The 1,130,523-nt window shown below is 52.3% G+C and overlaps 27 protein-coding genes across 50 annotated transcripts; 14 read left to right on the top strand and 13 right to left on the bottom strand.

Moving 5' to 3' along the window:
• The first annotated feature begins 811 nt into the window (after positions 1-811).
• HSD11B2 (hydroxysteroid 11-beta dehydrogenase 2) lies at positions 812-55,839 on the top strand. The gene is made up of 5 exons (XM_044987468.1): positions 812-1,097; positions 49,051-49,263; positions 49,741-49,926; positions 52,253-52,390; positions 54,832-55,839. Exons 1-5 carry the CDS (start codon positions 845-847, stop codon positions 55,191-55,193), a joined length of 1,152 nt encoding a protein of 383 aa, XP_044843403.1. The 5' UTR covers positions 812-844; the 3' UTR covers positions 55,194-55,839.
• A 4,047-nt stretch (positions 55,840-59,886) lies between these two features.
• ATP6V0D1 (ATPase H+ transporting V0 subunit d1) lies at positions 59,887-135,113 on the bottom strand. The gene is made up of 8 exons (XM_044987469.1): positions 134,899-135,113; positions 100,196-100,367; positions 73,894-74,072; positions 71,515-71,594; positions 66,133-66,210; positions 63,878-64,054; positions 62,510-62,587; positions 59,887-61,949 (listed from the first exon to the last, which is right to left on the bottom strand). The coding sequence occupies exons 1-8, from the start codon at positions 135,026-135,028 to the stop codon at positions 61,788-61,790; spliced, it is 1,056 nt and encodes a 351-aa protein (XP_044843404.1). The 5' UTR covers positions 135,029-135,113; the 3' UTR covers positions 59,887-61,787.
• Positions 135,114-139,029: 3,916 nt separating this feature from the next.
• LOC123349643 (agouti related neuropeptide) lies at positions 139,030-141,742 on the bottom strand. The gene is made up of 3 exons (XM_044987855.1): positions 141,568-141,742; positions 140,414-140,508; positions 139,030-139,281 (listed from the first exon to the last, which is right to left on the bottom strand). The coding sequence occupies exons 1-3, from the start codon at positions 141,740-141,742 to the stop codon at positions 139,090-139,092; spliced, it is 462 nt and encodes a 153-aa protein (XP_044843790.1). The 3' UTR covers positions 139,030-139,089.
• Positions 141,743-182,033: 40,291 nt separating this feature from the next.
• Positions 182,034-198,964, top strand: LOC123349475 (SNF-related serine/threonine-protein kinase-like). Of its 2 annotated transcripts, none has more exons than XM_044987592.1 (6): positions 182,034-182,155; positions 188,128-188,757; positions 194,976-195,117; positions 195,559-195,771; positions 196,650-196,787; positions 197,500-198,964. In XM_044987592.1, exons 2-6 carry the CDS (start codon positions 188,169-188,171, stop codon positions 198,635-198,637), a joined length of 2,220 nt encoding a protein of 739 aa, XP_044843527.1. In that variant the 5' UTR covers positions 182,034-182,155; positions 188,128-188,168; the 3' UTR covers positions 198,638-198,964. The 2 variants fall into 2 exon arrangements, with proteins under 2 accessions (XP_044843527.1, XP_044843526.1); XM_044987591.1 differs by lacking the exon at positions 182,034-182,155 and adding an exon at positions 185,008-185,137.
• Positions 198,965-210,217: 11,253 nt separating this feature from the next.
• Positions 210,218-237,767, top strand: LCAT (lecithin-cholesterol acyltransferase). 3 transcript variants are annotated; one of them, XM_044987549.1, is made up of 6 exons: positions 210,218-210,419; positions 225,258-225,414; positions 230,334-230,449; positions 233,990-234,085; positions 234,522-234,746; positions 236,973-237,767. In XM_044987549.1, exons 1-6 carry the CDS (start codon positions 210,266-210,268, stop codon positions 237,608-237,610), a joined length of 1,386 nt encoding a protein of 461 aa, XP_044843484.1. In that variant the 5' UTR covers positions 210,218-210,265; the 3' UTR covers positions 237,611-237,767. The 3 variants fall into 3 exon arrangements, with proteins under 3 accessions (XP_044843484.1, XP_044843485.1, XP_044843486.1); XM_044987550.1 differs by lacking the exon at positions 210,218-210,419 and adding an exon at positions 223,873-223,888; XM_044987551.1 differs by lacking the exon at positions 210,218-210,419 and adding an exon at positions 224,830-224,845.
• Positions 237,768-242,260: 4,493 nt separating this feature from the next.
• Positions 242,261-289,504, top strand: KIAA0895L (KIAA0895 like). Of its 2 annotated transcripts, none has more exons than XM_044987888.1 (7): positions 242,261-242,293; positions 243,717-244,355; positions 255,426-255,569; positions 275,536-275,668; positions 277,842-278,147; positions 281,234-281,331; positions 289,020-289,504. In XM_044987888.1, exons 2-7 carry the CDS (start codon positions 243,786-243,788, stop codon positions 289,182-289,184), a joined length of 1,416 nt encoding a protein of 471 aa, XP_044843823.1. In that variant the 5' UTR covers positions 242,261-242,293; positions 243,717-243,785; the 3' UTR covers positions 289,185-289,504. The 2 variants fall into 2 exon arrangements, with proteins under 2 accessions (XP_044843823.1, XP_044843822.1); XM_044987887.1 differs by lacking the exon at positions 242,261-242,293 and adding an exon at positions 243,553-243,571.
• Positions 289,505-289,508: 4 nt separating this feature from the next.
• TMEM208 (transmembrane protein 208) lies at positions 289,509-300,171 on the bottom strand. Its single transcript, XM_044987889.1, has 6 exons — positions 300,025-300,171; positions 297,594-297,689; positions 296,594-296,653; positions 296,034-296,170; positions 292,248-292,332; positions 289,509-290,968 (listed from the first exon to the last, which is right to left on the bottom strand). The coding sequence occupies exons 1-6, from the start codon at positions 300,028-300,030 to the stop codon at positions 290,831-290,833; spliced, it is 522 nt and encodes a 173-aa protein (XP_044843824.1). The 5' UTR covers positions 300,031-300,171; the 3' UTR covers positions 289,509-290,830.
• Positions 300,138-310,377, top strand: LRRC29 (leucine rich repeat containing 29). 3 transcript variants are annotated; one of them, XM_044987884.1, is made up of 8 exons: positions 300,138-300,237; positions 301,121-301,262; positions 305,632-305,733; positions 306,605-307,588; positions 307,774-307,989; positions 308,259-308,471; positions 309,008-309,225; positions 309,336-310,377. In XM_044987884.1, the coding sequence occupies exons 2-8, from the start codon at positions 301,236-301,238 to the stop codon at positions 309,502-309,504; spliced, it is 1,929 nt and encodes a 642-aa protein (XP_044843819.1). In that variant the 5' UTR covers positions 300,138-300,237; positions 301,121-301,235; the 3' UTR covers positions 309,505-310,377. The 3 variants fall into 3 exon arrangements, with proteins under 3 accessions (XP_044843819.1, XP_044843820.1, XP_044843821.1); XM_044987885.1 differs by having other exon boundaries at positions 300,235-300,284; XM_044987886.1 differs by lacking the exon at positions 300,138-300,237 and having other exon boundaries at positions 301,054-301,262; positions 308,325-308,471.
• Positions 310,378-311,116: 739 nt separating this feature from the next.
• On the bottom strand, positions 311,117-332,653 carry ELMO3 (engulfment and cell motility 3). 3 transcript variants are annotated; one of them, XM_044987831.1, is made up of 21 exons: positions 332,618-332,653; positions 329,333-329,462; positions 329,142-329,182; positions 328,526-328,598; positions 328,371-328,421; positions 327,774-327,943; positions 326,717-326,816; positions 326,474-326,625; positions 324,692-324,770; positions 323,630-323,680; positions 323,219-323,341; positions 320,448-320,579; positions 319,213-319,317; positions 317,900-318,008; positions 317,481-317,617; positions 316,856-317,019; positions 316,277-316,389; positions 315,147-315,251; positions 314,493-314,575; positions 313,734-313,814; positions 311,117-312,635 (listed from the first exon to the last, which is right to left on the bottom strand). In XM_044987831.1, exons 2-21 carry the CDS (start codon positions 329,408-329,410, stop codon positions 312,423-312,425), a joined length of 2,160 nt encoding a protein of 719 aa, XP_044843766.1. In that variant the 5' UTR covers positions 329,411-329,462; positions 332,618-332,653; the 3' UTR covers positions 311,117-312,422. The 3 variants fall into 3 exon arrangements, with proteins under 3 accessions (XP_044843766.1, XP_044843765.1, XP_044843764.1); XM_044987830.1 differs by lacking the exon at positions 332,618-332,653 and adding an exon at positions 332,073-332,150; XM_044987829.1 differs by lacking the exon at positions 332,618-332,653 and adding an exon at positions 330,570-331,363.
• Positions 332,654-334,526: 1,873 nt separating this feature from the next.
• On the bottom strand, positions 334,527-352,728 carry E2F4 (E2F transcription factor 4). Of its 2 annotated transcripts, none has more exons than XM_044987832.1 (10): positions 352,535-352,728; positions 348,543-348,652; positions 347,618-347,806; positions 346,834-346,910; positions 343,620-343,681; positions 343,039-343,324; positions 342,240-342,431; positions 339,576-339,623; positions 336,906-336,950; positions 334,527-336,613 (listed from the first exon to the last, which is right to left on the bottom strand). In XM_044987832.1, the coding sequence occupies exons 1-10, from the start codon at positions 352,658-352,660 to the stop codon at positions 336,498-336,500; spliced, it is 1,251 nt and encodes a 416-aa protein (XP_044843767.1). In that variant the 5' UTR covers positions 352,661-352,728; the 3' UTR covers positions 334,527-336,497. The 2 variants fall into 2 exon arrangements, with proteins under 2 accessions (XP_044843767.1, XP_044843768.1); XM_044987833.1 differs by having other exon boundaries at positions 334,532-336,613; positions 346,834-346,877; positions 347,645-347,806.
• A 7,239-nt stretch (positions 352,729-359,967) lies between these two features.
• Positions 359,968-382,173, top strand: EXOC3L1 (exocyst complex component 3 like 1). 2 transcript variants are annotated; one of them, XM_044987827.1, is made up of 13 exons: positions 359,968-360,095; positions 361,919-362,079; positions 363,959-364,178; positions 366,192-366,870; positions 367,070-367,187; positions 369,485-369,610; positions 370,836-370,936; positions 371,925-372,035; positions 372,384-372,525; positions 374,810-374,932; positions 376,193-376,348; positions 378,423-378,547; positions 380,373-382,173. In XM_044987827.1, exons 1-13 carry the CDS (start codon positions 360,050-360,052, stop codon positions 380,557-380,559), a joined length of 2,295 nt encoding a protein of 764 aa, XP_044843762.1. In that variant the 5' UTR covers positions 359,968-360,049; the 3' UTR covers positions 380,560-382,173. The 2 variants fall into 2 exon arrangements, 1 of the variants encoding a protein (XP_044843762.1); XR_006573603.1 differs by having other exon boundaries at positions 376,193-376,392; positions 380,373-380,508.
• Positions 382,174-386,690: 4,517 nt separating this feature from the next.
• LOC123349508 (chymotrypsin-like protease CTRL-1) lies at positions 386,691-395,573 on the top strand. The gene is made up of 7 exons (XM_044987664.1): positions 386,691-386,742; positions 387,308-387,411; positions 388,952-389,031; positions 390,496-390,577; positions 391,203-391,383; positions 391,568-391,701; positions 394,490-395,573. Exons 1-7 carry the CDS (start codon positions 386,691-386,693, stop codon positions 394,649-394,651), a joined length of 795 nt encoding a protein of 264 aa, XP_044843599.1. The 3' UTR covers positions 394,652-395,573.
• An 11,584-nt stretch (positions 395,574-407,157) lies between these two features.
• LOC123349507 (chymotrypsin-like protease CTRL-1) lies at positions 407,158-413,697 on the top strand. Its single transcript, XM_044987662.1, has 8 exons — positions 407,158-407,209; positions 407,374-407,430; positions 408,507-408,610; positions 410,162-410,241; positions 411,094-411,175; positions 411,776-411,956; positions 412,141-412,274; positions 413,402-413,697. Exons 1-8 carry the CDS (start codon positions 407,158-407,160, stop codon positions 413,561-413,563), a joined length of 852 nt encoding a protein of 283 aa, XP_044843597.1. The 3' UTR covers positions 413,564-413,697.
• A 13,474-nt stretch (positions 413,698-427,171) lies between these two features.
• Positions 427,172-434,618, top strand: LOC123349035 (chymotrypsin-like protease CTRL-1). Its single transcript, XM_044986767.1, has 7 exons — positions 427,172-427,298; positions 428,811-428,914; positions 430,461-430,540; positions 431,393-431,474; positions 432,076-432,256; positions 432,441-432,574; positions 434,316-434,618. Exons 1-7 carry the CDS (start codon positions 427,247-427,249, stop codon positions 434,475-434,477), a joined length of 795 nt encoding a protein of 264 aa, XP_044842702.1. The 5' UTR covers positions 427,172-427,246; the 3' UTR covers positions 434,478-434,618.
• Positions 434,619-448,462: 13,844 nt separating this feature from the next.
• Positions 448,463-456,134, top strand: LOC123349506 (chymotrypsin-like protease CTRL-1). Its single transcript, XM_044987661.1, has 8 exons — positions 448,463-448,518; positions 448,877-448,926; positions 450,039-450,142; positions 451,692-451,771; positions 453,231-453,312; positions 453,936-454,116; positions 454,301-454,434; positions 455,918-456,134. The coding sequence occupies exons 1-8, from the start codon at positions 448,463-448,465 to the stop codon at positions 456,077-456,079; spliced, it is 849 nt and encodes a 282-aa protein (XP_044843596.1). The 3' UTR covers positions 456,080-456,134.
• An 8,780-nt stretch (positions 456,135-464,914) lies between these two features.
• PSKH1 (protein serine kinase H1) lies at positions 464,915-524,353 on the bottom strand. Of its 2 annotated transcripts, none has more exons than XM_044986716.1 (3): positions 524,286-524,353; positions 513,498-514,532; positions 464,915-468,575 (listed from the first exon to the last, which is right to left on the bottom strand). In XM_044986716.1, exons 2-3 carry the CDS (start codon positions 514,443-514,445, stop codon positions 468,258-468,260), a joined length of 1,266 nt encoding a protein of 421 aa, XP_044842651.1. In that variant the 5' UTR covers positions 514,446-514,532; positions 524,286-524,353; the 3' UTR covers positions 464,915-468,257. The 2 variants fall into 2 exon arrangements, with proteins under 2 accessions (XP_044842651.1, XP_044842652.1); XM_044986717.1 differs by lacking the exon at positions 524,286-524,353 and adding an exon at positions 523,682-523,933.
• A 30,779-nt stretch (positions 524,354-555,132) lies between these two features.
• On the bottom strand, positions 555,133-580,965 carry NRN1L (neuritin 1 like). Its single transcript, XM_044986824.1, has 3 exons — positions 580,855-580,965; positions 558,274-558,436; positions 555,133-556,642 (listed from the first exon to the last, which is right to left on the bottom strand). The coding sequence occupies exons 1-3, from the start codon at positions 580,916-580,918 to the stop codon at positions 556,354-556,356; spliced, it is 516 nt and encodes a 171-aa protein (XP_044842759.1). The 5' UTR covers positions 580,919-580,965; the 3' UTR covers positions 555,133-556,353.
• A 4,102-nt stretch (positions 580,966-585,067) lies between these two features.
• Positions 585,068-645,743, bottom strand: EDC4 (enhancer of mRNA decapping 4). 2 transcript variants are annotated; one of them, XM_044987269.1, is made up of 29 exons: positions 645,489-645,743; positions 639,372-639,528; positions 638,028-638,139; positions 636,793-636,892; positions 635,470-635,659; positions 633,985-634,132; positions 627,786-627,890; positions 619,640-619,749; positions 618,910-618,993; positions 618,238-618,333; positions 615,863-615,965; positions 608,864-609,044; positions 608,287-608,359; positions 607,618-607,709; positions 606,773-606,969; positions 603,956-604,044; positions 602,759-602,912; positions 601,207-601,670; positions 599,646-599,747; positions 598,695-598,847; positions 597,269-597,305; positions 595,777-595,957; positions 594,106-594,261; positions 592,854-592,969; positions 590,668-590,833; positions 589,525-589,711; positions 588,335-588,554; positions 587,419-587,582; positions 585,069-586,003 (listed from the first exon to the last, which is right to left on the bottom strand). In XM_044987269.1, exons 1-29 carry the CDS (start codon positions 645,562-645,564, stop codon positions 585,811-585,813), a joined length of 4,206 nt encoding a protein of 1,401 aa, XP_044843204.1. In that variant the 5' UTR covers positions 645,565-645,743; the 3' UTR covers positions 585,069-585,810. The 2 variants fall into 2 exon arrangements, with proteins under 2 accessions (XP_044843205.1, XP_044843204.1); XM_044987270.1 differs by lacking the exons at positions 598,695-598,847; positions 599,646-599,747 and having other exon boundaries at positions 585,068-586,003.
• A 9,240-nt stretch (positions 645,744-654,983) lies between these two features.
• Positions 654,984-710,398, bottom strand: NUTF2 (nuclear transport factor 2). Its single transcript, XM_044987425.1, has 5 exons — positions 710,284-710,398; positions 678,521-678,645; positions 671,364-671,435; positions 666,336-666,434; positions 654,984-655,520 (listed from the first exon to the last, which is right to left on the bottom strand). The coding sequence occupies exons 2-5, from the start codon at positions 678,617-678,619 to the stop codon at positions 655,407-655,409; spliced, it is 384 nt and encodes a 127-aa protein (XP_044843360.1). The 5' UTR covers positions 678,620-678,645; positions 710,284-710,398; the 3' UTR covers positions 654,984-655,406.
• Positions 710,399-717,049: 6,651 nt separating this feature from the next.
• THAP11 (THAP domain containing 11) lies at positions 717,050-720,168 on the bottom strand. The gene has a single exon (XM_044986741.1). It carries the CDS (start codon positions 720,085-720,087, stop codon positions 719,374-719,376), a length of 714 nt encoding a protein of 237 aa, XP_044842676.1. The 5' UTR covers positions 720,088-720,168; the 3' UTR covers positions 717,050-719,373.
• A 3,942-nt stretch (positions 720,169-724,110) lies between these two features.
• Positions 724,111-762,550, top strand: CENPT (centromere protein T). Its single transcript, XM_044987883.1, has 14 exons — positions 724,111-724,280; positions 724,866-724,998; positions 726,802-726,928; positions 729,215-729,308; positions 733,334-733,467; positions 735,158-735,191; positions 738,345-738,490; positions 741,516-741,980; positions 744,297-744,524; positions 749,579-749,785; positions 752,175-752,271; positions 759,417-759,581; positions 760,223-760,327; positions 762,062-762,550. The coding sequence occupies exons 2-14, from the start codon at positions 724,867-724,869 to the stop codon at positions 762,183-762,185; spliced, it is 2,058 nt and encodes a 685-aa protein (XP_044843818.1). The 5' UTR covers positions 724,111-724,280; position 724,866; the 3' UTR covers positions 762,186-762,550.
• A 3,268-nt stretch (positions 762,551-765,818) lies between these two features.
• On the bottom strand, positions 765,819-822,829 carry TSNAXIP1 (translin associated factor X interacting protein 1). Of its 4 annotated transcripts, none has more exons than XM_044987374.1 (17): positions 822,243-822,326; positions 820,936-820,979; positions 809,938-810,028; positions 807,338-807,444; positions 802,786-802,909; positions 800,664-800,757; positions 794,561-794,757; positions 789,580-789,715; positions 787,746-787,915; positions 779,964-780,123; positions 779,530-779,660; positions 778,131-778,259; positions 777,036-777,197; positions 775,934-776,043; positions 774,632-774,755; positions 772,101-772,207; positions 765,819-767,702 (listed from the first exon to the last, which is right to left on the bottom strand). In XM_044987374.1, the coding sequence occupies exons 1-17, from the start codon at positions 822,309-822,311 to the stop codon at positions 767,453-767,455; spliced, it is 2,205 nt and encodes a 734-aa protein (XP_044843309.1). In that variant the 5' UTR covers positions 822,312-822,326; the 3' UTR covers positions 765,819-767,452. The 4 variants fall into 4 exon arrangements, with proteins under 4 accessions (XP_044843309.1, XP_044843311.1, XP_044843310.1 ...); XM_044987376.1 differs by lacking the exon at positions 822,243-822,326 and adding an exon at positions 822,775-822,789 and having other exon boundaries at positions 765,820-767,702; XM_044987375.1 differs by lacking the exon at positions 820,936-820,979 and having other exon boundaries at positions 765,820-767,702; positions 822,243-822,331.
• An 88-nt stretch (positions 822,830-822,917) lies between these two features.
• RANBP10 (RAN binding protein 10) lies at positions 822,918-981,566 on the top strand. 3 transcript variants are annotated; one of them, XM_044987379.1, is made up of 15 exons: positions 822,918-823,408; positions 824,442-824,553; positions 851,549-851,601; positions 927,020-927,187; positions 943,812-943,834; positions 949,200-949,384; positions 954,634-954,746; positions 957,611-957,719; positions 959,263-959,411; positions 962,291-962,486; positions 964,030-964,154; positions 965,496-965,641; positions 966,002-966,113; positions 968,567-970,631; positions 977,039-981,566. In XM_044987379.1, exons 1-14 carry the CDS (start codon positions 823,204-823,206, stop codon positions 968,695-968,697), a joined length of 1,827 nt encoding a protein of 608 aa, XP_044843314.1. In that variant the 5' UTR covers positions 822,918-823,203; the 3' UTR covers positions 968,698-970,631; positions 977,039-981,566. The 3 variants fall into 3 exon arrangements, with proteins under 3 accessions (XP_044843314.1, XP_044843315.1, XP_044843316.1); XM_044987380.1 differs by lacking the exon at positions 977,039-981,566 and having other exon boundaries at positions 965,499-965,641; positions 968,567-969,245; XM_044987381.1 differs by lacking the exons at positions 822,918-823,408; positions 824,442-824,553; positions 977,039-981,566 and adding an exon at positions 840,064-840,269 and having other exon boundaries at positions 968,567-969,245.
• A 5,779-nt stretch (positions 981,567-987,345) lies between these two features.
• GFOD2 (glucose-fructose oxidoreductase domain containing 2) lies at positions 987,346-1,041,987 on the top strand. The gene is made up of 3 exons (XM_044987713.1): positions 987,346-987,570; positions 1,012,830-1,013,173; positions 1,039,606-1,041,987. The coding sequence occupies exons 2-3, from the start codon at positions 1,012,915-1,012,917 to the stop codon at positions 1,040,502-1,040,504; spliced, it is 1,158 nt and encodes a 385-aa protein (XP_044843648.1). The 5' UTR covers positions 987,346-987,570; positions 1,012,830-1,012,914; the 3' UTR covers positions 1,040,505-1,041,987.
• Positions 1,041,988-1,052,786: 10,799 nt separating this feature from the next.
• C14H16orf86 (chromosome 14 C16orf86 homolog) lies at positions 1,052,787-1,062,316 on the bottom strand. The gene is made up of 6 exons (XM_044987754.1): positions 1,062,303-1,062,316; positions 1,059,805-1,059,924; positions 1,058,730-1,058,887; positions 1,056,628-1,056,809; positions 1,053,984-1,054,154; positions 1,052,787-1,053,159 (listed from the first exon to the last, which is right to left on the bottom strand). The coding sequence occupies exons 2-6, from the start codon at positions 1,059,919-1,059,921 to the stop codon at positions 1,053,014-1,053,016; spliced, it is 774 nt and encodes a 257-aa protein (XP_044843689.1). The 5' UTR covers positions 1,059,922-1,059,924; positions 1,062,303-1,062,316; the 3' UTR covers positions 1,052,787-1,053,013.
• A 6,624-nt stretch (positions 1,062,317-1,068,940) lies between these two features.
• ENKD1 (enkurin domain containing 1) lies at positions 1,068,941-1,085,098 on the top strand. 6 transcript variants are annotated; one of them, XM_044987701.1, is made up of 9 exons: positions 1,068,941-1,069,035; positions 1,072,814-1,072,919; positions 1,076,212-1,076,315; positions 1,076,821-1,077,045; positions 1,080,001-1,080,182; positions 1,081,893-1,082,054; positions 1,082,213-1,082,382; positions 1,083,278-1,083,414; positions 1,083,946-1,085,097. In XM_044987701.1, the coding sequence occupies exons 3-9, from the start codon at positions 1,076,231-1,076,233 to the stop codon at positions 1,084,104-1,084,106; spliced, it is 1,122 nt and encodes a 373-aa protein (XP_044843636.1). In that variant the 5' UTR covers positions 1,068,941-1,069,035; positions 1,072,814-1,072,919; positions 1,076,212-1,076,230; the 3' UTR covers positions 1,084,107-1,085,097. The 6 variants fall into 6 exon arrangements, with proteins under 6 accessions (XP_044843636.1, XP_044843641.1, XP_044843640.1 ...); XM_044987706.1 differs by having other exon boundaries at positions 1,068,949-1,069,035; positions 1,080,010-1,080,182; positions 1,083,946-1,085,095; XM_044987703.1 differs by lacking the exon at positions 1,068,941-1,069,035 and adding an exon at positions 1,070,555-1,070,763.
• Positions 1,085,099-1,092,188: 7,090 nt separating this feature from the next.
• Positions 1,092,189-1,110,249, bottom strand: PARD6A (par-6 family cell polarity regulator alpha). 2 transcript variants are annotated; one of them, XM_044987427.1, is made up of 3 exons: positions 1,110,065-1,110,249; positions 1,108,019-1,108,241; positions 1,092,189-1,093,215 (listed from the first exon to the last, which is right to left on the bottom strand). In XM_044987427.1, exons 1-3 carry the CDS (start codon positions 1,110,125-1,110,127, stop codon positions 1,092,467-1,092,469), a joined length of 1,035 nt encoding a protein of 344 aa, XP_044843362.1. In that variant the 5' UTR covers positions 1,110,128-1,110,249; the 3' UTR covers positions 1,092,189-1,092,466. The 2 variants fall into 2 exon arrangements, with proteins under 2 accessions (XP_044843362.1, XP_044843361.1); XM_044987426.1 differs by having other exon boundaries at positions 1,092,189-1,093,218; positions 1,110,065-1,110,247.
• Between the last annotated feature and the right edge of the window lie 20,274 nt (positions 1,110,250-1,130,523).

Below are 1,130,523 nucleotides of genomic sequence, written 5' to 3'. Positions count from 1 at the left end.
TGCTCTCTCGGCGGCTTCTGGTTCATAAGCTCATAGGGGGACGGACACTTGGGTCACTGTTCCAAGCAGTTAGCTGAGGCCAGGGGCTCTACCCGCTTTACTTTGTATTGAATGGACGCAGAGAGTCTCTTTGGATCACCTGACTCCAGGAGCTGGGGCTTTCGGAAGCACACCCGGTGATGGGAGACTCTCGGTACACTCAGGAGAGCTGCCCCCCTGGATAACGAGAGCTGAGCTGCCCCCCCAGTGGCAGCGGAGTCCAAGGACTGAACGCCTGGCAGAGATGGGCCCGGACGGGGGGGCTTGCCCTGGCTCGGGGGCGCCCCTCCAGGGCTGGCAATGGGGCACTTTCCACTCCCCCGAAAGAGGAAATAAAGAGCGACGCGCCGCTTGGCCGGGGAGCTCCGGGGGGGGGGCTGTCCCCGCTGCGCCCCCAGCCCCCGGCCCCGCGCCTCGGGCTCGCCAGCGCAGAGAGCGGCCCCTGCCCGGCCGGCCCCCGGGGCGCACGTGGGGCGGAGGCGGCGGAGAGGGCACCGCGCCGCGCCGCGCACTTTCATTTTGATTCTTCGAAAGCCGCGGCCGGGCCAGGGCTCCCGCAGCCGGCGGGGGCAGAGGCTCCGCGGCCGGGCGGGCGGGCGCCGGCCCCGGGGGCTCCTCCGCGCCCCGGCCGCGGCCAACTTGGGGCAAGAGTGTGCCGGGGCGCGGAGCGCCAGCCCAGCCCGCGGGCCGGCTCCCATTGGCAGGGCAGGGCCGGCTCCGCCCTCTCCCGGCCGGCCCCGCTATAAGTAGGTGCCGTGCCTGGCCGCTGCCTGTGCCGCACGCCGGGCACCGCTGGCCCCGAGCCATGGAGCGCTGGGTGTACGGCTCGCTCGGGCTCCTCTTCGCGGGCAGCCTCCTCCTGCGCCTCTCCCGCTCCCAGCTGCTCCTGACTCGGGCCCTGCTGCAGCTGGGGCTGCTGGGGCTGCTGCAGTACCTGTGCCAGGTGTGCCTGCCCCTGCCGCTCGGCGCCACCCTCACCGCCGCCGGCTGCGTGGCCCTGGGGCGCGTGGCCCAGCGGCGAAGGCTCCCCGTGGCGGGGAAAGCCGTCTTCATCACAGGTGAGTGAGCCTGGCATCCCGTGCCCAGGGCAGCCTCCCTCCTCCCCGGCGGTTAATGTTTAATCGGCCTCTTGTCGCTGGGACGCCCGTGTTCCTGGGCAGCCTGCTTGTGCCAGGAGCTGGGTGAACTTGTCTCCGGTTGGCGCGTGCACCCGGCTGCGGTGCAGGGCGGGTGACTGCGTGGGCACGTCAGTGTGATGTCAATGGCATGTGTTCACACCCAGGTTCCTGCACAAGGACTCCTGTGTCCTGCAAGGGCCCACCCGGCCTGTGCAGCAGAGCCTGGGTTCTGAGGGCTCAAAGTGAGACGGGCTGGTTCCCACGCCTGCGGTGTGGTGTCCTGGATCTGCACGTGGCTTGATTGTGAGGGCTGTGGTGATCCAGCCCACTGTGTGGGCTGCTGCTGTGCCTGGGACTGAGGGAGGCAGGATGCCCCTTGGAGCAGGGTATGGTGGTGTGTTCGGGGTCAGCTCGGGGGCTTGTCGGCCGTCAGAAGGCTCCCGTGCAGGTGGTGGTGTAGCCTCGACACCAGCTGTTCATCCCGGCACCCAGAGGAAGTTACACTTGTATCACATAGCCCCTGACTGGTCCTGAGGGCGGGAGGTTAGGACAGTGACTGTCCCCACTCTGTGGGCGAGGCCTACCACTGGCTGCCCCATAATAACCCCTTCCTCCCACCTCCTCCTGCGCGTGGCGATCTCTGCCTGGCCCAGCCGAGCAGACAGTCGCCCCCGTCCCAGGCTCCTGCTCTCTGAGCTGGGCCAGCCGAGCTTGGACTTGCACTCGGAAGTGCTTCCCTGGCTGACGGACTGTACGTCTACGACACAAAGGAAAACCCGCGGCTGCCCCGGGCCAGCTGACTCGGGCTCCAGGGGCTCGGGCTGCGGGGCTGGTTCTTTGCTGTGCAGACTTCAGGCTTGGGCCTGCGCTCAGAGACCCTCCCACCCTGCAGGGCCTAGAGCCCGGGTGCAGCCCGAGCCCCTGGAGCCCAGGAGTCTCCGCAGCCATGAAACTGCCCCGCAGCCCGAGCCCCACGAGAACTGTTCCTCGAAGATGGTGTCTCCAGCGTGATGCCGGCACGCTGCCCCACGGCTGTGTGACTGGCTAGCCTGGGACTGTGCTGCTGCCGGGGATGAGTCTCTGGCACTTCCCTCTTGCTTGCTGAAGCCTGGTGCGCTGCTGGTACTACAGGGCCGTGCTTTCCTGTCTGATGGTGAGGCTGAGCCAGAGCCAGTGAGCCCCGTGAGATGCCCCTTTATGGGAGCAAGTGTGCACCTGTGAGGAGGGCAAGGTCATGGGAGCCTGGGCACCTCGGTCCTAGCTCCAGCTCTGCCCTTAACTAGCTTTGTTAGTGAATCTCCCAGGGCCTCTGTTTTCCCCTTTTGTAAAATGGGGCCATTCATGTGCACACCCACCCATGCCCCTTGGAGAGTGCCAAGCCAGCTGTTGTAATGGCCAGGGGCTGGCAGGGCAGGCCGAGGTAGCCCTCCATGAGCACTTCCTGCCTTCTTGGATCCTGATCCCTCCTGGAAGGAGCCCACTGACTGATGCCAATCCCAATACGCTCCGACAGGGCGAGAGCCGTGGTCCGGGAGCTGGTGTGATGCTGGCATGTGGGGAACGTTTGGGCAGGTGCTTCCCAAGGGAGCAAGGCCTGGCTCCTTGCAGGAAGAGCGGGGTTTGCTCTTTGGCTGTTTCCAACAACAGCAGTCTGATGGGGTAGAGGTCCCGCAGTGTCTGGAGCGGCGCTGGCCTTGCCAAGAGAGGAAGGTGGGAGTGGAGGAGAGAGGGGGGCCTATGGGAGGAGATGAGGCCAGAGGGACTCATCTGGGACTGACTTGGAGGATCAGAGAATGACCCTGGCAGTTGGGGAGCCATGGGCAGGTGGGAGGTATTTCCATGCACATACAGATGGGAAGGTGGCTGCAGAGCAGAGTGGCCTCTCGGGGACACCTGTACTCAAGAGGGAGCTACAGAGCTCAAGGTGAGAGTTGACAAATGCAACAGATGTGAACGATTCAGCTGAGTGAAGGTCGAGGTGGCAGCAGATACAGGCCGTGCGAGGGAGGGAAGAGCAAGCGTGTTCTTTGCTGAAAGCCGCCGGGCGTGAAGTGCATGTGCACACGTGTCGTGTTCCTGGGCACATGGATGTTCCCCTGCATGTGAACATGCGCCTGTCTCTGGCGGGTCCCTTGGCATTCCCAGAGCACCAGTGACTCCAGCTCTCTGATGCAGCGTGCTGACCTGGGCTGCGGCAGAGCATGTCGCGCGAGGCCTGTGCGTGGCACTGCTTGTATAACTGGTGAGTCAGTGAGTGGAACGAGGTGTTCTCGCCCCAGGGCCTGGCAGGGACACGCTGCCGGCCTGTGGCGTTTGCTGGTAGCTGGCATTTCCTTGTGGCTCCAGCTGCAGCTGGTGACCCAGGTCAGTTTGTGGCTGTGGCCTAGCGCAGACCTCTTTGCGGGGCGGATGCCAAGTGCTTCATTCAGGCAGGATGGGCATCAAATCAATTTAGCATTTGCATAATAAGTCGCCCCATTCCCTGGTGAGTTAATTCAGGGCACACGCCTGGCAAACAGGTTCCGGCTCTGCCTGTGTCACTCCCTCAGACAGAGGCACGCAGTCCCCAGGAAGAGGTGGGGGCCTCTGTGTCTGACCCGAGCCGTGTCTCTCCCCCGCCCCATGCCTTCGGGACGGGGCGGCCTGAGGCAGGGTAGTGAGGCTCTCTCTCCTTACACAATGCCAGCCGCAGGAGCGTGTGGCGTGCACAGCCAGCCTCTGGCTAGCAGCTCTTTCCTTCGGCCCTCGCTCGCTCAGGAGGTTCTCGTCGGGCAGCGAGTGCCACACGTTACCGGTGCAGTGTGTAAAGGCAGGACTTTCTGTACCGTGGGTGCAGCAGCGCTGGCCCGTGGTTCAAGTGGCATTCGCAGTTTATTTCCAGGAGTGTCCCACTTTTGGACCCCCGTTGCAGGCTGTGTGAAAGCTACGAGAAGCTGCGTTTTGCTGCTCGGTGGTGCTGCGTCGGGCGCTGGTTCAGACAGGAGCGGATAGACCGAGGGGCTGCTTGTTTACAGAGCAGTTTTAGAATACAATAGCTGTGTAACCCAATGGGAACAGGTGGTGAAAGCCTCTTCTGCTGGCTGGTCCACAGAGCGGAAAGCAGTTCCTCCTGCAGCTCCAGTGGTACGGCTCTGAGCTGGGAATCTGCCAGACTCCAGGCCGTGCCCCTGATCTCTGGGGGATGAGTCGGGGGAGAGGGGCTGTCACTCACAGACAGAGCTCTTTAAAACAGATTGTTTAAACCAGGATTGGGCCATTGTGGTAGCAGACGCCAGGGGGCCCTGTGGCCACCCCTCCTGCATGTTTGTTTGGGTGATGGGGGCACCTGCTCGAGGGTGGAGAGGCAGGAGCCACACAGGTGGGAGGGCAGAGCTGGCAGATGTGCTGCAGGCAGGTAGTTGCTCCTGGTCCTAGTCGGGTTCCAGGCGTCCATGGGCGGCTGCAGTGTGTTTTGGGAAGCGAGTGAAGACAGCGGCACCCTTATGGGGCTGCTGCACCGCCTTGTGTTTAGCAGTTCTTAGTCAGTAACTTGTAAGTGGGGTGCACAGACCTCAGCCCTGGATGCATGGGGAGCCTGGCTCCTGGTTTCTCTGCTCAGAACGAGAAGGGTGTGATAGGATGGGAGCAGCATGACCCATGGTGGCAAAGGAAGCGTTCACGCTCTTGTCCTGGGAAAGAGCACAGCTCTTTGCCCGTATTGCAAAGACACTGAGGGGGCAGGGAGAGTGGAGACCCATCCTCGCACTCTGGACAGGGGAATGGAAGCCCTGGGCACAACCGCTCCTGCAAGACTCCACATGGTTTAAGCTCAGGAAAGCTGCAGGATGCCGGGAGCCCAGGGAAGGGCTCTGGGAACGGCTGAGCTGCTGCCCTTAGGGGCTTGCACTAAGTGGGCTCAAGCTACCCTGCCAAAAATAGCAGCGTGGACATGACAGCTCCAGCGGAGACTCGGACTCGACACCTGAGCTCAGCCCCAGATGGTCAGCTGGGCCTGAGATGTTGCTTGATTGTCACGGCGGCTGCGTCAGGACCCCCCCCAAAATGATGATGGCAGGTGAAATTCAATGTTGATCGATTGCGAAGCCATGCACGTTGGAGGGCAAATGGGAATGGCTCAAGCACCTGGCAGGGTTTGAAACTAACGGCCAGAGGTGCTGGCCAGAGGTCCCCTTCAGTCTCCTTTAGCCACAGGTGGTTCGCTACAGCTGGCCCAGTCTGGATTGCGGCCAGGACCCAGGACACCAGCAGCTGCAGTAGCACTGCTGGATGAGCTGCTGCTGTCAGTGGCTGGAAGGTGGTCAGACAGCCATTCGCATCCTCCTGGACCTCTCTGCAGCATTCCACACGGTCAATACAGAACATCAGTACCCTCGGTGATTTCCAATGGCTAACTACTCTACTCTCCGTGGTGGTTTTTTTTTTTAATTACTCCTTATTTCTGGTTTTAATGTGTCTAGCTTCAACTTCCAGTCACTGGATCAGGTTAGACCAATCTCTGTAAATGGAAGAGTTGTTGTTCAATATCCGTTCCCCATGCAGGTACTTACAGACTGCAATCAAGTCACCCCTTAGCCGTCTCTCTAAGCTAAACGGACTCAAGGAGCTCGATCTATCACCTACACGGCAGGTTTTCTAAGCCTTGTGGCTCTTCTCTGAACCCTGTTCAATTCATCAACATCCTTCCTGAACTGTGGGCACCAGAACTGGACAGTGTGCCAGCAGCATGTTCCCCAAACTGGTGGTATGCCCTAGCATAAGATTTCACCAAGCCAGGAACAAATGTCCTTCCAAAATACTCTACTAGTTATTATGAAGCCACAGACAGTCTCCCTCAGGCCTCGCCCCTCATGCACCACCCAGACAAACCAGACTTTTTGATGAAAGGCTGTTAAAACCAAAGTTCATCGCATCTTAGGCTCTTCCAGAGAGGCACCAAAAAACCCCGGTGATGCCAATCCTCTAGTAAACGAACCTTTTAATAACTTTTTATTAATAAAACCTTTTTGTTTTTAAAGTGAATTGTATATATTACAGTTGATTTCAGAGTCTGCAGATCAGTACAATAGCAGTAGTGATAAATCTGCTAGCTTGCAATACGTCTTTCTGGCTTACCCAAAAGATTGGGGTCCTCAGTCCATTGTTCAAAGCTCTCCTGGTTGGAAATCACAGTCCAGAGATGTGGGGCAGGAATGAGGCTGGGAGGTGATGTCACCACCACCCCCAGTCCATGGCTCAAACGCAGAGCTTTGCATCACATGCTTTGTGTGCCTTGCTGAATCATGGGGTTTCCATTGTCTGTGCTCTGAGGCATCTTCGGGAGAGGTCCACTCAGGGGATGGGGAAAGCAGGGGCCTGGCCCCCCCAATCAGTGGGAGCACAGAGCTCCTCTGGGGCTGGGGTGGGGAGAGCGAGCTCCTCTGGCCCTGGGGTGGGAGATGACGGTTCCTCCGGTCCTGGGGCATGGGGAGATCCAGCTCTCCTGGCCCTGGGGCTGTGGTGGGGAAAGCGAGCTCCTCTGGCTGCCGGGGGCACAGAAAGTGCTTGTCCATATGCAGCCAAATTTTTATTCTTGTGCACGCCCCTGGGTCCGCTGAAAGAGTGGATTCTCCATAATGCCTATCAACACCTGACTGGCTAGTCTTGATGTCAATCTGTCTTGTGGGTGTTACCCAGGAACACAACATCTTTAGTAACAAGCATGTTCAGAAACCATAAAATTTCTTATCTTCATACCCAATGACGGTTCGCACATTTCCCTGAGATGTAATCTGTGGAACAATGCTAACTTTTCCCCTGATACCTGGCAAGGCAGACTTTGTAGAAGATTTATGGCAATTGTATAACAGCTGTGACAATATTAGTGAAGACGGACCCCTTCCTTTTTATACAGCCTGACAGCGTATACCTACCCAGGTCACCCTGCCTTCCCTTTTTAAATATTGGCATAACGTAGTTTCTTCCTGTCTTCTGGCAGTTCCCTTGTGTTCCAAGATTTATTGAAAATAAACAAATGAATCTATGAGCAAATTCATCCGGTTACATGGAACTTTAACTGACCTCAGCGACATCGACAATGGGTGAGCGGAGCCAGTGACACAAGTGACCAAGGGAAAGAGTAGGTCTCCCATCGCTTGGAGTCTTCGACGCTGGATGTTTCTAGACCAGGCTTTTGCCAATCACCAATTATGGGATTCAGTTCAGGGGGACCTGAGTGAAATGTAATGGCCTGTGATAGACAGGAGGTTAGAGGATCTAATGATCTGTTGTGTTTAGATGGAATATGTGGGCCCAAAGACTAACAGGTGCTAACAAGACCCTGCCACTGTCCGACATTACAGTGTTAAACAAAGCTCGGGGGCTGGTACACGGAGATCTCTGCCTGCTTAGTCCCATGGCAAACACAGCATTAAATGGCATTTAACCTTTTAGCAAAGATACAGAAGAAGGCAACCCAGTGAAAATCCTTCAGATGTAAGGTGTTAAGTCAGGCCTCCGCCCTTGTTCCTTTTCCCTTTAGCTGGAGAGAGTCTTTAGAAGGAAAAAAACTTCGGCTGACAGTCCCTTCGCTGGTGTAAAGATGGGAATAACTGTCCTGTTGGGGCAAAGATCAGACGTTAGTAGAGACGAGCTGGAGCTGTTGGTTTTGTTGCTGCTGTTAAAGTCCAATCATATTTCCTGCGAGACAAACACATGCAAAAGGGGAGAGGAAGGAACAGCCAAGAGAGAAAATGCAGCTTCTGGCTCCGGTGTCGGCCCTCACTTATACCCTCATGGCTGGAGAAACACAGGCCCAGCTGTGGGCTAGTCTGAGGTGGGGCTGCCTCATTCTCTCCTGTGGCAGCTCTTCCACTCTGGATTAGTAAGGAAAGGGTGTTTGGAGCAGGGGGACTGGACCCTCGGTCTGCTGCCTCCCTGAGGGGCCTAAACGCCAGGCTACGGAGTCCTTCTCTCTGGCCCAATCACTTTCCGGAACAATCCGAGAGTGACGGGGTGAGACCGGTTCTGTAGCCCAGTGGTTTAGGAACCCACCAGGCAGAGAAATACAAAAAGTTGGGAAATCCCAACCTCCCCCACAGAATTTCAATCTTGTCTAAACTACATTTTTCCATCAAAAAAAAAAACAGTCAGAAAATTCCTGAGCAGCTCTACTTTCATGTCCCTTTGGGCCCCGCCGGTCTCATTTTGAATGTGCTCATTTAGCCTGACCTGGCCGGAGGATTTCACACCGACTCTGTTGCATCCGTCCCAATAACTGGTGCCTGAGCCGGAGCACAGCTCTTGGACAGGCAGCCAGCCTTGCCCACCTGTTCCAATGGTGAATGACCCTCACTATTTGGAAAAGGTCTTATTTCCAGTCTGAACTCTGCTGACTTCAGCTTCCACCCACTGGAACCAACCTGTTTCACGTTGCCTCCTGGATTGCAGCCCTCTAGCATCAGAGCTGTTCTCCCTCTGTAGGTAATTATAGAGTGTGATCAAATTACTGCTTTACCTTCTCCTTGATAAACTGCATAGATTGGGCTCCTTGAGTCGCACGTTTAAGTGCTCCGCTAAACTGTGTACTGATCATTGAAGGATTTCATTAGCCCTCTGAGCCAGCATTGCACTTTCCCCCACTGCTTTCCAGGATACAGTCCCCGATCCTCTAAGTGTGGCGTGTATTCTTTGTTCCTAGATCTGTGACCTTGCATTTGGCCATATCAAAATGCATGTCTGAATGTACTCTATTTACCAAACAGTCCAGATTGTTTTGTGTCAACGACCTGTCCTTGTGTAGTTTAGCACCCTATCAATCGTTGTGTCAGTTGTAAAGCTCATCAGCAGTGATTTCATATCATCTTCCTGATCACTGATAAAGGAATGAAATCTCATTGGTCTAAGAACAGGTTCCTGCAGGGTTCCACTACAAATGTCCCGTTAACACATTGTCAGATCTATCAGATAGCATTTTTTTTTAAAGTGACATTAACTGGATTAGAAACTGGCTAATACTTTAATCAAAATGTTACATGATGCAAAATCAAATGGCTCCCAGAAATCAAAGTAGTGTAATTGCTGTCACCGTTATTAACCAAACTTGTAATCTCATTTTAAAAAAAAAAGTCTCATCAAGTGACCTTTATATCTATCTCCCATGAAACAATGTTGACTTCTGTTAATTAGATTTCTGTCTCTAGTTACAGTCCCATGTCAGCCTGCCATCCATCCCAAGAAACAAACTAGTGGAACAGCTATCTGGCCTGGAATTTTAAAGATAGGCACAAAATCAACTAACTTTCTGGAACTTCCCAAGTTTGCCTACAATTATTAAAAACTAACAGTCCAGGCAGCTCCTCCCCATTTTTTAAAAAAAAAAACCTCATGGTGCAAGTTATCTGGTCCTGCAAACTTAAGAACGTTTCACATTAGTAGATGCTGTTTAACATCCTCTTTAACTGTTGGAAAAGCGTGTCCAGCTTTGTCCCCAGCAGAGAACAGAAATGTGGCTTACCACTCAGGCCCAGCTGCCCAAAGGGACACAGGCAGTGTCAGGTGCCTTGAAAATCCCTGTGCTGCACAGAACCTGAGCTCCTGGCCCAGGCTCGCTAGACGATGAACGGGGAGAGCACGGCACCTTAGACTGGGATCCCCGAAAGCCCTGCCGAAGCTAGCCCAGGGCAGAGGCTGAGGAGAGGGGGGTCCTTCTCAGAGGTGCCCCTCTCTGCTAGCAATCCCCTGCCAGGAGTCAGGCTGCCCTGGTACCTAAGCTGTTCTTGCACGAAATAACTTGGGCACCTACCTAACTGTGCACAAAACGGCTGAGGAGGGTGGGTGGGTCAGGGAGGGGCCTCCCCTATAACCTTTAGCCTAGTGATTAGACCACTCCCCCAGGATGCAGGAGTCCCCAGTTCCTCCCTCTGCCTGGTGAGGAGAAGGGACCTGACCAGGGGTCTTCCACCTCACAAGTGAACGCCCCCCCCCCCCATCACTGGGCAAGAGCGTCTCTCCCACTTTCTCTGGCCCAGGTAATATTGAATTCAAGTGGAACGTCTTCAGCAAGAGAGACTGACGTCAGGGTATCCCGTCGCTCAGCGGTTAGACTCCCGAGATGGGAGAGACCCCTTCAGACAGAGGAGGGCCGCTGGTGGGGTCTCCCCTGCCCTGGGGGAGTGCTCTAACCCCTGGGCTGAAGGTTCTGCTGGAGGCAGCTGGCTTCCCCACCCCCCCCGCTGTTCTGTGCAGAGTTAGGCGTTCTCACCGCACGAGGCCGGCCCTTGGAGAAGATGCCCGTATTCACCTGGCTCATGGCTCGGGTGGGGGACAGGCGTCCCAATGCCTACAGTGAGGCAGCAGGCACATGTGTCCCGACGTAGGTGCCTAGGGAACCCTGACAGCAGATCCCAAACATCTTTTTCTTTGCTAGTGATGAATGTGTGTGTGTGGGAGGGGGGCAGGATCAGTATATTTCATGGAAAGAGACACAGAGTAATCCCCATACTATGAATCAGTTCTGTGGTGAGTTAGATAGATTTTAATCGGGGAGAGTTTTTCAGATTCACCATTAAAAAGTGGGGCAACACTGGCTGAACCATCAATGGCCTTTACATATTACAAAAATGATACCACAAAGCATTTTTACTAAATGCATATTGAATAACACAGTGAGCAACGACATCCACCCACATTCATGTTTATCACCTTCATCACCACAGTGGCACTGAGCAGGGGGTTCAGGGATCACCTAAAATTGGGACATAAACGAGGGCAGAAAACATTAAAAAATAAACAATGCAGCAGCCCCTTGAAGATGGTGCCCAGGGAAACTGCTCTTCCCTAGACCTGGCCCTGCTTGGGCACCTAGATCCATGTGTGGATCCTTCTGACCCTTCCATCTTTTCTGCATTGTTCTGACAATTCTACCTTCTCCATCTAGCACCAGGCCTCTGCGGTGTTCGAATTCCTCTAGTTCCTGAGTATGGGCAGCAGGGCAGGCCGCCCTCGGGCAGCCCTCTTTGGAGACAGCGCCCATTAAAACCTGCTGTGGGGGTGATCAGCTGGGAGGGGGTCCAGAGCCGCTTCCTAGAAAGGCTGAACGCCCGGGCTGAGGGGAGCTGCTGGAACCAGCCTGGGGGCTGTGGTGGGCGGTGGGATTCCTAGGCAGATGTGGGGAGAGGTGCCTGGCAAGGAAGCTGTGGGGTTTATGCTGAACTCTTTGTGGGGGTTGCTACAGGTTGTTGGTGCCCTGAAGAAAGGCCTGAGCGGGCTCTGGAAGTGGTGGTTAATGCTTCCTGGCACGGGAGGCAGGCTGCTGGCCTGCAATATCTCTTTTGAAAACTCCCTCCCTTCGCTCTGCCATGGGTGTTTAATTGATACCACTGGCGATTGACACAATTACCTGTAGTGCTTAACATCTCACTTGTAGCCATGGCCCTTGGCCCCGTCCCTCCATTTATCTATATAAAAACTCCCCCCCCCACACACACACACTTTTTTTTCTTTCAGTCACCAGAGTAGTTTTCACTTTACATGCCTGAGACTCTGCGCCTATCCTGGCATCGAGGAAAGTGTCCGAACTCCCCATTCTCCGCCACGCTGACCTCTTTCCTCCCGCTCGGCTTGGCTCACAACGTTCCGCTTCGTTTGCTGATTTCGGTGCCTGGGCTGTTGGAGCCAGCTCATAATTGTTCATAACTAAGGCAATCGCTAATTTTTAGTCCAGAGCTCAGTTAGTCTAACCATCAGGAAGAGACCTAATATTGAATTACTCTGTGCTCCCCCTCCTGGGAGGGGATGAATTGTAGGCCATTGAAGGGGGCTTGTCCATCTCTAGCGCCCCCTCCTCCTCCCACCCTCCCGCTGTTTCTCTAGGTGGGTGTAAAAACCTATTAGAAAAGTATCTGATCTGCAGAAACTCAAGGTCATCTTGCGACGGGCAGCGTGAGACCCCAGCACGATGAAGTGATTTAGGGTCCGTTATAGTCTCCCAGCTGCCACTCTGCTGGAATACTGATCCACATGCAGTTGGAAACACAGGATCTCCGGTCCCCAATAACTCTGAGCCGTGAAATGCGCCTTCTGGTGAAGGGTGCTTCGCTCTTCCCACTCACCCAGCCCAGTCTGCATGGGTTGTAGCCAGGGACTCTAGCATTCCAGTCCTGCAGAGCCTCACACCAGCTTTCGGAAACACCGACTGTCAGAATTGTCCTTGTACACGAGCGTTTCTAATTCCTCCTGTTTGTTATCCAGGCTCCTAACACTAGGATGTGGGCAAAGAACCTATTCCCTTCATGCGCCTTGATACCTTGAGCCTGAGTGGTGTGTTTGATCGTTTGTGCTGGTTGTCTCCTTACCGCCTTCCTCTCGCATAGCTCGTTTAATGACTGGTTCCTGTGCTCATGCGCTGGGCCATATGCAGCCACCTCTCCCCATAATGACTCTCTACTTACCTACCAATAACTTACCTCCAGTATCTTCTGCTGTCTGCTTTTCCTTGATCATGGGACAGGAAAGGTCTTGAGAAGATTACTTGGACTTTCCTTTCCTTCAGCTCCCTTCTGAGATTTCTGAAGTGTACCAGCCACATGGCATCAGGTGACAAGATTCCACTGGTGATTCATGACAATATGCATATTGGCCCGCTGCTTTCAGAATCCCTTCCAGCCTGATCCCCTTGGCTTCGCTCCAGAAAACAGCACACGGTCTTGCTGTCCAGTTGTCATAACATGGAGTCCTCAGTGAGGATTGCCTGTTGTCGATTTGGGCTGAGCAGCCATCCTGAGGTATGGCCCCTGTAGTTCTGTGCTGCTTCTCCATGTAATGCCTCAGATGTTTCCCTGGCCACCATGCTGCATAGTAATTCTAGCTCTGTTGAGTCCCTCCTGGTCTCTTCCGTAGTCACAAGACAGCTCAGCTTCTCTCACCTGCTGCTTTCCTCTGGAGGACACAACTACCAATCTCGAATGCTCTCTGGCTTCCTCATTGCAGATTTCTCCCCTGGTTGTACCTGGTGGTGCTGCCTGTCTGGCTGTCCAATAAATATTCAGCCTTTTGGACGCTACATAAGGTCAATAGTTGCTTTTCAAGACCACAAACCTCTTCTTTCAACACAGCTGCCAACTTGCACTTCATAGGTCTCTTCCTCCTGGGACAACCCAGGACATCTCCTGCAGATCACAGTAACTGTTCCCTCTCAAGCGATTGCTTTACGCCCAGAGCCTGGGTCTGACGTTACAGTGGAGTGGGGGAGAGATGTTGGCGGGAGGGGGTTGGGAGCAGTGACGTACCTGGCAGAGGTGAGCGGGGAGTTCATATTGAGCAGCTAATACAGGAGAGGTTCAGGAAGGTGGAAAGGTCTGAAATTGAGCCTGGCAGCTATGTTGTTCCTGGGAAGGAAAACAGTTAATGCTGCTTTTTGGCCCAAATGTGATGTAAACCGGGGTTACTGTAGAAGATGAATCTCAAAGTGCAAAGAGAGCAGAGGAGAGGTCACTTCCAGCGGGTGGTGCTGGCTGGGTGGGAGGGTCCTGCACTTGTAGGCTGGGGTATTGACCTGCCTTGTAGTGCTGTCCAGTAGCAACCAGTCAGCTAGCGGTGGTGCTGTGAGATCCCTCCAGCGTTCACTATGGGTGTTCCCTGCCTCGGGAACGATCTCCGTAGGAGCTGGGAGCTCTAGGGAGCTGGTGCACTAGACCGTGAGACTCCTCAGCCAAGGCTCTGGGGCTGTTTGCTTGGGAAAGAGGAAACAGTCTAGCTGTCTTCACCCCTTCGGCCTGTTTAACAAAACTCCTGCACCATGGCCACCCCACCCTGAGATTTATGGTGACTTTAGAATCCCCCGACTTGCATCAGCCTTGGGGATACACAATCCGTGCTGCCCCTTCCCTAAGTGCCTGGTCTGGAGTTTGCTACCCCATGATATCGCTGAGCCCACCTGCTCTGCGGGAATAAAGTCCTGGCCCCTCCTCGACAGAATGGGAACATCTACCACCAGGCCGTTAGACGGGAGTTAAAAGAAAACAAACAGACGTGGGGATTGCAAAACACTCCTGCTCGTTCCATTATTTCCCACACTGGGGATCTTGCACCTTCTGTAACGTTTGGTCCCAGCCACTGTAGGAGACGGGAGGCTGGATGGACCCTCGGTCTGATCCCCAACAGCAGTTCTGATGGATGGTAGCGTTCAGTGCTGCCTCAGTTTCTCTAACACTGCTGTTTTCCTTGTATGGCCCTTCAGACTTAGCCATAGCGGCCCTGAATCATTTCCCCTTCTCGGTCCCCATTTTAAACCCCTTTTCTGACACTGCTCTAATTCTGGAGGGGTTGCCCCAGGCCTCCCCAGTCCCTCCCGGGGGGGGGGGGGGAGACCACAGGGCAGCACTAGAGAGGGACTCCAGGCACCCTGCCCCCAAGCATCCAGGTGACCCTCCTGCTGTCCCACCCCTAGAACCAGCCCTGTTGCAGCACGCTCCCCACCTCAGCTCACGGAGAGGGAGCGAACGCTGGCTGTGCCCCCTGGTCCGATCCTGTGGCCTGGTGCTGCTGGCAGGTGGCTGTTATGTTTCAGCTGCTCGGGACAGAGGCGCTGCTCTGCGCCTTCTCCCTCCCCGTGGGCCATGCCAAGAATTTGTTCTCTCCAGCTCGAGTTCACCTCGCCCATTTATCACTCCGCGTTCCAGGCTTGCGCTGCGGCCAGGAGGCGCTGGCTCGGCGGCTCCCCCACAGACACACGCTCTTTTGTTCACCTGTTTCCCCTTCCCAGAATCAAACCTGACACGGGAGATCCTCTTCCTCCAGGGGTTCAGTGCCTGGCATCTGCCTGGCTGTCCTCCAGACTCGCTGTCACTGAGCCATTCCCAGGCTGCGGGGCTGCCAGCGCGGGGAGTCCGAGAGTGCACGTCCGGGCCCCGCTGTTGGTCTGAAAGGCTCAGCCTCAGCCCAGTTTGCCTGCTGCTTTGCCTCCCAGCTGCACTGGGGACGGGAGGTGATGCTGAGCGTCCTAAGGGATTGTTACTGGGCACTGGCTGTTTTGAGATGGGAGGCCCTGGATTAGTCAAAGGTGTAACCTGCAACAGGCTCGCTGCTGGAGCCTGGAGGGGCCTTCCCTGGATGGCTCCATCTGGGGGGAGGCAGGACAGTCTGGGAGGAGTTATCTCCATGCATCAGTTTTAGGATCGTTCAGTTACAGGCCATGTTGCCAAGGGCTAATGTGCATCCAAATCGTCTCTGCATTGGCAGAGGCTCTCGAGAGCTCCAAACTTTGGTTTGAGAATATTCCTCCTCCCCCAGCCTGGATTGCAGGGGCTCAGTGAGATGGAAGCTGCCGGCTTTTCCCTTTGCCATCCTGCAGCGCAGCCGGGTTCAGTCCCGGGCTGCAGGAAGGTGTGTGGAGGGGTGCACGCCGGAGGAAGCATGGGGGACCAGGAGTAAGGAGATCTGCGCTCTGTAGTTTTCACCAAGGCTGCAGGAGCTGCCTTGCAATAACTGGATGTCTAGGAAGAGGGGTGAGTCAAACGGCTGGCGTGTGAGGCAGGGCAGGCTGACACGGAGAGCAGGTGCTTAATGAGTGAAGTGCAGGAGTGCAGTCTGGGTCCGCGTCTGCCAGGAGAAGAGTTGAAGGGTTGGGCATATGCACGGAGTCTTGATCCACAAGGATCGGACCTCCTTACTCAGGCCAGCGGTCTCATTAGCACCAGCTTGTCTCTGGACACTCTTCACTGTGTCAATCACAATATTGCCTCTTTCCCGGGTGGCTAGGGCGGGACTCCGTTTCACTTACCCCGGCAAACTGTAATCCCGAGGAATAAACAGCCCACTGGGCGTGTCTGCCGTCCTGGGCAATCACAGGCGAGGGCGGACAGGTGTGTGCCAAGGGAGGGGTTTATTCCAGCCAACAGCAGGCGCCGGTGGAACGGAACAGGATCGGGAGCTGCCCAGTGGGTTAAAGAGCAAATGCAGAACACAGCACATGGAGGCTGGTACAGCTGATGCTGCATGACTCATGTCTGAAGGCCTTTGAGCTGTTACCTCCTCGGCCCTGGGCACAGCAGCAGCGTGCGTGGGCTCCGTCGGGTACCTCTCCTCCTCCTTTGGTGGGTCCTTCCAGCTGGAAAGGCCTGAGCCTGGATTTTGCCTGTGTCAGTGTGACTTGTGTGGCCAATTCTTAGCCTAAAGTGCTTCCTCCTGCCTTGCCACCTGGAATCTGTCCACTAATCCAACTCCTCGGGCCCTCTGCATGAGCCCGTCAGGCTTTCTGCGTCACTGATCTTTGTTTCCCAATGAAAAATATCTGTTCCAAAAAAGACCCTTCAGCTAGAACCAGGTTATTCAAAGACAGCCCAGCGTCTGCACAACCTGCGGCAGCTCCACCCCGGCGCACTGTGAGCCAGCGAGACCATGAGGTTTGTGTCCATTGCTGGCTGTAACAGCTGCCAGGCTGTGCCTGGGCCGGATCCTGCTGTCGGTCACCCCGTGCATTCCCTCGTGGCCTGCCGCCACTAGAACGTTCTCCCAGGCTGGGGGCTACCTGCCTGGGAACCTGGCATGTTTCTGTAGCAGCAGCAGCAGCAGGTCTGAGTGAACTGTTCTGGGATGAGCTGGGCAGTGCGAGGAGCCCGCAAAAGGCAGCACGCAGGGCCGGTAGAGATGACCTGCTTTGCCTGGGATGTCCTCTCCAGGGGATGCAGCCGGGTGCAGTATAGAGCAGTGTGTGCTATGGGCAGGCTGCCCCCAAGCCAAAAGCAAATCTGGCAGGCAGAGCGGCAGTAGGCAGCATGCTGGTCACAGGCCCTTCCCCGAACCACCCCCTGCAGGCCTGGGGCACGCCGGGCGCTGCCTGGCAGCACTAGCAGAGCTGCCAGGGTTTCACTGCCCAAGAGCCGTCAGATCACAGCCTTGCGCAGCTGTGGAGGAAGCTGTCACTGTGGCCAGGCTGCGGATCGGTCAGCTCCCTGCTCCTGGGCCGTGTCCCAGGCTGTCAGCGAGCACTCACTGCGTATGGTGCAGTTAAACACCTGCGCTGGCCCGTGTCCGCGGACTTGGGCTCCGGGGCTCTTTAATTGCAGTACAGACGTCCGAGCTCAGGCTGCAACCTCCTGTCTACACCTGCAGTTTGACAGCCCCCCGAGCCCCATGAGTAAACCATTGCTGGGAGTGGCAGCCACCGAATGAGCGGCCTGTGCGACGGGAGAGTCTCCTGGGCTGATGTCAGAGCTGCGCTGAAGCTGCATGGTGGTCCGAGGCCAAGCGTGAGCACATGCTGGGAACTGTGGTTCAAAGGGGGCTTCTCTGAGCAGGTGTGAAGCCTGGCGTTGGGCCCAAGCTGCAGACTGCGTGTCCGGGTTCTGATCTAGTTCCATACCAGGGGTGTTCAGACTAGGGGATCCGGTTCGGGCCGATCCCTAGCGACACTGCCTGTACTCCTTCACTTCTCTGACTAGCTTACCCCTCCTCTGCTGTTTGCACTTATTAGTGCTGTGCAGTTTTGACACCAGGTTCTGGTGCTGGTGAACCAGGTTCCAGTTCTGTGCTGGGGGGGGAGGTCGGATGTGGGGGCTTTTGGAGTAAGAGCAGAGCTCGTGTTGAGGGGGAGCTCTGGTTCCTTGAGCTCCCCTCTGAGGCCAGCCTCCAGTCTCCACCTCGCTCCCCTCTTGGGCAGAGCAGGGGGCTCTGTGTTCCGCATTGGTGATGCTCCCAAAACCTCTGGGCTGGGCCCCCGGTGATGCAGCTATTCACTCTGTCCCCAGGATGGTTCCTCTCTCCCCTGTGAGCACCTGGTTATTCACTCCGGGTTAAGGTTTGGGAGGCTGGGGGGACACTCCATCTGACAGCAGTACAGAGGAGCCTGGCTCCCTTCCCGGCCCCTTGCTGGTCAAATCCACAGCTGCCCAGTCCATCCGCACCAAGGGGCATCCACTGACTGGCACTCCAGGCTTTCCTCCCTCCGCGGAGACTTTCCTTGCCTGGGTTTTGGTGGTTTGGTTTTGGTTTCACCCAGTGACTTGCACAGAAGGTTCACTGTGGCCCACAACCAGCACCTCCAGCAAGTATGCCAGGGTTTGCAATGCTACGACTGCAACCTGGGCATTTTAGCCCGGTTCTGAGACTCCTCCGCCCCTTAGTGAACCTTGAACACCTGCTATGCCGAATTGGAGTCCGAAGGCCAATGTCTTTCGAAGTGCCCGCTGACTTGGGTTGTCTGTCTCCTCGCTGTTGGCTTTAGACACCCTGGTTCCTCAAGCTGGGCACCCAAAATCAGTGGGTTTGGGGACCAATCTTATTTAATCTTTTTTTATTACTGACCTTGGCACAGAAAGTGGGGGTGTGCTAATAAAGTTTTGCGGATGAGACGAAGCTGGGAGGTATTACCAATACAGAGAAGGACTGGGATATCCTACAGGAAGATCTGGATGACTTTGTAAACAGGAGTAATAGTAATAGGATGAAATTTAATAGTGAAAAGTGCAAGGTCATGCATTTAGGGATTAACAACAAGAATTTTTGTTATAAACTGGGAATGCATCACTTGGGAGTAACAGAGGAGGAGAAGGACCTGGGAGTACTGGTTGATCACAGGATGACTATGAGCCGCCAATGTGATATGGATGTTAAAAAAGCTAATGTAGTTTTAGGATACATCAGGCGAGGTATTTCCAGCAAAGATAAGGAGATGTTAGTACCGTTATATAAGGCACTGGTGAGACCTCATCTGGAATACTGTGTGCAGTTCTGCTCTCCCATGTTTAAGAAGGATGAATTCAAACTGGAACAGGTGCAGAGAAGGGCTACTAGGATGATCTGAGGAATGGAAAACCTGTCTTATGAACGGAGACTGAAAGAGCTTGGCTTATTTAGCCTAACCAAAAGAAGGCTGAGGGGAGCTATGATGGCTCTTTATAAATATATCAGAAGGATAAATACTAGCGAGGGAGAGGAATTATTTAAGCTCAGTACCAATGTGGGCACAAGAACAAATGGATATAAACTGGACACTAGGAAGTTTAGACTTGAAATTAGACAAAGGTTTCTAACCATCAGAGGAGTGAAGTTCTGGAACAGCCTTCCAAGGGGAGCAGTGGGGGCAAAAGACATATCTGGCTTCAAGACTAAGCTTGAGAAGTTTATGGAGGGGATGGTATGATGGGGTAGCCTAATTTTGGCAATTAATTCATCTTTGACTACTAGTGGTAAATATGCCCAATGACCTGTGATGGGATGTTAGATGGGGTGCGATCTGAGTTACTACAGCGAATTCTTTCCTGGGTGTCTGGCTGGTGAGTCTTGCCCACATGCTCAGGGTTTAACTCATCACCATGTTTGGGGTCGGGAAGGAATTTTCCTCCAGGGCAGGTTGGCAGAGGCCCTGGAGGTTTTTCGCCTTCCTCTGCAGCATGGGGCATGGGTCACTTGCTGGAGGATTCTCTGCACCTTGGAGTCTTTTTAAACCATGAGTTGAGGACTTCAGTGGCTCAGACATAGGTTAGGGGTTTGTTACAGGAGTGGGTGGGTGAGATTCTGTGGCCTGCATTGTGCAGGAGGTCAGACTAGATGATGATGATAATAATGGTCCCTTCTGACCTTAAAGTCTAGGAGTCTGAGTGTTGGCCTGGCTCCACTGCACCTGAATGCGGAGGACCATCATTGTTTTCAAAGGAGCTCAGCAGCCAACAGGAGCGCTTCTGCAAATCTGTGCAGGGACGTCCCAATGGGAGCTGCTGGTCCCCAGCTGGGGGTGCTGAGCCCTTGAAACCCGGTGTGTGTGCATGTGGAAATCCAGCTCTGCTCAGGCCTCCATGCGCCTGCGTTCTGTGATTCCCTCGCTGCGTAATGAGTGCCATTAGCCGGGGGCAGCCGAGTCCAAGCTTCCCTGTGCTCGCATGTGCCGGTGAGGTACCTGGAGCAGGGATGGCGATTTTAGGCCCCAGTTCAGCAGAGCTTTTTACTCGCATGATGCAAGCATCAAATTCCAGCGGAGTCTGACCCTTCCTGGCAAGGTCCCCTTCGGCACCCGCTCCTGGCAAGCTCCAGCCCAGGCAAATACCGGCTGTCTTTGTTTGCTGAGCCATCAGCAAAGAGATGAGCAACAGCAAAGCCCGAGACGCAAACCCCCAGAGAACATGTTGGGTTTCCAGGAAAGAATGCAGCGGGCAGAGCTTTTGTTTATTTCCTTTTACAAACTAGATTGCCCAGCCTCCGAGGACAGCACCAAGAGGCCCTGGGTGTTTATTGTAAGCCAGGTATGACTGGATTCCTGGTCCCTCCGCACCTTCCAGAGACAGTGGCCTCTGGGCAGAGCCCTCACTCGGACGTGTTTCGAGGGGGATCTAACGCGTCTCGGTGTGGGGGCGAATACTGCTGGTATAGGACAGGCCTGCCCCATGGCCCCCTGCGATTTCCGGTGCTGGGCTTCTCCCTGCCTCAAACCAGGCAAGCCTTGGGGTGACTCTTGGCAGCAGAAAGGAGCTCCTGGGACCAGAGTGTTCGCCTCATTTCATTTGGGATCTGATGCGGGGTTGGAATTTGGGGCTGGAAACAAAAGGGCAGAGCATCACCCACCTGCCCCTCTTCCCCTCCCTCCCAGCTGTACCTCTCAGTGGTTCCTTAGGGGGCCTCGTTGTCCTATTCCAAACCCTGTCTGCCCCGTGTGTATAGTTCACCCCCTACATCTGCAGGGGTGGTCCTGCCCCCCACCCAGCCTCCACTCCGCACTGGGCAGAGTCTCAGGGCAGGAGCCCAGTCTGGGAGGGGCCCCCGTGGGACTCAGAAGAGCACTGGATCTGTAGGACTCTGGAGGTTTGGGGAGGCTTGCTGTGTCCAAAGGACGCCTGTCCCTCCCTCCCAGCCGGGCCATTGGGAGCGCCTGGAGGACAAAGCCCGCACCGGGCCTAGTAGTCAGGGCACTAGTGTGGGAACTTGGTAGACCAGGCGTCAAGTCACTGCTCCGCCACAGGCTTCCCCTATGACCTTGGGCCAGTCACTTAGTCTCTCTGTGCCTCGGTTCCCCTCTGCACCGTGGGGAGGCGGGCGCTACCCTGCCTCCTGGGGGTGTGGAGGGTAAATGCGCTGATCCCGTGTTCAGACAGGAGCCCCAGGGGTTGCTCTTTCACAACCGCCTGCAGAGGGCTGGCTGGGGTGACCCCTGGAATCCCAGTACCACTGAGCGCCACGGCGGCGTCTCCTGCCCTGACACACCCTGCCTGTTGGAGTAGTGTAGGGCTGGTTGGAGTAGTGTAGTGCTCCTGGGTGGGGAAATTTCCCCAGTCCCTGTGTAGCTGGTGAGTCAAGGGGAGCACAGACCCTGTAGGGAAAGAACCCCTAGATGTGTGGGGGGGGACCCTGGTGCCTCACAGGAGGGAAATGGCTGCATGAGCAGCAGAGCAGAGCTCCCTGGTGAGAACCACTGAGCTGCATGGGGGCTGTGGGTTTAGACCCAGTCGCGACTCTGTTTCCTGGGGGGCTGATGACTCCCCTGTGGCACCCCCGGGATCTTGGATGGCTCAGCAGCAGGGCCGGTGCTTCCATTAGGTGACACTAGGCGGTCGCCTAGGGCGCCAGGATTCGGGGGGCGGCATTTTGTGTGCTCCTCACGGGGCACGCCGGAGCTTCGGGTTCCGCTCCCGTTGCGCCGCCGAAGAAGGACCCTCCACCGATGTGCTGCGGAAAACAGCGGCAGGCAATTGAGCAGCTCAATGACTGCCGCTGTCGCCTGCGGCATTTTGGCGGAGGGCCCTTCTTCGGCGGCGCAACGGGAGCGGAACCGGAAGCTCCGGCGCGCCCCGTGGGGAGCGCACAAAATGCCGCCCCCCGAATTCTGCCTGGGGCGCCAGAAACCCTGGCGTCGCTCCTGCTCAGCAGCAGCGTACCTGGCTGCACCGTGCGGCTTGGCACACCCCATCAGGGAGAGCAGGGCCCGTTCCTGCAGAAGGGCAGAACTCACCCTAGCGTCCTGTCCCGTTAGAGTGTGCCGTGCTGGCAGTAGCCTCAGGAGCTATCTCTGCTGCAAAGAGCTGCAGCAGGAGGCAGAGGACCCCAGAAACCTCCATCCCCCCCGCCCCCTTCCGTCCCCTCCCCTCCACTTCCCCGTCGGGCCTTGCCAAGCAGCGAAAGCCATTGCTGTGGTGTGGAATGGGACAGAAGTCGCTTCTGTAGCTGTCTAGGTGCTCGCCCGCTGGGCACCGCTGCCGCCTGGCTGCAGGGTGACGAGGCCCCTTGGGCACAGGGAGATGCAGCTGGTCATTGGCAGAGCTGGAGCTCCTGGCTTCCCTCCTGCACTCTGGTCACAGCCAGCCAGTCGGAGAATCTCCATAAAGGTCAAGGAGGCCCGTGGGGCAATGGGGAAGAATCCAAACCAGACGATCCAGTCTGAAGGTGACTTAAAGAGCCAAGAACACAAACACCAGCTTCTCGGCCTCCCCGGGGGGCGGGCTAGGAAAGGACCTTGTAAAGTCGCGGCGCTCTTGCTTCAGCTCACTCGCAGAACTCCGATACTACGTCTCTTCGAGCACTAGCCACCGAGCTCAGAGCACTAGCCAAGAGCGGCTTGAAACCCAAGGCAAAGCTGTGGGGGGGGCCTTCAAACTGCAGCACACAGGTGGTCTCTGCAGATGGCTCTCGGTGGGAAGGATCCCTGCTTGGGACCAGGGTAAAGCCGTGCGGGACCTGCCCTGCACAGACTTGGGGGGGGCTACGGGCCAGGGGTTCCCAACCAGTCCTGGGATCCCATGTCAGGTAGCCCCTGCTCCTTCAGCACCCTTCTCCCACTGACCAACCCCCCCCACCCCCAGCATTGGGAGACCAGCCCCCAGCTGAGTCAGCCTGGGATGTGCTCTGAGGAGCCCCGTGGGACTCAGCATGGGGAGAGGCCTGCGGAAGCTGTGTGGACTCGCTGCCCTTGCCTGAGAGCTAGCAGCAGCCTCCTGCAAGCCTCCACGGAGAAGGACTGTCATGCCGCAGGACAGGCTGGATGAGCCCAGGGAGAGAATCCCACTCAGCCATTCCTGCATCCGGCCCCGTACCCCCTGGCTGAGCTGGAGCACCAGTGAGTGATGCCCAGGTGAAACCAGGGCACCTTCTTTCCAGCTTGGCTGATGTTGGCATTTCGCAGCTCTTGGTTCTTCTGCCTCTGCCCATTAGAGTGAAGTATCTGTTCTCCGATCCCGTCTCCCCTGTGGGTACTTAGCGGCTCTGACCCTTCTCTTGCTTAAATTTGAGATTGGCCTTCTCAGGCCTCTCACGGTCAGGCAGGCTTTCCAGACCCAGAGTCATTCACGTGGTTGGTTTCTGAACCCCTACCAGGGTTTGAACGTCCTTTTTGCAGTAGGGGCCCAAGAACTCGACCTTGTGTCCAGTCATGGGCTCCCCAGTGCGGGACTGATCTCGCCAGTGCATATAGAGAAGTGACTTCACCTCCCTACCCCGGCTCAGCTTTCCTTCGCTTCTTCCTGGCCATGTCGTCATATGGGCAAGTCCTGGTCAGCTGGCGTCCACCAGGAGCCCAACCTCCTTTTTCCGAGTCGCTGCTTTCCGGGCGTAGCCCGCCACCCGGTCGGTCTGACCGACATCCTTTGTTCCTAGTTGTATGACTTTGCATTTGGCCAGATCAGATGCGTGTCTAATTGTGCCCGGCGTGCCAAGTGCTCCAGACGGCTCTGTAGAAATGCCCTGTCCTTATCTACCATCCCACTAATCTGTCCCCTCCATACTCGGTCAGCAACTCTCCTCTTCCAGATCATTGATCTAGATATTGAATAGCTTTGGGCCAAGAACAGGCCGCAGCCGGACAGCACTGGAGGATGATTCCCAATGAACTGAGATCGGCCAGTTACCAAGGTACTAACCCATGTTAGTGCTACCCCTCCCTGGCAAAGCTAATCCCTGCAGACCCAGGGCCTTGCTCCGGAGTGGTTCTCTGCCCCTGGATACTCCTGGCCTTGGAATCTGGGGCTGGAGTGACGCTTCTCCACAGCCCCGGTGGGCCCACAGACGGACGCTTGTGTGTCCGGCTGAGCAGTCTGCAGTGGGGGCAAAGGCTTAACTCACTGTTGTCCTGTCATGTGCTCAGGGCCGGCGCTTCCACTAGGTGACCCTAGGCGGTCGCCTAGGGTGGCAGGATTTGCAGGGGGGCATTTTCCCGCCCTCGGCGGAAATTCGGCGGCGGGGGGTCCTTCCACTCCCGGTCTTTGGCGGAAATTCAGTGGTGGGTTCTGGAGCAAGTGAAGGACCCGCCACCGAAGTGCCCCGAAGACGCGGAGCGGAAGGACCCCCCTGCCGCCGAATGCTCAGAGGAGGAACGCTGCCGCCTAGGGTGGCAAAAACCCTGGCGCTACTTCTGCATGTGCTGTCACTTGCACCACCACAAAGTGAGCGTACAGAGCTGCCATGCGGATCGGGGATTATTTTACCCCCATGTAAATAACCACACAAACAGCAGGGCCGTGGGGAGTAGGCCCTGGTTCCCATGCAAATGTCTTTGACGCTTCGAATCCCTGCAAGGAGCTCCAGGGCCTTACCAGCACCAGAACGTTTCTGGTAGTTCCCCGCTGCCAGCACCACCAATGGGATTGCTAGTGTAGACAAGACCCCGCAGCAGCTCGCAGCACTTTACCCACCGTGTCTCCTAGAGCCAGGCCAAGTGACAGGCTGGTTAAACTGCCGAGGTGACACAAGGGTGCTTACTGCAAAACTGCTGCCTCGGTTTCCCCTGTTCTGCGCACTCGTGTTTGGCGTGAAGAACGTGGGAATAAAGTGGGCCACGTGGATGCTGAACCGGAGGAGCTGGCCCTGCTTCTCTTCCAGCATTAAGCAGTTAATGGTGCTAGGTTTGTCTGGGAGCCGTGGTTTTGGTGTTATGTCCTTCAGCATGTGGCCGGCCTAATGCTGGGGAGCGTCGGGCACTGGCTGCGCTTTCCCCGCTGCACCAAAGGAGGCACGAAATGGGCACGTGTCCGGGGCGCTCGGTTAACCTCACCAGCTTCTCTGAGTAAGGAAAAAGTGGCCCAGGGAATAGCAAGGGGGGGAGTGGGGCCAGGCTAGTGGGGCAGGGCTCACAGGAGGGGACTCAAGGACTCCACTTGCACCACTGAGACATTTGCATTAAATGGGCCTGTGGCCTCTAGTTCACAAGCTCTGTCGTTTCCTTCATAGAATCTCAGGGTTGGAAGGGACCTCAGGAGGTATCTAGTCCAACCCCCTGCTCAAAGCGGGACCAAACCCAACTAAATCATCCCAGCCAGGGCTTTGTCAAGCCTGACCTTAAAAACCTCTAAGGAAGGAGATTCCACCACCTCCCTAGGTAACCCATTCCAGTTCTTCACCACCCTACTAGTGAAAAAGTTTTTCCTAATGTCCAACCTAAACCTCCCCCTCTGCAACTTGAGACCATTACTCCTTGTTCTGTCATCTTCTACCACTGAGAACAGTCTAGATCCATCCTCTTTGGAACCCCCTTTCAGGTAGTTGAAAGCAGCTATCAAATCCCCCCTCATTCTTCTCTTCTGCATGCTAAACAATCCCAGTTCCCTCAGCCTCTCCTCATAAGTCATGTGCTCCAGCCCCCTAATCATTTTTGTTGCCCTCCGCTGGACTCTCTCCAATTTATCCACATCCTTCTTATAGTGTGGGGCCCAAAACTGGACACAGTACTCCAAATGAGGCCTCACCAGTGCTGAATAGAGGGGAATGATCACATCCCTCGATCTGCTGGAAATGCCCTTACTTGTACAACCCAAAATGCCATTAGCCTTCTTGGCAACAAGGGCACACTGCTGACTCATATTCAGCTTTTCGTCCACCGTAACCCCTAGGTCCTTTTCTGCAGAACTGCTGCCCAGCCATTCGGTCCCTAGTCTGTAGCAGTGAATGGGATTCTTCCGTCCTAAGTGCAGGACTCTGCACTTGTCCTTGTTGAACCTCATCATATTTCTTTTGGCCCAATCCTCTAATTTGTCTAGGTCCCTCTGTATCCTATCCCTACCCTCCAGCGTATCAACCACTCCTCCCAGTTTAGTGTCATCTGCAAACTTGCTAAGGGTGCAGTCCACACCATCCTCCAGATCGTTAATGAAGATATTGAACAAAACCAGCCCCAGCACCGACCCTTGGGGCACTCCACTTGATACCGGCTGCCAACTAGACATGGAACCATTGATCACTACCCATTGAGCCCGACCATCTAGCCAGTTTTCTATCCACCTTACTGTCCATTCATCCAGCCCATACTTCTTTAACTTGCTGGCAAGAATACTGTGGGAGACTGTATCAAAAGCTTTGCTAAAGTCCAGAAATAGCACATCCACTGCTTTCCCCTCATCCACAGAGCCGGTTATCTCATCATAGAAGGCAATTAGGTTAGTCAGGCATGACTTGCCCTTGGTGAATCCATGCTGACTGTTCCTGATCACTTTCCCCTCCTTTAAGTGGTTCAGGATTGATTCCTTGAGGACCTGTTCCATGATTTTTCCAGGGACTGAGGTGAGACTGGCCTGTAGTTCCCTGGATCTTTCTTCTTCCCTTTTTTAAAGATGGGCACTATATTAGCCTTTTTCCAGTCATCCAGGACCTCCCCCGATCGCCATGATTTTTCAAAGATAATGGCCAATGGCTCTGCAATCTCATCGGCCAACTCCTTTAGCACCCTCGGATGCAGTGCATCCGGCCCCATGGACTTGTGCTCGTCCAGCTTTTCTAAATAGTCTCGAACTACTTCTTTCTCCACAGAGAGCTGGTCACCTCCTCCCCATACCGTGCTGCACAGTGCAGCTGTCTGGGAGCTGACCTTGTCTGTGAAGACAGAGGCAAAAAAAGCATTGAGTACACTAGCTTTCTCCACATCCTCTGTCACTAGGTTCCCTCCCTCATTCAGCAAGGGGCCCACACTTTCCTTGACTTTCTTCTTGTTGCTAATGTACCTGAAGAAACCCTTCTTGTTACTCCTAACATCTCCGGCTAGCTGCAACCCCAAGTGTGATTTGGCCTTCCTGATTTCACTCCTGCATGCCTGACTTTTGACTTTTCAGTGACTTTTGAAAGGCACTCGCAGGGCTGAGCCATGTGAGTCACATCTGGTGTCAATACCTGTATTCCTTACCCAGCCAAACGGATTCCAGCCAACACTTGAACTCTTCCTGGCCTCGGACGGCGAAGGCGGATGTTGGGAGGGGACTGGAGACGCGGCGACTCGGTCAGTGCATCGTACTGATCGCTTGTAACAGGGAAAGCGCAGGGGCCTCTGATCTCTAGGCTCCTCAGAGCCAGGCTACCTAAAACACCAGGGACTCTGTCTGCACCATGCCCCTCTGCTGGCCTGGTCGCAGCCAGCCTGGTGTAGGCTTTGTCCTCCAGGTGCTCCCAATGGCCCGGCTGGGAGGGAGGGACAGGTGTCCTTTGGACACAGCAAGCCTCCCCAAACCTCCAGAGTCCTGCAGATCCAATGCTCTTCTGAGTCCCACGGGGGCCCCTCCCAGACTCTGAACCCCATCTTGCTGGAATTGACTTGGCCCACTGGATGGGGGTGCCTCAGTTTCTCCATCTGTACAGCAGCGGGGTGTTGAAGACCAATATCTGTACAATGCTTTGAAAAGGAGGAAAACCAGCTTTCGTCTAGCTGGTGCAGCCAACCGTCACAGTGTAGACCTGATGGCGTGGGTGGGCTAGCTGCCCCAGCCCAGCGTGCCCACTGGGGACATGCTCTGGTAGCCCATGCTGAAAGCCCGTGCCACTAGGTCTGCACTGCTACTGTTGCCCAAAGCTGGCATGGGCCTGGTTACTGCAGCTCCAGTCATGCAGCACAGACGGCCCTTTAGCAAGCTGGAAATCCCCGGCGGTATCGGAACGCTCCTTCCTGAAGCTGGGAGCAGTTACCCAAGCAGTCTCCAGAGGAAGGGGGTGCCCAATGGATTTGTAGTGTGCAGTTGGACGGGAGCAGAGCTCCCTGCTCTGGGTGCTTGGCATAGGTGCTGACTTTTTAAATGTTTCCCCAGGGGTGCCCTACCCTCGCTCCGCCTCTTCCTCCCCTCTCTCCACTTCCTCCCAGAGGCCACCTGCCACTCACTGCTTTCCACCCTCCCCCCACAAGCCGCCCAAGGGCTGTTTGGCAGCGCCATCAATCACCTGTGGCTATTCCCCCACCCGCCCATGGGTAGTCCAGCCCTGGAGCACCCACAGAGTCGGTGCCTATGGGGGACAGCCTCCTCTCGGCTTGCAGTCTGGCAGCGTTTCTCTATAGTGGAGCTCTTGTCTGAGAGGCTCCAGAACCATCTTTCTGCTACATCACAGGAACTGGCTAGGAATTTAGAAGCAGATTGTCCTGTGAAAAGCCAGACCAGCTGCTCTCCTTTGGCTGTGCCAGGACCGTGCACTTTGGAATGCGTCATGATCAGGCTTGGGAAGGGATAGGGGTGTTACACCCTGATATCCTAATTACATGACAGTGGTGAATATGTCTTATACAGGGTATGCCTTGTGAGGTGTCGTTCTAAAAGTCTTGATCTGCTAGACATTAATATCTCATTGGATTGTACGTGCTATCGTCATACATGAAGTTATGAAGTTTGGCTATGTATGTGTTACTGAAACATGTCCTGAGGTTGAAAACACCCACAAGCAGCCTTTTAGGTACCATAGTAAAAAGGCCAAACAATGTTAATGGCTTATTGAGGAAATGTACACGAGGATTATCCCAGGAACTATGTACAAGAGAAACCTCTCGGATAGCACTACACAGGGCGAACTGTTTTGCTGGGACTTGGGTTAAAGAGCTTTCAAGCAAGTAGGGAGAAGCTATAAAAGGGGGGAAAATGGCATTGTGGGTAGTCCTCACTCTTCCTACAACACACCTGGAAACACCTGAGGAACAAAGACTGAACTGTGGGAAGTGATGGTCCCAGGCTAGAAGGATTTTTAGCCTGTGTATGAAAACCTGGGAAAGCCAAGGTAACTTGTGCCTTAAGAATCTGCCAGCCTGTTTATCACTCAGGGTGAGAATTTGCTAATTTATATCTTGCTATCTAGTGTGTTAAGATGTTTGCGGTTTTTGTTTATTTACTAAGGTGTAATCTGCTTTGATCTGTTTGCTATCCCTTGTCATCCCTGAAGTTTAACTACAAAAGTTAAATTATTTCTTGTTTATAACATATCTGGGGGCGGGGCAGGCAAGAAGCTGTGTATCTCTCTCCCCACATGGTGAATTTTTACAAGCTTGCACTGTGCAAATCTTTCTGTACAGTGCAAGACACTGTTACTTTGGGTTTGCTTCCTAAAGGGAGTGTGCACGTGCTCACTCACAGCTGACTTCATTCTGTGTGTGTGTGTGTGTGCGCGCTAGCGAAGGCTTGAGGGCCTGGCACAGTGTGAGGAAGCCCCAGCTGCTGGAACAGGTGGGCTCAGTGAGACCCCAGCACATCGGGGGGGGGGGCGGAGTCCAAACTGTCAGTGGGATATTGGGGTGTCAGGGTGTAACAGTGGGGTCTTTGGGTCGGAGAATGCCTGCTGCTTCCTTCCCCTCTAGCCACATGATACTGCTCCAAGCCAAGCAGGCACTGCCCTGTTCCATAGACAATCACCGTCATTCCGTCTTACACAGTCGCTCACTCCTAGTGGCCAAATCCATTGGGCATCTTTCCATAGCTGGCAGGTGCTTTCCCTTCCCTTCCGTCTGGGGAGTGCCTGGCATGTCACCGGCACTGCCAGAAGTCGGGGCTGGGGGGTAATCCTCCCTAGATCCACCTGACATGAGAAATGCCACAACCAGTATGTGCCAGCAGGTATGGGCATAGACAGACAGTAAATAAAATATCTTTAAAACAAGCCCTGGGCCTGCTGGCAACCACTAAACTCACCTTCCCGCCAACTCCACCAATTAAAACCGCCATCCCGCAGGCTGCCTTCGTGCCATCCGGCAAATGCCGTGTAGCCAGACACGGCACCGCAATTGCAGAACAGCACCATGGCTGCATCCCCCTCAGAGGGCCAAGATGAGCTCTGCCAGCAATGAGAAACCTTAAACCCGGGCAGAGACGAAGCCAAGAGAGGAGTGAATCCAGGCAGGGGGACGAAGTCTTCCCAGAATGCACCGCCCCAGAGTACAGGGGAAGTGGCCGTGAGGCCTAAACCATTGTAACCACCTGTCTGCAACTGCATAACTCCAGCAAACTCAAACTGCTTGAGCTGCAGGTCGCAGGGTGGCGGAGGGGCTCTGCCTCGTCACAGACCCCATCAAACAGCGGGCTCTGCTCCTGGGGATATGCCTGGTCCTCAGGAGTTCCCTGGTCACTTACTGCTTGGCACAGCTGGACCTAGGCAGTGCTTGAAATCCTCCCGGTAAATGACTCCCTCCAGGCCCACTAATCCCTTTATCTTCTCTGAGCTCCCTTCCGTTTGCCTGAAGCTGGTAACGAGCCTCTGAACAGAAGAGCAGGTGCAGCCCTGGACCGGCGAGGGGAACGCTGCCCCACGCATGCATCAATCCAGCTGATGCCTCTGCATGGCCACCGTAATGTAGCTGCTCCGCACACGCCTGTCACTTGCTCTCTGCTGTCATCCCTGGAGACATCGCCGCTTCCCCCGCGCGTGTTCCACGGACTGGCCAGTCCCCAGACGTTTTACCTGCATTGCCCCAAGATGAGGCTTGTTTTTCTGTTCCCAGCCCTTGACTCACTATTTCTCTGCTCTCGCTGGTGTTTGCGACTCTGCCAATTGCCTGTCATCTGGGGCTTTGTTCTGTTTACTCCTGCTTTCAGGACATTGCGGAAGATCTTAAATAAGATCAGAGCCTACTACCCACCTCCTTACACCCCCCTCCGGTGCCCTGTGTCTGCAGCCCTTCACCGCTCTTAGGTCCACCTGTCAGCATTCCCAGGCAAGCCAGCAGGAGTTACTGGTGCCAGTAGGATTTCTTGAGGCACTGTCAGACACCGGAGGACATCGGCCGCTTTCCTTTGATCCATGCTGATTTTATTTTAAATCCGGGGGGTGGATGGGTGGGTGGGTGTGTGTGTGTGTGTGTCTCTCTCTCTCTCCCCCTGCCTGCCTGCCCTGGCTTGTTCTCTCCGGCCCACCTTCCCCTGACACTGCGGGCAGGCCTGTATTCGCCTGTTTGAAACAGGTGTTGAGGTTGGGTGCAGACAGGGCCGGTGCAAGGATGTTTTGCGCCCTAGGTGAAACTTCCACCTTGCGCCCTCCCTCCGCCCTGAGGCGCCTGCAAACTGAGGCACCCCCCCGCCCCAGCTCACCCCTGCCCCGCCTCCTCCCCGAGCACGCCGTGGCTGCTTCACTTTTTCTCCCGCCTCCCAGGCTTGCGGCGCCAATCAGCTTAGGCACTGCAAGCCTGGGAGGCGGGAGAAGTGAAGCAGCCACGGTGTGCTCGGGGAGGAGGCAGGGCAGGGGTGAGCTGGGGTGGGGAGTTCCCCTGCGTGCCACCCCCCCCTCCCCTTACTTGCTGCAGGCAGCCCTCCCCGCGCTCTCCTGCCTCAGCTCCCTCCGCCTAAATGCCGGCGGCAACCAGGGTGGCCGAAGATCCGGCCGCTGCGGTCACTGCCGAAGAAAATGGCGCCCCCCCCAAATCCTAGTGCACTAGGTGACCACCTAGGTCGCCTAAATGGTTGCACCAGCCCTGGGTGCAGAGTAGCAGCTACCCGAGCTGTGCTGCTTTCCTTCTTGGGAGCTGGGCCCAGCTCTGGTTGTCTCTGATCTCTGGGGGAGAAGCACCAAATGGGGTATGTCCCCTAGACTCGCCACCCTGTATGCGCCAGTGAAGCAACAGGGCCTGAGCCAACCCAGGGCCGCGAGGAGCAGGTGCAATCTGTACCCCCACTGTTTCTGTGGAGGCCACACGGGTAGGGGAGCTGCCACGGCACATTCCTTGGGGATTCGGGGCAGTGCCAGTTGCCTGGCCTGACCAAGCAGCCCCATCTACTCTGGTGGGCACTCAGCTCCTTGGCAGAGCAGGGTTTGCAGGCTGCCTCGTCACCTGCAAATCCTGCCTCCCCCAAGACACTGCCAGCCTGTGCCAGGTGACGCGCCACTGCACATGCCCAGTGTGATGAAGTGGGAGTGTTCTTGATGTGTTCTTTGAATACTGAGTGGGGAGTATTAACCTGGGACGGTTGCAGGGGAGTTGTGCTGGGACGGCCTGCACTGGGGAAGGGAGGATACCTGAGCACGTAACATGAGAGCCCAGGACGGGGGTTGGAGGCCAGGTAACACCTCTGCCCGGGACACTGGACAAAGGACACACAGGCGGGGGGAGGAGCCGGGGGGAGGCCAGAAAGGAGGGGGCTGAAGGGAGTTTCAGTTTGGAGCTGGCTGGGAAATAGAGGGGTGCCCCGACCAACAGGGCTGTGGCCTCCCTGGGGCCCCCAGATGGACCTAACTAAAGGGGGTCTTGTTGTCTGTACTGGCAAGACCTGTCTTGGACTGTGTTCCTGTCATCTAAATAAACCTTCTGTTTTACTGGCTGGCTGAGAGTCCTGGTGAATCGCAGGAAGCTGGGGGTGCAGGGCCTTGTCTCCCCCACGCTCCGTGACAGCCAGGTAGCCCGCTGGGGAGCGTTGTAGTGCCCGTCTGTGCTGATCCCCAGAGGATGAGTTGTTACAGCCCCCAGCAGCAGTCTTGCCTCTCTAGCTCACGCTGTTACTGCTGCTTTTAGCACTGGAGGGCCCCAGGTCAATTCCCGGTGTCGGCCAAGGCACATCCTGTAGACTCCACCCCGTGCCTGGGTGTGCACAGCCAGACCTGCGGAGCACTTGCGGCTTTGGGCTTTGTCTGGTTTCTCCATGTGGATGGCGTATCCCAGGGAATGCATGAGCACTGCGGGTTCATATGCCCCTCACTCTGTAGGACCGCGATTCTGGAAGTCTCTCTTAATCTTCCGTGTTGCTGTCTCTGTTTTTCTCGGAGTTACCGACTGTCACGAAAACCCTATTGGTCACTGTCAAAGAACCCTCGCTCTGTTCTCCTGAAGGAACCTTCGTCCTGGTCTTTGAATGAAGGTGTTAAATGCAAATCTGCCTCCTGGAGAGCCCTCCTTACGCTGAGCCCACTCTCCAGGGAGAATCCAGCAGTCACAACCACACACTCTTAAGAGCTGCGTCGTCGTGGTGTTTCAAGTACTTGAGCAAAGGTCTCTGATCTTCTTCCGCATGCCAAAGCTCACTCGGAGCTGCGTGTCCTCCTGCCCCTCTTGAAGGGTAGTCCCGAAGGGGCGAGGGGAGGCCAGGAAGAGCTCTGTGTTCCGCGTAGTCGGGCAGGTCCGGCCAGCCAAGCCTGCTGGCGGCACGGCTGAATCTCTTGTGCGTATTGGACGAGGCTTGGGAACTCTCTCTCACACTCACACTCACACATATCCCTCTGTCTGTGCCGTGACCCCTCGAAGGAAGGTGGCCTGCGCTGAATGAGGCAAGTAGCTGTGATTGGGTAATTAAAGACTCGTATTTCCAAAGGGAAAGATTTTGGTAAATGAAGCCGAGAGGCAATTCTAGTGCTTAGGTTGCTAGCTCTGAAGGGGCGTTGGGAATCTATCCTGTTCTATGTCCTTCTGGGGCCTACGCTGCCCCCACGCGCTCGGATGCTGCTGCTGGGCTTGGCTGGGACTCGATTTGCTCTTCTAACTACCCCCGGTAGTCAGTGGCGGAGAATCAAGAGTGAGCATCTGTGCAACCTTTCCCTGTGCAAGTGATGTGTGACCAGGGACTGCAGAGGCCAGGCTGCCCGTGCCCTGAGCACAAGTCTGTGTCCCCTCGTGGCTGGGATGGGCTGGGGTGCGGGAGAGTGGAGGAGTTTCACCTTGTGGGATCTTTGCAGACTGATTGGAGGGAACCACTGCAACAGGCAGCCAGAAAGAGCTTGGATCTGGTGTTCCCCCAGCCTGGGACTGGGGAGGCCCCTGTCCCCAGATCACGGGGCTCCCTCCGGCCTTGGGCAGGCACCGCAGCCAGGAGCCATAAGCACCAATTGACAGCCCGGCCTGAGAGGAGACACTGTCTCAAGCCACCGTTCAGGCAGCTGTAAGGTTTGGCCCTGGACTGCAGGGAGGCCGAATGCCGTCACCAGACCCCTAGGAAACCGCCTGGGAGACATTTGGACTCCCCCTGGAGCGCTCCTCACCCCATCCCTAGCGAGCCCTGGGCCAGGCGGCCCCCCGGGGAGTTAGGCAGTGAGCAGCTCAGTAGCTTTCTCAGGGCGGTTGGCGGCTGGGCGAGGCAGACGCTTGAGCGGTGCTGTCTCTTGGCGCGCAGGTGGGCTGGCAATCTCGAACCGGAAGGAAAAGCACGTGGTGTCCTGGTGGCTTGAATGCCAGTGGAAACGCCTCTTAAGCAGGGCCCGGCAGCAGGGGCGCCGTGGAAGGTGAAGTGGCCGTGATGCTGTCAGCAGCCTATTGACCAGGCCTGGCTGCTGCTCCGCCGCCCCCGATCTCCTTCGTTTGTCCCCGCGTCGCTGTCGTGCCCCTGGATTGTCTTGCTGTACCGCTGTGTGTGAAATACACGTATTCCGACCCGGCTCTGGTGTCGCTGAGGGCGCGGGCAGGGAGGGGAGGCAGCCGGGGCGACCAGGCGGGACGCACGGAGGGGTGCATCGTGCTCTGCAGGCTCCGGGACCATGGGCTCCTGATGGTTTTCAAGGCCATGAGCTGGAGGATGAGGAGACCTGGTTCAGCCAAACTAGCCCCCTTTCTCCGCTGCTTGGACCACGTCCCAGCCTGCCCTGGGACGACGACTCCCTGACCGGCTGCCTCTGCACAGCCCAAGGAGAGGTGTTCCCGCAGCATCCCCATCCTGGGCAGCGGCTCGTGTGAGCTGCCAGCCCAGACGTTCGAGGCAGGCGGGTCCTCTTCCCCCAGTGGGACTGAGCTTCTGGTCTAATTCCCCTGCTATGGGCCCTCCCCGGCTCTTTTCCTTCGTCTCTGTGCGAAACCCAGGTAACTCGGACCACTCTGGCCCTGGTCGGGTGGTTTGTTCTGCAGGCGCCCCAGCCAGAGGGCAGGGATAGATTCTTACTGGTGACTAGACTGGCAGCAGGTCACGTTGCTCTCGTAACCTTTGACCCGGTGGCGTGAGCAGGAGGAGGCGAAGGCTGTGTCCAGAAGTGCTTAATAGTGATTAAATATGTGAACTAAGAAAGCTCTTTGTCTGGGGGACGGACAGGAGTTCGGCTCAAACTCACTGTTAAACAACCCAGGGCTGTAACTAAGGCCTTTGCCTTCTACAGTCTCGGGGCATGGGCGAATAACCCCTAGGACAATGGGACAGATTTAAAATCTGCTCCTGTACCCAAGAACTCAAGGGCAGCAAATGCCGTAGCTATTCTTTTGAGCAAGGCACTGGCGATCCAGGGCATTACAGACCTGGCGCCTTGCGTCAGTACCTGGCAAACTGGATGAAATAGTAATTCAAACCCAAGAACACTTAGGTGAGCATGAGCCAATGGGGAAGAATCGGCACAAGTTCTGCAACGGAGAATCATGCCTCGCTAATCTCCTAGAATGGACTGAGCCTGTCAACGGAAGAGTGGACGAAGGAGATTTATGGATGTTTATTTGGACTGGTTTTTGGCAAAGTCAAGATACTGGTAAGGAAAGTAATCGAGGGGTGGGAGCCAAAATATTGTCGTGGGTAAGAAATGGAGTAAGCAGCTAAGAGTAGGAATGGAGTCAGCTTTCCTTGTGGCAAAGGCTAATGGTGGGTTCCCTGCTAGGACTGGCGGTGCCAGTTCCATGCAAGGAATATACGACAAGCCCAAAGCTCCTGCGTTCAGGCCGCTTGCTACTACAAGTCTTTCTTCTGCAGCAGAGACAAATGGCCAATGCCACTTACTGGTGAAATCAAAAACTGCAAGGGAGCCAAAATGGAAATTGCTGTTGGCACCACCCCCCACCCTCCACCCCCATGTCCCCTTCCCCGCCTGGTTTGCCTGATGCTGCTGCAAAGGATGGTGCTGATCAGCTCCGGCCCAAAGAAGGGCACGAAGGGAGCACCCTAGGCGCTGCTGCCCCGTTGGCGTTAATGGCCTGTCTCCAGGGTGTGTTGGGGAGGGTGACTGTGCACACGTCCTGTGCAGGACCGAGCTGGAGCGTTGCGTGGGAAGGTAGGGCAGGGAGAGCCCTAATGGGCTTCGGCCTCTCAAGGGCTGCCGCTGCCGACGGCGGCTGTAGAGTCGTGCTGGAGCTCAGGTCTGGCATTGTCTGACAGCGTCTCCTGTGACTGTGTTTAATGTAAGTGCTTGGAGAAGCGTCTGCCTGGGATGAGTGCTGGTAAATCCCGGGAAAGGAGCACTTTGTGCCTAGGGGGGAGATTCAGGGAGACCCCTGTGCCTGACGCGGGGCAGGCTGGCTGTCCCAATGCCCTAGGTCGGGAAATGCCTGTAGGGCTCCTTTCTGTCTCTCCCCAGGAAGGCTGGATGTGTGTCGGGTGACTACGAAACAAGCCATGAAGGAATGGGTGGAGGAATGGGTTGCTTGGAGGATTTAATCCTTGGGAGGCTGTTTGGGTGCGAGCGGCTTTGTTTTCATGGGGATGCCTAGCAGCAGCTCCTCTGTGTTCTCTGGCTTGTGCTAGATGGGAGGTCAGGCCCCTTCTGACCTGGGAATCTAAGAATCTCTTGGAGGATTTGACCAGGACTTTGACGGTCTCTCTAGCCCTGCTCTTCTACCTGGGCACAAGGCAGCAGTTTCTGTCTCTTCCCTGGGTGTCTTTCTGGTAAAAACATCAGTGCCCTCAGATAACTGCTGACCATGTGTCCACCCACGTCCATGGGCATCTTCTGTCCTCCTTACCCTATCTGGGTTTTCCTGTGTGACGCTGGTGTCACCTGAACTCCTAAGCATGAGATTCAGGGACTGCCACTAGCTACTGCTGTTGGAGACAGGCGCAGCAGACCCCAGGACCCAGAGAAGAGCAGGCTCTGCCTTCACGGGGATGACTGTTACAAAGGAAACCAGGGGTGTGGAGGCCCCCATCCCATGGGGTTTCAGACTCTGGTGTTTCTTGCAGACTTTACATGGAGCGTTGGCCACCTAGATATGATTTGCCAGGGGGATGCGTGGACCGGGTGTCGCTCTAGGCTGCCCCTCAGTGTGAGTGCGTAACTCTTGCCGCTACAAGTTACTGGCCCTCCTGGGAGCCGAGGGGCTGACTCTTGGTCGGCAAATGCTCCTCTCCTGTGAGTAGTGACCAGCAGCAGGGGGGCCGTCCTGCGCAGGCTGCAGATCGATGCGCAGGCTGGAGCCCATCGTGCCATGCGTTGGCCTGGGGAGACAAATGACTTTTTCTTGGCTTATGAAATTAAGTTACTCTCCCGCAAGCAGCTCGGCTGGCAGGTCCAGATGGGCCGGGGGCGAGGTGCTGGCGTCTAACTGCATTAGGAACGCTGGGAGCGAGCAGGCAGGATGTCAGGCACCGAGAGGGCTAATGGCCAATAAAAGCCAGGCAGGAGCCCTGGGGACACGGCCGAGTGCGCTTTCATTTTTAAATCTTATCTTTATTGCCCTTTTCTCCTGCCTGTGGGAACCACATAATGCACCTTATCTCTGCCGGCTTCTGGCAGCCAGGCCTGTTCCTCACGCAGGCTCCCTAGTAACCGCAGCTCACGCAGGGCAAAGGGGATGGAGAGACTAGAGAGCCCCTGGAGGGCAGGTGGCCAGGGCCCTGCACTCGGCCACTCCCTTCCCAGGTGCTGGAGCTCAGTGTTTCTCTATGACCGGTCAGTGGACCAGCGCTGGTCCCTGAGATCTCCCTGACACAGTGGAGAAAGGCAGCAAGACAGCCCCTGGTATCCAAAAGGTTGAGAAACACTTCTCTAGGTTCCTGAGGTCAGGCCCTCTTGTCCTCCCATCTTCCCAGCCTGGGAGCGGCTAAATTCTGGCATTTTGGGGGAGAGACCTAGGGTGACCAGACACCAAGTGTGAAAAATTGGGATGGGGTGGGGGGGTAATAGGCGCCTATATAAGAGAGACTCAAAAATTGGGACTGTCCCTATAAAATCGGGACATCTGGTCACCCTAGGGAGCCCTGACCTCTTGTGTCACCAGCGTTTCAGCGTTCTGGAACTGCTCTGTTCCCTTGATGAGTTCCCCCTCGTCTAGACGGCGCATCTCACTCCCTCAAGCGTGTCTCGTTCTCTCATCCTTGTCCCTGCTCCCCTGTCTGGGGGGGCCTGGGTCACTGCAGACCCATTGCATCCCTGCTCCTGTCTCCGCAGAGTGCCCCTGAGATCAACGCTGGCTGCTCCCGCCTTCTCTGGCTTTGCTTCCCAGGCCGTGCTGCGGGTGTCCTCACCCCGGGTGGAAGACTTGACGCTTTTTAGCCCTGGATCTCTGCCTACAACCCCTGTCTATGTCTCCCTGGGATGCTGCCAAGTGCCATGGGGCGACTCCCCGCTTGGTACTAGTGTGCGTGGCGGGGTTGATCCTAGATCCACCCCCCCGTGCAGATGGAGAAGCAGCTCTTGGGAGGGTCCCATACCAGTGCCTGTGAGGGCCCAGGAGATGCAGCTGGCACTGGGGGTGGCGCAGGGTTACCATCAGTAGTTGGTTCCTGCTCAGTATGTAACTTCTCATCCATATTCATGGCCCTGTATCTGGCAGGTGTTTGTCCAATTTCTTCCTAGGTTTATGAGGTGGCACTAAAGTCAATGGAGCACGGGACTGAAATCCAGTTTACTCTAGCCACAGATGGCGCTTATCTCGGAGATCGACAGAGAAGGGAGGGCTCCATTGGCTTGGCTTGGCTTGGCGTCATTTATTTGCATTTGCTGCTGCCTGATTGAGGTTAACGCTTCCTAGTTCTCTGCTCCAAGGCTAGGCCAGGAAGACCCATCAGGCTGATGGCAGCTGGTTCTCCAGATGTCCCTCAGACTGGTCCCACCCAACGTTTACACAATTCTGCCCAGAGCCTGATGCCCTTAACCCTTTGGCTCCCTCTCGCCCCGAATGGGATTTGTAGGGAGCCCTCCAGGGCTGATGCATCTGGTGCTTCGGTGGGGGGAACTTGGATGAGTGGGAGGGGGGGATGCAAATGACCTACTTCCAAGCCATCCTTTTGCAGCGATACCCTGGGAGAGAGTCCCGTTGTCGACTCATCACCTGCTCCTGAAAACTCCAGACAATGACCCCAACCTCTATAAAAGGTGGATTAAACCATTCCTGAGAGTGCTTGTTCTGAGCTGAAGCTGTGATAAACTTTGAGCCCACAAGGAAAACCCTTGGGTGGAGTCTTGGCCTGCTCCAGCCAGAATCCAGGTCAGGGATCTCTGGGAAGCTTTCATGCATGTAGGTGCTTTTAGTGTTTTCTCAGTAGTACTTTTACCTGAAGAATGAAATAAGCTTGCACAGGAAAAACTGTGGTGACTTATAACCGTGAGTGATCGCACTCTTCTCAGTCGTGAAAGAGACAGCAAGCAGGACTGGTTAAGCAGACTCTGCTGGGAGTAACCTAGTGAAGGCAAGGAGCTGTTCAGCCAGGCCAGAGGGGAGGGAGACAGGTCTTCACCCAAGGGGGGTGAGGGTCAGGGAAGCCAGAAACCTGAGAGTCGGTGCCCTGTCTGGACCGCTGAAGGGGAGACAGAGGGGCAGGTGCCCTGACCTGTGACACAACCCGGATCATATCTAACCTCTGCAGTAAATGCATGATTCACCCGGAATGTGGAGCTCCCTGAGACCTGCCCTAGTCAAGGTCGTGGCAGCGGATAACGCATGTGGATTCTGACCTCTCCTCTTGCTCTTCTAGAACCTGTTTCAGGTGCAAATTCCCCGGGCTGGTCTCAGGGCTGAGCGTATTTGGGGAATTTTTAAATACCCAAAGGTGCCTCAAGGGATTTAAGAGAATTTAGGAAGATCAGTGTGTGGCTTCCCCGTCCGGTGTGGCTTAATCTCCTCCATTTTGGTTCATTGGTATCTCCATAATGGAGAGGCTTGGAAAAGGCAGATGGTTGGGGAGAATGGGGCCAGCAGGGCCTGGGTTGGGGCCATACTGGTAGCTAGGAAAAGCCCTTCCCAGAGGGGAGATGGGAGGTGCTTGGCAAAACTGAAGTTGTTAAAGAGCACTTGGCTACTCTAAGAGCAGGGTGCCATTCGAAACCCCCGTAACCTCTTGGCAAACACCGTAAGGGTGGCCGGCTGTGCTGGCACGGTGGGTTGCCAGGAGTCACAAGCTGGCTTTCTGGGAAACAGTCCATTTGCAAACATTAGACGTTCCATCCCCACCTTTGTGGAGTTTCTGGGTTGCGATGGAAGAGTCAGGGCCAGCTCACTGCCACTTTGAAACACTGGCTGTATGGAGGAGTTTGTATTCCCCACGGTGTGAAACCCCTGGTTCTCACGGGGGTCATGCCCACGCGTCTCAGCGTTCAGAAACTAACCTTAAAACTTATCCGAGGCCTTGACTGAAAGTTGAATAGATGCAGAGTACACAGGGCAGGTGCATCCAGGAGGGGTCAGGGAACAGCGCTTGGGCCACTGGCCATGACTTATGAAAATCCTGGGAACATGCAAGGAGACTGGAGAAAGCAAACACTGAGTACAAACAGCTCCGAATAAAGGACAGTAAGGCCACGTCCCGAGGCCAGAGCCGATGTGGGCCCAGCATGGCCCCCTAGGGAGGAGGCAGAGAACGCTGACAGCAGCGGCGTGCCATCGGTGCAGGACTCGGGGCCGCTGCAAGGATATTTTGCGCCCCTAGGCGAAACTTCCACCTTGTGCTCCCCCGTGAGCATCGCTTATTATAAACTTTCAGAAACGAATCCTGCACCATGTGGCATTGGGCATTAGAATTAACACAAGGGGGTCAGAGGAGATGATCCCAACGGCCCCCATGAGCAAGGAGGAGGCTGAGAATGCCCCCAGCTCGCAGGGTCTCTAACCGTTCCCAGGCTCTGAGTACTTCACCCTCCAGGGGCGACCCACGGGCAGGAGGGCAGAGCCGGGCTCTCCCTGGGGATCAGGGCCGGCTCCCTGCATTGGCACAGTGCCACCGGGGGGGCGAGGGGGGTTGGTGTTTGGAAGCGGCACCTGCCCCAGCCCTTTCCCCTCTGTCGCACTATTGGGTTTAGTTTCACTTTCCCTCGCCCAAGGAGGTGGCTATGACCGGCCCCAGGCGCGGTGCGTTGGAGGACGAAGCTCACCTGAGCTCAGGACCGCGTCCTGCCTCCCCCAACGGCTCCATCCCTCGGCCGCGCTGGTTGCCGTGTCTGGCCGGCTGTCTCCTCCTTGCTCCTCCGCAGGCTCCCGCTGACCGTCCTGCGCGGCGCCCCTCGCTGCGGGGGCGGGTTTGTCATGGAGACCTCGCTCCCCGCTCAGCTGACTCCTGTGACGCCGGACATTGCTTTTTGGTGCCCCCAAATCTTGGTGCCCTAGGTGGACACCTAGTTCACGTAGTGGTTACACCGGCCCTGTTCCTGCAGCCCCTGGACACGCATGGAGGACGCCATTTTGTAGAACAAAATGGCATCCTCTGTACACCATAACCACCCGTGCACCGTACCTGCCACAGCACACCACAGGGCCGATGCCATTTTGCATGCAAGAGAAAAATTGCAGGCCTGACTGAAAACGTCACCGAGGCCCGGTGGGTGAGGTAATATCTTTTTATTGGACCAACTTTCGAGCCTACGCAGAGCTCTTCTTTAGGTCTGGGCAAGATCCTACCTCACCCAGCTTGTCTTTCTAGTATCCTGGGCCAACATGGCTACAGCCCCACTGCATTATAAAACCGCCACGACGCACCCCGGGCGCCAGGCAGAGTAACACACCTCCCTGAACGGAGGAAGCTGTGCTGACAGAAGCACTGTTCTGTTGCCTTCTCCCCGGGGGGGTTTCTGGTATAACTCGGGGAGGGGGGGCGGGGGCACACCCCTGCCCAGTGTAGTTATGCTAAAGATTGCCAGATTTGTCTTGTGCTCTTCACACAACACATCTAGGAAGAAGGAGCGACCCAGGCACAGTGGAGTCCGAATCACCGTGGTTCTGAATGACCTACACCATGCAAGGCCCAGTTCCACTGCTCGGGTCGGGCAGTGAACATCAAACACAGGGAGTGCCCGGAGGGGGCTCTTGCTGGTTAAAGGGGCACAATGCAATTACCAGGGAGTGCCCCCACCCGTGCATCCTTCCTTCAGCTCCCCTGGGCACTTGCATTTGGACACAACCTGTGTCCCTGCTCACGGGCTGGCGTTTTTACAGTCTGGGAGCAAGGTCGCTGGTGCTCACTGAATGAGGCCCCTGTTCGGTATTCCTCCCTCCCGGGGTCAGTTGGAGCATGGCCCTGTGCCTTATTTCATGCCCCGCACCCCAACCCTGCACTAATGATGGAGTATCTTATTTCCGGGAGGGGTGGTTCTCAAATGCACTCGTTGCTGTAGTAGCTGAATCCCTCATACCTTCCCAACATTCGGCCTCCGTTCCCCGTCTGTCAAATGGAATAATCCCTCTCTGCTTTACAGAGACAGGCACACGCTTCAAGTGTGCCACCAGTTTTGGGTGCCTATAGGGCTGGGAGCTCACATGCAGCACTTGGCACTTCTGAAAATCAGGCCCCAGACGTCTCTGGTTGGCAACCCAGTGGCGACATCACACAGGGAACCTCTGGCAGAACCCAGCACTCGTGGGGCCTGAGCCAGAAGGGATCTGTTTCCTTGAGGTACTTGCTGCCCTGTTCACTGCATGCTTTCAGCTGCTGCAGCGACTGAGGCAGGGCACCTGTGGACAACAGGCTCCCTTCTTAACCCTGCCTCCTGCCCTGGCCATCCTGGGCAGGGAGCGAGCGGTGCTGGTTAACGGGCAGGGAGCTGAGTGGGGGCTCACTGGACATGTGTTCTGTGTCCTCTGGAATGCATGGGAGCGGGGTGGGGAGGGCCGGGTGGGTTGAGTACTGAGCAGGGGGCGTGTTCCCCACGGGCTGACTGAGTGGATGGGCTGCGTGGGGGTACGTACCCAGCAGGGGGTGAGAGCAGGTGGTACCCGTGGGTTGGTGCATACTCCTCCATGTGTGGATAGGGAGCAGAGGAGAGAGTACCCCAGGGCCAGTGTGACAGTAGGGTGTGGGGGCTGTCTGGGTGAGGGGCTGATATTTGCACAAGTCCGTGAGTGGGTGTGTGCGCCGTGTACACCTTTGGCGTGCAGGGCCGGGATGAGGCGGGGGCAGGGGTGTGTGTGTGCGTGGGAGCGTGCAGCCTGCATAACAAGAGCTGTGTTCCTTTGCCAGGCCCTGCTCCTGTTAATGGTTAATGTTGCCAGCCAGCGGCGCACAGCCTCCCGCCAGGAGCTATCAGCCCTGCCATCAGCACTGAGAACAAACTGTACCTCGGTGGGATTGTTTGTTTTCATTCCTTTCTCTCCTCCCCGGGACATGATACCTGCAGGTGCATAGAGCTCTAATCGGCCCCACGGGATCGCGGCTCTGCACTGCTGTAATCTTCCCCAGTGCTGCCACGTGCTAGGCTCCGCTAGCCCCTTGCTGCTGCCTGCCACGCACCGGCCCCCGCCGGGGCCTCGGCTCAGCCCTGCTCCAGCCAGGCCCCTCCCAGCGCCCTGCGGGGTCGCCCCTCTGCCGGGCCAGGCTGGTTTGAGCTGCGTGAGTGTGAGCAGGTCTCTGGGCCTGCCGCCTGTGCCAGGCTGGGCGTCCAGCGAGCAGAGCCACGCTGCAGCTCAAAGCTGCCCCAGGAGGCTGTGCTGGTCGGTAACACCGGGTCATACCCACGTGGGGAAGAGAGTTAGAAACACACACACTCACTCACACTCTCTCTCTCTCTCTCTCTCTCTCCCCACACACACACACACACACCCTGATCCCTGGCAGCTCCCTCAGATGCTGGCCCCTGCGTGACAGCCTGAGATGGACGCTGGCTGGGACACAAGACTATCCCTGGCTCCGCAGAATCAGCCGTGTGGCTGGCCAGCGGGGCCTGGGCCCGGCTCCAGCGTCATACCCCTAACTGACCCCCACTGCTACCCCACAGCTCCCTCTGCACAGGGCCCCGGAGCACAGAGCCGTTGCCCTGCCTGGCACTGGGCAGCCTTAGACGGTGCTCAGGTGGGGCTGGGGGCTTTGCTTTCCCCCGTGCTGTGAGGAGGGGGCGTGTGGCTGAAGCAGGCAGGGCTGGGCTGTGGTGCTAGGCTTTCCTGCTGTTCTTGGGCATCTCGCCCGGCGTCCCCTCCTTCCCACAGGACAGCTTGGAGGCACAGCGGGGCTCCCCCCTGTGGGTTTTCACACCAGGGCAAGTCAGGGCTCTGCTCCTGTTATAAATCCCAAGGGAAGGTTCCCCCCATGGCCTGCTCTGCCTGGCAGAGGAGTGCGTTGAGGGCCCAGAACGGCCCAGGCCAGCCAGGTGTTCGCCATTGCAGACTGAGCCGTTCTGTCCCCGGGGGCTTCCCATAATGTCTGTCAATTCCCAGCAGTGCTGCGGTTTGCATTGTCCTACAGGCAGGGTGCCCTGTCCGGGAGGGCGCTGTCAGAGCCTTTGCTAAGGGGCAGTGGGGATGGAGGGGGCCGAGGGGCCTAGCGGAGCCCCACGTTAGTCGTCCGCCATCCTTGATATGAAAAGCCAGAAAATAAAGGTTCCTGACTCATGCTTAGCAAAGGGTGGGTCCTTGTTCAAAGGACAAGCCCCTCAGCCCGGGCCGCCATCTGTCCCTGTGCACCCCCGGGGGCCGCAGCACCCACCTGTCTGCCCTGCCAACCCGCTGCCGGCTGCCAGCGGGAGGTGCTGCATCTTGGCCCCAGAAGAGCGAATCCTGGTGCATGCAGCAGGGAGTGGGGGCGCCTGAGGCAACCTCTCCTCCCTCCACTGCTGCCTGGCTGGCAAAGCACTGAAGGCCCTACATAAATAGTGACTTTATTGACGGTCTCTGCAGCAGCCTGGTGGGTTTAAAATCAAAGTGAAGATGACGGAGATTCCAGCAGTTCTCGCTCGTGTTTGCATCCCGCTTCGGAGACGCAGCCTGCTGAAAGGGCGCTAAAGGCTTACTCTAGCTGGAGCACTAGCCGGGGCTAGAGTTAATGGTGCTTGAGTGCTTCCATGCGAACTGTCACCGGCCAGCTAGACATTGGCCAGGCCTGGGCTCTGCCCGAGGAGGAGTTTTTCCAGGAAGTCTGATTTCCGAGAGGGATCCAAGACACTCTTGGGCCGATCGAAGGGAAGGGAGCGTTTCCTGACCAGCTTCAGCCCCAGCTGGGACGCTGGAGTGTGGCAGGGGAATAGCCCTCCCCGGGGCTGCTGCCAGCTGGTTTGATTGGGTAGGAGGACTGAAAATTGCCTTTGGTGACTGTAGTGTGGCTGTGCTGTGCACGGCTTCTACACTCTTAGTAACAGCCCCTCAGGCCCTGGAGGCAGGAGGCTGCTGCGTGAATGCCACCGTCTGGACTGCGCTGCCACTTCCCAGGGAGGGGGCAAGCGGGAAGGGCTGCCCGGTTTGCTTTTGCATTGCTAGATGGGAGAGTTTAAACCTCACAGATGCCACGTGGCCAGAGAATTGCTGGCCTGAGATTGCACCCGCCCTGTCAGAACACAGAGAGCCCTGAGAAAGGTGTGGCTTGAATTTGTCCTCACAAGGCGCCTTTGCTGCTACCGCCCAGCGAGAAGGCCGGGCCGGGCGGGGCAGTGGCTGAACCGGGGCAGGTGACTCCTGTGTGTTTGCGTTGTTCTGATACAGTCTTTAACGCTGTTACTGCAGCTTGTGAGTTGTGTGTGAATTCTGGCCCTGAGCCACTGCAGCACTTGCTGAAGCACCTGAGGCATCCCACTGACTTCATTAGGCCCCGAACGCCTATAGGGAAGCACGTGTTTAAGTGGGTGGTGGTGGATGGGAGCTTGGGGCTAGTCGCCACATTAAAGCGCTGCCAGTGTATTGTGTAGTCGCAGCAGTGCTGGGAGACAGCTCTAAAAAACCCACTTCCACGAGGGGCGCAGCTCCCAGTGCCGGGGCACTGTCTACACTGGCGCTTTGCAGCGCTGTAACTTGCTGCGCTCAGGGGGGTGTTTTTTCACACCCCCGAGCAAGAAAGTTGCAGGGCTGTAAAGTGCCAGTGTTGACAAGTCCTTAAAGTTTGAACAGGACACCAAGCATTAGTCTTCCCCTTTTTAGCCCAAGATGTTAGCCAATATTCAGGTCCTTGCTGGTGGTTTGTGTTAAGAGGAGACATTGATGATCAAGTCAGGTGTTTCTGTGATGCAATCCTGTTTATTGACAAAGAACGTGGAAAGTCCTGTTTGACTTCTGCTGTGTTCAGTGCTAAGAGCACGACCCTGCGAGAAAGCCGAGACAGAGAGCTCTTGGGGCAGTGTGCTTGCTGGAAAGAGGCTTGGATTTGTGAAAAAGGAAGTTCTTGCAGCCTCCTTGGGTTTCTCTGGGCCCTCTCCTCTTTTCTGCTGTTTCTGTTTAGCACACACATACAGCTCCACCAAACCCCTTGTGTTTGCATTAAGACCCCTGGGAAAACCCCCCAGATTGCATGGCTCAACTCCTACTCCAGTTTCCCCACACTGGCCTGTGATTTGGGCAGTAGCTTCTACTGTTTCATCTATCACTAAACAAAGGGACATTTAACTGCTCTCCCATTTAGTCCACCAGTTTCAAACTACTTTGCTGCTGCCCACAGATCAGATACATTTCCTGGGAACCACCCAACCTCCAGCATAACAGTTTCTTATGGAGAATGCCGAGCATGGACTGGACACGTGGAACTGTCTAAAATGTACTTATCGTACCCGCTACGTGATAATACCTGTGCACCAAGGCCCAGCCCACAGCACATGGCACAAACCCAGCAGTGCAGAGGCCTTCTTCCCAGTGCGAGCATTCACGGCCGCCCAAATCCAGCACGCACAGGTGCCAGTCTGTCCGTCCCGTCCCCCTCACCTCCCCATAAGCGGTTGGGCCTGCTTTAGGCTCAAGAACGAGGTTCAGGAAGAAACGAGCCCTGGACCCTGGCCTCTCTCCTCCTGCAGTGCAGGCTGAGGCACACTGGCGAGGCAGCACATGGCGGATGCTGCTGTCCAGGCCGTACCTGGTCTGGGGGTAAGCCGAGGACGTCCGCCTCCAGGGCTGTCAGCAGGGCACCTGCCACCACATGAACGTCATCTGCTCCAAACGCACACAGCTTTCCCAGGGCCTGCAGTAGCACCCCAGCCGCCTCCTGCACCTTCCCACGCTGCCCTCCAGCCAAGCCCTGCTCAGGCTCCACCACCTCCCTAATCTTCCCCTCCAATCTCCTCAGCAGACAAGCAGCAGGGGAGGAGGCCCCGTCCCATGAGGACGTGACCTTGGCACAGGGATTTATTAGGTCACTCAGCTGCTGTTTTTACCTCACAGAGGAAGAACAAAACACTCATTTATCTCCAAACCCATCACAGAGCACAGATCTAAAAATAGCCCCAGATAAACACACCCTAGATCATTCAGACGGCCGACCGAGAGTGGGACGGCTCAGGGGCCAGCCGGATGATACCGCTTGTCAGATCTAGCACCCTGTCCTGGGCTGGCTCCTGCTGGCACCGCATTCCCCACTCAGCACTCCCAGCCCCATGCACTCAACACTCAGGGGTTGGCTACAAAGTCAGGAGGGTTTAAAAATGTGGACATTTGGGATTCTTTTAATTCATCATCTGGCTTTTCAAGTCACATTTTCACACAACCATGAGGGCTAGAAACTCATTTAAAAAAGGAAAAAAGAGAGAGTCTCACATAATCACCTGACTCCAGAAGCTGGGGCTTTGTGACGTGCCAAATCTCACAAGACTAGCAATAAAAGTCAGCAACACTTCCTTTAGCTCTAGTGTTGCCAGTGTAGACTAGCCCTAAGTCCTTAATTAAGGCCAAATCTACACTGCAGGCTTCTGCCAGAAGAGCTGTGTTGGTTGGGGTGCGAAGAGGTCTGAGTCCTGATCAGCAAAAGCCCAGAGTGTAAATGGAGCTAGATGGGAAAGCTGCCCTTTTCTGGGGATAGCTTGTTTTGCTGGGAGTTGTACTATACCAATATGTAGCGCAGCTTTGTCACTGTAGTTGCATTCGCAGCAGGCATGCTTTGCCAGCCCCACGTACCAGCACTCGCACGCCGCGGGCGCGCTCCTAGCCACACATCTGGAAAGTCTCGAGTAGCATTTCCAGTTGTGCTACTTCTCTCAAGTTAACCCGGGACCAGAAACTCTATCTAGACACCCCGTCTGAGACCCGTGAAAGCAGTTGGGTCTCTGGGGTGCGGCGTACGTGGGTTTAAAAACATACCTCCCCCGCACTGGCTGCCCAGTCTCACCGCCGGGCTCCCAGTCACTGCTGGCGCTAGCTGGGAGCTGCTGCTGCGCTCGAGGCAGTGCTGCCCAGTGGCTGGAGGAACAGACTGGGAGTCGGGCGCCTGGCTCTGGACCGTGTGGTGCCATTCTTTGCTGTAATTAATGGGGGATTCTGCTTAACAGCTAGGGACACCCTCTGCCCCTCAATCACCAGCTCCCTATGACAACCTGGCAAGTCACCGGGCCTGCCTCTGCCCCTCTACAAACTAGACTTACCCGCCTTTCAAAGGCCCTTTGAGTGGTTCTCATGAGAGATTTTATTGTTACTACAAAATCCCCATGAAGTAGATCCTGGCCCCCTGCCCGCAAGGCGCACAGGTGCTGCTCCAGCAGAGGGTCTCTGCATGCGTCCCCCTCTGGGCCAGATCCTCGGCTGTGTCCGGTGGGGAGTGGCTTAGTTACCGTTCCCCTACGTGGAGGAGGAGGATGTGGTGTCGATCTAGCTGCCATGGCTTCGCACCACCCCCAAACTCCCCGACACAGATAATCCTGGCTGCCCTTTCCGTGCGCCGTCCCAGCTGGGGAGGGGGTGTGTGTGCCTGGCCCTGTTTCCTGGAGCTCAGGATGCGGGGGCTGCAGCCGGGCCGGGTTGTAGGCAGCGGGCAGCGCTTGGCACCCTGGCTCTCTCTGAGTCTTCTGTGGGCTCTTGCAGGGTGCGATTCCGGGTTTGGAAAGCAGGCCGCGCACCACTTGGATTCCCTGGGCTTTAAGGTGTTTGCGAGCGTGCTGGACCTGGCGAGCGCTGGCGCCCAGGAGCTCCGGCAGCGCTGCTCGCCAGGCCTCACGCTGCTGCAGATGGACCTGACCAAGCCGGAAGATATCCAGAAAGCCCAGCAGCTCGTCCAGCCCCAGACGGCGAGCACAGGTAGGAGCCTTGGCTTCCGGGCGCGCCCATCCGCAGCAGAACGCCGGGGGCAGCCCGTCGCGAGCAACCCCACTCGGTGACCTCAGCCTGTGGAGCAGGGCCCCAGACCGGCCCCTTCTGGTCACGCTGCTCAGTCTGGTGGTGGTTTCTCCCCCTCCTTCCTGGCAGTGGCTGTGCCCCCAACTCAGCTCTCCCCTCACCCGTGGGCTCCAGCTGCAGCCGGGCAGGTGCGTGGAAACGATCTAGGGCTGGCTCTGAACCTCTGTCCCCTCCTGACCTGGGGAGCACTCTCTGGTGGGAGGGGATCACGCATGGATCATGGTGGGTCCCCTCCCTGCCTCAGGGTAGAACTGAGCTCCCTAAGCATCCCCGATCGGCGCGGGCTTTCCAGGCATTCGAACGGTGGGTCGCGTCAGGCCGTGCCGGTCCCGTGCTACATCCTGCCGGTGCTCACTTTCCCCGGGCCCCTCCCCGCAGGGCTCTGGGGTTTGGTGAACAACGCGGGCTTCGACGACACCATCGCGGACGCCGAGCTCTCCCCGCTCTGCAAATTCCGCACCTGCATGGACGTGAACTTCTTCGGCACGCTTGAGCTCACCAAGGCGCTGCTGCCCCTGCTCCGCTCCGCCCGGGGCAGGATTGTGACCGTCAGCAGCCCGGCAGGTAAAGACCCGGTCCCCACCCGGTGGGGAAGAAATGGGGCTGGGTGGGGACCGGGCCATAGTGCCTCATAAGAGCAGCCAGACTGGGTCAGCCCAATGGGCCAGCTAGCCCTGTATCCTGTCTTCCCACCGTGGCCAAAGCCAGGTGCTTCCGAGGGAATGAGCAGAGCAGGCAATTGGCGAATGATCCATCCCGTCATCCACGCCCAGCTTCTGGCAGACAGAGGCTTCATAGGAGCTGTAGTTTGGTTGCCTGATGTCCAGGGCTTAAATTCTCATAGAGTATTTCCCAAAGCTGCCCCCTCCTCCCCCCACACACACCCGGCCAACATGCTATGAAAACTCCATTGGGCTTGGAAATATTGACCAGAGCTCTGCTCAGGACAGCTCCGGCTGAATTTCAACTCTGCCCATGTCCCTGTTCTCTATGGGCCAGGCACCCCAGCCAGACTTCGTCTGCCATGAGACTAACGATCCACCATCCCACCCACAAGAGAGGATGGTGTGTTATGGGAGATGTAGTCCGACCCAGGGAGCCTGGCTTATAAAGAACAGGAGCCCGCACTACAACTCCCATGAGGCACCGAGGCAGCACGTTGGAATTGAAATATTTTGGATTTTTTTCTCCCAAAAGTTGAAACGTGCCATGTATTTCCCCCCGTTCACACCCGGGGATTTGGCTATCAGCCTACGGGCCAAAAGCAGGAGTTATCCCATATAATAGCCCTGAACCAAACCAAACATGCACCGTTCTCCTAGCTGCCTGGGAGGCAGATTTGATGGTCCCAGTATCTTTCATACTGGCCTCAGCTAGTAGCTACCAAGCCGAGTTTGCCCCGATCCCCAGTAATGTATGTTTTATCTGGCACCTGTGGCCTAGGTTTGTCAACTTTCTAATCGCACAAAACCGAACACCCTAGCCCCGCCCCTGCCCTGAGGCCACGCCCCCTGCTCACTACATTCCCCCTCCCTCAGTGGCTCGCTCTCCTCCTCCCTCACTCACTTTCACTGGGCTGGGGCAGGGGGTTGGGGTGCAGAGGGGGTGAGGGCTCTAACCGAGGGTGCTGGCTCTGGGGTGGGGCTGGCGTTGAGGGGTTTGGGGTGCAGGAGGGGGTCCAGGCTGGGGGGGGGCAGAGGGGTTCAGGGTGGTGGAGGGGGCTCTGGGCTAGGGCAGGGGTGCGGGAGGGGGTGAGGGCTCCAGCTGGGGGTGCTGGCTCTGGGGTGGGGTCGGGGATGAGGGGTTTGGGGTGTAGGAGGGGGCTCCGGGTTGGCGGAGGCGGAGGCTGAGGCAGGGCTTACCTCGGACGGCTCCTGGTCAGCGGTGCAGTGGGGGGCCTAAGACAGGCTTCCTGCCTGTCCTGACTCCGCGCTGCACCCTGGAAGCAGCCAGCAGGTCTGGCTAGGCGGAGGCACGGCAGGCGGCTCTGCACGCTGCTCTTATCCGCAGGCACCACCCCTGCAGCTCCCATTGGCCCTGTTCTGCCCCCGCCTAGGAGCCAGATGTGCTGGCTGCTTCTGGGCGCAGCGCGGAGTCAGGACAGGGTGGGACTAGCCTGCCTAACCCTGCAGCACTGCCGACCGGACTGTTAACGGCCCAGTCGGTGGTGCTGAACAGAGCCGCCGGGGTCCCTTTTCGACCGGGTGGTCCAGTCGAAAACTGGACACCTGGTCACCCTACTGTGGCTGCAGCATCTGAGCATGCCAAGCAGCCAACCCAGCGAAGAGTCCAGCTGCCTCCTTCACGCCCAGAAAGCTGCTGAATGTTTTAATTTTTGCTGGGCTGATGCTCCCTCTTCCCCAGCTGCCATTGTGAGGTTTGCATCTTGTTCTGAAGGCAGAGCTCCAAGCGTTGGGGTCAGTCCCTCCCCCAGGAGGCAGGTCCGTAGTAGCCTGGTGCTACTTGCCAAGAACTCCCCCCCCCTCCCGCTCCCACGCGTCTCCCCCTGGAGGCTGGCGGGTCCGTCCTCTCTGGGGAGTGGAACTGGTCCGGGAGCTCGCCGCCCTGGGCGAGTGGCGCGGCTTTCGGTAACTTGCTGCAAAGCCCCGGAGGTCTCTAGGGAGGAGACGTGATATCGTGACACTCGCCCGTTGTTCTAGACGGAAGCCAGTGGGGGCTGCGGTGCTCTCGGCTGGAGGCGGAGTGAGGACTCGGCTGTGACAGTCCCGAGTTTCAGCCCGTCTCTCTCTTGGAGAGGACGTGCCTAGCTGGGCTGGGTGGAAGTGCTGGACCCCACAGGACCGGGCCCCAGGGGTTCTGATACTGTTGTGCTGTCTCGCAAATAGTTGTGGCCCCGCAGCAACGGCCCGTGTGTTTTCTTCTCCCCGAGGCGACATGCCGTACCCTTGTTTAGCAGCGTACGGGGCCTCGAAAGCTGCCCTCACCCTCCTCATGGACACGTTCCGAAGCGAGCTGGAGCCCTGGGGGGTCAAAGTGAGCGTGATCCTACCCGGCTACTTCAAAACTGGTAAGTAAGCGCCCCTCGCCTGCCAGCCGGGCTGTGCTGGGGGGGACACGTGCTGCACTGGGCAGGTTTGTCACAAGGGCCTGTGTCTCAGGGAGCACCACACACTCGGTGGGAGTGACGCCCGGCTCCGAAAACCTGCTGTGTGGGAAGATGCCCCTTCCCCGCTGTCCCCCTGAATGTTTCCTGAGCATTTCACAGCCTTTGTTAATGAAAGCCTCTGTCTGTACAGGAGAGGAGGAAAGGACCAGCCGCGTCCACCTCTTGGTAAAGGTCAGAGCACAGAGAGATTGCTCAGGATCACTTCAGGCACGGCCAGGACTGAACCCTGAACTCTCTAATGGCCCAGACCAGCTGTCATTTGCTTCCCTTTTGGGAGCTCTGTGTGCTGAGCGGTGCTGTCTGGTTGCCCAGAGTGCACTGTCCAATACAGATCCACCCTAAGGGGCAAGACTGCCGGAATTTCCCGCTCATGGGAGCTGCTGGGTGCTGAGCTGGGTAGAAAATCTGGCTGTGGGTGCGATGCTGAGCCTCTCTAAAAGTCTGGCCTTAGCTGTCCCTTGGCCGCACTGCATTCAACCCTCGCTCTTTTCTGCTCCTGTGCTAACCATCCCTCCGGCCCCTGTCACGGCAGTTGCTCTGCTCTGAACTATCTGCAATACCCTCCTCTCGTTGAAGTGCCCAGAACCGGACCCACGTTCCAGGCCTGTTCGCACCCCAGGGTTAGAGGGGAGCGTTTCTCTGATGTGAGGGGAGACCTGCCAGCTGGTCGCTCCCCAGAGCTGTACAGAGGGGGGCTTCATTGACACGTGTTCCGACCAAAACTGCACGGGGCGTTTTCTGCTCCACTTCCGGGGAATGGGACAGGGACAGATTTTGCTATTCAAACCCCAGCCAGTCCCAGCGTGGGGGGCAGGTCACTTGTGGTGAGCAGGGGAGACGGGACTTTACTCTCATGGAACTAACTGAGCCGGCGGATCCTTCCCTGGCCGTGTGGTGTCTCTCTGGGCCAGTCCTCGCTCTGTTTTGAAGGGGCACTACGCAGCCTGCTGGCTCCTGGATGAGGTGGTGCTTTTGAGCTGCCACATCCTGTCTAATTTACTCCTCCCAAGACTCAGCAGCTCTGCTTCCCAGGGCGTATCTAGGCTTGGGATTATCCCCCCAGCTATTTAACAATCTCACTTTACCTGCTGCCCGTGTGTCTCGTCCCTCTGGGGCCCGCGGTGGGGTTTCACTGAGGTTAGCAACTCCTGCCAATGTGGTGTCATCATCGGCACATGTCGTCCGTGTGCTGGTTGCCTCGCCCTGTCATTATGATGCTGTTACTTAACAGTTATTGTACAAGAGCAGCGGTGGGCAGGGAGTGTCACGGAAAAAACGGAAAGCCCGGGATCCGCACCTCGCAGCTAGATCAGAGACAGCAAGTGCAGCGAGACACGGCCCTGGGGGAATGGCAGCAGGCGGTAGGGCTGCACCCGGGATGCCACTAGTTACTTTTAAAAAGCCTTGCACTGCAGTGCCCAAAGGAGGAGGGTGGGCTGTCCGCACATGGAGCTGGTCTGGAGTGGCGGTTCTACGGTAAATTCACACCCCAGCTTAGTCCGGAATAAGGGTCCGGTGTAGCCGAACCCTTACGTGACAACAGAGGGTCCGGCGCCATGAGGTGCGGGCCGAGGCAGCGTGCGGGGGGCACTGAGGTAGTGGAGACTCCAGGACTGAGGATGAGGGCTGACGGCAGCTCAGAAGTGAGCCCCACAACAGCTTAATTGTGACCCCCTTTTGGGTCAGGACCCCCATGGTTACAACACTGTGAAATCTCAGGTGTAGACACTGACACCGTGACACTAATTTTAAATTCCTATGACCATGAAGTTGACCAAACTGGAGCGTGACTTTGGTAGGGCCCTACCCAGCGGGGACGGGTCACCAGCTTGTGTCCAGAGGGTTCATCTACACAGCCAGTCTCAGCCAGGGCCAACTGCCTTGGGCTTGCGGGACTCATACTCCAGGGCTGACCCACTCCCTGCGTTTCAGCCCGAGCAGCTACACTGCTGGTTTTAGCCCTGCGCCCTGCAAGCCAGAGGCAATCGACCCAGGCTCTGAGCCACGTGGCCACAGGGTATTTTTGCTGTGCAGATGGCCCCTGAGAACTGGAGGCCGTTCCCGAGCAGGGGGCGAGTTCGCGTTGCTGACAGACTGTGGCTCCCTGGGCAGCCTGGCCCTTAGAAGGGATTATGTGATGAGACCCGCTGCCTGACCCCCATCCTGCCGTGAGCACAGGCCAGCGGGGCCGGTTCTCGCCCCCACGGCTGGGAGGAGGGCCGGCTCCCTAGGTTTGCCAGCCAGGGATGCCCTGGCTGGAGGAGGGAGGTTCTGCGTTCCCCCAGGCCAGGGCAGCCAGGCAGCAGGGAGACTACGGCTTAAGGCTGTTTGGTTCGTTCTAGGTACGAGCTGCGACCCTGCCTACTGGCACGAGAAGAAGGAGCAGCTCCTGGCCAGCCTGCCTGCCGACCTGCTGCAGGCCTACGGGGAGGACTACATCCATGAGATCAACAAGCAGTTTGTGAAATTCATGAAGACTGCAAACGAGGATTTGAGTTCAGTGGTGAACAGCATCACCGACGCCCTCATCTCCGCCCGTCCGGCGGCGCGCTATTACCCGGGGGCGGGCATGCGGCTCGTTTACTTCATCCACCACTATCTGCCCTCCATCATCAGAGACCTCTTCCTTAAAACTTTCTTCATCAACCAAAAACTGCCCCGGGCCCTGCAGCCCAAGCACCAGAACGGCCTCAGGCACGACTGACCCTCGCCCGCAGGCTGCGGGGAGACAGGAAGGCGCTTGGAGCTATCGTAAAGCAGGGGCGGTGGAGGGAGTCTTCTCTCTTTAGAGTCCTAGGCCCAAACCTAGGTAAAACCGAGAGCGCGTGTGCGTGGCACGACCCCGCCGCCGCCGTGTTCTTGGGGGGCCGGGCAGGGATAATCAGCACACTCAGAAACCAAATTGCTTTCTCTGAATCAAACAGCTGCAGATCTATTTCCTACTATGTAAGAATCAAAGTGCGCTAGAGACCTTGGTTTGTATTATTTTTCTAACTGCGTGCGTGTCTCATGACAAGGCCGCTGGCGCGACGCGGCACAACGGCTGGGTCATCGGCCCCTCACCATGGCCTGTACCTCAGTGATTTTTCTCAGCTAAGTGAATTTTTCTTTGCTGCTGCTGGGATGTGAGTGTTAATCTCTCCGCTGGCTCTCGACTGGCTCAAGAGCGGTGGCTTTTTCTTGTCAATGGATCAAACCCGTGTCTGCCTCTCGGTGCAGCTCTTCACACTCCAGCCCAGGAGCCGGCGCTCCTGGACGTCAGCCGGGACTGCGGTGGCCGAGTCTCGAGCGAACGCTCCATGGAAATTTTCACAGGATGAATTATGTGATTGTCACTTTTTAAATAAACCGTATTTAAATAAATACAAACTTTTATTTGTATTTCAGCTAAACCCTTGAGGCCTCGTTCTCTCCGGGTGGGAGGTGGTGGGGCCTCCCAGGGGAAGTCCACGCCCAGAGGTGTTGGAAACAGTCATTAAATCCATCCCCCACCCAGTGCAGGATTGGGCCCTACCAGACTTGGCAGGGGGAGGAAGGTCGTTGGGCGATAGCAGCCCTGCAGGGGTGCAGCTGTTTTCTGGACTGTTGTGTGTGTCGGGTTCTTTGTGGCTTGGTGTGGGGGAGGGTGTGAGTGTGTGGCTGGCGCTGTGATTGTTGTGTTGATGTTCGGGGTTTGGCACATCCACCCGTTTGTCGGTCTGCCGGCCAGGGCAGTGCTTGTGGGTCTCCGTGGTGGTGCGGGGGGCAGTATGCAGGGGTGAGGGTTTGTGGCCAGGTTTGTGGGTGCTGTGGGATGCGTTGCAGCGGGGGCAGGCAGGCCAGTGCCCATTTAGCCAGGGAGACGGGACAGTTGGCTCTGCCAAGCCATCTCCAGGACACTTGCCCATGGCATTGGCATGTGATGGCACATGTGGCCAGGTGCTACTGGGGGCGTGAGATGGGCTTCGTGGGATGCACAGGCCCTGGGGAGGGGCACCCCCCTGAGGGGATAGGGAGCGTGGGAGGTGGGGGGGGGGCAGGCTGCAGCCTGAGCCCCGCTGGGGCAGCCCAGCCCCTCTCCCTGAGACACGGGGTGATGGGTTCAGCCCCGCTGCGGGTACGCACTGCAGTGGCACGGAGGAGACCCTGCTGCTTCAGCACCTGTTCCCGTCCCAGGCCCACCCTCCAGCACCCCACGCTGCACAGCTCACCTCCTGCTAGGGGGGGAGGCCGAGCGAACTCAGTACCAGGCACCATCAGCCCCCCCTGGTCCTGGGACCTTGGCTGCCCCCAGTCCCACAGCAGCAGTTCCCATCCGCCCCATGCGGGGACTGGCGCTGGCTGGGCTAGGAGCTCTGGGACAGCTCCAGGTCCCCAGCCCGCCCCAGCTCCCTTCCATGCTCTAAGGGGGGCAGGGCGCAGCCCCAGAGCTGCCTGGGGGAAGCAGAATGGCTCTGGGCCAGGCTGATCGCTCTGGAGAGCAGAACTGGTTCCCATGCCCAGCTCTGCCCTCCTGTGTGCCTGCAGCCGAGGCCATGGGGCAGAGCCTCGTTTGTCCCTCGCCCCAGGCCCAGCCCCTGTTATACGCCCCACACAGTCTGCGAGGAAGGGCCTGGTTTGGCTAAGCCGCGATGCTAACTCTGGAAACTGAGCGCCAGAGTAATAGAGCCTCCGTGCCAGGCTGGTACCCCCACATACCCTCTGCCTCGCCCCATCACTCGCTGCAGCTGGGCTCTTTGGGACAGGGCTTACGGGGCCTGCAACAGGGGCGGCTGCCTGTGCTCCAAACCTGCCTGCAGCGTGTGTGACTATAGAGCGAGGGGGCTGGCTGGGCACGGGACCACACCGGTGCCTGGGGGTGGGCCTGCAGCCCCAACGAAGGGTCCAGCTCTCACACTGAACTGTGAGCCCGGTCGCCTGAGCTTAGGAGCAGGGGCTCTTCTAGGACGTTCAGTGCATGTTACTTGCATGAGTGACGTCCCGGGGGGCAGAAGGACCTGCTTTGCCCAGACCAGCCGCAGGGCCACCCCCACGGCTGTGGGGCTTTGCGCTCAGCTTGGCCACCTGTCTCCTCTCCCTGCTATGCAGGGGGCCCCATGCCCTTGTTCCTGCAGCTGGGCCAAGCGCACTCAGGCTCTGCCTCCTGCTACCCAGTGCCAGGGCAAATGCTTCCAAGCCTGAAGCAAACGTGTCCCCGTCCTGAGCCGTGCGCACCCAGCACAGCCTGCTCTTCGGGGCTGGGGGCAGAGCGGCACAGGTGGGGGTACCGCCGGGAGGGACGTGCTGCTCGCGTGACAGCGGCCCAGCCGTGACCACAAGGCAAATGCCAGGGAGCTGCTGCCCCATGCGTGCGGGTGCCCCCACACTGGTCTCTGGCAGCCCATCCTTCCCTGACAGGCCCTGCTCCCTCCCGGGCCACATCCCCTGATTCTCCCTCTCAGGCCAGGCCCCCAGCCTATGGCATCCTGTGTGCCAGCCGCCATTACACAGCAGGAGCGGTGACCTGGGCTCATACAGCGCCTCACCCCAAAGCCCTGTGGGAAATGAGGCGAAGCGTGAGAGAAAAGGCTGCTCCCAGGCTAAGCAGGCTGTAGGCTCGCCTGGCCAAATGCCAGCGGCACCCATAAACTTAGGAATGGCCTGGGGTCTTCGCCTCCCCCCCCCCACACCGCAAAGCGGGCACCTCTGTGTCACTCTGGGCTTCATGAGCAGCCCCTGCTGCGTTGGCTCTGCTCATTCCCCGCCCTGGCCCAACAGCTAGGCCGATGGAGCATCTTCCCAGCTAAGGCCTCAGGCCTGGTGGCTCAGCTCCTGAGCGGCTCGCCAGCCGGTGTTTCACCCAGCTCCACTGTTACCTTCCTACTCGCTGCCCGCAGTGCTGATGTTAAACCACAGCCAGACCGGCACTCTGCCCATTCCGCTAACCCAGTTTGGCCACGCGGTACCAAGTCCACTAACCAGGTCCTAGGGGCCCATCGCTCCACGGCCTTCACCCAGCGCTCCAGTACCCCGCGTGTGGGCGGGTGCCAGCCCAGGCACAAGCCAAACGTGAGGCGGCTGCCCTAGTGCCAGGCTGTGCCATTCTGCCTCTGCCGCCCAGCTAGCAGCCTCCTGCTGCAGTGCATAGAACAGTCCCTGCCCGCCACACCCCGTCAGGAGCTCTGGAAGGCAGAGCTATGTGACCCTGTGTGCACAGAGCGCTCAGCCCTGTCATGGCCACCAGCGATCACTCACCCAGCCAGAGCAGCAGCGTGCAGCCGTAGCCAGGCCTGGCCTGTTCGGGTCTAGTTCTGGGTGGTTCTTTCATAGCGCCCATGTCATATAAAGAGCGAGAGCCCTAGTGAGGGCAGGAGCCCAGCTGGGAATCTCTGGCTACGCTCAACCCTTTGAGGACCGTTTCACTGGGTGCAGGACTGAGGACCGGAAGGGCACTGGGCAGGCACTGTGACAGGGGAGGAAGGCTGGGGGCCCAGGAAGGGGGAGGGCACTGGCCCACAGGATCTGCCGCTTGGCTCTCCTGGAGTGAGCTGAATGCTCCTCGCCAGGGGACAGCAGTAGCAGCAGCCAGCCCATGCAGTGTGGGCAGCCCTGGCCCCAAGGACCCCCCAGGATCAGCAGGACACGGTGCTCTACCAGAGTAGAGCCAGTGAGGGGGTGATGGGCTGGCCCAGGCTGCAGGAGCTCCACCCCCAAGGGCCAGTCTCCTGCGTGGTCCCAGGGAGGCAGCCCAGCCCGTGACAAGGGACTAGGCCCTTACTGAGGTGGGAAACCGCACCAGGGCTGCTGCGGGATTCCTGCGGTGGGACAGGCTGGTGGGAACGGCGGAGGCCCAGGAGGAACGTGGTTGAGAGTTAGGCCTCAGGGCAAGTCACTGAGCTATGAAATGGGGATAATCCTGCCTGCAGCCCCAGGTGTGAGATCTGTCCAGGCAGCACCAGCCCCTGCAGGTGCCATGGGGTAACAGCAGCAGCTGTTCTGCAGCCTGGCTACCTACCCTGGGATGGCTCCAAAGACCAGTTCAGACCCCGGGGAAGCTGGAGGCTTCGACCAAGCTCACCCCAGCCTGGGCCCACAACCAGGACTGTTCGTCAGAGAAAGCAGCTGCCTGGACTGGGTCCTGGGGAGGCACTCGCCCAGCCAGCCAGCACGAGCGCGTGAGGAGGCTGCTGTCCCATACGCGCAGGCCTGCACGGCAGGGGGAGAGCTGGCCCAGGCAAGGGGCACGCTGGTAGCAGCACTGACCATGCCCAAGGATTGCCAGGGGCTGGGAGCGGACACGTGGCTCCAAGCCCCGTTCAAGTGCAGGCTCTGAGCCCTGGCCTTGCCCCGGCCATCCCAGCACAGGGCCGCCCGTCTCACCGCCACAGATGGGAAGGGCTCCTGGAGCTGCAGGCGAGAAACCAGTCCAGGCAGCACGGTGCTTTAGGCAGATATTTATTGTCACGGGGGAGGGGAGCCAGGACAGCAAACCATTCTGCAGTGACGGAGCAGCAAGGCCAGGGCGTCCAGGCTGCTCTTACACGTCTCCTACACATGCACGTGGGAGCAGCACAAAGCTGTGGAGATAGAGCCGTCTAGTGCCAGCTTGGAGCAAGCCAGCAAAGCCGCTGGGCCAGGCCCTGGCCAGGAACCACAACCACCCCCAGCCTGCTGAGCACCCTGCTTTGGGGACAGGGCAATTCCAGCAACCTTCAGCTGTATGCCAAGGAACTTGACTCCAGGGAGCAGCAGAGCAGAGACTGAAAAGAAGGGTGCTCTGGGGACAGGAGGGTGGAGCTCTGCATGGGCCAAGGGGGCTCTGAGCGGAGAGCGTGTGTGTGGGGGTTGGTGGTAACTAAGGGCACCAGAAGGCACCCTTTCCCTCCCTCCGTGCGCAGAGCAGCAGCGACCCAAAGCCAGCAGCAGGGAAGGCAGGAGACGCTCCAAGCCCATGCTCCTCAGGTCTCCCACTCCCCCAATCTCAACTTCCATTAACGGGCTGCAAAACCCACGTCGCTGAAGGCAGGCGCGCGCTACCTGCACTGCCCGCCAACACCCCAGTGTTGGTGACAGACGCCCAGCATGGGTGGGATGGGGTTTGGCAGCTTCCCAGAAAGCCCTGGCCTAGAAAGAGCAACAGGTCACTTCAATAGCCGTCTGGATCCCTTTGAATGACCATCTTACCACCTGGGCAAAGAGCCGCCAGCCAAGCCCCTGCCCCCAGAGCCTGGGAATGAGCCTGCAGTGGTTATGGGGACACGTGCTCCTAACCGTGGATCGGGGGGGTGTGGTGCCTGCTCACTGCACACAGGGACATGTCACTGCTGTTTGTATAGGAAGCAGGGGGCCGCTCCCAGGTTACAGGCAGCCGGCCTGGCAGGCCAGCCAGCTCAGAGCCCCCAGGAATGGGCAGAGGCCAGGGGCTCCCAGAAGAAGAGTGGCAGCTGGTGGGGGCCCGGGGGGAGCCCTGGGGCTTGGACAGGCTGGCTAGCACCTGCACTCAGCAGTAGGTACGTATTGCCCCCCAGCCACTGCAGGGCCAGCCTCGCTCGCTACCCAGTCCCAGGTTGAGGGCAGATTAGCAAGAATCTTTCTGGGGCAAAGGCATTTGCTGGCCAGGTCCCCTCCTCAGTGCCTGGTCTGCCTCAGCACCAGCAGGGCCACGGGGGGCACGTGCCGCCTGGTGACAGGGGGAAGGACGCAGCCACCGTGTGCTGCTCAGAGCCCTGCAATAGCCAGCAAGAACCTCTGCTTCCGCCTCAGCTCTTGGGACAAGGGCGGCTCGGCTTTCTGCCCTCGCAGGAGTCAGACACAAGATGATGCAGGAATTACACAGCAGCAGCCGCTACACTAAGGGTGGCAAGAGACACACTCACATGAAGCTTCTGGGGACAATACTTCCTGGAGCTAGACTGTTCGGATCTCAGCCTTGGTACAGCGACATTTCAACTCAGGCAACACATATCTAATGAGTCACTCAAGAGCAAGGAGTTACTGGCTGAGAGATGCCAGTTCCCTCAGAGATCAGCACTGGCTCGCTCAGTGACGCGCACACAGCTGATCAGTACAGTGACACAGGTACAATTATAATACGTGGACTGGAGCCCTCCTGCTCCATAGCTGCACCGGCCCTGCGCCTGTCCCAGGCCCCGCTGGCCCCTCACAGCACACAGAACTCACACAAACAACGGCAGCTCCGGAACAGACTGGCCAGTTTCCATCCGAGCCCGTTCCAGAGAGGAGCCGTCCCCGGAGCGAGGACTAGTGATGATTCGGAATGTACTGGGGGGGAAGGGCAGTTCCACAGGGCTCCACCCGGCAGCAGGAGGATCGAGGACGGTTAGAAGATGGGGATGTAGTTGTCGATCTTGGCGCGGTGCCGCTGGGCGATGCACTCGGCAATCCACACGATGTTGCGACACTCCTGCTCCTTCAGCTTGACGAAGGCGTAGAAAACCCCGAAGTGGAACTGGTTGAGGAAAGCCAGCTTGTTCAGCTTCACCTTCGAGAGCAAAGAGCAGGGGTCACTGCCTGCAGCACTGCCCCTCCCAGCAGCAGGCCACCCCCCCAGAGACCCCATTCCCAGCCCCACAGCAAAGCAGCCCAGCGCTCCAGAGAACGGGGCTCCTGGGATGAATGGCCCCAGCTGGAGTGGAGCTCCTGTTGCACCCAGCAGTGCAGGCTCAGTGCCTGTGCAGAGTCTGTAGGAGAAGCCTATCCTTGAGCACCAGCTGCCATTGCTGCCAGGGCAGGAGAGTGGCGTGGAGGAGGAGAACAGGGACATAGCCACCAGGTTTGGGTTGCCACTGTCTTTCTGGGGAAGCCCCAAGAGCCCTTTGCAAGCTCATTGTTGCTCCCTAGGTTCCACGGTGAATCACCTGGCAGGGAGCTAGGGGCTGGAAAGAAAAGCAGGGGCAGGGCACAGAACGTCTGAGCCAGTCGCCCCCCCCACACCGTGTGACTGCGACTCTGCTGCCAGACATCCCTTTGCAGCTGCTCTGGAGACTTCCGCTGAGCGCTGCAGCAGCTCCTACGGCTCAGCACAGAGGGTCCTTCCCTCACCTCATGCTCGAAAAAACGGTCCTCCAGGGTTTTGTCTCCAGGGTTGCTGCCGGCTCCTTCAAACAGCAGTTTGTATTCCTACGGCAAGAGGAAGGGGTCAAGGAACGCATCAAAGCAAGAACCCGGCCCAGCATCAGCATCGTCCCTCCCAGTCCTGCTCTAGCAGCACGCTCCCTGCAGAGTGCTTATACATCACCCAGCCCCCATTGCTGGGGGGTGGGGGGGCGCAGCCCTCTTTCCCACCCTGCAGAGAGCTAAGTGCCAGCTCCAGACAGAAACCCTTTCATCCCGGGCAAGTTCTCACAGCAGTCTGCACCACAGACAGCAAGAAATGACCGTCAGAAGTGAAGCAGACTCTTGTCTCTCCGCCAGGCTGGCAGCAGCAGGGCATTGGGCTGGCTCCCGGAGGAAGGCCAGGATTCACCGCAGCAAGCACTGATGATTTACCACCCACTTACATTATTTGGAAATAGGGCACTTAATCTGGAGTAAGCATCCACACAGGCTTGCACTGAAACTACAGGTGTCAATGACAGCAGATTTGGGGCCTGGTTTGTGTGTAGACAAGTGCAAATATGAAACTGATTTCATTGCTCCGGTGCCAACAGGAATTAACTCAGGACCATTCTCTGGCCTGTGTTATGCAGGAGGTCACATTAGCTGAACCCAGTGGTCCCTTCTGGCCTTGGAGTCTATGAATAAACCAGGGCTACTCTGTGTGGACACTCGCTGGTTTAAACCTGACTCCTGGAGCGTTACAGGTGCAAGCTAACCCATGCAGATCAGGGCACCGTTCGTTAAACCAGTGCAGTGTGTGTTGAGACAAGGCTTTGGTTACAGATTCCTGCCGGGGGGTGCATCATTCTAGATGAGACGGGGTCTCCATCCTCAGGCTCCCAACAGGTTCAAATGGCACGAAACAGGTCCCCGGCAGGTTTCCAGGCACTCGCCACACAGCATGCTAACGCTAGGGTCCAGTCATAAGGCGGGGGGTCCCTTCAGCCACCACCTCCACGAGTGCCCCCCTGTTGCTCCGTGACCCCAGCCTGGATGGAGACATGGGGACTCAGAACTGGGTCTCAATGCCCCTGTGCAGCAGATGACTCAGGTTCTTCAGCAGAGGAAAAAAAAGGAGCAAACAGCACCTTGTATCCCACCTGCAACCAGCACGGCACCGAGTGACGCCGGAGGGAGCCCAGTCCAGCCCTCTCTCAGCCAAAGGAAGCGTTGCTGAGCCCCTGCCAGACAAATCCTGAAATGCACCAGGGTATCCACCACCCCACCCCCCTTCTCCGTGCATGTTGTGCCACAAACTCGCTGATCAATGCGTGGAGAGCAGTCGCTCCTGGGACCCCCGAGGGTACTTACAGGGTAGTAGTCAGCTACTGTTTTGACTTGCTCGTAATCATCTGCTCTGGCTAGCTGGGCCAGGCCCTCAGGATAGAGCTTCCCGCAGTGCGGGAACAGCTTAGCTCGGTCCTCTTTGGAGAGCTCCGTGCCAAACGAGTTAATGGTGATGATGAAGGCTCTCCTGTCCGCTTCAAACTAAGAGAAAGACAAGCGGCATTAGGCAGTGCTGTGCCCGTCCCCCTTGGGTAAAGCACAAACCCTCAGCTGGGAGTTGGCAAATGCAGGGCTCAAGCTGCAGGCCGATGAATGGAGCAAGGCCAGGCCAGTGATAAAGAGCAAATCCAGCTTCGTTAGGGCACGTGAGAGCCCTGGAGAGGCGCAAACCAGTCACAGTTCTGCCACTCCCAGCAGGGCCAGGCTACACAGCCTGTGGCACAAGCCTGGCACATGTGGCCAGAGCCCCCCAGCCAGCTGCTGTTTGTGGGGCACAATGCCAGGTGGCAGAGGGAGTCACCATTCCTACTGAGCAGCCTGGCTTCAGAGCGCTCAGGAACTGGGAGCGATGGCCTGAAAACCTGGGGACCACGTCTCGACTAATCAGTTTGGTCTCTGTGCTAGCAAATCAACTGCTTGTCCCACCTACTGCACTCGGGTGCTCGCGTGCCGCACGCAGTCACTGCCCCAGGGTCGATTTTCTAAGGCCAGGCACAGATTTGTGTAGCCTGTCTGCAGAATCGCTGTTCAGATGCTGGCTCCTCGGCATGCAATAATCACAGGGAACAAGGCTGAACTGGTGGAGACAGCCTTGCAAGAGGCGCAGCGTTGCATTCCATTGCCAGGAGTTCACAACAGAGACAAGGTGTGTGAAAGCTCTGGCCACAGGTGGTGTGATAAATGAAGGGGGTGGGGGGAGCCAGCCAGTTAGCTATAAAGTCCCTCTTGGTGGCTGTTCTCTGCTTGCTTTACCTGTAAAGGGTTAAAAAGTCCCCCAGGTAAAGGAAAGGGAGTGGGCACCTGACCAGAAGAACCAATGCCAAGGCTAGAACTTTTTAAAATGGGGAAAAACCTTCCCCTTTGTATCTGTTGCTGTTCTCCGGGAAAGACGGGAAAAGGGAACGGTTATGCTATGAGAAGCGTTAAGTCAGGTATGATCATAGAGCATCAGCTCATACCTAGAATGACGTATTTGCAACCCCCAGAGGTGTAAGTAGATCAGAAATGTTTAGAAAGACACAATTAGGTTTATTTCTGTTTATTTCTATTGGCTGGTGGACTCCTCCGTGCTAACCCCAGACGCTTTTGTTTGCTTGTAACCTTTAAGCTGAACCCAAAGGAAGCTATTTTGGGGGCTTAATTTTTGGAATTGCTCTTTTAAAATCTAGCAAAAGCCTAAGTTCCAGATGTATTTTCTTAAATTTTATTAAAAACCAAAAAACCTTTTTTTTTTTTTTTTAAGAACAGGATTGAATTTTTGGTGTCCTAACAGGTTTGTGCATATTGTTTAAATAGCTGGGGGCAAAAGCTAATTGTGTGTGTGCGCGCGCGCGCACGTACACGTGTACGTATGCACCCACAGGAAGGAATTCCCAAGTGCGCCTTCCTGGGTTCCAAGGGGTTTGCATTTGGGTGGTGGCAGCATCTACCCAGCCAAGGTCAGAGAAAAGCTGCAACCTTGGGAGTTTAATACAAGCCTGGAGTGGCCAGTATTAATTTTTAGAATCCCTGCGGGCCCCCACCTTCTGCACTTGAAGTGCCAGAGTGGGGAATCAGCCCTGACAAGAGGTTTCCACCAGTCCCTTTGACTGAGGGGCAGAGTGCGCCCAAGGACAGGTATGCGCCTGGCCACTTGAGCAGAGACCCGTGGAAGGGATACTCATGGGCTTGGCTGCCAGGAACGGGGAGAGCCACATCCCACCCTCTGCCCTTCCAGCTGCTTCATAACTTGCTTTGTCCCCGGGCTCCGCTCCAAGTCAAAATGCCCCACCTCCCAGGCCTTTCGCATTTCTGGCAGAGGGCAAAGTGGGAAGGTGTTTGTGGAGCCTGCTGCGATGACATCACCCGCTTCCCAGCACTAGCAACAGCTTCTCCTGGCTCCCCAGCCAAGCAAGCTAGCCACATGCACCGAAGTGCAAAGGAATGTTAGAAACCAACGTCTCTGTGTTCGATCGGCAGCTCTGAGCTGCTCTGGCTGGAGAGCGCTGAGCAGCGCACAGTGCGATTACTGTTACATTATACCATGCAGAATGTGCAGGGGTGTCCCGTCTGCAGCCTACCTCCAGGATTGGACACATGGCGTCTGCAGTTGTGCCGCCCAGGATGCTGCAGAACTTGTAGAAGGATTCCAGGTATGCCTGAGGAGAAAGCCAAGCAGATGAGAGGACGAGTGACACTTATCTACAGCCCACATGATCCCCAAGCATTTCCGAACGTGTCAAAAGGCCTCAAGACATGAGCCCAGTAGGACCCCTGCATCACGGCACGCGTCTCCTGTCACTACTGCTCATCTGGTACATCCCCATGAAGCTCCACCCACTCCAATCACCATGCTTCCATGGAAGTGGACGGAGGCCAAAGAGGAGAAAGGCTGCAGGTGGATTTCAGAAGTGGGTAGGCAGCCTGGCCCTCACTGTGAATACATCTACGGCTCCTCTAATTGGTCCCTTCTTGTCTTCCAGTCTATAAACCAAACAAACAGGCAGTGAGGCAGGGTATGCTGGAGTTCCTTGTGTGGGTGACTCACTCTGGTCTAGCCAGTAACAGCACTTCCAGCTCAGAAGGCACTTCCTGCTGAAGGTCCTGTGCCTACCACCTTACCTCCCATGGGACAGGCTGCCTGATAAGGTACAAGAGATGCAAAGCTACGGTGACGTTGCACTCTATGATTTTATGAAAATATGCTAATGTAACTGGAATATGCTTCATGCAAAAGGTCTCTGGTAAGGTATCATTACAAAGCTTATAATCTACTGAGTGTGATCATCCTATTTGTATAAATGTGTCATCCTTGTATCTGAAACTAGAAATATGAAATATAACTGAGGGCCTATTGTAATTATCCCGTCAGCCAGGACAATTGACTGCAGATGGCTCCGTTTTACTTGTGAGTCTTCCTGTAGACACGTGTGCTGGCAAGTGGGCAATGAAGTCTTGCAGGGACATGTGATCATGTCACCTGAACTGGAATCCATCTTTAACCTGGTGCTTTTCCATTGAGAAGGGGGTGGGTGGGAACCCAGCGAGGGACAAAGGATTCCCGCCTTATGCGAAAGATCTATAAAGGGGTGGAACAGAACGAAGAGGGGCAGCCATCATGGGGAATCCCCTAGCTACCACCTGAGCTGGAACAAGGGCTGTACCGGGCAAAGGACCGTGTCCAGACTAGGAAGGCGTCCAGTCTGTGAAAGAAACTTGTATTACTGTATTAGGCTTAAATTTGCCCGTTCTATTTTGCTTCATTTCACTTGGTAATTCACTTTATTCTGTCTGTTACTACTTAAAACCACTTAAATCCTACTGTCTATATTTAATAAAATCACTTTTTCCTTATTAACCCAGAGTCTGTATTAATACCTGGGGGGGGGGGGGGAGGAGACAGCTGTGCATCTCTCTCTATCAGTGTTATAGAGGGCGAACAATTCATGAGTTTACCCTGCATAAGCTTTATACAGGGCAAAATGGATTTATTTGGGTTTAGACCCCATTGGGTGTTGGGCATTTAAGTGTTAAAAGCCAAGAACACTTCTGTAAGCTGCTTTCTGTCAAGCCTACAGCTGTTAGGGGACGTGATTCAGACCCTGGGTCTGTGTTGGAGCAGACGGGCGTGCCTGGCTCAGCAAGACAGGGTGCTGGGGTCCTCAGCTGGCAGGGAAAGCAGGAGCAGAGGTAGTCTTGGCACACCAGGTGGCAGCTCCTGGGGGGGGGTTCTGTAATCTAACCCGCCACAGCCACACCTACCCTAGGACTGCAACCTACCAACCACCTGCAGGACTAGTGATGTAAACTGCTGGACTGTCTCATTCAGCTCCACTGTGCTACACAGACAGGGTCACTACTAAGAAGTCCCCATTGAGGGCCTGATGATCACAGGAAAACCAAAGGAACCACAGTCTCATTGTTGTAGCTGAGAATCACCCCGGCCTGGTCTATGCGCAGACTGTAGACTCATTTGTTCTGTGAAGTGCCATCTATGTTTGGGTAGCTAACAGAAAATGCAAGACACCCTCAACCCACCCTTTCTATCAAAACAAGCTCCCTGCACCCCTCTCCCCCAGGGAGCGGGGGGGGGGGGTCATTGTGGAATGCCAGCTGGAGAGATTAAAGTGCCTCTGGGGTCAGACACATGCTGAGATACCAGGCTGTCGCTTCAGACTCCAGTGAGAGACCAGAGAAGTGCAGTTAAGTGAAACTCTTCCTAGGAAGATGCTGCCTCACAGCGAGTCACCTCACTGCACATTCACAACTGGAACATGCCAGGAAACCTCAGTGGGGAGGGAGCGAGACAGGTACACCAGTGGCAGGCAGTGGGGAGTGCCGCTCTGGGCAAAGGTGTTCCTCATTTCCAAACGGACTTTCAACCGGGAAATCAAGAATGTGACGTGCCCCAGGACGGGGTGCTCTCCCTTGGGCTCCGGGGTGACGGCATCTGCCCAACACTCATTGCCTTCAGCTCTGCCTTTCACCACTCTGGGGCCAGGACTGCCACTGCAGCCCCAGATCTCTCCCAGAGCTTTCTGACCAGCTCCCTGAGAGCTCTTGCTCCCCGCGCCACGTTTGACCTCAGCCTGGAAGCAAATCTGGGGAGAAAAGCTGAGGAAAATCCTTCCTGCTATTGAGTTACACGAGCCAGACAAACTTGCAGCATTTTAGAGTTTTCTGCTAGCCAGTGCGCAGAGCTACTGGGGAACCCCCACCCTCCGCATGCTAAGGGGCCCAGAGCAAGCAGCCAGCCCCTCGGGAGGGTTATTGACAAATACCATAGGGTCTAAAGGGGCTCCGGCCTGTCGTGCACAGCACATGCCGCTAGAGACGGTCCCTGCGCTGAGGAGTATTGCTGGAGTATTGTACCTCCAGCGACCAGAGGTAAGAACACAGGCAATGTCTGCAAAATCAGCAGTGTCCTATAAAGGAATTAAATACAAACACCATCTTAAAAAAAAGCACCGTACAGGAGCTGGGAATTATTTGTCAAAAACAAATCGAGAACAGTTTCTATACAAATGCAAGGAGTTTAAAAGCAAAACTAGGAGCTGTAGAATGTTTGGCAGTTGACCGAGGTCCTTTTGATCACAGGCATCAGCCACTGTTTCAGAGAACTGAAGGGAGGCAAACATGCCCATATTTAAGCAGTTCATGGGGTGACCTGCGGAATTATACCCTTACGTGTCTTGTGTACCCAACAGACTGAACTGATATCATCACGGGGCGAGACACAAAGTATTGTCACGGATCAAAACCTGCCTAGGAGACAGAAAGCAATGAGCAGGGTTGAACGGCAAACAGCAGGGCCTCAAGACACTGTCCTAGGTCCCATGTTGTTTAATGTATTTATTAAACATCTGGAAAGGGAGTGTGCAGCAAGGAACCTCAGAGACAACTAAAACCCAAGAGACTGGGCAACACATAACAATGTTGCTATGGGCAGCTCAACAGAGACCTCTGCTCCATGTGCAGCTGTGGTCAGAAAAGCGAAAGCTGTTCTGATACATAAGGCCCAGGATGGAGAACACCACAGAACATTCTAGCGCCTTTATATCAACCACTGGAGCAGCCTCATCTGGATACTGTGCACAGTACTGGCCACTGCGCCACACACAGAATCACAGAATATCAGGGTTGGAAGGGCCCTCAGGAGGTATCTAGTCCCACCCTCTGCTTAAAGCAGGACCAATCCCCAACTAAATCATCCCAGCCAGGGCTTTGTCAAGCCTGACCTTAAAAACCTCTAAGGAAGGAGATTCCACCACCTCCCTAGGGAACCCATTCCAGTGCTTCACCACCCGACTAGTGAAATAGTGTTTCCTAATATCCAACCTAAACCTCCCCCACTGCAACTTGGGACCATTGCTCCTTGTTCTGTCATCTGCCACCACTGAGAACAGCCGAGCTCCATCCTCTTTGGAACCCCCCTTCAGGTAGTTGAAGGCTGCTATCAAATCCCCCCTCATTCTTCTCTTCTGCAGACTAAATAAGCCCAGTTCCCTCAGCCTCTCCTCATAAGTCATGTGCCCCAGCCCCCTGATCATTTTCATTCCCGTCCGCAGGACTCTCTCCAATTTGTCCACATCACTTCTGTAGTGGGGGGCCCAAAACTGGACGCAATACTCCAGATGTGGCCGCGCCAACGCCGAATAGAGGGGAATGATCACTTCCCTCGATCTGCTGGCAATGCCCCTACTTATACAGCCCAAAATGCCATTAGCCTTCTTGGCAACAAGGGCACATTGTTGACTCATATCCAGCTTCTTGTCCACTGTAACCCCTAGGTCCTTTTCTGCAGAACCAGAGGGGTTTAGAAAAGAGCACTGAGAAGGACCAGAGTACATGCAGGGATATGTGTTTTGTTTTGTTTTTTTACACAAATACATTGCCCCAAGCTGTTTGCACATGCCAGGCATATACACACATGTGCACATGTGCTGCATGCAAGAGACCACACTCAGCTTAGCAGGTTTTCCCCTAACTAGCCTCCATGCTGAAACTGACCTTCACTACCACCCATCAGAAGCAGAGGTCACACCCCAGCTGTTGGCTAGTTCCGATTATGAAAACAAGGAAGACAGATATAATCTGTATCCCGCCCTTTACCAGACACTCAAGATGGAGTGATAGCCTCATGGCAGCACTGGCTGTGACAAGCACAGGAGCTGGTTTTCATATTAATGGGAAGTTCCTGAGAGTGCTGGCTAGAACTAGACCGTACTGGTAGGAGCTGCAGTTAGCTCTGTACACATGCCGTCTCCTTATTCCTCTATGCCGCTGCATTGCTGGGGTATCCATTGTTCCAGCAGCTCGGCTGAGGCGCTAAAGCCTTTTCCCAAGCAAACCTTCACTTTTTAAAAAAGCACGTTACTGGTCCATGATCTCGGAGCCAGGCCCGAGGGAGCAGTCTTCACGTTACATGGATTCTGTGGCCACCTCTGTCAGCCAAGGAGCAGCCCTCCGCCAGAGCCTGCACAACTCATGCAAGGTTATTCAGAGAGGTGAGGTCAAAAGGTACTTTAAGGACACCCTCGCTGCCAGCCGGCTGACACCGCAGCAGAGATTGGAAGCAGCTGGCACTAGCAAGCTGGATATAATAGCACTGTGTGAACCAACCTCCAGACCCCCGAGCCCGGCACATGGCTTCATTCCATCCTGGACACAGACCCTGTTCTCGGTCACGTTATAGCTGCATTATTGCTCCCAGGGGCAGCTGCTTCTAGCTGGCTTTACGACATACAGCGAACATACTAACCACTCTCTTTACCCAGCCTGGAAAAGCTGTCTTTGGAAACAGCCAGCTAGGACAGCGCTCCATGAGCGCTCCCCCTGCTCAGCTCCCTCCACAGCAGAACGACCAGCAATGCCCCACCCCCTCACAGCACGAGTCACTGATGTTTGTTACTCCAGGAAGCTGTTTCATTAGCTACTTCCCTCACCGCGAGGGCCACACTTACCTTATACAGCGTGTTTCGGATGATTTCGATGTTCATTTCATCGAGGTCCTGCTCGGATATGCAATCCTGGAAGAAGGCAGCTGAAACACACACAAAGCCATGAGCAAAATTGCAGCATGCTCCTGCTGCTCCGAGTTGCAGACTGTGCTCCCCAGAGAGGGACTGTAAGACCTTTTGCAAGCAGGAGGCCAGGTTTCCAAAGGCACAGCCCCCAGCATGACCCTTACGGCTGGATGTTCAAAAGTGCTCGGATTGGGAGCTGAGCTCGGAATAATCAGGCCTGTATTCTGGTGCCTAGATGGGAGCCGAACTCTTCTGAAAAAGACTGGCTGTGCCTTTTCTAGTCCCCGGGAGTTATGGTGCCGCAAAGCCGGGGAACCACCAGGCCTCCCACAGAGCTCTGCAGAAAGGGGCAGTGTCTTACCAGTAGTTTTATGGTGGTGACACTAGTGCCATTTAGAAATTGAATTTCCTAGGGTGTCTTGAGCTGCAAGGCTATAAGGTCCCAGACTCGGGCGCATGTCAGACTGCAGCAGTAGCAGTTAGCATGCTTGTTTGTTAGGCAGCACTTCGCTATTCCCCAGGACCGGGCCAGCACCAGCCACGGTGGTGAACAAACGCTGAAGTAGACAAAAAGAAGGCAAATGCAATCAAATGGGGGAAGAGGGAAGTCCATGTGCCTGTAACGGTGATGGGACGTTCACGGGGGCAGAGGATGTTAAGCTTTTAGGAAGGTAAAGAGCTGGATTAAAGACTCTGACCGACAGGAATGTTCTGCACCGCCTTGTTTCTCAGTAAGAGATCATCATTTTCATTCAATATAAACCCTGGACACTTAGAGCCTAGAGACGGACACACTGCACAGCTGGTCAGACTTTTTTAAACAATGCATTCAGCTTTGGGAATTTGCCATCCTGTGAGACAGGCCACCAGTAACTGGAGAACACACTTCCCACGTACTAGAGTTTGCAGTACCTTCCGTTACGCTTGTAGTTGCTATTGCGTTAAGGGCCCTGGTGTTCATTCCGCTCCCATCTTGCTGCCCCTTTTATGCTAGGGTTCACTTTCTGTTTCCCCACTCTCATGTTCAGGGAACGTATGTCAACGCTTTGGCTTTGCTGCAGGGGATCCTTCCCTAGCGGAACACACAATACATGGGAGCAAGAGCTCTCGCTATTGGTTCAGTTTTTGACCAATTTCTTGGCTCCTTGTCTAATGACTCATTTTCTCATCAACTATTTCTCTGCCTCATCTTCCCAGGTTGTGTTTATGGGAAGCACTTTCTTTCCCAGCTATGAAAATCTAGGCTGCTACCAACTGTACCACCAGGACTCAGTCTGTTGGGGAATTGCATCCTTTCTGGAGCAGCTAGAAGAAGAACTGCTCATGAATCATCCCATCGATTATGTTCCTTTAACTCAGTTTGCCAACACTAGCCCAGGAGGCCTGTGTGTCCAGACAGCCACTGTGCACAATGGAAGCATTCGCTCATCTGCTCCCAGACTGCTCCACTGCTGGCTTTAAGTCTGTCTCTTGCTGGGATAAAGTACCACTGGGATGAGTTTAAAGTACTTGTTTCATAGTGGGACATAGACAAGTCTGGCTCTGCAGACCACAGCAATTACCAACATTTAACAAAATTAGAGGCATCTCCCACTTGGAGAGTTACTTTTCTCCTCTACTGTTATGTCTCACTGCCGGTGAGAGAAGGCTTTGCTGACCATTCTTTCAACATAACAGTAACACTTCTGTAAGATTCTACAGATCGGTATACGGTAAGTCAGTTTTCCAACTGGAACTCCTGGTTTACAGCACTCATGGTTTATGGAGTGACTGCCTGTATTTACTGCCTGCATCAGTACAAGTAAAGGCAGAGAGGAATGCAAGTGGGAGCTATCGGGAACGATGCCCATAGAAAACTGGCCAGTGTTCCAACCAAACTGCTCAGTGTTCCAATGGGAATAGTAAATCTGTGCTACCAACTTGCTAAATTAAGTAAAATTACCTCACTCCCTCAGAGAGCCTCCAGATTATTTGCTAAACTGCCCTGCATTACCTGTGTGTCAGCCAAGACAATAGTGTTAAAAGAAAATTACATTTAACAGCTTTAACTTTCTACCTTCAGGTTTCTGCATAAGACCATTTGTAGAGCAGCTGATGGGGAACTAAGGGGGTCGCTACACGGATCACTGAGTTGTAGATGCACAAGATAGTTCAAGACAGACATACAAGGCAGTAAAACCCACCATGCCTGTCTCGGTGGTTAGACAGTTTTGTAGTCCCGGATTCAGAAACACGGGTTTGTGCCCATCCTAGTGCATGAATGGGCAGCCCGGTTCTAAGCCCAGCTGAAAGGCACTTTGAATAAACACTGCTCACCCAGGGGCGTATCCACCAGGATTGCGTTGTAGAGCTCCGCAGGGGTCTGAGCAATATTCACAGCTTCCATTTGCTCAAAGCTTCCTAGCGGATGGCACTTGGGCACCAGCTCCGCGATGGAGCGCTGGTGCAACGTCCCGGTGATCAGCAGGATGACGTTATCGATCATGTAGCTGTAACTAGGAGGAACAGGAGAGGGGAGGCGTGTTACTGATACGGACATCAGGGCAGTAAGGTGGGTGCACATGTTGGCTCACAGAAGATACCACACCCTCTGGAACCAGTCAATGCTGCCTCTTCAGTCAACCTGCAGGCTCTGTAGGAAGTTACCAGGTGTACCCAGGAACCAGAGGAACCTCCTTTCCATCACTAACAGGTCTACCAGCCTGGAGGGGGAGGAACCAAGCTTACTCCCAACTTTAGATCATTCCAGCTAGACCCCAGCCATCCACACATCTCTTCCCGCCACTCCCCTCCCTCTCCCAAGCCACTGGGACCCCCTCATGTCACTCCTCCTTTTGTGGCCGTACAAAGCGTTGCCTCAGCAAGGCCACCACGATCCAGGGAAACTGATGGGGATGAGGATGACAGGTCTTCATCCCTCTGGCTGTGTTCAACTGCTGCATCTGGGGAAGCACCGTGCAGCAGCAGCACAGGTGCCGTTGTACAGATGCAGTGGGGAGAATGCAGCTCTCTTGCAGCCCTGTGCCAAGCCTGGCCCCTGTATCTTGTGGCTACTCACTTGGGAGCACATATTGGGGTTTTAATAAGGCTGCCCAGCATAAGAGGAAAACTGCAGCCTTTAACTCCATGCTGGAGGTTTCCAGAAGCCCTGAATCGATGGGTTTGGTGGAGAAATCACTGGGTGAGGGTCTATGGCTGCGTTATTACAGGGGCTCAGATTAAGGGCTCTTCTGTCTTCAACCCATGAATCGTTTATACTGCAGCAGAGGCTACAGGCCACACCCCGACAGGGGCTGCCTTGTGCTACGCACTGGACACACAAGCCCTGACCACAGAGATTCTAGCTTGAAAGACAGGCCAGGCCGGAGGGGCAGAAGCTGCAGCAATCAGGAAGCAAGGTCAGGGCTTCGACAGAAGCTTTGACATCCTAGACCAGTGGTTCTCACACTTGTGTCCTGGTGACCCCTTCCACACAGCAAGCCTCTGAGGGCGACCCCCCCCCCCTTATACATTAAACACACTTGTTTGTATATTTAACACCAGTATAAATGCTGGAGGCAAGGAGGGTTTAGGGTGGAGGCTGACAGCTCGCAACCCCCCATGTAGTAACCTCGCGACCCCCTGAGGGGTCCCACCCCTAGTTTGAGACCCCCTGGCCTAGCCAGAAGGAGACGTGTGAGATTTAGACACTGCCTGGATGCTGGGCTAGCGGGCAAGCAAAGGCGCGAATGTGGGTTGGTGCTGCCCAGCACGACAGAGGCAGGGAGGGGGAAGGGCTTTGGGGAAGATCAGCAGCTCAGCTGTGGCCATGTTGCATTTCAGCTGAGAGCTGGAAATACACAAGGGGGTCAGGGAGACAGGCTGAAATTTCAGTTTGAGGGAGACAAGTGCAAAGCAGAGGCCGACTGAGAGACGGCAGGAGTCTCGGAGACGCCCAGGGAGTGTAAGGGAGATGAGGAGGGTGCCCAGCACGGTGCCCTGAGGGACCTCAGCCAGCGGGGAGGACGACGAGGTCCCGAAGGAGCAATCTGCGGGGTAGGAGAACAGGGAGAGGATGGAGCCAAAGGCCAAGGGATCACAAGCCTGGGATGGGCATGGTGGACGTCTCCAAGAAAGCTGGTAGGCCCAGGAGACGGCGTACAAGGACTTGAGCAGAAAGAGGCCATCAGAGAGGGCAGAAGGCGGACGGGAGTGGGGCTAGAATGGAACTGCTGAGCGCGGCACGCTGAGCGACGTGAAGGGCACTGGAGGCCCAGCCTGGCAGGGAGCAGGGCTCCAGGCTGTTCTCTGGATGGCTGGAGGGTAAGTTATTGAGGGGAAGGGACTGGAGGAGGGCGAGAAGGGGAGGGCAGAAATGGGGTTTGAGGAACCAAGCAGGAAGGAAGTGGCCTGGCTCTGCTCAAGCCCTTAGTTCAGCCTGGCTAGTAGGAGCTGGGTGAGTTTTTCAAGCCCCGCTGAAGCTGGGGCCAAGCACTATACCACGTGGGGTGGGTACCTGCCCCTCCAATTGCCCTCCACGTCCCCACATGCCTCTGCCTTTGCCTTCCCCTTATGACAAAGGGCTTTGCGGGGCTCTCAGTCTCTGTTCAGATTTGGCTCACTTCACCAAGACTACACATTGGCACAACAGCATGACGTCGTTAGCAGTCTCCCAGCTTAAAGGCAACCCCTGGCCTGCCTCCATAGCCCCCTCCCCACTGTGGAGATTAGAACATGGTCAAGGCCACCTGAAGGGAAGCCCCCTGCCCCCCCTTGTCTGTGACAGAAGAGACGCAGAGACAGCTGTAACAGGAGTGTGATTAGCACTGGATGAGCGGCCACAAGCCATCAAGATGCACCTCAGTGAAACACTCAGACCAAGCCCTGGCGGAAGCATGCACTGCTAGGACCAGCCCATGCTCGAAGGTACCAGTTTCCAGGCTATACTGTCTGCTTACAAACAAAAGCAACTTAAGACAAGATTTCACGCCATGATTCTCAGGAAAATCCCGAAAGGTCGTCATGTGCCCATCTGCAACGCCCCTACTCTGCAAAGGCTGCCTGGGCTGCATTAGGGCATCGCCTACACACAGCAAGGCAAAGTACGCTGGACCTCGCAGAGGGCACACAAGGCAAAAGATCCATTCAGTCAGACGTCTCCTGAGCGTAACCTGCACCTAGGAACAGGCAGGGGAGAGGAGGAGAGAGCGCTCGGCTATTGCCAGCGCAAGCACCTACCAATTACATGCAGAACAGCTCTTTACCTGCCTTAGCTCACCTCAGGCCCTGCTGTCAGCATGACACGGGCAGCCTGCAAGGAGTTAGACCCACAGGCATGGGAACGGTAACACTTCTGCAGCTACTTGTGAACACAGAAACGACTCCAGAACTGCGCTCGCTGATCCAGCTGTGCTAGAAACCAACTGACGTCGTGCAATGCAGAGCTGGGCCGCTGGGCCATCCTTCACACACTGCTCGAGGAGCACACACCCGCACTACTTTCCCACTCTCCATTTTGAAAGTATCCCTTCACCCGCTCCACTTTCCTGCACCAGTTTCTGATGAGGACAGAAATTCATCACAGTCTGCCTATTACTACTGGTCCCAGGTGAAATCAGCCTGGGGACCAGCTTCATATGGGCACAGTGTGTATCCACAGGTCCCTGGATGTGTGCACAAAAACAATGAGGAGTCTGGTGGCACCTTAAAAGCCAACAGATTTATTTGGGCATAAGCTTTCATGGATAAAAACCCACTTCTTCAGATGCATGGAGTGAAAATTACAGATACAGGCATAAATATATATTGGCACGTGAAGAGAAGGGAGTTACCTAACGAGTGAAGAACCAATGTTGACAAGGCCAATTTAGTCAGGGTGGATGTGGTCCACTCCCCACAAACAAGGCAACGCTCTCAGTATCTGACAGCTCCCGTCCACCACTATAATACTAGCGCAGGTATCACCCATTGGGGTGAAAGCGGTGCAACAGGAAACGGAACTCGTCTTTTATTTGTCTGCAGCTCTCCCGGAGGAGCACATAAACCCAGATAAGGCAAGACACGTCTGTATGGGACCTGATGTAACGGTCCAGAAGAGGCCAGCCGTCCCGAGGCAGCTCCGAGTACATGCCTTAGCGATAGAGTTGGCTAAATATGAGCTGCAGGGCCACTTTCTAGCAAGCCCAGGTTGTGTTTATTCCAGCTCTCTCCCGCTCATTCCAGATCAAACAAACAGGAGGCTCAGCTCTTAGCGTTCCCCTTTCCAGGTGACAATCAAAGCTCTGACTAAACAAGAGAATTAAGCCAGAACGCACTGACCCAGTGTTTGGGATGTGGTCAGAAAAGCCTCTCCCCAGCCATGCCCAGATGCACCTGCTTTCCTGTGCAGGGGTCTGGTAAGAATGCAGCTGCCTGCTTGTCTGCCAGTTACAGCACAGGGAGTGAAGCAGCAGTACCGCCTTCGCCTCTGCTACAGTCTCTTCTACCAGCCCTATGGGGTTTGGTTGGTTTGATTTATTACAAAGGAACAGGGTAGCAGTGAAGGTTTCCCTGTGATCCCCAAATGCCCATCTAATGGGGTGTACACATTTATCTGCCTGATCTCCCTCCCCACAACTTCCTCGGGGCCTTGAGTGCTTCAGCACCTGCGTACTTGTCATTTTTAGGTCATGCTCAATCTCTTGGGAACAAGAGGATTTCCAGCTGGCAATGCCACTAGTCTGGGGAGAGCCAGACACATGTACAACCAGACTGTCCGATGTTACAGAATTCCGCAGCAGCTTCACAGAGCGAATCAGGGCTCTCACCTCCACGCCTCGAGAAAGGTGCCACCAGAGGATAATCACTTTGCCTGTTTTATTACGTGAAGAACAATGGGAGCAGCACGCTAGAGTCATATGGGACTGCTCCCTCCAGCACTCCCTTTAACAAGTCAGGTTATGCTGCACCTCGTAAGAGGAACCGTTCAGGAACATCAAGATTCTCAGCCAGCAAGGATAAGACAGGGGCTTGGAGGGAAGACGCCCATCTTCCCATGTGTGCTGGGAAGTGGGCCACTGGGTTGAGGGATCCCCCAGGAACTGTGAGGTGAACCAGGGAAGCCACTGCGGAAGAGGGGGAAGGTGGTGACAGCTGTTAAGACAGAAACTCATCCCCACTGAAATGGTAACAGGCACCAGAAGTTAATTAGGGAGTGTAAAGACTAGTGTAAACACCAAGAAAGCTGAACCAAGAGCTAGCAAAGGAGGTTTAGGGAGACCTAAATAAGAACGGGGAGCAGGCAAGCAGCAAGAAATGGGAGATACACATTAGACAATAGCTAAACTCTGATGTCATCCTGCAGCGTATCTGGCAATGGGAAATCTGTACAGGGGATAGGGTTGTGGTGGGGACTGAAAAACAGGAATCAGGACCTGACTGACACACTTCACTTAAATCGCTTCCCTTTCTGAAGTCAGGATTAAACCTTCGGCGAGGGCATAATGAGATTTCCAATGGCACAGAACAGGAGTCTGCCTGTCTGCGGCTGTGAAAGCAGTTGTCAGTAGACTAGGAGCTTGGCGAGAGGGGCTGGATAGTCAGTCACTGGCACAGTCAGAGGAATACACCCCGTACCTTGTAGCGCACAAGATGCCAGCTGTAGATCACCTGCATCCACAGACCTGTAATTAGTCTCAACACAGAAATATTTTCTTGGAGTTCCTTGAGAACAGACGGAAATTCTCAGACACCAACGTTAGCAGAACAAGAAAAGGGCCCAAACTGCAGAAACCGTGGAGACTCACAGCAACAACTGGAAGGGCTCGTTCCAGATCCTGCCCTTGGCATGAGGGAGACCTTTGTTCTCGAAAGACACGGTCTCTTGTTCAGCCCAGCAAACGCTCCCCCCTCCGGCCCCCCGAGTTGTGTGTGTGGAGGAGAGGAAGGTAGGATGCAAAAGGCCACCATATCCGATGGCAAACCACCCCAGAGCCTGCTAACATTCTTGTACAGTAATGTAGGACAAGTACCCGAGCTTGAATTATACAAAAATACCAATTCAATTCAGCCCGCAAATGAAAGGTCAATGATGAGATGTTACACACTGAATAATTCAAACAATTCAGGCTCATGGGGCCACGGCACTGTTTCTCTTGCAAGTCAGCAGGACCTTTATCACCAGGGCTGGTGTTAACACAGGTGCTAGGTGGAAGCCAAGGGTTTTAATTGACATTTGTACTTACAGGTTTCAATGCTGCTGCAACAACATGCGGTTTAAAAGGTGCAGCACCCTAAGCATGCTGATAGTTACATACAATAAACCTGGAGTCCTGGCATGAACTGAAGCATGCAAGTCGCTGCATGTCAGTTCTCAGAATGGTAAACACTTACACAGCAGCCTTTGCCCAAAAGCTGTAAGAAGAGTAGAACCTTGCTCCTACAGCTGCAAAAAACCACAGACCTCTGCCTCTTGCACTCCAGGTTTCCCATTGCTGGTAGCAGGAGGGACTTTTATCCTTTGTTGCCTCGGTCATTGGAGTGCTGCACAATCACATAGTGGGTACATTTCAGTAATGAATTCAGATGGATTTTCACCCGTCCCATCCTGGGAAACATTTGAACTAGATGAGGCTTTTTAACCTTTTCTAAATGGTTTGGCATGCACTGGGAGGAAACTGAACAGGAAACCCTGAGGAATTTAGGAGCTTCACATGGTCTTTGACACCCCCAGCCAGACTCTGAAAGCCAGCTACTCATCCTCCAGCCTTCTTTGCTCCATAACTTTAGAAACAAGGCAAAGTTGGGAAGGAGAGCAAGAACAAAAGACCAGAGGACCTGGTGTCTAGAAATGTTATCTCTGCATCCTGTCCTGAGGGGACACGTCAATACGGAGATAGCTGACATCCCTAATATTAGAGTTTTCTATTTTTACAGCTGCTCTAATCTCCCTGAGCATTTCACAGCCACTATCACCATCCTGGTCAGGTGATCAGTAGTGTATTCCTACTGCTATCTTCTTAATCAAACATGGGATTTCTATCCAGAGATTCTATGGTCCAGTTTGAGCCATTTTTTCCCTATATTTGACTCTGCTTTCTTTCACATGTAGTGCCACTCCCCTACGAGTGTCACCTACTCGGTCATTCCTATATATTTGTACCCTAGATTACCATGTCCCAATGATTGTCATCATTTCCCACGTTTCTGTGATGCTATTATATAAATATCCTCATTTAATACCAGGCACTCAAGTTCATCCATCTTAGTATTTAGACTTGTAGCATTTATAGACAAGCACTTATAAAATGTGTCAATATTTAGTTGTCTGGTAGAGGAGACCACAGCATAAGGGACAGATGGTTTGGGAAAGCCAGCTGGATGCAGTGAAGACAAGTCACAGTGTCTCCTAGTCTACGTGAAAAGTAGTAGGTTTTGTAGTGGTGCTCACAAAAGCCACAGATCACAAGGCTACAGCTAGTTTTTCAGACTCACAGACCACAAACAGCTTTGATCATAAGGGGACATTTTTAAATGTTCTTGGCTGGCAAAGCTCTCCTATTGCAATGAATGCTAACAGCAGAACGCTAACTGGTGAGCCTCATCTCCACTTCACTTTGACCTTCTGGGCAGGAAGCCAAGAATCTACAGAAACAAAACAAAAATGTATCAACGTTCCAGCCAAGGGAGCAACTTCTCACCTTGGAGAGACCTGGTATGTGGAGTTTCAGGAACCTCAGCTCCTCCACCAAGGCTAGGTCCACCTGAGAAAAGACCTAGCTAAAAGCAAGTAATGCACAGAAGGAAGGTGGTCCAGCCACATGCAATACTGACGGCAACTCCTTCCTATCGCCCCAGTCCAGCACACACACCCTCTCTGGAGATGGCAGACAGACAGCTGGCTAGCCAGCTAAGTCAGCTAACAAACTGCCGTTCTGCCTGCTGGAACTGGCCCAGCCAAACACCAATTCTGCGTGTACTGTCACAGCAGTGGCTCGGCCGTCTGTGTCCCATTCAGCACCGCACAGCGTGCCCCCACACTGTACCCATCCACGTACACAATATCATCGCAGAGGGAGCATGAAGACCAAACGGCCTTGGAAAGCAGCTTCACTTCTGGTTTCGGAGCAATCCCTTAATGAACCCAGGAGTTCTGTTTTGCAGGTTCAACCTGTTCTCTGTACACAACATACAGAGAGGAAGCAGAGGAAACTGCTACCAGGGTGAACTTCAATGCCCCATTACTACCCCCTCCCTTTTCACCCCCTTCTCCACCCCTCCCTGCACCAGCAGGGTACAGTCTTGCCCCGCTCTGGCCCAGAAGGAACGTTCTTTTCCCTCCTTGTATCATGGCTCGGGTCGCAACAGCCGCAGCCTTCAGCTGACAGCAGGAACCCGGCCTGCTACAGAGCTCTGTTCACTACCTAGAGGTCACACAAGCCGTGACCTCCCTGGTACTGACGCAGCACCTCCCCTTGGAGGAGGCTGTCTGCTTGGTAATGCTCCAAGTCTCCGCTCTCCAGGCTCTGACCCCCCCACCCCCAACACATGGATAGGGCACCGCACAGGGAAGCCAGCAAGTAAGCTCGCACTTTTCCACCAGCCATCAGAACCAGTGCGTTCCGCAGTGGTCAACTCCCAGCCGAGACCCATTCATGGCTCCTTTTCTCATATCCCATCAATCCATACCTCACCCGCTCGCTGAGGAACGCTGGCCTCTGCCCCAGGGCAGGCACTGGTTTGTGACAGAGTGCTGCTATTTTCACTACATTGTGTCTCACGCTAGCTAATCCGCCAGGAGTACAACACTCATGTTTCAGTCAATCCACAGGCACCAGTGCAAATACTCAGACGTACCCCCAGGAGACATCTGAGGTAGTGCCTTTTGGACTGGTACTGCGTCCCAGCTTCCGTAACCTTGTAACTTTGTATCTTCCAAAGAGCACAATAAAATCAGCAAGGTAAATTATGCTGTGCCCAGAGAGGACAGAGACCCAAAGGGTCCCAGCTGTGTAAGTGTGGACAGGAAAACAAATGGCGGGAGAATGCAAGGTAACAGAACTTGGAGAGACCATTGGGGCACCAGGCTATTTCGAAACCTGGAAAGCAGTGATGCTGAATCAGACATAGGGAGGGGCAGCAGATTAGACAGGCTTGTAATGACAGACAGCAGCCGAAGGAAAAGACCTAGCATGGTTCACAGCAGAAGCAACACATGAAAAGGGAGAGAATCATCCTGGTCTCTTGGACTCTGAGACTGCACCTAATAAACAAAGATGTCAGTAAGTCAGAGATCACCAAGCAAGGAGCAAAGGTATGTGGGTATTGGGCTGAAGAAACTAGCTGAGAGAGTAAAGAGAATGCAACTGCACCTCCGCCGAACAGCAGTTAGGCTGAGGAAAAGCAGCAATAACTGTGTACAAATATTGAAAGATGCAAGTGTCCAAAAGAGAAGGATTATTTGAGATGAGCAGAGTGATGAAAAGAGCTAAAACCAAGCAGGAAGAAAACATGGTGACAATCAGAAAAAGGAGCGTGTTTGACTGTACAGTCTCCCAAGGGAACCAGACAGAGCCCCATGGCTTGGGACATTTACAAATAGACTGAAAAAGGCACTGGGGAACGTAATATTGCATTGGCCCCATGGAGGAGACTACGTGTGACCAAAGAGATCCCAGCACTTATTGCTAGGCTTGGCAGAGTTTGATTTATTTTACTTTGCCAAAGTATTGATGATTATTATGTTTTTAGATTTTTATCTATTTCAATTTTCACAGTAGCAGGAAATGATGGGTGGGTCAGACAATTTCATGACAGCAGACAGTCAAAAAGATTCAAAGATTCAAAAAGTTAAAGTTTTGTAAACATTAAAACACTGTCAACATCACATCAAAGCATGCAAAGGAAATATCCTTAAGTCATAGAATCATTGATTAAGGTCAGAAGGGACCATTATGATCATCTAGTCTGACCTCCTGCACAACGCAGGCCGCAGAATCTCACCCACCCACTCCTGTATCAAACCTGTGTCTGAGCTATTGAAGTCCTCAAATCATGGTCAGCAAATCATACCTATTTTTACTATTCATTCACTAGCCCATTTGTCCAAGTCTAAATCACCGGATTTTGACTGAGTTTGCAAGCAGCATTTTTCTTATTTGGCCCATCGATGGAAATCCCTTTTTGATGTGTACGGTGAAATCAACTCAAAACCTAACCCTTCCAAGCCCACTTAGGCCTCAGTCTCAAACTCATCAGGTAATATAGTTTCATCCCCAGTCAAAAAACTGCTCTGTCCCAGGATACCAGGGAACGTATAAAAAACATTGCACGTGGCTACAGAGCATGACTAAGGACGGAACATTGGATGACCTGCGTGTCTCACGAATCTTCTGAGAACTTGGCACCACTATACTGGAACAGCTGCCATGCGCCACAGTCCCAAGCACTGTCCTCCAGGAAGGCGTGACGAGGACAAACGACTAACGCAGATCCAACAAAAGCTGGAGGCTGTGCTCAACTGGGGCATAGGAAGGTTAGGGCTGCTGTTAAGGCACATGATGCAGTCAGGAGCAGAGTCTACAGTCTCTTAACTACCAACTTCTCCTTGTTGAAGGACACCATGAACAAGTCACTAACCAGCTCAGCACCTGGCAGGAGACAACCTGCCTCACGGGAGTGAGTTTGTTGTCCGGGAGACTCCCAAATGTGAATCCATGACCACCCTAGCAAGCAATGGAAACCCCAAACCTCGGCGACCGTACACCCGCAGCCTTGTAAGGGAGCCGATCCCCCTACTGCACACTGCACAGTCTGCATGCTGAAGGATGGAACACTTATCTATAATTACATGTTCACACCGGATCATAAAGCATCTGCACAAGGGTCAGAGTGAGACTGACCAAGCAACTCAACTTTCAGACCAGGAAATGCCAGTGTTTTACCCTGCAACCTGAACTTTCTTTTATGACTACACATACACGCTTCTGGGCATAAAAACATGACCTCGGAGCCCAAGCTCACGCCTGCAGGTCTGCAAATGATCAGAGATTCCCCACTTTCCAGGGAGGACACCACACCCCAGATGCTGTAGCCTTGGAAAGGGCTAAAGAAGGCTCAAGGCATGACGTTTTAGTGTCTAGAAAGGCTATTTTAGTGCTTTTATGCAGCTCCTGCATAACCGGCACAGCCGACTCATGGGAACTAAGGACCTTGGCTCAACAGATAGAGGGATACAAGAAAGGATCAGTACAATTACAATTGTACAATAGCTTTCCTGTGGCTTGTACAAGATAGCACTGTTCTTCCTGCATAAGAACATCTGTAAGATTCAGCCTCTCTTATCCATCCACACTCTCATCCAAGCTCTCAACATCTCACGTCTAATTACTGCAGCATCTCTAGCCTTGACAAATGCCATCGTGCCCTGCTCAGATCCATTCAAAATGCTGCTGCAGAGATCACTTTCTTAGCCCATCACTTTGACCATGTCACCCCTCTCTTTGCATCCCCCTCCACTGGCTCCCTCTTCTCTACCACATCAAACATAAGCTGCTGGTCTTTGTTCTCAAGGCCCTTCACAATCTGTCCCCACTCGATCATTTCTCATCCACTGTCAAACTGTCAATGCTCATCTCTGATAGCCCATATCACACGTCTCCATCACCCACTTGTTACATCTGTAAACAAGCACCATCGTGCTTTCTCCCAAGCTGCCCCTACACCTGGATGTTTACGGGAGTGCCTGCCTTCCTTCTCAACCCTCCGTAAGTCTCCTTTGCTGTGGCATCTACAAAAACATGACAACAGTTAGGCTACTGGTGAGAGAGACCATGGCACATCCGACTCCTTGTTCTCCATCCGTTGTCTCATCTTACACTCGTCAGCTCCTTGGGGCAGGGACAGTTTTTGTTGTGCTTGTACGGGGCCTAGCACAACAGGGTCCCGGTCCATGACAGGGCCTGCCAGGCATGACACTAATACACATGTGAAGATGTGCAGTCCGCTGCTCGTTTGGGTGACGGATGAATGGCAGTGGAAGACATCACCACTTACATACACCTAAGTTCAACCACAAGTGATGGGGCTCAACGCAGCCATTGCTGGATGAGGTTCTCCAGCTAGCGTCAGGCAGGTCAGAAGAGATGGTCAGAATGGGCTCTTCTACCTGGCGCTGTGAGGACACACTGCACTGGCAAAGGCAGCCAAACGTGAACACTCTGCTCAAAGAGCTGTTGGCAGAACTTCTGCTGGTAAGACTTTCAGTCTATACTAGCACTGAACCGGGATATCCTAAAGTGGTCCAGGCAGAGCAAGGTACTTGCCCTGCTCCAAGCTGGCACCCTCATGCAGGCCCTCTGCATGTTTGGACATTTTACAAGCATGCATGGACAGCGTTTTACAAGTGTAAAAGATGCTTGAATTGGTGCTGTAAACCCACAGAGCAGCTAGTGTGATGTAGCTTTAAAGGAGCAGAAAAGACGAAAGGAAGGTGTCGAAGAGCCTGATCTCCTGGCATTAGAAATTGATCTTGTAGAGTTGGACACAGCATTGCCTTATACCAGGGCCAGACGCTGAGGTGAGCAGGCAGTCCGGGGAGAGCAGCGCTTCTTTGGGCTCTCGGAGGGCTTGCAGTTAACATGCCAAGCCCCGCTCTCGGTACTGTAATAGCTCATTACCATGGCACAGTGTTGTTTGCTAAAGAAATAACTTGAACTATCCTTTGCTCTGTATTTACCAACTACCGCAGGTAATGCTCTCTAAGCTTACTTTGAACTGAATTATGTTATTTTATTGACCACTGTACCTTGGTGAAAAAAACAATCACCACCAACCCTGTGTGTTTCTAAGAAATAAGCCGCACAGGTGTATTGACTGAAGGATCAGGCCAATTCTCCATTTGTGCACTGAAAGTTGAGAAGTGTAAACTCTCCTCTCACCCTGCACTTGTCACACGGCCCTCCCCCTTGGAAGGGAAGTGAACCCTCAGCAGATTCCATGGCCCTTTTCTAAAGAACTAACAGCCACTGTACTAGCAAACTGGAATGCCTGCTCTCTTACCCATCGGGACAAATAGCTCCTTTAGTCATCGTTCAGTTCTAGAGGCAGCTGGGTTCAACAGCGGTTTCCAGCACATACCATGGAAGCTCATTCCTAATGTCCATGAAAACATAGTTTCCTTTGGACGGATGTGGAAGGATTGGAGTCTCTGTCATTCAGGATGGCATTGTCAGAGACCTGCTGCTAGAAGCCTTTTCAAACCATTGGTTGTATGCAAATGGTTCTGAGACAGTGTTGTTACTTCTTCCTTCAAAGACCTTGGATTATCTTCCACAGTTCTCCTGAACAACTCCTCTTCATCCAGCTAAACCAGTCTCTTCAGTTCTGCCCAAGTGGCTTGTAAAGATTTTATTCCGAGATCCGCAGAGCTCCTGGAATGTTCGTTTCATCCCTAAACAAAGATTCAAATCCCTCTTCTAACAAGTTCTGCTTTTCAGTTAATATCTTTGTTCGTATATTATGGGAAAGAGCAATGAGGAGTTCCCATCCTCCTCTCTCGGCATCACTTAATAGCTTAGACACCATCCTGTCCCCTCACACAGAAGCCTTCCAGGCATCTCATTTACCTATTGCTACTCTCTCCCTTGCTGGGGTTCGGTGACTGGAGCCGAACAGCCTTCCAGGTGAGGTTATAGAATGGCACAGCAATGCTCTTTGTATTCTCCACCCCATTTCTCACACACACAGCGAGACTGCTGGCTCGTTGTGAGCACTGCAGCACACTGTGCGGCAACGCCAGGTCCCTTCCCTGGGTGTTCCTTAGAACCCAGGGAGAGGAGCCCCCCCTTTAACCGAGCCTCGGTCCTCTCCAGAATCAACTAACCTAAATGATTGTACGATTTGACAATTTAACCACCTTACTACTGCCCACCCCTTTTCAGGTCTTTAATATATTAAGTGTGGCTCCTAGGTGAACGATAATGCCCCATCCCAAAGAAAGGGGGCTGTGGGTTCAGCCAGAGCAAGGAGATTCCACACCACCTCCAACTCCTGGGTCTACCAAGGAAGCAGGGATAGACATATATCTCTGGACAGCAGGAAGGCACTGACAGAAGAGATACAATGGGAGTGCCGAGCAAAGATGGCAGTTCCACTGACGGAGGACCCAAAGTAAGGAACCTGTCTGTTACAGGGAGTTTGATCGCACCAGGTGACACTGCTTTGATGAAGACATTAAGCTATGCAATTGCAGAAGGCAGTTCCTGAGAGTTAACCTTAGGGTCTGTAGCATCAGTGGTATCTGAGGGAATCCACCAATGACAGCCCTATGTTACAGTGACACGCTAAGTGCAATCCACTTCAGAAAAGCTTTTAGCCCAACAGACAACCTGGTCAGATTAAAACCGACTATTTGGGAGCTATCCCAAACAAACAACAAAGAAAAAGTCTATCCAAAATGTATACTAGATAGATTCATGGAGGCTAGGTCCATCAATGGCTATTAGCCAGGATGGGCAGGAATGGTGTCCCTGGCCTCTGTTTGCCAGAAGCTGGGATTGGGTGACAGGGCATGGATCACTTGATAACCTGTCTGTTCATTCCCTTTGGGGCACCTGCCATTGGCCACTGTCAGAGGACAGGATACTGGGCTTGATGGACCTTTGGTCTGACCCAGTCTGGGCGTTCTTATGTATAAAGGAACATTAAAACAAACAAGACAGTTTGTTCTGTCAGGCTAATAAAAAGAACAAAGCCTTTATGTAAAGTCAGTGCGGTAGAACATTGAGAACCACCTAAAAATCACTTCCATCCCACAAGTCCATATATTTGTTGAATTCAGGAAGTGGTTTTGCTGCTTCAAGTACACTTAATACCTGTGGTAGCTGCCCTAAAACATGACTCTATAAATACTCTGAGCCAAACAGTCAGCTATTTGTGTGGGAGCTCGGATTTTGACAGCCAGCTTGTGCCTATGAGTCTGAAAGTTGTTACAAAAGGCATAAAAGAATCAGGAAGAGACACTCCTTGCAATAAGAGATTGATTATTGGTCACAGATAAAAGTGGCTGGTGTGAAGCATGCAGCACCCTTTCCCTTACACTGGGTTAACAGGTCACTAGCACTGATGAAGTAGCTTAATATCATCTGATAAGAAAAATCCTCTGCAAGATCACGTTGCCGTTCCATTCCTGAGAAGCTTCTCTCCACTCCCAGTGCTTCTGCACAGCGCAGAGTCCACACAGGAGACCCATGGCAATTTCCCTGGCTGGCTTTGCAGCATACAAATGACGCACAGCTCTGCTGGCTATGCTTATATGTGAATACGCAACCCAACTTTGCTGGTTGTCTCCTATAGAAATCAAAGCTCTGAAATGAGGAACTTGGTTGACATCTTGGCTCCTAAGGCACCATGGGACCTATTGACCATCAGGGCAAAACACGTCTAGGCAAGAGACAGAGCTTTCTTGGGGTGGGGGGAGCAGTCTGGGGAACGAACCACCCCAGGAACTAAAGGACCATCCCAAACCTCCCCACCTTCTACTGTAAGTGCCAGGCTCGCAGAGCAGTATGGACATTTAAAAAAATCCCCCAAGCAAAACCCTACCAAACCAAAACCTTCCAGTGCACACACAATTCTCCCTCTAGGGAAGGAGCCACATGTGTGACAGGTGAGAGTCACCTCACTTAATGCACAACTGGAAGACCATCCAATATCCTGACAAGGGCAGGCTAAAACCCCATATAAAACACGAGGCCAGCTCAGGGGAGCAGCATTCACATCCCAACTCATTCCCAAGCTCCCCAGCTGGCAGGGGCTGGGAATATTACTAAGGCAGCACTTTCTACCAACGCCAAAGGCCAGCATGAGGGCACCAACAGTAAACTAACATGAAAGAAAGACAGGCCAAGAAAGATGGTTTTATGCTCTTCAGTTCAATTTGCAATCAACTGTAAAATGTTTTCACTGTAGAGATGTTTGTTTTAGTGTTGCCATTCCCTGGCAAAGCAACTAGTAAAAAAACCAACAACAGGGCAAAGGAACACACTGTACTGTCTTTGGCAAATAAAATCTGGAATGATCAGGACTGCACCAGGCTAAGTTCAGAAAGGACAAGGCACAAAATAAGTTACACTTCGCAAGGGACATAAAAGGCAATAAGAAAAGGTTATATAAACACTTCAGGAACAAGAGACCGATGACGGAAGTATAGGTAAACTACTTAGCAGGGAAGGAGAGCTAATAACTCAGGATATCACAAAGGCGGAGGTGTTTAGTGCCTGTTTTGCTTGTCTTCACTATAAACATTCATGGTGACCACATACTTAAAACAATATTAACGGGAGCAGGGAGGGAGGAATGAAAGCCAGAAGAGGGAAAGAACAGGTCTCAGAACAGTTATCTATTAGCTTCGAGAACTCGTGCAAGATAGGTGAGGTCCCAGAGGACTGAAGGGAAAACCTGTGTTTAAAAAAAGGAACACAAGATCCAGAGAATTACAGATCAGCCAGCCTAACTTCATTACCTAGAAAGATACTGTACTAAATTAAACAATTAATTTGTAAGAACCTAGAAGATAATTGGGTTATAAAGAATAGTCAACATGGATCCGTCAAGAACAAATCACACCAAACCAACCTAATTTCCTTCTGCGACAGGGTTACTGACTTAGTGGATGGGGGAAGCAGTAGATGTGATATAGCTTGATTTTAGTACGGCTTTTGACACAATCTCAACATGACAGCCTCATAAGCAAGCTAGGGAAACGTGGTCTAGACAAAATCACTATAAGATGGGTGCACAACTGGTTGAAAAAGTAGTTAATGGTTCACTGTCAAACTGGGAGGGCGTATCTAGTGGCATCCCACAGAAGGCAGTCCTGGTTCCGATCCTATTCAATATTTTCATTAAGGACTTGGATAACTGAGTGGAGAGAGTATGCTTATAAAATTTGTGGGTGACATCAAAGGGAGAGGTGCTGCAAGCACTTTGGAGGACAGGATTAGAATTCAAACAGCCTTGGGAAAACTGGAGAACTGCGCTGAAATCAACAAGATTAAATTCAGTATTGACAAGTGCACCTTACTACACTTCGGAAGGAAACTACAAAATGAGGAGTTAGTGACCAATCGATAGTACTGCTGGAAAGGATCTGGGGGTTAGAGTAGGTAGCAAATTGAATACAAGTCAACAAAGTGATGCAGCTCTGAAAAACCACAAATATTTTGGGGTGTATTAACAGGAGTGTCTTAAGTGGGACACAGGAGGTAATAATTATCCCACTCCCCCTGGCACGGCTGAGGCGTTAGCTGGAGTACTGGCTCACACTCTAGGCACCACACCTTAGGAAAGATGTGGACAGACTGGAGAGTCTCCGCGGATGGTCTAGGTGTCAGCAGTCCTGGCTCAGTGGAGGGGCTGGACTAGATGACCTCTAAAGGGCCCTTCCAGCCCCACATCTCTATGATTCTCTGGTTGCCCCAGGCCATGGAGAAAACCATCCCCATGCTCAGCGCTAGTCACAGTACAGAAGCTGGCTGTCGCCGCCAGAGGTGCACACACATGGGGTCAGCGTACCGCCACCTGCACCTGACTGGGAGCTACATGTCACAGGCCTGTCCCAGTGCGGCCTGAGTCCCCCCGAGGGGGGATACTGCAGTCCTCCCCCTGTGGCAGTGGGATGCATGCACAGCTGCAGGTCACAACAGGCCCAAGGGAGGAATGTTTTCAAGGTCACTCACACTGCCAGATTTGACAAGTCCGTCTGATGCTGAGATTTCTCTGTTGACCTAAGTGGGACTTAGGGACAGAAAAATACCAGTGCAAGTTACCCCACTGCCACCTTCGGAGGGGTGGGGGAGAGGAAGGAGCTCACCATCGCGTGTGTTTAAAGGTGAAAGGCAAATCACAGTGCCCTTCAGCCAGGGTCACACGCTGGAGACCTCATGCTGCCAGCAGTACAACCTCCTTCCAGTGTCTGCAAATTCCAGGTGAGTTTTCTAACTGGAGTAATACTATTCCCACCTTGGGGCGATTCAGCATGAGACCTCATTCTCATATACAGATGACCAATGATTTTTAGCAGAGTGATCAATGGTCACCTAGGTATGATTAAGGCTAAAATTTTATCACGGTTATATTAGTAAAAGTCATGAACAGGTCACGGGCAGCAAATAAAATTCACAGAGCCCATGACCTGTCCATTACTTTACTAAAAATAACCGGAGGGTGTGTGTGTGGCAGGGCTAAGTAGGTGCGAGGAATGGAGTCCTGGGGGGAAAGGGGGCAGCATGGCAGGGCCAGCTCCAGTGGCTGCAGCAGGGGGCACAGCCATGGGGGGGCACACAGCCCCGGCTCCAGAGCTGGCCGCACCCGCGGGACAGGGATGTGCAGCCCCGACTGCAGGCCCCCCAAGCCCTGGCCACAGGGGGGCGGGGAAGAGAGAAGAGAGGAGACACAAGGTCCTAGGAACCTGCAAGGGGGGCGCCCGGCACGTGGCCCCAGCTGCAGCCCCCGGAGAAAACCATGGGGCTGGGGCGCATGGCCCCAGCTGGAGCCTCCACTAAGCCCGGGATGCAGGGTTAGGGCGCACAGCCCCGACTGCAGCCTCTGGGGGAAGCCGTGGGGCTGGGGCTGCAGGGTCCTGGTTCCAGCCAGCCCTAGTTGCAGGGCAGGGGAACACAGTCCTGCCTCCTCCTCCTGAAGCCCTAGAAGTCTCCAAGGTCTGGTAAAGTCACGGAATCCGTGACCTCTGACTAAATCGTAGGTATGAGTGACTAAGACACGGTTATATTTGTTGTGTGTCAACAGAATCCCAGCCAGTAACACATATATACACACACACACCACTCCACTGTGAAGCAGTTCCGGTTGCTATACCTGAGACACTCACAGAAGCAGGTAAGTGTACATTTAATCCATCTCACAGGACGTCCCCCTACTCCTCCACCTCGTTCCATTGTCATGGCCCTAGCTGTGCACGGCAACCTCAAGCCAGATACATTCAAATGAGAATAAGGCAGTGGGGGTGTCAATCACTGGAACAAACTACCAAGGGAAGTGGTGGATTCTGCATCTCAGGAGATCTTCAAATCCAGATGGGATGCCTTTACATAAGAACATAAGAAAGGCCGTACCGGGTCAGACCAAAGGTCCATCTAGCCCAGTATCTGTCTACCGACAGTGGCCAATGCCAGGTGCCCCTGAGGGAGTGAACCTAACAGGCAATGATCAAGTGATCTCTCTCCTGCCATCCATCTCCATCCTCTGACGAACAGAGGCTAGGGACACCATTCTTACCCATCCTGGCTAATAGCCATTTATGGACTTAGCCACCATGAATTTATCCAGTCCCCTTTTAAACATTGTTATAGTCCTAGCCTTCACAACCTCCTCAGGTAAGGAGTTCCACAAGTTGACTGTGCGCTGCGTGAAGAAGAACTTCCTTTTATTTGTTTTAAACCTGCTGCCTATTAATTTCATTTGGTGACCCCTAGTTCTTGTATTATGGGAATAAGTAAATAACTTTTCCTTATCCACTTTCTCAACATCACTCATGATTTTATATACCTCTATCATGTCCCCCCTTAGTCTTCTCTTTTCCAAACTGAAGAGTCCTAGCCTCTTTAATCTTTCCTCATATGGGACCCTCTCTAAACCCCTAATCATTTTAGTTGCTCTTTTCTGAACCTTTTCTAGTGCTAGAATATCTTTTTTGAGGTGAGGAGACCACATCTGTACACAGTATTCGAGATGTGGGCGTACCATGGATTTATATAAGGGCAATAATATATTCTCAGTCTTATTCTCTATCCCCTTTTTAATGATTCCTAACATCCTGTTTGCTTTTTTGACCGCCTCTGCACACTGCGTGGACATCTTCAGAGAACTATCCACGATAACTCCAAGATCTTTTTCCTGACTCGTTGTAGCTAAATTAGCCCCCATCATGTTGTATGTATAGTTGGGGTTATTTTTTTCCAATGTGCATTACTTTACATTTATCCACATTAAATTTCATTTGCCATTTTGTTGCCCAATCACTTAGTTTTGTGAGATCTTTTCTGGAAGATAACTTTGCCTTTGACTAAAGTACTGGGCTCAATACAGGGATAGGTGGGCGAAATTCTCTAGCCTGTGATAGACAGGAGGTCAGATGATCCCCTCTGGCCTTAAACTATGAATCTATTAACTCTGCCCACATCAACCACCCTTCATTGCGTGACTTTCCCCGAGCACCAGTAGTGGTGGATGTTTGGTGCTGTAGTTGGTTGTGTTAGGAGAGGGTAACTTGGTAGCAGTTACAGCAGTGCTGGAAAGCTGGGGCCTCTAGCGGGCCAGGGAGAAGGTTATGGCATTTGGTCTATGGTGTACAGTAGGGTCTGAATGGACACTGAAGGATGTACTGTTTGTTAGGTGGCTGCTTCTGTGGATTTGTAACAGGTACATTGTACAGCCCTAACTACGTCACAACCAAGTCTGGCCTTTAGTTTCCTGGGGATTTTTTTATTGCTTAAGTTAACTGAATCTCTTATCCCCATCCTGGTGGAGGACAGTCCTTCAGCAACTGTGCACAGACTCTCCTCTGCTGTAGGAAAAAATCTGACCGATACAGTGGCTGATGAAGATGGTTTCACAGGGCTGGCCCTCAGTCCGCTTTAGGGGCACAGCTCATAAGCTTCTGGTCATGACCAACAACAGCTAAAATATTATCCCAAATACCGTTTTTGAGACCGCTACCCATTGCGCCAGATCTTCTCAAGAGCCACCTCTGCCGTGTTGTGCGTAGACCATGTTTTTTTAAAAAGACAGTCAACAATGAAAGATTGGACCGTCAAGAACAAATTTCAGCCAGAGCCCACTTTAAATGGCTTCCTTTTAGAAGGATGTGAAAAGAAAAACCTGTACCGACAATTGAAAGAGTGTGAACGAACAGTGGGGTTTTTCAGACTGAAAGGCCACATGCTAAAAGAAGAGCTAGAATCAATGCACCATTTTAAGCTTAGCTTGGAACCCTACACCTCTGCAGTTGCTACTATGTGCCTTTGATTTTTTAAAACAGTGAATTTCCCAAACCAAAAATGGAAAAAAAAGTTTAATCAGAAGTGTGGAAAAAAAAATCAGGAGTTGTGTAAGAACACTTTGTGAGATGCCTAAAAATCCACAATTCCTCATTCACAAAAAATGTTCCCCCCTGTCCCCCCAAAAAAGCACAAGCTGTAAGGAGTACAGAGAACTTGAATGATTAATAACTATTAATTCCCTCTGGCCCTTCAAAATTAGAAAAGCTCTCCACCTCTGTTTATCCCAAAATAGGACCTACCTAGTAAGTAAAAACAATCAGAAAATAATTCGCATCATGAGACACTTTGTCTAAGGGCGGCAGATCAGCTAAGATTAGGATTTTCACTTCCCAAGAACAGAAAAATGGCTGAGTAACTGCTTTGGCAAGAGTCTCTCAGAATTTGTATATGGATAAAATCTTTCACCCTCCCAACCTAATTAAGAAGAACTCCAAACAAGTTGCCAAACACTATGCTTTGTAATGCAAAGTGGCCCACTATGAATGGATCAAGAGATGGGTGGGGAAGCTGCGAGAAATAACTTGAGATTGGAGGTCATATAGGCACTGCTTGTTAACCCAAGAAATGCAAATCACATGTTTTCACCCCAAGTGACAAAACAATACATTTGTTTGCCTTATAAATAGCATACACCATGTTATCTCCAGTCATGTCCTCCACCTCAAATCAGAAGCTGCACATTTGTCTGCCCTGTGACTCAGACAAACTCTAAGTGAATGTTTATTGTTCTATTGTAAGCCCTAAATAATGTGAGATGCTCCTATACAGTCGAAGAATGTATGAAATACAAATGATTGTTGCAGACCTGGAGACACTGGCATTGTATAGCACAAAAAGGAAAGTTAAAGAATCACAAACCAGGGTATAAGTTTGATTAAAAGAAATTGCTTGATTCCAATTAATAACACGAGCTAATACCGAAATACAATCCTTAAAATGAATCAAATATAAAAAGCCTCCAAGATGACAAGGATTGAAGAAATTTGTTATACACCAACGCTGTCTTCTGGATGCCAACAGAAGCAGCGAGATGAAATCTGAGCACCCGGTTGGAAAATAGCCAACAGAAATCAGCTGGTGGTCCCCTCCCAAGAGCTGTGGAGTGTGGGACCCCAGAGCTCGCTGGACCGCCATGGACAGCCTCGCCCCTTGTCCAGCGCCCCATGACCAAGCATGGACTGAACCCACTAAGCTGCAGAATCCCAGTGTGCCAGGTGCCTGGACCAGACATATTGAAAAAAGGGCTCTACCCTCATCCCAGGGTTAACTGGATCAGAAGGAGCTGGGAGGGGTTGCAAGTGCTTTGGAGGATAGGATTAAAATTCAAAATGATCTGGACAAACTGGAGGAATGGTCCGAAGTCAATAGGATGAATTTCAATAAGGACAAATGTAAAGTGCTCCACTTAGGAAGGAACAAATCAGTGGCACACGTACAGAATGGGCAATGACTGCCTAGGAAGGAGCACCGCGGAAAGGGATCTGGGGGTCATAGTGGATCACAGCTAAATATGAGTCAGTGTAACACTGTTGCGCAAAGAAACAAAACAAAAAAACCACATCATTCTGGGCTGTATTAGCAGGAGTGTTGTAAGCAAGACACGAGAAATAATTCTTCAGCTCTACTCCACGCTGATTAGGCCTCAACTGGAGCAGTGTGTCCAGTTCTGGGCACCACATTTCAGGAAAGAAAAATTGGAGACAGTCCAGAGAAGAGCAACAAAAACAATTAAGGCTCTAGAAAACATGACCCATGAGGGAAGATTGAAAAATTGGGTTTGTTTAGTTTGAAGACAGACAGACAGAGGGGACATAACAGTTTAAGTATGTAAAATGTTGTTGGCGGGAGAAAAATTGTTCTCAGCCTCTGGGGATAGGACAAGCAGCAATGGGCTTAAATTGCAGCAATGGCAGTTTAAGCTGGACATTAGGAAAAACTTCCTAACTATCAGAGGGGTTAAACCCTGGAATAAGTTGCGTAGAGAGGTTGTGAAATCTCCATCATTAGAGATTTTAAGAGCATGTTAAATACCTGCCAGAGATGATCTAGATAATACTTAGTCCTGCCTTGAGTGCAGGGGGCTGGACTCTCGAGGTCCCTTCCAGTCCTACGATTCTATGATTTCAAAGACTGTATTTCCTCTTTTGTTCTTTAACATCTATAACTGAGGGCTACCTTGCTGAGTCCACATTCTTTAATGAGACCTCACATAACCACATTTTAGATGTTAACTAGTGCTAGATGCATTCCCTCCTTTATAAATCCAAGCAAATTGGCCTAGAGAGATTTGAGCCATAACTTTAAGCAATTGCTTTTGATATTCTAAATGTGTCCCTTTTGGACCAATGCATTCAAATAGCAGGGCCCATATATTCCCACAAGTGCCTTAAAGACAAGTACATCTTTACTCCTTGGAGAAATACTGGAAGTGTGATAAGTGTGTTAGGTACTAAAGAACTGATGGTTCATTATTATAACTACAATAAGAAATCTTGGTGATTTGCAGTGTTCCTTGGCATAACTGCTGAGCCGCAGTCACAGTCTGGGACAACTGATTGCAAGCCAGTATTGGTGTGATCAGTACACAGCTAGAACATTGGTTGTGTCTACACTTTACTGGTGAAGTATTGATGTGGTTCTGGGTGCATTAATAAATTGATTGGTTAAGAATAATGAAGTGTTTCGATTTCAGAAATACTGTTCAAGTTAAAAGTTGATCTGAAAAGAACCTAGTGTTAAAGGTCGTAAGCAAATGCTCCCTGAACTCAATAAGAAGGGGTTATCCTATTAGATTCATTCTAATATTGGCTATAACACTATCAAATTGGCAAACCTAGTTTGTTAGATTTCCGCTTTAAAATTTAACTGGCATCTTGGCATATGTACAAAATTGACACACACACACACACACACACACACACACACACCTTTCATACTTACAAAGCACCACAGAAAATGGAAACTAGGATCAGCTGATGACAAAGAATATAAATTATAAAGTTAAGAAGCGCAGACAGTTAATAAAGGAAGCTACAAAGGTTTCTGCAGGCAATATTTGGCCTGTAGGGTAAAAAACAAAACACAAAACAAAACAAAAAAGAATAAAAAGAATCTTAACACTGGTATGGGTCCATCCCTAGTTACAGATAGTAAGTTGTCAGTAATAAAGCAGAGAAGACAGAAGTGCTCAATAAATATTTATTACCGGTATTTGGAAAGCTGGATGATGTATCATAATGAGAAGGTACTTTCTATTTCAGCAGTAAAGAGGATTATAAACAGCATCTATTCAATTTAGATTATTGAAAATTAGCAAGCACAGAAAACTTGCACACATGGGTTTTAACCATTTACCGAGGAGCTCTATGGATCTTGATCATTTTTAATAAATCTTCAAAAACTTGGGGGCAGGGAAAAATCCACTATTCTCCCAATATTTTAAAGGAACAAACGGGATAAGACAAGCAGTTATTGATCAGACATCAAACCCAAGTGAAAACAATGAAGGGGGTGATACAGGACTATCAAAGAATGGAAATATAATCTATACCAATCAATAGGATTGTATGGAAAATGGATCTTGTCAAATGAACTTGGTATCTGAAGAGATTGCAAGTTTGGTTTATTAAGGTAATGAAATATACTTTGATTTAGCACAGAAAGACTGATTAAAAACTAGCACTACATAAAATCAGTAGCACAGTGGGTCTCAAACTTTTTTACCGGTGACCCCTTTCACATCACAAGCCTCTGAGTGCGACCCCCACAATAAATTAAACACACTTTTTTATACATTTAAACACCATTATAAATGCTGGTGGCAAGTGGGGTTTGGGGTGGAGATTGACAGCTCGCAACCCCCCATGTAATGACCTCGTGACCCCGAGGGGTCCGAACCTCCAGTTTGAGAACCCCTGGTGTAGCACATATTCAAGGGATTATAAACTGGCTGACATGTCTCAAAGTCATTGTCAATGGGGGGGTGTTTCAAGGGGAATCTTCCAGGGATCTGTCTTGGCCAATCAAATATGCTGTATCAATAATTTTTTTTCCTGCTTGTAGACAGACTGGTTGGGTGATAAATAATGACTCATCACATACACAGCACAATCTGGACTGCATGGTAAGAGGAGTACAGAAACGGGTATTTTATTACAGCTAAATGCAGACTTGTAAATCTAGGAACAAAGAATCTAGGACACACTTACTGGCTGAGGGGGCTGCATGCTGGAAAGCAGGGACTCTGAAAAGGACTTGGATCACGGTATTAGCCAACCGAACATCAGCTTCTAGCATGATGCTGTGCTAGGCAGCTGCCGTGACCCATGATGCATACACAGAGAAGGAGCAGGGAGAAGGTATTACCTGTGCATATAGCACTGCTGAGACTGCTACTGGACACTGTGGCCGGTGCTGGTGCCCAAAGCTGGACAGGGCTCAGAGAAGAGCCCTGGGCAGATTCAAACACAGGGGCCTTGGGGGCAAAGCGACGGGTTAGGAAAATGACATCTGCAGCACCATTCTGAATGGATATGAGCGAGGCAAGGGTGCATGTGTCAAAGCCAGAGGAGGAGGACGCTGGCAAGATGAGAACCTGGACAAGAGTTTTAGCTGTGTGGACAGATAGGAAAGGCCAGATCTCAGAGACATTATGCAGAAAGAATCGGCAAGATTTAGAGACACTGACTCGGAGCTCTCCTTTAGCATCCAGGCAGAGATGGCACTCAGGTTACAGGCCTGGGTGCACAGGTGTTGTCCCCAGAGATGGAGAAAGGCAGTAGAGAGGGGAGGGGGAAGATTAGGAACTCTCGCTTTGCCAGGTGGAGTTTGAGGTAACAGCTAGACATCCACAAGGAGATATCAAAGACTGTAGAATAGATCGTAATGGCCTCTTCTGGTCTTAAAACCTACAAATCACTTGCAAAACACACCACTTCAGCCCACTCACTTTCCAGCAAAGATTTTCTCCAGGTTTGCTGTGGAATTGCTGTACCTTTCACCTCATCTACATGTGAGGAGGGGACCAGTACAACTGGGAGTGGATAGAGAATACAAGGGGGGGGGGGAGGGACGGGTCACCACTCCCAGATATCTGCAACGAGTCTTGAACTATTTAAGGCTTTGCAACTGGCCTCTGATTAACCTTAGTGCAAGTGAACAGTCAGACTTGTACGCTGCCTTATCGTCTGTTAAGTGTCAGAGCCACCTATGCACACAAGGCTGCTTTTTCGGTGTGACCACACTAGCATGGCAGCTCCTGGGTTTATTTTAAACTGGAAGATCTCAATGCCCATGGAAAGCTTTGAAAAGAAAGATGAAGTCAGTCTGTACTGAAGCAGATCTTGGCAGTTGTGTTAGCAGGGGAGACACCTGGAGAACCTTTGGAGTGGAAGCCTTTGGAATACACATCTGCCCACGGCACTGTGCAGCCAGAGGACGCTGCCAACAGGATCCCAGGGCAATTTCATCACAAACTTGCAAGCCTACAGCTGTTCTGCCCATCAGGTGAGAAAGGCCCTTTCAAGTCAGGAAACTCAGCAAAGTCTGCTTCCACGTGCTGCTGTGGAGCAGCTCGTACTCACGTGATGAAGTCCAGGAAACTCGCCAATGGCTCATACGCGTGGTTCCTCATGTGACGAAACTCCACCACCATCTTCTCCTTCAGCTTGTCATCTATGACAGACACAGTAAGGGGGGAGGCTTCGTTGGCCAGGAAGTTCCCATAATCTGTGCTCTGGAGGTGCAGCTTCAAATCTGAAAAGCAGAAACCACTATTCAGGATATTTTTGTTTTGAACTATTACAGAAAGAAAAAGCTCCAGCAAACACTGTGCTTTGATCTGAGTATTCCCCACTTACGCTGGCACACAGTGACACCTGCTGCTCAGAGAGGTACCTCTGCTTTTCTATTGCATAATTCAGCTCATTGTAATTCCTACCAAGTGCAAATCCAAGCCCACGAAGAAGTCAGCCATTTATCTTAGTCCCAACTTTGTTTTCCCTCAAGCAATGCCCTCCCCCTCCACCCTAGAAAAAAATTGAGAGGTCTCAAAACACATCTGCCCTCTCTCTCCTTAACCATTTAAATTTGCACCCCCCATGTTTATAGTCCTGTGTGCTGATAATCTGCCTGCGTTTGAGGGCTACTATCATTCTTAGAGATGTATCTACAAGCACATTTGAAAACCAAGTGCTTTATTGTGCCCACCAGTGCTTTGGCCTCAGGCTTCATTGCAGGGACCCTTCTCTGTGAGTTTTTAATAGGGAGAAGTCAGGATCTCATGTGGCTCAGATACAGTTATGATGAAAAGGATACATCTGTAAAGAGGCGCGTTTGCTCTGTGCATGGTGCCTTGTACAGATCAAGACACCAATTTCGGAAACCAGGGGAACCCAGACTACCACCTTGGGAATTTCAGAATCTGCTGAAGTGGCAGCAAAGTCAGTTTAGTTTTGCAAGCAGGTGCTGGTCATCAGCTGGATCTGAGTAACACTGCACTATGTTAAAGTCAAGTCTTATGTCAAGGGGCAGAGATGGAGCTGGTGAAGAGGAACAGAATGTGTTTCCTTGGGGAGGGAACGCCTAGTACGAGAGAGTCAAGAAAATCTGAATGATAAAGCAAGTGCACAAGTCGACTCCCCGACTCCAGACACCAGTTCTGTTCCTCAGCTCCCCCTGCAATGCCAGCTGACCCATTGCAAGCTGCATTGCCAGCAATCAGATAACCCCAATGTGACAATCTCTCCTTTGTCAAGATAAACACTTTTGGCTCAGGTAAGATTTTTGATGCATCTCCATGGGACTCAAATTTTAAGTAATTTAGAATAATTTGTTTCTCAAAGGGTTACTAGCTGCTCTAGTACAGTGTGTTCTTCTGCCTTTAGCTTCATCTTGTCAGAGCAGTAGCGAGGCAATGCCATTCTCCTAGGGATTAAGGGGTTGGAGGTGGAAAGGGATAGGCAGGGAAGTTTAGTTGAACCAGATGTGAACATGCTATCCAAAAACCTCTCCCTGGTTTCTTGGAATCCAAAGAGTTTGAGATACACAATTCAGTGGTAGGGCAAGAGTAACAACTCAGCTTTACACCAAGAATAAGAGTAGCTACCAAGGTTGGGTGCATATCCATCACCACTGGAAAGACTCAGAAATGAGCTAGGTATGTCTAAGGGCCTGATTTTTCTGAACTGTGCCCTTAACCTGTATGCATAGTTACAGCCAGCTGCACATGCAGTTACTCAACTACACAACATTCAGAGTAAAGTTATCACTAGACAGCGTTCAATGGAGCATACATCAAGCAGATTAAAAAAACAGCTGATGGAGCTCAAAGTAATTTTAAAAGGACAATACTAATCCACTGAGGGCATTTCCAGTGGGGGTCTGGCAGGGATTTGTGCTTGTCCCAATGCTATTCCACATCATTGATAAAGATACTGAAGAAAATATGAAGTCACTGCTAGTAAATTTTACGGATTGCACATTAGTGGAGCACTAAATATGGACGGGTCATTTCTACAGACCAATCTGGATGGCTTGGTCTGTAGAAATGGGTTCATCTGAATACTTTAACAAACCAGGATGCAAAATTTAAAAATAGAGACTGTAGATCTTGCATACAGGAAGGGGGACTATATCCTGGAAAGCAAAGACTCAAAGGGACTTGGGTGTTATGGTGGAAACCATAACATACAGAATGGGAAGAGACTGTCTAGGAAGGAGTATGGCAGAAAGGGATCTAGGGGTTATAGTGGACCACAAGCTAAATATGAGTCAACAGCATGATGCTGTTGCAAAAAAAAGCAAACGTGATTCTGGGATGCATTAACAGGTGTGTTGTGAGCAAGACACGAGAAGTCATTCTTCTGCTCTACTCTGCGCTGGTCAGGCCTCAACTGGAGTATTGTGTCCAGTTCTGGGCACCGTGTTTCAAGAAAGATGTAGAGAAACTGGAGAGGGTCCAGAGAAGAGCAACAAGAATGATTAAAGGTCTAGAGAACATGACCTACGAAGGAAGGCTGAGAGAATTGGGTTTGTTTAGTTTGGAAAAGAGAAGACTGAGAGGGGACATGATAGCAGTTTTCAGGTATCTAAAAGGGTGTCATCAGGAGGAGGGAGAAAACTTGTTCACCTTCGCCTCTAAGGATAGAACAGGAACCAATGGGCTTAAACTGCAGCAAGGGAGGTTTAGGTTGGACATTAGGAAAAAGTTCCTGTCAGGGTGGTTAAACACTGGAATAAATTGCCTAGGGAGGTTGTGGAATCTCCATCTCTGGAGATATTTAAGAGTAGGTTAGATAAATGTCTATCAGGGATGGTCTAGACAGTATTTGGTCCACCATGAGGGCAGGGGACTGGACTCGATGACCTCTCGAGATCCCTTCCAGTCCTAGAGTCTATGAAAACCAACCAAACTTGAGCCATAGCATCATGGAGTGCTAAAAAGATTAACAGTCTTTGGACATATTAGCAGGGGAATCTCGAGCAAGGTAAGGAGGAGGTGACATTACCTTTACATACAGCACTGATAATGCCATTGCTGGATACTGTGTCCAGTTCTGGTGTTCAAACAAAGAATATTAAATTAGAAAAGGGTTCAGAGAAGAGCCACAAGAATAATTCGAGGTCTGGAAAAACCTACCTTACGGTGTGAGCTCCTTGAATCTATTTAGTTTATCCAAGAAAAGGATAAGAGGTGCTTGACCAGTGAAGGGTTCTCAGCTAGCAGACAGAACAAGAGCTGATGACTGGAAGCTGAAGATGGACAAAAATTCAGCTACAATAAGGTACAATTTAACTAGGGAAGTGGTGGATTCTCCAGGATTTAATCTTTTAGAAAGGTATCTAGTGTTAAATTCAAGATACAATTTCTGCATCAAACCCATAAGAATGGCCAAACTGAGTCACACCAATGATCTAGCTAGCTCAGTATCTTGCCTTCTGGCAATGGCCAATACCAGATGCTTCAGAAGAAGTGAACAGAACAGGGCATTGAACAACATGATCCATCCCGTTGTCCAGTCCCAGCTTCTGCACTGTACAGGTCAGATTAGATAAATCGTCCCTTCTATTAATTTAACTATCCATTAGCATGTGCCTTTGAAAACTCGTGGCAATCAGGGGAGGTCCTGGACAATTGGAAAAAAGGCAAATCTAGTGCTCATCTTTAAAAAAGGGAAGGAGGAGAACCCGGGGAACTACAGCCTCACCTCAGTCCCTGAAAAAAAAAAAAAATCATGGAGCAGGTCCTCAAGGAATCCATTTTGAAGCACTTGGAGGAGAGGAAGGTGATCAGGAACAGTAAATGTGGATTCACCAAGGGCAAGTCATGCCTGACCAATCTGATTGCCTTCTATGATGAGATAACTGGCTCTGTGGATATGGGGGAAGCAGTGGATGGGATATACTTTGACTTTAGCAAAGCTTTTGATACAGTCTCCCACAGTATTCTTGTCAGCAAGTTAAAAAAAAGTATGGATTGTATGAATGGACTATAAGGTGGACAGAAAGCTGGCTAGGTCATCGTGCTCAACAGTATCAAGCAGAGTAGCCCAAGGGGTCTGTCCTGGGGCCAGTTTTATTCAACATCTTGATTAATGATCTGGATGATGGGATGGGATTGCATCCTCAGCAAGTTCGCAGATGACACTAAGCTCTGGGGAGAGGCAGATACGCTGGAGGGTAGGGATAGGGTCCAGAGTGACCTACACAAATTGGAGCACTGGGCTAAAAGAAATCTGATGAGGTTCAACAAGGACAAGTGCAGAGTCCTGCACTTCGCATGGACAAATCCCATGCACTGCTACAGACTAGGGACCGGGTGCCAAGGCAGCAGTTCTGCAGAAAAGGACCTGGGTATTACAGTGGATGAGAAGCTGGATATCAGTCAGCAGTGTGCCCTTGTTGCCAAGAAAGCTAACGACATATTGGGCTGCATTAGTAGGAGAATTGCCAGCAGATCGAGGGAAATAATTTCCCTCTATTCGGCACTGGTAAGGCCACATCTGGAGTACTGCATCCAGTTTTGGGCCCCCCACTACAGAAAGGATGTGGACAAATTGGAGAGAGTCCGGCAGAGGGCAACGAAAATGATCGGGGGGGTGGGGCACATGACTTACAAGGAGAGGCTGAGGGAACTGGGCTTATTTAGTCTGCAGAAGAAAAGAGGGGGGGGGCGGATTTGATAGCAGCCTTTGACTACCTGAAGAGAGGTTCCAAAGAGGATGGATCTAGACTGTTCTCAGTGGTAGCAGATGACAGAACAAGGAGTAATGGTCTGAAGTTGCAGTGGGGGAGGTCTAGGTTGGATATTAGCAAACACTATTTCACTAGGAGGGTGGTGAAGCACTGGAGTGGGTTACCTAGGGAGGTGGTGGAATCTCCATCCTTAGAGGTTTTTAAGGCCCGGCTTGACAAAGCTCTGGCTGAGATGATTTAGTTGGGGTTGGTCCTGCTTTGAGCAGGGGATGGGACTAGATACCTCCTGAGTTCTCTTCCAACCCTAATATTCTGTGCTTCTATGTGCATTTACCCAGTTTGTATTGTAATTACAGTAACTGCACATGCACAGTTTAGAATATTCAGCAAGGACCCTTCTGTGGCCTTCAGGGGTGGGGAGAGAAGAGAAGCAGGCCTACTCGGTCTTTCTTATCTTCGATACCTGTGGATTCTAGATTTCACGTGGAGATCAGCTCAGAAACCAGTGCCCACAGGTGTCATTCCTGCAGGCTCTGGGGCTGAGAGCTGCTCTGTAAGGAATATGCTCCAAGTGTAGCATGTGGTGTAGTAGCCTCACTGTTCCTGTGCAGCCCCAGGTCTTATTTACATCACACTTGTCAGTCCCTGTTTGGAAGAGAATCATTAATTTCCTCCTGGGTTGTCTATGGCACTTGTCACTATAGTGTCTGAGGGCTTCGCAAACATTAATCTATCTTCACCACACCCCTATGAGATGAAGGGGCAGAATTATCCCCACTTTACATATGGGGAACGGAGGCAGATTAAGGTCAAAAGTTTCCACTGATTTTGGCGCCCAATTTGAGATGCTTAAAATAAATGATTTTTTGGTGTACGGAGTGTGTGTCATACACCACTTCTTATGGTCAAAGCACCACTCTAGTTGACTTCAGCTGCGAGCGCTAAGCACTTCACAAGAAGCCAGGGTGTAGTGACTTGCTTAGCCCCACACAGGAAATCTGCGTCAGAGCCAGGGATAGAATCTAATTCTCCAGGGCATCATTCAATTGAGTTAACAATGAGACTCTTTCTTCCTGCATCCCCTGCCTCACTGACCACACACCTCCCAGTTTCTGCCCCAAATGAGGCAGGGGTCTTATCAATGACCCCACCTTTTACTACACAGCCCTGATTCATCCCGACAACAGCTCCACCCTGTGCACTGAATGAGGCCGGGGTCCTGTGAAACAGTATGTGATCATGTAGTTAGATTGTGTCATAATGAACATGCACGAGGGGACTGTTACGGTAGCACAGGCGACTTGCAATCTGGCATTTCCCAAACTGAGTGCTTGTGTTTGCAACTTTAATGTTCTTGTAATGCAGGGTGTGTGTGTGTGTGCGCAGTTTTCTAGGTTTTTAAGAAAGCAAACTGAAAAAAAAATTCCATCCCATCAACCCCCCATGGTTCAACAGAACAGCAGGGTTAATCTTTAGACCCACCAAACAGACCTCTGCCACCTGAGCTAATGGACTGATAGCAACAGCAGATGGTTACCCTCTAGATGGACCAGCCCTAGAATGGGATGTGACAGATACTTTGCCATCAGCAGGTACCTGGGAAACCCCTGTGGTGAGACTCAGGGATGCTGCGTTCCATCCCAAGCGCTAGAAGGGAGTGTGCTCCAGTGGGCACAGACTTCTGCCCACTTCCGAGCTTGACCTCTTCTGCAGCAGCCCCTCCACCTTGTTCCTGTCCTCTCTTTCCCCACCCCGACCCTTATCTCACTCATTCTCTTTGCCTACCTAGTCCCCGTCTCCACTCAGGAGTATCCCAGTTCCCTTGTCCAGGCTCTTCACCCAGCCTCCCTCACTTTTTGTCCCAGTTTCTTTGCCCAGGCAGACACAGTTCTGACAAGGAGCTGGGATGCAGGGGGTAGATCTGTCTCCTTCCCTCCTACCCCACCCTGGTTCCTAGTCCCAGTCCCCATCCCCTCCCCCAGCTTCTCATCCAATCTCAGTATTCCCTCCATCCCAGCAAACTGCCTCCAGTCCCCACCCTCGTTTCCCGCACTGGCTCCCAGTCCCAGTGCCAGGCTGGTGCTGGCCCACCAGGAACAACACTTGCTCGGTTTGAAGCCCAAGTGAGTGTTGTCCTGGGCCCGGGCATCCTATGGCAAACCTGGAAGCCTAACTTGGCACCTCGTCTATGTTTCACTTGGCAGAGCACAGAGCAAACATACCACAAGAGAGGGAAGGAAGAGGGGGATTCCAGGAGGTCACTCTTTTAAGCTGAATTGGTTTCAAGTACTTGGTAACCTTCCCACACGAAGAACGCACCAAGCGTGCTCCAAGCTCACACAGAGAGCTCCTTCTCACAACTCAGCGAACCCTCGTCTCAGTCACAAGCTAATGAGTCTTGGGGTACGTCCAGACTACCTGCCATATCGGTGGGTAGCGATCGATTTTTCGGGGATCGGTATATCGCGTCTCATCTAGACGAGATATATCAATCCCCAAACGCACTCCCGTCAACTCCGGAACTCCACCGGAGCGAGCGGCGGTAGCAGAGTCAACACGGGGAGCCGTGGACGTCGATCCCGCGCCGTGAGGACCCGAGGTAAATCGATCTAAGATACTTCGACTTCAGCTATGCTATTCACGTAGCTGAAGTTGCATTTCTTAGATCGATCCCCCCCAGTGTAGATCAGCCCTTGGACAACATCCCTGCTTTTTCACTTCCCACAGGAAGGACTTGTTGCCTCTGCTCAGCCTCCCAGCAGCTTCACACAGCTGTCTCAGTGGTAGAAATAAACAAGAACGCCATCCCCTACCCACCACTGGGAATATCAGGGCCTGCCCAGAGCACCGTACCATCCTCCAGCTCCATCCTTGATGCTATTGGGACCAGACCCTTATCGCTGTTTAGCTATGCTGCTGACTGATTCAAAGGCTCCCTAAACAGACACTTATTTCTTCCCTCGGGGACCTGTCCGAAACCTGTCCCCTATCCCCACATCCCTCAGTCCAGTGACAGATCACACAGCTAGGCCCGGCTCATGGGAGGGGGCGTTGCTGAACTGCAAGCCCCGGTCAGGTGTGGAATTTACAGCCATCCCCCCACGCACGACCCCATTGACCTGACTGGCGCTGCCCCCCCCCCCCAATACAGACATCAAACTATGCCTATGGCCCTGCTCTGGTGGCCAGTGTAAAGGCCACACCCACAGCAGCGCCTGTGGCTGCACATCTGCTCCAACGTGCTCTCCCTCTCTGCCCCAGGGAGCTAGGGTCAGGCCCCTGAATACCATGTCAAAAGTACATCCTAGGCGTGCGCACGGGGTGTGCCGGGTGTGCCCAGGCACACCCTAATGCCCGCGGGCGGGATCCGGTCCCTCAGGGCTTTGGATCCAGCTCGCAGGATTTGCCCCCCGTGGTGGCGCAGGCCCCGCACCGCTCTCACAAGTGGCCGCACCATCCTTGGGGCCGGGGGGGGCCCACAGAGGGCTCCATGCATTGCTCCAGGCACCGCCCCCCACATATCCCATTTGCCAGGAACGGGGAACCGCGGCCAATGGGAGCTTTGGGGGAGGTACCTGGAGGCGAGGCAAGGGCAGCACGCGGAGCCCGGTGCCCGCCCACCAGGGGCCGCACTGGGACATGGTGAGCGGCGGGATGTGGGGCCAGGGCAGGCAGGGAGTGCGCCGCTGCAGGTAAGTGGCGCCGGGCCGGAGCCCGAACCCCTCCCGCACCCCAACTCCCTACCCTGAGCCCCTTGCCACACTCCGCACCCCTCCCGCACCCCAACCCCCTGCCCTGAGCCCACACCCCAACCCCCTTCCTTGAGCCCCCTCACACTCCACACCCCTCCTCTGCCCCAATCCCTTGCCCTGAGCCCCTTCGTGCACACCACACCCCAACCTTTATGATGTTCACCTTTTAAAAAAAATTCCCTGGGTGCACACCCTAATGAAATGTGCTGCGCACGCCTATGAAGTGCATAAATAAATACGTGGCCCATTCTCAGAGGTGCTCAGCATGCACTGCTCCCCCTGAAATCTCTAGGGGAATCACCCAAAACAGGCAAGTCTGTTTGTCAGTGAATTTCTTGGGAAGGCATTAGCTGTGGTTTCCGGGCCTCCTACAGGCATGCAGGGACCGCCGCACTATTAACTCCCAACAGGTGTGCTTTATTTGTATCAGCGTCGCACGAATCCTGTTCAAGATAACAGGCAAAGGAGCAGTCCAAGCAGCAAGCTCTGCATAGCAACCTCTCAACGGGAAGGCTCCGAGGAAGCTTCCATTAGCCATTTGTTTGGACCCGCTGCACTGCGTGCGGAGCTGCTCAGAGAGGAACTCATTTCAGTGGCACGAAAGCCAGCTGGAATTGTGAGCACATTAGGTAACACTGGAATGGATTTCTGCGAGAGGAGAGCCAGTCCAACAACTCTGCAAACTAGGAATCAGTTTCAACTGGGCTCCTCGGCTGCCTGTGAATTAGCATCCAAGCACACTGAGCACTCTCCCGAAGGCTGGAATAAGCTCTGCTTTCTAACTCCCAACTCTGTGGCCCAGATGCCTCAGACGGGCATACGTGGGCCGCAAATCGACTTGCGTTCCTGCACCCACAGGGGCCAGTCACCTGCTCTCAGCCAAGGAGACCAGTCGTTTTATAATAGTGATGGCCAATCACTTCGGTCTAATGGCTTGCACCACCCACCCAGGAAGGAAACAGTGGGAATACCTGCCCCAAGAGCCACCCGCTGAACAAGTCTCAAGTGTGCCAAACGCTGGCTCTGGGACACTCAGTGGGAATGAATTTTTGGCAGAATACGAGCAGAGGAGCAACAGCAAGAGCATCCTAGCTGATGTTCGCCGCCACACTAAGGCAGCAGAGAAATGGGGGATGCCTAGGGAGACAACTGGCAACACCCCTTGTTCTTTGGGTTCCTCACACTTCCATTATAATCCCTCCTCCTCAGCGGCTTGTGACTTTGCCAAACAGCGACAACTCAGGTGGGAGTTTCCCACGCTTGGCCTCTGCCTCAAGAAATAAAGTTTCAGGAGGGAAAAAAACCACAGTTCAGTCATTTCTGAAAACAAGATTAAGGGAAGGAGGAACTTTCACCAGGTCAGACTGCTCTGACATTCTGGGTTTGGGGAGGAGGAACCTGAATTTTGGCCGGGGCATCCACTTGGGTCAGACAAGTGCCTTTGCTCTTCCCCTGAGCATGGCCAGCTATGGCAGCGCCGCAAGTGCCAGAAAATTGTCATTTGTAAGAGTTCAACAACTTGTCAGAGACCTGCCCTTTTGTCTGCTGATCATCCCACGCAGAGAGTATAAAGACTGCCATAACGTGCACACATGGTTGCGTTCAACCAAGCATTTCTTAACCTTTACACGTTTGACTGTACAACCTTGTAGTTATTTATATGTAATTTATAACAAATTGTGACAACAGCATGCTGAGTGCTGTAAGGAAACAGAGGACCCAGTCCTTGCCATGTGGAGCTTGCAATCTACAGCAAGTATTTTGTCCTGACCTGTAGGATTGTTTTGTCACAGTCAGTCACCTACCAGTCTGAGGGAGACTACTGGGTCACCACATTCACAGGTACTCCTGGAGTCAAGCTCACTGGGTCAAAGCTTGGCACCCAGCTGCTATCCAGACACATGCTCTCAACTTGCACTATCCACCGCATATATAACGGCCACTGTTTGGATTTTCACTCAACAGTTGTCAAGGTTTGAGGGCTTCCAACTGTCCCCATTTAAGGAACTTTCAGGTAAGGACAAAATTGTCTTCTCATGCCCAGGTAAATCCACCCATCGGAAACCGTCCACTGGGAATCAGCAAGGCCCTCGCAACTCAGAGCGAAGAGAATTAGTTTTTTCTAGACATTTCATAAACTTTAAGGGAGGATTGTAGGCTGCAGTTTCCTCAGCAGGTCTACACCATCATTTAAGTGTTTAGCCCTTCCGGTTGTGCAGCTACACTTCCAAACGTGACCCGACTCCACACTGATGTGTTGCCTTCCCACATCTTTGGATACTCGGAAGCAACGATTCCAGGAGGTGAACTCCCTGTCCCACATTTGGGCATGTTGGAGCTTGGCTTAGCTCTCCACTGCCTCCATTTCCCCTTGGAAGCTTCCCAGCTGGCCAAGCAGGTATCTGACATGAGCCTGTCAGGATCTGGCACAGAGCTAGCCCTTGCCCAGGTTCCCAGATTAGTTCTGCCATCTCAGGGTGATCTGACTGGGTGGGTCACAGTCTGGTAGTCGTGGCATAGTCGGAAGAGTGCCTGCAAGGCAGTGCTCTGAACTACATCCAGGCAGCAAACCATCCATCTTAGGAGATGCTGGGTCTGCCAGGCCTCTGTACCAGGTATCAATGTAAAGCCTATGCCATCGTTTTCTTAGCCCACCATTTTGACCGTGTCACCCCATCTCTACACGTTCCCTCCACTGACTCCCTCTCCTCTAACACGTCAGAGGCAAGCTACCAGTCTTCACTTTCAAGGCCATTCACAGTTGGTCTCCACCCTACCTAGCATCTCTCATTCACCCCCTGACTCCCATCAGCCTCCACTGCCCACTTCTGTTTTCAAACAAGCACCTTGGTGCCTTCTCCCATGCTTCCCCTCATGCATGACGCTCCTCCCCAGCAAATATCTACACAGTCCTGTCTCTATCTTCCTTCACAGCCCTCAACACTCCTTTGCAGGGAGGCCTACACAAATATTAACAAGCTGCTGGTGCACTGAGACCCACTGCCTGCCACGCTGACTAACACTTTCATGTTCCTCATATTCCCCTCCCGCACACGCCTGCGTGTAGCCATCTGTGGCAGAGACTGTCAACCCTTTGGGGCAGGAACCGTCTTTGTGTTTGTACAGCAGTGAGCATGGCATGGTTCTGGCCCAGGAGCAGGGCTCCTAGGCACTGCCATAACACAAATGAACAAGAACCTCTTGACTCATTACTGGGCCATAGGTAAAGTGGGCCCTGCCAAGATGTGTGGAAGTTCACGTTTTACGATGGGCTTGCTCCAAGTTAATCACAAATTCAAAGAGCAATTCAAGTTCTGCAACAGATTGGAAGTGCCAACCGTCGCCCTGTTTGCACCATGACCCAGCAAGGGAGCACTGCGGGTAGTGGCAGCCACTGCTACTTTCTTGGAGACGCTCTGTGGGGGCAGTGAATGGCAGCGGAGAGAGCGGCCCAGCGAAAGTGCTGCTCTCCTCAGCTAAGGACTGCAGGGCTCTGTTCTTTGAGCTCCCCAGATGATATGAATTGCCTCCCTCTGTGAGCAGATGGCTCTTGCTGCCAGGTTTACAGGAGACAGGCCCAGAACCAGGCTTAATCCCCCACTCTTTTTAGAGCCAGGAACTTATGCCCGAGCCCTTCTCCTGACCTGAGAGGTGCAACTGCCATCAGAGTTTTCCAAAAGGTGCTGAATGCCATCCAAAGCGCTGCCCACTTGGGTCGGCTGACTGGCAGCGAGGAAATGGCACAAGATATTAGCGAAGGGGATACAAACTGAGCACCACGTTGCATTATGTCCAGCACACATTGGTCCTAGCTGGTTCTGACCCAGACTCAGCAGTAAGGTTTCAGCCTGTCCCCAGCAGAAGAGGGGATCCAGGCCAGTCTGCTCCGATTAGTTCCTGGAGGAGGGAGTTTTTCTAACCCAGTGATACTCAAGACTGAGGCTCCTAAGCTGCAAGCGGCTCTTTAATGTGTCTCCTGTGGCTCTTTGCAGCACATGCTATTAAAACACTGTGGTTTAATTATTAACCAATCAGGAGGCTTTTACTATGTTATTAGCCAACTGTAGCTAATAAAATAATAATACTTGGTCAGTCATTTTGCTGTGATCATATATAAATAATAAATGACACAATGAAATCACACGCCTGTAGCTCGTTTGGGGAATGCTAATTGTTAATTTGGCTCCTGAACCCAAGGTCTAAGTATCACTGCTCTAGCCCTCTGGAATCTTTCCCTCTGTCACACTCGACTGTGCACCAGGGAAGTGGCTTCTCAAGCCTGTTTTATTGGCAGGGACACGTGGAGTGGGAAAGGGACCAGAGCGCCCCCATTTTTGGTGCCTCTGGCCGGACACCGATCTGGAAGATGCAGAAGACTATGAGTTATGAAAGGGGCAGCTGGAACAACTCAGATATTAGCTTGCCCCCGCACAGAGCAGAACCACGTTACACCTCTGATCAACCCAACATGCTAGCTACGGATAGAAGGTGAAGGGCTTTGGGGAGCGCCGCACTGAGCGGGTTACAAGAACAGAACAAGCCTCAGTCAAGGTTCATGAACTCCGGAACAGAGAAGCGGCACATAAGTACATGACTAAAGGGGAAGCAGAACTCTTCCGCTCCCCCTCAGACGTAGGGAGCCCTCAGTGTGCAATGCCATGGGGCGCTACAGACCCCAGTGACAGGAAAATTAGTCACCCCGGGCTCTGTAGACAACAGGAGGATTCAGCACTCCAGTAAAAAGGAAGCACTGAGAGGACCATGAAGCAGTAGGACATTCTCCAGACAGATGCCCTCCAGGGCACCTACTTCTGGGAAGTGACTGACTTCATTCTTTTGTTAGAACTTGAATGCATCATGTTCATTCACTGCACAGTCAGGCCTTTGTATTTGTATCATCACTTGCTAGAGAGACAAGGTGGGTGAGGTAATATCTATTATTGGAACAACTTTTGTTGGTGAAAGAGACGCTTTTGAGCTTATGCAGAGCTCTTCTTCAGGTCATTTGCTAGTTCATTAGCCCCACTGTCAGACGGGAGCACATAACGATTGGTTGCCTTTCAGAACCAACCCACAGCCAGCAGCACGTTGTTCACTAGCCAGTTATGGGTTCTCTGCACTTGGGGGTAAGTGACGGGGTAGGCCAGCTACCAGGGTCGGAGGGTGAAGATACCCTTACAGTGTGATGGACTGAATAGGTCTACACTGCAATAAGAAACCCCCTGGCGACGTCTCAGAGTCCAGGCTCCAGCCCAACTCCAAAATGGCAACACTGCAATTTTTAGCCCCAGAGCCCACAAGCCCAAGGCAACTGACCAGGCTCCGAGACTCAGTACTGCAGGAGTTTATTGCTGTTTACACATACCCTAAACATGTGGACACACTCCGCTTTTATAAAAAGGCACACTTCTGGCTAACGTTCCAAGTAACCCCTAAGGTCACTGGAACTGAGAGACGCCAGAGCAGTGTAGTCACCTATTTTTTTCAGTTCACATTTGACAATGCTGTGTGAAGCGTAGAGTCCATTTCAACAGCTGCCCTGTCTACATGGGTCTTTCACACAGCAAGAGGGGAGAGGGACTCAGGGGAAGCTGTAATACTAGGGTGACCAGATGTCCCCTTACAGCCAGAACAGGGCCTTTTTTTAAGCCCTGACTGTCCTGATTTTTTTGGCAAAGGCAGGCACTTGTCCCATTTGCTCTTGCCAACTGATCGGGGCAAGAGCAAACAGCCAAATGCCCACTTTTGTCCAAAAAAAATCAGGTGCCAGCCCCGCATAGAGGGGGCAGGCAAGGCCCGGAGGGGAGGGGGCAGGGCTTGAGCGAGCAGCAACCCCAGCCTCACGTGCAGTGGGGAGGGCTCAGATGAGCGGCTCAGGCCAGCCCCATACGGGGAAGGCAGGGGCCAGCCCCCGGTGGTGTCCATTTTTCCTTTGGGAAATATGGTCACCCTGTATAATACCCAAAAGCTAGTTTAAATCTAGTCAATTAAAAAACGTTCAAGTGGCCTGTTCCATGAACAGCCACGGCTACCAAACTTTGGAACGCCCACACTAGCCGCTACAGCAGGGAAGGGCAAACTACTGCCCGCAGGCTGGATCCGGCCTGTCAGGGCTTTCAATCCGGCACGTGGGACTGCCAGCCCTGTGGCACAGCAGGGCTAAGGTGGGCTCCCTGCCTACCCTGGCCCAGTGCCGCTCCCAGAAGCGGCCGGCACCACATCGCTGCGGCCCCTGGGGGAGGGGAGGCAGAGGGCTCCATGCGCTGCCCTCGCCTGCAAGCACCACCCCCCGTGGCTCCCATTGGTCGGGAACGGGGAACTGCGGCCAATGGGAGCATCAGGGGTGGTACCCGCAGGCGAGAGCAGCATGCAGCTGAGTCGCCTGCCCCACTCCACCCCCAGGAGCCACTGCTGGACATGCTGGCCACTTCCAGGAGCGGCGCGAAGCCAGGGCAGGCAGTGCCTTAGCCCCACTGCGCGCCACTGCCACCCCAGAGCCGCTCAAGGTAAGTGGTGCCTGGCTGGAACGTGCAGCCTGCAATCCAACCCCCTGCCCTGAGCCCCCTGCCACACCCCTCCTGCACCCCAACCCCCTGCCCTGAGCCCCCTGCCACACCCCTCCTGCACCCCAGCCCCCTGCCCTGAGAACCCTTCACCACTCTGCACCCCCTGCCGCACCCCAACCCCCTGCCGCACCCCAACCCCCTGCCTTGAGCCCCCTGCTGCACCCTGCACCCCCCCACACACACGCCGCACTCCCTCCCGCACCCTAACCCCCTTACCCAGCCCTACATTCATGGCCCTGCATATGATTTCCCCACCTAGAAGTGGCCCTCAGACCAAAAAGTTTGCCCACCCCTGCGCAAGAGCAACACTAGAATTACACTCCAAGGGAATTTAGAATGAGCCAACCCTCCACAAAATGCAACTTAAAATGCAGCTTCATGGTTTAGTTTGTTTTTTAAATTACTGTTTGGTGCACACACACACATTGTCATATCCAATTCCTCGCTCTGGCACTTCGAGTGCAGAAGGTGGGGGCCCGCAAGGATTCAAAAAATTAATACTGGCCACTCCAGGCTTGTATTAAACTCCCAAGGTTACAGCTTTTCTCTGACCTTGGATGGGTAGATGCTGCCACCACCTAAGTGAAAAAAAAACCCTTTGAGAGCCCAGGAAGGCACATCTGAGAATTCCTTCCTGTGGGTACCCTCAAGCCCTTTCACCCCCACCCCCTTCCAGGGAAGAGCTGAGAAAGGGGAGGGGGGGAAAAGGAAAAAAAAAAAGGAAATCAGCAGTTGCCACCAGCTAATTAAACAACGTGCACAAACTTCTTAAGACCCAAAAATCCAATCCTGTTCTTAAAAAAGGTAAATTTTATTAATGAATATTCTCTTTCTTTGTTTTATCTGGGAATTTAGGCTTCTGCTACATTTTAAACAAAACAACTACAAGGATTAAGCATCAAGAATAGCTTCTTGAGGTCCAGCTTCAAGGTTACAAGCAAAACAAAAGCACCTGGGGTTAGCACAGAGGAATCCACAAGCAGGGCCGGCTTTAGGCCGATTCCCCCGATTCTCTGGAGTCGGGCCCCACGCCCAAGAGGGTCCCGCTTCGGGGGTCTTCGGCAGCATTTTGGCTGCAGGGGGTTCTTCAGTGCCGCAGAAGACCCGGAACGGACCCCTAGCCGCCAAAGTGCCGCCAAAGCCCCGGACTGCTGCTGGCTATTCGAATCGGGCCCCGCGGGTCATAAAGCCGGCCCTGTCCACAAGCCATAAAGGGATAAACCTAATCGCGGCTTCCTAGACATTTCCTGATCTACTTACATAGCTGGGGTTTTAGATGAGTAGTTTCTAGGTATGATTTAATGATTTTTCATACCTGGCGCAAGCTCTTACAGCGTAGTCCAGCCCTGCTCTCTGGAAGAACCACCAGACAGACAAAAGGGGAGTCTTGTTTCAATTTTAAAAATTCACGCCTTCCCATAGGCTCTTTTGGCCAGGTGCCCTCTCACTTCCTTTTGCCTATGCATCGCAGTGAGACTTTTTAACCCTTTACAGGTAAAGCAAGTAGAGAACAGCTACTAAGAGGGATTTTATAGCTGCTGGCTGTCCATAAAAGGGAGCTACCCCTTTCTCCCCCACCCATTCATTCATCACACACATTAACTGGGCTCACGTTGTAAATGCAGCGACTGATTCATTCTACAGATATGGTTCTTGTACGTCTTGGAACCATTTTGGATAAAATGCACTAAATTATAGCCAAGTAGCAGCTCAGGTTTAGTTGAGGTTGAGAAGTTTACTGGTTAAAAGGCAACCGTTTTAAAAGCTTTAAAAGCCACATGCGGACACAGACTGTCTGGAAATTTGCTGTGCTTCATGGGGGCATGGGGTAAGGTTAATGGTCTAAATTTGGAACCAGGTGAGCAGGGGGTTCCAAAATACAGCCTTCCCCCCGCCCCCCCCCCAAAAAAAGGGAAAAGAAAAAAGAAAACCAGGCACTTACAAAGTCACCTGGTTCTTATAAGAGTTTTGCCCACACTTGGGGCTCAAACTGCTCTGATCCTCCTCAGACTGACCTCCCCCACTCGGGATTATCTCAGCTAGAGCACTGCACCCACTGTCCCTTGGGGAACCAATACTGAAAATGTTACTCAAGGTAAACGTATCCGATTCTTATCTTCGGGGGCAGAGCGCGGGAAAGGAGGGCTGGAGCAGTGCGGTGACACCTTTCACTAATACGGGTCGTCACCTAGGCCAGGTCTATGCTCAGCAGCAGAGGTACACCAAGCTAACCCACCATGCAGACAGCGCTCCGTCGGCAGGAGAGCGTCTCCCCTCGACAGAGCTACCGCCTCTGCCACTGGCAGAGTAGCATCTTCACGAAAGCGCTACAGCTGCGCCACTGTACGCGAAGACAAGCCCCCAGGGCTGTACTGGCCGCTCAGTGGTTGTGCCTGAGCAAAGCCTACGTGCCAGCCAGCCACGGTTTCTGAAAACTCAGTCTGATGGCTGGTCGCTGATGAAGAACTGGGTTTCCAGTTGTATTTTAATATGATCCCTCAACCAATAAGGAATCAAAGGGACCTTTGTTCTCTGGGAGCTCAGAAGTGCTGACAGAGCAAAACCAGCTGGTCATTTTCCCTTCAAAGTGACATCTGTGGGAAGGGGAAGTGGGTGGTAGTGGCTAAGGATACAGATGGCTCCATCTCCCCTATGAATTTTATTAAAGTTAATGTTTAAAATTAAATAGACACAAGTTAAGAGGGAAGGTACTGTACATCTGGGGTCAGGCTTGAGTTATGAGGGATTGCAAGTAACGGTTACAAGGATGAAGAGATATCACATAACCAGCACAGACCCAGATTGGGGTGCGGGAGTTTTTAGAGCGTCAGTGGATAAGTGGGCTCGGGTACGCCACCCATGGCATGTATAAAGAGTCCAAGTCAGTATCGGTGTAGCGAATAAGTTCATGGGTGGGGTGCGTCAGGGAAGGAAGTGGGTTATCGATTACTCAATGTGGTATTGACGGTGTCCTGTGATGTGTTCCGTATAAAGGTCTCTGGACCACCTGATGGTGTTGAACACCATCAGCTATCTCATGAGCCGGGCATAGCATCGACCAACTCCACACACTCTCAGAACTGGCTCATTGTGGGGGTCCCACGAGCCCACTGCCCAAGGCAAGGGAAGGAACCTAGACCTCTCCTTCCCCATCTGCCTCCAGTAGTGGGGAAAGGACACCATGCTCACCCTACCCCAGCACTGCTGCTTCCAGGGGAAGGAGGTGGTCAGAGCAGTGCAGGGGAGCATGGGGAGGAAAGGGGGTGGGGTCAGCTGTGCAGTGGCGGGGGGGGGGAATGTAGGGAGGGCCTCTACCCCCTCAACTTCCCCATATCCATACTCCCATTTCTGTCTCCCCTTAAAACATGCCCCTGCTGACTCCACGTCACTCCCTGCACCCTCTGCCAAGCACCTTGACCTGCAAGTCTCTCTCCAATGCCTGTGCCCTCCTGTGGGGGCAGGACGAAGGACTGGGGTGTCCTGGATTGGCAGAGAGACATGGACGATGCAGGGGCACTGGTGGGCTGACATGCCGCTGGTTTGTGCTGTGGCTGGTTCTCTCCTTGCCAAGGAGCTACAGGCAGTGGAGAGGGGGAGACTGACTACTGAATATGGAGGTGCTGAGATTTATTTTTAAAAAACAAGGAAATTAACTGCTCAAAAAGCTTCATTAATGCAGGGGTGAGGTTGCCTGGTGGTGCCTTGCATCCTTCCAGAAAGCTGACTTCCGCTACCCGCAAATCTCTGAAAACCAGCAACGCCATCCCCACAACCCAGTAACTCTGCCCTCTGAGTGATGGCCCGACGTACCAACACCTCACATGCTAGCGCTCTGCCCTCTCCGCTGCCACAGAACACGCTGGGGACAGAGCGACACCTCTTTGTTAAGGCAAAACTCAGGCTTAGGTCAAGTGTGGCAAGCAGGAGCTACTGCACCTGGCCTCCATTCAAACACTGAGCCAACTCCACAAAAGTCTCCCCAGACTTGCAGCGTTACCACCCCTTTTCTTGAGGGTTTCTGTTTTCCTTCTGAGACACTGCTTCAATATGCCCTGAGCCCGCCGCCAGACTGCTTACAATCCCCAAGGCAAGAAAAACCTCTGACAGCCTGGAGAACTCAGCATGGAAACAACGCATACTTGGTCCTTCATCATATCACAGCAAGAAGCCGGGCCAACCTGCTCCAGCTAACCCCTCCACTACTCAATACAGCTACACCTGACACCACTGGAGTGCGTGCAGATAAATGCTGCAATTCAAATGTGTGGAGCAAAAACCGAACCAAACAATGGCACATTCTTAGTCATTCTTCACAGCTGCTTACTGCACCCGCCCTCACTAAACCTTTCCCAGTGACTACTGCCAGCTCCAGAGAGCAGAGTTAATGTTGCATTGAAGGATGGGGTGTATCTTAACTACTTCCTGGTTCAGAGGTTTGAGTGTTGCTGAACTCCGGACAGGTAAGAAGGCACTTATGGATGTCTGACAAAGTTTGGGGCAGTTAATAAACATAAGAGCTTTATTCATCTGAAATGCAACTACCTCTGTGACAAGGATTTAATAGCACACTGCGCCACATTTGAGGACAGGAAGTGGATACCACATAACAAGAATCCCATGGAACATCCCTGAGGAAGATACAGCGACATTTTAACTTCAAGGAATACAACCCAGGATTGTAAATCCAAAAATCAAAACTTTCAGCAATTCCAGTGTAGAAATAGGCATATTTGCCACAAGTGGTTGAAAAGCAGGGCCTGATGCAAGGTGGCACCCACTGCATTAATCCCACAGCGAGTCCAGTAGCTCCAGGATCCTCTCTTTGTTGGAAGCCATCAGGGGACGCCATTACGACAATAGCACTAGTCGAGGACCATGAGAGACCCTTACAGACAAACACATCCCCTCACCCTGCAGGAACAGGAGAGTGCACATTAGCCCTTCTGTCCCACAGATCCTCCCACAATGGCTGCATTGGAAAAATCACTCGTAAGTGCCACTAATGTGCATCAGAGCCAACCACAGTGACACTGTGCCTTTAAAAGGTGGAGCCTGCTTGGGTCAAGGCAGAGCACTGCACACCAGGCTCCTGCGTTAGTGGAGGTGGGTCATGCCACACCTTGTTACTCCTGCCCTGTTCATGGAAACAGCTCCTCCTAAAAAGCGGCCACCCCTGCAAGGGCTCACGCCCTTGTGACAGATTCCACTGGAAAGCACCAAAAGCACCTGTACCCAGTAGTGCCCTGGGGATGCACCACTGAGGGGATTACAATGACAGGCTATTTCCCCCCTTTTGACTAGAGTTTGTGGTGCTGGCGCCCAACACCGCCCAGGCTCCCCGTGCCCTCGCAGAGGCCAGAGCATTTGATTCAACACCCATATCAAAGCCAGGAAACACTGAGTTGGGGTGACATTTCCCACACAACCCAGCCTTAACTCTGCCCGCCCTGGGGCTGGCTACAGGAACTGGGACTATCACAATTCACCTCTCCCCAATGCAGCCTGCCACTGTCTGTGTCCATCATAACTCCCAGTCAGCCTTCCTATTCACACAGCCCACGGACACGTGCCGTGCTCTGGGCAACACCTGCTGCTGGCTGGCAGAGGCGGGGGTGGGGGGAAGGTACTGTGATGTCCCTGAGCGACTCCCCAGGACAGGGAGCCCAGAGGCAGCATTAAGGCTGTGAGGGAGGGGTCACTTTAGCTCGGAAGGCCCTGGCTCGCCAGCATTTGAGCTCTGGATAGGCTCAAGGAGCACGGGGCAGTGCTGAGCCCCAGCAACCCTAACAACATTTTTGCATGCAACTTTACCCCTTGTTCACACACAAGGGAATGAAGAGGCATGAGTGAGAAGCAACTGTGGGAGGAAATCTTTGCATATGGAATAAGCAGAGAAATGGGGCTTAAAATAAGATTTCCCCAATAGTCTTGGTTTTATAAAATGTTCTTCACTCGGCTTTAGAATCTGAGATCACTCAAGCTGCAACAGATGATGCTGCGTACCTTCTCTCTCCAAATGAGCAGCTCTAAGAAACCCAATTTTTCTGCTGACAACTGATTTCTAGGAGGGTTGGAGAATTTCTGGGGTTCTTCCTGAAGCTCCGTGCAGCACAGCCGAAGGCAGTCCAGCAGTTCAGTGACAGTGCTATGCAATCATGCCAAACATTTATAGTTCTAGAGCAGCAGAAACTGGGCACGCCGAGGGAGCACCGTACATCGTTGCTCCAGGCAAACTCTGTAAGCAGCAGCTTTTAGTAGCCCTGAAGGGAATCCTGACAGCAGATTCAGGAGCCTTTATCTCGGACAACGTCCCCAAAGGGACACAACATCTCTCCAATACGCTTAGTTCAAGCACGCAGGAGAACTGGGCAGAGCCAGATAAGAAGTACATGAGCGCCACCTTGTGTTGGACATGAGGACTTACACTTTACTGGTGAGAAGGGCAGAGAGCAGTGATATTCATCCCGTGCACCTGCACGCGACACACAAGCCTACATAGGAAGGGCAGTTACTAGCAGGCTCTCGCTGGTCTGTATTTAAACTTGAATTCTTTTCTAAGCATGGAGAGTTCCAATAAAACCCTTCTCAGAGCGATGGCCAAGCCCCTGTCCACACAATGAAACGGGATAGTAACAAGCTTTCCTAGTCCGTGCCCCAGGAGTTTGATGCTAAAAATAAGATTAATTTAAAGATGTAAAAATAACCTTCATTTGCTTTTGCATCAAAGGTAGGGAAGGCTTCCTGGGCAGGGAATATTCAGGAGGAGAAAACAATGATCAGTTGCCTCCTTTAGAAGGCTGGGGAAACACGCTGGGATCATTAGACCACACATCCCGTCTGAACATGGTAGAGGGCACGGCATTCGAAACGGACAGCATGCAATCCCAGCAGCAGGAACTGCAAGTCCCCTCTCTCCTTTCACCATCTTACTAAGAGCAGTGAACTAAAGCTAAAGCAAATTTCCAATGCCATCACCAGGAGCCTGCAGACCGGGCTGCCTGTTTGCCATTGCGATGACACGTTCTGTTGTGAAATTTTGACAAAGTGATTGAGTAGAACAACCAGAGGGCTCCAGGTACGACAAATGTGGCACTGCCTAGCTAGTTATTCCTCAGTTCGTATCTGTGCAATTGATTTTTCTTTCCAAAGCGCAGAACTTTGCACCTGTCTCTATGAATTTCACCTTGCTGATTTCAGACCAATTCTCCAGTTTGTCAAGGTCCTTTTGAATTCTATTTTGATCCTCCAAAGTGTTTGGAGGATCTCCCAACTTGGTGTTATCTGCAAGTTTTATAAGTATACTCTCCAAGTCATTAATAAAACTTTTGACTAGCACCAGACCCAAGACAGCCCATTGCAGAATCCCATCAGGTCTGTCCACCCAGTTTGACAGCAAACCATTGATAACTATACTTTGTTTTTGACAAATCAGTGCTGGCTATTATTTATTTATTACCCCATTATCCTCTGTGCTTACAAACAGATTGTTTCATATTTGTTCTAGTATCTTTGAGTATTAAAGTTTAGCCAACAGTCTAATTCCCCAGGTCCTCTCTGTTCCTCTTTTTAAAGCTAGTACTATGTTTGCCCTTCTCCAGTACCCTGCCTGTCCATCCTCCAGGAGTTCTTGAAGATCATCGCTAATGGTTCCAAGATTGAGTCAGCTAGTTCCTTAAGTACTCTACTCTAGGGTGAATTTCACCAGGCCGAGTTAATCTGTCTAACTTATCTAAATATTCTTTAACTTGTTCTTTCCCTGTTTTAGCTTGTGTTCCCCTTGCCCCTCATGGGTAATATTAATTGTGTTAAGTATCTGGTCACCATTAAGCTTTATTAAAGACTGAAGCAAAACAGGCACCAACCACCTTGATGTAATCTGTTATTAGCTCTTTCCCTGATAAAGAGAAATGTGGGTCCATTGCATCTCTCGTTTCTAATCAGAGTGGATAAAAATCAATGATTTAAAAATTTTTAAAAAAAAGTTTAATTTAAATTGTTTTTTTTTTGATAAAATGCTTTTTGAGGGAAAAAATCTAAAGCGTTTTAATTAAGATATCTTTGAGCTATAATGTATCTCATCATGGAATAGGGATTATAAATTCTAATTCTATAGTATGGGAATATATTCATGTAATGTTTAAGAAAAGTTTTGTAAATGAGTTCCAATAATTCATGGATTAGGGACCCATTTTTATGGGCATCCGGTGGCTTCTGTATAGATTATTTAAGTTAATCTTTCTATCTACCCAATGGGACTCAGTGTTCAGTCTAGAAGATACCCTCAGAGATGCTTAGTTTTGCAGTTCTCAAACTGTGGATTTGTGTCTCCGGAGATAACATGCGTGTTAACGGCAAAAATGTTTTTCAATGAAGAAAGAATATATAGAGATGAGACATAACAGACCTCAACACCGTATTGTCCCTCTGCAAATTTGTGTAAGAGACCCAGTCAATCTCTTACCTCTCTCTAAAAGTGCAAAGTTTCAAAAAGTTCAATGAACAGAAGATTGTTGGGGGCGGAATGGATCTGGACAAGGAGAAGTCTGGAGCTAAATGTGAGAAGGGAGGGACTGGCAGTAGAAACAAAAGTGAAAGTGTTTGAGCAGAATATTCCAGAAGTCGTGAGGTCTTTCTGAATGTAGCCTTCGTTGATTTGAGATCTACCAGACGATTCTCTCACTAGAAGGGAAAGCCTATAATGGCAGCAGTCCATAAGAGACCCAGTTCATGAATAAGAACCATTCAAGAAATATGTTTGGTGATGATGTTTTAAAGAAAGTCACACCAGTGAACAAGTGGAAGTCACTTAAGCATTTGGATTCAGAGAGACTGTTGAAGTGATAATCTCACTTTTAACAGCAGTGGCTTCTTCTGCCAATGTAGAAAGAATATTTTCTTCCTTTGGACTAATTCATTCCAAATTAAAAAATTGTTTGGGACCTGAAAAAGCAGGAAAGCTTGTTTTTCTTTTCCAGATTATGAACAAACAGGAAAATGAAGTTGAAGACGACTGAGTTAGCTGCAGAAGCCAATATTTTAAGTTTCTCATGTGGACCTGGCTGACATAAATGAAGTTTAAAAAAAAATATATTAAAATCAACTATTTTAGTTAAACAATTTTAAGAAAAACAAACCTGATTTTAAAAAACTTGAATGTTTAAATTCAAATGCTTGTTTTGTTAAAATGTTTGCTGTTGAAGAAAAAAATTGGATTACAGAATGTTGTTTTAGTTAAATAAAACAATGTAAATGTCTGACTGGTGATGTTCTCCTCCTAATACAGGATGGCAAGAAAATCCTCCAAATATTAATGATTAACCTGTTGAATTGGAGATAGTTTGCCTCCCAGTGACTTCATAAATAGCTGCTCCAATTACCTTTGGTAAATGAAATAACCAATCATTCATTTTCTGATATAGCTGTAAAACTAATCTGAAAAGTTTTCAAAATAAATCACTTTAAAAATGTATAGCATGTATCTTCTAAAAATGAAACTGACATCTACCTCTGAGTTGTGAAGAATATGTATTAAGGTTATAACAACCAGCAAGAATGCACTTTTATGTAGAAATCCATGATTAAATCACTAGTCAGGAAGACTCAATTTAAATCATGTTTTAAATCAAATCCACCCTGTTCCTATTGTATTTATACAACCTCTTAATACCTCTGATGTCCCTTGCTGGGTATAACATTTTTGCCTTAGTCTGATTTTGTCCCCACATGCTTACATTATTCGTTTGTACTCCTCCTTCGGAATTTATCCCTGTTTCCACCTTTTGTAGGATTCCTTGTAAAAGCCAAAGGCTAATAATGGATTAAAGTCAGAGGAGGAGAGAGAGGCAGCCAGGGATGGAGGGATCAGTAGAAAGAAGATCATATCCAGGTAGTGCTTGGAAAACCAGAGAGCTGGAATTTGACAGGGTCACTAGCCAAGTGGGTGTGGAGGAAAAGCGCAGATGAGACATTTTGATTTTATTAATGCTTTTGATAGTCCCACATCACATTCTCATAAGCAAACTAAGGCAATGTGGTCTAGAAGAAATTACTACAGGGCAGGTGTACAACTGGTTGAAAGATTGTACTAAAGGAGTAGTTATCAGTGCCTTGCTGTTATTCTGGGAGGGTGTACCCCGTGGGATCCTGCAGGGGTCAGACCTGGGTCTGGTCCATTCAGCATTTTCATTAAGACCTTGGATAAGGGAGTGGAGAGTGTGCTTATAAAATTTGCAGACTAAACCAAGCTAGGAAGGACTGCAAGCAATTTGGAGGATAGGATTAGAATTCAAAAGGATCTTGACAAATCTGAGAATTGGTCTGAAATCAACAAGATAAATTCAATAAAGAGAACAAAGTACAATGGTAATTCGGCTAGCCCTCTCTAACCACTGTGCCTTTACCTATGTCCTGTTAGGAGCAAGCAAATTAGCTTGTAGGTGACAAGTCCCTTTCATGCCTTAATTGCCTTTACATTATGTATGCAACTGTGTTCAGGCAACCTTAAGGTCAAAGATGTGAGACACTGCCTGAAACTAACAACATTAACTACACTGTCTTCAGCTTCTCTCTCCCTGTTATAATGAATGACCGGCAGTTGTCTTATGTAATGTGTGCACAGGAAATAGAAGTTAACTTCAAAGTGATGGGTCAGTGTGTGCTCAGTCACATGCTGTGCTCATAACACTTGACAGCCTGTTTCAGCTGTGCAACCTTGGCTGCCGGTTATAGGGTCCCTGAGCTGGAACCCTAAATAGGAGGAGGGCCTGGGTTCCCCTACCAGCCACTGGCAAAGTGGCATGAGCCCAGAGTCAGAGGCCAGAGATCTGACGCAAAGTCTTGGCATAGGCACTGACTCCGTGGGTGCTCCAGGGCTGGAGCACCCACAGGGAAAAATGTGTGGGTGCTCCACCAAGGTCCCCTCCCCACCTCACCTCCTCCTCCCGAGCGTGCCACGTCCCTGCTCCTCTGCCTACCTCCCAGCGCTTGCTGCCGTCAAACAGCTGTTTGGCAGTGTAGCAAGCTCTGGGCAGAGGGGCAGGGATTTGGGGAAGGAGTCAGAATAAGGGCAGGGACTTTGGGGAAGGGGTTAGAATGGGGGCCGGGGTGGGGCCAGGGCAGATGGGGGTAGAGCACCCACTGGCGTGAGCAGAAGTCAGCACCTATGAGTCTTGGAATTATTTGCTGAATTTCAATACCCCAAAAGGCGCGGACATTAAGATTGTGAACTGTCTGGAGGCCAGGTTACAAAAGAGACCAGCGCAGCAAGGAGCAACTGTCAGCAGGGGCACCAAAGTGAAAGATGCCCCACCTGGAGATTAGTAGGCACTCCTGCGGTGAGTGAACCCCTTTACAAGCCTGGAAAACCTCCCCCATGAAGAGGCAATGAAAAGACTGGGACTGTTTAATTGAGATATGGGGGAGGGAATGGACATGATGGAAACACAATAATGCACAGGTGTAAAACCCAGAAGGGACCATTATGATCACATCATGTGTTGAAATATGGCTAAACGTGCACGTTTCCATCTAGGAACAAAGAACATGGGCTAAACTTACAGGAGGGCAGCTACCCTGGGAAGCAGAGACTCTGACAAAGATTTGGGAGGGGTGGTGGTGGATAAACAGCTGAATGTGAGCTCCCAGCATGACGCTGTGACCAAAAGAGTGAATGCGATCCTGGGATGCATCAACAGGGGGAAGCCGAGTAGGAGTGGAGAGGTTATTTTACCTCTACGTTTGGCACTGGTGCAAATGCTGCTGGAATGCTGTGTCCAGTTCTGGTGCCCGCAGTTCAAGAAAGAGGTTGATAAATTATAGAGGGGTCAAAGAAGAGCCATGAGAATTACAGGATTAGAAAACCTGCTTTGTAGTGACTGAGTTCCTTGAATCTATTTAGCTTAACAAAGAACATTAAAGGTGGCTTGACTGCAGTTTATAAGCATCTACATGTGGAACAAGTATTTAATAATGGAATCTTCAATCTAGCAGAGAAAGGCATAACAATCCATTGGCTAGAAGTTGAAGGTAGACAAATTCAGGAATTAAGGAATATATATATATTTATTTATTTATTTATTTTTTTAACAGTGAGTAATTAAGCATCGGAACAATTTACCAAGGATGCGGTGGATTCTCCGTCCCTGACAATTTTAAAATCAAATTGGATGTTTTTCTAAAAGATCTGCTCTGGGAATTATTTTGGGGAGTTCTCTGGCCTGTGCTGTACAGGTGGCCAGACTAAATGATCACAGTGGTCCCTTCTGGGCTTGTAATCTAGTCTGATTTCATGCATGGCTGCCAGTGGAGGCAGAGCACCCACTAATTTCTCCCCAGGAGTGCTCCAGCCCCGGAGCACCCACGGTGTCGGCACCTATGCTAGTCAGCACAGTTTCACAGAAGGTGGGCCTGCTTTTGGTGGGAGGGAGGAGCAGGATTACAAGTCCAGTTGATAAAGTCAACTACAATAGCCTTGGAGAAATCTAAGTAATTTGACTTAGTACCACATAACATTTTGATTAAAAAAAAAAAACTTTCATCGAATTAACAGGGCACATTAGGAGGACTAAAGACTAGCTCGCTGAATGATCTCAAAGCAGTTATTAATAGGAAGATGTGACTGAGCAGGGCTGTTTCTAGCGAGGTCTGCCAGGGATTGATTCTTTGTTCAATGCTGATAAAAATGTTAAATTTTAAATAATCATTTATACAATATCAAATCTTTACTAATAAGGTTTGCACACAACAAGGATCGGTGGAGTAGTAACTCATGAGGACAGGCTACTGTTAGTGATCTGAATTGCCTAGTTAAATGCATCAAAAAGTGTTCTAATGCCACCAAATGGAAGGTAATACCTCTGGGAACCAAGAGCACCGGTTATACCTACAGGGTAGGGACTGACTTGGAAAGCAGTGATTCAAGGACTTGGGGACCATCACTGATTATCACCTCAACATGAGCTGTCAGTGCAATGCTGTAGCAAAACTGGCTAATGAACTTATTTGCTGTATCAAAGGGGAATATCAAGCAGAATTAGGGAAGCGAGCTTGCCTCTACACACAGCACAGATAAGACAATAGGATACTGTGTCCAGTTCTAGTGTCTGCACTTCAAAAAGTGTGCAGAGAGTTCAAAGAAGGGCCACACAAATGCCCCAGGGGCTGGAAAACAAGCCTTAAGCTGTCTGTTCGTAAACCCCTTCGTTTTCAGTTTAAACCGATTTTTACCGAAAAATGCCCTGGTTTTACTAATAGTATTCTTCCCCCTTCTCCTCCCCCCCCCCAACTGTCACCCTACTTTTATATCATTTGAATATATAAACAACTTATTTTAATTAGGAAAATACAGTACACTGCATAATTTGACACATTAAAATGGGAAGGAAACAAAATCTGTGTCAGAATACATTGCAGAGCACAAGGAAGCATTTGGAAGATTTAAAAAAACAAAAACAGGAGAAAAGGATGAAGTTGAGTGTATGCGCTGCAAATGGTGTGGCCCAATTAGCCTATAAATATTTACATCCAACAACAGTTCTAAGTCTACACCAGTAAACAGTTTATTCAAACGAGAAGTTTTATTTAGGGATTAGAGATATTGTTTTCTTAAACTCAGAAGCAGCAGCGTTGTGCTCTGAGTTCTGTTTTAGTTCTTCAGCAAACCACACTGATGAACAGAATTCAAAGCATTAATCTACTGAATACTTTTTTCCCCATGTTTCTGTCCACACACAAAAAAAAAATTTTTTACCCAGAAAAATTAATAGTTTTTTGCACTAATTTTCACCTGTTTTTGTGGTAACCACCAGTGATAAAATACCAAGAAAAATTAAATAAAATCAAAACCAAAAACAAAGGGCCCGATCTATTCAGTTTATCAAAGGAAAGGCTGAGAGGTGATTTGATCACTCAGACACATGGAAAAAGAGTGGGGGATGTTTCAGCTTTGAAATAAGATGCAATTTCCTAGTAGTGAGGGTAATTAAACATGGAACAGTTTACCAGGGAGGTGGTGGACTCTCCATCAGCTGGAGTCTGAGATTAGATAGCTTGCTAAAAGACAAGCTTTAATACAGTTTCTGGAAGAAATCCTACCATCTGCGTGTGCAAGGCCTTGAACTGGATGACCTTGGTTTCTTATGACCTTGGAGTCTGAATCTGTATTAATCCCACTGTTCATCCTCTCCCTTCATAGGCCACAGAGAGAACAGAATTTCTGCAACGCCCTGAACACTTGCAGCTCTGCCTTAGGACACTGACTGTAATCCAGTATCAGGTTTCAGAGCTTCAGCTAGTTCCCTGCAGGGGTTAAGGAGGAATTTCCCTCCCCTGAAGCACAATTGGTCAGATGTGTTCTGGGTTTTTTCCTGCCTTCCTCTGAAGCATCAGGGCTGGCCACAGCTGGAGATGGGATGCTGGACAGGGTGGGCTGGTGCTCTGAGGTGGAAAGGGAAGATGTCTATCTGGTGAGTCTTGCTCAGATGCTCAGGGTCAGCCTGAACACCTGAGTTGGAGGTGGGAAGAAATTCTCTTCCAAATCAGATTGGTGAGGCCCATGCATCCCCCACACCCATCTTCTGCAACATGGAGCATGAACTGCATGGGCATCTCTCACCTTATCAGTTCCCTGACACTGTAGAGGCCTTGGGCTTTAATGGTATCTTGGTCTCTCCTGCCCTCTGCCTATGACAAGAACTTAGCCTCCTGACGACTCAGATCCCTTCATCTACCCAAGTTATTGGGCTCAACACAGGGGCACTGGGTGAGGTTGATGCTGTGGGGTGTGCAGGTCAAAATGGATAATCTGATGGTTTGTTCTGCCTTCAACTCTATGAAACTAAACTGGCTTCTCATTATTTACCACACCACCAATTTTATGTCGCCTGGGAAGAAAACAAGATCATTGGTAGTAAAGTTTGCAAATCATTGGCTATAGAATTGAATTGGGCCAGATACAGATCCCCATGGGACCTCTCTAGAAATACTCCCATTGGATGGCAATTCCCTATTTACAATTACTTGTTAAGAGCTATCAATTAGCTAGTTTTTAATCCATTTAGCAAGCTACATTTTGGGGGGGGGCTAATTTTTAATCAGATGTCACGTGGGACTAAGTCAAATGTGTAATAGAAGTCCCAGTATATTATATCAACAGTTACTATTATCCACCATACTTGAACATTTTGGGGGGCAAAAAAACCACACAGCTGGTTAATCTGACAAGACATTTTTCATAAATCCATGTTACTTATGCTATCAGCATTTCTTTCTTTACTGATTGTATCCCACAAGTCTGTCCATGATTTTGTCCTGGACTGATGTCAGGTTAATCAGCCTATAGTTATCCAGGTCATCCATTTACCCTTTTTAAATATTAGTACATTGGCTTTCCCCCCCCCCACCCCCAGCTCTAGAACTTCCTATATGACAATCTGTTCCTTTGTTGAAGGTTTAAAAAAAAGCATGCTCACCTGCAGTGAACAGGAAGTTTCTCATGGCAAATGTTATCAGCTACCACAGAATTAAAGCTTTCGGTTTTTTAGAAAAAAGGGATTTTTTAGCTCTTAGAATCATGAAGATCCTTCAGTGCAATCCAAGTGTAACTGATGCATAGAACTGGCCATAGTCCTGGCAGCTGTGGGCTGTTGCTTTTCAAAATCCTGTAGGAAGCAGTGAAACCAACAACACTCGTCCATTTCACTCTATACTGCTGCTCAGCAAAGCAATGAACAGAGGCAGAGAATGGAGAATATTTAAAAACAGAAGCCAGGGGAAGGAGATTAATCGCAAATCAGCCAGAGAAGTAGAATAGTAGCCATGCACCCACCATCCTGCATCAGAGGGCTCTGCAGTGGGAAGGGGCAGAGAGAGAATGAATATTCCTTTCTCCCTTGCAGCACCCAGAAGGACCTAAGGGAGGGAGGACTCAAGTTTACTGGACACAAACTAGATGGAAGTAGATATAAAAGATCAAAATCCTGAGTTGGGTTCAGCCAATCCCAGCATCCGCCCTTTTCCCCAGAAGCTTTAATGGGGAAGGGAGGGAAGGATGGAAGAAAAATGGGTTCTGAACTTCCCTTGAGAAGTGGAGCCCCTATCTTTTACACTGGTTTTTGGCAAGCAAGGTCATTCCTCTGGCTCTTGGGTTTGGCAACGTATGCCAACCCTGGTTGCATACAGAGATACAAGAGTAACTCTAGGGAAGAGAGCACATAACTTTATGGTTCTGGCGTGGCACAGTGAGAGATAAAATGGGGAAAGAGCACACAGCACAGGGAGGCAGTACAGTGATGGATGCCACAGAGAACCCCCCAGAGGAAGAAAGAAAACATGCCAAGGAGATGCACCATGCTGTTATGAACAGGTCTTGAAAAGAAACTGACCTGACCCGTATTAGCCTGAGGACTTAGTCTATTAGCCAGAGTAAAAATACCTGTGCTGCCACACCCTGCCCAAGGACATGTCCTCTGCAATGTACAATAATGTATCTGGGTACAGTTTAGTATCTCAGTAATGGGCTGGCCAGACAAACATTCATTTGATAAGTTTCTCCCACATTCATTGCATAATAAATCCATCAGAAAACATGATCTCCCAGAGGTAGCTGTTGAATGCCACAAGCAGCATTTATCATGTGAATTACTGAACACACACTGGGGAAGTCTAACAGATAATGTATTTGACAAATACTTCTCAAAAAGTCCCACTTATTGCACCATCCTAGCTTTTCTCTTCTGCTTTTCCTTCCCAGCTTCAGTTACCAAGGCCAGAAGAAATCACTAGGATCATCTAATCTGACTTCCTGGATACCCAGGCTGTAGACTTTTCCCCAGAAGCTGCAATAAGGCAGGTCTTTTAGAAAGATACCTAATCTCATTTTAAAGCCCCCATGATGCAAGAGTTCAACTAGGTCTGCTAGCCAAGAGCAATACAAGAGATACCAACCTGCCACCCCCACCCACAGACCCCAGAGAGGGTATCAACCAGGCAAGATGCCAACCCTCCCAAGCTGCTGGGATTCCTTTCAAAGTGCTGCTCCTAGACCCTGTTCAGAGGATCTGTATATTGTATCAGCTTCCAGCTGCTTGGAGTCTGAATTTTGCAGCACACTTCCCCCCCACTCACTGCCCAAACAACCTGATTGATACAGGGAGATGCATTCTCTCTCCACCTTCTCCCACACACTCCAAACACTCCTGGCTACTGCAAAAGGTGTCTCTCTCCCACTCTTCTCCCCACACGTTCTCCATTTCTGAGTCAGCCTCCCCAGCTTCACCCTAAGCAGAGTGAAGCTGACCAGATGCTTTTCAGCTTCACAAAGGAAAGAGACTGTGTAGAAAGGGGGTGTAGCAGAGCCAGACTCCCTATCGCGACACTTCCTGCTGGCCGTTCTGGAATTAGTTCAAGTCCTTGCACTAGCCGCCCTCCTCCGGCGGTGTCTTGCTCGCCTACTCAGCGTCTACTCCCACTTTGCTGTCTCCACCACTCTGGGACCCGCGTCACTCCCCAGACCACAGCCCTCTGACTATGCCCCAGTCTCCCCACCTTTCAGAGGACCCAGCAGTCTACAGTTAGCCACTTGCCTCAGTGGCCTGCTGCAGTCACCCGTCTAGTCCCTTGCTCCAGGGACAAACTGCAGTCTGTGTTGCCACTACCCGCATGGCAAGTGGGGGCAGCCCTAGCACCTTATCTCCCCTTCCTCCAGGGCCTCAGTCTGGCAGCGGTCAGCCAGATGTTCCCCCTGCTCTGCTACACTGCAGAGCAAGGCTCTAGCCATGGTGCTCCTAGGTAGCCAGTCCTTCTCCCTAGGAGGCCAGGGAGAGACTCCCCCTGCTCTGTTGAGCAGCCCTTTATATATATGGCCCCTGATGGCCCTGATTGGCCACAGCAACAAGGCACCTCCCAAAGGGCTCACTTAGTGAACCCTGCTCTAATGGGAGGGTTCTGCACAGGCTCCCTCTGGCCTGCTTTAACCCTTCCTCTTCCTGGCATGGGGCAACCACCGCACTCCAGCGGGATTAAAAATTAAAATGCACACTGTATCTCAGGTGATTCCAGTACCTTTTAGTATGTAAAATCCTCACACCCTTCACTTCCAAAAACCCTTTCACCAATTCACCTGAAAAACCTTCACACATTTCTCTGCAGGAAAAGGTACCAGAAACTCTTCAGGACAGACTCCTCTGCCACAGAAAGCTTGTATACAGCAAACAGCTTTTGTGTTAAATGCTAGATGCTTAGTATTGTATAAAACTCCACACGCTCAGAGCATTTTCAACATACACTTGCCTGATTTTAAACTTTCAGGATTCCTTTTTAAAAGCTAGTAAATTCACACACAAGAGCCCTCATTACTGGTAGTTCAGGTTGCTAAATGCAATTCAGAAGAAGATATATCATTACGCACAATTAAAAACACATTAAAACCTAAGCAAATCACAACTAAGGTTACATTAAATAGTTCTAATATTAACCTTATTCAAATCAGGCACACATACAGAAGAACGCCCACTGATTAGGAGTGAGAAACAGGATGGAGGCATGTGAAGTGTTGGAAGACCAGGCCTAAAGAGCACCCCAGACAGTAAGAAAGAGGTCAATATGAGAAGGAATGTCTTGCATCCGAAGAAGTGGGTATTCACCCACGAAAGCTCATGCTGCAAAACGTCTGTTAGTCTATAAGGATTCTTTGCTGCTTCTACAGAACCAGACTAACACGGCTACCCCTCTGATACATGAGAAAGAACAGTACACGCTAGCAACTCAGGGAATTCCTTTCCAGCTTTTAGGTCTTCACAGGAACATTAGAATTGCCAGACTGGATCCAACCAGTGGTCCATCTACTCCATTAGTCTGCCTCCAAGAGCGACCTGACTAACTGCTTGAGAGGAAGGTGCAAACATCCAGCCAAAGGCAGCAGTGGGATAACCCACAGGAAGGTTCTTCTTCATTTCTATCAGTTAGGGCTTGTCTACTTAAGAAACTGGCTGCAATAAACTACTGTGCACTAGTTCCAGAATAGCTATAGTGCTCTGAATTCACACTACCCAATTCCAGAATAACCTCCCCATGCAGACAAGCCCCTAGGGGCTGGCTCATGCCCTGAGCTATGCAGATTCACATCAACCCCAAAACGTCAGAGGTGTATTAGCCATCTAGACAGCCTATGCTTTAAAGCTCTAGTTAAGCTTTCGGTCTCCGATATCCAATAGCAGCGAATTCCAGTGAATTGCACAAACAAGTATTTCCCTGGGCGAGGTATAAACTTGCTCCTTTCCGTTTCTGCGATGCCCCCTTGCTCTGGGGTTAGGAGAAGGGTGAAGAGCGAGGCCTCAGCCCCCTTCCCTGCCCCAGTCGCTGCCGGCGGGTGAAGGCCAGGAGCCCTGGTGCTTCCAGGCTGGATTCTGCCCTCCCGAGGGGACGGGCCGTGCCCCTCCCCCACCGCGGAGCCCGGGTCTCCGCTGGAGCTGGGGCGGCCCGAGCCCGCAGAGCCGGGGGGGGGGCTGGTTTATGTAACAGCCCGGGGCGCCCCCGCACCCACCCGCCGGGCCCCGGCTGCCTTCCCGGGAGCCCCGCCGCGGCGCCGCGCAGCCCCAGCGACTCGGGGCCGAGCCGGGGCCGGGAAGGGGCCGGACCGCGCTGCGGGGGGAGGCCGGGGCCGGGAACGGGCCGGACCGCGCTGCGGGGGGAGGCCGGGGCCGGGAACGGGCCGGACCGCGCTGCGGGGGGAGGCCGGGGCCGGGAACGGGCCGGACCGCGCTGCGGGCCGGGACTCACCCTCCAGGCTCTCGCACTGCACCAGGTTCACGTAGTCGCCCTGGCTCAGCACGCCGGCCTTGAAGCCCCGCACCAGCCCCTCCAGGTAGCCGCTGTCCACGTTGAAGTAGAGCTCGGGGAAGCTCGACATGGCGGCGGCCGCGGACCCGGCTCGCTCCGGGCGACTAGGGAACCCGGCGGCGGCGGCGAGTCACGTGACACGCACTGCGCTCACGTGACGGGGACGGGCGGGGGGGGGGGAGATCCCGGCATGCGCCGCGCGCGGCCGCCCCCGCGAGCCCGGCGCTGCAGTCGGGAGAGTCATTGGCCGAGGAGGCCGCGGGGGCTCGGCCGGGGGGTGGAGCCATCGTTGGCGGGGGGCGGGGGTAGTGGCAGCGTGGGGGCGGGGCTGTTGTTAGGGAGTGGGCGTGGTTGGCAGGGTGGGGTAGTCACAAGGCGGGGCTGTTGGCAAGGGGAGGGGTTGGCAGAGAGGGGGTAGTGGCAGGAGAGGGGCTGTTGGCAGGATGGGGATAGTGGCAGGCCAAGGGGCGGGGTTGTTGGCAAGGAGTGGGGTAGTCACAGGGTGGGGGACGGGGCTGTTGGCAAGGGAAGGGTTAATGGCAGGGGGAGGGTAGTGGCAGGCTGGGGGCAGGGCTGTTGGCAGGGGGTGGGGTAGTGGCAGGAGAGGGGTTGTTGGCAGGGAGGGGGGTAGTGGCAGGCCAAGGGGCGGGGTTGTTGGCAGGGAGGGGGTAGTGGCAGGCTAAGGGGTGGGGTTGTTGGCAGGGGTGGTGTAGTGGCAGGGTGGGGGCTGTTGGCAGGATGGGGGTAGTCACAGGGTGGGGGACGGGGCTGTTGGCAAGGGAAGGGTTAATGGCAGGGGGAGGGTAGTGGCAGGCTGGGGGCAGGGCTGTTGGCAGGGGGTGGGGGTTGTTGGCAGGATGGGGGTAGTCCTAGGGTGGGGCTGTTGGCAGGGGGTGGGGCAGTAGCAGGAGAGGAGTTGGGGGCAGGGGTTGGGGGCCATTGGCAGGATGGGGGTAGTCACAGGGTGGGGGCGGGGCTGTTGGCAAGGGGAGAGGTTGATGGTAGTGGTTGGGGTAGAGGCATGGGAGGAGGCAGTGGGGTGTTGTTGATGGGGGTGGGTGTCACTCCCATTGGTATAAATAGAGGGCTGTGCTGTGCTATGTAGGCTCACGCCTGTACAGTATGTGAATGTCCAGCTGTGTATCCCTATGTGGGTATTAAAGAAGCACAAGGGAAACCAGCCTGCCCTGTGAAACTAACATGACATTCTCCCCATTGCCCTGATCACTTTGCGCGTGTTGCATCGGTTGATCCATCATCCATCATGCGTGTAAGTGCTTTGAGGCAGGGACCATGTATTAGCGTGTACAGCAGCTACTACAATAGCCCTCCCATCCTGGAGGGAGCCTCAAAGTCCTACTGGGACACTGATAATTAACAAGAGCTGTGCAGAAGGTGGAGATTCCATTTAACAAACCATCTCAAGATTTCAAAACATGGCGTCATTGATTCAAACAAAAAATGAAAATATTTGGTTCCAAAAATGTCCAAAAAGGATGTTTCAGCATTGTTAGAATTCCCCCCCATCCCATTTTTTCTCCAAAATTTTGATGAGATTGACACAATTTCACAAAGCGTTTCAGTTTCAACAGAGCTGCATTCTCCAGTGGAAAATGGTTCTCCCCAAGTGTCACCAACCAGCTATAATAATAAATAGACTTCCCTCCCACTCTGTAGCCCTGTCTGTGCCCCTACAAGTATGCTCTGCACCTTCTGTGCCCGGTCTGGGCCTCTCTTAAGTCAATTGTGACTTTTTTGTGATGTACACAAATAGGAAGTAGGGTGAGAGAAACACTAAGTTCATTTTCACTTGCCATTTTAGATTAATCTTTGCATGAATACATTAGGCACATTAGTATTTGTCCTTGGCAGCGTTGGCTTAAATTATACACGTGCTAACCAGTTCTTTCTTCCTGGCAGAATTAGCCTTGGGCGCAACAGCCATTGAGGGAGAGGGGATCTCTCACACTGTGTGTGTACCACTTTAACATTTTAGAAACCGATGTAGTTAAATTGGTACCATCCCCTACTGTGGACACAGTCACACCAATCTAAAGGTGCTTACATCAGTATCCTCACTTTGTATAATGAGCCCTGTTGGGAGATTCGTAATATGGCTCCTGGGTTAAGTCTCAAGGAGCTAATATTCTTCCTGTTTTTAAGAAAGGGGGAAAAAGCGATCTGGGAAAATACAGGCCTGTTAGGTTGACTCCAATTGTGTGCAAGGTCTTGGAACAAATTTGGAAAGAGAAAGTAGGTAAGGACATCCAGGTGAACGGTAAATTGGGATAAAATTTAACATGGATTTACCAAAGGTAGATCGTGCCAGACCAACCTGATCTGATCTCCTTCTCTGAGAAGATAGCTGATTTTTTTAGACAAAGGAAATGCGGTAGATCTAATCTATCTGGATTTCAGTAAGGCATTTGATGAAGCAAAAAATTTTGCTATAAGCTTAGGACATAACAGCTGGAAGTGACAGAGGAGAGGAAAGACCTGAATGTATTGGCTGATCACAGGATGACTATGAGCCGCCAATGTGATAGCTATGAGCCACCATGTGATCATGAAAAAGGCTAATGCAGTCCTAGGATGCTTCAGGGGAGGTATTTCCACTAGAGACAGGGAAGTGTTAGTACCATTATACAAGGCACTGGTGAGATCTAGTCTGGAATACTGCTTGTAATTCTGGTCTCTCGTGTTTAACAAAGGTAAATTCAAACTGGAACAGGTGCAGAGAAGGGCTACTAGGATGATCTGAGGAATGGAAAACGTAAGTTATGAGAGGAGACTCAAAGAGCTTGGCTTGTTTAGCCTAACCAAACGAAGGCTGAGGGCAGATATGATTGCTCTATATAAAAACATCAGAGGGATAAATACCAGAGAGAGAGAGAGGAGTTATTTGAGTTAAGCACCAGTGTTGACACAAGAACAAATGGATATAAACTGACCATCAACAAGTTTAGGCTTTAAATTAGTCTAAGGTTTCTAACCATCAGAGGACTGAAGTTCTGAAACAACCTCCCAAGGGGAGCAATGAGGACAAAAAAAACTAACTCGTTTCAAGACTGAGTTTGATAAGTTTACAGAGGGGATGGTATGACGAGATTGCCTGCAAGGGCATGTAGCCGATCTGCAACTGCTAGCAGCAAATATCTCTGATGGCTGATGCTAGGACACTAGATGGGGAGGGCTCTGAGTTACTACAGAGAATGCTTTCCCAGGGTCTGGCTGGTGAGTCTTGCCCACATGCTCAGGGTTTAGCTGATCGCCAGATTTGGGGTCAGGAAGGAATTTTCCCCCAAGTCAGATTGGCAGGGATCCTGGGGGGGGGTTTCTCCTTCCTCTGCAACATGGGGCACAGGTCATTTGCAGATTTAAACTAATGTAAATGTGGATTCTCTGTAACTTGAAGTCTTTAAACCATGATGTGAGGACGTCAGTAACTCAGGCAATGGTTAGGGGTCTGTTTCAGGAGTGGGTGGGTGAGGTTCTGTGGCCTGCAATGTGCAGGAGGTCAGACTAGATTATCATGATGATCCCTTCTGGCCTTAAACACCATGGTCTATGAGCCTGACTGGTCTGCTCTACATCACCATGGTGGACTTGTGAGGATTTTCTTGAGGTCACCTGATTTCAAACGTTGTATGAGACCATCTGTGTGCCATGGAGGATGGCTGCTCCCCCGAAACGGGAACCACTTCTGCTTTCCAGCCGCTCCACCTCCAATGTGGAGAGAGCTCTTTGTGAAAGTCCATAGACTCCCATGCCACAGGCAATCTGGTGGAAACAGGACACGGATGACATGGCTGTCAGCACTCTCACAAGACTAGATAGATAGCCCCTGCCTTCCCCAGCAGTCACCTCTCTGAGATAGCACTCCCTAAATCAGACACAGAAGGTCTCTCTAACATGTTTCTTGCTAATGGTCATGAAGATATTTGCTGTTTCCTGCTAAAGGAGAATATCCCTGTAAGAGGCAAAGAAAAAGCCAGGGGCGGAACAACTGAACGTGGTGACACTATTTACTAGTAGATCGTTTATTGGAACTGCAAAGGGCACATGGGCATAAGGAAAAACAGTTACTAATCCAAGGAGCGAAAAAAGAGGGTGGCGGGGAACAAGCCAAAGCTAGTTCTTGCCACATGGGAATGTGGCATTGATTTTCCTGCAATAGCAAAAGGCATTGAAGAAGCGGCAGTAGCAGGTGGCACAAGGATCACAGCAGGGGAGCTGGTGCCCAAGGCAGGATTCCAGCAGGCGGACGCATCTGCGTGGAGAGCGCTCCTCTCGGCCCTGAGCCTCCAGTGCAGCAGACAACACCTGCAGGAGGAGCAAACGAAAAGGGGTTTCATACAGGACAACCATGCACATGAATGGTGAACCACTCAGTGTGTTCTTGGCACCCCCACTGGCAGAGGATTAAACGTGTGCTGTGCTTGCACTGAAGTTGGATTGATTTAGGGGTGCCGTGCTGCACGTGGGTTTCATCAGATCTCCAGAAAAGGACATGGAGCAGGTGCACAGGCATATGCCAGAACTGGCTCCAGGGGGTGGGGGAAGAGTGTGCCCTGAAGATGACATCCATTTCCAGAGGGTCTGAACTACACCTGCACCAGGGCGCACTCTGTCAGGGTATGTCCCCCTGTCTCCAGGGGAGGGTACACAAACCTGGTGAGTCTGGCCTGAAAGTCCAGGCCCCATGTTCTCTGCAGCAAGGTCCCTAGACTCTGGTGACATTCGGTGGTAGCTTCAGATAATAGTGAGGTTTGTAATGAATTAACCATGTAAACAGATAGTGACCCAATCCATGCAGCAGCCTCCGGGCTGGTTATCTTGCTATTGATTTCAATTTGTTTTATACTCGCCTCACATTTTAGTTTTCAGTGTGCTGTGGATTTTTGTATTGATAACCCATAACACACCTCAGCAGTTGCCAGGCATAGGAAAGCTGGAGGTTTTAGCATCAGGGGATGATAGGGACAGTTAGGGCTTGGGGCACCAGGAGAATGTGGGAAGTCATTTGCTGGATGTTTCTGCTAAAATGATCAGCGGTGAAGCAATGAACAATATTGACATTTAAACTGTCATCTTTAGGTTCGGGAATGAACACGTCATAGGGATGAATGGTGTCATTCGCACCTCACACAGCACTTGTCTCAGGCTCTCTACAAACTCAGGCAGACAATACTGCATTTGTTACACTAGAATCATGTATAAGATTTTCTTCACAACCGTGAAAAGTAGCAATGAAACTCAGCTTCTGGAGCACAAAAGTGTGGCAAGAAGTGAATTGCTCAGCGGCAGAACACTGGCCTGTGCTCTGCAGGAAGTCAGACTAGATGATCACAGTGGTCCCTCCTGGCATAAGAATCTATGAATCTGTGACATGTCTCAGAATACACCTAGTCGGTGAGACGATGTTAGTAACCCCCCAGGGGTGATAGGAATTTACCTCTGGCTCCAGTACACTGGCTTCCTGCATGAGGTCCTCATCAGCTACGCGGAGCTCCATAGCCATCCTGTCAAACCCAGGCCTTGGCAAAGTCCCTGTGAAATACAGACAGGGTGACGGATGCTGCTGATGGGCTCCTGGAGACTGGCTGAGCCAGAGCTCCATTCCGACCCCACCCCACCCACACACCCACACCCACACCCCAGAGTGAAGGGGGACAGGGAGAGATTGAATGGTCACAAATGTCACTAAACAATTATGTGCCTCAGAGGTGCAAAGGACTCACCCATCTGAGATGTGCCTAAACACACACAGAACAGCTCCCATCTGCCCACCACCTTCACTGGGTGCGGCCTACAGATCTCAATGCCCCAGGCTGAGTCCCATGGGAAAGAAGCCACCAAGATCTCTATCATACCCTTCCTGTGTTAGCTGGGAGCCGGTGGCACTTCTCCTGCCCAGCAGGCTTGGGAGTGACAGATCCGAACAAGGGAAAATGAGTCCAATATTGTTACACTCTTAGTTCTTGTCAGTCACAGCTGTAATGAGGAGATCCTGCAGGGCAGGAGGGGATCTCCATCGCTGCCCAGTGCTCCCTGCAGATCCCCGTGCACAGGGGATAGGGGAGACCCTGTAGGGCAGGAGGGTCCGTATTTACCCCATAGGATAACATGCAGTAAGTTGTCAGAGTCAGCCAGGTATCAAGTTACAAGTCTGGGCGTGGCTATGCTAATTAGGGGATGCAATGTTGCCATGGGAATGACTAAGCTTGTGAGGGATGCTGTGCCAACCAGGGACCGACTGTGTTCCTGCCCTGTGGGAGTGAGACATTCCCCTAGCTGGGGCAGGAACGCAGGGGTGAACCTGTTCTCCTGACACAGCAGACCCTGGGTGTGGTTCTGAACATCACGCCCCTCGAGGGACGCTGGGCTCTCCCAGGACGAGGGGCTGCATTTCTCTAAATGGTTTCTCTTCTCCTAGGCTCATAGACTTTACAGCCAGACGGGCCCATCACGATCATCTAGTCTGACCTCCTGCTTGCAAACTGGAACAGAGTGGCAGAGCTGCTTGTGGCCACTGCCATGTGCCAATTAGCTCACGGGTCGTTGCTCTCGTCAGGGAGACAGGGCAGCCTGTGGGAGGGAAACACTCACCTGCGGGCCCCACGGGTGCCTCCTTGACTTTCCGCAGAAGGCTGGGGTAGCTGGACCTGTCTGCCCCATCCAGACTGGGGTGCATCTCTGACAGGTGACTGCTGCTGAGGTCAGAGGTGAGGATGGCCTGGATTCCCTGCAGCACCCCCCAACTCAGCAACAGCATATTCAGCATGATCCCCCAGAACCTGCACAAGAGGAGAAGGATCAGGGATTGGGCACCAAGGCCGAAGTTCAAAACGTCTGCTCTGCAGGCTGAGTGATAGGGCATGGATTAAACACAAGCTCCATTCCCTGGTAAATTAATCACTGAACCGATCATCTCAGGTGGACACCGTACCGAGGGGAGATGTGGCTGGCTGGCTGCAAACAGGCAAGTTCTATTCATTTGAACGAAAGGAGAAGACCCTGAGCTGGATTGCTCAGTGCACCGGGAATGGACTCTGGATACAGAACCTGCACTCAGTGGTGGCAACTCTCCTGATTTTTGTTGTATTTCTTAAAGCCCCAGCTGCTGGAGTCAGCTGATTGCACGAGAATCTTAGCTTTCATTACAAAAAGAAAAGAAACGTAAACTCCAGGCTTCCTGGTTGCAAAGAAAAGCTTGGAAACATGAAGTGACTGCCCTAAAGGCTCAGGAACTAGAAGACAGATCAAAGGAACCTGGCTGGTGTTTTCAGTCCGAGCAGATCCCATTTCTCTGCTTTGCCTGACTACCCAGGCAGGCCTGCCATGGCTTAGAGAGGAGTCCACTTTGGCAGAGGGCACCTGGCCTAGCTGCTACTTCCAGCTCGTGTGACTTTGCCAGCTGCCTGCCAGTCCTGCTTTGTGATTCACACGCTGCCGATGGCCTGGGTGAGCGGCACAGCTTCAGACACAGCTCAGGCCGCATTGTTCTCTGAGAGGGTGAACAGTTCCAATGAAGGGCTCCCCGAAATCTAAGAAACAGACGGCCTGGGCACCCCAGCCCTGACTCGCTAGAGAAACAAGCATTGGTCTAGGGGACCCTGAAGCCCTCTATTTCTTAGATTTCGGGGAGCCCTTCATTGGAAACTGTTCACCCTCTCAGAGAACAATGCAGCCTGAGCTGTGTCTGGGAAGATGTGCAGCTCACCCAGCACATGTAACATACCAGGGTACAATGGGCAGCTGTGGCACGCCTGCCCTGCAGCCTTGGGTGCCTCGCAATGCCTTGCTGTAATAGCTCTCACCTGGGCCACTCACAAACAGCCTTCTAGCATGCAAGCCACACCCTGAGTGTCTGTGTGTGACTGCAGCCTGCCAGCCAGCCTTGGTTATACTGTCAGGTTACACCAATACACCCCCAGTCTTAGATCTTTCTCCAGAAACGTATGTCCTGTACTGCCCAGCCCTCTGCTGGACAATACAAGCTTTGTTCAGTCTGTTATTTCTTTAAAAGGAATACTATGCACACAATTTGCCACCCCAAACGGAGTTTCCCAGACCTTTCAATTTAAACACACTGGATTAGATAAAACAATAAAACAAGTGAATTAACTAGAGAGAGAGAGATTTTAAGTGAGTACAAGTAATGAGGCATAAAAGTCAGAAATGGTTATAAAGAAAATAAAGATAAAACTCTACTGGTGCTTAACTCAACAAACTATGTTAAATTCAAAGCAAAGGTTTCTCACCAAATGCTTTCAGCAGTCTTACTGACCAAACTTCTTAGGGCAGGATCCCGCTCCTAGTCCAATGGCTGCTTCCTTTATATCCCTTCATGTGCACTGACTCAATGGGCGGGGGGAGAGAGGGGTGTCCGTAGGGGTGTTTGCCCCTCATTTTTATAGTTTCAGTCCCCCTTTTGAAAAACATTTTCATCTGAGAACCAGGAGACAAAAAGTCTGTGTGGAAGGATGGTCCCTGCTGCTTTGTTCTCACCTGTTTGCACTTCCTTTGTCTCCCCTTCCTGCTTGATGACTCAGTTTACTGCTTAAATGCATACCAAGCAGAGCACACTTTCCTTTGTTTGCAACGGACCTGTTTGCCAACTTCATGTGTTAATAACACCGTACAGTGGAATCTTACAACTTCACATACAATCTTGCCACACATATTTTCCCGGGACGATACTGACCAGCAAATTACGAGTTTTCAAATGATACCTTACGATGCGTACTTTGTGCAAAGGTTAGTACAATAGTGTGTCTGGTGTGACTGCAGGGGTGCATTCGGTCACACCATGTTGTCATAGGACACATCTGAGATGTTTGCTGGTGTCCACTGCCTGCCTATTGTCCTGGTGGGCCAGAAAGCTGTAAGGGACAAGCAAACAGACCTCCTGGTGAAGAGGGATTATGAGGCGATCCAGCTCTCAGAGCCGCTCCATTGGTGTGGCCACTGCTAAGGCCACTCTCCCTGGAGCCACCTCGGAGCAGGCGCCCTTTCGTCCCCATTTTCCTGACGAACTGGGGTCACCAGGCATTGACTCGAGTTAATAGGACAAATGCAGACACCTCGACTCACTCACAATAGAGACAGCTCTGGTGCTTGGGTGCCTCTTTTTAGGACATCTGGTGTGATGTCCCCTGTGTCTCATGCTGCTCTCCCCTGATGCTGGGAAGAGGAGCCCTTGGCTCCATGCCTGGGATACCGACTGCAAGTCCAGTACCCAGGACCTCACAGCTCCATTTGGTGGGAGACCCCCCAGCACCAGCCTCCCGTGAGGGCACTGATCTTGGCAGCCTCCAGTTGCTGAGTGTGGAAACGCAAGGGGGTTGTTTCCTGCCAAGGTACAGCTGCGGGGCAGGCTACAAGCACCCCTTCCTCCAGAAGCCACAGCGAGTGGGTGGGCAGCCTGCGACAGGCCTCCTCCCTGCCTGTTTGCACCACGTCACAGTGAAAAGTTGCATCTCCTCAGGGGATTTGGCCGAGTGGTGTCCTCCCTTCGGGTCTGTTCTAGTGCCGGTAAATGGGGAGGGGGAGTGTTGTTCATCTGGGGCAGTCCCTAGAGTTCTTGCCCACTTCAGCTGTTTCACAAGCGGCTTCTCGCCCTTCCCAGACGCATGCCCGGCTTTGCTCCAGGGGGCACAGCTGGTTCAGTGTTGGGGCATTCCTCCCACCCCCAGGAGGAGTAGAGCCAGGGAGAGTGCTTGCGGCTTCACGGCCTTTGTCCCTCTCACTGCCTGTCTTGCACCCCCTCCTGAGAGGGGAGACCCCATGGTGCAATTGCTCAGCTCCCGAGCTCAGTGCTGACCCCTCAGAGACCCCCAGACTCCCATAAATTAAACATATCATCTTCCAGGGGCAGGCTGTGGGGCAGGGCAGAGAAGGGTGTATGGGGAAGGCTGTGGGACCAGACAAGGTGGGGTATAGGATAGGCTGTGGGACTGGGCAGGGACAGGGAGGGGGCAGGCTGGGGGGCAGGACAGGGAGAGGGAGGGGGCAGGCTGTGGGGTATGGAAGAGAGCAGGTATGGGGCAGGCTGTGGGACCAGACAAGGAGGGGTATAGGATAGGCTGTGGGACTGGGGAGGGAGTGGGAGGGGGCAGGCTGTGGGTCAGGGCAGAGAGGGGGTATGGGGCAGGCTGTGGGACCAGACAAGGAGGGGTATAGGATAGGCCGTGGGACTGGGCAGGGAGGGATATGGGGCAGGCTGTGGGACCAGACAGGGAGAGGTATAGGATAGGCCGTGGGACTGGGGAGGGAGGGATATAGGGCAGGCTGTGGAGCAGGGCAGAGAGGGGGCGTGGGGCAGACTATGTGGTGATTCCCCACAGCCTGTCCCACCCTTCACATCATCCTTGATTCCACACAGCCCACCACTCAGATTCCCCCGCGGCCTTCCCTGCACATTGTCCCTGATCCCTGTGGCCTGCCCTTCGCGTCGTCCATGATTCCCCATGGCCCCCCGCCCCTCACGTTCGTTGTCCCTGGTTCCCCGCAGCCCGTCTCTCACGTCTCACGTACTCTGGTAAAAGGCTCCCATCTGCTTCACTCCGTGCAGGTGCAGACGAGGCTCCGCTTGCCTCTGCGCCCGAGTGTCATAAAGAGCGAGGGGGAAGCTCCGAGGGGCGCGAAGCAGCGAGGAGGGGCCAGAATGGATTGATTTAAAGAGGAAACCAAGTAAAGCTCGGCAGCGTCGGTAGCAGAGCACTAGGGACGGGCGTGTTTCCTGAGCGGGTAAATCAGCCCAGAGGTGCAGGAAGAATTTCTAAGACGGGAAGTGAGGGAAGAACCCAGGAGAAGGGCAGGAAGTGAGGCGAAGAAATGGGAACAAAATAGGCACCGAATACGGGGGAACCTTCCCGCCAGGGCATCGTACTGAGCCGGTGAGTCGTCTCCTCAGGGAAGTGGTGGAAGTCGAGTTGCTTGGCATATTTAAAACAAGCCTAGGCAAAGCCCTCCGGCTCCCATCCCCATCCCCCGCCGGTGGGCGCATCTCAGTCACCTGTTGCCTCTTGTCGTGATCTGGACCAGGAGCTCTTTGGGGCAGGAACTGGCTTTTCCCTGGGTGTCTATGCAGCTCCCAGCACAATGGGCTCCAGCCCCTGGTCCAGTCCCTTTGGGCACTACTGCATGGCAAAGAGAACACTACGAAATCCCTCCGGTGGCAGAACCCTGGGCTGGCCCCTGGGTGGATGAAAGGGCACCAAACAGGGCTGACCCGACCTCTCCTTCACTTCTTTGACCCCTGCATCCAAGTATCATGGAACTAGTTCTCTGTTGCCGTGGCAGATCGGGGTGGTTTGAAAAGCTGTGTAAGCAGCACTGGAGTGGGAATCACACGGCGCCCCCGGCTCTCTGCAGTCCAGCTGTCGGAGAGCAAATTCACCTGTTCTCTTGGAACGTTTCCACTCCCAGCAGAATTTCCCCATCTCATTCACTGGAGAACTCCCAGAGCCCTGCCCTGCTTCCAGGGAACCTCCACACGACAGAGCGTCTGAGACTAGCACGCAAACCCCTATGAAATGCACATGCACACCCGCACGCCATCTCCCCAGGAGTGTAACACCACCGCGCCCACAGCACGGTCACCACGCGTTTGCAAACCCCTATGAAATGCACATGCACACCCGCACGCCATCTCCCCAGGAGTGTAACACCACCGCACCCACAGCACGGTCACCACGCGTTCGGATACACCTTCACACACAATCCGCACATGCCACAAATCCGAGAAATCGCACAACACAGGCTTTTGAACATGGTCACCGGGCTTACCAGGCTCCGCTCTGCTGATCTCTCTGGGAAAGATGCTGTGCCTTTGTGTCTAGATTTCCCCTCTGCTAGTTGAGTGGGGTTTATATTGGCTTTCTGTAATTAAGTACTCCAGCCACATGACTGTGCTAACCTACCAGGTAGGTGGGCTTCTCTGCAAATAGATCTATGTCCATATCCTTCTGCAGCTGGCGGAAGGGCCGGGGGGGGGGGGGGTGGAGGTGGGGGTGGGGGGATGGGGAGACAGAGAATTGTATACTTCTCCACACCCTGCCAGGCTCTGGCTCCAAGGAGGGTGACTGGCTCCCTCACTGCCATACGCACCAAATTCAATCACAGACTCTCACTGATTTAAACAAGTCCTGTCTCGGCACCAGCTGCTGCATGTATGGATATACTGCAATCTCAGAAGCATGGTCCACACAATGCCAAAGGCAGGCATTATTCCCGCCATGACTCTACTGGAAATCCTGCATTTCTTTCTGGGCACCACCTAACCAGAAATACAGGGTCATCCAGAGGGAGTTAAGAAGAGCAATAGAAATTGACAGTGTGAAGGAACATCTAAAGAACTAAGGGCCAGACCCCAGTTGGTATAATCAGTGGTGCTCCACTAACTCCAGTGATGACTGGTCCCATTGACTCCAAAGGAAAGACCTCAGTTTACACCAACTAGGGATCTGGCACTAAGACTCCTAGGGCTGGTCCACACTAGCTCTTTAAATCGAATTTATCAGCGTTAAATCGAATTAAGCGTGCACCCGTCCACACCAGGAAGCCATTTAATTCGACATAGAGGGCTCCTTAGTTCGACTTCGGTACTCCACCTCGACAAGGGGAGTAGCGCTAAATTCGACATGGCTATGTCGAATTAGGCTAGGTGTGGATGCTAATCGATCTTAGTAGCTCCGGGAGCTATCCCACAGTGCAACACTCTGTTGATGCTCTGGACGCCAGTCGGAGCTTGGATGCTCTGACCAGCCACACAGGAAATGCCCCGGGAAAATTTGAATTCCTTTTCCTGTATGGACAGTTTGAATCACATTTCCTGGTTGCTCATCGGGGCGAGCTCAGCAGCACCGGCAACGATGCAGAGCTCTCCAGCAGAGGAGTCCTGGCAATCTCAGACTAGAAAGAGGTCCCCAGCATGGACTGACCGGGAAGTCTCGGATCTGATTGCTGTGTGGGACGATGTGTCTGTGCTTTCGGAGCTGCGCTCCAGCAAACAGAATGCAAAGACCTTCGAGAAGGTCTCCAAAGCCATGACAGACAGAGAATACAGCCGGGATGCAATGCAGTGCCGCGTGAAAGTCAAGGAGCTGAGACAAGGCTACCAGAAACTCAGAGCGGCAAACGGACGCTCCGGAGCCCAGCCCCAGACATGCCGCTTCTACGAGGCACTGCATGCCATTCTCGGTGGGTCTGCCACCACTGCCCCACCAGTGTGCGTGGACTCTGAGGATGGGATAGTGTCGACGGACTGTTCCTCGGAGATGTTCGCGGACGGGGAAGATGAGGAGGACGAGGCAGTCGACGGCGCTTTCCCCGACAGCCAGGATCTCTTCCTCACCCTCACTGAGATCCCCTACCAACCCTCCCCAGCCGTTACCACGGACCCTGAATCGGGAGAAGGATCAGTCCGTAAGTGCTTTAAACAAGTTAACATTTATTTATTAAAAGCAGCTAAGAACAACGAGTTAACATTTTTTTAGTAATTAAACAGGGAGAGACATTAGGAGAACAGAAGGTCTACATACAGGGGGATGGAACTTTTATCTTCATAAGATATCTCCAGGAAACTCTCCTGGAGGTAATCTGAAAGTCTATGCAGGAGGTTCCTTGGCAGAGCTAGCTTATCGTGTGCCCCGAGGTAGCACACTTTGCCTTTCCATGCTATAAGCTGGAACTCCGGGACCATTGCCCTCACGAGCATGGCAGAGTAGGCCCCTGGGTTGTGGTGGCTTTCTTCCAGCATGCGCGCTCTCTCTGCCCGTGAGACTCTCCTCAGGGTGATCTCTCTCGCACACTCCTGCATGAAATTAGAGTAATTGGGGTACTATTAGTAATGGGAGCGCTTAACTGTTCCTTTGCATAACAAGAAGCCTCACTTAACAGCCACGTGCTGCAGTCTACAGAGTGGCAGCATACAGGGATCTTTCCCAGTGAACAGCCGCGAGGGGGTGCAACAGGGGCCGAGTTTATGCTTTCAGGATTGCCTGCATCAAGAGGACAGAACTGTACATTCACTTCTATGAATCCAAAAGTGTTTGGCTTACCATGCCTTGCTGCTACACAAATTCTTCTTTCCTGCAAAGGTTCTCTGATCTGCAGCCCAATACCCCAGGCAATGAAAGCGCATTCAGAGAAATCGAACTTTCCATTAGTGAGTGCGCATGAGACAGGTGCTGTGCATACTCTTGTTCACAGACAACGAGTAGACTATGTTTCTTTGTTTAAAAAATGTATCATTGTAAGAAATTCACTATCTTTTTGACATCACACAGGTGCAACTGTATCACGACCTGATGCACCATGCCCCTCACAGATGATGGCGCAAACTAGAAGGCGTAAGAAAAAGACAAGGGACGAGATGTTTGCTGAACTTATGGGCTGCTCCAGAGCCGAGGCGGACCAGCAGAGCCAGTGGAGGGAGAACCTCAGTCAGCAGCACCGCTCACTCTGCGAACGGGAGGACAGGTGGCGTCACGAGGACCAGCAGGCGACTCAAACGCTGCTTGGACTAATGAGGGAGCAAACGGACACGCTCAGGCGCCTTGTCGATGTTCTGCAGGACCGCAGGCAGGAAGACAGAGCCCCCCTGCACTGTATCTGCAACCGCCCACCCCCGCCTCAAATTCCAATCCCCCCCTCATCAAAAATAACAAGAAGGAGGGTCACCAGGGGCCGTGAAAACTGTCACTGCACCACAGGACAGTGTTAAATTACCCAAAAGCTATCAGTCACTACATTTTGAAAAGTCCTTCCCTTACTGTGTTGTTGATTATTAAAAGTAGTTTTCTGTTACTTACTTTTTCAGTCATGGTTTTTTACACAAAGCTGTGTTAGATGTCTTGGGTGGGTCGTTGGGTGGTTGAGGGGGTAGTGTAATGCATAGGACAGTCACCTTTAGCAGGGTACAGAGACGGGGGCTGGATCAGCAGCATGTCACACACACAGTGCAGTCAGTAGGCGGTTAGCTGGTATGGGAGGTGGTTTGCAGGTTTTCTGTCATTGGGGGTGGTACGTGCATTTGTAGCGGGGGAGGGGCGTTACAGATGTCATGCAACGGTCCCTGTAATGGACCGCAGAGCCACGCAGCAGAGGAATCTGTATCCGTCCTCCCCCGCAACAAGGCCACATAGCCCCCGCACACAGAGTCCAAAAAAGGAGGGATGGCAGGATCTGTTGAAACAACCAGTCCGGCACTGCTGACCGGTCTGGGAGCGGGAGCATGTCAAACCTCGACTTTAGAGGCGGTCTTTACATGACCACACACCCTATCCAGCACAGTGTGCGTCCCAGTTTCAACCCTTTAACGCAAAGTCATCAATAAAGACACCGTTGTAAAGCTACAGTGGAGCACGTACTTTAATTTTTAAATGTGTGTTAGAAGTTGGGGAAGCAGGGTGGACGGGGTATGTAACTGCAGAGGCTAGTCAACAGTAACTTGGTAAAGAAACAGGGGCAGGTTCAGCTTCTCTGTGAAGAAACTGAACAGTCACAGTTCACGCTGCTCGCTGCTCGCTGGTACTTGAAGAGTTCCTTGTCGCTGTGCAAGGTGCCTGCATAGGGCGTGACGAGCCAGGGCATTAGCGGGTAGGCTGGGTCCCCTAAGATCAGTATGGGCATCTGCACATCCCAAGCGTTATTTTGTGGTCCGGGAAGAAACTACCTTCCTGCAGGCGTCTAAGCAGACCAGAGTTCCTGAAAACACGCGCGTCATGAACTTTGCCTGGCCACCCGACGTTGATGTTGGTAAAACATCCCCCATGATCCACCACTGCTCGCAGCAGCATTGAAAATTAGCCAAATTTCTCAGCAGCTGACTGCGGAAGAGGTGGACGATAAGTTGCGAGGAGCTGACAGCGGCCACAACTGCAGCGGGATCCGTGCTCGCAGTGCTGTGGCGCCCGCGCTGTCACTGAGAAGAAAAGTGCACGAACAGATTGCCAGCTGGCGCTTTCAGGGAGGGATGCTGGGCGTGATTGACGGTTCAATGATGACAGTTACCCAAAACCACCCTCCACACAATTTCCCCCCCCCCAGCATGCATTGGTGGGAAATCCCAGCATTCCAATGGAGTGCGGGAACTGTGGGATAGCTTCCCACAGTGCACCGCTTCCAAAGTCGACGCTTCGCCCGTTACTGTGGACACACACAGTCGAATTAGTGTATTTATTGTGGATACACAACTTCGACTTCATTAGGTCGATTCCAGAAATTCGAATTAAGATGAATCGAAATAGTCTTGTAGTGTAGACGTACCCTTAGACTTTAAGGTTAGAAGGGACCATCATGATGGTGCAGAGGTTCTTAAACTGTGGTCCATGGACCACCAGTGGTCCATCAGCTCCATTCAGGTGGTCTGCGGATAGTTCCCTCTAAGGTGCGTGCCTGGGCAGCCGCACACAAAAGAATGAAGGGCCACCCACCTAATTAGTGGAGCCACCCCTGCGCTAATTAGGTGCCTGGACCCTGGAGAAGATGCACATGTAAGGTGAAGTGATGGCCTTGGGGAGAATAGGGGGTAGGTGGGAGAGGACAGTGGGGTGAGAAGAAGGGGTGGGGGGAATTTGGGATGTGCAAGGTTGTGGTGGCCAGAGAAAGAGGTGACTTCCTCCAGCTCCAGGGCTGCGTCTGCCAGGGAGAGACGGCCCTCCTTCCCAGCCCCAGCTCAGGGGCTACTGTGACGGGGGAGAGACCCCCTCCATCCCAGCCCCAGCTCGGGGGCTGCTGCGGCGGGGGAGAGACCCCCTCCTTCCCAGCCCCAGCTCAGGGGCTACTGTGACGGGGGAGAGACCCCCTCCATCCCAGCCCCAGCTCGGGGGCTGCTGCGGTGGGGGAGAGACCCCCTCCTTCCCAGCCTCAGCTCAGGGGCTGCTGTGATGGGGGAGAGACCCCCTCCTTCCCATCCCCAGCTCAGGAGCTGCTGCGGCGGGGGAGAGACCCCCTCCTTCCCATCCCCAGCTCAGGGGCTGCCGCGGCGGGGGAGAGGGCACATCCATCGCATTAGAAAGGTAAGACTACTGATATTAAAAGATGAGTTGTGTGCTTTTATCTGTAGAACAAAAAAACGTTAATTATTATTACGTTTTTTTTATATAGCGCTTTTACCCAAAGCATTTTACAATACTTAGCTAATGGTACAAACAACATTTGGAAAGAGCACTAAGTGGTCTGCCGAGACCCTCAGCAATTTTCAAGAGGTCAGCGAAAAAAAAAGTTTGAGAATCACTGATCTAGCGTGATCTCCTCCACATTGCAAGCCACAGAACCTCACCTGCTCATTCCTATAACAGACCCCTAACCTCTGGCTGAGATACTGAAGTCCTCAAATCTTGATTTAAAGACTTCAAGTTACAGGGAATCCATTTACTTTAGTTTCAACAACAACTGACCCTTGCCCCACACTGCAGAGGAAGGCAAAAAATGGCCAGGGTCTCTGCCAATCTGAACAGGAGGGAAATTCATTCCCAATCCCAAATATGGTGATCAGTTAGGCCCTGAGCATGTGGGCAAGATCCAGACACCTGGGAAAAAATTCTCTGCAGTAACTCAGAGCCTTCCCCATCTAATGTCTCATTTCTGGCCATTGGAGATATTTGCTAAAAGCACTCACACTATGGGCCATATGCCATTGTAGGCAACCTCATCATAGCATCCCCTCCATAAACGTATCAAGCCCAGTCTTGAAACAAGATAGGGTTTTTGTCCTCACTACTCCCCTTGGGAGGCTGTTCCAGAACTTCACTCCTCTGATGGTTAGAAACTTTCATCTAATTTCAAGCCTAAACTTGTTGATGGCCAGTTTATAGCCATTTGCTCTTGTGTCAACACTTATATAGCTTATCTCTCTGCCTGGTGTTTATCCCTGTGATGTATTTATAGAGCACAATCATATCTCCCCCTCCCATTTTGTTGGGTTAAACAAACCAAGATCTGTAAGTCTCCTCTCATAAGATAGGTTCTCCATTCCTCTGATCATCCTAGTAGCCCTTCTCTGCACTTGTTCCAGTTTGTCTTTATTGAATTTTATCTTGTTGGCGTCTGACCACTTCTTCCATTTGTCAGGGTCATTTTGAATTCTAATCCTGTCTTCCAAAGTACTTTCAGTTCTTCCCAGCTTGATGTCATCCACAATTTTTTCAAGCACACTCTCCACTCCATTATCCAAGTCATTCGTGAAAATATTGAATAGTACCAGACCCAGGACAGACCCCTGCGGGACCCCACTAGATACACCCTCCCAGTCTGACACCGAACCATTGATAACTACTCTTCGTGTTCAGTCTTTCAACCAAGTGTGCACCCACCTTATAGTAATTGCATCTAGACCACTCTTCCCTAGTTGTTTATGAGACTGTCATGTGGGACTGTGTCACAAGCCTCACTAAAATCAAGATATAGCACATGTAACCCATCCCTGAATCATGGCTGCAGCCTTACCCCTTTTCTCCTCAGAGGTAGGGGCCTGAGTTCATCTATAAAGGCACCTGGTGCCTCCACCCAAGGAAACCCCCCCTTGTGCACAGAACACAAAGGGCTTGTCCCTGGAGAAAATATTTCACATACAATCTCATACAGAGGAGTGTCAGTCGGAGCACACCTGAATAAAACAGCTCTCACCATTTCCAGAGTAATAAAACAGTATCCAGAGCTTTATTGGGTATGGGGAATTCAGGATACAGGACAATGGGGAAAAAAGAACCAGGATAAGAAAAGGTAGAAAGAACAATACATAAACTCTACCCCTCCCAACATTTACAGCCAGTACCAACCAGGCTGTGCTCCCTCCTAGTACCTGCCCAGGCAAATAGTGAACTTCGGCTCGGGTTTTGGTGGGTGGTGCAGCACTGGAGTTGGTGGCTGTGACGAACTAGAAATGTTCTTAATGTTTTCTCTGAATACTGTGTTGGTGCCTCAGTGTCCCCTAGGCAGTTCTTAAGTATCTAGCAGAGCAAAGGGTCAGTACACCTAAATGCCTGACTCTCTGTCTCCTGGCAACTGATGGCCTGGGCCCCTTCTCTGCAAAGGTGCCAACTGAAGGTGTTGGAGACAAAGGGGTCAGGTGACCTCCTGGCCCGGGAAAGGAACTGAGCAGAGAAAGAGGGGCTGGAGGGGGTGTCAGTCTGGGGCTGGCTGGGGACGAGGAGTGAAGTGCAGACGTGGGAGTCTGGCTCACTGACCCCCAGAATGGACCCAGCCAAGGGGTCCCGCTCGCTGTATCTACAAGCTCTGTTTTAGCCCGTGTTCCTGTCATCGAATAAACCTCTGTGTTACTGGCTGGCTGAGAGTCACGTCTGACTGCGAAGTGGGGGGGCAGGACCCTGTGGCTTCCCCAGGACCCCGCCTGGGCGGACTCGCTGTGGGAAGCACACGGAGGGGCAGAGGATGCTAAATGCTCCAAGGAAAGACCCAGGAGGTGAAGCCGTGTGAGCTTCTTGCCCTGGAGACTGTCTGCTCCAAGGGAGAGGAGGCTCCCCAAAGTCCTGACTGGCTTTGTGGGGAGCAGTTCCAGAGCATCGCCCGGGGACTCTGTGACAGTGGTGGACTTAGAACAAAATATCAAAATAAACAAGGGTGTTCTTACAAAGTATTCCCACCAAGGCTTGTAAGGTCATCCCAGGGGCTCTCTGGTCTGGACTCCAATGTGTAGTTCGCCTGGCTCATGGTAGCCTGACTATTACTCTCCTCAGCCTTCTGGGGTTCTGGTCTCTGCTAAGATGACACTGTTCAATGTCCCAGAAATCCCAAAAGGACCCAGAGTCGCCCCTGGGGTAGGAATGTGATGGGGAGAAGGATCCTCTCTGACTGTGATGCTTCTTTCCTTGCTATGCTCCAAACACAGGACAAACCGAAAGTAAAATCAAACCCATTTGCCTCTGAGTTCCGGTTCATGATTGGTCCAGTTCTGTCTCTGCCCTGGACCCTAGGCAATCTGAGAAATGGAGTCCTGAACCTCTGCTACCATTGCTGTTGTAGTCCAGGGATGATTCCCCTAGATCAGGGGTCCCCAACGCGGTGCCCGCGGGTGCCATGGCACCCACGTGGGCATCTAAATGCGCCCGCGTCCTGGCCACCAGTCGAGCATCTGCCAAAATGCCGCCGAATTTCAGCAGCATTTCGGCAGCGACGCCTCTCAATGACGCCGCTTGCTGCCGACAAGTGACGTCATCGAGAGGCGTCGCCACCGAAATGCCGCCGAATTTTTGCAGCATTTTGGCAGATGCTCGACCGCCGCCACGGTCCTTCATCTGGCGGGCGCCAGACAAAAAGGTTGGGGACCACTGCCCTAGATGATCCATGTGGTATTTCAGGAGCACCCCTCCCAAAAGGGCTATACATGTCTACTGCTTCCCTCTATCCACTAGGCTAGAAACCATGTCAAAGAAGGAAATTAGGTTGGTTTGGCCTGATTCGTTCCTGACAAACCCATGCTGACTATTCCTTCTAACCCCATCATCCTTTAGGTGCTCCCCAATTGATTGTTTAATAATTTATGCCAGTATAGATCCAGTAACCGAAGTAAGGCTGACTGACCTATAATTCCCCAGTCCTCTTTGTTCCCCCTTTTAAAGACAGGTGCTATGTTTGCCCTTCTCCAGTCCTCTGGGGAAATTCTGGGGGCTCCTGAACTAATGCAGATTGCTCTTCCCACTCCACTCCACTCCAGTACTCCACAGTCTAAACCAAGGTGGAGCCAATTGTCAGCCTTCTCACCAACAAATCACTCGATTGGGCTTCCCCCGACTGGGACGCCTTCCTGCAAGCCTTCTCGACCATCTTTATGACCCACATCACATATGGTCTGCAGAGCCTGCTCTCCGGAAGTGTGAGGACATGACCTCACCTCTCGCCCACCTCAAAAAAGCTTGGGAAATGGACCAGCCCTGTCCCGGTTGGGGGTACAGCCTGGACATCACCAGAGCTCCATGCTTTGGAACCACCACCCCCAAGTAGAATCCAACCCAGGAACCAGGGGGTCTTTCCGCATTTCCATTTGCTGCTATGGTTGTGGGTCTTGGGGCAGGTGCAGCAGATCCCCCTGTAAATGGTGATGATAGCATCTATAAAGTTGGCGGTAGCCCCAGATTCTAAGGCAGTCCAAACCTTCCCGATCCCAATCTGGCCAAAAACCATCCCAGACCTGGTGGAGATGATTGATGGATCACCCCTATCATCAGGACTAGTGACCCAAGAAACCATCCCCTTAGAGGCCGTAGTGGAAAGCACTAGGAAATTGTATACTTTGATGTGATCCACTCTCCGTTCTTCCCAATAATTCTTGGCATTGCTTGGTTGGAGCAGCATGATCCATTTTCTCTGGGTGGTGGAGGAGCATCACTTTCCCCTCCAAATATTGCCAGAAAGCAACAAACCAGCCTGGTGATCTGCACCACAGGCCCCAGGATTGGATAAGATGCTCAGAAATGAGACCCCAGACAACGGGGTCTAACCAGAAGGAAGTAGCTCCAGACCAGAACCTCAGCTTCCCAACAGGTACTGAGACTACTTGAATGTATTAGAAAAGAAAAACATAGATTCACTACCTCCACACAGGGACTATGACTGTCAGATAGACCTACAGTCCAGGCAAAAGCACCCAGTGGTCAGCTATACACTATGTCTGAACCAGAGCTGGAGGCACTGTGTGTGTATACCCAGGAAAATCTGCCAAAGAGCTTCATTTGAAGATCCACCTCCCCAGCGGGGGCACCATTCCTCTTTGTGTGAAACAAGGTCGGGCCACTGTGTCTCGGTGTAGACTATCGTGCATTGAACCAAGTGACTCTACCCTCTACCCCTCATCCTAGAATTGTTCGACACCTGAGGACTGCCAGGATCTTCACTAGACTAGCTCTCTAGGGGACATACAATCTAGTGCACGTAAGGCCAAGGAGCAAATGAAAGACCACATTTCGTACCTGATATTGGCACATTGAATACATAGTAATGCCATTTGGCATAACCAATCCCCCCCCAACATTCAACATTTCGTAAACGATGTGTTCAAGGACATTCTGAAGCAGTACGCGATCATCTACCTTGATGATATACTGATGTTTTCTGAGAACTCTGACCAGCACTGTCTTCAGGCCTAGGCAGACTATGGAAGCACGGTTTGTTCACCAAACTAGAGAAGTACACTATCCACCAGGCCACCATTGAATTTTTAGGTTACATCATCTCCCCGTAGGGCATTCAGATAGACCCGCAGAAGATGGGCACCATCTGCTACTGAACAGCACCCTGGACCTTCCGAGAACTTCAGAGCTTCCTGGACTTTGTAAATGTTTATAGGTGATTCATCACCACTTCTCTGAACTAGCCGCCTGCTGACTTCCCTTCTTTGTAAAGCCATTTGGTTGCCTGAAGCCCAGCTCACTTTCCACCAGCTCAAGGCCACCTCCATCACAGCCCTGATTCTGGCACACCCACCTGACCCAACTCACCCATTTGTAATGGAAGCAGATGCATCCAGCCCGGGCTGCAGGTCAGTACTGTCGCAGTGACCTCAGTCCATTCTGCACCCTCATGCATTCTACCTTTGGAATCTCACCACTGCAGAGATGCACTATGGAATACTGGACAAGGAGATGCTCACCATCAAAACTGAATTAGAAGAATAGCATCACCACCTTGAGGGAGCTTGGCTTCCAGTGCCGGTTTTCACTGACATAAAACCTTGAGTACCTCCACAAGGCCCAAGCTCTGAGCCAGCGGCAGATAAGGTGGGCCCTGTTTTTTTTCTCAATTCAAGTTTACGATTACCTACCACCAGGGGTGGCTCTAGACATTTCGCCGCTCCAAGCACAGCAGCATGCCGCGGGGGGCGCTCTGCCAGTCGCCGGTCCCACGGCTCCGGTGGACCTCCCGCAGGCGTGCCTGCAGAAGGTCCGCTGGTCCCGCGGCTTCGGTGGAGCTGCGGGTCCAGTGGACCCTCCGCAGGCACGCCTGCGGGAGGTCCACCGGAGCCGCGGGACCAACGGACCCTCCGCAGGCATGCCACTGAAGGCACCCTGCCTGCCGCCCTCCCGGCGACCGGCAGAGCGCCCCCCACAGCATGCCGCCCCAAGCACGCGCTTGGCGTGCTGGGGCCTGGAGCCGCCCCTGCCTACCACACAGGAAACCAAAATGGGAAAGCCAATGTGCTATTGCTAAAGGGGGATTATTTCAGGGAAAACGAGGAACCTTCTTCCGAGCTCTCCTACCTCCTCAAGCCTAGTAATTGTGTCAATGCTGCAATCCAGCAAGACCTGCTCTCCCTCACCCTGTCTGTCTTGAAAGAAGACCCACTTGCCCAAGGAACACAGTCTGTGCCCTTAGGGGCTGAGCTGCACCTTTCTGTGTGGGATGGTATAACATACTTGCAGCACATAAATGTCCCACCTTGACACCCCAGACTGGCGGACCTATGGCTGTGTCACGATGCCTGGGTCACTTTGGCTGCCAGAAGACCTCCCACATGGTCGCCCGTGTTTTCTGGTGGTCCTGCATGTAGGCTGAGGTCCACGCTTATGTGGACTCCTGCAAGGGCTGTGCATGTACCAAGTCACCCCAGACCAGACCGCTCGGCACCTTAGTGATCCTAGGCCTGGTCTGCCATCAGCCTAGACTTGGCCACACCACAGTCATAACCGTCATGGATCATCTGACGAAAATGGCCCATTTCATCCCTGCAACCACCTGCCCTCTGCTGAGACTACTGCCCAACTCTTGGTGCAAAACCTGGTCCCGCTCCACAGACTCGCAGACCATAGAGTTTCGGACCCACGCCTGCAGTCCACCTCTTGGTTTTGGTGTGAAGCATTCAGATTACTGGACAGCCACATATCCACCACCACCACATACCTCACCCACAAACAGATGGAGAAACCGAAAGGGTGAACCTAATATGGAAGCAGACCTTGACGTGTTTTGTAAATTAGCACCAAGATAACTTGTCCATGCTCCTGCCATATGCAGAGTTTTCATATAATAATACTGACTGTGCCTCTACAGGTTGGAGCCATTCGCTAATTACGGGTTCCAGCCCAGTTTTCACCTGGCATTACCAGCAGCCTCCCCAAACCCAGCCACCACAACTGGGTCCAACAGATCCTAGAAGAGGCAAAGAAGGCTTTTAAGAAGCATGCAGACCATCAGAGACAAGAAGCTTCTGTGTTCACAGTAGGCATGGTTTGCTGACAAGCATCTCCACAGCAGTCAGCCCTCCCGGAAATTGGACAATTAGTCCAGTAGATCAACCCGGTTACCTTTAAGCCACAGCTTCCCTCGTCTCCAAACGGACCCAGTTTTTTCAGGCTTCTCTTCTGAAGTCTTGAGCTGAGAACCCCTTCCCTGACTGAACCACCCCACCCCCTCAAATCCAGGATAACGAGGAGTGCAAAGTGCATCCTGTCCTCGATTCCCAATGGATACCTGTCTGGTGGATAGGGAAGTCTACAGCCCCAAGAAGCACACTTGGCAACCGGCTTCCCATGCCCCTGCTGTGCTGGGGAAATTCCACCAGACTCACCCAGACGTGTCTGGACCAGCACCACCCTGATGGGCAGAACAATGTAAGAACCTGCAGGACTGGAACCTGGGACTATGGGGCTTGTGCACCACAGACACGTCCACATCACCACTGGGAGCTTAGGCTGGGTTTTTGCTGGAGGGTCCTCTGAAGCTAGGCACTGCAGGAAGTACCACCCAGCAGTGCTTGAGTGGGAGCCCCCTGCCACCCGTTGATTGGCTCGTATTGCTATATGAACCAGGAAGGCAGCCTGGGGAGCTGTCTGAACAATGATGCACATGGCTGCTTGCTTCTGCTCCAGACCGTGTCTTGCTACAGACCTTGTTCCTGACTCTGGTATGTCCCGGACTCTGCGACTTGCCCGCTGTCTGTAACCTGGTGCCGGACCCTGACTGCCTGGCATTCTGACCTGGCTCAGCCCCACCCTGCTACTCGTCTTCTCACAGCCAAGAGACTGGTTAACCGAGTTCGGGGGTTGTCGCTGCGGGGGACAGGACAATAAAGCCTTCAGCCCCAAGGGACAGCATTTGAGTAGAATACAGAACATAAGAACATAAGAACATAAGAAAGGCTGTACCGGGTCAGACCAAAGGTCCATCTAGCCCAGTATCTGTCTACCGACAGTGGCCAATGCCAGGTGCCCCAGAGGGAGTGAACCTAACAGGCAATGATCAAGTGATCTCTCTCCTGCCATCCATCTCCATCCTCTGATGAACAGAGGCTAGGGACACCATTCTTACCCATTCTGGCTAATAGCCATTTATGGACTTAGCCACCATGAATTTATCCAGTCCCCTTTTAAACATTGTTATAGTCCTAGCCTTCACAACCTCCTCAGTGAATGAGCTAGGCTGACCGGATGCTGGCCAGGAATAAACAGAACCACTCGGAGAGTAGTGACCGTCCGTGTCCTCAGGGGCGGCTCTAGCCATTTCGCCGCCCCAAGCACGGCGGCACGCCACGGGGGGCGCTCTGCCAGTCGCCGGTCCCACGGCTCCGGTGGACCTCCCGCAGGCGTGCCTGCGGATGCTCCACCGAAGCTGCGGGACCAGCGGACCCTCCACAGGCACGCCTGCGGGAGGTCCACCGGAGCCGCCTGCTGCCCTCCCAGCGACCAGCAGAGCACCCCCCGCGTGTCCTGCCGGCCCACTGGAGCACCCCCTGGGATAGCGGCACTGTCAGGGCCTGGTCTCCCACAGCGCCCCCTTGTGATACGACAGTGTCCTGTACTCACCCTGCCTTCTGTTCTCAGTGTCCGGGCAGACAGAGAGCAGGTCCGGGCGCGGGAGACTCAGCCATTCAGCTGAGTCCCAGCAGGAGCCACCTGAAAACACACAAACTGATGTGAGTCCAGTGGGGACTCCCTCCCTTCCTTCAAGGGCCCTCAGTCAGGCTGGGTCCCTCCCAGCACCCACTGGTGGGGCTGGCAAGGGTTCCAGAGCAATCCTTCAGACTCAGACCTACCTTCCCCTCGGGGGCTCAGACGGGCTGTCCCTGTTCTCAGCCACGCTCTCCTCTGGGCGCTGAGGAACGGAGGTTCTCCTCCTTCTCCTCCCAGGGCTTTGCCTCTTTTAGTGTCTCCCTCCAGGCCTGATACGCCTTGTGGGTATGGCAGGGCCAGGCTGTCTGAGCCTACAGCTCTTCCTTAGCTCTCCCCTGGCTGGTGCAGGGCTTGTGCGCCCCACCACAAGCACCCTTACCTGCCCGGCTCCGGAAGAGGGCAGGCGCTGGTCTGTGTCACTTAGTCACCCATAGCCCATGGCCATTGCCTGTTACTCGACCTACCTGGGGACTGCGCATTTGCCAGCACGTCACCGGGAAGGGGGGTCTGGGTGGAGCTCGTCACAGACGCTGCTCCGCACCTCACGCAGGATTGTGAGGCTTTCCTGATAAGATACAGTCACATCGCAGCTCCCGCACTGCCCTCAAGTGCGGGGAGATGCTGAAAGAGCCGGGTGGGCAAGAAAGGGAATCCTGCGTCGGGAAGACCGTGTCTTAGCTTTATTAAGCAGCAGAGCTATTGTGGCTAATGCAGCCCCATCTCAGTGGCGATGGGCAGATGGATGAGGGCTCCAGTCCCTGCACTGGAGGGGTGTTGGCATCTGGAAGAGGCAGTAAAAGCTGAACTGGATGGAGAGAAAGGATGGGTGAATTCAGCTGCAGTGAGAGAGAAGAGATCCCATGGGACACAGAGTGACCAGAGCACTGGAAAGCGGGATTGGAGATATGCAAGGCTTCTCTTGCATGGGGATACTGAAAATATCATAGAATATCAGGGTTGGAAGGGACCTCAGAAGGTCATCTAGTCCCACCCCCTGCTCAAAGCAGGACCAATCCCCAGACAGATTTTTACCCCAGTTCCCTAAATGGCCCCCTCAAGGATTGAGCTCACAAGCCTGGGTTTAGCAGGCGAATGCCCAAACCACTGAGCTATCCCTCCCTGCTAAACAGTGAGTAAAAACTGGCCTGGCCCTGGTGATAGTCTGCTAGCCCGGTGCCTACACTCGGCAGCAGTCTGCTCTCCAGGTGCCTACACCCAGCGGGGCCGGATCCCAGCAGCCAGAGAGCATTTGTGGCTGTGCAACCTCTGACCCTACTGTAGAAATTGCACATGGAAGGATTGAAAGGGAAACTTGAATGGCACAGAAGCAACTGGGTCACATAGGATAATAAACCTTGAAAAGGGTAGGGTGCTCCCACGGCTGTTACTAAGGCACGTGGTTTGCAGTGTGGTTGTAGCCGTGTTGCTCCCAGGATATGAGAGAGACAAGGTGGGTGAGGTAATATCTTACACTGGACCAACTTCAGTGGATGAGACATACAAGTTTTTGAGTTACACAGAGCTCTTCTTTAGTCTGGGGAACAGAGGCGGATTAGGTGTTTATGGAGCCCTGGGCCAGAGCAGGTGGGGGCCCCTCCCCCCTTCAGCCTGCAGTCCCCCCATGCCCCTGTCGGGGAGCGGGGTCAGGGTGTGGGGGATTGCCCTGTCCCGCCTGCCCAGTGCTCCTGCTGGGGAGTGGGGTGGTGGCACAGGGGCTTCCCCTGCTCCCTGGCAGGAGTGCCGGGCGGGCAGAGCAGGTCATGGTGCGGGGGTGCCCATTTTTCCAGGGATGCCCCCAACTGGCCCAGGACCCTGAGCATGGGCCCCATTGGCCCAGTGGTTAATCCGCCACTGCTGGGGAAGGAAGCAGAGTGTCTGAGCTAAATACAAGTTGGGACCAATTGTTTAGCAGAAGGGGTAACACGGGGCAGATGGTCACCTGAAATGAAGTGGGCAATTGAGAGTTAGATTGTTATGCATTGTGATAGACCCAGGCCAGCTGGGTACAGCAGAATAGCAGAAAGCAGATATACTGGCCACTGGATTAACAGTTTTCTGTTCCCTGACTGACCAGAGCAGGGGCTGCTCCAGGCTAATGAGAACACCTGACTCTAATTAACCTGTAAAGAGTCAGGTGAGGCCATTCAGTTAATGTGACCACCTGACTCTAATTAAGGCCCTGCTGATACTATAAAAAGGGCTCACTCCAGTCAGGCAGAGGAGTCAGGGAGCCAGAGGAGAGGAAGTGCGGCTGAAGGGCTGGTTACTGAAGACACCCTCAAACCATCGTTAAAGGAGCCCTAAGGTAAGGGTGAAGAAGGGAGAAACAGGAGAGCTGTGGGGAAGTGGCCCAGGGCAATGTAGCAACTCTGGCAGTGAAAGGTTGGCTACCAACAACTGCTACCATTAGGGTCCCTGGGCTGGAACCCGGAGTAGAGGGCGGGCCCGGGTTCCCCCCCCCAACCCACCACTACAGGAACAGCTCCTGGAAGAGGAAGTCAGGTCCCTGTCAGGACAGGAGGCTGAACAGAGACTGTGGGAGTTCTCTCCCCAACCTCCTTGCAGCCTATGATGAAAAGGGCTCAGTAGACTGTAACCCTGGCCCTAGAGAGAGAAGGGCTACGTGGAGGGTCACAGTGAGCCACTGAGGCTGGCATAAGCCGCCTAGAAGCGCAGGACCCACGGGAGCAAGGTCAGAGCTCTGCCACAACATAAAGGGTTTGAAGTGGGCAGTTAAGGGTAGCAGGTTGTGGGGCGTATTACAAGTTGTCATGAGCCATAAAATCAGTGTCCCTCTTAAGTCCAATAGATTCAAAACCTGCAGACATATCTCCACTGCTACAATGATCCCCCACCACACACCTGTCAAGATCCAGGGCCCTACAGATGCTTATCACAACATGTGGGGTACCTCATCCAGTACATCAATTGCCCCAACAATAACTAGGTGGGTGAAACCAGGCAGTCACTACGCTATTGAATGAACTCGCACAGAAAAACGATACAAGACAAAAAAACCCTCCCACCCATCCACAGACACTTTTCACAGAGTGATCCCTCCATAGCTGACCTTTCAGTACTTGTCTTCAAGGGAAACCTGCACAGCACCTTCAGAAGATGAGCCTGGGAACATCAGTTCATAACTGTTAGACACCAAAAGCCATGGACTTAACAAAGACGCTCGTTTTATGGCTCATGACAACAATTGGTAACACGCCCCACAGCCTGCTACCCTTAACTGCCCATTTCAAGCCCTTTAAGTATAACAATCTAACCCCCAACTGCCCACTTCAGTGCAAGTGACTCCCTCCATGCGTTACTCCTTCTGCTTAACAATTGGTCCCCACTTGTATGTAGTTCAGACACATCACTTCCCTCCCCAGAGCAGAAGACGAGCTCTGTGTTCCTTGACAGCTACACAGCAGATGTTAGTCCAATAACAGATATTCCTCACCTACCTTGTCTCTCTCATTAAGGTCCATCCATCTCTCTAGCATCTGTAATGAGTTCAAATCCCAAAGGAGGAACTTGATCTTGGTATTTTACTGGGCCAGTAAGGTGGATCTTTTCAAAGCTACGTAGGGGAGTAAAATGCAGAAATGCCATTAAAATCCTGTTTTTAAAATTAGCCGTATACAAAATCAATGTAGCCCATATGAAAAGGATTAAAGATTTGGTAACTGATAGCTAGAAAGCAACTGTTTAATAGGAATGACCATCCAGGGAGGGGAGGGCTTGAGTAGGGTCCCTACAAAGCTATTCAACACCTTAATCAATGATTTGGAAGCAAATATAAAATCACTGCTAGTAACGTTTGCAGATGACATGAAAACCGACGGAGTGGTAAATAATGATAACGAATAGGTCTGTTCTACTTGATAAACTGGGCTTATTCACAATCCATGGATTTTAATACAGCCAAATGCAGTCACACAACTAAGCGCAAAGAATGTAGTCCAGTCACATATACAGGAGGGGGCGCTATATCCTGCAACACAGTGACTCTGACAAGGACAAGGGGCAGAAGCACCTAAACATGAGCTCCCAAGGCCACACTGTAGCTAAGAGGGCAATTGCAATCTTTGCACGAATTCACAGGGGAGTATCAAGTAGGAGGAGGGAGGGAGTGTTACCTCTGTACACAGCGCTGGTGAGACAGTTACTGACGTGTATCCACTTCGGGTGTCCACACTTCAGAAAAGATGTTAAAAGTCAGAAAGGGCTCAGAGAAGCCCTACGAGAATGATCTGAGCTCTGGGAAACCTGCCTTTCGGTGAAGGGTGTGAGAAGTTTTATCCGTTCAGCTTACGTAAGAGAAGTGTAAGAAATGACTCGACCACAGTCTGTTAGTACCTACATGGAGAGAAGGTTTCTGAGAGCGATTGGCTCTCAAATCTAGCTAAGGCAGAAGGAGAGCCAGTGGCTGGAAGCTTATGCTGAACAAATTCAAATTTGAAAGAAGGTGCAAATTTTTAACAATAAGAGCAATTAACCTTTAAACCAAGTGACCTGGGATGCAGAGGATTCGGCATCATGGGAAGTCTTTTAAAATTGAGATGAAATATTTCTTTCTAAAGGTTCTGCTCTTACTATATTAAAAGCTATGGGCTCACTGCAGGAATCCCTGGATGAAACTCTCTGCCCTGCGTTATGCAGGAGGTCAGTCTAGATGGTCTAAAGGGGTTATTTGGGCCTTAAAAAAAATCTATGAATCTATTGATAAAAATGAGGCAGCTGAATTCCTTCTGCAGGGTGGGAAGTCGCGGCTTGCACGTCTTGCTTTGCTGCATTGAGTTGCTAAGCGGGCCAGGGGTCTGTTTTTGGGGCCTAAGCAACCCTGAACGGCACCCGACCCAAAAGCCCAGTTACCCTGGAGCAGGGGGAGGTGCTGGGTCATCAACATGCACCAGCTCCTGCTCAGCCAGGGCCGCCTCCTCCATCCAGGCAGGCGCCTTGAGATGATCCAGCGAGCGACAGGGAGGGGAGAGAGAAGCGAGCAACAGGGGCGGGGCCTTGGGGGAAGAGGCGGGGCAGGGGGTGGGGCCTTAGGGGTCCACTTACCAGCAATTAGAAAAGTGGACACCCTAACCCTCCTAATTCCCAAGCGGGGCAAAAGCCTGTTTGTGGCCATGGCTGGTTTCCTTACTAAATGCCTTGTGATTCAGGATAGAGATTCCCCAAATCATGGCAGGGGCCACTCTACTCTGACATAACAACCTGGTGATGTGCCGGGGCAGTTGTTTCTGTGAGGAAATAGGATTCAGGAGGTAGGTAGGAGGACTAAGGTCTCTGCCCCCAGGAGGGATAAGGGACTTCTAGGAACCCCACATGCCCACAGAAAAGCCCTTGCCATCCAAGTGCAGATAGTCCCTAGTGCAAGCCCCATCTACTGGGCCTGCTATGTCCCCGGGGAGCAGGGTGGGGAGTTCCCCAAGGAGGGAATTGCTGGGTGGACTCTGTCCTGTGTGATGTGGCCTTAACACCAGTGGGTCGATGCGCAAGAGCCAGGGGTCATCATCCAGGCATGCAGGATGCCTGCCACTTCCACAATTTGCCTGCAGCCCTGGGCACGGCTAATTCCTGCTCCGCCCTGCGTGGCCCCTGCATCCCAGGCTCATTAGGGATGTTTTCGGCCCGTGCTGCGGATGTGCTGCGGGGAGGAGTGGGTTCGGGGAACACATTAATGCAGTAACGAGGGAGGCGGCCCGGCCCTGCACTGAAAGCTTTTTAATCTGCGGGAGAAACGTCCACTCGATGCACTTCCCCAGCATCGGTAACGAGCTAAATGAGCCTCCGCCCGCTCTCCAGTCGCTTCCAGGAAAAGCAGCCCCAGAGAGCGGGGACAGCACCGGCTTTGTCAGCACAGCCTGTTTTTCTGAAAGCCAGTGGGAAGGGGAGGGGAGGCCCGTGGTGACCCCACGCAGCAACGCTTCCCCATGGTCTCTGCTCCCAGCTGCATCCCCAGGGCTCCTCGCAGGGCCCTGCTGTGCCAGCACTGCCCTCTGACCTGCTGCTGCTCGCTCACAGCTCCAGCCGCTGCCCCCTGCCTGCAGCAGCTCCAGGGAGCAGAGCGCTGGGCGGGAGCTACGCCCGCTCCAGGCACAGCTGGGAGGTCCCATTACTCATGCCAGCACTGCAACATGGCAGCTGAGTGCCAGGGCTGGTTGGCACCATCACGTACTCCCCCTGCCCCCGGTAGCTTCACAGCCCCGGCACCACCAGCCTCCCCTTGGGAGTTCTTCTCTCGCACGCTGGCTCCAGGCTGCGCTGACTCTCTCATACCCTCACTCCTGGGGCTGGGGACCTTAACAATGTTCGGCATCCCCCTCTTAGCTTGCTCTTCCCCCTTCATCGCCTCTCCCTTCTCAGCATTCCCCGGCCCATCTCCTGCAGTGCCCCTTTACTGCAGGAATCAGCAGCGTGTCGTCACTGTACGCCGACCCGCCACCCCAGCACCACATCACGCCCTTCCTCCATTCAGAGAATTTAAGACCAGCTCAGACCATTAGATCATCTACTCTGACCTGCTGTCAGCAGAGGCCGGAGAATTTCACCCAGTTACCCCAGTATTGAGCCTAATAACTTGTGTTCAATTAAAGTGTCTTCCGGAAGGTGTCCCTTCTTGATCTGAAGACATCAAGAGATGGAGACTCCACTGCTTCCCTTGGTACTTTGGTTTCTTTCAAGGGTTAATCACCCTCACTGTTCAAAATCTTTGTCTTGTTTTTAACTTGAATTTGTCAGGCCTTCTCTTCCAGCCATAGGTGCCTTTCTCTGCTAGATTAAAGAACCCTTTAGTACCCACTGTTTTCTCCCTGGGAAGGTGTTTATACACTTCAACCAGTCACCTCTCCATCGTCTATGTAATAAACTAAACAGACTGAGCACTTTAATAGAGATGGTTGGAAAATGCCAATTTATTAAGCCTGAAATATTTCGCCTGAAACATCTTGGTTTGGTGAATTTTCAGAAAATCCAAGGCACATGCTGGTGCTGTTGAGCAAATTTCATTTTCTAAACACCATGTGTTGATGTTTCCAAAATTAAATTAGGGGGAGAGGGTCTGGTTTTGGTGAGAAACCAGACAAATTCCAGTTTTGGTTCCATCAAAGCCATTCCCCCTCTCCCCGATTTTTCAGTTTAGCCCCTGAAAAAAATCAATTCTTTGCTGTGCATTTTAAGCCTCTTACTCTAAGGGGGCATTTTCTCCAGCCCGCGAATGATTTTTGTGTTTGTTTTCTGCACTCTCCCATTTTCAACATCCTTTGTAAAACCAACCCCAAACTGTACACAGGGTTCCAATATGGGTCTTACCAATGCCGTATACAGAGGTACAATTATCTCCCTCTAGTCCTACCGACTGATCCAAGGAGCCATCAGTAGGTGGATCCAACCATCATACGTCCATCAGTGGCTGTTAGCCAGGATGGGCAGGGCAGGGTCCCTAGCCTCTGTTTGCCAGAAGCTGGGAATGGGCGACAGGAGCTGGATCACTTGATAATTCACTGTTCTGTTCATTCCCTCTGGGCACCTGGCATTGGCCGCTATCAGAAGACAGGATACTGGGCTAGATGGACCTTTGGTCTGATCCAGTATGGCCGGTCTTATGTCCACATGAGACCTTTTTGCCACAGAATCATACAAGGAGCTCATGCTGAGTTTCTTGACCGCTAGGACCCCTAAAACTTTTTCGGAGTCACTGCTTTCCCGGATACAGTCCCCCATTCTTTAACAAACTCAGAGCCCTGGTAGGTAAGGTCCCATGGGAAGAAAATCTAAGGGAAAAGGGAGTTCAGGAGAGCAGGCAGTTCCCATGGGAGAGCCCCACACAAAGGGTAAGATTGGAGATGCTATGGACAGGCGTGAGAAGGCCACAGCAGGAAGAAGCCCAGGGAAGCAGCAGCAAGGAGTTGGGCTGAGCAGGCCTTGGAAGCTGGTTGTGTGGTCACTGGGCTGGAACCCAGTGTAGTGGGAGGGCCTGGGTTCCCCCACCCACCACTGGCAAGGTGGAATGAGTCCAGAGAAGGGGGCAAGGACGACAGACCCCTGAGAGAAGGTTGTGAAGACAGCAGGTCCTGGAGCAGGGGAGCTGAAAGCTTATGATAAGGGTATTGGACTATTTATTTGTGATTATTGGACTTTGTTACCATGGAAGCAGTGGACTTAAATTGTGACCTAGCCAGAGGGCCAAGTCACAGGAAGAGGCAAACCGCTGGAAGACCAGAGTGACCCTCGGGTGCAGCAGGTGGAGAGAGCCGCTCTGGTATGCCCAGCTACAAGGAGGCACTCGAATGGTGACACACGCTTCGCAAACCAGCGTGGCCTTCTTTTTTGATGGTGAGGTTGTGGCTTTTGGGGCATCTAGCCAAACCATTCGCCGTTATCATTCAGAGTTTTCTGGTTAGATTCTTCCTCCCAGCTGATTTGGCTCATAATTGTTTTCAGCTTTGGGAAACTGAGCCTTGTAAAAGCGCCAAGTGTCTTTTTATTGCTGGTTGGAACTTTAATTCAGTTTGCACATCATAGATGTGATGAAGAATTTAACCAGAAATCTGTGAATGATAACTGGGAGTGGTTTAAGAACATTTGACTAGATGCCCCAAAAAACCACAATCCCACAAATGAGGAAGACGGCTGGCCTGGTTAAAAAAACAATCTAGTTGAGAGGGGAACTGAAGGCAGCTCTAAAAAATAAAACATAAGAAATGGAAGAAAGGGAAAGTTGACAGCAATGAATATAAACCAGAAGTTAGGAATTGTAGAAAATTGATAAGGGATGCAAAGGGACACAAGGAGAAATCTATGGCCAGCAGAGTTAAGGACAATAAGGAGGGTTTTTTAAAGTAGATTAGGAACAAAAAGAATCCTGACAATGGTATTGGTCCATTACTGTATGGAAGTGATAGAATTATCAATAATAATGCAGAAAAAGGCATAAGTGTTCAATAAATATTTCTGTTCTATATTGGGGGGAAAACAGATGATGTGGTTCACCAAACAGGATGATAACACTTGTCCATTTCACTAGTATCTCTGGAAGATGTTAAACAGAAGCTACTGACATTAGACATTTTTAAGTCAGCAGATCCGGATAATTTGTATCCAAGAGTTTTAAAAGAGCTGGTTTATGAGCTTGATGGACATTACTGTTGCTTGTCAGTAAGTCTTGGAGCACTGGGGAAGCTCTAGAAGACTGGAAGAAAGTTAATATTGTGCCTATTTTAAAAAAGGGTAAATGGAATAACCACGGTAATTGTCAGGCTGACTGGCCTATATCAATCCCAAGGAAGATAATGGAGTGGCTGATATGGGACTTGATTAATAAAGAACTAAAGGAGGGTAATGTAGGTAGAGCAAGTTGACATGGATTTATGGAAAATAGGTCCTGTCAGACTAACTTGGTATCTTTTTTATGGGATTAGAAGTTACTTTGTAAAGATAACAGTGTTGATGTAATATACTTAAACTTCTGTAAGGCATTTGACTTGGTAGTGCATGCCATTTTGATTAAAAAACTAGAATAATATAAAATGTACATGGCACAGAGTAGCCAGATTAAAAACTGGCTAACTGATAGGTCTCAAACTGTAACTGTAAATGGAGAATTGTGGTTGAGCAGATCTCTTTCTAGGGGGGTCCTGCAGCAATCTGTTCATGACCCTACACAATTTAACATCCTTACCAATGACCTGGCAGAAAACAACATCACTGATAAAGTTTGCAAATGACACAAAAATTGGGGAAATGGTAAATAATGAAGAGGACAGGCCACTGACTCAGCACGATCTAGATCACTTGTTAAAGTGGGTGCCAGCAGACAGTATAAATGCCTTTTAATGCAGTTAAATGTAAACGTGTACATCTGGGAACAATGAATGTCATCCATAGTTACAGGATGGGAGACTCTACCCTGAGAAGCTGTGACTCTGACAAGGATTTGGGGGTCGTGGTGGATGATCAGCTGAACATGAGCCCCCAGTGTGACACTGTAGCCAAAAGAGCTAATGAGACCCTGGGTTTGTTATGGACTGGGATGTAGGCAGTCTGGCCTAGGAGTGAGAGCAGGAGTCAGGCATCCAGGCTGAGGAACAAAGCCAAGGGTCAGCGCCAGAGTCAGCTGCCAGTTACCAGAGCCAGAGTCAGAAGCTGGAGGGCAGGGTTGGAGACAGGAGGAGAGGCGTAAGGGCAGGAGGAGAGGCACGGATCAAGCATGGAGCAGGAGCGCAGTGGGGACAGGAGTGAAGGCAGGAGCAGAGCAGGAATCAGGAACAGGGCTGGGTGCAGGGGGGGGCACCCAATGCAGCCACAACAGGAAACCACTTTGTTGCTCAAATGAACTTCCTCGCCCTCCTGACTTACACAGTGGTGGTTAGACCAATAGGTGGAGCCAGGCGACCCTCCAGTCAGAGCTCCCGTGGGAAATGCCTTGGCTGGGACTACAGTCCTTGTAGCTTCTCAGCCCATGTGGTTTCAGCAGAGATTGGGTGGCAGCCAGGAGGTGGCAGCTCTCGGGAGATGCCCAGGGCTGGGTTCAAGACTCGGGATATTACAGGGTTGCAATAACACAGGAATTCCGAGTAGAAGCAGAGAGGTTATTTTACTTCTGTATTTGGCACGGGTGCAACCACTGCTAGAATCCTCAGTCCAGTTCTGGGGCCTACAATTCAAGAAGGATGTTGATAAATTGGAGAGGGTTCAGAGAAGAGCCATGAGAACGATTAAAGGTTTAGAAAACCTGCCTCACAGTGGTAGACTGAACTCTTTGAGTCTAGTCTATTTATCTTAACAAAGGGAAGGTTAAGGGGTGATTTGATCACAATCTGTAAGTTCCTCCATGGGAAACAAATACTGGAAATCCATTGGGGTTCCCCGCACAGGTTCGGATCCTGCTGACTAAGCCACTGTGATGGGTTGGACCCCCCCTTTTGGGATGCCACCTAATGTACTGGGGTTTCACTGAGCCCCTCCTGCTCCATATTAATATTATCACCATATTTCTATGAAAAGTATGGGGTGTAACGTCACAATGGGCTCTTCAGTCTAGCGGAGAAAGATCTAACACGATCTCATGGCTGGAAATTGAAGTTAAACAAATTCAGATTGGAAATAAGGTGTAAATTGTTAATGGTGAGAGTAATTAACCACTGGAACAATGTAGCAAGGGGCATCACCGACAATTTTGAAATCAAGACGGATGTTCTAACAGCTGCTCTGGGGATTCTGCTGGGGAAGTTCTGTGGCCTGTGGTATTTGGGAAATCAGACTAGTTGATCACAGTGGTGCCTTCTGGCCTTGGAGTCTCTGAATCTCTTATCAGAGGGGTAGCCGTGTTAGTCTGGTTCTGTAGAAGCAGCAAAGAGTCCTGTGGCACCTTATAGACTAACAGACGTATTGCAGCATGAGCGTCACCCACGAAAGCTCATGCTGCAATACGTCTGTTAGTCTATAAGGTGCCACAGGACTCTTTGCTGCTTCTGAATCTCTTGTATCTAAGGCCCCATCTACACTGGCAAGTTTCTGCGCAGTAAAGCAGCTTTGAGCGCTGTAACTCCCGAGGTGCACACGCTGCCAAGCCACTGAGTGTGCAGAAACTGCACAGCTGCAGCGCTGTAAAAAACCACCCAACGAGAGGCGTAGAGCTTTCTGCGCCGGGTCTACAGCACTGCGGTGCCAGTGTAGACACCCTGGTCGATTACAGCGCTGCGATTGACCTCCGGAAGGTGTCCCACAATGCCTGTTCTCGCCTCTCTGGTCATCGGTTTGAACTCTACTGCCCTGCCCTTAGGTCACCAACCGTCAGCCCCACCCCATACATTCCTTTGCAAATTTGAAAGTCCCCTTCCTGTTTGCTCGGTGATGTGTGCAGTGGTCTCAGTGCATCTTTCCAGGTGACCATGCCTGATCCACGCAGCAGGCGAGCCCCCGCTTGGAGCAATGCTGAGCTGCTGGACCTCATCGGCATTTGGGGGGGAGGAGGCTGTCCAGTCCCAGCTGTGCTCCAGCCGAAGGAATGATGAGACCTACGGACAGATTTCATGATGCATGAGAGAAAGGGGCCATGACCGGGACACACTGCAGGCAGGGTCAGCACTAAGTTGTTATATGCAAAAACCTTAGTTTTCATGTGCCTAAGTAGTCCCTGGAATCATGGTTCAAGTTTCCTCTCTCCCTTCCTCCCCCCAACCCCAAAATCTGAAGTGGCGCCCTGGGTGAGCCAGGAGGGTGTGGGCTCTGGCAAGATGCAGCCCCCATGTGACAACGCGAAGCCCTGAGCCACAGGCCAAGCATCAGGCATCACAAGCCACAGCAGCAGCGCAGAAAGGTGGCAATACACCATATACCAGGCCACCCTGACTTCTGCGCTGCTGCTGGCGGAAGCGCTGCCTTCAGAGCTGGGTGCCCGGCCAGCACCTGCCAATATCAGGCCGCACGGTCACTGCTTAATTTGTGCCAGGGCTCAGCTCTAGCCTCTGGCATCTCTTTCAATACAAATTAAAGACTGGGAGGTCCAGGAGTGTTTCAGGGGGGCACCAAAATCCCAGTTCACCCAGGGTGCCATTTTCCCTAAGGCCGACCCTGCGTGGAGGAACATTCAGGGTGGGGGGAGGCGCCCCCAGCCACCTGGGGCTGATAGTGGGAGCTCAGAAAATTGCAGCTGAAAAAATTGTGGTGGAACCCACAATCATTTCCAGAGCAACAACTACCTTTCCAGCCTTTTTATAGCAACAACTATTTTCCCGCCTTCCGGTTCTGTATCTCCTGTCCTGTCCTTCCACAAACAGTTGTGCAGTGCTTATTCCGCTGGTGGTTTGCTATGTCTTCAAATCATGTGGTGAAAAATGGATCGGAACTTGTTGCCAAAAGCTGGTCGTGTTCCGAAACGAACGGCAGAGGCTGAAACGACTAAAGTCAATACAGAGAAAAACTTCTGCAAAACCAAGAAAAGATGATGAAGCCTATTTGGATTTTGGTTTCACTTCCATTGCAGTTAACAGAGAAATTAGGCTTTAACGTGTGGCCTGTGGAGTAACGTTAGCAAGTGATCACCTGAAGCCAACCAAATGAAGAAGCCGTTTAGAAACAAAACTTGGCGATCTGGTAGGAAAGAGAAGATTTTTTTTCAAACAAAATGGGAATTTTCTGTAATATTTTGTATTAAAACTGTGTGTTATGTGCTGTGAGGTTAACGAGGTGGTGGGGAAAGGTTGTTTACTTCTGTCAGGGATCCACAGGCCCAGTGCTCTGGAACAGCCCTTGGAGGTGTGCCAGACCATCCTTAGGGTCTCACTCTTTCCACTTGGCTTCACCATCTCCTTGCACCAACCCTTGCCACCTTCAGCATCCCTGCTTCACACCATGAGCTCCCTTCGGCAAGTCCACCTGAGTTGGAGACCTGAAAGAGACTTGTACACCCCAAGAGAGCCAGGCACCCCCACCTTCTGCCTCTGCAGTGACTCTCAGCTGGCATTGTAGGGTTATTAGATGTCTGGAACACAGGGTAGAAAGTCCTTGGTTAGCAAAGAGAACAGAAAGTTACAGCATGGGCCATCTTGTTCAGCCAAGAGCCTTCTTTAGTCCCAATTCAGGAGAGTCTCCAGCTTCCATCAGCCCACACTTAACACCCCCCTACCTAGCTCCTCCTCGGTCCTTTGTTCTTGTTCCTGGGCAAACATGGCTGGCTTCCTGCAGAACGATGGGCCATCCATGGTGGTTAGTTGCATTGTCTTCTCAGACTGTCCATGGACATGGGGCCCAGGCCTCAGATGCTGGGTGTCGGTCACACACCTGTATCTCTAGGTCTCCGAAAAGAGTAAACAACCGTTCCCCACCACCGTGCAACACACCGGGGAAACTGAGGCACCGAAAGCAAACTCTTTGCCTCTCTTTGGCCATGGGACTCCCATTGTCCTTGCCTTGCTCAGCCCCTTCCCCTGGGCTAGCCTTGTTTCTGCAAGTGCCCCGGTTGCCCACAGGCCCAACATGCCCATCCCCTCCCTGTTCTCCTCACAGGTGGGCCACCCTTGGGCTCTTGCTCCTTCCCGCTCTCTGGGTGGGGCTTCTGTCCCCCATCCCAGTAGGGGCACTCCCTCTTCAGGGGCCTGTGTTGCTCCTAGGCATAACGTGGCCCTACCCTGGGGCTTTGCTCCTCCTCTCGCTCTCTGCGGCTTCTAGGGACCCCTTCCTGCAAGCGTTGGAGTAGCTACAGCTGCTGCTCAGATAGCTGTGCCATACAGGCCCGCAAGTACGCCTGTGCCTCCCATTGTCTCCGGTGGGTTTCGAGTATCTGAAGCAGCAAGGCCTGGACCCACCTTTGCTGCTTGTCAGCCCCTTTCCGCAGGGGCACCAGCTCTGCAGTCCAGCCTGGCAATGCACAAGAACCCTCAATAAAGAAGGCCTCTGCAAACCCAGGCTCCACTGTCTCAACCTTCAGCGTCCCTCAGTCTCTCAAATTCCTGTAACGGGCAATCGTACAGCAGGGGTTACCATGTACCCGTACTCTCCACCACGTCTAGCTCCACTCGTCACACTGGCGCCTCCTGCTGGTCTTGGGGATTAGCTCTGCAGGTCGGTACACCCACTCCCAGGGGTGCCTCACCCACTGTCACTTCTGCTTCTGGACCCACGTCACTCCACAGACTGTGGAGTTCTCTTCATGACACAACCCTGTGGTCGTGTTGGGATCTGTGCTCCCACCTTCCAGAGGAGAGTGTTGCAGTCCGACTATCCTACCCCTTCCCCCGTAGCCCCAGCACCCTCTTCGCCCTTGCCTCAGGGCCTCAGCCTGCAAATCCCAGCAGCCAGCCAGGAGCTCTTCTCTAGCTCCCCCGGTCCCTGCTAGCAGCACTGCTCTGTCCAGGGTGCTAGCTTCTTTCTGCCTGCCAGGCACCCAGGTCTCCCTCCTTGAGCTCCAGGGAGTAACTGCCTCTGCTCTGCCCTGCGGCTCTTCTTATATGGGCCTGCTGAGCCCTGATTGGCTGCTTCCTGCACAGCCTCTCTAGGCCCTATTAACCCCTTGCATGCCAATGTGGGACGGATGCCCCATCATACAGGGTCAAAGCTGGGCAGGCACATGAACACATTAGTCCTGTGCAGTGTTGTGTCGGGTTCATGTGCTAAAGGTCTCGCTCTCCCGTGGGGAGAGAAGGGTGGAGGACAGGACAGGGCAGAGAAGCAAGGATGCTGCCGGGAGAGGGAGCAGAGTTGGGGGAGGGGCATTGCAGGAGATGGGGCAGGGGATGCCGAGAAGGGAGAGGCGATGAACAAGGGGAGAGCAGGCTAAGAAGGTGATGGTGAGGAAGGTTAAGGTCCACAGCAACAGTAGGGTTGCCACTTTCCTCATTGCTGGTAACTGGACCCCTGAGGCCCCACCTCCTGCCTCACCCCTTGCCCCCAAGGCCCTGCCCCATCGTTAGCTCCTCTCCCCCATCATGCACTGGATCATCACTCGCTGGATCGTCTCAAGGAGCCTGCCTGCAGGTAGGAGACAGCCCCAGCTGAGCAGGGGCTGACACCGGCTAATGACCTGGCCCCTTCCCCCACCCTGCGGTAACTGGATTTTTGGTTTAGGTGCTATTTACGGCTGCCAGGTGCCCGGGTTTTGACTGGAAAGTCCGCTCGAAACCCGGGCACTTGGCAACCCTTAATGGCACCAGACACAGAAGCCAAAACCAGACTGCCCAGGTAAAATCCAGACAGGTGGCAACTCTAAGCCCCAGGAGTGAGGGCATGAGAGAGTCAGCGCAGCCTGGAGCCAGCGTGCGAGAGAAGAACTCCCAAGGGGAGGCCGGTGGTGCCGGGGCTGTGAAGCTACCGGGGGCAGGGGGAGTACGTGATGGTGCCAACCAGCCCTGGCACTCAGCTGCCATGTTGCGGTGCTGCGATGAGTCAGGGGACCTCCCAGCTGTGCCTGGAGCGGGCGTAGCTCCCGCCCAGCGCTCTGCTCCCTGGAGCTGCTGCAGGCAGGGGGCAGCGGCTGGAGCTGCTGAGCGAGCAGCAGCAGGTCAGAGGGCAGGGCTGGCACAGCACGGCCCTGCGAGGAGCCCTGGGGACGCAGCTGGGAGCAGAGACCATGGGGAAGTGTTGCTGCATGGGGTCACCACGGGCCTCCCCTCCCCTTCCCACTGGCTTTCAGAAAAACAGGCTGTGCTGACAAAGCCGGCGCTGTCCCCGCGCTCTGGAGCTGCTTTTCCTGGAAGCGACGGGAGAGCGGGCGGAGGCTCATTTAGCTCGTTACCGATGCTGGGGAAGTGCATTGAGTGGACGTTTCTCCCGCAGATTAAAAAGCTTTCAGTGCAGGGCCGGGCCGCCTCCCTCGTTACTGCATTAATGTGTTCCCCGAACCCACTCCTCCCCGCAGCACATCCGCAGCACGGGCCGAAAACATCCCTAATGAGCCTGGGATGCAGGGGCCACGCAGGGCGGAGCAGGAATTAGCCGTGCCCAGGGCTGCAGGCAAACTGTGGACGTGGCAGGCATCCTGCATGCCTGGATGATGACCCCTGGCTCTTGCGCATCGACCCACTGGTGTTAAGGCCACATCACACAGGGCAGAGTCCACCCAGCAATTCCCGCCTTGGGGAACTCCCCACCCTGCTCCCCGGGGACATAGCAGGCCCAGTAGGTGGGGCTTGCACTAGGGACTATTTGCACTTGGATGGCAAGGGCTTTTCTGTGAGCTTCCTAGGAGTCCCGTCTCTCTCCCTCATGGTGGGGGCAGCACAGGCAGGCTCTTCTCCCACACTCCAAGGAGTCTCCTCCAGGCTTGGGGGGGCAGCAGTTCCCAGCCAGCTGCAGCTCTGAGTGGCGTCTCTTGCCCATCCACTGGGAAAGCAGGAGTTCGGCCGGACAGGCGGTCACTTAGCACATGGAGCACCTCTGATTGGCTGCTCTTACTCAGGAGGTGGGGAAATGGGGAAGCGCAGCCAATCAGAAAGGATTTCCCTGGAGACCCCCGGGGGATCCCGCCGCAGAAGGGTCTGAAGACCTTTGATGGTGGCAGGTGTTCCTGCTCCCTGCTCCCCAGTAGCTCCTCACCCACTGATGGCCCTCAGCTCCGGTCCCAGCCCAGCCCCGCAGCTCCCGTCCGTGCGAAGCAGCCACGTGTTAGGAATGAGGAGCTCTGTGTTAAGCGACTCCTTGCTGTGCCCTCCTGCCTAGGGTCTTGCCCTCCTTTCCTCAGCAAAGACCCCAAGAAGCTACCAAAGGCCACTTCTCTGCTGCCAGACTCCCAGCCCAGCCATGCCTTGGGCCAGGGCATGGCACTTGGCATGTGGGTGGGTGGCCATGACAATGGGAGGTCATCCACGTCCCCCTCATCCTGCTGGGCCATTCTGCAGCGTTTGACTCTGCCGATTGGCAAACATCCCTGCTTGTGCAGGCCAGCCTTCCTCCTGCCCACCCACTCACCAGCTATGTGCCCAGACAGACTATCTTAGCAGGGAGGTATGGCTGAGAGCCCATGCCTGTGACTTAGGTACATTACGGCGGGGGGGGGGGTTTGTAATTATCCCAAACAAGCATTACAACCCGAGGGAATTCAGTTCTGAGTAACCTTAAAGAAACCATGTGAAGGATGTAAATGCACTCCAGTACCCTTAACTCTGCCCCGCCGTTCACTAGTTGTAGAATGACAGGATATCACGGCCTGTGGGCCCAGATTAGAACAAACTGAGTGTTACACACAGTTTGCTTCATTTCTCTTCCTTCATGGTGTTGCTAGGGGAGAGGACTAAGGCCACACATTGCCTTTCCAAAAGATGGCCACTGTCCCCTAATCTTCCCAGTAGCAGTGAAACCAAGCTGCCCTCAGGGAAGAAAGTGGTCCCAGGGGCAGGGACCACTTTTTGTTCTGTGTTTGTACTGCACCTAGCACAATGGAGCCCTGGTCCGTGACAAGGGCACCTAGATGCTATGGTACTACAAATAAATAACAATGCTGGTATTCGTATGCCGTCAGGAAGCACTATACGGAGCAAGGGAACGGAGGCTGCGGCTGTCTTTGCTAAGGGAGCAGTATTGCAAACTCTAAGCACTCTGAAAGCACAAGTTAGATCCCAAAAACCATAAGTCTGGCTTAAAAATCAAGAGAATTTTAAAAACAACAAAAACTGGGCTCTTTTCACTGGCCTTCTGGTCTCAGTTCCTGGAGATGGTGTTTCCAAGCTAATTTCTGCCACCTGAAGGCTAGAAACTCACTTTAAGCAAAATGCAAGTAGAGATTCTCACCTGCAATCATCTGACTCCTGGAGCTGGGGCTTGGGAAAAAACAAATATTGTGAGACTTGCATCGTGAGAGTCAGCAACACTGGGTCTCAGACACCCTGAAAACAATGGGCGATGGTGGAAAACCGGTGGGGTTCTCTGAAAGAGAACACCGCTCACCAGTCCCTGCTGACGACGGAACTTTCAGTTATGAAGAATAACAGCAAAAAATGACCATTAATCATATTTTTGCCCCAGACTACCCGAATCTACTCGAGTCACCACTCAGCCAGCGGAGATCATCTGTGCCAAACAGGCTGATACAGGATGCTAAATTTCTTAGAGACAGTTTTAAAACTGACTTTAACTCATAGCTGACTGTAAGTCACTTGTTCAGTACCCAGAGGAAGTGCGGTCAGTCTGGGGCAGGTATGCTATTCTTCAGACATAACCAGCTCAAGCCAGGACCGGCACCTCCACGCTGAAGCGGCCAGGCGAGGTAATGAGCTAAAAGGAGCTGATGTGCCAGCAGCATGCAGACGACACCCAGCTGTCTATCCCCCTTACAACAGCACTGGGTCCCAGCTTCCCAAATGGGAAGACCGACGGCTGAGACCGACGCTGGGTGAAGCTGAACCCAGACAGGACGGAGCCATGCTGCTCCAAGAGCTCACCTTGTCCATTACAGCTCCCACCCCGATGGCATCTGGGGATCCTCCCCAAGACTGGACTGCACCTGGACAGCCAATCAGCACCCATCGCACGGAGCACCCAAAGCCATCTGTGGCTGGCCACAAGGCATAGCCTGTCCATCACACCCAGATCTGGCTGTGGTGATCCAGCTTCTAGGCTCAACCAGATCCAGGAATGGAGCCCTGTCACGGAGTCCCCGGGCGATGCTCTGGAACTGCTCCCCACAAAGCCAGGCAGGACTTTGGGGAGCCTCCTCTCCCTCGGAGCAGACTGTCTTCAGGGCAAGAAGCTCACACGGCTTCACCTCCTGGGTCTGACCTTGGAGCATTCAGCATATGCTCCTCTGTGCGCTTCCCACAGCAAGTCCATCCAGGCGGGGTCCTGGGGAAGCCAGAGGGTCCTGCACCCCCACTTCGCAGTCAGATGTGACTCTTAGCCAGCCAGTAAAACAGAGGTTTATTAGATGACAGGAACATGGTCTAAAACAGAGCTTGTAGGTACAGAGAACGGGACCCCTCAGCCGGGTCCATTCTGGGGCCCAGTGAGCCAGACACCCACGTCTGCCCTCACTTCCCGTCCCCAGCCAGCCCCAAACTGAAACCCCCTCCAGCCCCTCCTTTCTGGCCTTTGTCTCTTTCCCAGGCCAGGAGGTCACCTGATCCATTTGTTCACCTTTAGCTATTCCCTTGCAGGGGGGAAGGGCCCCAGCCATTTGTTGCTAGGAGACAGAGTTTCGGCCATTTATGCACACTGGAGACTTAAGAAATGCATAGGGGAAACTGAGGCATTCACACAGTATTCAGAGGAAACATTAAGAACAGTCCCACTTCATCACAAGCCCCATGCCCTGCGGAAGCTACAGCTGGTCCAGAACACTGCGGCTCGTCTGTTCACTAACAGGTTGCTAGGAACACTCACCCCAATTCACTGCTCCCTACACAGGCTCCCCAGTGACCAGAGTCCCCTTCGTGTTCGCTGCAGTGATTTTCAAAGCCCCCAAGTACTAGCCCTACTGCCTGACAGACACCTCGCTTTCCACCGCCAGAACCTTCCCCCGTGGCTGAGCTCCAGCGGAGAAACGGCCCTGGCCACAAACCAGAAGACTTGTACCTCCAGGAGGCTGAACGTTCCTGAGAGGCCACCCGCCCCCGACCCTATCTGTGCCCTGGGGGGCAGATCCCCCCTTCCTGGCCCCACCCCAGAATGTGGAGTTGGCTAAACTTAAACTCTGAATGCCAGAAAGCACGGAAATCAGGCACACACCATCCTTCATCCGTGTGGGGAATCCCCTGAGGGCAACTCTTCCTTAGCTGTTCTTGGGAGCGAACGGTGGCAGTGGCACTGGCGTGTTTGTGTTTCTACCGTGTACAACCGTGTCCCTGCCCTCTATCTTGTCTGTGTCACTAGATGCTGGCTGTAGCTGAGTGGCTGCCATCAGCTGTCCCAGGGGTTCTCTGGTGCCTCTCTCACAGCAGGATGTGGTTTGCTGTCACCGTGGTTTGATTTGTTAGGCTGCTGTTCCTGCAGCTGCTATGCAGTGAGTGCAGGCAGTGCAGTGCATGTGCCATGTGACATGAGGCGCTGCACAGAGCGGGCCCAGGCCTGCTGTGCGGGTATTTCTGCAGTCCAGTAACGCTGTCCAGGGGTCTCTATCATGCCTTTTTATGAGAGCCACTCCTGCTTTGCCATTAGACTGGCTGGGACGCAGGGAGCGCGTGATCTATTCCGTTCTGCTGAGGCTACACACTGTGCACATTCCCAACAGGCAAACAGCCTCGGGAGTGCCACATTAGGCAAGCGCAGCTGTGCAGCAGGACGCTGCTGTGTATAGCGGAAGGGATCTGTTTCCCAATAACCCAAATAGCAATCAGCCGTCACTAGGGAGACGTGATCTCCCCCTGTACAGCAGCCCACGCCTAGCTTGACCGGGTATTTCGTGCACCACGAGTAATTCCGTTGGCTGATTTGCAAGGAATTCATTGCCGAGATTGCACTGGCTTATGAAGTCTTTCACCTCATGGCTCATGTTGGGCCAATACAGGGCTTTCCCTGGCTTTGCTTCGTACACCTATGGCTGGGGTGAGCATTTCGGGATGCACGGCTTTAGGCACCGGCGCCGACTCTGTGGGTGCTCCGGGGCTCAAGCACCCACCAAAAAAAATAAATAATTAAAGAAACCGGCACTGTTCAGCAAAACTGAGCCACCAGTAGGTGGCAGGAGCACATACACGGCGCACAGTGAAACTGAAAGGTGGAAAACACCCACCGGCAAAACCAAAAGTCAGCGCCTGCGTCTTTAGGCATTTTGACCCTACTGCCTTTCTAGGGGGTGCCATTTGCTGCTCCGAGTTCTCTGGCTGACCAATATTCAGGAATACAGGACTAAGTGGCTTCTCTTCGTTCTTGTAGTGCCATCCTGGCCCAGTGGCTTGCTGGAAGTGCACTGGCTGCAGGTAGGTCTCGGTGTCTGCAGAAGCCCTTGAAGGAAATTCTACTTGGCCGAGGTGTTCAGATTCCTGAGGAAACTCCTCCTCTTGGTGTATTGGGAGGATTTTTCATATTCAAGGGAGTCAGGACCAGGGCCGGCTCCAGGGTTTTTGCCGCCCCAAGCAGCAGGGGGGAAAAAAAAATAGCCGCGATCGTGATCGGCGGCAGCTCCTCCGCGCCGCTTTCTTCTTCAGCGGCAATTTGGCGGCAGGTCCTTCCCTCCGAGAGGGACCGAGGGACCCGCTGCCGAATTGCCGCCGAAGAGCACGAGGTGCTGCCCCTTCCCCTTGGCCGCCCCAAGCACCTGCTTGCTGAGCTGGTGCCTGCAGCCAGCCCTGGTCAGCACCATTGTCTGTTGTGTTCCTGCTGCTCCAGATGGACAGTCTGCACCGACCCTCACGGACCCCGTTTGTATGGTGCACGCATGCGATGGTTTGGAGTGAGCAGGGGGTGGAACTAGATACCTCCTGAGGTCCCTTCCAACCCTGATATTCTGTGATTCTATGACGTGCTTTGGCAGATGTTCCGGAGCTGATAACATCTTCCAAAAGCTGTTCTCCACAGGTCTGCGGCCTGTGCCCACATGGCTTAGATCACATACAAAACCAAGGGCTAGGCTTTCCTTGTCTGTCTGGTACAAACAGTGTCCTAGTCGCAAAGGCTACAGACTGGCCATCTTGTAATAACGCTGCTCCCAATCCATGTTCACTGCATCCCACGTGATAGTTACAGGTTCCTTTGCATCATACTCTTGCAGAACCAGTTGGGTAATCGCTACCTTTTGGAGCTGTTCGAAATTCCCAACACCATCTAGCATTTTCATTGATCAGTCTCCTTGTGGATTCCCTGAGTAGGGAGGTGTGTCAGGAACTCGGACAGATCATTAGCAAATCCCCCAGAGCTGTGTGTGTCTTCCACGTTGTGTGCACAGGGCACGCCCAGAACTGCTCAACCCTTCCCTCTCCTGGCATGAGTCTGATACACAGCACAGCTGCCAGGCAGGTGTTTCTTATTCGGTGTGGGATTCACGTAGGGCACTCTGTCGTATCAGGTTAGGCTCATGATCAGGAGCGTCTGCACAACCAAATGCTCAAGTGCAAAGACACCAACCCCTCTAGTCCCATTAGCGCTGCATGGTGACATCTCGGGCACATTTCTGGGAAAGAGAAATGCCAAATGGCATCTGCAGTCATCTCTGCCTGCCAGAACCAGCCCCGAGTCACCCGAGCTTTCTTCAGCAAGTTTTACCTGCCTGAAGCCACCTTTGGCACCTAAACCAGAACACAGGATCTCTTCATCTGTTGGTAAGGGGTAATGGAACACTGGAGAGCTTTGCAGAGGTGGAAGGAGTCAATACCAACACAGAAGAGACCTGGTTTTTAATAGCTACCATATTGCCGTCCCTGTCTGTTGGTGTGTAACCTTCTTTAAAACTCCCATCTCCAAGAGCTTGTCAATATGTTTTACGTTTCTTCTTCAAAGGAATCACTACTCTGCCAGGTGGTTTTTGTAGCAGTTTCACCCCAGGGTTGATTTCCAAGTGATGTTCTCCAGGAAGGTTTCTACACCCTTCAAAACCATCCCCAGATGGACGGTGCTATTTGTCTCCTTGGGAGAGGCCTGTGGCTGGAACAGTCTATTGCGTCGTGTGTCAGTCCATCATCCGCCACATGCAAAAGCCCCAGTCGATTCTGCTGAGCACAGAGGTGCTTGTGGCATTTCAGCGATTTCTGTCTAGTTCGAGGGTAGGCAACCTATGGCTGATTTTCAGTGGCAATGACACTGCTCGGGGCCTGGCCACCGGTCTGGGGGGCTCTGCATTTTAATTTAATTTTAAATGAAGCTTCTTAAACATTTTAAAAACCGCATTTACTTTACATACAACAATAGTTTAGTTATATATTATAGACTTCTAGAAAGAGACCTTCTAAAAACGTTAAAGTGTATGACTGGCACGCGAAACCTTAAATGAGAGTGACTAAATGAAGACTCGGCACAGCACTTCTGAAAGGCTGCCGACCCCTGGTCTAGTTTGTGGTGCTTGCCCTTGTCTGGACCAGGCAGCTCGAGCTGCTTGGAGATTTTCGGATTGAACAGATTCTGGCTGGAGAACGCTGGCTTGTCCAGCCCAACATTTCTCACGAAAAGAAGTTGGGTTCAATGAACTTTTTCTGACTCCCAGGCAGGATCCCAACGGAACCTGGCTGGCTGCAGGGGAGCCCCGCGGCATCATCTGCCCCAGAGCCAGGGACCGCAAGGCTCTAGGGGTCTTGGCTCCAGGGCAGCTCCACTCTTTCCCAGCTCCTGGCTGTGAAGCTGTGAGCCTAGAAGCCCTACCTGGAGCCTGGACTCTCAAGACTTCCAGGTGCCCAGCTCTGCAGCAGGGAGACTGGAAGCCCAGGGACCCCCAACTCTAGCTGGGGTTCAGCTCCTGGCTCTGCAGCAGGGAGTCTAGAAATCTTGGGGACTCTCAGGGCTTCCTGGCCTGGAGCTGGGAGGCTGAAAGTCCTGGGCTGGGCTCCCAGTGCCTGAGCCTCTGGGGCAGCCAGACCCCAGGCCCCTTGCTCTCTGGGCTGCCTGCCTGCCTGGCATCCAGGAGCCTGGGAGCCCTGGGGGCTGCTGCTCAGTGAAATGTGAAGGTTAATGTCCCTCAGGAACTGCCTGTCCGGGGGGGGGGGGGGCGATCCGAGCCCTTGGCAGCGAGCCCCGGGCCTGGGGGCGCTGCGCGGGTCCGTGCGGCGCCAGGCGCAGCGGGACAAATCACCCGCCTCCGGCTCTGCGCGGCTCCGCGGCAGGGGCGGGCTCAGCCCTGCCCAGCCCGGGACTCCGCCGCCGCCGCCGCCTCCCGCAGAGCGCCCGGCTCCAGCCCGGCCTGTGCGCGCAGCCCCGCCCGCCCGGCGCCCGACGTCAGCGCGGGGACCCTGCCCAGACCCGCCGCTGGGAGCCGGGTGAGTCGGGGGCTGCGGGCGGCGCGGCCTGGGCCCCGGGGGGTCTGTCGCGGGGGGCTGGGCCGGCCGGGGCCTGCGCGGCTGCTCTGCCCGGTGCGCTGGGACCTGCCCACTGCTGCGCGCCGATCTGCCCTGCGCGGCCCTGGGCTCTGCGCGGCTGCTATTTATAGCCCTGCGGGCCGTGCGCAGCCGGGGCTCTCTGCAGCCGGGGAGCATAGCACGGCCGGGGGGCATGGCGGGGCCGGGCCGGGGCTGCCTGCGGGGAGTCGGGGGGGCATGGCGGGGCCGGGGCTCCGTGGGGCCGAGGGGGGGCGGCCCGGCCCGGCCCGGCCCGGCCGGAGCTCCCTGCGGGCTCCCGGGGCGGTGGGGGTAATGCATGGCACGGCACGGCCGGGGGAGCATGGCACGGCCGGGGCTCCCTGCCAGGCGGCCCGGCCCGCAGAGCAGGAAGCGCAGGAATGGAGCCGGCTCCACGGGAAAGGCGAGGCTGGGAGCCGGGCTCTTGGGGCCGTGGTGTCCGGGAGCCCTGCCATGCTGCGGGGCTGGCTGGGCGCTCGCTCAGAGAGAGGCGCACCCCCCCCTCCCCGGAATCGCTGCCCCCCGCCCAGGACCCTGGCAAGGCCCTTGCCCGAGTCCTGACCCAGCCTGGCTACGCTTGGGCGATGCACTGGGCTGCTGACCCATGGCTGGGGGGGCCCAGGGCCCAGCCTGTCGCCCAGCCCACCCCAGAGGGTGCTGTGCCCTTGCTCTCCCCCGGAGGAGAACCCGGCCTCATTCCTGTGATGGGGGAGCAGCGCTGCAGCCGGGGCTGGAGACGGAAATCAGCTGGCGGATGCCAGGAAGTCCCCCTCCCAGCAGCGTGTGCCGTGTGTACCAACACAATGCGCACAAGGAGCCCGCCAGCCAAACATGGGCACGCTGCCAGCCCAAGGAGCTGGGCTGGTTCTGCATTAGTGTCTCGGGGTGGCAGGCCCTACCCCACGCAGTGTTCCCGGGGCACGGCCCCCAGACAGTGCCCCTCCCTCCTGGGGAACCCCAGTTCCCCGACACGCAGCTGTGATGCCAGGGGTGGGTCAGAGCCCCAGGGCAGCGAGGGATTTCCACAGCCCCCTCCCCTCTGTCTGTGGGGTTCCCCTGTGCTGGGCTCACTCCCCTTCATCTCCCAGTGACCCCAGAGCCCCAAGTGACCCAGGCTGTGCCCAGGTGATGGTCATTGACAACAGCTGTGGTGTGGATGGCTCTGGGTACCATGCAACTGGCCACATTCCCCCACCTGCTAACCCCTGGCTTCCAGGCGTAGGCCCTGGCCCTGTGAACACCCCGCACTTAGTATGATGCTATGAAAGCCCTGGCTGGGATGATTTAGTTGGGATTGGTCCTGCCTTGAGCAGGGGGTGGGACTAGATACCTCCTGAGGTCCCCTCCAACCCTGAGATTCTGTGATACCAGCCCTTGCTGTTGGCAGCCTGGCGTGACCTGTCTGGCACCGAGGTGGTCACTGCCTTTAGCCCTCAGTCTGCAAACACCTCGCTGCCCTGCACACCGAGGGGCCTGGCAGGGCTGGGGGGTGTCAGCAGAGCTGTGAGCGTACGTGAGGAGGGCAATGGCTGGAGTACTGGGGGGGCTGCAGGTCAGGATTGAGGGGCATTGACGGGGGGGTGCTAGGACTAAGAATAGTTGGGGTGGAATTAGGGGGATCCAAAGAGCTAGGACTGTGGGTAGAGCTGGAGTGGGGGAGCAGTGCCAGGGTAGTAGGGGAGCTGCAGGTCGGCAGTGAGGGGCAGCTGCCATCCCCTGCCCCTCTGCTGCCAAAGGTCGCTCGTGCCAGCGGTTTGTTTTGGGAAAATATTGAAAGCCCCCAACCCTCACCGGTGTGACCAGGATTCGGAACCACACGGACTGGGCCCCTGCCCCCCGGGACAGCCTGCTGGCCTCATGGAACACCCCACTCCATTGGCACCTGCAAGGGGGGGGGGACTTCTTGTGCACACCCACCCCTCCCCCAGTGGCACCTGGCCAGCATTGTGGCTCACATAAATCAGTAACGCCCCATGGGGGGCTGCGGCTGCCCCCCGGCTTGGCTGGGGGAGCCTCTGGGCCGACGTGCCGTGCGGCTGCTGGAAACCCCATCCCAGCGTGGCTACGTGTACAGACTACTGGCTGGGTAGCTCGGGGCAGTTATAGGCTCAGCCCAGAGGGGAGAGGAGGCCCCAGGCTCTGGGGGTCAAAGTGTGACCCCCATGGGAACCCAGAGCAAGAGCTCAGGTCTGGTCTGAGCTGGGCAGCAGCCCAATGCCAGCAGCATGGGGGCACCTGGCCACCTGCCATCCTGCACAGGCCATGGGCATGAGCACACATCGTACAGTCAACCTGTGGAACTCATTGCCGGGGGATGTTGTGAAAGCCAGAAGTATGACTGGGTTCAAAAAAGAATTAGATAAGGTCATGGAGGACAGGTCCAGTAATGGCTATTAGCCAAGATGGTCTGGGACACAACCCCATGCTCTGGGAGTCCCTAAACCTCTGACTGCCAGATGCTGAGACTGGGCGCCAGGGGATGGATCACTTGATGATTCCCTGTTCAGTTCATTCCCTCTGGGGCACCTGGAATTGGCCACTGTCGGTAGACAGGATACTGGGCTAGATGGACCTTTGGTCTGACCCAGTATGGGTGTTCCTATGGCCCCGGGCAGCTCCTTGCACTGTGAGAGTCAGCAACACGTGGCGTGTGTGAGAGCCAGGATCTCTGTGAAGGAGAGTTGGGCTCCATCTGTGAAAATGTAGGCCAAGGGGGTGGGGTCCCTTTGCTCGGGGCACTCTGGGGGCAAAGGGCTGCGCACATGGATGGGTGTGGGGCTGGAAAGGTCAGGGTTCCCCAGGTGCTCAGTGGGGTGTCTGGGGAGTGGGATGGCCGCCGTGCTCAGTGGGGTGTTTGGGCAGGGAGTGTGCCTGGTGCCCCCTGTGCTCAGTGGCTTCTCTGTTGTGCCCAGCCTCCCTGATGCCCGGCCCCCTGTGACGCTCCGGTGCAGCCATGGCGGGGGCCAAGGGCTGCTACGAAGGGAAGATCGCCGGCCTCTACGACCTGGAGCGCACGCTGGGCAAGGGCCACTTCGCCGTGGTCAAGCTGGCGCGGCACGTCTTCACGGGGGAGAAGGTGGCCGTGAAGGTGATCGACAAGAGCAAGCTGGACGTGAGCGCCGCGGGGCAGCTGCTGCAGGAGGTGCGCTGCATGAAGCTGGTGCAGCACCCCAACGTGGTGCGGCTCTACGAGGTCATCGACACCCACTCCAAGCTCTACCTCATCCTGGAGCTGGGGGACGGCGGCGACATGTTCGACCACATCATGCGGCACGAAGGCGGGCTGGCCGAGGGGCGCGCCAAGCACTACTTCGCCCAGATCGTCCACGCCATCTCCTACTGCCACAAGCTGCACGTGGTGCACCGCGACCTCAAGCCCGAGAACGTGGTCTTCTTCCGGGAGCAGGGCGTGGTCAAGCTCACCGACTTCGGCTTCAGCAACCGCTTCCAGCCCGGCAAGATGCTCACCACGAGCTGCGGCTCACTGGCCTACTCGGCACCCGAGATCCTGCTGGGGGATGAGTACGACGCCCCAGCCGTAGGTACGTCACCAGGGTTCTGGCTCCCCGCCGGGTTGCTTGGGTGAGGCCAGCACAGCCCGGAAGGTTGAGCAGTCTGTGAGGGTTGGTGATGGGAGACTAGGGACAGGTCCCACATTCTCATTACCAATGTGTGCATAAGGCTCCGGTCAGCCTGGGACCTGAGCTTCTCGCCCACGTTTATGGACATCCCCTCCCAATGTCCCTGCGAGGCGGGGGCAGCTATCCCACTGGGGATGCCTGAGACATGCAGAGGCTAATATAGCATGGGCAACAAGGGAGGAATTAGAGATTGGCTGTGATTGGTGTCACTCAGCTCTGTGGGAGGAGTCACATGACAGGGATGTTAGTGTCACTGGATGCACTCTGGTCAGGAAGGACAGAGTGAGCAGAAGGGGCGTGGCCTGGACATCACAGATCCTGCCCCCTACACTAGTGACTGGCAGCTCAGTTCAGAGGGGCAGGAGTATTAACTGGGTCAGCGTATTAATGACGTGTCACAAGGCAGGATACTGGGTGGCGTCTTTTATAGAGACCAGTCGGACAAGGGAGCAGGATGAGCAGCTGCTTAAACACCCATCCCTAATGTGTAGAAAGAAAGACAGTGTTATCGGGGAGGGGAGGAGGATTTTTTTTATTATAGTAGTAACTAAGGAGGATGTTTCGCAGCAGCTGCTAAAGTAAAACCTTTTAAACCTGCAAGACCAGATAACTTGCACCTAAAAATATAAAAAACATTAGCTGAGAAGCTGTCTGGGACACTCATGTTCACTTTCACCAAACTTGGAATGCTGGGGAAGTTCCAGAGGGCTGGAGATAAGCTATTGTTGTGCAGATGTTTAAAAAGGGTAAATATGGTGATCCGGGAAACTACAGTTCAGTTAGCCTGACACTGATCCCAGGCTAAACCATGAGGAGGCTGATGTGGGATCCAATTTGTAAAGAATGGCAGCATAACTAATGCCAGTCAATGTGGTTTTATGGAGGCTAGGTCTTGCCAAACCAAGTTGACATTTTTGCTTCTTGATGAGATCACAAGTTTGGTTGATACAATAACTGTGTGGATATAACTGAATTGGGCTTCTGTAAAGCATTTGACTTAGTTCCACATGATTAAAAAATTAGCACTCTTCAAAATAAGTGTAGCCCATGGTAAATGGACTGAAAACTGGCTAACTGATAGATCTGAAAACCTAACTGTGACTGGGTCTCCCAGGGATCTGTTCTTGGGCTGGTGCTGCTCTATACCTTTATCAGCTGTCTGGAAGAAAACATAAAATCGCTGCTGGCAGAGTATGGAGATGACTGCAGATATGTGCATGGAGGGGGAGCGCCCATGTGTTTTGCCCATGCTGCCCTGGCACAAAGCCATGCAGGGAACCCAAGTGCCATGGGCTGCAGCCTGGCCAGGTGCTGTTAACTATGGGGGTGGCTGGGAGAGGGCAGAGGGGCATATGGCTTTGAGGCCCACTCTGCTCAGTTCTACAAAGGCTCTTATCCTGTGGTGTCTGAACGCCCTGCAGTCCTGCATTGAGTGACTTGGGGCTCGTTCTCTGTACGTGTGCCAGGGTAGAGCTGTGCGGGCTCTGGGAGGTTCGTTTGTAAGTGTCTGGGCTGATAGCAGAGCAGCACTGGGAGCGGGAGGTCTGGGATGGCCCTGCGGGAGCTCGTTCCACAGCTTGGGGCTGGCCCCTGAGGAAGCTCTGTTTCCTCCTGGCGGTGGAGCACATGAAGACCAGGGGCGAGCCCTTGGACTCTTCGATGGTTAGTGGCGGAGGGGCTGGAGAGGTGGCGAGTGCCTAGGTTGGCCGCGGCCTTGTGCCCGGAACACCGGACATGTGGGTTTTTCTGGGAACTGCATGGCCCCCACCTCCCACTGTGACCCCGCCCCCAGTGTGACCTCATATACACAGGGGATGCCGTTTCCAAGAGGGTGCCGCCCGCCCCCGCCGGCCTGACCTTGCACGTGGATCACGCTGGTGGGGACGGAGCAGGGCACTCTTGGAAATGGTGTTTGCACCCTTGCCCCCCGTCTGCCACCGCGTCCGGCTTTGGCCCCTTACCAAAGCAGCCCAAAAGAGGGCGGTGCAGTGTGACACCGGCCAGGTGCCTCCCCAGCGGGGCCCGTCGTGCCACGGCAGAGTAGCTGGAGTGCCCGTAGGGGTGGGGAGGGTTCGGTGGAGCCGGGCTGAGGCTGAGGTGCCCCTCCACTGGATGGAAAGGTTAGGGGGGGCTGGGCCTGGGCTGCAAGGGAGAGGATCAGGGCTGGAGCTCCCCAGGCACGTGCCCCACCCCGTGGCGGGGAGCAGAGCACGGCCGTGCAGGGAGGGGACAGGACGGGAGGTGGCGTATGGGGAATGCGCAGGGAGTGGGGGGTGAGGCAGGGCGGGGCAGTTTGTAGCCAAGGCCAACCAAGCAGCGAGTATGTAGAGCCCGGTGAGGGGCTGGCTTGGGGCGGAGGAGGCTGTGCTGGCACTCGGAGGGTTAAGCCCCTCGCTGGTGGCCCAGGGAGGCGTGTGGCACCAGAAGGAGCAGAGGGAGATGCTCCCCCTCCCACACATGCTGTGACACAAGCCAGGCCCCGGTGTCCCTCCTGCTCCAGGCTGCGGTGCCCCATGGTGGCATTGGCCCCTCCAGGCTGTCGCTTCCCTGACGCAGGGGCTGGCTCAAGGTGGCCAGTTGGGGCGAGAGCTCGCTGCCCCCGAGCCCTGATTCCTGCCTTTCCTGGGGCCGGGTTCCTCCCCTGCGGCCCAGATCCCTGCACTGCTGGAGGCTGCAGGTAGCAGCTGCGAGAGGAGCAAGCTGCCCTGGCACCTCTCCAGCTAGGAACGCCCAGTCTCGCTGCTGGTGCGGGGGGGGGGGGGGACGACACCGCCAGCCCCACCCCAGCAGGAGGAGTCACACAACAGGCCCCACCCCCCATGTCAATACACCCCAGCTGCTAGGGTGCCCGGCCAGAGGGACCCTGCTGCTGCCCCTGCCTCTGGGGGGGGAAGGCAGCCCTCTCACCACCCCCGAGGTGGGGCCCTGTGGCCAGGGCCCCCATTTGCTGGCAGTAACACAGAGCCTGGCCCAGCCTTCTGGCCTCCTGGAGCTGAAGCCCTGGCAGTCGCCGGGGCATCCCCAGTGTTGCAGAAAGACCTGGCCTTGCCTGCCCCCTCCCCTCCAGTCCTGTCCCCTGTGGCAGTGACCCCGTCTCTGTGTGGCCCGGGGGTGTGGGCAGGGGCTGGGCAGAGCCGTGGGGCCGCTCGGGGTGGGGTCACTGGGCCCGGGGAAGCGCTCGGGAACAGACTGTGCTGAGCGGAGCCTGGAGGGTTATGGCAGGAAGGGCCTTTCCTGTTCCAAGGAGCCTGGCTGGGCAGCTGGCCCAGCCCAGTGAGGCCCCAACAGCTCGGTGGACCCGGCCAGGCCCTGCCCTTCCCCAGCTCTGCTGATGTACAGGGATCCCCCGGCCGTGGCCGGTGTGGGGAGGGGGGCAGGAGTTGGTGCTGCCGGGGGGGATGGCTGGGGGACGAGCCCTGGCACAGAACTGCAGCTCCAGCTTCTGGTGGTCTCCATGTCTCTGTGACCGGCGCAGATACGGGGCCAGGCTGGTGTCCATAGGGGGAACAAACAGAGCCCCTCTTCACCCACGCCAGCCCCAGGCCACTGCCCCCCACCCCAGCTCTGCATCACCCAGGAACGACCCCCTGCCCCTCCCGAGCACCCTGAATGGTAATGGAAGCACCAGTCCCCAACAGCCCTGCCAGCTCCCCAACGGCTGGATTTGGGCCCCTCGTGCTCCTGCACAGCCACCCCCACAGCCTCTGGGGTCCAGCGCTGCACCCCACACCCCCAACTGGCATGGAGCCTCCAGCCCCAATGTCCCCCTCACAGTCCCCCCAGCACCCCCGACAGGCATGGAGCCTCCAGCCCCACTGTCCCCCTCACAGCCCCCCCACCCGACTGGCACGGAGCCTCCAGCCCCAATGTCCCCCTCACAGCTCCCCTGTACCCCCGACGGGCATGGAGCCTCCAGTCCCAGTGTCCCCCTCACAGTCCCCCCAGCACCTCCGATGGGCACGGAGCGTCCAGCCCCACTGTCCCCCCCACAGCCCCCCCCTGCACCCCCGACTGGCACGGAGCTTCCAGCCCCACTGTCCCCCTCTCACAGCCCCCCCCTGCACCCCCGACTGGCACGGAGCCTCCAGCCCCACTGTCCCCCCCACAGCCCACTCCCCGACTGGCACAGAACCAAACAGCGCCTGGGTGGCACAGATGCCCCCGAGCAGTGCTCCAATAGTGGGTGCCAGGATCCAGCCCGTGCTCCCCTGGGGGCCTGGCCCTGTTTGTGTGTGATGCTGCTGCCCTTTCCCCCCGCCCCGCACCTCCTCGGTCTCCTGGACGCAATCCGCTTTCCCAGGGAGCCTGAGCAGCTTAAGGCCCTGAGAGGCGCTGACATGTCACACCACGGCTTTGTGGCCCCCGTAATCCCTGCCCCTTTATCCCTTTTCCCAGCTGTGTGGGGCACGCACACGCAGCTCTGCCCCATGGCTCCCTGGAGGCTTCCCCCAGCAGTGCCCGCTGCCCGCGCCCCTGCTTAGCAAAGCCTTCCACATGCCGAGTGTGAGCAGACGCACAAGCCCCGGTGCCTGGACAGCTGAGCTGCCCCCGCCCCACAGGAGAGACAGCCCCGTGCTATAAATAACCGGGAATCGCTTCAGCTGGAGGTGGACTCTGACTCCCCCCGCAGCCCTCCCCGCTTGTGCCTCAAGGCAGCCCTTGGGGATGGATTCAGTGATAGTCTGTGTCCATGGGGATGACATGGGACTGAAACACGCTGGCTGCAGACAGGCACAATGCAGTTAGGTGAAATGCAGCAGGCCTGCCTCTCACTTCTCTGTGAGGTGCTCCTCGATCCCCACCCACTGCCCCCTGCTATCCCTGGCCAGGTCCTCCCCTCCCAGTCCTTCCATCCCACTTTATCCCAGCTGGGTTCTAGAGCAGGGACCGGGTCAAGAACCAGCAAACCAAGGGCAGGAAGATATAGTTTCCTCCTGGTGAAAGGCATCAGGAAGTGCCCCCTGGCGTCACACTGGCACTGGGGTTGTTCAGTGTTTGTGTGTGATCTGAGCGGAATGGGAATGAAAAGACAGAGCAATGGGCTCAGGCTCTCTGCAGACCCAGGCAGCGTCACTGAGTCAGTTACACTCGGGGCAGCTCCCCTCTCTCAGAGCAATGGGCTCAGGCTCTCTGCAGACCCAGGCAGCGTCACTGCGTCGGTTACACTCGGGGCAGCTCCCCCCTCTCAGAGCAATGGGCTCAGCCTCTCTGCAGACTCAGGAAGTGTCGGTTGCACTTGGGGTAGCTCCTTCTTTTACCCCATCAAAGTGACAGCACAAGCTCTACCCTGTGAGCAGCACCACCATGCCGCTGCAAAGCCCACTCATTCTGGACTTCCTGTCTCTTCCCCTTGGGGTCTCTGGAGCAGTGCACCAGGCTGCTGCAGGTATTTCCTGGGGCACCCACCTAGCCTCGCATGAGCTGGTGAGGATGGAGGCTGCAGCAGCAACTCTGCTGAAGGGCTAATTTTCCAAATGCTTTCCTGTTCCTAGGACTCAGATCAGTTTGGAAATGGCTGGCCCAGCTGGGGGCCTGCAAATTGGAGATGCAGGTCTCGAGTCTTGGCTCAAGATGCAGCTGAGTGAAGGGACCGGCTGTGACTTTGCAAAGTGCTCTGAAATGGCCGTGCAGAGCCGGAGGGACTGGGGAGCCAGCGGGGCCAGGCCAGAGACGGAGACACATGGTCACGCAGTCGTGGCCCAGGGCTCCCAAATTACATCTTACAATGCAGCAGGCGCTGTGTGGGGTGCAAGCAGCGTGCTGGTTGGAGGGAGACAGAGCTGAGAATGGGCAGGCTCAAACCAGGCCACGGGACGGGGCAGGGAGCCCCTCACTGGCCCCATCACATGCTCCTCATACAACTCACCTGTGCAGGTCAGGCCTGAGACCTCTCCAGGCCTCCGGGAAGCTTCCCGCCTCTTGCCTGGTTCACACCTGTTTGTACTGCGGAGATGGTGCCGTGGCTGCAGGAGAGTAGACCTGGATACGTGTGTGCCAGGGCCGTCTCGGCCCCAGTGGCTGGCTCCGTCCCCCCTGCTGGATCCCGTGCCCCATCCCAGCTGCACACTCCTGGCCCGATGCCGCAGTGGGCTGAGCTCTCTGTCCCCTTCTCTCTGCAGACGTCTGGAGCCTGGGCGTCATCCTGTATATGCTGGTGTGCGGCCAGCCGCCCTTCCAGGAGGCCAACGACAGCGAGACGCTGACCATGATCATGGACTGCCGCTACAGCATCCCGCCCCACGTGTCCTCGCAGTGTTCTGAGTATGCACCCCCAGCCTCCTCCGCCCCCTCTCCTCCGGGCTTGCCCGGCGCCACCGTCCGCAAGGGCATGTGGGGGGCATGGGGTAGGCTGCACACACCCCTGCACAGCCCAGCTCAGTGCCAGGGAGATCTGAGGGCTCAGGTTCAGCAGGGAAGGAGGGTGCAGATTTTTACCAGGACGGGGAACCAGTGGAACAATTGTCCCAGAGGCGTGGTGCGTTCTCCAGCTCTTGGAGAAAGACCCCCAGCCTCCAGAGAGGCCTGGAGCTGTGGGCTGGCCCGGGGATCGCTGGGTGGGTTCTCCAGCTCAGACTTGATGGTCCCATCTGGCCTCGGAGCCTGTGGCTCTGTGCATCTCTGCTGCTGGGGCCTGGGGCAGCGTCTCCCGGCTGTTCACTCCTGGGCCAGCTTGTGACCCTGCCCCACTCTGCTCTCTGGCAGTCTGATCGGCAGGATGCTGCAGCGGGACCCCAAGCAGCGGGCCTCCCTAGAGCAGATTGAGATGCACCCCTGGCTGCAGGGCGTGGACCCCTCCCCGGCCAGCCGCTGCCTGCTGCCCCTGACGTCGCACAAGCGGGTGTCCGAGGAGGAACATGACATCATCATCCAGGCCATGACGTGTGGGAACATAGCGGACCGGGACGTCATCCAGGAGTGAGTCCCGGCTGGCCGGGCGGGGTGAGGGGAGGCGGGCAGCAGGGTCGCTGCACCAATCTTCCGCTGGGCTATTTCTGGGCAGGCTCCCGTCTGTGTGGTGCCCTGGGCCTGGCATCTCCCCATCCCTCCTGGACAGAGGGCAGGGAGCTCTGCACAGGGCTTGGCTGAGCGACTTATCTCCAGCCCGGCCCTTGCATGGAGTGATGGAGACCCTGTGCAAGAGAGAGGCAGGTCCTCTGGCACCAGCAATACCCCCACCCCCCGGAAAGCAGGGCAGCTGCTCTTTTGGGTGTGAGAGGCATTTCCTTCCGGGCAGGGCAGGGGGTTCCCTGCAGGCTGAGGCGGGCAGGGCAGGAGAGCAGGGGGGTGGAAGGCAGGCTGTTTTCTGCAGACTAGGGGAGCAGGGCAGGGGATGGGGCAGAGCAGGGGGTTCCCTGCAGGCCGGGGGACAGGCCAGGAGAGCAGGGGGGTGGAAGGCAGGCTGTTTTCTGCAGACTAGGGGAGCAGGGCAGGGGATGGGGCAGAGCAGGGGGTTCCCTGCAGGCCGGGGGACAGGCCAGGAGAGCAGGGGAGTGGAAGGCAGGCTGTTTTCTGCAGACTAAAGGAGCAGGGCAGGGGATGGGGCAGAGCAGGGGGTTCCCAGCAGACCGGGGGGGGCGCAGGGGGAGGGCAGGACAGGCCGTTCTCTGCAGACCAAGGGGCAGTGGGGCCATGCCCAGGGCGTGGAGCTCAGTGCTCTGGTGTGCCCCATGCCATGAGCAACCAGCATGCCGCTCTTGGGTAGCGCTGCACTGGAGTGCGCCCAGAGCCCTGTGCTGGCGCCTGCTGGGTTCCTCCGGCGTGCGGCTCTCACCTGTGCCTTGCATCCCCCCCAGGGCCCTGGAGGCCGATCGCTACAACCACATCACGGCCACGTACTTCCTGCTGGCGGAGCGGATCCTCCGGGAGAAGCAGGAGAAGCAAAGCCACAAGCTCAGCTTGGTCTACAACTTGGCCCAGCAGGTGCAGAACAGGTGAGCCCGTGGCCTCCGGCTGGGACAGGCCACAGCTCAGCCCCGGGACACCGCCCAGGGGCCACTAGCACAGCCGGCCCCACCCGCCGGCGAGGGGCCCCACCCGCCGGCGAGGGGCCCCGCAGGCGTGCTGTGCAGGGGGAGCCCGCGCCCTCCGGCTGGGACAGGCCACAGCTCAGCCCCAGGACACCGCCCCGGGGGCCACTAGCACAGCCGGCCCCACCCGCCGGCGAGGGTCCCCGCAGGCGTGCTGTGCTGGGGGAGCCCACGGCGCCACAGCCCTTCACTGGAGCTGCCCAGAGACATGGGATGAAATCCTGGCCCCACTGACTATAGTGTCACTTCACTGGGGCCCAGACTCTCCCAGACTCCTGTCTGCGGGGGATGGCATCCGGCCCGGCACAGAGCCGGGTGTGGGGTACCCGACCCCCAGGTTTTCCTGTCCAGGGCCCTGGGGATTGTGCCAGGGCCTGGGAGGCCTGGCTGGGCAGCTGTAGCACCGAGCCAACGCTGGCTCCGGCCTGCTGCACCCCCTCAGCCTGAGCGCCCCAGCTGCCACAGTGATGGGCTCTTCAGGCCAAGCCTCCTCCAGCCCCAGCCCTGGATCCATGCTGCGGGTAGCCCAGAGTCACTTAGTGCCCCTGCCGCCGCTACTCCCGGCTGGCAGCTCCCACCCTGGGCCTGATCCTGGGCTCGCTCCCCTCTCTTTCAGCGCCAACCTGTCGGACCCATTCAGCGCCATGGGCGACACCCGGGACCTCTCACCCTTCGCAGAGATGCCAGCTAGACTGGCAGCTTTCTCCAGCCCCCAGCCCCGGGCTGCCTCCGAGGATTCTGGGAAAAGAGATGGCAGACCCATTTCCTTTTCTGCCCTGGGGGAAGACAACGCGCCCCCCGGCCTCCATGGAAATGAGCAGCTGGTCCGAGCCCTGCTCAGTCCCGCCCTGGCGGACGCCCCCATGGCCAAGAGCACCCCGGCCCTGCAGCAGATCTGCGAGGAGGAGGAGGAGGAAGAGGAGGAGGAGGGGAAGGCCAGCGCAATGGGACGGAGAAGCTCCTCGCTCAACCAAGAGCAAATGCGAGATTTCCAGAGCTCCAGGGTCTCCCTGTTGTTCTGCCGCAGCGCTGTGGCTCACAGTAAGGGGGAGAAGAGCCTTGGGGCCACCAAGCCAGGCCTCTTGGAGCAGGGCCTGGGGAGCAGCTGGCAGCTGCCACCTCTCAGGGGGGCGCCGAGTCCCAGGAGCGAGCCGGGTCAGCCCCGAGAGGCGACACGCCACGGTGCCGCGCGGGAGGCCACGGACAACCTCAGCGTGAGCGTTGGGGAGCGCGCCCCCAGCCCCCTCCCTGCGGGGACGCCGGCGGCAGAGGGGGAGGGCGGGGGAGCGGGTCTGGAGGGGTGCCAGGCTGAAGGCAGCTCGGGGCCGGAGGAGGACGCCACCACCACAGAAATGGAGGATGGGGGCAGCCTGGGGCACGTGGGCAAGGCCCTGTATCCAGGGAGCTGCGAGGGCCCCGTCGCCGGCTCTGCCGGGTGCTCTGGGAGCCTCCAGGCCACTTCCAGGGGGATGCCAGTTCCAGAAGACAAGTCCAGGCAATGTGAGGGGCCCCCTGAGACAGGCTCCTCCCACAGGCACCCAGCTGAGAGCACTCACTGCGGCAGCACCGCCGGCGGCGAAACCACGGCCGACAACGTGATCAAGTTAGACCCTGCTAAAAACAAGAGCACCCACCTGAAGGACAGGCTCCTGCAGTTCCCGCTGTGCGAGAAGGCTCTGGCCTTCAAGATCCGGCCCAGCTCCAAGGAGAGCCTGCTGTCCCTGGGGCAGTTCAACTGCTGCCACGTCATCTAGGCGGGGCCCGGGCAGCACTGGGAAAGTGACGGCGCACGGCCCCAGACCAGGGGCTGCTGGCAGGTGCAGGGCTAAGGAACAACATGCTGCTTCCGTTCTCGGTCTCTTGCTCCCACAAAGCAGCCGTTCTCCTGGCTCCCTCGGGCCGGACTCAGACCCAGGCCTGCCCGCTCTCCCTTCCCTCGGCCCAGGGCCCTCCCTTGGGAGCACGCTGAGCACCCGGCTCCTCCCGTGGCCATGCGCGTGGGCCCTGGGACGGCGACAGAGCACACTGGCCGGGCGGGAGCCGCCTGGCTGGCCGGTCTCACGGAGAGCGCCCCGCTTGCCCACCTGTCAGCTCCCCCCTGCAGCGGCACATTGGGCTCCTGCAAAATTCCTGCCTTCGTGCTGACCCCCGAGCCCCCACAAAGGTAGGTCCGACATCAGCAGCTGGCAGAGGGCAGCCGCAGGCTGGGATCCGCACAGGGGCTAAGCTGCTTGGCTGCATGGTCTCCGAGAAGTCCTGGCCTGTCATAAAGACCAGCGTGGTTGCAGCTGCACGGGCCAGCAGCCGTGCTCCTCTGTTCCCAAGCCAGAGCCTGGGAGTCTGAATAGAACGTGGGACCCCAGGAAGCGCAGCCACCCAGATCCCCAAGGGAACGCACCGAGGGCCAGCTGCACTGCTCCTCCCAGGGGCCGGCCTCTGCTGGGGCAGAATCTGGGCCAGTTACCAAAGGGTTAACAGCGGAAGCCAATGCTCCTGTTCTGGGGAGGAACCCAGCCTCCCCTCCACTGCAGCCACCCCAGGGCCAGACCTCAGCTGCCCCCAAGACTCCTTCGCACCTGCTGGCTGAAAGGAAGCAGAGGGGCTGCAAAGCACCCTGGGAAATGCCTCTCCAGCTGGCCCAGAGCCATCTCCAGATGCTGGCGAGGCTCCGGGCTCGTGCAGGGCAGTCCAACGCCCTGGAGAGGGCCACGGGGGTTGGGGCACAAGTTAGGGTGACCCTCAGAGCTGCTCTAACCTGCTCCACTGGCCCCGGCAGCCCCAGGACACAGCCATATTCCCCCGGTCTCTGCACCAGGGACTCCTCGGGGGCAGCAAGGTCTGCGGGAGAGCCACAGAGATCAGCAGGAGCCGTGCCCCTGCCCCGCACAGCCTCCTCCCCGGCGCACCGCCGGCTCCAGGGCTCACAGCCGGGTCAGCCCGTGGCTGCCTCTGCGAGCAAAGGAAGGAAGGTGCTGATGGAACCCAAATGGCGGCACCCCAAGATGCCTGCCAGTGTGTAGCAGTGATGCCAGCGTGCTGTGCGCTGGGCACATGGGGTCGTACAAGGCTGGAGAAGCCCCACCTCGCTGGGGGAGGCCTGCCAGCCCTCGATGGACCCTCTTCCTTCTCTGGCAGCCAGGCTGTGCCCCTAGAGCCTGACGTCCCGTTGGTCCTGGGGGCGCGTCGGGCAGCTCTCAGTGCCCAGGCAGCCAGCTGCTGCCTCAGCCCGCCTGGCTCTGCCTGGGGTGTTTTTATAACTATTAGAAATAATTTTTTAAAATAGTCTATTTTAATGGAATTTAAATAGAGATGGCTATATCCCCCTCCCCCGCCCGCCGGGGCACCACGCCGCGCTTCCAGCCCCAGCCATGCATGGCCTCAGGAGCATTTCCCATCCCCGTACTCACCCACCCTGGAGCCAGAGGGGCCATGCCACGGCCGACAGCGTCTCTGCTGCAAAGTGGCCCCTGCTCCGGGGACTCACCGAGGGGGACGTGGGGGAGGGTGTATGTCATGCACGCGCACACACGTATACAATCTAATCTGTTCCCTCCAGACCCATGTAACGATAAGCTTTCTATTTATTATCTCTTTGTTTTCTTGCTGGCAAGAAATGAATTGTGAATAGAGTCTGAAGACAGAGCTCGCTGCTGAGTTCTGCATAATGTGCACTGAATGGATCCCCAATTGGGAAGCAAAGCAAGTCGGTCCAGTAAAATAAGCTCTTGATTTCAAAAGGGCGTCTCTGTTTCCTTTGCTGGGCTGCCAGAGAGAGAGGAGCAGAAACAATCAGGATTAATGTCCTATTTTATACTGCTGCCTTCTGCCAAGCGGTAACAGCTGCCAGGGCTCTGCGGGTTGGCTTCTTGTTGGAGCAGATATGGGTGATGCTGAGTCTGGGTATAGTTTTAATGCAGTTTGATTATTTTCACTTTACACAGCAGGCCTGGAGCAGAGGTGGTCACAAACAGCATGCAGGCTTGGCGCAATCCCCAGTTCCCAGAGAACGACTCTGCCTCAAGAACTGACCCTAGTTATATTAAGCAGAGCCCAAACGTCACTGCTGCTTGCCAGAGCTCCCTGTAAAAGAAACACCAAAAAAATTCCCAGTGCAGCATTTCGTGCCCAACCTCTGAGGAAACTGCCGTGCCAGGCCATGTGTGCCAGCGACCCCCGCTGTTCACCAAAGGTTATTTTCAGGTTCCCAAAAGTGAGCTGGGCAGGGGAGAGAAACTCCCTGTTCTGAGGGCTTTAGAGCCCGAATTCAGGCAGGACCAACAAGCAGGGAAGCCAGGCGCTGAGGAAGGAGGTTCCCCTTAGAAGGGCAAAGGCGTGTGCACAGTGTCATTGGTTGGGTAAGGGGGGGGGGGTCTGTTGCCTTTAAGGAGTAGTGGGGATGGGGCCCGTCAACCCCTGTTCTGGGACATCATGGGTCCTTCAAGGGTTTAGGGGCAGAGGTGGGCTAGGCAGGGAGAGGCATGTGCTGGGGGCGGGGGGGGGGATTGTTTGTGCCTGGGGCCTAGGAACTGTGACACTTAGCTCCCCTCTCTCCTCAGAGCCAGGGAGACCCTCACAGCAGGGGGCTGCTGGCCTTACCCAGCCCAGTCCAGGGGTGGTTTGCCCTGGCCTCTGAGGAGTGGAGAAGCACTGGGCCCCTGCAATCCAGCAGAATGACGAGCGTGAGGGGAAGTCTCCCTGCGATGGGTACTGGAGATGGCACGGCAGGGAGCTGCCTGCACCACAGCCCAGGCCGAGGGATGTGCCATGGAGCAGGGCCACACTGGGCCAGGCGTGAGAGGGGGTGAGGACAGCACCTTGCCGCAGCCAGAGCACATTTCCTTTCCTTTTGTTTTTTTCTTACATTAATTTAAAATCAAAGCGCTGCCCTCTCATGCCACAGTGGCTTGAGCACTGGGCCCTCCCCAGCCCAGGAACCGCCCCCCCCCCCACATGCCATACTGCATCAGGCTGCTGCACCCCCAGCCCAGGCCCCCCTCCCTCCACTTGCCACAGTGGATCGGGGCACTGCCCCCTCCAGCCATGGTCCTGCCTATCAGCAGCGGTGCCATCTTGTGAACAAAAAATTAGATGCTTTGTTGTCGCTGCACAAACACTTGAAATCTTCATTTCAGGAGCCTGGACATTGGCTGGGGCAGGGAGAGATTATGGCAATGGCTGATGCCCCTCTCTCCACAGCTGGTGGTGCCCGTTGCCCTGCCAGGCCAGGTGCCAGGGCTCCTCTGCAGGGAGAAGCTGTCCCCTTTGGAGAGCTCCCTACCCGCGCCCAGCATGACACGTGAGTGTCACACCCGGCTGTGCCGTGCATGGCACTGTCCCTGCTGGCTGCTCCTTTATAAGGGGGAGGGGACAGCCCTCCCGCCACGATCAGCTCCCCCAGCCGGCAGGTAATCATGCTCGAGGTTGCGTGTCTAGGCCAGGCCTGGGGGTCTAAGGGACAGCCCTGTGGGAAGAGCCCTGAGGAAGGAGGCTCAGGAGGGGGCACCCCCTCAGCTCGGGGGGCTGGGAGGCCAGGCAGTCCCGGGGCCTGGGGAGCAGCAGCTGCAGGGAGTCTCAGAACCGTCTGAGCCAAGCCAGACGCAAGGCTGGGGCCTGGCTCAGATAGCTGGAGCGAGAGCCAGAGGCTGGGACGGGAGGTGGCAGGGGCAGCTGCTCAGAGTCCCTTGGGGAGGGTGGGCTGAGCCCTGCTGAGCCTGGGCAAAGCTCAGTCCTGCCGGGCAGGGTGGGACACAGCCACTCCCCGTCCTGGGTGTCCTGAGCACGAATCACCTCTTCTCCCCCAGCCCTGTGCCAGCCCCTCCCTGGGGCAGTTTCAAGGAGGCAAACGTTTGGATGGAGTTGGGCAGGGTCTTGCTGGCAGGAAGACCCTGGGGAGAGAGTCTCTCTTGCCAGCCATGGCAGCCGGGAAGGGGCGAGCTTCCCCTCTGAGCCAACACCCCTGGGCAGGGCATGGGAGGGTCATGCAGCCAGGTGCCGCGTTGCCAGGTGCAGGGGCCCATGGGTCCCAGGGGCAGCTGTCAGGCAGAGGGACCCCAGCCGGGATGTTTCATTCACAGCTCAGGAGTCTCAGCCCAGCGACGCAGAGGGGCTCACGCTCCAGATGCCAGAGGCTGGCACATCCCAGCCATCGGCAGCAACGTCTGGGGCGAGGAGAGGATTTGGGGAACTGTTGGAAATCCCAGACAGCTGCACAACAGCAGCCGAGGAACGCCCCTAACCCTCGGCCCTGGCCGAGCAGCTGCTTCCTGCCGACTTTTCCTGGCTGCGGTGCCACGCCCAGGCCTGCGGCAGGAGGGTGGGCGGCTGCGGATTGCTAAGCCCTCTCTCTGGCTGCTGAGGGAGAGGCAGTGTCAGAGAAACAGGCACAAAATGCCCATTGGACGGACCTCCCAGCAGCCCTTTGCACCCCCCTCAAGCAGCCCCACGGCTTGTCTGCCCTGGAAGCCTCAGCCTCGGGCACTGTCGGCCCAAGAGAGGCAGGGTTCTGGGCTTCGGCCTGCCCTGCCCACCCACACGGGTGCGGTGAGCTTGCCTGCCCGGGGGGGAGGGGAGGGAGGTGGTCCTTGCTGGTAGATGCTGTTCCACTTCGTGTTAGCAAACTCCATCTAAAAAGCACCTTCAGGCTGTTCCTGGTGCAGACTAGGGTGACCAGACAGCAAGTGAGAAAAATCGGGACAGGGTGGGGGGTAATAGGAGCCTATATAAGAAAAAGACCCAAAAATCGGGACTGTCCCTATAAAATTGGGACATCTGGTCACCCTAGTGCAGCCAGGCCAAGCCACACATGGGATGGCCCGTGCCAGCTCAGTGTGCCCAGAGAACCGCCCCTATTGTAGCAGGACCTGCCCGTGTCCCCCTCATGCCCCCTCTGCTCACTGCCCCACCACGCTTACATCAGCCCCATCGCCTGCTTTGCAACCAGCGTCACGCCAGGGGGAGCTACACGGGTTTGGTTGCTCATGAGACAGAAACATGCTGGGTCCAACCGTCCTCCCGCCACTATCCCCCGTGGCAGCAGCTCCTGCCTGAACCGCCCTGCCCGGTGACCTTCCTGCACACCGCTGCTCTGCAGTCACCTGGCCCACGGGCCTCCCCTGTGGAGCACATGCAGCCACCCGGGGACCAGGCCCCATGGCAACGCTGCACATTGGCCCCCGGCTCAAATGCAACCTGCCGGCGGCCCAAGGTTCCCATTGGAGCTCACTTCCATTGCACGCCCACGGCTCAGAAGCCACCGCCACCCCCCTGCCTCCATGCGGTCCCTGCTGTAGCCCTCTGGGGAAGGGCCATGGCCAGGCCCACTGCGCTGGGACGCTAAGATGCACCAGCGGCTCTCAGAACAAGCGAGAGACACGGGGCACTCCCAGGCTGAGGCCTGGTGCCCGCGCAAAGAAGGCAGGGCCTGCGTCTTCCCCAGCTGCTCAGAAAGCAGGAAGAGCCAGTCCCTTGGAGGGGGCGGGGGTGCAGCTGAGCCTGGGCAAAGCTCAGTCCCGACGAGCCGGGCAGGCAGGACACAGACACCACAGGCGGCAGCAGCTCCTCCATCCCTGCTGTGGTGGGAGACCAAACGCCCACCTGGCTCCCACTGCGCTGGCAGCCTGAGCCAGGGCTGGGACCCGGCGGGGGACCAGGCCAGAGCCCGCACTAGCAGGTCCTCTTCGCCACACCTGGGTCCCGCTATCAGAGACCCTTCAAAGCCCCCCACGTGCCTGCTGGCGAGGCTGCCGCGGGGTCCGCCGGGCCTTGCCAAGCTGGGAAGAAATAGCCCTTCCCGTGGACAAACTCCACAGCTCAGGGCAGGGCAGACACCAGACACGTGGGTCCCATCCACTGACCCAACCCTGCCTCTGCAGCAGCTGGTCATAGAGCGGCCGCTGAGCTGGGCAGAGCTGGGGCTGAGCAGGCTGTGAGTGGGGCCTTCCTGCAGGGAATCGACCAGGCAGGTGCCAGTGCCGGCCACACGGATCCCAGAGCCCCGGGGAACCGGCTGTTACAGTGACGCGGGGACCCAGGGAGGGCAGACGTCGGCTCACGTGGCTCAGGCACCCTCCCTCCCATGGGCCAGGGAACCGAGTGACACGGAGGGCACTGGCTCCACCCCCAGAGACTGGCAGGAGCAGCTGAAGCCATCTGATCGCTTGATGTTTGAAAAATAAACGAGACCCCAAGAGCAGCCTCCCGCCCAGGCCTGGGGTCCACCCCGAGCGTTTGTTGAACTCAGCACCTGGCCAGGACACAGCAGCAGCAGGTAACTGGCCTGGCCAGCCCACCCTTCGCCCAGTGCCTGCAGCCAGGGACTTGGGGCGAAGCTCCTGCAGAGAGGAGAGGCGAGGGACCGACCCCACTGAGAGAGCCAGTTCCCTGCAGCCGGGGTCTGCCGCTGGCGCTCCTGCCCCATGTCTGCTAGAGGTAACTCAGAGCAGAGCGCGGGGCTGCCGCTGACGGCCCTGGGTTAACGAGTGGGGCGGGGCAGTTACAGACACCTCCAGCGACTGCCATTCTCCTAACCGGTGACCCCCACCACGCTCAGCAGGGGCTGGAATCTGTGAGCACCCCCCTCAGCCATTGCTTTACTCTTCTCAGCACCCCGAGAGATTCGGGGCTGCACCTCGGAGAGGAGGCCCTCGTGACCCCCCAATCCTGGGCCGCCCCAGACAGCCCCGAGGGCCTGGCTAGATGCCAGCAGCCTCCTGGGGCAGCCCTGCAGGTCACAATGCTGCATGCGGCCACACTACGCCAGCATGCCCCTGTAACGGGGGGCAGGGGGGCCTTGGAAGGCAGCTGCACGTCTGCCACGCAGCCTGCCCCAAGGACTCCTCCCCTGGTCAGATCCAGCTTTCCAGGGCCCTTTCCACCACTCCAGCCCCTTTACCAGCATAACAGGGCTGGGGCAAGGTTGGGACCTTGCCGTTGGCCTCTCCTAGAACTTGGACGCCAAGCTCTCTAACTGCCCCCGGACTTCGCCTGCGCGGAGAGCTGCACTCCATGGGTGACCGAGCTGCCTGGTGCCGGAGGCCTGCAGCTTGCAGGAGAGATGCCGTCGTCGTTTACTGCACTGTCATTCTGTACACGCAAGAAGCCTTCTCTGTTTGAACTGTTCCTGGGCTGGCATAGAGCCTCGTGTGCACGCACTGACTCGCTGGCTCTCCCTGATTATCCACAGGATTGTCTGCGGGGAAAGAGCCGGATTGAATTATTCATCAAAAAGCGTTTTGCTTTGGCATTGTTGTCTCGGGAGTACAAAACTGCTCAATGACGCCAACTCTGCATTAAAAATAAACTATTGCATCCTCTGTTCATGAGAAAGGGCACGTTAGTATCACCTCTGCCATTCAAACTGGTGAACCAACATTCTTAGACCTGGCAAATGTTCTTAAACATCTTGACACTCGAGTGTAAATCCTGCCTGCTTCCATGCCCACCTCCCGCCAGACAGAGGGACCCTACCCCCGCCATGTGGACCAGATTCGGTTCTGTTTGGCCCAGTAGACTGCAGGAGCCCGGGTTAGGTCTGCAGTGAAGATGCCCTCAGGGTGAAAAGTAGCTGAAGCCAGGGACTGATGGGAGAAGTAACTTTTGGGGTCACCATCTGTCCCCCGCCCCAGCAATAAAACCATGGCTCAGGGAGGGGCTGGGAGACCGCAGCAAATTCCCACTCTCTCCCCCAAATGCCCCAGAAGGGGTGTTTGCTGTTCCCAGGAACTCCCCCCACCCCCATCCTCTCTGCTAGAGGATGCCAAACCCAGCCCTTCCCCACTGGCAGGAGGCTGGAGCCCAGCCCACCACTGCCCCCATGGCAGGAGTCCTAGGCTGCAGTAGCTCACTCAGATGGTCCCCACCAGAGCCAGCTGTCCCCACTCTTCCTGGTCCAGCCCCACACACCAGAGACAGGGCAGAGATTGATTTCCTCCCAGCCACCCCGGCCCTTGGGCTGCAGACCTGCCCAGATAGCCACAGCTCACATGACCCCCCACCACCAGCGTCACCCCCACTCTGACTGGGCCCTGGCCTGGCCGGGGCATCCCAGCTGCCTGCCCCCAGGCCACTGGGCACCACTCGTTAGCTGTAGGTAGCCTCATGGCACTCTGTGGAACTCATCTCCTTGGCAGTGCAGGACCCACGAACACCCCACCCCAGGGTGCTGCTCTGCACAGGGGCTCCCCGCTGAAGCCAGAGCCTGGGCCAAGGGCTGTCCTGGTTCTGGGGGACCGGGCTGGGAAGTGGAGAGATCACCCTCCCCTCCCTGTGACCCACGGCCGAGGCCCCGAGTTGAGGTCAGGGCTGGCTAACACAGACCTGACCCCAGTAAACCACGGCTGTGTTGCTAGTCTAGACAAACGCCCCAGGAATGGCACAACGGACGACCACCGGGGGCCACTCGTGAGTGCGGGAGACAGAACTGCCACGGGGCAGGCCCCGGACCACAGGCTCCCTCCTGCCAGAGCTAAATTGCAATCACTGTGTCCAGAGCTAAATGCAATCGCCCCCGTGACAGCTTTCCCCGCCTGCCCTCCTCAGCCCCCCGCCTCCCCACAGAGACACTCACAAATGAGCAAGCAGCAAACCCAGCCAGTGCAGCAAGCTCTCGCTCAGGTGGGCTGGGTAGAGCTTGTTACTGCTCCGGTTTGAAAGAAGCGAGTCCTGTGGTGTCGGGGCCCCTGGCAGCACCTAGCCTACGCAGGGCTGACTAACGGTCAAGGTTGCAGCAGTATTTTGTTCCTGTTTAAAGCCACCTCTCCACAGTCACATCTGCCACATCGGGTGCCATGAAATGGATATGCTGCTGTGGGGCCCAGCTTAGCGTTGAAGGGGAACCCGGGGCCTGGAATGGCATGGAGAGCACCCTGGCACACCCCCTAGGGTGAGGAGCAGCCCTGCAGGGGAGTCCCAGCCTCAGTTTCCCCTCACCAAGGTGGCCTCTCTAGTATGAAAGAGTTCATTCGTCAGAGGGCCCCCTTCATTCAACAGACAAGGGCAACCCAAAAACCTCAGAGAAAGCTTCAGTCAGCTGCCCCACTGGCAGCTCTCTGCCCCATCTTAATCAGTCTTCTATTTCGCCGGCCCAGCCCGGGGGCACTTTCAGGTTAGATCCCTGCGTGGAGCCTGGGTCTCTGGCCAGACGCTAGTCGTCCCCCAACAGCGCTTTACTCTTTACTGCCCCAGGAGATCCCATACCCAGTTCCTTCTGCTGGGCTGCTCCAGTGCCTTGCCTGGGCGCATCATCTGCCTAGGCCTGTTCCTCTCTCCAGGAGCCTCTGCTTTCCAGGGAGACGCCTCAGGGACTAGCTTCCTACCCGGGTTTCCTGAGGCACGTCCACCATCAGCAGCTGGGGGGCTTGTGGCCTCAGCCCTCATAAGCCTTTATTAGCCAAGCTGCTCCTGGCCTAATTGCTGCTCAGCTACATCGGCAATTAACAATGCACAGGTGGGTCTGGGCTGGCTCATTCTCCTGCGCAGAATCTGCAGGTTGGCTGGGTGCCTGGCCCCAGGGCCACTGATCTGATGCAGCCTGTCTCAAACCCTGTTTTTTGCACCAAGGGAGGGGAGAATCTGTGGCCAGATCCATCTCTGGCTCCAGGGGGCTGCCCCAGCAGAGATCTCAGGTCTGGCACCAAGAACCAGTTCCCAATCCCGGCACTCACGAGCGCTTGGTCCGCCAGCGTGGTGTGCCGGGGGATAGTGGGGCCGCCAGCCACTCAGGCGGCTTTACTGACCCATTATGTAAGTCCAACGGGAACGAAGCCACAGCCTGATGGTGACCAGAGCGTGCAGCTCCCGCCTTTGGGCCCTCAGTACTGAGACGTCCCTGAGGGACTCACCAGGGCAGGGCAGAGTTAAGGTTATGTGGGAGGGGTCACCTTTGCTCTGCAGGCAGTGATTTGCCTGCTGGGGTCCTGGAAATTGCACTTTCCTGGTCTGGAAGGGAACGAGAAGCAAGGGCTGGGCTCTGGAAATGCCAGCTCCATGGGAGGGATGGGTTGTCGTTTTTTTGCATGTGACTGCACAGAGCCACTCCAAGCGAAAGCTATTGTGATATATACGCACAGCCGAGACACTGTACATCTGCCATGCAGGCGTAACCCACGGGTGGCTCCAGCAACTCCCAGCCTGCTGCTTACTGCTCAGGACTGGTGCTCATCAAGCAGTTCCTGAGGGCCGGAGTTCAGCAGCAAACCCCTTTCCGACCAAAATGCAAATGTTTGTGGCAATTCTTCGTGTCGGAGCCATATTCTGGTTTTGGACTATTTTGTTTTGGGGGGCAGGTTCAGCCCCCCTTCTCTGTTCTTTACTCTCCTCGCTGCTGTGGGGCAGGGGGAAACATTAACAAGGGAGCAAAAAGTGGGTTTGCCCCACTAACGTTACATGAATTGTTTCAAAATCTTGTGTGTCCAAATTTTTCATCCAAAAAATTTACAGAAAATTTAGAACAAAATGAAAAACATCCATTTTGTGTGTGTGTGTGTGTGTGTGTGCGCGTGTGCGATTGTAGAGGGGGTGTATGTGTGTAGAAGGCTGGGTGGGTTTGGGTGTAGAAGGGGGGGTGTAGAAGGCTGTGTGTATAAGTGTGGAATGGGGTCTGTGTAGAAGACGTGTGTGTGTGTGTGTGTGTGTGTGTGTGTGTGTGTGTGTGTGTGTGTGTGTGTGTGTGTGTGTGTGTGTGTGTGTGACACACACAGACAGGAGTCTTCTCCACCTCCCTGACTTACCCATTGTGGAGCAGCGCTGCTGGCTGTGGGCAGACTCTCCCCAGCCATGGGGGCCGTGGGGCCTGCCCCCCGTGGGCAGCAGCAGCGTGGTCTGGCTGCCGTGTTGCAGAACAGCCCCTGCTGAGCTCCCGAGAGCCTGGGCTGTGCGGGACAAGTTCGTGCAAAGGCCACAGGCGCAGGGGCCCCTGGGGAGCGACCCGTGGCCCAGAGACACCAGCGCTGTGCCGGGCCGGATCCCTGCTGCCCCAGCGCCCTGCCCCGTGGGGTAACACAGGGCTCCACTCGGTAGCGCCAGCCTGCAGTCGCTGCGTTCCCATGGCCGTGACCTGCGGTGGGGCTGGCCAGGGCTGTCAGGGGAGGGGAGCTGTCCCCAGCCCTCGGTGGGGGTCAGCTCAGGGAGAGGTGGGCACCCGCTCTGGGTGTCTCTGCTTTGGGGAGGCCGAGGGCTGGTTTCCAGGTGAGCCGAGAGCCCCTGGCTGCAGCGGGAGACTGGGGACGGTGTCTGCAGCGCAGTCACTGCCCTCCGCTCTCCCTCCCCCTCCCGGCCGTCCCCCTGCGGCTCTCCCCTCCCCCCGCGCCTCCTGGCCTGACCCGGTGCTCTGATAAAAGCAAAGGCTGTTTGCTCGAGGTGCGGAAGGGATCCCAGCCGGACCTGCCATGGGGAGCGCAGGCTTCAGGGCTCCGCTGCTCGCGCTGGCGCTGCTGCTGCTCCCGCAGCCCACGGCCCACTTCTGGCTCTTCAATGTGCTCTTCCCTCCCAGCGCCACGCCAGAAGCAACCCCCTCCAACAGCAGCCCGCCCGTGGTACTCGGTAAGGTCACCCCCGGCACGGCAGCCTGGAGACACTCCCCATCCCCTGGGGGCTCTGCTTGAGCGCTGGGGGCAGCCTGCACCTGGTGCTCGGAGAGCTTTGGGGGAGAAGGAGCAGGCCAAGGAGCCCGGCCTGGCCAGCACAGGAGAGTCCTTTGGAAGGATTGCTTCATTCGCGCGCCAGGTGCTGCAGCCACCGAGCAGGCCGGTCTCTGCCCTGGGACCCAGCGTGGGGACAGGACAGAGAACTGGTGCGGGGCCTTCCTTGTGCTTTTCTTTCTCTCCTGCTGTTCAGTTATTCATCGGTCCCTCTTCCTCCGCTGCGCCCCCGGCCTGTCCCTCTTCCTGAGCCACTGCCTGCACTGCGCCCCCGGCCTGTCCCTCTCCCTGAGCCACTGCCTGCACTGCGCCCCCGGCCTGTCCCTCTCCCTGAGCCACTGCCTGCACTGCGCCCCCGGCCTGTCCCTCTTCCTGAGCCACTGCCTGCACTGCGCCCCCGGCCTGTCCCTCTCCCTGAGCCACTGCCTGCACTGCGCCCCCGGCCTGTCCCTCTCCCTGAGCCACTGCCTGCACTGCGCCCCCGGCCTGTCCCTCTCCCTGAGCCACTGCCTGCACTGCGCCCCCGGCCTGTCCCTCTCCCTGAGCCACTGCCTGCACTGCGCCCCTGGCCTGTCCCTCTTCCTGAGCCACTGCCTGCACTGCTCCCCCGTCCTGTCCCTCTTCCTGAGCCACTCCCTGCACCGCACCCCTGGCCTGTCCCTCTTCCTGAGCCACTGCCTGCACTGCGCCCCTGGCCTGTCCCTCTTCCTGAGCCACTGCCTGCACTGCGCCCCCAGCCTGTCCCTCTTCCTGAGCCACTGCCTGCACTGCACCCCCTGGCCTGTCCCTCTCCCTGAGCCACTGCCTGCACTGCGCCCCCGGCCTGTCCCTCTCCCTGAGCCACTGCCTGCACTGCGCCCCCGGCCTGTCCCTCTCCCTGAGCCACTGCCTGCACTGCACCCCTGGCCTGTCCCTCTCCCTGAGCCACTGCCTGCACTGCGCCCCCGGCCTGTCCCTGAGCTGCTTCCTGCACTGCATCCGCTGCTTGTCCCACTTCCTGAGCCACTGCCTGCACTGCGCCCTCTGCCTGTCCCTCTTCCTGAGCCACTGCCTGCACTGCGCCCCTGGCCTGTCCCTGAGCTGCTTCCTGCACTGCATCCGCTGCTTGTCCCACTTCCTGAGCCACTGCCTGCACTGCGCCCTCTGCCTGTCCCTCTTCCTGAGCCGCTGCCTGCACTGCACCCCTGGCCTGTCCCTCTCCCTGAGCCACTGCCTGCACTGCGCCCCCGGCCTGTCCCTGAGCCGCTTCCTGCACTGCGCCCGCTGCTTGTCCCACTTCCTGAGCCACTCCCTGCATTGTGCCCCCTGCCTGTCCCACTTCCTGAGCCACTCCCCACACTGCACCCCTGGCCTGTCCCTCTTCCTGAGCCACTGCCTGCACTGCACCCCTGGCCTGTCCCTCTCCCTGAGCCACTGCCTGCACTGAACCCCTGGCCTGTCCCTGAGCTGCTTCCTTCACTGCGCCCGCTGCCTGTCCCACTCCCTGCCTGTCCCTCTTCCTGAGCCACTCCCTGCACTGCGCCCCTGGCCTGTCCCTGAGCCACTGCCTGCACTGCACCCCTGGCCTGTCCCTGAGCTGCTTCCTGCACTGCATCCGCTGCTTGTTCCACTTCCTGAGCCACTCCCCGCACTGCGCCCGCTGCCTGTCCCACTCCCTGCCTGTCCCTCTTCCTGAGCCACTCCCTGCACTGCGCCCTCGGCCTGTCCCTGAGCCGCTTCCTGCACTGCGCCCCCAGCCTGTCCCTCTTCCTGAACTGCTCCCCATGCCACACCCCATTCCTGTCTCTGTCCCTGAGCCACTTATAGAATCATAGAATATCAGGGTTGGAAGGGACCTCAGGAGGTATCTAGTCCCACCCCCTGCTCAAAGCAGGACCAATCCCCAACTAAATCATCCCAGCCAGGGCTTTGTCAAGCTGGGCCTTAAAAACCTCTAAGGATGGAGATTCCACCACCTCCCTAGGTAACCCATTCCAGTGCTTCACCACCCTCCTAGTGAAATAGTGTTTCATAATATCCAACCTAGACCTCCAACACTGCAGCTTGAGACCATTGCTCCTTGTTCTGTCATCTGCCACCACTGAGACCAGCCGAGCTCCATCCTCTTTGGAACCCTCCTTCAGGTAGTTGAAGGCTGCTATCAAATCCCCCCTCACTCTTCTCTTTTGCAGCCTAAACAAGCCCAGTTCCCTCAGCCTCTCCTCATAAGTCATGTGCTCCAGCCCCCCGCTCATTTTTGTTGCCCTCCACTGGACTCTTTCCAATTTGTCCACATCCTTTCTGTAGTGGGGGAACCAAAACTGGACACAGTACTCCAGATGTGGCCTCACCAGTGCCAAATAGAGGGGAATGATCACGTCCCTCGATCTGCTGGCAATGCCCCTACTTATACAGCCCAATATACCATTAGCCTTCTTGGCAACAAGGGCACATTGTTGATTCATATCCAGCTTCTCGTCCACTGTAACCCCCAGTCCTTTTCTGCAGAACTGCTGCCCAGCCACTCGGTCCCTAGTCTGTAGCAGTGAATGGGATTCTTCCGTCCTAAGTGCAGGACTCTGCACTTGTCCTTGTTGAACCTCATCAGATTTCTTTAGTCCAATCCTCCAATTTGTGTAGGTCACTCTGGACCCTATCCCTACCCTCCAGTATATCTACCTCTCCCAATCTCCATGCTATGCCGTGCAGTAGAGAGAAAACAGCTCTGTTACTGACCTCCCTAGCGCACACGCCTGCCTGGTCAGTCACAACTGTGTTTATGCCAGCGTGAGCCCCACACTGACAGCGAGGCCACCGTTTCTTGGTAGGAAAGGTGTCTGGCACCTGGCCCAGATCCTCATCAGTATTTAGGCACCTTTGTGGCTCTGAGCCTTTCTTCCCCTCCACTCACTCATCTGCACTAGTGGCACGTCCATTACAGGCCCGGGGGAGTGCCTCTGCCTGGTTACGATGACGTTCCAGCTGTCACTCACAGCAGGGATTGTATGTCTCTGGTTTGTGTGAAGAAGAGCGTGTCTCCCCCCCAGATTTACTGCCCGGGTTCTCTGCGTAAAGTTGGAACTTTCTGTGGATTGTCAGCTACATTGATTCCTTAATGAGTTACCATTAATTAATAATGGGAGTGTTAAGAAATCCTGGTGGCCGTCTTTCCCCTTTTCCGACTTTCTTTCACCAGCAAGTGGCTGGTTTCCTATTCACGTTGTCCAAACTCTTGGTGCGCTCGTGATGAAAGTGCGCTTGCAGAAATGATGGCACAATTAAGCAAACTGATTAGTGGTTGTTTCCTGTCACTGGAAACCATTAAATTCAATTTTCCCTTACACAAAAGTGGCTGCAATTTCGCATAATTTACATGAGGCCCAACATTTCCCATTGGTTTTGTAGCTACTCTGGCTCTCAGTAGAAAGACAAGGTGGGTGAGGTAAATTATCTTCTATTGGACCAACTTCTGTTGGTGAGAGAGACAAGCTTTCCAGCTTACTCAGCAGAGATGGCTACTGGGGGCGAATGCCCCCTAGTGGTTACTTTTTTCAGAGTAGCAGCCGTGTTAGTCTGTATCCGCAAAAAGAACAGGAGTACTTGTGGCACCTTCTCCCATAGTTTCCAATGGAGCTGATGCCATGGGCAACCTTGGGGAAGATGGCTGCCACGTCTCTAAACTACTTATAAGGCCTCTACTTCCACAGCATCTGTGCACATCATAATTGGGGGATGGATGCCATTAGCCCCATTGTACAGATGGAGAACTGAGGCACACAGCAAGTGCCCTAGATCACCCAGAAAGTCTGTGGCAGAGAAGTGACTGAAACCCTAGGGGTCACTGTTCTTTGCTGTATTTTGCACCAGCGCTGACAGTTTTAACTGCAAAAGCTTTTAAAGGCTGTTTTCTCCATTTGTGAATTATACAGACGTTGGCGCTTTCGTTTGTTTGTTTTTAAGAAAACGGGCAACCAGAAATTCCGTCACGTGCAGCCAGCAGGGTTTGAACCCTCAATCGTCACATCCCCCACACAGAGCTCTTGCATGTGAACTAAAGGGGTACACGTCAGGTGGAGCCCAGAGGGCCTGGTCCCACAGTTTGCCAGTGGGTTACACAGGTATTTGATAGACAGCAGTAGAGTGCTGGGGCTCAGGACCCCCGGGTTCCAGTCCTGGCTCTGTGTTCTAGTGGTTCGAAGTTACAGTGATTAAAGACAGCACAGCCAAGCACATAGATTTGGCACATTCGGTCTGAAAGGCAGTGTGGTGGCAATTTGGATCTGCCCTACTAGAAAACTGGAGCTGGATTCTCCAGCTAACCAAGTTCACTTGTGCCAGGCTCTGCTATTGCTTTCTCCACTGGTGTAATGTGCCGGAGCCGGGCGCTAGGTGAGAGGAGTTGTGTAGGACAGCACTCGGTAACAGAAGAGTTGGCCTGGACCTGGGAAAGAGGCGTCAGCTGTACAAATGGAAAGAGGTCTTGCAGCCACTGACAGCATGTTATCCCATCTGATGACAGGTAGCCCTATCTGTCCCATGGGGGCTCTGCTCCAATCAGGGCCAGGGGCCTGTGGTTAATTACACCTTATTTCCAGTCTGAATGTGTCTAGTTTCAGTTTCCAGGCAGTGGAATTTGTTCTGCCTTTGGCTGCTAGATCAAAGAGCCCTCTGTGATCAGAAATCTCCTTCCCACATGGGTACTTACAGACCATGATCAAATCACCTCTTCACCTTCTCTTATAGATTGAAATACTTGAGTCTCTCACCGTCAGGCAGGTTTTTCCAGACCTCAGATCATTCTAATGGCTACGCTCTGAACCCTTGCCAGTTTTTCAACATGCTTTTTGAAGTGTGGACAACCACTGGACACAGAATCCAGTAATGGTCCCAGCGGTGGCATATACAGAGGTAACATCACCTCCCTACTCCGCCCTGCATGTGTGTCACTTACCCTCTTAGCCAAAGCTTCGCCCACCCCTAGCTTGGAAGGAGCATTCCCACGCTCCACAAGGGAAGCCAGCCAGAGAGGCCTGCCCCGTCATGTCGCCCAGTGGGACTGGGCTGGCGTTTTTCGTGGAAGCTGCTGCATTGTTTGATCTCACGCTGCTGCTGGACTCTGTCCTGTTTGTCTGACCCCATGCACCGCCGGGAGGGGTTGTGTTTGAAGAGTCAGACTGTCCCAGGGCAGAGACCGGCTTGAGCTGGAGAGGTGAGAACATCCGACTGGAAGAGACCTGCTGGGTCACTGAATCCAGTCCCTGCTATCACAGGCAGCCTCATCATATCATCCCACTCATAAAGCTCAGCTTCAAACCAGCCCCCCTTTGGCTAGGCGAGCCGAACTCTTCCAGTCTCCTCTCATACGACAGGCCCTGCATTCCCCGATCATCCTAGCAGCTCTTCTCTGCACCTGTTCCAGTTTGAATTCATCTTTCCTGAACACAGATGACCAGACCAGCATACACTATTCCAGATGAGGCCTTACCAGTGCCTTGTACAATGGCATTAATACTTCCCTATCTCTCCTGGAAATGCCTTGCCCGATACATCCTAGAACCGCCTGTCTCTGCAGTCAGGGTGTGGGAAGAAAGCCCTCAGTCTGTGGTCATGTGTGTCCGAAAGGCCACCCCTGGGACGCTGTCATCTCCCCTGAGGGGATGGCATGTGGGTGGCATGTTCCGTGTATTTGACATGTACTGACATGTGAGAAAACACCATTCTGAGCTCCCTGTGTGAGCAGTATGTGGGAGGCATGTTGGAAGCATATGATCAGCATATGGGAGGTGAGTGGGCAGCGTTTGGGAGGTGCCTGGGTGGCATGTGAAGGCTGTATAGGACATGTTTGGGCAACATGCCAGTGGTGTGTGGATGGTGTGTGGGAGGCGTGTGGATGGCATGTGGACAGTATGTGGGAGGCGTGTGGATGGCATGCTGCCTCTGAGCAAGGGGTGTGTGTGTGTGTGTGTGTAGAAGGGTTGTGTGCCCTGTCTCCGGTGTGGGGGGCAGAGAGATGCAGTGACTGGGAGCCCAGTCTGCCCTAGTGAGTCACTGGTACAGCCTGGTCAGAAGGGTTGTGTGCCCATCATGTACAGGTCAGACCGCTGAGCCTGCTGGCAGACTTGCTCAGAGGGGATGGGGGCAGCTGTTCGAGGCCAGCAGTGTGCTCCAAGAGCTACACCAGGGGTCCCGCTCCAGAAGGGGACTATTTTTAAATGCTATGGCCTGGTTGGAGCATTTGAGGAGACCGATGGGAGGGGAAACTGAGGCAGCATGTGGCGGAGCTACAAGGAGAGCCTTGGAAGGCGAGCACCCAGCCACACTGTCCAAGAGGGGGATAAGGATGCCCCGCCTGGGTCGTACGCCCCTACATGCATTGACATTATCATCTCCAGGTAGAGCTGCAAAGACCACCTGAGGCACGTATCAGCCATACTACTAGCCCTTCAGGAGGCAGGGCTCACAGCCAACCCGACCCAATGCCGGCTGGCCCGGCGAGAGGTGACCCAAGTAGGAGTGAGGCGGCTGAGACCACTCATTGACAACAAGCAGGCCCCGGCGCAATGTGCCACCCCCATGACAAAATACCAGGTACAGCGCTTCCTCGGCCTCGCGGGCTACTACAAGCACTTCATACCCGACTTCACTACCATCCCAGTGCCCTTGAGAGACCCCCCTGCGCGTACTCCGGGGGGTGGGTGCTGCCTTGTCGCCCCTTTCTCTCAGCTTCCTGCGGCGGGCCCTGCGACAGGGCGCTCCCCGCCCACCCCTCACCCCGGGCCCTCCGGACCTTTTTATCGGGCCCCTGTTCTGCAAGCCCCCCCAGCCTCCCCACTCCTATATGCCGAGCTGGCTGCGCACCCTGCGGCCGGTTTGCTTCCGAACCGCGCCCAGGGACCAATTGTACACGCTCGTGCTCCACACGTTGGGTTTCCTCACCCTCTCGTCCCGCCCCGACACAAAGTGGCTGGACTATTTACCACCTGTGGCGGGTGAGGAGCCCCGGTGGGCTAGCCTCTATTCCACCTTGGTCCCAAGGCCTGCCGGGGACGTTGGTGGGCGGCTCTTTCATGGAGCCATGAGCGCGGGCGTGTATCTAGCGCGGTTCACCCCTACATCCGAGGCCCGCCCCTTCTGCGGTGTGAGGGAGAACCTGGCGCACGGCTATCATGAATGCGCCAGGTTGCAGCCCCTATGCTGGCACTTCTCCCCGCACCTATACTTTTTCGCACACCCTATCCGCGGCCCCACAAAGTCGCGAGACCTCCTCGTCAACCTCCTCCTGCCCTTGGCCAAAGTCACCATCTATAACACCAGGAGGAGGATGCTGGACGAGGGGTGCTCTGCGACTGTGGGGCCTATTTCCATTCCTCCCTGGTTTCACGCAGCTGGGCAGAGTTCCACTGGGCAGCGTCCACTGGCTTCCTTGACAGCTTTGAGGAGCAGTGGGCACTGTCCGGGCTTCTCTGCTTGGTGTCCCCATCCGGTACCCTTGTTTTGAACCTTTGACCACCACTCCCTACCCTGTTTTCTCATTAGTTGCCCCACGCAATCAGTTGGTTCCTGGGTCCAGTGGTCCCTCTCGCTAGGCTGGGGGAGTGGTCTTTAGAAGTGGGTGGGCTTGTGCCCGCCCACCTCCCAGGTTTTCCAAGAAGGCCCTTGACAGACCTGGCAGGGAACACCAACCCAAGGAAGGTCCCGTGGTCGGTGACCTGCGAGAGGAGCTCCCAGGAGCTAAAGGAGCAGCTGAGCTGAGAACCCATGCTCACCCACCCTGGCTTCACCAAGAAGTTTACATTCCAAACAGAGACCTCCGAAGTGGGCCTAGGCTACCCCAAAACATGGATGAGGAAAAACACCCAGAAGGTACCTCAGCAGGGAGTTGTTCCTGCGAGAAACCACCTGTTCAGTCATCGAGAAGGAGGCCCTAGCAGTGAAATGGACGCTCTGAGGTGCTACTTGTGGGGGAATGAATGCCTTTCGGCTAGTGACCGACCATGTGCCGCTACAATGGCTGAACACCATGAAAGACACCAACCCCTGGATTATGCGGTGGTACCTCTCCCGGCAGCTGTACAGCTCTGAAAGTCTTCACCAGGTCGGGTAAGGATCATGAAAACACAGATTTTTTTCTTGAGAGATTGTGGGCACAAGAACCACAGGACCATGCCCCAGCACCGATTGTGAGGGAGGGAGCTGTGACAAGGTGTATTAACCCCTCACTGGACAGGACGGGGGTACGGAGCAACTCCAGGCTCAGGAGGCCCCACTTCTCCTCCCATGCTGAGCATGCTCTGGTTGGAGGCAAGGTTTAAAAGGCAGCTGGGCAGCTCGGTCAGGGCTAGGTAGGAAGTGACTCAGGGAAGCTGATGCAAGGCCACCAGAGATGAGCCATCGGGTGTACCTGCCACCTTAGGCCCTAACTGCTAGGCAGGAGATTCTGCCTCCTGTCCACACACCATAGTACAGGCCTGCACAACTCGTAAAGCGGCGAGGGCCACATTCCGCTAAAGAAAACAGCCGAGGGCCGAAACCTCCCGGCCCCGCGGAAACACCCCGCCCCAGAGCCGCCCAGCCCTGCGGAAACCAACCCTCCTTCCCCAGCGCCGCCCCACCAAAACAGCTGTGGGCCAAAAATCATAGAATCATAGAAAGGAAGGTTGGGGGTGGGGAGGTGATACTTTATTTTAAATCAACCGGGGTCTCCCATCTGAAGAGGTGGCTGGGAGCCCTCAGGGTCAAATTAAAGGGCCCGGGGCTCCGGCGGCTGGGGGAACCCGGCAGGGTCGGCTCTAGGTTTTTTGCTGCCCCAAGCAAAAAACAATTTGGCTGCCCCCCGTCCCAGCCCTGGGCTCCCCCCTGCACTCCCCTGCTGCCCCAATCCTGGGCTCTCCCCCCACTGACCCACACCCCCTGCCGCCCCAGCGCTGGGCTTCCCCCTTTCCTCCCCACCAGTGCCCTCCCCCAACCCTGCTGCTGCCCCAGCCCTGGGCTCCCCCCCACCAGTGCCTCCCCGCTACACACACCTCCTGCCGCCCCAGCCCTGGGTCACTGGTAACGCTCCCAGGGTGGGTCATTCAGCAGGAATTTTGGATGTGCACAAAACACAGACAGGATTGGTTCCCATATGGTTACAGAGCTGCAGTAAAGTGGAACGATTTTCAGCTTGTGTGATTGGAGGATATCTGGATGCATATTATAAGCCTGTCCTCCATAAATGAGGAAAAGTTGAGGTGCCTTTATTATTCTTTTGTTCCTCTCTTTCTTTCTATGGGGAATTTGCCAATGCAATATCATTGTCTTCCTTTTAAACAAACAAAAAGGCAATGGCTGTTGAAAATAGCAATTCCAGTGCTAATAAGCATTTCTTGCTCAATTTTATCCTGCTTTTTCTACAGCAAGTTACAGTGGATCAGTATATTTGATTTGGGAGAAATGAAGTAACAGCTGCCCAAACTGAGCTTGAGCACTCCTGAATTTTGAGGTGTTCAAATCTGGAAGGCAGGTGCTGGGGGGGAAGAGTGGGAGCTGTGGGCTCCACGGGGGAGCATGGCAGCAATGTGTCTGGAGCTGCACGGAGCCAGACACACTGGTCTGAGTGGCACAGTAAGGGGGCTGGGCGCTGGAGAAGGGGTAGGGAGTTCCAGGGGGCAGTCAAGGGACAGGGAGCAGGAGTGGTTGGATGGGGCAGAGGTTCAGGGGGGCAGTCAGGGGACAGGCAGCAATTGGATAGGCATGGGAGTCCCAGAGGTTTATCAGGGGACAGGTAGGGGGTGGGGTCCTGGGGGAAAGTTGGGGGGGTCTCAGGAGGGGGCAGTTGGGGACAAGGAGAAGGGAGGCTTAGATAGGGGCTGGGGTCCCAAGGGGCAGTTGGAGCAGGGGTCTTAGGAGGGAGCAATCGGGGGACAAGGAGCAGCAGCATTTAGATAGGGGTGGGTCCTGGGGGGCAGTTAGGGGCAGGAGTCCCAGGAGAGGGGTATCAGGGGATAAGGACCAGCGGTGTTAGATAGGGGGTGGGGGTCCTGGGGGGCAGTTGGGGCAGAGGTCTAGGGAGGGGGCAAACAACGGCCGCATGCCGGGATTCAAACGGCTCTGGGCTGCCCGCAGCCATGGGGAGCCCTGAGCCCTTTAAATCCCAGCTGCGGCCAGGAATCTCTGCGGGCAGCCCAGAGCCCTCTGACTCCCGGCCCCGGCTGAGATTTAACGGGTGCTGCGCTCCCCGCGGCTGTGGGCAACCCAGAGCCCTCTGACTCCCGGCCCCGGCTGAGATTTAAAGGGCTCTACGCTCCCCGCCGCTGCGGGCAGCCCAGAGCCCTCTGACTCCCGGCCCCGGCTGAGATTTAAAGGGTGCTGCGCTCCCCGCGGCTGTGGGCAACCCAGAGCCCTCTGACTCCCGGCCCCGGCTGAGATTTAAAGGGCTCTACACTCCCCGCGGCTGCGGGCAACCCAGAGCCCTCTGACTCCCGGCCGCGGCTGGGATTTAAAGGGCTCTACACTCCCCGCCGCTGCGGGCAACCCAGAGCCCTCTGACTCCCGGCCGCGGCTGGGATTTAAAGGGCTCTGCGCTCCCCGCCGCTGCGGGCAGCCCAGAGCCCTCTGACTCCCGGCTGCGGCTGAGATTCAAAGGGCTCTGGGCTCCCCGCGGTTGCCGGCAGCCCAGAGCTCTTTGCTTCCTGGCCGCGGCCGGGATTCAAAGGGCTCTGGGCTGCCCGCAGAGCGCCGTGTGCGGGGGATTTAGAATCCTCTCGCGGGCCGCACAGTAAGGCTCCGCGGGCCGCATGTTGTGCAGGCCTGCCATAGTATGTGTCCATCTGCGGTGACAACCTCACATGACCACAGGGAAACCTCTTGGGACCCCACAGCTGTTTGCAACCTTTGTTTCCCTTCACAGAGAAGCACTGCATCATTTTTAATGAAGTGGTGGTAGCTCCTATGATCCAAAATCATGCTGAGTTTTTTATTTTGCCTTATCTGTCTCTTTATACGTCAGAGTCACTGGGGACTACAAGTCCCAGTGACTCTGATGTCAGTTTCTAACAGTGCAGGCACTCTTGCTTTCAGTTTTCTGGTGGATGAAATGTCAGCATGTGACAGCCCGTGCTTCCTGGCATCAGAAAAGGTTCAGAGAAGGGCAACAAAAATGACCAGGGTTTTGGAACGGGTCCCATATGAGGAGAGATTAAAGAGGCTAGGACTTTTCAGCTTGGAAAAGAGGAGACTAAGGGGGGATATGATAGAGATATAAAATCATGAGTGATGTGGAGAAAGTGAATAAGAAAAAGTTATTTACTTGTTCCCATAATATAAGAACTAGGGGTCACCAAATGAAATTAATAGGCAGCAGGTTTAAAACAAATACAAGGAAGTTCTTCTTCACACAGTGCACAGTCATGTCGTGGAACTCCTTGCGTGAGGAGGTTGTAAAGGCTAGGACTATAACAGGGTTTAAAAGAGAACTGGATAAATTCATGGAGGTTAAGTCCATTAATGGCTATTAGACAGGATGGGTAAGAATGGTGTCCCTAGCCTCTGTTTGTCAGAGGGTGGAGATGGATGGCAGGAGAGAGATCACTTGATCATTACCTGTTAAGTTCACTCCCTCTGGGGCACCTGGCATTGGCCACTGTCGGCAGACAGGATATTGGGCTGGATGGACCTTTGGTCTCACCCAGTATGGCTGTTCTTATGTTCCCTGGTGCCTTTCCATAATTTAACATATGGATCAGAGTCTGACTCTGCAGCCTTTTTCAGTAGGCACTTTATAATTCTGACACCATCTTCGACCTAAAACCCTGGATTAGGGACTGTGGGGACTAGCAGTTACACATCTAAACCTGTACTTCGCTGCAAACTGCTAAATTCATGCTCACTAAACCGCAGCCTGTTGTCCGATATTAGCATGTCAAGTATACTATGTCTAGCAAAAATAAATCTGATATGCACCTGCTATGAACCTGCTTACTTGTAGTATCTTCTAGTAAGGCTGCCGTAGGGAAGTGAGAATCATTGTCTAGGACAAGTACAAAGGTTTTTCCAGCCAATGTAAACAAATCGATGCCTGCCGTGCACCAGGGGGCCAGTTTTTCCTATGCCACAACATAGGCTCTTTTGCTTAACTTAGCTTGTATTTTTGGCACATGCAACAAGTCTTGACAGGTTCTTCAATGTCACTGTCCATTTGAGGCTAGTGTAATACATCTCTGGCCCTTCTCCTAGGGTTGTCAATCCCTAAATAATCTTCATGTATCCTTCTTAGCATATTTTTCTGCAATACTTTAGGAATCACCATCCTGGTGCCGCTAAACAGGACCTAGTAGTGACAAACCCACTTCAATTGGAAATAGCCTTCATTACTTTCTGCAGGGTCTCATCCTGAGCCGTAGGTGCAGCAAGCCCAGTCCACACTGCATCTGGGACTGGACAGTCTTTTGTCCCAGGTCCCGATCATGACCTGGTCTCTTATCACATGAGTGATGTGGAGAGTTAAAATGGCAAGACTGGCTCTTCAGTCTTAGATCAGTCACGAACTTCTCTTGCATTCACCCTTCTTTTGTTCTCTCTGCTTAAAAACATCTCTCCTAGGGTTCATTTTGACTTGGAGTGCACCACTCCTCACCTGTCTGTGCCACAGTTCCATAGTGAGCCTCCCCTGCCTGAGCTAACAGCGCTTCAGAACCAGCTGCTGTCGGAAATAAGGCTACCTTCTTCTTTGCTGGTGCCCATCGCCCGCAGATAGAGTCAAGCCTGGTTTAAACCTTCTCCAGTTGTTTCAGCTCTGGTGGGGCTTTGGCCTGCTCCATTCTTCTACTCAGGGTCTCTTCTCCGTTTGTACCACGTGGGGTTCAGTGATCATGCGGTGCCTGTCAGAACTCTGCTATTGTCAGTGTCTGAGCTCTAGCTGCCCAGCACTGCATAACATGAGCCTCTGCACACTCCAACAACTGGCGCTTGCCAGAGCCTTTTAAAGGTACACTTCCCCGCAGGCTGGGCTTCACTCAGGGAACCTTCCTGGCCCCAGGAGCATCAGGGGGGCTGGTTTGGAGCTCAATTGCTGGATGTTAGACACTACAGAGCTAGAACTGAGGCCTGTAGAGGTTCTGGGTTCCTGACACCTCCATATTGCCGTGGGAGGCTGAGGTGAGGTACCCACAGGAGGACCCTGTGAGGCTGAGCTCAACAGGAAGTACCGCCCAGTGGGACTGGAGTGGCAGCCCCTTACAGTCCCCTGATTGGCCGATACCAGTATATAAACCAGGAAGCCATGAAGGGGAGCTGACTGAGTACCAACACAGACTGACTGCCTGTACTCCAGACCCTGTGCTCTGGCTTCTGGCCCCGGTTTGCCCTCGACTTTGCTATTCGATTGCTGTCTGTAACCTGGAGCCCGATCTCTTGGTAACCCTCCTGATGCCTGACTCAGTTCACCCTCTGACCCACCTCATGTTCTGATCTCCTGGTACCTGACCCCTGCTCTGACCAGCCTCTAGCTATGCTGTCTGGCCCTCCTGTGCCCGGGTTGGTCTCCCCATGGCCCTGTTGTCCCAGCACCCTAAACCCCCCTGGAGGAGTTGGTGTCCTAGGACAGTCAGTGCCACCAGTGAGACTCAGTGCTGAGTCTCTGAACAGGCTGGAAGCACAGGGCAGAGCTGGGGGCCCAACTCCGGACCTGAGTCTTCAGTCCTGTCAGCATCCCCAGGCACAGATCCTCGGGTTGCCAGCCCATCCCCCCCGTCGGGCTGCTGGCAGAAGCTCTGCCCGGCCCGCCACCCTTGAGCTCCGTAATAACCTTTGGAGTCTGTTACAAATTCCCTTAATAATTATCTAATGTTCTTGTGTGACATTGTGTCTCGGCGAGCCTGGGGCTCATGGGGGCCAGACAGCATAGCTAGAGGCTGGTGGGCTGGTGGCATCGCATCCAGCTAAATCACCACCCACAGCTCTGCTGGTGCCCTTCAGTCCCAACTGCAGCCACCCAACAGCCCTCGGTCCCCACCCAAGGGCCCCCCTGCATCAGCCCTGGGCTGCTTTCCTCCTGCCAGGCTGAACTGGGGAGGAGTCCATTAGCCATGGCAGGAGCCCCAGCTCCACTGACCAGTCACAGTCTGGCTGTCAGCTTTGCGCCACTGGCTTTTCTGAAGTCCCCTCAACGGTTGACTAATCCGAACCCTCCCCCTGGGTTTTAGGGGAGCCATGGATGCTTGGCCTGCTGAAAATGGCTTTGGGGCTCATCCGGGAGCGGATCAAAGCGACACCCAAGTGCTGCCGGGGAGAGCAGGCCACCACAGTGCAGCCAGAGCCTGTGGTCTGCACCAGTGCCCGGAGAGACACACCCACGCAGGGTTTCAAACCAGGGTGAGATGCACCCATTCTTATACCAGTGCTGCGTGTCTACACTGAGGGGCTGCAGGGGGGCAGCTACATTGGTGCAACCCCTGTGCAGCCATGCCCATGGGGGCGGAGCCCCAGCCTGAGCGCACCCCTGCCAGGCACCCATGTGGTCCCTGTCCCCCTACAGGTGTCCCTGCCTGGCACCGTGCAGGCCCCACCCACCTAGGAGAGCCCTAGCCTGAGGGAGCCCCATGGTGACACTAGGCAGCAGGGATGGGGTCTGGCAGGTGCAGCCCTCCTGGCACTGCCAATGCTTCCTGAGGGCTGCTGTGGAGCCGAGGCAGCCCGGCAGACCCCAAGCAGCAGAGCCCAGAGCCTGTCGTGCTGCGCGCGGGGGTCTGATTGGCTGCTTCCTCTCTGTCTCTGGTGCCTGCAGTGCCCGCGTGCCTGGGGAACCAGCTGGAGGCCAAGCTGGACAAGCCAAATGTAGTGAACTGGATGTGCCACCGCAAAACCGAGGACTACTTCACCCTCTGGATAAACCTGCACATGTTCCTGCCGCTTGGCGTCGCCTGCTGGATCGACAACACCAGGTACCTCCCCCACCCCACCCCGGAGCTCCCCTTGGAGAGTCCCTGCCAGCCCCAGCTCGCTGGCACCGTGCCAGCTGGCCCCATGGGGAGCCCTTTGACTGGCATCGGGGCATTGGATGGACCCACTCACCCAGCGCTATTGAGTGTTGCCCTCCCTCCACACTCGCAGCCACATCAGGCCTGGTCCATCCAGGGCGTCTGAGATGCAGCTTTAGTCAGGGCTGCGGGGAACCCAGTAGCCAGGGCCTCCTGGAACTCCCAGCTACCGCAGCGAAGACAGAATTCTCCTGGGATTGTCCTGTGAGCACAGAGCCGTGACACCAGCTCAGAGCCCCGGGGCGGGAGCTCTGGCCACGGCAGCCTGCTCGGCCCCCAAGCTGCGCAGGCTCCTTGCCCTGGGGACTGAGCCCCAGGAATGCAGGGAGGCTGCATGGAAATACAGAGCTCTGCTGCACTGGGAGTCCCTTGAGCACTCAGCTAGTGCTTGGGGTAAAAGCCCTGCTCCCGGGAGGGACAGGGGAGCTGGGAGAGCCACAGGCCCCCAAAGAGCAGCAGCTCTGCCCCGTCCCTCTGTAGGGCCCTGGTGCAGCCATGCCTGAAATGCTGCATCCCCTTCTGGGCACCTCCGTCCCGAAAAGCCATCCCCAGGTGGGCGCGATGGAGAGGGAAGCAGAGGTTCACAGGCCGGGGGGAATGGGCTCTGGGGAAGGGCAAAGTGTGGCCACTTGGCTGGGACTGGGGGCTCCTCAGAGGGACATGGTGAGGGTCTGCAAATACCTGAAGAGCAGGGAGAAGGTCTGTAGAGTGAGACGGGGTGTGGCGAGGCCTAGAAATGAGCACTAGGAAAATGGAAGTGGAATTAAGGAAAGCTCCTGACCCGTGAGAGCTCCCATAAATCTAGCGCTTATAAATCTAGGCCACGGGCTTGCAAAGGCAGGCCACTGAACTCCGACTAGCCCACGTTATTGAATGGTTTCTTAACCTCCGCAGGTGTTATATTCACAACATACAAACTGAAGTTAGACACGGCTTTATTTCTTAGCCTCCAGAACCCTACCACACCAAAACCAGACAGAGACAAAGCAGGCTGCTCCCTAAGGCAGAGGGGCCCAAATTACTCTAGGTCAGCTCTTTGCAGTCTGGCTGCTGAAGACCCTCATCACATACTTCCCTACCGTGCCCCCTACCCTGCAAGCAGCCTGGGTAAAACCCCTGAAAACATAATGTGATAGCTTATAATTTTAACAGAGTTTCCAATACACCATTTCAGGCCCCAATTCTGTGTCCTCCCATCTGCATCCAGTGTGGGGTCGGGAGGACTGAGGGGCTATAAGCAGGGTCCTGCTGTTCCCATGCAGCAGAGATTCAAGCTCTCAGTTTGCATGGAGAATACACTGCCTCTTCACCAGCTTCCATCACACCACCTGGGAGCCAGGTGCATTTCCTGGAGATCTGCAAGTGAACCCATTGCCTTGTTAAAATGGGCCTTTTAAGGAATGTTCTATATCTGACCCTTTTCCCATAACCCTCTAGTTCCCAAATGGCTGATTTGTTATCAGTCAGTTTCCATGCCACTAAAATTTACCACCAACATTCCTTGACTGTTCATCTAAGGAAGTTAGATTGTAATTAAGCAATGTCAGTCGGTGCTTTTCCTATCTTGGTCACCATTTGCCCTGACTCCCATTCCTTGCAATGGGGCTGTCTCTGCATTCCTTCCCCAAGGCACGCTCTAGGCCAGGCCTTGCACTCTCCCAGCCTCTGCCCTGCGCTGTGCGGCTCTTCCACCATGCTGGTGCAGCTTCTGGGGCTATCAACAAAGACAAAAGACATGGACAGACATGAGCTGCCCCAAGGGGGATTGGGGGGGGCTAAGGCTCTCTCTTCAGCTCCTTCTGGGAAGCTTTGGCCCCAACTGGGCTCACGGGCTAATACGGAAGAATAGTCCCATCAAAAGTGGATCAGCATCGTGACCCTCCTTTTCTTCAGGGAGGCGTTGTAGGGCAGTGGTCAGCCGAGGAACTCCTGCCTTGCTCCAGGGGCTGAGGACCAAAGATCTGCTCACCCACCAGCTGTGCTGGGTTTGCCCTTTTTAAGCTCCTCCCTCCAACTCTGACGCCTCTCACCGTGTGATAGGGTGGGGCCACTCGAGCCCACAAGAACTCATTAACCCTGTGCTACCTAGTGTGGGGTCTGTATACCCCATCACAGGAACCAAAGCTACCAAATAGGATTGAAGATTTTAAAACTAGAACGATGTAAAATTAACATGGGCCACATTACATGGATTAAAAACTGGCTAACTGATAGGTCTCTAAATGTAACTGTAAATGGGGAATTGTCACTGAGGGGGTATGTTTCCAGTGGGGTCCAGCAGGGATCGGCTCTTGGACCTACGCTATTTAAAATTTTATCAGTGGCCTGGCAGAAAATATAAAATCATCACTGATCAAGTTTGCTGGTGACCCAAGAATCGGGGAAGTGGTAAATAATTACTAGGACCGGTCACTGAGTCAGAGCGATCTGAATCTCTCAGTAAACTGGCAAGTAAACTTAGTCGTATTAAAACACAAGCAAACACTATAGGTTTTAATATGGCTAAATATAAATGTATACCTCTAGGAGCAAAGAATGTAGGCCACACTTCCAGGATGGGGGACTCTATCTTGGGAAGCAGGGACTCTGAAAAAGATTTGGGAGTTGTGGGGATGATCAGCTGAACATGAGCTCCCAGTGTGAGGCTGTGGTCAAAACAGCTAATGCAGACCTGGGCTGCATCAACAGGAGAATTCTGAGTATGAGCAGAGGTTATTTTACCTCTGTATTTGGGACTCGACCGAACGCTGCTGGAATTCTCTGTCCAGTTCTGGTAGCCACACTTCAAGAAGGATGTTGATAAATTAGAGAGGGGTCCAAAAAGAGCCACGAGAATGATTAAAAGATAAGAAAACCCGCCTTGTTGTGATAGACTCAAAGAGCTCGGTCTATTTAGCTTAACAAAGAGAAGGTAACAATGATTTAATAATGTGCGGAGAAAGGTTTAACACGAGCCGATGGCTGGAAGTTGAAGCCAGACAAATTCAGACTGGAAATAAGATGTCAGTTTTTGACAGTGAGGGTAATTAACCGTTGGAACAGTTTAGCAAGAGGCGTGGTGGATTCTCCATCACTGGCAATGTTTAAATCAAGATTTGATATTTGTCTAAAAGACTTGCTCTAGGAATGATTTTGTGCTGGTTTCTGGCCTGTGCTCTACAGGGGGTCAGACTAGATGACCCAAGTGATCCCTTCTGGCCTTGGAAAATTACAAGTCTGTGACGACACTCCTGCCCGCAGTGAAGACGGACACTACGTGGCTAGTGGAAGAGGCGTTCCTAGTGGATAGCTGCTGTTTCCCTTTGTTTCCAACGGGACTGGTGCCACAAGCTGCCTTTGGGAAAATGGCTCCCGTTCCTCAGAGGTTTTGCTGCCTTCAGTCTCTTCACTGTTAGCGTTGGACAAGCCGATGTTTAGAGGGTCACTGTAGCAACTCGAGCTCAGGTGATAGAAGTCTGGGCTGGGATCTATTCCTGGCTCTGGGAGGGGGTGTGGGCTAGTGGTTAGTGGCAGTATTCTGAATGGTAACATGTCTGCGACAGGGGTCTGCTGTTAGAGACCTGGCTTCTATTCCCAGAGTGACTGGCGATTGCCTCAGTTACCTCATTTGTACAATAGGGAGGCTGGCTCTTACCTACCCCCGGGTGTTGCTCAGGAATCAGGGCTGTGACACACATGCAAATATAAACAGGTGTGAGTAGACGAGGTGAGAATTGACCTCATGGTCTCCTGGCTCCCACCACAGTGCACCTTCCCCTAGGCTGTTTTAACGAGGACCGCTTCCCCCTCCCCCAAACAGGGAGCCTGCTTCGGTTACGCTGTGGTACACCTGAGGGCTCTGCTAGCCGTGTGAACGTGAGGCTGCCGCTGAGTCGAGATTGCCGGATTGTTTCCAGCGGCTCTGAAGCCGCAGATTGCGCTCAGGGAAGAGGGCTGCCCCCTCTGTTCTAGGGTTAGGAAGCTGTCAGAAGAGGGCCCATGTGACGGTGCTCAGCTCGGCTGGGAAGAGATGGCCAAGGTTCCCGGGGTTGAGACGCTCTGAGTTCCAGGGCCGGGGGGTCTCCAGCTGTGCAGCTTGGACAGAGACTCCTCTGCTCTGAGAGCCAGGCCTGGCCTGGCGGGCACAGGTCAGAGCTCTGCCCGTCCCGGAGCGCAGGCTCCGTTGTGCTGGAGCTGGGAATTAACCCCTCTTCCCTGCAACCTCAGACATGGGTGCTCCCTCCTTGTCCCCGCACGCCAGAGGCAGAGTCTGGAGGGCATCCCTGCCCCCCCCCCCAACCTGAAATCCTCCTACATAAACAAAACCAAACCTTTACCTTGGAGGGGTCAGGCTGGGTCAGTGTGGCAAACTCTAAAAAGCCAGGAAATGCCAAGTTATGGGGCACCTCTTCCCCATCCCCTAACCCCACACAGCAGGTCTCCTGCATTGTCACCAGGGATTTCTGCTCTAGCTGACCAGGACTCATCTCTGCCCATTGCAATGCACCGGAGCCGCTCTAGCTCACCTGGGAGGGCTGGGGCCGATGCAGGGATCCCTGGGTGAGATCCTCTGGCCTGTGATTTACAGACTGGTCACAATGTGCTCCTCGAGCCTGAATACCCATGAATAACACAAAATCTTAACAGCCACCTCATCGGCTACTCAGGGCTGACACGTGCCCACCCTGTGGCGAGCAATGGGCCACAGAACCAAGCCCTCTTCACAACCCCCAGCCTGAATTCCCAAGCAGGGTGTTTCCCATGCGGGGTGGGGGTTGCCTGGATTTCTGTCCCCACCCAGAGGATCTGCCACCCACCTGCCATCTCCTGTCCTGTCCCTGCAGAGTGGTGTATAACCGCAGCACCGGCAAGATGTCCAACGCGCCTGGGGTGCAAATCCGCGTGCCCGGCTTTGGCAAGACCTACTCGGTGGAGTACCTGGACAAGAGCAAGCTGGCAGGTGAGGGGCGCCCTTCTCCCAAGGTGTCCAAGGTGAGGGGTCCCCGGGGTCTGGGGGGAGCTCCCGAGGGTGCTGATCCTGCTGCTGCCGCCTAGCAATAGAAAAGGGTCCCTGGCTGCTGCAGGATTTGCCCAGGCCTGGCTTTGCAGGGCTCTCTGAAGCACAGGACCATTACCCCTTATCCCTGAGTCTGTCCCAGCTCTGGGACCCTTGCACATCCAGACCCCTCAGCCGGGAGGGGGCGGCGGGAAGCTGAGGGCCAGGGGAGGCGAGATCTCTGCAAAGCCCATGGTGCAGTGACCTGTGTCTGAGAGGAGAGGGCTGTCCAATGCCACTAGGGAGTGAGGGGACCCAGAGCCCAGTGCCCAGAACGCATTGTGCCAGCGCCTCTGGCCAGAGGAACCCAGACACAGCCAGGAAGTGGGGAGGAACGCAGTCTGGGTGAAGGGCCAGGGGCCCCGTGATGCTTTGGGGTTCAACCCAGGCCAGCGAGAGGCTACGTCACCACCTGCCCCACAACTCTGGGTGCCTGGAATGCTCTGCCGTGTGGCTCACAGCCTGGACACCCACAGCCAGCAGACAAGCCGGCAGGTCACACCCTGCCTTCCACAGGGTGCCCCCAGCCCCGAATTTCCCCCAACCCATCTGTGGCCCTGCACTGCCCAGCCCACTCCTAGAGCACTCACAGAAGTAATGAAGTTTGCTGCTCCTTTAAAGAGACAGTAAACAGCAGCTCGTTAATTTAACTAGGGATTGTCTGACACTCGTGTGTCAATCACAGCACTGTCAGATCATATTAAAAGAAAAACAAGCACATTAAACAAAAAGCCATAGGGTTAAGTGCAGGGCCGATGGGTTGGGGGAAATTCGGGGCTGCAGCCCACGGCCCCAGGCTAAGGAGGGCTTTGGCACAGCAGGGCTCAAGCAGGCTGCCTGCATGCCGTGGCCCCATGCTGGTCCTGGAAACGGCCAGCTGCTGGCACGACTCTGAGTCCCCTGGCGGGGGGGGCGGAAGGTGGCTCCGCACGCTGCCACCGTCCCACGCAGCTCCCATTGGCCAGGGGTGGCGCTTGTGGGTGTGGGCAGTGCACAGAGACACACTGTCCCCCTCCCCCCAGGGGCCACAGAGACGTGCCAGCAGCAAGTCACTTCCAGGAGCGGCATGGAGCCATGGCATGCAGGCAGCCTGCTGGCCTGTCTGTATCCCTTCTACTTGGTAAAAGCAGCAAAGAGTCCTGTGGCGCCTTATAGAGTAACAGACGTTTTGGAGCATGAGCTTTCGTGGGTGAATACTACTTCATATAGTACATGCATCCAACGAAGTGGGTATTCACCCACGAAAGCTCATGCTCCAAAACGTCTGTTAGTCTATAAGGTGCCACAGGACTCTTTGCCGCTTTTACTAAGTAGAAGGGATACAGACAGGAAGGGTTACAAGCAAACAAAAGCAAAAATACATTTCTGAGACTAAAACTTAATTCCAGCAAGTGACAGGCTTTGCCTGAGCAGGTTTCTCACCTCGCCTCAGCTCCCAGAGATGGTGGAAGGATCCAACATTCTGTGATTTCAGAGCGCTGGCGCTTAGTCCCTCACGTGATAGATGCTAAAATGGCTTTTTCTCTCTCCTCTCATTCCCCGTCGAGTGGTCTTTTCCCAGGTACCCTCTGGATGGCCTTGTTTACCTTTCATGTAAAGGTGCCTTCACTGTCTTTGCCTGACAACCAGACAAGCCAATCCACGTTCCTTTGTCTGGGACAGAGCGGGTTATGCGTTGCTTACCAAACACATGTTAAGAACATTATTCTCGCACACATTTATAACTCTGTGTACACACCCCATACGTACACCACACAGTGAGTGTCGGGACCAGGTTGTTACCAGGTTGTATGCACAGGTTATGACAACAGTGAGTTAGGTAACCGAGTCTCAGGCCTGGCACAGAGCAGTCTGTCACCCCTCCTGTAGGATTAGCCACTGGCTACTCCGCAGACGTTGGTTCAAAGTCCCCCTGAGCCCACAGACTGAGGGGCATCTTTCCTGCGCTTAGCAGCCCTGCTCCCCTAGTGGTTGCTTCTCCCCCATCTGGGTCACCCAGGCCAGTAAAGGGTTCTGCCACCCCTAACGGTGGGAAACCAGGTCTCTTACCATCCTGACTCTTCTGTCTCACAGCAGAGTGCTGGCCCCTGGCTACCCTCAGCTGGGCCAGTGTCTCACTGCACCCTACAATTTTTGGGCCACAGAACCATCCAGCTGTGCCTCAGTTTCCCTGCTTTCAGTGGCATTCTGGCCCACAGCTGTGCCAGAGTCTTGCCACTCCCAGCACACTTCCCTGTTCTCAGTGGGGCATTAGCCCACAGCTATTTACTTAGCTATGGCAGGGTCCCCCACTCCTAGCAGATCCTGCCACAGACACACTCAACCCTGACTCAGTTTCCCCAGTGAGGGTTTGCCCCCTTGACCACTGAGTCTGGCCGTGGCAGGCTTGTACCTGAGCCCTCAGTCTCAACCCTGTCACATTGTTACAGAAAACAACACATCCAAAAAATCACTTCCCACATTCCCCCCGTCAGAATCCCAGAGTAACCTTTAGTGTCCAGAATGCCTCAGGCTACAGGCAGAGTGATAGGGTCCATCATACCCACATCTGGGGGTCTGCTAGCCCCTGATCAGGCATGCCATTATGTCCTTCCTCCTGGGTCCCATGGCCCTCCTCTTCTGTGTGAGCTGCCTGCCTTGGTCCTGTTCAGCAAGCTTCCGCGGCTCCAGCGCTGCCTCCTGGCTCGGACGCCTGGCCTCCAGCTCCATACAAGCATTCAGGACAGGGTATCTGCTGCCTCGTTATGTGTGATATTCTTGCAGTGTCATGCTCCACCGTAGCAGCTTGGAATTGGATCCCTTGGTTTTGTGCAAGCAAAGCAATGGGGAGTGGTCAGTTGGGACCCTGAACTTCTTGTTAAAGAGAAGCTGCCTGAGTGCAGATAGCCTAACCGGGGGTGGGGGAGGGTTGTTAGTTTCCTTTGATTGCATTAATACAGCACCTAAACCAACATCTGGTGCATCTGTACAGAGTTCAAAATCTGGACTAGCCAGAAGAGGGTTTTCTTCACCTTATCAAAACCCTCATGAGACGCTACACCTGTGTCTGGCTTTGTCTTGTTACAGTTTCCAAGAGGTAAGATCAGAAAGCATCTGTAATTTCACCTACAGCTTTGTGACACACATTTCACAGTGGTATTAACGACCGGAGTGTTGTTAGATTCCAAACGATCTGTTACATGTCACCTTTTAAATAAATATCATGACAGCAGGACGTGGCCGGGGACCCCCAGCTCCCACGCTGTGTCTGCACCAGGAAGTGCGATCTGTCTCCCCCCACCCACTCTCTCTCTGGGCTGTCCCCAGCTCCCATGCTATGTCTCCCACACCCCACCCTGTATCTCCCTGGAGCCCCACAAGCCTTGCCCTGTATCCCTGGGGGTCCCCCTACCTCCATGCTGTCTCTCTTGGGGTCCCCCCAATCTCCGCGCTGTCTCTCTGTAGGTTACCTACACACCCTGGTGCAGAACCTGGTGAACAATGGCTACGTGCGGGACCAGACGGTACGGGCTGCCCCCTACGACTGGAGGATTGGACCCAGTAAGTGCAGGGTTGGGACCAGCTTCCACCTCAGCCCAGACAGCCAGGGAGGGAGGCGGAAGGGCACCCACACAGGTATCTTGGCGCCCAGGGAGAGCCCCATGCCCAGGAGGGAGACCAGGCCAGAAAGCTTGACAGGGAGCAGGGTGAGAGAGCCTGAAAGAGACCCCCTTGAGGGGAGGGGGGGCCATGCTGGGAGAGATGTGGGAGGAGGAACCCCGTAGGGAATGATCATATCGTTGGGGCGGGGGGGGCGGCAGGGAGTGATCCTCTCATGGGGGGGGGCCTGTATGAGTGCCCCCCAGTGCGATTCCTCTTCTGCCTCCACTGGAGGGTCCAGGCCTGGGTTCCTGGGTCTCTCATTGTGCTGGGTTCTAGGGACCTGCCCCCGGCTGGGCTCCTGCTGGCCCATGGCACGATGCCCCTCTCTCCCCAGACCAGAAGCCTGAGTATTTCCAGAACCTGAAGGCGCTGATTGAGGAGATGCATGACACCTACCAGAAACGGGTCTTCCTGCTCGGACACAGCCTGGGCAACCTCAACATCCTCTACTTCCTGCTGCAGCAGCCCCAGGCCTGGAAAGATCGGTTCATCGCGGGCTTCATCTCCCTCGGTGCCCCCTGGGGCGGGGCCGTCAAGTCCATGCTCGTCCTGGCCTCCGGTGGGTAATGGCTCCCACTGTCCACTTCCTGCCTTCCCTTCATGGAGCAATGGGGAGGTGTGAATTTGTTGTAGAGCCCCCAGGGTGGGCAAAGGTCTGCAAATGGCTCCATCAGGAGCTCGCCAGCCACCTGGAGTCTGACCGCAGTGCCCCTGAGGGAGCCCGCCCAGTTTGCTGTGGGTAGCATTGCCACACTGGCCAGGGATGAGCACTTCAGAGCAGGCAGGGCAGGAAACGCCTCTCGTAGAAATGGAACAACAGTAAAAAGACTCCCCCTGAAGCTCTACCTGCTATTGCCTGCACGCACCACGCACACCCGCCTCCCAATTCACTCCACTTACAGCCCCTGGGGAAACAGTTCCCCCACTCCAGACTAGCCCTTTGCCTGGTGGTTAGGGCAGGCAGCAGGAGACCCAGCTCTACCTGATTTGGGGGAACTTGAACTAAGCTCTCCCTCCTCCTAGGTGGGAGCCCTAGTCAGCAGGCCAGGGCTCTCCCAGACTGTCCTGTTGAAGTTCTTCCACTTTGTGTAAATAATCCCTGGGCCAGAGAAACTGACTCTCTAACCCTGCGCTGCCCTAGAATGGCAGGGCCGTGAACCTGTGTCTCCTACATCCCAGGTGCGCACCCACCCCAGTGGCCTACAGAGCCTGGTTGTTTTGTTCTCTGGCCTGATGACAACGTGGCTTATTGGCTGGTCTGGGGTAGGTCTCTCTCCTCACCAGAAATCCCATCGTGCACCAGAGTCCCCTCCTGATGACAGCTGCATCACAGCCAATGAGTCCCCACTGAAACAAATTGACATTTCCCAACAAAAAACATTTTGCTGTAAGTTTTTCCGACCAGCTCTATGCCCACCCTCACTCACCAACTGGCTGCATTCCCCCACACCCAACCCTGCCAACACAGCCGGTCCCCTCTCCATTGTGTCTGTGCTCTCTTTACACCACGTTCAGAAGATGAGGAAACCAACAGATGCAGCTAGGGTCCAAAGAACAAACTAAGCAAGGCCCAGCTCTGTGTATACGCTGCTGCTCTGGCAGGGCTCTGGTGGCTTCTGCTGCAGAAGACAGGGAGGTCCTTTAAACTATTTCCTCTACATTACACCTCCCCACTCTAATCCTCCCCTAGCCCTACCCCCATGAGTTCAGAAACACCCCCACACACACACACCTTCTTCCCTGAGATGCAGAACCCCTCTACTTCCTACCCAGTCTCTCCCCCATTCAGAACACAACTGAGCCCTCACCCAGTATTGTCAATCCCAGAAGTTCAAAAATCATGAGTTGGACCTCAAGAAGTCATGAGAGTGGCTTAAAAATCATGACATTTTGGAAAAAAAAGACATTGTGGGTGCTTTTCCTTTGCCTTCTGTTCTCTGAGCTTTTAGGACTGCGTTAGAGTCATGTTTTCATGCCTTTCTCCACAGCAAGGAGGGTCAGAAACTTACTTTTGGTTTAAAGGACACTGACATTCTCCGGAATAATCACAGGACTCCAGGAGCAGGGTCTTTCCAAAATACACCAAATATGGCAAGACTCGCAGTAAAACCAGGAGAGTTGGCTCTTCTGACCAACACCCTTGGAAACACCCTCCCCCTACAACACACACACAGAGACAGCTTAGAAAACCTAACACAGGCTTAGGACCCTTTCCCTTCCTGCCGGACACCCAGCACCACCAGCTGAGAAACTCCCCCAGCACAAAACCTTGTCCTCATCCCCCCCAACACACACACTTCAGGTTGGGCTTAGAGAAGCAGGGACAGATGCCCAGCAGGGAAGGACTGTGGCTGTAAGGAGTGGTGTGGGGGAGTCATAGGGAGCGCTCTCCCCTCAGAGTTAGTGCTGACCCCAATGCCCCAGTGCGGTGCTACAGGGTGCTGTGCTGCAGCAGGGCAGGGTGCTCTGTAGGGGGCGCCCTTCCCATGCAGTCAGAACTGACCCCAGTGCTACAAGGTGCTGAGGGCTGTGCTGCAGGATGTTCCATCATTTGGATTAGCCAAAAATCCAATAGTTTTACCTCAAAACAATATTTCTCTTGGCCTCCTGCCCTGAATTACAGCGTATCTGTTGAGTAGCAGCCTTGCCCGCCCCCCAGTGACGGCTGCATTTCAGTAGTGAATGATCTCTGTATATATAGTCTGTACACGGCTTTGGGACCCTTGGGACATCTGTTAATTTTGCTAGAGCTGCTGTTCCTGACGAGTGCCTGTGTGAATTGCAGGAGATAACCAGGGCATCCCGATGGTCACAAGCATCAAGCTGCGTGAGGAACAGCGCATGGCCACCACAAGCCCCTGGATGTTCCCGACCAACATAGCCTGGCCCGAATCACACGTCTTTATCTCCACGCCGTCCTACAACTACACGTACCGGGACTACCGGCGCTTCTTCCTCGACGTCAACTTTGAGGACGGCTGGTACATGTGGAACGACACCAAGGACCTGCTGAAGGGGCTGCCTCCTCCTGGCGTGGAGACCTACTGCCTCTACGGCACCGGCCTCCCAACAGCGGAGACTTACATCTATGATGAGCACTTCCCCTATGAGGACCCCGTGGACGTGGTCTATGGGGACGGGGATGACACCGTCAGCACCCGCAGCATGAAGCTGTGCAGCCGATGGGCCAAGCAGCAGGAGCAGCGAGTGCATGTGATGGAGCTGCCGGGAGTGGATCACCTCAATATGGTTTTCAACAACCAAACACTGAGCTACATCAACGAGATTCTGCTGGGCAGCTTCCAGGCCAGTGCGGAAGAGCAGGGAGGGCAAAAGACCCTCTTCCCACCCAACCCGGAGCCAACACGGGCCAGGAAGAACCTCTCTGGTCGGAGGGCCACTAAGAACCCCAAGATGAACTGAAGGCAGTGAGGGTCAGCTTTGCTCCCAACCGGCTGCCCTCCAGCAAAGGGTTCAAATCCGAGTGCCTGTGGAGGGCAAAGCAGCACCCACTCCTGCTATGACTGGCTTTCGTTTTGTGAATGATGATTAATTACACATTAGAGGCTTGTTACTTGCATATTATCAGATGGGTAATTAACTGCATTGCCAGCTAATTCCATCACGCTGGCAGATATCACCATGACACTGCCATCACTGGCCAGCGAGTGTAATGCCGACAGACCCCAGTTGTTGGCAGGTGGGATTGAACCTGGGACTTCCGAAGTTTAGTGTATGAGCCTCTACTGCATGAGCTACAAGCCGCGTGGCTCTTAGCCAAGGCTGTAGCAGACTCATTAATCTCTAGGTGATCTAGGTGCCACTAGCCAGAGAGAGCACCACACTCACCAAGCCACTCTGGCCACAGGGCAGTCCCAGGTCTGAGCTGTGCCCCCTTGGTCCCTGTGCTGGGCTCTGCAGCAGGCAGGCTGGGACTTGTACCCAAGAAATCTGTGCCCAAGGGGCGCTGCAAAGCAGGGGCCTCACTGAGGAGCTGAGCGGTTCAGCTCAAAGAGAACGGATCCTGCCCCCATCCTAGAGCCGGAGAGCCACAGGCAGCTGGGTAACTGAGTGCATGTGCCAGGCCCTTTAAGGCCTGTGACTGAGGCTGACTGCAGTGAGGGGCCAGTGCCCCACATCTGGGGTCCCACCAGGCTGTGCACAGGGACCAAAGGGAGCACTCTCCCTCGTGACGTTCAGACAGCATCTGCCATTGCACAAATGGTCACTGGTCTCTGCAGTGACTGTGCAAAGCGCTCTGGTTCCGGGCATGCCCTTATTGCCGCCTGCAGCGGCACACGCCTCTGGGGCTGGGCCTTTGCTAACTGCGGCCATCACAAGCCCACCATCACTAGGCCTAGTGGGAAGCATTGCTGCAGGAGACAGAGAGCTGCCTCTGGCCTGTGGGAGAAGCACCTCCCTGGAAGTATCTGCTGGAGCAGGGGGCTGGCCCCTGCATAAAGCACTATGAGGCCAGGCTAGGATCACTCCAGCCAGCCCAGGCTGGGGCTTGCAGAGCATGCAGTGGCCTTGACGTGCTTGCCCAGGGCACTGAGGAACGCTGTGTAAACACCTCTTTGCCAGCGGCGCCCCTGTTTCTCTCTCCAAAGGTGTCAGAGTCCCAGGAGAGCCTGTTGAGCATACTGCTGAGAGGATCCAAATGCTGAATCCCCATGTGCTTTAAGCTGCTGGAGTCTGAACAGAGCCCAGGCACTGCCCTTACTGGGGGTCTCCAGACCCACTCTTGGGGTGCAGATCCTCTGTCTTAGCACCCCCTCGCCATTGCTCTTTACTAAATCGCACCAGAAATGCACAGGTCTATGCAAAAACACTAAACCGCCACGCTGTTCCCTGCCTCAGTATCCTCACCACTCCCGAGCGTTCTTTGAGCTGGGGTCAGAGTCCTCTAGAGGCATCCGGGGTCCTTCTCCTGCAGTGCAAGGCTGGTCTCGCTCCCCATGCAGGTCAGCGTGCTCTGACCTTAGGGCGTCCCGCACCTAAACTGGGCTCCCGTCCCACTGCTCCTGTCCCGTCTCTCCTGCCCAGAACTCCCTGTGCAGCTCTGTAACTCTTCCCCTGACGCACTCCAAACATTGTGGGTTTTAAGGTCCAGCATCCACACCTTAGGAGCTTTCTTCTGGGCTGGGGGGGTCTTCCACTCTTCACATGCAAGCCCCCTCTAACAGGGTTGAGTAAAATTGATTTTCCAGCTTCAGCCAAGCTCCTTAGCATACCCTGTCATGCGGTCCCTGGGTCTGGTCTATGCCACAGCCTGTAACCAGTCTGCTGGGAGTGCCCCTGTAGTGGGCCGGGCCTCAAGGCCCCACACCGTTCCACCAGGGCAGGCCTGTGCCCTCCAAGACTGAGAGACTGGGCTGTCGGCACCAGTGACCCTGTCTCTCTTCGTGGCTCCCTGCACCGAATCCAGCCCAGCCAGACTCCTGCGGGAGATCTGTGCTGTTCCCCGTCAGGGTGCAGTGCTCTCAGTGAGTATTCACAGCGACACAGGCAGCCTCTCCAAACCACGGTACCATCACCTGGCTACAGAACCTGAACGCACTGGGGTTAGCTCAGATAGGCAGGAGTTACGCCATAGTCCACTCTGGCTAAGCCATGATGGACCAGCCAAGCTGTGATGGACTCATCTCTGGTGCTAGTCTCTGTCCTTGTTCCTGAGTCCCTCCAAAACGGCCACCCCAGTTCCAGTCTTCTGACAACCTTCTCTCCAGCTCAGTTCCCAAGCCCCACCTGCTGGGTTTCTTGTGTTAGGTGTTGATCATTCAGTCCTTGGGACGTCTCTCTGTCTTGTTGGACCCCTGAATTGAGCCAGTTCTTCAATGACTCTCTTCATTCCAGAGACAGTGATGTGACACTCACACCTCCTGTGCTGTTCCAAGAGCAGTGTTGGCCATTTTACACCCACTGGGTAGCAATGCAACATAGAGGGAAACTGAGGCACACATAGTATTTATAAAAATATTACAGAAAATTCCCACTTTGTCATATCTCTTCCCCCTTCAAGACAGAACTTAGCAGGGTCACTTTAACCAGTGAGCTGGGGAAGTTTGAACACACAAACAGTCATAGATGCCACAGCCTATTTCCAGTATTGACAAATGTTAAAAATCATGAGTCAGGCGCACCAAAATTCATGAGATTGGCTTTAAAATCATGAGATTATGTAAAAATAATAGCTTGGGTGTTCTTTTTATTGCCTCTTGCTTTTTGAGCCTTTAGGGTGCACTGGGGTCACATTTGGAAGCTTTCTCTACAGCCACGAGGGCTAGAAATTTACTTTTTCTTTAGGAATGAAGGCTGAAATCATCACGCCTCCACTTGACCTCAGGAGGTGGGGCTTTAAGGAAAACAATAATTATCATGAGACACATGACAAAATCATGAGAGTTGGAAACACTGTATTTCCGATCCCCTGGTAGCTGTCCTACCAGGCACTTTCATGATTCTTACAGCACAGTTTCTAATCAATCAAACTTCCAATACACAATCCAGAGCAGTTTCACATCCTCCCTTAGGTCTGGTCTGTTAGATGGCACCAGCAGGATGCACATGGGGAGTTTTCATCCTTTTGCCACCCCAAAACCATTGGATTTGAAACTGGGATGGAGTCCTGCCACTGCCTCCTTGTCCTCGTCTGCCAGGGAGCGAGGAGGGCAATAAACCCACATTCCTGCATGTGTCAGCCATCTTGGCTGTACGCTGGGGTGTTCTTATCTTATCCCTTGCTTGGGGTAGGAAGTGACCCCTTGAGCATTTTGGGGGGGAGGGGGGATCAGTGTAGATTTGTCCCTCTGCAAGGTAGGTCTTAACCCAGCCATATGTCTGTGGCTCTGGTGATGCAGAGCACCCCCTACATTGGCAGGCCCCCTCTGGAGTTGTGTTCCAACCCCAGGGCTGTGTATATGCAAGGGACCCAGTTCCCAGTCCTCCCCACCCCTGGGTGGGCTGTGATTCAGGGTCTCTTGGTTAAGAGAATCCACCATGGCCCTGACCACACTGTGACCATGTGTCCATTACCAGCAACAGCCTTCCGGCTGCTTTACCCTTCTATGGGGCTTCTCTTACCTGTGGATAGGACAACCATGTTTGGCAATCCCCCTTCCCTGCCTGTGTCTCCCCACACTCAACAGGGGGCTCAGCTACCACAGAGCTCAACGCTGCCTCTGCTTTCCCAGTGAGGGTTGGCCATGAGCTTGCTCCCATAGTCACAGCATCAGGCCTGAGGCAATTATGCCTCAGCCAGGGGAGAGGGTTTCAGGTCATTCTTCTGCCCCACTCAGATTCAGGTGTCTAGCTACAGACAGAAAGTTGTCTTGAGCTTCACAGCCTTTCCTTTGTGTTGCAAGCAAGCGGGGGCGGGAATCAAGTCCTGTATCAGCCACTCCATTATATTGCCCAGGATCAAGGTCAGACCAGCAGGCCTATAATTACCCTGCTCATCCCATTTACTCTTTTGAAATATTGGCACAACATTAGCTTTCTTCCAGTCTTTTGGAATGTCCCTGGTTTTCCAAGACTTATGGGAAAGCAACATGGCTGGTGCAGCGAGCGCCTCAGCCAGCTCTTTTAAAACTCTTGGATAAAAGTTATCCAGACTTGCAATCTAAAAACATCCAACTTTAGCAGCTGTGGTTGACCATCCTGCTGACACACCGGTGGAGTGGACAGCGTGTTATCATGGCACGTAGGCTATAGGGCGAGTGCAGAGTGGCTATAGAGTGCTTATATAGGGGCTAGGCTGGGTTGGGTCTCCGGGGTGCATAGAGCCTATAGGCTCCATATAGGGCTAGGCAGGGTCTCTGGGAGGGGGCTGCCGCCCCTCCCCTCAGGAGGTCCCGGGGACAGGCGCGCGCACACTGAAGCAAGAGGCAGGAGCGCGCGCCGGAGGCCCCCTCCGCAGCACAAGCGTCTCGCGCGGCCCCGGTGGGAGGGGGAGCCCCGCGGCTGCGCCTGGCCAATGGGAAGACGGGGCGGGGCGATCTCCCCCTGAGTCGCTCCCATTGGGTCTCCATTCGAGGTCGGCCCGCCATTGGCTGGAGGCGGTGAGCGGGGCCGGGATGTCGGACGGCTGCGCGAGGCCTGGCCGGGGTGAGACGCGGGGCCGGGCTGTGAGCGGGGCGGGGGGTGGTGGGGCCGGGCTGTGACCCGGGGCCGGACCGAGTCTCGCTCCCACCCGGGCCGCTGCCCCAGCCCGTCCCCCGCGCGGTGGGCGCGGCCGGCTCCGTGCGCGGGAGGAGGCGGGGGGCGGGCGTGGCCGGGGGCCGCGCGCTGTGGCGCCCCCTGGCGGGAGGGGGAGGCTGAGGCGGGGCACAGAGGGCCTGGGGGCGGGGCCTGTGGTCTCGGGGCGGGTCCGCGCGGGCCCCGGCAAGCACGTGACAGGCCTTTGTGCCTCGCGCCGCCCCTCAGCGCTCCCGCCGCCCCCCCGCAGCGCCCCCTGCCGTCCCCGCCCCACGGGCGTTCCCCTCCCCCCAGGCCCGTCTGCCAGGCCTGCCCTGCCCCCCCATTACACCAGCCTGCGCCCAGGGGGCTGCCCCAGCCCCCACCCACAGGCTTAAGAACTACACGCGTGGGACGGTGCCGGGAAAGACTTTATCGTGAGGGGAGGGGGGGGGAGCATTAAGGTTCCTCGGGCAAACTTCATTCTGGCCTTGCCTGACCTTTGATTGCTGACAGCATGGCCTGACCATCCTGTCCTGACTTGATTCACCCTAACATTTTGCACACCTCCATCATCACAAAAACCCCTCCACCCTCCAGTACCGCTTCACAGGCTGTTCTCCTAGCAGCAGCTGCCTGATCCGCTTCCCAGCATACTTTAGGCTACTCTTTTCCTGGGCAAAGTACAAAATGAGTGGCAGCAGGACCATTCTGTGAAAGAAGCAGCAGTTCCTCAGTCCACTTGCTGCCCCAAGTGTCCATGCAGCCTGAGTGAGGGATGTTAGTTACCCATTGTGCAAGAAAACAAGACTGGGAAATGCCCTTTCAGTGCTATAGTTCCAGTGGCACATATGCAAGGCATGCATTGCATGCCCCAGGAAAGCTGTGCCTGTGGGATGACTGTGTCTGGCTCCTGAATGTGCATGGAAGATGCCGTTTTGTAGAAAAGAACAGTGTCCTCCACATAGCGTGGCCCTCGCATGCACCATATGTGCAATGTAACATTGCATGGAGAATGCTTGTTTGCATACACGTGCAGAATTGCATGCCTGGCTAAAAATGTAATTAGAGAGACAAGATGGGTGAGGTAATATCTTGTATTGGATCAGCTTCTGTTGGTGAGGGAAAGACAATCTTCAGAGCTTACCCAGAGCTCTTCTTCAGGGGTTACTGAACTTCTGGATGTGGGGAATTTACCTGCAGATGTAGGTAAGAGTCAACCTACTCGGGAAGAAGAGAGGTATTTTTTCCTCATAACTATGGTGTCATCATAGTTACAACATCCTGGTGTCTAGGAGACTTCTCTTTTGAGGTTATTTGTGTAGTTCCTGCATCTCTTTGTGTGTCTCTGTAGGTACAAGGCTGAGATGAGAGGAGAGCGCCTGGTTTGATGTAATCTCGACAAGGATTTTGGTCAAGGAAGATGGTGCTGGACTCGGGGACGCAGTCGTATGAGCGGCATCGCAATGTCCTGAGTGCCAGCCCCCAGCGTGAGAGGGGTGGGAAAAAGTTCTCTGAACACAATGGGCTGCGACTCTATTCCTACCTCTCCCCTTCGCCATCTCCAGATTCAGACCCTACCCACCTGGGCCAAAGGCTCAAAACACCTACCAGGCTCAAGTGCTCCAAGGTCTCAGAAGCAAGGCCTGAGGTCAGGCGGCTGTCAGAAACCTGCTCTGCCTGCCCAAGCCCCTGCAGCTGGATGCGCCGTAGCGAGAGCACCTGCACTGTGAATAGTAGTGGCCGGGCACGTGCACAAATCCGCAGTGCAGCTTCCCTGCCTCATATTGCCAGGCCAAAGGCTGAGGAGATCAGCGTCAGCAGGAAGAGTCCTTGCCTGCTGGTGGCCCTTAGGCCATTGAATGTTGACAAGGAGAGAGAGAAGTTCTTCCAGTCTTGTTATACCTACAACCCACAGTTTGAGTATGAGGAGCCTGTCCCCACGGCTGTGCTGGAGAAATACAGAGATGCATCAGACCAGTTCATTACACAGGTAAATACCAGTCCCTTGAGCACCCCTCCCACAGGCAGGTTGGCTCATTACCCTAAGGGACGGACACACAAACCCACCCACCCCTTACAGCAAAACGCCAGACTGTCTTCTTGCCCTGAGACTAAAGCCACCACACAGCAAGGGGCCAGATTAGGTCAATACCCAGGGGATAACCCTCTCCCCTGTCTAGCAAGGAGGTGGGCTGGTTTGACACCTGGGAGATAGCTTTCCCCTAGGTAAAGCCAGGGCTGGAACCAGGGAATAATGCTCCTCCAGCATTGGTGGGGGAGGGGATATCCTTCTGTCAGAGCAATTCCCTGAGTCTATCACATACTGCAACAGTTAAATAATCGTTTGACTGGTTTTCTGGAACATGTCTTCATTTGAAGGGCCCATCCTAAGGCTTTGTCTAAATTGGCAAGTGAAAAACAAAACTTTTGTGAGAGGTGTTAAAAAAACCACACACCCCCGAAAGACAAAAGTTTTGCCGGCGACAAGCGGTTTGAATAGCATTTTGTCGGCAGGAGAGCTAATGTGCCGCTTGTCAAGAGTGGAAGTTTTTTGTCCTCCCGACAAACAGCGGGTGCACTGCATGCTTTTTAGCAGCACAGCTGTGTTGCTAAAAGCTGCGTAATGTAGCCATAGCCCAAGAAACCCGCCTTATTGAATAGAATAATTGATGCCCTCGTTTTTATATTTCAGATATTTCTGTTCCGTCTCCAAGCTTGTTGGGCTGTGTCTTGTCCAGAGTGCTCTTGTACACTGATGCATAGTGGTCATTACCCCACATTGTAGATTGCAAAAAGTTGGTATGTTAGAATAAATAAAATGGAAAAAAGAAAGGATACATTGGTGTGAAACTGTATGAGCCCAAAATTTCAAATTCAGAATTAAAGCAGCTAGAACAACATTAACTCTGAGTTTGAGCTTATGTTTTATGGAGCAACTGCTAATCCCTCCATAGTTAAGACTGCACCGTGTTTCTTGTTTAAAGCAGAATTTTGAATCTTCTCTAAAATCTACATGCAGTCGGATTAGGCTGGAAAATTGCAATTATTTTTTATTGGATCAACAACTGTTGGTGAGGGAACAAGCTTTGAAGCTTACAAAGAGCTCTCCTCCAGGTCTTTGAAAGGTACTCCCAGTGTCCCAGCTAAATGTAAAATGGAACAGATTGCTTAGCATAAGTAGTTAGCACATATTCTAAGGGACCATTCAAGGTAGTATTAACACTTCTGCAATCATAGGACAAAAAGAGAGGGTTAGTCGGTTACAAATCGTTGTGATAAGTCATAAATCCAGTGTCTCTTTTCAGTACATGATTGTTAGTGTCTAGCACAGAGGTGGACAAACTAGGGCCCGCAGGCCCGTCCTGCCTGGCCCTTGAGCTCCCGGCCGGGGAGGCTAGCCCCCAGTCCCTCTCCTGCTGCCCCCTCTCCCCCATAGCCTCAACTCACCATGCTGCCAGTGCTCTGGGCGGCGGGGCTGCGAGCTCCTGCCGGGCAGAGTGGCTGTGAGAGCTGCCGGCTTGCCCCGGTGCTTTAGACTGCGCGGCGGCGTGGCTGGCTCCAGCCAGGTGGTGCGGCTGCCAGTCCTGGTGCTCTGAACAGCATGGTAAGGGGTGTCGGAGAAAAACTTAGTTCTCGCTTTTTGTTTGGGTGCAGCAAAATCAAATACTTTATTATTTCTCCAGTAATTACAATGGAGGGAGAGAGTGCCATAGGACACAGGGTCACCCCAGTCCCGGACAGGTCTCTCAACTGGTAAACAATTACATCAAGCCTTTATACCTTTGTTACAGACAATTTCTTGCAATAATACAGACGGTAAAAAGCAACAAATACATTTTGTTTATACATAAGCTTTTCTGCTATCTTATTTGTCTCACTACTAGAAAAAAGCAAGACTGCATATTGCAAGGTCGTAATAACTTTCACACAGTTCACTCTGTCTTACATTATCTTGCTTCTACAAATCTCACGTCATTAGGGTCACAGCTAGCCTAACTCATACTAACTAACATTCATTAAGATCTCTTCAAATCCTTGTTAATTATTAATTGGCTTCCACAGGGGGCAGGGAGCAGTGGGGGTTGGATAAGGGGCCAGAGGGTCCCAGGGGGCAGTCAGGGGACAGGGAGCAGGAGGCGTTGGATGGGAGTGGGGTCCCGGGGGGATGGTATGAGGTGTGGGGTCCCGGGATGGGTCGGAGGTTCTGAGGGGGGCAGCCAGAGGGTGGGAAGTGGGAGGGGTGGATGGGGGCGGGGGCCAGGCTGTTTGGGGGGGCACAGCCTTCCCTACCCGGCCCTCCATACAGTTTTGGAACCCCGATGTGGCCATCAGGCCAAAAAGTTTGCCCACTCCTGGTCTAGCAGAGTTATGAATTTATGCTTCTAGGCTCATCATTTGAAAGTGATTGGCAGGTTTCCTTTGAGGATGAGTACTCATGGGTCAGACTAAGGCCTGGGGGGTGGGAGAGGGATAGCGTAGCTGAAGTTGACGTATCTTGTTTCAACTTACCTCCCGTCCTCATGGCACGGGATCGACGGCCACGGCTCCCCCGTCGACTCCACTTCCACCTCTCGCCCTGGTGGAGTTCCGGAGTCGATGGGGAGCGCGTTCCGGATCGGCAGGTAGTGTGGATGTACCCATAGAGTGATTGCTTTGTGAAAGGTGTTCACCCACAGGTGACAGGGTGTTTTGTCTTTTATCATTTTCCTGTGTGAGTTCATGAAGAGTATAATGAGTGTTTGGTTTCACACATACAGTTGTTTGTGGGGCATTGAGTGCACTGGATGGTGTACCCCACATGTTGTGACAGGCATGTGCAGGGCCCACGGATCTTGAAAGGTGTGTTGTGAGGGTGTTGATCATTGTAGCAGTGATGATTTGTCTGCAGGTTTTGCAACTGTTGTTCTGGGAGCGTCTGGTGCTGCTTTGAGTTGGTGTGTTCTGGTCTGTGAGGAGCTTGGAGGGTTGGTGTTGTTTGAAGGCCAGAAGTATGAATTCAGGATTCTTCCTTTCAGGATGGGGTCCCCATCAAGGATGGGTTATAGTTGTTTGATAATATCCTGTATAGGTTCCAGTGTGGGGTGGTAGGTGACAACTAGGGGTGTGTGGTTGGAAGGGGTTTTATTTCTGTACCGAAGCAGGTTCTCTCAAGGTATTCAGATGGCCCATTCCAGGATGCAATCTACTTCTCTGGTGGAGCATACTTGTTTGATGAAGGTGATTTTAAGTGTGTTAGGGTGTATATTCCAGACTTTCTCCTTGGAGCATATTCTGTGGTATCTTAGCAACTGTCCGTAGGTAAGATTTCTTGGTGTATTTGGGGATCAGTGAAGGTAAGTGTGGTGATCTGTGGGTTTCTTGTATATAATTGTCTGTAGGGTTCGATTGTTGAAGCTGGTGGGGGTGTCCAGGAAGTTGATGCTGGTGTGGAAATGTTCCAGAGAGAGTTTAATGGACTGGCGGTGATTGTCAGAATTGTGATGGAAATAATGAGCGAGTTTAAGCCATCTGTCCAGAGGATGAAAATATCATCAATGTGTCTCAGGTATATCATTGGTTTCATGGTGCATTTGTCCAGAAATTCTTCCTCAAGAAGAACCCAAGAAGAGGTTGATATATTGGGGAGCCATCCTAGTACTCATGGCTGTTCCCCTGGTTTTGACAAAGTGTTTGTTGAATGTAAAATTGTTATGGGTTAGGATGAAATAGATGAGTTTGGCCATGTATCTGGGGTGCTATCTGAGGGATGTCCATTGTCTTGTAAATGTTTGAGGCAGGCAGCGATGCTGTCATTTTGAGGGATGCTGGTATTTAGGGAAGTGGCATTCATGGTGGCGAGGATGGTGTTCTGAGGGAGGCTGTTAATGTTGTGAAGTTTGTGGAGGAAGTCATTTGTGTCTTGGAGGAAGTTGGTCTTTTGTGTGGTGAATGGTCAAGATGATTTTTGTGAGTTCTGATATGCCTCCAGTAAGATATGATGTGCCTGTCTGGGTTCCCTTGTTTGTGTATCTGCTACTGCAATACAAATAATAAATAAGAACTCCTTACTTGATATGGGGAGTGATTGCTGCTGGCTGACAGATCACACTGCACACAAGTTACCTCTCCTACTGTTTCCAGTGGCACAGTCGCTGTTAAAGACTAACCATGCATTAGGGGATTTCTTACAATGATTTCTGTGTAGTTTAAGTAAACATGCTCGGCTCCCAGAAGAATGAATGGTGCATCTAGGAGCTGGAGGGAGATGTGTTTGTCTTGTGTGTGAAACAGCACCTTAACAGTGCTGCTTTTGTACGCAGAGCACTAAGTTTGGGGGTTGTTTTTTCTTATCTCTTTGGGGAAAGATATTAAGAGCAGAAGGCTCCGCTGGGTGGTAACAACCTTAACTCTGCTATTTTTTCTCAGTGAATATTCTAGCAGCTGATGGTTGTGACCTGCTATAGTTAAGGTTGTATAACAGTTTTCAGCCTAGCCTCCTGTTTCGATTGCTTGTAACTTTCTGAAACTTTCACTTTATGGGATGAAATTTTCTAGGCTTGATCTCTACCACAGGTGGTCATTGAGTATATAAGTTTGAGCGAATAACATTCAATCATTTGAATGAGAGGAGACTGAGGTAAAAATGTGCTGTGTACATGTACGCACACACACACTCTTAACTTTCTGTGTGCCTTAGTGCTGAGATGGCTGGGGATCAAGGGCTGATAATTGATATGCAAATAGCCCTCCCTAAAAGAGAGGTTAAGTGTTCCTGTGAGAACTGATTGCAAATTGACCAAGTTATGAGGATTTGAAAATGTATACTTTGTATCTGAAATACAATTAATACCTCTTTCAGAGCAGTGTTCAGAAGATAAGTGTTTGCATTGCGCACATGTAATTACAAACTATAGTCCCTGGAATCACCCAGAACCTGTAAAGACTAATTTCCAAAAGGTTAAGGGCCATCTAGGTTCTAGTGAAAGGAGGGCAACAGTGGCTTCTGAGTTCTTTCCCACACTATCTCATAGTCCAGGAGGCCATGCAGTGGTCTGGGATCCAGGAAGTCCTGAGATCTATTCTTCCTTCTTATGAACTGCAATACTGGATCAGACCATCTAGTCTGGCATCCTGTCTCAAACAATGGCCAGCTCCAGGTACTTCAGAGGAAGAAGGTGGAAGAAACTCTATAACAATAGATAATTATGTAATCTGCACATAAGAGACATTTCTTCCCAACTCAGAGCAGTTAGTGCATGATCTATAGGCTGAAGCAGGGTGGGTTTGATTCCTAAATATTATTAGATCTGTCTGCTCTAACTGTGGATGTTTTTGTTATACATATCTCATCCTCTTTGAATCTCCTGCCAACAAAGAGCGGCTGCACTGCGCACCTTTAAGCGGCACGGCTGTGTTGCTGAAATGTGTGCAGTGTAGATATTGCCTAAACCAGTGGTCCCCAATCTTTTTCGTCTGGCGGGCCCAGACGACGAGCCACGGAGGACTGTGGCGGCGGACGAGCATCCACTGAAATGCCGCCAACAAGTGGTGTCATCCAGAGGCATCGCCGCTGAAATGCCTCCGAAATTTGGCGGCATTTCGGTGGATGTTCGTCTGCCGGCCAGTACGTGGGTGCACTTACACGCCCTGGCAGGTGCCATGACACCCACAGACACTGTGTTGGGGACCCCTGGCCTAAACTAATAAGCCCCAGTCTTTTCTGTCTTCCTTATACAGACAACTTTTCAGCCTCTCGTCATTTCCACCACTCCTATTTCTGCTATAGCTTTGTGACAGGGAGACCAGAGTGAGCACAGTATCCCAAGGGAGGAAGTGTTGATTTATGACATGGTATTGTGAGATCTTCAGTTTTATTTTCTCTCATTCTTCCTGCATCTAAATGTTTTGTTTGCTTCTTTTGACTGATGCTGCAGATTGAGCTGTTTGCAGTGACACACAAGTCTCTTTCCTGGATGATTACCGTTAACTTACAACCCAGTAAAGTGTATGAATAATTCAGATTATTCCATCCAATGCGCATAACTTTTCATTGTAAGACTGAATTTTAAGTGTTCAATTCAATCTGAATTTTCTAGTCTTGACTGACCTATATTCCTTTGTTATCTGAAACATTAGCCACCTCACTGCTCTCCCGTTATTCCAGATAATAAATATTAAACACCTGTTCTAGTACAGAACCTTGAGATATCCTAGTGATCACTTTCAGTATTGAAAATTGACCATCTGTTCCTACTCCTGAGAATCTTTGTCACTCAGCCAAGTTCTTAAGCATGAGTAGTTGCCTCTCACCTCGTGACTATGTAATTTGCTTCTTTGTCAGTTTTTTTTATATCATGTAAACTGGTTCTTTATTCACACAACAAAAGTAAAAATAGTTCAGACACAGACTGTCATTTGCAGCTGAAGCTGTGCCATCTCTACCATGTGTTATTTATGTGGTTTTGTAATTCTCTTTACGTGTAGTGTTAACCAGTTTTCCTTGCACTGAATTAAGGTTCCCAAGCCTATAATTCATAGGATCTCCTCCAGTACTATTTTTCAAGATAGGTATAATGTTTGTTCCCCTGCAGTTTTCTGGTATAAGCTGCTGGTTTTTAGGAGATTGCATATTTTTGGTAGTACCTCAGAAGCTAATTCCGCTTTCCTGGATTAATACCGTCTAGTCCTGGTGATTTGCTGCTCTGTAATTTTTGTTTCAGAACCTTCTCTTTTGATAACTTAATATTTATTACTTAAAAAGAATAGGTAACTCCCCAACATACAAAACTACTCAAGATAGTTAAGTCCCAGGCAGACTGCGAAGAGGTACGAAAGGATCTCTCAAAATTAGGTGATTGGGCAACAAAATGGCAGATAAAATTCAGTGTTGATAAATGCAAAGTAATGCACATTGGAAAACATAATCCCAACTCTACATATAAAATAATGGGGTCTGAATTAGCTGTTACCACTCAAGAAAGAGATTTTTGGATTGTGGATAGTTCTCTGAAAACATCCACTCAATGGATGCAGCAGCAATCAAAAAAGTGAACAGAATGTTGGGCATTGTTAAGAAAGAGATAATTTCTGTTTTATTATCTATCATATTGCCTCCATATAAATCCATGGTACGCCCACATCTTGAATACAGTGTGCAGATGTGGTTGCCCCATCTCAAAAAAGATATATTGGAATTGGAAAAGGTTCAGAAAAGGGCAACAAAAATTATTAGGGGTATAGAACAGCTTCCGTATGAGGAGAGATTAATAAGATTGAGACTTTTCAGCTTGGAAAAGAGACGACTAAGGGGAGATATGACTGAGGTCTATAAAATCATGACTGGTGTAGAGAAAGTAAATAAGGAAGTGTTATTTACTTCTTCTCATAACACAAGAACTAGGGGTCACCAAATGAAATTAATAGCCAGCATGTTTAAAACAAATAAAAGGAAGTATTTCTTCACACAACACACAGTCAACCTGTGGAACTCTTTGCCATAGGATGTTGCGAAGGCCAAGACTATAACAGGGTTCAAAAAAGAACTAGATAAATTCATGGAGCATAGGTCCATCAATGGCTGTTAGCCAGAATGGGCTGGGATAGTGTCCCTAGCCTTTGTTTGCCAGAGGCTGGGAATGAGCAACAGGGAAAGGATCATTTGATGATTACCTGTTCTGTTCATTCCCTCTGAAGCACCCAGCATCGGCGACTGTTGGAAGATAGGATGCTGGGCTAGATGGACCTTTGGTCTGACCCAGTATCGCCGTTCTTATGTTCTTAATGTCATCTATGGTGAAGACTGATGCAAATAAATCCTTTAGCTTGTCTGCAATGTTCCTACCCGCTTAATTGCTTTCTTTACCTCTGGTGGTCAACAGGACTTCTTGCTTCTAATACACTTCAAGAATTTCTTGTTCTTATGTCGCTGGGTGTTTGCTCTTCAAATTCCCTATTATTCCTCTGACTTTCCATTTTAACTGTTATAGTCTATGTTCTCTTTATCCATTGCTTCCCTTGGGCTGGATATCCACTGTTAGAGGGTAACCTCTTTGGCTCAGATAACCTCTCTAACCTTACCAATTAAGCATGTCGTTTATTCTTCTCTTGCCTCCTTTTCAGTGAGAGCTCCGCATGCCTCTTGTGGTTATGGTTGTAGAATTCGTTTACATGCTCAAACCGTGATTTTTTTAATTCCTTCCTTTTGGCTTAAAAAGGAGAACCACAGCTAGTCAATCGGATCATACATTACATCTTCCTAAAGTTTTACGATCCCTTCCCCTAGGATGTTGATTTTACTGATAGTTAAAGAAATATGCAGTCCTGTATGTTGCTTAGGACTAATGGAAGAATAGCCTCTCCTCTTCTGGTGTAAAGCTAGCTGTTCCAAGAACCAATGATTTGTAATGGTGAGCGGTTGCTTCTTTAATTCTTGTTCCATTGTGACAGACGTGACACGTATGCAGAACTGAAGTCACCCATTATCGCTGCATTGTTGGAGATAGTTGCCTCTCTGGTCTCCTACAACATTATGCTTTCCCTTTTCCTCATCAGGAGGCCACTAGTATATGTGTACACCTCTACCCCAATTTAATGCGCCCCAATATAACATGAATTCGGATACAACGCGGTAAAGCAGCGCTCGGGGGGGCTGCGCTCTCCGGTGGATCAAAGCAAGTTAGATATAAAATGGTTTCACCTATAACGCAGTAAGATTTTTTGGCTCCCGAGGACAGTGTTATATTGGGGTAGAGGTGTATTGTTAGGACTTGGGGTTGGTAGGTCCTGTCAGTTCAAAACATTTCTTTTTCATTTCTATGAAATCTGCTAGGTGCTGCTCCCCACCTCTGACCTGACCTGTCCTTCCTGTATAGTTTAGGGTTCCACTGGCTGGCCTTAATCATTGTCTGCAGTTCAAACCTCTTCCCTGGGAGGCTGGCAAAATAAGCTGCTTACGCTTTTCAGATGAAGTAGTAACTGAGGCACAAAGGTTAAGACCAACACTTTTAAAAATGGCCACTAATTGGGGGTCCTTCACTATTTAGGTAGCCAATTGTAACAGCTTGGGCCTGATTTTTTTCAGAGTTACTGAACAATCATAGTTCTCATTGACTTCAGCTGGAGTTGTGGGTGCTTGGCACTTCCAGAAATCAGGTCCCAGGTAGACACCTTGGGTACATCTACACTGATATGGGCTCGCAGGGCTGGTGCTACAAGGCTATTTTAGCAGCGTTTCAGAGCCTGGTCTCTAGCCCACGTGGGAACCCGGGATGGGGAGAGGGTCTCAGAACCCAGGTTCCCACTTGAGCGGGAATGAATAAACATCTATTTTTAGCCTCAGAGTGTGAGCCCCACAAGGCCAAGTGTGCTGCTCAGGCTCTGAGACTTGTTGCTGTGGGGTTTGTTTTGCAGTGCAGACATATCCTTGAGACCGAGTTAGACTCTGAACGTTAGCAGCCTTGTGGCCTGTGGTTTGCACGAGATCACACAAAGTTTATGGCAGATCTGAGAACAGAACCAAGATCACTGCATTAATAGACCCACAGCTGATCCACCGGATAACATTGCTTGAGCAAAAGCACTTCGCATGTGGGTGGTTGGATATGCTGTCTGTAAAGTGGGGCTATTTGTGTCTGTTTGTCAACTGCTTTGAGATCTACAAGTGGGAGAGCTAAGTGTGAAGGGCGTGGGGCTGATCTGTAATAACTTCTCAATACTACAAATGAGCTGAAACAATGAGGAGTACTTGTGGCACCTGACTAACAAATGTATTTGGGCATAAGCTTTTGTGGGCTAAAGCCCACTTCATCACATGCAGGGAGAATCATAGAATATCAGGATTGGAAGGGACCTCAGGAGGTATCTAGTCCAACCCCCTGCTCAAAGTAGGTCCAATCCCCAGACAGATTTTTACGCCAGTTCCCTAAGTGGCCCCCTCAAGGATTGAGCTCATAAGCCTGGGTTTAGTAGGCTAATGCTCAAACCACTGAGATATTCCTTTCCCCCCCCCAATACCTACACTCTCCTGATTGCAGTAGAGTGGAAAATACAGTAGGCAGAAATATACACACAGTACATGAAAAGATGGGAGTTGCCTTACCAAGTGGGGGGTCAGTTCTAACACGGCTACCACTCTGAAACCTGTCCCAGATGAGCTGGTTATTGGGAGAGTTACTGTAGGACTATATTGAGTGATTGGATTGTGCACTGTGTGCTTGAGTGGACTTAATTTAATAGTGGAGCAGGGCTGTTAGGAAACTAGCAGGAAGGCAACCTCCTGGTAAGCATTTCCTAAATAACCTCCTGGTAAGCATTTCAAGGGGGCTAAAAAATGATGCCTGTGCTATTAAGCTGTGAAGACGTTATTTCCAAGCACCAGTAAAGTTACGAGTTGTTTGGCCAAGGCTTGGGACTAGCATGTCAGAAGGACACTAAAGTCATGTTCTAGAGTGAGGGGGATGGCAGGTACCACCCATTGTGATGTTTTTTGTCTATTGGCTGCAACAAAATTCCATTTGTGATTGAATTTGTTTTTTGTCTAATGCAGGATGAACCTGAGCCATTTGGAAATTTTTCATGAAAAGATGTAGGGAGGGAGAGGGAGGCCCGTTATAGTCACTAGTCCACTGGTATTAGGCACTCACCGGGGATGTGGGAAACCCAGGTTTAAGTCCCTGCTCTGAATCAGACTTGAACCTGGGTCTCCCTCATCCCAGGTGAGTGCCCTAACCACAGGAGGCTATTGGCTATTCTAGAAGCATGCTTTCTCTCTGGTTTGACCAGAAATTCTTTCCTGGACCTGAGAAACCTTCCAAAAGAATCGACATTTTCTGACCAAAACCCCAAAATGTTGAAAAATTCCCAACCAACTCTTATCTATCTGTTATTCCTTTATCAGATAACATACAAAAATATATACAATGTCTTTGTGTATCAAAAGCGGTCAGCCATTTGATTCTTTTATCAGGTATTCCTTTAACTGGGCGTAGCCCGAGGAAATCTGTGTATAGCTATGGAGGCTGCACTTGAAACTGTAGGAGGTGGCTTGGGGAAAGACTAACTCTCTTTTATGTGTGTGTGGCAGGCAACTGGGATCATTCACGCTGTCCTGGAGAAGTACGGCTCTTATGAGCGCTTTGAAGTGGCCACTGGTGGAAGAGTGCTGAGCAAGTGCCAAATCTGGTCTATTATCCGGAAGTACATGCAGAAGGAGGGCTGTGTGGGAGAGGTAATAATTGTCTTCATTTTGTTTATGAAGCACCTTCACCACAACCACTGCTAACACAGATCAGTAGGGATAACAGAGAAAAGAAGAGTTGGACTCAGAAGTATGATGTATACCAGGGGTTGGCAGCCTATGACACGCATGCCAAAGGTGGCACGTGAGCCGATTTTTGATGGTACACAGCGCGGGCTGAGCCGCTCAGCCCACCGCCGCTCTGGGGTTCCTGCTGCTGGCTTCTGCCAGCCGGGGTCCCGCCACCGGTTCCACTCAGTGCCTGCCACTGGCCTGGATGAAGGAACCCCAGGCTGGCAGTGGGCTGAGACCCCAGCTGGTAAGAGCTGGCGGCCGAAACCCCAGAGCGGAGCGGCCTGAGCCGCTCAGCCCGCCACCACTCTGGGGTTCCCGCTGCTGGCCCCTTGCCAGCCGGGGTCCTGCCGCCGGTCCCTCTTAGCACCAGCTGCTGGCCTGGGTGAAGGAACCCCAGGCTGGCAGCGGGCTGAGACCCCAGCTGGTAAGAGCTGGTGGCTGAAACCCCAGAGCTGGGTGGGCTGACCCGCTCAGCTTGCCACCACTCTGGGGTTCCAGCTGCTGGCCCCTTGCCAGCCAGGGTCCCCGCCGCAGCCCCACTCACCTTGCTTCCGGTTGGAGTTCCAGCGCAGACCCCCTGCCAGACAGGGTCCAGGCTTCCAGCCCTGCTCAGCCCTACCGGCCGCCAGCTCCACTCACCTCAGCTGCCGATCTGGGGTTCCAGCCACTGACCTCCTGCCAGCTGGTTATCAACTTATAACTCAGAAGCCCGTGTGCAGCTTAAAGTATCCAAATACGTGCCAGACATTGGAAAAGCAAGGAAAAGCAAGGGCAAGGATCACACTAAACTGATAAGATCAGCATTTTAATTTAATTTTAAATAAAGCTTCTGAAACATTTTGAAAACCTTGTTTACTTTACATATAACAGTAGTTTGGTTATATATTATAGACATACAGAGACCTTCTAAAAAACGTTAAAATGTATTACCGGCACGTGAAGCCTTAAATTAGAGTGTGTACATGAAGACTCGGCACACCACTGCTGAAAGGTTGCTGACCCCTGATGTATACTGTAACGGGTTGGATCACAGAAACCCCATTGGAAGCTGCCACCTGGTGTGCCAAGACTACTTCTGCCCCTGCTTTCCCTGCCAAGCTCGGGACCCCAGCACCCTGTCTTGCTGAGCCAGGCAAGCCCGTCTGCTCCAACACAGATCCAGGGTCTGAACCGTGTGCCCCAAAGATGCAGACTTAACTGGAAGCAGCTTACAGAAGTGTTCTTGTCTTTAACACTCAGATGCCCAACACCCAATGGGGTCTAAACCCAAATAAATCCGTTTTACCCTGTATAAAGCTTATACAGGGTAAAGTCATGAATTGTTCGTCCTCTATAACACTGATAGAGAGAGATGCACAGCTGTTTGCCCCACCCCCAGGTATTAATACAGACTCTGGGTTAATTAATAAGTAAAAAGTGATTTTATTAAATACAGAAAGTAGGATTTAAGTGGTTCCAAGTAGTAACAGACAGAACAAATTGAATTACTAAGTAAAATAAAATAAAACATGCAAATCTAAGCCTAATACAGTAATAAAATTGAGTACAGATAATCTCACCCTGAAAGATGTTTCAGTACATTTCTTTCACAGACTGGACGCCTTCCTAGTCTGGGCACAATCCCCTTGTTCCAGCTCAGGTGGTAGCTAGGGGATTCCTCATGATGACTCTCCTTCGTTCTGTTCCACCCCTTTATAGATCTTTTGCATAAGGCGGGAATCCTTTGTCCCTCTGGGTTCCTATTCTCCCCTTCTCAATGGAAAAGCACCAGGTTAAAGATGGTTTCCAGTTCAGGTGACATGATCACATTTCACTGTAAGACTCATTACCCACTTGCCAGCACACATGTCTACAGGAAGACTTACAGGTAAAACAGAGCCATCTGCAGTCAATTGCCTTGGTTAATGGGAGTCATCAAGATTCCAAACCACCATTAATGGCCCACACTTTGCATAATTACAATAGACCCTCAGAGTTATTTCATATTTCTAGTTTCAGATACAGGAGTGGTACATTTATACAAAGAGGATGAGCACACTCAGTAGATTATAAGCTTTGTAATGATACCTTACAAGAGACCTTTTGCATGAAGCATATTCCAGTTATATTAGCATATTTTCATAAAATCATATAGAGTGCAACATCACATATACCAACAAAGCCAAAATTAAACATAGCTATTGATTGAGAGGAAGAAATTTGGAACCCATGATTCTTAGAACCCAGCAGTGAGAGTGGGTAAGTAAGTGTGAGCTTGCCACACGAAGTGGCTGCAAACAAATCTGATGTAATTTTGTGCCGCAGGAGCGTCACCTAGAGTAGCAGGGTTTTAATAGCACTTCTCTATATGGCTCTGGTGTCTGCAGCTGGAAATATTGTTTTCACTTCTGAGCACTTCAGAACCAGGAAGATGTTAGCAAACTGTAGCACAAACAGTTCTAGGAATGTGGCACAGGAAAGCCTCAAGGCATTTTGGCGTAAAAGTGATATCCAGAGTGACTACATAAATCATGTTGATTCCAAAACACAGTGTTACCAAGCTGAGTTTTCACCCTTTGTGGACTAAATCCAGTTCCTGTGGAAGCAAGCACCCTTGTCTTGACTACAGTGGAGTTATACCAGAGCACCAATGAGCCCAGTGGCAACTGTAAAACATGTGCAAAAAAAATACACATTTATCTTAGTTTATACAGCTGCTCCTCATATTAAATATGAGAGCCAAAGATCTAACCAAATATAGCCAATACTGGCCCATCTTGAGCTCTGTTCATGGCTCGCAGGGTGCAGAAAGCTGCCCTAAAAGGACTGCTGAGGATTCAGCTAGCGCAGCTCTGTGCCACTCCCTCCTGGCCCCATACCGTAGGGGGCACAGATTCACAGACTTTTAAGGAAGAAGGGACCACTGTGGTCATCTTGTCTGATCTGTATAACACAGGCCAGAGAGGTCCCCTGAATTAATTCCTGTTTTATTCCAGGAATTAAGAATTTCTAAAATTAATTCCTGGAATCAAACATCCAATATTAATTTAAACATTTCTAGTGACAGAGAATCCACCACAGCCCATAGTAAGTTGTTCCAATGCTTAATTACTCTCACTGTTAAAAAACTGAGCCTTGATTTCTAGTCTGGGTTTGTCTGGCTTCAGCTTCCAGCCATTGTTATAACTTTATCTGCTAGATTGAAGAGCCTTCTGTCAAATTTCAGTTCCCTAGGTAGGCACTTAGACTGTAATCAAGTTACCCCTTGACCTCTGTTTGGTAAGCTAAATAGGCTGAGCTCCTTGCCTATTGCTGTGAGGCATGGTTTCCAATCCTTGAATCGTTCTTTTGGGTCTTCTATGAACCCTCTCTAGTTTTTCAACATTCTTCTTGAATTAGGGATACTAGAACTGAACACAGTATTCCAGCAGCAGTCACTCCAGTGCTAAATACAAACGTAAAATAATATCCTTTTTCCTTCTTGAGAGTCCCCTGTTTACACACCCATGATTCACATTAGCTCTTTTGGCCACAGTGTCACACTGGGAACTCACGAGCAGGCACGCACCAGCGATCACCATCAGGGTAAGAGCCCTTTTGGGGCCATTACAGAGCAGGACATATATATATGAGCAGCCCTTACTGCCATAATTTGTGCCAGGGGTCAGAATCTGTCCTCTGGAAGCCCTGGAATTGGTCATGTACCAAGATGGCATAAAGCTGCTTTTGTCTGTACCCCACTCCAAGTCCTGCACTGAGCACAGTTTGACTGGCCCATTATAGCTGAGAGTGTATATTATATCAGACATGCCATATATAAAATGTATGAGGATCTGCTATCTTTAGTCACCAGGGCCCACTCAGTGGGATATCTTATGGTAATGTGTTTCAGCTTTGACACTGTACAGTAATTAACATCAGTTAGCAGTGGTCAGGCTAGCTAGGGCCTGAGGTCAGTGAGTCACTGTGCTGGAAGCTGGAGAAATGTCAGCGTGTGACAGAGCTGCAGCGCTGCACGAGACTGCTGGGGTGACGGGGAAGTGAGCTGCAGCTCATCGTGAACGGGTTGGAAATTAGAAAAGCAACTTCAGCATCAAGGGGCAGGGGCCTGAAAGCACTGCGGGAGGAAACTTGCTTCAATAAATACAAGTCTCGGCTGGGGTTTGTTCAGTGGGGCTGATTGTTAATTTTAAGACATGAAGTTATGAATGTAATTCATGTTCCGATACGCGGAAGTGACACAGCTCACCTAAAAATATTTTACAGAGCTCTGAATGAAGTAACACCCCCTCACCGCTGCATGTTCCCCCAGAGATCATTGGTGGGCTTTATCTCACTTCTGTGGTGAAATTCAAACAATTTGTAAGATTTTATAAAGAATTTGCAGACCAACAGCAGCGTTTGATTGTGCGGACATTGACTGACATAGGCTGATTGAAGGGTGTAGCCAGCTGACAGGGTCTGTACGTGCTAGAATTCCTCCTGGTATGACAAGAGTGTTTGCTTCGTAGTTGATCAGGCAGTATGTAGCTTGGTGTTGAAGATTTGGGTGTAAGAAGATTTTGGATTAGACATGACTCCCATTCCTCTGTTTGGCACTGGCCAACCATCAAGAATGTAATTGGGCAAGATCAGATTTACTCTCACTCCTAGTGAATGCTGTACTTACCAGCAGCGTAACAGCGTAGGCCTTGGATTGCCAGAGGCCCTGGAACAAGGCCAATCAGTGTGACATTTATACACACCCAAGCCTAGCAGGTCTAAAAGATGACCTGTCCTGCAGATTAATCTGTCCAATGTCTCTGTCACTGCAGTGACCGAGTTTTTCAGACATGTAAGCACATCGCAAACCAACTAGTTCACACTGTCGTGGTTTTAGGAGTTAAATTTCCTGAAGGTAATATACCATGTGTCTTTTGGATCCAATCCTTTCTCCTACTACTTCTCAAGACAATATACGACAATATACTCCAAGCATAGGCGCCAACTCCCTGTGTGTTCCAAGACTGGAGCACCCACTGGCAGCGCGCTGCCCTCCCTGGCCTCAACTCATCTCCGCCTCTGCCTCCTCCCCTGAGCATGCAGCCGGGTCCAGCTTCTCCCCCCTCCCTCCCAGTGCTTGTGCCGCGAAACAGCTGTTTCGTGTGGCAAGCCTAGGGGGGAGGAGGTGGAACGTGGCACGCTTGAGGGAGGAGGTGGGGCTGGGGCAGGGATTTGGAGAGGAGTCCAATGGGGCAGGGAGGAACGGAGTTGGGGTGGGGACTTTGGGGCAGAGGTGGAGTTGGGGCAGGGCCGGGGGGGGTGGGGCACGAGCATCCACTGGTGCTGAAAAAAGTTGGTGCTTGTGACTCCAAGCTCATTTCTCTGTCCTTGTTCATCAGAGCAGTGTGTAAAGCCAGGACTCCTAGCACCACTGCATAGATTTCTGCTGTTTGATCCAAAGAGGTAACGCCTTTACCTAGAAGGTTCCTATCGACTCAACATGAACATCCAACACAAACTGACCCATTGGTTCACTAATCACCCGCACCCCGCAAAAAAAAACCACAACAACTAAAAATCACCTTTTGACCTAGTGGAAGCAAGTATCATTCAGCCCCTTTTTCCAGATGGTGAAAATGAGAACACAGATTTCACAAGCTCGTGTCCCATTTGCCAAGATGGGTTTTTAACTGAAGTAGTATGTTTTCATAGCTGCAGAGTTTAAGAGCTCCTCACATCGCTCAGTTCTCTGGCATCCCACTATCCTTCCCTGTGGAATTGGACAGTTGAGGTTGTGAACAGACCGTGTGGGATTCCAGCCCTATATGCCACTCCGGCAGAGTGTAGGAAACATACACAACTCGCCGGGGCTCAGTGGAGTATCTCCTCCTCCCACCCCCCACCCCGTGCAGGCACTGCATTGCTCTGCCTGAGGTAGCCCTACACTGGCACCCCTCTAACAGCTGGGGTGCAATCAGGGTGGAGCCATGTTGCCCATTGCTAGACCCTGCTGAGGTATTCCTGGGAGGCTGCCATAACTTACAGAAGCCCCCAGGGTTGCCTGAGTTACACCGGGGGTGGGATGGGGAGTGCTCCCAGAACAGATCAGAATCGGGAGGCCACTCTACCTTTGGCCTGGGCCAGGCATGCTGGGTCTCCGCCACTGGCAGCACAGAATCTCAGCCACACCATTTAATTTAAACATGATCAGAACGTTGTAGTGAAAATTCAAGTACTTGAAAGCCAGGAAACAGGGAACTAATATGGTGTGGACACAATTTCAGTGTCCTCTAGCTGCCTGTCCCCAGCCAGATCCCCACCTGCAATTCTGGGGTCTCCTGAGGAGCTGCATTCAGTAGCAATAGTATATACAGTTAGATGTGTCGATGAAGCACCACTGATCGTGTCTTAGAAACAGAGCCCAGCCTCATCCAACAGCCTAGTCTGACACCACAGTGATGGACTGCAAGTGGGCTGCAAAGGGGGCTCCTCCCCACCTAGGCTGTGTCTAAACTGGAACTCAAGGTGATTGGCAGTTAACACCTTTGCAAATGCTAATCTAGACTAAGCCAGAGCACTTTAAATCCTGGACCAAGCACTTGTGCGTGTCTAGCATTTGCAGCAGCCCAGCTCTCTCACCTCCCCCACCCCTGCCCTGACCAGTCAGAAGCTGACTGCAGAGAACCCTAATGGGCTGCTTGGGCCAAGCAGTGGTAGTGGCTTCCAGAGCAGTGAGGGTGTAGCTCCCATCCTCCCTCTATCCCTGGTCTCTGGGCTTCAAGGGATATACTGATCTGGGATCGAGGAGCATTCCACTGGTAAGTCTTTTTGCCTTACAATTGATGCTGAGTATTAAAGACTTCCTTCAGGATGGTTCAGGCCGTAGATCCTGACCCTGTCTGGCTCTGTTCTGGCTCAGGGCGGAGGTGATGTTGCAAGAGCTCATAGAGACCTCCCCACACTGCCCATGACTCTTCTAGCTGCTCCCACTCCCTGCAGCAAAGGAACTCCCTGCCTATACTGGTGAGTACTGCACTGTTATGATATGCAGCTAAAGTGGTCGTTGACGCGGCTTCATTCTGCATTGTGCTGGCCTTGCCCATGGAGACAGTTGGTGTATGAAGGACAGGACTGACTGGGTGTGTCTACCCTGCAGCTGGGAGCGTGCCTCCAAGCCCCCCGTAGACAGACTCGAGCTAGCTCTGCTCAAGGCAGCATGCTAAAAATAGCAGGCTGTACACTGCAGCATGGGCTAACCACCTGAGCTCAGAGCCGGGCAGGCTTGGACTCAAGCCACCACCTGAGCTGCAACCCTCCTCTCAGCTCCTGAAGGGTGGGGTGGTGAAATATCCTTGGCTGCTTCCTGTATCAGCCCCGATTGGCTGCTCCTGCCCAGAAGGTGGGGCAGTCGGGAAGGCAGCCAGTCAGAGGAGGGGTTCTCTCAGGCAGGGCTGAAATTCGTAAGAAAGTGGAGCTTCTTGCAGCATTGCCGACTGGCTCCAGGCTGGCTGAAATCTCGTCACCCGAAGAAATTGTGAGAGCTGGTGACTCTTTGTTAACACTTGTGTGATCCTCCCACTGTTCTGTGGTACCTTGGGAAAAATCTCACGTGGCCCAAACTTTCCAGGATAGGGGCCTGAGACAGGGACAGTTCTGTACAGTCTGCAGAAAGTAGGATTCCCCACTTGGGGACTGATCAGCCAGGACTCCTGACAAAATACACTCGGACATGTTAGTATCTAGAATCGTGTCCTGCATTCCTAGCCCTCCCCAGCGCATCTTTACAGGTAGCAGCCACCCCTTTGCTGCATACCCAGAACATGGAGTATCAAAGAATGCTTCACTCTTGGCTTTAGCCCCTGGTGCATTGGTCAAAGGAGGTATCTTTGTGCTGCTCGGTAGCTGAGGTGGTTTCAGCTGTAAATATTGCACCCTCAAATGCCTCTGATTGTCCAGCTGTTTCTTAAAAACAAAGACTAACAGATTTATTTGGGCATAAGCTTTCGTAACCTCCCTCCCGTCTGATAGTTCACTTTTCAGCACAACCTGTTGTCATCTCCCCTTTAGCCAGCTCCTTAGTCGCCTCACAATTCTGTACTAATCACCATCTTCTCCAATTTAACTAATAGTTCCCACATGGTGCCATGTCAGCGCTTTACTGAAGTCCAGGTAATTAGATTTACCGCATTTCCCTTGTCTAAAAACTCAGTTATCAAAGAAAGGTATCCAACTAGTCTGGCACGAAGCAGGTAATGAGGTATCTTTACAAGTTCCATTTAAGCCCCATAGTTTGCATGAACCACATCTGTGTGGAGAAGAGTCGGCTAAGCTAGAGCGGGGCTGTAAAGGACATGAGTATCCTGCAGTTTGTAGGGAAAAATTCAAAGAAGGGTTGTTCTCCTACTCAGAAATCTTTTCATTTCCTGTGATGCAGCCCACAAAGGTGGGTTCTTTGAAAGTAGAAAATATGTCACACTGTAGACGTGCAGACTCACCCTTGCGGCGCCTCCTGCTGGTGACTCCTGGGAATTAGCTCGTTCCAGCTCCTGAGCGCCCTCTGCAGGCCAGTGATCCACCTGTCCTCTGGCCCCTGTGTCCCTCCCTGGACCCGGTGCCCTTTTACATGGGGTGCTGCGCCCTGGCAGTAACCCCCCAGTCTTAGGGTCTCCCCTCCCCAGGGAACCCCCACCCTCTATCCCCACCTTGCCTCAGTATAGGGCTACTGCCAGTCATTGTCTAGCCCCACGCCCTGGGGCAGACTGCAGTATCAGCCACTCATCACTGGCAAGGAGGGTTTGGACCTGCTGCCTTGGCCTGCCCCTGGGCTGCCCTCTGCAACCCCCAGTACCCGTTAGCCCAATGCTAGGCCGCAGCCTGGGACTTTCCAGGCTGGAGCTCCCCAGCTTCTCTGCCTTTCCCCAGCCCTGCTTCACTCAGGTACCTTATGTCCAGCTCCCTGCAGCCAGGCCCTTCTCCCTCTAGAGCTAGAGAGACTTTTGGGCTTCTGGCTCACAGCCTCTTCTGGGGCCAGCTGGGCCTGATTGGGGCATGGGCACAGCTGAGCCTGCTTTCCCCAATCAGCCCAGGCTTCTTGCCCCAGCCACAGCCCTCTCCTGGGCTGTTTTAAGCCCTTCAGGGCAGGAGCAGGGGACCACCCTGCTACACACACTGAATATTATAAGTCACAATCTCTTGCATTAGAGCTGATCAGAAATGTTCCAGCAGAATGTTTTTGACAGATTGCCCTCCCATCTCCTCAGGAGCCCACGTGCCGGCTGCTGGTGCCACCAGGGCTCCCAGGATCCTGGGTCCCTCTGGCGGGCTGCCGTGAGCCAAGGCCCCAGGCTCCCTGGGCAGGTGGCTCAGGCTCTGACTCCCTGGGAAGCCAGTTGCCCAGCTACATGGGGAACTTGTCAAAAAATTTGGTTCCTTGTTCCCCACACAGCCCAGCCAGAGCCGGATAACGAGGATTTTCAGCGGTGCCCTGGGCTTTGTGGAGGAGTCACGCTTTTTGATACAGGAACAGCGTGAACGGCAGCTGCTCATCCAACAACAGAGAATTCGGCAGGCAAAGACGACTGGCCCAGAGGTGAGCTCTTGTCCCACCATGGACTGCCCGGCCGGGGGAAAGCACTTCTTGTTAGAACAGGAGAACTTTGATCCTGCTGGGCAGTTCGTATTCTCCTGCGCATTCCCAGGATTTAATGCTCTAAATTCAATCCTCCTTGTTTCCTTCATACAGGGCCAACTGCGAGTGACAAGACAGCACATGTGCACCTTGCCCAGCCCTCCCTGCCAGCGGAGGAGTGTGCGTTCCTTGATGGCCTGACAGTGGAGATCTGCAGGCTGATGAGAGAATGTCCTGCTCGTTCCTCCTACAAGACCAGCGGATCATAAGTGTCAGGAATATGGTGCATGTCTGGGTAGGGCATTGGACACCAGATGGGCAGAAGAGCAGGCTAGGACTGAGTCTGGCGTCAGAGTCAACAGCTGCACTGCAGGCACCAAGTTTTCTTAGAAGGACACTGCTGCTGGCATTGAACTGGGACATCCCTGCACGGGCAGCAGGAGAACAACCTTGGTGATGCAGTGTCCTCTGGCTCCATTCCATTTAACTCTGGCCGAACCTTGACCTCAGCCCCAGCTGGAACACATCCTCACCATCACACAGACCTGGCATGGGACACTGGATTATCAGACAAAACTTGGTTAAATGCTGTTAAGATTGCAAATTGAATCCCTTAGAAATCAGGAAATAGCTACAATAAGTTTGCACGTGCACCCTTAACTCGGTCCTCTTGTGCATAAACATTCTAATACAGGTTCTGACCCTGCACTGCCCTCCCAACTTGTCTAACCATTTAGACATGTGCAAAATAAATACAAAGTGGAGTGAAACATTGTCAGATCAGAACTGTCCTCTCGCCCCGTGGGAGTGTTTTACAGGCATTTAGCACAGGTGTCAATGATGACGTGCAGGGAAGACAGTGGGGGATCAGGCAGTCTTTAACTGCACAACAACATGCTGCTGTTTCTGTGGAATCACGGGGTCATTCAAGCCCTGACTCAGGAAAGCATCCCTAGTGAAGGCAGCACTTACGGACACACACAAGTCCTATTGCACATGCTTAAAGTGCTGACCTGAGACACTGCTTCGGTGTGCAGGTTGGACATTGCACAGTGGAAGAAGGAAGTTGCTACATTTATTTTTAAATAACTTAGTAGAGCAGAGGTGCACACAGAATACTTGTGGCCAAACCAAACTGAAATCAACCCTTTTCTCTGCAAGTTCCAGGCACTATTTTTCACTCTGTCATTCCACAACAGATGGTTTTTATTCTATTAAATGCATGCAGCCCAGCCTCGTGACAGCACACTGTCCTGCCTGCACTCCTGAAGTAGATTCTTCTCTCAGTGAGGCTGGGGCAGATTTGAAGCTCATTGACTTTAATGGATTTACTTCAGATTTGTCCTGCTGTAACAGATTTGGATTAGAACAAGTCAGGGATCCATGGGACCCTTGCCTCATTCCCAGAGCCCCATCCATCCTGTGCACTGAATGAGATAGGACTCCTGGGGGAAACAATAGCGTGTGATCATGTAATTAAAGCCTGCACTGTAGTACCATAACGCACACGCATACATGGGTCAGAATTAAGATTACTCGGGCAACCTTAACTTCCTGGCATTTCTAAACTTTTGAGTGTTCCACTTTGTAACCTTAAGGTTTTTTTATTTAGATGGTTTGGCTAGCCCAGGGGTCGGCAACCTCTGGCACGTGGCTCGCCAGGGTAACCCCCCCACCCCCAGCGGGCCAGGCCAGTTTGTTTACCTGCTGCGTCGGCAGGTTCGGCCGATCGTGGCTCCCACTGGCTGCGGTTCGCCATCCCAGGCCAATGGGGGCGGCGGGAACCCGCAGACAGTGCATCCCTCGGCGCGCGCCGCTTCCCACCGCCCCCATTGGCCTGGGACAGCAAACCACGGCTAGTGGGTGCCACGATTGGCCAAATCTGCCAAATCTGGTAAGTAAACAAACTGGCCCGACCCACCAGGATGCTTACCCTGGCGAGCCGTGTGCCAGAGGTTGCTGACTCCTGGGCTAGACCAACACAAGAACTCAAAAAACAATCCAAGATCGGAATTCATCTCAAAATATGCTATTGGTTAAGGCAGAGTGCCATTTCATTCCGTTCACACTTGCCCATTGAATGAAACCTGGCTCACGGTGTTTTTTGTACGACTTGGAATTCCACATGCATGTGCATGAAACACAGAGACTCGTAGAGTAGGTGCAGCGCAGGTGCAAAGTATCATTACAGCCTCATAGCTCAGCTGAATTGAAGTTGTTTTTTTGCTGGAAAACTGAAAGGCTCTTCTCCTCACTAAGGACTATGGCAAGCTTTGACTTTCCAACCTGAAAAGCTTCACCCCAAAATAAAACCAGTGGAAAGAGGGGATTTTTAATGGAAATGGTCAGCAACCTTAACTGTAAGTGCCTTGCAGCTCCAGCCATCACTGCAACCCAAAGTGCTGAGTTCACCTGGCGCGTCACTGAGCACTGACATTTTGGGACACCCTGGTGGGTTTGCTGTCGGTTCTTTTCATCAGAATATGTTTTACTGTTATCATTCCCTTTGTATTGCAGTGTCTGTCAAACCATTGCTTGTTCAGCACGGGATTTCCAATAAATCGCCATTAGTTGAAGTAACACCTTTGCCTCTCTAGTTCCTTTCCCTATCTGACGTGCACAGTGGTTCCGTGAGCAGAAAGATGTGGACTATCGTGCTGAAAGCTCCAACCCTCGTTTACTCAGCTGAGCCAGGCTGTATTGGAGAAACCTGTGGCAAAGAGACCGATGGTCCGTACTGGGCTGTGACCCCACTGCAGCTAGTGGAGCTTACGACAGTGTAAAACAGCTGCCGGTCAAGGAGAGCCAGCCCAAAGAGCGGAAGACAATGCTCTGAAAAATGGCTTTACACAATTGTGCTTGATCCATGTGGCTCCCAGGGCCTCGTTGTGATGTTTTCTTCGAGTTCCCAGGACTGTCAGTCCCCTTGTTACCCCCCTGCCTGCAAGTCAGAGACTTGCAGACGCTTAAAGGGATGTCAGCTCCCTGACGCGACTAGCCTGCAAGCCACCCACACAATCTCGGGGCTGTGTCAGCCCTTCCTTTGCCTTAACAGTAGGTGAACCCCTTTGAAGCATTCCCCTGTGATATCCAGCTCCTGTCACTGACTACTCACAGAAATATCAGGTTTGCTATCCCCAAGGGGACAGCATACACACCAGCTTGTTTGAGTCAACTGAGGATCAGCGCCTATATAATATCACAGCACTGAGATATATTCATAGTTAAAACAAGTTTTTTTATCAAAGATAAAGATTTACGAGATACCGAGTAAGGATAATGGAAACAGAAAGGTTATATATAAAACAGAACCCATACACGCTTTCTAGAGACCAAACCTAACTGTTACAGCCTAACCACTTGTCTAAAAGGAGCCTTACCTCACTTGTATGTCCTTCACAGTGCTCCCAACCAGGGCAGCTTGGCATCCTGTTTTCATGAATGTGATCACACTGTCCAATTCCTTCCTCGGGTGCAGGATAAAGAGGTGTCCTTTTGCCTTCTCCTTATAACCCCCAAAATTCATTGTATTGTCCCCAAGGTAAAGGGACTTACAGTGCTTCATTTACATGGAACCTGAGGCAGAGAGGTGAACATATATCCTTCGTCTGGCTGAAATCTGTTTCTCAATCCTCCCTTGATTCAGACTTCCTTAGGAATATATTTTCAGTATACACACACGCACACAAAACATTGTACATGGTATTTGTACATATATGTCACAACCATGTTAATGACCAATGTGACCCTGGCTTTTATTGAAGACCCCACCTGTATGGATAAATACTATGTAAGCCATGTGCTAGGGGTGGTGAGGTTGTGAGGCCTGTGTGATGTTATGAGTTTAATGTAATATCTCGCTGAAAGGTGACAGGGCCAGAAAGAGTTAGTTATCTCATAGACTGACCTGACCCATGGCCGAACTTTAGAAACTGGTTAGGAAGATACGTAAATGAATAGAGCTTTGAAATGCAAGTCTGCATTGTTAGAGTTAGAAGTTTGCTCAGGTCTTGTGATATAAGCAAACAAGTCTTGTCTATTGCTATAGCTTTGAGTCAAAGATCAAAAAGGGAATATTAACATTTAGGAAGATACTTAAGTGAAACAGTATTATTGTCTATATGTCTCTTTGAAGGTTGTGGTAACCTGTATCTGAACTGTTTAATGGATAAATTATCCTGTGCTAATTGCCATAATGTTTAGGAGAAGTTAAGCCTATTGTTTTCTCAGGCCAAAAGGCTGCAGAAAATGTATAAAAACTCTGGGACACGATCCTTCATCATCTCAGATCTGCTTTGGGTTTCAAGAGGTGGAAACCTTAAGCCATAAGGATTGAGATCCCCAGTCATTGACTGGAGTCACCATGAACAGGGACATTGGACTATACCCTATGGACTATTTCTAAAAGACCTTTTGGCAACTACATACTCATCTCTACTATGTATCTGAACCTCAAGAATTGAATTCAAATCTGTATGTATATTGATCTTTTAACCAACTCTCTCTCTCTTTTCTTTTTAAATAAATTTTGGCTTAGTTCATAAGAATTGGCATTAGGCGTGTATTTTGGGTCAGATCTAAGTTATAATTGGACCTGGGTATGTGGCTGACCCTTTGGGATTGGAAGAACCTTTTATTTTATATGATGAGATAAGATTTTCAGTAATCATCATCATATCTGACGTGTGTCTGGACGGAGGCCTGAGGCTGGGCACTTTAAGGGAACTGCGTAGTTTGAACTTCTGAGTAACCAGTGAGGTACTGTAGAAACTGTTCTGTGCTGGCTTGGTAAATTTAAGTATTGGAATATCCACCAGCATTTGGGGTTTGTCTGCCCCGTTTTGTTTGCAGTTCACCCTAATTGAGTGACCTCAGCTGGCTCCCACAGGCAGCATGGTCACAGCCTGTCAGGAGTTGCTGTTACAGAACAGTGAACCCTTTGCTAGTTGGCAGTGAGGAGCTCTTAGGGTCACACTTGGTAGTCTCGTTTTCCCTGAGAAACTGCTTTGCCCTTTATGAAGGTGTTAAAATACCATGTGCCTGCAGGCTTCAGAGAGCAGCCCCTCCATTGCAGACCCCAGAAAGAAGAGCATAGGAGAGACAAACATTAGCAAGAGCCCAGAGCATCCCCCACAAATCTCCTTCGGTCCCCAAACCAATTGTTATAAATGTACCACGAGGGTATGTTCCTCCCTAAGTCCCCAAGAGTAAGTCCTACCATGCGGGTGCCTCATCACAGGCAAGGCCAAAGGGAACTCAGCCTGCACGTCTCAGCCCTCATTGCTCCTAAACAGGAGACCTCGAGAGATGGAAGACAGGATGGATAAAAGTGGGTCTCAAGGTGGCAGTCCCTACCTGGGACGTGTTACTGCAGGGGAATCTGTAGGTTTGGGACTGTGACACGCACAGTGAATAAGAACTATTAAAGCAGAAGCAAAACCTGAATGAGCAGAGGACTTCCTTCCTCTAGGTGTAGCCACTGGCACAAGTGCCAGAGGGCACTGGAGGAGGAGGAGTTCTTTCCTTGTGTGAGGTTGGGCCATGCACTGGTACATACATGGCTGCTTGGGAAGGACAGACCCAAATCCTCTACTTGGGCCACTTCCCATATTGCCCCCTCACTCTGCATAGTTCATTGGGACAGGGAACAACCCCACGTGTTCATGGGTTAGGCCTCAAAAAGTCATTTCCACATGCCTGGAGACTGTAAAGAAAATGGCAGGTGGAGGTGTGTGGGGAAATGAAGGTGAAGGAGGAATAATAAGGTGAACAGTATTACTATGTTCATTGTAACAGGTCCATCACTGGGGCTTATGCTTTAATCAGGCAAAGGCAAATACACTATCTGATGTCCTTGAAAGTTCGTCTTAGATCTGCCACACTGTTCACCCCGTGCTGGCCTTTCGATGAGGCTGAGACCACTGGGCCAAAGTTAACCTGTGTAGGTTCTGACCCAGGAGCTGGTGAGCCAAAGTGCCCGGTCAGCAGAGCTGGCTCCAGGGTTTTTGCCACCCAAAGCGGCGGGGGAGGGGGGAAGCTGCGATCGGCGGCAACTCCACCGCGCCGCTTTCTTCTTCAGCGGCAATTCGGCGGCAGGTCCTTCCCTCCCAGAGGGACTGAGGGACTTGCCGCTGAAGAGCTCGACATGCCGTCCCTTCCCTTCGGCCGCCTCAAGCACCTGCTTGCTGAGCTGGTGCCTGGAGCCGGCCCTGCTGGTCAGCTATGGAATATTTGGAGCGGGCGGCACCAGAGAGCGTGTTTCAGTATAGGCTAGCCATGTCTCTGGCTGTGGGGACTGTAAGGTAATTGGGCTCCTCTGGCTGGACTTAGAACAAAAGTTCCCCAAGCCAGGTGAGCCGATGCTGCTGTTCCTATCAGAGAGAGCAGGAATGGGCCACCTGGTTGTTTCAAGTTCACCAGCAGATGGCGCACAAACAAGAATCTAACAATCGTGTAATGCATTCTAATCATGGATTGGCCATTATACCAGGCTGACGTATGAGGCAGCCAACATTCTGGCTGTGGTTCTGCACAGAAAGGACCTAGTGTGACAGAGTTCTACTGGCTGCCTGGATGAGATACTTATTACAGATGTAAATGAGACAGCTAATTTGAGAGACCTAGTCCTGTGCCACAGTGGTGTGAAGGGTCTGTGTCTCTGGGAAAGAAGGGTTTTTTTCACTAGTGGGTCATAGAGCTTAGCCCCTAAGGCCTCTGCCAGAGAAAACGGAGTTACTAAGAATGTCACAAGTCACCGCTGAGATCCTAGTGAGCTCTGGTTACTTCATTAATTGGAAAACTTCTTCTATCCTGTCTACAGTAAAAATCCCACAAACCCAAAACCCGCCGCTGTGGTTGTTCAGAACGGATAAGGGTGAAGAATGTAACAAGACATTTGATGCAGACCAATAGCCTCATTTCTTTGAAGGTGCTAGTAGAGTTTGATGTCCAGGTGGAGCCTCACCTGTGGGGAGAAGCGGGTTTGGTCACGAATGGCAGATGGGACCAAAAGGCCAGCCAGTCACTTTCAGAACCTCAAGTCAAGCAGATTAAAAAATGTGCTCAGATGTAGCACAGCATTCTGTTTGGAGTGAAGAAATTCCAGGAGTTTCTGTAGGAGAGAAATTCTACTTTAAGCACAGACACAGAATCACTGGTCACAATTCTTGACTCCAAATGGGATGGTTTTAGCAGCTTCGGAATTACAGAAATGTGTTCTGAAGCTAACATCTTATCACTGTGCCACCGGGTACAAACCGCCTGAAAACTACAAAAGCACTTCTGCCGTTAAAGATTAGAAAGACCCAAATCCCATTCTCAGAATCTCCTTTGTGGAGATTCTGTTTCTGATGCTGCAAAGACTGAATGACACTTTCTGCTTATGGCACATAGCAAACTCCATTACCAACTCCCAGAGTACTTTATAGAGTTGTCATCACCCTCCATTTGCAGAGTGGAAAACTGAGGCACAGCAGAGAGAGGAAGGGAGCTGCCTGAGGTAACGCAGCCAATTCCAGGGTACTTGGACCTAGACTGCAGTCCACCAGGATACAGCTCTCTTCCTCACCACAAAATTAAGACAAAAGACTTGGTCTTAAAAGAGAGAATCCTAGCAGGTGATTTAACTATTGTCAGTGAAGAATGATGTAAGCTAGAAGCAGCTCAAAAAGAGAATTCAGCAGAGGGACTATAATGCGGGGTTTCCATGCAGTGATACCAGAATCCATGCCAGCTTTCAGAATTCCAGTGTGAATTCAAGCCCCACTGGCAAAGCTTGAGTAAGAACTGGTGGCCAGTTCTACTGCTCTTCCCTGCCGCCCCTCCATCCATAAAGCTTGTCAACCTGTCAAAGAAAGCTATTAGTTTGGTTTGACTGTGATTTGTTCCTGACAAATCCATGCTGACTGTTACTTATCACCTTATTGTCTTCTAGGTATTTGCAAATTGATTGCTTGATTATCTGCTCCATTATCATTCCGGACTGAAGTTAAGCTGACTGGTCTGTAATTCCCTGGGTTGTCCTTATTCCTCTTCTTATAGATTGACACTCTATTTGCCCTCTTCCAGTCCCCTGGAATCTTGCCTGCCTTCCATGAGTTTTTGAAGATAATCGGTGGCTGGCTCAGGTATCTCCTCAGTCAGCTCCTTGAGTATTCAAGGATGTATTTCATCAGGCCCTACCGATTTGAAGACATCTAACTTGTCTAAGTAATTTTTTTAACTTGTTCTTTCCCTAATTTAGCCTCAGATCCTACCTTACTTCCACTGGCATTGACTATGTTAGATGTCCAATCGCTACTAACCTTTCTGGCAAAAACTGAAACAAACAAGTCATTTAACTCTTCTGCCATTTCCACGTTTTCTGTTATTGTCTTTCCCCTCCCATTGAGTAATGGGCCTACCCTGTCCTTGATCTTCCTCTTGCTTCTAATGTATTTGTAGAATGTTTTCTTGTTACTCTTTATGTCTCTAGCTAGTTTAATCTGGTCCTGGTGATTTATTACTGTTTAATTTCTCCTCAAACCTCCTCTATTGGTGCTTCAATCTGGAACAGTTCCTCAGATTTGTCACCTAAAAAGATTGGCTCAATTATGGGAATCTTCCTCACAGCCTCTGCTCTGAAGAGTGATATAAAGAATTCATTTAGCTTCTCTGCAAGGGCCTTGTCTTCTCTGAGTGCTCCTTTAGCACCTCAGTCATCCAGTGTCCCCATGGATTGCCCGGCAGGCTTTCTGCTTCTGGTATACTTTAAAAATGTGTTCGTGTTTGTGTCTTCTGCTAGTTGCTCTTCAAATTCTGTTTTTGGCCTGCCTAGTTCTACCTACACTTGACTTTCCACAGTTTATGTTCCTTTCTGTTTTCCTCAGTAAGATTTGACTTGCAATTTTGAAAGGATGTCTTTTTGTCTCCTCTTTTACTCTATTGTTTAGTGGTGAAGATTTTTTGGTCCTGTTACTGTTTTGTTTTTATTTGGGCTATACATATACACCTCTACCCCGATAGAACGCTGTCCTCGGGAGCCAAAAAATCACACCGCGTTATAGGTGAAACCGCGTTATAGCGAACTTGTTTTGATCCGCCGGAACGCACAGCCCTGCCCCCTCGAAGCGCTGCTTTACCGTGTTATAGCCAAATTCGTGTTATATCGGGGTAGAGGTGTAGTTTGAGCTGCTATTGTGTGTGTTTAAAAAGTTTCCATGCAGCTTGCAAGGATTTCACTCTTGTGACTGTTCCTTTTAATTTCCATTTAACTAGATTCTTCGTTCTTGTGTAGTCCCCCTTTTTGAAGCTACTGTGGTGGGTTTCTTTGGTATTTTCCTCCCTACAAGACTGTTACATTTAATTACATTGTGGTTGCTATTACTGAGCAGTTCCAGCTATGTTCACCTCTTGGACCAGATCCTGTGCCACTCAGGACTAAATCAAGAACTCCCCACTTCCCCCTTCTGGGCTCTAGGACTAACTGCTCTAAGAAGAAGTTGTCACGCTGCCTGGAGTGGCTCACGACCTCAGGGCAGACTGTCAAAAACAGGGCAGACACCCCAAACTGGTGGTATGTTCTATAATTAGATTTCACCAACCAAGTACCAAACGTGAACTCCAGGATCACCATACCAGTATTCCCATGGGAGCACAGACAGTCCTGTGAGACTCTCCAGTCTATTTTGCCACCCAGACAAACTGAACTTAGTGATAAATGGTCACTTACACCCAAAATTACACCATATTCAGGCTGCTTCCAGTCCCAAGAGACCAGTCCCTTAGCCCAGATAAATTGCTACCTAGATCTTACACCAAAGACAAGGCCTGTCCCAATCCTGTAATAAACTGTCTAAAGGTTTATTAACTAGGAAAAAGAAATGAGTTACTTACAGGTTAAAGAAAGCAAATAACACACAGAAATGAGTTATCACCTAGATTCTGAGAGTGACAGAATTGTAGTGATCTGTCAATTCCAAGTGTCTTTCAGGGCAGAGCCAGGAGGTAGCCCCTGGGGATCTCTGGCTTCAGTTTGGCTTCTCTTGCCCTGTGAGAGTTCAAACAGCAAAGAGATGAAAAATCTCCCCATCAACTATTTCTGTTTCCTGCTCCCAGCATTCAAAGCCAATGGGCGAGGCCGGCACATCCTGCTCCATGAGTGGACTGGGCAGTTAACAAAGCTTTTCTCTTATAATGGCCCCACCTACATTTTGATAGTCCTCCTGGGAGTGCACAGTATCACCTAGGTGTGCATGGGGCTGCCAGTTGTGATCATGCCATCATCCTGACCCCTTATTCTCCATCTGCCCCCAGGTGGTCGTTCATCTGACCGAGGACCTCCTGTCCCAAGCCGTGATGATGGTGGAGAACAGCCGGCCCACCCTGGTGATCAACCTGGCCGGAGCCCGGCAATACTGGCTGGAGGGCATGCTGCGCCACGAGATAGGTCAGAGCCGGGCTGGAGGCATGGGCCATGCGGGGCGCCGGGGATGTGGAGCCACGCGGGGACTCGCCTGGAATTAACGCTCCTGCTCTTGAAAGGGAATAAAATGGAGCAGCATGTTGCATGGCCTTTGTGGGGTGGGGTGGGCAGAAGGAGGCTGGAGCCTATCACGTCACAGAGCCAGGAGGCAGCCGTCCTTCCCTATAGGCTGCTGGGGTAACCACACTGGAAATAACACCCTGAACTGGGAGCACCTCAGCCTCTCAAAGCTACTGACGATAGGAGGGAGGGAGGAGAAGAGCCAGAGGTGGTGAGGGGCTGCAGAGGCTGACCGGATCCAGTGCCAGGACCCCTTGGAGCTGACTCTGCACAACGGTGGGTTGAGGACTCGGCACTGCATGGAGAATGCCGATGGAGGGAGGCACAGAGGGGGTTGTTTAGGGCAGCAGGCAGGGGTAGGAGGCCAAGAAAAACTGCTCAGAATTTTTCACAGTGGACATTTTTTTCATTGCAAAATGGCTCTTTCTTCTTCAAAGGCCTCTGTGATCCCCATGGGGGAGTTGCCCCTTGGCGGCAAGTACAGAGCCCTCTTCGAAGCCGTGTCTGTTGGGGAGCAGGAGCCCCCCCCCCAGGTGGCACTGAACACGTGGCACTGATGGCTGGAAGAGCCGAAGCACCCTCGGCCGTGCCCATTGCTGTGCGGGAGGGTTAACGCGAGTGCTGGAATGAGTTGAAAAGGTGTTAGTGCAGAGTTAGTGCAGACTTAGGACAGGGCAGGATGGTGCTAGGGCGGTGTTAGTGCAGCGTAGGAGCACTACCACTATAGTCACACACAGTTACACCCAAGGAGAGGGATGGCTCAGTGGTTTGAGCATGGGCCTGCTAAACCCAGGGTTGTGAGTTCAATCCTTGAGGGGGCCATTTAGGGATCTGGGGTAAAAATCTGTCTGGGGATTGGTCCTGCTTTGAGCAGGGGGTTGGACTAGATACCTCCTGAGGTCCCTTCCAACCCTGAGATTCTATGATTCATTAAACCAGGGTTGCAAAATCAAGCCTTCAGAAGCCCTAGAATTAGGGCTCCCCTTCTAACCTCCCTTTGGTCTCCTTGTGCATATGCATTAGGATACAGGATCACATGCTACTTTTTCCATAGGACCCTGCCTCATTCAGTGCCCATGGAAAGACCATTCAGAGCTCTCAGCCAGAAGGGGCCAGACAAAGGTGTCCCCTCCCAGGAGGTGCTTTCTCAGGGCTAGGATGGGAGATGGCAGGGAGAAACCTGACAAGCAAGGAGAAAGACACACATTGGAAGGGGTGCCAGTGCCACCTTGGCATCCCAAGTGCAAGTGGTGGGGGGAGCTCTAGAGCAGGGGTTCTCAACCTTTTTCTGTCTGAGGCCTCCCCCAACATGCTATAAGAACTCCGTGGCCCACCAATGCCATATAAAAGCCAGAGCTAGAGGGGAGTACGCAGGGTAATTGCCCGGTGCCCCAAACCACAGCTGAGCTACGTTGCTCAGGCTTCAGCTTCAGCCCCAGGTAGCAGGGCTCAGGGCCCCAGACTTCAGCCCTGCACAGTGGTTCTTCAGCTTTCTGCCCTGGGCCCCAGCACGTCTAACACTGGCCCTGCTTGGCGGAGCCCCTGAAACCTGCTCACTGCCCCCCCAGGGGCCCCGGATCCCTGGTTGAGAAGCACTGCTCTAGAGAGAGGCCTGAGGGGGGGTTGTTCATGTCTAGTTATTGAACCATGGAGCCTAGATTTTGTAAAAGTTTGTTAATCTCAGCAGTGAGGCCATCTGGCCCTGGGGGACAGTTTAGATATCAAAGGATTAATTGAGTATTGTTCCAGCCTCCTGCCACCAGCTAGTGACTGCTGTGCCCCTTAGCTCTGAGGGAGAAGATCAAATGGCAGAGGTTTTGTCAGAGAGACAAGGTGGGGGAGGTAAAACCTTCTCTTGGACCAACTTCTGTTGGGGAGAGAGGCCAGCTTTTCTTAGACTTTTATCTGCTGAAAGAGCAGCTGTGGGGTAGGGGGAGTTCGCCATGTCCCTTATCAACGTGGGGACCGGTTTCCCCCCAATGCGCCTGATTTCCCAGCCCCATTGCCCGGGAGCTTTGCACGGGGTGCGCGAGACACGGCTTGTAGCTGACTGGTTTCTCTCCCTTGTCTTCTCTAGGCACGCACTACATCCGTGGGGTGAATAACGCCCGCCAGCCTTGGCACAGCCTGGAGGGCCGTAAGCGGTACGGCCTGAAGCCTGCTAACCCCACAGAAGAAGGCCTGGCGAGTCTGCACAGTGTCCTCTTCCGTAAGCAGCCCTTTCTGTGGCGGGCAGCACTGCTCTACTACACCGTCCAGCAGGCCACGCACATGTCCTTCAGCGCCCTCTTCCAGCACTTGGAGCAGTACGTGCAGGACGCCCGCGTCCGCTGGGAGTACTGCGTGCGGGCAAAACGAGGCCAGACGGACACCTCGCAGCCAGGTGGGCAGATGGCGCCTCTGCCGTGGGTGGGAATGGGACTTGGTGACTGGGCTGGGAGGCTGGGGTCCGTTCCCAGAGCTGCTACTGCCCAGGGGTGAGTCTCTGTTCCTCATCAGAGCACGGAGGGTCTCTTGCTGTGGCTGTGCAGGGCTGGGGGGTTGCTGTTTTAGCTGGGGATTGGCAGGAAAGGGAGGGTCAGCATGGAGGGCAGGTGGCAGGAGGGGGATGGTGCAGACACCCATCAGCACAGGCTCCAGCATGAGAACTGTACAAGGCCGTGGTGTCACAGCTGGGCCCTGCTCTGGCTGTGGCATCCGTGGTGGCCCCTGCCAGCAACTCCTTTCTAAGCTGAGCTCACGTGGCTGGGGAAGGGGGCACCCTGGCGGGGGCGGTCTGCCTTGAAGAGTTCTGCCTTTCTTGTGTCGCTCTGACTAGCTTTGAAGGTGACACTATCCCTTTAAGTCCTCTGCAAAAATGAGTTAAAAAAGTAGCCTCAGATCCTAGCCCAGCCGTTCTGCCCCTGTCATTTGGCTGTGAGAGACCCACGTGAGCCAGAAGAGAAACTGGCTGCCTGCAGAGGGGTAACAGTGAAACTGACGAGATGGACTGTGGGATATGGAGTCTCTGTGCACAACTCCTCTGAAACCCCCGCGCCGGCACCTCAGCCTCGCTTTTTGCTGTAGCTCTTGCAGAGTTGGGTCTGTCCTGGGCTTTTTAGGAAGCGTTATGCAGAGTCCAAGGCAGCGCTGCGGTAGCCGGAGCCCTGAACTTGGGTGATAGTAACAGCTCCCATGCATCACAGCTGGGGGAACCAGCCTGTGTGTTTGTCAGACAGATACTTACACTTAACACTCAGAACCCTTGTAGAGGGTCGTCGAGATACCAAGATTACAAAGAGCGCTGCCGCTGCTCATGCTTTTCGGGCCAGGAGGGGTCACTGTGACCATACCTCCTGCATACACAGCTGGAGAATGTCACCAGGGATCCCTGCGGCAGCCCCATCACTCAGAGGGACTTAGACGCTTGACTCCCACTGGTTTCACTGGGAGCTAGGCACTGGAATACTTTTGAGCAGCTGCTCCTGTCTTTGTTTAAAGACTACAGGAGACATTGAATCCACCACACCTCTGTGTCAGTTTTTTCAATGGTTAATCATAGAATATCAGGGTTGGGGGGGCCCTCAGGAGGTATCTAATCCCACCTCTTGCTCAAAGCAGGACCAATCCCCAGACAGATTTTTGCCCCAGATCCCTAAATGGCCCCCTCAAGGATTGAACTCACAACCCTGGGTTTAGCAGGCCAATGCTCAAACCACTGAGCTATCCCTCCCTGCAGTTAATTACCCTCATTTAGTTTCAACTTCCAGCCCTTGGATTTTGTTCTGACTTTATTTGCTACATTAGAGTCCTCTACTAGTGCGTCACTTGTGGGGTATTGAAAACTGTGTTACCATTACCAGCGCTACCACTTTAAATTATAATGGGTTTCCTGCTCCTGCTTGCAGGCTAGGGGGCTCGGTAGGGAAGTGTGTGATCTGGGCATAGCAACAGTCAGTCTGTGGAAAGCCAGCCTAAAGCAAAGTGGGGTGAGTTAGGCCTCTCTCTGTCTTAGGGAGCAGCCTGCTTTGTCTCTCTCTGCGTTTTTTTTGGTTGTTTTGGGTTTGGGATCTGGACTCTATGGGTACATCTACACATGCAGCTAGGGGTGTGATTCCCAGCTTGAGGCAGCTCTCACCCAGCTAGCGCACTAAAAATCAAGTGTAGCCATGAGCTAGACATGCTGAGTATGTGCCAGACTTTCAGACAGGTACATACTTAGGGGTGGCTGGTCCGTCCTGCAGCTTGCACTGCCACAGCTACGCTCTGGTTTTAGCACCCTGTCTCTCCTCAAGCTGCACCCCAGCTCGAAGTGTAGACATAGTCTAAGAAATGACCTAGCACTACATGGCAGCCTGCAGAAAGAGTATTTTGTGTGTGTGCGCGCGCGCGCGCCGTGAACGTAACAGAGAACGCTGGGACAGCTTCTTTAGGAAAGAAAAATAAAAGAGGACGATGAAGAGTAGAGATAACATGGCTACCTACTGCAGTCTGGAGTGTTTCCAATTTAATGGGGGGGAAAAGGGAAGATTTTGCAACATACATTCAGAGACTTGAGCAGTATTTTTACGCGTATGCTGTAGAGGATACAGATAAACAGAGGGCTGTTTTCCTAATGTTGGTGGGAAAAATGACATTTACCATCCTTAAGCTTGTGTTGTCCACAGAAACCTGCTGAGCTGGAGTATAAAGGAGAGTCTAGAACAGTGGTTTTCAAACTTTTTTCATTTGTAGACCCCCTAAACATTTCAAATGGAGGTGCAGACCCCTTTGGAGATCTTAGCCATAGTCTGAGAACCCCTAGGGGTCTCTGGACCACAAGTTGAGAACCACTGGTCTGAAGAAACCAGGTCATACAGCTTCTCTCAGAGCCCCTTAACCTGCAAGCAGGCCCAGGAAACCCCTTCTAGTTTACAGCGAGAGCTTTAATTTTCTCCTAAGCAGATTTCATCTCCTCACTCTTCACCCCCTTTTCCAGGTCAGTAATAAATATATTGGAGACGGCTGGTCCTAGTACTGACCCCAGCCCACTGGACTTGCTTCTGACCTCACTTACACCAGCTCTTTCCTAGTCTAACGCTAAGGGGTGTCTACACTTGGAGCTAGGGCTGCAGTGCTGAGCGTGTGGAGACGTATTCACGGTAGTGCTCATCGAGCCAGCACATTACAAGCAGGAGTGTAGCCGCAGGAGCACTGGCTGCCCCATGTACGTACCCAGGGGGCCTGGGCGGGTTTGTACTTGGGGTGGCCAGCCCGTGCCACTGCTGTGCTCCTGCAGCTACACTATGATCCTTGTAGCTGATGAGAGCCAGCACGGCATGTCTGTGTGAGCTGGGCACTGCATTCCTCACTCCAAGTGCAGACACCCCCCAGCTGACGTCCGTTGAAATGCTGTTGATTTGCACCAGGGTGGGAGGAAAATTAGGTCCACAGCAGCCAGCATGTTGGGAGGTGGCTGGGCTCCCATTTCTCCTCCTTGCTCTCTTCCAGGCTGTTTCAGTAAGGATCAAGTGTATCTGGATGGAATTCTCCGCATCCTGAGGCATCGGCAGACTATTGACTTCCGGTTGCTGGCAGCTCTGGGCAAGGTAACAGCCTGGAGTGATGGACAGAACCCGTTTCCTGGTGTGAAATCAGTACATGGGAACGGTTCTGCTGCAGGATGGGCCACAGTTTATGGATTATTTATGTGGTGTTTTTACACCCCCAGCCAGTGCAATAACCAGGGGTCTTCCCCTTGGTCTCAGGGACGTAATCGTAAACTTTGCTATTTGATTAATGTAAATACTCAGGAGATTAACATGAAAAACCCAGCTTTGGTCATTAACCCTCTTCTTAAATAATGGAATTTAGCAAATACCGAATAGGAAATTACTGGGGAAAGGGATCTGGGGATTATAGTGGATCACAAACTGAATAGGAGTCAAGAGTGTAACACTGTTGGGAAAATGCGAACATCATTCTGGGCTGTATTAGCAGGAGTGCGGGACTGGGATACTGGGAGGGTAAGGAGGAAGGTACAAGATGGGAAGCCTCCTGATTCATTCTGAGAAAGTAGGGCAATCGGCTAGTTATCTCAGGTGAATGTACACGAACGCAAGAAGCCTGGGAAACAAGCAGGAAGAATTGGAAGTCCTGGCACAATCAAGGAACTATGATGTGATTGGAATAACAGAGGCTTGGTGGGGCAGTTCACATGACTGGAGCACTGTCATGGATGGTATAAACTGTTCAGGAAGGACAGGTACGGGAGGAAAGGTGGAGGAATTGCACTGTATGTAAGGGAGCCTGTTCAGAGTCTTTGGGTTAAGTCTAGAGGCAAGAGCAACAAGGGTGATGTCGTGGTGGGCATGTGCTATAGACCACCAGACTAGGGGGATGAGGTAGACGAGGCTTTCTTCGGACAACTAACTGAAGTTTCCAGATCACAGGCCCTGGTTCTAATGGGGGACTTCAATCACCCTGACATCTGCTGGGAGAGAAATACAGCAGTGCACAGACAATCCAGGAAGTTTTTGGAGAGTGTTGGAGACAACTTCCTGGTACAAGTGCTGGAGGAACCAACTAGAGGCCGTGCTCCTCTTGACCTGCTGCTCACAAACAGGGAAGAATTGGTAGGGGAAGTAGAAGTGGGTGACAACCTGGGTAGCAGTGACCATGAGATGGTTGAGTTCAGGCTCCTCACAAAAGGAAGAAAGGAGAGTAGCAAAGTATGGACCCTGGACTTCAGACTTTGACTCCTTCAGAGAACTGATGGGCAGGATCCCCTGGGAGGCTAATATGAGGGGGAAAAAGTTGTCTAGGAAAGCTGGCTGTATTTTAAAGAAGCCTTATTGAGGGCACAGGAACAAACCATCCCGATGTGCAGAAAAAATAGCAAATATGGCAGGCGACCAGCTTGGCTTAACAGTGAAATCTTGGGTGAGCTTAAACTCAAAAAGGAAGCTTACAAGAAGTGGAAATTTGGACAGATGACTAGGGAGAATATAAAAATATTGTATGCAGGCATGTAATCAGGAAGGCCAAGGCACAATTGGAGCTGCAGCTAGCAAGGGATGTGAAGGGTAACAAGAAGGGTTTCTACAGGTATGTTAGCAACAAGAAGGTGGTATGGGAAAGTGTGGGACCCTTACTGAGGGGAGGGAGGCACCGAGTGACACATGATGAGGAAAAAGCTGAAGTACTCAATGCTTTTTTTGCCTCGGTCTTCACAGTCAAGGTCAGCTCCCAGACTGCTGCACCGGGCAACACAGTATGGGGAGGAGGTGAGCAGCCCTCACTGGTGAAAGAACAGGTTAAGGACTATTTAGAAAAGCTGGACGTGCACAAGTCCATGGGTCCAGATCTAACGCATCCAAGGGTGCTGAGGGAGTTGGCTGACGTGATTGCAGAGCCATTGGCCATTATCTTTGAAAACTCATGGCAATGGTGGGAGGTCCCGGACGATTGGAAAAAGGCAAATATAGTGCCCCAGGAAAGAAAGAGAACCCAGGGAACTACAGACCGGTCAGCCTCACTTCAGTCCCTGGCAAAATCATGGAGCAGGTCCTCAAGGAATCCATTTTGAAGCACTTGGAGGAGAGGAAGGTGATCAGGAACAGTCAACATGGATTCACCAAGGGCAAGTCATGCCCATGGGTGGCAAGTTTGTAGAAATTTTGGTGGTGCCCAGAACCCACCGCCCAACGCCGCCCCCACCTGCCTAAGGCTCTGGGAGGGGGCTTGGGGGGGAGGTCTGGGGTGCAGATCCTGGGCTGGGGATTAGGGTGCAGGATGGGTGCTGGGTGCAGGGTTTGGGATGGAGTTTGGATGCTGGGTGCAGGCTCCAGGCTGGGGCAGGGGGTGGGTGTGCAGGACGGGGTGAGGGGTGCAGGCTTTGGGAGGGAGTTTGGGTGCAGGCTCTGGGCTGGGGTGGGGGCATAGGAAGGGGTGAGTGGTGCAGGCTCTGGGAAGGAGTTTGGGGGTGGGAAAGGGTGTGTGGGAAGGGGGAGGGGATGCACCCTCTGGGAGGGAGTTTGGGGATAGGAGGGGGTGCAGGGGTGAGGGCTGTGGGGCTGGGGATGAGGGGTTCATGATGCAGGAGGGGGATCAGGGCAGAGGGTTGGGGTGTGGGGTGAGGGCTGTGGGGCTGAGGATGAGAGGGGTTCATGCTGTGGGGGGGGCTCAGGGCTGGGGCTGAGGATTAGGGTGCGGGGGGATGAGGGCTCTGGCTGGGGATGAGGGGTTAGGGGCATTGGGGAGGCTCAGGGCTAGGGCAGAAGGGCAGGGTAAGGGCAGCCTGCCTTGCCATTAGTGGAGGGCAGGCATAGGACCCTGGGGCAGCAGACAGCCGTTCTGCCGGGAGCCGCAGGGGAGAGGCAGCCGCTGCTTTTTGTCAGGCAGGGACACGGCGTGGCGGGGGGGGCGGACACACAGGGAGAGGGGTGGCAGGCGGGGGCTGGGACCTGCTCCAGGCAAGGACGCGGCGGGGTGTGGGGGAGACCCGCGGGGGCCGGGGCCCGATCCAGGCAGGGCCGGGGGAGAGACCCAGCTCCAAATATTGCTGGAGCAGGGCCCCCAGCCCTGAATATTCCTGGAGCCCAAGCACCACAAATTTATATAACCTGCCGCCTATGGTCATGCCTGACCAACCTGATTGCCTTCTATGACGAGATAACTGACTCTGTGGATATGGGGAAAGCAGTAGATGTGATATATCTTGACTTTAGCAAAGCTTTTGACACGGTCTCCCACAGTATTCTTGCCAGCAAGTTAAAGAAGTATGGGCTGAATTAATGGACTATAAGGTGGATAGAAAGCTGGCTAGATCGTCGGGCTCAACGGGTAGTGATCAACGACTCAATGTCTAGTTGGCAGCCGGTAGCAAGAGGAGTGCCCCAGGGGTCAGTCCTGGGGCTGGTTTTGTTCAACATCTTTATTAATGATCTGGATGATGGGATAGATTGCACCCCCAGCAAGTTCACAGACGACACTAAGCTGGGAGGAGTGGTAGATATACTGGAGGGTAGGGATAGGGTCCAGAGTGACCTAGACAAATTGGAGGATTGGGCCAAAAGACATCAGATGAGGTTCAACAAGGACAAGTGCAGAGTCCTTCACTTAGGACGGAAGAATCCCATGCAATGATGCACCGCTACAGGCTGGGGACTGACTGGCTAAGCAGCAGTTCTGCAGAAAAGGACCTGGGGATTACACTAGACGAGAAGCTGGATATGAGTCAGCAGTGTGCCCTTGTTGCCAAGAAAGACAACGGCATATTGGGCAGTATTAGTAGGAGCACTGGCAGCAGATCAAGGGAAGTGATTATTCCCCTCTATTTGGCACTGGTGAGGCCACATCTGGAGTATTGTGTCCAGTTTTGGTCCCCCCACTATAGAAAGGATGTGGACAAATTGGAGAGAGTCCAGCGGAGGGCAACAAAAATGATTAGGGGTCTGGAGCACATGACTTATGAGGAGAGGCTGAGGGAACTGGGCTTATTAGGTCTGCAGAAGAGAAGAGTGAGGGGGGATTTGATAGCTGCTTTCAACTACCTGAAGGAGGGTTCCAAAGAGGATGGAGCTCGGCTGTTCTCAGTGGTGGCAGATGACAGAACAAGGAGCAATGGTCTCAAGTTGCAATGGGGAAGGTCTAGGTTGGATATTAGGAAAAACTTTTTCACTAGGAGGGTGGTGAAGCACTGGAATGGGTTACCTAGGGAGGTGGTGGAATCTCCTTCCTTAGAGGTTTTTAAGGTCAGGCTTGACAAAGCCCTGGCTGGGATGATTTGGTTGGGTTTGGTCCTGCTTTGAGCAGGGGGTTGGACTAGATGACCTCCTGACGTCCCTTCCAACCCTGAGATTCTATGATTCTATGAGTGTTGTTAAGCAAGACACAAAAAGTAATTCTTCCACTCTACACTGGTAAGGCTTCAAGTGGAGTATTGTGTCCACATCTGGGCACTACACTTTGGGAAAGATGTGGACAAACTGGAGAAAGTCCAGAGAAGAGCCACAAAAATGATGGTCTAGAAAACATGACCTGTGAGGAAAGACTGAAAAAATTGGGTTTGTTTAGTCTGGAGAAGAGAAGCCTGGTGGGGAGGGGAGGGACATAACAGTCTTCAAGTACATAAAAGGTTGTTATAAAGAGGGGGGTGAAAAATTGTTCTCCTTAACCACTGAGGACAGGACAAAAAGTAATGGACTTAAACTGCAGTAAGGGAGATTTAGGTTGGACATTAAGAAATACTTCCTAACTGAAGGGTAGCTGAGCACTGGAGCAGATAACCTAGGGAGACTGTGGAATCTCTGTTGTCGAAGGTTTTTAAGAACAGGTTTGCCAAACACCTGCCAGGGATGCCTAGATAATACTTAGTCCTGCCTCAGTGCAGGGGACTGGACTAGACGCCCTATCCAGGTCCCTTCCTGTCCTGAATTTCTATGAAAAAGAAATTTGAGAGAGAACGGAAACAAGTGTGAGTGATGGAAACAAATGGTGACATAAAACAACCATAGACCACAAACTAGGGCTGACACTTAGTACACGTTACCTTTCCTAGCCAATCAAGTAGATTCTCTCCTGTCCTAGTCCCCAGGAGCTAGGACAGCATCTTCCTTGCAGCATCGCCCCTCACCCAGGTTCTTTCTCGGTGGCTGGATGCTGCAGCATGTCTCTCTCCACCCTGTGAGACACTGAATCAGTCCTTTGCCTTTCTGCGGAGGGCGTCTCCTCGCTGCCATAGCAGCCCATCTCACTTCAGTGGACTTATGGTTTATCGTTGATGGTTTGCCACTGACTGTTTGGGCTGCTGCAGTGGTGGACAAGAGCACTATACGGTATGTAATTGGCTAGCCAGCGAGGGGGGTGGCAATCACTTCCCACTTTAATGGGCTTTCCTCAAGACCCGTAAGGGCCTAATTTTCAATCTAGTTACATTATCCCTTAAATATAACCCGTGCACACATCTTGCAATGATTGAGGATCGGTAAGTTACAAGCTTTCAGCAGAGACCTCACAAGCTGCCCTTCATGGATAAATACCTTGGAGGCAGTGTATTAGGCACAGTGAGTTTGTCAGGTCTGAGCCAGGCATTGCTTGTAAAGGACAGTGACCCCTTTCCTGGCAGGTGCCAGTGGGTCTCAGTAGGTAACTCTCTTCCCCTGTACAGGAAGTTGAATTCACAGGAGTGTCTCTTGAGCAGATCACACCGAGCCACTCTGTACCTCAGGCCAGGTTTCAGGCAGTATCAGTCTCGTACAAAGACTGCAAAGCGTATGCTCGTATGACAGGGAGGGGTTCCCTGAGACTGCTCGGTCATGTGGCAGCTTGCACGGACGTGGCTCAGCGTGCCAGACTCCTCCGCAGAGTCCTGCAGAGGGGGTTGACGTCTGCCTGCTGTCCCACTCGGCATCCACAGGACGTGCTGACTCGTGTACATCCCTGGACTGGTGGATGGACCTTGCCAGTGTACACAACAGGTTCCCTTTTCCCCAACCCTCCCCTCAGTGTCCCTAGTCACAGATGCTTCATCTATTGGCCAGGGAGGACTTTCAGGCTCAGGATCTCTGGTCAGCTCAGGATCACTGTCTCCACATCAGTGTTTGAGAGAGTTCAGCTGGTCACCCGGCCCATCAAGCGTATCTGCCTCACACCGAAGGTCACTCTGTGCAAGTGTCCATGGAGAGCACTGCTGCGATGGTCTGGTTAAACAAGCAGAGAGGTGCCAGTCCAATGAACCTGGGGACTTTCTGCATCAATAATGGACTAGTGCTCAAAGCATCCCCCCCTCCCAGCTCTCAGAAATGTCTAGTGAACCATCTCAGCAGTGATCACAAACGGTCCCTCGGACTCACCATTGCAGAGGCCGTTTTCTGGATGTGGGTAATGGCAACAATAGCCCTGTTCACCACCCGCCAGTCAGGAAGTATCAGCAGTTCTGTTCCAGGGCAGGTTGCAGCCCGGGTGCTTTGTCACACACCTTTCTACTCCCCTGGAAGGGGAAACGTCGCTATACTTTCCCCCTCTCCCTCCCCCATAGGCACCAACTCCATGGGTGCTCCGGGGCTGGAGCACCCACAGGTTAAAATTAGTGGGTACTCTGCACCCACCGGCAGCCAAGCACCCTCCCCCCGATCTCCCCCCCAAGCATGCCTTGTCCCTGCTCCTCCGCCTACCTTCCACCGGCAGCTGCCAAACAGGGAGGGAGGGGGAGGCAGCAGGGCCAGGGCGGGGAATTGGGGAAGGGATTGGAATGGGGAAGAGGCGGGGCCTCATGGAAGGGGCAGAGTGGGGGTGGGGGAGGGGTGGGCACCCACAGAAAAGGGGAAGTTGGCACCTGTGGCTCCCCCCCCCCCCCCCACGTATGGTGCTGATTTGAGCGGACTCGGACAGGCTCGCCCCAGGCTAATTTTGACAAGTCACTTGCTACCCTGGGCCTGCGTTTTTCCTGATCACAAAGCCGAGGAACCAGCGGCGTGAGGTGACAAAACCCAGCACAGTACCCAGCCTATCTGGGGATTCTCCCAAGACAGTCACTACACCCGAGAGACTCTGTTGGGCCTTCTTTGGCCTCGCTTGGCTTGGGCCTCCGGAGGCTGCTGTGTATTTCTGAAGCTCTGGCCTGACCCCCGTTTCTCATTGCATGGCTGATTGAGGCCTAGGGTCGGTGCTCTGGTCCCTGGCACAGTGATAGGGGCGTGCTTACGTCTGTTTGTTCTATGGCTGAGCAAGGCTGTGCCGTCCCACCCTGTACCTTGCCCTCGCTGCAGCCCCAGCAGGTGCAAGCTCAAGGGCTGAAGCAAAGTTCCTGTCAGGCCACAGGAGCTGCTGTGTGTTGGGCCTGCCAGAGGGGGTTGCCTGTGCTGTGTCACGTGCCTCCAGATCAGCAATTTCTGCTCCAAAGGGGAAACTGACCTGCCGGGCTCCAATATCTGCACAGCTCGTTAGGTCTCGTGCACTGCAGTGAGAAACAAGAGTAGCTGTTGGAAGCCTCTCCATGACCCCTCCACGTCACCCCTGACCCTAGAGTCTGGAGCGGGTGGTTCACAGCCACCCAGCCCTCCTGGCCAGAGAGTGACCAGGTAGCTCCGGTGCCTGGAATTCCTGGGAACGTCCCATCCATTCTTGCTACCCTGTGGGGCCTCTCAGTAAGGCCTGGGCTAGTGTAGCTAACAGTAGGCAGCCCTCCCCCAGCTGCTCTAGCAGGAGGTGAGTGAATCAGGACGCATGCAGGGCTGCGTGTGTGCAGCGATCCCCTTGGATGGCTGGCCTGAAACATCTGTTTTCTTTCCACCAGGTCTCCTACGAAGATGTGAATCAGCTGAAGAAATTTGGGGTTCTGGAGAAGGCACGAATCCCCCACTTCATGCAGGACATGGAACGGTACAGGCAGCAGCTTGACCACATCATCGCCACCAACAGACTGAACGAGCAGGAGCTTGAGCAGCTGCTGCCGGACTGACCAGGTCTGCAGGGTCCTGACCTGCCTGCCCCTGTGGCAGAGTCCCACTTCCCAGGCCACACTGCCTTGCGGACAGGAAGCCTTAGGCACAAAAGGGAGTTGTCTTGTGTGCGTGTCTGATTGCAGCCGTCCAAAGCATTTAGGGTGCCCAGGGGGTCTGTGTGTGTATTATTCATTTTGTGACTGTTCGGCAGGTCAGTCCTCACCGGGAGGAGGCTGCCATTTCAGAGCTTCCTCCCAGCCATTCAGCATCGGGTCCTGCCAAGGGAGAGCTGGTCGTGTGTGGATTCCTGCAGCAGGCCATGGCTTAGCAGTACGGAATGCGGCGGTGAGGGTGGGGGGGAGGGGACGATGGCTAACATGCATGCAATGCCACGGGAGGGAACTAGCACCACAGGTGCTTTGGGGGTGGGGTTTTTAAATGCTGTTGCAGGGAGAGGGCGCTACACTGGGGGAAAGAAGGATGATGGAAGATAGTTAAACAAATCCAAGGTGGAGAACAGAAATGTTCTATAGGAATCACTGAGAGGACTGTGAAGTCTGCAGATCATAGATTAAAACCCTAGGAGGGAGCGGTAGATTGGTCAGGGAGGGTGGAAGGGTGTGAGGTGTTGGAGGAGCAGAGCTGGACGAGTGCTGCACTCCAGGACAGGGTGAAGGAGCACCAGGGCTGTTTTCGTCTATATCACTTCTTGTCCTGTGCTCATCGCTGTAGTACCTGGGCAGAGGGGAAACCATACAGCTAGGAGTGACTTCTCTAGCTGGGCAGAGGGGACTGGATATTATTAAAGAAATCAAATTTAGGCTGCATGCCATGAAAAGCTTCTGACAGCGCGGTATTTCCTCATCAGCAGGTGCTCTGGTCAGCACCAGAACTCAGTCAACTGCTTATTTGCTTCCCACCCAGACATTGCCTGTAAAAATGCCTTTGCCCTTCCATTCCTCAACTGTAAGGAGGATTTTAATCCCCCCAATAAAGATTTTTTTTCCACTCGTGTTTACATGGGAAGTGTCAGTGATGCTGGAGGCCTCACTGGGGGACTAGCGAAGAAACGGGGGACGGTGTCACCCAAGAACTTGAAATCTGAGCACCGGCTTTCTGGCAGTGCTGGGGGACTATTGTGAATGGTCCCAGCCCAGTCAGTGATAGCTCAGTGAGAGTGGCCACTTCCATTCTGAACGTCCTTTCTCCATTGCTTAGAACTTAGTCAAACTTTCACTTGGCAGCATGACATTTTCAAGCTCTCATCTCTGCCTGCTGGTGATTTTTTTGTTGTTGCAAAGTTTGACCCTGAAGCAAACATTGGCCACCAGTACCAGCGCTTAGATTTTCCTCTTTAATATATTTCCTCCAACAAGGCAATTCCAATCCCCAAACTCCTTACACCATTGCTTGAAAAAGCTATTTACACATATCCCATCGTAACCTCCCTCCCCCTTGTCAAGTAAGGCCCCAAGTGGTGGAGCAGCCCCTGATGTGACCATCAGAAGCAGTCAAGGGAAGTCTCTGGCAGCCTTTATAGTGGAATGGATCGATGAGAGGGTGACAGACACTGTGACGGTTTCTGATTGGTTTAAATCGCATCCCTGATGAAGTAACAAGGTGGAGATGGTGAATTAGATCTAATCCACCCCCACGTGTGTAGCTAGAAGCGCTTCATCTGGCGGCGCTCCTGGCGGCGTTGCTTCTTCTCATTTGGCTCCTGGGTGGCAGCTGAAGAGTCGGCCGTGAGCCAGGGCCCCAGGATGTTCACCCACAGGAGATAGAGAGCCCGTCCTGGAGCCTACAAAGCACAACAGGCAGCAAACTCAGTTACTGTAGGACCAGGTACCGCAGAGCTCTGGAGAAGCTGATTCTCCATCCAGAACTGGACATGACCCCTGGATCTAGGTCTTTAGTGACGTTAGTGCTGGTGAAAGGTGCCCCTAGATACGTGCCACAGGCAATGGGAGCTGCAGGGGCTCAGCACTTTTGAGAACCACCCACTTCTTATGGGGCCTAAATATAGACTTGAGGCCTCATGATCGGAGCCTAGTTATGAAAACCTTGGCTTCAGTTCCTAAGACCTCCACAGACCAGGCCCCACTTCCCAGCAACGGGCTCGCCCCCCTTCCAGGAGGACTGCTCGGAACAGGAGAATATGGGCTACTCCGTTTCAGTGCTTATTCAGTTCAGTCTGTTCCTCCTGACAAGCCGCCCAGTGCAGGGGTCAGACACGAGGCAGCTCCGCCGACAAAGAGAAATATTCTGAGTTATCTTTTAGCCAGCCAGCCATTTATAATGGGTGGCTTCTGCCACACAGACCCACTGGTGACAAAGCTAGGTACTAATCAGCTTGGGATTTTTAATCAGTCTATGCAGGAAGTTCTGTTTTGATGTACGTCTCCCTGGGCCAGGTGTTAAAGTTGATAAGTTAGAAGGGTCCAAAAAAAAAAAAAAAGCTGATTTTCAGGGGTGCTGAGCGCTCAGCAGCTCCCCAGTTCAGGCAGGGGTTCCCCTGCACAAACACAGTCAAGCAAAGGCAGGTAAGTACTCACAGCTCACCCTGTCACCACACACATGTAAAGTATCACAATGCGCATCCCAAGACAGCCTGGACTCTGCCCCATCTATCATTGCCCTCTGGGCCTCTCACTGTCCAAGGGCTTTCAGAGAGGTGGCACCCAAACCCCGGCAGGCCTCAGCATTCCCGTGCATAACGGCACTCTCTCATCTGGAGAAGATTGGGGGAGGGCTGCATGGGTTACCAAAACCCAGCTCCAGGCTGGGAAGGGAGGGTGAGAAATGAAATGGAAATAAGGGGTAAACAGCGAGAGTAATTAACCACTGGGACAATTTACCAAGGGCCGTGGTGGATTCTCCATCCCTGGCCATTTTTAAATCAAGACTGGCGGTTTTTCTAAAATCTGCTCTGGGAATTCTGCTGGGGCAGGTCTCTGGCCTGTGCTCTACAGGTGGGCAGACTCGGTCCTTCTGGCCTTGGAGTCTATGAAATGGAGCAGAGCTAGAAGGGAGAGCAAGGGTTGAATCTGGGCGTAGGGAGAAGGGCCCAAACGACTTACCAAGAGCCAGAAGTACCAGACATAGAGGGAGAAGCAGCTGAGCACTTGGACAATGGCTGTCAGTAAGATCACATCCTTGAGGTGCCTGAGAGGGACAGGAAAAGCAACAGGTTAATTGCACTGAGCCAGGGCCCGTTTTCTGTCCTGAACATCGGCAGTCGCAAGCCCCGTTAACACTACAGTTCTGCTGCCACTGCAAAGCTCCTGGGCTCCCCTGTAGCCCTTCCCCGTTCTCCTTTGGGCAGGAACAGTCCCTTGGCTTTGGCTTAGCCTTAGCCCACAGGGGAACTGTGTGTTCAATTCCCCGTTCTGCCAGGTGAGTTAGGGCCTCGGAGAAGTAGTGTCTCCTGGATTAACTACAATTGGCTGAAGACTCAAACAGGGCCTTGGGCTCCCCAGCCGAGGGACAGGGCAGGCCTGGCTGAGTGGGAGAAAAAATGCTCAACGCCATTACAGGCGGCTACATATGAATTCTGGCCTGTGTTCTGCACGAAGCCTGCTCGCTCACAGGACCCTGAGAGGTGTTAATCCCACGCCACAGCAGCTAGCCCCTCCGCACGCACTCTCCATTTCCAGACACAGCTGCTGAGCTCTCACAATGCAGCATCCCATGGACAAACATACCCCAACGGCCACAAACTGAGCCACAGGGACAACTGCTCGTTACTCATCTGACCCCAGGCCAGGCCCCCCCCGCCATCCCCCTGATTTCCCACACACAAAACCATTGAGGTAACACAAACGGCGAGAGCCATTGGCAGGGGTGGGCTGAACACCAGCTTTGATTACAGAATCGCAGCTCTCACAACAGCATGATGCGTTTGTCTTCTACACAGCCCAGACACACACAGACTGTTGTAATGTGCACGGAAGAGAAACAGCCCCCCGGCACTCACATGAAACAACACGTACTAGAGTAAGAAACCAACGGGCTGGCATACAGACACTGCACGTCTCACTGTATGCAGTGCCACACGGAGCTGCCCAGCATTTGGAAACAGCTTCTCTGGGTACCTGACCACACAGCACGTGAGCACCTCGCAAACAGGAATGAATTTCTCCTCACCACAGTCCACGGGGACTGAACCTAGATCTCCCAAGTAACAACTGCCCACAGCACATCCTCGAGGAACGTACAAAATCCAATTCAGGGTTAGATGAGATGCTGGAAATACATTTCAATCAGTACTGTACAAAAAGCAGTTTCAAGTCAGCATTTGTTCCTGTGGCAAAGTAAAACGTGACAGGACTGTCAGGTGAAAGGGGAGTGTAACAATGCTTCTTGGAGTGTTTCAAATGGCAAACTGACATGAACTGAAGAGCTGAGAGTACAGCACATTAGTCTTAACACACTGCGCACCTATTCTGACCCTGCTGGGAAAAAGTGCAGAGTAAAATACAGGAAAACCCAGAGATCGCATCATTGGAGACTATTCCAATGCACAAACACAAGGGGGCAGAGTGGAGCAGTAAACCGTAACTGCATTTGGTGACTTCGGTGCCTCTTAGCACATCTATGCTGCATTAATAGTGGTTTTTTGCATGCACTATTATTTATCTTGGACAAAAATTATTCTAGGCAGTGAATTGTAGTACATCAGGCAAGTAAAAACTCTCTCTACTGCCCAGGCAAAAGTAACTTAGGACAGTTGTAACAGGAAAGATAGAACTTATATGAGCTGTGGGTTCGAGGGACATATACAATCATTTACCTTCTCTTTTTAGAACAAGCCCAATAAAAGTCCCTTCCCTGCCAATCCATTCACAATCACACAGCTGTATTGTGAAGCACCAGGCCGTGTGTCACATCTGGTGCAACATCATTATCCAGCCAAACAATTTCCCATAGTACTAGGAGGATTTCACAAAAGATCAGGTGGTGCCGTTTTTTCACTACCACTCTGCCCTGTACAGTGTGCGTCACACAAAGGCCCCAGCAAGCTTTCCAGAGGTAAGTGGTCAATGAGGAGAGTAAGAGAGACATTAAGTAGTAAGGAGACAAGGGAGAAACCAAGTGGGTGAGGTGGCGATACCCAGGCCAGTTTCACGAGAAGCTATAGTGCAAACAGCCCTTGCACCAACACACGAGCAGTTTCTTTTCCTGGTGGTAGCCAACTTCCTCCTCTTCCCCCCCGCTCCTTGCCCGAGTCCTCCCTTGCACAGAAAGTTTGAGAAAGTCTTTGATTTAGCTGCAATGTCAACTTTGCCCACCTGAGCAACAGACACAGAGGGCAACAGGAGGAGTCACAGAGTGGTGATGGCAACAGTGCCGTCAGGTTGGGATGGTTCTGTCATTCCCACCCCTCAGCGGGGCCCTTGACATTCAATGCTGCAGACATGCCCTCGGGGAGGGGATGCCACCCTGGGCCTCCCAGTGGAATTCAGTTTTTCCCCTCAGTGTTTTCCACAGAATTTTAGTTCCAGGTTTAAAAAGGTGCCATTTCTTGCCTGTCTGTCAGAAGGGGGCCTCCTGAACATACAGCAATGTGGTGCCATCTGCCCAAGCCTGCATGTGAACCCCCTCTGATTGTCCTGGCACCAGCGGACACGCCGCGACAGACCCCTATGGCGACATCACCGTACCGTACAGGGCACCGTGTGAAGGAGTTAGGGATGTAAAAGGTTAAACGGTTAACATTAGGCTGACCGTTAACCGACCGTAACCATTAACACTCAGCCCCCAGCCCCGCCAGAGCCACCTCGGTTAACCGGTTCAACGATATAATTTTAATCATTTAAGTGGTTAACTTTTTAAATGATATTTCCATCCCTAGGAGTGAGACTCTGTGTGTATCCCCCCCACTCTGACACTTACCCAGCTCACCCCTGGAGCAGACTGCCTGCCCCCCCAGCCCCTCTCTTCCTCCTGGGAGCGCCCCGGGCCCAAGAACAGGGCTGGGCACTGAACACATACAGAGACACTCAGTCCCTGCCCCAGAGAGCTGACAATCGAAACAGAGCAGGCAGATGCAGGGTGGGGGAAGGGACAGACACAACCAGAATGCCTCACCTGGGATGAGGAGGACCTTTAACAAAGATCTGACAAACAGGTGGAGTGGATCGAGGGAGGGGACTGACTCTCTGCACAGAGTGGGGCTGGATCTCCGAGGAGAGGCCAGAGACCAAGGACTTGCTCTTGACCACACACAATTGCCTGGTCTTTCCTGTAAGCAAGCTGAGGGTGCCTGAATTAGCTTAGCTCAGACGTATAAATCCGGGTCTGTTAAGCAGGCTTCTAATTCCACTGTCTCTCTTTTTAATAGGTCTTGCTTTGTTCTAAGGAAACAACTCTTGTGTAGGTGCTTCAGGCAGCCAATCCAAGGAAAAGAACCCTATAACCCTGGAGAGGGTAAAGATTTTATGCACCCTAAACATCCCCCTCACTCAAAGGGCAGGGGAAGAGCTGTCCTCTGCTAGAGGATGTAACACCCCAGGAGAGAAGCCAAAGGGCCAGGGAGGAGTTGGTGGAGCAGCTGGGTATGGTCGCCCACCCAGCCTAGCGCAAGTCACTGTCTCAGCCTAGCACACTTCCTGGGGTGCCCGTTACTCACTTCCTGGAGGCAGAGCTAGACGTTCAAGCAACGAGGACAGTTCGACGGATTCTTGGCAAATGACAAGAATGATTAGAAAGTTCCCCACTGGGGAGAGCCAGTGAACTCTGTGGGACGGCCTCAGAGCCGAGGCTCTGCTCTGCTTCTTCCCACGCTCTCAGGGGTAAATGGGTCTGTGTACGCGCTCAGGCAGCAGGTCCTGCTCACCTGGACTCGTGTGGGTGTGGACACTCACTCTGCCATCCCCTGCTCCATATTCAGGTCAATTCCCCCGTCAGCAAGGTTGCCATCGTCCGTGAAAGAGGCCTTTGCCATGGAGCTCATGGAGCGATAACTGGCACCGTAGATCACCATGCTAAACACAAACGCAACCTGCAACAAGCAAACAAAGGTCAGACATGAAAGCGACCCAGGGAAAGTGGCAGGACCAGAGCCCCAGAGCAACGATTTGTACTGACATTCCTGATCAGGGAAGATCTTCTCGTCCCAGCTGGGTAAAAGCCCCTCACAGGGTCTGTGTGTCCAGGGAAACATGGCTAATGCACTGCCTAACAGAGCAACCTGGAAACAATGGGGGCCCCAGGCCCCAGACAGTGTGAGTGAACACCAAACTCCACACTAACCCCAACAGGAGAGCTGAGGGTCGCTGTTTGAACAGCCAGTAAAGATTCCTCACAGCCCCAGGGAGAAGCAGATGGAAGGGCGAGAGAATGGAACAAATACCCCTCCAGGTGTTACCCCCTCGCTTCCTCCACCCTGAAGAGGGAAGGGTCAGAGATGAGATCAGGGACTTACCCAGGTCCAGAAGGAGGCTGTTGTGTAGAAGATCACCAGGTTCACAACTGCATAAATGGCCTGAAGACAAGGGAAATAAAGCCAAGCAGCCAGAATGAGCGAGTGTGAGGGGAAGGAACACCTCAGGGATGGGACAGCTTTGCACCTTCTCCCAACATGCTTGCACCTTGCCTGCTTCTCCAAGATCCATTGCCCTACGACGCTGGAAAAGGAAAGCTCCAGAGAGCTCCCTGGCGTCAGAAAGCTGAAGCTGGATCCAGACAGTTTTCAGAGCCAGGCAAGCCCCAAGCCTATGAGCTGGCTCCAGCAGAGCAGAAATGTTAGTCTGACTAGGGGTGAAAGCTTTAAGGCGAAGGAGAGCTCCTTGCTTTCCTAGTGCCAGTTCTTAGCGCCTTCATCCCTCCTAGCCACACCTGCCTTTGCAGAACGCCATAGGCCAATACATATATGGAGTTTTGGAGACTGTTTCTGTCATTTGTGGGGCTGTACATTTCTCCTCCTCCCCAGAAAATAAAAACCCAAAGGAAGTCTTCCCCACCCCCGAGCTTTCAGAGCGCTGGGTGGGAGAAGGTGCACTTCCCAACCTGCAATCCCTCACTACAGGCCAGGTTTGGGTCAGCTCCCTCCCTGCTAATCCATTCCTGGAAGTTAAAACCATTCCACCTCCACTGAGAGACAGAGGTGTCAGCTCTTTCCCCAGGTCTCTGGGGACTCACTGCTCCCCCTACAGCCCTTAAGTGCAGAAGTTACGTGAGCCCATACGGCCCTTTTCACGTTCGCCCTGACTGAAATGGAGGAATCCCTTCTTCATCTCCCCCAACTCTTCGATCCCCAAGGCCACACAGGATTTAGGGCTATCAGGCCCCACAAAAGGATGGGACAGAATAGGCATCTGGGAAGGAAGCAATGTCCTGCCCAACATGCTGGGATTTGCCATTCCAGCCAGTAGCTGCAGACAGGAATTCATAGCCCTAGAAGACTGATGGAGAGAGACACTCACGTTAGCACCAAGGATGATCCGCAGGTAGAATTTCAGCGTCTCCTTGTTCTCTTCAAAAATCTGCTTTTTCCCTTTGGTTCCCACCTTCCCCTTTGGCTGGAAAAAGAGCGCAGCCTTTAACACATACATCCTTGCACCCCTCTGCTCACATCTCAATCCCTTCCCCAAAGCTCCTCCTGCCTACACCCCTCCACAACCCACTGGCACTGATCCCAAAGGCAGTGCTCTTGAGGCCTGGAGGAATCATAGAGCGTAGTCATTTAGCTGCTTTGAGTGTGGAGACACCAGACACTGAGTGCTCTTTTCATATGGTGCTAAAGGGGAAAAAAAAAATCTCCGTTCTGTCCAGCCGTCGTTGGGCGGTTTCTTGTACACGTGTATCATTTGCTTGCAGGACTGTAGGTTTCTTGCCCCAGCTGCTGTAGATGGCCGTTAAGGTTGGGCCCCTGGCTTTGCGTCCATATTCCAGGATGGGTTGGATTATGCTGTCAGCTCATTTTCATAGTAGTTTTCGGATGGTCGATATTTATCCTGTGGCTTTTGTTAATGGCACTTAAGCCCTATAGGTTTCTTCTGCTCCTGTGTTTGTCAGCAGTCTAGAGCACCACGTAGGTTCTACCCCAGCATTTATAAAGCATAGTTTAGTCTCCTGGTCTTTGGGCATTTTGTAGACGAACATTTTTTGTTTATCCTAAGTTCACTTGCAAAGTCCAAGCATTGCCATGTGCTTCTAACTGTTGTCAGTTTCTCTGGAGGCCAGCTTATGTGGGTGAGCATATCATCCCGTTTCTACCTCTGTTGTTCAGTTGGAGCCCTGGTTTGGAGAACTGTTTCGAGAGAGTTGGTCAGTCATTGATGTCTACAGGCTGGACAGGGCACGGCTACATCTCTATCACTCCCCTTTCATTCCTGAAGGCCCCTATCTGCATGTTGTCTATTATAACCCTACCCTTGAGGGATCCATTCACAGCTCTAAAGAGACACTCAATCAAACTCATGTCAATTAAATAAACGAGCATCACGTTCTACATCCACCCCCGAGATCCCCTCACAATTTTCTGTGGTTTTATAATCACCCCCCCACACACCCTGCTGTGCAGCCCTCGTGGGGGAGCAGCGATAGGGTCTCACGCAGCGAAACACTCTCCTGTTTCACTCTCAGGAGTGTCAGGCTGAGAGCCTAGGCCAGGCCCGGGAGGGGGAGGCGCAGACTGGGGGTACAGGGCAGGGGGCGGGTGGGAGGCAAAGACCAAGCCTGGGGCAGGCGGACTCAGACCAGGCCACGGGGGGGAGGGGTGTTGGCCCCTCAAGCCAGGTCCAGGCGGGGCGGACAGGGGGGCTCAGGCCATAGGTGGGGGGAGGGGGACGGGCAGGGGGCTCAGGCCAAGCCCGGGGGGAGGGGGGCTCAGGCCGGGGCCGGGGGGCTCAGGCCAGGCCATAGGTGGGGGGAGGGGCCGGGCGGGGGGCTCAGGCCAGGCCATAGGTGGGGGAGGGGCCGGGCGGGGGGCTCAGGCCAGGCGGGAGGTGGGGGGAGGGGCCGGGGGGGGGGCTCAGGCCATAGGTGGGGGGAGGGGGACGGGCAGGGGGCTCAGGCCGGGGCCGGGGGGAGGGGGGCTCAGGCCAGGCCATAGGTGGGGGAGGGGCCGGGCGGGGGGCTCAGGCCAAGCCCGGGGGGAGGGGGGCTCAGGCCGGGGGGCTCAGGCCAGGCCATAGGTGGGGGGAGGGGCCGGGCGGGGGGCTCAGGCCGGGGCCGGGGGGCTCAGGCCATAGGTGGGGGGAGGGGCCGGGCGGGGGGCTCAGGCCGGGGCCGGGGGGAGGGGGGCTCAGGCCGGGGGAGGGGGGCTCAGGCCAGGCCATAGGTGGGGGAGGGGCCGGGCGGGGGGCTCAGGCCATAGGTGGGGGAGGGGCCGGGGGGAGGGGGGCTCAGGCCAGGCCATAGGTGGGGGAGGGCCCGGGGCCGGGGGGCTCAGGCCGGGGCCGGGGGGCTCAGGCCAGGCCATAGGTGGGGGAGGGGCCGGGGGGAGGGGGGCTCAGGCCGGGGCCGGGGGGCTCAGGCCAGGCCATAGGTGGGGGAGGGGCCGGGCGGGAGGCTCAGGCCGGGGCCGGGGGGCTCAGGCCATAGGTGGGGGAGGGGCTGGGGGGAGGGGGGCTCAGGCCAGGCCATAGGTGGGGGAGGGGCCGGGCGGGAGGCTCAGGCCGGGGCCGGGGGGCTCAGGCCAGGCAATAGGTGGGGGAGGGGCCGGGCGGGGGGGCTCAGGCCGGGGGGCTCAGGCCAGGCCATAGGTGGGGGAGGGGCCGGGCGGGGGGCTCAGGCCGGGGCCGGGGGGCTCAGGCCATAGGTGGGGGAGGGGCTGGGGGGAGGGGGGCTCAGGCCGCCCCCCGCGCGTGCCCGGCGCTTTGCGGGATCCCCAGGCGCCCCGCAGCCCCTCACCGCCATTGCGGCTCCAGCTCCGCCAGCAGCAGCGGCTCCAACTCAGCACTAGCGCAGCTTCCGGCGCCAGGCTCGCGTCACCGGAAGCGGAAGGGACGAGACGGCGCTCTGGGAAAAAGGCGGGGTTCTGACCCTCCCCACCAGACTGCCATTCCCAGCAGGCTTTGCGGCGTTGCCATGGTGAACCCGGAAGTGCGGGCGCAGAGACCGGCAGTGAGTGGGACGGACACCGGGATAGAGTGGGAGGGACGGAGAGCGGCGTGAGTGACGGACAGGCAGGGGGGGGGCGGGCAGTAGGACAGGCGGACACGGGTGGGGACAGTAGGACAGGCAGACGAGGGGTGGGGGCAGTAGGACAGGCAGACACGGGTGGGGGCAGTAGGACAGACGGACAGGCAGTGGGGTGGGGGCAGTAGGACAGACAGACGAGGGGTGGGGGCAGTAGGACAGACGGACAGGGGGGTGGGGGCAGTAGGACAGGCAGGGGGGTGGGGACAGTAGGACAGGCAGGGGGGTGGGGACCGTAGGACAGACAGACGGGGGGGAGGGGGGGCAGTAGGACAGGCAGGGGGGTGGGGGCAGTAGGACAGACAGATGGGGGTGGGGGCAGTAGGACAGGCAGGGGGGTGGGGGCAGTAGGACAGACGGACACGGGTGGGGGCAGTAGGACAGGCAGTGGGGTGGGGGCAGTAGGACAGACAGACGGGGGGCGGGGGCAGTAGGACAGACAGACGGGGGGCGGGGGCAGTAGGACAGACGGACAGGGGGGTGGGGGCAGTAGGACAGGCAGGGGGGTGGGGACAGTAGGACAGACGGACACGGGTGGGGGCAGTAGGACAGACAGACAGGGGGGTGGGGGCAGTAGGACAGACGGACAGGCAGTGGGGTGGGGGCAGTAGGACAGACAGACGAGGGGTGGGGGCAGTAGGACAGACGGACAGGGGGGTGGGGGCAGTAGGACAGACAGACGGGGGGCGGGGCAGTAGGACAGGTAGTGGGGTGGGGGCAGTAGGACAGACAGACGGGGGGCGGGGCAGTAGGACAGGATGGGGGCATTGGGAAGGGCCAGGTGTTGATAGCTCTGCCTGGACTCCAGAGACTGAGGCACTCGCCTGGACGAACCGAGGGGAGCAGCTGGGCCTGAGCAGGAGCAATCCGTGCTGGGGGTCCCAAGAAGGGGCAGATGCAGCTGCTGTCCCCTGGACACCGGCATGGAGACGCGAAGGCTCCCGGTGGAGGTAACACCTTCTGATAGCTCAGGCTGGATGGCAGCGGGCTGGATGGGGGACCCCTGTGGCACTTCCAAGTCCCGTCAGTGTCTGGAGGGTCACAAGAGTTCATATGACTAGAACTGGGATTCAAATTAGGACAACACTCCTGTGTTTCCTTGGGCTCTAGGTTGGTAGCAGGGCCCAGCCTGTGTCATCTAAATGGGCTGCTAGAATGTTATTGCTGCTGTCTGTGTTACCAGTGTCGGTCCTGCTCTCCGGGGACAGGGACTCACTCCACCAGAGATGCTGCTCCCTCATGGCTTCAGAGAGGGCAATGGCTCTTCAGGGCTCATCACACCCTTACCACACGTTATAGGATGAATGTGTATGCCTCTGTGGCCACAGCCTGCAATAAAAACACTCCGAGTGCAGTGCTTGAAGGGATGCTGCTGTTCACAGCCAACTGCTATAATCCCCAGTAAGTTGTTCACTTGGAGAAGACACTGTTATAACCTGGCACAGGGCCCTTCTCTATGATCACTAGGTCTCTTGCAAGCAGGGTCCCACGTGCTTCCCAGCCAGTTGGCTCTGGACAGAATCTAGTCACTGCTTCTAGCTCAGGCAGCTTATCCTCTGGGCTCAGACCTCCTGGCTCAGGCCCTTGTTGGGATGTGGGATGCCCCCCCTCATCCCCGAGCCCCCCAGGATTCCCATTACCAAAACTCCAAATCAGCCAGCACCTCTCTTCTTGGGTTTTTTCTTGTAAAGAGCCTTGTTTATATTAAGAAACATAAAACTCTGTACCCACGCAGGCCCCGAGCCCCACCTTAGCTGTGGGTACTCTGGCTTCTAGTTTAACCCCTTCGGGGACAATGTGAGGGGAAAGCAAGGAACACAGGCTGAGCCAAGGAATTTCTGGCCACGGTACCTCTGCAGGTAAAGGACTCGAGAGGTGCAGATCTTTGAACTAAGGAGAAGTCCTGAGACACCCTCTTCTGTGGTCCAAACTTACCATTGGGTGTTTCTATTGGGTGTTGAGCATCCTTGGTTTCCTTTTGATTTCACTGGGATAACTTTGACTTCCAAGGGAGCTGAGAGTGCTCAGCATTCCACAGGATGTGGCTCTGTGTTAGAAACCTTTGCATCAAGAGGCTGGTGTGAGTTTAAAAAGCACATAAAGTATTCAGCCATCTTCTGTACAGTGAGGATAGTGCTGCTGTGGAAACACCCTTTAGAGGAGTCATTAAGGATGCTGATAAGAGTAGCTAACGTTCAGCTCTGCTATGACCCAGAGTCATATGACCTAACAGTAACAAGCAATAGACTGGCAGAACAGTTTCACTAGAATTCTCCACACTGCTTATCTGCCTTTATTACCTGGCCTCCCTCAGCGCCTTTGAACCCCTGTGGGACTTGGTGATGATACTGTCACTCTTAGACCAGGGCCCGGGCTGCAGGCCCCTGTGGACTGACCGTGCTCACCCTGCCGGTGTGATGGGGTTCGGCACTTGTGGGTCTTCCCTTGGGGAGCTAGTGACCAAACTGCCTTCTCTCGGACCAGAGCAGTGTTCGTGTGGCCTCAGGATCCAAGCAGAGCATAAGAGAAAAAGGGATTTTATAACAACAAAAGTCTACACGTCTAGAGTCCTTACCTGGTGCGGGACGACGACTGTTCCCCATAACATTTCCCCCCCGCACGCCCCCGGTCCTTAGGCCAGCCAAGGGCCTTTCTTGGCAGTTTCCTGGGTTTGGAACAGTTTGGTGAGCTCTGCCAGCGGTCAGGCTGGAACAGCCAAGTGAAGGGCTCTTGCCTTGGCTCTCAGGTGCTTGCAGGGACCCACCCCCTCTTCCTAGGGCATTTCTGACAATGCTGCCATTGAACTAACTCAGCAGATGCCTGGGGAAGCCCCCCAGTGGCCTGGCCCTGATGCAGTGCTCAGGGAGCGTCACAGGTGTGGTGAAGTGGGACTGGTCTGTAATATGTTTATGAAGGATGTGCATGGCAGTAACTTACTGAGCGTGGGATTGCCACCCCGTGGCGCAGAAGGGTTAACTGTACACCTAGGGCAGAGCAGGAGCAGAGAGGTGTGTGTGTCACAGAACTGGCTGGGGTGGGATGAATGGGGCGTTAAAGGACTGGCTGAAGCTGGCCCATATCAGTGGAGGATCCAGAATGACAATGGGAGGCCCAAGGACGTTGGCATCTCTGGCAGGTGGAACATGTGACCTCAGCTCAGCATGGGTTGGCAGAAGGGGGATCAGAGCTGGCTTTTGGAGAGGCTCAGCAGCTCTCACCTGGGACTGGGACTGACAAAGAACTGACCGAGGGAGAAGGCCAGAAATGGATTCCAGGCAGCATGGCTGGGTGAACACTGGCTTGGCCAGGATGGACCATGTCTTAACCTTTGCTTGTCTGTACTAACCTAAGGACTTCCCGATGCTGTCTTCTGGGTGACTAACAAACCCACCTCTGCCTGGTGTCACTGCAAACACTGGCTGAGGTGTGCTGGTCCCAGAAGAGTGTAACGGTCTCTGACCAGGAGTCTGTCTCAGTTGGACTCGCTGGGTGGAGCTCATGGTGTGAGGCAGGAGTGCTGGAGCCTAAAGCTTCAGTCCTGGAAGCGTTGAGGCTGCCTGGCCTACCCTGAAGGAACAGTGAGACCCCTTGCGGATCTGGCACAGTGAAGGGGTCCTTCCAAGGAAATGTTTAAAAGCTGGAGTGGATCCATGAAAACAGGCAGCTCCAAATCCATCACAGCCCCATCCCAGGCCACGTAGGTTTGTTCATCATGTAAGCAGGCCATGCTGTTTTCACTTAGGCTTTTCTGATCACTCTTGGGCCTCTCTGTCCTTTAGTGTGGAGGCACGAGGTTCTGATCAAGGAATGAAAACAACACGGATGTTTCCAACTTAGTTTTGGAGACTGTTTCTGTCATTTGTGGGGCTGTACATTTCTCCTCCTCCCCAGAAAATAAAAACCCAAAGGAAGTCTTCCCCACCCCCGAGCTTTCAGAGCGCTGGGTGGGAGAAGGTGCACTTCCCAACCTGCAATCCCTCACTACAGGCCAGGTTTGGGTCAGCTCCCTCCCTGCTAATCCATTCCTGGAAGTTAAAACCATTCCACCTCCACTGAGAGACAGAGGTGTCAGCTCTTTCCCCAGGTCTCTGGGGACTCACTGCTGCCCCTACAGCCCTTCTCTGCTGGAGCCAAACAAAATCCTGATCCCAGCTGGCCTTGCTCCCACTACAGCTGTGCGGAGTATCATAGAATCATAGAATCTCAGGGTTGGAAGGGACCTCAGGAGGTATCTAGTCCAACCCCCTGCTCAAAGCGGGACCAAACCCAACTAAATCATCCCAGCCAGGGCTTTGTCAAGCCTGACCTTAAAAACCTCTAAGGAAGGAGATTCCACTACCTCCCTAGGGAACCCATTCCAGTTCTTCACCACCCTCCTAGTGAAAAAGTTTTTCCTAATGTCCAACCTATACCTCCCCCTCTGCAATTTGAGACCATTACTCCTTGTTCTGTCATCTTCTACCACTGAGAACAGTCTAGATCCATCCTCTTTGGAACCCCCTTTCAGGTAGTTGAAAGCAGCTATCAAATCCCCCCTCATTCTTCTCTTCTGCAGACTAAACAATCCCAGTTCCCTCAGCCTCTCCTCATAAGTCATGTGCTCCAGCCCCCTAATCATTCCTTCAGTTCTGTCAGTTAGTGCCCACCCTTGAGACAGCACTGGCCAAAGTGCACATGAAATATCACAGGGTGAAAAGGAGGTTGGGAACTGTGCCTGCAAGCATACTAGGATAAAGCATTCCTCACTTCCTGTCCTACATGATTCATTAAACAGGACAATGACTCATGGAACCAGTGCAGCGTCTCTGGGTTGTTGAATTTGATCATTTGATTTTGCGCTGTCTCTAAGTTGACAGCATACTCAGAGTTTTGTGTGGATCATATAGCATGACATGGTGGAAGCTGTCTGGGGGAAGCTGGCTCCTTTGGCACCAGAGTCGGGAACAGCTGGGGCTTTTGTCTCCTGGGAAGGAGAGAGAGGCAGTTTGGGATTGTGGGATACAGACGTGAGCTGGAAGTTTGAGCTGAAATTGTCTGGACTGGAGTGAGACCGTTCAGCATACTGACATTTAGATTAGCATTTCAGAGCTCACACACCATCTGCACAAAGAAGGTAGTTCACAGCTCTCAGAGCTATTGCTTCAGGCTGGCTGCAGACACAGGCAGACATCACGGCATCAATTATGCTGTGACTGTACAGCAGTGTCTCAGTGCTGCTGTTCTCCAATCACGGCTTCCCCAGCAAATGCCCTAATTCTTCTGTGCTGCGTAAGTCCTGCTCTGGGGCCCTTCCCCATGCGTCTCCCATTCTCTTCCCAGGTCATCACCTACATCCTCAGCTTCTTGCCCATTGCCGACAGGAAGGAGGCCTCTCTGGTGAATCACACCTGGTACTTTGCGGCCCAGGACTCCCTGCGGCAGGTAAAGCCCACCCCTCCCTGCAGCCCTCATCCGCGCGGCGTGCCCACTGGCCCAGTCCTGCTGCGTCCCCCGTGTGACCGGCTACAAGCCTGTGTCAATCGGCCCCCACCTTTGGATCCCACACGTGCCCAGGCAGCCGGCTCTGGGCCGAGTCCAGTTCCTGCTTCAAGCAGCAGGACTTCTAGGGCACCCTCCTCAGAGAAGACCTGCCGTGTGGCCCCCTTCCTGGGACGAAGGACTCCACAGCCAACGGCCCCCGGCCCCAAAGCTAGTGCTGAGAGTTCCCAGGCCTCTGCAGCCACTCTGCACAGGCCCCCAGAGCCTCACCTACCTGTGGGCTCTCTGGGTGGCACCAGGTGGCTGGTAGAGCAAGGGCAGTGGCTTGGCAAGGAACTTCCTAACGCCCCCTTTAGACAGCACAGGAGAGCTACAGAGCCAGGCCAAGCACATACCTGAATGCAGTCCCCCCGCCCCCGGCTCACTCTGCAGCTCTCACCCCATCCCCCCCCCTCAGCTCACTGCAGCACTCAGTCCCCCCCCCGCCCCCAGCTCTCAGGCAGTGCACAGGCTTGCACTCCAATGGTCACTCCCTGGGATCTGCAGTCACTGCCTCATTCTGCACATGCTCAGTCTGCCCCCAACAAAGAGGCTGTTCCCTGGCTGTCTCTCCGGCGCCTAGGGTACCTCCGTTGTTGCCCCCAGACCCAGGTTTTGGAGCCTCAAGGCCTGTGCTAGCCTGTGTCCCCAGTGCTTCCCCCAAGGCATCTCTCCCCGGAGTCCTGCCTCCCCTCCTGGGGGCGTTGCTAGAGGCCTGGATGGGGGCGCGCCTTTGCTCTGCCTTCCCCCCTAGCCTCTCTCCTGTCGGTTCCAGGAGAACGTCCTGTACAACATCCCAGCCACCTCTGCCTCCCTGGCTGCCATTGAGAGCCTGGCCCGACGGCGCGTGAGCTGCGTCAGCCTGACCAGCCTCGACAGCTCCACTGTCTCCCGGGACGTGATCCAGGCTGTCTCCTGTCACCTGGGGCCACACCTGCAGAGCTTGTGTCTGCGTGGGAGCAGCCTGACCGAGACGTCCTTCGTGCACCTCCTCCTTGCCTGCCCCTGCCTCTCCTCGCTGGATCTGAGTGGCTGCAACAGCCTCTTCATGTCCGGGACGCTGCTCTCCAAGCCAGAGACCATCAGCCAAGCCCGGCGAGCACTGACCAGCCTCCAGGAGCTGAACCTGGCCGGCCTGCGCTACCTGTCGGATCTCAGTTTCAACCGGCTGACAGGCTGCGCGCCACGCCTGGCCAGGCTCTCGCTGGCTCGCTGCCACCTCACCTTTGAGTTTGACCCCTACCGCGGGTCCAGCAACTACAACTCCTCTGCCCTGCTGTCCTTCCGCAACCTCCTGCGCTTCCTGGAGGAGCGGGCCAGCAGCCTCAGGGCCTTGGACTTGAGCGGCACCAGCATCACCTCGCCGGCGATGAGGTCCCTGGTGCAAGTGGAGGGGCTGCGCCTGCGGGAACTCGTGCTGCAGAACTGCAGGGACCTCTCCAACGAGGCCATCGGCCTCCTCTGCACGCACCAGCCCCACCTGACCGCGCTGGACCTCACTGGGTGCTCTGAGCTGTCCGACCGGGCCGCCCTCGCTGTGTCAGCGGGGCTGCGAGCCCTGCAGAGCCTGTGCCTGGGGAAGCTCCAGCGGCTGACGGACAGGGGTTTCCTGGGCATTGCTGAGCTCCGCAGCCTGCAGAGGCTGGACCTGTCTGAGTGCAGCCTCGTGAGCGGCAGTGAGCTGGTGAAAGTGTGCTCCGCCCCCGAGCTGCGGCCTAACCTGGCCTCCCTCAGCTTTGCCTTCTGCTCTCTGCTCAGAGTAAGTTCCCCAATTCCTGCTATTGGCAGAGGGGGCAGTCCCAGACCCCTTCACCTGCAGCCGGGCCGCCAGGCTCTGCCCCCCCGGGGAGGCCCTGCCGCGTGGGGCTCTCTCCTGCACAGAGCCTTGGCCAATAGGGCAGGCTTGGCATTGCTCAGTGCAGCTCATTCCCTTCTCCTCCCCAGGACAGCTCTGTCCTCTCGCTGGCCAGGTCCCTGAGCCCCAGTCTGCGGGTACTAGACCTCTCCTCCTGCGTCTCCATCACCAACGTGAGCATCCAAGCCATTGCCTCCCACCTCCCCCGGCTGACTGTCCTGAGACTGGCCTGGTGCAAGGAGCTGACGGACTGGGGCCTCCTGGGCGTCGAGGAGCCCGGAGAGGAGCGTAACCATGGCCGAGAGGTGAGAGCCTGCCCCGGAGCCTGGCTGATGCCCGTGGAGCGTAAGCCGAGGCAGCAGGGGCTCTCTGAGGGCTGCCAAGGGCCAGCCTGTGCCTGGAGGTGGTGGCAGCGCAGTCACAGCTCGGGTACCTGCAGGGGGCCAGCATGGAACGGGAACGTCCGTGGGGCTGTTCCTCCTCTCTGGGGGCCCACGCCCAGGCCCTGACACGGCTCAGAGGATGGGAGGCCGAGAGCTCCCCTGGCTCAGCAGCATGTCCCTTTTCTTGGCAGAAGGACGCAGGGCCACAGTTCAGCAGGAATTTCGGTAACATGGGATTCTTCCTGCCGCCCCTGCAGAACCTGGAGCAGGATCCCAAGGTCCTCAGCGACTCTGCCTGGAACGAGTCCCGGAAGCGGCACCGGGCCTCCCTGCAGGCGCTAGGACAGCTGCAAGAGCTCGACCTCATGGCCTGCAGCAAGCTGACTGACCGCAGCATCACCAAGGTATGGGGAGCCCAGCCCAGCGGCTGTCCAGGGAAATCCTCCTGGGCTGCGTGTGCCTGTGCACGTACCAGGGGAAACGCTGCTGGGTGCTAACAGCTCCCTCTCAGCACCAGATTGCGTCACCACTGCCCACCAGGCGCCCACGGGACGCAGGGTGCCAAGGCGGAGGAATCAGGCTCCGATCTGCTTCTCCAGCTGGGGAGCTGCCGTGCGGCTGGGTGGGCAGCGTGCGGACGCCAGGCTGGCTGGGTTAGAAGCTGCCCTGCCAGCAGCGGTACTGACCCAGGGAGAGATTGGGGGTAAGACCTCATTCCTCAGAGCTCCCTGGTGCCACGGCTCGGGGGGGAGCCGGGCTGAGGATGCCTTTTCTCTCCTGCCAAACACTTTCTGCTCTGAAGTTTTCTGTGCAAGCTTTGCCCAGGCCGGGAGCCAGTGGTGAAGATGCGCTGGGACTCAGGTGGGCACAACGGCTGTAATACTATGGAAAGGTTCAGGCCAGCTGTGCCCGATGGGCTCTCATCCGTCTGTCCATCCAGGTTATTTGCCTCCCAGCCCTGAGGCGGCTGTCCCTCAGCTTGCTACCGGAGCTCACTGACGCCAGCCTGGTAGCGGTGGCCAGGGGTTGCCAGAGCCTGGAGCAGCTGTCCATGAGTCACTGTGGAAAGCTGACTGACAAAGGCTTCGTGGAGGCCGCTAGCTCTCTACGGAGACTCCAGCACTTGGTCATCTCTGGCTGCAGCCAGCTCACAGGCCAGTAAGTATCGCGAGGCCTTCCTCTGATGCCGGCCTTCGAGGGGGCAGTCGCCCTGCCTGCCGCAGGCTGGGAGGATGGGGGAAGAGAGCCCTGACTTGTCTCCTTTGCAGGACACTGGTGGCCATCAGCAGGGAGTGCAGACAGCTGAAGAGCCTGGATGTCTCCATGTGCCATGGGATCAGCATGGCCGCTATTGAGCTTTTCCAGGCCCAGCTGCCCCTGCAGCCGTGTGTCCAGTCGCGCTTTGTGGGTGGAGCAGACCTTCCCTTCACCCTGTGAGCGGGGCCAAGCGGCAGGCTCAGATCCCTCCCGTCCGGGGCAGCTCGGAGAACGGCTGATGCTGCAGCTCAGGCCCTTCCCCATGGGTGCGCTGCTGCTTCCCGCGTCCCGCTCCCAGCTGGGGGACACTCCACGGCGTCTTGGCCTGGGCTGGGGGGCGAGTGGTGGTTCAGTGACACCCCTTGGCCAGAGAGTCCTAGCTGGGCCGCTGCCAAGGTCCGGGTGTGCAGAGACCCAGGCCAGGCTCCCTCCCCGGCACGCCCCCAGGGTGCCTTTGGGAGATGCTGGTCTGCAGGGCTGTTTGCAGGCTGCCTCCACTGGGGCCTGGCACCTCCACAGTGAGTTCCAGGGGTCCCCAGCTGGTCACGCAGGGCTGAGACAGTGGGAAAAGCCGAAAGCGCCAGGGGGAGAGGGTGATAAAGCCCCTGGAAGGGGTTGGGTGCTTCCTTCCTCAGCAGTATGGGGCAGCGAGAGCTGCTGTTCCATGCAGTCGGCCGTGCTCGAGGCCGAGGCCAGCGACTCCTCCCCAGCACAGACTGCAGCTCGGGACTAAGCCTAGTGCTGCAAAGAGGGGGGGGGGGAACTTCACTGCCTAAGCCCACCCCCTGCTCTCTGGGAGGCAGAGTGGCAGGGGAGATGTCTCACTGCCCGCTCTCCCCCTCTGGTGGTGGTGGGGCAGGGGCGGGGGGATGGTTCACTGCCCACTGCCCCCTCCAGTAGTGTGGGGGCAGGAATGGCTCACTGCCCGCTCTCCCCCTCCAGCAGGGTGTGCGTGGGGGGGGGTGTCTCACTGCCCGCTCTCCCCCTCCAGCAGGGTGTGTGTGTGTGGGGGGGGGTGTCTCACTGCCCGCTCTCCCCCTCCAGCGGGGGGTGTGTGTGTGTGGGGGGGGTGTCTCACTGCCCGCTCTCCCCCTCCAGCAGGGTGTGGGGGGGGTGTCTCACTGCCCGCTCTCCCCCTCCAGCAGGGTGTGTGTGTGGGGGGGTGTCTCACTGCCCGCTCTCCCCCTCCAGCAGGGTGTCTGTGGGGGGGGGGGTGTCTCACTGCCCGCTCTCCCCCTCCAGCAGGGTGTGTGTGTGGGGGGGGTGTCTCACTGCCCGCTCTCCCCCTCCAGCAGGGTGTGTGTGTGTGGGGGGTGTCTCACTGCCCGCTGTCCCCCTCCAGCAGGGTGTGGGGGGGGGTTTCTCACTGCCCGCTCTCCCCCTCCAGCAGCAGGGGGATGGCTCACCACCCTCTCTCCTGTGCCAGGACAAAGCTCTTGTGCTGCCAGCCTATGCCTGCCCCCAGCAGGCAAGGCCCCATCAGCTGCCCCCAGAGCACCCTGGCCTGTTTCACACCACGACCCTCCTGGGGACCCCGCCCCACGTCAGACTCCACCAAAGCGGCGCGTGGCGCCTTTACCCGGCGATGCGGCCAGTGCGCTAATAAAAGCCTTGAATTCAACCAGCCCCCTGCCCTGTGCTGTTGTGCAATGCCCCAGCCCACCCTCTGCCAGCACTGCCTGGGGGGAGGGGGGGTCACTGCGTCTGCCCTCAACCAGGCTCCAGCCCAGGGAGCCCAGAGGAATCGAGCTGGAAACCCAACCCCCCCTTAAGAAGACAGGCCGTGGGTTTCTCCGTACAAGTGTTTATTGCCCCAATGCTGGGGGGTGGAAGGGATCTGTTCTCACCCTCTCCAGCCCCAGGGCAGGGGACAGTGCAGGTCCAGTGCTGAGACAATCAGGCAGGTTAGTCCCTTAGTATTATTACAGTCCCACGTATGGGGGCGGGAGGGCCTGGTGCCATGGGTCCCTCTCAGTAGAGGCACCAGGCCGGAGCGGGACAGAGCAGGGCGAGGGGCCAGGGACGCAGGCGGGCCGGTTAGTAAGTGCAGCATTCTGGCTGAGGGGTGCAGTGGGTCCTGGGGCGGGGGAGACGGTAGGAGGGGCGAGACAGACCGTGCTGGGCTGGGACCAGGGACGGCTCGGCTCCCCTCATGCAGCTTGAGCCACAGGTCGGGTGGGGGGCTGGCAGCCTGGCCAGGACTCCCAGTGTGCAGCCTTCAGCCCCGAGGTGCCCTCCCCTGCCCAGCATCCGCTCCCCCCAGCCAGGCAGGCTCGCAGGGGGGACCGGCAGCGACGCCCTTTCTTGTGCTGTGAGTCGCTCCGCCATTTGGCCCCAGCAGCTTTAACACCGCAGCCCCCAAACGCCCTCTTGTCCATAAAGAATAACGGGGGCTGCTGGCACCACGGCAACGCTCAGCTGGCCCTGCCCTGCAGCGTGACATCCTCGGGCGGTGCTGAATGTCAGCCAGGCCTCTGGCCGATGAGCCAGCAGCAGCGCGGGCCTCAGCAGGTACCGGGCCAGGGAGAGGCACCAGCCCCCCTGCCCAGGCTGTCACTTATCACTGTGTGTCCCGTGCCCAGAGAGCAGCAGGGGGAGCGCGGGGCAGCACAGGATCGTACCGGCTCAGGCGCCACCTTGGTGCACGTGGCGTGCCCAGGTGTCCCGTATCGTACCAGCGCAGCAGCTGAGGACTCCTGCGGGAGGGGGGCACCAGCCAAAGGCTCTGTCACCCCCCCAGGAGCAGGCTGCTGTGGGGAGCGGGGAGCCCCAGACCATCCCCATGGTGCAGTAACAGCAGCAGCACCAGTGCAGTGAGGGGCAGTGAGGCACTGGGGTGAGCCCCGCTCGGTCAGGGCAGCACGGGGAAGGGGCAGGCTCAGCCGCTCCCAGGACAAGGGGGGAAGGGATCATGGCCCAGGTCGGAGCCAGTCTCCTCACCCACCAGCCCTTCCCCCACTCGCTCTACTCCCAGCAAGAGGGGCCACGGGGGGGAGCCAGGTTTTCCCTTCCTCCCCCTGGCCCAGCCTTGCCGCTCGCAGGGCCGGGAGCTGGGGCTGGCTCAGAGAGCCAGAGCACCGTGGCCGGGGCGAAGGCCCTCACTGTTCGTGGGGGCTGAAGTCGTAGCAGAAGTTTAAATTGCTGGGGGGGCTGGGGACAGGGGGAGGGGCGTCGGGGATGGGAATGTTCTCCAGGTCCAGGAGGCGCAGCTTGAGCTCCATGGAGAGCAGGATGTCGAGCTCGCTCTGGGTTCGCTCGCTCGTCATCTCCCGGCCCAGCAGCACGTTCAGGCCGTCCGTCCACAGGCAGAACTGAGGGGCAACCGAAAGCTGGCCTCAGCCTCGGGGTAGTCGCTCCCGCCGCCTGAGCCGCCCTGCCTGCCTCCCGCCCACCCCAGCTGTGCCCCTCGCCCACGCGCTTCAGCCAGGTCAGGGGGCAGCAGCAGGCCGGGGGGCAGCTGGCTTTGTGCAGCCACAGCTCAGTCCCTGGCCCCCAGCATCTGTGCAGAGGTCTGACCCCCCGGCCCTTGGCTAGTGGCAAAGTCACACTGGTTCAACCTCAGTCCTGCATGGAGGGCTGCCAGCGGCGTGTAGTGTCTTCTCCAGGCAGGGACAGTGCTCACGCCTTGGTCCCCTCCCATGCCTGTCCCCCCATGCGCCCCCCTCGCTGCATTCATCTCTCCACCCAGTCCACCGTGCACCCTCCCCCTGTTCAGAGGCATCTGGCATCTCATACGCCTCCTCCTAACTCCACGTCCGTCCACCACACTCCCCTGCCATCCATCACCACACCTCTTCCTCCATCCCTTCCCGATGCAGGGCCAGGCCCATCTCCTCCCGGCCTGTGCCGTGTTCCCATCCCAATCTGATCCATGCCATGCACATCCCCCCCAATCGATCCTACAACACCCCTCGCCCTTGGATGCCTGTTCAAGCCCATCCCCAAGGGCCCTCACCTGTCCCAGGCTGAGGGAAACTAACTTCCCATTCATCCAGGCTGGTCTGTGAGCCTCTGAGGACGCCTGGGCAGTGAACTGCAGAACCTGCCTTCCCCAAGGCACAGCCACATCGACGTACAAAGGCTCGACTGCCTGCACCCCGGCAGTGGGGTGGGACTGCCCAGAGCGGCGTGGGCACTGCCGGCTCACCCAGAGAGTTACAGCTCAGACCACCGTGTCCGGGGAACAAGCTCTGGGCCATGTGCCCACCTTGCTTCCTGCTGTCTGTCCGCACGGACCCCACCAGCCCTGCCACGCACCCTCCACTCACAGGGTTTGCCAAGGGGAGCCGCCTCCCTCTTTCACAGATGGGGAAACAGACAAAGGGGCAGAGACTGCCCAGGTCACCCACCAAGCCAACGGCAGAGCCTGAGCTAGAACGCGGCCCGACGGGCCCCAGGCAGAGGCTCACCTCGTAGCGAGTGGGGGCGATGAAGTTCAGGTAGTACTCCTCCACGTCGTAGCTAATGGAGAAGGCCAGGTCCAGGACGTCCTGTGGGGAAACGCAGGCACGTCTCAATCTCTCGGCAGCCGGTCCTGGGTGCGGCCGCAGCGAGGGCAGGAAGGGCTGTGCAGCAGAGCACGGGGCCCGGGAAGGCAGCGGACAGGGCTGTACCCTGCGGTGACAGGTCACAGGGCTGGGCTGCCATGCCGGGACGCCGCCGTGCAGCAAGCTGGGGTGCTGTCTATTTGGCTGCCAAGTAATGCCCATGTAGACAAGCCCCTGGAGAGTTGCCAGACCTACACGTGGTGTCAGTGACTCCAAATCTCCAGGCAGGGAAATCCCGGGGCAAGGAGCCGGTGAACTCGCTGGGCCGTGGGGGAGCACCCAGCTGTGTTCGCTCTCAGCGCCTCTTTGCTGGGCTCTCATGCTCTGCCCTGTTCAGGTTCTACGCTGGGTCCTGCGCGGCTGGCCGGCCCGGGGGGTGCAAGACCCTGACGGTGGCCAATGCAGGGCAGCTGCTGGCCCTTCACCGCTGCCATTGCAGCATGTGCCTGCTCAGGTCCCTGCTCTCTCTGCCTTCCCTGGACCAGCGCAGGGGATAACTAGCAGAGGGAGGCATCAGGCAGCCCCACTCCCGGGACCCCACGGACAGACACATGCCTGTACAGAGCCCAGTGTGTGTGGGGGGGGGTGGAGTGAGTGGCCGGGCAGGGAGCAGCTGCTGACCTTGTTGTGTTTCCCGGAGCCCTTCTCCTTCATGTGCGGGCACTCCCTGCCAACCAGCAGCTCCTTGATGTCGGCCACGGGAACTGGGGGGACAGAGGCATGGCAGAGGCGCTCAGCAGAGCCCAGCATGCTCCCCCCACCCCCTGCCCCACAGCCCAAGCCCCTGCAGACTCGCCCCGAGGGAGCCCAGCACAGCTGTCTTGGCAAGACAAGCACAGGAGGAAAGGCAGCCCCCTTGGGGGCTGGGCAGGGCGGGTCCCATCTCTCTCAGTGCCCAAACCCCAGGAGCAGATGGGGACACTCTGCCCCTGCTCTCTAACAGAGACCAGCTGAAGCCCAAAAGCAGGACAGGTAATATCCCGTCTAGGCTGAGTGTTGGGATGAACGATGCCAGTTCTGGCCACTCCATAGTCGCTCTCTGGGAATCTTGCTAAATTCTTGGCCTCGGCAGCTTCCTGTGGCCATGAGTTCCACAGGCTAACCGCCCCGGGGGGAAGAGCATCGCTTGGAATTTCCCACCACTGTCACCAAGCGTCCCTTGCTCTGTGTTAGAGAGAGAACAGAAGCCCCCGATCGCCACTCCCCCATTTGTTACTCAGCACCCCGCGATCACATCCCCTCTGAGGGACGACCCCCCCCTTGGCTGTCACGTACTCTTCTCCGGCAGGCTCTCGATGGGGGGGCTCTGCACCCCCTGCTCCACGTCTCCGTAGTGCAGCACCTTGTGGTTGGGGGACAGGCGGCAGTACCACAGCTTATCTGGGACGGGAAGGGAGTGGCAGTCAGGGCCCCCAGCTCACCCACAGACGGACGTCTCCTCCTCCCCTAAGGGGTGTCTCTGTCCGAACCGTGTGCTCCTCCACACGTGCTGGCTTTCCCCCAGCCCTCAGTTTAAAAACACTTCTACGACCTTTTTAGTTTACAGGCCAGCAATCCGGTTCTGTTTTGGCTGAGCTGGAGCCCATCCTTCTGTATATGCTCCTCCTTCCTCAAAAGGTTCCCTGGTTGGTGGTAAATCTAAATCCCTCCTCCCTACACCGTCGTCTCATCCGCGCATTGAGACCCTGCAGTTCTGCCTGTCTAACCGGCCCTGCACATGGAACTGGAAGCATTTCAGATAATATTGCTATGGAGACCCTGGATTGTAATCTCTGACCTAGCAACCCAAAGTTGACCCCCAGGATCTCTCTCCTACCTTTCCCTGGGTCATCAGTAGCGACACGTACCCTGACCACCGGCTCCTCCCCAGCACTGCACGCAAGTCTGTCTAAATCCAGGAGTCTCAAGCGTTTTTTTGCTGGGACCCCTCTTTGGAAATATTTCAGGCTGCGATGACCTCCCCACACCAAGCCGCCCTTACTTCTGCACTGCTGCGGGGTATCCTCAGGGCGAGAGGACACCCTGGCGTCATCTGGAGGGAGGGTCCCAATTCTGGGATCGTTTCCCACCCTCCTGCTTGAACTTCTCCTACCCTGAGACTTAAATCCTCCTCAACAGCACAGGGGCTGCCAGCCCGGGGGTGGGACCGTCCCAGGGGGTCTCCTCACGGACCTCTCGGTCTCCCTTAGCTCCTCCAGTTCAGCCACGCCGGTCTCCCGAGTTTAGCGAACGTACGTCAGTGCCCTCTCTCTGCCCCCCGCAGGCGTGCCCACCCGGGGCACCTCGGACCCCTCCCCCACCACCTGAGGGACACTCCCCACTCCCCCCACAGTGCCAAGCGCCCCCTCCGTCCCCCGGGTGTCAGGGCCCAGCGCGCCAGGACATGGCACTGCCCCTGACCTCACCCTGTCTGCGGCGGCTGCTGATCTTGCGGAAGAGGGTCCCCTCGCAGAGCCGCAGGAGCCGCTGCTGGCGGATCAGCTCCAGGAGCTCGGGCTTGAGCCTTTCTCGCAGTTCCCTGGGGAGCGGGCGAGATGGGACATGGTCAGGTTCATCCCGAGCGCAGCGCTGAGCCCCAGCGGGCTGGCAGGGCTCCCCCGCCGGCGCTCGGAGCAGGAACCCTCCCCTCCCCCGCAGTGCTCAGCGCGGGGCCCCCGTCCCTCCCCTGCAGTGCTCAGTGCAGGGACCCCGCCCCGCCCCCGCAGCGCTCAGTGCAGGGACCCTGTCCCTCCCCTGCAGCGCTCGGCACAGGAACCCCGCCCCCGCCGGCGCTTGGAGCAGGGACCCCGCCCCCACAGCACTCAGTGCAGGGACCCCGCCCCGCCCCCGCAGTGCTCGGCACAGGGACCGCAGACCCCCCCCAATGCTCAGAGCAGGGCCCCAGACCTCCAAGGCCCCAACTGGCAGAGTAGGGGGCTCCCCCTGCAGCCCCTGATACAGAGCCAGGGTCCCTTTCCCTGTGCCCCGGCTCCGCTCCCACTCACAGCACGGGCACGGCCAGCGTCTCCTCCTGGTGCATCCGCTCCGTCTGCCGCAGTCTCAGGATCTCGCTGTAGTTAAGCGCGTTCACTCTGGTCTTGAACAGCTCCAGGGAGGTGGGTTTGAGGGACAGGGTCCGGGTGATCTGCTCCCGGACCACCTGCAGCACCTGCGGGCGCAAGGCATTGTCACGGGACCCCGCTTCACCGCCCCCCACACCTCCTGCGGGGCACACGGCCCCGTTCCACCGCCCCCCCCGCCCCCTGCGGGGGAAACAGCACCTTCCCGCCAGCATGGGTCCCCACTCCCCACGGCCCCATCCCGCCGGCACACACCCCCTGCGGCACCGTCCCGCCGGCATGGGACCCCGCTTCACCGCCCCCCACACCCACTGCAGGGCACACGGCACCGCCCCGCCAGCACGGAACCCCACTCCACAGCCCCTCCACCGGGGCACACAGCACCGCCCCGCCAGCATGGGACCCCGCTCCCCACCCCCTGCCGTGTGCCCCCGCACCCCACTCCCTGCAGGGCACACGGCACCATCCCGCTCCACAGTGCGGATCTGTCCAGATCCCATCTGCCCAGTGAGACCCTGGACACCCTGCTCCACGGCAGCGTGGGGCTCACCTTGTCGAAGTCCTCCTGGGTGGCACGCATCTCCTTCCAGGTCTTGTTCTGCAGCTGGATGCAGATACAGAAGAGCTCCTGGAAGAAGTGGTCCTGACCGAAGAACATGAGGTAGAAGGCCTGGGCCGTCTCCGAGCCTGAGGCAAGGAGGACACAATGGGACCAGGTTTCCCTGCTCTTTTGGAAAACCTCGACAACCAGGAAGTCCCGGAAATGGAGACCATGATGCCCGCAGGGTATGGCTGCACCCATCCCCCCCGCAGCCAGGACACCCACAAGGTTTCAGCTGTGCCCAACCCCTAACCCAGCCAGGATCTGTGATGCCCACCGGTTTCAGCTGCGCCCACCCTCTAACTCAGCCGGGCGTCGTGGGGCTCTGGACGGGCTACGTTAGCAGACGCCAGGGGCCGTGCACTCACATGGTTCCCCGACATGCAGGATCTCGCAGAGGGCCAGGGTGAGCTGGATGCTGCTCCGGGCAAACGGGCACTCGTGTTTATCGTCACGGCTGCTGTTCTCAAGGACAAACTGAGAGAGACAGGCCCCGTCACAGCTCCCCCAGGCAGGCAGAGCCGCCAAAGAGCTCTCCCAGGCAGGGGCGGCTCTGAGGGCTAGCGAGGGCAGTGACGGGTAGGGTCCGCGTACCCCCTCCAAGCCCAAAGGCTCCCACAGCTGCACCACGGTCAGGAAGCTCAGGGTTCGGGTGCCCCACAAAGGGATCCCGGCCCCCCGGGGCGGGCGGGTTAGAATTCAGTGGCAGCAAGAAATCAGTGAGAAAGCATCATGCCCCGAAGCAGCCCGGCTCGCTTGGGAACTGAAAGGAGACGCTGCCGGAGATGGGACGGGCAGACCAGTGCAAGGAGACCAGTCCCCGTCGGCATTTTTCAGGGACACAATGTTTTTACTGGCATCTCGGCCAGCTCCAGAGTCAGGGCGCTACGGTACCATCCATACTACGTCACCGCCCCCAGCGCCAGGCCTGCTCAGCGCCCGGGGGGACGCCGTGCTGCTATCAGGACCTGAGCTGCATTTATTTGTAGGTTTTTCAGACACACAGAAAGGACCCTTGTTCTCAGCTAGTCTGACCCCTGTGCAGCACAAAGCAGAGAACCCAGTGCTTTGCGTCAGGGAATTTGCCCGCGTTTCCCGCCCTGTGTGCTGATGAGCCCAGGCTCCTGAGCGCTCTTACTCCACGCGTGTGAAGATTTTTACACTATTCTATGTCGGCCAAACCAGAGACAGTTTTTAGCAGCCCTGAAATCCCCTCTGGTTCCCCAAGGGCCACAGGAAAGTTCAGCTGCCCAGCCTGCTTCAGCACGAGAGCGGGACAAAAACGCCGCCAATATCTGTACCCAAAGTGTAGTTGCTGCTTTCCTTGCACTCCAAAACAGCCTGGCTCAACACCCCCCTTCCCCGACCCCGCCAGCCTCAGGCAGGGACAAAGCAGCATGAACGTTGGCCGAACAGCTGAGGATGTTACGAATAACTGACAAAACGGCCTTAGGATAGGAAGGCCCAGGCAGACCTACTGCTAGGGGGCGCTGGCTCTCCAGCTACGAGAAATAAAGGCTCGTCTACACTGGAAAGTTAATTCAGATTAAGGTAAAGAGGGAATTTAAAGTGAACTAACAATTTCTGAATAGCGCCACGCGTAGGCAAACCCGGCGAGCTGGGAGAAACCTCCCAGGGCTGTGCCTGGGGCGCAGCTCGCGAGCCGGGAACACACACTCACTCTGCTATAGGCGCTGGGGCAGTGTCTGGAGAAGTAGACCATGTTGTCCAGGGCCAGCAGTCCCGGGGGCGCGCGGTGCAGGTCCTGGGCAGGGTTACTGTAGTTCTGGGAGGACACAAGTGGACGCAGCTTTCGTGACTGACCACAATGGCAAAGAGCCCCCAGCGCAAAGGAGAGGGCTGCCGTGGCGGATGCCGATACGCACAGTCGGTTCGTATCGGTCACTGTCCCACGGGCTCCCGGTGGCTCCACAGACCTCGCTGTGCCGCGCTGCGCGGTGGGGAACGAGGGGCTGAGATGGAGCCAGGCGGCTCAGTGAGAACCGAATGAGATTTCCACATCTCTTCGTGGGGACGCACAGCCTGGGCAGGACGCAGGCTGCCCAAGCCAGCAGCACGCACAGAAGCGAGGCCATCGGACATGGGGAGGAGCTGCCATTTGTACGTTCTCCTGCCTGCGCCGGGTGCCCAGGCTGGCCCCAGAGCCCCAGTCCCCCAGCACCTCTTGGCTGACGTGAAGGATCCTGCAATCTGACGTGGTGCAAGGCCACGGTCCAGGCAGGGGCTCTCCCCTGCCGGGGGGATGGAGCCAGGGCCAGAGCTGGGAGGGCGCTGCGGACGTGTCCCGTGGAAGGGGCAGGGAAGACGCAGCCCTAGGGAGCAGGGACAGTGGAGTCTGGAGAGGACAGTCCTGTCACTGCCTGGTCCAGGCCCAAGCCCACGCTCGAGGGGTGGGCACTGAGCCGCCCTCTAGAGGGGCTGGGGCCAGACCCTGTACCCAGGGGCAAGGGCTCGGGGAGAAGGACACGCTGCTGCTGGGCTCTCCAGGCGCCTTCTCACCCAGAGCAGGAAGGCGAGTTTTTAAACCCCTCTCCCTTTCCCAGCATGCACTGCTTCCTGCCCCCACCTTCCACCCGCACAGCGCCTCTCCGGAAGGGCCAAACCAGGGTGGGAGGGGGGAGGCCTTCCCTTAAGGGGCCAGCACACCCTGGTGCAATCCCGACGCTGCCAGAAGCCAAGCGCCGGTCGCGGTGCTCCTGCCAAGGCAAGAGAGGCGGGGGCTGCCGGGGGAGAACCAGCGCGTGCCTCACTTCTGCATGGCTCCTGCCTTCGCAAGACAGCCGCGACCCGCTCTTAGCTCCTCCTCGGCTGGCGGCGGGCAGGACATGACCCCTGCAGCTCTCGGGGCAGGGCGGTTCGGAGCCTGCCCCGCGGAAGGGCTGGGCGGCGACTCACCTGGAAGCCCAGCTTGCGGAAGTCGGTGACGCACACAGAGCGCCGGCGCTCCGCGCTGACGGTGCCGGCAGAAGGCTCGCTCTCCGACTCGAAGGCACTGTGACGCAGGAACTGGAGAAGCTCCCGTTGCTCCTGCAGAGAGAGCAGGGCCCGGCCGATGCCTCAGTCCAGCCCTAGCGAGGCCAGGAAAGGGCTGCCGCCCCGAGCCCCACCCCACAGGCAGAGCTCAGACCCTGCTGGGAAAGAAAGGGGCCCCACCAGGCCTCCCCGTCTAGTGCCCCTGGGACCACAGCCCCCGAGCTAGCAAACACCACCACCAGAGCTTTGCGGGGTCCCAACCCAGGAGAGGAGAGGGAGGCCCAGCTGAACAAGCCCATGGACGGCGGAGGGACCAGGCCGCCTGGTTCAGAGGTACAAGTACATAGGAACACAAGACTGGCCACATAGGGTCAGACCAAAGGTCCATCGAGCCCAGTGTCCTGTCTCCCGACAGTGGCCGACACCAGGTGCTTCCGAGGAAATGAACAGAACAGGGAATTATCAAGTGACATCTCATCATCCAGTCCCAGCATCTAGCAGAGGCTTAGGGACACCCCCCTCATCCTTAGCTAGTTCTTTTACGAACCCTGTTATAGACTCATAGACTTTAAGGTCAGAAGGGACCATTATGATCATCTAGTCTGACCTCCTGCACAATGCAGGCCACAGAATCTCACCCACCCACTCCTGTAACAAACCTGTGTCTGAGCCATTGAAGTCCTCAAATCATGGTTTAAAGACTTCAAGGTGCAGAGAATCCTCCAGCAAGTGACCCATGCCCCATGCTGCGGAGGAAGGCGAAAAACCTCCAGGGCCTCTGCCAATCTGCCCTGGAGGAAAATTCCTTCCCAACCCCAAATATGGCGATCAGCTAAACCCTGAGCATGTGGGCAAGACTCACCCGCCAGCACCCAGGAAAGAATTCTCTGTAGTCACTCAGATCCCACCCCAACATCCCATCACAGGTTGACTGTGCGTTGTGTGGAGAAGTCCTTCCTTTTGTTTGTTTTAAACCTGCTGCCTGTTAATTTCATTGGGTGACCCCTGGTTCTTGTCTTGTGTGAAGGGGTAAATAACACTTCCCTAGTCACTTTCTCCACATCAGCCATGATTTTAGAGATCTCCATCATATCCCCCCCCAGTCGTCTCTTTTCTGAGCCGAACAGTCCCAGTCTTGTTCATCTTTCCTCGTACGGAAGCTGCTCCATCCCCCACATGGTTTGCGCTGCCCATCTCTGCACCTTTCCAGCTGTAATTCTCTCTTCTGAGATGGGTTCCACCCCAGGAGCTGAGCCGAGCCCTTGGAAAGGCCGGTTCCAGCTGTGGGTGCTGAGCACCCAAACGCAGCCCTAAGCGACCTGGGCACCCCTGGGACAGCACCGCCCTGCCTCCCTCCACCAGCAGGGGGCGGTAGCGCCATCCCCTCCAGCCAACTCTCAGCAGGACTGGAAGCAGAAGAGCAGTGTAATGGCAGAGCGGCTGGCGCCATGGGGGGCTCAGCTCTCTGGGGCAGGGGCAGGAAAGGTGGGAGGGGGACTGTGACGTTATTGATATAAATTGGGACCATATAGAACATGGGTTGCAACCAAGGTCCTGTAGTGGCACCAAACCTTAGGTAAAAGGGGTCATCTAAGGTGTCTAAGACCAGGTTATGGGTTGCTGGTTATGATTATGCTGTCTGTATGTCTGTGTATCATTTTGTAGTTGAAGTTATAAGTATTCGCTCTGTACTGTCTGTATTTTGTATTATGCTCTGCCTCTGGGAAGTGTCCCAGACAAGCTGATGTTAGCCCTGCATAGCTGGCTTGATGGCCCATTAAGGGCCATCAGCTACACAATTGACCCATGGAGAGAAGGCAGACACGCCTTGTGACTCAGCAAAGTATGCAGAAACTTGTCCATGTGACTGCAAACTCCATTTTTGCTGTAATTTTCCACCGTGAGGACAAAGGGATTCTTACACCTGGAAAAGTCTATATAAGGCTGATGCATCATCTCCATCTTGTCTTCAATCCTGCTTCTGACCTCTGGAGGGACTTTGCTACAAACTGAAGCTCTACACAAGGGACTGAATGACCCATCCCAGTGGGGGGTGTTCCAGAGACTTAATTTGAACCTGCAGTTTACTCCAGCACTGCTGCAAGCCTGAACTAAGAACTTTGCCATTACTGTATGTAATTGATTCCATTTAACCAATTCTACCTCTCATCTCTACCTTTTTCCCTTTGTAAATAAACCTTTAGATTTTAGATTCTAAAGGATTGGCAACAGCGTGATTTGTGGTAAGATCTGATGTGTATATTGACCTGGGTCTGGGGCTTGGTCCTTTGGGATCGAGGGAACCTTTTTCTTTTATTGGGGTGTTGGTTTTCATAACCATTCATCCCCAGGACGAGTGCACTGGTGGTGATGCTGGGAGACTGGAGTGTCTAAGGAAATTGCTTGTGTGACTTGTGGTTAGCCAGTGGGGTGAGACCAAAGTCCTTTTTGTCTGGCTGGTTTGGTTTGCCTTAGAGGTGGAAAAACCCCAGCCTAGGGCTGTGACTGCCCAGTTTGAGCAATTGGTCCTGATTTGGCACTCTCAGTTGGGTCCCGCCAGAATCGCTCCGTCACAGGGACACTTTGCGGAAGAGTCCCGGGGAGGAGAGCGCCCAGGGCAGACCCAGGAGAGGGGGAGAGAGCTCACCCGACAGGCCCGCGCGGGGGATAAGGGGGAGAAGAGCCCGGCAGACCTGCGAGAAGGGGTCCATGGGGGTCCGCATCCTCCGCTCCAGCAGGTTGAGGGTGATGGACTGCAGCACGTAGAGATAATGGGCCATCTCATCCCCCATCGGCTCCGAGGCGTGGATAATGCTCTGCGGGAACCCCCAAAGGCCGTCACTGACCCCAGCCTGAGCCCAGCTTTCCGAGAGCTGCTGGGGCCAGCACTGGCCAGACGCAGCTGCAGGCCCCCAGGTGCCAGGGCGGGGAGCGGGAGGGCACAGCCGCACTGGCAGGAGGAAGCGGGAGAAGGGGACAGAAGTGCTGCAGGCGGCGCCTCTGGGCGCACAGACCCCTGGCTTAGGGGTCGGGCAGCCCAGCCGCAAGGGGGCAGAGCACAGGGGCAGGGAGGGGCGTGAGGCAGGAGCTCTCTGCATCCTCACCTTGTGAATGAACTGCCGGATGCTCCTCTCGCCCAGATAGCCCATCATGTCCTAGGAAGGGAGAGAGCTGGTGAGACGCGCGGCTCCCAGCCCAGCCTCGCCCGCTGCACCGAGCTCCCCGCAGCCGCCGGCCAGCTGCCTCCAGCAGCCTCTCTCCCCACCAACCCAGCGGGCGAGGCCAGCTGCCCAGGCAGGGCGGGGGGAGGGGGGGAACAGCCACACGGGCGTGCAGGGAACGCAAGGATCTAGCGCCCGGGCGCCTCCTGCTCAGGGGGGGAGTCCAGAGAGCGGAGGGTGGGCACGGGGCAGGCAGCCCAGGCCTGACCCTGCGGGTGCTGGCTCTGGCTCTGCGGGGCTCTGCGGGCGATAAAGCAGCTGGCCAGTCAGTCCCTGCCACGTTCTCGGTGCCGCGCAGGGCAACGGAAGTGCCGCTGTTCGAAGGGGAGAGGTGGGGCAGGCAGAGCAAAGGCCCATGCCCAGCTGCCCTGGTCTGCCCCTCGGCCACACACGGCTCCTTCCGCAGCAGCCGGGGGGGAGCAGGGCCGTGGTGCTGGGAGCTCAGTGCGACTCAGCAGGATGCTCCAGGCAAGCAGCCAGCGCCCCGGCTGCAATCGGCCGTGGAGCCAGCCGGAGCCCTAGTGCAGACAGGCACCAGCTGCTGCTGTTAGGCCCTGCGTCTTCCCGACCTGCCCGAGGGGGGTTGGACACCAGGGTAGTTAGAACGCTGGCCCGTCTCTACGCCAGGGCTCCGGCATCGCCCCCTCCCGGGAGCTGAGCTGGCGCTAGCAGCATTGGGACATTCCTAGGCAAAGCGCCTCATGGAGCAGCCCAGCAGGGCGACACCCCTGGCAGGCAGGCAGCAAGCCGGGCCTGGCACAGCTCCCCTGACCTGACCACTGTCTTTTCCAACATGGACAGGCAGCCCCCGTCCTCCCCTGCCCCAGCCCCAAACAGCCCTTCCCAGAGGGCTCGCAGCCCAGTGACTGCCCCCCAGACTGCATTCCTCTTCGCCCCCAGCCCCACAGTGAGCCCCGGGGCATGGCCAGCGCTGGGGGACCTTACCCTCCTCTCCGCGTCGCTGGCATTCAGCAGCAGGGCGATGAGCAGCGCCATGGCTTTGAGCTGCAGCTGCTGGTTGGTCCTAGGGGCAAGGAAACGAACCACTAGCGTGACTAGCCCGGAGGGTGGGCCTGAGCCGCCCTCTCCCAGCTCATCTCCCAGCCCGGCTGTCCCCACCAGCCCCATGCAACCGGGCTGCACACAGCTGGCAGCTCCCAGCGGGGAAGCCGGCCGGAGGCATCTGCGAGCCAGGTACAGATCAGGGGATGTTCCACTGGCGCCCGGTGCCAGGGCACAGCGGGCACCATAAGGGCAGCGGGCTCCCTGCAGAGAGTGGGCACGAAGAGACTGAAGGGCATTCAGGGGCCAGGAGAGAGAACTGGGGTGGGGAAGGCCAGGGCACGACCCAGCCGACAGTGCAGGGAGAAGGGGGCCTGGGGCGGGCAGGGGAGGCGACCGCCTGCATTTGACAGGCTGTGCGTCAGCAGACGGGCCCCGAGCGCCTGCGCCACGCTGGCAGGGCTTATACCCAGGCAGGAGGGGGAGCTCCCCGCACCCTGACGCTAGGGCATGAACTTCCTGCCGCCCAGCCAGGCAGACGGGGGCCGTTCCAGAACCGGCGAGGGACAGCAGGGCAAGGAGCTGTCACGTCTGCCCCCTCGGCCCGTGTCGGGGGAGGCTGGCCGGGCTCACCGGGGGCAGGAGAGGGCGATGCCACGCGCCCAGCGTTCCCAGAGCCGCATGGAGTCGAGCTGGCCGGGGCAGGAGTGGAGAAAAGAGGATAAAGGAGAAACCAGAGAGTGTTCGCTACAGACCCGGCCGGACCAAGGGCAGGAACAAGTCAGGACCAGCTCGGGTTGCTGGGACCCCCAGACTCTGCTCTCCTGGGGGGCTGTAACTGCCTAGAGTCTGCGGCTCATTTCAGAGCTGGCACACGGCTCCCCCAGCTCAGATCCCCCCGAGATCGGCCAGGGGTGCAGTTCCAACAGCACCCCGATGCTGAGTGTGTTCCTGGCGCCAGAGAGTCCGCGGGAGAGCGCAAGCCGGCGAGCGGCAGTGCTGAGGGACCTTGCAATGAGCACACCCAGCAAAGGAGTGAGGGTCTGCGATGTGCCGGAGCAGAGGGGCAAACAGGCCCGCCTGTCTCTAACTGGCTACAGTGCACGCGCAGCCGGCATGCGGGGGGCTACCGGGGAGCTCGTTCCCAGCCGGAGCTAGATGGGAAGCCTGGAGAAGCAGCAAAACTCCGGGGGGGGGCGACACGGAGCGAGCCAGGCGGACGGAGATATAGAACTACACGTAGCTAAGCCGGGACGCGGTGACCAAACACCCGAGGGGCGAGTCCCCGCGAGGGAGGGGGGTTAGAGAGCAGCATTGCCGGCCGTAGCCCAGCGGGCTGTGCTGAGATCATAGTGGAGAAGGAAGGCGGAGGTGCAGGGAACTGGAGTAGGCTGCGGATTGCTCTCCCCAGGGAAGCGGGGCAGGCCGAGGAGATGGAGGCCGGCAGAGGCAGGATGGGATCATGGGGACTCATAGGTGCCAGCTCCATAGTCAGCAACCACCCACCGATCAGCTGTTCGGCAGGCCCCACCCATCAGCTCCTCCCCCTCCACCCAGCACCTCCCGCCCACTGCCAATCAGCTGTTCGGTGGCGGGTAGGAGGCACTGGGGGGAAGGAGCACGGCTGGGAAGAGGCAGGGCAGGGGCGGAGCCTCGGGGGAGGGGCGGGGCCTCAGGGCCAAGCAGGGGTGAACACTGAAAGTCGGCGCCTGGGGCTGTACTTACACCTGCAGGTGGGCGAGGAGGCGATCCAGGGTCACTTCACGTTTGACCAGCTCAAAGAGGGGGCGGCTGCTCGGGACCATGTTCTCCAGGATGGACAGAGAGAGCTGCTGGACGGAGGCGTCCATCCCACCCGTGTTGACGTACCTCACTATCTGTAACAACGGGAGCAACGGGAGGTCAGAGACGCCGAGCTCAGCCGCCACGGCACGGCGGGGGGCGCAAAGGCCCCAGGGAGGCACCTACTTTTTTGATGAAGGCCGGACTCAGCGTCTCCCAGGAGACAAAATCGTGCTCCATCAGCTCCATGAAGGCCTTCAGGGTGTGAGCTAGAATCTCCCCTACACTGGAGCAACAGAACAGCAAACATGGTGAGAGGGGGCCCGGGAACCCCACAGAAACGCCGCTCGATAGGCCGGGGCAGCAGGGACAAAGCCACCCAGACACCACAGCGATGGGCACATTAGAAACACCTAGAGAGACAGAAAACAGGGAGAGGGCGAGAGAAAGAGACAGGAGATGAGCAACGGAGAGAGAACACTTGGTACAAGAAATCAGCCTCTGGCTTAGCCCAAGGAGGAGTTTGGAGACCCGGAAAGCGCCAAGGACACAGGACGTTAAGGTTGCACAGTTAAGCATACAAGCGTCAAGGAAAGCCAGGGTAACCCCTGAATTCTGCTGCCTCGGGCACATGCTCTACAATGGAGTCTAACGACACGCACATGCAGCGCTGCCAGACAAGACGACACCCAGCGTGGAGCCAGGAAAGTGCAGGCTGCCCGGCCGGGCCCCAGGGAACACTGACACCTGCTGAAAGAAAAGCCGAGACGGAGGAAGAAGCCGAAGAGCTACGTCTGTCTGGCCTGGCCAAGCAATGACAGAGAGGGACACGGCGAATATCCGGTGGGGGGGGCGGTCACACTGAAGGAGGGTGAGGGATCAGTTAGGGGGGTACACGTGGGAGGCCGTGACTAGAGCAATGGGGCGCAGAACAATGCAGGATGATCATCAGGAGATTTCCTGGCCGTGAGATCCAGTCTCCCCAGGGGAGGGATGGAACATCTGGGATGGACAAACCTACCAGGGGCAAGTCCCGCCCTGCCAGGGCCCCAGGCGGAGGCTAGACTTCCAGAGCACAAGGGTGCATGCACTGCATGCAGAGCGCGTACTGCAAAGGCATCCTACCTCCCCTGGCTGCACAGCCTCGCAGGGGAGGGGGCTGGGGAGAGGACAAGCCAGGCCCGTGGGTACGTGGGGGCAGACAGGGGAACTCATCGGCTGTTGGGAGGGGCGACTCACTCACTCGTTCCCCTCTTCCACAATGAGGAAGAGCTGTTTCAGGCCGTTCCTATTGATGAACTCCTGGGCAAAGGTGATGTCTCGGGAGAGGTTCGCCAGCTTCTTCAGGGAGTCTGCCTTCACGTCCAGGTTGTGACTCCGGATCCCGCTGTGCAGCCGCTCTGCCTCCTGATCCTGCCAGACCAGCGTCAGACCACCACATGAGACCAGGAACAGCAAGAGGGGACATCAGGGACTGGGAATCCCAACAGGGTGAGGGGGGAAATTGGGCCAGGACAATCCCATAGGGAGAGACTGGGTGAAGAGGTTACACTACAGAGGGGTCAGGCCAGAGCAGTCCCACGGCGGGAGCTGAAACGGGAAGCGGGACCTGAGCAATAGCAACACTGCTTGGCACCAGGGATCTCAAAGCACTTTACAGACACTAGTCAAACCTCAAATCCCCCTGGAATTGTACTGAGACAGGTCCAGTATCCTTATCCCCACGTTACTGCTGGGGAAACCGAGGCACGGGGGATCGACGGCGAGTCAGCGGCAGGAGCCGTGTCTAGCTCTGACTCTCCAGTCACAAAGCGGGCAGGAGGAGACGGGCGGGACGTACCGGAGAAGTGGTCAGCCGCAGAATGCTCCCATTCTTAATCTCCGCACGGTTCTACAAGGAGACAGACAAGGACACGGGATGAAGAATCTGTAGGTCGGAACCGGCCAGCGGGCTCCGGGAGCCAGCGAGGGCCTCGCACGCTGCCAGCCACTCACCGACTCGGTGATGTACGTCTGCTGCCCGTCCACGTACTGCAGGGCGTAGTGCTCGGCGTTGCCCAGGTTCCACCTGCAGCGGGAGAGAGAGTCAGGTCCCCCCCTCCCGCCCAGGCTCGCTGCCTGCCGGCTGCCCGGCGTGCCACACGGCTGGGCCGAGGGCAGGGCACACGCTCTGGGTGGGGAGCAGAGGGGCCAGCCAAAGAGCTGGGGGAGGGGCGAGACGGCCCCCAAAGGGCCTGCTCATTCTCAGAGATGGTCCCCAACAGAGGCGGAGTAAGAGTTATTGGGGCCCTTCACACCACCGCCCCCGCCAGGGCCCTGCCCCCTGCTCCTCCCTTTCCCCCAAGGCTCCACCCCCCTGGCCTGGCCAGAAACTGGGGCTGGGGTCAGAGCTGCCCAGAGAGCCTGGGCCACCGTGGGGAGCCCTGGACTCTCCATCTGCCCTGGCGGTGCACCCTGGGGGGCAGGGACATGGGCCAGGGGCTGCTCTCGAACACCCGGGTCCTCCCCCCAGGGCAAGTGGAGGGCCACGGACTCCCCACAGCTGCCCAGGCGGCTTTTACCACAGCCCCCAAACTGCCACGGCTAGAGAGCAGCCAGGAGAGTTACTCACACGTCACAAACCTCCTTCACAACCGCAGCCAGGGGCTTGGTCTGAAAACAAAGAGAAACAGCGTGTGGGGAGCATGGCCCGGGCGTCGCCCCCCGGCACAGAACCGAGCACACAGCACGAGACACAGCCCTGCCCTGCCCTGCCAGCCCCTCCGCCATGCCAGCTGGGCCTTCCAGGAGGCAGGATGTTACCTGGTTGAGTTCGATGAGCTGCGGGATGGCTCCCATCATCTGAATGGCGATTTTCACCACGTCTTTGGGGGGCGCCATGGTCCCGGTTCTCCGGCTCCTGCGCGGAACCTTCCCCGCCCCACAGCAACTCCTGAAAGAGAAAGGGGGGGGGTCACTCAGTCGCGACGACCGCTCAGAAGTCACCCGCCTGCATCACGCTCGTGGGACTGGCACGCCCTCGAGTGCGCCAGGTGGCACCACGCCCACCACTGGGAATGCACCTGGGCACGGGGACGATGAACAAGGGCTTAATGAATGCACCACAGAATTACAGTCCTCCAGGGGCCCCCCACACTGGGCAGGAGACCAGCAGGATCCCAGGCAGATGGGAGCAGCCACGAGCCATCAGCACACGGGGCACCAGCAGCGCTCCACGCGGAAGCCGACGCTAAGGGCCAGCAGGTGCCGTTACGGCCGGGGGCACAGCCTGAAAACCCCACTCAGCCAAGGGGAGGAGAACGCTCTCTCGGGCGCAATCCAAGCCTGTGTTGGATCACGCAGGAGCACAGCGCTTCTGTCGGCACCGTTACCGTTGGTCAGGGAGGCAAGTCACGACGCCGGCAGAAACACCCTTTCCATGGACGTGTGCTGTGCCTAGGGGGCCTTTTTCGGCATCAGCTCAGTAATGTAAACACGTCTCCGTCTCCCCCGCCTCAGCTGGGGCTGAGAGAGGCCACAAGCTGCAGCCCCGTAGAAACTGACCCTCAAGCAGCCGGTCAGTTTCATTCAGAGGCCACTTGGGAAAGCTGCCGGCAGGCCCCAGAACCTGCTGGCAGTGGCAGGGAACTCAAAGAGAGGCTGGAGAAGGGGTAAAGCAGCAGAAAAGGCAGCAGCCAGAGAAAGGGCAGAGAACTGCCCTGATCAGAGCTCCCCCCAGCTCTGCCATCACCCTGCAGCCAGCAGAGTTAGTCAGCGGCTCAGCAGGGCTCTGGTAACACCTCCAAGGGGTAGGAGAGGCTGGTAGGATTTGATAGGGGGTGAGAGAGAGAGAGAAAATACCTGGAAGGTAGGAGTGGGAAGGGAGGAGACAGAGAAAGAGAAAAGAGGAAGCCGGCTCTGAAGACTGCAAGAAGAGAGATCCCCCGGCTATTTCAGGAAAGAGAAAGAAAAAGCGGAGGGCAGCCAGGAAGGGGAAAAAGGAAGAGCGACAGCAAAAGCGAACCCACGACGACTGTCAAGCGGGGCTTGGCAAACCCACACCGCTGGTCGTTTCCCTGCGAACCGGCGAGCGATGGGTTCCATACGTGGGGTTTGCCCAGCTAGCAGAATCCTCTCCAGCAAAGAGCCCGTTAGCGTAGGTCTACACAGCTAAAAGTCCCACGGCTCGGCCGCACCTGGGCCAGGCTCGCAAGGCTCAGGAGGTGGAGCTAACATTTGCTGTGCAGTGGTTCCAGCTCAGGCCGGCCCATTGCAGGCCCTAAGCAGGAATATCCCCCCCCCCCCCCAAAAGCAAATGGGGGCTCCCTGGAGCTGCTCGGGGCCCTAAGCAATTGCTTAGTCTGCTTATTCCTAGCGGCAGCTTTGCCCTCCACGCTCGCAGGGTCCCAGAGCGCCAGCTGAAGCATCTACACAGCTGAGCCGGGGCCAGCGGCGGGTTCCTTGTCCCTGTGCAGACACACCCAGCGGTGTTTAAATCGACTGAGCACAAGCCGGCGGATGCCGAGCAGCCAGCCTGAGGAGGGGGTTAGAGTTAGGGGTTTTTTTTTTTAATCCTCCCACACGGTCAGAGCGCCCGCCAACATTCGCCATGTGTTTCGGGCTCTTGCTGGCGTGTCCAGGCTTCCGAGCGGATGGGTGATGGATGTGGCTTCTTTTTCTGCAGCGTTCTGCGTAACGGCGCCCGCGTTGTCTCCTCCCCGGTGGTGGCTGTATTATCCTGACAGCATGGCCTAAACGTGCCCATTGTCGGCCTCGCACCACGCCGGCTGCGGTAGGTTGGGTTGTTCTCCTTCGAGCGTCTGGTGGGGCCAGACACGCTCTGCAGAGAGCTCTGCCGCTCACCTTTCGGAGCGAGTTACGGCTCTGGTTGAATAACTGGTATGTTCGCAATGCAGAGCACGACCGCAGCGGGCAGGGACAGGGCACCGCAGGAACGGGTCACGGGGCTGACAGGCCCAGCTAGCTCCAACCCCTGGCTGGGAGCGTACGGCTGGCACAGAGCCAGGCTGAACCTGCCAGAGCATGTGTGCCCTGGGCCGGGCAGAGCCAGGCAGGGTAACCGAGCCTCGGGCTGCCAGCTCAGCTACACCCACCAACCCCGACAGGGAGAGGAGCGGAGGGGACACGGACCCGCCATGGAGCAGGGAGCCGGAGGGAAGGAACAGCTGGTGTGCCCGATGCCAAGGGCCACCCGGCCCAGCCCAGCCCACCCCTGGGACCTAGCAGCCGGCCCACCCCCACCCCTAGGGCCATAACACCCGGCCGACTCCTGGGACCTAGCACCCACCATAGCACCCAGGCCACCCCCAGCCCTGGGGACATAGCACCTGGGCCACCCCCGGCCTCCATGGGGCACCCCTGGGACCTTAGCACCCAGGCCACCCCCACCCCTGGGACCTAGCGCCCGGGCCGCCCCTGGCCTCCATGGGGCACCCCAGGGAGCCACCGCACCCCTGGGACCATCACACCCCTGGGACCTAGCACCCGGCCCACCCCCACGGGCGCCCGGGGCAGGGCTCTGGGGCCGGCCCGCCGCACTCACCGGCCCGGGGACCTCGCGGAGCCGCCGCCGCCGCCTGCAGTTCCGGGTCGGGGCCGCGGGTCTCCGCCCTCGGGGCGGGGCGGGGCGGGGCGGGGCGGGGCGCGCTCGGCGGGAGGGACCCGGGGAGCCGAGCCCGGCCGCGCTCTGCTGTGGGGGCGGGGTCCGGGGCCGGCGTTGGGGGGACCCGGGGGGGGTTACCCCAGTTCCGGACACTGAGCCGCCGGCAGCGGCTACAGAACTAGGGGGCGGGGCAGGACCCCCCCGCAGGAGGTGCCGCTCCGCCCCCCGGGCAGCCCCGCGCCGGGAGCCCCTGGAGCCGCTCGCACACCCCGGCCAGGCCCGGCTCCCCGCCCCGGGCGGCCCCGAGCCTCGGCAGAGGGGCGGCCGGGCGCAGCGCTGAACCACCATCGCCGCGGGCGTTACCTCGCCCGTCGCTTCAGCCCCTGACCGGCCCGGCCGGAACAGCGGGACTCCCGGCTTGTGACAGGCGCCTAAGCCCCTTGGGTGTCCGCGGGCCAGCGCGCTGCCGGGAAGCCCGGCCTCACCCTGTGTGCCGGACAAGCGGGGCCAGTCCCCCGGTATGGAGCTGGGGCGCTCAGCCGTGGGGCGAGCTCCGGGGGGCTCAGCGGGGCGAGGCATGACCGCACCCCCTGCTCTCGCCCTAGCTTCGGCACGCCCAGCTCGCTGGGTTAGTCCAGCCAGGGTGACCAGCTGTCCCGATTTTGGGCTCTTTTTCTTATAGAGGCTCCTATTACCCCCCACCCCCGTCCTGATTTTTCACAGGTGCTGTCTGGTCACCCTAAGTCCAGCACTGCCTACGCACAGGGCAACGTGCATCTTTAATGCTACGTTTTCCTTTGCTTTTTCCAATATCGAAGTTTAGTCTCTGGGATCATGTGACTTTAAGGCTGACTGAGTTCCCCTGTTCCTCTCTAAACTCCGGTTTCCTTTGATCCACCGATGTCACCTTTCCCTCCAGCAGCACCCCCAGCTTTTGCACAGCCTCACGGGTGCACAAACTTTGGGTCTCAAATATTCACTAAAGGCAGGGCCGGCTCCCGGCACCAGCGGAGGAAGCAGGTGCTAAGGGGCGGCATTCTGACCATTCTTGGGGTGACACAGTCCGAGCAGCTTTTTTTGGGGGGGGGCCTTAGGGCAGCAAAAATGATAAAGCCAGCCCTGCCTAAAGGGCCCTATATTATCTTATATGACATGCTTCTCAATGGCAAATTTCTACTGTAATTATTACTATAGATATACAACCCCACACTAGAGTAACCACAAGACCGCAAATCTCAGGAGCTGTGCACCTGAAATGAAAGTAATTAAATGAAATAAATACATTTTGGGTTCCTGTACTTTGCCCTTTTGTTTCTGAGCCTGTAGGCTGCACGAGCTTTCGTCGTTCTGTTACCTCGCCCAAGGAATCCATCTCTCCAATAGGGGTGGAGTCCTCTAATACTGTTCTAGATTCTAGTAATGCGAGTCCTTCTCTTCCCCCCGGGAATTCAAAATGTATTAAAAATCCGTATTTCTGTAAGTAATCCCCATCTTGCCGACACTGACGCATACACAAATGCCTCTGATTGTCCAGCTGTTTCTTAAAAACAATGAGGAGTCCGGTGGCACCTCAAAGACTAACAGATTTACTTGGGCATAAGCTTCCGTGGGTAAAACCCACATCTCTGCTGCAGATCTCCATGCATCCTGGGGCAGCCCTCACACATAGCCCAAGCCCTGGCTGCCTCATGGGCTGGTCTGGGGCTCAGTCCTCCCCCCCTACCCCCCCCCCAGGGAAAGGCCATGGCGGGGGGTGCTTGCCCCAGCCCCCTACGGCAGCAGGACTAGTTCCAAGTCAGGACCCTCTTTTTTCATGGCCACCTGCTCCCGCTGCCCAGCGCTCAGGCCTAGTCAGGAGAAGGGGGCCCAGGTCTGCTCTCAGCTCGGAAGGGAGGGTGGATCCATACCCAGCTGTTACCTGCACACGGCTCTTCAGCATAAAGCAGGCCAGTGAGCTCTGGCTTCAACTGGTTAAGAGCCAGGAGCCGCTAAACCCAGATAAGCTGCTCTAAAACGCATGGTTTCGAGCCCCCTCCCCCTGCCCTCACAGCCAGGCACAGAGCAGACTGCACCTCCGCACGGGGCACAGCACATGTGCAGGAGATGGCCTGCTGGCCTCTGTCCCTAATGGTTAGAGCTCCAGGAGCGAGCTGGGACACCGGCCCCAGCCAAGGATTTCCTCACTTCTTGTCTGACCATAGATATGTCCCCACACACAACTGACAACTCTAAAATGCTCAGACTAACCCCAACTATAGACCGGCCGCCGCTGGTGAACAGCAGCTGGCCCAGGAGCCCCCTGGAAGTGAGGGCATCCCGTCTCGAGGGGTGCGGGCCGGCAAGCCCAGCACCCCACTGCAGCACCCACAGGGCGGCTGGGTGAAGAAATGGCCAACTGGACAATGCTTGGTTGTGCTCAAGGGCTGACAGGAGGCTCTGAAAGGTTCAGTTTATTCACTCCGAGAACACTGTACAAATATTACAGGCAATTTTCTTTCGCTGCAAAAGGTATAAAAATAATCTTTATATACGAATCCAAGTTCATTTGCTACTGTAAATTCTCACTAAATATCTTTACCAAACATCATCTAACTGATGGCAAGAGATCAACAGCTTGAAGGCGAGCAAGGCCAGGCAGTACACAGAGAACTCTAGCTACTCACAAAGGCCCTGGCCTTTGGCTAACGCACACGCTGGCCCCCAGGTTCCAAGCAGCTCCCATGCAAAAGAGGAGAGAGGTTTAGGAACTGGTGCATGTGGATCTGGAGGCCTATTGTCCCTCTGGGACCTTCATCTCTCTCTCCAGTACTAGCTGCTCACTGCTGGCAGCAGAACCGGAAAAGGAGACGCCCGCCCCCCAACTGCTCCTCTAGGGTTTCCAATACCTGTTCTCTAAGGGAGCGTTCCCTGCAGGATCTCCTGACTGCTTCCCTCTCGCTGGGCAGCAGTCAGAGCTGGCTCTGTCCTACAGACAGACCAGGTGGCTGATGGGAGCAGTCAACTGTTGGGGGGCGGGGGGCCGGCTGAGAGCTGCTAGAGGACAGGCAGTGGCCCTTCTAGCTGCAGCCCCAGCACTATCAGCTCTGCGGCCAGCAGAAGCAGGAGAGCTGCTGCAGTCCGGTGTTCAAGAAAGGTGCAAAGCTAAGATTTTTCTCAAATCCCGAATCAGGGGCGGTGGAGCCTGGCAAACACAGTGCAAACCCAGAGGCTGACTGCGCCACCTGCAGAGGGGCTTTCTACTCCAGTGACCAAAATTCAGAGGCATGCAAGGCAGAGGGAGCCTCAAATCGCCAAAAATTACAGGAGACCTTCCGTTAACAAGGGATGAGGAAAAACTGGGCAGGAGGGGGGAGATGCAGAGAGAGCATCACACCAGGTAGCACCCTGCCACCAGATCAGGAATGGAAAGCAAAGGCATCCGGCCACAGGGGAAGAACCCCTAACACACTGGCAAGCCCCACCCTGGAGCAGATGCTTGGTCTGCCTCAGAGGACATTGCTGTCTGTGCTTCAGCAAAACAGACCCAACTTGTCATGGCAAAGTGCTACCGAATGGGTCCACCTCCGCCTCCTGCCACGCCGACCCAGGCTCCAGCGCAAGGCAGGGAGGACAGATTGATTCCCAGATGTCAGAAAAAATGGCCCCTCAGCACAGCTCCAGGAGAGGGAGTGGAAATGGAGCCTCTTCATGCATCAGCACAGAGGTTTAACTAACAAGGCCTGATGCAGGATCGCCAACCCTGCCAGGGAGGGGGCAGGGGGAATGCATGACTCAGCTCAGCTCCTGGGCCCCAGGACCAGCACAGCTAGCAGCTGCCAATTGCTTTTCACTTGTCAAATGAACTAGCTGGAGTCACTGAGGACCAGAGCTCACAGGGCCAATTTTCACAGCCGAGCACGGCCACCCTAATCGGAGAGGGGCCGAGGCTGCCGCCCACTAACTACTTCTGGGCTTGCAAACTGACCATCATACTAAGACGCCGTCTAGCAGCTGATGCCTAGGAGATGCAAAGTGCCTGTGGAAGTGCAGGAAATCCAAGGCATGCCGATGGGAGGAAGCTCTGAGAGGCACATGGGCAAAGCTGTACGGGGAAGGTTCAAACACGGAGCCTTTCGGAAGAGGCCTAGGATCCAGTGGAGAGACAGAGATGCAGCAGGGTGAGGTAACTCGAGGACCTGGCATGTGCAACACGGGAAGAGAGAAGCTACAGGGAGGCTCCCAGTCCACAAGTCCATGTCTTGGTTCTAGTCCGGCCAAGAGCCCCTCTGACTCTCATCCAGCACTAGCACAAAAGGAATCCGAAGAGACTTTCCAAAGCCAGCTACAAAACAGTCCGTTCACCAGCCCGGCCGCCGCGCCGGGGAGTCAGAGGTTGAGGATAGGCACGTCGAAGAGGTCGCAGACGCCTTCGCTCTCATCCAGGTTGTAGATGTAGTCGTGGTCTCCGGGGGGAGGGGAAAGGCGGAGCAAGGGAGCAAATACTGTTGAAGAGAAAGCAGGGCCCTACTGTTACAAGCCTGGGAACTATCCCGCCTACCACCCCCGGATTGGAGCCTCACAGGGAGGCCTCAGCTCTCACATCCCACTCCTCATCCGCAGGAGGAAACTGAGGGCAGAGTCTGTTCGAAGAGTTCTTCTGCCTGAGGCGAGGCGGGACTGAGCGCCAGCCAGTGCGGGGCTGCCCCCCGAATGCCAGACGTCGTACAAACGACAGCCCGCCCCCCCCAAAGAAAAAAAAAGAGAGTTCCGAGGCAACAAACGCCAGCAACTCACCTTCGGACGACATCAGCTCTTCCAGCAGCTCGGAGTTCATACATTCTGGGGGGAGACAGCAGGGTGAGGGGCGCACTCTGCTTTCCAGCGCCTAGTCTTCCTCTTCCTCAATACCCTTCCCCTCCCCCGAGTTCTTTCCTCCCAGTGTCACGGAAGCCAAGTCCCAGACCTGAACTACAGGTAGCTCTGGAGCAAACAGGAGCGCAGGGCTCGAGCCATTAACTCCGTGGCAGAGAGAAACTGGGCCAAAAAATCCTGCAAGATTCTTGTGCCTGCTCCAGCATGACAAACCCCGCGACGGCGCCCCCGGCTGGCCCAGGCCGGGGACCGAGCCTCGCCCCTGCGACGGCACCCCCGGCCGGGGACCGAGCCTCGCCCCCGCGACGGCACCCCCGGCCGGGGACCGAGCCTCGTCCTCGCGACGGCACCCCCGGCCGGGGACCGAGCCTCGCCCCCGCGACGGCACCCCCGGCCGGCCTAGCACCAGTAATGCACATTTTCCCCAGCCTGAACATATTCCCAACACTTCTTTAAAAAGAGACTGCAGCAAAAGTGGCTAAAATTGGCCCACTGAAACTTGGCAAGTTCACAGTCCTCACTGAGGACAAGTGACTGCTTGCATGTGTGGGGGCAGGGGATTTACTGGGGAGGTAGAGATTAAAAATAAAAACTAAGCAATTAAAGACACACGTCTGATCACTGTCTCTCTCTCTACTAACCAAGACAGTTGTCAAAATGCGAACAGGTTTGGACCTAAGCTGCGCCCATGTGCACCTACAAAGATTTGACCAACTAGCCCCTAGGACAATCAGTACTCCGGGCCAGCCACATCCATGCTTCCCCGCTCCCCAGAAGATGGTCTGCAAACAGCCGCAGAAGCACTGCCCCTCCCCCAGCCGATTCAGCATGGCGAAGGGAATTGCGAAACCAAAACCATGCAGGATTTTTTCCTTTTCCTTAAAATAGGGGAAATTAAATACAAAATCTGTGTCGTTAAGTCTCCTACAGCAACGGCATCACGGGCACCGCCGAGGTCCTGCTTGCTTGGTGGGATGTTTGAAAACCAAACGGTGAGCTATGAAGCGACACATATCAAATGAAAAACAGGAGGCCTCCTGGCCTTCCTCTGCATGCCAGTGGGCAGGAACTTTAACCCCCCCCAGCCATCAGCACCAACCCAGCACCCAGGCCACGGTACTGTTAGAACGCAGACGCGAAGGTCGGAGGGATATTTGCTGCAGGCCCCATCTCTCTGGGTCCCGTAGTCACTGCGCGTGTCAAACCCTACGCTTTAACACTAGCAACTGGTCTGTGCAAAGAGACTGTTCTATGGACATCTCACCAACAGCCCCCGAGGTCAACTGCACCTGTCCCCGGCTGCTGCATTTACCTTCCCTGCAGGATCTGGGGCATTCCCTCTCCACATCATGGAAAACATCGCCCAGAACAGGGAGTATTTATCTCCTGAGGGCACTGGCATGGCGCTCACTGTGTATCAGCACAGCACATCTGCATGACTGTCTGCCAGCAGTCGGCTAGGAAGGGCAGGCTGGGGTGCTACAGCTGTTCATACGGTACAGCCTGATTTGCCGCCTGGTTGCATTTCACCCGAGTCACACACGCATGCTCTGGCGGGGGGAGCCCAAAGCACAGAGGGGTGCTGGACATTTAGCACAGAGGGTTTCATAGGCCACCAGCGGAGTCTGTTCTGGGAGCCCACAACACGTGACTGAAGCCCACCCGGCAGGGTGAGGGGAGCGCTTCATGGAGACGGCTCTTGTGCGGTGACCTGCCATGGCAGCCGGACACTCTCTATGTGCTGCACTTGGCTGACGTGCCCCAGTGCTGCAAAGCAGCGGCGTGTGCTCAGCTTGTTCTCTGGAGGCAGCCAGGCCAGCTGGAAGCACCATGCCAGGGGCTCAGGAGAGCAGCTCCAGTGAGAAGAACCAGCAACATGAAGCCCATGCTGCCTACATTAGCCTGACTTCCTTGGCGTTCCTCACCCTTGTTTCAGCTGCATCACTCAGCGTTGCGGGGGACTAGCCAACGGCCCCAGGCTTTTTAACCCAAGGTGCCAACGGGGCAGCCTCTGAGCTGGGCGAGATGAGAGCCACAAACCCCATGGCCAGTCTTCAGCAGCACCAGGACAAGCACCGTGGGGGACTGCAGAGAGCAGGGACTAGTCTAGGCCGGTCCCCCACTCCAGATTATTTGTACACACGAGCCCTGTGCACAACTGAAACAGCAGGGTCTGACTTATCACCTTAGTCCAGACACTACAGACCAGGTGGGGGCAAGCAGGAGGGGAGCCTAGGATACCATTTTATGTTAGTATGGGGGTCGAGGGGGAGATTGGGCCGATGTGTGATGCACTGGCAATAATCATTTGTTGGCAGCACTGGTCACCAGTATAGACAGGGTCTGAACAGATTAATCGCTGTCACCCCAGAAGCCTCCAGCAGAGGTTGCTCAGCATCTAATAAGCACAGAGACTGCAGGTGCCTCACAGAACCAGGTCCCTAGAGGAACCAGAAAGGACTCCTGTGCACGGCCTCCTTCCTGTGCCAAGGACCAGTAGAGGCGAGCTGAGAAAGGGAGGGAGAACAGAGCCCGTCCCCGAGCACAGGGAGGGCAGGCAGAGGGCAGCAGCGGTGAGGAGGATCAGCGTACCTCGTGTTGGATCAAACATCTCCGAGAGTTCTTTGGGAAGTTCCAGCACTGTGAAGACAAGGAACCAGACTGGTTGGCCCTGCGCCATGCAAGGTCTGAAATACGACAGCACACGCCAGCCCCGCCTAGGGCCCCCGTCCTCAGTTACCCACACTGTGGCTGGGCACACTTCCCAGTACGCGTTCTCCCAGCACGCCGTTTGCCATCCATCCCAGTCCCCACACCACCAACCCGCATCCCTGGAGGAGGGGAAACAGGGGCTCTACAGAGGGAGGGTCCCAGACTCAGAGAAACGAGAGGGGAAGTGACCCATAAGAGCTAGCCCCCCTACCTGCCTGGACAGCTCCCTCCCATACAGTGACGGTGCCAGACAACATGGCCAGCTGAACCTAAAGTAGGCACCAGGCACCCGGCATTCCAGCCCACGCTGGTGCTGCCAGCTGAAAATTCTGTAGCAGCTTCATTTACACTAAAAAGCTGGAGGTTTACTACTCTCGGAGCTGTTGTTTCAGGCTGCCTGCAGACTCAGGAACACAAAACTGCAGCAGTGACACCTGGGTCATGTTTTCAAGGGTGGGGGGAGGGATAGCTCAGTGGTTTGAGCATTGGCCTGCTAAACCCAGGGTTGTGAGTTCAATCCTTGAGGAGGCCACTTAGGGATCGGGGGCAAAAATTGGTCCTGCTAGTGAAGGCAGGGGGCTGGACTCAATGACCTTTCAAGGTCCCTTCCAGTTCTAGGAGATTGGTATATCTCCAATTATTACCTTATTACCTCTTCACAACCAGGAGGGGAAGTGTTTTCTCCCCCCTGAACATCAGCTCAGATTCGGGAGCACAAGTCTATGTCAAAGGAAGGAGGAGCACACAGATAGGGTGACCAGGCAGCAAGTGTGAAAAACGGGACAGGGGGCGGGGGGTAATAGGAGCCTATATAAGAAAAAGACCCAAAAATCAGGACTATCCCTATAAAATTGGGACATCTGGTCACTCTACACAGAGTTCTGCTCACCTAGTGCTCTGTCCGGCCTGGCCTTCAGCAAACCAAGCAGATCCCTGGAGACTATTCCACAGCCAGACACCGGAGCCATTCCTTATCTCAGCCTCCTCATTCTTCCTTGTTATCCTGTTCTCCCCTAGCCCTCCTTCCGCCCTATGTCCTAGTCCTCTCACCACAGCCACTGGCACTTCAATTAGTCGCCAGGACACACCGCAAGACCAAGTCAACAAGGCCTAAACCTCGAGGAGCTCCCACAGCTGTGGCCTGTGGAGCCATCAGGTAACATGGTGCGACCCCAACCCCGGGAATCCCTCCCTTGGTCCCTCTTGAGCTCCCGGACCTCACGTGCGGCCCAGAGCTCTTCCTATCTACAGGCCACTCCGTGAGCCCCCCTGAGCCCCTCGCATTCTTTAACGAACGTGTTTTCAACCCCAGCGCGGCAGGGCCGAGCTATCTCACACACATCACACGGCTGAGTGACTGGCTCAGGGTCACACGCGCAGTCTTTAGTGTAGCAGGGAACTGAACCCGGACCCCCAGAGTCCCAGGCAAGCACCCTCGCAACTAGCCCCCCGCCCTCTCTGGCCACAGCACGGAATACCAACACTATGGGGCGGGGTCCATGCAATGGCCTGTCTCTCCTGACCAGGCCCATCAATGGAAGCAGTGGAGACTCTCATCCCTCCTGCTTCTCTGCACTCCCGCCTCACTCCCTCCTCTCCCGGCTCCCCATCGCCTCCTCTCAGCATGCTTCAGGCACAACAGCGTGGGACGCCTCCCCCTGCCACACACCCTCTCCTTTCCTCTTCAAATCCTGCCTGCTCAGCCTGTGGAATTTCCAGGGGCTGGCAATTCAGCACAGGGTCTCTGCCCCCGGGGTGATTCCAGAGCCACCACAGGGCGGCAGGGGAGCTGTGCTCTGGAAAGGAAACAGAACAAGCATCCTGGCCGCTTGCCAGTAAAGAGCCCCCAGCCCTTCCCCACAGAGCCAGGCTGTTTGCGGTGCCTGGCTGTAGTCCAGCTCGGCTTCTCTCACGTCCCTAGAGGGATACGGCTCCACTTCCTGCTTACACTGCCGCACTGCATGAAACAGCTGGCAGGTCCCATCCCGGAGCAGGCTGCTCTCCTGGGGCCCATGGCTCTCTCAGTGTGAATACCTGAGATGAATGTCCTTACAGAGAGACTCAGTCTGACTGTAACCCTGAGGAATGGGATGAAATTGAGAGTGGAGAGGGAGGCTAGTTATCAGGAGAACCCTCCCAAGGGAACAGCTGAAAGGATGAGACACAACTGGACACAGCACTGCAGAAGGGACTGTTAGGGGAGAACCCTGCACCGCTGGCAGGTAACGGGATGGATAGATGGGGGTCCAGAAGGGACCTCTCGGGTCAGAGCGTCTGCTACCAGTGTCAGAACACAGACAGTAAACAGCGTCTCACCAGAGAGCCATCTCCGCCAGCTTTTTCACCCTCGCCGCCGCCATGCACGCAGCTCCCCTGGGGGTGCAGGGATCTGCCTGCCCCTTCCTTTAGATCCCAGCTTACACGGCTTGACTGAAGCCTCTCAGCAGAAAGCAAAGCAGAGCTCAGCCCTGTCTGGGCAGCGCCAACAGCACTTCAGCCCCTTGCCTGCGGCAGAGTCCCCCCAGGAGCCCAGGCTGTACTCACTCTCTGTGGGATCTGGCTTGATTGGCTCAAAGGAGGTAGAGGGATTGGGCAGGACGGAGCTGCTGTCTAGCGAGGCAGATGACTGGAGCGGCTGCGTATCTAACACCGGCGGCTGGCTGGCTGGCGCGGCCACCGAGCTGAGAGGGTCAAAGTCGCTGCTGTTCTTGGACTCTGCTGCCGAAACGCTGCATTCTGTTACACACACACACGAGGGAGGGGGGATTTCAGGGGACTCCAGAATACGTGACCCCCAAAGCAGCAGCCACAGCCCCCAGCAAATCCAGCCGCTGCCCCCTCGTTAACAAACCTGGCCTAAGTGCAACAGACACTGACATGTCCACAGACAGAGGGCTTTCTGCCTGGTTCTCAATCCCCCGGACGAGCCTGTGTCCCTAGCACACACCGACTCGCTATCCTAAACTCTCCTATTGCTCCCAGCACCTGCTGGCATCTTGCTGGCTGAGAGCACTGTCTCCAGCCCAGCCCAGCCCAGCCGAGGGGACGGCCAGCCTGGCCCCAATCAGAACAGGAGGGAAGGGCTGGAATTGACTGACTCAGTGCTGTAGTCAGTGCACTTCAGCTCCCATATATGCCCACAGCCATTGAAGGTGTAGGGCGGAGCAGGGAGGATCCAATGGACTAGAGGACAACTCTGGCAGGGACGGGGGGATCCACGTTTAGCTGTATCTGGACATTCGGAAACATTCCCATATGAACTCCAAAGTACTTCTAAAAAGCCTCCCCCATTGCTAGCTGGTACCTCCCCACTCGCCCGGGCACCATCCCACTCCTTGCTCACCTGGGCTCGTTGTTTTCTGTGCAGCCGGGCTGTGGTCCTGAGTGCTGGTCGGGGTGGGCGTGGACGGGTGCGTACTGCTGGGGACAGATGCCTCCTGGAAGTGGGCAACAGGCGATCTCTGCGGTTTAGCGGGCACGACTGGCTGGCACTGAATGAGGTCTTCAGGGGGAGGGACAGGGAGCACCACAGGGGGGGAGCTCAAAGCATCTTTGTTTACGAGGAGGACATCAATTGGACCGCTAGTGCTTTTCAGATGGATCTGATATTTCTTCTGTCCATTCAGGCCCTGAGGAAATCAGGGAGCAAAGTACCCAGATACAATTAACAGCAGTCCTCAAAACAGGACTTTAGCTTCCCGGCGCAAGAGCTGCGCTCTGGAATGGCTCAGCATGCTACAGGAGCGCCTCCCTCCCTCAGACAGCTGCTCCCTCTCCTCCCACAGCTACCCGTACTCCAGCACACTCGGACGGAACGATCCTCCTTCCCCAACAGCACAGCAAGCAAGCAATGCCCACATCCTCCCAGTAACTCCAACCAACCCAGGCCACCTCCATCCCAGCTGGATCAAACACAGCACCCACCTCGGGAATGGGAACCTCCAACCGAGTGCCTGACGGGGCTCGAATTGCTAGGAGGGTGTCTCCTGTGAAAACAGACTGATCAGCACTTGAAGGGATGCCTCTGGCTGCTGGGCCCAGTGTGGGCTGTCATTCACCCAGCCCCTCCCGGGAGAGCTCCTGTGCACTCTCACCAACCAGGACTGGCCACCCTGCCTTACTGGGGAATCACCATCCATCCTTCACAACGTACCCCTGGCCCAACACATGGCCCCGGGGAAACTAAACACAGGAAACAGAGCGCTACGGGCAGGAGCGCACGCACACGTCATGGAGGTCCCTCCCAGGGCAGGACCAGGATGATCCGAGAACACTTCGTATGGCCATCCTGACCGGCATATCCCTGGAGATTCCCGAGCACTGCAGCTCAGCCCTCTAACACAGCCTGATTCCCAAGGAAGGGCTATTCTCTGCGCCAGGCCCCAGTTCAGTTTCCACAGTCACCAAGTGCTGAGCCAAAGGAACAGGGAGTTATGTGGATTAACGCTGTTTGCGCTGGTTTTTAAACATGCCCCATAGCCACTAATGAAACGGCCAACAGGACGGCAAGCAGGCAGGCAGTGAGCAAAGCTCAGAAATCGGACAGACGCTGAGTCCAGCAATAGCTGTCAGTAGGGCCAACACAGGATCGCAGATGCTTGACTCCTTTGAGAGAGAGAGCGCTCAGATATGATCTCCAGGTAGCTGTCCTAGGACCCTGCCAGCGATTCAGAGCTCTTGTGTGGAGGGCTAGGACTCTGGTAGCAAGAAAAGAGGGGTTGAGCGTCTCCAGAGGAAAAGGGAGCTAGGGGCAGGGAGAAAGACCTGTGCAGGGAGTGACCCCAGAAACAGCCAAGTTCAGGTCAAAGTTTGTGAGAGTTACTGAAGTTAGCAAGAAAGGACACCACAAAGGGAGCAGTCGGGGCCCATGCCCAGCATGTGCCGAGCTGAGCTGGGAATGCCACCGCCTTGCAGAATCTTAGACATTTAACACCTTTCTTTCCAAAGATGTGCACTTAGTTCATATTTAACACGGAAAATAAGACTAAAAGTATCATGCTGGCCCCCCGTGTGACTGACATCTCAGCCTTTACATGGCATGAATTAGTGTTTTGCCTTTAACGTCACGTGGTTTATTAATAAAAATAGGTGAAAGGGAGGAAAATCCCATAAGTTACAAGAAAGGAAGAACAGTGGGAGAGAACGTTCTTTGATCTCAGCCCGGTAACTAACGGCTGTCCTTGTAAATTCCCTGGCCCAAACCAACTTGGCTTACTAAAGTTATTGCCAAACCTTGTGGCGTCTGTAAAGTGGGGAATCTTCAGCAATTTATCCTTACCACATACATCTTTAAAACAGATTAAAATATGGAAAGAAGAGTCCTAAAGTAGATGCTTAAATTCCAAACTTTCAATGTTACAACAACTATTGAAACATGTTTCAAATTTGCCTTGATCTTTAAATCTCAAGAAACAAGCCACGTCTGATGTTTGTGCCTTGATCTTTTTCGAGTTTCTGACTGAAAATTTTAAGATAGCGACAAAAGGTAAATCAGTATTTTTTCCACTCAGTCTAAGAAACAGCGCAACCTATTTTCATTCAGTTTTTCAAAATAAATTCACATTTGAGATAGGGCCAAACAGGGAAATTTCAGCCCACAAGGTATTTACTGAGAAAAGGGGGCACAGTGGAATGGAAGTTGAATTCAGCCTGAAGTACAAGGCTGCGATACAAGAGACCCAGCAAAGCAGCTCTCCAAAGATCACCGAGAGTGGAAAGTCAGGTCTCCTACCCAAGGCATGTTTTCTGGCTACACACAGATCAGTTTCACCCTGGGAGGCCAGCTGGGATCACCCTGTAACACCACGAGGAGACAGGCTGAGATGTCTGTTTTAAAACAGCTGGATAATTCAGATCCGCTCCCAAAAAGACAATCGTGACCTTGAGTCCAGCTGCAAGGCCTTCCCACTGCAGAGTGAGGTTTGGCTTCAGATGTAAATCTGCTCTGAAGAGCAGAAGTGACAAGCAACCTCTGAACTCTTTTAGACTTGGGCTCTTGCACCCCAATTGCCTCCCACACATAATGGCTACCACACATTTGTCTACTTCTGTTCCATCACATCCTCCCATGCGCTGACAAGTTATTTAGTGCCTTACATCTTTCTGGTGGTTTACACAAGGAGTCAGAGACCAGACACGGCACAGCAGGAAAGCTGAGGGTTGCTGTGCACAAGTTACTGGAAGGAAAACAAGAGAAGATTCCTGGAAGAAGGTGGCTCTTGAGGAGAAGAGAGAAAGAGCTTGGTGAGTAGGTAGAGAAACTGCTGCAAGCCCAGGAAGCAACAGGTCAGGCACAAGGGAGGTGAGGACAACGGAAGTGCACGAAGGAAAGGGGACTGGGAGGAGCGCAGAAAGAAATAGGAGCAAACAGTCAGGGGGAGGCGAAATCACGTAGGGCCTTGGATCTACCAGGGCCTTTGAAATAAAGGCATTTATTTGTACAAATGAGGCAAAGAAAAAGGAATGCTGGCTCTTCTCAGTCAGGGGGGAGGGATAGCTCAGTGGTTTGAGCATTGGCCTGCTAAACCCAGGGTTGTAAGTTCAATCCTTGAGGGGGCCGCTTAGGGATCTGGGGCAAAAATCAGTACTTGGTCCTGCTAGTGAAGGCAGGGGGCTGGACTCAATGACCTTTCAAGGTCCCTTCCAGTTCTAGGAGATTGGTATATCTCCAATTATTATTATATGCAAAGCAGCGCATCTCAGCCCTGGGGAGGGCTCTGCTACGGCTCCCCTAGGAAGGGATAACCTGCCAAGGAAAGCTGAAATCCTGCAATTAAAAACCTGCCCTATAGGATAACATGGCCCCAGATACAAAGGGACAGAGCAGACAGCCCCCTATTGCAAGTGTGCTCTAGGGAATTCTGTGGTCTGCACCTTGCACAGAACAGTCCCATTCCCAGATGGGACTCCTCTGACTGCAATGATACAGCTTGAATTTAGTGGCAGCTGATTCCTGGGGTTGTGGGAGAAGATGCAGGACTGTCTCTTCACAGAGGACACAGAGAGCACATCTTGGGGACCAGCTAGGATCTACGGCCATCTCCCTCCTGGGAAATGGGGGAGCACAGCTGGGACAGCCAGGTAGGTCTGCTGCCTCAGGCCACGGGAGACCAGTAGGGGCCCAGCACCATCGCCTCACCTGTGAAGCACTTGCAGATATCTTCGTGCGTCACATAGGCTAACGTTCCTGTGGTTAAGGAGAAAAGGTGCAGCTTCCTGTGGGGGCACAGAATTCAAAGAGCAGCTGGTGGAGTGTCTCCTTCCTGCATGCAGACAATGGAATTCCTAGAAGAAGCTAAATGCCCGCACCAGAGCCTCTGAAGTGGTCTGGAGGGAAGGTCTACCTGCAGCAGGGTTAGCACTCAGAGGAAACCTGCCAGAGCAGCTACATGCTTGAGAACGTAACACTGATGACTCAGAAAGAGGCATTTCTGTCCTGAGTCTGTATTGAAGCGATGCCTCAACATGGTGCTAGAGGACCAGAAGTGGGGTCTTTTGGGTGAAATGCTCTCTAAACATCCCAACACACCTTCCCCAAAGGTGAAGCAATCCCCAGCGATCTTGGGGAAACTCCAAGCCAGCTGATTACACTTGCCTCCCCAAACATTCCCTGCAGTGGCACGTGGATAGTTTGCTTTACTTGCTGTTGTATGCTGCTGGGTCATGTTACAGCGCGCTGTTAATCAGCTGCTGTGTGCCACCCCAGACATGGATGCACTCAGGGCTGGCTATTATTATTAATTATTTGTACGAGCATACTCCCAGGAGCCCATCCTGCTAGGTGCTGTGCAAGTAACATTTGTGCAATGCTTTGCAGGATTTGATGAGAAAGTGCTATAGAAATGTAAGCTCATTAGTACTGGAGGCCCAGCTAGCCTGCAGCCAGCCCTGGGGGAGGAAGAGGAGATCAGCAGGAACCGAACCGGGAGCTGGGGGTGCTGAAAGGATATCTGCTGTTCTGAACGTCTTCTGTGACGTTTTTGATGCTCTGCTGGACCCACATCTTCTGCTGCTCCAGCTCCTGTTCGCGCTGCTCCAGGTCCTCTATCTCTGCCTTCAGCTCAATGAGTTTGTGCGCTATCTCACGAGTGTTACAGCCCGGGCCCACACCTCTGCGCAGACAGAGAGAGGAATTAAGGGAGAAAATACGATTTGCAGAGGGCACCGACTGCACCGCCTTGGAAAGAGGAGCCACTCCCAGCCCTCTCCTGACACACACAGGTTGGAGCCCAGCTCTTCCACACTTCACCAGCTCCCAGCAGTGCCAAAGCCATTCTCCAGCACCACGGCTAGAGCCTCACCGTCTCCCGTCGTACACCAGGGTCAGAGGCCCCAGACCTCCCATCTCCCCACCAAAGCCTCCTTCCAGTACAAGAGGGTCAAAGCCTACCCTCCTACTGGGGGCAGAATCCTTCCTCTCTCAACACCAGGGTAAGGGTTGGAGGCATCTGTTCTGGTCAAAGCCCTGCAAGTAGCTAGCATGCACCCGAAGCAACAGCTACATACCTCAGCCGCTGGGGAAATGGCTCCCGGCCCGCGTCTATACTAGCAGTTCCACCTCAAATTCCCCATAGCCGCTACTGGTGCAGCTCAGCTAGGGGAGCGCTAGCGCAGACCAGCTGGCAGACACTGCACTCAGAATGCCAACCAAAGCTTGAAGCCGCGGCTCTGCTACCTCTGCCACCATTCCTGCAGGTGGAGCTGTGCCAGCGGTAGCAAGGGTGGGAAATTTCAGAGGGGGAAACAGGGGGAGTGGATTGTGGGCAAGGCCTCAAAGTGAGAGGAGCATTGAGAGGAACCCTCCTCCCAGAATCTTCCCACACTGCTCAGAGCATCTCAGTCACTCACTTCCACTGGATACTGTTCTTGGATTTCTTCTCGATCAGCCCAATGCCCTCCAGAACATTTGTGATGTCGTAGATTCGCCGTTTCTGCCGCACCGCCAAGGTATCCGCTGCCTGGGGGTTAGAGGTGGACGGCTGACTCCAGAAATTCCCAGTTATGCTCTGCCCCCCATGGCCACGGACATTACATCACCCCAACTACAGATCAGCCCCCCCTGCTTCCAACCGCATCTCCTTTATGCCCCCACTTCTCAAATTACAGATCAGATACCGTTCCCAGGGACATCAAAACTATCACTGATCTGCCCCACAATCCAATTTCTCATCCCACTAACACTTCATCAATCACAGACCAAACCCAGCCACCTCCCCAGCTCCTTTGGATCCCATGCGGATGGCTCATCTCCATGACAATGCCATGTTGGGAGGGAGGGGAATACATGTTACATCCATGTTCTAGGGAAGCTTTGTGTGGCGACCTGCAAACTGGATGCATGCTCTTGACTGGTCAGACCCAGAGGGTAAGGAGGACGGGAATGGGGAGGTGTGGGGGAGAGAGAAGAAACTGGGTCTACTAAAGGCAATAGTTCTGCACTGTCAGGGAGATGGGCTGGATAGTCCCACAGGCCTTTTCCCCCTGACGTCCATGACGCTGGGTGGAAAGTGTCACCGCCTCCCTCAGGTGAGCTGCCAGCACCTCTCAAATGGGCATTGTTCAGCCCATGCACAAAAAGCCACCCCTTGGCCCTCAAAATTTCAGCCCCAGGCTCTATTCTTTTTTTAAGCAGATTAGAGAGGCTGTGATGAGGCAGCTCTTGTACTACCCAAAGTCCTCCGATTTCCTTGACTCTCTTGGACGTCGGGCCCAGTGTCCACACAAGAAGGTTCCACTGGTGGAACTGTCCTTCGGTCAGCAGGAACTGCTGCACATTAACACACGAGTCCCTTGACTCCAGCTCCCATCCCAAGTAACCCCGCATAAGTGAGCATTACATCGGTGCTGGGCCAATGTAGATGCATCACCCGTCTGTACTAACAAACCCAGTGCCACACTGCACTGGATATTGCAGAACAGACATGTCTGGCCACCCTTCTCACAGCAGCGCTCCCGAAGCCACTCATCTGTTCCAATGATGCTGACAAACATGACTCCCATTTGCCAGCCATTGCTGAAGCAAACACACACCACTTTTCTGACAGAATGTAAACATATTTGGTCACCTCCTGCATATATCTGAAGCCAGACAGAAGTCACCAGTGTGAACACACACAGCTGGTGTGATATATATGGGTGTAACTCCACTGATGCATGTTGCACTGGTAGAACTTTCACGTGTAGACAAGACCTAGGTTTAGGCACTGGGTATGACATGGAGACTGTGTTGCTTACTTTGAACAAAGATCTCCAATGGACAAGGATAAAGTGCCTATGCCAATTCTCCATCCATAAGCTACCTTCAATACCACACAGTACAAGGCACGGATGACTCCTCTGCTGTAAGTATGGCTGTGTTTGCCTAGCTCTGTTATTTTCCCTCCCAGGTCAGAAAGGCAGTAATGAGTAATTGTTGATCTGTCTCAAGGGTTCCCTGATGGAGGTACCACAGAATTCTGGGGAGCGAGCGAGCAGCAGCCTTTGGGCTGTATTTGATAGCAGGATACAGAAGACAGGTCACTCTGCATCTCTGATTCACTGGACCCGGACTGTACAGGCACTTGGACTTCCCACTATCTGCCCATGAGTGGAGCCTCAGTGAGAGCAAGATCCAAATATGACCGAATGGTGAAGCAGCAGAGAGGATCTGTTGGAGCTGTTCCATTTTGGGCGTGGTGGCCTGTGCTATACAGGGCTCAGATGAAATGATCTAGTGGTTCCTTCCGCCCTTAAACTCCATTAAATATTCACTGGGCCAAAGAAAGAGAGAATGACTCTATAGCCCAGTGGTTCAGGCATTCACCTCAGTCCTAACCAGCATGCTATTGGCTACGCTGAGGTCTCTCTCTCGGACTGGTTCTGAAAAACCTGCCTGACAAAAGTTTCCTCAAAACGGACAGGTTCTGTGAAAAGTTTCACTTTTGACAATCAGCATGTTCCAGAAAAAACAAAAGAAAACCCACATTTGATCAAAGAAATTCTGACCAGCTTCGGAGGAGTTCTGCTGCATCCCAGCCACACCTGGATGCAAAAGTGCTTCCTTCTATCGGCACTCAGCCAGCAGGCCACAGCCCTTCCCAGATCTATTAAGCCTCCTGTTTTCAGTAATCCCACCCTGGGCTCCCAAGTGGATGCGTACATCCATGCCTGCTGCCTAGAGCAGCAATTGCAGCACTGCAGATCCCAGGGAGATTCATCCAGCTCCCTAGAGTGCCTCTACTCAGACAGGCAACCCCAGAGAGACACCCAGTTCTGAAGAACGAGCATTCCACTGTCTTAGTTCTCTGGACAGTGACACAGCTGGGAGCTTCTCCCCATGGCCACCACCTGAGGTAAATGACGTCACCTCTACTTACTTGGAGGATGCTGGTAGCCTCTCATAGGTGCCAACAGTTCTGGGAGACAGATGCCCACCCCAAATGTCACTTCTGCACCCTATTCCCACCCCCCCCCACACACACACACCCCAACAATGATAAGCAGCAGCTCCCAGGGGTAGAGGATGCTCAGGAGGCTGAGAAGGCAGGCTGCAGCCCAGCACCATAGAAGGACATTCAGCTTAACCCCCTCCAATCTGTCCCTCGCAGCCCCAATCACCTGCCCCATCCTGAGCTTCAGTTTATCCAAAGCAACTTTTTTCATATTGAATCTTCCTCTCTTCCCCCCAGAATCGTATATGTTGAAAAGGCTGCTCACCAGGGTGCTGTGAGCGGCATGTTAGTGATCTAGGACATGGTGGGGTGAGATAGCTTTGGGGACAGACTGTGCAGTGCGCTTCTGTGATGCATAAACATGCAGCTTGGTGTCAGTGATGTGAGAAAATGCATGTTCATCTCATCACTTACATGCAATCTCCAATGCTTCAGCCAGAAATGGTCTGATTTCCTCTCTGCGCCTCCCCTCCCCAAGCATCCAGGCCTTTATCAGCTTCAGGCCGGAGGAGACAGAGTGCTCTACCAGAGCTAACCCTAAAGATCATTTGGAAACTTCAGCTAGTGAGAAGTGCATGCCCCCTTGCTTAGCAGTGCTTTCCCTGTGCCCTGCAGATGGCACTGGTTTCCTGTCAGGTCCCGGATATAACGCAAGGGGTTGATTTTGATCTGTGTATCCCTTTCAAGTTGGGGTCTGCTTAATTTAGTGCTGTTTCTCTGTGTTGCAACCTGAGATGAGCTGCTGTGCTAGGGCTGGCAGGTCCTGGATTTGGTCCGGGATATTATGTTCTAGGTGATGGGACCCTTGGCTCTGGAAATTGCTTCCCTGGTAGGTGGGACACAAACCGGGTGTGTTGGCCTTCAGGGCACCCTGGAAGAGTTTTCCTGGGGCAGGGTTTTGGCTCTTTTGCAAGGGTGGGGGCAACTCCTTTCACATTGTGTCACTATGCAATTATGATAGGGAAACTTACATATTTAGAAATACTCCCTAGTAATATGGCTGACACTGAGGGCTCCACCCAGGCCCTGCACCCAGCCCCATGGCACTAATCACTACTTCCCGCAGTGCACATCCTTCCAGCCTAGCACCCAAGGGCACCAAACAGGGCACACCTCAGCCTGGCCTCACAACAGCTTGGGCCCTACACAGCCCCCACTTGGCAGCCAAGGTAACCACTTCACACCCTACAGACACCCCCGCCCCTCTGCAACCTCCCACGGACAGATACCCCCTGATGGGCAGAAATCCTCCTGCCCCCTCTGGATGCCCCCCATGGACTGATACCCCTGCCTGGTCACAAATAGCTACCCTACCCCCTACAGCCCCCCCCGACACCCCACGGAGAGTTACCCCCCAGCTAGTCCCTCCTCCCCCCCCCCGCTCTCGCCCCTGCCCCCGCCGGGCCGCACCAGCTTGAGGTCCAACACGCCGTCCTTGGCCTCCTGCAGCAGCGACACGAACTTGGTGGTGAGCAGCCCCAGGCTCTTCTCGTGCCGGCTCGGGGCCCCCAGGGGCTGCGGCCCGGACTCCGCCATCTGCCTCCCCGCGCCGGCTGCTCCGGTCAGCCCGGCCGCTTCCACTTCCGCTTCCGCCCGCGGGGCACGACGGGAGCCCTCCGGAAGAGCCCCGTCCCGGGGCGGGGCCTGGGGTGCCGGGGGGCGGGGCCCGGGTCCAGCCCGTTGCCATGGCGAGGGCCGGGCCGGGCCCGCTCGCGCTGCCGGGCCCGGGCCTGGCTCTGCGCGGGGCTGCGGGAGCGAGGCCGGGGGTTCGTGTCACCCCGCCCGTGCGGACCCCGGGGCGGGGCACTGACCGGACCCAGCCCGCCGGCTCTCGGCCTTTGCAGCCGCTGCCCCCCGCCGGGGGCTGACCGGTCCCCCGCGCCCCCGTCTCTCCGCGCCCGGCGTCCGCCACCCGCGTGCGACAGGGCCCCTTGCACGGGCTTCGCCGGTGCTTCCCGTGCCGCCTGCTGGCAAACCTCTGCGGTCCCCGCCCGCGGGCCCCCGGGCTGCCCCTGCGCTGGGGCATTGGCGCGGTGCCCGCGCTGCCCGAGCGCCTCCTGGGGCCGGGATCGCAGGGGTGTGACGGGCTGGGGGAGCGGGCAGGGGTACGCCCAGAGCCGCCCCCAGCAGCCTAAGGGGGCGCCTGGCCTGAATGTTCAGCAGAACAAAGCAGGGGTCAGGGCTAGACTGTAAATAACGGCCAGGCAGTAGCAGAGCTGGGGCAAGAACCCAGGAGTCCTGGCCCCCAGCCTCCATTCCTGTGCTAACCCCCTAGGCCCCGTTCCCTGCCCAGAACTGGGATTCAACCAAGCAGTCCTGACTCCCAGCCCCCCACCCCAACCACTAGACCCAGCCCCCCACTTAGAGCTGGGATAGAACCCAGGAGTCCTGACTCCCAGCCCCCCCACCTAGAGCTGGGATGGAACCCAGGAGTCCTGACTCCCAGCCCTGCCCCCCCACTCTAACCATTGGAACCCACTCTTAGCTGGTAGCATTGACACTCATCTATATACTCTGGCTCCGTTAACCCCTCACTGCATGTTTACATCAGCCACTCTCCTTTCCCTTTATTGATGCAGCCCACGGTGCCATCTTTGATCTCACAGGTTTCATCGCTGGCACCCGCTGATATTTCTCCTGTCCTTCCCTGTGCCAGCCCGAGGCCTGGCTAGATTTAGTGTAGCAGCGCTCCTGAATCCTGGCCCCACAGACCTCTCGCCATGGCGGGATCTGTTTGGGGACGACGAGAGGCACGTGTGCGTGTTTCTAATACGCCTGTGTCTGTTACAGGGAATTCCTTGCTAAAGTTTTCCACCGTTGCTACCTCTAGCTTAGTTTGGCTGCTGTTAAGGACGGTGAGAGTGCTGGTGTAGATGGCTCCAGGGACTGCTGGCACTTCTGTCTGTGATTAATTCAGGGAAGTCCTGTGGCCTGAGCTATGCAGGAGATCAAACAAGAGGATCACAATGGTCCTTTCAGGCTTTGGAATCTCTGAATTACTTCAATCGCCATGTCATGTAACCTTGCTCAGAGCAGGCCTACATGACTTCACTGTAAGAGCTACTGCTGCAGTGCTGCAGCTTCGCCACTGTAGTGTAGACACTCGCGACAGTGACAAAAGGGGGTTTTCCAGCCCTTCGAGAGGTGGTAGTTTGGTTTATGGAAGAATTCTTCCCTTGGCCTAGCAGTGGCTATACTGGGGGCTTAACTACATCTCTTGCGGGGTGAATGTTTCACATCCCTGAGCAATGTTGCTAGGTCAACCTACGTTTTAGATATAGCCCACACTGTAGTGCTTAACATGTCAGGAGCCACCAATATTTTGTCTACCCTCGTACTAGGGTGACCAGACAGCAACTGTGAAAAAAACGGGATGGGGGTGGGGGGTAATAGGTGGCTATATAAGAAAAAGTCCCAAAAAATGGGACTGTCCCTATAAAATTGGGACATCTGGTCACCCTGCCTAGCACTCCCACCAATTCTTCCACCAGTGGTAAGGACTGTGAGAAATGTTAGCAAAATACCTCAGTGCAGCTAAGGCCTGTGCCTCTGGGAGAGGGAGGGTCCATGTGGGAGGCAGTGGAGCATGAGAGAAGGAGTACGCATCTGTGGGAGTCAGTGAGGGCTCAGTCCAAAGCCCACTGAAGTGAATGGGGGGTCTTCGCACTGATGGTGATGGACACTGGACCAGGCCCTAAGAGGGATACAGTCAGAGTGTGGTATATTGAACACATGGGGTTTTGTCTGGAAGAAAAGATGCAAACCTTGAATTTTGCTCTTATGAAACTACCGTGCTTTATTATTCCTGCAAATACAGAAATACCAAACTTTCTGCTAAGGTTTCTAGCTAGTGTAGTCCATCAGTCCCGTGGTTCTCAGCTTTTGCCACACAAGGACCCCCCGACTCCTGCAAACCTCCCTGGACCCTCTCTCAGTTAGGCCAGGACCCACCACCCATGTAGAAATAGAGGAAGGGCAGCATGATCCCAGCCCCTGTTTCTGACTCCCATGTTGAGCCTTGTCCTGTACTGAGTGGTATTGCCATAAAGTTAGGACTCTCATCAGAGAACGTTCAAACCAGTACGTTTATCTATTACTTCCTTCCTCCTCCCCATCGTGTTATAAACACCTTACCATTTCTACACAGAGTAAACCATAAAATCCTGACTGTTCTAGAGCTCTTCTAGATGATATTCATTGAAGATTAATAGCCTGATTTTGGCAATTTTGTAAAAAAATTTAGGATTGTCGATTAATTGCAGTTAACTCACGTGGTTAACTCAAAAAAGTTAATCTCGATTAAAAATAAATTGTGATTAATCACACGGTTAAACAATAAACAACTACATGCATCCGACGAAGTGGGTATTCACCCACGAAAGCTCATGCTCCCAAACGTCTGTTAGTCTATAAGGTGCCACAGGACTCTTTGCTGCTTTTACAGATCCAGACTAACACGGCTCCCCCTCTGATACTTGACGGTTAAACAACAGTATCCCAATTTAAACGTATTAAATATTTTTTGATGGTTTTCTACATTTTCATATATATCTATTGCAATTACAACACAGAATACAAAATGTACTGTGCTCACTTTCTATTTTTGCTCTGTAAAAATGATGAACAAAAGAAATAGTATTTTTCAATTCACCTCATACAAGTACCATAGTACACTCTCTTTATCATGAAATGTAACTTACAAATGCAGATTTTTTTTGTTACGTAACTGCTCTCAAAAACAAAACAATGTAAAACTTTAGAGCGTACAAGTCCACTCAGTCCTATTTCTTGTTCAGCCAATCACTCAGACAAACAAGTCTGTTTACATTTGCAGTAGATAATGCTGCCCACTTCTTGTTTACAATGTCACCTAAACGTGAGAACAGGCATTCACATGGCATTGGTGTAGCCGGTGTTGCAAGGTATTTACGTGCCAGATGCACTAAAGATTCACATGCCTCTTCATGCTTTAGCCACCATTCCAGAGGACATGCTTCCATGCTGATGATGCTCGTTAAAAAAATAACGTGGTAATTAAATTTGTGACTGAACCGGTATTCCCTCTAATTTTTCCCATGCGTGTGCGGAATGAATTTGGTTATGTGCACCAATATGGAGGTGATGTGTCACACATCACCTCCATATTGGTGCATATAACAAAATCCATGTGGCGGTGGTGGGGCCGAGGGGTTCAGAGTACAGGAGGGGGCAGAGGGCTGGGGTGCGGGGGGGTGAGGGCTCTGGCTGGGGGTGTGGGCTCTGGCCTGGGGCCAAGGATGAGGAGTTTGGGGTGCAGGCTGCCCCAGGGCTACAGCAGGGAGAGAGGACTCTCCCCATCTCTCTCTCCCCGCAGCAGCACCTGGGCTGGGTTGGGTGGGAGCTGCAGGAGAGGTGCCTCTCCCCCGGCTGTGGAAGGTCCGGGGCTGGGGGAGAGGCATTTCTCCCCACCGCAGCCCTGAGTGCCTGCGTGGTGCTTAATAGGCTGCTGCGTAGCCACCCGCCCTTGCAGCTTAGAGGGAATTTAGGAGTGAATTCCTTGTGGGGGAATTGTATGTCTCCTGCTCTGTTTTACCCACATTCTGCCATATATTTCATGTTATAGCAGCCTTGGATGATGACCCAGCACATGTTGTTCATTTTAAGAACACTTTCACTGCAGATTTGACAAAACACTAAGAAGGTACCAATGTGAGATTTCTAAAGATAGCTACAGCACTTGACCCAGGGTTTAAGAATCTGAAGTGCCTTCCAAAATCTGATCGGGATGGGGTGTGGAGCATGCTTTCAGAAGTCTTAAAAGAGCAACACTCTGAGGTGGAAACTACAGAACCCAAACCACCAAAAGAGAAAATCTGCCTTCTGCTGGTGGCATCTGACTAAGATGATGAAAATGAACATGTATCAGTATGCACTGCTTTGGATTGTTATCGAGCAGAACCCATCATCAGCATGGATGCATATCCTCTGGAATGGTGGTTGAAGTATCAAGGGACATATGAATCTTTAGTGCATCAGGCACATAAATATCTTGCGACACCGGCTACAAAAGTGCCATGCAAACACCTTTTCTCACTTTCAGGTGACATTGTAAACAAGAAGCAGGCAGCATTATCTCCTGCAAATGTAAACAAACTTGTTTGTCTTAGCAATTGGCTGAACAAGAAGTAGGACTAAGTGGACTTGTAGGCTCGAAAATTTTACATTCTTTTATTTTTGAATGCAGGTTTTTTTAATACATAATTCTACATTTGTAAGTTCAACTTTCATGATAAAGAGATTGCACTACAGTCTTTGTATTAGGTGAATTGAAAACTATTATTTCTTTTGTTTTTTACAGTGCAAATATTTGTAATAAAAATAAATATAAAGTGAGCACTGTACACTTTGTATCCTGTGTTGTAATGGATATCAATATATTTGAAAACGTGGAAAACATCCAAAATTATTTAAATAAATGGTATTCAATTATTCACTAACAGTGCGATTAATCGCATGGGTAATTATTTTAATCACTTGACAGCCCTAAAAAAATATTTAACACTTTTGTAAATTATGCCTCTGTCTTATACAAGCTGAGGGAGAATTCACAAATAGAAACAGATCTCATGACATTTTTCAAATAAAATAAATACATTGGAATCAATGGAGCTTTTCTGAGGTACACCAGCTGAAGATCTGGCCCAGTATTTGGAAATATAGTTTTCGTTGTTTTCCCAGCCCAGCCCTGGTACATGATTCTTTTCACTAATCATTATATACCTAGAGGCAAAATGCTTTGGTTTTTCTGGCCATCTTCCATCCGCTGTGATCTCACAGCCTCATTAAGCTCTGTGATGCTTCCCATGCTAGGCAGGGTGCTTGTGAGTATTGCAGTTGATCAACACATTATCACCGAATAGCTGTCATCTGTATTTATCATAAACACCCCAGCTCCTTAGCCCATTTCCAGGGCCAGTCTCCCCAGAATAATTGGCAAGACCTAGTTAAAGGGCTTTCCAAAAAATAATTTATTGGACCTAAAAATGATAAAAGTTTAGGGAGTTTTTTCAGGTGCCTGAGCCAGAGTGGAATCCCGTCAGCATTTGGGTGCCGTGCAACACATAAGCCTCTAGGGTGTGTCTCAGATATTCAATAGTTGGTTGTAGCGATGCACCGTTAGCCTGCTTCCCTCCGACCCTATGCTCTGTTCTAGACAACTGAGCACAGCTGCCAGCATGAGCAGGTGTTTTGCCTCGGTGGTGTTGTGATCTAGCTGGTACCAAGCAAAACAACCTTCACGGTTGAGTCCCTGCAAAACTTAGTCTGTCACAGGTTGACCCAGAGCCTGGAGGCAGCAGTGATACCTGCGCAGCTCCTCAGCAGTAGTGTATCATCGCACGGGCAGCAAATTTATAATAGCAGTATTTTTGTAGTCGCGGCATCAGTGACATTGCGATTCTACCAATCATAGCGCGTATTGAAACCACCAATGACGGCGCGACGCCACTTAGTAAACATACTCACGAGAGTCCTAAACATTAATAATATGACTGGAAGGAAGAAATTAAGCCGTTCTCAGTTTTGGATCCATGCGCAGTCCCGGGCTATAAGCAAAATTGCACTATACAGACGGTATTTCGGGGACAGGACCTTCCGCCGCCTCTGTCGGGGGCGCCATTTTGGGGGTGGGACCTTCTGCCGCCTAGGGCGCCAAAAGGCTGCCGGCGCTCCTGGATATTTCTGGTTGGCATTGTTGTACATATTTGCAATAGGCCTTATGCATTTCTTCTTTCCCTTTCTGTGATTATTTTGTGGTAATATCCAGAGATTTTCACCATTACTTTGGTGTAATTCTCCAGCATTGCCTGAAACACCGTGCCCAGTTAGCAGGGGTTCTGGGAAAGGGTTAAATGAGTCCTGCTGACTCGCAGAGGCAGGTGACTCATTGCTCCATCCAGGAGATGGGAGTGGCTCAGTGGGAAGAGAGGATCTAGGGGGCGGGCTGAGCAGTTTTGATTGAGGGAGGAACTCTAGGAGCATCCCAGCCTGGGGAGAAGGTTGTATTGTTCATTTCCGTGGTCATAAAACCAAACCCTGGGAAGGGGGTGGATTTGGACTCAGAGAGCAGGTTGGGAACAGCTCCTGTTCCCAAAGTGACTTCTCAAGCTGCTGAAAGCCCCTTACCTTGGGATTCCCTGTATGTCTGTTATTTTGGGATGGATGTCAGCACCTGAACTCCATGCTAGGCAGGTTTTTGAGGTGGACCACAATATACACACAAGCAGCCAGTGGCCCAGACACATGCCCATAGAGTAGGAACGCAGACACGCTCCAAGACACACAGCACATGTGGTATGACCAGAGGCAGCCACACGCAGACAGATGCACACATGTTGTACAGTCAGGCAGCCACATACACAAGCATATGGCAACAGCAGGTAGCAGGCATAAGGGAACTGGAGAGACATCCACCATGGACTTACACATATAGGAACATGGATCCATGCACAAAAATATACAGGTGCAGTGACATGGTACGGGAAACGCCTCTGCAAAGGCAGCCACAACACCCTGCACACCCAGGCATGTACACACAGCCAAGCACACGTGGTATGCACCCCACAGCCATGCACACATGACAGGCACACATTGCCATGCAAAGACATGTACACCCAGGCATGCACAAACAGCTATGCACACACAGTCCGCCCCCAGCGAGACGCTGTGCATGGAACGATTTACATTCACAAAGAGTGAAAAATGTCAAGAGCATTAGCTGCCTCCCCCTTCCCCGCTCCCCCCACCCCCGACATCCTGAGTGTATCTGCAGTAACACAATGAGCCCCTGAGGAGCTGTGAGTGGAATCACTGAAGGAAACTGCTGGCTGTGCTTCCTCTCTTCAGCCCAGCCCTGTCCTCTGAACCCTGCACACAGCGGCTGGAGCCATGGGCATGTCTGCAGAGCAGGAGGAGAACTCCCGCAGCCCCAGAGGTAAGGAGAACTGCAGCTCGAGGGAGGGCAGCGGGGCGCAGGGCTCACGCAGGGACTCCCTGCACTGGAGTGACCGAGGTGAAGCCTGGCTCCAAGTCCGGGGGGGTTCTCAGTCACCTGTCACAGTCAGGGTGGGGTAGGCTTTCCTGCCCTTTGCAGTGAGGATGGGGGTAATCCCCTGCCCCGGGGGGTGTACATCTCCCCTGCCTGCCATCTGGGTACGTTTAGGATCACTGCCTCTGCCCTGCCCTTGGGAAGAGAGTGATGGGATGGGGCAGGGGGTTTATATGGCAAAGCATCTATTCCTACAGTGCAGTGTCGAGGCGTTAGGCCGGTGTTATTTAAATGTCCCAGGACTGGGGCTCCCCGGGAAGTGACTCCACAGCCTGGCAAACCCCTCACTGGCAAGCAGCTTTCCCCAGTAGCCAGCCTGCGTCCTCCCTTCCCATCATCCCCTTGCCCCTAATCACAGCCCCGCGAGTGACCCTGTGAATAACCCCTCTGCCTGCACGGCGCTCCCACCCGGCAGCAAGCTGCCGCCACCTCTGCCCCGTGTCAGCCGGTTTGTCCCAAAGCTCTTTCGCGTTCCTCACAAATCCATCTCCTCCTGCCCCCAGGCCCTTGGGCTGCCGTTCTGCCACTCTCCTGGGCCTGGCGGTGCCCTGCCCTGGCAGACGCTAGGCGTGGCCACCATGTCAATAACTACTGCCAATCCCACGGGCCGCTGCGTGGGGGGAGCTGCTGGCAATGCGGGGGCATGGAAGTGACGGGAGAAGCAGCACCGAGTTTGGGGAAGAACCTTGTGCCAGCCCCTGGCACGCCCACGGCATCGTCAGTGCCTGGCCAGGAGAGCAGCAGTGCTGGGATAGGGCAGGTCCCCGGCTGGGTCTGCGCTGCTCCGCAGACGAGGGGCGTAGGACCTGGGGAGGGCGGCTCTGGTTCACAGACCCCGTCTGAGTCAGGCACACAGAACCAGGCTTATTAGGAGCATGAAGAGACACCCAGGGCCAGGCGCCCTCCAACATGCCTCTAGGCCGGTTCGGGGACCCGCATTTCTCCCCCACTGTATCTGGAGCTGGGGCAGCATTCAGGGCACTCCTTGTTCCTAGCTCAGCTGAGCTGCCCGTCCCTGGCACGGGTGCTCAGGGGAGAGGCCATAACCGGCTGCTGGGGAGGCAGTGGTGGGCGATGCCGGGGGAGGGGCAGGCTCCATGCTCAGTGGGTAGGACTGGACTGACCCCAGCCTGCTGCGTTCCCTGCTTGCTCGCTAAGCCCTTGCCAGCTGCGGCTGTATCTTTCCTGCTGAGTCACTGCCTTGCTTGCAGGCCCTTATCGGCGTCTCCCAGACGGCAAAGCCACGGCACGGGGCACCTCCGCGCTCTGCGCAGCCATCACACGGGGCGCACGAGCTCTGGGGCAGCCTCGAGGGGCTGTGTGGAGTAGGGCCGTGCACACAGGCAGGCGGAGGGACACTTGGCAACTCCGTCTGGCTGTCCCCATGTGTGTGTGTCTGGGGTGTGCCTGTGCACACGTGTGCCTGGCTGTCCCCGTCCCCTACTGTGCGTCTGGCTGGCCTTAGGCTCACTGTTCTAGGATTTTATAAGGTCTCTCACCGTGGTGGTAGCTGAGCGCCCGTGTGTCCCCACAGCCTCATGTGTGCCTGCCTGTCTGTCCCTGTCCCCATGTCCGTGTGTGCAAGCGTGTGTACGTCCACACCCTGCTTCCTGTGCCTCCGTCCTGGGGAAGCAGCTGGAGTGGAAATGCTCTTCCTGTCCGCGAAGGAGACTCGGGTTTGTTTTCTTAACTGATAACATTGCCCCTAGCTGAGGAATGGCCAGAAGCGGAGAAGGCTGAGAAGTTAGCAAGAGGAGCTGCTCTGAAATGGGCCTCGGGGGTGTTTTACCGCCCGGACAAGTTGGAGGGTCTGGGACACTACCGGAGCCGGGAGGCCCAGCGGAACAGCTCGATCCAATCCCGGCTAAAGGTGGGTGCTCAGTGCAGGGGGTCCTAGGCCCAGAGAGGCCTGGGATTCCTTACCCCAGGGGAGCTTATGCCATTTACTAACACTTAGTCCATTCGAAACCAATTCTCAGCTGGTGCTATGCAAGGTAGGTTGGAATTGTTCACGGCGGGAGCACACAAACATCCCGGAGCCATTACAAAGCACGAAAACACCCCAGGACCCTGCTCAGCGTTCCCAGAACCGAGCCCAGGGCTTTTTCTGGTTCTTTCAGGAAACTTGCCTTTAGTGGGAGAAATTGCAGGCCTGAAGTCAGAGGCGTTTTTGGAAGGAGCCGCGGCTTGTAGGAAAAGGACCGCGCTCTCCGGCTGGAACCTCTCCCGCCACACCAAGCGCAGGCTGCAGGGATAGCGCTGAACTGGGGCCACGACCAAAAGGCGCGTCTGTCCCGAATCACAGTGACACTGCAGAGGCCAAGGCTTTCTGAGCACGTGCCCGTGACTTGACTTACTGGCCTGTGAGCTCAACCTTTCAAAGTAAAAAAAAAGGAGCGGGGGGGCTAACTGACCAATAAGCATCACTCCCACCACCGGCTCGTCACCAGAATGAGCGGAGACCCAGGCTTCATCCCTGGGCCCGTGCCAAGGCAGGGGGTCGCCGCAGTTCCTGTGCTGGGGCAGCGGGCGAGGGGGATGCCGAGCCGGTGGGGGGAGGCCGGGGGATGGAGCTGCTGTTCTTCGCTCTGCTCGGAGACGATCTCCTGGCTGGACTGGCTCTAATGTCTAAACCCAGGAGCCATGCGGAGGAGAGTGGGTACAGAATGGGGGGGGATTTCTGGGTGCTGCCACGGCATGGCAAACTCCCCCAGGGCCACGGCGGCTGTAGCTGCGATGTGCACCTCACGATTAACATCCGAAGGGGGCAGCCCGCTCCCCAACCCCCTAAATCGTCATCCTCCCCCCGCTGACATGTCCCCCCCCATGGACATACCCCTCCCACACAGTACCGCGGCCACCTGCCCCTCCCCTGCTATTACTCCCAACCTCCCTGCACCCACCCACCCCTCCCCCGGTATTACACTGACCCTCCCTGTGCCAACACGCCCCTCCCCCAGTATTATGACCACCCCCCCACACCCGCTGCCCCCCAGTATTACTCCCATGCTCCCCACACCCACATTATACTCCCACTAAGTTACCATAAAGAAGTCCTTGGATCAGAGAGTAATTATGGGTTGGCAGGGGTCCGGAGGGGCTGTGTAGGGTGGGGTGAGGGGAGTGAGGGCTCTGGAGGGGCTGTGTAGGGCGGGGTTAGTCTGGAGGGGCTGTGTAGGGTGGGGTGAGGGGAGTGAGGGCTCTGGAGGGGCTGTGTAGGGTGGGGTGAGGGGAGTGGGGGTCTGGAGGGGCTGTGTAGGGTGGGGTTAGTCTGGAGGGGCTGTGTAGGGTTGGGTGAGGGGAGTGAGGGGGTCTGGAGGGGCTGTGTAGGGAGGGGTGAGGGGAGTGAGGGCTCTGGAGGGGCTGTGTAGGGCAGGGTTAGTCTGGAGGGGCTGTGTAGGGTGGGGTGAGGGGAGTGAGGGAGATCTGGAGGGGCTGTGTAGGGTGGGGTTAGTCTGGAGGGGCTGTGTAGGGTGGGGTGAGGGGAGTGGGGGGTCTGGAGGGGCCATGTAGGGTGGGGTTAGTCTGGAGGGGCTGTGTAGGGTGGGGTGAGGGGAGTGAGGGGGTCTGGAGGGGCTTTGTAGGGTGGGGTGAGGGGAGTGGGGGGGTCTGGAGGGGCTATGTAGGGTGGGGTTAGTCTGGAGGGGCTGCGTGTAGGGGGGCTGGGGGAGCGTGGTGGGGGTGGGTAGGTTCCCCCCATATCTGTGGGACTGGGCATCGCTCACCGTCCCTGCCCTGTGTGTTGCCAGTCGACCGTGCAGTCCCACCTGGAGGGGGTGAGCGCCGGGCTGGAGCAGCTGCGCTCGGCGGCTGGGGACGTGCGGAGCGTGCGCCGGGACCTCTGCGCCGTGCGATGGCACCTGCTGGGCAGTGCCGAGGGCTTCCAGAGGCTGGCGCCACTGCGGGCTGTGGTGACGGAGCACACGCAGCTGGCTGCCGTCGTGCGGGCGCTGCCCCAGCTCTCCTCAGGTAAGGGGCACCAAGCCAGGTCTCAGCATGCCCTGGTGTGCGGCACGGCTCCTGCGCGGGCGCTGGGCCTGGCTGCCCTGCCGGCTTTGAGCCCCGCAGGTGGCTGAAGGAGCCAGGTCCTGGGCCGCTGTCAGGCAGGGGGCTGGAGCGACGGCCCAGCCCTGCTCCTAACTGCAAGAGCACCCAGCCCCACGAGGGCATCCCCAGGCCCGAGGCTTCCCAGGGCTCCGCAGAGTCGCCCCACAACGGCGCAGGCCTGGCTATGCCCCCGTAGCCACGTGGTCCCAGCAGACGGACATGGGTCTCTGAACAAAGTCCGTGTAACCCTTCTGCCGGGCCGAGACGATAGCAGCAAGGGCCGGCTTCAATACCTAGGGGTCCCTTCCCCACAACATAATGCAAAACCAGCTCAAGCCCCCACCCAGTGACCTGGGAAAATCTTACACACACCCCTGGGCGCCTCAAAGAGGCAATACTTCCCCTCTCGCAAGCACAGAGTCTTGGTGTAGCAGAAAAGGTTTAATACATGACAAACAACAAGCATTAAATTGGGAAAATACCTCAGCTAGAGTTCATAGGTCAAACCATGAGCAAAGACCCACTCCAGCAAATTGGGCCATGTCCTTCTCTCGGGGCCCTTGAGTCCAGCAACCACCAAATCACCCACAGTCCCAAAAGTCCCACAATCCCAAAGTCTCAGTCCCAGGTCAGTGCAGCCCCAGAGCTCAAGAGTCTCTCTGCAGAGGTCCCCCTCCCCAGCCTGGGTAGAAAGGGGCACCTTATGTGGTTTCGGGGCCAACTGCCCTGCCTCTTCGTGGGGTTCTGCTTCCACTAGTCATCCCCGCAAACAGCTCAGCTCCGCTTGCTCTGTGGGCTGCTCCGCTCTGCCAGCTGCTCTGGTCCACCAGCTGTCCTGTGAGCCACTCCAGCCGTCCTCACGAGCTGCTTGGCTCCACTCACCCAGGGCTGCACAAACTGCTCCACTCCGCTCTGCCAGCTGCTCTGCTCCGTGGTATTGCTTCAGGCTCCCCCACTCATTAGCACAGTACTCAGTGCTCTCAGCTCAGCAGGTCCAGCTTTTCAGTGATTCCAGCTCTTAGTAGGGGAACCCCAGTGAGTTCAGCTCAGTAACCTGTATCTAGATTTTTAAGGGAATCAAAAATTAACTCTGACATTCCACAGTGGAGAAAAGCACAGGTGGAACTGGTGCTTCTGGCTCACACAAGAAGCCTGCACCACCTAGTACAGGGCCCAGGCCCTTTCAATGGGTTTTGGAACCCATGTGCCCCATCTAGCAAGCGCTATCCAGCTGACAATGAAACCCCCCATCACAAGACAATTTTGTAGTTCCCCATTTACCCAATCAGGGTGACAACATTTCATTCCTCCTGCCCCAATAACAACGAAATTGGGGCTCTCACAGCTGTGAAAATAACCATCCCAGGCTGCTTTGCGGTATGCTAAGTGGGGTGGGAGTGCCCATGCAAATAACTGAAATGCTAATGCGAATACTTGAAAACTTCCACTCTGCACTCCCCATAATCTACTACCAGATGTCAGGGTAGAGCTCATCCTGACTCTGCTTACATCCGCATTGGCAAGGAGAGGGGCGTGGGCACAGCGGCGCCTGCCAGGGGCACGTCTTGCTCCCACAGAGCCCTGGGCAGTCTGGGCCCTTTTGGCCAAGCACATCCTGGGAGCGCAGCTGCCTGTCTGGCGACAGTAGGACCCAGGCTTTCTAGCCAGGAGCTCCCTGCTCAGGGAGTGCCAGTCCTGTCCCGTGTCCACCCCACCACCTGAGCGTGGTGCCGGGCACAGGCAGGCAGCTAACACTGCCTGTGGGGGCCCACAGGAGGTTTCCAGGGGGCCTGCTCAGAGAGTGTCTCTCCTTCTCGCCTGCGCTGAGCATGGGATCCCATGTTCCCGGCGCTGGGCCCTGCTGCTGTCCCTGCAGAGCAGCCGGGCGCCGGCTCCCGTGGGGTCCAGACTGTTGGATCTCTCCTCTCCGCGCAGTACACGAGCTCCTTGCCCAGTCCCTCCGTCTCCTCCACGGCCAGCAGCTCCTGGAGGCCCACGCCGGGCTCATGGCGCTGGAGCGCCTGCGGGAGGACATCACCTCCCAGCTGCACGGCAGCAGCAGCCTCCCGAGCGACCAGGCCCTGGGCGTGGTGGAGTCCTTCTTCGCTGGCCTGCAGGAGCTGAGCGACGCACTGGCCCAGCAGCTGTGGCGCATCGTGGGCGGCGGCGTGAGGCTGGTGCGGGAGGACCCGGCCCTCTTCGTCTCTGCCGTGCGGATCATTGAGAGAGAAGAGAGCGTGGATGATGCCCTGCTGCTGGGTCCCCATGCCCACCACTTCCCCGCCCCTGGGCGCCCCAAAGCCTGGAGGCAGCGGTTCTACCAGGTCATGCAGGAGACCATCGCTGCTGCCCACTTCAAGGCTGCTCATGTGGACGTGAAGGGCCCGGAACTGGGCCGGCACCTGGCCACACTGCAGAGTGACATCCTGGTGGAGCTGCGTGTGGTGAAAGACCTGATGGTGCAGTGCTGCCCACCTCACTACGACATCCTCAGCATCTGCACCCGCATGTACCACCAGGGCCTCTCCGACCACCTGCAGGACATCCTCAGCAGGGACCTGGACAAGCAAGAGATCTTCATGCTCCTCAGCTGGGTTCTGCATGTGTACCAGAGGTCAGTGCTAGGCTGGGCGGGGAGCTCGGGGTGTGTGCGAGGAGCCCTGGGCTGGCGGAGAGGGAGGGGTGTGTGTGTGTGTGTGTGTGTGTGTGTGTGTGTGTGTGTACACCCGTGGGCATGTGGAAGTTCGATCTGGAAGTCATCCATCCACCTGGAGCACATTGTTACTCACTGGCTCCTCTTGTTCTACCCACAGCCCGGAAATGATGGGTCACCCAGACCTTCTCCCTGAGGTGGACGTGTCAACCCTGGGCCCCCTGGTGTCCCCAGAGGTGGTGGAGCAGATGGAGAGGAAATACGTGGGGAAAGTCAAGGTGAGTGAGCTGGAGAGGATGTGATTGCAAGCGTCCCACGCCAGGCTACAGTTACCCATTTCGGGCCTAGCAAAACCTGAGAGTCAAGCCATGACAGTGTGTCTCTCCCGCCCCCCCCCCCCAGCGCTGTGTGCTCTGCTGGGCCCCTCCTCCCCCGTTCATTCACCCTCTGCCCCGTGCCAAGCTCCCTGCAATGGCGGGGCTAGGAAGAGCCCATTCCGCTGCCCCGGGGTTCAGCTGTGTTAATATCCAGTCTTAGACAGCGTTACACGAGGCTCGTGGGCTGGCACACAGAGACCTCAGCCTGCTTAGTCCCACGGCAAATTCAGCAGTGACAACTGTTGTAACCCTTGGTTAAAGAGACAGACAAGAAGGAAGGGTGGAAAGGTGGGAATAACTGTCCTTCCGGGGCAAAGAGCAGAAGTTAGTAGGGATGGGCTGGAGCTGTTGCCACTGCTGGTAAAGTCTGATCCTGTTTGCGAGAAGACAAAGCAAGACGCACAAAACGGGAGAGGACAGAACAGCAAAGAGAGAAAACGCAGCATGTGTCTCGGGTGCCGATTCTCCCTGGTAGCCTGGCTGCTGGAGAAACACGGGCCCAGCCCACGGGCCCATCAGCCGCTCCGAGAGCTGGCAAGCTGGTATCAGCGTCGGGCTGTGCAGGGCATTGCTTTTAACTGCCTCCCTGGTCCCCGGCTAACAGCAGCGTTGCAAACTCTGCCGCGTCGGCCGGCTAAGCCAGACTCTTACGGGCCAGAAGGGAAGAGGAGAGAGGTAGGGAAGAGGAAATTCAAGAGGGAAGGAAAGGACACCTTGAGGAGGGGGGTGACAAACTCTCACCTCCCAGCTGGTGTTCGGGACTGATCTGGGTCCCTCCCTCTGGCCCGGTCAGGCCAGGACCTCTGGCACAATGACATCACGATGGATCCCGGGAGCCCAGGAGACAGCAGGGGTGGCAGCCATGAGGGTGAAGCCCACTCCCTCCATTTCTTTCTGTTGCCAGCTGACCCCCAGCGTCTTTCGGAGGCCCCCAAGGGAGCAGTGGGTGGAACAGCCCAGCCCCTCATTATTCTGTGCACTAATTAGGCTTCGTTTCCAACAAGCCCATTTTGGTTAATGGATTACCCGGATCTCTTGTCTACCAGGCCTGAGCGCGACACAGGCCTTGAGTTCTACGAGGCGGGCGCTTGGGTTGGGCGGACTCAGGCTCTGGCTCGTTTGGCGCCGTTCCCCACCACCACGAGTTCTTGCGACCCTTCAGGAGGGTTCTGCCAGCTCCCAGCTAAGGCAAACGGGGAGTTTCCCCAACCGCTCTCGCTGCTCAGAGTTTTCCTCCTCAGCCTCCACTGTGGCCTCTTCCCCAGCTGCCCCCCATGGGCACAGCCCCTCTGTCACTGCAGCTGTGCCCTACTCTGGAGCTGCTTCTCTGCCCTGCGCGCCCTCCAGCCCACGGCCTCACCCCCCAGGCTGGAGCGACTGCGGGGGAACAGAGACAAACGCTGCTGCCCCCTGAGCCGCGCCAGCTAACGAACATGCCCCGACCTTGCCTGCCCTGTGCCCGCTCCCTCAGCACCACGTCAGCAGGATGCTTCCTTTCCCAGCACACGGTGGTGCTGCCTGGAGAGACAGTCCTACCCGCCAGCCTGAGCCATCCCCTCAGCTCTCCTGCTGTGCCCCCATCCCCTGGCTTCCCCCGTGGGCACAGGCTCCTGTGGTGGGAGACACCCGGGTGTTCCACTAGCGGGCGCTAGGGCACGCAGGGAGGCACACGGGTCAGGTCTGCCGGGTGTGGCCCCTGGAGGTTCGTGCCCTTCTGCTTTGAATCCAGCTGGCGCTCCAGGCCTGGCTCACCGCAGCCCTGGGCACCACTCCCTAGAACCAGGCAGGGAGTCCAATAGCTTTGAGTGAACGGCGCTGGGAGCCGGTTCCTGGCCCCGGGCATGGGGGCTCTGCAGAGGCGGTGCAGGGAGTGTAGCTGGACGTGGATCCTGCCTGGAGCTTTTCCTCTAGCTCTGCAAACCAAGGCTTACGGGAAAGCAGATCAGTTTGGGGGAGAGGGGGATGGGCCGTATCTCAGGAGCCCCTTGAGCAAATAATCCCAAATGTTCACCCTGCCCCTGAGGGGGCAGCCCCATCTCACTGCGCACGTGTGTCTGTAGAGCGGCTCGGCTTTAAACATAAGCCCCGTTGCAGTCTCAGCAGTAGGGCGGCTGTGGCCACCCCAGGGCGTTCAGAGCTCCTGCAGCAGAACAGGGTCCCGGCCTCCCGTCTCACCTCTTCGTCCTCCCGGCGGGCAGGCCAGCGTGACTGAGTGGATACGGCGCACGCTGGAGGTGGAGTTCAAGGAGTGGTTCCGAGAGGAGGAACCAGAAATGGACCATCTGGGCTTCTTCCAGTCTGCCCTGCCTGTCATCGTCATGCAGGTGGGCGGGGCAGGGGGCTGGGAGAGCCCTGTGAGGGGGTCGGGCAGGGCATTGGGGCTGGGAGTGTCCTGTGAGGGGTCGGGCAGGGCATCGGGGTGGGAGTGCCCTGTGAGGGGTCGGGCAGGGCATCGGGGTGGGAGTGCCCTATGAGGGGGTTGGGCAGGGGGCTGGGAGAGCCCTGTGAGGGGGTCGGGCAGGACATTGGGGCTGGGAGTGTCCTGTGAGGGGTCGGGCAGGGCATCGGGGTGGGAATGCCCTGTGAGGGGTCGGGTAGGGCATCGGGGTGGGACAGCCCCGTGAGGGGGTTGGGCAGGGGGCTGGGAGTGCCCTGTGAGGCCAGGCAGGGCAGGGCAGGGCATTGGGGCTGGGAGTGCCCTATGAGGGGGCAAAGGAGGGCAAGGGGCCTGGCAGTGCCCTGTGAGGGGGCCAGGCAGGGGGTGGGAGTGTCCTGTGAGGGGTTGGACAGGGCATCGGGGTGGGAATGTCCTCTGAGGCCAGACAGGGCGGGGCAGGGGGCTGGGAGTGCCCTGTGAGGGGGCCTGGCAGGGGGCTGGGAGGGCCCTGTGAGGGGGTCAGGCAGGACATCGGGGTGGGAATGCCCTGTGAGGCCAGGCAGGGCAGGGCAGGGGGCTGGGAGTGCCCTGTGCGGGAGCAGAGGAGGGCAAGGGGCCTGGCCGTGCCCTGTGAGGAGCTGGGCAGGGCACAGGGTGCTGCCCCCAGCCGTGGTTCATTACCCGAGCGCTCTCGGCACATCGGGCTTTCCGCCTGCAGAGCTGTTCTGTGCCTCGGGCCCGTATCGCTAGGGGTCACCTGGAACCCTGGGGCACCTGCTCCTCCCTCCATGCTCGTGCCCTAGACCTTGCACTGGGCTGGCCCGGTTCTGGGCACCCCGGAGGACCTGCCTTTTCCCCCTCGGGAGGTGACTCTGCTGGAGGGTCAGTCCTGCTGCTCCTGTGCTGATTGGGCTGGGGGTTCTCCCCTGCGGTAGCTGGGCTGTGCTGGGCTAGGGAGGTTGCCCTCATGGCTTCTCAGATCCCTGGAGGATCTGAGCAGCACCAACCTCCTCTGCCCTCTGCCCTGCCTGGCACTGAGGCAGCACAGGGGCGAGCCCAGCCAGCCCAGAGCTGGGGGCCAAGGCATCCAGCCTCCCGAGCAAGCAGCGCCGGAGCCCCAGCCGGGGACGTGGGGGGAGCCAGTGACCCCACTTCCTGCTCTCCCTGCCCAGATGCTGGATGAGAACATCCGGGTGGCGTCCCTGGTCGCGGACTCTCTGCAGCAGAAGGTTTACGCTATGGCCATGGACGAGCTGGAGGCCTTTCTGATCAGGTCAGTGGTGTCCTTGGGGTGCCCCCCCACCCCACTCCCTGAGGCTGCCTTCCAGGCCAGGATGGCAAAGGCTGGCGGAATCCCGTGCCGCCCATCTCGGGGGGTGGGGGGCAGGCCAGGGTACTGCAGTGTCTTGGAGTGCTGGGCTGTTCCAGGGTCGGGCACCTAGGGGCCGGGGCCCCCTTTGGATCCTGCCCTCACTGAGCACTCCTTTCCTGGGTACTCAGCCCACGTCCCCCCAGCCCCGTGCCATGGCTCCTAAGGACCCCCCCCGGGTACCCCTCCACAGCCCCTCGCCCTCCATGGACCTTACGGCCCTGGGGGGTATTAGCCGGCTGTTAGGACCCCACCCCCCAGCTGTGCTCAGGCGCTGCTCTCCTTGGCCTCCTCCTGCAGGCGCTATGTGGGGCACAGCGGGGACAGCCTGGCTGCTGCGTGGGAGGGAGTCGGGAGCCCTAGGTGTGCCCCATGGCGTGCCCTGGCCCCTGCATGGGTGGGTGGGGCAGGGTGAGGCTAGGAATGAGGAAACGTGACCCTCGTCATAGCGGGATACATCCCCTCCTCCCCCAGCTCCCTGAGCTGCGTCCTGCAGGGAGGCAGTTACCTGGCGACTGCTCAGCAGCGCTTGGTCCAGCTGATTCAGGATCGGGGCCCTGTGCTCCAGCCTGCCCAGCACCCGCCCCCCTGCACTGGGACGCTCCGCGCCAGGAGCTTCCAGACATCAGCACCACGGAGGCTGGATCACCCAGGCTGAGCACGTGCCAAGCCGTGCAATGCCCGACGGGCACCAGGCTGATCTGCCCAGCCGCTGGGCTCCGTGCAGGGCTCAGAGCCCGTTTCACTGCCTCACCCACCCAGGGAAGCCCGGGCCCCCCAGCGGCTGCTGCCAGAGGCAGAGGGCTCCCCTAGAGAGAGTCTCTGGTGCCCTCCAGCTCCAGGGCCGGTCCCCTCTCTGCCAGCCCTCACGGTCCCATGTGCTGCGTCCTAGCCTGCGAGAGGCCCTGGGGGAGTGCGGGAAGGAGCACCAGAAGGACCGATCCACGCCCAAGCATTACATCTCCTACCTGCTGGCCCTGCTCAACAACAACATGGCGCTGAGGTAACCTGGCAGGGGACCGGCAGCTCTTTCCCTACGACCCAAATCCCCCCCCCTCACTGCTTCCCCGGAGCACACGGCCCCCACACTGGCCACAGATCCCCCTCACTGCTACCCCAGAGCCCCCGCCCCCAGGGACACGAGACCCACTGTTTCCCCAAAGCCCCTGCACTCCCGTCTTGGCTCTGACCCCTTCCCCAGAGCCCATGTCCCCACCATTAGGCCTGATTCCCTGCCCTCCACTCCCTGTTCCCCAGAGCTCCTCCCCCCCTTCCCCAGAGCACATGCTCCCCTTCTCCCAGGCCCTCTGCCCCAGCTGTCCATCCCTCAGCTCCTTCTTTCTCCTTCCAGCTCTTCCATCTCCACTCTGCACCCCGGCAGTGCATCTCTGGCCAAGCCCGCTGAAATCCCCTCCTCCCTGCAGACGGCGCTGGACAGGGCCCAGAGAAAGGCCTGCCGGCTGCTGCTGGAGGAGCTGCTGCTGGATTTGCAGGTACACCCGTCCAGGAGGGGCTGCAGGCCCAGCGTAGGGCCAAGAAGTGATTCCCTGCAGGACCCCCCTGGAGACACCCCTGCTAGGTGACGATTTCCTGTTTACAGCCCCATTTGGAGTTAGCCAGTTTTCAACCCGGTTAATGGGGGCCCTGTTCATTTTAGATCATTCTAGTTCAGGGGTCGGCGACCTTTCAGCAGTGGTGTGGAGTCTTCATTTAGTCACTCTCATTTCAGGTTTCACGTGCCAGTAATACACGTTAACGTTTTTAGAAGGTCTCTTTCCCTAAGTCTATAATATAGAACTAAACTATTGTTGTATGTAAAGTAAATAAGATTTTTAAAATGTTTAAGAAGCTTCATTTAAAATTAAATTAAAATGCAGAGCCCCCCCAGGACCGGTGGCCAGGACCCGGGCAGTGTGAGTGCCACTGAAAATCAGCTCGCGTGCTGACTTCGGCACCCGTGCCACAGGTTGCCTACCCCTGGGCTAGTTTATTAATCAAACATTGTGCAGTACCACGTCAAACACCTCACAAAAGTCAAAGTATATTACGGCACCGCCATTACCCTCGTCAACCAAACGTGCGACCACATCAACAAAAGAGCTCAAGTTAGTTTTGATAGGATCTATTTTCCAGAAGCCCATGTTGATTGGTATTAATTACATTACCCTCCTTTCATTCCCTACTGAGTCCGGTATCAGCTGCTCCATTATCTTGCCTCGCAATTGATGGCAGGCGATAGCAACCCAGGTCAGCCCCTTTACCCTTTTTAAAATAGGGCAGAGCGATAGCTTTCTTCCAGTCGTCTGGAGCGTTCCCACTGCTCCAAACTTACAGAGAATGGACAGGAATGTGCTGCCCCACAGACCCGGCGAGGCTAGGCTGCGCTGTGAGGAGAGGTAGTCAACCAAGACAAAAGGGAGCCTTTTAAATCCTCAGGACTTTATAAGGGAAAACTCCCATCTTGTACCAGGAGCATAAATAATCTAGACTATTGCAAAACCCTACTACTTACACCACAGCACTGCTTACCCACTCGTGAAGCTCTGTGCGCGCTGTGCCGCTAGTACCAAACGCAGTGCTGTCAACAAGAACAAAAGCCATTTCTTACCAATAGCCTGTGTCACTTCAGAGCAGATCAGCTTTTCCTCTCCGTGGCTGTGAGTCCTGGCCTGTTCTTTGCTTCTCTTCGGCTTGAAGTGCTCCGTAGATTCGCTATTCCTGTGCCTGGACCTCTTTCCACTGAGTTTATCCACAGGCGGGGCCTCTTCACCTCGCCGGCCCTCACGTGTCCATTAGGCACCTTTAGGGTGACCAGATGAGAGGAAGAAAATATTGGGACACATTGCGGGGGGGGGGGGGGGTGTCCGCCGGTGGAGCAAAAACAACGACAAAAAAACCAGTGCTGCCGGCGGAGCGAAATATCAGGACAAACTGCATCCCGACCAAAGATCAGTCGGGACGTGGGACAAACACCTAAATAGCGGGACGGTCCCGATTTTATCAGGCCATCTGGTCCCCCTAGGGAGGTCTGAATTGTATCCATCGATAGAAGTTCAAACGGTCCCTCTGCCTGGCCATGTCCTTTAGGGCCCTTGTGGGTGGGTCTCGTTTGCTGCTTCCAGGATCTGGCGGCAGGCAGCAGAGCTTTCCGCTCAGTCCCCTGCCCCACCGGTCCCACTGCCGTTCCTTTCTGCCTTGAGACGCTCTCCAGCGTGGCCGGAGATTTTATTTCCCTCTCCGGCCTGCTCTAATAGGGCTGCTCACGTACCCAGCTCTAGTTCTTACTGCTTCTTCCGACCTGCAAGCTTCCCTGTTTCCTTCCTTCCTCCTCCTCCTCACTTCCCACTTCCCTGCATTTGTTCTCCTGTTATTTTTATCACTTCCCCTCCTAGCCAGGATCCAGTTCACCCGCTAGCTCAGCACCTCAAGTCGGCTCCTTCTCGAACAGATTTTTCCAACTGACCCTTTGAGTGGGTTCCAAGCCCCCGGCCCCTCCCCAGCTCGAGCTGCCTTCTCCTTGGCTGTCTCTTTCCCCAGGGCACCATTCTGTCCTGCTAGTGCAGGGGGGAGGGGTACGACACTAACAGGCCAGCAAGCACCTCGGCCAGCTCTTTAAAACTCTTGGATGCAAGTTATCTGGACTTGCTGATTTACAAATACCTGTCTTGAGCAGCTGCGGTTTAACACCCCACTGAGGTACCAGTGGAACGGGAGCAAGCCGAGCTGGATGGGCTTGAGCCTCCGCCTGACGCCTTGTGGGTGCTGTGTATGTTTCAGCCCCTGTACGTGCAGCTGCCGTCCCGCAAGTGGCTGTCTGGGGCCCAGCTGGTGAACAGCATGTGCGAGGTGATCGACAAGTACATGAGAGACTTCTCCCACGTCAGGAACCCCGTCTTCACGGTACGGCGCTCCAGAGGCGCCGGGGGCCTCTCCTTGTCGAGCCATTTGCGTGGAGCTGGTGTGGCTGGCTCCCCTTGGCGGGGTGCAGGCTGTGCCCTGGGAGGGGCGGGGTGCTGAGCATGGCCCCTGCACACTGGGGAGCTCCAGGAGGCCTGATGCCTCCCACGGGGACTGCACTAGCCCTGTGCCCGTTGCTGGGCTGGGAGCAGGGCCAGTGGGACCCGGGGAGGAGCTGGCCTTCTGGGGCTCAGAGCAGTTGGTTTTCAGACTGGAGCTGCCCCTCTGCAGGGGCCGGACAAGGTAGCACATTCCTGCGTCCTGGCTACTTTCCGAGGAGCAGGTGACCGTGGAGGCAGCAGCTCTCCGCCAGCAGGAGCAGCAGTGGCACAAGGGGTGGCCCCAGAGGGACGGGCTGGAGAGCAAGCCAGCCCTGCCCCCCACCCCCAGACACTGGCGTGGGTAATGGAGTCAGCTGGCACAGCCCGGCCACGGGGAAGGGAGCAGGGCTGGAGAGTGAGAGCAAGGAGGCTGGGGGGAGCAGGGCGGGGCTGGAGAGAGGAGGGGAGAAAGTGGGGGGCGGGGGTAGCACTGAAATAACCTGCCCCAGCTGCTCCTTCCTGGCCCCAGCAGTGCCCGGCTGCCGGAGGGCTCGCTCTCCCCACGCCCCACAGATGCAGGCACGGATGCTGTCTGTAACCTACAGGAGGCCTGCTGGGCTCCTGGCCTGTCCCGGCCGATGGGGCGTCGCACCTGCCTTGGGGAGATGGGGGGGGGGACTAGCTTCTGGAAGTGAGTGAGACCAGCTCCCCAGCTCCCCGGAGCTCTTCCTCGGGTCTTCAGCTTTGGGAGACAGCTCAGTTCACTGCCAGGAGATGCCCCCGGTGCTCAGCCGCCCGAATCGCACCCCGGTGCTGGCGGCGCCACCCCCGGGGGTGCCCTACGCGCTCCTTCCCCCTCCTGCCGGGATCACCCGGCAGCTTCTTCCCTCCCGTAGGCCACCCAGCCAAGCTGCTGTAGACACGTAGCCCTTCCCCTCCCGTGGAGCCGGGCCCGTCTGCCCTCCTCACGCGGAGATGCCCAGGCTGCTGCAGGTGCTGCTGAGAGGTGCCAGGGGCTGCCGTGGCTCCCTGCCCTGTGCTGCCATGTTGCCTGGCAGGAATCCCACTCAGTCCCCGCTGCTGCTGGCTACGGTTGCCCCAGGTCCCCCCTCTCCCCTTCCTGTCTCACTGTCTCCCGCTCTCCCCTCCTGCCGGAGTCTAGTTCCTGCTGGCCGAGAGCGAGCACCTGGTCATGAATCACTACGTGCGGGCGCTCATGGAGAAGAAGATGGTGTGCCGGAGCGCCGAGGAGCGGACCCAGCTCTCCAGCCGGCTGCTCCAGGACGCCTCCCAGCTGCGGGAGCTTTTCCACAACCTGGTGAGGGAAGCTGCAGCCCCAGAGAGGCGAGGTCAGGCCTGCGGGTCAGTACCGCCGGTGGGTGGTCATGGTGGCCGGCTGAGGTGGAGGCAGACGGAAACGTTTCAGCCACACAGGGAGAGGGAATTGTCTGCTGCCGTCCCCAGTGGAAATTCACAGTCGTTCACACTGGCAGTGGGTGATCATGGGGCCAGGGAAAGTGTGTAAGAACAACTCTCGCCTGGTGGATCTAGGACGGGGTGGGCAAAGTATGGGCCACAGGCCGGATCCGGCCCACCAGCCATTTTAATCTGGCCCTTGAGCTTCTGCTGGGGAGTGGGGTCTGGGGCTTGTCCCGCTCCAGCGCTCCAGCCGGGGAGCAGGATTGGGGTCCACACCGTGCGGCTCCCGGAAGCAACGGCATGGCCTTCCTCTGGCTCCTACAAGCTGCCCCCGTCCCAAGCACCACCCCCGCATCTCCCATTGGCTGGGAATCGCGGCCAATGAGAGCTGCAGGGGTGGTGCCTGCAGACGGGGCAGCGTGCCGAGTCACCTGGCCGCGCCTCCTCGTAGGAGCCGGAGAAGGGACATGCTGCTGCTTCCAGGAGCTGCCTGAGGTAAGTGCCGCCCAGAGCCTGCACCCCTGAGCCTCCCTCCCGCCCCACCCCCCTGACCCAGCCCTGATCCCTTTCCCACCCTCCAAACCCCTCAGTCCCAGCCCGGAGCACCCTCCTGCACCCCAAACCCCTCATCCTCAGCTGCATCCCCAGCCAGAGCCCTCACCCCCCCTATCCCCAGGCCCACCCCAGAGGCCGCACCCCCAGACGGAGCCTGCACACCTTCCTGCACTCCAACCCCCTTCCCAGCTCTGATCCCCCTCCCGCCCTCCAAACCCCTCGGTCTGAGCCCGGAGCACCCACCTGCACCCCAAACTCCTCATCCCCAGCCCTATCCCAGAGCCCTCATCCCTCCCACACCCTATTCCCCCCCCCCCAGCCTGGAGCCCCCTCCCGCACTCTGAACTCCTTATTTCTGGCCCCATCCCAGATCCCACACCCCCAACCAGAGCCCTCACCCCCTCCCACACCCCAGCCCCAATTTCATGAGCATTCATGGCCCCTCCCGTACAATTTCTATTCCCCGATGTGGCCCTCGGGCCAAAAAGTTTGCCCAGCCCTGATCTACGATGTGGGAGACCCAAGTCCCTGCTCCATGGGCTACTGAAATATACAAAGTAACACAGCTTGAGACAGCCCCACTCCAGAATATCCCATAGCCCACTGGATAGGGCACTCCTGCAACCGGGCAGACCCCAGTTCAAACCCCTCCTGGGGGGACTGAAACTGGATCTCCCACGCGCTAGGGGCGCATGCTACCCACCGGGCTTAAGCTGATACAGCCTCCTCCGCCTCCGGCTGTTTTGTGACGCACGTCCTCCTTTCCTTTGCCTCTTATCAAAATGCCCGAAATCGAAACCAGTTTTTCTCGTCGGGTCGAAACGTTGCCTTTCGACATGCCTGGAACCTTTCCATCGGTTCGGTTCGGTCGAAACTCTTCGGTGACCATGACACAGATTCACGAATCTAAACCTGCGTTGTTCGGCAGCTAACCATCTTGCCCAGCTCGGGTTAGGAGGCGCCCTCTCGATGCTAGGCCGAGCCAAGCGCTGGCTACGGGAGTTTGGATCACCTCTCTCTTAGGCCTGTGGAGGGGTCAGGCGTGGGCACATCAGCCCGGGGGTGCTGGAGGATTCTCTGCACCTTGAAGTCTTTAAACCACGAGTTGAGGACTTCAATAGCTCAGACATAGGTCAGAGTTTTGTTACAGGAGTGGGTGGGCGAGGTTCTGTGGCCTGTGTTGTGCAGGAGGTCAGACTAGATGATCATAATGGTCCCTTCTACCTTAGAGTCTATGACAGACACTGAGCTGCACCCATGGGCATCGGGCCTGGGTGCTGAGCGTGTCTGGTGAGTTCTCTCCAGCCGGTGCTGGGGGCCAGCCTGCCGGCACCATGCTGCTCTGTGGCTCCCTGGGGCGGCGCTGTGTCCCTGACCTGCTCCTGACGCTCCCTGTGCTGGCTGGTTCCTTCCTGCAGGGCCTGGCCGAGAGTGAGCAGACCCTCGAGGTGATATTCGCCCTCCAGGAGCTCATCCGCCTCCAGGACCCAGCCTTGCTCAGCCTGGAGGTCCTGGGATTTATGACAAAATACCCCGACATCAGGTACCAAACCCAGCACGGCGGGAAAGGCCCGTTACACGGGGCGGCCATGGGGCGGTCCTGCCCTGCCAGTAGCGGGAGCTGCCTTCACACAGGCTGTCTCCCGTGTAAGCCTGAACCCCCACCCCATGGCATGCGTCTGGAGCACCTCTCCAGAGGAGTTCGCAATCCTGTTCATCCCTGATAGCCACAGGGCAGAGCCTCTAGGCACAGCTACGGACGGGCCGGCTGGCGCTGGCCACTCCACCCAGGCTCACCTGTGAGCAGCACACAGGAGAGAGTCACCGAATCGGAGTGGCACAGACGGGCAGAGAGCAGCCCCTGGCTCCTAGGGAGATTGTTTCCCCTCCGCTGAGCCCAGCCCAGAGCCAGGTGCCTGCTGTGCCATGATTTTCACAAGAGTTTGGTTTTATTTCCAAATGTTGAGCTTTTGGGCTCCCTGCCCCCTTTTGTTCATTTTGGCCCCATGCGAGATAAAGCAATGACTGGAGGCCAGGGGTGGATCCCACCCTCTCTTTCCTTGTGCTACGCTCTGACTCTTCCGGCGGCGAGGGCGGTTTGAAAACTCCCAGCACCAAACAAAAAATGGAGGGAAAAAAAGAAAAGAAAAATCATTTCCCTGAAGAGCCCCCACTCCTCCTTTCATTCACTTGTGCTCAGGGGCCAAAGGGCTGAAAGGAGAGAAGCGAAATGGCCGACATTCGATATTCCAAATCAGCCCAAACGAGAACATTTGGAAGAATGAAAAAAGGGTGATTTTGCTTTTGAAAAAAGTTCATCATTTAGCGACAAATGCTCGAGCTTCGGTTTGCGGCTTTGCTGGCCGGGCGCCTCAGCCTGCCCCCGCGCACCGGACGCAGAAGGAGGGATGCAGCCGCATGACTAGGGCCTTACCAAGTCATGATCCATTTTGGAAAATTTCATGGTCAGAGCCTTTCAAAACGCTTGAATTTCAGGGTTTGAGATGTTGAAATTGTAAATTTCACAGTGTTTGTAACCATGGGGGGCCCGACCCAGAAGAGGGTCACGTAGGGGGTTGCAAGGCTAGTAGGGGGTTGCAGTATTGCCACCTTTATTTCTGTGCTGCCTTCAGAATGGGCAGCTGGAGAGCGGCGGCTGCTGGCCAGGAACCCAGCTCTGAAGGCAGCGCCGTTGCCAGCAGCAGCACAGAAGTCAGGGTGGCAATACCATCCCATGCCATCCTTACTTCTGCACTGCTGCTGGCAGCCACTCTGGCTTCTGGGCTGGCTGCATGGCCAGCAGCCACTGCTCTCCCGCTGCCCAGCTCTGACGGCAGCACAGAAGTAAGGGTGGCAATACCACGGCCCCCCTACAATCAGGGCCAGATTTACACCTTATGCACACCTAGGAACAGCATCTTCAGCGCCCCCCCTCCCCCCGCCTTCACTGACCTTTGTGTTTTCCATAAAAACTGAAACTTTTAACCCACTTTTCACTTTTAGACACCCCTAGAATGCTGGCACCCCTAGGCACATGCCTACTGTGCCTTGCTGGAAATCCGCCCTTGCCTACAGTAGCCAGATTTCACGAGGGAGACAAGATTTCATGGTCCATGACATGTTTTTCACAGCCGTGAATTTTGTACATCCTGGAGGAAACAGACGATGCTGTGGGGTTCTTCCCTCAGTGCAGTACCCGTCACTCCAGGCTCTGCAGCGTGCTGTCAGTCACTTCAGGGGGACTTCAGGGGTGTGTGGGTTTGAGAGGAGGGCCCGCGTGTGAGCACCGGGGTGAGCCCCCAGGGCCCAGGAGGTAGCAGCAGGGAAGGGGTTCGGTGTCTCAGTCTCTGGTTTCCTGTTCCCCACAGCGACGAGCACGTCTCCATCCTGCTGGATCTGCGGGGCGACGTCTCCAAGGAGGTCCGGAACGTGGTGCTGGAAATGATGGCGCAGAATCCGCAGTCCCTGCCCGAAAACTACCAGCCCATCTTCAGCAACATCCTGGTCCCGGCTCCGGAGCTTCCCTTCTGCCTTCGCAAGGGCAAGTGTGCCTGAGACACGCATGCCGCAGCCCGGCTGTCTGCAGCCTGCCCTGGCCAGCGGTGTCTCCGAATGACGGACCTCTGAGAGACCCTGGGTGGGGCTGGGCAGAGACGCTGGGTCTCTGCTGTGTGTGAGGTGCTGTCTGGGCTCCAGAGACGTGGCAGGGAAAGCCTGGGCATCAGCCCTGCTGTGCAGGGAGGAGAGGGGAGGCTTCCCACACCCATCCCCCAGTGGCTGACACCTTGGCACCTGCTTTGCTGGCACCAGGGAGCCCTCAGCCCCGGGCCACGTAACCCTGGATGGGCTGAATCCAGCTGTAGGTCTGGCCCTAACTGCTAAACCGCCAGATTCAGCTCTGTCCATTCAGGTCTCCGGACCTCTGCTCCATGCTGCTTCCCAGCTGCCCCCTCTGCCCAGCCCTCCCAGGGTATGTGCAGCCCAGAGCCTGCGGCGGGGATGGGCCAGCCAAGGCAGGCAAGCGTGGCAGCATCACAGAGCTGGGGGAGCAGAAAGGGAATTTCCCCAGGATTCCTTCCCCAGGTCCAGCCACAACCGTCTCTCCCCTCCCCTCCCCACTCCCATGCACCTGAGCGTGCCCAGGGCTGTCTGTTCCCAAGCTGTGCCGGAGGCCAGCTCAGAGCAGGGCCTGACGGGGTCTAACTGGGCTGGGCCGAATTCAGTTACTGGTTTATAATTCTGATGGATAACATTGACGTTTCAGCATTTTTTTATTTTGATCTATTTAAATGTTCACAGCTGCAGAAAATGAGGGGGGAAGGGGCGAGTCAGACAGTGCAGGGGTCAGACAACAATTATTTAGTGACAGTGGATGTTGAGATTCCCCCAGTTAAAGTTTTAATGCCGTTATGAGACAATCCGTCAACATCCCAGAATATACACAGTAAAGACCCTTCGATCAAACTCAAAGAAGAACTTCAGCAGCGTTGTTCTTCCTTTGCCGATCGGTGCATTTCAGTGCTTATCGAGGGAAATGTTTTTCATTGGGAGGGGGCGGGGGGCGGTGAAATCAACGTGTACTGACATTTACCAGTTCAAATCGATTCCTTCCCGGCCTAGTTATTATAACACAGACAAATCCAAACTGTCTTGCAACTAGGGTTGCCAACTTTGTAATATTTAAATCAGACAGTCCAGCTGGCGTGCCGGAACCTCCCCTGCCCCGCCTCTTCCCTGAGGCCCCGCCCCTGCCCCACCTCTTTTCCCCAAGGCCCCACCCCCGTCACTTCTCTTCCCCCGTCACTCACTGCTGTTCCCCTGCCCGGGATCATGGGAATTGCAGTAATCAGAGCCCAGTGCAGAGGTTGGATGATCCATCCTGAAACAGGCAGTGGCTAGAGCATGTCGTTCTGCTACTCGCCACGGTCAGGGTAGGTGTCTCTCAGCAATGCGGCGGGGCAGGGAAAAGGAAGGAGCCCCACTACATGGAGTAAAAGTAGCAAGTTCTCCCCAATGGACATGTTGGGTTTTCGTAGGGTGCTGAAATACCATTGCCAGGAGCACAGGCGCCGACTCTGGGGTGCTCTGGGGCTGGAGCACCCATGGGGAAAAATTAGTGGGTGCTCTGCACCCACCGGCAGCCAAGGTCCCCTCCCCCCCGCCTCACTTCCTCCTCCGCTCCTCCGCCTACCTCCCAGCTGTTTGGCAGCGTAGCAAGCTCCAAGAGGGAGGGGGGAGGAGTGGGAACATAACCCCCTCAGAGGAGGAGGCGGGGCTGGGGCGGGGATTTGGGGAAGGAGTCAGAATAGGGCAAGGAGGGGGCAGAGTTGAGGTGGGAACTTTGGGGAAGGGGTTGGGATGGGGGCGGGGCAAGGGCAGAGGGGGGTTGAGCACCCACCGGGGTGAGCCAGTCACTTACCCCACGTCAATGGATGCTCAGAATCTCACACCAAAGACAACGCTGACAGCCAAGTTCTTTGGGGAACTAGCTAGAGATTTATTAGCTAAGAAAAAGGAAGGAAAGTTAGTCAAAGGTTAAAGCAGGTAAAACACGTTACGGGTGAATTCAAGTTTGTAAGTCCAAAGTGATAGCAGGGGTGGGAAATCTGCTAGTTTTCTATTCGTCTCCCTGGGTGGCCCAAAGAGTTTGGGGGGGATCTCAGTCCTTTTGTTCAAAATCTCCCCTGTCAGAATTCACCAGTCCCGAGATGGGTTAGGAGAGAGAGGCCTTTGTTCTCCCTTTTTATACCTTGACCCTTTTGGCTGGAAAAATCTTGGTTGTGTCATGGGCTCAGACAGTTCCAGGGTGTCTGTGCTTTGCCCTCAGGGCTTCATATGAATTGCAAATTTTTGCTTGCACCTTCTGCATACATCCCATTTGAGGTGTCTCCAGGAGTGACACACAGAGGCTTTTGTTTACAGTTCCTTTGTTATTCGTGAAGAGAGAACCTATGGGCATGTCTCAGACTCATAATGTATAGCGACATTTAATAACTCCACCCACAATGTCAATACACATGTTATAACAAGATACTAATACTCAGCAGATTATAGCTTTTCCAGTGACGCTTCACAAGGCATACTTCGCACAAGAAGTATCACAATTTTCTCAAAGTGGTGACTATATTAGTGTAGATGGTCAGTGCACCTGAGAAAAGATGGAAGAGGTCGGATAAGGAGCCTGGCTGTGATGGAGGACACTGGGGCAGGGTGAGAACAAGAACTATAGGTATTGAGCTGACAGGGCCTATGGTCTGGGACTTTTGTTAGACTATTTGCATGAGGTTTTTGTAATAAACTGGCCCCAGGAGGGGTATTTGTTGAAGTCAAAGCCTGAGATGGAATCCTTTGGGTTACTCAAGAGGAAACTGAGGCAAGGGGCCACTTGTGGGGCCTGGGAGGAGGCTACTCATTACAGTGCCCATCCATCCATCAGTATCTTGGCACAGGGACACAAGAGGGATCATCTCCAGTGCTCAGGAAGGACGCAGCTGGGACACTCCAGGGAGAGCTGGCTGGTCAGCAGACACGCCAAGCACAATTTGACTGCACAGATTGGGACCTCGGTCTGCTCTGACTATGAGAAGCGTGACCGTATCGTTGGTAAATGTGCCACCACTGCCGTTTGTTGTGGCCACCCCGACTGAACTGCAAGACCAGGATGTGGGCGACCCAGAGCCTAGTGAACCCTGAGCCAGACAGAGCCCCAGTGTCCCCACACCACGTCCTTCCAGAGCTGGAGGATGAGCCTGAACCTCTGGACACGACCCAACCCAGGGTTGATCCGAATGCCGGTAAGTATTGAAATGATGCATTGAACTACACCGGGGTGGGGGTTATACCTGCCCGGATACTGCACAGACACCATCATGTTGGTTCTCTGCCTCGTGACTTTTACCTCCACCTCTGGTGCTCAAAGGCAACGTCAGAGACTATCCAGGCTCTCCAGTCCTCTTCCAGTCACATGGAAACAGAGCCAGCCCGTAACCTTGCTACGTCCTGCCCCACACACCCTGACCCTGCTCCGCCTGGTCGGCTCCCCCACCCGCCAGAAAATGGTGCCATCGCATAGCTTAACATGGAAGAAGAGTGTTTTAGGTACAGACACTTTTCTGGTAAATTACCTTCATCCCGCCCCCTTAGTCTTAATTTTTCACTGAACCGGCATCATAAGGCCGAGGAGAGAAAGCCAGAGCGCGAAGGCCTTTGGGCTAGCAAGAGGTAGCCCGTGTGTCCGGAGCACATGGCCTGCTGCTAAGCTTGCACAGCCGTGTGGTTGGTCAATCTGGTTTTTTCAGCATTAACAAAGTTCATCTTGGTGTCTGACTCTGTACTAGACACAAGAGACACGTGAGTCGCATTCGTGGGTCTGGTCTTGGGCCCTCCCTTCTATGGAGAAGTGTCACTGACCGCAGACACAATAACAAGCGCGGGGACGTCGGTGGGTGGCTGGGGGGTGCTTGTGCGTGTAGGTGGGAGGGAGACGGGGCGGAAGCGCCGTCCCGTCCCCATTGCTCACAGGGGGAGAAGGGGCAGCGCCACCCTTAGCTGCTGGGCTCTTTAGCTCCTCCCCTCCCCCCGTGAGACCAATGGGGGCTCCTGAGGGGTGGGGAGAGAACTCTGCCTGCCTCCTGCAGCAGCCCTGATTGGCTGCTCTACCCCAGGAGGTGGGACATGGGGCGGGCTGAAATCCCACCCCTGCCAGGCATTGAGAGACCCGGGGGTGCGGCTACAGCTCATCCCCCAGGCTGCTCCAGGGTCACTCCCTTCTAAAGCCAAAGGGGTAAATGTCTAGGTACCAAACCTGTGTGAAGCTCAGCCCCAAATCTCGGGGGGGAAACGGAGCACATGGAGGCCCCTGCATCCCGCTGTCTGCTGGGGAAGGGGGCAGGTACAGGGCAGCACAGCTGGCAGCAAATGGGCTTGCAGAGCAATCAGAGGGTGCAAACCCACTGGCTGCACTGGAGATCAACAGGCCATTTGTCAGAGATTGCAAGACCAGCAGGGACCATTGTGATCATCTAGACCTGGCCCATGATAACTCCTGGGACAGAGCTCTGAGAAAACCAGCCAGTCATTCTGGAAATGCGAGAGGTCTTTACAAGGTTAAAGCAGGTAAATACACACACAAATGAGTTACACTCTTAATTGGCAAAGAGTAACAAAGCTTCTATAATAAGCAAGCTGTATATGTCTCTTAGGGCTGACCCAGGCTAAACACTGGGGATCTCTTGCTTATGCCTAGAAACCTTGGTCCCCAGAGTCCAAGCAGCATCGAGATAGTTTCCCCTTGTCAAGGAATAATTCATTAGCACATCTCCGCTGCATGGGGCAAGAGCCATTAACAGAGTCTTTTGGCCGCTGATGTTCCCCGACAGTTGGTCTGGTGTCGCTGGGCCGGCTCGGCTGGGCAGAGGATTACACCTTTTGTTGGCAGCCAGCATTTCACACACACTCATGTCTCTCTCCTGGCTGGTGACTCCCAGCTCCGGGGGCTCCCAGGGCAAACGCTCAGCAGCACCTCACAGTGTGGGCCACAGCGGTTACATGACATTAACGCAGGCAGCAACTCACAAGCGCTCGATGACATCTGAACCCAATGCTCGTTTTCATACTGCCAATGCCATCGGCGTGATGCCGGCTGGATTTGTCACTAGCAAGTGAGGCATGGGCAGATTAGAGATTTGTGGGGCCCTGGGCCAGAGCAAGTGGGGGCCCCCTCTCCCCTCTTCCACCAACAGTCCCTCCGCCCTGCCCTGCCCCCATGCCCCAACCCCACTTCCTGGCAGGAGCACCAGGTGGCTGGGTGGGTCAGGGCATGGGGGTACCCATTTTTCCAGGGCCCCCCAATTGGCCAAGGCCCCATGGCACAGGCCCCATTGGCCCAGCAGCTAATCCGCCACTGAGCATGGGGACTTTGGTATAAGCTGGTGCCTGCTTTGCCAGCGACACACCAGGTCCCTGAGCACGCAAACCCAGCAGAGCTGGCTCGGCCTTGAGAGTTCGCAGCCCCTGGGAAGAAGGTGCCACCACCACCTGCTCCCGCTGGCCAGCGTGAGGCCTCCACAGGTGCACTGGACATGAGCCAGAGGAAACCAGCCCAACGCCAAGGCTGCTCTGAGTTGTCCTGTTCCAGAGAAGCTCTGCGCCACTCTCCACCTGCCAGGGGCCAAATCGGGTGCAGGGGGGTGTCCGAGTGAGCAGAGCTGTAACTGTCCTGGTGGAGGAGATCTGTGCTCGTGCCGGGACGCTGTGCCAGGCCCAGTCAAGGCAGGGACTGGCCAGGCTCCCCCGTGCAGCTCGGCCAGGCATGAGCCCTGCCCCAACACCCACAGATCTGCAGCTGTCCCTCAGTCCCAGCCCCTTGCTAGTCCAGCCCTGGGCACCCTCACGTCTCTGCCAACGCCTCTCGGACCTACCCTGCCTGCCCCCCCTGCTAGTCCAGCCCTGGGCCCAGCTGGTGAGACTCTGCCAGACTTGCCAGTCATACCCCTAGCAGCGCACGTGGGGCAGCGGGGGCAGGGAGACGCTATATTTGGCCTGTCACTGTCAGCTCAAGGCCTGGGTGGAGCAGGTGGGGCAGACGCCCAGCCCTGCTCCGGGTGTGACTGGCGGTCTCAGGGCACCCGGCGGGTATAAAGCGTGTGGTTCTGGCAGCCCGGCACAGCTGTGAGCACTGACCCAGCATGGCTTTCCTGCACGCGGCTCTCTGCCTGGCCCTGCTGGCGGGCGCCTACGGTAAGTGATGCCCACGGGCAGCTCTCCCAGACCCCTCAGTGACCAGCAGCCCCACGGGCAGCTCGCCCAGACCTCTCAGGGACTGCCAGTCCCATGGTGACTCGCCCAGATCCCTCAGTGACTGCCAGCCCCCAGGATGGCTCTCCCAGACCCCTCGGTGACCAGCACCCCCACGGGCAGCTCGCCCAGACCCCTCAGTGACTGCCAGTCCCATGGTGACTCGCCCAGATCCCTCAGTGACTGCCAGCCCCCAGGATGGCTCTCCCAGACCCCTTGGTGACCAGCAGCCCCACGGGCAGCGTGCCCAGACCCCTCAGTGACTGCCAGCCCCAGGGTGGCTCTCCCAGACCCCTCGGTGACCAGCAGCCCCACGGGCAGCTCGCCCAGACCCCTCAGTGACTGCCAGCCCCAGGGTGGCTCTCCCAGAGCCCTCAGTGACCAGCAGCCCCACGGGCAGCTCGCCCCTGCAGATTGGGACTGGCCTGAGCCCTGCAGTGCTGCGGGGGCCGGGGGGCTGCTGAGGGCGCTCGCTGCACACTGAGCAGGGCTGGTTTTCCATTTCCAGGCTGTGGGGTCCCCGCAATCAAACCAGTCGTGAACAGCTTGCAGCGAGTCGTCAATGGGGAGAACGCGGTGCCCGGCTCCTGGCCTTGGCAAGTGTCCCTGCAGGTAACGCTCGCTCCTCACGGCGGCCCTGGGGACGGAGCCCAGCTGCCCCGTCTGACATGCACACATGTCAGCACACACCTCGCGCTGGCTCCAGGGGCTGGGTCAGTGAGCAGGGAGCCCGTCACTCTTCTCAGGCCATGGGCCAGCAGGCAGGGCCCGAGCCCCCCATCCCGCATGGGGCTGGCGTTGCTGCTTGCCTGAGCCCTGCCCTCCCCACCGCGAGCAAATGAACCAATGCCCACTTCTGCCAAACGCGGTTTGGACGGCCAGGACAGGGCTTAAAAAGGGGCTGTCCCAGCCAAACGGGCCGTACGGTCACCCTAGATCAGAGACGCTCACAGGGTGGGACATTCCAGCCGTCAGGGTCTCTGCCGTGGGCTCAGCACAGGCTAGGACCCCCCAGGGATGTTCTGATGTGCGGGTTCAACGGCCTGACTAATCCACGAGCCAGTTCAGCCCCTGGAACGAGAGCCAAGTGCTGCCCAGGGCCCAGGGAGCGGGAGCAGGAGCGGGAGCAGCCTGTGCGTGGGGCGTCCCCCGGCCTAGCTGGGCATTTCGGCTTAGGAAGAAACCCAAAGCGATTTGGCTGGTGCAGACACCCAAGCCTGGGAAGAGCCCCCCTACCCCTCCTGGCCAGGGGCGATCGCTTGGAAAGCCCCAAGCATGCGGGCGCCCATTGCATTGTGCACAGGGCCGGCTCGGGCTTTTTTGCTGCCCCAAGCAAAAAAAAAGGGGGGGGCGCGGAGCGGCAAAGCAGGAAGGGAAAAAAACAAAACAAAACAAAAAACCTGGGGCATGGCCGGAGCGGCAAATCAGGGGGGAAAAAACAAAAAAAAAAACCCTGCTGGGCAGCCGGACCCAGGGTGCGGGGGACTCCCTGTGCTGCTGCCGTGCAGCGGAGTGCGGGGAGCGGGGCAGAGAGAGCAGGGGGGCCGCCAGGGCTCCAGTCGGCGGAGAGGGAAGACCAGGGGCTGCCCGGCCCAGTTTGCTGCAGGGCGCTCCCCTCCTCCGCACTGCCGCACCCTACAGGGCGGCCGGAGCGGCAAACCAAAAAAAGCCAACCTTGCTCAGCTGGTGCCTGGAGCCGGCCCCGATTGTGCACTGCAGCTGGGCACGCCTGGCCAGGCTGGGACTGAAGAGTGCTGAGCCTGCATGTTGCCCTGGGCCTGGTGGGAACTGCAATGGCTGGAGTGGGATCCCCAGGGACCCCCCATGCCCTGTGGACACCAGGCCAGGATCCCAGGGACAGCCAGGAAGGAGGAATAATGGAGGGAGCCGGGCCCCATGCCCAGGGGCCGGACGCTGCTCCCAGCCTGCCGATCAGGATGGGGGGCAGGGCACAGAGCGCAGGAGGATCTGGGTGGTATTTTGGCTTGTGGTGGTGCCAGCTACCCAGAGGCAGAGGCTGCCAATGGCAGGCTAAGTGCCAACCTGCAGGCAGGCAGCTCAGGGTCCCCCGGGCCTGGAGCGCTGGGCACATGCCAGGGTAGGTCCCTCAGCCCGTCGCAGACTCCCTCTCCTCCCGCCATTCTCGTTCCAGGACAGAAACGGCTTCCACTTCTGCGGTGGCTCCCTGATCAACCAGGACTGGGTGGTGACGGCTGCCCACTGCGAAGTCAGGTAAGGAGACGGTGCCGCAGGCCAGGCCAGTTGCAGGAGCCGCTTTGCATTGGCTGGTGCCATGGCTCTGCCTGGGCACAGGGACAGCCCCAGTGAGTGACACCCCCTGCCGCTGCCCCACACCCAGCCCCAGCATGGCAGCGGGGCACCATGGGCTGAGCAGAGCATGCCTGGGGCATGGGGGAGCTGGGCACAGAGGTAAGATCGTGGCTCTGCTCCCCAGGTGAGCAGAGGGTTCCAGATCCTGGGCATTGCCTGGGGGTGGGGAGGGGGGCCGCTACCCAGTGCTGAGGTTGTTCTCCTGGGAAGAATGGAGCCAAAGAGCCGACCTGCCCCCTGCCCTGGGGCTGCCCCTGCCCCAGCCCTTCCTGCCAGTTCCCTGTGTTAGGTCTGAATAAAGATGTAGCACAAAACCAGTTATGCCAACCTGACTGAAGTCAGGCTAACAGAGGTTTCTGGGTAATCCCAGAGTGGAAAAATACTGAGAAGCAGCATTGTCTCACAAAGCCCTGAAAAGAGAGTGAGATAAGCCAGGAGTTGCATTCCTGGCATAGTACCAGCAGTGCAGTGTTAAGAACAGTGTTTGAAGAACTGATAAGAAACTTTAGCATCTCACAGTTCAGATTCTAACTCCCTGGTTGAGTTATAGGTTTGTTTAAAACTCCCCTGTATTCCTAACTTTTGGTGCTTGTTAAGATATTATTAAATAATCTGTAGTTGTAGACATAAAGTCTAGGCATGTGTGTATATTAAAAGTGTCTAGTTTCAAGTTGTTAGACAAAGGGGGTGGGTTGCTCAAGTGAATGATGTATGATGTAATAAAACTGTCTATATAGGCTAATACTAAGCGGTAAAGGGGAGCTGGTTCTGGCTGGAGACGAGCTGCTCTCTATTGATGCGTGCACTTGTCAATAAAGAGCTTCTGATCGGACCTTGCTGGTGTTGCCTGTTTCTCTGTGGTCAGACAACTAACTTCGCTGTCGGGTCCCTGACACCTGCTCCCAATCCAGGGCCCGAGACCCGAACGCTGCTGCTACACCCACCATTAACAAACACCCGTGCTGAGCCTCCCTGGTGTAGTAGGTGCAGGCCCTGATAAAGGCCCAGTTGAGGCCTGAGGCCTGAACTAAAGTATGGTCAAGCCTTAGCTAAAAGCAAAAGGCAAGCTGGGAGCTGGAAGCCGGCCCTGTTCAAAGCAGTTGGCGAGAAAAGACCCCACCTGCACCTACTACACCTGGTGCCGTCTCCTCTGGCTGGAGCCTGGCCGCTCTGGGGCTCAGAGGAGGAGACACTTTGCTTGTGCCCCAGGGCAGCTCCCCTGGGCTGGGGCAGGGCAGGCAGAGGTGGCCCACTGGAGGGCACAGGGGATCCTGGAGCTAGTGAGGGCTCCTAGGGCGAATCCCCAGGGGCGGGCTCGGCCCCCTCTGCCCAGGTGCCCAGCCCCACTGGCTCTCTCCCTTGCAGAGCCGGGACTGACGTTGCCGTCCTTGGGGAATACGACAGGAGCTCCAGAGCTGAGACTATCCAGGTCAAATCCATTGCCAGGGTGAGTCACCCCCCAACGCCATCTGGGGCTCTGCAGAGAGGGGGCAAGATGCTGGGCAGTCCCACAGAGCCCAGGGGCGGAGGGCAGGCAGCCCAGCTCTGTGTCTGGGGCTGTGCCCTGCTGGGGGAAGAGAAGGGGCTGGCAGAGGCAAACCCCCTTCTCAGCACCGCTTGGCGGTGGCACGGCTGGGCATGGGGGCCCATTCTCCACCCAGCAGGGATGGGTGTAGGGACAAGCCGCTGGGCTGGGACTCTGCAGTCATGTTCCCTGCCCAGCTCTGCCCGGGGCTCCCTGGGTCAGGCGCCCTGTGCCTCCTGGAGATGGGCACGTTCCCATGGCGATGGGAGCCATGGAGGCCCGGCCTGGAGCTAGCCCTTGGGGAGTGCGGCCCAGTCCCTTGTGCCCCAGGAGCCCTGGGAGCAGGCAGTTCGTGAGGTGAGGGTGGGAGCTGCCTGGAGGCCCCATGCCCAGCTCAGCCCTGTCCCTCGGGGCAGCACTAGGGCAGGCAGGCTCCAGCGAGCGAGTGGGGCGGGACGGCATCGCACCTAAGGGAGCAGCGAGGGCGACGCTGCGCTCCCCCCGCCCCCGGCGCTAAGGGCTGCTTGTCCCTCCCTCCCCTCTCCAGGCCATCACCCACCCCTACTGGAACGCCAACACCATGAACAACGACATTGCCCTGCTGAAGCTCGCCTCCCCCGCCCAGCTGGGCGCCCGCGTGTCCCCCGTCTGCCTGGCCACAGCCAGCGAGTCGCTGGCCTCCAACCCCACCTGCATCACCACCGGCTGGGGGCGGACCAGCGGCACCGGTACGTACGCACAGCCGATGCCAGCCCCTGGGGGTGGGGGGCGGCCTGGACCTCGCCCACCCGTATGGGCACCAGGCCAGTGCATAGCAATGCAACCAGCAGGCAGCTAGCAAGTACTTCTCTGGGTGGCTGGCTGCATCGGTCGGTCTCCACCCTTGGCCCTGATCCGGGGTTTCTTTCCCAGCGAGCGGTGGGGCCGTCCGGCTGCAGCAGGTGGCCCTGCCCCTGGTCACGGTGAGCCAGTGCCAGCAATACTGGGGCAGCAGGATCACCAGCTCCATGATCTGTGCTGGGGGGGCCGGCGCCTCCTCCTGCCAGGTAAAGATCTGTAATGTCTCCCACACCACGGGTGTCGGGCACAGGGCGGGGCAGGGGAAGGGACACAGCAGGGTGTGCAGGTGAGGGACACAAGGCAGGGGCACAGGGTAGGGTGGGCAGAGATGGGGAGGGGCACAAGGCAGGGTGGCTAGAGGAGGGGGTTGGGCACAGAGCAGGGTGGGTAGAGGAGGCAGGAGAGGTACGGGGAGGGGCACAAGGCAGGGTGGCTAGAGGGGGGAGGGGTACAGAGCATGAGGGGGGATGGGCACAGAGCAGGGTGGGTAGAGGAGGTGGGAGGGACACACAAGGCAGGGTGGACGGCGGGGGGGAGGGGCACAGAGCAGAAGGGTGAGGGACAATAATAGTGGGGGATTTCATCGTCCCCCACTTGACGATGAAAATTCAAAAGGAGCGCTTAAAGACGATAAAGTCATTGCGGAGAAACTAAATGGATTCTTTGCTTCAGTCTTCACGGCTGAGGATGTTAGGGAGATTCCCAAACCTGAGTTGGCTTTTGTAGGTGACAAATCTGAGGAACTGTCACAGATTGAAGTATCAGTAGAGGAGGTTTTGGAATTAATTGATAAACTCAACAGTAACAAGTCACCGGGACCAGATGGCATTCACCCAAGAGTTCTGAAAGAACTCAAATGTGAAGTTGCGGAACTATTAACTAAGGTTTGTAACCTGTCCTTTAAATCGGCTTCGGTACCCAATGACTGGAAGTTAGCTAATGTAATGCCAATATTTAAAAAGGGCTCTAGAGGTGATCCCGGCAATTACAGACCGGTAAGTCTAACGTCGGTACCGGGCAAATTAGTTGAAACAATAGTAAAGAATAAAATTGTCAGACACATAGAAAAACATAAACTCTTGAGCAATAGTCAACATGGTTTCTGTAAAGGGAAATCGTGTCTTACTAATCTATTAGAGTTCTTTGAAGGGGTCAACAAACATGTGGACAAGGGGGATCCGGTGGACATAGTGTACTTAGATTTCCAGAAAGCCTTTGACAAGGTCCCTCACCCAAAGGCTCTTACGTAAATTAAGCTGTCATGGGATAAAAGGGAAGGTCCTTTCATGGATTGAGAACTGGTTAAAGGACAGGGAACAAAGGGTAGGAATTAATGGTAAATTCTCAGAATGGAGAGGGGTAACTAGTGGTGTTCCCCAAGGGTCAGTCCTAGGACCAATCCTATTCAATTTATTCATAAATGATCTGGAGAAAGGGGTAAACAGTGAGATGGCAAAGTTTGCAGATGATACTAAACTACTCAAGATAGTTAAGACCAAAGCAGATTGTGAAGAACTTCAAAAAGATCTCACAAAACTAAGTGATTGGGCAACAAAATGGCAAATAAAATTTAATGTGGATAAATGTAAAGTAATGCACATTGGAAAAAATAACCCCAACTATACATACAACATGATGGGGGCTAATTTAGCTACAACGAGTCAGGAAAAAGATCTTGGCATCATCGTGGATAGTTCTCTAAAGATGTCCACGCAGTGTGCAGAGGCGGTCAAAAAAGCAAACAGGATGTTAGGAATCATTAAAAAGGGGATAGAGAATAAGACTGAGAATATATTATTGCCCTTATATAAATCCATGGTACGCCCACATCTCGAATACTGTGTACAGATGTGGTCTCCTCACCTCAAAAAATATATTCTAGCACTAGAAAAGGTTCAGAAAAGAGCAACTAAAATGATTAGGGGTTTAGAGAGGGTCCCATACGAGGAAAGATTAAAGAGGCTAGGACTCTTCAGTTTGGAAAAGAGAAGACTAAGGGGGGACATGATAGAGGTATATAAAATCATGAGTGATGTTGAGAAAGTGGATAAGGAAAAGTTATTTACTTATTCCCATAATACAAGAACTAGGGGTCACCAAATGAAATTAATAGGCAGCAGGTTTAAAACAAATAAAAGGAAGTTCTTCTTCATGCAGCGCACAGTCAACTTGTGGAACTCCTTACCTGAGGAGGTTGTGAAGGCTAGGACTATAACAATGTTTAAAAGGGGACTGGATAAATTCATGGTGGCTAAGTCCATAAATGGCTATTAGCCAGGATGGGTAAGAATGGTGTCCCTAGCCTCTGTTCATCAGAGGATGGAGATGGATGGCAGGAGAGAGATCACTTGATCATTGCCTGTTAGGTTCACTCCCTCTGGGGCACCTGGCATTGGCCACTGTCGGTAGACAGATACTGGGCTAGATGGACCTTTGGTCTGACCCGGTACGGCCTTTCTTATGTTCTTATGTTCTTATGACACAGGCCAGGGTAGGTAGAGGAGATGGGAGGGGCACAGAGCATGAGGCGGGAGGGGCACAAGATAGGGTGGGTAGGGGAGGCAGGAGGGGCACAGGGCAGGAGGTGGAGGGGAAGGGGGAGGGGCATAGGGCAGCGTGGGTAGAGGAGGCAGGTGGGGCACAGGGCAGGATGGGTAGGGGAGGTGGGAGGGGCACAGGGCAGGATGGGTAGGGGAGGCGGGAGGGGCACAGGGTAGGGTGGATGGGGGGGAAGGGCACAGCATATGGTGGGTAGGGGAGGCGGGAGAGGCACAGGGCAGGATGGATGGGCAGGGGGTGGGGCACAGGGTAGGGTGGACAGGCGGGGGGAGGGGCACAGCCGGCTGGGCCAGAGATGGGGAGGATCCCTCTGGAGCCCCTCACCCCCACTCAGCTAGTGCCCCAGGGAGCCCTCCCCCTGCCAGTGCCCAGGCACTGCCTCCCTCTTGCACTGGGCCCTGGCATGGTGCCACGTCAGCCCCGCTCTCTTGCCAGGGGGACTCGGGCGGCCCCCTCGTGTACCTGAAAGGGGGGGCCTGGACCCTGATCGGGATCGTCTCCTGGGGAACTAGCAACTGCAACGTCCGGACGCCCGCCATGTATGGCCGAGTCAGCGCCTTCCGCACCTGGATCGACAGCGTCCTGGCCTCCAACTAGCGCCTGGCTGGCAGAGACGCTGCTGTGGAGTGCCAGGGAGAGTGGGCAGTGCTGGCCTGGGCAGCTGCTCGGGGCCCAGGGCTGAGAGCCCGGCACTTCCCCCTGCCAGCCCTGTACAAAGGAATAAAGGGCCTGTCTGTGCAGCCGGTGTTTTGTCCAGCTCCTCTGTGCTCAGCCCCTGCAGCGCCGGGCCCTGGATGTAACCCTGGATGGGCTGAACCCAGCTGTAGGTCTGGCCCTAACTGCTAAACCACCAGATTCGGCTCTGTCCATTCAGGTCTCCAGGCCTCTGCTCCATGCTGCTTCCCAGCTGCCCCCTCTGCTCAGCCCTCCCAGGGTGTGTGCAGCCCAGAGCCTGCGGCGGGGATGGGCCAACCAAGGCAGGCAAGCGTGGCAGCATCACAGAGCTGGGGGAGCAGAAAGGGAATTTCCCCAGGATTCCTTCCCCAGGTCCAGCCACAACCGTCTCTCCCCTCCTCTCCCCATTCCCATGCACCTGAGTGTGCCCAGGGCTGTCTGTTCCCAAGCTGTGCCAGAGGCCAGCTCAGAGCAGGGCCTGACGGGGTCTAACTGGGCTGGGCAGATTTCAGTTACTGGTTTATAATTCTGATGGATAACATTGACGTTTCAGCATTTTTTTATTTTGATCTATTTAAATGTTCACAGCTGCAGAAAATGAGGGGGGAAGGGGCGAGTCAGACAGTGCAGGGGTCAGACAACAATTATTTAGTGACAGTGGATGTTGAGATTCCCCCAGTTAAAGTATTAATGCCGTTATGAGACAATCCGTCGACATCCCAGAATATACACAGTAAAGACCCTTCGATCAAACTCAAAGAAGAACTTCAGCAGCGTTGTTCTTCCTTTGCCGATCGGTGCATTTCAGTGCTTATCGAGGGAAATGTTTTTCATTGGGAGGGGGCGGGGGGCGGTGAAATCAACGTGAACTGACATTTACCAGTTCAAATCGATTCCTTCCCGGCCTAGTTATTATAACACAGACAAATCCAAACTGTCTTGCAACTAGGGTTGCCAACTTTGTAATATTTAAATCAGAAAGTCCAGCTGGCGTGCCGGAACCTCCCCTGCCCCGCCTCTTCCCTGAGGCCCCGCCCCTGCCCCACCTCTTTTCCCCAAGGCCCCACCCCCGTCACTTCTCTTCCCCCGTCACTCACTGCTGTTCCCCTGCCCGGGATCATGGGAATTGCAGTAATCAGAGCCCAGTGCAGAGGTTGGATGATCCATCCTGAAACAGGCAGTGGCTAGAGCATGGCTAGAGCATGTCGTTCTGCTACTCGCCACGGTCAGGGTAGGTGTCTCTCAGCAATGCGGCGGGGCAGGGAAAAGGAAGGAGCCCCACTACATGGAGTAAAAGGAGCAAGTTCTCCCCGACGGACATGTTGGGTTTTCGTAGGGCGCTGAGATACCATTGCCAGGAGCACAGGTGCCGACTCTGGGGTGCTCCGGGGCTGGAGCACCCATGGGGAAAAATTAGTGGGTGCTCTGCACCCACCGGCAGCCAAGGTCCCCTCCCCCCGCCTCACTTCCTCCTCCGCCTACCTCCCAGCTGTTTGGCAGCGTAGCAAGCTCCAAGAGGGAGGGGGGAGGAGTGGGAACATAACCCCCTCAGAGGAGGAGGCGGGGCTGGGGCGGGGATTTGGGGAAGGAGTCGGAATAGGGCAAGGAGGGGGCGGAGTTGAGGTGGGAACTTTGGGGAAGGGGTTGGGATGGGGGCGGGGCAGGGGCAGAGGGGGGTTGAGCACCCACCGGGGTGAGCCAGTCACTTACCCCACATCAATGGATGCTCAGAATCTCGCACCAAAGACAACGCTGACAGCCAAGTTCTTTGGGGAACTAGCTAGAGATTTATTAGCTAAGAAAAAGGAAGGAAAGTTAGTCAAAGGTTAAAGCAGGTAAAACATGTTACGGGTGAATTCAAGTTTGTAAGTCCAAAGTGATAGCAGGGGTGGGAAATCTGCTAGTTTTCTATACGTCACCCTGGGTGGCCCAAAGAGTCTGGGGGGGATCTCAGTCCTTTTGTTCAAAATCTCCCCTGTCAGAATTCACCAGTCCCGAGATGGGTTAGGAGAGAGAGGCCTTTGTTCTCCCTTTTTATAGCTTGACCCTTTTGGCTGGAAAAATCTTGGTTGTGTCATGGGCTCAGACAGTTCCAGGGTGTCTGTGCTTTGCCCTCAGGGCTTCATATGAATTGCAAATTTTTGCTTGCACCTTCTGCATACATCCCATTTGAGGTGTCTCCAGGAGTGACACACACAGGCTTTTGTTTACAGTTCCTTTGTTATTCCTGAAGAGAGAACCTATGGGCATGTCTCAGACTCATAATGTATAGCGACATTTAATAACTCCACCCACAATGTCAATACACGTTATAACAAGATACTAATACTCAGCAGATTATAGCTTTTCCAGTGACGCTTCACAAGGCATACGTCGTACAAGAAGTATCACAATTTTCTCAAAGTGGTGACTATATTAGTGTATATGGTCAGTGCACCTGAGAAAAGATGGAAGAGGTCGGATAAGGAGCCTGGCTGTGATGGAGGACACTGGGGCAGGGTGAGAACAAGAACTATAGGTATTGAGCTGACAGGGCCTATGGTCTGGGACTTTTGTTAGACTATTTGCACGAGGTTCTTGTAATAAACTGGCCCCAGGAGGGGTATTTGTTGAAGTCAAAGCCTGAGATGGAATCCTTTGGGTTACTCAAGAGGAAACTGAGGCAAGGGGCCACTTGTGGGGCCTGGAAGGAGGCTACTCATTACAGTGCCCATCCATCCATCAGTATCTTGGCACAGGGACACAAGAGGGATCATCTCCAGTGCTCAGGAAGGACGCAGCTGGGACACTCCAGGGAGATCTGGCTGGCCAGCAGACACGCCAAGCACAATTTGACTGCACAGATTGGGACCTCGGTCTGCTCTGACTATGAGAAGCGTGACCGTATCGTTGGTAAATGTGCCACCACTGCCGTTTGTTGTGGCCACCCCGACTGAACCGCAAGGCCAGGATGTGGGCGACCCAGAGCCTAGTGAACCCTGAGCCAGACAGAGCCCCAGTGTCCCACACCACGTCCTTCCAGAGCTGGAGGATGAGCCTGAACCTCCGGACACGACCCAACCCAGGGCTGATCCGAATGCCGGTAAGTATTGAAATGATGCATTGAACTACACCGGGGTGGGGGTTATACCTGCCCGGATACTGCACAGACACCATCATGTTGGTTCTCTGCCTCTTGGCTTTTACCTCCACCTCTGGTGCTCAAAGGCCACATCAGAGACTATCCAGGCTCTCCAGTCCTCTTCCAGTCACATGGAAACAGAGCCAGCCTGTAACCTTGCTACGTCCTGCCCCACACACCCTGACCCTGCTCCGCCTGGTCGGCTCCCCCACCCGCCAGAAAATGGTGCCATCGCATAGCTTAACATGGAAGAAGAGTGTTTTAGGTACAGGCACTTTTCTGGTAAATTACCTTCACCCCGCCCCCTTAGTCTTAATTTTTCACTGAACCGGCATCATAAGGCCGAGGAGAGAAAGCCAGAGCGCGACGGTCATTGGGCTAGCAAGAGGTAGCCCGTGTTTCCGGAGCACATGACCTGCTGCTAAGCTTGCACAGCCGTGTGGTTGGTCAATCTGGTTTTTTCAGCATTAACAAAGTTCATCTTGGTGTCTGACTCTGTACTAGACACAAGAGACACGTGAGTCGCATTCGTGGGTCTGGTCTTGGGCCCTCCCTTCTATGGAGAAGCGTCACTGACCTACCAGCCACGCAGACACAATAACAAGCGCGGGGACGTCGGTGTGCGGGTGGGGACGGTGCATGGTTGTGCTTGTGCGTGTAGGTGGGTGTGCATCTGTCTGTCTGCCAAGCAGTGTGGCCAGCGCTCCCAGATGGATTGAGTGAGGTGATTTGGGCCCCTGCGGCAGGAGCTGTCATCTCACCTGTGCCCGTCTCCTGCCCAGCAGCTGCTCCTGTCCTCCAGCCTCCAAATCAGTCCTATCCCTCCAGTTCCCACATCAACTCTGCCCCCCAGACCCATCGCTGCTCTTCCTGGGGCTCTTCCCCCCCTTCCCCAGGCTTGGGGGGCTGCAGCAGAGCCCCTGGCCCTATTCCGAGCCAGGTGTTGCGGGAGGGAGAAGGGGCGGAAGCGCCGTCCCGTCCCCATTGCTCACAGGGGGAGAAGGGGCAGCGCCACCCTTAGCTGCTGGGCTCTTTAGCTCCTCCCCTCCCCCCGTGAGAACAATGGGGGCTCCTGAGGGGTGGGGAGAGAACTCTGCCTGCCTCCTGCAGCAGCCCTGATTGGCTGCTCTACCCCAGGAGGCGGGACATGAGCGGGCTGAAATCCCACCCCTGCCAGGCATTGAAAGACCCGGGGGTGCGGCTACAGCTCATCCCCCAGGCTGCTCCAGGGTCACTCCCTTCTAAAGCCAAAGGGGTAAATGTCTAGGTACCAAACCTGTGTGAAGCTCAGAGTCAGCCCCAAATCTCCGGGGGGGGGGGGGGGAACGGAGCACATGGAGGCCCCTGCATCCCGCTGTCTGCTGGGGAAGGGGGCAGGTGCAGGGCTGCACAGCTGGCAGCAAACGGGCTTGCAGAGCAATCGGAGGGTGCAAACCCACTGGCTGCACTGGAGATCAACAGGCCATTTGTCAGAGATTGCAAGGCCAGCAGGGACCATTGTGATCATCTAGACCTGGCCCTGTAGAGCCCAGGCCGGAGACCTGGCCCATGATAACTCCTGGGGCAGAGCTCTGAGAAAAACAGCCAGTCCTGATTTTAAAATGGTCGGACTGGAGAACCCAACACTTGGTAAATCGTTCCAACAGTTAATTACTCTCACGGTTACTAATTGACACCTTCTTTCCAGGCTGAATTTGTCTAGCTTCAGAGTCCAGCCCCGGCTCGCGTTAGACGCTTCTCTGCTGGACTGAGGAGCCCGTTACTAATGTTTTTCCCCATGTCGGTACCTATTAAACACACACCGCAGAAGCAGGAGCGGCAAACGTTCCGGAAAAGTGGGGCGCCACCAATGCCCGAACTATGGCCCCCTGTGCCGCTCCCTTGCCCCCAAGGCCCTGCCCCGTCCTGCCCCTTCTCCCTGAGCCCCTGCCCCTTCCCCTGAGGCCCCCCCACCTCTTCCCCCCAAGGGCCCACCCCCTACTTGCTTCGCTCTGCCCCCCTCCCCTGTCGCTCGCCCTTACGGCTGGTGAAAAGGAAAAGTGATGGGGCCATGGACTCTGGGCACCCCGAGTTCTGGTGCCACCAGAGGCGGCTCTAGGAATTTTGCCGCCCCAAGCATGGCAGGCAGGCTGCCTTCCGCGGCTTCCCTGCGGAGGGTCCGCTGGTCCCGCGGCTTCAGCGGACCCTCCGCAGGCAAGCTGCCGAGGGCAGCCTGCCTGCCGCCCTCGCGGCGCCGGCAGAGCGCCCCCTGTGCTTGGTGTGCTGGGGCCTGGAGCCGCCCCTGGGTGCCACGATCACGTTATTCTCAGCCAATACCTGTGCGTAGGTACCGTCAGCGAAGGGGCTTCTAGAGGTGGCTCTTGCTCTGGTTGTTGAAACACTGGAGATGAACCTAGAAGCGCAGGAGCTCTGGGAAGAATCCCTCTGGGTGATTCCGAACTACCCCACTGAGCATCACTTACCCATGCGGGTCTTTTCCCTTTCGTTTCTTCAGGGCACTGTCCTGGGCATTACAGCAAGAATCCCACATCATGTCTGGGAAAGCGCTGGTGTCGAGTGAGGGCAGGGCGGACAGGAGCAGCCTTCAATTGGGAAAGGTTAGAAAACTTCTCAAAAATAGGATGAACTCCCCAAAGGTGACATAGCTCCACTGGGCAGATACAGGTCTGAGAGCATTAGCTCAAATCCTTTTGGGGGAAAGGGGTGTGGGTGAGGGGGGTGCAGTCCGCAGCCTGGAGGAGGAAGAAGCCTCAGGATGCAGGGACCAGCAATCTACCCCTGTCCTCTCCCCAGGAAAGTCCAGCGAAGTAGCAGCCTGGGGTAGTGCAAGGCCAAGGCATGGCAGGGAGCGCCCACCAGGCGCAGAACGGGGTGTGCGAGCCAGGCAGAGCAGCCCCCGCCATGGGCTGTCGACATCAAAGGAGCTCAGGGGAGGGGCTGTGTGACCCCCCCCGCCTCCCCCCCAGCAGCCATAGGCAGCAGGTTTGTATAATTTTTGGTGGGGCCCAAAATGGTGGTCCCCCCCCCCCCGGTCTCACCCTGTAAGCTGATATAAAATGAAGCTACAATGCGTCAGCACCACAAGATTACAAGGGTCAATTAAAAGTGGAAAGTCAGAAGCAGCACTTGCCTATTAATACCTAATATACGGTATTAAATTTTGTTGCACCTGTTGTGACAAAGTGGGAATGTTCTTAATGTTTTCTCTGAATACTGTGTGGGTGCCTCAGTTTCCCCTGCAAAGTGCCAACTGACGGTGTTGGGGACAAAGAGATCAGGTGGCCTCCTTGTCCGGAAGAGACACAAAGGCCAGATGAGGGAGTGTCAGTTTGGAGCTGGCTGGGGAAATCGGGAGAGGCCCAGAACTTGGGTCTGGGCTCCCCACCCCCCAAGATGGACCTGACTGAGGGGTCCTGTTTTCTGTACCTACAAGCTCTGTTTTAGACTGTATCCCTGTCATCTAATAAACCTTCTGTTTTACTGTCTGGCTGAGAGTCACATCTGACTGCGGAGTTGGGGTGCAGGGACCTCTGGTTGCCCCAGGGCCTGCCTGGGCAGACTCGCTGCGGAAAGTGCACAGTGTGGAAGGGCTGAATGCTCCGAGGTCAGACCCAGGAAGGTGTAAGCTTCTTGCCCTGGAGACAGTATGCTCAGAGAGGAGGCTCCCCCAGAGTCCTGACTGGCTTTGTATGGAGTTGTTCCAAAGCATCCCAGCATCCCCTTCCACACCATGCACTTCCCGGAAGTCTGCACAGGCACTTACACTCCCTCCTCTGGCCTTTGTCTCTTTTCCAAGCATTAGGAGGCCACCTGATCTCCTTGTTCTCCAAAACCTTCAGTTGGCACCTTGCAGGAGAGTGGCCCAGGCCATCAGTTGCCTGGAGACAGGGTGTCAGCCATTCTCTGTGCAGACAGCATCACACTGGCCCTCTAGGGCTTTACAACAATCACACCCCCTTATCCCACCATCTAGAGCCTTAAGAAATGCATTGGGGAAATTGAGGCACACAGACAGTATTCAGAGAAAACACCTGTATACGACCAGTTACATACTTTGAAGGGTGTAAAATAATCAAATATTGTGCTAAATACAATGATACTCCAAACTGACCACCAAATTTAAGTTGCATGTTTTTCCCCTCAGGTGAGGGTTCTGGGGTGGGGCTGGGGATGAGGGGTTCACAGTGCAGGAGCGTGCTCGGTGCTGGGGGTGCAGGCTTTGGGGTGAGGCAGGGCTGAGGATGAGGAACTTGGGATGCAGACAGGCTGCCCCAGGGCTAGGGCCAGAGAGGACTCCCCATCACCACCACTGGCAGCAGCAAGCTCCAGGGGAGGGACCCCTCCTGCCCCCCACAGCACACACACTCTGCACATGCTCCTAGAGCCCCTCTCAGGTCCAGAAAGCTCACTCCCCTCCCCTATGATGGGTACTGGGGGGGGGCACAGGTGGCCTTCCATGTTGCTGCCCCTCACCATAACTTCACTGTGGATGGGGGATGGGGCTGCCCCTTGCCCAGCATGGGGCAGAAGTGGGGTAGGCAGGGTGGTGGCTGGCTATGGGGCGGGGGAGCAGGGTGTCATAAAATTCACCCAAGCCCCAGCTGCTCAGGTCTAGGAAGCCTCCCTCTCCCATCCCTCCTGTGGCGGGTGGGTTGGTGGGTGCTGGGGGAGGGGGCATTGCCTTCACATGTGGCTTTCTGCCTCCCCTGTGCAGCCTGCTGTGCCTCACTGGGGGTAAGAGTAGGGGCTGGGACTGGGGCTGGGGCAGGGGGGGAATCATAGGGTCAAACACTCACAGAAGCCCCAGCAGCTCCTAAGGTGAATGATGTCTGTCTCCTGGCCCGTTTGTGTCTCCTCCAGGTAAGGGCGGGAGGGGAGGGGAGGCCCCCTCCACTCCCCTCCCCCTCCTGAGTGCTTCAGAAGTAGTTAGCAATGCATTCCTCTTATGCTAATGTTGCAGCCCTTAGGCTACAGCAGCAGCAGCAAAGGAGAGAGAGAGACGCGCTGTGCGCTCTCTTTACATTCAGGCAGGGAAACTCCGGGGAGGGGGAAAAATCTAGCTCCAAATATTGGTGGAGCAGAGCCCCTGATTATGAATATTCCTGGGGCTTTAGCTCCAAGAGCCCATATAAGTTGGCGCCCATGCCAGCAGTTGGAGCCCAGCTCAGGGGCTCACTTGATGTCCACCAGGGGGAGCCCTCAGCCCTTTATAGACACACTGTTATCATTTGGCAAACTGCAAAATTATTCGTAAAATTATAACATGGTCCACAACTCGGGCGGGGGGGGCGGGAAGGGGAGGTGCCCCGCCATCCCTAAATGGCTGCCCTCATCAACCTCCTTCTTGCATCGGGACCCCAGAACTGGCCACAGGGCTCCAGCAGCGCCGAATACAGCGGTAAAATAACCGCTCTGCTCCTGCTTGACACGGCCCTGGTCATGCAGCCAAGGCTTCTTCGCCCACAGCATCCCCCTGGGAGCTCCTGCTCAACAGCTTATCCCCCATATCCCCCCCTGCCCCCACCCCAAATCTTTGTCAGAGTCGCTGCGTCCAGGAAACGCGCCCCCGTCTGTAGTCTGGCTACGTCCTTTGTTCCTAGATGGACACGTTCACATTGAGCCGTTTGCTTGCGACCAGCTTCCCGGACGACCCAGACTGCCGTGAATCAGGGCCCCGGCCCCTTCATTATTTGCCACTCCCCCAGTGTTTGTGTCATCTGGACACTTCGCCAGTGATGATTTTGTTTTCCAGGTCCTGGGGCACCCTGGCAGGGGCTGTGCGACAGGGACCTCTCAGAACAGCCCCTGCACGTGCTAGCAGGGCTCTACCCCGCCCGGGGCCTGCCCAAAGCCCACAAATCAGGGGCCAGCTTGGGGCAGAGGAATAGCAAAGGGAGCCGCGTCCAGCGCGTGGTAACAGCCCGGGGTGCCAGCCATGGCAGAGGGCCTGGCGCGCTGGATCGGTTCCGTCATTTGGGCTGGTTGCCCTGGCCCCAGCGGGAACCCTGGAATGCCCCCAGGGTGACAGTCACTGACTGCAGCGGGAGCCGGCCCGGGGATCCCTTCACTTCATGTAACGGGCCTGTCACACCCTGCGCTGAGCCGGCCCAGCTGTCACGCTGCCCTGCAGGGGCTCACGAGCACGAGCACCCCCCTCAGGCAGGCTGTTGTGAGCCAGGGCACAAACCCCGCACTGGCTGGGAGTTCGATGCACAGGCGGTGGGTAGAAAAGGCCAGGGAAGGCGAAGCCTCCCCACGCAGCCTGCCCGCAGCCCTTGGAGCGCGCCATGGCCGAAAGGGTGGGAGCCCCGACGGGGGTCCCGTCACGCTTCCCCCCCCGAGACCCCGGTCCCACTTGGCCTCTTCCCATCCCAGCTCCGCCCGCAGGGGAGCCTCGCGGGGGAGGGTGAAGAGGCGGGCGTGGGCGAGCACATGAGTGGCTGGGCTCGGGGAGGGCCTAGGGGAGGGGGCAGAGGCTTGTGAGCAGCCGGCTGGCTCGGCTGGCAGGCGAGGGGGGCTGGGGCGAGAGGGATGCCCGTACGAGTGGCTGGCTGGCTGGCTCCCGGCCGGTGGGCAGGGAGGTCTGCGGGGAGGAGGTGCAGAGGCATGAGCAGGGGGTGGAGGGGGTCTGGGGAAGGGGGTGAACGAGGCCTGGGCAAGGGGGCCAGTGTGGGCAGGGCTTCTGGGGGAGGAGGCTGAGTGGGGTGTGGGCCTTGGGGGTCTGTGCTTAGATTTCACCAATCAGGTATCACGTGTGAACGTCTCAGGCACCGTAACAGCCTTAACTTGGGCACTCGGTCTGTCTTGCCACCCAGGTGAGCCCACCTTTGTGAGAGACGGTCCCCTACATCAAAGATCACAGCAATAGCCAGGTTACTTCCAGTCCCAAAGGACTCGTCACTTACCCCAGGACAATCGCACCTTAGATCTGACACCAAAGACAACGCTTGTAACAAACCATCGGCAGAGTTCTTAGCGAGGGGAAGGAAATGCGAGAGGTCTTTACAAGGTTAAAGCAGGTAAATACACACACAAATGAGTTACACTCTTAATTGGCAAAGAGTAACAAAGCTTCTATAATAAGCAAGCTGTTATGTCTCTTAGGGCTGACCCAGGCTAAACACTGGGGATCTCTTGCTTATGTCTAGAAACCCTGGTCCCCAGAGTCCAAGCAGCATCGAGATAGTTTCCCCTTGTCAAGGAATAATTCATTAGCACAGCTCCGCTGCACGGGGCAAGAGCCATTAACAGAGTCTTTTGGCCGCTGATGTTCCCCGACGGTTGGTCTGGTGTTGCTGGGCCAGCTCGGCTGGGCAGAGGATCACACCTTTTGTTGGCAGCCAGCGTTTCACACTCACACACGTCTCTCTCCTGGCTGGTGACTCCCAGCTCCGGGGGCTCCCAGGGCAAACGCTCAGCAGTACTCACAGTGTGGGCCACAGCAGTTACGTGAAATTAACGCAGGCAGCAACTCACAAGCGCTCGATGACATCTGAACCCAACGCTCGTTTTCATACTGCCAATGCCACCGGCGTGATGCCGGCTGGATTTGTCACTAGCCAAGTGAGGCATGGGCAGATTAGAGATTTGTGGGGCCCTGGGCCAGAGCAAGTGGGGGCCCCCTCTCACCTCTTCCACCAACAGTCCCTCCGCCCTGCCCTGCCCCCATGCCCCAACCCCACTTCCTGGCAGGAGCACCAGGTGGCTGGGTGGGTCAGGGCATGGGGGTACCCATTTTTCCAGGGCCCCCCAATTGGCCAAGGCCCCATGGCACAGGCCCCATTGGCCCAGCAGCTAATCCGCCACTGAGCATTGGGGACTTTGGTATAAGTTGGTGCCTGCTTTGCCAGCGACACACCAGGTCCCTGAGCACGCAAACCCAGCAGAGCTGGCTCGGCCTTGAGAGTTCGCAGCCCCTGGGAAGAAGGTGCCACCACCACCTGCTCCCGCGGGCTAGCGTGAGGCCTCCACAGGTGCACTGGACATGAGCCAGAGAAAACCAGCCCAACGCCAAGGCTGCTCTGAGCTGTCCTGTGCCAGAGAAGCTCTGCGCCACTCTCCACCTGCCAGGGGCCAAATCGGGTGCAGGGGGGTGTCCGAGTGAGCAGAGCTGTAACTGTCCTGGTGGAGGAGATCTGTGCTCGTGCCGGGACGCTGTGCCAGGCCCAGTCAGAGCAGGGACTGGCCAGGCTCCCCCGTGCAGCTCGGCCAGGCATGAGCCCTGCCCCAACACCCACAGATCTGCAGCTGTCCCTCGGTCCCAGCCCCTTGCTAGTCCAGCCCTGGGCACCCTCATGTCTCTGCCAACGCCTCTCGGACCTACCCTGCCTGCCCCCCCTGCTAGTCCAGCCCTGGGCCCAGCTGGTGAGACTCTGCCAGTCATACCCCATGTGCCAAACTGAGGGCTAGGCCGAGACTCCCCCAACTCATTTCACACGTGTCCCAACCCCCATGTCAGGTGGCAGGGGGGCGGGGCTGGGAAGGGGCAGCCTGCCGCCAGCTGTGGGTAGCTGCATGTGATCATTCCCCTCTATTCAGCACTGGTGAGGCCTCATCTGGAGTACTGTGTCCAGTTTTGGGCCCCACACTACAAGAAGGATGTGGATAAATTGGAGAGAGTCCAGCGGAGGGCAACAAAAATGATTAGGGGGCTGGAGCACATGACTTACGAGGAGAGGCTGAGGGAACTGAGATTGTTTAGCCTGCAGAAGAGAAGAATGAGGGGGGATTTGATAGCTGCTTTCAACTACCTGAAAGGGGGTTCCAAAGAGGATGGATCTAGACTGTTCTCAGTGGTAGAAGATGACAGAACAAGGAGCAATGGTCTCAAGTTGCAGTGGGGGAGGTTTAGGTTGGACATTAGGAAAAACTTTTTCACTAGTAGGGTGGTGAAGCACTGGAATGGGTTACCTAGGGAGGTGGTGGAATCTCCTTCCTTAGAGGTTTTTAAGGTCAGGCTTGACAAAGCCCTGGCTGGGATGATTTAGTTGGGGTTGGTCCTGCTTTGAGCAGGGGGTTGGACTAGATACCTCCTGAGGTCCCTTCCAACCCTGAGATTCTATGATTCTATGATTCTCCCCAGACGCCCGCCCCCAGCCAGCCGACGCCGGCTCCTAGCAGCGCACGTGGGGCAGCGGGGGCAGGGAGACGCTATATTTGGCCTGTCACTGTCAGCTCAAGGCCTGGGTGGAGCAGGTGGGGCAGACGCCCAGCCCTGCTCCGGGCGTGACTGGCGGTCTCAGGGCGCCCGGCGGGTATAAAGCGTGTGGTTCTGGCAGCCCGGCACAGCTGTGAGCACTGACCCAGCATGGCTTTCCTGCACGCGGCTCTCTGCCTGGCCCTGCTGGCGGGCGCCTCTGGTAAGTGATGCCCATCTGCGGGCGCTGCGGCTGGAGCCTGGCTGAGGGCAGGGGCAGCGCCCTGCCGCTGGGCCGCTCCGGCTTGGACCTGGGGGAAGCTACAGGAGCTGGGTGTAGCCACTGAGCCGGGACACCGACCCTGGGCTACGCGGGCAAACGGCCAGTCTGCCCCTTTGGGCTGCGAGGAGACAGCTCGGTGGGACCCCGCGGGGCAGTGCTGGGTACTGCTGCCCTGTCAGCGCCAGGGGCCTGAGCAGCACCTGTTCACACAGACTGGGTGCCAGAGCCCCCCCAGCTGCACTGCTGTCCGAGAGGACACTGCCAGAGGGGCTCCCTCGCTCTGCTCAGCCAGCTGGCAAGGGGACCAGCCTTCCTGCTGGGCCAGCAACAGCTACTGTGCACTGAGCCCCACGCTGGGGAGACTGGCACAGCTGCTCTGACCCAGCCAGGATCCCACCACCGATGGGCGGCTCGCCCAGGCCCCCCAGGGACCGCCAGCCCCACGGGCGGCTCGCCCAGGCCCCCCAGGGACCGCCAGCCCCACGGGCGGCTCGCCCAGGCCCCTCAGGGACCGCCAGCCGCACGGGCAGCTCGCCCAGACCCCCCAGGGACCGCCAGCCCCACAGGCAGCTCGCCCAGACCCCCCAGGGACCGCCAGCCCCACGGGCGGCTCGCCCAGACCCCCCAGTGACCGCCAGCCCCACGGGCGGCTCGCCCAGGCCCCTCAGGGACCGCCAGCCGCACAGGCAGCTCGCCCAGACCCCCCAGGGACCGCCAGCCCCACGGGCAGCTCGCCCAGACCCCCCAGGGACCGCCAGCCCCACGGGCGGCTCGCCCAGACCCCCCAGTGACCGCCAGTCCCACAGGCGGCTCGCCCAGACCCCCCAGGGACCGCCAGCCCCACGGGCAGCTCGCCCAGACCCCTCAGGGACCACCAGCCCCACGGGCGGCTCGCCCAGACCCCCCAGTGACCGCCAGCCCCACGGGCGGCTCGCCCAGGCCCCTCAGGGACCGCCAGCCCCACAGGCAGCTCACCCAGACCCCCCAGTGACCGCCAGCCCCACAGGCAGCTCGCCCAGGCCCCTCAGGGACCGCCAGCCCCATGGTGACTCGCCCAGACCCCTCAGGGACTGCCAGCCCCCAGGGTGGCTCTCCCAGAGCCCTCGGTGACCAGCAGCCCCCCGGGCAGCTCGCCCCTGCAGATTGGGACTGGCCTAAGCCCTGCAGTGCTGCGGGGGCCGGGGGGCTGCTGAGGGAGCTCGCTGCACACTGAGCAGGGCTGGTTTTCCATTTCCAGGCTGTGGGGTCCCCGCAATCAAACCAGTTGTGAACAGCTTGCAGCGAATCGTCAATGGGGAGAACGCGATACCCGGCTCCTGGCCTTGGCAAGTGTCCCTGCAGGTAACGCTCGCTCCTCACGGCGGCCCTGGGGACGGAGCCCAGCTGCCCCGTCTGACATGCTGCGCAGCACACACCTCGCGCTGGCTCCAGGGGCTGGGTCAGTGAGCAGGGAGCCCGTCACTCTTCTCAGGCCATGGGCCAGCAGGGAGGGCCCGAGCCCCCCATCCCGCATGGGGCTGGCGTTGCTGCTTGCCTGAGCCCTGCCCTCCCCACCGCGAGCAAATGGAACCAATGCCCACTTCTGCCAAACGCGGTTTGGACGGCCAGGACAGGGCTTAGAAAAGGGGGCTGTCCCGGCCAAACGGGCCGTACGGTCACCCTAGATCAGAGATGCTCACAGGGTGGGACATTCCAGCCGTCAGGGTCTCTGCCGTGGGCTCAGCCCAGGCTGGGACCCCCCAGGGATGTTCTGATGTGCGGGTTCAAGGGCCTGACTAATCCACGAGCCAGTTCAGCCCCTGGAACGAGAGCCAAGTGCTGCCCAGGGCCCAGGGAGCGGGAGCAGCCTGTGCGTGGGGCGTCCCCCGGCCTAGCTGGGCCTTTCGGCTTATGAAGAAACCCAAAGCGATTTGGCTGGTGCAGACACGAGCATGGCCCGCAGCGTCCAAGCCTGGGAAGAGCCCCCCCCGCCCAGGGGCGATCGCTTGGAAAGCCCCAAGCATGCGGGGCGGGGGCCCGACTGGTGCACCCACTGCATTGTGCACAGGGCCGGCTCGGGCTTTTCTGCTGCCCCAAGCAAAAAAAAAAAAGGGGGGGGGGCGGAGCAGCAAAGCAGGAAGGGAAAAAAACAAAACAAAACAAAAAACCTGGGGCATGGCCGGAGCGGCAAATCAGGGGGGAAAAAACAAAAAAAAACCCTGCCGGGCAGCCGGAGCCAGGGTGCAGGGGACTCCCTGTGCTGCTGCCGTGCAGCGGAGTGCGGGAGTGGGGGAGAGAGAGCAGGGGGGCCGCCAGGGCTCCGCGCCGCCCCAAAGACCAGGGGCTGCCCGGCCCAGTTTGCTGCAGGGCGCTCCCCTCCTCCGCACTGCCGCCCCCTACAGGGTGGCCGGAGCGGCAAACCGAAAAAAGCCAACCTTGCTCAGCTGGTGCCTGGAGCCGGCCCTGACTGTGCACTGCAGCTGGGCACGCCCGGCCAGGCTGGGACGGATGAGTGCTGAGCCGGCATGTTGCCCTGGGCCTGGCGGGGTCTGCAATGGCTGGAGTGGGATCCCCAGGGACCCCCCATGCCCTGTGGGCACCAGGCCAGGATCCCAGGGACAGCCAGGAAGGAGGAATAATGGAGGGAGCCGGGCCCCATGCCCAGGGGCCGGACGCTGCTCCCAGCCTGCGGATCAGGATGGGGGGCAGGGCACAGAGCGCAGGAGGATCTGGGTGGTATTTTGGCTTGTGGTGGTGCCAGCTACCCAGAGGCAGAGGCTGCCAATGGCAGGCTAAGTGCCAACCTGCAGGCAGGCAGCTCAGGGTCCCCCGGGCCTGGAGCGCTGGGCACATGCCAGGGTAGGTCCCTCAGCCTGTCGCAGACTCCCTCTCCTCCCGCCATTCTCGTTCCAGGACAGAAACGGCTTCCACTTCTGCGGTGGCTCCCTGATCAACCAGGACTGGGTGGTGACGGCTGCGCACTGCGAAGTCAGGTAAGGAGACGGTGCCGCAGGCCAGGCCGGTTGCAGGAGCCGCTTTGCATTGGCTGGTGCCATGGCTCTGCCTGGGCACAGGGACAGCCCCAGTGAGTGACACCCCCTGCCGCTGCCCCACACCCAGCCCCAGCATGGCAGCGGGGCACCGTGGGCTGAGCAGAGCATGCCTGGGGCATGGGGGAGCTGGGCACAGAGGTAAGATCGTGGCTCTGCTCCCCAGGTGAGCAGAGGGTTCCAGATCCTGGGCATTGCCTGGGGGGTGGGGAGGTAGGGAGGGGGGCCGCTACCCAGTGCTGAGGTTGTTCTCCTGGGAAGAATGGAGCCAAAGAGCCGACCTGCCCCCTGCCCTGGGGCTGCCCCTGCCCCAGCCCCAGCCCTTCCTGCCAGTTCCCTGCTGCCAACCCAGGGCCCGAGACCCGGACGCTGCTGCTACACCCACCGTTAACAAACACCCCTGCTGAGCCTCCCTGATGTAGTAGGTGCAGGCCCTGATAAAGGCCCAGTTGAGGCCTGGGGCCATGGTCAAGCCTTAGCTAAAAGCAAAAGGCAAGCTGGGAGCTGGAAGCCGGCCCTGCTCACAGCAGCTGGCGAGAAAAGACCCCACCTGCACCTACTACACCTGGTGCCGTCTCCTCTGGCTGGAGCCTGGCCCCTCTGGGGCTCAGAGGAGGAGACATTTTGCTTGTGCCCCAGGGCAGCTCCCCTGGGCTGGGGCAGGGCAGGCAGAGGTGGCCCACTGGAGTGCACAGGGGATCCTGGAGCTAGTGAGGGCTCCTAGGGCGAATCCCCAGGGGCGGGCTCGGCCCCCTCTGCCCAGGTGCCCAGCCCCACTGGCTCTCTCCCTTGCAGAGCCGGGACTGACGTTGCCGTCCTTGGGGAATACGACAGGAGCTCCAGAGCTGAGACTATCCAGGTCAAATCCATTGCCAGGGTGAGTCACCCCCCAACGCCATCTGGGGCTCTGCAGAGAGGGGGCAAGATGCTGGGCAGTCCCACAGAGCCCAGGGGCGGGGGGCAGGCACCCCAGCTCTGTGCCTGGGCTGTGCCCTGCTGGGGGAAGAGAAGGGGCTGGCAGAGGCAACCCCCCTTCTCAGCACCGCTTGGCGGTGGCACGGCTGGGCATGGGGGCCCATTCTCCACCCAGCAGGGATGGGTGTAGGGACAAGCCGCTGGGCTGGGACTCTGCAGTCATGTTCCCTGCCCAGCTCTGCCCGGGGCTCCCTGGAGATGGGCACGTTCCCATGGCGACGGGAGCCATGGAGGCCCGGCCTGGAGCGAGCCCTTGGGGAGTGCGGCCCAGTCCCTTGTGCCCCAGGAGCCCTGGGAGCAGGCAGTTCGTGAGGTGAGGGTGGGAGCTGCCTGGAGGCCCCATGCCCAGCTCAGCTCTGTCCCTCGGGGCAGCACTAGGGCAGGCAGGCTCCAGCGAGCGAGTGGGGCGGGACGGCATCGCACCGAAGGGAGCAGCGAGGGCGACGCCGTGCTCCCCCCGCCCCGGCGCTAAGGGCTGCTTGTCCCTCCCTCCCCGCTCCAGGTCATCCCCCACCCCTATTGGAACGAAAAAACCATTGACAACGACATTGCCCTGCTGAAGCTCGCCTCCCCCGCCCAGCTGGACGCCCGCGTGTCCCCCGTCTGCCTGGCCACAGCCAGCGAGTCGCTGGCCTCCAACCCCACCTGCATCACCACCGGCTGGGGGCGGACCAGCGGCACCGGTACGTACGCACAGCCGATGCCAGCCCCTGGGGGTGGGGGGCGGCCTGGACCTCGCCCACCCGTATGGGCACCAGGCCAGTGCATGGCAATGCAACCAGCAGGCAGCTAGCAAGTACTTCTCTGGGTGGCTGGCTGCATCTGTCGGTCTCCACCCTTGGCCCTGATCCGGGGTTTCTTTCCCAGCGAGCGGTGCAGCCGTCCAGCTGCAGCAGGTGTCCCTGCCCCTGGTCACGGTGAGCCAGTGCCAGCAATATTGGGGCAGCAAGATCACCAGCTCCATGATCTGTGCTGGGGGGGCCGGCGCCTCCTCCTGCCAGGTAAAGATCTGTAATGTCTCCCACACCACGGGTGTCGGGCACAGGGCGGGGGGGGAAGGGACACAGCAGGGTGTGCAGGTGAGGGACACAAGGCAGGGGCACAGAGCAGGGTGGGCAGAGATGGGGAGGGGCACAAGGCAGGGTGGCTAGAGGAGGGGGAGGGGTACAGAGCATGAGGGGGGATGGGCACAGAGCAGGGTGGGTAGAGGAGGTGGGAGGGACACACAAGGCAGGGTGGACAGTGGGGGGAGGGGCACAGAGCAGGAGGGTGAGGGACACAGGGCAGGGTAGGTAGAGGAGGTGGGAGGGGCACAGAGCATGAGGCGGGAGGGGTACAAGATAGGGTGGGTAGGGGAGGCGGGAGGGGCACAGGGCAGGAGGTGGAGGGGAAGGGGGAGGGGCACAGGGCAGGGTGGGTAGAGGAGGCAGGAGGGGCACAGGGTAGGGTGGATGGGCGGGGGAAAGGGCACAGGGCAGGATGGATGGGCAGGGGGAAGGGCACAGAGTAGGGTGGATAGAGGAGGGCGTGGGGCACAGGGCAGGGTGGATGGCGAGGGGAGGGGCACAGAGCAGGAGGGTGAGGGGCACAAGATAGGGTGGGTAGGGGAGGCGGGAGGGGCACAGGGCAGGGTGAACGGGCAGGGGGTGGGGCACAGGGCAGGGTGGGTAGGGGAGGCGGGAGGGGCACAGGGCAGGATGGATGGGCAGAGGGTGGGGCACAGGGCAGGATGGGTAGGGGAGGCGGGAGGGGCACAGGGTAGGGTGGATGGGCAGGGGGAGGGGCACAGGGTAGGGTGGGTAGGGGAGGCGGGTGGGGCACAGGGCAGGGTGGATGGGCAGGGGGAGGGTCACAGGGCAGGGTGGGTAGGGGAGGCGGGAGGGGCACAGGGTAGGGGGGAAGGGCACAGGGTAGGGTGGATAGAGGATGGGGTGGGGCACAGGGTAGGGTGAACGGGCGTGGGGAGGGGCACGCCGGCTGGGCCAGAGAGGGGGAGGATCCCTCTGGAGCCCCTCACCCCCACTCAGCTAGTGCCCCAGGGAGCCCTCCCCCTGCCAGTGCCCAGGCACTGCCTCCCTCTTGCACTGGGCCCTGGCATGGTGCCGCGTCAGCCCCGCTCTCTTGCCAGATGGACTCGGGCGGCCCCCTTGTGTACCTGAAAGAGGGGGCCTGGACCCTGATCGGGATCGTCTCCTGGGGATCTAGCAACTGCAACGTCCGGACGCCCGCCGTGTATGGCCGAGTCAGCGCCTTCCGCACCTGGATCGACAGCGTCCTGGCCTCCAACTAGCGCCCGGCTGGCAGAGACGCTGCTGTGTAGCGCCAGGGAGAGTGGGCAGTGCTGGGCTGGGCCTGCGGGCAGCTGCTCGGGGCCCTGGGCTGAGAGCCCGGGACCTCCCCCTGCAGGCCATGTACAAAGGAATAAAGGGCCTGTCTGTGCAGCCGGTGTTTTGTCCAGCTCCTCTGTGCTCAGCCCCTGCAGCGCCGGGGGGTCCTGGCTACCCACGCCCAGCCCCGCGCTGTGCCAGGAGGGACCAGGTGTGGGAGGAGCCTGGGGCAAGAGAGGCAGCTGGGGGGTTTCAGGTGAGACCTGATCCTCTGCCCTCTCTGACAATCCCACCCCGGGGTCCGTCGGTCCCAGCGCATCACCCGCCTGCCCATCGCTGGGGGTCCATCGGTCCCAGCGCGTTCCCCACCTGCCCATCGCCGGGGTCCATGGGTCCCAGCATGTCGCCTGCACACCCATCCCCGGGGGGGTCCGTCGGTCCCAGCGCATCACCCGCCTGCCCATCTCTGGGGGTCCATCAGTCCCAGTGCGTCGCCTGCCTGCCCGTCACCAGGGAGGTCCATCAGTCCCAGGGCATCACCCGCCGGCCCACCCATCCCCAGGGCTCCATCGGTCCCAGCGCGTTGCCCACCTGCCCATCCCTCGGGGTCCATTGGTCCCAGCGCGTCGCCCGCACACCCATCCCGGGGGGGGTCCATCGGTCCCAGCACGTCGCCCGCACACCCATCGCCGGGGGTCCATTGGTCCCAGCGCATCACCCGCCTGCCCATCCCTGGGGGTCCGTCAGTCCCAGCGCAGGAAGCCAGAGGGTGGGAGGCTTGGAGCTGGGCTGGGGAGGGTTGAGCACCGAGGAGCAACGGTACCCTCCCATCCTGCCCCTGGGGCTGCCCAGCGGTCCTGTTCCCATGCAGGAGAGGGAGGGAAAAGGGTGCCCGCTTCTCACCCCATGACACCCCCTTACAATGACACCCACCTGCAGGGGAGGTGACACTGGCTCCTTGCAGCCCCCGCAGTTCTCTGGGCACCAGGCGTGTGACAGTCACCAGCAGAACTCAACCTGGTGTCACTGGCACCAAATCACGGGCCTCTGCCCCCAAACAAAAGCAGGGACGGGCCCCAGCTCTCAGAGCCTGCTTCTGCAACCAGCTCAGCGGGACCAGAGCCAGCCCCTAGAGGAAACCCTGGACACATCCCAGGGCAGGGTGTTTACACAGCATCCCCTGCCCCCCCAGACACACACCCAGGCCAGGGTATTTCCAGAGAGCGCGCACACACACACAGGCCCTGTATTTACACAGCACTGCCCCCCCCCCAATGCCCCCAGGCCAGGGCATTTATGCCCCCTACATACACACTGCACAACAGACTTTGTTGACTGCTTTCCCCACAGCCCGGAAGAGGGGACGTGCCCCCACCCCATCACAGTGGGGGAAGACAAACATTCCTATGCTGCTTGAACTCTGAGGGGTGAAGGTTTCTAAGCATAAGCACGGGGTCCCCAGCTGCTTTGCCTGGGTTTCCCCTAGAGGATATGCAGAATCTGCTTATTAGAGTCTCCTCCCATTGGCATCAGTGCATTTATTTATACCAGAGCCAGGACCCAGCTCCCAGCAACCTGGAGCAGGGCAGGGTGTCCCAGCTTGGGGCAGGGGTGCCAGGCCTTCCCCAATGGGCAACGAGAGCAGTGCAGAGGAGCATGGGAAGGTCCTTGCCCTGCGGGCTAGTAGCTATGCACTGGGCTCCCTGCTGGGAATGGACGCATCAGGCCAGAGCAAGATGACTGCTCGTGTTTAGCAGAGCTATAGAGTGAGAGGGGTGGGAGCACAGGATCGGGGCTAGCCTGGGAGATGAGCAAACAACTGCAGCTATCTCACAACATCACTGCAAAACCCATCAGCTTCCAGCTTGTCATGGACCAGGCAAGGCCTTTGGGCAGCCATGCATCTCCGGAGCATGGAGAATCAGGCCAGAGAGCTACCCAGCAGGACCTAGGGGCAGGAACCGAGCCAATGAGACATCCTGGGGAAAGGCAGCTAATGGATCTGAGGCAGTCCCAGCAAGCAGCGATGGCTGAGAGACAGGTACTAGTGGAGAGTAATGGAGGCAGGAGTTTGCAAAGGCCTGTGCGGTGGAGGGCTGCGTAGACAGTCACACCAGGCCGCGGGCAGCACCTTCTCCACCTGGAATGAGGGTTCACACCTGGGCCCCCTTTGCCAGGAGCGACAGAAAGGAGGGAACTTGCCGAAGAGCAGCTGCCCTGACCGGGGCCTGGCGGGAGGAGAGATGAGAGACAAAGAGCGCAACCTGCGGCTAAGCCACAGCTCAGGGCTGAGGTGAACCTGCCACCAACTCCGGGTGTCCGCCCTTCGGCCTCCTTGGAGTCAGTCAGGGCGACACAGGAGCAATGGGATCAAAGCAAGAAGGGGAGCTCCGTCTATTAGAGAAAGCCTCTCCTAGGCAGCTCCGGCTGGCTGGGGACAGTGCCGCCGGGAAGGGTAAGCCAGGACTTGGTGCTGCTGGCTAGGGGTGCTTGTGGACAGCAGGTTATCTATAATGGTGAGCACCAAAGATCTGCTGGGCGCTTCCGCAAACACACGATCCTAGGTCCTGCCCAGACAGCATGAAGAGTACGTTGAAGGAGACCCAACTCCCAGTGGCTTTCAGTGAGAGATGGGTGCCTAGCTCCCTTCGAGACCTTTGAAGATCTCACGTCTCCAGGCCTTCCCTCCGCTGCCAAGTGCTTGCAGATCCTTGGCTGAAAACAGCCTACAGAAATGGCGACCACTATTATTTTAATGGGGACAATGCAACATTTCCTTAAGGGAAGGAGCAAGGTCTCCTCGTAAAGGGTTCCTGACTCACTACCGCACCTGGTGTGTTTGGGAGAGGAGTGGAGCGCAGGGAAATGCCCTAGGTGGGCATCGCTCTTAGCCCCAGATACATTCAGCAACTGTAACCCCAGAAAAGCCCCCTCCTTTGGGTGTCCGGATCTGCTTTTGCCTAACAGAAGTCACTGGCTGATGGGGTGGGCTCTCTGTGCTAACAGCTATTAGCAAGTCTTTCTTTTCCCTGCCAGCCAGGTAATTTGCATTAACACAAACACTAGCTTTTAACTTCTTAGCTGCTATGGATTCCAAGGCTGGACTTTGTCTTACCGAGATACCACACAAATGTAAAGAGTCCGAGGATGAGAGCTGGCTTGCTCTTCCCTGCATCCCCAAGCATTCAGCCATAAAACTGTTCTGCTCTGAAACACCAGTAACTGAATCTGTCCTCAGACCCTGAAGCACAGACTGCTCACTTACAGATTCAGCATGGAGACATTCATGACCCCCTTTACCCAAGATTTGTTGCCACTACAGGACCTTGGTTGCAAACCATGTTCTATATGGTCCCAGTTTATATCAATAACGTCACAGCGCCGCCTCCCCGCTCCTCCGCCTACCTCCCAGCTGTTTGGCAGCGTAGCAAGCTCCAAGAGGGAGGGGGAGGAGCGGGAACATAACCCCCTCAGGGGAGGAGGCGGGGCTGGGGCGGGGATTTGGGGAAGGAGTCGGAATAGGGCAAGGAGGGGGCGGAGTTGAGGTGGGAACTTTGGGGAAGGGGTTGGGATGGGTGCGGGGCAGGGGCAGAGGGGGGTTGAGCACCCACCGGGGTGAGCCAGTCACTTACCCCACGTCAATGGATGCTCAGAATCTCGCACCAAAGACAACGCTGACAGCCAAGTTCTTTGGGGAACTAGCTAGAGATTTATTAGCTAAGAAAAAGGAAGGGAAGTTAGTCAAAGGTTAAAGCAGGTAAAACATGTTACGGGTGAATTCAAGTTTGTAAGTCCAAAGTGAGAGCAGGGGTGGGAAATCTGCTAGTTTTCTATACGTCTCCCTGGGTGGCCCAAAGAGTTTGGGGGGATCTCAGTCCTTTTGTTCAAATTCTCCCCTGTCAGAATTCACCAGTCCCGAGATGGGTTAGGAGAGAGAGGCCTTTGTTCTCCCTTTTTATACCTTGACCCTTTTGGCTGGAAAAATCTTGGTTGTGTCATGGGCTCAACTCCACCAGAGAGGTCCTTTGGGGCCATCTGCCTGTCCCAAGTCAGGGTAAAGGAGGAGGGTTGGGCGTGGGGCTAGCAACTCCACCCTGTAAAAATCAGCTTGCTACAGAAACGCCAACAATAGAGTTAACAGAGACTTTTAGCCTAGAAAAAGAAGGGTCTTCAACTCGAAGACGAATGACGCTGGGTGGTGAAAGCCGCGAGGAAGCCACTAAGCCGATCACCCTTCTTACAACCAGGAGGATTACCATCGGCACATGGAATGTGAGGACCATGTACGAGTCAGGAAAGATGGCGCAGGTTCCAGCAGAGATGAGGAGCAACAATCTGACCCTACTAGGCATTAGCGAGACAAGATGGACGCAAGCTGGACAGAGACGACTGTTGACAGGAGAGCTGTTGCTGTATTCAGGACATGAAGAGAGCGACGCACCCCACACACAGGGAGTAGGCTTCATGATGTCCAAACAGGCACAGAGAGCACTGATTGGTTGGGAGGCACATGGTCCCAGGATCATCACAGCATCCTTCAGAACTAAAATGAAGAGGATTAAGATGAATGTTGTTCAGTGCTACGCTCCAACCAATGACAGTGAAGAGGAGGACAAAGACTACTTTTACAACAGACTCCAGAAAATATTAGAGACTCTCCCAGACAAAGACATTACCATCCTTATGGGAGACTTTAATGCCAAAATTGGACCTGATAACACAGGATACGAACAAGTCATGGGGACCCACGCTCTGGGAGAGATGAGTGAGAATGGAGAGAGATTTGTGGATCTGTGTGCACTTAACAACCTGGTCATAGGAGGCAGCATCTTTCCTCACAAGCGGATCCACAAGAGTACCTGGGTATCGCCAGCAGGCATGACAGAAAACCAGATCGACCATGTCTGCATTAGCAAGAAGTTCAGAAGATCCTTGCAGGACATTAGAGTTAGAAGAGGAGCAGACATGGCGTCCGACCATCACTTAGTGGTGGCCAGATTGAAGCTGAAGCTGAAGAAGAACTGGATAGACGTGTCAGACAGAAGAGTGAAGGACAACATCAACCTTCTGAAGGACCATAAGACCAAGGAAGATTTTGGATTGACGCTGAAGAATAAGTTTTCAGTACTACAGGATCGGTCTGAGGAAGAGGAAGACAGTGTACTCAACAGATGGCAGAAAGTGAGAGACACACTTAGGTCAGCATGCCAGGAAGTGCTTGGAATTAAGAAACACCAGCAGAAAGAGTGGATCACAGCAGAGACCTTGACTAAGATAGAAGACAGAAAGAAGAAGAAGGCAGCAGTCAACAACAGCAGGACTAGAGCAGCAAAGGCCAAAGCTCAAAAAGAGTATGCTGAAGCCCACAGAGCAGTGAAGAGGAATATTAGGAAGGATAAGAGAGATTATGTGGATGGACTGGCAGCAGAAGCAGAGCAGGCAGCATACAGCGGTAACATGAAACAGCTGTACGATACTACCAAGCGACTGTCTGGAAAGTTCAGCAAGCCAGAACGTCCCGTTAAAGACAAGCAGGGAAAGTCTATAACAGGAATAGAACTACAGATGAACAGATGGGCGGAGCACTTTGAGGAATTCCTGAACAGACCAGCACCACCAAATCCACTAGACATCAACCCAGCCAACGAGGACCTCCCAATCAATTGCGATAAACCAACCAGAGACGAGATCAGAAAAGCCATCACCATGATGAAGAACAGGAAGGCGGCTGGACCTGACGATATCCCAGCAGAGGCCCTGAAAGCAGACCTGGATGCTTCAGTGGAAATGCTGTACCCCCTCTTTGAGAAGATATGGGAAGAAGAAGTGATTCCAGCTGACTGGAAAGAGGGATATCTCATCAAAATCCCCAAGGAATCACACTCCTGTCGGTGCCAGGGAAGGTCTTCAACCGAGTCCTCTTAGAGAGAATGAAGGATGCCGTCGATCCACAGCTACGAGATGAACAGGCAGGTTTCCGGCAGAACAGATCATGCACGGACCAGATAGCAACGCTCCGCATCATAGTCGAGCAGTCTATGGAGTGGAACTCCTCGTTGTACATCAACTTTGTTGACTATGAGAAAGCATTCGATAGCGTGGATCAAGAGACCCTCTGGAAGCTCCTTCGGCACTATGGCATCCCAGCAAAGGTGGTCAACCTGATCAAGAATTCATACGACGGCATACACTGTAGAGTGATCCACGGAGGGCAGCTCACAAACAGCTTCCAGGTGCGAACCGGAGTCAGACAAGGATGCTTGTTGTCACCACTTCTCTTTCTTCTCGTCATCGATTGGATTATGAAGACATCCACTTACAAGCGTAGGAACGGAATCCAATGGTCATTGTGGACCCAGCTTGATGACCTGGACTTTGCCGACGACCTTGCACTCCTTTCGCACAGTAAACAGCAGATGCAAGAGAAGACCAACGTAGTGGCAGCCACGTCATCACAGGTTGGCCTCAACATCCACAAGGACAAGACCAAGATCCTTAGGATCAATTCCATCAGCAATGACCCAGTCACACTGAATGGACGCCCCCTGGAAGAAGTGCAGTCCTTCACCTACCTAGGTAGCATCATCGACCAGCAGGGTGGCACAGACGCAGACATCAAACTAAGGATTGGTAAGGCAAGAGCAGCCTTCTTACAGCTCAAGAACATCTGGAGCTCCAGAGAGCTGTCTTTGGCAATAAAGATTCGACTGTTCAACTCCAACGTGAAATCAGTCCTACTGTATGGAGCTGAAACCTGGAGGACAACCAAAACAACCACCAGGAAGATCCAGACCTTCATTAATAGCTGCCTCAGAAGGATTCTCCAGATCCGCTGGCCAGACACCATCAGTAACATCCACCTCTTGGAGAGGACCCATCAACTCCCAGCAGAGGAAGAAATCAGAAGGAGAAGGTGGGGCTGGATAGGACATACACTACGCAAGCAGCCAGCCAACATCACCAGACAGGCACTGCAGTGGAACCCCCAAGGCAAGCGGAAAAGAGGCCGCCCAAGAAATACCTGGTGACGCGACCTTCAGGTTGATAGCAAAAAAATGGGCTATACCTGGAACCAGCTAGAGCGAATGGCCCAGGATAGAAGACTATGGAGATCTGTGGTTGGCGGCCCATACCCCGGTTGGGGTGACGGGCATGAATGAATGAATGATGTCATGGGCTCAGACAGTTCCAGGGTGTCTGTGCTTTGCCCTCAGGGCTTCATATGAATTGCAAATTTTTGCTTGCATCTTCTGCATACATCCCATTTGAGGTGTCTCCAGGAGTGACACACAGAGGCTTTTGTTTACAGTTCCTTTGTTATTCCTGAAGAGAGAACCTATGGGCATGTCTCAGACTCATAATATATAGCGACATTTAATAACTCCACCCACAATGTCAATACACATGTGATAACAAGATACTAATACTCAGCAGATTATAGCTTTTCCTGTGACGCTTCACAAGGCATACTTCGTACAAGAAGTATCACAATTTTCTCAAAGTGGTGACTATATTAGTGTAGATGGTCAGTGCACCTGAGAAAAGATGGAAGAGGTCGGATAAGGAGCCTGGCTGTGATGGAGGACGCTGGGGCAGGGTCAGAACAAGAACTATAGGTATTGAGCTGACAGGGCCTATGGTCTGGGACTTTTGTTAGACTATTTTCACAAGGTTTTTGTAATAAACTGGCCCCAGGAGGGGTATTTGTTGAAGTCAAAGCCTGAAATGGAATCCTTTGGGTTACTCAAGAGGAAACTGAGGCAAGGGGCCACTTGTGGGGCCCGGGAGGAGGCTACTCATTACAGTGCCCATCCATCCATCAGTATCTTGGCACAGGGACACAAGAGGGATCATCTCCAGTGCTCAGGAAGGACGCAGCTGGGACACTCCAGGGAGATCTGGCTGGCCAGCAGACACGCCAAGCACAATTTGACTGCACAGATTGGGACCTCGGTCTGCTCTGACTATGAGAAGCGTGACCGTATCGTTGGTAAATGTGCCACCACTGCCGTTTGTTGTGGCCACCCCGACTGAACCGCAAGGCCAGGATGTGGGCGACCCAGAGCCTAGTGAACCCTGAGCCAGACAGAGCCACAGTGTCCCCACACCACGTCCTTCCAGAGCTGGAGGATGAGCCTGAACCTCCGGACACGACCCAACCCAGGGCTGATCCGAATGCCGGTAAGTATTGAAATGAGCAGCCCTGATTGGCTGCTCTACCCCAGGAGGCGGGACATGGGGCGCGCTGAAATCCCACCCCTGCCAGGCATTGAGAGACCCGGGGATTCAGCTACAGCTCATCCCCCGGCTTCGCAGGGATCCCAGGCTGCTCCAGGGTCACTCCCTTCTAAAGCCAAATGGGTAAATGTCTAGGTACCAAACCTGTGTGAAGCTCAGAGTCAGCCCCAAATCTCGGGGGGGAAACGGAGCACATAGAGGCCCCTGCATCCCGCTGTCTGCTGGGGAAGGGGGCAGGTGCAGGGCTGCACAGCTGGCAGCAAACGGGCTTGCAGAGCAATCAGAGGGTGCAAACCCACTGGCTGCACTGGAGATCAACAGGCCATTTGTCAGAGATTGCAAGGCCAGCAGGGACCATTGTGATCATCTAGTCTGACCCTGTAGAGCCCAGGCCGGAGACCTGGCCCATGATAAGTCCTGGGGCAGAGCTCTGAGAAAACCAGCCAGTCCTGATTTTCAAATGGTCGGACTGGAGAACCCAACACGTGGTAAATCGTTCCAACAGTTAATTACTCTCACGGTTACTAATTTACACCTTCTTTCCAGGCTGAATTTGTCTAGCTTCAGCGTCCAGCCCCGGCTCACGTTAGACGTTTCTCTGCTGGACTGAGGAGCCCGTTATTAATGTTTTTCCCCATGTCGGTACCTATTAAACACACACAGCAGAAGCAGGAGTGGCAAAAGTTCCGGAAAAGTGGGGCGCCACCAATGCCCGAACTATGGCCCCCTGTGCCGCTCCCTTGCCCCCAAGGCCCTGCCCCGTCCTGCTCCTTCTCCCTGAGCCCCTGCCCCTTCCCCTGAGGCCCTCCCCACCTCTTCCCCCCAAGGGCCCACCCCCTACTTGCTTTGCTCTGCCCCCCTCCCCTGTTGCTCACCCTTACGGCTAGTAAAAAGGAAAAGTGATGGGGCCATGGACTCCGGGCACCCCCAGTTCTGGTGCCACCAAAGGCGGCTCTAGGAATTTTGCCACCCCAAGCACGGTAGGCAGGCTGCCTTCCGCGGCTTCCCTGCGGAGGGTCCGCTGGTCCCGCGGCTTCGGTGGACCCTCCACAGGCAAGCTGCCGAGGGCAGCCTGCCTGCCGCCCTCGCGGCGCCGGCAGAGCGCCCCCTGTGCTTGGCATGCTGGGGCCTGGAGCCGCCCCTGGGTGCCACGATCACGTTATTCTCAGCCAATACCTGTGCGTAGGTACCGTCAGCGAAGGGGCTTCTAGAGGTGGCTCTTGCTCTGGTTGTTGAAACACTGGAGATGAACCTAGAAGCGGAGGAGCTCTGAGAAGAATCCCTCTGGGTGATTCCAAACTATCCCACTGAGCATCACTTACCCACACGGGTCTTTTCCCTTTCGTTTCTTCAGGGCACTGTGCTGGGCATTACAGCAAGAATCCCACATCATGTCTGGGAAAGCGCTGGTGTCGAGTGAGGGCAGGGCGGACAGCAGCAGCCTTCAATTGGGAAAGGTTAGAAAACTTCTCAAAAATAGGATGAACTCCCCAAAGGTGACATAGCTCCACTGGGCAGATACAGGTCTGAGAGCATTAGCTCAAATCCTTTTGGGGGAAAGGGGTGTGGGTGAGGGGGGTGCAGTCCGCAGCCTGGAGGAGGAAGAAGCCTCAGGATCCAGGGACCAGCAATCTACCCCGTCCTCTCCCCAGGAAAGTCCAGCGAAGTAGCAGCCTGGGGTAGTGCAAGCCCAAGGCATGCAGGGAGCGCCCACCAGGCGCAGAACGGGGTGTGCGAGCCAGGCAGAGCAGCCCCCGCCCATCAAAGGAGCTCAGGGGAAGGGCTGTGTGACCCCCCCCAGCTGGAGCCCAGCTCAGGGGCTCACTTGATGTCCACCGGGGGGAGCCCTCAGCCCTTTATAGAGACACTGATAAATCCATTGGCAAACTTTGCAAAATTATTCGTAAAATTATAACATGGTCCACAACTCGGGGGGGGGGGGGGGAGGTGCCCCACCATCCCTAAATGGCCGCCCTCATCAACCTCCTTCTTGAATCGGGACCCCAGAACTGGCCACAGGGCTCCAGCAGCGCCGAATACAGCGGTAAAATAACTGCTCTGCTCCTGCTTGACATGGCCCTGGTCATGCAGCCAAGGCTCCTTCGCCCACAGCATCCCCCTGGGAGCTCCTGCTCAACAGCTTATTCCCCATATCCCCCCCTGCCCCCCGCCCCAAATCTTTGTCAGAGTCGCTGCGTCCAGGATACGCGCCCCCGTCTGTAGGTCTGGCTACGTCCTTTGTTCCTAGATGGACACGTTACATTGAGCCGTTTGCTTGCGACCAGCTTCCCGGACGACCCAGACTGCCGTGAATCAGTGCCCCGGCCCCTTCATTATTTGCCACTCCCCCAGTGTTTGTGTCATCTGGACACTTCGCCAGTGATGATTTTGTTTTCCAGGTCCTGGGGCACCCTGGCAGGGGCTGTGCGACAGGGACCTCTCAGAACAGCCCCTACACGTGCTAGCAGGGCTCTACCCCACCCGGGGCCTGCCCAAAGCCCACAAATCGGGGGCCAGCTTGGGGCAGAGGAATAGCCAAGGGAGCTGCGTCCGGCGCGTGGTAACAGCAATGGCAGAGGGCCTGGCGCGCTGGATCGGTTCCTTCCTTTGGGCTGGTTGCCCTGGCCCCAGCGGGAACCCTAGAATGCCCCCAGGGTGACAGTCACTGACTGCAGCGGGAGCCGGCCCGGGGATCCCTTCACTTCATGTAACGGGCCTGTCACACCCTGCGCTGAGCCGGCCCAGCTGTCACGCTGCCCTGCAGGGACTCACGAGCACGAGCACCCCCCTCAGGCAGGCTGTTGTGAGCCAGGGCACAAACCCCGCACTGGCTGGGAGTTCGATGCACAGGCGGTGGGTAGAAAAGGCCAGGGAAGGCGAAGCCTCCCCACACAGCCTGCCCGCAGCCCTTGGAGCGCGCCATGGCCGAAAGGGTGGGAGCCCCGACGGGGGTCCCGTCACGCTTCCCCCCCCGAGACCCCGGTCCCACTTGGCCTCTTCCCATCCCAGCTCTGCCCGCATGGGAGCCTCGCGGGGGAGGGTGAAGACGCGGGCGTGGGCGAGCACATGAGTGGCTGGGCTCGGGGAGGGCCTAAGGGAGGGGGCAGAGGCTTGTGAGCAGCCGGCTGGCTCGGCTGGCAGGCGAGGGGGGCTGGGGCGAGAGGGATGCCCGTACGAGTGGCTGGCTGGCTGGCTCCCGGCCGGTGGGCAGGGAGGTCTGCGGGGAGGAGGTGCAGAGGCATGAGCAGGGGGTGGAGGGGGTCTGGGGAAGGGGGTGAACAGGTGCGAGGCCTGGGCAAGGGGGCCAGTGTGGGCAGGGCTTCTGGGGGAGGAGGCTGAGCGGGGTGTGGGCCTTGGGGGTCTGTGCTTAGATTTCACCAATCAGGTATCACGTGTGAACGTCTCAGGCACCGTAACAGCCTTAACTTGGGCACTCGGTCTGTCTTGCCACCCAGGTGAGCCCACCTTTGTGAGAGACGGTCCCCTACACCAAAGATCACAGCAATAGTCAGGTTACTTCCAGTCCCAAAGGACTCGTCACTTACCCCAGGACAATCGCACCTTAGATCTGACACCAAAGACAACACTTGTAGCCAATCCTGTAACAAACCATCGGCAGAGTTCTTAACGAGGGGAAGGAAATGCGAGATGTCTTTACAAGGTTAAAGCAGGTAAATACGGACACAAATGAGTTACACTCTTAATTGGCAAAGAGTAACAAAGCTTCTATAATAAGCAAGCTGTATATGTCTCTTAGGGCTGACCCAGGCTAAACACTGGGGATCTCTTGTTTATGCCTAGAAACCCTGGTCCCCAGAGTCCAAGCAGCATCAAGATAGTTTCCCCTTGTCAAGGAATAATTCATTAGCACAGCTCCGCTGCACGGGGCAAGAGCCATTAACAGAGTCTTTTGGCCGCTGATGTTCCCCGACAGTTGGTCTGGTGTCGCTGGGCCGGCTCGGCTGGGCAGAGGATCACACCTTTTGTTGGCAGCCAGCATTTCACACTCACACACGTCTCTCTCCTGGCTGGTGACTCCCAGCTCCGGGGGCTCCCAGGGCAAACGCTCAGCAGTACTCACAGTGTGGGCCACAGCGGTTACATGACATTAACGCAGGCAGCAACTCACAAGCGCTCGATGACATCTGAACCCAACGCTGGTTTTCATACTGCCAATGCCACCGGCGTGATGCCTGCTGGATTTGTCACTAGCCAAGTGAGGCATGAGCAGATTAGAGATTTGTGGGGCCCTGGGCCAGAGCAAGTGGGGGCCCCCTCTCCCCTCTTCCACCAACAGTCCCTCCGCCCTGCCCTGCCCCCATGCCCCAACCCCACTTCCTGGCAGGAGCACCAGGTGGCTGGGTGGGTCAAGGCATGGGGGTACCCATTTTTCCAGGGCCCCCCAATTGGCCAAGGCCCCATGGCACAGGCCCCATTGGCCCAGCAGCTAATCCGCCACTGAGCATTGGGGACTTTGGTATAAGTTGGTGCCTGCTTTGCCAGCGACACACCAGGTCCCTGAGCACGCAAACCCAGCAGAGCTGGCTCGGCCTTGAGAGTTCGCAGCCCCTGGGAAGAAGGTGCCACCACCACCTGCTCCCGCTGGCCAGCGTGAGGCCTCCACAGGTGCACTGGACATGAGCCAGAGAAAACCAGCCCAACGCCAAGGCTGCTCTGAGCTGTCCTGTGCCAGAGAAGCTCTGCGCCACTCTCCACCTGCCAGGGGCCAAATCGGGTGCAGGGGGGTGTCCGAGTGAGCAGAGCTGTAACTGTCCTGGTGGAGGAGATCTGTGCTCGTGCCAGGACGCTGTGCCAGGCCCAGTCAGGGCAGGGACTGGCCAGGCTCCCCCGTGCAGCTCGGCCAGGCATGAGCCCTGCCCCAACACCCACAGATCTGCAGCTGTCCCTCAGTCCCAGCCCCTTCCTAGTCCAGCCCTGGGCACCCTCACGTCTCTGCCAACGCCTCTCGGACCTACCCTGCCTGCCCCGTGCTAGTCCAGCCCTGGGCCCAGCTGGTGAGACTCTGCCAGTCATACCCCATGTGCCAAACTGAGGGCTAGGCCGAGACTCCCCCAGCTCATTTCACACGTGTCCCAACCCCCATGTCAGGTGGCAGGGGGGCGGGGCTGGGAAGGGGCAGCCTGCCGCCAGCTGTGGGTAGCTGCACGCTCTCCCCTGGCCGCCCGCCCGCCCCCAGCCAGCCGACGCTGGCTCCTAGCAGCGCACGTGGGGCAGCGGGGGCAGGGAGACGCTATATTTGGCCTGTCACTGTCAGCTCAAGGCCTGGGTGGAGCAGGTGGGGCAGACGCCCAGCCCTGCTCCGGGCGTGACTGGCGGTCTCAGGGCGCCCGGCGGGTATAAAGTGTGTGGTTCTGGCAGCCCGGCACAGCTGTGAGCACTGACCCAGCATGGCTTTCCTGCACGCGGCTCTCTGCCTGGCCCTGCTGGCGGGCGCCTCTGGTAAGTGATGCCCATCTGCGGGCGCTGCGGCTGGAGCCTGGCTGAGTGCAGGGGCAGCGCCCTGCCGCTGGGCCGCTCCGGCTTGGACCTGGGGGAAGCTACAGGAGCTGGGTGTAGCCACTGAGCCGCAGGGCCGCCCAGAGGGGGGGGGGCAAAGGGGGCAATTTGCCCCGGGCCCCAGGCTCCTCAGGGGCCCCCAAGAGAAGAGCGGAGGCTCCCGCCTCCGCCCCTCTCTTGGAGCCTCGGCGCATCGAGCGCCGAGTCTCCTGGCGAGCCCCTGAGCCCCGCCCCGATCCGAGCCGCGTGGGGAGGGGGCGGGGCAGCTCCCTCCGCTCGGCGTGGAGCTCACAGCCCCGCCCCCTTACCACGCGGCTCGGAGTGGGACGAAGCTCAGGCCCCTCCGGAGACGCGCTCCGGTAAGAGGGCGGGGGGGGGAAGCGGGAGCTGCCGGGGCCGGGCCGGGCCGGGGGGGGGGGAAGGGAAGCGAGACCCGCCGGGGCCGGGCCGGGCCGGGCCGGGCCGGGGGGGGGAGAAGGGAAGCGAGACCCGCCGGGGCCGGGCCGGGCCGGGCCGGGCCGGGGGGGGGAGAAGGGAAGCGAGACCCGCCGGGGCCGGGCCGGGCCGGGCCGGGCCGGGGGGGGAAGGGAAGCGAGACCCGCCGGGGCGGGGCCGGGCCGGCGGCGGGGGAGGGAAGCGGGACCGGCCGGGGTGGGAAGCGGGACGGGACGGGACGGGGAGGGGAAAAGGGGGACCCGCCACCGCCGAAGCGCAGGCACCGCCGAAGACCCCGGGCCCCCGGAATCCTCTGGGCGGCCCTGCTGAGCCGGGACACCGACCTTGGGCTACGCGGGCAAACGGCCAGTCTGCCCCTTTGGGCTGCGAGGAGACAGCTCCATGGGCCCCCGCGGGGCAGTGCTGGGTACTGCTGCCCTGTCAGCGCCAGGGGCTGGGCCGCACCTGTTCACACAGACTGGGTACCCTCAGCCTGGCGCTGCCTGGGTGCCAGAGCCCCCCGAGCTGCACTGCTGTCCGAGAGGACACTGCCAGAGGGGCTCCCTCGCTCTGCTCAGCCAGCTGGCAAGGGGACCAGCCTTCCTGCTGGGCCAGCAACGCCTACTGTGCACTGAGCCCCACGCTGGGGAGACTGGCACAGCTACTCTGACCCAGCCAGGATCCCACCACCGATGGGCGGTGTGCTCAGACCCCCCAGTGACCGCCAGCCGCACGGGCGGCTTGCCCAGACCCCTTGGTGACTGCCAGCCCCAGGACGGCTCTCCCAGACCCCTCGGTGACCACCAGCCCCACAGGCAGATCGCCCAGACCCCTTGGTGACTGCCAGCCCCCAGGGTGGCTCTCCCAGAGCCCTCAGTGACCACCAGCCCCACGGGCAGCTCGCCCAGGCCCCTCAGTGACCACCAGCCCCACTGGCCTGAGCCCTGCAGTGCTGCGGGGGCCGGGGGGCTGCTGAGGGCGCTCGCTGCACACTGAGCAGGGCTGGTTTTCCATTTCCAGGCTGTGGGGTCCCTGCAATCAAACCAGTCGTGAACAGCTTGCAGCGAATCGTCAATGGGGAGAACGCGGTGCCCGGCTCCTGGCCTTGGCAAGTGTCCCTGCAGGTAACGCTCGCTCCTCACGGCGGCCCTGGGGACGGAGCCCAGCTGCCCCGTCTGACATGCTGCGCAGCACACACCTCGCGCTGGCTCCAGGGGCTGGGTCAGTGAGCAGGGAGCCCGTCACTCTTCTCAGGCCATGGGCCAGCAGGCAGGGCCCGAGCCCCCCATCCCGCATGGGGCTGGGGTTGCTGCTTGCCTGAGCCCTGCCCTCCCCACCGCGAGCAAATGAACCAATGCCCACTTCTGCCAAACGCGGTTTGGACGGCCAGGACAGGGCTTAGAAAGGGGCTGTCCCGGCCAAACGGGCCGTACGGTCACCCTAGATCAGAGACGCTCACAGGGTGGGACATTCCAGCCGTCAGGGTCTCTGCCGTGGGCTCAGCCCAGGCTGGGACCCCCCAGGGATGTTCTGATGTGCGGGTTCAAGGGCCTGACTAATCCACGAGCCAGTTCAGCCCCTGGAACGAGAGCCAAGTGCTGCCCAGGGCCCATGGAGCGGGAGCGGGAGCAGCCTGTGCGTGGGCGTCCCCCGGCCTAGCTGGGCCTTTCGGCTTAGGAAGAAACCCAAAGCGATTTGGCTGGTGCAGACACGAGCATGGCCCGCAGCGTCCAAGCCTGGGAAGAGCCTCCCCCGCCCAGGGGCGATCGCATGCGGGGCGGGGGCCCGACTGGTGCACCCATTGCATTGTGCACAGGGCCGGCTCCGGCTTTTCTGCTGCCCCAAGCAAAAAAAAAAAAGGGGGGGGGGCGGAGCGGCAAAGCAGGAAGGGAAAAAAACAAAACAAAACAAAAAAAACCTGGGGCATGGCCGGAGCGGCAAATCAGGGGGGAAAAAACAAAAAAAAAACCCCTGCCGGGCAGCCGGAGCCAGGGTGCGGGGGACTCCCTGTGCTGCTGCCGTGCAGCGGAGTGCGGGGAGTGGGGCAGAGAGAGCAGGGGGGCAGCCAGGGCTCCAGTCGGCGGAGAGGGAAGACCAGGGGCTGCCCGGCCCAGTTTGCTGCAGGGCGCTCCCCTCCTCCGCACTGCCGCCCCCTACAGGGTGGCCGGAGCGGCAAACCGAAAAAAGCCAACCTTGCTCAGCTGGTGCCTGGAGCCGGCCCTGACTGTGCACTGCAGCTGGGCACGCCCGGCCAGGCTGGGACGGATGAGTGCTGAGCTGGCATGCTGCCCTGGGCCTGGCGGGAACTGCAATGGCTGGAGTGGGATCCCCAGGGACCCCCCATGCCCTGTGGGCACCAGGCCAGGATCCCAGGGACAGCCAGGAAGGAGGAATAATGGAGGGAGCCGGGCCCCATGCCCAGGGGCCGGACGCTGCTCCCAGCCTGCCGATCAGGATGGGGGGCAGGGCACAGAGCGCAGGAGGATCTGGGTGGTATTTTGGCTTGTGGTGGTGCCAGCTACCCAGAGGCAGAGGCTGCCAATGGCAGGCTAAGTGCCAACCTGCAGGCAGGCAGCTCAGGGTCCCCCGGGCCTGGAGCGCTGGGCACATGCCAGGGTAGGTCCCTCAGCCCGCCGCAGACTCCCTCTCCTCCCGCCATTCTCGTTCCAGGACAGAAACGGCTTCCACTTCTGCGGTGGCTCCCTGATCAACCAGGACTGGGTGGTGACGGCTGCCCACTGCGAAGTCAGGTAAGGAGACGGTGCCGCAGGCCAGGCCAGTTGCAGGAGCCGCTTTGCATTGGCTGGTGCCATGGCTCTGCCTGGGCACAGGGACAGCCCCAGTGAGTGACACCCCCCGCCGCTGCCCCACACCCAGCCCCAGCATGGCAGCGGGGCACCGTGGGCTGAGCAGAGCATGCCTGGGGCATGGGGGAGCTGGGCACAGAGGTAAGATCGTGGCTCTGCTCCCCAGGTGAGCAGAGGGTTCCAGATCCTGGGCATTGCCTGGGGGGTGGGGAGGTAGGGAGAGGGGCCGCTACCCAGTGCTGAGGTTGTTCTCCTGGGAAGAATGGAGCCAAAGAGCCGACCTGCCCCCTGCCCTGGGGCTGCCCCTGCCCCAGCCCCAGCCCTTCCTGCCAGTTCCCTGCTGCCAACCCAGGGCCCGAGACCCGGACGCTGCTGCTACACCCGCCGTTAACAAACACCCCTGCTGATCCTCCCTGGTGTAGTAGGTGCAGGCCCTGATAAAGGCCCAGTTGAGGCCTGGGGCCATGGTCAAGCCTTAGCTAAAAGCAAAAGGCAAGCTGGGAGCTGGAAGCCGGCCCTGCTCACAGCAGCTGGCGAGAAAAGACCCCACCTGCACCTACTACACCTGGTGCCGTCTCCTCTGGCTGGAGCCTGGCCGCTCTGGGGCTCAGAGGAGGAGACACTTTGCTTGTGCCCCAGGGCAGCTCCCCTGGGCTGGGGCAGGGCAGGCAGAGGTGGCCCACTGGAGGGCACAGGGGATCCTGGAGCTAGTGAGGGCTCCTAGGGCGAATCCCCAGGGGCGGGCTCAGCACCCTCTGCCCAGGTGCCCAGCCCCACTGGCTCTCTCCCTTGCAGAGCCGGGACTGACGTTGCCGTCCTTGGGGAATACGACAGGAGCTCCAGAGCTGAGACTATCCAGGTCAAATCCATTGCCAGGGTGAGTCACCCCCCAACGCCATCTGGGGCTCTGCAGAGAGGGGGCAAGATGCTGGGCAGTCCCACAGAGCCCAGGGGCGGGGGGCAGGCAGCCCAGCTCTGTGCCTGGGCTGTGCCCTGCTGGGGGAAGAGAAGGGGCTGGCAGAGGCAACCCCCCTTCTCAGCACCGCTTGGCGGTGGCACGGCTGGGCATGGGGGCCCATTCTCCACCCAGCAGGGATGGGTGTAGGGACAAGCCGCTGGGCTGGGACTCTGCAGTCATGTTCCCTGCCCAGCTCTGCCCGGGGCTCCCTGGAGATGGGCACGTTCCCATGGCGACGGGAGCCATGGAGGCCCGGCCTGGAGCGAGCCCTTGGGGAGTGCGGCCCAGTCCCTTGTGCCCCAGGAGCCCTGGGAGCAGGCAGTTCGTGAGGTGAGGGTGGGAGCTGCCTGGAGGCCCCATGCCCAGCTCAGCCCTGTCCCTCGGGGCAGCACTAGGGCAGGCAGGCTCCAGCGAGCGAGTGGGGCGGGACGGCATCGCACCTAAGGGAGCAGCGAGGGCGACGCCGCGCTCCCCCCGCCCCCGGCACTAAGGGCTGCTTGTCCCTCCCTCCCCGCTCCAGGTCATCCCCCACCCCTATTGGAACGAAAAAACCATTGACAACGACATTGCCCTGCTGAAGCTCGCCTCCCCCGCCCAGCTGGACGCCCGCGTGTCCCCCGTCTGCCTGGCCACAGCCAGCGAGTCGCTGGCCTCCAACCCCACCTGCATCACCACCGGCTGGGGGCGGACCAGCGGCACCGGTACGTACGCACAGCCGATGCCAGCCCCTGGGGGTGGGGGGCGGCCTGGACCTCGCCCACCCGTATGGGCACCAGGCCAGTGCATGGCAATGCAACCAGCAGGCAGCTAGCAAGTACTTCTCTGGGTGGCTGGCTGCATCGGTCGGTCTCCACCCTTGGCCCTGATCCGGGGTTTCTTTCCCAGCGAGCAGTGCGGCCGTCCAGCTGCAGCAGGTGTCCCTGCCCCTGGTCACGGTGAGCCAGTGCCAGCAATACTGGGGCAGCAGGATCACCAGCTCCATGATCTGTGCTGGGGGGGCCGGCGCCTCCTCCTGCCAGGTAAAGATCTGTAATGTCACCCACACAACGGGTGTCGGGCACAGGGCGGGGGGGGGAAGGGACACAGCAGGGTGTGCAGGTGAGGGACACAAGGCAGGGGCACAGAGCAGGGTGGGCAGAGATGGGGAGGGGCACAAGGCAGGGTGGCTAGAGGGGGGGAGGGGTACAGAGCATGAGGGGGGGATGGGCACAGAGCAGGGTGGGTAGAGGAGGTGGGAGGGGCACAGAGCATGAGGCGGGAGGGGTACAAGATAGGGTGGGTAGGGGAGGCAGGAGGGGCACAGGGCAGGGTGGACGGGCAGGGGGAGGGGCACAGGGCAGGGTGGGTAGAGGAGGCAGGAGGGGCACAGGGCAGGAGGTGGAGGGGAAGGGGGAGGGGCACAGGGTAGGGTGGATGGGCGGGGGAAAGGGCACAGGGCAGGATGGATGGGCAGGGGGAAGGGCACAGAGTAGGGTGGATAGAGGAGGGCGTGGGGCACAGGGCAGGGTGGATGGCGAGGGGAGGGGCACAGAGCAGGAGGGTGAGGGGCACAGGGCAGGGTGGGTAGGGGAGGCGGGAGGGGCACAGGGCAGGATGGATGGGCAGAGGGTGGGGCACAGGGCAGGATGGGTAGGGGAAGCGGGAGGGGCACAGGGAAGGGTGGATGGGCGGGGGGAGGGGCACAGCGAAGGGTGGGTAGGGGAGGCGGGAGGGGGACAGGGCAGGGTGGACGGGCAGGGGGAGGGGCACAGGGCAGGGTGGGTAGGGGAGGCGGGAGGGGCACAGGGCAGGGTGAACGGGCAGGGGGAGGGGCACAGGGCAGGGTGGGTAGGGGAGGCGGGGGATGGGCACAGGGCAGGATGGATGGGCAGAGGGTGGGGCACAGGGCCGGATGGGTAGGGGAAGCGGGAGGGGCACAGGGTAGGGTGGATGGGCGGGGGGAGGGTCACAGGGGAGGGTGGGTAGGGGAGGCGGGAGGGGCACAGGGCAGGGTGGACGGGCAGGGGGAGGGGCACAGGGCAGGGTGGGTAGGGGAGGCAGGAGGGGCACAGGGCAGGGTGAATGGGCAGGGGGAGGGGCACAGGGCAGGGTGGGTAGGGGAGGCGGGAGGGGCACAGGGTAGGGTGGATGGGCGGGGGGAGGGGCACAGGGTAGGGTGGGTAGGGGAGGCGGGTGGGGCACAGGGCAGGGTGGACGGGCAGGGGGAGGGTCACAGGGCAGGATGGGTAGGGGAGGCGGGAGGGGCACAGGGTAGGGTGGATGGGTGGGGGGAGGGGCACAGGGTAGGGTGGATGGGTGGGGGGAGGGGCACAGGGAAGGGTGGGTAGGGGAGGCAGGTGGGGCACAGGGCAGGGTGGACGGGGAGGGGGAGGGTCACAGGGCAGGGTGGGTAGGGGAGGCGGGAGGGGCACAGGGTAGGTTGGATGGGCGGGGGGAAGGGCACAGGATAGGGTGGATAGAGGATGGGGTAGGGCACAGGGCAGGGTGGGTAGAGGAGGGGGTGGGGCACAGGGCAGGGTAACGGGCAGGGGGTGGGGCACAGGGCAGGGTGGACAGGCGTGGGGAGGGGCACAGGGTAGGGTGAACGGGCGTGGGGAGGGGCACGCCGGCTGGGCCAGAGAGGGGGAGGATCCCTCTGGAGCCCCTCACCCCCACTCAGCTAGTGCCCCAGGGAGCCCTCCCCGTGCCAGTGCCCAGGCACTGCCTCCCTCTTGCACTGGGCCCTGGCATGGTGCCGCGTCAGCCCCGCTCTCTTGCCAGATGGACTCGGGCGGCCCCCTTGTGTACCTGAAAGACGGGGCCTGGACCCTGATCGGGATCGTCTCCTGGGGATCTAGCAACTGCAACGTCCGGACGCCCGCCGTGTATGGCCGAGTCAGCGCCTTCCGCACCTGGATCGACAGCGTCCTGGCCTCCAACTAGCGCCCGGCTGGCAGAGACGCTGCTGTGTAGCGCCAGGGAGAGTGGGCAGTGCTGGGCTGGGCCCGCGGGCAGCTGCTCGGGGCCCTGGGCTGAGAGCCCGGGACCTCCCCCTGCAGGCCCTGTACAAAGGAATAAAGGGCCTGTCTGTGCAGCCGGTGTTTTGTCCAGCTCCTCTGTGCTCAGCCCCTGCAGCGCCGGGGGGTCCTGGCTACCCACGCCCAGCCCCGCGCTGTGCCGGGAGGGACCAGGTGTGGGAGGAGCCTGGGGCAAGAGAGGCAGCTGGGGGGTTTCAGGTGAGACCTGATCCTCTGCCCTCTCTGACAATCCCACCCCGGGGTCCGTCGGTCCCAGCGCATCACCCGCCTGCCCATCGCTGGGGATCCATCGGTCCCAGCGCGTTCCCCACCTGCCCATCCCTCAAGGTCCATGGGTCCCAGCATGTCACCTGCACACCCATCCCCGGGGGGGTCCGTCGGTCCCAGCGCATCACCCGCCTGCCCATCTCTGGGGGTCCATCAGTCCCAGTGCGTCGCCTGCCTGCCCGTCACCAGGGAGGTCCATCAGTCCCAGGGCATCACCCGCCGGCCCACCCATCCCCAGGGCTCCATCGGTCCCAGCGCGTTCCCCACCTGCCCATCCCAGGGGGGGTCCGTCAGTCCCAGCGCAGGAAGCCAGAGGGTGGGAGGCTTGGAGCTGGGCTGGGGAGGGTTGAGCACCGAGGAGCAACGGTACCCTCCCATCCTGCCCCTGGGGCTGCCCAGCGGTCCTGTTCCCATGCAGGAGAGGGAGGGAAAAGGGTGCCCGCTTCTCCCCCCATGACACCCCCTTACAATGACACCCACCTGCAGGGGAGGTGACACTGGCTCCTTGCAGCCCCCGCAGTTCTCTGGGCACCAGGCGTGTGACAGTCACCAGCAGAACTCAACCTGGTGTCACTGGCACCAAATCACGGGCCTCTGCCCCCAAACAAAACCAGGGACGGGCCCCAGCTCTCAGAGCCTGCTTCTGCAACCGGCTCAGCGGGACCAGAGCCAGCCCCTAGAGGAAACCCTGGACACACCCCAGGGCAGGGTGTTTACACAGCATCCCCTGCCCCCCCAGACACACACCCAGGCCAGGGTATTTCCAGAGAGCGCGCACACACACACAGGCCCTGTATTTACACAGCACTGCCCCCCCCCCCAATGCCCCCAGGCCAGGGCATTTATGCCCCCTACACACACACTGCACAACAGACTTTGTTGACTGCTTTCCCCACAGCCTGGAAGAGGGGACGTGCCCCCGCCCCATCACAGTGGGGGAAGACAAACATTCCTATGCTGCTTGAACTCTGAGGGGTGAAGGTTTCTAAGCATAAGCACGGGGTCCCCAGCTGCTTTGCCTGGGTTTCCCCTAGAGGATATGCAGAATCTGCTTATTAGAGTCTCCTCCCACTGGCATCAGTGCATTTATTTATACCAGAGCCAGGACCCAGCGCCCAGCAACCTGGAGCAGGGTAGGGTGTCCCAGCTTGGGGCAGGGGTGCCAGGCCTTCCCCAATGGGCAACGAGAGTAGTGCAGAGGAGCATGGGAAGGTCCTTGCCCTGCGGGCTAGTAGCTATGCACTGGGCTCCCTGCTGGGAATGGACGCATCAGGCCAGAGCAAGATGACTGCTCGTGTTTAGCAGAGCTATAGAGTGAGAGGGGTGGGAGCACAGGATCGGGGCTAGCCTGGGAGATGAGCAAAGAACTGCAGCTATCTCACAACATCACTGCAAAACCCATCAGCTTCCAGCTTGTCATGGACCAGGCAAGGCCTTTGGGCAGCCATGCATCTCCGGAGCATGGAGAATCAGGCCAGAGAGCTACCCAGCAGGACCTAGGGGCAGGAACCGAGCCAATGAGACATCCTGGGGAAAGGCAGCTAATGCATCTGAGGCAGTCCCAGCAAGCAGCAATGGCTGAGACACAGGTACTAGTGGAGAGCAGCTGCCCTGACCGGGGCCTGGCGGGAGGAGAGATGAGAGAGAAAGAGCGCAACCTGCGGCTAAGCCACAGCTCAGGGCTGAGGTGAACCTGCCACCAACTCCGGGTGTCCGCCCTTCGGCCTCCTTGGAGTCAGTCAGGGCGACACAGGAGCAATGGGATCAAAGCAAGAAGGGGAGCTCCGTCTATTAGAGAAAGCCTCTCCTAGGCAGCTCCGGCTGGCTGGGGACAGTGCCGCCGGGAAGGGTAAGCCAGGACTTGGTGCTGCTGGCTAGGGGTGCTTGTGGACAGCAGGTTATCTATAATGGTGAGCACCAAAGATCTGCTGGGCGCTTCCGCAAACACACGATCCTAGGTCCTGCCCAGACAGCATGAAGAGTACGTTGAAGGAGACCCAACTCCCAGTGGCTTTCAGTGAGAGATGGGTGCCTAGCTCCCTTCGAGACCTTTGAAGATCTCACGTCTCCAGGCCTTCCCTCCGCTGCCAAGTGCTTGCAGATCCTTGGCTGAAGACAGCCTACAGAAATGGCAACCACTATTATTTTAATGGGGACAATGCAACATTTCCTTAAGGGAAGGAGCAAGGTCTCCTCGTAAAGGGTCCCTGACTCACTACCGCACCTGGTGTGTTTGGGAGAGGAGTGGAGCGCAGGGAAATGCCCCAGGTGGGCATCGCTCTTAGCCCCAGATACATTCAGCAACTGTAACCCCAGAAAAGCCCCCTCCTTTGGGTGTCCGGATCTGCTTTTGCCTAACAGAAGTCACTGGCTGATGGGGTGGGCTCTCTGTGCTAACAGCTATTAGCAAGTCTTTCTTTTCCCTGCCAGCCAGGTAATTTGCATTAACACAAACACTAGCTTTTAACTTCTTAGCTGCTATGGATTCCAAGGCTGGACTTTGTCTTACCGAGATACCACACAAATGTAAAGAGTCCGAGGATGAGAGCTGGCTTGCTCTTCCCTGCATCCCCAAGCATTCAGCCATAAAACTGTTCTGCTCTGAAACACCAGTAACTGAATCTGTCCTCAGACCCTGAAGCACAGACTGCTCACTTACAGATTCAGCATGGAGACATTCATGACCCCCTTTACCCAAGATTTGTTGCCACTACAGGACCTTGGTTGCAAACCATGTTCTATATGGTCCCAGTTTATATCAATAACGTCACAGCGCCGCCTCCCCGCTCCTCCGCCTACCTCCCAGCTGTTTGGCAGCGTAGCAAGCTCCAAGAGGGAGGGGGAGGAGCGGGAACATAACCCCCTCAGGGGAGGAGGCGGGGCTGGGGCGGGGATTTGGGGAAGGAGTCGGAATAGGGCAAGGAGGGGGCGGAGTTGAGGTGGGAACTTTGGGGAAGGGGTTGGGATGGGTGCGGGGCAGGGGCAGAGGGGGGTTGAGCACCCACCGGGGTGAGCCAGTCACTTACCCCACGTCAATGGATGCTCAGAATCTCGCACCAAAGACAACGCTGACAGCCAAGTTCTTTGGGGAACTAGCTAGAGATTTATTAGCTAAGAAAAAGGAAGGGAAGTTAGTCAAAGGTTAAAGCAGGTAAAACATGTTACGGGTGAATTCAAGTTTGTAAGTCCAAAGTGAGAGCAGGGGTGGGAAATCTGCTAGTTTTCTATACGTCTCCCTGGGTGGCCCAAAGAGTTTGGGGGGATCTCAGTCCTTTTGTTCAAATTCTCCCCTGTCAGAATTCACCAGTCCCGAGATGGGTTAGGAGAGAGAGGCCTTTGTTCTCCCTTTTTATACCTTGACCCTTTTGGCTGGAAAAATCTTGGTTGTGTCATGGGCTCAACTCCACCAGAGAGGTCCTTTGGGGCCATCTGCCTGTCCCAAGTCAGGGTAAAGGAGGAGGGTTGGGCGTGGGGCTAGCAACTCCACCCTGTAAAAATCAGCTTGCTACAGAAACACCAACAATAGAGTTAACAGAGACTTTTAGCCTAGAAAAAGAAGGGTCTTCAACTCGAAGACGCATGACGCTGGGTGGTGAAAGCCGCGAGGAAGCCACTAAGCCGATCACCCTTCTTACAACCAGGAGGATTACCATCGGCACATGGAACGTGAGGACCATGTACGAATCAGGAAAGATGGCGCAGGTTCCAGCAGAGATGAGGAGCAACAATCTGACCCTACTAGGCATTAGCGAGACAAGATGGACGCAAGCTGGACAGAGACGACTGTTGACAGGAGAGCTGTTGCTGTATTCAGGACATGAAGAGAGCGACGCACCCCACACACAGGGAGTAGGCTTCATGATGTCCAAACAGGCACAGAGAGCACTGATTGGTTGGGAGGCACATGGTCCCAGGATCATCACAGCATCCTTCAGAACTAAAATGAAGAGGATTAAGATGAATGTTGTTCAGTGCTACGCTCCAACCAATGACAGTGAAGAGGAGGACAAAGACTACTTTTACAACAGACTCCAGAAAATATTAGAGACTCTCCCAGACAAAGACATTACCATCCTTATGGGAGACTTTAATGCCAAAATTGGACCTGATAACACAGGATACGAACAAGTCATGGGGACCCACGCTCTGGGAGAGATGAGTGAGAATGGAGAGAGATTTGTGGATCTGTGTGCACTTAACAACCTGGTCATAGGAGGCAGCATCTTTCCTCACAAGCGGATCCACAAGAGTACCTGGGTATCGCCAGCAGGCATGACAGAAAACCAGATCGACCATGTCTGCATTAGCAAGAAGTTCAGAAGATCCTTGCAGGACGTTAGAGTTAGAAGAGGAGCAGACATGGCGTCCGACCATCACTTAGTGGTGGCCAGATTGAAGCTGCAGCTGAAGAAGAACTGGATAGACGGGTCAGACAGAAGAGCGAAGTACAACATCAACCTTCTGAAGGACCATAAGACCAAGGAAGATTTTGGATTGACGCTGAAGAATAAGTTTTCAGTACTACAGGATCGGTCTGAGGAAGAGGAAAACAGTGTACTCAACAGATGGCAGAAAGTGAGAGACACACTTAGGTCAGCATGCCAGGAAGTGCTTGGAATTAAGAAACATCAGCAGAAAGAGTGGATCACAGCAGAGTCCTTGACTAAGATAGAAGACAGAAAGAAGAAGAAGGCAGCAGTCAACAACAGCAGGACTAGAGCAGCAAAGGCCAAATCTCAAAAAGAGTATGCTGAAGCCCACAGAGCAGTGAAGAGGAATATTAGGAAGGATAAGAGAGATTATGTGGATGGACTGGCAGCAGAAGCAGAGCAGGCAGCATACAGCGGTAACATGAAACAGCTGTACGATACTACCAAGCGACTGTCTGGAAAGTTCAGCAAGCCAGAACGTCCCGTTAAAGACAAGCAGGGAAAGTCTATAACAGGAATAGAACTACAGATGAACAGATGGGCGGAGCACTTTGAGGAACTCCTGAACAGACCAGTACCACCAAATCCACCAGACATCAACCCAGCCAACGAGGACCTCCCAATCAATTGCGATAAACCAACCAGAGACGAGATCAGAAAAGCCATCACCATGATGAAGAACAGGAAGGCGGCTGGACCTGACGATATCCCAGCAGAGGCCCTGAAAGCAGACCTGGATGCTTCAGTGGAAATGCTGTACCCCCTCTTTGAGAAGATATGGGAAGAAGAAGTGATTCCAGCTGACTGGAAAGAGGGATATCTCATCAAAATCCCCAAGGAATCACACTCCTGTCGGTGCCAGGGAAGGTCTTCAACCGAGTCCTCTTAGAGAGAATGAAGGATGCCGTCGATCCACAGCTACGAGATGAACAGGCAGGTTTCCGGCAGAACAGATCATGCACGGACCAGATAGCAACGCTCCGCATCATAGTCGAGCAGTCTATGGAGTGGAACTCCTCGTTGTACATCAACTTTGTTGACTATGAGAAAGCATTCGATAGCGTGGATCAAGAGACCCTCTGGAAGCTCCTTCGGCACTATGGCATCCCAGCAAAGGTGGTCAACCTGATCAAGAATTCATACGACGGCATACACTGTAGAGTGATCCACGGAGGGCAGCTCACAAACAGCTTCCAGGTGCGAACCGGAGTCAGACAAGGATGCTTGTTGTCACCACTTCTCTTTCTTCTCGTCATCGATTGGATTATGAAGACATCCACTTACAAGCGTAGGAACGGAATCCAATGGTCATTGTGGACCCAGCTTGATGACCTGGACTTTGCCGACGACCTTGCACTCCTTTCGCACAGTAAATAGCAGATGCAAGAGAAGACCAACGTAGTGGCAGCCACGTCATCACAGGTTGGCCTCAACATCCACAAGGACAAGACCAAGATCCTTAGGATCAATTCCATCAGCAATGACCCAGTCACACTGAATGGACGCCCCCTGGAAGAAGTGCAGTCCTTCACCTACCTAGGTAGCATCATCGACCAGCAGGGTGGCACAGACGCAGACATCAAACTAAGGATTGGTAAGGCAAGAGCAGCCTTCTTACAGCTCAAGAACATCTGGAGCTCCAGAGAGCTGTCTTTGGCAATAAAGATTCGACTGTTCAACTCCAACGTGAAATCAGTCCTACTGTATGGAGCTGAAACCTGGAGGACAACCAAAACAACCACCAGGAAGATCCAGACCTTCATTAATAGCTGCCTCAGAAGGATTCTCCAGATCCGCTGGCCAGACACCATCAGTAACATCCACCTCTTGGAGAGGACCCATCAACTCCCAGCAGAGGAAGAAATTAGAAGGAGAAGGTGGGGCTGGATAGGACATACACTACGCAAGCAGCCAGCCAACATCACCAGACAGGCACTGCAGTGGAACCCCCAAGGCAAGCGGAAAAGAGGCCGCCCAAGAAATACCTGGTGACGCGACCTTCAGGTTGATAGCAAAAAAATGGGCTATACCTGGAACCAGCTAGAGCGAATGGCCCAGGATAGAAGACTATGGAGATCTGTGGTTGGCGGCCCATACCCCGGTTGGGGTGACGGGCATGAATGAATGAATGATGTCATGGGCTCAGACAGTTCCAGGGTGTCTGTGCTTTGCCCTCAGGGCTTCATATAAATTGCAAATTTTTGCTTGCATCTTCTGCATACATCCCATTTGAGGTGTCTCCAGGAGTGACACACAGAGGCTTTTGTTTACAGTTCCTTTGTTATTCCTGAAGAGAGAACCTATGGGCATGTCTCAGACTCATAATATATAGCGACATTTAATAACTCCACCCACAATGTCAATACACATGTTATAACAAGATATTAATACTCAGCAGATTATAGCTTTTCCAGTGACGCTTCACAAGGCATACTTCGTACAAGAAGTATCACAATTTTCTCAAAGTGGTGACTATATTAGTGTAGATGGTCAGTGCACCTGAGAAAAGATGGAAGAGGTCGGATAAGGAGCCTGGCTGTGATGGAGGACGCTGGGGCAGGGTCAGAACAAGAACTATAGGTATTGAGCTGACAGGGCCTATGGTCTGGGACTTTTGTTAGACTATTTTCACAAGGTTTTTGTAATAAACTGGCCCCAGGAAGGGTATTTGTTGAAGTCAAAGCCTGAAATGGAATCCTTTGGGTTACTCAAGAGGAAACTGAGGCAAGGGGCCACTTGTGGGGCCCGGGAGGAGGCTACTCATTACAGTGCCCATCCATCCATCAGTAACTTGGCACAGGGACACAAGAGGGATCATCTCCAGTGCTCAGGAAGGACGCAGCTGGGACACTCCAGGGAGATCTGGCTGGCCAGCAGACACGCCAAGCACAATTTGACTGCACAGATTGGGACCTCGGTCTGCTCTGACTATGAGAAGCGTGACCGTATCGTTGGTAAATGTGCCACCACTGCCGTTTGTTGTGGCCACCCCGACTGAACCGCAAGGCCAGGATGTGGGCGACCCAGAGCCTAGTGAACCTTGAGCCAGACAGAGCCACAGTGTCCCCACACCACGTCCTTCCAGAGCTGGAGGATGAGCCTGAACCTCCGGACACGACCCAACCCAGGGCTGATCCGAATGCCGGTAAGTATTGAAATGAGCAGCCCTGATTGGCTGCTCTACCCCAGGAGGCGGGACATGGGGCGGGCTGAAATCCCACCCCTGCCAGGCATTGAGAGACCCGGGGATTCAGCTACAGCTCATCCCCCGGCTTCGCAGGGATCCCAGGCTGCTCCAGGGTCACTCCCTTCTAAAGCCAAATGGGTAAATGTCTAGGTACCAAACCTGTGTGAAGCTCAGCCCCAAATCTCGGGGGGGAAACGGAGCACATAGAGGCCCCTGCATCCCGCTGTCTGCTGGGGAAGGGGGCAGGTGCAGGGCTGCACAGCTGGCAGCAAACGGGCTTGCAGAGCAATCAGAGGGTGCAAACCCACTGGCTGCACTGGAGATCAACAGGCCATTTGTCAGAGATTGCAAGGCCAGCAGGGACCATTGTGATCATCTAGTCTGACCCTGTAGAGCCCAGGCCGGAGACCTGGCCCATGATAAGTCCTGGGGCAGAGCTCTGAGAAAACCAGCCAGTCCTGATTTTCAAATGGTCGGACTGGAGAACCCAACACTTGGTAAATCGTTCCAACAGTTAATTACTCTCACGGTTACTAATTGACACCTTCTTTCCAGGCTGAATTTGTCTAGCTTCAGAGTCCAGCCCCGGCTCGCGTTAGACGTTTCTCTGCTGGACTGAGGAGCCCGTTATTAATGTTTTTCCCCATGTCGGTACCTATTAAACACACACAGCAGAAGCAGGAGTGGCAAAAGTTCCGGAAAAGTGGGGCGCCACCAATGCCCGAACTATGGCCCCCTGTGCCGCTTCCTTGCCCCCAAGGCCCTGCCCCGTCCTGCTCCTTCTCCCTGAGCCCCTGCCCCTTCCCCTGAGGCCCCCCCACCTCTTCCCCCCAAGGGCCCACCCCCTACTTGCTTCGCTCTGCCCCCCTCCCCTGTTGCTCACCCTTACGGCTGGTGAAAAGGAAAAGTGATGGGGCCATGGACTCCGGGCACCCCCAGTTCTGGTGCCACCAAAGGCGGCTCTAGGAATTTTGCCACCCCAAGCATGGCAGGCAGGCTGCCTTCCGCAGCTTCCCTGCGGAGGGTCCGCTGGTCCCGCGGCTTCGGCGGCCCCTCCGCAGGCAAGCTGCCGAGGGCAGCCTGCCTGCCGCCCTCGCGGTGCTGGCAGAGCGCCCCCTGTGCTTGGCGTGCTGGGGCCTGGAGCCGCCCCTGGGTGCCACGATCACGTTATTCTCAGCCAATACCTGTGCGTAGGTACCGTCAGCGAAGGGGCTTCTAGAGGTGGCTCTTGCTCTGGTTGTTGAAACACTGGAGATGAACCTAGAAGCGGAGGAGCTCTGAGAAGAATCCCTCTGGGTGATTCCGAACTACCCCACTGAGCATCACTTACCCATGCGGGTCTTTTCCCTTTCGTTTCTTCAGGGCACTGTCCTGGGCATTACAGCAAGAATCCCACATCATGTCTGGGAAAGCGCTGGTGTCGAGTGAGGGCAGGGCGGACAGCAGCAGCCTTCAATTGGGAAAGGTTAGAAAACTTCTCAAAAATAGGATGAACTCCCCAAAGGTGACATAGCTCCACTGGGCAGATACAGGTCTGAGAGCATTAGTTCAAATCCTTTTGGGGGAAAGGGGTGTGGGTGAGGGGGGTGCAGTCCGCAGCCTGGAGAAGGAAGAAGCCTCAGGATCCAGGGACCAGCAATCTACCCCTGTCCTCTCCCCAGGAAAGTCCAGCGAAGTAGCAGCCTGGGGTAGTGCAAGCCCAAGGCATGGCAGGGAGCGCCCACCAGGCGCAGAACGGGGTGTGCGAGCCAGGCAGAGCAGCCCCCGCCCATCAAAGCAGCTCAGGGGAGGGGCTCTGTGACCCTCCCCCCCCCAGCTGGAGCCCAGCTCAGGGGCTCACTTGATGTCCACCGGGGGGAGCCCTCAGCCCTTTATAGAGACACTGATAAATCCATTGGCAAACTTTGCAAAATTATTCGTAAAATTATAACATGGTCCACAACTCGGGGGGGTGGGGGGGGAGGTGCCCCACCATCCCTAAATGGCCACCCTCATCAACCTCCTTCTTGAATCGGGACCCCAGAACTGGCCACAGGGCTCCAGCAGCGCCGAATACAGCGGTAAAATAACCGCTCTGCTCCTGCTTGACACGGCCCTGGTCATGCAGCCAAGGCTCCTTCGCCCACAGCATCCCCCTGGGAGCTCCTGCTCAACAGCTTATCCCCCATATCCCCCCCTGCCCCCACCCCAAATCTTTGTCAGAGTCGCTGCGTCCAGGATACGCGCCCCCGTCTGTAGGTCTGGCTACGTCCTTTGTTCCTAGATGGACACGTTCACATTGAGCCGTTTGCTTGCGACCAGCTTCCCGGACAACCCAGACTGCCGTGAATCAGGGCCCCGGCCCCTTCATTATTTGCCACTCCCCCAGTGTTTGTGTCATCTGGACACTTCGCCGGTGATGATTTTGTTTTCCAGGTCCTGGGGCACCCTGGCAGGGGCTGTGCGACAGGGACCTCTCAGAACAGCCCCTGCACGTGCTAGCAGGGCTCTACCCCGCCCGGGGCCTGCCCAAAGCCCACAAATCGGGGGCCAGCTTGGGGCAGAGGAATAGCCAAGGGAGCTGCGTCCAGCGCGTGGTAACAGCAATGGCAGAGGGCCTGGTGCGCTGGATCGGTTCCTTCCTTTGGGCTGGTTGCCCTGGCCCCAGCAGGAACCCTGGAATGCCCCCAGGGTGACAGTCACTGACTGCAGCGGGAGCCGGCCCGGGGACCCCTTCACTTCATGTAACGGGCCTGTCACACCCTGCGCTGAGCCAGCCCAGCTGTCACGCTGCCCTGCAGGGGCTCACGAGCACGAGCACCCCCCTCAGGCAGGCTGTTGTGAGCCAGGGCACAAACCCCGCACTGGCTGGGAGTTCGATGCAGAGGCGGTGGGTAGAAAAGGCCAGGGAAGGCGAAGCCTCCCCACGCAGCCTGCCCGCAGCCCTTGGAGCGCGCCATCGCCGAAAGGGTGGGAGCCCCGACTGGGGTCCCGTCACGCTTCCCCCCTGAGACCCCGATCCCACTTGGCCTCTTCCCATCCCAGCTCCGCCCGCAGGGGAGCCTCGCGGGGGAGGGTGAAGAGGCGCACGTGGGCGGCAGGCGGGCGTGGGCGGCAGGCGGGCGTGGGCGAGCACATGAGTGGCTGGGCTCGGGGAGGGCCTAGGGGAGGGGGCAGAGGCTTGTGAGCAGCCAGCTGGCTCGGCTGGCAGGCGAGGGGGGCTGGGGCGAGAGGGATGCCCGTATGAGTGGCTGGCTGGCTGGCTTCCGGCCGGTGGGCAGGGGGTCTGGGGGGAGGAGGTGCAGAGGCATGAGCAGGGGGTGGAGGGGGTCTGGGGAAGGGGGTGAACAGGTGCGAGGCCTGGGCAAGGGGGCCAGTGTGGGCAGGGCTTCTGGGGGAGGAGGCTGAGCGGGGTGTGGGCCTTGGGGGTCTGTGCTTAGATTTCACCAATCAGGTATCACGTGTGAACGTCTCAGGCACCGTAACAGCCTTAACTTGGGCACTCGGTCTGTCTTGCCACCCAGGTGAGCCCACCTTTGTGAGAGACGGTCCCCTACACCAGAGATCACAGCAATAGTCAGGTTACTTCCAGTCCCAAAGGACTCGTCACTTACCCCAGGACAATCGCACCTTAGATCTGACACCAAAGACAACACTTGTAGCCAATCCTGTAACAAACCATCGGCAGAGTTCTTAGCGAGGGGGAGGAAATGCGAGAGGTCTTTACAAGGTTAAAGCAGGTAAATACGGACACAAATGAGTTCCACTCTTAATTGGCAAAGAGTAACAAAGCTTCTATATTAAGCAAGCTGTATATGTCTCTTAGGGCTGACCCAGGCTAAACACTGGGGATCTCTTGTTTATGCCTAGAAACCCTGGTCCCCAGAGTCCAAGCAGCATCGAGATAGTTTCCCCTTGTCAAGGAATAATTCATTAGCACAGCTCCGCTGCACGGGGCAAGAACCATTAACAGAGTCTTTTGGCCGCTGATGTTCCCCGACAGTTGGTCTGGTGTCGCTGGGCCGGCTCGGCTGGGCAGAGGATCACACCTTTTGTTGGCAGCCAGCATTTCACACTCACACACGTCTCTCTCCTGGCTGGTGACTCCCAGCTCCGGGGGCTCCCAGGGCAAACGCTCAGCAGTACTCACAGTGTGGGCCACAGCGGTTACATGACATTAACGCAGGCAGCAACTCACAAGCGCTCGATGACATCTGAACCCAACGCTGGTTTTCATACTGCCAATGCCATTGGCGTGATGCCGGCTGGATTTGTCACTAGCCAAGTGAGGCATGAGCAGATTAGAGATTTGTGGGACCCTGGGCCAGAGCAAGTGGGGGCCCCCTCTCCCCTCTTCCACCAACAGTCCCTCCGCCCTGCCCTGCCCCCATGCCCCAACCCCACTTCCTGGCAGGAGCACCAGGTGGCTGGGTGGGTCAAGGCATGGGGGTACCCATTTTTCCAGGGCCCCCCAATTGGCCAAGGCCCCATGGCACAGGCCCCATTGGCCCAGCAGCTAATCCGCCACTGAGCATTGGGGACTTTGGTATAAGTTGGTGCCTGCTTTGCCAGCGACACACCAGGTCCCTGAGCACGCAAACCCAGCAGAGCTGGCTCGGCCTTGAGAGTTCGCAGCCCCTGGGAAGAAGGTGCCACCGCCACCTGCTCCCGCTGGCCAGCGTGAGGCCTCCACAGGTGCACTGGACATGAGCCAGAGAAAACCAGCCCAACGCCAAGGCTGCTCTGAGCTGTCCTGTGCCAGAGAAGTTCTGCGCCACTCTCCACCTGCCAGGGGCCAAATCGGGTGCAGGGGGGTGTCCGAGTGAGCAGAGCTGTAACTGTCCTGGTGGTGGAGATCTGTGCTCGTGCCAGGACGCTGTGCCAGGCCCAGTCAGGGCAGGGACTGGCCAGGCTCCCCCATGCAGCTCGGCCAGGCATGAGCCCTGCCCCAACACCCACAGATCTGCAGCTGTCCCTCGGTCCCAGCCCCTTGCTAGTCCAGCCCTGGGCACCCTCACGTCTCTGCCAACGCCTCTCGGACTTACCCTGCCTGCCCCCTGCTAGTCCAGCCCTGGGCCCAGCTGGTGAGACTCTGCCAGTCATACCCCATGTGCCAAACTGAGGGCTAGACCGAGACTCCCCCAACTCATTTCACACGTGTCCCAACCCCCATGTCAGGTGGCAGGGGGGCGGGGCTGGGAAGGGGCAGCCTGCCGCCAGCTGTGGGTAGCTGCATGTGATCATTCCCCTCTATTCAGCACTGGTGAGGCCTCATCTGGAGTACTGTGTCCAGTTTTGGGCCCCACACTACAAGAAGGATGTGGATAAATTGGAGAGAGTCCAGCGGAGGGCAACAAAAATGATTAGGGGGCTGGAGCACATGACTTACGAGGAGAGGCTGAGGGAACTGAGATTGTTTAGCCTGCAGAAGAGAAGAATGAGGGGGGATTTGATAGCTGCTTTCAACTACCTGAAAGGGGGTTCCAAAGAGGATGGATCTAGACTGTTCTCAGTGGTAGAAGATGACAGAACAAGGAGCAATGGTCTCAAGTTGCAGTGGGGGAGGTTTAGGTTGGACATTAGGAAAAACTTTTTCACTAGTAGGGTGGTGAAGCACTGGAATGGGTTCCCTAGGGAGGTGGTGGAATCTCCTTCCTTAGAGGTTTTTAAGGTCAGGCTTGACAAAGCCCTGGCTGGGATGATTTAGTTGGGGTTGGTCCTGCTTTGAGCAGGGGGTTGGACTAGATACCTCCTGAGGTCCCTTCCAACCCTGAGATTCTATGATTCTATGATTCTCCCCAGACGCCCGCCCCCAGCCAGCCGACGCCGGCTCCTAGCAGCGCACGTGGGGCAGCGGGGGCAGGGAGACGCTATATTTGGCTTGTCACTGTCAGCTCAAGGCCTGGGTGGAGCAGGTGGGGCAGACGCCCAGCCCTGCTCCGGGCGTGACTGGCGGTCTCAGGGCGCCCGGCGGGTATAAAGCGTGTGGTTCTGGCAGCCCGGCACAGCTGTGAGCACTGACCCAGCATGGCTTTCCTGCACGCGGCTCTCTGCCTGGCCCTGCTGGCGGGCGCCTACGGTAAGTGATGCCCATCTGCGGGCGCTGCGGCTGGAGCCTGGCTGAGTGCAGGGGCAGCGCCCTGCCGCTGGGCCGCTCCGGCTTGGACCTGGGGGAAGCTACAGGAGCTGGGTGTAGCCACTGAGCCGCAGGGCCGCCCAGAGGGGGGGGGGGCAAAGGGGGCAATTTGCCCCGGGCCCCGGGCTCCTCAGGGGCCCCCAAGAGAAGAGCGGAGGCTCCCGCCTCCGCCCCTCTCTTGGAGCCTCGGCGCATTGAGCGCCGAGTCTCCTGGCGAGCCCCTGAGCCCCGCCCCGATCCGCGTGGGGAGGGGGCGGGGCAGCTCCCTCCGCTCGGCGTGGAGCTCACAGCCCCGCCCCCTCACCACGCGGCTCGGAGCGGGACGAAGCTCAGGCCCCTCCGGAGACGCGCTCCGGTAAGAGGGCGGGGGGGGGGAAGCGGGAGCCGCCGGGGCCGGGCCGGGCCGGGGGGGGGGGAAGGGAAGCGAGACCCGCCGGGGCCGGGCCGGGCCGGGGGGGGGGGAAGGGAAGCGAGACCCGCCGGGGCGGGGCCGGGCCGGCGGCGGGGGAGGGAAGCGGGACCGGCCGGGGTGGGAAGCGGGACGGGACGGGGAGGGGAAAAGGGGGACCCGCCACCGCCGAAGCGCAGCCCGGTCTTTGGCGGCGGGGGGCCCCTTCCGTTCTGGGACCCGCCGCCTAAGTGCCCCGAAGACCCGCGGCGGGGACCCCCCCCCAGCCGCGGGTCTTCGGGGCACTTTGGCGGCAGGTCCCGGAACGGAAGGGGCCCCGCGCCGCCGAAGACCCCGGGCCCCCGGAATCCTCTGGGCGGCCCTGCTGAGCCGGGACACCGACCTTGGGCTACGCGGGCAAACGGCCAGTCTGCCCCTTTGGGCTGCGAGGAGACAGCTCCATGGGCCCCCGCGGGGCAGTGCTGGGTACTGCTGCCCTGTCAGCGCCAGGGGCTGGGCCGCACCTGTTCACACAGACTGGGTACCCTCAGCCTGGCGCTGCCTGGGTGCCAGAGCCCCCCCAGCTGCACTGCTGTCCGAGAGGACATTGCCAGAGGGGCTCCCTCGCTCTGCTCAGCCAGCTGGCAAGGGGACCAGCCTTCCTGCTGGGCCAGCAACACCTACTGTGCACTGAGCCCCACGCTGGGGAGACTGGCACAGCTACTCTGACCCAGCCAGGATCCCACCACCGATGGGCGGTGTGCTCAGACCCCCCAGTGACCGCCAGCCGCACGGGCGGCTTGCCCAGACCCCTTGGTGACTGCCAGCCCCAGGACGGCTCTCCCAGACCCCTCGGTGACCACCAGCCCCACAGGCAGATCGCCCAGACCCCTTGGTGACTGCCAGCCCCCAGGGTGGCTCTCCCAGAGCCCTCAGTGACCACCAGCCCCACGGGTAGCTCGCCCAGGCCCCTCAGTGACCACCAGCCCCACTGGCCTGAGCCCTGCAGTGCTGCGGGGGCCGGGGGGCTGCTGAGGGCGCTCGCTGCACACTGAGCAGGGCTGGTTTTCCATTTCCAGGCTGTGGGGTCCCTGCAATCAAACCAGTCGTGAACAGCTTGCAGCGAATCGTCAATGGGGAGAACGCGGTGCCCGGCTCCTGGCCTTGGCAAGTGTCCCTGCAGGTAACACTCGCTCCTCACGGCGGCCCTGGGGACGGAGCCCAGCTGCCCCGTCTGACATGCTGCGCAGCACACACCTCGCGCTGGCTCCAGGGGCTGGGTCAGTGAGCAGGGAGCCCGTCACTCTTCTCAGGCCATGGGCCAGCAGGCAGGGCCCGAGCCCCCCATCCCGCATGGGGCTGGGGTTGCTGCTTGCCTGAGCCCTGCCCTCCCCACCGCGAGCAAATGAACCAATGCCCACTTCTGCCAAACGCGGTTTGGACGGCCAGGACAGGGCTTAGAAAGGGGCTGTCCCGGCCAAACGGGCCGTACGGTCACCCTAGATCAGAGACGCTCACAGGGTGGGACATTCCAGCCGTCAGGGTCTGTGCCACGGGCTCAGCCCAGGCTGGGACCCCCCAGGGATGTTCTGATGTGCGGGTTCAAGGGCCTGACTAATCCACGAGCCAGTTCAGCCCCTGGAACGAGAGCCAAGTGCTGCCCAGGGCCCAGGGAGCGGGAGCAGCCTGTGCGTGGGGCGTCCCCCGGCCTAGCTGGGCCTTTCGGCTTATGAAGAAACCCAAAGCGATTTGGCTGGTGCAGACACGAGCATGGCCCGCAGCGTCCAAGCCTGGGAAGAGCCCCCCCCGCCCAGGGGCGATCGCTTGGAAAGCCCCAAGCATGCGGGGCGGGGGCCCGACTGGTGCACCCACTGCATTGTGCACAGGGCCGGCTCGGGCTTTTCTGCTGCCCCAAGCAAAAAAAAAAAAGGGGGGGGGGCGGAGCAGCAAAGCAGGAAGGGAAAAAAACAAAACAAAACAAAAAACCTGGGGCATGGCCGGAGCGGCAAATCAGGGGGGAAAAAACAAAAAAAAAACCCTGCCGGGCAGCCGGAGCCAGGGTGCGGGGGACTCCCTGTGCTGCTGCCGTGCAGCGGAGTGCGGGAGTGGGGGAGAGAGAGCAGGGGGGCAGCCAGGGCTCCGCGCCGCCCCAAAGACCAGGGGCTGCCCGGCCCAGTTTGCTGCAGGGCGCTCCCCTCCTCCGCACTGCCGCCCCCTACAGGGCGGCCGGAGCGGCAAACCAAAAAAAGCCAACCTTGCTCAGCTGGTGCCTGGAGCCGGCCCCGATTGTGCACTGCAGCTGGGCACGCCCGGCCAGGCTGGGACTGATGAGTGCTGAGCCGGCATGTTGCCCTGGGCCTGGCAGGGTCTGCAATGGCTGGAGTGGGATCCCCAGGGACCCCCCATGCCCTGTGGGCACCAGGCAAGGATCCCAGGGACAGCCAGGAAGGAGGAATAATGGAGGGAGCCGGGCCCCATGCCCAGGGGCCGGACGCTGCTCCCAGCCTGCCGATCAGGATGGGGGGCAGGGCACAGAGCGCAGGAGGATCTGGGTGGTATTTTGGCTTGTGGTGGTGCCAGCTACCCAGAGGCAGAGGCTGCCAATGGCAGGCTAAGTGCCAACCTGCAGGCAGGCAGCTCAGGGTCCCCCGGGCCTGGAGCGCTGGGCACATGCCAGGGTAGGTCCCTCAGCCCATCGCAGACTCCCTCTCCTCCCGCCATTCTCGTTCCAGAACAGAAACGGCTTCCACTTCTGCGGTGGCTCCCTGATCAACCAGGACTGGGTGGTGACGGCTGCGCACTGCGAAGTCAGGTAAGGAGATGGTGCCGCAGGCCAGGCCGGTTGCAGGAGCCGCTTTGCATTGGCTGGTGCCATGGCTCTGCCTGGGCACAGGGACAGCCCCAGTGAGTGACACCCCCTGCCGCTGCCCCACACCCAGCCCCAGCATGGCAGCGGGGCACCATGGGCTGAGCAGAGCATGCCTGGGGCATGGGGGAGCTGGGCACAGAGGTAAGATCGTGGCTCTGCTCCCCAGGTGAGCAGAGGGTTCCAGATCCTGGGCATTGCCTGGGGGTGGGGAGGGGGGCCGCTACCCAGTGCTGAGGTTGTTCTCCTGGGAAGAATGGAGCCAAAGAGCCGACCTGCCCCCTGCCCCGGGGCTGCCCCTGCCCCAGCCCTTCCTGCCAGTTCCCTGTGTTGGGTCTGAATAAAGATGTAGCACAAAACCAGTTATGCCAACCTGACTGAAGTCAGGCTAACAGAGGTTTCTGGGTAATCCCAGAGTGGAAAAATACTGAGAAGCAGCATTGTCTCACAAAGCCCTGAAAAGAGAGTGAGATAAGCCAGGAGTTGCATTCCTGGCATAGTACCAGCAGTGCAGTGTTAAGAACAGTGTTTGAAGAACTGATAAGAAACTTTAGCATCTCACAGTTCAGATTCTAACTCCCTGGTTGAGTTATAGGTTTGTTTAAAACTCCCCTGTATTCCTAACTTTTGGTGCTTGTTAAGATATTATTAAATAATCTGTAGCTGTAGACAAAGTCTAGGCATGTGTGTATATTAAAAGTGTCTAGTTTCAAATTGTTAGACAAAGGGGGGTGGGTTGCTCAAGTGAGTGATGTATGACGTAGTAAAACTGTCTATATAGGCTAATACTAAGCGGTAAAGGGGAGATGGTTCTGGCTGGAGACAAGCTCCTCTCTATTGAAGCGTGCACTTGTCAATAAAGAGCTTCTGATCGGACCTTGCCGGTGTTGCCTGTTTCTCTGTGGTCAGACAACGAACTTCGCTGTCAGGGTTAGAGTCCCTGACACCTGCTGCCAATCCAGAGCCCAAGACCCGGACGCTGCTGCTACACCCGCCGTTAACAAACACCCCTGCTGATCCTCCCTGGTGTAGTAGGCGCAGGCCCTGATAAAGGCCCAGTTGAGGCCTGGGGCCATGGTCAAGCCTTAGCTAAAAGCAAAAGGCAAGCTGGGAGCTGGAAGCCGGCCCTGCTCACAGCAGCTGGCGAGAAAAGACCCCACCTGCACCTACTACACCTGGTGCCGTCTCCTCTGGCTGGAGCCTGGCCGCTCTGGGGCTCAGAGGAGAAGACACTTTGCTTGTGCCCCAGGGCAGCTCCCCTGGGCTGGGGCAGGGCAGGCAGAGGTGGCCCACTGGAGGGCACAGGGGATCCTGGAGCTAGTGAGGGCTCCTAGGGCGAATCCCCAGGGGCGGGCTCGGCACCCTCTGCCCACGTGCCCAGCCCCACTGGCTCTCTCCCTTGCAGAGCCGGGACTGACGTTGCCGTCCTTGGGGAATACGACAGGAGCTCCGGAGCTGAGCCAATCCAGGTCAAATCCATTGCCAGGGTGAGTCACCCCCCAATGCCATCTGGGGCTCTGCAGAGAGGGGGCAAGATGCTGGGCAGTCCCACAGAGCCCAGGGGCGGGGGGCAGGCACCCCAGCTCTGTGCCTGGGCTGTGCCCTGCTGGGGGAAGAGAAGGGCTGGCAGAGGCAAACCCCCTTCTCAGCACCGCTTGGCGGTGGCACGGCTGGGCATAGGGGCCCATTCTCCACCCAGCAGGGATGGGTGTAGGGACAAGCCGCTGGGCTGGGACTCTGCAGTCATGTTCCCTGCCCAGCTCTGCCCGGGGCTCCCTGGGTCAGGCGCCCTGTGCCTCCTGGAGATGGGCACGTTCCCATGGCGATGGGAGCCATGGAGGCCCGGCCTGGAGCGAGCCCTTGGGGAGTGCGGCCCAGTCCCTTGTGCCCCAGGAGCCCTGGGAGCGGGCAGTTCGTGAGGTGAGGGTGGGAGCTGCCTGGAGGCCCCATGCCCAGCTCAGCCCTGTCCCTCGGGGCAGCACTAGGGCAGGCAGGCTCCAGCGAGCGAGTGGGGCGGGACGGCATCGCACCTAAGGGAGCAGCGAGGGCGACGCTGCGCTCCCCCCGCCCCCGGCGCTAAGGGCTGCTTGTCCCTCCCTCCCCGCTCCAGGTCATCCCCCACCCCTACTGGAACGAAAAAACCATTGACAACGACATTGCCCTGCTGAAGCTCGCCTCCCCCGCCCAGCTGGACGCCCGCGTGTCCCCCGTCTGCCTGGCCACAGCCAGCGAGTCGCTGGCCTCCAACCCCACCTGCATCACCACCGGCTGGGGGCGGACCAGCGGCACCGGTACGTACGCACAGCCGATGCCAGCCCCTGGGGGTGGGGGGCGGCCTGGACCTCGCCCACCCGTATGGGCACCAGGCCAGTGCATGGCAATGCAACCAGTAGGCAGCTAGCAAGTACTTCTCTGGGTGGCTGGCTGCATCTGTCGGTCTCCACCCTTGGCCCTGATCCGGGGTTTCTTTCCCAGCAAGCAGTGCAGCCGTCCAGCTGCAGCAGGTGTCCCTGCCCCTGGTCACGGTGAGCCAGTGCCAGCAATATTGGGGCAGCAAGATCACCAGCTCCATGATCTGTGCTGGGGGGGCCGGCGCCTCCTCCTGCCAGGTAAAGATCTGTAATGTCACCCACACCACGGGTGTCGGGCACAGGGCGGGGGGGAGGGACACGGCAGGGTGTGCAGGTGAGGGACACAAGGCAGGGGCACAGAGCAGGGTGGGCAGAGATGGGGAGGGGCACAAGGCAGGGTGGCTAGAGGAGGGGGAGGGGTACAGAGCATGAGGGGGGATGGGCACAGAGCAGGGTGGGTAGAGGAGGTGGGAGGGGCACAGAGCAGGGTGGGCAGAGATGGGGAGGGGCACAAGGCAGGGTGGCTAGAGGAGGGGGAGGGGTACAGAGCATGAGGGGGGATGGGCACAGAGCAGGGTGGGTAGGGGAGGCGGGAGGGGCACAGGGCAGGAGGTGGAGGGGAAGGGGGAGGGGCACAGGGCAGGGTGGGTAGAGGAGGCAGGAGGGGCACAGGGTAGGGTGGATGGGCGGGGGAAAGGGCACAGGGCAGGATGGATGGGCAGGGGGAAGGGCACAGAGTAGGGTGGATAGAGGAGGGCGTGGGGCACAGGGCAGGGTGGATGGCGAGGGGAGGGGCACAGAGCAGGAGAGTGAGGGGCACAAGATAGGGTGGGTAGGGGAGGCAGGAGGGGCACAGGGCAGGGTGAACGGGCAGGGGGAGGGGCACAGGGCAGGATGGGTAGGGGAGGCGGGAGGGGCACAGGGCAGGGTGGATGGGCGGAGGGAGGGGCACAGGGTAGGGTGGGTAGGGGAGGCGGGAGGGGCACAGGGAAGGGTGAACGGGAAGGGGGAGGGGCACAGGGAAGGGTGAACGGGCAGGGGGAGGGGCACAGGGCAGGGTGGGTAGGGGAGGCGGGAGGGGCACAGGGCAGGGTGAACGGGCAGGGGGTGGGGCACAGGGCAGGGTGGGTAGGGGAGGCGGGAGGGGCACAGGGCAGGATGGATGGGCAGAGGGTGGGGCACAGGGCAGGATGGATAGGGGAAGCGGGAGGGGCACAGGGTAGGGTGGATGGCGAGGGGAGGGGCACAGGGTAGGGTGGATGGCGAGGGGAGGGGCACAGAGCAGGAGGGTGAGGGGCACAAGATAGGGTGGGTAGGGGAAGCGGGAGGGGCACAGGGTAGGGTGGATGGGCAGGGGGAGGGGCACAGGGCAGGGTGGGTAGGGGAGGCGGGAGGGGCACAGGGCAGGGTGGGTAGGGGAGGCGGGAGGGGCACAGGGCAGGATGGATGGGCAGAGGGTGGGGCACAGGGCAGGATGGGTAGGGGAGGCGGGAGCGGCACAGGGTAGGGTGGATGGGCACAGGGTAGGGTGGATAGAGGATGGGGTGGGGCACAGGGTAGGGTGAACGGGCGTGGGGAGGGGCACGCCGGCTGGGCCAGAGAGGGGGAGGATCCCTCTGGAGCCCCTCACCCCCACTCAGCTAGTGCCCCAGGGAGCCCTCCCCGTGCCAGTGCCCAGGCACTGCCTCCCTCTTGCACTGGGCCCTGGCATGGTGCCACGTCAGCCCCGCTCTCTTGCCAGATGGACTCGGGCGGCCCCCTTGTGTACCTGAAAGACGGGGCCTGGACCCTGATCGGGATCGTCTCCTGGGGATCTAACAACTGCAACGTCCGGACGCCCGCCGTGTATGGCCGAGTCAGCGCCTTCCGCACCTGGATCGACAGCGTCCTGGCCTCCAACTAGCGCCCGGCTGGCAGAGACGCTGCTGTGTAGCGCCAGGGAGCGTGGGCAGTGCTGGCCTGGGCCCGCGGGCAGCTGCTCGGGGCCCTGGGCTGAGAGCCCGGCACTTCCCCCTGCAGGCCCTGTACAAAGGAATAAAGGGCCTGTCTGTGCAGCCGGTGTTTTGTCCAGCTCCTCTGTGCTCAGCCCCTGCAGCGCCGGGGGGTCCTGGCTACCCACGCCCAGCCCCGCGCTGTGCCGGGAGGGACCAGGTGTGGGAGGAGCCTGGGGCAAGAGAGGCAGCTGGGGGGTTTCAGGTGAGACCTGATCCTCTGCCCTCTCTGACAATCCCACCCCGGGGTCCGTCGGTCCCAGCGCATCACCCGCCTGCCCATCGCTGGGGGTCCATCGGTCCCAGCGCGTTCCCCACCTGCCCATCGCCGGGGTCCATGGGTCCCAGCATGTCACCTGCACACCCATCCCCGGGGGGGTCCGTCGGTCCCAGCGCATTCCCCACCTGCCCATCCCAGGGGGGGTCCGTCAGTCCCAGCGCAGGAAGCCAGAGGGTGGGAGGCTTGGAGCTGGGCTGGGGAGGGTTGAGCACCGAGGAGCAACGGTACCCTCCCATCCTGCCCCTGGGGCTGCCCAGCGGTCCTGTTCCCATGCAGGAGAGGGAGGGAAAAGGGTGCCCGCTTCTCCCCCCATGACACCCCCTTACAATGACACCCAGCTGCAGGGGAGGTGACACTGGCTCCTTGCAGCCCCCGCAGTTCTCTGGGCACCAGGCGTGTGACAGTCACCAGCAGAACTCAACCTGGTGTCACTGGCACCAAATCACGGGCCTCTGCCCCCAAACAAAAGCAGGGACGGGCCCCAGCTCTCAGAGCCTGCTTCTGCAACCGGCTCAGCGGGACCAGAGCCAGCCCCTTGAGGAAACCCTGGACACACCCCAGGGCAGGGTGTTTACACAGCATCCCCTGCCCCCCCAGACACACACCCAGGCCAGGGTATTTCCAGAGAGCGCGCACACACACACAGGCCCTGTATTTACACAGCACTGCCCCCCCCAATGCCCCCAGGCCAGGGCATTTATGCCCCCTACACACACACTGCACAAAAGACTTTGTTGACTGCTTTCCCCACAGCCTGGAAGAGGGGACATGCCCCCACCCCATCACAGTGGGGGAAGACAAACATTCCTATGCTGCTTGAACTCTGAGGGGTGAAGGTTTCTAAGCATAAGCACGGGGTCCCCAGCTGCTTTGCCTGGGTTTCCCCTAGAGGATATGCAGAATCTGCTTATTAGAGTCTCCTCCCATTGGCATCAGTGCATTTATTTATACCAGAGCCAGGACCCAGCTCCCAGCAACCTGGAGCAGGGCAGGGTGTCCCAGCTTGGGGCAGGGGTGCCAGGCCTTCCCCAATGGGCAACGAGAGCAGTGCAGAGGAGCATGGGAAGGTCCTTGCCCTGCGGGCTAGTAGCTATGCACTGGGCTCCCTGCTGGGAATGGACGCATCAGGCCAGAGCAAGATGACTGCTCGTGTTTAGCAGAGCTATAGAGTGAGAGGGGTGGGAGCACAGGATCGGGGCTAGCCTGGGAGATGAGCAAAGAACTGCAGCTATCTCACAACATCACTGCAAAACCCATCAGCTCCCAGCTTGTCATGGACCAGGCAAGGCCTTTGGGCAGCCATGCATCTCCGGAGCATGGAGAATCAGGCCAGAGAGCTACCCAGCAGGACCTAGGGGCAGGAACCGAGCCAATGAGACATCCTGGGGAAAGGCAGCTAATGCATCTGAGGCAGTCCCAGCAAGCAGCAATGGCTGAGACACAGGTACTAGTGGAGAGCAGCTGCCCTGACCGGGGCCTGGCGGGAGGAGAGATGAGACAAAGAGCGCAACCTGCGGCTAAGCCACAGCTCAGGGCTGAGGTGAACCTGCCACCAACTCCGGGTGTCCGCCCTTCGGCCTCCTTGGAGTCAGTCAGGGCGACACAGGAGCAATGGGATCAAAGCAAGAAGGGGAGCTCCGTCTATTAGAGAAAGCCTCTCCTAGGCAGCTCCGGCTGGCTGGGGACAGTGCCGCCGGGAAGGGTAAGCCAGGACTTGGTGCTGCTGGCTAGGGGTGCTTGTGGACAGCAGGTTATCTATAATGGTGAGCACCAAAGATCTGCTGGGCGCTTCCGCAAACACACGATCCTAGGTCCTGCCCAGACAGCATGAAGAGTACGTTGAAGGAGACCCAACTCCCAGTGGCTTTCAGTGAGAGATGGGTGCCTAGCTCCCTTCGAGACCTTTGAAGATCTCACGTCTCCAGGCCTTCCCTCTGCTGCCAAGTGCTTGCAGATCCTTGGCTGAAGACAGCCTACAGAAATGGCGACCACTATTATTTTAATGGGGACAATGCAACATTTCCTTAAGGGAAGGAGCAAGGTCTCCTCGTAAAGGGTTCCTGACTCACTACCGCACCTGGTGTGTTTGGGAGAGGAGTGGAGCGCAGGGAAATGCCCTAGGTGGGCATTGCTCTTAGCCCCAGATACATTCAGCAACTGTAACCCCAGAAAAGCCCCCTCCTTTGGGTGTCCGGCAGAGAGCAGGCCTCAGCCAGGGAACCAGGACAAAAGGTTTATTGGATACACGGGATACATTTACACATGTAACAGACTGAATACACAAAATAAATAATTCTATACACTCATTTTAACATTACAGGTTAATTACCATGGATCCGATCTCACTCTACAAGAGACTCCTTAGTGTACAAAAGAGGTCAAAGGCAAATCACAGAACCGGACACTTCTCAAGACAAACAGCGCAGCCTTTTGAGAGGAGACGAAGTGGGACATGATGCAAGTACCTTCAGCAGCTCCTACACGGCAAGGGAAGACCTGGCAACAAAATTGGAGCCAGTGCATCAAGACCTCCAGTCCTGAGGGCTTCCAAGAGGCATCTGCGTGTCATGAAAGGTAACAGGAAGGATCACAGCATCTTCATGTGTGCTCATGGCAGGTGCTCCGCCTACCAGGTACCTACACTTGGGCCCAGATTTCTTCCACAGTCAAAAGGCAACCACAGTGCAAAGTTCTCAGAACACAGCCGGCAGCTCGTCTGGTACCGAGGAGAGAATCTACAGTATGTTGTGCATAGGAGGACTGAGGGAAAGGCAGATGGAGACGGGAATATCGTCAGGCAGGCAGTGGCCTCTCCTCCCAGGCACTGTTCACCAAGGGAGTGGTCAGAGCAGCAAGGGACAAAGCTGTGCTCTGGGCACGCAGCACCATCACAGAACACCCTTCCTATTGCACGTCTTTGGCAATGTCCCTGCTTAGTAATGCACACGTCTGACATACAGGAACATGCCCTGTAGCGCCTAAGGGCTGCATAGTTATCTAGGCTTTCTGGGGGTGGAGATGAATAGTTTGGATGAAGCACCAGAAGCCTTGTGAGAGGGAGAGCATCAACATAGTCCATACAAAGTCCGGTACAAGGCACCAAATAGCACAGGCACTTAGTGATAGCTTTGTAAGAGATACAGGAGATTTGAAAACTGCAACGGCATGTGTGACACACACACACACACACGCCCACTGGGCACACGCAACAGCCCTTTCAGTGTGCAGTAAGGAGCAGCTTTTTGCAATGCTTTCCAAGTGTTTGATTCTCTAGGAAGCCACCGTTGGCTCCTGCCTCTTCTAGTCACACACTATTAAGGATTTTTAATATTACAGCAAATCAGATGAATGTGAGCTATCAATCAAAAGTCAGAATTTGCAGGAGGACGTCATGTAAGATGTGATATGGCCTCAGCCAGTGTAATGGCAGGGCTGCATTACCCACACCATGCAGGCTGAGTTGGCTGGTTGGTTTGCATAAGGGACAAGAGGGGTTATATATTGTGACATGAAGCTACCGGTATCTTCTTCCTACCACATGGGTCCTGGACAAAGAGAAGGCAGGTTCAGAGGAGAGATGATCTGTGGGTGTGAGCAGACACAGGAATGCTCATGCTCTGGATGGGCACTTTGGTAGCAATACAAGAATCATTACTGATCCTGGCCCTTCCCATCCTACTGTAAACGTTAATGAGGGCAGCATGCCCCTAGGAGAGTCCATGTGCTCCCCTGAATGGGCAATGCATGGAGGTTCCAAGGGTGGCCTGGCTGGTTCTTCAAGATGTTGGGCCAGATCCTCCAGTCTGTTACTGTGCTGCTCAGACATCACATGACAGTACTGGCCAGAGGTTAGCAGCAGGCAATTCCTCTTGTGCAGGGTACCCTCTGCTGGCATGAAACTGGCAGAGGTGACATAGCATCTTCCTATGCCAGCTGCTCCCCCCTTCACGGCAGAGCAGAGCTCTGTCCACCTCTCCTCCCCTGGCATGAGCAGAGTCTGGCTACAGGGAACAACCTGCCCCTCTAGCTATATCTTGGCACCAACGGCAAAACTGCAGTCAACAGGGCAGCTTTAATGGGAATAGCCTCGGAGCTGGCTCCGCCATGCAGTGTGAGCTGTCGCCCCAGAAGGAAGGAAGGAAGGAAGGAAGGAGCCGTGCTTGGGGATTTGAAGCCCTTTTCAATAATCAGTAAGTGATGTGGGGTCTCCTTAGTGAGCCCAGAGCCCCAGAAACAGTAAATTCAAGATCGCTCCATAGTTTCCAAGTGCCTCACTTCATGCACGTTGTTAGCCTAGATTCTGATGAGGACATCAGAGAGAGACAGAGCCCGTTGTCCTGCCCAGATCAGCCACAATCATTTGGGGGGCCACATGAGGACATTAGAAACTCGCATCTTTCCCTGTAAGTGCTGGGTCACTGGAGAAGTGCATGTTTGTGTGCCCAGCCTCAGCCACCCCACAGCCCTAATACAGTAGGTCGGGCACCAGTATTTCAACCAAACGCCCACACGGCAGAGCGCAGAGTCCAAAATGGGAGACAAGGAGCAGGATGGAGGGGGAGGAAGGAAGGAAGAAGCAATGGAAAGTTACCAGAGAAGACATTAGAAGAACTAGAGAAAACATGCCCCGAGGTCTGGAGACCACCCAGCCCAAAGGGATTAGAATGTCTGCAGGCTGATTGTTCCCAAACCTGGCTTTCAAGTCACCACGCAAAGCAGCAGGCCAGCACTTCCTAGCTGATCTTACCTACTTAAACCTGTGAAGCTCGTGGGAGCGGAGGCCATGCCTTCATCTGTGTTTCCATAGCTCCGAATACAACGGGGCCCCGAACCTGACTGGGTTCTACTGCAATCTGAACATTACATAAGCTATCACCACTATTTTGGAATACTTCATGAAGCAGCACTGGCCTCTTTCCATCAGCTTGGCATTTAGCTGTCTGGCGTTGCATTGGGAGGGGTCAGGAGCAGACTAATCATGGCTGACCAAGAACCATCTTGGCTAATAGCCACTTTTTAAACCCAGTTATAATTTTGGCCTTCACAAGTAATTCTTCAAATAATTTTGTATCATCTGCAAATTTTGCCTTCGCCCTATTCACCCTCTTTTCCAGATCATTTATGAATGTGTTGAACAGTGCGGGTCCCAGTACAGATCCTTAGGGGACGCCGCTCTTTACCTCTCTCCAGTGTGAAAACTATTTATTCCAACACTTTGTTTCACATTTTTTAACCATGAGAGGACCTTCCCTCTTATGCCATGACTGCGTAGTTTGCTTAAGAACCTTTGGTGAGGGGCCTTGTCAAAGGCTTTTGGAAAGTCCAACTCCAATACATTCAAAAGTGGGATCCAAAGTTGCATCCTCTGTTTGCAACCCACCTACTGTTCTCCTTGGAAGCCCTTTGTTATTTCCACTAATGCTCCAAAATATGCAGGATCCAATGGACAGCATTCTACGAAGCCAGATCCACCTCCCCCAAAAGAGCAAGCAGGCTGCAACGCCACTTCACACAGTATTGCTAAGTTCCAATGGACAGACACATGTATTTCCATTCACTCCTTAAAGGAACATTTTGCCCAGGGAATAGGGTGAAGAGCAGCAATTTGAGAGCTAGTCCCAGGAGGACAATGTACTAGGTCACCAAGTGATTGCTTCCAGTCTCAGCCCGTTTACTCTCTGCTTTCTCCTCACATCCCGTGAGATTTCTGCCACAGGGCAGAACCAGCTGAATGCTGGTGTTCACTAGTAGGCAATGCAAGACTGAACAGATGTCCTATTCAGCCAGCTTCCTGCCTTTGTCCATGTGAACATTTATTTGCACCCATATGTGGCGAGTGGCTGCTCTTCAGATCTATACCCATAACCACATGAGGAGAAGGCAACTTGTCATTCCCTAGGCACTACTCTCCTGCTTATAGGAGGGGCAACAATGCCATGTGACTTAGGTGACCAATCACACACCAAGGAGGACAGGGTCATAATTCAAAATGATCTGGACAAATTGGAGAAATGGTCTGAGGTAAACCGGATGAAGTTTAATAAAGACAAATGCAAAGTGCTCCACTTAGGAAGGAACAATCAGTTTCACACATACAGAATGGGAAGAGACTGTCTAGGAAGGAGTACGGCGGAAAGGGATCTAGGGGCTATAGTTAACCACAAGCTAAATATGAGTCAGTGTGATGCTGTTGCAAAAAAAAGCAAACGTGATTCTGGGATGCATTAACAGGTGTGTTGTGAGCAAGACACGAGAAGTCATTCTTCCGCTCCACTCTGCGCTGGTCAGGCCTCAACTGGAGTATTGTGTCCAGTTCTGGGCACCGCATTTCAAGAAAGATGTGGAGAAATTGGAGAGGGTCCAGAGAAGAGCCACAAGAATGATTAAAGGTCTTGAGAACATGACCTACGAAGGAAGGCTGAAAGAATTGGGTTTGTTTAGTTTGGAAAAGAGAAGACTGAGAGGGGACATGATAGCAGTTTTCAGGTATCTAAAAGGGTGTCATCAGGAGGAGGGAGAAAACTTGTTCACCTTAGCCTCTCAGGATAGAACAAGAAGCAATGGGCTTAAACTGCAGCAAGGGAGGTTTAGGTTGGACATTAGGAAAAAGTTCCTAACTGTCAGGGTGGTTAAACACTGGAATAAATTGCCTAGGGAGGTTGTGGAATCTCCATCTCTGGAGACATTTAAGAGTAGGTTAGATAAATGTCTATCAGGGATGGTCTAGACAGTATTTGGTCCTGCCATGAGGGCAGGGGACTGGACTCGATGACCTCTTGAGGTCTCTTCCAGTCCTAGAGTCTATGAATCTATAATGAATAGCAAAGCTGCCAAAGTGAAGTTTTCAAACAACCTGTTGGCTAAAATTCATTCCCACAAGCAGTTTGCTGAGCAGTTACAGAGAGCACATTTGTAAAAAATCAACGATTTGGGAATGGAAGGGATAAATTCATCTGATTGTCCATCTGTATGAATAATCCAGCCACTTCTACCCACAGGGAAGAAGGCACAGTTGGGCAGAAAAACCTTTTCAGGTACAAAATGCAAATGCAACATTCACAAGCTAACGTTCTCCTGGTAGAGGTGGAAAGAGGGAGTCCAACGGCTCTCTGCCCTTCTCCCCCTGCATTAGACTCTCAGATAACCAGCTAGCTACCTTCACTATTTGTGTGACTCCACAAGCCTACCACCCTATGACAGCAAACACTGGCCCGTACGTGGATAGAGGGAAAGGCTGGGGCGGCTATCAGAGACATCAAGTTGCATAATTGTAACGATTCTGCTCGGACATCTGGGGAGAGCCCAGTGGCAGACAGAAATACTCCTAACTAAAAGGTGTATCACAACTTCTGTGCCAATGGTTCAAGCACATGTGGCCAAGAACCGTTCCCCTGCCTCACCAGGCTAGCATGCTGCTCTGCTATGGACAATGTCCGGTCAGGGGACAGGGCACCGGGCAATATAATCTGGGCAGTTTCGCCAAAGGAATAAAAAAGGAGATGTGCTCATGCTAAAGACAGGAATTATTCAATGGCTCTGACAGCTCTGTCTGTTTGATGAGGACACCCTCCCACACCACCTCACCAAGTCCCCTGCATACCAAACACGGAGATGCCTCACTCGTAACTACAGTAACTCCTCATTAAACGTTGTCCCACTTAACGTTGTTTCAATGTAACGCCCCTGCTCAATTAGGGAACATGCTCGTTTAAAGTTGTGCAATGCTCCCTTATAACGTCGTTTGGCTGCCTGCTTGTAAGATTCTGTGGAAGAGCAGCAACTTTACAAGGAAGCATTGCACAAGTTCCTCTTCTCCACCTCCTCCCCCTCCCTCCCAGAAAGTCCTAAGCGCGAAGTGCTGGGAGGGAGGGGCAGGAGCAGGGAAGCGCTGTCTCCCCGTTCCTCCCCCTCCCTCCCAGAAAGTCCTAAGCTCCACCAAACAGCAGTGCGTAGGATTTTCTGGGAGGGTGGGGGAGGAGTGGAGACGTGGGGCTTCCCTGCTCCTCCCCCTCCCTCCCAGCACGTCATGCTTATGATTTTCTGAGAGGGAGGGGCAGGAGCGGGGAAGCGCTGCATCTCCACTCCTCCTCCTCCCTCCCAGAAAGTCCTAAGCGCCACCCTACAGCTGTTTAGGAAGTGCGGGGCTCAAGTCAAACAGTTTTGACAGGGCCCCAGCAGGGATGACTATAAAAAAAAAACACATGGGGCTTGTACTCACCGGGCGGTGCTCCGAGTCTTTGGCAGCACTTCGGCAGCAAATCCTTCACTCGCTCTAGGTCTTCGGTGGCACTGAAGGACCTGCTGCCGAAGTGCCGCCAAAGACCCAGAGCAAGCGAAGGACCCACCGCCAAAGTGCCACCGAAGACCTGGAGCGCCGCCAGGTGAGTAAAAAAAGGCGCCTCTAGCCAGGGAAGAGATTCTTACTGGGCACGGGGCCCTCTTAGGCGCGGGGCCCGATTCAGGGGAATTGGTAGGATTGGCCTAAAGCCGGCCTTGGGGAGGGATGTGGCGTGCTCCAGAGAGGAGGTGGAGTGGCGGTGGGAAGAGGTGGGCCTGGAGCATTCCCGGCAAAATCCAAGCTTGTTCTGCGGAGAAGCTGCCACTGCTGTTGCAAAGGTGCTTCCTAGCGTCCTTGCTTGCAGCAGGCTGTGCCTGTGAGGGCACTTCCCAATCACAGTACAGTACTGTACAGCATACAGTGTAATGCTTTTTGTCTGCCCCCCAAAAATTACCTTGGAACCTAACCCCACCCCCATTTACATTAAATCTTATGGGACAGTTGGATTCATTTAACATTGTTTCACTTAAAGTTGCATTTACTACAACGTAAAGTGAGGAGTTCCTGTATAAGGAAACAAAAGGAGAAGAGCGCTCTCTCTGTGCAAGATGATATACTGCGATTTGCCACTAGGTGTCACTCTACTTCAGTCATATTTCACTCAAACAGGGGGAGAGGGACAATTTTCACTTACTAAGCAGGAGATTTCTCTCTGGGTACAGAGTGTCCCACAAAGCTCCCAGACAAGCGAGATGCAGAGCTCACCCAGGACACAGATACACAATCACTGCGTTATTTATGAGATTATTCAATACCGGAGCAAGTGTCCCAACCTCACACTAGGCCAAATCTCAAGAATCCTAGTTAAGAGGGAAAAGAGGGAGACACGTAAAATGCGCACAGGGACTCCTAGGCAGATTGTGGGGGAATGGGGGCAGTGTTTAACCTGTGAAATCCACAAATGAGGCATTTCTGAAGGCAGAAACTCCTGCGTCTCAGGTCAGATCGAGAGAGTTGAGATGTCTGAGTGAAATATACAAAGGCAGAGAGTCCAGAGAGCAGGCAAGGCAGAATTCCAGCAGAGCAGATCAAGGGCATGTGCACAGCTGCTCAAACGCACAGCGGACTAACTGGCCTCATTGGCAGAACGATCTGCGACTGCAGCACATTTCCAGAGACAACCCAGCCCAAGCAACTTTTGTAACCAGCACTCAGCTAGTCCAATTCCTGACACCAGCCTCTCCTGGGGAGTGGGAGAGCAAAGTAAAGAAAAAAAGGGACAGGAGATTGCCTGAGGTTCCAAGGGGAGCTTGGACTCCCTCTCCTTCCGGGAAATCTCCACCATCCCCTTCTTTGCTTACATATGGCTACCGGCTGGGCATAAGCATGTTAGAACTAAGAGGGGGTGACCCGCCCAACTGAAACCAAGAGGTGAAAGGCCAGCACAATGATCTGCACTGCTCTTGTTGCACGTGCCCAAGTATACTCGGAGGTTTCCCACAGAAGAGACAAGATTGCATCGGTGAGAACTGGAGCTCTGCTTACAAGAAGCCCAGAAGAAGTGTGGACATTAATCCAACCAGTGAGAGGTCAGTTGGCCTCAGGATCACAGATGCAAGGCCTGGGTCACACCATCATGCATGTCACTCACACACCCGAAAGTCAGACAGACCTTGTGAGCCTCAAGCTGAGTCACCAAGAACTGACTTTGTGCAGAACTGATACGACCTCTATAAAAGCATTTTGTTTCCCAAAACGCATTAGGCCCTACATCTGCCATGAGTGACGTCACACGGGACCTTTCCGGATGACGCATCCCATGATAACTCAATCGCCAGGGAGATGGGCTCTACGGCTGCAGCATTCTGAAGAGTAATGGCTACCAACCCCGAGGGAAGACTCTCCTAGGTGAGACAGATGTTCCCACAGGTTCTGGCTCAGTCAGGAACTGAGATGGGGAAGGAACACATTGGATTAGACCAGAACTCAGCATGTGGCAATCTGCAGCTTCATTTATCCTACACAAGGGAGGAGAAAACCTTTGGAAGGGCTTGTGGGTAAGGCAGCGGTCTGGGACTCTGGAGATCAGGGTTTTAGCACCTCCTAGCTATAGGGAATGACACACTCCGCACAAGGTCATGGCAGAGATGACTCTGCCTTAAGTCCACAGAGGAAAACAAGGAGCGAGTGACCCCAACGGAGCACCTGGAGCAGTGCTTCCCTAGGCCTGGCATGTGTTACCAGGGCCGATGCTCCGGTAGGAAAGGCTCCCGTCCCAGTGTTAACAAGGAGTTTTTGTGGCGACATGACTGCCCCCATCCCACTCCCTTGTGCACACCGTAACCTGCCATGAAGCTATCCCAAAGGCAGGCTTGGGGTGCCAAGCAGGCCAGGCGCTGGCAGAATCAGACAGCAGTCACAGTTTTGGCCTGGTAATGTGGCACAGTTGGAACCATTCGTCTGTTGGGTCCATGGTGCAACACTAGGGTGAAGAATCCAAAAACCTCAAACCCAGCAGCAAGAAGGAACGCCAGCTCGCCTCTGAGGATGCCCAGATCAGAGGGGCCCCTGCCAGCACCAATCTCTGCTTCCATTTATCCTTGTGCTTTTTGCCTCAAAATATGTCCGAAGTGGCCTCTCCTGAGACCGCCGCACCCGCCCTTTGTGCCTGCCCCAGCCGCTCTGCACTGGCTCACAAGCCTTACACTTCCCGAGACAGAGGAGATCTTCCTGAGTGCTAGCACAGCGGTGGGGGCCAGGGCTAGCCACAGGGTTCGCTTTAGAAAAGATGTTTTTAGGTGTCCTGCGAAGCGTTTTGCTCCTGCAGGTTTCGCATCCTCTCCCCTCCCCACAGTTAGGAACCTTCAGTCAGGACAAAGGGGAACTGTGACTGCAGACGATCTGCGCTCCAGGGCGCCGATACCTCAATCAATCCTTAACCAGCACGAGTAACCTGTGATGCTGTCACAGTCATCGGGGCCCTTGGGGAAAACCTCTGCTTCATGCTCCTCACTGAAGACTCCTGCCTGGCATTTCCTTCATGCAGCTGGCTTGCTGCTGAATCACAGCAATCCCAACCCTAGCTGTGCATGTGACTCCCACCAGCATCAATGGAGTTCAATATAAATACTGTCCAAGCATGTATAGGGACTTAACATTCTGGAATCAATAAATAACTAAAGGCAGCCAAACTCCTGGGCTGGGGAGGGGGCTCTTCTCTTCACGTGGCTCCCTAATTTGCTGAGTACTTGAGGCCCTGAACTTTGACCTTCACTCTGGACCTGAATGAGCATAAGGAAGGCTTTCACTGCTCCACTTCCTGCATCAGGCTCCGAAACGCAGCCCACCCAAGTGAGGAGTGCCCGCTGTCGGGGGGCTGGGGTGCAAAGGTTCCATTTTCCCCGAGCTTCGTGCACATGGAGAGTCACTCCTGCAGCAGGAGCCTGGGTGTTGCCCGCCGCGTGGGAGCGTTGCACACCTGCACCACAGGAAGTGCACCTGGAAAGACAGCTGGCAGTTTCCTGTTGAGTTCTCAGCCATTGTATTGTTGCTGGTAGCGCAGGTTGAGCTCCCGCAGCTCCCGTTCCCGCACCCGCCGCGACTTATTGGATTTGGTGGAGCGGCTGGAGCGGGTGGACTGGGCCGATTTGGTGCTTTGGCAGCGAGAGGACGCCCTCTTGAGGAGGTTCTGAGAGATGGAGCGGTGCAGGTTCTTCATGGATGAGGAGGCTGCCATGCTGACTACCCAGGGGTGCTTCAAGGCTTGAAGAGCTGTCATCCTGTCACTGGGATCCACTGTGAGCAGGCGATCAATGAAGTCCTTGGCCAGATTGGACACGCTGGGCCAGGGCTGAAAAATTAAAAGGAAGCGATGAGAAAACAATATTTGCCATGACTTCGTTAGACAAGCACCATCCCTCTCCGCCCAAAGAGGGCCAGCCACGCCCCGCAGTGCCGGGCACTGATTTATTTCACTTGTAGGCATCCCCAGGGCCCTTCCCTTCTCCCACTTCCCCTCACTCATCCATCCTCAAGTCCCGAAGTTATAACTAGTGCGGTGTCAGGCCACAGAGCATAGGAGGCTTCCATCAGCCCCCACCAAATGACACTGCCAAACGGGCTACCGGGGACCACGGCAGATCACCACTCCTCCTCCTCCTCCTCCTCCGCTGGACTCTGAGCCCCGAAGACTGAAGCACCTGCCAGATCCTGAACTCTGTTCCCCTGCTCCGCAGGCCACTGGCCCTTACCAACACAACACATACTTGGGCCCAGTTCTCAGGTGATGTGAATCAATATGGCCCCAGTGGAGGTAGGACAGAGGATACAACCTTTTAGCTTTACATTCCATGGCAGTGCTCTGGGCCGGGGTCACAATCCTTTCAGTATGTCAGGGGGCGCAATTTCTTTAAAACTGACAAACGTACAATAGCCATCTGCTCTGATGTGTCACTCTTCCAACAGACTCTCAGAAAAGCCTCCCACCATTCTGCATAGTCCCCTGAAATTCATCTTCCTCGCTTGACACAGCCCACTAATTAAATGTTCGCCAGCAGGGTCAGCTGAATTGTTTGTTGTGAACAATGGCTCCTGTGAATTTAGCCTTTTTCCTGCCCACTGGCAGTGTGTGATTTCTAGAAACGTGTTCATTTTTCAGTTCTGGGGATAAATAATTTATTGGACCAAATTTCAGCCTATGAGCTGTTAATGAATAACCCACGGCAAGTGTCTGCTCGAGGATTAGAAATGTGGACTTCACCATTTAAACCATGTGACTAAAGCATGCACAATTGTTCCTATTCCCCGATTCCATGGCCTAGCCTTCATACACCACTGTGCTCCCACCTGAAGTTCTTTCAGTTGCTGCACAAAACAGACTGTGTTTGCTGATTAAACCAATATTGGCCACAGGCCCAAAACATGCCTCCAGGAACATAAAAAGGTAGCACATGTGATTGTCTGTCAATGCACGTTCCCATAACTCACTCTGCTCTTCTCATCAGTTGCGTAACTAAGAAATCTCAGGACAGACTGACACAAATCAAAACTGAGGGGGTATTAATACTGCCTATGTTAATGCGTGCTCTCTCTCTCACACCCCACGATGCAATGTAAGGCTGAGGCAGGTTACCCCCAATTTCTTATGCACCAGTGATGTTATTACTTATTTCCCTAGATGTCACCTTCTAAAATGACAATTACAAAATTAAAAATATTTGTTCATGTTTTTAAGAAGAAACTTTTCTGATCGTACCCAAGACACCCCAATCCCCGTCACACAAATGCCTGTTACTTTGAGTAAGTTACTCTGGTTTGAGTGTGTGTGAATGATGACACCTTTCAGGTCACTCAGAGTGCCTTGTTTATTCAGATGCTGGACAGCTCCAGCAGGGAAATGACTCTGCTCCCCACCCAAAGCTTTATTTCTGTGCCAAATGCCACTACGTGCCAGCAACCAGCCCCAAATGCACACGGGGGGCAAGACTGCACCTTTAGGCACAGCCCTGGGGTGGGGGAAGGAACACGTAGCCTGCCCTGCTCCAGAAGGATTGTGACTTGGACACACCCTCGCCAAGAGTCACAATCCCTTTCCTGCTCCCGCCTCATGAGGAACATAGCTAGTGAGCGGGAGCTGCGCTCCACGTGAAATTCAAACCCAAGACAAGGCAGGTCTTCGGCTGAGGCCTAGTCTTATTCCCCTGCATGCATAAGTAAGACAAGACTCCAGGCTATCTGTGATCTGAATACATTACTGGGGTTGACTATGTCTAGATGACAAGGTATGTCACTGGTTAACTCAAATTAGCTGACAAATCACATACACATTCCAAAGATTGTGTTCTCAAGTCAACAGCTGATGTTGCAAATATGAGGAATCTTTGTAACTAAAATCAGTAAATTAGGGGAAAAAACCACATCCATAAACATTGCAATTTGGAAGGAAAAGTGCGTAACCCAGTAAATAATCCAATACCCCCCTTCCCAGGAACACATGAAAGTGCTGCCATGCAAGTTTACAGCAGCACAAACACATGCAGCTACTCTTGTTTGTAGTGCTTTACGCTATGTATTCAGATTTTTGTGTGTGACAAAATATGGTAACAGCATAAAATGGACAATTTTGAAAATTCATTTTGTGTTGGAAGGTAAGGGGACAGATGGTGAAGGAGGAAGGAAAAAATCTGAGCAGAAGTCATAGCAGAAATAAGGTGGAGGAGGCAGTGTAGCTGACACATGATATGGGATAAAACTGAGATCCGCCGATTCCATCAATGCGATAGCAGATCTATGAAATCGCATGTTGAGTGTGTGTGTCTCTCTCTCCCCACCCCGGGGTTTTTTGTCACTTTCATCACTGTAGTATTGTAAACACTCTATGTGGTGAATAAATACACAGTAGCATTCAAGAAACACCTGGCCAGATCCCTAGCATGTGAGTAATGGAATGCGCTAGATAAGGATCCGGATACAGTCATCACAACTAGGCCAATGCATAGACATGTAACTACTTGGTGTCAATACGTCTATTAAACAATAAAAGTAAATGTAAAGTCTGCTAGATGACCAATGTATCTGTCTTCTGCTTCTCGCTCTTTCCTTGTGCAGGAAAGAAGAACCCAGCTATTTTGAAATGTGGAGTCCACCTACTGCACACAGTCCGACAGAATGCTCTTTCTTGTGCAAAATGGTCAGAAAAAGATTTTAAATGTCCTGAAACTCCGTAGGCCTGTTATTTATCTCTGCCAAAAGCAATCCTCTCTCCCTCGCATGAAAGATGCAAAGCCTTTAGATTATGGCTAACCTAAGTATTAGCTAATCAGAGAAACTAACAGATTTATAGAGAGTTTAAGGCCAGAAGGGATCACCAGAGGGCAAAGGATGATACAGCAGGGGGCTAGGCTGGAACTTGGGATACTTGGATTCAATTCCCTGCGTGACCTGGGGAGAGTGCCTAGAATGTCATACAACCCATCTGCAGCTGCTTTTAGCAAGCATCTCCAACAGTCAGAGACTGGGAGAGCTCTGAGTTACTAGACAGAATTATTTCCCTGGTGTCCGGCTGAAGGGTTTCACTCTCATGCTCAGGATATAACTGATCACCATATTTGGGGTCAGGAAGGAATTTTCACCCAGGTCAGACTGGCAGAGACCTTAGGGGTTTTACACCTTCCTCTGCAGCATGAGGCAGGGGTCACTTGCCATGTAATGTAAATGGTGGATTCGCTGTAATTTGAAGTCTGTAAATCATGATGTGAGGACGTCAGTAACTCAGCCAGCAGTTAGGGGTCTATTACAGGAGTGGGTGGGTGAGATTCTGTGGCCTGCGTTGTGTGAGAGGTCAGACTAGATGATCATAATGGTCCCTTCTGGCCTTAAAGTCTATGAGTTTAATTGATGTAAAGCCAATTGCACCTCAGGCCTCATCCCTGATTTAGTCTTTGTTTGCTCATCTGAAGCCACCAACTCTGGCTCCTGCCACCAGAAAAGACAAAATTTCATCCTACAACAGGCGCTTCCCCGCCAATCCTGCTTTTCAACCTGACCTGACACGGACCAGGGACTGCCTTGACACGCGCCAGGAGCAGCCATAACTCCAGCCGGTAGCAGATAATGAGAAAGACTTCATTTTAGCATTACTGGGGGGGCGGGGAGGAGACGACCACAAAAGAATATCCATGTCATAGTCCATAAACCAGGACATTTTGGGGGTTTGTCCAGGAGAGAAATGGTTAAATAAAGCCATATATTGTTCTTGTTCCATTTGGTCCCCAACTTAAGGACCTCTAGGCACTGTCCAAGCACAAAGAAGAGACTCCAACAGCTTGGAGTCTCGCTAGACAAGACAGACAAGGGTGGGAGAGAGGAAGGGTTCTTAGGCCCATTTTAGCAATGGGAAATTAAGGCCCTGTCCACACACAGACGTTGCACAGGTTTACCTACAATCAGTTTAAAATCCAACCCAGTTAAACCAGTGCAAACCCAGCACAGGCATGATGGAGACAGCACTAAGGCTGCCTTGCAAGGACCCCCTCCCAAGCCTGGCATAAGGGGCTCCAGCATGCAAAGACTCCAGGCAGTTCTGCAGCCCACAGGGCACTATGAGGATGGAGCCATAACGTAGGCTCCTAGGAAACTCTCTAGTTCCCAGAGCAGCGCAGGATCAGGAAGGCTAAAAATACAGCTAGTGTTACTTACAAATGGGGCAAAAATATAAAGGAGAAAAATCTCGGACTACTGCACTGTGGTGAAAGTGTATGTAACATCAGAGTCGTCTAGGACTAGATTAACAGATGGCTGATTATTTAGATGCTGCCGCCACTGATTCCACAGATCCAATTAAAATTTTCTTGACTGATAGCCTGTGAGGATTCCTTCCTTCCAGTCTCCCTTGGAAAAGGGGAGAATTTTTAAGCTTATGTCATTTCTAAATGTAGGTCCCTGGTGAGATTCCAGCAGAGTTAAAATGGTAACCTTGCTAATGCTGGTTTATCACAAAGAATCTCCTGATGAGTATCTGGTACCTAATTCAGAGATGGGGAAAAACCCCAGAGCCTGTGCATATCCAGAAATCCTTTTGAAAACGGTTCTGTGTAGAATCCAAGCTCAAGTTTTGGGAAATTATCAATCCAACTGACAAAACCTCTGAACCAAGAGGCTGAAGCTGTGGTTGCTGATGAGCAATGGCTGGAAAGCACTATATTTAAAAAACCCCAAAAAACGACTGTCATTCAAGAAACCATCTTGACCAGTGGCAGTAGAACAATGTATATAGTGGGGGTGCTAAAAGCCATTGAACAAAACCATAAACCCTGTGTATGATGGAAACCCCTTCAAGCCAGGCGGTGCTGCCGCACGCCCAGCACTCCTAGTTCTAGCATCCCTGGTCTTGACTGACTGCTATAAAGACAGTTTCTATTGTGAACCAAAGAATATTGTCTTCCTGATAAGAGAAATTTCCTTATATCAGCTGGACTCAAAATACCAAGAGACGATCATAGAAATGGTTGATTCATTTTACATTTAAGATTTACCTAGCACTCACAAAACTGAATCCACACTGAAACAGGAAGACACCTTGCATTTGCTTCTTGATATAGAAGCTCACAAGGTGAAAAGTTTGGAGCAACTGAAAAATGCAGGTCCTCAGGCCAATGACTTTGAGTCCTTCATTGGGACAGTTATTTTCCATGGGAATCTCGATTTGTTCTCTCTTGAATTCTTATGGATGACCAAATATATCCAGTAAGTTTATATGCTTTCCTTTCCCATTCCAAGATGGAGCATTTTTTCCTAGAACCTTTTGCCATAACACAGTTATACTTAAAGACAAACATACCATGTGCTCCAACTTAGGTCACGCATTGCAAACAACGTTGTGCTGATGCTAGGGACAGACATGTCTGACTCCACTCACTTTACTCAACTTATTATCAAATGTTAATGGACATGGAGATGAAAATATACCTGTCTTGTGGTTGTACCATTTCCCTGCAATGTTGGGGGAAGAGAGAGTTGGTTAGTTTACCAAAAAAATCCCTTTATCTCTATCATCATTACCTATTTCAGCGTCACTAGCAATTGTGATTTCTTATCTATCTTGGGACAGCTCTTTTCCTTCCGGTGACTGGAGACCAAAAGTCAGGGAATCATATGACCTCAGTTTTGTTTGTTTCTCCTGGGGAATTTGTTCATATTCATGTACAGTAACTCCTCACTTAAAGTCATACCGGTTAACGTTGTTTTGTTGTTACGTTGCTGATCAATTAGGGAACATGCTCGTTTAAAGTTGTGCAATGCTCCCTTCTAACGTCGTTTGGCAGCCACCTGCTTTGTCTACTGCTTGCAGGAAGAGCAGCCCGTTGCAGCTAGCTGGTGGGGGCTTGGAACCAGGGTGAACCGGCAGCGCTCCCCCCCCCCATCAGCTCCCCACTCCCCTAAGTTCCCTGTGCTGCAGCCACCCAGCAGGCTTTCAATCGGCAGTTCAGCTGTTCCTCCCCCAGTGCCACGTGCTGCTCCTGCCCTCTGCCTTGGAGCTGCTCCCAGAGACTCCTGCTCGCTGTGCAGGGAGGGTACGGGGGGCGCTAATGTCAGGGTGTCCCCCTCGCCCCTGCTCCTGCACCCCGCTTATCCCTTCTCCATATAGAGCAGGGAGGGGACAGGAGGGAGGAAGACACAGAGAGCTTGGGGCAGCAGCTGCTGTCTCAACTTCCTGATCCACTTAAAAAGACAATGCCCTTAAGCTTACTTAAAGGGGCTGTGTGCATCTGTGTCTCTCCCCACACACAAGGTGTGTCTCTGTCTCTGTCTGCTATGCTGTCTCCCCTCCCTCGTGTTTGTGCTGCCTTGTGTGAGAGGCTACATTAACAACAATGTGTTAACCCTTGAGGGCTCAGCCAAGTGCTAGTTCATCATTTAGCAGTAAGGCATTCCCTGGGAAAGAGCCCTCCCTCTTCCACCCCCTCAACCAAGCTTCACAGTCATCATAGCTGTGAACAGTATTAAATTGTTTGTTTAAAACATATACTGTGTGTATATCTATATAATATATAGTTTGTCTAGTGAAAAAAATTCCCTGAAACCTAACCCCCCCTATTTACATTAATCCTTATGGGGAAATTGGATTAGCTTAATATTGTTTCGCTTAAAGTCGCATTTTTCAGGAACAGAACGACAACGTTAAGCAAGGAGTTACTGTAAAGCCTTTTGACCTTAGTGAACACTGCCTGTTGCAGATATCAGTGACAACAACAGGATCTTCAGCCTCTCTCTTTTAAATGGAGGCTTACAACCAACAAAGTTTATAGCCTCTGAAAATATTGCTCCCATCTTTTAAGCAAGCCACTATGGTTCATCGCAAATACATCCATTGTGCTAGATCTTCAACAACCGAACCAGACTTAAATCTATAAAGTGAGGGAAATCAATCACTAGTTGTTACACTTCACATAAGACTGGAGGAGCTCCGGCTTCTTGTGCATACAAGTTGTTTGCAGTGATGCTTTCTTGAACAGTTTTGTTTTGAGGCTCCTTCCATCCCCATGGCAAAGGCTAACGATTTTCTAAATCCCAATGTATTTTTGCAAGGTGGCCCCAACAGGGCTTCCTGATTGAAAAACGTTCTTGTCCGAGCCATTGCAATTCACGTGGACAGGCATTAACTCATTCCTCTTACCCCTCAGTGCTCCCCTGGTATCTTCCCCGGCTTTTCTACCATTTTCACAAACTGTGATGGGAAGTAGATGACAGAAGCCCATAAAGAGACTGTACAGCAGAGAAGCAGCAGGCCCCCAAGTCCAGAGTTAAGCACACACGCACCTGGAGCTCACAGGTTGCCTGCCATATTCAAGCTGCCGCCTGCCATCTAAAGGCACATCTCTGGTCACCTGGCAGACAGATTTGCTCTGACCCCCAAGACAAGAGTCCTGGACATTGTAGAAACACAGCCATCCTCCCTCCAGCTGGGAGGCTTTAAATGTCAGCCTCCCGCCCAACATCTGTTTGTCACATAGAACATAAGAACGGCCATACTGGGTCAGACCAAAGGTCCATCAAGCCCAATATCCTGTCCTCTGACAGTGGCCAATGGCAGGTGCCCCAAAGGGAATGAACAGACAGGTTATCATCAAGTGAGCCATCCCCTGTCACCCAATCCCAGCTTCTGGCAAACAGAGGCTAGGGACACCATTCCTGCCCATCCTGGCTAATAGCTATTGATGGACCTATCTTCCATGTATCTATCAAGCTCTCTTTTGAACCCTGTTATAGTATTGACCTTCACAACACTCTCTGGCAAGACTGTTGACAATGCGTTGACAATGCGTTGTGTGAAAAAATACTTTCTTGTGTTTGTTTTAAACTTGCTGCCTATTAATTTCATTTGGTGGCCCCTAGTTCTTGTATTATGAGGAGGAGTAAATAACACTTCCTCATTTACTTTCTCTATACCACTCATGATTTTATAGACCTCTATCATATCCCCGCTTAGTCGCCTCTTTTCCAAGCTGAAAAGTCCCAGTCTTATTAATCTCTCCGCATACGGAAGCCGTTCTATACCCCTAATCATTTTTGTTGCCCTTTTCTGAACTTTTTCCAGTTCCAATACGTCCTTTTTTAGATGATGCGACCACATCAACATGCAGTATTCAAGGTGTGGGCGTACCATGGATTTATATAGCGGCAATATGATATGTTCTGTCTTATTATCTAGCCCTTTCTTGATGATTCCCAACATTCTGTTCACTTTTTTGGCTGCTGCTGCACATTGAGTGGATGATTTCAGAGAACTATCCACAATGACTCCAAGATCTCCAGGATAGGTAAATTCAAACATATATATTCAAGATGCATTTGGGCAATATGGTTGGGGGCTGACATGCAGCAGACGCTTGCATGGATATAAAGCTTCAGGTCATGCACTGAGTGTCATTTCTCATGCAGGACTGTTAACAGTCACATGGACATGTCACCTGGGGTGACCTAAGAGGTGTTCTGTCATTCAGGCAGGTTTAAACCCCAATGAATTATTCAAATTAAGAGGCATTTGCCCAATGCAGAATGGGGGAACTAGGGATGTGTCTCAGAAGAACATATTCTAAAAAACAGGAACAAACATAAATTGGGTCAATTCATGTCATTTTTGAAGCTGACATACCTGAACCTGTACCAACCATTTCATTGAAGAACTCTGTAAACAACCTCACTCTTTGAATAAGGAACTGGGACTAAAAAGTAGCCGAGCTCACCCGCAACAGAAGAGCCTGTTTCACCAAGCCAGTTAAATTAAACTGAACAAAAACAAACTCCAAACAAAAGCAAATTGGATTTCTTATCCTTCCAATTATTCTACTTCCATCACTAACAGGGAGTATGGAACACTCGTAATTAGAAATCTCTTCTGGTCAGCAAACACAAATCAGTTTATTGATCTGTTTATGCTACTGGAGGTTTTACCTGCTGTACTGTACATATCTTTGATTTTATTTAATTAAACTCCTTTCTTTAAAAAGAAATAAGAATATATACTGCTGAGGCCACAAGTGACATGAGTTTAGTATTTTTGCAGGTCCTACTCCCTGGAGAAGTTTGTTCACTTCACAGAAGTACCACACCAGTTGGCATGATATCAGTATCTGGTCAAGGGAGACCCTGGTGTTTTGCAGGTCAGGACTGAAGTGCCATGGCAGAACTGTGGGGAAAACTTGCATAACACAATCTCGTCACCATTCTGCCAGTCTCTGGACCTTGCTATTAATCCTTCATTTCTGTGATCACTAAATTCAGTCACAAAAATCAAAGAAGTCTCTACGCAGGGGTTCTGGGGGCAGTCAGGGGACAGGGAGCGGGGGGGGGTGAGGGGGCAGGGGTCCCGGGGGGGCGGCATCAGGGGACAGGGAGCGGGGGGGTTGGATGGGGCAGGAGTCCCAGGGGGGCCATCAGGGGGCAAGAAACAGGGGGGGTCAGATAGGGGGCTGGGCCAGGCCACGCCTGGCTGTTTGGGGAGGCACAAAAAGGCCAGAAAGTTTACCATCCCCTCAGGCCAGAAAGTTTGCCGGCCCCTGGCCTAGGGGATGGTACACAGTGCTAGGAAGTCAGATTTCACCTATTCCACTCACCGCTATTTATATTTGCAGGCATTTCAGAGACCTTATATGGAAAGCATGAAAGGCATCAAACCAGCCATATGTTAGCAAATGGAATCTGAAAATGGATCAGATCATGAAAAACTCCTTAACATTTTTCATTTTAAAATGCATTTTAACTCAAATTAACAGAGTTAGATGAAGATCCACAGAAAATTCAATATTTACAATATTATTTATTCAATATTTATATGCTGTAAATTTTGGGAAGCTCCACTATATTGTTTATACAAAACAAAGAAGTTAAATCTGTGCTTTAAGTGAGAAACCAGACCCAACCTTAATATAAAGGCAGGACCATGCCTCTATAGTAATAGTGTACGCCAGTTAGGGTGGCTATTTTTCTGCTCCAGCCACAGAAAGAGACGGACAAAACATGGTTGTTATGGCTCATCGTGGCTTCTTTTGTCTATTCTTGTGAGAAGATGGCCAAGTTTCCTTTGTGTAGCAAATCATGTACGTTTTTGCACAGGCGCGCGCGCGCACACACACCCACACACACCAGCTTCCCGTTTTAGATTATAGCAATAAGCCGGGCCAGCATGGGCACTTCTCAGGTGCATTACCTTGTGCTTTCAATCTCCAGAGAGCTCCTCAATAGACACTAATGCACACTCTGGCCTGGCTTACTGCTCTTCCACTGTGGAATGCCAGTCTACATTTCATTCCCTCAAAAAGCCTTTTTAAAACCAGTTCGGGGGCTGAGGAGGGTTTTATTCAATGTGTCCTTCCATTGTGAAAAACAAAAGAGCAGGAAAGAGATTTTAAATCCCTTTTACAATGTTCAGAATCTATTCGTATCTCATTTTCAGATTCAGAGAATCTTCAGAGTCCATCTCCTCCCACAAGCCTAGCTGTAATTATATTGTGTCCTGTAGTTCATGGAACACCCCAAACCTGGCCACATTCGGGGGGGAAATGCCCCTCCACCTCACCATGCACTTGCACCGCCCCAAATTCAAGCCAATGCTTTATTTCCAACAGTTAATGCCGATCATGCCACTCAAAGAGAAAACGCTCAAGTTTATTTTTTCCCTGGCTTCAACAAATAGCAACCCTCTTTCAATCCAAACTGAAGCCAGAGCTAGCACAAACCTGGTCGTACTTTCACGTGTGTAAAATAAAATGTTGATCTGCATTAACACAATCACAGATCACTTTATGTAGGTATTCATTTGCCACTTAGCATCACAATACCAGAGACCTCCCACAAAATTAAACATACCTAAGAGAGCTGCTGTGGAAAGCCCTGGTCATGGAGGGAGAGGAGCTCACAAGTACACCGCTACCCTGATATAACATGAATTTGGATAAAACGCGGTAAAGCAATGCTCCAGGGGGGTGGGGCTGCGCACTCCAGCGGATCAAAGCAAGTTCGATATAACACAGTTTCACCTATAACACGGTAAGATTTTTTGCCTCCCGAGAACAGCGTTATATCAAGGTAGAGGTGTAGCTAGGGTCAATCCCCTGGAGGGCTTTAACTAGCCGGCAGAGACCTTGAACATGACTTTATATTCAGCGCAGAGAGCAGTGCACTGGTGTGACGTGTTCGGGGCGACCATGGTGCGATAAGATTGGCTGCTGCATTTTGTGCCATTGGGTGTTGTATTTTGTACCACTCTGTTCAGCTCAGCAGCAAAACGAAGATGGTCCGTTTCTAATCCATGTTATGCTCACCCACTAGTCTAGCACTAAGTTATTGTGGGTGGGCTCCTAACATTACAGGAGAAGCTTTACATCTAGCAACCAAATGACAAGCAACCAAACAGAAAATTTCCATGACAGTTTTTTAAAACATTTCGATTATATCCAGGTTTGGAAAACATTAACTATCGTCAAGTCTGGAGCCTAGATTACTTGATGGTGCCGTCCCTTTATTTTTTTAACCCAGATTTAGGATGCCACTAAACTCAAGTTTTACATTCAGTTCCAGATACCCCCTACCCTTTCAAATAGCAAAGGGGACAGACATGGCTCTTCACGCAGGAGTGAGGGGAGCTCCATCATACTCCCCCGCCTTACTAGCAAAGCAGGCCAACTGCACCTTACAATCAATGCCTGTTTGGATGCTCATTCTTTGGATCCTAACCTGCCTCAGGATGAGACCTGGCACTTGGGACAAAGAAATAACCACACAGAAAATGTGATTTCATTTAGTTTGGCATCATACAGGCCAAAGATACAATACACAAAAAGCAGCAAAGAGTCCTGTGGCACCGTATAGACTAACAGACGTTTTGCAGCATGAGCTTTCGTGGGTGAATACATCTTGCATCTGACGAAGTGGGTATTCACCCACGAAAGCTCATGCTGCAAAATGTCTGTTAGTCTATAAGGAGCCACAGGATTCTTTGCTGATTTTACAGATCCAGACTAACACGGCTCCCCCTCTGATACAATACACAAAAAGGGGAGTAGGGAAGTTTTAAACTGCAGTTTGTGCTCTGAAAAGTGACTCTAAAATTGGCCACATCAGGATCCAGAAAGTCCAGATCAAATGTGCTCTAATTACAAGTGAATCAAAGACCATCACCCCCCGCCAGCCCTGCAAATTCAGCCTGGGGTGTGAGACTCTCACTGGAGACTCTCTCTCGTGCCCACATGCTGCCCTCAGGTGCATTTCTGCTACGCCTTTATCTTTCAGAGGATTGCAGAGATATACAGTCAATGTGAGCATTTCCATACATTAACAATTCTATCAGCACGTACAATCCAGCTCACCGTATCTGCACTGACTCACTAACATGAAGAGCAGTACAAATATTTAGATCCAGCAGACATACGTCTTGCGAGAGGGGGGCCCCGCAGATCTGCTGGACGTGAATACCCATTTTACAGTTACTTTTCAAAAGAAAACTGCATTTTAACTGTAAAAATTAAAATGTGTTTGGCAGTTGATCTATAGATGACATGGATGGGGCATTTGCAAAATAAACAAATTAAAAATGTTCCCTACTCCACATTCTCTAGTGAGCCTGAACCCTGTAAAATCATTCCAGGGCCGAAGTCACTTTACTAGGCCTCAGATCACAGCACCAAAGAAACAGCAGAAAGAAAATAATTTTTCACATTTAAATTGTTTTCAAAGTTTCATGTTTGCTGCTCCGGTCCTGCTACCCTGCTCTGCCAGTGCATGTCAATCCTGCCCCATAGCACCCCTGCTGCCCCGGTCCTGCTACCCTGCTCTGCCAGTGCATGTCAATCCTGCCCCACAGCACCCCTGCTGCCCCGGTCCTGCTACCCTGCTCTGCCAGTGAATCTCAATCCTGTCCCACAGCACCCCCTGCTGCCCCGGTCCTGCCATCCTGTGACAAAAGGCTTGTGCTTCAGGCCAATTCATTACCTAGCCCACTGCAGCATGAAAGGAGTGATCAGAACAGGGAACAGTTCAAAAAGGTTGGAACAAAATGTTTCCAAATGAAAAGATGCAATGTGCTAAACTGTGCCACACAGATTCCCAGGCATTCAATAGTAATTTGATGATGCCGGGAGGAGGGCGAAAGGGAGGATGAAAGAGGGACACACAACAGCCTTTTAATAATCCACAGCCCTCTAAGTATGTGCAGCCATCTGGTGCGATGAACTCCTATAACCCAGATTTTTCAAATGAAAACAGTCAGCAGACCCTCCTTGCACAAGCACAGAGTATCTCAGCTAGAATCACACACCACTGCTCCAGACTCAACAGACCAGCACCCCACCCCTCCTGCAGCACTCTCCTAGCTGGGCTGCAGCTGGTCGGCACTGGGGAAAGGAAATATGTTCACACACACATTTCAGTGAACCTATTTTTTACACTGCTTAGAACCCAGTGCGGACAAATGGTTAAAAACATGTGAGCAGGTTGTGGTTAGCCCTGGGGGGGCTCTGGGTTTAAGCACCTCCCTACTCAAGTAACTCCATACCCGGACAAGGTTCAAGGGTGGGAATCCTGGAAACAGCTATACACATTTAATTCCCTAGAGACCAGATGCTGAGAAACAGACGGCTAACGAGCTGGGGAGAGTTAGTAAAGGGCAAGCAAGGGGAGCAGCCAGTGACTTAACAGGGATCCCAGTTCCTGACAACATTTACAGCTACGGCCCCTGCTAGAGCTAAGCCCCTCACAACCTTTGGTGTAGTTACCCCCACAAAACCCCAAGCAGGCGCAGCAGGGCTCTTGTCCCCACCTAGCAGCCGGGAACAGCGACAAACTAGCTGCCTTCCTCAAGATCGCACAGGGAGGCTGCAGCAGAGCGAGGACCTGAACTCAGGCCTCGCGAGTCCCCACACTACTGCCCTAACCACCAGCCCATCCAGCCAGCACTGAGCTGGGCTCCTCATCGGCCTCGTACTAATTCAAAGGTGAAACGAGGAAGGGATGGACTGTGCGCGGTCTGAGAAGTGAGTCAGCTCCCCTTGCTATGAATCCTGTGGAAGTTAATGAATTCCACTCAGTCTTATCTAGAAGCTACTCAAACCTCCTCTGGAAGAACTACAGCCTGTCACCCTTCTATCAGGTAGCTACTCATCTGTGGGGCTAGGCAGTACGGTCTTAGGGGGGCACTCACGGTTGTGAGCGATCCTGAGTCTCTGGGAAGAGCTGCACAGAGAGAACTCAGTAGCACCAGTGCCAGAGAGAGAGAGTGACAAAACTAATGCATTCACTTTACCTGAATCTGAATGCATCGCACGGTCCGACCTTGGCGAGTGCACACAGCAAGGATCTTCCCTCCGCCCCTCGCCAGTCATTGGGACTACTGGCCTGAGTAAATGCTACTGAGTGTAAGTTTGCAGGACCAGGTCCAACCAGTCTCTAACGCTGTGCATCTCTCACGCAGCAGCTACCTTAGGGTAAGCAATCCCCCTCTCCAGTGACAGTGTGGCCTAGGCGCCTCGTTACAGCTGTCGGCACTAGGTCAGGACCCTGGGATTCTGTTCCACGCTCTGTCAGGGACTTGGTTTCCCCACTTGTAAAATGAAACAAAACCAGAGGGGTTCTGCTCAGTTACCATCTGAAATTCTGAGTTGAAAGGTTCTGTAGAAGGAAGGGCCTATTATTTCTTCTTAGCGTGCTTCTTCCATGGTCAGCATCTTAATCTTGATTTCCCCCTCCCCACCCATCTCGCGTGTCTAAACTTCCTTGATTCCACCGCAGCAGTCACTGCGTCAGTACTTCGGTGAGGCCACCCACACGAGCACCACAGCTAGGAAACGGGGGTCCGCCTCGCTCTGTTAGCACCCATCCCTGTAGTCTCTGGGCACTTCCTAGGTAATTAGATCAGCATAGTGAGGTCCCAACGAACCTCACATTCTACTCCTCGCCCAGCCCTGCCTGGAGGAACTCTGCTTGGCGTATCTACACCTACATACAATGTACTGCAGCTAAAGGACATTTAAGTTGGAAGACGGGCCCTCAAAAGTTAGGAGATGACAGAATTAGGGTTTTATGTGAAGTCATAATTCAGCCCCCCCTTGGGGTCTGCATTACAATACATCACATGGGAAGTCTGTGGCCGACCAAGAATAGATCCCAGCCGTCCCAGGTCCCACTCTAGTGCCTCAGACACAATCAAGCCTCTTTTCTCTTATTGCAACCGTCTGCCTCATATACTGTCCATCCTGTGCACTGAATGAGGCAGGGGTCCTGTAATTCAAGACGGTCTCAAAGTGCATATGCCAGGGGCGGCCAAACTTACTGACCCTCCGAGCCGCATATGTCAATCTTCAGAAGTTCGAGGGCTGGGGCACGCCTGCCGGGGCTTGGGACTTCAGCCCCATGGGAGGCACCTGCCAGGACTCCAGCCCCAAGCCTGGCAGGTGCACCCCGCGGGGCTGGAGCCTCAAGACCCTCCTCCCCACTGGGCAGAAGCCCCTAGTCTCATCACCCTACTGCAAGGCAGAGGTCCCAAGCTCCCCCACCCCCAGACTGGTAGATAGAGAACGGAGGGGGTGGGGGGGGTCTGAAAGCTGCACTTGAATGGTAAAAGAGCTGTGAGCCACAGTTTCATAGAATCATAGAACTTAAGATCAGAAGGGACCATTATGATCATCTAGTCTGACCTCCCGCAAGATGCAGGCCACAAAAGCTGACCCACCCACTCCTGAAATAATTCTCTCCCTTGACTCAGCTGTTGAAGTCCCCAAATCCTGATTTAAAGACTTCAAGTAGCAGATAATCCTCCAGCAAGCGACCCCTGCCCCATGCTGCGGAGGAAGGCGAAAAACCTCCAGGGCCACTACCAATCTACCCTGGAGGAAAATTCCTTCCCAACCCCACATATCCTTGTGGCCACCCCTGGGATATGCACAAGGGGGCAGAATTAAGGTCACATGGGCAACCTTAATTCTGGCATTTCCAAACTTCTGAGCGCCTGACTTTGCAACCTTAATGTTATTTTTAATGTAGTTTTTATAGGTCATTTCCTAGATTTTTTTAAAAAGCAAACCAAGAAGAACAGATGTTCTACCATGTAGAACAGGGGTGGGCAAACTATGTCCAGGGGGGCCACATCTGGCCCTTCAGACATTTTAATCTGGCCCTCAAGCTCCCGCCAGGGACTAGGACCCAGGGCTTGCCCCGCTCCGCATGTGTCATGGCTCTGCACAGCTCCCGGATGCAGCATGCCCCCCCTCTGGCTCCTACACACAGGGGCAGTCAGGAGGCTCCACAGGTTGCCCCCGCCCCAAGCACCACCCCCGCAGTTTCCACTGATCAGGAACTACAGCCAATGAGAGCTGCAGGGGCGGCGCCTGCAGACGGGACAGCATGCAGCTGCCTGGCTGCGCCTCCGTGTAGGAGCTGGAGAGGGGACATGCCGCTGCTTCCGGGAGCTGTTTGAGGTAAGCGCTGCCCGGAGCCTGCATCCCTGACCCCCTTTGGCACCCCAACCCCTGGCCCCAGCCCTGATCCCCCTCCCGTCCTCCGAACCCCTCAGTCTGAGCCCAGAGCACCCTCCTGCACCCCCAACCCCTCATCCCCAGCCACCACCCCAGAGCCCTCACACCATAACCCCCTGCATCGACCCGGAGCCCCCTCACATACTCCTAACCCCTCAGCTTCACCCCCCAGCCTGAAGCCCCCTCCTGCACCCCAAACCCCTCATCCCTGGCCATACCCCGGAGCCCACACCCCCAGCTGGAGCCCTCACTCCCCCCCACACCCCAACCCCCTTGATCCCCCTCCTGCCCTCCAAACCCCTCGATCCCAGCCCAGAGCACCCTCCTGCACCCCCAACCCCTCATCCCCAGCCCCATCTCAGAGCCCACACTCCCAGCCAAAGCCCTCACCCCGCCCCACACACACATCCCAAACCCCCACCCAGCCCCAGGCTGGAGCCCCCTCCCGCACCCTGAACTCATTTCTGGCCCCGCCCCAGAGTCCGCACCTCCAGCCAGAGCCCTCACCCCCTCCTGCACTGCAACACCCAATTTCATGAGCATTCATGGCCCGCCATACAATTTCCCTACTAACAAGTGGCCCTCGGGCCAAAAGGTTTACCCCGATGTAGAACCATACTGACCCTTGCATGGATCACCAGCTGACTTTCAGATCCATAACACAGACCTGTGCACCTTGAGCTAAAGGAGCAACTGGTATCAGTAGTAGGCTGCTATCTTCTTAGTGGACAAGCCACTAGAAGGAGATGTGCCACAGAATATTTGTCAGACACCAGAAAACGGGGACTCAGGAACCTTTCTGGCTCTGGCAGGGACTGTGGTCTAGTGTTTACAGATAACACAGCCAAGCACATAGCTTTGGCACATTCATTCTGCAAGGCAGCATAGCAAAATTAATTAGACTTGAATCCATTATATTAGAGACCTGGGGCAGATTTTAATTCCCCATTTGACCCCTTTTTGACAATACAGGTGCAGAACAGCCTTGATGGGAACGCCCAGAGATCTGGGCTGCAGAAGCCCCCAATTATGTAAAGCTGCCATAAGTCAGAGCAGCTGCTAACTTACTCTGAGGGGAGCCACACTGGTCCCAAGAGCAGCTCAGGTTCTGGGAAGCACAAAGAAGGCATCTCCCATCCCCACCTCATCAGCTGAGCCTCTCAGATGCTTAGAATCCAGCCCCAGCTTCTATTCCCAGAGCTGCCAGAAGTGACCTTGTGCAACCCCTCAGTTACCCCACCTGTACAATGGACAGAGTGCGACATGCCTGCCTCCCACGGCAGGGGCAGCATGCTCTGCTCACCTATAACAGCTGCGAAGTGCACGCAACCGTTCACACCAGTCAGTGAGGAGCTGAGACTGGAACTCAGTCTGTGCTTGGTGCCCAGAACTCCTTCCCCAGTGGGTCAATAGACAAACAGAAAGGTTAGGTCCCCCAGGATCAGCCAAGGAGGGGGGAGCTGTGGGGGAACACCACCGCCAAGCCAGGGGCGGGAGCTCACCCTACTTTTAGCAGAGCTGCACTCCCCCTAGTCCCACTTAGTTTAGCCCGTGGGGGGAAGCAGGGTATACAGAGCCAGCAGCAGCTGCTGTGGCATTTCCCGCATTTGGTGTACCAGCTCTGGGCCTGGGAACATGCTCAGTGAGGCTGCTGTAACAGGGATTTCTGTGGGGCTGGCACATACTTAGTGCAGATGGAATACTCCCAGATTTCAGACTCTGTGCATATGCAAATGGTTTCAAGAGACTTACAGCTCAGTCAAAGCTGGGTAGATTTTCATGGAGGAAGCAAAAGGCACATCTCTGACCCCAGGACTTGGCCTCAGCCAGACTTCAAATTCCTGCTCCAAACACTGGAGGTTGCAGAGCTCTTCAAAGCAAAGGGGGAGAAATTAACACTGGCCTTTTTTCCCAACCTTGTTCAAGCTGAACCATTTTTTGTGAAACTTTCAAAACCAGCATGAGGCAGGGAGCAAACATGGAAAAGTTCAACTAGAACCACTGAAGTTTGGCAAAGTTACCAATTGGAAACAGGGGCTTCTAGTATAAAGCAATGGGGCAATCATAACTTTAAGCACGGCTACCAGGCTTTCTGATGGCGGAGGGTAGCGCAAGCATGTCCTGAAAGGGGTCAGATTCTGGACTAATCTCATCTCTTCTGAAAGTTCGTTCTACAGACAGGGATGAAGCGACAATCGGTATGAAAAGGGCAAACCGTTTCCCTCTCAGATAATTCTTAGGGGTGGCTTAGTGCTACCCTATACTGATAACTCTGAAGTTAATCATTCGAAATGCATTGAAATAGGGGTGCACTCAGTGTGTGGAGCATATTATGCTGATGGAACTTCACAAGCTCTAGACACACAGTCAGGCACACAACCACAGGAGCAGGCTGGTGTATGCAGCAAGAACAGCAGGACCGCTAATAACCAACAGCAGGACGCCTGCGCCTCACCACAGATGTCTGCACTGCTCCCATTTCCCCAATCAGCGCTGATCTCTTGTCATAGCAGAGTCTCAGGTTTCAGCAGAATTAAGTCAAGATAAAGAGTGAATTGGGAGTGTGTTCTGAATCCCCAGCTGGGCACTCACACAGAGCAGCAGGGAGGGGTGTGTGTAAAAGGGGCAGAGGAGGGAGAGAAAGGGAAGGACCAGCTACAACTAGGTTGAACCACACACTCAGAAACCCCAAGAAACCTCTCCCAGAGCTCAGACACTTTGTTGAGAGGTCCCCTAAAAACACCACAGATGAGAAAGGCTAACAGCTCCCTTGTGTCTCCACTCAGCTCATGCTAGAAAGGATCTTTTCACATAAGTTAAGCAGGGTCTGGCTTGTTCAGTATTTGGATCAGAGACCTCCAAGAAAAACCCAAGGTGACCCAAAAGGTGGTGTAGGTGATTTTTTTTTAGAGCTGTTCCCTCTCATGCACTACTGATAACCCCCCAGGGGCACAGCCATACTAAGGGCTATGCCCAACAGGCAGGCGCCTAGGGCCTCATTGCCCAGTAGGGTTGCCAACCGTCTAATGGCACAAACCCAAACACCTTTGCCCTGCTCCCTTCTCCAAGGCCCCACCCTTTCTGAGGCCCCATCCCCACTCACTCTAGCCCCCCTCCCTCCGTCGCTCACTCACTTTCACCGGCTGGGGCAAGGGGTTGTGCGGGATGGAGTGTGGGTTCTGAGCTAGGGGGTGGGGTCAAGGGGTTTGGCGTGTAGGAGGTGGCTCTGGGCTGAGCCTGGAGCAGGGTGTTGGGGTGTGGGATATGGGAGGGAGTTTGGGTGCGAGCTCTGGGCTGGGGTTTGGGGATGAGGGAGAGGATGGTGCGTACCTTGGCCAGCTCCCGAAAGTGACTGGCACCCTCTGGTAGCGGCTCCTAGGTGTGTGTGTGTGGTGGGGGTTGAGCAGGGGGTCTCCACGCGCTGCCCCTGCCCACAGGCACCACCCCCACAGCTCCCACTGGCCGTAGTTCCCAGCCAATGGGAGCTGCAAAGTCAGGGCTCGGGGCAGGGGCAGCACAAGGAGACGCCCTGCCCCCTCAGGATCCGCAGGGACGGTGCCCGGAAGCGGAGTGAGGGCAGGCAGGAAGCCTGCCTTAGCCCCGCTGCACTGATGGACTGTCAGCACCCAAAATCTCCCAGTTTGGCTGCAATAGCCTCCAGGAGATAGGGCCTGATTCCAGGAGACTCCCGGTGAAACTGGGAGGGTTGGCAACCCTACTGCCCACAGACATGTGATGGAATCGGAATCCCAGCTTTCATTCAGTATGTTTCTAGCCCTCATGGTTGCAAAGAAGAGCTTGACAATGTGACCCAAGCGTAACTGATGCAGTGATACCTGTAGCAGAGAGAGCCTGAAGCATGGGGCCTGGTATAAGGCCTAAGACCTGAACTAAAGTGAGCAAAAATCAGGCCCTGCTACAAAGCAGATGCCTGCTTGCAGGTTCACTGTCTGGTACATGAACTTGGCAAAAACTGGGCTGGCGTTGCAAAAACACGAGCAGTGCTAAAGTACGAGGCACTCGGTATTCACATAAGCACATTCGAGAAAGGTAGTACAGCAGGACCTCAGAGTTACAATCACCAGAGTTACGAATTGACCAGACAACCACACACCTCATTTGGAACCAGAAGTATGCAATGGGGCAGCAGAGACCAAAAATAAAATAAAATAAAATAAAAGGCAAATACAGTACAGTACTGTGTTAAATGTAAACTACTAAAACATAAAGGGAAAGTTTCAAAAAAGATCTGACAAGATAAGGAAACTGTTTCTGCACTTGTTTCATTTAAATGAAGATGGTTAAAAGCAGCAGTTTTCTTCTGCATAGTAAAGTTTAAAAGCTGTATTAAGTCAACGTTCAGCTGTAAACATTTGAAAGAACAACCAAAATGTTTTGTTCAGAGTTAGGAACAACCTCCATTCCTGAGGTGTTAGTAACTCTAAGGTTCTACTGTACCAGAGCACCCTGATACAATGTTATGGTATAAACATACTCCCCAAAGATGGTACAAGGACACACTGACCCCTCCTAAAGATAAGGTTAGGATGACAGGATAACGGATGGAGATATTTTGATGGAACCAACAGGTACAAGGTATAGGGTGGTAACTAACTATGTCAGAGGGGTAAAACATACCTGTTTGTATCAGTATATAAAAGAGGGGCTACAGAGAGGGTGTTTTGTCCGGCCAAAGGAGTGCTAAGTCTGCTGTGAAAAGTGATATTGACAAATATCACTTTTCACATCGCCACCCTTACTTCTGTGCTACTGCTACTCCTGGGGGAATTCTGCACCCTGCATATGCGCAGAATTTATGTCCCCTGCAGATTTCTTTGCTTCCCTGCAGAAAAATGTCTTTCTGACAGGGAAGCCACAAGAGCGGTCATGTGACCCTCCCCAGCAATGTGTTTCGGGTGCCCAGGGCAACCAGCAGGAAGGTAAATCACTGTGGGGCAGGGGGCGGGATTGGGGAAGACCAGGTGCTCGCTCCTAGGCTCAGCTGCTAGTTCCAGGTGGGCTGGGAAGGACGGGACTGCCTCTTCCCCTGCACAGCATCCGGGGCCAGGTCAGACCCACCCACAGATTTCTCCCCCAGCTGCAGGAAGCTCTGCAAACACCTGCGGCCCTCCACTTCCTGAGCCCATTGCTCCTCAGCTTCAGGGGGAGGGATCCCTGTACAGGGAGCTGCTCCCCCATCCACCCAACCCCTGGGCATCCAGACCCCCTCATACCGAGACCTTCCCGCCAAGCCTCACCCAGACCCTCCCCACTGAGCCCCAACCACATTCACCTGGACCCCCCTGCAGAGTCCCATTATCATTGCATCCAGAACCCCGCAACAAGCCCCTATGGATCCATATCCCCCCACTCCCGGATCCCACTCCCGGAGCCACTCGCACCTAGACTGCCCCACACAGAACCCTCAACCCACACCTGGATCCCCCCCCACTCCTCACTAAGCCCCTCCACACTTGGATCCTGCCCTGCTGAGCCTGCCTGCCTGCCCACACCTGGTGCACCTGACTCAGAGAGGCAGGGCCTTGGGGTGTTTCTGGGGCAGGCCTGGTCATTACGCTGTGCCATGATTGGGTGCAGCCTCACTGCTAAGTCTGTGTCCCGGGGAGTGGGGGGAAATGCACAGTCATCTCCCATCTCTGTGCAGCCAGTGACCTATGCTCCCCAATGCCATACTGGAGCCTCCACGTTTATTTGACAAATAAAATTTGCAGAATTTTAAAATATTGTGTGCAGAATTTTTAATTGTTTAGTGCAGAATGCCCTCAGGAGTACGCTGTTGGCACAGCACTGCCTTCAGAGCTGGGCACCCAGCCAGCACGCACTGCTCTCCGCTCTGTCTTCAGAGCTGGGTGGCGGTATATGTACTGGGAGGGGCAAGGGGGGAAGAGGCGTAAATGACTACAGACACAAAGACCTAAATATGAGTCAACAGTGTGATGCTGTTGCAAAAAAAGCAAACGTGATGCTGGGATGCATTAACAGGTGTGTTGTGAGCAAGACACGAGAAGTCATTCTTCCGCTCTACTCTGCGCTGGTCAGGCCTCAACTGGAGTATTGTGTCCAGTTCTGGGCATCGCATTTCAAGAAAGATGTGGAGAAATTGGAGAGGGTCCAGAGAAGAGCCACAAGAATGATGAAAGGTCTAGAGAACATGACCTATGAAGGAAGGCTGAAAGAATTGGGTTTGTTTAGTTTGGAAAAGAGAAGACAGAGGGGACATGATAGCAGTTTTCAGGTATCTAAAAGGGTGTCATAAGGAGGAGGGAGAAAACTTGTTCACTGTAGCCTCTAGGGATAGAACAAGAAGCAATGGGCTTAAACTGCAGCAAGGGAGGTTTAGGTTGGACATTAGGAAAAAATTCCTAACTGTCAGGGTGGTTAAGCACTGGAATAAATTGCCTAGGGAATTTGTGGAATCTCCATCTCTGGAGATATTTAAGAGTAGGTTAGATAAATGTCTATCAGGGATGGTCTAGACAGTATTTGGTCCTGCCATGAGGACAGGGGGCTGGACTCGATGACCTCTCGAGGTCCCTTCCAGTCCTAGAATCTATGAACCTGTACGTGCCTCTGCTCTAGAGCGAAGCTGGAATACACAGGGTGAGGACGGGCCCACAGGAGCGAGTAGCATGATCCTGCATGGGATTTGTTATCTTCCTCAGAAAGCGGGAGGAACATGTCTGTGTGAACACTGTTCACCTCTGCCCTTTCACTCTCGGTGAGGCAGGGACCTGAATGCAGGTTCTTCAGCAGCTTCCTCCTCCTACATGGACTGACTTCCTCTTCAGCCTCCTGTGACTGGGTAGACACTGCTCTTCAGGGACAGCAAGCCCCTCCCTGCCCCAGCTGCAGACAGGTGGAGTGCCTTCTCCAGAGTCCAAGAGAGGCCTATGCGAACAGAATACCACATCTTCACTGCAGAGTTAACCTGGGTGACTGGCACTCAGCTCCAGGTGCTAGCAGCCAAACTAGAGTTACTGTTACTGCACACAAATACATCCTCACCGGTGCTCCAGTCGTTGTGTGTGTTAGGACCTGCAGGGAGGGAAAAGGGAAGTCCCATGGTTCTGAGAGCTATTGTAAGCTGAGCCGCTCTACAATTCTTTCCCAGTGACCTGTAAGGGAACTTGCCTGTCCTCCTCGGCACATGGGGGGAAGCATGGCCAGATACCGGAGAGCTACCAGCAATCAAGTAGTTTACCCTGCATCCTCCCTGCAAAGTGGGCAGGTTACAAGCCTGAGCAAAAGCAGCACTCTGATTTCAGCCTCTGCCCCCAAGCAGGCCAGCTAGCCTGAAACACCACCGTATGTGTGCATGCTGCATGCATCACTAGGAGCTGCGTTAGGACACCCCACGTACGAGCCACTTTAAAGTGGCTGCAATGAAGACAGACCCTAAACATGCTGGCAGGGCACACTGTGAAAATCTAGCTCTGCTGCAGTACTGGAAACTCAAACCCAAACACAACAGAATTGAGCCAGGGCAAGAGAACCAGAAAGTGAGCCAGCCAGAAACAAAAGGGAAACAGCCTAGTAAAATGCAAAGGAGACAAACAAAACAAAGCTGAAAGTTGATCGTTTAAACCCTTTCTGTTAATAATTTAGGATGTAACATGAGGAGGGCAGAGGTTAATGTGTTTGGGGTTTGTTTTTACCTCGACAGCGTCCCTTGATCCCTAATTCACCAGTATTACTCAGCCATTAACAAGATTTTATAGGGCCCTGAGTTGCAGAAATGAAAATGTAATACTGTGCATTATGGCATTATGTCAATGCCCATCTCTTCTCCCTCGGTAATGATTCCTGCCCTCCCCCAACCATCAAACAATTATGTCCTGTACCATAAGCACCCAGCTTCCCTCAAACTCCATCATTCTCTCAAAAAGCAACGAAAACGCCCAGCTGTTGGTCCCCAATTTCCTTCATGGCCACCCTAGTTTGCACCTATGGTTGTTACCTGTATGGAAAGCTGTATTAATATTTGTGGCAAGGGGGTCAGGAAGAAAGATGCTGCACACAAATACATTCTTCTGGTATTTTTACCCTCAATAATTTGCCCACTTCTCCTTTGTTCTAATAATGGCTGCTTGAATCACATTAGCTTCATTCCTGGGCTACTCTTTCTCTGCTGAATACAGTGGAAGAAATATACCAGTACATGCACACAAACTAAGAATGGTCTTCAGAATGGCACGAGATGTTGTTAAGATGCAACACCCATCTCAGAAGACACCTAGAGATGAGCACACTTTTCTGACCCACAGACACTGCAGGCCAAAATGGGCGAAAGCCTCCTGACTTCAGTCCTGACATAAGTGGCTCGACTCCATTGGGTTTGGCCCTTCACATTTCACTGGGAACTGAAACAATCTAAACCGTATTTAAGAGTCTATGTTTGCACCAGGGAGTATGTATATTAAAAGAAGGATCCATTTACAGCAAAACACAGGAAAATCAATTCCTATTTCACTTACCCTGCTGACTACCAACTTCAGGATTCTGAGTTCACCTTGCAGAACTGGACACAGCATAAGCACCTACTGAAGTAAGTGAAGGGGATAGAGAGAACATTCCAAAATAGGTGCTTGTGATGTATCACTTCTTTCAGAGGAAAGCCTCTTGAACTTGAGCAGCAGCGAGTGACGGGGAATTGATTTTTCAAATGCATGCGTTGGTTTTAAGCCTGCGCAGATATCCTTTTACTGACGCAGGAGAGAATTATTTATTTACATACACAATATTTTCTGCAATGTAGGCCCCAGGTCACAATGTGTACCTGGCAAGAGGCGACAGGATTTTCTGAGTTTGTAATGAGCGGATGATGTGCCTTAGAGAGTCTGAGATGTCAGTTCCTCCAGTGGGAGACAACTGGCCACGCATTTCAGCTAGCAAGCGTGCACAGAACAACTTGAATTCATCCGCACTCACTTTCACTGAGGTAGTGCATTAAAAGAAAAGAGAAAGCAGAGGCTAGAAGTTTCAAGAGCAGCAGAGCATAGTGTGGTTGTCAGGCTGACCTCAGCATTCTGCACCAGGCTGCAAGAGGCCTATTTTAATCCAGTTGAATGTTCCAGCTCTCCAAAGAACACTGTGCCTCTTCAGAGGAGAGCCCTTGGTCCGCTCACAGCTTTACTGAGGCTCTCAGGGCTTTATTAAAACCACTACACGTTTTCATGATCATCTGAAACGTAAAAGCACATTCCTCTGTAAATTGATTTCTCCTTTTCCAGGAGGAGAGACTCACGTGTATTTAAAAACAACATTTCTTTCTCTCACAAAAAGTTTGTCTAGGATTTTTAGACCCACGTATGCATTTCTGCACACCTCTAGGCTTTAACCGAGATCTCTATTGTACAGTGGCTGCACTGGCTAATGCAGCTCACGTAGAACAATCTCTTTCCATATGAAGAGCTGAAGGCTGGAACAGTGGGCTAGAGGCCCGTATGCTCATTCAAGGCAGGGGCAACGTGCAGAGGTGGCTTCAAAGGTTTTCGGCTGTGCTTGCTGTCTTCATTGTGTTGAGTTAGAACAGCCTGACTACAGCACTCTGAATTTTCAAGGGGTGAAAGAAAATTTACCCCTGCTTGGAAGAAAAAAAAGTCTCCCTTCTTCTAGCACAAGGTCCTCAGATCCTGTAGAATGGGTGTTGAGCCCTTCCACAACTCAACAGGCAGAAGCAGACATGTCAGTAACTGGCAGGGAAGAGGGGCACTACCCTAACCCCAGATAATTTGAGCTAACTCCAATAGCTGCTCCCAACTAGCTCCTTTCTTTAGCTTGGAAGCTACTAGCAAGGATTGCTTCAGATTCCCTAGTGCAGTAGGCTCCTGCAGTGCATCTAGTCTGTCACCAGATAAGACAGCTACTAAGATACAGGGCAAAAGCTTAATGTGTTCTGAGTGAGAACCAATGTGTGGAAATTCCTCCTATTCAAAAGGAAATTGTCAAGTGAGCTTGCATACATTCTTCTGCACAACGGAGTCCTTTACAATGGGATTTGCAAAGATTGTGGCCAGAAAGGGGCAGCAGCATCCAATGTGACACTTGAAATATGCATTTGGTGCCCTATTGCCAAAGACAACAACTGCACACCTAGCCTGTATAATTATTTATATGATAGGACCTAGGAGCCCTAGTAATGAACCAAGACCCCTTAGACTAGGTGCTGTGCAATCAGAACAAAAAGATGGTTCCTGCCCCCAAATAATTTATAATCTAAATATAAGACAAGGCACAGGAGGATATAATACAGATGGATGAGTACAAAGGACAGTATTGGTCAGCAAGATCAGCTGTATTCTCAGCACACTGGGGGTCTAAACTGTTGTCAAGTTCTTTGAAGGTATCACAGCAAAGGGCAGTTGGAAGGAGGGTAATGAGGTAGCTTTGAAGATGTTAACAGGGAGCTCCTCTCAAGTGTGAGGGGCACCATGGAAATAAGTATGAAGGTGCTTGTTTGAAAATTTACCAAGTGGGCAATGGAGGCTGGCTGTGGCATCATGGATTGACTGGAAGGGGGAATCAACATTTTGATAGTGAATGAGAGAGGATAGTTTGTGAAGGGCCTTGAAAGTAGGGTGACCGTACATCCCGTTTTGGCCAGGACAGTCCCTTTTTTAAGCCCTGTCCTGGCTAGCCTGACTTTTTTGGCGAAAGTGACAAAGAGTCCTGTGGCACCTTATAGACTAACAGACGTATTGGAGAATGAGCTTTCGTGGGCGAATACCCACTTCATCAGACGTATGCTCCCATACGTCTGTTAGTCTATGAGGTGCCATAGTACTCCATCGCTTTTACAGATCCAGACTAACACGGCTCCCCCTCTGATGCTTGGCAAGAGTGGGGATTTGTTCCATTTGCTCTTGCCAACTTGATCAGTTCACAAGAGCAAACAGGACAAACATCCACCTTTGTCAAAAAATGGGGTGTGGAGGAATGGGGGGACAAGTGGCAATGCCAGCCCCATGCAGGAGGGAAGGCAGGGCTCCAGAGAGCAGTGACGCCAGCCCCAGCCTCGCACGGGAGGCAGGCAGGGCTTGGGCAAGCAGTGACGCCAGCCCCACCCGGGGAGAGGGAGGCAGAGCTTGGGGGAGCAGCTCGGGCCAGCCCCGTACCGGGGGGGAGGGGGAGAGCTCAGACCTGCGCAGACTGGGGGGCTCGGATGAACAGCTCAGGCTAGCCTCACGCGGTGTCCCGTTTTCTTTTTGGGAAATACGGTCACCCTACTTGAAAGGGAAGGCAAGTAGCTTATGTTTGGTGGTATAGAGAAGGGGGTACCTCTGGAGTGATTTAACGAGAGGGGTGACAACATCAACATGACAAGCAAGGAAAAGTTAACAGAGGGCCACATGGGTTTTAGGGGGGGCTCTTTCGGGGGAGGGGATTGCTATAGGGTGATAGGAGCAACAAGAGGGAAATCAGTGGCGTAACTTGCTCAACATCTTAGATGTCTACACACAAATGTAAGGAGTATGGGGAATAAACAGGAAGAACTGGGGGGGATCAGTACATGACCTAAATTGCGACTTACTTGGCATCACTGAGACTTGATGGAATACATTTCACTACTGTAATATTAGTATAGCTTGTTCAGGAAAGACAGGCAGGGGAAAATGGGAAGAGTTGTTCTATTACACATCACCACCACATACGATTGTGCCAAGGTCCAACAAGAGGTGAGAGACAGAGCAGACGAAAATGTCTCTGGGTGAAGATAAAAGGAGGGAGGAACACAGGCGATGTCACTGTAGGGACAGATGAGGCATTTCTATGTCCAAATGTCCAAAACACAAGACTGGCAGTAATGGAGGAGTAACTACCTATACACCTGTTGGAAAAGTAATACAGCAAAACACAAAACGTCCATAAATTCTTGGAATGTATTGGGGATAACTTCTTGCTTCTGAAGACGGAGGAAGTAACCCAGGGGACAGCCATTTGAGACTTAATTCTAACAGAAAGGAATCACGCCTGGTCTACACCTAAAACTTAGCTCGACCTATCTACACCACTCAAGGCTGTGAAAAAAAGTCATGCCCAACTCTTCAGACATCTGGGTGAGAATGGCTAATACCTCAGTCCTTGCTGTCAACAGGCTGCTTATGCTCAAGACATGGAAAACAATTGATCACTGTCCTCTTTATAACAGCCCCTAACATATCTGAAGACCTATCAGATCACCCCTCAGTCGTCTTTTCTCAAGACTAAACATGTCCAGTTTTTTAAACTTTCCTCATAAGTCAGGTTTTCTAAACCTATTATTTTTGATGCTGTTCTCTTGACTCCCTGCCAACTCTCCTGAACTCTTTTTCCCTTAGACTTGCTTCCCATGGGACCTCACCTCCCAATTCTCTGAGTTTGCTACAGTCTGTCTGTTTGAAGTCCACTGACTTCTGCTGCTGTTTTCCCTCCTCCCATTCCTCAGAATCACAAACTCTACCATTTCATGATCACTTTCACCCAAGCTGCCTTCCATCTTCAAATTCTCAACTAGCCATCAGAATCAAATCCAGAATAGCTGCTCGTCTAGTCACCTTCTCCACCTCCTGTAATAACAAGCTGTCTCCAATGCACTCTAAGACCTTGTGCTCTACGGGGCTGGGTTAAGCCAGCTCTTCTCCTGATACATTACAACGCCATGCTCCTTCATTAGTTCCAAGAGAGCAGGAAGGCACACAAGAAAGCCTCCATTACCATCCCCAGCTGCTGGCTGCCATGCCCCTCCACTTCCTCACTCTCCCCTCAGAGCTGGCCAGGGAGGAATGAGCATAAGAGCAGCTGAGACATAGGCCTGGTCTACACTAGGGGGCAGGGGTCAATGTAAGATACGCAACTTCAGCTACGTGAATAGCGTAGCTGAAGTCGAAGTATCTTATTTCGACTTACCTCCCGTCCTCACAGCGCGGGATTGACGGCCGCGGCTCCCCCTGTCAACTCCGCTACCGCTGCTCGCTCTGGTGGAGTTCCAGAGTCGATAGGAGCGCGATAGATGAGACGCGATATATCGATCCTCCATAAACTGATCGCTACCCGCCAAGGGTAGTGTAGACATACCCACAGAAGAACAAGCTGACAACGAGGTGACTACTGGCCAAACCCCTACCTTTTATTAAGGCGTTGGCCAGCCCTTCTGTAACTTGCCTTGCTCTCTGTGGGGCTCAGTAAGAAAACATAACTTCCACACATCAGCTTGGCTCTGCTAGGCTCTACTGTAATACAAATGAATAAATAATATGGACATCTGTTAAACTCACTGCAGCCAGCACAAACAAATTTAGTCCATTAACAACTCTATTGCAGAGTGTTATGGGGCTGTAGATGATTCAGGGGACTGACCATGGATATTGGCAGGATGGAGAAACTTGCCTGGCCAGTACCCAAGTGGTCCCTGTTCCATGGAGAAACACAACACTTTCAGTCCTCAGAGTGTCCAGTATCGATGTGTCACACACAGCAAAACTATTTTGTAACCAGTGCTGTGTTCTGGGCTTTCATGTTATTGTGGCTCACTTGAGACTGTGCTCCTGAATGTAACATGCTGCAGGAACGCAAACATCGTAGCTTCTGTCCTTTATCCTCTTTTAGTTATTCCTGACCCTGCTCAAACATGTGCACGCCATGTAAGTCCCACCCCCAGCTGACGCCTGCCAACAGACATGCAAAGCTACCATGCTGCCAAACAAGCGCTGTTCCAGGGACCTTAGGAAGGACACTGTATATCAAAGTGGTTTAACTCCCAGGCCATCTGCTGTTAAGGAGGGGAGGGTGCTCAGCAGAGGATAAAAGCTGGTGTGATTCACAAAGCCATCAACAGTGGTGAAAACAGATGGAGAGGGCAGACATTGGTGGGCCACTTTCCCAAGTGAGAAGAAAGTCTTTTTAAAAAGAAATACCAATGAGAGTAGGTTCCTTCTACCCATTAAGGAGGATAATGCAGCCTCTGCTTTGATGTGATGATGGGAAGAGTTTAGAAAGTACATTTCAGGCTTGATTTGATTTGATTTCTAGTTGCTCTTGTAAAACATTTCAAGATCCGCACGCTAACAGAGCCAGGCTTTCTCTGGACAAATAAGTGCCCTGTGTCTTAGCTAAGAGTTGGTACTGGAACAGAGTTAATGAGAAACTTAATCACAGCAAGCAAAGCCTTTGTTTTATTCAGTTTAGAGAAACTTTAATGTTGATTGCCCTGCAACAGTCTATATCGCAGCCTATACAGAGAGAGAGCACCACGAGAAAAACAAGCCCAAGCCCCTACCCCACAGAGCTCACAAGCAAAGACAGACAAAACAGATGACAGGGCAGCCCTAGGGAGAGAGCAGGACAGGAAGGATTCTCAAAGGAAGCAGGTTCAGTGGAGGGATTCGAAGGAGATGGATAAAAGGTGGCAAAGCTGATGCAAGAGTACAGGCTGTGTGAGTAATGAAGAAAGAGTGAGAGGAGGAGATGAAGGGAACTGAGAGGAAACAGGCCTGGGGGAAGGAGGAAGTGAACAGAAAACTAGGTGGGAGTGAGAATACGTAGGGCTTCGAAGAAGAGGATGAATCTGCTGTGGTATACAAGAAGAATACCAGGGTATAATGTGGGGCTGGGGGTGGTCAGAGGAAGCAGAGGATTTTCCAGAGGAGGCAGGGATAGTTTTAGAAGGAAGGATGATATGCAGAGACAATGGCCTCTATCTGAACTCTGTGAAACCAGCAGCTACATGTATTGTATCACCATCGAAAGCCAAGCCCCTCTCTAGGTCTGAATGTGAAGACAGTCACCTGCTCTATTTCAGACCAACTGACCAAATGCAATTTCTGCACAGAACTGCCGGACACCTGCCTGACAAAAGAAGAGAGTTAAGTAAAGCAGTAACCAGCCTTTCCACGATGGCTGCTCTGAAATTCAGCAGGGAACAAAGAGTAAGCAGGCTATAGGGCACATCCGAAAATATTTTAAAGTCCATTGGCTGCTCAGCTAATCATTTATAACTCTCTTCCAAAAACCATCCACCTCTCCAAAGAGAAAACCGCAGAATGGGAACACCAGAGGGCATGGGTCAGCCACCTTGCTGGCACAATCAAACAAACCAAACGTAGCCCAAGAGGTATTTTCAGAACAAGGCTGGGGTATGTCTACACTGCAGTTAGACACCCACAGCTGGCCAGTGCCAGCTGACTCGGGCTCGTGGGTCTTGGGCTAAGAGGCTGTTTAACTGTGATGTAGACATTCAGGCTTGGGTGCAACCTGAGCTCTGGGACTCTTCCATCTTGCAGAGTCCTAGAGCCCAGGCTCCAGCCTGGGCATCTACACTGCAATTAAACAGCCCCTTAACCCAAGCCCAAGTCAGCTGGCATGAGACAGCCATGGGGTTTTTAACTGCAGTGTAGACATACCCTAAGAGTTCACATGGTCTCAGATTAGACTCTGCTGGGGCCCTCCTTACAGACAGAAGGAGCTGACCTACAAGATTCTAGTAACATACCATAGCAATGCAGCTTTTTGTGGTGCGAGGTTAGTAATTGGCTGACTTTGAACAGCTATTCCATCCCTGAGATTAGTAGAGGAGTCTGATAGGTAGGGTGCACAGCACTGCCATGAGAACAAGATAAGCAAAGATGTGCTGTGTTAACAGGTCCATAGGTAGACCTGCTCTGAGCCGGGTTACACAAGACAGTGCTAAGAACATTAGGGACACCTGGAGCCTTGGCTATGCTGACCCTCTCCAGCCTTGCCCCCAGCCATGAAGCTGCAATGGTAGTAGCAACAGGGAAAAAAAAAATCTTACTGCAGACCCAGCCTAATAGGAAGAGCAGTCAAAGAGTACCAAACAAGCAAGATCCCAAAGCATACCAAAAACAAACAAACAAAAAAAAGAGCAGAGCAGGCCAGCAGGGAGGGTTCTGACAGGAGGTAGCCATCACACTAATGCCTCTGGTGGAATAAATGAGCCAGGAAAGCTAACTGGAGGGTACAATGCTTGTGTTTCAAATTGTATGAATGAGTCACCACAGAGAGAGAAGAGCAAAAATCCCAAACGCAGCGCAATTGACACCACCAGTTTTTCCTTTCTAGATGTACAACGTCAAACAAGACTCATCTTCCCCCTAGACAATCAATTCCACCCACCCAGAACACAACTACAGAAGAGGAAATGAAACTGGAATTTTATAACCTATGAAATACAAACTTTTAAGCTTCAAGCCTATGTATATTGCCTGCATTTGTACTGCCTTTTCTAAGGACTCCACCATTAGACCATGATTAGGAGAGGAATCTCACTGAGCTATGCAAACATCTCCCCAGAGTTGAGAATGCTACAGGTTTGCAGTTTCTCTCCCTCCTCTGCACCGCTGGGGATGCTGGAAGTGTGGGCTGTGTTTTTATTTTATTTTAAAAAAAAATGACTAAAGAAATTAAACCTGTGAGCTAATAGAGCACTGGATTGATTTCTGCCTCTCAGTCTCATTTAAAGCCACACTGCCCCCAATCAACAAGCCAAAGACCACACTAGAGTAGAGTTTTCTGTTCCATCACTGGGGAACTGTCCCTATGCAACCACAGACATGTGAGCGGGCCTGCTAGTGTGGTGTGGCATTCCTGCTCCAGGCACATACTGCAAGTGATGATCTATCACCAGCTTGCCTATACTCAGTCAGGCACAGATCTTTAAAATGGGGGATACTGAACCCTCCCTTCCATGCAGGATAGATAAAAGTAGATTCAAAAAAAGAAAGAAAAAAAAACCATGGATATTTTTATTTAAATTGGATTTTATCAATTTAAATTAAATACTTTTTTTTTTTAAAATAGACCCCTTTAAAATTAAATGTGAAGGTATGAAAACCTATGTTAAGACCTAGACCAGGGGTAGCCAACCTATGGCACAGGTGCTGAAGGCTGCATGCAAGCTGATTTTCAGTGGCACTCACACTGCCCGGGTCCTGGCCACCGCTCCGGGGGGCTCTGCATTTTATTTAATTTTAAATGAAGCTTCTTAAACATTTTAAAAACCTTATTTACTTTACATACAACAGTAGTTTAGTTATATATTACAGACTTATAGAAACAGACCTTCTAAAAACATTAAAATGTATTACCAGCACTCAAAACCTTAAATTAGAGTGAATGAATGAAGACTCAGCACACCACTTCTGAAAGGTTGCCGACCCCTGGCCTAGACTTACTATAATTATTAAAATCATTTGAATTAGATAATATTCAAGCAGCACGTTTGCTGCTGAAGTTTTAAAGAAAGTCATACCACTGAACTGGTGGAAATCACTGGATAAGCTCCTGGAACAAGAGTTTGTTGATGTGCTACCAGCTTTTGACAGCAGTAGTCTCTCCACATACCAATACCTGGCACAACATGTCACAAATAGCATTACCTGTTCTGAGTCAGTGGTAACTCAGAAGAAAATTTACTTGAATGCTTCTGAATCAAAGTTCTAAGAGAGAAAACACAAGACGGTGTACTGGTTGGTGTCTCCTAGAGACCACCAAATTACCCAAGGGAACAGGATGACCAACTCCTTACGCACCCTACCTCTAATGTGTAGGTAAAAAAAATCTCTAAGATCAAGGGGGACTTCAGTTTGAGTGACGTATGCTAGAGGTCTCATGCTGACAGTACTAAAACATTCTTGGAATTTCTAAACATTAGAGATGACAATTCCCTAACTCAACAAGTGTTGCATCCAACATGAGGGAATTCTCTATTAGACCTGGTCTCGACAGATACAAAGGAACTGACCACAGAACTAAAAATGAATGGTTACTTAGGTACAAGTGATCCTGACTTGATCACAGTTATGGTGTGAAAACAGAATAAAGTCCACAACAGTGATCTATATACCAGGGTGCTTTAATAGGGACAATTTCCCAAAGCAGAAAACATTATGAACTTAGTCAGATGAGAGGAAGAATTGATTCAGGAAAATGAGAATGATAATTGGGAATTGGTTAAGAACACTTTACTAGATGCCCAAAAAAACCACAATTGAAGAAGGCCATACTGGTTAATAATAGACCTGGTTTAGAGGGGAAGCAAAGGCAACTATCAAATATATATAACAAATGTACGAAAGGGAAAGCTGCTAGTCATTATTATAAATCAGAAGCAGGGAACTGTAGAAAATTTATAAGGGAAGCAAAGAACACAAGGGGAAAGCTATGGACAGGAGAGTTAATGACAATGGGGGGGAGGGGAGGTGTTAGGTATATTAGGAACAAAAAGAATCCTAACAATGGTATTGGTCCATTACTAGATTAAATGGTAGAATTATCAATAATAATGCAGAAAAGGTAGAAGTATTCAATATATATAATCCTTCTGTATTAGGTGGGGAAAACACAGATGATGTAGTTATATGATAACACTTTCATTCCACTAGTATCTCAGGAGGCTGCAACACAACCGCTACTAAAGGTAGACATCTTCAAATCAGCAGGTCCAGATAACTTGCATCTGAGAGTTTTAAAAGAGCTGGTTGAGGAGTTTGCTGCACTGTTCATGCTAATTTTCAATAAGGCATGAAACGCTGGGGAAGTTCCAGAAGACTGGAAGAAAGTTACTATTTTGCCAATATTTCAAAGGGTAAATGGGATGACCTGAGTAATTATAGGCCTGTCAGTCTGACATTGATCCTGGTCAAGATAATGGAGCGGTTGATACAGGACTTGCTTAATAAAGAATTCAAGAAGGGTAATATAATGAATGCCTATCAACATGGGTTTATGGAAAATATATCCTGGCAAACTACCTTGATACCTTTTTTGATATTACACATTTAGTTGATAAAGTTTATAGTTTTAATATAATATATTTAGACTTCTGTAAGGCGTTTCACTTGGTACCACATGACATTGATTACAAAACTAGACAGGTATCAAATTAACATGGCCCACATTAAATGGATTGAAAGCTGGCTAACGGACAGGTCTCAAAATGTAACTAAGTGGGGAATCATCCTCAAGCGGATGGGTTTCTAGTGGAGTCCCTCGGGAATCAGTTCTTGGCCCTGCACTCGTTAACATTTTTATTCATGACCTGGAAAAAACAAAACCACCACTGGTAAAATTCACCGAGGATACACAAATTGGGGGCGTGGTAAATAATGAAGAGAACAGAGAGATCTGGATCGTTTGGTAAAGTGGGTGCAAGCAAACAATATGGATTTCAATAGGGCTAAATGTAAATGAACAGATCTAGGAACAAAGAATGTAGGCAGTACTTACACAATAGGGGACTCTACCCTGGGAAGCAGTGACTCTGAAAAGACTTGGGGGTCATGGTGAATAATCAGCTGAACATGAGTTCCCAGTGTGATGCTGTAGCATGAAAAGGGGAATCTCAAGTGGGAGCAAAGAGGTTATTTTACCTCCATTTAGCACTGGTGTGACTGCTGCTGGAATACTGTGTCCAGAACCGGTGTCCGCAATTCAAGGAGGATGTTAATATATTGAAGAGGGTTTAGAGAAGAACCACAAGAATGATTAAAGAATTAGAAAACATGCCTTACAATGATAAATAGACTCAAGGAGCTCAAGCTAACTTAACAAAGAGAAGGGAGCAATAGTTAAGAATGGGCTCTTCAATCTAGCAAAGAAAGGTCTAATACAGTGGTTCTCAAACTTCTGTATGGCTGACCCCTTTTCACACAGCAAGCCTCTGCGTGTGACTCCCCCCGCCTTATAAATTAAAAACACTTGTTTATATATTTAACACCATTATAAATGCTGGCGACAAAGCGGGGTTTGGGGTGGAGACTGACAGCTCGCAACCTCCTGAGGGGTCCCAACCCCCAGTGTGAGAACCCCTGGTCTAATACAACCAATGGCTGAAGTTGATGCTAGACAAATTCGGACTGGAAATAAGGTGTCGATTTTTAACAATGAGTAATTAATTAACCATTGGAACAACTTACCAAGAGTTGTGGTGGATTCTCCATCACAGACAATTTTTAAATCAAGCTTGGATGTTTTTCTAAGAGATCTGCTCTAAGAATTATTAGTGGGAAGTTCTCTGGCCTGTGTTATACAGGAGGCCAGACTAGATGATCAGAATGGTCCCCTCTGACCTTGGACTCTATGAAGAACAGAAAACACAGCTTAACACAGAAAGAAACTGAGGACTTTTCCATTCAAGTAACACTTTGCCATTCTCTAGAACCACTCCCACAAGGCTCTCAGAGTACTTTACAAACCACTATTCAGAAATCCTCACTCAGTTTTATGCCCATATTTTTGTATTTTTTTTAACTGCTGTTAAGTTTATGTGTAAATGAACCCAGCACATCAGATAGAAAAGTAAACAGCACAATTGAAATAAGTAAAATAATTGATGGGTGAGAAAACTGAGGCATACAGCAGTTAAGTGTTTGCCCAAGATCTGAGAGTCAGTGTGAGAGCCAGAGTCCTACTCCCAGGTCCTGGTCTACGCCATAGATGACATGTTCCTTCTTTTGCTGCAAGTATCCTGGGCAGTTGAACACTACTGGGGAGGTCAGTACAACATCATAAAAGGCCACATTTGGAACAGCATAGTTCTGATTTCCTCTCAGGGGATGCTAGTGACTTGAGCTTCGCTCTTCTGGTTTAGGTCATCACCACAGAAACCCAGGATGAAATTCTAGCCCTGTAACAAACTGCCTGTTCTTTACTCCACATAGAGATCCTCAAGTATGTCAACCCCTTGGCATATTTCACGTCTTCTGGTTAGCCAGCAAGACCATCCTAATAAGGCAAATGGAGACAGGTTGAGTGTTTAATGGCAGCCTGTACCAAACCAGCTTTAATGGGCTCAATAACTCTTATTCAGAGATTTGGCATTATCAGAGTAGCTTGCCAAGTTCCTTTTCCCAAGGCCTCTCATCTCCGTGCCTTACTCTTCCCATCGCTCCAAACAGTTTAGGAGCTGTCAAAGGAGACTGGAGTGATAATTAGAGTAGTGATGTCAGTAGTACCTGAATGAGCTATTATGAGATAGCTCTACTATTGATCTGCTAATAGCCTCTTCAAACAGATCCCACCGCTTCAGGAATAGAGCTCCACTGGTAAGTAGCTATCTCTCGGACAGCAACTTCATTAGCTGGGTGTCAGATCATTTCTTGTCAAAAAAACGGAAATACTTCATAGGCCAGCATGCATTCTGGCTTTTATTCCTCTCTCAATATGGTGTTGTGTTCTCTGCCTGGAATCTGAGCCCAGCCACATCTCAGAAAGTAGGTCTCAACCTTTTCTCATTCTCACCAAACCCATGCTTTTGACACAGTCAACAAAATTCTACTGCAATCAGGGTGGATTGATTTATATCAAAGTGATCTAAGTCACAGATTTAAATCAGCAAGCATAAACCTTGATTTAAATCACTGATTTTAATCTTGTTTTGCATTTGTACTTTTTAGTTATTTATGTTAAAGCAAAGTTTATTCTCATTGGCTGGTAACCATTAAAACATGATTTGCAACAAAGTATAGCCTATATACTAAATTTGGTGCAACTTTTTGCTAACCTGGAGAATATGCTGTAGTGATACACATTTATTTAAGAAATTATATAGCTTATCTTAATTTTTACATTTTGTATTATGCTAGAAAATGGTAAATGAGGCATTTCTTTCTTACTAGAAGAGGACTTTTTTTTTTACTTGTGATTTTGTCACGCTATATTTGGAGGGAAATTTGAAGTCAGTTAAAAGGCACAAAAACAGCTTTTTAAAAACTAATAAAAGTTTGCTGATACACAAGAAGAAAGTACCAAAAAGTTTATCAAAACATGTTTGCATTTAAAACGAATTGATTTATTAAAGGAAGTATTATCTGTAGTTAGTGATTGTCTCCTTCAAGATTTTCAAACTAGTAGATCTCATTCTTTCACACCGTGTTTTCCAGTCGATGAATAAACATGTTTTTCTGCTTTTTCAACTACAATTGGTTTCATACCTTTGAATGAACTAGTGAATAAACTGAAATTAAGAAAATATTTTCTCAGCACTTGCAGAAAAGATTACCACTGTCAAAAGCTAGTTTAGTACATCAATAAATTTTGATTCCAGGTGCTTAGTCAGTGACTTCCACCAGTTCAGTGATTTGACTTTCTTTAAGATTTGGCAGGAGGCATGTATTGCTTCATATTTTTTAATTTAATTTATTTTAATAGATTATAAACGTAGGCCTTAACACAGTTTGTCATAACTTCAAATATTTTTAAAGTAAACCATGCCTTACTAAAGTCTAGGTATACCACATCCACCACTTCTCCCTTATCCACAAGACTCGTTATCCTATCAAAGAAAGCTATCAGATTGGTTTGACATGATTTGTTCTTTACAAATCCATGCTGGCTATTCCCCATCACCTTACCACCTTCCAAGTGTTTGCAGAGGATGGATCTAGACTGTTCTCAGTGGTATCAGATGACAGAACAAGGAGTAATGGTCTCAAGTTGCAGTGGGGTAGGTTTAGGTTGGATATTAGGAACAACTTTTTCATTAGGAGGGTAGTGAAGCACTGGAATGGGTTACCTAGGGAGATGGTGGAATCCCCTTCCTTAGACGTTTTTAAGGTCAGGCTTGACAAAGCCTTGGCTGGGATGATTTAGTTGAGGACTGGTCCTGCTTTGAGCAGGGGGTTGGACTAAATGACCTCCTGAGGTCCCTTCCAACCCTGATATTCTATTCTATGATTCTAAAAGTGCATTTAAGTTGTATTTAAAAAAAATCAAATTTAAATCAGAAAAATCCAATTTAAAAAAAAAGCATCGATTTTTATCCACCTGACTGGATTGTGGTTAGGATGCAGCTCCCTCCTCTCCCCCAAAACATCCCTCACCACTGACACCTGTCTTTCCTGCACAGCTCCAGCTATAAACTCCTGGCAAACACCCATACAGATCTCTCTTCAGAGTTCCCCTCTTGGGTAAATGCACCCTCATTTCAGAGTCTCGAAGTCGGAATTGAGAAAAAACTGGTTGATCCTGTCTAATCCATCCCTGCATTCTCTGCCTAAGGCAGATTGCTCCCTACAGGACAGTCTCAAAAGTTTTGTCCAATCTAGTTTTAAATATACCAAGCAATGGGGCTCCCGTCCCTCCCCCTGGGAGGCTGTGGCACAGCCTGACAAATCTCACCAGCAGGCTCATTTCTGAGATTTTTCTTCCTTATACTGGGAGAAGAGGAAAAGAAAAGCAATTCTCTAAGAATATCAGGAAAGCGGGAGCATTTACCTCCCCACAGGATGCCTGACACTTGGAAAGAATCAAGGAAGCTTTTGAAACCTGCCAGGCTCCTCTTAACATTTGGCCCACTTTCCCTCCACCTAGAAATCATCCCCTTGCACTGTGCAGCACACTGCTACATCAGTGCCAATATACAGCAGCATTAGAGTCTTTCTGTAATTCCAGGACAGAGGCTTGTTTAATCTTGTAAATCAGAGCTTTCATTTTCATTGGCTCTACAAGAACAGAAGCCAGCTGGGCAACATATACAGGATACTAACTGAGACATGCCACACTCCTTCACACAGTAAAGGGACATAGCTTTCCAGAACAAACTCCCCCACAAAAAGTCACATAGCAATCATGGACTATTCATTCCCCCAACCGTGTCATTCTTGGCAGGGTGGCTCTAGTAATGTGCTTCAAAACTGCCAGGACACTGAGTTGGAGAAAGCAGCATAGGCTCTCTGATGACCACAAAAGGTCAGAATCTTGGCTCTAGGTCTCATCTGAAACATGGTACCCCTGAAAGCCCAGTGCCTTCCTCCATGCTGGCAGACTGTTCTTCTAGTGACTCAGAGTGAAGAGTACCACTTACCAATGACACTTCCATCAGCACGTCCTTGGAGGTTGCCTATGCAAGTTCTGACCCACCTTGGCAAGATCTGACCAGATCACAGCACCAGGTGATATGGCTGCTGCAGGTCAGTTTAGGGAAATCACAGCTTGACAGGATAAAAGGTTATTTTTGGCGCGTGGGCCTGTGTACACATGCTTACACCTTCCAAAGCGTCCTTAGGGAGAATGACTTATGTTTCTACAGCACCTTTTATTCTGAAGGAGCCCAAAACATTTTACAATCTGAGCTATACATTAGGAGACTTGCTCCATCCATCACTGAAATGCCAACACCCCCCTCACATTTCTAAAAATGCCAGAACAATTGAGATGATGTGCTGTTTTTCAGACTGTTATTTTACTGTCACTCCACAACTCCCTGCTTCAGAAACTTACTCATGTGTTAGCACTTGGTTCCTTTCCCACTCGGTCCCTCTTCACAAAGTCACACTATTAGGGAAGTCTAAGCTGGAAGTACTCAGAAAGGAAGTGGTAATTCAAACAGGGATGTAGGCAGTGAGACTGCCTCCAAATCTGGGTGCCCTCATCCCCCTATAACCGTAGCATGAAGAGTGACACATTCAAAGACAAAATGCCAAGCCAAGTTTAGAAACCACCAAATCCTCAGGACCTAAAGTCTAGGAGCTAGATCCATAAAGGTGACTGCGGCTCAGTGCAGCAATATCTGCCAATTATTTTTGTGGACTCCACAGCCCCAAGTTAGGTGCCCATGCTCCTATGCAATGCCTGGGGAGAATGGCATGCCTAAAACCGGAATTCACAGAAGTCAAGACGCTGAGTGGGGAGACAGACACCTAAGCTAATCAGTAGGAAATGCCGAGGAGAAGGGGTGGGGCCTCAAAGAGAGCTAGGCACCGAACTCTGGGCTGGAGGGAGGCACCTCTCTCTGCTTGGGATTCATAGCCACGAACCCACTCCTGTGGCACCAAAGCCAGGTTAGCCCTTTTTAAAAGCAAAAGAACAAGGTGACAGTGGTGTCCTCCTTCTAACCAATAGCTAGGGCACTCACCCAGCATGTGGGAGACCTGGGTTCAAATTGCCCCTCTGCCAGATTCAGAACAGGGACTTGAAGCCAGGTCTCTCCCTTCCCAGGTGAGTGCCCTAACCCTGGGCTATAAGGTATTGTGGGGTGAGTGTCTCACTCTCACTTGATGAAGCTGTTCCACTCTGCTGGGCCAGAAAGAGAGAGAATTACTATCACCTACTGCAAGGGTCAGCAACCTGCAGCATGCGTGCCAAAGGTGGCATGCGAGACGATTTTTACTGGCACGCTGCTGCCAGCCAGGGTTCCAGATGCTGGCCCCGCTCAGCCCGTTCCCTGCCAGGAGGAACGGAACCCTAGGTCGGCAGCGGGCTGAGCGGGACCGGTGGCCGGGACCCTGGCTGGCAGGAACCGGCAGACAGAACCCTAGGTTGGCAGTGGGCTGACCGGTGGCCGGGACCCTGGCTGGCAGGAACCGGCAGACGGAACCCTAGGTCGGCAGCGGGCTGAGCGGGGCCGGTGGCCGGGACCCTGGCTGGCAGGAACCGGCAGACGGAACCCTAGGTCGGCAGCGGGCTGAGCGGGGCCGGTGGCCGGGACCCTGGCTGGCAGGAACCGGCAGACAGAACCCTAGGTCGGCAGTAGGCTGAGCGGGGCCGGTGGCCGGGACCCTGGCTGGCAGGAACCGGCAGACGGAACCCTAGGTTGGCAGTGGGCTGAGCGGGGCCGGTGGCTGGGACCCTGACTGGCAGGAACCGGCAGACGGAACCCTAGGTCGGCAGCGGCCCAGACTGCCGGTCTGGGGTTCTGTCCGCCTGCTCCTGCCAGCCGGGGTCCCAGCTGCTGGCCCTGCTCAGCCCGCTGCTGGCCGGGGGTTCCATTCACCCAGGCCGGCAGCGGGCTGAGCGGGGCCAGTGGTCAGGACCCCGGATGGCAGGAGCCAGCGGATGGAACCCCAGACCAGCAGCGGGCTGAGTGGGGCCAGCGGCCACGACCCCAGCTGGCAGGAGCCGGCGGAACCTCAGACCGGCAGCAGGTGAGCCACTGCCGGTCTGGGGTTCTGCCTGGGTCCTGGCCACCGGTCCGGGGGACTCTGCATTTTAATTTAATTTTAAATGAAGTTTCTTAAAACATTTTAAAAACCTTGTTTACTTTACATACAACAATAGTTTAGTTATATATTATAGACTTATAGAGAGAGACCTTCTAAAAGTGTTAAAATGTATGACTGGCACACGAAACCTTAAATGAGAGTGAATAAATGAAGACTCAGCAGACCACTTCTGAAAGGTTGCCGACCCCTGACCTACTGGCTAGCACACTCTTAGGAGACCAGGTTCCAGTCTCTGCTCCAAGAAATATTTGATAACAAATGGGACAGCTTCAACGAGAGAGATTGAGATGTTCACCCCAGAATGCCCCTGGGATGATCAGGGCCAGATTACCCTTTTGTGGGCCCGGGGCCAAACATATTTATGGGTCCCCACAGAGGCAATGGACCATGGCATGAGGAAGTCAGTCCCCAGAATGAGGGGCCAGCCAGGGGCAATGGGGGTATGCCCAGCACCCCTCCGACCCCCCCCCCACACATGCACAGTAACCCTGCACACCACCACCCCTGCCCACAGCCCCACAACTGCCCAGCACCCCCTCAGACCCCCCACTCCATAGTGCCCCAACACACATCTTCCCCACCCCCTCACAGCCCAGCACCTCCCCAGAACCCCCACTGCCCCACAGCCTGCCTCCCGGCTGCACTCACAAACCCTGCTGGGAGGTGACTGTGTCTGCCAGGCTGAGCCAGCAGCGCAGCCAGGGCTGGTCCCAGGCGCAGGAATCACTCCTATCTCTCAGAAGTGGCACAATCAGCCAAGCCAGGGCCTGCCCCAGCTGGGCTCCCTCAGGACCCACTTGCATGGAGGGGCCCACCCGCCCACATACACTTGTCTGAGACTGGCCAGGCTTCTGCACCAGTCCCAAGCGGCTCAGCTCCAGGGAGACACGCGGGGCCCCACAGGTGGGAGCCTGGCCTTGGGTAACTTCACAGCAGTCTGGTGAGACCAACCAGATCTGTGACAATCCTATAGTCCAGTGGTTAAGGCACTCACCTGGGTGTCGGGAAAGTTGGGTTCAAGTCCCTGCTCTGAATACAGGAGAGTGGGGATTTGAACTGTGGTCTTGCACAGCCTGGGTGAGAGCTCTAACCACTGTGCTACTGCATAAAGACAGCAACATCACCTCTTGCTCCTCAACTGTGTTGTGCGTGCTCTAAAGCAGCTTCTGAGCCCACCTACCAAATCAGGCCCCTCAGAGAAGATAGGGGGCAGAATGCCGCGTTTGAGGGTTCCACAGAGGCTCAGACATAAAGAAGAGGTCCAGCAGCTCAGCAGTGTCAGGACTAAGGGAGCTTTGCCTATACTCACCAGCTGAAACTTATGCGCCCAGGGACTTTCGATGGCTCCAGGGTTAGGTGGCAGCTGCGTGGGGTTCTAAGGATCCAAGTTTTGAACCTAAGCACCTAACGTGGCAATTAGGCACCCAAAGGCCTTTGTGGCTCCAACCAGAGGTGACCAGCTGTACAGTGCAACTAAAGACTGCGTGAGAACTCTAGGAATTTCAGGAGTCAAGTCTTTCAAGACAAACATGTAGTTTGTATCGGAAACAAAAAGCAGACATTAAAAAAGTCTTAACGCGGTTCTAGGATAAAATTGCCAAAGGCTCCTAAATCATTTAGCTGCTTAAGTCCCATTTTCAAAAATGACTAAGGAGACTCTGTTTCAGTGACAGCCAATAGGACTTACGTTCCTAAGTCATTCTTGAAAAGGAACTTCTGAACATTTTACCCTGGTCTTGTTTCCATCACGAAATAAGAATTCTGCTGTCCAAAATTAGCATAACACATTTTGGGTCACACCACCCAAACTCAGATACCAACCAGTGTCCTAATCCGTTAACGTTCTTCCTGTGCTGTCTGGGGGTGTGGGGGAGAAGGCTGTTTTGCTTTGTTTTTAAAAAGAACTCACTGTTCCTTTGTTTTTAAAAAGTGCACCCACTTTACCACTGCTCCTCAGTGTCCCTGCAGGACAGAAGGGATTTTAATGGGTCAGGAATGCAGAATTCTGCCAACTCCTAAAAAGAGCCAGCACTGAACTACCCTGTGTAAGATTCCCAGCCTTGAATTCACCTATGGCTAATCCAGAACAGCTCAGACAGTTGTGGCACAGAAATCTGACCTGAACCTGTTGAAGAAGTCACCTTATGCACCACTTATTGAACATGGCAAAGGCAAAAGGAAACCTCTTTCAAGACAGTCACCTTGCACTGCCTATGATCACAGGGTTCTCATCACAGCATTGATGGTCCAGACTCTGTCTGGAGTCCCCTTTGGTTCGACCTTTGCCTCACTCACCTCCCCTGAGTAACTGTACTTTCCTTTCAGGATCTGCCGGTACAAGCGGGTTCGGTTGTCATCCTCAAAGGGCATAGTTCCACTCAGGAGGATGTACGAGATCACACCCAGTGCCCACATGTCTACAGAATTCGTGTAGGGTTTCCTGACCAGGATTTCTGGAGCAATATACTCTGGTGTCCCACAGGTGGTTTTCATTAGGCAGTCATCTCCCTTCTTCCGAGCACTGGCTAGCCCAAAGTCTGTGATCATGATTTTAGAATCCGTTCCAGGGTGGTAATACAGCAAATTCTCTGGTTTTAAGTCCCGGTGCGTGATGCCCAGTGTATGCAAGTACTTTACCCCATCCAACACCATCTGCAGCACTCGGGTAGCATCTCTCTCAGTAAAGGAGCCTTTGGCAATGATTCTATCAAACAGTTCCCCTCCAGTGGCCAACTCCATCACCATGTAGACTCGCTCCTGGGTCTCAAACACCTCAATGAGCTGGATGATGTTTGTGTGCCGGACCCGTCGCAATACACATAGCTCTGATTCGCACACTTCCCTCCCTTCCCGATACTTGGTCTCTATCATCTTGATTGCATATGGCTGCTTGGAAGCCTTATGTTCCACCCGCACAACACGACTAAAGCTGCCTCGGCCAATCAGGGCTTTGATGTCATACTTGGCGGTCACCCTGGGGTCAAATTTGGCACGGTACTTAGCCACTTTGTTCTTGCGGGGCTCAGGCTGCTCCATGTAGTTAGGTGGGTGGCCACTGGAATAGGGGTTGGTGTGACGAGGGGGCGAGGGGGAGCCGGCTTTGATAGCAGCTCCACCGTCATCCTTGATGAAGTGCTTGTACACGTCATTTTTATGACCAGTGTAAGGCTCAACCTTTTTAACCAGATCTAACTGAACGTCCGTGGGGGGCTCGGGAAGCACTTTGCTTGTCCCACAGCCCATCACTGAATGGTGCTAATCACCCATCAAGGCATTCTCCCAGGGCGACATCAGCAGCAACCACATCTGGGACAACTCCCACATTCGAACCTTTCAAAAAACAGAGAGAAGAGAGCTAAGAAGTAGGAATTAGAGTAACGAAGATTTATAACATCAAACATCATGCAAGCGACCCCTGGCTCAAGACACAGCTGTAGACGAAGGATACAGCCACACTAGTAAATGAGGTGGGTCTTACGATGCATTAGCTAACATGGTAAAATCACTGTGTGCACAAGGCAGTTATACATTAAACACATTAGCAGGCCAAAGTAAGCCCTAGAGGAGACCCCAACTGGGGTCAGAGTTAGTTAGTACATTTCCCAGCATTATGATAGGCCTGAGCAGTCTCCCTAATAGGACGGTATCCTCTCAGAGGAGGCAAGGTGGGTGAGGTAATATCTTTCATTGGACCAAAATGAATTGGTGAAAGAGAGATGCTTTCCAGCTACACACAGCTCTTCTTCGGACCTGAAGAATAAGAGATATCCCCTCATCCACCTGGTCTCTCTAATATCCTGGGACTAACATGGCTACACTGCAAACAACAATGGAAGGTAGCCTCTCTTGTCCAGCTTAGGCTTTTGTAAGGCACCCATCAACCTACTTTCTGGATATTATTTGTAACCTCAAATCTCTGATTACAGGAATGCCACAGCCTCCCTTGGAAGCTCTCTCTCACTGAACTCTTCCTAAACTTTTTCCTCATATTTAACTGGGAAAATGTATCTTAAGTCTGTTACTTTTCATTCCATCCTCACTGACTAGTGATAGCTGATACCTGTCCTCATATAACATCACTCTACCAGTAGATCATTATCTCTATGCAGTCATCTTTTCTCCATGCCAAGATCCCTTGAACATCCCAACAGCTCTTATTTTCCAAAGCTTTGGTCACTTTAGCTGGTCTCCTCTGATATGCTGGGTGGTTGTTTTTTTTTCAAATTGCTGCCCAGATATGAATACAGCCCTCCAGCTAAGGCATGAGCATCATTATATGGCGTGGAAGAAATCCCATGCTTGTTTCAGATGTGATATTCTATGAAAGTAAATGTGGTTCAACAATTACCTATTCTCGGCTACAACTGCCCAACCATTATCCCCTATTCTATAACAGCATATTTGATTATCCCTTCTGTACCTCCACTGTTTTCTTCCCTTGATAGAATCTCCTGGGATTCATTTCAGCCCACTTCACTCATTTACCCAGGCCAATGTAGTCTGTTTCTGTCCTCCCAGGTATTGGTGATCCCTTTCAGCTTTGTATCAGATTAAAGGATGGTCAGTACATTGAGTGCTTCAACCTCCAAGGCTTCAACTAACATACTGAATAGTACCAGACCGAGAACAACCCCTGTGGAAAACCCATGATACCTCCGCCTAATGTATCACTGACCTATTCATCATTACTCCGTGCTCTGATTTGTAAGCACTTGTGTAGCCATTTTAGAAGACAGAGCCAATGAGAAATGTTTTCTGTGGAGCACTTTGTATTATTCACTTTTGTCAGTCTCTCATATGGCGTCTCAATAACAAATGCTGATGGGATGTTGTGTGTAGGATTCCAGCCTCACCTGTACCCAACTGGCACAATGAGTTGCTGTTCAGAAGGTGCATCCTCTATGGTGCAGGACCATTTACAAAATGATTTAGGTCTTTTACACACACACAAAAATCACTTCCCTATGTAGTAAACACACACACAAGAACATGGATCAACTGGGAAAGAGACAAGGGTGTTGCCTTGTATTCGATTTTTGATGTTTCCATGTACATAACCAGAGCTCTAACACAATTACATTGCACATTGCCTGTGTAGAGTAGACAAAAGTGTGCAGTCTTATGCTGGGAACTATGAATCTGTGAATGTGGCTACGTAGACGAGTCCTTAAAAAGCTGATCTGAAAACAAGAACAAAATGAGTTTGTACCGTTTTGTGATATACAGAGAAGGCCTAAAAGATCTCCACCCTCATGTCAAAAATATATATATATATCTCTTCTGCTTCTTTTTTACTTTAGAAATATCAGAAATATCGAGTCTTCTCTTCTCTGTGTTTACTGGAGAATTCCTTGATTGGCCCAGAGGAGTGGACAGGGTGCTTTCTCAGCCTTCCTTCTAATACAGTGGCTCTCAATCTTTCCAGATTACTGACCCCTTTCAGGAGTCTGATTTGTCTTGCATACTCCCAAGTTTCACCTCACTTAAAAATAACTTGCTTACAAAATCAGACATAAAAATACAAAAAAGTGTCACAGCACATTATTACTGAAAAATTGCTGACTTGCTCCTTTTTACCATAGGATTATAAAATATATCAATTGGAATATAAATATTGTACTTACATTTCAGTGTATCGTATATAGAGCAGTATAAACAAGTCGTTGTCTGTATGAAATTTTAGTTTGTACTGACTTCACTAGTGCTTTTTATGCAGCCTGATGTAAAACTTGGCAAACATCTAGATGAGTTGATGTATGCCCAGAAGACCTCTCTGTACCCCCAGGGGTATACGAAATGCCTGGTTGAGAACCACTGTACTAACAGTTAGCAAGTTAGCAATTGGAGTCAAACAGGTGTTTGTATATAAAGTTTTAAAATCTATTCCCTGCTCAATCACATTTCCCTTCTTTGAAGAGTGTGATGTCATAATTCTACTAATAGGCTAGTACTCCCATCCTCTGCAGATTCTGCCAGGTACCAGTGTAGACAAGACCTGAATCTCTAATGTAAAGTGTAAGCACGAAAAAGAAAAAAGAAAAAAAACCACTCTTTCAGGCTTCCCCCCACCCAAACATAAAAAAAACCAAACATATCCATGTTTCCCCCTTTGCAAATTACCTTTAAAGGTGACCTGAAAAGCCTTTGGAAAAAAAGATACAAGATCATAGTTACATAGACGTAAGTATATAATAATTACATGTTAAAACAAAGCCTAAGAGCTAGCTCTCTAACTGCTTCTGCATTTGCCCTAACAACGAGGAGTCCTTGTGGCACCTTAGAGACTAACACATTTATTTGGGCATAAGCTTTCGTGGGCTACAGCCCACTTCATCAGATGCATGAAGTGAAAAATAGAGTAAGTAGTAAATATATTACAGCACATGAAAAGATGGGAGTTGTCTTACCAAGCGGGGGATCAGTACTAAGGAGGCCAATTCAACCAAGGTGGAAGTGGCCTATTCTCAACAGTTGACAAGAACGAGTGAATATCAACAGAGGGAAAATTACTTTTTGTAGTGACCCAGCATTTGCCCTGTTGCTGTTCATATCAGCAGATGCACAGCAGGGAGAGCAGGAAAATTCTCTGGTTTAAGAGCTCACAAAGGCAGCCGCTCTTACAGAGGAAACAGAGAATCCCGAACATAAGTCTTGACAGGTAGGCAAAGGAAGAACCACTTTCAAACGAAATCCATAACTATGTATAAGTTTATGTCTACACATTGATCCTGCTCCAAATAGGGGAACAGATTTACTGTTAAATAAATCTCCTTACAGAGTTCCATTCAAAGCAATCGCTATACATGTGGCTTCCAAGTCTGCTGCAAATTAAAACGAAGCATTCACTTTATCAGACCTGTCTTTCCCTTCTACTCCACCTCCAAGTCTGGTTTAGGATTAATGGTTTGATGCAGCATATTGACATTTTCGGAAGCAGGCAGATATTTCTGCTGCCCTGTCACTAACAGCATGGGAGACATTAGGCTGTGTATGGCTTCTGCTGCTATTCACTTAAAATCCCATTTAAAAAGTCCTTTCTGCATTCAAATGAAGAATCATGTGGCTCAGACCACAACTGGAATCACTTCTGAGAAGAAAAGCAAACTTCCCTCTGCCAACATCCCCCTGCAGCCAGCGGTCCCGGCTCAGTGAAAGGACATTGACAAACAGACATAACAGGGCTCAAGAAATTAACCAGCTTTAACATCTCCAGAGGCGAGGCTTCAAACTGTGGTCACAAGTTAGGCAATCCCCCATCCCAATCCTGATTTGCACAGCACAGAACTACTGCATAATTTGGCAGTTTCTGATCTACAGAAATCCAGGACTGCAAGAGCTACAGTTCAGGGTTAAAGGGGATTGGCCGAGTTGCATATGGGAAGCCCAAAACTGGAACTGTAGGGTGTGATACAGGCCACTTCTGAGGCGCACTGACAGAGCTGTGGGACAAAGAGGAGGGTAGGATTAGAAAAAGTAGTAACCATTGCAGCTCAGGACTGCGGTACATAAGTAACCCCATGGGATGGAAAATCAGAACTGAGACGCAGTAGCAGAGCTTTGAGAGAATCTTGCACAGCCCAAGCCCGACCACTACTGTCAGCCATTCGTTTTCAGGAGCACTAATTTCACCAACTAAATTAAAATAAAGTGAGAAGTAACTTTTGCTCCTCAAAGCATCAGATCCTAGGAAGACTCATCATAAATAGCAGAGCAGGATACACTAGAGTTTGAAGACACAAACTGTGCTTGGAGGGGAGATTAGTGAATAAACTCTCATTCAAACCTCATCTCTGCTACAGTGCCAGTCTGCAAGGGTCACCCAGCCCTACAGAGGAGAGACAGTGCTGTGGAAAATGGGTTTTAAGAAGTATTTTAAGCGCTACTCCAAACACCTATTGGAAGACTATTACACTGAAACAGTCTTTAAGATCAGCAGTTAAGATGGATTGGGGGTGAAGGGGGACATTCAGTCAGTCTCTCTCTCTCTCCCCCCACCCCCCAGGAAATCCCATGGCAGGTTTTAATACTTTCTAATTCCAATAGTCAAGATCTAGTGATCAGAGATGTTTTATTTTGCGTTCTTAAGAACCAAACATCACTTTTGCCTTTTCACAGGAGCATGGGAAAGTTTTAGTTGCAGTGAAGTGGAACTCGTTCTATTCATTGTGTTGGAACAGAAACTGTTCCCATACCCAGGGGAATGTAGCCTCCACTCCCCACACTGTATTCTAATACACCAGTGAAATCTGCTGCACTTCAGCAAGTCTTTATGGCATTTGCAGATTAAAACAAGATGACTGGCTAGGAGTTGGAGATGCTGCCTACACACATTTTGGCAATTAGCCCGATGGTTTAAAATTACTACGCTGTCTCAGAGTCTGGTGATGGGGTGCCTAAACATGCACAGAGGACTATGGGAAATCTGTTCGCCTCTGTGCCTGATCACACCTCCTACCATCACCCATTGGAACCTCTAGCCAATTATGGAGCACAGCTGGCATGAATTGGAGCTCCAATTAGTCCTCACTCAGAAGGAGATTATGGGTAGAAGGAGGAACATTTTTAAAAGAGACACAAGGAAGCAGTTTAGGTCCAACATTCAGTTTGGAAAAAGAAACCAAAGGTTTAGAAAAATCTAATGTTAAGAGACATTAAAATATCAGCGAAAAAAACATCTTCTATCTAACCTTTCCCTGGCAATATTCAAATGTCAGCTACACAGGACATGCCCTAGGCACAAGAACTAGAAAGGGAAACCAGCTACAGAAAAAGTGAAAATGACCTCCTGAGTTTCACTAGTCATTCTGAGTGAAGTGTCCAAAAGTAAACAAATAGCCTAATCCAATGTTCAACCTGAAAGAATATTAAATAATCTCAGATATTAGTAGAAACGTGGGGTGGATTTTTTAAAATATTGTCAGGCCAAAGTGCCTTTAAAGCATGTGAAGAACAGCCAGGGGCATTAAAACGCATTAGATGCACATTTCAATGTGACAGCCCAATCCAGAGAAATTCAGTGAACAGTCCAGAAGAGAGAGGGACTATATCCCTGCTCTAGTCAGAATGATTAGTCTAAGCCCAAGCTCCACTGCTTGTGTGCCATAGTCTGCATGGAAATGGTGCTGTGGAATATTATATTATTGAATACAGAGCCGAGCAAGAAGGAACACATTAGATAACTCAGGCAATTGGAGTGTCTTGAGCGGGAAACACATATTCAGCCTACCCACATAGTTTGGGTGGTAGCTGCATGTTTTAGCCACAGTTGTAATTAGCATGAGCTGGTATTAGTTTAATGCTGTAAAAGCTAGCAACTGCTTTCCTCAGACTAGTAGCCCCATTAAGATCATGTGGGGGTAACTGTCAAACATACTGAGGACTGACCACTTCCATTGATTCACTAAGTGTCCTCAACATCTCCAAAGCCAACTCCTACTGATTAATAATTTATTTGGGGGCGCCCTAGAAGATAAACGCTGAGACAACTGAGTAACCACACTGAGGCTATACTGACAGGCTTTCAGTCATACAAATGAAATCAGAGACATCTTGAAACAGAGTAAAGCAATTTAAATTCACACACACTTTTTCAGTGATACACTAATACCAAAGTTTGAAATATCAGGATCTTTAATGCCTACAAACACTAACACAGCAAAGGATCATCCTTTCATCGTACAAGTTCATCTGCAAGGCCAGGTGCTGCTGATCACATGCGATGAGGAACACATCTGTGGAAATCTCTCACTTGTGGAAAATCCTACTAGAAGTATAATCTCAGTGGTCACTTTGCTGCACAGGGCTGGTATTTATCGATCATCACTTTTGAGGCACCATAAATGTATATGGTGCTTTATGAAGTAAGCCACACTCCAGCCTCAAAATGCATCAACCTAAGGTAGACAAGACCCAAAATACACAAGACTTAGGCATAAATCCACATGCCTGGGACATCTCACTAAATCCCATGCAACCTGAAAACACAGGGGTAAAACGGGTGCTGTTCACATACTTGTTACTGTCTCTTTCTTCCACTGTAAAAGTGCTTCTAAGTTCTGCCCTCCCTTGCCCTCTATCTGTGGCTTCCCAGTGGGCAAAGTTCAGCTTCCATGCTAGTATCTGAAGTTGTGCAGCATGTGCTGGAAGTGGGGATGTCAGAGACAGCTCCTGGTCTTGACAAGTTGCCCTGCTTGTTTGGCATGTGTGTTAATGGCCCTAGAGACCACTGGTTATAGATGTCCATACACTGGAGTGTGTTGTTGCTAGGATAGGAAGCTTGCTTAGACTCCATAAGAGCGATGCTGACCAAATAATGCTATACAGAACTCTGCGTAGGGCTTGGAAAATATATCAGATATTAGCTAAAAGCAGACAAGAAAGATAATGATTCCTGCCAGCAAAGTCCATGGACCACGGCCCTTGTGCTGGTAAGGGAAATCAAAGACCATTCAGGTTAGGTTGGCTTTAAGTTTTTTGCAACTTTGTCAGGGGAGTCAGATACCAAACTAACTAAACAGACTCAACTGTTTAAAGCCAGAGGGGACAACTATGATAATCTATCCTGACTTCTCATCTAACAAGGGCTGTGCAATTTCATCCAGTAATTCCTGCAGTTGAGGAAATCATTCATCCCTTCTATGTAAGTGAACACTACTGAGATGAGTAACCTGTGGTTAACTATAGTATTATCTTTAAAAAAAAATCCCATCTTGATTTAAAGAATTCAAGTAATGATGAATTTAACATTTCCCTTAGGAAGCTGTTCCAGTGATTTGTTATTCTGACTGTTGTTACCGAAATATCGAGTCCGTCTAGCTGAGAGCCAATAACAGCCTGACAGGGATAAGGAAAAGGTTGCTTTATTCTGCAGAAGAAAGGAGAGCCTTGCACCTTGGTACAAAAGACTCTGTCTTATACAAATTTCACAGATCCTTTATACACATTCAGAAAAAGACCCTTGCCATGTTAACACTTGATTGGTGGTTGCCAGACCCCGTACTTCTGCTATCTGGTCAGTGAAAACGGGTTTGGAGCCTCAAGGCAGAGGAAAGAAGACAGTTCAAAAGTTCAGGTTACTGTGTACATGAGGCTTCTGCTTCCCCCTAATGGCTGCCTGCCAGTTAGTGAGGGGGTCGCCAGTAACTTTCACAGCCCCCACTTCGGGCCTGACAAGCCCAAATTGTCAGGCCCATTACGCAATTTGCGATTAAGCTAGAGGGACAGATAACATCAGCTTCTAGCCATCAGATTTTGTTATGCCAGTGTCTGTTAGATTAAAGGGCCCCCAACATCAGAGCTTCTCCTTGTGTCAGTACTTATATTGATCAAGTTGCCTCTGAGCACCCTAGGTTACTGAAGATTCAATCTGTTTAAGGCTCTCATTATAAGGTGGGTTTTCCAGACCTCATAAATTTTTGACTGTTCTCTGAACAGACCATTCCAGCTTTTCAATATCGTTTTCAAGTATGGCCACTAGAACTGAGCACAGTATGCAATATAAAAAGGTAATAGCACCACCCATCCTCATTGCTACTGCCCTGTTTGTACCAAAGGGTAGTGTTTACCCTTTTTACTATAGCATCACACTGGGAGCTCACATTCAGTTACTTATCTCCAGCAATATCCCAAATCCTTTTCAGAGTCACTGCATTCCAGGAAACTGTCCCCTTTCCTGTAAGTACAGCCTCCATACTTTGTTTCTAAGTGTATTACTGTGCATTTAGCTGTATTAAAACATATTTGATTGCATTTAATGTACTTCTTTATGACTGCTGGGTCCTTGTCATTATGTGCCACCCCACCAGTCTTTGCATCATTTGCATAATTCATCAGTATGGTTTTATTTTCTTTTATGTCACAAATAAAATATACTGAACTGTGTTGGGTCAAGAACCATTGAACTAAGAGATTGCTATGTTAGCCAGCACTGCTTCTGTGTTTATTTTAAATTCCCCCATACTAGGATATGTCTAGGCTTGCTTTCTGTATCAGGACTAACTGAACATGAGTGATTATAAAAAAAATGCTTTAAAAACAAAGTCTAGGGGTTTCTTTCATATGTCAAAAGAGAAGGAACTTCTTAAAAATGTTCAGAGAACGTTGATGGAAGGAGGTTGTGCCTAAGCCAAATGAAAGACGACACTTGCTGAAACACACAGTTAAAGCATTTCATTTTGATACAGCAACCCTCAAGCACTGATTGTTGCTATGTCTGGATTTGCAACTCTCCCACTGACATCCTGTTTCCCTTCCCGCCGCCCCCCCCAATCTACCGCATTATGTAAAAACAGACCCATTGCACAAACATCCATTAGAGAAAGACAGTAAGAACTGACTTATACGTCATTTCTACCCCACACAAATCACGAATCTTTGGGACCTAGGGACAACTCTCCCAAATAAATAGGAACAAAATTAGATTCTTCTGCTGTTTTTTCTGTCAACCTGTCAATTACAAGTTTTTTATCCCTGCTACCCACCTGCTATTAGTGCACCGGTTGGGAGATTTGACTACAGTACTGATCAGATGGGCCGAACCAAGGACAATGCTCCAGCTCTGCCCTGCTCCATTGCTGCTACCGCCTATGCTAAGGCCGGCTCGCATCGCTCAGAGCCCAGGGCACGGCGGGGTCCTACCCGGGAAGGCTTTGCACGGTGTCTGTCCACGTGCTCCTGCCGCCAAGGGCCCTCTCAGGGAAACCCTTCCGGGAAGGCAGCCACAGAGGGAGCTTCTGCCCCCCGGCCCTGAGCTCGGGAGCCTGCAGTTCGGAGGGCCCCGGAGGCGCTTTCCTTGCCGTGGGCGAACCCCGGAGCACCGGCGAGGCCTGCGGGGGGGGGGGGGGCGAGCGAGCTCCCAGCACGCGCCAGGGGCCGAGGCTGACAGGCCGGGCCGGGCCGCGGGGGGGGGGGGGAGGAGGCTCGAGGCGCGCGCCGCACGGGCTGAGGGGTGACACGGGCAGGGCCCGGGCCCGGGCCCGGGCCCGGCCCCGAGGAAGGACGCGGGCCCCGGCGCGCTCCCTGAGGCAGGTGGATGCGGGGCCCCGAGGGAGGCGGCCCCTGGGGCCGGGCGGGCCCCGCACTCACCTCAGCCCACGGCGGCTGCGGTTCCGGCCCAGGCTGGGGGTGCGGCCCGCCGCTCGCGTCATCACAACGTCACCACTGCGCGCCGGGGACGCCCACGGGGCGGGCCTGCTGCCCCGCCCTGCGATTGGCGGACGGTCGGGTCCAGGGGTTCATGGGGCAGAGGTCAGAGGTTAGCCTGGCTGCCATGGGAACCGCCGACGGGAAGGAATTGGCACCGCTCGGTGTCCCCGGTCCTTCAGCAGCGCTGCGCCCAGCCCGGCCTGGGCCCCAGGAGCGAGCCGGTCCCTCCCCCCGGCGGGTTCCGGGCCCGCTGTGCTGGGGCCGAGCCTGAGCCCGCCCCCTGAGACCCCCCCCAGTCCGCCCTGACCTCCCCCCCACCAGGCCTGACAGCCCGAGCCCGCCCCCAGCCCAAATCTGACCCGTCCAGCCCCGACCCCGCTCCCCCAGCCCGACCCCGAATCCCCCGGAGCCCGACCGCCGCCGCCGGAGTCCTGACACGCCCCAGCGTGACTCGCCCCTCCCCCCCCCCAACGGCCCAATTCCTCCCTGAGCCGCCACCCCCCCGGCCTGACCTGCCCCCAACACCTGACACACACCTCCTGGCCTGCCTCACCCACCCCTGCCCCCTCTGAGCCCCTACACCAGAGCCCACCAAAGCCTGGAGAGCCCCCTGAGCCCCGCTGAGTCTTGGCCAACCCTGAGCGTCCCCCCTCAGCCATACCTCTCCTCCCCACCAGCCCTCACACACACCACCACCTCCCGGCCTGATTCTTCCCCCTCCCCCCAAAACCTGATACAGCCCTGTCCCCAACCCTTAAATCCTGACACCACACACACTCCCAAGCCTTGATACACACACCCCTCCCCATTCCCTCCACACAACCTTAAATACCCCCCCCAAACCCCACATTTTAAAAAACCGCTATTAAGACAATGCCAATACATAAATTTGTGGTAAACAAATAAAAAAGGAAGCTGTGGTGTTACTGTGATTTTTTTAAAAGAATGAATAGTCTCCAGATCAGGAGCTGACAGTTTGAGGAGGCAGCTGGTTTTAGGTTAGATTGATCTGAATTAAGATGCTCTGTCAATATGTATCTAATAAAGATGGTTGTTGTTAGCTGCCCTGAATTAAGACTGGTGGATAACTTGAATATAAACCAACACAGACCATATTCAGCAACTCAGCTACATCCCAAAGGCCTTGGTTAGGGCTCCGTCCAACTCCCATTGTGGTCTGTTAGCCCCTTCCTGAGTCAGACCCAGGGAGAGTTTGGGCAAGAAAATAAATGAACTCCAAGGAAGGACTCCAAAGCCTGGCTGATAATTGTTGTTTGTTTGTTTATTAGCTTTATAGCTCCCCATCATGGTCATCTCTAGGTGCCAGTATGTAAAAGGGGATAGCCTCAGAGCCTTCTAGGAGAGGAGCCAGATTCTCTCTTCCCCGGGATTTAAACCACACACTTCTCAGAAGATCCGGTGTGGTGGCTCCTTATTGTATTATTTATATTGTGGTTGTGCTCAAAGGCTGAGACCTCATTGTGTTAACCATGATACAGATGCCCTGGAAGACTCTCCGGAAGGAATGTCGTCAGGGTTCTGCAGCTCATTGCCAGAAAGCCTGATGGAAGAGAGGAGTCATGCAAATCGCCCAAGTCTCAGATCCACGGGGCCAGTGATACATCCCAGCTATTGAACAGTATCTTTGAAGAACCCCTTCAGTGTGCCAGACCCCCAAAGGGTCTTGCTGTTCTGTCAGGGTAGGCCACACAGCTTCACCGCTCCCCTAGACTGAGCTGTTGGGGTCCAGCACTGAGCTCTGCCCAGCAAATATAGACACCTGGTAGACACTTGTATGCTCTTCGGGGACTAATGCACCCCAGCCAGTATTTGCAGTGAAACCTTAAATAGCCTTTTCAGAACAGAGCAGGGTTTATTAGGTGGAACACAGCACTGGAAATCGTGAGGTTAGCACAGAGAAATAAAAGTCAAAGCATCGACCAATTTTATTCAAGTGTGAATTCAGCTTCCTCCAGAAGCCACCTCTTTATTCCCTGCTGGATGGGTCTGTGTCCTTTGTTCTCCCAGTCTGAGCCATGCTGAGGTCAACCACCCTCCTCTTTCACTGGAGCTTCCTGATGTTAAGTGTCAGTTCATGAGTAATTGGAGCTTGCATTGTCTCTCTGGACCCATTGTTGATCTGGGTCAGTTTCAGCCAGTTCCTAAAGGACTATGTCACATCCCTGTCTGGGTGGAATGAACAGACACACCTATGTCTCAGTCTGCCCTGAGAGCAAACAATCCTTTTCCCTCCATTGGGTAGCATTGTAACGTAATGGGGGGAAACTGAGGCACACATAGGCTTCATAAAAATATTCCCACTTTGTCGCATCTCTTCCTCCTGCAAGACTGAACTACGCAGGTCACTTTAACCAGTGACCAGGGGAAGTTCAAACCAACACATGCTATCCATAGCTGCCACAGGATATTTCTCATCTTGGTAGCTATCCTACCAGGCACTTCCAAGACTCTTACAGCATAGTTTCTAATTAACCAAATTTATAGTTTCCAGTATCCAGTTCAGAGCAGTTTCACATCCTCCCTTAGGTCTGGTCTGTGAGGTGATACTAGCAGGGGGCACATGGAGAGTTTTCATGCTGCCCCATACCCTGTTGCCACCCCAAAAACCTTTGGGTTTGAAACTGGATGAAGGCCTGGCCATCTTCCAGTGAGTGATGAGGGCAGTGACCCCACATTCCTCCATGTGTCAGACATCTTGGCTGCACCCTGGGGTGTCCTGACCCCTTGTTTGGGGTAGGAAGTGACCTCCTGAGCATTTGGGTGGGAGGTGGTCAGTGTATATTTGTCCCCCTGCCCAAGGTGAGTCAATCCAGCCTTATCTCTGGGACACTGGCGTCCCAGGGTCTGGTGATGCAGGCTGCGCCCCACATTGGCAGGCCCCCTCTGGAGTTGTGTCTCAGTCCCAGAGCTGTGCATGTGCAAGGAACACATTTCCCCTTTTGGGGTTAATGTGTTGCCCTCACCCCCAGGACAGAGTCTCCCCCACTCCCAGTGGGTTCTGATTCTGGGTCTCTTGGTTAAGAGAACCCCACATGACCATGGCCACCCTCTGACCGGATGTCTGTTACCTGTGTAACCCTTCTGCCGGGCCGAAACGATAGCAGCAAGGGCCGGGTTCAATACATAGAGGTCCCTTCTCCACAACATAATGCAAAACCAGCTCGAGCCCCCACCCAGTGACCTGGGAAAATCTTACACACACCCCTGGGCGCCTCGAGGAGGCAATACTTCCCCTCTCGCAAGCACAGAGTCTTGGTGTAGCAGAAAAGGTTTAATTACATGATAAACAACAAGCATTAAATTGGGAAAATACCTCAGCTAGAGTTCATAGGTCAAACCGTGAGCAAAGACCCACCCCAGCAAATTGGGCCGTGTCCTTCTCTCGGGGCCCTTGAGTCCAGCAACCCCCAAATCACCCACAGTCCCAAAAGTCCCACAATCCAAAAGTCTCTGTCCCGGGTCAGTGCAGCCCCAGAGTTCAAGAGTCTCTCTGCAGAGGTCCCCCTCCCCAGCCTGGGTAGAAAGGGGCACCTTACGTGGTTTCGGGGCCAACTGCCCTGCCTCTTCGTGGGGTTCTGCTTCCACTAGTCATCCCTGCAAACAGCTCAGCTCCGCTTGCTCTGTGGGCTGCTCCGCTCTGCCAGCTGCTCTGGTCCACCAGCTGTCCTGTGAGCCACTCCAGCCGTCCTCGCGAGCTGCTTGGCTCCACTCACCCAGTGGCTGCACAAACTGCTCCACTCCGCTCTGCCAGCTGCTCTGCTCCGTGGTATTGCTTCAGGCTCCCCCACTCATTAGCACAGTACTCAGTGCTCTCAGCTCAGTAAGTCCAGCTCTTCAGTGATTCCAGCTCTCAGTGATTCCAGCTCATAGTAGGGGAGCCCCAGTGCCAGTGAGTTCAGCTCAGTAACCTGTATCTAGATTCTTAAGGGAATCAAAAAATTAACTCTGACATTCCACAGTGGAGAGAGGCATAAGTGGAACTGGTGCTTCTGGCTCACACAAGAGGCCTGCACCACCCTGTTGCCGGCCCAAAGGGCCCGAGGTGGCAGCAGGGGTTCGTTGCCCAGTGTGCGTTGCACTAATTAACACACCAGAGTGGAGAAGCAAAACCAAGTTTATTTGAGATCTCAAAGCAGGCACTAGGAGACACAGTATCTCAAATCCAGCGCAACAAAAACAAGCAATTTCCCCTTTTTATATGTCAAGCTGTCTGTAAAAGCCTTTTGTTTCATTCCCCCCTACCCCTCCCTTTTCAACTGCAGCTACATTAGGCATTACCTTATAGCTTGTTAGAAAAGTTCTCATCCGCATGTTTATCTGTTGGCCTTGTTAGCTCAGGCACATGAAGCCTTCTCCCCCTTTCCTCCCCCGCCTCCTCACTACTTTTGCTAGTTTAAGTGGGACTGCAGCTGTCTGCTAAAAAGCTGACTCTCACAGATTCTGCTTTTAGGCTGTTAGCATGCAGGTTGGTTAAAGTTCACAAGATGGAGTTATTGTGGCTCACTTAGACCCAGAGCAGGGGGGCTTCATCGACACTCGTGGCCTTCCACCCCCCCGAGTTACCTGGTAGCTACGCCCAGTGACACCAACAACCCAGTACAGATATCTGTCCCCAGCCTCTCTCCCTTGACTGGGTTTTGGAACCCATGTCCCTTGTCTAGCAAGTGCTATTTAGTTGGCAATGAAACCCTCTATCATAAGACAGTTTTGTAGTTCCTCATTTACTTAATCGGGATGACAACATTTTATTGCTCCTGCCCCAATAACAATGAAATTGGGGCTCCCATAGCTGTGAAAATAACCATCCCAGGCTGCTGTGCGTTATGCTAAGTGGGGTGGGAGTGCCAATGCAAATAACTGAAATGTTAATGCGAATACTTGAAACTTCTTTCTGCACTCCCCATAATCTACTACCAGATGTCAGGGTAGAGCTCATCCTGACTCTGCTTACACCTGTAACAGCCTTCCAGCTGCTTTACCCTTCTATGGGGCTTCTCTCACCACTGGACAGGGGGCAACCATGTCTGGCAGTTCTCCTTCCCTGTGTCTCCCCACGCTCACCGGGGAGGGATGCGGGGCTCAGCTCTCTCTCTGCTTCCCCAGTGAGGGTTGGCTGTGAGCTTGCTGCTGTAGTCACAGCATCAGGGAAGTTACACCTGAGGCAGCGTGACACATTTCCCATGTGGATTGGATACAGTCATTCCCCAAAAGGACATCAAAGCTGATATCCTGGAGAAAAAACAGTTACTCACTTCTCATAACTGTTGTGCTTCAAGATGTGTTGTTCATGTCCATTCCAAGCAGGTGTGTGCGCGCGCATGTGCACGTTGGCCCGAAGATTTTTCCCTTAGCAGCAGCATCTGTCGGGTCAGCCTGGGTGCCCCCTGGAGTGTGCCCTCATGACACTCAATATGGAGCCTTGCCGACAGGCCACCCCCTCAGTTCCTTCTTTCCAGTTATTCCAACAGAGGGGTAGGAGGGTGGGTATTGTAATGGACGTGAACAACACATCTCAAAGAACAACAGTTACAAGAAGTGAGTAACCGTTTTTTCTTCTTCGAGTCCATTCCAATCAGGTGACTCCCAAGCAAAATTTAGGGAGGTGGGGTCAGAGCTGTCCACTGATTGGAGTACTGCTCTTCCGAAGGCCGCATCATCTCTGGCCTGCCGAGTGATTGCACAGTACGCAACGAAAGTGTGTATGGATGACCACGTTGCTGCCCTGCAGATTTCCTGGGTGGGAACTTGAGCCAGGAATGCCGTTGATGAAGCCTGTGCCTTGGTAGAGTGAGCTGTGAGCTGTTAGCGGGGGCGCAGGAACCCCTGTTAGATTGTAGCACTCACTAATACAGGCCACAATCTATGATGAAATGTGTTGGGCTGAAACTGGCTGACCCTTCATCCTGTCCTTTTTGCCACTACTTGCATCCGACGAAGTGGGCATTCACCCACGAAAGCTCATGCTGCAAAAACGTCTGTTAGTCTATAAGGTGCCACAGGATTCTTTGCTGCTTTTACAGAACCAGACTAACACGGCTACCCCTCTGATACTTCATCCTGTCCGCCACTGCCACAAAGAGCTGGACCAACTTTCTGAACTGTTTCGTCCTTTAGATGTAAAAAGCCAGCGCTCTGCAGACGTCCAGAGTGGAGCCTCTACTCCCTGCTGCTCGAATGAGATTTAGTGTAGAAAACCGGGAGGAAAATGTCCTGGTTGATGTGGAACTGCGATACCAGCTTCGGGAGGAAGGCCAGATGGGGTCTGAGCTGAACCTCGTCCTTATAAAATACGGTGTAGGGCAGCTCCGAAGTTAGGGCCCTGAGCTCAGACACCCTCTGGGCTGAGGTTATTACCACCAGGAACATGACCTTGTAAGAGAGGTAGAGCAGGAAGCATGTTGCTAAAGGCTCAAAGGGATGCCCCATGAGTCTAGAAAGGACCAAGTTGAGGTCCCAGGCAGGAACCAGTTGGCAGATGTGTGGGTACAACCTGTCGAGTCCCTTCAGGAAGTGGCTGACCAGGGGGTTAGCAAAAACCAAGCGTCCCTGTACCCCTGGATGGAAAGCCGAGATGGCAGCCAAGTGCACTCTTATAGAAGGCAACAAGAGACCCTTCTGCTTCAGGTGTAGAAGATAGTCCAAAATGTGGGGCACTGAGGCTAGCGTTGGAGGCGAGTCACACTGTGCCAACCAGATTGAAAATCTCTTCCACTTGGCAAGGTACATGGTCCTCGTCGAGGGTTTTCTACTGCTAAGGAGGACCTATCTGACCTGGTCAGAACAGGAAAGCTCAGATGGATTCAACCATGGAGCTTCCATGCTGTGAGATGGAGCGACTGCAGGTTCAGGTGTTGGAGACGTCCGTGGTCCTGTGTTAGAAGGTCCGGGAAGAGTGGTAAGGTAATCAGAGCTCCCACGGACATGTCTAGGAGGGATGTGTACCAGTGCTGACAGGCCAGGCCGGTGCTATCAGTATGAGCCAAGCATGATCTCTGCGGATCTTGAGCAGGACCTTGTGAACGAGCAGTATCGGTGGGAAGGCGTATTGAAGAGACCCCCCACCAGTGAAGGAGAAATGTGTCTGCTGTGGAACCCGGGCTGTGATTCCGGCAGGAGCAAAACTGCGGACACTTCCTGTTGCATTGTGTGGCGAAGAGGTTGATCAGGGGACATCCCCACCTCTGGAAGACCGAACATGCAACGTCTGGGTGAAGGGACCACTTGTGACTGCAGAATGATCTGCTGAAGTGGTCTGCCAACTCGTTCTGGACCCCGGGGAGGTACAATGCCTGTAGGTCAACTGAGTGTTCTACACAAAAGTCCCATAACCTGAGGGCTTCCTGGCACAGGGGAGAGGAGCGTGCATCCCCCTGTTTGTTGATATAGACCATTGCAGTCATATTGTCCATCATGACCAATACACATTGTCTGGATACACATTATCTGGTTAGATAGGGGCGGACTATCTGACACGCTAGGCGCACCGCTCTGAGCTCTCTGACATTGATATGGAGTCGGAGATCTGCTTGCGATCAGAGGCCCTGAGTCCTGCGGTCCCTCAGATGAGCTCCCCATCCCAAATCTGACATGTCCGTCACCAGCACCAGAGATGGCTATGGGGCAGTGAAGGGAACCCTCAAGCAAACCTGCTGAACGTCTGTCCACCACTGGAGTGAGTCGAGGATAGGAGGAGGCAGGATCAGGATCCTGACCAAGCTGTCCCAGGCAGGTCGGTATACTGACGCTAGCCACAACTGAAGCGGCCGTAGCCTGAGCCTGGTGTGTCGTACCACATACGTACAGGCTGCCCTGTGCCCGAGAAGCTTCAGGCAATTTCTCACGGTGGTGATGGGGAACTCCATGAGTCACTGAATCATGCTGTTGAGGGCCTGAAATCTTGCCTGCGGGAGGAATGCCCTGGCTTGGGTTGAGTCCAGTACCACACCTATTAACTCTATCCTCTGGCCGGGGGACAGAGTCGATTTTGCTTCGTTCAAGAGCAGGCCATGGTTTTCGAAGGTGGCTCTGATAAATGCAACCTGAGCTTCCACTTATGCCCTGGAGAAGCCTTTGATCAGCCAGTCATCGAGGTACGGAAACACCTGTACCTGATGTCTCCACAGAAAGGCGGCGACGACTGCCATGCACTTGGTGAATACCCGAGGTGCCACTGACAGGCCGAACGAGAGGACAGCAGATTGGTAATGGGAACCATTGACCACAAACCTGAGGAACTTTCATAGAATATCAGGGTTGGAAGGGACCTCAGGAGGTCATTTAGTCCAACCCCCTGCTCAAAGCAGGACCAATCCCCAGGCAGATTTTTGCCCCAGATCCCTAAATGGCCCCCTCAAGGACTGAGCTCACAACCCTGGGTTTAGCAGGCCAATGCTCAAACTGCTGAGCTATCCCTCCCCCCGAACTAATGTCTAGGAGAGTCCTGAAGTGTTGCTTTCTGTGGCTGTGCATGATTGCAATGTGAAAGTACGCATCCTTCAAGCCGAGGACGGCATACCAGTCTGCTGGATCCAGTGAAGGGATGATGGAGGCCAGGGAGACCATGCAGAACCTGAGTTACCTCACAAACGTGTTGAGGTCACACAGGTCCAGGATAGGCCTGAGGCCGCCTTTGGCTTTCGGTATTAGGAAATAGCGGGAATAGAAGCCCTTGACCCTGTGTTCCAGAGGGACCTCCTCCAACGCTACTAGTGCACCTCCTGAATGAGAAGCTGCTCGTGAGAAGGGTCCCTGAAGAGGGACAGGGAAGGGGGGTGGAAGGGCGGGAGGGCACAGAACTGGATGGAGTATCCCCTCTCTACCGTGTGAAGTACCAATTGGTCTGAAGTGATATGGGACCGTGCACGGTAGAAGGGGGATAGACGGGAGGAAAAGGTATGGCAGGGTAGATCCAGTCTCTGGTCTGGAACACCATCCTTGATCGCACCTCCTGCTGCTCCTGTTCCTCCTCTGAGAACCATCCTGACGGTTCTGCTGCTGGAACCTTTGAGGAGGTTGGGGAAGAAGTGTTTCCGCTGCATGTGCAGGCCCAACGATCTGAGGGTGGCTCGGGAATCTTTTAGGCTGTGGAGCCGTTTCTTTGTCTTCGCTGAAAACAGAGTCTCACCCTCAAACAGGAGGTCCTGAATCATTTGCTGGACCTCGTAGGGTAACCCCAAGAGCCAAGTGGTGGCGTCTGCAGCATCTAATGCTGCCTGCAAGGAGGCCCGAGAGACTAGCTTCCCTTCCTCCACCAAGGCTGTGAACTCTGACCGGAAATCTGAAGGGACGAGCTCTGTGAACTTTGCCATTGCTGCACAGGTGTTGTACGAGTACCTGCTCACAATGGCCTGTTGGTTAACGATACAGAGCTGCAAACCACCAGTCGAGTAAACCTTCCTACCCACAGGGTCTAGGCGTTTAGTGTCCCTATTCTTTGGGGAAGGACCTTGGAAGCCCTGTCTCTCCCACTGGTTAGCCGCATCGACAACCAGCAAGTCCGGAGGCAGGTGGGAGTACAGATGCTCGAACTCTCTGGATGGAACGAAATACCCCTGTTCATTGCATTTGACAGTAGGTGGCAAGGATGCCAGCGTCTGCCACAGGGTCTTAGTGGTGTCCACAACAGTCTTTATAAGTGGCAAGGCTAGGCGTGAAGGTCCCGAGAGTGCGAGGATGTCCACCATGGGATCTGCCTCCTCTACCACCTCCTCAGCCTTGATGCCCAGGCCCTGGGCAGCCCTGCAGAGCAACTGCTGCAAGACTATGTTGTCCTCTAACACAGGGGCTCTGGCCGTCCCCGCCAACCCTTCGTCCAGCAACGAGGAGGAGGAAGCATGTGCCAGTAGTGGAAGCTCTCTACCACCTGCCCCCGAGGGGTCATGTGACTCCCAGGGCAGCGCTAGAGGAGGTGGTGCCACTGACAGTGCCGGGGCCATAGATGTCGGAACAGGCGTCGGCATCAGCATCAGTTGCACCTGAGGGAGCTGTGTCGGCACGCTCACAGGAGCTGCTGGGGCTGGGGGGCCCGGTGCCGACATCAATACCAGAGACATAAGTGCCTGCATCGAGGTCAGAGCCGAGCATGGTGCCGGAGTCGACGATGGAGCCAGAGGCAAAGGTGTCGGGACCATAGGTGCCGAGAGCAGATGTGCAGCGGAAGGTGGCACGAAAGTGGTGGAGACCACAGAAGATGCTGCTGAGCATGGGCCCTGGGTTCCTCCCTGGCCCTGGTGAAAAACCCAGGGGGTCCAGAAGGGCCACTGAGGCGGTATCTGGGCTAAGGCGAATCAGAGCTCCTGGGGCAGGAAAACCTCTTTCACTCACATCCAGCACTTCACAGCTGGCCAGTTATGAAGTGAGAGGCTTCTGCTTGTCTTTGACGCATCAGGCTGGAGGAAGGACACAGAACTAGCTGGACCAAGGATCTGATCCAGTCTGGTAAACCCTGTGGTTCTTGTGTGTGTGACATACCAGGATCCAAGTCAGATCAGTGGTGGAGGAGGCTGTGCCACCCCTGCCCTGCAATCTTGGGTGCCTTACAATGCCTTGCTGAAGTAGCTCCCACCTGGGCAGCTCTCAAACAGGCTTCCAGCATGCAGGTCACACCCTGTGTCTGCCAGTCTGCCAGCTACACCCTGGCTCTCGTCAGCCTTGGTTATTCTGCAAGGTGACCCCAACATACCCCTCATCCCACATCTTCCCCCAGAAATGCATGTCCTACTCTGCCCAGCCCTCTCCTGGACAGTACAAATATATTCAGTCCATTATCCCTTTAGGGGAATAATATGCCAGTTTATTACCTTAAATAGTTACCCAGACACTCCAATTTAAACACACTAGATTAGATAAACCAGTAAAACAAGTTTGTTAACTACAAAGCAGTGAGTACAAACAATGAGGCATAAAAGTCAGAAATGGTTCCAAAAAAACAGACAAAACACTTACTAGTATCTATTTAAGACTCTATTTTAGTTGCAAAGCAAATTTTCTCACCACATGCTTCCAGCAAGGTTACTGACCAAACTCTTCAAGTCAGAACCCCTCCCCCAGAGTCCAACAGCTGTTTCTTTTTGACTTCTCAGGTGCAGGGAATGGGGAGGGGAAGGGGTGCCTTGAGGTGTTTGTCCCTCCTTTTGATAGTTGTTGTCCCTCTCTTGAAAAGCATTTCCAGCTGGGACCCAGGAAACAAAGTCTATGTGGAAGGATGTTCCCTGATGTTTTTTTCAGCTGTTTGAACTTCTTTTGTTTTTCCTTCCTCCTTGATGACTCTGCTTAAATGCCAATTAAGGCAAGCCCACATTCCTTCCTTTGTTTAGGACAGACCTGACTTCTGCCTGCTCAGGGCTGTGGGTTTTGGAACAATACTTTTGTACAAAGATTATTACAGCAGTGTGCACGGTGTGAATACGGGGGTGTATTCCATCACCCCAGTGAAGATCTATTAGTGCTGTCAATGGGCTGCTTGAGGGGGCTGTCAATCACAAGTCTGGAAAGCACTGGTGGTGATCGCTTTGCGCCGTGCTGATCAGATCTGTGCCTCACACTGAGGCTACACATATTAAAGTGTCTCTGGTACAGATAAGCAGCGTGACTCGCTAGCATTCCACATTACGTCAAAGCACTTTACACCTCGCCTCCCTGAAAGGTTTAAGGAATGATCGGCCCCCAGGTCTCCTGCAGCCCCTGTTCTGTTCCTGTGCTCGGAGCGGGAATGAGGAGAAAGTGGCTTTAAGCCCTGTTTGTGCCCCTTGTCCCATAAGACCATCTAGGCCCTGCCCTGCCCCAGTGTAAATTAGAGCAGCCCCGGCTAGTTCATGCTCTGGTTGCAGTGGCCCCCTAGTGGTTGTACACTAGCTGCAATACAGCACACTGCTGCCACTGCTGCGAGGAGGGCTGGCATAGCATAGCCACGGTGCAGTCCCCGTATACTGGAGGGAGTCCCTGGGAGCCCCTTCGCGCTGCTGGCGCAGGATGGGGGCACCAGGGGTGAAAGAGCAAATGGAGCCCACGGTGTGTGGTCAGATGAATCGAGACGTACACCTGTAAGGGAACCTGGGCTGACTCGAAGGGACTGTTTGGGTAGCACTTGAACCAACCCCAGGGGAATTCTGTCCTTCTGGATCCCGCTTCCTGCCACTGAGACGCCCACTGCTGCGCTGCAACACAGTGCCGGCCGGGTGCATTAGCTGGTAGGAAACAGCCCTGTAATGAGCAAGCTCAAGGTCACCGCCTGCACAACGGGGTGGCGGCCAAGAGGGATGGATTCATGTTCAATTAAATCTGCTTAAAAAAAGCAATCCCACTTTACACATGCCCGAGTGGGGAAATAGTCCAGAAGCCGAGCTTAGAACAGTGTCGCTGGGTGCCAGTGTGGGGGCCTGGGATTCACCTCCTGATCCAGAGGTGAGTCTGGGTCAGCTGTTCCCTGCCCATGTTTGGAGCCGTGGGGATTTAGGCACAGCAGAGATCCCTGAGCAGTCACAGAACAGGGCCAGCTCCGACCTGCTGGAGTTTTCCAGGGCTACTTCCGCACCATGACACTTTGTCATCGGCAAGGGTAGCCTGCATCTCTCCATAGGCTGGAGGACCAGCATGATTCCTGCCAGAATGTGCTGGTAGCCACCATGCCATGGGCGTAGCAGCCCCGTTCCCTGCACCCAATGCCATGGGAAAGGAGATCCCATGGGAGCCAGTGCACTGAATTAGCACAGCAGCATCACAGCTATGCAGAAAACACACTGGTGGGAATTCTGCCTTTTTGCAATGGCTCTTCTAGGGGTGGGTTGCCTGGTAGACAAAAGCAAAGCTCCAAGAGGAGCCCTTGGTGGTGCAGGCAATTAGCAAGAGGCTCCGGGGCCATTCGTCTCCTGGTCAGGGACCCCAGTCCTTGCCAGGTTGACGATGACCTCGCTGCTTTGCCTCCCGATGGTCGGACGTGGGGTTACTATCCTGCCCTTTGCAGCTTGCCATGGAGTCATTTGGGGGAGGTTGTGGAGCCTCATTGCCTTCCAGCGTGATGGTCTTCGCACACAATGGCATGCCAGGGTATTGTGGTGAGCCAGCTTAGCGGCCTGCAGAGGAGTCTGTCCCAAGACTCTTGCAGCTTCTCATCACGGTGACATTAGCAGGGCCCCTGACAAGGACCAGTCAGGCCATGAAGCCTGGACTCCCTGCCCCGCCTGGAGGTCCCTCCGGGCAGAGGCAAAGCACATGGCAGGGGCCATTTAAGGGAAACCTGCCCTGCCCCTGACTATGCTGTACCTATCATGAGGATGATGCGCGGGCTTCATCCCCTAGAGCAGGGGTTCCCAAACTGGGGTTTGAGAACCCCTGGGGGTTCGTGAAATGTTACAGGGGTTTATTGGGAAAAAATTCCCTAATGGTGGACAGAGCTGTCCCTAGGGACCCGGACCCCGGGCACCATGGGGCCAGCATCCTGAAGCCCCTGGACTTCCAAGAGCTAAGCAAGGCTGTCTGTCACTCTGAGATTTCAACTTCAAGACTCCTTATAAGAAATGGAAAGGGAGGTGGATATTTTTTGCTGATTTTAAAATTAAATAGGCAGCTAGTCTTGTTTTTTAAATTATGAAGAAGAACAAGTTTAAGCTTTGTTGTAACGTGCGCTGTTTGCCTGGACTGCTCAAGACCTGAATGCTTGTGTAGGAGGAACTCTTTGAGGTGACTTCTTAAATACCTTCCTGCTGTTTCACATCTGATACTCCTTGATGGAACAACAGCAGCCTTGTCTTATAATAGTGTGTAATAAGCATGTCATCAAAATAAATTTTACATTTCCAAGATCGCTGCTTTTATAATTTATATTCGGGTAAGAAGAAAATCCCTGGAAATATTCATTTTTAGGAGTGGGGTCACGAGATTTGACATTTCACAGGTTGTTAAAGTTTGGGAACCACTGCCCTAGAGCAGGGGGTCTCAAACTGGGGGTTGGGAGCCCTCAGGGGGTCATGAGGTTATTACATGGGGCGGGTCGCGAGCTGTCAGCCTCCACCCCAAACCCCGCTTTGCCTCCAGCATTTATAACGGTGTTAAATATATAAACAAGTGGTTTTTAATGTATAAGGGGGGGTGGCACTCAGACTTGCGATGTGAACGGGGTCACCAGGACACACGTTTGAGAGCCACTGCCCGACAGCTCCCAGCCCAGCCGCAGGAAATCCTGGGCACATAGAAGAAGGATTACAAATTTGACAGCCTAAGATGGGGAGGGTGGTGGTGGCTGTGAGGGCTCGGGCCTCACGTCCCCGCTCCACGTGTGGCCGCCTCTGTCACACAGCTGCCTAGAATAGTCTCACCAGCTGCTTCCCAGCCTCCCGACAATGGACTAGCCCCGATTTCCCGCTGCGGTTACAAAAAGTGACTTTATGCATCAGCTCCTTTTAACTCTCCCTTCTTTCCCCTCGGTGTGTGTGTGTGTACGTCTATAAAATTCAGGTTTGGGCCTTAGAAAAGAGAGAGGGAGATAATGTCTGCAAAGCATTTAATCTTCTGCCCGAAGAACAGCAGAGAGCAAATTAGGATCGACTCCAATTAATTTGCCTTGATGGGCAAAATCTGGAGAGCAGCCATTTCTAGGCATTAAGAACAAAAGCTGAGCGCGTAAAGTAGGTCGCAAAAGTTTCATAACCAGTGAGAGGGGCTTTCGCCGCACGCCGAGCGTACCAGAGATGCCCAATGCCCAGGGGGGATGAATCCACAGCTGGTTTCACAAGCAGCACCATGCCCTCCCCCCCACTCCCCCACCAGCCTGGGGCTCTGAGCCAGCAGGGCTCTGCACTGGTGTTCGAGGCAGGGAGGACACGTACCTGCCTTGGTCTGCGGAGGAAGCCAGGCTGCATTTCAAGTCAGGGGCAGATTTAAGGGGAAAGGCTGGTGGGCAGATGCCTTGTGTGAGGCCTGACAGCGTCAGCCAATGTGAGGACAGGGCTGGGGGAGGCAGGGCACTGGAGAGGAGGAGAAACATAGTTCCGTGTTTGCCCTGCACTGGTGCTTGCTTTTCTCCTCCACCCCACTGTCGCCTTGCAACTTGTCCTGGTTCGTCTCTTCCCCCACGTGCCCCCACCTAGCTCCCAGTCACCCCAGCCCCATGCTGAGGCTGTCAGCCTCCCTGCTTCTTGGTCTCTGAGCTCCCCATGCACAGACTCCACCCAGCCTCCCCTGGGTCCCTCAGCCCCTTGCACTAGGGTATTCCTTCCCCCATGGGCACTGCCACTGGGTTCCCAGCCCCACCTGTGGTCCCTCAGCCCCCTCCTTCTCCTGCCCAGGAGGCTGGGGGCGGGGGGCGGGGACAGTTATCAGATGAGCTGGTGGGAAAATGCCAATTATTTTTTTAGATAAATTTGGGGGATTTTTTATTTAATTTCCCACCAGTCTTGTTTTGTTTCAGAGTTTGTTTGGTTTTTGTTTTGTTTTGTTTTTCAAATCACATGTTCAGGAGAAATGTTTCGGTTTTGAAACCCCAGCCCGGCATTGTTCTGGTGTCGTCTTGGTAAAACAGAAAAGTCCATCCAAAATGACCAGTAAATATATATATATATATATAACTAGCCTCCCCTAGAGGTGGGCAAAGGGACTGAGGAGCAGGGAGAGGGAGGGCCAGGAGAAGACCCACTGACCCCCCCCCAGCCAGCTCCTACCGCTCAGTGGGCTTCAGCCCTTTCTGTAGATTAACGGGGATGAGGCCCACAGGGCATTTGCTGATCTGCAGCCCTTGATTTCTGAGCCCATTACAGGGCTGCGAGGGGGTCAATTAGCAAAGCGATTCAGCCTTTAGAAGCTGCTGGCGACTGATCCCCTGCCATGGAATAGGGTATTAACCTGTTTGAACCCACACCCTCATCAGGGAACTAGGGCCAGGATATAGGGATTAGCAGTAGCCCTGCATGTCACCCCTCTCTGACACAGCTCCCACTGCTGCCAGCCAAGCTCATCCCCCACACAGCCGCTCCCCCCGGAGCCCCCAGCCGGGGGAATCTAGAATCATTTGAATGGCCTCTATTGATTGCACACTGCTATCCCACCCCGATAGCCAAGGGCCAGTGCTAGCATATAAACCTGGGAGGGAGCCTGGGAGAGAATTTGGGATGTGATTTTTGATACTTTTATATCCTGACTAATACGTGTGACGAAAGAACAAAGACGCCGTGTGTTGCTTCTGCCCAACCAGGTGGGGTTTACAGCACCAGGAGAAGAGACAAGGAAGAGAGTGAAGGTGTTGCTGGGTATGGCGGGAGTTTAATATATGCACGTGCACTTGAAGACGGCCTCGACTCCTATCTCAAGGCAAGGCCAAGCCACCCGTCGGGAGGGGCAAATGGGGATGGGTGGGAGGCCTAAGAAACACTAAAAAGCCAGAGAAAAGGGGACCCTGGGCGAAACCTAACCTCCCTCCTTACCCCTCCCAGGGGGTACAACAGAGGTGGTACCGAAGCCCCCAGACTCACAGACCTCAGAGGGAACATGACCAGAAATTGTCAGGGGTGGGCCCCAGGGTGCGCACGGCAGGTATAACTCTGCCTGGCTGCTGGGAAAGAGGAAGGGGAACAGGGAAACGTGCAGGGTACAGAGCTGTGGATACGCTTGCTTGAGTAACCCAGCAAACATCGCATTGCCGGCACTTCGGACTAGGGTCTTCTGCTTTCGGCCTGAGCGACAAGAACCAAGGGGAAAGCGCTACCAGCCAACACAAAGCTAGACTGTGCTCCCTGCCCCACAACTGGGTTAGCTCCAAGCTGCACCCCGTTCCCTTCCAGAATGCGAAGGGCACCTAGCTTACAGCAGTGAAAACCAGGCCCTACAGCCCCACCCCACAGCTTTAACTCTGCCCCCTGCAGCTGGCAAGTGCCCCTGTGGATCACTATGCTTCAGCCAGGGCTGCCCTGTGACAAACCGACAGGAGGAAGGAGTGAGCTGTTGGGCAGAGTGCTGCCTGGAAAGAGAATTGGAACGCTGAGCAAAGAAACCACCTCCTGCTGTTTGATTCCTACTGTGTTCAGGGAAACAGGACTTTGCAAATAAACAAGATTGTGTCAAAAGAATACCTGACTCCATCACCAATTTCTTCCCCAATAGGAAAAACCCACAAGACCCCAAATTTTGGATAACTGCTCTGGTCAAAAGATGTAACAATATCCTTTGACAAATATAAACAGGGCCTTGTGACTAAAATTGGTCCAATGCCTGACACCGTTTTTGGACCACTTATTTAAATAAACTACAGCATTTTGAGACATAAAATGGATAGTGTGAATCTTTGGCTTGTGTAGATTGGATGAATTATTGTAGACAGCTTACATTTGTTTTCTGAGTTTATTTTTCATGATAAATAGACGTCACTGTTTTGATTGCGGCCAGAATCATGTTGACCGTACGCCAGTCATTAGAACAGGGCTCTCTAGTATGGGCACATTTCCTTGTGCTCAGTAGCCCCTTTGATCATGCTGACATTGGTGAGAGTCAAAGCTACTTGCTTTTCTTTGATCACACACAGTCCCACCGTTGAGGAGAGGAACACACATCATGAGTCCATAACCCTAATAACGTTGCTTAGGGTAGTCTTTTGCCTTCCCCTTATTTAATGCTATTTTCCTTACCACTTCTAAAGCAAAATCTGAGCCGGCAAGTGAATTTTAGAGCACTTCGACATATCAACGCTTAGTCCAGAACTTCACTCAGAGCAAAACTCCCAGGTGGTGCCGCTGCAGCAGAGAGTAATTAAGTGCACAACTCACTGCCTCCGAAAGCTGCCAAGTACAGGATTTGAATTCACAATATCCAGGTAATTCCTAGGGCTATAACTTGTCACCTTGAGCCCCCAACTTCCTCTAACCGCAGCTTGTCTGCAAACACTCTGGCTTGCAACACAGCCCCTACCTGACTGCACAGTGCAAATGATTTTCTCCGGCATGTTAACTTAGCTCAAGCTACATTGTCAAGCCAGTTTTCAAACAGGGCTGCCTCAAAGGGACAATGGGTGTCAGCTGCTCGCAGAGCTCAAACCTGAGCAGGTGGCCTCAGTATGGCAAGATCAGAGCCACCGTTTGACCCCCACATGTCTCTACAAAAACCCTTGTAAGAACCATCACATTTTTGTCATGTGATTTTAGGGGGAGAGGGGCTATATCTCAGGAAATTCTTGCTCAAATCGCCTCAAATTTGGGCCACTAACTCTACCCCAGATCCCCAGGAGGCTCAGCAAAGTTAAAGAAAATCCAAGTAAACGTGGATTTGAGAGTACTTAGAAAAACTGACTGTTGAACAGTAAGATGGTTTCAACCGTACCTAGTAGTGCTCCATCGTAATCCTCCCCTTTTCCCCTGGCAGCAGGGCTGAGGCAGCCCTGGGACTTATGCAACAGTGTCCCCATATCAAATCCCTTTGAAAGCCACTGGCTTGGAGAAAGAAGGGGCAAACTAATTGCTCAGTGCTTCCTCCAGGCCTCCGGGGCCCTGGCTTTTCCCACACGTGCCAGCTTGGGTATGTTGTTTAAATGCTGCACACAGCACAGGAAGCCAGGACTGCTATAAATAATCACTGATGTTAGAGCGCCCAGTAAAATGTGCCGGTTACTGTCCAGACACAGGAAAACACTCCCATTGCCCTGAAGAATTTACAATTTAAAATCCAGGAGGCTCCATTTCTAGCTGTGGGCAAGTCACTGCTCAGTGCCCGAATCTGCCCACTAGTCTAATGGTCAGGTCACAAACGAGACGAGGGAAGAGACAGCCCCCAGTTTTCACTCCGGCCATCACTGCACATCTGCTACGGAGACAGAGTTTGCACTCACTGCATGCCCTCTTATGTATATTATTTAATCAAGAGCTATCAGTGGGCAGTTCTCATTATGTCTATCCAACTACAGCCGCTCTCAGGAACAGTTCCTGGTAACTCCTACACATGGATCACCGCCCATTCCACTCAAACTAATCAAAACCTGCCGATGCTTAAGTGCGTCCCGATCCGTAACAAGCAAAGCCTGGTGTGCAGAGTGGAGTGTGCGACCGAGTGGGTACACGTTACACGACTGATTCTGAAAGCAGCAGAGCTAGCTAGCCAACCCAAAGTGGAACTGCTTTGTCTGGGCAATTAGTCCCCCCGTGCCGGGGCCCCGTTAGCAAGCATGGCTCTCGTAAGATTCACATCCTGCACAGGAGCCTTTTTTCAACTTTTACAATGGAGTCAGAGGAGTTCAGGTCTCCTGTTACATAGATCCAGCCACAGCCCCTTCAGTGCCAACTCACTCAGATTCCCCAGGGTTGAATCCCAGGGTGCAGTATACCCTGCATCACTGGTCAGGCTTCTTCCATCATTCGCTTTGGGACAGCGAGATGCTGAGGGGTGGTGCCCAGTGTTGTGTATTTGGTTGTCATGGGTTTTGTTACTATGGCAACTGAGTTAGACTATTAAGGGATAGCTCAGCCGGTTTCAACCGGCTGAGTGAGCTCTCTGTGTCTGTAAATAAAATGGAGGTTTTGGTTAGCTGTCTGCTCTCTGGCCTCAAGTGATTGCTTCCTACACCGGCTGCCCAAAAGGAAATCTTCTACTTTGAACAGGTAGAGAATACACCCATCACTGCTACTCAGATAAAGAAGGCAACCCGCGTTGACCCAGTATTATCCCAAGTTATGGACCTGGTGATGCATGGAAAATCTCGACAAACCTCTCCGGTCTCACCCGACCTTGTTCCCTACATGTCCAGGCGGACGGACGGAGTTATCGGTCCAATCTGGTTGTTTGTTGTGGGGGAGGCGTGTCATTATTCCACCACCCCTGAGATCACAGATGTTAGAACAGCTACATTCCGGTCACTGTGGAATAGTGCGCATGAAGGAAATTGCACGAAGCTATTTTTGGTGGCCTAGATTGGACAGTGCTATTGAAGAGAAGGCAAAAGCTTGTATGTCATGTCAGGGTGTAAGAAATGCACCCCAGTTGGCACCCCTACACCCATGGGACTGGCCTGAAAACCCGTGGCAACGTATTCACGTTGACTTTGCTGGCCCCCTTGAAGGAAGCATGTTCTTGGTGGCAGTAGATGCCCATTCTAAATGGCCAGAAGTCTCTATAATGCAGTCCACTACTGCAGAGAGTACTATTCAAAAACTACGAGGACTCTTTAGTCGTTTTGGTCTGCCAGAACAACTTGTGAGCGACAACGGACCGCAGTTCGTCTCTCAGGAGTTTCAAAATTTTATGAAGGCAAATGGGATACACCACATCACGTCAGCACCATATCATCCGTCCACCAACGGATTAGCTGAAAGATTTGTGCAGACAATGAAAAACGCTTTGAAATCAGCAAAGGGACAACACTCCATTCAAAAGCGTCTGGATACCTTCTTACTTTCCTATAGAAACACACCTCATGCTACGACCCAGGCTTCCCCAGCCTTTCTAATGATGGGACGACAACTGCGCACTTGCTTTGATCTGCTGAAACCTTCTGAACCCAGACAAACTGTGCAACATCAGCAGCAATATCAAGTCATCAGACGGGCACCCAGAGCAAAAGACCGAACCTTTAGCCCAGGACAGCCAGTTTTGGCTCGGCATTATACTTCCAGAGCTAAATGGGTCCCGGCCACAGTCATCACTCAAACAGGACCTGTTTCCTATACAGTCCGGACTGCAGAGAATCTTACCTGGCGGCGACATGTAGATCAGCTGTTGCCAGGTCATGCCAGTCTTCAGGACGCATCTGCAGTTGAGGGGTCTGACTTCACCCCTCCTGGTGAGACACCGAATCATGAGTCACCTGTTCCTGACTGTTCTCCTCCATTACCGCCGGCAGCTGAAATACCCCTTTGCCCAGCACGAGCTGATACCACCTCCTCACCTATTCGTGCTGCGGACCCTGAGCCCCTAGTACTTTCGGGTGCAACAATACCAGAAGTTCGCCGTAATCCACCTAGAGACAGAAGGCCTCCTCATCGGCTGGATCTTTAGTTAGGGCGAACCCACGGTTATGGGGCAAAATAATCCCCAGGGTTTAGCCGGGAATGGAGGCAGTCTACCCTCCTTCTCTAGTTTAGTGTGTGCTTTATTTTGGGGATGTTCTTATTAGGGGGGGAGGAATATGTTGTGTATTTGGTTGTCATGGGTTTTGTTACTATGACAACTGAGTTAGACTATTAAGGGATAGCTCAGCCGGTTTCAACCGGCTGAGTGAGCTCTCTGTGTCTGTAAATAAAATGGAGGTTTTGGTTAGCTGTCTGCTCTCTGGCCTCAAGTGATTGCTTCCTACACCGGCTGTCCCAAGGATATAACACCCAGCTGCTAGGAGCGTAAGAGAGAGTGCATGGGCTGCTCACCGACATTACCGGCACTGCCTACCCCAACCGGGCAGAGACCAGGGGTGGGGCCCCAAAAATCATCACCTTGGTTACAAAATCCAGAGGTTTCTAAAAATCCCACCTTTTTGGTTCTGGTTCTTTGTCTTCTGGTTTCGGAGCCTTTAGGTCACAGTCTGGGCCTGTTTTCTGGGATTTTTCCCCCTGCAATCATGAGGGCAAGACGTTTCCTTCTTTTTTCCAATGCAAGCGGAGAGTGTCCACTAATCCGCTGACTCCAGGCCGTTACAGACAAACACAACTACTGTGGTGCTCGTGATAAAATGGTGGCTCTCTGCTGACGGTGTGGGGGTGGGCTCAGCCAGAGAGGAAGGGTGGCCCAATGGTTAGGGGACTGCTGTAGGTGACCTGGGCTCAGTTCCCACCTCTGCTGCCACAGACTTCCGGTGTGACCTTGGGAAAGCCACCTGGGCCCACGTGAGACAAGGTGGGTGAGGTAATATCTTTTGTTGGACCAACTTTGCGGAGGTGATCAGCTAGTAGGGTGGTGGGGCAGACGTGTGTCTTAGCCAGCCCGCTAGGTCTTTCCATTTACAGTCCTGTCCGGTTTTGCAGAGGTGATGCCAGATTTGCTTCTTGGCTTGTATGGAGCATGCGCACGCAGACTGAGCATGCTCAGTACCACTTCTGAAGCCGGCTGCCCTCACTCTGTCCCTATCAGCAGGGGTGGGTCAGCTGTGGACGTCAGGGACAATAACACGCAGCATTGCTATTGCGATGGAGCTATTTCCAGACCGCCAAAGATTTAGTTCACTCTTAGAGCGGAGTGAACCTCAGACCTTCCATCCTACAGGAAATTCTAACTCTTCAACGTTTGTTTTCATCCTGAATGGAGAGAAAAAAATATCCAATTTTTCATGGAACCAAACATTCTAAAAAGTTTCCCCTCAGAAATGTCAGAAAGTTGCACGTCAGGATTTCTGATCGAAGCACAACGTCTCCTGGTGGCCTCCGGGTTCCCAGCCCAGTGCACCTTCACCTAAGCTAAAAGGCAATTTGAGGGGGGAAAAGCATGAAAATGATAATGAGGCTCCATCTCATTTGGTCCCTGTCTGGAGCAGTTATGTGCGGCACGCCGAAGCGAGGAGTCTAGATATTGAGCTCTTCCTAGCACAGTACTGATCAGAGCTGCCCACTGAAGGGTGTTCACTGGCGCTGTCTGTGGCAGGAGCCAAGCTAGTGTCTGACCTGGGCTGGCAGCGCCCAGGAACGCTCTTCTTTTCACAGCCTGTCTTTGGTCTCTCCTGATTTGGCCCTAGTTTCAGACCCTGCAGAGTGGCCAGTTAGAGGAGCTGCCAGGCAGCTGAGCCAGGGATTCTGGAGCCTGAGGGTCCAGGCCCCACTTCAGTGCATCCCCCTGCACCCACCCTGACAGCCTCAGGATAGTGGGACCCGCCTCCTTGGCAGGCGGGTGACAAAGCCCATCGCACCCATCCCAGTTTGGCTCTGTGTGAACCTGCTTCAGAGCCCTGCTGTGCTGCTGGAAGAGGGGAGTCAGCAAAACCCCTCCGGGGGCTCCCCTCCAACGCTCCCCCGAACCCACCACAGCTGGGGAGCTCCGTGCTGTTTGGGGGAGGGGGCTGCACACTCCCACATTGCTCCAGCTCATTAGCATAACTCCACCTGGGCCACCTTGACAGCAGCTCATTAGCATAGACATGCCCAGCCTGATCCCTCTCTGAAGGATCATTTCTCTAGGGCATGGAGTGGAATCTTCCAGTCTCTTCATCTTCCCGCAGAGCCTCGAGCATGGAGCATGTGTGGAGAGCAGAGAATCATTCAAGAGAGGAGGTGGGGTCCTCGGGTTAGAGGAAGGGCCTGGGAGTCAGGACTCCTGGGTTCTAGTCCTGACATTGGATAAGGCAAGTCACTGCTCTGTGCCTCAGTTTCCGCATCTGTAACTGGGGGGCAATGATCCTGACATGCCCCTTCCCCCCACAGTCATCAGTGTTTGTAAAGGGCCTCAAGCAGGCGGTGCCGGAGGAGGACAGAGGGCGTTGCTATCATGGGGGGGTCTGTCCCAGACCCTGTCTGCCTTCCGTTGTGGGGCATGAGACCTGGGCAGTGTGGCTCCTTGGGCTGCCCTGCTGAGCCCCCTGCCACACTCGTTCCAGCCTCGCTGGGGCCCAGATAAACAACCACCCGCGGCCGGGAGCAGCCCGTGCAGCCGGCAGCTGATCCTCTTAGCCCAATCCTGCAGGGATCCAGCACTAATTCACCCTGAAACACAGGATTGTCGGACATGGTAAATGAACGAAGCGGCAGCTTATCCTCCCCGTCGGCTGCCAGAACGACAGTGAGCGCGCAGGGGCCTGCTGGAGCGGGAGGGGGCTCGTCCCAGGCGGGCAGCCCAGCCCTCGGGGCGCCGGGGGAGCGGTGAGCAGAGCAGGTGCGTGGAACACCCTTCCCACCCCACTGGCCGGGTGCCAGCCTGTGGGGCAGGCAGCAGGTGGCTGGGCAGAGCAGGGAGCTTCGCCCCTCCCAGCTCCTTCCCTGCCCCAGGCAGAATCAAAGGAGAGGGAGAGTCGCCGCTGGCCAGGGAATCCTGCCCGTCCACGGCTTAGCGCTACCCAACCCTGCAGGGGATCAGGGCGTTAGGATAAAGGGGGTGGGACTGGCCCCAGCCCTGGCTCTTGCTGGCTTCTGGCTGTGCTGGGAACCAGTGACCCTGCCTCACCCCCGGCTCCCCTGCCCCCACGGGGCCAGCAGCATTTAGTTCAGTGGGTCTGAGCCGCCTGCCCAGACAGGGCGGCCAGGGGAAGGGACTGATGGGCTCTAGAGGGCAGCGGGGGCCAGTCACAGCAGGGGCTACCAGGGGGAAACCATGGGGCAGCAGAGGAGGGAAGGGCAGGACATCGGTGGGTCTGGTACTGAAGGGGCAGGGGGCTGCGAGTCCCTACAGGATAGTTAGAAGGTGCATGTGTTCGGCGAGGATCTGAGTGGGGTGCAGGGGAGACTCACTGTAACATACCAGTGTGAACAGCCCTGTCTTCCTGAGACCCTACTACAACAAACCGGAGCACACAGCCCTGCCTTAGTGAGAGACCCTACAACAACAAACTGGTGCTCATAGCCTGGCCTCCCTGAGACATCCTACAACAACAAACCAGTGTGAACAGCCGTCCTGAGACAGCCTACAATAACAAACTGGAGCACACAGCCCGGCCTCTCTGAGAGACCCTACAACAACAAACTGGAGCACACAGCCCGGCCTCTCTGAGAGACCCTACAATAACAAATGTGTGTGAACAGCCCGGCCTCTCTGAGAGACCCTACAATAACAAACTGGAGCGCACAGCCCGGCCTCTCTGAGAGACCCTACAATAACAAATGTGTGTGAACAGCCCGGCCTCTCTGAGAGACCCTACAATAACAAACTGGAGCGCACAGCCCGGCCTCTCTGAGAGACCCTACAATAACAAATGTGTGTGAACAGCCTGGCCTTCCTGAGAGACCCTACAATAACAAACCGGTGCGCACAGCCCAGCCTTCCTGAGAGAGCACCTACACTAACAAACCACCATGTACAGTCTTACCCTGCCCAGTGACCCTACAATAACAAAGCTGTGTGGGGCAGCTCTGTGTGTGTGTGTCTTCCCTCAGTGAAACCCATGTACACTGACTCCTGTCCTGCTTGTTGCCTGTGTCAGTCGCTGTATGGGCAGCAGCCTGTGTCACTAAGGGAGGCTGGCTAATGCCTGTCCAGCCAGGAGCTCTCTCCCCTGCCGGTGGCTGGGCCCGTGCTGTGCTCACTGGCACGGTGCATTAGCTGGCCCTGGAGCTGTCGCCTTTCCCCAGGGCACAGTCCCGACACAGCTGGCTGCTAAATTGAGCTGTGACCAGCTTGGTGCGTCCCCAGGGCGGGTTACGAGATGGAAACAGAGGCCCCTGGGCTCCGGCTCCAGCGAGACCCAGCTGTTGTTTGTGCTGTTCAGCGGGGGAAATGCTGAGCTCATGGCCCAGGCGCTAAGCTGCACCCCCCGGGCCCAGGCGCAGCCTTGGCACCGCATTCAGGAGCCTGCCCACAGGCACAGTGTGCCCAAGCCCAGGTGACACCAGCCAGCTGGTGCCTGAGCTGGGCTCAAGGCTCAGTGTGCCTTAGGGTGAGGCCCTTAGCCCTCGGAGCCTCAGTTCCCCCGGCTGTACAACGGGGAGCCCAGCCCTGCCTTGCCTCATGGGCCGTGGTGCAGTTACAGCTACGCATGGCTAGGATGTGCTCAGACAGTACTGTAAGGGGGGTGGGGCGACATCCCTGAGCTCCAAGGTCAGGCCAGGCCCAGCCCCGCAGCCGCGAACGAGGCACTGGCATGGGGGGGGCACAGCTGGGCATCGGCCCTTCGCAGCAGCATTGCTTGGGCCACTGCTCTGTGCTCTCACCCAGGGCCAGTGCCCCCCAGCACAGCCCCCAGGCTGCTCCCCAGAACGTGCCCAGGGCGCCAAAGCCCAGGCCCAGCAATGGCAGACGACGCGCTGCCCAGGGCTGGTAGCAGAACCCCCGGTTCATCTCCTCCCTCCTGAGAGCACAATGGGGCGGGGGCGGGGGCGGGGGTGTCTTTGTGGCTCCCAGATGCAGCTTGTGAGTCATCATCACTGGGCTCAGCTTGACCATTTGCTAATTAACCCGCCCCCCAGCGTGCCAGGGGCCAGGTGTCTGACATGAAACTGCCTTAACCATCCAGCATGAGCTGGGCCCAGGTGACTCACCCACCCCCGTCTAGCCCTATAGGAGCCTTCCTGGCCCAACAGCTCAGCTCAGCCTTAGCCTGGAAATGCAAAGGGCCCTCCTCCTATTCTGGGCTGCGGCCAGGCTGCACTGCTTCTGCATTGCTTGTTTGGTTCAAACCTCTGCTCTAGGAATGATTTTGGCCTGTGTCATCCAGGAGGGGTCAGCCCAGAACTAAATAGCTCCTTCTGGCCTCGGAATCGAATCTCCCAGCGCTTCACCCACTGCTAAAATACAGCCACCTCTGGGGTGGAGCGCAGGTGTCACGCTGAGCCAGCCGCACTGCTGTGCCTGGCACTGCTTGCAGGCGGTGAAGCAAGGCAACTGCTCGAGCTAGGGAAGGGGGCAATTGCAGGCAGGCTGTAAGGGCCAAGCTGGCATTTAGCCGGGACCCTGGGCTCACACCCTGCCCCTTGGGAAAGGCTCTGCTACTGGAGAGAGGGTTGTTGCAGTGCCAGGGGCCCCACTCACCAGCCAGCAACGATGGGCAGATACAAACTGCTCCCAGGGACCCACTTAGCCTCCTTGCTGCAGGGGGGGCAGGGCCCTGCGGGGAGGCACAGCAATGGCTGGTGTGTGGCATTGGCAGTGCCAGGAGCACTCGGATGGGCGCAGGGGCACAGGGGCACTGTCTCGTCTCCCTAGGCAGATGGTGGGAGACCCTGGCACAGGAACTGGGAGCCACGGACTCGCACAGCCGGGCCCTGGTTGTGCTGGGGTCTGGGGAACGCCAGCAGCTCTCACTCGGGGGAAGCCGGCAGCATGGGCCTCATGTGCTTTGTTCCCTGGCGATGGGGCGCAGGGCTAGCGAGGCCCTGGAGAGCAGAGCCCCAGGACTGACCTTAGTGCCCAGCTGCCCAGGGGGGTAGGGATGAGGGGAGCAGTGGGGAGCTGCCTGGTCGCTGCCAGGGCTGGGCCTGCCCCATAAGCGATGTTGCTGTGGAATCAGAGCAGGCCACCCCCCTGCTTCACTCCCCACCCCCAGCCCCATGGGGAAGGGCTCCCTGTGACTGGGAAGCAGGAACTCACCTCAGCTGTCAACAGGAGGGGTGGCACCGAGGGGCGGGCGCCCGAGGTTGGGCTCACACCTGCCCAGGAGAGGCCTGCACAGAGCACGCAGGGCACCGAGGCACCCCCAGTGCTAAGCTCTGCAACCTGCAGGGTCAGGCGGGGGGAGGGGAGGCCAGGCTGGGGGAGCATGGCCCTCCCGTCCACAGCCAGTGCTCTCTGGCCACACTGCAGCGGCATAAGAACGGCCATATTGGGTCAAACCAAAGGTCCATCAAGCCCAATATCCTGTCTGCCGACAGTGGCCAATGGTAGGTGGTGCCCCAAAGGGAATGAACAGACAGGTTATCATCAAGTGAGCCATCCCCCGTCACCCAATCCCAGCTTCTGGGAAACAGAGGCCAGGGACACCATCCCTGCCCATCCTGGCTAATAGCCATTGATGGACCTATCTTCCATGTATCTATCTAGAGCCCTTTTGAACCCCGTTATAGTATTGGCCTTCACAACACCCTCTGGCATGGAGTTCCACAGGTTGACAATGCATTGCGTGAAAAAATACTTTCTTGTGTTTGTTTTAAACCTGCTGCCTATTAATTTCATTTGGTGGCCCCTTGTTCTTATATTATGAGAAGGAGTAAATAAAACTTCCTTATTTACTTTCTCTACACCAGTCATGATTATATAGAACGCTCATATCCCCCCCAGCCGCCTCTCTTCCAAGCTGAAAAGTCCCAGTCTTATTAATCTCTCCTCATACGGAAGCCGTTCTATATCCCTAATAATTGTTGTTGCCCTTTTCTGAACCTTTTCCAATTCCAAGATATCTTTTTTGAGATGGGGCGACCACATCTGCACACAGCATTCAAGGTGTGGGCATCCCATGGATTTATATAGAGGCGATATGATATTTTCTGTCTTATTATCTATCCCTTTCTTAATGATGCCCAACATTCTGTTCACTTATTTTTGGCTGCCGCTGCACATTGAGTGGATGTTGTCAGAGAACTATCCACGACGACTCCAGATCTCTTTCCTGAGTGATACCAGCTAATTTAGACCCCGCCGTTGTATATGTTTATGTATAGTTGGGATTAGGTTTTTCCCCTTGCAGAGCTCAGGCCAGGGTTCCCAGGTGGTGGGGAGCCTCGCCCTGGCTCACAAGACCCAAGGAAATCAGCAGTGGAGTTCTGTGCCCACCTGGGACTGGCTGCACCCAGCTCCCCATCAGGGTCAGCTTGTCCCCCAACTCCCCCGTGAAGCAGGTGTCCCGGTGTCTGCCTGGCCCCCGAGGGGCTGGGTGTGTCACTGCAGATGGCACTGCCATGGTGGGTATCGGGCACTGGCCAAGCGGGGGCAGCCCTGGCACCAGGGGCTAATTGGGGGCTGGGCTGAGGGCTCAGGCTCATGTAAGCAAGAAGGCAGATTAATTACATTATGGACAAGCAGCGCTGGCAAAGCTGAGCCTAAATCCAGGCAAAGCCCTTAATACCCTTTAAGGGGAAATCATGCTGCAGTGCAAATCCCTGACTGCCCATGGTATGCCCAGGCCGTGCTCCTGCCTGGGGAGAGGGAAAGGGGCCTGGCTGGCTTTCCCTGCCCCCTGGCCACGCTCCAGCGCCATCACTCCTGCACCGCCCCAGGGTGATGGACTTCACGCCCTAATGGGGCCTAGCTCGAACTGGGAGCCAGGCTGCAGTCCCAGGTCCTGGCAGCCCTGCCTGGGTGGATGGGGCAGGAGAGTCCAGTGGTTAGGGTGCCGGCCTATGCTGGGTTCCTGCCGTTTGCAGCGTCAGGGAATTCAGACGCCACGACCAGCCTTAACTTGGCCCTGGCACCTGCCCAACCCAGAGCCATGTGACCCCCGAGTGGGCAACCAACCCCAATTACCCCTTGTACTGAGCTGTGAGACACTCCCCACTAGCCCCCCAAACTGCTTCTAGCTGGCCCCACCCCAGACTGGCTAAGGGCCAGAGATTCCTCCCCACCCCCCAGCTCACAACATCCTGCCCCAGGCAGCCAGAAACTCCAGCCCCGCTCTACATACGGATGAGGAGCCCACTCTGTCCCCTGCCCCTACAGCACCGCTCCTCTCGGCCCCCATGGACCAGAGCCTGCCAGGCAGGGCCAGGGGCACCAGCATGTCTATGTCCGCTGGAGTGATGGGGCTGGAGCAGACCCTCCGCTGGGGTTAGTGGGGGCTCTCGTTCTGCAGGCCCACGTGGGAGAGACAGGGCAGGGACTGACCCCTCCTCCCCAGATACCCAGTCTCAGATCTCAGCCGAGCTCCAGGGGCAGCCAGGGCCCTGCACCCAGCGCCGGACTGCCAGGGGTGAACACCCATCAAGCAGCTGCAGGCTGGCACCTGTGCAGGGCAGGGCCCACGTGGCAGAGACAGAGCCTGGCCACAGACACCTGGCGCTGCCTCTGGGCTCCAGGCCTGGGCGTTTAGCAGCAGCACGTCCAAGTTTTCCTGTGAGAGGGTCGTTGGCTCCTGTTGGGTGGGGGCTCCTGTGCTGCAGCAGGGGGCTCGCCACCCCCGACAGGGCCTCCGACTTGGCAGCTTTCCTGTCGGCAGGGGAAATAGTCGTAGCAGGGCCCAGCTGTTCCCAGAATGCCTTCATTGCTTCCCACCAGGACCCCAGCCGCTGCCAGCTCAGGGCATCCCCAGCCCATGGTGCACGGGGGGCAGGGAGGGGGCGTTGGACTTCTGGCTTCATGGACCCACCTGCAGCGAGCAGCCCTCTCCCGGTCCAGGCGCTGCCCTGCCACCTCCCACAGCCAGTTGGATGGGCCAGTGCAGGCCCTTTGCACCTGCCATTTACAGCAAGCGCTGCTGAGAGGGAAGTGAGGTGGCAGCAGGGCACACGGAGCTCCAGCATGCCAGCGTTGGGGGCAGGAGACAGATGCCGGGGCAGCCACGCTCTGGAATGTGCTTCCCTGGGGCATGGAAAACTGCTGGGACCTGATTAATTGCACTCCAAGAACTTCTCTCCTGGCTTAGAGATGTCACCACCCCACCGCTGCGTTCTCCGGGAGCCCCAGGGCAGGTGGTGCAGATACCACCCCCTCCCTGCTCCCACCCCTGGGAAGGGGGAAGGCAGGGCCCATTCTTCAGGGACCGTGGCCCTGTCCTCCCTGTGCTACGAACTTCCCCCAGCCCTGCAACACTCCCAAGCCAGCTTCCTCTCCAGGCCCCAGTGCCCCAAACAGGCTGAGTCACCAACAGCGCTAGTCTCAGCTTTAGCCGCCCAAAGCCAGGCCTACTCCCCCTTTTCCCCCACGGCTAAGCCTGGTGCATCGCCCCACTTCCAGCTAATCAGCAGGGGTCTCTGCTCCTTCCACCTTCTAAGCTGGGTCACCTCTCCAGCAGCTCCTGCCACCTGCCCCGGGCACCACTCCCACGCAGACTCTTCCTAGGGTGGGACCGTCTCATGCATTGGCCACCTTCCCTGGACGCAGCCTCCCCAGGACCAGGCTGCCAAAGGTATTTAGGCCCCTAAAGGTTTTCAAAAGCTGCACTAAGTTCAGAGTGGCGACCGCTCCACCCAGGGCCAGGGAATCAGAGGCAAGCGGCAGCCACACACGTCACTGCAGGAGAGACAGGGAGCGAAATGTAAAAGTGTCTTTTAATATAAATATAAATATAGATACATCTGAATGGGTCCAGGACAGAGAATATTAGCCCGGCCTCCAGAGACAGGCAGCCCTGACACTCATATGGGCTTGGTCACTCTTTGCATGTTTAAATCACCTAAAGAACATTTGTGTGGCAGTAAAAACCAACCCCCCCCCCCCCCACACACACACACACACCCCGGGGCACACAGCTTCCCGGAGCCTCCTGGGAAACAGCGAGCAGAACTCCCCCTCCAGCTGTCAACGGGAGGGGCTGGCGTTGAGCAGTGCTGAAAGCCCAGGCTCTAGGCCTCAAAGGCCAGGCGCACGTGATGGGCATGGATGCTGGTACCTTCCTAGATGGCGAGTGCAGGTCCCCTGCCAGGCTATGCCCATGGCCAGGGCGGCCCCAATGCCCATCTGCAAGTGCCAACACCTGAGCCGAGCTGGGCAGGAGTCAGCTCTGTGCGGGGGTGTCCTGCCCCCTCACTGTCCATGGGGGTGGCCTGACCGGGGGCACAGCACTGCAGGTGAGGCTGTTGTGGCTGTTACGGCACCCGGTGCTTGTGGCAGCAGGACAGGCCAGATCCGTTTCCGTGCCGGTGCCCTCAGCGAAGCAGAGCGAGGAGGGGAGCAGCGCACACGGCAGAGCCGCGGCCAAGGGGAAGGAGCTGAGGGACGTCTCCCCTGGAGGCAGCAGCAGCTCCAGGGGGAAGGTTCCCAGGCTCGGCTTCCTCCACAGAGCCACGTTCTGGCTTCTCTCAGGGATGGGGAGGCAGAGGAGCCCACAGAGCTGTAGGGGCGGGATTGGGGCAGCCGGCCTGAGGAGTCATGGGCTGAACCTTTTTCCAAAGATCCAGCTTGGGCACTGAGACAGGCCCAGGTGGAAAGCAACTCCCTGGGGTGGGGGTGGGCGTGGGGGGCACAGGAGAGCTGCCGGTGCAGGCCGGGCCGAGGGAAGTGGGGCCGGGGTCAGGCTGGTCCCTGCAGGGAGAGTTGTGCGCACAGGGCGATGGGGGAGGGGGAGCTCAGTCACTGTGGTCCAGATCTTTCTGGAAACACAGGACCCCGGGGGCTCCAGCCTCATTCGCCCCATGGGACACGATGCCCCTGGCCCCAGGCTGTGCCAGGGGAACCCGGCCTCTGGCTGCCCCATAGCCCCTGGCTGGCTTGAAAGAGGCTGGAAACACCCCGTGGGCAGCAGGCTCTGGTGCCAGCCCTGCGAGAGTCTGCGCCTGGCGCCGGCAGGGGGTGCCTGGCCGCGGCTCCCTGGCTAGACGAAGGGCACCAGGAGTGATGTGAGCACCAGGAGTGGCAGGGTGGCCAGCAGGCTCGGCCGGAGGAGCCGGGCTGAGCCCCGCAGGGTCTCCTTGTTAGTCTCGTCCACGGCCGAGCCCCGCACGCTGCCGGGCGGCCTGGCCCGCGCGCTGCACAGGTCGTGCAGGTTCCCTTGGAACTGGATCTTCCTGGACTCCTGTCGCAGCGACTCCCAGATGGCAGCAGCTTCATCGGGGCAGTGGGACAAGACCCTGTTGGCGCAGGTGTGAAAGTCATCCCAGGACCTGGGCCGAGGAGAGGGAAGAGTCAGAGACAAAGGCCACGAGGTTCCATGGCGATCAGGCCTTGTGACCTGTGTGTTACACTGACTGACAGGCCCCCACATGCCTATAGCCAGCCCAGGCCTGCTCCGCCCTACTCCGGCCCTGCCCCACCCCTAGCCACCCTGGCCCTGCCCTACCCTACCCTACCCTGCCCCTAGCCAGCACCCCCCAGCCCCTAGCCAGCCTGGCCTCTCCCTGCCCATAACCAGCCTGGCCCTGCCCTGCCCTACCCCTAGCCAGCCTGGCCCCCCCCGGCCCCGCCCCACCCCGCCCCTAGCCAGGGCCTCCCTGCCCCTAGCCAGCCTGGCCCCGCCCTGCCCATAACCAGCCTGGCCCTGCCCTGCCCCTAGCCAGCCCCCCTGCCCCTAGCCAGCCTGGCCCTGCCCTACCCTGCCCCACCCCACCCCACCCCGCCTCGCCCCTAGCCAGGGCCTCCCTGCCCCTAGCCAGCCTAGCCCCAACTCAGCCCATAACCAGCCTGGCCCTGCCCTACCCTGCCCCATCCCACCCCGTCCCGCCTCGCCCCTAGCCAGGGCCTCCCTGCCCCTAGCCAGCCTAGCCCCAACCCAGCCCATAACCAGCCTGGCCCTGCCCTACCCTGCCCCTAGCCAGCCTGGCCCCGCCCTGCCTCTAGTCAACCTGGCCCCACCCTGCCCATAACCAGCCTGGCCCTGACCTACCCTGCCCCACCCCTAGCCAGCCTGGCCCCGCCCTGCCCATAACCAGCCTGGCCCCGCCCTGCCCCTAGCCAGCCTGATCCCTGCCTGGCCCCGCCCCTAGCCAGCCTCCCACTCCCCACCCTGCCCCCTAGCCAGCCTGATCCCCACCACCACCACCACCCTGCCCATAGCCAGTCCCTCCCTGCTCTGCCCCTACTCAACCTGGCCCCACCCGGCCCATAAGCAGTCTTATCCGGTCCTGCCCTGCCCCACCCCTAGCCAGCCTGGCCCCCACCCTGCCCTGCCCCTAGCCAGCCTCTCCCTAGCCAGCCTGATCCCTCCCCCCGGCCCCTAGCCTGCCTGGCCCCGCCCTGGCCCTGCCCTCCCCCACCCTGGCCCCTCCCTGCCCCACCCCTAGCCAGCCTGGCCCCGCCCTGCCCCACCCCTAGCCCAGCTGGCCCCGCCCTGGCCCTGCCCTGCCCCACCCCTAGCCAGCCTGATTCCACCCACCCCCCCCGGCCCATAGCCAGCCTGGCCCCGCCCCACCCCTAGCCAGGCTGGCGAGGTTGCTTGGGCTAGTGAGGACCTTCTAGAAAGAGCTGCCCAGCCTCCCTGTGCGAAGAGCCCCGTGCTCATGGCTAGTCCCCCCCGGCCGACGAGCAGGATGAGACCTGGCCCTGTGCAGATCAGCCCTCCCGGACTCCACCTCCTCGCACCGGCCAGCTGGCTCCTCCCGGCACCAGATTCCCGCACAGCGAGACCCACTGCTGACAGGACACGCCCCAGGAGCCAGGCTGGGAACCTGCCCCCTGTCCCCTGGGCCATCGACCTGAGGTCCAAAAGGTTCTGCCGAGAGCGCCAGTGCTGCCCCCTTTGCCCCCCGCCACAGCCTAATCCCCACTGGCTGGGGGGCTGGGGCGCTGCTACTCTCACCTGCAGATGGCGTCCAGCTCCTGCCCGTCCTGCCCACTGTCCTCCTGCTGCTTCTGGACACTCCGGGCCATGCTGTCCCCCAGGCTGATGAGGCATCCGGCAAAGCCTTTGTAGATGGTGTCACAGCTCCTCCCAGCCGTGCTCACCGGATCCTCGGCCACAGCTGCACAGGGGACAAGAGTCACTGATTAGCCCCTGCCCCAGCTCTCAGCCCTCACTGGGCAGGTCTGTAGCCCGGCCCCAGCTCCCCCAGGCCCCACACTGGGGCGTCTCCCTGCCCCCGCCCCAGACGCTCACTGTTCCTGCCTGTCAGAGTCCCATTCCCACGCCTGCGTGTACAGGGACTATCATGCCACGTGGGGGGCAGGGCAGAGCTACTGCCCCCCTGCTCTGCCCTCTGGGAAGGGCTGCCCCCCCGTTGAATCCAGGGCTTGAATCCTGGGCTGCCCTCACTGCAATGCCCTCCTCGTGCCTGAAGTCCGCACACCTCTCCCACGCTGGGGCCCACTCCGGACCCTCCTGTCCCATAAGCCCACGGGACGTTGCAGTTACTTCCATCCCAGAGGAGGCTGCATGGCAGTGGTGGGAGAGCCCTGCACTGATCCCGGGCTGTGAGTTACAAGGGGATCTCACTGAACTGGGCGACAAAACAACAGATGAAATTCAATGCTGCTGAGTGTAAAGTCATGCACATTGGAAAACGTAATCCCAACTGTTCATACAGAATGACGGGGTCTAAATTAGCTGTTACCACTCAGGGAACATCTTGGAGTCATTGTGGATGGTTCTCTGAAACCATCCGCTCAGTGTGCAGCAGCCGTCAGAAAGGCAAACAGAATGTTGGGAACCGCTAGGAAAAGGACAGATCAGATAGAAAATACCACAATGCCACTGTATAATTCCATGATACACCCACACCTTGAATACTGCGTGCAGATGTGGTCGCCCCATCTCAAAATAGAATTGGAAAAGGTTCAGAAAAGGGAAACAAAAATGATTAGGGGTGTGGAACAGCTTCCATACGAGAGAGATTAATAAGACTGGGACTTTTCAGCTTGGAAAAGAGACGGTTAAGGGGAGATATGATTGAGGTCTATAAAATCATGACTGGTGTGGGCAGAATGAATAGGGAAGTGTTATTTACCCCTTCACACAAGACAAGAACCAGGGGTCACCCAATGAAATTAACAGGCAGCAGGTTTAAAACAAACAAAAGGAAGGACTTCTCCACACACCGCACAGTCAACCTGTGGAACTCATTGCCGGGGGATGTTGTGAAAGCCAGAAGTATGACTGGGTTCAAAAAAGAACTAGCAAAGTTCCTGGAGGACTGGTCCAGCAATGGCTGTTAGCCAAGATGGTCTGGGACACAACCCCATGCTCTGGGTGTCCTTAGGCCTCTGACTGCCAGATGCTGGGAGGAGAAAGGGAGGCACCAAGACACCGTGGAGGCTGGTACTACTGGGTAGCCTCCATGCCCCGAGCAGGGGGAGGTTTGCTGGGCAGGGGGCGCTGCCACTGCTGACCAGCTCAGTCCGCGTCACGCTCCAGCCCTGGCAGCCACGGGAGCAGCTGGAGCTGCAGACAAAACCCCACCCACGCGTAGCCGTCTGTGTCTGGGGTTTGCATTCGCTCCCCAAGCCTCCTTCCCGGCCAACGAGCTGAGCCCAAAGCCACCGAGCTCAGGGGTGTCTCCCCATTCAGCTTCCCACAGCAAGGGGGCTTCTGGCATGGGCGAGGCTACGCTGGGGCCGGGGCGCTGGCAGCAGCTGCAGTGGGCAAAGCAGTGCTCCAAAGGGGTTGCAAGAAGCCCGGAGTGGGCTCCCCGGCTCCCCATGGGCCTGGCCCATGTCCCACGTGCTGGAGCCTGGTCCTGCAGGGAAAGTCCCGGCGGCAGCAGCCCTCGGGCTAGAGAAGGGCTGGGACGAACGAGATGGGGAATGCTTTACTGCTGGGCAGGCAGACCCACCCTGTGGCTCTGTCCCAGGCTGCCTGGTGTTGGCTTGAAGTGTTGACTGCTGAGTGTACAGCCCGGAGGCCTGGCCTGGCACTACCGGAGCCTGGTGCCTCATGCAAATCCAATGCATTGCGGGAGTCCTGCTGTGCACCCATCTGGGAGCAGGAATGCCAGCCGCGAGGTGCTGCATCACGCCACGACGTGAGGACTTCCCCACGTACACAGGGAGGAGGCTGGCCCCCGCATCCCTGATGTGAGCAGCTCCTGGGACGCGCCTGGCAGGCTGCTCCGTGAGTCTGTGAAGCTCTGCCCAGGCACCAGCAGAAGCAGCACCCTGACAGGGCTGCCCCTCCCACAGGGAGGGGAGCGGGACAATCTCAGAATTCTTTATTAAAGCAACAAAGTTGGGTTAATGACAGACAAGCCAGGGGCAGGGGGGAACCCCCCCAGGACTCCCAGTGCTCGGCCCCACAGAAGATGCCTTATGGGATAATCCTTGCAGGATAAGGCGGATTTAACCTTCGCCATCAGCCAAAGGGCAGAGCCTGGCACAGCATTGCCCTGCCAATGCTGGAGGAGAGGGGGGCCATCTGACCACCTGGGACCCTCTCCTAGTGGTCTGGGATGTGGCACCTGCCTTAACCCCCTGCATGCCCACTCCCAGCCTGGCTCACTGGCCCAGCAAATGCCACGCAGTGCCATGCCCACAGGCCACTCTCCAGCACAGGTACAGGGGACACATGGGCCCGAGGCTGTGATAACTGCCTTGGCTGGTGAGGGCACTGCCATGGTCTGCAGCAAATCTCCCTGCCTTTGCTACCAGCTGAGCAAGACACTGCACTGTCAGCATGAGGTCACTGCTCCAAGTCTTGGCACATCTGCAATGGGGCTAATCGAGGGGTGTGGGCTGAGCGATCCCAGGCCTCACACACTCACTAGTGCCAAGGGACACTGGCAGTGCCACTCCCTGGGGCGGGGTGGGGCAGTACCCCACCCCCTCCATTCCCAGGACCCCTGAGGCTCAGCAAATGGTTGAGATCAACTCAGGAGCAGAAAGCAACAGAACTAAATCGGCGGCACTTGGTTAACCAGTGATGGAGGGCGGGGTGAGAACAGCCTAGGAACACCTGGGGGGGCACCACAGGGAGGAGAGGGATTCGTTGGGATGCTACGGGAGTGGGGCTGGAACGAGCAAAGGAAAACGTAGGCCGTCAGGGAGCAGTCCCTGGCAGAAGATCTGCTGGGCTGGGAGACGCTCTCCAGGACAGGGCACACCCTGGAGACACCGTGCTGCAAGGAGCTGCCCGAGGGGTGGATCTTTTCCCTGCTCGAGTTTCTAGCATTTTATATATAAAGGCCATTTCTATCCAAAGCTCAGATCACGTGACTCCAGCCGCTGCTACCCTAGGGCAGAGCCCTGCGTGGGACGTTTTTAATCCTGCCGTCATTTCATTAATAGAAAATTATATTGTTATCTCAAATGGAGTTTCGCAAACACTTCAATCCAAACACACACTGGTTTAGCTCAAACACAGATAGATGTTAAGCTGTTACAAGTAAAGAGGCATAAAAATCAGGATTGGTTATAAGAAAACAAAAAGATAAAACACATCTAATACCTAACTTAACAAGCTAAATGAATTCAGAGCAAAGGTTTCTCCCCCCACATGCTCTGGTAGGCTTACTGGTTGGAAACTTTTCAGCCAAGACCCCACCCCCAGTTCAGTGTTAATTTTCTTGTCCTTCAGGTGTTGTTGATGCCATGAGCAGAGAGAAAGGGAGGAGCATTTGGGGGCATCTGTTCCCTTTTATAGCTCTCTTTTTGAGAATCTCTCCAGCTGAGGTTCAGGAGACAGAAGGTCTGAGGGGATGGGAACCTCCAGCTTTTTCTTTGCCAAAATGTACATTTCTTACTCACACCTTTTCCTGCCAAAGAATGGCCACTTAACCAGACAATACTCCATTTTTGATTTTGTGGACCCCTGGCTGAGGTGTCAGTTTGCCTTTGAGGCGCAGGTTGATGCCTGCTTTTCTAAACTTGGAACATGTCTCAGTAATGTCATACAGTAGAATCTTACAACTTTGTGTTGCCACACATTTTACCAGACAATAATGATCAGCAAATTATGAGTTTTCAAATGATACCTCACTTTGGACATTGTACAAAATCCATTATAGTTTTGTAAAAACCTTTCTAGAACTTTGAAATATACCATTCAAGTTATTCATATGTCAAGATTCTTATTGCTTTTTGACAAACATTTAACAGGAAAACTGCTCACTGAACTAGGTTCTTGATAGAAATAAATTTTAAAAAGAGGCTCAAACTAAGTGATAATAAGGTCAATTTAAACAGCAGATGTACCTGCACTTGCATTTTGTTTTCCCGCAAAATATCACAGTCTGTGCGGTTTTTTGTCCATTCAATCCTGCCTGCAAGAAAGTACATTTTACCTGCTCCCACCATTATGGCAGTGGGTCCTGCGGGACCCCAGTCCCGCTGCAGGGCTCTACCCTAGGACAAGGGCCAGACTCCTCTCTGCTTGTGGTCCCTGGGAGAGATGCGCTTCACCTCCATAGGACAGATCATCACTGCCCCATTCCCACGCAAGCCCGGCAGAGCCAGCAAGAGCCCTGAATTCAACGACAGCTTCCGAGCCAGCTGCTGCCACATACCCGCAGGCCCCAAGCCCCAACTGCGGAGCAAGCAGCCCAAATTACAAGGAGGTTGTATTAAATGTCCTAGACACAAGGAGGTTAACCACTAGGGGGGAGGAGGGAGCTGTTTTCCTGATTCGTGGTGATGTCAGTCGGGGGTGAGGCTCCCGCACTGGCACCTAGGCCGTGCCCACTTACAGGTAGCAGCGTGGAGAGGGGGGCAGGGATTCCCAGAGCCTGAGTCTAGCCTCTGCCACATCGGTTCTCTACACCAGTAACCCCAGCCCAGCGGTGTCCCTTTCACAGCAGGCAGAGCCCCCCCATCACGCCAGATGCAGCGCTGGAGAATGAGTGTGGGATGTGGTGGCTGGCAGGCAGCCTCCCCATGGCGAAGGCGGCAGGAGGTGCTCAGCCGGGAGTCGCACTCTGCACAGCCCCCTGCAGCAAGCCAGGCAGGAGAGAGAGCAGGCAGCCCCGGGGTACTTGCTTGCTTTGGAGCTCTGCAGAGCTCTGCGCCGACGAGAAGGAAGCTGATTAATATTTTAAGGACGCTGGCCTGATTCAGCCTGATCAAACACATCAATAGCCACCCCCGCAGCCCAGCTCCTCCACACAGGCAGGGCCGCTGGGCTGGAGTCCCCAGAGCCCGCTGGGAAGCGAGCACAGGGGAACTGGCCAGAGAAGAGGGCAGAAAGCAGATCATTAGCTGGGGATGCGGCCAGCCCCTGCTCTGGGAACAGGCTGCATGTTCCTCTGGTGCAGCCTGCCAGGGAGGCACTGGGGTCAGGCTGGCAGCTTGCCAGCAGGCCACCCGTGTAAAATCAGATCCACGTCCCTGCAACCTGGCGCTAGCTGGCTGGTGGCCGGGCTCGAGGGGGCAGCCCAGCGCAGTGGGGGTGCCTGTCAGTCATTCAGCTCTGCCCATGCACCTGTGACTAAGCCAGAGCAGACTAGGGGAGGCCAGGGTCCATATGTCCCTCCCCATAGGGCTGCAGCCCAGGGTCACCAATGAGCTGAGGCACAGGCAACAGGGTGGTCACCCTGGCTGCCAGCTTGGGCTGGGCTCTTTTGCGTTCGACCACTTGGGGACAGCAAATATTTTCCAGCAAAACACCAGGGGCCGGCCCTGCTGGCCACCCAGCACACACCCCAAGCCTCCCCACGAACTCATCTGACATGGGTGTGACTAAGTGGGAATGTTCTTAAAGTTTCCTCTGAATACTGTGTGGGTGCCTCAGTTTCCCCTATGCATTAAAAGTCTCCAGTGTGCATAAATGGCCGACACTCTGTATCCTGGCAACAAATGGCTGAGGCCCTTCCACCCCTTGCAAGGGGATAGCTAAAGGTAAACAAAGATCAGGTGACCTCCTGGCCAAGGAAAGAGACAAAGGCCAGAAAGGAGGGGCTGGAGGGGCTAGGAAGTGAGGACAGATGTGAGTGTCTGGCTCGCTGGGCCCCAGAATGGACCCAGCTGAGGGATCCTGTTCTCTGTACCTACAAGCTCTATTTTAGCCCGTGTTCCTGTCATCTAATAAACCTCTGTTTTACTGGCTGGCTAAGAGTCACATCTGACTGCGAAGTGGGGGGTGCAGGACCCTCTGGCTTCCCCAGGACCCCACCTGGATGGACTCGCTGTGGGAAGCGCACAGAGGAGCATATGCTGAATGCTCCAAGGAGAGACCCAGGAGGTGAAGCCGTGTGAGCTTCTTGCCCTGGAGACAGTCTGCTCCGAGGGAGAGGAGGCTCCCCAAAGTCCTGCCTGGCTTGGTGGGGAGCAGTTCCAGAGCATCGCCCGGGGACTCCGTGACAACGGGTCACAGACAGACTTCAGGTCTCCCGAGTCCCACTCCTGTGCTGTAACCACTTGCCCACACTCCCTTTCCAGCCTGGCTGCCTGCAGCCCACGTGCCTAGCGTCTGAGCCAGGCAGGACTGCTGGGACCATCCAGCCCAGCCCCCTGTGTAACGCCTGCTGAACTAGAGCAGAGCTTTCCGAAAGAGATCCAGCCCTGATTCCACAACGGCCACTGACGCCAAGGCACCACTGCTCAAAGTCAGCCCGATTTCCAGTCGGAATTTGCCTCATTTCACCTTCCAGCCATTGGTCCATGTTACACCCTGATCTGCTCCCCACACTCAGCTCCAGTTTCCAGCGCCCCCGCAGGTGCCCCCCGCCCGTCCCCAAGAGGGCACACAGGCCGTGTTTAGCCTGGCTCCTTCCAGGAAGCGGCTGGGCTGGCAGCTCTCACAGATGCACTTCCTCAGCTCCTCAGCCAAGCCGGCGCCTTGGGACTCAGGGCAGCATGTAAACAGGGCCTTGCATCAGCGGCCTCTGGGGGGCTGGCAATGACACAGCATGTGCTCTGCTTGGGCATCTAGGGCCATGCTCCCCTCCGCCATTCTTTGCATCGGTCTTCACAGCTGAGAATGTGAGGAAGATTCCCAAACCTGAGCCATTCTTTCTGGGTGACAAATCTAAGGAAATGGCCCAGATTGAGGTGTCAGTAGAGGAGGTTTTGGAACAAACTGATGAACTAAACAGTGATGAGTCACCAGGACCAGATGGGATTCACCCAAGAGTTCTGAAGGAACCCAAATGTGAAAGGCAGAACTATTAACTGTAGTCTGTAACCTATCATTTAAATCAGCTTCTGTACCAGATGACTGGAGAACAGCTAATGTGACACCAATTTTTACAAAAGGCTCCAAGAGGTGATCCCAGCAATTAGAGGCCGGTAAACTTAATTTCAGTACCAGGGAAATTGGTTGAAACTGTAGCAAAGAAAGAATTATCAGAGACACAGATGAACACGATTTGCTGGGGAAGAGTCAACATGGTTTTTGCAAAGGGAAATCATCCCTCACCAATCTACTAGAATTCTTTGAGGGGATCAAACACGTGGACGAGGGCGATCCAATGGATATCGTGTACATAGGTTTTCAAAAAGCCTTTGATAAGGTCCCTCACCCTCTTAAGCAAAGTAAGCTGCCATGGGATAAGAGGAAGATCCTCTCACGGATCATGAACTGGTTAAAAGACAGGAAACAAAGGGTAGGAATAAATGGTCCATTTTCAGAATGGAGAGAGGTAAATAGTGGTGTCCCCCAGGGGTCTGTACTGGGACCAGTGCTGTTCAACATATTCATAAATGATCTGGAAAAAGGGGTGAACAGTGAGGCAAAGTTTGCAGATGATACAAAACTACTCAAGATAACATAAGTCGAAAGCTGACTGTGAAGCGTTACAAAGGGATCTCACAAGACTAGCTGACTGGGCAACAAAATGGCAGATGAAATTCAATGTTGATAAATGCAAAGTAATGCACATTGGAAAACATAATCCCAACTATACATATAAAAGGATGGGATCTAAATTAGCTGGTACCACTCAAGAAAGATCTTGGAGTCACTGTGGATAGTTCTCTGAAAACATCCACTCAATGTGCAGTGGCAGCCAAAAAACGAACTGAATGATAGGAACCATTAGGAAAAGGATAGATAATAAGACAGAAAATATCATAATGCCACTGTATAAATCCAGGGTATGCCCACATCTTAAATATGCGTGCAGATGTGGTCTACCCATCTCAAAAAAGATACATTGGAATTGGAAAAGGTACAGAAAGGGCAACAAAAATTATTAGGGGTATGGAACAGCTTCCACAGGAGGAGAGATTAATAAGACTGGGACTTTTAAGCTTGGAAAAGAGACGACTAAGGGGGGATATGATAGAGGGCTATAAAATCATGACTGGTGTGGAGAAAGTAAATAAGGAAGTTTCGTTTACTCCTTCTCATAACACAACACAGGACTAGGGGGTCACCAAAAGAAATTAATAGGCAGCAGGCTTAAAAGAAACAAAAGGAAGTATTTCTTCCCACAATTCACAGTCAACCTGTGGAACTCTTTGCCAGAGGATGTTGTGAAGGCCAAGACACTAATAGGGTTCAAAAAAGAACCAGATAAATTAATGGAGGATACGTCCATCAGTGGCTGTTAGCCAGGATGGGCAGGGTTGGTGTCCTTAGCCTCTGTTTGCCAGAAGCTGGGAATGGGCAACAGGGGCTGGATCACTTGATGATTCTCTGTTCTGTTCATTCCCTCTGGGGCACCTGGCACCGGCCGCTGTTGGAAGACAGGACACTGGGCTAGACGGACCATTGGTCTGACCCAACATGGCCGTTCTTATGTTCACCCTCACACCACAGCGGCTGGGAGTGCAGGGCCTGGCTTAGGGGAAGCAAGGCAGAGACCCTTGAGCAGCTCAGCCAAACAGCAGTACGGGGGAGTCAGTTCAAGCCAGCACGGCTGTGAAAGGTGCTAGTGTCGCGGAGGGACAGGCCTGGTGCCAGGGCAGAAGAGGAACAATCCTGGGAGCCCCTGGGAGAGGCCTGATGGGACCCAACGAGCCCTTCCACTCCGAGTTCTCGCTTGGCCTGGGCATCAGCCCTGGAGGTGCCCGCTCCACGGGGCTGGGAGCCCTGGCAGGCTACGGGCAGCTGGCAGCCCAGGCTTGGCTCTGGGGAGGTTTCCAGGGGACACGACGGGTGCTGCCCTCTGCCTCGCACACTTTGATATCCCAGCCACTGGACGCGGCTGACCCTGCCCGCGCTGGCAGACCAGCAGATCCCAGCAGCGCTTGGAGGGGGGGGGCAGCTGTGCTGACACCCACCCCCCTCAGGCAAGGGCAGCCCAGGGGGTTTGTGGCAGAAACAGCATCAGCCGGGGAAATGATTCACCCACCAGCCCAGCCAGCAGGGGCAAGTCCTTCAGGGAACCGACAGGCTGACGTGCCCAGGCCCGAAACCCGCCCGGCCCACAGCACCTGTGCAAGGGGAGGGGGCAGGTGAGCCGCAGCTGGCACCTCGCGCGGCAGAGTCAACACAGAGCCCCCCTGCCGGGCACACCCACCCTGGGAGCGTGGCTGGGGGTGGGCACCCGCTAGACGAGACAGCGTGCTGAGAGTCACGCCCCTGCGCCCCGCCCGGCAGCACCCGAGTCAAACGTGCATGGCTTGGCGGCAGGTCAATAAGCCAGAACATCTCTGGGGTGCCAGCGGCAGCCGCGCTCCACGGTGGCTCTCCAGCACAGGGCCCCTGCCAGAGGGGAGTGTCGCACCCCATCACGGAGCCAGCTGGAGCCCCCTGCGGCGTGAGGGAGAGCTCCTTAGCTAGCGGGACACTCACGTGGCTGCTTTTCAGGCCTCAGGTGCTGGGCGCCCTGAGTCCCCTCTCTGCCCCACTCGGAAAACCTGCACCAGAGGCAGATCAGAGGCCCACTCAGCCGTGCTCTGTTGTGCCCACCCACACCATCCCCTGATTCCCTGCTCTGCGGTGCCATGGGATCCCTTCAACACACCACAAACCGGTCGCCACCCCAGCTGTGAACCCTCCTGGGAAGTACGTTAACCCGAAAGTGGTGGGGAGGAGCTGCCGTTCTATTTGTTTTGTAAAACTTAAAGTGACTTTTCCAAACAGCACAGCCTGGCCCCTGCAGGTTTAGCAATAAGCAGAGTCAGCTCCCGATTCGTCCTCCCGACAGGAAAGGACTCGGGGGCTCCCACTGCAGGGCTTCCTCCCACCGCTGTTGGAACGGAAAGCAAAGTCTCGGGCCTTCCTCCACAAAGCACGTGGCAGAGCGGGAAGCGCCCGCCACTGCCAGCCACCTCGGGGCAGAGCAGACAAACCCGGAAAGGAGGGGGGAACACGAGGCCACTGGAGGAGGCAGAATGGAATCAATCTAACCGGACCGTGGCCAGGATACTGGATTAACACCCGGGCTCTTAACCCCCTCCCACTGCAGAACAGCGCCCCCTAGAGCTGCAATGGGGCACAAAGGGCGGTACCGAATCAGGTACACCAGGGCCTGCCGCTGTCCTTCGCTCTCCAAGCTGAGAACTGACCTCTGAGCAACGCAAAGACAAAAGGGGGTGAACAGAGAACCCGGAGGGCCTAGCAGGTGCCTACAGAGAGACGTGGCATGTTTTCTCCAGCGTGGCACTGTCCTGGTCCGGGACACAGAGTTCCCAGACGCAGACACAAACGTTCAACAGCCACCAGGGGCTCCCACCTGCTGCACCACCGGGATCACGTTCCTGGCCTGCCGTTACCCGCAGCGCGTATGGAGGTGCCCAGATCTGGCCGAGCCCACCCCAGTGGCAGTGGGATGCTGGAGCGTCCCCTTTCCCCGGCGGCCAGGGAAGCGATGGGGAGCTGGTTAGAGAAGAGGGGAAAAGCTGCCATGAGGTACTACCAGGGTAAGTAACGAGATGACAGCAGGGGCCTGTCACATGGCACTGCCCCGGGAGGGCTGAGAGCTGCGGACGGTGCTGCCACTTCCATCGCGTGCCCCCGGCCCTCCTGGGGAGAGTGAACAGACACCCAGCAAAAGGGCACTTGTGCAGGAACAGGCGGTCCGGAAATCCACCCCGGGATGTCTCTGCCAGGTGGAGCGCGCCCTACGCACACTCGTGGGGGAGCGAGAGTAGTTGAAGGTAGCTCCTCCAGCCCGCCGGAGAGATCCTGGAGAAGCACCCGGCACTTAGGCTGCAGCACGCCTACGTTCTGCGCTGCGGCTGTGCTGAGTGAACGGCTGGGCTCGGGTACCTGAAGCAGACACTCAAAGCACGGGGAGGGGCTGGGGAAGTAGGGGAGCGTCTGTAACCTACAGGGCAGGTGCGAGGTGGGACGCCCTGGAGAACTTGATCCTTGATCACCACAACCCTCCTCTGCTTTCCCCATCGTTTCTGTCTGGGCCGGGCTGAGAGGGGCAGTGACCTCCCAGCCCCACAGCCCCCTTCCCTGGGGCCATCCTGAGCACCCAGCGGGAATGTTCCCTGCAGCGGGGCCTGGAGCACTGACTGCTGAGCAGGTTCAGCCTAAGCCAGAGGAGCGAGGGCCCTGCAAAGCTGGAGCGAAGCCCCTCCGCTGGCCTTGGCGTTAATTAGTCAAATAGGCGCCAAATATCACTCCAAGGACTCGCCACTCAACCAGCCGGGATAAAGGATCCAAGAATAACCCTTGGGCTGAGCCAGCCCTGCCCAGAGAGCCCCCGAGCCAGGCCTGCGCCCCCTGCTCCCAGCTGGGACCCCAGACACACGCGCCCAGGTCCAAGTGGGACTGCTGCCCACGGACACGTGGGAGGAACCTGCTGTGCGGGGGCAAGGGGGCGCTAGCAGCTGATGGACCCCAGCCTAGACCACGCTCAGCCATGGCTCGGAGAGGTTCATCTCCCAGGTGCGCTCCAGCCGTGCCCCAGCCGAACGGAACGCAACACTCCTCTCGGGGCTGGCGGGGAGACCAGGGGGTGACTGGGCCACAGGAAATTCCCAGACAGATGCACAGATGGTGGCAGGACGGAGAGTCCTCATCGAGGACGCATGGCACAACCCCACTTACCCTCACCCGGGCCCTGGCAAGCCCGCCACGCCGAGCGAAGCTTCTGACCTTCCAAGCAGCCGACCAGGCTAAGGGCTGGAGATGCCCAGGCAGACACGCGAAGTGCCTTACCCCTTTTCCAGGTTCTCGCGGTGTGAGCAGCCCCCAGGGCATTGCCACGACTACACCGGGCACCTGAACGGCTGCACACGAGGAACGGGGGCATATTTCATTTGGTGAATGGAAATGAACTGATCGGAAGAGTTCAAAGGGAAGTGATGAGAAAAGCCAGGGGCTCGCGGTGCCTCCTGGGAAGAAGTGAATGACAAACCTGCTGGGAAGCCTAGAGGGGAAGGGGACGGGTGGAGCCACTGGAGAGAGGGGCAAGTGCAGGGAATCACCTGGCTGTTGAAAAGTGGGGGGCAGAGAGTGGGGCTGTGAACCACAAGCGGGGTTTGGTGGAAGGTGGCCAGGGATCTGATCGTGCAGTTCCACACAAGCCTGGCTGGACAGTCACTCGTTGGCCTTCGGCGCCAGGTTCACAAGGGAGCTATTTCATCCCAACCGCAGTCAGTGTGAATGTTGCGATCAAACAGCCAATCAGCACCCAGTGATTACCAATGAACGCATCAGCCTCAGCCTGGCTGAAGTCACAGGGAGTGGTAGGAAACGGAGGATGAACTAGACCAGGGATAGGCAACCTATGGCACGGGTGCCGAAGGCGGCACACGAGCTGATTTTCAGTGGCACTCATGCTGCCCGGGTCCTGGCCACCAATCTGGAGGGCTCTGCATTTTAATTTAATTTTAAATGAAGCTTCTTAAACATTTTGAAACCTTATTTACTTTACACACAACAATAGTTTAGTTCTATATTACAGATTTATAGAAAGAGACTTTCTAAAAACGTTAAAATGTGTGACTGGCACGTGAAGCCTTGAATGAGAGTGTGTACATGAAGACTCGGCACAGCACTTCTGAAAGGCTGCCGACCCCTGAACTAGACTGAGCCAGGAAGAGCAGCTCATTCCCCATGGAGCAGGCATGAAGGGATCCATACTTACCCCCATCTGCTAAAAATTAGGCTTTTGGGCTCCGCCAAATGTGCCTCGGACTGAATCTTTGCTACTGAAGCGAAAGCAGAATATTGATGAGTTTGATGACCCTGCACGCGAGATTTTCAAGGCAGTCATCAAAACGTGTCCCTGAGACATTGGCCTTTGCGCCAAGCCTTCAAGTAGCCCTCTAGCACCAGTGTGTTTCAGGAGGTCTCTGGGCTTTTCACCCCCAAAATGGCAGAGCTCAATTGGCAGCTGCGCGGTCAAAAGTGAAAACAAAGATTTGAACTTGATGACACAGTTGGGGCCTTCTATTCTAAAAGCCACCTTCAAAACAGCACACAAAGAGCGAGACAGAGAAACCCCTCAAGCACTGTATCCTGGATAGCCTCCTCCAGTCAGCTCTGAACCCACTACTCAGTGCTGTGAGAAACTGGAGGAAAAATTACAAGCAAACTGAAAGAATCAACATTGCCATTAACGCACAAGGGCTGAAGCTGGGAAGTGATGCAGAGAAAAAGACATTCCTACGTAACGCTGTTAATTCTCCAACTGAAAACACGCTGGCGATACCAGTCAGGAATGCAGAGAACAGTCTGGCCGTGAAGCCTTTGCCATTTGCTCAGACAGTGAAAATAAAGCAAGAGATGAGCAAACCCTTCGTGTGCAGGCATCCAGGGGCTCAGCACTTTGCTTAAACCTCATTGAGAAAGCGGCAACTGCCAGCCGTCCTAAAGAGTGTTGAGAGAGGTCAAGGGGTGTCTGAGGTCACCATCAGCCTTATGGTTGGTTGACTGAAAAGGTGACAAGCAAGGGATGCCCCAGCTTCCCAAAGTGCTTGATGGACCTCTCAGGAAGACTCTCTCCACTTGCGCCCAGGCGTCTCCATCAGCAGGTCTCACTCAGCATGCGGGTGATGCTGATCCACACAGCTGAGAGAAAGCTAATGCTGTGCCAATATTAGGTCTGACATCGATCCTGGTCAGCGGAAATGGGACTCGATTAATAAAGAATGAAAGGAGGGTGATATAACTAGCGCCAGTCAACATGGGTTTATGGAAAATAGATCCTGCCAAATTAACTTGATATTTCTCTTATGACATTAGAAGTTTGGTTGACAAAGGCAATAGTGTTGGTGTAATATATTTAGAGAAGGTGTTTGACTTGATACTATATGACATTCTGATTAAAAAACTAGACCGATATAAAATTAACATGGCCCACATTAAATGGATTAAAATCTGGCTGACGGATCGGTCTCAAAATGTAACTGTAAATGGGGAATCGTCATCGAGCGGGTGTGTTTCCAGTGGGGTCGTGCAGAGATGGGTTCCTGGCCCTACGCTATTTAACTTTTTTATTAATGACCTGGAAGAAAACATAAAATCATCACTGATGATGTTTGCAGATGACACAAACATTGGGGGAGTGGGAAATAATGAAGAGGACAGGTCCCCGATGCAGAGCGATATGGATAGCTTGGTTAACTGGGCACAAGCAAACAATGCACATTTTAATATGGCTAAATGTAAACGTACATCTAGGAACAAAGAATGCCAGACAGATCTGACTGAGATTTGGAGGTGGGGGTGGATAATCAGCTGAATGTGAGCCCCAGTGCGACGCTCTGGCCAAAAGAGCGAATGCCACCCTGGGATGCATCAGCAGGATACAGAGGTAGAGCTGTTATTTTTCCTCTGTGTCTGGCATTGGTGTGACTACTGCTGGAATCCTGTGTCCACCTGAAGAAGGATGTTGATAAACTGAAGAGGGTTCAGAGAAGAGCCAGGAGAATGATTAAAGGATTGGAAGACCTGCCCTAGAGTGACAGACTCAAGGAGCTCCAGCTGTTTAGCTTAACAAAGACATGGGGTGACTTGATCACAGTTTTATGTACCCACTTGGGGAATAAAGATTTAATCAAGGGCTCTTCAGTCTAGCAGAGAAAGGTCTAACACAAACCAATGGCTGGAAGTTGAAGCTAGACAAATTCGCACTGGAAAGAAGGTGTCAATTTTTAATGGTGAGAGTAATTAACCACTGGAACAATTTACCAGGGGTCATGGGAGATTCTCCATCACTGACAATTTTAAAATCAGGCTTGGATGTTTCTCTAAAGGATATGCTCTAGGAATGATCGTGGGGCAGGTCTCTGGCCTGTGCTAACAGGAGGTCAGACTAGTGATCACAATGGTCCATTCTGGCCTTGGAATCTCTGAATCTATAAAAACCAAGGACCCAACAGAGAGTCACGAGAGACACAAAAGGAACTGAGGGAGGTTTCAGAGGGACAGGGCAGATCACGAGCTGCTACAGCCACCATGGAAAACTGACTCCATCTAACTACCAGTAAAGACCAGGAGCCACACAAGGGGAGAAACCGAGACGTGACTGAGAAAAGCTGTGGAATCTTCCCCTTGCTTAACCCACACGACTGAGCCCAGACACAAAGGGCACCAGGGGAACCCGGAATAGGAAGGAGAGGCTGAAACTCTGCTCGGTTCCTTCCCTGTCCCCAACATTTACAGTGCAAGATCCAGGTTTGCACCCACACCCGTCCACGCAGGAGAGCACGTCCCAGCCCACTGCGTCAGGGCGGCAGCAAAGCGTGGAAGTAGAGTCATGGGAAGCAGCACTGAAAGTCCAGCCAGAATTGTTTAAGGTTTTAGCCCTGACCCTTCCTCTCCAGCCAGATTAGAGTCAATGGAGCAGCTTTTAGCACATCCAGGCCGGCTCAGTCTCAACTTCCTAACCGGTGGGATGTTGGCACAGGCATTAAGGCAGGAAAACTGGCAGCACCGTAGGGCAAGTACAAGAGAATGGGAGGAGGACTAACCACCAGCAGCTGGGGACTTGCAGTGTCTGGACCTTCCCATGGTGGACGACACGTGTCTTTGAGGAATAAGCCTGCTTAGAACGTGGCTCGCAGCCTGGGTGCCGGGTTTCAGCCCCGAGACACTTCTAGGGGGGCGGTTCTGGGTTCTCCCTCACCCAGTTAAAACAGCGCTGTTCCCTCAGGATGGGGAAAGTCACAGCAAACCCGATGGGAGATTGAGGGGGAGGGGGAGATTGGGAGGGGAAAGGGGGAATGGAGCTGTGCACGGGGATGGGGTGATCAGGAGGGGAAGGGGAGATGGGGCAGTGAACTGGGGGGGGGGAATCAGGAGAGGGAGAGGTGCTGACTTTTCCCCCTACAACGAAATCGCAATGGAAAATCTGCTTAGAGTTCAGGTGACCAAAGCCAGGTTTTGACAGCACCCCAGGGAGCTGGAATCAGACCAAGCTACCAAGCCTGAGCTGGGTCCGCGGGCCACCACAGCGAGGCACAGGCTGGGCTATTGAGATCTTGGCGCTCCATGAGCAAGACATTTAAACAAGCCACGAAAACAGAGTCCCCCTGCGAACCTCACCAGCTGCTTCCCCTCGTCTCTGCTCTTCTGGGGACCGGCCAGCCCCTAACCCCACCTGCCCTACCCGTGTCCCGTTCGCGAGGAGCCCCTAATGCTGCCAAGCAGAGCCACGCCCTGGATGATTCCCAGAGGAAGGAAAGACCCAGCGAAGTCCTGCCTCATTCAGCACAAAGTCAGCAACTCTGGGGCACAGATCTCCCCCCCGCCCCACTGCATGGGGCCTTTCCACAGGCGCAGAGGAGGAAATCACACACTGGCTCCAAACCAGTGTTGTTTTTATTTATCTAAACCACCCCCCTGAAAGAAAAAGATCAGGAGCATGTGGAGATCTTTCCGCAGGGGGTGTGACGTTGTCCTAGCCAGCCCTCGTCTCCACATGGCTGGACAGGACGGTTCAGCCCTCGGCCCAGAAAGGCTGCTCAGGCCAGGACGGGGACAAAGGAAGCCAGGCGTGTGAGATCGGAGCCCCGGGGGGCACACAGCAGCTGAGCAGGGAAGAGGGCTCAGGAGCTGGCTGCGTGTTCGGTCCGGGGAGCTGCCTCAGGGCAGGCAGGACCCGAATGAGGCACAGGCCAGGACACACCTCAGCAGAAGCAGCAGATTTGTCGGAAATCCCAAGCCGCTGCCATGCCCTGGGCGAGGGGCTCACACTGGTTAACCCTCACGCCAAGACAGCCATCTTGTCCTGGCCTCATGATCAGACCTCAGCACATCCTCTGCTCCTGCCTCTCTCCTCTGCCTGCAAACTGATCCCAAACCCAGTCGGCACCGGGTCTGCCCCATAGCCACGTCCCTGCAGGGTGGGACAGCTCCTCCTCAGCAAGCCGTCGGGCTGCCCAGGGGTGCTCTCCTGGACATGCAAAACAAACCAGACTGCACGCTAGCCTCTCCGCCTGCCCTGGGGTAACTCAATCCTAGCTCCACCCTGGCCCACAAAGGAGACTCCGCAGAGCAAAACAGCTGAGGCCTTTCACACTTCCAGATAACACTGGTGGCCAAGCAGCCATCTTCCCTCAATGCTCTCACCCAGGCCAGCCAGCTGGCCCCAAGCCGCTCAGGGAAAGCTCGGGACTTTGCACCCGCCTTGTGTTTCAAGGAGTCTCAGGAAATCACGACTTGCACGGGAAGGGCATGAAGCCAAAGCCACTGGAGAGTGGCCATATGCCCTAGGGAAAGCGACCAGGAGACCACGGGTCGTCAGAACTCTGGTTTGGGCCAAGCTACAGCACTGTGCCTGGACAACACAGCGACAGGAGCGCGGGGGAGCGGACGGCTGGGAGCGGGGTTCAGGGAGATGATTCCAAGGCCAGAAGGGAACATTGTGATCATCTAGTCTGACATCATGTATAGCACAGGCCAGAGACCTGCCCCGAAATCATCCCTAGAGAAACAGCCCATATTGATGGAAAAATTGTCGCTGATGGAGAATCCACCACGGCCCTTGGTAAATTGTTCCAATAGTTAATTACTCTCACCATTAAAAATTACATCTTCATTCCAGGCTGAATTTGTCTAGCTTCAGCTTCCAGCCATTGGGTTGTGTTAGACCTTTCCCTGCTGGTCTGAAGAGCCCGTTATTAACTACTGACTCCCTGTGTAGGAACTTACAAACTGGGATCAAGTCACTTCTCTTTGCTAAGCTAGATAGATGGAGCTCTTTGACTAGCACGACAAGGCAGGTTTCTGACCCTTTAATCATTCTCGTGGCTCTTCTCTGACCCCTCTCCAATTTATCAACATCCTTCTTCAGTTATCTGGCACCAGAACAGGACACACAATTCCAGCAGCGGTTGCACCATTGCCAAACAAAGAGGTAAAATCTCCCCTCCGCTCCCCCTCAGCCATCCCATTTTTCCATCCCAGGGTCACATTAGTCCTTTCGGCCACAGGGTCACACTTGGAGCACATGTTCAGCTGATCATCCACCACAATCCCCAAATGTTTTTCAGAGTCACTACTTCCCAGGATTGACTTCCCCATTCTGAAAATATGGCTACATTCTTTGTTCCTAAATGTATAAACTTACATTTAGCCATATTAAAACACATGTCGTTTGCTTGGATCCAGCTTATCAAGCAATCTACATCTCTCTGTATCAGCAACCTGTCCTCTTTATTATTTACCACATCCCCAATTTGTGTATCATCTGCAATTTTATCAGTGCTGATTTTATGTTTTCTTCCAGATCATTATTAAACATTTTAAATAGCATAGGGCTAAAAATTGGTCTCTTTAGGATCCTCCTAGAAACACGCCCACTTGATGATTCCCCATTTACTATTACATTTTGAGACCTTTCAGTCAGCCAGATTTTAATACATTTAATGTGGGCCATGTTAATTTTATGTTGTTCTAGTTTTTTAATCAAAAATCCCTTTGCTTCCCTTTTCAATTTTCTACAACTCCTAGCTTCTGGCATTCATTATTATCAATTTCATTTTTCTTGCATTTGTTATATATGATTTTTTTTTCCATAGCTGTCTTCACTTCTCCTCTAAACCAAGTCAGTTTAACTAATATGGCCTTATTCCTTAATTGTGGCTTTTGGGGCATCTAGTAAGTATGCTTAAACTGTTCCCAATGATCATTCACATTTTTTTCTGATTAAATTCTTCTTCTCAGCTGATTTGGCTCATAAATTGTTTTCAGCCCTGTAATTTGAGACTTTTAAAGCACCAAGCATATATCACTCATCTGGACTTCCTTCTGTTTGTGCATTATAAATGTGATCAAGTCATGATCACATGTACCTAAGCGTCCATTAATTTTTAGTTCTGTGATCAGTTTCTTTTTATCTGTCAAGAAGTGGTCTACTATAGAATCCCCCCGTGCTGGATGCGACACTTTTTGAGTTAGGAAATTGTCATCCATCATATTTAGAAATTCCAGGGATATTTTAGTACTGGCAGCATGAGACCTCCAGCGTGCGTCACACAGATTGAAGTGGTCCATGATCATGCAGCATCTTTTCCTACACATTGTAGATGGGTGCGTAAGGAGACGGTCATCCTGCTCCCTAGCGTGATATGGGCATCTGCAGCAGACACCAAATACCCCATCTCGCGCTTTATCTGTTCGGACATTGATCCGTAAGCATTCAAGATCATTTTCTTCTGAGTTATCAGTGACTCGGAAACAGGTAATGCCATTTTGGACACAGAGTGCCACTCCCCTTCCCCTTTGCACACTTGATCCTTCCACTGATTTTAATATTCCAATCACGGGACTCGTCCCCCCAGGTTACAGCAGTACCAACTAGATCAAAGCTATGCTAATAAATGAGCAATTCCAATTCCTCATTTGTTATCCTGGCTCCCAGCATCGGTGGGAAGGGAGAAATCGACACACAAAGAAACCTGAATACAACCACACCAATAGGAGGCAGAAGCAGGCAATTGTCAAGTCAGGGATTTATTTGTGTTCATGAGCTGGGCGGCCAGGAGCGCGGGGACCCCCTCGAACACACACCAGTCACGTTCCAGCTCACCTGACCATTGCTGAATGAATTATGACAGGCTGTTTGCCTCAGTCTGCAGCTCTGAGACGTTCCCCGTGTCAGGAACCTCGCTGGTAAATTCCCTGGTCCAGCCAGGAGGGCAAACAGAGTGCCAGAGGAGAAGCTGCCCAAGACTCTCCCTGCCGCTTAATCCCACCCTCCTCCCTAGCTGCGGCCAGGAATGGCCTCCTGATAAACGTGGTATTTTTATTTGTATTTTTAATATGCTTACCAGGAATAAGACCTGAATGTCCAACAAATAATCCGCCCGTAATAAGATCTACTTATCGTCATGCAAAGCAATCTTCCCCCAGAGCAGACCTCGGCCTCGCAGGCCTCCTGCATTACGCAGCCCCTTCGGTAGGGCAAAGCCAAGCCTGGCATCCCTCTCAACGCAGGGCGAGCGCCCGTCAGGAGCTTACAACATTCCCACTGGGGAACCAGAATGTCCACCTCCTTCCTGGGCCAGACTTTACAAAGAGAACCTCCAGGAACTGAACTCTGGCCTTTTAGTGGGCCGCTTGCCACAAGCCTCCTCTGGGAATAGGAGATGGGCCACTGGAGTTAAAGGGCCTGTGAAGGAGGTGTGGGCCCTTCCCCGCTCTGGATAAAGGAGGCCCTGAACGAAACAAGAAATAATGGACAGAGGCCAGGTGCACACAGCGGGGAACCGTGACATCTTTTTCCATTAGAACCCCCCTGTTTTCCCAGGAAAAGTGGAAGGCGGACGTCAGAAATACCAAGGACGGAAACCAGGTTCATTGAGAGAGGAAGGGGTTTTTCATTCAGTCTGTTTTGAGCTTCTTGTTCTGGTTAATGTCCATTTTACCCCAATCCCCAGCCCAACATTTGGGAGAAAAGCCACAACCTCACGCCGCCCCTTCAGTTAAGGGCTGAGAAAGCTCCTTGTCCAGCCCTCCAAGGAAAGCCAGGTTGCCTCTCAGTGTGGTTCCAGGGTATTAGAGACAAGGTGGCCCGGGGGCGGTAATATCTCTTATTGGACCAACCTCTGTTAGTGCAGCTGGAAAGCTGGTCTCTCTCCCCCACTGAAGTTGGTCCCATACCAGACAGTACCTGGCCCACCTTGTCTCCAAGGCAGGAAAAATAACCCGTCCAGTATCAGCCTTTATTTCTCCACCAGAAGGAAGCAGAAAGGGACGAGCCCAGGTTTCCCCCTCCACGGCCGCGGCGGAAAGGTGCAGTGTCAGGCTAGCCTGGAAGCTCCTAGCAGGCAGGGACTGTCCCTTTCCCACACTCGGTACAGCGCCTGGCGCAATGGGCTGCTGACCCTTCGGGCCGCTGGGCTCTGCTGGCTTCGGAAGTGTCAAGTGCTCCGAAGTCCGAGGGGAAAGTGTTGTTACCAGGCACGTTTCAACCCAGGCACTGCAGTGTGGGGCGAGAGCAGAGAGTCTCAGCCAGGGGTACGCAGAGCCCTGGGAGTGCAGCGCCCTGGGGGTACGCAGGGTACCCAGAGCCCTGGGGGTAGGTGGGATACCCAGAGCCCTGGGGGTAGGCAGGGTATGCAGAGCCCTGGGGGTAGGCAGGGTATGCAGAGCCCTGGGGGTAGGTGGGATACCCAGAGCCCTGGGGGTAGGCAGGGTATGCAGAGCCCTGGGGGGTACCCAGAGCCCTGGGGGTAGGCAGAGTATGCAGAGCCCTGGGGGTAGGCAGGGTATGCAGAGCCCTGGGGGGTACCCAGAGCCCTGGGGGTACGCAGCGGGCTTCCAGGGGCACAGCAACTCAGGTCGAGTTTTGCCTCGTTTTCCAAGAGGCTCCATAACAAGCACGAGCGGAGTCAGGACACTCTAACACTTCCCCCAGGGGCTGCCTGTTGACACGGCTCTGGGTGCTGCGCGCCGCAATGTAAGTACAACGGTTCGGTTCCAGCCGGTGTATTTTACAACGCTCTGGTAACAACGAGAGTCAGCGATTTCCCAGCGAGCGCTGTGACACTTCTGCACTTTTAGGTCTGATGCTGTGAGCGAGGAGTTTGCAGTGGGGGGAACTTGGGGGGAGCAGGACAAATCCAGCTCCCGAAGGGGGACAGGCAGCTGGGAAGGGCCGGAGCATGAGACCCGGGCAGAGATCCGCGTGCCACTGCCCCGGCTGGGAGAACCCCGCAGGGACCCCGGGGTGCTGGGACCCCAGCGGGGACAGGCCATGCCGGGGGCGGCATCAGACCAGGGTCACCCCCAGCGCCGGCGGGGCCCCGGGGAGCAGAGTGAGCGGGAAGCCCCCAGACCCTGGATTCTCGGGCGCCAGGAGCAGCGAGCCCCGGAGCCGGCCACGAGCCAGGCGCAAAGCCCCGGCCGCTCGCACCGGGTCGGAGCCGCGAGTTGGTTACGGGGAAGCGAGGAAATTCCCGCGCTCGCAGCCCCCCAGCCCGGCCCGGAGCCCCCGCCAGCCCCCGTGTGCGCCGGGCAGCGGTTCCCCAAGGGGCCCCCGGTACGCGCAGACCAGCCCCGCCGCAGCTGGCGGCTCCGCTCGGGCCGGGGGCTCCCTGCTGCACCCCGACTCCCAGCCTGAGCGGACCGGACCGCGGGCAGCCCGAGCCCCCAGCCCGGGACCCCCCACGCCGCCCCGGGAGCCCCTGCCCGCGGCCCGGCCCGGCCCGGCCGGGGACTCACCCACGTGCAGCAGCAGCAGCAGCGTCCCCAGCCAAGCGGGCAGCTTCCAGCGGCCGCAGCCCATGGTGCCCCGATCCCCGTGCGCCCGGCTCCGAGCAGCCGCCAGCCTCCACTGAGCGCCCCCGGCGGAGCGGGCGGGTCCCCTCCCCGGGCAAGGCGGAGCGCCCCGCCCCCGGCCCCGCCCCACGGCCCCCGCGGGGGGCTGGAGCCCGGGCGCCCGGGCCGGTGGGGAGCCGGGCTCCGGTGCCAGAGGCGGGGAGCAGCGTCTCCCCCCGCTGCCCCCTTCCAAACCCGCACATCGCGGGTGACAGCAGCCCCGGGGAACCCGCTTAGAAGCGATCAAAGCCCCCGCCCCGCACCCCGCGAATCAGCCCCCCCCCGGGGGCCCCCGCCGGTGTCCGTCCTTCCAGCCCCTCCCCTGGGACACTTCACCCCAAAGTCCTGCCCTCGGCTGCCGGCCCCCGGGGCTGGAGAATCCCGCCTGGACCAGCGCGCCCGGGTTTCTGGGGCAGCGAGGGGGTGACACTGCTCCCCGGGCCCGGGTCTCCGCTTCAGCCTGGTCGCTGGCCCCTGAGCCTCTTCGGGTTCCTGTGAAACCCAGGCCAGGCAGGCACAGAACCGGCCGCTCGTTTCCCGGCCACGGCGCCAGCGCTGGGAGCTCTGTCCAGCGAGCGGGGTTCAGGGCTGGGGCGGAGTTCACAGAATTGTTCCAGAGCCATTCACACATAGACCCCAGCACCCAGGGGACTTTGCCTAATTACCCCCCCCACACACACACACACACACTGTTGTTAGCCCTCAGAGGGCTGTGGTCACCCCCCCCCCCTCCCCGGAATTACATACAATCCCCGGCCCACACTGACCCATAACCGTAATGCAGGGAGCACTCCCACAGCCATCTCTGGCACAGGGAAGATAGGGGCTTTTGCTTCTATTCAAACTTGACATTCAAGACAGTTAGTTAAACTTTAGGAGCCTTGACTCTGCTGAGACGTGAATTTGGGGTTTCTCTAGCGTTTTGCATGCTGGCTCCCTGCATGCCACAGAGGCTGGAGTCAGATCCTGGCAGCAGGGGAATGTGGCAAGTGGCGGTGGTAGCCAGGGCAGGGGATTACTCTGTCGCTTTAACTTCAATCTATGGAGAAAGGAAGCACAGCCCCTTCTCCCTCCAGGCTCCGCTGCAGCATTCGGGCATGGGCTGAGCCGGCCAAGCCCATGCCAGGGCTGTGCAATTCCTTGCAGAATCATGCCCCCCCCATCTAAGAAAACACAAAGTGTCTGTGTATGGAAGCCATGCTGGGAAGGAAATCAATGCAGCCTTTGCTGACTGCCTGAAAAGAGGTGGTGTGAAATGTTCTTATTCCTTTTAAATAAAGGTTAACTCTGAAACTTAAGGATGACAGTGTAAATGTCAACATTGTTAACTTTTTCATTGCGGATTTTTTTTTTTTAAAGAAACACACACTCAGCTAGTGAGCTTTCACCAGCTGGTTACTGGCACAGTCACCCACACAATTCGGGGCTCTTTGCTCGCCCTCAAGGTACACTGGCTCTATAAGTTACGGGACCTTCTCTCAGTAAAGGAGCCTTTATCACAAAGTAAATATTCTTAAACATGGATTGATCAGCCATTGAGAATACACAGGCCAAGCATCTAATGCTCACCTCTCCCAGTAAAGCAGACTGATGTCTGCCAATGGGCAGTCAGGATCTGATCTCGTCCCAGACTCCGGCTTCCACACAGTCTAGTCATGCAGGAGTTAAAAATCCTACCAGCTTTGGTCTTGAGCTGTATCCGGGTGTAAAGGTCCAATGAGCTTGTTTCCTGACCCTCATTACATAGTTAACATGAGGATTTTGCTTATCTATTTCATAACCAATTATTTTACTCAAAGCACAGCCATGCTAAACACGAAGCAATTATTGTCACTTCACACAGATTCACATGCCTAAGACCACCTACTCATTAGCTTTTGTTGATTTCAAAATTAGCAAAAACTTTTCAAGGTCTAGTTATCTTTACGCTTCATTAGTGGGATACTCTGCCAACAGCAAAACCTTATGCTTTTTATTATCAAGAAGAAGCTGCAGACACTCAAGGCTCCCATTCTCATGACTTGGTGAATATCCATCTATCCCTGTTAGTAATGCTGCAGCTGCTACATTGCTATCTGTCTGCCTACATCAAGGCCGAATTCGCCTGACTCTGTAGTTTTTGTTTTCCATTTATGGCGGCGAAACGTAGAAGGTGGCTGCAGCTTACGCTAAGGCGGCTGTGGATCATGTCAAGTCCAGGCTTCTCATTACAACTCAGGGAATTTCGCGTTCAAACCCACCCTTCTTTCCCCTTCCTTGTTAGACAAAGGGAATTTGCAAATGAAGCACAAGTTAAGAGGAACTCAGCAAAGAAGTTAGTTCATATCTGTGCTGGGAGGGACCTCCAGTAGCAGGAATGCCCACAGAGCTCTTGGAGATGACCTCAGTCCAATAGCTAACAATGCCCACGCTCTGTGGGGCTGCATGGGACGGGGTTTTAACAGAGCCCGGCCTGCCCTCTCTGCAGCCTGGAAGAGGAGACCCCACAGCAGCGCTCGCCCTCCAGAAAGAAAAAGACTGACACATGTAAGAGACTCCAACAAAGGAGGGCACAGCTGATAAAAGGATTAGAGGGTATCGGCTAGGAAGAGATTAAGGGGACAGACTGTGCAAACCATGCGGGGGAGGGGGGAGAGACCAGACCAGTCGGACTGGGGGTTATTGTAGGGACCTGGGCAGTAGTAGCAGACTAACTCCAAGGCAGGCCACCTGGCTGGAAGGGGACACTGGAGTCCCATCACCACAGCTGTTCAAGGCTGCTCTGGGTTTTGATCCTGCTGGCCCTCTCCAGGTGACCTGGCCAGCCCATTCTGGCTCTGGGGATTGGAGGGACCAGGCCGCAGCTCTTCGTGCGTTCTGTGTACAGCCAGCTGGGAGCCCAAGGGTTTCCTGCGCAGTATTTTAATCCTTAAAGCCTTTTTGATTTATCGAGCTGCAAGAACCCCCCGAGCAGCAGCCCCATCAAGGCTGCCCTGGAGCAGCGGGAACAGCGTTGCCAGGCCTGCCCCAGCTGATTGCCGTTGGGTAAGATCTGACCCCCGCATTCCCGCAGCCGGAGGGAGTCTCCACATGGCAGAGATTTTGCAGCGAGGGCGGATGGGGCAGCTGCCACTGCGCCCGCCTGCAGTGGGGCTGGCTCCATGTCTCCAGGCACAGCTTCAGGGTTCACATTGCGCACCAACTTCTCTTGCGTCCAGTTCCTACAAAGCGTTGCAGGTTTCTGCCACGCAGCAACGCTCCCAGGAGGAGCGGCAGCATCGAGGCTGCGTTTAGCTGCCACACGCTAGCCAAGCCGGGCTGGATTCTCCGCATGGAGCTGCAGCGCACCATTGTCAGATCACTGTGTTCTGGCCAGCCAGAAGACGTCCCACGCCCGCAGCTGGCTATGGGGTGCCTTTGGGCGGAGGTAGGGTGCAGGACACAGATGCTCACCCTCACGTGGCTCATGAAATTATTACTCAGGCCTGGTCTACACTAAAAATTAGGTTGACCTACCTATGTCCCTCAGGGGGGTGAACAATCCACAGCCCGGAGCAGCTTAGTTAAACTGACCTAATCCCTAGTGTAGACGCCACTCTACTGATGGAAGAATTCTCATTGACCTAGCTGCTGCCTCTCGGGGAGGTGGATTAACTCCACTGACAGGAAAGGCCTCCTCTCCCGCCCACTGGGACAGGGAGCGTCTACACTGAAATGCTGCAGCTCTGCTGCTTCAAGGGTAGACGAGCCCCAAGGCTGATGAACTGCTCTTCCGCGGCTGTAGGGGCCTGACGGAGACACAGCCCTGCCCCAGAGGATGTTCCTGGACCCAGCCACTGCTCCTGAGCACAGGGCAGCACCAGAGCAGCCAAGCTCTAAATTACAGTGACACAGCTGCTATCAGGCACTTCACAGACCGCAATCAATGGGCTGCCTCCTCGGAGCAAGGTCTTGTCCCCACCGCACTAGAGGCAGAGCCAGGAAGAGAACCCAGGAGTCCTGGCCCCCTTTCCCGAATTGCAGCCACTAGATACCACTGCCTCCCTCCTTAGAGTCCCTCCACCCAACAGGGGAGCAGCTGTCCCGAGACGCCGTGCAAAGGGATGAGAACAGAGGCAGCGCCAGCAGCTCGGGTTTTCTCCAAAAATTTATTGAATGTTTCTTAATGTTATTCAAAAAAGAAAGATTCAAATTTTAGATAAAAAGAAAAAAAAAACGGGTGTAAAATCCGAACTAAAGGAACGGTCTGATCCATGGAGGTGCGGAACGAACAGCCCGGAGGGGCTCACAGCATGATGCTCCCTGACCAACCTGCCCCAGAGCCCTGCTTGGCTCGCCCTTCAGAACCGATGCAGATGTGCACGCACTGCCCCCTGCTGGTGCCCGACTCGCCCTGCATGGGGACTAGCCAGGCTTCTTGCTGCTAGGCCAGGACCCAGGGGCTAACAGAAACCACCCCCCCGTATCTGGCTGGGAAGGACTCTGTGGGCTCCTGGGCTTCAGCCTGGGGCCCCCTCCCGGGAGTGAGGAATGCGTGCCCAGCTCACAGCCCTGCCCCCGCTCCCCTCTCCTCCACTCCTGGGAGCCAACGCCCGGCTAAAGGGGGAAGAAATGGAACGGCCGCGCTGCTGCGTGACCAGGTGGTGGTGACTCGGGGATGGACGGGGTGGGTGCCGAGAGGCGCAGCGCTCCCAGAAGAGGCTGTTTAAGAAAAGAAGCCAAGTGCGCGTGGAGTGATTATTTAGGGCTATACACAGCTGGCGTTAGCCTTAGCGACACCACACATTTACCTGGCAAGAGCTCTTAACACAAGCCACACGGGGTTAGTAACTGCCGGCTCTGCAGGCCGGCCGGGCGCCCCCGCAGGGCAGCCGGGCGCCGTTAGGTCATGCTGGGGGTGACCAAGCCCTGAAGCATGATCATGAGGCGACGGGCCGGCTTGCTCAGGGTGTTATGGGGCTCCGCCTGCAGGAACTGGAAGAGCTTCTGCCGCACCTGGTTCATGACCGACCCCATGTGGTCTCTGGTGATGGGGTCACTGTGGTCCAGGTGCATCACTGCCTCCTCCAGGTAACTGAGGAGAGAAAGGAAAGCCCAGGTTATGACTCCACGGAGTGCGCAGCCCCAGCCAGGGAACGTGCAGGCCCCTCCTGTCTCGCCTGCCCCGGCTCAGGTGCTAGCTCCTGATCTGCCTCTTCGCAAGGCGTCTGAGGCTGCCTCCCACCTCAGCAGCTGGGGCAGCTGGCAGACAGCTCCCAGCGCGCCATGTGCAGCACGGTCGCTCGGACTCACAGGCTAGACTGCTGCCTGGGCTGCACGTTGTGCTGGGGCTATACAGCACAAGGGGTTTTGTCAGTGGTGGTTTTCACTGCATCAAGCTGAATGAGAGATTTATCTCACTCCACGCCCACCCAGCTCTCAAGCCCCAGACAGGCAGCGAAGGGTGAAAGCAGATTAAACCGGAAACAGGCAGCAGGACTATCATCAAATCTGAGCGTATGGCAGGAAATCACCTTGACCCAGACAGCACTTTAAGGTGTCCTCCCACAGAGCCAGCTTAGGACTGTTGTGGGAATCAAAGGCTAGATCTCCCTTTTCAAAGTCCCTCTATCAAGTCCTAGGGGAATTTGCCTTCCCAGGCTTCCAGACGTTTCTGTTGCCCTTCTCAAGTGCTTTTATTTCAGGCCATGTGCCCTGCTGCTCTGCAATCATGGACTCAGCTCCTCTCTGCTCCAGGATCTCTGCTGTCCTAGAGCCAGTTCCCACCCCTGAGAGTCACTGCTTCAGGCTAAGTGGGATGTTGACTCTGAAACCTAAAGATGTCAGTTTTACACGGAAGTGTTAAGGACTTCACTGCGGAGCACTTTAGTAAAAACACCCACAGTCCCAATCTTCTACCTATCAACCAACCCTCCCTCCAACAACTTCCGCCAGGCACCATCGGCACATGGAAATTAAAGCTCACGGGGCAGCGTAAAGTTATATTAACTATCAAATCAACCCAGACGAACTGCGCTGGGTGTCCTGTTCATTAGTGGATTCAGTTCAACAGACACCTCCGCATTTTTATATGGCTGAACCTCCAGGCTGTGACAGTGAAGTGCCCCAGAATCCAGGAGCCCGGCCCCAGAGACTGCCAAGCTGGGGCTAAGCCCATGGGATGACCAGGACTGAGCACAGGACTCAAGGGGAGGGCACATCACTGGCTTAGAGCCTCCCATCTTCAGACACACACCCCCAGCCAACAGCCAAGCTCAGCACTTAGTACAGTGGGGATGGAAGCGAAAGCAAACCCCCTTATTTTTCACTGTGTCCGTGCTCTGAGCAGAGCCTCTCACTGAGCTCTCCACAACGATGAGCTGAGCGGAGAAGCCAGTGACATGCCTGAGGAGTTCGAGTTGTTCCTCAGAATGAGCATTGCCTGGTACTTGTCTACAACCGACACACGCTGGTAGGGGGTGGGGCAGGGCGAAACGGAACGAGACTCACTTCAGTTTCAGTTCGGTGCGGGTGCCCAGATCCGAGGAGAGCTGCTGAATGAGAGACAGGAGGACGGGCTGGGAGAGCGGACATGGGTGCTGTCCAAACACCTGCTGAGGATCCACCGTCTCACAGACGTATAGGACCAGGTTCAGATCAGCTGCCGTGAGAGCCTACGAGAGACATGTATTTAGAGATGTGTGGGGTGAAGGGGGACTGCAGAGCACCACAATGGAGGGACAAGACCCTGCTGCATGCTGGGGCACAGCTGAACGCCAGCCTTCCTGCCCAGAGGTCTCAGCACACTCAACACACCAGCTGAAAGGAGCTTGGGGGGATGCCCCACACGTGGCACTCAGGAGCCCCAGGACTGGAGCAGCAGATTGAGACTGCAGGGCTCAGCACAGCTGCGTGGGGAGCTTGCTCGGTGCACCATGCATCTGGCCCTTCGCTCCCAGGAACACCACGAGCACGGCCTGCCTTTGTTCAGAGCACGGGGCGGGGGAAACCAGACCCGTGGGCCTGGCACAGGGTAGGATGGTGCTCCGATCCCACGTGGGACCAGGACAGGAATCTGTACACTACAGCTATGCGCCCCCTGCTGGCTCAGTGGCAGAGTAACAGTGCCCTGCATTTACAGGGGTCAAGCACATAATCGCTTTAATACACAGCACTACAAGGCTTTCTATGGTCAAGGACTTCACAGTTAACCCTTCACCTGCCCCACCCCAGTGCCGTCAGACTGGGAAGCACCGGCTCCACAATGCTGCAGCGGCCAGAGCTGCCGACCCCAGGGGAGCCTTAGCAAAGCCTGACTCCTGAGGAGCTACAGCAGAACAAGGGGGCATCTCCTCAGCTGGGCAGAGCCAGGGGACACATCTTTGGTGCCTCTGGGAGGATCAGGCCTACGTGGCAGCCTGCGTACCTGCTGGAAAGCCTGGTTGAGGCAGCCCTGCTGCAGCAGCTGCAGGACGTGAGTCTGCTGAGCCTGGAAGTCCAGGTGAGCAGAGGGGATGGGCGTGCCTGCTGCAGAGCGCATCGCCTGCACGATGCTCGAGGTGACGGCCGCTTGCTGCTCCTTCATGGCCAGGCTCACCTCTCCCTTGATGACCCTCTGCACCTGGGTCAGAATAGAGTCCTGCATGCTAGAAACAGAGGGAGGCGTGAGAACAGGAGGGAGCTGCCAGGGATTTCGCTGCTCTCGCACTGGTCGAGCAGGGCTCCAGCTATTAGCACAGGCGCTTTTCACGGGTTACGTTCGCATGAGCCCCAAGGGTTAACATGAAGTGCTTCGGTGCCCAGGCACAGACACTAAGTACCCGGACCAAATCCGTACCCAGCCCCTGGAATTCGGCAGAGCCCCTGCACAGGCGCCCTGGGCTAGGAATCTGCAGAAGAGGCATTCGTTAGGGATCAGATGTGGAACAGGCGGAGGAGATCCCTGCCCAAGCAGTCCCACCACACACAGCTGGGCTAGATGCAGGGAGGCCAAGTCTCCACTCAAGCCCTTGACGGGGAGAGTTAGTGCCAATGCAGAGGGTGCTCTCTGAGATGTGGACAACTGTCTGCTGGGACACGGGCCCCAGCTCAAAGTGGGCATAAAGGGCCAAACTCTGGCCAGCTGCAGCCGCGTCAGACCAGCAGAGATTCCTGGAACCCAGGAGAATCCGCTCTCAGGCAAGGTACATGCTGTGCTGGCTGGAAACACGCAGGGACGCTGCCCTCCAGGCCTCTCGACAGCGAGAGTCGAGGATCAGCTCGCCCACCTGCAGGTGTGTCTCACTCCTGGGGTCCCCCTAGATGCCAAGGCATGCGCTGCTGCAGAACGGGGGGAGAGAGGAATCCCCCCAGGCTGGCTGAGGACATGGCGCATCAGGGAGACGCTGTGAAGAGCAGTGTCAGATCACAGTCCTTGTGGAAGGCAGTGGCTGTGCCCAGGGCGTGCCCCAGTGGCAGTGTGTGCATGCCAGGGACCAAGCCTCCGTTCAGAACCAAGAGGCAGCTGCATGTTACCGAGTGAGCCACTAGCCGGCTCTTTGGCACACCCCCGCTGCCCCTGCCCGTTCCTCCTGCCCATCCAATCCAGCGGAAGCCCCCGACCAAGGCCCGACTTACTTGCCCACAATGACGTGCAGCTGATGCTGCACCTCGGTGTGAACACTGGTGGTGATGGTGGAGGCCAGCTGATCTGTGCTGCTCTGGAAGGTGCTGATCAGCTGCCGGAGCTGGCCCAGCAAGGAGTCTCGGGCCTCCTGCTCTCGCGCCTTCTTGTTCTTCATGTGAGTCTCGAGCTGCTGGATATCTGCAACAGCCAGACAGTCCCTCAGAGGGCTGCCAATCCCCAGGCCACCCCCAGCAGAGCCCAGCCACTGGGGGGCTACCAAACCCTCTGTGATCTATGAACTCCAGCCTCCTCCCCAGCAGGAGCAAAGGGCCGTGTGCCTGGCAGAACAGCGAACCCGACAGGTTCTGAGCGGCTGGGCTGTTCCAGCGGGGCAGGGCAGGGTGTAAGCTACAGCCCAATAAGGCCACAGGACAGGCACCAGGGACATTTCCTAGGCTGGAGCCGGGAGCGGGGAGGCCTGCAGAGAACAAAGAGGCTATTTTGTGACTGATTTTGTGGTTCAGAGGATGGTCTGATCAAAGGCAATGGAGATGCAAGCTCTGCAAAGGAGCAGCAGCCTCTGAGCGCTCGCAAGGGAAGGGAGGGGCCCTGCCGGCCTGGGGAACGTGTCGCTGGGCGAGTGGCTGGAGTCAAGCAGTGCCCGTGAGCTGGGCTCGGAGGAGCATGCCGCAGAGCAAGCTGCAGGGCTCGGCTCGCTGGGGGTTGCAGACAGGCAGGGACGAGAGCCCCTTGTGCAACACTGCACAGTCCCCCCAGCCATCCTGGGGTGCCCAGGGGAGCTCACTTCCTCCGGCAGCATCCTGGCAGACAGGGTCCAGCGTGGACACGGTCCTGCCCTGCAGCTGAGCAAGAGAAATGGCTGGTACAGTGGGGCTAATCTGCCGGCAGAACTAAAGACAAGGCCCAGCAGTCTGAGAACGGGACTGAGAGCCAGGCACAACCCAGATCTAATCTGAGCTCTTAATGTCCTCTCCAAGCTCCCCTCACCCCTTCCTCAGTTTCCCCATCTGTAGAAGCGGGATTACACTTCCCTTCCTCATGGAGCGGCCGTAAGGAGCAGTAATTCTCCGTAAAGCTCTCTGATGAGGATCCGCACTACGTGAGGGCAGACCTCTGTTTCCAACAGGACTCACATTCCTGCGTCCCCTGCTTGAAGGTGTCGTTGATTTGCTGGAACATGGACTGGCAGCTCTTCTCAAACGCTGGCAACACAACGCTCTGGAACGCCTCCCTGTACGCCGACTGGATGGGCCCCTGCAGGGCATCCGCCGCTGCCCTCGCAATGGCATCTGTCAGGTTCTTGCAAGAACACACAAGACCCTGAGCTTAGCATTTTCCTGCTGCACACCTAGGATGGAGGCACTTCGCCTCCCCCCGCACATCTGCAAGCCCCTGGGCAGGCCAGAAGCAGTTAACCGCCCCCCGTCACAGAATCATAGAATCTCAGGGTTGGAAGGGACCTCAGGAGGTATCTAGTCCAACCCCCTGCTCAAAGCAGGACCAAACCCAACTAAATCATCCCAGCCAGGGCTTTGTCAAGCCTGACCTTAAAAACCTCTAAGGAAGGAGATTCCATCATCTCCCTAGGTAACCCATTCCAGCGCTTCACCACCCTCCCAGTGAAACAGTTTTTCCTAATATCCAACCTAAACCTCCCCCTCTGCAACTTGAGACCATTGCTCCTTGTTCTGTCATCTGCTACCACTGAGAGCAGCCGAGCTCCATCCTCTTTGGAAGCCCAGTTCCCTCAGCCTCTCCTCAGAAGTCATGTGATCCAGCCCCTAATCATTTTTGTTGCCCTCTGCTGGACTCTTTCCAATTTTTCGACATCCTTCTTGTAATGTGGGGCCCAAAACTGGACACAGGACTCCAGGTGAGGCCTCACCAATGTCGAATAGAGGGGAATGATCACATCCCTCGATCTGCTGGCAATGCCCCTACTTATACATTTGCCTACGTCCATTTGCCCTGGGCCACAAGGGCGGGGCTCTTCCCCCTTAACCCGCCAGCTCCCGCTGAGGCAGGAAGCTGTACAGAGCTGGCAAGCAGCAGTGAGAACAGAGCTGAAGGAGCGAAGAGGAGCAAACACAGCAGTGATCTTCCACACCCACGGCAACCCCTCTCTGAGCAACGCTGAGGGAGGAAAATCGCTGCCCATCGGGAGTGCAAGCACGGAGCAGCAGGAACTAGGACTCTGGGAATTCACTCAGGTTAGCTTAGACCAGGGGTTCTCAGCTTCACTGCACCACGACCCCGTTTGACAGCAACATTACTACATGACCCCGGGGGAGGGGGCCGGAGCCAGAGCCCCACTGCCCTGGGTGGGGGATGAGGGGGACGGAGCCCAAGCCCCAGGTCCCAGCAAGTCTAATACTGGCCCTGGCCGGACTCACAGTTTGAGAACCGCTGGCTCAGACCAACACAGTCTGACAGAAAGCGGCTGGATGGCCATAAACCAAGGATCATGGCAGTGTGTGAACTCTGGTGGTGTGGTGGGGGAATGAATGAATAAAATGGCACTGCGCCAAGTCTTGGGGGACCCCAGGAGGTGGGGTTCGTTCCCAATTTAACATCTTCATTAGTGATCAGTCTGACAGGGCGTCGCGAGCTTGTCAGACACTTTGGAGGCGGCTGCAAACGCTCGTGAGCAGAGAAGAATTACGCGGACAGGGCTCTGATTCAACACACGGGCAGGAAACAGGAGATTCCACTTGGAAAAATGCAGCTAAACCGCACTGGGAAAAACATCCCCAAACACTCATGTGACGAGGGACAGAGCAGCTTCCCCTGGCCCCGGATCACCACCACTCGCCACCCGGCTAGATCTGAGCGAAGAGACAACAACGCAAAGTGTCACACACCCTTCTCCCATCCGGCTTCCTGTTGCCCGGCTCACGCTGAGAGGCAGCCTTGGTGCTAGAAGGGCCAGCAAACAGGCCGCCCGTCACCTGCACATGCCAACGGCTCCCACTGGCTGGGGGTGAAGTGCAGGAGCAGCAGACCTGCCGACCCAGGCTGGCTGCACTGGGGCTGTTCCCCACACTGAGGCACAGCTTGTTTTCAGCTCCGGGGGCAGGCGAAGGCACGTTCAGGAACGGTCGCTGGCTGTGCGTTCAAACACACAGAGCCCTCCTGGACAAGGAAACTAAGGAGCGGAGACTGGCGGGAACTGGGGCCTGGCGCCACAACAATCCTGACAAGGGGTCTCATCTGCCCACGCTTGCAGCTAAAGCGTGTTCAGCCCCTGCCGAGGGGCAGGTAACGTGTCAGCTGCGGGTGGCTCACCCCGGAAGGGGAACGCAGGAGGGCCAGGCCTTACCTTTGATTTCACTAGCTTGGTGACGTTTTCCTTCAGTGTCCCCTCGACGGCCGTGAGCTTGGCAGCAATCGTATTGCTCAGCTGGCCAGTGACAGGGTCCAGGCTCTTGGAAATGCCTGGGCATGACACAAAGGAAACGGTGACCCGGGTTCACCCGAGCTGGGCAATGGGAGGGGGCCATGGCACCCAGTATCACCTCAGGCCTGGTCTACACACAAAACCTCATCGTCCTCAGCGGTGTGAAAAATCCACCCTCGAGCACCACAGCTCTGCCGACCTACTGCCTGCTGTCTATGTGGCTAGGTCAGGGGTGGGCAAACCAAGGGCTATATCTGGGTATGGAAATTGTACGGCGGGCCATGAATGCTCATGAAATTGGGGGTTGGGGTGCAGGACTCCGCCTGGGGGTGCAGGCTCTGGGGTGGGGCTGGGGATGAGGGGTTGGGGGTGCAGGAGGACTCCGCCTGGGGGTGCAGGCTCTGGGGTGGGGCTGGGGATGAGGGGTTGGGGGTGCAGGAGGACTCTGCCTGGGGGTGCAGGCTCTGGGGTGGGGCTGGGGATGAGGGGTTGGGGGTGCAGGAGGGCGCTCTGGGCTGGGACTGAGGGGTTCGGAGGGCAGGAGGGGGATCCGGGCTCGGGCAGGAGGTTGGGGCACAGGAGGAGGTCGGGGTGCAGGCTCCGGGCGGTGCTTCTCTCAAGCAGTTCCCAGAAACAGCAGCATGTCCCCCCTGCAGCTCCTATGCAGAGGTGCGGCCAGGCAGTGCTGCCCCTGCAGCTCTCATTGGGGTGGGGGCAGCATGCAGAGCCCTCTGGCTGCCCCTACGTGCCAGAGTGGGGCAAGCCCTGGACCCACTCCCCAGAGGGAGCTCGAGGGCCAGTTGTGGCCCCTGGGCCATAGTTTGCCCACCATTGGGCTAGGCTGATGGACAAATGCTTCCGTCAGCCTAGTTACCGTCGCTTGGGGAGACGAAGCTCCCACGGCGATGGAAAACCCTCCTCGCTCTACTCTGTGTCTATACTATGGTGCCATAGTTGTCTTTGATAGCGCCCGGCATGTAGACGCCTTCCTGAGCAGCACATCTCTCCCCCAGGAGCTCCTGCGAGCCCGTCACAGCTCCCCGTCTCCAGAGACGTGTGATGCCAGGAGGTTGGCAGGGCTAAGCATGCCGCATCCACAGTCCTGCGCCACCCCGCGGCATGCCAGCTCCCTGCTGGGCCCATGCTGTACTAACTACCCAGCACCGGCACTTACACTGGGGCACCGTCTTCTTCATCTCCTCGCGGATGGTCCTCTCCAGGCGATTGCACGCAGCAGTGGAGAGGGACTGCGAGAGCTGCTGGGACAGGTGCTCCTGGAGCTGCCCGTTCCGCTGCTGCCCCTCTGTCAGAGCTCGGTCCAGCCTCCGCTCTGGAGGTCACACGTTAAGGAGCAACAGCCTCCAGGAGATGCCCTCTCCGATCCCGGCACTCCTACCCCCTGGTGATGGGCACTGGCCAGACACTATCTCCTGCACCACTGCGGCTTCCAGAAGAGCTAGTCTGGGCCTTCGGTAACGGGGGACTCCAGGGTACGGCCGCGTTGGATCTTATAACCCCACCTGCCAGCAAACGGGTCACCGGAGGGCTCAGGGAAACAAAGCAACGACGTTTCCCTCGTGCTCTCCAGAAAGGATCAAGAGCAGTAACTTGAACCAGGTTCAGGGCAGGCTGGTCAGCAACCCCGCACAGCATCTCCCCACCCCCGCCTTGGGGCCCCCGCCCCGGGGCCCCGCACAGCATCTCCCCACCCCCGCCTTGGGGCCCCCGCCCCGGGGCCCCGCACAGCATCTCCCCACCCCCGCCTTGGGGCCCCCGCCCCGGGGCCCCGCACAGCATCTCCCCACCCCCGCCTTGGGGCCCCCGCCCCGGGGCCCCGCACAGCATCTCCCCCCCCCCACCTTGGGGCCCCCGCCCCGGGGCCCCGCACAGCATCTCCCCACCCCCGCCTTGGGGCCCCCGCCCCGGGGCCCCCGCCCCACATCCCCCCAACCCCGCCTTGGGACCCCACACAGCTCTTCTAGTGCCCCCCAACCCTGCACCACCCCCGCCCCGGGGCCCCGCACAGCTCTTCTGGTGCCCCCCCACCCCACAGCATCCCCACCCCCGCCTTGGAGCCCCCGCCCCTTGGCCCCACACAGCATCTCCCCACCCACGCCTTGGGGCCCCCGCCCCACATCCCCCCAACCCCGCCTTGGGACCCCACACAGCTCTTCTAGTGCCCCCCAACCCTGCACCACCCCCGCCCCGGGGCCCCGCACAGCATCCCCCCACCCCCGCCCTGGGGCCCCGCACAGCTCTTCTGGTGCCCCCCAACCCCACAGCACCCCCACCCCGGGGCCCCGCACAGCATCCCCCCAACCCCCACCCCGGGGCCCCCACAGCTCTTCTGGTGCCCCCCAACCCTGCACCACCCCCACCCCGGGGCCCCGCACAGCATCGCCCCACCCCAGCCCTAGGACCTCATAGCTCTTCTGGTGCCCCCCAACCCTGCACCACCCCCGCCCCGGGGCCCCGCACAGCATCCCCCCAACCCCCGCCCCGGGGCCCCGCACAGCATCCCCCCAACCCCCGCCCTAGGACCTCATAGCTCTTCTGGTGCCCCCCAACCCTGCACAGCATCCCCCCAACCCCGCCCTGGGACCCCCACAGCTCTTCTGGTGCCCCCCAACCCCACACCACCCCCACCCCGGGGCCCCGCACAGCACCCCCCCACCCCCGCCCTGGGACCGTTGAGCAGTGACTGCTGAACTCTGAGGTGGTTTTATGGTGTAGACACATGGCTGCTGGGACTGATGGGAGACACGTCTCTCCTGCAGCACAGCTCACCCCAGAAGGGCCGGCCCTGTGGCACGCTGGCCCCAGGAGGGGTTTGCCAGAAGGATACGCTCTTGTTCTTGCTGCGAATCAATCACTCGTTCCATGTGACCCATGAGGGAGCTCTGCACAGCATCCAGGTGGTCAGTGAGCCTCTGCATTAGTTCCATCTGGTTCTGTCTCAGCTCCGTGAGCTCCCTCTGTTGGCTCCGCAGCAGAGACATCAGCTCATCCTGGCACTCGGCGCTCACCTGTTCACAGACAAGGCAGACAAATGATACGCTGTGACACCACTGGCCACCGCATCGGTACTGAGATCAGAGGTCAGCAGAAAGCCTGAGCCCCTGCTAGGGAAACCCAGGGCCAGTTCACCCACCACTTAAGCCCAGGAGCAAAGCTCAACACAACCAGGATATGATTCAGGGCCAGTCCCAGGCCTCAAGGAAGCCAAGTGGCAAAATTCCCCCCATCTCCAACAGGATCAGCATTTTGCCTTTACAGGAGCACACTGATGAGACAGCAAAACACACCATGTCCAGGTTCCCTCAGAGATTGAGCTGATTGGGAGCGAACCTCGCCCAGACCTTCCCAGGCTAACTCCAAAGCTTTTGCTCCCCAGAGCCTAGCCCCCTCTCGCTGGATCCCTGCAGCTGCCTACAAGACTTAGAGGATGTAGGTCTCTGCTGGCAGAGAAGAAGAAAGCCCCGGATTTAAACAGCTGACCTCAGGCACTTATGATGGAGCAATGCATGGTTTGGGGGGGTGCACCGCCATTCACTGGCCAGCACCATGGCACTTCCTTTACCTCAGGAGGGGAAGTGGCTCTGGCCAGCTCCATGCCTGGAGGAAGGGGAAGTTATTTTGGAGAAGTTCTCTGGCCCATATTATCCAGAAGGTCAGACTAGATGATCACATTGGTCCTTTCTGACCTTGGAATCTACGGAGGTGCTTCATCCCCATCAGCTGGAGCCAGGCTTTAACCTAGAGGGAAGCCATCTGAAAGGCCAACCCGGCACTACAGAGAGCAGACCCCACTCAAGAGACTGGCTGAGCCCTCACAGTGTTCCAAGGGCATCCCAAGGAGTCCTACAACATGGTCCCAGCACACTCTCCATTGGACACGGAGGTGCTACCAGCAGAGATAAGGTGCTCTAACAGGCCAGAGCTGCTCTGCCCTAATGGGGCTAGGAATGCCTCGTTTTCCCATTGCTGGCGCACTCAACGTGATTTCTATTCCTCTCATGCAGGAGCAAATACCAGAGCTGTGGCTGAGCAGGTTGGGACTGGAAAAAGGAGGACCATGTATATGCGAATCAGATGTGGTAAGCTGCAAAGGAAGCCGCCGATTTCACCAAGTCTGGGCACCCCTCTCAGACCATCTGCAAGCCACAGAGCTAAGCAAGTTCTGCAGGGCCCTAGTGAGCAGCGAAGCACAGCTGGCATGCCCTGCCTGCTCCTGCAGCACAGGCCCCAGGCTCTGCAACAGGCTTTCCTTTAAGTCATCAGCGAGCTGGCTAACAAGCAAGCAGGTGATGGAGCGTCGGATCCCCATTGGGACTAACCTGGCGATCACATGACCTCGGGGACTGGGTCACATCCCTGGAATTGAAAGAAGAGTTACCATAACCATGTGAATTGCACCCAGCCCGGGGTCAGAGTCTTTCACCAGCACAGACTGAGCTGGGTGTGGGCTTTTGATTCCACCTATAACTCTCACCACCCCACCATCTGCCCCCCTTTCCTCTCGTTCCAACACCAACACAAGAGCACCAGGAGGGTACAGAGTTCCTGTTGGCACAGAACTGTATCAAACCCAAGAATTACCACCCCTAGTGAGTAACACTCAAGGGACTCCCTACACTGCTCCTCTAGATGGGCTGGTTTGACACAGGGCACCTACTGGGCCTGGCCCTTTGGCTGCAGGTCACTGGCTCCCCTGATGGTCACACAGCATGAGCACAGCCTAGGCTGTTCAGCCTTGACTGAATTTGGGGGCAGAGAAGTCACTCCCCTGACGTTATCTGCCCAAACATCAAGGGGGCGGTTTTCTCCGTTTCTTATCGGAAAAAAATCGGATGCACATTTTGAAGTTCTCAAAGAGTGCCTGTAGTGACTGTCTGGAGCCATACGCTGCAATATGGACTGAACAAAGAAAACACGGACTTGGTTTGTTAAGCAGGAGAGACCGGTTTGGCTCCTGCAAACCCGTGACTCCGTGTTGAGCCAGACCTGGCAGGAGGGAGGCATGCACTGGCGGCTCACAGCCTGGATGGCCCACAAGCAGTACAACTGTCTGAAGAGGACTGGGGCACGGCAGGAAAATGGCATTTCTCAGCAGAGATTCCTTGTTCGCTGCCTCCTTCTCCTGCAACCAGCAATCCAAAGCCCCAGCCTGTGGTCCGCAGCCACGACATACACAAGGACAGCGCCAAACCAGTCCATGGAGCCGTATGAAAGCACAGGGGTAGAAAGCCACTTGCAGAGGTTGCACTGATTTTCCTGTACACAGGACGTAGCACATTGGACTGCGCTACCCGTATCACCCTTCAGCTGGTCAAGTTTCAGTCAGAGCACATTCATAGGCTCACGTTTCAAACACAGACGCAGCAGGCAGGTGCCAGACGTTACTGCATGTGGCCACTGTGGTTGGGCCTAGAAGCCACCCAGATCAGAGCTCTGTCATGCTGGGTGCTGGAAAACATTTAGAGAATGACTGTCCTGAAGGAGCCTTCCCTGAGGTGGGGCAGCACAGGAGTAGAAACAAGGCTGTGTACCCCCCTCCCATCTCATTGTCATGAGCCTGCCCCCCACAAGTTCTTCTGAAGCCTGTGCTGGGCCTGCAGCCCCACTGGAAGGGCAGGACAGAGCCTGCTCCCATGCCCCACTCTGACTGGGCAATGCAGCACTTACGCCAGGGCTGGCGGGTTTCTCAAATTGTGACCCTGTGCTGCCAATCCCACAGCTGTCTGCCCTGGAAGCCCAGCGTACCCGTCATCTTTCTTGCCCTTCCGTTTGAGCTTGGGCGAAGCCCGAGGAGACACCTTGGCTTTCCAGTCCTTCACAGGCAGCCGCTGTGCAGATGCTTTGGCACCAAACCCACCTGATGTAGACGCCAAACTTGCAACTTCATCATCATGGTCACTGCAAAAGAAGACCAGGGAGAGGAGGTTGCTAGCCGTAGTGGGGAGAGCCAGCCCGACGGGGCTTCAGCCACCCTGCCCTACAGCCGCCCAGGTCGTCAGTCCAGAGGAGTCCGCAGGGCCCAGCATGAAGCGCTCCACCATGAGCCAAGGAACCAGGCTGCTCAGATCAAGATGAAGCATGGCATGATGGGACCTGTAGTCTCTGCATTAGGCCAGGCTGCAGAGGTCTCTGAGTGCTCCCTGGTGTGGAATTCGCTGACTCAGGAGGAGACCAAGCACAGCACACCTCTCAAGCTGAGAGGCTGAAGGTGCCATAACCCAGGGAGTCCAGGCAGCAACTGGACTCCGCACCGATGGGGGGCTGACCCTGCCAGGCCTCTGGCTGCAGCTCTCCCATTGAAGGCAGGGAGAATTCGGCATGTAGGATCAGCCCCTGGGGGTGAAGGGCGGGTCGTGACTGGCAGGATCTTGGCGAGCACAGCACTGCCCTAGGGTACTCTTCATCTTTAAATTCAAGGGCTGGGCTCCACCAAACAGTGCCCATTAGGTGGTTTGCACTGATGACTGGACCAAGCGACACGAGCCAAGCTCTGTCCACATTCCCCTGAGCAACCCAGCGAGCACTCTGACCCTGAAGAGCGTCACCCAGGTGACAGCATTGTGCGAGGCCAGGACTGGTTTCACGGCCTCCCTCGTGCCAGGGCTGGAGGGCAGGAGGCAAAGCAGACGAAGACTTGCCAAGGGCAGAGGCACAGAGTCCATGCTGGGGACGCGAATGGGCTGCGCGTGCTGGTACCTTTGCTCCGCACTGGCATCCTGGCTGTCGTGCTGCAGCAGGTGGTAGCTGTGCCTGTGATAGGAAGAGCTCTTGTGCTTCTCTGCAACGTCATCCCTTGGGCTGGGGGAAAGGGAAACACCATCATGAAAACATCTCCCGGCCTGGTTATCTGCACAGGAGTGGGCCCGCTGACAGCAGGCTGGGCTCTGAGTCCACATCGCTGGGGGGTTCACAGAACCAGTGGGGTCCGACAGCCGGGCCCTGGCATAGTGGGTGCCTAGGGATCAGATGCTTGGGTGCGATCACCCCCACCCCCCTTCAGAGCGTGGGCGGGTCTGTAGATGTCAGGTCAGTCTGAGGCTGCTAAGAAACTGCACAAGCTCCTAGGCTGGAGGACGGGCACCAGTGAACAGGAAGCAGCTGGCAGGAACGCCCCGCTGCTCTCCCCCAGATGCAGGTGGTGCACTACGGTACAGCGCGTCCCCCAGCCATTGTATTTTCACCTCTCCAGGGGAGTATTTCAGATCCCTGTATCAGTGGTAACAGCAAGAGGCCATTGCCTGGACACTGGCGTGTCTGCAGAATGCAGCAAGTTACAAGGCCTGGAGTTGGGGACCAGGAGAACCAGCCACCCTGGCAAGACTTTTCTAAACTCGCACCCTGGATCCAGACAGTCGATATGTGGGACACAAGAGCAGTGTGGAGCTCCAGGGTGGAAGGACGGCTGCATCTCCTGTAACTCGGGGGAGCGGTGCTGGCCTCGTTCAGAAGGATGGAGGCTGCAGGGCTGGCCCTGGGAGGTGCTGCCTCCCAATCTATGAGAGGCCTGGAGACAAATCATGACATTCTGCTCCACTCCTGCCAGAGGAGGTAGGTTCTGGCCAGCCCAGACATTCCAGACCTGCAGGGAACAACCCCAGCTGCTTGGGCTGGAAGAGTTTGTCTTGGCTACACAACCCTTCTCTCGGGCTACACCTCCATGCTTCCCAGCTTGGGCAGACGTACCCTCAGACCTGCATCAATCACAGCTACTCGCTTCAGGGACTGTTTGTTTGGCGCCTCTGTTACTGCTGGTTCTGCAGAGCCAGCCCAGTCACAGGTGAGAGACTCGTCAATCTCATGCACTGGCAGAACTGGCTCCCGAGTGTCAATCAGGTCCCCCAACAGGGCTGCACAGGTGTTGCCAGGAGCAGAATTTGGCCTGCACAACCTTTATTCTGCTGGTCATGCACAAGATGGAAAGCCCCCAGCTTGACTTTGAGAACCCAGGGTAAGTGTGCGGGGCTGGCAGCTAGAAAAAGGGTTAAGGTGCTGAGCTCCTTCGAGCCGGAGTGGGCAAGAAACAGGCGCCCCCCTGCTATCCTGGAGTCCCTGTTGCAGAGTAGGGGTGAATGTTAAAACTGGCCTGGAGGTGGGGGACAGTGATGCTGAGCCTACAAAGTCAGGGTGCAGAGAGAAGCAGCTTATTGGGGCTCTGAAAGGAGGGACGGCCAAGGCCCTGAAACACCAATGTGCCAACTGGACATGGCTAAGAACGTGCCCCCAAGTAAAGCAGAGCAAAGCTCGCCCAGCCGGTTACCTGTCTGCTATGCTGTTCCGGGTTTCCCTGGTGATGTCGGGGGCTGCTGGCCACGGCTGGCTCACGACGCTGTTGGAAGATGCATTTTCCTGAGTTAAAGCCGTCTCCAGTAACGAGGGTGTGGTCAGCCTGTCCACCTCCACGGGGGCCATGTCCAGGGAGTGCTGGCTGTGCTCGGAGCTGTGCCGGTTCCTCGGGGACAGCAAGTGCAAGGCCGAGGCGGCTGAGGCCATGCTGTCCGCATGGTGGCTGGGCTCCAGCACCTCTGCAGGGAGCCCGGCCGGGGCTGCGGCAAAGCTGCGCTGCAGCGTCTCAGAGGCGATCTCTGGGATATCCTGGGACATGGCCGTGGAGGCTGAGGAAATGACGTCCGGGGAGCGCTCACGGGTGGGTGAGGCCTGGGCTACCACAAGGGGCTCCACTTCCTGCAGCTCCAGAGCCAGAGGGGGGTTTGCTGGAGTGACCTGACCAACATAAACAAGCCAATTTTCACTGTAATGCAGAGACCCAAACCACATAAGCCATGTCAAGGACCCTCAGCACCTCATGCCAGCCAGCCTTCAGGGGAGAGAGCAGCGAGACCCCCTCCAGGGCTGCTCAGGAGCCAGGCAGATGGGGGAGGCCCCCAGATATCTGGGCCTGATTGCATTCTGATCCTTTGTCGCTCCAGCACCCCTACTACCCGCCAGCACAGAACCAGCTGTCCAGCAGGACAGCTCTGTCCTTCCTGTGTGCTGTTAACTCCGTCGGGAGCAGCATTCACTAACCGGGGTCGCACTGCACTGAGTCAGGGTTTGCAAACACTTCAGCACATAACACCACCAGCTCCAGGGGACTGCACAGGTGAATCACGTACGTTAGTGGCCGCAAGACCAGGTCTAAGATTTCACGTTTCTCTCACTAGCTAAAGGGGCATCATCTTAAAACACCTGTTTCCAGTTGAAGATTTCATGCTGATTGTTACAAGTAACATCTAAACTCTCCAGAACTGAAAGAGATTTGAGGAAATGTTCCTCTTTCCGTTTGTTTTACTGGCTACAATTTAACGGGGTCTTTCCTACAGAAGCAGGGCAGACACATTTTAAAAGAGGAACTTCTTGTTGTAGGCCCAAAACACAGGCAGCAGCAGACTCAGCTCGGATTTCAGTGTAATCCTGGTCAGGAAATGGACAATGTCAGAGCAATCTGTGTTTCCTCTGAGTGGCTGGTAGCTTTCCCTAGGGGGCCTCCTTGACTCCCTTCCACCCAGCGACAGGGTCTCCTAGCACAGGGAGTGACTGCTCCTAACATCGCTGATGGTGGAATAAGAAGTGACCCTGTGCTAGAGCTGCCCCCGTATTTAAAGCCATGACTTTTACGGACAGGCAACCTGCGACGACACGTGCTGGCACAGCAGCACCTTCCAGCCAAGAACAGGAACCAGACCTGCTAGCCACTCAAACGGGCCAGCAGGGGCACCCTGGTGCATTCCAGCTGGCAGAGGATCATGGAAAGAAAGGGAGAGTTACCATGTGCCAAAAGCGGAAGGTGGCAACAGTGCTGGGAGCCTTACCGGGACAGGGGCCTTCGGGGTCAGCTTGTCAGGGAGTCCAGGGATAAGGACTGAATGGTTCCTAGGACTTGTCTGGAGACTGCTGCCACTGCTGCTCAGCGTGAGGCTGGTGTCCAACTGCATCTTTGGGCTCAAAGTCAGGTCCTCAGATGGCCTATACAGAGAGATGGAACGAGCTGAGCACCAGATTTCGTAGGGTTGGTTCGGGCAGAGCCCCTGAGGTCAGGAACTGAGATTCCTGCTGCACTTGGTCAATGCAGGAGTGCCTGGCCCCGGTTTACCCAGCGTCCCCGAAGGTCTGTGGTTCCTACTACCCAATGGGAGACCTTCCCTTGGAGTGACCACTCTTCCTAGACTAGGGACTGAACAGAAGAGCTTCACAACCTTGCTAGAGGGAATCTGTTAGAATCCAGGGGGTCAGATCCTGAAGGGGGGGTCCCAAAGGGGATGGAGCTCACTGTTCTCAGTGGTGGCAGATGACAGAACAAGGAGCAATGGTCTCAAGTTGCAGAGGGGGAGGTTTAGGTTGGATATTAGGAAACACTATTTCACTAGTAGGGTGGTGAAGCACTGGAATGGGTTACCTAGGGAGGTGGTGGAATCTCCTTCCTTAGAGGTTTTTAAGGCCTGGCCTGACAAAGCCCTGGCTGGGATGATTTAGTTGGGTTTGGTCCTGCTTTGAGTGGGGGGTTGGACTAGATACCTCCTGAGGCCTCTTCCAACCCTAATCATCTATGATTCTTCTATGAACTTCTAGTCTAGCCCATCTCTGGGGGAGGAGAACAGGACGCGACAGGATTGGTCCTTGCCCTCCTCTCCCAAGCGCTGAGGCTTCTACCCTATTATACTCTTCACCACCAGGAAGCTGTGCCTGATATTCAGTCTAAGTGTCCCTCAGGCTCCCAGTAATGCCTCTCTGTCCTTGGGGTCTGCTGCCTTCACTGCTTGCAAACCGCAACATCCCCTTCGGAGGAGCAGGGAAAGCAACCGAGCCGCGGTGCAACGAGAGAACCTCTCCAAGGCAGGAAACAGAGCAGGCTGCCTCTGTGCCACCCCGGTCTCCTGAGGCACAGGGAGGGAGGCAGGTTCGGTCAGCGCTGCCATAGAGTGTCTCTCAGACGCCTGCAACGGGAACCAATTTGTAACCCCAGCCTGCCTGACTCGGCTGGGAAAGACACGCGCTCTGGCTCCACTTACCTGGGCACAGCAGGGTCAGTGACGGAAGCACTGCTCATGGCTGTCACTGCAGTCAGGGAACTGACGCTGCTTCCCGGCGACATGGCAATCTAGCACAAACACAGAGCCATGCTTTGAGAGGAGGCTCTGCTGCTAGGCCTCTTCCTGAGCAACTCCTGGCTCCCTCCACAGTCCTGCTACGGAGTGTGCAGAGGGTGACAGAGACTCTCCCAAGGTTCCAGGTGTGCCTAGGGCACCAGTCAAGGAGCGGGCCCCTTCGTGGCCTTTGACAGAACTGGGAGTGAGGTTTTGGAGACCCAACTGCGGATCGGATGGAAAGGCCCTTCTGGGGTTTGCTCCTTTCCTCTCGAAGACGCTACTTGCTTTCCCTGCTGCAGAGCACTCACAGGTGGAGTTCGGCAGGGCTCAGCCCTGTCACCCATCCCGTTCATACACACGCAGCTGCTAGTGGAGAAGGGGCTAAGCTGTTCCACTCAGATCTACATCCCCTCGTCCATCCTGGATAGCGTAGTCCCTGGGCTCTCCCCGCACCTGCTATAGGAACAGACCTGGATGGAAGCCAAGTGGCTTGGCCTTGACTTAGGTAAGTGCTGCCAACAGGTAGAGAGAAGCATTTAAATGAACTGATGGGGGACTACTGGCCACCTTCTATGGGATGGGTATGTCTGACCATTGCTGTTACAGTTTGCAGTGTGACCCAGGGACCTCTTGAGTCCAAGTGGCAGAGGGCAAAAGGGGTGCATAAGGAATCTCCTGGGTCTGGTATTTTCATTCAAGTTCACCAAAGTGTGTCACGTGAGGTCTCTCATAAAACCCTGTCTCACACTGGGCATCAATATTATTGCAAAACGTGCCTGGATGGTATGTGAGGAGTTACGTATGTATACTGAAAATTAAGTTCTTAAAGTCTGTGCCTAGGGACTGGTCATCAGCAAAGGTGAAAAACAGGTTTTCCTCCAGAGAAGAGCTGTTTCTCCATTTGTTTCCACATAGATTAAGTATTGGATGTAAGTTCACTCACGAGTTTGAACCAAATGCTAAGGACGGACTGTGGAATCTTCCAGACAAGAAATTAAGAGGAAGAGGTAACCTGCAGGAGTTACCCTGTTTAGGGGTAGTACAACGAACTTCCAAAACTCTAACTAGGAGAGTGGCCAGGAGTGGCTTCAGGCCTTGGTTTCAGAACCATTCCAAGGGTCTGCCCAGGTGTAGACAGAAAGCTACAAACCTTCCATATGAGACAGGTTAGAATCCACACTTCTAAAACCAGAACACAGTGGTTGAGCTGCTCAATGCGGCAAGCGGTGCCATGTAGCCATTGTCATGCTGGCATCACACCAGCCAGCCCTCGCTGCAGTCTGAACGCTGGGGACAACACGCAGCACCAGACAGGTCACCCAGTGACATGCACAGCGACCTGGGAAACATCTCCAGAGCTTTTGCAGGCAGACAGGGGAGAATCTTGTAGCTCACTCCTCACAGCCAGCGTTATGCATCAGCATGAGGCAGTACATCTGGCACCAAGACAGAGCAGCACCCCAAAGTGTCAGTGGGGCATGCTCCAGAGACACCTCACAGAGCCATGCTGCAGAGCTATTGGTTCTACACGTGATGGAGCACTGAGGGAAAGCATCAGATCCAGTCTGTTTCCTCCTGCTGCCCCGGCTAAGCTCTGATACACAGATACATGGAGGAAACAAACGGTTTTGGATCGCTGAAGACAAGAGGCTGAGCCCAAGAGCCCCACCTTCGCAAACCGAACCACTACTGGGATGACTCCCCCCGCTAGGGATGAGAGCGCGGAAAGGCCTATCACAGTGGAGCACGGTTCTGGGGAGTGCTCATTCCCTGGTACGAGACACGTCGCAGAAGTGAAAGCAAAACCTGAGTCGTCTCACACAGAAGAAAAGGCACAGAAATGATTCGACTGAACTGTGCACTCTCCAGTGGCTTCCTAGGCTGCACACGTGCCCTCTGTCATACTCCCTAATTAGGTTGGCCTTGTGGGCACTGCCAAGAGTTGGGGGAGTGACGCTGTGCCCAGTGGGGCACTCTCAGCTATTTAGCAACGTGGGGCTTTTCCTTGCTACTTGGCCAGAGAAGAGTCCTAAAAAATGGGCTCGTACCTTCAACATGCCCAAAAGCCTGCTGGGCAATGGTGCAGATTCCCCGGCACCTCTAAAGCAAGCCAGCTCTGCAGACAGAGTCCTCTCTGAGCAGCCAGCAGCAATAAAGACAAGCTCTGGGGAGCACACCCAGGCCACTTCAGAGAGGGGCAGGTTTTGCACAAAGCCCTTGGGAGATCTCCACCCCACAAGCTAAACCCCACAAAGCAAGAACATGCTGCCACACCACCAGCTCGCTGGTTTGGGGACGGGTCTTGCACCAAGGATGCTCAGGTCCCATCTTCCTGCTGCTCATTGCAGGTCTCTCTCAGCATGAGCTTGGGTCAGCCTGGCATTTTAAAGGTGCCACAGCCCACGCTGCTAAGCTCTGGGCTCCCTTCCTCATTACTGTATTTGCATCTCAACCCCGCGAGAAGCAGGAGTACTGCAGTTTCCTCCCCAAAAGAACCCTTGCAGGAAACCTCTGGGATTCAGGTTGTTTGGTCCTAGGAGCCAAGATTTCCTGGTGGACTTTCCATACGCCAGCTGCAAAGGGTAAGAAAAGGCTAAGAGCTCTGAGCGCTTTCTATGCTTTGTACACTAGATTATCTGGACTACCCGAGTCAGCACAGCCCAGGTGGGATTCCTCAGAGCGCAAAATCCCAGACCATCCCCTACATTCCCCACTGGCTCCACCCATCACACCGGCTACCTGCTGAAGAGATGTGCTTGGGGTCATGAACGCATCTGGGGTCATCAGCTTGGGTTTGGCATCGTTGGAGAGGGCAAGAAAATCCGCTGGCACAGGCAGGTCTGCAATGCGCCGTAAGTCTGGTTGGGAGCCATGGACGGACCCCTTCTCCGATCCCAGCCCTTCTGCGCCCAAGTCAGCCAGGTGGTCTGGAAATGCTTCAGACAGAGATGTACCAATTAGAGCTTAGAGAGCTTCCAAAGGAGCCAGGCAGGGAGGGTTTTATTCCTGCAAAGCATGAGTTATACCACTTCCGCCAGCCCAGGCGCCAAAGAACTGAACTGGAAAGCCCACGGCTGTCACGGTCAGGGCACGGAAGCAGCCTGATGGAGGAGGAACAGACTCACGGCTTTTGCCAGAGAAGAGGGCGCATGTGATCCACACGCAAGCTTCCCTGCAAATGGGTTTGAGTGGCACAGCAGCAATACAGGGCAATACACGCACCTGGGGCCAGCATTCAATCCCTCCTCTGCCCTCCTCACCGAGACCTGTCCTGCCTGAGCGCAGCTCCCCCAGGAGGAAGTCCCAGACCAGCCAGAGGGGGCACTACAGAGCACACAAAGCACCTCCATCGCTCAACATGCTCTGTGCTCGGCCTCAGCTCTTTAACCTGCCAGGCTTCCCACGCCCAGCTCAGCAGTCAGGATGCCCTCGGGGTAACAAAGTCAATCCTCCAAAGGATGCCAGGAGCCCACCAAACATCCCTTCCAACCTCGCTGAGGCTGCCAGCAATGATGGAAACATGATGCCGGGAAGCTCAAAGCACCAGATGGTTCTGGCCAGAACCCCCGACTGCAGGGACTTACCGAAATCTTCATGGGAGCTGTGGGGAGGGATCGGTGCAGCCATCTCTGGACTATGAAGAGGTTGGAATCGGATCTGCACATCCTGCAGGGCCCTGTAACATTCCAAAATGCTGGGTTAGTTCACACATCAGCCACAGAGCCGTAAATCGCAGCCATTCCCCTTCCTGGAGCTGGTCCTGGAAAGCGCTTAAGTATTTTCTGCCTATTAAGGACCAAGTGGGATTCCCCAGTCAGTGCTGTCCTGCCTCAGCTCAGCCCTTCCTGGGCTGACCACACCTGAACGCTGTCCAGACTCAAGCCCCAGGCAGCCACATGGCAGGTCAGCACTAACCCAACCAGTCCTGGCCCCCAAGTCAGCAGAAACGTTCAGCTGCTGACACATTGTGCAAAGGCTCGGAGCTCGAGAGTCCACAGGAAGCATTTTAAACGGAGCAAGGAAGAGACCTAGGACCCACTACCCAGTCAGGCCAGAGGCCTCCCATGCCAAGGATACTCTCCGTGTCGACTGCTCCAGGTGGGTTTCATACTGAGAGACAGGCCTGGGGGATGTGCGCGGGAACAGTGGGTGATGGCCCCCCCCGCAAGCAGAGAACAGCTAGTGAAGGAGCGCGCTGGGCAGCACTGGGACGAGCAGGACAGCTGTCCAAACCAAGCCCTACGCACACTCACTTGGTGTGGACGCAGAAGAGCTTGATGAGCACACCCGCCGCCGATTCGACAGCTCCAGCCCCCTGAGCACCTTCTGGAATAGAGACAAGAAATACGAAGTGAGCTGTAGCATGGGGTGCTGCACACGTCCTTAGGCCTCAAACTCTCGGGTAGCACAGGGTCTGAGGTGGAGCGCTCCCTTGTGCTCATTCAGATCTCAGTGAAACGGCTCTTAAAATCCCCTTGCACTCTTCTGGACTCTGCCCCTGCTTAAAACAGCCACCTCCTGCCTGTGCACTCACACCACACAGCTCCGTGGGAATGCCCCCTCCGCTCCCCCGAGCGCCATGCCAGAGGTGAAACAGAGGCATCTGGAGGGATCCCAGTAGCAGTCACCCAGCGATCCTAAGCCCTGTGCCCTAGCCACGAGCCCATCCTCCTCCCCTCAAGTCTGGGCCGCTCTAGGCAGGTCAGTATTGTTCTCTAGCACTGCCAGCTCATTGAGGGAGTTTCTCACCAATATATTCCGGCCGTGTCGCCAGGAAGCAGCCCCCAGAGCCTCCTCGGAAACAAGGGCTGGCTGCCCCTCGCTGCTCACCTGTGCTCAGGCTGTCGCTTTCCTCTTCAGCTGGGAGGACCTCTGTGTGCCGCAGCCGGCAGCGGCTCACCACCTGGATGCCGAAGCTCAGGACCGGGTGGGTGAGGAGGAACTCCGAGATGGAGCTGAAGTAAGCTCTGCCCTCCTCCTGGTTCTGCAAAAGCTCCATCACATACAGGACCTGGAAGCAGAGCACCAGAAACACCCTGCAACAACCCAAGTCGCTGGGGCTTTGGCAGCAGACTGCCAGGTGTGGTCAGAGAGTTCTACAACGAACCCACCACCAGCCTTCCCCTTGTACCCAAGAGTAGCTCCCACACAACCTCCCAGAATGCCCCACACAGCTTACCAGAGCCAGGCAAAGCGCAATGTATGCTGGCAAGTGTAGTCCCCACGAGCTGCCCCTCTCTATTAGAGAGGTACCTGTCTAGGTGTTTGTCACCCATCATCATGGGATCTAGATCTGGCTACAATATGTCCCATTTTTGCCAATTGCCAATGCAGCATCCCAATGACACCTATCGTTAGTGACAAAGTATTAAGTTTTAATTAGCTTAACAAAACCTTAAGTTCCACCGTCTAAATTCTGCCTCCTCCCTCCCATCCCAGCAGCCTTCAACAAAGCGATCAGAGCGCATCCAGGCTTGCTACCCCAGCCCAGGACATCAGGCCTCAAGTCCTGCGTAAGTTACAATTTCACGGACAGCACAGAAATCACAAAATTAGCCCAATACTGTGATTTTTCCAGCAGCGGGAAGGTGGAAGCAGGCAGGTGGGTCAGGAGGGGGCAGCATGGTGCTATCCTGGTGGGGGAGGAGGAGGAAGCATGTCTCACCACATGGCACGGGCCAGCCCAGTTGAAGGCACTCTGCAGTGAGCTCTGACCCAGGCCACACCTAAGACTTCCTGTCCAGCTAGCAGCGGGGGAGGGGGACAGCACTGACAATGTGGCGATTAGGAGCCCCAGCCCGTCTCACCCCACAGCAGCCCCCGAGTAGACACCCTGGGAGCAAGACCAGCTCAACCCCCCCACCGTAGCCACCCCCGCTGCTGCTTGCACACAAGCAGCTGTGGGCGGGAGCCCTGCCCTGGCAGAGGAATCGGGCTGGGGGGAGGGATACTGGTCTCAGCTCCTCACCAGCCTGTGCTGTCTCCTCCGGGTTGTGCTGGGGGGTGGGAGGGGGCTCCTAAATGCCACATTGTCAGTGCCACCCCTTTCTCCCTTCCAGCCGGACAGGAAGCAGCAGTGGCAGCCTGGGCACGGAGCTAGCCTGGCCCTGATCCCTGACCCAGCTTGGACCGGCTGGCACCATGTGATGAGACAACTGACCTGCCACCTCCCCACTGTCCTCCAGAACGGGACCGGCCCACTAACTGCCCACAGGCAGCCATAGCCTTAGGCCTTGTCTACACTACAAGACTATTTCGAATCTACTTAAGTCGAATTTGTGGATTCGACCTTATGAAGTCGAATTTGTGTATCCACAGTAAATACACTAATTCGAATTTCTGAGTCCACAGTAACGGGGCTGGCGTCGACTTTGGAAGCGGTGCACTGTGGGAAGCTATCCCACAGTTCCCGCAGTCCCCGCTGCCCATTGGAATGCTGGGTAGAGCTCCCAATGCCTGCTGGGGGGAAAAATGTGTCGAGGGTGGTTTTGGGTAACTGTCGTCATTGAACCGTCAATCACGCCCTCCCTCCCTGAAAGCTCCGGCGGGAAATCTGTTCGCGCCCTTCTCGTCAGTTACAGCGCGTACGCCACAGCACTGCGAGCATGGAGCCCGCTGCGATCATCGCTGCACTTATGGCCGTTGTCAACTCCTCGCACCTTATCGTCCACCTCTTCCACAGTCAGCTGCTGAGAAATCGGGCGAGGAGGCTCCGTCAGCGCGGTGAGGACAGGAAGTCACAGAGTGGCGCAGACCTCTCACAAAGCAGGGTACGCCACGCCGTGGAGATCATGGTGGCAATGGGTCAAGTTCATGGTGTGGAACGGCGATTCTGGGCCCGGGAAACAAGCACGGACTGGTGGGACCGCATAGTGCTGCAGGTCTGGGATGAATCACAGTGGCTGCGAAACTTCAGGATGCGTAAGGGCACTTTCCTTGAACTCTGTGACTTGCTGTCCCCTGCCCTGAAGCGCCAGGACACCCGGATGCGAGCAGCCCTGAGTGTGCAGAAGCGAGTGGCCATAGCCCTCTGGAAACTTGCAACGCCAGACAGCTACCGGTCAGTAGCGAACCACTTTGGCGTCGGCAAATCTACCGTGGGGGGTGCTGTGATTGAAGTAGCCCACGCAATCGTTGAGCAACTTCTCTCAAAGGTAGTGACTCTGGGAAACGTCCAGGACATCATAGATGGCTTCGCCGCGATGGGATTCCCAAACTGCGGTGGGGCTATAGATGGGACTCACATCCCTATCCTGGCACCAGCCCACCAGGCCAGCGAGTACATTAACCGAAAGGGCTACTTTTCTATGGTGCTGCAAGCACTGGTAGACCATAGGGGACGTTTTACCAACATCTTCGTTGGGTGGGCGGGCAAGGTTCATGACGCGCGTGTGTTCAGGAACTCTGGTCTGTTTAGACGCCTCCAGGCAGGTACTTTCTTCCCAGACCACAAAGTAACGGTTGGGGATGTGCAGATGCCTACAGTGATCCTCGGGGACCCAGCCTACCCGCTAATGCCCTGGCTCATGAAGCCCTATACAGGCGCCTTGGACAGAGAGAAGGAACTCTTCAACTACCGGCTGAGCAAGTGCAGAATGGTGGTGGAGTGTGCTTTCGGACGTCTCAAGGGGAGATGGCGGAGCTTACTGACTCGCTCGGACATCAGCGAAAAGAATATCCCCGTAGTTATTGCTGCTTGCTGTGTGCTCCACAATCTCTGTGAGAGCAAGGGCGAGACCTTTTTGTCCGGATGGGAGGTTGAGGCAAATTGCCTGGCTGCAGTTTACGCTCAGCCAGACACCCGTGCCGAGAGAATATCCCAGCGGGAAGCGCTGTGTATCCGGGAGGCTTTGAAAGCTAGTTTCCTCGGAGAGCAGGGTAACCTATGACTCTCCACTTGCTTTCAAGAGAAACTGACCCTGGGCCTGTGTCTGCATGTGTCGATTTCGATCTGTGGTTACATACCCCGTTCTCCAAGTTTCCCCCACTTCCAAAGCACGTTTTAAAGCAAATTAATTGTTACTCATTATTAATAAATCTTTGTTTTACTTTGCATTTCTGTTCAGGTGTTGAAACATGGACGCATACTGTGCTGGGCACGGTGTGCACTGATGTACAGACCGCTTGTTCCATAGAGGAATGACATCCTCCTGCTCCTACATAGGTCTCTGGGATGGGGGACGGTTGCAAGTGGTTGTGCATCAAGGGGAGGGATTGCAGGAAGGGGTGGGTTTGCAGGAAGGGGCGAGTGGTGCCTTCTTTGGATAGGGGTTTGGATGACGGCAGTGGGCTGCGGGTTTGGGCGTAGGAAGGGGTGAGGGGTGTGGGGGAAGGGTGAGTATCTGTCCGTGGATGAGGGCTCTTGCTGGGGCTCAGGGCAGCGGAGAGGCTCGTTGCTACGGTGGAAGTGCATGGTAAGGGCAGCGTGCCTTAACATTAAGGGGGTGGCAGGCGCTAGGACCCTGGACAAGCATACACATCACAGAATGACACGGGGCAGCATACACCACACAGAGTGACCCTGGTGCCTACTGACTGCAATGTGTGTGTGCCCTGCAGTTGATCATGCCCCCAAGTCTGTACCCTGATAATGTAGGCTATATCGTGCAATTATAAATCCCCTCCCCCCCCATACAAAAAAAAATCCTCTGACACGAAAGACGTGACCGAAACAGTGAATAACAGCAAACAGCTTTTAATAATCTAATACACAGTGGGGGGATGAAACTTGGATTTGGGACTGGGTGAGCCTGTAAGGGAAGCACTTCTACAAATGTATAGCGTGAGAGGTGTGTGGTACATTAGCGCTATGCAGTGGTGCAGTGACAGTTCTCACGGCCCCTACCGCCCCTCCGTCTTGTACTTTTGGGTGAGGGGGGGGGCAGGACTTCTTGGCGGGGGAGGGCGGTTGCAGATACACTGCAGGGGGGCTCTGTCCTCCTGCCTGCGGTCCTGCAGAACATCAACAAGGCGCCGGAGCGTGTCCGTTTGCTCCCTCATTAGCCCAAGCAGCGTTTGAGTCGCCTGCTGGTCTTCCTGCCGCCACCTATCCTCCCGTTTGATGTGTGTGCGATGCTGTTGACATAGGGTCTCCCTCCACTGTGTCTGCTCTGCCGCCTCGGCTCTGGAGCAGGCCATCAGTTCCGCGAACATCTCGTCCCGAGTCTTTTTCTTTCGCCGCCTAATCTGCGCCAGCCTCTGCGAGGGGGATGCCGGGGCAGTCCGGGAAAGAGCCGAAGCTGTGTGATGGGAAAAGTAACTGATTTCCTTGAACAGATACATGTTTGCGAACAGTGAACACAGTCTAGTCAGTTTCTCTGAACAAGACCATACAGGGCAACAAGTCTCACAAGATCTCAGGACAAGTTCGAGATTTCGGAATACGCTCTCATTGGCTGCGGCATTGCACAGGAGAGCGGACAAGTGGGGAGAGACAGCTGAATCCGTCTAGCAGACAGTCCTGGTAAGCCTTACAGTACATTCTGCTTATCAGTTAATGGATAGCTGTGCCCTCCCGCTAAAGGCAATCTGGAAATCATATACTCTGACCCTTTTCCAGCCACTCCCGCCAGTGCACGGGAAAGATCAATGTATGCTTTTCCTATGTGGCCTACAACACGTGGCTGTTAAGCGAGGGTCATTGTTATGCAAAGTAAAAGTCAACCATTCACAACAGTAACAATACACTAATTGCCCTAATTAGATGCAGCATTTCATGAACGAGATCACCCTGATGCGGGTCCCTCGGAGTCACAAAGAGCGGATGCTAAGGGAAGCCCTGCAGAGACCAGGACCATATGCGGCCATGCTTGTGGAGGCGATGATTCCCATCTACATAAGGATGTCCTGGCGCGGAAGAGTGTGCTTCCACGGAGCACCCAACAAGGCACCTCTCCCCAGGAACCTCCTGCGGAGGCTTTTCGAGGACCTAAATGAGACCTTTCTTGAATTGTCCCTGGAGGATTATTGTTCAATCCCTATATGTGTGGACCTACTTTTCATATAGTTTTTCATTGAAAATTTTATATATAGTATTTCTATTTTTTTATACCTGTTTTATAAAAAATAAATGTTTACATGTTTCTAGCACTTACCGCCTGATCCTTCCCCTGATTCAGAGTCCGGGTTAACGGCCGGGGAGGGTTGGTAGGGGATCTCTGTGAGGGTGAGGAAGAGATCCTGGCTGTCAGGGAAAGCGGTTTTGTGTTCGCTGTCGCCTGCGCCGTCCTCCACAGACCCTTCCTCATCTTCCCCATCGGCGAACATCGAGGAGGAACTGTCCAGGTTCACTATGCCATCCACTGAGTCCACGGTCACTGGTGGGGCAGTGGTGGCAGACCCACCTAGAATGGCATGCAGTGCCTCGTAGAAGCGGCATGTCTGGGGCTGGGCTCCGGAGCGTCCGTTTGCCGCTCTGACTTTTTGGTAGCCTTGTCTCAGGTCCTTGATTTTCACGCGGCACTGCATTGCATCCCGGCTGTATCCTTTCTCTATCATTGCTTTGAAGACCTTCTCGAAGGTCTTTGCATTCCGCTTGCTGGAGCACACCTCCGACAGCACAGACTCCTCGCCCCACACACCGATCAGATCCAGGACTTCCCGGTCTGTCCATGCTGGGGACCTCTTTCTATTCTTGGATTGGCCGGACTCCTCTGCTGGAGAGCTCTGCATCGTTGCAGGTGCTGCGGAGCTCGCCCCGATGTCCAGCCAGGACGTCAGATTCAAAGTGCCCAGACAGGAAAATGAATTCAAATTTTCCCGGGTCATTTCCTGTGTGGCTGGTCAGAGAATCCAAGCTCGGACTGCTGTCCAGAGCGTCAACAGAGTGGTGCACTGTGGGATAGCTCCCGGAGCTACTAAGTTCGATTTGCATCCACACCTAGCCTAATTCGAGCTAGCCATGTCGAATTTAGCGTTACTCCACCTGTCGGGGTGGAGTACCAAATTCGAACTAAAGAGCCCTCTAGTTCGAATTAAATGGCTTCCTGGTGTGGACGGTTGAGTGGTTAGTTCGAATTAACGCTGCTAAATTCGAATTAAAGTCCTAGTGTAGACCAGGCCTTAGCAGGGATGTCTGCTTCCACCTGGTGGCTGTTGGAAAAATCGCAGCAGTCTGGGGGGCACTCGGCCACCCCGATATCCGATGAAACTCGAACATTCACCTGCAAAGCTGCTGAAAGCGTTTTTTAAAAAATCCACGATTGTCACAGGGCCCCAAACTGGACGCACAGAAGGGAAGAAGAGAGCCCCTGTACTGGGCTACAGCACCGGCGGGGCTTTCCCACTAGATATCAAGGCCGCCCCAACCACCAGCGAGAACCAACAGACCTCTCAAAGCAAAGCAGAGTCTCTGCTCTGAGATAGCTGTGCTGCTGCCAAGCAGTGGTTACTTGGCATTGCTCTCTGTCCTCCGAAAAGCAAGGAGCTTAAACATGAAGGAAAGCCAGTGTTTTTCCCTCCACCCTGTTACAGCAGAGTACATCTGATCCCCCAGGCTGAGAGTTCTGCCACTAGACAGGCACCCTGGGGCGGAGGGGTTAATGACAGAGCACGAGCATCTCTCTGAGTCACCCGGTTTTGAGGAGCTCAGTCGAAACATTACAGCACTTGGGGGTCAGTTTCCTTTTCAAATGCGCTCAAGGCTCCTTTGGGCCCAATCAGCACCAGCAGAACTATTCTCCACCTTACAATGAAATGGTGCAGGCCAACTTTGCTTCTTCTCAGCAGCGAGTGCAGCCAGCCCCGCCGCAGTTGTGGCGGCGGCACAGGAGTCCCGATCTCCCTCCACCCAGCGTGGCTGAAGCAGCCAGTGAAGTGGGAGCCACCTACTTTTCTCTGCACGTCGCTCAGTATCAGGAATTCGGCAGAGAGGTCCAGGCAGGCTTTCAGACTCGGGGGAACGCTCTTGGAACTGAAGATGTCAGGGGAAAAGCTGGGTTCCGCAACAGGAGAGAATACACAGAAGGCGAGAGCCATTAGCACAACAGAAAGCCTCTATGGCACAGCATTCCAGTTCGACTAAGAGCAGCTTAGCACAGCGCCGGTCAGATGTTCCGCTGCCCCCAGTAACCGAAGCGATGGAACCCCATGCAAACATGGGAGGGGAACTGGCAGAACAAAATCTACCCTAACTATGGGCCTAAAGTGTTTAAACCCGGGATGCCAGGCTAGTAAGAGGAGGGATGCTGGGATTGTGTGCTAAAACACAGCCAAGCAGCTGAGAGACCAGCTGGGCAAAGCACACACCATTGGAGTACAGGGTCACCATTCAGCACTCAGCTGTGTTCTACTCAGTGGGTTGCGGGAGGGAGATTCCAAAGCTGGCTCTCACGTCTGCATCCACTGGAGCTGCTTCCAAGGCCCATGATCCCCCAGAAGACAGAAGCTGTCATAACTATAAAGGGAAGGAAACAGCCCTCCTGTGTACAATACTATAAAATCCCTCTGCCTTTAGGCAAGAGATAAGATATGCATCTACTTCAGCTCTACTTTCCAAGCAGCTAAACAGAAGAAAAAAATAAAATCTTACTGGCTTTTGGTTCCTTTAAAATACCACCGCTGCTCACCATGTTAAGGTTCCTTCCCCACTTTGAACTCTAGGGTACAGATGTAGGGACCTGCATGAGAACCTCTAAGCTTAATTACCAGCTTAGATCTGGTTTTACTGCCACCACCCAAATCCTTTAAGAGTTAATTGGGAAACCCTGTCTACCTTCCCCCCAGACTCTCTCCCTCCCAGTAGCCTTGGATCTGGTGAACACAGATCCAAACCCTTGGATCTTAAAACAAGGAGAAATTAACCATTCCCCCTCCTTTCCCCCCACCAATTCCTGGTGAGTGCAGATCCAACCCCCTTGGATCTTAAAACAAGGAAAAATCAATTAGGTTCTTAAAAAGAAGGCTTTTAATTAAAGAAAGAAAGGTAAAAATTATCTCTGTAAAATCAGGATGCAAAAATAAATAAAAAATAAATAAATGAATGGAGATACTCTATCTCATAGAGCTGGAAGGGACCCTGAAAGTTAATCGAGTCCAGCCCCCTGCCTTCACTAGCAGAACCAAGTACTGAGTTTGCACCAGATCCCTAAGTGGCCCCCTCAAGGATTGAACTCACACCTCTGGGTTTAGCAGGCCAATGCTCAAACCACTGAGCTATCCCTCCCCCACAACTTTACAGGGTAATCAGATTCCTAGAGCCCAGAGGAACCGCCTCTAGCTTTAGGTTCAAAGTTACAGCAAACAGAGGTAAATTCTCTTAGCAAAAGGAACATTTACAAGTTGAGAAAACAAAGATAAAACTAACACCTTGCCTGGCTGGTACTTACAAGTTTGAAATATGAGAGACTTGTGCAGAAAGATTTGGAGAGCCTGGATTGGTGTCTGGTTCCTCTTAGTCCCAAGAGCGAACAACCCCAAAACAAAGAGCACGCAAACAAAAGCCTTCCCCCCCCACAAGATTTGAAAGTATCTTGTCCCCTTATTGGTCCTTTTGGTCAGGTGTCAGCCAGGTTACCTGAGCTTCTTAACTCTTTACAGGTAAAAGGATTTTGGTGTCTCTGGCCAGGAGAGATTTTACAGTATTGTACACAGGAGGGCTGTTCCCTTCCCTTTATAGTTATGACAGAAGCTTTGTGGGGAATGGAGCACACAGGATTGGGCAGCCGTTCTCAGTGCTGGCTGGCACCCCAGAGCAGTCCTGTGCTGCCCCAGTAACACAACACTAAGCAGACAAAGCGACAGGGGAAGAGATGCTGGAACTCTCGCCACACTGGAGAAAATGAGCAGTCATTATTTACACAGACAATGCGCTGGCTCCAGAATGCTTTCCTGGGACCCTGGGTACATTTGTACACTACAGACCTGAGCAAAGATGACCGAGTAAAGCTGTTCAGGGTCAAACCCCATAAGCCCGGCTATCAGCCATGGGGCAGCCAGATCCATTTGGCACAGAGCTTACCACAGTACTGACATTAGCAGAGGCTGTCACGTTCATTTCAGTAACTATGCTAATTTGACACAGGAAGAGGCTCCAGGTGGGACTAGAACAGACTCCACTGTAGATCAGACAGCCTCTTCCTCTGCAGAGTAATTATACTGCCAGGATCCTAATAGGTCCCTGAGTTCTGCTCGGACCTGTGGAATCTGCAGACTAAGCCCCGCCTCTCAGAGACCTAGCTTGCAGGTCTAGGTGCATCACCACTCACCGGACAGTTTGCAGACAGGTCCAAGAAACCGTGCACCACATCTTCAGCTCTCGGTTCTGATCCGCTCCAGTGATGAGAAACCTCCAGAAAGGAACCCTGAAGGCACACCAGAGATGTCTTGGGAAGGAATACCGTAAGAAGGCATAGCCCCTCCCTGCAAGCACCTCCTGCAGGAACACTGCTCAGAGGCTGCCTGTGGCTAAACATGGCCAGTAATGTCCCACACTCCCAGGGCTGTTTCTGCACCATGGGCAGGCTAGACCTTGAACACCTTCTGAGGCCCTGTTCTCTAGGGAATCAGTAAGACCCCACCCAAATGTCAGAAAGGGTCAGAAGCAGGAACTACGACAGAAGCTTGAGACAGAGTAAGCCAGGCTAGGCTGACCAACAGCACTAGCCTAAGTGTATCATTCTACCTAGAAGCACTTTCATTGGTGAGTTCTCCACACCCAAGAACTGACTCTAAGAATAGGACAATTTTGCACTGCCTCACTGAGCCCCAACTACTCCCAGGCCAGAGAGAGCAACTCATTCCATACAGGACATGGTCCGCTTGCTGCTACAATAGCTGAGTACTGTGTGTGTAAATACAATTACAAGGATCCTGTCTTAAGCCCATGGAGCTGAGGGTTTGCTACACCCTGCGGCTCAAAGTCCAGGACCAAGACTTACTCTGGGTCTTGTTTTTTGTGATTATCACAGAAGAGCAGGCAGGAGAGCGGCCTGCCGTCATGGGGCTTCCATTCATGCAGGCACCTAGGAGAGAACCAGAGAGAAGAGGGGACAAGTACACCAAAACTAGCAGAAACAGAAGGGCTCTGAACAATTCACAGCCTTCAATACTCAGTCACCGGTTTGAACTGAGCCCAAGTCAGCAGTGATCAAGAGTTATCGCCCGATGGCAGTTTGCTGGCCTGCGTGAAACAAGTCCAGTTGGCAGTGGACAAGGGACTTTGCCACAAAAAATACCACAATGATGGGCATCTGCATGGAGCATCTAGAACCAGAATGGATAATGGAGATTGAGCTCTGCCTCTCAGATTTCTGTGGCAGCAGTTCAGCAGAAGGACATTTGCTCTGCCACTGCCCGGGCCGTTCCTGTTCTATGGACAGGACTTCTGTCTCCAGGGAGAGCAAGTGAACCTTTCACCAGCAGTAAACGGATTCTCTCCCCTCCCCCATTTTTAGAAGTGCTGAGCACATCCTACACTACTCAGCAATTCTAAAATGCTCTGTAATGCCAGGGTGCTGTATAGACATTAGTCCTACAGGTCCTCCTCATGGTCTGAGAAGGAATCAGACAAGGACTCCACAAGAGCTGAACTTCTCCGTCTCAGCTAGGGGAAGCTCCAGTTGTCCTCTGTTCCACGACCCATCCCTTCTTTTCTGCTTCTTAAGTTACCTTGGCTCATCTTGCCCCTCTATGTAGATCTGCCAGAATTTGACATAGCCGTCGTGGCTTGCTGTGGCCAAGACGGTCCCATCTGGCGAGAGCGCTCCCTCGCTCAGGCACTAAAGAGGGAAGAGGGAAGCAAACCAGTCATTCCACGTCTCCTCAGGAAACCAGAATTTAACCATAGAGAAAGTGTGATGGGGCAGGGTGCTAAAGAGAAGCCCGTGAGTGAAAGTAACCAGGGGTTTATGCCCCCACCAAAGAATCGACAGGTTTCCACCCCAGGTAATAATCCCCTTGTCCAGACAGCGAGTTAAATATGCTTGGTTGTGCTGGTAGGCAACTGAGGCTCTCACCTTTCTTAAGAAATTCATATTAAGAGCACATTTAATTTTATTTCCAAATTTTTGATCTCTACTTCTATGATTATTAACTTATACACAACAGCATCAACTTTGCATTTCCCGCTTCTGCCAAGAGTTAAGTGGAGAGAAATATACAAGTTTTTGGAACTAAACAGCCAAAATATTAAATTATCCCAACCCAAGCCTGTAATTCTGATCCAACCTAAAGCTTTACAGCAAAGAGTGTACTCGCCGCTTAGCCTGATGGAAACTGCCAACAAAAACACGATAAGCAGCTTCCATATAACGAGAACACACCCAGTCAAAGGAAATGTTCAAACACTCATTACAAAAACTTCCCTGTGTTACTGACACTGAAAATGCATCACTTACCTGTAACTGGAGGTTTGTTGAGATGTGTGGTCCCTATCTGTATTCCACACCTGGGTATGCATGTGCACCATATGCCTAAGTCCAGAGATTTCTAGTAAGCAGTGTCCGTTGGTCTGCACATGTGCAGTTCTCCTCATGCTCTGAGCCAAGGATATAAAGGGCAGTGCGGACCAATGGCTCTCCAGTTCTTTCTCCCACCGCAAATCCAGTTATGATCTGCAGCAGAGAGACAGAAGGCAGGTAGTGGAATACAGACAGTGACCACACAGCTTGAAGAACCTCCAGTTACAAGTAACCAATCTCCATTTCTTCTTGGAATGATGGTCCCTACGTGTATGCCACATGTGGGAGATTAGCAAGGGTAGTGATACAGGAGGTAGGTGTGAGGAGGCAGAAGTGATGGCTGACTGTAACACTGCTGTCCCCACAGCTATATCTGTAAAAGAAGACTGGACCAAAGTATAATGGCCTGTGAAGATGTGCAAGCAGCTCCGGGTAGCCACACTACATATCTTCAGTAGAGGTATGACTTGCAGCGCTGCAGCAGAGATTGCTTGTGCTCAGGTGGCATGGACCCTCACCCCCTCTGGGGGACAGGGAACGTGAGCTAGTTGGTAGCAAAGGATAATGTAGCCAGAGATCCATTTAGAAAGTCTGCGCAGATACAGCTTGAACCCTTGATCTCTCTGTTATGGTAACAAAAAGTCTAGGTGTCTAAGTAATTTTGTTCTTTAAAGATAAAGGACCAGTGCTCTTCAGATGTTCAGAGACTGAAGTGTCCTCTCCTCATCAGAAGCATATGGTTTCAGAAAAAAATATCGATAAGCGGATTTGACTCATGTGAAACTCCTTGTTCTGTCATCAGGTACCACTAAGAACAGTCTAGATCCATCCTCTGTGGAACCCCCTTGCAGGTAGTTGAAAGCAGCTATCAAATCCCCCCTCACTCTTCTCTTCTGCAGACTAAACAATCCCAGTTCCCTCAGCCTCTCCTCATAAGTCATGTGCTCCAGACCCCTAATCATTTTTGTTGCCCTCCTTTGGACTCTTTCCAATTTTTCCACATCCTCCTTGTAGTGTGGGGCCCAAAACTGGACACAGTACTCCAGGTGAGGCGTCACCAACGTTGAATAGAGGGGAATGATCACGTCCCTCAATCTGCTGGCAATGCCCCTACTTATACAGCCCAAAATGCCATTAGCCTTCTTGGCAACAAGGGCACACTGTTGACTCATATCCAGCTTCTTGTCCACTGTAACCCCTAGGTCCTTTTCTGCAGAACTGCTTCCTAGCCATTCGGTCCCTAGTCTGTAACAGTGAATGGGATTCTTCCATCCTAAGAATAGTAGTTAGAGCAGGAATTGGTTGATAAACTGGATTTCCTTGTACAATCTGCCGTCAGAAAACAGGTGCTGAGGAATGGGAAGATGGTAAACCAGTTTCTCCTCATCCAAGCTGCTAACACTGGGGATTCCTTGTCTGATTCCTTCTTTTGCAAAGACTCTGGGTGTCGTAGCTAGCCCGAATGGAAGGACTCTGACTTGATAATGGTTTTGACAAAGGAAGAACTTGAGGACCCTTCTGAGGGATGGGTGAATATCTATGTGAAATTATGCATCTTCCATGTCAAGAGCCACGAATCTGGTGCTGTCTTCCACTGATGCCAATGTGACCATGTGGAATTTTAGATTTTTGGACAATTATAGTTAGTTGTCATAGAACTTAGGAGTCTATTTCAGCAGTGGGTGGATGAGGTTCTGTGGCCTGCAATGTGCAGGAGGTCGGACTAGAATATCATGATGGTCCCTTTTGGTCTTGTCTATGAGTCAAGAACTGGTCTCCATCCCCCATTCTTTTTGGGGACTAAGTAGTATGGGGAGTAGCATCTTTTCCCTTCAAGCTGAGATGGAACTCCTTCCATGGTTCCCTGGTGGAGAAGGCAGTCCACTTCTTGACACAGAATTTCCTTGCGAGATTGGTCCCTGAAAATGGACCACGAAGGGGGTTGACAAACTCAATCAGATGCCTGGTAGTGAATGATTTCTAGCACACATTTGTCTGTTGTTAAAGCCCTCCAGTGTGGGCAAATTGGATAAGGAAGCCTCCAAAGAACAGAAGAATAGGATGATGTGGCATCAATAAAGGGACGTGGGTCTCAACAGTCCCATCAAAATTAAACCCTTGGCTGTGGGTTAGAGTGAGCTGTGGCAGTAGATGTTGCAGGAGCAGTGTACCTGGACCTTTGAACCCTCTATTGTTTGGTTGATGATTCCTGGGAGCATTGGTAGTAAAATTGTTGAGGTGTCTTGCCCTCTTCAGAGCATAGATATATAGATATATAGGTATAGATACCCAGAGAACAAAAACATTGTCCTCAAGCCCTTCAGAGAGAGTGGAAGGAATCAGGTTAACTGTATCAATGGGCAGATCTCGAATGGTACTCTATACCTTTATAGGGAAACCTGACCATTGTAACCAGGAATCTTTCCTCGGGATAATGGCTGTAACTATCTCTCTGGATGCTGTGTCCACAGCATCTTCTGCAGCCTGTAGAGTGTTTTGGTCACTAATTTTCCTTCATCAAGCAAGGACTGGAACTGAGCTCTGTCTTCCTGAGGGAGTGTTTCCTTAAAATCCAACAACGTCACATAATTATTGAAGCCGTATTTAGCTAGAAGGGGCTGATCATTTGAAATTCTAAATTGGAGAAAGGCAGAGATGTTCTAGCTGGATCCATGATGGCCTTGTTAACCGGGAGGGCTGCTTGACTGGGACCCGTGGATTGCAAGATGTCCAGCAATCTACGTAGGGGCTCCTCAACTTCTTCGAGCTGCATTTGGAGCTCAGACACCACCCTTCGTAGGAGCTCCTGGTATTGCCTGTAGGCGTCAGATGGAGATGGGGTAACTGCCTCATCTGGGGAAGTTGATGAAGTTGCTCCCAGAACAGTTGGACTAGTTGGATCTGGTTCAACTTTATCTTCCGCATACTCCGATGGGGCCAGTTGGTGCTGGCCAAGAAATGGCAAGTAAGGCTCATGTACTGATCCCAGCTGCCTAGAGTAGAGATCCTATGGGAACCAATAATGCCAGCGTGAAGGATCAGCCAGTTGAGGAGGATCCCATGGCACTGGGTACCACCTGTCTCTTGCAAAGTCATCTGATCAGCAAACAGAATCCTCATCTCCTAGGCTTCTGTCCAGTCCCATTTCTCTATGGCAGGGTAGGGGCCCTTCTGGAACCTCCGACTCATCAGATGAAAAAGCTAAGCTACCGGCGAAACTGACAATGCCAATGGCTGGGTACTCAGGCTCATGGGTGGGAAAGGAGAGCGGCTCTATGTCCTCAGAATAGCTTCTTCCATGGACGTAACTGTGTGTCTGAATAAAGAGGAGCTGAAAGGAAATTAGAGTAAGGACAGGGGAAAGCAAAAACGTCCTCTGGGGAAAAGTAGGTCTCAGACTGCCTCAGGGTACAGGGTGAGTCAACTGGTGGAGCAATCGGACCCTGTGCTTCTCTGGTCACAGTGGAAGTTCGATCCCTCTGGGGCCATGATGATATTGGCACAGTCTGATCTGGATGTTGAAGGGATCAGCGGTGGATGTCGATCTTTAGTTTGCACATTGGACCCAGAACCGACGGATGTGTGCTCCTTCACACAACTTTCTCCTGCTGAGATTTACTCAGGACTAAATCTTTAGGACTCCCCTGACTCTGCGGAGTCGAGGAGGGATCTAATTTCTTCAGGTCAGCTCCAGAAGTAGAGGGCTTGTCTCTATGGTTGTGAGAGTGCCCCTTACTCTCATGAGAAGCTCTCTCCTTCGGCTTGGAAGTCTTGTCCTCAACTCCTGAGCTTGTGCTTTCAAGGGCACTGCCTGCTCATTGAGGCTGATGTGTGTGGGGGGGGGAGGGGAGGGGTCCCCCAGCTGGGATCCGAGTGGGGTCTCATGGCCTTCTCCAGATGTTTACTAAGTCTTCACTCTCGACCCTCATGAGTTCCGGGAGGGAATGAGCAGCACATGCTGCACTTAGCTGAGATGTGAGCCTAGCCTAGTCAGTAAAGGTAGCGTTGGTGTTCCTTGCTCATTGAAAAGGGGCAGGGGCAGGGCACACAATTCTTAAACCCCGGTACTCTGGGCATAATCCTAGTCTCCTGGGGAGCATTTGCCTGAAGTGGGGGAAAAAAACAGCTACGGACCTACACTCATACTTAAGACTAAAAGAATATTAAAACTATTTACAATATTCACAGACTGAAGCAGTCAAAATAAGCAGCTGTGGATGCAGAAGGTTCTGACTCAGGCCGTGCGGTGATCAGAAGGAACTGGAGAGGACCAGTCCGCACCACCCCTTACGCCCTCGGTTCAGAGCACAAGGAGAACAACTGCGCATGTGGAGACATGCTTTCTAAAGATCTCAGGCATGCGGTGCACATGTGTACCTACGTGTGGAATACACACAGGGACCATCCCTCGAAGAAGAAATTGTACAATTCTCATTTACTTTCCCCTAGTGATGCAGTTTTATTTACTTTTCACCTTTCACTCAGTACGGAGAGTGAAACCAAACTCATTCATTGTTACTCCTTGCCAGGATCTAATGCATCCAAGGTTCACACCATCACCTGTTCGACACCTGAAATGTTTTTACTGATATTTAGGCCTAATCTACACACTGGTTTTGTACCAGTACAAATATTGGACAGAGGTGTGATTTTGTACAAATGTAGTTCTACTGCTACAACCTCTAGTGTAGACACAATTATACTAGCATAAAGTTGTCTTTACTTCTCAGGAATAAGCTTTCCCAGTATAACTGCACCCACACCAGCAGTTGTACCAGCAGAACTACTCTGGTATCACTAAAGCTGTACCTAGTGCTTAGACAAGCCTTTAGAAATATCACGAATAGGATCTGTAAATCTTAAATTACACTCATTGTCTACAGATGGGTTTTTCAAAAGCACCTAGGTGACTTCCAATGGGAATGGCTCCCAAGTCATTCTGGTACCTTTGAAAATCTTATATGCACATTTACGAATGATGCACCTTATACACATTGACAGCATCCCCTTACAGCATAATTAGTTCTCTGCATTCCTATAATTTCAGAAATCGACTGTAGTTTAATGGGAACTAAGCCCTATGTGATACAGAAGTCAGAGATGAAAGAGACCCTTCGATCCCATTCAGCTCCTTGTAACGGTAGGACAAGGGTCCCCAAAGACCACACACAATTAAGTCTGCTAAACTGAGTTCATAACTTTTCCTACATGTACATTCTTATCCTTCCTGTTGTCATAGTTCCCCCATTCTGTCTGAGAAGGTGAAGGGTAGGTGAGAGAGCATCAAGAGATGCTGCTGTTGAGAAGGCAAAAGCCAAAGAGCCTGAATGCCTTTTTACCCCCCCAGGGCAGCTGAGCTTTGAGGGTCTACCTGGTAAGTCGCACACTTCTAAGGTAATCACAGAGATCCACACAAAAGGACTGAGTATCACGCTCCACAAGAGCCATTGGGTTGGATACGTAATTTGGCCTTTGATTATCGCCAACAGCCAAAACATTTATGGGCCAACAGCATTTCTCTAGAGGTTTAGAGGCTGGTTTAGCTGTAACAAAAACTAGGGTTGCTTTGAGATGCAGGCTCACCTGCCACTCTCTCTGATGTTTGCAGAACTGCCCACTAAGCCCATAAGCAGAAACTGCAGGACAATCTGATTCTCCTGAAAATGGCTGAGCCACTAAACACTGTTGTGTTTCAAGGAACGATGACGTCCCCACCATATTGCTTAGTGACTCTCAGCCTCGAGGTGCAAATGAGCTTATCCTGCAAGACAGACTGTAGAAGTGACAGCCCGGCCTCTCCATTATGAAGGACACGGCAGGTATCTGTCTCCTGGAAGTGCCTGCTCTTACCAGCCCCGCAGGCAATGTATACGAGGACCCATGGGCATAAGGAGCTAAGGACATGATCACAGCCCTGCTTGCCTTTGATTTCAACAAGTGATATGAAGGTAGGTATTTATGCTGCAATGTTCAGGAATGCCAGACAGATGACTCAGCAGCTTGGCAATGGCAGAGACGTTCATTCAACATTAAGCCACCGACAGCAGCTCAGGGCGGTGTTAGGATATAGATATTTAGGCCTGTTTGCAAAGGCCTATTTTTTAAGAATTTAGGTGTATTTTTATTACTTAGCTAGTTACAGAGGTATAAAAGAAAGAATCAAAATCACTGTCTGTGTAATGGCCTTCTCTTACTGTAACAGTACGAGGCCTGGTTCTTCGGCTAAGCAGCAAAGGCAGCCATAAGCTGGGAAGTGTCTGGTTACATCCTTACATTTTAAACTAGTTACATTGAAATAAGGTGCTATTGGGTTGTTAGGAATACAATCCTGTCCTGATATTTCTATCATCTCCAGAGAAAGGGAAGAGCCTAGACGATGTAAAAGGAAACTTAGTTTGATAGCATCCTGTCTGGCAAGAACTCACTTATCAATAGACCCAGCTGGAAAACCCTTATGTCTGTATAGATGTAGTTGTGAAATCCTCACTTGTGTATTGTTTTGTATGTTTATTTGCATGGTCTCTGTCTGGTTCTGTGATTGTTTGTGTCTGCTGTATAATTAATTTTGTTGGGTGTAAACCAATGAAGGTGGTGGGATATAATTGGTTAAATAAGCATGTTACAATATGTTAGGATTGGTTAGTTAAATTTCAGTAAAATGATTGGTTAAGGTCTAGCTAAGCAAAACTCAGGTTTTATTATATAGTCTGCAGTCAATCAGGAAGGGGGGGTGGAATGGGAACAGGGACTGGGGATGGGGGAACTCGGATCATGTTTTGCTAAAGGGGGAAATGGGAACAGGGGATGGGACGAGGAACAGGGACACAGGCAAGGCTCTGTGGTATCAAAGCTGGGAAGGGGGACACTGAGGAAGGAAACTGGAATTGTGCTTGCTGAAAGTTCACCCCAATAAACATCAAATTGTTTGCGCCTTGGGACTTTGGGTATTGTTGCTCTCTGTTCATGCGAGAAGGAGCAGGGAAGTAGGAGGGTGAAAAAATAAGCCCCCTAACATCTTGGTACCGGTGACTCGAATGCATCGCATCGAATAGGTGAGTGGCAGCCTGTAAGTCCCCCTCACCAACAGTCCACGCAGCTGGCCTTTGCAGACAGGCCTGAATATCTATATCCTAACAGGCGGCACCATCTTTACTTAAGGTGGGTAACAGTCCAACTCTTTAGAACAGAAAGTCGAGGGAGCTAAGGTTTCAAGATACGCCACAGAGACCGAAAATGATGTGCCGAGTGCCCTAGTGATCGGCTTTGGTGTGTCAGTGACTCGCCTGTCCCCACACTGCTTTTCTGAGAAGATCATCCACCAGACGGCTCTAGATAACAGGCAGCAGTGCTCTTACCGTGCTGTGGCCTTTCACCACAATGAAGCCCTCTTTGATGTTAGTCACCTCCACCGGCCAGGAACTGTTGTTGGCTCGGATAATATCCAGATCCCAAACCTCTGCCTGGAGGAGAACAAGGAGAAATGAGTACATGTGCATGCCTGCAGGCCAGTGCCTGAGATCTCCCCGGCTCCTTCTAACAGTCACAGCTGCCATGAACCCTCTCGTCCAGCTGCCACCTCTGGCCAGTGCAGCACTGGGCCACATGCAATATATTCCATCAGAGCTACACAAACACAAAACAGCTTTTGGGCACAGCAATGATGCATCCAGCCTCATGCAGCTGCCTCAGAGGCCTAGGGGCAACAAAAGCCTCGTTATGTAGGGGAATCCAAGTTTGGTCCGATATCCCTGCGCTGTGCTGTGCTTAATGCCTGGGGAGCGTCAGTCAGAAGAACCTATCAGCCTAGTGCAGGGGCTCTGAAGAGAGTGCAGGGTAAGAGGACAATCCTCAGCACAGGTATCCCTTATATAGGTTAGATGGTGCCCTCGGTCCTGACATCCGTGGTGGGTAAGACAACATCAGACTCAGGCAGCCCAGTTTTCTGAGTGCCCTGTGTCCATGGGCAGATTGCTCCTCCTCAGCACCGTGCATGGGGGCAGATCTGGATGCAGTGAAGCCCCAGTAGCCAGGCATTCAGTTCCTTTTCTGATTTCTCATTACTGCAGTGACTGAAGAACCTGGAGAACAGCTAAACTAGGTGCATAACCGACTTGAGTGCTTAAGAAGGGTTCTTTTAGTTAACCACCATGCTAAGTGGGAAAAGCAGAGACCAAAGCACAGGGATCAGAGAAAGACTGGCCTCGTCCATCCCATCCAGCCCACCAAGATTATTCCCTACTCTACATTTTATAGTTAGCACTAGTAGTGTCCCAAGTGGTGGATTCCCACCCCTTTCCTTTGTAGCCTGATCACTTCCTGCTAGTGAAATGTTTCTCCAGATACAAAGCCTTTATTTTCCCCTTAACTTAATCCCACTGTTTTTATTATACTCCACGGGTCACTCATTCTCCTTCCTTGGCATTCCCACCCCTCAACTATTATATTGCCTTCGCTGCCAAGCTCTATGGATTTAACTGTTTTAAAGGGACAGTGTCACGATGCCTCTGCGCATACAGGCCAAAGCCACATTCACTTTTTCGTTGCCCTACCACATTGTAGATCCGTGTTTTGCTTGCTGCCCTCTGCCATCCTGAGGGCCCTTTGGTGTTGCTGCTTTCCAGAGGGATTCCTCCCGAGAGGAGGTTTGTTTATTTTTCCCTTGATGTATTAGCTGCATTCCCCCACCCGCTTGTGTCTCACATTAATTTCTGCCTATGTTTCTAGTCTTGCTAGCCCTAGATTAGTTCTCTGCCATACTTCTTGTTCACAGCTTCTTCCCATTCTGTGCCATCTGCGCATTTCACTGATGTGCGGGTTACTCCCTCTATTAGATCAATGCTGAGCATGGTCCCTACCTAGCAGCAGACTGGAGATGAGACTCCTATCCAAGGAATCCACTCTGGGGCTTCTCTACATGAACATTTAGTTTGCAGTAAGCGGGGGTGCGACTGTAACATGCACTAGTCTGACAGACTAACAGGCCATGTGGACCCTGCTGACGTACACAAACAGTTGGTGAATGCGCTTCGATCTAGTCCTGTTTCAAAGAGACCTAGACCAAAGCACAATGGCAAACTGTTAATATACATCAGCAGGGTACACACGGACAGTTAGTCTGCACCAGACTAGTGCAGGGTAGATTCACCCCTCAGCTTGCTAGGAGCTAAGTGTTCGTACAGACAAGCCTTTAATGTCTGCTTTGGTGAGTATCCCTCAGACCCAGAATCTTATTTTTGACACAGCATTCCATTTGCCTCTCTTGAAAGTGAGGCTACGAAGCTGCAGCTGACAGCAGGCTCACGTGAAGCAGCACATAACCATGTTACACGTGGCATTCAGTAGCATTCTAGAAAAGATGATGCAACACTGATGAACATTATTCTTACAGTCCCACTGGAGTTACTAAGCAAGCATCTCCATTTAGACATTTCCCATTGGCATCTAGGTACCATAGTGATGGGAGCATGAGAAATGCCCAGGACAGATCTGGGACAGTGGCACTTTGCACGGAAAACGTGTATTTCATCCAAACCTCGGTAACAATCGTCTACTGAACAACAACTCCCGTGTGCTCTGTTCACCAGTTTTGATGGCAATACATGCTTAAACTGTTCCCAAACTGTGGGCCATGGAGAGCTTTCTGGTCACATGGTCCGAGCTCTCTGTTTCCATTCACTAAACACTAAAATACACTATGTATTTCCTGATATTTGTTTCCCATGTAAGCAATTGCTGTAGTTGCCTCAGTTGCTGTAGTTCCATCCCCAGCGGGAGGGAGAAGTGGCTGGATGACCCTGTGATGGATTGGAGGGAATCATACAAAACTGACTCTCAAATTGTGATCCACTAGATATAGTGTACTTGGACTTTCAGAAAGCCTTTGACAAGGGCCCTCACCTAAAGGCTCTTAAGCAAAGTAGGCAGCCATGGGATAAGAGGCAAGGTCCCCTCATGGATCAGTAACTGGTTAAAAGGCAGAAAAAAGGGGAGAAATAAATGGTCAGTTTTCGCAATGGAGAGAGGTAAATAGTGGGGTCCCCCAGGGATCTGTATTGGGACCAGTCCTGTTCAACAGATTCTTAACTGATCTGGAAAAAAGGGTAAACAGTGAGGTGGCAAAGTTCATAGATGATACAAAATTACTCAAGACAGTTAAGTCCAAAGCTGATTGCGAAGAGTTACAAAGGGAGCTCACAAAACTGGGCAACAAAATGGCAGATGAAATTCTGTGTTGATAAATGCAAACATAATCCCAACTATACGTACAAAATGATGGGATCTAAATCCTCTGTTACAACTCAAGAAAGATCTTGGCATCATTGTGAATAGTTCTCTGAAAACATCCACTCAATGTGTAGCGGCAGCCAAAAAAGCTAACGGAATGTTAGGAACCATTAGGAAAGGGATAGAGAAGACAGAAAATATTATAATGCCACTATATAAATCCATGGTACATCCCACCCCACTCTGAATGCATGCTGCGTGCAGTTCTGGTTGCCCCATCTCAGAAAAGACAGATTAGAATTGGAAAAGGAACAGAGATGAACAATAAAAATGATTAGGGGTAGGGAACAGCTTCCATATGAGGAGAGATTTAAAAAACTGTGATTGTTCATCTTGGAAAAGAGACGACTAAGAGGGGATATGATCAGTCATGATCCTATAGGCCTGGGTGTGGAGAAAGTGACTAGGGAAGTGTCATTTACTCCTTCACATAACACAAGAACTAGGGGTCACGCAATGAAATTAACTGGCAGCAGGTTTAACACAAACAAAAGGAAGGACTTCTCCACGCAACACAGTCAACCTGTGGAACTCATTGCCAGGGGATGTTGTGAAGGCCAAAAGTATAACTGGGTTAAAAAAAAAACCCAACAACAGATTAAGTTCATGTAGGATAGGTCCATCAATGGCTATTAGCCAAGATGGCCAGGGACACAACCCCATGCTCCAGATGTCCCTAAGCCTCTGGCTGCCAGAAGCTGGGAGTGGACAACAGGGGATGGATCACTCAATAATTGCCCTGTTCTGTTCATTCCCTCTGAAGCATCGGGCATCAGCCACTGTTGGAAGACAGGGCTAGATGGATCTCTAGTCTCACCTAATATGGCCGTTTTTATTTTCCCTGTAGCAGATGAGCATTCATATGGAAGAAGGAAAGTCTCCAAGGAGTCCTGTCTCCTTCCATGTCATTGGCAGAGACTGTGCAGCACACAGCATTCTAGTGCTGTCCAGGAGATGTGCCTGAGCATTTGCTTTTCCTTTTAAAAAACCCCTCAATCAAGTTCCATTTAAAAACCTCCATTACAAAAACACAAAGGCTGCAAAGTGAACAATAAATAGGTAAGAAATGTCCAAATTGAGGTTGCTCATGCAAACTCACTCCTGCCCCCTACTGCACATGCACTACAAGACAGATCCTGTAATGTTCCAACCAGGCCCCCACCTGGTTCAGGGCACAGAAAAGGCAGTGCTCTGCACAAGGAGTCCATGTTTATTTTCACACTTCATACCATTCAAGCACCTCCCTGAATGAGAGTCCGATGAACTTCGTCACTGCAGTGCTTGAGGGCCTCTCAACAAGCACATAGTGAATTTATTCTCAATGCTTCTGTGAGGCAGGAAAGTGTTATCCCTATTTACAGGTGGGAAACTGAGGCCCAGAGGCCAAGATTTTCAGAAGTGACCTGCTGCGATTGTGGGAGCCTCAAGTTTTGGGTGTCTAACTTGACACACTTTAAAAGGATCTGATTTTCAAATGCCTGGTATGCAGGACTTTCTGAAAATCAAGTCCTTTCAGGGTGTCTTAAAGCACTTAAAAATGTAGGCACCCCAAACAACTGGATACTTTTGAAACTCTTGTCCAGAGAGATTAAGCATCTGGCCCACATCTGAGGTGTGAACTGAAGCCACATCTTCTGAGACTCATCCCCAAGATCATCCTTCCTCATTCACCACACGCTGTTCATTTTCTGCTGTGCACAAGGGGCTCCAGCCTCCTTCACTGTCTGATCTGGGGACTTAGCAGGCAGAGAAATGCAAATCATGTAATTTACTGTGCCATGCTAACCCATAGTCACAGGGGAAAGTTAGCCTGGGCATTTCCTGACTTTTGAATGCTTTGCTTTGCAGTTTTAAGGCTCTTTGAATGTGGTCTTTGGCTCACTTATTCAGCTTTCTGAACTAAATGGTTTGGTATTCGGTCCCCCTCATGTGGAAATATTTCATGCATCTAATCTGAGTTCCCCTCTCTGTTTCTGATATTTCCTTTTTGAAAAGAAGTGTTGAGAATTGAATATTTCCTATTTAAGGAGAGGCTTTACCCCTGATCTGCAGAGTGGCATAATATTTTCTGTACTATTCTTTAGCCTTTTCTTGACACAGCTTAAACCCATTTGCTTTTTGACTGTGACTGCATGCCGAGCAAAAGTTTTCACAGAACTGTCCACCGCAATACCCTCAGAGGCCACAGTTAATTTAGAATCAGAGGGGTAGCTGTGTTAGTCTGGATAGGTAAAAAGCAACAGGTTTTTTTAGATAGAACCAGTCAGGTGCCACAGGACTCTCTGTTAGTTAATTTAGAAACCAGCATGATCCTAAACAGGAGCAGTCTGGTTTGTCTACCATGTCATACTCACTTAGGGTACGTCCAGACTGCCCGCCAAATCGGCGGGTAGCGATCGATTTTGCGGGGATCGATATATCGTGTCTCATCTAGACGCGATATATCGATCCCCGAACGCACTCCCGTCGACTCCGGAACTCCACCGGAGCGAGTGGCGGTAGCGGAGTCGACGGGGGGAGCCGCGGACGTCGATCCCGAGCGGTGAGGACGGGAGGTAAGTCGGGATAAGGTACTTCGACTTCAGCTATGGGTATTCCCGTATCTGAAGTTGCATATCTTACCTCGACACTGCCCCCCAGTGTGGACCAGGCCTTAGGTTCAACAACAAACCTGGAACACAAGGACCTCACACGAGTCAGGCATGTCTGACTAACGTGACTTCTGCCCCCTCTGACTCTGCTCCTGGGGGAAGGGGCCATGGGCTTCCATGCCTGCACACCTCAGAGAACACTTTAGGTGCTGAATATAATTGTGGTTTCCAAAAATTTTATTATTATGAACAGTACCATATGCACTATGAAGGCTGTGTTAGCAAGAGCATCTGCTTACTGCAATCAAAGTGACAGGAAAGGCAGAATCCGGCAGAAGGTCCCTTTTATTTTACAAAGGCACCACAGTCTGAGTTCTGTTTTGTGTTCACAACAGTGAATGTTTAACAACACTGGCTAGAAATCGGGAAGAGGCATACAGCATTACCAATATACCTTACCGCACACCTGCAGCACCCTCATTGCTAATCCAGCCTCAGGCCTCTCCTGAACACATGGAGAGGCCTGAGGGTTCTGCTACTCAGCGTAGTCCATAACCATTACATTCCCATCATGTGACCATACCCACATTTCAATCCAGGTACCCAGAGGAGGATCACAATCTCTCTTGGGATTACAATAGGGGATAACGTTTCAAGAAAGATCCACAGGCCTCCTTACCCTGTCCTCGTGCAGCAATGCCAATGTTTGGCTGCCCTCTTCACCGCTCTCCTCATTCTCATCTGGGATGAAGGGGCACCATATGATTCTCCGGAAGCTGTTCAGCGGGGTGCCCTCAGGTCGTTTTATGTTCACCAAGATCTCCTCTCTAATCACCACGTTAAGGAACACACACAGTTCTGGCTGTTACTAGAATTCAGATATAATCCTCTCAGGATGGATCTTTGTGATGTCTAAAACAATTAGTGCTTTTTAGTTCTGAATTACTATCCACAGAAACCAGTTACAAGGACCTTTGTGAGGGAGGCAGGTCCCCTTACCTCCACTGGTAAGAAAGTGACATTTACAAGTGACACTTAGATCCTTGTAAATTTCACTTATTGTCTGCATACAAGAATGAACAGACACAGCAGAGAAACTGATTAGGGTCACATTTGCATGTTATCAGAAAAATTCTAAGCTTTTTGTGTTTTGTAGGGCTGGAAGCTGAGTTGACTCTGGTTTTATTATTTCAGCCAGCACTGCGGTATTACTTGAAAAAACAATGGAAAGAGACACATGAAGGCCATCCCAATCACACAGAGTGATCCAATTAATATACCTACACACAGAACTTTAAATAATCATAATATCCCACGGATCACGCTCACTCCTCATTTTGAAGTAGTTATATACATCAGCGATAAGGCTGGAAAATTGTGATCCTGATGTATAAAGTAACGTGCTTCCCAGGAACACTGGAAAAGTAACTGTCAGGAAAGGAAGAGGTTCACAACACTAAAATCCAGTGACTCACTTCAAACAGACCAAAAAAAGCAGTAAAGATGGGCTTTGGGGTAACTGCATCCCAGCCCTCTTTCCCAGCGCCATGGAAGCAGAAAAATATAGATAAAGCCAGACAGATGTAGGCCAGTACTTGTAACGTGATCCAGATGGCAACATAGAGCAGTAGGCCTGGGCGAGCCAGGAGTCCATGGGGCTCCTGGGTGAAACCCCTACTTGCCAGTTACTCCTGTCTGAACACACAGCTCAAACTCTTGTCTAGTCTCTCATCATCTTGTATCTTGATTACTGCAGCATCCTTTCCTCTGGCCTTGACAAATGCAACCCTGCCCTGCTCAGACCCATTCAGAATGCTGCCACAAACATATCACCCCTCTCTTTGCATCTCGCCACTGGCCCCCTCTTCATCGGCTCAAACATAAGCTGCTCATCTTCACTTTTGAGGCCCTTTGGGGCCTATCTCCGCTCTACCTATCATCTCTCATTCACTGGCTGGCCACTGTCATGTGATCCTTAATGGGAGGAGCAAGACTACCCAGGCTCCTTGCCTGCCAAGCTCTAAGGGAAACAGGAGATAAACACACAGGGAAACCAGATAAAAAGTCCCTTTGTAAAGGCCCTGAAATTGAGCCTGGCTTTGCTGTTCCATCAGTGTGTTGCTGCTACACAAATACTGCCATAGAGTTTATTCCGATAAGATACTGGATTTTCCCATTGTCCATGGCCAGGCACCACACAAAGAGGTTGCCAGCCTCATCCAGGCAGGCCAGCTGGTTGGAGTTGAGATGGGCGAAAGCCAGGTCTGCCACGCCGCCCGTGAATCCTTTCAGCAAGGTCCGCTCGGCAGTGCTGATGCTCAGCACCCGCACCATAGCAGAGCCATTACTGGCCCCTATAAAGGAGAACACAAAGAAGAGGAGTCAACGCTTGTCAGCTCTTTCTTCACAGGATTTCCTCTGGCCTCAGCAGCTACCTTCCAGTTTTCAGCATACCTGCTGGCCCTCAGACAGTATGGAGGCACTGACGAGCCCCGTCCGCACGCCCACCCCAACAAGTGATGGGTGGGGGCAGAGAAAGAGGCCACAGAGCAGACCCAACGAGATGTCACGCTTGCAGATGATCAGAAGCCTGTTCCACATGTCCTGCAGAAGCTGATCTTTCCTTATAAACTGCACCAGTACCACACCCCGCACCGTGCCTGCTTTTTTGTGAGCTTGTTTCTTCTAAAGTTTATCTTAAATGACACGACTGCTCTTAAATTTAAGCAAATCAATTCATCCTATGTGTCTGTGCTGCTCTCTGTCCTCAGGGAGTATCTGTTCTTATCCAGGGAGAAAGGTTTGTTTACAGCAGAAGGGCTACCCTGGAGGAGTGACCAACTTCCAGTGGGATAGAATCAGGTTTCTGTGGACTCCCAGCTCTGGCATGGCTTATTGACTCTGTTCAGTTTTACACAGCCCCACCTCCAGAACAAACAGGACCCAGATCTTAACCCAGGGGGAACAGAGTGACAGGAGCAGCAGCTGCAGCAACTAACTCATATACACATGTCCTAGTTTCCCTTCATGCTAGCCTGGAACTGTGCAACTCCCTGCGCTATTCCCAAGCCTTACTGAATCTTGTGGTTTCAATGCACCCCTCCCGCAGGGCGCATCCCACCTCCTCCCCTTTCCCTGGGAAAGTGTCCGCTCTTAGGGACACAGCTAATCCCAGTACAATCTCCCAGCTTCACCCTCACTGCTCCCTGCCTCCACCTGGGCTTTATCCGGTCTCACATTTCTAACTCCAATGACTCCTCCTGCCCCAGGGGCTGTATCCAACTTTTAGTGTTTCAATCCACCCATTCCTGTTGCTCCAGACCCATCCCTACTCCCAAATCCACCTGACCCACAATAACGCCCTCAGCATGGGAATCAGAAACAGTGAGCTCCACACCTAGTGTTTGGTTATACTGGTAACAACTGAAATATGCAGGAGAAGCCCAACACAAATCACACACACAAAGCTGCAGGAACTGGTCCTCACCTCTAATGGCATATGCCAGGTAGGAGTTTGATACAGCTATCAGGTTGCCATAGTAGTATTTCTGCTCCCAGTCATACCTGGCTACTGGCTGTATTTTTACCTAGATGGAGGAAAGAAATAACGAGCAGCTAAGGCAAAGTGAAAGAAACAGAAATATCTGCAATAAAGCCACCAAACAAAGGAGAAGGGTAATGCTCTGGCCGGCAGTCGGCCATTCCACAGTGGGATTTCAGAGCGAAGCAGGCGCACTACAGCCCTGCGTATAGGAAGAGACTGCTAGCGCAGCTGCTGAAGCGTCCCTGCTCCTGCAGGGAGGAATGCTGTTTGCACTGGAGCAACTGTCACTATGATTCTCTATTGTGGAACGATGCTAGCAAAGGGATTGAGGCCAAGTCTGGGATCCCACTTAAAAGTCAGCAGAAAGGGTGTTTGGGATAAAGGCACCATTCAGTCCCTGGGGTGAGGGCAGCTTCACCCTGGCTTCAGGATTCCCTTCTTGGGGATCCAGGAAGGGCTCACACAGGGGCCTGGCCCAACTTGGTAAGTGCCACCCCTGCAGGAGGTGCAAAGTAAGGAACTAAGAGGGACTAGGAGAGTCACGGCAGCAAACACACCCACTTCCATGTGAGATTGCCTGGCAGATTCCATCCCATCCTGTCACACCAGAGGTGGCCAAGGGGACTCTCATGCTCCATCACTGCAGCTCATAGCTAGGCATGAAGCCACAGGCTCTGGAAAAGCTCTGAGCGATGCAAAGCGTAGCTGAGCTTCTGCTGAGCAACACAGGTGGCCACAAATACATGCTGGTGCTCTGCCTTCAGCACAGAGTTCATTCAAAGGCCTCCTTGGGAGTGGCCCTAGCTATCCAAGAGGAAACCTCTCCCTCCGTGACCTCCCACAGCAGCTACATGTCACTGGACCAAGGAAACCACTGGCCAATAGGTAAAGGCTTGTGAGTGCAGGGAAGGGCACTTCACAGAGCTAGCCCTTGACTATAGAACTCAGTCCTGCAAGAGAAACACAGGATCACAGGCCCCAGCACAGTCAGGGTTACATGCAAACCTCATCTGACTCAGCTTCCCTTAGTAAGTTCTTCAATCACCCCTATAACCAAGCAAGTTGTTACCCTCCTCCAAGCCAGGCAGAAAGAGAGGTATTTCTGTCTGTCGCTCCATGGGGGGTGCACAGATACTGCGGGGATGCGGTACATAGGTTAGATACACTCTCCCCTTTACCTTGTTGCTTCCTCTGGCCTTACTGGTGATGCTAGAGTCACTGCTGGCCACAATCTCCACGTCTTTTGCCGATATCACCACGCAGGTGGAGCTGTCATCTCCAGAAAGGCAGCTTTTAAGAGAAATAAAGAGCTCAGCTCACACACCCGGCCTCTCTGGGACCGTGAGAGGGGAACCCAGCACAGGTATTGCTGGTAGCCATTTTAATCCATAACTCAGAGAGACTTCTGAGCAGCTTCCAGGGTGCATGCTGAAGATCAGTACCAAAGAGGGCCATTCATTCAGGTAAAAGACCGCTCTTTGGCAGAATCAAGCACAGAGGCCTGGCTTGCTCCTCCTCAAGTCCCCCAGAGAGTTCTCTCATAGCCAAGTTATCCATTCTCCTGTTCCAAATGATAGATTTACTCTGAGCTACTTTGAGCCACACTCCAAATACCTCTGAGATGCAGCTGGCCCAATGCCAACCAAGCAACTAACCCTGGCAGTGAAACATGCTGCTAGGCAATTCCCCAGCAACAGCTCAGAAACAAGGAACTTGGCAACAGCTGGTCTTCAGAAAAGCCAAACTATAAGCTCGTCAGGCGAGAAAGCCTAATGCTGAGGAGTCAATGCAGGAGGCAGGGAACTAGAGCGTGTAGACAGACCAATGGGCTGCTCCTAGGAGCACTTCTTGTGTCACTCATGTTTTGGAGAAATAGCCTTGGATCCACTTTGCACGGACACGCCCTTCTGTCTAATTAACACACATCTGTGTATGTTCACAAATACACCTAATTATTCTCCTATTTAGTGGAGGGTCAGGTAGTCACTTGACCTGTTCTGCTGCTGCATGATACCTGAAGACAGAGCCTGAAAAATTCAGAGTTAATAATGCAAGTGACAGAGGGCATAAGGGAGCTGAAGTCTCCATATATGGGCAAGTTTCCATCTATACCTTTGCCAGTGCAGACGGCTGATCCCCGGCACCCCCACTACACAAGTCCTGAACTCATCACAGCGCTCTGCTGATGCTCCTTAATCCTGACATGCGGCACACCCGGCTCCTTCTTCCCCCACACAGCTGCACCAATGCTCCTCATTCTTGCTATGCAGCAAGCCCTACTGCTCCAGGCCTGTCAGCAGAATTACTCAGCCTCAGAACTCCTCCTTTCCCCACTGACCGGTAAAAACATGGACCCAGGTCGTCCAAAGAGACAGGACTGGCTGCTGAATTGCTCACAACCTCAACCTCATTTTCACAGCTAAGAACCAGGTTTGTCCACTCTCCTCAGAACCAAGTTCAGACTGAGCTTCCCCTTACCGACGCCCTGTGCTCAGCCTCCACCCTCCCTGGGGAACACTTACATGACTTGCTTCTCCTGCAGGGTTCCCAGAGGAACAGTTCGGAGCATTGGCTTAGCCAAGGGAGCTCCATCTCCAGCTGCAACGGGGTCTGGCACCAGCAGCCCATTCAAGTCCCCGTTGAACGAGTTGGGTGGCCTCTGGTTTTCATTCACTGAACCTAAATGAAAACAACATGCGCAATATTTAATCCAGGAGTCGCATGCGTCTGACGAAGTGGGTAGTCACCCACAAAAGCTTATGCTCCAATACATCTGTTAGTCTTTAAGGTGCCACAGGACTCATTGCTGCTTTTTACAGATCCAGACTAACATGGCTACCCCGCTGATACAGGAGTCGCACAGTGTGAAATACCCTGCCTCAGGTGCCACTGCCCTACCAGCTGGGGTGTGCTGACTCAGCAGGAGAGAATGCCATGTTCCAAGAGAACATGTGCCACACACCTGTGTAGAGATCCTTTAGCTCTTCTCCCATCAGGATAAATCTTCTCAGTAAACAAAAAGGAGAAGTCAATGGACATAACCAAGAAATCCATCAAACTCAAGTTACCGAATGCCCAACACAGCAGTGGTGTCAAATGCCTGCCTGTGGGCCAAATGCAGCCAGCTCAAGCCATTCAGCCAGCATCACACTGAAAAACAGGTCTCTAGTCGTTATGGCTGCAGAGGAAGCCTTCCAAAAATGACCCAAGTAACTGATGTGGTGGTAAATTCCTGAGTCTGCAGGCAGCCTGAGACAACAGATGTGAGCCACCACATTCATCTCAACTGGCTACGGACTGAAGCCTAATGAAACTGAGAGAGAGATCATCAAATAATGTGGGTTCGCAACCGTGCACCTAGTACGTGCCGATAACTTCTGCAGCTGTTGCATCCACATCAGCTAATCCCATGTGCAACTGCCAACACAAACAGCAGAAATAGCAGTTGGCCTCCAAGTACCTATGATATTTCCCGAGTTTACCAGGCGCAGAAGGATCGTACTGCACCCCAACCCTTTGTGCAACCCTCCCTCTGTTATGAGCAGGAGCTCTGTTTTGAATCAAGGCATGTCTATGGCCTTAACTTTGTACGCCTGGCCTGGAACATGTTGCCTTTCAATCAGAGGAACTCCACCCCACTTTGTAACGGCCAGTCACCAGGTCTGCTGGAGGCCTTCAGAAGGCCAGCAATGTCAGAGACACATTTCCATGTCAAAGTTACTCAAGTAGGTAGGGCTAAGGGTTAACAATCCCAAGCAGAAATGAACGAGCACCAAAACCGCCTTGCCACTTGACAGTCACTTGCCTCAGCAAACTTTCTTTTCTTTATTACAGCTGTGTGAAATTTTCACTGGACCAGAAAACTGAAACCTGGTTTATTGTTGCCCTGGCAACAACTGCTGCAATGGTCTTGTTGTGAAATGGCTGCTCCTGCAACCACAGGTTAATGCTCCTTTGTTATTGGCAAAGGTAATGAACGCAAATATAACTCCATCCACAAACAGCACGTCCTCAGAAAGCGAGACAAACTTTCCAGTTACCAAACAGGATGGTTAATTGCTTTAATATATCAGGGAATGCAGCTAATGCTGCTGCCAGCAGAAGTAATTGTGAATAGAATTCATTCTCCAGGTTTATTTAAAAGAATGCTTTCATGTAACAAGAGGAGCTAAATCAGAGCCTGCATATTCAACATCCCAGAAACAGGCATGCAGGGCTGCATTATCACAGTGTGTGGATGTCTGCGCCCCTCAGGAGAAGCCCAGGGGCCATGCTAATCGGCATTACATGGAGCAGATGGCAGCTACATTCATCCTCTATACAGAGACTCCAGGCCACAGAATGCACTGCACTCCCTACCATAGGGTCAGGACTGCATCTATTGTGGCTTGTCCAGCAGCACCATGAAACTGATGCAATCCTAGCTGGTTTCACTCTGCCCTTCCTTGTTGCCCCTGCACAAAAATGCTCTGTGCAGCACAGCTGTGATCTGCTGTAGCAAGAGATGCTATAAAGGAGGTAAATTCTCTGCTCTCTCTATGCCCAGAGATAGTGGAGGTTCACATGCACCTTTGCTGCTGGTGCCAGAAAAATCTTGGGGGAAAAGAGAAAGAGCATCATATAGCAATGGGGGCACGGCTGGCTGGCACAATGACCTACTGCAGCACATCGGAGTTCAGGATCACATTTAGTCCCTTGCACCTCATTCCTAGCCTGACCCAACTGCATTGCAGGGGCAGTACACTCAGATATATGTGGGGGGAACAGGGTCACTCTAACAACCACATCAACAGGAACAAGAGTCATCCTGAACTACCTCTGTCCTTCCCCATGGCTTCAAGGAGAAAGCACGAGACAGGCACATTCACCACCATCCTGCAGAGAAAAGAAAGCAGCTGATCATAAGCTGGGTGTTAGACTCACCTCCTCACACACAGGGGTGGCTCTAGGAATTTGGCCGCCCCAAGCACGGCGGCATGCTGCAGGGGGCGCGCTGCCGGTCCCCGGTCCCGTGGCTCCGGGGGGACCTCTTGCAGATGTGCCTGCGGAGGGTGCGCTGGTCCCGCGGCTCCGGTGGAGCATCCGCAGGCATGCCTGCGGGAGGTCCACCGGAGCCGCGGGACCAGCGGACCTCCCGCAGGCATGACTGCGGAAGGTCCGCCGGAGCCGCCTGCCGCCCTCCCGGCAAAATGCCGCCCCAACCGCGCGGTTGGGTCTGGAGCCAGCCCTGCTCACACAGGACTGTTCCTGCTGCCCCACACAAGGGAACACTGGTTTGTATGAAATAGAGTGTCACACTAAGTCAGTCATTTGAACAGGGTGATGGGGCTGGTGTGCCATCTCCTGCCAGCAGTGGTTTGGATGAGGATTCGAGGAATGCTGCCCAGCTCTCTAGCAAAAGCTCTACTAATTAACACATTGGCACCGTTAGCAGCAGTGGGCACGCATCGGGCAAGAGACTCCCAGCACTACCAAGTTAGGCTAGGAGATGGTGAGAAGAGACAGCACTCCCAAAGGCAAGGCGGCAGCTACCAGAGTGACCCAACCATCTGTGGCTGAGCTGGGAAGGTACAGAAATGAGTGACATCTGAGTTGCTGATGGAGCAGTGTTGGCCTACTGAAAGTCGCTGATATCTCACAAAAAACAGCCTGTGGAGACAGCTGCAGAGGATTGCATTTGGATCGGAAGGAATAACACTTCCCATTCCAGAACATGGGAGGTTATTCATTCTAAAGGTAGCTCTATTGCAGAGTTTCTTTAGGTTACTAATCCAACTAAATTATCACACTGGTAAGAAAAACTCTCAAACAATTGCAACAGCAAAACCTTTAAGGGTGACAAGGAAAAACAAATAAGCCAGGAAGTTCTCAGGGCCTGTCTACACTTGATGCTGCAGCGATCAATGTATCGGTGGTCGATTTAGCGGGTCTAGTGAAGACCCGCTAAAATCGACTGCTAATCGCTCACCCTTTACTCCTTTCCTCCACCTAATTGAGAAGAGTAAGGGGCATCAAGGGGAGAGTGTCTCCCATTGACGACGGATAGTGTGGACCCCACGGTAAGTAGAGCTAAGCTATGTTGATTTGAATTACGCTATTCACGTAACAAATTGCGTAGCTTAAATTGACTTTTCCCTTTAGTGTACACAAGGCCTCAGTTAAGAAGCTCAAAATCTGAGCTCTATAGTCTCTTGCTCACCCTTCCACATCCAGAGAACCTCCACTTGCCCGCTCACTACAGCAAAGAGATGGAGCTCCAGCACCCGTATCACTAGAGAGGACAGTAGGAGAATGAAGCAGCAGAGGATTCTACAGCCTAGGGGTGGAGGTTAAGAAGCAAACTCTGGATCATACCAGGCTAGCTGAAATAGGAAGCATCTCTGCACAAATCAGGAGGGCAGTACCATTATACCACTAAACGGAAGTGTCGTGCAGAGACCGAGTCCAGCAGGATTGTCTATTCATTCAGACCACGGTTGTGTGTCTACTACAACCTTCATACAACTGTCTGCACTGGAATTAGATGTGGAGGTTAGAATCTATCCCATAGGTCCTCTCTCAGGCAGTTGGGTGTCCCAGCCACAGGAAAGCCCTGTCTGGTAGCTGACTATTCGAAAACAGAAGCTGCTACCAACCATTTACCAAATCATCCCTCTTCACTTACATACCCAACAGAAGAATGAGGAGAGAATGTAGCTGGAGAGGCTGAGGAGCTGGTGGGATTAAGCTGAACCAGCTCCTCAGTTTCACTCACAGATTTTAACTTTCCAACTGTTAAGAAACCCAGCAGGATGCAGAGTCACTACCATGGGTGGCAGCACCTGCACTTCCACAATGCAAAGCCTTTTTCACAGCTGCCAAAGGGCCACATGGAGACCTGCGAGGAGCTCAGCTCCAACAGGGCTCTGCTGCGAGCACATCAGTTGTTGCAAAGGCAGCTCCACTGGCCTCTCATAACACACAGCAAGTGCATCAACACACCCCCATACTTTACCCAGCCAAGACCCACGTTGGCAACTGCCTTAGGCAGGCAGACTGAAGGCAACCTTGTTAGTATGGAGCCAAGGCCCACAGAAACCCTGGCTTCTGCATGGATCAAGATGGCACAATGTATGCTGGGGGCAATGAGCAGTGCAGGTCAGGAATCCAAGGGTGCTCCCATCCTCAATGCCATGACACCAGATACTACCCAAGGCACATCAGAGCCATTTCCCAGAGTACAGGGTGGCTGCTCCGACATAGCAAGAGAACATTTTGGCACAGTTTAACTGTGCTGCTAGAAATCGTTTGCGCTTTGCTGCTCCGGCAGTCACAGAGTTACATTTAGGATCTTATTACTGTAACATCTAGAAGCCTTTATCATCCGCCAGGACCCAACTGTGCAACACACAGAAGAATAAGACAGTCCCTTCCCCAAGGAGCTTACAAATGCACTATAAGATGAGAGACAACAGGTGATACAATACATGAGACAATATTGGTCAGCATGAGAAACAATGTTTTCAGCACATCAGCAGTTTAGCCGCTGCCAAGTTCTCTGTAGCCCTCGTGGCTAAGAAGCGTTAAGGAGGATAACAAGGTAGCTCTACGGATGTTTACAGGAAGCACCACTTAAGGATGAGGGGCTGCATGGGAAAAAGCATGAAGGTGTCTGAAAATGTAACTCATGCACAATGGAGGCTGGCATTACGGGTGTCCGAGGTGAGCATCGACAGCTTGATACTGACTGGGAGATGACTGGTAGGGTGGGGATTGACTGTGAATGGCCTCGAGAGTGAAGACAAGCAGCTTACATTTGATGTAATGGAGAAGGGGAAGCCAGTGGAGCAACTCAGAAAGAGGGGTGACATGGCCAAACTGACACGGGAATAAAAAGATCTAATGTCTTCCCCCACACTAGGAACGAGCACGTGAGATTAGGGGAGCGGAGTCAACAAGAAAACTGCGTTGGGGAGAAACTAAATTTCCACCCAGCTCCTCTTCTGCCAGCACTGCCGTTTCCCCAAGAGGTGAGAGCTCCCCCACCTCGCCTGGCCCCTGCAGCAGCCGGGCTCCCCCCTGCCACCCCTGGGCTGGCCCGGGAGAGCCGCAGAGCGACTCCCACACATCGCAGCACACAACAGCGACACTGCTGGAGGAGCAGAGCCCAGTGCCACGGGCACTGCTCAGGGGGCTGGAGGAAGAAGAGCAGAAAGGAGGGATTCATAGCGGGGTCACCGCAGGGGAGAAGGGGGGCGAGCGGGCAGACGGGCAGGGCGCGCCCTCAGCGGGGACGGGCGGCGGCCCCAGCGAGGGCACGGGCGGGGGGGCGCACGGAGGGGGCGCGCCCCACGGGACACACGCGGGCAGGGAGGGGGCGGCCCCAGCGGGGGCACGGGCGGGGGGGGCACGGGGGGGCGCGGCCCCAGCGGGGACACACGCGGGCAGGGAGGGCGCGGCCCCAGCGGGGACACGGGCGGGGGGGCGCACCCCACGGGACACACGCGGGCAGGGAGGACGCGGCCCCAGCGGGGACACAGGCGGGGGGGGTACGGGGGGGGCGCGCCCCACGGGACACACGCGGGCAGGGAGGGCGCGGCCCCAGCGGGGACACCGGCGGGAGGTGGGAGCAGCCGGGCGGGACGTTCACGGGCCCTCACCTGCCGGCCGGTCCAGCTTGAGGATGTCCCTCAGGTGCTGGGTCGCGTCCTCGATGTCGATGCTGGCAGAGGCCATGGGCCCGCTTCCCGCTCCGCTCCCAAGTCCGGTCCGACCCGCCGACTCCACTTCCGCTTCCGGTCCGTCACCACAGCGGCCCCCGGCATCCAGCCCCGGTCACGTTCCGACCGAACCAGAGGCCGCGGGCGAGATTCCGCCCCCTGCCCGGCCTCGGAGCCTGGTGTGGGTGTGTGTCTGTCAGTAGGTATCGCTGGGGGCGGGGCGGGGATTGTTAGCCGAGGGGGGTCGGGGCTATTGTTATGGGGCGGGGGGGATTGTTAGCCGAGGGGGGTCGGGGCTATTGTTATGGGGCGGGGGGGATTGTTAGCCGAGGGGGTCGGGGCTATTGTTATGGGGCGGGGGGGATTGTTAGCCGAGGGGGTCGGGGCTATTGTTATGGGGCGGGGGGATTGTTAGCCGAGGTGGGGCGGGGCTATTGTTATGGGGCGGGGGGATTGTTAGCCGAGGGGGGTTGGGGCTGTTGTTATGGGGCGGGGGGATTGTTAGCCGGGGCTGTTGTTATGGGGCGGGGGGGATTGTTAGCCGGGGCTGTTGTTTTTTTTTTTTTTTTTACATGTCAATGAAATACATAAGATTACTCACCTTGAGAAGCTTCAACAGTTATACAAACAGTGGCCCTGTATCTATTGGGCTTCCAGGAAATGGGGCGGGCTCGCCCGCCCCATGCTAACGGAACCCCCCCCAGCCTAAGGGGAGGTGCCACAGAGCCTCAGAAATGCCTCTGCCCCATCAAGGTGGAGGACGCTAGGGACCAGCAGAGGCAGCACCTGAGGCCCTTCTGGAGATTCTGCTACTACCTCAAAGAGAAAGTTGGCATTTCCTTGCTTCTGAGGGGTCACCTGTGCATCTATGTCACAGGGGGACCTAGGGCAGCTGACTCAGGTCACGGGGAGGAGACCAAAGCCCTGAGGGAAGTAGGATACCGGGAGGAAGCAGGAAAGCGCAAGAGGGGAGGACTCCTGCCTCACACTGAGAAAGCAGGACATCAGCGAGTTATCTTTAGTGCCTAGACACAAATGCAAGAAGCCTGGGAAACAAGCAGGGGGAACTGGAAGTCCTGGCACAGTCAAGGAATGTGATTGGAATAACAGAGACTTGGTGCAATAACACACATGACTGGAGCACTGTCATGGATGGATATAAACTGTTCAGGAAGGACAGGCAGGGCAGAAAATGTGTGTGTGTGGGGGGGGGTTTGCGTTATATGTAAGAGAATAGTGTGACTGAGCAGAGCTCTAATATGAAACTGCAGAAGTATCTGAGAGTCTCTGGATTAAGTTTAGAAGTGTGAGTAACAAGGGTGATATCCTAGTGGGAATCTGCTATAGACCACCAGACCAGGGGGGTGGGGTGGACGAGGCGTTCTTCAGGCAACTAACAGAAGTTACTAGATCACAGGCCCTGGTTCTCATGGGGGACTTCAGTCACCCCGATATCTGCTGGGAGAGCAATACAGAGGTGCACAGACAATCCAGGAAGTTTTTGGAAAGTGTAGGGGACAATTTCATGGTCCAAGTGCTGGAGGATCCAAATGGGGGCAGAGTTCTTCTTGACCTGCTGCTCACAACCAGGGAAGAATTAGTAGGGGAAGCAAAAGTGGATGGGAACCTGCGAGGCAGTGACCATGAGATGGTCGAGTTCAGGATCCTGACACAAGGAAGAAAGGAGAGCAGCAGAATGCAGACCCTAGACTCCAGAAAAGCAGACTATGACTCCCTCAGGGAACTGATGGGCAGGATCCCCTGGGAGAATAACATGAGGGGGAAAGGAGTCCAGGAGAGCTGGCTGTATTTTAAAGAATCCTTATTGAGGTTGCAGAAACAAACCATCCCGAGGTGTAGAAAGAATAGTAAATATGGCAGGCGACCAGCTTGGCTTAACAGTGAAATCCTTGCTGATCTTAAACACAAAAAATAAGCTTACAAGAAGTGGAAGATTGGACAAATGACTAGGGAGGAGTATAAAAATATTGCTCAGGCATGCAGGAGTGAAATCAGGAAGGCCAAATCACACTTGGAGTTGCAGCTAGTAAGGAATGTTAAGAGTAACAAGAAGGGTTTCTACAGGTATGTTAGCAACAAGAAAGTGGTCAGGGAAAGTGTGGGCCCCTTACTGAATGAGGGAGGTAACCTAGTAACAGAGGATGTGGAAAAAGCTAATGTACTCAATGCTTTTTTCACCTCTGTCTTCCCGAACAAGGTCAGCTCCCAGACTACTGCATTGGGCAGCACAGTATGGGGAGGAGGTGACCAGCCCTCTGAAAAAAGAAGTGGGTCAGGACTATTTAGAAAAGCTGAATGAGCACAAGTCCATGGGGCTGGATGCGCTGCATCCGAGTGTGCTCAAGGAGTTGGCGGATGTGATTGCAGAGCCGTTGGCCATTATCTTTGAAAACTTATGGTGATCGGGGGAGGTCCCAGATGACTGGAAAAAGGCTAATGTAGTGCCCATCTTTAAAAAAGGGAAGGAGGAGGATCCGGAGAACTACAGGCCAGTCAGCCTCACCTAAGTCCCTGGAAAAATCATGGAGCAGGTCCTCAAGGAATCCATTTTGAAGCACTTTGTTCCTGATCACTTTCCTCTCCTCAGTCAGCATGGATTCACCAAGGGCAAGTCATGCCTCACTAACCTAATTGCCTTCTATGACAAGATAACTGGCTCTGTGGATGAGGGCAAAGCAGTGGACATGTTACTCCTTGACTTTAGCAAAGCTTTTGATACGGTCTCCCACAGTTTTGTTGCCAGCAAGTTAAAGAAGTATGGCCTGGATGAATGGACTATAAGGCGAATAGAAAGCTGGCTAGATCATCGAGCTTAATGGGTAGTGATCAATGGCTCCATTTGTAGTTGGCAGCCGGTATCAAGGGTCAGTCCTGGGGCTGATTTTGTTCAACATCTTCATTAACGATCTGGAGGATGGTGTGGACTGCACCCTCAGCAAGTTTGCAGATGACACTAAACTGGGAGGAGTGGTTGATACACTGGAGGGTAGGAATAAGATACAGAGGGACCTAGACAAATTAGAGGATTGGGCCAAAAGAAATATGATGAGGTTCAACAAGGACAAGTGCAGAGTCCTGCACTTAGGAAGAATCCCATGCACTGCTACAGACTAGGGACCGAGTGGCTAGGCAGCAGTTCTGCAGAAAAGGACCTAGGGGTTACGGTGGAGGAGAAGCTGGATATGAGGCAACAGTGTGCCCTTGTTGCCAAGAAGGCTAACGACATTTTGGGCTGTATAAGTAGGAGCATTTCCAGCAGATCGAGAGATGTGATCATTCCCCTCTATTCAGCATTGGTGAGGCCTCATCTGGAGTATTGTGTCCAGTTTTGGGCCCCACACTACAAGAAGGATGTGAAGAAATTGGAAAGAGTCCAGCAGAGGGCAACAAAAATGAATAAGGGGCTGGAGCACATGACTTATGAGGAGAGGCTGAGAGAACTGGGATTGTTTAGTCTGCAGAAGAGAAGAGTGAGGGGGGATTTGATAGCTGCTTTCAACTACCTGCAAGGGGGTTCCAAAGAGGTTGGATCTAGACTGTTCTCAGTGGTAGCAGATGACAGAACAAGGAGTAATGGTCTCAAGTTGCAGTGGGGGAGTTTTAGGTTGGATATTAGGAAAAACTTTTTCACTAGGAGGGTAGTGAAGCACTGGAATGGGTTCCCTAGGGAGGTGGTGGAATCTCCTTCCTTAGAGGTTTTTAAGGTCAGGCTTGACAAAACCGTGGCTGGGATGATTTAGTTGGGGATTAGATCCTGCTTTGAGTAGGGGGTGGGACTAGATGACCTCCTGAGGTCCTTTCCAACCCTGATATTCTATGATTCTAAAACTAGGTGGAACCTGCACTCTGGCACTCTCCCCACTCCCTGCGGACTGAGAGCCCAAGCTTCAGTCCAAGCCCAAATGTCTACACTGCAATGTTATAACCCTGCAGGACGAGCCAAGTGAGCCCAAGTCTGTTGATCTGGGCCAGCCACAGGTCTTTTATTGCAGTGTAGACATACCTATAGGAGCTGGCTGAACTAAAGAGAGAGGTCTCAGGGTTAGCCACCATGTTTTCTACCTTGACCTAACTATGAGAAATTCTCTGCTGCAGACCCATCTTAACACCTTTTGTCTTGATTTCACTGGTCAAGGTTCACCTAGATTAGCTAAATCAAGGTAAAAAGTGTTAATTTGCAGCTTCACTAAGAAAAAGGAAAGGCAACCTAACATGTGTGTTGGACAAGGTTAGGGTGGGGCTCTCTTCCTAATTTAGGCAAACTGAGCCACTGCTCTGAAAGGAAAAGTCTTTTGCCTGTGTTGGGCATCTTCCACTACCTCTTCCAAATAGCATCTCCATAGCCCATAACTCTGCTCTCTTCAGTTGCCAGCAGATGGAAAGCAAGTAGGGTGTGGAAACAGAGTGGTATGTTATTGTGCGAGCCTGGCTGTGTTGCTGGAGAACGAGGGGCAGATAAAGTTCAGAGCTATTTACAGTCACCTCTGCAGCTCCCTCTCCCCTCCGTCATTTGAGACCATTACTGTGATAACTCCAGCAGGGGCCACAGTAGGAAAGCTGTGAATTTGCTGCCGGGAGGAAGTAGGACAGGCAGATTGATGATCCCTGGGGAACAGGAGCAGGTGTGCTGTGGACCAAGAGAGATGCACCAAGGGGGCACAGGGTGAATCCTGTTGGAGAGCTCCGGAAGCAGCTTCAAGGACAAGCACTGTCGCAGCTCCTGTCTTCCGGTGGCAGGTGTTAGCCCTGGGGCTTTCCGCTGCCTGCTCTGTTTGGGGGCCAGGAAGGCACTAGGAGATTCCTTCTGCACTAGAAATAGAAGGAAACAGGGCTATTTTCTCAAAGAAAAGCGAAGGGAGCAGGATGAGTGGCACTTAAACCATCTTTTCCTCTTGCTATAATGGGCTGCCCCCTCCCAGTTAAACAGAAGCAGTGGAGCCTCTGCCATTAACAGCTTCCACCACTTTTAGATCCTTTCCAGGCACAAGCATAAACATTTATCACCCCCTCACACTAAAGCTTGGGTGCCTGGACTTAGCTAATACAAAAGCTACTTTCAGACCCAAACAGGCCCCATCTTCCTTGCACTGGGCTAGCAGGGAATGTGGTGGTCTCAGGTACATGCATTACTCCAATCTCTTTCCAACTGGGAAACTGCTATAAAGAACAGGGAAGGCAACAATGGTGCAAGTCTTCACTTACCTGGATATCCTTGAGCCAACCAGAAGCAGCAAGTGCTCTTCATTTTGACAGATCAGGCTAAGGAAGACACTGGGCCTGAAATTCATGACAACAGCCTGGCTTGCAGGGGTCTGATTTGCTCTTGGAGGAGGGAAAGCATTCTATTTAGATTGAGCTTCTCAGGGCCCGTGTTCAACAACAGTGCAGCAGTCTGCGGGTGAAGGAGGTAAAAGATGGCTATAGAACCACACACACGTACGGTGGCGCCGATCAGTACAAATCAGGAGAAATGCTGAGGTGAAAGGTTAGTGGAGAACAGACTGCTTCACAAGTTGAGAGGTTTGAGCTTTTTTTTTCAAAAAGAAAAAATGCTGCGGCGAATCATGTTACTTCAAACTTTCCCTTGGATATGACCATTGCCAAAGACACTGTGTTTCACCCAAATACAGTATCTTTAGACGAAGGAGTGAAAAGCTTTCCTTGGGTCAAAGTCAAATAAATCCTTCACATGAGGTCAGTTTGGGGCTCCTGTCAGCCAACCAAAGCAGAGCACAGCTTAGTGCTTTCCCAAGTAAGCTCCCTCCCCCTGTCCATGATGGGACCAGACTGCACCCTTCATCCTAAACCCAAAGTTATGGCATTGCACTTGGGCTGCACTGTCACACCGAAGGCAGCCTCAATTCTAGTCACTCTTTTGGGACCAACTGGAGATTGGATAATGTGAGTCCGCGGCTGAACAACTGTCAAATGAGCACAGATTAACAGGACTCCCTCCCCAATCATAAGACCCATCGCTGTTAAAGTGGCATGTGAAAGCTGGTAGATGTGAGAAATAATGGAACAGTGTCCTTCGGAGGACGCTCACACAGACAGTGCAGTCTGAAAGCAGCTGCCTGTCACTGCAAATAGGATTTGGGAGGAGAAGTCACATCTAACGCAGTTAGGGAGATCCAAGATCTTTGGTAACAAGAGCTTCAGCCTGTAAGATGTCATTGTGGTGAGGAGTCTAAACTTCCCTTAAGAGTAGGCTAAGCACCTTAACCCAATAAACTCAGCTTGCCAGCAGTGCACTGGTTTGAGCAGCGAGGAGGTCTGCATCCCCTCTAGCAGCTGAGTTGGTAGGTTGAAATATTTCACACCCAATGGCAGGAATGCTCCAGTAAAGCTGAGCTGTTCTCAACTCTTCCCCGGTCTAGCTTTTCCAGTGTTAGGACCCAGCCATAATCTAGTCTCTGGTTTCTTGGCTTGAGCCTAAGCAAGCAACATTTGTTAAAGAAAACCTTTATTAACACATTGGTCACAGGTACAATCATAACAAGCCATCATCATACAGTAGAGCATATACTGAATGTATGGTCTTACTCCACACAACTCTTCACCTGACTTAAATTGACCCACAAGGCTATTGCTGTACATAGGCTGCACCTTACAATTTTAAAGACGTTTTCCTCTGTAAGCACATAGATTTCCTGCCACGAAGCATTTTGTAAGCTCTGTGCCATTCAATGACTGGAGCAGGGTTTTTTCCATTTTCTTCTGATAAGCCAGATAACTGCTGGTGGCACATTTTCATATTTACATCTAGTGGACAGAAAACTCACGACCCAGAGGTATTCCAAGGTGGATCACATTTGGAGCAATGTTAGAGCATCAAGAAAAAGAGGTCACCCTATTTCTGTAGTGAGCAGCACAATGGTCTTCCAGTCCATTCACAAGAGAGCAGCTCTGGCATAATAGAGAATATAGAGCTAGGTGGTCGAACACTGCTTATTGCACACAACTGAAGATGTTTAAAGTTTATGGTGCAGACTAGCTTAGAAATTCTTCTTCTCCAATTTGAGTTAGGGTTAGAACCCATTTTCTTCAGCCAAGACAACTCTAGATAGCTGACCAAGGCAGCTACAACTGCAGTACATATGTGCCACCAAGGGGAAGGTTCTTAAACTATAAAAGCCAGTTATTCCAGGGTTGGAGGCAGATGTTCAAAACAAGTTATTCAGTGCAAACAGAAGCCAGTCATTCCCTTCTTAGGGACAAGGAAGATGCTTTTCCTTTTCCCACCTTCTAGTCAACATGTGATGTTCCATAAGGACAAGATGGGTTGTCTGTAAGAATCACATCTGGGGAATTTTCTTAAGGCATCTTTTTAATATGGCTATTAACACTGCTAATATTAAGGCCAACATGACATTCCAGCTAAGTATGGTACCATTAGAGGATCCCAAAAGTCTCATCCAGGGCGGGCAGGGCAAGACAGACTTTTTGGAATGAGAATCTTGGGTTTATAGAATGTATCCTTCTCCCCACCTAGAGTAGTTAAGAGGGGCAGCAACATCCCTTCTCCTCCCTCCAGGCAGTCCCCCTACATTTGTACGTGGCTATTTCAGAATTCACTCCAACACTTGCAGTGAGATATGGGCAGCAGTGCAGGAGCTTCCATGCAACAGTTTATGATGGAATAAATGGGTTCTTTAAAGCAGTCCTTGAGCTGAAGTAGTAACTAAGAGACAGTAAGTGTCTTCCCCCTTATCCTGGGCACAATGAATGAGCTGCAGCCTCCCAGAAGCATTTTATGTAGCACTGGCTTCTACAGGAAGTAGAACTGGCACTTGTGTCTTCTCTAGATAGGAAGCCAGGGCTGAACTACCAAGGGGAAGAAACTTATTGCTATGCAAGAAGTTAAATAGGCAAGAAACCTCCTCGGGCAGCCGATTGCTCCCTTCTCTGAATTTCAGGTCTGTTAAGAGTAAGAGCGGAGTTTGTGAAATAATGGTCAGACTAAGATTGATAGGAAGCATCACTCCTTTAGCCTAGTAATTAAGTAGCTAACTTGCAAGAGCAAGTTATAGAGTTGGATGCTGAGGGGTCTCTGGGTTTAGTGGGCAGGATCTTTCTGCAGAACAGATTTGATTAGAGTCAACTCTATTAGAGCCAGCCTCCTTTCTCTTTCTAATTTGAGAATGGACTGGAAGAAGATGGGTCTAATAGCAGAGGGGAGGGATTCCTATCCTGAGATCAAAAAGCAATAGCTTTGCTTGATAGCAGTAGCCCCTGACCACGAAGAATGGCCCTTTTGTATATAAGAGTCTTTCTGCTAAGGACTAATCCTTCTATTACAGGATTAATAGAACATTGTGATGCTATTTCTAGAGCAGAGAAGCAGTAATAGGAAATTAACAGTCTGCTACTTCTATTCCTAGTTGCCAATTTAAAATTGAGATGAACAGCAAGTTAGAGTAGAACAAAGACAGTGTGGTTAGCACATCAATGAGAGCCCCCAAGGACTGTTTTCAGGAGAGCTCAACTCCCGTTTAGGGACCAAAATACGTGACCAGATTTTCAAGAGAGCTGAGCACACTGGGTACTGAGCTCTCTTGGAAACCTGGCCGTAAGTGTCACAATAGGAGCAGCTGAGTTCTGTGCACTTTTGAAAATCTGGACCCATCAGGTTAGTCAGCCGTAAGTGACATGAATGATGCAATCTATTTAATGTGGCATCTTTTACTATGAAAAATCTAGAAATACTTGAATACAGGAATCCCTTCCCCAATGAAATGCAGCCCCCTCTGGGGTGGCATGCGGTAGCTGACTGGTTTAGAACAGACTTTGAATGCATACCCAATTCAAACCACAGGGCAAGTTTAGAGGCTGAATGTAGTTACTAGGAGTGGGGACTTGACTAGGACATTGGAATTAAATGCAATTTTGAGAAGAGGGGGACACGGAAAAAACCAAAGTTCTATAGGCGCAATTCAGAAAGCTGGAGGCTACATTTCCCAGAGCAGTAGAACACAGACGAACTACGGTTGGCATATTTAGCTGGAAGGACTTAGTGATGATTGACACCATAGCAAGTGTTATGACACATGTAACTAATACATATCGCCATGATTGTCAACTTTGTGCATTACCTTCTGTCCTCCATAAAATAAAGATTAAGAAAAAACTTAAACAACTGAAGTCTGACTTTTTACAGAGCACATGAAAATATGAGCCACAAGCCTCCACCTTTGGCTGCTGAAGGGGGAGGGAGAGAGGAAGAGATCGATGGCCAAGGCATATTTGGACCGATGTTCAGCTGCAAGAGACGTGATGGGAGTGTACAGTTAAAACTAAAGCGTTAGGTGGGTTTTCAGGTTTGTACGTGTTTGCTCAGCCAGGTAGACACAGGAAATCCAAAGAACTGACTACGACTTTATGGTTATGCATTCAACATCCGAGTCATTAAAACAATTTAAACTGTTAAGAAAATCTCATGGTTTTATTTTTGTATAATGTAGCATTGAGACATCTGAACAAATCAGTATCTGGGCTGTACAGGCTGCTGTTCTTTCCTTTCGTTTCTTTGGGTTACTAGAGCAAGTGGTCAGTACATAAAGACACAACCTTTTGCATTATGGATTCTTTCCAAGGCATGCTGGTACAACACACATTTCTCTTGTCAAATGCAGCTAAGTCTAACTTCCAAACATCATGCACAAGAAACTCATCTAGTGACACAACGTAAACTTGGCAGAAGGGCAGGTGATGGATCTTGCTTGCTCGCTCACTGCAGTCTTGCAGGTTTGTGTATGATATTTGGAATGTTCCGTGAGTGTGAATATATCAGTAAAGGAGAGGAGAAAGAGAAAGCACAGGTGCCTTGGGGGTACCAGCTCAGCCGTAGTTGTGCAGTGCTAGCCTGAACATGTCATTGGTGCAAACCCAGGCATCATTGATGTTCTTTAATATAAATATCTGGTGGAATCCTATGATAGGATCTTCGTCAGCCTATGGAGAGAGGGGAAAAAATATTTTAAAAAGATCTTCACTATGCCAAATATATTCAAACACATGTGGAAACAAGATTCACCAGCTGATGCCAGTGATGTCATGCTCTACAATGTACCTTACACCTCCCAACAATACCATTCAGCTTTAAGATAGCCAAGGATTTCTACTCTTAGATGTTCACACCATATTTTTACTCGGTGATGTAGGATTTCCTTAGTGCAGCTTACCTAAAGCCAGTTTCTCTAAAGCCACTGGAGATTTAGCACAGATTTATTATGCTTACAGCAGCATTTGCCTCCTAGAGATAAAGATGCAACTACACTCACACAAACTGGTGGTTTCAGCAGTTCTATTTATTCTGGCCCCAAAGAACAGCCCAGCAGCAAACTGAAATAGTCATTTGGTTAAGTGTAAAAAAGCCATATGAAAGTCAGTGAAGTAATGCATTATGTTAAAATAAACCACAATCTGGTAAGAAGTTAGTTTGTGATGTAACTGCCGTGCCGGGAGCTGGCCTCAGAAGGAAGTTTCCATGGAAGTCAGCAGCAGTAACATGGCCTAAAGATGTAGCACCATGGTGGTTTAGGGAGAAGGTCCCAGAGGGTGGACCACGCGGAGCTGACTGGTTACAAGTTACTAACTCTTTTCTTTGTTTCCAGTTGCTAGTCTACATTAAGAAAAAGCTAAATACGTGAAGTACCATCATAATGTTACTTTCCCACAGGGCTGCCCAGAGGATTCAGGAGGCCTGGGGCAGGGCCGGGTCTTCGGCGGCAATTCTGCGGCAGGTCCCTCTCAGAGGGAAGGACCCGCCACCGAATTATGACGCAGCGGTGGTAGAGCTGCCGCCAATCGTGGCTTTTTTTTCTTTTTTTTTTTTTTTTATTTCCACCTCTTGCGGCGGTGCTTGTACTCACCGGGCGGCGCTCCGAGGCTTCGGCAGCACTTCAGTGGCGGGTCCTTCACTCGCTCCAAGTCTTCCGCTGCACTGAAGGACCTGCCGCCGAAGACCCGGAGCGAGTGAAGTGCCCGCCACCGAAGTGCTGCCAAAAACCCGGAGCGGCTCACGGGACCCCTGCGGCCCTGCTTTCCCATGTAAGCAATTGCTGGAGTTGCCATGGGATGTCCTGGGATGACAAATGAGGTGTTAAGTATCCATGAGGATCTCTATAAGATGTGGTTTACACTAAAATGTTTCAAAAACGCAGATTTGGGGTATTTAATGCCAGGTTATAAATAATCAGTAGCTGAAACTGTTAACTTGGAAGGCACTACGCTCAGCCTACACACAATGCTCTGCCCACCACAACTTCAAGAACTTTGGCTAAGTCTTGCAGTCATGTATACCTGTCTTCAGCAGCACTGCTCCTGACCAGGTTGAGGGGTCACTTCAAGGTGACCCAAGACCCAACTCAGGGCCAAGTGAAGAACCAAACTAGACTGTCCGACTCAAAGCCCATACCACATGCTTTAAGAACTATGTGTTTGTTAGTATGAGATATCTTTGGAACACAAACATGCAAGTGTTTTTCAGAAAGTGACTTAATACAGCTTTAACTAGAGAGGCCAAATGGTTCCCTAAGAATCGATTCCCATCTCACAAGAGATGGAACATTCTGTGGCCTCGTACAAGTGATTTTCATCTCTTCTCCACAGGTTTATAGCCGGGGTTCTCAAACTGGGGGTTGGCACCCCTCAGGGGGTCATGAGGTTATTACGTGGGGGGTCGTGAGCTGTCAGCCTCCACCCCAAACCCTGCTTTGCCTCCAGCATTTACAATGGTGTTAAATATATTAAAAAGTGTTTTTAATTTAGGGGGGGGTCACACTCATAGGCTTGCTGTTTGAAAGGGGTCACCAGTAAAAAAAAAAAAAAAGTTTGAGAACCACTGGTTTAGAGAGATATTTTGGAGCTGCCACAAACAAAAGTTGACACCACTGCTCCATTCTTCAAGTTTTAAGAGTCTGCACCTTCCCCAACCAATAGCCATGGATCAAGAGCATCAGATTAAATTGTTTTGGCAGGTCTGCAACTCGATATTAAATCAAGGATTTTCTATTCTCTTCTTTTTGAGCATCAATAAGCAAGTAAATCTAAAGGGAATTCCACTGGGAATAGCACTGTAATAGCTCTGAAGTTCTGAACAGAGACTTCTTGGCATCAGCACAGTGTGAACACAGAAACTGCTAAACCAGATTAGACCAATGGTCCAGCTAGTCCCATTATTCTGCCTCTGACAATGGCCAGCACCAGACGTTGCAGAGAAAATTGCTAAAAGCCTACAATAATGGAATAATCACCCTTATGGGAAGCATCTCACCTCATTTAGAGATTGGTTTATGCCCTGAAACAGGAGGATTTCTCTCACTCCTAGATTTAACCTGTCAAATATAACCCTGGATTTTCTCATAATTCATACAAATATCTAAACCTTTTATGAATCCTAAACTCTTGCTAGTGCTTGATATTTTGTGGCAAAGAGTTCCGCAGATCTGTTGTGTTCAGTACATAGAGGAGTATTTCTTTAACAGTTTAAAATGCATGCCTTCCAATGCCCTTTGACCCAGAGAACCTGACAAAGGGCTATGAATGAAGCTAAGTGATTACACAGTAAGCCGTAAATTCCATCACTGATAAGAGCTTGTTTATTGGCTTAATTTGGGCTGGGTTTCCATTTCCTAATGGATACTGTTTAGCTGGGATCACCTCTTACCACAGCCATTTAAGCACACTCTTTTGCTTGCCTTCCGGCTTCCCTTGTTTAGTCTGTTGTGCCTTTATTATTGGCTGCATGCTACCTCCATGCTAAGCCATGTATTTTAACAGCAGAGTTGGACTAGTTTCTCTGTGATTCCTCTTTCCAAAGGGAAGTGTCACTATGCTGGATTTTGGTACCTTTTCTCTTTGAGGATGTTGAGCATAGTTACACTGCAGTCACTATTTAATGGTTCAGCCATAGCCCTGATCAACTCCTTCAGAAGTAGCTGTTTCAAAAAATGTAAACTGCTTCTTTAAACCTTTGCTGACCAGACTGACTATAGGAACAGCCATATGGGTCAGACCAATGGTCCATCTAGCCCAGTATCCCATCTTCCAACAGTGGTGAATGTCACAAAGGGAACGAAAGAACAGGAAAATCATCAAGTGAGCCATCCTGTTGTCCAGTCCTGCAACTTATCTAATTCTTTTTTGAACCCAGTCATAGTTTTGGCCTTCACAATATCCCCAGGCTGACTGTGTGTTGTGTAAAGAAGTGCTTCATTTTGTTTGTTTTAAATCTGCTGCCTATTAATTTTATTGGGAGCCCCTGGTTCATGTGTTATGTGAAGGGGTAAATAACACTTCTTTCTTCACTTTCTCCACACCTTGCATGATTTTAGTAATCTCTTTTCCAAACTGAACGGTGCCAGTCTTTTTAATCTCTCCTCATATGGAAGCTGTTCCCTTAATCATTTCTGTTGCCCTTCTCTGTACTTTTCCCATTTCTAATATATCTTTTTTGAGATGGGGTGGCCAGAACTACGTGCAATATTCCAGGTGTCAGTGTAGCACTGATTTATATAGTGACATTATGGTATTTTCTGTCTTATTATCTATCCCTTCCTAATGGTTCCTAACATTCCATTAGCTTGTTGCCCAGGTTATAGAATGAAGTCACCCATTATTACTGCTTTATTTGATTTTTGTTGCCTCCACATTGTACACAGTATTTTTTCTGACCCGGAGGCCATTAGTACACAACTCTAGCAGCATATTTGTATAACTTGGCATTTGCATCTCTGCAGACTTGACTGAATGGGCCTCTTCACTCAAATTCTGTCTCATGTTTTAGGGAGTCTCCTTAGCTACAGTTCTACTCCCACCACCTCTGCATATGTTCCAGGGGCTCTCAAGGTACAGTATACTCCCACCAGCACTGCAGACTAATCTGCCCTTCCTTTTTAGCTGGTTACTAGGTATCACAGTAGCCCACTGATTTTTGGAGACCAACCATGTTTCAGTAATACCATTCAGGTCAGGCGCCTCTTCCACTGCCAGGCATTCCACTTCAGCCCGTCTGCTTTATATGCTTCTTGTATACAGACAGACATTTATCTTTGGTTTTGGCCACCATGCCTATTTTACAGCTTAGCTCTGGCACCCAATTACTGTTCTGGAATGTATCTCTGATCTCATGGTGAAGAATTAAGCTACGTTTACACTACTGACCTTACAGTGGCACAGCTGTACTACTGCAGCTGCGCCTTTGTAAGGTCTCCTGTGTAGCTGCTCTATGCAATGGGGAGGGCGCTCTGCCACTGGCATAATTAAACCACCCACAATAAGCGGCAGTAGCTATGTTGGCAGGAGGGGGGAGGGATAGCTCAGAGGTTTGAGCATTGGCCTGCTAAACCCAGGGTTGTGAGTTCAATCCTTGAGGGGGCCATTTAGGGAACTGGGGTAAAAATCTGTCTGGGGATTGGTCCTACTTTGAGCAGGGGGTTGGACTAGATATCTCCTGAGGTCCCTTCCAACCCTGATACTCTGAGATGCTCTCCCGCCAACATAAAAGCCCCAGTGTGGACAGCGCTGTCAGTAAAACTTACATTGGTCAGGGGTGTGTTTTTTTCCACACTCCTGACTGACAAAAGTTCTACCGACAAAAATGCTAGTGTAGACATAGCCTTAATGTCACAGGTTCTTTCATATTTTCATGTCTTATCTGGCAAGTTTCAAACAATGCTCTAAAGTGTTTACCATGCATCACAAACATCCAAGTTTCCCAAGTGATACAAGCTGCATATTCCCTTTTTCAATTGGACACTTTACATACAGAATTAATTATTCTAAATTCATTCTGTAGTAATCACTTCTAAAACCACACCCCATAAAGGAGCATTTGGAGAACCACATATTGCTTTGAAAATGCACAAGCAACAGCCATGCTACTCAGACACTACAAGACCAATCAAGGTGTAAGAGCAAGCAGAGAGCATGCCTTACTCAGGAAGGAAGGTGAAGACCACCAGAGATGGAGAGAGGGCAGAGGTTAAACGTTGTGGAGGGCTAGCCTGAAGACTTCATTGGTGCACACCCAAGCACCTTGAAAACTTTTCAACAAAAAGGTTTGGTGGAAACCTAGAACTTGGTCATCGTCTGCCTGAGCAGGAGAAAAAAAAGACACGTAACTAGACAGAAACAAGTTCCAAGAACACGGGGTGCCACAGTCATTGCTGGATTTGGCTGAAGCAGGTAGAAACTATGGGCCTCAAATGCTGTCTCCTCTTCCTGTCTGAACAAACAAATGCTCATCAGGGAAGGGAGAAACAGCAAGAAGTGATGGGAACAAAATTAGGATACATGGGAGAATTTAGTTTATCCTTCCCACACTACTTCCAGATGTGTAAAGTAATGACAAAATACTAGCCCAGCTACAAAATCTGCTTGCTCATCCTGACCATCGCAATTACTAAAAACCACTACTGCCCCCAAGATGAGTTTTGAGAGGCTAGTTTAATATCTGTTTAAGAAGTTTTTTGCCAATGAAAGCGTGACTGATGTACTGTTTCTGCTCAGATACAATAAGAATCGAGAGACCCATATCACAATCCTTCTCACACCAGCGCAGTGTCCCTTGAGAGTGGGAAGTAAAAAGCATTCTTACAGAACACTTTGCTGGTCCATCCTCCTCTGTCACATATTCAACGAGATTGTCAGTCTCGTATTCAACGAGATCTAAGGATATGAGGCTAGGTCCATTAAAGGAGACAGCCTCAGAAGCACATGGACAGAAAGGGGAACATCTTATTACTTTTCTAAAGCACTCCGAGGATAACGCGTTCAACAAAATGGAGGTTTTGGGTCTGAAGGATGAGACTTTGAAGCACGCCTAAGGTAGTTAGGAGCACAAGTCCCACTGACATTACTTGGAACCTGTGTTCCTAGTCATCTGGACACATCTGAAGAGCCCAACCAAAACCCACAGCAAGCATGTCTCCTTTGTTAGTCAGCATGTAGCAAACATCTTTCCTTTTGCCCTTCCTGACATTTCGAATGCTTTGTGCCTCACTCAGGCTACTTCAGTGCAGTCTGTGTTTTGGAATGTTTACTAGCAAATGCCTGCACAAAGCAATGAGTGTTTAAAAGCCAATAACAGGTTTGGAAATTTTTGCACTAGTCTCCATGGTGCTTGTAAGTATTTGGCATTATGGTCCTATGTACTAGATTAGGAGCCAGGAGAACTGGGTTCTTTTGCTGGCTCTGTCGCTGATCTGTTCTATGACTTTAGCAAAGTCACTTCCGTTCTGTGCTTCAGCTTCTCCCTCTAAAGTGGAAAGCATGATATTTTCCCTCTCTGTAGGATGCTTTGAGATCTACGGATCAGTGCTGTTTAGGAGCTAAATGTTTTTCAGAAGTTAAAGATTACATCTAAATAGCTGGACGCTTGCAGCCCTCTGGCTTTGTTACTGCTGTTTTGGTAAGATCTGAGTATCAGTAATGCCACTGCTAAATTCACAGACTGATTCCAGTCGACTGTCTGTTTTTCAGGACTAACACAAGGATATTACAGTGCATCAGTTTCAAATGTGTGCGTATTCATAAGTCTTCTGTCCACATGTGACAGCTAACCAGATGGATGGATGGACAGGACAAAAGGGGGGGAATAGCTCAGTGGTTTGAGCATTGGCCTGCTAAACCCAGGGTTGTGAGTTCAATCCTTGAGGGGGGCACTTAGGGATCTGGGGCAAAAATCAGCACTTGGTCCTTTTAGTGAAGGCAGGGGGCTGGACTCGATGACCTTTGAAGGTCCCTTCCAGTTCTAAGACATAGGTATATATCCTATTATTATTAATTTATTTATTATTAGCATCTCCTTTACTAGAAGAGTCAGTTTGCTAAGCTTCAGTGTAACAAGCACTGATGAGGATTTTCCTTCATGCTAAGCAGAGGCAAATGGAATTCCAGTGACACACAGCACATTCAAGGCAGAAGCCAAGGCCAGCCATCACTGTGTCCATTCAGACCATGGGTCCAATTGTAACATCTGGTGCCAACATGAGCCCCAAAATGCTAAACCAGGCACATTTAAACATAGGAGCCCAAGTCTGAAGACTAAGCTGTCTGCCTCATAGAATCATAGAAGATTAGGGTTGGAAGGGACCTCAGAAGGTCATCTAGTCCAACCTCCTGCTCAAAGCAGAACCAATCCCCAGAAAGATTTTCCTGCTTCTGTACCCGACACCAACAGAAATGCAAGAAAGGTGCAGACCCTTTGCTACAAGCTACATTAATGGTTTGACTCACTTCACAGATAAGGAAAAAAAGGATGATCCAGTGCTACACCACATGGTGACAGACAGCTGGCAAATGCTTTGTATACGTGAGCAGTGTATATCTGTCTAATAACCACATGCACTGTCCCGTGATCCCTGCAATACTTTGTCTTGACTTGCCAAGTTGTACTTTTCATAGAAGGAAAAGAAGTTAAAGATAAGTAGGATCTATGGCAGGGGTAGTCAATAGGCAGCCAGTGGGCCAGATCCAGACAGCCAGATGCTTTTGAACCGACCGTGACATCTTTTTATTTACTTATTTTCATCATTATTGGTTTTGTATTATTTTCTCTGGAGTCTGCACTTTGAAAATACCTTGACCAAGAAATGTGGACCTTGACAAAAAAGAATTGATTACCCTAATCTATAGCATCAAAAAGTGGTGTATGTGATAGGTCCTAGACTGCATTGTCCACGGTGAGGTCCATCCTACTGCAGAACCAGAAACCTAACAGTTTACAAAGCCAATTCTTAAGGAGATTAAGGGCAGGACCCCACAGCCACAGGATTTACCTGCAAATACATCCGTTGCTGCAGAATTGTGATCCACTTTAAAAAAAATCCTACCCTTTATGGCAGGGGTCCCCAACGCGGTGCCTGTGGATGTCATGGCGCCCGCCAGGGCATCTAAGTGTGCCCGCGTACTGGCCGGCAGACAAGCATCCGCCGAAATGCCGCCAACAAGTAGTGTCATCCAGGTGTCGCTGCCAAAATACCACCGAAAAACAGCAGCATTTCGGCGGCGACACCTCTGGATGACGCTACTTGTCGGCGGATGCTCATCCGCCGCCACGGTCCTCCGTGGCTCGTCAGACGAAAAAGGTTGGGGACCACTGCTTTATGGCGATGAAGCTAAACTTGAAAGCATGAATGGTGTAACTACTGCAGCTTCCTCTGCCCGAGATGGCAGAGACCCTGAAAGTGCCTCAGATATGGACGGCCCCCAGTCACCTCAACTAGGGCCCCATGCTAAGAGTCTGAGATAGTCAAATTTAGTATTCCCCCTTCACCACCACCTCCCCGCCCAAAGAGAGAGACACGGAATTCAGCATTTTTGCCATGGAATAGTTATTTGCTGCAGCCAGGTGCCTGACATCTCGCTCTACAGTTTTCCTCACTGGGGTTAAGTTCATTGTTTCTACTGCATGTTCACAGCACCGTCTCATGGAACCAAGCTGCAGAGGCTAGTGGACCAGAGCTGGAGTCCAGTTTGCAGCTAGGGACCCAGAAGTATAGGTTGGCCAGCTGGGCTACCTCTAGAACAGTGCAGCAGCCAAGGCTTGGGAGCCAGGGAGATGAACTTCTGAGGTCAGCTCCACGTTTGTCTCCCAGCCCCGCATGAGAGGGAAGCGGTTCTGAACAGGACTGCCTGGGCAGTTGGAGAAGCAAAGGCCTAGGCTACCTGGAGAATGCAGGGAAAAGCACACCCTTGAAAATAATCAATGAGAATTTTCACTGATGAGCCACAGCTTGGGGGAGGGAGAAGAGGGGGCATGATGGAAACAGGACAGACAAGGGGACATAGACTGAAATGCAAAGGGGTAATTTGTGATGGTACAATGTAGTTGTTACTGCCATTTACTATCTGGGCTCCGATTATAGGGTAATTCTTGGTCTTCACTAGAAGAGGAAGACCTGTAGTTTAAGGTTTCAATAATGTCCAGAAGCAGGAGGTGTGAGGCCAAGAGCTGCTCTTCCCCACTACCCAACGTGAGCAGGTTGGGCAGATCAGCTCCTTTGGGGGCTCCAGGGGATTTAAATCACTCCGATCCAGCCTGACTCCTTAGTCCATCCCAGATTCTCCTGGAGGTTTGATGACAAGAACACGCTGTTTCCAGAGCCATCTGAAGGACTAATCGTTGACAGTATTCCATGAAGGAAACTGGAGCATGCTAGCCAGAAGCTGGATAGGTGTCATGGCTGCATGACACTCTCACAGGACCCAACATGCTTCTGGCACACCTCACTGAGTGTTAATGCAAGTTTAAGATTTCCCAGTAAAGGGCAAGTCCTGGCTTTGGCTAGTTTCTTATAAGGAGCTTTGTGGCCTCAAGGACAAGGCAGCTCTTATTCTAAACAAGAAACCCAACAAATCCTCTCAATCTATGGTCTTCAGGCCTTTGGAAGCACAGCGGTTCCCCCTGAGAGGTGGAGGACCAAAATGACGTTGATTTAGTTCACCAGCACAGCAAAGGTGACAATGTATACATTGTGTGTTCAGGGCAAACTGAAGCCATATAGGTAAAAATAATCTGGAGTAGCATTCCCTCTAATTTTTCCCACTCATGTGCGGAATGCGTTTTGTTATGTGCACCAATATGGAGGTGGTGTGAGACAAATCACCTCCATATTGGTGCACGTAACAAAATTAATGGGAGGGGGAGGGACGAGAGGACCCCCACTCCCACCCCCCCCAGCCCTTTCCAAAAGACTCCCCCCAGCCCTTTCCCTGCTGGCAGGGCACAGAGCTCCAGGGGAGGGGCCCCCCTCACCCCTCCACCAACAGTGAGCAAGCAAGCTCCCGGAGCCAGGGGAGAGGCCCGTGGCAGCCCTGCACTCCCCAATTTGCTCCCCTCCCGAGTCCCCGCCCACCTCCTACCTCTCTCCTCTCCAGGCCCCTGCTGCACGGCCCTTTACAGCCTACCGCGCGGCCATGCAGCTTAGAGGGAACTTAGATCTGGAGTAGCTTCAAGAGAAGGGATCTCCAATGCTAGATGGCATGAGCTCACTCAGACAATATTACCATTCCTGAATCAATTTTGGCCAGAAAGAGGCAGAACAGGATTGCAATAACTCAGATGCAATCCCCGGGGATTTTACCCAAGTGCCGTATCAGTCAGCCCTACTCTTCCCATACTACGGCTGACTAACCTTAACCCAGCTGCCTGCACAGAAATGGAATAGCCAGGCTCCATTCCAAGGACTGTCAACTAATATGAAGGACTACTGGACTGTCCTTGCACTTCCATGGACCACCTGTACCAGAGGGCAGATGGAAGCATCACAGCTTGCACCGCTAAACTGTATGAACAAGGTAACCAAATTTACACCTTCCTGAAGAATTATGACCCAAACTGCCATTAAACAGAAACTGTATCAGTTAAGACAGTGGTTCTCAACCCTCAGTATTGGATGTGGCCCACATATCACATTGTGGGCCGTATATGTGGTCCATAATGGTAACTAGGTTGAGAACCATTGTGTTAAGACCTTTACTGCAGCAATGACCTCAGTGTGAACGAGAACAGCAGTACATCTAAAAGGCCAAACCAAAGAAGTGATGCTTCACATGACATTGTTGAGGTGCAGTGGTTTTATGAAGGGCTTTTAATCTAGCATGGCAAGCAGTCTCTCTTGGAAATGTCCTACACCAGAAGCATGACACCCCAGTGTAGGCATTAACAGGTGCCTCCAAGGTACATAAGCTGTTTTACAAACATCCTGAAGAAAACTTTAGGACATTAGCGTTTGTTTCTCTGTAATGGAAAGGAGAGTTTACCTTGAGTTGTCCCACAACCATACTGAGTATACAACTGTCAGGCGTGGGCTGGTGGTCTTGTGATGTGATGCTGTGCTGTATTTTTTGAAAAGGAAGGCTCTGCAATGAGAAGGAAAAGAACAGGGTGAGCAGATAGGAAGTGTTCCCCTCCTCAGAATTTATTATACAATACACGTTTCATGTAGGAAATCACTTAAGTGCAGTGGCATAAGAAGCTGAACTAGTTTGGAAATAGACACAAGTTTACATTCTCAGTGCCACAGAAAGATGCAGGTGGTCAGCAGAAAAACACAGGCGCTCAGTTCAAGACTTTCTACTAAAGAACAAAATTAATTTTACAGATAAACAAATACTCCATAAGCCCCATCTCAAAGTGCAAGTCAGATTTAGCAGCTACCCTTTTAATGAAAAACACCTTCTCTCTGGCGTGACAACCTGGACTTGTTCCTTCCAGCCCTGTGAAATGCTGCAAGAAATCTTCACCAGAGAGGCCCTTATAATTATGTTATTGTAGGTTCTCATCGCAGAGTCCCCATTCTCTTCTCCCTTTCTGTACTCCACTTTCTAGCATCTTCACTCCTCTTATCTGTCCTCCTCAGTTATTTCAGACACATGGATATGACGGCAAGCTAAATTCAGCTAGGTTGACCACAATCAGCTAACCCATTTTTAAAGGCGTTGAGCCCTGTCTCCACCAGCTGCTAAGCAGTGCTTAAAAAGCCCTCCCCTTTTTTCTTAATTTAACTAGACAGCGCCTTATGGTCGCTTCATAAATGAAGTGAAGCTCTGTTCAATATGAACTTTCATGCTCGTCAGAACTGCATTTGAAACAAAAGCTGTGCTAATATCACTGAGGCAGGTGGCATGCAATTTGAGATCCAAGACCCACAGCCCTGCCAGTAAAGACCACAAACTTTTACTTTCTCATCAGTATAGTGGCTGCCAGCAGAGGGCTCAGAAATGTCAAGTTTAGTCAAATGTACCTGTAGGGAGAGCGTCTCGGTTTCTACATGGGAGGAAATGCTTCCCTTATACTTTGGAAACTGGTGCTTTCTTTTAATATAGTCTGGTTCAGTAAGCACCTCACATGTGAACAGCTGATGAGCACTGGATTTGAGAGAAAAGTTGGGCATGACAATTATATTGTTGGTCTGCAGAAGGGAATAGTCTATCTATAGCTAATGCAGCAGGTTTATTAAGTTCAGCATCATACACAGAACATCTTTGAGGGCACAACAAAAAGCAGCATTTAGTAGCAGGCCAACGAACGCCCTTGTTGGTGGCAGTGAATTTGTGCACCCAATGCGTGGCAGAGACTCTAGAGAGTAGATGTTTGCCATATTGGTGATAATGTGGCTGCCTGACACCAAGTGCCATGGTTAGGTTAGGCAGGACATTCATTCAAACCCCCTTGCCCATTCTCCTCTGAGCCTCACTTTCTGATATATTTCCCCAGGCTGAATCGCTGAGATTTTAGCAGAACCTTGCTTGCTTTGCAATGTCCCATAGCTCCTCACCTGGCCACAGACCTAGTGGCTGCTAAGAAAATTTGCAGGAGGTGGATTGAAGGGGTTTCACTGTAAGATGCCATCTGAGTTTATTTTGGTTGCTGCTCCGCTTATATGCGCTGCTGTCTTTTTAGCACAAGTGGTCCTATGTGTGGTTATGTGCTTTTCACTTACAAAAATAAAGATTTTAAATAAAAAAAACCTTCCTTCAGAAATGCAAGAGACGAATCATAAGATTATTCTGTGAGTTACAGCAATAGACAAGGATTCAGGAGATCTGCATTCAGTTCTTAGCTCTGCCAGACTTCCTGTGACACCCTGGGCAAGTCCCTTATCTCTGTGCCTGGGGCTATGGCTTCACGGTCTTGTTTAGAGTTAGTCATCTCCATGTAAAAAAAACCAACACTCCTTTTTTGCAATGAAGATACAGCCTTCAGTTTTGAGCTGTAAAATGGGGATAACACTACTTCTCTTCTCCCACCTTGTTTTTATTTAAACTGCAAACTATTTGTAGCAGGCACTGTCTCACTGTGCGTCTGCCACTGGGGCCCTGATCCTGGGAGGCGCCTCTAGGAGCTACAGATAAAAGAGTCACAATGAATACTGCTAGCCTTCTCATCAAGGGAACTTTAACTCCACATATCCTGGTGTGCCACCATTCCAGTTCTGGGAATAAAACTCTTGAGGGACACAGCTCAGTGATTTTTGGCAGACACTGCCTATATCGTTTTAGACTGGGTCCAGGGGAATCAGCCAAGGAAGGCTCTGCGCTCACAGCTGTTGAAATCTCAGATCAGCACCACTTTCCATAACTCGCCTGCGTAATGGTGTGTTGAAGGAGGCGGGAGAAGAGGTTAAATCACTGAGCCTCTGATTCCCTGAGCTCTTCCTTGAGAAGCCAGAGCCCAACTTCTGCCTCTCCCTCATTGAATCAGGCAGGGAAACTCCCCTGCAATGATGCTCACAAGAAACCTCTATATTTTCATATGCAAGAAAGGTCAGTCAACGGGCCCAGGTTTTAAATGCCAGTTGTCCGAGTGTCTGGCGATCACAGTCACTTGTCTGGCCTAAATTTTTAGCTTGCCTGGGGATGCCTCCTAGACTGGTCTTCCTGCTCCTACCTGGGGAGCCATCCTGCCTTTCCTTTCCAGTCGGACAAGGGAACACCGGGTAAACAGAGGCAGTTTTGTTTTGAATTGGAGAGTTCAAACAGTATAGGCTAGAACTGACACGAATACTTCCCAGATTGAAATTTAGTGTTTGAACAACACTCATCAGCATGGCCACATTCAATTTAACACGAATCCAAGAGAGAACTCCAGAGCCACCTGTAGCAGGCTGAACACCGGCTCCAGCCCTGAAGGGGTTGGAAAAGCCCTGCAGAGGGCTGGGGCTGTGGAAGGGAGCAAAACCCTGGCTGACTGGGGGAAGTGGCTGCAGCTGGGGCCATGCCCCAAACTGAGCAACTGGGCCTTATAAGGCGGCCAGGGCAGCTGGAAGCTCAGGAGTGTCACTCTGACTGGAGGGAGAGACAGGCCTGGCTGCTGGGGAACTCACTTGGGGACCTAGAGTGAGGCAGGGCTGGGGAAAGGCCTTAGGGACTGGGAAGCCCCAGGCCAGCAACTCCCCAGGCTGCGGGGCCTGGTCCTAGGCCCACCTAGGTACTGGGCTTGCAGAGGGGCAGCCTGAGGGTGGGTAAAGGCAGCCAGGCCAAACCCCTTGTTGCTTGTGATGATTGGCTGGTAGACTGCAGTCCGCCCCAGGGCACGGGGGCTAGACGGTGACTGGCAGTAGCCACGACTGAGGCGACGTGGGGATAGGGGGTGGGGGTTCCCCTGGGTGGGGAGACCCAGAGAGAGTGGGGTAGTACCCAAGACAAGGGCTCCAGGAGGGACACAAGGGCCAATGACAGGCGGGACACCTGGACTGCAGAGGGCGCTCCGACGACTGGTGACCTAATTCCCTAGACAACAACCAGGTGGCGCCGCAGGGGTAAATCCACTCCCTTCCACACCCTTTGAAAAATGGCATGTCTATGAAAGCACTGCTGCGGGTCCACCAGGTCTGTTGAGCTATCATACAGCAAAGCCATCTAAGGTGAGAAATTTGGGCTGGAGGTGGAATTGTCAGCTCCAATAGCTGCTGAAGTTCACCTTGTTTTTCAAGAGACCAGCTTTTCTAGAGCAACCCACAGCAATAAAACAAAAAACCGCACCCAAATCCCAGACAGTGGAAAACCTCCTCAAGCTTCCGCTGCTCAGAACAGAATCACCCTACCAAGCCTGGATTCTCATGGATGCAGACACATGCTAGGTCCTCCTCAGATAAGCTCTTTGGGAGAAGGGATTTTTAATCCAGGAACTCCTAAAGCTTGAAACTGGGCTGCCTTCCCCATCTCTATTTCCTGTACATTCAAGTACAAATATCCTTCATATGTGCTTCCAACTCCATTGTAGGAGGTCAACAACCAAAGACTATTTCTTGAAGAAATGTCTTCCTTTCTAGAAGATGAGGTTGCAGAGTCTTCTGGAGAGTTGTAGAGTAAAGAGAGTCCCACAATAGCAGGACTGTGCAGCACAATCTCTAGAGGAACAGGAGTTTATGCACTTATAGGCCTTGTATGTGCTAAATTAACTGCATGAGCCACCTTGCAAAACAGAAATTAAGAGATTATGGGGAGAATTAACAGCCCACTCTCTGTAGTAAGAAACTGGGATTTTTAGGATTTCAAAGCTCTATTTTCTGGAGAGAATTAACTCCAGAAACTGACAAAACTGGGAGACTGTCTGCAGACTTTAGAGATGTACTAGGGAACTTGGTTTTCACTTGACAAGAGAATTACATGTTATCTGTTAGCAGCAGCAGCAGGTACTTTCATGCCAAACATGGATGTTTAGCATTGATTCTGCATCTCTGCAGGCCCTTGATTCACTAGAAGCCAGCAGTGTCTCCAAGGGACAGCAGAGTGTCTCTAGAGTTGTGCGTTGCAAAGGACACTGGAAATCCACGTCCCATAAAAGCAATATTTGAACACAGAGTCATCACCTCTGAGTAAGCAACAGAACTACAGAATCTTGTCCCATTAATAATGTCCCAGCCAGCCCAAGAAGCGAATATGTCAATGCTGCGAGTCTCAACTAGTGGACTGCACGGAGTGTTTTCTAATAACTTGCATCAGAGAAAGAGCCAAGGAAAGAATACATTCAGTGAGGTGAATACCCCATACAGCCCAATGAGAGAGAATCCTGTGACAGAAGAGAAATTTGAACCTGACTTATGCAATAGCTCAGAAGTGGAACGGTTTCCCTACACAGAGTGCTAGGGAACATGTTCTAAAGTTCCTAAGTGACTCAGGAGCCTAAGACCCATTTTCAAAGTTTAGGTTCTCAGTCACTTCTGAACATGTGATTTAGACACTTTTGAAAATGTTACCTTCCCTGTGAGAAGCAAAACAATTTAGATCTTTAGAGCAGTTTCCCAAAACATTTTGTTTAGAAAAAAAAACATTGCATGGACTTACGGAGAGTTTTTCAACTATAGCTGTTTTGCCCTGGCATTGCTGCCCTTCCCAGGTAAGGCATGATGCATCAATCTGAAACAAGCAAAACAAATTTGGTCACAGCCTGCTTGGGAAAGTAAATAAACTAATTCTCTTCAATAACGCCAGCAAGGGCAGACTTACCAATGCTATGCATGCACACAGATTTATCAGAGCTCAAACTGGCTACACTCAGCTTCCCTAGGAAAAGTGAGGCATGTAACTGTTTGCATGGTTCTCTACAGAGCAATGAATTATGTTATGTCAATTACACACTTGCACTGCCTCTTGTAGCTAGCTCAATGGATTGCCAGGACTGTTAATAAGGGTAGGAGTCACTACTGGCTGCCAAGGGTACAAGGTAAGGAAATTAGTTACCTAAAGGGAGAGGGGAAAAAACAAATGCAGACGAAGCAATACAAGTAGTAATTGGTTTTTCCTGGTGGTCTGTGGGATTGGGTAATGACGACACTTCATAATCAGAATATATCGGTCAAAAAAGCTGCTTCAATTGTGTCAGAGCAGGTGGTGTTTTTTTCTGGAAACTAAAGGAGGACAGGAAGAGAAGTAAAGGACATCAGACACACCCGGAACAGATGGTGAGCATGAAGAATTTATGCTAACAAATCTGGTACAATTACTTACAGAAAAGTAGAGATTAGAAATAGACACGTCTTTCAGGGCCCCCAGTTCATTTCAGGAAAAGGCAGAAAACTTTCTAGAGAACCATTCTAAAACTTCATCCAGTCTGGTTTTCAAGTGATTCAGACAGCTTCCATTTTTGAGCCCTTCTAGGCAGTAAGAGGCAAGAAGCCTGCCCTATCTGTGGTCCACTAAAGCTGCTTACTATGAGCACCAGAACAAATGGCCACTAGAAGTTTGTTCTGACTGCATCCTCTGAAACCATCTCCTGTCAGACCAAGGCAATGGCTACACTAGGAGGTTACAGTGGCGCAGCTGAGCTGCTGTAAGATCTCTAGTGTAGCCACTCTAAACCAACAGGAGAGAGCTCTTCCATCGACTTAATTAATCCACCCCCAATGAGCAACGATAGCTGTGTCGGCGGGAGAAGCTCTTCCTCTGACATGGCACTGTCCACACCGGCACTTGGGTCAGTGTAATTACATCACTCCGAGGGTGGCTTATTTACACCCGAGTGACGTAAGTTATACCAACATAAGTAGTAGTGTAGACATAGCCCAATAAACTGGATTCTCTGAAGCATGAGCATTAAAAATCACATCATCTTCCTTTAAAAAAATAAATAAATCTTGATTTAACTGAGCTTTACGAAGCCAAAACCTAATTGGAAATTTTGCACTATTGCAATTTTTATGTTTATAATCAACTGAATTATAAGTGCAGTTTTTTTAAGCAGTTTTCAGTGTCATTAATGGTAGGATTTCTTGTCTGAAGCCCACAAGAAACTGGAACATTAAAACTATATTTATTCAAAACTTCTTATAAATCCATAATGGTATAATATCAGTGTGTCTACAAAAAGCTTGCAATTTTAACACAAAAAAATTGTTTAGCACTTCAAAACAAAGTTCAAATTTGTGAAAGCTTTCTGTGAACACACACACACACAGTTTTATCATTATTAATTTCATAATGCAACATTTTAAACAAAATTACAATCCAGGATACAAAATCGTAATTTAGTTACCTGAGAGTCCCATTATTCAAACTGACTGAAGGTGCTTTAAAGGCTTTCAGAATTTAAATGCTCAATAAGGTAATAAGGTAAGTCAGCTTTGTAGACCTATCTGTTCTCCAGCAAATATCTGATTGCACTAAGCTGAGTGATGAAAACAGGTAATTCAACACCAGTAGAAGAAACTGGAGCTGTTAACAGTTGCAACTCTTCTTTCAATGTTGTCTTTCTTTGTTTTCAGCCAGGCTCTTTACTTGAGATTTCCATCTCTGAACAGCTGTTACATTTTTCAGTATTTCACAGGAGAAAGTAACTTTCTGAAATAAAGACAACAGTAGCCTGCTACAGCAGATACTGTCAGCAGAAACCCATTAAGTGTCAATTGCCCTGTTGTGAGTGGAAACTGGCACATGCAGGTATCAATCATATTTTACAAAGTGACATGGCATTAATGCACGATCATAATGCTTTCAGAACATGCACCACAACTGTAGTCAGTAAATTTATTCAGTCTTCAGGACTTCAACAGTTTCAGCAACTGAACATGAATTCCTCGCTACAGAACTAAGGGCTACTGCTATGGACATCCACATCTAAAGCAATGCCTCTGCACCCCTCTTCACACCAGTATTTGTCACCTTCTGGCAAAGACTCAACATCCTGTCTATACTGTTAGCAGATTTTCATTAACTGGCCTTTGAAGAAGTACTCCACCTTACTTCAGGAGGTATGACAAAAAGTGATCAGTCAATATGATCTGATATTCTCTCCTTCTAAGTCTCTTGACAGTAAATTGAGCATATGTGCAGATCAACCATGTTACTGGCAGGGATTTCCTCATCTTAGCCATATTGGCTGTCGTAAGACTAGTCAGATGGCACTTATATCCACACAGACCTTTTGACTATCACTAGCAGCTGAAGTCAAACACTCAGGTGAATGTGAATGAGCCAAGATATCAATGCTTGTCATACAAGTAAACAACTTGTGCTTCATCAATAATCATAATACATAATCAGTTCCTTGTAAACATTCTACGACTCCATCTGAAAAGGATCTGGGGATGATAGTGGAGAACAAATTGAATATAGTCAACAATGTGATGCAATTGCAAAAAAGGCTAATATTCTGGGGTGTATTACTAGGAATGTCATATGTACGACATGGGAGGTAATTGCCCTACTCTGCTCAGCACTGGTGGGGCCTTAACTGGAATAGTGTGTCCAATTCTGAGTACCACGCTTTAGGAAAGATGTGGATAAACTGGACAGAGTCCAGAGGAGAGCAACAAAAATGATAGGTCACCTGACCTACGAGGAAAGGTTAAAAAACAGGGCCTGTTTAGTCTTGAAAAAAGAAGACTGAGGGGGGACCTGATAGTCTTAGCATATATGAAGAGCTGTTATAAAGAGGATTGATCAATTGTTCTCCATCTTCACTGAAGGTAGGATAAGTAGTAATGGGTTTAATTTGCAGCAAGGGAGATTTAGGTTAGATATGAGGGAAAAATTTCTACCTGAAAGGGTAGTTGAACTATGGAATAGATTTCCAAGGAAGGTTTTGGAATCCCCATCCCTGGAGGTTTTTAAAAACAGGTTGGACAAACACCTGTCAGAGATGGTCTATGTTTACTTGGTCCTGCCTCAGTGCAGGGAGCTGGACTTGACATTCTCTCAATGTCCCTTTCAGCATCACATTTCTATGATTCTGTTTGGACACACATGCTCAGTTTCTAAAACCTCAGTCTTCTCTTCGAACGCTTCATCCAGGAGACATCCAGTCACTGCAAACCCTGGTGGAGCACCATTTTAACTTTTCCGCCTTGTGACCGTTCAGTACATCTGAAGATGGTACTGCTTACAAGCACAGCACCAGCTATTATCTTGTCAGTTTTGTGTTCTAGTTTATGGTGTTCTCAAAACAAAAGATGAGAAAGATGGCCTGGGGGTATGGTCTTTTTTGGTGCTGATGAACATTAAGTGTGAAACCCAGCAGAAAACTCTATGTAAAGTCAAATTCTATAGAAACGAGTACAGAATAGCCACTTCAGTTGTTTAAGACTAAAATGAGAAGAAAGTAAGTTAAGTAAACGTAAATAAAAAACAGATGTATTATTTTTTTGAAGATAATGATTTTATCTAACCTGCTGTACTCTGCACAGTACACTACATCACCTTGTTGCTCCCAAGCTGTTTATTCTAGTGGGTCATATTTAAGTTAGTGAAACACTTGTCCTTTCCCTTCGGTGTCATAATCACTATAACTAACTGCTTTCATATAACTAAGATCGGCAATATCCATTGGTACTTAAAACATGCCCTGTACCTTGTTGAGCTGCCACTTTGGACTAATTCAGTCAGGACCAAGCAGCTCACACCGGCCTCAGAGGGCTTATGCTCAAACAAGACTATTTTTTTTATTGTTCTTTCAAAATATGGTCAACACCAACGGTCCGGGTGATGAAGTGATCGCCTGTTAAGTGCTTCAAGGGATCCATTGTCCCATGCCTCCATCAAGTTACTATAGTTTAGGCTTGAAATTAGACAAAGGTTTCTAATAATCAAAGGAGTGCAGTTCTGGAACAGCCTTCCAAGGGGAACAGTGGAGGCAAAAAACCCAACTGGCTTCAAGACTGAGCTTGATAAGTTTATGGAGGGGATGGTATGATAAAACTGCCTACAACGGCATGTAGCCGATCTGTGACTGTTAGCACCAAATATCTCCAATGGCTGGTGATGGGACATTAGGTGAGAAGAGCTCTGAGTTACTACAGAGAATTTTTTCCCAGGTGTCCGGCTGCCGGGTCTTGTCCAAATGCTCAGGGTCTAACTGATCGCCATATTTAGGGTCAGGAAGGAATTTTCCCTCGGCTTAGATCAGCAGAGAGCCTGGGGTTTTTTTTTTAACCTTCCTCTGCAGCATGGGTCACGGGTCACTTGCAGGTTTCAACTAGTGTAAATGGCGGATTCTTTGTAACTTGAAGTCCATAAATCATAATCTGAGGACATCAGTAACTCAAGCAGAGGTTATGGGTCTATTACAGGAGAGGGTGGGTGAGGTTCTGTGGCCTGCAATGTGCAGGAGGTCAGATTAGATGATTATGATGGTCCCTTCTGGCCTTAAAGTCTATAGCACACACTTTACAAAAAATTCTTCACTGAACTTCTGTACAAACACACAGACACACAAAATGAGCCGAGTGGCTCTGTTGTGTGTGAACCAAACCTCAAGCAGACTAGAAGCAAAATGAAATCCATTTCTAGCCACAGATTCCCGATGCCCTTTGAGAGTTAGCATAGAGTTCAGATGATTCAGAATACCATCTTCTTCATTTTGGTTCAGTCTACTTCTTTTAAACACCTGTTGCTTTAATTGGTCACAGAACAGACTGACTCAGATGCCTTTCTGGTCTTTGCTTCATTTCTGGAGAAAGGAAAGAGTCTGGCTTTTTTGGCATGGTCTGAGGGCTCTGGGTATTTCCTGAGAAACAGGTATTTGGGCTTGGTTCTTCTTTTGTCAGAGGACACATGAGAAGGGCTTGTCATAGCAGTGCATGCCCTGGCTGTGCAGAGCTGGTGGGGGAGCTGTTGAGCAATCCTCTAAGTGCTGAGCCCAGTTCAGGAGATCTCAGGAAGACAAACTATTGGCTACTGAAGATTCTGGCTGTCCTTGCTTGTGGAAAAAGGACCAAGCGTAAATGTTCGGCGATTAAGGGCCCATGTTCTGCAGGGATCCATAAGGAAGATGTAACTGCTGAAAAAGCTCTGCCTAAGGGTCCCTTGTGGACACTGTCTGTGAACATATATAGAAGGCTGACTTGCCCCTCTTTGCGTCACTACAGGAGAAGTTTTGGTAGGGAGTCCCTGCAGATAGTGGATTTGGTAGCTGAAGTAGGGGCCAGAGGAGCAGAGCAAGAAGCTCTGGGGACCCCCACAAAATAATTTGGACCAAGTCAGGAGTAAAATTTTCAGTTCTTGTGTTCTGAGGAAAAATACAGCATGAAGTCTGAGAACCACATGCTACAGCTACCAGGCACAGCTGGAACTTACCAAGCTCCATCTGATTGCCAGGTCTAAGCCTGCTTCCTATGCACCCAGCAAAAGGAAAGCCCACAGTGGGAATGGAAAGCCTGGATGTGAGGTACAACAATTTCCCTATGCCACTGTTCACCACCTGGTGTACAGGAGCTTTCCTGGCACCAGCCTATAGGCAAAGGGAGTCTCAGAAGTAGACTGAGTAGAGAGTTGCTAGACCTCAGACATGGCTCCACTCTGTGCTTGAATGGAAAATGAACATTGATAGGCTGTTCAGGCATAATTAGGGCCCTACCAAATTCACGGCCATGAAAATTGCATCATGGAGACCGTGAAATCTGGTCTCCCCCTACATGAAATCTGGCTCGTGTGCTTTTATCTATACTATACAGATTTCACAGGGGAGACCAGCGTTTCTCAAATTCGGGGTCCTGACCCAAAAGGGAGTTGCAGGGCGGTTGCAGTACTGCCACCATTACTTCTGCGCTGCTGCCTTCAGAGCTGGGCGGCCAGAGAGTGGTGATTGCTGACTGAGGGCCCAGCTCAGCAACGCCCCACCAGAATCAGTGCAGAAGTAAGGGTGGCCATCCCAGCCCATGCCATCCCTTACTTCTGCACTGCTGCTGGAGACTGCACTGCCTTCAGAGCTGGGCTCCCAGCTAGTAGCCATGCTCTCCAGCTGCCCAGCTCTGAAGGCAGCGCTGCCACCAGCAGCAGCACAGAAGTAAGGGTAGCTGTACCGCAAACTCCGCCCACATCCACACTATAACCTTGCAATCCCCCCACAATTACAACACGGCGAAATTTTAGATTTAAATAGCTGAAATCGTGACACTTACAATTTTAAAAACCATATGACCGTGAAATTGACCAAAATGGACCGTGAATCTGGTAGGGCCCTTGGCATAATGCTGGCTGTGGCACAGTCTTGAGATCATGGAGTGCACATTTACCTTTCCCATAACAAAACCAGCTGCTGACCTGCTCCCAGCATATTCTCAGGTTTATAGATGCTGACCTTGATATCCCCAGTTCAGCTCCATCTTTGAGTTCCCAAATTTACCTAATTCAGTTTACCTCACTAACTAGCAAAACAAAGCAAGCAGGTGGCTTTTACACAGAGGTTTCATCATGGGACAATCTATGGTTCCGTTACAACCTACCACCAGTGGGTGCTATTATGAGCACAGCTGCCACAAACCAGGCAGACAATGCTAAGAAGAAGAGCTAGAAATGAGGGGGGCAGGGAATGAGGAATCCAGGAAGCGTGACTGAGATGAGTAACATTTTGGATTTGGGGGGAAAAAAACATCAGCTTTTCCAGTGCAAGGGTTTAAGATAAACATCAATGAAATCTGATAAGAGGTTATGAGAACCCTCCTCTCACAGGAGAGAGGCAGATTTAAGAAGTGGTAGATGGCCCTCACCCCCCTTCATTAGGTACTTACATACAGGGATCCTAACTGGGTCCTGTCTGTATCAAATATATGGTAGTAATGTTGTACAAAACTGGATCCAATCTGCTCCCAAATAGGCTTGTCTCCCATTCTGAATCCTCCGCCAGAGCCAGTGACTGTAAAAAAAAATCAGAAAGAACAGTTCATAGATTCCAAGGCCGAATGGACCATTGTGATCATCTAGTCTGACCTCCTGTAGAGCATAGGCCAGAGACCTGCCCCAAAGTAATTCCTACAGCAGATCTTTTAGAAAATATCCCATCTTGATTTAAGAGTGGTCAGTGCTGGAGAATCCACCACGACCCTTGGCAAACTGTGTCAATTATTAATTACTTGCACCATTCAAAAGGTACAACTTATTTCCAGCTGCATTTGTCTAGCTTCAACTTCCAGCCATTGGGTCATGTATGTTTGTTATAGCTTTCTCTCCTACACTGAAGCGCCCATTATTAAATATTTGTTACCCATGTAGATACTTGACTGTAGTCACGTCGCCCCTTCTGACACGAAAGAGCAGCCAAACGCTGTGTTAATATGTAAATCACAGGTAAATCAATCTTAGACTACAGCCTTACAGTGAACAAGAACATAACTCTCACGAGGCTTTTAGACCACCAGATCTGCGCTGCTGCAATACAGCAGCCATCTACAGCAGGGGTCTCAAACTCAAATGACGCACCCCCGCTTGCTGCCTCTGGCCCCGCCCCCACTCCACCCCTTCCATTAGGGTGCGGCAGGGGGCTCAGGGCAGGGAGTTGGCTCCCTGCCTGCCTGCCCTGGCCCCCGGCCCCACGCCGCTCCGTTCCAGGAAGCGGCTGGAACAGTGTCCCTGCAGCCCCAGGGGGAGGGGCTCAGGGTTCCATGTGTCTGCTGCTCTTGCCGCTCCTCCAGGTACCTCCCACGAAGCTCCCATTGGCCGCGGTTTCCTGTTCCCGGCCAATGGGAGCTGGGGGGGGGCGGTGCCTGGACAGAGGCAATGCAGGAGCCCTCTGCCTCCTCCCCTCTCCCCCCCGGACCGAAGGGACGTGCTGCCAGCTGCTTCAGAGAGTGGCGCGGGGCTTGCAGCGCCACAGGGGGAAATCCTGCGGGTAGGCAGAGGGGTGGGGTGGGGGCGCGCAGGGAGCTTGGCGGGCCACACACAAGAGCCCCGCGGGCCGCGTGTTTGAGACCCCGGTCTACAGCATGACTGCAGATGTCACACAGCTGCATTTAGGGAGCTTCTGCACTTCTCTGGCACAGTGGCAATGGAGAATGGAGCTTTGATTGTGCCAATAAAGTTGCCTCTGCCACTCGGTGATGGCCATTATACATAGCTCACTGGGGAATAAATTGCTTCCTCTGGTGTCCCAAAGAGCAAAGCTACAGTCACCCTCTCTGTAGATACACCTCTATCAATAACCACAAGGCGGTGATGCCCAGTATTTCAGGGCAGCTGTTTTCTACATTAAATATCTCCTTTGGGCCAGTCAATACCCACCATTTCCCATTCAACTAGGCAAACTACCCCTCAGTGGAGTCTGGTCTGCTCTTGCAGTACAAGATTTGGGCCAATCTGAACTCTGTTAGAGTGTGCACAACTGAATGAGAGGAAGGAGGGCAGCAATTATGCACTGGGGCCCAGCACCAAAGCTCACTATTAAAAAATAGGGAGGAGAAACCTGAAGTTACAGCCATGACCTAGAAGTACTGGTAAGGATACCAGCAGGTGGTAGTCACTGCCTTGTAGTTAATATAATAGGAACTCTATTTTCCCCAGAAATTACCCCATCCGATGCAGTTTCCCAGGATGGATTAGGGCTCATATCCCCTGGCATACAGTATGGAGACTTATCAGTCAAAGGTGGGAGCAGAAACTTTTTTTTTTTGTTTGTGGTGCCAGTTACAGAATCAATGAGTCTGCCATCTTGTTTTGGCAAGTTACAAACTGACTGTTAAGCTCAAGTGTACCTTCCAGATCTGTGAATAGAATGACAAAGGCTAGCCCCTGGAGCAGCTTCTTGTGCTGCCCGCATACCTAGGCCTTGATCACTGGTCCTGGGTTCTCCATGCGTTAGCAAGTATAAGAAAAAGTAGAATCCACAAAAGCAGCAATTGCCTGTGAAAGGATTGGCAGAATGTTCTTTGGCTGTTCTAATGGAGATAAACTTAAGAAAATGTTGCAGGGCACTAAGGGATAGATAACCCATCTGCCCTTACATGAGAGAGTAGTCCCAGAGCTGACATTTTCTGGCAATGAGCTGAAGGGGTAAAACACTCATTTTAATCAGGAATTAAGGTAACTGTAGATAGACTCATAGATTTTAAGGTCAGAAGGGACCATTATGATCATCTAGTCTGACCTCCTGCACAACGCAGGCCACAGAATCTCACCCACCCACTCCTGTAACAAACACCTAACCTATGTCTGAGTTACTGAAGTCCTCAATCATGGTTTAAAGACCTCAAGGTGCAGAGAATCCTCCAGCAAGTGACCCGTGCCCCATGCTGCAGAGGAAGGCGAGAAACCTCCAGGGCCTCTGTCAATCTGCCCTGGAGAAAAATTCCTTCCCGACCCCAAATATGGTGATCAGCTAAACCCTGAGCATGGGGGCAAGACTCACCAGCCAGCACCCAGGAAAGAATTCTCTGTAGTAACTCAGATCCCACCCCAACATCCCATCACAGACCATTGGGCATATTTACTTTCTCAGTCTAAAAGGATGAAAAGTTTGTGGGTCCCTGCATGGAGGATTATTCTTAAATACTGCAAGGGTGTAGTGGTAGGATTTTATGTTTGTATTTTGTATAATTTAGAATGAAGGATAAAGAATAATAATGTAGCATGTATTAAATGTACTGGTGTATGATTTGATCATATTCTGCCAGCCACCCTTTTTGAATAGTAGAAAAGAATGGCCTAATGGGCCATTTGGTAAAGATGCATTAGCCGGGAATGTGTGTCTGGGCTAACTGTAAGGCAGTAAAAAGAACAGGAGTACTTGTGGCACCTTAAAGACTAACAAATTTATTTTAGCATGAGCTTTCGTGAGCTGCAGCTCACTTCTTCGGATGCATAGAATGGAACACACAGACAGGGGATATTTATACATACAGAGAACATGAAAACGTGGAAGTATGCATACCAACAGGCAGAGTCTAATCAATTGAGATGAGCTATCGTCAGCAGGAGGAAAAAAAACTTTTTGAAGTGATAATTAAGATGGCCCATAGAAGGTGTGAGGAGAACTTAACATAGGGAAATAGATTCAATTGGTGTAATGACCCAACCATTCCCAGTCTTTGTTTAGGCCACAGTTAATAGTATCTAGTTTGCATATTAATTCAAGTTCATCAGTTTCTCTTTGGAGTCTGTTTTTGAAGTTTTTTTGTTGCAAAATTGCCACCTTCAAGTCTGTCACTGAGTGGTTAGAGAGGTTGAAGTGTGTAAGGCAGTAAGACGTTTTAAGGTTATGTCTTTGTTGTAGGTTTAGCATTTTAAAATAAGTAAAAGAATGCAAGGATTGTTCTCTTGTGCACTGCAACTTGATGGTTCTGTTTAAAATGTTCACAGAAACATCAAATTGCAATGCACAAGAAAACAAGTTCATCACCCTGAAGACACCAAGACATAAGATGTGAACTTCTTAGTCAGACTTTGTATAAGGCCCAGATGAGGCTTCTATCCTTCTTACAAGTCTCATTCATCATTAGCCCCCAAAAGGAAAAAAAATAAGACTCTGGGCTTGGCTACACTTGCAAGTTGCAGCGCTGGTAGAGGCTTTCCAGCGCTGCAATTAGTAACCGTCCACACCTGCAAGGCACATCCAGCGCTGCAACTCCCTGGCTGCAGCGCTGGCTGTACACCTGGTCAGGTTGGGGTGTAGCGATTGCAGCGCTGGTGATCCAGCGCTGCTCATCAAGTGTGGACACACACCAGTGCTTTTATTGGCCTCCAGGGAATAAGGAGATATCCCAGAATGCTTTTAACTAAATTACTCTCTTTGTTTTGTTGTGAACTCCGATCGGAGCTCCGTTGAACTGCTTATCTAAAAAAACAAACACTGATCACAGCAAACAGGAGCTATCTGTACCTGGCTGTGAACGATCAAATGAGAGGCAGGGAATGAATGTTTGCTTGACAGAGAAACAGCGTTGGATGCAGGCTGTTTGCAATTAAGACTAAGGGTTCGCGAACATTTTGTGATTTTTCAATCCAGGAAGCTAACACACAGTGTTGGCTCCAAAAATCCACTCTCTCTCTCTTCCCCGCTCCCTGTCACAGTACACCACAGGGAGTGAGTGAAACAGCGGGGAGTCCGTGTTGGAGGCAGGCTGTTTGCAATTAAGAGTTAAGACTAAGGGTTCGCGAACATTTTGTGATTTTTCAATCCAGGAAGCTAACACACAGTGTTGGCTCCAAAAATCCACTCTCTCTATCTTCCCCGCTCCCTGTCACAGTACACCACCCTCCACCCCCCTCTTTTGAAAAGCACGTTGTTGCCACTTGAATGCTGGGATAGCTGCCCATAATGCAGCACACCCAACAGCGCTGCAAATGTGGCCACACACCAGCGCTGGTAGCTGTGAGTGTGGCCACACACCAGCGCTGTTCCTGCACAGCTGCATGACCAGCGCGGTAACTCCCAGCGCTGCAACTTTCAAGTGTAGCCAAGCCCTTTCTGAAAATGTGTTAAGTTGCTTTGTTGGGTCTTAGGAATAGGCACATGTCCCATACTCTATGAATGTGTTGTTCTGATAAGTCATCTGAAAAGAGGAGAATGCAACTTCCTCATCTGATATAATGACAAATCACTGCACGCTAAGAGTAAAGAGTTCTCTCCAATCTTCTCTTTTCTAGCACCTCCTTGTTCCTCATGGGGGGGTGGGGAGGAAGGGAGAGTTTCCCTTGTTAATTTTGCCTACCTCAAAGGATCAATATAGATTACCGTAAAATTTTTATCTTCAGGACAGTAACTTTTATGGTACAAAAATCTCTGAAATAATGTAACTCTTTTTCTACTCGCCAGTGGGTCTTTACTCTCTACTTGGACAGCACCAGATATAGGCAAGGAGGCGCTAGAATCACTGTACAACCTAAATGCCCAATATCAATTCTTTAACAGGTCTACTGTGGTAGCACCTAGAAGCTGATCACACTGTGCCTCCATTGTGGATGGTGCTTTACAAATATACCCAGCACAGTCTGAACTCCAGGCCTGGGTTCAAACCTGAACTCAACATCTGGGCCCAGATATAGAAATACTGCCCGGCTGGAGTGCCTAGTGAACTCTTTATGTCAACAAGCTACCAGGCTAAACTCACTCAAGCAAGAGTTCTGAATATTTCCCAGGTGTGAGTTTTAGGGGTCTCAGTGGCACAGCGGCACAGCATGAGAACCTTTCATATCTACAATCCTGTTCAAATCTGCATCCAAATGACCAGTCTTGTGTTTTCCTAAATACTCAGTGAACATTCACCCCCATCATGAGACTCCTACACAATTCAGTGTGGCTACCCAAGTCTGCCCAGAGGTCCAGACCTGGAAGAGCAGGAGTCACTGCAGGGCAGCATTAAGATGAACTAAGAACCTTATGTAGGAAGTTTGCTCAGTAGCTGTCTGCTTCCTCACATTAGTGCCAGCAAGAGCCAGATGTAACAGCACCTCTGTCAAACACAAAGAACTCACATTAACGACCATCATCTTCTTTAAAGCTTCTCCCCCCCACAGCAGCCAGAAATCCCCACCAATGCTGCCGTTTAATTCTGAGCCAGCGCATCACTATTGATCATTAATACTCTGATGGACATTGCTGACAACTAGAGAGAGCCCCTAGTTTAGCAACTAGAGAGTTTAAGAGAAAACTGCAGGGTAGGGAGAATCCAACTGCAGAGATGTGTATGCCTCTAAAAATGGAGGTATTAGATACAACGGAACAATAAAACAGGAAAAAGACATCTTGACAGTCGTTACGTAGCTCTGAGTGTACATTAAGGGCAGCAGGCTCAGCTGTAGTAGGCAAATTCCAGTATCTAGTTAGACACTGTTCAGCGTTCACACTTTCCACCTAGTCTTCAGAAGCAAATGCTGTTTTTAATTTGCCAAGTGAAGGCTGTTTTCAGTATATATCCTGAGACCTAAACAGTGTTTCAAATCCAACTTTTTTTGTAGAGTGAACCACATCCTACAGATGGTCTCAAAGCCAACTATCCTTCCATTTGCAATCATACCGCATCCTTGTGGGAACTACACCAATTGCTTGCATACAAGAGTCACATTAGGAAAATCTAGACGCATTTTTCATCTGTCTTTAGTCCAGTAAGGTCTTGTCTACACATAGTTGCATCAGTTTAACTAGAACAGGTTTAAAAACCAATTTAGCTAAGTTAGTGCAAGATTTCTGCATGGATACGTATACTAAATTAAACCTGGCACAGAATGATTTAAATTAAATTATTGTATGCAGTGTACCGTAGCTGTGTCTGTCCCAGGACACTAGAGGTGGGTGAGGTAATATCTTTTATTGGACCAACTTCTGTTGGTCAGAGACACAAGATTCTGAGCTACACAGAGCTCTTCCTTAAGTCTGGGAAAAGTACTCGGAGTAGTACAGCTAAATACAAGATCAAACAGATAGTTTAGCATACAAGCTTAATATAAGTAGCTGTTTGGTGAAGGCAGTTTTAAAGTATGATAAAGGTATATATCCTGGGCTTCCTCCTCAGAGCACATACTGTGGTTTCAGAGTATCTGGCTGTAGATAACAGCTGTCTTGGTGTGTTGGGGTGGTTACTGAATTTAAGAAAGTAGGTGTGGTGATCTGTGGGGTTTTTGTATATAGTTGTCTGTAGAGTTCCATTGTCAAAGCTGATTGTGGTGTCCAGGAAGTTGATGCCAGTGTGGGAATGTTCCAGAGAAAATTCTGTTATCTAGGGGCCAGGGACTCAGATGCCACAGAATGTGCTCCAAGGAGAAAGTCTGGGATATACACCTTAACACACTTAAAACCTCCTTCACCAAACAAGGACACTCCACCAGAGAAGTAGATTGCATCATGGAATGGGTCACCCAAATACCCTGAAAGCATCTGCTTTAGTACAGAAATAAAACTCCCTCTGACCATACACCCCTAGTTGTCACCTACCAATCCACACTAGAACACATCGGGGTATCATCAAACTACAAACCATGCTTGATGGTGACCCCATCCTGAAAGTAGTGTTTTCTGAAACCCCTCTTCTGGCTTTCAAACAACCCCCCAATCTCTCTAAGATCATCATCAGAAGCAAGCTTCTCACAGACCAACTCAAAGCAGCACCAGACCCTGCCAGAACAACAGATGCAAAACCTGCAGACATCTCTCTACTGCTACAATGATCAACACCCCACACAACACACCTTTTAAGATCCATGGGTCCTACATGTGCCCATCACAACGTGGAGAATACCTTACCCAGAGCATTAAATGCCCCAACAACAACTATGCAGGTGAAACCAGACAGACAATCACTATGCTTTTGAATGAACTCACAAAGGAAAATGATAAAAAGAAACACACCCTATCACTCTTGGGTGTGAACTTTTCACAAAGTGATCACTCTATATCTGACCTATCAGTAAAGCCCTGCGGGGATACAAAATTTGTATGCACATCCGAGCCACAACATGGTCAACGGATATCTGCATCTGTGGATGCAGATAACTGCAGATTTGCGGGGCTTTACTGCTCAGTCCTCAGCCTCAAAGGCAACCTCCACAACACTTTCAAAAGATGAACTTCTCTAAACACTAAAAATCATGGTCTTAGTAAAGACACTGGATTTATGGTTTTATTACAACAACCTGTAATCCATTAACCCCTTCTTTTTGTCGTATGACTGCAGGGGCATTGACAGGCCACTTCTCCTTGAATGTCCTTTACAACAGTATTTCTCAATGACTAGTCTGTGGACCAGCGCCGGTCCCTGAGATCTCTCGGATACAGATTAGGAAGGCAGCAAGCTGGTCTCTCATAGCAAAAAGGTTGAGAAACACTGCCTTAGAATATGTGCTAACTGCTTATGCAAAACTATCTGTTCGACCTTGTATTTGGCTGTAACACTCAGAGTACCTTTCCCAGACCCGATGAGCTCCATGTAGCTCAAAAGCTTGTCTCTCTCACCAACAGAAGTTGGCCCAATAAAAGATATTACCTCAACCACCCTGTCTCTCTTAAATTAAATTGATTCCTTATTCAGACTTTAAGGTCAGAAGGGACCATTATGATCATCTAGTCTGACCTCCTGCACAATGCAGGCCACAGAATCTCACCCATCCACTTCTATAACAAACCCCTAACCTATGTCTGAGTTATTGAAGTCCTCAAATTGTGGTTTGAAGACCTCAAGCTGCAGAGAATCCTCCAGCAAGTGACCCATGCCCCATGCTGCAGAGGAAGGCAAAAAACCTCCAGGGCCTCTGCCAATCTGCCCTGGAGGAAAATTCCTTCACAACCCCAAATATGGCGATGAGTGACACTAAATCAATGCAAGCCATTTTAAAATGGATTTAAAGGATGTCCATACAAGGGTTAAACTAAATCAGTTTAAAACCACATCTTTAGTTTAACCATTGAAAGTTAGTGTGTTAGTCCACATCAAAATAGCATTCAATGTAGATGTGCACACAGCACAAGTCTGAAGTGAAGCACATTCCCAGAATAGTTTGCAGTTTTGGTTTACAAGGAGCAGAAGAAGGGTCCATTGTTATCTTCTTACTCTATTTGATGCTTTAGATTTGTTTGCTCTACTTACAATTTCTGATGTTGCAAGAAGTTCTCTCTCGGAAGGCATTTACTTTGGAATGAGTTGATCTCCTTATCAATTTCTGTTGTAGATTTCCAGGACTCTGCTCCACAAAGGAGGACAGACAGGAGGCTAGTGTTACTTTTTTTATTTTTGTGTCAGTGCCAATCATGCTACTTTTCCAAATCTTTTCAAATTTATGAAAGTTGTTTGCTGCTTTTGATATTCATAACTTGACATCTAGCGTAGTGTCACTATTGTTGTATCTCTCTCTTCCCGGATAGGTAAGATGATTTACTTATTTAGCATTAGTTCGTCCACTCTCATGGTTACTTTTGGAACATTGATAGCCATACATTTTGTCTTCCCCTTGTTGATGAAACAATTTTGCTGTATCTGCCAAAAGCTGTGCCTTGTTCTTCCATTAAGCAATATGTTTAAGCAAGACAATGTCATTAGCAAAAACAAGGTCATCCAATTGTGCTTTATTATTTGTCCATAAAATTTGTCAGTTGCCTTCTGTGGTTACCTTCCTTACGACATAGTCAATGACCGGTGCAAATATAGCGGGGACATAGTACATCCTTACCTTACTCCAGCTGTCACTGAAAATCATTGGCTGATGTCACCATCTGACAGCACATATGGCATTATCATGTACATCCTTGACTATTCTAATTATTTTGCTGGTATTCCATAGAATGCCATAATTCTCCGAAGACTGCATCTGTGTACGCTGTCAAACACCTTCTGGAAATCTATACATTTTATTATAAGAGGTGCTTGTTTCTCCATACTTTGTTCTATATTGTTCTCCGACATATTAATATGATCTGCACATGACCCCAATAGTTTAAAACCTGCTTGTTCCTCTCTAGGTTGAAGGTAAATTTGTTTCTTGATACTTTTCAGGATGTGGCACATGATTTTCATAGGCACTGAGAGTAATGTGATTCCTCTTCAGTTACTGCTATAAAGCCTCTCTTCCACTGAGCTGGGTTCTTTTTCTTCATTCCAAGCAAAACCAAGGAAAGTCTGGAGGGCTATTTCATCACTTGCTCTAAGCATCTTTCTAGTATTATCCTTTCCAGCTGCTTTCTCATTTTTGAGTTTACTGATGGCTTTTCAAACTTCTTCCACAGTAACATCTCCTAAATCAACATCAAGCTCTAGTGGTAGGTCTGCATCATGTATGTCTAGTAGTACTAGCAGGATGTGCTAACAGGAGTGTTGTAAGTAAGATACGGGAGGGAACTGTTTGACTCTACTTAGCACGGGTGAAGCCTCAAATGGAGTACAGCATCCAGTTTCAGCCACCATTCCTTAAGAAAGATGTTGACAAACTGGAGAGAGTCCAGAGAAGAGCAACAAAAATGAGGTCTACAAAACACGACCTATGAGGAAAGGTTGAAAGAATTGGGCATGTTTTCTCAAATGAGCAGGTTGGGGTGGGGGCACTAAGTTTTAAAGTATGTAAAACATTTTTATAAAGAGGATGTTGATCAATTGTTCACCATGTATTCACAGCCTGCAGTAGAGCCAAACTCCAAGCAACCTAACGAGTGCAGCTGGCCTAACTGGCTATGCCGCTTGATTGGTTGTAAGAGCCAGCAGACTGGGTCTTAAGCCTACTAGTAGCAGCAGTTCATCAGCTGCTCAAAACATTCACCCATGGCTGTGATATTTCCTGGCCCTGCTTATTTCCAGCCTTGCTCCTGCCCTGCCTCACTCTAGGTACCCTGGTTCTGAATCTCAGCTCTGATTCCTGACTTCAGCTCTGGCCTCTGACGATGGTTCTGACACATGCTCCAACCACTAAGAATGACCACCCACATCCCAGTCCCTGACACTAACAATGTGCTATCCACCTACTGCCACCATGTGTGCTCCCTTTTGGAGGAATACCTGTTCATTTTGTGGCTTGACTGGATGCACAGAGATTCATTGCTGGGGGTAACAAGTGCCCGCACTAAACTACTAACCAGTTTGGGGTCAAAGCTCCACTCTCCCTGGCCAAGGCTCAGCCCACTTAGCCAGTTTGTTTCAAAGAGCTACCCCTCAACAGAAAAGACAGAGCAAGAGGAAGTTCTTCTCTGCCCAAGATAGGAGTCATCTGGTTTCTCTATGCAGACACAAGACTTGATGCTGCTCTGCTTGTTCAAACAAGCCACTGAGAAATGTTTGTCATAGTCTGCATGTGTCTGTGGAAGAATCAATCATGGCAAAGTTTCCAGGCACTTCTGGATGACCTTGAGCTCTTGCTAAGTCTATGCTATGCTTCCACTGCCCACATGAGCAGGACCTCTTGACTGTCTCCTTCTTGCACTGGGCTCCTCACACGATCAACTTTGCCTGGCTTTGCTATCTAATATCCATGCAAAAACCTCACTGTTCAGTCACTGGGCTAGGGATTTGGGGGACAAGAGGTGACTATGAGAGTGTTTAATGTTGTTGTGCTCAGATCTGCACAGAAACCTTTCTAAACCTTTCTAAAAATCACTAGATGAACAGAACGAGAAAAAAACTTCTTAAAATAACTAAAGCTTCAAAATACATATTTAAGGCACACTGCTAGACTATTCAATATTTTTTAAAACAAATAAAAACAAGTTAACAGTGTCTTGTTCAGCCTAGTTCTTTGGAAGCATCCGCAACACAGCCCCAGTTCACATGGCTTAGGAAAAGGGAAGGAGCATTTTCAGAAACAGGCCCAGGAGGTTGTGATGTGCATAAAGCTTAACATTCATCCATCCATGAAGTTAGAATTGATACCATTGAAGTAGACAAAGCTATGATCAAACTTTAAGCCAACCTTTTTGATGCAAGCAGCAGAGTCTCATTTCTTATTCTAATGATAGTCTAAGATGTATGCTAGAACTCTGTTATACTCCAGAGACAATTTGGCTCATCTACTGCAGCATCTGGAAAATTTATCTTCAGTGCTATTTAAGCTGGAGGCCAAAACGTATATCAGTAACTGGGTTTGAAAGAGGAGAACCAGAGTGACAAACAAACCAAGAAAAAGTTAAATGCATGAATAGTAGAAAAATCTGCAAACTGAATAGTAATTCTAAAATTCAAGTGACCTACTTCTCTCTCAGAGAGAGAGATGAGGAACAAAGCCTCTGAGAATCCCTCCCAAGACGGAAAAGCTACATTTTCTTTTTCCTAAATTGAGAATGAGCTTTAGGGAATATCTACACAGTAATGTAAGCCCAGGGTTAGTGGAATTTGAGTCAGCTGATCTGTGTCCAGGAACTCTGGGCTTGAATGGCTACACTGCATTTTAACGCTAGGTTAAGGATTTTCTGATACATGCTTGAACCTAGGACTCTAGTATCCACACTGCAGTGCACAGACCCAAGTCAAAGTAACCCTATCCCAGAGTGCTTAGTGCCTGTCTGCCCCACTTCCTGGTTGACACTGTAGCCCAGGGGTTGGCAACCAGCGGCACACATGCCAAAGGCGGCATGCAGGCTGATTTTTAGTGGCACGCTGCTGCCAGCCGGGGTCCTGGCTGCCGGCCCCGCTCAGCCTGCTGCCGGCCTGGATTCTGAAACCCCAGACCAGCAGCGGGATGAGCCACTCATCCCGCTGCCGGTCTGGGGTTCCATCTGCTGCCTGCGCTGCTGGTCTGGCACACAAAACCTTAAATTCATGGCACACCACTTCCCAAAGCTTGCTGATCCCTGCTCTAGCCCTACAAATGTGTTGCACTTTGGGAAAGCTCTACTGCCCACCATTTCCTAATTGTGACAGTGCTACTGATAGACTCAGGTGCCCATAAAGAACAGATGAGTACATAAACTGCATAATTAGCTCCTGTGGTGGCTATCCCAGGAGAATGACTGCCATGTGAGGCGGCTTTATACTGAACTACCATCTGAGAACTGGGCTCTCCACTTTTAGACTGAGGCACATTGGCAGGAAAATGTCCATGTGCACCTGTTCCGAGGATAAATAGGACATTAGTCTCCAGGGAGGTCAAGCTATTAAAATGAAACTTTGCAAGTTTTAATATTTAGAATGGGATGTTCAGTGACGGTGTTTTTATTTGGTTGGTTATTTATTTATTTTTGTCTGTTTGTTTTGATATTTGACATAAAATGTAGGTTTCAGAGGAAGAACAGACACAGCCCTGCCTGGCTGCTGCTAAGCGGTGAAGTGCATCCCCAGCACTCCCCGGGGATCGTGATCCCTTTTCACACTGCACCCAGGAGGCAGGAATATGGGATCCCCAGGAGGCTGTGGGGAAGTTTGGGGGCTGGCTCCCACTCACTGCCCTGACAGTGCACACTGCCCAGGTGTGTCTGCGCGTACAGCCCCAGGGAGGGGAGGGGGGCCCAGAAGCAAGGGACAGAAAGAGGAGTGGGACCTGCCACGTGAACCGTAACTAGAGATCTAAGCTTTCAGTTGGCATATGAATTTGTATGATTCCCAAATAAGCCACAGCTGCCTGTTTAAAATCACTCCAGTGTAAAGCTAGCAGCAGGTATTAACATTAAGAGATGCACTGGCACCTGGCACACATCCACTAGCACATTCTGCTGCAGCTAAAAAAGTTAGCTAATCTGAACATTGGCTATTTCTAAATTAAATCTTCTCTCGTACGTCACATGCATTTCGTTTCAAGAATCCATAGCACCAGCAGTATCAATTTAAGGGCAAGCCAATTGCAAACACTGTTGCAACCTCTTTTTGCTCTTAGCTAAGAAACTTGCAATCCCCACTCTCCACATGCACACATAGCCTCTTCCAACAGCTCCAGATGGACGCCATTGCTCTGGAAGTTTTACAAATCTTGGCTGGAAAGTCCCACCCCAAAAAGAAATGAAATGGTTTGTTTTTGACCTAGACTTAAAATGAGACAGTCCCTACAACCTTTACTACGGAGAAGCTATTGTGACTATGGTTGGGACTGGACTTTACCCCTATACGCAGGATACATACCTGAAACTGAACAATGTGGTGTATTGTTCTGTTACATTCTTTTTTAAACTTAGTACTTGAGCAACTCATTTGACATTTGTGCTAATATTTGACCAACTACAGATGCACAAAGACATACACACAAAAAGGGTGAAATTGGTGAATGTGTCATAAAATCATAGGAATGTAACACTGAAAGGGATCTTAAAAGGTCATCAAATCCAGTCCCTGTGCTGAGGCAGGGATCAAGTAAACCTAGTTCATCCCTGACAGGTTCTTTAAAACCTCCAATGATGGTGAGTCCATGATGTCCCTTGAAAGCCTATCCCAGAACTTAACTATGTAGTTAGAAAATGTTTTCCTAGTAGCTAACCTAAATCTCGCTTGCTGAAGATTAAACTCATCACTTCTTGTCCTACCTAGAATGGACATGGAGAACAACTGATCCCAGTCCTCTTTCTCACAGCCTTTAACATATTTAAAGACTTATCAAGTCTCCCCTCAGACTCTTTTCTCAAGACTAAATATACCCTTAACAAAAAAAAACCCCACACCTTTCCTTATAGGTCAGGTTTTCTAAACCTTTTAACACTGGTGTTGCTCTCCTCCAGACTCTCTCCAATCTGTCCACATCTTTCCTAAAGTGTGGTGCCTTAACTGGACACAGTACTCCTGCTGTAGCCTCACCAGAGCAGAGCAGAGGACAATTTCCTCCTGTGTCTTACTTACTACGTTCCTGTTAGTACATCCCAGAACAATATTAGCCTTTTTCACACCTGCATCACACTGACACAATCTGCAATCCACAATCTGTCAAGCCATTAAAAAAAATTATCCCGTGATTAATTGTGTAGTTAAACAATAATGGAATACCATTTATTTTAATATTTTCAATGTTTTCTACATCTTCAAATATATTGATTTCAATTACAACACAAAATACAAAGTGTATAGTGTCCACTTATTTATTTTTTATTACAAATATTTGCACTGTAAATAACAAAAGAAATAGCATTTCAATTCACCTCATACAAGTACTGTAGTGCAATGGCTATCATGAAAATGCAACTTACAAATGTAGAATTATGTACAGGTCTGTCGCATCTTACGCTGGGGTTACGTTCCGCAGTCAGCGCGTAAAGCGAAAATCGCGTATAGTCAAAATTACATTGAGTGTAATGGTGGGCGGAATCGCCCACACTACAGGTAGAGTATTAAAATTGTTATTGCTCTTTTTTTGTTGTTGTTTTTTGTTTCTGCTGACCGCATAAAGCTGAAATCGCACATGTTAAATGTGCGTAAGATGGAACAGACCTGTACAAAAAATAACTGCGCTGAAAAATAAAACAAAGTAAAACTTTAGAGCCTACAGGTCCACTCAGTCCTACTTTCAGCCAATCGCTCAGACAGACAAACTTGTTTACAGTTTGCAGGAGATAATCCTGCCCGCTTCTTGTTTACAATGTCACCTGAAAGTGAGAACAGGCGTTTGCACGGCACCTTTGTAGCCAGCGTCGCAAGATATTTACATGCCAGATGTGTTAAAGATTCGTATGTCCCTTCATGCTTTGGATCCTGATTCTCTCATCTCAGATCTGCTTAGGCTTCATCGGGGGAAGTTTGAGTCGCAAGACTGAGGCCCCAGTTATACTGGTACGCCCTGAATGTGATATTTGGACACTGGACTATAACCTATGAACTGAATTTTAAAGGAACTCTTTGTAACTACAAAGCTCACCATCTCTGCTGTGAATCTGAACCTTAATGAACTGAACTCAAGTCTGTATGTATATTGATCTTTTAACCATACTCTCTCTCTTTTGTTTTTTAATAAATTTTAGTTTAGTTAGTAAGAATTGGCTTAGTGTGTATTTGGGTAAGATCTGAAACATTCATTAACCTGGGAGATGATGTGTCTGATCCTTCAGGATTGGTAAAACCTTTTCTTTTATATGATGAAATAAGATTTACAGAAATTTTCATCATATTTGACGTGGGTACCTGGATGGAGGCCTGAGGCTGGATCACTTTAAGGCAGGGGTTCTCAAACTGGGGGTCAGGACACCTCAGGGGGTTGCGAGGTTATTACATGGGGGAGGGGTCATGAACTGTCAGCCTCCACCCCAAACCCCGCTTTGTATCCAGCATTTATAATGGTGTTATAAATAAATAAAAAAGTGTTTTTAATTTAAGGGGGGGGGTCACCAGTACAAAAGTTTGAGAACTACTGCTTTACGGGAACTGTGTTTGGATTTCTGATGAACCAGTAAGGTTATGAAAAAAGCTATTTTATGCTGACTTTGTAAATCTAAGTATTAGTCAGATGAAACCAGCAGAAGGTTGATTTTCTGTTTTGGTGGTCTGGGTTCTGTAGTTTCCGAATCTGAGTATTGCTCTTTTAAGACTGCTGAAAGCATGCTCCACAACTCCTCCCTCACAAATTTTGGAAGGCACTTCTGATTCTTAAACCTTCAGTCCAGTGCTGTATCTATTTTTAGATACATTGGTATCTTCTTTGCATTCTGGTCAAATCTGCTGTGAAAGTGTTCTTAAAACAAACATGTGCTAGGTCATCATCCGAGACTGCTATACCATGAAATATATGGCAGAATGCGGGTAAAACAGAGACGAAGACATACAGTTCTCCCCCAAGGAGTTCAGTCACAAATTTAATTAACTCATTTTTTAATGAGCATCATCAGCATGGAAGCATGTCCTCTGGAATGGTGACCGAAGCATGAAAGGGCATCCGAATGTTTAGCCTATCTGGCACGTAAATACCTTGCAACGCCGGCTACAAAAGTGTCATGCAAATGCCTGTTCTCAGTTTCAAGTGACACTGTAAACAAGAAGCAGGCAGCATTATCTACTGCAAATGTAAACAAACTTGTCTGTCTTAGCGACTGGCTGAACAAGAAGTAGGACTGAGTGGACTTGTAGGCTCTAAAGTTTTACATTGTTTTATTTTTGAAAGCAGTTTAAAAAAATCTAAGTTTATAAGTTGCACTTTCATAATAAAGAGATTGCACTACAGTACTTGTATGAGGTGAATTGAAAAATACTATTTATTTTGTTCATTTTTACAGTGCAAATATTTGTAATAAAAAATAATATAATGTGAGCACTGTACACTTTGTGTTCTGTGTTATAATCGAAATCAATATATTTGAAAAGGTGGAAAAACATCTGAAAATATTTAATAAATTTCAATTGGTATTCTATTGTTTAACGGTGTGATTAATCATGATTAATTTTTTTGACTTAATCGCAGTTAACTCACGCGATTAATTGACCATCCTAAAAGGTAATAATTAGAGATATACCAATCTCCTAGAACTGGAAGGGACCTTGAAAGGTCATTGAGTCCAGACCCCTGCCTTCATTAGCAGGACCAATTTTTGCCCCAGATCCCTAAGTGGCCTCCTCAAGGATTGAACTCACAACCCTGAGTTTAGCAGGCCAATGCTCAAACCACTGAGCTATCCCTCCCCCAGATCCCTAACCCAGATCCTTTTCAGCAGTACTACTGCCTAGCTACTTAGTCCCCATTTTGTAGCTGTGAAAAATCCTCAGAAAGGTGTGTCTACACTACGGGCCTTACAGCTATACCACTGCAGCTACACTGCTATAAGGTCTCCTGTGTAGCTCCTCTATGCCAGGGGGGAGAGAGCTCTCCTGTCAGCATAAACAAACCATCCCCAATAAGAAGCAGTAGCTATGTCAGCGGGAGAGCATCTCCCACCAAAATAGCACTGTCCACACTGGCGTTTTTGTCGGTGAAACCTATGTCGGTCAGGAGTGTGTTTTTTCACAACCCTGACCAACAAAAATTTTGCCAACAAAAGTGCTAGTGTAGGCAAAGTCTCAGTGTAGTACTTTGCACTTGTCTTTAAATTTATTTTTGTTGATTTCAGACCAATTCTCCAATTTGTCAGGTCATTTTGAATTCTAATCCTGTCCTCCAACGTGCTTGCAACCCCAGCCCCACATTGGCTGCAGTTCCCGGCCAATGGGAGCTGAAACAGCCAGTGCTGTGGCAAGAGCAGTGGAACCAGGCCCCTGCCTCTGCCACCTAGGACCTGCAGGGATGTGGAGCTGGATAGGAAGCCCCTACCAGCCCTGCTTCCCAATACCAGCAGGGGTCCCTGGCCGCATCCCCCAGTACCCACAGCGCCCCTGGACTGCCCCTCTCCCAAGCATCTGCGGCCCCCAGCCCAAGTTTTAGTCAGGGCGGGTATTTTTAGTAAAAGTCATGGACAAGTTACGGGCCCGTGAATTTCTGCTTACGGCCTGTGACCTGTCTATTACTTTTATTAAAAATACCTGTGACTAAAATGTAGCCTTACTTAAAACCTTATTATCCTCTAAATTGTCCTTATAAATTCATTGAGTGGACGGACTGGTTAATTTGAGCTGTCTCCATTCAGCGCTCAAAGTCAGTCTCTTCTGATGAGATTAACTTTCATTACTTTGTGGCTAAGATTGAGCAAAATCAGTCTGAGCTGTCTGCTTCTGCGGGTGCAGCGAGCTAACTGGAGGAGACAAACACTTGGTTGTCCTGCCTTAATTTAGGCCACTATTGTTCACTGGGGCTCTAGAGGGTATTGGGAGTACTTTGTGCCAGAGCTTGTGCTTTCAATGCATGTCTTTCCTGAGTGGTGAAGGCCAAATACAGTGAGAAAAGCATACCCAGCTGGCAGGGATTGTCAAACACTCCAAGGTTGGTTTGGGGATTATTTGTTCTGACCTGAGGATTCTCTTCTGTGGTGCTCTGCAGGTTAACAAGCCTATGGAAACTCTAGAAGGGCTAGGGAAGAGGTATGAGCAGTAGTGTTTTCAAAATGCCAGTGACACCCAGCTCTGTCTTTCCTGCAGTCCCACCACTGCTGTTGAACATCTCACCTAACATTTAGCAGATTGGGGCGTGGCTGAAGGGTAGGTGGCCAATACTCAGTCTGGAGAACAGAGAGGGAACAACAGAAGGTTGGAAGAAAAACCACAAGAAGTGGCAAGGATTATCGGTCCTTTTGAATGAGGAGAACTTGTGGCACCTTAGAGGCTAACAAATTTATTTGGGCATAAGCTTTCGTGGGCTAAAACCCACTTCATCGGGTGCATGCAGTGGAAAATACAGTAGGAAGATATATATACACACACAGAGAACATGAAAAAAATGTATTTTCCACTGCATCCATTTTCTACTGTATTTTCCACTCCATGCATCCGATGAAGTGGGTTTTAGCCCACGAAAGCTTATGCCCAAATAAATTTGTTAGCCTCTAAGGTGCCACAAGTACTCCTCATTCTTTTTGCTGATTCAGACTAACATGGCTACCACTCTGAAACCTGTCCTTTTGAGGGTCTCAGCCTTTAGTAACTGGAGTCTGCAATCTAGGGGTACTATTTGACCTATGGCTGCTGTTGGGTGCAGCTCCCCACCCCCATTGCTGTTCAGACCAGAGTCCATTTCTTTCAGATGTAGACTTTGCTAACGTAATCCAAACTTTTATACTCTCAAAACTATGCGATAGTGTAATCTGCATAGGGCTACCCCTTTACTCTAGCCAGAAACTGCAGGCAGTGAAAAATACAGCAGCCCATTTGTAAACCGTCTCTCTCTGGGAGCAAAGCAGCAGTGCCCTGGGACCAGTTATCCATTTAGCTTCTGAGTGAAGTTGAAGGTTTTGGATTTAACCTATACAACTCTACATAGCCTGGGGACTCCTTGCCTGAGACCCCGCCTTCTCCATTTCAAACCACCGCAAAGCAGCCTGCGGTGCTCAAGTTGGAGTCCCAGCCATGTATGAAAGCGGCAGCCGTCAGCAGAGCACTCTCTTTGAGAAGGACATGCCAGCTCTACAAGACTTTGCTTACAACAGCACAGGAGGGCGGGGAGTTAGGATATCTTAACTGCTCTCCTGCTGGACAGAACCTATAAATTACATTTCTAGGATGTCAGGCTAGCTGTGGTATGTTCTCTTCCTGAAGAGAAGGGGTAGATTACAGCAAAGAAAGGGTCAGTATGAATAAAGACATTACCCTGAGCTCTTAAGAGAGTAGCTCCTATACTAGAAGGTTTCAGATAGAGGGCCTGAGGAACAGCTTTTTTGTAACACTGCCTCTTGTAACAAACAAGAAATCATGCAGCAGTCTCTCCTCCGGTAAATCCCCCAGACTTGAGTGACACATCTAGTCTCATTTACCATACATTGGTCCTAGCAACCAGCATATTGCATTATATACACTGAGCCCTTCTTTCTGCTCAGGCAGTGTGACTAACATTGTATTCAGACTTGTCACTTGGGAAAAGGACGAAGTGAGTGAGGTAATATCTTTTATTGGACTAACTTCTGATGGTGGAAGGTACAAGCTTTCAAGCTACACAGGAGCTCTTCTTCCGGTTTGGGGAAGAAGCAGATGATAATTATCTAACATATAGGTAATTCCAGAACCTGGAAGAGTTTAACAGTTAGCATAAGGGGGAATCTTTGGGGTCTGGGAAGAAACTAGTTTGTACGTTCTGACCAGTAACCCTGTTTTACCTGCATACTGAAGCACACCCAAAAACAGACTCTACAGTCTCTTTCCTGCAGGAAATGTAGAGAACCTCCAAATATTTAATGGTTATTTTTAGCTTTTTAGAGTATGCTAGAGTAGCTCTTCAGCAATAAAAATCCTACAGTATTGTCTGAAATGCTAAGCAAAGCTAGCATTTAAATATACACAATGTGGAAGTACTTAACTTCAATTGTTAATGAATACCAGACCCTGTAAGAGCTTTATAGTTGACCATTCAGATGGAATCCAGGGATAGTCAACTGCAAAACCTGCCCAGTGCAGAATCATGAAATTCAGTCACCAAAGCCACATGAAGTCATACTTGTCAGAGCAAAATTTTAGTCAATCCTTTAATTCAGAGGAGGCCAATGAAGAGGAAATAGACAGCCTGAAATGGGATACTCTGGCCACTGTATTCTAAGTCACTACTACAGACTGCAAAACTGCTTATAAGGAGTAGCAGAAAGTGAAGAATTGAGACAGGTATTCCTAGAAAATTAGGCTGCACCATTTCCTCAGCAAGCTACACAGAGTTCTATTCACTGAACTGATTTAAGACAAGCCAGATGAAAACACTGCAACTAGGAAAGGACTATTTTAGGTTTTCTATCTATTGCCCCAAAGCAAACATTCTTTAAGAACGGAGGAGCTTTCCATTACGCGCACATACTTACTAACAAAATTACTTAAATACAAATAGTACTAGCTTCAACCTTATCAGCACAGCATTCCAACAAAAATAATGTCCTGGAAGTTCTAAGGGTTGGCTACAGGTATAGCACCTCTGCCTCTTCAGGCCTTTCTATGGGCCTGGGAAAACCCATATTCTATAAGGAAACCCCCTCTGATTGGTTCCTTTTTCCCCATTCCCCTGCCTCCTCAAGAGGGGCAGCCAAACCCAGTTGCTGGACAGGATTGTTTCGGTGTGCTGTAGCTGGCAGGAATGCAGGGTGACCCTGCTTTGATTCCCAAGCCTGTGGTGGGGAGAAAAAAAAAAAAAAAAAGGCAGTTCCCACATGTACCAACCCTTGGCCTGAAGAGTGAAGAGCTAAGTGTAGGAACAAAAACCCACCAATACATACCCCCTACCCTCTCCTCTCCCCTCCCCCTCCCCACACAGCTGCAGGAGTAAATGGGAGAAGACTTCTGAAAATTAAGATGTAGAAAATTTAATGCTGAGGTCTGTTGTATGGGGGCAGCTGAGAATGAAATGCTCAGTTGGGGGCAGGATGTAAAATGGCAGCATTGGGAGGACAGAGAATTAAGCACTTGGTTAGGAAGGGAAAGCCAAAAAATGAATTGAATGAAAAATTAGAAAGGGTTCAGAAGAGAGGTACGAGAATTATCTGAGGTCCAGAAAACTTACCTTATAGCAAGAAACTTTAGATGCGCCATCTATTTAGTTTGTCCAGGAGAAGGTTAAGAGACGATTTGATCATAGTCTAAAAGTACACAGGGACAAGATTTCTGATACTTTAGGGTTCTTTACTCAAGCAAAGACAATGAAATGCAGTGGCTGAAAGCTGAAACTAGACAAATTCAGAATAAAAACTGGATGACTATTTTAATAGGGAGGGTAAGGAACCACTGAAATAACTGACTTATGGACATGGTGGATTCTCTCTCACTTGTAGCTTTAAACAGAGACTGATGTCTCTTTCAAAAAGATACACTCAAGGTCAACCACAAGTTAGTGGCTTGATACAGAAATCAGTAGGTGACATTTTTTGCTTACGGACTGGTGGCAGATATGTGGCCGCCAGTAAGCCACATGCATTAGAGGACAATATAGATAGGAGCTGCTAGCCGCAGTTTTGACACAGGCATAGAGAAAGTCTTCCTAGATCAGGGATGGGCAAACTACGGCCCGCAGGCCACATCCGGCCCACCAGCCATTTTAATCTGGCCCTCGAGCTCCTGCTGGGGAGCGGGGTCTGGGGCTTGCCCTGCTCCAGTACTCCAGCCAGGGAGCAGGGTTGGGGGCCCCTCCGCACGGCTCCCAGAAGCAGTGGTGTAGCCCCCCTCCGGCTCCTATGCATAGGGACAGCCAGGGGGCTCCGCTCTGCACGCTGCCCCCGCCCCAAGCGCCACCCCGACAGCTCCCATTGCTGGGAACTGCGCACCCAATAGGAGCTGTGGGGGCAGCACCTGTGGATGTGGCAGCGCGCTGAGCCACCTGGCCGCACCTCCGTGTTAGGATCTGGAGAGCGGCCATGCTGCTGCTTCCGGCAGCTGCTTGAGGTAAGCACCACCTAGAGCCTGCACCCGAGTCACCCCACTGTACCCCAACCCCCTGCCCCAGCCCTGATCCCCCTCCCACCCTCCAAACTCCTCAGTCCCAGCCCAGAACCCCCTCCTGCACCCCAAACGCCTCATCCTCAGCTGCACCCCCAGCCAGAGCCCTCACCCCTGCCGTGCCCCCTCACCCCTCTCATACCGCAATCCCCTGCCCCAGCCTGAAGCCCCCTCCCACACCCTGAACTCCTCTTTTCTGGACCCACCCCAGAGTCCACACCCCCAGCCAGAGCCCTCACCCGCTCCCGCACCCCAAACCCAATTTCATGAGCATTCATGGCCCGCCATACAATATCTATACCCAGACGTGGTCCTCGGGCCAAAAAGTTTGCCCACCCCTGTCCTAGATGCTTTTCGAACATATGGTCATGAGCACCTAAGTGGCTTAGAGACATTATTGCCTGTGGAAAGGGTGTGCCTACCTGCTCATTTTCAATGAGCCTTAGGCTAGGTCTCACTATCACGGTAAGTCGACCTATGCTACATAACTCACGCAGCTGAAGTCTACGTACCTTAGGTTGACTTACCGCCGGGGGGGGGGCGGGGGGGGCGGAGAGAGATCGACAGGAGAAACTCTCCAGTCAATTTACTTTACTCTTCTTGTCAGGGGTGGTGTTCAGGGGTCGACTGGAGAGCCATCTACTGTTGACTTGGCAGGTCTTCACTAGACCTGCTAAATCGACTGCTGGTGGATCGATCTCAGAGCATCGATCCCGGAAAGCATTATCTAAAGTTGTAGCTGTAGCCTGAGCCACAGGGCTATATAGCTAGTGTTTGACTTAAAAGCAGTTTAAAAAAATATAATTCATTTTCAAGGACCTATGGAGTTAACATTTGACCATGAGGACCCCAGACTTGTCATCTTCAGGAAATAATGGAAGTTCTTCTTTCACCTCACAGATAAACTAAGAGAACACGTTTAGATCCCAAAAAAGATACTTACTGTGGTGTATGTAGGCTTGGAAGGATTAGATTTATATTGACAAAGCAAGTAAACATCAATTTCACACACAAACATTTCCATCAATACTACTCAAAATTTACAGATGGGCAGAATAAGAAAAATGTTGCTTGAGAATGTGAGTTTGATTTAAAAGATATTTACCTGGGATGTTGGCAATTTGTGTTTTAACAGTTATAAAGCTTGAATTTTTTGAACCTCAATGTTTGTTAAGTTATTATTGTCTGACATCCCCATAATTTCCCACAATGTAAAAATCGATAAAAATACAAAAAATGCTTAAAAATAAGCATTGATCTTAGCTGTCAAAATTCTAAAAACAAAGATTGAATTCTGCAAAGCCTAAGTATTTGTAATCGGTCTGTGCAATTCACTCTTCCAGAAGGTTGTCAAGACAAGTATTATGATAGTTAAAAAAGATGATTGGAAAACTAGTTATTAACATCTGTAACTATGGAAGCTAAGACTGATATGTAATTAATTCTTATACTTCAGTGTGTAAACTGAGTACATGTAGAGACTTCTCTTCAGTGGACATGGAGAACAGCCCTTAACATATTTGAAGATTTATCAGGTCCCGCCCTCAGTCTTCAAGTCCTTCTCCTAGCCTCCCCTCCCTCCCTCTCTCCCTCCCCAAATCATTACTAAACAGACAGCTAGGCTTATTATTGGGTGAAGATTATTTTTATCCTTTCAATGCTCAGCAATGTGTAGATAAAATCAGTCACTATTCATTTAAATTTTACTAAAAACAAGACTTCTTCACAGTTGTACAGTCTTGATGGTTACTACAAAAGATGTTAAAAAGGAAATCTGCCTAAACACCACATTCTCTCTCAACACTGGGAACTGCAACTCAAGTTTGGCATTATTAAAAAAAAAAGAAATCACATGTAAATGTATCCCATTATCTAGTTGTGGAGATACTAGTATTTAACTGAACACTGTCAAAGCTAGTAGGCGGAGAAATGGACTTAGTAGCTTCCTTTTGCTTTGCAGTCATGGAATCTTGTCTTCATATGTTTTTGTGCAATACCTAGTATGACAGGACTCAGATAATTATTCAGACCTCTGGGCGTTACCACAATATACATATATTGTATTATAAACCCATCACTTTCACACCAGCACCACAAGTACTTTCTCCAGAGATCCCAAACTTAATGGCATACATGCTTTGCCATCACTAGAGCCCTCCTCATGGCATCTAGCTGACGCTCTCTCCTCCACTATCCTTTGCTTGAAAAATTGCAGTTTTTTATTTTACACACAGCGGTCCCACATTTCAGAAATTTAAGTGCAGAAGTATGCATATTTATTTTGTTTGCCCAATTTGCATGCACAGTTACTTCAGCTGCCTGTTCGACTGCATTATTTGAGGGCTTAAAACAGCTGAAAACAAAAATCACACTCACAATGCTGTTAGCAAAGTCGTTCAGCAATCATGTCAACTGTGGTAATACATACTGCAAAGTCCAAGTAAAAGCCTGTACTACAAACCATTACACTACCAAAGGAACCTACTAGCAGTATCACAGAAAAACAACACATCCCAGCAGAGAGGACAGCAAATGTTACACAAGTGATAAAAATAAGGTTTTTTCCAAGGAAGTGAATTGATTTAATAGAACATTCAAAGTGCTCATCCTTTTAGGAGTGTATACTAAGGAATATTAACTGTGAATTCCACATCCCAAGACTAACCATCTTAACATTACCAAGTTTTACTTCTATCAATGATACAGAGAATCATCACCTTTCCTCACCTCCACCCCCTTAACTCCAATATGTGAAATTCCTTTTATGTGCCTCATTTTTAAGACTAAGTAGGTAAGTCTTTACAAAAAGAACACAAGGAATTGCTGCTGGAGAGTAACTCCTCCCAGAACTAGAGGAATCCAAGATACATACTATCCCAAAGGAGCAGGTTGTTGCAGTGATATATTTAACTTTCAAAGTAGCAGTTCTACAACCACTCTCTCCATTTCTTACCACATATGTAATTGTTTTGTTCCAATGGGATATTCCAATCTAATATGATATATATCCCACAAGTCCACACATAGATCGCATAGAAAACAGCCATAAATTATGGGTTTGATGCAGGAGTGACTGGGTAAAATACTACAGCCTGAGTTATGCAGAAGGTCAGACCAGATTATCAGAACAGGTTTTATGGCCAGAAAGGACCATTAAGAGAGCAGAAATTCTGCTCCATTTGAGAACATGCAAATACATTGCTCTTACCCTACATTTTTTTTGCAATTGTTTACAAAAGATAGCAACAGATATTGAAGTTCGCTACTTGTATCAGCGCAAGCAGCTTCCTTCTCAGATCACACTGGAAACAAAGAAAATGCAAGTGTGCGCAGTCAGTCAGAAAATACACATTTGGCCCTAGTTCAAGAAGACCTGAACCTGTTATTTCTGTCCGTGATACAGCCATTCACCCAGCCTCACCTAAATGACCTCCAATCTCCATGGGTACAGGACCTCTGGTAAAACAGTGTTGCACTAACAGGACTACCCAAATATTGCAACAATACCTGAAGTCTAAAAATGCCAGATTTTGCCTTGCTCTGAACTCCTCAATTATGAGGCTCCTGCCATTTTTGTCCCCAATTCTCTTATTCTCCACTACCCTGACACCCAATGCTCAGCCCCTTTCGCCTCTTTTCTGGGATACAAACCAGACAGGCAATATGAGGCACGGAGTTCCATGATGCACACTCATAAAGTAGCAGGAACCTTAGGCCTTACCTACACTCAAGATTTGCTGCTTTAACTAGGCTAGTGTAGTCCCCAGGGTGGACATAGTTATACCAATAAAGCTTATTCTAGTTTGGCAAAACAAAATAAGCTATACTGGTATAACTGCATCTACACTAGGGCTTTTACTGGCATAACTATGTCAACAACAAAAAACTCAGCTCACAGCTTACTAAAAGTTATGCCAGTAAAATTTTTTTAAGTTTAGACCTGACCTACCAGATCAGGGAGGGGGGAGGGGGAGAGAGGAGAGGAGAAGAAGGTAGCATTGCTGAGTAGCATAGAAGGAAAACAATGTCAAATTCAGAAGTAACTGAAAAGAAAGTAGAACTGGGAGAGAAATTAATTTACAGTGATAAGCAGTTAGACCAGTGGTGCCCAAACTTTTCCTGTTGTGCCCCGTCCATTACAGCAGTTGGTTCAGCAGAGGAGCTTGGGCTGAAGGCGGAGCTGGGAATGTCGGAGAAGCTGGGACTAGAGCCAGAGCCAGGCTCCACCGTGCCCCCTCTGAACATTCCTCTGTGCCCCCTGGGAGGTCACTTTGGGGACCACTGAGTTAGACTAAATGACAAATAAGCAGGGTTTGTGTGTAACTGATAAAATTGTATGCAGTCTTGAAGTGAGAACCATACACTATAGAAAAACAGTATAAAGTAAAATTTATCACTCTTCAAATATCAAAATTAGTCTGATGAAGCATGGTTTGTCTCATTAGAAATAAACATCAAATAGGACCTACTGGATTTAGTCATTTAAAAAACAGAAATGCTAATTACATAGTCATAGACAAGAGTTGTACATGTACTGAAATCACTCCCACTTGTGCCTGTATATTGTTTTCAGCATGTGTATTGGTTTGAGAAAGCATCCTGTATGTGGATAGGTTTATAACTGTATGTTTATAACTTTACTTTCTTGTATTTTTCTGCAAGTAACCTGCAGATTTTTCTTCATGCTCTAGCTAGACTACATATTTTAATCTGCTCCAGGAATCCAACCATTATGGAAAATGGTAAGAAATCTTGATTTACTAAGAACAAAAGAATGGCCATACTGGCTCAGACCAGTGGTCCATCTAGCCCAGTATCCTGTCTGCTGACTGTGGCTAATGCCAAGTGCTTCAGAGGGAATGAACAGAACAGGCAATCAAATGATCCATCTCGTCGTCTACTCCGAGCTTCTGGCAATGGATAACAGTTCTCTAGTCTCTCAGACTACCAATGATGAAGAAATAGTTTAGACTTTTACCACTTATGGACATTTAAATGGGCTTTTTCAGCAGTTTCTCTTTTTAAGAGGAGATAGTTATCGCTGTGTGATTAAAGTATCAGTTTTGGCTCTGAAACACAAACGTGTAGTGCACTAACATGTCGTGGTCCAATTAATATTTTATTTCAGCTAGTAATCCATAAAGCAATCTGTATACAAATAGGGAAAACTGACTCAGTTAAATCTAGTTAGGTACAGAGGATCTGATACACTGATGCAATATTTGGATATTACCAATATGTTTTTAAATAATATCTTCTCACAATTCAGTTCTTACAATTGGATAAGATTCCAATCCAGATTAAACTTCCAAGAGAGTGCAAGGAAAACTTGTTTTAAACAAGGCAGTTCTACCAAGAGCTGGTAAGATACTTCTGAAAATGTTTCTCTTGACAATTTATAAATAAACTCAGTCAACTCGAATATTTGAAAAAAGTTTGGTCTTCGTGTCATAACCTGTCAGACAGGAATGGTCCCAGTCAGCGATACAGTAAAGTAGAAAGCCTAACAACTCGCTTTCTAGGCCCAGGATGCTGGCTCTCATCTAATCCTAAAAAGACAAAAGGTTCTGTTGCTATGGGCAGCTGGGAGGTAGCCTTGCATTCATGAACGAGGTTACAGTTACAATCTCCTCCTAATGTATTTGTTTCATCTCCAGTCCACAGACTGCTCTCCACGTAATGCACACTTACATCGTATGATATGACTAGCCATCTGCCATGATAACATTTGAATCATTCGTCTGTGAAACAGAGGAGAATATGGCTATGAAAGAGAATAAAACAAGGAACCAGCATTTACCTCCTTGGTTTGGGGAGTTGGCATTCACGCTGAGTGCTCTCCTAGCTAGAATCTGTAGAGTCCTCTTGTCCACCAGCACTTGCTCTTATACTAGTCTTGAAGTTTGCCCCTTTTATTAAGCGTTAGTGGCCTTCTGACAAGCTGTACGTTAGGCGTTATGAATTTCAGGTTCATATTTTGTTTTTCAACAGAACAAACAATAGGATGGCTTCTGATCACCTAATATGGGTAACTTGAGATAAGCATCCAAGTAGAGACTATGCAAAAACGTGTGTAAATGCAATTTACAGATCTGATAGCACTCAGTACTTTACATTTGCAAAACACTATACCCATAGCCTCACAACATATATGTAGTGCAGGGGTCGGCAAACTTTTTGGCCCGAGGGCCACATCTGGGTGGGGAAATTGTATGCAGGGCCATGAATGTAGGGCTGGGGCAGGGTGTTAGGGTGCAGGGGGCTCAGGGCAAGGATTCGGGCTCTAGCCCAGTGCTGTTTACTTCGAGCAGCTCCGGGGCTGGCAGCAGCAGGGCTAAGGCAGGCTCCCTGTCTGCCCTGGCCGTGCACCACTCCCAGAAGTGGCCAGCATGTCCGGCAGGGGTGCCTGGGGGCGGGATGGGGCAGGTGGCTTCGCCATGCACTGTGCTTCACGCTGCCCTTGCCAATGGGAGCTGCAGGGGGCAATAACTGCAGGCAAGGGCAGGGCACAGAGCCCTCTGCCCGCCCTGCCCCCCGTGGCCAAAGGGATGTGGTGCCAGCCGCTTCCGGGAGCAGTGTGGGGCCAGGGCAGGCAGGGAGCCTGCCTTAGCCCTGCTGTGCCATGGGGCTGGCAATCCCGTGGGCCAGATTGAAAGCCCTGATGGGCCAGATTCAGCCCACTGGCCGTAGTTTGCCCTCCCCTGATGTAGTACAAACATTGTTTCCATCTTACACATGGGAAAAAAAGAAATACAGAAAGTTACTTGCCCAAGATCTTACAAGTCAGTGACACTGATGGAATTAGAACTCAGGATTTCCTTGCTTCCAACACTATGCACCACCTTTCAGATACAGACAGAAATGGAATGCAGTACACTGGGAATACTGGAGACAATTATTAGAAAGACAGTTCAAGAGGGATAATGAATTATTGTGATTCCAAACAACAGCTCTCTGAAGAACTATACGTACAGCTGAGTGACAGGACAGGACAGACTACAGTTAAAGCAACAAGCATCCCTAGATGGAAAGGATTCCAGAAATCTCAATGTAATGCTTTCCAATAGGAAGACTGTACAAATAACAATACCTATAACAGAATCTGATTTATGTTTTGAAATAAGATTTTAAAGTCATGTAAAGTTTTTAAATTCCAAAACGGACCTCTTTCATATGGTTATTTTTTAGATACATTTTCCTAGTTACCTGGAAGGCTAGTGGGGAAGAGCTAGCGAGAAAACTAGATAAGAGACCTTAAGGTGACAGGTTTTTAAAAAGATTATGACAGCCTGTTATCAGAACACACGTGTTTTTTAAAAAGCAGTCAGACAAATTTCACCAACAAGTCCTTCAGAGACAGACAACGAAGGTCAGGATGTGGTACCTGTTCAGACACTAGCAAAACGGGTTATTATTTTAAGAACATACAAATAACCATACTGGGTCAAACCGATGGTCCATCTAGCCTAGTAGCCCATCTTCGGACAGTGGCCAGTACCAGCTGTTTCAGAGGGAATAAACAGAACAGGGCAATTTATTGAGTGACACAACCCATTACCCGGTCCCAGCTTCTAGCAGTCAGAGCTTTAGGGATACCCAGAGCATCTTGGCTAATAGCCACTGATGGACCTATCACCCATGAGTTTAGTTAATTCTTTTCTGAACCCAGTTATTTTTGGTGTTCACAACATCCCTTGGCAACAAGTTTCACAGATTGACTATGCATTGTGTGAAAAAGTACTGTCTTATGTTTGTTTTAAACATGCTGTCTATTCATTTCATTGGATGACCCCTGGATCTTGTATGATATGAAAAGGTAAATAACACTTCCATATTCACTTTCTCCACAGTAGTCATGATTGTATAGTCCTTTATCAAACGCCCTCAGTCATCTCTCTTCCAAGCTGAACAGACTCTCTTCATGTGGAAGCTGTTCCATACCCCTAATCATTTGCTCTTACTATTTCCAACTCTAATATATCCTTTTTGAGATGGGGTGACCAGAACTGCACACAGTATTCAAGGTGTGGTCATCTCATGGGTTTAGATACTGGCATTATATTTTCTGTTTTATTATTGATCCCTATTAATAGTTCTTAATATTGTTAGGCTTTAGGTTTTTGACTGCTGCTGCACACTGAGCAGATGTTTTCAGAAAACGATCCACGATGATTCCAGGATGTCTTTCTTGAGTGATAAAAGCTAACTTAGACTCCATCATTTTATATGTATAGTTGGGTTTATGTTTCCCAATGTGCATCACTTTTGCATTTATCAACACTGAATTTCATCTCCTGTTTTCTTGCCCACTCAGATTTGTGAGTTCCCTTTGTAACTCTTCACAGTCCGCTTTGGACCTAATTATCTTGAGTAATTTTGTATTGTCCACAAACTTTGCCACTTCACTATTTACTCCTTTTTCCAAATCATTTATAAATATGTTGAACAGCACTGCTACCAGTACAGATCCTTGGGATATCCCACTATTTACTTCTCGCCACTGTGAAAACTGACCATCTATTCCTAACTTTTTTCCCCCTTTCTACGAGTTACTGATTCATGAGAGGACCTTCTCTCTTATCCCAGGACCGCTTACATTGCTGAAGAACCTTTGGTGAGGGACCTCATCGAAGGCTTTACCAAATTCCAGCTACGCTATATCCACTGGATCCCCCTTGTCCACATTTGCTGACCCCTCAAAGAACTGTTAATAGATTGGCGAAGCACCATTTCCCTTCACAAAAGCCGCCTCGACTCCTCCCAAGCAAAGCCTGACCCCGCATGTATCTGATCACTCTGTTCTATAGTTGAACCCAGTTGCCTGGTACCGCAGCAGGCGCACCGGCCTGTAACTGCCAGGGCCGCCTAGGGACCCCGGTTTAGAGGTGGGCTCCCGCCCGGTTACACACCACGCCTGGCAGCCCCGCAGCCGACCAGCCCGGGCTCGCCCCCCGGTGCCTACGGGGCTCCCAGGCAGGCTCCCGCCGCACCAGGCAGGGGCCAGGCCCCGGGAAGGGCAGCACCGCGCTGCACTGGAGCCCCCGCCCCTCCTGCCGGGGCGCAGCGGGCGGCAGAGACCCGCCGGCTCCGGCTCCGGCTCCGGCTCGGCCCGCGGAGCAGCCCCCTGCCCGCATCGCGATGCTGCCCGGGCCGGCGCCAGCCCGCAGCTCCGCGCCCCCTGCCCAGCCCGCCTACCCGGGCCCCGCACTCACCGCGCGGCTCCCACGATGGCGGCGGCACCGAGCGCGGCCTGAACCCCCTGAGCCGCCTTCCCCCGCGCTCCCCGCCCCGCCCGGGCACGCCCACCGCCCCACGGCATGCCGGGAAAGCGAGTCCTGCCGCGGCCAATAAACAGCCCCGCCGGGGAGCGCGCGGACTACCATTCCCGGCGTGCCACGCGCCGCTGCCGCCCACCGGCTCCCAGCTTGAATGAAAGGCAACGAAACAACATTCTGCTATCGGCGCCCTTTAGCCGCAGAGCGTTGTGGGATAGTGGCGGAGCGCGGCGCTGTTGGTTTCCTTTCCCTCAAAACTCCGCCCTCGGCTCTTGGCGGGACTTGGCCTAGCGGGCAGCGGCGCTTTTCCCGCGGGTGGCGGGGCCCTGTCCTGGCAGCCGCTTGGGGGCAGCGCGGGGTCTGCTGCCCTCTGCGTGGCGAGGGGTCCCGGGGGCGGGCCGGGCCTGGCAGTCCCGCTCTCCGTCGGGCTGGGGCCCCCTCAGTCTCCTCCTGCTCCGCCCCGGGGCTGGCCATGGCGGGGACGGGGACTCAGACCAGCCTGTCCCGGGGCTGTTCTCCGCACCGCAGCTCCAGTCCCCTTCCCCTCAGCGCAGGCACGGCCCTGACCCCCGGCATCGGCCTCAAGCTCATCCGCTCCTTCGAAACCCAAACTCGCCCTCCTCAGCGAGGTCTCGCGGCCCTGCCCCTCCCCTCCTCTCCCGCTCTCTTGTGTCTCTTTACTGGGGACTTCACACCTTCCCTCGTGCTGCCTTTCACTGGAACACGCTCCCAGCTCTTGTTGGCCAAGCTGCCTCCAATAGCGCCTTCAGCTCACTCCTAAACCCCATCTTCTTCCAGGGGAAGTGACATCCTCTACCACAGTGGGGCTGGGACATAGGTGTTCTGTGCCTCCTAAAATCCATGCACCCCAAAGAAACTAGCCCATTAGTTGCCTAATGGCCACCCCTAAATGGAGGCAAAGAGTGGACAGATATTTTGCCAAGAAAATTCACCCCGGCCTGGAGAGGAAGACATAATGGTGCCTAATCTTAGAAAGGCAAAAAAAATTAGGATATGCCAACCAAACAGTTAATCAAGGGAACTTTTTCAAGAATTCAAAGCAATGGAAATGGACTTTCTCACTAAATGCCTGACTATTAAGAAAAAGAAGAGGTAGCTGATTTTTATTATAAGGACTTCTGATGTGGGAGTCATGAGAAAGTGGACACAGTGGTCCATCTGCAGTTGTGAGTGAAGCAAGAGATAAGGAGATAAGTGGGAAACAGGGTGTAGACGAAGAATGTTAAAATCAAAGGGAGCCTCAGAAATTGTGAAAAGGAGAAATCTTGTTTTATTGCTCCAATGTCTTCTCAAAGACTTGCTAAATTAAAACTTAGCAAAAGCTGCAGTGGCCTACTGATCCCCTTTCTCCCTTCTTGCAGTGGTTGCTGTCCTGGAGGCATAATAGTGCAGTGATACTATTTCAACAGAAAGGGGTAATCATGAAAAAGGTGAGAGAATAAAAATTTCCATACAAGAACATAGTCTGATGTTTCTAGACCTCTCTGCCACGAGTGAGTCAAATGAAGGAATTGGGTAAAGTTATTAAATCAATCTGAAAAATTAACAGATGTGGTTTCCCCATAAAGCTCATCTAACTTTCAAAAGAAGAGTTATATTGAAAAATCTGAAAAAGAAATACTCCCTGGGAATGGCAAGCGGAGAAACAATAAGACTGGAAGAGGCAAGGCAGGCCTCTGGCAAATATTCAAGCCCCAAAGGAGAAGAATCCTAAAGGGGAAGTATGAACCTACACAACTCCACTGGAAGCATGTGCACAATTCAGCAAAATGGCAGACAACCACTAATGACACAGAACAGAGAGGGTTTATAAGCAGGATTTATAATTATCTGGAAATGGAGAAACAAGTATTTAGAGCTGTGAGGTTCAGAGGTTTGAGAAGTAATCCAGGCACTATCTTGGACAGTGGATCAATTCATGCAAAGAGTGGTCAGAGCTCTCCAAACCTGTATTCACTTTCTCCACACCAGTCATTGTATCGTCCTTTATCATATCCCCCCTCAGTCATCTCTCTTCCAAACTGAGGTCATGTGGAAGCTGTTCCATACCCCTAATCATTTTTGTTGCCCTTACTATTTCCAATTCTAATATCTTTTTTTGAGATGGGGTAGCCAGAACCGCACACAGTATTAAAGGTGTGAGCATATCATGGGTTTATATAGTGGCATTATGGTATTTTCTGTCTTAGTTATCTATCCCTTTCCTAATGGTTCCTAATATTGTTAGCTTTTTTGGACTGCTGCTGCACATTGACCGGATGTTTTCAGAGAACTATCCACAATGGCTCCAAGATCTTTTTCTTGAGTAGTAAATGTTAACTTAGACCCAATCGTTTTGTATGTATAGTTGGGTTTATGTTTCCCAATGTGCATTACTTTGCATTTATCAACACTGAATTTCATCTCCCATTTTCTTGCCCAGTCACCCAGTTTTGTGAGATCCCTTTGTAACTCTTCGCAGTCTGCTTTGGATTTAACTGTCTCATCAACTCTCAACTATACAGAATTCTCATGAATCAAGGCCATCTCCCTTGTGGAAACTCCTGCATCTGTCTGATGCAGCAAAACCCAGAGAAATCTCCCCTGCAGGAAAGCCTCAATAGTGAGACTTTGGATTAATGCGAGTTAGTCTGTCTGGTGTACGTGGCCTGGATGGAAGTGAGGTGGGGGCGGGGAAAGCCAAGGCAATGGAGATCACAGCCTGGATGCTGTTTAGGCAGGGCCACCATAGAACTGACCTTGCTGGAAAGGAGGATTGTGCTTGCTCCATGGCTGAGCTCTGAAAAGCCAGCTGAGCAAGCCCATGAGAGCAGGCTGAGCTCACTGCAGCTGGTGCAGATCTGAGGGCAGCTTTACATGCAGGCTCCTGGGGCTGCTCTGACAAAGGGCCCAAAGCAGAGTTTTCCTCATTTTCAGCAAAATGCTGACATTTCCCCTGTAGAGGATTTGGAAGGAAGGTTCTCAGGGACAGCAGAGGAGTGGAGGCACTCGCTGGCCAAAAGCAATGCACTGGGGCTGATGGTCCAGTATAGGGGTAGGCAACCTATGGCACGCGTGCCGAAGGCAGCACGCAAGCTGATTTTCAGTGGCACTCTCACTGCCCGGGTTCTGGCCGCCGGTCTGGAGGGGCTCTGCCTGTCGGTCTGGGGGGGCTCTGCATTTTAATTTAATTTTAAATGAAGCTTCTTAAACATTTTAAAACCTTATTTACTTTACATACAACAATAGTTTAGTTATATATTATAGACTTATAGAAAGAGATCTTCTAGAAACATTAAAATATATTACTGGCACGTGAAACCTTACATAAGAGTGAATAAATGAAGATTCGGCACATCACTTCTGAAAGGTTGCCAACCCCTGGTCCAGTACATCACAGTGGTCAGCAGAGGGAGTCTGGAGCCAAAGGGAAACAGAAGTTGGCAGCAGAGGCTTTGGCTACACTTAAACTTCAAAGCGCTGCCACGGCAGCACTTTGAAGCGCTAAGTGTAGTCAAAGTGCCAGCGCTGGGAGAAATCTCTCCCAGCGCTGTCCGTACTCCACCTCCCTGTGGGGAATAACGGACAGCGCTGGGAGCCGCGCTCCCAGCGCTGGGGCTTTGACTACACTGGCGCTTTGCAGCACCGCAATTTGCAGCGCTGGAGAGGGTGTGTTTTCACACCCTGCTGCAGCGCTGCAAATTTGTAAGTGTAGCCAAGCCCAGAGCTGCCTCCAGAGCTAAACAGATGGAGTTACCCTGCAGTGCAGGCCATGGCGGCAGCTAGCCGGCCTCTGGGAAGGCCTGGAGCCATCCTATCACTCCCTACTTATGCAGCAATTGAGTGGCCTGTGGGAGTCTAATTCTTCCTCCTGTGCTCAGGGTAGAATGGGTCACACAGGTTCAACAATGCCACTTCCAGCTCCAGCCCCACTACCCCAGCCCCATCTGTGAAGAGGCAGTTGGGAAAACTTTGTAGGGCAGGGAAGACCAACAATGTTGGTTTGGGGACTTGCCCCAGTGCATGTATTGTGGCCATGGAGGAGGCTCTCTAGGCATGGCCCCAGATCCCCTCCCCGCCCCCTCCCCTGAGAACACCACGTTCCAGCTCTTCACCACACACCCCCGCCCCTCCCAGCATGCTAATGCCAGGCAGGAAATGCTGGGAGGTAGGCAGAAGAGTGGGGACATGGCGTGCTCGGGGGTGGGGGGGGGACTTGGCTGCTTCCCATGGGTGCTCCAGCCCCAGAGCACTCACAGAGTCTGCACCTATTCTCGCTAGTAACCATTTAAGAGGAATGAGATTCCAGAAAATGAACAATAGGTAATGCAGTCAACCCAGGCACTAGCCCCATCACAGCCCTTCTCAGGATGACACCAGCCCTGATACCCCCCTTCCCCAGTCTGGTGTCCCGTGCCTGCTATAACATTAGCTCTCATGGGAGTCTCCAACACCTGCACAACAACCCTACTTGGTCCCACGGATTCTGCTATGGTTCCAGTGCCCAACCGTATCAGGAGTTCTTGACACTGAGCTGAGGCAGGTGCTCTTGAAGGAGGAACCAGAGGTTCATAAACTGCCAGGGGGTGGGAGGTTGGAAGGGAAACTGAGTGCAAACCTGGAACAGGATTTCCAGCAGAGGAAATTTGAGAAACCCACTGAAAACTAGTTTGGGCAGAGCTCTGAGAAATACCGGTATCCTGCAGGGAACAATGCTGTAGTGGCTGGGAGGTTGGTGGTTAGAAGTGAGGTGTTGTAATCTCTCTTCTCCCGCTAGCTAATCCCAGCCTAATCCCTGCATGGGGCAATATTTGTTTTTAAAGCCAAAATGGGATTAAGCAAGGTTTGAGAACAAGCTCCCAAGTGGCTTTAGACAAAATAAAAAGCAGAGGTCAGCATAGAAGAGATGACGTTTGGGCACTGGAACTGTAAACGTGATGGATTAAAGCAGTACTTTCTCCTGGCTGTGGTTGGTGATTTACCCCTTTGCTTTCTGTCCCTTATGGGTGAATTCACAGATGCAGGTTCCTAGGTGCCTATTCCCTTCCCTTGCTCTCAGCAGACTGATTGCAGCTATTACGCTGGGGACTCCTCAAAACTGAAGAATTGTTCCTTCAATATGCATCAGCTTGCACTTGTCTTCAGGGAGAGGTGTGGGCAATTGCCCTTTAATAAATGGTCCCCTCAGAGATGTCTGACTGACCTCTGTGCTCCTCCACAGTGCTAAGCTTTTCCCCAGCCCTTAGTGTAAAAACTTCTCTACAACCTTTTTAGTTTTACGTGCTAGCAATCTGGTTCTGTTGTGGTTTAGGTGGAGCCCATCCTTCTGTATATGCTCCTCCTTTTCTAAGGGATTCCCGTTCCTAATTAACCTCAATCCCACCCTCCCAATACCATTGTCTCATCCACGGTGAGACTCTGCAGTGCTGCCTAACTGTGCAAGAAACTGGAAGCATTTCAGACTACTGCCATGGAGGTCTAGGACTTTTAATCCCTTTCTTAGCAGCCTAATTTTAGCCTCCAGGACCTCTCTCACTGCTGGCATAAGTGTAGGTGCACAAGAGGTACTTGGGCTTATGCCAGCATCGCTTGCCTCTTTTATTTTCAAAAGGAAAACTGCTGCTAGCACTGAACTGAGACAGAAATACAGCAACCCATGCCTAAGGTGCTGTCTTACAGAGCTACTGCATTACCCTTGCCCACTTACCTTCATTTTGGAGACGTTATAGGGAAAGTAAACGTAATAAGGTAAAATCTAAAAGCAACAGCCAGCTTTGCATCTTTCTTTCACTCTTCTTTACAAGCGATTCTAGGGGACTAGTTTAGGAATTTGTGGGGGAAAAAATCCTCTACAAAAATTGAGCATTGGGTTTTAATTGCAGATTTTAAGAGACCAAAGGGTAATGTGCACAGGTAAGTGAACATAACTTCTCTCAGTGCAGTGGCAAGACTCTTCCTATGCTCCCTGTACTGAAAACTAGTCCCCAGAAAACAGAACCACTCCCAATTTCAATATGACAGGCCATGCTGTATGATCAACAACCTCAGCCCCTGACACAGAATCCAAATGAGTAAGAGAGGCAGCTATTGAGTATGTTAGGAAGTGGCAGTGAAGCCGTATTTGAACTCTCAGCAGAAGAGTAAGTGCAACCAAAGGGCATGAAGGCAGATGTGCATGCAGGGGAAACCTCATTTGAACTGGAAAACATGGACTATATACATATTTGCAACAGTGGGAATCAGTAACAAAAGGTCCTCCAGGCACTAGAATTATTTGAGAAAGAAACATGTCAAGATACAATAGATAAACTTTGAAAAAACTTAGTGCAGGACTGAGGCTGCAGGTGTCCAACTCCATTCACAGCTTTCCTTACAGCCTCTCTGGAGGTAATGCTTACCTTCTCCCACAAAGGTAATGAGGCTACAGTAGTCTCTAAGGCAGCGAGACACCTCACCTATGACATACTGTGAAAGTACTAATTGTGGTGAGACTGCATTACATAGGATTAGATCAGATTCAGCAAGTCAGTTGTTATACTCATGATGTTTGGAAGGTCACCTCGGTCTGTATTAAAGTGCACAGTGCCAAGTTCTGGTTTAGATTAGGACACTTTGCAAATACGAACTAGACCTCTGGTATTGTAAAGACAGGCCCTCTGGGCATCGTTCATACATTACACAGCACTGAAATAGGAAACATAACAAAACAAAATAAACTTTATTAAAATTAGGCATGTTAGCACCTCAGTGTAACCTGGAGAAATGGAACAGTCCAGCAGTTAACCAGTCCAGCACTCCAAACAGCTGAACATCCTGAAGTGCATTACAATGGTAGAAAAGTACCATAACTATTACAACACGCGCATTCTAAACACTCTCAGGCAGCTAGGAGGCACAAATAGTCTCATTTACAATATGTGAGTAAAAGAGACATTGTGCTGCCTATTGTCTTGATAGAAGTATAGCTATCAAAGTGAGATCGATTGACCATGTTACATGAGTTAAATCCAACACAGTGTTGCAAGCATGTTTGCCAGTCCTTCCCCCATGAAAACTTGATGCAGTTGTGACTTGCACTGAAGTTTGCACATTAGGTAGCTACAGTCTGAGCCAGGTATCAGATTGTAAAAATAAATTAAAATGAAATTATACATATTTTTAGTACATTAATAGATCTCTATCACGTTCCTGGTCAACCAGCTGAGTCAATACCCAAGTTAAGAGAACTGAACCACTCATCATAGTATCAGCTGCACCTACTGAAGTCTAGCTTAGCTGTCTGGATACTGAATGGCAGTTGAGCATATTACACTCCTGTAAATGCCCTGCACACCCTTCAGATTTAGTAATGCCAGCTATGAGGACAGAATGAACTGGACAGTTGGCCAGCTAAAAGTTAGCCAGTGTTACAAAGATTTCAGTATTTCCCAACTAAAGATGATTTTTACATTTAGAAAAGGTGTATAAAATCTAGTAAAATCTGCAGCCCAATCCACTCTGGAGTGTAATAAACTCTAATTACAAGAGAAAGCTCTTAAAATCTCAAACCTGTAGTTAGTCCATTTAACTCCCCCCCTCCTCTCCCCAACTTGGCTGAAACACAGAGTCTGGGCATTTTCTGATGTAATTATAGGGCACGCTTTTGGTGAATTGTTCTTTCCTAAAGCGTATCACTGTTCAAATGCAAAGTATTAAATATAAGCATCAAGGTGGAGCCATTCAGGTGTATCAGACCACCAGGGCACTGAGTTAGCAGTTTCACTGGCTTTCTAATAATTGAAAGTTACTGGAAGCAGATGCTCAGTCCAAACTGTGGTAGTGTCACCTCTCTCTCCCCACAATTTTTCAAGGAGAGTTTTGTTTTATTGTCCATGAAAAGTGGGGGACTAACACTGGCTAGTTCCAGAGACAGTGCAAGCATCCCATACTGATGGGTTATAATGCTCCTCAATCCTGGAGCAATGACAGGATATTCCAGTTGGAGGTCTCTCCTAATCCAAAACTAGTCACACCAAGTAGATTATAAGCAAGCAACAAGGATATGCAGAGTCACTGGAGACTAAACTCATTTCACTTGTGATCTAAGCCAAAATTTCAACCCAGGTCTTTGTGAAAAAGCTAGAGTTTTAAAGACCAATATGCCTGTTAGTTACATTTGAGGAGTCAAATGTTTACGCCAATGAGACAAGGTGTAGCCACTGAATGTGAACAAGGTATGAAGCCATTATACCAGATCTGAATAATCCTTGTCAGTGTCGAGAGCATCAAGGCATCTGTAAATCTGTAACAACTACATGTGTAATGCAAAGAGCGAGCAATGACTATACTATACAGTAGCACTTTTCAGTCTGAAGGGATTCATTCACAGGTGAAATGGCAGTCTCTAACGGCATCAGTAATTTACTGAAGAAGCATCATGCTGACAGGGCTTCTAAAGTTTTCTCATGTCTTTGCTTAAGGAGGCCAAACAGAACACTGTTTTTCACTTCTATGGAGGACACTGCACCAGTCATGGTTTTAAACATGCTTTGGCAGGGAGTAGCGTGACTGCTACCCGAGTTAACATTGTACCAAGTTTTGTTCAGTTCCTGATCCTCATCACCCTACATCCACTTAGTGGTAACATGGGTCCCTTCTAGAAAAGTTTTGCAAATGCTGTCATAACACAGGGACAGCTCCTGAACCAGCAGCACTGGGAGACTTAGCACCCAGAGGGCACTGGCTGTATTCGAAGCCCAGCGGCACTAACACCCACCAGGACACGGGGGCTGGAAATGCAGTGAGCAGCCAGCAGCCCCTCCCCACTCAGGTACGGTGGGCTGAGTGGTGCTCAGGTGGGTGGAGCTGGCGCAGCCAGGATGGAGAGGACAGAGCCCCGGTGAAGGCTCCCATGACGAGGTTGGCGGTCAATGAGTTTATCCCTATGTGACCCTGCTCAGGCTGCGGGGGCCTGTCCCTGGGAGGGCACCAGGGCTGTGAGCAGCAAGCCGGGCTGCCGGGACCCCGCAGGCCGGGGATCTCGGGCTCTCAGAGGCCGGGCCGCTTGCGGGCCCCGGCGCTGGCGGCGTGCAGCAGCCGGTCCTTCTCGCGGATCTCCTCGCGGAGCTGGGCCTCGGCCAGGCGCAGGCGGCGGATGCTGCCCTTCATCTCCTTCATCTTCACCTGCAGCAGGGCGATGATGTCCCGCTGCTCGTTCAGCTTGCGCAGCAGCTCCTCGGCCGTGGTGCCCGACGACAGCGAGTACGAGTGGTCCGCGGGGCCGCCCTCGGCCGCGCCCTCCTCGCCCACCGGCCGCGCCGGCGCCTCGGGCCCCCCGAGCTCCACCTGCACCGTCAGGTCGATGGGCTTCACGTCCTCGGGGCCGGGCGGGGCCGGGCCGGGCTGCGGCTCCGCGCCGGCGGGCAGGGCCAGCAGCAGCGCGGCGGGCGGCGGGGCGGGCGGCGGGGCGGGGCGGGCGCGGCGCGCGCGGGCCCCCTTGCGCTCGTTGACGCCGCGCAGCGGGAAGATGGTGGGCACGCGCACCAGGTAGGACTTGCGGCCGCCCGGGAAGTGCTCGCTGCACACGCGGTGGCCCGTGGTGGGCTGGAAGGTGCTGAAGCAGCCGCTGACGCCGGCGCGCGAGACGTTCTTCAGCCAGAGGCGCCGCAGCTCGGCGTCCTTGGGGAAGGTGTAGAAGTGCAGCGCCTTGTCGCGGTGCGAGTTGTTGTAGCAGCCCGGCACGCAGCACGTGAAGCCCGGCATGGCCCCGCCGGCCGGCCGGCCGCGGCCGAGAGCGCCCCGGGAGGAGGGACTACAGCTCCCACAAGGCCGCCGCGCCCGCCGCCCCAGCGCCGCCCGCCGCCGCGGAACCGGAACTACCCGCCCCACAGTGCAGCGCGCCGGGACCGCGCCGGACTGCCCGCCCCACAGTGCAGCGCGCCGGGACCGCGCCGGACTGCCCGCCCCACAATGCACCGCGCCGAGCCTGCGCCGGACTGCCCGCCCCACAGTGCACCGCGCCGAGCCTGCGCCGGACTGGCCGCCCCACAATGCACCGCGCCGGACTGCCCGCCCCACAGTGCAGCGCGCCGAGCCTGCGCCGGACTACCCGCCCCACAGTGCAGCGCGCCGGGACCGCGCCGGACTGCCCGCCCCACAGTGCAGCGCGCCGGACTGCCCGCCCCACAGTGCACCGCACCGAGCCTGCGCCGGACTGCCCGCCCCACAATGCACCGCGCCGAGCCTGCGCCGGACTGCCCGCCCCACAGTGCACCGCGCCGAGCCTGCGCCGGACTGCCCGCCCCACAGTGCACCGCGCCGAGCCTGCGCCGGACTGCCCGCCCCACGGTGCTCCGTGTCTGGACTGGCCGCCCCACAATGCACCGCGCCGAACCTGCCCACTCCACAGTGCCCCGCCCTGGACTGGCCGCCCCATAATGCAGCGCGCCTAGACCGCGCCGGACTCCCCGCCCCACAATGCAGCGCGCCGGGACTGCGCCGAACTGCAGCCCACCGTGAAGGGTCCGGCCGGGATTGCCCGCTCCACAGTGCAGAGGGCAGGGACTGCCGGACCCACACTGCCCCGGGCCCCCACAGCCCAGAAACTACCTGCCCCACAGTGCACTGCGGCCATCTCGCGTCGCGCCCGCTGAGGTGGGAACTGTGGAAGTACAGCAGATAAATGCTGGTGTCATCACGGGTACAGATGTGCTAGAGAGAAAGGCAGGCCCAGTGGTTGGGGCACCAGCCTGGAACTTAGGAGCCCTGAGTTGAGGTCCCTGCTCTGCTGCGCGTCCCTGCCAGTCAAGCTCTCTGTGCCTCAGTTTCCCATCGGTAAAATGGGGATGATGTTGCACCCGCTGTGAATGCTAAATAAACGTTGTGAGCCACTCACATACTGCAGTAATAGGATAGATTATTCCTGGGACGTAAACATTCCAGAACAAATTGGACGTACAGCACTCACGACACACCAGGCTTCTATGCAACTTGTACCTGTTGTACTGCATCAAAGGACTTCTGTCCATAACCCACAAGGCACTGCAGCCCTGACCCTTCCTGAGCGGGAGCTAGGAAGTCAGCTGAACTACACAACCCACAATAGAAGCAGCAAAGAATCCTGTGGCACCTTATAGACTAACATATGTTTTGCAGCATGAGCTTTCGTGGGTGAATACCCACTTCTTCAGATGGCATCTGAAGAAGTGGGTATTCACCCACGAAAGCTCATGCTGCAAAACGTCTGTTAGTCTATAAGGTGCCACAGGATTCTTTGCTGCTTCTACAGAACCAGACTAACACGGCTACCCCTCTGATACTTGACAACCCACAATGCACCTTTTCTTCATGCCCTAGACAATCTAGCTCACAGTAGCACTACAAACCCCCTCACCTTCACCCGAGCATCCTGCTCCCAGGGACGGGGCAGAGCCAGGGCCGGCTCCAGATCCCAGCGCGCCAAGCGCATGCTTGGGGTGGCATTTTGCCAGCAGGGCGGCAGGCGGCTCTGGCGGACCTGCCATAGTCATGCCTGCGGGAGGTCCACCGGAGCCACGGGACAGGTGGACCTGCCGCAGGTATGACTGTGGAGGGTCCGCTGGTCCCGTGGCTCCGGTGGACCTCCCGCAGATGTGCCTGCGGAGGGTCCGCTGCTGCCGTGGCTCTGGTGGACCTCCCGCAGGCATGACTGTGGAGGGTCCGCTGGCCCCGCGGCTCTGGGGGACCTCTGCTCCACCGGGACCAGCGGACCCTCCGCAGGCACATCTGCAAGAGGTCCCCCGGAGCCGCAGGACCAGCGTGCTTGGGGCGGCCAAATTCCTAGAGCCGCCCCTGACAGGGACAAAGACAGTGAGCAACCCAATCCCACAATATACCTTGTCCGTTCAGATCTATGCCTTCCACCACACCCATGTATAAGATTGTTTCCCAGAAAGTACACCTTGCCCAAACAGAACTACATTTCTCTGGAAGTACCATGTTTCTTGGAGCTGTTGGCAAGTGGAATATCTCTCTGACAAAGCAACACAGAAGGTATACAAACAAACTACTAAGTGTTTCATAGTCTCAGCATAAAGCATAGGAAAATGCAGACAAGCCTGTGCTTTGCAAAATAGTTCTTTATCATTTTCACCCATTATTCCCGTTTGGTCATTTCTAAACAGACCTGTGCTCTGTTTGCTGAGTTACATCTGCTTGCTTTAGTAACGTAAGTGAACCTTATAGAGCTAGCACAACTATGGAAAAGAGCTGCGTTCTTTTGTGGCTCACACTTTGTGAACAAGAATATTAAATAACATCATTGCAAGACAACCTGTGCCCAATTTCAAAGCTTAGTAATATAAGGTATAACTGCAGGCAGAATTTTAATACCATGGGATTAGATAGCTGTCATGAATGCAGAATTTGGCCAGCAGAATCTTTACTGTGTAATGTTGATGCACTAGCCACAAATAAACTTCCTTGACTTCATGACCTCAGAGTAAGTTTGTCTGGATGGCCGTTAGAAAAAAAAGTCTATTTTCTTATAAATTCAATATGTTTTATCCCGGAGCGAGAATAAATCTCATGCCATTTTTACAAGTAAACTTTGAAAAGTAGAGCCAAAAAGAATGGGAACAGAGGGAAGGACATTAGTCTACACATTAGAAATTGCAAAAAAAGCTAAAGAACATCCATTGTTACTGCTATGTAAAGGGAAGGAGAATGGTGCTGGACTGAGGAGGACAAAGACAGACACATTCCATAAGGCTGGCAGGGGCAAGTCCATAAGACGTAATAAACAAAATAGCCAATTGTGTAATTAATATTGAAGTGAGTGAGGAAGCAGTGAAGGGTCTGAGGGGGTTGATTCAGTTCAAAGAGTACTAACTCACATGCCCAGGAATGTGCTTTAAATGTCTCTTTTTTAAACAATTGCACAGCTTTATTTCACTGTTATATAAAGCATGTAACAAAGGACAGGAAATATCATATTATGAAGATTCACACTGGCATTATCTAAAGTGGAGCAAATGAAGGATTAGGTGGAGAAGATACATACCTTAATCTGTGTAGACCTTTAACAACACACAGTGCAGTTCCAGAGGAGGAGTACAGTGGAGTTGGTTTAATTTTTCTTAAGGTAAGGATCAGCTTCCAAAACTTTGAGAAACACTGGACCTAGGATGATCCCCATGTCCTAGCATAAAACGCCTGGGCTCGGATGTATGGTGACCCCATGGATTAACTTCCCTCCCTCTTCCTCAATGATTTCCCATACATTTCTTTCTACTCTTCAAAGTGAACTTGTAAAATTGGCATGAATGTGATTGTCTCTCCCAGATCAAATATATTCTATTTACAAGAAAACAAATTTGTTTTCTAAGTGCCACTCATGCAAACTTATTCACATAGGAGATCCGTGTGAGGACAGTCTAAAAGTCAGTGTAGACAGGTGTAAAGTGCAGAAGTAGGGCTCAGAGCCCCTGAGATGTCAGCACTTTCAGTAGTGGTGCTGTTGTGGGTCCCCCAAACACAAGTGGAGAGATCCAAACTACAGACATAAACTCCAGAAGAACAGCAGGAGAGGCTAGGCCAAAGAAGGCTGGGTCCCCCCAAAGCTGGTGGGTGATTCCCCTGCTCTACCTAATCACTCAGCTTGGAGGGGGCAGGTGTCCATGCTTGAAGCGGCTTGCACCCATCTCCCCACTCACATTGTGGGGGAAGGGTAGGCTAAAAGCTAGAGAGAGCCTGCCCTATTGCACGACTAGAACTACCACTCCCAGCAGGCACCGCGTGGCGGCAGGAACTACCACTCCCAGGAGTAGTGGGCATGGTCGGGAGTTCTCGCGAGGTTTTGCTTGAATCGGTAGGCGGGAGGGAGAGCTGCCTGGTGCTGTTGGGCAGGGCCGGGCTCGCACGGAGGGAATCGAACTCAGAGCTTCGCACCTCCCCTTGGCGTGTGAGGAACCCGGCAGGTAGGTATCGGGGCCGCCACCCCCCAGGGCGGAGGGGCCAGCCATGGGGGGCTGGAGGGGCCCCCCAGTGCCCCCCCGGGGGGGTGTTCGTTCGGAGGGGGCCGCCAGTGACCCCCGGGGGGGTGTTGGGAGGGGGCCCCCCCGGGGGGGAATGTTTGTTGGGAGGGGACCCCCAGGGCCCCCCCGGGGGGGGAATGTTTGTTGGGAGGGGACGGCCCCCCCGGGGGGGAATGTTTGTTGGGAGGGGACCCGCAGGGCCCCCCCCCCGGGGGGGCTCTGAGGGAACCACTAGTGCCCACGAGGGGGCTCTGTCCCCAGGCTCAGCTGTGGGGGTGGGAGGCATTCTGCGGGGGCACCTGGGCCCGGTGGCAAAGACCCCTCTGCTGTGTAAGGCTGTGCCCCACTGCTCTGTCCAGCTTTTTACTCCCCTTGTCTATTGCAGCTTGTAGAGCCAGCATCAGTTGTGTCCCCCCTCGCCCCCCAGACAAGCCCCTTTGGGGCAGCGCTTCCATGATACCACACCATCGTGGGTCTGTCCCCACCCTGCTAACTGAACAGAGTGTGCTTGGCTTTGTGTTTTTGCAGCATGCCTGACACCAGGGCTTCCCCCAGGACCAGGAGCTCTACCAGAGTCAGTCAGGACTCCAGGGCAGCATCTCCCTCGATGGCCCTGCGCCATAAAATGAAAGAGAGGGTCCGGCAGTCCGTGGGGCAAAAGGTACCATTTGCTTCTCTGATGTTTTGATATCACCTTGGGATTGTCTGGACTCTGAATCTATAAGTACCTACATCGAAACAAAAAATGTGGTGATAAAGCAATCTTCAGTCTAGCAGACAAAGATATAACAGAATCCAATGTCTGGAAGAAGTTAAACAAATTCAGACTTGAAATAAAGTGCAGATTTTTAACTGTGAGGGTAATTAATTATTGGAACAAGTTACCAAGGATAGTGGTGGATTCTCCACTATTGGAAACTTTTTAAATTAAGATTTGATCTTTCTACAGGATCTGCTCTAGTTCAAGCAGGAATTAATTCTGGGAAGTTCTATGCCTGTGTTAAACAGGAGGTCAGACTAGGTGATCATAATGCTCCCTTGTAGCCTTAGAATCTGTGCAATGGAGCATAACTGAGTTCACACGCTGGAGCTGTAAGACATGTCTGTTTGCCTGCCAGGTGGTGAACTGTCTGGTTTTTAATGCAAGTTGTTAAATGGTTTAAATGAGTACAGGTGATTTGAAACGGGGTTTTCAGCTCTCTTCTGTTTTTTTCAGTAGGAGACTGATCAGTCACACTAGCTAAGCAGTTTTTCTCTTTCCAAGATACATTATCTGATAGAAGCACAGTTCTGATTGTGCAATACTCTTTTTCCAGCAATAAAAACTCAACTACTTGATAATGCTGCTGCTGCATCACTTTCTTTGGTAAGGGCAGAGTTCTTCAGTCTCTGCTCTGCAGACCTGCTCTCAAATATTCTGCCCTTCTTCTTTTTATTATTATTTCCACTGTGCTAGCACACTGAAATCAGGGTCCCACTGTGGTAGGCCCTGTACAAACATAGCGAGATGATCCCTGCCCTGAACAGCTTACAGTGTCTAAGGCCTGGTCCACACTGGGGGGCAGTGTCGAGGTAAGATACGCAACTTCAGCTACGGGAATACCATAGCTGAAGTCGAAGTATCTTGTCCTGACTTACCTCCCGTCCTCACGGCGCGGGATCGACGTCCGCGGCTCCCCCGTTGACTCTGCTACTGCCACTCGCTCCGGTGGAGTTCCGGAGTCGACGGGAGCGCGTTCGGGCATCGATATATCACGTCTAGATGAGACGCGATATATCGATCCCCGCAAAATCGATCGCTACCCGCCTATTCCGCGGGTAGTCTGGACGTACCCTAAGGCAAGAGATAACAACTGGGTACTGCATACAGATGGCAGAGCAGAAGGAAACAATGGTTTTTGTAAATTATTAACTAGTAAATGCTGGAGAGGCAGGAACTCAACAAAAAAAAAGTAAGTTCTACGTGCCTGGATCTTCCCAATTTCACACGGCTAAGGAGATCAAAATACTTGAATCCATCATGTGGATTGGAGAGCAACATTTTTGGTCTCATTTAGCTGTTCAGCTTGGTTGTTCTCTTTTATTTTTCAGATATGGCTTTTTGGGGGGTGGGGATGTGGGGGAGGTGGCTCATGAAACTGGGACGCCCATTCATAATTAGAGCCATCCATAATGTCTGTTTATGTCTCTTCAGTGATTTACCATGATGATGGACTGTCTTCAGTCCTAAAGTGAAATGCAAACGCTGCTAAAGAGCAAATGGAGGACAGTATTTTTTGGGAACCAAAGAGATAGATACTAGGATCTCTGATCTGAGGAAAACATTCCATACAACTGTGTGGTTGGAGGCTTTAGCTAGATTAACTCTCACCAGAAGATACATCCTTAACACTTTTGCTTCTAAGATTCAGGTTTGTTCGTGAAAATGAGAGCTTGAATTGGCCGTCTTTTATTTCTCCTCTAGCACTTATCTGATCCAAGGAGGCAAAGCATTTCTGACAAAACCTCCCTGCCAAAGAAGACACCAACTATTCTCCCTGATCTTGATAATGATACGCCAAGGGTGGTGCTCAGAAGAATCATCCAGACCCGTAAGTCGAAAATCCTTCTCAGACAGCAGTGAAACAATTCTTTAAAGGATCTAGGGAGTGGGAGTTGGTTTGTAATCTTTGATTACTCTGTTTTGCAGAGGAGGAATTCAGACCATTTTGTGATTCCCTTATATAAAAAGATAGGTATCAGTGTATTGCAGCTGAAAGTGTCATGCTAGAAGTGTTCACTTTCAAGATAGTGTGTTTCACCTTTGCAAACATGGCAGAGAATTTCTGCCACTCTATCTTATAGTATTAGAACCACTGGACATGCATAGAAATGGTGCCTTAGCCTTTATGGCTACACTAGAATTTAAAAAAAAAAATTAAGGCTGTCAAGTAATTAAAAAAAAAAAAAGAATCGTGATGAATCACCCAATTAGACAATAATACAATACCATTTATTTAAATATTTTGGATGTTTTTTACATTTTCAAATATATTGGTTTCAATTACAACACAAAATACAAAGTGTACAGTGCTCACTTTGTATTTTTATTACAAAAATTTGCACTGTAAAAAAGAAACAAAAGAAATAGTATTTTTTCAATTCGCCTAATACAAGTACTGTAGTGCAATCTCTTTATCATGAAAGTTGAACTTACAAACGTAGAATTATATACAAAAAAACTGCACTCAAAAATAAAACAATGTAAAACTTTAGAGCCTACAAGTTCATTCAATTTTCTTGTTCAGCCATCAATTGGACAAACAAGTTTGTTTACATTTGCAGGAGATAATTCTGCCTGCTTCTTGTTTACAGTGTCACCTGAAAGTGAGAACAGGTGTTTGCATGGCACTCTTGTAGCCAGCGTTGCAAGGTATTTACGTGTCATATGTCCCTTCATGCTTTGCCCACCATTCCAGAGAACATGCTTCCACGCTGATGATGGATTCTGTGTGATAATGATGCAAAGCAGAGCAGACTGATGCAAGTTCATTTTCATCATCTGAGTCAGATGCCACAAGCAGATGGTTGATTTTCTTTTTTGGTGGTTCGGGTTCTGTAGTTTTCACATCGGACTGTGCTCTTTGAAGACTTCTGAAAACATGCTACACACCTCATCCCTCTCAGATTTTGGAAGGCACTTCAGATTCTTAAATCTTGGGTCGAGTGCTGTATCTATCTTTAGAAATCTCACATTGATACCTTCTTTGCATTTTGTCAAATCTGCAGTGAAAGTGTTCTTAAATAGAACAACGTGTGCTGTGTTGTCATCTGAGACTGCCATAATGCAAAATATATGGCAGAATGCAGGTAAAACTGAGCAGGAGACATACAATTCTCCCCCAAGGAGTTCAGTCACACATTTAATTAATGCATTCTTTTTTTAACGAGTGTCATCAGCATGCAAGCATGTCCTCTGGAATGGTGGCTGAAGCATGAAGGGGCATAAGAATGTTTAACATACCTGGCATGTAAATACCTAGCAATGTGTCTGCTGCAAGAGTGCCATGGGAACACCTGTTCTCATTTTCAGGTGACATTGTAAATAAGAAGCAGGCAGCCTTATCTCCTGTAAATGTAAACAAACTTGTTTGTCTTAGCGATTGGCTGAACAAGAAGGAGGACTGAGTGGCCTTGTAGGCTCTAAAGTTTTACATTGTTTTGTTTTTGAGAGCAGTTATGTAACAAAAAAAATCTACATTTGTAAGTTGCACTTCACTTCAGTACTTGTATTAGGTGAATTGAAATACTATTTCTTTATCATTTTTACAGAGGAAATACTAGAAATAAAAATAATAGTATAAAGTGAGCACTGTACACTTTGTGTTCTGTGTTGGAAACTGAAATCAAATATTTGAAAATGTAGGAAAAACATCCATAATATGTAATAAATGTCAATTGGTATTCTATTGTTTAACTGCAATTAAAACTCTGATTAATTTTTTAATCGCGTGAGTTAACTGCGATTAATCGACAGCCCTACAAATTTTCCACTACTGTCAACTTTGGATCAGCTGCCAGCTGCTGCCTGACTTTTTTTTTTTTTTTTTTTTTTTTTTAATGCTACTAATCCTAATGAAACCTAGCCAGTAGAAAGCCTTGCTGCAAAATTAATTGTGAGCTCGCCATGGAGTATGCAGGTCTCACTTGGGGAGAACCGATTGGCATCTACTATCCTGCCTCCACTGTGGCATCATAGGCAGTGAATAAATATTTCATCCTAGTTCAGAAATAGAAAGAAGTTAACCTGACGGAGGAGTGGGGTACCCATCATTGCACTGCCATATTAACTTTCTTACTAGTTTAATTTGTGGAAACAAAGTACTCTCTGTTGACAGAGCCACAAGTTTCCCCTCTGGTTCCTAAAATGAGTGAAACCAAAGAACCTGAAGAGCCTGGCTCACAGCCTCCATCTGAGAGAATTTCCAGTGGGTAAGTAGTTTCCTGTCAACTTGTTAAGTATGTACAGAGTTCCAGCTTCTGAGGGTCGGGGGGAACCGGGGTTTCTTGAGCTGATCTGATTTTAAATGGCCAGAGTTTCAATGTACTGCATAAACGCTTCAAAAATATTGGTGTAAATGTCTTTAATACATTAGCCTTAAATCCCTGGAGATGTGAATCTTTAGAATAAAAGTAGAAAAGATATGGGAGAAAAGGGGCTGTCCCATCCCAGAACAGTATAACTTATTGACATGGTTTATTTCTTCATTTCATTATTACTTAGTTGGTTTGTGTCTGGGAATTTGCTTAGAACATGTCAGTAGTGATCATGAAGGTCTCACATAGACTGGCCCCCAAAAAAAAAAATCTCCTTGCAAGTTGCATTTTCACTTTGGGCCAGATTGGCTCAGGAGGTGCTCATCCTGCACAGGGCAGGAAGTTCTAAAAGACCACCTGCTGCCTGGCAATGGCATGTGGTAGATGAAGGTTTTAAATGCACATGACTGCTTGAAAGAGAGGTGGACTGATTTGAATCAGGAGACCTAAACCACCTCTTTTTATTGTTTTGTTTGTGTTTTTCTCCTGGGTTAGCTGGTATGAGGCTATAACATGTTCAGACTATTAGTTGTCTGCTTATCCAGATGCATCATCTTAACATTAGGTGTAATTTTATACTTCTAACTTAGACATTAATTTATTCACAAAAAAGTCTTTATTTACATATAAATAAAAATGCCTTTTTCAGCTCTAGATATAATAAAAAATACCCAACCATCATACATACAAACTGTTAAAACTGTTCCTGTTAAGAATGAAAAGGATACAATCATCTTACAAACTTCGCTTCTGTCTGAAAACTTTTTACATTCTACTGTTACAAGAAACAGCTAAGATCACTGCAACTGGTTGATAAGGGAGAAAAATACATTTGTGCATTTGACAGCATTTTGTGTTTAGTCACTTTCATTGTTTTCCTTGTATATTCATTTCCCCCAGTTTGTGTGGGTTATTCACAAAACAGGGGAAAAAACTGTTTAAAAAATGAAAATGTGATTGCAAAACCACAAAAATTGGCAGGGGAGTTGGACAGGTATAGTTCTATACTAACTATTCTCCTAAAATAAACACATTTAGGCTTGTGATTCCAGGATGCAGGCTGAAATGAACTCTTCAATGCTAGACACTGGATTGCTTCTGACATTGTAACTATATAGTAACAAGACCATTGTATCTGGGCACTGATGCTAAATGCAATCTGAGAAGATTACTTACTATGCTGATTAAGTAAATCGTGACTTCTTGGGTGTTTTCCCCCCACAATCAGTCATGGTCTCTAACTTACTTAGCAAACTTCCTCCATCTACTTTTGTAAACTTGACTGTATTCACAATGTAGTGGAAAATGGAGGAGTGATTTAAGGTTTTTAAAGAGACAAGGTGGGTGAGGTAATATCTTTTATTGGACCAACTTCTGTTGGTGAGAGAGACTAGCTTTTGAGCTTATACAGAGCTGTCATTAATTGTTACTGCAGAGTAAAGAATATTTTGCTCAAAATAATGACCCAGTGACTGTTTCCATTTTTTCTATACATCTGTGAATTTTCTTGCAATGACAAATAACCTACCTCTAGCGGGATGGTTACCCTGCTCCTGCCCTGAAAGGCTTAAAACAGCCCTGGGGGAGGGCTGTGGCAGGGAAAGCAGCTAATAGGCTGATTGGGCTGGGCCACGCCCCAGTCAGGCCTCAGCTAGCCCTGTATAAGAGGCTGGGAGCCAGGAGCTCAACAGTCTCCTCTAGCTGTCAAGGGAGATGGGCCTGGCTGCTGGGGAGCTAGAGAAGGTACCAGGAGTGGAGCAGGGCTGGGGGAAGGCCAAGGGAGCTCTGGCCTGGAAACCCCTCAGGCTGCAGCCTAGTATAAGGCCAAACAGGTACTGGGGTTGCAGGGGACGGCCCAGGGCTAGGCAGAGGCAGCAGGTCCAAACCCTGCTTGCCTATGATGAGTGGCTTTTACACTGCAGTCCGCCCCAGTGAGCGGGGGCTAAATGGTGACTGGCAATAGCCCACAACTGAGGCAAGGTGGGGATAGAGGGTTGAGGGTTTCCCAGAGAGGGGAGACCCATAGAGACTGGTGGGGGTATTGCCAGGGGGCAGCACCCCAAAGAAAAGGGGCACTGGGTCCAGGAGGGACACGGGGGCCACCGGCCTGCAGAGGGAGCTTCGAGGGCTGGATGAGCTAATTCCCTGAGACGAGCCGCAGGGGTGAGTCCCGCACTGCTACACTACTTTAAAGGTGACCTGCAGACTATTTTTGAGCAAGTGGGTCTGTACACCTTTTTCTTTCTTTACGATGGAGAAAGAAAGCATGAGAAGGCTTTTTTCTTTCCCTGGTTTTGATGATGGAGTTCTTGGAAGTCTCAGGCAATGTCTATTGTCAGCTCTTATATCTTAACCAAAGGGAAGGAGTTGTTGGATCTTGAAGAGACTTCCTTCATCGAGATTAAACAGTTGTAAACAAAGTTTTAAGTTGTCTGGCTAAAAAATCCCTTCTGTCCATTGCTCGGCTTTCGTTTTCTTAGCACTTGTGTTCCTGTTTTTCCAGTTGCCCTACAGCCTTCCAGAACAGTTGTGAAAAACAAGCAGACGCTTCTTTTCTAACCAGTCTTTGTTTTTTTCCTGTCATAAAGAAGCAAAAAAAGACATCAGCCCATTTTATTCCTCCTTTGCAGGTGTCCTTTAATAATAATAATGCTTGCCTTAAACTTGCAACAAAAGCAGTGAAAAACAGATGCACTTCTGACCTTCCCCAGCAGATGTCACTGTGGGGGGGACACTTGGAAATGTTAATGGATTACAACTGAATGGTGCAGGCACTTTTTCTTTCATCAGGGGATGTCAAACTACACATGTCTGGCAAGCCTGCTGCTCCTACTGACTGATCTCCAGTGCCACTGGCCTAGGTGCAAAGGGCTGAGAAGCAGGTTCAGCAGGGCCCAAAGGAGCATTCTACTGTCTGTAGCCATGGAGCTCTGCAGATCCAACACCCTGTAACATGGTGGGGATGGGCATTGTACTGGGATAAGATTGTTGAGGCAGCAAGATCTTCAGCAATGTTGGGATTTGAACAGTTTCCACCCCCTGAGATCCTCTCCACCAGCTCAGTTCACCTTGCTCCCTTCCCCACTCTGTTCACATCTCCCTTCAAGCTTCTGTGCCCCTTTGCATCCCCCTCCCCCAACAATGGAAGTCTGAGTCTGACTGCTAGGTCTCCCTGGAACCCCAAAGCCCATGTGGCTGCACAACCATCTCCCCATATCTTTCTTCCATTGCCTCGCAGGCTTCCCATTCCCGCCGCCCTGCCCATTCTCTGCCTAGCATTCAGCTGACTGTTCTTCCCATCACTCAAAGGGTCAGCACTGCCCCCCACTTCCCTCGGTCCGCCCTCTGCAGCAGGTTTGAGTCAAGCTTTGCTCTCACATGGGAGGGCTCTTGCCAGCATGGAGGGGTAAAATAGGGCAATTTTTTTTACATCTTCTTTCCGCTCCTGGCCCAAGTCTCTGACTAGAGAAGCATCTTTCTCCTGTTCTCCTATATTTAAGCATCCTTTATGATGTTTCATGATGACTCCTTCCTATTTACCAAGCAGTACAGCGATATATGTTCATTGCTGTCTCTTGTTCTTATGGGGGGAGAACTGTGAAACTGGTTTGAGTCTGATCTGATCCTTCATTTTTGCCTCAGTTCACAGATCCCCTCATTGAAAACGTGTTTAGATCTCTTTTGCTCTCCTCCTCCTTGAAATCTGCTTTGGATAGTAAGACAAGTGAGTGGCACCTTCTTGTATTTGCTGAGCCCATCTTTGCTTAGTTCCTCATTTCTGCTGCTCCAAAAGGTAGGAAACAGAAATGAATGTTACTGCTGCTACAGCACAGGGGCAAGTCTTGGGGAGCTGAGCATACCTGGACGATAACACTAGAATGTTGGCCTACACTAAAACCTTGGCTTGTTTGTTTTGGTAGCCTGGAAATGCATCTGCCAGACTTTGTTCCTGAGGGCACAGTTATCACTGCATTACACATGAGTAGGAAGAAAAAGAAGTTCAGCATTTCTGAATTTGAGAGAAGAGCAGATGAGCGACTTCCTCGAAATCTTGGTAAGGCAGAATCAGGGAACTCCTTGCTTGACTCTGTACTCCAAAGTTTTCAGGGAGCTTCAAAAGAGCTTTCTTGAACTCCACAGCTGCAGTAGGTCAGCTCTGAGCAGCTTCTCTGTTCAGCAGTTCCGTACCAGCAAGCGGTGTGTGTTGCAAGTACAAAAGGGGCACTCTGGAGGTGGGCCAAAGGCCATCTCTTTAGATTAAAAATAAACATTGTTGAGCTACTAAACCACCCAAGTTACAAGTAACTGGCTCCTCCTTGAGCAGCTCCTCCATTTGTTACTCTCAGGATGGCTTTCCAAGTTGGTGGTATTCCACTTTGAATTCAAAATTTTAGCTTAACAAAGAGAAGGTTAAGAGGCAACTTGATTACAGTCTAGAAGTACTTACTTGGGGAACAACAGTTTGATAATAGAGGGCTCTTCAATCCAGGGGTCGGCAGCCTTTCAGAAGTGCTGTGCCGAGTTTTCATTTATTCACTCTGATTTAAGGTTTCATGTGCCAGTCATACATTTTAACGTTTTTAGAAGGTCTCTTTCTATGAGTCTACATACAACAATAGTTTAGTTACATATTATAAAGTAAATAAAAACATTTTTTTAAAATGTTTAAGAAGCTTCATTTAAAATTAAATTAAAATGCAGAGCCCTCCAGGACCTGGGCAGTGTGAGTGCCACTGAAAATGAGCTCCTGTGCCGCCTTTGGTGCATGTGCCATAGGTTGCCTACCCCGGTATTAGGGTTCCTATGGGTAGGGCACTTGGAGCTAGGGTTAGGGTTCCTATGGGTAGGCTGGAAGTTGAAGCTAGACAAATTCACACTGGAAATAAGATGTAAATTTTTAACAGTGAGGGTAATTAATCACTGGAACAACTTACCAAAGGTTGTGGTGGATTCTTCATCACTGGAAATCTTTAAATCAAGATTTGATGTCTTTCTATAAAACATGCTCTAGTTCAAACAGGAATCCATTCAGGGAAGTCCTATGGTCTGTGTTATACAGGAGGTCAGACTAGATGATCACAGTGATGTCTTGTGGCCTTAGAATATTAGAATCTATAAAAGCTCACACTTTGCAGCTCTACCAAAAGCCAAATTGGCCTTCTTTGTCCTGGGGCTGCATGGACACAGGGCAGCTTTTAGTAAGTACTTCACCTGGGACTGTGGTATATTTAGATTTCAAATAAGCTCCCAAAGTCTCCAGACAGCTCTTTATTACCTGGAAGTAACAGGGTCACAGAAGGGCAGTTGTGATGAGCCTAAAATTCCAATATAGTGTGACTAATAACATAAATGGGGTTAATATTACTGAATGAGGTAGCTTCTCTTGCATTAAGCTGTCTTTTGTATCAACAGTCTATTGCCCTTTCAGAGAACTTGCCACTAATATGTTAATAAGTGGCATTGCAATTCAGAATAGGAATTGTGAAGCTGTCATTTTATTTTCCTAAAACAAACTGCAAATTAGTGAAATACAGGAAAACCACTGAATATTTTTGTTATTTCTGCCCAACTCATGGTGCCTTAAATATTAGGCAGTGGATGTAACATACTAGCTTTGCTCTTGGGGAATCGTAGTGTAACCAGCCCTGGAAGGTGGAGAATGGATAAGATTGTTCCCTCAAACTAGTAATGTCTGTGCAGGTTGTGCCATACTCGGCTAATATGTGCCTCAAACTTTTTTTCAGCCGAGCCAGCGTTGGACAACTCTTCTTTGACAAGGTGAGTTAAACCACAAAGGCCTCTGGTTTTGACTGGCATGATTACAACTGCTCTGATTCATCAGACCTTCTGTAGCTGGGAGGAGCAGGCAGGATGGGCCAATACATGGTCTTCAGAAGAGCTCTCTTGAACTCCACAGCTGCAGTAAGTTCGCTCTGAGCAGTCTCTCTGTTGGGCAGTTCTGCACCAGGAAGCAGAACTACCTATATCCAGCACCCCCTGCCCAGTTTTTTCCCTGTCACAGCAATATACAATAGGACCCTGGAGGTTGAACAGTAATGATAAAGCAGTTCCCTAGTTTCATAACGGGTGTTGGTGATATCAGAGGGTATGCAATCAACTATCCTGGGGTTGTGGATGCAAGGCGGTCTTTTAAATCTGTTCTGGTTTGAGTCCTCCCTCTTCATTGCCCCACATATTCAGGCTGGATCCAAATCCTGTTGGGTCTTCCATTACATTTCTACGATGTGGCCTCCTCTGTCCCTACAGCTAAGCCTCATCTAGGATCCTCATCAGTTCCCATATTGATGTGGTGTCTTCTTCCCTGGCCCTTTTGCCTTCTGCTCCAATGTTGTCCCCCTCAAATCCGTGCACAATGTAGCTATGGTCATCTTTGTTCATTACTTGGCGCACATGACATCTCTCAGTCAGTTCCCCCTTTTCCACTGCATGTAGTTCAAGCTGCTTGTCCTCACCTTCAAGACTCTCCACAATGCTGCTCCTCTACCTAGCCACTCTTATCGCATTGCCCCGGTGCTCCGCCAGGGATGCCATGCATGACTGCCCTTTTCTTTGCTTCTCCCACAACCTCTGCGTTTTCTTCCATGCTGCTCATGCCTTTGCTCCCTCCCCTTTGAGCCGAGCCTGTCCTTCCTGCCTTCAGATCTCTCCTTAAGACATGCTTTGGCTGCGATACCTGATGGAAAGCTTGAGCGACAGTCGGGTATATCTGGCCTTTATTTTTATTTTAGCATTCAGAGTGTGTACCTCTCCTCTGCTTTGCATGTTGCTGGTCTTTAGCCATTGCCCTAAAGCGTTTACAACCTGTTTCCTTGTGTGTGGACAGCCCACAGCACTGTGGACACTAGCAGAATGTCAGTATTAAATGCTTTCCCAGATGGGTTCTGAAGCCTTTTTCTTCCTGTATCTTGCAGGAGGGAACCTATAAGTTTCTTTACTTTTTAAGGCTTCCCTCCTAGGTTTAAGGCTTCTTAAGTGTTTAGTCTTTTTTCAGGTACATCAACAATACAGCTCTCTGTAGACAGGAAGCTGTAAAACATGTCACAATCCTGCTGATTCATCTGAAATATGTAGCTTAATGTTAGATAATCTATTGTATGTTAAACTATTTTGCTAAAGCAGACTGGTGTCAGATTATTTAAATTTCCCAAATGTGTTTCCACTATCTTTATGCAGAAGCAGCAAAGAATCCTGTGGCACCTTATAGACTAACAGACGTTTTGCAGCATGAGCTTTCGTGGGTGAATACCCACTTGCATCCGAAGAAGTGGGTATTCACCCACGAAAGCTCATGCTGCAAAACGTCTGTTAGTCTATAAGGTGCCACAGGATTCTTTGCTGCTTCTACAGAACCAGACTAACACGGCTACCCCTCTGATACTATCTTTATGCAGTTAAGGGGAAGAGGTGAGTTGTGTGCTGGAGATCACAGTTAAAATGGTTCTTAATTCTTGTTCTGCGCCAGCTGTGGAAAGCACAAATTTAAAATATTAAACCTCAGGGAATTTCCTACACTCCCCTCTCTGTCCGCTAAGGGCTCACATCAACTTTGGTTTTAGAATGCATCCAATACCTTTCTGGTGGAGCTTTTTTCTGAAGGTACTTGCTGCTGGCTAACCCTTTTGATGTTGGACAGTCTGGCACATACTAGCTGGAGGCCTAGAGAAAGATCTCAAACTACTCAATCCCCTCTTGAGGGATCTCCAGTACCAAAAGGAATTAGGAGGAGAGAAGTAAGGAACTCGGTTGCCCAGCAGGCAAAGTCACAACTGAGAGAAATGGAGCTGATACATAATGTTATGAATACTGCAGGAGCTGCCAGCTGAGACTCTAGAAATATTGATGTGTAACCTAGTTATCGAGAGAGACTGTACAACTTACATTGCGATTATAAGACTTTCCTGTGTGACTTTCCTTTCACAGCTAATTGAATAAAGCTGTGAGAAGAACAAGCAGGGAAACAAAACATTGGCTTCCCAGATAAGAGTATCTAGATATGTGCTAGAAAGATGATTATGGCGGGGTTGCAGCTGTTAGCTTATAAGAGCCTCTGTCTTGTCTCCTGTTTACAAATCTTGTTCTGCAGTGCTGAGAACTAGAGACCAAATGACTAAAGAGTTAAAAAGCCTTTTGGGGGTGGGGAAGGGTTCACTTGCATGCAGCTGTCTAAGCCGACAAGCTGGTATGGACAAGCTCTGTGGAGGAGTCTGAAGGAACTGAGCCCCACAGATCCAGGGAACTCAGCCTTACAGAAGAACTAGATATATGTGCAATATTCTTTATTGTTTTCAAGATACATTGTCTCTGAACTATTATTCTAAAATGATACTTTAGTACAAGAAGGTAGTTAGGTTACTCGATACCATTGTCATTGCTCTGCAGGGACTAGAACTGCAGGGTATGAGCCTACAAAATTATGTTGACCTAACTTGTGTTAGCATACAGCCACCGCACTTCTTATATCACGTGTGTGTGTACGTACGTACACGTACACTTGGCTCCTTGGGGCAGCTGTGTGTGTCCTCACTAGTAGCACTTTATCGATTGTATTGCCATTATAGGGCATTGTAGGACGGCTCCTGAAAGCCAATAACAGTCAACATAAGCAACGCAGTGTCTACACTCGTGCTGGGTTGATCTAATTACATGGACTGTGACTCTACCCTGCTCAGGGAGGTGGTGTTATTAAATCGGCATAGAGGCACTTACATTGGTGGGAACCACATTTAAGTGAAGACACTTGCACAGTGAGGTCAACGCAAAGCCACTTATGTTGACCTAACCTTATAGAGAATCTCCTCAAGTTAACACAATGTTTAAAGTCCCATTCTTTGGCTAGTGGCAAAAGTGATCTGGGATGGGAGTGGGAAATGGTAGGTCTGGACAAGTGTTATACTCTTTCTCCCTTTTCAGGTCTCTTCAGCTCTCTCTTGCTACCCCGGTACCACCAGAGTCTGTTGAAAAAAGAGGCTTAATCCGCAGGCCAAAAAATCGCAAAACGGTCAATGTGGAGGCTTTTGAAGGAGGCGTGGAGCAGAATTTGTTGCAGATAAGAGGCAGTGGGTGTTGTGACTGTTCTTTCTCCTGTTTTGGGTGGGGAGGGTGTTGTGTGGAGAAGCAGATTGCTTGGGTTTCAGGATTTCCAGGCCACTTCCATGTTTATAGTGACATGGAAGTGATCCTAAACATAAAGTTGAGAGGGGCCCAAACCTTCTTCTAGCTATTCTGGTGACTCAACCTGTCCTTGGTGCCTGAGCCGCCTCCTCTCAGCATCACTGGTCTGAGTCTACTTATAACCCGCTAATTAGCAGCTGTCACTGCCTAAACAGGAGTCAGGGTCCTGAGGTGGCTCTGAATCCGTGCTTCCTGTTTGGCATCTCGTTTGGGAGACCTGGGACTGAGGGAGGAGGTGGTGAGAACTAAAGTGTGGTGACTGACTGATTTCAGTCACATCTAGCCATAGCCACAGAGCAGTTCGACTTTGGCTCCCTCCTTCTGTACTGAGCCTGCTGTCATCGTGTCGCCACAAGGTTCCCTCACTGCTGGGAAGTGTTGCGTACCACCTATTGTTTCACCTCCTTTCTGCTCATGGTGAAACTATACAGGTGAAATGCAGCTGCTGGAACTGAGGTCTCTGGGAGCACAAGCCCTTGTAGTCCTCTACCCCAGCAGCTGGGATCTTCCGCCGTAGTGGGGTAGGGTGGGAAGTGCTCAGGAGGACCTACATGGCAATATGAAGATCTGAGGCAATAATTTTGCTGTGTTTCAAATTAAAGATCTCTGTTGTCAGTGTGCATTGGTGTGTTTAAACCCTTTAGTCAATTTAACTGTCACCTGCACAGGGTTTTAAGAAACAAACAGGGCTCGTGTTCTCTCTCTGCTGCTTCATGCTGGAGAAAGAAGGCCTGGAAGGGTTTTCAGTAAACGTTTTCCTGCTTGTTCTTTACTTTTAGAAATTTCAGGACTGTCAGCTTACCCCCTCCCCTGGCTTTGTCAGAGGGCCTTTTAGGGCTCTCAGAGCTTTGGTACTGGAGCTGCCCATCTTTTAGGATGTCAGATCTTTAGCAAAGATGTTGTTGTCTGTAATGTGTACTAGTCATTGAAGTTCAATAAGTGTTGACAAAGCCAGAGTTTTAAATAGTCTTGAGTAAAAACCTTTCTCTCTTGGGATATCGTTGTTTCATTAGTCCTCCACCTTCCATCAAAAAGAAACAGAAAAAGGGCACAAGGCTAATATAAAAATGAAGCGATCACTAGGTGGACATACATCATTTAAAAAAGCCCAAGTAAAGAAAAGGACACTCTACAAGTAGGCTCATCACTAAACTCTCTCCCTCTGCTCAGGCAGTTGTAATTATACATGAGTCTGGTGCAGCACTCGTGAGTTAATATGTGCATCTGTTAGAGTATTTTAACGTCAGTGTGAATTTTGTATGAGCTGTCTGGAACGCCCATGTTATTTCACTGCACCCTGTCCCTATACCGACTGGGGCTCTGTTAAAGAGGTCAGAGCCGGGTGTGATCCCAGCAGATAGCTGTGCTCTAGACAGACTCAGCAGCACTGCAGTGTTGGGGATACTAAGTTAAATCAACTCTAGTTTTAAAACCATCCCTGCTCTGGGAGCGTAACACTTCCATTGTGCTCCATGTGCTCTGACTCTGTCAGATCAGTGGAGGAAGGAAATCCCATAATTTGGGGGCTCTCCACTGAGCAGGACCTGTCTCCAGCCCAGGAATGTTCAAATCTAGGGATTGTTGGGAAGGGTGCCCCAGCTGCCTTCATGATCTGTCTGATAAAATGCTAGTCACCACAGGCTGTGTCTACATTTGAAGCTAGGGGTGTGATTTGCAGCTTGAGTAGAAGTTACTCGCAGTGGGTCTCCTTGAGCTAGCAGTCTAGCTGTGGTAGCACAGGCAGTGGCATAGGTTAGCCACCCTGTGTAGGTCCCCATGGGATCCTGGTGGGTTTGTAGTGGGGGTGGCTAGCCCATGCCGTCGCAGCCCAGACTATTGTGGCTATACCAGTAGTTTTAGCTGAGCTAGCGCAAATATGTCTACTTGAGTGGGAAATCACACCTCCAACTCCAAGGGTAGACATAGCCTTAGTGTGCTTTCATGGAACAACAAGAGGTGGCCAGAATCCAAAGTATTTCAGAGCTTTATAAATAGCCACACCTGAATGGCACCTGGAAGCTAGCACAGTCCTTGGCAAAGTGATGTTACGTGCTCTTGATGGCTAGCACTACCAAATGGGTGGGCAGCTCCACTGTTCCACAGCAGACAGTTAGCCAGGGCTCGGGACAGACTGAGGAATGCATGCCTGGCAAAGACCCCAGAATGCAGAGACTGCCTGACTATTATTGACAACAGGACTGAGCAGATCTCTATACTTGTATCATTCTGGAGAAGATGCCTTGTTGAGCTACTATTGAATTCTCTTGTCCTTCCAAACCTCTCTCTCTCACTGGGCTTTTTTACTTCCTGGCCCTCCCTGGGGATTTCTGCTTTAATGGATGCCTTCCTGGTCAGAATTCCCAGTAGGAACCACTATTGCACTGAAGTCTCTGGCAATACCACAACAGCTCTGCACATCCATTGTGTTGTCCTCAAAGCCCCCATAAGGGTGGAACCAATAATTCTCCCTCTCTAGGCTAGAGATTGTTATAACTCTGATCTGATTGGTTCTACTTGCAGATTGGTTTGGAAGTCTCCTTTCTGTCCTTTAATTGCTCCTGGCCTTAGCAATCCAGGTGCATGAAGGACCTGTTCCTGTGGGCCCGTGGCAGATGGGGAGCTCCATGAGAACTTTTCTGTAGCCACTGGCAGAATTGCTTTGGGTGCCCTGGGGTCTGGAGAGCAATGTCTGCATTGTTCTGCTGTTCTTATCCAGAATGCTATGGGGTGGTGTGAAAGCACGTCCTTGTGACTGGCATTAAATTGCTGTAAAGATTTATGGATTGACATCAAGGGCAGGGCAAGAGTTTTGAGTTAATGACTCTGTATGCCTGTCCTGCTAATGTCTTTGCTTTCCTAGGGCCCTGAATGATTCTGCAGATTAAACTTATTTTAAAAATTTCTAACCAGCACAAAATTATCTGGCGGAGTCGCAAGCAACATCCATGATTGGAATGACCATGGGGACGAGTGATACTGAAATCATCCTCAGCAACACGGAGCTCTTTGCTCAGCCGCAGCTCAGTGAACAAAGCCAAGCAGGGTTTTCTGCTCCTGAACAAAAGCCCTTGAAAGGAAAAATTGCAGTGCAAGGGAGAAAGGCTTCTCATGCAGCTACTGAGGAGGGAATGCTGTCTGATGTGGATGCCGAGGAGGCCATGACAGAGAGACTTCAGAAGAAGGACTTGGCCCGGGATCCTGAACACACTGACCAGATGGCCACTGAATCTCGGGGACGGGCCGTGAGCCTGAGCTCAGAGCAGCGAGAACATACCCGAGGGAGCAGTTATGCAGAGCAACTTCCTGGAGCAGAAGAGCGGGTGGCTGGCGTTGAGTACCGTAGGAGCCGAAGAGAGCTGAGCTGGGACCTGCTGTGTAAGCCGCTTCCCCTATAATCAAGGAATGGCCGTTGTAAGCTAGCTTGCTGGATACACTAATCACACTTGAGTCTGGTACTTTGCCAGGCCCACCCTGTGGCCTAAAGCCCTCCAGGGGAAGAGTCCCCTGTCCTCCCCATTGTTATGTCTACACAACAACTAGATGGCCGGGGCCGGCCTGTTCCAGCCAACTTGGGCTCGTGGGGCTTAGGCTGCGGGGCTGTTTCATTGCTGTGTAGATGTTTTGGCTTGAGCTGCAACCTGGGCTCTAGGACCCTGCAAGATGAGACAGTCACACAGCAATGAAACAGCCCCGGAGCCAGCTGCAGGTTTTTCTCGGCTGTGCAGACATACCCTTAGTTGTCACCATCTCCCTTCCCCTCCCCTCCCCTGCCTAGCCCAAGTTCTCCCACCGTTGGGAGACCACTGCTGGCACAGGCTTTTCTCCCAGTTTCTTGAGCAGGCACTGCCAGGGGATCCCTGCCTCCACTGAGCAGAAGCTTCTTTAGGACCAGCCCTGGTTGGTGAGTTTTGTTTCTGCCGTGGGGTGTCCCGTCCCCCCCCCCCATCCCAGTGGGAGGAAGACCTCCTCCCTTATCATTTGGCAAGAAAGCAATGTCCTGCTTGACACTATCTTTATCCCTGGCCAATTTCCAGAAGAGTGCAGGAGTGGGGTCTCCCTGGCAAGTGGGGCTCCCCACCAAAATACAGCAAAGGAGAATTATGGAGGCAGGCTAGAGTTGGAGGGGTGTCTGGGGATACAGTCAGGGCCTGGGACAGGAGAACAAACAAGATTGGATGTTTTTCTAAAAGATCTGCTCTAGGAATTATTTTAGGGGATGTTCTATGGCCTCTGCTGTACAGAAGGTCAGAGTACATGACCACGATCCCTTCTGGCCTTGGAATTGATGAATGTATGAAAAAAGTCTTCTCCCCTCTCCTCACCTGGAAGATAGGGGTCTCCCCCTCTCCAGGATTTTATCTACTGCTTTTGTTTCTAGTTCATGGTAGAAAAACCCTGTTCTAGACCAGCTCTGTACCGAGGCTCTAGTTTGAAATTGGTCTGAGCATAGACCATTGTTCAAGACCACGCTTAGATTTGGGACGTTCGTTGTGCTGGTCTGATCTCTTCCATTTTCATCCCAGTTACATGTTCTAGGAATTGTTTATTTAAACCTGGCCCTGACTCTGGGATATTTACAGGTGGGCACAGTTTCATTCATAGACTATCAGGGCTGGAGGGGACCTCAGGAAGTCATCTAGTCCCACCCCATGCTCAAAGCAGGAACAATCCTCAACTAAATCATCCCAGCTGTCAAGGACCTAGAGAGCTGCCAGCTTAACCCCTGGGCTTTATGGGAGGCTGAGGGTAGGAACTCCATTATGGGCAGGAACTAACACTGATGGCTGACATGAGTCTGTGAGTGCACCTGCTGCCTTTACAGAGATTGAGGCAGGGTTGCAGTGCTAAGGAGGAGCCAGCAGCATCTTTTTCCTGCTTACCTTCCTGCATCAGGGTCACCATCTGAAATGGTGAATAGCTTTACACAGCTCTTCCTGCAAACCACACCGCATTTTGATTAAAATACAGAGCCCTGTGACTATCCTGGCATTTCTTCTACACTCAGTTCCTATCTTACAACTTTTGTCAGGAGGCCAGATGTGACATTTCCTCGAGGCTCGATCAGTGTTTAAGCACAGCCAGTACATGGTGCTGTACAGAACAGCTGTGGAGAGAGAAGTTCCCTGTCCTGTGAAGCTTCCAATTTTCCTATAGCACAGCATCCTGGAGAAACAGGCCAATAATGCTCCAACTCTGGAGGGTTCTCACTCCTGAGCTTGGTGGAAGAAATTAGTTTTAGGGACGGATATGAATGAAGAGAGGGAGGGAACTTTGGGCCAAACTGGCAGCCTGGAGGAAGGTGTGTGAGGATTGGGTTGAGCAAAGGGAATGAGAGGAGTAGAAGAAAGGGAGCACGTCCTAAGGACACTGGTGTTTGTGTTCCACTAATATCAAAGGCTGACGATGCAGTCTAGTTCTGCTGCTGCTAGAATATAGCTAATGCTGCTAATGCACCATGTGGCTCTCTGCGGCAGGGGCTGAGAAAAGCCAGCTGTGAAGGTCTCTTTCAAACCCACTTCCTAATGCACAGTGCAAACTCTGAACTATCCTGAGTCAAGTGAGGGCAACTCATGCAAACTCCTCCCTTGGTGTCTGGATATGTTTCATACTTGCCAGAAGTGCCACAATAAATGTTATAAAGATACATTTGGGACAGAGCTTCTGTGTTAACCTAACTCTATGAATGTCTAGCTTCTGACAGACCAAGCTCCTCACCGCCAGCTGCCTCCAGGAATCTGAGCAGACGTTCCGCCACCCTGCCTGCTCTACAGCCTGTGAAATCCAGCAGGCCATCAGTGAGAGAAACTGTCGCCAATATAATTGAGAAGCTGGATGATGCAGATCAGAGTGAAGAGGTGGCTGATGTGGAGCAGGAAATGGAGGATGACAGTGCTGAGCAGGAAGGGGCTGCTAGTGAGGGTAAGAAGCGCTTTCAGGGCAGTGACAGAAGGCAACTGAGTGCACTGCCCTGGTGCAAACCAATGGGCAGCAGGAGTCTTGGTTGGCAAAACATGACTTTGTCCTCCAGCAGGTTCTGGAGATAATCTTCCAAGTAACCTCAAAGGCATGGCTGGTCAGGCTCTCTAAAGGGAGTGTCAGGCTGGCTGCCATGCTCATTTGCCTGTTCTTGTTTCACATACACTGACTGACAGTGGACTAAATTTTCTGTTCACATGCTCTTGGCAGGTCTGTACAACTACTGTATGTATATGAACAGACAGCTCCCGGAGAGAGGTGGATAACTTCCTTCCTGGGCAAGCCATGTTCCAGCTAAGCCCATTTCCTTTGTTTGAGTGTCCCAGACAGCTAACTTTGCTTTACCTTGTTAGAGAGGACAAGCTGACCAGGATTTTGTGTTGGGCGCTCCCTTTGCAAAAGTTCAGCAGAATTGCAGTTATCTCGTGGTTCTGAGGCTGTTTCTGCCCTGGAATGGAGGCATCCTGTGGGGTCTCTTCTCTTGTTCTCATCTTGCTCCATTTTCACCCAAGGTGCCTCTGGCAAGCACATACCTGGAAACCAAAGCTGGTACAGAATGTGGCAGCTGAATGTTAAGCAGCATGTCCTGTGGGAAGCACATAACTCCAACACTCTGGGTTTTGCATTCGCTGTGTGTTGGACTTCTGGGTGGAGCTTAAGGTGTTGGCTTTGACCTATAAAGCCCTAAATGAAAAAAGAGATTCCAGGCCAAAGACCTGCTCTGTTGCTGGGCTACGCTGCCGTACTTGAGATCAGCACAGGCAGTTGATAAACAAGAGGGGCAACAGGCAGGCTGTTCTCTAAAATGAACCTGTCTCTCCTGTTAGTCTGAAATAGCGCTATCTCTTGGCAACCCCTGACTTTTTGCCCAGGCTTTTGGGGAAGGAGCAGTGTGCACCAAAGGGCTGGGATTGATACCTGGGGTGGAGGGCTGTTTCTGTTTCCTGGCTTTGGGAAGATGGCTGGGTTTAGTGCTGGTGTGATGCATGAATGTGCCAAGAGTCCAGGAAAGCTGCTTGTAATGTATTGTATACATCTAACTACACCCCTCTCCCACCACCGCAGTTCAGGCGTGTCTGTCTGTCTTGTTTCTAGAGAGTCTTTGTTTTGAGCTGAGGTCTCTTCTTTGTCTACAAGGTTAGCTAGCACTTTACTTGCTTTAGGCAGAGATCTGTTCTGTGTACGTGTAGGGAGCACAACAGGGATGGCATTCTGGGTAGCCAGCTTATTAGTTCAATATCACTGAATTTGCTGCCTACCAAGCTCCTGCAGACCGTGTTCCGCACAGTGGCTCCTTTAAACTTATGTTCTCTTCCTTTATGCAGCAGTGTGGTAGGTCATGTTGGTCCTAGGATAATAGGGAGAGAAGGTGGGTGAGCTGGTATCTTTTATTGGACCAACTTCTGTTGGTGAGAGAGGGAAGCTTACACAGAGCTCCTCGTCAGGTCTGGGAAACGGACTCAGTGTCACAGCAGAGTACAAAGTGGAAGAGATTGTGTAGCTGTAACAATGCTGGTTCTGGCGGGACCCAACTGAGAGTGCCAATTCAGGACAAATTGCTTAAAACAGGGCAGTCACAGCCCAAGGCTGGGGTTTTTCCACATCTAAGGCAAACCAAACCAGCCAGACAAAGAGGACGTTGGTCTCACCCCACTGGCTAACCACAAGTCACACAAGCAATTCCCTTAGACACTCCAGTTTCCCACTATCACCACCAGTGCCACTCGTCATGGGGATGAATGGTTATGAAAACCAACACCCCAGTAAAAAAGAAAAAAGGTTCTCTCGATCCCAAAGAACCAAGCCCCAGACCCAGGTCAATATACAGATCAGATCTTACCCACAAATCACGCTGTTGCCAATCCGTTAGAATCTAAAATTGAAAGGTTTATTCATAAAAGGAAAAAGACATAGATGAGAGCTAGAATTGGTTAAATGGAATCAATTACAAAGTTCTTAGTTCAGACTTGTAGCAGTGGTGGAGTAAACTGCAGGTTCAAATCAAGTCTCTGGAGTACATCCCCCGCTGGGATGGGTCATTCAGTCCTTTGTGTAGAGCTTCCTTGTAGCAAAGTCCCTCCAGAGGTCAGAAGCAGGATTGAAGACCAGATGGAGATGAGGCATCAGCCTTTTATAGTCCTTTCCAGGTGTAAGAACACCTTTGTTCTTACTGTAGAAAATTACAGCAAAATGGAGTCTAGAGTCACATGGGCAAGTCCTTGCATACTTTGCTGAGTTACAAGGAGTACCTGCCTTCTCTCAGTGGGTCAGTTGTATAGCTGATGGTCCTTAATGGGCCATCAAGCAGGCTAGGCAGAGCTGACACCAACTTGTCTGGGATATCTCCCAGAAGCACAGCATAAGTTTGAAATACAGACAGTATAGAGCCAATATTCATAACTTCAACTACAAAATTGATACACACATATAGACAGCATAATCCAGTTGTCCCCAACCTTTTCGTCTGGCAGGCGCCAGATGAAGGAGCACTGCAGCAGTGGAGCACCCGCCGAAATGCCGCCGAATTTCGGCGGCGAAGCCCCTCGATGACGCCGCTTGCCGTTGACAAGCAACGTCATCAAGAGGCATCCCCGCCGAAATGCTGCTGAAATTCAATGGCATTTCGGCGGGTGCTCTCCTGGGGTCCAGGAAGTGGGCGCATTAAGATGCCCCCGCGGGCGCCGCGTTGGGGACCACTGACATAATCATAACCAGCAACCCATAACCTTGTCTTAGACACCTCATTTGACCCCCTTTATACAAGCTTTGGTGCCACTACAGGACTTTGGTTGCAACCATGTTCTATCTGGTCCCAGTTCAAATCAATAACATGACAGTAGTATAAGTAGTTAACACACATTTCAAGCCGAAGTAGCCCAGTAACACCCCTCCAGTCATAGGGAAGAAAAGAGGGAGGGGGGAAGGCAGCTGGGGGCGCTGCTACTGGGTGTTAGATTGTTGTAATAAGCCATAAATCTAGTGTCTCTGTTCAGTCCATGATTTTTAGTGTCTAGCAAGGTTATGAATTTAAGCTCCCAGGCTTGCCATTTGAAGGTGTTGTGCAGATTTCCTTTGAGAATGCGGACTCAGAGGTCAGCTATGGAGTGATCATTTGGTGAGGCGTGTTCACCACCAGACAAAGCACTTCAAGGTATTGAGTTTGGGCCTCACTACTTCATCTTGTGCCACAGTATTGTTTAATTGTTTGCATTTCAGTAGTGCCTAGAGGCCCAAGCTGAGATTGGGCCCTTTTGTGCTTGTTGCTGTACATACAGATACATAGTAAGAGAGTTCCTGCCTCGAAGAGCTTGCCCTGGAGATGGACAATGGAAAGGTCTCCAAACAGAGATGGAATGACTTGCCTAGTGTCACCCAGGGAGGTTTGTGCCAGAGCCCCAGTCTCCCGAGTCCCAGTTGGTGCCTTAACCACAGACCCTCCTTCCCCTCAAGTGTTTGTTAATTATTATATGGGGGAAACTGCAGGGTAATATGGAAATTAATTACAGGAGTCGGGTGATTAAAATCTTGAGTGCAGAGTTGCACTGAACCAGGAACGCGATGGAATTTAAGGAAAAACCTTGGAAAGTCCTTGCTGTCCTCGGCATTCCAATGGCTCAGCATTGTGTTGTCCTCTATCTAATTTTGGAGCTTCTGCCGGGATATATAATTAAAGGAAGCTTTCTCCACTGACAAATTTCTAAACACGATTGACAATTATTTTTAGCTATACTGTGTGTTCTTCCCTAAGTAGGTAGTTTGCTTCAGAAAACTGATTGCTGCAACTTCTTTCTAAAGCCCACTCAGATGTATGTCCTGTTTTGGTTGGGTTTTTTTTCCCCTGGAGAAAATGCCCTTATGTATGGCTGCTTGCTGCTCATGTGAGGAAAAATGCTTGTTACTTGTGTGTGTCTGATCTGTAGAAGCGACGTTGTCAGTCAGAGGTTAGATATGAGTGGGCCTGACTTCCATTCTAAGTGTGATGTCTTGCAGTTTGCTTTCTGGGCCAGCCTGCTGTTATATATGACTTGTTTTGACTGGATTGTAGCTGGTCATGTACAGGTTATTGACGTGGTGTTCTGATGTGGGGAATGTTCTTTTTGTTGCTGCTCTTTGGGAACTGAAATCTCCACAAGTAGCTGATAAGGAGGAAATCTCCACCTCACTTAGGTTTAAAGAAATACTTGGAGCTGTCAGGCTTGGAGAGAGCTGCTCCTCTCAGCTCAGGTTCACAATAAGGATTGATCGCTTTTTGCCATGCACAAACTGGCATATATTTGACAGTTCTCTTTAATTCCCATTGGCATTCCAGATCCCCTTCCTAAAATAACCCTTGACACCAGCATTGTGGGCACCAGAAGTAAGAGACGTAAACCTGCTTCTCTTGTGTTGTCGGATGCTTTAACATCTGAACTGGAATGAACATGGGAACAGCCTTTCCCTAGTTGCATACAGCTCTTCTGATGTGAGGTATTGAAACAGGCTGGGGACTGATGGAGAAATCCACAGTGAGATTCTCTGCCCTCTCGCTGCAGCTGCCCTGCTGGTCAGAATGTCCCTAGTAAGTGAGGCGGGCGTTGATAGGCGGCTCAAATGCCAGTCTGAACTAAAACCTCTAGTTTTATTTCTGCTTCTCCATATTGGCAAGGGCTGTTCTGTGTCCTTCAGACAGCTAGGCAGAGCAAAATGCAAACCCTCTCCCTTCCGAATTCAATGGAGAGGGAGCCGAGTGGACTATTAGTAGCTAGGGCAGTGAACTAGTTCTACTTCAACCCTCTAACCTTGGCCAAGTAACTTAAGCTCTGTGCCTCAGTTTACCTAGCAACTACATTATTAAAAACCAGCACTATAGGCTTACACGGCGCTTTCCATACTAAAGACAGACATGTTCCTGGGACTATTTGTCTGTCTCAGATGGGGGCTGAGGCTTAATGCGTGTGAGGACAAGCCTTGGCTGAAAGGCCTGTCAGAGTAAAGCTTGTTTGTTATCCCTTACCTAGTTGTCGAGAGCCCCAGAAGTGCTAGAACCCGCAGCTTGAGCAGGCATTCTAGTGCCATGTCTGCTCAGTATCCTGAGCAATCCAGAAGGAAATTGATGAAGGAAGCTGTCGAACGAGATGGTGGAGCTGTAATAGGAGAGGTGGGTGACTCCGAGGAAGAGGAGATGACTGAGGAGGAAGCTGAAACTGAGGAACCAGAGAGTGAAGGTAAGAACGCACTCGTGGTGGTGGTAGAAGTCAGTTGGAGGGGCTGCCCCTGGGGCCTGTCAATAGACTGTGGAAGGGTTTTAGTAACAATATTACCACCCATGTTGTCCACTAGATTCCACAGTAGAATAATGTCCAGCTAGATCTCGCTGCTGAAGAATATTCTTACTGTGATTTTCCTCTTGAATGAAAAGGGGAATATTTCAGTGCTATTGCTATCTCCAATAGTCTAAACCTAAGGACTTGTTAAAGGCTCAGTCCTGATCATTGGCCTGTCCCCTCCTAGTAACATCACTTATTCTTTAGGGTAGAGTTATTTGGTGTCAGATTAACCAGTGCTTTGAGTTGCCAAATCCCTGGGTTCTTGTCTAAGGCCTAAAAAATCTATCCCTGATAGTCTGAGCTGTAGGTTTCTCAGGACATATACTTTTGGTCCAGCTCCATCCAGTTACATGTGCTTGTCAACATCCAACACCCTGCGTGAGCCAGGGAGCAGGAATTTGGGGCAGTAGCCAACTTGCACAAAGCTATGAAAATTCTCCTGCCAACAGAGACTGAAACTCACACATAGGTAGGCTGGTGCTGTAATGTCAGGGCAGGCTCCACAGAGCTCAGGGTGGTTGGGGTTATTGAAAGGGCTGAGCCAGTCCAAGAATATATGGGCAGAGATGGTGACCTGACGTTATCACTCTTGATTCTGCATTACACACAGCAAGAGGGGCATCTGCCTCAGGGCTCCTCCTCAGACAGCACTGACGGTTACTCAGTCTCTCAGGAGACTCCTGTCTGCTTTCTTGTTGAAGACGTAGGTTCAGGGTGCTGGGTTCTCCACCAAACAAGTCTCTGCCTGAGACAAGCTTCAGTGTCCTGCTTGACTAGTACAAAAATCTCCCAGAATGAGGTGCACAGTGGAGTGGGGGATTTGTGGGAAGGCATCCTAAAAAAACAGCTCCCCAATCTCCACTCTCCTCACCAGCAGCGGGAGCAGTGTTGGGTGGTCAGGCTGGCTGCACCAGAATGCCCACGTAGCACATGTTGTGCAGAGGGGCCAACTGGGTTGCCGCTAGTGTCAAAAGAAATGTTGTGGATGTACTTAACCGTGCTGCCAAGTGCGCTGGCCCTTTAGGCGGCTCTGGCTGGAGAGTTGGTTGGGCCTGCTCCCTAGAACGTTGTTCGCGAAGGGGGAGGAGAGGGGCGTAACGTTCAATAAAGGCGGGGAGAGAAGTTGGACAAAGAGATCAAAGCCAAGCGTCACCCTCCTAATCGCCTGAAGACACTCTGAAGAGCCTAGCGTAGTGCTGCAGTTTGCCACCCTAGGCGCTGCACCCCACCCCCCAAACGCCTAGGATTGCCTGCTCAGAAAGGGCTGAGCTGAGGGACCCATTCTCAGAGGGACTCTTAGCATCGCATTCGGTGTGTGGAGCGCTCAGTAGATGACTACTGCTCAGGACCCGTGGCAGTAGCACCCATTTTCTGTAACAGATTGTATTATTCTAGCTGTTTGTAACCATCACTAGGGTAAACTAATACCACGTTGATCCTACAACTTCAGGCTTTCCCCAGACTGCAGAGGAAACCAGGAAGCAAGGAGTCCCACCCACTCCCCCATTCCCTCCTAAGATATGGAGTCATTGTCTCATTTCTCCACTTAACCTGCTTTGTCCTTCCTGATCCCGCTTGTGGGGGAGAAGCAGACGGAAGGATAAAAAATGAAGCTGAAGAGGGTAGATAACAGGGTCTGCCCCAGATGAAATTTACATGGTGGCTGCTGCCCCTTCTGATAGAGGCAGGCTCACAGCCCTCCAGGATCCTGGTTTGGTGTCTCACTCCCACTTCTTTCGCCCTTCTATGACCTGGGCTTCAGCTGGCCGGCCCCTTCTGTGGAAGTGGGTGATGCTGCTGGACTCTGCCCCTTCCAGTGTAAGGGCAGGAACTTCTTCCTAGGCTTGTCCCTGGTGCAGGGAGAATGGCGGGGGGAATAGTTCTGGGCTTCTGGGAGCCTCCTTGGGAACTGAGTGTAGCAGAGCCAGCTCCCATCCTGTGGAATCGCCTCTCTCCATGGCCATGGAGTACAAGACTAGGTGTACAGAGTTGGCCAGGCACACAGGGAGAGAAATCAAGAGGAGACTGATTAATCTCTCTCAAAAAGGAGAGACGCCTTATCGCCCTAAAAGCAGCTGCAATCTATAAGACTCAGCGTGGAACCAATGCTGCAGTTGCTGAGGACTCTTGTCATCCCTACTGAGAGGGAAAGAGGCTACAAGACACTTACAATGTGGTCTGTACTGTGGAAAATTTGGTATCCCCACCCCCTTATGGGAGCATTTGCAGCAGGAACTCCAAACCACTAAAATCCAGGGCTTAAGTGTCTCGTGCTCTCTCTCCTCAGAGCTGTCCATGAAGACACCTGCATTCGTCCGTGCTAAAGTGTATAGACCATCTCCCTTGCTGTCAACCCCACGCACCCTGAAAACTGCTGCCTCCAGGTAAGTGTGAACCCACACTCCACAGTGGCCAGGCAGAGCTGGAAGCAGGGGATTGTTCCCTAGCCAGTCACCCTTGGAGCTCTGTGAACTGTTAGCTGCTGCTTCAGTGGTGCAAGGGACTCTGACTTTGGCAAGTGGGTAAAGGCAGCTATTGAGCGACTGTTAATAAACTATTCTCCCAGGGCAGGTCTCAGGCTGCAAGCCCTTCCCATGAGCACTCATTGAACCTTTTCCTTTCCTGAAGGCTCTTCATAGTGTTGGAGGCGAATCAGGGGCACCAGATTGCAGCTGCTAATGCAGTGCTACGGTAATATACAGTAAATAGTCATAGCCCAGAATTGGAGCCCGGAGATGCTGGCAGGGCAAGGAAAGAGGCAAGTCCCTTTAGCGTGTTAAATGAACTGTGGTGTCTTGGATTTGGAAAGCCGCTATTGCCCCGTGACTAGTGCTTTTCCCGGTGCTGAGTGTGGACTGCACCTGACTGGAGACACACAAGGCACCTCTGCCCTGGGTCACTCTAAACCAGTCAGGTTAATGGTTGATACCACCTGGCCAGCCACGTGCTTCATCTGAGCCAGCAATAAGAGGTTCTCCTGCCCCTGGAGCTCAGTCTCTCCAGCCCCAGGACTATCTGGGTTTTGTCCAGCTTCTCCAGTGATATGGCAGAGGGTGATACTGTAAATACTCATGTTCATAGGCACCCATGCGGCCCCATCAGCTATTTGCGGGCAGGGGATCAGCATTTTTTTTGCAGAGCCGGGAACCGCCCCCAATCAGCTGTTTCTGGCTCTGAGCTGCTGCGCTGATCAGTGTGGCCAAAACAGCTCTTTCAGGCAGTGCTGTTCAGCTGGTTTTTGACCACCAGCCAATCAGTGAGGGGGACTCTCCTACTGGGGCAGGGGCTGAGTGACCCCACGGGTGCCGTGCCCCCCCCACCTGCATTTTGTGGGCAGCAGGCTGCTTTCTGTAGCTCTGCCGCTGAGCAGCTCCCTGCCTTGCTTCAGCCTCTCAGACCGCTAAAGGTAGTAGCAGCAGCAACAGGTAAGTGTATTTCAAAGGTGGTCTTGGGGTGAGAGTGGCTGGGGTGGCGGGGGGGGACTGAAACCTCTTCCCAGCCCCACGTGGCTGTGCAGAGAGCCAGCACCTGGCTGCTGGAGGGGTGGCCGTCTGCAGTGGGGGGGCACTGGCTGCAGCCCAGCTCTCTGCATCTGGCAGGGGGCTCTGTCAGAGGCCTTTCCAAAAACATCCCCCTGGCCCCTGCAGCACAGAGAGACTGAGAGTACCAGCCCCCACTGGGCAGCTGGACTGGCATGGGCGTGGGGGGGTGTCTCCTGGGCTTCTGCGGGGTGCAGTGCCCCCCTGCTTGCCCTTCCTGCCCAGGCAGAGGTGCCTGCCTCTTGGAAACAGTGGCCACATGTCCATGCAGTGCGCTTGGTCCCCCTCCTGGCATCTGGCTGCCTGCCTCTTACTGGGGTGGGGGGTGGAAGGGAAGCAGCAGTGGGGAAGGGTTTGGGGTGGGGGTGGGGGAGACACTCAAGCTATCAGGGGAAGCCTTCCACGCAGAGCAATCTCTGCCTTGGGGTGTGGATGGACTAGTCTCCCAAGGGAAGGGCTAGTGTGACCCCTGGGCTGGGACGAGCTCCTGTTTAGTCCATGTGCTCTGGCAAACACAAGTCCAAGCATCACGTTGGGGGGGTGGGGGGCATTGCTGAGTCCCAGGGTTGAGTAATTCTCTGGTGATGGTCATTGAATTGCTAATTGTCATTCACTTGCTGCACAGTGGCTGGTGATGGCTGTATAAATCAGCCATTTGGTCAAGTGCCTTGTTGTTTCTGGGGAGTTGCCTTCTGGGCTACTCCCAAATTTGCAGCATATTTCATTAATACCGTACTGCACAATCTCATAATTTCATACACTGTAATGATGTACATAGTTCAACAGAACAGTGGGTTTCAGCAAATCAGAACCTTTCCCATGATACCTTACATGGCCTGCTTTATATGAACTGTAAAGACTATATACAAATGATGAATATGGGGCTTACAGAGCACAGCACACCACTCCCCCGAGCTATAGAGCAGTGATTCTCAAACTTCGGTACTAGTGACCCCTTTCACATAGCAAGCCTCTGAGTGCAACCCCCCCACCTTATAAATTAAAAACACTTTTTATATATTTAATCATAGAATCTCAGGGTTGGAAGGGCCCTCAGGAGGTATCTAGTCCAACCCCCTGCTCAAAGCAGGACCAACCCCAACTAAATCATCCCAGCCAGGGCTTTGTCAAGCCTGACCTTAAAAACCTCTAAGGAAGGAGATTCCACCACCTCCCTGGGTAACACATTCCAGTGCCGCCTCACCCTCCTAGGGAAATAGTGTTTCCTAATATCCAACCTAGACCTCCCCCACTGCAACTTGAGACCATTGCTCCTTGTTCTGTCATCTGGTACCACTGAGAACAGTCTAGATCCATCCTCTTTGGAACCCCCTTTCAGGTAGTTGAAAGCAGCTATCAAATCCCCCCTCATTCTTCTCTTCTGCAGACTAAACAATCCCAGTTCCCTCAGCTTCTCCTCGTAAGTCATGTGCTCCAGCCCCCCATTATAAGTGCTGGATGTAAAGCGGGGTTTGGGGTGGAGGTTGACAGCTCGCAACCCCCCATGTAATAACCTCGCAACCCCCTGAGGGGTCCCGCCCCCCAGTCTGAGAACCCCTGGTGTAGAGTGTCAGCTAGCAACTCCAAGACTTGGGACTTTTAAAAGGAGACTGGACAAAACATGCCGTCAGGATCAGCCCTGCATTGGCAGGGAGATGGACTGAGCCAGGATGATCACAGGGGGCTTTTTCCCCTGTAACTTCTATAATTCCAGCCCACTCTCCTGGCAGTACAAATTCTGGTACTAAAGACCTGGTGCCTGGATCCCATATTGCCTTGCACTGGGATTGGGAATTAGTGCCCTGATGTGCGACTCCTCCCCTTGGGCCAGTGTAGATCCTGCTGCCAGTACAGCTATTGCAGGTGCCCTTGTGTTTAGCTGAACCCTTGGACTCAGTCCCTGAGTGTCTCCCCACTAACTGAGAGCTAAACTGACACTACTGTATTCCCCTGCTGTGGGGATCTCAGCGTGCTTGTACTGTGAATTTTTTGACACGCACACGTGGCTGTATTTATCTCATTGTGCTGGTAGGGCTACTTCCTTGGCGTGATGATGACATTATGCTAAGATGAATCCTGAAAATAGTGCCCTGGTGTGATGGTCACTCTGTGCTGTTCATGTGAATCCTGCATTTTTGTATGCTGTGTTGGTGTAGCCCTGTTGTTCCCAGGAAATTAGAGCGACAAGGTGGGTGAGGTAATATCTTTTATTGGAGCAACTCTTGTTGATGAGAGCGAGAGAGAGAAGCTTTGGAGCTTTCGCAGAACTCTTCGTCAGGAAGAAGAACTCTGTGAAAGCTCCAAAGCTTGTCTGTCTCTCTCACCAACAGAAGCTGGCCCAACAGAAGATATTACCTCGCCCACCTTTTTATTCTAATGTGAATAGCCTCCCTCCAAAACTGGCAGAGGTGCTTGGAGGAGGGGGCGGAGAGGAGTGAGCGGTGGGCAGGCGGGGGAGGGAGCAGAGTGGGTGGGGTGGGGCCTCGGGAGGGCACTCACCCGCAAAACCAGAAGTCAGCACCTATGCTCGTGTTGGACGCTGCTCTGAACTGAGGTGGCGAAGGATGCCTCCCAGCCAGGGCTGGCCATGCTCATTCTGCGTTGCAGGATATGGTGAGGGATTGGTCGGTAGAAAAGCACAGTAATGTGTGACCCAATGCAGAACCTCAGCCAGAGAAACCAGCATGTGGCTGTTTCACATCCAGAGAGAGCGTGGGAGTTTGGTGGTGCAGGTGGCCAGTGTAGTAGCCACAGCACTTGTGTTATGCCACCAGGGAATCCCCTTCTGTTGGTGCAGTCCTCCCCGACCAGCTACTCTGGCTTTAGGGCCATGATCTGCAGGATTGGGGGCAAAGTGCCTTTCACAGAATCGTAGAAATGTAGGACTGGAAGGGACCTCAAGAGGTCATCATGTCCAGCCCCTTGCACTGAGGCAGGACCAAGTAAACCTAGACTGTCCCTGACAGTTTTGTCCAATCTGTTCTTAAAAATCTCCAGTGTTGGGGATTCCACAACCTCCCTGGGAAGCCTATTGCAGAGTTTAACTACCCTGAGGGTTGGAAAGCTTTTCCCAATATCTAATCCAAAGCTCCCTTGCTACAGATTCCTTTGTGTCCTACCTTCCGTGGATCAATTGATCACTCTCTTCTTTATAACAGCCCTTCATATATTTGAAGACTGTTATTGGGTCCCCTTCAGTGTTCTTTTCTCAAGACTAAACATGCCCGCTAAGAAGAGGACCTGCACTTTCCTTTGTCTTTCTTTTGCTCCTAATGTATTTAAATAACCATTTCTTACTGCCTGTCATGTCTCTAGCTTGGTGTAACTCATTTTATGCCTTGGCCTTTCTGATTTTGTTCCCACTGCCTTGTGCTATTCTTTGTACTCCATCTTAGCAACCTGTCCATGCTACCACTTACTGTGGGATTCCTTTTTTATTTTCAGGTCATTAAAGAGCTCCTGATGGAGCCATATTGTCCTCTTACTATTCTTCTTCTTTCCTTCACATTAGGATAGTTTGTTGTGCCTTTAATATTGTCTCTTTGAGAAACTGCAAGCTCCCCTGGTCTTTCCCCTTAGATTTTGTTCCCATGGGACCTTACCTACCAGGTTTCTGAGTTTGCTGAAATCTGCTTTTTTGAAGTCCATTGTCCTTACCCTGCTACTCTCACTTCTTCCTTTCTTTAGAATCATGAAATTGATCATTTTGATCATAGGCCTAGCCCTGCACGGTCATTTTCACTCAAACTGCCTTCAGATTTGCAACCAATTCCTCCCTTGGTCAGAATCACATCTTAAAGAGCTGTCCCTGGTTACTTCCTCCAGCTTCTGAAACAAGTTGTCCCCAGTACATTCCAGGAACTTGTGTTTTGTTATATCACTTTTCTAGCAGATGTCTGGGAAGTTAAAGTCCACTATTACTACCAGGTCATATGTTTTGCATATTTCTGTTTGTTTTAGAAATACTTCATCCGTTTCTTCCTCCTGATTTGGTGGTCTGGAGTAGACCCCTATCATGATGTCACTCCATCGCCTCTCCCCCCACCTCCCTTTTATTGCCACCAGAGGCTTTCAGTTGGTCTGCTTCTCATCGCCTTCTGGACCTCAGAACAAGTGTCTCTATTCTTGATGTATAATGCAACACCTCTGCCCTTTTTTCCCTGCCTCTCTTTCCTGAACAAGCTTTACCCCTCTAGACCAATATTCCAGTCATGAGATTTATCCAAGTCAGTGATGCCAATTAAGTCATAACTTAGCTTGAGGACAGACCTCTAAGATGTTGATCAGATTCCCTCAATGTTTCCCCTCTGACACCATTGTAATTTTCCATTCCCTCCCCTACATCTAGCCCTCTGTTAAGGTTGCCTTTTTTCTAATGTACCTGCCCCTTGGATCCTAGCTTAAAGCCCTCCCCACTAGGCTGCCAATTGGTGTCCAAAGATGCTCTTCTCCTTCTTGGTCAGGTGGACCCAAACTCTTCCCAGCAGTCCTTCCCAAAACAGCATTCCATGGTCAAGGTAGCCAAAGCTCTCCCATCTACACCATTTGTGCGGCCATGCATTCATCTCCAGGATGCACGTGTCCCTACCCTCAACTGAGGGGATGGACAAAAATATTGCCTGTGCCCCTGACTCCATGGACTTCACTTCCAGAGCCCAGTAGTCACTGCTGATCTGCTCAGGGTCAGACCTGGCAAGTATCATTAGTGCCCACACAGATGAGTGCATGCAGTAGTGGTCAGAGGGAATCCCAAAGCATTTCAACCCCTGACCTCCCCCGTGAGTCAGGCATCCATATCCCCATTTGACAATGGGTATACCGAGGCACAGAGGGGCAGTAACTTGCCAAGATCACAAACGTTAGAACCAAGGCATCCCTTTTCTATCTTCATACTCCAGCAGCTGCACATACTTAATTCATCTCTGGGGCTGATCTGTTTCCAGCTGCCTATACCCTCCTTTCGCACAGTCCTGCTAGAGCTCTGACCAAAGAACATGCAGATGCGGGGGAAGGGCGAGTCAGATAAAGACATTGTGTGCAGGGTCTCTGGACTGAGACTCCAGAGTCCTGGATTCTACCCTCTGCTCTTTCATTGCTGGGTGACTCTGGCCACTCACTTCCCCCTCTTGATGTCTCCTTTTCCCCTCTGGAACAATGATACTGGCTAACTCTGTAACGTGCTTTGGGCTCTACAGGTGAGAAGTGCAGTTAAAGAGCTAGGTGGTAGTTTTAATAACACACTTGGATTGGGGCTTCTGTTCCACGGTGGAAGGTTACAGTTCAGAGGCTCCTTCGGAAGAGCAGTACAGGACAATGTCTCAGTGTAAGAGCATCACGATACTTAAAATAAGCATCTTATGAACGGTGTTGGGGGTGGAATATCTAGGAGAAAAATGCCCCGTTTGTCATTACTGAAGATGGTCAAACTACTCCAAAGGCAATCGTGTAAGATCTAGGATTCCCTTTGGGTCTCGGTCTTCCTGCTTCCTCCATCCACTCCCCACCTGTTAACTTTTGTCAACTGGCAAAAATGTGGCTGAGTGACCCCTGAGAGGCTCTCATCTGAGTATGCAGAGCTGGCCTGCGGAGCTGCCCAGCTTCACACGCTAGTGTGGAATTGGAGGCACAAAGGGTGACTTGGCCCCAGAACAGTTTCTCCACATTTGTCGTTCCCCCCCATTGCGTAGTTCTGCTGACTGTGCCTGCAAACCAGCCCCACGGATGTACGTACCCAGTCCTGGAATCCTGGCCCTAGCAGAGACTCTCCCAAAGGGGCTGTAATACTGCAGCAGAGTCTCGCAAAGGGGGCGAGTTCTCTGGCGCTTCCACTGTTCCGAGGGAGCAGAGAGAACTGCCCTAGGGCGTGCCTAGACTGGCCCTTCTTTGTGTTCGTTGAGGGTTCCTCTGCCAAACTCCATTTGTGCTCACTGCTCCTCCACCCACTAGGCCTGCTTGTTTGGTTTGCTTAGTGCTTTCTGTTTCCCTGGCAGGTTTCCCCCAAAGCCTCCCCGGGCTCAACAGGCTGCAAAGAGAACAGCGATGGCTCCCAGGAGAAAGCGAGAGCCTGCACTACCCAGCAGCTTGGTGAAGAAGATCTTTAGCCATTATGTGAAAGCGCCAGTGGCCAGAGATGCATTTAAGGTTGTTGAGAAGTGGTGAGTAGCAGCAAACTCCTCTCCTCCCAGCCCCCGTTACCTGCCCACAGACCTGTCCTGTAGCCCTTTCCAGCTAAGTAGAGGAAGGTGTGGCAGGAAACAGGCCCGCGGAAGGGGCCCCCATGCAGTGGGGGAGGGACTGCATTCTCAGCACAGACCTGGCCTGTCCATAAGCGCTCTTGGGGCTGGTGCAGTGCTCAGCACTCCATGCTGCTGGGCAGGAGCCTTTGGTTTAGGGCCTGAGGTCTCCCTGTCAAGCAGCCATATTCGTGTTACTTGGGTGTCTTTCCTGCTAGTAGTGGTGCGGAGGAGTCCCCAGTCCTCTTCAGCTGGCAGGAACCTGGCTGTGGAACATGTCAGTGAGTGTGAAATGGGGCGTGGTGAAGGGCAGGGCTTTGTGTGGTGCAGAACACCCCAGGAGAGCTGTTCCAGCACAGTGCCGTGCTATATTCTACCATCTACCAATCCCCACAGCTCTGGAGCTTTCTGACTGTCCTTGGGGTGGGGCCCCTCACACCTCTGCGCTCCTGGAAGGCAGTGACCTGTGCTGTGATTAGCTGCAGCGTCGATAGCCCTGTAGAAATGGCTGAGGAGGAGGCAGCTTTTGTGCTTTGCCAACTGACTTCTCTCCTCTCCTCTAGCGTGGAGGTGTACTTCAGGCAGCTCAGTAACGACTTGGAGGCTTACACCATGCATGCTAGGAGGAAGACTGTGGAGGAAGCTGACCTGGAGCTCCTCATGAGAAGGTAGGGTGGAGTTTGTGCTTTCATGTGACCAACATAATAGAAAAGTGCAAATAACTGTGCTCGTGGGAGCATTTCAAAAGCTCCTAAGGGGTGAAGCGTCTCTCACTGACAAGTGGTTAGGGAGAGTGGGTGGGTGAAGAGGATACAACCACAACTGGCATCTTGGAGCCCCAGGCTGGGGTGGGAGCCCATTGTCAGACTAGAAACGAGTTCCCAACAGGCTTTAACACTGATCTAATCCTTTGACCAGCAAGTTGCTGATCCCCTCTCCTGCTTTTAGTCCCCGTGGCATCCCCTGGTATATGCTCCTGGCTGTAACACCTTCTGGAGCCAGAGGACAGTTTCCAGCGTTCCCTGCATCTGACACTGCCTGGGATCCTCAGAGTTAAACCCAAATTTAGGGCAGTTCACTTGTAATATCAGTGTTCTGGAGTGTCCAGATTCCAGGCCCTGCAGGAAAGGAAGAAGCTAGTTCATCCATTGTATCTAGCCAAGGATTCCAACACTCAGCTTCGTTGTGTCTCTGTTCCTAACACAGCGCTTCGTTGGTGGCTCACGTTAACATAAGTTACATACGGTCTATTGCTCCGCTCAGAAGCTGCCTGAGTAGAATTCGTGAAGCGCTCAGTTTGTTCTTCAGGTTTGCACAGTTCTGTAGCTTCTTGACAAGGGTGTTCAACGTCTTCTCTTTGGGAAATGACTAAAATCTGCCCTGGGAGTAATGCTGCTTACCTGCAGCTCAGACAGCCCCCCGCCAATGACTGCTGCTTGGCGATTCACTTTAATCTTCGCAGCCAGCCGGTGGATACTGGGCCAAGGAGCACGCCTGCTGGCTGGTGAGAGCTTGAGCAGTCACTTGCTGCTGAAGTGTTGGCAATGGCCTTGCCATGCCCAAAGCCTAGGAGAACCTTGACAAACCCTTCCTAAGTTCTGAGGCTCTTGTCCAGCTAAAAAGCTGGGGTGGCTCTGAAGCCACCCAAGTCGTTATCCCTCTGTCTCTTTGAAAAGCCCCCTGCTCACTCCATTCCAGTTCATTCAAGGCTACAGTTGCATTTGTGTCTAAAATGGGACTAACATTGCTTCTTCCGAGTTAATCGGTCAGACTCCTAGATCGGACATCCCTGTCCCTCTGGTTGAGAAGTGTGCTAGAATTAGTGTGAACTGGCTGAGGGCCCGTCAGGTGTCCCTGGGCAGTGGTGGGAACTCTGCATGTGGAGTCCTGTTTCTATTTCAGAATAGTCTGATGTCTGATGTGCATCTCCTCAGCTCCAGTTCAGGAACTGTTCTAGGCTCATAATTGAGAGAACAAAATTTCATCTCCCTCCCCTGGGCTGGGGGATTGACAGCCCCTTGCTGCCCTCCACAAGTAGGACACTGTGCCCAGGCCAGTTCTGTGAACAGCCTTCCTCGTAGAAAAGTGCACAGCCTGTTGGTCACACCAGCCCGGAGAGCTGATTTTCTCCCCCCCACGTGTTTGTGAGCATGTACGGAGCAGGCTGGGTAAGAGCTCCTCTGCTCGCTGGGGCTGAGCACATCTGGCACACGCATGCTGGGTGTGAGTGTGACAGCGCCTGTGTGGTGCTAACTGTATTTCCGATATTAACAATGTAAAATGTCCTCTTTGAGCAAATCCCCATGGGGTTTTGGGTACAAATCTTGTCCGGGTAGAAACAGTCTTATTAAATGGACCACACTGTTTTTTCTCTTCCCCTCCCCTCTCCTCTCCAACTGAAGACAAGGGCTGGTGACAGACAAGATGCCTCTACATGTGCTGATAGAGCGCCACCTTCCTCTGGAGCATAGGAAGCTACTGATTCCAGTTGCCATGAGTGGAAATAAAGTGATCCCTCACAAATAGATGTGTGCGGCCTGCGGCGTGCCTAGGTGCAAGGGAACTTTACACCGCAGCAGAGACTGGCTTTAAGCTGCTGCTTGGTACCTGTCTGAGTCCCTGTGGCGGTTGTGCATTAGAAACCTGAGTCAGGCCTAAGGGTGTTGAATAGCCAGTGGAGGTTATTCTCTTGAATTGACCCTCTGAGTTCTGCCTCCTGTCACTGACGCTCCTTAGTGACCAAGGGAGCCCTCCGGCTGATGGAAATGACTTCCCTGTGCTGTGTCCACATCACACGCCCATGCAGATGAGCTGCTTTGTCTCTGAATGTGTAAATGTCAATAAAAGGTGGGTGTTCTGCAGCGCCCGAGTGCTGTGTGTCCCAGGAACTGCTAGCCCCTTACATGGTCGCCCCTTCGCTGTGCTCGTGCTCTTCATAGGAACTGGCTGCCTGCTCCAAGGACATAAGAACGGCCGTACCGGGTCAGACCAAAGGTCCATCTAGCCCAGTATCTGTCTACCGACAGTGGCCAATGCCAGGTGCCCCTGAGGGAGTGAATCTAACAGGCAATTGTCAAGTGATCTCTCTCCTGCCATCCATCTCCATCCTCTGACAAACAGAGGCTAGGGACACCATTCTTACCCATTCTGGCTAATAGCCATTTATGGACTTAGCCACCATGAATTTATCCAGTCCCCTTTTATACGTTGTTATAGTCCTAGCCTTCACAACCTCCTCAGGTAAGGAGTTCCACAAGTTGACTGTGCGCTGCGTGAAGAAGAACTTCCTTTTATTTGTTTTAAACCTGCTGCCTATTAATTTCATTTGGTGACCCCTAGTTCTTGTATTATGGGAATAAGTAAATAACTTTTCCTTATCCACTTTCTCAACATCACTCATGATTTTATAGACCTCTATCATGTCCCCCCTTAGTCTTCTCTTTTCCAAGCTGAAGAGTCCTAGCCTCTTTAATCTTTCCTCGTATGGGACCCTCTCTAAACCCCTAATCATTTTAGTTGCCCTTTTCTGAACCTTTTCTAGTGCTAGAATATCTTTTTTGAGGTGAGGAGACCACATCTGTACACAGTATTCGAGATGTGGGCGTACCATGGATTTATATAAGGGCATTAATATATTCTCAGTCTTATTCTCTATCCCCTTTTTAATGATTCCTAACATCCTGTTTGCTTTTTTGACCGCCTCTGCACACTGCGTGGACATCTTCAGAGAACTATCCACGATGACGCCAAGATCTTTTTCCTGACTCGTTGTAGCTAAATTAGCCCCCATCATGTTGTAGGTATAGTTGGGGTTATTTTTTCCAATGTGCATTACTTTACATTTATCCACATTAAATTTCATTTGCCATTTTGTTGCCCAATCACTTAGTTTTGTGAGATCTTTTTGAAGTTCTTCACAATCTGCTTTGGTCTTAACTATCTTGAGAAGTTTAGTATCATCTGCAAACTTGGCCACCTCACTGTTTACCCCTTTCTCCAGATCATTTATGAATAAATTGAATAGGACTGGTCCTAGGACTGACCCTTGGGGAACACCACTAGTTACCCCTCTCCATTCTGAGAATTTACCATTAATTCCTACCCTTTGTTCCCTGTCCTTTAACCAGTTCTCAATCCATGAAAGGACCTTCCCTTTTATCCCATGACAGCTTAATTTACGTAAGAGCCTTTGGTGAGGGGCCTTGTCAAAGGCTTTCTGGAAATCCAAGTACACTATGTCCACCGGATCCCCCTTGTCCACATGTTTGTTTGACCCCTTCAAAGAACTCTAATAGATTAGTAAGACACGATTTCCCTTTACAGAAACCATGTTGACTATTGCTCAACAGTTTGTTTTTCTATGTGTCTGACAATTTTATTCTTTACTATTGTTTCAACTAATTTGCCCAGTACCGATGTTAGACTTACCGGTCTGTAATTGCTGGGATCACCCCTAGAGCCCTTTTTAAATATTGGCGTTACATTAGCTAACTTCCAGTCATTGGGTACCGAAGCCGATTTAAAGGACAGGTTACAAACCTTAGTTAATAGTTCCACAACTTCACATTTGAGTTCTTTCAGAACTCTTGGGTGAATGCCATCTGGTCCCGGTGACTTGTTAATGTTGAGGAGCTGTTTTAGGTGGAATCTTCATTTGATCTTTGCTCGTCAGTGCAGCAAGGATTAGATACACTGGGGTATCCATCTAGAGCAGTGGTTTTCAAACTTTTTTCCTGGGGATCCAGTTGAAGATAATTGATGCCCACAACCCAGCAGAGCTGGGGATGAGGGTTTTGGGGTGTGGAAGGGGCTCAAGGCTGGGGCAGGGGGTTGGAGTTCAGAAGGGGGTCAGGGCTCTGGGCTGGGGCCAGGGATGAGTTTGGGGTGCAAGAGGGGCTCCAGGTTTGGGGAGGGGTCAGGGCTGGGGCAGGGGGTTGGGATGCGGGAGGGGGTCAGGGCTCTGGGCTGGGGCCAGGGATTTGGGGTGCAGGAGGGGGTCAGGGCCTGCCTGGGGTGCAGCCTCTGGGGTAGGGCCAGGGATGAGGGGTGCAGGAAGGGGTTCCAGGTTTAGGGGGACTCAGGGCTGGTGCAGGGGATTGGAGTGTGGACCTACCTCTGACGGCTCCTGGCCGGTGGCACAGCTTCCTGCCCGGCCTGGCACCGCGGACTGCGCTGCACCTGAGCAGCCAGCAGCAGGTCCAGCTCCTAAGCAGAGGCACGCAAGTGGCTCCGCGTGGCTCTCACCCACAGGCTCTGCACCCCTACCCCCAGCCAATGGGAGTGCAGAGCCGGTGCTCGGGGCAGGGGCAGCACGCAGAGCCCCATGGGCCCCCCCTGCTGGCTGCTGGCAGAGCCACCGGGGGGGGGTGCAAGTGGGGAAATTTGCCCTGGGCCCCATAGGGGCCCCATGAGCCCTGGCCGAGAATCCTTTTCCTAACCCGGCAGCGGTCCAGGTCTTCAGCGGCGGGGGGCCCTTCAGTCGCTCCGGGTCTGCGGTGGCATTTTGGGGGTGGGTCCTTCAGAGCTGCTGAAGACGCAGAGCGACTGAAGGACCCACCGCTGCAGACTGAGTGCCGCCTGGTGAGTATAAGCGCTCCCCCACTTTGCCCCAGGCCCCCTGAATGCTCTGGGTGGCCCTGGCTTCTGGGGCGCAGGGTGGTGTCAGAACAGGTAGCTGGGCAGCACTGTGACAGGACTTTTACTGCCCCGGTCGGCAGTGCTGACTAGAGCGACCCACTGCCTTACCTGCCGCCACCCAGTACTGGGTCATGACCCCCCCTTTGAAAAACGCTGATCTAGAGCAGCTCAGTAATTAATTGGTGTTTCCAGCTTCTCCTAACCACCAGCAGAACCTTCACTTCCCAAGACCATTAGTAGACAGAGCTGGTTGCACCTTCAGCCTGCTGCCCTTGGTTCCTCACTCAGCCGTGCTGCCAGCTAATGTGTGGGCTCTTCCACAGCCAGACCCACTTGGACGGGTTCCTGGACAAGCAGGGCCAACCCCTTTCAGCAGAGGGCAGGGGCTTATGGCACAGGCATGCGGGATGAGGAAGGGGGTCTTGTACCATGGGGAGAGGGGAAGCCAGGGCTAAGTCCCTGCCATGAATCTGTGTTGCTCTGTCAATGTCCTGAAGGTTAAATAAACTCAAGCTTTTAGGCACAGAATGACCTCTAAAGTTGTCAGATTGTAATTGGAGAGAAGAAATGTACAGTCGGAATATCCGGAAGGTATTTTAAACCTAGAATTATTAACACTACAAATAAATATGACCAGCTCTAGTCCATTGCACTGCATGGTGTGTGAATGTAGGGCGGCTGCTCTCTACCACGTGTGCCCCCATGTCTCCTCCAGCCCGGTACAACGAGCTCACACCGCAGCTGGTAGAGACTGATCACAATTCAGTGAAATGCTCCTGGCTAGTCACTGAATTCCACCCGCTCACACCACACTCACCATTATTCTCCTGTCGAGGGGTTCCGGATTTCTGTACACCCACTCCAGTAGTTTGGGTTCTAGCTACATGATGCTGTATTGTTGTTTTCCCTGTTCGGAGTAGACTTTTCCGGGTGTGGAGGTGCACAGAGGCAATGCCGTACTCCAGGTGTAAGCTTGGCAGAAGCATTCAGCACCCCTTACCCTAGTCCAGCTGAGCTATGGTGCCTCTGCACCCTGAATGTTGTGGGGCTGTTCTTGCTGAGGTTCCGCTTCATGCTTGCACCCAATTGGTGTGTTACCTCAGCTACGGCTCTCCTGCCTTTCAGCTTTCCCCAGTCTGTGCTAGGGGGACGGGAGCAGGCCAGATGTTCACATTCCGGCAGGGTGACTCGTAGCTTGTTTACACCACCACCTAGCAACTTAGAGCTGCTTCCTGACCCTCATCTCTGACATTTGGCCCATTGCAGCAGAGGGCTAAGGGAATTCGGAGAGGAGCAGCCCTGAGTGGGCAAACACTGGTAACGATTAGTGAATGGCTGTGCAAAGTTACCAATACCACCTTGGCCCTTTCCCCTGGGGCAGGAGTCTTCGGGCTTGTCCGCAGGGCCACTTCTCCGGCTCTACCTGTCGCGTTAGACTGGTGTAAGTCCCTAGGGGACACTCTTAATTTGGGACGAGAGGGACTTCTTTGGGTTTAGCTTAAACCAACTTCCGAACTGCCAGAACCTAACTGAAAAAGGCACTTTCCCACTGGAATAAGTGTCCCCACAGAGTTACAGCAGTATTCCTGGAGCAGTTTAAATTCACACCCTACCTTCTAGCAGCATCACTTCCCCATGTAGCCAAGCCCTTCTCTAGAAATCTTGCTCTTGTGAAAACTTGCCTGACTTCTCAAAACAAGGAAAGAGGAGTGGTGGGGTCTTTTAAAGGGCTAGGGTCTAACCTTCCAGGCTGTTGAGTACCTGCACCCCACCCTTGGCCTTTAAGGAGGGCTTGCAGGTCGCGGCAGCTGTGACGAAGCAAGTAGTGGAGTGTTTGTGAAAATTGACATTGCCATCCCTAGAGACCAGCAGTCCCAGGCCTCCACCTTGCTTTGGAGGGATGAGCTGCCTCTGTTGGGACTATGAACCCTGCTCCCGGAGGGAGCTGAAATTAAACTATTTACACAGGGCACTGAGCTGCAGGAACTCATCTGCTTGAGTGGCTGCTCTGCTGCTGAGACAAACCAACCCTCTCTGGTGTTAAGGATCAGTCAGCCTGGAAACAAACTCAGTGCAGTAGCCCCTAGGAGTAGCCTTTTGTAAAGCCAGACACAAGTATTTAGCTGAGTCCATAAGGGGTGAGAGGAGCCCTTTAACTAAGCGTAGGCCCCTGCCTCTCCCCGCTCTGAGAGGCTTGTGTAGATCTCTTCAGGACGGGCGCCTATTCGTTTGGTGTCTCCAGCCAGCAGCCTCTCAACCACTGTGTCCACAGGCAGGGAGCCAGTCTGATCCCACTGTTCTTTTGAGGCCTGGAAGGCCAGGCAAACGTAGGCGTCCAGCGTTAGGTCGTCAATAGCAGGATCAATGGCACAGAAGGCTGTCTTCAGACCGTCCACTTCCACCTCCCTGTGTACGAAAGCAAGCCCAACAATACTGTGATGTCTGTGAGCCCAGGAAATCCTTGTAGATTAATGCAGCATGGGGCATCTATGCCCATGTCCTGGGGACCAAGGACCCTTCCCATGATTCCCCCTCTGCCCGCTCTGGCAGCCTATGTTCTGTATTACTGTGTTGCAAAGTCAAGCTCTCAAATGTTAGGAATTGCCAGAATTATGGCTGACTCCATGACCTTAAGCCAGCCGCCTTGTGTGGCTCCAGTGTGACATAATTCATGCTATTTCCTGTCTCCATTTTGTGCACAGGACGGACGGTGCTCGAGATGAGAAGCTATTCGATATTTTGTTTTCTCCTCATTGTTCAGTGTGCGTAGCCCTGGGACTTCACTTACTGCCACTCTTCAACCCTGCTCCGAACACAGAGCCGTTACCTGTCTCACAGGATTTCTGTGGTGCTCGTTTCTACAGTGTCAGAGCTTCAGAGTCACTGATTTGCAGAATGAGGTGAGAGGGTGGCATTCGCCCCCTTGTCAGAGGGGGAGCTGGGGCACAGAGTTGAAGGTCAAATGTTCACTAATTTTAGGTGCCCAATTTGAGACACTTAGGACCTACTTTTTCCAAGTGCTTGGCCTTATATGGCACTTGCTATGTTCAGCACACAGCTCCCATTGATGAGCTCAGCTCTCCTGGAAATCAGACCCAGCAGCACACAGGAACTCCTCTGTGGCAGAGGCAGGGTTGGACTTCAGTTCTCCAGGGCAACATTCAACTGCCTTCACCATGGGACCATCCTGTCTCTTCCTGCAATCCCCTGCCTCAGTCACTGCACACCTGCCAACTTCTGCAAGAAATGAACCTGGGGTCCCACAGCCAACAGCCTCTTTTACTACACAGCCCTGATTTGTCCCCAGAGCAGGTCCAGCCTGTGCACTGAATCAATCAAGGTCATGGGGAGAAAACAGCAAGTAATTAAAGTCTGTATCATGATGAAGATGCAGAAGGGGGGACTGAACGAAGGTTGCATGGTACCCTTAATTCTGACATTGCCTAACTCTTGAGTGCTTGCTTGACTTTGCAACCTTACATTAATAACGTTCTTTCAATGGTGTTTGTGTATAATTTCTAGGTCCTACAAAAAGCAAAGAAATCCCACCATGTGTCAGCATATTGACACCGTGTGGGTCATCAGCAGGGTTGGAACCTTTAGAGCCATGGCTCAGATCTCTGCCACATCAGCTGAGTAACGGACAGCAGTAGTCGATTTTAACCTCTACGGCGAGCAGCACTAGAGGGGGATGGGATGCTTTGCCTGCTGATTTGCTGACAGCAGAGGAATGGTGAGACTCGGGCAGCTTGGTCCCATTCCAGACTCGAGAAGAGGCTCTCTAGTGGGCACAGACTATTCTGCCCACTCTCCTCTCCCCTCCCCCCAGCTTGACCTTTCTGCTCTGTCCCCTCCCACTGGTCTCTTCCCCATCCCTCCATCCCTTGCTGTTTGTCCCACTGCATTCTCCTCACCAACCCGGTCCCGCTCTCCACTTCTCACTCTTCTCATCCCAGCTCCAGACTCCTTGTCCAGCCAACCTTACTCTGACCTCTCCAGCCTCCTAGTCCCAGTCTCCTTGTCCAGCCCTCCAGCTCCTTGCTCAGACAGGCCAAGTTCTGCCCCTCTGGCTCCTCATCCAATCTGTCTGCTGCACCCTGGCCTCCAGTCACTCCCCTCCCCCACTGGCTCCCAGTTTTCTCCTTCAGGCTCTTCTTAGTCTTTCCTCCCTCCCGCAGGTTCCTTGACCCAGTCTCCTTGCTCAGCCTCTCCCAGTTCTCCCCCTGCACCTTGGCTTCTCTTCAAATCAGCCTCACCTCTGCCCCACAAGTTGTCAGCTGGGCTGGGGTGGGAATCTCAGGCCGACTCCTCAGCCGATCTCTGTCTTCCCCCCACCCAAGTTTCCATCCCAGGCTCCTCTGACTCAACTCTCAGTCCCAGTTTCCCTTTCCCCATCCCCCAGTCTTCCCCCCCCCCCCCGCACTTCCTGCTGGTTCCTTGTCCTAGAATCATAGACTCTCAGGGTTGGAAGGGACCTCAGGAGGTATCTAGTCCCACCCCCTGCTCAAAGCAGGACCAAACCCAACTAAATCATCCCAGCCAGGGTTTTGTCAAGCCTGACCTTAAAAACCTCCTGATCAACTCACCCTGCCCCCTCCACCTTCAAATCATGCAGCTTCCTCCATTGCAGCCCAGAGTGGCCCCTGCAGGGAAAGTCCTGCTCAGCCCTGGGCTCGAGCGTGCTCAGCATGGACAGACTCGTCAGGGAATGGAGCTGCTAAAATCTAAGGCTGGACTGAGCATGTGCACACTGCAATTTTACAGAAGCTTATATCTTGGCAGATTTTCACAGGGCTGGTAAAAGGCCTTGGCCTGACACAAGTCACCCACCTGCCAAGTTTCAAGTCCCTGTTCCAAAGCACTAGAGCATCTCAAGAATGAGGTGGATGGAATTTTTTAACACGAGCAAAACAATGTCTTGTCCTCTAGCCTCGTTCTCGGCAATGGCTGAAACTTTCCAAAACAATTCACCCCAAGGCAGATGCTCAACACGGAAAATTTCAACCCACTTGGTTAAAGTTACAAGCAATTGACTACAGGGTCTTCTACTGGGATGGGTCAGGGAGCCTTAATACCAGGTGCTGCTACCAGCCCCGCCCGCAATAATCAATCTGGGGACAGAGTAAAATGTGTGTATTGTGGTAGTAGCCAGCAGCCCCCATCAGGATCAGGCCCATGGTGCTGAGCGCTGCACTAGTCCTCAGGAGCCCTGTTCCACAGGCTGAGGCACTGGCAGTCTATAAGGGCAGTGCTGTGTGTGGTAGTGCAGGGGGGCAGGTGAAGTGATAAGGTGAAACCCACCCCGATTTCAGTGCTGTGTGGGTTACCTCCCCCTCTGCTATTCGCTCCTCTCCCAGAGGTAATTACAGGAACTCCTCACTTAACGTTGTCGTTCTGTTCCTGAAAAATGCGACTTTAAACGAAATAATGTTAAGCGAATCCAGTTTCCCCATAAGAATTAATGTAAATAGAGGGGGTTAGGTTTCAGGGAAATTTTTTTTCATCAGACAAAAAACTATACTGGGGGTGTGTGTATATATATGTGTGTGTGTGTGTGTGTGTGTATATATATATATGCATGGTATACGTTTTAAACAATTTAATACTGTTCACAGCTATGATGACTATGAAGCTTGGTTGAGAGGGTGGAAGAGGGAGGGCTCTTTCCCAGGAAATGCCTTACTGCTAAATGATGAACTAGCACTTGGCTGAGCCCTCAAGGGTTAATACATTGTTGTTAACGTAGCCTCTCATCAAGGCAGCAGGAACAGGAGGGAGGGGAGACAGCATAGCAGACAGAGACAGACACACACCTTGTGTGTGGGAGAGAGACAGAGATGCACACTGCCCCTTTAAGTAAGCTGACCCACTCTTAAGGGCATTGTCTTTTTAAGTGGATCAGGAAGTTGAGACAGCAGCTGCTGCCCCAAGCTCGCTCTGTCTCTCTTCCTCCGTGTCCCCTCCCTGCTCTATATGGAGAAGGGGTAAGTGGGGTGCAGGAGCAGGGGGCAGGGAGACACCCTGACATTAGCACACACTCCCCCGTACCCTTCCTGCTGGTCCACCCCAGTTCCAAGCCCCCACCAGCTAGCTGCAACGGGCTGCTCTTCCTGCAAGCAGTAGACAAAGCAGGCAGCTGCCAAAGGATGTTAGAAGGGAGCATTGCACAACTTTAAACGAGCATGTTCCCTAATTGATCAACAATGAAACAATGTTAACCGGGACGACTTTAAGTGAGGAGTTCCTGTACAATGGGAAAGGCTGCCTTTAGGAGGCGCTCTCCTGAAAGGTGGCCCATTCCGTTTGGCAGCACTAAGCTGAGGGTTGCTCTGAACAGCTGCTAGGTGAGGGAGAGGGTTGAATTCTGAATGATCCCTCAGCTAGGTAGGTGGCATGATGATTGCTGCTGCTGGCCAGCTAGAAATTGCACACGCCCCAGTACGCTGGTTTGCCTTGTCCACCTCTCCATCTCGTCTGTTAGGCTGCGTATGCCCTTGGGAGCAGGGGCTGCCCGTTCTGTCTGTACAGGGGGGTCCGTCCCAGTGGTGACCACACGCTCCACATCCGGTGCCTTTGGAGAGGTCCCAAAAGCATTGGCCCTGTTCCGGCTGGCTTGCCCCAGTTACTGCACTGTCCCTTCTGAGTTATTACCCACACTGGCTCACTCCCCACCCCTGCGCACTGTGAGCACCCTGAGCTCACAGCCAGGCAGCTGCACCAGAGGATGCTGCGCCCACCACAGGGTTTCTTCGCAATCCTAGAGGGGAACAGAAAACATGGGATCTGAACAGCTCAGCTACTCACAGCGCGTGGCCCAGTTCGTTCCTCAGCTCTCTCAGATACTCCTGCTTCTCACTAGCGTACTGGCTCCTGATCTTCGCAATGAAGGGCTCAGTGTTGCCCTCCTCATCCTGAAAGAGACAGCAGGGCCTTAGCACCAGAGCCTGGCTCTTGTGCACTGCTCCACCGCAAGCCCCAGCAGGTCAGAGGCAGCCACCCCCCGGGTGTGTATTAAAGACTTGGATCTGGGGGCTCTTAATGCACTGAAGCAGCATCCTTTGTGCCAGCAGGACTGGGGTGTAACCAGTGCTCTGGCTGCTGACAGCTGCTGCATCCACTGATCCCCACTTCTGCCAGCCGCCTGGAGCTGCTTTCAGAGAGAGCAAAGGTTTTGGGTGCAGTGCCCAGAATCCCACTCCCTGCTGCTTTCCTGCCCAAGCCAGCCAGAGCGCTGGTGTGCGCCTCTGGCCAGCTAGCAGCATGCTGGGATGGGGCCTGAGGGGAGCTGAGCTCTGGGGACATGAAGCAGGGCATGTGGAATGGAGGGTTAAATGCTGACCAAGCGTGTGGAGACTGGCAGGGGACTTCCAGTGCACAGGCAGTGAGGGAGACATGAGCAGGCAGAAGGGGCAGATAATACAGGCTTTAGGGACTGTGGGGAGCACTGGAGGACCATCAAAACCTGAGCTCTTCTACCTGGGCTCCAGCTGCATCCTCGCTGCAAAGTAGGCAGGTCAGAGCCCACCTGGCGTCTAGTCTCTACCCCAGCCAGGAAGCCAGCCCAGGCCAGGAGTTATACATGGGAACGGTGGGGTGGGGGTAAGCCTGCAGTGAGCACAAGCTGTAGGAGTGATGTTAAAAGGTGGACTTTGCACCTCACTACACTGGCACTTAATACACACAGCTGGTGGCAGCAGAGGCTCCTCCAGCACTTTACACATGTGGAGCCTCCCCACCCCCAGGAGAAGCAGAGCGTTAGCCCCACTGTCCAGAGACTGGGGTAGAGAGAGGGGAGACTGGCACAGGCAGGAGCTGACCTGCTGCTGCTCAGTCACTCTAACTTCATCAACCTAAGTGCGACAGCCCTCACAGAGGTGGAGTTGTTAAGTTGGGGTTACACCGCTGAGAGCTGTTTTTGTGTAGCCGCTTACAGAGTTAGGGTGACATAAGCTGCCTTACGTCACCCTAACTCCGGTGTAGACCAGGCCTAAGTCAAGTCACGAAAGGCTGGGATTTAAGAGCTGTGTGTGTTAGAGGCTGTGGCTTCAGCCTTGGCTTTTGTCAGAAATGGTGCAGGATACCTGCAAACGATGTTCCTGAATGCTGGGCTCATGCCTGTTTTTGCTTCCTTCTGATGTCATGTGACAGGGTGGCCAGAGACCTGGGATCAGTCCATCCTGGTCAGTTGTCAGAGCCGGCCGGGAAGGGAGGAAGTGATTATCAAAGCCAGCAAGTGGCTCCATTGAGGGGGGCCTGCAGGGAGAAGGGGAAGGGAGATGCCAGCTGGGAAACCCCAGGAGGGGTGGCTGGTAAGGCCCCAGCTGGAAGTTTTGGTTTGCTTTTGAGAGTTTGTCGTGACTGGGACAAAAAATGGAGCCCAGAACCAAGGGCTGAAGAGTAACTGGTTGTGACTGGTTGATGATACCCCCGGCCGGTGAGGAGACATGGAGACAGATGAGCTGGGAGGGGTTTGTTACAACAAATACTTTTCTAACCTCATAAACATAAGGAAGGTTAAGTCTGCTCCTCACTGGGTTTTGCATAGTGCAGTGAAGCCTAAAATCAGGACTTAGGCACCTAAGTCTGGGGTTAAGGCATCTAAGTCCCTTTGTGGATCCCACCCCCCGTCACCAGAGTCCTCCAGAGCAGGCAAGACCTATATTTCTAATGGAAAAAACAAAGGTGAAGAAGCTTTGAGGCCTTGTGATGGGGCTTAACCTCCATCACCTGCAAGGCTAGCAAATGCACCCAATTAGTCCTGCTGTGCACTGGGGGAGTGAATAGCTAATTGGCTCCTGGCTGGAGGGGGCAGAGCTAAGCCATAATAAGTAGTCTGAAGGAGCTCAGATGAGTGAGAGATGGCAGAGGAGACAGGTCCCTGGCTGAGAGAAGCCCAGGGTGCATATACAGAGACAACAGGGACAGCGTAGGCTCCTGCCAGGGAAGTAGAGAGGAAAAGACGTCAGTGGCCCAAGAGGACAGGAGAACTGTTCAGTTTTGGTTGGATTTGTTTGAGATCCTGGAAGGCGTCTGAACTCAAGTGACTTGGCCGGAGGGTAGAGCCACAGAAGACTTGGGGCTAGAGACAAGTGGCCAGCAGGAGGTGCTGGAGCTGGAGGCAATGCCCCACACCAGTGCAAGGGTGAGTGAGCCATGCTACAGGCCTCCTTTACTCCTCATAAATGAGGGCATGAGGTGCATCTTCATCCTTTGTAGGCTGCTTTCAGGATGTAGATGCTACAGTGGGGACTGCAGTTCCATTAGCATGTGGCTTCAAACCATTCTTCCTTAGCTAAACCTAAACCAGAAGAAAGAGTAAGGAAGCTGCAGCCTACCTCCATGAATAAGGATCTGTAGTCAATGAGGTCCTCTGGGCTTTCTGCCCTGTACCTGCTCGCATCTATTAGTTCTTGGATCTGATCACTACTTTTCAAGGGAAAAGCTGCCCTCAGTGCCAGGCTGTATGGAGAAAGAGAGGAACACACAAACACAGGTATGTGTGGTACAATAGCGTGTGCATGGACACACACTCTCAGTGTGACCAGGCTCTCCAGTCAAGGGGTGCATGGCCGTGCATCACGCTGTTAGCCATGTAGCACTCCCAGAGGCTAGCACTCCAGGAGCAGGTTTTTAAGAGCTCAGCATTTGCAATCAGGGCAGGATCTTGAGTTCAGCTCCTGAGCAGGCATCAAAACACGGGCCCTGTTTACACTAGAGCTCAGCATGTGTGTGCGTGCTGGGTGCTGAGCTCTTGGGGAAAATGTGGCCCCAACTTGAATGGATGGTTCTATCAGGACATCTCCCAGGGAATCTGGCACTTGCCGGTTGCTACAACGGTTGCTTAACTGGGCAAGAATCAGCAAAAATGATCCTTAGAACAGAATGTTCAGATGTGCTTTTTCCTTGTAGTCAGTGCCAGATTTCCCGAAGAACCTAGGCTCCCCTCTGGGCACCAAAATACGTGGCCAGACTCCAGCAGAGCTTTGCAAGGTGGGTGCTGAATGCTTTTGGAAATCTGCTCCAGACTGTGGGTGCTGAGCACCTGGCAACCTGGTCCTGAGCACTTCAGAAAATCGGACCCCAAACCAGGACTCATTTCACCAGTGCCAGAGTGTTACAGGGTGTCTTAGCCTGAGTCTTGTAATACAGCTGTTAGCAGAGTGGCGAGATTCTGCCCTCTGATGGACTCATAACTTCTACTGAAGCCTTTGGCAATGTGCCGAGTTATCTGAGGGCAGAATGTAGCCCAGGACAGAGATGCAGATGGTGCACATGGAACTGGTGTTCTCTGCTGGCACGTGCACAGGGGAGAGAACCAGTGAAACCTGCTGATGAAACTGGCATTGCAACGCAACTCTACTTCCGACTAGTTCATTCCCTGACATCACAGGGGCTTGGGGCACCTGTCTCTCCTGTTCTCTGCCTGTGGCACACAAGAGCAAGTCTCCTGGGGACTACAATAATATGGCATAACTGAGTCCTTGGGCTCAGTGTAGGGGTAACTAGGTGAAATGTAGTGGCGGGTGATATACAGGTCACAGTGGGTGATCGAATGGACCTGGCTGGCCTTAAACACTATGAAGCTCTAAGCTCTTCTCCCCTGGATGGCAGGGCTCGGACAGCCGCAGCACCTTTACCTGAACTGTTCCGTCAGGAGCGTTCCGCTGTTTGAGCTGTCGCTGGCCATCAGCTCCTTCAGCAGGTTGGCGATTAGCTGGTTCTGGCCATGGTATAGTCCTTCATCCACCTGTGAAACAGGAAGGGTCCACAGGTCACTGACAGCACCTCCGAGGGGCTAGACTCCCAGAGTAGAAGGAAAGTCAGGGCAGTAATGGGGAAGATGGCACCACCCAGAGGCAGCACCTCATTTACAGTGATTTACAAATAATTAAGCAAGACAGATGGCACTTCCCCTCCCCACCCCCCCAAGGCTGGTATTCTATTCACTTATTACAGAACACCCATCCTTCCAAAGCGGTTCCTGTGCAATGACATACTAGACCAGTGAAGAGCAGCCCTTTCTGGGGTGGAGCGTAGCAGCCAGAAAACCAGCACATTGCACAACACAGTGAGGCATGGTGCTGAGTCAATCTCTCACCTTAATGGGCAGCAGACAGGATTGCTGTGACAGCCCCACATGCAATGAACAGCTGCATGAAAGTCAGCTTCTTAGCCAGAGGATGGAGACTTTCATTGCCCTCATGGTTGAGGGTATCCATGCCTCTCACCCACTCTTGAGCAGGACGGATGTAACTCCTGGGCTGCCGTTTCTATGCAGTATCCAGAGCAGAGTGTGTACAGGGTACTGGCGGCGTAGGAGGAATACAGCCAGAGGCACGAGGAAATGCAGGAGACTTTTCCATCTCCGTAGACCAGGGAGGGTGAGAATGAGCCCGGCTGGGCTGCCCAGCACATGGGAGCACTGCAGCTGGGAGCCATACTGTTTTGTGGAGTGTAAAGGACTAGACGTCTGGGGAGCGAAGGGGGTTGTAAGTACATAGCTGAGCAAACTGTGGCCTTCTGACACCAGTGGGAGGGTGTGATGTGATCAGTGCTCTTGAAAGAACAGGGGCCTTCCAATAGGTACCTGAGAGTTTCCACAAGGTGCTGAGTACTCTCACTCTCATTGTGAGCAGTGGGGTGCACGGGTGCTCAGCTCCCCACAGGGCTATCCCCCATTTCCCTCGCTCTCACACTCAAGGAAGCAGAGGTAGGACATCAGGGTCCTGGGCCACTCACCTTCCCACTCAGTATGTCATAGAACAAGCTCATGGCTTCGTTTGATCGGTACAGCTTGATGTTTTCATAAATGGTGTAAGCCCATTCAAAGGCAGAGGAGTCTCCATACTTCTTCTGGAGGTAGCTAAGGAAGAACTCTGGAAGGCTGGATTGCTTCCCTTTCTGCAAAAAACAAGACAGCTGCTCCAGAAAACAGTCTGAGGCTGGAGGGGGCTGATCCCTTCAGAGCTGCTCCTGAGCTCCAAACACCAGAGAAGACCCAGGCCACCTTCCTTCTCCTGAGGGTGTTCACAGCTGGATGAAGCACAGTAACTCCAGCTGTCCCCTGGACCTGAGCAGTGGATATCACTCCCTGTCCCTAAACAGGAGATATTCCCAACTGAAGAGTGGCCACTGGGCTGAGCACTACAATTCCTCCTCCCACCCCATATTCGTAGGGCCCTCCATGCCCTGGTTTGGAACCACACATTTGCACATCCTGCCCTCTGCCAGCACATCTGGACAATGCCATTCTGGCCAGGGAGGGGTGGGCAGGTTTTCCCCAAGCCCATCAGTGTCACACCAGGAGCGGAGCACCCCCCGCCCTGCTGGCTAAGGAAGGGGCCTGATCTCTGCTCTGTAGAACCATGAGAGCACTGTTATCAGTATCTTGCTAGAAGATTCCCTGACTTCCTGCTGACCACAGTGACACTCGTAGCTGCCTTAAGGCCTCCTGGTCCTCAGCTTAGTTAGTAGGCTGCACGGTACTTTGGGTGTGTGGTTTATGTCTCTTAGGACCCTGTGCCAGGATGGCTGGCACAACAGCAAGGCACTGCCTAGCCATGCTGGAGTCCTGGTCACAGGAGCACCATAATTCATCAGGGTAGCAGCAGGCAGGTACATCCCAGAAGTGACACTGGGGAACGGGGGCTGGAAGACAGCAAAATGACTTGCCCCTACTGCATCCTCTGCTAACAGGGTCAGAGAGTGATATGAACTGTGGCTTGGGTGCAGCCCTGTCTTCCCAACCCCTTCCAGCCAGCAGGACTGTCCCAGTAGCTGACTGCAAGGAATCAAGTGGGTTTTAGTTATGGAAAAAAATAGGATAAAGAGAACCTGCAGATCTGCTGAAACTTTCTCTTTCCAGATCTCCTTCAGGATGTTCACCACATCCTTTTTGTTCAGCTTCTTGTTCTTCACCTGGCCTTCATACCTCAGGTACACAGGGACCTTGTCCCCTTTGCCCTAGACAATACAGGCGACCAACAGGAATTCACATTAGGTAGCAAAGAAGCTATTTCCATAGACTATGGAGCCATGGAAAAGGTTTGTGTCTCTGGGTAAGCTCACAAGGTGGGACCCATCTGGGACAGGTTCTTTCATCCCCAGTGTTTCATAGGTAGGTCTGGTGCCACAATGAAGCCACAAGGGTGGACATGAGTCAGTTGGCATCTGCACTAGGCACATCTCTTCCCCCTTGCAGTGGGCTAGATCAACCCTTGCTACATCCGTGACTCCCATCTTAAACCCATTGCACCCACGCAGCTGTGAACACAACTTCTGTGCATGCCTCATGGTACAGAGCAATGTTCCCCAGACACCGATGGTGAGTGTGTCATACAGGTGACACACACAGGCTGGGTAATCCTCCAGCCCATATTAATGAATGGCTATTTCCTAGGGAGGCGTAACATTTCCCTGACCTCTGACATGCAGTTTGACGGGAGTGCCTGGCATCACTCAACATGGTCCGCGTTCTGGGGACAGTTTAGCAAGTGTACTGAGTAGCTGCTAAAGGAAAGAGTCCCTTCTGATCTACCTTAGCCACAACGAGGGGGAGGGACAAGGGCTTCAACATAACAAAAATGGGGGGACATCCTCCAGCAGTGATGCAGAGAACTCCCTAGGAGAGGATAAAACCATTCAAGCTCCTGGAGAAAACTAAGGAGGAAGAGACATGTTGTGAGCGGGAGTCACCAACTCACGAGGGAAGGCGAAAGGAAATCTGAATCCACACATGACAGTTCAACTGCTTGTAAACAGTCACAACACGTGGGGTTTACTGAGCTGCCTGTTAGGGAGGCATCAGCAAGAAGATCTTTATATAATGCAGCATTTGTCACCTGTATGTTTGGGGGCTAGGGAAGACACAGAGGCGAAGTGTGGCTATCACATGTCACAAGCAATAGGCAGTGTCTGGCAGGGAGACGACACCCCTAGCCCAGTAACTCCTGGGCAACAAGTCCTTAGCTAATACTTGGCACTTTCAGTAGCTGCTGGTAAATCTCAACTTGGAAATTTGTTCTCTAGCAAGAGGGCAGCTGGTTGTCCTTGGCCTAAGGCTTCCAGCCAACAAGTACCCTAACAATCTCATCTTTATGTATCGATATTGCAGCCATGAAAACAGCAGTGTAATTCCGAATGGGAAAGGGTCTTCCCTACTTTGCCAACAGTCAGATATGTATTACCAAGTCCTCTCACCAGAGCAAAGCAACCAAGAATGAAACACAAATACCAGCCCGGGGAAGGAGTCCTTCTCCTTCAGCACTCCTGTTCCTATTTCCTCCAGAAGGACATCCACCAGCTGGTCACTGGTCTTCCCCTCTTCCAGATAGCTCCACCGCTCGGGCCCACCAGAAATCACCTCTGTAAGAGCAGAAACAAACTGAGCTGTTGAAGCAAGGAGAGCACTCCCAGGATGTCCTCCAGCTGGGTGTGATGTTGGTGGGAGTTTTAGATTTGTACAGATCTCTGTCGGAGCTCAGCCCTTACGTTAAACACACAGTACAAAACAAGAGTCACTGAGCCCCTCCAGCTGCCAGCCCCACCTCCTCCATAAAAGCCTACGTGGAGGAAATGGGGCTTTGCACTGTGCCCAAAGGTTAACAAACTCACAGCACTTTGAGATGGGACGTCCAAAGCAAATCATCATCAACGATAGCCTGGTACCTGCACATTTTGCCCAGTCAGGCCGGGGGGTGGAGCTGCGCTGAACTTGCTGGAGTTCGTTGTAGAACCGGTCTCGCTCTTCCACGGTCTCTTGGTGGATTTCCAGCAGAGTGTCATACTCCTTTTGGAGGTCATCGAAATCCTTCTGCAGGACTTCCATCTAACAAAAGGAAAGTGGGGCAGAGATAAACCAGTGCTGATGGCTCTGGACTTCTCACAGTTCTTCAATCCCTTTTCAGACTGAATTTTAGACCAGAGGTGGCCAAAGAGCAGCATAGGTGAGGTAGCTTGGGGTAGTCCATAGCTTCCTAGAGTATGGCTGCTCATCTTTCGAATGGAGGTGGAGCCCTGGGATGCAACATTCCACTTGGCCACCCAGATCAAGCAGAGCATCTTTTCCTGGGACTTGTAGCCTCTGAAAGCTGCCACACTGATGGGGAATTGCTGCTTTTTAAAGGTGAACTGAAAATAATTTTTGTAATTTTTTTTCTTATGGTGTAAAAGAGGGCTGGCTTGAATGGGCTTTTTGTTTTGTTTTGTTCTTTAAGAAAAAGGTCTTGTGGGCACTGTGCTGCTGGCAGACCAGGTGCCAGCTCATGCCAAAGTCCCCATGCCTCAGTTGAACACTGTCAAATACCTACCTGGGATCAGCCTGGCTCCCCGTGTGTACAGTATTGTTAAAATAGGTATTAGAATTATAAAAATGAGTTTAGTGTTTAGACACTACTGAATGCTTGTGAGTTGCTGCCTGCGTTCATCTCACCTTATAACATCTGTATCCCATGTGATAAGGTAATGGTTGAGTGTTTGTGCTGTAAGCCTGTGTAAATCACCAGACAGAGAGACATTAACTACTAGAGAGGAACATTAAAGAAGGTATAAGGCTTTGTTGTTTGCTCTCCTCCCACTGCATGAAGAGGAGTCTTGCAAGTGAATTCCTCCCTCAGTTGAGTTTGCATCTCAAAGCTGAAACGGGGAAGGGAATAAAAAGGCCTAAGAACGAGGAACTGTATCTTTATGCTACTTGGACTCCGGGGAACCAGGATTACTAGTGTGGAAGCCAGGAAATAATTAACAAGGATTTGAAGGGATCTTAATGCATGTTAGTTAGTTAGCATGAGTTAGGCTAGCTGTGACCCTAATGACGTGAGATTTGTAGAAGCAAGATAACGTAAGACAGAGTGAACTGTGTGAAAGTTATTACGACCTTGCAATTCAGATAACCAAATATGCAGTCTTGCTTTTTCTAGTAGTGAGACAAATAAGATAGCAGAAAGGCTTATGTATAAACAAATGCAATTGTTTTCTCTTTACTGTCTCCATGATTGCTAGCTATTGTCTGTAATAAAGTATAAATGCTTGCTGTATTTGTTTACTAATTGAGAGAGACCTGTCCGGGACAAGGGGCAACCCTGTTTCCTAGGACACTCCCTCCCTCTATTGTAATTACTAGAGAAAGAATAAAGTATTTGATTTTGCTGCACCCAAACAGAAAGCGAGAACTGAGTTTTTCTCTGACAATTTGGGGGCTCGTCCGGGATGGCAACGCCCACGGATACACAGACGGCTACTACGGATCGTTCCCCTTCGAACCCCATGGCGCCACAATAGAGGTAAGAGACCTTTTGAAATCTCTGTTGGGGTGTCGGAGGAGGACTGTCTGTGGGAACGTCTGTCTCTGTTGGGCTCACGCCATCTGAACTTATTGACTGTGCAGCAGGATCAAATGCAGAGTGGTATTGGGGAGAGGCCCCAATAAGGTTAGTTTATAGCAGTACTGGGAACTGCTGAGTTGGCCAACAAGGAAATGCATAGGTAAATGCATTAGAATGCACCGGTGCTGAGGGGTTTTTACCGCCTCAAGAGGGGTTGTCATACCGCCTCATGGTATTGGTCCGGACCAGGTAAAGATGCATCGTGGTTAAATTGAGGTTAAATACATATTCATAACCACAACATTTAGACATTTGAATAAAATCAATTTGAATATTTACAAAAGGTCCCCAAGGAGGAGGGTGGGCTGCCCGCTTAGCTTTAACAGCTTTACCAATGTTGTGCTGTTGACAAATCACACAGTGTTGACAGTAGGAATGTGCTACAGAAGGGAAACTTGGTGCAAACCAATCTCGGGTAACTGCAGCAACCATCCCCCCTTTGCTCACGTGTGCCATTCCATGGTATATGCGAGCAAGATAGGGCAGTAATATCTTCGGTGCTACCAGGCGACCATCCGGGGCACGCCAAAGATGATCAGAATGTAAAATGCATCCAGCAGCACTCCAAGAGTGTTTCTCGGTTCTCGATGCTGCCTCCTGGATCTTAGCCAGATCCTCAAGGGAGGCTAGTGAAGGCTGCTCTATCAGTACACAAGAATGTTCAGCCTGAGGTACGGAAAGGGCCGCGGCCTTGGCAGCAGAGTCTGCCAAAGCATTTCCACGGGTAACTTCATCATGAGGGGTCTTGTGAGCAGTACATTTAACAACAGCAATAGCTTTAGGCAACAAAAGAGCATCCAAAAGAGCAGATACATAAAAACCATTCTTAATAGGAGAACCAGTGGATGTAAGGAAGCCCCTGTATTTCCAAAGCAACCCAAAATCATGTACCACTCCAAAAGCATAACGAGAATCCGTATAGATAGTAACTGTTTGATCTTCAGCCAGAACACAAGCTCGAGTTAAAGCCACAAGTTCAGCTACTTGAGAGGAAAACACTGAAGAAAGGAAAGCACTTTCAACAACAGCACAGGTAGTACATACAGCATAACCAGCAACTAATCTACCCTTAGAATCTCGCAAGCACGAGCCATCCACAAAATAAAGGAGATCAGGATTCTGCAAAGGCACATCCAGTAAATCATCTCTAGGACGAGTAAGAACAGATGTTACAAACACACAATCATGTGGTTCTCCGTCTTCAGGCCCAGGCAACAAAGAGGCTGGATTAAGAACAGGGCAACGAGCCAAAGTAATATGAGACGAAGATAGCAAAACGAGCTCATATTTTGTAAGACGAGAAGTGGATAAATGCTGTGTCTTAGATTTTAATAACAGTGCACCCACAGCATGAGGAACAGCAACAATTAAAGGAGAGCCTAACACAATAGATTCAGATACCTGAACAGAAAGGGCTGCTGCAGCCACAGCCCGTAAACAAGGGGGAAATCCTACTGCCACAGCGTCCAGGGCAGTACTGTAATAAGCAATGGGACGGTGTTTGTCTCCGTGCTTTTGCGTTAGTACAGCCAAAGCAAACCCATTACGCTCATGACAGAAAAGAGTAAATGGTTTAGTATAATCAGGAAGTCCCAGGGCCGGTGCACTAGATAGTCTCTGTTTGATAGCAACAAAAGCGCTCTCAGCCTCTGGGGGCCAAGGAAGTGGCTCAGGGGTACCTGACTTAGTCAGATCCTGTAAGGGTTTAATCACTGTTGCATAACCTAAAATCCACTGTCTGCAGTATCCAGTCATGCCCAGAAAAGTACGCATTTGAGAAATAGTACCAGGCCTAGGCATATTCCTAAAATTGTCGGAGAAAAACTCAGTTCTCGCTTTCTGTTTGGGTGCAGCAAAATCAAATACTTTATTCTTTCTCTAGTAATTACAATAGAGGGAGGGAGTGTCCTAGGAAACAGGGTTGCCCCTTGTCCCGGACAGGTCTCTCTCAATTAGTAAACAAATACAGCAAGCATTTATACTTTATTACAGACAATAGCTAGCAATCATGGAGACAGTAAAGAGAAAACAATTGCATTTGTTTATACATAAGCCTTTCTGCTATCTTATTTGTCTCACTACTAGAAAAAGCAAGACTGCATATTTGGTTATCTGAATTGCAAGGTCGTAATAACTTTCACACAGTTCACTCTGTCTTACGTTATCTTGCTTCTACAAATCTCACGTCATTAGGGTCACAGCTAGCCTAACTCATGCTAACTAACTAACATGCATTAAGATCCCTTCAAATCCTTGTTAATTATTTCCTGGCTTCCACACTAGGCATAAGCAAAAGTTCCCCAGCTGCTTAGCCTGGGTTAGCCCTAAAGGACATACAGAACTTGCTTATTACAGAAGCTTCTGTTACTTTGGAAACTTAAGATTAACTCATTTGTATGTATCTATGTTTAGGTGCTGTAATCATGTTAATAAATTGGTATATAGTTTATTATAGAATAGGCTACCAGTCTTGTCTTTGGTGTGAGATCTCAGGTGCAATTGACCTGGGGCAAGACAGATTGGAGCACCCCAGGGGGACTGTCTGTGACTCCATGGTAAGGCTGTTACAGTGCCTGAGGAGTTCACACTTCATAATTGGTTGGTGAAATCTAATTCGGGGGTTGTACCGTTTGACTGGAGATTAGCTAATATAGTTCCTATTTTCAAGAAGGGGAAAAAAAGTGACCCGGGTAACTACAGGCCTGTTAGTTTAACATCTGTAGTATGTAAAGTAATGGAAAAAATATTAAAGGAGAGAGTAGTTGCGGACCTTGAGGTCAATGGCAATTGGGACAAATTACAACATGGTTTTACGAAAGGTAGATCGTGCCAAACCAACCTGATATCCTTCTTTGAGAAAGTAACAGATTTTTTAGACAAGGGAAATGCGGTGGATCTAATATATCTTGATTTCAGTAAGGCTTTTGATACGGTACCGCATGAAGAATTACTGGTTAAATTGGAAAAGATGGGGATCGAAATGAAAATCCAGAGGTGGATAAGGAACTGGTTAAAGGGGAGACTGCAGCGGGTCGTATTGAAAGGTGAGCTGACGGGTTGGAGTGGGGTTACCAGTGGAGTTCCTCAAGGTTCGGGTTTGGGTCCGATCTTATTCAATCTATTTATCACTGACCTCGGAACCAAAAGTAGGAGTGGGCTGATAAAGTTTGCAGATGACACGAAGTTGGGAGGTATTGCCAATTCGGAGAAGGACTGGGATATCCTCCAGGGAGATTTGGATGACCTTGTAAACTGGAGTATTAGTAATAGGATGAAATTCAATAGTGAGAAGTGTAAGGTTATGCTTTTAGGGATGACTAACAGGAATTTTAGTTATAAGCTGGGGACGCACCAGTTGGAAGTAACGGACGAGGAGAAGGACCTCGGAGTCCTGGTTGATCGCAGGATGACAATGAGTCGGCAATGTGATGTGGCCATTAAAAAAGCTAATGCGGTCTTGGGATGCATTAGGCGAGGTATTTCTAGTAGAGATAAGGAGGTGCTAGTCCCGTTATACAAGGCGTTGGTGAGACCTCATTTGGAGTACTGTGTGCAGTTTTGGTCTCCCATGTTTAAGAAGGATGAATTCAAACTGGAACGGGTACAAAGAAGGGCCACTAGAATGATCCGAGGAATGGAAAGCCTGTCGTATGAAAGGAGACTTGAGGAGCTCGGTTTGTTTTCCTTAACCAAAAGAAGGTTGAGAGGAGATATGATTGCTCTCTTTAAATATATCAGAGGGATAAATACCAGGGAGGGAGAGGAATTATTTCAGCTCAGTACTAATGTGGACACGAGAACAAATGGATATAAATTGGCAGTCGGGAAGTTTAGGCTTGAAATTAGACGAAGGTTTCTAACCATCAGGGGAGTGAAATTCTGGAACAGCCTACCGAGGGAAACAGTGGGGGCGAAGGACCTCTCTGGCTTTAAGATTAAGCTTGATAAGTTTATGGAGGGAATGGTTTGATAGGATAACGTGATTTAGTCAATAGGTCAATAACGTGCCACCACTGGTAATTAGTACCAAAGGTCAATGTTGGGATATTGAAAGTCTTTTTCCTGAGTGTCTGGCTCGAGAGTCTTGCCCACATGCTCAGGGTTCAGCTGATCGCCATATTTGGGGTCGGGAAGGAATTTTCCTCCAGGGTAGATTGGCAGTGGCCCTGGAGGTTTTTCGCCTTCCTCCGCAGCATGGGGCAGGGGTCGCTTGCTGGAGGATTATCTGCTACTTGAAGTCTTTAAATCAGGATTTGGGGACTTCAATATCTGAGTCAAGGAAGAGAATTATTTCAGGAGTGGGTGGGTCAGCTTTTGTGGCCTGCATCTTGCGGGAGGTCAGACTAGATGATCATAATGGTCCCTTCTGATCTTAAGTTCTATGATTCTATGAAGTATAGAACTCACAACTACATTGGGGTTTGTGCCCTGATTCTTAACAGTCTGCCCCGAGGTTGGTACCCACGCTCTTGAACCAATGCAGGACAGCTTGACATGCATCTGTTTGTTACTTGAGAAATACCTGGTCTGAAGTGACCTGTTTTTGCTACCAGTCCTTCTGAAGGATGGAAGGACTAGCAAGATTATGACTGAAACCCAAACCCTGAGAGGGAGGGAAAGGGAGTTTTATTCACACCTTCATTGTTTCATTATGATTCTGTTTATCTATAACTCAAACTCCGGGGAGAAAAGTTCTCTTTGTGAAAGATTCAACATCTGCTTCCCTGTAACTGAAGGCTGAGAGCCTTTCCTCCAGCAAAAACAGATACAGAAGGCCTAGTATTTCTAATGTAACAACCAGGCAGAAAAGCATCAGAAACCTGCCAGGCCCCCTTAACCCATCAGAGGGAAGCACAAAAGGTGCACACACTATATACGTTTTTTGCAGTTCACCTTTAATGCAAATTTGGGCAGTGCTCAAAAAGCAAATTTGGGCACCCCCAAGCTAGACCCCTTGATAATACATCAATTTTTTTCCAGTCTATCAGGCAGCTCTTTGTTTCTTTCAGAGGAGAGGAGTTACTCTGAGCCAAACCCCGTCCATGCCCCCATTCTCTCCTTTGCACCCTGACCAATGGCAGGAATGATCCTGAAACAACCAGTGAGCTTGCTACAGATTGACATGAGTGATTCTTTGCTCTGGGCTCTAGCCCAGCTGGGAGCTGGACGGAATGACCCCTCCTAGCCCATGACAGCTCAGGAGCAGGGCTAGGCCTGGGACTTTGCTCAGTTTTGTTCATTATGTCCTTTGCTGAACTGTAGGAGAAGAGGCGCTGCTCCTGTGTGTGTACACTGCAAGCCGAGTGCTCACGCTATGTGCTCTGAAAAGGAGGCAAACAAACAAAGCGAGCCACCTACAACAGAGGCTATTCCAGCCCTCAGTCCAGCTTGGGGAAATGTCTTCAGTCAGCGAGCAGCATGGCGATCCTGGAGCCACAGAAGGCTAAGGAACCCATTTCATACCAGAGGGAAATGCAGCAGCACCACCAAGCAGGCACAAACTGCCAGCTGCATGCTGCTTTCAGTAAGCCGAGCTATGGAGAAGGCTATGGTGTAAGAGACACCTAACTTCATTACCTGATTTATACAGTGCTTTACAGCACTACATGCCACTAAAATTGACTCTTATTACCAGTAAGAGAGCAGGCTACACAGAGGATATTTATGCTAACCAACACCTCTCCACCTCTGTATATTACTGTTAATACACCACAGCAAAACCAGCCGTGCTTTGAATCCAGAGGTTACAGCTGTCCAGATGTGGCTCTTTAATTGTTCTATGGGAAGCCCCAATCAAGGGGATGTGACATTTATTTGCGGGGAGGAATTAAACGATGTATTGAAATATTGCTAAGGCTGAGATCCAAACTGTCAACAGGCAGGCACTTCTGCATTACCGTTTCCTCCCTACCGTATCTCCTTGTGCCTACAGACAAGAGCCAGGTCAGGTGCAACGGGACAAGTTAGGGTTGGAGTGAGCACCTCCTGGGTTTGCTTAGTCTCTACTTCAGCCTGCACCCCAAGATACAGGATGGTATTTGTGTGGTAGACACAGCCTTATGATCACCTTCTCAAACAGATCAGAATATTTCTTCTCCTGCGATTCGAAGTCTCTCCTGGGTACAACGTCTCCGTAATCTGCTTTCATCGTGTTCAGCTCCACCTGGGCTTTCGTGAGGTCCTGCCGAGCTATCTTCAATGCCAGCGTTACCTTGACCAAGTCTTCACCCTTGACCTCTTTAAACAACAGTCGCCAGTGCACAGTCAGATGGAGGGCTGTGACCGTGATCCCAGCTCTCTGGAGGCACGTCCTCTGGTGAGTGTTATTAAAGCCCCCAGAGGTTCTGATGTGCTGTCGCTACTGAGGCAGTGCAGCAGCCCCGGTGTTCCCAGCTTTTGACAGTTTAAGAGTCACATGAGACTGGCTAGGGCTGGAGCCCATCTGCTCATGGCATGAGAATCTCCAGTCCTCTTGTGAATGTCAGCCCTGCCTCAGGGGGGAAAGCCCCATCTGATTGGCTGCCTTCCCCACTGCCCCACCTCCTGGGGAAGAGCAGCCAATCAGGCCTTCTGCAGGGGGCAGACAGAACTCTCTCCCCTTTCCCCAGGAGCTGACACCCCACTCATGGAATGGGGGTGGGGGGGAAGAGGGAACTAAAGAGCGCAGCAGCTCAGGGTGGCTCCATCCCTTCTTCCCCCCTCCCCTCCTCTGAGCAACAGGGCCAGGATGGTGCCTCTGCCCCTGCAGGAACACCCTGCCTGGGAGCGGGAAGGTGGGTTGAAGAACCCAGGAACTATAGGAGAAGCAAACGTGGGCCTGGAAGGACAGATCTGCTGTGGGGCTGAGGAGGTGCTCAGTTAATTGCGGGGCTGAAGGAGGAGCAGATGTGGAGCTGCTCCTCCAGAATTGAGGAGGAGGAGGAGGAGGAAGGGGATTGGAGAGCAGCTGGAAGCTTCGCACAGCAGGGCCAGAATTTGGGAGACTCGGCAGTGCTGTAATGATCATATACACAAGGGTGGGGGTGGGACCCCACTCGATCTGCCCTTCCGGCTTGACTTGTGAACCACTGATAACTACTCTCCGGGAATGGTTTTTCGACCAGTTATGCACCCACTTTATAGTAACTCCATCTAGGTTATATTTCCCTAGTTTGTGTATGAGAAGGTCATATGTATATATTTATGCAAATATGTATTTGCATAGCGCTTCAATCCCCATTGGTGCCTCTGGCTGCTATTGTAATGCAAACATTCAATACTAAACTCAGTACTAATAAAGAACAGGAAGAAAGGCTACTTACCAGGAACGGTAGTTTTTGGAGTAAATTATCTTTGCGGACCCACATTCCCTGCCCTCCTTACCCACGTTCAAAGTCCCAGGCTGGATTTTGGGTTGGCGGGAAGGGACAGAGCAGAAGCAGGGATGTGCTCTCTTTGGGTCTGAACATTCAAATCCAGATATGGGGCACTCATGTGGACACCAAGCTACTGCCTTCTAGCAAGTTCCCAACCAGCAGCACTGGGGGTGAAAGCATCCCAGAGGGTGACTCTGCAGGGGCCATCTACTCAAAGAATCACTATCACTGGCAAGTAACCTGACGGGCACAAACTCAGAGCAGTTTTGTAAACACAAATGCTCAAGATCCTGGACTTCCAGAAGGTTCTCTGGTTCCGAAGGCTCGACCGTGCAGCCTGCCAGTCACAAGATCCTTGAGCACCAGCAACTTCCACTGAAGTCAAAAGGCACTAAGGGCTCTCAGCACCTTGCAGGATCTGACCCCGGAATACCTGTTATGCTAAGTAGCGGGTGAGTGCTGAGTCTTCCATGCAATGCTGGTTATGTGGCTCGGGGTTTGGGGCTTGCTGCAGGATAAGCTCTTACAAAAATTTGCTTTCTCTACCTTGGACTTGGCGAAGTGACATTTCCAACTGCTGGTTGCGCATTTCATTCAGGTCTGCTAGCAGCAGCTTGCGTGCGTCACACTCGTTAATGTAGCGCATGTATTCCTTGGCCACATTCTTCCGCAGCTTGTTCACCTGCAGGGGACAGGATGGTGGGCTGAACTCAAGCTTTCAGATACTGTAGAGATGAGCATCGTTGAAAAGCCCATGAGAAAACTAATCGTTCTCTCTTCAGAGCAGTGTTTGAATAGTGTGCAGTAAATAAGGCCTGGGGCCACACACACAACAATGAGGAGAAAACAAAATAGTGAATAGCTGCTCATTCCCAGAGCGCTGTCCACCCTGTGCACTGAATGAGGCAGGCTCGTGTTGGAAAACAGCACATGATCATGTACTTACAGCCTGTATCATAATGCATATGCACCAGGGGGTCAAATTAAGGTTGCAAAGGCAGCATTCATTTTGGCATTTCCTTCCTTTTGAGTGATTGACTTTGCAACCTTAATAGCATTCTTTTACATTTTTTTGGTTGTAATATTGTACATATTCAAAGTTAGCTTAAACCACCTTTGTCCCGTGCCACCCCCCCAACACCATCCCCCCGTAATCTGAACCTCTGAGAGGCTTGCAGAGAATCTGGCCCCAGCTTCCATTCCCAGATCTGCCAGAAGTGACGTTGTGCAACCTTTCTGTTACCCCAGCTGTACAATGCAGGGCCATGGGGCTCTGCTAATCAAGAAGGGCAGTGAAGTGCACAGAACCATTAGCACCAGTCTGTGAGGAGCTGAGACTGGAACTCATGGTCTGCGCCTGCCTGGTGCCCAGAACTCCTTCCCCAGTGGTTAAAATAGACTGAAATAGGAGCGAGTTTTCACTGCACAAGCCAAGGAACGGTGGATGGGGTGGCGAGCTGCACCTTCAAGCCAAGAAGAGGAGGGGGAGCTTGACCTTTGCGTTTAGAGGGAACTGTGCTTCCCACACTTACATTTACTTTTCTAACCCCTGCCTTCCCCATGGCTAATGGGGTGACAGCAGCTGCTGCGCTATCCCCCAGTCAGGAGTTCTAGCTCTGTGGCTGCAAGAAGCATGCTTAGTGTGGATGGACAGCATGTTAGGAAGCGCCGTGTGGCTGGAGCACGCTCAGTGCAGATGGAAGGGTTGGAGCTTTTAGCTAAGCAGGTGCAAATGGTGATGCTCAGTAATCACAGGTCAGCTAAATGTGGGTGGATTTTAATGAGGCCAGCAAGAGGCACTTCCTCACCCCTGCCCCATTCAAGTTCCAGCTTCAAGAACAAATGGATATAAACTGGACATCAGGAAGTTTAGACTTGAAATTAGATGAAGGTTTCTAACCATCAGAGGAGTGAAGTTCTGGAACAGCCTTCCAAGGGGAGTAGTGGGGGCAAAAGACATATCTGGCTTCAAGACTAAGCTTGAGAAGTTTTCTCCTAACTTCTTTTTTAGAAACAGCCATCACGGAATCACTGGGGTGATGCTCTGGAACTACTCCATACAAAGCCAGTCAGGACTCTGGGGGAGCCTCCTCTCTCTGAGCAGACTGTCTCCAGGGCAAGATGCTTACACAGCTTTGACCTTCCTGGGTCTGACCATGGAGCATTCAGCATCCATTCCACACCGTGCACTTCTCCCAGCGAGTCCACCCAGGCAGGGCTCCTGAGGAAGTCAGAGGGCCCTGCACCCCAGCTCTGCAGTCAGACGTGACTCTCAGCCAGTCGGTAAAACAGAAGGTTTATTAGTCAACAGGAACACAGCATAGGACAGAACTTGTTAGCACAGAAATCAGTGACTTTCAACCAAGTCCATCCTGTGGGGAGGGGAGCCCAGAGCCAGGGCTCTGATCCTTCCCCTGCGTCACAAGCCAGCGGAGACTGACCCGCTTCCAGCTGCCTGGCCCCTGCCCTGCCCGTTGCTCCTGCTCTGGCCTTTGTCTCGCTTCCCAGGCCAATAATCACCTGGTCGCATCCCTCTCCTGGGTCTCAGGTTACGAAGGGGCATCGGTGCAGGCAGCTGGAGCAGCCTCCGCAAAAGTCACACCCCCTTATTCCCACCACCTAGACATTGGTGCAATATACAGGGAAACTGAGGCACACACAGCATTCAAGCAAAACAGTAAGACTCACGTAGGCTCACATACAACATAACAAGGGAAAATCCCCACTTTGTCACAACAGCTTAACTCACTTCTTGATGAAACTTAAAAAAAAATCCACATGAGGCAGTGTGATGGGGCATGGGGTGTCCACCCCTGTCATAAATAAACAGATCAGGGTTAAGGTCTCTTTTCCCTGGAAAGGGTTAACAAGCTCAGTAACCTGAGAAACACCTGACCAGAGGACCAATCAAGGAACAGGATAATTTCAAATCTCTGTGGAGGGAAGCCTTTGTCTGTGTTCCTTGTTGGCTCTGAGTGTTCTCTTTTTGGATCTAAGAGAGGCCAGACATGTCTCCAAGTTCTCTTGGAATAGTTCCTACTATCTAATAGTGAGTATTAATTAGAAAGGCGGATTAGTCTTATAATTTGATTTCTACATTTGCAATTGTGTGTTTGCTGAAGGAAATTCTTTATTTCTGTTTGCTGTTACTTTGCTTTTACTGAGAAAGAAAGGAGGGGGAATTCTCTCCAGAGATTGATAAGTTAGACCCTGTATTTTTGCATCTTGGTTACAGAGACAGTGACTTTCCTTTTTTATTCTTTAATAAATCTTTTCTATAAAGGACTTGGTTGATCTTTCTTTGGGTGGATTCTCAGGGAAAGGGGAGGAGGGAGGCATCCCTCTGTAGTGGTTCCCGGTATCTCTCCTAGGAAAAGGGAGGGGGGAGGAAGCAGGGGGGAATGGTTTATTTCTCCTGGGTGTAAGAACTCCATGGATTTGGGGCTCTTGGGATCCCCAAGGATTTTGGGGAAGGACTGTGTCCCAATCCACGTACCTGATTGGGTGGTGGCAGCTTTACCAGATCTAAACTAGGATTTTAGTTTAGAGGGAAACCAAGGCAGGTCCCCACTTTGGAACCCAACAGCTCTAAGTGGGGGTGAGACCTATGACAACCCCACACAAGGCTGAAGGGGTTACGGTAGCTACATGGGCCAATTAACCTCCTTGGCTGCACTGGAGGAGGAGCAGGGGGTGGGGGGGCAACTCAGACTAATTAGAGACAAGGCTCTGCTGGACAGGGACAGAAACAGAGAGGCCTGTATAAAGTTCAGTAGCTGAGAGCAGCTGCGGGTGGCAGAGTGAGAAGCTGCAGTCACTCTTGAGGTGAGAGGACGCAAGGTAGGAAGCAGCCCAGGGATAAGACTGTGCTGACTGTGCCTGGTTGTTGTAAGGTCCCTGGGCTGGAATCCCGTGTAGAGGGCATGGCTGGATTCCCCTACCAGCCACTGGAGAAGTGGGACCATTAAGGGTGAAGTGAAAGAGAAGACTGCCTAGGACAGTGGGTCCTGAGAGATGTTGATACAGTGGGAGGGGAGGACTACAGGGCCTCGGTCAGAGGACCAAGCCACAAAGTGGGAGCAGATGAATCCTGAGGGAGTAAGAGGGCTGGAGTACAACTGCAGGAAGTGGCATTGACCTTGCAGAGCAAATCCCCAGATGTGGCCAGAAGGAGGTGCACCCCTGTGACAGACAGACACCTCACATTCTAGCCTGAGCAGTTTGTTTGACAAAGTTATAAGCAACTGAAAGCTTATAAATGGGAAATGTTAGGCAGCCTTCGCTGTAAGTGTAGCAAAGAGTCCTGTGGCACCTTATAGACTAACAGACGTATTGGAGCATGAGCTTTCGTGGGTGAATACCCACTTCATTGGATACATGCATGCATCCGACGAAGTGGGTATTCACCCACGAAAGCTCATGCTCCAATACGTCTCTTAGTCTATAAGGTGCCACAGGATTCTTTGCTGCTTTTACAGATCCAGACTAACACGGCTACCCCTCTGATACTTCGCTGTAAGTGTCACTACCAGCATCACCTACAATAAAATTAATGATAGATACAATATGGACAGGTAGATACAAGTACACCCACACACAGACATGGAAATGGGAGTCATGTGACCCACTTCGGAGCCATGAGCTCAAATGCATTTCCCATCCACCGCTGACTGGCTCTCTGCCCACTCTCTCGCCTCCCCTGGGACTCATCAAGTATTCTACAGTTCTTGGCAACTTCAGCCATTTTAAATATTTCCTCCTCCTCCCCTAAATGGGGATTTCCCACAGAAAATCCATCTGCCCAAAATCCAGGCCAGGGACATCCTTTCTATACATAAAAATGTCATCGCTTTATATCTGATTCTTGTGGTCTGATCTTCATCTCACTGGAAGAGGGAAAATTAGAGCTGGACTCAGTAGTCACGTCCAGCTCTGCAGGGTCATGAGACATTGGTGTTTATCATCAAGACCGTTTTTAGATCTCTTTTAGATTAATAGGTTTTGTTATGTGGTTGCTATAAATATTTTTCTCAACAGTCATGAGGGAGGATCTAAATAACTCATTTGTGGCTTTGTCACGTGTCAGTAATGTGCCCATCCCATGTATTGTGTCCACAGACACAGTGAAAAGCATTGACATGATGGCTGGGGAAAACACTGCACCTCTAGGCTTGGCAGTTCATAGCCCTGGCAGCCCTGGGCTTGCTACGTCAGTTATGAAAGTAAAAAAATTGGTTGAGCCCTGACATCTCTTTCATTACAAATTAAGCATCAGGGAAGACAAACCTACACCCACAACTCAGAAGAGTTTTGACAGCATAGCACAGTGGAACGTGCCATCTGCAGGGAACATTGTGATGGAAACCTCTGAATTAGCACTGAATCAGGCTGAGCACGCCAAATCATCAGCACCTTACGAAGCCTGTGGCTGCTCCCATTGATTCAGTGGGAGCAGGATCGGGCTGTCTGGGACTGGATGCATAAGGCTGGGGTGGGAAACATCTGGTTGATCACTATCCCACTTTACCTGAGTCTGCAGGGAGCCCTTCTCCTCCTTCATTTTGTCGATAAGCTTTAACAAATACAGTTTCTCTTTCTTCAGCATCGTTATTTCAGCCTTCTCCTCTTCCTGGAGTGCCACGATCTGCCGGGTGCACTCATCTGACACAGACACCAGCATTGCCTTCAAGGGCTCCAGGGAGCGGATCTTCTCCCTCAGGTGAGCTAGAGGAGGAAAGGGTGGGCCCTCGTAATTAAGGATTCAATAGGCAGATGAGTCAAATTCCATAGCCCTATCTAAGACCTACTGTTCAAGACTGGAATCTGGGACAAAACCAGCAAGTTTTTCCTCCACCTGCTATGGTGAGCAAGTGAAGGCTGGCTTTCTTTGGAATTCTAGCTTTAGGGACTGTATTCTGCTGATCTCTCTTCCTATAGGTATAAGCTCCATGTGGGCTGCTGATCTTAATTCACTGCTATCTATATTAGTTCCAAACACTAAATGCAAAAAGGATCTCTGGCTTTTTTTGAGCACCCATGATTTTCTTCAGAGGTGGCCAGCACCCCCCAAGTTTTGCTTTAGCAGATCTCCCAGAGTGGAATGGCAGGATTTCAGGAATGGCAGATGGGTGTGGTAGAGTCAGCTGGTAGCTCATTACCCACTCACTACCACAGAGAGACAGCTTGAATCCTCCATGCTACTCCTGGTGGAGATATCGGCCTCTAGATCCACAGCCACATGTGTGCTGCCCCCCTAGGAGTGACTGTCAGGAACACCCGGTCACTCCCAATCATGATTTCTCTTCCCTTTTGAGGATGCTCCTCCATCCTACCAGGCTCTCTTCCCTTTGGCTCCTCCAGGAGATTGCCCATGATGACTCACGTGCCTTCCCCACCCTGCTCTCTGACTCCTCTGAAAGAACCCAAGGGCTCTGCTCTAATTCGGACCTTCCATTGAAATACATTTTTTCTTAAACTCACCTCTGGGGTAGACATAGTGACAGCACTTATTCTATTGCTGATACTCCAGCTACAAACACACAGTAAGATGCCGAGGGTTTTGATTGCTTGTCTTTCCTATTTTTATGAGACCAAATGCTGCCAGGATTAAAGGAGTTGCTCAAAGATGCCGTGTGTACTGAGCTCAGATAGCACAGCAAGGGCTCTGCCATAGTAACTGCTGTGCTGAGCCAGTACATTTTGGAGAGAGGAGTGAATGGAAGGAAAGACTTGCTGGTGAGGTCCAGATAGTCCGACTTGCTCTCTTCCACCAATGTCCTGTCATTGTATTTATGCACAGATTCTGTAGGATGTTCTGCATTTTACAACTTAAAGTGCATGCAGTCCTAGAATAGGAGGCACTATTTCTCAACCCACTATCACTAAAAATGATGCGCAGGCGATTTCACTCAGGGTTGTGACTACCCTGAGGTGTCTTTTTTTTTTTTTGGTCAAGTTTTCCCACTGTTGCACGTACACTGGGGCAGCTCTCCTCATAGTAGCACTGTGGGGAGCACCAGAGTAAACCAGCCACCAGGACTTTCACCACCTGCTCAGGGCAGGTCTAGAGAAGGTGCTGTTAAAATCACCTACAGCAACTCTACACTGCTGTTCTCACCATTGCTGCTGTCATGAATAGTTAGTAAAGGGTTAAAACATAGTACCTGGTAGGCACCTGACCTGAGGACCAATCAGGGAAGAGAATTTGAAATTCCTAGGAGGGAACTTTTTCCCTCTGTTTCTGTGTGTGTTCTTCTTAGCCGTTTGGAATTACAAGGGTCCAGATGTTTGAATCAAGTCTTCTGCAAGTTTCCATCTTTCTGAACTAATTAATTTCTTCTAGTCAAGATAGTGAGTATTAGAAAGGTACTTTGTGTCCTCATCTAATAATCCTATGTTTGCAATTCTGTGTGTTTGTTATTGATTATTCTTCATTCTGCCTGTATTGTTTGTACTGAGAAGGAGAGAGGATTCTCTCCAGAACTTAGCAAGGTTATACCCTATGAGTGTCCAGCTTGGACTCATAGAGATTCTGTATTTTCTTGTTTTTCTTTTAATAAATTCTTTCTATAAAGATTTGATTAAATCCCTCTACTGTGGATACAGGGAGAGGGGCTAAGAAGCTCTCTCTCGGTGGTGAGACAAGCTTATCTCCGGGCAGAGAGGGGAGGGGGGAGGTTTCTCCCTCTGTGAGTTGATCTGTGTTTCCCCAGGGAACCTCTTTGGAAAGAGGAAGGGGGGAATACAGGGGTGTCTCGGCCCACGTGAATCGACCGAGTGGTGGCAGCCAGAAGGGGACCTACCCTAGGATTTTAGGGTGGGGGAATACATGCTGGTCCTCAACTTGAAACCCCCCAGTTTCAAGTGAGGGTAAGACCATGACAGCTGCCACTTGTGGAGCTGTGCTAGTGCAAGTGAGGCAGACTGTGGTGAAAAGCCCTGTGTAGGGAGGGTCCTAGGATATGCTGAGTCCAGCCATTGCCAGTTCTCATCAGCTGAGTTCAGATAACAGACTGTTGGCAAGGAAAAGTGAAAAGTCCAGTTTCTGTAGTAACCCAAAGGATTACATTTACTCCTGTTACCGGCACACTACAGCTACAACACAACATCCTAAGTCATGACATTATGGTGACACGTGCTATTTTACTCACATTTTCCAACACAGGTAGTGGAAGTCACCCAGCTACGTTTTGGCTTTGAAAAAATCTCTGTAACCAGGGAGCTTACTAGGAGACTGCACCTGCTGTTTCTAAACTTCATAATTCCCTGTGGAATCTAGACACTTCAGCACAACCAGTCACTTTCCAGAGACAAGTAGTCTCTCTTGGGAAAGTGTTGTCCTTTCAAAAGATTGTGAGCTTGTCTTCACTGCAAAATTAACTCAGTTTATAACTTGAGTGTTGCCCTTCACTTGTGTCTTGTCCACACACAAAACCCCTTCACTGTAGGGTGGTGATGGTTTTAAATCGAGTGAGTTGGCCCACCAGGACCATAAGCTAAAACTCAAGTGAGCGCAACTTGTCAGCTGCTAAGATGATCACTCTGCTGTGTGTCTGCAGGCTAAAGCCACTCATGTGCTCCTAAATCTTCCAATGCCTTCCTCCAACTCTCCCCATGTGTCCAGAAAGAACCGACAATTCACTGTGGAAGGATCCACAGAGCGGCTCAGCTGAAACCAGCGGTCACCAACCGGTCGATCGCAATCAACTGGTCCTAGAGGATCTCCCAGTCAATCACGATCTCCGGTGGCACAGCGGGGCTGCCGCTAAGACAGGCTCCCTGCCTGCCATGCCCCCACACTGATCCCAGAAGCGGCTAGCGTGGCCCCCTGGGCAGGGGTCTCCCTCCATGCACTGCTCCAGCCTGCAAGCACTGCCGCTGCAGCTCTCAGTGGCTGGGAATGGGAAGCTGCGGCCAATGGGAGCTGCAGGGGTGGTTCTTGCAGAGAGGGGCAGCGTGCGAAGCCATGTGCCACCCGCTCTCCCCTCCAGGGGCCACAAGGGCACATTGGCCCCTTCCAGGAGCGGTGTGGGGCCGGGGTAAGGAGGGACCCTGGCTTAGCGGTAAGTGCTGCCCGGCGGGAGGCTGCAGCCCAAACCCCAGCAGTGAGCCCCATCCCAGAGCCAGCACCCTGTACCCCCTCCTGCATCCCAAACCGGTGCCCTGACCCCCACTCCCAGAGCCAGCACCCTGTAGCCCTTCCTGCACCCCAACACTCTGCCCCAGCCCAGAGCCCCCTCCCATACTGTGAACCCCTCAGATCCAGCCCAGAGCCCGCAGCCCCTCCCAAACTCCAAACCCAGCCCAGTGAAAGTAAGTGAGGGTGGGCGGGGGGGGGAGGATGGAATGAGTGGGTGGGGCTTTGGGGAAGGGGCAGGGCCTCGTGGAAGGGACGGGGTAGATCCTGGGTTGCCCTTAAATTCAAAAGTGATCTTGGGTGTAAAAAGGTTGGAGACCACTGGCTTAAACCACGGTACATGGCCCCAGAAAGCCCTGTGCTACACACCAGTGAGTGCGGCACCAATGTCAGGACACAACAGCTCGAGTGCTGTTTTACAGTGTGGCCACTTTCAGTTGAGCTAGGCTAACTTGAGATAGTATCTGGAGTGCAGATAACTCAAGTTTACTCTGCAGTGAAGACAGACCCTCTCACTGAGCTCTTGTCCTTATGGAGTTTGCAGCCACGCTAAATGTTTCTAAGAATTAGTACAAATAGCTGTGGGGGTCAGCGAAGCTTCGCTCCCACAGCTTTATTTTCTGGCTCGTGCTTAATGTCTTCATGTTCACAAGGAGATTTTACTTCAGAAAGTTGTTTTCTAGGAGACAGCGCACCAACTAGCACAAGCCTAGTGTGCTCTGGTTACTCACAAGAGCTAATAGGGAATGAGACAGCTGCCAAGTCACTCGCACTAGCAAGATAAGGCCCAACTGGCTATGATGTAAAATGTGGCACACACAGTCAAAGTATGTTGCCATAGTAGAGGCTTGGTTTCAGTTTCAATAGGAGATGAAGAGCTACAGAGATAGCATGCTTATCCCTTGGGATAGGGAGGGGTGTCTCTTTGTTCAGTCCATACAAACCATCAAGCAATTGAAGAGTAATTCTGACTTGCTGCAACCAAATTCCTGTGATCAAGAGTCAGACTTCAGGTACAGAGCTATTCTACTGACTCACTCTGACAGCAGACTGGTGCTGACTCATTAGCTCTGATTCAGGAGCATAAGACTGCAAGTCCTTCTGCAGCAAGAGAGAATGTGAAGGAGGGACAGGAAGTTCTGCAGGGAGAAACCCAGCTCAGACAGGCTCACGCTAAGGTTTATATGTATACATGCAGTATTGCATAAATGCAGAATAAAGACAAATCCTAGGAATGGAATGAGTCATAGCCCATCGTGTGTGCTGCACAGAGTGAGGTGGAGAACTCACTTGATTATAGTCTCCTCCAGCCCTTCTAGTTGAATGGATGGTGGCTCTGTGAGGCTCATAGATAGGGGGAAAACTTTAATAGGGAAAAGTGGGTAGCTCCTCACAACAGAGAGAGATGGCAGGATCCCCACCCTAAACTTAAAAAACAACATATTCCTGCTCCAGTTTTCTTTTTATTCTTAAAGCTTCCAAATCCATTTGTTACCATGGCAGCTAGATTCTCCAGGCAAGCCAGTGTATTCACTTGGTTTCCAAAAATAGTTGTATTATAAACACACGTTGTTGGGTTCCCCTAGACTCTATAGGGAACATTGCACCCTAACTTACATGGAAGGGTAAAATAAACATCTACATTTAGATGTTTAAGAAGCAACACAGTTTGGCCTGAGTGGGGCATGGAACCCAGACCACGGAGGGAACTCATGGAGCCAAATCACCACTAGATTGAGGTGGTCAAACTGCTCATGGGGAAATTGTCTTAATGGTTTAAATTCACAGTTAAAACGGACTCCTTTCCCCAGTTAAGAGCCTGCTGCCACCATCCAGGATACTGCTGCACAAAGAAAGATTTTGGGACTAGCTAGTCCAGGGGAATGGTAATGGGACATCGAATATTTCACCTCCAGGACACTGCTTCAATGGAGATGGAACTTCTACCATCTGACAGCTGGTCGCTGGCCTGTGTGAGATGAGTGGCTGGTTAGTCTATTTCTATCCATCTGCAGTGTTTATAAAGCGTACATTGCTGTGACCTCTGAGCACTGGACAAGTTTGATGTACACTAGGATCTACCTGGAAGCAGTCACTTCAGTCTTTGCCTGCCCTGCTATAAGTGTTATCCCAACCCTCGTTTCCAATGCAATTGGATTCACATAATTAAAAACATCGGCCCACTCCACCATGAGAGTGGTCCTTCTGGGGCAGAGTTGAGGCACTGCTGCTGCCTGGCTTGGGTCCATTCTGGAGATGGATGGGTGGAAATTCTCTATCAGTGAGGCAGAACCAACAGATCATTAGACAGACAGACTCTCCGGTTCACAATAAGTATAAGAGGTAGTTAACAAGAGCCCATTTATTATTATTTTGTCATTGAAGCCTGCCTCCACTGCTCATCCTGTAACTATCCGATACAGCTAATCTACTGTGTAAAGCCACCTGTCTAGAATGACTGTTACTCCCAGCAGAACAGAATCCAAGATCTTACCCAATGTAACTTCATACTCATTCTTTATGGCAGACAGCAGGGGCTTGTAGGTTTTGAAGTCCTCTATGAAGAACTCAAAGATCTCTCTATAAGGCTAACAGAAGACAGAGAGAGAGAGAAAGGGAGCACTATCAAGGACTCTGTTCATTTTCCTTATCCAGAACTTTGGACTAGCTGTTGAGGCAATCACTGTTGCTGTGTTAATGACTGCACAGATAATGTAGTTGTCAACATCCTTTTAAAAATACTGTAATTTTTTAATAAAATAAACACTATTACATTATCTGCATATTGAGAATTGGATCCCAAAGTAAGTCACAAAAAATATACTTCCAGCTTTGCCATTGAAATGCAACAACCTCTGGGGTGGAGAATGACAGACAAGAATGGGAAATGTTGACAGTGGGGCAATGGGAAAGTTTGGCCAAGTATCCCAGGGCAAATCCCCAATCATATGAAAAATGCCAAGGGATCTTTAGTGTCTGAGCAGAGCTGACAGGACCTCAGGTTTTGGGGTAAGCAAGTTTTGTTCTGTGTGGTAGCTAAGTTATTTGCAGAATATGAGCCAGTTGTGTCTGATCAGGGTTTGCCCTTAGAGTTCAAGATAATTATAACATGATGTTTATTCCCAATATCTCCAATATCCCTTACATTTGGTGCCAGTGCTTGATATTCATTGAAAGCCTGGAACAGGAGCTATCTAGTGACACCAAATTCCATGTAAAATTCCAAGCCACTATAGAGTTAGACCTGGACATGAAACTAAGTAATTTGGTCTTTTTTATAACTTTTCCCTTGTTTAGTACAGACATTTACTGCCAAGCAGAACAGCTACAGCAGTAACAGGTAACTGTAAAGGGATTATATTCCTGTAGACATCTCTGTAACGAACTACTTCTATTTTCTTCTATTCATTTCGTTTTAACTAAGAAAGGCATTCCTGGCAGTGCCTCAGAGTTCCTCACATCCCCACTGCATGCTGAACTCTCTAATCACCATGGGGTGTGCCTCCGTACTAAAGATAAGCGAAAAGAGACACTGCTTTGCCCCATTGTCAGTGTTGTCTATTTAGACACTAAGGGCGGCTGGGCAGGGATTCTCTCCCTACCTGTATGGTCAGTGCTCTGCACAAGAGGGTCAAACTCATTTGAGAGGGAGTGGAAATTAGTCCCTTTCAGTCGGTGTCCCTGGGCTGGAGTACCATGCACCAGGAAGGGCTTCCCAGTCTGACTGCAGACTGGACCCCTTTACTGAGGCAGTTGGGGGGTTCACTTAAAGAAATTTCTCATTTATGAAACCTCCTTCCCTCTGTCCAGTTACCTCTCTTTATTCCCCTCCACCCAACCCTTTCCCTCACCCCCACTGGGGTTCTTTCCCCTCTCTTGTGGCCCCTTTGGGGATTTGTCTCTGTCTCCTCACCCCCAAACTGTGTGAGTGGGGAGAGTAGAGCAAGAGCTGCTTCCCTGAACCTGGGGTGATCTGATCTGCAGAAGGGGAGGCCGGGAGAAGCAGCCACTCCTCGGAGGCCAGGGCTCAGCAGGGGCAGGGAAGAGAGAAGGAAGAAGCCTCTCCACTGCGCACATTTGTCAGCAAGGCTCTACAAAGGGGCTCAGCCGGAGGAGGGGGACTCAGTGACCCATGCCCAATCTCGCATGAGGCTGGAGAAATGGGTCTTGGGGTCAGATCTGGCCCCTGATCTGTACGCTTGGAACCCTGGCCTGGGAGAATGGGGTCCTGGTCAAGTGTGGGACCTGTTTATTTGTATCATAGTAGTGCAAGGCCATAGTCTGGAACTTCAGCAACTGCATTTGGCCCACGAGTTGCATTCTGGGGCCCAGTCACATTTCCAAAACCAATGGAGAAATGAGGTAGTGGCTGCTCAAGAAAATCTGAAGTGTTCTAGGAGGTGCTCAGTGTTATCATCAGAGCACAGTTACACTGCTTTGTGCACATTGCTTTAAAGTGCCAAGCAAAGCCAGTTCTCATTCAGCACTGGCCAAAGAGTCCTCTCTTTCCATCTGCTTTTCTTTTAAGGAACCTATGAATGGCCAGTTAAAAAAAAAAAAATCCATCCCACTCTGCACTGATGTTTGAATTCACCAGTGTCTCCCTTCCATCAGACCTGGAGCTTAAGTTCCTGAGCGTTCTCTTTAGTCAGGTCCAGAGACTGCAGCTCTTTCCTTAGGTAGCATTCCAGCTCCTCCAGGTATCGTGGTTTTGCAATGGTAAGAGAAGCCTGTTTCTTGCTGCAGACAGACAGAAAATGACAGGCAAAATTCTACCACATCTATGGTTTACAATCAATGAGCCCTAGGGTTCTCTCCTCCCACCCCCCATAGCTTTAGAGTGGATCACTTTACTGTGGCGGTACATCTTTCCAATATGAGAGAGTGGCTGAAAGGAACAGCGGCAGATTCGTTTGCCACCCAGCCAGATTTGCCCACACAGCTCAGGTTCAACAGGGCTGTGCCTCGTATATAGGTTGCACTACAAAGAGACTCACATTTTTCCCTGCTGAATATCTGTGAAAAGAAGTATTGGAGTCCATCTCTATTTGTGTCAGTCTGGAGTACAGTGTGTATTTGAGGCAGAGAGCAGGTCTTCCCCCCATTACATTTTCTGTCCTCCCATCTAGGCTCAAAACTAGAGGAGATCTGGCAATCTGGCATTGGAGTTCTCATCAAGGTGTGTGTGTGAGAGAGAGAAAGTGTGTGTGCGCATGTGTGAGAGAGTTTGTCTGTCTGCTCCTCCGTGTGTGTGCGGCGCCTCGCCTTGCACCAACCCACTTCCCATTACTAACCTCGCAACCAGGGCTAGCCTCCAGTGTCCTGGCTGGCTGACTGGCCAAGCTGCTGGCCTGCAGGGAGGTGACAACTCCCAGTCACCAGCAATACAGGGTTCAGATGCAGCCAAATTTACTTGAACACTTATTTACATCAATCGAATTTGTTCTGGTTGGAGCCTGCTCTGTTGGCTGACAGGAGTTGTAGTCAACTCTGTCCTGGAAAGCGCCTGACTGCCTAGGCGAGATACCCAGGGAAAGGCCTGAAAGGTCTGGAAATGGGGGGTGGGGTAAAGGCATTCCCCTTGGGGGTAGGGCTATTCCTGGCATGCTGACATTAGGATTCTTCAGCCACCTACAGTATGTCTCCCCCACTGGGACACCTTTTTGGTATAGAAAGCCAGGCTGGGGGTGCTGTATCAGGAGATAATAAATGCCAACTGATTAGTTTCAGATGACTCAGAGAAAATCTGAGTTCTTTGTGCAGGAAACAGAGAGCTCTCTAGGACAAGGGTGCCTTTTTCCTATCCCCTCTTCCATACTTGCTACATTGTGCTAATTAACAACAGTTACATTTAAAATCTCCCAGACCTCTTAATTATCATACCATCAAAGCTTCTTAGAGTCTGCAAAAACAATGAGGAGTCCTTGTGGCACCTTAGAGACTAACACATTTATTTGGGCATAAGCTTTCATGGGCTAAAACCCACTTCATCAGATGCCTGGAATGAAAAATTCAGTAGGCAGGTATAAATATACAGCACATGAAAAGACAGGAGTTGCCTTACCAAGTGGGGGGGTCAGTGCTAATGAGGCCAATTCAATTAGGATGAATGTGGCCCATTCCCAACAATTGACAAGAAGGGGTGAATATCAACAGAGGGAAAATTACTTTTTGTAGTGCTAATGAGGCCAATTCAATTATAGTGGAGGTGGTCCATTCCCAATGGTTGACAAGAAAGTGTGAGTATCAACAAAAGGAAAATTATTTTTTTGTAGAGACCCAGCAAGTCCCAGTCTTTATTCAGGCCTAATTTAATGGTGTCAAGTTTGCAAATTAATTCCAGTTCTGCAGTTTCTTAAGTCTGGTTTTGAAGGTTTTTTGTTGAAGAATGGCCACTTTTAAGTCTGTTATTGAGTATCCAGGGAGATTGATGTCCTCTCCTACACAAGATCCATTGTCTACAGCCAAGCCCTAGGATACAACTGCATTTGCTCCAATCCCTCAGACAGAGACAAACACCTACAGGATCTCTATCAAGTGTTCTTAAAACTACAATACCCACCTGGGGAAGTGAAGAAACAGATTGCCAGAGCCAGAAGGGTACCCAGAAGTCACTTACTACAGCACAGGCCCAACAAAGAAAGTAACAGAACGCCACTAGCCATCACCTACAGCCCCCAACTAAACCCTCTCCAGCGCATCATCAAGGATCTACAACCTATCCTAAAGGATGATCCCTCAGTCTCACAGACCTTGGGAGACAAGCCAGTCCTCGCTTACAGACAGACCTCCAACCTGACGCAAATACTCACCAGCAACTACACACCACATCACAGAAATACTAACTCAGGAACCAATCCCTGCAACAAACCCCGCTGCCAACTCTGTCTGCATATCTATTCAAGGGACACCATCACAGGACCTAACCACATCAACCACGCCATCAGGGGCTCGTTCACCTGCACATCTACCAACGTGATATGTGTCAGCAATGCCCCTCTGCCATGTACATTGGCCAAACTGGACAGCCTCTATGCAAAAGAATAAATGGACACAAATCAGACATCAAGAATTGTAACATTCAAAAACCAGTAGAAGAGTGCTTCAACCTTCCTGAACACTCAGTAACAGACTTAAAAGTGGCCATTCTTCAACAAAAAAAGTCAAAAACAGACTTCAGCGAGAAACTGCAGAACTAGAATTAATTTGCGAACTTGACACCATCAAATTAGGCCTGAATAAAGACTGGGAGTCGCTGGGTCACTATAAAAAATAATTTTCCTTCTGTTGATACTCACACCTTCTTGTCAACTGTTGGGAATGGGCCACATCCACCCTAATTGAATTGGCCTCGTTAGCACTAACCTCCCACTTGGTAAGGCAACTCCCATCTTTTCACATGCTGCATATTTATACCTGCCTACTGTATTTTTCACTTCATGCATCTGATGAAGTGGGTTTTAGCCCACGAAAGCTTATGCCCAAATAAATTTGTTAGTCTCTAAGGGCATGGCTACACTTGCGAGTTACAGTGCATTAAAGCACACGCGTCGTGTGCGCTCTAACTCACGACGCGTCCACACTGGCAAGGCACGTAGAGCGCCCGGACTCCGCGGCTAGAGCGCTCCTGGTACTCCACCTCGGTGAGTGGAATAACGTTTGATGCGCCCCCACTGGAGTGCTGCAGTGCCCATGTGGATGCCCTGGTCTGTTAATGTGCTCTGATTGGCCTCCGGAAGTGTCCCACTATGCCTGTTCTAGCCACTCTGGTCATCACTTTGAACTCTACTGCCCTGCCCTCAGGTGACCAACTGTCAGACACACCCTTTAAATTCTCTGGGAATTTTGAAAATCCCCTTCCTGTTTGCTCAGCCAGGCGTGGAGTGCGCTCAGCGAATCTTTCCAGGTGACCATGCCGCCACCTGCCAGGCGATCCCCAGTATGGAGCAATGGCAAGGTGCTGGACCTCATCAGTGTTTGGGGGGAGGAAGCTGTCCAGGCCCAGCTGCACTCCAGTCGTAGGAATTACGATACCTTTAGGTAGTTATCAAGGGACATGATGGAAAGGGGCCATGACCGGGACGCACTGCAGTGCACGGTTAAAGTGAAGGAGCTGCGGAATGCCTACTGCAAACTCTCGTGAGGGAAACTGCCGCTCCAGTGGTGCCCCCGCAACCTGCCGTTTCTACAAAGAGCTGGACGCGATACTTGAGGGTGACCCCACCTCCACTCCAAGGACCACCATGGACACTTCAGAGCCCAGTTCAACAAGGGAGGAGGAGGAAAGTGGGAGTGAGGGTGCTGAGGAGGAAGACACCCTGGCATCCCTAGATGCATGCAGCCAGGAGCCGTTCTCAAGGCAGGAGGAAGGTAGCCGGTCATGGCGGCTGGTGCTTGGGGAAGGACAAACACCAGAGGAGGTTCCTGGTAAGCGGCTTTTATTTTGGGAAGGAAGTTATTCAGTGTGGGCTCCTGGGGCAAGGAGGGTTGAAGGGTTAGGGCTGCATGCATGCCTAGGTGAGGAATAGGGTGTTGATGTCCTCTCTCACATCACGGTAATCGGCCTCAGTGATCTCTTCAGAGGTCTCATGCAGAAGCTGGGCAATCCGCTTGCGCAGGTTCCTTGGCAGAGCTACTGTGCTCCTTGTCCCAGTCAGGCTAACATGTCCGCGCCTCTGTGCCGCGAGAGGCGGGGGGGGACCATTGTTGCACACAGGCAAGCTGCATATGGGCCAGGGGCAGAAGGGGTATTTCTCTACGGTTCTCCAGGAGCTTGTGGATCATTGTGGGCATTTCATTGACATTAACGCAGGCTGGCCCAGAAAGGTGCATGACGCACGCATATTTCAGAACACCAGCCTGTTCAGGAAGCTGCAAGCCAGGACTTTTTTCCCAGATGAGAAGATCACCATAGAGGAAGTCGAAATGCCCATTGTGATCCTTGGAGACCCCGCTTACCCTTTAATGCTGTGGCTCATAAAACCCACCACACACTGGAGTTCCCACTGATGCAGCTGAGTAGCAACGGTGGTGATTTTGTTCTATAATTCCTGGGTGTAGGCAAGCCCAATTTCTGCTACCCTGGAACATCCTGGGCCTATTTCCCAGACTCAGTGCTGTATGGTGCAGTTTTTCCTAGCACTTTTAATAATAAAATGCTAGTCTTACCTTCTCCCCTCTGGAAGACAACAGGGTTTCCGACTCTGTAGGATAGCCTGCCCAGATGCATATGCAGGCCATGTGGACAAACGACCTCCAACAGAAAACTGATAGGCCTGAAAGAAAAGCAGAAATCACACCTGTGAATCCATCTGTGCCCAGTGTTTCTAAATGGGGTAAGAATAATCAGGTGCCTTTCTAGAACAAGCACAGATGGCCCAGTGAAGGATCTTAAGGGACAGTTAAACTCAGGAAAGAGAAGGTGCCAGAAAACCCCTTGCTCTCAGCTGGGGTTAGCCACATCCGAAGACTAGTTGAACTATTCTCTCTCTCTCTCTCTCTCTCTTTTTTTTTTTTTTTTTTAAAAGAAAATGACTGTACTGAGTGGTTTAGTTAATTAAACTAGTGCAGGGGTAGGCAACCTGCGGCACGCGAGATGATTTTTAGTGGCACTCACAGTGCCCGGGTCCTGGCCACCGGTCCGGGGGGCTCTGCATTTTAATTTAATTTTAAATGAAGCTTCTTAAACATTTTAAAACCTTTTTTACTTTACATACAACAATAGTTTAGTTATATATTATAGACTTATAGAAAGAGACCTTCTAAAAAGGTTAAAATGTATCACTGGCACGCGAAACCTTAAATTAGAGTGACTAAATTGGGGGGGGGGGGGAATAAGCATGGGGAAATAGTTTTACACAAAGTAAACACCCCACCCCCCCAGTTCCTCACATCTCCTTGTCAATTGCTGGAAATGGGCCATTTTCATTACCACTACAAACAGTTCTTTTTCTCTTCTGCTGATAATAGCTCACCTTAACTGATCACTCTCCTTATAGTAGGAGTACTTGTGGCACCTTAAAGACTAACAAATTTATTGTAGCATGAGCTTTCGCTTTGCGGATACAGACTAACACGGCTGCTACTCTGAAACCTCTCCTTATAGTGTGTATGGTAACACCCATTGTTTCATGTTCTCTGTGTATATATATATCTTCCTACTGTATTTTCCACTCCATGCATCCGATGAAGTGGGCTGTAGCCCACAAAAGCTTATGCTCAAATAAATGTGTTAGTCTCTAAGGCCTTGGCTACACTGGCGCTTTACAGCGCTGCAAGTTTCTCACTCAGGGGTGTGAAAAAACACCCCCCTGAGCGCAGCAAGTTACAACGCTGTAAAGCGCCAGTGTAAACAGTGCCCCAGCGCGCTGGGAGCTAATTCCCACGGGGAGGTGCAGTACCTGCAGCGCTGGGAGAGCTCTCTCCCAGCACTGGCGCCGCGACCACACTCGCACTTCAAAGCGCTGCCGCGGGAGGGCTCCCGCAGCAGCGCTTTGAAGTTGCAAGTGTAGCCATACCCTAAGGTGCCACAAGTACTCCTGTTCTTTTTGCGGACACAGACTAACACGGCTGCTACTCTGAAACCTGCCTAATGAAGGCGGGCCCTAAAGAAAAGGATCAATTGCCAATAAAATTGAATTTCCTTTAAAAAAAACCTGAATTGCCTCTGAAAAAAGAAGCAGACCCCCGTGGTGAATTCTGAAAGCCTCCCAGCCATTTCAGAACTTTACCACTGCTGCATCTTGCAAGGTTTCTCAGTGACACACTGACTTCCATAAATCATGATTTCCTTGGAGAAGAGTGTTGAAGGAGTTGACTTGCCACTCTTTATGTTCACTGTTATCACGGGATAGTTGGAGTTCTGATTGTCTAATACAAATTCCTTATGTCTGGAAACTTTATAAAGAGTTAACCCTGGGGGAAGTTTTAATTTCAGGATGCCAAACATGATCCTGTGATGGTTTAAATGTCCCTCTGACCTCAGTAAAAGTGAGGAAATTGTACTGGTGGAGCATTGTGACTCCAATTTACTGAGACTTAAAAATATATTGTGTTGTGAGAAAAGTGCTAAAATGACTTCCCAATTGTAGGAACAAAGCAGTACAGTTTGCCCTGAGAGTTACTGTGCTATGATTAGGATATACAGCTCACTCCAGGAGCTGACGCATTCACAGAGTGCCACTAAACTGTCACAATGGTGTTTGTTTTTGTAAGAAACAATGTGTGACTTGTCCATTTCCTCCTGCCCTCCCAAGTTATCTACAATAATATGTTGTTTCTGGAGTTTGCTCTCTGTTAAAGGGACACACTTCTACAAGCAGGTTAAGGTTTTATTTTACTCAGTATCACTGCCACATTTGAAGGAACTGATGTTCTTTTAAGTAGCTTTTAGCTCATGATCACATAGCATGTGATGTCAAGTCTAATTTTGTTTACTGCATCGGACAAATTCTGGCTTTGGTTGTCTGCCATATTGTGGTTATACTCAACAAAACTGCAACCAAGAGGAGAAGAGAATTGAAGCACAAAAATCTGCCAGTGGTTATTCAAAGACTCCAGCCTGCAATACGGTTTCTTGATCTGAAAAGCCAGGGATTGCAGCATTGTACGCTGAGACTTGTAGTCTCTATGGCTTGCACAGAGATGAACGCAGCTGCAATTTGTTTCATTTTATAAATGTCTGGCATGGCCCTTGGGCTTCTGGCAAGTTGCCAAAGCATCCCCAGGTTGACAAAGATTAGGTGCTCCGTGGGTATATTTCCACTCACCAGAGTCTTTCGTTTCTTCGGAAGGATGTGTTTCAGACTACCAATCCGTATTTGGTAATTTGAAGTCTCAGGTGAAGGTAGACTAGGTGCCCTGTGTAATGGCAGGAAAAGAAACATACATTTCAAAAAATGTGCAACAACATCCAAAATACTATTCTGAATGTCACTGGGCAACAAAAGATATGTAATTCCATCACCACCAGCTGGAACCCAATATGCTACAGAAACCAGTGGTTTAGTGAGCTCTCCTAATAGGATGGGGGTGATAATAATGGAAGAGGGCAGAATCCAGGGGCAAGGTTACTTACTCATTATGCCTTTTTCACATCACATCTCCCCATTTGTTGCTACCAACGATACTCAGCACTTATAATTTCAGAGCTCCATGTGGCTGGAGTAGGTTAGTATTATTGTCCCCATCTTCTAGACACAGTAAATTAGAAATACAATCCTGTTGACCATCTCTGCTTCACTTGACAGGAAGTTTTTGGAAAGTGTAGGGGATACTTTTCTGGTTCAAGTGCTGGAGAAACCAACTAGGGGCAGAGCTCTTCTCAACCTGCTGCTCACAAACAGGGAAGAATTAGAAGGGGAAGCAAAAGTGGATGGGAACCTGGGAGGCAGTGACCATGAGATGGTCGAGTTCAGGATCCTGACACAAGGAGGAAAGAAAAGTAGCAGAATATGGACCCTGGACTTCAGAAAAGCAGACTATGACTCCCTCAGGGAACTGATGGGCAGGATCCACTAGGAGAATAACATGAGGGGGAAAGGAGTCCAGGAGAACTGGCTGAATTTTAAAGAATCCTTATTAAGGTTGCAGGAACAAACCATCCCAATGTGTAGAAAGAATAGTAAATATGGCAGGCAACCAGCTTGGCTTAACAGTGAAATCCTTGCTGATCTTAAACACAAATAAGAAGCTTACAAGAAGTGGGAGATTGGACAAATGACCAGGGAGGAGTATAAAAATATTGCTCAGGCATGCAGGAGTGAAATCAGGAAGGCCAAATCACACTTGGAGTTGCAGCTAGCGAGAGATGTTAAGAGTAACAAGAAGGGTTTCTTCAGGTATGTTAGCAACTAGAAGAAGGTCAAGGAAAGTGTGGGCCCCTTACTGAATGGGGGAGGCAACCTAGTGACAGAGGTGGAAAAAGCTAATGTATTCAGTGCTTTTTTTGCCTCTGTCTTCACAAACAAGGTCAGCTCCCAGACTACTGCACTGGGCAGCACACCATGGGGACGAGGTGACCAGCCCTCTGTGGAAAAAGAAGTGGTTCAGGACTATTTAGAAAAGCTGGACAAGCACAAGTCCATGGAGCTCTGTGCACTGCATCCAAGGGTGCTAAAGGAGTTGGCGGATGTGATTGCAGAGCCATTGGTCATTATCTTTGAAAACTCATGGCGATCAGGGGAGGTCCCGGATGACTGGAAAAAGGCTACTGTAGTGCCCATCTTTAAAAAAGGGAAGAAGGAGGATCCGGGAAACTACAGGCCAGTCAGTCCCTGGAAAAATCATGGAGCAGGTCCTCAAGGAATCAATTCTGAAGTACTTAGAGGAGAGGAAAGTGACCAGGAACAGTCAGCATGGATTCACCAAGGGCAAGTCATGCCTGACTAACCTAATTGCCTTCTATGACGAGATAACTGGCTCTGTGGATGAGGGCAAAGCAGTGGGAAGGTTATTCCTTGACTTTAGCAAAGCTTTTGATACGGTCTCCCACAGTATTCTTGCTGGCAAGCTGAAGTATGGGCTGGATGAATGGACTACAAGGTGGATAGAAAGCTGGCTAGATCATCGGGCTCAATGGATAGTGATCAATGGCTCCATGTCTAGTTGGCAGACGGTTTCAAGTGGAGTGCCCCAAGGGTCAGTCCTGGGGCCGTTTTTGTTCAATATCTTCATTAATGATCTGGAGGATGGCATGGACTGCACCCTCAGCAAGTTTGCAGATGACACTAAACTGGGAGGAGTGGTAGATACGCTGGAGGGTAGGGATCGGATACAGAGGGACCTAGACAAATTAGAGGATTGGGCCAAAAGAAATCTGATGAGGTTCAACAAGGACACTGTTACAGACTAGGGACTGAGAGGCTAGGCAGCAGTTCTGCAGAAAAGGAACATGGGGGTTACAGTGGTCGAGAAGCTGGATATGAGTCAACAGTGTGCCCTTGTTGCCAAGAAGGCTAACGGCATTTTGGGCTTTATATGTAGGAGCATTGCCTGTAGATCAAGGGATGTGATCATTCCCCTCTATTCGACATTGGTGAGGCCTCATCTGGAGTATTGTGTCCAGTTTTGGGCCCCACACTACAAGAGGGATGTGGAAAAATTGGAAAGAATCCAGTGGAGGGCAACAAAAATGATTAGGAGGCTGGAGCACATGATTGCTTGGGAGAGGCTGAGGGGACTGGGATTATTTAGTCTGCAGAAGAGAAAAATGAGGGGTAGTGGTGGTGGCAGGGCTCTGGCGGCATTTTAAAGGGCCCGGAGCTCCGCTGCAGTGGTGGCAGCTGGAGCCCCAGTCCCTTTAAATCGCCCCTGAGCCCCGGGACTCCCAGCCGCCTCTGCAGCTGGTAGCTCCGGGAGTGATTTAAAGGGCCCAGGGCTCCCGGATGCAGCTGGAGCCCCAGGGCCTTTAAATTTTGATTTAAAGGGCCTGGGTATTTAAAGGTCCTGCCTCTTCTGGTTGAGGCCATGCCTCCTGTTGAGGCCATGCCCCCTGCTCAGGACTCTGGCGTACCAGTAAGTCCTTTAAGTTACTTTCACCCCAGGGTACCAGATGACACAGAACAGGGAGTAATGGTCTCAAGTTGCAATGGGGGAGGTTTAGGTTGGATATTAGGAAAAAAAAATTCACCAGGAGGGTGAGGCGGCACTGGAATGGGTTCCCTAGGGAGGTGGTGGAATCTCCTTCCTTAGAGGTTTTTAAGGTCAGGCTTGACAAAGCCCTGGCTGGGATGATTTAGTTGGGGTTGGTCCTGCTTTGAGCAGGGGGTTGGACTAGATACCTCCTGAGGGCCCTTCCAACCCTGATAGTCTCTGATTCTATGACAGAGAAGATTCAATGAATTCAAGCCCACTGCTGACCAAACACTCACTCATCTCTCAGAGTTGGCGACCTGCTGCCTTTGGTTGTAATGTGTAATTTTCTTTGGCTGCTTTCATTTTGTGCCCCCTTAATCGCTTTTTGGATTCACTAGCACAGATTTCTGGGTTGGATATGCAGAGGGTGTAACCAGGAGCACTCCTTCCAAGACCAGCTGCTTACAAATGCAGATGACTAGAATTTATAAGGGGTAAAAATATGGCTGCACTCACATCTTTTGGGGAAATAGGGTTGCCACCTATTTGACTCCATGATACAGCAGAACTATGGTTATTTCTGGATGTTTCAATGAAGCTGCATTGTCACTTTGTCACACACGGCCACAGCACTGATCTGTCACTCAGGCCCGCAACCTGGGAGTCATCTTGAACTCATCTCTCTCTCTAGGTCCTTACATCCAGATGATGTCGAAATCATACAGATTCTTTCTGCTTAACATCTCTAAGATATGGTCTTTCCTATCTATCCATACAGCTAAAACTTTCATCATTACTGCAGCCGCCTTTTCTCTGGCGTTGACAAATGCAACTATGCAATCCTTCAGAATGCTGTTGCACAGGTCACTTTCCTAGCCTGTCACTATGCGTCACCCCTCTCTTTGAATCCCTCCACTGGCTCCCCCTTCTCAACTGCATCAGAAGTAAGCTACTTATCTTAACTTTCAATGCCCCTCATGACCTACCCCCACTCTACCTATCATCTTTCACTACTGAGATGTCAACTCCCAATGATCAGGATGCCAGCCTCCACTCTCTCACTCTTTACATTTCCAAACAAGCACCTTTGTGCTTTCTTTCATGCTACCCCTCACACCTGGGAGGAGCGCCGATGTACATCTGCAAAGCTACCTCATTATCCTCCTTCTAAACACCCTTTCAAACTCTCCATTGCCACAATGCCAACAAAAACTTGAAAATGGCCAGGCTGCTGGCTTGCTAAGATAACTGCCCATCACACTAGTGTGTGTTGTTCATAAATGTACAACCAGCCTAAGACTTTTAACTGGGAACACTTTAGAAACCTAAAAGTCTAGTAAATAAATTGCTTCAGAAAATCTGTTCTCAATGCTTTTGTAGGTGCCAAGAAGAAAAGAGGTCTCCAATATTTTGAAATCCTACGTTATTGTTAAAGTGGTGAGGTATTGTTGGCAGATAGACACGGGCTGCAGCTATGTGCTACTGGAAACATTTCTGAATATCTCCAGTACATCACAGGTTGTAAAACATGAAATAACTTGCATCTTTAAGGATCCGTAACAATCAGATAATGGAACTGCAATTTTAATGCATCTACTGCTTCATTTAATCAAAATGGATCCTAACCATCCAGAGATGTAAAATCATATAATCACACCTGTAGCTAACCATGAGCCTGAACCATGCACTAAGCGCCCTCAATCCCCAGTGACTTCAATAGAAATTAAGTGAATTTAGCATTCTGGAGAACATGCTCAGATTTTTGCAGGGTTGGGCCTTCAGACTGGATTGCTGCTATTACCTAGCTGCCACAAGTGTCAAGAAGGCATTTTTCTCCCAGATGCACCATTGGACTATTGGCCAGGTGCATGCTGGGTTTTCTTCTTCTTACTGACAGAAGCAGGATCTCAGACTAGATTGCCCATGGTTTGGTATGGAAAATCCCATGCTCCATACCCTGTGAAATGTAAATATATTTAAAGAAACCCACAAGTGAAAAAGCTGTGTCTAGATCCTCTCCACCAGTGATAACAATTGTATCCTGGACTACAGTGCAGAAGGTTAGATCCAAAAGGTAGAATCTGCTCGTTATAATGTCAGGACAGCAATGTTTAGCAAAACTGGAGCTACAAGAAAGGCTAGTTGATTTGAGACAGGATGCTTCTCAGCCACTGTCCAACAGACAGAGAGATCCTGTAGAGGCAAGAGGTCAATACCCACAATTTTCACTTAATGAAGGCTGCTTTTACTACATGTCAAAGTCCAGTTTTCTCATATCATCCACTAAGGCTGAAGTTCTGTAAATTGACGCTAGTAAACAATCACACATTGATTTGGGATATAAATAAAACTAAATACCAAAGAAAATGCAAGTGAACAGAAACAGCAGGTCAGCATAAGAGTTACATAAATCAATACAGGGCATTTGCAAACTTGGTCACATCTAGCATTTCTTACTGCAAGCAAAAATAACAAGTCACTTCTAGGGTGCATGCAAGAAGATACTCCACATGTAACTTAATATAAATATTTTGTAAATACCACTAGGTAAGAATATATGGTGGAAGAGAGAAGCAAATATATGAACTCAAAAATTTCTGTTATGTTAAAATGTAAATGTTTCAGCAAAAATATAGGTTTCAAGTAATAAACTGTTATGAGTTCTACAGTTTGGAACTTACTATCTTGTGTGCATTTAAAACTTACTTCCTAATATTGCATTAAACATTTTTTTACATTTAATTTATACTTCATCTTTCTTAGGCGTCACTTGGAAGTCTTTGATATTGATACCCTGACAGGTAGCTAATGGACATCTGCTGGAATCCCTTGTGGCCTTTTGCTTCAGGTCTGGTTTCATCTTGCTTTTGTAATCTGGTTGGGTTTTGCCTTCTTTTGATTGGGGTGGTCTGGATTCAGGATTGCATCTTAAATCTACCATGCTAAGCAAGATTGGCTTCTGAGGTCACTCAACAAACCCTGTCATCTCCACTGGTGCCATTATAATTTCCCTTAATTCAGCAGAACTCTGTCCCTGAAGTATCCGATAACTAACTTTTCAATGAACTATTGGAATAAGATTTGTAGTTAATGTAGGGAAGCCATAAAGGCTGTTGCTGAAGAATGTATGATGCATTGATTCATGGGTCAGGAGCTCTTGCCCTCCACCCTGATTTCCTAATCTTAAAGACTGTTTCTGTTTATAGCTGTTATCTCAGGCTGTTTATAACAAGCCTTCTCACTCTCAGTGATAGTGGGGTTACCAGATGATAATTGCAGTTACTTGCATCCTGGGTCTCTCAACCACTCTTGACAGATTTTTCATGAGTTTACTAATAAGAAGTATCTGCAAAATCCTGGTATAATTAGAGTTGGTTGATATCCCTCTAATTATCTTGTTGCAATGAAGAATGAAAATAGGGAGGTAAATGGCCTTGGTTCTCATACTCAGGGGATTTTTTATGAGGTTTTTTTTCTAGGATCATTTACCAAAATACTGATTAAAACTTGCAGCTGTTTCCTATCTGTTTCACTCTCAATTGTGTTTTTCGGGAAATTTAGAAAATAGTAATACTCGTGTTTTTTCAAGCCCAGGGTAATGATTCCTACAGTAGCTTTATAAACACACTTGCAGCTATAAATGTACAGTAAATTAAAGCAATCAAATAGTGCATAAAAAGCTCATGAATCAATCAACTCCTCTTGTGACCCTGGAGCTTAATTCAAAGTTTATTACCTTGTTTGTGTAGTATAATCCCTGGAATAAAAAGTGGAAAATCAGGTCATTTTATGACTGTAAAATCTTTTCTGTAAGGTAAGTGTTATATCCTTGGGGGCAGCCGGTTTAGGAAGAAATCACTTGAGGCCAGAGAGCAGACAGCTAACAAAACCACCATTTTATTTACAGACACAGAGCTCACCCAACCCACCGAAACCGGTTGGGCTATCCCCTAATAATCGAACTCAGTTGCCATAGGAACAAAAACCATGACAACCAAATACACAACAGTAAGCAGAAGTAGTTCACCAGGGTTGCAAGTTTTATGGAACCATAAGGTGGATCATGGAAGCCATTTAAAAGCCCCATGAAACCTAAGATAGCCTGTTCAGTCTAATTCTCTTCCTAATTATAGTTAAATATGAAAAACTATTTTAAAGCAACATTAAGGATGGTGACGACTACACTCATAAGAACATAAGAATGGCCCTACTGGGTCAGACCAAGGGTCCATCTAGCCCAGTATCCTGTCTTCTGACAGTGCCCAGTGCCCCAGAGGGAATGAACAGAACAGGTTATCATCAAGTGATCCATCCCCTGTTGCTCATTCCCAGCTTCTTGCAAACAGAGGTTAGGGACACCATTCATGCCCACCCTGGCTAATAGCCATTGATGGACCTATCCTCCATGAATGTATCTAGTTCTTTTTTTAACCTTATTATGGTCTTGGCCTTCACAACATCCTCCTCACTCAGCCTTAGGAAACTGCACTGAGAATGTGCATATCTGTGGGATTTAAGGGAGTTTCCAACAATGAGGAGGTTAAATGAGTCAAATCTCATTCCACTCCTGACCCAACCACCTTCAAGAAACCCTTTTCATTCCCAGAACATCTCACCCCATTAATCCATGTCCCAAACTGCACAATTAGCTAGCATCCACTCTTCATTATATTATTATTTATTTGCACTGTGGTGGTGTCTAGAATAGTGGTTCTCAACCGGTGGCCCATGGGCTGCTTGCGGTCCAATCAGCACACAGCTGCAGCCCATGTGACATCCTCCGGGCCATACAGGTAGTATATATACTGTGGCTGCAGCCCACACAACACACAGTGAGCTGCATATGCAGCCCACAATGGTAAAGAGGTTGAGAACCACTGGTCTAGAGGCTCCAATCTGTGGTCAAAGCCCCTTTGTACTAGACATAACAAAGGGCTGAATCCTGCCCAGAAAGGTTTTTAATCTAAGTATAAAGAAGCCAGGTGGCCAAATGACCAAAGTCATCTACTCAGAACTGGCCAATTTTCCAAGGGTTATCACATCCTGTTTTTCCTATGTATTGAAGCACACCTGATGCAAGCATTAGGCACTGCTCTGAAACCCTGCCAACACCTACAACCAGAAGGGAGAGTTAAATCCCAAGTGGCATTCTTAACCATTCCACTAAAAATGGGGCTACAACATTATTTCTTAAAGGAAAAATCTAGCAGCAGCAGCAGCACAGCACAGACTGAGGGCTTCTCTACACTACCACTTAAGTTAATGTAAGTTATGTTGCTCAGGGGTGTGAAAAAAACACCCCTCTGAGATACATAACTTACATCGACTTAAAGCAGCATCTACACTGTGCTATGTAAGCGGAAGAGGCGGAGTAATTACGTTGATAGGATAGCGCTCTCCCGTCGATGTAATGCAGCTTCATCAGCCGCTACATCAGTGCCGCAGCACCGATTTTGCATGATAATGAAGACAAGTCCTGAGACCCTACACTAACAAATCAGAGCAAAGCCTTGGTGATAGATAGTGTAGGAGGCTAGGGAACCACGGAAGATTTTGTTACGGCTTAGCTTAGGCAGTTCCGCTTTCTCAGCCTCCGGTTATTGTAGGACACAGCATGCTAGTTTTCACCTGCCGTAACCAGCTGGAACTGCTGCGTGGCAAGCCCCTAGGCTGTTGGCCAAAGGGGCGGCCCCGGAGGGTGGAGAGTTCCTATTGCATTATGTATGAGCTGGTTTGCTGCTGTCTGTATAAATATGAGCATATTTTGTGTTTGCTTTTGGACTTCGAACCAGGCCGAGTTGTAGGGCACTGGGTTCCCTGCCTCCGTGACAGCAATGCTTGGAGTCCCCGTTGCGGATGTGTCACGTTACCTTCATTAAAGCCAATAACTCACAGTGTGTGTGGGCCTCGTTCTTACAGAGCACCCTGGGAGGGCCGGGGCCTCCCTGGAACGTAACAGATAGTATGTAAAGGTCACACCCATATTGCAGAATAAAGAATAGAAAGGGTCTCTTTGATAGTGTCTCTAAAGTGAACCCTTATCTTAAACATAGAACTTGTGTCTTGAAATGGTAATATTAAAAAACATTCACCCTCAAAGCACTCAGCATACCATCATCATATTGGACATTGCGGTACTCTAGATTAGATGGATTATAGGTTTATTCCAAAATGGCATTTCCTACCTCCATTGATTCATGTGAAATAAACAAAATTTCAGGGTGAAGGAACAACCCTTAGGAACTTTAAAACATTTAAAAATATTTTGTTTATGCAGGCCACCGCAACAACCTCCTAGGACTGTCCCCCATAGGCATTCAACAGAGCATAGAGCAGGGGTCTCAAACATGCGGCCCGCCTCACCCCACACTCCAAACCTCTTCCCTAGCCCTGAGGCATAGAGGGTATCCACCCAACTGTTTCCCAAAGCAAAGTACTATACAGTACTATACAGAATGGAGAAGAATAACGCAGACTATGCCACTACTGAACTGAGGCCTGGTCTATACTGGGGAGGGGAGGGTGAGCTAAGTTGGTCCAAGTTACGCAACTTCACCTATGCTATTTTCATAGCTGAAGTTGACGTACTTAGAGCTACTTACCACGGTGTCTTCACTGCGGTAGGTCGACTGCTGCCGCTCCTCCATCAACTCCGCCTATGCTTCTTGCTCTGTTGGAGTACCGGAGTCAACAGGAGAGCGCTCGGCAGTTGATTTATTGCATCTTCACTAGATGCGATAAATCGACCCCCAGTGGATCGATTGCTCCACCATAAGTGTAGACATGCCCTAAGAGTGGTAGGTCCCTGTGATATCTGTTATGGAAATGATGGGCACATCCATGGATAGATCTAAAGAGACTAAGTGAAGCAGTAAAAGGGGAAAGGTATATTCTCTCCACTGTAGGGACTATAATCTCCAAATTAGCTTGTGCAACAATATGTTCACTAGTGTTGATGTCTGGGTAGTGGAACAGAATCCAAGCTGAAAACTTTTATAATGCAGTTCAGAACGTATCATTTTTGTAACCTCTCGTTTGGCATCACAAGTATCCCACCAATTTTCCAGAGGAAAATGAATGAGATTCTCCAAGGCTGGGAGGGAATGGAAGTTCATATGGATGACGGACATTTTAGTTGATGGGGGAGTCAGAGAAGAGCATCATAAACCAATAGCAGAATATGCACCAGGGAAGTCCCTAGTAGTAGATGACAGTGGGGTAAGCTCAGCTCATCTGTTTATGGGTCAAGAGATCAGAACAAAACTGCCAATCTTCATCCCAAGTGGCTCTGCTTAAAGGATCTGAGGTAGAGATGCCAAATGTAAAATCTCAGGCTTTATCCTTTAAACATTAGAATGCACCTAACACTTACCCAAGCTTAAACAAGGAGACCAAGTCCAAAGAAAACTGAATTAGGAAAGATATTGGACAACTCCAGTCGTCAATGGATGAAGCTGCACCCCAAGATCCTGCAGGATTCAGGCTAACAGAGGTACAAAGCAGCTTGAAGAACCACCAGCAGATAACCAACACAGCTGATTCCAAACACAGATGAATGTTTCCCTTATAGCAATAGCACTCACAGCACAGCTGGAACCTGGAGTGAATGGGTAGGATTCTACTCAGTAGAATCCTAAATCTACTGAACCAGAGTCTACATCTTTGGGATTTGATAATTCAGATCAATCAACTGGACAAAACTGTTCTCAGTAACAAAACTGCGAAGCTGGTGACTCATCTGGGTAATTTGTTGTTAAAAATTATTTCTTGTTACAGGTTGTTTATACAAAAAAACCACAAACAAACAAAAAACAAAACCCAATCAAACCTATTTTCTTAATTTTAATAAAGTTCCTTGTTCAGTATTAGAAGAAAGCAACTCTTTCTGAGGTCCTTTACTAATGTCATATAACAGTACATGCCCAAAATGTGAATAGAATCTGGTAGGGCAATGTCCTCAGGGTTTGAAGTACCTGTATTGTTTGTAACTGACCACTTTGTTTCAAAATGAAATTAAGAGAGCAGAGATCACTGATCATGCACGGCTGAAACAAAATCAAAATGCTTCCTCTATTTACAGCCATGTTTAACTATTACAACAATTGTAAGAACTAGGCTGCCAATAAGGCTTATTCCAAACTAGGAAGCAAACAGAAAAAGCCAGGCTCAGGGAAAGCAAAAGCAATGCTTACCACATTGAAAAGATTGGTAGAGAGAAAAATGTTATCTTCAGGCTCTGTAAAAGTAATTAATGATAAACAATGGAAATGTTAAATGAAAATATTAAAGAATGTACTTTTTATTGTAAATGTGTATAATTGTGGCTAACATCATGTTATATACTGAAAGGACAAAACCTATCACCTATGGCATAAGACTGAGATATTCTGAAGTATTGCAATAGGAATATGTCTGCATACCAACTGTCCTTCATTAGGAGCCTACGGCCAGCATGATCTGTGATAATTTCAGATCTCACAAACTAAACAGGGCCAGTCCTGGTCAGTATAGGGGATGAAAGACCTCCCAAGGAGGTGTTAATATTAAATTTACTCCTGGGGGAATTCTGCACCACTGTGCACGTGCAGAATTCATATCCCCCTGGAGATTTTCTCTCTCTACAGAATATAGATTCTGCTGGCGCGGTGCTGCAGTTACACCTTTTGCCCACCAAGGGCTGCTGTGGCACCAGACGAGAGGGCAGCCAGCCAGCAGCTGTGTTCCTCACAGCTGGGCCAAGCGAGGAGGCATGGGAGAGACAGAGTGGGGCACATGGGACTGCTGGGGGGTATGTCACAGACCCGCTAGTGTGGGGGCAGACTGGGGTGCAGGCTCAGGAGCTAGTGATATGACAGCACTGAGCCAGGGGCTGCAGGGAGCCGGGGCTGCAGGGCCACATGGAGTTGGGGGTAGGAGGTGCAGGACGAATGTGCCTGACTGAATGGGAGAGGCTAGGGGTCAACCAGAGTCTGCATGGGGGAGGCTCCCCAACTCCCAAACAATCCCTCCCCTCACTGAAAAAAACCCATTGCAAATAACTGAAACTGATGTGATTCGGTTGTGTTAGATTCACAACTAAAATATGCAGAATTTTGCAGAATTTTAAAATACGGTGCATGCAATTCTTAATAGTGGGGGCAGAGTTCCCCTAGGGAGCATCAAGCCAACGGTGCCCTCCGTGCGTAGGGCTGGACCGGCTCTCAGGTGGGGGCGGCGCAGAGCCAGCTCCTTCCAGTGCCAGCCGCGATGTCTGCGAGCCCGGCCTGGCTCCCAGTCCGTCCCGCCCACCCGTCACCGCACCGGCCGCGCGCCCTGCTTGAACGAAGCCCGCGGAAGACGCTGCGTAAATAAACCGCCGAGTAACGGTGGCTCCCTCAGCCCCGCGGCCCTTCTCCCGCCCCGCCCCGGGCTCCGCCCCGCCGGCCCGGCTCGGGCAGCCCCGCGCGGGAGCTGTGTCCTCCCTCAGGCCGCCCCCGGCTCCCACCGCCCACGACCTTACCCAGGCGAAGGGGCCAGGGCCATGGCCGGGCGCACACACGGCGCCGGGGGTTGTTGACACGGTCACCATGGAGACAAGCCCCGCCCGCCTCCCAGGACCCCACCTCCGCCATAGCTGGCCGGCGGCCGCCTGACAAAGGGCTGCGCGCCCGTCCGAGCGAGTGGGGTCGGGGCGTGTCGGGACAGAGCCCAGCTTGGGGGGCGGGGTGTCGGTAGGGGCGGCTGGGCCCCGGGCAAGGCGATGGCTACCTGGGGGGAAGGGGGCGTAGGGGGATACTCTGGTGAAGGCGGAGGGCGGGCTGTAGGGGAGCACTTGGGGAAAGCGGGGTGGAGAGGCCGTAGGGGGATACCCTGGCGGGGGCTGGGGGCAGGCTGTAGGGGGGTACTTGGGGTTCAGCCCGCAGGGGGTACCCGGGGGAAGGCGGGGGTAGAATGCAGGGCGGGTACCTTAGGCAACGCGGGGAAGAGGGTGCGGGGGGTACCCTCAGGAAGGCGGAGGGCGGGCTATAGGGGAGAACGCAGGGGGTAGTTACCCTGCGGGACCAGGGTCGGTGTGTGCGTCAGGGGTTTAGCCCTGGGGGAGGGTGTTTCCCGGGACGGAGCTTATGGGGGTCCCCACACCGGTATTCCCGGGGCACAGTTCTGAACACGGCGCCGTGCCTGGCTCGCCGGCGGCCTTCTGGGGCTTGTAGTGCCGTGCGCCGCCTTGCCAATGTGGACAGCCACTATCGCGAACTCTCGTTCCCAGCGTGCAGTGCGCCCTAGCGCAGGGGCGGGGCCCTTGGCGCGGTGCCTCTCGGGAGCTGTAGTCCAGGCGTGCGGGAAGCGGCTTGTCAGGGGCGGGGAGCGGACTCGGATTCCCGTCGGGGCCGCGGCCCCATTGTGGCCGGGCCCGCAGCCCATTGGCTGGCGGAGGGAGCTGGGCCTCGCTCCCCGTCCGGTGACACAATAGCGAATCCAAGATGGCGGATCCGGGCGCAGGGAGCTTGCACGGGGGGGACGCGGGGCTGCCGTGCCCGCCCGAGGAGCAGGAGCTGAGCCAGCGCCTCCGCCGCCTCTACCCGGCCGTGAACCAGGCCGAGACGCCGCTGCCCCGCTCCTGGAGCCCCAAGGACAAGTACAACTACATCGGCCTCTCGCAGGGCAACCTGCGCGTCCACTACAAAGGTGCCGGCAGCCGCGCCGGGAGCCCCGCGCCGGGAGTCCGGCCGCCCTCGGGGCAGCCCGAGGTGCGGGGGTCGGGGGAGCCGGCCCCGGGCCGGTCCAGGGCAGCCGGGCCGCTGCGGGGAGCGGGGGTCTGGGCGCAGCCTGCGCCTCTCTGGGAAGAGGGCCCCGGGGGGGGGGGCAGACCTGGAGTCGGGCTTCTCCCTGCCCGGGCGGCCCCCGCTGAGGTGGGGGCGGAACCGGGCCGGGCAGAGGGGTGGTAGTTCGGGGATCATGTGTTTACCCCCCCCCAACTCAGTCGCTACCACAAACCACGCCGAACTGCCCCTCGCACTTTCTGGGGGGGAGGTTTGGGGCTTGAGCCGTGCCTGGGGTTTCCCCGGACGAGGAAGAGCTAAAGCGGCGCTGAGCCCAACCCCCCTGTTCCTGCCTTATATAACACTTTGCGGTGTCATTTAGCTGGGGGCCTGGCTTCTCCTCTGTAAGGCTCTGCCTCTGTAGGGTCTCCTGTTGTCTCTGCCACCCCCTTATAATGCTGGCTAAAGGGGCTCCCGCCTGGGTACCTCCCCCACTTGAGTTCATAGGAAACCAGTCAAGTTCAGAGCTCTAAGACCCATGAATTCGTGTTTCTCCCCTCCCCACTGTGATGGAGGCTGCCTTTCCAGAATAGCTAGAGAGAGCTGAGCATACCGTCGCCCCTTAGCCTAATAAACACTGATGTCATCTTCATCTTGCACAATTGGTTTGTTTTGGGTGCTGAGATTTCAAAACCAGGGGTGGTGGTATGCTTTTTTTCTAAGCACTTTAAGAGGGTAGGCAACGGGAAAGCTGCAGGAGCACATATTGTAGGTTATTTACATGGTGGCACTGCAGGCTTGTGTCTTTTTTATCTGACCGAGTAGTCATCTTCTAATTTCTCAGATGCAGAATGAATTTTGCTGTTGCAAGTCCTTTGCTCTGTTCATATGGTGTTATTTTGAAATGAAGGGCCTAGGACCTTGCACCCATTAAGTACTCATTATTCCCTCTTTCCTAGGTCATGGGAAAAATCACAAAGATGCTGCATCAGTCAGGGCTACACACCCCATCCCTGCAGCTTGTGGCATTTATTACTTTGAAGTGAAGATCGTCAGTAAAGGTAGAGATGGGTAAGTGCACTGCTCTAATTTGATTCCAGTGTTTTATGTGTGTTTACTAGCTCTTTTTGCTCAGTCTTCCTTGTTGGAAGGGTTAGAGGTCACTCAGATGACATTTATAATAGGCAGATATGTGGTGAGTTGTTATGTCTGTGTAGTCAACAGGTGGCAAGCCAATAATATATATTGGAATGTAGCTGCTCCCTGTGCTGTTTTGTATGGGTAATTATGATAACTTGAGAAGTACTAAGTCTCTAATGCAGTTTGAAATTCAATAGTGTTCCCTTTGTTTCAGTAATGTCTGAATAACTAATAGACTGCTGGAACTGAATAAACAAATATTGCAACATCCTTGATAGCTGGACTGGTTTCCTGTATCACCTAACATCAGGGGAAATGGAAAATTGTCTCTGTTTCTCAAATCTGGGAGGGGACAGCCCATAAACTGAAGTATTTCCCTTCAAGGATTCACTCATGTCAAGATATGTGGAAGCTTTGCTAAACAGTTAGGGGAAAGTGAGGGAGTGACATGGGTCATTAATCACTGAGAATTGCTACTTTGTAGAGCCTAGTCTACACTAGAATGCGGTTGACCCAGCTACATTGCTCATAGGTGTGAAAAATCCACACCCCTGAGCGAGGTAGTTAAACCGACTTAATCCCTGTTTTAGACAGCACTAGGTCGAGGGAACAATTCTCCTGTTGACCTGTGTGATAAATGAGAGGGAGGGTAGCTCCCTTTTGTGGACAGCCAGCCAGCCAGTTAGCTATAAAATCCCTCTTGGAAGCTGTTCTCTCCTTTCTTTACCTGTAAAGGGTTAAAAAAGCCCATAAGTAAAAAGAAGGGAGTGGGCACCTGACTAAAAGAGCCAATGGGAGGGCAAGAACTTCTTTAAATTGTGGGGGGGGGGACTTTCCCTTTGGTCTGTTGTTCTTCGGAGAGAGGAGGGGAGATGCAGAGCAGGAACAGGTCTGGACTATGATGTAGGAAGCTTTAAGCCAGGTATGAAAAACCATCAGTTCATACCTAGAGATTGCTTATCTGAAACCCCAGATATGTAAATCAGTCAGGGAAGCTCTATGAAGACATGATTAGTGTTATTTCTTTTATTTCTTATTGGCTTGTAGGCTCCTCTATGCTAGCCTCAGTTGCTTTTGTTTTACTTGTAACCTTTAAGCTGAACCTCAAGAGAGCTATTTTGATGCTTAATTTTCGTAATAGTTTTTTTTTTTGGATCTAGCAAAAAGCCTGAGTTCCAGATGTATTTTCTTTCTTTTTGTTTTTAATAAAATTTACCTTGAGGATACCCCACAGGAAGGAATTCCCAAGTGTGCCTTTCTGGGGTCTCAGAAGGGTGTTTTTTGCATTTGGGTGGTGGCAGCATCTACCCATCCAAGGTCAGAGAGAAGCTGTAACCTTGGGAGTTTACAAGCCTGGAGTGGCCAGTATTAATTTTTAGAATCCTTGCGGGCCCCCACCTTCTGCACTTAAAGTGCCAGAGTGGGGAATCGGCCTTGACAACCTGTCTGCCGCCTTTCTGGATAGTGGGAGAACTCCTCCCATCACTGTAGGGATGTCTACACCGAAGTGCTAAAGTAGAGCAGGTGCAGGACTGCTTCTGTGCTGCTGTTGTGTTTCAAGTATAGACGTTCCCTAGCTTTATTCACACAAGCCAGCCAGCCTCCTGAAAGGCCCAACTGAGAAATGAGGACACTTCAGGGCTGGCTTAGTGACTAATATTCTGATACAAACCCTACTTCTAATGCTGGCTCTAGCCCTCAATGTTTGGAAGTGTAGCAAAGGGCGGTGCTTTCCAAATCCGAGCTCTGGAAGAGCTTGAGCCTTATGTCTCAACTATTACGTTTGCTGGATGAAAAGGAGTAGCAGTAATTGAGCTCTGGGAGGAGGTCAGTCATCGTGTCCAGAAGCTATCCATGTGCAGTGAGAAGAAGAGCTATCTAAAGGGAAGAAAACGAGGCCTTTGTGACTGTAGGTTGGATCTGCGTATCTTCTACCATCAGTCCGGGCCCTGGATTTCCACCTGATTAGGTTGTTTTCTGAAGGCTGGTTACACCATCGGGGTTAGTGACAGGCCACAGCTGTGGGATTGGGAAATCCTAGTGCTGGAGGCAGAATGCCAAAATCAGACTATTCTTCCCGTTAAATCTAGCCACTGAAATAACATAGGTTCCTATGGGCTGACTTTTGGATTGATTTTCCAATCCAGCGTCGTGCTCCGTAGGGCAGGAACGGCTGGAAGCACGGCAGAGGTGGTACATTGTGTCCATGGTATTAGAAGCAGAATGTGAATGTTGTCACTTGACAGTGTTCTCCAAGAGGCAGTTCAGTGAGTAGTGTTGAGTACTTAGTTTGAATCCCATCCAGCCCTCTGTTGTATGTTTGTCACTACATTAAGCATTTTTCTGGGAGCAGAATTAAAGGGTGTGTTGGGGGACATGGGATTCTGCTAGGGATGTTGGGAGGAGAGGGGAAAAACTAATTTAGCGTTGTGTGGTTAGCAAGCATGGTGACTGTTGCATCTGGTTCTCATCACCTGGCTTGTGTAGATGATTGATGCCCACCTGCTGTACAAATATTTTCTGTTGGCTGAAGTGTGAACACACGTGTAGCTATCCAGAGGGGAGAAAGATATAGGGTGAAATTGGTACAATACAGGAGCCCTGTGCAGGTGTGAGGACACATTAGATACAAGGCAGTGTAAGGGATTGTGGGAAGGAGAGTGAGGAACCTAACCAAAATCAAATCATGGGCATGGTTTCTCATTTACGGAGGGTGCTGCTTTCACCAGTGAGGACTGAGATTAACTAGTTAATCCCAGTTTAAGGCATTTTCGGTTTTAAAAACTGTTCCATTAATGCACACCATGTTACACTTAGTTTTAGTTACATATTCAAATTGTGGTTGCATAAGATAGTAGATTTGTAGATTAATTTATGATTGTACAAACAAAAAAAAAGTATTCGGATTAATACTAATATGTACTGAATATTGAAATGTCTGTATTTTGATTTGGCATTTTCTCAAAGAAGTTATGCATGTTATGACTCATATTTCAGTTTTCAATATTGTGTAAACAGGAGTCGAAAACATTTGATGACATGAAAACACCATTAATGCAGAATTGTAGGCTTGATGCATTAAGCAATCAGAAGCATGTAGAGTTGCAAACTTCCAGTCCAGGTCCATTTGGCCATGCATCATTCTGCAGTTGACGGACCAAGCCTAGTCCTCAGTTTTGATTGGATGTATCTAAAGTTTGAAAAGATTCATTCTGTGCTTGCTGAACACTGATGTAATTATTTTTCCAAGTTTCCCAGTTTAACCCGCCCTCTCCTAAACTGTTTTTCCCCCCCAGGAAATTGCCAACCATGGTAGGGATTCCAATTTGGACTGCATTAGTAGGAGTAAATATTTATATTATGATCACACCCTAAGGCACAGTTAGTTTGTCCTTAAGGTGCACTAGGTCCATCTCATGTGGAGATGGCAGAATCATGTAAACTTTCTGGTTGACTGCCAAGAACATAGCTCTTCATCTTGACAAGCCATTTCTCTGCTGCACACCATAATGGTAATTTCCCATCATAATGTTATGAAGTACACAGCCATGTCTACCAACACCGTAGTGTTGTAAAAATCAAATGTCACAGTAGCCTATGGCGATGACACGACCACACCATACCAAAACAATGTGCTGGAGAATTTGCCAAGACCTCGTTTTGATGTCGAAGGCATGTCTGTGCTTGTTTCCCTGTTGCTGGAGGAGGGAGAAATTAGATGCACAGCCGCATTGAGAGTGCTCAGGCTGAGACCTAAAGCCACAAAAGCATGTAATTCTGTGTTGTGGCTGCCACAGCACTCATAAAGATTGCTTGTCCTAGGCATTGCAGTACTGGATCCTGTATCGGAGGCTGTGCAGCACTATGCATGCTGTGCTAACTTTTCAAAGATCTCCCAGGGTATGTAACATCTCTCAGGGCTGGGACCTTTTGCTATATTGTGCTGTGGTACCTGGAAACAATAGGGCTGCTACAGCCCCACTAACTCAGACATCCTTTTGTGGGCTTTGTCTCATCCTTAATGTTTTACTTTTCGGTTTGGTGCCCAGCGTATCGGTAACAGTGTCAGGTGTATGTGTCTATACCGCTACTGAGTTTGTCAGTGCTTGGTACAGCCGTGATGCTAATGACTTCAGTTTAACGAAGTGGAATACTGGAATTGAATAAGGAGGAGAGAAGAAGAGTGTTCCAATAGTATCTGAAATCCCTTAGAAAGCAGGTCAAGAGGACTCGAAGTTTGTTTCCAAGCTCCCTACTTCAAATCCATAATGTCAGCGTTGTAGCTTGTAGGTCTTTAAACATACTGTTTCTTGCTGTATTGACAACCATTTAGTTTGATGATAGAATCATAGGATGAGGGATATGTACTGCTGCTCACTGGGTTTACGTTGCTGGGTACTGTGATGTCTTATTTGCACATGTTTTGAAATGGCTAAAGGATCAACTTGCAAAGGAAGGCTGGCTGGAATTGGGTGCTGGGAGAACCAGTTTCAGTAAGTGTGGTTGTGGTTTCGGATGGGGATGTCTGAATATGATTTTGCTTAGCATGAACAAGGTTACTTTGTTTTATTAACTGCATTGGAGATGTGACTTTTCTGATCCGTAGGCTGTAGTGAGTGGCATTATGGCAAGACTCCGTGGCCAGGCCTAAGTAAAGTGGTTGCACTTGCCAACATATGTGGCTAGGCAGTGGGCTAGAGGCCACTCTGGAGCAGCTTCCACTGTATAAAAGGAACATTCTGAGGGAGTCAGATTACTAGCTTTTATTTCACCACATGGCACCACATTTTGCTTTTCTACCATATCTTTTAGATAAAGGGGAGTTTATGAACTGGCGCCAGAGACTGATGTGCCTTGGGCTAGTGTTGCCATCATGCTAGGGTTATCTGATGGTGATAAGGTGGTACTGATGGGAGGCAGGGCTAACAAACTTTCACAACACTTGTTCTCATTCAGTAAGCTCTTTGGACCCTAGGCACTGAATTCTTGGAGACTCTGGAGGTGGCAAGAACTGAAAACTTGTTGGTAGCTGTTGACCAAGATGCAGACCAGCACTGTTCTCTGTCCACTAGCAGAGCAGCTTCCCTCCATGTTGTCTTTCGGTACTGTTTAATACAGCTGTTGTCTAAGGTGCTCTGCTAGGGGACTGCATGTGCACAGAGAAGCCACATAGACGTGTTTCCTTGCTTTCTCCATCCAGAGGCTGTTCTGTTGTCTAAGCATTGGTAAACGTTGGCTTGGGTCCCAGGTGGATGTTACAAAACAAAGTGCAATAGTCAAAGAGCACTGCCTGGTGGCCCATAAGGAACCCTTGCCCATTTTATAGCCTGTCGGGTTTACCCACTCCCCTCAGCTTTACTCCCTCCACATTCTAGGCTGTGAGTTGGGACCGCCACCCTTCTGGCTAAGGAAGACTGACTGACTGGGGCTCACTCTGGAGCCTGGCTGTACTACTCCTCAGTTTGTCAAATAGATGTGATGTCTGGGGAGGGCTGTGCTGCAACCCCTGCTGGCCTAGGGGCAAGAGCTCAGGACTTGAAGGCACACCTGGGTGCCACTTTGTGGCAATTCAGAGCTACCATAGAGCTATTCTACATATTCATCATGGCTGGAAGCACAAGCTGTCTGCCAGGGACTGTGTCCCATCTGTTTATTACTGCAGTATGTCGTTTCACTCTCCTATGGTTTGGAGCTCATTTAGGGCACCAGGAAACTTATAAAACCTCAATCTCAGATGAGTGTCTAGGCCAGGGGTCGGCAGCCTTTCAGAAGTGCTGTGCCGACTCTTCATTTAGTCACTCTAACTTAAGGTTTCGCGTGCCGGTAATACACTTTAATGTTTTTAGAAGGTCTCTTTCTGTTAGTCTATATTATATAACCAAACTATTGTTGTATGTAAAGTAAACAAGGTTTTCAAAATGGTTAAGAAGCTTCATTTAAAATTAAATTAAAATGCTGATCTTATGCCGGCAGCCTGTTCAGCTCACTGCCAGCCTGGGGTTCTGTTCACCTAGGCCGGCAGCGGGCTGAGCAGGGCCTGCTGCTGGGACCCCAGACCTGGGCGGGGATTCCAGGGGTCAGGGCAGAGGGCTGGGGGGGGGGGTTCAGGCCAGAAGGCTGGGGTGTGTGTGGGGGTTCAGGATCAAGGCAGAGGGCTGGGGTGTGTGGAAGTGTAGGGCAGAAGGCTGGGTGCGTGGGGGGTTCAGGGGTCAGGGCAGAGGGCTGTGGGGGTGCAGGGCAGAGGGATGGGGGCTGTGGGGAGGTTCAGGGGTCAGGGCTGAGGGCATGGGGGGTGCAGGGCAGAAGGCTGGGTGTGGGGGGGGTTCAAGGGTCAGGGCAGAGGGCTGGGGGTATGGGGGGTGCAGGGCAGAAGGCTGGGTGTGTGGGGGGGGTGTCAGGGCAGAGGGCTGGGGTGCTTGGCTCGTAGGGGTGCTCCCAGCCCCCTGCCCTGAGCGGCTCATGGCAGGGGGCTGGAAAGGATATGCCCTGTTCCACCCCCTTCCCCAAGGCTCTGTACCTGCCTCTCTCTGTGTCCTCTGGAGCTGCGGGCAGGCTGCCGCTCTTCCCCCCACCCTCGCAAGGGCCATCAGCTGATTGGCGCAGCGAAGGAGGGGGGAGGGGCAGGAAAGCACCATGCTGGGGGAAGAAGCGGGGGAGGGTGAAGCTTCTGCCTCCTGCCCCCGCAGGGGAGAGCAGTGGGGCTGGGGGCTGGGACCACGGCAGGCAGCTGTGTGCCATTCAAAATCGGCTTGTGTGCCATGTTTGGCACGCCCGCCATAGGTTGCTGACCCCTGGTCTAGGAGGAGTGGACAGGACATGTTTGCTGACACTGCTCCCTCTTTAGGGAGGTGCCATGCTCCTCATCTCTTGGAGACTGGAGAGGAGGAACTGAATAAGCTGGCCTGGTACAGTGGAGATCCCAGCAGTCTGCTGCAATTGGTTCCAAGCTCCCCTAAGACTTGCTGGCCTTTGAACTTCCCGTGTCGTCCTAGCACGCTCTTGAGCATCAGCAGTTAGCATGGCTTGATTCTTGGTGTCCGGTGGCTTACCTTATTTAGCAGAGCTGGCAGAACTCTTTGTGGTGACTCTTCTGTTCATGACCTGTCCACAAACAGATCACGATTTTATCAGTGTCACATTCATAACCGTTTAGCCAGTAGGCTTTGCAAACAACGTTGAGGTTTTTGTGAACTATTTGTGTCTTTGCTCCTGTGTGTATCAATTTGAGCAGTTTGATTGGTCACAGAGTCTCAATGCATTTGCTCCCCGGATTGGCTGAACTACACCTGTAAACGGGAACCTTGTCTGAAGAGCTCCTTGGAGTGTGGAATTTTTCAGGGAGAGGGTGGGGGACAGTTTACAGAGAGGTTTAGGAGCTAAGCTGGTTTAGTCAATTTTGGGACATTTAAGATCTTTTCCTGTCCTCCGTTGCACAGAATAATTATCATATTTGGCTAAGTATGTTATACCCCAGATTTAAAAATAGCTGGGTTTCTTCATGACTAAAGGAGAGAGAAATATAAAGGCCAGATTTATTAGCTGTCTAGCAGACTTATACCAAGTAATCTCTGCTTCCTTCCCCCTTTTCCCTCACTTGCAGTGCTGCTTTGCCAACTTTGTTTCTTTTTAGCTTATGCTGGGTCTGATGGCTCTCCTGGTCAGCTGCCTTTAGACAGCATTCTGATGGCTCCCAGATGCCAGCAGATCCATCTCTCTGGCCTCTGCTTTCAATAGTGGGGGTTTTACAGCATGGTTGTCCCTGGGTGTCGATCCATTGCCGGGCCATGCTAGTTCCATGTTTTTGCAGATGGACATGTTCAGAATTCTTTGTCCAGTGCCTAATCATTCCCCGCGGCTGCTTGTGCTGAATGATCCCTCACTTTTCTTTAATGTTTCCATGTTTTCAAATTACTGGCTTTCCCCCTCTTTTTAGTCTTGTCTCTGACATCCTTATTCCCAAGCAGCCAGCACATACAGGGAAGGCTGTGGGAGCATTTTGAGAGGGAATGTTCATTTGCATGCTAATACTGACGTTTGCCTGAATAGAAGCTGCTCCTCAGACATTTAAGCAAATGGAAAAAACCTGAATGTTCATGGCAAAACGACCAAAAAGGAATGAATGTGGCTAGAATTGAGTCACAGTTCAGATTGTGAACATGTTCGCAAACAATCTTGCCTAGCTCTGCTGCTGACTGTGGCTGAATTCACTACTCTCTGCTAATCCTTCGCTGCGCTGAAGTGCGCACAGGCTTTAGGTTTCTTTGTAACCCTCACTTCAACTGATAATACGTGGCATTGAACGCTCTTTTGTGCCCTGCAGTATTGCTTTGCTAAGATTTTATCAGCTGGAGCACTCCTGAAAGCAGAGTTTGAATTTAATAGCAGTCTGGTGTTCGGGGGCCTGGGATCTCTGGAATGTGTTTGGGAAGAAAAGCTTGTGGTGAGCACTGGCAATGCAAGTTTTGAGGGTGATAGATCAAACTCCACTGGAAGCAGAGAAAGCAAGGGTGTCTTATCTTTACCCTTTCTCAATTGCAAGACCTTTCTAACCTCAGCCTTGTACCTGGCTTCCTCCTGTTACCTCACTGTAGAGCACTTGGCTGTGCCGCAGTTGTGATTAATGCCCTAAGGGGCACATGGAGTGAGGAATGTCTTTCAGGTTTTGTGCTGGACTGGTTTCTCTTGTCCTACTGAAGATTGGTTTACCTGATCAGGCATTTATTTATTTGGCCTGTGCAATCTGGTCAGGCCAAGCCATAGCGTTCTTATCAACGATGTTCAAGGCACAAAGACCTTCAGGAAGTTGCCATTTTGAAGTTCTCAACAATATGTGTCCTGGTTTGTGACTGGCCACATTGACATAGTGAAGGTCTCTAAAACACCACCGAAATGCTGCTGCAGCACAAATTCCATGTCCAGTATGAAACCAGTTCAGAATGCTCCATTGCCTTTGCGGTAAATCGCATTGAGTGGTTCCAAGACAAGATAATTATTTGTCACTTTCTCTGCGGACCATGAAGCTCGCCATGCATCCTCTACTATAAATCCCTCTCTCTGTAAACTTATCCACAACAGATGACAGGGAGGGCAGATGACCATGCGGTGGATTAAACAAGTCTTTAATTAATGGTAGATGTGGCACATCATGCAATTTCATCACTAGCTTGGCTGCGCTTTCCTCTCTGTGAACACTGAACGGAGCAATATGGTAGAGAACCGGTAACCGTGGTAGAGGAGTAGTTGAAATAATATGCATGGTGGATTAAGTTGTATGTTGATCATCTTTGTGTGAGATGAGCGAGCCCATACTGGAGCGCAATATCCGCTGCTGAATAAGAGTGCCAAGGCTGAAGTGCGTAATGTGTGGGCGTTGGCGCCCCATTTCATTCTGTCCAGTTTTCTGAGCCGGTCGTTGTGCGTTTTGACCTTAGTCGCTGTATTTGTAAGATGGTCACAATATGTGAGAGTTCTGCCCAACATGATGCCTAGATAGTCCTGTTGTGAATCATGCTTTAGTCTCTGACCGTTCAGAACTGCCATATAGAGACAGGAGCAAAGGTCTCCTTCCTCTTCAGAGCACCAGCTATCCAAATAAGCCATGATGACAGTAGCACAGTGTACTCTTTTGAACTTGAGATCATTTTTTCAGTGTCAATCATCCAATCTCAGGGTTTGAATTCACATCGTCTCTGGTAGGCTGTGCTGAAATGTCAAGAGGGCAATGCTGTCAGTTTCACCAGCAGGCTGTTCAGCTATTAGTTGCCAGTATGGAACATGTCTCCTTTGCATTTGCAAGCCCTCTCCTGTGCACTGGTTTTGGCCTTCTATCCTTGATAGAATGGCTTGTTTTCATTTAGCAGCCTTCAGACTCCCGTCTGCATTAGAAAAATTGCCTGTTGCTTAGCATCCCAGCTTCTTGTTAGCTGATGAAACCGGTTGAACCACTGATGTACACAGGACAAAACAGTTTTTAGCAAAATTAGTGTGATTGGAACCATGCTTTGTTAGTCTACAGGACAAATAGGATAACATTTGCACTCATCTGGTCTACAATCAAAATGAATAAGCAGTGAATGAATGTGGTTTGCCGTCACCAATTGCTGAGGTAGTTAATCATAGAATCATAGAAATGTAGGACTGGAAAGGTACCTCAATAGACCTAGTCTGGTCCCCTATGTTTAGGCAGGACTAAGTATTATCTAGACCATGTCTGACAAGAGTTTTTAAAGAAAAGGTTAGACAACCTCTGAAGGAGGAGATTCCACCATCTCCCTAGATACCTTGTTTCAGTGCTTAACTACCCTACAGTTGGGTCCCTCCCCTCTCCAAACCTTGGTTCACTTGTAGTAATTTTTGATGGGATATTGTGAATTCCCACCATTTCCCTACCAATCACCTCTTCTCCTCACCCCGGGACCTGGCATTATGGCAGTGTTTAATTGTTATCTGTGGTGAACTAAATTGGGATTCTCCTTTGAGCCAGGCAATGATGAGTCTAAAGTACTGGTTATAGAACAGTGCAGTTTTTATTCCGCGGTGTCATGTTGCTCTGAGACTCACTGTATTCAGCTATAGACGAGTGCCGAGTGTTTTCAAGGCCATTATCTCATGAGCCATTGGTGCCCAAAACATTTTATACAGCTGGGAAGCTGAAGTTCCCTGCTTTTTAACGGGATAAGGCATGCCTCAAGCATGGGAAGGATGATTGGGTTCAGGTCTTAAAATAATGCCATTCTGATTGCCATCTTTTTCCTTACTTGAGTCTGACCTGATTTTAGCATCTAACTCAAACGGCAAGAACTAGAACCCAAAGCCTTATGCCCTACGAACAGCTTGAGGTCCCATCATTCTAATGATATAAAACATTAATCTCTAATTCTAGCTATTTGTGAGATCTGGAGCTAAAATCATGTTAGGACTCAGTTGGTGTTGAGAAAGCAAGTTAATTGGAAGGACAGGATTTTAGGGTCTAGTAATTTATTTGTGAAGGAGTATAAATGCTTTCAGAACCCAGTAAGCGTTCCATACACTAGTCTAGTTCAGACTTGGAACAATTTACCAAAGATTGTGGTGGATTCTTTGTCACTGCCTATTTTTAAACCAAGATTGGATGTTTTTTGAAAAGATCTGCTCTAGTTCAAACAGGAATTATTATGGAGAAGTTCTATGACCTGCATTATAGAGGAGGTCAGACTAAATGGGCCCAGTGGTCCCTTCTGGCCTAGGAATCTATGAATAAGAAAAGGGACACTTGTGTAACTTAATTTTTATTGCTCGGGGGCCAGTTCTATGCATTCACCTGCTTCTCTGGTCTTCACTGGCCTATATAATGAAATGCGAAACCCAGGAATTATTGTTACATGACAGTGCTACCATTAGTCCACCACACAACCAGAGGACGCCATTGCCTTACTGAAGGTGGTGGCCTGCAAAACAAGCTAACCCATGGCGAATGAGGTCTGTGTTCTGATTCCTCTTTACTTGTGTGTAAGTGTTCTCATTCTAGGAATACAGCTTGATGTTCCGGCCTGTAACTTTGCCTCTTGAAATTGATGTGATTTGTAGTAAATGTCCAGTATGTTGGTGTGACACTCTCAAAAAGAAATGGGTGCTGCTGGCCTGCAGCAAGTAGACAATTGACGTGTGCTCACAACATGCACTTTCTGCCTCCATTTCCCTCTTAAAATGGGGCTGAGCCTTGTCTACCTCATCGGGGTTAAGGCTTTTTTAGTATTTGTAAAGCACCTTGGGGAGGAAGGTGCTAAATTATCACTTATCAAGGTGCAAATCTCATTTTCAAGCTTCTCAGAGAATTTCAAACACAAATAATCTTTGCCCTTTTGTAATTTGTAGTATCTGGAGTTGTCTGGGAACCAGGGGGAAAGCACATGTTCCTTTGTGACTGAATTAATCTGTGCTCCCCTATTGTTTTATTTACTAATGGTAGCACCCAGTGTGTGCTGAGTGCTTTCCAATCACACAAGGTGCATGGTCTCTTCTCCAAGGAGCTCAGAATCTAAGAATACCAGAAGTCATGCCTTTTGCCAGTGAGGGTGTAAATACATTCCCCTGCTATTGCTGCATCCCCACCAGCCCGGGTGTACTTCCTGTGTGTGAGCAGCAGAGAGTCTTGTGGCACCTTATAGACTAACAGACGTTTTGGAGCATGAGCTTTCATGGGTGAATACCCACTTTGTCAGCTGCTGGGGTTGCCTGTCACATGGATAGACTCTCCCTTCTCCTGGGGACCATTTTGCTTTGACTCACCTAGAAGGCCTAAAAATTGGTTGCTTGTGAGGGTTGGAGACTGAAATCTATAAGGCAGGTTTTAGAGGTTTAAATAGGGCTTTGGGTGTTGGGACTTCAGAATCCTATTCTGGCTCTACCCCGGACTCATTAGTTTTGGATGAGCACTTCAGAGGGCAGGTCTGAGTGGGGGAACAGCATCATCTCCAAAGGGCATATAACTTGACCTTTTAGGGGTTTGTCAGGCTTAATAAATGTAGAACACCTGGAATCCTGGTGGAAAGGTGCTATAGAAGAGCAAGTTATCTTCTGTGAGGTCTTCAAGCCTTTCATAAGGCACATTTGCATCTAGTTAGCAGGAACAGATAGGCTACATGACCCACTGTGGAGCTCTTCCCACGCAAATGGTTCTACGCCATTAAATTGTGCAGTGCTATTGAGGTGGGAGGGTCATTGAGATGTTCAAATGCTGTGGTGATAGCACCTGTATGTTAAATTGAGTTAATGTGTTGTCTTGAGCTACAACTGAGGGTTTGGCTACACTTGCAGGTGTGCAGCACCGGGAGTTACAGCTGTCTTCGTACAGCTGTGTAGGGAAAGCGCTGGAGTGTGGCCACACTGACAGCTACCAGTGCTGCAGTGTGGCAGCATTTGCAGCGGTGTTGGGAGTGGTGTATTCTGGGTAGCTATCCCAGCGTTCAAGTGGCTGCAACATGCTTTTCAAAAGAGGGGGGTGGGATGGAGTGTGACAGGGAGCGTGGGGGAGAGAGTGTGGATTTTTGGAGCCGACACTGTGTCAGCTCCCTGCCTTTCAAATTCCGACCACTTCCCCCACACTCTTAAATGCAAATAGCCTTCAGACCAGATAAGCAGCTGCTCCGAGGGACTCCCTCCTCCCGCCCCGTGCTCTTTCTCTCCTCAAGCAAACACTAGCTGTGGACATTCATCCCCCTGCCTGCCTCATTCACAGCAAACAGGAGCTGTGTTTGTTTTTTAGATAAGCAGCTCCGGGAGCCCTGAATTCACAACAAAACAAAGAGAGGCATCATAACAAAACAAAGAGAGTTCTTTAGTTAAAAGCATTGTGGGAAAATTCCAGAGGTCAGTTACAGTGCAGTAAGATTAATCACTGTTTACACTGGCGGAGCAGCGCTGCATCACCAGCGCTGCAGTCGTTATTCCCCAGGCTGAGGTGGAGTACAGCCAGCGCTGCAGCCAGGGAGATACAGCGCTGTATGTGCCTTGCAAGTGTGGACGGTGCGTGAGTTGCAGTGCTGTAAAGCCACCACCAGCGCTGTAACTCTCCAGTGTAGCCAAGCCCTGAGAGGCTTAGGACTATGCTGCAGGTCCGGATTGAAGTCCTGCAGCAGAATTACAGGGTTGGCGATGGCTGTGCCAGTCGTCGAAGAACAAGAGGTGCTGTGGGCCTGAATGTAGGTGCATTGACAGAGCTGTGTGCATATTCCCTTCTGACACTTCACAGTGACTGAAGCACTGAGTAATTTAGTCTAATACTTTCCATAAACTCAGTCACAATTTCCTTCCTTAAAAAGCATTGATTGGGAGCTCCTTGGGGTTAGAAGCCTGGTTTGCTAGTATAGGCACCTGCATGATGGTGTCTGTCCTAGTTAGTGGCCTTGGGGCACTTCTGGAAAACAAATCAAAATTCTTAGGCAGAGGTGCGGTGAGGGGCCGCTGTGGTATCTGCTAGGTTATAGATAACGGCGATGACAGTCACGCCTTCATCTGTTCTTTTGGTTAAATCATTGGCTTATTCCTTTGTGTGTGTTTCTGGGTTTTCTTCTTCTTTAGAGGGTGGTTTATCGCTGAGATGAGTGGCAGCATGATCCGAAGCTTTTGAGGGCAGGGCTCTTCCTAATCTCTCTTGTGCCTGTTGTTGAGATGGCCCTTCCTTGAGTCTTAAGCCTGGCCTCTTAGGGCATGTCTACGCTGCAGTTAGACACTCGCGGCTGTCACATGCCAGCTGGCCCGGGCTAAGGGGCTGTTTAATTGTGGTATAGACGCTTGGGCTATAGCCTGGGTTCTAGGACCCTACAAGATGGGATCGTCCCAGAGCTCAGGCTACAGGCCCAAGCCTGAATGTCTGCACTGCAATTAAACAGTCTTTTAGCCTGAGTTAGCTGGCAGCCCTTGGTATCTAATTGCAGTGTAGACATACCCTTAATCATAATTCAGGTGCATTTCTTCTGTGGCTGGGATGGTAGCTTTAAACAGTGCTATCTCTTACTATCTCTCCAGCCCACTGCCAGGGTAAGCATCTGAAAGTGTAATTCTCTTTATCCCTCCGGGGCAGCTTTTACCAACACTCCTGCTAGCCAGAGTCCCCCCTCCGATGGTCTTTCAAGGACCCCCAGGAGGGGAGGCCAGTCCATGAGTGGAGTGCCCTGTGTACTCTGGCTAGCTGGGCCAGAAATCTGCAACATGCCCCTTGGTTTTGGAGCTCTCAGCTATTGTGAACTAAAATTCTGTGGCAGATACAAGTACTCCAGCAGTAGTGTGTTTGGTGAATTACATATGAAATGTTACACCAGCTGTACAGTATCCCCGTTCTAATGGAATATCTGGATAACAAAGTTTTCTTTGTTTCAGATTTTTGGGCAGCTGGAGGTTTGGGATTTTTGGCACTCAGGAAGTCGAGCAGTTCTGTTTTTTGGCACTGGGAGACAGATTGAGGCTTGGAGTTGGCATTTTCTTTATCTCCATTTTGAGTATGGCACAGGCAACATTAAATTTTAGAGTAGATAGGTCTTAAGTTCGTTTTCCCCACCTGGTATCTGTCATCTTACCCAGCAGTGATAGATCAGCAGGTTAGCTGTCTTCTGCTGAAATGGTCAGCAGTGAAACAGGTGACAGGGTTAACATTTTGAGTGTAACTCTTAGGCTGCAGTGTTAATATCCATAGAGATGAAAAGAGGCAGTTTGCACCTCTTAGACCTGTTGTTTCAGGTTGTGTGCACACTCAAGCAGCTTTGTATTGGTTATATTTAGTTTCTTATTTTGTCTATTATCTTTGCAACTATAAGGCCTAGAATCTTAAACTTTTATTAGAATTTAGATTCTGGAATACAGTTATGTAAAGAAAATGGTACCGGAATGTCTTCCTTGTTCAAGCCATTTATGTGAATGCAAAGTCAATAGTCAGAACTGCTAGTGGTGAAACAGATACACTGTCGGTAAAGGTGGGAGTGCATCAGGGATCAGCATTGAGCCCTTTCTTGTTTGTTCTTGTCCTGCAACTCCACAAGGAACATACAGAAAGAGACATCTTGGTGTGTATTGTCTGCAGATGATACCATTCTATGCAGTGAGGAGAAAGATCACCTAGAAATGGATATATGGATATTGTTGGAGAAACCTAGGCAGAGGAAAAAGAATAGATGGTATGTAATTTCAATAACGTGAACACTAAAGAAATATCCTTGAAACTAGATGAGTAGAGAGTACTGAAAACAGAGGTTGAAGTATCTGGGTTCCAGAATCTGGGGAAACGGAGGATGAAATTAGAGCTAGGATAATAAATGCCTGGCTCAAATGGAAAGAGGTAAGTCATGTAGTATGTGATAGGAAGATACCAGTAAGATTAAAAAGGAAGTCTCTGAAATCATGGTTCATCTACTTTTAATGTATAGTACTGAGTGCTGGGCAATAAAGAAGAAACATGAACAAATGATCTGTTCCACAGAAATGTGAATGCAGCAAAGAATCCTGTGGCACCTTATAGACTAACAGACGTTTTGCAGCATAATCTCTCACTGTGGTCTGTGTAGTATGCTTTGCTGCTTTTACAGACAGGGGGCTGCACTACAGGGGGTCTCTGCCCTGCCATCACATCTTGGGCCCTGTAAATCCTGGCAATGGCCTTGCACTCACTATTGGCTTTGTTGTAATAAAACGCTACCCTACTTGGAGATGTTATCGATAGCGCTACATGTGGCAGAGTGAAGCACTGAAGTTTTAATATATTGTACTAGAATAACTGCTCCCTTCTCCCCCCTCCCCAATAATATAAAAGCTGGGAACATATTAAAACTGGAATGATTTTAAAAGGTTCTTGACTAAGATTTTACAGAAAGTTAAATCTGGATCCCTTCTGTAAGTGTTTTCTGGGAAGGCAATAGCTTGATTTCCTTATAAATGAAATAAGTCCCCAGTTAAGTCTACAGTTCAAAAATAAAGTTAAACTGTGATGTTGTGACCAGTGCTTGGATTTTTATATAAGTGATTAAAATCTCTAGGGCTTCTGTAGCATAGTAGTGATGTGTTCTTACGCCACACTTGTTTGCCCTTCAGAGTTGCAATGAAAAGAGTTTGATGAGAAAGATGAGTGAATAGTAGGAAAGGCAACAAAGGAGTGGCTGCTTCAGATCTTCCCCAAATGTAATTGGGGCACTGACTTAATTAGCCCCAATTGAGCTGCTTCTGTTTTGTCTGAAACCTTCCCAGGTTTCTTAATGCTCCTGTAAAAATTATAATTGAGCCACTGTATTGCGCTAGTTCAACATATGATGCCATTTCCCCTATGCATAGACACCCGCCCTTAGCTGTGGGTGGATTTGGAGCCTGCCGTCTGCCTGCTGAAGCAAGACAGTGGTTTTGAATTTGACAGGCTTTTACAAAATCCTTAGTAGTCAACGATTAGTTGTATTTAATCCACAATTTGGGATGCTACAGAATTGGGCGTTGGGGAAGTCAATAAACTTTGTAAATGATCAGAATCCTTCTGGTGCTCAGTGTTCTCTCCGCACCCAGGACACTTCAGGACAAATGTCTGCTTAACTCAACTTTCATTTTGGTTTCCTCAGTAAAATAAACTCACGGTTCTAGGTGCACTTCGCTTTATCTGTCCATTACATCTCAGACTGCATTCCATCCTCATAGTCTAAACGGGCATCAACAATGGAATGTACTCATTCTTACCAAAAATATACCCAGTTAGGGCTCTGATTAATAATAAACAAAACACTACCCAGCGTATTGGGTGAATAATGTTGTGTAGTCACAGTACTAGTATGGGAATGTTTAGACTGGCGGTGGCTTAGGAGCAGATACTATTTCAGCCTCTACCCTCCCAGACTTTGTAGCCATAATATGCACTGGTAACGCTCCAACAGAGATAGCAGTGGTGGTACACGTAGTGTAGATGGGGCTTGGGCATAGCTACTGTTGTCACCTAACCCTGATCAGTAATACTTAAAATACTGCCGCTGCTGTTGAAGTATGTTGTTGTTGTTAATCTGTGATAGCGCTCGCTATGTGCTAGGAGCTTTCCAAGCACTTGAGGACTGTCCCTTCTCCAAGGAGCTCTCGCACTCGGAGCTCTCTCTTCAACTTGCTCAGAGCAGGGGAGGATGTTGAAATGTGCACATCTCTTCTGTATAATACACCTAACTTCTGCCCCTTCCTGAAATGAGTTCCATTTGGAAGAACTCTCTCTCTTCCTTGGTTAATAATTGCCCAACCCCTGTAGTAACCCCATGGCATTTAAGCCAAATGTATCTGTTCTGCAATACAGGGTTATTATGTGGCTGTGAGGACTTTGTAATTGATGTCAACATTTGGAATTCACGAGCCAGCCCTGTGTCCTTTCCTCTGTATTTTTCTTTGCTGTCATTCGTGCCAAGCCAGGCACTAGGTAATATTTAGTGAAATAATGGAACCATAATCATCCAGCATTGTGAGGTGCCTGTTATGCTAGTGCTGATCTTGGCTTTTTACCATCCCACGGGAATGATTGCATGATGTTTATTCTCTCGGAGGCAGTGAATAAACACTGAATTCATAATTAATATCTGGCACAGCTACAGTTTAATTTGTGCGTTGCCCCACAGAGCTGCAATTTGCTCCCTGTAACTAGGTTAAATTAAATTTTGGCTATTAGTAGATATATGTTAATCTGACTTGCAAGTCTGTGTTAAGCAGAATACCCAAGTATTTCATCTTATAGAAGCCAATGCAAAGCCTTGTTCTTTGGATGCCCTTTCCAGTGGATGATCTGGTAGGAGGAGGTAGGGAAATGCATTAGGTGGCAGGCTCTTTGGTACTGTGGTCAGCAGTGAAATAGGTATGATTGCAGGAATGTCAGTAGTATTTAGGAAGGAACAATCAGTTTCACACATACAAAATGGGAAATGACTGCCTAGGAACCAGTACTGCAGAAAGGAATCTGGGGGTCACAGTGGACCACAAGCTAAATATGAGTCAACAGTGTAACGCTGTTGCAAAAAAAGCAAACATCATTCTGGGATGTATTAGCAGGAGTGTTGTTAGCAAGACACGAGAAGTAATTCTTCTGTTCTACTATGCACTGATTAGGCCTCAACTGGAGTAATGTGTCCAGTTCTGGGCACCGCATTTCAGGAAGGATGTGGACAAATTGGAGAAAGTCCAGAGAGGAGCAACAAAAATGCTTAAAGGTCTAGAAAACATAACCTGTGAGGGAAGATGAAAAAATTGGGTTTGTTTAGTCTAGAAAAGAGAAGACTGAGAGGGGACATAACAGTTTTCAAGTACGTAAAAGGTTGTTACAAGGAGGAGGGAGGAAACATTGTTTTTCTTAACCTCTAAGGATAGGGCAAGAAGCAGTGGGCTTAAATTGCAGCAAGGGAGGTTTAGGTTAGACGTTAGGAAAAACTTCCTAACTGTCAGGGTGGTTAAGCACTGGAATAAATTGCCTAGGGAAGTTGTGGAACCTCCATCATTGGAGATTTTTAACAGCAGGGTAGACAAACATCTGTCAGGAATGGTCTAGATAATACTTAGTCCTGCCACGAGTGCAGGGAACTGGACTAGATGACCTCTCAAGGTCCCTTCCAGTTCTGTGATTCTATATTTGGAGTAGCAAACACCTTCCCCTGAATTAAAGCTGGCAGAGGAAGTTGAAGTGGTCCTTGGTACTATTATTTTTCACTGCAGACTTGCCAGGATAAGTCACTACATTGTTGAATCTGTTTGAAGCCAGAAGAGCTAGAAACTCCACCATTTAAAATAAAAGCTTATGTTCTGCAGGCTTCTGTAAAAATGTCTGGGAGACACTTAAACCCCTGTATTTCCGATGTCCTGTGCCAGGGGAGGCCCATGAGTTGTGAGCAGCGGAAACTTAATAAAATCTTATTGCCCTTCCTCTCACCCCAGGGATGCGTAAAGTGCTTTGAGTATGTCAGTGTGGGCCCCGCTGCAGATGTGCATGCATGGAAGATGGGATTTTATTTGAATAACAGCGTGTGTCGGGGGCATGCACCCTGTGCTGTCTAATGCTCCCTAGAGAGGACATGGTTGTGGCCATCCATCCGTTCCCTCATCCTGTCTGAGACAGACCTCAGCAAGAGTCCAATCTGTCTCTCTTTTCAGGGACCCTAAATTGAGCCTTTTCAACTAGCGTAGTGAAGAAATCTTATCTTTACACTTCAATCTAAAGGGCATTCCTGAAAAGAAAAATCAGTTTACTTCCCTATGTACACTTTATGCCAACCTCCACTCCTCATGGCAGAATCTGTACCCCAGAGTTTAAACCCTTCCTGTCCTGTGACAGGCTTATCAGCAAGGATAGACACAGCTAATGCCTCTCTCACTAAGGGAGAGCCATATCCCAATACATGTTCTGAGGCAAGTTCTTTCTCTCCAAGACCTGCAGGTCCAGGAACACTTGGCTCAAGCTAACTCTGCTTGGGCAATCTGTGTGTCACTTGTAACCGTCACCTCTGGTTTCTAACCAGTGTGAGGTCGCATATAAACCAACATCTGCCCTCACTCCCTTGAGTACACATCACACTCCAGGATCAGGCAGTGGAAAGAAGGTGAAGAGGAGGCCCACAGAGTTGGCACAGACAGCATTGGCACTGACCACCTTACTGTTAGTGAAGTCCCTGGTGCACAAGACCTCGCTATTGACCACCCCAGTACCTGTTTCAGCTGCCTTGATGATGGCACCTCAGTTTGTGTCACTTCCCAAATGAAAGAGGTTCATTATGGACAGCCCAACGTGGGTGGACCCACTTTGAAGATCCTCAACTATTTATTACACTTAAAGCAGACCAGCCTCTTGTTCAGCTCTGTTTTAAGGCCCATCTCACAGTGATCCCAGCTTGCCATCCACCTGTACCGTTCTGCTCAGACTCTTCTTACCCCATGGTATCGAGTTTCTCAAAGGGTTATTACAGGTTATCCACCATTCAGAGAATCAACTTCTGACTGAGAGCTCAATACAGTCCTCCTGAGGCTCAAGGAGCCTCCATTGAAACCTCTGTCAGTCTGCTCCTTACACCACCTCACTCTGCAGTTTGGCCTTCCTAGTGGCTATCACTTCAGCCAACAGAGCGTGAGCTTCAGGCACTTGCGGCCAAACTCCCTATACAATATTCCATAGGGACAAGGTGGTGCAACCAAAGCTCATTTCTAAGGTAGCTTCAGAACTTCATCTGAACCACCCAATCAATCTGCCTGTCTGCTTCCTGAGGCCACACTCAGCACTGAGAGAAACACTGCACTGCTAGGTGTATCCAGGACTTAGGGATCAAACCATTTAGACTGTTGCCCTATCTATTTCTTGCCACAGCCGTGCGCCTAAAGGTGATATCATCACAAAGGATATGGAAATAGATAAGAGTGTGTCTCATGGTTACCAGCTGGCTGGTGGACAGTCCCACCAACATCCCTGCTCACTCCCCCAGAACGCAAGCAACATTTTCCGCCTGCTTCAGGAGCGTGCCAGTATCAGATCTGTAAGGTGGCAACCTGGAGTGTCCCCCTGACTTTTGTCAAACACGTGCCTGGATTTAGCTGCAAAGTCAGATGGCAAGTTGAAGAGAGCAGTACTACACTGACTGTTCAGCTCATGTAGCTGAAACTCCTCATTCCCACCATCCAGGGATACTGCTTGCCAGTCCTCTACAGCAGGGTCCACAGTGATGTGTACTCAGAGAAGAGAGAATGGTTACTCGCCCTATGGTAACTGTGGTTCAAGATGTAGTGAATGTGGATCCTACAACCTGCCCTCCATCCCAGAGTCCCCAGCTACCTTGGGCTTTGAATTGCAGCTGCTCTGCTCTTGATGCCCTCACATAGGAGCATGAGGGGGCACAGGCTTGTGCTGCCCTGACAGACACATCTATTAAAAGGTCAAATCTCCCATACATGAGGCATATGTGGATCTACAGTGGGATCCACACTGACAACACCTCAGAGAACCACAGTGATGCCAAGTCTGCGCTAAAATGTTAGGTCAACTCAGCCACATCACTCAAGGTTGTGAAAAAGCCCCGCCCCTTGGCATATAGTTAAATCCACCTATCCCCAATGTAGACAGTGCTAGGTCAACAGAAGAATTCCTCCATCAATATAGCTACCAGATCTTAGGGAGGTGGATTAACTATACCAAAAGGACCCCTCATGTCAGTATAGGTAGGGTCTACACTGAAGGTGTATTGTGGTGCAGCTATGCTGCTGTTGTGTTTTAAGTGTAGTGGGGGGAGGGATAGCTCAGTGGTTTGAGCATTGGCCTGCTAAACCCAGGGTTGTGAGTTCAGTCCTTGAGGGGGCCACTTAGGAATCTGGGGCAAAAATCAGTACTTGGTCCTGCTAGTGAAGGCAGGGGGCTGGACTTGATGACCTTTCAAGGTCGCTTCCAGTTCTAGGAGATTGGTATATCTCCTATTATTATTATTATTATTTATTATTTATTATTAAGCCCTAACTGTAGGGCAAGTAACTGTTCTTTTCTGGGCCCCAGCTTAGAGCTGGAATTAACTGGAGTTCGCAGGGCTCACTGAGATGCAGCTTAAACAGCTTTTACTATGGAGTCCAGACAAGGATAGAGGCTGTCAGCACTCCTTCAGTTCGGAGAGCCATAAAGGACAGAGGCCTAATTCTGGTAATCACTGACATTTTATTAGAAGGGAAGTGTATTTGTACTGCTCTGTTTTTCTTGGGGGAAAAGTGTGTTAACCTATTGGGAAGCCTGCCAACTACTCTGAGCAGCCAGGCTGAGACTGCCAGTGCAGCTGTGCACTTGGAGTAAAAGAATTGGCCATTAGCTCCTTCTACCAGAAGCTCAATCACTTGGTAGTGTGTGCAAGTTCACTCTCCAGAAATGGTCGTCAGCTTTGTGACAGTGTGATAAAAATGTGCCAATACCCTACCAGAAGAAGTCGAGACTGGAAGTTCTTTAGGGCTGTGGCTCTTCATTCACATATTGTGCGGCACTGACCACGTCATCAGTGCTAAACTAATCAGTTTCCTTGAAGGTTCAAACCTCTCTGCATGTAACTAGGCCTGAGCCCTCAACTTTCCCTACAGAATGAACTGTCTGTCTGACATTTATTTATGTAACACAGGTGGTTATTTCCTTAATACCTTTAGTGATCAACTGCTGTTTAAGCTAAGCATGGTAAAATTTCTCTGAGTTGCAGTGCCACTATTCTGTAGCACATTTGTTGAATTTGGAAGCACCTGAAGCCAGTGGCCCTGGAGGTGGGGGCTAGCAAAAGGTGGGGTGGGCAGCATCTTGTTTCCTTTGCCTGAAGTTCTTAGAGGGGGCTGAGTACCTCTATTCTGTGGCCACGCTAGCAACTTGCCAGGAGCCTGTAGGCAACCTTTGCTTTTGAGCAGCTTTATTTCTGTAAAGGGATCTGATTTTTATTTTTCTCTGACCTTTTGACTCTCACCCTTTAAGTTGGTATGTTTCATTGCTTTGCTGTAACTTCCTAGTAATCACTTTCATTTATTAAACATTGACGCTTTCCCAGAGCTTGTCTATACAGGAAGTTAAGTTGAATCAACTAAGGCCTTGTCTACACTGCCACTTTACAGGGCTGCAACTTTCTTGCTCAGGGGTGTGGAAAAAAAGCCCCCTGAGTGCTGCAAGTTTCAGTGCAGTAAAGTGTCTGTGTAGACAGTGCACCAATGCTGGGGGCCGGGCTCCCTGCACTGATAGCTACTCCCCTCTTGGTGCCGTGACTGCACAGCCATGTTAAACCACTGCCATGGCAGCACTTTAATGTTGCTAGTGAAAACATACCCTAAGTGTGAATTTAAAAGTGTACTTCATTTTGGAATTGAATTAAGCTAAAGCAAACTAAAGCCACTTCACTTCTCAATGAAAGTGTCCACACAGGGGTTTAATGTGTGTTTAACAAATGCGCTTTGAATTCAGACCTCTAGTTAATTCAGCTTAACTTCCCTTGTATACAAGACCCCAGTGTTTCTATTGAAGTGGAAACCCACAGGGCTTCTTTTTTGTTGGCTTTTTAAAACTTGAATTTCAGGGAAGGAGAGAGTGAACATGTGCTGGGGCTGAAATATCTCAGTATAATGAAGGACTATTCTAGGCACCTTCTAATGTGCATGAGGATAGGAGGGGAGAGTAAATCTAAAACATGGAACCAGACTCTTAGGCCTGGTCTACACTAAGGGTGGGGGGTCGAACTAAGGTACGCGACTTCAGCTATGCGAATAGTGTAGCTGAAGTTGAAGTACCTTAGTTCGGGCTACTCACCCGTCCAGACGCCGCGGGAACGAAGTCCGCGGCTCCCCCGTCGACTCCGCCACTGCCACTCGCTCCGGTGGAGTTCCAGAGTCGACGGGAGCGCGTCCGGAGTTCGAACTATCGCGTCTAGATTAGACGCGATAGTTCGAACTCCAATAAGTCGAACGCCACCCATCGACCCGGCAGGTAAGTGTAGACCTACCCTTAGAAACCCACATGCAATTTCATATGTAAAAATGTGTATGCACAACTGTTGTCTACATGGAATCATATACTCTTGTTGTCAAGTATCAGAGGGGTAGCCGTGTTAGTCTGGATCTGTAAAAGCAGCAAAGAATCCTGTGGCACCTTATAGACTAACAGACGTATTGGAGCATGAGCTTTCGTGGGTGAATACCCACTTCGTCGGATGCATGACTCTGTTGGCTTTTTTTGTAATAAAAAAAAAAAAAAAAGCTAGCTTCCATGGCAAGCAGTTTTAACTTCTAAAAAAAGAGTTGTGCAAAATGTGTATTTGCAACAGTTTCATGGATGATGTAATCATGGACATAAGTATGCATGTAGATCTGGGAAAAGAATATAACTGCTTGCCATGGACATGTTAGGGAGCTTGTATATCTGGGGCGACACTGAATTCTTCAAAAACTATCTTAAATTTTTGAGGTTCTCCAACTGGAAGGTCTGGGAGTCTAACTGAAAAAACTGAGTCCATTTGGGCTACTTAATACACATATATTCTACTTCTAATAAACACCATCATAAATGAGTGACTTTAAAAATGGAAACAACTCTTCCATACTCATGTGGAAAAATGCCACTCATGCACTTTGGGATACATGGATATGTTGATGGAAAACGTTCCAAAGCCTGAGGTCCTCAAGACCTACTTTGGGTCAGTTAGGTATTAGCTCCTCCTGATTTCTCATACTCTAGTGGGAAGGAGGATAGCGGATGGTCCTTTAGATATGGTAGCCCTAGACTGAGACCTCACTAAAAGTAACATCTTGAAGCATAGTTGTAGCATAATATGCAGCCAGTGCAGTTTTTGGCATGCAGGCTTTTCCAGTTGTTGCAGACAGCCTTCCAGTGGCCATGCTGCTGTGTGATAAAATAGTAGAAAGTGTTTAGTCATGTTTGTGCCTATCCAGGACTCTAGATGCTGTACAGTCATTAAACTCAATAAGTTAAAATGACCAATGACCTCCTGAGCTACCACGCTAGACTAGGGAACAACTCTGCAGTTGCAGGGGAACAGATTAGAAAGATTACTTAATGAATCTTTTCCACCTCAGTATTGCAGAATGCAGCCATAGCTGCAATTAATGGCTTTTCACAGGTAGTCTCAAGTAGCCTATTGCAGCTATCACCTAACTCTAGATGTCAAAAACAAAGTGATGTTCAAATTGAGAGGAGTTCCATATGTTTTCAAAAAGAGGCATTGCCCAGGCATTGCACTTCCACATTCAGTTCATGGTGAGGGATGAACGAACAAAATAATTGCAGTTTAGAAATCCCTCAGATAAAACTTAAGATGCATGAAGGAGTTCCCACCTCAGTCTTTTCCAGGTTGAAGTATCAGATAGCTCTGCTGCAGTCTTAGCTAGCCACTGTGATAGCACCAATACAGTAATATACATCTGAGTGTCTTCAGTGCACTGACGGGCTTTACACAGTGCCACTGTTTCAATTCATAAGAGCATACGAATAGCCATACTGGGTCAGGCCAGTGGTCCATCTAGCCCAGTATCCTGTCTACCGACAGTGGCCAATGCCAGGTGTCCCAGAGGGAATGAACAGAACAGGGCAGTTATCAAGTGATCCATCCCCTGTCGTCCAGTCCCAGCATCTGGCAGTTTGAGGCTTAGCGAGCGGCACCCAGAGCATGGGCTTGCATCCCTGACCATCTTGGCTAATAGCCAGTGATGGACCTGTCCTCCATGAACTTAGCATAAAATCTAAATTGAGAGAGAGATTTGGAGTTGGGATGTTTAGTTGTCTTAGCTACAACTGATTAATCACACTTGTACAGTTCTGTGGTGAAGATGTAACTACTCTTGTTCAAGGCAGTCTATTAAGTGGTGCATGCTAGATAAAGGTGGAAAGACTTAAGTGATAAGCACTCCGTTAGCAGCCTTATGTATGTGTGATTACACTGCTCTCAAGTGATATTTGGTCCCTCCAACCTACATGGAGTAGGAGAATAGCTGACATGTCTATATTAGGAAACTTGTACTAGTGCAATCAGATTTAAAATTGATCTAATTGAATTGGTGCCTACCTTCAAGGTGCACTCATTTGAACTGAGTAAAACTTCCCTTAAATCAGTTTAGCTTAACTTGGTAAGTTTCCAAAGTAAACAAGGTTTAAACTGATTTGAGTGAGTCTACATTAGTAAAAAGCAACAGAGTCCTGTGGCACCTTAAAGACTAACAGATGTATTGGAGCATAAGCTTTCACGGGTGAATACCCACTTTACATGCATCTGACAAAGTGGGTATTCACCCCGAAAGCTCATGCTCCAATACATCTGTTAGTCTTTAAGGTGCCACAGGACTCTTTTTTGCTTTTTACAGATCCAGATTAACACGGCTCCCCCTCTGATACTCTACATTAGTAGCTTGCACTGGTATAACTAGATACAGTAGTGCAACTTTTCTAATATAAACCAGACCTAAGACTTTAGGAGGACACTGTTAGCTCTGCTCCCCATTGTGGGGGGGTTGGAGCAGACAGCACCAGAAGTGGAGCCCCTTGCAGGAATCCCTTTTGACCGTGATGTGTATTTACATTGGGTAAAGATCAGTAGCCAGTGTGCTGAGTTGCTTAGAATGAGCTGATGCTAACCCTTGTTAGTGCTCTTGTCAGCTGCTTGTAAGTTGTCACCTTATCTTGATACATGAAAACCAAGGGGCTTGCTGCTGTGATTACTCTGAGGTTCTAGTTTTCGTACCAATTAGGAGCTGCAGGAATGTAGCTGTAGTTGGAGAGCAGAGAGGCATCCGTTCCCATGGCTGATTAAGGCATTTTTCTCTTTGATTCCAGAAACTAATCAAAATGCTAAGGGAAGTCTCCAGTGAAACACTGTGGTCTAATTTAAAATGTTTTCCTGTATTTCTGGAGGGGAGACTCATGTGACGTGACCATTCTGTGTTTAACTAACAGAATTTTGTTTGTTTGAAGGTACATGGGAATAGGACTCTCAGCCCAAGGAGTCAACATGAACAGACTTCCCGGTGAGTCATGTTAAGAATTGTTTGTATTCAGTGTATTAATCTTTGCAGTAAAATCATATGATTCTCAGAAAAACATGGTCTGTTTCCTCTTCAAGAGGTTGGAAGCAAGGATGCTGTTTGGAGAATGGTCCATCTGAGCTATGGATGTGTTTGCTTTTTTTAGGGCTGCTCTTCCAGTCCATGACTGTAAAGCTCTTACTCATTGGTGTGGAACTCCTGGCTCTATGCGGGAGACCTGCCTTCAAATGAGTTGGCACTGAATGTGCATGTCAAGTTTGAACTCTTTTCTGCTGTTGTAAGGCTACTTCACGGAAAGCTTGTGTATTATCTCAGACACCCACACCCACCCACCGAGCTTGGGAGCCTTTGCTACTGAGCTGCTGCCAATTATTATATTGCCTCATTACTCTTCAGTATTACTTTTTAATGTAAGATCTTTGAGTTAGTGAGTTTTCTTTTTTTAGAAGATGTTAAAGTAACACAATATTGTAAATTATTCTTAATAAACAGGAGGGCATTCACTTTTAGACCTTGGGTTCTGGTGACCCAGTTCTTTCAGCTGATTGTTGACATTAGAATGTTTCTGTGTTTAGCAGAAAAAATGGGTGAGGGAGAAGGGAGGTGGAAAAATAGAAGGGAAGAGAATAGGTGATCAGAGGTGGAGGGAGAAGGATTTTTTTTTTAATTGTTTGTTTTCAGTAGTGGGACAAATGGGTTAGGATAACCAATTGGTTGATATGGTGGTCTATAGTGTTGAAGCACGCATAGAAAAGGAGAGGCAAGAGATACAGGTAAATTCCAGATTATCTGAATAGTTCAGGCAGTGGCTCTCAGTCTTTCCAGACGACTTTCAGGAGTCTGATTTGTGTTACATACCCCCAAGTTTCACCTCATTTAAACTACTTGCTCACAAAATCAGACCTAAAAATGCAAGTGTCACGGCTACTAGTACTGAAAAATTGCTGACTTTCTCATTTTTACCATATCATTATAAAATACATCAATTGGAATATAAATATTGTACTTGTATTTCAGTGTATCGTATATAGAGCAGTACAAACAGTATGAAATTTTAGTTTGTACTGACTTCACTTTTTATGTAGCCTGTTGTAAAATAAGGCAAATATCTAGATGAGTTGATGTACCCCCTGGAAGGATCTCTCTGTACTCCCGGGGTACATGTATCCCACAATGAGAACAGGGGAAAAACTCTGACAAATCTCTGGAAAGTGCAATTCTCATTTCAGTGGATGCTTCCACATTTCAGATGATCTGAACTGGGGACAGCTGCATTTGTCTGGACACTTACTGTCTGAGGCTGGCTTCTTTTTTGTTACTTGTTTGTGGTGGTTTTTTTAGTTTGATAGGATCTTTATCAGAGGTTAGAAATAGCCAATTTTCTCCCAGAGAAAGAAGTGGGAAATAAAGCAGTATAAAATTAAATCCCAGCATAACAGCCAAAAAGCCCTTCAAGGGAAGAACATCTTAATGTGTTCAAAGTCTAGGGGAAAACGTCTGTTGCAGTAACTGGAATGCACAAACTGAAACAAGTGTATCCAAAGCATACAAGAGAAGTCAGAATTATCAGTGCTGGTAAAATAAACCTTAACAAGCTGTCTCATTCCCAGGTGGATAATGCCTGTGAATTGACTGCTTATGAAGGACTTTCCCCCATCTTCTAGGAGAGCTACTGTGGGAAATCAGTGAAAATCTCCTGCAGCAGGGGGTGGGACATGTAAGGACTCTGGGCTGGAATGTGTCCTGACCCTTAACTCCTCTTCCTGCTGTCACAAGATCATACTGATCTGTAGCATAGTGGTCAGTTGTCTCTCAACCAAACCCTCTGACTCTGAACTGGAAAGAGAGATGGATGGATGGGGTGCACCTCTGAGGCCTTGGGATGGGAAATCTATATGCAGCCAGAGACTGCTAAGTTGCAAAAGATATAGGCTGGTGGTAGAATAGAGCTGGGGAGAAACTGATTGGAGCATTGTTTAAGGTGTTGGGGGAGAAGGAAGAATCAGCAGTTGTGAAGAGGGACTGAGGGGGAAAATTTGACTATATTTCTCCAGCATTCTAAGAGTTAAGAGTGAAGTCAAAAGCAAGAGAACATTTTTGTCTAATCTCAAGCTTAATATTTGCTCTGAGTGTCATGTTTATCTTAGAAGTATCAGAGGCCACTAGAACATACAACCGTTTATATGTTTTACTGCCATACAAGTTAAGTTAGAAAAGCAGCTACTGAGGCTTGCCCTGCAGACCAGCGCTGCTGTGATCTGTATGTGCCAGCACTGGCAGAGTCAGCTGGGCCTTGGAGTGTGTGTGCTATGCGTGCCTTTCAGTGACTCCTTTCAGCTAAGCAGAGTGACATTGAGGGGCTGCAGAGGTCTGAACCTTTCCTACACCAACCACATGGTCATTACAATGAGCAAAAGTTCAGAGTCACACATTGCCAAAAAGAAGCAGCTACTGGCTTTCTCTAGTACAGGGGTAGGCAACCTATGCACGTGTGCCGAAGGTGGCATGCGAGCTGATTTTCAGTGGCACTCACACTGCCCGGGTCCTGACCACTGGTCCGGGGGGCTCTGCATTTTAATTTAATTTTAAATGAAGCTTCTTAAACATTTTTAAAACCTTATTTACTTTACGTACAACAATAGTTTAGTTATATATTATAGACTTATAGAAAGAGACCTTCTAAAAACATTAAAATGTATTACTGGCATGCAAAATCTTAAATTAGAGTGACTAAATGAAGACTCGGCACAGCACTTATGAAAGGTTGCCAACCCCTGCTCTAGTAGCAGTCCTTCTCCCAGGACTATCAAATCATACCTGGGCCTGGGGTTAGAAGCATTGTAATGGTTCCTTTTTGGATTATATCATAGAATCATAGAATCATAGAATTCAAGATCAGAAGGGACCATTATGATCATCTAGTCTGACCTCCTGCAAGATGCAGGCCACATTAGCCGATCTACCCACTCTTTTAGCAAGCGACCCCTGCCCCATGCTTCGGAGGAAGGCGAAAAACCTCCAGGGATCCCATGTAGTCTGGGCTTCTGGAATTTCGTGTAGATTCCCACCCTTTTCTGCAGAACTGTTTCAGGCTTTCAATGAATTGTTTTTCTCACCTGTTTGGTTGCAAAGAGAACCTAACAAACATGAAGCAAGTGCAAAGTGATGCAGTAACATCTGCCAACTTTCTGAAACAAAGCTCTGTGTTGTGAACTGGCCCATTCTCTCAGAGGATTAATGCTGAACCCTAATGATGATTGAAAAGTCAACAATTAACTCTTTCATTTCTGATATCTTCAGCAGAATCATCAAACTAATGTGTTTATCCCACAATCCCAAACTGATTCCCATGACTTCCCAGGTGCAAAAAGGCCCAAACACCCCCTTACCCTAATGCCAAAATCTCCAGGTTCTCCTTCTTAATTTCTAGAAGGCAGTTGTATATTCAGTACAAAATTCTGCAGTGCATTTACAATTAAAAATGATGCAGCCTTGTAAAATTAAAATGTAATATCTTAATAGTCCAAGGATAGCCATGCTGCTGGAATTCACTTTCATGTTTAATTGAATACAAACTTTTTTTAACTTCTGTAACTGCTGCAGAATTTCTAATTTGCCACATGGGCGTGCTGCAGAATCCAGGTGCCATGCTGAAAAATGTAGGTCAAGCTTACCGTGCAGTACACAGGCTCTAAACCCGTTCATTAGTTGCAATTTAGGACAGTGTTGTGGTAAAGGGTTGCTCTGAAAGACCCCTCTCTCCTTTTTAACTTGGGGCTAGTCAGAGGTGGGAGTTGAAATCTCAACAGTGAGTGAGTGACGATAGGTAAGGCTACGTTTATGTCATGGAAGTCATGAAACCCGTGTCTTCCGGAGACCTCTGTGACATTTTCTGCTTCAGCCCCAGGGACTGCGGGACTCGAGCTGGCAGCCAGTGGAGCCCTGGCAGGGTTCCAGCAACAGCAGCGACGGGACCCCCTGCCAGGTTCCAGCAACAGGTGACAGTCTCCAGAGGGAGCCCTCCTCAGAGTTCCAGGGATGGGCGACAGCCTCGTACAGGGGGAAGGGGGATGCCTTGGGCAAGTGGTTGGGGGTGTCCTCTTTTCTCTTTGGGAAATATGGTCACCCTGTAGCTCCCAGCCACCATGGGTGGAGGGCACCCCCTTGCAGCTCCCAGCTGCTCTGGGCAGAAGGGGAACCCCACTGGAGCCGCAGTAGCAAAAGTCACAGACAGGTTACGGCTTCTGTGAATTTTTTTTATTGCCCATGACCTGTCCACGCCTGTCTTTGACTTTTACTAAAAATAACTATGACAAAATCTTAGCCTTAATGATAGGTAGACTGGGGATACGCCATGACGGGCCTTGTAAGTGAAGACAATTAGTTTGTCTATTTGTGCTAGAGAAAGGGGAGCCAGTGGAGGGATGACATGGTTAAAGCGACGGGGTAGGAAAACGATCTTTGCTTCAGCATTGTGAATGGAGGTGAGTGAGGACAATATTGCATTTGTCAACACCAGCGAAAAGGATGTTGCAGTAATTGGGATGTGAGATGAGAGCCTGGATGAGAGTTTTAGCTCTGTGGCTGAAGAGGGAAAGGCCATCTCTTAGGCTGTGGCTACACTTAGCACTTCAAAGCGCTGGCGCGGTAGCGCTGCCGTGGCAGCGCTTTGAAGCGCTAAGTGTAGTCAAAGCGCCAGTGCTGGGAGAAATCTCTCCCAGCGCTGTCCGTACTCCACCTCCCTGTGGGGAATAACGGACAGCGCTGGGAGCCGCGCTCCCAGCACTGGGGCTTTGACCACACTAGCGCTTTGCAGCGCCGCAATTTGCAGCGCTGGAGAGGGTGTGTTTTCACACCCTGCTGCAGCGCTGCAAATTTGTAAGTATAGCCAAGCCCTTAGAAATGACACACTGAAAGAACCTGCAAGAGGACCTAGAGAAAGAGCTGAGTCCTTAGTTATAGTCCTTAGTGACAGGCAGGGTGGTGGCGATGTCTGCAGTGATGGAGGAAAGAGGCGGTGGGAAGAGTAGGAGCTCTGTTTCGCCATGTTGAGTTTGAGCTGGTGGCTAGAATTCCATAAGGATATGTCAGAGAGAGGCCAAGATTTTAGCTTGGACAGGAGATGGATCTGGAGTAGAAGTAGAGCTATGACTTGTATGCATAGAGAGGGTGGTTGAATTTGTCTTTGTGGATGAGATCCCCAGGGGATAAGGTGTAGAGGGAGAAGAGAAGGGGACCAAGGACAGAGCCCTGTGGAACCCCCATAGGAAATTGGATGGGATGAGGAGGATCTCTGAAAGATGCGCTGAAGGAGCAATTAGAGAGGTCGGAGGACCAGGGATATGGCTACACAGCAGTTGGGAGTGTGCTTCCCAGCGTGGGTAGGCAGATGCACTTGCTCTGCTTGAGCTACTGTGTTAAAAATAGCAGCATGGCTCCAGCAACCCAGGCTAGCCACCTATATATGTACCCGGAGGTGGGGCGGGGGGGTTCTCGGTTGGCTAGCCTGGGCCACGGCAGCCTCCATGGCTATTTTTAACATGCTAGCTTGAGCAGAGCTTGCATGTGTCTGTTTGCCCACGTTGGGAAGTACGCTCCCAGCTGCTTTGTAGACCTATACACCAGAAGAAGACAGTCATGGACACTGAGAGAGGACAAAATTCCAAAACAAGAGCATGGTCAAAGGTGGCTGCCCGGTCAAGGAGGATGAGGATGGAGTAGTGGTTCTGAGCCTTGGCTAGGAAGAGGCCATTAGACTTTGAGAGCAGTTTCAGTGGAGTGCCACGGGTGGATGCTGGATTGGAGAGGATCTAGGATGGAACTGGAGGAGAGGAACTCCAGACAGCGGTTTGTAGACAACGCATTCCTCCACTGGGTGGATCTGGGTTGGGGGAGACACCGTGGGGCAGAAGAGGCACCCCATATTTGCAGCAATTCCCACGGTCAAGCAGGTCTAATTTTAAGTTAGAATTGCCTGGTTTCTCCTCTTAACAGCCAGTCTGAAGCCTTTGAGTGGACCTGCCTGTTCAGGTTTAAGGTGGACTCTTAAGATTTGAAATGTAGTTCTTTGTAGGTAAATTGTTCACCAGTAAAGGACCAGTTGGTAGTGGTCTGCACTAATCCCTATGACAAAGAACTCAAACACACACAGTGGACTTTGCTGAGGGTTCCCTGCTGTGTATTTGTGTAGGCTGTCTTTGCAAGAGGATTCATTTTTATAGCTAGTGTCTTCAAAGCCCCATGCATGTAATTTTGTAGAGTTAATTTCCTGGAAATTTTTAATTAGTTCTTGGTCTTTATCTGTTTTAATTGTATAGCATGCTCCTTTCCATGCATCTCAGTGCAACTGGTTTGCCCAGTCGGTTGTAGGAGAAATGTAATTTTGAAGGAAAAGGGAATAAACGGTTGGAACTGCAAAAGAAACTATCCACGTGAACTTGCCATATTAAACTGAAACGATGAATGCAATTCATTCTAGTTCTCCAGCTTCTTGGCACAACATTAATTCAGCTTGTGCCATTCCCTCATAGGGGCTTTCGGTGTGTGTGACTCCTCCCTGTTGGCGGTTGTCAATGATGAAGTTGCCTTTTGAACCACTACATTCCAGTGATTATAGCGAGAGTTATCTGTCCTCAGGTTAACTGAGCTCCACACTGACTCACTGCCTCGTTAAGTGCTCAGAAATGTGTATTGTAGCATAATGTAAGTACTTCCATGAATTTCTGGAGACTCCTGCTTCTCCTAATGAAGTGTTTAAAAGCCATATCCTCCAGTCAGTATTCAGGCAGAATTCCGTATACCTCAGTGATGGTTTTGAGTAAGAACTGCCAAAATTGACCCTAAGTCTGGAATAGGCCAAGGCAGTGGAATTTTTTTTCTTTTGCTGGGGTAGTTGCACTGCAACCAGATTCTTTCCCTTAAACTTGCTTATTAAAAATTGGTCAATTTTCTCTTCACCTGACAGCCATCTATCAGGGCAAGCTGTGACAGGAAATCACATCTAAATACCACAATCAGCTTTCCTTGCTGGCCAGACAAAACAAAATAAGCCCCTCAAACCAAAATAAGAGTGCTGTCTACATGGGTTTGCACTGTTCTAATTAAATCAGTTATAAAATCTAATTTAAATTTAAGTGGTGCAACTTTTGCATGTAGACTAGGCTTTAGGTTTGAGCTATACAGATTTTGAACTAGTATAGCTAATTCAGTTAGGGATGATCTTTTTTTAACCAAAAGAGTTGATTCTGGTACAAGTCTCCTGTGTGACTGCAGTTATGCTGGTATAAAGGCGCCTTATACTGGTATAGTTTATTCCCCCTTCCCATACAGGAATAGCTGTATCTCGTATAAACACCTTTATAACGGTATAACTGTGTCCACACTGAGGGATGTACCGGTACCTCTTTAACTATACTTGTATGCTTAAAGCAGTACAGCCTTTTGTACAGACAAGGCTTTAGTTTTTCATTTCCTGCTGTAGTTTCTTCCCCTACAACACTTTAGTTTTTTAAATACCCTGTAGGTTCTGCTGAAAAGCACAGTTTCATATACATGAGAGAATACATACAACCTGCTTTCATTCCTTTAACAGGGGGCCCCGTGAAATTTCATTCTTTAGAATATGTCTAGGGAATACTGTACTGGTTTCTGAACAGATTTCTCAGTATGTCTTTGAATTTTATTTTATCCTTCTGGCTGCTGCATCACTGTACTTCAGATCAGTTTCCAACTACATGGGAAACTTTCATCCAAACTGAAAACCTTAAAAAAAGCTTTTATTGAAAAAGTTGTTCTATTAGGATGTTATCAAACATGCAAATGTCTTGTTAGCTTTTTAGATAATTGTTCTCAGTGAAGATACGATTTAAACACCCTGAAAAGTAATTAGTGATATTTTGCACTTACGTAGCCTTTCATCTGAGGATACAAAATAACTTCACAAACACTAAGCATCACAACTGCCCTGTGAAGTAAGTAGTAATTATCTGTTTTAGGGATGTATAAACTGACTTTATGAATGTTTAGTAACTTGATTAAGATGACATCAGTAAGTCACGCTAAAACTTTTGTTACCCTTAGCTCATTACCCAGACTAATGACATATTTAAATACTTTCCTCCGATGAGATGCACTGGCTGTCTGTGGGGAGGGAGGGAGAACCCAGTCTTGAAGGTCATTTACCTAGTACAGAACAGCTTTTTCTTTCTGAGGTTGAGAGTTAACTGATAGCAAATGGAACTGGAACCACAGACTGCATGAGCTTTAGGCACAAAATGTGGCCGTCTGCTGTTTGAATAGGTAATAAAAATAGGTAATAATTGGAGATATACCAATCTCCTAGAACTGGAAGGGACCTTGAAAGGTCATCTAGTCCAGCCCCCTGCCTTCACTAGCAGGACCAATTTTTGCCCCAGATCCCTAAGTGGCCTCCTCAAGGATTGAACTCACAACCCTGGGTTTAGCAGGCCAATGCTCAAACCACTGAGCTATCCCTCCCCCCTTGTCTTTGAACTGTTTATATGCAGTGTTATTGTAGCTGTGTCAGTCCCAGGATATTCGAGAGACAAGGTGGGTGCGGTGAGGTAATATTTGTACTATTACGTTAATTCTGGAATCTGCTTGCTGAATGACTGTGGGTCCTCTTTCTGAGGGTGATAAGTGCAGTGAGGAGTTAGTGAATGTTCAAGACCTTCGCTTAGCATTTAACTGCTGGGTTTGAGCCCGTGAACCTGTTTATGGAGTCACGTGCAGATCAGCCTTTCAGGAGAGATCTGTGGACATTATTAGAGTGAGCTCATGTGATCTATGCTATACTCATTGAATAGCAATGCATTGGAGCTTAGTTTGTTGTTTAACCTTTTCAGGGCTGATACGAAATGTATCTGAGAGACAAGGTGGGTGAGGTAGTATTTTTTTTATTGGACTAACTTCTGTTGGCAAGAGAGACAAGCTTACACAGCTTGAAAGTTTGTGTCTCTCACCAACAGTTGGTCCAATGAAAGATATTAACTACCTCACCCACCTTGTCTCTCTAATATCCTAAGATGGGGGAGGGCAAACTACAGCCCGCGGGCTGGATCCGGCTTGTCAGGGCTTTCAATCCGGCCCGCAGGACTGCCAGCCCCGTGGTGTAGTGGGGCTAAAGCAGGCTCCCTGCCTGCCCTGGCCCCGTGCCACTTCTGGAAGTGGCCGGCACCACGTCCGTGCACTGCTCTTGCCTGCAGGCACCGTCCCCCACAGTCCCATTATCCGGGAACGGGGAACCGCGGCAATGGGAGCTTCGGGGGTGGTGCCCACAGGCGAGGGCAGTGCATGGCAAAACTGCCTGCCCCATCCCACCCCCAGGAGCCACTGCTGGGCATGCTGGCCGCTTCTGGGAGCAGCGCAGGGGCAGGGAGCCTGCCTTAGCCCTGCTACGCGCCACTGCCACCCCAGAACCACTCATGATAAGAAGCAGCACCGGGCCGGAGCCCACACCCCAAATCCCTCCTGCCCCCTAACCCCCTGCCGCACCCCTCCTGAGCCCCCAACTCCCTGCCCTGAGCCCCGCACCTCTCCTGCACCCCAACCACCTGCCCCAGCCCTACATTCATGGCCCTGCATACAATTTCCTCACCCAGATGTGGCCCTCAGGCCAAAAAGTTTGCCCACCCCCTCCTAGGACCAACATGCCTACAACAGCACTGCATACAGCAAATATATCTGGCAGTAATTTTCAAAAGAATGTCGAGTCAAGTGACTTGAGTATCAGGAAATGTGCCAGGTTAGTCCACGACCAGGTCTTTCCCAGCAAAGACACTGCCAGGGCTTACTGCGAAATGCCAGGTTCAGTGCCAAAGGCTTCAGGCCTCTGATGCTCCTCCTTTCCAAGATGGGCTTTTTGGCCTCTAGTGGGTGACAATGGCTGCCAAGTTTGGCTTGTCCAGACCCTTCCTATGTTGCTTGTGGTTTCCTAGTGTTACTTTAGAAGACTAGTCGTCTTTGCTAAGTGCTCTGACAAGGCCGCTGTCCAGCCATGGCAATGATACGCTGGCCACACCAGTGCCAGAACTTTCTCACTGACAGTAGCAGGGAGCATCTCTGCAGAGCGTCCCTCCTGCATTAAGCCAAGAGGCGCTTTGCCTTCAGGATTCCATGTCAACGACTGCCTTCCCTGTGGAGGAACACTTTGGCACTCAGTTTGTTTTTTTCCTGTCCAAACAGCAGTGTCACTAGTCAATTTTATTTGGAAAAAAAATCAGTTACAGAATATTCTTGGGAATTCTGTTTCAAACTTTTCACAACCAGAATGGTTTTTCTTGTCTCAAGAGGTACATCTTTTTCCAATGTTATTTAAAAGTAAAAATAGAAAATTAAATAAACTTCCAGCAAGTCATAGTGGTTTATAAATCAGAATGGTGAATGAGAAAGATTAGCCCTGCCCTTCCGTTACCGAAGGCAATAGACAGTGTATTGCTTAGAAATGCTAAAATGTTCCTCTTCAGGAACAAGGCAGCTTTATTTTCCCTTAAGCTCATGGTTAACCTTTGGGAGCAGCCTAAGCTAAGCCAACCTGCGACAGGCGTGTGATGGCAGCTACCCTGCATCCCTTCAGAATACAGCCCACGGGCATCAGCTTCATCCAGAATTTGCTTTGGCTGAATGAGGGCAGGGTGGAGTACTTGGGAAATGGATCTGAGCTGATGGAAGTATGGTTTGGAAGCAAGCTGAGCACTTTACAAAACAACCAAACATAAGAATGGCCTTAATGGTCCATCAAGCCCAGTATCCTGTCTTCTATCAATGGCCACTGCAAGGTGCTTCAGAGGGAATGAACAGAACAGGGCAATTATCAAGTGATAAATCTTCTGTCATCCAGGCCCAGCATCTGGGAATCAGACTTGGGAACACCCAGAGCATGGGGTTGTATCCCTGATCACCTTGGCTAATAGCTATTAACGGACCTATCCACCATGAATTTAGCTAATTCTTTTTCAACCCAGTTATAACTTTGGCTTTCAACATCCCCTGGCAATGAGTTTCATAGGTTGACAGTGTGTTGTGTGAAGAAGTACTTCCTTTTGTTTGCTTTCAGCATGTTGCCTTTAATTTCATTGGATGAATCCCTGGTTTGTATGTTATGTGAATGCATAAATAACACTTGTTCACTTTCTCCTCCCCATTCATGATTTTATAGACCTCTGTCATATCCCCCTTAGTCATCTCTTCCAACCTGAACAGTCCCAGTCTTTTAATCTCTCCTCATATGGAAGCTGTTCCATCCCCTTAATCATTTTTGTTGCTCTTCTCTGCACCTTTACTATTTCTAATAGATCTTTTTGGTGATGGGGTGACTAGAACTGCACACAAAGTTCAAGGTGTCTGTATACTCTGGGTTGATACAGTGGTATTATGATATTTACTGTCTTATTGTCTATCCCTTTCCTAATGGTTCCCAACATTTTGTGTGCTTTTTTGAGTGCTGCTTCACATTGCGTGGATGTTTTCTGGGAGCTAGCCACAATGACTCCAAGATCCCTTTTTTGAGTGATAACAGCTGATTTAGATCCCATCATTTTGTATGTTGGGATTATGTTTTCCAGTGTGCATTACTTTGCATTTATCAACGTTGAATTTCATCTGCTGTTTTGTTGCCCAGTCACCCAGTTTTGTGAGGTCCCTTTGTAACTCTTTGCAGTCTGCTTTGCTATTACTATCCTGAGTAATTTTATATCATCTGCAAACTTTGCCATCTCACTGTTTACCCCTTTTTCTAGAACATTTATGAATATGTTGAATAGGACTGGTCCCTGTACAGATCCATGGGGGACACCACTATTTCTCCCTCTCCATTCTGAAAAATGACCATTTATTTCTATCCTTTGTTTCCTGTCTTTTAACCAGTTACTGATCCATGAGAGGACCTTCCCTCTGATCCCATGACTGCTTGGTTTACTTAAGGGCCTTCGGGTGAGGGACCTTGTCAAAGGCTTTCTGAAAGGCCAAGTACATAATATCCACTGGATCACCCTTGTCCACATGTTTGTTGGCCCCCATAAATAATTCTAATATATTGGTGAGGCATGATTTTCTTTTACAAAAGCTGTGTTTACAGTTCCTCAACTAATCGTGTTCATTTATGTGTCCAGTAATTCTGTTTTTTACTATAGTTTCGACCAATTTGCTTGGTACTGAAGTTAGACTTACCGGCATGTAATTGCCAGGATTGCCTCTGGAGCCTTTTTTTAAAATTAGTGTCATAGTAGCTACCCTCCAGTCACCTGGTGCATACCACAGTTAGTAGTTCTGCAATTTCATATTTGAGTTCTGTCAGAACTCTGGGGTGAATACCATCCAGTCCTGGTGACTTATTTCTGTTTAATTTATCAGTTTGTTCCAAAACCTCTTCAATCGGGGATATTTCCTCAGATTTGTCACCAAGCAAGAATGGCTGAGGTGTGGGAATCTCCCTCACATTCTTTGCAGTGAAGACCAATGAAAAGAATTCATTAGCTTCTCTGCAACGGCCTTGTCTTCCTTGAGTTCTCCTTTAGCACCTTGGTCGTCCAGTGGCCCTGCTGAGTGTTTGGCCTTCTTCCTGCTTCTGATGTACTTCAAAAAAAAATTTGCTGTTAGTTTTCATGTCTTTCTCTAGTTGCTCTTCAAATACTTTTTTGGCCTGTCTAATTATACTTTTACGCTTGATTTGCCACAGTTTATGATCCTTTCTATTTCGTAGTCTAGTGAGAGGCTTCCATTGAAGATGTGGTGTGGTGTGCAATGCAATTGGCAAACCTGGAAATAGTTTGGGTTCCTCGAGCCACCCTGTCATCCCTGGGTGATTGTTAAAGCAGACCTCGCATGGCGTTTGGTAGACGTTTGCCTAGAGCTGGCCCGAGCGTTCTCAGCTCTTACCTCTAAGTTTTGACAGCTATGCTGACTCATCTAATGTTTGTCTCCTTTTCTGTTCTACAGTAGAACACTTACGTTAGCATCCAGGATCATAACGAACACATGGGAGATGCTTGGAATTGTTTAACACTTTTCCCCATTTTGGAGTGGATCAGGATTTGAACCTGGATCTGCACATGGAAACTGATGGCCACTTTTGCATCCTGTACATGAGATTACTTGAGGTGGATAAGTGATGCTATTCCAGAGTGGGATGGTAACACAGCCTACTGAAAACAGCCTGCAACAGATCTGTATTGGTCAAACTGAGATGTAGATGTTTCTCTGCCCTTTACTGGATTGTCTCAAATTCTCTTAAGGGAGATGAGGTACATGAGGTAATATCTTCTATTGGACAAACTTTTGTTGATGAAAGACACAAGCTTTTGAGCTTACATAAAATCAGTTGAAACGTACAGGTCAGTGGGGACGTGTGTTGTAGAACAGTCCATGGTGCACAAAACTGCAAGCACAGTTGCTGGGATGCACAGTGCTGAGTACCTGTGTCTATTTGAGGAAGGTACAAACTTTCGTCACATAGTTTGATTACTGGTTACTGTTTCCCATCAACATGTTATTCCTATGTCTGATTCCTCTATGGTAAAGCTAAACCCTTTTAGTACTTCCTTCCTGTATCCTGTTAAAACACCAACCAGTGTGTCAGTTTTCTGGGGAAACATTTTTAAAAAGTGAGTACTGTAATGATCAGAAGGAGGTGAGAAGAGTAGCTGCCCAATTCTGCACTCTGTTAATATTGAAGCCAAGCTGTGAGCTATGCTGTGTTGCACAAATCCTTTTAGAACCGTTTAGTGTTGGGGTTCATCGTGCAAAACTAGTTTTTTGAAGCTTGAAGTGCCAGTTTAACTCTTCTGCACAAGGACTTCATCTCCTCCTCTGCAGCTGGACGGTGCTTAGAATGATGAATGAATAAGATGGGCTTTAATCCAGCTGGAAGAGCTGTTTAAGGTTACATGCTGTAACTTTACCCCACCCATTGAGAAGATTTGGAAATTACAGGCTACCTTAATAGGCTTTTTTAAAAAAACAAAACCTTTAAGATTACATAGAAAAGTGATTCAGTTCTTTGGTGTGCAGTAAGGAACTGCAGTCTTCCCGGCCACTCTGATGCTGCATTAACAAGGAAACATCAGCAGGATTCTTCTGTAGGCTGCCTTGTTTATTTAGTCACCCTGTTTCTCTGCCAGCGTCCCTTATAGCACTAACTAGGACAACCAAACTAAGCCCAAATGAGACTGTTGGCAGCGTGCCAGGAACTAAAGGGTTGTACCTAATCTGCATAAAATGGAGGAGATTGGAATCATCCCCATCATTAATATCAAAATGAGATTAACTGATTCCAAGGCCAGAAGAGACCGTTGTGATTATCTAGTCTGACCTGTAGAACACAGGCCAGAGACCTTCCCCACAATGATTCCTAGAGTAGATACTTTAGAAAAACCTCCAGTCTTGTTTTAAAAATTCAGTGATGGAGAATCCACCATGGCCCTTCATAAATTGTCCCAATGGTTAATTACTCTCACCATTTAAAATTTCTGCCTTATTTCCAGTCTGAATTTACCTAGCTTCAACTTCCAGCAATTGGATCATGTTAGACCTTTCTCTGCTAGAGTGTAGTACCCATTATTAAATATTCCCCATGATATGGCCCATGGAGACCACAGGTTGCCACATGCACTGCTCATTCTTTAGCCAAGTGTCCTTACTACTCCCGTTGAGAGAGGATTTTCACGGCATTTCATCTGCAGTCCCTTGCAGCTCTGTGAAAGTAGTGATGGGCTTCATTGTTGGTGTTTGTGGGTGATGTTTGGTAACTGGCTCCTGCTGAAGATTTGACCTCCTTCCTTGGATGCATTTACTCACGTCCCATACTTTATTCTTGGTATCGCAGTACCCCTTTTACAAGTCATCTGTGTAGTGCCAACAGTGTCCTGGGCACTTTAGGCATAGGAAAGTGCTCCTTGTGCCAAAGAGCTTAAAATCTAAATAAGGCAGCGTAGGAAGAGAAATACTGATGTAAAACTAAATACCACCAATTAAACCTTTTGGCAACCCCAAGCACTGGTAAACAAACCCTTGATTGACATGGCTGTAACTGCGTAAGCCAGGGGTTCTCAGACTGGGGGTTGCAAAGGTATGATATGGGGGTCGCGAGTACATGCATAAAACAGAGCAACTGCTATAAAATATGTAATTTAATCTAGTGTTTTAGAAAATTACACTACACTGTGAGGGAAAGGTGTGTGTATTTTCTTCAAAAAGTATTGTAAAGTTATAAAGCAGTGATGGTTGTTCCTAAACACAATATACGTTTGTATTATCACCACTTTAAGGAAATTGGACTCTGGGGATTGTGGTATTGTGCACTCAGGTTTGTCTTGAGACTAAAAAGTTGGGACTGAGACAGCATTAGAGGGCTTGATTGCTCAACAGCTGAAGAGCTGCACTAAACTACAGACCAATTAGAACACCGATATCAGCAAAAAATAATAATTTTTAATGTAACAGTCAGACACTCAGGCAGGGTGGTGCTGGGGGATATGTGCTTGTGGGGGTTATAGTCACCTCAAAATTTGTCTTAGCCTCCTGTAAGGCCCCCTCCTAGTTAGGTCAAACATTACACAGACGTAAGGGTGGCAAGTAAGGTGGGGAGGGATAGCTCAGTGGTTTGAGCATTGGCCTGCTAAACCCAGGGTTGTGAGTTCAATCCTTGAAGGGGTTATTTAGGGAACTGGGGTAAAAATCTGTCTGGGGATTGGGCCTGCTTTAAGCAGGGGGCTGGACTAGATGACCTCCTGAGGTCCCCTCCAACCCTGGTATTCTCACCTTTATTTCTGCCTTCAGAGCTGGGCATCTGGCCAGCAGCTACCACTCCCTGGCTGCCCAGCTTTGAAGGCAGCGCTGCTGCCAGCAGCAGCACAGAAGTTAGAGTGTCAGTGGAGAGCTAACTGTGCGTCTACACTACGGGACTATTCCGAATTTGCATAAACCGGTTTTGTAAAACAGATTTTATAAAATCGAGTGCGCGCGGCCACACTAAGCACATTAATTCGGTGGTGTGCGTCCGCGGTCCGAGGCTAGCGTCGGTTTCTGGAGCGTTGCACTGTGGGTAGCTATTCCCTAGCTATCCCATAGTTCCCGCAGCCTCCCCCGCCCCTTGGAACTTCCGGGTTCTGTCTGGAGAATTTTTAAAAATGATTCTGAATTTCATCTTCTATAACGGAGCGCTGATAGAATGGATTTGCCTGCCCTTACAGCGATCACGTCCGCATGGTCCATGCTGGAGCTCTTTTTTTATTTTGATTTCGGACTGCATCGCAACCCGTGCTGATCGGAGCTCCACGCTAGGCAAACAGGAAATATTCAAAAGTTCGCGGGGCTTTTCCTGTCTACCTGACCACTGCATCCGAGTTCAGATTGCAGTCCAGAGCGGTCAGTGGTGCACTGTGGGATAGCTCCCGGAGGCCAATACCGTCGATCAGCGGCCACACTAACCCTAATCCGATATGTTAATACCGATATTGGCGCTACTCCTCTCGTTAGGGAGGAGTACAGAAACCGGTTTAAAGAGCCCTTTATATCGATATTAAGGGCCTCTTGGTGTGGACGGGTTGGGCGTTAAATCGGTTTTACGCTCCTAAAACCGATTTAAACGCCTAGTGTAGACCAGGCTTAAGTCTGCTTTGAAAAGTGATATTGACAAAGTTTCTTTGCACCCCTCCCCCAGTATGAAACAGTAACGGTTTTAAAAAAAGTTTTTCTGCTTATAACTAATTTGAAAGTGGTGAGAAGGTAATTTCATTTTAAAAAACAGGGTTATACATTTAGGATTTAAATAGTGCTAAATATAAAAAATGTGCTTTTAAGTTATAAGGGGGGGTTGTGTGAAAGGGGTCGCAGTACGAAATGTTTGAGAACCACTGGCGAAGGTGCTCTAAAGACATAGCAGGTGTGCCAGTACAGGAGGCAAACAGTCGTTCTGACAGCAGATGGAGGGTGTAAAATGACTTCCCTGTCCCCTTGGCAGTTGAACCCTGGGAGTTGGCTTAATTTTTCTGTGGATCCTTGCTGCTCATCCTTCACCTACTCTGCTCCTGTGAAACCCTAGCAGGCTTGTTTTTCCAGCCCTTTCCTATTGATAGACCTATGCCAGGCGCAGTGTGTGAAAATGTGCCAGCTCTTCTTCTAGTGCAAGGGTGGGCAACCTTTCAGCAGTGCTGTGCCGAGTCTCCATTTATTCACTCTAATTTAAGGTTTCATGTGGCAGTAATACATTTTAATGTTTTTAGAAGGTCTCTTTCTCTAAGTCTATAATATATCACTAAACTATTGTTGTATGTAAAGTAAATAAGGTTTCAAAATGTTTAAGAATCTTCATTTAAAATTAAATTAAAATGCAGAGCCCCCCCGGACTGGTGGCCAGGACCCAGGCAGTGTGAGTGCCACTGAAAATCAGCTTGTGTGCCCCCATCCGCACCTGTGCCATAGGTTGCCTACCCCTGTTCTAGTGGGAAGTCAGAAATGGTTCCTCAGGAATACATTGTAGTGAGAGATTCCCACATTTACCTGTCTGAAACAGTGGATATGGTGCCTAGTTTGTATTTATGAATCCCTCACTCGTTAGTGTGCAAGCAGCAGTCAGTCAGTCGTAGAGGAAGGTGGGAAACCCTCTCAACAAGTCACTTGGCCTCTTGTGCCATGCTCTAAGGTGCGGAGTGCCTTTCTGAGCTCACAAGCCATCAACTTGGTCCCTGAAGCATGAACTTTGAGTCTTTTCTCCTGGGGTTTTTACACCAGGAATTTGTTGTATTTGATTCTGCCAATCCTGTGGCAGTGAGTTCCATGGAGTGACTGTACACTCTGCATGAAGTGGCATGGCATTCCTGTCTCTGTTCTGAACTCACATGTCAGTGCCTTGGTCTCAGTTCATGGAACTGATTATAAAGACCAGTGAGAATTAAACATCTTCAGGAAGTCCCCCTTCAAGCTCTTCCTTCTTGGCTTAAAAAATCCTAGTTTTTGTGATGTAACTGCTAGTTTAAGTTGGTGAACAAGGCTGTTCTGTGCATGAACCCACATATCTAATATAAATTTAATTGGTGCAAAGGCTTTTCTGTCCCTTGGCCTGAGTTGTACTGGACAAAGGAATAGAAGCCACCACAAAAATGCAGCTGATGTCTGACCTTACCCTGTCCTATTTTACCTTGCAAGCAGGTAAAACCCCAGCTGAGTTGTGCTGAAGGGAATGGCATGTTAATGTACCTGGAGTAAAGCTTTAGGAAAGGAAAATCCCTTAACTCCCCCACACTCTCCCCCCCAAATGCTTCCATGTGTTGCTGCTTCTTGTGGAAGACCCTGCCCAAAAGAACAGAATTGCTCTTAAAAGGCCTGTTGATCGCTGCATGGCTCATGATGGCAGTGAGTGCAGCCTATGTATAGTCCTTCCTGGGGGTGCTACACTGAGGGAGTGCATGATGTATATATTTTTAAATGGTGAGTACATCCATTCCCTCTCCCCCACACATTCCAAATGCTGTAACATACCAGATAAGCAAATTATTCTAACCACTACAGCAACAGCATTCAGGAAGTGCTTACCCAGGGATCCAAAATAAATTCCTAGTCAGTGATCACTGGTTAATGGGAGCCCTGTCTGACGCAGGGGGGCCAGTGGACCCAGCACAGGAGCACTTGGGGCAGATCAGTTAGTGTGCCTGTGCTCAGCATGTGGATCTGTGCACTTCAGTCAGCAAGTAGTAGCGTGCTAGGTATTGGAGATTGACCCGTCCCCTGGCATGGAGATGACGGTGAAAGTGATCACTGGCACACTGTGGGAGGGAAGATCTCCCTTCCCTCTGATCCCAGTCAGCCTCATCAGGAGTGTCCTGGGTATCCCATTTTGGCCTTGCTTGGCAGGACCTCCATTTTTGGTCTTCACCTCTTCCTAGAAAGTTCTGCTAACGTGATGTGATTTAAGGAGTCCTTCATTTCCTGCCAGACCTGCATGGTCTCTCAACATCTAGAAGAGTGAGGATCCTACTCACAAGGGCCCTGTCCACAGTGAGCATCAAAATGTCTCTTGTTTTCTCCCCCCACTTTGTCCAAGCTCCCAGGGGATTTCCCTCTCTTTCCAAAATGTGGCTTTTCTTGTATATTGAAAAACAGACAGACAGCAGCCTCCTACCTGCTCCTTCCCCAATCAGCCCTACAATAACAAAACAATGTGTTCAAATTTAAATAAAAATATTCATCAAGCAAAACGGATTTGTTTCATGCTCCTAGACTGTAGGTTATAAAACAGCATGGGAAGGAGTCCTTGTGAAAATGAACAGACACCTATTTAATGGCTGGTTCCAGTGTTGCATAGACTTCTGATGGTGCAATGAAACGATGCATGTTACTGGAGAACTGCATCCCACCTCTCTGTGCTCTCTCCCCTTCCATTTCTTTAATACAGTCCAGGTGCTTCTCTGAGCGACTGCACAGACTGTAGGGTGGGGTGGGAAAGAAAGCTATTGATAAAGCAGCTGCTGTCCCGTGACATCTGCACCAGAGAACGGGCTCATTTTTTTCCTTTCGTGACAGTTTTGCTAGTGCATTAATAGCCACCTTGATGCACGTGCCTCTTCTCTCCCTGATGAACGACATCCTTCCAGGGGATGCAGTAGGGAATGGGAGGCAGAGAAACTCATTTAGAATCTGCTTGCGTGCTTCACACTCGCCACTGCTAATTGCCTCCTTACAGACAGCTCACTATGTACTTTCAGCATTCGCGCTACAGAACTCATCTACCCAGGAAGGAAATGTCAGATTTCAGGCCCGAGGTGCTTTGAATAATAATACAGCGGCAGTCTGCACTTACTGTCCAGCTATGACATCAGCAGGAGGAACCTCAGCTCTGGAGCCAAGCAGACCGGGTTTGGGATAGTGAAGATGTCAGTTCAATAATGCACTAGCTGGCCCTGCCGTCTGTTGTAGAAATACCTGTCTGCATTGCCCCTGAGAACTTCGGCTCTTGCTTTTCTGTGAATGCTGTCAGAGCTGCAAACAGGTGCCGGCTATCCTACAAGCCAGTAGATTCCCAGTTTTCCCTCAGATTATTTTTCCTTCAATAAAATCTCCTCAGTAAATAAATGTTGCTTTGACTTGTTCAATGGCTCTTCTCATGGTACTTGCAGTATTTCTCTGTTTGGACCGTCTGGTGCCTGGATTGCCCAAGTGCAGCATAGCCCGACTCTGTCTCCGGAAATCACTTGCCGCAGAGTGATTTTGGGCACCCCTCTGAGCTGGCCTGAAGCTGCAGCATGGGTGGTGTACCATCAGCAGTGACAGGTAACCTAGCCGATGGCTAGAGGCTGCTAGCAGACTGCAGTATAGTACGCTGCCGAACGCAGCAGTCCAGCCAGACCTTGCCGGCTGTTTTAAAAGGAATTGCGAGCAGCCAGTGAAATATTCTAGAGCTAGTCAACTCACCTGACTGAAATACAAGTTTGTATTTGAGTAGGAAAGTTAAATGAAAAATGGAACCGTTTTGTGCTCTCACACTTAACACAGCAAGAGACTTAGTATCTCTAACAACCCTGATGACCACGTGGAAATGATTGAGATCCATGTAATGGGCCACACGCAGCAACCATTGCCATGAGGGACTGTGACTTCTCAGCAGGAGGAGAGGGCAAAAGTCACATTTGCAAGCCTAGTGTTCTGTAAAATGATACACAAATGATGGCTGTTCAGTATGTCTTATTCAATTTGCTTGAAACATTCGGCCATACTTTGAGATCGTTAGTATTATGGCAGTGCCTGGAGGCCTCCCATCAGCGTCAGTCCTGCAACATGACCTGAACCCGATGGGACCTGACTACTAGTGTCAGGTCTGGGTCAGGTGGGAAAACCTCTGGACCCTCTCTGTTGGGTTGGGTCAGATCTCTTCCTATTGCCCATGGGGTAGGCGTGGCAGCGGCTGTGTGCCCTGCCTCTGCCGAACGCCATCACCCACTGCTGTGCATGCTGCAGAGTGAGTGTGCCGAGGAGTTGCAGCGGCTTTCACTGCGCAGAGAGGGCTGTTGGATGGCAGGAGCAGGGCATCCAACCTGCCGCCATGCCAACCACGGTGGCTGCTGTGGGATGTCCCAGTACTTCAGGAATGGCATGTGCCCACCCCCAGTGTCATGACCTCTCACACACCATGGATGCAGTCCGTGGTGCATGGCATGCTCTTCAAAGTGGTGTCTCTGCTTGATGTTACCTCACACGCATAGTGTGTATGATGTTGCGCCCGCAGGTACAGAGCAACGTGCTCTTCAAAATGGCACCCCCGTTAATATCGGGCAAAACCATATCCAGCTTTGGCTTCGTACCAGACAGAGACAAGCCACCCAAAACAGCACTGTCCAGTTAAAAACCGGACGAATGGCCTGTCTAGTGCCAGCCCCATGGTGGCAATAATCCGGGTTCGGGAGGAAGAGTCGGGTTGGAAAATAACTCGATCCTCTCGGGCTCAGGCTGGGCCCAAGTTAGGCCCAAGAAGACCTCTACAGAGTCCATTATGCTAGGGGCTGTATACATACATACATACAGAGAAATGGTCCCTCCCCAAGAGCTCACAGTCAGACGTGGCGAAGGCAGGGGAGGTGGCTACGGCATACAAGCACAATGGTCAGGGTGATGGGTGCTTGTTACAGGTTAGTTCCATGTGTCTTATTGGCATTTCTTATTGCTGTTACATAAACTCTAGATTTTAGGCTCCTTTGGGTCAGCGCAGAGGGCTGGATATGGGGAAGAGGAGGAGTTGGCTGAAGTAAGAAGGGTAGTGGGTAATGAGAGGAGTCTGAAGCGGGAGGTAAGGAGGTTGAGAAGCCCACCAGGCACAGGGGAGAGTTGAGGTGGGCAGTGGTGGGGGAAGGGGTGGGATGAAAACGGTGGTGATACTACGGCAATGAGACAGCAGAGCCCAGGTGCCACAGTCAAGTGAGCATCTGGCTGTGAAGGCTCCTCCTGGCTGCCATTATTCTCCTTGTGGAGGAGGAAGGATGCTTCTGGTGGGTGCTTCTAGGGTCTCTTGTAGGGGCACAAGGGGACTGGAAGGCTCTGATTTTTATTCTGTGCATATACCCTCTATATTCTGTGCATAGTTGGTATTTGCTGCATTTGGGAAGGAGGTCTGCAGACCTACATAGCCTATAACTCCTCCTGTAGGTTCCTTCTAATTGTGGCTTCTGGTCACCATGGAGAAGCAAGCTTAGGGCCTCCCCTTCTCCAGATGGGCCCCTCTAGTCTGGAGGTGGGATGTGATAGGAGGGCTGGGAATTGCCTGCTGTAGCTAGCTAGCACTGACTGCTTTGGAGAGGAAGAGCCCAGGGGCCTGCCTTCACCTTGATGGCTCCTTTCTCCCAGTCTTCATCTGTGTTTGGTCTCTTGAGAGTGTAAGCTGCTTGGGACAGGGACTGTGGCGGCAGCGCCCAGCACAGTGGAGCTCCAACCCAAGCCGTTCAGCGCTCCTGCCACACAAGTAAAGATTTACGTCACTGTGGTAGATCTCAAGCAAATTAAACAAAGCACAGCAAAATCTCTAATTTGTTCAGTCCTGTTTTATAGAACCCTGTGCGTGCGATATTTGAACTTTAAAATCTGCTCTTGGTTACCACATTCATTAATTGTTGGGTAAATGTGAGATGGCCATACCCTCTACACTGGGTAAGATCCAAGTGGAATTTCCCCTTCTGATACGGCCCAGCTGTATTAAATCCTCTTCCCTTGCCAACTGGGAGGAGATTTGACTTTACTGGATTGTTTTATTTGTACAACCTTCAGTTTAAGTCCCAGGTTCCACATCATCCAACCCTGCGCTCTCCCCATGCTGTTGATAGTGAGGTAGAAGTAGTAAACATGGGTAGTTTATAAAAACATGTTACACTTAGGGCCTGTGGAGATAAGAGAGTGGAAATATTTTTTTTCCATCCTGGAGCATCTTTGCAGACATGGAGTGCAGACAGTGTCACTGGTCTTTCCTATCCACGGCTTGTTCCTCCTTTAAGCCCTATGTATCACGTCCTGCCATCTAGTCAGTGGTCAGCCTCTGAGCTGAACTGTCCCTTGGCTGGAAGTGTCTGGTTATGTAGAAATATGGAGAGAAGTAAGGGGAATATTGGCACTGATGTATGTAAATATACTTGAATTGTCCCTCTGGATACATCTGGAAATTCCTAGGGAGACTTGGAAAATGTTAATTGGAAACAAGCTGGGTCATGTTTAATTAGGGATTTAGTTCAGAATGGGCTGCCTAAGTCTTTGAACAGCGTAAACAAGAATCTGAGATTTCAATACATGTAAGTAAAATGCTTTTAGAAAAGAAATTTGATGTGATACAAATGAAATGTGCTTCATGAGACTGCTCTGCAGGAAAATGTGTTGACCTAAATCTTCATTGAATATTTATGCTATAATTGAGAGGAAGGTAGGGGGAGAAAAACCAACTTAAATTGGTCATATGATCTTGGAGAGAGGGCAGAAGACTGGTTCTCTGACAAAGGTGGTTGTCAGAGTGACCCCATGTGTGCTGTTCTAGGCCTGTATTGGGCATGAAGGCTAGCAGTGCTCAGCAACAAAATGTTGTCTTGCAGCGTAAAAAGGTGGAATTTCATGTCTCATTTCATCCATTTAAAAATAGGAAAAATACCCAACATACTGGGGTAGGAGGCTTAACTGGTGATTGTGAAGGGCTGTAAGCCTGATGAAAGCTGTGCATTGTACCTAGCTTTGGCACGATCCAAAATGTAGCTGCTCTCAGTGTCAAGCTGCAAAAATTGAACCACAAATGTGCTGTGTGAGGGTCTTCCTGACCCAAACTGTGCCCCTCAGGCTGAGGTTACTTTTGCCGGATATAAAGGCATTGTTTTACTTATTACCTTATTTGGTCAAGGACTTGACTGAAGGTTAGAAATTTCCTCCTTTATTCAAAAGTGTCCAACTGATCCTAAAGATTATGTGCTCCCAGCAGAGCCTCTCTCTGGACTGACTCAGTTCTGTCCCCTAGCCTGGCCTGCTTTCAGTCACGCTCCCGACCACAGGGCTGGTTCCAGCTCTTTCGCTGACTTGGCTGCGTCTGGGCAAGTTACTGCCTTTGCCGCCTCTGTCTTCCCATCTGTAAATTGAGGATAATCATACTTGCCCATCTCACTTTAGCTTTTTGAAACCTAAGGATGAAAAGCCTGTTTAAGGGATTGTTAGTAAAATAATCAACAAAATAACATTATTGACTTGATTGGAATTACTTCTGGATTTCGTTTCAAATTGTGTCATGAATGCATGACTTAGAGCAGGGGCCTGCGGGGGTATCTAAATGCGCCCACGTCCTGGCCGGCGGTCGAGCATCCGCCGAAATGCCGCTCAAATTCGGCGGCATTTCGGCGGATGCTCGACCACCGCCACGGTCCTTCGTCTGGTGCCTGCCAGACGAAAAGGTTGGGGACCACTGACTTAGAGGAAAGCAAATGACAACTACAGTATATTTGCTGTTGTTGTCTCTTGTACTTCTTATAATTAAAGTTTAATGCTTATGAAACAGAGGGATGGGTTGATTATAATGGTTGAAACAAACCACTCTTTTGTACCCTTTACTTCTCCCAGCCAGATCTTGGCCAGCGAGCCATCTTCTCCCACCCTTGTGCCTCACAAGTTGCCAGTTGTACCTCAGGGGAACACTCTGCACCCCCATGTTCATCCTTATAATATGATTGTGTGGTATCCAATGCAAAGATTGTCATGTCAGGTGTCTTCGGAAGGCTTATGATGCACTGAGCATTGTTATAGTGATATAGTGATGTTATAGATTGTAATTTCATGTATATAGTTATGTGGCTGAAAATGTGTCCTCGTGGCTTAAAACAAACCCAGGCAAAAACTCTCCAGGAGCAGAGGGGCAGTTCACACCTCATCAGGGCATGTATGGGACAAACCCAGCCCAGCCTCACAGGAACAAAGGACACTGGCCTAGGTAGCAACAAAGGATCTGTTGGACTCTCAAGTGAGTCACCCCCTTCCCTTGGTCAGTTTGGGACTACGGTGAGGTAATGTTCACCTGACCCTGAAGGTGGTGGTGGTAGGGAGTGGGGGCAAAGCCAAGAGGAAGGAAAGAACATGATAAAAGAGAGAAACGTTTGCCATGCTCTTCCCCTCTCTCTCTCTCTTCCACCTCCATCTACAGACATCACTAAGCGACTGAAGCGCTGATCAAAGTGGAGAGCTTGGCTGAAGGGCAACTAGCCAGCCTGTGGTGAGAAGCAGCTAAGTTTGTATGGGCATTGAAAGTGTTAAGATCAGCTTAGAATACATTTTGCTTTTATTTCATTTGACCAAATCTGACTTCTTGTGCTTGACTTATAATCACTTAAAATCTATCTTTGTAGTTAATAAGTTAGTTTGATTGTTCTACCTGAAGCAGTGCGTTTGGTTTGAAGCATGTCAGAAACTCCCCTTAAGATAACAAACCTGGTACCTATCAATTTCTTTGTTAAATTGACAAACTCGTATAAGCTTGCAGCATCCAGCAGTCATAACTGGACACTGCAAGATGGAGGTTCCTAGGGTTGTCTCTTGGACCGGAGATATTGGCTAGTGTCATTTGGATGCACAATCTAAGCATCTTATGTACTAGAGGCTGTGTGTGAACAGCCCAGGAGAGGGGGTTCTCACAGCAGAGCAGGGTAAGGCTGGCTCCCAGTATTGAGGATTGGAGTGACTTAGCAGATCACTGGTCCAGACAACACCAGGGCAACGTCACAGTGACCTCATTATTAATTTCTGCCAGTGCCCAAGTACAGTTTGCACACCAAGATGAGCATAGTGCTATTAAACTGTGTGCCCAAGCTTCCAAATACGGGAGTGAATGCTGCCTGGTGACATGGAAGCTCATTTGGTTGGTCCTGTTCTAGGTTTTGGTATCATTGCTACATGCTAATTTGGCAGGCACCCAATGAAAGCTTTAAATGCGTATTCTGCTGCATGCTATCTCTAACCCCCTGCGTAAAGATGGAGAAACCTGTAAGGTGAGGGAGTCAGGAACACTTGAGGGAGGGTGTGGTAGTGAGGACTCCTACAATGTTGGTCATTCCACTGCTCAATTAACTGTGGGCGATGGCTTTGAAAATTGGTTTGTAGCAAAAGTTGCTTTCGTCATCTTTCAATGAGATGTTTACAAGCTGTCGGTGTATTTGGATATTACTTGCATCCGAAGAAGTGGGTATTCACCCACGAAAGCTCATACTGCAAAACGTCAGTTAGTCTATAAGGTGCCACAGGATTCTTTGCTGCTTTTGGAAATTATAGTGAGCTGTCTCCTGTAATGGGGGCAAGAGAGAAGTGGGTCGCTCTGTTCCCTAGGGCTTGTCTACACCAGGAGGGTTAATCTGCAGTTTTTCAAGTTAATCTGCTTTGAAAATGGTTGCATACACATGGTGCAGTTCATTGCAGTGCTTTGACTCCGCGTTTATTGCAAACTCTGGAACCCTCTTTGAAAATGAACTAACTTTGCTGTGAAGAATTTTATGCCTTGAGCACTGTAGTTAGGTTGACCTAACCCTGTTGTAGATGGAAGGATTCTTTTGCTCACGTAGCTACCGCCTCTCTGAGAGGTGGGTTACCTACATTAACGGGAAAAACCCCACCTGTCAATGTAGGAAGCATCATAGCGTAGACATACCCTTATTCTGCAGCATCCAAAATAGGCTGGTAACATCCAGTACCTGGACGCACTTTAAATACAGCTGTGGGAAGTGCCAGCACTTCGTGCTGCCTCCACCCTGTGAATCTCCCAATGCTGTGCTGTATCAACACTCTCCTTTGACAAGCCACGGCAGTGCCGTAACGAGGGCAAGGCGAGTGAGGCACTTGCCTCAGGCGTGGAAGGTGAGGGGCACAGAAAGTCTCTCATTTGGCGGCAATTCAGCGGCAAGTCCTTTCCTCCGAGAGGGACTGAGGGACCCGCCACCGAATTGCCGCTGGTCGTCAGCAAGGGAGAGGGGCGGCACGTCCGTCTCTTCGGCGGAAATTCGGCGGCGGGTCCCTCAGACCCTCTCGTAGGGAAGAACCTGCTGCTGAATTGCCGAGAGGAACCCGCTGCTGAAGAGCCGGACGTGCCGCTCCGTCCCTTGCCTCGGGCGCAAAAATCCCTAGTTACGGCTCTGAGCCATGGAGGCTTGGAACAGAAGAAGGCTTGAAGTTTTTAGTGCTTCCTCCTTCATGTTGAGCTTGTCCTCAACTTGCTGTCTCTGCCTGACGACCTCTGCTCCCTGCATTTCTGTGTCCCCTCTCAAAAGACTGCTCCCTTGCCAAGCTCTGCTCCCCCTCTGGCCTCTGCAGACCTTATACTGCTCCAGTATCCCCAGGAAGCCTGTTGTTCCTGACTCTGCTTTGCCCTACCTTGCCATACCCCTTTGCCCACCAAGCCCTGCTTGCCCACCGTTCTCCTCCCCAGCCCCACCCCCCATCACCCTCACTTCCCATATGTGTGTCTCACACTAGCCCACTACTTCCAAAACTCCCGGAAATTCCCACCCAAACTTCAGCCCAAGTGTAAGTGTAGCTTAGCTGCCTTACTTGGGAAAACACGCTCTGAAGGCAGCCCTAGTATCCACTGCATCCTCAGCCCTGATACTGCACTACCCAAATCCTCCACTCTACTTCCTGTCACTTCAGCTCCAAGTCTCACACTCACATCTGGAAGCAGGGCCTTGGATTTTTAACATGGTAATAAGAGACTTCTGAAGAAAAGGAGTGTGTGTATTGATCAATCTGAATCTTGCTGATGTCTTAGTTAAGGTGCACTTGAATGCAATTAGAATCAGCTGACGGTGTGTTGTCGGTGGCTGTATGATGTGAAAAGGGAGTGTGGTGTGGAGTGAGGACCCATGGGTGTTGATGTTTTGTCTATGAGGTGTATGAATTGAGGTTAGTCTGTGTATTGATGTTTCCTTAAGAGGAGGGACTTCCTTGGGGTGGAGAGATTAGGTTGCACTGAGGGTGGACAAGTGTTTTGATGTAGGATTATCTAACTTTTGTGAAAGCAGCAGTTGCAGGGTACGCTCCTCAATCTTGAGGATAGCAATAGGAATGAGCTTTCCTGCCAGACAGCCCATGGGGTAGGGGGTGGTACATGTGACTCTTCCCTCCTGGATTGGGAGCTCCCACAGAACCTGTCGGGATTCCAGACTATGTTACTTTCCTGGTGGCCGTGTGAGGAGAGTTTGACAGGTGCAGCACTCAGAATAAAGGTTGTAGGGACAACAAGGAGGAGCTCTGGTTTCATTGAGTCGGGCCCTCCTGAGTCTCCCCCCTGCCAAAGACAGCATGGATGTGGTTCCTGTTAGTTTCTCAGTGCTGCTCTGTATCATTCTGCAAGGGTCACTCAGGATCTGAAGAACTTCTTCTCCCACAGCTCAAATGTGATGTCTCCATTGCACCGCACCACCAGTGGCTTGGGGAGCTTGTACTGGATAGGGGCAAAAACTGCCTGGCCCACTCTCAGACTGTGTGTACCTTGCCCAGAAAATGCAAAGAACTATCTGGACTGTATTTGGATGTTTCTTAAGTCCCCATTTCCTTAATAGTGTGTGGTGTTCCCCGGCATGTGAGGTTGAAATGGGGCCCTTCCCCATGCTGTCCCTGAGCAGTATAGTTTCTTGTAGGGTTACCCAGCTTATTGCTCCCCTCTCACCAAAAAAAAAAAGGTGGTGGAGGGGCATCTAGTCTTGCTTCTATCCTGAATGTAAACCAGGCCCAGACTCTAATCACCGTTGTTAAGACTCAGGCCCTACTTACACAGTTTGTTTTTTTTGAAGGTGCAGTTTTAAAAAGTTTGGGCTTTTTGCAGAACTGGCAAAGTCGCACTTGAGTTCACATCTGTGACGTGCTATTTACCCTGCTCCTCTAGGTAGCTGAAGTTCCCAGGAACCAGAACTTCCTCTCCCTGTGTGCTCCTGTGCGCCGGTGATCACATGCTCTTCCCCATATCGGATCATTTTGTGCACAGCAGGGTTTAGCTTTGCTTAGGTGGGGCAGTTATTTGGAAGTGAGCCTTCTGCCGACAGCTGATATTGCACAAGTCTGCAGGGCATGGAAGGGACACACACTGATATCTTAGATCAGCACGTGGCACTCCGCTCGGTGCTGATCATCGCTGACGTGTGGAGTCAGCTAGGGTCACTGCACTTTGTATGACCTGGGCTCAAATACGTTGGGGTTTAAGGGTAACAGAAGTAATGCGCAAACCCCAGAAAATAGGTTGAGTTTGAATTCAGTTAAATGCTTATCTCACGGTTAATACAGAGATTTATTTAAAAATTACACTTGCACAGGGCTGCCCTTCCCCCTTCCAAACCTACCTCAGTGCAGTGTGGGTGAAAAATTGGAGGGTGTCCCCTTCCCAGATGGGCCTCGGATATATTTGGCAGCTCTGTGGCATTGTGGGTTTTGTTCAGCCCTGTGTTCTGTGCTACCATTTCTCTGTTGAGCCAAATAATTTTGTATAATGCGACCCGATATAACATGAATTTGGATATAATGTGGTAAAGCAGCGCTCCGGGGGGGCGGGGCTGCGCACTCCGGCAGATCAACGCAAGTTCGATATAACGCGATTTCACCTATAACGTGGTAAGATTTTTTTTGGCTCCCGAGGACAGCGTTCTATCGAGGTAGAGGTGTATTTGTTTTTGGATTTTGCACACATAGCACCTATCGCTAGCTATACCTACCCAATTTAAAATGCACAAGATAATTAAAACAGTGAGCCCAGCCGAAGAACCCCAGCAACCAACTAGTCTCACCCAATAACTATCTAGCCCCTTTTTCTTTCTGACCCCCCCCCCCATGCTATAAAAACACCACGGCCCAGCTGTGCCACTGCTGTTTTTCTGCATATAAAAGCCAGGGCCAGCGTTAGGGGTTAGCAAGCAGGGCAATTGCCGGGACCCCACGAAACTAAGTTGCTCAGGCTTTGGCTTCAGCCCCAGGTGGCAGGGCCCCTGGCTTTGGCTTTCTGCCCTGGGCCCCAGTGAGTCTAATACTGGCCCTGCTTGGCAGCCCCCCAGGGGGCCCTGCACCCCTGGTTGGGAACTACTGATCTAGCCTACAGAGCCCAGCTCCCTACATCACCCAATTTTCCGCACTTTCTGGGAAAATAGAGGGGTCTTAGAGCATGCCCTGAAAATCAATTAATTTAGCCTATTTTCGAGTAAATTCCAAAACCAAGATCCTTTCACAGAAAATGTCTTGCCACCATCACTCTTCTTTCAATGGCTGATGGCTCAGATGCCTCTGCTGATTGAAGCTTTAGTAGTATCCTAGAGAGACTGCCTCAGGAAGGCAGGTACTGCTGTATATAGAGAGAAATCTAGTTTTAAGGTTAGGCCCACGTAGACTGTATTGCATTAGTCTTGTCTTTAGGTGACACAGGTATGAGTAACTGTAGTGAGGCCTGAATCCAAAACAGAGGTGAATGGGAAAAGTACTCTTGGCTACTACTTTTAGCTCCTCTAAAACCACCTCATGGTCTAAAATGGGTCTCCCAAATCGCAGACTCAAAAAATAATCCACAGGGTGCCCCTCTGTTAAGGGGTTAAGATAATTTCCCTCCCTGCCTGTTGCTTTCCCAATCTACCCGCCTCACTTGAGTCTTGTCTTGATCTTCGTCCAGCTAGCTCTCATTCATGCCCTGATCTCAGCCAGATATTTGATGAGGACCTCAACTGCACCATCTGTGTCGAACAAGAAGGATGGTTCAGTGGTTAGGGCACTAGTCTAGGACTTAGCAGACCTGGCAAGTCCCTGCTCTGCCACAAATTCTCCGAGACACCTCAGGTTAGTCACTTAGTCTCTCTGCCTCAGTTCCCCACCTATACAGTGGAGACAGCAATACTTCCCTTTGTCACAGGGTGTTGAGGATAAATATGTTAGATCCCCTGCTGAGGAGGGCCGTAAGTACTTTAGATAGATGCATAACATGGAGACAGAGAATTGGGTGCATGTCAGCATACCAAAAGCACCATAACAGAGAAGTCCTAACAGCCTTCTCTACAAGTTGAATGAGAGAGACTGGCAAGGTGAAACCCTGTCCAACCCATTTGAGAGCCCATGGGACACAGATGTCTGAGACTCTGGGGCCTAGAGGAATGACGCTGCTTGAGTGACTTTGTTCAAGCCAGGTGAGGTTTGCTGGCAGGCCACCAGCACATCATGGTGTGAAGGACAATCTGGGCTGGTCTACACTGGGGGGGGGGGGGTCGATCTAAAATACGCAACTTCAGCTACGTGAATAGGGTAGCTGAAATCGAAGTATCTTAGATCGCGTTACCTACCATCCTCACGGCACGAGATCGACGTCCGCGGCTTCCCCTGTCGACTCCGCTACCGCCGTTCGCGTTGGTGGAGTTCCGGAGTCGACAGGAATGTGTTCGGGGATCGATATATCGCGTCTAGATGAGACGCGATATATCGATCCCCGAGAACTCAATTGCTACCTGCCCATACGGCCGGTAGTGAAGACGTACCCTCTGACAGTCAGTTTACACATCTGTTTTCATCCATTGTCATGAGGAGAAATGCAGTTTCCATACCATACGCTGGTCTAATCTCAGATTAACAGGGGTCAAGGGAATCTAACACAGCCGGATAAATTCTCACTACAGTCTTCTGAACAATCGTACTCAGTGGTAAGAGATCAGGAAGGGTGATAACTGACCCGAGATATAGCAATGATGGTGTAGCACGGTTGGTCCCAGGATATGAGACAAGATGGGGGAGGTAATATCTTTTATTGGACCAACTTCTATTGGTGAGTGACAGGCTTTCCAGTGACTCAAAGCTGAAGAGGAGCTCTGTGTAGCTCAAAAGCATCTCTCTCACCAACAGAAGTGGGTCCAATAAAAGATATTACCTCCCCCGCCTTGTCTCTCTCCGATAGCATCAAGCAGAGGCTGGAGAGGTGCTGCCTTAGACAGCTTGTACCCTGCCCGCCATAAAGGAGCTGTTGAAAATGTCCCAAAATGGCCCTGTTCAGGGCCTGCCTGCACTACAACTTTTAACTGGGTCAGGGACAGCTGAGTTGTGACTGGGTCACCACACCTGGTTTAGCAACCCCATAATTGATAGCCATGCTAGTGCTTAGAGTATAAGAGCAAGGGGTCAGACTCAACTCAGTCCTGTGGTTTCGGGCAATATCTTCCCCGATAACTAGAAACTGAAGCGATTGGATATTTTATGTGATGTGAGTAGTCAATGTGATATGCAGTTAATCCTGTATGACTACTTCTGTGATCCTGGCTAGACATTGGAGACCATTTGAATATTTTGGTAACAAGCTGAACAATCTTGTTTGCTAGCAACTGAATGTACTACCAAGCTTTCTTACCTGAATCTAGCTCCCAGCTGCAGGAGCGGTTCCAACAATCACATACATTCGACTTTCTTCACCCAGAAGGCTCATCAGGTCTCGCTGCAGTAGGAACATAGGGCGAGTTTAACTATTGCTAGAGCGGTTTCCTGCCCTCCTTTGCCCTGAGAAGATTAGGACACTGCCACCTTCACTGGGATCCTTCCCTTTGTCAAAGGAAGGATTTTCCTCATTGTTTCAAATGCACCCAAAGCTAGTTTACTTCCTTGTTTCCTGAACCAGCAGCACTGATGAGGTCAACTCTTGGAATAGGGTGTAACCACTATTGCAGACCCAGCAGGGGGAGCCCTTCCGTTGTTTTATAGTGGGCCACATTTAACTCCTGCTCAGTGAGAAGTGGGGATTTTGGATTTTAATTAGCAGTATAAAAGATGCCAGGCCTTCCCCATAAGATAAACCTTCAAAATTCATCAGATTCCCTCTAGCGCTGATGATACTACATTCCATGCATGTATGCCACCCTTGTATGTACTCCACACTGCTTCTACAGTTTTAACTTTCACTGTAATCGACTTAATCCCTCTCTCTCGCTCTCTAAAAGTTACATAAGCACAAAGCATTAACTTCACTACACCCCTGAAAACTAATGGGTATTCCCATCTTTAGAGATGGGTAAATTGAGGCCGCTCAAAACCCCATGATTTTACTTCAGGTCATGTAGCAAGTGATTGGCAGTGGAGGGTGTAGAATTTAGGTAGTTTGGCAGCAGTCCTCTGGTCATATCACTAGACAAGCTCCTTCTGGAATGCTTTGCTCCCAATAATGGCTTTATATTTGCATATACATTGTGTTTGTCAGCTGTGACATATCCTCTTCAGGAAATGTGTGTTTAACAGAGCCTGGGAGCCAGGATTCCAGGGTTCTGTACTGAGCTTTGCAACTGACTTGTGTGACCAAGGGCAAGATGCCGTGTCTCAGTTTATCCTTCTGTAAACTGGGTGTTGTCTATTACTGTGCGGGCTTGGTGTGAAGCTGGCTTAATATTTGATAAAATACTTTTAGACCTTCAGGTAAAAGACACCATGCAAGTGCAGAGTGTAATTATTTATTTTGATGAGACTTAGTACGTGGTGTAGAATCAAAACTCTCTGCCATTAGAAAAATGGCAGAACTCCTACCCTCTGTTTTTTAAAGGATGCGATTATAGCTTAGGCTATCTTTTCTACATTGTTTTAAACCTGCTGTGTCAGAGACTGTTCTGACACAACAGCGACCTGACCACACTAGAATGCAATTTGGCCTTGTGTATGCAGATGAAACTAACCTGTTTTGTAACCACTTTTTGAATCATGTTACCCTCTTGACAGGATTGTAACATTGCTTGTTAAGAAACTTATCATGTGGCTTGGTAGTATCTACACTTAGGCCTTGGATACACTGGCGCTGTACAGCGCTGCAACTTTCTCGCTCAGGGGTGTGAAAAAACACCCCCCTGAGCGCAGCAAGTTACAGCGCTGCAAAGCCGCTGGGAGCATGGCTCCCAGCACTGTAAGCTAATCCCCTCGGGGAGGTGGAGTACCTGGCGCCGCGACCACACTCGCACTTCAAAGCGCTGCCGTGGGAGCGCTCCCGCAGCAGTGCTGTACGGCTGCAAGTGTAGCCATACCCAGAGCAGACTGGATCGTGTTCTAATACTGTTGGGGCATTATCAAATCAGAATGGTTTCCTGACACATTAAACGTGTAGTTTAGAAAGGCACTCTGCATCCAGTGACTTAGAGATAGGAGGGACCTTAGTTGTAGTTGCTGATATAAATCACATTCGGGGTGGGCTGCACACTAAGCTATTGAAAAAGAGGGCTCAATGTCAAATGTCTTGGGCGAGCAGAACAGACTGTTCTTACTTGTGAGGCTTTTTCTGTGACCGGCATACGGAGTCTGCCCTGGGTGTTGCATGTTGTCAGTAGGTAGGGTACCTTTGCGTAAAGAAACTTAGAAGCTGCCATAGTCAATTTCTTTGCTGCATGCTGGCTCACTGCATTGTGTTCAAATGTTCAAATAACGTTGTTCCCTGTGGTGTATGACTTGGAATCCAGAGATTCTTGTAGCCTGTCAAGGCAAGGGAGTTTGTGTATCGTTCTGTGAAACACTTCCACCTACTCCTTGCTGACATTTCAGGAGAAAGAGAACTTCATTTTGGCTCCTAAGTTGTAAAAATGTTCTTGTAAGTGCCAGGGACTCTTTCCCCTCCTCCACCTCCCTCCTCTTTGTCTGCCAGCTGATTGCATAGTCTGAGCAACTTTCTGTCCTCTTTGCCTGGCAGCATTGATGAAGTCATGCATCTGCGTGAGCTACTGTCCCCATTCTAGCACCAAAAGACACTTGATTGGTTTGATTCTGTTCCAGTGGTAGCTGTTTGGCATCTTTGTGCTGGCTGACTGTTGAGGTCTTTGTGTTGCTTGTCTGAAAATGGGCCCAGTCAATGTATGTAAACCCTTTGGGTGTCACCTCTGTTCTCAAAACGGCACCTGGGTAAGACACAGACCTCGGGAGAGAGGAGCCCTGGGTTCTGCTCCCAGAACAGTCACAGGCTAGGTGGGGCCTTGGGGAAGTCTCTTCACCTCTCTGCCTGTGGCCTCTTCTGTAAAACAGGGTAATGCTTACACCTCCCAGGAGGTTGTGAGGTTAAATTACATGTGTCAACTGCAGTGAGCACTCTAGATGAAAGCTACTAGAGAAGGACAAAGTGGTTATTTAAAAACACTCACCAACTGTAGAGTTAATTACAAGTCAGAGACTGCTCATGCCCTGCTCAAGTACTCCGGAGATCTCTTTAAAGGTTGACCTAGAGCAATGGCTTGTATCACAGTGGGTAAGAACAGACTCTGCTCCAGCTGCACGTAGTCACCGGGAATGCTCTGTGTAACCTGCCAGGATAGAGAGTTACATAAACAGCCTCCTCGGTCTCGTGTCAGCAAAGGATACTGAGATGATAGCAATGCCTCTGCACAGAGGCAGTGGCAGCTGTTTGTTCTCGGGAAGGCTGTTGAGTCCAGGAGAGCTACCTGTTACACTAATGTAAATAATCCCTCCTTGATCCAAAAAGGCTGCAGCAGAAGCTGTGATTTAAAAATCTGATGTGCATGGTGGTGGGCTTTGTGCGCAGGGTAGCGCATGCAGGCAGATGTTATGCTTTCCAGGATTTTATCTGAGGTACTACTTACTGAGCAGCAGCCTGCTCTCCTCGATGTCCGATATGAACCTGGATGCTGTTGCATTTTGATATTTCTTAGCACGTGAAATTAAGAGCACAAGAATGGCCATACTGGGTCAGACCAATTATCTCTCGTCTGACAGTGGCCGGTGCCAGATGCTTCAGAGGGAATGAACAGAATGGGGCAATTTATCAAGTGACATGTCTCCTGTCATCCAGTCCTGGCATCTGGCACTCAGAGATTTTTGGGTCACCCAGAGTATGGGGTTGTGTCCCTGACAATCTTGGCTCATAGCCATTGATCGATCTATCCTCCCTGAATTTAGTACATTCTTTTTTGAACCCTGTTATATTTCGGTGTTCAAACATCTCCTGGCAACGAGTTCCACAGGCTGACTGCAGTTGTGTGAAGCCGTACTCCCTTATGTTTGTTTTAAGCTTGATGCCTGTTAATTTCATTGGGTGCCCCTTGGAGACTGTTTATTAGTAACTTGTTAAATACTTTGTTTCTTGGAGGTTAGGCTGGAAGGAGCTTGTGCAGAGAAAGGCAGACACTATTTACTAATTCCTTTTTGAACTAAGATGACACTTGCTCTGTAGCTTGGAGGTGAAAGCATGGGTACGGATGAAAAGATTTGAGAAGAATACACTGGCAGTGGGCAAAAAGTGAACGCCCTTGCTGGTGAGGGGACCCCCCTCATGCACACTTTGCTGTGTGTGAATTCACAGAAATAAGCTGTACTGATTATAAGCATCTTTATGCTAATATAACTCCATCTATAGTAGGAGTTGCACTCATTTAACTATATAATAAAGGTCTAATAGAAATAGATGTCGATGGGGAATCATCCGATAGAGGTGTTTCTAGTGGAGTTCTGCAAGGATCAGTACTAGGCCCAATGCTAATTAATATTTTCATCAATCACCTGGAAGTACATATAAAATTACTGCTGATAAAATTTGCAGAGGACTCAAAGCTTGGTCCTGTGATTAAATAATGATGAGGACAGGTCAGTCATACAGAGCAATCTGAGCCCACTAAAACCATTTTTTTTTAATACAGCCAAAGGCAAAATTATACCTCTGGTGCGGGCCAGCCCCAGAATGGAGGCCTGTATCCTGGAAAGCAGTGACTCTGAAAAGGATTTGGGGGTCTTAGTGGACAAGCAGCTGAACACGAGCTCCTAGTGCAGTGGCAAAAAGGGCTAGTATGATTCTTGGCAGTATAAACAGGGAAGTAGTAAGCAGGAGCAGGAAGGTGACTTTACCTCTGTATAGGGCAGGGGCGGCCAAATTTACTGACTCTCCGAGCCGCATATGACAGTCTTCAGAAGTTCGAGAGCCAGGGTGTGCCTGCTGGGCATTGGGGCTTCAGCCCTGTGGTGGGGCTAAGGGCTTCCGCCCCATAGGGCGTGACTGTCAGGGCTTCAGCCCCACTCCCACTGAAGCCCCGAGACCTGGCAGATGCCTCCCGTTGGGCTGAAGCCCTAAGACCCCCCCTCCCTACTTGGCGGAAGCCCCTAGCCACACCTCAGGGCAGAAGCTCTGAGCTCCTCCAAACAGTCTCCAAGAGCTGCACTTAACTGTAAATGAGCTGCGGTTTGGCCATCCCGACACAGGGCATTGGTGAGACCGGGACTGGCATACTGCCTCCAGCTCTGGTGGCCACATATTCAAAAGGGTGTGAAAAAATGTGGGGGAGAGTGCAGGAAAGAGGCACAAAGACAATTCAAGGGCTGGAGAAGAGGCCTCACGTCGAGAGACTACAAAAGCTCAATGTGTTTAGTTGACCAGAAAAAGATTGAGATGTGAGTTGATTACAGTGTATAAATACCTCACCAGGAGAACATACCGGGTACTCAAGGACTCTCTAATCTAATGGAGGAAAACGTAACAAGAACCAGTGGCTGGAAGCTGAAGCCAAACAAATCTGAATTAGAAATGAGGCACAGATTTTGACAGTGATTAACCTCTGGAACAGATTATCAAGGGAAGTTGTGGATTCTCTACTTCTTGATGTTTTCAAATCCAGACCAGATGCCTTTCAGGAGGATCTGCTTTAGACAAAAAGTTACTGGGCTCCATACAGTGCCAGCTGAATGAAATTTCATGGCCTGTGTTATACAGGAAGTCGGACTAGATGATCCAGTGGTCCCTTCTGGCCTTAAACTCTGAGTCTATGAACATGCCCTGCATTTCTCAGGTCTGATCCCCCTCCTTTCCACCCCACTCTTCCCTGCTCTGCTCCAGAACCCTCCACATTCCCTCTTGCTTCTCAGACTCCCCAGGTTCCCCCAGCTGCTCCCTCCACTCCGGTCCGAAACGGCTCCACCAGTCCATCCATCACACCCATGCTGCTCTCAGCTCCATCTTCCTCCATGCTTCTAGTAATCCGATGGGAAGGTGGGAGGGGCTGTAAAGAATGCACGCACCAGCTAGCGGCAGGAGAGTGGCACGTTCAGGTCTAGTGTATGAGGAAGGGGCTTTTCACATCCACTTGCACCATAGGAGCCGCAGGTGTGAAGTGGCCCATTCATCTCAATTAGAAGTTCTTAGCTGAATGAGAACACCCCATGGAGATAATACAGCCTGAAACAATGGCGCTGTGAACTGCGTCATTCATCTCAGTGCAGGTTCTCATTCTCCCCTTCTGCAGCTTCAGCCCTTGTGGGCCTGTGCCATGCACCAAGCAGCCATGTTCCCAGCTCCCTGCCTCCTCTTAGCACTGTCTGCACTATGCACTGAACATGCACGTTCCCAGCTCTCCATCTTGGACTCAGCACTGTGGGGATGTGTTGAAGGGGAGCAAAGAAATGGGGGGTATGGATATGGAGATGTTTGGGAGGCAGAGCTGAAGCCCCCTACATTTCCCACTGCACAGCTTTGACCCCTTCCTTCCTGCCCCACACTCTCCTGCACTGCTCTGACCTCTCCTTTCCCCCTAGCAGCATTGGGGTGAGTGTGCGGGGGAGAGCGTGCTTGTCCCTTCCCCACTGCTTGGAAGCAACATGGAGGAGGAGAAGGTCTGGGTTCCTTCCCCTGCTGGGTCAGGGAGCGGTGAAGGGAAGGGGAGCTCCTGGGCTGATGGAGCAGCCCAGGGGAGGAATTAGGGGTGTAAGGGCACAGATGGCTCCATTTCCCCTCCAGTGACATACTTAGGGGAAGGTGTGCGTGTGACCCATGTGGTTCTGCTAGCAGCACTTCTGAGCTCCCAGAGAGCAAAGGTCCCTTGGAAAATGATCCTTCATTCATTGAGGGATTGTAGGAAAATGCACTTCTGGAAACCTAGTTCTTTATCAAAGCTCCAGTCATTGAACTTTGTACAAAAACACATTGTTTGGATGATAAATGGTTGTCATCTTTTGGGGTGTACTGGTGCCTCAGTAGCTGAGCCAGAGTCCAGCCCCAAAGGGTAAAGATTGGCAGAGGGGCAGAGCCCTCACCCCCTGTCCTGCTCCAGCTCCCCGTCCCCCATAGTCCCTCACTCTATATTGAAAAAGTTAGGAGAGTCTGAAAACGTTTTGAGCTGCTCACATTAGGGCAGCTGTGTATCAGGAACCCCTTGGCCAGATGTCTCAGTGGCTTGCATTCCTTTGATCAAACTCACTCCTGTTGTTCTACGCCGGGGGACATTCTGCGCCAGAAAATAAAAATTTCTGTGCACAATATTTTAAAATTCTGCAAATTTTGTCAAAATAGCACTAGTTTTGATTATTTTGGTAATTTATTTCAAAATACCTGTCAGCAGGTATGTCTGCAACAATACACACACACACACACATTCCCCCAGGAGTAGAGAGTTAAAGAAACCTCTATGACAACCCAATTCCTGTTTCTCTGCCCCGTTCCCCCCAGAGCTCAGCAGTGGGGCCAGACACTCACACCCCCTCCCCTGCCAGAGCCCAGGGATCCAGAGGAAGAAACAGCCTGATGGTCAGTCCCAGGCTTACATGGAGTTTACTGTGTGCCACCTTCTCCTTTCCTCAGGGCATGCTGGGAACTGCAGCTGCCAGGAACCCTCTAGCTCTCTCCCCCAGCAGTGTCTTCTATGTGTGAGCTGCGCTCCTCTGGGTCCAGCAGCCACTAGTGGTGGCTAGCAGCACTGCAGCCCATTTCTGTGAGGGAAAGGAAATTCTGCGCGCACAACGTTAATTTCTGCAAAATTCTGCATTGCACAGTGGTGCAGACTTCCCCCAGGAGTATTGTTCAGGGAACAGTCGAGGAGCATGATTCTGTAGAGTCTTTCTTATTTCCTCTGTTTCATCAATGCTAATTTCCTTGACAGTACTTATAAAATCCGAGACTGGATTTTAGAGCACTTTAAAATAGTGCTCTTAAACCAGAAATTTTGGTCTCAAAGACTACAGTATGTCACTTTGGCCACGCAGCGACTGTGACAGCAGCCTGCCTGCAAACTCTCTGGCTTTAATAGAGCCCTGGTTCTGTGGCACCTGTGCATTCCACTCTTTGTCATCAGTTAGGCTCAATCTGCCCTGGAGTAATAAACTCTACCCTCAATCAATAACGTTTGCTTCCCCAAAGGGGCAGCGAATGCCGTGCACCAGCTGAGATAAATCCCCAGGGGTGATATCAGTTTGAAGAGAATCAGAACTGGGACATCAGTCTGTCAGATCATGAAACATCATAACTTAAATATCAATATTAACTATTTTGCTCCTGTTCATTTGGCAGAAACAGCTCGCTAATGTGCTTAGCCCTCAACCCCCAACTACCTCCGCCAGTGTCAAAAGTACCAGCTGCCCCCCACTAAGTTGCTGTAACTTCTAGCTTCCCTCCTGATCTGGTCTGTTCATCCTTACTCCTGCAGACAGGTGTTTCCTTTCCTCTACTCCCCACATGCTGCTACAGCATGCTCTGAATCCTCTTCCTCACCCAAGGCTCTTCAAGCACTTTGTGGAGGCAGCTGTCCTCCTGTTCTGATAGCAGGAGTGATGGACTAACCTAGAATCAGCTAGGCTCGTGGGAGCAGCAGCTGCTTTCCCAGGCAGCTCTTCAGATCTGTGGTATGCCCTGTCATGTTTCTGCTGCAGCACACAACTTGCCAGTGTTCAGGGGTCCACAGTTGGAGACCTGCTAGCTTAGATGGACCTTAAAATTCCTCTGAGCATCTTGACTCCAACTCCGCTCAGATTTGCCTGGGAATGAGGTGTACATTAGGGTATTCACTCTAACCCTGTGTGAGTGTGTTGTAACTTAAATCAAAACCCCTCTCCTCCCTAAATGGTGATTTAAAACCCATCTAATATCTATTCTTGATTTTTCCAGTCCTGCAAGTGAGCTATGATTGCCCTTAGAAATGAAGTGGCCATTCTGGAAATTTACAAGCTACCCCTGCCTGGCACATATAATATTGAACAGATGGCGTTATTGGGTATGCTGCCGGTGAAGGAGAGCCTGGTCATCTTTACACTCATAACCATTATCCTGCATTGCATTGGAGCAGTTACTGCTGAAAACCTAGGGTCCCTGCTGTAAATAGAAATCTCTGCACTTATGGAGTGCTACCTTGTACAGATCATTCTGGCAGCAGTGAAGGGCTATTAAACATGGTGGTGAGACTTAGCAAACAAGGAGGACAAAGTCCAGGACAATCATTTTATTTTATGGCATTCATCTGCTTTCAGTGGAACTGTCAGTGCTGGTTTTGTGAACTACAGGAACAGCAGGAGTTTGTCCTTCAATCGGATGGAGATAATGTTATATAGATGGGAGGGTCTCCATGATTCTGTTGCACCTGTGAGACTGCAGTGGCTGTCTGAGCTGACGCTTCAAGGCTTCCTGGGGATTGTCCTCATGGACTGAGGTACAGCGGGGTGCTCCAGAGCTTTCCTCAAGTTAGCCCATTGTAATCATTTCAAATATCTAAACATAATTAATACAGAGTTGTCAGCATAGAACCTTGTAAAGACAAGAACCTACCTTCCCAGAACACAGGAGAAACTTGTGCTCTGTATTAGGCTAGATCCTACTCAGTTTCCTTGCTTTAAATCTCAAGGTAATTCCACTGGAATCAGTAGTTCCTTTGGATTTACGTTAATATATCTGAGATCAGAATCTCTTTGGGTGAAGGGAGGCTTTCAAAAAACATGAAACATGTTTCAGTGGATGAACCAATAAAATGCCACTGCCGAACAGACTAGAGATTGGGCAGTACAAACTATGGAAGCTCAAAGTGAAGCTATAGTCTAGATTTTTGCAGGGTTCTTTCTTCTGGGCAATTGTGAGCCCAGCTCTTCTCCTGCGGAAGGGAGAACCATGACTGGTCTACAACAGGTTCTGTGATAGTCTGCCATATGGCGAGTGAATTCAAACAATTTCCATATGCCAGTTCTTGCTGAGGTCTCCTGATTGCATGGTACCGAGACTCAAAGCCAGCATGAATGAGATCAGGAAGGCGGCAGATAGGTTGTCTAAGTGATGGATGTTCACGCTGCCAACATGCTAACTGTAATTTTTAGAATGGCCCTTTAGAAGCTTGAAGTCTGTCTAGTTTTCTTTTTTTCACATTCTAAATCATTGATCATCAAGCGTGTTTAATGACACGGAAACAGGCTGTTTTGTTTCCCAGTTATCTATTAAACTTTAATGCCAACACAAGAAAACATCACTGGGTAAGCAGCATTGCTGATGTCAGCAAAAGCTGCCTTTTATGTTGACTTGTGTGGTGATTTTGTTTTGTGGACCACTTCCACTAGGGACTGTGACATCACCAGGCTCAGTTCAGTTGGAGTCCAAATGGGGCTTTGAATGCAGGTCCTTGAAAATAAAGTGTGAGTTCACCTCTTAGCCCTGCCTTGTTACCATTTGGATTGCACAGACATGTTAATGTATTGAAATTCATGCTGAGCTGCAGACCCTGTCATGTTCTGTCCTTTATGTTCCAAGGAAGCCTCTACAGCCTGAATTAATCAGGACAGAAGAATGAAATTTAATACTTTTAATGTAAATTAAAACATTTTGCAATTTTTTCAGAGGGAAGATTTTATTAATTTTAAAAGTTTTACTTATTTCTCCTTAACCACAAGCTGCCCCAAGTTTGGCTTGTGCTGTTCTGAGCCAGGTAGAGCATGTTTAGAAAACAAGTTAAGTTGCAGTGAACGTACTCAGGAAATACAGACACACTGAGATACTGGGTATGAGCCCTGGAAAGATGGCTAAAGCCTTTAGGGTGGGATTTTCAAAGGTCTTAAGGGAGTTACCCAGTTCCTATTAATTTTAACGCTGTTTAAAAATGTCACTCTGAATGACTCTCTTGCATGTAGCTGCCTTCCTCTAAACCGATCCCAGAATGCTGCCCACCAGGGGCGGCTCTAGTAATTTCGCCGCCCCAAGCACGGCGGCACGCCCGGGGGGGCGCTCTGGCGGTTGCCGGTCCCGCGGCTCCAGTGGACCTCCTGCAGATGTGACTGCGGAGGGTGCGCTGGTCCCGCGGTTCTGGTGGAGCATCCGCAGGCATGCCTGCGGGAGGTCCACCGGAGCCGCGGGACCAGCGGACCCTCCGCAGGCACGCCTGTAGGAGGTCCACCGGAGCCCCCTGCCGCCCTCCCGGCAACAGGCAGAGCGCCCCCAGCGGCATGCCGCCCCAAGCGCGCGCTGGGGTCTGGAGCCGGCCCTGCTGCCCACGCATGTGGTGGTGGTGGTGGTATAAGAGTTTAATCGGCTTGAGATTAGGGCTACTCCATCCTAGGCATGAGTGAGTTACTGTGCGGAGGTCAAGGGCTGAATATTCCCAGTGTGTACCGTAGGTTACTCTAACTTTGCACTGGAGGGGTTGGTGAAGAAGAAAACATGGGAAGTATTGAAAGTTTGCTCAGTGCTTTGGAATGTGAGATGGATTAATGGATGGCACAGGTAGTCAATCAAGGATGCAAGATGATTTCTCTTTATTTCAGGAATATTCCCGCTGTGTGTACAAGAATTACTCTTGCCACATCCAAGGTGAATTATATCAGCAGTTTAACAGCTCACACCACTACTATAGAAATGTAGGGCTGGACGGGACCTTGAGAAGTCTGCTAGTCCAACCTCCTGTGCTGAGACAGGACCAGGTATACCTGGCCTAGACCATCCCTGACAGGTGTTTGTCTAACCTGTTCTTAAACAATGTGACATTTTAGAACAGAAAGTGAGGAAAAATGCATCATATTTATTCAAAACTGGATGATGAAGTTAAGCAAACAAGATATAATTACATAAATTGGATTTTCCCTAGGCTGCTGATTTGCATTCCTACCTCTCTCAAAAAGCTCCATAAGATCTTTGAAAACCAGAGATGATCAGGACCTGGTTTTGGGGTCTTACCGAAAATGACCCAGTGCTCTGAAACCAGTGGCTCAATAGTCATTTGGGGCAAAGGATGCCACTTTGTAGAACTTAGGTGTTCAGTGGAGATGTGCCATCAAAGTGCTGATCCAACTCAAGCCTCCTCAGATTGAAAGCACAAGGACAGGATGCCAGTACAAGGGCAATGACTTGAAGTATTCAAGGAAAGTTCCCAACATAGCTATAGCGCTATAGCAGCGGTAGTATAGACACTTCCCACCTCGACTGAAGGGGCTTTCCATTGATGTAGTAATCCACCTCTGAGTGGCGGTGGCTAAGTCGATGGAAGAATTCTTCTGTCAGCCTAACCACATCTACAGGAGGGCTTAGGTCTGCATAGCCATGGTGCTCAGGAGTGAGAGTGGTGCAGCCAGGTGAATTTAAATATTAAGTATGGACCAGGGCTAGCTCTTCCCTGTGTCCTGGTAGCAAACCAGTGGAGTGTTGAACCCAGTGCCAAATGTCACTGACCTCTAGGAAGCAAAACCAGAAGCTTATTATACTTGACCTTCATAGCTGTTGATAGAAACATTTGACAGTGGTATTCTTAAATGTGATCTCTTGGTTATCACCTAGTGTGGAATCAATTGACAATGTTTGGGGAATCCTCAACCTGTCCTGCTTAAAGATGCTCATACGGTGCCATATACAGGGCTCAGTTAACTTCAGTCATTATGCAAGATAAACTGAAATTGCTTCTAAAACACTGTCTCTAGACTTAAAACACGACCTCCCCAAACATCTCTTGTACTGAGAGCTGTAAACAAAAGGCTTCACTTTCTCAGTAGCGAGGCACAGTCTTGCCCCATCCTCTGAGCTAGAGGATTTAATCCAAACAGCACCAGGCAGCATTGTCCAACTCAGCACAAATCTAGGCACTTGTTAGATTAAAACGTGACAAAAGGCTGGGCCCTATGAATGGGGAGCGAGTGGCTATAGCACAGAAGAAATGTAAACTTAATTTCTAACGTAGGGCAAACAAAATAGCTAAAATGTCTGTGTATTCCAGGGGTCACTGACTAGGTTTGACGTCTTCAGTTGACTGTACACTAGGGTTTGATTTTCAGACAGGTCTGCAGTTTCCCTGACCCACCTTTGCAGTTTTGGCCTCTCAAATAACCACCTAGTTGCCATAATTAGCAGTGTGTGGGCACAGATAGCTGCCTTACATACAGCCATGGGAACTCTGGCAGCAGATTAACCAGACACTTGACTGCACCATTTCCTGAATATCAAGCTTCTCTCTCTCTCTCTCTCCACACACACCCACACCCACCAAAAAAATATTTAGGCTGTTCCATAACTGTGCAATGTTCCTCTGCATTGCCCCTCAGACACTTCCATTAAAACGTTTCTTTGGTGCATCCTAGAAATGTGCCCAAGCCAACCCCTGAGATATGAATACATCCATCCCAAACTTTGGGAAAGTTCAGATTGGAGTCAGAACTTGGCAGTAGAAGTTGGGGAATTTAGAATGAACCCCCCCCCAAAAAAAACAAAAAAACCCACAACAAAAAAACCCACCAACACATTGTCCCTCACACACTCTTTGTACTATGCCTTTGTGCTGAAGAATAACTGCTCCCTTGTCACTTTGCCCTTGTGTGCCTTGGCGCATTGCCAATGGGTGACAGTGCCATTTTAAACTTTCCTCTGAGTTTTCAGCCCTCATCAGTTTAAGCCAATCCCTTAATGCTATTGTAACCTCGTTTTTTATTGTAGGAAGAGAAGGATTTAGCATTGCAAGGCACATGGTAACTTTCCATGTGTTTCACTGCATTTGTTCTGAGGATGCATTAGCTAGCTCACCAGATAGTCCAGTTAAACAGCATTCTTGATGAGTAGCCCATAATAGTACTGACAGTTGAGACAATTTGCCTTTCACATGATCTTTGTATTCATCTCAGAGCTGCGCAGTTCTGCAAGAAGTCAGGCATTTTTTTTGCAGCCAGGGAAGCTATGCTGTCCTGGTGCTGGGCTGCCTTCTCTCGGGGCTGATGGTATGCTCCTCCTGTTGTTGATCTTTCTAAAATCACAAATCTCTCTCGTGGGTTACAGCTGTATTTTCAGTGTAAAAGGCTGTGATGTACATAGTGCAGTTCTGACGTCTCTAACATCATATAGAACTAAATTTGGAGTATGGGACTTAGGATTGCATCCTCTAGGACAGTGATTCTCACCCCGCGACATGCTTGCGGCCCAATCAGCACACAGCTGTGGCCCATATGACCTCCTCAGGGCCATTCGGTTAGTATATATTGTGTGGGCCACATCCACACAACACAAAGAGCTGCACATGCAGCCCACAGTGGTAAATAGGGTGAGACCACTGCTCTAGGGTAACTTGTGTAGTGTTTTTCCTGGCCATTGCGTGTAACAGGCATGGTCTGACCTCAGGACTGGGAGCCCCAAATGCTGAAGTTCTCATTCTAGCTTTGACACTAACTCCCTCTGTCTCTTTGGGCAAGTTCACTGAACTTCCCTGTCTGTTTCCTCATCTCTAGAATGGTGGTGGGGGTACTTAGTTGAGATTTATTAGCTAAAATTTGGCATGCCTTACTTTCTAGCAAAGTGTGTGTACGTAAAGTCAATGTCTGCCCCTTTCACTTTTGTCTTGTTTTCTATTTGGTATATATTGCTTTTCTTACATCTTTTGGATACTGCTGAAATTCACATATATTCTCTTCTGTCCTGCACACCCGGATACATCAGAACATACACACAGTATCAAGCGCCCTGGAACTGTTGGCTGATGGACTAAATGCATTACGAGACCTTGATACATATTGTGGGGCCTATAGAAATAACGGCTTTTATTTACTTCAACTTCTCATGACTGAAATGGTGAATTTTAAAGTATAGAATGCTCCTCAGATGGTTGTAGCTGTTTTAAAGGAAGTCAGTTTTGGACCTTAGCTTTTGATGCATCACTCTGAAATATGTAGGTCTCAGAAGTTTGCTTTTGGCAATAGGTCTAAAAGGATCAAAAATAAGTTGGGGGAGAATTAAAGGGCTAAGTCAGTGATACTCAGACTGAGGCTCTTGAGCAGCAAGCGGCTCTTTAATGCGTCTCCTGCATCTCTTTGCAGCACATGCTATGAAAACACTCTGTGTTTGAATCTATAGCACTATAGTAAATTAAACAGTGAATTTACACTGCTGTGGCTCTTTTTGGTAAACCTGATCCCTAATTTGGCTCCAGAACCACTGAGGTCGGAGTATCAGTGGGCTAAGTGACTCAGCAGTGCCTAGGACCTTCCAGACTCTTTCTGCTCACTCTTCACTTGCTAGAAATGTGCCAACAGATCCAGTTCCTTTTGTCCATTTTCTACATCATTGATTGCTACGTTACCGGCTATGGAATTGCAAACAGCGATTAACCCTTCTAGGCAAGGGTAGCTATATCGAGTCACTGTATTGCTACGCTAAGGGAATTGAATTTTACACTCTCCCTGATTACAGCTCCTTGATTATTTTGGCCCCCACTTCTCTTTAGATCAGGGGTCAGCAACCTATGGCACAGGTGCCGAAGGCGGCACACGAACTGATTTTCAGCGGCACTCACACTGCTAGGGTCCTGGCCACCGGTCCGGGGGGCTCTGCATTTTAATTTAATTTTAAATGAAGCTTCTTAAACATTTAAAAAACCGTATTTACTTTACATACAACAATAGTTTAGTTATATACACCTCCACCCCTATATAACGGTGTCCTCGGGAGCCAAAAAATCTTACCGCGTTATAGGTGAAACTGCGTTATATCGAACTTGCTTTGATCCGCCAGAGTGCGTAGCCCGCCCCCCCCCGAGCACTGCTTTACTGCGTTATAGCCAAATTTGTGTTATATCAGGTCACATTATATCGGGGTAGAGGTGTATTTTGGGGGGAGGGATAGCTCAGTGGTTTGAGCATTGGCCTGCTAAACCCAGGGTTGTGAGTTCAATCCTTGAGGGGGCCACTTAGGGACCTGGGGCACAAATCAGTACTTGGTCCTGCTAGTGAAGGCGGGGGGGGGCTGGACTCAATGACCCTTCAGGGTCCCTTCCAGTTCTAGGAGATTGGTATATCCATTATTTTTTAGCGGGGGGGGGAGGGATAGCTCAGTGGTTTGAGCATTGGCCTGCTAAACCCAGGGTTGTGAGCTCAATCCTTGAGGGGGCCATTTAGGGAACTGGGGTAAAAGTCTGTTTGGAGATTGGTCCTGCTTTGAGCAGGTGGTTGGACTAGATGACCTTCTGAGGTCCCTTCCAACCCTAATCTTCTATGATTCTATTCTAGACTTATAGAAAGAGACCTTCTAAAAATGTTAAAAAGTATGACTGGCACACGAAACCTTAAATTAGAGTGAATAAATGAAGACTTGGCACAGCACTGCTGACAGGTTGCCGACCCCTGCTTTAGATGTTTGAATTTCTAAGTAGACCAAGTATTTATGTTGAACTGATGAATGAGATGTACTGTAGCTTGGGTGTTTGGTGCCTGTGAGCTCTTCCTCCCCCTTCCTCCTCCCCCTTCCTCCTCCCCTTGTGCTAATCTCACTTACCTTGTTGTTATCCCTGCCTTCTGGTTAGTGACCTAGCAAAGGGAGGAGGGAGCAGCATGCACTCATTGAGCTTTGGTGCATGCACTAATAACTCATCTGTCAGACTGGATCAGATAACTGAAAGTCATCCTGTTGCCAGCAGGCTGTTGGAATTGCTCTGTGACAGGACAGAATGAGCCGTTAAAATAGTCCTGTGCTGGAGAACGCCAGCCTTTAGAGGAAACACATAACAGTTGAGAGCATCTGCAAATGGGGAAATTCCTCTGTCTGAATAACCGAATTGGCATGTTGGCTGGCGCTCAGCCTAGTTACGGGATGGCTTTGTAGGGGAATGTTTGAAGCCAGCCAGCTTGCCTCTAAAACACACCCAGCTCTCACTCTCCATCCCTGCAAACATTGTGATTGGCTCCATCTTGTAGATAGGGAAATGAAGGCCCGGAGGGTTGATGACTTTTCCCAAAGTCACATAGTGAGTCAGTGGCAGAGCCAAGCAAGGAACCTGGCAGTTGTGACTACTTGTCCCCTAACCACTAGATCACATTCTGGGATGTCCATGTAGTTTTGGGGATGTGGGGAGTTTTACAGCATAGGCACTGACGAGAAGGGCAGGGGAAGCCACCTCATCTGAGACTCGGACTTGCATTTGACTCCTTTCTTGAGTGCGTTCTGTGGTTGTATGAGCACAGCCGAAGCTGTCCTGGAAATCAGTGACCTCTTCTCCTTGGCTATAATACAGATGAAATTATGCAACATGGTTATTGTTGGCACACGTTGAACCAGGGCCTTTGAGAATGTTCATGGGCAGGATCACTTTTGGGGTAACTTGAGGTGCATCTACAATGTGATTTTCCTCTCCTTCCCTGAGGGACAGCATAGGGCTCATGGACTTCATTCTTCAGGTCTAGGGGTCTCAGATTCCCTGTAGTGACATTCCTCCTAATTCATGATCGTGCTCCCTGCCTCCCCTCTGCTGACTGAAGAAATGTGGCAATTACAGCAATTGCTGCCATGGAAAAGTAACACTAGGAAATACTTAATGCATATTTAGCTGCTTTTCATGTAGTTGGTAGCTAGAAATAGGAAAAGCCAGCCCAGCATCATGTGACCGGGGGCCATGCTTTGGGACCCACAGCTCTAGGCGTTAGTTCTTTTCAGAAGGGGAGCTGAAGAATAGACTCTACCCTTTTTCTGGACTAGAACATACTGTTGTAGGCCTAACTGACCTCAGTGCCCATGGAATCCTCCTCTTTGCTGTGGTCCATGAACAGCATCCAGAATTCTTCCTTGTTTATAGCATCAAACGCTTAACAGTGTGTCCATATGTTCATATTATCCTGCAGCCCAAGCCTCTGTTGGTCTTGCTGATGCAGGCCATTCCCCTCTGCCAAGCAGAACTAGTCTGTGAGACATCTACTGAACGTAGTTTTAATACCCTGAATAAGCCTGTACTTCCAGCTGTAAATCCCTATCTGGGGAGAAGACATCTGCTGGTGGCTTGGGCAGTCCCTGTGTTAACTGTAGCTATTACACCATGTGCCTGCGGGAGCTGGGCAGAGCCTGGACATTCCTGTGACTCTATTGAGTTGTGCTGTTGTTGCTGAGCTTGTTTGAACAAGGTGGAGAGTTCATTCTGTCACCTGTTCTCAAAAGCCAAGTGACTCAGGCAGGTGGAAAACCAAATCATCTGGTAAACATGTAAATTACCAGGGCTTTGAAATTCAATTGTGTAGCAGGGTGGGTGTTACAGATGCTGTTAAAATGTTAGCAGGATATTTACAAGGCAAGTAACCCTGCTAGCTCTCACTTCTCTGAAGTAGGAGTTGGAAATTAGAACTGCACATGGAAAGTGGTTGGAAGAACAGCCACTTAAGGCTTAGCTACACTGGAGAGTTACAGTGCTGGTGGTGGCTTTACAGCGCTGTAACTTACTCCCCGTCCACACTGGCAAGGCACATACAGCGCTGTATCTCCCTGGCTACAGCACTGGTTGTACTCCACCTCGACAAGGGGAATAAAGAGAACAGCGCTGGTGCTGCAGCGCTGGAGCGCAAGTGTAAACAGTCATTAATCTTACTACGCTGTAACTGACCTCCGGAATTTTCCCATAATGCTTTTAAGTAAAGATAACACTTTGTTTTGTTGTGATGCCTCTCTTTGGTTTTGTGGCTCCCGGAGCTGCTTATCTAAAAAACAAACACAGCTACTGTTTGCTCGAGCAGAGGCAGGCAGGGGGATGAATGTCCACAGCTAGTGTTTGCTTGAGGAGAGAAGCAGCACGGCTTGGGGGTGGGAGGATCCGTTTCGGAGCAGCTGCTTATCTGGTCTCTGAGGAAAAAAACAAAAGGCTTTTTGCATTTAGTGAATGAGAGACGGGTGGGGGAAGGGGTCGGAACTTGCAAGGCAGGGAGCTGACACTGTAATCCACTCTCTCTCCCCCACACTCCCTGTCACACTCCACCCCACCCACCTCTTTTGAAAAGCACGTTGCAGCCACTTGAACGCTGGGATAGGTGCCCATAATGCACCACTCCCAACACCGCTGCAAATGCTGCAAATGTGGCCACACTGCAGCACTGGTAGCTGTGAGTGTGGCCACACTCCAGCGCTTTCCCTACACAGCTGTACGAAAACAGCTTTAAGTCCCAGCGCTGTACAGCTGCAAGTGTAGCCAACCTCTTAGAGTTTTGTTTCTTAAAGCACTTTAACTGTTTGAGTATTTGTATTTAATTTTCTTGCATCGTGATTCGTGGGTGGCTTGAATTTGGAACAGACTCCAAGTCAGCCCTAGTGGTCATGTACTTTATTTGGAGAAGGAGCTGCACAAATAATTTTTTTTGGAAGAGGAAGGGATATAAGGGTCTGGGCCCAGAGATGGTAGATTCGATGGTGTGGTTGGAAGTTGCTCTCATTTCAGTTGTCAGTCTTCTCTTGATGATGGGTGAAGACCAAATATCCATGTCGTTTCTGTAGATCTGACAGCTGCCTTTGATACTGATACCCCTGAAATGTCGACATGTCTGCAGACTCTAGAAGTGATAGAGACCCAGCGGTTATCAAACTGTGGGTTGGGACCCCATTTTAATGGGGTTACCAGGGCCAGCATTAGACTTGCTGGGACCCAGAGCTGAAGCCCGTGCTCCACCCCCATGTGGGGCAGTGAGGCTTGGGCTGTGGGCCCCTCTGCCCTTCCCCCAGAGCAGTGGGGGCTCAGGCTCTCTCCCCGCTTCCCTGGGGTCATGTAGTAACTTTGTTGTCAGATGGGGTCACGGTGCAATGAAGTTTGAGAACCCTGTAGACAGAGGCCAGCACTAGAGCAGGGATCCCCAGTGTGGTGCCCAGGGACGACATGGCGCCCGCTGGGGCGTCTAAGTGGGCCCACGTACTGGCCGGCGGACAAGCATCTGCCAAAATGCTGCCGACAAGCAGCGTCATCCAGAGGTGTCGCTGCCGAAATGCCACCGATTTTGGGTGGCATTTCAGCGGCGACGCCTCTGGATGATGCTGCTTGTCGGCGGTATTTCAGCGGCGATGCCTATTGACATTGCCGCTTGTCGGCGGCATTTCGGCAGATGCTCGTCCGCCGCCATGGTTCTCTGTGGCGCCAGACGAAAAAGGTTGGGGACCACTGCAGTAGAGTATCTACATGATTGAGTGGCTCTCTGCTTTTCTGTAGGAGAAGCTGGAAGCAGCATTGGGCAATTGCTTATCTCCCCAGAGACGATGCAAATTGGGTGCTGCAGGTTCACGTCTCCTGTTCAATGTGCATGCAAGGCTGCTAAGAGTTAGTGTGAGGGTCTGGGTTGCACCATTGCTGTCTTAAATGTCAGGCACTGGATTTATTTTTGTCCAGATGGGCTAAAGGGGGCACGTTCAATTCCAATACTTGGTGGAGCCCATGTTGTTCAGGGAGGGAGAGAGATTGGGGGAGAAGGTAAGTGTCCGTCCACCTGCCCTCTGTAGTTTAAATCATCTCTTTTGTGAGGTGTCTGTTTTTGTATGATCACTGTAACCCATTAAACACCCAGCTGCTAAAAACTGAAGGGAGGAAACTAAACTTGGAGAAACTGACTCCCTCATTAACGCCCTGCACACCCAAGAGCCCTGATACATCCCTGGGCCCAGTGGGAAATAGAGGTCTAAGTTCCCCCACTTGCTATTCTCAGTGGCTCGGTGTCAGAAAAGCACAGTAAACTGAAGCAATTTTTAATGTACAGTTCCTTGATCCGTGTTTGTGTTACCCCATTAGTTCATATCAGTGATACAAAGCATTGCTCTCCAGCCCAGTCAGGTTACAGGAGACCCATCTGTGAGGTCCTGTCAGGCTGATAACTGTTTTTTAACTGGATTTTGACACAACTTTATCAATCACATGCTGGTGATTGGCATGATGTGGCTCAAGGCTGGGGAGTCTCATCGGTTGCCAGGACTAGAGGTGTTTTGGGACCAGTACAAAAGCTTTCAGGGCTTGTAACCTCTTCCAGTCACTGGCCCCAGAAGAGAAACTTTCAGTCATTGGTGCGACTGCCAGAGGCATGCCTCTAAAAACAGTGCAACTGATTTTCTAAAGTGCCTTAGATACCAAAGTAGAAGAGACGCAGGGCAGGTGTAACAAAGAGCAGGCATGTACTGGAGACAACCTCAAAGGAAGTTAGATATAAAGGGACATACAGCAGAGGTGATCAAGGAATACCCAGCATATCCCCCAGCTAGAAACAGCCCACAGGGGTGTACCATAAGGCAGGTGATCAATCAGCTTCAACGTGGAGGAGACCCCGTAAAATCTCCAGGTCCCAGCGTTCACTGCTCCCCATTGGTGCAAGCAGTCTCCCTGGGCAGCAGCTACGCATTAAAGATGAGGGATGTTCTGGGGCTGGTGACCTCTGTCATATTTCTTGGCAGTGGGCTAGTGATTTTTATATGCACATGTGAGTCGGGGCCTAAACAACTCAAGGCTCCCTGTTTAATGGGAAGTAAAAATTGGAAGTTGAGGAGCAGAACCAAGCCGAGAGCTTCCAGTATGCGGGGTTCATTTTCCAGGCTCTAAGAGGCTGGGACGTTTTGTTCTGAACAAGCTGAGAGTTATTTCTGTAGCTTTCCTAGCAGGGTGGAGGATCCTGCTGCTCTGCCAGCCCAAGCGATCCACTGGAGCAGCAGCTCAGGATATATTTAGCCCTTGATGGCTTGTGTGAGGCTTGTGTAACATGACGCTGCAATACAGCCTTGCTTGGAATCTGTGTGGTTTACATAAAAAAGGAAAAACGTGTCTCCAGTGTTCAGCTGAGCATAAATCTGCCTGTTCTGTGAATACAAGACTCCTCTATTCATATGAGGAGGCCTTCTCTGCAGCTGCTGAAATGGGGACTTTCACATGTGCCCTGTGGTTTTCCCATCCAATGCACAGGTGCTTTTCTTGGCTCTGGCTGGCAGGAATCTTGAATCTGATTGTGCAGAAGGCAGGTCTTTACTTGGGTTGGGTCCCTTTCCCAGTCTCCCTATGCCTTGAGACTTTAGCTATCCATTTCTAGATGTGGAATCAGGAGTGTTCAGACCCTCCAGGGCTTAGTTTTCCTGTGCATGCTGGCATAGGCTCTGTACCCAGAGTCATAGAATATTAGGTTGGGAAGAGACCTCAGGAGGTCATCTAGTCCAACCCCCTGCTCAAAGCAGGACCAACACCAACTAAATCATCCCAGCCAGGGCTTTGACAACCGGGCCTTAAAAACCTCTAAGGATGGAGATTCCACCACCTCCCTAGGGAACCCATTCCAGTGCTTCACCACCCTCCTAGTGAAATAGTGTTTCCTAATATCCAACCTAGACCTCCCCCACTGCAACTTGAGACCGTTGCTCCTTGTTCTATCATCTGCTACCACTGAGAACAGCCTAGCTCCATCCTCTTTGGAACCTCCCTTCAGCTAGTTGAAGGCTGCTGTCAAATCCCCCCTCACGGTTCTCTTTTGCAGACTAAATAACCCCAGTTCCCTCAGCCTCTCCTCATAAGTCATGTGCCCCAGCCCCCTAATCATTTTTGTTGCCCTCCGCTGGATTCTCTCCAATTTGTCCACATCCCTTCTATAATGGGGGGACCAAAACTGGATGCGATGTTCCAGGTGTGACCTCATCAGTGCTGAATAGAAGGGAATAATTGCTTCCCTCAATCTGCTGGCAATGCTCCTACTAATACAGCCCAATATGCTGTTGGCCTTCTTGGCAACGAGGGCACACTGCTGACTCATATCCAGTTTCTTGTCCACTGTAATCCCCAGGTCCTTTTCTGCAGAACTTCTGCTTAGCCAGTTGGTCCCCAGCCTGTAGCGATGCATGGGATTCTTTTTTCTGCACTTGTCCTTGTTGAACCTAATCAGATTTTTTGGCCCAGTCCTCCAATTTGTCTAGGTGACTCTGGACCCTATCCCTACCCTCCAGCGTATCTACCTCTCCCCCCAGTTTAGTGTCATCTGCAAACTTGCTGAAGGTGCAGTCAGTCCCACCATCCAGATTATTGATCAAGATGTTGAACAAAACCGGCCCCAGGACCAACCCCTGGGGCACTCTGCTTGATACCAGCTGCCAACTAGACATCGAGCCATTAATCACTGCCCGTTGAGCCCGACAATCTAGCCAGCTTTCTATCCACCTTATAGTCCATTAATCCAGTCCATACTTTTTTAACTTGCTGGCAAGAATACTGTGGGAGGCCATATTAAAAGCTTTGCTGAAGTCAAGACATATCACTTCCACCACTTTCCCCATATCCACAAATCCAGTTATCTCGTCATAGAAGGCAATCAGGTTGGTCAGGCATGACTTGCCCTTGGTGAATCCATATCGCCTGTTCCTGATCACCTTCCTCTCCTCCAAGTGCTTCAGAATGGATTCCTTGAGGACCTGCTCCATGATTTTGCCAGGGACTGAAGTGAGGCTGACTGGTCCGTAGTTCCCTGGGTTCTCTTTCTTTCCTGGGGCACTATATTTGCCTTTTCCCAATCGTCCGGGACCTCCCCCGATGGCCACGCATTTTTAAAGATAGTGGTCAATGCCTCTGCAATCACATCAGCCAACTCCCTCAGCACCCTTGGATGCATTAGATCTGGACCCATGGATTTGTGCACGTCCAGCTTATCTAAATAGTCCTTAACCTGTTCTTTCACCAGTGAGGGCTGCTCACCTTCTCCCCATACTGTGTTGCCCGGTGCAGCAGTCTGGGAGCTGCTCTTGTCTGTGAAGACCAAGCCAAAAAAACATTGAGTACTTCAGCTTTTTCCACATCATGTGTCACTAGTTTGCCTCCCTCCCCTCAGTAAGGGTCCCACACTTTCCCATACCACCTTCTTGTTGCTAACATACCTGTAGAAACCCTTCTTGTTACCCTTCACATCCCTTGCTAGCTGCAGCTCCAATTGTGCCTTGGCCTTCCTGATTACATGCCTGCATGCTCGAGCAATGTTTTTATACTCCTCCCTAGTCATCTGTCCAAATTTCCACTTCTTATAAGCTTCCTTTTTGAGTTTAAGCTCACCGAAGATTTCACTGTTAAGCCAAGCTGGTCGCCTGCCATATTTGCTATTCTTTCTGCACTTCGAGATGGTTTGTTCCTGCTCCCTCAGTAAGGCTTCTTTAAAATACAGCCAGATCTTCTGGATTCCTTGCCCCCTCATATTAGCTTCCCAGGGGATCCTGCTCATCAGTTCCCGAAGGGAGTTAAAGTCTGCTTTTCTGAAGTCCAGGCTCCGTATTTTGCTACAATCCTTTCTTCCTTTTGTGAGGATCCTGAACTCAACCATCTCATGGTCACTGCTGCCCAGATTGCCACCCACTTCTACTTCCCCTACCAATTCTTCCCTGTTTGTGAGCAGCAGGTCAAGAGGAGCATGGCCCCTAGTCGGTTGCTCCAGCACTTGTACCAGGAAGTTGTCTCCAAGACTCTCCAAAAACTTCCTGGATTGTATGTGCACTGCTGTATTTCTCTCCCAGCAAATGTCAGGGTGATTGAAGTCCCCCATTAGAACCAGGGCCTATGATCTGGAAACTTCAGTTAGTTGTCCAAAAAAAGCTCCATCTACGTCATCCTTCTGATCTGTTGGTCTGTAGCACACGCCCACCACAACATCACCTTTGTTGCTCTCGCCTCTAAACTTAACCCAAAGACTCTCAACAGGCTTTTCTCCAGTTTCATGCTGGAGCTCTGAGCACTCATATCGCTCTCTTACATACCATGTAACTCCTCCACCTTTCCTCCTGTACCTGTCCTTTCTGAACAGTTTATATCCATCCATGACAGTGCTCCAGTCATGTGAACTGCCCCGCCAAGTTTCTGTTATTCCAATCACATCATAGTTCCTTGATTGTGCCAGGACTTCCAATTCTTCCTGCTTGTTTCCCAGGCTTCTTGCGTTCATGTACATGCACCCAAGATAACTATCCGATTGCCCTATTTTCTCAGTATGAATCAGGAGGCTTCCCATCTTGTACCCTCCTCCTTGTGTTTCTTCCCAGTATCCCACTCCCCCACTTACCTCTGGGTTTAGCTCACCATCCCCCGGCGAACCTAGTTTAAAGCCCTCCTCACTAGGTTAGCAGCCTGCCTGTGAAGATGCTCTTCCCTCTCTTCGTTAGGTGGATCCCATCTCTTCCTAGCAGTCCTTCTTCCCAGAACAACATCCCATGGTCGAAGAATCCAAAGTCCTCTCTCCGACACCACCTGCGTAACCATGCATTCACCTCCACAATTTGACAGTCCCTACCTGGGCCTTTTCCTTCAACAGGGAGGATGGACGAGAACATCCTTTATCTCAAGCTCCTTTATCCTTCCCAAAGCCACGTAACATGCAGTGATCTGCTAAAGATCATTCTTAGAAGTATGATTGGTGCCCACATGGAGAAAAGTAGGAAGGGGTAGTGGTCCGAGGTCTTGATCGGTCTCAGCAAACACTCCGTCACATCCTGGATTCTAGCTCCAGGGAAGCAGCACACTTCTCGAGTCTCCTGGTCTGGTCGACAGATGGATGACTCTGTCCCCCTTAGGAGGGAGTCCCTGACCACGCCCACCCGTCTCCTCCTCCTGGGAGTGGTGGTCGTGGAACCCTCATCCCTAGGACGATGCATCCCATGCCTTCCGGCCGACGGAGTCTCCTTCTGACTCTTTCCCTCAAAGGGCTCTTCCAAATCCTTCTCCACAGTAGTACCTGTGCAGAGAGCCTGAAAATGGTTGTGCACCTCTATCTGCATTGGGGGTACATAGGTTCTCCTCTTTCTTCCTCTGGAGGTCACATGCTGCCAATATTCTTCCCTGCTCTGCAGTCTCTGATTCTTCAGCACATTTTGCTTCCAGAACCAAACACTGACACTTCTATCCAGAAAATCTTCGTTTTCTCTGAGGCAAGCCAGGGTTGATACTTGGTTCTCTAGTCCTCTGACCTTCTCTTTCAATATGCAAACCAGCTTGCACTTCAAACAGACAAAGTCACTTCTGTCCTATGGGAGAAAGACAAACATGGCACATTCTGAGCAGGTCACAATAGCTGAGCATTCACTATCCATGTCTTCCTTCTGAGAGGCTCCTCAGATGTTGTATGTACTGCTCCCAGGAGCCTGAAAGGCAGAAACACTGTGCGAACTACCAGGAACACTCCCTCTGTTTGCCTGTCCTCTGTTTGCTGTCCTAGGCTGCCCCTTCTGTTGAATGTTTGGCTGTTCATTGATCCCGGTTGGGATGGCAGAGGGGAGAGCTAATGTTTGTCCTTACCTGGCAGTCCGGCTGTACAGATTGGATTACGTGGGTAGTCTTCTCTTTGCTTTCCTCTGTGCTGTGTCCTGTTGGCACCGCTTCCCTGTGTTCTGTATGTTCTAGTAAGTGAATACATCTCTGGATTTGCACCAAAAACATTTGGGCTCTGCGTCAGAGACCTTGCGCCACTTTATCTACAGAAACAGCCTGATAATGATAATGAGGCTCCTTTCTCAATGTCCCCAAACTCGGGAGGGGCGGGGGAGAAGAGATTTATGCTTTGCATTCAAGTTGGCGTTTCTGAAGTGCCTGCTGGCAGCAGCTCTGAGCATCTGACTAGAGTTGGTCATGCCGCTTTAAACAGCGTAATTCATTTCTCTTGAATAATATCCTCCTCCTTTGATTGTTAAACCAGCAGAGTAGCTGATTGGAAACTGGTTTTTCCTGCATTGGGCTCTTTTTTTGCCGTGCTACTTGTAACTTACAAACTTTGCCACCAGTTCATAGCCAGACAGAATCTTTTTCCCCCGTGGGACTGTTCAGACCCTTCTCTGAGTGAGTCACAGTAGGGGCCTGGCCTCTGTTACACCTGCCACAGTGAATCTTTCTCATTTCCTTCTTCTCCGTGCAGCCCAGGCCTCTCCCTCCTTTGCAGAGGCAGTGTAACGGGTCGGACTCACCCCCTGCGGCGCCTCCTGCTGGTGACTCCGGGAATTAACTCTGTTCCAGCACTGGAGCGCCCTCTGCAGGCTGGTGATCCACCTGTCTTCAGGCCCCCCGTGTCCCTCCCTGGACCCGGTGCTCTTTTACATGGGGTGCTGCCCCCTAGCAGTAACCCCTTTCTCTCTGGGTCTCCCCTCCTTGGGGAACTCCTACCCCCTAGCCCCACCTTGCCTCAGTATGTGGCTACTGTCAGTCATTGTCTAGCCCCACACTCTGGGACAGACTGCAGTATCAGCCTACTCATCACAGGCAAAGTTGGGTTTGGACCTGCTGCCTTGGCCTACCCCTGGGTTGCCCCCTGCAACCCCCAGTACCTGTTGGCCTATGGCTAGGCCGCAGCCTGGGGCTCTCTAGGCTGGAGCTTCCCAGCTCCTCAGCCTTCCCCAGCCCTGCTTCACTCAGGTACCTATCCTCAAGCTAAGCAGCCAGGCCCATCCCTCTCTGAAGGCAGAGAGAGACTGTCTGGGCTTCTGGCTTCCCTGGCCTTTTTATAAGGCCTGTGGCTCAGTTTGGGGTGTGGCCTCAGCTGCAGCCACTTCCCCAATCAGCCCAGGCTAGAGCAGCAGCTCTCAAGCCCTGCCAGGCCATTTTTAAACCCCTCAGGGCAGGAGCAGGGTCTCACCCTGCTACAGGGACCTCTCTGTGTCCCTGGGCTGCCCTGCTGGCTGGAGGGCTCCCCCTTCTCTGGCTGCCTTGCTAGCTGGAGCTCCTTCTCCCTTCCTGGGCTGCTGCTGCTGGCTGGAGTGCTTCTTCCCAGGACTGCTCCTGCTACAACTGCTGCTGAGCGGGTGAGTGAGGGGGGGCCTTGCTGGCCAGCCCCCACTCCCCCACCTCTGGAGGGAGAAGCCAGGACCCCACCACCACCACCACTACAGCTGCCACCTGTGGGGGGTCCTTCCTGCCTAGCCACTGGGGCTGCTAGAGAAGGAGCTGCTGCTACTGCTGCTGGAGCTCTGTTTGTCCTGGGGAGCTGCTGGAGCCTGGAGGAGGACTGAGAAGACCACCGGCTGCTGGGGAGCGCACAGGACTCTGAAGACCACTGTGGAGGGGGCCTTAAAGACTGAGTAACTCTTTAACTGTGCTCTAGTGGTGGGGGTTTAGACTGTGTTTGTGGGGGCACAGGGGGTGTGGCGTGGAGCCTGCCCCCTGGTCCATCTGTGTCCCCCCCCCTACCCCCACCACCACCGCTGCCCCCTCCACCACCCCTGCAGTCCCTTACCATCTGCCTCTGCTCCTGCCTCTGGGACCCAGCTGCTCGCCCGGCCTGCCACACCCTATTGCCACCGTTTGGGCTTCCAGCAGCAGCCAGCCAGCCAGCCATTGACTTTGCACAAGTGCTTGTGGGTGCACGCACCCCCCCCCTTCCCCGGACTGACCCCTTCCCCTCAGCAACAGGCCCCCTAGCTTTGCCCCTTGTTGCCTGCCCCATTTGCCCCTCGTAGCCTCCCTGCCCCACCCCCCCGCTTCAGTTTGTTTGCCTGCCTCGCCCACCTCCCTTTGCAGCTTTGTTTGTCCTGCCCCAGCCCTAAAGCCAGCCCCTTGGTCCCTCTGCCCCACTCCCAGCCTGGTTGCTACCTTCCCTCCGCGGCCCCTCACCCTGATTAGCCCCTCCCCTCATGCGCCCATAGCTCTATCAGTGCGCTTGTGCCTCTCCCCTGTTTAAGTTGCCCCTCTTGCACTGCACCCCCCCATTGCTCTTGTTTCCCCTCCCCTCCCCTAGTGCAGCTAGAGGAGCCGGAATTCGATCCTGTGTTGGTACCTGACACCCCCCCCCCCGAGTCCTTGGTAGTCCCCCTATCTGCCCCACCTGTTTTGGCACCCTCCTCCCCTGCCCACAGCCTAGCAGGGAGGAGTGGTTGACCTGTCCTTCCCCCCCCCGCCCCTTTCTCCGGTGTTCTCCCTCCCTCCCTACTCAGCATGGCGGGAGACGCGGTGGGTGGGACCCCTGGGACAACGCCTGTCCCCCCTCCCCCGCCTGCTCCCCCCGAAAACCCCCCAGTCTCGACCTCAACCGCCGCTGCCGGACCTCCTGCCACCGCTACCGCTGAGGCGCCGGCAGCGGCGACCGATGGGGTGCCCCCTGCTGCTGCCACGTCCCTCGCCCCTTCCGCCTCTGGGGGAGCCCCCCCAGCCGGCGGAAAGGGCCAGGGCAAAAAGAAGGGAAAGGGCCCCGCTAGGAAGACAAAGCCCTCCATGGCGGAGCCTGCCACCGCGGCCCTGCCACCGGCCGCGGCGTCCCTCCCCGCTGTCCCCTCCCCCAGCTCTGCGGGTGCCCCTCCCTTGGCCCCCAGAGCGTACGCCCAGGTGGCGGCGGCCCCCCCGCCTGCCGCTACGTCATCTGCCCCGACCGCCGCCTCCGGTACCATCTACAGCGGCCGGGGCCCCTTCCCCACCTTGACCCGGAAGCACGGCGTCCGTTGCCTCCTGGTGCCCGCCTCGCCCCACGTGGAGACCTACGTGCGGGCGTTGGCGAGGGTGGTGGGGCCCACGGCCATCGTGGCGGCCTCCAAAATGTACGGCAAGGCGGTCTTCTTCCTTGCCTCGGAGGCCGCCGCCCAGGAGGCGGTGGAGAAGGGCCTGGCGGTGGGGGGCGTGTTTGTCCCCCTGGAGCCGCTGGAGGACCTGGGGGTCCGTGTGGTCCTGACCTCCGTCCCTCCCTTCCTGCCTAATGTTGCCCTGTTGCCCGCCCTCTCTACTCTGGGGAAGCCCATCTCCGTGGTGAGCCCTCTCCCCTTGGGCTGCAAAGACCCCGCACTCCGTCACGTCCTCTCGTTCCGCCGGCAGGTGCAGCTTCAACTGCCGCCGGCGGCGCGTGGCGGAGAGGCGCTCGAGGGGTCTTTCCTGGTCCCCTATCAGGGGGCCCAGTACCGGGTGCACTACTCCACGGGGGAGGCCCGGTGTTACCTCTGCCAGGCGACGGGGCACGTTCGGAGGGACTGCCCCTTGGCCCGGCACGGGGGAGCGTCCGGGACCCCCGAGCCCCGGCAGAGCGCTGGCCCTGTCATCGCCGGCGCCCCCGGCCGCCCGGTGCCCAGAGCCGCCCCTCCTCCTCCCCAGCCCATCACTGCTCCCGCTCGGGCCTCAGGGGGCCGTCCTCCCGTGCGCCCAGACGAGCGGGAGAGCCCCGCCTCTGCTGCCTGCACTCTGGCGGGGCCTGTGGAGGAGGGTGCGGCAGGGGTACTGCCGGGCGTGGGAGAGGGCTCTCCCCAGGGGGACCCTTCCCTCCCTCCTGCTGTCCCCCCAGTGCCTCTCCGAGCCCCTGAACTGGCATCCTTGCCCCCCGACCCAACCCCTGTCGACCGGCCCAACGATGATGCCATGGAGGGCTGGACCCGGGTAGAGGGTAAGCGGGGCAAGCGGAAGGCTCGAGCTCCGCCCGTGCCACCTGAGGCGGAAGCCCCCCGTAAGACCAGAAAGGGGGCCGCAGACACGGAGCCTTCCGCCGTGCCCCAGGGGTTGACCCATCTGCCGATGACGGCTAGGGCAGACGTGGCAGCACCGGAAGGTACCACCATCCCTCCTCCGCAGTCCCTTCTTGCGGAGGCCTCCGATGAAGCCCCTCCTGTTTCCTTGCCCCCCGCAATACCCGAGGTGAGCGTCGCCTCGGGTGCGAGTGGGGAGGACCCCGGGGTGGTGGGAGGTGAGCTCCCCTCCATCTTCGCGGAGATCGAGGCCCTGGGTCTGACCCCGGTCACCCCGGGGGAGGACGACCCTCTGCCCACGGGCCTCGACTTAGCCGACCTCACCCCAGCTTCCCCTTCCCCGTGTTCCACCGACCCTCCCGCTGCGTCCGCTCCCGCCTCTGAGGGTCCCCTGGACTCCTCAGCCTGCCCGGCTGCAGACGGCACCCTGCTGCTGGCTGCCGAGCCTGCTGTGGCAACGGCCGGTGCCTCGTGGCAGGGAGATGGGCTACCGGGGGTGTCCCTCGGTAGTGCGGAGCAATCGGGTTCCTTCCCGGGTGGGGGCCCCTCTGAGGGTTCTGCATCTCTCTGCGCCGAGGCTGCTCTACCTGCCATTGAGCCTGAGCCCGGTGTCACTGGGGACCCCCTCCCTACCCCTCCAACTCCCGTACCTGGCCGCGAGGAGCCACTTACTGATGGTTCAGCTCCTGCGGCCCAGGGTCCCGTCTCTCTCCCTCCCCCCGCCCCTGCTCCTGACCCCAGCCCTGCCCCCTCCACCTCCCATGATGTCATTGCCGCCCCTGGGGCTGTCTCCTTCCCTTTCCTAGAGGATGACTCCCAGGGAGCGGCCTTTGAATTTCACAGTCCCGACCCACTCGGGGCTGTACTCTTCCCTCCGCCGCCCCCCACTGAGCCAGGGCCCGCCCCTTGCTTGCCCGTCCCGGTGGGCCACGGGGCTGCGCCAGAGGTCCCACCGGTGGACCCCCGGAGGCCAGTGACCCCGCCCCCCCATACGCTGCGGGAGGAGTTGCAGGAGTTCCTGGAGGACGTCCGGGGCTCCCGCAACAAGATCCCGCTTGCTCTCCAGCGCTGGGGGGACTTTCACAAGATCCTCCTGGCCACAAGGGCCCTCATGGGGGAGGGAAAGAGGACCGGGAAGCAGGGTGCCGCGGCTTACCATCGGGTGCGCAAATTCCGTGACTCCTTGCTCACCTTCGGGATGGGCCACGGTTTGTTGCGCGGCCCAACGGGGGCCGTGAGCGCCCCTGCCGACGAGGATCCCCCCCAGCCCTCCTCATGGCACTCGTCACCTTTGCCACACTGAACACCCGGGGCTGTAGGGTGGGCTTCCGCAGGAGCCAGGTGCTCTCCTTCCTTCGGGAGGGGGGGTACTCTGTGGTTTTCCTGCAGGAGACCCACACGGATCCGGCCGCCGAAGCTAGCTGGCGGCTGGAGTAGGGGGACGAGGTCTACTTCAGCCATCTCACAACCCGTCGGGCTGGAGTGGCTACCCTGTTCTCCCCCGACCTACGGCCTGAGGTGCTGGGGGTCGCCGAGGCTGTGCCGGGCCGCCTGCTGCACCTCCGGGTCCGCATGGAGGGGCTCGTGGTCAACCTCGTCAATGTCTATGCCCCGACATTGCCCCCGGAGCGGCTGCAGTTCTATCAGCAGGCGTCCGCCTTCCTCGGCTCCTTGGATCCTCGTGAGTGCCTGGTCCTGGGCGGGGACTTCAACACCGTCCTAGAGGAGCGGGACCGCTCGGGGACCGAGCAGAGCCCAGCCGCCGCGGACGTCCTCCGGGAGATTGTCACCCATCACTCCCTGGTGGACGTCTGGCGCGACCACCACCCGGACGATGCCTCCACGTTCACCTATGTCCGGGTGGAAGCCCATCGGTCGTGCCGCTCCCGGTTGGACCGCATCTATTTGTCACGGTTCCATCTCTCACGGGCCCAGTCCTCCAGCGTCCGGCCGGCCCCTTTTTCGGACCACCACCTCGCCACCGTGACGGCCTCTCTCTGTGCGGAGAGGCCGGGGCCGGCCTATTGGCACTTTAACAACAGCTTGCTGGAGGATGAGGGCTTCGTAGCGTCCTTCCGGGAGTTCTGGCTGGCCTGGCGAGGGCAGCGGCATGCCTTTCCCTCGGCGCGGCGGTGGTGGGATGTGGGGAAGGTGCGCGCCCGGCTCTTCTGCCGTGACTACACCCGGGGCGCCAGCCGACGGAGGGATGCGGTGATAGGGCAGTTGGAGCGGGAGGTCTTAGAGCTGGAGAGGCGTCTGGCCGCCAGCCCCGAGGATCCATCCCTTTGCGGGGCGTGCCGGGAGAAGCGGGAGGAGCTCCGGGTCCTCGAAGGCTATCGGGCCCGGGGCGCCTTTGTTCGATCCCGCATCCGCCTCCTTCGGGAGATGGATCGCGGCTCCCGCTTCTTCTATGCCCTGGAGAAAAGGAGGGGGGCCAAGAAGCACGTCACCTGCCTTCTGGCGGAGGACGGCTCCCCCCTCACGGATCCGGCGGAGATGTGTGAGAGGGCCCGGACCTTCTACGCGCGCCTTTTCTCCCCGGATCCGACCGATCCTGCCGCTTGCAGAGTGCTCTGGGACGGGCTCCCGACGGTCAGCGCAGGCGACCGAGACCGGCTAGAGCTGCCTCTCACTCTGGCCGAGTTCTCGGAAGCCCTCCGCCGCATGCCCACCAACAAGTCTCCGGGCATGGACGGGCTGACCGTGGAGTTCTACCGCGTGTTCTGGGACGTCCTCGGCCCGGACCTGGTCAGCGTCTGGGCCGAGTCCTTGCGGAGCGGGGTCCTCCCTCTCTCGTGCAGGCGAGCCGTGCTCGCCTTACTGCCGAAGAAGGGGGACCTCCGCGACTTACGGAATTGGCATCCCGTCTCGCTCCTCAGCACGGACTACAAGATCGTAGCCAAGGCCATCTCGCTGCGGCTGGGGGCCGTGCTGGAGGACGTGATCCACCCAGACCAGACCTACACTGTCCCGGGCCGTAGCATCTTCGACAACCTGTATCTGGTCCGGGATCTCTTGGAGCTTGGGTGCAGGGATGGTCTGTCGTTCGCCCTCCTGTCCCTGGATCAGGAGAAGGCATTCGACAGGGTGGACCACGGGTATCTCCTGGGCACTCTGCAGGCGTTAGGCTTCGGGTCCCAGTTTGTGGGTTTTCTCCAGGTGCTGTACGCTTCCGCAGAGTGTCTGGTCAGGCTCAACTGGACCCTGACCGAGCCGGTCAGCTTCGGGCGGGGAGTGCGGCAGGGGTGCCCCCTCTCGGGCCAGCTGTACGCCCTGGCAATCGAGCCCTTCCTCTGTCTCCTCCGCAGGAGGTTGACGGGGTTGGTGCTTTGGGAGCCGGAGCTGCGGCTGGTCCTGTCGGCGTACGCCGACGATGTGCTCCTCGTGGTCCAGGACCCGGGCGACTTGGCGCGGGTGGAGGCCTGCCAGGCTGTGTACTCAGCAGCCTCCTCCGCCCGGGTCAACTGGGTCAAGAGCTCTGGCCTGGTGGTCGGGGACGGGTGGCAGGCGAGCTCCCTCCCAACCGCGCTTCAGGCCATCCGGTGGAGCGCGGGTCCACTGCTCTATCTCGGCGTTTACCTTTCTGCCACGCATCCCTCTCCGCCGGAGAACTGGCAAGGTTTGCAGGGCAGGGTGGCGGAGCGGCTCCGGAAATGGACAGGACTCCTCCAGTGCCTTTCCCTCCGAGGGAGGGCACTGGTGCTCAATCAACTGGTCCTGTCCATGCTCTGGTACCGGCTCAACACCCTGGTCCCGGCCCCGGGGTTCCTGACCGAACTCCGGACGGTGGTTCTGGAGTTCTTTTGGCCAGGACTGCACTGGGTCCCTGCAGGGGTGCTCCACCTGCCCCTGGAGGAGGGAGGGCAGGGCCTGAAGTGCCTGCGCACTCAGGTCCACGTCTTCCGCCTCCAGGCACTGCAGAGGCTCCTTTATGGTGTGGGTAGTCCGGCATGGAGAGCTCTGGCACATGCCTTCCTACGCCGCTTCCGAGGGCTCCGATACGACCGGCAGCTCCTTTATCTCAACCCGAGGGGCCTTCCGCGAGACCTCTCCGGGCTGCCGGTCTTCTACCAGGACCTCCTCCGGACCTGGAAGCTGTTCTCTGCGACCAGGTCCGTGGCGGCCACCGAGGGGGCAGACCTCCTCGCGGAGCCCCTGCTACACAACCCTCAGCTCCGTGTGCAGGTGGCGGAGTCCCCCGCGGTGCGCCAGAGGTTGGTCCTGGCAGAAGCCACCAGGGTCGGAGACCTCCTGGACTACGACCGGGGAGACTGGCTGGATCCCCCGACGCTCGCTCGGCGTATGGGGCTCTCCAGACCTTGTACTCCCCGGCTCGTACTACAGGAGGTGAAGGCCGCTTTGCCGCCCGCTGCTCGGGCCTACCTCGACCGGGTCCTGCGTGAGGGCACGCCCCGCCCACCCCCCACCCCGAGCCCTCCAGACCTTTTCATCGGGCCCCTGCCCCGTGGACCCGACCGCCCCCCCCGCCCCTTCTCCGCCAGCCGGCTGCACGATCTGCAGCCGGTCCGTTTCCAAACCGCGCCAAGGAAGCAGCTCTACGCGCTCGTGCTCCACACCCTTCACTTCCTCACCCTCGTGTCCCGCCCCGACACCAAGTGGCGGGACCTCCTGCCACCTCTGGAGGGTGAGGAGCCCCGGTGGGCCAGCCTGTACTCCACCCTGGTCCCGAGGCCCGTCGGGGATATCAGTTGGCGGCTCCTCCACGGGGCCGTGAGTACGGGCGTGTACTTGGCGCGGTTTACCCCTGTCCCAGACACCTGCCCCTTCTGCGGCGTGAGGGAGACCCTGGCGCACATTTACATAGAGTGCGCCAGGCTGCAGCCCCTCTACCGGCTCCTCACTAATCTCCTATTGCGTTTCTGGCTGCACTTTTCCCCACACCTCCTTCTCCATGCACTCCCTATCCGTGGCCCCACGAAGTCGCGGGACCTCCTGGTCAACCTCCTCCTCGCCCTGGCAAAAATGGCCATGTACGCGACCAGGGAGAGGCGGTTGGCCAACGGAGACTCCTGCGACTGTGGGGCTTGTTTCCGATCCTTAGTCCGCTCACGTCTCCGGGCGGAGTTCCTCTGGGCGGCGTCCGCTGGCTCCCTTGACGCCTTCGAGGAGCAGTGGGCGCTGTCCGGGGTTCTCTGCTCGGTGTCACCGTCAGGCTCCCTTCTTATGACCCTTTGACCGCACTCCTGTCCCTGTTCTTTTATTAGTTGTCCCCCGCAATTAGTGGGTTTCTGAGGCTCTGTGGCACCTCCCCTTAGGCTGGGGGGGGTTCCGTTAGCATGGGGCGGGCTCGCCCGCCCCATTTCCTGGAAACCCAATAGATACAGGCAGAAAGTGCATTTCTCAGCTGAGTGTCATGTATGGCCCTTGTGAATTACTGCTGTGTCATTTATCTGCGATGTGTCTATGCTTGCTTAAATCCCAAGAGTATGTTAAGGTATGAGGCTACAGATAAAGGAATGATGAGCCAGAGAATCAGGGCAGGGAAACTGCCTGTGTGTTTTAAATGACACAAAATTCCCAATTCCTGGCTTGTAAAACAAACTATTCAAGCAGGAAAATCCTGCAGCCTGATCACCCCTGCACTCCTGTGCCGTGTCAGTTCCCCAGGCAGGATCAGATGCATTCATGTGGGGTTGGGTCACTTCAGTTCATTCTCATGCTGCTTATCTTGTCGAGGATGCTGTAGCATGGCTAGTTTGCAGGTGCAGAGGCGGTAGTGGTGTCCTGTGCTACAGTGAGTGGGGTAGAAAGGAAGAGAGGGAGATGCATGAAATTCAGGGACAAGAAAGAATCTGAAGGAGACAAGGGAAAGTGAGGGAGAGAGGTGGGAATGGCTAGAGAGGAGAAAGGAGCTGAAGGTCTCTTAGCCCATTGTTGCCTGAAAGTGTCTGGGAGGAAAGAAGAGGTCCTGCAAGAATGAAACAGAGTTATAGGAGGAGCTGTAGTAATTCTTATACTGAGGTTGTGTGACACTTCTCATTATAACTGATTGATGCCTTTGTGGAGAAGCTGGAAGCAGTCCTTTGAAATTTGGTGGGGAAGTAGTCCTGGAACTGCAGGAAGTGCCTTTTTCTTTGTCCCATTAAGTTTTGTTCTGGGGTGGCTGAGAGATCAGTAAGTGAAATAATAATTTCCCTTGTCTCACTTGCATTTGTCCGGGAACTTTTGGTAGTCTGCTGCAATACCGGAAGGCACAGACGTTCCAGAGTGCCCGCCCTGCTGCAGGAACTACCACGCGGGGAACACCTGGGAGCTGCCAGAGATGCTGTAGCAGCAAGAGTTGAAGGGGGAGCTGAGCAGGGCTCCCTGTTATGTTTTGGACCCAGGACATGGCAGCAACAGTCAGTCCCCATCTCTGGGGGCCCCACATGGGGTGGTAGCTCCCAGAGGGGTGGGAGGAGCGGCCTGGGCCAGGCTCCCCAGCATATGGTGCCAGCAGCTCATCCCCGCTCTGGGATAACAGCCCTTCCCTCACTGTCAGCTAATGCAATTAGTCCTGTAGCTCCGGTACTCAGAGATCAGTGCTGAAGGTTCAAGCATCAAACCCTGATGCTTGGTGTCAGGGGATTGCTACATTTTTTCCTGGTGGAACTCGTTTTCAAAAACTGCATTTAAAATGTCATTTAGGTTGCAAAGTCAAGCACTAGAAAGTGCCAGATTTAAATTTTCCCATGTAACCTTCATTCTGCCCCCAGTGCATTATGATAGTTATTTGGTCTTTCCACAGGACCCGTGTCATTCACTGCACAGGCTGGATGCACAAGCTGACCAAATTAAAGTTGCACAGACAACCATAAACCGAGTGTTTCCGAACTTTTGACTGCTTGGCTTTCTTTTAACAGTACTTCTGTGGGTATTCACTTTATACACACACAGCATGCCCTGTGCTCTCGCATTTATCTTCCTGTGCCAGAAGGCGTGAGAGAACTCAGAGCAAGTCATCTCCCAGCCCTCTGCCTAGTGTTTATCTCTGTTTGGAGTGAACACCTACCACATAGAACAGGGGTAGGCAAACTTTTTGGCCTGAGGGCCACCTCGGCGTTGCAAAACGGTATGGAGGGCTGGGTGGGGAAGGCTGTCTCTCCCCAAACAGCCTGGGCCCCACCCCCTGACTGCCCCCCTCAGAACCCCCGACCCATCCAACCCCCCTGCTCCTTGTCCCCTAACTGCCCCCGCCACTAACTGCCCCCTGGAACCCCACCCCCTATCCAACCACCCCGCTCCCTGTCCCCTAACTGCCCCGACCCCTGACAGGCCCCCAGGACTCCCACGCTTATCCAACCACCCCCCCCCCCGTTCCCTGTCCCCTGACCGCCCCCCCCGAACCTCTGCCCCATCCAGCCACTCCCTGTCCTCCGGGACCCCCTGCCCCTTATCCAACCCCCAGCCCCCTTACCATGCTGCTCATAGCAGCATGTCTGGCCACCGTGCCGCCTGGCCGGAGCCAGACACGCTGCTCTGCATCTGCTCAGAGCGCTGCCTGCGCGGCAGCATGGCTGTGGGGGAGGGGGGACAGCAGGGGAGGGACTCAAGGGCCGGGCAGGACGGTCCCGTGGGCCATAGTTTGCCCACCTCTGACATAGAACAATTCTGTGTTCTGACATAAGAACAGTCACATGGGGTCAGACCAAGGGTCTATCTAGCCCAGTATCCTGTCTTCCAACAGTGGCCAGTGCCAGGTGCTTCAGAGGGAATGAACAGAGCAGGATAATTATTGAGTGATCTGTCCCCTGTTGTCTAGTTCCAACATCTGGCAGTCAGAGGCTTAACCATCTTGGCTAATAGGTCCATCAGTGGCTATCTTCCATGAACTTTGCTAATTCTTTCTTGAACCCAGTTATACTTCTGGCCTTCACAACATTTCACAGTTATCTATAAGGCAGATCTGCACAACTCATAAAGCGGCGAGGGCCATATTACTCCAAAGAAAACAGCTGAGGGCCGAACCCGGCCCCGCCGAACCCCTCAAAACACAACCCCCCCCAGCGCTGCCCAGCCCCCCTGAAATACTCCACCCCACCCCCTGAAACAAACCCTCCTTCCCCACCAAAACAGCGGAATTTGAACCTTGAAAATATGTTATAGTGGGCCCCTAAGGTAGTATAATTAAGGTAAAAGAAATGTGTTTTTGCTAGTAGAATAAGATCTTCCCCCAACTTTGTAATCAATTGCCCTGTTGAGTGAATGAGGTGTGAATGAGGAAGGTGTGGAAGGCAGCACCTCCAGACAGCTGCAACCCTTGGAGAGGGGATGGGAGCCAGACCAGATCAGTAGAACAGGTCAGCCACTGACTCCTCACTCGCCTCCTCAGCCCCCCACCCCCTCGGTTCGCCTCCTCAGCCCCTGCCACTGCCCGCCCACTCGCCTCCTCAGCCCCCCAGCTCGCCTACTCACCCCCCCGCCACTGCCTGCCTGCCCCTTCAGCCCTCCTCCCTCACACGCCGCTTGCCAACTCACCCCCCCGTGGGCCGCACAGTGAGCCCACGTGGGCCGCATGTTGTGCAGGCCTGCTATAAGGGATGGCCCTGATTATCACCTCAAGAATTCTCTAATATGTCCATAAAGGTTGATTTAGGTCACTTAGGCTGCTGGTTGCTTAATCCTGGCAGCTCAGTGTCACAGCATGTAACACTCCAGAAAGCCTCAAGGGCAGAAATATCGTATCCCCAACTCTCCCACTGGTCTGTCTGTATCCATCTGTTGTCTCTTGTCTTATATTTACACAAGGAAAATTTGCCACTGGGGGGGCAGGACCTGTCTTTTTGCTCTCTCTGTACAGTACCCAGCACAATGGGGTTCAGGTCCAGGACTGGGGCTCCTGGGAGCTACAGTAATACTGGTAATAAATAACAATTAGCACTGTTTGAAATCTTCCATTGCCTCGTTGCAGGAAGTGCTCACTACCTAACCCATTTGCCCTCTGAGCCTCTGCCGTTCTATCTTGTGCACCTTTCCCAGAACCTGCCTCCAGTCTCCAGAGGATCCTTGGGCCCCAGAATGTCACTTTTGTGATGTGAAAGGTTTGTTTGCTACGAGCGGCTTCTGTCTCAGAAGCATTTGGAACAGCTTACTGCAAAATTTCTGGCTGAGGATCCAGCCCGGTCTTGTTAGGTTGAGGCTGTTGTTTTGGTTCAGGCTTTTCAACACTTGTTCTTCTCATGATGGTCGTGGTTCGGATTGTCATTCTCCTGCAGCAAAATTAGCCTCAGCCACCTTCTCCTTCCCCCATTACCTCCTGGGCAGCGGATGGCTACTCTCGAGGCTTTGCCCTTTTAAACGGGGTTACGCTCCAGCTAGGACCAAGTCTGGAGCAGGCTGTGTAGTCCAGCATCAGTGCTGTTACCCTGCCCCATGGAGGAGAGTGTGCAGACATGTCCCTTTCCCCTAGTGCAGAGGGTGGGAATGCGGAGTGGGGGCCGAGTGCCTCAGTCCTGACCGGCTGCAGAGCACTTCAGCTAGGGTGGTGTTTATCCTTGGGTGCTACAGGAGAGGAGGGAGGGAGAGTCTGAGTGATACTGTGGGGGCAGAGCACCCCAGGGCAGAATGCCCATGAAAACCAGATTCCAGCAAGCACAAGAAAATGGCATCCAATGCCGTGTCTCACTCCGAGAGCAACTGGGATGATTTACTGACCTTTGAAGTATTACATAAGCTACAGCTTCTTTAAATTGTGAAGAATTGGACCCATTTTTCATGCTTCACTGTGCTGCTTAGCTGGTCTGAGACACAAACCATAAATCCTCTTTGAGCTCACAGGGAGATAGGCCTTTGCTTGGGTGGGATGGTGCTTGGGTGGTACTCACAGAACCACGGGGGGGGCCTACCATGCTGAATTTTATTTTCCTGTTTCCCTTATGCTGCTTGTTAAAGAAACCCAACCTGAAAAGAGAGACCAAGATGTTGCCTGGCAGTCACTTTAGCTTTTAGCTGATGGCTAAGTCTCCTCTGCGGAGAGTAGTTCTGAGCAGCCCAGGCAAACTTTGCAGTGGCATTTTGCATTTCAAAACGCAAGGAACCAATTATGAAAATGGTTAGTGTTCTTTGACAGGCGCTAATTGGGTTTGCTGGCATTTTCGTCTTGTAATTAGAGCCATTTAAGCACTGTGCAGTGGGCAGCATTTGTGCCATGCACACCGTCCCGCCACCCCTCCTTCACATACAAACCTATTCCTGATGTATTGTGCATTCCTGCTGGCAGAAATGTACGCTGAGGCAACGCGGTTAAAGGGAACATTGACTGTGCTAAAGACATGAATCCTGAGCTCCACATGCCCATGCTACAGGCTATTTGGTGTCCCTGGTGTAAGGTTTGGCATCTGGCCATTGGTTTGGAGGCAGACACCTCAGTGCCAGGACCTGAGGCTGGGTCCTTGCAAGGTCCCTCTAGCAAGAATGTTTTCTCCTTGCTCTTTTAGAAACCCATGGTTGCACTTGTAGTGGGAAGAACCTTTTTTGAGCCTGGTCAGGTAATGAGTTGGCTGGAAGAGGTGCCTCTGCCCTTCCTCACATGCATGTTCGTGTCCCCTTCCAAGATGCTGTTAGGTCTCAAAATGTAATTGTAAACTGGGAATCGTCATCGAGCGGGTGTGTTTCTCGTGGGGTCTCGTGGGGATCGGTTCTTGGCCCTACGCTATTTAACATTTTTATCAGTGACCAGGAGGAAAACACAAAACCATCAAAGTTTGCAGATGTCACAAAAATTGGTGGAGAGGTAACTAATGAATAGGACAGGTCACTGATACAGAGCGATGTGGATCACTCAGTAAACTGGGCTCAAGCAAACAATGTTTTAATATGGCAAAATGTAAATGTATATACACCTGGGAACACAGAATGTAGGCCATACTTACAGCACCGGGGATTCTATCCTGGGAGGGAGTGACCCTGAAAAACATTTCAGGGTTGTGCTTTAGCCAAAAGGGCTAATGCAATCCTTGGATGCGTAAACGGGAATCGTGAGTATGAGCAGAGAGGTTATGATGTCTGTGTTTGGCACTGGTGTGACTGCTGCTGGAATCCTGTGTCCAGTTCAGATGTTCACAATTCCAGAAGGATGTTGACGTATTGGAGGGGATTCAGAGAAGAGCCACAAGAATGATTAAAGGATAGAAAACATATAGTGATAGACTCAAGGAGCTCAGTCTATTTAGTTTAACAAAGAGGTGGTTAAGGGATGACTCAATTACAGTCTGTAAGTACCTGCGTGGAGAACAAATATTTAATAGGCTCTATTATGATATAACACAATCCAGGGGCTGGAAGCTGAAGCTAGACAAATTCAGACTGGAAATAAGGTGTAAATTTCTAACAGAGTTATAAACCATTGGAGCAACTTACTAAGGGTTGTGGTGGATTCTCCATCACTGACAAGATGAGAGGTTTTTCTAACAGATCTGCTCTAGGAATAATTTGGGGGCAGGTCTCTGGCCTGTGCTATACAAGAGGTCAGACTATGATCACAATGGTCATTCCTGGCCTTAGAATCTCTGAATCTTTGCCCATTCTCCATCCACTAGGCTGCGTTTTGGAGGCTGCTCAGTGAGATTCTGCATCCGTTTAGCAGTACAGAGCAGTACTGACAAACCAGCTGAGCCTGGATGTTGATGAAGGAGTTTAACAGTTGGTGACCTGTTGCCTCAGCAGTAGAGCAGGCTGAAAATAAAAATCTCAGAAATTGAGCACTTGGCGAAAAAATCAAAACCTGAAATATTTTGGCTGAAAACTTGTGCCTCATGGGAGTTATAGTTCATGTGCATCACTGTCTAATTCTCCTCTGAAGGCCACCTGTCTGGTCGAACTACACCTCCTGTGACACTCCCTGGTGCCCCTCATGGTGGAGGCAGTGCATAATGGGAGACTGCCCCTGGAGGAGAATGGGACCATGAGGTACCCAAACTACAACTCACAGGAGGCAACTCAGTGGTATTTCAGAATTGGAATATTTTAGGGTTTGGACAAAAAAAATATTTTTTTGGATTTAGTAAAAAATCCAATTTTCTATTGAAAACCAATTTTGATGGAAAAATTTTGATCAGCCCTACTCAGTAGTTCTGTTACCACATAGAGACTTGGGTTTTGGTGCCAGGCTCCCTGACAGAGCTGATGGGGGCTCAGAGTACGGATGCAGCATGCTTAGCCATCCAGGCAGGCATAAGAACATAACATAAGAACCTGAGGAAGGAAGGATGGAATCATGTAGGAGGTGCAGGATTCGCACGAGCCTGGACACAGCTCTCCCCACAGAGATGCTCTGTTAGTGTCAGGCCTGGGGTCAGACAGTGGGGAAGGAAACAGGGCAGCAAAGCTAACCCCCGGTCCCAGAGTTCCTGGCTATTTCTGCTTCAGTGATCAGCAGCAAAATTCACCTAAATTAATCATCAATAGGTTTCTGAATCAACATCCATTGAGATGGAGTCCGTTTCCACCCATTGGAGCTACTGTTTCCTGCTCTCTTATGGTCTAGAAGCGTTGTTGCCTCAGGAGTGCAAGGTTTGCTTTGCAACCACAAGGGCTAGAAGCTTAAATGTGAAAGTCTAGCAATGCCTGTAGCTGCTCTGGTCCCCCCCCAGCCCCCCCCCCCCCCCCCCCACGTACAGTACCGTGTGGTAGATTCTTGACCAGCACTAGTATTTTCTAGGAATGTTAGTTGGAAAACGCTGATTCGTCAAAACTGAAACTGTTTGCGGGAGCCTTTTATTTTTAAGAAAACACCAATCTTTCCACAGAAATTGTCAAAATTGTCAAAATTGCCCATTTCAGCACTTTTGAGACAAAAAAATCAATTTGTTTGATTCAAAATTACTTTGTTTAAGCTAATGATAGTTTAAAAAAAATAACTGAAAGGTTGAGATCAGAATCAGCTGTTTGGATTGACCCTAGCTGAAATGGTTTTTGGATTGTTGATTTGTGAAAATTTTAGAGATTTAAAGTTTTCATCCCTCCTTGGGACAGGAAAAATATTCAGAATCTTGAAAATTTTCCGGGGACGGGAAAACTATTTCCCACTCCGCTCCAATAATGGCATACAGCTCCTTGGAAACCTGCCTCATTATTGATCTGTTCTTTTTCCTTCTACAGGTTGGGATAAACATTCGTACGGTTACCACGGTGACGATGGGCATTCCTTCTGTTCTTCCGGGACAGGGCAGCCCTATGGCCCCACCTTCACTACTGGAGACGTGATTGGCTGCTGCGTCAACCTCATCAACAATACCTGCTTCTACACAAAGAATGGCCACAGCTTAGGTAGGTAAAGGAGGGTATCCTGAGGATGGGCCACCCCAGCTTAGGACTCTCAGACTCTGTCACGTATGACATAACTCAGTTCTGCGATTGAGAGCAAGGCTTTAGAGAGAAATCAGAACACAGTGACCAGCAGGACCTGTGAGATTCCCCAAAGCCATAAACGTTTCCAGTGCGAGTAACTGTTTCTGTGACTGCAGCTGCCACATCTGCTTAACTAAATTACAGACCTGTCCCCAGGCCCTTCAGCTGCTGTCCCGCCCTGTGCCCCTGCACAGCCATAGGCGAGATAGGTCGGGCATTTAGAGTTTGGGCAGCAGGGAAATGTAATCACAGAAAGTTTGGTTTGTATATTACCCAACAAACCACAAAACCATCACCAGTGAGTCACAAAGCCCTTCGTTTTTAAAGGGACTTCTGTTTTGGTGAGTCTCACTCCATGGACTAAAACTCCTAGAGTTCTATGCATTTGCAAAACATTACAAATTCTGCTTTAACATTGTCTTGGTTGTGGAATGACCCAAAATGCCCTTTTAGTTGACTCCTTACATTTCCGCTAAGACGTTCAGGTTTTGCCCCACTGAATGTCATGTTGGCAGCTTCCAGGAGTTCAGAATTGCACCCAATTTGTATAAGATGGCACAGGTTACTGCCATCTTCATCTTGAATATGCTGCCCATAGAGACAACAGGCCCATCATGCAATCCTCCAGCTTGATCAGATGAGCTCCCCCTTGTACAGTAAGTGTGATTCCCTGTCATTTGATTTGTCAGAGGAAAATGTTTAGCTTACTTTAGTGAATTCCTCTAACCTTCTGAACTGTAACACATTTGATTTAGCTGGGGACAAATGCTCCCTGTTTCCTTTGCTTCTCTCATAGCTGTGTTGATCCTAGTTTCCTTCAAGCTGAAGAGGCTGGTGCAAAAAACCCCAAATAAAACCCCTGCCAGGAAAAAAGTTGTACAGAGTGAGCAATTGGGTAAAAGGAGGGGGAAGATGGTAACGGGGGAGTGCAGGACCAGTGTGGTGGTCAGGCAAGCATGATGGCCGCTGCAGTTGCTGAGACGGATGTGGGGAGGAAGGAGCTGCATTGCGGGTACATCTGAGTCATGATCCTGCATGTGGATTTTGTGTCACAGCCCTGAGGCTGTTACGCAGCAAAGCCTGAGGGATGTTGAACTCATGGGAACGGGATTTTTATTGGAAAACAGCAAGCATTCAGGACAGGCACAGAGCCCCAGTTGGGCTAGAATTTGTAGTCAGTATTTCTGATTGGGGTTGAGGGAGGGTTTCAAGGCTGATTCCCCACTCTGGCACTTCGAGTGCAGAAGGTGGGGGCCCGCAAGGATTCAAAAAATTAATACTGGCCACTCCAGGCTTGTATTAAACTCCCAAGGTTACAGCTTTTCTCTGACCTTGGATGGATAGATGCTGCCACCACCCAAGTGCACCCCCCCTCCCCGGGAGAACCCAGGAAGGAGCACTTGGGAATTCCTTCCTGTGGGGTACCCTCAAGCCCTTTCACCCCCACCACCGGAGAAGAACTGAGAAAGAAAATAAAGGAAATCAGCTGTTGCCACCAGCTAATTATACATGTGCACAAACCTCTTAGGACAGAAAAACCCAATCCTGTTCTTAAAAATGGTAAGTTTTATTAAAGAACAAAAAGAAAGAAAGTACATCTGGAATGTAGGCTATTGCTAGTTTTTGAAAAGAGCAAATATAATAATTAAGCATCAAGAATGGTTTTCTTGAGGTCCAGTTAAAAATTGTAAGCAAAACACAAGCACCTGGGATTAGCACAGAGGAGTCCACAAGCCATAAAGAGATAAACCTAATCGCATCTTCCTAGGCATTCCCTGATCTACTTACATATCTGAGGTTTCAGGTAAGTACTTTCAAGGTATGACTTCATGATTTTTCATACCTGGTTTAAAGCTTCTTACAGCATTGTCTGTCTGTCTGTTCTCGGGAGAGAGGAGACACAGAGCAGCAAAGGGAAAGTTTTCCATCCCATTTAAGTTCTAGCCTTCCCATTGGCTCTTTTGGTCAGGTACCCACTCCCTTCCTTTTACCTATGGGCTTTTTTAACCCTTTACAGGTAAAGCAAGTAGAGAACAGCTACTAACAGGGATTTTGTAGCTAACTGGTTGGCTGGGTGTCCATAAAAGGGAGCCCCCTTCCCCCCCTTCATTTATCATAGAGGGTTTGATGGGAAATGTGGCCCAGTCACAGTCTTTCACTGTCCACTCAGTTTCTAGTCCGGTCACTTTGCCACTTCTCTGTGGGGCAGCAATCCAGAGCCATTTCCCTCGGGCCAAGTGGAAGAATCGGTTTAAAACTTGCCCTGTGGCATTCGGTGGCAGTTGGCGCCATTGCGTTCAGGCCACTGCAGCCCTGGCCACGGTGGAGATGGTGCGTTTGAGTGGCTCTCTGGGGATTTTGCTCTGGTTTGTTTTTGCCTTGAAGCGCTTTGCCAACCTGGCCAGCTGTGATGCCACACAAATGATGCTTTATAATTAAAAACGATGTGGGCCCTAAGCAGGGCTTCTGGCGTGGGACATTAACAAACCACTCAAAGGTGGGGAGGGGAGCGTTCCTTGGCGAATAAATATTAGGGAAAAGCCCAGTTTTCTGACTGCACTCAGGCCTTTTCTCATCTGGTCTCTCATCAGCTCTGTGCTGTGGAGACGGCTCAAAGGTGTATGAAGCTGACAGCTGACAGTGTAGTCTAGGAGCACCACAAGCCATCGCTGGGGAGGAGGCAGGTTGAGTAAAAGCAATAAATATCGCAACACTTGCCTTTTTGCCAGGATTTTAGATTAATTTAACCATCAACCTAGAGACCACCTGGGAAGCGAAACCCGTGACACCCCCAGCTTGGGAGAAGTGAATTGTTGAGCCCGTCACTTCAGCTAGAGAGTCCCAGTTACGAAAGTAATTTAGGAGATTTCACTTGGGTTAGTTTTGTTCGTGTGCTGGAGTAACATCATGAGGTGGCTAACCTGGCCCCCGGGGATTCAGGTAGCCTCTCTACCTTGTGGCTGCCTATGGGAGAACGACTCCAGCTTCTCCTGCACTCCCTATCCAGAGTTGTGACACTCACTTCCTCTTGATCGCTTCTCCCGCCGTCCTTGCCTGCTTCAGGCTTATTTGCTCCCAGTTTCTCCTTTGTTCAAATGGCTGAGTTCCCACTTCTGTATTTTTCCAGCCCAGCATCGTTAGTTCCCCCTCCAGCAAATCACTGGTGGTGGTTACAAAACCCAAATGTGGAGCTGGATTATAGTGTGAGTTTCAATGAGTTTCAGAGCACTGATGATCGAGGGCTTATCACGGAAAGTGAGGAGGATGCGGAAGCCCTTGTGGCCGAGAGGCGCCTGTGGAAGTTTCAGGTAGTGCACTGCAGCTGGGGGAAGGTATTTTCCTTCGCTTGACACAGCTGCATCTGTGCCCACTGCGTTCTTCCATAATGAAAAAGTAATGGCTGGAAAGGGACTGAGTCTACAGTTTTATTAGCACCGGATCGAAAGGGGATCTGCAGAGCAGAGAGGATGTGGGCTAAACCTTTCAGTTGTTCCTGTCATCATTTCACTCATGTCCGTACTGTGATACGGCAATGTCACATTTCACTGGCCGAGTGGATGTGACGAAACAAAGGGAAGCAGGTTATCAGTGACTTTCACATCAGACTCAGTTATTAAAATCCCCTGGTTCTGTGCCTCGTATTCCACCAGGAGTTCTGTTCTGCTCAGGATGCATGTAGAGATGGTTACAGGGGAGATGCGCTTCCCTTCCCCACCCTTTGTTTCCATTGCTAGTTTCTTTCGAGAATACTTTTCTCCCATGGACATTTGGTGGTTGCTGATTCAAAATGATCCCAGCTTGAGCCGCCCGATTCTTTTGTTGTGGATTCCTGTCAGGCAAGAGTTCTTCTCTCAGCAGCCTAGAGAGTTCTGTGGTCTGGGTCATCAGCATCACTGCCTGCCGTTTTAAGAGACGGGGTCAGGCTGATCTGGGGCGTCCTACTGCTGAGCCAGTGCATATCAGTGGCATCGTGAATGTGACTTGAGTGCAGGAGTGAGCAGTGTGTGGGAAAGGCTGCAGCTGTGACTACTGACTGTCAGTTCATGTCCCAACACTTCTCTGGGCTCACACAGAGAGAGAATATGGGGTGTATAGAGGAGGCAAGCAAAGGGATGCTTGGCGCAGCGGTGGATTTGCAGAAACCCTGGCTAAAGGCAGAAGAGAACAGTAGCAGATGCTACGTCTCCCCTCACGAAGGCTGGCAGACCATGTAACGTTTCTCTGGGAAAATGGAACAGAAGTCTCACCCAGAAAGGCTAATGGTGACGGGTGTCTACCTGTTCTGTTTGAGAAGGAAGCACAAGGTCAAGAGGAGAAGCATCCATTAGTCAGTGCTTTGAGCTGGGGAAAACACATTTCTCAGCACCAAGTGATCACAAGCACAAGCAGCCTATCAACCGTGGCAAAGCTCTTCACTGGAGATGGGCAGAGTGATTGTGACAGGAAGGTGTGGAACATGCATTTCTGCGCGGAGCGGATGCCAGAGGAAAACAAGAGCACCTTCAGCAGGCCAGGGACTGCTAAGCCCCTGGGGAAGCATCCTAATGAAGTCTAAACATTGCTTGTCTCTTATCTTCATGACAGACTGAGAATCCAGGATCTGTTATGTAAGCTGGAGACTGACCCAGAAAGGGAGTAGTGCGCTGTTTCTTGGCACACACGGAAGCTGTGGGTCCCTTCTCTAGTGAACAGGAATATCGCAGCTCTCCCAGATGGGCTCACAAATGTTCCAGGGAATAGCCAGCTACTATTCTGCTCCCACCCAGGAGTGTCTTGGTACCTGTTTATGCTGAGAATATAGTCTGAAGGCCCCTGACACTCAGCCTGTTTTGGATGCTGCTTGTATTTAACTGCAATATTGTAATTTCACTCTATACCCAGAAGGCAGGATCTTCCTTTATGCTGGTACACCTCTACCCCGATATAATGCTGTCCTCAGGAGCCAAAAAACCTTACCGCATTATAGGTTTGATCCGCCGGAGTGCGCAGCCTCGCCCCCCGGAGCGCTGCTTCACCGCGTTATGTCCGAATTCGTGTTATATCGGGGTAGAGGTGTAGTTATATAGTACTGCTGTAAGAAAGGAGGCAGGTACCTGTGATGAAGGTATAGGACTGGAACTCAAAAGCCCTAGGTTCTGTTCTCAGCCCTGCGTTGCTCTGTGACTTTAGGCAAGTCACTGAGGTAACCTCTTTGAGCGTTGGTTTCCCCATCAGAAAAATAAGGCTATTATAGCACTTGCCCAGTGTAAGACAAGACACAAAAGATGGATGAGCCAGGCAGGCGGAGACGGGGTAACGATACGATTAGTGCAATTTTTAGCTGATCAGGAGCAGTAATCGCAGCTTGCTGCCTGTTTGGCAGTTACCAGAGTGCAGTTTTTGGTCTGCACTGCAGAAGGGGAGAGTTACAAGGAGGGATTTGAAGGCGGATTAGGGAGATGGCTTCCTAGATTGGCCAGCAGCTTTTCTCACTGATACGGGGTGGTTTGGGGAAATGAGTCGATTGAGGACAGCATCGTTGGCAGAGCAAAGGCAGGAGTCAGCGTTGTGATAAAGGAGAAGGTTGGATAGGTAGAGAGGAGCCAAAACATGAAGGGTAAAAGCAAGCAGGAGAAGTGTATGTTTGGGGTGGAGGGACTTGGAGAAGGGTGACAGAGCCACAAGCTGGGAGGAAAACAATTGATTGTCACAGATGGATTGAGATCTTCTGGGAAGGCCCTAGCAAAGGGATAATATTCCTGCCAGACATGTGGGCCTGGCAGGCCAGCGCTCTGCCTCCGTCTTCCCCTTTGCACCTTCCTGTAAGTTTAAACTCCTTCTTTCCTTTTCGTTGAAGCTCTCTCTCTTGGCACCCTTCCTTGGTCTTCCGTGCTTTCTGTAACTGTTCATTGTGCCCCCTCTGTCAGAAATGACTTGGGAGCTAAAGTCTCAGCACCATCTTAGGGGAAGAGATGCATGTCACTAATTGTGGACATTCCGGTTGGTACTGGAAAACGTACATTTGGGGACCTCAAGTGGGAACTGTTTTGTATTGTCATATCAAGGCCTGGGCGAAACAGTTTTTATATCTCAACAGTGACTCCTTCCAGCTGCTGAAGGAGCAGCACTGACCCTTTGCAAAAGGAGTGTCAACCAAAAGGAAGATGCCAGCTACACGTGGCCCCGAGCTGGCAGGTGTAAATCGGGGAGGTGGGGATATGAGGGGAATGAACGAACATCAGGGCTTCAGCCAGGAGGCAGAGTGTATTTTCTGCGGAGGTGGCAAGAGGATATGGCTAAGTTATAAACCTTCGTATGTAATAGAAGTGGCCAAATGGAACAGTACACTCAAGGTGTCTGGAGGAGTGTTTCAGTTCTTTGACTCTGCAGTGGGATGCTCGGGTCCCAGCTGAACAGGTCACTGGGGTTATGAAAACAGCACGTCCTCCTCCTCGAGAGTTCTAGCCGAAGACGCTTCCTCCAGTCGGTCTGATTTACAGTGCCGATACTCGGGAAAGCACACGTTCTCGGGTGGAGAAATGTCATCAATGCCCAGCCCCTGGAATGGCTAACGAGGTCAAGGCATGGAGAGGAGCTCAGCAGCAAATGGAACTGGACAGGATGCAAACACGCTGCTTGTTTTCCCAGTTAGCAGCAAAAGCTGTTTCACTGGCTTGATGCTGTTTGCCAGATGCAGTGTGACAGGCAGACAGGAGGGATTGTACTCTCAGCATGTTATGCAGATGAGGCATAGAACTAATAAGCATTAATATTAATGGACCTTAATCCCAGGCCTTCCCTGTGAATGCTCCAACCTGAAGACATTGGCTGTGAGAGACCTTCCCCTACCCCCCAGTAAGAAACTGAAATTGCCATGGACCAGATCATCCTCCCACCCTCTGGCTTCACTCCGGTTTGGCAGGTTAGCGAACATGCTTCACAGGCCACTTCTGGAGAACTGTGGCAATAGAGTGAAAAGAGCCCACTCTTCAAACCAAGTCTTGGCAATTGGACTGCATCAGATTGGTGGAGACACATCAAACCTGGCTGAGTTTTGTTCCTGCCCAGTGGCTTTGTCCAAGTAGTCTGATAGAATGGCTGGCAGCTGTTTGGCTCAGCCCAGCGACGGCTCACAGGTAAGTCTTTAGTTACAATTAGCATTCGGAGCCTGCTCTCTGAAGGGTCCCTCTTGGCAGAATGCGGTGTGTCCTGTGCTGCTTCCACTGGCACTCCCTCCAGGGCGTCACTGGCAGTGAGATTGCCACCTGCCTGGCAGCCAAAGGAATTTGCTAACACCTTTCCCAAGCAGAAAGCTAGCACTGTGTCATGGGAGCAGTTTTGGGGTGTCCTGTGGGAATTGAGGAGGGACCCCCGGGATGGAGGAGAGCAGGCTTACATAGATTTGAAGGCCCTTGGGTAGGGAGCATTTTTTTTGTTCTGTCTGCACAGCACCTAGGGTTCTGATCCGGGACTGGGGCTCTTAGACACTACGGTAATACAGATCATGATTACTATGCAGACATGAGCAGAAAGGCAGGAGGTAGCTAGTGAGGGGCGAAGGCAGCTCTCTGAGGTCCATGTCACTTGAACCCTTCTCTCTGTGTACGTGAATTTGTGGATTAGTCTCTGCAACAACTGAGGAGAAGGCTCCTGCCTCAGAGTTAGAGGCTATGGTCACTTTTGGCTGAAGGGGAGGGGAGGACTTGGCTTGGAGAGCTCCTGGTTACTGTGTGCTTGGCTTCGATGGAGCTGTGGAAAGGAGAAGGGTCTTGGAGTAAAATTATGGATGAAATCTCTGTTTACACTGGTACGAGGGGGTTAGTTGGAAGTGTGCTCATCTTGATTTCCTTCCCACAGAAGTAGCTATTTCTCATGGACAACGTCACTGTCAGATTGCCATGTGCTTTCCCATTTCAACTAACCGTGCATTGTCCAGAAGACCAGACCAGCTCCCAAAAGGGCTTATCGGGGCAGGAATAGGCAAATGCAGTTTGACATTTTAATGAAAGGGTTAATTTTTATTTTTAACAAACTTTAATACAAAAATGTCATGTTGTAATAACATTGAGGCTCAGGCCCAAGTAACTGTGACCAGCTTGAGCAGCCAGGCTGCTTTCTGGAGCAGTGGGGGAAGATAAGGACAATGCATCAGCCTTCACTTGCCTTTGCTGGCTTTTTCAGTTTGCTTCACTGCTGCCTGTACACGTGGCAGCTGCTGTTCTTGTGGGTACAGTTGGAACCCTTCTGTCCTGAGATGCACCTTGCAGTGACACAGTTTTTCAGATGCCTGAAGGAGCAGCTGTACCACAAGGGAGTAGCATCCTCATGCGCTAACCACTTCCCATGTGGCTAGGTGGACAGAAGGATGTTCCAGGGCTGTTAGCAACGAACAATTTTGTCATATCCCTTAATTGTTTTCCTGAATAGTTTTTGCTGCTCTTTCAAAGTGTCAAAGTTAGACTCAGGACTCAGTTTGTCAGACCACTCTGTTTCTGTTTTATTAGCACAGCGCTCTGCTAATAACACCCAGATAATGTGAGCACCATGCAAGAGCCACACTACCTCAATTTATACAGTTAAAAAGGGAGCAAACTTGAAAAGATAACAAAGGGAGCAGAACGGACAAGTTCACGGGGGGGGGGGGGCAGGGCTAGACGTACATAGTTAATTTCCTTGCTAACTTTTACCAATCTTCCGCTAATGTTTCACCATTAGCTTAAGTGAATTCATTATTTGTCTTAATGTTTCTTTTCCTGACACCTGTATTTCAACATTTATTTTTGCTTAAAGATACATATAGCATTTCTTTAACCCATTCTTATTTTTACAATATAATTCATTTTCCTTTCACAAAAGGCTCCTGGAGAAGGCATCCATTCCAGCCCAGGCTGCTTTCTGAGCTTGCAGGGCAATCTGTCTGTTATCTTCTAGGAAAGCATTCTTAAGGAATTTGCTTGATCTCACATGGATCCAGGAGTGGCCTCTGAGCCTTAGCCCTGCAGTTTTTTGACATGTTTCACTTAATGTTCTCCTCAGGGTATTGCTACACTTGCAGCTGTACAGCGCTGGGAGTTAAACCTGTCTTCGTACAGCTGAGTAGGGAAAGCGCTGCAGTCTGTCCACACTGACAGCTGCCAGCGCACTGTCATGGCCACATTTGCAGCATCTGCAGCGGCATTGGGAGCAGTGCATTATGGGCAGCTATCCCAGCGTTCAAGTGACTGCAACGTGCTTTTCAAAAGAGGTGGTGGGGTGGAGTGTGACAGGGAGCGTGGGGGAGAGAGAGAGTGGATTTTTGGAGCTGACACTCTGTCAGCAGCTGCCTTGCAAGTTCCGACCCCCTCCCCCACCCCCCTCACTCACTGAAAGCAAACAGCAGCTGATAAGCAGACTCCCTGAAACGGACCCCCGCTCCCTCCCTCCCTCCCACGCGCCGTGCTGCTTCTCTCCTCAAGCAAACACTAGCTGTGGGCCTTCCAAAGGGAGCCCCCTGCCTGCCTCTGCTCAGTCACAGCAAACGCTAGCTGTGTTTGTTTTTTTGATAAGCAGCTTTGGGAGCCCGGAGTTCACAACAAAATAAAGAGAGGCATCACAACGAGAGTAATCTTTACTTAAAAGCATTATGGGAAGCTTCCGGAGGTCAGTTACAGCGTACTAAGATTATTCCCTGTTTACACTGGACCCCAGCGCTGCAGCAGCAGCGCTATTCTCTTCATCCTCTCGTGGAGGTGGAGTACAAGCAGCGCTGTAGCCAGGGAGATACAGCGCTGTATGTGCCTTGCCAGTGTGGACGGGGAGTGAGTTACAGCGCTACAAAGCCACCACCAGCGCTGCAACTCTCAAGTGTAGCCAAGGCCTCAGTGTGACATGTATAGAAATGTGTGGCAGAGTGCTTTCACTAGCTTTCCTTCCTGCATCCCTGCTGGATGTTTCCTAGCTAGCCAATGCTCCTTCTTGAATGTGGACAGGTGTTTCTACATTGTATAGCTAACTAGCATCTCTGATGCTTGGAAGCTCATTAGTGTTTTGGGTTTTTTTTCCACATTTTGGAGCACTTCAGAGATTAATGATGATTGTGATAGTGGTAAGAAAAGACCAGTTTGATCATACAGTCCATCCTCCACCAGGACAGGATCTAGTTCCCACAGAGAGGCTATCCTGTGTTGAGCTGGTCTGCTCTGCATTTTAGCCAGAAAGCTGAGAGGCACAGCTTCTGGGTAAGTGAAGGAGCACTGTGTGAGGCCATCACCCTCTAAAGTGCATTGAAGCAAAGAGGCTGTTTCACTCAGTGACAGAGCAAGCATAGCATGAAGGGGTTCATACTGGGTCGCACAGCTTGGTTGAAAATCTACTCTAGGAATTGTGATTGCAATGGAGTTACAATGGAGAAGTCAATACCACTGCTGTCACTTGCTCAGACTGGCATTTGGAGGGTTGAGGTGAATTTCACAGCAGTTCTGCCTTGTGCTCTGGAATTCATGTACCTCATTACTTCATTAAGTTGTGCCCCAAATTGCCTGGCATCCAGGTTAGAGAGTGGTGATGCTCCATTTTTTCTGCATTCCAGAAGGAATCTGCAGAAATCATAAGCTTTTGTGCAGTGAAGAATATCAACAGAACACCTTTCTGATGGCAGAAATCCTGGCATTTACATTTTGTTAAAAATGACTATTAAAAAGTTCCTAATATTTAGACATTAGGGAAGACGGTAACACTTTGGCCATAAACATCTCTAAATTATATCCTGTTGCACTTTTCTTCAGTCTAAATGGACAGGGAAAGAAATCAGTACATTCTTTTCAGCATCTGATAAAATAAACCACGAAGCAGTGACAAAGCAGCAGCGTTTAAATAACTCCTTCAAAATTATTTGTCAAAGGAAGAGTTCTGTTCATTGAACATTCATTGTCTGAAGTCCTGTGGATGGACTCAGATAGCAGATGTCAACTGATTTGAATCTTCAGTGCCCTTTCCTGTGTTGTACATATGTGTTCCCAGATTTATCTTTAGAAGAACAATTGTCTCTGATCTCACGCTCACCAAGAGAGAAAGGAATTAGTTCGTTTATTCCTGTCGGGTGGTGGTTGAGAGACTGGGGTGTGACATAGATCATTAATCTACTGCATGTCTTTACACAGAACATGCTTCCATAGGTTTTTAATGGATACATGAGAAATGTTGAATCTAGCTAAAATAGTCCACTGCAAAAAAGTACAACACAGTTTTTAACTGTATATTTGTCAATTCATATTCTCAGGCTGCAGTAGGTTCCAGAATCCATGTGTTCCCTGCTGATTGCAACCCCTCTGGAATCCACCAGAAGAGCTCTGTGTAAGCTTCAAAGCTGGTGTCTCTCACCCACAAAAGTTGGTCCAATATAGAGATTACCGCCCCTACCTTGTTTGTAGGATTCTTTCGTGGCATGCAAAAATGGAAGCTAGTTCTTCATCTGAGAGAGGTTTCCTCCTGTTGAAGTTTAATGAAATTCTGCTCTCTCATAGCCACCATTTTATTTGATCATTGGCGAAGTGGTTCTGTCCCCTAATGTAATGACAGCTTGACTTTCCATTAGGCCCTGCAGCAAGCCACACCATAGCTAAATGTTTTATTAGCCTGTGTTGGAAGTGCTGGCTTTGTCGTGGGAGGGCAGCATCCCTCAAAGAGAAACGACTGGGTCAGTGCTGGTGAAAGGTGGTGTTATGCAGAGGCAGTGTGCTTTGTGCCTACCTGCCAGTGAACATCCCTTCTGACCAGAAGAGAGACTCTCTGCAAGCAAGGGGGATAGCTCAGTCTCTGCCCAGTTCAGTCCTCGGGATCTCTGCTGAGATTGTCACAGTGGCATTTGTGATATCAGAACTGTTCACTTGGAGCTGCGCTGACACATGCACATATTGTATCCAGACCACTGAATAGTTATCAGATGTTAATGACTTGGCCAGTACTGCCCTGGCTTGGATGTGAACCACTGACTTACAGGAGAGACACTTTCCATTCTCTTCCTAAGCTGTCCAGTCTCGAGTCACCACCACCTTCCTAAAACTGGCTTTGCCGCTATCTCCAGGCGCTTGAATTGCTGCAGGGAGGCGGAGTAGAGTTGCTTTTTATCCAGCTGAAGAGTTAAGGAGCTGTTATCTCTTTTTAATTTCTGCTAATGACCTTGTGGTGTCTGGACTCCGGCTGGGCTCTGTTTAAGCAGTTTGCTGGCTGTTTGAAGCAATAAAACTGGTTCCCACCGCCTCCCACACATGTGCACTAGTCAGTACTGCAGCGTGGTCCGGAGAGTTTTACTGAGATTCTAAAATGGAATGCTGCTGAAGTAGCATCTTCCATAGTTACACTGGGGTTAGTGTTTCCTTGTTCGGGACATGGAGCATACCACCATTTTCTGTTGGCAAACCTGAGCTGTGGCCTGTGTTGGAGCAGAATCTGAGCAGAGATCTGGCTACCTCTAGAGAAGAGTGGCTGGGATGCAACCTGTTTCAAAGAGGAGAAGGTTCTCGGTTTAAGTGCAGTGACTGTAAATAGTCGGTCTCTCTTGTTGGAGCCGGGAAGTACTGTATATATTCGTTCATAAACTGAATTTTGTAGTAAAAAAGGGAAGCACCAGAGAAGGAGGTCAGCTTATGAACGGGTATAGAGAGGGAGAGGTGGGACACAGCCCCTCCTCCCAACAGAGGGAGCAAGGAGAGACAGCACAGCCAGCAGAGCCAGAAGGGAAGGGGCAGGGCCAGAGTGTGTCTGCTTCTGGCCACGCTGCTCTCCAGCAGCCTCCAAAGCAGCTGCAGCTCCAGGGCTGACAAACTGCAGCTGTGCCGCTCAGCCCTGCCCCCCAGAGCATGCTGCGGCCACGCCGCACCGCCCGGAGCATGCTGCGGCCATGCCGCCCGGCTCAGCCCGCTGGAACATTCTGTGGCTGCGCCGCCCGGTCTGGCACACCGGAGCAGGCTGCAGCCGCGCTGCCCAGCCTGCCGGAGCAGCTCCAGCCAGGTCAGAGACATCCTCCCCTGGCCCTCCCCAGATAAGATGGGAAGGGATGGGATGGGGAGAGTGTGGGGGTCCTGGGCTAGTGGTGGGGTCATGTGGGGGTGATCACAGGGGTTACTTCCCTGACTCCCAGCTTCTCCCCCCAAAAAAATTTCCCCACCAGTTGTTGTCGTGGCCCGTCAGGGTAAGCAGCTGGCACGCTGGGACACTTTGTTTACTTAGATTTACCTCCGTGCCTGCCCACCAGCGGCTTATCCTGATGGTCTGGAAGCCAAAGTTTGCTGACCCCTGAATTATAGGGTCAGCTTATGAACGGGTCATAAATTTTCCATTTTTGCTTATCCATCTTGAGGGGGTCGGCTTATAAACGAACTGGCTTATGATCGAGTATATACAGTAGTTCATATGTCTCATGATTCAGGAACATATAATGCAGATGCTCTCTGCTCTGGGAGTAGTGGTTACCCTGTCAGCCCTCCTGCCTTTTACATGTTCCGCTCCCCAGATAGCTTGACTTGGTGACTTGGAGCTTTTGGTGCTGTTGAGAACCTGTGGCTGAATAATCTTCTCATCCCTGCCTTAGTAAATATAAGAAACCTTTGTTTATACGTAATTCATGTCTCCTTTCTGACTTGTCAGATTGAAATAGAGAGAGAACCTATCAACCTTTTCACTTCTGTTATATTTGCAAATATCAAATTTGAAGTAGAGAGGTTATGTTACCTCTGTATTTGACACTGGTGCGACCACTGCTGAAATCCCGTGTCCAGTTCTGGTGTCCGCAATTCAAGAAGGATGGTGATACATTGGAGGGGGTTCAGAGAAGAGCCACGAGAACGATTAAGGATTAGCCAAACCTGCCTTATAGTGACAGACGTAAGCAGCTCAATCTATTTAGTTTAACAAAGAGAAGGTTAAGGGGTGACTTGATCACACTCTGTAGGTACCTACATGGGGAACAGTGATGGGCTCTTCAGTCTAGCAGAGAAAAGTCTAACGCTGTTCAGTGGCTAGAAGTTGAAGCTAGATAAATTCAGACTGGAAATAAGATGTACATTTTTAACGGAGAGTGATTAACCATTTCAGTCCCTGGAAAAATCATGGAGCAGGTCCCCAAGGAATCGATTCTGAAGCACTTAGAGGAGAGGAAAGTGATCAGGAACAGTCAGCATGGATTCACCAAGGGCAAGTCATGCCTGACTAGGGTGACCAGATGTCCCGATTTTATAGGGACAGTCCTGATTTTGGGGGCTTTTTCTTATATAGGCACCTATTACCCCCCACCCTCGTCCCAATTTTTTATTCTTGCTATCTGGTCACCCTATGCCTGACTAACCTAATTGCCTTCTATGAGGAGATAACTGGGTCTGTGGATGAGGGGAAAGCAGTGGACGTGTTATTCCTTGACTTTAGCAAAGCTTTTGATACGGTCTCCCACAGTATTCTTCCCACAAGCTAAACTATGGACTGGATGAATGGACTATAAGGTGGATAGAAAGCTGGCTAGATCGTCGGGCTCAACAGGTAGTGGTCAGTGGCTCCATGTCTAGTTGGCAGCCAGTATCAAGCGGAGTTCCCCAAGGGTCGGTCCTGAGGCCGGTTTTGTTCAATATCTTCATTAATGATCTGGAGGATGGCATGGACAAACCCTCAGCAAGTTTGCAGATGACACTAAACTGGGAGGAGTGGTAGATACGCTGGAGGGTAGGGCTAGGATACAGAGGAACCTAGACAAATTAGAGGATTGGGCCAAAATAAATCTGATGAGATTCAACAAGGACAAGTGCAGAGTCCTGCACTTAGGACGGAAGAATCCCATACACTGCTACAGACTAGGGACCGAATGGCTGGGCAGCAGTTCTGCAGAAAAGGACCTAGGGGTTACAGTGAATGAGAAGCTGGATATGAGTCAACAGTGTGCCCTTGTTGCAAAGAAGGTTAACGGCATTTTGGGCTGTATAAGTAGGGGCATTGCCAGCAGATCGAGGGACATGATCATTCCCCTCTATTCGACATTGGTGAGGCCTCATCTGGAGTAGTGTGTCCAGTTTTGGTCCCTCCACTACAAGAAGGATGTGGGAAAATTGGAAAGAGTCCAGCAGAGGGCAACAAAAATGATTAGGGGTCTGGAGCACATGACTTATGAGGAGAGGCTGAGGGAACTGGGATTGTTTAGTCTGCAGAAGAGAAGAATGAGGGGGGATTTGATAGCTGCTTTCAACTACCTGAAAGGGGGTTCCGAAGAGGATGGATCTAGACTGTTCTCAGTGGTAGCAGATGACAGAACAAGGAGTAATGGTCGCAAGTTGCAGTGGGGGAGGTTTAGGTTGAATATTAGGAAAAACTTTTTCACTAGGAGGGTGGTGAAGCACTGGAATGGGTTACCTAGGGAGGTGGTGGAATCTCCTTCCTTCGAGGTTTTTAAGGCCCAGCTTGACAAAGCCCTGGCTGGGATGATTTAGTTGGGGATTGGTCCTGCTTTGAGCAGGGGGTTGAACTAGATGACTTCCTGAGGTCCTTTCCAACCCTGATATTCTATGATTGGAACAACTTACTAAGGGTCGTGATGGAGTCTCCATCAGTGAATTTTTAAATCAGGATGGATGTTTTTCTAAAAGATCTGCTCTGGGAATTATGTTGGGGAAGGTCTCTGGCCTGTGTTATATAGGAGGTCAGACTAGATCAGGCGTAGGCAACCTATGGCACAGGTGCCGAAGGCGGCACACAAGCTGATTTTCAGTGGCACTCACACTGCCAGGGTCCTGGCCACTGGTCCTGGGAGCTCTGCATTTTAATTTAATTTTAAATGAAACTTCGTAAACATTTTAAAAACCTTATTTGCTTTACATACAACAATAGTTTAGTTATATATTATAGACTTATAGAAAGAGACCCTCTAAAAACATTAAAATGTATGACTGGCACGCGAAACCTTAAATTAGAGTGAATAAATGAAGAGTCGGCACACGGCTTCTGAAAGGTTGCTGACCCCTGGACTAGATAATCATGGTCCCTTCTGACCTTGGAATCTACGAATGTGGAGGAGGAAGCTGAGCACTACCATTCTCTCCATTGCTGCATATCTGAGAAACTGCTTCTGACTCCAGCCCTGCCTTAGTGCAAGGCCCAGTCCCTGGGAATTGTACAGGGAGTTTAACGCTAAACTCCACAGCTCTGGCTGGAAAGGAGAGGTAGCCCCAGGCCAGACCACAGCAATATTAAAGCACCACAGCTTCCAAATCAAAAATTTGTCTTGGACTGAAGCTAAGTGGCTTCTTAGTGGAGTCCTGCAGTGACGTGAGGGAGAAGCAAAGGAAAAAGGGGCTGCTTTTGTGAAGCTTATTGCACTAAAACTGATGGGAAAGAGTGTCTGAGAACACCCGGACTCCAACCTGAATCTTGGCCAAACCGCAGGGTCCAGGGAGAGGGGGAGACGCTGTTAAATAACAGGTCACTAAGTCCAGGGCCAGAGCTGAGATTTACTGAAATGTTGTAACGTTTCGTAGCATGTTAAGTCTGTAGGCGCACGTGGGGAAAAATCCTTTGTCTTTTTAATTCTAATATTTTTTTTCCCCCACAGGTATAGCCTTTACAGACCTCCCTGTAAGTACAACGATTTTCAGTATTTTAACTAGGGATGCAAATGAAAGGGAGGGGGACAGTAACTGGGATGTGGGATGTCTTCTGTTTAATGCCATGTTAGAGGTAGCACATGTTCCTAAATGATATGTTTCCCATCTGCCTCTGTTGCATTGGGGTGAGAGAGCTCCGTTTTATGAGACTGTACAGTCTTATCCCCAGATGTGTGGTCGCTCACAGGATCCCCATTAAGAATAGTTACCTCTCCTGGAATTGCCGCATGAATTCCTGCTTTATTACACCTTAAATGGCTGTCTCCTAAGAGCAGCTTTGTCTGCAGGGAGCACTGTGTGGTGGTCACTTGAGGCTCAGCGTGTGACAATGCACGTTAGCATCTCAAGCCTTGTTAACAGAAAACACACTTGCTTGTTTGGTGTTACTGCTTCTAAACTCCCCTTGCTCCCATCTGAACACTGCAGCCAGCAAAGGGTCTTTCCCTTTCCAAGGTTGCGATTAGGCATTGAGTGTCCGTGTCAGGAATGCTCAATTGTTCCTTCATTTGTAGGTCCCCTTACTCTGCCATCAGCTCTGCTAGCTGTTGGCAAGCCCTGCACACACCCTCTGTAACCAGCCATAGGCAATGCTGCTGTGAAGCTGTGCTGAGCTTTGCTCTCTACGGTTTGATAGTCTCTTCTTGTCTCTGCCAGCCTGCAATGTGTCAAGCTGCTCTCGGATCAGGAGCTTCCACATGGCGTTGCACTTAGCTGCGCCAGAGACAGTGAAAAGTAGTTGGAGGATTATAAGAACACAGCTGTCTCAACGATTGTAAAGGAGTCAAAACTTGGTGGGCATCCTGCATGAGTCAAAATTTTCTGCTTGCTCCTTGAATATGCTGTTCATCTATAATGCTACAGACACGCAGGTCAGGAAGGAATTTTCCTTCGTGCATATGGGCAGGGCCAGTGGGTTGTATTCCACTCTATACTGAGATTGCAGGGAGTGTGGTTGGACATTCTCCATGTGCAGCAACAATATGGTTAAATACTCCCCCTGCAGTCCTCAGTGGTGTTCAGCAGGGTGCAGCCTCGGTTCTGAATGTTGCTTTTCAGTTAAAGGCTCACAGCTCATAGGGTGTCAGCCGAACAAGTCCTGCGGTGACGCTCCAGAGTATTCAGTACATATGTATGCAATAATGGCTGACAGTGAGGGTATTTCCTGGCCATTATTGCTCTTGTAGGTCTAACAGAACATTTCCCTCTAGTCTTTTTGCCCTGGCACCCAGACCTCTGTGGTGCTGCTCAGGTGATGTTTTGTGGACAGCATCGGTCTCTTCCAGGAAGCTAGTGCCCAGGGCAGGACGCAGTGGGAAAGCAGGATTTTGTTGTGTTTGGACTTGTGGATCTCACACCGTGGAGTACAAATGCGACTGGATATGCTGCAGACAGCCAGTGTCACGTTCGTCAATGTGCTGGCTCTTCCCAAAGCCTCATACCACCAGTGCACCCGGCATGTTGGCCCCAGCGTGCCACGCTGTGTACTAGTGACTTCTCTGCCTGAGCCTGTCCTCGCTCTTCAACAGAGCGCTGAATGAAGGAATGGAGCGTCCATGCTCCCACGCCATAGGGGTGCTGACCCCGGTTACTGCCTGGTAACAAGAGCAGAAGTGACTCACGCCCCCTCGAAAGCCCATTTGGCAAGGTGGTGTTTACGTCCAGTTGTGGAGGTGGTAAGGGGCAGGGAAATGCTGCAGAGCCCGAGACTTGGTATCAGCACTTCCTCCGGAGAAGCAAAGGAAAAATGGGTTTCTCTCAGCGGGCACTGACAGCAGGCAGGGTCCTACGCATCCCGGCCCTTCCTGCCTCCTTCACAGCCCCAGACACCAGTGATGGCAGCAGGCTGCTGCTTGCAGTTTGCTGTCTGGGTGTTGTTTTTATATCTGCTGACTGGTCGCTTGCCTGGACCCGCCTCCTGACCTCTACCTCACAGTCCCTGTGCTGCCAGCCTCATCCCCGTCCTCCCTTTCCCATCCCAATTCCTGCCCCTCAGAGTCTCTTCTTCCTTCCCTCCCTCCCCCCCCCCTCCTGTTTACTCACCACCTCCTGTGGTCCCCTCCCCAGAGTCAAACAAACAAAGGGAGATAACAGGCTGTCTGACCTCTGCTGCTGCTTGATCCCTTTCCCCACCTCTTGGGTCTCTTTTTAGACTCTTTAGGGGCATAGACCACATCTTCCTCCGTTTCTTAAAACGGTGTCCCACAGGTTTGGTCTCTGATCCTGACTGCGGCCCTTGGGTTGCACCGCAGCTTTAGGACTGATCAAGGTGCTCTTTATGAACGGTAGCAGATCTCAGATATCGTCGTGCTTAGCATCAGTACAGCTTCCGAGTGCTTTAGATCATAGGGAATGTTTATGCATTAATATAGCAAGGGAGATGTGTCCAGATTAGTTGAAACACAATGTGCATTCGTTGTAAGGTACAGCAGAGAGAACATAGAGTATAAAAGATGTTAAACATTAACTGCGTCTTCACATCCTTTGCCAGGGCTGTGAAAACTGTGTTCTAGAAGCTCTGCTGCAAAAAGGAATGGAAATATGAAGATCTTCAGAAATCTTAACTGAGTGAGCCTTGTAGGATCCAAGGGTCTCGGACCCTAATAGGGCTTATCCTGTTCCCTTGAAATGGGATTTCTCTTTCGACCACACACGATGGTCTGATGGTCCTCGTGGGCACCGGGTGTAAAGGCTTCCCCCTCCATTGGTGGCCTGTTCTGCTTGAAGCAAACTTTCTAGAGAACACCAACGAGACAGGCAATAAGCAGCATTTCCTTGACCAGTTGTAGGGAAGTTGTGGGGGTGAATTAACTTGTGGGGTGACTCTGACTTCAGTGAGCTTACACCAGGAATTTAAATTGGTCCTTCAGCCCCTTACCTGTCAGGGAACAGTTTCCTTGCAGAGAGTTCAAAGCCAATTTGTTTTCCTTTACTCGGGCGGGGGGGAACCTTTTGGCTTTGGGAGGCCGTGGGCTGGCGATACTGAAACAGGTTGGAGGCCCAATGCATAGACTGACAAGATGATAGTCTGTTGGAGGCTTTTCCTTATTGCCAGTTCTGTTTGAAGGGGAGGAGGATCTCTAGCTCCACTCCGAAAATACCACAATTCTCCCGTGTGCTGCCATCTCGCTGTGCCGCGGTGCACAGGCATAGCAGCCCCTAGTGATAAGGCACTGAGTGGCGTGAGCTGCATCTGAATTAGCCCACCTACGTAACTCACCAGTTCTTGCTCAGGGATGTGATACAAAGGAGATGCTGAGTCAGTGATGCAGCCAGCTTCGTTTCCTCCTTTCCTTTCCCAGCCCGGGGGCGGGGGGATGAGTGTTGTATGGAGCAGCTTCCACTCCCTGGTTTGGCATTTCAGACACCAGAAACGTGCAGTGCCAGCCGTTCATGTCTCAATCGGCTGAACAGCAGCTAAATGCAGATCTTTTTGGAGGAGAAAAGCATGCTCCAGTTCACTGGACTCGAAATGCCAGCTTTGCTGGGAGGTTCTTTGGGGAAGGGAGAAGTCACACTGTCTCATCTGTCCAGCATACCTATTGCTTTTAAACCTTAGAGCAGAAGGAAAGGGTTCAAAGGAGTTCTTCAGTTACTTGTTTCCTCAGAATCCAGTGAGGTAGCTTAGCTGTGGAGTGTGAAGCCTGGACCATCAGACTGCTCTCAGGCACTGACGTTACCTTGGGAGAGATCCCTGGCCTTGTCCTGAGAAGTGTCGCACCAGCATCTTCTGCTGTTCTGTTTTGGTGCATCTCACATGGCAGCTGGAATGTGAGGCCCAACGTTTACCACTCACTAGCAAGTGCACAAAACTAAACAAGCCAGAGTTCTGGCTCTTCCTCTCTCTGTGACCTGGAGATTTCAGGAGCCTCAAAGTGGCAAGTCTCTGGAGTAAAGTTCTCACCTCTCCTCGAACTTCTCCGACTGTCCCTAGTTACTGAGCTGTTTCTCTCCGTGAGATAGCGCTCGGGCAGGAAGTTCAGTCCTTCCCTGTGGAACTTGGGCCATTTTACTCCTTGTTTTACCATGATGGGGCCCTAATGTGAAGAGTTAGCGACAGAGAAACAGAATAAAGCAGGGAGATATTTACTGTCAGTGGTTCCCAAACTGCGCTCCTCAGATCACCCCTGGTTCCTGGCACACTTGCTGCTGGCCCACGGAGTGAGCTGGTCACACGGTGCCACCTCTGCCCCTTGTTTCCAGTGAGTGTATCACACTGACTCCTAGCTGCCTGACTAAGCGATTGCTCTAACTGCCCCAGGGATGTGATCGTGAACAGGAGAAGTGGCCAGGAGACTCTCTAAGGTGTGGTCCACACAATGAAATATTTGGTGAGCCCATGCTCTGCGTGTTGTCTCCCCTCATTCTTCCACATGCCATGGAGATTGGATACCTTCCTGCACTGTTTAGAGACTCTCCGAAGGTTTTGATTGGGGCAGGATTGGTACAGGGCTAACTTAAATGGCATCCATTTGCTTGTACTGGGTTCAGTGACTGTCTCCCCAAACTTGAATCACATCATCTCAACCCTCCAGGAGCTGAATGACGTGTTGGTTGATGTTTGGAGAGACTGTCGCATTGGCACAGCCACTGGGAAATGAAATTGAAGCCTGGGTAGTGAACGTGCTGGTTTGGTTGGCATCATTGGCGAGCTGAGTTACCTACAGGACCCTCTTACTACCCCACCTGCTGTGTTGGACAGTCCTTGTAGCGGGACTGATTGTGCCCTTGAAGGGGGTCCTGAATCCTTCCCCTTTTGCCCAGAGGTGCAAGATGTTTGGATAGCTGCTGTCTGTCAGGGTGTGGGGAAAGGCAGGTGAAAGTGTTCCCTAGAATAGAGCCTGTCTGGACCAGCTGTCTAGTTGGGTTAGTTGTGGTAAGGGGGAGACCTCCCCCAAGATGCTGGCATGGGAGCTCTCCCATCTGTGGGGTAACTTGTCGTCACCTTACTAATACAAACACTTGTCTTTCAATCTTTGGAAGTGTCCCGGCTCCTGCACTGTGGTAGAAATCTCACAACCTTCTGGAAACAGATTGACAGGTCACCCACGCTAGTTGTGCCGTAGATCTCAGTCCTTCGGGGAGGCAGCCCAGTGCGCCGGTTTCATGCCACGCCTTTTCGAGCAGCAGGAACTGGGCTCTTGAGCCTGGGGCTGTCACCAACCTAGAGAAGCCACTGTTGCCTCTTGCTCCTTTTATTACAAGTTGTGGTTTTAAAAACTAGCTTCCTCTAACCTTGCAGCCCATTCCTGGGGGCCAGAGACCAACCCATGAGCTCCTCGCGGAGCCCATGGGAAAGGGTTGGGAAGCATTAATGTGGCTTTCTTTCTTTTTTGCAGTCAAATCTCTATCCCACTGTGGGGCTGCAGACGCCAGGAGAGATCGTAGACGCCAACTTCGGGCAGCAGCCGTTCGTGTTTGACATTGAGGACTACATGAGGGAGTGGCGAGCAAAGATTCAGGGCACCATTAAGCGGTTTCCCATAGGAGACAGACTAGGCGAGTGGCAAGCAATGCTGCAGAAGTGAGTCTCTGCAGTCTTCCTTTCTTCTACTTTTCTAGGCTTAGACGTAGCACCTGTCTGACAGATGCTGCAGAATGAGCAACAGTAACGCGAATTCTGTCCTGCTCCCTTACGCTGTGTGACGGTCCAGGGAGGCCTGCTTAGTATTTAGAGACAGGCTCTTGAAAGCATCACTAAGCGTTCTCCTAGTGATGATCCAAAACCTGGTCTGCCATTCCTGCCCTGCTCAGGATGAAACCCTTTTCCACGCCGATCAGATACGGCAGAGTGAGGTGATTAAGGGATTGGTGTAAGCGGAGTTAAAACTTAAGTCAACATGACTCTGGTGCTCAAGGGTGGGGAAAAGCCACACCCCTGAATGCCGGAGCAATGCTGATCAATCCCCCAGTGTAGGCACAGGCTAGGTCGATGGCAGCATGCTTCGGTGTGTCAAGTGCAGACAAGTTACCATCAGGTAGGTAGGCGATGTTCCTACAGTGATGGAAAACCCCTTCCGTCGTCATAGGCTGCGTCTACACTTGAGGGTTATGCCAGCTTAGCTACAGTGCCAGAGCTGCTACGCCCCTCTAGCCGCTGTCGGGTAGACATGGCTTAATTCAGCCCTCTGGAGACCCAATTCTTTAGAGAACTCATGGAGTCCACGTCAGCTAGGCACTCGGGAATGTTTCTTTGGTGCTTTTCCTCAAGGCCTCTACAAGCCTCACTTTTAGTCTCATGTCCCGGAACAGGACAAAACTCGGCTCCTCTTGAGGCAGCCAGCTCTCCCTCTCGTCCCCTCCCCCGCAGTTGGTTGCAGGGTCATTAGCGAGTGCATAATGCAAGTTTGCCCTCATTTGCTGTGTAATTGGGCTCCAAAGACTAAGCTACTATTTTCTTAAAGTGTCTGGGCCTTCTGGCTCTGAAATGAGCCTTCCAACGGTGGCCAGTGTCTGCCTGAGTCTGCAGACAGCCTGAAATGACAGCCCTGAGGGGTGTGAACTATCTCGATGGGCAGCTGCTTGAAACTTAATGAGCATTTACACGCCAATATTTGCTTCACTGCTGATCGTTTTGGTAAAACATCAGGCTGATGTGCTTATCCAGTTGTGTGGCTCTGAGCGGCAAGTTACGGACATGGCATGTTGTGAAGAGCTGTTGATAGAGAGTGGAAAATGAATTCCATTCCCTTTCCCCCTCTGAGTGCATGCAGGGGAGGGAGGGCAGGAGGAGATGCTTTCGATATGGGGGAGATGATGTCTTTACTGCTTCCTGGGGGCCAGGAGCCCAAACAGCCTCCCACCTTTTCTCAGTGCCACAGGCCCCAATTTGCCTCTCACCTAGGAGTCCACACTTCCTTTTTTCCCCAGGGCAGTACAGTTATGTGTTGTCAATGCAAAATCTGCAGTATACTAAAAATTGTGCAACGAGAAATGTATTGAATTTAGTAACGGAGGTCACAGGAGCTCCTGTACTGGTTAGGAGTGGGCGGTGGGTGAGAGGGCTGGGCATGGTGACATGAGAAGTCCTGGGAGTGACATGGGAGAGAGGGGTAATTTAGGTTTCATGTGCCACACATGTCAGAGAGGGGTAATTTAGGTTTCATGTGCCACACAGGACTTGGAGCCTTGTCAGAAAGGAATGCTGGCCTAGTCCTCCTTACATGGGGCAGAGTGCTCTGTGGCTGGTTTCTCCAGGCTCCTTCCAGTCCAGGAACAAAGGAGCTAGAGTCCTGAGCTCTGGCCATGTAATAAACTCCCCACCTCATGGAAACATGAGTACCTCCTCCGTGGAGAGGGCTAACCAGGGATCAGCTGAGGGCATTGGCGAGGCAGGCCACGTCTATACTGGGAATGCTTTGGAATAGTGGCGTACCGTGCCGGCACAGCACTCCTCGACTGAACACAGCTATACTGGCCAAGTGACGCTTTGCACCAATACAGTAAAACCACCTCCCCGAGCACAACAAACGATACCAGTAAAAGCACAGCTCTGGCAATATGGCTGTGTCTATCTTAGGGACTTCTGCTGGCACAGCTATATTGGTCAGCGATCACCTCGTTTCACCCGTGACCGACAGCTACGCAACCAGACATCTGTAGTGCCGATAGACATGCCTTGCAATTTCAGTAGCTGCTGTTTGATCTGAGAGCAGCCCACCAAAACAAGCCAACAGGATGTGGTCTGTCCTCCAGGAACTGATCAGAAATGTGGGTGTCCTGCAGAACTGACCCCACGTATCAGGCCCACATGCCACAGAGTCCAAGAAACAGTCTGTACCCTGAACTCCCAGGTAGTACATTCTGAAAGGCACGGACGGAGACAGTGTGGTCCAGAGGAACTGACTGGATTGGGCACCTGTCCACAAGGTGAATGATCACCTGTGCTTGGAGAAGGAAGCTTGGTGCGGCAGCGTACCTGAAAGGGAGTTCTCCAGCTATAAGGGACACCTCCCCCCTCCCGCCACATACACCAGTTTTCACTGGTAAGAGTGGTTGATAAAGGGATGCAGCCACTAGTAAGGGCTGCATACTGATAAATCATTCTTCCTTCATGTTGCTCTGATCCCCTGGTGTCCAGGCTGACTGATTTTAGCCGCTGCCGTGAAGAATCTGAAATCGCATGAAATGTAGCTGAGCTGATGTGGTTGGCTGTGAGAGATGTGTAGGATCCCAACACTGGTCATGCAGGAGCACGTGAAGTGTGCCTGGTACCTGATGGCATCCCAACAGAAACCAGAGGTACGAGACAGCAGAGGAAGGAAGCCTGGATGAGCCAGAAAAGCCCCCAGCACTGCAGGCTGTACCCGAGTGCGCTCCGTGCTTGTGCTCTGAGCAGCCCTACCTGGCGCGTTTCTGTAGGAGTTCTGTCTACAGTCCCATCCGCACGCTTGGCCTTGGGGATTTTACCAGTCTGGCACCAGACACGAGCTGGGCTAGCCTGGGACTGTGAAGATCATTAGCTTTGCCCTGCCTTAGCGTGAAAGCAGCCTGCCAGAACAGCCAGCAGCAGTTTATTTTGATACCAAGTAGCACGTTCCTCGGAGGAGTAACATCTCTCAAAGATTTCGGGAGCTGTTCCTGGCTGGACATGTGGCACTCAGCCAGCCAATGCAGAGCGTTCTAGTGCGGTAAATACGCCAGGCATCTAACCCGTGAGTCGGGGCTGGTAGTAAGCTAGCACAAAGGACAGGGCACTGCACTGGTCAGTTGACAGCGGTGGCTGCTGAGAGGCTGTGATGCCAAGGACAGAAATATAACAACACAGGGCGGCTCCCATTTCATGTAGCTGTATAGTGCAGTTTAAATACCTACAGTAAGGAGTTAGAGAGCTCCGGCTACTGAATTCAACTTCACTGAAAGCCAGCCCAGTGCTTAGCTCCCATCCACTTGCTGTGTTCTTAGCATTTCAGCCTTAGTCTAACATGGCCATCTTAATGAGAGATGTTTGCTGTTATGTCCCAGGTTACTAGAAGTCCCAGCTTTTATTGATCCTGTCTGCACTGCACTCATTAAACTTCCCGAGCCCGGGGCTCCGTGTAAAGTATGAGGTGGATTCAATGGACACAGTCGTCTTGGTTGTTCCAAACTTCTGATCAGGAATCCAAAAGGGTTAAGCCCATGATGTTATAATACCAGACCAGCCTTTTGGGCTATTCTGTGCCAGAATAGAAGCATGTAAACTCACTCTGTTTCTGACTTTAACCATGAGACACTCAGTCACATGTATGCTGCAAACTGTCTTCCAAAGTTTTGGCATGAAATGATTCAAGCTTCTGCAGTGACACCAGGACTGTCTTTACAAGCTTTTCAGACAGTTTGGTGGTAACTGCTGCCATTTGTTTCCAGTGTGGTGCTGTCTCTCTCTTGCCCTGAAAAGCAGTTCTCCTTGCTGTAGTGAAGAGGTTCCCAGGTAGGGAACCCAAGGATTGGCTGTTGAAAGAGCTATTAAAAATAGACAACAACCTCTTTGGGTTTCAACTCATTCACTTGGCGTTTGCCTTTGGGCACAAGAGATGGGCAGGAAGCTGACCCCGGAGGGAGGCTGGCAGGTCAGCACCGTCTGCAGTGCATACCAAGCAGGCTGGGGTTACAGTACTGTGTGTGGTTGTGACAAGGAGGATCCTGGCAAGTGCTCGCTTGCCCTCTTGCAGCAGTGAGTGGAATCCAGTCTCAGAGCAAGTCACTGGGCAGTTTTTAAAAATAACGAAGCTGTTAATCCCATCCGAACTGCAAATGTGTTGCTGGCACCCCAAAATATTTCCCTTCTATAGAGAGAGTGATCAGTTTGAAAACGCATCCAAGTCCTGTCTCCTTGGTCAGTCTTAACCAGGAGCCCGCTGGGTAGAGAAGCGATTTCCAAGCCAGTTTCCAGGCCACCATTTAAGGTGTTGATGAAGTCTACATAGCACTAATATTTAACTGACAGAGACCGTCAGAAGGCGCACGATGGATTTGACAAGGGAAGGTCCCTGCTGTCACTGGGGAAATATATTTCTGCTTCGTATATTGTCTGACAGCACTGTGAAAATATTTTTTTTACTTCCAACGTTTCAGGATGAAAACGTAATTCAGAAATCACTAATGTATGTGTCAAATAAGTGCTCAAATTTTGAGTGCATGGTAAATCACTTGTTAGTGTCTGGGAATATTATAAATGTGAAGGGACCCATTCCATTATCTGTTGCATTGTTGAAAACAGCATTTAATGATCAGAACTCAGGACACCTGAGTTCCGTTTCTAGCTGTCACTCAACTTCTCCATGTCTTGGTTTTCCTGTCTGTAAAATGCAGATGCTGGTCTGCATTCAACGAGACAGAGACTAAATTAATTAGTTTGTAAACTGCTTTGAGATCTTTGTACAGAAAATGCCGAAATAGTAAAGAGCAAAACAAAGCAAAAGCTCTTATGGTCCTGAATGGCTTGTAGCACTGGTAATGGAATGTGGAATCTTTCTCTTTTGGGTCACATGTCCATGTCCTGCCCAGGTCAGTTATAAGAAGATCAAATGCCATCTGATGTCTTGACGTCTGTTTTTAGATGAATTTGGGGGCCTCAGCCCAATTCCCAGTGGACAGGGGTTTACGTTGCACTTAGCACTGATTGAACCCCAGGAATAAGACTTTGGTTGTGTTCTAGCAGGGCTGAGTTGAGCAGCTTTTCCTGCTGCTGAAACTGCAAGAGCAGCCGCGTTGATTTCCCTCCCCCCCCTTGCTGTGGTTCCTCTGTTTTAGTGATGCATATCATGCTGTTTTTATTTTCTTATTTCCTAGTATGGTGTCTTCCTACCTGGTTCATCATGGGTACTGTGCGACAGCGACGGCCTTTGCCAGAGTGACAGAAACCACAATCCAGGAAGAACAGACCTCCATAAAGAACAGGCAAAGTAAGACTCTGCAGAGCACTCTTCTTCCTTAGGTTCCATCTCCAAGTCACAGCCCTTCCCTTTCTGTCTCTCTCCTTCACCTCTTAGGCTCCTATCCCTGCAAACTCTTGGCCTAGCAGCTTGGCACATCAGGCTGAGAGTTGCTCCAGGGCAGGAGGTTCTTACTTGGAGATGGGGCCCAGTTCTGGAACAATGTAGCTGATTACCTCTGCTGTTAAAAGAGCTGATCTCCCCTAACAGTTGCACTGAGACCCCAGAGATATCTTTGATTTGGGGCTTTAGATTCCCGCTGGCAGCAGTCTTGTTAACTTGATTATGAGGGCTGGGGGTGTAGAGGCCTTAGCATATCTGCCTGGTTTTACTGTGGAACCCATTACAAATGAGTCAAACCAAACCATGGTCAAATTCATTTCATGTTTTCTGCTTATGAAGGGCTTTGCAAATTCATTACTGAGATGCATGAGCAGAGCTGGGTGGAGAGCCATGCACCACACCTGGCTGCTTTGCCTGCTACATCAGCTAATATGATTCACCTCTTAATGTCTAGGCCACCAGCTTCCACATGCATAAAATGTGCTGTTTGTTTTCTTTGAGCCATTCTAATTAACTTGCTCGTGGAAAAATACATGTTTGAAGCGAACCCTCCCAGTGGATTACTAAGGAATTGGAGAGCCCTTGGAATGCAATCTTTAGAATCCCCCTGAATTTTTTTTGTACAGAATCGCGGAGCATTGGGTCCAGTCTTGCATCTTTTTCCATCCTCTCCTGGCTGACGAGTTCCATTTACATCCCCTGATGCTCTGCTGTTCTGTCCTGCTCTGCTGCACATGCCTCCCTCCTCCTTGTGATCTGTCTCCCACGTGGCTGTCATGTCATGTCACACTGTTACGTTCCTCTGTAGTTGTCTGGAACACACGTTTCTTATACACGCTCAATGAGTGTTCAGGCTGGAAGAATCCTCTGCCCAGCAGCCTGGGATGACCTGCAGTTGCTGCCCAGCGCTGCACCTCCCTCCATAATGCCCATGCAAGGATTATGACTGTCTGCTCCTCTGCTGACAGGCCACAACTGGAGCAGCAAAGCAGAAACAGCTTGAAATGGACAGGACACTGCCCTGCTGCCGCTTTGATGGGAGAGGGAAGCGGCTGCAAAGCAGAAGTGTTTTTTGTAGATTTCGATCTGCTTTGGTGTCAGTGATTTTTATTAGTACGTGGGTTATCTGCCCGGCCTGATGGGGATATCTGCTGTGGGTAGTACTGCCACAGTCATCGGTGGGAAAGGAGACTAAACAGGAAGAGCGTTAGAGGAGGAGATGTCACTGTGTCCCGGTGAAAATGGGCTCTGTAAGATCCAGGCAAATGGAGAGAGTACAGGAACAACGCAGGCAGGGAGACAGAAATAGAATCAAAGGCAGAGAGAAACCAGAGAAAGCCGGCAAACCAGAAAAGGAGGAGAGGGTGGAAGAAAGGCAGTGAAGAAAACTGCCATGGAGGTGAACAGGAGGAATAAAATTAATGAGACTCACAAGACAGGCCTCAGCCATTGGAGTTAGCTGACTCTCACGCTACAGTTCAATTGAAGGGACAGTGACCAGATAAATAGACAATTTTTAATCTACCTAAAGGAGAGAGGATTCTGAGAAGCGGGCGCCTGTGCAGCCGGAGTATTAGCGCAGGGAACTGGCAGTCAGGACTCCTGGGTTTTATTGTCCATTCTGGCACTGACTGGGGCAAGTTTCAGCCCCCAGGCTTTAGTTCCCCATGTGTAAAACGGAGTTAATACTTCCTCCCTCAGACAGGAGGTTTAGACTCAGGGCGTGTCTACACTACAACTGACTTAGGTCACTTAGTGGTGTGAATAATGCACACCCCTGAGTGGCATAAATTACACTGACCTAAACATCGGCGTAGACAGCGCTATGTCAGTGGGAGAGCTTCTCCTGCTGACGTAGCTGCAGCCTCTCAAGGAGGCGGAGTTATAATGCCAACAGGAGAGCTCTCTCCCGTCAGCCTAGAGCATCTTCACTGCTAGCGGTTGTAGCTTAGACTAGCCCTCAGTCTCCAGTGTTTGCAAAGCACCTTGAGATCATCAAATGCAAGTGCAACCTGGTTTGTGATTTGCTAGTTATGCTTAGGGAAAACCCACAAGCTACAGAGCACTGTAAATGAGCCTTAGTTCCTTCTCTGGGTGCGCTGGGATTAACGAATGCTCAGTCCCTGCCCATGCCTGGCATCCCAGCCAGCAGAGCAGATCGGTTGGCACTAGCACTGATGGCTGGTTTGTGACCACGAGTGTGGTGACCTGGCGCTCCTGCTTTGTATCCCTCAATCTTTTAAAACGTCCAGCTTGTCAGGTTTGAACTAGTTCAGTCCTCATTGTTCCTGGAACCGGCTGCCTGAGATCTTGGTGTGCAGCTGATTTGGGATTGTGCCTCTGTCGAGAGAACCCAGAATGGTCCAAGCCCTTGTTTCCCCCAACAGCCTGATGGGCCCTGACCAGGCTGCCATCCCCTGCTTAACCTCAGTAGATTGCTAACGTTCTGAATAAAAGAAGCCTTTGGTTAAGGCTCCGCACCCCACCCCTTCACTTAGGAAGTTACAGGCGCACAATGCACATCCCTTGTATCTCCCACTGGTTCTCCAGCAACTCCTGATATTTCTGAGGAATCAACAAATCCCCTGCCTGTCCTCTCAGGCTTTCTTGGCATACGCCCAGCTCTACCTAGACCCTTTGTGGGTGACCATTAGAGATGTCTCTCTGGGGGCATGAGGGATCTGTGGGGGGTCTGTGTGTCATCTCAGTGAGCACGGTACCTGCTGTCGCTGGGCTTTCCTTGGTGCCAATAGGTCTCCTCTTGCTTGCAGGAATACAGAAGCTAGTCTTAGCAGGCAGAGTGGGAGAGGCTATAGAGGCCACGCAGCAGCTCTACCCTGGCCTCCTAGAACACAACCCTAACCTGCTCTTCATGTTAAAGTAAGTATGCTCAGCTTTGTGCTGGGAGAGGGCCCTGGAAAGTCTACAGAGCCGAACCAGGCAGTCCACAGGCCTCACGGCGTTAGGAACCAGCATAGTTCTTAATTCAGGCAGATTGAGGCCGCTGTTAAGAGCAGTTACCCTGTGAGCAAGGTGGGAAGGAACACTCGCTACCCTTGTTAGCACTGCTCAGGATCAGTAGCTGTTGCTAGTCGGGCTTTGCCATGACCTGTCAGCTAAAGATGGGCAAACTTGGCACCTTACTGGCCTGACCCCTTCGGCCTGCCCCACAGAGATCCCCTCCACCTGAGCAAAATGCCGTCAGGGGAAAGCTCTGCAGACAAGTGGAAGTGGTGTGGATTCCTGCCCCAGTGTATTACCACTGCCTTTGGTCTTCTCAGTCCGTCCTGTTGTTCAGGCAACATGGACGTGGTAAAGTTCGGTTCATCCCCACTTACAGCCTGTTGAGAAGTGTGGGCTTGGCTGTGGGGATTCCTAGAAAGAAGCTGGTGGGGTTAAGGCAGAGACTAAGGGGAAGTAGGAATTGGTGTGTGTGTTGGTGTCCCCAGTCCTTCAGGGCTGGTTCATGTGTCCTCTTACCCTGTGCCTAGGGTAGGCAGAGAGTACCTGTCCGCTCCCAGGAGAGCGGAGTGGAGAGCCTTTCTCTGTGGATGAGTGTTTTTACCATACATTGTCTTCTCTTTCGTAGTGGCCCCCAGCACAGGTTGGTTGGACAGTGAGGGAGGTACAAAGTTTGGTGCATGCTCTAGAATAACCCTTCATTGCCATGGACAGCACAGTGGAAATCACCTTTTCACCCCTGGGCTTAGAGAATACTTGTGATGCGAGGAACATTAGCCATGCTGTGCCATATACCCCCAGTTCCTTGGCTCGCACTCCCTGTGTGAATTCTGGTGGGTTCAGATCAGTGCAGACATTGAAACAGTTGGTTAACTAGCAGAATAGTGTCTGGGAACCCAAAGTTCCCTTGCCTCAGGAGTAGAATGTCATAATTGCTCCCATTGTTTGGAATCAGTGCCCCATTCCACCCCCCAATCCTGTGGTGTCTTGTGCTTTCGTAGCCAGTGCTGTTGACACTGTAGTATGGGCTCTGCCCCTGTCTCAGTCTGATCTGTTGCCTTGGCTGATCCAAGCTGAGATGCAGCATCTTGTCAGTTACGTGTAGAACACACTTAACCAGCTAATACTGGGATGGAAGCTACAGTGTAGATATCTGCTCTTGGAACGGTCTTGTTTATGTATCATCCTTTGTCCGTCCTTCTGCAGGTCTCCAGGTTCATTAGCATCTGTTTCTAGGCAGCGGTATCAAAACTTCCTTCATACTCCAGCATTCCCAGCTTGAAGACACAGGGAGACTTGAGATGCCCTCTTCAGAGCTAGGACCCCTCCTAAGCTTTGGTTGGTCCCAGTTTGCTGCTGCTCTGGGACATATGATAGCGATCACTAGAAAAGCATCAGCACTGAATCTAATTCACGTCAGCCTCCCCTTCCTCCTCGGTGTCTCTGCCCTTGTCTGACACAGGTGCCGACAGTTTGTGGAGATGGTGAATGGAACAGACAGCGAAGTGCGGTGTTTCAGTGCCCGCAGCCCCAAGTCACAGGACAGTTACCCAGCATCCCCCAGCCTAAGCCCCAGACACGGATCGAACAACTCGCATGTTCACAGCACTGGTAAGTGCTTTTCTGTCCATCTCCACGCGAAGCAGATAAGGTCTTGGGGATGGGTCGCTTCGTACACAACCTGCTGGTGTCTCCTTTGCTCTGCTTTTTGAAAGACATCTGTCCTCCTAACCCCAGCAGGAAAGATTTACTGTTACCAGAGGTGACCCTTTCTGACAGAAATGGCAAACTGTTGATTTTGAATCAGTTATTTTAACAGACGCTAGGTTGTACAACAGCCTTTTGCAGAAGTTGCTGTGTGGAAGCTGACAGAAAGGACTGCCTCTCAGAACAGCCAGTTTCCTTATTTAGTCCTCCTCGGGCAGAGCTATGTAAGCCAAGGCCTGGCCCCACAGCTTGTCTCCTTCACCTCAGGGTCCACAAGGGATAACTGCTCTCCTATGGGCTTCCTCAAGTCTGCAGGAGAACCTCCCCCCCCTCAAGGTGTCCAGTGCACTCACCACTGCTTCCTTCTCTCCACACCCCATGCGGTTTTCTGTTTGGAAACCAGGCTAAGCAACAAAGTGAGATGGATACACTTTGCTACAGGTTTTTCACGTGTAACAACAACGTGTTAAAACGTGTCTAGGAATGAAGGGCTCACGGTCTACAAGTGAGGGCCAGGGGCATACGGTGCTTGCCTAAGATCAAAGCAGAGGGTGGAGATGGACAGAGTGGGCCAGGGAGCCAGAGCTGCTCTGTTTGAGGCTTCACATTCCCCGTGGAGAATCTCTTGCTGACACTCAAGCTGTCCCCACCTGGCAGTCAGAGCTGCTGCTGCTCCGTGTGAAAAGCTGAGGGTGCTAGGAGGAGGGAGCTGGAGCATGGATAAAAACGTCCTCTGCTGGTGTAGACGGGTCGGACTCACCCCTGCGGCGCCTCCTGCTGGTGACTCCGGGAATTAGCTCTGTTCCAGCGTTCGGAGCGCCCTCTGCAGGCTGGTGATCCACCTGTCTTCTGGCCCCCGTGTCCCTCCCTGGACCCGGTGCCCTTTCACATGGGGTGCTGCCCCCTGGCAGTAACTCCTTTCTCTTAGGGTCTCCCCTCCTAAGGGAACCCCCACCCTCTATCTCCACCTTGCCTCAGTATATGGCTACTGTCAGTCATTGTCTAGCCCCACATCCTGGGGCAGACTGCAGTATCAGCCACTCATCACAGGCAAGGAGGGTTTGGACCTGCTGCCTTGGCCTACCCCTGGGCTGCCCTCTGCAACCCCCAGTACCTGTTGGCCCACTGCTAGGCTGCAGCCTGGGGCTTTCTAGGCTGGAGCTCCCCAGCTCCTCAGCCTGTCCCCAGCCCTGCTCCACTCAGGTACTCTATGTCAGCTCCTAAGCACCCAGGCCCATCTCTCTCTGTAGCCAGAGAGAGACTGTCTGGGCTTCTGGCTTCCCTGCCTTTTATAAGGCCCTGGGCTCAGTTTGGGGCGTGGCCCCCAGCTGCAGCCATTTCCCCAATCAGCCCAGCCAAAAAGCCCCTTCCCAGGGCTGTTTTTAACCCCTTCAGGGCCGGAGCAGGGTCCACCCTGCTACAGCTGGGCATGCAAAGGCTTAAGTGAAGGGGAGACGATTAGCTGAGCAGCTCCATAGCCCCACTCCCTTCAGCCCCGTTTCCAGCGTGGGAGCCCCTGTGACTGGGTTGAGACTGGATGTCTTTCTGAAAAATGTCCTAGCTCAACCACAGGATATGGGCTCAATGCAGTAATCCCAGGTTGAAATTCTCTGGCCTGCGTTATCCAGGAGGTCGGGCAGCTGATCAGAACAGTCCCTTCTGGCCTTAGAATCTGAGTGTCTCTATGGTAATGGATTTTTGCAACCAGGAAATTCCTACATAAACGCAATGAACCTGGAGTTAAGACAGACTTCACCTCCAGCACTGTCCCGGTCCACACACATGAACGTGCTGCTGTCGCAGCGCTTGATCCTCTCAGTACACAGATTGGCTTTCAGAACAGCGTTAGCCTTTCAGTGCACACGGCCGTGAGCTGACATCCACACGGCAGAGTGCGGCTGTATCATCAGCCGGCGATGCGTTTTGCTGTGACATGATGAATGCACACGTGAAGTGGCAGGCATGTCCTCACTTGTGAGTTTGTAGGGTACGTTGCAGAGCCGGTCTGATGTTTTGACAGTCATGTCTGTGCGTGTATATAAAATACAATTTGTTAGTGGCAGATGATGGCTTTGCATATGTAATCAGTGCTGTCATCTGTGGTACCAGGCACGTGGTGATAGTGTTGTGGACCTACAGCTCCTTTCGCTTGCTGCTGTAACTCCCAGGTGAGGAGAATCAGACTGGTCATTTTAAGATGTCAGTAAATTAGAAACAAGTGTCACGTGGCAGGTTGGTGTTAAGTTGCCTGTGTCCCATTAGACCATGTTCCATCCTTTGAGATGGAGTTTGCAGTTTGTGGGAGGTTTTTAAAGCTTCTTCAGCTTTAATGCTGTATCTGTTACAGCAGGTGGATTTTGGCCTAGTTTTTACCTGTGCACTGAACATCTAGATTTCTTCCCCATGTGTGTTAGAGGGATGAGAATTCAGGTTTCAAAGAAGACAAACTTCGTGGGCTGGGTGTCTCATGTGCTTCTCTTTGGGATCCTCAGGTGTCTGAGCTGCTTGGTGCTCATCTTATCTTCTGGATTGTTTCTCACAATCACGGAAGCACAGGTGTTGCGAGTGGATGCTGCCATTCACTTGGGGTTTGCTTGTGTTTTCCTAACACTCTGCTTAATGTAAAAAGCAGCTCTAGTATTTTGTAACTTGCAGCCTGCCCTGGGGCCTGCTCCTCGGTGAAAGGAGCACAAGCAATCTGTCTCCTGCTGCCCTGGAGCTGCTGACTTCAGCCCAGAGCTGCCTAGCCCCTCACACCTGACACCTCTCTGTTTGGCTTTCAGGAGCAGATAGTCCAAGCTGTAGCAATGGAGTCACATCCACAAAAAGCAAACAGAGCCACAGTAAATACCCAGCACTGAGTTCATCGTCGTCGTCCTCCTCCTCTTCCTCTCCTTCATCCGTGAACTACTCTGAGTCCAATTCAACAGACTCCACCAAATCCCAGCAGCACAGCAGTACAAGTAACCAGGAGACCAGGTATTCCTTGCAGTGCCTTTCCCATGCCTGGGCAGGAGGGGGCTTAGCCTGCTTTCTTTCCATCGCTGGGGTCTCCGTGAGTAGCTACAGGCATCACTGCTGAGCAGCCAATGGCAGGTTTTCTTCCACACTCTCTCTCCCCCACCTAGGGGCGGAAGTGCTGCTGCCCATTCCCGGAGGAGAAGCAGGATAGCCTTGAGTAAACAGTCCCCGATGCCCTGCCAGGGTGATGCTGTGACTGTCCCAGAAGATAGTCCAAAAGGCAGCAGCCTTGCCAAGCATGCTCCTGCGCTCTCAGCCAAAGGATTTGCTCGTGGACAGCATGCCGGCCTCCTTCCTCCAGGGATCAGTGTGCTCCTGCAGGGAATAAGAGCCTGAGCTGGGTGCAGGAAGCGGACCTGAGTCTCCTGCATATCAGCCCAGACCCTTGTCACTTAGACGTGTCCCTTTTGTATGGGGTCATATTCTGTTCACTGGACTAGTTTATTAGATGTTCGTGCCATCGGGCCGAAGGGCCCCGTGAATTGCGGGCATCTCCATTGAGTCACGGGGATTTCGAGCCTGGAAGGTCATTACTGCTGCATTTATTGGGGTTTGAAATATGCTGACCAAGCATGAGAGTTGAGTTTCCTCTGTGCTTAGCTGTGTTTTGGTGGCTACTGCAGAGCTGCCTAGGGCATGCTGGAGCAGAGGAGATCTCTGTGATTAATGAGGGGCAAAAATCTGTCTGGGGACTGGTCCTACTTTGAGCAGGGGGTTGGACTAGATACCTCCTGAGGTACTTTCCAGCCCTGATACTCTACGATTCTCTGATACTCACTAACTGCCAGCTGTCAGACTCACTAAGTGGGATGCTAAATATCATGGCCTGGGAAGCCTCAAGCTTCCGTTCTGAATTCTACCTGGTTGTACAGCTCATAACTGAGTGAGAGACATCACATACTGGAGTCCTATGAATCGTCTGCACAAACGCTGGGTAATGACAGCTCTATGCCAGCGGGGACCACGTAGATCTGAAACACAGAGAATCTTTGGTGGATCATCTCATCCCTTCAGCCTTCTGAGTTAGAGCAGTGGAGGTCTCCTGCAATTTGCTATGGAGAGGTCTTGAAACTGCAGCCCAGTCTGCTCTGTATGGACATTAAAGATCCTGTGGGACACTTTTTGTAGGGCTGATGGTCTGCCTTAGTGCTCTTGGGTAACATTTCCCCTGTATTTTGTAGAGTGTTGTGTGCTGCTTGGCTGCTGTTCTCTACCCCAGAGGTGGCTGCAATTTGAAACGTTAATTTAAGTACTTCACACCTTCCCTCCTCCGGGCCCCCATTGAGTTGGAACAGCACTTTATAGATCCGCGTTGTTCTGAACCTGGTTTTGCCCTGCTCAATAGACTGTTTGTTTTCTTGTCTCCTGTGGGCTACTGGGTGTCTAGCCCCGGCAGTCCGCTGGTCGGCCGCTGGGCACGCTTCCTCCTGCGGGACTTCCCCTTTGGGAATGTTTCTGCCCTTTCTAAGCCCTCAGGCTTTTTTTTCCTTTTGCACCTCAGTGACAGTGAGATGGAGATGGAGGCTGAGCATTACCCCAATGGAGTCCTTGAAAACTCCTCCACCAGGATAATGAATGGCACCTACAAACATGAAGAGATCCTCCAGACGGACGAGTCCAGCATGGGTAGGGCCCTGGAAGGCAGGAGCGCTCTCCTCTCCCTCACAAAAAGTTTGTGGGGGAATGGCTCTGCTGACACATGCGTTAGCTCTGTCTGGGACTGGATCAGGGTTGGGCGTTGCCCTGGGGGTCTGTTCCCCAGCCAGGGTGCAGGCATGAGAATCTCGGGATCTCTGATACAGAGGGGGGAAGAAACCATCTGGGAATTGAACTAATCTAGACATTCTGGGGGGCCAGGTGCCTAATGCTGATTCAGACAGGGCTGGGCAGCTGAGTTTGCCCACTGACTTGATACTTGGGGTGGGGCTCCCTTGACAGGGGAGTGAAACAAAAGGCCTAATTTTTCAGTGCATCCTGTGTGCAAACTGCCAGTAAAGATGGTGTGTGTTAGACCGTCACCCTACTGCCCTGGAGCTCCCGAGGTGCCGGATACAGAGGGCTAATCAGCTGGGCTGGTGATGAGGCAGCGGAGGCACCAGAGTCTGGCCACCAGTCACATCCTGCTCAGAACAGTACAGACAGCTGCCGGCCTCTGTTGGCGGTTCTGTGCCCTCTCTGGGTAGGTCTCCACAGCAACTAGACACCCGCAGCTGGCCGGGGCCAACCAACTTGGGCTCACAGGGCTGCAGAGCTGTTCCATTGTTGGGTAGCCGTCCAGGTGCTAGGCCCCTGCGAGGTAGGAGGGTCCCAGAGCTCGGGCTCCAGGCTGAGCCCAGAAGTCTATATAGCAATGAAACAGCCCCACCGCCCGAGTCGGCTGGCAGAGGGCAGCCGTGGGTGTCCAGTTGCTGTGGTGACATACCCTGTGAGATGAGACGAGGCTGTGAAGGTCTCACTCTATTTCCTGGTTGTCAAGTGCTCACCACACAACAAAACCACCTGGACAACTGGCGTGGATTGCCCTCCTCCTCGGCAGCCTCAGCAGAGGGGCCCGGGACGGAAAGGAGAGCCAGCTCCTCTCGTGGGAGGTCCAGACTCAGAGGGGAGGCTCTAACTGTCAGGGGAGGTGGGGGGTTGTCAGTGCAGCCCCTTCTGCGGGGCTGCATTTCCACACTCACCGCGGAGGTGATAACAGCGCAGCCGCAGTGCGGACCCCGGTGGGGCTTGGTCATGAGACTTGCTGAGCTGTTTATCCAGGGCAGATCCTGGACGGTACCATGCCTGTGTGCACCCCATCCTGCAGGGACACCCACCACCTGCTGGCAGACAGCTGGACACCGGGCTCAGGGCGCAAAGAATGGAAGCCCCACCAGGGGAACGTTCAGGGAAATGGGCTTTGTGGATCTGAAGCAGGGCTGAGCACCGGGAGTTGCCAGTCATTTCTCTTCCCCTCTGGCTTTTTTCCAGAAGACGGCTGCCCCCAGCGGCAGCTCTGCGGGGGGAACCATGCTGCCACGGAGCGAATGATCCAGTTTGGGCGGGAGCTGCAGACTCTGAGTGAGCAGCTCTGCAGAGAGTACGGGAAGAACACGACACACAAGAAGATGCTGCAGGTGAGGCTGTGCCTCTGGCCGGGCTCCCAGCAGCACCCACCACGTGGACCAGAACTGGGGCTTTCCCTGCCAAGTACTGGGAGGCGGAGGGGGCTGTGTGGGTGGAGAGGGGTGGAGCTGCGCTAGGATCAGCGGTGGCACTCGGTAACACAGGGCGCCTGTGGCCAGTGCCCAGTCTGCACTGGGAGGAGGTGCATGTCTCACTCAGCAGCCCCTTGCCCAGGTGCCCTCGTTTGCCGCCAGAGGCGGGGCATTCTTGTTGGCTGATGCCTGCTGCCTGGCTGGCTGGGGCACACGCCCTGGTTGACTGTTTTCTGCCTTGCTGCTTGCCTCACTGCCCATGTCTCTCTTCTCTCCCAGGACGCTTTCAGCTTGTTAGCGTACTCTGACCCCTGGAACTGCCCGGTTGGGCAGCAGCTGGATCCAATCCAGAGGGAACCTGTGTGTGCTGCTCTCAATAGTGCTATCTTGGGTAAGGCAGGGGCCGTGACACCTGGGCTGCAAGCGCAGTGGCCCGGGCAGGTGCTTGGGAGTGTGAGGGGGGGCCCTCAGTAATGTGTGCCTGGAGCTCACCTTATTGCGGCCGATTGCGCCGAGGGGTTGTGGCCTGGGATGGTGACAGCTGGGGTGACTGGGGAAGGGTAGAAGGGAAGCCAGATACCCACAGCCCTACCCCCATTCCCTGGCCAACATACAGCTACTGCTCCTCCAGCTCTGCTCTGCTCCCCTCCTGGCTCGCACCCAGTCGCCTGTCCCAACGCTCCTCTGAGGGGTCTCTTCACGAATTTCCACCTTCGCTGCGAGGAGCTAAGCCACCTCCCGTGCATTCCCCTCTCCCCCTGCCCCTTAAACGGCCATCAGTGGTCTCCTCTGGGGTCCTTTCAGTGCCCAGAGATCTGCCGTGGGGTTTCCTCCTGCTGATTAGTTCTCATTGTGTTCCCACGCTGCCGGCCACGTGTGCACCTGGGCATTTGAGGAGTTAGGTCTGGTCTTGGCCCCAAGGTTAAGCAATGATCTGGGGCCCCTCTGCATCCACAGTTGGGTGCCAGCACCTGCTGTCTAATTGGCCTTTGAAGGCCCGTTCCCCAGCCGAGCACTCACTGTGTAAGGCCTTCACCCCTTGCGCCTGCCCCATAGACAGCTGCCGCAGGCTTTTCCTTCCTTCGTGTGGCCTCTGAAGCATCCCAGGCTAGGGAAGTCAGCCCAGAAAACGTAGGTTCTGGCTCCTCAGCAGCTGGCCCAGGGTGGAGCCTGTCCAGACAGGAACTGGCCAGTTCCCAGGGCCCATTGATGCAGAAACCTCCCATGGTAACGAAGCTTGTTTGCAGGCAGGATAGGGCCTGTACAGCAAGGGGACCCCTTGCAGCCTGGGCTCCTCTGACATCTTGGCAAAGGGTCGAGGGAGGGATGGTTACTCTGGCTGGCAGCCGTGCCATCCGCTGGGCTCTCAGAGAAGGCTGATGGCCCCACAGGCTCCCATGGTGGCTCACCCACCCTGCTCCCTGGTTCCCACTGGTCTCAGCCTGCGGCTCGGCCGGGGGCCTGAAAAGCTGCTTTGATTCTTTTAGTCACAATTTTGAAAACTAGAAAATGGTCCCGTTCTGCCAGGGCCTCGGGGAGCCCGGCCCAGCTCCCTGCACACCCAGCAGGGCCGGAGGGACTGAGCAGGGCTCCCTGCAGGGGCTATTGTGACGTCAACACTGGGGGCAGGGGACTCGCCCACTCCCAGCACGCCACCTGCTGGTACCATCGGGGTGGAGAAGGTGGCACAGCTGGCTTCCTCGAGGCCTTTGTGGCAGAGAAAAGAGGGTGGGAATTAGACTCTGAGGATCGGGGGCAGGGGCTTGGAGCCTGATCCCCACACACTCTCCCTGTTCCCCATTCCCTGGTGGGGCTGAGCTTTAGCTCAAGTCTGTCTTCCCCCCGCCGGCCAGGCTCCACGCACGAGCCAGCTCCTCCGTCTCACAGAGCCACGGTTTGGTCCCAGGAAGGACCCATACACCAATAGTCTGGCTGTTGTCTCTAATGCAGGGGGAGAGTGCAGCATGACGAGCAGTAACGTGAGAGCAGCGAGCTAGAGGGGAGTTAGGGCTCCAGCCCCGTACCTGGCTGCACCCTCTGTCAGACAGACCTGGAGGAGGCGGAATTTGGGGAAGGAAAGTCTCCTCTGGGGATCAGGCTGCTGACAGCCACACAGGGCTGGCTCAGTATCCGCGGCGGGGCAAGGTGCTTGCCCTGTTTGATCGCCCATTGGAGGAGATGAGAAGTTGCTGAAGGATGTGGCCTGAGGGACTTGTCCTTGGACATGCCGTGTGCATCCTGTGATCCTTCCGACACCTGGACTAAGCTGGTGGCACCAAGCGTCCTCCTTTGCTGGTACTCCTGGCTGAGGCCTCAGCAGAGGCACAGAGCTGGGTGGAGGATTTCCCCTCCAGAGAGATGAGCAGCATAAAACTGGAGAGCACACTTGAGAAAACGAAGGACTCCAGATCCACGGCTAGGCCCGAGGGACTTGTATTGCAGGCTAGACACCCGCGAGTGGGAGCAGAGAGCGGCCACCTCGGAGAAGGCCACTAAGTAGCACCCCATCCCCCACCTTGCTTCTGCCTTCGCGTTCTGCTCTCCTGGGTCTTGTGTTCAGTGGCTGGACCTGGGGCTGCACAGCCCCATAGTCTCCCTGGGGCTCAGACTGGCAGCACCAGCAGGTGCTCGTTGGCCCACGCAGCGCTGCTTCCCAAAGGTCCTGCCACCTCGCGCTGCTGGGGGGCGCGTCCAGCGAATGCGGGCGCGAGTCTGTGCAGGGACAGCACCCGGGCAGACCCAGCCTGTGCTCTGCTCGCTGCCGAGTTCAGGAGTCGAGGGAGCACTTGGGTAGGCCCCTCCGGCACGGCCATTCTGAGACCTTTCCTTCTCTCTTCCCCACAGAATCTCAGAACCTGCCAAAGCAGCCCCCGCTGATGCTGGCCCTGGGCCAGGCCTCCGAGTGTTTGCGGCTCATGGCTCGCGTGGGCTTGGGTTCCTGCTCCTTTGCCAGAGTTGACGATTGTTTGCACTAGCCATCAGAGGAGATGGAGTGACGTCCTCCAGTGCTGCCCTTCACTCTCCATTGCCGCCACCGCCTCGTCCCTCGCCTGACCTCCCTGCTGCCCGGCCCCCCACACTGCCAGGGAAGAGACAGAGCGCTGACTGGGTCAGTCCCTCCTCGGCAGCGGGCCCCGTCACGCGCCGTTTGCGGAGCCGGGCAGCAGCTGGCAGACCTCTCCCAGCTCCCCACCATCACCGCGGCTGCAGCAGCACTCAGTATTTCGCTGGTTAACCTAATGTAGCGCCTTCCGATTTAGGGCTTTCTCTTTGTTTTTCTGACTGAGCCACCAGTATTTATATCTGGAGAGTTTGTGCTGAGCTGGTTTCTGCTAATTTAGTGATAAAGCTCATCCACCTGGGTGACATCTTATTATTTTCTTAAGTAAAAAGGATCTATACCCGTCCCCACACAGGAACATCCAGTATTTATCTCCAGTGCTAGTGACCTGAGCTCTTCCCCAGAGGGCAGCTCAAGGTGTTTATTTGGATCCCATTCATTAAAAAGATCTCTTCCACCTCAGCCAAGGCATTCATGTGTTTATTCCCCACAGCCCGAGCTCTGTTTCCCCCTCCCCCCGCCCAGCAGTCACTTTTAGGTTCATCCTGGGAATTGAAGGATCTCTGGGCTTTGCTGACCCTGTGAGAGGCCACACTAGTGCAGTGGGAGACTTTGCCTTGGTCCTCATGCCAGTGGGCTAGGCTGTGAATGCCCCTCCAGCCCTGGGAGCAGCCAGCCTTCGGGCATGGAGAGCACCTCGCTGGGATTACAGGCTGGAAAAGCGGAGGGAGTTGGAAATCAGCAGGTTTGGATGAGCCCCTGGCGCTAGCCTCCAAGGAGCAGCTGCCAGTGCTGCCTGTTCCATTACACAGCCCCGTTCTCTGTGGGTTAGGCCATGTCCGTGTAGCTGGGCTCTGGGCTGCATCCCCCAGCTAGAGCTCTGCCCTGAATCTTTGCTAAACATCCAGCTGGCTGCTTGGATATGCCAGGGGTCTGCTGGGAGAATTGACCTGGAAGTACGGAGTGTGCTTGTATCACCCCCAAAGCTTGTAAACGTCAGGTTTTTAAAGGCGGTGTGTGTGGACCAACAGCATTATAGACGGCAAGATTTTAAATACATGACAGCCAGGCCATTACATTTAAAGGCGGCAGCTCTGTTTTCATAAGGATTGTAAAGTAAATATTGAGTTTGGAGCCACAGAGTGACTCCAGCGAGCAGCGGTGATAGCTTAACACCAAACAAGGATGAACTGGTTCAGCAGTGCTGTCATAGGTGTCCTCACAAGTGCTGCTAGACATGTTGGATTAAAAGCACCTACCCCCAGCGTGCTGTGCGTGCGAGACTAACGATACCCAATGGCTTTACACGCTGCGTTTGTGTCTGGGTGCCGTCGCTGACAGAGTAGGGTACAGTGTGACCCCATGTGAAGAGCAGTGTGCCTAACTGACTGACTGCCCACAGATCTTCGCAGAGGGCAAGTGGGGTTTGCAGCACATGTCTCTGCTGCTTGTTCTGTGTTTAATCTGAAATTTTTTCATAAGGGGAAAATGAAAAATAAAATTTGTTCAAATTCACTAATGCCAAGTGGAGGGTATTCAGGCTTAAAATCCTTGCCAGCCCCTCCTGTGGGCTCCAGACTGCGAGTGAGCTTGTGCACCATGCAGGGGAAGGAATTAGCTCCTGGCTCCCAGCTACGTTGGTTTGGAGCAGGCATGTTCGGCGCCACTAGTGGAGGCTGCAGTTGGAGCAGGAGACCACAAGGCACCTCTCTGCTGAAGCCCAGACCCTGCGTCACTACTGCTTTTGCTGATGATGTAGCAAATGCTTGAGGGCCCGGCGGAGGAGGGGTTGGATGCTGCCTTTGCTGCAGAGCCTGCCTGTGCTGGTGGTGGTGATGGACACCAAAGGTAAATCCTTTGCAGACAGATTGGGGGGTGGAGTGGTGGAAGGCAAGGGGGTGAAGGTTCCATTGTGAAATCATAACCAATGTGTAAATGGCTACCGCCACCTGTTGGTGAAAATGTAGAATTGAAAATGCTTCTTGTGTAGATGCACTGACTGACTTAGGGAGGAATCTTCCCTCTTCCTGCAGCTTCCTCACCAGCCACTGGGCCTGACTTGCACAGTCCAGTATAAACAACCGCCAGGGGTTGCTGCATTAGCATCTGCTAAAGCCAGCCTGGCGTTAGAACTTATATTCACAGTCTCTTACAGCAGACCTGCTTTTCAGCTCCCAGTTCAACGTCCTCTCTTGGCCTGGGGTTTGCCAGTTTGGGTTAGGTAGGTTGGGTCTACACTTACTTACCTAACCATATCCCTCAAGGACGGGGACAGCCCCAGTAGCTGGTCAGCTCTAGCTGTTTTTGTCCTGGCTTGCAGCTGGCCTCTCTTCCCAGCTTTGTAACAACGTCACCACGTCCTTTCCAAAGAGTCCCTGGAGGCTGTGCTTTTTGCTGCTCAGTACTGTAGCAGGGCCTTTTCCTTGTCATGCATTGTGCAGCTGTCCCCTTGGGTCCCTGGGCTGGCCTTGCACCAGGGATCACTTTCTTCCGTGGCAGAATTGTTAGGAAGCTTTTACTCCACAGCTGCAGTTACTCTTCTAGAGCAATTGTTTTATCTTCAGTTTCTCGATCATTACAGGTAAAGCATCTAAATGCTCTTGGGCTAAGACTTCTGGTAGCTCCTCTGGGGTATCTGAAGATGTGATGGACTGGCCTCTCCATGTCTTCAGCCAGTTCTCCTAAAAGTTATTCACGTTGGATAAGCCCATTCTTGTGTTGCATTCCGGTCAGTTCCATGTCCAACTCCACAACGACTGGTTAGTGCAATTGTGAATACTCAGCCATTCCTGCCCTAGCATCATTGAGCCTGGCATCAGGAAACAGTGCTTCTCTTCCTCGTTCCTATTGCCCTGCTTATCTCCAGTTCAATTCAAGATCCTCCAGGCTAATTTTTCCTTCATAGCTGACCCGTCTCTGAATTGGCCACGTAACCGACTAGCTCTGCTGATCTTGCTCTCAAGTTCTAGTGGTTGGAAGCTTGGCTCTGGCTTCTTGGGTTAAAGAATATTATGACTCTTCTGTCACAACAGCAGTTTTCTTAATGACTCTAGGGTGTCAAGGAGCACTTTAAAATGCGCCTTAGGTAACCGCAGGGGCTCCGGGAGCCGTTCCACTGTAACATTGGATCAGTCTGGAACATGACAACATAGCAACCTTTAGTGCACGAGAAAAACTCACAGCTGACTTGGGCCTGCTACTGCATCTGTGTGGAGTAAATTGTGTTTGCAATGTCCAAAATCTCACCGTTCTCATCACAGGCAAACGGGCTGTGAAATCTCCTTGTACGTGATGCTGTTCTCCTTTGAGCAGCTGGGATGGAAAATGGCTCAAACTAGCTTCTTTTTCCCTACCAGAAAATGAATAAAAAGTGTTACTCTGCAGAGAACAGCACGCAGCCGGTCTGGAGAGCCAGAACAGAGAGCTCAGGACATGCTGTCTGATCCCTGGGCACGCTGCAGGAATGACTGACAATCTGCCATGGTCAAGCTCAGAGATAGCCTCTAAGCTGTTGAATAACAGGTCATGCTGAGACCTCTTTGCTCTAGTGGTGCAGCCAGGCCCCACCACGATACACATAAGAACATAAGAATGGCCATACTGGGTCAGACCAAAGGTCCATCCAGCCCTGTATCCTGTCCTCTGACAGTGGCCAATGCCAGGTGCCCCAGAGGGAGAGAACCTAACAGGTAATGATCAAGTGATCTCTCTCCTGCCATCCATCTCCATCCTCTGACAAACAGAGGCTAGGGACACCATTCTTACCCATCCTGGCTAATAGCCATTAATGGACTTAACCTCCATGAATTTACCCAGTTCTCTTTTAAACCCTATTATAGTCCTAGCCTTCACAACCTCCTCAGGTAAGGAGTTCCACAGGCTGACTATGCGCTGTGTGAAGAAGAACTTCCTTTTATTTGTTTTAAACCTGCTGCCTATTAATTTCATTTGGTGGCCCCTAGTTCTTGTATTATGAAAATAAGTAAATAACTTTTCCTTATTCACTTTCTCCACATCACTCATGATTTTATATACCTCTATCATATCCCCCCTTTGTCTCCTCTTTTCCAAGCTGAAAAGTCCTAGCCTCTTTAATCTCTCCTCATATGGGACCCGTTCCAAACCCCTAATCATTTTAGTTGCCCTTCTCTGAACCTTTTCTAGTGCCAGTATATCTTTTTTGAGATTAGGTGACCACATCTGTACACAGTATTCGAGATGTGGGTGTACCATCGATTTATATAAGGGCAATAAGATATTCTCCATCTTATTCTCTATCCCTTTTTGAATGATTCCTAACATCCTGTTTGCTTTTTTGACCGCCTCTGCACACTGCATGGACGTCTTCAGAGAATGATCCACAATGACTCCAAGATCTCTTTCCTGATTAGTTGTAGCTAAATTAGCCCCCATCATATTGTATGTATAGTTGGGGTTATTTTTTCCAATGTGCATTACTTTACATTTATCCACATTAAATTTCATTTGCCATTTTGTTGCCCAATCACTTAGTTTTGTGAGATCTTTTTGAAGTTCTTCACAGTCTGCTTTGGTCTTAACTATCTTGAGCAGTTTAGTATCATCTGCAAACTTTGCCACCTCACTGTTTACCCCTTTCTCCAGATCATTTATGAATAAGTTGAATAGGACTGGTCTGAGGACCGACCCTTGGGAACACCACTAGTTACCCCTTTCCATTCTGAAAATTTACCATTAATTCCTACCCTTTGTTCCCTGTCTTTTAACCAGTTCTCAGTCTATAAAAGGATCTTTCCTCTTATCCCCTGACAACTTAATTTACGTAAGAGCCTTTGGTGAGGGAGCTTGTCAAAGGCTTTCTGGAAATCTAAGTACACTATGTCCACTGGACCCCCCTTGTCCACATGTTTGTTGACCCCTTCAAAGAACTCTAATAGATTAGTAAGACACGATTTCACTTTACAGAAACCATGTTGACTTCTGCCCAACAATTTATGTTCTTCTATGTGTCTGACAATTTTATTCTTTACTATTGTTTCAACTAATTTGCCCGGTACTAACATTAGACTTACTGGTCTGTAATTGCCGGGATCACCTCTAGAGCCCTTTTTAAATATTGGCGTTACATTAGCTAACTTCCAGTCGTTGGGTACAGAAGCTGATTTAAAGGACAGGTTACAAACCCTAGTTAATAGTTCCACAATTACACATTTGAGTTCTTTCAGAACTCTTGGGTGAATGCCATCTGGTCCCAGTGACTTGTTAATGTTAAGTTTATCAATTAATTCCAAAACCTCCTCTAGTGGCACTTCAATCTGTGACAGTTCCTCAGATTTGTCACCTACAAAGGAGGGCTCAGGTTTGGGAATCTCCCTAACTTCCTCAGCTGTGAAGACTCCATTTAGTTTCTCCACAATGACTTTATCGTCTTTAAGCGCTCCTTTTGTATCTCGATCGTCCAGGGGCCCCACTGGTTGTTTAGCAGGCTTCCTGCTTCTGATGTACTTAAAAAAACATTTTGTTATTACCTTTGGAGTTTTTGGCTAGCCGTTCTTCAAACTCCTTTTTGGCATTTCTTATTACATTTTTACACTTAATTTGGCAGTGTTTATGCTCCTTTCTATTTACCTCGCTAGGTTTGACTTCCACTTTTTAAAAGATGCCTTTTTATCTCTCACTGCTTCTTTTACATGGTTGTTAAGCCACGGTGCCTCTTTTTTAGTTCTTTTACTGTGTTTTTTATTTGGGGTATACCTTGAAGTTGGGTCTCTATTATGGTGTCTTTGAAAAGTGTCCATGCAGCTTGCAGGGATTTCACTCTAGTCACTGTACCTTTTAATTTCTGTTTAACCTCCTCATTTTTGCTTAGTTCCCCTTTCTGAAATTAAATGCCACAGTGTTGGGCTGTTGAGATGTTCTTCCCACCACAGGAATATTAAATGTTGTTATATTATGGTCACTATTTCCAAGCGGTCCTGTTATAGTTACCTCTTGGACCAGATCCTGCGCTCCACTCAGGACTAAATCGAGAGTTGCCTCTCCCCTTGTGGGTTCCTGTACCAGCTGCTCCAAGAAGCAGCCATTTAAAGTATCGAGAAATTTTGTCTCTACATTTTGTCCTGCGGTGACGTACCCAGTCAATATGGGGATAATTGAAACCCCCCACTATTATTGAGTTCTTTACTTTGATAGCCTCCCTAATCTCCCTTAGCATTTCATTGTCACTATCACTGTCTTGGTCAGGTGGTCGATAATAGATCCCTACTGTTATATTCTTATTAGAGCATGGAATTACTATCCATAGAGAGTCTATGGAACATGTGGATTTATTTAAGGTTTTTACTTCATTTGATTCAACATTTTCTTTTACATATAGTGACACTCCCCTCCCCCCCCCACGACCTGTTCTGTCCTTCCGATATATTTTGTACCCCGGAATGATTGTGTCCCATTAATTGTCCCCACTTCACCAGGTTTCTGTGATGCCCGTTATATCCATATCCTCCTTTATCACCAGGCCTCTAGTTCACCCAGCTTATTACTTAGACTTCTGGCATTTGTGTACAAGCACTTTAAAAACTTGTCCCTGTTTATTTGTCTGCCCTTTTCTGATGTCGGATTCTTTTTTATGTGAATGTTTCTCGTCTGATCTGGCCCCTACTTTATCCTCTTCCATCCTCTCCTCCTGACTAAAATCTAGAGAATCTTGATCAATAGACTCTCCCCTAAGAGAAGTCTCTGATCCACGTGCTCCTCTGTAGCAATCGGCTTTCCCCCATCTAGTTTAAAAACTGCTCTGCAACCTTTTTAATGTTAAGTGCCAGCAGTCTGGATCCACTTTGGTTTAGGTGGAGCTCATCCTTCCTGTATAGGCTCCCCCCATCCCAAAAGTTTCCCCAGTTCCTAATAAATCTAAACCCCTCCTCTCTACACCATCGTCTCATCCACGCATTGAGACTCTGAAGCTCTGCCTGCCTACCTGGCCCTGTGCGTGGAACTGGGAGCATTTCTGAGAATGCCACCACAGAGGTCCTGGATTTCAGTCTCTTCCCTAGCAGCCTAAATTTGGCCTCCAGGGTGTCTCTCCTACCCTTCCCTATGTCATTGGTACCTACATGTACCACGACCTCCGGCTCCTCCCCAGCACTACAGATGAGTCTATCTAGATGCCTCGAGAGATCTGCAAATTTTGCACCAGGCAGGCAAGTCACCATACGGTTCTCCCAGTCATCACAAACCCAGCCATCTATGTTTCTAATGATCGAATCTCCCATTACTAACACCTGCCTTTTCCTAGAGGCAACCCCAGCACCATCTGGAAGGAGGGTCCCAACTATAGGAAGGTTTCCCTCTGCTCCCATTGACTGTTCTCCTTCCCTGAGCCTTTCATCCTCCTTAGCAGCACAGGTGCTGTCTGACCGGAGGTGGGACAATTCTACAATGTCCCAGAAAGCCTCATCAGCGTACCTCTCTGCCTCTCTTAGCTCCTCCAGTTCTGCCACCCTGGCCGCCAAAGCCCGTACATGATCTCTGAGGGCCAGGAGCTCCTTGCACCGACTGCACACACCCCCCACCCCCCACAGGGCAGGTAATCATACATGCTGCACTGAGCGCAATAAACAGGATAGCCCCCGCTCTGCTGCTGGGCTGCTGCCTGCATTGTCTCCTCTACAGCTACCTAGGTTAACGACAGGGGTTTTGTTTAAATTAAGAAGTTTTGATTATAGTTTAGTTTAAAGGTTTTAAAGACTGGCAAGTGTGCCTCGCCCCCTTCCCACTGCCCTTCCAAACTCCCTCTCGCAACTCCCTGTTAGCGGCCCCTGTTCGCAAAGCTACACACTCCCAATCGCACCTTTCCAAAGGGTCTGCAGCTAGCTGTGTTAAATCCCCTTGCACTCTCAGTAGCAGCACCAGAGGGTTGCAGTACTGCAACCACTTACCCAGATGGCAGCCCAGACGGGGATGTTTGTCCCTGGAGCAAGCGGGCTGGAATGACTCTTGATTGTGGTTTTGCTTCAGGTTTGCATGGACCCCTGGGGTGAGCTGTGAGGATGCTGCAGAAGTGCACAGCTCGCTGGTTTCATGCTCCCTAGTAAAGGGACCCATCACGCACAGCCTGGGGCAACAAGCTTTCACTGAAGGGGGTTAGCACGCAGGCGTGTGGCAGCTTCCTCCGAGGGGCTGGCTTCAGAACCGGGAGCCTTGGGGAAGGTGCCCTTTTAGTGACTCTGTGCAGGGAGCGTAGTGGGGCGGTTTCACCCTGACTTCCTTTGCAGGGGAGAGAGGTGTCGTCGGAATCCCCTGGTGGGCACCACGGTGCTGCATTTGGACCTCTGGAGAGCCTCAGGCTGGAATAGCAGCGGCTACAGGTCAGGATTAAAGGTCATTGACGGTGGGGCAGGAGCTTCTAGGGTCTGGGGTAGCGGGGAAGCTGTGGGGCAGAGCTGAGGGGTGTTGCCAGAGTTGGGGGATGGGGTGGGGAGCTGGATTGAGGGGCATCAGCAGAGTGGCAGAGGTGGTGTGCCAGCTTCCCCCACCTACATTGTTTAGCTAGTGGCACCAGGCATCAGGAAAGAGGTAGGGAGGAGCCGGGAGAGGATGGCTTGGGGTCCAGTCAGAATTTACACTGTAATCCCAGAGCACTCTCCTGGCTCCGTCTGAGTGCTGGCCCCACACGTGCCTTTTTTCCCCTTCTTGTCTCGTCGGTGTATAAGGAATAACCCAGTGGGGTCAGGGTCTCTGGTGGGCTGAGAGTCGATCGGCGTGCAGGGAATTGAGAGCTTCCTCCTTCGCAAGAATCCTGCCCAGCGCTGGATCTGAGTGACTAAAATCCCATGTCTCCTGAAACCTGCTTCCCTGAGGTTCTGTGCCCCCGCTGTTGTGTTGGTCAGGGGATGTCACCAGCAAGTGACTGACAGGCCATAGGACAGTCGTGCTCTGATGGTAACAGGGAACAACACCCAGGAGCCTTTCTAAACTAGCTCCTCTCTGAGCTCCAGCCTCGTTATTTTCAGGTCCGTAATGTTGCGTATGCTTCAGGTGTGAGCATGCCCCAATCGCCCAGTGTCTAGTGAGTCCAGAGGGTGCCACGGGACGCTGGCATGAGGGCGACAGTGTCTGCGCCTTTGGCGCTCTGTAGCATGCACTCAGTGCTGCAGGGAAGGGCAGAAGCAGAGGCTGGTTGGGGCCAGCTCTCCTGCCCTGTGGCTCTGGCTCCCAGAGGCTGTGGTGTCCTGTGTGTATGTGGGAAAGGAGGGTCTGAGGGGATCAGCTGGGCTGGGGCTTCATCTGAGGGTCACCTGGGACAAATTCTGACCACCTGGTTGGAGCCGTGGTTCCCAGGGGAAGTGCGGATGAACCACGCTTTGCCTGGTGCTGCTGGATGAGTTTCAAGGCCTGCTCGACAGTGACTCTGTTTGCCCCCTTTGAGAGGCTGGGCAGCTGTGGTTGCTATTTAGGCACTTGGCCCTGTCGAAGAGCCTGGTGGGCCATTTCCTCCCAGGGTGTTGCCGGTAAAGCAGCTGCATGGATCCAGCCCTGGGAGGAGCTGCAGCCGTCCCAATGCCCTCCTGCACCGTGGCCCCTGTTCCTGATTGCAGCAGCAGTGGGTACCTGGCATGTAGGGCAGGCTCCTGAGAGAGGGGCAGTGCTTTCCTCTAGGGCGGCCGGGCCCCGGGCTCACGCCTGTGGCTGTAGCAGCTGAGTGTAACAAGACTCCTTGCAGAAGGGCTGGGTGTGACCCCGGCTCTGTCGTGTTGCCCAAGTTTGGAGCCTGCTGGCTGGAGGAGTAACCGGGCTGTTCCTGGAGCTAATGTGCCTCAGGAGGCATCACACCTACTTCCCGAATCCCCTGCCCAGACGCCTGCAGACCCCACAGGCCTGCCTCGGTTCTCCCCCGGTGTAAATCAGGGCTCACTCCACTGAATGGAATGTTTTACACCAGTGTCAATCTGAGACCGGAATCCCCCTGTGGGTCACGTGGGGTATTTCCTGCAGAGTCTAGAGATGGAAACGACCCATTGGAGCAGCCAGTCCCGCTCCCAGGGCCAGGTCCTGCCATGCGTCTCTTCAGGGGCAGTCTGGAGTGTGCGCGGTTCAGCCCTGCGGTGATGGGACCAGCCCACGCTGGAAACGGGCTGGCTGCGTAAGTGCCATTGTCATTCACGTTGGAATCAAACTGAATGTTGGCAGCTGCCTGTGTGGGGGCCGGGGCTTGGCTGGCCATGGGGTCCCTGCCGGAGAGAGGGGCCCTGCTCTGTCCAGCAGTTCCCCCAAGGCTTGGCAGGACAATGGACAACCACACTCACCTATCCCGGGGGGGCAGCGCAGCATGGAGGCTGGTTCACCGCATCAGTGGCCGGGGGAGGATGTTGACTTAATTTGTGCCTTATCTCGCTATCTCCAGAGCTTTCGGTTACCACTTCCTGCCCTCACTAGCGCCAGGCTGTTCCCAGTGCTCAGCTCTCCGGCGGCAGGACGCTGCCCGGGGACACTAGCTGCACACAGGGCATGTGGAGGAGAACGGGTCCCCTCTGCAAGTATTGCTGCATTGCTCCCCACGCTCCGTGCAGCTGACTGCCCTGCTCGGTCACTGCTGCTGCTGGGCGTTAGCCGCGGCTCCATCAGAGGGAGACCTGGGCTTGGACTATGCCTAGAGCTGCTCTGGGGAAAGCGTGATGTTAAACGGGTTTAGCTGAACTGCTCCAAGCCAGGTTTAAACCGAAGGGAGAGAGTCCAACCCAGAGCCACATCACAGCCTGGGTTAAACCGCTGGAGCTCAGGGAAGGCCATTGTGCCGCATGCCAGACTGCGCACAAATCAGATAGCTGAGCCTGCTCCTCTTACAGGAGGCAGCCTGGGCCACAGGCAGGGCTCTGGACTGCAACCTGGGAGCTCTGGGCTCTATTCCGCATCTTTGCCACTGGCCTCCTGTGAGCTGGGCCAAATCGCCTCACCTCTATGGGCCTCAGTTTCCCCAGTGCTCCTTTAAGTGCTTTAAGAGCCATGGATGGAAAGCCCCACATGCTGCTGTTAGCAGTAGCGTCCAGCTGGCTGTCATGCACGCCCCAGCTGCTGTGCATGTCGTTAAGGGCAATGTACATTGGTAAAGAACTGCCCCTAAATTGCCTCTGAATCTGTTTCCCAGTTAGAGGCCTGTTAGTTTCTTCTTTACACTGGTTCCGAACCCCCATGACACTGAGCTGGGGCTGCCGTTGGTCGGAGGAGGCGAGGGGGTGGTGTGACTCGTCTCTCCTGCGGTGATTTGTGCACGGGCCCGGCTGGGTGACTGCAGTGCTGCTGCCCAGCACCTTGCCACGCCTTCAAGAGCACCAGGGTCAGAGGGCAATTCCAGGCGGTCGGCTCTTACCATTGAGCCACCCTTCCCTGGGTAGGGAGATGGGGCCCACTGGCCTCCAAGCGCCAGGTTTGGGAGGCATTTTAGAGCAGGCCTGCGGGGTGGGGGGAGCCAGCAGCCACCTAAAGAGGAAGCACTGGGTCTCTTTGGTGAGGGCTCACATTTGCGCCCCCCGCAGGTGTCCAGCAGCAGCAGCGGCAGGTGAATGAACGCCCCGTGGCTCCTTTCTCTCCGATGAGCCAGTGTTATGGTCTGTGGGCTGTTGCCAGCTCTGTGCACCCCGGCTAGTAACGTGAGATGGAAAGTGTCATCCTAGCCAGAGAGCACCCACAACATGGCCTGGCCACGTAGTTCACGGCGCCAGCCTGGGGGCAGTGCTGTGGTTGGGATCTGGTTCTGGGTGTGCACCTGGGAAGCTGATCACGTAAGAGGAGGATCTAAAATGAAAAGAAACGTTACTTTACGGGCAGTTGTTTTAACCTCTTTTTACTCTCAGCAGCCAGATCACTGTGGGGGTTTTGCACTTTAAATCACAAGACATGTTCCACGAGTTCACATGTTACAGACACATTCCAAATGTCCACACAACACCCCATTCCTCTTAGAACCACCCTCAACTGCTTTGTTTTTCTTCTGTTCCCCACACGCTTCAACAGCCAAATGCCAGGACCCAGGAGGGCTTTATCCCAAATTAGTAGGAAGAGCACAGTGAGGGAGTTGGGTTTTGCACGGTGGGCTCTTGTCACTTTGAAGTTGGAAATTGAAGCAGATGATGCCTTCGGGGGCGTGGGCTTTGCTACAGGACATTGTAAAACTAAAGACCACCTGGGTGTGACGCTATTTAAGGTTAATATCCTCTCTAGTGATTTGAGTTGGGTTTTTATTTTTCATGTGTGCACCTGTGCTCCTCTTGGCTCTGTAGACAGCACCATGTGGAACACCTGGCAGTAGGGGGGTTTTGATGACCTCTTCAGTTTCTTTCTTACAGCATATTAAACAGGAAAACCAATCCAATGAAGTATACATTGTAATTTAATTTTCTTCTTCCGACGGCTCAAAACTCAGGTACGAAAAGTTCAGCTTCAGCGTGGAATGTTGTGAGGACACTTTGGTTTTGTTTCCTTTTTACCAGCCCTGTCGGCTATAAAAAATAAAATAAAAAAAAACTCCACAATACAACTAGTGAGTGAGCAGAGTTTTTGCTCCTCCGGATTTATCCTCTTTGTTAATAACATTGGCTAAATGGACATTCTACAAGTTGTGCACATTGGTTCAGTCTGAGCTTAGTATTTGTGAATTAAGTTACCCAATGCTAGCATGAAACCCTCAAAAGGGGCGGGGGGGATTTTAACTGAAGAAAAAAATGTAAAACTGTACTGGAAATATGGTAACATTCTGTTGTATTTTGACAGAATTATTTTTATTAAAATACACATCCATGTGCAAGAGCTGGTGTGGAGATGTGTGCTTCATTTGTGCAATCAGGGTTATCTGTTATCTCCCCAAGTTAACCCCCGGCCCCACGCCCGCCTGCGCACACCCTCCGCTGCCTCACTGGCTTGCCTAGGATGCCAACACTACTGAGTTTCTCTTCAAATGATCAGCATCGCAGGGGGATGGGGAGAAGACAGTGCAGTAGTGGACTTTACAGCATGTGCTCCCCCTCCTCCCGTGTATCTGGGGCCTGGCCTACAGCTAGTGGCAGTGACTGGCACCAAAATGCCTTAAATTGGGTTCAGGTCACACTTCGGTTATTTTGCAGACCTGTGTGGACATTCTGATTTCTGCCTCTTTTGATTTAGGGTAAATTTGTAATCCCCGAGAAGTGTCCTTCCGCAGACTTGCTCGAGAATAAGCATTGCCAGCTCTTGTGATATTTGGTGTTTTTCTTTAACACACACACGCACGCACCCTGCTGTTGGAATCAAGAGGGTCTTGGTAACTGAGTGTTTTTAGCTCTTGTGGTTTCAGAGAAAAGCCTGAAACCATGACCTACAGGCTCAGCAACCAGAGGGCAGAAAAACAGAACCTAAAGTGTATTTTAAAATAGCTCCCGCTGCTCGTGTGTGTGTCTGCCCCACCATTTTTGAATGTGTAGGCCATACGGCTAACAAAAGCAGTGTGTGAACGGTAATTGCATTACATCTGCCCCAGAGTGTGTGGACCAACCCTTGTCATGGGCCTATCGTAAGCCAGTCCTACAACCCTGCCAGGAAGGACCAGCCATAACCACCACAGGTCTCGGCTGCCTTCCATGAGTCCCCTGCTGGGTGCTCCACTACCTGCCCTCCTTCTCCTCTGCTTCGGATTGTTCCTTAAAGGACATTTGGATGGAGAAGGAACTGAGGGTGGTTTGCCCAGGCACCCCTGGCTATCCCCGGTGTCCAGCATGAGGAGGTGTAGGGCACACGGGGGCCAAACAGACAATGTAACTGACCATCTCTGATCAAGGCTCAAGAGCTGCATGCACACTTGAAGTGGAGCACCCAGAGGCGGACACATCTCAAAGAACCGCAATTACTGCACATGGGGAGTAACCTCTTCATCATCTGCGTCATCATGAAGTCCTTCTGAGCCGGGCAGATAGAACCACCCAGCCTCCCTTCCGAAACCAACCCAACCCATCTTCACTCCCCCTGCTGCCTGAAGGCAGGGCCTGCTACGTGCCAGCCATGGGGACCAAAGCTTGGTTCTGTTCCCTGCAGAGAAACTAACTGCTGCCACTGCCGTACGAGTGACTCCCTGTAAGGGCAGGTGTCCCCAGCATCCTTGCGCACCACACAGCCAGCCAAGGGGAGGGGAGAGGAAGGGGGCAGGTGGGCACGTTAACTCACTAAACAGCAGTGGCGGAGCTGCTGGGGGAACTGGCAGCAGCAGCTGAATAGCCTGAATCAGGTACTTTGCATGGAAATGAGAGACCACAGGATGACCTTAAAAATCAGGGCCAGATGTGGGATGTCCTGCACAATTCAGGCCAGTTGAAAGGTGTGCCCTGCACACTTCTGCTGCACCCATGGGAGTGGCCAACTCCCAGGCTTTGGAAATGATCAACCTTCCCCAAAATCATTAGCTTGTCTTAAAATGCAGGAGGTTTTAAAAAATAAAAAGTTGGAACTTTCTTTACTTTCTAGTGTCTGAGCCTGAGGTTCCATGTGGGTCATGTTTTCAAGCTTTTAGCTGCAAGTGCAAAGGCTAAAAGTGGTTTTGTTTTGTTTTGTTTTGTTGTTTGGTTGGTTTTTTTAAGGAAGCTGAGAGTCTCATGTAATCACATCCCACCAGGAGCTGGGGCTTTCTGAAACATACCAACTATCACAAGATTCACTACAGCTTTAGCAACACTGTAGAAAGGGCATTTCTACATCCTTTCCATGCCCTTTCTGGATGCAGGGAGGAGTAATTCCTGTGTGTAGTCATTACTAACTGCTAATGTAGCCTCAATATTTCTACACTGGAACTGGAGGTGTAATTTCCAGCTCAGGTGGCCATACCTGTACTAATTCTGATCCAGGTAGCACAACCAAAATAGCAGTGTAGCCATGGCTACAAGGTGGTGGGTCGGGCAAACCACCCCACTTACAATCCCATCTGAAACCTTAGGTATGCACTTGGGTTGGCTCACCTCTCCTGCCACCTATGCAGCTGGGGCACTGAGATGGGGATGGGGGGTTGAGATGGTGTGTGTGAGGGGCGGTGAGGCAAGGTGGGAGGGGAACATTAAGGAGGGTGCTGAAGAGGAGGGTGTATGGGCAGAGCACAGAGGTGGTGTGCGGGGGTGTTGAGGCAGATTCTATGGGGGTGCTGAGGCAGAATATGGGGGGCACAGAGGTGGGGTGTGAGTGGGGGATGTTTAGGCAGGATGTATGAAGTGTGATGGGGTCCCTGTGGTGCAACCTGGACCATGGGACTGTGGAGTCCTCCAAGCCCACCAACCTGGGCTGCCGTTCCCTGTGATACTCATGTCAAGCTAGGAGCCTCTGCTAGGCACTGCACTGACACAGCCATCTACAGGCGGGGACACAGCCGAGTTACATGAATGACCTCCCCGCCACTCATGAGCGATACATCAATAGGGAGGCTTCAGCCAATTCCCACCAGTTCTCCAGTCTTACACCCCAGAACTCTACCGTCTTGTACTGCTCAGAAGTCTGACCAGTGTAAACTCAATACCAAGTTCACCACCCTCAGTGTGGAATGGACACATGCTAGCCTGTGTGGTCTGCGCTGAGATTCCCCAAGCACTTCAACCTAAACACACTGTTTTAGGTAAAATATAAAAGATTTATTAACTACAGACAAATTTTAACTTCTTGTAAGTAGCAGGCACAGAGCTCAAAGTCAGTTACCTAAGAAATAGAAATAAATTTGAGGTCTGAATTCTAACTGAAACAGACTGAGCAGGATTTGAATCAAGGGGTACGTCTTCACTACCCGCCGTGTCGGTGGGTAGCAATCGATTTCTCGGGGATCGATATATCGCGTCTCATCTAGACGCGATATATCGATCCCTGAATGAGCTCCTGTCGACTCCGGAACTCCACCAACCCGAACGGCGGTAGCGGAGTCGACAGGGGGAGCCGCAGACGTCAATCCCGCGCCGTGAGGACAGTAGGTAATTCGATCTAAGATACTTCGACTTCAGCTACGTTATTCACGTAGCTGAAGTTGCGTATCTTAGATCGATTTCCCCCCGTAGTGTAGACCAGCCCAAGCACACTCTCACCCTAACATGGTACAAGCAGGTTACAATTCCTCAATATACAGCCTAGCCCCCCTTCTGGCCTGGCACCAAACTTGCCCAGTTTGAAGTCTTTGTCTTCCAGATGTCCCTCCAGCTGTTGAGATGGGGGGGGGAGTGATGACCACTCGCCTCCTTTTATACTTTCTTCCAGCTGCTAGAAAGATCCTTGTAATGAGGATTAGTCCGCCCCCCTGGGGTAGGGGATTGGGTGTTGATGAGCCATTAACACCTGTCTGGCCAGTGATGGCTATGCCTTGATTGCAACTGAAAGACCTATTCCAGTAACACTCATAGCAATACTTACCGTAATAACTTCACATACAATGATAGCGCACACAATCTAACAGGCTATTCATGTTCAGTGGATCAAGACTTTAAAAATGATACCTCACATGGTACAGGCTGGGTCTGGGGGGGCTGAGGTGGGAAGTATGTATGAGGGAGGTACTGAGGTAGTGGGGAGTGGAGGAGGCACTGAGGCAGTGTGTGTTTGGGGGGGCTCAGAGGTGGGGTAGGATGCTGAGGCTGGGTGGGTGTGGGTGCGTTGAGGTGGGATGTGTATGTGGGGACACAGGCTGGGTGTGGAGGAGGGGGGAAGCAATGGGGGGTGGGGTCTGAGATGGGGGGGTGGGCTGAGGTGGGAAGTGAATGAGGGAGGTGCTGAGATAGGGGGGAGTGGAGGAGACACTGGGGCAGGGTGTGTTGGGGGTTGCCGAAGTGGGGCCTATGGGGGCACTGAGGTGGGGTGTGTGTGAGGGAGGAGCTGATGAGCAGGGCAATAGAGAGGGCACTGAGGTTATGGGTGTGGAGACAATGTGGGGGGGTGCAGTGCTCAGGCAGGGTGGGTGGGGTATGTTGGCGCTGTGGCAGAGTGTGGTGACGGTGTGGGGGTGCTGCGGGATGGCATTGAGGTGCAGTAGGGGGTGAGGCAGGATGTGTGGGAGGGAGATGCTGAGGTGGGGTGGTGAGGGGGATATGGGGGTGTGGTCAGGCAGAGTGTAAGGGGGATGCTGAGGTGGTGTGTGTAGGGGAGGCACTGAGGGGGTGTGGGGGGCTGGGCAGAGGGTGCTGAGGCACGGTGTACGGGGGGTGAGGCAGGGTGTGTGGGAAGGAGATGCTGAGGTAGGGTGTGGGGTGGAGAGGTGGATATAGGGGTGGTGGTCAGGCAGAGTGTAAGGGGGATGTGTGTAGGGGAAGCACTGAGGGGCTGTGGGGGGTGGGCAGAGGGTGCTGAGGCACGGTGTACGGGGGGGTGGGGGTGAGGCAGGGTGTGTGTTGATGGCAGCGAGGTAGGTGTTTGTATGGGGGTTGTCCCTGTTGTCAGCATCAGGCTGAGGGATGGGCTGAGGGAGTGGTCCCTCATGTCATTGCCAGGTGGGGAAGGGCCGGGGGGATGGTTCCTGGGAGCAGCCTTGCGTGGGGAAAGGCAGGCTCAGGGATGCGGTCCCTGGGGTCGGCCCTGGGTGGGGAAGGGCAGGGGTGGGAGTGGGGGGGGGTCAATGCCAGGCAGCGGCAGGTGGTCCGGTCCCGGGGATCAGTGCCAGGAAGGGAAGGGCAGGGGTGGGAATGGGGGGGGGTCAGTGCTGGGTTGGGGGCGGTGCTGGGCGGGTGCGGGTGGGGTGGTCCCTGGGGTCGGTGCCGGGCGGGGGAGGGTGGCGCAGTCCCTGGGGTCGGTGCCAGGAAGGGAAAGGGAAGGGAAGGGCAGGGGTGGGAATGGGGGGGTCAGTGCTGGGTGGGGGTGGTGCTGGGTGGGGGTGGGTGGTGCGGTCCCTGGGGTCGGTGCCAGGAAGGGAAAGGGAAGGGAAGGGCAGGGGTGGGAATGGGGGGGTCAGTGCTGGGTGGGGGTGGTGCTGGGCGGGGGCGGGTGGTGCGGTCCCTGGGATCGGTGCCAGGCAGGGGCGGGTGGCGCGGGGAAGGGAAGGGCAGGGGTGGGAATGGGGGGGTCAGTGCCGGGTGGGGGTGGTGCCGGGCAGGGGCGGGTGGTGCAGTCCCTGGGATCGGTGCCAGGCAGGGGCGGGTGGCGCGGGGAAGGGAAGGGCAGGGGTGGGAATGGGGGGGTCAGTGCTGGGTGGGGGTGGTGCCGGGCAGGGGCGGGTGGCGCGGGGAAGGGAAGGGCAGGGGTGGGAATGGGGGGGTCAGTGCCAGGTGGGGGTGGTGCCGGGCAGGGGCGGGTGGTGCAGTCCCTGGGGGCGGTGCTGGGCAGGGGTGGGTAGAGCCCAGGAAGGGCCTGGGAGGCTGCAAGTCCTGGCTGCGGGGTCACTGTGCTCTGTGCAGGGCAGGGCAAGAGGCTGCGCTGGTGCCAGCCTGGGGGTCTGACCCTGGTCCCCCACGCTTTAATTGTGGGTCCTACTGTAACCCGCCCGCGGGCGCCCCCTGCTGCTGGCCGCCTAGCACAGGGGCTGTGAAATTCGACGCGGCTCCTTTAAGGCTTGGAAGAGCCCCTCCCTTCCGCGCATGCGCACGAACTGACGGGGTGGGCGGAGTGTCTCCCGCGGAGGCTGGGCGGCGCGCGCGCTGCACCGTGTGCTGCCAAAGGGGCCGCGCCCAGGACTCCCCGCAGCGCCGCGGGAGCGCGCCCCCTCCTGCTTCTCTGCCTCGCGGGAGCGCGCCCCGCCTTCCCGCCCACCCGCCAGGAGGATGCGCCCGGGGGCGAGACGGGGCCGCTGCACTTCGCTGGCCCCAGCCCCGAGCCAGGTGCCGCCTCCGGCCCGCAGGTGAGAGACGCGCCCGGCGGGGCGTGGGGCTGGGGGCGTTATGGGAGGAGCCAGGGGCGGGGTGCCGGGAGCTGGGGAGGGGAGTTTGGAGCTGGGGGTGCTGTGGGGGAGGGGAGTGTGGAGCTGTGGGGGTGGGGTGCCTGGAGCTGGGGAGGCGGGTGGGGAGTGTGGAGCTGGGGGTGCTGTGGGGGAGGGGTGCCTGGAGCTGGGGGTGCTGAGCTGGGGAGGGGGAGGGGAGTGTGGGGCTGAGGGGGTGGGGTGCCTGGAGCTGGGGAGGTGGGTGGGGAGTGTGGAGCTGGGGGTGCTGTGGGGGAGGGGTGCTGAGCAAGGGGTGGAGAGTGTCGAGTTGGGGGTGCTGTGGGGGTGGGGTGGGTGGAGCTGGGGAGGGGGTGGGGGTTCCTCCCACAACCCTATGGCTGTGGGGCGGGTTGCACTGATTTCATGCTCTGCTCAGCCCCACTCTTCTGGCTTGGGTCACATCACTCCTTGTCCAGGGTCCCCTGCAGCCCCTTGGTGGCTCCAGCTCTGGGGAGCGGGGTTTGTGTGTCTTGACATTTAATTCCTGCGGGGAATTAGATTGAGCTTTGGGCAGTAATGTCACAATGACCTTTAAGCAGCCTTGCCCGGCATATCTGATGGCATTTGGGGCCACAGAAACACACTAGCAAATCAACTAGTGTTGGCTGGGAAAAGTCTGCATTTGTCAGCAGTTGCTCCCAGTTACATGTTGTGTGCTCTAGTTTGTCTCTGTAGAATAGGTCTCTGCCGTCGCTGTGTGGTAGTGATTGACAAATATGGACTTTTAGTGGTGAATAATCTAGTCTTGAAGTCTTTGCACTTGCATATCCTTTGTGTTGCTTCTCTTCTTTTCCCGTCTGCCCAGGAGAGCAGAGCGGATGAGTTCTGTATTGAAATGTGTAAGTATTTGCTATGCTAGGAGAACAGCCCATAAGTAAGGAGCATAGAAGCAGATGTGGGACAAGGTAGGTAGTGCTACATATCTGCTCTTAGATTAATTGGAAGCCATTGATTCACCATCATTCAAAATGTTACTTTTAGGGCTTGTCTACACTGCGACCGACAAAACTTTTGTCTTTTGCAGGTACTTAAGAAAGCTCTCCCCCCCCCCCCCCCTCGGCGAAAGACAAAAGTTTTGCGAACCCAAGCGGTAGTGTGAATGCGGCTCCTGCCGACAAAGCTTATGCCGCTCTCAGGGCTGTACCAATGGCGTGTTTACACGCTGACTTTTAGCAACAAGACTGTGTCGACACAGCCTTGTCGCTAAAAGCTGTGTAGTGTAGACAAGCCCTCAGCTAAAGCACAGGACTGACTGGGTGTTTGGAGATCTAGGTTCTATTAAGTGTCAGAGGGGTAGCCGTGTTAGTCTGGTTCTGTAGAAGCAGCAAAGAATCCTGTGGCACCTTATAGACTAACAGATGTTAGGTTCTATTAGTGGCTGCACCACAGACTTCCTTTGTGACTTTAGGCAAGTCTCAGTTTCCCCATTGGTAAAATGGGGTTAATACCAACTCAGGGGCACTTTGTAGATTATTTGTAAAGTATTTTGAGATGAAATATCTTTTCTACACAAGAGAAAATTTACTCTCACAAGAGCTATGTGGTGCCCCCTAGCAAACTTGTAACATCCCTTGCATCTGCATGTAAAAGTGCTCAAACTGTTTATACGGATACATATCATTTGGATCAGTACTGTTATGAGCTGGGTGAAATCTTGACCCCATTGACGTTGATAGGTGTGAACTCTGGGGTTGATAGGTGTGAGTTCTGTTAACATAACTAAGCATGAGCTACACCTGAAGCAAAAGGTGTGTCTGAAACCACTCAGGACTTTTCGCTGACTATTGCATTGGGTAGGAGTGTGTTTGTGTGGGAAGAGAGATCACGCACACAAATTGAGACCCTACAAGAACAAAGAGAGAGGGAGAGGCCAGGCAAGAAAGCCAATCAGGAGCATGTAAGCAAAGTTTGGACCCTGGAAAAAGCTAGCAAGAGGGCTTTGGGGTCTGGTATTGGCTAAATAAAGAGCCTTGCTGGCTGTGTAAGCTCAGAAAATAATCCTTTTGTTCTTGGTTCCTTCTGCATTCAGAGACACAGGACTTTGTACATTCTTTGCAAATAAACAAGATTGCATCAAAGAAAATATCAGACTCCATCCATTTCTACTTCCAGCTGGAATATCTCCAGGGCCCCAAACTTTTCAACCCAGTATTTAGAGTTGCTGAAAGCAAACCTGATTTAGTCTGAACCAGTTCAGCCTGCATGCATCTATTGCCAGTGGGAATGGAACTGAAATTGTTCAGATACTCCTCCCGCTATTGTCTCATAGTGTACCAGAGTCTTTCAGAATCTGAGTCCGCTGCTTCTGGGAGCTGTGCAGTGAACTGTGGGATAGGTACCCGGAGGGAACTGTAACTGAAGTAGTTCAGAGCAGCACTAGTAGGGACTCAGGACAAAGCTTCATGGTTCAGAATACAACTCAGTATGGCTAATGTGTTTGCAGTGAATAGTTTGTGCTTAAAACAGTTCTGTCAAAGCACTTCAGTTGGGATTGGGAATTATTCCTGTCTGTGCTGCAGATCTAGTCTAAGACCGTGTCTATACTACAAACTTTGGCTGATGCAAGTTATGTTGGCATAAAGCCTGCCCACTGTTAGTATACATTGCTTGTGAGTGTGCTTACTTGGCTGCTTGCATCGAAGTTGCCCATACTCACCAGGAGTGCTTGTGTCGATTCACAGTGTAGTGTACCATGGGGGTATCCTAGTGTGCAACACACCACCATCCAGCACACTCTGTGTTGGGAAGTTTGGAATAGATATTGGGGCAGAAATAAGTTGTGCGGGGATGACTGTGAGCAAGGAGTCGACTTCCCAGCATGCAGTTGTCCCCATCCCATAATGCCATCTAAAGCGTATAATTTTCACAACTTTTTAAAAAATCCCACCAACCCATGCGGGCTGTCTTCTCTTTTTGCTGATCCTGGCAAATCAACTTGAAGCACGCCTTCCATTTATAGTCACTTCTAACATTAAAAAAATTGATCAGGTATGATGTTCAGAGCATTAATTGATAAATGGTGGCCCGTGACTGACAGTACTGTATTAACTTTGTGAGGACTACCTATTAAAACTGTGTTAACGTATAATTTTAAGAAGTTGATTTTTAAACATTTTCTTGAACATATATTTACATAATTGTTCTAGACTTGTCATGTTTTGTACCTTGTGTTTGCGGGAGAAAGGGCTTTCGAATGATACCTAACTTGACCTATTTCCAGAGATATTGTTTTATCAAAATATCCACCAACTGAAGGATCTGCTGCTGAGGGGGCAGCAAGTCCCTCCACTTGCCATGCCACAGAGGATGATACCATTGAAATTACGATTTTTACAAATCCAATGACACCTCCTTTTCCTTTCTATTATTAACATGCCCACGGAATTACACATGCTCCCAGACGGATAGATATGGTGAATTTATTTAAGGACATCTTTTGATCCGCAGAAGTGCAAAGATATGACACAATCTTTATCTTCAGGCACAAATGGGTTTTCCTGGATAATAATGGCAGAGTGAACCAAAGAGTATTTTGTTTTCATGATAGTTAAAATTCAGTGTCATCATAGACCATATTTTATACAAAAGTAATCTATTTACGTGATAAGCAATACATGTTTAATGTTGCTTGTAAAGTGAGGAGGCAGGACCGGAGAAATTTGGATGATGATGAACCTCTCTCCACCTTCTGCTTCAAGTGTGCCATGCACATTTCTTTGGTCCTGCCTTCCCTGACATAAATATATAGCAACATGTATATTAAAACCAACAACCTGAAAGTATACCAAGCCAAGATAATTTACTGTACATGCTTCTCCCCTGGGAGAGGGTGAGACAACAAACACAACAGCTGTGTAGCAATCTTGCTTACTGCTCAATGAAGGTGCACAGTTGACTGTGGTATAAGAACCTATTGAATATGATATTAGAGTGAGCTTTAGTTCATATTTGACTCTTTCCATTAATCTTTCTCTGCATAGTCCTCCTAGACTGTCTCATAAGGTTTATGACGTCTGAGGCAAGCCACAAAGTACAGAAATACACAAGATCCAAGAAGTGCCCCCTCCCCCCCCAAGATTTTCATTCAAAAAGTTTAATGCCAGAAGGGACCATTAGGTCTTTTAGCCTAACCTCCTGTATATCGCTTGTGTTTGGCTAAAGCCTGTCCTCCAGAAGGAGATCCAGACATTTTTGGTTTGAAGACATCAAGATGTGGAAAATCCACCCCTTCCCTTGGTATTTTGTTTTTATCATTAAAAATGTATGCCTTATTTCTAATTTGAATTTGTCAGGCTTCAGTTCCTGGCCACTGGTTCTTTTTATGCATTCCTCTGCTAGATTAAAGACTCCTTTTGTATCTGATATTTTCTCCCTATGAAAATACTTACACACTGTAATCAAGTCACCTCTCATTCTTTTTTCATAAACTGATTAAGCTCTTTAAATCTCTCACTATAAGTAAGTCATTTTCTCCAATCCTCAAATCAGTTTTCTTTTCTGCACCCTCTCCAGTTTTTCAACATTCTTTTAAAAATGTGGACACCAGAGCTAGACACTGTATTCCAGTATCTGACTCATCAATACCATATGCAGAGGTAAAATCTGCTTCATGCTCCTACTCGCTACTCCTGTTGTTATACATCCAAGGATCACATTAGCCCTTTTTGCCACAGCAGAGCACTGGGAGCTCATGTTCAGTTGCTTGCCAACTGTGACCTCTAGTACCTTTTCAGAGGCCATGGCTACACTTGCAAATTTGCAGCGCTGCAGCAGGGTGTGAAAACACACCCTCTCCAGCGCTGCAAATTGCGGCGCTGCAAATTGCGGCGCTGCAAAGCGCCAGTGTGGTCAAAGCCCCAGCGCTGGGAGCGCGGCTCCCAGCTCTGTACGTTATTCCCCACAGGGAGGTGGAGTACGGACAGCGCTGGGAGAGCTCTCTCCCAGCGCTGGCGCTTTGACTACACTTAGTGCTTCAAAGCGCTGCCGTGGTAGCGCTTTGAAGTGCAAGTATAGCCATAGCCAGAGTCTCTGCTTTCCAGGATACAGTCCCCCATTCTGTTGGTATGGCTTGTATTCCTTGTTCCTAGAAGTATAACTTTGTATTTGCTGTATTAAAACACATCCTGTGTCCTAGAGCTTAACCTTTATCATGTTAACTATGTTAGTGATTTTTTTAAAATGTGAATTCCATGCTGATGAAAGGTGCCATTCTAACAGCCTTGGAGACTGAAGACTCTTATCTGTAGGACAGGTACAGCAAGAGCAGTAGAAATGCAGACTTCACCCGTATGCAGCCAATGTACCTTTTCCATGGTCTGAAAAGACTGACGCTAGTATTTGAGAGGTAGTCGTTTCAGGATATAGGTGTAAACAAACTTATATTCCATTTTGAGTCTTTTTTTTAAATAAAGTGGATTATTTTTCCTTATGAGCAGCCTCCCCTGATTACTTGATGGATTTTAACCCCTTATTCAACTTTCAGAGAACGAACTGCCACTTTCAATTTTGATCATATTTTTTCTCTTGGGAGAGTCAAATGTTTTTTGTTTTTTTTTCCCACAAACTTCTCTCGATGTCTGCCTGCATTCCTCTCATATTCTGCTTGTAATTCACAGAAATGCGAATACTGGAGTGTCTAAGCAAAATGTAAGGTTGTATGGGTACCTGTGTTAGGACTTTTATAACTGAGGTTTTATTTGCCTACTGAAATATTAGCAAACATTCTTTTAAAGTGCAGATTATAGAGCAAATATGCAATGGCTCCCTTGGAACCAATATAGTCAGCAGTGTAATGCAGTGTGCTTGAGGCACACAGTATATACCTGTTCAGACAGCAATACAGAGTTGTTGTAATTATCAGTCTTTCATATAGTATAGTTTGATACATTAAACTTCAAAAACAAACAGACAAACCTATGTCCAGTTTGGAGGTGACTGAAATTGTTCTTGTCCAGCTGTTTGGCCTGTGTGAAATAAATACAAATAAACAAACATGGGATAAAAATAAGCACATAAATCACCTTGACAATTGGCACTAATTGGCTGCTTTGTTTCTACTTAGTGGAGAGGTGAAATATTGAATCAGCACCAGACTGAGATTGAGAGAGGTTATTAATTGTGGGAGGTGTGTGGGTGAGAGAGAGAAAGGTATGCTCTTCTGTTGATTTTAATCCATGAGGTGTAGGCTTTGTGCATAGACACAAGATTTTGATCTCCATCGTATCGATCTGGCACATTCCCCCTGCCCTAAATTCATTACAAAACAAAACCAAAAAAACACTACCTCAAATGCCTTGCCTCTTGTTGAGGGCCTGCATATGTAACTTTTTTTTAAAAGGCTTTGAGTTGTACCCGTGCAAAAAGTCTGAAATTAGCAATATCCTAGAGAAAACCTAAAGGCGACCTTTTGTTCAGGGCAGCAGAGTGCTGGTAGAATGTCACTAAATAAGGTGCCATGCCAGACGGCTCAGATTGCAGTAGGGAAAATGGGTGTTCAGTGTGCCTAAGCTTTTTGGTTTTCTCTGGTACTGAAGTCTCCCAGAGTGATGCTCTGAAGCCCCAGCACACACCATGGAGAGGTGTGGTCTGAGCACAGCCCAGGGATCTGCGTACTGGCTCACACCACTTGACCTTTGGCAAGTCATTTCACTTCCCCGTGTCTTAGTTTTTCCAACTTGTAAAATGGAGCAATACTTGCCTCTCAGGGGATTGTAAAAGTGCTCTGTATTACGCTATAATGACATAGCTATTACAGAGCTGGTGTGGGGAGGGGGAAAGCAAGCACTTACAGGGACACCTTCAGTTTAGAAATAGCACTTTAATATGCAAAATGTTTACTTGTTACTCTAATCTTTGATCTGACCAATAACAGTAGAATTTGAGGGGGAATCTCTCTCATCAGCTTTTGTGTGGGTGACAGCACCTTGTGTCTAGTTAGTTTCCCTATAGCTTTCTTGGATCTTTCAGGAGAGAGAGAAATTTTTAAAATGAGAGAATCTAATTGTAACCCACAAAACTGGCAGGGGCATTCAAGGGCAGGGCTAGGACCTGCAAATACTTTAAACTCATTTTTAAAATGTTACTATTTAAAGTTGACTATATCAAATTCACTTCTGAAACTCTATAATGTTTGGGATATAAACTCGTTTATATAATATTGAATCATATGCTTAATGGACGTAACGGCCTACCTGTGACTTTGAACGTTCAGCTCAGCCTTAGATCCAGAATGTCATCAGCTTTGTGTAATATTATCTGAGTGGGTTTCAGAGGTTCGTCATTTTTAAGGACAAGCCTTGGCCATTGTGATCAGTCTTGTCTAATCTGTGTTGTATAGACCATAGAACTTCAACTGGTGATCCCTGCATGGGGTGTGGTAACTTGTGGTGGAGATAGAGCATATCTCTTTTAGAAAGACATCCAGTCTTGATGTAAAGATTTAAAGTGATGGAGAATCTACTGCATTTCTTGGTAGGCTGACCCAACAAATTGAGTGACTCAACCACTTCCTAACCGAGACTAGGGCTTGGTTGAGAATGAGCAGATTGATACTCAGTCTAGACAAAATGGAGGCAATGGTTGTGGAATGGAAAAAGGCACGAGAAGAATTAGTGAAGGTAATTTCAACCTCTTTGGTTGGGGAAAGAAATATGTTTGCTATTTGTCACGAGTTTGCAACCTAGCAATCTTCTTGGTTGCCAGATTTTCTAGGTAGCAGTTGTGCTCCAGGCTTTGTTCTTTCTGCACCTGGCTAGAAGTCTGTGATTATTTTGTTCAGATGTCTGGGGTCTTCATCACTTTAAGATTGGATTGCTGGAATACTCTGAATGTAGGGCTGCATTTTAAGATTTGGAATTTGTCAACTAATGAGGCAGCCTTCTTTCTTAGCGATATCTCCCACAGGGATTGCATCACATCTGTACTCTACCTTTGCACTTGTTCCTGGTTTTGGTTTTGGGTGTAATTCAAGGTTTTGGTTTGGTTTAAATGGTTTGAGCTCTCAGTGAGACCTCTCTTCCCTGTATGTGATACAACTACAGTTGACAGCAGCTGAGGCATACAAGCTGACAATCCTCTGTCTTTAACTGAGTATGTTGCTTGGAGGACATTTCAGAGAGGGGCTCTAAAGCTTGCTTTACTCCCAAGTCTGACCTTTGGGGCATGCTCGCAAGGTCAGTGTGTTTTCCCATGCTTTTGAGAAGAGAGAGGGTAAGGAGGATTTAGGGAGCTGCTGATTGTTCTAATGGATTAATTGTTTAAGGCAGAGTAAGCTATTTTAATTTTCTTTTTATACACTTTTAACAATTTAAATGCAAATAATGCTAAGTATCATAGGCCCTTCTCACATCCTAAGAATACAGTAGTTATAAAGAAAGCCAAAAGATATATAAACTTATGTTTTATCTGTGACTCAGTGATTTTTTTGTCCGCAGTTCAGTGTTGAATGACCATTTATAATTTAGCATAGAGTAGCAGCAGAATGAAATCTCATCAAGCATGACTTAACATTTAAAGGAACTCTGTCCAATTAAAATATCATTCTTCCTCCTTAAAAGAAAATCTAGTATAATTACAAATAAAACTTACACTCTGAAAGTTTAGAAGGGAAAATTTGTTTTTATTTTGTACATTTTACAACCATTTGTGTAAATTAAGTTTTGGTTTCCTTTGCATTATCAGTTAGGTTGCAGTCTTGTAAAGACTTAGCATGTGCTAAACTTGCTTGAAGTTAAGCATGTGCATAAGCCTTGGCAGGATTCAGGGCCTTAGTCACATTCACTCCTTTGCGTTGTTTTACGCAACAGGGAAAAGAGAGAGAGAGATTTAAAAGGAAAATGTGATTGTAAAACCACAGAACTGGAGAGTTACAAAGCAGATTGTTTTTACAGTACCCCACACAATGGGGCTTAGGCCTCTAGGTGCTACTGCACTACAAATAATAAATCAAATGTTTTAATACCACTCCATTAGTTAAAAAGGTCTGACTGTTCTCATTGCACTGTACTTTATCTCACTGTTCTTCTCATCACTCTTTCCTCTAAGGAGCTACTTTTAGTTGATAAAGTTCTAGTTTATTTCCATTTTAGTATGGGGCCATCCATTCTAGTGTAGAGTGACCAGGGGTGAAAGTAATTTACAGGACTTACCAGTACTGCCAGAGTCCTGAGGGGGAAGGGGGCGTGGCCTGAACTGGAAGAGGCGGGGCTCTCAAGATTTAAAGGCCCTGGGGCACCGCCTGTGGCTGGGAGCCCCAGGGCCTTTAAATCAACCCAGGGCTCCCAGCTGCAGAGGTGGCTGGGAGCCCCTGGGGCTCTGGCTGCCGCGGGAGCTCCGGGCCCTTTAAATCCCAGCCCCAGCCTGGCTGCTGGAGCTGCGGGGGGGATTTAAAGGGCTCTGGGCTCCCCGCAGCCGCGGAAGCTCTGAGCCCTTTAAATCCCGGCCCCAGCTTGGCTGGTGTAGCTGCAGGGGGGATTTAAAGGGCTCTGGGTTCCCCGCAGATGTGGGAGCTCTGAGCCCTTTAAATCCCAGCGGCAGCCCGGCTGCTGGAACTGGGGGGGTGGTGGTTAAAGGGCTCTGGGTTCCCCGTAGCTGTAGGAGATCTGAACCCTTTAAATCCCGGCCCCAGCCCGGGCACCGAGCTGCGGGGGGGATTTAAAGGGCTCTGGGCTCCCCGCATCCGAAAAAGGGAGCTGTAGCCCACGAAAGCTTATGCTGAAATAAATTTGTTAGTCTCTAAGGTGCCACAAGTACTCCTGTTCTTTTTGCAAAAGAAAATGGATATCCAAGATAACTGCACCTCTGTTTGTTTTTATACATGACTGTAGTACTCAGATTATGAATTTGTCAGTTGTTAAATGTAATGTTTTAACTGTGCTTTACTTGCATATTGATGCTGACAAGCGTTGGCCAGAAAGATGCAGTTATTTAAAAACAAAATATTTGTGAGTAGAAGTATGTAGAAGATGTAGTAAAATTTATTTCTTGCTATTGAAATCATCCTACCAAAAACTGTCTAGTCCTCTTGTCATAAAGATTTTAAACACAAGCTGAATTGTCAGAGAACAATATTTCAGTTTTACCCCTTAGGTTTAATTGAATATTTCCTCCATTTTGGTTCAGCAACAATTAACTGTATTTAATCAGGGAAGTATCCACAATTACACAACAAGGACTAAATTGGCAGCAGGCAAATGTTATGGAATAAGGTATTCTGGCTTGGGGAGAACAACTTGAGAATGTGCTACATGACCTTTTCTTTGACTGGCACTGGATATTTGTTTGGGATATTTTGTGCGTGTGTGAGATATTAGGGTAGAATGTAGAGCAGTATATCCAAAATGAAGGATACTGTGTGTATCTCTGTAATTAGTCATGCAGCCAAACCTGAAGGTATAGTTGGAGTTGGAACAAATGAAATTGGCATAGTGGCACGGTATAGTCTGTCCCCCCAACAGCAGTTCGCACAAGCATATGCTGCTCAAGCTGTTTATCTCTGCCTTTGTTCAAGCTTAAAGTATATACATGCAGTAGTTTAATGAAATACATTGTTCTCTGCACATTTTGTTACTGTAAAATTTGTAGATGCTTTTTAATTCATAGGATTATATCTTGTGATCAAAACTTCCATGGCATTAAGATGTCCTCTTAAGTGTAATGAAATCCCTCCCCCAGCTCTTAATAAGTTGTCTAATAGAAAATTGAAGGGTTCTTTGCCAACAATGGGCCACTTGAGTTGAATGGCTCACTTTTCAAATTAACCAAAGTAGTTTTGAAAGAGGTAGCAGAAACACTAGAGCTATTGTATAGAATATATTCTAGGATTGCTTTGAATTTCACAGATTATGAATACAAATGTCTGAGGAACGTCTGTCTTTCACAGAAAACATAACCAAGGCCAAAGGCAATTGTTAGGGGCCAAAATCTCTAACTTTGTAATTCTCAAAATAGCCAGTGTTACAAGAATGATTAATAAACTGCTACCTGTGATATGTGTTCTTTCCATCAGACAGCTTCATCAAAGCCTGGGGCTCTGCATGTTTTTCAGAGAGTAATTTAGTAACCTTATCTCTCTCTCCAAATATCAGTAAAAATGTGAGTTTGAAAGGGAAAGTTTCCTGCAGCACTGTGCAGCTTTGGATGTGTCTCTGTGTTGAAGTCACATGATGGCAAATAGGGAGGAAATGACTCCTTACTTGTCTGCACTTGCTTAGCCTTGGTCTACATTACAGTGTAAGGTCGACATCATTATGTCAGTGTACACACTAAAGCCTTGTCCCCCCAATTTAAGTGCCCTACTACACCAACATCATAACTCCACCTCCACGAGAGGCATAGAGCTTATGTCGGAATAGTTAGGGCGATGCATGTCCCTGTAGACACTGCGGGTTACTTACATCAGCTGTTGTCTGTCATTCTTGTCACTTTCATGGCTTCATGATAGAGCCATGACTACCGCCTGGGTGCCCTGCACCCTTGCTGGGAGCTAGGCTGCCACCTGGGAGCCCAGGTGCCGCCCAGGTGCCCAGCTGTACCAGGGCTTCCGATGCTAGAGATCATGGGAGTCTTTCTGACAAGCAGTATTTGCTGAGTGTGGATACACTCTTTGGTCCTTGTGCTCCGCACACTTGCCACCATTCAGTTCCTCTCATGGCTTAGAGATGGAGCTCAACAAACGGAGAGACCACCAGCTCCACTAACAGTGTTAGCCAATAGTATTAGTTAGTTTTATAGTAGAATTAGTAATTTTAGTAGTTCGGTTGCCCATTGCAACTTTTCGTTGCTAGAATTCACCCGTTTGGTATGGTGTCATCTGGCTTGGTCAAATTTAAACACTGCCTCTCGTGCAGGGGAGGGGAGCTATCCCAGCTTTGGCTGGACACTTGAAGTGCCTGTATTGACTGGGAGAATCAGATATCCTCAGTACTGTTGTTGTGCAATTTGCCAGTCTTTCGGCTCCCAAGGTAGGAAGGACAAGGAGGCCTGCTGTCAGGTCTTCCTAATAATCTCAGTGAGACCCGCTTCTGAACTGAGCTCACTGGACCTCCCTGTACAGAGACCATCAAAACGGAAGAGCATGAGTTCAGGCAGTTTGCCTTTGAGAGCTCTGCCTTGAATTGCGATTATGATAGCATTGTCCTCAGACAGGCCTCCCCCTCCCAGGGTCTGGGAGGCAGGAGCTGTGGGGGGCCACTTTTGGGGGGCCCAGAGTGGCCTGGGGGATTAGCGGGGGGCAGGGAGCAGCCTTCCCTCGCCCTCCCCAGCCATGTCGCTAGGGAGAGGGGGCTTGGGGGAAGGGATCCCCCCACTCACCAGCAGTGGCGAGAAGCAGAGCAGCCCAGCCCCAGCCCGCTCCACTCCGCCAGCTCCCAGCCGCGGCACTCCACTTCCCGCCGCCAGTGAGAGCCAGGAGCGGTCCTTTCCCCAGCCCTAGCGACGGGGCTGGGGCTGGGGCAAGAGAAGTGGAGTGGGTTGGGGCCGCGTTCCTCCACTTCCCGCCGCCAGCGAGTGCAGAGGGCGATCCTTTCCCCGCACTCACCAGCAGTGGGAAGCAGAGCGCCGCGGCTGGGAGCTGGCGGAGCAGAGCTCTGCTTCCCACCGCTGCCGGTGAGTGCAGGGTCACTGGGGGGAGAGGTGGAATGGGGGCAGGCCGGGGATGGAGCAGGGGGGAAGGGTAAGAGGTGGGGCGGAGAGAGTTGTCTGGGGCCCCATGCCCCCCTAGGGATGGCCCTGCCCCGCCCCTTGCAGTGGGCGTGGCCCGTGGAGGGACTGGCCGAGGGATGGGGCTGGTTGCCAGGGCTGGTGCTGCCACGTATGCAGCACGCAGCTGCCTAGGGCACCATGAAATTTGGGGCAATTTGGTGCCCCAAATTTCATGGTGTCTTATGCAGCTGCATATGCCTAAGGAGGGCCCTGTGCCTAGAATAGCATTAGAATCACCTCCCCCCCTCCGACTTTCCTATATATGTCGTGACAAGAGGCTCAAAGAAACAGGAAACCCATGGGACAAACAGGTAAAATCGTCCCAGAGTTCAATACCTCTGGGTGTCTAGAAAATTCCTCCGCCCTCTCAACAGCTCAGAGTAACACACTTGGAAAACAAAAAGGGTGAATGAAAACCAATGTGGTTATTTCAGTGCAAGCCTGTGTGTATGCTCTTTGGGTAATAAAAGTGCTTTGGTGGTTTAAGTGGTGTAAGTTTATAAGCAGACCAGGCCTTAAACATTCTTATTCAATTTGGGCAAAAACTGTAAGGTAAAAGCCAGTCGTAGGGCAAGGGTAAGACACCTCAGAGTATCATTTTGGATCTCTCACTTTGGCTAAAGAAATGCTCTAAAAAACTTAAAGGGAAGATGTGAGTCTTGTAGAGGCGAGAGGAGCACAGAATCAAGGCAGTAGTATGTTTTTCTGTATTTATCAAATGCAGTGGCAGATTAACGCACGAGCCCATGGGCCCTGTGCCCGGGGGCCCCTGCAGGAGCACTGGAACCTGGGTAGAAGTGGGGGGGCCCACCGGAACCGGAACCGTGGCACTGCTCTCTGTTGCTCCTCTTCCCCCTGAGGAGGCACCGTTCCATGGCCAGGCCACAAGCCAGAGCTAGGCAGTGGCCCCAGTCCCTCCACTTGCCTTGGGTGGGGGCTAGGTTGCCTGAGAGCAGCCCCCAGCCTGTGTCCCCACCCCCCTGGAGCTTGCTGCTGCAGGTCGGACCAAGGGGTGGGGGCTCTGGTCTGGTCTCCTGTCCCCTCCCTGCAGACATGTTCTGCAGGGAGAGGATGCCCTGCCCCCACTGGGAGGTGGCAGGTAGGAGCCGGGAAGGGAGGCGGCCTCCAGTGCAGCTCCCACTGCTACTCACCTGGCCTCAGTGGCCACCATGCTCCACCTGGGCTTGCTCAGTGCCGTTGCTGTCAGGCTGCCCCTGCTGGGTCCCTCCTGCTGACAGACTGCCTCAGCTGCCGCCTGGGCTTTGTGTCTGTGGCAGCAACCACATGCAGCACCGCTCTTCTTGTCGCCTCTGGCCTGAGGCTTGCAGCTTGGGGGGGCAACACCCATGCCATTGCTGCTCTGCGCCTGCCTGAGGCTATGCCCATGATAAAAGGGGGGAGGGCCTGGCCCTCCATCCCCTCTGGTTCTGGTGGCCCCCAGGGGAGCCAAAATGATATTGGGAGGACCAAAATGTTCTTTGTGCCCAGAGCTCCAATAAATCTTAATCTGCTGCTGATCAAACATGATGGCTTTTGTCCCTATTCTTCTGTAGATAATTGTTTTGAGTGTAGTTTTTATTAGGATTAGATATTGGAGTTACTTTTCATAAAAATAAATCTCATATTTAGCATAAATTGCCTACCTTCATGTTAAAGGAAAACAAAATCCTTTGGCATTTCTGCCCTTGAATGTTTTGGAGCTACTTAGTTACTCCGAGCCATAGACCACACTTGGCTTTAGAAAGAGGATGATTACTGACCTGTAAATGGAGTTTTACAAGGGTATTGCTATCTATGGGTACATAACAGGAGACGCTGGCCTTACTAGTTTAACCTAAATTGGAAAAAAAAAAATGACCCGTTAGGTGTAATGGGTGTGGTATTTGTTTTGAGGCAGGCATGGTGTATAATAATAGTGCCTTGCGGCTAAGATCATAATTTACAGAACTATAAATCTCCAGCAGTGCTATGTGACCTAGGAAGGTGGAAGTATACAGCACTACCCTCAGAACATTACAGATAAGTGACCTTTCTTGAATACAGTCTGTGTGTCATCGGACCGCCTAGAAAGAGTGGGTATCTTGGATATAATTCAGAGATATTGGGTAAATGCCTGGAAATACTTTGAGTCCAGGTGCATTTCTCATGATTTTGGCCTACTCCCATCATGGTCCTCAACTGACCAAAATTTTGACGCTTCTGGTTTAAATAGTAAAACGTGCGCAGATGGGAAAAGTGATCCCCTCATGTAAACAGATAGCAGCATTCCCTAAGGATCAAAATTGGGCAGTCTCCTGAAGCTAAAATTAGTTGACTGACTACTTGAAAGTAGATTATCACTATGAAGAATTGATGGAAATGTTACTGTCTAAATATTGGTATGGGCAAGTTTCTTCACCTTCCTGAGTGTTCATAGAATCATAAACGATTAGGGTTGGAAGAGACCTCAGGAGGTCATCTAGTCCAACCCTCCGGTCAAAACAGGACCAACCCCAACTAAATCATCCCAGCCAGGGCTTTGTCAAACTGGGCCTTAAAAACCTCTAAGGATGGAGATTCTACCACCTTTGTAGGTAACCCATTCCAGTGCTTCAGCACCCTCCTAATGAAATAGTTTTTCCTAATATACAACCTAGACCTCCCCCACTGCAACTTGAGACCATTGCTCCTTGTTCTGTCATCTGCCACCACTGAGAACAGCCTAGCTCCATCCTCTTTGGAACCCCCTTTCAGGTAGTTGAAAGCAGCTATCAAATCCCCCCTCACTCTTCTCTTCTGCAGATTAAATAAGCCCAGTTCCCTCAGCCTCTCCTCATAAGTCATGTGCCCCAGCCCCCTAATTATTTTCATTGTCCTCTGCTGGACTCTCTCCAATTTGTCCCCATGCTTTCTCTAGTGAGAGGCCCAAAACTGGACACAATACTCCAGATAGAGGGGAATAATCACTTCCCTCGATCTGCCGGCAATGCTCCTACTAATGCAGCCCAATATGCCGTTGGCCTTCTTGGCAACAGGGGCACACTGCTGACTCATATCCAGCTTCTCATCCACTGTAATCCCCAGGTCCTTTTCTGCAGAACTGTAGCAGTGCATGGGATTCTTCCCTGCTAAGTGCAGGACTCTGCACTTGTCCTTGTTGAATCTCATCAGATTTCTTTTAACCCAATCCTCCAATTTGTCTAGGTCACTCTGGACCCTATCCCTACCCTCCATCTTATCTACCTCTCCCTCCCCGCCCAGCTTAGTGTCATCCGTGAACTTGCTGAGGGTGCAATCCATCCCATCATCCAGATCATTGATGAAGATGTTGAACAAAACCGGCCCCAGGACCGACCCCTGGGGCACTCCAATTGATACCGGCTGCCAACTAGACATCGAGCTGTTGATCACTACCCATTGAGCCAGATGATCTAGCCAGCCTTATAGTCCATTCATCCAATCCATACTTTTTTAACTTCCTGGCAAGAACACTGTTCACTGATGTTGGGGTCTAGTGTCTGTGTCGTGTCAGTTTACTTCCTTGGAAACCATTGTGTGATTTCTAAGAGTTGTCAGGACAGGAAATACAGAAAAAGTAAATCAAAACTTAAAAGGAGTTAAAACAGTGAATTCAGTTTGAGTGGCAAGGGCCTGCAGTTAAATATTTTATGAAGTGGTATGTTTGGGATCATTAACTTCAAGCAGTTTAGGCCTTCGTAGACTCGTTTCATGTGCTCTGTAGTTTTGACTCGGTCTCTACATAATTGCTGGAGACTGTGATATTCTTCCTACCACACGCTGCTGCTCGCTTTTTAGCCCCCACCCCACCAAATGTAGGTGCATTGTACACTAGCATTCTTCACAGTCATAGAAAACTGCCATTTGGGTAGAAGGCATTATTAGCTGATAAAGTTAAATAAGCATGAAAGTGAAAAGTGTTTCCTATCAGTGAAATGAAATCTTTATATACATAATAAATGTCCTTCAAAGTCCTTTGGTACTAGACTTGTTTGACAGGGTTCCATTTAATGTTAGATGCTTATTAACTGGGAGTGAATTCCAATTGCAAGTGAGCTCTGCAATCTGCCAATAAAAAAAAGCCAAGGAGTATGGCACTATACGAGTACCAGCACACAGAACAATGAATAGATGTCAAGCACATTGGGTAAATATTTGGTAACTTTTTATAGCCTCCATAAACATTTATACACCTGAAGCAAAATAAAAGCTCAGTGGTGCTGGGCTTGCTTTGCTATTTCTCTGACTGACTTGCGTCAGAAAGCCAAATATAGTACCCAGAGGCCAGATTAAGGCCTCATTTTAGCAGGCACTGCATGAACGTATGTGGAGGCCCAGTCTTTGCTCCAGAGTGCTTGTAAAAGTAACTTGTAAAAATAAATAAATAAATAAATTGCTATGTTAATAGTGAGACTCATTTAATTTTACAGTCTCATTTATGTTTAACTTACAATGTGGCTTTTCTAGGAGGGGAAGATGTGTAGGGAACACTATAAATGGTGCTTTGCTCTTTCTCTCTTACCAAAAGGACAGTTCTTTTTGTTGTTCATAGAAGGGTTTGTAGGCATTTTTTCATGACAGTGCCCCTGTTTGACCTCTATTGCTAAGGGTCTGTCAACAATTCTCTTTGACATCCCCATTTTCAGCTTAGAAAGGAGACTGTTGCTCTCCAAAAATGAGCTTTTAAAGAAAAGCAAACGTAAATCCTTCCATACTGTTTTAAAAGAAGAAATGTACCTGACTTTGTAACCCTGAAAAAGGTCAAGAGTGGACATGATGTTGGATGTGAATTTGCAGTGGGATATATAACAGTCCCCCCAAAGCCAAGCTTGGACTGTAGGTGTCTCGGAATGGGGGGTGGGGGCTGCTTTTCATGTAGCTCTGGTGAGACAACGCTTCAAATACTACAGACAGGTTTGGGCAGAGGAAATTCAAAGAAGGGCATTAACTAAATAGCTGGAGGGACTGATTTTTATCAGGAAAGATTATAAGAACTAATTATGTCTGGGTTGGCTAAATGCCTGGCAAATGTGGGGACATTAACTGTATTCGAGTATCTGTGTTGGCTGGAGGTAAATGCCATGAAGAGAGAGGAATTGTTCAGTGTGGGCCAGAGTAAAGGAAAATGGCAGCTGAATATTGGAAGTGCCTTTATCGTAGACTGAAATAGTTTTCTAACATGGCAGAAACACCTTTGCTCTTGTATCTTTTTTGTAATGTCATCAGGGACAGTCTTGCTCTGGCCCCCGTAGAGTGTTTTAGGAATAATTGAAGAAAGCTTTTATCTCTCTCCTCCCCCCCCCCCCCCCCCCCGATTCTTTGTCTCTCTCTGAACAAGAGAAATGTGGTCCCTTAAAAAAGCTTCCTAAACACAGAGAAGGAAACATAGTTCCAATTAACTTAGGGTCGCCACCAGTACAGTTTTCACCTGGACAGTCAAACACAAATTTATACACATTTGTGTGTTGGAATACTAGAGACACAGCCACAAGGGTTCTGTAAATTGGTCAGCAAAAGCACATTAAAATGTAAATCTCAGTGATAGATGGTGAAGAAATCAGTTAATTGCAATAGCAGGTATAACGCGGTATTGGGCAGAAGAAATGAAGGAAATAATCTCGGGTTAACAGTGCTACTCAATATGGTCTCGCATTTCAGTTAACAATGACACTAAGGGCCGGACTGTGATACCCTTACTCACGCACTGAGTAGAGCAATACTCTACTCATAGTGCCATTGAGTCAGTGAGGATATTCAAGGAGTAAGGTACTTCTCAACATGAGTAAAAGTTGCAAAATCTGGTGCTCAGTAAAATGTCAGCTCTCTATAGACAGTTCTTATTTTAATTTTAAAATATTTTATTTATCAATAAAATGTCAACATACTGATGCACTTAGAGAAAGAGGGGTGTGGTAAGAGCCTTAATTTCCATAGGTTTCCACTTTATAGGGAAATAAAAACCTATTAAAGGAACACTCTTAAGGAGCCCAAGCAACAAATAATATTTCTCTATGTAGCCATGAATAGGACAAGAACATCTAAGAAAATCAATGGGCATTGGTACATTGGCGATGCCGATCATCTTTTAGAATGCAAGTATATTGGCTGGTAAGGGGCTTGCAAAATACCATTGATGAAATTATTAGGGGTTATCTAACTGAAACATAATAGTGTCTGATTAAATATTTCAGCAACAGAAAAATGAACATATAAAACAAGATATGTAGAGAGATTACACATGGCAACCTTTTACAAAACATAGTTACATACAAACTGGAATTGTTTACAGTGCTGAAGATGAGAAATGTAACAAGTTTTCATTTGATTTCATATTTGTATTTAGTTATTAACTCATTTTTCTTTTATGTAACTTAAACAAATGTTAAACCAGAAATACCATATGAACTGCTTCTCATACTATATCTTTCATCTATTGTACCTGCAAACTGAGTTGTTTTTTTTAATGTGTGTGAGCAAAAATAATTTTATAGCTAAGGATCATGCAGTTCTTTTAATTAAATACCTTTTTATTTAAAAATCAATGGGAAAGATCTTGTATAAAACTACTAGTTCAAGAAAAAATGTTCTATCTGTTCTAATCAAGTAAGTTTAGTAAAACTTCCTATCAGTGACACTGGAGCAAATTTTAAGGGGAGATCCTGGCTGGAGTAAAAAAGCGTAAGCAGAACAAACACACTGAGGAGACAGTGTTTGCTATGGAAAGAAGCTTTTTATAGACAAATCCTTCCATATAGTAGGCGTCAGGAATACAAACTATCCGTTAGTTTTCCTGTTAAAGTAGAGTTGTGAAACTTCATTTTATTGTCATGTCTCCCCCTGCTTACTTCGTTTCACACTGCTTAACTTAAAGTACTTTTTACACGTACCAAGGTACTGTACCCTCACTGTGAATAGTATTATATTGCTATGATAACTAATAGACACTTTGAGGGGTATTTTAGTTAGACAGTTGCTGTTGTGGGAATTGGGCAGAAGGGAATTACATCAGCTAGGCATCAGATGCACAAAGAATTTATATTTGGACTGCCACAAGGCACTAATGGTGGTATATGGAATGAATCAGGCATAGAATGTAAAATGTGGGAAGGAATAAAAACATAAACTAAGTACACCTCCTTCTCCTTCCTCTCACTGAAGAGAACACTATCATCGTATTAATTGTTAAAACTTTGTTTTTAACTAAATCTTATTGTGCAGTGATGATACAGAGGGCTTGGCTACACTGGAGAGTTGCAGCGCTGGTGGTGGCTTTACAGCGCTGTAACTCACTCACCGTTCACACTTGCAAGGCACATACAGCGCTGCATCTCCCTGGCTGCAGCGCTGGCTGTACTCCACCTCGGCCTGGGGAATAACGACTGCAGTGCTGGTGATGCAGCGCTGCTCCGCCAGTGTGGACACCAAAAGCGCTGCTATTGGCCTCCAGAGGTATTCGGAGGTATCCCAGAATGCCTGTTCAGCCACTCTGCTCATCAGTTCGAACTCTATTGCCCTGGCCTCAGGTGACCCACCCTTTAAATGCCCCAGGAATTTTAAAAATCCCCTTCCTGTTTGCTCAGCCAGGTGTGGAGTGCAATCAGTGAATCTTTCCAGGTGACCATGCCTCCACGCGCCAAACGAGTCCCAGCATGGAGCAATGGTGAGTTGCTGGACCTCATCAGTGTTTGGGGGCAGGAAGCTGTGCAGTCCCAGCTGCGCTCCAGCCGTAGGAATTACGATACCTTTGGGCAGGTATCAAGGGCCATGCTGGAAAGGGGCCATGACCGGGACGCGCTGCAGTGCAGGGTTAAAGTGAAGGAGCTGCGGAGTGCCTATTGCAAAGCCCATGAGGGAATCCGGTGCTGCTCCCACGACCTGCCGTTTTTACAAAGAGCTGGACGCGATACTTGGGGGTGACCCCACCGCCAATCCGAGGACCACGATGGACACTTCAGAGTGGGGGAGGGGAGGAGGAGGAGGAGGGGGGCGGAGAGGAGGAAACCGAGAGTGAGGGTACTGGGGGGCGGGAGACACCCTGGAGTCATGCAGCCAGGAGCTCTTCTCAAGCCAGGAGGAAGGTAGCCAGTCGCAGCAGCCGGTACTTGGTGGAGGACAAACAGAGGAGCGGGTTCCCGGTAAGTGGCTTTTATTTTCAGGATGGAAATTTTTCGGGAGAGGAGGGAGAGTTCTGCATGCATGCCTAGATGTGGAATAGCGAGGGGTGGGGGGACCATTGCTGCACACAGGCAAGCAGCATAGGGGCCAGGGCGGAATCTGCATTGCTGTAGAAGACCTTCCCGCTCTTCCCAGGTGACCCGCAGCAGCGAGATATCTTCCAGGATCAACTCCTGTGGAAAATGTTGGGAGAGTGTTCAGTGTAGGTGCCCCCTGCAGCTGTTTGCTTTCCCCAACGCACAGAAACCACGAGGACAGTACAGCCCTGAAGCAATCAGTCCCCCTTACTCACCATTTCGGGGCTCCTGTGGGTTGTGTGCGCTCTTTGGTATGGGAAAATTATGCTATTGTGAAGAATGTTACTTCTTCACTGTGTGGGAATAACTGTCTGAGATATAAACAATGCTGCCTCTGTTAAGTGTTGCCTTTTTTGCCTTTCCACAAGCAACCTTGAGTTCTTGGCTACCCGTGTTATCAACAGCTCAAAGACTCCAAAACCTCCGGAAGAAGCCGCGAAAAAGCAAATAAGACCTGCTGCAAGCAGTTATGGATCACTCTGCCACAGAGAATCAAAAAGTGAAGGACTGGAGGGAAAGGGAAAGCAGGATCCGCCAGAAAAATGCAGCGGCCAGGAAGAAAAGCACAAAGCAGCTGATAAGCATCCTGGCGCCCCCCCCCGTCCCAAAGCTCTTTCCCTTGTGCCCCAATGTCAGCTCCAAACCCCCTTCCCCAGCATCCAGGTTCTTACCACTACCAGCTGCCTCCAACACCTGTATGTTCACCAACCAGCCCTGAGAACTATGACCCTTACCCTCTGCACTCAGCCCCCATCACCATGCAGTATAGCCAGCCTGAAGTGCAGCACTCATTGCACAGCACTCCAGACAGGACATATTCAAACCTGTGACTGTACAGTTCCCCACCCCACCCCCCTGCCCTTTTAGGTTCCCAAAATGTTGTGTGTCTGTCAATAAAGTTATTTTCTTTTCAATAAATGAACTCTTGGCTTTGAAAACAGTTTTTATTATTGCAGAAAGTCAAAGATACCTTAGCCCAGGAAAGAAACAGGCACTGCAAATCAGCTTAGGAAAAACAGATTCCTACTAACATTGTAACCACTGCACTTCACTCCCGTGCAAGGCACCAAACATTACTGTTGGTTTTCAGCCTCAAATTCCTCCCTCAAGGCATCCCTAATCCTTGTAGCCCTGTGCTGGGCCTCTCTAGTAGCCCTGCTCTCTGGCTGTGCAAATTCAGCCTCCAGGCGTTGAACCTCGGAAGTCCATGCCTGACTGAATGTTTCACCCTTCCCTTCACAAATATTATGGAGGGTACAGCACACGGATATAACCCTGGGGATGCTGCTTTCCCCCAAGTCAAGCTTCCCATACAGAGATCGCCAGTGCCCCTTTAAACGGCCAAAAGCACACTCCACAGTCATTCGGCACTGGCTCAGCCTGTAGTTGAACCAGTCCTTGCTCCTGTCAAGCTTCCCTGTATACGGTTTCATGAGCCAAGGCATTAACGGGTAAGCGGGATCTCCAAGGATCACAATGGGCATTTCAACGTCCCCTACTGTGATCTTCTGGTCTGGGAAAAAAGTCCCTGCCTGCAGCTTCCTGAACAGGCCACTGTTCCGAAAGATGCGTGCATCATGCACCTTTCCAGGCCAGCCTGTGTTAATGTCAATGAAACGCCCACGGTGATCCACAAGCGCCTGGAGAACCATAGAGAAATACCCCTTCCGATTAACGTACTCGGATGCTAGGTGGCGGGGTGCCAGAATAGGAATATGCGTCCCATCTATTGCCCCTCCACAGTTAGGGAAACCCATTTGTGCAAAGCCATCCACAATGTCCTGCACGTTCCCCAGAGTCACGGTTCTTCTTAGCAGGATGCGATTAATGGCCCTGCAAACTTGCATCAACACGATTCCAATGGTCTACTTTCCCACTCCAAACTGGTTCCCGACCGACTGGTAGTTGTCTGGAGTTGCCGTCTTCCAGATTGCAATAGCCACCCGCTTCTCCACCGTTAGGGCAGCTCTCAATCTCGTGTCCTTGCGCCGCAGGGTGTGGGCGAGCTGAGCACACAGTCCCATGAAAGTGGCTTTTCTCATCCGAACGTTCTGCAGCCACTGCTCGTCATCCCAGACTTCCATGACGATGTGATCCCACCACTCACTGCTTGTTTCCCGAGCCCAAAAGCGGCGTTCCACGGTGCTGAGCATTTCCGTGAATACCAGAAGCAATTTAGTGTCATATGCGTCAAGCGACTCGCTATCATGGTCAGACTCCTCATCACTTTGTATCTTAAGGAATAGCTCAACTGCCAAACGTGATGTGCTGGTGAGACTCGTCAGTATACTCCTCAGCAGTTCGGGCTCCATTTCCCACAGAAATGGCGCTGCACAGAAACCATTGAGAGAGTCAAGATGGCGCCAAACGTGGACGGAAAAACAGGGATTGCTGGCATGTGAAGCGATGCATCACGGGGCGTTGGGATAGGAAGCAGAATGACCCGCCCCCTTTCCACAACCCACGGCGCCAAAATTGGACGAGGTGCTCTGTGGGATAGCTGCCCATAATGCACCACTCCCAACACTGCTGCAAATGTGGCCACACTGCAGCGCTGGTAGCTGTCAATGTGGCCACACTCCAGCGCTTTCCCTACACAGCTGTACGAAGACAGCTGTAACTCCCAGCGCTGCACACCTGCAAGTGTAGCCAAGCCCAGAGTTTCCCTACAGTTAAATAGCTTGATAGGTTTTTTTGTTCTTTGCTGTAGTGCTTCTCTTTAACCAGGGCCAGCTCCAGGGTTTTTGCCGTCCCAAGCAGCGGGGGGGGAAGCTGCGGTTGCGATCGGCGGCAGCTCCAACGGGCCGCTTTCTTCTTCAGTGGCAAGTCCTTCCCTCCGAGAGACCTGCCGCCAAATTGCTGCTGAAGAGCCCGACGTGGCTCCCCAAGCACCTGCTTGCTGAGCTGGTGCCTGGAGCCGGCCCTGCCTTTAACTCTTCATATGAAAGGTTGCTGCCTTTGCACTGCCTCAGGCTTTGGCCTTGGCTACGCTGGCACTTTATAGCACTGCAACTTTCTCGCTCAGGGGTGTGAAAAAACACCCCCCTGAGCGCAGCAAGTTACAGCGCTGCAAAGCGCCAGTGTAAACAGTGCCCCAGCGCTGGGAGCTAATCCCCACGGGGAGGTGGAGTACGTGCAGCGCTCCCAGCGCTGGCACTGCGACCACACTCGCACTTCAAAGTGCTGCCACGGGAGTGCTCTCGCAGCAGCGCTTTGGAGTTTCAAGTGTAGCTAAGCCCTTAGAATCTACATTCAGGAGAGGTTTTAGTAATATATGTATGCCAAGCTTAGCAGGGCTGTAGTACCATTCTGTTTTGATTCTTTGTTAGACATTTTATGTCTCTTCTTTAGAAGGGTGCTTTCTATGACTTCTTCCTCTCTGTACCTACATTCCTAAACTTACCAAGGGTCTTAGTGGCTTCTCCATCACTGATGGTTTTTAAATCAAGATTGGCTGTTTTTCTAAAGATTTGCTCTAGGAATTGTTTTGGGGAGTTTTATGGCCTGTGTTTTATACCGGGTGGTCAGACTAAATGATCACAATGGTCCCTTCTGGTCTTGGAATCTATGAAAACCAATATCTTTATTTCTCAGCTGACATCAACAGCCTGGATGATACTGTATTCCCAAATTGTAGTGTGGCTGTACCCTCTACTGTCTCCTCTTGTATAATTTATTTTTAGTGCTTACAGTTAAACTAGTTAAACAGAGACCCATCACACTTGACATTTTACCAACATAATTACTTGGAATATGTTTTGTTAAGAACAGTATATTTACCTGTGTGTGACTATAGAGGTCTACATTTATAACACAGAGACCATAGGTCTGGCATGTCTAAACTTCACTGAACCATGCCAGATTACCTGGGGACTGCACCAAATGGGCAAAAAATGAGGCATATGGTATTCTCCCTCATCTTTAATGTGAAGATGTGGCCATTAAGACTAAATATCTCCGTATGCAGTGTTTCATCTTGAGTCAAATAGCCTCTTGGAAGCTCACCTTTTAAGATGTTGTTTCTGTGTTACACCCTCGCATTAAAGACAAGGGCACTGTGGATCTCCTTTTAGTCTGCTGGGTTTTGCTGCTCTGTCTTAGGTTTATCTATGATTTCACTTTGAGTGAGTCTCTCAGCATTTTGCATACGACACCAAAATGATAGACGCTAACGTTCAGTAGTGTAAAAATGTACCCTTTGGTAATATCCAACTGTAACATTTGCTGTTTTAGGAGCTGTGGTTGAGATGGAAGGCTGAGGAGCTAAACCTTATGCTGGCGGTCTACGTATGAACACTCAGGCTTGACTGAACACGCAATGAAAATGCTTCCTGGAGTGGGCGTTTTTGGGACTGGCAGCTCTGCCCGGGTACTGGTACCTTTGTTGAGAGCAGAGGGTTTCTCCATCGAAGCACTTTGGGGGAAGACTGAAGAGGAAGCAAAGCAGCTAGCAGAGGAAATGAACATTGAGTTCTACACAAGTCGGACTGATGATGTCTTGCTGCATCAGGATGTAGATTTGGTTTGCATCAACATCCCTCCACCACTAACCCGGCAAATTGCTGTGAAAGCACTAGGTACTGTGTTTTCTCTTTTGAGTCCCAGCAAAAGGTTTTTTTGACTATTTGATTGAAAAAACACTTTTTCTAATAGATTTAAATTTGTAGCTGTTGACTTGTCAATGAATAATCAGTAGTACTATAAAAACACCATCCAAATTGTGTTGTATTTGGAGCTAGTAGTGCTGCCTGTAGTTAGTTACCTGACGCTTCCCATTAGAAGACCTTGTTTATAGTTTCTTATAACTTTAACTGTTTAGGCTGAAATTTCCCCTGCTGGGTGTCTGCCTCAGGCTGAATTTTTTGGAAAGTTTCAGAAAAAACGGTCAGCGACTTTGGAGAACGAGATTAGGGCAGAATACATTTTGTTGCCCACGTTCAAAAAAAAATTTTTTTACAAGGGTTTAACAGATGCTCCAGTGCCCCCATGCTGTGGAGCAGGGATGGTGTGGTGCTGGCTCCCTCCCCCTGGGTCAGGGATTTTTATTTTTTTTTGCTGTTCACATAAAAAAAAAAAAGACCAAATTTGACCAAGTGATAAGATTTTGAAAAAATCTGCAGATGCTCAAGAGCCTTGTGAGCTTGGCAGCTAAATTCTTTGACTATTCATTACTGAGCATGCTCCATCAATTTTAATATAAGAACTAGGGGTCATCAAATGAAATTAATAGGCAGCAGGTTTAAAACAAATAAAAGGAAGTTCTTCTTCACGCAGCGCACAGTTAACTTGTGGAACTCCTTGCCTGAGGAGGTTGTGAAGGCTAGGACTATAACAGGGTTCAAAAGAAAACTGGATAAATTAATGGAGGTTAAGTCCATTAATGGCTATTAGCCAGGATGCATAAGGAATGGTGTCCCTAGCCTCTGTTTGTCAGAGGATGGAGATGGATGGCAGGAGAAAGATCACTTGATCATTGCCTGTTAGGTTCACTCCCTCTGGGGCACCTGGCATTGGCCACTGTCGGTAGACAGATACTGGGCTAGATGGACCTTTGGTCTGACCCGGTACGGCTGTTCTTATGCTCTTATGTTCTTATCCAGGGGTTGAGCTGGGCCTAGTTGCTGCGGGCTCTTATGGCACTGCACATACAAATGGAAAGCCTGGAGAGTGTCTCTTGTTGCTCTCTCTGCTGGCACCTGGCAGCATGGTATATGAGGAGGAATCCTCCTGACTGAAATACAGAGGGGACAAAGGCTGAGCGAAGATAAGGGTGGAAGAAGTGGATTAGGACAAAAACTCAGGAGGTGGGGGCTGAGAGCTGGTGGGGAGAGGGAGAGATACTGGGACTGGCTGCACAAGGAGACTGGGATCTGGTTGCATAGGCAATTTGAGTTCACCAACTTCCTAACCTTTGATTTCTTGACCTTAATGTGTTTTATACAGAGTGGTGAGTGCCTATATATAGTCTTGTAAATCTAAAGTTTGACTTCTTGTTGACTCTTAATAGAGATCAAAGTGAATGGGTTTATAGGATTGGGGAATATGTCGTGCTGTATCAGCTAGGATAATCCTTTATTCTCTGCCTATTAAATAGATTTTTGTGCTAAAGTAACTTGCTTTTGAAGTCTACATCTCATGCTAACCCTTCTAAGATGTCAGTCAGATGTTTGGGGACGTGATCTTTGGGTTTTGTCTTCACGTTGTTGTTAGACTTGTATTGAGTGCTTTATTACTGCTAGTCCTAGGTCCCAAGGAACTACTGCGATGGGAAGTTTAATGTACACGTGAGAATTCATTGCTTGAAATATGTTAAAATCTCTTCTAAATGCTGTTTAAATGGCGACTGTTTCACTTGCTATGATACCCTCTGCCGGTTACACGTGAAGTGAGATGAATTTATGTGATTGAACCTTTTCTGGTAAACTAAGCTGAACATGAGACAAATGTAGGTTGTTAATAAAACTCCCATTCCTCAAAGGTAAGGAAACATGAAATGGCATCACTCCAATCAAAGGAGGTGAAGAAAATGAAGTTGAGACAAGTGTTTATGCAGTTAATGGAAAAGTGAAAAGAGAGGGACTGATGGCTTTTAAGAGTCCAACAAATAAACTCTGGAACAGCAGAGGATTATTTACTTTTCATTTATTTCTATTTTTCCTGAAGTGGTCTCATCTAAAGACTGTCTGATGCGGCCGTTTCAGTCAATAGATAATTACTAGTTCTCCTGTCTTTCAGCTTTTTCTAAATTTGTCTAGGTAGGATGTTCCTTAAACACATTTCTGGTGGGACCAAATTCCAGAGACATGCCTATACTACCACGAATGTTCTTCCTTGGTCCAGAATTTTGGAGGAACACCTGTTATATGATGGGCTCAGAGATGGCAAGTATGCCTGCTAGGATATCAGCATTAAAATAGCAATCATTACATCTAGAGCCTTTTTGCAAGGGAATTGAATGTGGCTGGGGCATACTTGTGCTTTACCAGCCGAGAGATCAGGGAACTGAGAATGGCTAGACTGCTGTGCAATGAAAGCCAGTCTCACAATGTCAGGTGTTTGGCCATGGGAGGAGGCAGTGGTGCCAGGTGCCACTAATATTACTTTATATCCCAAAAGATCTAAAGCCACATCATAAAATGTCTCTCATGTTGCCCACAACTGAAATGCAGCCACCTCTTGATAGAATGCATCAGTTTAAGGTAGAAAGCAAAAATAAACACATCTAACTGAAATGGCTTGGGATGGGAACTTAGGGAGGCATAATATTAGAAAAACCCAAATTAGATTTTGTTCAGGACACCTACCCTACCCTATCCTTTAAAGAGTTGATTTATAGAGTAGATAAAGAGGGAGCCATTCAGCTGCTCTCTCTTGGCTTAGGTGGGTTTGTACTTATTTGAAAGATAAGAGAGATCTTTGTGATGTATGCTTTGTTTGTCAGTCTGGCTTTGTGGGATAATGTATTACAAATGCATTACATGTATGTTTGTCTTGAGGTAGACAGAAAAGGGCTCAGTCACTGTTTTTGCATTTTTTCGATAATTCACCTTTGTCGTTCCTGGAGCAGGTGTCCTGTGATGTTGACCAAGTATATTACTGTTACCATTTGCGTACAGCTTTTCCATCTCCTTATCGCAAGCAGTGGGAGGATTTTTCTGTTTCAGAGCTTGTGTAAACAGGAAGTAGCAAAATGAAGGAAAGCATTTTGGACTGAGTTTATCACATTCCTGCAGAGACAGAGTTGTCACACGTTGGCAGTACTTCAAAACAGACGGGATTTCTTGAGGTTTGAAACATAGCTGGTCATTTTATTATGATTATGTCTGAAACTGAAATTTGCTCAGTCCCTACCAAATGCGCATACTTTTAGTTATTGATTATACATCTCCATGAGGTATATCCACATGCACTTCACTTCACACTGCTCGGAACTATTGATGAGCCTGTGGACTAAATCATGCTAAGATTCTTTAAAATTTCCTGTTATAGACATTTTCATGTTGGATAAGTAGCAGTACTGGTGGTGATGGGGTTAACATTGTAATTTAAATGTTTGGAGGCAGGAGGGGCAAACTGAAGTGAATCTGGTATTTTGAGAAGTGCTGGACAGACAGTTCTGGAAACTGCAGCCATGTCAGTTAATCACTGAATAGGTGCGTCAAGGATGGTGGTCATAGGGTTGCAGAATATTTGTAGTATAATCTTCCTGCAACTCAGCTGCCAGTGTGCACAAGCCCTGACCTTAAAGGGACCACCGCACTCAGGAGCAAGAGGGGGAATTTATTTTGTATAGCCCTGAGCGGGGCTGGCTGCAGGTTTTCTGTTTGTTTTTGGGGGTGAATCCAAGTAAAATTCTTTGAAATCTGCTGATGAAAAGCACTGTATAAAAGCTAGGTCTTTTGATTATTGCCTAGCCATAGCATATCTGAGGTAGCATATCCACTGCAAGCCTCAGTGAGAACCACAACTGTCTAAATGACCGTTAATGCCCACCGACAAACATTTATTTTTCTGTTTAAAAAACTAGCAAATTAAATAGCAAAAAACTTCATTACCACAGATTTAAGGTTGCCCAGTGATGGCTCATGCCCTTCCAAAACATCAAGTTCAGCAAAATCAACCTTCGGCGAACCAGGAAATACAGAGCTAAGGTAAATGCCCACATAGTTAACTCTGCCTGCCTGGTGCAGGCAATAGCCACTAGTAATTCTCTATCACTGTGTTAGATGTAGCTGTTGGATGGTGAAGGAATAAGTTGGAGCAGCTTGGAAGAGCTGTGATTGTGATACGAGGAGATCTGGGTTTGAGTTGTCCCCCCTTTGTGTGTTATCAGAGGGAAAAGGTTTGTATGTACCTTGAGGTTCCAGTCTGCATCATTTCAGTACAGAATTATGTAGGTTGTGTCAATAGCAGGGCACTGGGGTGGTCTTGCCATAGGTATCCTCAGTAGTGAGGTGATATCAGAGAGCAGTCTGTGGCTTTAATGCTGGGCAGGGGAAATTACAGGTTTAGGGGGTATCCTGAGGTCTAGTGTAAAGGGGTTGTAAAAGGGTACGACGTGGCTGTTAAATTTTACAAGTGTGGTATTTGATCGAGGGAGCAGCTCTCTGTTCGAGCATAGGGCAAGTGCAGGTCATGCCTGTCCGTTACAGTGAAAAGGCAAAGTGGGAGTGTGTGTGTTTTATGGGCATATTGGGGCATTGCTTGAAGAGGGTAGTGTTCAGGTGCATGGGCATTTACCTTAACTGTGTAGCCCCCGGTTTTCAGATGGTTGAGTTCTGCTGAACTTGCCATTCTGGAAGGACATGCGCTATCACCGGGCATCCTTAACTCTGGGTAAACAACTTTTCTTGCAATTTACTATGAAAGATAACTTGGGTGTAGTATCACCATAGAGATGCTACAATTGTCAGGACCCTGTATGTAACAGTTATTCTGCTGTGCAAATGCCCATATAATTTACCATTTTGCCTAAACCTCTTTGCCACACAATCTACAAAAATAACGCCTTCCAGTTCCTTGACTTGTCCACCCATTTCACTTTCCTTCCTGTATGTTTTTACCACAAGGGGGAGTTCAGTGCTTTTCCAGAAGTGCGGCCATTAAAGGACAGAGCATGAGACAGAGAGAGATCCTGGATGGTTCAGAACAGCAAGAACCATCTCCTAGAGCGCATGTACACAGGGCAGTTTACCAGTTACACCGGTATAACTGCCCTTGTGGACAATCCTATTCCAGAACAGATAGCTTTTTTGATTTAGCTTAAACCTCTGCCAAAGTGACACAAACTGAACAGAAAAAAGACACTCTTATGTTGGAATAAGAGTGTCCAAGTGAAAGTTATACTGGTATAACTATAGCAGTTTAAATTCACACCTTATTTATACCAGTATAAGTTTCCTGTGTAGACAAGCCCCTAGAGGCAGGGAGAGAAGGGCTGAAGTAGTATGTGGGGAGAGACGTCTGAGAGAGAGTACTTATTTAGGGCTCCCTGACCCAGAGTAGGGTGACTAGATGTCCCGATTTTATAGGAACAACCCTGATATTTGGGGCTTTTTTTATATATAGATGCCTATTACCCCCCACTCCTGTCCTGATTTTTCACACTTGCTATCTGGTCACCCTGACCCACAGAGGCACAGCCGTGGGGCTTAGCGCATGGCTGCTGGGTTCGCTTTCATACAATTCTTATGCAGCTTTGAAGCCTTGCCCAGAACAGCCAGGTATAGCTCCTAAGGCCTGCCAGAGTAGTGAAGTACTCTGGATAGCAAGTAACGCTTTCTGCAAGCCTCCCCTGCTCCTCCCAAGGTAGTGCTTGCACTCTTACTACCTCTCATGCCACTGTGTGGCCCCTGCTCCACTAGTTAGTCATAGAATCATAGACTTTAAGGTCAGAAGGGACCACTATGATCATCTAGTCTGACCTCCTGCACAATGCAGGCCACAGAATCTCACCCACCCACTCACTCCTGTATCAAACCTGTGTCTGAGCCATTGAAGTCCTCAAATCATGGTTTAAAGACTTCAAGGTGCAGAGAATCTTCCAGCAAGTGACTCGTGCCCCATGCTGCAGAGGAAGGCGAAAACCCCCCAGGGTTTCTGCCAATCTGCCCTGGACGAAAATTCTTTCCCAATCCCAAATCTGGCAATCAGCTAAACCCTGAGCATGTGGGCAAGACTCACCAGCCAGACACCCAGGAAAGAATTCTCTGTAGTAACTCAGATCCCACCTCATCTAACATCCCATTGGGCATATTTACCGCTAGTAAAGACGAATTAATTGCCAAAATTAGGCTATCCAATTATACCATCCCCTCCATAAACTTCTCAAGCTTAGTCTTGAAGCCAGATATGTCTTTTGCCCCCACTACTCCCCTTGGAAGGCTGTTCCAGAACTTCACTCCTCAATGGTTAGAAACCTTCATCTAATTTCAAGTCTAAACTTCCTGATAGCCAGTTTATATTCATTTGTTCTTTTGTCCACATTGGTACTGAGCTTAAATAATTCCTCTCCCTCCCTGGTATTTATCCCTCTGATATATTTATAGAGAGCAATCAGATCTCCCCTCAGCCTTCTTTTGGTTAGGCTAAACAAGCCAAGCTCTTTGAGTCTCCTTTCATAAGACAGGTTTTCCATTCCTCGGATCATCCTAGTAGCCTTTCTCTGCATCTGTTCCAGTTTGAATTCATCCTTCTTAAACATGGGAGAGCAGAACTGCACACAGTATTCCAGATGAGGTCTCACCAGTGCCTTCTATAACGGTACTAACACCTCCTTATCTTTGCTGGAAATACCTCGCCTGATGCATCCCAAGACCGCATTAGCTTTTTTCACGGCCATATCACATTGGCGGCTCATACCCATCCTGTGATCAACCAATACTCCGAGGTCCTTCTCCTCCTCTGTTACTTCCACCTGATGCCTCCCCATCTTATAACAATAGTTCTTGTTCTTAATCCCTAAATGCATGATCTTGCACTTTTCACTATTAAATTTCATCCTATTACTATTACTCCAGTTTACAAGGTCATCCAGATCTTCCTGTAGGATATCCCTGTCCTTCTCTGTATTGGCAATACCTCCCAGCTTTGTGTCTTCTGCAAACTTTATTAGCACATTCCCACTTTTTGTGCCAAGGTCAGTAATAAAAAGATTAAATAAGATTGGTCCCAAAACCGATCCCTGAGGAACTCCACTAGTAACCTCCCTCCAGCCTGACAGTTCACCTTTCAGTATGACCCATTGTAGTCTCCCCTTTAGCTGGTTCCTTATCCACCTTTCAGTTTTCATATTGATCCCCATCTTTTCCAATTTAACTAATTCCCCATGTGGAACTGTATCAAATGCCTTACTGAAATCGAGGTAAATTATATCACTGCATTTCCTTTGTCTAAAAAATCTGTTACTTTCTCAAAGAAGGAGATCAGGTTGGTTTGGCACGGTCTACCTTTTGTAAAACCATGTTGTATTTTGTCCCAATTACCATTGACCTCAAAGTCCTTGACTACTTGTTCCTCCAAATTTTTTTCCAAGACCTTGCATACTACAGATGTCAAACTGACAGGCCTGTAGTTGCCCGGATCACTTGTTTTTCCTTTCTAAAAGATAGGAACTGTGTTAGCAATTCTCCAGTCATACAGTACAACCCCTGAGTTTACAGATTCATTAAAAATTATTGCTAATGGGCCATGCCTAGTTTATCCTTAACCTCCATTCCATCCTCATTGTTTAGCAGTCCCACTTCTTCTTTCTTTGTTTTCTTCTTATTTATCTGGCTATAGAACCTTTTACTATTGGTTTTAATTCCCTTTGCAAGGTCCAACTCTACATGGCTTTTGGTCTTTCTCACTTCATCCCTACATGTTCTGACCTCAATAAGGTAGCTTTCCTTGCTGATCTCTCCCATCTTCCACTCCTTGTAGGCTTTCTGCTTTTTCTTCATCACCTCTCTGAGATGCTTGCTCATCCAGCTTGATCTACAACTCCTTCCTATGAATTTTTTCCCCTTTCTTGGGATGCAGGTTTCTGATAGTTTCTGCAACTTTGACTTGAAGTAATTCCAGGCTTCCTCCACCTTTAGATCCCCAAGTTCTTCAGTCCAGTCCACTTCCCTAACTAATTTCCTTAATTCTTTAAAGTTAGCCCTTTTGAAATAAAAAACCCTAGTCCCAGATCTATTTTTGTTTATCCTTCCATCTAGTTTGAACTGAATTAGCTCATGATCACTCGAGCCAAGGTTATCCCCTACAACCATGTCTTCTATGAGGTCCTCACTACTCACCAAAACCAAATCTAAAATGGCACCCCCTCTTGTTGGAATCCATCAGCTATCGCATCTAGGAAAATCTGAGCCCTATTATTGTTACTAGCACTTGTCCTCCAGTCTATATCAGGGAAGTTAGTCTCCCATGAACACACAATTCCCATTAGTATTTACTTCATTAAAAACATTAAAAAGGTCTCTATCCATATCCAAATCAGATCCCAGCGGTCTATAGCACACCCCAAGCACTATCTCAGGGGAGGCTCTAGTAGCTTTCTTCCCCGATATATTTGCCCAGACAGATTCTTATCCATTCCATCCCTTCTTATTTCTTTACAGTCTACTTCATCATCGATGTACAATGCTACTCCACCACCTTTGCCTTTATTTCTGTCTTTCCTAAACAGCACATACCCTGCAATACCTGTACTCCAGTCACGACTACTATTCTACCGTTTTTCTGTTATCCCTATAATATTCGGTTTCGCTTCCTGCACCAGTAACTCTAGTTCCTCCATTTTCTTACCTAGGCTCCTAACATTGGTGTACAAACATCTTAATTCTTGCTGTTTGGTTTCACTCACTTTCTTTACCCGATTAGGCCCAGACGTTCTACCGCCAGTATCACCTATTAGAATTGTATCTACAGTACTCTTCCTCCTTATGCCCATTCTCCTACCCACGATGGTATCCTTTCTTGCTTCGTTGTCTTCCCTCTCAATGTTAAAATCTGGCATGGCGATTACCTGGACATCTCCCCCAAATTCCTAGTTTAAAGCTCTCTTAATCAGTTGTGCCAGCCTCCATCCTAGAAGTCTATTTCCCTCCCTACTCAGGTGAAGTCCGTCCTGAGAGAACAGTCCTCTGTCCATGAATGCCTCCCAGTGGCCGTACATCCCAAAACCCTCCTTATAGCACCCCTGCCTGAGCCATCTGTTGATCTCCATAATCTTGTCACACCTTTGTTGCCCTTCTCTAGGAACAGGCAGAATCCCACTGAAGATCACCTGAGCCTCGATTTCCTTAAGTGTCTTCCCCAGCCTGTCATAGTCTCCCTTGATACGTTCCAGCGAGAATCTAGCCGTATCATTCATTCCCACATGAAGGATAATCAGCGGATTCTTTCCCGCTCCCGTTAGTCACCCCAAAGAGGCTCCTTCCTCTCTGCTCCCTCTGCTATAGAGCGCACAAATAATTTACTTCAGTATGGCATATTTTGTATAACTATTTCCTCACCACTGATGGTTATCTAGTCAGTAAAGTTACCAAGTAATTCAGTTTGCTTTAGGACTCGATGCAGCTCTGCCAAGTAGATTGGAGTCCCTTGCCTAGTAATTTGGGCCTAATGTACCGTACCAAAATTCCTGTAAAGAGGGTGCATAATAACCAGTGCTACATCTACTAACCTGCTCATTTCAATTTGTTGGAGACTTGACATGCAGATTTGTGGGGTGAATGCAGTCTCCCTTCTTATGCAGCCAGAGAAGGTTTGAAAGTTTACACTGTGTATCTTGTTTCTGTAGTTTAGAAATGGGATTTTTCTAGATCTCTTTCACCTCTTCTAATCATACCTGGTTGTTACGCGAGCTCTCTCACTATTATGAAATTCTTTAAAATCAACCATGGGAAAAAATCTGTCTAAAAACCCAGTACAGATTCATTACATGCTGCAGATTGATAAGCAGTGAAATGTCAACAGAATTAGTGTTTACTGCCTGATTCTGCACCCCTTACATAGCAGTGCCAAAACTTCCATTGACATCAGTGGTGCAGGGTAATATCCTTAGTTCTGATGTACATACTGCATTGATCTCTGCACTGAACCTGGCTGACTGCTAAATGACAAATAGAATGGAGAGATAACTAGTGTTCATTCATCGCCCAGTGTTCGGGTCATTCACCTCTTTAGTGCAATCAGCAGATTCTGGGAATCCACTAAAGGAGTGGATTATTGAAATTAGCAAATTTAAAAACAATCAACTTTTGTCCTTTTAAAAAGTGTGCAAGCACTTTAGTTTACTATAAAGTAAAATGGCTGAAAGGTGAAACCTTGGAGATAAGAGCTCAGAATGGACATATGCTGGTTGACTTGCCTTGTAACCCTAGATCACTTGGGTGAGTTGCTGTAACATTCCATTAATTTTGTTTTACTTTAATTGCTTTTTTAGTCTGCCCAGGAGGCATTTTTTATAGCAGCTTTCCAGATTTTCATGATCTCACAGGAAGAGGTTATGGGATTAATTTCTTAGAAAGTGTTCCTTATATTGGGTTTGTTTTGGATAAACTAACAATGTCAAATTAATTGACTAAGTAAAAGGTAGAGTAGAGCACACTTTTAAAACACCTCAAGTCTTGTAAAATTACACTATCCCATGTGTGTAGGGTGACATCACTCCTAAAGTGGTGTTAAACGTCTGTTGGAAGAGTTCTAGATGACAACATACAATTGCATTTTAATATTTGCAATACACTCCCATTATTATGCAATATAAATTGCCTTTACACTAGTGAGAGTGTGTAATGAGTCAAGGCAAAAAGAGCACTGCCATAACTTGAAAAGGAATCTGGTGTAGCTGTCCTGATGATAATATGCGTTGGAACTTTTTGGAGGGATTTTTATTTTTTTTTTAAAGAGACCAGTCATATTAGCCTACAGCCCCTTTTGCACTGTTTCAATCTGCAGAGTACTTTGTAAGGAACATCCTCTCACAGGCCCACCTGCCTTCTTGGCTCCCTGATCACCCACATATTTTGGTTTTCAAAAAATTTCATTCTCCGGCCACTGCTCAAGAACTACTGCTCTAACACTGTGTTCAGAACATTTGAATAGGTGCTGTCTTTATGGGAACATGAATAAAAGTCTTCCCTGAAATTTAGTTATACATCTTCTCACTTAGATCACATTTGTAAAGCCCTGGAGTGTGCTATATAATTACAAAGCATTGAGCAAAACAGTAAGCCTGATTTTGAATGAAATTTTGCACTGTCTCGGATGTAGGTGTTAACTAGGAGGATGTATTGTTTTGAACACTTTACATTCACCTTGAATTTTTTTACCTGTAATTTGATGTTTCTTTTGCATTCAGGGAATCATGTGGCTGATTGATTGAAATCTGAATTTGATTGTCAGTGTCTGCTTCATGTTTCAGACATGGTGTGAATTCAGTCGCTGTTGATCTTTTTGGAAATAGTAAAACACATCAGGCCATATTTGAACTTGTGACCTAGAGGTGAAAGACTCCATATCACTGTGACAGTGTCGTGGTAACTGCACCTGTATCCCCCCCTTCGTGGTCCCTCAAGGGCACCCACTTAAGGTTTCAGGCTCCCCGCTGGTAGCTCTCTTAGGCCTTGCCTACGCTGGCAAGTTTCTGCGCAGTAAAGCAGCTTTGAGCGCTGTAACTCCCGAGGTGTTCACACTGCCAAGCCACTGAGTGTGCAGAAACTGCACAGCTGCAGCGCTGTAAAAAACCACCCAACGAGAGGCGTAGAGCTTTCTGCGCCAGGGCTACAGCACTGCGGTGCCAGTGTAGACACCCTGGTCGATTACAGCGCTGCGATTGACCTCCGGAAGGTGTCCCACAATGCCTGTTCTCGCCTCTCTGGTCATTGGTTTGAACACTACTGCCCTGCCCTTAGGTCACCAACTGAGAGCCCCACCCCTTAAGTTCCTTGGGAATATTTAAAGACCCTTCCTATTTGCTCGGTGATGTGTGCAGTGGTCTCAGTGCATCTTTCCAAGTGACCATGCCTGTTCCACGCAGCAGGCAATCCCCCGCCCTTGGAGCAATGCTGAGCTGCTGGACCTCATCAGCATTTGGGGGGAGGAGGCCGTCCAGTCCCAGCTGCGCTCCAGCCATAGGAATTATGATACCTATGGACAGATTTCACGATGCATGACAGAAAGGGGCCACACTGCCCCTGCAGTGCAGGGTCAAAGTGAAGGAGCTGCAGAATGCTTACCACAAAGCATGGGAGGCAAACCACTGCTCCAGTGCTGCACCCACGAGCTGCTGGTTCTACAAAGACCTGGATGCGATATTCGGTGGTGACCCCATCTCCTCTGCGAAGGCCACTGTGTGTACTTTGGGGGCTTGCATGCAGGTCACGAGTGGACCGAGCCAGAAGAGGAAATCTTGGAGGAGGATGTGGAGGAGGAGGGGGAACCAGAGGCAGGATGATCAGAGATGCATGCAGCCAGGAGCTCTTCTCTAACCTGGAGGAGGCTAGCCAGTACAGCTGTCGGAGCTTGGCGAAGTGCAAACAGGAACGGAGGCCCTGGTAAATGGCTTTTATTTTGGGAATTGCAGAAGCGAGTTGTTGGGGGCAGGAGGGTTGCAGAAAGCAGGCTTGTGTCTGTATGAAGCATGTACCACCACATGCCTAGTCTGAGCGGTGGAACAGGCTGTTGATTGACTCCCTCACTTCCCAGTCACCTCCCTCAGAGATCTCCACGAAACGCTCATGGAGATACTGGGCAATCCGCTGCCGCAGGCTCTTTGGCAGAGGTGCTTTGTTTCTTGCCCCATTAACCGTAACTTTCCTGCGCCACTTTGCTGTGATGGGGGGGTGGGGGGACACCGTTGCTGCACACAGGCGAGCTGCATTAGGGGCCAGGATGGAAGCCTGTGTGCAGCAATGATGTCCCCCCCCCTTGATTCTCTGCTCACCCTCAGCAGCGAGATATCTTCCATAATGAGCACAGCTTGTGGAAAGTGTGGGGACAGTAATGAACGAACACACACACACACACACACACAAAATATTGTCCTGGAACACTGATTTCCCCTGCGGTTACTCACCATGGGGGTCTTGTGGCTCATGTGTGCTTGCCTGGAGTCAGCCGGTTAGTGACAGGTATGTGAATAGTGGCTGTGTTTTAAATCACTGAATCAGTGTTCTGTGTGTTGCAAACAAGACTGCTTCTGTAAAATGCTGCATTTTGGCTTCACAGAGATGACCTTGGGAGCCCAGCCTTCCTCTTTGTTATTGCTGGCTGAACGGCTGCGTAGAATTAGAAAGTGGCCATGGAGAACTAACTGCCTGGTGTCATGATGCACTCCACAGCCAAAAAACAAGAATTGAAGGAGTGGCAGGACAGCGAGAAGAGGGACTGAAAGGAGAACGTGGCACACCAGAACAAGGCCACGGAGCGGGTCTTAAACGTCACGGAGCACCGAGCAGACATGCTCCAGGCGCTCCTAGCACCGCAAACCGAGCGCCTCTGCGCCCTCCCTCCCTTGCAGCCGCTGTCACAAAACTCTTTCCCATGCGCCCCCCAGACACTGCCAGCGCACTCTTATCAACCTCCTGGCTCCGGTCTGTACCTGCTGCATTCCACTCCTGCCCCGTCACAGTCCAGCCCTGGGGACTCCCGGTACCCACTGCACTCAACACCCGTCCCTCTGTAGTTTGGCCCTGCTGAAGTACAGTACCCGCTGCACTGTACTCCAAAGGACAAGGTTGCATGTGGTACCTGGACATACACACATCTTTAACTGTCCCAAGACCCCCCCTCCTCCTGGGACCCTCCCACCCATTTCCCCCACACTGCTGATGTGGTTGTTTGTTTGTTTCGCTCCTCAGTTTGTTGCTTTTTAATAAAAGAATTGTTTTGGTTTGAAAGCAATCTTTATTCCATTCATTGAAAGCAAACGGAGCCCTACAAAGCAACAGGCAATTTTCTTAAATCGTCTGCACCAATCACAATCACCTCCTAGCATTACAAGCACTGCACTCCCGAGCATAGCAACAAATATTAGTGGCTTTCAGCTTTAAATTGCTGCCTCAAGGCATCTCTGATCCTTATTGCCCCATGCTGCGCCCCTCTAATAGCCCTGGTCTTTGTCTGTTAAAACTCAGCCTGCAGGCACTAAGCCTCAGCGGTCCAGCTCTGAGTGAAGCTTTCACCCTTCCCTTCACAAATATTATGGCGCCAACTGCACCCGGCTATAAGCATAGGAATATTGTCATCGGCCAGGTCCAACCTCCCATATTGGCAGTGCCAGTGAGCCTTTAAATGGCCAAAAGCACATTTGCAGTCATTCTGCACTTGCTCAGCCTGTTGTTCAACTGCTTCTTGCTGCTGTCAAGTTGCCCTGTGTATGGCTTCATAAGCCATGGCATTAAGGGGTAGGCAGGGTCTCCCAGGATCACAATGGGCATTTCGACTTCCCCTACGATGATCATGTGGTCCAGGAAGAAATTCCCTGCTTGAAGCTTCCCGAACAGGACAATGTTCCGGAAGATGCGTGTGTCATGCACCTTTCCGGACCAGCCTGCGTTAATGTCTGTGAGAAACAGACGGTGATCCACAAGCGCCTGGAGAACCGTTGAGAAATTCCCCTTCCGATTAATGTACTCGGAGGCTAGGTGGTTTGGTGCCAGAATTGGAATATGCGTGCCTTCTGTCCCCGCTCAGCAGATAGGGAAGCCCATTTGTGCAAAGCCATCCACAGTGTCATGCATGTTGCCCAGAGTCACGGTCTTTCAGAGCAGGATGCGATTAATGGCCCCGCACACTTCCATCAACAAACGTCCGACGGTTGACTTTCCCACTCCGAACTGGTTAGCGACCGATCGGTAGCTGTCTGGAGTAGCCAGCTTCCACAGTGCAATCACCACACGCTTCTCCAGCGACAGGGCAGCTCTCATTCTCATGTCCTTGCGCCGCAGGGCTGGGGCGAGCTCATCACACCGTCCCATGAATGTGGCTTTCCTCATCCGAAAGTTCTGCCGCCTCTGCTCATCATCCCAGATGTGCATGACCATGTGACCCCACCACTCAGTGCTTATTTCCTGAGCCCAAAAGCAGCGTTCCACTGTGGTCAGCACCTCCGTGAATGCCACAAGCAATCTCATGTCATAGCTACTCCGCATGGCGAGATGAATGTCAAACTCCTTTTGCCTTTGTAGTTTAAGGAACAACTCCACTGCCACTCGTGATGTTAGTGAGACCAAGCAGCATATTGGTCAACAGTGTGGGAGTTGTTCCTGAAGACCGAAGAGGCAGAGCACGCAGTACACAAACCACTGAAAGATGGCGCCAAATGCAGACGGAAGCCCAGGGATTGCTGGGCATTGGGACAGGACCCAGGATGCCCCATGACCCCCTCCACCTTCACACAACTCTTAGTGGCAGAAGAGGAAGAGATGCTCTGTGGGATAGCTACCCAGAGTGCACCGCTCCGAACACAATTGCGGCACTTTCAGCAGTAAACACACTATTGCGCAGGCAGCTGACAGTGTGAACACACAACAGCGGTTTCCCTTCAGTGCTCTCTAAGTGGTGCTATAACTCTGCCAGTGTAAATGTACCCTTAGGCAAAGACCTGCTGTGTGCCTCTCCCTCCTTACTGGGGATTTTAAGGCTGCACAGCCTCTGCCATGGACTGTGATATCCCCATCAAGCTCGTCTGCCTAAAGGCCAGTGCCTGTGGGTTGCTTTGTCTCCAAGGACGGTGACCAGGGTATGCCAGCAGTTACAAGTTACCATGCAGCTCTGCCAAAGCAAAATACTTTTATTCTTAGGGCAAAAGAGAAAATATGGGGGGGGACCCAAAATCCCATAACCCAAGTCTAAACACATGATAAAGTTTATCAGAGGTCACCCCCAACTCCAACACAGGGTTCTGATGGTTATCAGTCTCTCACACCCTTCAACTGCATTTGCTTTCTTGGTTACTGTCACGAAGTGTGGGGGAGACAAGGCCCCGCGCAGCCCTCTCTGCTTGCACAGCTCAACCAGGTCCCTCTTAAGGCGATGGTTATACATCTCCCCACTGGCCCCATGTTACTTTAGTTACTGTGGGACTCACAGGCTTGTGTGCTCTCAGCTCCCCACGGTTTTCAGGAGGAACCCCTAGTGTGCCAGGCCTTCTCCAGGTCACCACCTCTCTCCCTGGTCAAGCCGCAGACTCCTCCACCCCTGTAATCACTCACTAGGGGGACCTCGTTCTTGCAACAGTCCTCCCCTCTCCCAGGGTCAAGCTGCAGACTCCTCCGCCCCTGGAACTGCTCGCTGCAGTCCCCAGGGGGACTCCGTTACTGCAACAGTCTTTCTCGCTGGTGTCACACTCCCAGGGGTTAAGCATAGCTTCTCCGCCCCCCGAAACCGCTCCTCTCTGAGCCTTCAGCACGCCTGGTCCTTGTCAATCCCCCTTCACTTTACTGCTCCCCAGTCACTTACTGCAGGAAGCGCCATCCATGGGGTGCAGTACATCCCACCTCTACCACCAATTGTCACGAAGTGTGGGGGAGACAAGGCCCTGCGCCACCCACTACCTGCGATTCACCGTGACTCTCAGCCGGCCAGTAACGCACAAGGTTTATTTAGATGAGAGGAACACAGTCCAAAACAGGTCTTCCCGGTACAGACAACAGGACCTGCTTAGTCAGGTCCATAATGGGAGGCAGGGAGTCTCCCCCTGTTTCCCAAGCCAGCTCCAAACTGAAACCCCCTCCAGCAGCCTCCTCCAGCCACACCCCCTGGCTCCTTCTCCAGCCTTTGTCCGATTTCCCGGGCAGAAGGTGTCACCTGGCCCCATCCCTCTCCTGGGCTCAGGTTACATGCTCAGGTATCATCCCTCAAGTGAATTCACACCCTGATATCCCATCACCAATGCAGACAGTACCTGCGGAATTCCCCCGCAACATCCCCAGGTCAGTCGTCCCCTCTCCCTACTCCGTCACAGTTACCAGTTCATGTCAAATTTTAGATCAAGAACAATCTTGGTACAGTTCAGCTGATTCTTAAGTCTGGGCCTTTGATCTCTATCCTTCCGTACAGGTCAATGGCCTGCTCCTCAGGGCTAAGTTTCAAAACGCTAGATTTTTGCCCAACCAATATTTAGGAATTTGCATTAATCATTCCTCAGTGATTCCAGATTCTGCAAGAAAGGCCTTCCCCGACCCCACCCCCACCCCCGCCAAGTGAGCCAGGCATGCACAAATACACATCACTGATATTGATACAAAGGGCCATAAATATTCTACAACTCATACAACGCTGGCTCATCTCAGTATAAGGCGTTTTGAGGTTTTCATGATTCAAGCATAAAATATGGTCCCCAAAGATGATGCATGTGGCTACAATATTTGTCACAACCTCCCTGAGAGATCCTCTTGCTGTAAACTGTCCCATCATTATAGTATCAAAATGTCGAAGACTGAAATAAAGTGATATGAAAGAGAACTTGGATTTATAGCATCATCATGGGGTGCTCTAGTTATCACGACCCTTCCTAAATTCAGTGACCATCTGTTCCAGTCTATCCTATCCCCCGTCACTGTAGTGATTGCTGGCTGTTGTCTGCAAGTCCACAATTTGTTAAGCATTTCAGTTTATTCCTCTTTATTGTCTTTCTTCTAGAAGTATTATTTTTAAGTAGGTGGTGTACTACTGTAGGTAAGTCCCTTCATTCTGGGACCTGCTTTCCTTTAACAGGGTATTATCCCTTCCCACCTCTCATCAGTGTATCTTTGAGCTCAGACTGCTCAGCCTAGAGACCAGCATTAATGCTTCTCCAATAGAAAACCAACAAGAGGTATCGGATTATGGAATATCAGGGGAGAGGAATTGGTTTGTGTAAAGGAGACACAGATTTTAAATGAGATGGGGTGCAGAGGCAGAAAGACACAAGACAGCTGTTCCGGGTGATAAGTGCCATAAAGGAGAAGGTTCTTGCCTCAGCAGTGGTGCATTTTTGAGGCTGGAGGAGACTGGGACTTGATGAATGGGGAGGAGAATAGTGATCAAAGTCCATCTATGATTGCTTAGCCCACAACAGAGGGGGGAGCTCTTTTAAACCTCAGTGCACCACAGGCCCGTCTTGGCAGGAGTCTTTCTTTAGGAATCCTACAGTGTAGAGATTAAGGTTAGGAAGGGCTGCTGTGAAAGCAAATTGCATTAGAAGGGCACTGTGGGGGTGGATGTATGATCTGAAAGTAATGGTGTTCCATGACCCGATTATTGAAAATTCTAAATGTGATTAGTGCCAGGCTTGGATTACAAACCCCCTTTTGAAGGCTAGAAAGAGAGAGGAAGCATGACACAGCTGGGATAGCAGAGAGAAAGTGTGTCATGGTGCATTTAATCCATATTCTAAGGCAAAGCGCCTTCCTATTGTTCCCTCCTTCCTGTTTTGATGCCTTGTGGAATCTTATTTTTGTAACAGGAAGTGCATCATTTTCTAATCTCCTGGTGTCAGCGACAGGGATTTTGTTAAAAGCATCAAATCCTAATACAGCTGCTCTCACTTGTGTCTTTAGTCCCAACGCTGTCTGTCTGTCATCCTTCCTTTGTGTGGAGTCCATTTGACCTGGGAGGAAACTTTGCTGAGATGGGACTGAGGAGGCTACCTGCACAAAGATTACTTTATTCTCAGGTGACTGAAAGAGATGCAAGCATTTCCAGGGAACATCCTGGGACAAGTCTGTCTCCCCTTTCCTTCCTCCATAACCATTTCAGAGAATACAGAAATCCTCCTGTGATCTCAAAACTCATTACAGTCACTAGCTCAGAGCAGTGTGATCCCCCTGCAAACACCATCTGAGGGGAGCATAAGGAATACAAGTGAATGGGTATTAATGAGCATATCGCAAAGTAACTGCACTGTTACCCTCACACTCTAGGGCACCCCACCTTTACCCTTCCGTGGGCTCAAGGCATAACCCTGTTAATTTAGGCACCCACGCCCTTTCCCAGTTCCTAGCACTCAGGGCATAATCGTCTGTGGGTTTGTGGGGCCTTTTACCAGTGAAAGAGCCTTACGCAGTAATATCCTTAACCTCTATTTATTAACAGTTAGCAAAACAGAGTACACTGGTTAATTATGCAATGCTCACCACTCCCAATAAGACAGAAGAACTTTTCTTGGGGGCTAGTCAAGATTAGATCATCCACGGTTCCAGCTTCTGCGCAGTGTGATTGGCAGGGTGTTGATGTCTGACTGCTCTGATCTTGGGCTGTGTCCTGGAGTTGGGTTCCAAAGAACTTCCCTTTGAACCCCGACCGTTTATATAGTTAAAACTTGAGTTCTACTTAGATATATCTTAACTAACCATTTTAAACGACAGTGCTACAAAACAGTATTTTTCATCAGTCCTAGTCCATTACAAAATACTTCCTTAACCAATCATATGCCACCACCTTAGTTGATTTAAATCTTGCAAAATTAGTTATGCAACAGACAGAAACAAAGAATCAGACAGAAACCGCACCGATAAACAATAGAGAAGTAGCATAGATTTCAGTCACAATTGCTGAGTAGTGGTTCCTTGCCAGACAGAACGCTATCAAAGTTTTCTTTAAACATCTTAAGATCTGTTTCTTTATATGGTGATGGTGGGTACTATTCGGACAGGAGCCTTCTTACCAGCCCAATATTACATTGTTTTGATGCAATTTAGTTGGAATGTGAGGATGTGACTCTGCTGCTTTAGATTATGGCTCCTGGGGCTCCTTACTGTAGACAAAGGCCTCAGCATTGGGTTCGCTCTCAGAAAGATGCTGCATTAATCACTTTAAACCGTTTTCTTTACATTAGTTTTGACAATTTCTTAGTGTCTCCAAGTATCTGTTAAAGTGTGTTTCTCCATTTAGACATCAGTTTTCATTATCTTCCTAAAGTGAGAGGGACACGGTGATGAGGTAAAATCTTTTATTGGACCAACTTCTTTTGCTGAAAGAGACGAGCTTTTGAGCTTACACAGACAGAGCTGTTCTTCCGATCTGGAGTGAGAAGGTTCGTTTCCAGACAGTTTTTTCTACTGTCTAGATTTCAAGCAGCTCTTCTGTATGTGGAGCAATTATCTCCACTGAGACTCAGCTGAAACCTATTGATTTTACATTTTACGAAGACACATCATCTGCAGTGAGCCAAGAAACTACTTCACAACCCAAAAGAGCCTCTCGCCCTGTACCCGGATCAAAAGGAGTCATTTCTAGTATTCTGTCCGTGGAGGATCCCTCCCATACTTGTTTGAACCTTCCCCTTTAATGAAGACTGTAGCAGACAGATACTTTTGCTTAGCCTGAAGATCGGCTGGTACTCGGGAGCTCATATGTTGCTCCTAGACCTGGCTAAATTAAATCAGAATAGTCATTCTTCAGCTTTAGGGCTAGTCACAAATAATCTTTACAGCTATATCATGATGTAAAGTTAATACTAATCTCTTACTTGCCATCCCCCAAATCGTATTGCTTTCCATTCCGATAGCAACTTCTAACCTGAATGATTAAAAATGCATTACAATATATATACATAGATTACCCTGAAATGCAGGATGGGGTACGGTGGGCAACAGTGGACACAGTGACAAAGCACTTTCCATACAAAAAGTGTCTTGACGTCTTTTAATACCCACACAGAGCAGACAGGACATCTGTTTTCACAGTTTCATCTGAGTGACCTACGCACAAGTCAACTGCATGGGACCGAAAGCAACTCCGAGGGAACGCACACAGTTTATTACAGTAGAATGATAGGCGATTAATGTACTAGGCAACAAACGCTGCCTAGCCAGAACCTAGTAATCAGGGCCGGCTCTAGACCCCAGCGCGCCAAGCAGGCGCGTGGGGCGGCCCTTTCCTGGGGGGCGGCATTTGGCTCCGGTGGACCTGCCGCAGGCCGGCAGGTCCACCGGATCCCGGGACGAGCGGACCTGCCGCAGGAATGACTGTGGCAGGTGCCGTGGTCCCGCGGCTCCGGTTGAGCTCCCGCAGGCATGCCTGCGGGAGCTCAACCGGAGCCGCGGGAAGAGGGGACCCGCTGCGGGACCGGGGAAGGGCGGCGCAGCGCACCACGCTGCTTGGGGCAGCCTAATTTCTAGAGCCGCCCCTGCTAGTAATAATTCCTGTGATAAATGCTGGCTTACAATGACCTCAGGATTTTACCTCCAGGAAACTGTTGACCACCATAGCAGTGCCACTGCTGTTTATAAGAAAGGAAGGAAAGAGCTGGCAGCAAAATCAAAGATGATTGATAACTTGAAAGATTTCTGCAGAAAGCTGACTGACTTAACTAGTTCTCTGGTCGCTAACCAGAAATGAGAGTTCAGATTTCTAGCCTGCAGCTTCATAGGGACCTAACAAGGACCTTTCCCCTGTCCAGGGGAGGAAAATATCCAACTGACTTGTTCTAAATTGTTAACTCTCTTCCTGGTCGCTCTAAAACAGTTTAGGATTGTTTCAGTAGGGTATAAACTTGTAAATAAGATGACTTACTGGCAGAAACCCTATTTGGACCAGATTAAATCATCAAAAGATTAAAGGAATTTTAAAAAAAATATGTAGTCTATTTACTAAACCAGGACACTGTTTTGGAAATTCTTGGCTTGTCTTTTGTTTCTCACATGTAGGATAATGATTGTTTACTTTAAAGAGTCCTAGGAATGGTATCATTTGATTTTTTTTCTCCCTCACTTACAATATCCAATTAAAGGGATATGAACATAACCGAGAATAGTGTTTCCTTGTTCACTAAGTAACAAAGGATTTAAAGTGTGGATCCACTCAGAAAAGTAAGTCTAAAGAAAGCTGCTGCTTGTGCGCAAGAACTAGACTGGGTGTGTATTCAGAGTCAGAGCTGATCCTTTAGTGACAAAACTGAGTCTTTATTGTTTTTCTTCCTGTGAGTCCTGCAGAGCCAGCGTGGCTAAATGTAAGTGAAGTAGATTCTGTTCCTCCTGGTATATAATCAGTTATTTACTATGCTGTAGTTGGTGAGTACAAGCCCATTCAAGGCAGTGGAGTTACTGGTGACCGTGTTTAAGATAAGATAGAAAGGGTCTAGCTTGACTCTCAGATTCCAGGCTGAATTTGCACATCTGGCAGTCAGGGGAAAAAAACAAATTTTTCACTTGTAAGCTGAGCACCTTTTGAAACAGTAATTGGGAAGAAAAACATGGAGCCCTATGATGCCATTTTTAGAACAGTGTTTCAGCTGCTGAAAAGTCTTTTGATCATTAGATTTGCTGTCTTGTTTCTTCCCATCACTGAAGTTGCATTTATTCAGTTCATTCTGGAAGAGACTTAAAACTGTAGAAAACCTGAAGAATATGTGGGTTACCACTCTCTGTCTGCTCAAGAATTTGCTATTTGGAGAAGAGGTGTTCACATTCTTTCAGGTGACTGCCAGTGACCAGTGTGTTGGGACAATATTACAGTCGTATATTTGCACGGATGGGTCCCTAAGTGTATTTATTAGAAATAATGTTTTAGAGGAGTCTTTAACTTTGCTGTAAAATTTCTTTCATGGTTTGAATTAGACGTATAATGGCAAGTGCAGATTTCTGTTTGTTCTTGTTCCTATTGGGCAAGAGGAATTAGTCTGTTTAAATGTGTCTGGAAAGTTTAGAAAACCTGGATTCTATGGATTTATTGTTAAAGGGTCTAACTATAATCCAGAGAAGGTTTTGAGGTCTAAAAAACCTGCTTTTGTTGAGATTAAAGAACAATAATCTGTTTAGTTTATCCAAGAGAAGGTTAAGAGTTGACTTGATCACGGTCTGAGTGCCTGTATGGGGAGAGGAGCTCTGATAGTAGAGGGCTCTTTAATCTAGCAGACAAAGGCATAACAAATCTGAATGGCTGGAAACTGAATCTTGACAAATTCAGGTTTAGAAGTAAGGGGCAGGTTTTTAACAGTGCAGGGTAATTCACCTTTGGTAATTAACCAATTTACCATGGGATGTGGGGCATTCTCTGTCATTTGAAGTCTTTACATCTTTCTAAAAGATATTCTCTAGATATTCAGTCAGAAGTTAATGGATTTGATGCAGGAATTCCTGGGTGAAATTATATCGCCTGTGTTATGCAAGAGGACAGATTAAATGATTATGTTGATCTCTTCTGACCATAAAATCTTTGAAAAGCAAGGACATTCTGAGATAAGAACCAGAATCCACTCCAAGTGTGGAAGGGATTCCAGACAAGTGGCTGCTGTCACTTGCCTTATTTTTTTTGTATTTCTTATGCCCAAAATGCTGAAATTTGAGTCTGACACCTGTTAATGTTTTCAGGTTTCAGGCAGATCTCTAATATTAAACGATGAGATATTGCTCAGTATTTCATCAGAATAGGCATTGGGATAAGGGTGAAACTATGCTACTGAATGACAGAGAATGGAGACTTTGGTTGAAGTTTACAGTGGAGTTGTATGTGCTGTATTCTATTTTGTAACCTATGAAGTTGCATGTCATGCACATGTGCACACATAACAAGGAATAGGGTGAAGGATCCAGGTGTATGTTGAAAGTGGGTATTACATACGAACGAACATAAGAACGGCCATACGGAGTCAGATCAACGGTTCATCTATCCCAGGATCCTGTCTTCTGACAGTGGCCAGTGCCAAGTGCTTCAGAGGGAATGAACAGAACAGGGCAGTTATCGAGGGATCCATCCCCTGTTGTCCACTCCCAGCTTCTGGCAGTCAGAGGCTAAGGACGCCCAGAATATGGGATTACATCCCCGACTATCTTGGCTAATAGCCATGATGGACCTATTGTCTATGAACTTGTCTAATTCTTTTTTGAACCCAGGTATAGTTTTGGCCTTCACAACATCCCCTGGCAACGAATTCCACAAGTTGACTGTGCATTGTATGAAGAACTATTTTCTTTTCTTTTCTTTTTTGTTTTGTTTTGTTTTAAACGTGCTGCCCATTAATTTCATTGGGTAATGCCTGATTTGTGTGTTATGTGAAGGCATAAATAACATTTCCTTTGCTTTCTCCACACCATTCACTATTTTATGTGCCTCTTTCATACCACCCCTCATACCACATCTCTTTTCCAAACTGAATAGTCCCAGTCTTTTTAATCTCTCCTCATATGGAAGCTGTTCCATCCCCTTAATCATTTTTGTTGCCCTTCTCTGTACCTTCCCCAATTCTAATATTTCTTTTTTGAGATAGGGTGACCAGAACTGCACGCAGTATTCAAGGTATATTCAAGCATTCAGTGGCATTATGATATTTCCTGTCTTATTATCTAACCCAGGGGTCAGCAACCTTTCGGAAGTGCTGTGCCGAGTCTTCATTTATTCACTCTAATTTAAGGTTTCGCGTGCCAGTCATACATTTTAACATTTTTAGAAGGTCTCGTTCTATAAGTCTATAATATATAACTAAACTATTGTTGTTTGTAAAGTAAACAAGGTTTTAAAAATGTTTAAGAAGCTTCATTTAAAATTAAAATAAAATGCAGAGCCCCCCGGACCGGTGGCCAGGACCCAGGCAGTGTGAGTGCCACTGAAAATCGGCTCGCGTGCCGCCTTTGGCACACGTCATAGGCTGCCTACCCCTGATCTAACCCTTTCCTTGTGGTTTTTAACATCCTGTTAGGTTTTTTCACTGCCGCTGCACATTGAGCAGACCTTTTCAGAGAGCTATCCACAATGACTCCAAGATCTTTCTTGAGCAGTAACAGCTAATTTAGATCCCATCATTTTACATGTATAGTTGGGATTGTTTTCCAGTGTGCATCACTTTGCATTTATCAACACTGAATTTCATCTGTCGTTCTGTTGCCCAGTCACCCAGTTTTGTGAGCTCCCTTTGTAACTCTTTGCAGTCTGCTTTGGACTTAACTATCCTGAATGATTTTGTCATCTTTTTTGCCATCTGTTGCCTGATCTTTAGATCATGTATTAATTATATTGATTACTTAAGAATTCCCAGTTATCACTTTGAGGATTGACAGGTTCTTGTCCCAAGATCAGGCCCAGTATTATTTAAATTATATAGTTGGGAACCCTGATGTGCACAGTTGTTACTCACACTATAGGAACTCTTTTATATTTACAAATATGGTTTATTAATACATTTAGCACAGTCACAAACACTCCAGCTTAGTAAGATCTGCGATAGAATGTGCATCTGCACATCTGTATACTCACACCATCCCTTGCAGAACAACCTGAAATGTTAGCCGTCATCTTCCTTATCATCATCACCTTCCCCATCATCCCCAGTGGCCGTCATTCTGGCACCTCCCAAGGACTACATCTCTGTCTCCAACTGCCCGTAGGCAGGGATGCCACTTTTATAATATGTTAGGCTGATGCTGTTGTTTGATGCATTTTCAGTAGGGGATTTTTCCCTTTTTCCTTATTTGTATTTCCTCACCTTGCTAATGTTGGAGTGTCTTTTTCCTGTAGGTTAATATATCAATGATCTCAACTTATTATATACATCAGTTCGTTACCATGGCCATTTTGTGGTTAGGTATCACATTTTTATTTCTGTCCTAACCAGTTATTTTGATTCTTTCCAAGTTGTGGTGTACCTGTTATGTTTAAAAGGATATGAACTTAGGAAAGCCCCTGTGCCAGCCTGCCTCAACGCATCCTGTATCTAGCTATGGCAGAGGTCACAGCCATACATGGACCTTACGCTTTCTTTCATCACCATCTTTAGCTGAAAGGTCCCAAACATATGTATGCTAACTTTGTCCTAGTTTAACATACAAAACGTGGCTTGTAGGTCCTTCGGTTATAGCCAAAATATAAACCTATTATAATAAAACCCATAAGATACTTATAAGAAAAGATAGATATAGATAGATCTATATATATAAAAAGTGTGTGTGTGTAGAGAGAGGCTAGCATTAGATGCATCTTATGTGTTGGTTATGTACATCAGTCAGTTTCCAGGACACTTCTGTGGTTGAATCATGTACCCATGGTCAAACTTCTGCTTAAACTCTATTTTCAGCTCCCCAAATACTTGGGGGTTTTTGCTGGGTCATTTATTTGTGCCAAGTTTCTGTTCAAACTTTATAGGCCTCAAGCCATATGCTAACTTGTTGAAGCTAATGTCTTACAGGATACAGGCTTGTAGGTTTCCTGCATTACTGCTGAATATAATGCAAAGCAATGAATATAATAAAGGCGAGCTATCCCACTGGGCTCCACACCTCACTCTTTACCCATTTTTCCAGATCATTTATGAATATGTTGAACATCACTGGTTCCTGTACAGATCCCTGTGAGACATCACTATTTACCTCTCTCCATTGGGAAGACTGACCATTTATTCCTACCCTTTCCAGTGATTGTTGACAATGCTCTGTGTGATTTATCTTGGCACATGCTTCTAGACAAAATTAGTTGATGCTATTTAGTAATTTTAAAAAATGAAATGGAATCTAAGTGCCTTTAAGTTAACTGCACAAACAAATTGCCTTCAAAGCAATATTTTGCCTCCATGGAAGAATTTTCACGTCTTTCTTGTTGTCTGCAGGTATTGGGAAGAATGTGATCTGTGAGAAATCTGCTACTTCTGTGGATGCCTTCAGAATGGTTACAGCTGCCAGATATTACCCCAAGCTGATGAGCATTGTTGGTAATGTCCTCCGTTTCCTGCCTGCCTTTGTCAAAATGAAGCAGTTAATAGAAGAACACTACATAGGCAATGTGATGATCTGTGATGTGCGAGTGTACTGGGGAAGCCTGCTCAACCACAAGTACAACTGGATCTGTGATGAACTAATGGGAGGAGGTGGACTGCACACAATGGGCACCTACATTATAGACCTCTTAACTCATCTAACCAGCAGGAAGGCAGAGAAGGTCCATGGCTTGCTTAAGACTTTTGTGAAGCAGAACGCAGCTATCAGTGGAATCCGTCATGTCACTAGTGATGACTTCTGCTTTTTTCAGATGCTTATGACTGGAGGTGTCTGTAGCACCGTGACTCTCAACTTTAACATGCCTGGATCATTTGTTCACGAAGTCATGATTGTTGGGTCCACAGGTCGCCTTATAGCTCGTGGGACAGATTTGTATGGGCAGAAGAATACAGCACTCCAGGAGGAACTACTGCTTACAGATTCTCTGACCATCAACACAGGCCTTCTGGACAAGGGTTTTAAAGACATCCCCTTGCTGTATCTGAAAGGAATGGTGTACATGGTGCAAGCACTGAGACTGTCTTTCCAAGACCAGGAAGACCGTCGGACATGGGATCACAAACCAGTCTCCATGGCAGCCTCTTTTGAAGATGGCCTCTATATGCAAAGTGTAGTAGATGCCATTAAAAAATCCAGCAGGTCTGGGGAGTGGGAAGCTGTGGAAGTGATGACCGAGGAACCAGATGCCAATCAAAACCTTTGTGAGGCACTTCAAAGAAATAACCTATAAAATATAAACATTCCTGGTGTCCACTATGGAAAATGAGAACAGTTGAAGATGTCCAGACGTAGCTATAGAAGTTTCTCAGTTTTTAGGACATGTAGGTTCTTATTTAATACTTTGTTTTTTCATACTTGTGGGTAAAACATGTCATGGTCTGATGAAACTGTTCCTCCCTGGGCAGATTATTTTGTTTTTAAACTCGTTTAGAGAGTTTTAAATGTTTTTGGGTTTTGGTGGGGTTTTTAGTTTGCTTTTTAAAGCTGAATTTCTGTTTTGGCGATCGTTAGGAAAACTTGAATTGCCCTTTGCACTTGCAGTAGCTAAAATAAAGTGAGGGATCTTCTGTTGTTGGATTGTTGGGAGACAGGACACAGTCCCTCTTGCACATAGTTCAGTTATTTTTACAATTTTAATCTGAGCGCGGGTAGAGCAAGATCAGGGAGTGTGTACGGTTCTCGCTCTCGCTAATAGGACTTTCACTGACATTTTTTAAGTTTATTTTTCAGCTTGTAAAACTTTAATAAAGAAAAGTGTAACGACATGGCAAATCTCTAAACTCGAGTGTTCAGAAGAGTAGAAGAGACAGAGCAAAGTCTGTAAGATACAGATCAGGCTTAGTGCTCTGCACATAGTGAGTGTGCTGAATGTTTCAAATTAATTTAAATTGGTATCTAATTACCCCATGGATTCTCCATTGACATTATTGATAAAATCTCTGCAGCGATCATTAGACGAGTTGGAACACTATGATTATTTCAGCTGTTGTTCCATCTGTGTGACTGTTGTTCCTCCATAGCAAATACTTGGGAGACTAATACCTCATGTCAACTTTTTTCCGCAACTTCCCTCCCCCAGACCAATTGTGACTTTGTGTTCACTGCCTTGGCAGCATGTGTGCCAAATGTACATCAGTGTTTCCAGTCCTATATGACGTAGTAAAGCCCCCAGTAGATTACCAGGTGGTGCATCTGGATTCTTTAGTATGCTATCTATTTGATAATGAGACTGGAAGACATTAAGCTTTCTAGGAACTTGAACTTGGATGAAAAAGTAGGAAATATGCCATTACTATACTCTTCTGTGCTGGCAAGGGAATCACTCCAATACACAGGCCCTGCTAGGTAAAGAAAACAGTGACTGAATCATTAGGGCAGTGACGGCCTTTGGTTTGGGTGAGCCTGTTTTAAATCATGAACACTGGATAATATTACCCCTCCACATACACACACACACCCCTTATAGTTTTGTACCCAGTGGGGATAATTTGTGCTGCTGGCAGATCTTGAATGACTTTCCACTCCATCCCAGAAGTATGTTTGTTCATTAAGTTGTCATTGAGAAGGAGAGAATTTTTATTGAGTTTATCTTGTTTACTTGAATGTTTTAATGTTTCCTACTAGGTTTTAACCCTGTATATTTATATAAAGCATTAACATGCAAACGTAACCTTTTCATTAAATGGTCCTTTCTGAAAAGTCTCTCTCATTTGTTTTCTATAGCAATAAACATTTATGTTGGCTGAGGACAGACTTTCATAGAGCTGATTATTTTTTAGACAAACTGAAAAGTCCCCTAACAAAGGTCACCAGGAGACCATTGTTTTTCCATTACTGGCACAAACCTTCTTTGTAACTTGTGTTTCAGGGTGGTGAAGAATACCCCACTGTAGAACATTAGTATCTGTTCATTGCAACTGGCCACAGAGATTGGGCTAGTCCAGTGGTCCCCAACGTGGTGCCCGCGGGCGCCATGGCGCCCGCCGGGGCATTTATGTGCGCCCACCTAGTGCCCAGCAGGGGACCTGCTGGGGACAGAGAACTCAGGCTGCGGGCGCGGTGTTCTCTGTTCCCAGCAGGGGAGAGGAGCTGCGGCCCCCGCGCCTGCCAGGGACAGAGAACTCGGGGGCTGCGGGCGCTGGTGTTCTCGGTCCCCGGCAGGTGCAGGGCCCACCTAGTGCCCAGCAGAGAAGAGAATCTGGGGCCCCGCGCCGGCTGGGGACAGTACTCCAGGGCTGCGGGCACCGGTGTGCTCTGTCCTCGTGGCTTTTCTCCAGCTTCTCTCTGGATTCAGATATTATGTGATATTAAATGTTTTTTTGTATTATTTAATGTACAAATACAAAATAAGCCTTGAAAAACTGTTGGCGCCCGCCATACACTTCTGAAAACATGTATGTGCTACTGGTCACAAAAAGGTTGGGGACCACTGGGCTAGTCGCTGCCTGAGGAATTCCCTTAGTTTGGTGCTTTGTTCTCAGGTGAGACTAGGAAAGGTCTCCCCTTACCCCTTTTGCCGACTGTTTCTAGTCCTCAAGCTGTTACCTCACAAGTTCATGGGTCTATGTAGATGAGTTAGAGACCATGGTATACAGCAGAGGTTCTCAATCTTTCTCTTTCTGAGGCCCCTGCAACATGCTATAAAAACTCCATGGCCCACCTGTGCCACAGTAACTGGTTTTCTGCATATCAAAGGCAGGGTCGGCATTAGGGGGTAGCAAGCAGGGCAGTTGCCTGGGGCTCCTTGCCACAGGGGCCCCCATGAAGCTACATTGCTCAGGCTTTGGCTTCAGCCCCGGGTGTCGGGGCTCAGGGATCTGGGGTTCAACCCCATGCGGTGGGGCTTCAGCTTTCTGCCCTGAGCCCCAGCGAGTCTAATGCTGGCCTGAAACCTGCTTGAGGCCCTCTAGGATGAGAACCACTGGTATATAGAATTTCAGTCTCCAGCTCCTGTTTCCCTGCCCCTTCCTCACTCCTGGTTGGGGATTGCCTGCTTTCACCTGTCATTTCACACAGGCCACAGAGCCAGTGAGCAGCTGGCTGAGATGATGCTGCTGTTCCTGGTATACTTTATTTGTCTTCCCTTGTAATTAACGGCTTCTCTGCTTTGTGTCTCTACCTGTGTGCAGCTTTTGGTGCAGGAATACCTGAGAAGCAAGATCCCAGCACCCCTGGTACAAATGGAATACTTGGTTTAGTTTATAAATCGAAATAGTCCTCCATTCTCTTGGCACACTGAACGTCTGCCAGAGACAGGTCTAGCATAATGTCATTTTAGAGGGAAGATGAACTGGTTCTCTGTGCTACTGACAATATCCAGCATTACTTGCCCTGTCCTTGGGAATCTTGCCACAGGGTTTTTCCCTCCTTTGTAGACACTTACTGTGTGGTATATTGAACAGCCACCCAGCTGGTCTGCTAACTACACAGAGAAGACCCACAGGAGTGCAAGGCAGAGCTAGAGCATGTCTACACAGCAATTTACTGTACTTATCACATTAGCCATACAGTACTCTGGGATTTTCACTCTCCTGTAGCAGTGTCCGCACGGGGTGTTAACTGGGCAGCGAGCTGGCGCACGGTAGATCCACACACCCTGGCTTGCCATGAGGAACTTGCCTTGTGGACAAATCCATAGTTATGGAAACTAGCCTGGTTTCATCAGTAATGATGGGAAGGATAGTTCAGTGCTTTGAGCATTGGCCTGCTAAACCCAGGGTTGTGAGTTCAATCCTTGAGGGGGCCATTTAGGGAACTGGGGTAAAAATCTGCCTGGGGATTGGTCCTGCCTTGAGCAGGGGGTGGGACTAGAGGTCTCCTGAGGTCCCTTCCAACCCTGATAGTCTATGAAATGCACTTTTCTTTCTCTCCACACTGAACCATCTCTCCCACTTGTTAAAGTTTGGCACTTTTTGTTTTTTGTAGGATTAAGACAGAAGTGACTTAGATACACTAAAAATAGATCGATGCTAGAATCCATTTATATAGCCTGTCAGGTTCCAAATAAATCAAAAGGAAATGGAAAACAGCCAAGCTTTGGTCTTAGAGGAAGTCTGTTTTCATTTAGGGAGAAAGTTCATTCTAACTAAGTGAAACAATGGAAGTAGAGGAGACTGTTTCACCTTGTTTTATACTGTGTACTGATGCTGGTCTTTTCTCATCTGTTGAGTCTTCAATTTATGTAAAGTTAGCTCTATTATGTAAGTAAACCATAACCGCAGCTGTATCCTTGAACGTACGAGTGTTACTTCATTGTCTAGTGACGTGTAATTGAACCACCAGAATACACATCATACATAATTTCTGGCTGCATTAGCTGTGTTCTGCGCTACTCCCTAATTAAGGTGCTGTTCACCCCTGTGCAGCCTAGATGATTGCATTATCAACAAGTGGAACAGGGACAGAGTGCACATCCATCTTTTGTGACAACTTAATTTTGTATTTTAACTCAGAATAATAGAAAACCACTAATTAACTGGTGCTAATTGAAGTCCTCCTATTTCCAGGGTAAGCGGAAAGAACTCAACCATATATCAAGCAGGTTGCTTCAACCTGTCTGTTCCCCTCCATTCAAGCTTAGACAAAAGTCCAGTGCGGAGATGGGAAGAGGAACGAAGGGGCTATGGGTGAGGGGAGAGAAGAGATTATCTAGTACCTGTGTGCTTTTATTTTATTTATGCTTCAACATCATTTTAGTAGCTGATATTTTGTTACACAAGAAATACTGTATGTTGCAGGGGAATAGGAAAACTAACGAATGCCATTGTTTCCAGGAAAGCCTGACATATTCTGTAACAGGAAATATGTTGTGAGCAGGAACTGCCTAAAATTAATTACAAGTACAGAAATAGTTAAAACTACAATGAGCCTCTTTAGATGACAGGTTTTTCTGACCTGTGGTTAGGTTTGGCAGCGGTTTTTTTACATTTTTGATCTTTTCTACGCTGGTGTATTGTGAAGTATTTTTAAAGAGTTCTATCAATTTCTATCAGACAGTGGGGAGGTGGGTCAAACGATAATTATTTATCAGCTGTAGACACTGAGATTCAAAAACACAAATTGTGAATATCACATGTCAAAATATACAGAGTAAATAACCTTCAATCAAACTCAAATAAGTTCTCAAGCAGTATTTTTCTGACTTTGCCTATCTGTAAATTTCAGTTATATCAATGGAAATATTTTTGTCGGTTTCCATGTAGAGCGAAATCAATGTTTGATGTTCGCCAACTAAAGCCTAACAGGTGGTGTACCTCTGGTACTGGATTGCTGTGCAGAGTAATAGGTGTCTAAGGGCTGTGTTGGCCAGTCTAGCAAAGCTTTATCGTATTTAAAACCATCCTAGTTGTGAAGTTTTACCCTTTGCTTCTGTGCAGTATGGCCAAGTTTCATAACTCCACTCCAGAATATGTGCAATGAACTACGGAATGACTAACTTGTCTTCTAAATCCGGGTATTGCTGTTGTACAGTGACCTCTGCTGGAGGGGAGGGAGAGGATGCTTTAAAACAGGTTATTCCTCACTGGTGGAGGTTTGAAGACTTCTATTCAGATTTGGAGTTAGCAGCTGTCTCTCTGGCAGAGTTTCACCAGCTGAGTTTGGCACCTTATATCTGTGTTGAGTTAAGGGGGGTGGGGAATCAATAAAATACAGGGTTTTTTGGTAGTTATTCAATCCATGTCCAGAATTTCTGATGCAGCTATAGGAGAAGAAATTTGCTCTCGGTTGCTAGGTAGCTTCAAGAGCCTTTTAAAGTCCTGCCCCTTCACTCCCGGGAAATGCAACAGGCATCTCTCTCTCTCCCCCTCTCTGAACTGTGGCTGCCACCAGTATGTACAAATGAGTGCACCAGTGCACCACAGCTGTTAGTCAAACAGGTGGTAAGCAATGTGGATGCAGTATTTCTGTATCTAGTTCCTCCACCTGGTGGGCAGGTGGGCTCCCCATAGCTTTTGCCTAGCTGGAAGCAGCAACACCTTCTGTTCATCTCAGCCCCAAGGCAGGACAAAGGAAACCTCTTCCCAGAAAAACCAGGGAGGAAAGTCTGAAAAAGCTTCTCCTGTGCCTCTGTCCTGTGGTGCTAGGGGCAGGTCCATTCTGCTTCCCCATCCCCCTGTGGCTTTGTGCCCAATTGCTGCAGCCAAGTGTAGAACTGATGAATGAAATTGTTTTTAAATGTTCACTTTATTAATGTAACTTCATAAGTAAAGTTTTATTAATGAAACAACATTCATTCATAAAACCGGTTACCCCAATAACTGGCTAATTGACAATTAAGGTGCTTGTTAAGAGCCACAGCTTTAGCCAGTTGCCCTTGTAAGTTTCACTGTCAATCCAATTCCTGCTTAAATCAGGGAGACTTGCACTGTTTCAGTATTGTAACTTCTGTTCACTGTTTGCCATTCACTACACTTGTCTACTTCTGGTCACTGTTTGCCATATTGTAATTCAAAGTCCATTTTAAAACGCTCACTCCATTTTGTAAAAGCTGCTGCAACCTTCATTTTTGCAAAACCCTGCTGTAATCTTATTAGTTTAGTTTAGATGTGTGAATGAGGTATGGATGGATGATGAAATCAACCTCCAGGACTAGCCTGTCCTGATGAAATAAAGTTCAAACACCAACAGCTGAAGATGCAGACAACAGCCCTAACAAGGTAAGAAGAGAGTATCAGAGGGGGAGCCATGTTAGTCTGGATCTGTAAATGCAGCAAAGAGTCCTGTGGCACCTTATAGACTAACAGACGTTTTGGAGCATGAGCTTTCGTGGGTGAATACCCACTTCGTCGGATGCATGTAGTGGAAATTTCCAGGGGCAGGTATATATATGCAAGCAAGAAGCAAGCTAGAGATAACGAGGTTAGATCAATCAGGGAGGATGAGGCCCTGTTCTAGCAGCTGAGGTGTGAAAACCAAGGGAGGAGAAACTGCTTTTGTAGCTGGCTAGGCATTCACAGTCTTTGTTCTCTCCTGAGCTGATGGTGTCAAATTTGCAGATGAACTGGAGCTCAGCAGTTTCTCTTTGAAGTCTGGTAGCCATCCTGCAGCAAAAAAACTTCCACTACATGCATCCGAGTCCACCTAAAAAGAAAAGAACAAAGGTACAATAGAAGGAAGATCAGAGCCAGGTCTGAGGCTGAAAGTCACGTCTGCAATTGACGGGTGATCAATCACACAGAACCCAGAGGCAGCAAGACCTATAGACTCTGGATTCAAACTAAAGCCTACAAAAAGGATGACTTGGAGGGTAACGTTCTGCTGCCAATGTGGGAGGGCAGACCCAGTCCTTCCTTGTGCCCGGCTTTCCTGCCAGTTAGCCGCCACAAGCTGCAAAATCAAGCCACAGACTCAAGCTATGTTCAGGGCTGGTAACTATACAGCAGCTGCAGAACATCTAATCGGTGTGTGTGTGTGTGTGGGTATTAGTTATTGATCATAAATCAAATTGTGTTATCATAATAAATGTGGATCTTTGCCTTGCCCCCTGAACGGTCCTGTGTCGTTTTGTGTGCATAACACAAGCCTGGGCCAGGACTGAGCTGCTCTGACCCATGCAGCCATGCTCCTTTGTAGTAGCCCCCACATGGACTCTGTGGGAGCAGCAAGACAGCTCCCACGTAATCCTGGACACCCGGGGAGAGGCCCTACAGGTGGACCAGAACCCAGGTCAGAGTTCACGCAGAGTCTTGGGTCTGCACTCCATCCAGCAGCCCTGGCCTGGATAAATAGGGCCTTTGCTTCCCTGTGGTCCACAGCAATTGATCCTTTCAGCTCTGAAAAAAGTTTCCCAAGAGAGCCTCCTCCCTCAGCACATGAGCTCCCAGCCCCTCCTACCCTCCAGCATCCCTGCCCTTAAAGTCTCCCCCAAGTTGGCTCTAGTCCTCAGAGATCCCCCTCCTCTCACACAGTTGCATCCTCCCCAGTGTACACCCACATCAGCCAGGTGGCCTATTTGAATGATCTAGATGGGACCTGGAGCATTTCCCTCCAGTAGGAATCCAACATCCTCTTGCACAGGGCTGAGAACTAGCCAGGGTACATCACACCCCTGCCGGGCCCTGAATGTCTGAATCTTCAGGCAGATGGGCTGAGCCAGAAACACCTCCGTCCAGAGGGAATAGCCCCTTCACTAGGAGATTTTCAGTCCTAGTGCTGCCTGCCTGGTCCTGGTTTCCCTCGGTCAACCTCTTCTGGTCAAGATGCAGTTTCCTACTTCCCAGATACTACAGTAGGTACCTGGCCACTCCCCAGGCCTGGGTGTAAGATGTCATGGGTGGAGGAGGTAGCTTACACGACCCCTCGCTTCTGTGATGTTGGGTTGTGAAGAAAGCAGAAGAGAATTGGTGTTTGCGGAATCACCTGGCTTCTGAAGGCCTATAGGAGCTTGATTCGCAGTCCGCATCTGGCTGTCCCCAGGTCTCAGTCTGCATCTAGCAGACAGAAAAGGTCATTCTGACCCTTCGCTTGGTCCCATTCTTCTCATACTCAGGGCCTGGCTCTCAAATGCTCCTTCCTCTTGAAGCTAGAGATCCCTGGCTTGGTTCTTATCACCATTCCCAGGCAAAGGGTTCTCTCTCCTTTGGCCATCCATAGGAATTGGCTCTGTCCTGGAGCTCCCCCAGGATGGGTCTGAGGGAGGACTCAGGACTCTGATAGGTTTGATTCCAAGGCCAGAAGGGGACATTGTGATCCTGTAGCCCAACCTTCTGTATAACACAGGCCAGAGAACTTCCCCAAATAATCCCTGTTGAACTAGAGCAGATCTGCTTCCCTAAGGGTCCTGGCTTCCACCCTCCGGGACTCTGTAGGCAGCTTCCTGGGGGGGGGGCCGTGCCCTCATAACCAGATTCCTTAAGGCAGTGTCTTACCTTAACCCCCTGTTAAGTTACTCTTGGGGGAATTCTGTGCCAACAATTTAAAATTCTGTGCATTTTATTTGTCAAAATAACACAATATAATCATGCCAGTTTCAGTTATTTTGGCAATTTATTTCAAAACACCTGTCAGCAAATATGTTTGTACCAATGTGGACAACAAAAGAGATTCCTCACTAGGCATATTAGTCAAGAACTTGGAGCAATCATTCATTTAAACTGCAATATAGAAACTTCCTGCACCCCTCAGAAGCAGTGCAAGGGCTTGTGGGAGTCGGGGTAACAGAGGAGCTGAGGGAGAGGGAAGTAACTGCTGGGAAGGAACCTGGGAGTGAACATGGAGGGTTGTGGGTGTCGGTGGGAGAAGTATGGAACAGTTGTTGTTTTGGGGGGGGGGTGTTTTTTTTGGGGGGGGGGTTGTTAGGGAGCTGGAGAGCCTCCTCCATGCAGATTCTGCCTGACCCCTATCCTCTCCCATTCAGTCAGGCACACCTGCCCCTGTCCCCATGTGTCCCTGCACCCCCCCTCCCATTCAGCCCCTGGCTCGATGCTGTCACCCCACTAGCCCTTCTGAATCTGTCTGTGACCCCCAAGCAGCCCCATGTGCCCAGCTCTGTCTGTCCCCCACCCCCATATCCTGTGTCTCCTCACCTGGCCCCGCAGGCAGAGCTCTCTGAGAAGGCAGCTTCTGCCCTTGTAGCTCTCCCTGGCTGGCTGCTCTGGCCCTGTGCTGGCCGCCCTCTCTTCTGGGGCCACAGCAGCCCCTGGTGACCAAGATGTGTAATTGCGGCGCCTCCCCGGCAGAATCTGTTCTCTCTGGGGACATGAATTTTGCGTGTGCAGTGACACAGAATTCCCCCAGGAGTATTAAGTGTCTTGTGTCCTTTGGAGCCTAAAGGTCCTGCGCTCTGAGCTGTTTGACTCACTCATTCTGGAAAGTGCCTTCCCTCAGCCTGGGGAGCCTGGCAGCTTGTAGCACTGGCTTGTGCTCCCTGAGTCCTCACTTCCCCAAGGAGACATTCGCTCTCTGAACGTGCTGAAGCTTCCTCCCTTCCACCTTAACCAGGAGAGCTCTAGCTGTTATCTCACTGCCAGACTCAAGGTTGATTGCCCTGCCCTGGATGTCCCCCGGGTGTTTGGGATCAGCCTTTCTCAAACTAAACCCTTCTGCCAGCCCAGGTGCCTCTTCATGCTGCTTGAAGGGATGAAGGCATCCAGAAAGATGCTTTGTCCTGGATCAGAACTTGCAATTAGCATCCTCCCGTGCTGCCTGCCTCTTGCCCAGGACAGGGTCAAGGTCATTCTGCCCCCAAATTACCAGCAAGTGCATGCATTAGGCACCTCGGGCACCTTTTTATTAAAGTTCTCTTAGGGGTGCTCTCAGCAGCGCTTGTGATTCTAGCATCCCCTGCCTGCAATATTTAGCTTCATCCCCATCGGCCTGGGATCAGTCTATGGTGCAGTGACACTGCATTGCACAGCAAGGGCTAAATTAATTTGAGCATTTAATCATTGCATCTTTCAGCCAGGTGTCACTGCAGCTGAGCCCAAGTGCACGTAGCTTTTTTAATCATCTTGGCTCCTTTGAATAATCTCTTGTAGGCATTGTTTTTGGATGTGTAAATAGAACCATCAGCCTATTTGAGAATTACCTGGTTTAAAATGTTTATCACTGTGTGAGCTGTACACAGTAACTCCTCACTTAACATCCTCCCGCTTAACGTTGTTTCAAAGTTAATCGCTGCTCAATTAGGGAACATGCTCGTTTAAAGTTGTGCAATGCTCCCTTATAACATCGTTCGGCTGCCTGCTCTGTCCACTGCGTGTAAGATTCTGTGGAAGAGCAGCGACTTTACAAGGGAGCATTGCACAAGTTCCTCTTCTCTGCCTCCTCCACCTCCCTCCCAGCGCTTCCCCCGCTTAGGAATTTCTGAGAGGGAGGGGCAGGAGCAGGGAAGCACCACATCTCCACTCCTCCCCCTCCCTCCCAGAAAGGCCTAAGTGCCGCCAAACAGCTGTTTAGTGGCGCTTAGGACTTGGTGGGTGGGGGAGAAGCGGGGATGCGGCTGCTCCGGAGAGGAGGTGGAGTGGCGGTGGGATGGGGTGGGCCTGGAGTGGAGCGGGGACAGGAAGACGCGGACTTGGAGCATTCCCGGCAAAGTCAGCGCCTGTTCTTCTCCAGGGAAGCTGCTGCTGCTGCTGCAAAGGTGCTTCCTAGCGTCCTTGCCTGCAATGGGCTGTGCCTGTGTGGGGAAGCCAGGGGCACTTCCCAACCACCGTACAGTACTGTACAGTATAATGCCCTTTGTCTGCCCAAAAAGAATTTCCTTGGAACCGAACCCCCTGCATTTACATTAAACCTTATGGGAACGTTTCACTTAAAGCTGCATTTCTCAGGAACAGAACTACAACGTTAAGTGAGGAGTTACTGTATTCTGGTAGCTGGATTGCAGCTGTGTTTATTTAGCTCAGTGGTTTTACTTGCATTTTTATATTTAATTAGAGCTGTTCAGAAGCATGTGGTCCCTTTTCAATAAAAGGGTTCATAGCTACAATTTAATTATCTGTCTGTTTTGGTTGTAGATACAGATCTATTTCTATTTCTTTAAGGTGGGGGTGAACCACTGGTATAGTAGCCAAATTGGTTTAACCTGACCCTGTGTATAACCTGGGGCTGTGCAAACAGCGATAAACCTGGCCATGTGGACAACCTTGTGAGTGAGAGTTATGATAAGACTGTGGTCAGGAAAGCAAATTCATTACTTAGGAGAAGTAGGTGGTGACTGGGTCTCTGTAATGTGCCTAGCAGAATGAGGCTCTGATCTCAGTCCGTGTCTAGGCGCTGCCGTGAAACCAACAATATAAGCCCGGGGGAGCTTACCCATAGCAGATGTCACATGCCATCAGAGCAGATCTCTCTGGCTTATTTCCTGCTAACTTTATGCCCGTTTGGGAGCTGTAATTCCTGAGCTGACGGCCAGTGTTCCAAATGCCAAGATGGTCTCCGACAGCAGAAGGAATAAATGTATTTGGGAGTGGAAAAGTTACCTGAAACCCTGTTTGTCAAAGGAGAGAGGGACCCAGAAAACAATTCCAGACAGACCCCAGCAAGTCTAGTAGTGGGGTAGGACTCCTAGGAGGGAAGGAGAACATACAAGAGGAGTGAGAGAAGACAGGATAACTGGGAGTAGCTTCTTTTGTGTTTGGAGCTGGTATTGGGCTTCCCATCTAACGGTGATCGCTTATGGGGCACTGGCCAAAACAGTGCTCAGCCTGACCCCAGCATCCCAAAGTGACTCGTGCCGCCCCACCCCGTGGCAGAGTGGGAGGAGATTTTGCTGCACAACACCTCACCCTCTTTTTTAGAAAACTGGAATGTGAGCAGTGGCATCACCTGCTGTTTGCTTGTGCAACGTGTTGTGGCTGGGGAAGTCTCGAACGCCATCTCCTCCTCCAAGTGCTCCCTCTGCTGCCGGGGAAGGACAGCCCAAGCGAACCTTGGTGCCTGAAGAGTCTGATTGAACCGCAAATGTAGTCAGCTGTTGACCCCTGCTCTGGGCCCAGACTAAGCCAGTTACAATGGTGCACTGAATCTTTAGACAGCTCTGAGAGCCAGCCGGTTTAACGTCTCCCTTTATTTCATGAATGAGTGAGAAAGGCACAAAGGTTAATGCCATGATGAGCAGCGTCTGGGAGATGCAGTCGCTCATTATAAAGACAGTGGCTTTTACCAGGAACGCCCGGCAAAAGGCCAGGCTATCTGAAGGGTTCACCGCAGAGTTTTAAGAAGGCAGAAAGTCAACATGCTCTGTCCCAGGTTTCTTTTATGCTAAATGGACAAGGCAGGAAATGGAAATCTGGGTGATTATTTATACTGCGGTGAGAGCGGTGGTACCAGGTGAGCTGCACAGACACTCAGCATCTTGTCGATGTCGACTTGTGTTGACTTGTCGACCTCTGCCTGGGGCGGAGTTCCTGGGGAGCAACTTTCTGCATTATCGCTTTTTGTTCCTGAAATGGAGATGCAAGACAGGTGGGTGTCTGAGCTTACCGCCCAGGGCAGAAATGGGTAGGATGAATAGGTTTTGGAAGGTGAATACCAGCTGGTGACTATTTCAGATGGGAACTGAAGGGGCTCCTCTGCTGGGAGAGGTTCTAATCTGTCTGTCTAGGCCCTCTAGAATCTATGGTAAAAGACAGGCTGCTGCCAATTGGGGTGTCATAGACCAGGTGGGTCCAGCTTATCTGGAACAGCTACAGCTGTAAATGGAACAAAAGTGGCAGGATCACGTCACAGGATCACAGGGAGCTGTGGCCTCTCCGGGGCAGGTCCCGTGCCCAGAGGTCGTGCTGGCATTTGAGTGTCACTCAGCTTCTCTGGATGTAAGTGAGGCCCAGATTAATTCCTGCCCCTGCCCAAACCCACTGCTCCCCCAGCTCCTGGAGTGCTGGGGCCGAAGGCTACTGGAGAGCGAGGTGGCCTGGCCCTGGCTTTTAGCAGGATCAGGTTTCCGTCAAGGTCAGGGCGAGTTGTGCCAGTGCTATTGGGCTGGGGCCGTCCTCAGCCGCCTAACGGGGCAGATGTTTCGAAGTGCTTGTGCCCACAAACCCAAGGGAGGAACCTGCGTGTGGAAAAGTGGTGGTAACCACACACACACACACACACGCCCCTTTCAGGGTCCAGCACTGCCCCTCCTTGCTCTCCACAGGACACAGCTGGGCTGCCCCTGAAGGAACAGCATGAGCCCCCCCATCCTTTAACCCCCTTCTTGCCTCATCCCACGTGTCCCTGGCCAGAAGCCACCCTACCTTGGAGCAAACTCCTTCCCTGTTACCTGCTTGGTGAGACCCCTCTGCCTCCTCAATGTTTGCCTTGTCTGGGGCTCCAGCAGCCTCCTCCAGTGCAGCTGTCTCTGGTGTGTCGCTCTCGTCCTCCGAAGGGCTGTTCAGCTCCGGGTTGTCATAGTTTATGTACTGGTATAAGGGTCGCAGGCGCTGTGGTCTCCCTAGGGCAGCGAAACCACCACCGCTGTAACACTGAATACTCCATACTCCCGGCCCGGGCCCTCACGGCAGCTTCCCAATGGGCTGCAACAAAGCCTCGTGGCCTCAGGGAAGAGCACGATCCCTGGGCTACAGAGGGGGAAACTGAGGCACAGGGGTGGGACTGCCCAAGACCACTCTTGTGAAGGAGGTTGGTTCTGTGGCAAAGGCTCCAGCCTCGGATTTGGTGCAGTTCCCGGCTCTGCTGCAGACTGGCCGGGTGCCCTGAGGCAAGTCCGTTGGTTCCCCCCTGTGCACTGGGGATACCAACCCTTCCATCCCCTCCTTTGGTCTGTCTCCCTCTGTGCCTGGGGCTCCATTGCCCCAGGCTCTTCCCAATCTCAAGCACAGCCTGGGGGTGCTGTCACCATAAGGAGAAGCTGGGGTGTGTCTGGCAGTGGGGGAGCCTCCCCTGGCTGAATACTCGTTGGGGGCCAGCCCTAGGAAAGGCAGCGGGGCTCTTGGAGCATGATTGCCCTGGGGGCCCAGCTCTTGGCCATTATCTTTGAAAACTCATGGTGGTCGGGGGAGGTCCCGGAGGACTGGAAAAAGGCTAATGTAGTGCCTATCTTTAAAAAAGGGAAGGAGGAGGATCCAGGGAACTACAGACCAGTCAGCCTCACCTCAGTCCCTGGAAAAATCATGGAGCAGGTCCTCAAGGAATCAATTCTGAAGCACTTAGAGGAGAGGAAAGTGATCAGGAACAGTCAGCATGGATTCACCAAGGGCAAGTCATGCCTGACTAACCTAATTGCCTTCTATGAGGAGATAACTGGCTCTGTGGATGAGGGGAAAACAGTGGATGTGTTATTCCTTGACGTTAGCAAAGCTTTTGATACGGTCTCCTATAGTATTCTTGCCAGCAAGTTAAAGAAGTATGGGCTGGATGAATGGACTATAAGGCGGATAGAAAGCTGGCTAGATCGTCAGGCTCAACGGGTAGTGATCAGTGGCTCCATGTCTAGTTGGCAGCCAGTATCAAGCGGAGTTCCCCAAGGGTCGGTCCTGGGGCCGATTTTGTTCAATATCTTCATTAATGATCTAGAGGATGGTGTGGACTGCACCCACAGCAAGTTTGCAGATGACACTAAACTGGGAGGTGTGGTAGATACGCTGGAGGGTAGGGATCGGATACAGAGGGACCTAGACAAATAAGAGGATTGAGCCAAAAGAAATCGGATGAGGTTCAACAAGGACAAGTGCAGAGTCCTGCACTTAGGACGGAAGAATCCCATGCACTGTTACAGACTAGGGACCAAGTGGCTAGGCAGCAGTTCTGCAGAAAAGAACCTAGGGGTTACAGCGGACGAGAAGCTGGATATGAGTCAACAGTGTGCCCTTGTTGCCAAGAAGGCTAACGGCATTTTGGGCTGTATAAGTAGGAGCATTGCCAGCAGATCGAGGGATGTGATCATTCCCCTCTATTCAGCATTGGTGAGGCCTCATCTGGAGTACTGTGTCCAGTTTTGGAGAGTCCAGCAGAGGGCAAGGAGAGGCTGAGGGAACTGGGATTATTTATTCTGCAAAAGAGAAGAGTGAGGGGGGATTTGATAGCTGCTTTCAACTACCTGAAAGGGGGTTCCAAAGAGGATGGATCTAGACTGTTCTCAGTGGTAGAAGATGACAGAACAAGGAGTAATGGTCTCAAGTTGCAGAGGGGGAGGTCTAGGTTGGACATTAGGAAAAACTTTTTCACTAGTCGGGCGGTGAAGCACTGGAATGGGTTCCCTAGGGAGGTGGTGGAATCTCCTTCCTTAGAGGTTTTTAAGGTCAGGGTTGACAAAGCCCTGGCTGGGATGATTTAGTTGGGGATTGGTCCTGCTTTGAGCAGGGGGGGTTGGACTAGATGGCCTCCTGAGGTCCCTTCCAACCCTGAGATTCTATGATTCTGGGCTGGAGGAGCACGGAGCTGGTGGTGATGGAAGGGCACCAGGGAGGAGGGGGAGTCGAATCTGGCACTGAGGCTCGGCCCTCAGCACCTTAGGGGGTGCCTGCTTGTATCTATTTGGGGAGAGGCAGGACTCGCCCACTCTGTACAACGGGGTCTGTGGGGAGGAGGAAGCAGACCGGGCCCAGCTCGGCGAGCAGGGCTGCTCCTTCGACCTGAGGCCAAGACTGGCTGGTGGAGGATGTGTCAGGCTCGCACACAGCCTGGAGCCCTCGCCTGTCTGTCCCCAAACCACAGGTCTCTGCTACCTGAGCTACAGGAGATCCGCTTTAGCTGGTAGCACTAGCAGGGCCGTTATCTCCTCTGGGGGCCAACCGACCGGGGCCTAAGCCAGCCCACCATACTGCCAGAGCCAGCCCCACACAGGCGCAGTCCTGCACTGAGGAGCAGGAGCCTGCTGCCTCCCACAGGTACAGAGAACAGCGAGCGCTTTCCTCACGCCGGGAAGGGGCAGCGCTGGCCTGTTGTGCTGTGTCGTGTGCACTTACTGTCCGTGCGCAGTGTGTCCGGGGGCAGAGCCGCTGCCGGGCTGGCAGCGAGGTCTGACGAGCTTTTCCTTTTCTTGGCTTTCTTGTGCTGCCTGGTAGTGAGGGGACTGTCCACCTCCCCAGCCTTGGGAGGCAGCTTCCTGAAGTCGGCGTGCTGGAAAACGTGTACTGCAGAATCAGCCCTGTGGGGCAGAACCAGAGCCAGGGGGACGGTGGTTTGAGCTGCTGGGCAGAGGGACAGTGGCCCCTGGCAGGGAAGAAGTGTCCCCTGCCTCCCACACAACCTGCACCAGTGCCAGGAAACTTCCAGGGAACAAGCCTACGCTGTTTTGACTCCTTCCTGCCCTCCGTCAGGTCGGGAGAGCATTTCCCAGGGGGCATGAAGCTCAAGGCATCACAGCTTGAAATGCCCTGCCCCTCTGGTGTGCCCCAACCCTTGACGGAGATGGGGAGGTAGGACCACGCCCCTTGTGCAGATGGGGAAACTGAGGCAGAGAGCGGGACAGTGACTTGTCTGAGGTTGCGCCCAAAGTCAGTGGCAGAGTCAGGAGAAGGGAACCCAGGAATCCCAGTCCCAGTCCCCTCTGACCTAACTGTGAGAGACCAGTTTATACATGAACCTGAACCTTGCACTGGCTTTGGATCGTAGGAGAGGGTCAGGGCGGAGCTGAATTTTAGCCAGCAACCCTGGTGCTGCTGCCTCCCATAGCCTTGGTGCACCTCTCCAACGGGCTGGCATGTTCCGCTGCCTCTGGTGGGCTGGCCTCTGCCCTCGCCTCTGGCATGGTGGGAGAGGCGTCACGAGGCACGCTGCCGCCTGCGTGGCATTGCTGAGGCTGGCCACGGTTAGCTGCCAGGCTGCAGTGCAGCTGAATCGTACTCTGGACACTGGAGTTACCGTGACATGGTCCCAGCAGGGATACTGGTTAGTAGAACCTGTTCTGGGTCCATTTCCTGACGTGGCATTCATGGGCCTGAAGCTGGCATTATTTAATACGGCTGGGTTCGCAGAACAGCCACAGCCCCTGTGCCAGCTTCCCCTGCAGGGCTGGTGCCAGCTTCCCGTGCCATGGTCCCGCTCAGAGGGGAGCCCCTCTAAGGCAGCTCAGTCTCTGCTCCATTCGGCCCTGGCCCCTCTGCTGGGTGCCCGCTGCGGTGAGTATGAGCCCTGGCCACCAGTCTTGCTGGCTCATGTCGGAAAGGTCACTCAGCAGCCATCAGTGGGTCCTGGCTTTGGGTCAATACTGACCTGGACTGGGTTGGACCCTCTGTCTCTGAGACAAAAGGGTTCAGGCCCCCGTGTGACCCAGTGTCCATATGCCATTGCGCTAAAGACAACAAACTTCCCCAGCTGTCCCCCCGCCCTCGTGCCACCAGGCCTGGGGGCTGAATGAACGGTGCCATCAGGGGAATGGCTGGGACATGCCAGGCCAGCTCATGACCATCCCATCCTTCGTCCCAGCCTAGACTGGAGGCTCTCCCATGTTGAGAGATGGCAAAGCCCATGCCCAGGTCCAGCAGCCTCTCTGAGCCCCGGTAGTCAGAGCCCAGCGCACAGGGCTGGTGCAGAACGCAGACAGCCCCAGAACAGGGCAAGTCAGGGCCTTCCAGCCCCTGCAGGATCCCCAGAAGGGCCCGTTTGGGGCCCAACAGCCTCCCTTTCCCCCCCACAAGAGGAGCAGCAGCAGCTGGGAGGAGCCTTCACAACCTGACATCCTCATTCACTCGGCTCCAACGCCCTGTTGCTGCATCACCCTTGGGTGCTGGTCCCCCCGCTCCGTCCCCTCCCCTCCCACTCTGGCCTCTGTGATTCTCACCTCCTCCCTCCCGCCATGCCCAGCTTCAGCCCCAGGGCCAAGCGACTTCATTCTCACCAGATCTCAGGTCTGAGCTGGTGCGTAACCAGGCCGGGCACTGGGACGCCATGGGCTGGCCCCTGCCCCAAGCCCTTTGTGTGTGAGTGGGGCCCCAGTCCCAGCCTCTGTCTCTGCTCTTTGCAGGCGGTGAGCTCCGGGGAGACGGGCTGGGCCCGGCACAAGGGGGGATGATCCCACTGCAGTTTGATGCTAGTAATACAGCCCCCAGGGGACCCTCCAACCTACTTCGCTGCCTTTGCTTTAAAGCCGGCGGTCAGCAGCCACGCCTGGAGCACGGAGACAGATCGCAGGGCTTTCAGCTCCGGAAAGAGCTCTTTGTGCTTCTGCCCCTCTTCGTCGTACAGCTTGGGGTGCACGACCACTCCTTGCCCGTCCCCGTCCCACTGGGGAGGAAGACGAAAAGTTACAGCTTGGGGAGCGTCAGACGAAAGCAACGCTTCCGGAGGGCTGCAGGGCCTGGCACAGACGCCAGCTCTCAGCCCAGCCCCGCGACAGCCCAGTCTGCCTGCTCCTCTCCGGGCCTGGAGGGAAGCTGAGCTTTGCGGTGAACAAGTGGCCAGTGAATTGCTTAAGCTTTGTTTAAAACCCATCTGCATAAGCGCTCAGGCACCCATGGACCTGTGCTGCGGTACAGAGCCAGCCCCCACCAGGCCATGGACGGGCTAGCAAAGGACCTGGTTGGCAGCTGGAGGCCTGCGTGCCGCAGCTCGGAGCCTGTGGTGTGAGACGTACGTAACGTTAGGAATGTCACGGTAGGATGCCAGGGCTCTGTGCTGCTATGAGACCACCAGCGCGGGAGTGAGGCTGCTGCTGAACGGCAATGCTGCGCAGCCAGCTACCGAGGGAGGCAGGTCAGCTGTAACTATCAAAGCCCCCCTTGCAATGGGAACCCTGGCCAGGGCCTCTGGGGCAGGAAGGTGTCAAAGCAGCCAGGGGAAATGTGAGCCCCAAATTACCCAGCTGGTTTTCACACAAATGAACTGGAAACTTTGAAAATCATCTTTGAAAATCATCTTTTTGGGGCCACTTCTTGTTAAATCCCTTGCGAGGGCGATGTGGAAGTGTAACGGAACTGGTAGGTTGCCTTTCTGGGGGACAGCCCCTTCCCCGGGGAATCGAGCCAGCTCCCACGGGGCCTGGCCTTGTCTCACCCCCACACACGGCTGGAGGAGACGCATTCCCCGCTCCCCATGTGCCTGGCCGGATCCCCTTGTGAACACGCCTGCTGCAGGCAGCCGCAGCTCTGCGAGCGCGCCCGTCCCATCACGGCTCGTGTTTTAAACACGTGATTGCTCTTTACCTCCAGCGCCTTGATGGTTGGATTGTCCAGTGCGGCTGCCAACTGGGAGAGGAAGCGTCCGGGCATGGCCTTCCCCCCAGGCCTCTTCTCGCTTGGACTCCTTGCTGCAGTGGCCATCACCTGAGGACAGGGCAATCAGTGACATCAGATACTAGTGCCTCTGGGCTTTGATCTGCTGTCTGATAATGATGCTTAGCCCTAGGTCACTGAGCACTCCAGGCAGGGGTCTGTCATTAGCCCCCCAGCCTGGGGGCAGGGAGGTCAAGCTTGATGAATGTTGCCACCCTGTGCCCCCTCACAAGACCCTGTTACAGCTCGCACAGCTGAGTCGTGGCCCCCCAGCAGCATCTTTCACAGCACAACTCAGTGCAGGCTGTGTGTGGGCATTCAGCGGCCAGGCCAGCCAGCTGTGTTGGAGTGAACTATGGGAAAAGTGGGGCAACACTCCCATAATGCTTCAGCAGGAGAGAGGGTGCCCAGAAGACACGCACCCAGAGCAGTGCACTCGGGGATGTCACAGCACTGGGAGGAATGGCTGACACCCCAGTTGCACAGATGCAGTGAGGGGGGGCATTCCTCATGGCAAAGATCAGCAGGGAGCCAAGCCTGTGGCAGGCCAGGCTGCTGGCAAGGGCATCGCTGCCACGGTCACTGAGGGTGACCCATGTGATGTGCAGACACAAGCCAGGTTCAGAGCTGAGCAGGCCCTAGGCCCCTCCCAAACTCAGCTAACAGCTGCATGTGGACAAGTGCCCAGTCTCCGGCCACAGCTAACAACTGGCAGTGGGGCCAAGGGCTTGGATTCTCAGTTCCACCAAGACCCCTTTGCACCTCGTGGGCAGCGTCAAGGGGCTGCAGAGTGGGTGTCAGTTATGTCTGAATGCATGTTAATGACCCCTCATGCTGCCATGGGGCTAAAAGTGACCTGGTATAAAGGAGAATCAGGCCCATAATTTAAAAAAAAAATAATTGGAGATATACCCATCTCCTAGAACTGGAAGGGACCTTGAAAGGTCACTGAGTCCAGCCCCCTGCCTTCACTAGCAGGACCAAGTACTGATTTTTGCTCTAGATCCCTAAGTGGCCTCCTCAAGGATTGAACTTACAACCCTGGGTTTAGCAGGCCAATGCTCAAACCACTGAGCTATCCTCTCCCCCCCCCTTTGCAATGAAGAATCCCACCAGCTCAGGAGTGAGCTGTGATAGAACGATCAGGTCACATACAACAGTTGCTCCTAGGTTCTGAGCATGGTTCATCTGACCAGAGCAGACAGAGATTTTAACGCTATAAAAACCCACTTGGCAAGTATCCCCACCCAGGTTCCGGAGTGAATGAATCTACTCAAATGATCGTTTCGCTGTAGGAATGCAGCGTCCCCGCTCTCGTGGCTTTAACCGGAGCCGCCTGATGATTGGGGTTTTTCTGGGTCTGCAGTCCTGTGAATACACTAGAACCTCAGCTTTTGTTTTCTGAAGAATTATTCTAGCCTTCGTGGTTGCAGAGAAAACCCTGGAACTGGGAACCCACCAGGTTCCGCTGGCAAACAGAAAGCCCAGCACTCCACGCCACGCTCTTATTCAAATTGCTGACTTAGAAGGTTGGATCTCGTGGGTCTGGAGGCCTGATTCATGCTTTCTGAACATGAGGGTTTGGCGATGCTGGGAATGCTGAAAGCCCTTCCCATCTAGTCACCAAGAACCTGACCAGGACGGCCCAAACCAGGGCAGACTAGCAGGATTCGAATATTTGACTTTCAACTCTTTGAGCCTCAGATGCTTTCCGCCCAGGTCAACTCAGCTTTACCAGTGCTCTTTATCCTTTGGGTGTCCCCCATGCTGTGAGGTTTACATTCAATCACCATGGGCAACTCATCTCCTAGCCCTGGGGAGGAGGGGACCACGCTCTGCTCTGGTGCTAGGAATCTGGGCCGCCATTGGCTTCAGTGCCCTGCGGCTTTTACGCCGCAAGTCTGCAAACACTCGCTTGCAGCCTGCAGTGGGCCCACCCACAGCAGTCCAGGTAAGCACATGTGCAAGTGTTGGCAGGATCGGGGCCCAAAACGACCTCAACTCATCCTGCGTGTTGAGGCTGTTTGTCTCCCGATGCTGCTGCAGCGTATTCCAGGGGGTGGCCACACTGCGCTCTCCCATGGAAATGTGTCGGTGTCCTCTAGTGTCAGGGCTTCCTGAATCTAAACAAGGCACCGGTCAGACAGCAAGCACGTGGCTTGAGAGGTGTCTTTGGCACTGGGCTTGGTAGTGTAACGCTGACCCACACAGGGGTGTCAGCAGTGGGGATCAAACCTGAGACTTCTGAAGCTAAGTGCATGAGCTGCCAAGGCTGCAGCAGGCGCCTCGCTGGCCAGCTGGCCTGGCCCCCGCTAGAGGGGACAGAGCCCCACACCGAGCGAGGGGGGGTTACAGTAGCAGATCTGGGCCTCAGGCAAACCAGAAATTAACGAACACACCCGCTGAGCAGCGTGTAGCGACCCCCTCACCCGGCTTCCAGAGCGTCCCGGTGTGCTCCTGGGAGCCATCCCCCCTGCAACCCCACTGCCAACGATTGGTTCCCTCCCCCTTTCCCTGCGCCAGGGGTCCATTTCCCCCTCTCGGCCCAGTGCTCGCTTGGAGCATATCCCCCTTTGTCTGCAGCGTGTTCCCCGCTGAGTTCAAGCCTGCGGCTTTCAGTCTCATGAAACTTGGCAGCATGGACTTTCCCCCAGGCAGCCAGTGGGTGTCCGGCCTAACGACTTCCCCCTGCCAGCCAGCGGGCGTCCAGCCTGGCACCTTTCCCCAGCCTGGCACCTTTCCCCCCTGCTAGCTGGCGGGCGTCCGGCCTGGCGCCTCCCCCCTCCCCTGAGCCAGCGGGCGTCCGGCCTGGCGCCTCCCCCCTCCCCTGAGCCGGCGGGCGTCCGGCCTGGCGCCTCCCCTGAGCCAGCGGGCGTCCGGCCTGGCGCCTCCCCCCTCCCCTGAGCCGGCGGGCGTCCGGCCTGGCGCCTCCCCCCTCCCCTGAGCCGGCGGGCGTCCGGCCTGGCGCCTCCCCCCTCCCCTGAGCCGGCGGGCGTCCGGCCTGGCGCCTCCCCCCTCCCCTGAGCCGGCGGGCGTCCGGCCTGGCACCTCCCCCCTCCCCTGAGCCGGCGGGTGTCCGGCCTGGCGCCTCCCCCAACCCTGCAGCTGGCGGGCGTCCTGGGTGGCCGGGGCTGAGCGTTTGGTCAGACACGCCCACACGCCCCTGTCCGAGGCGCAGGCTGATCCCGTGGGAGGGAATTGCCCAGCGCGCCTTGCCTGGGCCCAGCGGTCGTGCTGCACAAGCACATGTCAGGGCTCCAGGTTCGCTCCCGGCAGGGGCCGAGCAGCCAGTCAGAGCAGCTGTAAGGACTCCAGGAGCCAAGCGGGGATTTTGAGTGCGGGGGGGGGGGAGGAGGGAGCAGCCTACGCTGTTTTGGGGGTCATGGGCAGGGCCACCCATAGGATTCAGGGGGCCTGGGGCAAAGCAATATCAGGGGCCCCTTCCATAAAAAAAAGTTGCACTGCTCTAGAATCCTGTATTCTCGTGGGGGCCTGGGGCAAATTGCCCCACTTGCACCCCCCCCCCCCGGGCGGCCCTTGTCATAGGGGGCAGACAGAGCCAGGCAGGTCATGGGGGCTCTGCCCCCTCCCCTCGAGTGAGCTCGGTCTCTGGTATTCTGTACACAGAGATGGGGGGTATTGGACTCTACCTCCACCAGCATCATCCACTGCCCCGGGCTGTTCTTTCTGCAGTAACCAGCTGCTCAGTAGGGAGCTGGAGTGCTCAGCATGCGCTCGCTCCAAGCACATCCCCGACAACCCAGCCAGGGCCGCGGGGTTCCCCTGGGCCAGGTACTTGGGAGAGTGCCGAGGGACTGCTAGCCAGCAGGGAATGGCCTGGTCTCCATGGCCATGGATAACAGGGAGCCTTGTTGAAGCACATGACTCTGCAGATGAGCTCTGCTCTGTGGACCTTTTGGGGCACCTAGCTCTTTGCAATCTCCAGGCCACGCAGCTACGAGACAATGCAGCCCATGACCGATGGGGGTTAGGGCGGCCTTTGTGGGGTGTTTTGGGGTAGGAACGTGCTTTGCCGTGACCCGACAACGCAGGCTGGATGTGTAGCACTGATCAGCTCAGCCCATATGCTCTGTCTTGCCTTCTCAGCTGAACAACACGTAAACCTCGCTCAGACCTGCTCTGGGAACAAGGGGCGTTTGGCATTGTGATGCCGCCTTGAATTCCCTGTGCTCTGTGCTACCAAAGCTGCTGCTCTGAAGCTGTCTCCACTGCACTGGTGATGGCTTCCTGGTGTCGTTTCCTTGGTACCCTTTCACATAAGGTCTGTCATTAGCTGCATTGTTACTCTGCGACCGCCTCTCTTTATGCTGGGACCCTGTTAGATCTCACTAGCCCAGCAGGCTTGGGGTGTTAGTGCTTGTATGGAGCTTCCCCAGCAACAGCCTCCAAGGTGGGGCTGCAAAGGGGGTTGATGATTCAGCAGGAGACTCTTCAATTTCTTTTTAAAACAATCTAATGTGATCGTTGCTGTTCAGTCACTGTTTTTGCGGGAGCCTCTCCTTTGCCCCAGTACGAATGTAGTTACTGCACAGAACAAATGGCAAACACTGATCAGAGGCAGCAAAGAGAGTGATGCCTGGAAAGGTTGCCCGACACATCCCATTACAATGCCCTCTTTGTAGTTGCTTAAAACTTTGCCAAACTTCAACTGTTCAGGCTGAAAAATGTTCATGTCGGGTGTCTGCCTCAGGCTGATTTTTGGGGTTGTGGGGGGGGATTTCAGCTAAAATGGTTCAGCTTTTTCCAAGAACAAGATTAAGGAAAAATTAATGCTACAGCCATTCTGTTGAGAAGCTCTAACACCCCCCTACCCCCACAGTTTGTAGCAGGGACTTGCTGTTTGGAGGGGGGTTTGCCCAGGTGTTAAGGACGTGCCCTTTGCCAGCCCCATGAAAATCTGCCCTAATTTAGCCAAGTTCTAAACCTCTGAAAAATGTCAGTTTGCACATGTTACACAGAGACTTGCTACAATTTGGCAACTGCATTCCCTCAAGATTCTTCTGTCTGTACTGAGCATGCTGCAGCCCCTATGTGTGACCAGACCTTCCCTGTAACTGTGTGTCCTGGCAGCCAGGGGCTGGGGTGGGGCCAGGCATCGGGGCCAAGAACAGGGACTGTGTCTCCTGTGCACTGCTGGCTCCCAGACAGCAAGGAGGAGGAATGGTTCTGATGTAGAATGCAGAGGGGTGGGGAGTGGGCCAGGGGAGATGAGGGGTTTGCAGGAACCAGGGGTGTGGGAAAAGCAGAGTGGGATGGGGGCAGTAGCCAGAAAAGGTGTGGGGGGAGAGAGGTGTGCTACAGGAACCCAGGGGCGTGGCTGGATGGGCGCAGAAGGGGAAAGGTTTGGGGGCTATATAGGCACCGATGGTGCAGAAGATAGGAGCAGAGTGGGAGGGGGCAGGAGCAGGGAGGGGGACAGAGACAGGCAGGTGAAGACAGGGCGGAAAGGTCTGTGACCACTAGACGCATTGCCTCTCCAGAACCTGGAATGGAACCCAGGCGTCCTGAATTCCACAGCAAATAGCTGTGAAATGCACCAGCAATGAGTGTCTCATCCCACTCTAGTGCCTGATCTGCATACTCAGCCTGTTACTGCTCCCGGTTGCTTTGTTAGCACACAGGGCTGCTCTGTGGAGCTAACAAACTGGTCCCTGCTGATAACCCAGTTTGGTTCCATCACAAGATGGAATTTCTAGTTTTTAAAAGACATTTTTAAGGTTGCTACTTCAAGCGCCCTACAGTTAGGGGATGCCAGGGTTAAGACAGCCTGTGCAACTTTGGTTCAGCCTGATTAACCCTGGTGCGTATGCAGTCTTTAATTACACACATGGGCAACCTTAATTGTGACAGTTCTTGACTTTCCAGTGTGTGACTGTGCTGCGTTTGTGGAGGTAACGTTGGTATAGATCTGGCAAATATAAATAGCTGAAGCAATACTGTCAAATAGTACTAAAAATGTTGTTTTCTTCCCTTCGTTATTAAGACCATCTCAGACAATTGCATTGGAAATGTGCAAAGTGACATTTAGCATCTGCTCCATGTGTAGCCTTTCTTGGTGCTTTAACATTAAAATGAGATGGGGTGGGCCAGAGACCTAATAAGGAAAGGAATAAAATCCATCTAAATATAACAATGCTGCTTAATGACACAGCGATTTTCAGCTTCATAGCAGGTTCCAGACATCAGCTAATTAAGCTGAACAATACCCAGGTGAGGTACTTTAAGTAATTAAGTATAAAACAATTAAGAGGCCTCTTGTTGCTTTCAACCTCAGTTCAGCAGCAGTGATTACAGCAGCGCCCAGGCTCAGGGAGAAGCCAGAGGCTGGTTGATGCTAATGTTCAGCTTGTCCTGACACCTTTTATCTGTGGGTCTCCTAGAGCTGTTTCAGGGGGATTCGGAACACCCTTGATTGCTAGATGTTAAGGCTGGAAGGGACTGTACTGGTCATTTCAGCTGCCTTCCCAGCAGCACAAGCCAGAGAATGTTAGCCAGCGACTGCTGCACGGAGCCCAGAACTCCTGGATAAGCTAGAGCAGAGCTAAGACTCCCCCCCTCTTGATTTAAAGCTTCTCATAGCAGCAAATCAACCACACCCCTGGGTGAATTGTTCCAACGGGTGGGTCTTCTCACCATTCAAAAATTTCACCTTAGTGTCAGGCTGTCATCCAGTGTCAATTTCCAGCCTGTGGCTGCTGTTTTGCCTTTGCTAGGTTACGGAGCCCTCTGGGATCAGAAATTTCCACCACAGGGAGGTACCTCTAGATTCTTTTTGTATTACAGACCCCAGAACTGACACACTTCCTGTTTTCCCTCTTCAGGGCAAATGTTTGGGGTTCTTGGGCTGCAGGCTGCAATCAGAGCCATGTGGGAAGTTGCGTGTATTTGACTCCATGTGGGGGAGAGGGTAGTCTGCCCATGGAGAGCCAATGGCAGGGCCATTGTTTGAATTAATACAGCCCATAAACTAAGCAGGTCCTGCAAGCAGCTGAGTAAATGCTGTGGGAGGAGCCTCATCCCTGGGCCTGTCCTGTGAGTGCTGCAGTACAGTCAACCCCAAGCAGTCCAAAAGCATGAGATTAGCTTCAGAAATCATGTATCAGAGGGGGAGCCGTGTTAGTCTGGATCTGTAAAAGCAGCAAGGAGTCCTGTGGCACCTTATAGACTAACAGAAGTTTTGGAGCATGAGCTTTCGTGGGTGAATACCCACTTCGTTGGATGCATGTAGTGGAAATTTCCAGGGGTAGGTATATATATGCAAGCAAGAAGCAGGCTAGAGATAACTAGGTTAGTTCAATCAGGGGGGATGAGGCCCTGTTCTAGCAGCTGAGGTGTGAAAACCAAGGGAGAAGAAACTGGTTTTGTAGTTGGCAACTGCCCCTGGAAATTTCCACTCCATGCATCTGACGAAGTGGGGATTCACCCACGAAAGCTCGTGCTCCAAAACGTCTGTTAGTCTATCAGGTGCCACAGGACTCTTTGCTGCTTTTTCAGAAATCATGTGATTTAAAACAGATACATGTTGGGTTCCATTTATTTGTCTTCTGCTTTTGTCGGTAACTAGAGGGCTAGAAACATGGACCATGGGAGGGCTGATGAGCAAAGGAAAGGGGGGGTCATTTTATCAGGGCCCCCCAAAATATCTGTAACTGGGGTGAAATGGGGGGCAATGAACATGATGTAGCATGGCCCTAAATTTCTCTTGAGGAGCTGTCTGTGCAAGAAAGCAGTGCCAGTTTACCTTAAATGAGCTTTTAAACGGATTTGGTGAAACTGGTGCAACCCCCTATGTAGATGCAGCTTAAGAGTGGCATATTGTGGTTTATCTTAAATCTGGTTTGAACTGATTTAAGCTAAGCTGAAATAAGTGCATTTACATGGGGTTGTGGGGAGACTCACTAATTCAGTTTAAAATCTCACTTTTAGTTATGCCAGTGCAGCTCTCCCATTTAGTCAAAACCTTATAGACATTTTGAAAATTGCAAACGGAGTGTGTCGTAATCCCATGACTCTGGGAGCTGGGGCTTTAAGAAAAACACCAAACGTGACATGACTCTCAATACCCTGAGCACTGGAGATGGTAAGATGTCACTGGGGTTGGTGTATGCATGAAGCTAGGGCAGTGGTTCTCAATCTGCCGCCCAGTCAGCACAGAGCTGAGGCCCATGTGACATTCTCAGGGCCATACAGGGAGTATTAGAGGAGGGCCCCATATGCGGCCCAGAGTGGTAAATAGGTTAAGAACCCCTGAGCTGGGGCACTGGCCGGTGCTGGTCCTGAATGAGGCAGAGGGGGGGGGGGGAGGGTAAGAGGTGAGGGAAGTCTGGATTTTCCAGTTCTTTGGTTGCTTAAAAAAGCAAAATGTTTGGGTTGGAGTGAAAATGAACATTCGGGGCAAATCAGCAAGTTGGAAAGCGAGTGCGTTGGGTCAGATGAAAGGGGGGTGTGGGTGTGGGTGTGGGGGTGTGTTACAAAAATCAAAACACTTGTTTCACATTAGATGATTTTTGGATTTAAAAACAAAATAAAATGAAAGGCCCGAGTGAAGCAAAGAGTCAGTTCAAACCCAACCATCCAAATAGTTGGCTTAGAAAATGTCAGAGTGAAATGTTTGGAGTTTAATGGTTTTTTTCCCCCTTAAATGAACAAGTCGGCAGACTCGAGCGGTGAGGAAGCGTCGTGTGTGTGTGTGTGCGTGTGTGTGTGTGTCACAACAGGGAATGGGGGGGAGAAGGGCTATAGGGAAGCGGGGGGATCATGACATGAAAAGGGGGGGTCACAACAGGGAAGCGGTGGGGGGGAAGCGAGTCAGAAGGGAGGGTCTGACACGGACTTGGGGGGTGAATCACATTGTGGGGGGAACGGGAGCGGGGTCTGTGTGAGGCGAATCACCACAGGGAATTGGGGGGGTTTGAAGCGAATCACCACACGGCCCCTGTCACCAACGGGGCCCGTCCGGCCGCCATCCGCCTGCCGGGCTGGGGCTGGGCACGGCGCGGCCGGCAGGGGGCGCTGCGGGACCTGGCGGGCAGCGAACTACGGCTCCCAGCAGCCCCCGCGGCGGCCGGAAGCGGCGGCGGCGGCGGCGGCGCTGTTGCTTGGAGAAGCGGGGGGCGTGTAACCGCCTGAGAGCGCGAGCGGGTCAGTGCCGGGGCTTGGGGACTCCGCGCTGCGTGTGGGGACAGCCCCGCTGGGGGGGGCGGAGCAGGGCGACCCCCCCCGCGCTGTGTGTGGGGACAGCCCCGCTGGGGGGGGCGGAGCAGGGCGAACCCCCCCCCCGCGCTGTGTGTGGGGACAGCCCCGCTGGGGGGGGCGGAGCAGGGCGAACCCCCCCCGCGCTGTGTGTGGGGACAGCCCCGCTGGGGGGGGCGGAGCAGGGCGAACCCCCCCGCGCTGTGTGTGGGGACAGCCCCGCTGGGGGGGGGCGGAGCAGGGCGCACCCCCCCGCGCTGTGTGTGGGGACAGCCCCGCTGGGGGGGGGCGGAGCAGGGCGAACCCCCCCCCCCGCGCTGTGTGGGGGGACCGCCCCGCGGGGGGGTGGGGCAGGGCGACCCCCCCCCCCCGCGCTGTGTGTGGGGACAGCCCCGCTGGGGGGGGGGCGGAGCAGGGCGAACCCCCCCCGCGCTGTGTGTGGGGACAGCCCCGCTGGGGGGGGGGCGGAGCAGGGCGAACCCCCCCCGCGCTGTGTGTGGGGACAGCCCCGCTGGGGGGGGGGGGGCGCAGGGCGACCCCCCCCGCGCTGTGTGTGGGGACAGCCCCGCTGGGGGGGGCGGAGCAGGGCTAACCCCCGCCGCGCTGTGTGTGGGGACAGCCCCGCTGGGGGAGCCGGAGCAGGGCGAACCCCCCCGCGCTGTGTGTGGGGACAGCCCCGCTGGGGGGGCCGGAGCAGGGCGAACCCCCCCCCCCCGCGCTGTGTGTGGGGACAGCCCCGCTGGGGGGGCCGGAGCAGGGCGAAACCCCCCCCCGCGCTGTGTGTGGGGACAGCCCCGCTGGGGGGGGCGGAGCAGGGCGAACCCCCCCCCGCGCTGTGTGTGGGGACAGCCCCGCTGGGGGGGGCGGAGCAGGGCGAACCCCCCCCCGTGCTGTGTGTGGGGACAGCCCCGCTGGGGGGGGCGGAACAGGGCGAACCCCCCCCCGCGCTGTGTGTGGGGACAGCCCCGCTGTGGGGGGGGCCGGAGCAGGGCGAACCCCCCCCGCGCTGTGTGTGGGGACAGCCCCGCTGGGGGGGGCGGAGCAGGGCGAACCCCCCCCCCCGCGCTGGGGGGAGGCCGGGGCAGGGCGCCCCCAGGCGGTGCTGGATATTGTGTCCGGTCTGGGGCGCTGGGTTGCAGGCTCTGCCTGGGAGCAGGGGCCCATGGTGCTGGGGGACCCTACAGTGCCAAGGGGCCCCGAGCCTGCTCAGCCCCTGACCCCCTCCTCCTCCGAGCGGAGACCCTTCGCCCTGAGGAGCCCGGTGCAGCCAGGAGCGTCCCGCCTGGACCCAGGCCGCCAGGGACGCGGCGGGGACTGGCTCCCTTTGGCCCCGCGCTTAGCCCAGGCTCCAGGGCAGAGCTCTGTGCTGCGGGGGGGCAGCGCCCTCGGGGCTCTGCCACGTTCCCCGGGCACCGACAGACGGGTACTGATCCCTGCGCCCTGCTCCCCCCTTCTCTCCCCAGGGCGCCCGACCCCACCGGTAACCGGCTCCCCTGCCTTGGTGCCCATTGACTGGGGGAGCTTTGTTTGCACTTCTGCCTGGAAGCGGTTTGCCCTCCAAGCCAGCAAAATAAATAAAGCACGAATGCCGAGGCTGGCGTGTGGCCAAGAGCGCAGGGCCATTGCCGTTGCACGGACACCCAGCCAGATGCTGCTTGGCCAGCTGGTGGGAGAGAGGTGGCTGGAGCTTGTTTGTTCATAATTCCAGTGATGTTGCCTTGGGCAGGGTGTGGGGTCTAGTGGTTGGAGCAGGAGACTGGGAATTCCAGGACTCCTGGATTCTGTTTCTGGCTTGGCCAGTGGCAGCAGCAAAATCTCTTTTCTTGAGGCTTCAGTTGCCCTGTGTAGAAAGGAGGAGCCATGCTGATGTGCCCCATGAGGGTGATGTGCAGGTTGGTTGGTATTTCTAGTGTGCGCTGGGAGCACCTAGGGGCAGATACCAGAGGAGGTTACAGCACTAGCAATAAAGGAGGCAGATAAAGGCGCTCCCCTTACTTGATCATACCAGTAACCTGTCCCCAGCGGGACTCCTAACACCTGGCTCTGTTCCGACTACGGAGCTTGGAGCAGCATGTGTTGTGTCTGTTCATAGCAAGGGTGTTTCCAGGTCTTGGTATGTAGTGGGGCCGTGTGAAAGGGGGACAGGATTAAATAACTCCAGAGGTTCTAGTGCTGGGCAGTTATCAGATACTGAGTTGAAAAGTGGTCGTAAGGCAGCAATTGTTGGCCAGTGGAGGAGATGATGATCTGGGGAACAGGTCATGGTGGTCAGTGAAGGTCTCTTTCTTTCTCTCATCTTTGCATCAGCCCTTGTCAGCAACTGTCCAGATCATGTCAGCTACATTTTATTTTTTGCCATGGTAGTATACAGTAGCAATAGACTGGGGACCCTAGGCGGAGGGGGATATATAAAAACATGAGAGAAGGAAAGGCATCTATTTCTGTAGCACCTTCCGTCTCCAGGAACCCCAAAGCAGTATACACACTGTAGCTGGGCAACACTCCTCTACTCCCGAAATTCTGCCACTCCTGGAGTGGAGTGTGACAGCTGTTTAACAAGACGCAGTAACACCCTGCACCAGTTAAGGACAGGAAGTGGAGAGGGATATCCTAGCAGCTGACAGTGCAAGGGAGATGTAGGGAGGCGGAATGTAATTACCTGTGTTGGAATTTGTCTAGATTCAAACACCTTGACTGTTAAGAAAAGAGACCTGGGATCTTTAATGACAAGGAGTGGTCAGAGCCTGAGTTTTGGGACATATATGAAAGGCTGGGTGTATGTGATAGGATATTATGGACTTTGGCCAGTCAATCAAAATCCTTTCCCAGTGAGCGTTCCCTTAGAAGTCTTGAGGCAGTGGGCTTAGGGCAGTGCCCTGCCTTACCCATAATGTGAGCTGTCCATGCCACCTTGGGCGCTGCAGGCAGGGGCCGAGGCTGGGCCCAGAGCCATGCTGGGAGTGGGGCCGGGGGCTGGGACTAGAGCTGGGTCCGGGAGCCAGGGACTGAGGCCGGGGCCACGGCTGAGCTGGGTCTGGGCCCGGGCCCTGGGGCGAGGCTGGAGGTGGGGCTGGAGCCATGGCTGGGAGCGGAGCTGAGGCCCGGCTGCGGCTGGCAACTGGGAGTGGAGCCGTGACCAGGCTGGTGGCCAGGGCCATAGCTGGGGAGCGGAGCTGGGGGTAGAGCAGGGCTGGGTGACGACCCTCCCCTCCTGTGGGGGCTGGCCCGGGCCTGCTGCGCCCTCCCAATGTTCTTCCACCCCCCTTGGGGGCACGCCCCACAGTTTGGGGACCACTGGCTTAGGGTGTGCCTGCCCTGGAGCTGGAAGGTGTAAATTCCAGCTTGGGGAGCCATGGCTGCGCCAGCCATGATTGAGCTAGCATGCCTGCAATAGCAGTGTAGCGGCAGCAGTGCTAGTGGCAGGAGGGGCAAATCACTCCAAGTACCATCTCAAGGTGGGGACTACAAATGAGAGCTGATTCCAACCCAGCTATATTTAACTAGCTGTCGTCTTCTTTTGAAAGCCAGCAACGTTGGATGTTCAGTGAGATGTAGGGCAGCTGGCTGACCTCTCCAGTAGCAGGATCTTGGGCTTTTCTGGGCTTCAGTGGCTCGCACCCTGAATCAGTGGAATGGGGATAATTGCATCCACCTTTGCAAAGTTCCATGTGATCTCCGGCTGAGCCGAGCTGCTGTGTACAAATGCGTTTCGTTGCATCGTTTCCAGGTGGATGGTCTGAGGGAACAATTGGCTGATACACACAGCTCTGAGGTGCCGAGTCCGCTGGCTGCTCCCTGACATCTCTCTCCTCCTGTCATCTGTGAAGTACAAGGTAAAGATCCCGAGAAACGTGATCTCTGGGACACTCGGATATTGTCCAGTGGAGAGCTGCATCCCCTTCCCGTGTCTGTTATAGGAGAGGTGTAGCCTCTACAGATCCCAGCATGCAATGCTCCATCTTCATCCAAGTGGCTGGAACATTGCATGCTGGGTCCTGTAATCTCTGCATGGTCCATGCACCCTGTGTTAAGGCTGAGGGAGCTGCAGACCTTGTTGTAGCCCCACTACATTATCCTACCTGCTCTGGCCACAGAACGCAAATCCCCTTGTCCTTGGAGCATTGGGAGGACACTGCTGCCTCGCCAGCCTCCTCTCAGAGAGATACCCGAGCACCCTCCTACCATCCCTTTCGGAAGAGAGCCCTGTTTACCTCCTGTTCTAGGCTGGTGCTGCAGGGTGTCATTTCTGCTCGTTGGAAAGAACACAACTGCTACGCTGGCTTTGTTCCTATGGGCAGTGCGTGGAGACCTGCCCAGCTGCTAGGGAACAGCAAAAGCCACCAGCACAACTGGCCGCTCTTCAGCCTCTCTGCAAACAGGCCTTGGAGGCCCAGTGGCAGGGCAGAGGCTACAGTGAGGCCCGCAGTCTCCATGGCTGCAGTGGGCAGCTCTCACCAGCACCAACTTCCAACAGGAAGGGGTTAAAGGCAGAGGCCTGCTCTGTCCGGTTGCTCTCTGCATGGAGCAGCCAGTGGGGAACTTTGTACACATGAGGCTGGCGTCATGGGGGCTCTGAGCCGTGAAGCGAATTGCACATCGGGTATAACTTAGGGGTTGGGAAAGCCCCCGTTGGCAGGGGAAGGTGGGCTCCCATCCCACCTCTCCTGCGAACAGCTTTTCCTATCACCTCTCTTGCCCCACATTAAACCCACCCAGAACTGCTTTCTGACAGCCTCGGGCCTGCTCCTGCTGTCGCTGAAGTTGGGGAAATTTCAGCCACTGATGTGGATGGGAGCGGGTGCAGGTTCCTGTGATGTACCGTGCCCTCCCTGCTGGCTCAGAATCTGCCCTGTGTCTCCCCAAGGGAAGGGGTAATGCCAGCAGCTCCAAGTGGCACTCTGCTGCCTCTTCCCTCTCTGATCTGCCACCAGCCCATGCTGCATTCCAGGCGATGGAAGTCACCCTGCCTCGTTTGGAAGACTATTTGCACAGCAAGGCCAGGCACAGCGAATGCTCCATCTATTTTAATCCTGTTGAGAGGGAGTAGAAAGGGAAAGATGGTCTAGGTCTGAAATGGTCCTTTGAATTCACTTGGGAGGCCCTGCTGCTGCTATCACAGCCCTCCGATTGAATCATGGCTCCCTCCTGGCTTCGGGGCCAGTGGACTCTCAAATCCACCGCATTATGTCTTTCATAATAGGCTATAAATGTACTTCTGCTCACGGTTCTTTTGTGTTAATCTCTCTGACAAAATTTCTATTGCTGCTGCGTGATATCTCTCGCTGGTTTCCACGGGGCTCAGCTGATAACAGCGCGCAGCTGCCTTTGCTTTGCTTTGCGCTGCCTGTGTGCATGTTGCGCTGCTGGTGGCTTTCTTATGGGACAGGGACTAGCTCGAAGGAGTGACCTTGCCAGGAGGGGAAAGGCTGACAGTGGCACCTTGTGGGCCAAGGTTTTGAAAGTGGATCAAGCGAAACCGGAACAAGGCGCCCTTATTGCAGAGCAGGAGTGTCCACAGCTGGAGCTGGTCCAGAATAGCTCCATGTGTCAACAAGCCCTTCCGCTCTCTTACTGACATGGAACTGTCGCCGCATTCGTCCCCGCTGCATTAGCCCCTGGGGGTGAAGAATTAGCTCTTTGCTAATGGCTCTCATTCCAGTAGGAGCTGTACCTCCATGCTGACAGGCTTAGGCGGATTAGCCGTCAGCGTCAGAGGCTTCCTTATCCCTGCTCTGTATCAATAATTCATTGGCTTGTAAATGGAATTGAGGCCCGTCTGTCCCTGGAGCGCCACTGCTCTCCCAGCTACTGCACATCACACCGCAGTGGTGCCGAGACGCAGCGTCGGCGGGAAGGAATCTTCCCTCTGGAGGGCTCGCCTGCCTGGGACAATTGTTGAGCCTGCCAAACGCCGCTCTCCAGGGATGGGGCCTGATCCTGTCCCAAAGTCCCAGGGAGTTGATGAGCTCAGCTTGGCTCAGGGCCTGGCCCGGTTTTATGATGATTTTCTGAGTGAGCGCATGTCCCCTGGTGATAGGGGGCTCTCTGAAAGGCTTCCTTCGACGCTGCAAGGGCAGAGGTGCTGGCTGCTCCCGGGTCGGAGACCTAATGCCTGCCCGGCTGTCAGGTGGCTAAAGGAACCAGCAGGTGCGGTTGTGACCAGGGTGCATAATGAGGTTCTGCCCTGAAGAGTGACTGTGCAAGTGGCATCACAGGCCAATGTTTGACCAAGTCAGGCTGCAGCAAATCTGCCTACCTGATAACTAAGCAGCCAGCCCAGTCCACTCCCTGGGATCTGAGGCCAGGCTGGGCACTTTCCTGCTCATGCATCGTTCTTGGAGGTGCCGGGCGCTCCTGTTGGGTGAGGTTTGGTATTGCAGCCATAGAGGGAGCTTCGGCTTTAAGCTCCAATGCCTGCTCCCAGCTCAGGGCTGCGGCAGGGGCCAAAGCAACCTCCAGTGGAGCAAAGCAGGCCAAGCCCCCCAGCAGAACGAGGTGGCCGTGGCTGGAGAACCTTGGCCATCCGTTGTGCTGATGGGGCCCCAAGAGAAACCCTCTCACTCCCCAAAGCAGCACAAACCCATCTCAGTCCCTGCAGCGAGCAGCTCAGCCTCTGATACTCCTGGGGAGTGAGACGGGGCTGTTCTTACAGTCACACTGCAGAGCAGACCCGTGACAGCGCGTGAGCCAAGCGACGTCTGGCGAAGGGGAGATCCATAAGAACGGCCAGACTGAGTCAGACCAGTGGTCTGTCTAGCCCAGTATCCAGTCTTCCACAGTAGCCAGCGCCAGATGCTTCAGAGGGAATGAACAGAACACGGCAATTTATCAAGTGATACATCCCGTCGTCCACTCCTAGCTTGGCAGAGTGCAGCAGCAAATATGGACACTTTGCGTGGGGGAGTCGTGCTGGTCAGTCACTGCCTGGTGGGAGTTCCCAAGTGATGCCTGCAGCTTGGTCAATGTCCAGATTGGAGGGTGGGTGTTAGTTTTCCCTAGCTGGGTGTGTCTCCAGCAAAGAGTAGCAGCCCAGATGTATTTAAATATTCACCGTGGCCGGTAAATGATTCCCAGGAAAAACCCAGCTGGTTTCTGTTCCCAATGGTGTTCGCTTGTCGATTGCAGCCGCAGAGCCGTGGCCAAGATGTCTGAGGGACCTTCCAGGATCTCGGGACCCATCCCTCCCGACCCTACGCTGTTCCCGGACTATTACAAACGCCCCCTGTCAGGTGAGTGCCGGTGGAGCATGCAGCATGGATGGGGTCCTACGTAGTCACAGGGCGGCTTGTTCGCATTAAAGCCCTCCCTTCCGTAGTCCCATTTTGCTGCAGTCACACTGGATACATGGAGGGGCTCGTTGAGGTGCCAGGCCAGAGGGCTGTTCGTTGACCTGGCTTTCCCCAAGTCCAGGCAGGGGCTGAGGGCTCCTGCAGAGCCGGCATGCTCTGCTCCAAAGGGCACGGAGTGGGCCTGCTTATCCCTGCAAAGAAGCTTGGCTCCTCTGAGATGCTGAGTGCTCCCAGCTCCCATTGGCTCCAGGACCAGGCTGACGTTAGGAGCAGCGTCGATGAGGGGCGGAGGGGTTGGAAGTTAGGAGAAGGTGGGCTGGGGAGGCCAGGGGGCTCTCCAGCCTCATCTGGGGCCGCCTTGGCCGGAATGGGGCTAGCCTGGAGCGTGGAGGGAGAAAGCGATGGGGCGGAGCTGCACGTCTTGACTCATGCTGTCTCTCTCTAGCTCGAGGGAGGCTGGAAGGGAATGCCTTGAAGCTGGACTTCCTCTCGGGCCCTCTAGCCCCCGATCCCAGCCTGTACCCCACCTGCTACAGTGCCCGCCTTGCCCATCCTGCCCCGCGGATCCGCCCCAACGGTCAGGCCATCCTGGAGAAGGGGCAGAAGGGGACGGTCGGGGTCTTGCTGAAGCTGGAGGGGATCTCTCTCTACAGGGAGCCGCCCCTGAAAAGTAAGTGCAGCTGAGCAGCTGGAGCTGACAGTGGTGCAGGGCAGGACGAATACTTTGATTGGACGCAGTGGCAAGGCCTTAGGGTGGGGATTTCCAACCGAGTAACCAAGGGTTGGATTTGTTGGGGGCTGATCGGCTCTGGGTGTGCTGCAGTAGGAGCAGCGTCCAGACCCTGGGGTTACTGAGGTCATAGCCTCACCCTGACTGCAGCATGGCCTTTGCCTGGGGCTAGGAAGGGAGTGTGGAGAGGAGACCTGCTGGTGGAGAACAGGCTGCGGGGCGATCTGGGAGCAAATCGAGCACTTCAGCTTACCCTGGCTCAAGGTTGAGAGGATGGTGGTTAAATCGAGAGGCTTAAAGTTGATGAAAGCCTGAAGTGGTTTTTTACACAACACGATTAGCCTGTGGAACTCACTGCAACAAGACATCATGGAGGCCAAGAGCCAAGTAGATTCAAGGTGATTACCCAGGTGAGAACAGCCATGGGGAGTGCCTGGCAAAGGAGGGCTCTGCTGGCCTTGGAATCAATGACCAAGTTCTGGCTCCCCTGTTTGCTGCCCCAGCTTGGCAGCCTGGGGACTGCTCTAACTTGTGCCCGCAGAGGACAGCCAGAGTGCAAGGTGCACCAGCTGCTGTCTGTCCCCAATGTCAGTGGGGAACTCCCCTGTCTGGGGAGAAGCCCCTCCAGGAGGATTGTGGGTAATTTCTGCAACCTGAGCTGAGGACAGAGAATCTGCCCTAAAGTAGCGATTGTGGCCCCTGGGCCTTTCTGAATCAGTCTGGTTGGCCCTCAGGCGGGAAGGGCAGATGGCTCCAACATAGAGTCTGGCATTGCTGTTGCCAGCCCCACGCACTGGGAAGGCCTGTGGTTCCCCATCCCACCCTCCCCCTGGGGCAGGAGTGACTGGCAGTAGTTTTCTCCCCTGGGTGCTGGGGTGTTTTTGGCTTGATGCTAAGCGAGAGCATTGGCCCAGCCCTCTGGGGACAGTCTCTGCATGGATGGTGTTCCAAGAAGGAGTGCTAGGCAGAGACAGGCTCCACCGCCTAACCAAGAGAGGGAAGAGCATCTTCGCAAGCAGGCTGGCTAACCTAGTGAGGAGGGCTTTAAACTAGGTTCACCATGGGAAGGAGACCAAAGCCCCGAGGTAAGTGGGGAAGTGGGATACCGGGAGGAAGCACAAGCAGGAGACTGCAAGAGGGGAGGACTCCTGTCTCAGACCGAGAAAGCGGGACAATCAGCGAGTTATCTTAAGTGCCTATACACAAATGCAAGAAGCCTGGGGAACAAGCAGGGAGAACTGGAAGTCCTGGCACAGTCAAAGAATTATGATGTGATTAGAATAACAGACTTGGTGGGATAACTCACATGACTGGAGCACTGTCATGGATGGATATAAACTGTTCAGGAAGGACAGGCAGGGCAGAAAAGGTGAGGGAGTTGCATTGTATGTAAGAGAGCAGTATGACTGCTCAGAGCTCTGGTATGAAACTGCAGAAAAACCTGAGAGTCTCTGGATTAAGTTTAGAAGTGTGAGCAACAAGAGTGATGTCGTGGTGGGAGTCTGCTACAGACCACCAGGCCAGGGGGATGAGGTGGATGAGGCTTTCTTCAGGCAACTAACAGAAGTTACTAGATCACAGGCTCTGGTTCTCATGGGGGATTTCAATCACCCCGATATCTGCTGGGAAAGCAATACAGCGGTGCACAGACAATCCAGGAGATTTTGGAAAGTGCAGGGGACAATTTCCTGGTGCAAGTGCTGGAGGAACCAACTAGGGGCAGAGCTCTTCTTGACCTGCTGCTCACAAACAGGAAAGAATTAGTAGGGGAAGCAAAATGGGAACCTGGGATGGGAACCGGGGAGGCAGTGACCATGAGATGGTCAAGTTCAGGATCCTGACACAAGGAAAAGGACCTAGGGGTTACAGTGGGCGAGAAGCTGGATATGAGTCATAGTGTACCCTCGTTACCAAGAAGGCTAACGGCATTTTGGGCTGTATAAGTAGGGGCATTGCCAGCAGATTGAGGGATGTGATCATTCCCCTCTATTCGGCACTGGTGAGGCCTCATCTGGAGTACTGTGTCCAGTTTTGGGCCCCACACTACAAGAAGGATGTGGAAAAATTGGAAAGAGTCCAGCAATAAAAATGATTAGGGATCTGAAGCACATGACTTATGAGGAGAGGCTGAGGGAACTGGGTTTATTTAGTCTGCAGAAGAGAAGAGTGAGGGGAGATTTGATAGCTGCTTTCAACTACCTGAAAGGGGGTTCCAAAGAGGATGGATCTAGGCTGTTCTCAGTGGTACCTGATGACAGAACAAGGAGTAATGGTCTCAAGTTGCAGAGGGGGAGGTCTAGGTTGGATATTAGGAAACACTATTTCACTAGTAGGGTGGTGAAGAACTGGAATGGGTTCCCTAGGGAGGTGGTGGAATCTCCTTCCTTAGAGGTTTTTAAGGTCAGGCTTGACAAAGCCCTACTGGGATGATTTAGTTGGGTTTGGTCCTGCTTTGAGCAGAGGGTTGGACTAGATGACCTCTCGAGGTACCTTCCAACCCTGATATTCTAGGATCCCAAACTAGAGAGCTAGGATTCAAACCAGTCCCACCTCCTGCTGTGAGTGGGGGAGTCTTCTGGCTCCACTAATCGGCTGTGTGATGCTTGTCTTCACCACTCTGAGGGCAGCAGCAGAGGGTGCTAGTGAGTTGCTCTGTGTCATGGCACATTTGAGTCACCCCAGAAAAGCCAATGTCTTATGTGTACTTACAAGGGGCTCAGTGGGTATGATTCTCTTGCCCCCTGGTGGCTGGCACACAGGGAGGGTAAAAGCTTGCAGCTGATTGCAGCAAACGGAGTAGCTTAGGTAGCAGAGGCCTCGGTCTCTGGTGCCAAAGGTCGTGGGCACTCACTTATGGCTTGGGAGGGTTTGTTGGTAAAAGCTGTCTCTCCCTGGGGCATGCAGGGAAAGAGGCCAAGGACCACGAGAAGGAGAATGTGAGGCGGATGAGGGAGATCCAGAGGAAATGCAAAGAGAAGGAGCTGGTGCGGGAGCACAGCCAGCCCAAACCCATGAAGGCCTTGTGGAAATCCCAGAAGTATGAAAATGTGGAGTCCAAGGTGAAGGCCAAGTTGCAGGTACTTGCCCACTGCCCCGTAGCCCTTCACGGGCCGTTGCCCTGGCTGCCAGCAGCATGAGCCGAGGCACAGCCCAGTCAGCATGTCCCAGAGATATCGGGAAGGACACCTCCATTAGGGTTTGCAGGGAGACCACGTCTAGCCCTGCAGACCCCTGCTCAGTAGCACAGGGGATGGAAGTGTTCCCTTCCCACGCCGTCGTGAGAGCGGAGAGCGGAGCCATGTCCCGGGCGGGAATACCTGGCTCGGGCAAGGAGACTGGTGGCTAACGTGGTTAAAGGCGCCTCAGTGTGATGGGAAGGGTCTGGCCACTGCCCAAGTTGGGGAGAAGCGGAATCCCCGCTGAGAGTCTGCACTGTGGCTGTTGTGAGATGGGGTCAGACGCTTGGCGTTGTACTCCTGCTCCCGGCGCTGGGCTCTGTGCCTGCTGCTCTCGCCTGTGGAATCCACGCCATGCACGTAATGGCAGCTGTGTTGTCCCACTCCGCAGGATGGGTTGCTGGCCTCCTGCATGAAACCAGATCAAAAGGGAAGAGAGCCCCAGCCCCTCAGTCGGAAGGGTCATGGCTCTTAATGGCTCAGTGTGACTTATAGACACTCGGCATTTTAACAGACTGTCACAGGGTCTGTCTATGCCACGCCCGGGCCCCAAGGACCCACACGGCTCCACAGGACAGGCCCCTGACCTCCAAAACTGGGCCCTTGGGCACTGGCGACCCCTGTCTCTCTCTCTCTGGCTCCCTGCAGCGAATCCAGGCTCCTGTGGGAGGCTTGTACTGTCCCCTTCAGGGCGCAGCGCTCCCAGGGCGTGTTTGCAGTGACACCAGGCAGCACAGCTGGGTTTATTGTGGGGAATTCCTTAGGTCAGCATAGAGACGTGAAGGTTGACATGGTCCGTCCTGACCACACCCGCACTCCACCCAGCCATGCTGCTGTTAATTCCGTCTCCATCTCCGGAGAGAGCTGCTGAGTCTCCCCAAAAGCCACCACTTATCCCCTCCCTGATGACGCACGCGGAGGTCACGTGTTCCTCCAGCTGGAGATTTCCCATGCTAGGTGTCAGTCGTTACCCCCTTGGGGCTCCCATTGTCATTCTGGATCCTCCACTCGTATGGGTCACTTTCAGCCAGTCCTTTAATGCCCCATTCAGCCCACCCCAGCCAGTGACACACACCCCTCAGTCCCACTCTGCCCTAGTTGCCCTTGTTGCAACCACTGGGTGACAATGCGAAGTGCAGAGGGAAACTGAGGCACACAGAGGCATCATAAAAAGATTAGAGAAAATTCCCACTTTGTCACACAGGCATTCTAGTCCCCGCCACCGCCGGCTGCAGTGTGAAGCCTAGCCCTGTCTGGGGGCACTCAGTGCACTGCATGTCGGAGTGCTAAATTCACTGGCAGCCCATGGGTTCACTCCTGCAGATTCCTCTCTCATACTCCAGTGTCACGCAGTTGAATTCAATGGCCTAATGCAGATTTACACTGGCGGGATCTGGCTCCATGTCTCCGCTGCTGGCTGAGTTCCCTGCCTGGCTGCCTCCTCGAGGAGACCTTCCCCTGGCATGCAGCAGCATGGCCTGGGGTCGCCCATCTGCCATGGAACTCCTGGGTGATTCTGGGCTCTGAGGGGCTTTGCCGTGTGGTTTGCTCTGTCCCGGCAGTAATGTGTGTGTGTGTGTCTCTCTCTCTCTCTGTCTCTGCCTTTCGCAGGAGAGCTCTCCCCCGCCCAACCCGGAGTCTCAGAAATTCCTCCGGGCATATTCCCGCTGCGGCTCCGGGCTCCAGCCACGCCGGTCGCTGTCACCCAGCCCTGCCAAAACGAGAGTGGTGACCGACACCGAGGCTGCAGGAGCACAGCACACTGATGCCAAGGTGAGGGACTGCACACCCTGCTCGCTGGCTCCTGCCACTCCAGAATCGCTCCTGCCTCTCGCTCGGCACAGGTTCCTTCACTCCAGCCTCAGAAGGCACCGTGCTGTGCATGGGGGTCACTGCTGCCTGGCCCCTCACGCTGCCCCCTTTCCTTCCAGATCCAGGTAGAAGGCACCAGCGTTGACTTCGTAAGCCACAACGCCCGCACCGCCAAGCGGGCCCCCCTGCGGCGCTCGCGCTCGCTGCAGTCGCTGGCCGAGGCGCTGGAGCAGAAGCGCCGGGAGCAGGAGGAGTACAACGCCAAGCCGAAGGGCCACGTGCCCCAGTAGTACGTAGGCTCCTGCCCCGCCAGCGCCGCTGTCACAAACAAGCCTGAACCCACGTGCTGCTCCGTGCGTGGGATGGCAGGGGCGTCTCTCGCAGCAGCGTCCTCCTTCGCGGCAATGAGCTTGGCCCAAGAGGGTCAAATGAAATCCCCGCCGAAGCTGCTGCATGCGGGGCAGCGGGGCCAGGGAAGGCTGGGCTGTGCGGCCCACTGGCTCTGCGCAGTGGAGCTGCTGAATGTCAGGTGCTCAGCCCTGCTGGGAATGGGCACCAAAGTGACTTAGGAGCCTCAGACTCATTGAAAGGCTCCTCGGTGCCTGAGTCACTTCCCCTGAGTGCCGAGCATGTCCCACAATGGCCGGTGGGGCCTCCCGAGCGACACCCCTAGGGGACAGAGCAAAGCTCCCCCCTCCCTGCCTTGCTCAACCCGGGCCAGCAGCTTGGCTGGTTTCTGTATTGTACGGCTGGAGCAGGGCAGAGGGGTTGGCTGGGAACGGGAGACAGAACCTTTCGCTCTGGCACTGGGCGAGATCCAGCTCAGGACCTTGCTGCCCGGTGCCCTATGGGAAGTGAGTTTGGTGCGTGTGGTCAGGTCCTGCGCGGCCCGGATGCACCCTGTGGCGCACTGCTGATCCCCGGACAGGCCTGGGGCTGCGTGGAGACGCCACGGGGCTGATTCCTCCAGATCCGGCCCAGGCCCTTTGTGGGCACCTTGATGTGTGGGAAGCCTGCGCTGCCCGTGCTGTCAGGCCTGTGGTCTCCAGGGCTGTCGGTCACTCAGTAGGGTGACAAGTCAACTCCTGCTGGGCCAGTATCTGTGAGCCTGGCATCCATCCCTGTCCCGTCTGGATCCCGCCCCTCAGCACACGTGCTGACGCGCCCTCCTTCTCCCTCGGCAGCCTGCTGGAGCGGAAGGATCACTGGCGCAGGGAGATGGAGGAACGGCAGCGGAACCTGCCCGACCCTGACATGCCACCGGGTCACACCATGATGCCAGAGAGCGAGCGGCTGGAAACCCTGAACAACCTGCAGCAGAGTAAGGGGAGGAGACCCACTGGCTCCCCCGATGGGTGGGGAGAGAGAAGCCAGTGCTGCTCTGCAGTGGCACATGCTGTGACGGGACAGCTCTGCTTACTGCCGTGCTAGCCTCGGCCACGGAGTGTCGCTCTTCTAGAATCCACCGAGTTGGCGACCTCACAGTGCTAGTGTGTCGTCCCCCCGCCACGCCAAGCCCCTGGACAGTCACGGACTTCCAGCCCTGCCCCAGTCACAGCCTATCCACGCTGCCCCCTCTCCCCTCAGCTGAAGGGCCTGCTGCAGTGCGATGCCCAGAGCAGACACAATATCCGGGGGGGGGTGTCTCACTGCAGGGCGGCTTTTTCCCCGCTGTGACGTGCTGCCTCTGTGCACATGGCTGGGCCTTCTTGGTGGCTGGAGCACGATCAGCTGCCCCACGGGATCGCATAATGTCTAGTTAGCTGATCTCTGGGGAGTGAGAACCAGTGCTTAGTGCAGAGCAGGAGAGGCCTGGCTGTGCCCCATCTCACCAGCCCCCTTCTGTCTGCAGGCCAGGAGCAGCTGGTGAAGGACCTGGTGATGCTGCCGGTGCGGGCCGACACCCTGAGCATTCAGAAGAGGCGGGTGGAGCTGGAGAGGAAGCTGTCGCAGATCGATGAGGCCCTCAAAATCTTCTCCCGGCCCAAGGTCTTCATCAAGCTGGACTCCTGAGACGGGGGGTGTTGTGCTGTGCGTGGATCTGCCACCCTGCTGCACTCCGCTCCGTGGGTTGGGGGGGGATGGGTGGGAACCAAACTCAATCTGCTTCCACTGGCTGCTGCAGCAGCTCCTGCGTTGGGGATTCCCAGAGCCCAGCCCACCGCCGCCCAGCCAAGCTGGCCCCAGGCAGAGGGCAGCTGGGCCCTTGTGGGTGACAACAGCAAACGAACCCGAGGGGTGCTGCCAGGGGCCATTATCTTCAAGGCAGCGCCCCAGCCTCTGACCGGTGGGGGGCTCCTGAGGGCAGACTGGCCAATGGCACCTTCTGTGCAGCGTTGCTTGGAAAGCAGCAGGCCCGGTGCTGCTCAGCTGCCGCTCTGCATGGCTGGGCTTACTGGCCTCTCGCTTACATGGTTTGTAGGGCAAAGCAGGCGGAGCCTCTGCCCGGCACCCCCTCTCCGGCCCGCCTGCCTCCCAGGCTGGAGCTGGGAGCCACAGGGGGCGTTCAGAGGGAGGTCGACAGCTCTACGGCTTGGGAGAGTCTGAGCATAACTCTGCAGCATCCCAGCTCTCCCTGCTGGGGGGTTGCGACACAGCCGGGCCTGAGAGCCAGCTCCCTGCCAGCCCAGGCTGGGCCTCTGCATGGCGCTCCTCTGGCCTGGCCACCACTCCCCTGCAGCCCTCTGCCGAAGGCCGTGTGCCTGGGACAGGGGGCAGCCCTGAGCCGTGGCCTGTCCCACCTGCTAGGGATGCTTGGTAGGCCAAGACTAGCAAAGGGGCAGGGTAACCAGGCATGGGGATCCTGTCCCTGCTGGCAGGGAGCTGGCGGTGGGGGGTGGGGAGCTTGGGAACCCTTCTGGGGATGTCGGACAGCTTTTAAATAAAGGGTTTTGTAGGTATTGTGTGCGACAGGTGTGTGAGAGGGGGAGGGCTGCTGTGTGCTGTGCTGGCAGGTGCGGAGGGTTCAGCCGGCTGAGTGGGTAGGGTGTTGGGCATTGGCAGGGCCTGGGGTGGGGAATGCCAGGCTGGCGGGGGGGGCAGTGCATGGAAGGTTGTTGTGTGGGCAGTGGGACCTGGGGTGGGAGTCTGCAGGGTGCTGTGCTGGGAGGAAGCCAGCCAGGGAGCCGGCTTAGCTGGCCCTGGCCAGGGCGAGTCCCTTGGCTGGGTACAACCTGTCCAGGAGCGCTGTGCTCCCCACCTGCCTGCTGCATAGGGGGAGGCAGGGAGGCCTCCAGCTGTTCCCAGCCCGTCCCCACAGCTGAGGATTTGGCCTCCTGTCTGGGACTGTCAGTGGGTGCAATGGGCCGGAGAGGGAAGAACAACCTCCTGGTGGCAGAGGAGCAGCTAAAAGCCTGTAAGTCTGGGGAAAGCCAGGCCGGGCCTTTGTGGGCTTGCACACTCTGCTGAAGCTAGACCAGTCTGCTGCTGGAGGCAGGGGGGTGTGACATGCAAGCCCTGGACCACCACTCCCTAGCCGGGCTCCCACCGGGGCTAGCTGGTAAAGATGGGGAAGGCTTCAGGCAGTGCAGGAACCCCTGAGCTCCACTAGAGGCTGCAGGAGCTGGGTGTGAGATGGAGACTTTCCCTTCCCAGTGGCAGAGTCCAGCCCCTCTCAGCCGTGGTGGCCGGTGGCCTTTGCCCTGGGTGTGTGCCCGTTCCGTTCCCCTGCCCCATGGGTGACTCCCCATTGCAGGCAGTGCTAAGCCACACAACCCCCAAGCTGGCTTGGTGGGGGTGCTGCCACACAGTCAACGCAAATCCCTTCCACAGCACCAAACTGTGCCCACAGCTTCATAAACTAGCCGGGCTCAGAGTGAGCGGTTCCTGCTGCGCGGGCAGCGCTGCCCAGCCTGCAGGGCAAGCAGCTCTGGGGTAGGAACAGGATTGGACTCTGCCCCCCTGGGTTTTTGTAAATCTCCAGTCTTGGGCCGTGAGAATGGGAGCGGGCAGGGATCTGTGCCGGCGGGCAGAAAGTGTGTGTGTTAGGTGGGAGATGACTCCTAAGTGGAGAACGTAGCTGCTGAGGCATGTGGTGGAGGGGGCTCTGTTACAATTTTTGGCTGCTGGGGCTCTGCTGTTGTGGGGCTGGGGTGGAGGCTTCAGGAAAGGGAAATGGCAGAAGAGCTGGTGCACTGGTTGCAAAAGCAGCAGCAAACCCACTGTTGTGTAAAGGAGCTGAATGCAGAGGAGTTGTAACTGATGTGGCCAACTCCCAGCCTGCTCTGAGTAGGTCCTACATGCGCTCCTCCCCACCTAGGCAAATCAAACACCAGCTCATGCTGTCCTGTGGTTGCCCTGTGCTGCTGGGGGAAATGGACAGGGGAATGCCCCCTGGCTTAGGAATCTCACAGCTCCACATGTGTCGGGAGGAGACTGCCGTATGAATGAGTGTTGGGAATCCAGTCTCGAGAGCCCCACAGTCCATCATTACCTCTGTGCAAGGGAAGCATGACCTGCTGCCGCCTCAGGATGGCAGCATTTCCCCCTCACTGGGCCCAGGGGCAGGCTGGGGGACATCCACCCTGCTGCATCCCTGTCTGATGCTTAAAGGCCCTGGCCAATACATCAGCCAACTGGTGCTAAATTTGGAAAAGGAGCAACTCCAGCCGGGTAATTGTGCAGTATGGCCACATTGTGCATTATTAGGCTTCTTTTTGTTCTTAATATACTTTAAAAAAACTCCTCCTTAACTCTGCTGGCCATAGATTTCTCCTTGTGTCCCTTTGCTTCCCTTATCAATGTTCTACAATTCCTAGCTTCTAACTATATTAATAACAAGCAAGTTCCCCTGTCTTCCATGGGTATTTTTTATAGCTGCCCTCATTTGCCCTGTAAGCCAGGTTGATTTGACCAATATGGCCTTTTCCCTCAAGTATGCCTTTTTGGGCATCTAGTAAAGTGTTCTTAAACAATTCCCAATTATTATTCACATTGTTCTGATTAAATTCGTCCTCCCAGCTGATTTGGCTCCTAGCTGTTTTTAGCTTTGTGAAATTGGCCCTCTAGAAGCATCAAGTCTGTCTGTCTCTGTTGTGGACTTTATTCTGTTTGCACACTAGAAATGTGATCAAATCATGAGTCCTGCTATCATTGTTTTTAGTTCTGTGATCCGTTCCTCTTTAGCTAGTCGGATAAGGTCTAATATAGAATTCCCCTGTGTTAGAAGCAACATTGTTTGCGTTTGGAAATGGTCATTTATAGTTAGAAGTACCAAGAATGTTTAAGGACGGGCAACGTGAGACTTCCAGCATGTCACTCAGGTTGACATCCCCCATGACCACACAGCATCTTTTCCTACAGTAGAGGTAGGTGCACAGGGAGCCACTCATGCAGTTCCCTACTGGGATTTGGTGGGCTGTAGCAGACACCAATTAATACCCACACTCGATCCTTCCTAAATTGATTTTAACATTCCACTCCTGGGCCCCATGCCACTGGGTTTCAGTAATACCTGGGAGATGAAATTTATGCTCATATGAACACTTTCAATTCCTCGTTTGTTACCCAGACTCCTGGCATTAGTGTGTAGGGAATTAAAGCATTTCCTCTCTTCGTGTCCTTCAGTTCCTTGGTTAATTTTATTCTCAACATCTCAATGTTTTTACCCTCCCTCCTTTAACACCCTCCAGACTACTCTAGTCAGCCTATCCCTGAACTGATTGGTTCCCTGCCTGCTGAAGTGGAGGTCATCCAAACTACAGCCTCCTCTCCCTGTAGCTGGTGGACCCACCTTCCACTAACCCAAACCCCTCCATGCTGCAACATTTACCTAGCCAGCAGGTCACTTCCAGCGTCTTCTGCCTGCCTTTGCTTGCGGAACAGGGAGGCTCTTAGAGGCAATCGCTTGGCTATTCTGCTTCCATGTTCCCTGAAGTCACCTACTAGCTGTGAGCTCTCTCGTGATAGTGTCAATCTGAACCATCTGTGGTGTTGGCAGAGCAGCTCATGCCTCCATTGAACATGAAGCAAGAAAGGGTACCGTCATGGGTAGGAGAATGGGCATATGGAGGGAGGGTATCATAGATACAATTCTAATAGGTGATACTGGCGGTAGAACATCTGGGCCTAATCAGGTAAAGAATGTGAGTGAAGCCAAACAGCAAGAATTAAGATGTTTGTACACCAATGCGAGGAGCCTAGGTAAGAAAATGGAGGAAGTAGAGTTACTGGTGCAGGAAGTGTAACCGGATATTATAGGGATAACAGAAACATGGTGGAATAGTAGTCATGACTGGAGTACAGGTATTGCAGGGTATGTGCTGTTTAGGAAAGACAGAAATAAAGGCAAAGGTGGTGGAGTAACATTGTATATCAATGATGAGGTAGACTGTAAAGAAATAAGAAGGGATGGAATGGATAAGACAGTCTGTCTGGGCAAAAAATCACATTGGGGAAGAAAGCTACTAGAGCCTCCCCTGAGATAGCACACCCCAAGCACTACAGACCACCAGGATCTGATTTGGATATGGATAGAGACCTCTTTAATGTTTTTAATGAAGTAAACACTAATGGGAATTGTGTGATCATGGGAGACTTTAACTTCCCAGATATAGACTGGAGGACAAGTGCTAGTAACAATAATAGGGCTCAGATTTTCCTAGATGCGATAGCTGATGGATTCCTTCACCAAGTAGTTGAAGAACCAACAAGAGGGGATGCCATTTTAGATTTGGTTTTGGTGAGTAGTGAGGACCTCATAGAAGACATGGTAGTAGGGGACAACCTTGGTTCGAGTGATCATGAGCTAATTCAGTTCAAACTAGATGGAAGGATAAACAAAAATAGATCTGGGACTAGGGTTTTTTATTTCAAAAGGGCTAACTTTAAAGAATTAAGGAAATTAGTTAGGGAAGTGGATTGGACTGAAGAACTTGTGGATCTAAAGGTGGAGAAGGCCTGGAATTACTTCAAGTCAAAGTTGCAGAAACTATCAGAAGCCTGCATCCTAAGAAAGGGGGAAAAAATCATAGGCAGGAGTTGTAGACCAAGCTGGATAAGCAATCATCTCAGAGAGGTGATGAAGAAAAAGCAGAAAGCCTACAAGGAGTGGAAGATGGGAGGGATCAGCAAGGAAAGCTACCTTACTGAGGTCAGAACATGTAGGGATGAAGTGAGAAAGACCAAAAGCCATGTAGAGTTGGACCTTGCAAAGGGAATTAAAACCAATAGTAAAAAGGTTCTATAGCCAGATAAATAAGAAGAAAACAAAGAAAGAAGAAATGGGACTGCTAAACACTGATGATGGAATGGAGGTTAAGGATAACCTAGGCATGGCCCAATATCTAAATAAATATTTTGCCTCAGTCTTTAATGAGGCTAATGAGGATCTTGGGGATAATGGTAGGAGGACAAATGGGAATGAGGATATGGAGGTAGATATTACCACATTCGAGGTAGAAGCCAAACTCAAACAGCTTAATGGGACAAAATCAGGGGGCCCAGATAATCTTCGTCCAAGAATATTAAAGGAACTGGCACATGAAATTGCAAGCCCATTAGCAAGAATTTTTAATGAATCTGTAAACTCAGGGGTTGTACTGTATGACTGGAGAATTGCTAACACAGTTCCTATCTTTAAGAAAGGGAAAAAAAGTGATCCGGGCAACTACAGGCCTGTCAGTTTGACATCTGTAGTATGCAAGGTCTTGGAAAAAATTTTGAAGGAGAAAGTAGTTAAGGCCATTGAGGTCAATGGTAATTGGGACAAAATACAACATGGTTTTAAAAAGGTAGATTGTGCCAAACCAACCTGATCTCCTTCTTTGAGAAGGTAACAGATTTTTTAGACAAAGGAAATGCAGTGAATCTAATTTACCTTGATTTCAGTAAGGCATCTGATACGGTTCCACATGGGGAATTAGCAGCTAAATTGGAAAAGATGGGGATCAATATGAAAATTGAAAGGTGGATAAGGAACTGGTTAAAGAGGAGACTACAACGGGTCGTACTGAAAGGTGAATGGTCAGGCTGGAGGGAGGTTACTAGTGGAGTTCCTCAGGGATCGGTTTTGGGACCAATCTTATTTAATCTTTTTATTACTGACCTTGGCACAAAAGGCGGGAATGTGCTAATAAAGTTTGCGGATGACACAAAGCTGGGAGATATTGCTAACACAGAGAAGGACCGGGATATCCTACAGGAAGAGCTGGATGACCTTGTAAACTGGAGTAATAGTAATAGGATGAAATTTAATAGTGAAAAGTGCAAGGTCATGCATTTAGGGATTAATAACAAGAATTTTAGTTATAAATTGGGGACACATCAGCTGGAAATAACGGAGGAGGAGAAGGACCTCGGAGTATTGGTTGATCACAGGATGACTATGAGCCGCCAATGTGATATGGACGTTAAAAAAGCTAATGCAGTTTTAGGATGCATCAGGCAAGGTATTTCCAGCAAAGATAAGGAGGTGTTAGTACCGTTATACAAGGCACTGGTGAGACCGCATCTGGAATACTGTGTGCAGTTCTGCTCTCCCATGTTTAAGAAGGATGAATTCAAACTGGAACAGGTGCAGAGAAAGGCTACTAGGATGATCCGAGGAATGGAAAACCTGTCTTATGAAAGGAGACTGAAAGAGCTTGGCTTGTTTAGCCTAACCAAAAGAAGGCTGAGGGGAGATCTGATTGCTCTCTATAAATATATCAGAGGGATAAATACCAGGGAGGGAGAGGAATTATTTAAGCTCAGTACCAATGTGGACACAAGAAGAAATGGATATAAACTGGCCGTCAGTAAGTTTAGACTTGAAATTAGACGAAGGTTTCTAACCATTAGAGGAGTGAAGTTCTGGAACAGCCTTCCAAGGGGAGCAGTGGGGGCAAAAGACATATCTGGCTTCAAGACTGAGCTTGAGAAGTTTATGGAGGGGATGGTATGATGGGGTAGCCTAAGTTTGGCAATTAATTCATCTTTACTAGCGGTAAATATGCCCAATGACCTGTGATGGGATGTTAGATGAGGTGGGATCTGAGTTACTACAGGGAATTCTTTCCTGGGTGTCTGGCTGGTGAGTCTTGCCCACATGCTCAGGGTTTAGCTGATCGCCATATTAGGGGTTGAGAAGGAATTTTCCTCCAGGGCAGGTTGGCAGAGGCCCTGGAGGTTTTTCGCCTTCCTCTGCAGCATGGGGCATGGGTCACTTGCTGGAAGATTCTCTGCACCTTGAAGTCTTTAAACCATGATTTGAGGACTTCAATGGCTCAGACACCGGTTTGATACTGGAGTGGGTGGGTGAGATTCTGTGGCCTGCATTGTGCAGGAGGTCAGACTAGATGGTTCCTTCTGACCTTAAAGTCTGATTCCTCGTGGTACTGCACTAAAGCGGGCTGGGCAGCACCCAGGCCTGGAGGGAGGAGCGGCCACTGGGCCCAGGGAACAGCTGCTTACTGCAGGGAGGACCCCGAGAGCAGGGCCAGGCTGCCTGCCAGCAGCGCAGGTAGCGCTGAGTCCCAGCTGATACCCCAGGGACTTGTGACGTGATTCATGCCACATCCTTGCACGGGGGCTGGTGATTTACAACTCCTGAACTTGGAAGGGGGGTTGGCAGACCCCAGTGCCCTCATGCCGAATGGACCCCCAGGCCCTGCTGGGAGGGTGTAAACCCCTTTGAAGTTGGGGAGGTGAAAGTCCTGCTCCATGGGGACAGAGCATTGCACGGGGCTGTGCCCCCCGGGGATGTCTGTGGGATAGAGGGTTGGGGTGCCAGCGTGCTGGGCACTTACCTGGCTCCGGATAGGGCCCCAATGCTCTGTAGGGTGCAGCCACTGCCCTGCAGCTGGGGGGAGCCATTCCCCTCCTTATGGGTGTCAGCGGCAGCCCTGCCCCAGAGAGCGGAGATGCCCCCAGGGGCCAGGCAGGCACCAGCCCCCCCTGCCGGGCGTGTCACCCTGCCCCTCGTTACCCAGCCTTGGGGGTGGGGCAAACCCTGAGCCTTGGCCCCTCTTGGGACCTGCCCCAGGGCGAGCACAGGAGACGAGCGAGCGCTTTCTAGAAAAGGTTTAATGGCCCATCGCAATATATTAATTTATGATGCATATTTTCATAAAACAATTTAAAAAACCCACTTGACTGGAAGGGAAGGGGTGGGGGGGGGTGGGTCTGGCCCAGGGGTGGGGCCTGAGAGGGGCAGTGTCTAGGCATTTGGTTCCCCACAAGGGTGGGGGAGCCCCACAGACGGGGGAGGGGCAGGGCTCGGCGCTCACGTCTCCATGCCCGGCTGCCACCCTTCCTGCGGTGGGGATGGGGCGCCCAGCGTCCTGGGCCTGCCGGAGAGGAGACAGGCTGGGGCAGGGCCTGGCTGGCTGCCAGGGCCTTCCGTACTGCCCGCTGCCCCCATGCCGGCGAGGTCCCACCCAGAGGGGGCCGGCGCTCTATAGGGTGAGGAGCGTGCCGTCCTCCTGCAGGCTGCCCCCGCGGCTGCCATTGGCACTGCCCAGCGAGTGCAGGGAGCCGGGCAGCGCCAGGATCTGCTGGCAGGTCTTGTCCAGGAGGCCGCCGTTGGGGCAGCGGGCGGCGCCGTCGCTCTCGATGACCAGGTCCCCCTCGTCGTCGCTCTCGCCCTCGGCCGTGCTGTAGTGGCTCAGGTAGTGGGAGGCGGGGCTGGGCGTGCTGTCTGTCGAGACGCCCGAGCTGCATGAGGCCTTGCTGCTGCGGATGACGTTGTTGCGCTGGTTGGCCGGCTTGACGGTGACGATGAGGTTGTGGCTGTTGGCCACCATCATGTCCGTCACCTGGTCCAGTGACTTGCCGGCCACGTCGATGCCGTTCACCTCCAGGATCTCGTCGCTGACGGCCAGCAGCCCCGTGCTCTCGGCCAGCCCGCCCTTCACCAGGCGGGAGATGAAGATGCCGGGCACCTTCTCGACGCCCTGGGGGGCCACGCGCACGCTGACGCCGTCACGGATGTAGAAGCCCAGCGGCTTGTCGGAGCCGTGCTTGTGCAGCCGGACGCGCCGGTGCGTCTCGGGCAGGATGTCCACGTCGATGATGGAGGAGATCTGCCGGAAGTCCTGGGGCAGGCCGATCAGCAGCTGCGGCTTGGCCCGGTGGTGCGCCGGCCGCAGCAGCCCCTTCTTCTTCCGCTGCAGGGAGTTGGAGGCAAAGACGCTGGAGTCGGCTTCTGCTGCAGAGAACAAGGAGAGCGCCGGGGTCAGACAGGAACCCGCTGGCCCCAGCCAGGCCCCACAGCCAGCAGCCCCAACGCAGCAAGCGGCCGAGAGCAGGAACTTGACGCACAGCCCAGGCTCACCCACGGCAGACGCCCCTCCCTGCTTTGGCTTTGCACTTGGCTTCCTGGGTTATTTTAATGACATGGAACCCCTGGCTCTGCCGGTGTCCCCCACTCCCGACCCGCAGCCCCCTGCTCTCCCAGCCCTGGGCTCCCCCAGCTCTGCCGGTGCCCCCCACTCCCGACCCGCAGCCCCCTGCTCTCCCAGCCCTGGGCTCCCCCAGCTCTGCCGGTGCCCCCCACTCCTGACCCGCAGCCCCCTGCTCTCCCAGCCCTGGGCTCCCCCAGCTCTGCCGGTGCCCCCCTCTCCTGACCCGGAGCCCCCAGCTCTGCCGGTGCCCCCCACTCCTGATCCGCAGCCCCCTGCTCTCCCAGCCCTGGGCTCCCCCAGCTCTGCCGGTGCCCCCCACTCCCGACCCGCAGCCCCCAGCTATCCCAGCCCTGGGCTCCCCCAGCTCTGCCGGTGCCTCTCACTCCCGACCCGCAGCCCCCAGCTCTCCCAGCCCTGGGCTCCCCCAGCTCTGCCGGTGCCCCCCACTCCCGACCCGCAGCCCCCTGCTCTCCCAGCCCTGGGCTCCCCCAGCTCTGCCGGTGCCCCCCACTCCCGACACGCAGCCCCTTCTAGCCCAGCCCTGGGCTCCCCCAGCTCTGCCGGTGCCTCTCACTCCGGACCCGCAGCCCCCTGCTCACCCAGCCCTGGGCTCCCCCAGCTCTGCCGGTGCCCCTCACTCCCGACCCACAGCCCTGGGCTTCTCCTGCCCCCTGCCACCCCTCCTGACTCAGGGTCTGGGCTCTCCCTGGATGGAGACCCAAGTCCCCCCTGAGGCATCAGGATGTTTCTCCAGGTATCACAGCCACCAACGAGGACGAGACGCCTGAATTCGTCCTCTTGGCTCTGCCCTGCTCCAGCCCCTGGGTGCTGCCGCCTGGGCCAGGAGCCCCCTGCAGACCTTGGCAGCCACTCTGGAGCGCGGAGCTGTCCCAGCCCAGGCAGCAGCGTCACTGGCTGCTCCTCGTGGCCAGGCAGGAGGGGTCGGCAGCGAGACTCCACGGTGCCATCCCCGGGCTGAATTGGGTGGGGAACCCTCTGGTCTCTGCCAACCACACCAGCCCCACAGGGACCAGGCAGCTGCTTCTGCTCAGCCCTAGAACCAGTGTCCCAGCCCCCACCCCTCCAGCTGGAACCCCCCACCCCCACCCCTGCAATAGCCCATGATCTCCACCCGCCCCCCTACCTGGAAGAGCCCCTCCCCCAGCAAACGCCCTTCTGGGAGGGCAGGCCTGGAGCCCTCTGATAAGGGCACAGCAAGGGTGGGGGGAGGGGATCACCCTGGGATCTCAAGCCCTGCCCTCCCCCCCTCACTGGCCTGGGGGTGGCTGGAGAGCTGGGGGGAGGGGGTGTCAGGCATCCAGCTGTCCCAGCCCCAAGGGAGCAGAGGGGAGGGGCTGTGCTTGTTACGTCCCACAACCCCCCTCCAGGGTATGGTGCGAACCCCGGCGTCCTGGGGGAATTCTATTCCCCTTGCCCCAGAGCCAGGCCCCGGCTGGTACCCGCTGCAGGCAGGCCGTGCTGTGCAGGGGACACGGGGCACCGGGGGGAAGGAGGGGGGGGCGGGTCTGCTCTGCAGTTTCAGAGATGACGATGTCGACATGGCATGGCCTGCCCGGGAGCACAGCAGGGGCCAGGACTCCCGGGTCTCTCGCGCTGGGCAAGTCCCTTCCCACTCGGCGCCCACCTCACAGCAGGGGGAGAGGCACCTGGCAGGGACTGAGCTGTCTGTGTAGCCCCAGAGACACCTGCCTGGCCCATGGGGTCAACGGGAGCCTCCCGCTGGGCTATGCCTGCCCCAGCTCCAGAGCCGTGTGCCCCAGCAGCGCCCCCGGCTGGCTGCCGAGAGCATCGTGGCCTTGCTCAGCTCAGCCCCGGGCACCAATCGCTCCTGGCCACCAGCCAGGGCTGGCGCTGCCCACACGAGCATCACGCCAGCCAGCCGCAGATGGCAGAATCCAGGACTGGCCAGGCTGGGGCGACAGACGCTTCCTGCAGGACCCCCAGGGGTCAAGGAGCCGGGCAGGCCTGGCACGAGGGGGCGAGCAGCAGCACCAAGCCCCACGTCTGCCCCAGAGCTTCATGGCAACAGGGTTCCAGCCCTGCCCTGGGCCGGCCTCCGCTGGGCAGCGTCCCTCGGGCTGAAGGGAGGGAGCCCGGGGGTGATGGGAGCAGGTTCCCCGGCCGTGAAGTGCTCTGAGCCTTTCATGCCACCCCCGCGCTGTCCTGACGGCCAGGGCCGGGCAGAGGATTCGGGGGCCTGGGCCAAAGCGGGGGAGCTGCGGTGCTTGTACTCACCCGGCGGCCGTCCGGGTCTGCGGCGGCATTTGGCAGTGGGGGACCCTCCGCGTCTTCGGCAGCACTGAAGAGCCCCACCGCCGCCAAAGACCCAGACCACCGCCAGGCCAGGGCTCGCGGGGGCCCTGGGGGGTCTGAGGCAAATTGCCCCACTTGCCCCCCGTGGGCAGCCCCGCTGACAGCTCCCCAGGGCAATCGGCGGGTGCCAGGTCCGGCTGGCGTCACGCGGGCTCCTGCCCAGCCCGGGCTGCCATGGCAGCGGAGAGGGCAGTGCCATGGGAACGCCGCTCTGGGGATTAGCTCAGCTAGACCAGGGGCCAAACAGCCAGCGGGGGGCAGCTCCTCAGCTCTGCCCGCTGCCGGGCTGGCACGGGGCGCTCCTTGCCAGGGCCTGCTGGGCCATGTCGGCCCAGGGACGGGGCGAGCGGAGACAGCGCTGCCCGAATGCTCTGCGAGGCCCCCGCCCGGACATCTGCCCAGGATCCCAACTCATTCGCCGCCCCCACCAAACCTCAAGCCCCTCCCTGCTTCTCTTCCCCTCCCCCAAGGCTGCAGGTCCCCCCCAGCACAGCCCATCTCCCCAAGCCCTCCCCCCCAGGACAGGCCAGCTCAGCCCACCTGCCCATGGGCACAGAGATGCCAGCCCCAGATCTCTGCCACGGGCCCCCTTGGCTCACACTCTGGGATGCACCCTCACCCCTGGGCTCCAGCCCATCCCCCGCTCCCCTCCAACACCAGACTGCCCTCTGCCCCACTCGGGGGGGGGGGGCGCTTCCACTGGGGCAGCCGGCAGACCCCTTGCCCGAGAGACCACTGCCCCCTCCCACTCCAGCTGCCCTGCTGCCCCTCCTCGTGCCCATGGATCACATCACGCTCTGCAGCCTCGGCTGCCCTCACCCAGGTTACGCCCTTCGCACTGGTGACAGAAGCCACGAGCCGAGACCCCCAGGCCAGGCCGAGCGCCAGCGCGCCACAGGGCAGGGCAGCTCGGAGACGCCAGGCCCAGAAATGGGCAGCCCGTGGCTGAGGGTGTGTTACCGCGCCAGGCCCGGCCCCACCACTTACTCCTCAAAACACCCCTCCCCCGCCCACATACCCCCATCGTTCCCCTCCCTCGCACACGGTAGCTGCTGACTCCCCCCAGCCTGCGGGGTGTGGGGGTCTCCCTGGCACAGCCCAGCCCCCGCCCCAGGCTGACTGGCACATCAAGCACGCCCGATGCTCTGGGAGGGGGAGCTCAGGACACTCTCTGCTCGCCCTGGTCCCGGAGGAGCTGGCATTAGCCGACTCACATGGCAGCAATTCCCCTCCCTTCCTGCCACTCGCCCAGCCCTGGGGAGCAATGCAGCCTCTGATCGGGACGGGGCCCACGCCGAGGACACCCCACTCTGCTCTGCCCTGCTGCTGTCCCTGCCTGTGGCCGGGCACGTGCTGGCACAGCGGTGGGCGAGAGCAGCAGTGGGCTGTACCCGCCAGTCGAGCTGGACCAGGGGGATTACATGGCATGTGCCGGGCTGGGATTAGAGGAATCTGAATAACTCGGCTTTAAATCGTACTGTGAGTCATGCCCCATGGAGTTAACCCTGGCGCTGCCAGCTCCCACAAGCACCAGCTCAGGTCACCTGCACGCCAGCTTGGCCTCTTCCCGCTGGGGCAGAGAGCCAGGGCTGGCTGGCATACAGGAGCCCGCGGGCACGTTCCCTGGCTCCGCTGGTTGCTCCCCCCATGCGTGTCCCAGGATGCCGGGGGGAGGGGGGGTGGATGCTCAGGGCAGCACCACCCAGCACTCTGAGGGCACCCACAGCAGAGACGGGGAGCCCACCCCTTGGGGTGGATCACCAGGAGGGGGCACGTCTCTATGCCAGGCCAGGCAGACGACCAGCTCTCGGCAGCAGGGAGCAGCAGCCATGCCCCACGAGAAGCCAGGGAGAGACAGGCTCCCAGCCCGCCCCCACCCCCCTGCACAGAGAGGGGGGCCCATGGGACTGGCAGCTCTCAGCCAACCCTCCTCCCCAGCTGGCCACAGCTAGGGACAGGCCCCTGGTGCCCCCAGCCCAGGCAGCTGGCACCACGGAGACCCATCTGCGCCCAGCTGCCCCACGACCCCAGATCCTGGCGGTGCCAGTGCCCCAATCCCAGCTGCTGCCACTGGGGCCACGGAGACTCCAGGCACAGTCCCCCCCAAGCAGGGGGCTGCCTCTGCCAGCCAGGCGAGGCAGAGAACCCGCGGCCAGGAGCAGGGCAGGCGGGGATCTCCCACGTGCCAACTGACACCAGCTCGGAGCAGCTCAAGGGGCCAAGGTTTGGGGCCCAAGAGCTAAGCCGAGGAGACACCCCCCTGCGGCAGCACGTCCTGAGTCCCTGGGGCTCCCCCCACAGGCTGTCTCTGGCCCACAGTGCGCCCCAGCCTGCCCCCGGGGTGGGGGGTCAGGGCTGATCTGGGGGGGAGTGAATGGGGGTGGGAATTGAGCCCAGGGGGCGGCTCAGCCCACAGCTAATGACACCCCACAGCAGAGTGCCCATGGGTTCATGGAGCCAGGAGCCGTCAGGCTCATCCAGCCCCTAGCACCACAATGGGGTCAGAAGAGCCCCCCCTACAGTCACCCTGGCAGAGCCCCCCCTCGATCCCCCCTAGCACCTCACTGGGGCATCGCAGCGAGTACTGAGCCCCCTGCAGCGCCTGGCTGCTCCTTGGCGCTGTCCCCTGCAGGCAGGGCAGGGCAGAGTGTGGGTCCCGCCAGCCGGCAGGTTTCTTTCCCCAGCGCCGTGAAGCTTTTGCTGTGGAGTTTACGGACAGGTGGGGGGAGGCGAGAGCCTAGGCCGGGCTGCGAAGGGTCAGACCCCAGGGCCGTCCAGGCCCAGCCCGTGAGCCCTGCCGGGGACTCCTGCCTGGCTGAGCAGCGAGCGCCTCTCCCGGCACACGCCCGCCCGCCCGCAGGGGCTGCTGGCTATAAATATCTGGCCGTGCACACACCACGCGGTATTTTTAGCCCAGGAGACGCGGCAAGGCCTTTCCCAGCTATTTCTGTGCACGACTCTCTGCTGTCTGAGTCACTGGGGGATGCCAGCAGCTCGCCAGCCCCCCCTCCGGGGCAGCCGCGGCGGCAAACGGGGCTGCCTGGCTGCCCCCGCCGACACAAGCCGGAGGAGGAGGCTGCTGATGGAGCCAGAATCCACATGCCCAGGACAAAGCCAGGGCCATTTCTTATCAGGCTGCGAGCTCCCCACAACCCTGAGAACCCGCCTGGACCCACCATGCCCAGCAGCTGCCCACAGGGCACCTGGCCCACAAGGGGGAGGTGGTGGGGGGCTCCCACATCACAGAAGCCTTCCTTGGTCACAGTGGGGTCTCTGCCCCCATCCCGTCATTACTGCCCAGGGGCTGCTGCAAGCGTCAGTGGCCCGCGGGAGCAGATGGCTGGGCCTGGGATCTGGGGCCAGGTCTCTGCTGCGGAGGCAGGCTCACTGGGGACTCACACCACCATGGGCTCCGTGCTTCGCTCCCTGCCGGATACAGGGGCAGCGCCCAGAGAAGCGAGGCTGAGCAGGCAGAGCACAGGACTGGGACTCGGGAGAGCTGGGCTGGGCGAGCCTGCCTAGGAAAGTCAGTGCCCCTGGTGCCTCAGTTTCCCCTGTGTGAGGTGGTGATAGCCACACTGCCCTCCTTCGCCACTGGAGAGTCCCAGCTGAGGTGTGCGGGGGCAGGCAGGGACAGGAGTGTTGGGGAACATCTGGGCCCCTGGTAACACTGTCAGGGACCCGGGGGCTCCGATGTTCCCCAGAAGCCGAGCTGCCTGCCCAGCCCTTTGCCACCCCCCAGCCCGCCCGCTCCCCACCTGCCGAGCTCCACCAGAGGACTAGGACATAGCACCTATGTCACACTTCAGGCAACACGCCGGTATCCCCCTATGTGGGTCCAGCCGAGGCACCCGCTCCTGGCTCCCAGCTCCTCAGCTGTCACCTCTCTCGGGCAGAGACACGTGTCTCTCCACCCCGGACCAGGGCTTTTCCAGGCTGCACGGTTCTCTGCCGACACCGTGCTATTCCCAGCAAGCCAGACTGTCGAAAGAGGCCTTTGATCTCTCGCCAGAGGCTACGACCCAGCAGGCCTTTGTAAGCATCTTAAGATGAAAGCACCACAGAGAAAAATAATAATTCCTACAAACATCCTGAACACTTCCCCGCGGTCACGCAACAGTCTTATGGGGCCTCCGGAGGCCAAAGCCCCCAGCCCTTCCCAGGAAGGATTGGACAGAAGGGCCCGTCCAGCTGCTGGATCAGAAGCAGGTCCTGAGTCAGCTGATCCAAAAGCCCTTCCCTTGTCTGTTGGCCTCTGGAGAATCCAGTGTGAACCAGTGCCCGGGACCCTCGCCAGACGGTGGCACATCGGGGCGGGGGGAGGGGAAAGGGGAGCGGAGTGATTTTACCTCATCCCTCTCCACTGTGCTTAGTTCGTGGGGTGAGCTGTGGCCACTCACCCCCCTGGAATTACAGGCAATCCCTGGTCCCCCACGACGACACAGACGTCACACAGCGAGATCTCCCAGGGAGACTGCAGGAAATTGACGTATCCGTCGGAACTGTCTTCAAAAGGGGGAACAAAGAGGATCTGGGGAATCATAGAGCAGTCAGGCTGATACTGATAGCGGGAGAGATACTGGAACACGTCAGCCATCAGTCAGTTTGTAAGCACTTAAAGCAGGGGTTCTCAAATGGGGGGTTGGGACCCCACAGGTTATTGCCTGGGGGCTTGCGAGCTGTCAGCCTCCACCCCACACCCTGCTTTGCATCCAGCATTTATAATGGGGTTAAATCTACAAAAAGCTGTTTTCAGTGTATAAGGGGGGGGGGGGGTCGCACTCAGAGGCTTGCGAGGTGAAAGGGGTCACCAGGACAGAAGTCTGAGAACCACTGGCCTAGAGGATAAGAGGGTTACAAGGAGTAGCCAGCATGGATTTATCAAGAACAAGTCACGTCAACCCAAGCTAATTTCCTTCTCTGACAGGGCAACTGACCTCACTGGCTGGGGGGAAGCAGCAGATGTGATCGAACTGTATTTTAGTGAGGCTTTTGTCACGGTCCCACATGACAGTCTCACAAACAAGCTGTGGCAACGTGGTCTAGCTGGCTGCACAACGGCTTGAAAGGCCATGCTCAGAGTCGTGCTCGATGGCTCGCTGCCAGACTGGGAGGGCGTGTCGAGTGGGATCCCGCGGGGGTCTGCCCTAGGCCCAGGGCTAGTTAGTGTTTCCCTTAATGACTCGGATAATGGAGTGAAGAGTGTGCACATGACACCAAGCTGGGAGGGGTCACGTGCACTTTGGAGGACAGGGTTAGAATCCAAAGCGACCCTGACAAATTGGAGAATTGGTCTGAAAGCAACGAGATGAAATTCAATAGAGACAAGTGCCACGTAGAGAGGGAAAAAACTCCAAACCGACACAGTAACTGGGAAATAGCTGGCTAGGTGGCAGTACTGCTGGAAAGGATCTGTGGCTCACAGCAGATTGCAGACTGAATAGTCATCAGTGTCATGTAGCTGCAACAGGTCCATTCTGGGCTGTATTGGGCACCACATGTCTGGAAAGATGTGGACAAACTGGAGAGTCCAGAGGAGAGCGACAGAAATGATTAAAGGTCTAGAAAACATGACCCGTGAAGGAAGATTTTTTTAAAAATGGGTGTGGTTAGTCTGGAGAAGAGAAGACTGAGGGGGGACTTGATAACCTTTTACGTGCTTGAAAACGGTTACAAGAAGGGAGAAAAATTGTTCTCTTTAACCTGCGAGAGTAGGACAAGAAGCAATGGGCTTAAATTGCAGCAAGGAAGGTTTAAGCTGGACATTAGGAAAAACTTCCTAACTGTCAGGGTGGTTAAGCCCTGGAATAAATTGCCCAGGGAGGTTGTGGAATCTCCATCTCTGGAGGCTTTTAAGAGCAGGTTGGACAAACACCTGTCAAGGTTGCTCGGCCCTGCCTCAGCGCAGGGGTTGGACTACGTGACCTCTCGGGTCCCTTCCAGCCCGACACTTCTGCGATTCTACATCTCCTGCAGTGACAGGAGAGAGCGTGGCAGGTTCCTCCTCCGCGCAGCAGCTGCCCCTGCACGACTCCTTGGAGGGTTAAAGGAACAGATGGGACAGTTGCAGAGTCAGCTCTGCCCCACGCCTGGGATAATGCAGGGAGTCGCTGAGGGCAGTGTGCGGGCATGTGGGGGGGAGGAGGGTCTGGAAGGGGGGATGCTCCAGGACTGTGGGTTCAGGAGGACCCAGATCATCTCGGATCCCGGCAGAACCCCACCCCCACAACCCCTTGGCTCATGGGAGCCCACGGTGCCACCTCCCCACAGTGAGGAGCCATTGCCCAAGATGGCCAGAGCCTGCCCCTGGCCTCCCCGGGGGTAAACGCATTCTGCTTCCAACAGTCACCGTGCAGCGTGCACACGAGCCAGTGCACAGCCGGGCTTGCACCCGGGAGTGCGGAGCTACATGGCACTCAGCAGCGGGCCTGGGACGGGGCTTTGCAGACACTGCGCTGTGATGGCACGTGTCATCCTGCACAATACAGCCCCCAGCCCCAGCGACACCCGGCCCTGCTGAGCGGGAGGGGACCGGGGCGAGTGGAGAACTCCGAGTCTCCCGCTCCTTGCCCTGGACTCCAACACCTCTCTCGCCAGGGGAGGTCTGTATGGCTGGTGTCCCGTCCTGACCCCAGACACAGGGGCCCACCCCACGCTCAGAGCCCCAGCACCCACCAGCCCCTCGCTGGGAGCCAAGGGTGTCAGAGCCAGAACCCGAGGCTCCTTGCTGGGCAGGCTGGCAGGGCCCATCCAGCACGTGGCCCTGGACGTACAGTCGGAGATTTGGGAATCTCCCCACGCTCAGGGGGTCACAATATATCGCTCACTAGCTGCCAGCACAGCGTCCCCCCCTGAACGGAGCAGCACAGCGGGGGCGGAGCAGCACAGCCCCAGAAGGAAGCCCCCTCCCCCAACACTTCCCTTTCCTAGGCTCAGCACCTATTCTATAGGATTGCAACTTTTAATGGAAGGGGCCCCCAAAATTGCTTTGCCCCAGGCCCCCTGAATCCTCTGGGCGGCCCCAGATCAAGCAGGTCTGGCTCCATCCCTCCTCAGCCTGCGCATCCCGGTGCCTCGCAGCCCTACATCTCCACGGTGCCTCGCTTCCCCAGAGCTGCTGCAGGATCACCTGCTCCCCGCCCCCGAAACGCAGCCCGCTCTGGGGGAGCAGGTGATCCTGCTTGCGGCAGCTGCTTCGCAGCACAAAGCAGCAGTGTGGGCAGGGGAGTCCCGCACCCCACCAGAGCCGCAGGCAGGGCCGGCGCAACCATTTAGGCGACCTCGGCTGTTGCCTAGGGCGCTAGGATTTGGGGGGCGCCATCTTCGGCCGCTCCGGTCGCTGCCGGCATTTAGGCGGAGGGAGCTGGGGCAGGGGAGCGCGCCCCAGCTCACCCCTGCCCCACCTCCTCCCCGAGCACCCTGTGGCTGCGTCACTTCTCCCACCTCCCAGGCTTGCGGTGCCTGGGCTGATTGGTGCCGCACGCCTGGGAGGCGGGAGAAGTGAAGCAGCCACAGGGTGCTTGTGCGCGGAGCAGGGGTGAGCTGGGGCGGGGGGGGTGCCTCAGGGCAGAGGGTGGGGGATGGGGAGCTGCCACGGGGGGGCACCTCAGGGCACAGAGGGGGAGCTGCCGCGGGAGGCGGGGGGCGCCTCAGGGCAGGGGCTCGGGGACGGGCGCAAGGTGGAAGTTTCACCTAGGGTGCGAAACATCCTTGCACTGGCCCTGGCCGCAGGGAGAGTCTCGGCGGGTAGGAGGCGGCTCCCCAGGCTGGGATCCAGCCCGGAGAACTTGGTACAGGCTGCGATTTAAGGGCTGTGCTGTGGACTCTGTTTTCAGTCTGCCCCGACCCCAGGGAACACGCTCCGGCCTGACACCCCCCCACCCCGCTCAGGCCGCCCCACACTCGCCCTGTCTCCCTTCCAGCCACTGGCTGGGCCCTGCTGCTCGGCACAATCGCAGGCCGTGGGGGCCCAGCTGCAGTGTTCCCCAGCGAGGGGCCTGAGGCCCGTCCCATGCTCTGCTCCCAGGACAGCCGGGCTTTGCCAAGGGAGACCAGCGGGTGGGACGGCTGCCGGGAAGCGGCACTGCTCTCCCCAAGCAGGTCAGAGCCAGCCCCTTGGCAGCCCCCCAGCCCAGCCCCCACTCTCCTGCTAGCTCCCAGGAGGCTGTGGGAAGAGCAGAGGCAGAGCAGACACAGCTTTGGGGTCGGGGGGTAGCTTCTGGCAATGCCCCCCGCCCGGCCTGCCAGCGCAGGGGAGCTCGGACTCCTTTCCAGCCTGTGCGGAGGAGGGGGTGGTTACCCAAGGGCCCCTCCCAGCTAACCCCCTGGGACTTGGGGGTCCCACCGCCATTCCAGCTTCAGCAGAGGTGCCCTGGAACCAGATCCTCCAGGACCTCTGGGGCACTCCCAGAGCCCAGCACCCCGGGCCCAACCTTCCCCCAGGGGCGGGGGATGCGCACACAGGCCCTGCTTACTGTGGGGCAGAGCCAAGCCGGTCTCCTTCTCCCCTCTCAGGGCGTTGTCCCTTGGGGGCCTGGCCTCCAGCTGGCTAGTCAGAGCCTCAGCCCTCCATCCGCCGAGAGCATCGCTAGTGGGACCTCGGCAGGAGCCCCGCTGGGAAGGGGGGCCCAGGGGACGCTGCCTTCATCTGGGCCAGCTTTAGCTCCCGCCCAGCCTGGAGGTGAACCGGAGCCTGTTAAAACCCTCACGTCAGCGGCTCCCAGACATCTCTCCCGTCACTGCTGCGGGAACCCCCCCGAGCAGTCTGTTTTCACCGGGGAGTCCAGCCAGACTCCCCCCTCCCCAGGCCTTTTATCTTGGCTGCTCTGAACACCCGGCCGACGCAGCCAGCGCCGTGCAGGCAGACAGACTGCTGGGCCGTGCTCTAGATCTGGGCAGTCTCCCACGCCTTCATGCTGGCTGCGCTCAAGGGCTTTCCCAGCGCAGCGAGCTCAGCCCTCCCGGCTTCAGCTCGAGCGATAGTGCTGGCTGGGGGGCAGCCCCCCGTGGCGGGGGCCCCGAGCCGGGGAGCAGCCCCCCGTGGCGGGGGCCCCGAGCCGGGGAGCAGCCCCCCGTGGCGGCAGGCCAGCTTGCTGCCCGCTCCGTGCCCCAGCGGGCAGCACAGTATCGTCAGCCCATGGCCTGCTCCCAAGCCAGCGCTCCAGGCAGCGGCTGCCAGACACTGGGCTTTAGGTCTGTTCACTCACAGACAAATGTGTGACTATGTCATTCAAAGTGAAGTCCCCCCGCTGCTCCCCCTTGGTGCGGCTGGAAGCCTGGGCCCGGCTGTGCCTGCACTCCTGCGGAGCGGACGGCTGCTTTAGCACCTAGAGCCCAGGGACTGGAGCTGGCAGCTCCCTGATCAGGGGCAAGTCACTGCCCCTCTCTGTGCCTCAGTTTCCCTGACCTGGGAAACAGGGCCAGCCTCACTTCGCCAGGGTTGGGATTCGCTCAGATGGCAGGGGCTAGAGACAGGCCAAAGATTGGACATGGGCTCTGTCTTCTGCGCGTCCTGGGCTCTGATCCCACAGCGATCTGCCAATATTTTCCTCTGTAGCTGGCAGTAAGCGCCCGCCCAGGAGCGTGCAGACTGGGCAGAGGAGGGTCAAACCCTTCTCAGCCACCCCACAGGACAAACAGGCTCCCCACAGGACAGACCAGGGGCTCCCCAGAGGGGTTGAGACCTGGCTCCCAACGAGTATTCAGATCCGAGAGCGTGAACAGCTCAGGGCTGCGTGGAGAGCTGAGAGGAGCAGGAGTCTCCTCCCTCCAGCTCGTGCTTTGAGAGCTCTGATGCCAGAGGCAGATGACTGGCTACTCCAAGCCATTAGGAACTCGGGGCTTCGGGTGCCCTGTACGTGACAGCAGGGGAATCCCCAGCCCTCCAGTTGGTTTGGGGTGTCATTCTTACCAATGGGCGCCACAGGGCGCCAGCAGAGCACGCCGCAGGCATCAGCAGGGATGATGTTTGGCAGTTCAAAAGGCAACACTTTCGGAGAGCGGTACTCAAAGCAGTGCCGTGGCACAGCCCTAGAGGGGGCAGCCGATACCGCTACTGGCCACATGTGCTCCGTAAAGACCCACTGGAGCTTTAGCCAGAATCATGATGTTTGCCCAGGACTAAATCTAGTTGACACTCAGTCTTGCAATCTGCTGACTAATCCTCCCTGCAGTGGTGATCCGATACGGTAGCCTCCACTTCCTGTCCTAAGCTCCTGTGTACATTTAAGCTTGTTCCATTCCAAGGAAGCTGCATTTCAGCAGTGACCGAAGTCACCCTAGCGCCTGCATGCATTAGACCATTGGAAGCACTCTGAGATCCTTCCAGATGAAAGAAGTTATAGGCATGCAGCAGATTCCCATACATGTATTTCAGTTTTTGGTCTTATGATCTGCATATATGGGTAATGAAAGATGTTTCCCTACCCATCTCTGGGGTGGAACACAATCACTGCTCAGCAGCGCGCAGCATCACTGCACGTCAAGAAGTGAAGAATGCTGGGAGGAGATAAATCCCAGGCCCAGTGGCTTAGACTTTCACCTGCCCGCTGGAAGAGAAGAGCTACCTTCCAGGAACTGTGTGTCCTTTAATTGAATTACCCTGCAGGGCAGCAGAGCTTTAAAGCTGCAGGAGTTTAATTCTCTGGTATTTCTTCTGTTGAAACTTAACTAGTTTCACCCATTCCACAGAGTCATAGAATCACAGAATATCAGGGATGGAAGGGACCTCAGGAGGTATCCCACCCCTTGCTCAAAGCAGGACAAATCCCCAGACAGATTTTTGCCCCAGATCCCTAAATGGCCCCTCCAGGATTGAACTCACAACCCTGGGTTTAGCAGGCCAATGCTCAAGGCACCGAGCCATCCCTCCCTCCTCCTCAGCCTGTCCTGCAATACACTGCAAGGGCTTTAATCTGTGGCCTCACACCCCAGAACCATCTCGCCGGGAGCACATGACCATTAAACAAGGCCCAGTGCAGGAGGGAGGGCACAAGCAGGGGCCCCTCAGGCACTTCGCTGTTGCCCTGTTTGTTTGATGGGAATGATGCATCAATGCAGTTTGTGAGATGGGCGACAACTTCTGCATTTTGTTAATGATTCCGCCACGCCTCCCTGCCCTAGGCCGCCGGGCCCTGCTCGAGTCCCGGGGAGAGAGTAGGGTGACCAGATGTCTCGATTTTATAGGGACAGTCCCGATATTCGGGGCTTTTTCTTATGTAGGTGCCTATTGCCCCCCACCCCCGTCCTGATTTTTCACACTTTCTATCTGCTCACCCTAGGAGAGAGCCATGGCTTCAGGAACTCTCGCAAGCTCCTAAGAAAGGCCTCAGGGATTTTGATATTGCTGCCTTATAAAGCTCCAAGATAAACAGGTTCTGCTCCCGCTCCTATGGATCCGCCCGGGTGGGCAAAGCCAGCGGCGGGGCTGCAGACGCAGTGACAGCCCTCGCTCGCTCTCAATGGGAAGAGAAGCAACTTCAGCTTGCAGAGCCCCTGCGCCTGCCAGCGCCGCTGGGTTCCCAGCCGGGCTCAGAGGTCAGTGCAGTTCCAGGAACAGCACTAGGGGACACAGCTGCTAGGTTTAAGAATAAACCGAAACGTCAAGCATCCAGGAGATTCTCCTTCTTTGACTATAATCATTTTATAACAGGTCAGATCACGGCAGGCCCTCCCAGCCCCAAATGCAAGAGAAGGAAAAGGCACAGCCAGAACCCCCCCTCCTCAAATCACCCCCCCACCTAGGACATTACTATAGGCACAACAGCTGCAAATATGAAGTCCACCCCCCCCCCCCACTTAGGGTGACAAAATGTCCCAATTTTATAGGGACAGTCCCAATATTTGGAGCTTTTTCTTATATAGGTTCCTATTACCCCCCACCCCCTGTCCTGATTTTTCACACTTGCTGTCTGGTCACCCTATTCCCACTGGACCACAAGTCACCATCAAAGCAAATGAACCATCACATCTAACAGTTCCCATCGGAGCCAGGATATAAAAATGTACTGGTTGATCACGTGTGCCAGCTGGCTATGCTCCCCTGTGCAGCAAGAGGTCCCAACACTGTAACACACAGCTGAAGTGCCTGGGCACCAACATACCACAGAGTTATCACAAAACACAGGCTGCAGCTGGTCTGATGTTTGGTGCTCTGGAATAGCAGGTCAACGGAATCCACTCCCCACTTTCCCCTTGGAGGAAGCTCTCTGCCAGGTAAGGAACCCGAGGCCAACGTGGGCAGCCGATGGTGCCCCGCTGGCCCCGACTTACCCCTCTTCTGGATGATGATCCTGAGCAGCGGGTTGGCGGAGGAGAGCGCCTTGTGGTAGTTATCGTCATTGTTGATGGGCAACAAGTCCCCGTGAACGTCCGTGTACCCCAACAACACATCCACGCGGGGGATCTGATGGACTGTCTGGATCAGCTGGTAGAACTCCTGGAAGTCGCCCACACTGGAGCGTTTCATAGCAAAGCGGCGGAACTCGGCGTCAAACTGGGGGCAGAGAAGAGGGGTCAGGTCCAGAGACCAGCATGGCAGCCAGGGGGCTCTGCCCCACGATTCACTTCACGCCCAGCCCATAGGGGATCAGTCAGGGGCTCTCACCAGCAGAGATGGCCAGGGCTTGGTGCCTACACACACACGGAATGAGGTCAGACTACACTGGGTCCCCCACACCCACTCCTCCCCCAGGAGCCCTGAGCTTCACCCCGGCACCCTCAGCCCTCCAGGCGGCTCCTTCCCACCCCACACTGACTGACTCACAGCTGCACCGAGGCACCCTCTGGCCCATATGGGGTCCAGAGACCAAGGATCTGCCTGGACCTAGCGTGTGGGCAGAGGAGTCAGGCCAGTGGGAGAGAGGTGCCACTGGGAATGCCAGGTGGCGCCGCAGAGCAGAGGGAAGGTCCCAGGTGCGAGGAGGCCTGAATAGGGTCACACACCCAGGTCTCAGCAGAAGCACTGCCTCTGCGCTCGGCCAGTTCTAGCCACTGTGTCTTCACCATTGCAGGGGGCTATGGAAAGTCCCTTGCAAGGCAGAGAACGCAGACCTGGGTCACCTATAGCTAAGCTGCCGCACAGGAAGGGACACAAAAGCCTCCTCTACGTCCCCTCACTCCCCTGTAAGCCAAGCTTCACGAGACCCGGTAGCCAGCGCTCCACTTCCACCGCTGGGTTTGCAGAGGCCTCCCTGACCAACTGTAAGCCTGGCACATGCAAGCAGCAGGGCAAGGCACTGCGGTGCCAGGAGGCAATTCCACAGCCACGGTTCCCCGAGGAGCTGCTGCCTACTAGAGCCTCTGAGCAGCAAGGTTAAAACCCATCCGGGGAGACGACTGTCAGGGGAGCCAAGCCCCTGGGTGTGCCCTGTGTCCCACGCTCCCTCCTGCGGAGCCCCGCACCAGAGGCAACAATAACAAAATCTACCCGGCAACTTGAGCCGCGGTGGCGTGACCACCGGGCAGACCTGCACTGCTGTGGCAGCGGGGACACTCAGGCCCGTGGCACTCAGTCCAGGCTGGCAGCATGAAGGGTTAATGGGGGCGGGGGGTGCTGGTGCAAGGGAACTTCTCTGCCCTGCGCCGGGCACGGCAGGCTGCATACACAGCCCCTCATCTCTCCGCAGACAGCCCAGGCGCTTCCTCCCTCATTACCGCTCCCCTCGGGAAATCAATCACCCAACAGAGAGACAAAGGGAAGCCGATCAAAGCAGCAGGCGCAAGGCGCTGTCCTGCCGCCGCTAGCCAGGCTCCAGCGGCACAGATGCCAGAGAGGAGGCCAGGTGTATTCCGGGGGGGGGGGGGCGCACAGCCAGGAACCTGCTTTTCCCTCCCCCAGGTCAGAGAGGCAAAGTTTCCGGCTGGCACAAGCGGGGCACGGATCTGCCCGTCCACAGGCGAGGGCCCTTCCTCGCGCAGCCCACGGGCGTCCCGGGGACGAGGCTCGAGCTGTCAGCCGGCAGGACGGCAGCGCGGTTCTGTTGCAGCGTTGCATAAGCTGCCGGCTCCTGCGAGGGCTCCGCGCCGCACAGGGCGCCCGAGCTAGCCCCCGCCGCCTCCGGGACTCGGGCCATCCAGCCCCGGCACTGAAGGGCGGTTTGAGCCCGCCCGGCTGCAGCCCCGTGCACGGAATAACCCGCTCGACCCAGAGCGGTGGGGACGCGGGCTGAGCTGGCGGCAGCCGGAGCGCGCCCGTCCTGCCCCGGCTGCAGCCCCGGGCCGCGCGGGACCCCCTGCAACAGGGACCCGGGGCCTCCCCCGGGGCCGGAGGCTGCACGCGGGGCTCCGGGGCGGGCGGCGCCGCGGGCGGGCGCTCACCTTGCTCTTCACCTCGATGACGGGCTCCGGGCTCCGCGCCGGGGTGCGATGGTGCTTGGCCATGCTGGGCCGAGCTGGGCCGGGCCGGGCCCGGCTGCTCCTCCCGCCGCCTGCCCGCCCCGCACTGGCTGCGGCTCCTGCGGCCACGGGGGGGTTTCACCGGCCATGACGTCATCCCGAGCAGGTTAGGGGCCGCCACGGGATTGGCGGAGGCCGGGCCAGGGGCGGGCTCAGAACGTCCCCTGCGTCGGGATGGAAGATTGCTGACAACGTCGCCTAGGTAACGGGGGTGGGAGCGCGCCAAGGTGTAGTATCAGGGGCTGAGGCGGGCAGGGGCGGGAGCGTGTCCCGGGGGCGCCGGGCGGGAGCGTGTCCCGGGGGGGGCCGTGCCCCGGGGGCGCGGGGCGGGAGCGTGTCCCGGGGGGGGCCGTGCCCCGGGGGCGCCGGGCGGGAGCGTGTCCCGGGGGGGCCGTGCCCCGGGGGCGCAGGGCGGGAGCGTGTCGCGAGGGGCCGTGCCCCGGGGGCGCCGGGCGGGAGCGTGTCGGGGGGGGGGGCCGTGCCCCGGGGGCGCAGGGCGGGAGCGTGTCCCGGGGGGGCCGTGCCCCGGGGGCGCCGGGCGGGAGCGTGTCCCGGGGGGGGCCGTGCCCCGGGGGCGCCGGGCGGGGGGGTGTCCCGGGGGGGCCGTGCCCCGGGGGCGCCGGGCGGGAGCGTGTCGCGGGGGGGCCGTGCCCCGGGGGCGCCGGGCGGGAGCGTGTCCCGGGGGGGGGCCGTGCCCCGGGGGCGCCGGGCGGGAGCGTGTCCCGGGGGGGGGCCGTGCCCCGGGGGCGCCGGGCGGGAGCGTGTCCCGGGGGGGGGGCCGTGCCCCGGGGGCGCCGGGCGGGAGCGTGTCCCGGGGGGGCCGTGCCCCGGGGAAGCAGGGCGGGAGCGTGTCGCGGGGGGCCGTGCCCCGGGGGCGCCGGGCGGGAGCGTGTCGGGGGGGGGCCGTGCCCCGGGGGTGCAGGGCGGGAGCGTGTCGGTGGGGGGCCGTGCCCCGGGGGCGCAGGGCGGGAGCGTGTGGGGGGGGGGCCTGTTCTGGGCACCACCAAAAATTATACAAACCTGCCACCCCTGCCACAGGAGATGGAAGGGGCCATGCCCCAGGATTTCAGGGCTTAGGGCCAGGAGATGGAGTTAGGGCCAGGCCCTGCCCTCGGGTGTGGGGGCATTAGATGGAAGCGGCCATGCCGCAGGATGGCAGGAGTTGGGGCCAGGCCATGGACGGGGGACCTGCCCAGGGGAGGATGAGGGTGGCTTGGGGGGGTGTTGGGAGGGTGCGGGGGGGGGATGCAGCGGGTCCGTTTGGGGGTGAATGAGGCTCAGCGTGATGAGGATGGCTCTCCGGAAGGGTCTCTGCATAAGGAGGCTGCTGGCTGGGACAGGTCCATGGAGATCTGGGCACGGGCATTGACCGCGCTGGCCAGCGCAGGGGGGTGGGCGTTCTGCAGCAGCTTGAGGGCACGGAGCTATTTGGGGAAGTCGTTGGGAGCAGGACCAGTGCAGACAGCGCAGCCGCTCCGGTGAGTTCTGGTGAGGTTCATCTCTGTTCATTTCACAGGGCCCCACAGGGTCAGGTTTCAATATGTCATCGAGTGTTTTATTGACAACACTTAAGTGCCTCACTTCGTATCAGCTGGGGCCGGGATTCTCCAGCTGCATTGCTCCGTGACTCCCTTCGGACAACAGAAATCACTGCACAGCCCCAGGAGGGGGAACGAAGCCTGAGCCTGCCTGAGCCCCGCGGCCCAGGGGGGTGGGGGGGAGAAGGGGACAAAGGCCTAGTCCCACCCCCCCGTGCGGGGTGGGGGGGGAGGGGAATTGAAGCCCAAAGGCTTCAGCCCCAGGCAGGGGGCCTGTCACCTGAGCCCTGCCAGCCGGGGCTGAGCCCTCAGACTTGGGCTTCGACCTCAGGCTCCAGCAAGTCTATCCCAGCCCTGGTGACCCCATTGAAATGGTTTGAGAACCTCTGTGCTAGGGGAGAGCTGGAGGCTGGTGTAGCCGGGGAAGGAACCGTCAGGGCTTATGGCATCAGGGAAATTGGGGGAGGCAATTTGGGGTAAGAAAATTAGCTTGATAGTTCTCCTGAAATTATCAATAGTGAAACAGATGTCAGTGCTGACATTGATATTGTCAGCATTAGGCTTCAGAGTCAACACTCCCTTTTGGTGATTGGGGCAGTTCAGGCTCCTCGGAGCTATTGTTTCAGGCTGTCTGCACACTCTGGAAGCTTCCGCTATACTTGGTCACATTTTCAGAGGTGGTTTTTTTAAAAACAACCATAAGGTCTAGAAACATAATTTAAAAGAACAGAAAGCAAAGATTCCGGAGCAGAGTTTTGCGGGATTCTGCATAGGTTCCATGGCTGAGGAATTGTGGGGCACCTGATACCCTGGAGCCTAGGAGGGTGGAGCTTTGAATGACCTCTCTGTGCCCTGGCTCCTCTAACATGATCGGAGAGATTTCCTGGCACACATTCTGAGGGCAACATGATGCTTAAATCTGCATGTGGTGTTGTGGGGCACACTGCTTTGCATGGCAAGGTGATGTGCCGTGTACGGGGCAGAGGGCATTGTCCACACCCCATTTGTAAGGTGGTTGCCGTCATGTGTTAACACCAGGGAACAGAGGAGTGATAGACACACTGTGGTCCCTAACTAAGTGAGGGCACCGGGTTTTGTCTTTGCCCATCAGCTGGGCTGCAGTGTGATTGTCAGTTGTACCCAAGGTCTGACAGGGTGTTGCTGCTGTGTGGCTGGGCCTGCCAGACTGTGGCTGCATCGCAGGGTTCGGCTGTCATGGCATCCCTCAGAGCCTTGCAGTCTGTGTTACCAGACACGCTCTGTTCACCCACCTGCTCTCTGCCAGGCATCACACACGGCTGGGATCACAAGACACGTCTGAGCCATTGGCAGCATTTGGGAGCCCACAAGAAAAAGGGAAACCAGGACTCAACTGTCGTGCAGTTTGTTCCCCTGCCCCGGTCTGTAACTGTGGTGCCACGGCCCTGGAACGGGGAGGCCCAGGCTGCCCTCAAGGGTTGTCTAGGTGTCTGGTGTCCAGCTGGCGCTGGCTGGAGAGCCCCTTCGCGGCACCGTTCTGCTCCCAGCGGCGTTGTCCCGATGTGGGGAAGTGGTGGAGCTTAGGGCAAGCTCAGCTTCCCTGTCCTAGCCAAGCCTGGCCTCCACTCCGCCTGTTTCCGAGTCGAGAGGCAGAGTGACGCCTGGGTCGCCTGATTTAGCTGGTCGAGCTGCAGCTGGGCGCCTGCCTGGGCTAGGAGACGACCAGCTAAAATCAAGCTAAGATGTTACTCTGACATCTCCCTCAGGGAGAGGGTTAGGTGGGGCGTAGCTAGCTCCGCTCACCTGCGCCTGAACGAAGCCTAGACCAGACAAACACCTGGTGGCTGGTGTCCGAGAGTGCCGGTAGCTCTCCCTGTAGCCATGTGCATTTGGCAACGGGAGCTGGATGCTCAGTCTATTGCTAGGGGTGTGGGTGTGGGTGTGAATGAGACAGCTGGTGTTTGTAAGCCAATAAACATATACACAGAAGCTCTGTGTGTCAGGCTGAACGGGGTGGGTGGGTGTGTTTAAATGCTCCCTCCTACCTTTCAACTATGTTTGATCAACTCCCCCGCCTACAACGTGCTCACCACCTTTTCTCTACCTCCTGAGTAATTTAGCCCCTTGGCAGATGGGTACAGCAGCCCTTCTGATTGCAGGGGATCTGGCCCCATCGACTCCAATGGAGCCACGGCCCATTGACCCCAGCGGGGATCTGGCCCCATCGACTCCAATGGAGCCACGGCCCATTGACCCCAGCGGGGATCTGGCCCCATCGACTCCAATGGAGCCACGGCCCATTGACCCCAGCGGGGATCTGGGCCCATCGACTCCAATGGAGCCACGGCCCATTGACACCAGCGGAGATCTGGCCCCATCGACTCCAATGGAGCCACGGCCCATTGACCCCAGCGGAGATCTGGCCCCATCGACTCCAATGTAGCCACGGCCCATTGACACCAGTTGGGGTCTGGCCCCATCAACTCCATTGGAGCCACGGCCCATTGACACCAGCTGGGATCTGGCCCCATCGACTCCATTGGAGCCACGGCCCATTGACACCAGTTGGGATCTGGCCCCATCAACTCCATTGGAGACATGTCCCATTGACACCAGTTGAGATCAGGATCCATCGACTCCAGTGGAGCCACAGCCCATTGACACTAGTTGGGATCTGGCCCATTGACTCCAATGGAGCCACAGCCCATTGACACCAGCGGGGATCTGGCCCATCGACTCCATTGGAGCCACAGCCCATTGACACCAGTGGGAATCTGGCCCATCGACTCACTGGGGGGAAGGATAGCTTGGTGATTTGAGCATTGGCCTGCTAAGCCCAGGGTTGTGAGCTCAATCCTTGAGGGGGCCACTTAGGGATCTGGGGCAAAAATCTGTCTGGGGATTGGTCCTGCTTTGAGCAGGGGGTGGGATTAGATACCTCCTGAGGTCCCTTCCAGCCCTGAGATTCTATGGGTGAGCTGGAGCTCTCTGAGATCCCGTCTGAACAGAAGGCTGCTGCTGAGTCCTCCTGGAGTTGAGAGCAGGTTTCCCGCAGGCCCTGTCCAGCGTCTCTGGCCTCAGCAGCACAAGGGGCCGAGGGTGCTGGGGTCTGAGCACAGCCCGAGGGGCAGGGAGTTGCGGGGGGCTTAGCCAAGTCCCCGCCCTGCTCTGGCCTCTGCAGCCTATTTCCAGGCTGGACTTGGCAGCCGGTCCCCAGTGTCTGGGCTTTGCAGCACCTTCACCAAGGAAAGGCCAAGCCACTGTTTGCCTGGGTCTGGAGCTGTGAGAGCCAGGGGGCAGGGCCCTGCACATGGGGGTGGGGGCAGATTTTCCCCACGCGCCTGCTCCTTACGATGAGCTCTCCTGCACTCAGTGACAGTCTGCTACCCATGGTGCTGCCAGGGCAGGTGCCCGCCGATCCCTGGGTAGCGCCATCTCTCCAGCTCTGAGGCAGCTTCTGTCTCCTGCCCCTGGCACTGCAGCCCTTGGGGGAACGGGAGGGGGAATTGTACCGCGCTCCCATCACAGTACATGGCTCAGAAATTCATACAGCATGGGACCACACAGCCCCTGTGAGTGTCTGGCTGCTACTGACCCTGGTGGGGATCCCCCCCCCAGCAGACCCTGCCCCCTGTACTCCCACTGGGGGCGGGGGCTGTACTGACACCAGGGGAGGGACAGGACCCCACTCCTCTGTACTCACACTGGGGAGGGGATGCTACGCCAATGCAAAATCCCAGAGGGCAGGAGATGGAACCTCAGGTGCTGGCTGGAGTATGCTGGGAACTCCTTGCTGCTTTGTTTCCAGTGACACAGAGCAACTCATTGGACCAGGGTTACGGAGGGTCGGGGTCCCTGGGCTCAGGCTCAGCCCCCACCCTCCTGTGGGGCTTCCACAGTCCCATCTGGGCAGGCTGCCACCCTCAGCCCCATTTCTGTAGGGCACTGGTCTGTGCTGCTGCCCGCTGGCCTCATGCAAATGGGCGCAGGGCCCTCTCAATCTCCAGGGCACAGGATGATGGACAGCCAATCCTCGTCCTGCCCTTGGCAGAGCAGGCCTCACGTGGCAGGGAACCAGTGACACGCAGAGCTGGCTGGGCTGGGCACAGGGCAGGCAGGGCCTGAGTAAGCTGAACGCACCTAGACCTGCCAATGCCCGTCAATCCTGACCCACAGCCCCCTTGTTATGCCAGCCCTGCCGATGCCCCTCAATCCCGACCTGCAGCCCCCTTGTTATGCAAGCCCTGCCAATGCCCCTCAATCCCGACCCGCAGCCCCCTTGTTATGCCAGCCCTGCCGATGCCCCTCAATCCCGACCTGCAGCCCCCTTGTTATGCCAGCCCTGCCAATGCCCCTCAATCCCGACCTGCAGCCCCCTTGTTATGCCAGCCCTGCCAATGCCCCCCGATCCCGACCCACAGCGCCTCCCTCCATGATAACAGAGATCTCATCTATTAAGCTGCTTTCCGTCTCCAGACAGTCATTCCTTCTGGACCATTCAGCTGTGACCGGAGTCAAATCCTGTGTTGGGAGCCGAGGATGCTATGGGAGGTCATGGATCCTGCAGGGCTGGTTTAGGTTCGATAGAGCTGGATAATCCAGGGACTTGTGGTGCCCCTTTGGTATGGGGTTAATTGGGGCAAATACCAAAAGGTCGGGCCTGCCTCTCGGCCCCAGGAGGGGCTGAAGCGGAGGTGAGTCTCCTCCCCAGAGCCTCCACTGCCTCTGGCTGCTGAAACAGCCTTCCCTGGTGCCCCTCCCCCAGTGCCCAGCTCCCATCTCCCCCCCCAGCTCCTACAAGGCATCCAATGCCTGGCCCAACGGGGCCCTGATTCCTGTGTGGGGCCTTGTTGTGCTACTGCACTCCCCATAACAAGGGTGCCCACCCCGCCCAGCTCCAGGCCACGTGGGGGCAGCGCAAAAAAAATCAAATCTACTCTCAAACTATGGGGGAGAGGATGAGGGTTTGGGGACGGCAGTGCTGGGTAACTGCCAGGTATCTGTCAGGGGGAGGGATAGCTCAGTGGTTTGAGCATTGGTCTCCTAAACCCAGGGTTGTGAGTTCAATCCTTGCAGGGGCCACTTAGGGATCTGGGGCAAAAATCAATACTTGGCCCTACTAGTGACAGCAGGGGGCTGGACTCAATGACCCTTCAGGGTCCGTTCTAGGAGATTGGCATATCTCCAATTATTATTTATTTATTATTAGGTGGTATAAAGTGCTGCCTAAAATACCCAGTACAAAGAAATCATTTCACCCACTCCTGCAGTGCAGCCACCTCTGGGGTAGGAGGCAGCAGCTGCTTCCCAGCACATGGCAACACAGCACAGCAAGTTAGAACAGAGGAGAAGGGAAATCCCATGAGGCTGCCGGGGGTGGTTATGGAGGCTGGATGTAACTGGCTGAGCTGGCCCCATGGCCAGGACGGACCCAGTGGCTAATGCTCCCGCTGTTACGGAAAGACCCTGCCCATGAGCACAAGTGGCCCAGAAGCCCCTTCTCGTCAAAGAGACAGCACCCCTAGTGGCAGGCTGGGAAACTGCACTCAGCAGAACATGGGCGGGAAGAGCGCCTTGACTCTCCGGCCGGGCTTGCGGGAATGCAGCCCCCTCGCGAGACTAGCTAACGCAAAGCACTGCTGCTGGGGCCAGCCAGGGCTCTGGCCCTGCCAATGGGCAGGGCTGGGGCCAGCAGTTGGCCAGTGCCACAGGGAATGATGCTTTTGGCTGGAGAAGGCCCCGATCTCCTTGGACCTTCACGCATCTCCTGGCTTCATCGGCCTCCAAGGCCAGGAATGGCAAACACAGGGAGCTGGGGCTACATTGGCCCGAGGAAATGGGGCTACATTGGCCCGAGGAACCAGGGATCTTCTGCCTCCAACCTGACACACCCCCCAAAGCCAGCTCCACGTGACACACATTCCCCAGCCCTGTCCCAGGCCCTGGAGACAGGCATGGCTGGGGCCCTGAATCCTAGTGCAAAGGATTCTGGGACACTGCCCAGCCTGGTTCCACCGCCTCAGCCTCAGTACCCGACGCTGCCACTGGCTCCGTCTGCTCCTGCACTGTGGAGGGTCCGTTCTCCCGCTCCTGGGGCCAGATGGGCCCGTTTCTGGCTGGTGGGATGGGGGGTGTTGCTGCCCTTGAGCGTGAGGCCGGGGGCTCTGGGAATGTTCAAGCCTTTGCTGTCTCCTGCCCCACACGTGGCTGGGGGGGACACGTCTGTCTTGTGGCCTCTCCTCGCCAGTTCTGCCCTCCAGCGCCTGTGTCTGGGGTGGGGGCCAGCTGCTGCAGTGATAATCTCCGGCATGGGAGGAGTGAGCCAGGCCAGGCAGCGCCATAGGAACACCCCCCACCATGCAGAGAGGAGAGAACAGGGCTGGGGGTCTCCCAGGGCAGGTTGGCACCTCCATGCACTTCAGGGAACTGGCCCAGAAAGGCAGGGACATGCTGCAATGCACAGAGCCCCTGTTACCAACAGCCAGAGGGTTCAACCCAGTGCGGCCCGGATCCCAGGGGCAGATAACTCAGAGCTAGGCCCTGGCTACAAAGCGACTCCACCTTGGCAGACTCCAGAGAACCTTATCACATCTATCCAGCCGCCAGCTGCAGCCTGGCTCTGACTAGAAAGCCCTGGGGGGATCTCCCCCCCCCCCCGGCCCGGCACCGGCAGCTGCTGCAGGTTGAGGGTGTCTGCTGCTCTGCCTGCGGCGCGTGACGAGGGGGCTACGCGCCTCGGCCCCATCGCTTGGGGACTCTGTTACTCTGCTGCGAATACACAAGTCAGAGAAAGCGCCCCTTCCCCAGACTGGCCACTGACAAGCCCAAGGCTGGCAGCCTCCCTCTGGCACCAGGGAAATCCTTGGAAGCCAGCTCGCCCTGTCTCCCACAGTGGGCACTGTCCCTTATGAGCCCTAGCCTCCCCAGCCCCAGAGCACTGAGTGGGTAGGTTGCATGGCCCCCAGATTCCCCAGCCCCGGAGCACCGGGAGGACATGCGGTGTGGCCCCAGATTCCCCAGCCCCAGAGCACTGAGTGGGCAGGTTGCATGGCCCCCAGATTCCCCAGCCCCGGAGCACCGGGAGGACATGCGGTGTGGCCCCAGATTCCCCAGCCCCAGAGCACTGAGTGGGCAGGTTGCATGGCCCCCAGATTCCCCAGCCCCGGAGCACCGGGAGGACATGCGGCGTGGCCCCAGATTCCCCAGCCCCGGAGCACCGGGAGGACATGCGGTGTGGCCCCAGATTCCCCAGCCCCGGAGCGCCGGGAGGGAGGGCTGCGCGGCCCTGGCAGCCCCGGAGCACCGGGAGGACATGCGGCGTGGCCCCAGATTCCCCAGCCCCGGAGCACCGGGAGGACATGCGGTGTGGCCCCAGATTCCCCAGCCCCGGAGCACCGGGAGGGCATGCGGCGTGGCCCCAGATTCCCCAGCCCCGGAGCGCCGGGAGGACATGCGGCGTGGCCCCAGATTCCCCAGCCCCGGAGCGCCGGGAGGACATGCGGCGTGGCCCCAGATTCCCCAGCCCCGGAGCGCCGGGAGGACATGCGGCGTGGCCCCAGATTCCCCAGCCCTGGAGGGTGGACGGTGCGGACCCAAGCCTGGGCCACCCTGGGAGACTGGAGCCGCACCGAGTGGCAGCAGCAGAGGGGAGTCGGGGGCAGAGCGTGGGTGGGGCCCTGCCTGGCTGTTTGGAGAGGCCCTTCCTCCCCCAGCCTATGATCCCCGCCGCCCATGTGCAACGCGGACCCACAACAGCTCATGTAACGCTTAGCGCTTAGAGATCGTACTCGCTCATTTCAGCTCTAGCGACCACCCCCAAAAAATGTATCATTTGAGTCTAATCAGCTCTCTGTCTAAACAGCAGAAAGGGGGAAGGTCATTGGTTAACAGCTGAAATTGCTGCCCAATTATGTGACAGAAACACCCTACACTGTCCTGCCAGGGCTGCTGACTAGCGGCCTACGTGGCTTCCTGCTAGCCCCAGAGCTCGCAGGGTGCTAGGATGGAGCCTGGCACCTAACCCCACACATCCAGCAGAGTGGCCCAGCGGACGTGTGCCCGGCCCATACCCCAGAGTGTGTCTGTGTGCCAGAGCTCGCAAGGCACTAGGGCAGTGGGCACCAGACGAAGGGTCACTGCGGTGGTGGAGTACCTGCCAAAATGCTGCCGAATTTCGGCGGCATTTCAGCAGCGACGCCTCTCAGTGACGCCGCTTGCCATTGACAAGCGATGTCATCGAGAGGCGTCCCCGCCACGGCTCCCAGTGGACTTTGAGGTGCCCATGAGGACCATGCCTTCAACAGCATCCCTGGGGGAGCATAAACCACCCTCCTTTCAATTAACAGCTGAACACACTGACCCACGAGGCTACATTGACACCAACCAGAGCTGGTTTGCCAGGGCCGCTGTCCAGCAGCCTGCACCGCTTCCTGCCAGTACCTGAGCTCGCGAGGCACTAGCCTGGAGCCAGGGCCACTAGCTGCTGCTTACGATGAGACAGCAGTGTGGCACAGTGGAAGCATGCAGGGCCCGTAACCCAGTGGATCAAAGCCCTGTTCTGCTAGCTCTGGGCTCCTTCTTACACTGGGCCTCAAGCGAGGGGGCGGCTAGTGCAGTGCCATGATCCTATGGCAGGAGGCAGCTGATGCCAGCAGCCTGCTGGGGAGCTCCCAGAAGTTGTTAAGGGACAGAGACTCCTAAATGCTCTTAGTAACAAGGGTTTGGGGTTCACCAAGCCAGTAAGGGGTTCACTCTGTCTGTCCTATAATCCTGGGTGTCAGGTCGCTGTGCAGCTCTGATCTCAGCAGCCCACAGCCTCACCCTGGTTATGCCCCACCTGGTTACTCCTTACAGGCTGACCTTACCCCCCTTCCAGCCCCGTATTCACCCCATAATCGTTCTACTGCCACCCAGAGGCACAGACTTGGAGGTGCTGAAGGGAGGTGTGACTATAGGATGGGGGCTTCTCTAAAGATGGCTGGCAGAAAGGGGGTGCTCGGCTCTGTCAGCGACCTGCCTGGTTGCCTCGCTGCCAGGGGATGCAGACATATCTGTAAGGTGCATAAAGAGGGTAGTTGACTTCCAAGCTAATGTGAGGAATGTGCATTTGTGAGAGAGAATGTCACTCCCTCCTTCAGTAACCCTATGGAGTCCTAGTGGCTAATGGATAAGGCATTGGCCCCCTAAGCCAGGGATTGTGGGTTCAAGTCCCACCTGGGGTAAAGGGCTACTTTCTTCCTGTATCTTGCAAAGAACCCTTGGCCTTATTTTCACCAAGAAAGCTGAGGGATGTTTGAACACAAAGTACTGGATCTTGGGAACAATCACCCAGAAATGTCATCTTCCACACGAGAGCTTTCTAGACCCATAACAGTTAATACTAGTGTTTGCCTGAGACTAGAGCAGGGATGGGCAAACTATGGCCCGCGGGCCGGATCCGGCCCTTCAGGGCTTTGGATCCGGCCCGCGGGATTACCCCTGGTGGTGCTGCGGGCCCGGCGCTGCTCTCAGAAGCAGCCCCCGGGCCAGGAGGCAAAGGGCTCCATGTGCGCACGCAGAGCCCTCTGCCCCCCCCCCCACCCAGGGGCCGCAGCACTTCCTGGAGTGGCGTGGGGACAGGGCAGGCATGCAGGGAGCCTGCCCTGGCCCTGGAGTGCGCCACTGCCACCCCGGAGCCACTTTAGGTAAGCGGCACCGGGCTGGAGCTCAAACCCCTTCTGCCCCCCGCGCCCCAACTTCCTGCCCTAAGCCCTCTGCCTGTACCTCGCACCCCTCCTGCACCCAACTCCCTGCCCTGAGCCCCTTTCTGCACTCCTGTGCATTCCAACCACCTGCCCTGAGCTCCCTGCTGCACCCTGCACCCCGTGCACCCCAACTCCCTGCCCTGAGCCCCATCCTGCACTCCGTACCCCTCCTGTACCCCAACCCCCTTCCCTGAGCCCCCTCTTACACTCTGCACCCCTTCTCTGCCCCAATCCCTTGTCCTGAGCCCCTTCCTCCACATCCCACACTCCACCCGCCCTGCCCCGGCCCTGCATACAATTTCCTCACCCAGATGTGGCCCTCGCCCCAAAAAGTTTGCCCACCCCTGGACTAGAGTGAAGGGGGGTGTTAACTCGGAAACATCAATGGGCAAATCAGACAGAAAGAGCAAGGCCCTTCAGAGAGAGAACGGAGCTGTCTGGAGACAAAGCAGCCCCTGAGAATGAGCGAGGGTGTGAAAAGAAGAGGTTCAAATAGGAGTTAGGTGTTAGTTAGGTTGGTCTGGCAAATTTAAAGAAAATACCAATGCCCTTGGCAAGGTGCAGATAGTGGCTGTTTCTGACCTTCTACTGGGAGTTCATTGAGAAATATTTTCCTTAATTACGTTACAGAATATAGGGTGGGCTCTGAAGACACCATTCTTCCTGCTTTCCTGCTTCGAGACAATATGGCTACGTGGCATGGGGCCTGTGATAAATGAATGGGGTGGAGGGGAGCTCCCTTTTATGGACCCCCAGCCAGCCTGTTAGCTACAAAATCCCTGTTAGTAGCTGTTCTCTACTTGCTTTACCTATAAAGGGTTAAAAAAGCCCATAGGTAAAAGGAAGGGAGTGGGCACCTGACCAAAAGAGCCAATGGGAAGGCTAGAACTTTTTAAAATTGGGACAAAACACCTTCCCTTTGTCTGTCTGTTGTTGTTCTCCGGCAGGAGGGGACAGAGCAGGGACAGGGCTGGAGCGATGCTGTAAAAAGCTTTAAACCAGGTATGAAAAATCATCAAATCATCCCTAGAAGTACTCGTTGAACCCCAGATATGTAGGTAGATCAGGAATGTCTAGGAAGACCCAATTAGGTTTATCTCATTTCTTTATGGCTGGTGGACTCCTCTGTACTAACCCCAGGTGCGTTTGTTTTGCTTGTAATCTTTATGCTGGACCTCAAGAGAGCTAGCTTGATGCTTAATTCTTATCATGTTTTTTTTCCAAATCTAGCAAAAAGCCTAAGGTCCAATTGTATTTTCTTTCATGTTGTTTTTAAGAACAGGGTTGGATGTTTGTGTTCTAAGAGGTTTGTGCATGTTCTTTAATTAGCTGGTGGCAAAAGCTGATTTCCTTTGTTTTCTTTCTCAGCTCTTCCCTGGGAGGGGGGGGGGGAGGAGGAGGGCTTGAGTGTTCCCCACAGGGAGGAATTCCCAAGTGCACCGTTCTGGGTCCAAAGGGGTTTTTTGCACTTGGTGGTGGCAGCATCTACCCATCCAACGCCAGAGAGAACCTGTAACCTTGGGAGTTTAATACCAGCCTGGAGTGGCCAGTATCATTTTTAGAATCCTTGCGGGCCCCCCCCCCCCACACCTTCTGCACTCGGAGTGCCAGAGTGGGGAATCAGCCCTAACAGGGCCTATGCGCACCTTCCAGTCAGCTGCTGGAGCGTACAACAGCAACACAGACAAGGATGGCAGCAGGGCAGACTGGAGCTCCAGCAAGATGGTGGGACCAGATCTCACCAACGGGGAGGTGGCCACCCCAGCATGCACAAGGCTGAGCCATCAACTGTGTTGTGTGCTGCAGCGTGCCCCTACTCACTTTTGCCACTGTGTCGTCCTGTGGTCACTCATATGTCTGGGTAATATCAGAGCCCTGCATGGGCTCACAGAGCAGCTCAGCTCACTTGGCAGAGACCCCCAGGAAAGGGAGGGCATGCACTCAGGCCCTGTAATGGGGTTCATTCACCAGGGTGGTGCCTCCTGCTGTTTGTCTCAGGGATTAGGTGGCTCAGCCGGTGTGCCCTCTCCTGGTGGTGCCTTGTCCATCACCATCACCTGTCTTAGTTCAAGTACTGCAGTATCCTCTTTATGACTTGGCCATCCGGCAGTGCCATGATCTATGCTCCTCCCTTCCAGGGCAACGGAAAGGCAGGGGGGAGTATCTCCCAATCCAGCCTTTTCCCCAGTGGTGAGTGGCAGGGAACTGGGCCCATGCTACTCTGGGTCCCAGCCCAGGGATCCTGTAGATAACAGCTTCTGCTTCGTCTCTTTAAGTCCCTCCACCAGTGCCGCTTCAATTCCCAGGGCTGCTTCCCCGCAGCCCCGGCACGTTCTTCACCCTCTTCTCAGGGTCTCAAGCCTGCAAGTCCCAGCAACTAGCCAGGAGCTCTCGCTAGCTCCCCCCGGTCCCTGCTAGCAGCTGTCCTGACAGAAGTGCTGTGACCCTACGCCCCATATTCTTCATAGACATATTGTTATGAAATGAATATGGCATAACTGGTAAGTGTTCTACGCAAGATGGGTCATGTGAGATATCATTGGAAAGATTACGATTTACTGAATGTGATTATCCTATTTGTATGCATGTATCATTTCTGTATCCGAAGTTAGGAATATTGACTATGTATGAATTGCAAAAGTGTTTTTCCCCTGGGGAATGCCCACCAGACAAAATGCAATCAGTCTGGCTGGTTAGTCAATAAACCATTAGCGAGAACAATAGATGCTAATCTCCCACCTTCCTGAGAAGCTTCCTGGGATGCTGCTTTGACACTGCAGGGTTATGTGATCACGTCACCTGGTACTGGACCCCATCTTGGCCTGCTAGTAGTTTTCCACAAAAAGGGTGGAGACCAAACTGGGAAAGAAAGGATTCCTGCCATATGTAAATCCTATTTACAGCAGTGAGGTGAGTTGATCAAGACTCTCCTTCTTCACCGAATCCCTGCGCAGGAAGACAGCTGAGAAGAAACAAGGACTGAGGGGGACAGAAGAGTTGAGTGTGGGCCGGAACAGGTGTCTGGCCTGTGAAAGAAATGCGTAACACGACATTTAGGGTGAGAAACTACCACTGGTAACCAGGTTCTTTAACGTATTGAGCTTAATTTGCGTGTTTGTTTTATTTGCTCAGTAATCTGCTTTGATCAGTTTGCTAACCCTTATAATCACTTAAAACCTGTCCTTTGTAGTTACTAATCTTGTTTTGTTTATTAAAATCCAGTTTGTAGAATTCATAATCCGGGGGGAGCGAAGAGCTGTGCATATCTTCCTCCATATTGAGGGAGGGGGCGATTTTCATGAGCTTACGCTGTATAGATTTCTGGGCATCGCAAGACAATACAATTCTGGGTTTGCTCCCAAGAGATGGTGTGTACCTGAGTGCAGGGCAATCCCCACTCTGATTCTTCTTGTGCAGAGCTGATATCAGTGTCTGTGTCTTTCTGCCGTTGGGTGTGTCTCTACCTGTGTGTGTGTGCACTGGAGGAGGCTTGAGAACCTGGCACAGCAGGACAGGGTGAGGGCCCCCAGGATGGTGGAACAGGCAGGCTCAGTGGGACCCCAATACATGAGGTGGCACCCCAGAGCGGGGAGTAACCTGTCACAGGTGCTACCTCCCTGCAGCTCTCTAGGAACTCAGTCCTGTCCCTGCAGCAACAGACCTTTTCTGCCCTGCGCTTCCTTTTATGTGAAGCTGCTGGGCTCTAATTGGCTGCTCCCTACGTGGCCTCCCTTAGCTGCTTTTAACCGCATCACAGGCCCTGTTCCTGGACAGTTCAGATATTATAGGTCTGTTGCCCTTGTAAAGTTAACTTAACAAGCAGCACTTGGTTTGAGGTGAAATCCCTGCCACATGTTCCCAACAGCAAAGTTGACCATGTTGACAAGTCATGACCTGCCCCTAAAGTCCAAGGACTGGTTCTTTTGTCTTCTGAGGTGCGAGAGAGAGAACTAGAGAGAGAGGTGGCCTGGGGTGGTTTTGCCCCTCTCTTTTATAGTCCAGTCACCCTTTGAAGTGGGTTCATCTAATGATCACCCCTCAAGCGACGTTTATTCAAAGAGTAAAGAAGGTGACATGGAGCCTTGTGGTGAAGGAGGTTCCGTGCAGTGCTTGCTAAAATGTAAATCGATCTGCACCTGCTCCCCTTCCTGGCCAAAAATGGTCACTTGACAGGTCATTGCCAGTCAACTTTGATGACACCTGGCTGAAGGCATCAGCTTGTGCTTTGTGTTTGGGAAAGCCATTTTCCCCCTCCCCAAACTTGTCTGGTAAACGCATACTCCTTTGTTCAGGACAGGCCTGTTTAATCATTTGTGCCTAGGCAGGGTTGTGTGATTTTGAACATGTGCTAATAACACCATAGAGGGAGCTTTTGTAACTATATATAATGTTGCTACATACATGTCCACATGATATTATTGACCAGAAAGCTATTGGTTTTTAAATGATACTTCATGAGGCACATTGTGTACAAAGATTATTACAATAGTGCGTAGGGTGTGAATAGAGAGGTGTTTCGGTCACCGTTATATGGCTGTGTTGCAGTGTATGCTCACTCCACTCCTTTTGGGGGTGGATCAGGATTGTGAGGGCACTGCGGGTGCAGTCTACCAGACTGTCCTTGAACTCAAGATTTAGGCGCACTAAATCCAGAGTCAACGTGGCCGTCCTTGGGTTCAGGACAGCACTGCCTAATGGCCTGAGTCATTATGGCCACCCTTTGGGCTGCAAGCCCTAATGGCCAGATCCAGTGGTCGCTTCCAAAGGGGGTAGTGGCCAGAGTAAGGGAACCTGGGCCCACCTGACTCCACTGGGTCCCAGCCCAAGGCCCTCTCAGGTTGAGTGCGTTCGCCACCCAGCCAGCCGGGATCCTACCACAACATGCTGACCTTACACAGGTATGAGATACCCCTCACTCTGCCTCCTTGGGCAGCTTCCTACCTTGTTTCCTGAATCTGTTGTCCATATATCATCGGGGTCTCCGAGTTCCCTGGCACTGGCAGCTCTGTGGAACTTTGACTCCTGCCAATTGACTGTAGGTAGCAGGTCTCCAGTCTGGTCCCTGGGAATCTCTGGTTCCCACAGTCAGGGGCTGTAGTGGCTCCTGGCCTAGAGCCTCAACCAAGGGTGCGTCTTCCTCAGTGGCCAGCCCAGAGTGAGCTGAGCTGTTCTCCTTTATACTTACACAGAAGTTGGGGCATGCCCAGCAGGGTCTGAGGGGCGGGACTTCCTCCAGCCAGAGTGTAGAATTAACCCTTTCTCGCCTAGTGCTGGGTATGCACACCCCATCATGGAGTGTAATATTTGATCTGATTATTTGACCCCTCCCATGCATCGGTTGAAGTGCAGGAGGCACAGAGGCTTCTTCTGAGTCTCCTTTCTCCTGGCACTGAGCCTTTAATGGTTCTTACACGTGCACGGTGGGCAAGAAGTAGGACTTTCTGCACGGGTAATTAACAGCCAGAAGGGCCTGGCTCCGTAGGGTACTCCTCACACCAGCACCTAAGGTTTACCTGACGAGTCTCTCAGGGAAACCTCTCCTGTTTTTCCTGATTCTACCACAGGCTCACTTCCTCCTGGGGAAAGAGATATGAATGAAGAGATGCTGATAAAATACCGGTCAACACAGACAGGGTAGCCAGATCCATGAAGGGTCCCAACAAGCTCCCACATAGCTGGTGTAAGCAACTCAAAATAGAGCTAAAACTTAGACTCACGTACCAGTGATTTTAGCTCTACCATTAAATCTAAAACAACTTTTATCATACAGAAACAACAACAAAAAAAAATCTAATATCATCCCAGACAAACCTGCTAGCCTGTACATACCCATTCAATTCCTTTGAGTCTTAGGAACCCATGTCCCCTGCCTCCTGAGTGCCCTTCTGTTAATGGTGAGTCCCTCCATTGGGGTTTACCAGGTACAGGTTCTGCTGCCCTTGGTTCACACAACAAGAATAACAATGCTTTGTTACTCCTGCCCCAATAACAAGGAGACTGGGGATCCAACACCAGCCGCAAGTGATCATTTGGTTAAGCAATCCCATCATGCTGAGCACCTAGGCAGGGTGGGTGTGTCCATCTAAGAGATCAGCTTCTGAAGTCTTTTTCCACAGCTCACCACTAGATGTCAGGGAAGTGCTCATTCAGGCTCTGCTTACACTGGTAAAATACCGGTCGACACTAGGGTGACCAGATATCAAATGTGAAAAATCGGGACAGAGGTAGGAGTGAAGGGGGCACAGTGCAGGGGTTGGGGTGCAGGAGGGAGGGGCAGGGGTAGGAGTGAAGGGGGCACAGTGCAGGGGTTGGGGTGCAGGAGGGAGGGGCAGGGGTTGGGGTGAAGGGGGCACAGTGCAGGGGGTGGGGTGCAGGAGGGAGGGGCAGGGGTTGGGGTGAAGGGGGCACAGTGCCGGGGTTGGGGTGCAGGAGGGAGGGGCAGGGGTAGGAGTGAAGGGGGCACAGTGCAGGGGTTGGGGTGCAGGAGGGAGGGGCAGGGGTTGGGGTGAAGGGGGCACAGTGCAGGGGTTGGGGTGCAGGAGGGAGGGGCAGGGGTTGGGGTGAAGGGGGCACAGTGCAGGGGTTGGGGTGCAGGAGGGAGGGGCAGGGGTAGGAGTGAAGGGGGCACAGTGCAGGGGTTGGGGTGCAGGAGGGAGGGGCAGGGGTTGGGGTGAAGGGGGCACAGTGCAGGGGTTGGGGTGCAGGAGGGAGGGGCAGGGGTAGGAGTGAAGGGGGCACAGGGCAGGGGTTGGGGTGCAGGAGGGAGGGGCAGGGGTAGGGGGGGAGGGGGCACAGTGCAGGGGTTGGGGTGCAGGAGGGAGGGGCAGGGGTAGGAGTGAAGGGGGCACAGTGCAGGGGTTGGGGTGCAGGAGGGAGGGGCAGAGGTTGGGGTGCAGGGGGCACAGTGCAGCGGTTGGGGTGCAGGGGGGAGGGGCAGGGGGTAGCAGTGAAGGGGGCACAGTGCCGGGGTTGGGGCGCAGGGGGGAGGGGCAGGGGTTGGGGTGAAGGGGGCACAGTGCAGGGGTTGGGGTGCAGGAGGGAGGGGCAGGGGTAGGAGTGAAGGGGGCACAGTGCAGGGGTTGGGGTGCAGGAGGGAGGGGCAGGGGTTGGGGTGAAGGGGGCACAGTGCCGGGGTTGGGGTGCAGGAGGGAGGGGCAGGGGTAGGAGTGAAGGGGGCACAGTGCAGGGGTTGGGGCACAGGAGGGAGGGGCAGGGGGTAGGAGTGAAGGGGGCACAGGGCAGGGGTAGGGGTGAAGGGGGGAGGGGCAGGGATTGGGGTGAAGGGGGCACAGTGCAGGGGGTGGGGTGCAGGGGGGAGGGGCAGGGGTTGGGGCACAGGAGGGAGGGGCAGGGGTTGGGGTGAAGGGGGCACAGTGCAGGGGTTGGGGTGCAGGAGGGAGGGGGAGGGGTTGGGGTGAAGGGGTGCAGGGATGGGGGCACAGGAGAGGACACCGTCAGACACTCCAACCCGTCAGCTTTCTAGCAGCTCACACTGCACTGAACTCACCCAGCACTGATGATTTGTAACGAAAGCAAATCATGTTTATTAACAAAAGAGCTTGGATTCACGGATACCAAATGTAACCTTCTGCCAGCAGCAAGGGCCAGGTTCAATAGCCAGGGGCCCCTCTTAACACAAAACGGGACTGGCTGGAGCCCCCACCCAGTAATCTGGGAAAAGTAAACACCCCCCTTGGTGCCTATAAGAGACAACACGTCCCCACTCGCAAGCCCCAAGTCTGTGTACAGCACAGAAAACTTTGAATGAAAAGGAACCGGACGTGTCCTTTTCCTCCGTTTCTCACCTTCCACGGTGCAAACCCAGCGAAGCACTGATCCCTTAACATCCCACTCCCCTCTGCCTCCGCTGCACCCCACGCACAGTGCTGGCCGTGCTCAGAAGCGCCTTCGTGGGAGTTCACCTCCCACCCTACGGCAGGGCAGGGCAGGGCAGGGGGAAGGCGTCCAGCAATGCCCCCGCTGCTGCCGCCGCCGCTGCCACTGGCTCACAGACTCTGCTGCCACTGCTGCTGGTCCTTTGCTCCTCTGCCACTGCTAGTTCTCTGCCAGGGCTGCCCGCTGTGCCCCTGCTGCCATCCGCCGCCACTGCTTGCTGCTCCCACAACATCATGTTCTGAGGCTCTGCCGCTTAACCCAGCTCCTAGTGGGGAACCTCACAGCCAATGCAGCCTCTGTGTTGTCTTTCATTGTCCCCACCCAAGACCTGAGTCTTGGTACCTCGACCTGCACGGGAGTGATGTCACTGCTGGGGAGTGGCTGGTGATGGTGGCGTAACCACTGGCTGGATGTGGGTCCCCCTTTGTTGCCACTATAGAACTAGTCCATGGGCATTTCTCAGATCCACAACATGTTTCGGTAACAAACAGAGAGCAAAATCCCATAACTTCATGTACAATGATCACACGCACATTTTAGCAGGACAGTGATGCTCAACAGACTATGACTGTCCCAGTGATACCTCACAGGGCATATTCTGTAAAAAGCATATCCTAATCATATAACAGTGCTGAACATGGGGCTGCTATTTCGAGATACAGTGGGTCACAGATATGACACCTTCCCTCCCCTACGGGCGCACCGTCTGTGACATAGATCCTGGTTTCTGAGATGCTCCTATGGAAGCTCTGAACCAGCATGGAAGCATAAACATTTTCCTTGGCTCCCAAGTGCATTCCTTTGGGCCACAACGTTCCCAAGTGATCAGGTACCATAATTTGCCCCCTTTGATCTTAGACTCAAGGACTTCATGTACGATATATTCCTCTTGACCCTGTACTAGTGGGGGTGGTGATTGGGCTCTAAGGGGAAATGCATTCTCAGTAGGGCTGTCGATTAATCACAGTTAACTCACGTGATTAACAAAAGAAAATTAATCACAATTAATCGCAGTTTTAATCACACTGTTAACCACTAGAATAACCAATTGGAATGTATTAAATATTTTGGATGGTTTTCTACATTTTCATATGTATCTTGTATTCTGTGTTGTAATTGAAATCAAACTGTATATTTTTGGTTACAAATATTTTCACTGCACTGCCCAAATACACAGGAAAGCCAGGCCTTTGCTTGGGTGCTTGCTTTCAACGTTACCAAACGT

The sequence above is a fragment of the Mauremys mutica genome, chromosome 14 (genome assembly GCF_020497125.1).
Source record: "Mauremys mutica isolate MM-2020 ecotype Southern chromosome 14, ASM2049712v1, whole genome shotgun sequence".
Taxonomy (NCBI): domain Eukaryota; kingdom Metazoa; phylum Chordata; order Testudines; family Geoemydidae; genus Mauremys; species Mauremys mutica.
The sequence above is the reverse complement of the archived record's forward strand: the minus strand, read 5'-3'. Positions and strand labels throughout refer to the sequence as shown.

What these genes read in the sequence shown, in the direction of transcription:
- PARD6A (XM_044987426.1), bottom strand. Translation starts at nt 1,110,127, where the DNA reads ATGGCCAAGCACCATCGCACCCCGGCGCGGAGCCCGGAGCCCGTCATC. An exon ending in TCATCGAGGTGAAGAGCAAG is followed by an intron (nt 1,108,242 to 1,110,064) that starts GTGAGCGCCCGC and finishes CTCTGCCCCCAG; the next exon opens with TTTGACGCCGAGTTCCGCCG. An exon ending in GATCATCATCCAGAAGAGGG is followed by an intron (nt 1,093,219 to 1,108,018) that starts GTAAGTCGGGGC and finishes TGTTCTCTGCAG; the next exon opens with CAGAAGCCGACTCCAGCGTC.
- NUTF2 (XM_044987425.1), bottom strand. Translation starts at nt 678,619, where the DNA reads ATGGGAGACAAGCCTATTTGGGAGCAGATTGGATCCAGTTTTGTACAA. An exon ending in CCCAGTTAGGATCCCTGTAT is followed by an intron (nt 671,436 to 678,520) that starts GTAAGTACCTAA and finishes TGCTTGTTTCAG; the next exon opens with ATTGATGCATCATGCCTTAC. An exon ending in TGGTTGTGGGACAACTCAAG is followed by an intron (nt 655,521 to 666,335) that starts GTAAACTCTCCT and finishes CTCTCTCCATAG; the next exon opens with GCTGACGAAGATCCTATCAT.
- LOC123349643 (XM_044987855.1), bottom strand. Translation starts at nt 141,742, where the DNA reads ATGCTGAATATGCTGTTGCTGAGTTGGGGGGTGCTGCAGGGAATCCAG. An exon ending in GGCACCCGTGGGGCCCGCAG is followed by an intron (nt 140,509 to 141,567) that starts GTGAGTGTTTCC and finishes TGTATTTCACAG; the next exon opens with GGACTTTGCCAAGGCCTGGG. An exon ending in CCAGTGTACTGGAGCCAGAG is followed by an intron (nt 139,282 to 140,413) that starts GTAAATTCCTAT and finishes CTCCTCCTGCAG; the next exon opens with GTGTTGTCTGCTGCACTGGA.
- PSKH1 (XM_044986716.1), bottom strand. Translation starts at nt 514,445, where the DNA reads ATGGGCTGTGGGACAAGCAAAGTGCTTCCCGAGCCCCCCACGGACGTT. An exon ending in AGTACAGTTACTCAGGGGAG is followed by an intron (nt 468,576 to 513,497) that starts GTGAGTGAGGCA and finishes TTAATTTTTCAG; the next exon opens with CCCTGGCCCAGCGTGTCCAA.
- KIAA0895L (XM_044987888.1), top strand. Translation starts at nt 243,786, where the DNA reads ATGGTGCTGGACTCGGGGACGCAGTCGTATGAGCGGCATCGCAATGTC. An exon ending in CAGACCAGTTCATTACACAG is followed by an intron (nt 244,356 to 255,425) that starts GTAAATACCAGT and finishes TGTGTGTGGCAG; the next exon opens with GCAACTGGGATCATTCACGC. An exon ending in TGCTGGCAGCTCTGGGCAAG is followed by an intron (nt 281,332 to 289,019) that starts GTAACAGCCTGG and finishes TCTTTCCACCAG; the next exon opens with GTCTCCTACGAAGATGTGAA.
- NRN1L (XM_044986824.1), bottom strand. Translation starts at nt 580,918, where the DNA reads ATGGGCTGCGGCCGCTGGAAGCTGCCCGCTTGGCTGGGGACGCTGCTG. An exon ending in GCTGCTGCTGCTGCACGTGG is followed by an intron (nt 558,437 to 580,854) that starts GTGAGTCCCCGG and finishes TCCCCTGTGCAG; the next exon opens with CTGTGGCCGAGGATCCGGTG. An exon ending in GAGCTGGACGCCATCTGCAG is followed by an intron (nt 556,643 to 558,273) that starts GTGAGAGTAGCA and finishes TCCTCGGCCCAG; the next exon opens with GTCCTGGGATGACTTTCACA.
- LCAT (XM_044987549.1), top strand. Translation starts at nt 210,266, where the DNA reads ATGGGGAGCGCAGGCTTCAGGGCTCCGCTGCTCGCGCTGGCGCTGCTG. An exon ending in TGCTGGATCGACAACACCAG is followed by an intron (nt 225,415 to 230,333) that starts GTACCTCCCCCA and finishes CTGTCCCTGCAG; the next exon opens with AGTGGTGTATAACCGCAGCA. An exon ending in GGACAAGAGCAAGCTGGCAG is followed by an intron (nt 230,450 to 233,989) that starts GTGAGGGGCGCC and finishes GTCTCTCTGTAG; the next exon opens with GTTACCTACACACCCTGGTG.
- TMEM208 (XM_044987889.1), bottom strand. An exon ending in CAGCCTCCTTCTGGACCTGG is followed by an intron (nt 296,171 to 296,593) that starts GTAAGTCCCTGA and finishes TGCTTGTTGCAG; the next exon opens with GTTGCGTTTGTGTTTAGCAT. An exon ending in TCTGGTACTTCTGGCTCTTG is followed by an intron (nt 290,969 to 292,247) that starts GTAAGTCGTTTG and finishes TGTGCTTTGTAG; the next exon opens with GCTCCAGGACGGGCTCTCTA.
- LOC123349475 (XM_044987592.1), top strand. Translation starts at nt 188,169, where the DNA reads ATGGCGGGGGCCAAGGGCTGCTACGAAGGGAAGATCGCCGGCCTCTAC. An exon ending in GTACGACGCCCCAGCCGTAG is followed by an intron (nt 188,758 to 194,975) that starts GTACGTCACCAG and finishes TTCTCTCTGCAG; the next exon opens with ACGTCTGGAGCCTGGGCGTC. An exon ending in GTGTCCTCGCAGTGTTCTGA is followed by an intron (nt 195,118 to 195,558) that starts GTATGCACCCCC and finishes GCTCTCTGGCAG; the next exon opens with TCTGATCGGCAGGATGCTGC.
- HSD11B2 (XM_044987468.1), top strand. Translation starts at nt 845, where the DNA reads ATGGAGCGCTGGGTGTACGGCTCGCTCGGGCTCCTCTTCGCGGGCAGC. An exon ending in GCCCCAGACGGCGAGCACAG is followed by an intron (nt 49,264 to 49,740) that starts GTAGGAGCCTTG and finishes CCCTCCCCGCAG; the next exon opens with GGCTCTGGGGTTTGGTGAAC. An exon ending in GACCGTCAGCAGCCCGGCAG is followed by an intron (nt 49,927 to 52,252) that starts GTAAAGACCCGG and finishes CTTCTCCCCGAG; the next exon opens with GCGACATGCCGTACCCTTGT.
- LOC123349506 (XM_044987661.1), top strand. Translation starts at nt 448,463, where the DNA reads ATGGCTTTCCTGCACGCGGCTCTCTGCCTGGCCCTGCTGGCGGGCGCC. An exon ending in CTTGGCAAGTGTCCCTGCAG is followed by an intron (nt 450,143 to 451,691) that starts GTAACACTCGCT and finishes TTCTCGTTCCAG; the next exon opens with AACAGAAACGGCTTCCACTT. An exon ending in GGGGCGGACCAGCGGCACCG is followed by an intron (nt 454,117 to 454,300) that starts GTACGTACGCAC and finishes TTTCTTTCCCAG; the next exon opens with CAAGCAGTGCAGCCGTCCAG.
- EDC4 (XM_044987269.1), bottom strand. Translation starts at nt 645,564, where the DNA reads ATGGCCTCTGCCAGCATCGACATCGAGGACGCGACCCAGCACCTGAGG. An exon ending in ACTGACCCTGCTGTGCCCAG is followed by an intron (nt 602,913 to 603,955) that starts GTAAGTGGAGCC and finishes CTCTCTGTATAG; the next exon opens with GCCATCTGAGGACCTGACTT. An exon ending in GATGCCAGTGCGGAGCAAAG is followed by an intron (nt 598,848 to 599,645) that starts GTACCAGCACGC and finishes CTTCTTTTGCAG; the next exon opens with TGACCATGATGATGAAGTTG.
- LOC123349507 (XM_044987662.1), top strand. Translation starts at nt 407,158, where the DNA reads ATGGCTTTCCTGCACGCGGCTCTCTGCCTGGCCCTGCTGGCGGGCGCC. An exon ending in CTTGGCAAGTGTCCCTGCAG is followed by an intron (nt 408,611 to 410,161) that starts GTAACGCTCGCT and finishes TTCTCGTTCCAG; the next exon opens with GACAGAAACGGCTTCCACTT. An exon ending in CCGGCGCCTCCTCCTGCCAG is followed by an intron (nt 412,275 to 413,401) that starts GTAAAGATCTGT and finishes CTCTCTTGCCAG; the next exon opens with ATGGACTCGGGCGGCCCCCT.
- EXOC3L1 (XM_044987827.1), top strand. Translation starts at nt 360,050, where the DNA reads ATGGGCATGTCTGCAGAGCAGGAGGAGAACTCCCGCAGCCCCAGAG. An exon ending in GTTCTGCATGTGTACCAGAG is followed by an intron (nt 366,871 to 367,069) that starts GTCAGTGCTAGG and finishes TTCTACCCACAG; the next exon opens with CCCGGAAATGATGGGTCACC. An exon ending in ACAAAATACCCCGACATCAG is followed by an intron (nt 378,548 to 380,372) that starts GTACCAAACCCA and finishes TGTTCCCCACAG; the next exon opens with CGACGAGCACGTCTCCATCC.
- LOC123349035 (XM_044986767.1), top strand. Translation starts at nt 427,247, where the DNA reads ATGGCTTTCCTGCACGCGGCTCTCTGCCTGGCCCTGCTGGCGGGCGCC. An exon ending in CTTGGCAAGTGTCCCTGCAG is followed by an intron (nt 428,915 to 430,460) that starts GTAACGCTCGCT and finishes TTCTCGTTCCAG; the next exon opens with GACAGAAACGGCTTCCACTT. An exon ending in AGGTCAAATCCATTGCCAGG is followed by an intron (nt 431,475 to 432,075) that starts GTGAGTCACCCC and finishes TCCCCGCTCCAG; the next exon opens with GTCATCCCCCACCCCTATTG.
- TSNAXIP1 (XM_044987374.1), bottom strand. Translation starts at nt 822,311, where the DNA reads ATGGTGACCGTGTCAACAACCCCCGGCGCCGTGTGTGCGCCCGGCCAT. An exon ending in AAGTTTCAGCAGATCTGCAG is followed by an intron (nt 777,198 to 778,130) that starts GTTCTCTTTATC and finishes TGTTTTTTGCAG; the next exon opens with AAAGGGAAGCAATCCAGCCT. An exon ending in AACGAACTGGGCCACGCGCT is followed by an intron (nt 767,703 to 772,100) that starts GTGAGTAGCTGA and finishes TTTCGTACACAG; the next exon opens with GGAGGTGGAAGTGGACGGTC.
- LRRC29 (XM_044987884.1), top strand. Translation starts at nt 301,236, where the DNA reads ATGGAGACGCGAAGGCTCCCGGTGGAG. An exon ending in CGCGAAGGCTCCCGGTGGAG is followed by an intron (nt 301,263 to 305,631) that starts GTAACACCTTCT and finishes TTCTCTTCCCAG; the next exon opens with GTCATCACCTACATCCTCAG. An exon ending in CCCAGGACTCCCTGCGGCAG is followed by an intron (nt 305,734 to 306,604) that starts GTAAAGCCCACC and finishes TGTCGGTTCCAG; the next exon opens with GAGAACGTCCTGTACAACAT.
- ENKD1 (XM_044987705.1), top strand. Translation starts at nt 1,076,231, where the DNA reads ATGTCTGAGGGACCTTCCAGGATCTCGGGACCCATCCCTCCCGACCCT. An exon ending in TTACAAACGCCCCCTGTCAG is followed by an intron (nt 1,076,316 to 1,076,820) that starts GTGAGTGCCGGT and finishes GTCTCTCTCTAG; the next exon opens with CTCGAGGGAGGCTGGAAGGG. An exon ending in CCTGAACAACCTGCAGCAGA is followed by an intron (nt 1,083,415 to 1,083,945) that starts GTAAGGGGAGGA and finishes TTCTGTCTGCAG; the next exon opens with GCCAGGAGCAGCTGGTGAAG.
- CENPT (XM_044987883.1), top strand. Translation starts at nt 724,867, where the DNA reads ATGCCTGACACCAGGGCTTCCCCCAGGACCAGGAGCTCTACCAGAGTC. An exon ending in GGCAGTCCGTGGGGCAAAAG is followed by an intron (nt 724,999 to 726,801) that starts GTACCATTTGCT and finishes TTTCTCCTCTAG; the next exon opens with CACTTATCTGATCCAAGGAG. An exon ending in TTTAAGGTTGTTGAGAAGTG is followed by an intron (nt 759,582 to 760,222) that starts GTGAGTAGCAGC and finishes CCTCTCCTCTAG; the next exon opens with CGTGGAGGTGTACTTCAGGC.
- LOC123349508 (XM_044987664.1), top strand. Translation starts at nt 386,691, where the DNA reads ATGGCTTTCCTGCACGCGGCTCTCTGCCTGGCCCTGCTGGCGGGCGCC. An exon ending in CTTGGCAAGTGTCCCTGCAG is followed by an intron (nt 387,412 to 388,951) that starts GTAACGCTCGCT and finishes TTCTCGTTCCAG; the next exon opens with GACAGAAACGGCTTCCACTT. An exon ending in AGGTCAAATCCATTGCCAGG is followed by an intron (nt 390,578 to 391,202) that starts GTGAGTCACCCC and finishes TCCCCTCTCCAG; the next exon opens with GCCATCACCCACCCCTACTG.
- ELMO3 (XM_044987829.1), bottom strand. Translation starts at nt 330,613, where the DNA reads ATGGAACCCATCGCTCGCCGGTTCGCAGGGAAACGACCAGCGGT. An exon ending in GCAGGGAAACGACCAGCGGT is followed by an intron (nt 329,463 to 330,569) that starts GTGGGTTTGCCA and finishes TTTCTCTTTCAG; the next exon opens with GAGTTGCTGTGGGGCGGGGA. An exon ending in CCCAGGAGGACTTCGACAAG is followed by an intron (nt 317,020 to 317,480) that starts GTGAGCCCCACG and finishes TTGCGCCCGCAG; the next exon opens with GTGCTGCAGGTGGTCCGGGA.
- E2F4 (XM_044987832.1), bottom strand. Translation starts at nt 352,660, where the DNA reads ATGGCGGAGTCCGGGCCGCAGCCCCTGGGGGCCCCGAGCCGGCACGAG. An exon ending in TTCAGCACCCCCAGCTCCCG is followed by an intron (nt 346,911 to 347,617) that starts GTTCGGTTCCTG and finishes GTGCCCCCACAG; the next exon opens with GAAGCTGCACCTTTTCTCCT. An exon ending in TGGAGGTTCCCATTCCCGAG is followed by an intron (nt 343,325 to 343,619) that starts GTGGGTGCTGTG and finishes TGATTTCCTCAG; the next exon opens with GGCCTGAATGGACAGAAGAA.
- GFOD2 (XM_044987713.1), top strand. Translation starts at nt 1,012,915, where the DNA reads ATGAAAATGCTTCCTGGAGTGGGCGTTTTTGGGACTGGCAGCTCTGCC. An exon ending in AATTGCTGTGAAAGCACTAG is followed by an intron (nt 1,013,174 to 1,039,605) that starts GTACTGTGTTTT and finishes TGTTGTCTGCAG; the next exon opens with GTATTGGGAAGAATGTGATC.
- RANBP10 (XM_044987379.1), top strand. Translation starts at nt 823,204, where the DNA reads ATGGCGGATCCGGGCGCAGGGAGCTTGCACGGGGGGGACGCGGGGCTG. An exon ending in TGGCAAGCAATGCTGCAGAA is followed by an intron (nt 949,385 to 954,633) that starts GTGAGTCTCTGC and finishes CTTATTTCCTAG; the next exon opens with TATGGTGTCTTCCTACCTGG. An exon ending in TCTCAATAGTGCTATCTTGG is followed by an intron (nt 966,114 to 968,566) that starts GTAAGGCAGGGG and finishes TCTTCCCCACAG; the next exon opens with AATCTCAGAACCTGCCAAAG.
- THAP11 (XM_044986741.1), bottom strand. Translation starts at nt 720,087, where the DNA reads ATGCCGGGCTTCACGTGCTGCGTGCCGGGCTGCTACAACAACTCGCAC.
- ATP6V0D1 (XM_044987469.1), bottom strand. Translation starts at nt 135,028, where the DNA reads ATGTCGAGCTTCCCCGAGCTCTACTTCAACGTGGACAGCGGCTACCTG. An exon ending in CCTGGTGGATACGCCCCTGG is followed by an intron (nt 71,595 to 73,893) that starts GTGAGCAGTGTT and finishes TGTGTGTTTCAG; the next exon opens with CTGCCTTCTTCCAGGATTGC. An exon ending in TCCGAAACACGCTGTATAAG is followed by an intron (nt 66,211 to 71,514) that starts GTAAGTGTGGCC and finishes CTTTCTCCTCAG; the next exon opens with GCATACCTGGAATCCTTCTA.
- C14H16orf86 (XM_044987754.1), bottom strand. Translation starts at nt 1,059,921, where the DNA reads ATGGCCACTGCAGCAAGGAGTCCAAGCGAGAAGAGGCCTGGGGGGAAG. An exon ending in TTTAAAGCAAAGGCAGCGAA is followed by an intron (nt 1,056,810 to 1,058,729) that starts GTAGGTTGGAGG and finishes TCTGCCCCACAG; the next exon opens with GGCTGATTCTGCAGTACACG. An exon ending in GGACACACTGCGCACGGACA is followed by an intron (nt 1,054,155 to 1,056,627) that starts GTAAGTGCACAC and finishes TCGCTGCCCTAG; the next exon opens with GGAGACCACAGCGCCTGCGA.